This window comes from Amblyraja radiata, chromosome 15, assembly GCF_010909765.2.
Source record: "Amblyraja radiata isolate CabotCenter1 chromosome 15, sAmbRad1.1.pri, whole genome shotgun sequence".
NCBI classification, from domain to species: domain Eukaryota; kingdom Metazoa; phylum Chordata; class Chondrichthyes; order Rajiformes; family Rajidae; genus Amblyraja; species Amblyraja radiata.
In genome coordinates, this window is record NC_045970.1 from 52857228 (window position 1) to 53837593 (window position 980366).

Consider the following 980366-nt stretch of genomic DNA (forward strand, 5'->3'; position numbering starts at 1 on the left):
GGAAAATGTTCCCAATGTTGGGCGAGACCAGAACCAGAGGCCACAGTCTTAGAATAAAGGGGAGGTCATTTAAGACTGAGGTGAGAAAAAACTTTTTCACCCAGAGAGTTGTGAATTTATGGAATTCCCTGCCACAGAGCGCAGTGGTGGCCAAGTCACAGTGGAGTCAAGGGATATGGGGGGAAGGCAGGCGCGGGTTATTGATAGGAGACGATCAGCCATGATCACAATGAATGGCGGTGCTGGCTCGAAGGGCCGAATGGCCTCTTCCTGCACCTATTTTCTATGTTTCTATGTACATTTACTTTATAAACAGTGATTATTTTTTGCGGGATGGAAATATTTCCACGTTTTGCAGCATCTATAAGTATTTCACCATCTGTAAGTCCAGGAACAGTGCAGTGATTTCAAATGTATGGTGTTAATATCCCCGCTCCGTCCGCCTTAACCCACAACACATTTTGTTTCATTTTACTTACATTTTATTATATTCGCATTGAATATTTTGCGAGAAAGATACGGCCCATCCTGTCCACGCCGCACACACCAGTTCTAGTTATTCCATTCTCTCATCCATTCTCTGCACAAACGGAACAATTTACAGAGGCCAATTCATCTACAACACTACACATCTTTGGGGTGTGGGAGGAAATCGAAGCATTCGGAAGAAACCCACGCGGTCACAGGGAACACGTACAAACTCCATGCAGAGAGCAGCCGAGCTCACGATCGACCCCGGGTCTCTGGCGCTGTGAGGCAGCACCCCTACCCGCCGCGCCACTTTGTCCCTCTAACCACCACCTTCTTAAATGTGTTCATCAACTTGGCTTCCTTTCTCCTGCACGTTATCAGTACACTGATTTCGACAAAAATCGTTCGTTCAGTCCCAGTGTGGAATTCAAACGGGTGCTCACCATGTAGACACCAGCGGCCAGCGGAACCCATGGTACCCCGGCCCCGGGAGAGTCAGAGTGATCCCAAGATGGAGAGACGGGAAAAGCCCACTGTCCGGGCACAGTTACCCGTGACCGGATGTTGCGTCCAGTTATGAACGATGTACGGCATCTGAATCTCTGCCCTGAATTCAACTGCCTTATTTATCAGACTCCTTTCGTTCAGTGCATCCATTTTAATGTAGCAGACCTGCCCCCCCCCCCCCCCCCCCCCCCCGCCCCCCCCCCCCCCCCCCCCCCCCCCCCCCTAAAGTGGTGGCGAGCATTGGCCGTGCAGATATCAATATTGATAATATTGAGAATTATCTAATATGGTAATTAAAGCATTCAATCTACATATCTGGTAATTAAATCGTAGGTTCAATATTTGTATGGTAGAAAATGACGCACACACATACTCGGATCTTTGCTGTGTTACGACATAAATGAATGAAATGGTCTCCGGTAAATGCTTGAATTTGTGCTTGTCCTTTCTTCCTGAACAACGTGTGTCATTGCTCGGGAATTAAATTGTGTTCTCAAATGGTGCTCAAGTAAATGCCTTTATTGTTTCAGATTGGGTTTCATTAGACAGTCCTTGTATTTCGACAAAGACTTGCTTGTGCACTCCTTAACGAACTATGCAATAATTAGACATAGACATAGACATAGAGAGTAGGTGCAGGAGTAGGCCATTCGGCCCTTCGAGCCTGCACCGCCATTCAATATGATCATGGCTGATCATCCAACTCAGTATCCTGTACCTGCCTTCTCTCCATACCCCCTGATCCCTTTAGCCACAAGGGCCACATCTAACTATCTCTTAAATATAGCCAATGAACTGGCCTCAACTACCTTCTGTGGCAGAGAATTCCAGAGATTCACCACTCTCTGTGTGAAAAATGTTTTTCTCATCTCGTTCCTAAAAGATTTCCCCCTTATCCTTAAACTGTGACCCCTTGTTCTGGACTTCCCCAACATCGGTAACAATCTTCCTGCATCTAGCCTGTCCAACCACTTAAGAATTTTGTAAGTTTCTATAAGATCCCCCCTCAATCTTCTAAATTCTAGCGAGTACAAGCCGAGTCTATCCATTCCTTCTTCATATGAAAGTCCTGACATCCCAGGAATCAGTCTGGTGAACCTTCTCTGTACTCCCTCTATGGCAAGAATGTCTTTCCTCAGATTAGGAGACCAAACCTGCACGCACTACTCCAGGTGTGGTCTCACCAAGACCCTGTACAACAGCAGTAGAACCTCCCTGCTCCTATACTCAAATCCTTTTGCTATGAATGCTAACATACCATTCGCTTTCTCCACTGCCTGCTGCACCTGCATGCCTACTTTCAATGACTGGTGTACCATGACACCCAGGTCTCGTTGCTGACTTTGTCCAATGATTTATCCACTTTCCAAATGTGCTGCTATCCCATCTTTAATAACTGACTAGCAGTTTCCCCACTACCGATGTTAGATTAACTGGTCTGTAATTCCCCGTTTTCTCTCTCCCTCCCTTTTAAAAAAAGTGGGGTAACATTAGCTACCCTCCAATCCTCAGGAACTACTCCAGAATCTAAAGAGTTTTGAAAAATTATCACTAATGCATCCACTATTTCTGGAGCTACTTCCTTAAGTACTCTGGGGTGCAGCCTATCTGGCCCTGGGGATTTATCGGCCTTTAATCCATTCAATTTACCTAACACCACTTCCCGGCTAACCTGGATTTCACTAAATTCCTTCATCTCATTTGACCCCCGGCCCCCTGCTATTTCCGGCAGATTATTTATGTCTTCCTTAGTGAAGACAGACAAAAGTAGTTATTCAATTGGTCTGCCATGTCCTTGTTCCCCGTGATCATTTGATCTGTTTCTGACTGCAATGGACCTACATTTGTTTTTACTAATCTATTTCTCTTCACATATCTATAAATACTTTTGCAGTCAGTTTTTATGTTCCCTGCCAGTTTTCTTTCATAATCTATTTTCCCTTTCCTAATTAAGCCCTTTGTCCTCCTCTGCTGGACTCTGAATTTCTCTCAGTCCTCTGGTGGGCTGCTTTTTCTGGTTAATTTGTATGCTTCATCTTTTGTTTTGATACCATCCCTGATTTCCCTTGTTATCCACGGATGCACTACCTTCCCTGATTTATTCTTTTGCCAAACTGGGATGAATATTTTTTGTAGTTCATCCATGCAATCTTTAAATGCCTTCCATTGCCTATCCACCGTCAACCCTTTAAGAATTAATTGCCAGTCAATCTTGGCCAATTCACGTCTCATACCCTCAAAGTATACCCTCCGACCCGGAGCTGGGGCGGCGGCCCGGAGCGGAGACTGCGGGACCCGGAGCTGGGGCGGCGGCCTGGAGCTGGGGCGGCGGCCCGGAGCTGATGCTCTGGCGGGCCGTCTCAGAGCGGAGACGGCGTTCCGGCTTTCGGCGGCGGCGACATCACCACGGAGGTCCGCTGGACTGGAAGACGGCATCTCCGTCCTGGATCGATCGCCTCAGCGCAGAGGGAGAACAAGGAGGGAAGAGACGGAGACTAAGACTTTGCCTCCATCACAGTGAGGATGTGCTTAGTCAACTCACTGTGGTGGATGTTTAATTTTTGTTTATTGTATGTTTTGTTTTTATTGGTTCTGTGTATGACTGCAGGCAACATAATTTCGTTCCGACCGAAAAGTCTGAATGACAATAAAGGAATCTAATTCTAATTCTAATCTAAAAAGTTACCTTTCTTTAAGTTCAGAACCCTTGTTTCTGAACTAATGATGTCACTCTCCATCCTAATGAAGAACTCAACCATATTATGGTCACTCTTGCCCAAGGGGCCACGCACAACAATACTGTTAACTAACCCTTCCTCATTACTCAATACCCAGTCTAGAATAGCCTGCTCTCTCGTTGGTTCCTCTACATGTTGGTTTAGAAAACTATCCCGCATACATTCCAAGAAATCCTCTTCCTCAGCACCTCTGCCAATTTGATTCACCCAATCTATATGTAGATTGAAGTCACCCATCATACCTGTTTTACCTTTGTTGTGCGCATTTCTAATTTCCTGTTTGATGCCATCCCCAACTCCACTACTACTGTTAGGTGGCCTGTACACAACTCCCACTCGCGTTTTCTGCCCCTTAGTGTTTCGCAGCGCTACCCATATCGACTCCACATCCTCCAAGCTAATGTCCTTCCTTTCCATTGCGCTAATCCCCTCTCTAACCAGCAACGCTACCCCACCTCCTTTTCCTTTCTGTCTATCCCTCCTGAATATTGAATATCCCTGGATGTTCAGCTCCCAGCCTTGGTCACCCTGGAGCCATGTCTCCGTGATCCCAACTATATCATAGTCATTAATAGCTATCTGCACATTCAACTCATCCACCTTATTACAAATGCTCCTTGCATTGAGACACAAAGCCTTCAGGCTTGTTTTTACAACACTCTTACCCCTTATACAATTATGTTGAAAAGTGGCCCTTTTTGATTTTTGCCCTGGTTGTGTCTGCCTGCCACTTTTACCTTTCACCTTGCTACCGATTGCTTCTACCCTCATTTTACACCCATCTGTCTCTCCGCTCACACATTTAAGAAACCCTTTCCCTTTAACTCCATCCTCGACTATTCCATTTGACACCCCACCCCCATCAGCCATGATCACTATGAATGGCATGCTGGCTCGAAGGGCCGAATGGCCTCCTCATGCACCTCTTTTCTATGTTTCTATGTTTCTATATTTCTAATAATAGCGCCTTTGCCTGAATTAAGTTGTTTGTTGTTGGGTAATATAATGGCATTAGCGGTGATGTAACCCGACGTGTTCGTTCGATGACAGTAAGTAGAGTTAACCGTAATGTGATCTAATTGCTGCCAGCGGGGCGCCGGCGTGTATAATAAGGGGTCCTTTGGAAATCGACGAGCACATATGGAAGAGGCATTGCTCCTACTCCGATAACATGCACGCCCCGCCCACCGGATTGGCCTATTCCATTTACTACACGTCGCTTGCAGTTATCGCTGTGCCAGGTAAACTATTATACGTAGTGATTCCTTTTGTAATTAAATTGTATCGCCGACCCGCGGGAATGTAGAGGGATCGGAAAACGTACAATGTTATAAACCGTTGGCCAGAACTCATCCCACGTGTAGTGCATGCGGTTTTGGACACCACACCTTGGGAAATCTACAGTGGATTTGGACGGCTAAAGTACCAGCTCAGCGGCGCGTTACTGAGGTTTAAGTGCTGAGGAAACATGTTGCTGAGGACGCTCATTACAATATCTGTAACCCGGGCCATATTCTTTCCGCTGACTGAATAGCATGCAACTAAACAAAGCATGGGAGAACGAATTGCCATCTTTCATAGAAACACATAAACATAGAAAATAGGCGCAGGAGTAGGTCATTAGGCCCTTCGAGCCTGCACCGCCATTCAATATGATCATGGCTGATCATCCAACTCAGTATCCTGTACCTGCCTTTTCTCCATAACCCCTGATCCCTTTAGCCCCAACGGCCACATCTAACTCCCTCTTAAATATAGCCAATGAACTGGCCTCAACTACCTGTTCAAGAAGGAACTGCAGTTGCTGGAAGATCGAAGATGCACAAAAATGCTGGAGAAACTCAGCGGGTGGCAGAGAATTCCAGAGATTCACCACTCTCTGTGTGAAAAATGTTTTTCTCATCTCGGTCCTAAAAGACTTCCCCGCTATCCTTAAACTGTGACCCCTTGTTTTGAGATCTAAGATCCCCCCTCAATCTTCTAAATTCTAGCGAGTATAAGCCGAGTCTATCCGGTCTTTCATCATATGAAAGTCCTGCCATCCCAGACGCTTTCAGACGCTTAGAGGTTTGATCGGGCGTAGAGGGAGACAATACAAAAAGACGAACGAGGCAACACCTTAAAATTATAGGAAAACTCGAGGCCTAATGAGCTGTGCATGTAAAAAGTCGTAGAGTCGGGATTCCCCTCCACCTGAACGCAAAGACACTGGAACGATTAAACTTTGGTGCGGCACAGCGGTAGAGTTGCTGCCTTGCAGCACCAGAGATCCGGGTTCCATCAAACCTCGGGTGCGCTCTGTGTGGAATTTGTACCTTCTCCCTGTGACTGAGTGGGTTTCCTCAGGGTGCTCCGGTTGCCTCCCTCATTCCAAAGACGCGCAGATCTGTGGAATAATTGGCTTCTGTAAATTGTCACTACTGTATATGATGCGAAATTGGGATAGCATAGAACTAGTGTGAACGGGTGATCGTTGGTTGGCGCGGACTCAGTACGCCGAAGGACCTGCTTTTACGCTGTTTCCCTAAAACAAAAACGAAATACTAAAATTGTCAGTACCCGACTGATAAACGTACGCTAAATAATAGAACATAGAGTTTCTATGTATCTAGAGCAAAATAGTCCAGGACCTGGAGCATCGCCCCACAATGGCCGGCCATACACGATGCCAAGTTAATCCTCTCTTCCTGCATATGATCCACATATTTTCCATTCCTTACATCTCTACAGTGCCCTCCATAATGTTTGGGACAAAGACCCATCATTTAGTTATTTGCCTCTGTACTCCACAATTTGAGATTTGTAATAGAAAAAAATAACATGTGGTTAAAGTGCATATTGTCAGATTTTGTTAATAGACATTTTTATACATTTTGGTTTCACCATGTAGAAATTACAGCTGTGTTTATACATAGTCCCCCCCATTTCAAGGGATAATTGGGTTTGTCAAATTACAAATTGTCCATAGTGTATAGGATAGCACTACGGGGATTGCTGGTCGGCGTGGACTTGATGGGCGAAATGACCTGTTTCTGCGCTGTATCTCTGAACTAAATCAAACTAATAATATTCCTGGTATGCAAAATAACAAAACTTCCAACAGACCTAGTCAGTAACTATCCCATTTCAAATATACAATATATTATCCAACGGGACCCGTTAAGTTATCAGAAAGCAAGAACATCCATTCCACAATTAAAGTACTTCATAGTAGAATAAACACATCTTTCTCAACTGACGGAACAAATACCTATATTTTGAGTGGTTTAAATGATCCGTGGTTTTAAATATGATTCAGTTAGCCGAGTTTAGTCACTAGTCTCAACTCCAAGGACGGTGAGTATGTAAGTTCCTATCCCTTAAAGTATTAATGCTTTATGTTTTGTTTGGTTGCAATGTTCTCCTGAAACTGCATTCTGTAACTCTCTCTCTCTCCTTCTGTGTCTATTTGCGTGTGTGTGTGTGTGTGTGTGTGTGTGTGTGTGTGTGTGTGTGTGTGTGTGTGTGTGTGTGTGTGTGTGTGTGTGTGTGTGTGTGTGTGTGTGTGTGTGTGTGTGTGTGTGTGTGTGTGTGTGTGTGTGTGTGTGTGTTTGCGTGTTGTTGTCTGCAGCGAATTTGGTGGCGATCGTGATCCTGCATCGAGGCAAATGCGGTCTCTCCAAGTGCATCACTCGCTACCTGCTGGCCATGTCGGCGACGGATCTACTGGTCATTATCACCGCTGTGGTAATCAACAGAATCGGTGGGATTTATTTTCCGGGCAGTTTCCTGTCCATAACCCCAGTCTGTAGTCTCAGCCTCACATTGACATATGCAGCCAGGGTCAGTTCCGTCTGGTTAACGGTCACTTTCTACTTTGACCGGTTTGTAGCTATTTCCTGCCAGAAACTGAAAGCTGCGTATTGCACCGAGAAGACGGCAGCTGCAGTCATAGGAACGGTGTGTGTGTTGGGGTGTGTGATAAATATCCCGTGGTATTTTGTACTGGAACCAATGTATATAATCGACAACGTTCCGTGGTACTGTAAACTGAAGGAAATCCGTTACACTTCGCCAGTGTGGACTGGACTGGACTGGTTTGACAGAATTGCAACCCCGTGTCTCCCGTTCGTCCTCATTTTGCTGCTGAACGCGCTGACGGTCAGACACATCCTGGCGGCCAGCAGAGCCCGCAGGAGGCTCTGGGCCCAGAGCAATGGACAGACTCAGAGCGACCCAGAGATGGAAAGTCGAAGGAAGTCCATCATTTTGCTCTTCACCATCTCCGGAAGTTTCATTCTCTTGTGGATGATGTATGTTGTACTTTTCCTATACATCCGCATCACGAACGACTACAACTTCCAAAGCTACAGTGACCCCAAGTTTATTCTCCAGGAAGCAGGAAACATGCTTCAACTTCTGAGTTCTTGCACCAACACATTTATTTATGCTGCGACTCAGAGGAAATTCAGAGACGAGTTAAGGAATATGGTTCAGTGTCCATTTAGTACGATCGCCAAATTATATATTGCAAAAATAAATTGAAATAATCAGGAAATAATGATTGTGGCCGTCAATTAAATAGTCCCAGTACTAGAAATTTAGAAGTTTAGAAGGATCAGTGCACTGGAGTTTAGAGGGATGAGGGGGGGGGGACTTATAGAAACATATAAAATTATATAAGGACTGGACAAGCTAGATGCAGGAAAATCCCAATGTTGGGCGAGACCAGAACCAGGGGCCACAGTCTTAGAATAAAGGGGAGGTCATTTAAGACTGAGGTGAGAAAAAACGTTTTCACCCAGAGAGTTGTGAATTTATGGAATTCCCTGCCACAGAGCGCAGTGGTGGCCAAGTCACTGGCTGGATTTAAGAGAGAGTTAGAAGGAGCTCCCGGGGCTAGTGGAGTCAAGGGATATGGGGAGAAGGCAGGCGCGGGTTATTGATAGGAGACGATCAGCCATGATCACAATGAATGGCGGTGCTGGCTCGAAGAGCCGAATGGCCTCCTCCTGCACCTATTTTCTATGTTCCTATGTACATTTACTTTATAAACAGTGATTATTTTTTGCGGGGTGGAAATATTTCCACGTTTTGCAGCATCTATAAGCATTTCACCATCTGTAAGTCCAGGAACAGTGCAGTGATTTCAAATGTATGGTGTTAATATCCCCGCTCCATCCGCCTTAACCCACAACACATTTTGTTTCATTTTACTTACATTTTATTATATTTGCATTGAATATTTTGCGGCCCATCCTGTCCACGCCGCACACACCAGTTCTAGTTATTCCATTCTCTCATCCATTCTCTGCACAAACGGAACAATTTACAGAGGCCAATTCATCTACAACACTACACATCTTTGGGGTGTGGGAGGAAATCGAAGCATTCGGAGGAAACCCACGCGGTCACAGGGAACACGTACAAACTCCATGCGGAGAGCAGCCGAGCTCAGGATCGACCCCGGGTCTCTGGCGCTGTGAGGCAACACCCCTACCCGCCGCGCCACTTTGTCCCTCTAACCACCACCTTCTTAAATGTGTTCATCAACTTGGCTTCCTTTCTCCTGCACGTTATCAGTACACTGATTTCGACAAAAATCGTTCGTTCAGTCCCAGTGTGGAATTCAAACGGGTGCTCACCATGTAGACACCAGCGGCCAGCGGAACCCATGGTACCCCGGCCCCGGGAGAGTCAGAGTGATCCCAAGATGGAGAGACGGGAAAAGCCCACTGTCCGGGCACAGTTACCCGTGACCGGATGTTGCGTCCAGTTATGAATGATGTATGGCATCTGAATCTCGGCCCTGAATTCAACTGCCTTATTTATCAGACTCCTTTCGTTCAGTGCATCAATTTTAATGTAGCAGACCTGCCCCCCCCCCCCCCCCCCCCCCCCCCCCCCCCCCCCCCCCCCCCCCCCCCCCTAAAGTGGTGGCGAGCATTGGCCGTGCAGATATCAATATTGATAATATTGAGAATTATCTAATATGGTAATTAAAGCATTCAATCTACATATCTGGTAATTAAATCGTAGGTTCAATATTTGTATGGTAGAAAATGACGCACACACATACTCGGATCTTTGCTGTGTTACGACATAAATGAATGAAATGGTCTCTGGTAAATGCTTGAATTTGCGCTTGTCCTTTCTTCCTGAACAACGTGTGTCATTGCTCGGGAATTAAATTGTGTTCTCAAATGGTGCTCAAGTAAATGCCTTTATTGTTTCAGATTGGGTTTCATTAGACAGTCCTTGTATTTCGACAAAGACTTGCTTGTGCACTCCTTAACGAACTATGCAATAATTAGACATAGACATAGACATAGAGAGTAGGTGCAGGAGTAGGCCATTCGGCCCTTCGAGCCTGCACCGCCATTCAATATGATCATGGCTGATCATCCAACTCAGTATCCTGTACCTGCCTTCTCTCCATACCCCCTGATCCCTTTAGCCACAAGGGCCACATCTAACTATCTCTTAAATATAGCCAATGAACTGGCCTCAACTACCTTCTGTGGCAGAGAATTCCAGAGATTCACCACTCTCTGTGTGAAAAATGTTTTTCTCATCTCGGTCCTAAAAGATTTACCCCTTATCCTTAAACTGTGACCCCTTGTTCTGGACTTCCCCAACATCGGGAACAATCTTCCTGGATCTAGCCTGCCAACCCCTTAAGAATTTTGTAAGTTTCTATAAGATCCCCCGTCAATCTTCTAAATTCTAACGAGTACAAGCCGAGTCTATCCAGTCTTTCTTCACAAGTAGATAACCTTATGGAGAGGAGAGGGCAGCCGAGTCATTGACCACTTACAGCAGGCACCTGAAATCCCTGGAACAATACCATCAAACATCCTTACCAAAGATTCTGAGGATCACCTGGGTGGACAAACGCACCAACATCAGCGTTTTGGAGGAAGCCAACATGACCAGCATCACCACCACAATAATGCAGCACCAACTTCGCTGGACTGGCCATGTACTCTCAACTGAAGAAAGGTCGGCGAGTCCCCGGCTGGCCAAAGAAACACTTCAAGGACAACATCAAGAACAGTGTGAAGAAATTCCACATCACATGATCGAACAACTGGGAGCACGTTTCACTGGACAGGCATCCCTGGAGGAAATCTGTACAGGAAGGAGCTGCACATCATGAAACGGAACTAGGCCGTGTCGCAGAGACAAAGCAACAGCACCGTAAGGAGAGAGAGAAGGGGGCTCGACGACTACCAACCACCGCCACTTCCCACTGCCCACGTTCCACCAAGGTGTGTGAATCATGCATCGGACTCCACAGACGTCTGCAGACCCACAAGTAGATGGCCCTATGGAGAAGAGAGGACAGTCATACTGAGAGTTAAAATGAAAGAAATGGTAACAGAATACTTATACAGCGGAGTGAGTATAATTTCATGGATGATAAATTGTGTTCCACCAATTGATGACTTCTTTGTCAAAGTAACTAGCATGTTAGATAACAAGGAAGCCGATGGATGTAGCACATTTTGTTATAGATAATTTGGTCTGTGAAGTGCCCCATAAAAGATTACTGCATTAGATAAGCACCTGTGGACTCGAACGTAATAGGTTGGCCAGGGGATCAGATATGGGGCTTTATGTGAGGGCCAGATATATTGTCAGTGCAGAGGGGCTAGGAGCAAGGCCAAGTGTGCAAGTTAAGGTCTGGAATAGTACTAGATGTGCAGTCAAAGCTGGGACCAGGGGAGTGTTCAGCACTGGGAACCTAAGCAGGTAAGCAGCTATGATCAAGGTAGAATAGTGGTGGGGGGGGGTGCTGAGGGGGGGTGCAGGTGTAAGGCTGGATTCAGGGACGGGAATGAGAGAAGGTATGCAACTGTAGTCCGGGTCAGGAGTAGTACCCGGTGTGCAGTGAGACCCAGGTTGGTCAACATGGGCCGTGTCTGATTATAATCTGATTTCCATACATGAATACACTAAGATCAGTCATGTGCTGCACGTGTTGACCAGAGCCTGGGCTCTACTGTGGAATGTAATTAGAAATGTAATTTAGTTTAACCTTATTCATAGCTAATCCAATTTAAAGTATATATATTGCATTCAAGTGCAAGTTAAAATACTCGCTACAGTATGCACCATATTGCACAATTTCAAGCTGAAAATGCAAAAGTCCCGTACCAATGGGAGGGGGGACACCCTCCTCCCACCTCCCCCCCGGTCGCTACGCTCTCTCGGGCTTGGTCTCTCGCAATTTCTCACTCCCAACTCTCACCAATCTTGGCAGCCTTGTAAATATCTGAATAAATTAAGTCATTCACCCTCATTCAACTCTCTAGTTTTATTCACCCCAAAAATAATTTTCATTCGCCCTTGGGTGAACCATTCACCAGTTTAAGAAGCACTGTCGTAAACTATTCCGCATGGGCGGCCATCTTGGTAGTGGCGGAACGAAGCTTCTGCGCGGCCATCACGGTAGAGGCGAAACGTAGCTGACGCACGGCCATCCTGGTAGAGGACGCTCAAGGCGCATGTGCGTCCGCCCTGGCCGCGGCCCAAGTGGAGGTTGGATGTCGGGCGAGGTTTTGGGTCCAGGGGACTCGGGACATCGCGGACCGAACAAGTCTCAGCTTGCACACACACACACAGTGAGTAATGGTACATTTCCGCTTTTTTGCAAGCAATTAACCCCCACACACACACACACACACACACACAGCAACGCGATATGGATTAGGTAACGTATTAAAAATAAATATTAATGGTGGGATAAATGTATGTGACAAACAATCACAGAATTGTTGCGGCACGGGAGAAGGACCCTGGTTTTACAATTTTCAAAACGGTAATTCTGCCCCTTCGAGCCTATTTTGCCTCATCGAGCAATTCTATTCCCCCACTGATTTCCCTATCGTCACATACGCGTCTATCAACACCAACCTGGCACTCCCACTTGCCGCCTATCCACATTTACAATGGCTAACTAACCTCCCATCCATCATATATTCAGGATGTGGGAGGGAACCGGATCAGGCAGGGGAAACAAACACGGTCACAGCCAGGGGGGGGGGGAGGGACAAAGTGCACCAGTGGTCAGGTTTGAACCCGGGTCTCCGGAGTGGCGAGACAGCTACACTACCCCACATTTGTTGTTCTTCCCCTGGTCAAGCTAATTCAGTCAGTCCTGTGACCCCACTAATTTTTCCGTACTCTGACAAATTATTTTCCCCTAAGCACCTCCCAAAGCCATTCTGAAGGCACTGGTCATTTCCATTTACTTTGCCCGAATAGGCGGAGAATTTCAGGTTGTGAAAGACACCTTATCTTTGTCCTAAAGTTGTAAATCTATGCCCCTTTGCCCTTGAACAGAAGGTAACAACATTCTATCTATTCTGAGATCAGAGTGTTTACATCAAACTGAGGGAGAGGTGGGGCCTTGTTTATTTTCTCCAAAACATACCACATCCAACACATCACATCACATGAGTGGTGCAGCTGCTAAAGCTGTTACCTCACAGCTTTAGGGATGTTTCAGGGTTCAATCCTGACCTTGGGTGCTGTCTTTGTGTGGAATTTGCACGTTCTCCCTGTGACTGCGTAGGTTTCCTCCCACAGACACGCAGGTTTGTAGGTTAATTGAAAAATTACCCTGAGTGTGTAGGGAGTGGATGTGAAAGTGGGATGTACAGATGATTTGTGTGGGAAGGAACAGCAGATGCTGGTTTAAACTGAAGATAGACAAAAAAAAAAGCTGGAGTAACTCAGCGGGACAAGCAGCATCTCTGGAGAGAAGGAAAGGGTGACATTTCGGGTCGAGACCCTTCTTCAGAATGGTTAGGGATAAGGGAAACGAGAGATATATAGACGGTGATGTGGAGAGATAAAGAACAATGAATGAATGATATGCAAAAAAGTAACAATGATGGTCGGCATTGATTCGCTGGGCTAAAGGGCCTGATTCCATGCTGTATCCCTAAACTATAGACTGAACTCAAACAGCTTAATCACATATTTTGTGTGGTGCGGCAACCAGACTAGGTTTAATAATACAATTCCAAGGAACTGTAGATGCTAGTTTATGTCAAAGATAGACACAAGATGCTGCAGTAACTCAGCAGGTCAGGCAGCATCTATGGAGCAAATGGATGGGTGACGTTTCAGGTCGGGTCCGTTCTTCAGACTTGGGTGTAATAATAGATAAGACACCTGTTAAACATATCGACCTGTTTTCTGTGTGAAAATACCTGATTAGGACCTTGAACTTGTAACCTCATGCGCAAAGGCACAACAATGACAGCTGACACCAAGAAAGGAAATAATCCATCGTCAAACTCAAAACCGTGCTTGACTTCTGTATTCCCTTTGTAGGTTATTTTAAAAAGGAAACTTTGAAGACACAGAACTCAAACCAAACACAAATTTTGCCAAGATGCATTAAAGTCATGAATGTCGTCGGCCTTCGAATGTGGAGGACGGCGTGCTGGTCCGTGGCAAAGGATTTCAGAAAGTGAAACTGGGGGAGACACTTGCGGATGAGTGAAGCCTCCCCTGAGCTCTCGGTGTGGAGAGCGATTTATATTATTAACCCTGTTTGAAAGCCTCTGCACCGTTCCCAGCGGAGGGGTGCCCCTCGTGGTCATCGTCCAACCTGGAGCCGCACAAGGACTCTGACTCCACCGAGAAGCCGTACCAATGCAGGGACTGCGGGAAGGGATTCAACTGCCCGTCCCAGCTGGAAACGCACCGACGCATTCACACTGGGGAGAAGCCCTTCATCTGCCCCGTGTGCGAGAAGGGCTTCGCTCAGCTGTGCAACCTGCTGACCCACCGGAGGCTTCACACCGGGGAGAGGCCGTTCACCTGCTCCGATTGTGGAAGGGGCTTCACGCAGTCGTCCAACCTGCTGAGGCACCGGCGCACTCATACGGACATGAGGCCCTTTCGGTGCCCAGACTGTGACAAGAGCTTCAAGACCACCAGGGATCTGATGACGCACCTGGGCACACACACCGGGGAGAGGCCGTTCACCTGCTCTGTGTGTGCAAAGGGATTCACTCGGCCCTCTCACTTGCTGAGGCACCAGCAGGTTCACCTGCGATTGCTGGGATTTCATTCGCGGAACATGGTTCCCTGAAAGCGGCGCCTCCCAGTGGACAGGGTGATAAAGAAGGCTTTTGGCACGCTGGCCTTCATCAGTCAGGATATCGAGTACAGATTTTGGCACATTATGTTGCAGTTCTACAAGAGACGTTGGTGAGGCCGCATTTGGTGTACAGGCACCTCGTGTTATACACAGTGGTTACGCACTTCAAAAGGGGTGGCATAGTCTCACAGCTGGCAGAATGACTGCCTCACAGCGCCAGAGACCCAGCCTCGATCCCGACCTCGGGTGCAGTCTGTGCACTTTTTGCATTTTCTCCCTGTGATCATGTGGGTTGCTCCGGGTGCTCCAGTGTCCTCCCCCATCCCAAAGGCGTGCGGGTTAGTAGGTTAATTGGCCCCTGTAAATTGCCCCTAGTGTGCAAGATGTGAAAATGGGATAACATAGGGCTAGTGTACCGGTGATAGATGGTCAGTGTGGACTCGGTGGGCTGAAGGCCCTATTTCCATGCTGTATCCCTTAAAGCTAAAACTAAAACCAAAAAAAACTAATACAAAACCAGCACGTATTTCAAATACAAGCAAATTAATGCATAACTGAAAGAACAGGCTTTGGTATTAATAAAATAAGCGTGTTATTCCAAAAATGCATAAATCAAATAAGTAAAAAGTGAGGTGCCTGTATTGTGTTCAGTATCGGTTCATCCTGTTGCAGGAACGATGTTGTCAAGCTAGTAAGAGTGCAGGGAAATTTAACGAGGATGTTGCCAGGACTTGAGAACCTGAGTTATCGGGGGAGGTTGCGCAGGCATGGATTTTATACCATGGCTGAAGGGTGATCTTATAGAGGTGTATAAATAGGATGATTGCACAGTCTTTTACCCAGGTTAGGGGAATCTAGAGGTTGTAGGTTTAAGGTGAATGAGGTAAGATTTAATAGGAACGTGAAGGGCAACTTTGTCACCCATATGGTGGTGCATATATAGTATGAGCTGCCAGAGGTGATAGTTGAGCCGGGTGCTTTAACAGCATTTGAACAAGTACATGGATAGTAGAGGTTTAGAGGGATAGTGGTCGAACGCGTGCTAAGGCAACTAGTTTAGATGGGGCATCTTAGGTAGGCAAAAGTGCTGGAGAAACGCAGCGGGGGCAGCAGCATCTATGGAGCGGAGGAAATCTTGGTCGGTATAGACAAGTTGGGCCTGTTTCCGTGATGTATGACTATGAGCCAAAAATACAGAACATTAATGAAAGTACAGCATAGCAACAGGCCCTTCAGTCCACAACGTATGCTGTACATAATGCCAAGAGAAATTAATCTGGTCTGCTGCTTACAGTCAGAACTGATGTACATTTGTTCAGGAAGTGTACAACTGTATTCTTAATAACCATTATACAAGTAGTTCTGCTGTAACATGTGTTTCCATAACGCTATTTGGATAAGTGGGGTACCACGAGGCTTGGTGCTGGGACTACAGCTATTTGCAGTATGCATTAATGATTTAGATGAAGGGATTAAAAGTGACATTAGCAATGACACAAAGCTGGGTGGCAGTGTGAACTGTGAAGAGGATGCTATGAGGATGCAGGGCGACTTGGACAGGTTGGGTGAGTGGGCAGATGCATGGCAGATGCTGTTTAATGTGGATAAATGTGAGGTTATCCGCTTTGGTGGCAAAAACAGGAAGGCAGATTATTATCTGAATGGTGTCAAGTTAGGAAAGGGGGACGTACAACAAGATCTGGGGGGTCCTTGTTCATCAGTCACTGAAAGTAAGCATGCAGGTGCAGCAGGCAGTGAAGAAAGCTAATGATATGTTGGCCTTCATAACAAGAGGAATTGAGTATAGGAGCAAAGAGATCCTTCTGCAGTTGTACAGGACCATAATGAGACCACACGTGGAGCATTGTGTTCAGTTTCGGTCTCCAAATTTGAGGAAGGATATTCTTGCTATTGAGGGAGTGCAGCGTAGGTTCACAATGTTAATTTCCGGGATGGCAGGACTGTCATATGTTGATAGAATGGAGCAACTGGGCTTGTATACACCAGAAATTAGAAGGATGAGAGAACATCTTATCGACACGTATCAAATTATTAAGGGATTGGACACGCTAGAGGCAGGAAACATGTTCCCAATGCTGGGGGAGTCCAGAACAATGGGCCACATTTAAGAATTAGGGGTAGGCCATTGAGAACGGAGATGACGAAAAACGTTTTCACCCGGAGAGTTGTGAATCTGTGGAATTCTCTGCCTCAGAAGGCAGTGGAGGCCAATTCTCTGGATGCTTTCAAGAGAGAGTTAGATAGAGCTCTTAAAGATAGCGGAGTCAAGGGATATGGGGGGAAGGCAGGAACGGGGTACTAATTGTGGATGATCAGCCATGATCACAGTGAATGGCGGTGCTGGCTCGAAGGGCCGAATGGTCTACTCCTGTACCTATAGTCTATTGTCTAAAACATGATTAATATATTAGGGAACATTATTTGGATTAAACTGACCAAATGGATCATTATGTAATTTAGAATAGGAACTGGCAAACCAATTAAAAGTTACTTGAAAATTGACATGCAGAACAAAATGTCTGTCTTGTAGAGAGAACAGTCTTGGGGGGGGGAAAGAGTTTCCTGGCAAAAATCAGACACATTGTCTCTTAACACAGCCTGTCAGTTTCACCGCAGGTGGTCATGGAAATTGACAAGCAATTGATTCTATTGATACTTGAGCTCTGATACTCTGTTAACAATGTAACATCGCTGATAGTGTTTATACCTTCAGTAATACAAATAAACTTCTAGCTCTTAACAAGATCTTTTGTATTTGAAAATCCTGCGGGGAAAAACAACTGTCATTGCAAGTCTGAAATCCTCCGACCCCAACCCCCTTTTCCCCATTGACACTGGTGTTTTTGCGACGCCATGTGACCTTTCTAAGGAAGGCAACCATTGAGTTATTGCAGAACTACCTATATGTGGGGCTAGATTTCCAAAAGTACATCAACTAAATTAGAATTGTATTTTGAAGAGAGACACAAAGAACTGCAGATGCTGGACTCTTTAGCACAATACAACGTCTGACCCAAAACGTCACCTATCCATGATTTCCAGAGATGTTGCCTGACCTGACAGGGATGTAATGCTGAGGCTCTATAAGGTGCTGGTCAGGCAGTGTTTGGAGTATTATGAGCAATGTTGGGCACCATTTCTGAGGAAGGATGTGCTGGCTCTGGGGAGGATGCAGAGGTGGTTTACAAGAATGATCCCAGGAATGAGTGGGTTAACATACGATGAACGTTTGACGGCACTGGGCCTGTACTCGCTGGAGTTTAGAAGGATGAGGGGAGACCTCATTGAAACCTACCGAATAGTGAAAGGCTTGGATAGAGTGGATGTGGAGAGGATGTTTCCACAAGTGGGAGAGTCTAGGACTAGAGATGGTAACCTCAGTGTTAAAGGATGTTCTTTTAGGAAGGAGATGAGGAGAAATTTCTTTAGTCAGAGGGTGGTGAATCTGTGGAATTCTTTGCCACAGAGGCTGTCGAGGACGTCAATTGATATGTTTAAGGCAGAGATAGATTCTTGATTAGTATGGGTGTCGGGTCATGGGGAGAAGGCAGGAGAATGAGGTTAGGAGTGAGAGATAGATCAGCCATGATTGAATGGCGGAGTAGACTAGATGGGCCAAATGGCTTAATTCTGCTGCGATCACTTATGACTTTATGATTCCAGCATTTTGTATCTTTCTTTGGTATAATCCAGCATCTGCAGTTCCTTGCTATTACAAAATACAAAGTGCTGGAGTAACTCAGCAGATCAGGCAGGATCTCTAGAGTGAATGGACAGGTGACATTTCAGGTGGGGACCCTTCTTCAGACAGATTGCAGTAGGGGGGAGAAAGCTTAAAGACGGGGAAGGTGGGGACAGTGCAAAGTCTGGCAAGAGATAGATGCAGGTTAGGTGGTGGGAGGATTGAATGTTTCAACTTCACTTATGTGGACATTTAGTTCAGCTGGAACAGTCATTCAGGGCCATACAGAGTCAAATGGCTCCATCTCGTCTCCCGTCACTGAAGTCCAAGCAGGAATCTGTTCCTGCCTCCTTTTTCCATGGTTCACTACTCCTTGCCTCAGGAACAGAAGGCTGGTCGGGAGTCAGAAAGAAGGATGAGTGATGCTGCAACCCTGTTGTTACATTGAAGAACGATCTGTCCCTCATTGAATGTGAAATGACAGCTTTAATTTTTCAGTCTGAAAATGACTGCTGATTATTCCGCAAATAGTATTCGGTTGACATTCCTGAGTCCACAAATTAAATACAAATATTAGTCCATTTAAAAAAAAGGTAAGTTCTTTATTTTTCTCTTAAAAAAGGGGTTCAAGTTACTATCAAATGAGGAGAATGTGGTAGGACACTTTTAAAAGTGTATAACAGTCATTTAGCCATTGATCGAGTAAGACCCTGGCACCATGTTTGCAAGAAAGGCTTCCTTTTCATAGGAAGATGCTGGTGAGCTGCCTCATGCCCAACAGTCCACTCGGTGAAATGCTGAGTAGTTTCCGATACATCTTTTTTTTTTGTTTTTTGTTTTTTTGTTTATTTTATTAGAAGTTTCCGATACATCTAATGACACAAAATTCTGGAGTAACTCAGCAGGTCAGGGAGCATCTCTGGAGAACATGGATAGGTGATGTTTCGGGTCGAGACCCTTTGGACTGATTGCATGGGGCAACCAGCCAATACTTTGGTCCCAGAGGCTTGTTGTCTGCAGTGAGTGACTCACCTCCTGATACCCCCACAGCTTATGTACGAACCACGAGGTACAATTTGTGGAGAATATTTACCTGGATAACTACAGCTTGAAGAAAATTCTTATAACTCCATTTTCAGTGCAACAGTGGTTCTATGGTTGAGTTGCTGCCTTACAGCACCAGAGACCCGGGTACGAACCTGACTGCAGGTGCTGTCTGTCCAGAGTTTGAACATTCTCCCTTTGACCACGTTAGTTTTATCCGGGTGCTCTGCTGTCCTCCCACATTGCAAAGACTACAGGTTTGTAAGTTAATTGGCTTCTGTAAATTGTCCCTCATGGGTAGGATGCGAAACTGGGATAACAGTACTAGTGTACGGGTGATCATTAGTCAGCGTGGACTCCGTGACCAAAGAGTCTGTTTCCATGCTGTATCTCTAAACAAAATTGTCCAGGGAAAAAAAGCCTGACTGGTTGGCATCCAAAGTTTTCATTTCCTCCTATCACCAGAGCATCAGTCTGAAGAGGGCTCCCGACTCGAAACGTCACCTATCCATGTCCCCCAGCGATTCTGCCTGACCCACTGAATTACTCCAGCATTGATTGTGTTTTTTAATGTAAACCAGCATCTGCATTTCCTTGTTTCACCAGAGCACAATGGTTGTTATATTTCCTCTCGACAAATTGCGTTACAGTCACAAGCGTAGAGTATTACAGCAGCACCTCCCATCAAGGAGGGCAAACTTCATAAGTCATAGGAGCAGAATTAGGCCATACAACCCATCAAGTCTACTCCTCCATTCAATCATGGCTGATCTATCTTTTTCTCTCAACCCAATTTCTCCTGCCTTCTCCTCATAACCCTTGACACACTTACTAATCAAGAATCTGTCAATCTCTGCAAAAAATATCCATTGACCTGTCCTCCACAGCCATATGTGGCTGTGCATTTCACCACTCAGGGGGCTAAGGGGGAATATACGGAGGGAGGGGGGAGAAAACTGATGATATCCCCGTACACTAGTTCCCCAGCAACACTGTGGAAAAATCTTCACCATACGTGTTACATCAGGTAAGGAGGACTGCTCATCACCACCTCCTGAAGGGCATTCGGGCAGATGTAGCAAATCCTGTCAAGATTCTGAAAAAAAAGCATGTTTTTTTACCTCAAGGCAGATGAGTTTATGACAATCATTTCACTTTGTGGTCATCACTCTGGAGCAGTTAAAACAAAACAGCCTGATCTACTTCATTTCTTGAATTTAAATATCCCAGTTGACATGATGGGATTGGGTCTCACATGCTCGTGTTAATATTGGGCAACTGGACACTCGCTTCAAAACTATTCTAATGTGATGATCAGGCACCCTTGAACATTCCGACAATGGCGTACCCAGCAACCCAGAATGCATTGCGCCCAGGAACGTCCTCTATTCGCAGCGTGGTTCAGAGTGCGCCGGCGCGGAGAAGCGGCAGGACCGGAGCATGCGCAGGCGGGTGTGTCCGCTCAGACGTCGACCTGGGCCGAGGTAAGTCTGGGAAGAGTTGGCGGGAGAACCCTCGGGCTCTTTGGTTCGATGCAGGAGCGGACGCTCCACATAGAGCGGGCGCCTCCCAGGCCCGGGGAGTGAAGGTGATTCATCGGCGGCCGCTGCTCCGTGTCACCGGAGGAGCCAGGCATGCGCATGCGCAGCGCTTCGTCAGGTCACATCTCTGACGTAAGTGAAGCGACCGGCCGAGAGGTGGCGCTGCGGAGCGAGGTCCTAACCAGAGATACCAGAGGATCTTTGGTCCCAAACCAGAGAGAAGAGGAGTCAAGTGTTTCGTTGTCACACAACATAGTACTATGTGAACACCATAATAAACAGGAATTGTGGACGCAGCCCAGAGACCATCACACCGTCTGAAGAAGGGTCTCGACCCGAAACGTCACCCATTCCTTCTCTCCAGAGATGTTGCCTGTCCCGTTGAGTTCCTCCTGCTTTTTGTGTCTTCTGTTTAAATCAGCATCTGCAGTTCCTTCTTGCACATCATCACACAAACCAATCTCCTTCCATTGATTCTATATTTCATATTGCCTCGGCAAAGCCACCAACATAATCAAGGACGAGTCTCAACTCTTTCCCATCAGGCAAGAGGTATAAAAGTGCGAAAACGCACATATCCAGATTCAGGGACAGTTTGTTCCCAGCTGTTATCAAACAACTGAACCATTCTATCAACAACCCGAGAGTGGTCCTGAGCCACTATCTACCTGTATCTCCCTCTCTCCTGTTCAGTCAAAAGAAAACATAGAACATAGAAAACAGAAAAATAGGTGCAGGAGTAGGCCATTCGGCCCTTCGAGCCCCCTCCGCCATTCAATATGATCATGGCTGATCATCTAAAATCAGTACCCCCATTCCTGCTTTCCCCCATATCCCTTGATTCCTTTAACCCCGAGCTAAATCTAACTCTCTTGAAAACATTCAGAGAATTGGCCATCGCTGCTTTCTGTGGCAGAGAATTCCACAGATTCACAACTCTCTGGGTAAAAAGGTCTTTCCTCATCTCAGTCCTAAATGGCCTACCCCTTATCCTTAAACTGTGACCCCTGGTTCTAGACTCCCCCAACATCAGGATCAATTTTCCTGCATCTAGCCTGTCTAATCCTTTAAGAATTTTATGTTTCCATAAGATTCTCTCAGAAGGGTCTCGACCCAAAATGTCACCCATTCCTTCTACCCAGAGATGCTGCCTGTCCATTGGAGTTACATCAGCATTTTGTGTCTGTCTACTATTTACCTCATTGGAGACCCTTGAACTATCTTTGATCAGACTTCACTGGCTTTTATCTTGCTCTAAACTTTAACCTCTTTATCATGTATATGTACACTGTTGATGGCTCTATTGTAATCAGGTCTGGTCTTTCAACTGACTGGTTGGCACTCAACAAAAGCTTTTCACTGTACCTTGGTACACATGACAATAAACGAAACTAAACTGAAAAAACACTGAAATAATAGTGCAAAGACCAAAAATAATGCCCCCAAGTCTATGTAGTTCAGAGCTTATTTGAAGGTGGTAGTGTATGACAGCCTGATGGTGGTTGGGTAGAAGGCAGGAACGGGGTACTGATTGTGGATGATCAGCCATGATCACATTGAATGGTGCTGCTGGCTCCAAGGACCGAATGGCCTACTCCTGCACCTAATGTCTAGTGTCTAGTGACATAATACACCACTGTAAGATCACCCAGCATCCTCCTACACTCCAAGGAATAAAGTCCTCGCCTGCCCAACCTCTCCCTATAGCTTTGGCCTTCAAGTCCTGAGAACATCATAAATTCTGTCTGCAATCCTTCTAGCTCGTTACATCTTGCAGAAAAGTAGATGGCTGGTAGATGTTACCAGTAGCAAGAGTCTAGGACCAGTGGATACAGCCTCAGAATAAAAATACGTACTTTGAGGAGGAATTTCTTTGGCCAGAGCGTAGTGAATTTGTGGAATTCATTGCCACAGTTGGTGGTAGCATTGTCATTGGGTATTTTTAAAGTGGAGATTGATAGATTCCTGATTAGTGAGGGAGTCAAAGGTTACAGGGAGAAGGCAGGAGAATGGGGTTGAGATGGAGAAATAGATCAGCCATGATGGAATAGCAGATCAAATTCGATGGGCTGAATGGCCTAATTCTGCTCATATGTCGTATGGTCTCGTGTGCATTCATAACCATTGGAATTTTATGTTCCAAAGGAAAAAGGAAAGCTGCTGCTTTATTTCTTACACTGTTCACTTGTTTTATAGGGCATCAGAAGGTGGAGGATTGGCTGGCACGAAGTCCAAACCGAGCATCGGAGGAAGATCAACGGAAAGGTGTAAAAGTATCGTTGAACTTTGAGCGGTGGGAGGAGACATGTATATTGGTTCTGACTCGGAGGATGAATTTCAAAAGTGTGTGTGTGAATGCCAGAGCTTCGAGTGGGAGACAGATTCTCTTCTGAGGTGTCTCAGAGTGCAGCAGGTGGAAGAAATAGTGAGCGGTTACACAGCCGGAGGAGAGAACGCAACACCTGCGAGAGGGGGAACCATTCCTGTTTTTCTGCCTCCCGCGTTTTTGCTTCCCGCTGACGGTCCATCCTGGAGGAGCAGAGAGGAACCCATACCACGGAGAAACCCTGCAAGTGTGAGGACTGTGGGAAGGGGTTCAATTACCCGTACCAGCTGGAAACTCACCGCCGCACACACACTGGGGAGAGGCCGTTCACCTGCTCCGTCTGCGGGAAGGCGTTCATTCAGTCCTCCCACCTCTTAACGCACATGCGGGTCCACACCGGGGAGAGGCCGTTCACCTGCCCCGTCTGTGGGAAGGGATTCACTCACTCATCCACGCTCCGAACCCACCAGCGGGTCCACACCGGGGAGAGGCCGTTCACCTGCTCCTTGTGCGGGAAGGGCTTCACCCAGTCGTCGGACCTACTGACCCATCACCGGGTCCACACCGGGGAGAGGCCGTTCACCTGCTCCGTATGCGAGAAGGGCTTCACGCTGGTGGGCAACCTGCTGAGGCACCAGCGGGTTCACACCGGGGAGAGGCCATTCATCTGCTCCGTATGCGGGAAAGGATTCACTCGGCACTCCAGCCTGCTAACGCACCGGCGTCTTCACACCGGGGAAAGGCCATTACTTGCCCTGTGTGCGGGAAGGGATTCACTCAGTCGTCCAACCTCTTGACACACCAGAGAGTCCACACGTGACTGCAGAACCCTAAGTGTTGCTGGATCCAAGACTGAACCATGTTCCTTAGCAAAAGGATTTGAGTATAGGAGCAGGGAGGTTCTACTGCAGTTGTACAGGGTCTTGGTGAGACCACACCTGGAGTATTGCGTACAGTTTTGGTCCCCTAATCTGAGGAAAGACATTCTTGCCATAGAGGGAGTACAGAGAAGGTTCACCACACTGATTCCTGTGATGTCGGGACTTTCATATGAAGAAAGACTGGTTAGACTCGGCTTGAACTCGCTAGAATTTAGAAGATTGAGGGGGGATCTTATAGAAACTTATAAAATTCTTAAGGGGTTTGACAGGCTAGATGCAGGAAGATTGTTCCCGATGTTGGGGAAGTCCAGAACAAGGGGTCACAGTTTAAGGATAAGGGGGAAATCTTTTAGGACCGAGATGTGAAAAACATTTTTCACACAGAGAGTGGTGAATCTCTGGAATTCTCTGCCGCAGAAGGTAGTTGAGGCCAGTTCATTGGCTATATTTAAGAGGGAATTAGATGTGGCCCTTGTGGCTAAACGTATCAGGGGGTACGGAGAGAAGGCAGGTACAGGATACTGAGTTGGATGATCAGCCATGATCATATTGAATATTGAAAGGAGCAGGCTCGAAGGGCCGAATGGCCTACTCCTGCACCTATTTTCTATGTTTCCTTCCAGTTTAGTTTATTATTGTTACATGTACCGAGGTACAGCGAAAAGCTTTTTTATTGTGTGCTAAATCACCAAAAAAAAACTATACATGATTACAATCAACCCGTCCACAGTGTATACATACTGGATAAAGGACCTGAGAGGAGATTTTAGAAGAACATAAAAAGGCACAAAATGCGGGCCATGCAGCATCTCTGGAGAAATAGGATGGGTGACGTTTCGGGTCAGAACCCTGCTCTTCCTCAGAATTGCATTGTTACAGTAGGAAATGCTGCTGTTGAAATAAAGATTTAAAAGTGTGGAGCAATTGTAATAAAAGATAGCTGATTCACTTCTGGGACCAGCACGCAAAGAGTCGCCTGGCTTAGGTACCAACTTGGAGCTATCAAGTGTGACTAACTTCCAATGTCAGTTCTTCCATTTAACTATGGCAGGGATTAATATTTTTGAATGTACAGTGACTAAATGAACATGATTTTAACGGGTTTTTGTAAATTTTCATCTTTTCCCATCCAAGTGATTACCTATCGGAAAGCAAAAAAAACTACAGATGCTGCAAATACTTGGTAGATCAGGCAGCATCAGTGAAGAGAGAAACAGATTATTAGACAGCACAGTGGCGCAACAATAGAGTCACTGCCTTACTGCGCCAGAAACACGTTCGATACTGACCATGGGTGCTGTCTGTATGGAGTTTGTCCGTTCTCCCTGTGATTGCGTGGTTTTTCCCCGGGTGCTCCAGTTTCCTCCCACACTACAAAGACATACAGGTTTGTAGGTTAATTTGGCTTTGGTAAAAATAGTAAATTGTCCTTAGTGTGTGGGATACTGCTAGATAAACACGTTATTCGCACAACACATAAATCAAGCACGCTTAAAATGTGAGTTGCCTGTATTTATGATTGTGCTTGTGTACAGTATGATTTTACTGGATTGTATGCAAAATAAAGCATTTCACTGTATCTGGGTACACATGGCAATCAAGTACTGTGGCATTGATTTGAATTGCTTTCTTTTTAATTATGCTCCACAAATAAGATCCCAACCCTGCAATTATTAACAGTTTCTGCACAGATTGTTTGGTAGGCTGGTTTAATGTGTTCCATAACCAGCCTCTCAAAGCACTGCAGATGCTGGTTTACACAAAAGGACACAAAGTTCTGGAATAACTCAACGGTTCACACAGTTGAAGAAGGGTTCTGACCCGAAATATCACCTATCCGTGTGCTCAGAATATGTTGTCTGACCTGCTGAATTACTCCAGCACTTTATGTCCTCATTTAGCATCATGTTCAGCACAGACATTGTGGGCCAAAGGGCCTGTTCCTGTGCAGTACTGGTACATGTCTCCTGTCCCCATCTGCCCATCATCCCCCTCAGCTGGTTCCATCCACCTTGTCTCACCCCTCCCTTTGACCTCCCTATATTGGCTATCTGTCAATATATACATTATTATCTCTGCACTCTCAGTAAAACCCCGGCAGCCCCTTTACCTCCACAGAACCGCTAACAGGGACAAACCCCAACATCGGCATTCTCTTGCATCACCTGCAACAGGTAATCTCCCGCGGTTGCGCACCTGTGGCCCATAATCACACATAGCATGCTTTCTGGCGCGCTGCGCATTCTGGGTAAGAGCGCCGCCATTGGGGCAATCTGACAACCAGAGAGAAGAGAGAGAGACGGAGCACATGGTAGAGAATGATCTGAAGTAGGGTTTCGGCCCGAAACGTTGCCTATTTCATTCGCTTCATAGATGCTGCTGCACCCGCTGAGTTTCTCCAGCATTTTTGTGTACCACATGGTAGAGAAAGCTGGGTACCGGAAATCTTATGTCACATCCTGCCCCTGTCCTGGAGCGTATCGCCATTTTACTGCACTTTAAGGAAGATTTGAAGTTGGGAAGTTGTTTCCATTTATTCTTCCTTCCGTGTACAGTAGAGCATCTGCATTCAGTCGGAGTTCTCAGCCGCGCGAATCGCGAAATTTGGGTGAGGGGCTAAATGCCCGCGAGGTGGTGTGATTGACCCCCTACCGCAAATCAGAGCAAGAGCAACGCTCCTGGGCCCACTGAGTTATTCCAGCTTTTGGTGTTTATCAGCCGGCAGAGGTTCTCCTACCAACGAGTGCAGGGGGAAGATGGGGGCTTGCAGCCGTCTGAAACAAGACGGGAGAGGGAGAGAGGCGAGGATGTCTCAGAATCAGGATGAGTGGTTGTGAATGGGATATCTTGAAATATATCTCAATCAGGAACTAAGTGAGTAAAAACAAAGGCGGGATTTAAAGTTTAAGAAGGAACTGCAGATGCTGGAAAAAATGGAGGTAGACAAAAATGCTGGAGAAGCTCAGCGGGTGAGGCAGCATCTATGGATCGAAGGAATAGGTGAAGTTTCGGGTCGAGACCCTTCTTCAGATATTACTTATTACTTTTACTTGTATTACTTGACTTACAGGAATACCAGGTTCAATGGCTTTTGGTGCAAACGGTTACACATGGCGAAATCGTTGTTGGGCTTGAGAAGGGACAATGCATATTTCCCCCTGGTCTTTCGGTAAAAGGAATTGGAAATAATGGTATCTCCTTCACTGGGACCTTGATCTACTTCGAAAGGCAACAAGCTCAGCGTTTATCTTGCTTTGAAATCAGCAGGAACTGTGGCCCAATTGCCCTCAAGTGGAGAGCGTCCTGGTTAGGTTTCCTGTTTTGCCCTTGCTGGCAATTCCCCCTTGCCCAGAGTGCCAGGAATAGATTAAGACACGTGTAGGTGTAGCCTGGATCAGTTAAGGACAGAGGATTTTGCTTCCCTGAAGGACATTAGTAAAAACATTCGGCCCTTCGAGCCCCCTCCGCCATTCAATATGATCATGGCTGATCATCTAAAATCAGTACCCCCATTCCTGCTTTCCCCCACATCCCTTGATTCCTTTAACCCCGAGCTAAATCTAACTCTCTTGAAAACATTCAGAGAATTGGCCATCGCTGCTTTCTGTGGCAGAGAATTCCACAGATTCACAACTCTCTGGGTAAAAAGGTCTTTCCTCATCTCAGTCCTAAATGGCCTACCCCTTATCCTTAAACTGTGACCCCTGGTTCTAGACTCCCCCAACATCAGGATCAATTTTCCTGCATCTAGCCTGTCTAATCCTTTAAGAATTTTATGTTTCCATAAGATTCTCTCAGAAGGGTCTCGACCCAAAATGTCACCCATTCCTTCTACCCAGAGATGCTGCCTGTCCATTGGAGTTACATCAGCATTTTGTGTCTGTCTACTATTTACCTCATTGGAGACCCTTGAACTATCTTTGATCAGACTTCACTGGCTTTTATCTTGCTCTAAACTTTAACCTCTTTATCATGTATATGTACACTGTTGATGGCTCTATTGTAATCAGGTCTGGTCTTTCAACTGACTGGTTGGCACTCAACAAAAGCTTTTCACTGTACCTTGGTACACATGACAATAAACGAAACTAAACTGAAAAAACACTGAAATAATAGTGCAAAGACCAAAAATAATGCCCCCAAGTCTATGTAGTTCAGAGCTTATTTGAAGGTGGTAGTGTATGACAGCCTGATGGTGGTTGGGTAGAAGGCAGGAACGGGGTACTGATTGTGGATGATCAGCCATGATCACATTGAATGGTGCTGCTGGCTCCAAGGACCGAATGGCCTACTCCTGCACCTAATGTCTAGTGTCTAGTGACATAATACACCACTGTAAGATCACCCAGCATCCTCCTACACTCCAAGGAATAAAGTCCTCGCCTGCCCAACCTCTCCCTATAGCTTTGGCCTTCAAGTCCTGAGAACATCATAAATTCTGTCTGCAATCCTTCTAGCTCGTTACATCTTGCAGAAAAGTAGATGGCTGGTAGATGTTACCAGTAGCAAGAGTCTAGGACCAGTGGATACAGCCTCAGAATAAAAATACGTACTTTGAGGAGGAATTTCTTTGGCCAGAGCGTAGTGAATTTGTGGAATTCATTGCCACAGTCGGTGGTAGCATTGTCATTGGGTATTTTTAAAGTGGAGATTGATAGGTTCCTGATTAGTGAGGGAGTCAAAGGTTACAGGGAGAAGGCAGGAGAATGGGGTTGAGATGGAGAAATAGATCAGCCATGATGGAATAGCAGATCAAATTCGATGGGCTGAATGGCCTAATTCTGCTCATATGTCGTATGGTCTCGTGTGCATTCATAACCATTGGAATTTTATGTTCCAAAGGAAAAAGGAAAGCTGCTGCTTTATTTCTTACACTGTTCACTTGTTTTATAGGGCATCAGAAGGTGGAGGATTGGCTGGCACGAAGTCCAAACCGAGCATCGGAGGAAGATCAACGGAAAGGTGTAAAAGTATCGTTGAACTTTGAGCGGTGGGAGGAGACATGTATATTGGTTCTGACTCGGAGGATGAATTTCAAAAGTGTGTGTGTGAATGCCAGAGCTTCGAGTGGGAGACAGATTCTCTTCTGAGGTGTCTCAGAGTGCAGCAGGTGGAAGAAATAGTGAGCGGTTACACAGCCGGAGGAGAGAACGCAACACCTGCGAGAGGGGGAACCATTCCTGTTTTTCTGCCTCCCGCGTTTTTGCTTCCCGCTGACGGTCCATCCTGGAGGAGCAGAGAGGAACCCATACCACGGAGAAACCCTGCAAGTGTGAGGACTGTGGGAAGGGGTTCAATTACCCGTCCCAGCTGGATACTCACCGCCGCACACACACTGGGGAGAGGCCGTTCACCTGCTCCGTCTGCGGGAAGGGGTTCACTCAGTCCTCCCACCTCTTAACGCACAAGCGGGTCCACACCGGGGAGAGGCCGTTCACCTGCCCCGTCTGTGGGAAGGGATTCACTCACTCATCCACGCTCCAAACCCACCAGCGGGTCCACACCGGGGAGAGGCCGTTCACCTGCTCCTTGTGCGGGAAGGGCTTCACCCAGTCGTCGGACCTACTTACCCATCACCGGGTCCACACCGGGGAGAGGCCGTTCACCTGCTCCGTATGCGAGAAGGGCTTCACGCTGGTGGGCAACCTGCTGAGGCACCAGCGGGTTCACACCGGGGAGAGGCCATTCATCTGCTCCGTATGCGGGAAAGGATTCACTAGGCACTCCAACCTGCTAACGCACCGGTGTCTTCACACCGGGGAAAGGCCATTACTTGCCCTGTGTGCGGGAAGGGATTCACTCAGTCGTCCAACCTCTTGACACACCAGAGAGTCCACACGTGACTGCAGAACCCTAAGTGTTGCTGGATCCAAGACTGAACCATGTTCCTTAGCAAAAGGATTTGAGTATAGGAGCAGGGAGGTTCTACTGCAGTTGTACAGGGTCTTGGTGAGACCACACCTGGAGTATTGCGTACAGTTTTGGTCCCCTAATCTGAGGAAAGACATTCTTGCCATAGAGGGAGTACAGAGAAGGTTCACCACACTGATTCCTGTGATGTCGGGACTTTCATATGAAGAAAGACTGGTTAGACTCGGCTTGAACTCGTTAGAATTTAGAAGATTGAGGGGGGATCTTATAGAAACTTTTAAAATTCTTAAGGGGTTTGACAGGCTAGATGCAGGAAGATTGTTCCCGATGTTGGGGAAGTCCAGAACAAGGGGTCACAGTTTAAGGATAAGGGGGAAATCTTTTAGGACCGAGATGTGAAAAACATTTTTCACACAGAGTGGTGAATCTCTGGAATTCTCTGCCGCAGAAGGTAGTTGAGGCCAGTTCATTGGCTATATTTAAGAGGGAATTAGATGTGGCCCTTGTGGCTAAACGTATCAGGGGGTACGGAGAGAAGGCAGGTACAGGATACTGAGTTGGATGATCAGCCATGATCATATTGAATGGCGGTGCAGGCTCGAAGGGCCGAATGGCCTACTCCTGCACCTATTTTCTATGTTTCCTTCCAGTTTAGTTTATTATTGTTACATGTACCGAGGTACAGCGAAAAGCTTTTTTATTGTGTGCTAAATCACCAAAAAAAAACTATACATGATTACAATCAACCCGTCCACAGTGTATACATACTGGATAAAGGACCTGAGAGGAGATTTTAGAAGAACATAAAAAGGCACAAAATGCGGGCCATGCAGCATCTCTGGAGAAATAGGATGGGTGACGTTTCGGGTCAGAACCCTGCTCTTCCTCAGAATTGCATTGTTACAGTAGGAAATGCTGCTGTTGAAATAAAGATTTAAAAGTGTGGAGCAATTGTAATAAAAGATAGCTGATTCACTTCTGGGACCAGCACGCAAAGAGTCGCCTGGCTTAGGTACCAACTTGGAGCTATCAAGTGTGACTAACTTCCAATGTCAGTTCTTCCATTTAACTATGGCAGGGATTAATATTTTTGAATGTACAGTGACTAAATGAACATGATTTTAACGGGTTTTTGTAAATTTTCATCTTTTCCCATCCAAGTGATTACCTATCGGAAAGGGAAAAAAACTACAGATGCTGCAAATACTTGGTAGATCAGGCAGCATCAGTGAAGAGAGAAACAGATTATTAGACAGCACAGTGGCGCAACAATAGAGTCACTGCCTTACTGCGCCAGAAACACGTTCGATACTGACCATGGGTGCTGTCTGTATGGAGTTTGTCCGTTCTCCCTGTGATTGCGTGGTTTTTCCCCGGGTGCTCCAGTTTCCTCCCACACTACAAAGACATACAGGTTTGTAGGTTAATTTGGCTTTGGTAAAAATAGTAAATTGTCCTTAGTGTGTGGGATACTGCTAGATAAACACGTTATTCGCACAACACATAAATCAAGCACGCTTAAAATGTGAGTTGCCTGTATTTATGATTGTGCTTGTGTACAGTATGATTTTACTGGATTGTATGCAAAATAAAGCATTTCACTGTATCTGGGTACACATGGCAATCAAGTACTGTGGCATTGATTTGAATTGCTTTCTTTTTAATTATGCTCCACAAATAAGATCCCAACCCTGCAATTATTAACAGTTTCTGCACAGATTGTTTGGTAGGCTGGTTTAATGTGTTCCATAACCAGCCTCTCAAAGCACTGCAGATGCTGGTTTACACAAAAGGACACAAAGTTCTGGAATAACTCAACGGTTCACACAGTTGAAGAAGGGTTCTGACCCGAAATATCACCTATCCGTGTGCTCAGAATATGTTGTCTGACCTGCTGAATTACTCCAGCACTTTATGTCCTCATTTAGCATCATGTTCAGCACAGACATTGTGGGCCAAAGGGCCTGTTCCTGTGCAGTACTGGTACATGTCTCCTGTCCCCATCTGCCCATCATCCCCCTCAGCTGGTTCCATCCACCTTGTCTCACCCCTCCCTTTGACCTCCCTATATTGGCTATCTGTCAATATATACATTATTATCTCTGCACTCTCAGTAAAACCCCGGCAGCCCCTTTACCTCCACAGAACCGCTAACAGGGACAAACCCCAACATCGGCATTCTCTTGCATCACCTGCAACAGGTAATCTCCCGCGGTTGCGCACCTGTGGCCCATAATCACACATAGCATGCTTTCTGGCGCGCTGCGCATTCTGGGTAAGAGCGCCGCCATTGGGGCAATCTGACAACCAGAGAGAAGAGAGAGAGACGGAGCACATGGTAGAGAATGATCTGAAGTAGGGTTTCGGCCCGAAACGTTGCCTATTTCATTCGCTTCATAGATGCTGCTGCACCCGCTGAGTTTCTCCAGCATTTTTGTGTACCACATGGTAGAGAAAGCTGGGTACCGGAAATCTTATGTCACATCCTGCCCCTGTCCTGGAGCGTATCGCCATTTTACTGCACTTTAAGGAAGATTTGAAGTTGGGAAGTTGTTTCCATTTATTCTTCCTTCCGTGTACAGTAGAGCATCTGCATTCAGTCGGAGTTCTCAGCCGCGCGAATCGCGAAATTTGGGTGAGGGGCTAAATGCCCGCGAGGTGGTGTGATTGACCCCCTACCGCAAATCAGAGCAAGAGCAACGCTCCTGGGCCCACTGAGTTATTCCAGCTTTTGGTGTTTATCAGCCGGCAGAGGTTCTCCTACCAACGAGTGCAGGGGGAAGATGGGGGCTTGCAGCCGTCTGACACAAGACGGGAGAGGGAGAGAGGCGAGGATGTCTCAGAATCAGGATGAGTGGTTGTGAATGGGATATCTTGAAATATATCTCAATCAGGAACTAAGTGAGTAAAAACAAAGGCGGGATTTAAAGTTTAAGAAGGAACTGCAGATGCTGGAAAAAATGGAGGTAGACAAAAATGCTGGAGAAGCTCAGCGGGTGAGGCAGCATCTATGGAGCGAAGGAATAGGTGAAGTTTCGGGTCGAGACCCTTCTTCAGATATTACTTATTACTTTTACTTGTATTACTTGACTTACAGGAATACCAGGTTCAATGGCTTTTGGTGCAAACGGTTACACATGGCGAAATCGTTGTTGGGCTTGAGAAGGGACAATGCATATTTCCCCCTGGTCTTTCGGTAAAAGGAATTGGAAATAATGGTATCTCCTTCACTGGGACCTTGATCTACTTCGAAAGCCAACAAGCTCAGCGTTTATCTTGCTTTGAAATCAGCAGGAACTGTGGCCCAATTGCCCTCAAGTGGAGAGCGTCCTGGTTAGGTTTCCTGTTTTGCCCTTGCCGGCAATTCCCCCTCGCCCAGAGTGCCAGGAATAGATTAAGACACGTGTAGGTGTAGCCTGGATCAGTTAAGGACAGAGGATTTTGCTTCCCTGAAGGACATTAGTAAAAATATTTAAAAGACCTTTGGACAGGTACCTGGATACAGAGGGCTATGGGGCCCAATGCAGGCAGGTGAGACTAGTGAAGATGGGGCATCTTGGTCAGCATTGGCAAAGTCGACCAAAGAGCCTGTTACTAGACTGTTTCACTATGACTAGAATATCAGTCTGAAAAAGGATCTCGACCGGAAATGTAGTCTGTCCAATTTCCCTGAGACACCCCCCCTCCCCCTGCATTTAGTTTTTGTTCAAGATTCCAGGATCTGTAGTTCCTTCTGTCACCTTAGTATATCAGGTGTTTTTTCAAGAATTCAAATGTGTTCCCATGACCACAGAACACTAGCCTTTTTTTTGCATATTGTTTTAAATTTGGTGATTTTAAACTCTCTGGTTGCTGAGGTGAGAATTTAAGTTGTATCTGCAGGACAACAATGTGATTCCTTGGGTCTGGGTTTCTATTTTTGTTGGGAAAAAAGATCATAAACAGACATGTCTAGGATAATCAGGGGAAGAGATAGGGTAAATGCACAGAGCCTCTTACCCAGAGTGGGAGAATCAAGAACCAGAGGACATAGGCTTAAGGTGAGGGGAGGGGGGGGGTTTATGGAATGAACCTCAAAACCAATGAGTTTGAGGCAGGTACTATCTTAAGAAATATTTGGACAGGTACGTGGATAGGAAAGGTTTAGGGAGATAGGGGCCAAACGCAGGCAGGTGGGTCAAGTGTGGGATGGGTATGTTGGGCGGGTCCACACTGGGGAGAGGCCGTTCACCTGCTCCCTGATTGGGAAGGGCTTCATCCATTCCTCCCACCTGGTCAGGCACCAGTGCAGCCACACAGGCGAGTGACCCTTCCCCTACTCCGAGTGGCTGGACTATCTCTCCTTCCTAACCCCATTCTCCTGCCTTCTCCCATAACCTCTGACACCCGTACTAATCAAAAATCTATCTATCTCTGCCTTGAAAATATTAGTAGGGGTGACAAAGGTTACAGGGAGAAGGCCGGAGAATGGAGTTGACAGGGAGAAAAATAGATCAGCCATGATCGAATGGCAGAGCAGACTCGATGGGCCGAACGGCCTAATTCTGCTCCTATGTCTTATGGTGACGGTCAGCAGAGAAGCTGTGGCCAGAAGGGCCTGTTTCTATTCTGTACAACTCTGTGAATAAGTGCAGTTCACCAGTGATAATGTCTGACAGCATTGTCCCCATTTCGTCCACACAGGGAGAAGCCAAGCGTGTGTTGTGCCGAGGGAGAGGATTCAACTGAATGTCGAACCTGGAGAGCCTCGAGGACCCTCGCACCCCGTGGAAACCGCACCAATGTGGGGACTGCGGGAAAGTGTTCAACTACCCGTCGCAGCTGGCGGTCCACCGCCGCACCCACACGGGGGAGAGGCCATTCCCCTGCACCTTGTGCAAGAAGAGGTTTGCCTCGGTCTCGGCCCTGCTGATCCACCAGCGGGTCCACACCGGGGAGAGGCCGTTCACCTGCTCCCTGTGCGGGAAGGGTTTCATCCATTCCTCCCACCTGGTCAGGCACCAGCGCTGCCACACGGGCGAGCGGCCCTTCCCCTGCCCCGAGTGCGGCAAGGACTTCACCCAGTCGTCCCACCTGCTGATCCACCAGCGTGTCCACGCCGACGAGAGGTCCGTCAAGTACCCCGACTGCGGGAAGAGCTTTAAGAGCCCCGGAGAGGTGAGGATCCAATGGCCAGGCACTGCCAACCCCGACTAAAATTATGAAATGGCAATTATTAAATATAAATAGTAAAGGCATGGGAGAATTATGCCTATCTAAGAGATCGATCTATTAGGTGGGCATAATTCTCCGTGCCTTTCAACCGCAGTACTTGTAACACGCGAAGGTCTGTGCAGCCCATGTGCCGTCAGCGCTGCTTCAAGCCGTCAATTTCAAGCGGGGCTGCACTGCGCATGCGCAGCGCAAGTTTCTTGGCGGGTTTTTCACATATTTATTGACGTTATTTAAGTAAGTAAGTAAGTTTATTGGCCAAGTATTCACATACAAGGAATTTGCCTTGCTGCTTCGCCCACAAGTAACAACATGACCTACAGTGACAGTTACGAATGACTCAGAAAACACTAAACATTAATAATAATAAAACATTAATGATAAAACACCATTGATCAAGCATGTGAACCAACAAAAGAACAGATCAAAGGGAGGCTACAGATTTTTGGCTGTTGAGTAGAGCAACTACTCGTGGATAAAAACAGTTTTTATGTCTGGCTGTGGCAGCTTTGACAATCCGGAGTCGCCTTCCAGAGGGAAGTGATTCAAAGAGTTTGTGGCCAGGGTGAGAGGGGTCAGAGATGATCTTGCCCGCTCGCTTCCTGGCCCTTGCAGTGTACAGTTCATCAGTGGAGGGAATTTTAAGAGTATCTTAGGAAACAAAGAGTGAAGAATGGAGTTTGTGTACCAATAACGTGGTAAGTACATTTCTTGGTGCTTTGTGTTTTTAAATACCGTATTTCCCGGAGTGGGGGTAGAGCTCCTTTCACGGTGTTTGGAGAGTCTGGCCCGGGGTAAAGTTGCAGGGAGGGCAGGAGCGTTGTGAAGGAGGGGATCGGGGCCAGTAACCCACTTGCGACGCTCCGGGCACGGAGCCACCGCATTGTGGCCGGGGAGCGAATTAGCTCAGGTGGCTGCGAGTGGCCGCCGGGACCAGGCAGCCCCTTCTGCCGGTCCCCGCTCACCTCTGCCAGTACTCTCCGTCTGAAAACCTCTCTCCTGCCGCTCGCCGGCCTCACCCATGTCAGCCGCTTCCCGCACATCCTTAAATTCCGACAGCGCGCTCAAGGGACTAATTGAGGTTACGGCTGTCGGAATTTAGGGATTTGCGGGAAGCGGCTGACATGAGCGAAGCCGGCGACAGAGGTGTTCAGTTGGAGAGCACTGCCAGAGGTGAGCGGGCCGGCAGAAGGCGCTGAAGCGGCAGCCGGTTCTGCTGTCGGGTCCTGGCGGCCGCTCGCAGTCACCCGAGTTGCTTCCTTCCCCGGAAGTGGCGGCCAGTTCTGCCGCCCGTGCCCGGAGCGCTGCGGCAGCGGTGAGTGAGTCTGACATGATCTCCGACCCCCTCCTCCTCAACACTCCTGCCCTCCCCGCATCTTTAACCCTTGGCACAGACTCTCCACACGCTGTGAAACATAGAAACATAGAAATTAGGTGCAGGAGTAGGCCATTCGGCCCTTCGAGCCTGCACCGCCATTCAATATGATCATGGCTGATCATCCAACTCAGTATCCCGTACCTGCCTTCTCTCCATACCCTCTGATCCCCTTAGCCACAAGGGCCACATCTAACTCCCTCTTAAATATAGCCAATGAACTGGCCTCGACTACCCTCTGTGGCAGAGAGTTCCAGAGATTCACCACTCTCTGTGTGAAAAAAGTTCTCATCTCGGTTTTAAAGGATTTCCCCCTTATCCTTAAGCTGTGACCCCTTGTCCTGGACTTCCCCAACATCGGGAGCAATCTTCCTGCATCTAGCCTGTCCAACCCCATAAGAATTTTGTAAGTTTCTATAAGATCCCCTCTCAATCTCCTAAATTCTAGAGAGTATAAACCAAGTCTATCCAGTCTTTCTTCATAAAACAGTCCTGACATCCCAGGAATCAGTCTGGTGAACCTTCTCTGCACTCCCTCTATGGCAATAATGTCCTTCCTCAGATTTGGAGACCAAAACTGTACGCAATACTCCAAGTGTGGTCTCACCAAGACCCTGTACAACTGCAGTAGAACCTCCCTGCTCCTATACTCAAATCCTTTTGCTATGAAAGCTAACATACCATTCGCTTTCTTCACTGCCTGCTGCACCTGCATGCCTACTTTCAATGACTGGTGTACCATGACACCCAGGTCTCGCTGCATCTCCCCTTTTCCTAGTCGGCCACCATTTAGATAATAGTCTGCTTTCCTGTTTTTGCCACCAAAATGGATAACCTCACATTTATCCACATTATACTGCATCTGCCAAACATTTGCCCACTCACCCAGCCTATCCAAGTCACCTTGCAGTCTCCTAGCATCCTCCTCACAGCTAACACTGCCCCCCAGCTTAGTGTCATCCGCAAACTTGGAGATATTGCCTTCAATTCCCTCATCCAGATCATTAATATATATTGCAAATAGCTGGGGTCCCAGCACTGAGCCTTGCGGTACCCCACTAGTCACTGCCTGCCATTGTGAAAAGGACCCGTTTACTCCTACTCTTTGCTTCCTGTTTGCCAGCCAGTTCTCTAACCACATCAATACTGAACCCCCAATGCCGTGTGCTTTAAGTTTGTATACTAATCTCTTATGTGGGACCTTGTCGAAAGCCTTCTGGAAGTCCAGATACACCACATCCACTGGTTCTCCCCTATCCACGCTACTAGTTACATCCTCGAAAAATTCTATAAGATTCGTCAGACATGATTTACCTTTTGTAAATCCATGCTGACTTTGTCCAATGATTTCACCACTTTCCAAATGTGCTGCTATCTCATCTTTAATAACTGACTCTAGCAGTTTCCCCACTACCGATGTTAGACTAACTGGTCTGTAATTCCCCGTTTTCTCTCTCCCTCCCTTCTTAAAAAGTGGGGTTACGTTTGCTACCCGCCAATGAGGAGAATGTGGTAGGACCCTTTTAAAAGTGTACAACAGTCATTTAGCCATTGATCGGGTAAGATCCTGGCACCATGTTTGCAAGAAAGGCTTCCTTTTCATAGGAAGATGCTGGTGAGGTGCCTCATGCCCAACAGTCCACTCGGTGAAATGCTGAGTAGTTTCCGATACATCTAATGACACAAAATTCTGGAGTAACTCAGCAGGTCAGGGAGCATCTCTGGAGAACATGGATAGGTGATGTTTCGGGTCGAGACCCTTTGGACTGATTGCATGGGGCAACCAGCCAATACTTTGGTCCCAGAGGCTTGTTGTCTGCAGTGAGTGACTCACCTCCTGATACCCCCACAGCTTATGTACCAACCACGAGGTACAATTTGTGGAGAATATTTACCTGGATAACTACAGCTTGAAGAAAATTCTTATAACTCCATTTTCAGTGCAACAGTGGTGCTATGGTTGAGTTGCTGCCTTACAGCCTAGGATGCGAAACTGGGATAACAGTACTAGTGTACGGGTGATCGTTAGTCAGCGTGGACTCCGTGACCAAAGAGTCTGTTTCCATGCTATATCTCTAAACAAAATTGTCCAGGGAAAAAAAGCCTGACTGGTTGGCATCCAAAGTTTTCATTTCCTCCTACTCATTTCCTCCTATCACCAGAGCATCAGTCTGAAGAGGGCTCCCGACTCGAAACGTCACCTATCCATGTCCCCCAGCGATTCTGCCTGACCCACTGAATTACTCCAGCATTGATTGTGTTTTTTAATGTAAACCAGCATCTGCATTTCCTTGTTTCACCAGAGCACGCTACTAGTTACATCCTCGAAAAATTCTATAAGATTCGTCAGACATGATTTACCTTTTGTAAATCCATGCTGACTTTGTCCAATGATTTCACCACTTTCCAAATGTGCTGCTATCCCATCTTTAATAACTGACTCTAGCAGTTTCCCCACTACCGATGTTAGACTAACTGGTCTGTAATTCCCCGTTTTCTCTCTCCCTCCCTTCTTAAAAAGTGGGGTTACGTTTGCTACCCGCCAATCCTCAGGAACTACTCCAGAATCTAAAGAGTTTTGAAAGATTATTACTAATGCATCCACTATTTCTGGAGCTACTTCCTTAAGTACTCTGGGATGCAGCCTATCTGGCCCTGGGGATTTATCGGCCTTTAATCCATTCAATTTACCCAACACCACTTCCCGGCTAACCTGGATTTCACTCAATTCCTCCAACTCCTTTGACCCGCGGTCCCCTGCTATTTCCGGCAGATTACTTATGTCTTCCTTAGTGAAGAAAGGAACTCTCCCTCCAATTGGTTCCTTGAATTATTATTGTCATTCAATAAGATGACAACTGATTCAACGTCCCGCTGTGCTCCCGTTTTTCCCCACCATCTCTCCACCTGCCTTCATCCTCTGTCCCCCACCCATTCAGTAATTAAAAAATGAAGATTTAGAAGCCTTGGGGAAAATTGAATTGTTACTTATTTTTATTTTTTACGGAGAGAACAATCTGCGCATGCGCGGTATAAGATTTTTTTTTTTTTTTTTTAAAGCCGACTGACTGCCTACCTTGAGTAATTTATCACTGCCACCGGCAGACCCACACCGGTGAGAAGCCCTTCGGCTGCTCGCACTGCGGCAAGAGCTTCGGACAGTCGAGCGACCTGCTGAAGCACCAAACCTGCTGAAGCACGAGAGGAAATGTACAGTTTAAGTAATACAAGAAATAAATTAATAGTATGAAGGGTCCTGACCTGAGATGTCGACAGTCCAGGCCCTCCACTATGCTGCCGGACACTCTGAGGGCCTCCAGCACTTAGTTTTTATTCTTTAGATAGACCCCCTACCCTGGGAGAAAGACTCTTAATTGTATGCCCATTCTAGGCCCCTTATAATCCTTTATAGTTTTATCTGGGCACCCTCAGCCTCTTGTGTTCCAGTGAGAAAAAAAAACACAGTCTAACTAAGGGTCCCAATCCGTACCATCTCCAATACATAGAGTCGTACAGCACAGAAACAGGCCCTTCAGCCCAACCTCCCCATACCGACCAAGATGTCCCATCTACACTAGTCCCACCTGCCCACTGAGTACTTTTGTAGAGTATTATCTGATTTGATTGGGCAGCATGCAGAACAAAGCTTTTCACTGTACCCCGTTACGCATGACAATAATAAACCTATTTGGTCTCCTAATCTGAGGAAAGACATTCTTGCCATAGAGGGAGTACAGAGAAGGTTCACCAGACTGATTCCTGGGATGTCAGGACTTTCATATGAAGAAAGACTGGATAGACTCGGCTTGTACTCGCAAGAATTTAGAAGATTGAGGGGGGATCTTATAGAAACTTACAAAATTCTTAAGGGGTTGGACAGGCTAGATGCAGGCAGATTGTTCCCGATGTTGGGGAGGTCCAGAACAAGGGGTCACAGTTTAAGGATAAGGGGGAAATCTTTTAGGACCGAGATGAGAAAAACATTTTTCACACAGAGAGTGGTGAATCTCTGGAATTCTCTGCCACAGAAGGTAGATGAGGCCAGTTCATTGGCTATATTTAAGAGGGAGTTAGATGTGGCCCTTGTGGCTAAAGGGATCAGGGGGTATGGAGAGAAGGCAGGTACAGGATACTGAGTTGGATGATCAGCCATGATCATATTGAATGGCGGTGCAGGCTCGAGGGGCTGAATGGCCTACTCCTGCACCTATTTTCTATGTTTCTATATATTTAAGATCAGAAGGGTGAGCTTTAAAGGGTCTGTGGGTATTTTTTTTACGCAAAGAATGCTTATGGTATAAAATGAGCTGTCATAGGAAGTGGTGAATGAACAGTAACATTTGAGAGGCAGAATGTAAAAATAAGGAACTGAAGGTGCTGGTTTAAAATAAAAATAGACACAAAGTGCTAATTTATGGAGTTCCCTAGCCTGGAACTGTGTCTGGATCCCAGGTGAGTTGATGGCTCCGGTCCCTTTCTGAGGAGAGGGTCCCGATTTGAAATATCACCAATCCATATTCCCCAGGCGTGTAACCTAACCTGCTGAGTTACTCTAGCATTTTGTGTATTGTTTTTCCATTTAAGAGGCATCTAGGCTTCAATTAGCAGGTTAGAGGAGGATATGGAATTAATCCAGGCAAGTTGGATTGGTATAGATAGGTAATTAGACGATTGATATTAGAATATAAAAGAAAGGATGTAATGCTAAGGGTTTATAATGTGCTGGTCAGGCCACATTTTAGGTCATAATGTCATAAGGGATTGGAGTAGAAATAGGCCATTCGGCCCATCAAGTCTACTCCACCATTCAGTCAAGGCTGATCTATCTCTCCCTCCTAATCCCATTCTCCTGCCTTCACCCATAACCTCTGACACCGTCCTAATCAAAAATCTATCTATCTATCTATCTATCTATCTATCTATCTCTGCCTTTAAAATATTCACTGACTTCTGTGGCAAAGAATACCACAGATTTACCACCCTCTAACTAAAGATCACAACACTCTGACTGAAGACGGTGCAATTAATTTGGACTATTGTGGGCCCTCATATCTAAGAAAGGATGTGCTGGTGTTGGAGAGGGTCCAGAGGAGGTTTACAAGAATGATCCCGGGGATGCTTGAGTTAATGTATGATGAGCGTTTAACGGCTCTGGGCCTGTACTAGGTGGCGTTTAGAAGGATGAGGGTGGATCTCGTTGAAACCTACTGAATAGCGAAAGGCCAAGATTGAGTGGATGTGTAGAGGATGTTTCCAGTAGTGGGAGAAACTAGGACCTGAGGCCACAGCCTCACTAAAGAATGTACCTTTAGAATGGAGATGAGGAGGAATTTCGTCAGCCAGGGGGTGGTGAAACTGGAATTTATTGCAAAAGATGGCGGTGGAGGCCAGGTCAGTGAGTATTTTCAAACCTGAGTGATAGATACGTTATTAGTAGGGGAGACAAAGGTTACAGGGAGAAGGCAGGAGAATGGTGTTGAGTGGGAGAAAAACTATGATCGAATGGCAGAGCAGACTCGACGGGCCGAAAGGCCTAATTCTGCTCCTATGTCTTATGGTGACGGTCAGCAGAGAAGCTGTGGGTAGAAGGGCCTGTTTCTATTCTGTACAACTCTGAATAAGTGCAGTTCACCAGTGATACTGTCTGACAGTATGTGTCCCCGTTCTGTCCACACAGGGAGAATCCAAGCAGGTGTTGTGTCGAGGGACAGCGTCGAACCTGGAGAGCCTCGAGGAACCTGGCACCTCGCCGAAACCGTACCAATGTGGGGACTGCGGGAAAGGGTTCAACTACCCGTCGCAGCTGGATGTCCACCTCCGCACCCACACGGGGGAGAGGCCGTTCTCCTGCACCGTATGCAAGAAGGAGTTTGGCTCGGCCTCGACCCTGGTGACCCACCAGCGGGTCCACACCGGGGAGAGGCCATTCACCTGCTCCCTGTGCGGGAAGGGTTTCATCCATTCCTCCCACCTGGTCAGGCACCAGCGCTGCCACAGAGGCGAGTGGCCCTTCCCCCGCTCCGAGTGCGGCAAGGACTTCACCCAGTCGTCCCACCTGCTGAAGCACCAGCGTGTCCACACCGACGAGGAGCTCGCCAAGTGCCATGACTGCGGGAAGAGCTTTAAGAGCCCTGAGGAGGTAAGGAACCACCGGCGAGAAGCCCTTCGGCTGCTCACACTGCGGCAACAGCTTCAGACAGTCGAGCGACCTGCTGAAGCACCAAACCTGCTGAAGCACCAGAGAGGAAATGTACAGTTTAAGTAAAACAAGAAAGAAAGAAATAGTACGAAGGGTCCTGACCTGAGATGTCGACAGTCCAGGCCTCCACTATGCTGCCTGACACGCTGAGGGCCTCCAGCACTTTGTCTTTATGGTTTAGATAGACCCCTACCCTGGGAGAAAGACTCTAATTATATGCCCAATCTAGGCCCTTCATAATCCTTTATACTTGTATCTGTGCACTCTCAGCCTCTTGTGAGAAAAAATATAACACAGTCTAACAAAGGGTCCCAATCCATACCATCTCCAATACAGAGAGTCGTACGGCACATTAAGAGGCCCTTCGGTCCAACCTGCCCATACCGACCAAGATGCCCCATCTACATTAGTCCTACCTGCCCGCTAATTGTATTTATGTGTAGTATTATCTGATTTGATTGGGCAGCAAAGCTTTTCACTGTACCCCGTTAGGCATGACAATAATAAACTTAAATCTTTAAGATGAGAAGGATGAGCTTTAAAGGGGGTCTAATTCTTTATTAGTTGGGGTGACAAAGGTTACAGGGAGAAGGCAGGAGAATGGTGTTGGGTGGGAGAAAAATAGATCAGCCATGATCGAATGGCAGAGCAGACTCGACGGACCGAACGGCCTAATTCTGCTCCTATGTCTTGTGGTGCCGGTCAGCAGAGAAGCTGTGGCCAGAAGGGCCTGTTTCTATTCTGTACAACTCTGTGAATAAGTGCAGTTCACCAGTGATACTGTCTGACAGTATGTGTCCACATTCCGTCCACACAGGGAGAATCCAAGCACGTGTTGTGCCGAGGGAGAGGGTTGAACCTGGAGAGCCTCGAGGACCCTCGCACCTCGCCGAAACCGTACCAATGTGGGGACTGCGGGAAAGGGTTCAACTACCCGTCGCAGCTGGATGTCCACCTCCGCACCCACACGGGGGAGAGGCCGTTCCCCTGCACCGTGTGTAAGAAGGAGTTTCCCTCGGCCTCGGGCCTGCTGACCCACCAGCGGGTCCACACCAGGGAGAGGCCGTTCACCTGCTTCCTGTGCGGGAAGGGTTTCATCCATTCCTCCCACCTGGTCAGGCACCAGCGCAGCCACACGGGCGAGCGGCCCTTCCCCTGCTCCGAGTGCGGCAAGGACTTCACCCAGTCGTCCCACCTGCTGAACCACCAGCGGGTCCACGCCGACGAGAAGCCCTTCATGCGCCCCGACTTCTGGAAGAGCTTTAAGAGCACTGGGGAGGTATGGATCCACTGGGCAGCAAAGCTTTTCACTGTACCCCGTTACGCACGACAATAACAAACGAGAAGGATGAGCTTTAAAGGGTCTGTGGGTATTTTTTTTACACAAAAAATGGTTATGGTATAAAATGAACTGTCATAGGAAGTGGTGAAAGAACAGTAAAATTTGAAAGGCAGAATGTAAAAATAAGGAACTGCAGGTGCTGGTTTCAAATAAAAATAGACACAAAGTGCTAATTTTTGGAGTTCCCTAGCCTGGAACTGTGTCTGGATCCCAGGTGTGTCGACGGTTCCTGCCCATTTCCTAGGAAGGGTCCCGATCTGAAACATCACCTATCCATATTCTCCAGGGGTGTGGACTAACCTGCTGAGTTACTCTAGAATTTTGGGTATTGTTTTTACATTTAAGAGGCATATAGGCTTGAATTAACAGGTTGGAGTGGGATATGGAATTAATCCAGGCAAGTGGAATTGGTATAGATAGGTATTAGACGATTGATATTAGAATATAAAAAGAAAGGATGGTTTATAATGTGCTGGTCAGGCCACATTTGAGGTCATAATGTCAAAAGGAATTGGAGTAGAATTAGGCCATTCGGCCCATCAAGTCTACTCCGCCATTCAGTCATGGCTGTACCATCACTCCCTCCTAACCCCATTCTCCTGCCTTCTCCCCATAACCTCTGAAACCCGTACTAATCAAAAATCTATCTATCTCTGCCTTTAAAATATTCACTGACTTGGCCTCCACAGCCTTCATGTAGCAAAGAATTCCACAGATTTACCACCCTATATCTAAAGATCACCACCCTCTGACGAAAGGTGGTGGAATTAATTTGGAATATTGTGAGCCCTCATAGCTCAGAAAGGATGTGCTGGTGTTGGAGAGGGTCGAGAGGAGGTTTACAAGATGTTCCCGGGATGCTTGAGTTAATGTACGATGAGCGTGGGCCTGTACTAGGTGGAGTTTAGAAGGGTGAGGGTGGATCTCGTTGAAACCTACTGAATAATGAAAGGCCAAGATAGAGTGGATGTGGAGAAGATGTTTCCAGTAGTGGGAGAATCTAGGACCCGAGGGCACAGCCTCAATAAAGGATGTTCCTTTAGAATGGAGATGAGGAGGAATTTCATCAGCCAGGGGGTGGTGAATCTGTGGAATTTATTGCCACAGGTGGCGGTGGAGGTCAGGTCAGTGGGTATTTTCAAAGCAGAGATTGACAGGTTCTTTATTAGTAGGTGTGAGAAAGGTTACAGGGAGAAGGCAGGAGAATGGTGTTGAGTGGGAGAAAAATAGATCAGCCACAGACACAAAATAGATGGCACAGCAGACTCGATAGGCCGAACGGCCTAATTCTGCTCCTATGTCTTGTGACGGTCAGCAGAGAAGCTATGGGTAGAAGGGCCTATTTCTATTCAGTTCAACTCTGTGAATAAGTGCAGTTCACCAGTGATACTGTCTGACAGGATGTGTCCCCATTCCGTCCACACAGGGAGAATCCAAGCAGGTGTTGTGCCGAGAGAGAGGGTTGAAACTGGAGAGCCTCGAGGACCCTTGCACCTCGCCAAAACCGTACCAATGTGGGGACTGCGGGAAAGGGTTCAACTACCCGTCGCAGCTGGATGTCCACCTCCGCACCCACACGGGGGAGAGGCCGTTCCCCTGCACCGTGTGTGGCAAGGACTTCACCCAGTCAGCCCACCTGCTGAAGCACCAGCGGGTCCACGCCGGGGAGAGGCCCTTCAAATGCCCCGGCTACGGGAAGAGCTTTAAGAGCCCCGGGGAGGTAAGGATCCACCGGCAGACCCACACCAGCGAGAAGCCCTTCGGCTGCTCGCACTGCGGCAAGAGCTTCGGACAGTCGAGCGACCTGCTGAAGCACCAGAGAGGAAATGTACAATCAAAAATTAAAAATCTATCTATCTCTGCCTTTAAAATATTCACTGACTTCTGTGGCAAAGAATTCCACAGATTTACCACCCTCTAACTAAACATCACCACACTCTGACTAAAGACAGCGCAATTAATTTGGAATATTGTGAGCCCTCCGAACTAACAAAGGATGTGCTGGCGTTTGAGAGGGTTCAGAGGAGGTTTACAAGAATGATCCCGGGGATGCTTGAGTTAATGTTTGATCAGCGTTTAACGGTCCTGGGCCTGTACTCGGTGAGTTTAGAAGGATGAGGGTGGATCTCGTTGAAAACTACTGCATAACGAAAGGCCAAGATCGAGTGGATGAGGAGAGGATGTTTCCAGTAGTGGGAGAATCTAGGACCCGAGGGCACAGCCTCAATAAAGGATGTACCTTTAGAATGGAGATGAGGAGGAATTTCATCAGCCAGGGGGTGGTATTTTCAAAGCTTAGATTGATAGATTCTTTATTAGTTGGGGTGACAAAGGTTACAGGGAGAAGGCAGGAGAATGGTGTTGAGTGGGAGAAAAATAGATCAGCCATAATCGAATGGCAGAGCAGACTCGACGGGCCGAACGGCCTAATTCTGCTCCTATGTCTTATGGTGACGGTCAGCAGAGAAGCTGTGGCCAGAAGGGCCTGTTTCTATTCTGTACAACTCTGTGAATAAGTGCAGTTCACCAGTGATACTGTCTGACGGTATGTGTCCCCATTCCGTCCACACAGGGAGAATCCAAGCTCGTGTTGTGCCTAGGGACAGGGTCGAACCTGGAGAGCCTCGAGGATCCTTGCACCTCGCGGACACTGTACCAATGTGGGGACTGCGGGAAAGGGTTCAACTACCCGTCGCAGCTGGATGTCCACCTCCGCACCCACACGGGGGAGAGGCCGTTCCCCTGCACCGTGTGTAAGAAGGGGTTTGCCTCTGTCTCGGGCCTGCTGACCCACCAGCGGGTCCACACCGGGGAGAGGCCGTTCACCTGCTCCCTGTGCGGGAAGGGTTTCATCCATTCCTCCCACCTGGTCAGGCACCAGCGCAGCCGCACATGCGAGCTGCTCATCCCCCGCTCCGAGTGCGGCAAGGACTTCACCCAGTCGTCCCAACTGCTGAAGCACCAGCGTGTCCACAACAACAACAAGCCCGCCAAGTGCCCCGACTTCGGGAAGAGCTTTAAGAGCCCTGAGGAGGTAAGGAACCACCGGCGAGAAGCCCTTCGGCTGCTCGCACTGCGGCAAGAGCTTCGGACAGTCGAGCGACCTGCTGAAGCACCAAACCCGCTGAAGCACCAGAGAGGAAATGGACAGTTTAAGTAAAACAAGAAATAAATGAATAGTATGAAGGGTCCTGACCTGACATGTCGACAATCCAGACCCTCCACTATGCTGCCTGACACTCTGAGGGCCTCCAGCACTTTGTTATTATGCTTTAGATAGACCCCTAACCTGGAAGGACTCTTAACTGTATGCCCAATCTAGTCCCCTCATAATCCTTTATACTTGCATCAGTGCACCCTCAGCCTCTTGTGTTCCAGTGGGGAAAAAAATAACAATCTAACAAAGGGTCCCAATCCGTACCATCTCCAATACAGAGTCGTACAGCACAGTAACAGGCCCTTCGGTCCAACCTGCCCATACTGACCAAGATGCCCCAACTCCACTAGTCCTACCTACCTGCTAATTGTATTTATGTATAGTATTATCTGATTTGAGTGGGCAGCAAAGCTTTTCACTGTACCCCGTTAGGCATGACAATAATAAACCTACATTTTTAAGATGAGAAGGATGAGCTTTAAAGGGGGTCTGAGGGTATTTTTATGAAAGAATGGGTATGGTATAAAATGAACTGGCATAGGAAGTGGTGAATGAACAGTAATATTTGAGAGGCAGAATGTAAAAATAAGGAACTGCAGGTGCTGGTTTAAAATAAAAATAGACAGCAAGTGCTAATTTATGGAGTTCCCTAGTCTGGAACTGTGTCTGGATCCCAGGTGTGTCGAAGGTTCCGGCCCCTTTCCTAGGAAGGGTCCCGATCTGAAACATCACCTATCCATATTCTCCAGGGGTGTAGCCTAACCTGCTGAGTTACTCTAGCATTTGGGGTATTGTTTTTACATTTAAGAGGCATCTCGGCTAGAATTAACAGGTTGGAGAGGTTGGTATTAATCCAGGCAAATGTGATTGGTATAGATAGGTAATTAGACGATTGATATTAGAATATAAAAAGAAAGGATGTAATGCCAAGGGTTTATAATGTGCTGGTCAGGCCACATTTAAGGTCATAATGTCATAAGGAATTGGAGTAGAATTAGGCCATTTGGCCCATCAAATCTACTCCGCCATTCAGTCATGGCTGAGCCATCTCTCCCTCCTAACCCCATTCTCCTGCCTTCTCCCCATAAACCTCTGACACCCGTACTAATCAAAACTCTATCTATCTCTGCCTTTAAAATATTCACTGACTTGGCCTCCACAGCCTTCATGTGGCAAAGAATTCCACAGATTTACCACCCTATATCTGAAGATCACCACCCTCTGACGAAAGGTGGTGGAATTAATTTGGAATATTGTGAGCCCTCATAGCTCAGAAAGGATGTGCTGGTGTTGGAGAGGGTCCAGAGGAGGTTTACGAGATGATCCCGGGGATGCTTGAGTTAATGTACGATGAGCGCTTAACGGCTCTGGGCCTATGTCTAATGTGGCCAGAAGGGCCTGTTTCTATTCTGTACAACTCTGTGAATAAGTGCAGTTCACCAGTGATACTGTCTGACAGTATGTGTCCACATTCCGTCCACACAGGGAGAATCCAAGCAGGTGTTGTGCCGAGGGACAGGGTCGAACCTGGAGAGCCTCGAGGACCCTCGCACCTCGCGGACACTGTACCAATGTGGGGACTGTGGGAAAGTGTTCAACTACCCGTCGCAGCTGGATGTCCATAGCCGCACCCACACGGGGGAGAGGCCGTTCCCCTGCACCGTGTGTAAGAAGAAGTTTGCCTCGGCCTCGGCCCTGCTAACCCACCAGCGGGTCCACACCGGGGAGAGGCCGTTCACCTGCCCCCTGTGCGGGAAGGGTTTCACCCATTCCTCCCACCTGGTCAGGCACCGGCGCAGCCACACGGGCGAGCGGCCCTTCCCCTGCTCCGAGTGCGGCAAGGAATTCACCCAGTCGTCCCACCTGCTGAAGCACCAGCGGGTCCACAACAACAAGAAGCACTTCAAGTGCCCCGACTAAGAGAAGAGCTTTAAGAGCCCTGGGGAGGTGAGGAACCATCGGCAGACCCACACCAACGAGAAGCCCTTCGGCTGCTCGCACTGCAGCAAGAGCTTCGGACAGTCGAGCGACCTGCTGAAGCACCAAACCTGCTGAAGCACGAGAGGAAATGTACAGTTTAAGTAAAACAAGAAATAAATGAATAGTATGAAGGGTCCTGACCTGAGATGTCGACAATCCAGGCCCTCCACTATGCTGCCTGACACTCTGAGGGCCTCCAGCACTTAGTTTTTATGCTTTAGATAGACCCCTACCCTGGGAAGAAGACTCTAATTATATGCCCAATCTAGGCCCCTCATAATCCTTTATACTTGTATCTGTGCACCCTCAGCCTCTTGTATTCAAGTGAGAAAAAAAATAACACAGTCTAACTAAGGGTCCCAATCCATACCATCTCCAACACAGAGAGTCGCACAGCACAGAAACAGGCCCTTAGGTCCAACCTGCCCCTACCGACCAAGATGCCCCATCTACACTAGTCCTCCCTGCCCGCTTATTGTATTTATGTATGTATAGTATTATCTGATTTAATTAGGCAGCAAAGCTTTTCACTGTACCCCGTTACGCATGACAATAATAAACCTACATTTTGTAAGATGAGACTAGACCAAGTGCAGACCCGTTGGGTCTGTTCCCCTAACGTGTGGTTGCGGAGGAGGGGGGGGGGGGGGCTGGGGGTCGACATGCGGCATCACACACACTAACTAACCCCCCGCACAAACGTAACTACGCCCCTTGATATTATATTAATATTATTAATTTGGTCCTTTTACCCCATAACCGCCCTATCCTCTGACACATAGCCCCCAATTCGCAGGTGCGTCTAGAGGGGGTGCGGGGTAGAGAGTGAGGGCAGAGAGAGAATGGGGAGAAACGGAGAGAAAGGGGCAGAGACAGAGGGAGATGGGGTGGAGGGGAGGAGTAGAGGGAAGGTGGGGGAGGAGGGGTGAGAGAGATGGGAGGAGAGAGGGGGAATGGGGAGAGGTGGGGGGGAAGGGTGTTTAGGGGAGGGCAGGGGGAGAGACAGAGCGAAATGCAACCGTGCGTCATGCGTTCAGAATGTTCTCTAAATGAAGCGTGCGCGTCTCATGCACGAAAGCTGTCTGCAGCTCTGGAATTCAGGGGAGGAGCACACACACACACACCAATCTAAGCTGTCAATGAAGACAGCAAATTTTTTGTTTTTAACTATCTTTGAAATTAACAGTTAATCTTAACAATTAGTGATGTTAAGTGAAAAATAATTAAATTCGGTTCAATGAAAAACAATGTAATCAACAATCTGGCAGGCTGGGGGGGAGGGGCCAGGCTGGGCCAGGAGGCAGATGAGCCAGGTGCAAAGGCATTGTGAGGTCAGCAGCTGGGCAACCTTAATTTTTTTATTAAATGTCAGTTTGGTTATAAATTTTAGTATACAACTCGGGAAATAATTGACCAAATGTTTAGAGGATTGGATTTTTGAAATCATAAGGAAAATTTCTACCAGAAGAAAATTTCACTGTTATTGTAAAGTCAGCAGCTGGGCAGCGGTCAGATTTCAAACAAAGGTCACATTGGTCAACAATTTTAATTAAAAAGTCAGGAAAATAATGTACAAATGTACAGAGGAGTGGATTTCTAAAATCACAAGGAAAATCTATACTGAAATATGTAAAAATTTTCACGTTTCAGCGTCTGGTTTTCGAGGGGATACGTTTCACATGCATAATGACACACACACACGGAGTTTTAAAAGTATACTAGACCAAGTGCAGACCCGCTGGGTCTGTTCCCCCAATGCGCGGTTGGGGGGGACAGGTGCTGCGGCTTCACACGCACACTAACCACCCCACCCACACAGTGTGAGGAGGGGGGAGACGGGGTGGGGAGAAGGAAATGGGGGGGGAGGGGAGAGAGGAGGTGGGGAGATATGAGGGGAGAGAGAGGAGGGGGAGAGGGGAAGAAGGGAGAGGGGATTGGAGATGGGGAGAGGGGGTTGGAGGTGGGGGGGAAGGGTGGGGAGGGGGGAAGGGGCGAGAGAGTGGGGACGGGGAAGAGGAGAGAGGGTCCCTTCCATTCAACGCTCGGTTGTGGCGTCACACACACTAACCACCAACCCCCCCCCCCCCCCCCCCCCCCCACACACACAGAACCCCCCCCCCCACACACACACACCACCTCCCCCCCACACACACACACACCACCTCCCCCCCACACATTAACCACCACCCCCCCACACACTAACCACCACCCCCACACACACACACTAACCACCACCCACACACACTAACCACCCCCCAACCCACACACTAACCACCCCCCCGAACACACTAACCACCACCCCCCCCCCCAACACGCACACACTAACCACCACCACCACCCCCCCCCCCCCCCCCACAACACACACTAACCACCCCCCTTGATATTATATTAATATTATTTATTGGCTCCTTTTACCCCATCCCCACCCGTGGACCAGTGAAAGCGAGAGGGGGAGGGAGATGAGCGGAGAGAGGGGGAAGGGAGATGAGTGGAGAGAGTTGGGGTGGAGGGAGGGGGGCAGATGGGATGGAGAAGGGGTGGAGAGGCAAGAGGAGGATGATGGAGGGGGGGGGATGGGGTGAGAGAGGGGGGAGGGGCGGTGAGAGGGGAAAATGGAGAGGTGGGGATGGGGGGGGGGAGGGAGAGAGGGGAATGAGGATGTGGGAGGGTGAAGGGGGAGACGGGTAGGGGAAGGGTGTGGTAGAGGGGGGTAGAGAGGGTGGGGAAGGGGAGTGGAGAGGCAGAGAGTGGAGGGGGAGAAACAGAAACATCGAAAATAGGTGCAGGAGTAGGCCATTCGGCCCTTCGAGCCTGCACCGCCATTCAATATGATCATGGCTGATCATCCAACTCAGTATCCTGTACAAGCCTTTTCTCCATACCCCCTGATCCCTTTAGCCACAAGGGCCACATCTAACTCCATCTTAAATATAGCCAATGAACTGGCCTCAACTACCTTCTGTGGCAGAGAATTCCACTGATTCACCACTCTCTGTGTAAAATTTTTTTTATCATCTCGGTCCTAAAGACTTCCCCCTTATCCTTAAACTGTGACCTCTTGTTCTGAACTTCCCCTACATCGGGAACAATCTTCCTGCATCCTCGCAGCAGGTCTATTCCATGCTTTAATTGTGCGGGGGAATTCCATGGAGTTCCATGGAGCAGCCAGCAACTCAGGATAGAAGAAATTGGGTGACGTTTCGGGTAGAGACCCTTCTTTAGACACCCTCTGGTTTTAGTGTCTTTAGTTTAATTTAAAGAAACAGCATGGAAACAGGCCCTTCAGCTCACCGAGTCCACGCCGACCACTGATCACCCGTACACTAGTTCTACCCCACACATTAGCGACGTAAGTCAAGAGTCAAGAGTGTTTTATTCTCTCACGTCCCAGTTAGAACAATTAAATCCTTACTTGCAGCAGCACGACAGAATATGTAAACATAGTACTCTGTAAACAATGCTATAAATGAGAAAACAAAACGTTGTATATTTAACTCGTCTCTCATTAACTACCGCCCAATCTCAAACCTCCCCTTCCTTTCAAAAACCCTGGAGCGTATCGTTGCGTCACAACTTCATTCCCACCTCCTTGCGTATAACCTACTTGAACCGCTCCAATCTGGCTTTCGCCCCCTCCATAGCACAGAAACTGCTCTCCTCAAAGTCCTCAACGACCTCCTCACCTCTGCTGACACTGGTTCCCTCAACATCCTCATCCTCCTCGACCTGAGCGCAGCCTTCGATACAGTGAACCATAACATCCTGCTCACCAGACTCAAGGACCTCGGCATTGAAGGCTCTGCACTCAGCTGGCTCCGTTCCTACCTTTCCAACAGATCCCACTTCATCTCTCTCCACAACCACACCTCTGCTACAGCCGCAGTCACTCAAGGCGTTCCCCAAGGCTCCGTACTCGGCCCCCTCCTCTTCATCATCTACATCCTCCCCCTTGGTCAGATACTCCGCCACTTCAATCTGGACTTCCACTGTTACGCTGATGACACCCAGATTTACCTTGGCACCAAATCCCCCCACAACCCCCCCCTCTCCCATATCAACTCCTGTTTGTCAGCAATAAAAACCTGGATGCAACATAATTTCCTCAAACTCAACAGCGATAAGACAGAATTTCTCCTCATAGGCTCCAAAGCCACACTTAGCAAAATCAATAACCCCACTCTCACCATCGACGGCACCACTGTCTCCCCATCTCCCCAGGCCCGCAACCTTGGCGTGATCTTTGATTCCACCCTCTCCCTTGAGCCTCACATCCGCCATGTCATTAAAACCTCCTTCTTTCATCTCCGCAACATCGCCAAACTCAGACCCTCTCTCACACCGCCTGCTGCTGAAAGACTCATCCATGCCTTCATCTCCTCCCGACTGGACTATTGCAACTCACTTCTCCTTGGCATCAGCTCCACCTACATCAACCGACTCCAACTGGTCCAGAACGCAGCCGCCCGACTCATCACCCACACCAAATCCTGGCATCACATCACTCCAGTCCTCAAAAAACTTCACTGGCTTCCCGTCTCCCACCGGATCACCTACAAAATCCTGGTCCTCACCTACAAAGCCCTCCACCATCTGGCCCCCACATATCTCATTGACCTCCTCTCCCCCTACCAACCCTCACGGTCCCTCAGATCCACATCAGCCGGTCTCCTCTCCATCCACAAGTCCAACCTCCGCAGTTTTGGGGACAGAGCCTTCTCCAGGGCAGCCCCCAGGCTCTGGAACTCCCTCCCCCAACTGATCCGCAATTCCGTGTCCCTCCCCATCTTCCAGTCCCGCCTCAAGACCCATCTCTTCACCTCTGCCTATCCTTAGCCCCACGTCCCCGTCCCTTTTCATCTGTGCATTAATTGCCTCATGCTGTGTTTTGTATTGAATTCTGTCTTTACTTTGTGTACTAGTCATGTCTCTACTATTTATTTAATTCCCCTTACATGTTTTTCCTATACATGCTCAATTTTTGTAAGGTGTCCTTGAGACTCTTGAAAGGCGCCCATAAATAAAATGTATTATTATTATTATTATATATGAATATATAACTATATAAATATATGTGTGTGTGTGTGCGTGCGTGCGTTTGTGTGTGTGTAATATATATACCCACACACACACACACAATTTACCTCCTGGGATTAATAAAGTTCTATCGTATAGTATCGTGTGTGTAGGAAGGGAGTGCAGATGCTGGTTTAAACTGAAGATAGACACAAAACTCAACAGGTCAGACAGAATCTCTGGACAAAAGGAAAATATTATGTTTTGGGTTGGGTCTGAAATAGGTTCCTGCACACCTTTGGAATGTGGAAGGAACCAAGAGCACCCGGAGAAAACCCATGTGATCAAAGGGAAAAGGCGCAAACTCCATACAGACAGCACCCATATTTAGGATCAATTCCGGGTATACGGCACTTTTAGGCATCAACTTTATGGCCAATGTACAGCCCCAGAGTCTTGAACGTAATTAGAACGACAAGTGTGGCAAGGGGGGGGGGGGGGTGACATGAGAAAGAAAGGAAGAGGCGGAGACAGTAAGATGTGGGAGAGCTGGAAATGGAAGGGGAAGGAGGGAGAAAGCAAGGACTACCTGAAATTAGAGAAGCCAATGTTCATACCGCTGGGGTGTAAACTACCCAAGAAAATATGATGTGCTGCTCCTCCAATATGCGGTGGGCCTCACTCTGGCCATGCAGGAGGCCCAGGACAGAAAGGTCGGATTCGGAATGGGAAGGGGAGTTGAAGTGTTGAGCCACCGGGAGATCAGGTTGGTTATTGCAAACTGAGTGGAGGTTTTGAGCGAAGCGATCGCCAAACCTGCGCTTGGTCTCACCGAGGCTGATCATACGCTGAATAATCCAACCACATTTTTGTTTGGAGGTGGAAAGAAATAATAGAAATTGTATTCATAGCAAGGTGTAAAAAGAGTTGAGATACTGTATTATAATTTTGCTGCATGTCATTGTGGTATATATCATGTCTTGATTGGTGAATATGTTTAGTTTGTGGCTTTATTTGAAGCAGAAATAATATGTGAATGCTTCATTGAGCATAATTCCGACTGGTAACTAACTACGCACTTCGTCCAAGCACATTATCGCACGCGTCATGCAAACCGTCTTAAATTACCCACCTAAACTCTCCTTTGGCAACTTAAAAAGCTGCCAAGTTTGCCCGGCTGACAACAGAGAAAAACAATTAAGTGAGAGCCCTGCAAGGTGTATAATATTTTTGACACTGTCATAGGCCTTTCTGACATAGAAATGGAAGAATATGGATCACGTGCAGGCGGAGGAAATTAGTTTATCTCTGGTGTCAAGGGTGTTAAATTGCATATGTATCGGGAAATGGAACAATGAAATTCCTGCTCGCAGCAGCGTAACAGGTCTGTAAACTCATAGATAACATAATAAATAGAACGCTTAAATAAATAAACAAATAGATGACATTTTAGTGCATGATGTTTCAACATAATGCCAAGATAACCTAATCTCATCTGCCCGCACATGTAGGCTGAAGGGCCAGGTCCTGTGCTGTCCTCTTCTATGTTAAGTTTCTCATTAGTTCTGTGGCTGTTTGCTATGATTCTGGAAACATAGAAACATAGAAAATAGGTGCAGGAGTAGGCCATTCGGCCCTTCGAGCCTGCACCACCATTCAATATGATCATGGCTGATCATCCTACTCAGTATCCTGTACCTGCCTTCTCTCCATACCCCCTGGTCCCTTTAGCCACAAGGGCCACATCTAACTCCCTCTTAAATATAGCCAATGAACTGGCCTCAACTACCTTCTGTGGCAGAGAATTCCAGAGATTCACCACTCTCTGTGTAAAAAATGTTTTTTTAATCTCGGTCCTAAAAGATTTCCCCCTTATCCTTAAACTGTGACCCCTTGTTCTGGACTTCCCCAACATCGGGAACAATCTTCCTACATCTAACCTGTCCAACCCCTTAAGAATTGTATAAGTTTCTATAAGATCCCCCCCTCAAACTTCTAAATTCTAGCGAGTACAAGCTGGAGCATGCGCAAATGAGATGTTCATACAGTGAGGTAAGTTTAGTTTATTTTGGATATAACAACATGGAAACAGGTCCTTCGGCCCATCTAGTCCACGTTGACTATCAATCATCCATTCACACTAGTTCTGCCTTAATGCACTTTCTCATCCACTCCCTATACAGTAGGGGCATTTTTACATGTGTAGGGAGGAACTGCAGGTGCTGGTTTAAACCGACGACAGACACAAAATACTGGAGCGGCGGGACAGGCAGCATCTCTGGAGAGAAGGAATGGGTGACGTTTTGGGTCGAGATTCTTCTTCAGACTGGGGGTCAGGGGAAAGGGAAACGAGAGATACAGACGGAGATATGTAGAGATATAGAATCCCCAACTCTGGGCTCAAGAGTCAAAGGTTGGGTTCGTCAACGGAAAGACAAAATGCTGGAGTAACTCAGGCAGCATCTCTGGAGAACACGGATACGTGCATGGACATCTGCTCCTCCTCCTCCATTTTCCTTTCTTCTCCCCGCCCCCCCCCCCCCCCCCCCCCCCCCCCTTCCCCTCCCCACCATCCATCAGTCTGAAGAAGGGTTTCGGACACGAAACGTTGCCTATTTCCTTCGCTCCATAGATGCTGCTGCACCCGCTGAGTTTCTCCAGCATCTGCAGTTCCTTCTTAAACACGGAGGGATATGGATCACGAGTAGGCAGAAGAAATCAGTTTATCTTGGCATCATGTTCGGCACTGGCATTATGGGGCCCCGGGGCATGTTCCACTGCTGTACTGTTCTAGGTTCTATAAATACTTAATGAACGTACTTTGAAGCGTGGGAGAGGGAAATGTCGATAGAGAATGAGTTACAGTGGAAACTAGCGGGGAGGTGGGAGTGTTCTGAGAGCGGATGTGTCCAAGGCATTGGTTTAAATGTAGAGAGGGAGGTTCAGAGGAAATCGGAGGAAGAACGTTGTCACACAGAGTTAGATTGGGATCAGGAACGCCTGACTGGAACCAGCGACTCTCTCAATATCCCTGCAGCCTCTGGACGATGCCTCTATTTCCTTCGCTCCATAGATGCTGCTGCACCCGCTGAGTTTCTCCAGCATTTTTGTGTACCCTCGAATCCCCAAGGCTTGGTGGCTGCAGAGCAAGTCATGGTAAATGGGATCGGTATGGAAGGTTTAGATTAGTTTGTTATTGTCACGTGTGCAGAGGTACAGTGAAAAAGTATTTTTTCTTCCTTGCTATCCAGTCAGCGAAAAGACAGTGTGCAAACACAGGATAAAGGAAATAATGCTGCTGTCAAAATAAAGATTTAAAAGTGTCGGAAGGAACTGCAGATCTGGTTTAAACCGTAGACATAAAAAAAACGGGAGGAACTCAGCGGGACAGGCAACATCTCTGGAGAGAAGAAATGGGTGACGTTTCGGATCGAGACCCTTCTTCAGACAGAAGAAGCTTTGTGTGTCTATCTAAAGATTTAAAAGAGTGGGACGATTGTAATGAATGATTGCAGATCCACTTCTGGGACCAGCACACAATCACCAGGCATCATGTTCAGTGCGGGCATCTTTAGTACCGACTCGAAAGAAGGGTCCCGATGTCAACTGCTGCCTGATCGCACACACACACACACACACACACACATGCACTCCACACACACACACATACACTCCACAAACACACACACATACACTCCACACACACACACAGGTCAAATGGGCCACACACAACCCACAAACACACACACACAAATGCATACACTCCACAAACACACACACAGGTCAAAATGGGCCACACGCAACCCCCCCCCCCCCCCAACACACACACACACACACACAACAAAGGTCGAAACACAAACACATGCACACATAGCCCAGCAATGAGCCACACACAGCCCACGTAGGGCCATATATACACACAGAACCCGCAGTGGGACACACACACACACACACACACACACACACACACACACACACACACACACACACACACACACACACACACACACACACAGCCCACAATGAGCCACAATGGGCTGCACCCACACACACAGCAATTGACCACTCATACAACCCACAGTGGGTCACACATACACATACACAGACACACACACGCACACACAATGGGTCATCATATACCCTCAGAGGCTGTGTCTGGCTGCACATTGGCCGAGGATCTCCCTGTACTAGCCTTTGGCAAAATACCCGCCACCATCCCTCAGGCCACATTTGGGTGATCGAGCGCATTTCTGATCGCCCACGACAGGATGTGGAAGCTTTGGAGAGGGTGCAGAGGAGGTTTACCAGAATACTGCCCGGATTAGAGGGTTTCAGCTGCAAGGAGGGGTTGTTTTCTCTTGATGCCGGCGGATGAGGGGAGACCTGACAGTAAAAGTTAAAAAAATGATGAGAGGCAACAATAGGCTAGGCAGTCAGAACCTTTTTCCTCGGGGTGGAAATGTCAAAGCCCAGAGGCTTATGCCCCTGTCCCAATTAGGAAACCTGAATGGAAACCTCTGGAGACTTTGCGCCCCACCCAATGTTTCCGTCCGGTTCCCGGAGGTTTTTGTCAGTCTCCCTACCTGCTTCCACTACCTGCAACCTCCGGCAACCACCTGCAACCTCCGGGAACCGCACGGAAACCTTGGGTGTGGCGCAAAGTCTCCAGAGGTTTCCGTTCATGTTTCCTAAGTGGGACAGGGGCATTAAGGTGAGAGGGGCAAAATTCTACTTTTAAACAGAGGGTGGTGAGGTAGATATGGTAGTGGCACATGAGGCTGCTTTAGATAGGCACATTGATTATGCAGGAACTGGGGCGGGTGTATTTCACGTGCAGGCAGAGGAGATTAGTTTAACTAGGCATCGTGTTCATTAAGGACATTCTGTTCCTGTGTTGCACTGTGGTTCTATACAAAAGGACACAAAGTGTTGGAATAATTCAGAGGGTCAGGCAGCATCTCTGGAGAACATGGGTAGGTGCTGTTTTGGGGCCAGAGTCTTCTTTCGACTGATGAAGACGACCGATGATTGAATCAGTCTGAAGAAGTGTCCCGATCCGAAACGTCACCTGTCTACATTCTCCAGGATGTTGCCTGTCCGTCCCGCTGACTTACTCCAGCATTTTGTCTCTTACATATATTTTTCGAAGATTCCAGCATCTGCTGTCTCATGTCATAAATAGAAACATAGAAAATAGGTGCAGGAGGAGGCCATTCGGCCCTTCGAGCCAGCACCGCCATTCATTGTGATCACGGCTGACCGTCCCCTATCAATAACCCGTGCCTGCCTTCTCCCCATATCCCTCGACTCCACTAGCTCCTAGAGCTCTATCTAACTCTCTCTTAAATCCATCCAGCGACTTGGCCTCCACTGCCCTCTGTGGCAGGGAATTCCCTAAATTCACAACTCTCTGGGTGAAAACGTTTTTTCTTAATGACCTCCCCTTTATTCTAAGACTGTGGCCCCTGGTTCTGGACTCGCCCAACACTGGGAACATTTTTCCTGCATCTAGCTTGTCCAGTCCTTTTATAATTTTATATGTTTCTATAAGATCTCCCCTCATCCTTCTAAACTCCAGTGAATACAAGCGTGGTCTTTTCAATCTTTCCTCATATGACAGTCCCGCCATCCCAGGGATCAATCTCGTGAACCTACGCTGCACTGCCTCAATCACAAGGAATCACAAATTAATTTTAATGTTGTTTCAAGATCCATAGAAATGGCCAAAATCTCTAATTGATAATCTTTGATTGACAGCAAGAAAAGAGGGCCATTAAATCTCTCAACTATTAAACACCAAGTCGGAGTAGGCCCATCTCGGTCATGACTGACCATGGGTGATGCATCCTGGTCGGATGCAAGGCTGGGGGATGTCATATGGAGGACAGGCTGTTGCCCATGCAGCACGTCCCCCCTCTCCACGTCGCTGATCGATCCAAAGGAACAGCAGGGCCGTTACAGTTTGGCACCAGCGCTGTCGCAGGAGCTGCCAGGGCGAGGTTGTAGACAACGACGAACTGCCTTAGGGGCTCCGGATTTTCTTGAAGTTTACTCCTGGAGCCTTTTCCATGACTGGATGTGGCCACAAGGCAGTGGAGGTTTTAAATCATAGTTTTCCCTCTCCTAGATGGACTGCCTTCCCAGGCTGACGAGCCCCATCTGCCCCAGACTCGTGGGGGCGGGAGCGTCCACCTTCCCGTGCAGGTCTACAGCACCTGTCCACTGCCCATTTACTGCCTTATAAACCAACCTCTACTTCCTGAGAAGATTACGGAGAGTCGGTTTGTCAAGGAGGACTCTCTCTATAACTTCTACAGGTGCACAGTAGAGAGGCAACCTCACTGGAGAACTTGAATAGGTGACGTTTCGGATCGTGACCCTTCTTCAGACTCTAGGTCCAGAACTAGGACAGCACAGCGGTGCAGTTGCCTTACAGCGCCAGAGACCCTGGTTCGATCCAGACTGCTGTCAGTACATAGTTTGCACGTCGTCCCTGTGATCGCGTGGGTGTGCACTGGGTGCTCCGGTCTCCTCGCACACACCAAAGACGTGCAGATTTGTAGGTTAATTGGCTTTGGTCACTAAAAAAAATTGTCCCTAGTGTGTGGGATAGAACTAGTGTAGGAGCAGATTGCTGGTCGGCGTGGACTCGGTCGGTAGAAGGACCCGTTTCCACACTGTATCTCTAAACTAAACTGGGCCTGGAATGCAGGTGAGTTGATGGCCCCGGCCTAGGGAAGAGGCGAGGATCGGCAGAGTCGACGGTCGGAGTGCAGGTGAGGGTTGGCGGTGGCAATGGCAGACGTGGTCTGGAAGCGGCTGGTGAAGCTGTGTGGTGGCGGCAGAAAGTCCGCTATAAACGAAACCTGGTATAAAGAGGTCCATTAAAACACGGGATTATGACAAGGACAGGGTGGCACAGTGACAGAGTTGCTGCCTCATAGTGAAATAAACCAGAGTAAGATCCTGAGTACGGGTGCGCTGTCTGTACGGAGTTTGTACGTTCTCTCCGTGACCCCGTGGGTTTTCCTCGGGTGCTCAGGTTTCCTTCCACACTCCGAAGACGTACAGGTTTGTAGGTTAATTGGCTTTGGTTAAAACAAATTGTAAATGGTCCCTAGTGTGTAGGATAGTGCGGGGTGATCGCTGGTCGGCACGGACTTGGTGGGCTGCACGGCCTGTTTCCATGCCATTATCTAAGTCTAAATACTTCATTGATACCATTAAAAAAAAACTATTGGACAGGTGAATGTAGGGCTTATGATAAAAACCCCTCCTGGCCCGTGTTGATCTGGAGCAGCGGCAGTGTTGTTGTCTTGCAACGTAGGTTTCTTCGCTAGGTTTCCGCTGTATCTCTGAACTAAACTGTATTGTCCTGTTCTTTCTCGCTCACTCTGCGAATGTACGTGGGGAGAACAGTAGTTGTTTCTCTTCCCCCCCCCCCCGCCCCTCTCCTTTTAGCTAGAGACGAAGGAATTTATTATGGGGAACAAGGAAATGGCAGACGAGTTGAACAGGTACATTGGATCCGCCTTCACTAAGGAAGTCACAAACAATTTCCCTGATGTATTAGTGGCCAGAGGATCTTGGGTGACGGAGGAACGGAAGGAAATCCACATTAGGCAGGAAATGGTGTTGGGTAGATGGGACTGAAGGCTGATAAATTCCCTGGGCCTGATGGTCTGCATCCCAGGGTACTTAAGGAAGTGGCTCTAGAAATCGTGGCTCTAGAAATCGTGATCATTTTCCAATGTTCTATCGATTCCAGGATCAGTTCTTGTGAATTGGAGGGTAGCTAATGTTATCTCACTTTTTAAGAAAGGCAGGAGAGAGAAAACAGGGAATTATAGACCAGTTAACCTGACATCGGTGGTAGGGAAGATGCTGGAGTCAATCATAAAAGGTGAAATAGCCGCACATTTGGAAAGCAGTAGCTGGATCGGTCCGAGTCAGCATGGATTTACAAAGGGGAAATCATGCTTGACTAATCTTCTGGATTTTGTTTTGAGGATGTAACTAGGAAAATGGACAAGGGTGAGCCAGTGGATGTAATTTACCTGGACTTTCAGATAGCATTTGATAAAAGGTCAAATCTTTTGGGGAAGGTGGGACCTGTACAGAAAGGATGGGTTGCACTTGAACCCGAGGGGGACCAATATCCTGGCGGGGAAATTTGCAAAGGCTACTGGGGGGACTTTAAACTAGAATGGTTGGGGTGAGGGACTCAAATAGAGAAAGCTAGTAGACAGAATGGGAGGCAGGAAGCAGAAAAGGGAAGCACTCGGGCACAAGAGGAGAAAGAAAAAAAAGGAAATAAACAGAGAATAAGAGACGGGGGGTTTCTTAAATGTGCATATTTTAATGCTAGGAGCATTGTAAGAAAGGTGGATGAGCTTAGAGTCTGGATAGATACCTGGAAGTATGATGTTGTGGCGATCAGTGAAACATGGTTGCAGGAGGGCTGTGATTGGAAACTAAATATTCCAGGATTTCGTTGCTTCAGGTATGATAGAATTGGAGGGGCAAGAGGTGGAGGTGTTGCATTACTAGTCAGGGAAGATATTACAGCAGTGCTTTGGCAGGATAGATTGGAGGGCTCATCTAGGGAGGCTATTTGGGTGGAACTGAGAAGTGGGAAAGGGGTAGCAACACTTATAGGGGTGTATTATAGACCGCCAAATGGGGATCGAGAATTGGAAGAGCAAATATGCAAGGAGATAGCAGATATTAGTAGTAAGCACATATTAGTGATTGTGGGAGATTTCAACTTTCCACACATAGACTGGGAAACACATTTGGTAAATGGGCTGGATGGTTTGGAGTTTGTAAAATGTGTGCAGGATAGTTTTTTTGCAGCAATACATAGAGGTACCTACTAGAGGAGGGGCAGTGTTGGACCTCCTGTTAGGAAATGAGACGGGACAGGTGGCGGAGGTATGCGTTGGGGAGCACTTCGGGTCCAGTGATCACAATACCATTAGTTTCAATATAATTATGGAGAGGGTCAGAACTGGACCTAGGGTTGAGATTTTTGATTGGAGAAAGGCTAACTTTGATGAGATGCGAAATGATTTAAAAGGAGTGAACTGGGACATTTTGTTTTATGGGAAGGATGTAGAAGAGAAATGGAGGACATTTAAAGGGGAAATTTTAAGAGTACAGAATCTTTATGTTCCTGTTCGGTTGAAAGGAAACAGTAAAAATTGGAAAGAGCCCTGGTTTTCAAGGGAAATTGGACATCTTGTTCGGAAAAAGAGGGAGATCTACAATAATTATAGGCAGCATGAAGTAAATGAGGTGCTTGAGCAGTATAAGGAATGTAAAAAGAACCTTAAGAAAGAAATTAGAAAAGCTAAAAGACATGAGGTTGCTTTGGCAAGTAAGGTGAAAGTAAATCCAAAGGGTTTCTACAGCTATATTAATAGCAAAAGGAAAACGTGGGATAAAATTGGTCCATTGGAGAGACAGAGTGGACAGCTATCTGCAGAGCCAAAAGAGATGGGGGAGATATTGAACAATTTCTTTTCTTCGGTATTCACCAAGGAGAAGGATATTGAGTTATGTGAGGTAAGGGAAACTAGTAGAGTAGCTATGGATACTATGAGTTCAAAGTAAAAGAAGTACTGACACTTTTGAAAAATATAAAAGTGGATAAGTCTCCAGGTCCTGACAGGATATTCCCTAGGACATTGAGGGAAGTTAGTGTAGAAATAGCCGGGGCTATGACAGAAATATTTCAAATGTCATTAGAAACGGGAATAGTCGCCGAGGATTGGCGTACTGCGCATGTTGTTCCATTGTTTAAAAAGGGTTCTAAGAGTAAACCTAGTAATTATAGGCCTGTTAGTTTGACTTCAGTGGTGGGCAAATTAATGGAAAAGATACTTAGAGATAATATATATAAGCATCTGGATAAACAAGGTCTGATTAGGAACAGTCATTCAAGGAACAGAATTGTGCCTGGAAGGTCATGTTTGACTAATCTTCTTGAATTCTTTGAAGAGGTTACTAGGGAAATTGACGAGGGTAAAGCAGTGGATGTTGTCTATATGGACTTTAGTAAGGCCTTTGACAAGGTTCCTCATGGAAGGTTGGTTAAGAAGGTTCAACTGTTGGGTATAAATGCAGGAATAGCAAGATGGATTCAACAGTGGCTGAATGGGAGAAGCCAGAGGGTAATGGTGGATGGCTGTTTGTCGGGTTGGAGGCAGGTGACTAGTGGGGTGCCTCAGGGATCGGTGTTGGGTCCTTTGTTGTTTGTCATGTACATCAATGATCTGGATGAAGGGGTGGTAAATTGGATTAGTAAGTATGCAGATGATACCAAGATAGGGGGTGTTGTGGATAATGAAGAGGATTTCCAACGTCTACAGAGTGATTTAGGCCATTTGGAAGAATGGGCTGAAAGATGGCAGATGGAGTTTAATGCTGATAAATGTGAGGTGCTACACCTTGGCAGGACAAATCAAAATAGGACGTACATGGTAAATGGTAGGGAATTGAAGAATACAGTTGAACAGAGGGATCTGGGAATAACCGTGCATAGTTCCTTGAAGGTGGAATCTCATATAGATAGGGTGGTAAAGAAAGCTTTTGGTATGCTAGCCTTTATAAATCAGAGCATTGAGTATAGAAGCTGGGATGTAATGTTAAAATTGTACAAGGCATTGGTGAGACCAAATCTGGAGTATGGTGTACAATTTTGGTCGCCCAATTATAGGAAGGATGTCAACAAAATAGAGAGAGTACAGAGGAGATTTACTAGAATGTTGCCTGGGTTTCAACAACTAAGTTACAGAGAAAGGTTGAATAAGTTAGGTCTTTATTCTCTGGAGCGCAGAAGGTTAAGGGGGGACTTGATAGAGGTCTTTAAAATGATGAGAGGGATAGACAGAGTTGATGTGGATCAGCTTTTCCCTTTGAGAATAGGGAAGATTCAAACAAGAGGACATAACTTCAGAATTAAGGGACAGAAGTTTAGGGGTAACATGAGGGGGAACTTCTTTACTCAGAGAGTGGTAGCGGTGTGGAATGAGCTTCCAGTGGAAGTGGTGGAGGCAGGTTCGTTGGTATCATTTAAAAATAAATTGGATAGGCATATGGATGAGAAGGGAATGGAGGGTTATGGTATGAGTGCAGGCAGGTGGGACTAAGGGAAAAAAGATGTTCGGCACGGACTTGTAGGGCCGAGATGGCCTGTTTCCGTGCTGTAATTGTTATATGGTTATATAGGTCCCACATAGATTAGTGGGCAAAATTACAGCACATGGTATTGGGGGTGAGGAACTGACATGGATAGAGAATTGGTTGGCAGACAGGAAACAACGAGTAGGGATTAAAGGGTCCCTTTCAGAACGACAGGCAGTGACTAGTAGGGTACCGCAAGGTTCGGTGCTGGGACTGCAGCCATTTACAATATACGTCAATGATTTCGATGAAGCGATTCAAAGTAACATTCGCAAATTTGCAGATGACAGAAAGCTGGGTGGCAGTGTGAACTGTGAGGATACTATGAGGATGCAGGATGACTTGGACAGATTGGGTGAGTGGGCGGATGCATGGCAGATGCAGTTTAATGTGCATAAATGTGAGGTTATCCATTTTGGTGGCAAAAACAGGTAGGCAGATTATTATCTGAATGGCGTCAAGTTGGGAAAAAGGGAAGTACAAAGTGGTCTGAGGGTCCTTGTTCATCAGTCACTGAAAGTAAGCATGCAGGTACAGCATGCAGTGAAGAAAGCTAATGGCATGTTGGCCTTCATAACAAGAGGAGTTGAGTATAGGAGCAAAGAGATCCTTCTGCATTTCTGCAGGGCCATAGTGAGACCACACCTGGAGTATTGCGTGCAGTTTTGGTCTCCAAATTTGAGGAAGGACATTCTTGCTATTGAGGGCGTGCAGCGTAGGTTCACAAGGTTAATTCCCGGGATGGTGGGACTGTCATATGTTGATAGAATGGAGCGGCTGGGCTTGTATACTCTGGAATTTAGGATGAGAGGAGATCTTAGATTTTTACGGGATTGTACACACTAGAGGCAGGAAACATGTTACTGATGTTGGGGGAGTCCAGAACCAGGGGCCACAGGTTTAAGAATAAGGGATAGGCCGTTTAGAATGGTGACGAGGAAAATAATTTTTACCCAGAGGGTTGTGAATCTGTGGAATTCTCTGCCTCAGAAGGCAGTGGAGGCCAATTCTCTGGATGCCTTCAAGAGAGTTAGATAGAGCTCTTAAAGATAGCGGAGTCGAGGGATATGGGGAGAAGGCAGGAACGGGGAACTGAATGTGGATGATCAGCCGTGATACTTAGGAACATAGAAAATAGGTGCAGGAGTAGGCCTTCGAGCCTGCACCGCCATTCAATATGATCATGGCTGATCATCCAACTCAGTATCCTGTACCTGCCTTCTCTCCATACCCCCTGATCCCTTTAGTCACAAGGGCCACATCTAACTCCCTCTTAAATATAGCCAATGAACTGGCCTCAACTACCTTCTGTGGCAGAGAATTCCAGAGATTCACCACTCTCTGTGTGAAAAATGTTTTTCTCATCTCGGTCCTAAAAGATTTCCCCCTTATCCTTTAACTGTGACCCCTTGTTCTGGACTTCCCCAACATCGGGAACAATCTTCCTGCATCTATCTAGCCTGTCCAACCCCTTAAGAATTTTGTACGTTTCAATAAGATCCCTCCTCAATCTTCTAAATTCTAGCGAGTACAAGCCGAGTCTATCCAGTCTTTCTTCATATGAAGGTCCTGACATCCCAGGAATCAGTCTATGGCAAGAATGTCTTTCCTCAGATTAGGTGATCACAGTGAATGGTGGTGCTGGCTCGAAGGGCCGAATGGCCTACTCCTGCACCTATTGTCTATTGTGTAAACCCTTCAATCTCACACCCCACCCTGTCTCTCTCCCACCCCCCCCCCCCCCACCCCCTTCACTGCCTCCTGTTCCCACACACAGTGCCACCAGGTGGCAGACCCTCACAGGTAACTACAAAGGGTTTATTGATAAGTAAGCTTTCAACAGAAACAATGCTTTAAACAGACAGCAAGTGATAAAGCTTGGGTTTACAATACTTTTGTGGAATTCACAGCATCTATTCCGAAACGACAAATAAAGCAAAGGTTTCCATTTAAAATCCTCCACCCTCCCTCCAGCCGTGTCAGGGCGAGGCAAGGTCCACCACTGGCCTGCGTACGATCGCCGGACGACGTGCCCTTCTCACACGCTCTAGGCGAGGGTGGAGTCACCGTACTCACCCCCCCCCCCGCCCCCCCTCCTCCCCTTTCAACTCTAAGGCCACACTGGAGGGAAATCAGACCTCACAGAAACCCTCAGCCCCCGGCCGGTTTCATGCCTTGCACATCGGATGGGGAGGATCAGTTTGGGTCGAGAAAGCTGGGACAGACACCAATGGTCCTCAGGAGACAGGCAAGGCAACATCGATGGAGAAAACACAGGGAGTGCGCGAGGCACAGAGTCAGGCAGCACTTGTGGTGGGAGGGGGGGTGGGGCAGAGGGTGGGAGAGAGAGAGACAGGGAGGGGGAGAGATGGAGACCGATAAGGGGGGTGAGCGAGAGAGAGGGAGGGTGAGCGAGAGAGAGGGGGGGTGAGCGAGAGAGAGGGGGGGTGAGCGAGAGAGAGGGGGGGTGAGCGAGAGAGGGGGGAAGAGAGAGAGAGAGGCAGAGGGGGATGGAGAGACGGCGGGGAGGAGAGGGATAGACGGGGGGGGGAAGAGGGATTGACAGGGGAGGAGAGGGAGAGACAGAGGGGGAGAGGGAGAGAGACAGGGGGGAGAGAGAGAGAGGCAGAGGGGGAGGGAGAGACGGAGGGGGGGAGAGGGAGAGACGGGGTAGAGGGAGAGACAGAGGGGGAGAGGGAGACAGGGGGAAGAGGGAGACAGGGGGAGAGGGAGAGACAGGGGGAGAGGGAGAGACAGGGGGAGAGCGAGAGACACAGAGAAATAGAGGGAGAGACAGAGAGTCATAGACGGGGGAGAGAGAGAGAGAGAGAGAGGGAAAGATGGAGAGGGGAGAGAGGTAGGGAGTTAAGAGAAAGGGAGTCAACTGTTACTGGGAGAACGCAGGAGAAAAACAGACCAGCCATGATCGAATGGCGGAGTAGACTCGATGGGCTGAACGGTCTAGCTCTGTTCCTGTGTCTTACGGTCTCATGAAAAGGCGGTGAGTTGGGGCAGAGGGAAGGCTGGCGACAGGGCAGAGAGAGGGGAAACAACACAACAGCATTATCGCCCCATCTATCGTTTCTATTACAGGCCCCCTCTCAGTATCCCCAAGACCCCCTTCTCTCTCTCTCTCTCTCTCTCTGTCTCTCTCTCTCGAGGCCCCCCATCCCCAACTCCTCTTTCTGTTGCTCCTCGTGACTCCCAGTAAAAGCTCGTGGGCCAGAGACATCCCCCCCGCACTCCCCCCCCCCCCCCCCCCCCCCCCCCCTCCTTCCCGTCCCCGTCCCCCACCCCGTCTCTCCACATATGCTGCCTGACCAGCCGAACATGTTTCCAGCTCCTCAGATTTCCTCATCGTTATTGATTTTTATTTTTTAGGTAGAAGCAAAGAACTGTAGATGCTGGTTTAACCCAGAGATAGACACAAAGTGCTGGAGTAACGTAACGGGTCAAGCAGCATCTTGGGAGAAAAGGGATGCTTGACGTTTTGGGCCGGGGGCCCTTCTTCAGATTTTTGTTCCCACATAAAGAAAGAGGTAACTTTTGGCTTACTCAGAAGCTTTGGTGGAGAGTGTGGGGTCCAAGTTAAGAGAATCATACCGATTTGGGAGCGAGACCCCCCATCCACCAAGCTCTCTCCCCACCCCACCCAAACCCCAGTCTCGACAGGGACTTCATTCACAACCCAGGCTCGGGACCAGATTCAACAAAGGGAAATCATCTACAATATACAGAGATCCTTAAAAATAAAAATTTAAAAAAAAATCAATCTACTCAAAAGACAGACCTGACCCCATCTAGGACTCGCACCCTACAGCGAAGAATTACATCGCAAATCCAAAATCCCAGCGGACATCAGAGAAACGATCCGAGTCGGACCAGACACCCGGGGTCATTCTTGGCTCCACATACTCTCTCGGCCCCACCCGCCCCCCTTCCCCCTCCCCTCCATGGACGCCAATCTCACCCGGAAATGGGGGTGGGGGGGGGGGGTAAATAATCAGAGAACTCCACAGTTTCAGTCTTCAACCTCCACGCCACCTGCCAAGAGATAGTCAGTTACGGGAGTTTCCTCGATTGAAGAGGTTTCTGGCCGATGGCGTTGATTCGATGGGTCGGGGGGGGGGCGCACCCCGTCCCTTCAGCTGTGGCAACAAACAGTCAGTCAGTCAGTCCGCCGCTTCCCGCTGGTCTGTAGCTCGACGCCGTGGTCCGTCTTACATCCCCAACTTGAGAAATCTCGCTCGAGAAAAAAGTTGCCCCCTTAGCTTCAGAAAACAAAATTAATCGAGGATCGGCTGTTGCGGGAGGGGGTTCGAGTGGAGCGACAGGGTCAGGATCTTCACACCCCCTCCGCCTCCTCCGCAGCCTTTACCCGGACCCTCGGAGTTGTCCGCGTGCAGGCGCCCCCTTATCCTGGGCCCGACGGCCGGCAGCCGAGTGGGCGTGAAGCTCCACGCTGGCTCCTTCCACCTGGGTCCTGCGGAAACGAGACACCAAACACCCTCCCGAGGGACCAGGGACAATTGCTTCGCCCCCCCCCCCCCCCCCCCCCCCCCCCCCTCTCCCTCAACCAGGGAGGGGAAATCTATCCCCACAAGGGAGGAGGATCATGAGTGCCCGAGGGGTGGGGAATACCTCCCCCCTGCCTGGGGGAAGGGAGAACGCCACCAAGGGAGGGAGAAGTGCCAGAGTTGAACGGTGGGAGGGGTGGTGGCGGCCATTGACAGAGTCGTGTTACGGGGCATATCAAGGCAACGCAACTACCCGTCCCACCCATCTGTGCCCCCCTCGATTCCTACTAATCCCACCACCCCCGCACTCACATCAACGTTGCCCTTGGGGGAGGGGTCCAGAGCCAAGTGCGGGAAAGTCACGCCATCATGGGGTCACTGGTGAGGGAGCTGCTTGTGTGGATGTGGGGGGGGGGGGGGGGGGGGAGAGAGGGAAGGAGTAAGCTGGGAGGATGGCAGGATGAGGGAGGTGGTGGTGATAAGAGGGGGGGGGGGATAGGTGTGGCAGTGGCAGGAAGGCAGAGTTGAGGGCAAGTGAGGAAGGAGGAAATGGGGGGAAAGAAGAAAGGGTGTGAGGAGGAAAGAAGGGAGGCATCAGAGACCAGAGAATTGGTGAGTGGGGCGAGGGAGATTTGGGGGGGGGGGGGGGGAAGGGATAGGAAGAAGGGAGTGAATGGGGTAGTAATAAGGGATGTGAGACCTATCCATGTTCTCCAGAGATGCTGCCTGACCCACTGAATTACTCCAGCACGTTGGGTCTATTAAAAAAAAAAAGGGGGGGGAAATGCAGTTGGCTAAAGGATGATACAGCACAGAAACAGGCCCTTCGGCCCATCGACCCTGTGCCGACCATCAACCACCCATTCTACTCTAATTCTACACCGATCTTTGTCACCCCCTCCCCACAAGTTCCCATCGACTCTACCCCTCAGCTTGAAGGCCGGGGGGAGTTCACTGCAGCCATTTGACCCAACGCCTCTCGCCCGCCTTTGGGAGACCCAATGGCGGTGTCACGGGGAGGACATGCAGACTCCACGCCGTGAGCGGGATCCAACCCGGGGGTCCTGGAGACGGTTGGCAGATACAGACCCCTCAACTCCCCCACCTCCAACGGTGTGGGCTGCCAGATTGCAGGCAGAGGAACCCAAGGAGACGAGGGCGGGGGGGTTGTGGGATGGAGAGGTCAGGGAAGGGCAGGAACGATGGGAAGAGTTCGAGGAAAGGCAAGTGTGAGGGGGAGTGGGTGGGAAGAGCAGGGCTGGGAGGGATGGAGGCGACGAGGGGTTTGGGAAAGGCAGAAGTGAGGGGCAAGGTTCAGGAATGAGGGGTGAGGGGCAGGGTTCGGAGAAGGGCAGGGCAAGAGTGAGCCGATTCAAATCCAAAGACAAGCCAGTTCCATTCGAGTTGGGCACAGAAGATCAAAAATCACAAACAGACCAGCAGATTCCTTGTATGTGAATACTTGGCCAATAAACTTATTCATTCATTCACTCATTCATTCATTCATTCATTCATTCATTCATTCAGAGAGGCTGCAGAGGAAAGGGGAAGTGGTTCAGGGGGAGGGCATGTGTGGAGGTGCTGGTGAGAGAGTTCAGGGAGCTGGAGTGAGGGGGCGAGGCGGGTGGGGGAAGAAGCGTGGCGGGCGGTACAGGTGAGGCGGTGTGGGCGTAGCACGAGGTGAGAGAGGGGATGGAAAGATGCAGGTGGGAGAGGGCGGGGAGAGGGGATAGGAAGAGCTGGTGAGGGAGAGAAGCTCGGGTAAGGGGGAGGATGCTGGGAGAGGGCAGAGCCGCAGAGGAGAGAGGGAGAACCCAGGGAAGAAGGGTGCGGGGGGGGGGGGGGGGGGGATGAGGGAGCGTGTGTAGAGGGGGAGAGCGGGGGAAGTGAGAGGGTGATGGTAGAGGAGAGGGGGCGAGGAAGGGAGAGGAAGAGAGAGGGCAGAGGAGAGGGGGAGGTGCAGAGAGGGGTGTTGTGGTGCGGGAGTGACGGGGGGAAGCGAGCAGGAGTAGGAATCAGGCCAGTTCCTCTCCGCTCTCTATCTCTCTCTCTCTCTCCGCCTCCCCCTCTCCCCCAGCGCCCGTCTCTCTCCCCCCTCACACGTGGACGCGTTGGTGCCGCAGCAGGTGGGAGGATCGGGAGAAGCCCTTGCCGCACTCGGAGCAGGAGAAGGGCCTCTCGCCGGTGTGGATGCGCTGATGGGTGAGCAGGGAGGAGGACTGGGTGAAGCCCTTCTCGCAGACGGTGCACTGGAAGGGGCGCTCGCCGCTGTGTACGCGCAGGTGCCGCAGCAGGTGGGACAGGCAGGTGAAGGCTTTGGCACACACGGAGCACTTGAAGGGCCTCTCGCCGGCCCGCGAGGGGCGGCCCGTCAGCAGGAGCGAGGCCGAGGCCGGCCCGGGGTCCAGCATCTCGCCCGGGGCCGTGTCGGTGCCGGTGCCGACCCCGGGCAACCCCGTCACCAGTGACCCTCCTCCTCCTCCTCCTCCTCCTCCTCCTCCTCCTCCTCCTCCTGCTCCTCCTCCTCCTCCTCCTCCTCCTCCTCCTTCGCCGCCTGCTTCTCCGCCGCCGACCGTCCCTCCCTCCTCCTCTGCCGCCTCCGCCTCCTCGTCAGGGTAGTGGACGGGGTTGTTCTCGGCGTGGACGTGCTGGTGGGCGAGGAGCAGCGAGAGCTGGGCGAAGCCGCGGCCGCAGATGGAACAGCGGAAGGGCCGCTCGCCGCTGTGGCTGTGCTGGTGGGTGAGCAGGTGGGACGATTGGGTGAACTTGCGGCCGCAGATGGAGCAGGCGAAGGGGCGCTCGCCGGTGTGGACCCGCTGGTGGGTGAGCAGGTGGGGCGAGCGGGTGAAGCCCTTGCCGCACAGCGAGCAGACGAAGGGCCGCTCCTCGGTGTGGAGCCGCCGGTGGCGCAGCAGGGTGGACGAGTCGGTGAAGCCCTTGCGGCAGACGGGGCAGGAGAAGGGGCGCTCGCCGGTGTGGAGCCGCTGGTGCCGCAGCCGGTTGGAGAGCTGGGTGAAGCCCTTGCCGCAGACGGAACAGCTGTAGGGCCGCTCGCCCGTGTGGACCCGCTGGTGGGTGAGCAGGTGGGAGGAGCGGGTGAAGCTCTTGTCACACACGGGGCAGGTGAAGGGGCGCTCGCCGGTGTGGACCCGCTGGTGCACCCGCAGGTCGGAGGAGCGGGAGAAGCCCTTGCCGCACACCACGCAGGCGTAGGGCCGCACGCCCGTGTGACATTTCCGGTGACTCTCCAGCTCCGACTGGGTGGCAAAGCCCTTCCCGCAGTCTCCGCACTTGAAGGGCTTCTCCTTGATCTGCGTGCTCTTTTCCTTCCCTGGCTGGGCCGCCGTGGCCACCGCCTTCGAGCCTTTCTTGTTGTTGTTGGTGTTGGTGTTGTTGCCGCCGCCACCGACTCCTCCTTTGCCTCCGACTCCTTCCCCTCCACCTCCACCTCCACCGCCGCCTTCCATCCCCGGTGAATGGCCTCCTTCACCGGCCCGCGCCGCCTTCTCGCCGATCCTCCGTCCCGGTGACACTTCTCCCCGCCGCCGCCGACCTGCAACGGCAAACATTCCACCCCGGGTCAGAAGCCGCAGGCGAAAAACCGGCACACATCACAGAAGCCCATTAGTCACGGGAGCAGAAATAGGCCATTCGACCCGTCGAGTCTACTCCGCCATTCTATTGTGGCTGTTCTTTCCTTCCCTCTCAACCCTATTCTCCTGCCTTCTCTCCATAGTTGAGGCCAGTTCATTGGCTATATTTAAGAGGGAGTTAGATGTGGCCCTTGTGGCTAAAGGGATCAGGGGGTATGGAGAGAAGGCAGGTACAGGATACTGAGTTGGATGATCAGCCATGATCATATTGAATGGCGGTGCAGGATCGAAGGGCCGAATGGCCTACTCCTGCACCTATCTTCTATGTTTCTATTGACGCCCGGACTAATCAAGAATCTGTCAACCCCTGAAAGGCCCATTTCCACGCTGTATGGCCCCGCTAGAGCACAGTCCGGGGCTACAATCTACCTCACTGGAGACCCCTGGACAATATTGAATCGGACTTTGTCGCTATTCCTTTCATGTGTAGGCAAGAACTGCAGATGCTGGTTTAAATCGAAGATAGACAGAAAATCCTGGAGTAACTCAGCTGGACAGGGTCTCGACCCGAAACGTCACCCATTCCTTCTCTCCAGAGATGCTGCCCTGTTACTCCAGCATTTTGTGTCTATCTTATTTCTTTTATCATGCATCCCTGTACGCCGTGGATGGCTCGATTGTAAACATGCATAGATTTTCCGCTGATCGGGGTTAGCACACAACAAAAGTTCTACACTGGACCTCGGAGAACGAGACAATAAAATGAAAGAAACATCAATCTCTGCTTTAAAAACACCCAATAACCCGGCCCGTTTGCACCGTGATGGTCTGGATACCTGGAATAACTGATTATATACACAATAAATAAGAATACAATAGAAACATAGAAAATAGGTGCTGGAGTAGGCCATTCCGCCCTTCGAGCCTGCTGGCTGATCATCCAACTCAGTATCCTGTACCTGCCTTCTCTCCATACCCCCTGATCCCTTTAGCCACAAGGGCCACATCTAACTCCCTCTTAAATATAGCCAATGAACTGGCCTCAACTACCTTCTGTGGCAGAGAATACCAGAGATTCACCACTCTCTGTGTGAAAAATGTTTTCCTCGTCTCGGTCCTAAAAGATTTCCCCCTTATCCTTAAACTGTGACCCCTTGTTCTGGACTTCCCCAACATCGGGAACAATCTTCCTGCATCTTGCCTGTCCAACCCCTTGAGAATTTTGTAAGTTTCTATAAGATCCCCCCTCAATCTTCTAAATTCTAGCGAGTACAAACCGAGTCTATCCAGTCTTTCTTCATATGAAAGTCCTGACATCCCAGGAATCAGTCTGGTGAACCTTCTCTGTACTCCCTCTATGGCAAGAATTTCTTTCCTCAGATTAGGAGACCAAAACTGTACGCAATACTCCAGGTGTGGTCTCACCAAGACCCTGTACAACTGCAGTAGAACCTCCCTGCTCCTATACTCAAATCCTTTTGCTATGAATGCTAACATACCATTCGCCTTCTTCACTGCCTGCTGCACCTGCATGCCTACTTTTAATGACTGGTGTACCATGACACCCAGGTCTCGTTGCATCTCCCCCTTTCCTAATCGGCCACCATTCAGATAAAGTCTACTTTCCTGTTTTTGCCACCAAAGTGGATAACCTCACATTTATCCACATTATACTGCATCTGCCATGCATTTGCCCACTCACCCAGCCTATCCAAGTCACCTTGCAGCCTCCTAGCATCCTCCACACAGCTAACACTGCCCCCCAGCTTTGTGTCATCCGCAAACTTGGAGATATTGCATTCAATTCCCTCGTCCAAATCATTAATATATATCGTAAATAGCTGGGGTCCCAGCACTGAGCCTTGCGGTACCCCACTAGTCACTGCCTGCCATTGTGAAAAGGACCCGTTTACTCCTACTCTTTGCTTCCTGTCTGCCAGCCAGTTCTCTATCCACATCAATACTGAACCCCCAATACCGTGTGCTTTAAGTTTGTATACTAATCTCTTATGTGGGACCTTGTCGAAAGCCTTCTGAAAGTCCAGATATAACACATCCACTGGTTCTCCCTTATCCACTCTACTAGTTACATCCTCGAAAAATTGAGCTGTTTGGTTGCACTGTTGCCTTAATGAGCCTGTAAATCCTTAGCCAGTAAGCATTTCATTGTAGGCAGAAGAAACTGCAGATGATGGAATCTTGAGCAAAACACAAAGCGTTGGAAGAACTCAGCGGGCCAGGCATCATAAAGTCACAGATTAATACAGTGTGGAAACAGGCCCCTCGGCCCAACCTGCCCAACAATATCCCAGCTACCCTAGTCCAACACTTGGTCCATAACCCTCCAAACCTGTCCTATCCATGTACCTGTCCAACTGTTTCTTAAACGATGAGATAGTTCCAGCCTCAACTATCTCCTCTGGCAGCTTGTTCCACACACCCACCACCCTCTGTGAAAAAGTTACCTCTCGGATTCCTATTAAATCTTTTCCCATTCACCTTGAACCTTTGTCCTCTGGTCCTCGATTTCCCTTCTCTGGGTAAAAGACCCTGTGCATCTACCCGATCTATTCCTCTCATGATTTTGTATGCCTCTATAAGATCTCTCCTCATCCTCTTACGCTCCATGCAATAGAGACCCAGCCTACTCAACCTCTTCCCATAGCTCACACCCTCTAGTCCTGGCAACATCCTCGTAATTTTTTTCTGAACTCTTTCAAGATTGACAATATCTTTCCTATAACATGGTGCCCAGAACTGAGCACAATATTCTAAATGCAGTCTCACCAATGTCTTATACAACTACAACATGACCTCCCAACTTCTATATTCAATACTCTGACTGATGAAGGCCAAAGTGCCAAAAGCAAAATCTATCTGCGACTTGACCTTCAAGGAACCATGCACCTGTACTTCTAGATCCCTCTACTCTACCACACTACCCAGAGGCCTACCATTTACTGTGTAGGTCCTGCCCTTGTTCGATTTCACAAAATGCAACACCTCACACTTCTCTGTATTAAATTCCATCAACCATTCCTCCGCCCACCTGGCCAATCGATCCAGATCCTGTTGCAACCGTTCATAACCATCTTCACTATCTGCAAAACCACTAACTTTCATATCATCAGCAAACTTGCTAATCTTGCCCTGTATGTTCTCATCCAAATCATTGATGTAGATGACAAACATAACGGGCTCAGCACCGAACCCTGAGGCACACCACTAATCACTGGCCTCCAGTCAGAGAAGCAACCTTCCACCATCACCCTCTGCTTCCTTCCATGGAGCCAATTTGCTATCCATTCAGCTATCTCTCCTTGGATCCCATGAGATCTAACCTTCCAGAGCAGCCTACCCTGCGGCACCTTGTCGAATGCCTTACTAAGGTCCACGTACACAACATCTACAGCTCTGCCTTCATCAAACGTTTTGGTCACGTCTTCAAATAAATCAATCAGATTTGTGAGACACAACCTCCCACGTACAAAACCATGCCGACTGTCCCTAATCAGCCCTTGCCCATCCAAATGCCTGTATATCCTATCCTTCAGAATACTCTCCAGTAATTTACCAACTACAGATGTTAAGCTCACCGGCCTATAGTTCCCAGCATTTTCCCTGCAGCCCTTCTTGAAAAGAGACACAGCATTTGCCACCCTCCAATCCCCTGGCACCTCTCCTGTATTTAAGGACGACTCATAAATTTCAACCAGGTCTCCCGCAATTTCCTCTCTAGTTTCCCGCAATGTCCTCAGATATATCTGACTAGGCCTCGGAGATTTGTCTACCTTCAGTATCTTCAGTACTTCCTCGACGGTAACCCTGACTGCTCTCATGACACTGCCAGTGACTGCTCCAATTTCCTCCGTCCTACTGTCTTTCTCCTCTGTAAATACAGAGGAGAAATACTCATTGAGGACCTTTCCCATCTCCTGTGGCTCCACACAGAGGTGACCGCTTTTATTTCTGAGAGGTCCCACTCTCTCTCTAGTTACCCTTTTCCCCCTGATGTATTTATAAAAAATGTGGGGGTTGTCTTTTATGCTACCCGCCAGAGCTATCTCCTGGCCCCTTTTTGCCCTTCTGATCTCCTTTTTTAGTATGCTCCTTAATCCTTGAAACTCATCCAGGGATGCACTTGATCCCAGCTGTCTATACCTGTCCCATGCGTCCTTTTTATTCTCAATTCAATGCCTCTATATCCCTCGTCAGCCAAGCTTCCTTACGTTTGCCTGCTTTGCCTTTCACACTAACGGGGACGTACATATCCTGAGCTCTCTTCAGAACACTTTTAAAAACATCCCACTTGGCCGATGTTCCTTTTCCCTCAAATAACCTGCTCCAGTCAACTTGAGCGAGACCTTCTGTCATACCCTCAAAGTTGGCCTTACCCTAGTTGAGCATTTTAACACGTGGACTCTGTCCGTCCCGATCCAGAACTATCTTAAACCTAAGCGAACTGTGGTCACTGGTCCCAAAAGGCTCCTCCACACACAATTCATTAACTTGCCCTTCCCAATTTCCCAATACTAGATCCAGCGTTGCCCTCTCGCGTGTGGGGGCCTCCACATACTGTTTAAGAAAACTCTCCTGGATGCCAGACTAAACATCTTCCTGAATGGCAGCATAAGATAACAGCTCCTCCGAAAAATTTAGCCCTGTTAGTTTGCATAATATAACATTTATTGAGAACAACTGACCTGATGAAAGGGGCAAGAATGGGAAGACGAGATGCAAACAAGAAAAGAACTGCTGAACAACCCGAAAACGAAGAAAACACGGATAGCTCACCTACAAAGGTACAAGAGGGCGAAGCTAGCTACAACCCGCACCAGAAAGATGTAGAGCTCATCTTAGCCACTGTTTTGGAGGAGATACGGGACTTTCGCAAAGACACAAAAGAACAGCTAATCGATATAAAGGGCGAGCTCACCAATGTTAATCAAAAAATAGCGGTGGCGGAGACACGGTTCGAAAAGGGTGGAAGACTGTGTGCTAAACGTGTAGCAGGTGCTAGCTAAGACGATAAAAGTGATAAACCAGCAAGAAAACAAGCGACACGACCTAGAAGGGCGATCCAGACAGGAGAAAATACGGATATATAATGTTCCCGAAGGAGCTGAGGGGTCGTCTATGGTGGACTTTGTGGATAAGCTATTGCGGGACACACTTGAACTTCCACCCACCACGGAGTTTCACATCAAGAGAGCGCACCGATCGCTCGCCCCGAAACCGCCCACGGAGACCCAAGAGATAAACCACGATCCATAATAATCAGATTTGTCCGTTACAAAACGAAAGAAGAGATTTTGCGCAAGGCCTAGGGAAAGAAACAAGTGTTTTTGAATGGGAGACTAATATACTTTGATCAAGACTACGCCCCAGCTGTGTTACAGAAGCAAAAAGAATATTCTGAGGTGAAACGGGTGTTAAAGCAGAACAAGATCCGCTTACAAACTCCGTTCCCCACCAAGTTACGAGTATTTTACGATGGCGAGACACAGCTGTACCAGAAGGTGGACGAGGCGACCACTGACATGAGGAACAGAGGACTGCCCGTCAGAGTGACCACACCAAGCAACTGTCCCGCACTGCGTGGGAGATGGTGGGTAGATCTAGACCGCAGGGGGCGGCCAAGGAGCAGGACATCGTGGAGAGATTACGGGCCTTTAGAAGACAGCCCTCGTCTTCAGAAGAGCTTTCATATGAAGAAAGACTGGATAGACTCGGCTTGTACTCGCTAGAATTTAGAAGATTGAGGGGGGGGATCTTATAGAAACTTACAAATTTCTTAAGGGGTTGGACAGGCTAGATGCAGGAAGATTGTTCCCGATGTTGGGGAAGTCCAGAACAAGGGGTCACAGTTTAAGGATAAGGGGGATGTCTTTTAGAACCGAGACGAGAAAAATATTTTTCACACAGAAAGTGGTGAATCTCTGGAATTCTCTGCCACAGAAGGTAGTTGAGGCCAGTTCATTGGCTATATTTAAGAGGGAGCTAGATGTGGCCCTTGTGGCTAAGGGGATCAGGGGGTATGGAGAGAAGACAGGTACGGGATACTGAGTTGGATGATCAGTCATGATCATATTGAATGGCGGTGCAGGCTCAAAGGGCGGAATGGCCTACTCCTGTACCTATTTTCTATGTTTAAGTTATGGATAACTTTAAAAATGTAGGTGAACTGAATTTTTAAAAGTCGACAGTGCTTTATTTCATTAGTTACGTTCAACTGTTTTTCCCTATTTAAACGAAGTTAAATACAGGGGAGGAATGCACAGGGAGGTGTTCTGCATAATGTGTTCTGCATTATGGACGGATTTTTGTTTTGGATGCTGCAGTGGGGGCGCTCAGCTCACAGATGAGAGAGGCTCTCCCCCACAACTAAGCTTTTTCTCAAGCCTAGCCCAGGGTCATCCACAGGAGACCCCGACCTTGGAATCACGCCTTTGTTTTTTCATATGTTGTTGTGTTTTTGTCTGTTCAGGGAGTAGATTTGTTATGCCTAATTTCACCGTGTTACCGATACACAGAAAGTTAAATCCAAATGGCTACTGGCAAGGTAAAATTCATTTCTTTTAATGTGAATGGACTGTTAAACCAAATTAAATGCAGCAAGATTTTTAACTAAAGTGAGGAAAGAACAAGCCCATATCATATACTTATCAAACCCATCTAAATGACAAAGAACACAAAAAACTTTTTTTTTAAAAAGGGTTTCACTAAACCTCGTTTTCTCCTCATATATATCGGGGTGTATGAGAGGAGTCGCTACTCTCATCTCAAGCAAGTTAAATTCTGAGAAAGTATTTGAAATGAGTGATAAGGACGGTAGATTTATTTTAGGAAGGGGGAATATAGATGGGAATCAAGTTACGTTGCTGAATGTATATGCACCTCCTGGAAGTGATTTTAATTTCTTCCAGAGAATCATTAATATCATGATAATGGAAACGGAAGCCTTCTTATTTGTGGGGGAGACTTAAATATACATTTACAACCAGAGCTAGACTTGGCCTGTAGAAAAACACATGATGCAAAGTCTTTACATAGGAAAGTCAAAATTATTTTTAAAGAGGTCGGTTTAATTGATACATGCCGGAACCTTTTCCCTAATAGAAGGGATTACACCCATTACTTGGCCCCACACTCTCTATACACAAGAATAGACTATTTTATAACATTTGGAAAGGATAAAGACAAAATACACACCTGTGAATTGGAACAATAGATTTAAGTGACCATGCACCTATTTACCCATCTGTTGATTTCGACCTACGTCCAAAAAATGCTACATGGAAACAGAACTCGAGCCTACTCAATGATCTTAACTTTAAGGAAACATAGAAACATAGAAAACAGGTGCAGGAGTAGGCCATTCGGCCCTTCGAGCCTGCACCGCCATTCAATATGATCATGGCTGATCATCCAACTCAGTATCCTGTACCTGCCTTCTCTCCATACCCCCTGATCCCTTTAGCCACAAGGGCCACATCTAACTCCCTCTTAAATATAGCCAATGAACTGGCCTCAACTACCTTCTGTGGCAGAGAATTCCAGAGATTCACCACTCTCTGTGTGAAAAATGTTTTCCTCATCTCGGTCCTAAAAGATTTCCCCCTTATCCTTACTGTGATCCCTTGTTCTGGACTTCCCCAACATCGGGAACAATCTTCCTGCATCTAGCATGTCCAACCCCTTAAGAATTTTCTAAGTTTCTATAAGATCTCCCCTCAATCTTCTAAACTCTAGCGAGTATAAGCCGAGTCTATCCAGTCTTTCTTCATATGAAAGTCCTGACATCCCAGCAATCAGTCTGGTGAACCTTCTCTGTACTCCCTCTATGGCAAGAATATCCTTCCTCAGATTAGGAGACCAAAACTGTACGCAATACTCCAGGTGTGGTCTCACCAAGACCCTGTACAACTGCAGTAGAACCTCCCTGCTCCTAAACTCAAATCCTTTTGCTATGAATGCTAACATACCATTCGCCTCTTCTTCACTGCCTGCTGCACCTGCATGCCTACTTTTAATGACTGGTGTACCATGACACCCAGGTCTCGTTGCATCTCCCCTTTTCCTAATCGGCCACCATTCAGATAATAATTAAACAAATTAAAGAACAAATTAAAAAGGAGATAAGTCTCTATTTAGAACTCAATGATAACGGAGAGGTCTCTCCCCCTATTTTGTGGGATGCTTTGAAGGCTGTTCTAAGAGGAAAAATCATAGCAATATCTTCATATAAGAAAAAAATAAGGAATAAAACATTTGGGGACTTGCAAAATAAGCTGAAGGAACTCGAAAGGAAACACAAATTGATGCCGGCGCGGAATACATTGGAGGAAATTAGAAATACTAGAAATGAAATCAATAATCTGGCTGCATAAGATATAAAGAAAAAGTGAATGTTCCTTAAACAGAGGCACTATGAAAGTGGTTCGAAATCTATGAATGTATTGGTGTGGAAACTAAAAAAAAAGATGGCTGAAAATACAGTTCACAGAATCAGACACCCAAGAACAAAAATATTGAAAAGTAAATTAAGTGAAATTCAAGAAGCCTTTGAAGTATTCGACAGAACTCTGTATTCTGAAGTTCCAGGAGGTAGCCAAACACATTCCTGAATTCCTTAGATTTGCCTACCTTAAATGAAGAACAAAACAAGATAATGGCTGGAGACATAACAGAGGGTGAATTAAAAATTTCCAATTAGTAGGCTCACGCTGAGCAAGTCACCAGGATCTGGTGGTTATACGGCAGAATGGTACAAGGAATTTAAAGAGGAATTAACACCTATTATACTCCGTACGTTAAACTGGGTCTTAAAAAAGGCACAAACACCACGGAGCTGGAGGGAGGCAATTATCTCTGCTATACCAAAAAAAGGTAAAGATAAAACAGAGTGTGGGTCATTTTGACCGATATCAGTTCTCAATGTAGATTTTAAATTATTCACTTCTATCATGGCCAAACGGTTAGAACAGTTCTTGCCTAAATTAATACACAATGACCAGACAGGGTTTATTCGGAAACGTCAAACACAGGACTATATACGACGGACATTACATATTGTGGACTACTTTCAAGAAAAAAAATTGAAGCAAAAGTGATAAGTGTGGACACTGAAAAGGCATTCAACCTGTGAACTGAAACTTTCTCTATCGAGTTCTACATAGATTTGCCCTGCATGGCACTATCCACAATCAGTACCCCGTTCCTGCCTTGTCCCCATATCCCCTGACCATATCTTTAAGACCCCTATCCAGCTCTCTCTTGAAAGTATCTAGAGAACCGGCCTCCACCGCCCTCCGAGGCAGAGAATTCCACAGACTCTGTGTGAAAAAGTGTTTCCTCATCTCTGTTCTAAATTGCCTTCCCCTGATTCTTAAACTGTGGCCCCTGGTTCTGGACTCTCCCAACATCGGGAACATTGTCCTGAACACGCTGCCAGGGGTGGTGGTGAAGGCAGATATGAAAATGTTGTTTAATCGGCCTTTAGATGGGTACATGAATATGCAGGAAATGGAAGGATATGGATCACATGCAGGTAGAGGAGATAAGTTGAACTTGGCATCATGCTCAGCACGGACATTGTGGGCTGAAGGGCCTTTTTTCAGTGCTGTACTGTTGTCTTGTATTATGGAAACGAGCAGATCCTTAGGACCCTCAATCCCACAATACCCAATGTAGCAACACCCTATAGAACATAGAACAGTACAGCAACAGGCCATTCGGCCCACAATATTTGGGCTGAAGACTGCACCAGCCAACTCTCAAAATGCCTGTCCCATCAATGCCTCGTATTATATGAGAGTGACTCTACCACTGTGCATGACGGCAAAGAAGCAATCAGACAAGTACATGGATAGGGCCGGTTTGGAAAGATATTGGCCAAACGCAGGCAAGTTGGGATGAGATGAGAAGAACTTTTTTCACACAGAGAGTGGTGAATCTCTGGAACTCCCTGCCACAGAGGGTAGTCGAGGCCAGTTCATTGGCTATATTTAAGAGGGAGTTAGATGTGGCCCTTGTGGCTAAGGGGATCAGAGGGTATGGAGAGAAGGCAGGTACGGGATACTGAGTTGGATGATCAGCCATGATCATATTGAATGACGGTGCAGGCTCGAAGGGCCGAATGGCCTACTCCTGCACCTAATTTCTATGTTTCTATGTCGGCCGGTGTGGGTAAATTGGTCCGAAGGGCCTGTTTCCACACTGTATGACTCCATGGCTATGGCAGGAGCATGGGGTTGAGAGGGAAAGATAGGTCAGCCATGATTGAATGGCGCTGTTTTAGAAAGTAGGTGAGGAGGAACTTTTTTAGTCAGAGGGTAGTTAATCTGTGGAACTCATTGCCACAGAGGGCTGTGGAGGTCAAGTGAGTGGATCATTTTATGGCACTGATAGACAAATTATTGATTAGAAAGGGGGTCAAGGGTTATGGGGAGAAGGAAGGAAAATGGGATTAGGAGATAGAGATCAGCCATAGAAACAAGGTGCAGGAGGAGGCCAATCGGCCCTTCGAGCCAGCACCGCCATTCATTGTGATCATGATTGAATGTAGACAAAAATGCTGGAGAAACTCAGCGGGAGAGGCAGCATCTATGGAGCGAAGGAATAGGTGACTTTTTGGGTCGAGACTTATGGTGGAGTAGACGCAATGGGCCGAATGGCCTAATTCTACTCCTATAACTTGTGAGTTTGTGAATGGCAGAGTAGACTTGATGGGACGAATGCCATAATTCTGCTCCTATAATTTGTGAAAACTGTAACCAGTCTTTAAAACCAAGCAAAATGTTGACGGGGGTGGGAAGGGAAAACAAGGCCTGCGTTTCTGTAGCGGCCCTGGATTAGCCAACATGGCTTCAGTCAACAAAATGGGTTCTTGTGACAGTCACCAACACAACAAATGAAGTGCGGCAGTCAGACTCGAGCACAGCAAGATGTCGTAGATACAACAGCGATAATGACCAGTTAATCTAATTCTAGTTATTTTAGCAGAAAAATAAATATTGTCCCCTGCGGTTTAGTAACACAGTGGTCAGGGTGTCGAACAGACTTTGTGAAATGTGCACCAGTGAACAGGCCCAGGCACAAATACCATGGCAACTGTTGAATTTAAATTCTTCATTAACAAGTTAGGGCTTTATTCTTTGGAGCGCAGAAGGTTAAGGGGGGACTTGATAGAGGTTTTTTAAATGATGAGAGGGATAGACAGAGTTGACGTGGAAAAGCTTTTCCCACTGAGAGTAGGGAAGATTCAAACAAGGGGACATGACTTGAGAATTAAGGGACTGAAGTTTAGGGGTAACATGAGGGGGAACTTCTTTACTCAGAGAGTGGTAGCTGTGTGGAATGAGCTTCCAGTGAAGGTGGTGGAGGCAGGTTCGTTTTTATCATTTAAAAATAAATTGGAGTTATATGGATGGGAAAGGAATGGAGGGTTATGGTCTGAGCGCAGGTATATGGGACTAGGGGAGATTATGTGTTCGGCACGGACTAGAAGGGTCGAGATGGCCTGTTTCCGTGCTGTAATTGTTATATGGTTATATGGTTATATAAGTCTGGATTTTTTTTTAAGCAAGCTAACAACAGAAAATGCATCTGTAAAACTATAGGAAGGCAGAAGGTAGACACAAAGTGCTGGAGTAACTCAGTGGGTCAGGCAGCAGCGCTGGAGAAAAAGGATGGGTGATGTTTCGGGTTGGAACCCTTCTTTGGACTGCAACCGAAGATGGATACAAAGTGCCGGAGCGGACTCGTTGGGTGGAAAGGTCAGTTTCCACACGGTATCTCTAAAATACATTAAACTAATAACTTGTCCATGCTCGCCAGAGATGCTGCCTGACCCGCCGAGTTACTCCAGCACTTTGCATCTGCAGTTCCTTTGGTAGACAGAAGGTGTTGGAGTAACTCAGTGGGTAGTAACCCAGTGGAGTAACTCAGCTAGCATCCCTGGAGAAAAAGACAGTCCGCAGAGGGGGGAGCAGTGAGAGAGAGGGTCTCACAGAACTGATTCACAGAGTTGAATATTTCAAAGTAGGCATATCTTGAGGAGATTTTGCAGTGGGGACAGACAAAATTTGTTGGGAGAAACAGCAGATGCTGTATTATCACAAAGGGGGAGCAGTGAGAGAGGAGCCAGGTTCACAAACTGTGGGAGACACAGCCTGGTACCGACCTCCCGACCTCAGAGACACACCGAGGAAACATGCCCTTCCTGTCCGCGCCGACTAGCATCACATTGGGGACAACTTACAATTTACAGAAATCAATGAACCTACAAACCTGCACCCCTTTGTAGTGCGGGATGAAACTGGGGCACCTGGAGATACTCTCCCTAGACTAGAAACGTCCTCTCCACATCCACTCTATCTAGGCCTTTCATTATTTGTTGGGTTTCAATTACATCCCCCCCCCCCCCCCCCCCCTCAGCCTTCTAAACTCCAGCAAGTATAGGCCCAGAGCTTTCAAACATTGCTCGTACGTTAACCCAATCATCCCCGGGATCATTCCGATTTATTAGGGTTTATGCGATCTCAGCCCCACCGTCCCCCCTTTCCCCTCTCCTGCTGCATTCCTCAACTCGATTGAGGGCAGCAGAGCAGCGTAGCAGGTAGAGCTGCTGCATCAGCGCCAGAGACCCGGGTTCGATCCTGACCCCGGGTGCTGTCTGTGTGGAGTTTGCGCATTCACCTCTGTGACCGCCTGGGTTTCCTCCCACAACCCAAAATCGTGCAAGTTTGTAGGTTAATTGGCTCCTGTAAAATTTTCCACAGTCATAGTATCATGCAGCAGGGAAACAGGCTCCTTCAGCTCAACTTGCCCCATCTACACTAATCCCACCTGCCTGTGTTTGGAAAACATCCATCTCAATCTATCCTATCCATATTCCTATCTAAATATTTCTTGTACCTGCCATTGTCATTGTACCTGCCTCATCTATCTCCTCTGCCTGCTCCTTCCATATACCTACCATCTTTGTGTAAAAAAACTGCCCCTCAGGTACCTTTAAGCCTTTCGCCCCTCGCCTTAAACTAATGTCCCCTGGTTCTCGATTCCCCAATTCAGGGTAAGTGTGTATTTATCCCCATAGTTCCCACATTATCTTATACACACCTGTAAGATCACCCTCATCCTCCTGCTCTCCAAGGGATAAAGTCCAAGCCTGTCCAACCTCTCCCTATAGCTTAGGCCCGCCAAGTCCTGGCATCACCCTCGTAAATCTTCTCTGCACCCTTCCCAGCTAAACAATATCTTACCTAGAACAGGGTGACCAAAACTGAACACAATACTCGAAATTTGACTTCACCATTGTCTTGTACAACTATAACAAGATCGCCCAACTTTTATACTTCAGTTTAGTTTGGCGATACAGCGCGGAAACAGACCCTGCAGCCCACTGAGCCGCCCCAACCAGCATCCCCGCACACCAGCAATGTCCTACACACCAGTGACAATTTATAATTCTTACCGAAGCCAATTAACCTACGTCTTTGGAATGTGGGAGGAAACCGGAGCATGCGGAGAAAACCCACGTGGTCACAGGGTGAACGTACAAACTCCGTGCAGACAGCACGGAATTTGTAGTCAGGATCGAACCTGGGTCTCTGGCGCTATGAGCAGTAGCTCTACTGCTACGCCACCAGAACGCCCTTATACTCTTTGACATTTCCACCCCTTGAAGAAAGTTCTGACTGTCGGCCTTCTCTATGTATGCCTCCCATCTTATGTACTTCTCTATGGGGTCTCCCTTCAGCCAAGGCAGCAACTCCACCCCTGCACCACCATGCTAATGGGAGCGTGTAGGGAATGGATGAGAAAGGAGGATAACACATAATTAGGGGCCTGGAAGGCGTTGGTGATGGAGGCAGTTTACGGTGGGAATTGAGGGAACAGAACCGATCGGCCATCTTGCCACAATCATGGGCAGCGCTTCATACTCTGAGGATTAAACATGAATCCCGTAATGTTTAATCCCGTAATGAGGCTAAACATGCCCGGCTGTACTAACCCACAAAGTCAACGACTTGGACAACTGCATGTCCTGTTTTTTTGTATTGATTGGGCTGTGTTGCTAGCGGCAAGGGCAAAACACTGGATCACACAATCCAACAGCGACCCACTGCACATATGCCTCAGTGAAATATGACGGAAAATGGCTGCGTGCTTTGAGTGCCTCGTCTGACCAGTTATTGCGAATATTTTGGTCGATTATTGCCACGTGCAAGCGAGGTACAGTGACAATCTTCTTTTGTTGCATACCATCCAGTCTTCAAAAAAACTCTACACAATTATAATCAAGCTATTCACCGTATACAGCCACGGTATAACGGGTATAACGGGTATAACGTTCAGCGCAAGTTAAAAACCAGTAAACTCTGATTAAAGATAGTTCGAGGATTTTGAAGGAGGTAGATGTGCGAGCAGGACCGCCCTCATAAGTTCTAGGAGCAGAATTAAGCCATTCGGCTCATCAAGTCTATGCCATTCAATCATGGCTGATCTAAATTTCCCCTTCAATGACTGAATGGTGATGGGCTAGATGGGCTGAATAGCCTAATTCTGCTCCTATCACTTATGACAAAATTCTTTTGCATTATCAATCCCCGCCCATTCTTCTGAAACGTCAAGTCAAGTCACATTTATTTCTATAGCACATTTAAAAAACAACTCTCGTTGGCCAAAGTGCTTTACATTTGTTATAAGAATAGTATAAACAAACAAACTACATACATCTATATTACTAAAACTCTGTTCTTGACCGGTTTCGGCTTTCTGTGCTGTGGTTTCCGAGAGTACGCCGCCACCTACGGCCGTCATTTTTGGCCACCTCGCTCAGAGCCCCCCATCGCCGCGTATGTGCCGAGGATTTTTCCCGTCGATGAAAATTGACAGAGATATTAATGTTTTTACAACATTCCCCATTCTCTCTGCTGCCCCTGCTGGAGGGAGGGGGAGCGACTATAAAACCAGGAAGTGGTGTACCTCAATCAGTCTCTGCAAGTGGTGTGCCTCAATCAGTCTCTGCAAGTGGTGTGCCTCAATCAGAGCTTTGAATGACACTGACAAATGTCTACAGCACTGTGAGTACCCTTAATTTGGTTTGAAAATGAAAATATGGTTAGAGGTAAAAAAGCACTGCCTGCAAATAGTTGTTTGAGTTGAAGTAAAAAGGCACTCTCTCTCCCCCCCCCCTCTCCTCTTCCCACCTCCTCTCCTCTCCCCCCCTCCCTCCCTCTCCTCCTCTCCCCCCTCTCCTCTCTCTCCCCCCCTCTCTCTCCTCCCCCCTCTCTCCTCCCCATTAGCGTGAGTGCGGGAGGGGGGGGGTAATTAGTGTGTGACGATGCATGCCGCCTCCCCCCCCACAACCACACGTTGGGGGCACAGACCCAACGGGTCTGCACTTGGTCTAGTATATACATATAGCCCTCGCTCAGAGGACATCAGGAAAGGCTTGGGAGTATAGATAAGTTTTTAGTCTTGACTTAAAGGAGTCGATGGAGGGGGCAGTTCTGATGGGAAGGGGGATGCTGTTCCACAGTCTAGGAGCTGCAACCGCAAAGGCGCGGTCGCCCCTAAGCTTATGCGGTCGCCCCTAAGCTTATGCGGGATATTCGGCAGCCACAAGTCGGCCGATCTGAGGGACCTGGAGGTGGAGTGGTGGGTGAGAAGACTTTTAACTTAGGCTTCAATAAGACAAATACTTCCTTAGAAAGCTTAGGAAACTCGGCATGTCCGGCACAACTCTCACCAACTTCGACAAATGCACAGAGGAAAGCATTTTATCAGCACGGTGAGGGAACAGCTCCATCCACGACCGCAAGAAACCAGACAATTGTGGTCGCAGCCCAAGCCGTCACACAAACTAACCTCCCTTCCATCGACTCCTTTTACACCTCACGCTGGCTCGGCAAGGCCACCAGCATAATCAAGGACTAGTCTCACCCCGCTCACTCCCTCTTCTCCCCTCTCCCATCAGGCAAGAGGTATTGAAGTGTGAAAACACACACCCCGGCAGAGTCAGGAACAGTTTCTTCCCAGCCGTTATTAGGCAACTGAACCATCCTACCAACAACTAGAGAGCAAGCAGTGCAGAGCTACTATCCACCTCATTGGAATATCTTTAATCGGAATTTCCTGGATTTTATCTTGCACGTTATTCCCTTTATCATGTATCTGTGCACTGTAGATGGCTCAATTGCAATCATGTGTTAGAAAAGAGGTGCAGGAGGAGGCCTTTTGGCCCTTCGAGCCTGCACCACTATTCATTGTGATCATGGCTGATCATTCACAATCACTTACCTGTGCCTGCCTTCTCCCCATATCCCCTAGAGCTCTAACTATTGTCTTTCTGCTGACTGGTTAGCTCGCTACAAAAGCTTTTCACTGTATCTCGGTCCAGGTGACAATAAACTAAACTCAAACTTCTTGCTTTTCTGAACTCCATGAGTGTAAGCATAACCTGCCAAACATTTTCATACATCCATCTCTCCATCCTTCCAAGGAACCAAACTTGGAACCTTCCCTGCTTTGCTTTCAACTTTTTTTAAATCTAGGGATAAAGCATGTAAACAGCCTCTTTGGCCCTCCAAGTCCGTATGGAGCCTGTCTGGCTCTACCAGTTGGTAGACACAAAATGCTGGAGTAACTCAGCGGGACAGGCAGCATCTCTGGAGAGAAGGAATGGGTGACGTTTCGGGTCGAGAACCTTCTCTACCAGTTGTGCCGCTGCATCGCTCTTACGGCACAGGAGCAGCCTCAGGCCATTCGGCCCTTCGAGAGATGCACAGTAGCACAGCAGCAGAGTTGCTGCCTTACAGCGCCAGAGACCCAGGTTCGATCCTGTTTACGGGTACCGTCCGTACAGAGTTTCTACGTTTTCCCTGTGACCGAGTACATTTTCTCTGTGTGCTCTGGTTTCCTCCCATATCCCAAAGACGTGCAGGTTTATAGGTTTCGGTAAGTTATAAAATTGCCCCCGGCATAGGATGGTGTTAGTGCAGGCAGTGATCGCTGGTCGGCACGGACTCGGTGGTCTAAAGTGTCTGTTTCCGTGCTGTATCTCTAAAATCTAAAGTCTAAGGAGTCTGCTCTGCCATTTGATGATGGGTGATCTATTTTTCCCCTCTCAATCCCATTCTTTTGCTCTGTGACATAGAAACATAGAAAATAGGTGCAGGAGTAGGCCATTCGGCCCTTCGAGCATTCACACCGCCATTCAATATGATCATGGCTGATCATCCAACTCGGTATCCTGTACCTGCCTTCTCTCCATGCCCCCTGATCCCTTTAGCCACATCTAACTCCCTCTTAATTTATCTTCGTTTAAATAGGGAAAAACAGTTGAACGTAACTAATGAAATAAAGCACTGTCGACTTTTAAGTTCTATTAAGTTCACCTACATTTTTAAAGTTATCCATAACTTAAACATAGAAACATAGAAAATAGGTACAGGAGTAGGCCATTCGGCCCTTTGAGTCTGCACCGCCATTCAATATGATCATGACTGATCATCCAACTCAGTATCCCGTACCTGTCTTCTCTCCATACCCCCTGATCCCCTTAGCCACAAGGGCCACATCTAACTCCCTCTTAAATATAGCCAATGAACTGGCCTCAACTACCTTCCGTGGCAGAGAATTCCGGAGATTCACCACTCTCTGTGTGAAAATGTTTTTCTCATCTCGGTCCTTAAAGGTTTTGCCCCTTATCCTTAAACTGTGACCCCTTGTTCTGGACTTCTCCAACATCGGGAACAATCTTCCTGCATCTAGCCTGTCCAACCCCTTAAGAATTTTGTAAGTTTCTATAAGATCCCCCCTCAATCTTTTAAATTCTAGCGAGTACAAGCCGAGTCTATCCAGTCTTTCTTCATATGAAAGTCCTGACATCCCAGGAATCAGTCTGGTGAACCTTCTCTGTACTCCCTCTATGGCAAGAATGTCTTTCCTCAGATTAGGAGACCAAAACTGTACGCAATACTCCAGGTGTGGTCTCACCAAGACCCTGGTGACCTTTGACATCCTCACTAATCAAGAATTCCCGCTATAAAAACACCTAATGAGTTGTGGAAATGAATTCCACGATTCACCACCCTCTGGCTGAAGAAGTCCCTCCTTAAGCACTTCCTTGCTGAAACATGAAAGACCACCAAGTGTTCTCCAAGTGTGGTCTCACCAGTGCAACACCCTGCAAAATTCCATTATAAGGCTGCCCTAATTTTACACTCCACTCAAACCACTCTGTTTTTATCTCATCAGCAAAGGACAACCTTCCATTGGTCTTCCAAAGGACTTGTTGTATCCATTCGCTTGTACTGCGCGTCAGGCACAAGCTCCCGATGTACGGCAACATCGTGTAGTCTTGCTCCATTAATATAGTAACTAACTTTTTCATTCTTGCTTTCAACGCGGCTGACTTTGTACTGTTTCGCTTTTGACATCAGGGGCCATTTTCTTGTTCACACACTCAAGCCATCGAAAACCCCTGGAAGGATTTGTGAGAGGCCCAGTGCAAATTGGAGGAACAGCACCTCGTATTTTGCTTGGGCAGTTTGCAGCCGAACACTATCAATATTGATTTCTCTAACTTCAAGTAACCCTTGCTTTCCCTCTCTCTCCATCCGCTCCCCATCCTTGGTCTACGACTAATTCTACTGTCCACCTGATTAAATATTTCTGATTATATGCGTCGTTGTCACCTTCTCCTCAGCTAACAATGACCATTCTACATCCTTTTCAGCATCTGCTTTGATCTGTTGTTTTCACACCTTCCCCTTCCATATCGCCAGATACCCTCTCCCCTAACTCTCAATCTGGAGATGGGTCTCGACCCAAAACGTCACCCATTCCTTCTCTCTAGTCCGACTGAGTTACTCCAGCATTTTGTGTCTATCTGCGGTGTAAACCTGCAGTTCCTTCCTCCACAAGGATTCTTGTGTTCCTCTCACAATAGAGGTGAACACAGTCACACAGCTGGTGGACCCGCTGCGTCACAGCGCCCGAGATCCCATGGGTACTGTCCCTGCGTGGCGTTTAGGTTTAAGTGTATTATTACTGTCACGTGAACCGAGGTACAGTGAAAAGACTTTGTTCTACATTATATCCAAACAGATCAGATACACCGTACATAAATACAATCAGTTCAATCTCATACAATAGGCAGAGCAAGGTCGAGAACAATTAGCATTTGGGCAGCACACCGGGGGGGGGGGCTACTCTCTCACAGCATCATAGAATCAGTTTACACATTCTCCCTGTGTGACCGCCTGCGTTTCCTACCACATCCCAAAGACATGCGGGGTTGTAAAATTAACCCCCCCCCGCTCAGTGTGTGGGGAGTGGATGAGAAAGCGGGATATAGTGTGCATGGGACATCGATGTTCGGCATGGAGTCAGTAGGTCGCAGGGCCGGTTTCCATGCTGTGTCTCAAAACAAGACCTTATTTCAAAAAAAAAAAATCTCATGAGCAATCTCAGACTGAATAAGTGTCTTGAAACGAAACACCATCTGTCCATTCCGTCCCCCAGATGCTGCCTGACTTACTGAGTTTGATTGATTGAAAGATACTGCATGGAAACTGCAGGGATTTGGAAGGATACTGGAGCATGTGGGCAATGTACAGATATGTTGGTTATTCGGCTTCTGTAAATTGTCCTTTGTGTGTAGGATAGTGCGAGTGTCTGGCGCGATCGCTGATCGGCACGGACTTCGGCCGAAGGGTCTGTTTCCGTGTTGTACCTCCAAAGTCTAAAGTAAAGTATACAGTATACTCTGCACTCTGTATCTTTCCCTTTGCATACCGATTGTACTTGTGTTTGACTATTTAGGAATAGTTGCTGATTTTAGATAGCATGCAAAACAGTTTCTTCACTACATTTCAATGTATGCGACAATAAGACTTTGGCATCTGCCTTAAAGAGTATATTAAACCTTAGATCTGTGACAGGGGAGCTCACCCTCTGTAATCCACTGTATGCAATTTAAGATCATTCTGTTCAAATCTCAGGCACTGACTTGACTCGATTACCTTCTGACATAGCAGAGAATGTTTCAGCCACTTAGCTACAGCCAGCACAAGAAGTTGGATGTACACAAAAATGCTGGAGAAACTCAGCGGGTGCAGCAGCATCTATGGAGCGAAGGAAATAGGCAACGTTTCGGGCCGAAACCCGCTGAGTTTCTCCAGCATTTTTGTGTACCTTCGATTTTCCAGCATCTGCAGTTCCTTCTTAAACAAGAAGTTGGATAGTTTGTCATCGAGTGCAAGACTGTTCGAAAGACCAGGGTCACAGGGAACAGGACAGGACACCAACCTCACTCCTAGGTGCAGCAAAGATCAATTGTTAGGGCGAAGATAGACACAAAATGCTGGAGTAACTCAGTGGGACAGGCAGCATCTCTGGAGTGAAGGAATGGGTGACGTTTCGGGTCGAGACCCTTCTTCAGAATATTAGGGTGACCCGGTGGCAGTCACTGCCTCGCGGTGCACCTGGGTTCGATCCTGAGCACGGCTACTGTCTGTGCAGAGATTGTGCATTCTCCCTGTGATCGTGTGGGTTTTCTACGGGTGCCCCGCTTTCCTCCCACATCCCAAAGACGGGAAGGTTTATATGTTCATTGCTTCCGTAAATTTGCTCCTAGAGAGTAGGATGTGGAGGTGCGATAACGCAGAACTGGGGAGCAGGTAATCGAAGGTCAGCGTGGACCGAAGGGCCGGTTTCCACACTGTAACTCTAAACAGAACTATTAACAAGGTTCCTCAAAAAGCAGTGGGACCTGAATTGTCGTTTTAATTACAAACACATTGCAAACAGGTGAATGTGTCCCTTTAAAACAGTGGCCTGGTTATACAATCTGCAAATCCAGAACAAAAATGAGCCCAACAGAATTCTCAGAGATTGAGGTCATAAGAAACCAAAGTAGGCCATTCTGCCCCCTGAGCCTTCGGTTAGATTAGGTCTGACCCAACCTTGCTCCATATCCCCTGACATCCTTACTTGACAACAATCTATCAGCTTCTCCCACAATGATGCTCCAATGCTTGTTCAGTTTGGGTTTTTTTTTAAAGGTGGGGGAGGAAACAATCTTCCATATCTCCATTCAACATAAAAAGGAGACAGACAAAAATGCTGGAGAAACTCAGAGGGTGAGGCAGCATCTATGGAGCGAAGGAATAGGTGACATTCGGGTCGAGACCCTTCTTCAGACTGATGTGGTTTCTCCAGCATTTTTGTCTACCTTCGATTTTTCCAGCATCTGTAGTTCTTTCTTAAATATTAAATGGAGACATACTTCATTTGTAAATAATCCAATGAAGAGTGACAGCCTTACAACAGATGACCCCCTCCCACACGCTTGAAAGCAGGAAGGAATGAGGCTCAGCAATTCTGAATGGCCTGGATAAAGTGGATGTGGAGAGGATGTTTCCACTGGTGGAAGAGCCTAGGAGCAATGGGCACAACCTCAGAATAAAAGTACATATGTTTAGGAATGAGATGAAGAGGGATTTATTTAGCCAGAAGGCAGAATTCATTGCCACAGACAGCTGTGGAGGTCAAGTCTTTTTGTATGTATAAAGAATGATTGACGGGTCTTGATTAGTAAGGGTGTAAAATGTTACAGGGAGAATAGGGTTGAGAGGGAAAGGTAAACAGGCACGATTGAATGGCAAGTAGACCTAAATTCATAAGTGATAGGGGCAGAATTAGGCCCTTCAGCCCATTGAGTCTACTCCGCCATTCAATCATGGCTGATCCATCTTTCCCTCTCAACACCATTCGCCTGCCTACTCCCCATAATCCTCAACACCCTTACTAATCAATAATCCGCCTTCAAAAATACCCAATAACATAGCCTCCACAGAGTTTGTTGCCATGAACTCCACAAATTCACCACCCTCTAACTATAGAAATTCCTCCTCATCACCTTTCTAAAGGTACCTGTTATTCTAAGGTTATGCCCTCAGGTCCTAGACTCTTCCGCTAATGGGAACATCCTATCCACATCCACGCCTTTCACTATTCGGTAACTTTCAACAAGGTCCCACCCTCATCCTTGTAAACGTGACTCGTTGAGCCAAATGCTGCTCCTATGACTTCTGAACTTAAGCACCAAGCACTCACACATATGCACAGGCGGGAAGAATCGTCTGTATATTTTATACTACAAGAGCCAGTTGCGGTCCCTTCAACTGACAACAGCACAGACTCTGACCCTTTAAGCACCAAAAGGACAGATAATGCTGAAGGAACTCAGTGGTCGAGCATCTCTGGGGAACATGTTCTCCAGAGATCTACCTGAACTCGCTGAATTACTCCAGCGCTTTGTGTCCTTTCGTGTAAACCAGCATCTGCAGCTCATTGTTTCTACCTATTAAGAGGCAGTCGCACAGTGGCTGATAGCAATGCAGACCCCCTTCAACAGATAGCAATGCAAGACTCTGGCCCTTTAAGAACCAATTGCAGAGGTCTGCCCTTTGGCGGGAAATAAACAGGGTCTAACCCTGCACAAAACTGCCTCCTTGCTAGGCATAAGACGCAGGTCTGTCTCCTTATCAGTTATAAGCACAAGGGCCAGCTCTTTGGAGGGCCACAAGCCCAGGGACTGTCCCTTTAAGAGCCGGACCCTCCCCCACTCTGCAGCCTTAACCGCCCTGAAATCCCAGGGAAAAAAAGAGATGAATCCTCACAAACCGCAGGCTGCAGATTTCTTCGCAGATTGCAATAAAACTCCCGATCTATTTTCTTTGCAAATTGCAATGCACGTTGTGCGAGGAAATAAAATGTCCGTGCGATGCAGAAGGGACGCGGCTACCCGACCCGAATCGGCTCGGCTCCTCCAGGGCTTCAGACAAAGAGACACTAGCCTCACCGACAACGAGCTGGCTGGTACCGGGCCCGCCCCCTCGCCGCTCTCATTGGCAGCCGGGACAATCATCGGATTCCCCGCACTCCCATTGGCCGGAACCTGCGTCAATCATCGCGCCACTCAACGTCAGGCGACGTACCTCACGCTGCACGCCTGCGTCACGCACGCCGCCCGGGTCACGCACGCAAACCGAGCCGGACTCGACCATCGGGCAAATGAGCCGTCCCCATCGACGGGTTCACACGCGGCAATATTACAACGACAGCGGTAGGTGGCGGATTTCTTTCATTTCGCATTCCCCCGCTGTGGATGGAAACGGCGCCCGAAAACCCCGTGGTCGAAGGGCGAGTAATGGCGGAGTCGCTACCCGGCGTGCCTCGCGGGCGTGAAACCGCTCTATGCGACCCATTTGTTTATCGCCCCCTCCCGCCAATGGCCCCTCCCCAGCTTACTTACTTCGAGTGACGACGAAGAGGATTGCGCCTCGCGCGGCGGAAGTCGGCCTTGCCCGCGGTTCTGGGCGACCGCTGCGCACGCGCGGAACCAGGATATCAGGCGCATGCTCAGAGACGATGCCGAGCGGCTGCGAAATGGAGGTCAGCAGACGCGTGTCTGCAGCAGGTAGGCGACGGGTCGGGGGTTGAGATGCGATGGGTCGCTGAGCGGCTCGCGTCGTGCAACTCATCAACTTCGGCTGCGATTCCAGAGCCTCGTCGGATGTTGGATGTTGTGTGTATGTGTCAGTGGGCGCGGCAAGCGACAGTTGTTTTCCTTCAAAAACCCGGCGTTGTGGGGTTGCCAAGGAAACCGGCCACCATCTTATTTGGAATTCATAGGAGAGGTCCGAGCTGCGCAAGCGCAGCCGCTGTCGGCGGCGACTCCTGGGCCGGATGCGCGTGCGCATTCCTTTGCTGATGCTACAGCCTTTTGTCACCTTATAATAAAAGCATTAAATGTTGCAAGCATCCTGCGCGTGGGGGTTCATAGCAAAGAGTTAATGTCGCAAATTAAAGATCCTCAATGGAATTATTCTATTTGTTCTTGTCTTCATACATGCTGACTGACCTGTTGAGTGTTTTTAATATTATGTTTTCCAGAGTTGCTGGCCGAGCTGCTGAGTTATTCCAGCACTTAGAGTCATAGAGTGATGCAGGGTGAAAACAGTCCCTTGGCCCAACTTGCCCGGTCAACATGTCCCTGTTTAGCTGTCTAGCTAGCTGGGACATCCCGCATATTGGGCTAAATTGGTTTGTCCATTATGGGACCTCCCTGGTTCCATATTTGACTGCTACTTTGCTGTAATCACTGAGGGCACGCTTACAGTCAGATCCTAGATCTGATACAACAGCGTGCGTGTGTGTTGCATGTGCTGTTGACGCCACGCACGAGTGATTCACATGTCATCCAATCACAGACCCACTTACGCGCATCAGTTGTACGCTATATTTTGCTAATTCCTGCCAAAACAAAAAGTTTCAGCAACGTCTGGTGTTGTTCGGTTGGTTTGTCATGTGCAAATATGGATAAACCTGCAAAAAAGAAAAGACTGTGTGGCTATAACAAGCAATGGGAAGCAAAAAAGACGTGGGTTAAGCCTGTCAGCGATGACTCGACGAAAGCCTTCTGTACTTTATGCCGTTGGGAATTCACAATTGGCCTTGGAGGTGAGAATGACCTAACTCTGCAGCTTCCACATGCTTGCACAAGAAGGTCACACTAGCTAAAGGTGCAAGCAATATTGGTGCATTCTTCGTGAAATCTACTGCGGAAAATGATAAAATCCGGGCAAGTGAAGCCTCGTATGTGTACCATACGGTTAAACATAGACTCAGTTGCAACTGCACCGACTGTCTTGCTTAGCTCAATGGTGCTTTGTTTAATGACTCAAATGTTTTGAAGAAGATGCACTTGGGAAGAACGAAAGCTGAGATGATTACAATTAATGTTTCAGGACCAAATACTGTGCGGGATATTATGGATGATCTATCCCCGACCGAAGAAGGTGAACCCGCGTAGTTCTCAGTTGCCTCCGATGCCTCAAACAAGGGAGATAGAAAAATGTTTCCAGTGTGCGTGAGATATTTCTCTGTGTCTGATGGAGTGTAGTGTAAGTCACTTGACTTTTATGAAGACATTGATGAAACTGCAAACGGCATACATCAAGCTCTGTTGAGCTGTCTGGAAAAGTATGAAGTGGATTTAGGCACGTCACAACCTATGCAGCAGATAATGGCAATGTAAACTTTGGAAAACACCACTCAGTTTACCAGTTATTGAGCAGTGCCAACAATCACATTCTGAGTTAATTGCCCAGCTCACATAGCTCATAACGCCTTCAAGCACGCCTGTGATCAGCTGTCCGTGGATATTGAGACAATTGTTCTAAAGGTCTACAGCTTTTAAAGGTTTGCTTCCCGAAGAGAGGAACTGTGTTAATTTTTTGCCTGTGTTGACATTGAGTGGTGTGAAATTTGCACGCGATGGCTCTCTCTTCATTCAGCTGTCGAATGTCTCCTGCAAAGCTGGCCAGCTCTTACGTCATACTTCAGGTCCCTTGACACCTGTCCTGTGGACTGAAGAGGAATTTGAGGATGAAGAAAAAAACTGGAGATACTAATATTTATCTGTGCTTTTTCCACAACGTGGGATGTGTTTTTGACCAACTCGTAAAAAAGCTGGAGGAAACAAAGCTCTGCATCACATATTTTTACGAGGAAGTCCGAAAGTTCAAAATGCAGATGCTTCAGCGGAAACAGGACAGCTTTTTTGGATACCAGACCAAACAGCTGACGGATGAACAAGTGCCAGCACAAAGGTCCAAGCAGCAACAGGACTTTGGGAAATTCTATGAATCTGTCATTACACACATTGACAAGTGGTTTGCTTTCTCACCAGAAAGTGTGATGTTGAGACTGAAACCGATCGGCCTCTATAAGGAGCTCTCCTTCACTAACCTGGAGCAGGTGGTGGCTGCCCTCAAAATGACAGAGACCGTCAATATGGACCAACTCCATGAAGAGTTTTGTGCTCGCCAGGAGGAAATACAGAAAGCCAGACAGGATACCACAAAATCCACCAGTGAGAAGTGGGTGGCTGTTTTCCAAAACATAGGGAAAGCCAACTTGATCAACATGTTCAGGATTGTCCCATTTGTCCTCAGTGTGCCAAGCTCAAATGCCTTTGTAGAGAGAATCTTCTCTCTGATGGCCATTAAATGGTCAGACTCAAGAAACAGCACTGAAGATGCAGCACAGAGCTGATCAAAAATGAACTTAAAATATCTGTGAACTGTGACTTGTCATGTAAAGACTTCTCTCTGGCTGTGCAAAAGGACAAAGGACTGCTTGAATCAGTCAAGAGCAGCAAGAAATATTGGCAAAAGTAGACGGTGAGTCCCCCCCTCTTTTGCTGTGATTATATGTCTGCTCAAAAGACATATAGAGATAGGGTTATTTGCTGTTAGTTCATGTCTGACTGATAGTCAGATTATGCTCTGTATAATATGCATAATACAGTGACTGTGGTGGCATGTCATTCCACACGTGACTGTGGAATGACAGTGACTGTGACTGGAATGACAATGACACGATAATACACGTGACTGTGGTGGCATGTCATTCCAAAAGAGTGTTGGTGAACACTGGCAGGTTCACAGTCACTGAGATTAGTTTTTTGTTCCACTTATATTGAATTGCTGGAATTTTAATTGCCCTCCCTTGTTCCCTGCAGGTGAGTGCTGGGCGGTTCACCCAAGGGTCAGGAAGGAAACCAAAGTCTGAAGAAGGATCTCAACCTGAAACATCACCTATTCCTTATTCCCAGAGATGCAGCATTACCTATTTTGTGTTTATCTTCCCTGTGGAACATCACTGGTCACAGACCTCCAATTAGAATAACATCTATTTATAAGCCGGTTCTAAATCTATGCTACCAAGTCTGCATGGATCCCGTGCATCTTGGTCTTCTGGATTAGTTTACCACAAGGGACTTTATAAAAAAGCTTTCAAAGATCCACGTAGACAACATCCACATCTTTTCCTGCTACTGTCACCTTTGTCACGTCATGTGGACAAAGCCGTGCTGGCTGTCTCTAACTATCCCATTCTTTTCCAAATTTGAGTAAGTTATTTTCTGAGAATCCACTCCCAATAGGCATCCTATCACTGATGTGAGACTCACCAGCCTTTAGTTTTCTGTACTATGTCCCCTACCCTTCTTGAGATTCAGTTTAGTTTATTGTCATGTATTTTGAGGTACAGTGAAACGGTTTTGTTGCATGCTAACCACAGCGGAAAGACAATACATGTTACAGTTGAGCCATCCATAGTTTACAGATATATGATAAAGGGAATAATGTTTAGTGTAAGTTTTAAAGTCCGATTAAAGATAGTCCGATGATCTCCAATGAGGTAGATAGTAGTTCCGGACTGCTCTCTAGTTGTTGGTTGGATGGTTCAGTTGCCTGATAACAGCTGGGAAGAAACCGTCCCCCAATCTGGAGGTGTGTATTTTCACTATTTTCACACTTCTATACTTTTTGCCAGATGGGAGAGGGGTGAAGAGGGAATGGCCAGGATGTGACTCATCCTTGATTATGCTGGTGGCCTTGCTGAGGCAGCGTGTGGTGTAAATAGCGTCAATGGAAGGGAGGTTAGTTTGTGCAATGGTCTGGGCTGCATCCACAATTCTCTGCAATTTTTGCAGTTCACTAACTATGCTGTGGTTGTAATGGAGCTGTTCCCTAACCATGCTGTGATGCATCTCGATTAATTTTTTTCCAGGGTGCATCTGAAGAAGTTGGTGAGAGTTGTTGGTGACATGCTGAACTTCCTAAGCCTTCTAAGGAAGTAGAGTCGTTGGTATTCTTAAACAAAAGAAATACATTGGCTGCTCTCCACTCCTCTGGTATCTCGCCTGTGACTGCAGAGGATGCAAAGATCTTCGCCAAGACACTTGCAATCTCATCTCTTGTCTCTCAATAAGCTGGGAGAGTTCCAGTCGGGCCCATGTGATTTATCCTCCATAATGCTCTGTCTTTGATCTTAACCCAAAGAAGTAATGGAATTTGATTGCTCAAAGGTAACAAATTCCCTAATCTGACTTTTCAACAGAAGCCTTGTATCCCTTTTATTATCACACTCTCCTCGGCTAACTATGGGGCATTGTGGCCTCTGCCCTTCCTGAGGCCGTCTGTTCCCGGCCCTGATTTGTTCTGGCCTTTTCCCACCTTCACTTTATTCCCACCTCCCACTCTACTTTCAGTCTGAAGAAGGATTCTGACCTGAAATGTCACCTACTCTTTCTCCAGAGATGCTGCCTGACCCACTGAGTTACTCCAACATGTCCATACCCGTTGACACTAGTTCTCATTATTCCACTTTCACATCTACTCCCTACACATTAGGGGCAATTGTACAAAGACCAGTTAACCTACAAACTTTCTCATCTTTGGGAGAGGCCCTGAAAGGCCAATTGTTGGCCAGGGATGGTGTGGTTCCCATGAAGGGTACATTGGTGCAAACTGTGAAACTGGTTAACTGACTTAGGGGAGGGGAGTAGGCGTGAGGGAAGTATATGTAGAAGTTAGTTAAAATTTGAGAATTCCACATTCATCCGCCTAGGTTGTGACCAGCTTAACAATTTTTTGTCGCTATACAACTGTTTTGATGGCTTCCAGTCAGGTTTTCGACCACACCACAGCACTGAGACTGCTCTTGTTAAGGTCTTCAATGACATCCACTTAAATACAGACAATGGCAAAATCTCAGTCTTGGTATTATTGGATCTCAGTGCTGCATGTAGGTAGTGGCCAATTCGGAAACTCCAAGCCGCTGAGTATGTTCTTTCGTTCCGACATCGGAGCTTCGATCATCCCGGCAAGAGGGCCTGAATCATCGGGCCGTCTGTAGCGGCGACTGCGGAGGGCTCAAAGGCCCCGACCACGGGTGGACAATGAGGAAGATGACTGAACTTTATTGCCTTCCCTCACGTAGGAACGTTTGTTCCGCTGTGTGGGGATGTTTACGTTAAACTCTATCGTGTATTGTGTTTATTTTTATTCGTATGGCTGTATGGTAACTCAAATCTCACTGTACCAATTGGTTCATGTGACAATAAATGGAACTTGAACTTGGACATTTGACACGGTCGACAACACCATATTACTAGACCGATTATAAAACTGGGTTGGACTTTCTAAACTGGTTTAAATCCTACTTAAAGAACAGGGACTACTTTGTGTCTATAGGTAATTACACAAAGAGAGCAGACAAATATGACATGTGGAGTTCCCCAGGGCTCCATTCTGGGGCCTCTTCTGTTTAACATCTACATGCTCCCACTGGCTCAGATTATGGAAAACAACAAAATAAGTTACCATAATTATGTAGACAACACACAAATTTATATAACCATATCACCAGGGGATTATGGTCCAATCTGAATACTGAGTAAGTGCATCGAACAAATCAATGATTGGATGTGCCAAAATCTACTTTAATTAAACAAAGACAAAACTGAGGTAGTTGTTTTTGGAGCCAAAGAGGAATGATTAAAAGTCAGTGTTCAGCTTCAATCGGCAATGTTAAAAACCACGGAGAAAGCCAGAACTCTTGGTGTAATCATGGACTCCGACCTGAATTTCCACAGCCACCTTAAGACAATTTCTAAGTCAGCCCACTATCACCTTAAGAATATATCAAGGGTTAAAGGACTTATGGTTCAGCAGGATTTGGAAAAACATGTCCATGCATTTATCTTCAGTAGACTTGACTACTGTAATGCTGTCTTAACAGGTCTCCCTAAATAATCGATTAGACAGCTGCAGCTGATTCAGAACGCTGCTGCTCGAGTCCTCTCTCAGACCAAGAAAGTGGATCACATCACTTCAGTTTTGAGGTCTTGCAGTCTGGCTTCCAGTCTGTCAAATAATTGATTTCAAAATATTACTGTTGATTTATAAAGCACTGAATAATCTAGGGCCAAAATATATTTCTGATCTTCTGCTACATTATGAACCATCCAGACCTCTAAGGTCATCTGGGACAGGTCTGCTTTCTGTCCCCAGAGTCAGAACTAAACATGGAGAAGCAGTGTTTAGTTTTTATGCACCACATATATGGAACAAACTTCCAGTAAAATGCAGGTCCGCTCCAACTCTCAGTTCTTTTAAATCAGGGCTGAAGACGTTTCTGTTTGTCACTGCTTTTAATCACTTTTAATTTCAATTAAATTAATTATTTATTAATTTCTAACTGCACTGTAATTTTTATTCTTGTATTTTATACTTGGCTTATTCTATTTTACCTTGTTTTTATTTTCTATTTTTAAAGACTGTTTTTAATTGCTTTTGATTGCTTTTTAATGCTTTGTGTAAAGCACTTTGAATTGCCTTGTTGCTGAGGTGCTATATAAATAAACTTGCTTGCTCACACATGCAAAATATGAGGTGCTGTTCCTCCAATTTGCATGTGGACTCTGGCATTGGAGGAGGCCCGGGACAGAAAGGTCAGTGTAGGAATGGGAAGGTAAGTTAAAGAGGTTAGCAACCGCCAGACCCAGTAACCCTTGGCCTGAGCACAAGTGTTCAGTGAAACTGTCGCAGATTCACCAAAGATTATAGAGCAGAGCGATCTTTGGTTGACACTTTGTCTCACCGGTGTACCGTAGCCCACATCGGGGGCACTGATCTGGTTGTTCATCTTTTTCATATAGAGTCATACAGCGAGGAAACAGGCCCTTTGGCCCAACCAACATGCTCCATCTACATTAGTCCTACCTGCCTGTGTTTGGCCCATATCCTTCCAAACCTATCCTGTCCATTTATCTGTCCATTATTTTTAAACAGAGTAACTTCTTCAACTGCCTTCTCTTGCAACTCCTTCCATATACCTACCACCCTTTGTGTAAAAAAAAGTTGCTCCTCAGGGTCCTATTAAATCTTTCCCTCACCCACCTTAAACCTGTCCTCCAGTTCTTTAAAAAACATGCCAAATCTGGCACTATTATTGCAAAATTTGATCCTCGCAAAGGCCTCCTTTTATCCTTCTGTTTTATGATCCTGAGTATTGCTCAGGGCCTCTGACCATACAAAGTGCTGGAGGAGCTCAGCGGGTCAGGCAGTATCTGTGGAGGAAATGGACAGAGGACTTTTCAGGTTGGGATCTTCCTTAAATGATGGAGCAGTGGGGAGGAAAGCTGGAGAAGAGAAATTGGAACGGGACAAACCTTGGCAAGTGATGGGGGGGGGGGATACAACTGAGTGGGGGGGGGGGGGGTGATTGGCGAATGTTTGGAGTAAGTGATAAGCCCAGAGGTGAAAAGGAGACGAAAGGGTGTTGGATAATGAGAGAAAAGGAGGAGTGAGATGCAAAGCTGATGAAATGGGATGGGGAGGGGAAAGAAGGGGTTAAAAGGGAGATATGAGACTTGAGGGTAGGAGATGAGTGTACGGGGAAGGAGAAGAGGGGGGTGGGTTGAGAGATGGTGGCAGAAATCTATGTACTGTGGAGGGGGAGGGGGTTGAATTACGTGGGGTAGAGGGATTATTACTTAAAACTGGAGAATTCAGTGTTCATGTTGTTGGCTATATAAAGTGTCGTTCCTCCAGTTCTGAGTGTGGTTCGGCAAGGATCTGTAAGTTTAGCAGAACTTGGCAATCCTGTTCTCTCATGGAGTAACCTCAATAAATGCAACACTTGCTATATTAATCTATAATGATGTTCTTGATCATCTCTACTGTTTAACTTAGTTTAGTTTAGAGATACAGAGTTGACCATGATCACTGGAACACTAGTTCTATCCTACACACTAGGAACAATTTACAGAAGCCATTAACCTACAAACCCACACGTCTTCGGAATGTGGGAGAAAACTGGAGCACCCGCTGACAACCTACGCAGTCACGGGGAGAACATACAAACTCCATACTGACAGCACCTGTAGTCAGGATTGAACCCGGGTCTCTGGTGCTGTAAGGCAGCAACTCTATCGCTCTGCTGCCGTGTGCAACTGTTCTAATTCTCCATTCAATTTTGGATTATTTTATTTCTTTGCAAAATATGACTGCCTCGTCAAGGAATCAATTGCGCAGGTTTAGCAAGATATAGATCTTGGAAATACTTCACGAGAATTATAATGAAGGTTGATGCCGAATCACATTGAGATTTCTAGCCAGATGTTGAAGGAAACAAAAGCAGAGGTGCAGAGGCAGAATTCCAGAGTTTAGGGCCTTAGCAGCTGAAGGCACAGCCAGTGAGACTTGTTTGAAGATGATGAGTGGGGCTAGCCAGTGCACACTAGCTCCCTCTGGGGTTGGTTGGTAGCAGGTGCAGGTGGCATAAGTGAGATAGTGTTTCAGTGCTGAATATCTCTATACTTGTAAAATTCTGATCTTGGATGTGTATTTATTTGTGTGTGTGCGTTTGTTGTAATCACATCTTCACGAAAAAACGACGTGGTAACGGTAACATTTTTACATATTCCGGTAGACATTTTTCCCCTGGAGTCCAAAAACGTCTTATCTGAAAATGTCATGCTTTATTTCTCGAGTTATTAATGAAGATGTTCAAAAATCTGACAAAACTTTGAATTTAAAAACGACTGTCTTTCGCTGATGACATCACAATGGGTCTGCATGCCTTCTTCCTCGCACTGCGAGTGACGTCACACCTACCTCCTTCCCCCCGTTATTCAAAAGACGCAGCCGGAGATGAAATCGGGCCGTCGACTGAAGACCAAAGTTCATTGCTGAAGACTGCGGCGGCCCAACTCAAGGTCCTTTCGTCGATGCTCGCTCGCTCGCCCGCCGCCTCGCGTCAGCGCATGGTGGAAGGTTGCTGCCACTCTCTGCCTCTACCCGCTGCCTCTGTCCTCTGCCTCTGCCCTCTGCCTCTATCTGCTACCACTGACCCCTGCCCTCTGCCTCTGCCTGCCTCTGCCCTCGCTCTCTCTACCCCCCTCCCTCTCCCTCTCTGGTCGCGCCTGTGAGTTGGGCTATGCGTGAGTGGATAGGGTGGAGGATGGGGTAAAAGAAGCGAATTATTAATATTAATATAATATTAAGGGGGGTGGTTAGTGTGTGTGTGTGTGTGTTGGGGGGGGTGTTTGGTGTGTGTGTGGGGGGCAGTGGTTAGCGTGTGTGTGATGCTGCGGGCCCTGTGCGTTAAGGAGACGGGACCCAACGGGTCCCACTTGGTCTAGTAACCTTTATAAAAGGAGATGAGGAAGAGGGTGGTGAATCTGTGGAATTCATTGTCACAGACGGCTGTGGGGGTCGTCAATAGATATTTTTTAAGGCGGACAGATTCTTGATACAATACGATACGATAGAACTTCATTCTTTCGCGGAGGAAATTTCCCAGAAGTCACAACATACAACAAGGTACACAAAAACTTGAAATTAAAATTTAATTAAAAATGAAATAAAAAAGAAAAAAATAAGCGACTGCTGGCTGGCTGCCGAATGCATAGTGCCTTAACCGGAGCGAACGAACAAACGAAGGCGGGCTTATCCCTATGGCAGAGGATTCTAAAACTAGAGGGCCCCCTAGGCCAGGTCTCCCATTGATCTTCACGGCAGTCCCCCCAGGCCAAGTCCCCATTGTTTTCCCCTCCCCCCGTCATGCTCATCGATCGCTGATCACGGGATGATTGCGAGGACCCGCCGCCACGTCGGCTCCTGCTGCCGTCGCCGCTGAGGCTCCTTTGGCCCAGACAGTCCTCAACACCCGGCTACTCAGCAGTCCCCTGGGAAGGCAAGTAAGGGTGTCGGGGGTTATGGGGAGGAGGCAGAATGGGGTTGATAGGGAAAGATACCGTACATCAGCCATGTTTGAATGGCCTAATTCTGCTCCTATTACTTATGAACAGTAAGTCGTCCAGGGATGCTGCCTGGCCTGCTGTATTACTCCATCACTTTGTGTCTTTTCTACAGAATACAGACTGCTGTGTTGATGTCTGACTTTCAAACTTTCCAAGATACTGGAGGTCTGAAATGAATGGAGTTGCAAATTGCTGGCGAGCAAGAAGCACGTGTCAGCCCTTGATTTGTTTTACTTGGAGCACTGAAACAGGCCCTTCAGCCCATCGAGCCCACGCCAACCATTGATCATCCGGCCCACCGTGTCAACACCGCCCATCGATCGCCCCTTGACAAGAGTTCTATGATACCCCACTTTCTTGTTCACTCCCTACCCCCATGGAAAATTTACAGAGACCAATTAATCTACAATATTGTGCAAGTTATTAGGGTGTGGGAGGAAACTGGGGCTTGCAGTTACAGGGAGAACATCGAGGTCAGGACAGAACCTGGGTCACTGGTGCTGAGAGGCAGCTGTGCCACAAAGCAGTGGCGGGACCATGAGACTAAAAGTCTGATGCTCTCTCGACTGCGCTACCCAGGCCACGACCCAGGTTCTTATAGAATATTTTACTGCAATATTTTTCCTTTTTAATATTGTTCACTATCTCACTTATTTATTTTCTTCGTAATTGCTTCTGTCAGTGATTGCAGGAGTGGGGAGACAGCAATAAAGCTCGAGGAGTGGAAGGGCAGGGCAAAGATAGGCAAACAATTGGCTGTGGAGGCCAAGTCAATGGATATTTTTAAGGCAGAGATTAGCAGATTCCTGATTTGTACGGGTATCAAAGGCTAAAAGGAGAAGGCAGGAGAATGGGGTTGAGAGGGAAAGCTGGATTGGCTACGATTGAATGGCAGAGTAGACTTGATGGACCGAATGGCCTCATTCTACTCTTATAACAAATTCATGGGGGGGGGGGGGGGGGGGGGGGGGGGGGGGGGGGGGGGGGGGTGATTGAAAAGCAGATGGTCAGACAAAAGCCAGAGATTAATTACACACAAGGTGTGAGACAAAAGGATTGGAGAGTCATGAATTGTGAAGCTGGAATTATCGAGCTCCGCTCCACAGATCCTGTAGTCTTTGATGGTGTGGGCGGAGGGCCCGGAAGGGAGAGCGAGAGAGGAGAGATTCTAGAGGCCCATGGCTTCAGGGGGTGGTGGGGCTGAGGGTGGTGGGTGGCAGACTGTAGGTAAGGAAAAGGGGGGCCCTAAGAGAGAGGCATCGAGCGAAAGACCCGAAATGTCAGGAGACGAAGGAAGTAAAGTTAGGAGAACTAGAATTATTGAAGAATTCGTCGTGCTGTTTAAAGTTAAAGGAACAAATCAAGGAGATGCAGGATTTAGAGCAGTGAATCCATTAAAAATTACCACCGCTTTGGAGAGCCAGATAGGCAGGGATTTTCAGGCCAAGATTCTGTATAATGGGATGTTAAGAGTTTGTTGCAAAGACAGAAAACAGTTTAATGATGCTAGGGGTGTGGGGAAATTGGTGGTCAAGGTGGAGAGTTTGGTCCCTAGAGGAAGACAGCAGGGAATAAAGGGAGTGGTGTATGGGATGTATGATGGCTTGTCTGGGAAGGAGATCTTAGAAAACGTTAAGGGGGCCCAGGTAACTGATGTTGTGAGATTTAAGAGTAGGAATGGAGTCAGGGACCCGCCGGTCCTGCTTACGTTCAAAGATGGAATACTGCCACAGAGAGTGTTTCTTGGGAGTATGGCTATCAAGTGAGGGAGTACAATAAACCACCATTGCGCTGCTATAACTGTCAGAGGTTTGGACATGTTGCTGGGTCTTGTCGGGGTAAAAGAAAGTGCGCAAAGTGCGGTGGAGATCATGCAATACAAAATTGCAAGGCAGAGGCTCCTAAGTGCCCTAACTGTGATGGGGATCATGCAGCAGGGTTTCATGGTTGTGAGCGCTTTGTTCAGGCGAAGTGAGTGCAGGAAGTGAAGGATCAGAACAACGTGCCATATGCAGAGGCAGCTCAAAGGGTGGCTAGAGAACGCGGAGATGTGAGCGCTGGGACTAGAGTGGTGCTAGGAAGCCAGATCACTGTGCCAAACTTGCCGTCGGCTTTTCCATCTGACATGTTGATTTTTAATAGGGAGTAATTTCTGTCTTTTGTTTCTGATGTGCTGGTAGGAGCTAAGAAAGCAGCTAACCGGTCAGATATCATCAGGTTAGTGGTGGGGGCAGCTGAAAGGTTCCTCAGTGTAAAGCAGTTGCCAGAAAAGTTGCATCAATACATGACGGAGAGTCAGTGTATGGAGAGGTCACAGTTGTCGAGAGCTAGCAGTATGGAGTATGTCAGTGAGGTGGATGATGGTGATCCTCATTAACACCATAATGTTTTATATACTTCAATGGAACGCCCGGAGTCTGATTGGAAATGGTCAAGAGTTAAAGAGATTTGTTGATGAATTTAAAGAAGCACCAGAATTAATATGTATCCAAGAGACATGGTTAAAGCCCTGTCTAGATTTTGTAATCCCAGGTTATGAATGTGTGCGATTAGATAGGTCTGATAGATCAGGTGGGGGTTGTGCAACTTTTGTTAAGACTGGGTTGCAGTATAGGAAAGTTGACATTAATTCTAATCTTGAGGTTTTGGCTGTGGAGGTTTGGAGCAGCCAGAATTCTATCACTGTGATAAATTATTATAACCCCCGTCAACCCTTGATATTGTCAGATTTTGATGAGATAATGGAGAAGGTAAGGTGTCCTGTTATATAGATTGGAGATTTTAATGCGCATAATCCTTTATGGGGTAGTGATCACAGGGATAAAAATGGTGTTATTGTTGAAGAATTTCTAGACAAGTATGAGTTGGTATTGTTAAATGATGGAAGGCCGTCTAGGTATAATATTGTGAGAAACACCTGCAGCCACATAGATTTATCAATTGCTTCATCAAATTTAGCAAGAATTGGTGAATGGGATGTAATGGATAGATATACACTGGGTAGTGATCATTATCCAATTTTATGTAGGTTTGGTAGGGATTTGAGGAGAGAAGTGGTAAAGAAAGTCCCTAGATATAACTTTTTTCAGGCCAAATGGGATAAATTCCAAGAGAAGGCTCAAAGTTTAGTTGGAGAGGTTAATAGTGAGGGTTCTGTAGATAGTTGGAATACTTCCATTAGTCTCATGATTCATGAGGCAGCTTGTTGTACTATTCCTGTGAAGCAGGAACCTAGGTCCCGTATGTCTGTTCCTTGGTGGAATAAAGAATGTAAGGAATAGGAATATAGCCTATCGAAAATTAAGAAAGTATCCAATTTTGGTCAATGCAATGGAGTACAAGCGGCTAAGGGCAGTAGCAAGACGAGTTGTAAAGGATGCAAAGAGGAATAGTTGGAGGAGGTTTTGTGGTACGCTAGGCCCGGAAACTCCAGTAAGGCATTTGTGGTCAGCTGTGCGTAGAATGTCAGGAGTATATAAAAGAAGTTTGTTACCAGTGTTGCAGAAGGGTGAGGTGGTAGCAGTCTCCAATAAGGAAAAAGCAGACATGTGTGTTGACAGTTTTCAAGCAGTGCATAGATCAGAGAGCATGGGAGTGGAGAGGTGTAGAAAGAGAACCGAGCTGATGGCAGTTAATCAGTGGAAGCTGGAGAGGAGTTTAGAAAATGATAATACCTTTAATCTGTTTTTTTCCATAAAAGAGTTGAAGGATGCAATTATGTCTGGGGCAAATACCACTCCGGGGAGAGATAGGTTGTCGTATGAGTTATTTAAACATCTGGATGATACTGTACTTGATGAAATCTTAGCTTTGTTTAATACTGTGTGGGCAGAGGGTTATTTACCAAAGGAATGGAAACATGCAGTCGTGGTCCCTATTTTAAAACCGGGCAAAGAGGCATCTGACCCTAGTTCATATCGCCCTATAGCGCTCACAGCAGTGCTCTGTAAAATTATGGAGAGGATGGTAACCAACAGACTAGTTTATTTTTTAGAAACCAGAGGACTATTTGTTGATGTACAGAATGGCTTTAGGAATGGAAGGTCTACAATGGAGTCTGTATCAGTTTTGGATCAGGATATTAAAAGGGCATTTAGAAGCAAGGAAACAGTAGTGAGTGTATTCCTTGATATTGAGAAGGCATATGATTCTTTGTGGAAGGAGGGATTAATGATTAAAATCTTTGACTTGGGAGTCAGGGGACGAATGCTCAACTGGATTAAGGATTTTTTATTGAATAGAACAATACAAGTAATGGTTGGTAGTGTCAGCTCAGAGACTGTAGAAATAGAGAATGGAACCCCGCAGGGAAGTGTTATCAGTCCAGTTTTATTTAATATCATGATAAACGACATATTTTGTAAATTAGAGAGAGGATTTGGTCTGTCTTTGTTTGCAGATGACGGGGCCATCTGGAAAAGAGGTCGTAATGTAGAGTTTGTTTTAAAACAGATTCAAAGAGTGTTAGTGTCTGTAGAGGAATGGGGGAACACATGGGGCTTTAAAATCTCTGCCTCTAAGACTAAATATATGGTTTTTGGTTTTAAAAGAAAGTTACCTAAGTTAGGGCTGTATATGTATGGGTCTCTATTGGAGAAGGTAAAGGTTTTTTAAGTTTTTGGGTGTTTGGTTTGAAGAGCGTATGACTTGGGCTGTGCATGTAGGTAAAATTGTGTTGAAGTGTGAAAAAGTTCTGAATGTTATGAGAGGTCTGGTTGGGTGTGAGTGGGGGGCCAACAGGGAGACAATGCTGCTAATTTATCAGGCCATGATCAGATCTTCTCTTGACTATGGGTGTTTTGTGTATGGGTCTGCGTCTAAAACTGTTCTGGCTAGGCTAGATGTGTTGCAGGCAAAGGCTTTGAGGCTTTGCTATGGAGCCTTAAGGCACATTAAGCTAGGGTTACATTACTGGGCTAAACTTTGTGGGTGTAATGATACCTTCCCAGCAAGGTGTTTGTTGCAAGAGGTTGATGATGGTAACAAATATAACACATTTTTTGTCATTATAAATCAGTGGGCTAGGAAGCTGGGTTTGGAACAAGGGGGTATTATAGAGCATACAATAAGGCTACCTGTGCCCTATTGGGTTCTTCCTGAACTGTTTATTGAGCTTGCTTTTCTTCAGGAAAAAGATAAGCGCGAGGTGACTCCAAGAATAGTGGAATATCTTGATTCAATCAGTGAGAGCACTTTGATTGTTTTTACAGATGGATCTAAAGATCCAGTTAGTGGGAGAGCTGGGTTTGGAGTGTATGTGGAGCAGCTTGGGTTGAAGATTGGCCGGCGCATTTCTGATGGAAGCTCTGTTCTCACGACTGAATTAATGGCAATTCAATGGGCTCTAAGGTGGATTGAGGAAGCCAGTTTTAGAGAAGTCATTATCTGTTCTGATTCTGCAGCTGCTCTTGAAACTTTAAGAGTAGGGAAATCTAAAGCTCGTCCTGACATTCTAAATGAAATCTTGAGTGTGTTTTCTAGAATTGGGTTTGCATGTAACATCACTTTTTGCTGGGTTCCCGGGCATGCTGGGGTGAGGGGGAATGAGCAGGTGGACCTCATAGCAAAGGAGAGTTTAAGAAGAGAAATAGATATCCATGTATCATTGGGGAGAGTGGAACAGAGAGAAATAATTAAAGAGGGCTTAACAAAAGAATGGCAGAGAGGATGGGAAATGGAAGTCAGGGGTAGACACTACTTTTCTATACAATCTGAAGTTAGGAAAATATGTTTCTGTACATCTCTGTCCCGTAGGGACTCAGTTAAACTGTGTAGATTGAGGTTGGGACACTGTGGGTTAAATTACTATTTGTGCATTGTAGGGAAACATGTTTCTGGCTTGTGTGAATGTGGGAGTAATGATACAGTTAAGCATATTTTCCTAGAATGTAAAAAGTATATGGTAGAAAGAAAAGTATTGTTTGTTAGACTGACAGGACTTGGAGTTGAGGCTTTTTCTGTTTTATCTCTGTTTGGACACAGTGAGAAACATCAACTGATATCCAGGGCTGTTCTTCAATTCCTGCAAGTTACAGGACTGTATGTAAGAATTTAGTTCAGACTTTGACCTGTGGAGGGCAGTAATACGCTTAGCAGCGTCTACACTGCCGGAATCCTACAAGAAGAAGAAGCGGAAGAATTGTGAAGCTAGGTACAAATTGTGTATCTTTGGGAAAGAATGTAGGTGGAGAGGAGAGATAATAATAATAATAATAATAATAATAATAAACTTTATTTATAAAGCGCTTTAAACAACCGCAGTTGCCACAAAGTGCTGTACATGAGAACTCATGGACAAAAAGTTATTACAAACCATTAAAAACCGTAAAACGAAGGACTAAAAACAGTAAAAATTAAAAGACATTAAAAGCACTAAGAACAGGAGCAATGTCTCAGCCAGTGTCGAAAGTCAGAGAATAAAAATGAGTTTTTAGGGAGGATTTGAAGATGGACAGTGAGGGGCCCTGTCTGATGTGCAGCGGCAAGGTGTTCCAAAGTGCCGGAGCAGCAACAGAAAAGGCTCTATCCCCTCTGAGCTTCCGCTTAGACCGTGGTACCTCAAGGAGCAGCTGATCAGCTGACCTGAGGCACCGGGCAGGAGCATATAGGTGGAACAGCTCAGAGAGGTAAGGCGGGGCGAGCCCATTCAACGATTTGAAAACAAATAAAAGAATTTTAAAATGAACTCGAAAGTGCACTGGGGGCCAGTGAGGGGAGGCCAAAATTGGCGTAATGTGCTCCCTCTTTCGAGTTCTGGTCAAAAGGCGAGCGGCAGCATTTTGAACCAGTTGGAGACGAGCCAATGAAGCTCATGCGACTCCAGAGTAGAGTGCGTTACAGTAATCCAGCCTAGATGTAATAAAGGCATGGATTACTGTTTCAAAATGCTGCCGCTCGAGGATGGGCTTCACCTTTGCCAGCTTCCTTAGGTGAAAGAAGCTGGACTTAACCACCGCGCCTATTTGTTTATCTAGTTTAAAATCACCGTCCATCCTAAAACCCAGGTTTAAAACTGTTGGCTTTACGGACAATGCCAGTGGACCCAAGTCAACAAAGGGAGGTTCACGGCAGCCATTGGGGCCAAACAAAATCACCTCTGTCTTTTTTTCATTAAGTCCCAGAAAGTTTAAGGCCATCCAGGACTTAATGTCCTCAAGACAAGACAGAAGTGATTTTAGAGAATAGTCGTCTTCTTTCCTGAGTGGCATATATAACTGGCTATCATCTGCGTAAAAGTGAAAGGAGATGACATGCCTTCTTAAAATTGAGCCCAGAGGAAGTAGGTATAGAGAGAAGAGCAGGGGCCCTAAAATTGAGCCCTGTGGAACCCCATATGCCAAGGGAGTGGAGGAGGATTCAAAGCCAGCAAGGCTTACACGCATGGTTCTGTCTGCCAGATAGGACCTGAACCATCCCAGGGCACTGCTGTCAGCTAGGGAGATAGAGTGGGGGGGGGGGGGGGTTATAGGGGAGAAAGGGGAGAGGAGTTATTAGAGGCCAAGACAGTGAACAGGAAGAGCCTATTTACCTTGGCAGATATGGGATTGTAGTCATTGCTGAAGGAATTGGAGGGATAGAATTCCCTGTATCCTGGCAGATTTTTCTTCCCTTCGTCTCCTCACAATTTCGTTTTGATCAAATCTGTGTTCAACAGTGACACCTTCCAACTTGAAAAAGTCCAATTTATTCTGTCTTATTATGCGTTCAACTGTACTGTCTTCCAATTTCCTGCCTTGCTAGCACATTGCACTAGGAGTCATGGTGACATTATAACCCTAGAGATCCTGACTTTTAGCTAGTTAGTTTAGTTTATTGTCACGTGTACCGAGGTACAGTGAAACGTTTTTGTCAGCGGAAAGAAGGCAGGAACGCCATACAATGTCATCCACAATCAGTCCCCGTTCCTGCCTTCTCCCCATATCTTCAAGAGCCCTATCTATTTCTCTCTTGAAAGTATCCAAAGAACCGGCCTTCACCACACTCTGAGGCAGAGAATTCCACATAATTCCACAGACTCACAACTCTCTGTGTGAAAAAGTGTTTCCTCATATCCGTTCTAAATGGCTTACCCCTTATTCTTAAACTGTGGCCCCTGGTTCTGGACTCCCCCAACATCGGGAACATGTTTGTTTCCTGCCTCTAGCGTGTTCAAACCCTTAATAATCTTATTGTATATGTTTAAATAAGATCCTCTCTCATCCTTCTAAATTTCAGCGTATACAAGCCCAGCCACTCCATTTTCACAACATATGACAGTCCGCAGACACTGTCTTTACAGCTTCAGGCTGCCGCAGGCCAGCGATCGGAGCACTCCCTTCTAGCGACCCCCCAGCGAGGGCTCGCCCACTCCGCGATGAAAAGTCCACACTATGCCCGCTGCTGAAGCTCCGGGCCCGTCTCCGGGAAAGGCCGCACCAATCCTTGGTGTTAGGCCACGAGGAAGGCGACATGGAAAAAGTCGCCTCTCTGTGGAGGAGGCAACCGAAAGAGGTTCCCCCCTCTCCACCCCCCCACACAAGACACACCGAGAGACATTAAAATACATATTTGGACATACTAAAAAAAACAAAAAAATGACTAACACGCTGCTGGCAGGGCAGCCGTCTCGCAGCGCCCCCACCGCTATTGTACCGCTGCTGGCAAGTTCATTTCACTGCACTTCATTGTGTATGTGACGAATAAATCTGACCATTGACTATTGACTATTACTATTGAACCAGCCAGTCTGAAGAAGGGTCTCGACCCGAAACGTCACCTATTCTTTCACTCCATGGATGCTGCCTCACCCGCTGTTTCTCCAGCATTTTTGTGTACCTTCGATTTTTCCAGCATCTGCCGTTGTTTCTTAAACACTGAGGAACCCATGTCGCTTTCTTCAGTCATTGAGGTTTGCAAAGAAAAACAACTATAGTAATCCTTGTAATTACAACCTCTTTTGTAATTACAACCTGTCTTTAAGAGCACAGGTTGCTAGTTATACCACCGAGGCTATTGCCAGCAGCGAGGCATTGACAAGCAATCACTTTAATCGATGCTCAACTCTATTAAACAATGTAACAAACAGCCTTTAGTATTATTAGCTTGCAGTAACAATACGTGTTTTAGCTGTTAAAAATATCTTGGTATTTGAAAACAACTCGTTGTTGCACGGATTGACAGCTACACGGTTGGAGCGAATCCCATACTCGGTTATAGCGGACAATCGACAATAACAGACACCATTCCCCCCAGGTCCATTATAACGAGTGTTTACAGTATTAATTGCAGTTGGAAACGTGCATCATGCTGGGGACTTCACCTGCTTGGTGTCTGGATGTGGTTTTCTGATTTATGCTTCTGTTGTCTTCAGATGAAACCACCTCAATGTTCTGTCTGGATAAATGATAAGCTGTCCAGTAATCTAACAGCGCATTCACACTGGAGAGGGGCTCCTACAATTAACCTACACACTTGTATGTCTTTGGACAGTGTGAAAACAATTTACCCTTTGCTTGTGAGTTGAAGCAGGGAAAAAAATTGTTTGTCCGTCGTGTGGAAAGGTTGGATGGTGCCCACCCAGTCGCCAGACTAAATGGGACGCAAGTGGATTAACACCAGGGAGGGGCCGTTCACCTGCTCATTATTCTCATTTACCAATTTCTTAACATCTTGCCCTGTTTGAACATTTATTATTTCGTTTGGATATGCGGGTATCATGGGTTATGGAGAGAAGGCAGGAGAACGACGTTGAGAGGGAAATATAGATAGAGCAGCCATGGTTGAACGACGTAGATTTGATGGGCCGAATGGCTTAATTCTGCTCCTATGACTTATGAATTTACAAAGGTGCAGCATGGAAACAGGCCCTTTGGTCCAAGCCCACTGAGTCCATGCCACTTTATCTATCCACATAGAAACATAGAAAATAGGTGCAGGAGTAGGCCATTCGGCCCTTCGAGCCTGCACCGCCATTCAATATGATCATGGCTGATCATCCAACTCAGTATCCTATTCCTGCCTTCTCTCCATCCCCCTGATCCCTTTAGCCACAAGGGCCACATCTAACTCCCTCTTAAATATAGCCAATGAACTGGCCTCAACTACCTTCTGCGGGAGAGAATTCCAGAGATTCACCACTCTGTGTGAAAAAAGTTTTCCTCATCCCGGTCCTAAATGATTTCCCCTTTATCCTTAAACTGTGACCCCTTGTTCTGGACTTCCCCAACACCGGGAACAATCTTCCTGCATCTAGCATGTCCAACCCCTTAAGAATTTTGTAGGTTTCTATAAGATCCCCCCTCAATCTTCTAAATTCTAGCGAGTACAAACCGAGTCTATCCAGTCTTTCTTCATATGAAAGTCCTGACATCCCAGGAATCAGTCTGGTGAACCTTCTCTGTACTCCCTCTATGGCAAGAATGTCTTTCCTCAGATAAGGAGACCAAAACTGTACGCAATACTCCAGGTGTGGTCTCACCAAGACCCTATACAACTGCAGTAGAACCTCCCTGCTCCTATACTCAAATCCTTTTGCTATGAATGCTAACATACCATTCGCCTTCTTCACTGCCTGCTGCACCTGCATGCCTACTTTTAATGATTGGTGTACCATGACACCCAGGTCTCGTTGCAGCAGGCATCTTCCATTGTGGAAATTGGGAAACAAATCTCAGAGGGTTTTTTGAGAAATACACAGAGGAACTTATACCAAGCGAGTCATCTCCAAATCTGTATATTCAGTGGGACATGGGAGGGGAAGTATTTAATCGTTTTAATTAATAATTCCAGCTGTTTTCCAACTTCATCAGTTTATTTATTCATGTGTATATATATTTATATTATGGTGTATGGACACACTTATCTGTTTTGTAGTAAATGCCTACTATGTTCTGTGTGCTGAAGCAAAGCAAGAATTTCATTGTCCTATACAGGGACACATGACAATAAACTCACTTGAACTTGAACTTAATGGACAGAAGAAATTGGTTTCTCAAGGGCTGGGAAACACAGACACACACACACATACGTTTTGCTTCAGAGGAGCCTTAAACAACCGGGAGCGCTGATACGGTGATAGGACTCTGAGCGGCGAAGTCTGAGAGCAGAGGAACGGGATAGAGGGATATGGACCAAAGGCGGTCAGGTGAGACTGGTGCAGATGGGGCATGTTGGTCGGCAGGGGTCGTACTGTTTAACTCTATGAAAGGGTTCCTTCATTCACAAGTATTGATGGGATAGAATGCCTGCATCAACTTTCCCTGCGCCGAGTTCCAACGTCTCCAGATAAGAAGGGTGAAGGAGGAAGCGTTTAAAACGTTAAATAGGACAAAGAGAGCGGGGGTGAGCGCGTTGCTCTGTCAAGGTCAGGCCGCGGCAGACACGCACACTACATTGCGCATGCGCCACCTTAGTGCAGTCCCGCGCATGCGCCGCCCTGAGCCTCTGCGACGCCGCCGGGGTTCCAACATATGGCGCATGCGTCGCTCCCGACAGACGTACCGTATCGCGCATGCGTCAATCCTCAGCCCACCCCGGGCCGGTGCTGGATCCTCGGCCGCCGATCAGCGGATCCCCCGGTACCGGCCCAGCGCCGCACCCGCAGGCTCTCTGGAGCTCGCCACCGATTTCCCCTCGCAGCCGCGGCTGCCCCTCGGATCGTCCCTGCATTATCCTCCCCTTCATACGCCCAGTGTAATAATATATTGACACATGAGTTATATTCCTCCCGCAGTGATGAACCCCTTTCACTGTCCCGACTGCGGGAAAAGCTTCAAGCTACCCAGTGACCTGCAGAGGCACCAGCGGGTTCACACCATGGACAGACCGTTCACCTGCTCCGTGTGCGGAAAGCGATACACCCACTTATCCCACTTGCTGATCCATCAACGGGTTCACACCGGGGAGAGGCCGTTCATCTGCCTGGAGTGTGGGAAAGGATTCACTCGCTCGTCCACCCTGGTGACGCACCGGAGGGTTCACACCGGGGAGAGACCGTACATCTGTACCGAGTGCGGTAAGAGTTTCATTCGATCGTCCAACTTGGTAATACACCGGCGCATTCACACCGGGGAGCGGCCGTTCATCTGCACCCAGTGTGGGAAAGGATTCACTCAGTCGTCTGACTTGGTGATACACCAGCGGGTACACAGCGGGGAGAAACCGTTCATCTGCTCCGACTGTGGCAAGGGATTTATCCGGACGTCTGCCCTGGTGATTCACCAGCGTCTTCATTCGGGAGAGAAGCCGTTCATCTGCTCCCAGTGTGGGAAGGGGTTCATCAGGTCGTCGGACCTCGTGACGCATCAGCGAATTCACACCGGGGAGAAACCGTTCACCTGCCCCGTATGTAGAAAGGGTTTCATTCAGTCGTCTGACTTGCGAAGACACCAGCGAATCCACACCGTGCAGAGGCCGTACATCTGCCCCCAGTGTGGGGAAGGTTATATTTACTCATCCAGCCTGATGACTGAGCCGCAGCAAGTTCACGCAGAGGAGAACCCGTTCACTGGCACAGACTGTGGGCAAGGGATTCACTCAGTCATCCAACCTCTTGACACCTGAGCGGATTCACAGCGGGGCGAGGCCTTTCAGCTGCTCCGAGTGTGGGAAGCGATTTGGTTGGTCATCTAGTCTATAGACCCACCATCGACTTCACACCAAGGATTTCACACTGGGAAGAGGCCGTTCACCAGCTCTGAGTGTGGGGAGGGATTCACTCGGTCATGCCGCCCGCTGAAACGCCAGTAAATCTACTGCAGGGAGTAGCTAGGCACTTGCTCCAAGCGTGGTGTGAGATTTACTTGGTTATCCAAGCTGCTGAAATCCCAGCGAATATGCCGCATGTGAAATAGTTGAATATCGCAGCCACTGTGACACCAACAGATGTTGGTATCTGCAGTTGGTAAGAATTAGGTTAGAATTCTAGTTATCGTTAGTGCCATAAGACATGTAAGCAGAATTAGGCTATTATGCCCATCTAGTCTGCTCCACCAATCAATCATGGCTTATCTACTTTTCCCTCCCTACCCCATTCTCCTGCCTTCTCCCCGTAACCTTTGACGCACTTACCAAGAACCTACCAATCTCTGCTTTAATAAAAAAAACAACGGCTTGACCTCCACATCCACCTGTGGCAATGAATTCTACAGACTCACCACCTTCTGGCTAAAGAAATTCATCCTTATCTCCATTCTCTTATGTCGTTTTATTCTGAGGCTCTGCCCTCTGGTCCTAGACTCTCCCACTATGGGAAACATCCTCTACGCACCCACTCTATCTAGGCCTTTCATTGTTTGGTAGGTTTCAATGTGATTCACCCCTCATCCTTCTAAAGCATGTGGGGTTTGTTCCTGGAATGTCAATAACCACTGGCTAGAATTTAATATTCTGCACCTATGCTAATAAAAAAAAAATTTGTTAAACAGACAATCTCTGGCATTCAATTGTCTCTGCAATCCACAGTAGAAAATGTGGAAACAAAACACTGCAGATGGTGATACTAAAGATAGAAACAAGGTGCTGGATGAACAGGGGGATATGGGGCAAACGCAGGCAGGTGGGACTAGTGTGGATGAGATATCTTGCAGGGCATAGGCCACTTGGGCCGAAGAGCCTGTTTCTGTACTGTATGACTCTATGACTCTTTTGGGAAGGCAGTTTGCAGCTGCAGATGAGGAGTGTTGACCCAGATACGGCAGTTCAGTGAGCACAGTTGCTCAAATCATCGTGGTTTCCTGTGGAACCGCTTCATGTGTTTGGAAAATGGGGCTGAACATCAATCAGGCTGTTTCCCAGAAGCATCAGCGGGATCTGGTGGTGCCTGGAAACAGAAACCATTTCAGTAAATCTTTCCTAGATGCACCGAGTAAACTTGTGTTTAAATGCCAATGTCAGGTGATTATGCAAAGACATAGTGTGAATGGGGAGAACCTGATGGTTTACTTGGGTGGCATCGTGGCACAGCTGCTGCCTCACAGCTCCATAGTCCCGGGTATGATCCTGACCTCGGGTGTTGTCTGTGCGGAGTTTGCATGTACCCCTTTGTGGGTTTTCTCTTGGTGCTCTGGTTTTCTCCCACATCCCAAAGACTGTTCAGGTTTGTAGGTTAATTGGCTTCTGTAAATTGCCCCTAGTGCGCAGGATGCGAAAGTGAGTTAACTAGTGTGCGAGTGATGGATGGTTGGTGTGGACTTGTTGGCCCAAAGAGCCCATTTCCATGCTGTATCTCTAAACTAAACTAAACTTGAGAGAGAAAACGCTTCCAGTGGATCAGGTGGTGTTGTGTGATCATGACTGACCAGACCCAGAGAAGATGCTCAAAACTGCTTTGGGGGGCACGGGGGTGGAGATGGAGGGGTGGGGAGTAGAGAGGGGGGGGGGGTAGAGGGAGTGGAGTAGAGAGGGAGGGGGTAGAGTGGGAGGGAGGGTCGAGAGGGAGGGGGCATCTCCCTCCACCCCTCCCATCTCCCTCCTCCACTCCCCCTCCCTCTCTACTCCCTCCCTCTCTACTCCCTCCCTCGCTACTCCCCTCCCTCTACACCCCCCCCCCCCCTCTGTGTGTGTGTGTGTGTGTGTGCGCACTTTTGTTTGGCCATGGTTGTGGGTACAGTGTAAAATTTGTATTTAAAAGTTATTAGCCATGCGGCAGCCATCTCTGGAACCCTCTACCTCAGAGAGTAGACACTCAAGGAACTGCAGGTGTTACAATCATGAGCAAAACACAAAGTGCTGGAGTGCACATTCCATCAGCCAGTCTTTGTACTGTGTATAGATACACAGTGCTGGAATAACTCCACGGGTCGGGCAGCATCTCTGGAGAAGAATGATAGGTGACGTTTCAGGTCAGGGTTCTTCTTCAGACTGGGGAAGAGTTCAGACCCAAAACGCCACCTATTCTTTTTTGAAATATGATAAGTTTTAATCTACAATTTGAGAGGGAGAAGGATAAATCGGAGGTGTCAGTATTACCATAGAGGGGGGAGGGGGGGGACAATGGGGGCGGGGAGTGGAGTGTTTATTACGGGAATGATGCCATTAAATATTAGCCCTCTCGGCTTAAACCTATGTTCTCTGGTTCTCGATTCCCCTACTCTGGGTAAAAGAATGGTGACTCAAAGTTGTGTCACAATGACATCTCTCACTAATTTCATTTCTATAGTGAAACAGCTTTGAATCAGGTCAGTGTAAAGGGCTAATATATTTTGACCACATCTGCAGCAGATGTTGGCTGATTGAGGAACTCAGACTGAAAGAGGACAACCTGGAGTCTGAGCTTAAATCGCTGCACCACATCAGGGACGGGAAGAATTATCTGGACGCTGAGTTTCTGGAGGTTGTTATGCCCGCTACAGTAACTGCTTCCAACATGGTCTAAGGTGACGAAGTCTGAATTGGTAAGATTTTAGGGTCCATTATAAAGGATGAGATTACTTAGAAGTTCATGATAAACTAGGTTGAAGTCAGCATGGTTTTGTGAAGGGGTGATCTTGCCTGACATATCTGCTGGAATTCTTTGAACAAGTAAATAGCAGGACAAAGGAGAGTCAGTGGATGTTGTTTACCTAGATTTTCAGAAAGCCTTTGATATGGTGCCACACGTGAGGCGGCTAAGGAAGATGAGAGCCCACGGTATCAAAGGGCAGATACTAGCATGAAAAGCAGGTTGCTGGATGGCAGAAGGCAAAGAGTAGCAGTAAAGGGGGCTATTTCTGGTTGGCTGCCAGTGACTAACGGAGTTCTGCAGGGGTCAGTGCTGGGGCCGCTCCTCTTAACATTGTACATTAATGATTTTGATGAGGGGATTGAAGGCCAAGTGGATGATACGAAAATAGGTGGAGGGGTAGGCAGTGTGGAAAAGGCAGGAGGTCTGCAGAAGTACAAGTTGGGAGAGGGGACAGAGAAGTGGTAGATGGAATATAGTGTGGCAAAGTGTGGAGTCATGCATTTTGGTAGTAGGAATAAAGACTGTAATTTTCTAAATGGGGGGAGAATCCAGAAACCGGACGTGCAAAGCAACATGGCAGTGCTGGTGCAGGATTCCCAAAAAAATCTGCAAGCGAATCGGTAGTAAAGAAAGCAAACTCAATGCTAGCATATATTTCAAGAGGACTAGAGTGCAAAAACAGGGATGTAATGCTGAGACTCTATAAGTCGCTGGTCAGGTCGCACTTGGAGTAGTGTGAGCAATTTTAGGCACCTGAGGAAGGATGTGCTGGCTCTGGAGAGGGTCCAGAGGCGGTTTAGTTTTAGTTTAGAGATACAGTGTGGAAACAGGCCCTTTGGCCCACTGAGTCCATGCTGACCAGCAACACTATCCTAAACACACTAGGGACAATTTTACATTTCGACCAAGCCAATTAAATTACAAACCTGTACGTCTTTGGAGTTTTGCAAGAATGATCCCAGGAATGACTGGGTGATGTTTGATGGCACTTGGCCTGTACTTGCTGGATTTAGAAGAAATAGGGGAGACCTCATTGAAACATACCGAATAGTGAAAGGCTTGGATAGAGTGGACGGGGAGAGGATATTTCCACGAGTGGGAGAATCTAGGAACAGAGGTCATAGCCTCAGAATTAAAGGACGTAACTTTAGGAAGGGGATGAGGAGGAATTTCTTTAGTCAGAGGGTGGTGAATCTGTGGAGTTCTTTGCCACAGAAGGTTGTGGAAGCTGCAACTGATATTTTTAAGGCAGAGATTGATAGATTCTTGATTAGTACTGGTGTCAGGGGTTATGGGGAGGAGGACAATAGGGTTAGGAGGATGAGATGGAGCAGCCATGATTGAATTGTGGAGTAGACTTGATGGGCCGAATGGTCTAACTCTGCTCCTATCACATGACCCTTATGACCTTGACCAGTCTGAGATGTATTCTAGTTTTGTCATGTCATAAGGCCTTCACAATGACAGAATTGCTCTATTTGGTTCAATGTTGTTGCTAGAAGCTGCTAACTACTGATAGAGAGATTTTAGTTTAGTTGAGTTTAAAAATAGTGTTAGAAATACGGCCCACCTGAGTCCGTAACGAGAGACGATCCCCGCACACCAACACTTTCCTACACACGCTATGGACAATTTATAATTTTATCAAGCCAATTAGCCTACAAAATCTGTACATCTTTGGACTGTGGTAGGAAACCGGAGCACCCGGAGAAAACCTACACAGGTCACGGGGAGAATGTACAAACTCCGTACAGACAGCACCCGTGGTCAGGATCAAAGCCCTGTGCTGCCCTGTCCCGAAGGTTTTGCCTGCAGCTCCCTCACTGCAGCCCAGGCCGGGAGCGCTGACTAACATCACAATGTCCCCCTGGATATACAGAACTCCCCCCCCCACCCCCCCCCCCCCCCCCCCCCCCCCCCCCCCCCCCCCCCACCGACCTCATGTGACGCACAGTTGCACCCCTCTGAAGCTCCTGCTCAGCGGGATGCACCCATTCCTTCTCTCCAGTGATGCTGCCTGTCTCGCTGAGTTACTCCAGCATTTTGTGTCTATCGTCAGGATGTACCAAGGCTTGGCTTGTCTCCTTCCCACCTCCCCACGGAAACTCTCGATTTCTTCCCTCTGGGTGAAAATGTCCAACACCAGATGGCAAAGCTATAAGGTAAGTGGGGGAAAGTTTAATGGATCGACAGATAGATACAAGTTTAATGGAGGAGTCTGGGGCAAGTTCTTATTACACAGAGAATGTAGGTGGGTCCTGGAATGCATTGCCAGGGATGGTGGTGGAGGCAGAGGAAAATACAATAGTGGCATTTAAGAGGCTTTTAGATAGGCACATGGAAGTGCAGGGAATAGAGAGATATGGAGCACGTGCAGGCAGGTGAGATCAGGTTAACGTCATCATGTTTGGCACAAACATTGTGGTTCAAAGGTCCTGTTCCTGTGCTGTACTGTTCTATGTTTTATGCTCATTGTTCTCCCAACTTCTCTCTGCAACGGTTTCTATTTCCAGGTTCAATCAGATCACTCTGATTATGATTATGGGAAACAGCCTGGTGTGTTTGTTCAGCCCCCATTTTCTAAGTCCTGCAGGAAACCACAATGATTCAAGCGACTGTTGTCACTGAACTGCCATATCTGAATCAATGCTCTTCTTCTGCAGCTGCAAACTGCTTTCCCCAAACAGTCCAGGAAAGTCGTGCCACAAAAATGCTTCCCAATTCCTTCATCTATAAAGTCTTCAGCGCGTCGTCCACAGAGCGCAGAGGATTATTGGGACACAGCTACCAGCCTTGGAAGGCATCTACCACGCACGGTGCCTCAGGAAGGCCGTCAGCATCCATAAAGATTCCTCACACCCTTGCAATGGGCTGTTCGAACTACTTCCCTCCGGCAGACGTTACAAGGCCTTCTACGCCCGAACCTCCAGACTCAGAAACAGCTTCATTCCCAGAGTTATAGCGGCTATGAACCGGCCCTGCTGAGTGCCCCCCCATCCCACCTGGACTGTCTCCCTCAGATGGTCACGTCGCACAGTTAATTCTTTTTTTTTTTTTTTGACATCGGTTGGAAGCTGCATACCAAATCTCGTTGCACTGATGTGCAATGACAATAAAAGATATTATTATTATTAAAGCTGCTTCTGGTCAGATGCATTGTAATGGGTTTGTATTTTTTGACGGGTCTTAGTTTATTTTATTTTATTATTCTTGGTTTAATTTAGAGATACAGCATGGAACCTCTTCCGCCAACTCAGTCCCTGCCGACCAGCGATCACCCGTACATATCCTACACACAACGGGCAATTTACAGAAGCCAATTAGCCCTCAAACCTACACGTCTTTGGAATGTGGGAGGAAACCAGTGCACTTGGAGAAAACTCACGTTTGGGGACCAGGCCTGCGAGTGGTGGTATATTGCGTTGGTGGATCAGGCCTCCCCAACGGGTCCCAGTTGGTCCAGTATGTATATAAAACTATAATGTTAAGAAAGGAATGTACATGGAAGAGGAGAGCAGAGAAATGGGTGCGAGTCCAGATTGGGCACAGGGAGGAATGGAAAGGAGAGGGTTATATAGGGGGAAGAAGGAAGAGAGAGGAGGGTATGTAGCTACCTAGACTGTGAACATTCAACCGAGTCTGAAGAAGGATCCCAACCCAAACCATCGCCTCTCCACGTTACCACTTTGTATCCTTCAATGTTCAAACCATTGATTTGATTTTGATTTTATTAGGGACAGTGCATATTAATAAAACATTTCCATGTAATATGCAAGATTGTAGCCAGTGGCTAATTTCCATCTTTAGTCCCACACAAAATAAACACATCCCAAACAAGGTAAAAAAACAAAAGACAAAAACAAAAACAAAATAAACAATATGGTTGTAAAGTTAAAGATCTAAACCCCAGATATGGCACAAAACTCACGATCCCCACTCTCCGATAGTAAAACATAATTCGGCACAAGGCAGTGCAGGACCACCAGGTATTCCAGACAATTTGTTTAATTAATAACCAACATACTTTAAATACACTAGTTCTTAGACATTACACAGTATTATAATACATTTCCCGGGAACCAGGACCCTGTGTGAATGACAGGGGATGCGGCAAACGGCAACCAGTGAATCAGATACCCAATCATTGCAGCTCCAATTTTTTTTGCTGTTTATTAAAGCCATGTGGACTTCTTAGGCTGATCCAGCATTTAATTGCCATTCCTCGTTCCCCTTGAGAAGGTATTGGTGAGCAGCCTTCTTGAATAGTCATTCAGGGGATGTTTACCCGAAGACCAGATGAACCTCCAGGATGCAGAGAGGGACGCGAACCATAGTTTTGTCTTAAACCGACTCAAGTGACTTTAAGTGACTTAAACCGTAGGAACATTTCTGGAAATCCTGCTCTGGGAAAGTCCCAACAAGCTTATTAGTTCAAAGGAGCAGAATGAGGCCATTCAGCTCATCGAGTCGACTCTGCCAGTCAATCATTGCTCATCGATCTTTTCCTCTCAATCCCATTCTCCTGACTTCTCTCCATAACCCTCGACACCCTAATCAAGAATCCGTCAATCTCCCTCTTAAACCGCTATCTGCGGCAATAAATTCCACAGTCACCACCCTTTGAGCTAAAGAAATTTCTCATCTTCATTCTACATGTACATCCTTTTATTCTGAGGCTGTGCCCTCTGGTCCTAGACTCTCCCACTAGTGGAAACATCCTCTCCACGTCCACTCTATCCAGGCCTTTCACTACTTGGTAAGTTTTAGTGAAATCCCCCCCTCACCCCTCAAAACTCCAGCGAGTACAAGCCCAGTGCCATCAAATGCTTATCATACGTAATACACATGCTTCACACTCTTCCGACGCACAAGCCAGTTTTGCGTGCACTTCCTCCAAGTGGCAAGGATCCAGGACTGTGAGCAAATATCATCCAACATGGAAAGTGGCCCTTCAGACCACCTCCTCCATGCCAACCAAGATGCCCCATTTAAGTCCCATTTGCCTGTGGGTTGGCCCATATCACTCTAAACCTTTCCTATCCACGTACCTGTCCAAAAGTCTTTTAAATCCTGTCAGAGTATCTGCCACAACTATCTCCTCTGCCAACTTGTTCCATTTATCCACCCTCGGGTCTTATTTACATTTTTCCCTTCTTACATTTAAACTCATGTTCTCTGGTTCTTGATTGCCCAACTCTGGGTAAAAGACTCTGTGCATTCACCCCATCTATACCCCTCATGATTTTATACTTCTCGATAAGCTGCTGCCTCCTGCACTCCAAGGAAAAAAGTCCTACCCTGCCCAAACTCTTCCTAAAGCACAGGCCTTTGAATCCTGGCAACATCCTCAACTGTTTTCTGCACTATTTCGAGCTTAATGACATCTTTCCTATTGCAGTGATCAAAACTGAACACAATTTTCCAAGTGTTGCCTCACCAGCATCTTATACAATTTGAACAGTAAACGTGTGTGGTTGAAGATTCTGTATCCAGCTGGTGGATTTTATTTTTAACTGAAGATATAGTGCGGCTGGGAAAATGATCACAAACCTTTCTTTCTGAAAATTAGTTTTGAATCATATGGAATTCAGCATGGAAACCAGGCCTTCAGCCCACTGAGTCCATCGATCACCCATTCACACTAGTTCAATGTTATCCCATTTTGCATCCACTCCCTGCATACTAGGGGCAATTTACAGGGAGAACGTACAAAATCCATACACACACCCGTAGCCAGGGTCGAGCCCAAGCTGTGGTGTGAGGCAGCTAGTCTACTGCTGTGCCACTGTGGTTGTATTGGACCAAATATTGATCACCTCTCGCCTTGTCCTTCAGTTTGCTGTATATCCAGTTGGAACCCGAGCAAAACTTTCAACCAGGAGGCATCGACAAAATGAAACCCGCCTCTGCAGGAGTTGAACAGCAGTTATATTTAAGCAAAGCAAATAAAGAGAGAAGGAAGACCGAACTAAAGAGTATTCAGCAGTTCATAGAAACATAGAAAATAGGTGCAGGAGTAGGCCATTCGGCCCTTCGAGCCTGCACCGCCATTCAATATGATCATGGCTGATCATCCAACTCAGTATCCTGTACCTGCCCTCTCTCCATACCCCCTGATCCCTTTAGCCTCAAGGGCCACATCTAACACCCTCTTAAATATAGCCAATGAACTGGCCTCAACTACCTTCTGTGGCAGAGAATTCCACAGATTCACCACTCTTTGTGTAAAAAGTTTTTGTGATTTTCTCATCTCGGTCCTAAAATACTTCCCTCTTATCCTTAAACTGTGTCCCCTTGTTCTGGACTTCCCCAACATCGGGAATAATCTTCCTGCATCTAGCCTGTCCAACCCCTTAAGAAATTTGTAAGTTTCTATAAGATCCCCCCTCTTATAGAACCCTGGAGTTCAGTCCAGACTCCGATCAACACCTACAGGGAAAGTTTGATTGTCTCTCTCTGAAGCATCTGAGGGATCTAGCGGATATGCCGGAAATCACAAGGTGTTGAGACACAAGGAATTGCAGATGCTGAAATCCTGAGTCAAATACAAAGTGCTGAAGGAAGTCAGTGGGTCAGGAAGCATCTGTGAAGGGCATAGACAAGTGGCATTTTGCGTCAGGACACTTCTTCAGACACATTCTCAGCTTTATGCATAGAGCATTAAATACATACAGTCAGTCCAGATACTGAGTTCTAGTCCAATCATCATCAGGTTATGAAAATAAGGAGAAACACAGTGGTAGTGATCAGCAACAAAGTCCTATTGCTGCTCTCCTCTTGCCCTCTCGCTAGAGTTTCAGCAACGGTGAAGTTTAAATATCTTGCATCAAACTCACTTAACGCTGGTGTCTCAGGAGGTTGGATGCGTGAGTGAATCCCTTCCCGCAGTCGGTGCACGTGAACGGCCTCTCCCCGGTGTGGATACGCTGGTGGATCTCCAGGTTGAAGGAGCGAATGAATCCTTTGCCACACTCGGAGCAGATGAAGGGCCTCTCCCCAGTGTGGATGCGCTGGTGTCTCAGCAGGGTGGACGACTCGGTGAATCCCTTCCCGCATTCCAGGCAGATGTACGGCCTGACCCCTGTGTGGATGCGTTGGTGCCTCAGTAAGGTCGCCAAATCGGTGAACCCCTTCCCGCACTGCAGGCAGGCGAACGGCCTCTCCCCAGAGTGCATGCGCTGGTGGGTGACCAGGTGCACCGCCTGAATGAAGCCCTTCCCGCACTCGGAGCAGACGAAGGGTTTCTGAATGGCGTGGACCCGCTGGTGGATCAGCAGGTGGGTGGACTGAGTGAACCCCTCCCCACACTGAGGGCAGATGAACGGCCTTTCGCCGGTGTGAACCCGCTGGTGCCGCTGCAGGTTAGAGGAGCGGATGAACCCCTTCCCGCACTCAGAGCAGCTGAACGGCCTCTCGCCGGTGTGGATGCGTTGGTGAGTCAACAAGTTGGATGAGCGGATGAAGCCTTTCCCGCACTCGGAGCAGGTGAAGGGCCTTTCCCCGGTGTGGATCCGTTGGTGCCTCAGCAAGGTCGACGACTCGGTGAATCCCTTGCCGCACTCGGAACAGGTGAACGGCCTCTCCCCAGAGTGCATCCGCTGGTGGGTGACCAGGTGGACGGCCTGGCTGAAGCCCTTGCCGCACTCAGAGCACACAAAGGGTTTCTCCCCGGTGTGGACCCGCTGGTGGATCAGCAGGTGGGTGGACTGCGTGAATCCCTCCCCGCACTGAGTGCAGATGAACGGCCTCTCCCCGGTGTGGATCCGCCGGTGCCTCTGCAGGTTGGAGGAATCGATGAATCCCTTCCCGCAGTGAGGGCAGGTGAACGGCCTCTCCCCGGTGTGCGTCCGCTGGTGTTTCAGCAGGTCGCTGGATCTCTTGAAGTTTTTCCCGCAGTCGGAGCAGTGAAAGGAATTCATGGCTGCGGGAGGCAGCAGTGAGCAATCGGGAGGGTAAAACGGGGAACTTACTCTCGGTCACACAGCGGATGAAAGTGCCTTCCCGGCCTGACTGAAGCTCCGGAAGCTCGACGGCAGGAGGGAGTTGAGCGTCGGGGCTGCGGTTTAAACCGACGCCAGGCCCGAGGAGCAGCTCCCGTCTGGGCGGAGAGTCGCTGCGAGCCCCGGAAACACCGCTGTACTGGGTCTGGGTCAGTCCCGGACCTTCCTCTTCCCGCTCTCCATCCACGCTCCGCACCCGAAAATCCGCACCACTTCCTCATTCCCAGGGTGCCTCGCAACACCCCAGGAAGGCTGATAGAGTGCTTTCATGCGCGCGGTGCAGAGTGGGTAGCAAAACGGCCATTAAATCCCGCAAGCCAGTCCGCATTCCATTTCTGCAGAAGCACAAATGTCTCCAAAATCCAAAACCCAAAACAATAAACGTTGCATGGATACTTCACGTACAAACGAAAAGAAAAACGCCAGAAGCATTCAGCAGCCTAAATTGCTGTGTAGTTAAATTTAACCTTTAGTGACTAAAATAGGCAAAGGAATAGGTGACTTTCGGGTGGAGACCCTTCTTCAGACTCCACCCGAAACGTCACATATTCCTTTTACCTATTTGTCACCTTCGCCTCAGCTAACTGAACCATTCCGCATTTCCTTGATCAACTTCTGCTTGTTTACACCTGTTGTTTACAACTTTTCATAGAAAATAGGTGCAGGAGGAGGCCATTCGGCCCTTCGAGCCAGCACCGCCATTCATTGTAATCATGGCTGATCGTCCCGTATATAGAAACAGAAAACTTTCCTTCCATATCTCTAGTCTCCCTCTCCCCTGACTCTCAGTCCAAAGAAAGGTCGCAACCTGAAACGTCACCCATTCCTTCTCTCCAGAGATGCTGCCTGTCCCGCTGAGTTGCTGCAGCATTTTGTGACTATCTTGGAGTGTTCAAGGTCATTTCACCAAGACACAGTCGCACAGCTGGTAGAGACATTACCTCACAGTGCCAGAGACCTGAACTTGATCCTGACCTCACATGCTGTCTGTGTGTAGTGTGCTTATTCTCCCTGTGAATGTTTCTTCTGGGTGCTGCAGTTTCCTCCCGCATCCCAAAGACGCGTGGGTTTGTAGGTTTATTGGCCTCTGTTAAATTGCGCATAATGTGAAAGGAGTGCATGAGGAAGTGGGGGAAACATAAAACTAGTGTGAACAGGTGATCAATGGTCAGTGTGGACTCGGTGAGCCGAAGGGCCTGTTTCCATGTTGCGTCTCTAAAAGAAACTAAAAGAGGAAAAGTTAGAAAAGTGAAGAAGGGTCCCTACCTGACCCGAATCTCCGAGATGCTGCCTGATTTTTTGAGGATGTAACAAGTAGAATGGATAAGGGAGAGCCAGTGGATGTGGTGTATCTGGACTTTCAAAAAGCCTTTGACAAGGTTCCACAGAAGAGGAGCTGATGCACCTTCCTCATGAGGACAATAGTACAGGTGCCGCTGCATGCTTAGCAATTCATCAGACTATCCCTTTCTCACGGGCAGCACAGTGGCGCAGCAGTAGAGTTGCTGCCTCACAGCAATAGAGACCCGAGTTCAATCCTGACCTCAGGTGTTGTCTTTACAGAGTTTGTACATTCTCCCTGTGACCGCGTGGGTTTTCTCTGGGTGCTCCCACAATCCAAAGATGTGCAGATTTGTAGGTTAACTGGCTTCTGCAAATTGTCCCTCATGTGTAGGACAGAACTAATGGACGGGTGATCACTGGTCAGAGCGGATTTGTTGGGCTGAAAGGCCTGTTTCCACTCTGTATCACTAAACTAAAACTAAACCAATACTAAACTAAAGAAACTATAGCTTTAGAGTATAGAGTAAAACTTTAAACTAAAGCTAAACTAAAACTAAACTAAAGGAAAACAGTCCCCAAAATAGCCTTATCTTGCTTGTTCTGTGGCCAGGCTCGGCTGACTGAGTTGGCAACACTATTTTCTCAAAATTGATACTGACCAACTGGTGATTATGTGACCCTTCTTCACTGTGTTTCTTTTATGAATTCCCAACATCTCTCTCTCTCTAGTCTGCAAAGTGCCCTTCCAGAGGCCTGTCGGGATACCTGATGTATCTTCTTTGGCTACATCCATCCATCCATTTTCCACCTCTTTCTTATTTTCTGTTTCTGTAACATAAAACCTCTCCTGATTCCTCACAGAACTAGTGTGAACAGGTGATCAATGGTCGGCAGGGACACTTTGGGCCGAAGGGCCTGTTTCCACGCTATATCTTTAAACTCTATATGTATCCTGTTACATATCTGATGCCTGGAACATGTACAGAAAGCTTATTTGTCTCTCCCGTTTCTGATATGACTGCACAAATGTCATCAATATTTAATCAGCACTAAGTTAAGACACGCGGATCTTTGCTTGATGAGATTCCTGCATCAAGTGAGTTTCCCGCCTCTTCCCCAGCCTCTCCCCTATCACCACTTTTCTTTGTTCATTGCTTTCTCTCCATGAGTTCCCATGGCACGGTGACGTGGTCTTCACTATCCCATCTCCCCATCATATTTAATAGAGAGAGAGAGAGAGAGAGAGAGAGAGAGAGAGCGCAATTCCTTCCTCACCCACCCTGAGATTCCATCCAATCCCTAAACAGTCAGAGATGGTCTGGCACAGGAACAGACCCTCTGGCCCACAATGTCTGTGCTGAACATGTTGCCAACATAAACCAATCTCCTCTGCTTGCCAGATCATATCCATATCCTTCCATTCCCTGCATATCCATGTACATATCTATAAGCCTCTTTAATGCCATTATCATGTCTACCTCCACCACCACCCCAGCCTTGCCAAAAATAATCCTTCTCATCTCCATTCTTAAGGTACATCCTTTTAATCTGAGGCTGTGCCCTCTGGTTCTAGACTCTGCCGCTACTGGAAACATCCTCTCCACATTGCCTCTATCTAGGGCTTTCATTATTTGGGAAGTTTCAATGAGATTCCCTTCTCATCCTTCTAAACTCCAGCGAGTCCAGACCCAAAACCACCAAATGCTCCTCATACAATAATCCCCGGGATTATTCTCGCAAACCTTCTCTGGACACTCTCCAACATCAACATTTTCTTCCTCAGACATGAAACCAAAATCAGCCCACAATATTCTAAATGTGGTCTGATCAGAACCTTAGAAAGCTGCAGCATCACATCCTTGCTTTTATATTTGGATATGACAAAACATTCTCCTAGACAATAGACAATAGGTGCAGTAATAGGCCATCTGGCCCTTCGAGCCAGCACCGCCATTCAATGTGATCATGGCTGATCATCCCCAATCGTTCCTGCCCTCTCTCCATATCCCTTGACTCCGCTATTTTTAAGAGCCCTATCTAGCTCTCTCTTGAAAGCATCCAGAGAACATGCCTCCACCGCCCTCTGAGGCAGAGAATTCCACAGACACCCGTTGCACATTTGGAGAGCACCACCGTGGTGGGCAGGAACATAAACAATGATGAGAGGAGCACATGAATGAGATTGAGATCTTAGTAACATGGTGTGAGACACAATCTCTCCATCAATATCAGCAAAAGACCAACTGGTCGTCGACTTCAGGAAATGAACTGGAGTACACGTCCCAGTCGGAATCAATGACTGAAGTGGAAATGTTCGAGAGTTTCAAGTTCTATGGTGAGTCTCACAAATAATTTGTCCTAGTCTAACCACATTGGCGCTCTGGCCAAGCTCGCACAACAACACCTCTACTACCTCAGAATACAAAGGAAAGTCAGCATGTCTCCAATGATTCTAACCAAGTTCTACAGATGCTCCCGTAAAGATCATCCCAGTGGTAGACAGTGACAGAGACCCGAGTTCAATCTGACCTCGGGTGCTGTCTGTATGGGCGTTGTACATTCTCCCTGTGACTGCATGGATTTCCTCTGGATGCTCCAGTTTTTTTCCACACCCCAAAGACGTGCTGGTTTGTATATTAATTGGCCTCTGTAAATTGTCCCGAGGGTGAATGATAGAACTAGTATGTGTGTGATCATTGGTTGGTGTGGACTCAGTGAGCCGGAGAGCCTGTTTCCATACTGTATCTCAAAACTAAACTATTGGGATGTATCATGGAGTATAGTAGAAATAAGGAACTGCAGATGTTGGTTAATACACAAAAGGACACACAGTGATGGAGTAACCCAGCAGGTCAGAAGGGTCCCAACCTGAAACATTATCTTTCCATTTTCTCCAGAGATGCTGCCTGACCCACTGAATTACTGAGCATGTTTTGTCACTTTGGCATAAGCCAGTATCTGCAGTTCTTTGCGATTACAATAGATTCTTTCCCACTGATATCAGACATTTGAACGGATCACTCATAAGCTGAGGATGTATTCCTGATCTCTGTCAATCTCATTGCAGCCCTTGTACTTTTTTATCTGCACTTTCTCTGTAATTATAATACTATATTCAGCATTCTGCTTTCATTTTTGCATTTTGTATTCATGCATGGTTTGATTGTATTCATGTACGGTATGATTTGCCTGGAGAGCAAACAACGTTTTTCACCGTATCTTCAGTACATATGGCAACAATAATAAACAAACCAAATCAAACCTGTTTCCAAAACTCCAGGGGGGCAAAAAAAATGTCCTTTGTAACTGAAAGTGAATGGCATGTTGGCCTTTATAACAAGCGGAATCGAATATAGGAGCAAAGATGTCAATCTGCAGTTGTACAGAGCCCTAGTGAGACCACACCTGGAGTATTGTGTGCAGTTTTGGTCCCCTAATTTGAGGAAGGACATTCTTGCTATTGAGGGAGTGCAGCGTAGGTTTACAAGGTTAATTCCCGGGATGGCGGGACTGTCATAAACTGAGAGAATGGAGCAGCTGGGCTTGTACACTCTGGAGTTTAGAAGGATGAGAGGTGATCTCATTGAAACATATAAGATTGTTAACGACTTGGACACACTAGAGGCAGGAAACATGTTCCCGATGTTGAGGGAGTCCAGAACCAGGGGCCACAGTTTAAGAATAATGCCCCTGTCTCACTTAGGAAACCTGAACGGAAACCTCTGGAGACTTTGCGCCCCACCCAAGGTTTCCGTGCGGTAACCGGTGGTTTTTGTCAGTCTCCCGACCTGCTTCCACTACCTGCAACCTCCGGCAACCACCTGCAACCTCCGGGAACTGCATGGAAACCTTGGGTGGGGCGCAAAGTCTCCAGAGGTTTCCATTCAGTGATCCTAAGTGGGACAGGAGTATAAGGAGTAAGCCATTTAGAACAGAGACGAGGAAACACTTTTTCTCACAGAGAGTGGTGAGTCTGTGGAATTCTCTGCCTCAGAGGGCAGTGGAGGCAGGCTCTCTGGATGTTTTCAAGAGAGAGCTAGCGGAGTCAGGGGATATGGGGAGAAGGCAGAAACGGGATACTGATTGGGATGATCAGCCATGATCACATTGAATGGCAGTGCTGGCTCGAAGGGCCAAATGGCCTACTCCTGCACCTATTGTCTATTGAAGCCTTCTACTCCCGATAACATCCTTGTGAAAAGAAAACAATGTACTGGAGGCTATTCAGCGGGCTCAGGCAGTATCTCAGGAGAACATGCATAGATGTTATTTTCGATCAGGACATCTGGCTTCACAATTTTCTTGTCTTCCTTTCTCTGGCTTCACAATCGCAACACTTAAATCTTTTTGTCACACAACTTTTTTCCACTGGCCTTGTCTAATCAACTGCCCACCAACCCACAATCCCCACCCCCTCACCCACGTCCACTTATACCTGCCGGGCTTTCCCCTGCTCTTCCTCTCTTCTAGCTTAAGATAAACACAAAATGCTGGAGTAACTCAGCGGGACAGGCAGCATCTCTGGAGAGAAGGAATGGGTGATGTTTCTGGTCGAGACCCTTCTGCAGACTGAAAGTCACGGGAAAGGGAAATGAGAGAGAGAGAACAATGAATGAAAGATTTACAGAAAAGTAACGATGATAAAGGAAACAATCCATTGTTAGCAGTTGGGTGGGTGAGAACGAGAGGTTGGTGCGACTTGGGTGGGGGAGGGATGGAGAGAGAGGGAATGCAGGGGTTAACTGAATTAGAGAAATCAATATTCATACCACTGTTGTAAGCTGCCCAAGCGAAATATGAGATGCTATTCCTCCAATTTGCATTTAGCCTCACTCTGACAATGGAGGAGGCCTAGGACCGAGAGGTCAGTGAGGGAATGAGAGGGGAAATTCAAATGTTTAGCAACAGGGAGATCAGGTAGGTCCAGGCAGACTGAGCAAAAGTGTTCAGCGAAACGATCACCCAGTCTACATTTGGGCTTGCTGATATATAAGAGTCCACATCTTGAACAATGGATATAGTAGATGAGGTTGGAGGAGGTGCAAGTGAACCTCTGCCCAACCTGAAAAGACTGTCAAGGTCCCTTGACAGAGTCCAGGGATGAGGTATAGGGACATGTGTTGCATCTCCTGTGGTTGTTGGGAAAGGCACTTAGGGAGGAGGTGGATTGGCTGGGAAGAGATGAGTTAACCAGGGAATTGCAGAAGGAACGGTCTCTGTGGAAGGTGGGAAGGGGAGATGGGAAAATGTGACTGGTTGGACGTTGTGAAAATGTCGGATGATTATGTGTTATATGTGACGGCTGATGGGGTGAAAGGTAAGGATTAGGGAGACTCTATCCCTGTTGCGACGAGGGGGAGGGGGAGCAAGGGCGGAACTGCAGGGTACCAAGGAGACACGTGTCAGGGCCTCATCTTTGATGGAAGAGGGGAACTCCCTTTCCCTAAAGAATGAGGACATCTCGGATTTCCTGATATGGAACACCTCATCTTGGGCGCAGATGCGGCGTAAACAGAATTGGGAGCAGGGGATAGTCTTTGCAGGAAGCAGGTGTGGGAGTCAGTGAGTTTGTAATAGATGTCAGTCGATAGTCTATCTCCTGTGATGGAGATGGTGAGATCAAGAAAAGGGAGGGAGGTGTCAAAGATGGTCCAAGTGAAGGTACACAAAAATGCTGGAGAAACTCAGCGGGTGCAGCAGCATCTATGGAGCAAAGGAAATAGGCGACGTTTCGGGCCGAAACCCTTCTTCAGACTGATGAAGGTCCAAGTGAATTTGAGTGCAGGATGGAAATTGGTGGTAAAGTTAATGCAGTCCATGAGTTCTGCATGGGTGCAGGAGTTGGCACCGATGCAGCCGCCAGTCAGATGGATGGTGAGATCAAGAAAAGGGAGGGAGGTGTCAAAGATGGTCCAAGTGAAGGTACACAAAAATGCTGGAGAAACTCAGCGGGTGCAGCAGCATCTATGGAGCAAAGGAAATAGGCGACGTTTCGAGCCGAAACCCTTCTTCAGACTGATGAAGGTCCAAGTGAATTTGAGTGCAGGATGGAAATTGGTGGTAAAGTTAATGCAGTCCATGAGTTCTGCATGGGTGCAGGAGTTGGCACCGATGCAGTCGCCAGTCAGATGAAGGGTCTTGACCCGAAATGTCACCTATCACGTCATCAATAGTTACTCCAGCACTTTGGTTTTTTTTTGTAAACCAGCATCAGCAGTTCCTGCTTCTCCAAAGATACTGCCTGACCCGTGGAATTACTCAAGCACTTTGTGTCGTTTATTGCAAAACCAAATTCTGCAGTCCCTTATTGCTCCAGAGTTGCTGCCTGGCCTGCTGTTACTCCAACACGTTGTATCTTATGAAATGGAGGAAACCTTTGGGCACATTCACACTCGTTGTGGGATTAAGTGATGACTTGTAAAACATGCAGGAGCCTGCAATAATTCTGCTCCCCGTTCTCCATTCAGCTGCCGCGGGGGGAGGGGGGGTCTATGATCTTTGGGGGGGGGGGGGACCGATAGCTTCCTGCTGGTCCAGGCACCGGAAATAAAGCCCAAACATGCGCACTAAAGACCTAAGAACTTTGATGCGCACTGCCCACCAAAGATCATCGAGCGGAGCTGCCCACCCCTCGGCGCAGAATCTTCGAGAAGTCCGGCAGCAGGTAGGCGATTGCTGGCAAAGAATCTTTGATTGCTGGGGCTGGAAGTTAATGCACGTCGAGCCCGGGGAAGCAGCACACACCAGATGGGTAGGGGCAACAGAAAGAGTAGTAGCTCCGGAAACGTTAGGACAATCCAGATGCCCACCCTCTCTCCCCGCCAGCGTTCCGTGGCCACGCTCCTCACCTTGGGCCTCGCCCGGGGTCACTGCCAAAGATACTGGAGGAGCTCCTCTCGTATCTTTGTGCTCTAGTATCTTTGGTCACTGCGCCGCCCCGATCCGGGGAACGACGCATGCGCGCCACAGTCAATGTGGTAGAGTAGAGCGGTTTCTGGTGCGCTGGGATTATGGGTAATGAGCCGGCCATTGATTCCACTAATACCCATTCCTTCTCTCCAGAGATGCTGCCTGTCACGCTGAGTTACTCCAGCATTTTGTGTCTACCTTCGATTCCACTAACACCATTGTTCTGCCACATAGGTTTGACCTTTCGGCCCGCAATGTCTGTGCCGAATAGGATGTCGGGTTAGAGTGTAGAAAAAAGGAATGGCATTTGCTGATACACACAAAAGGACACAAAGTGGTGGAGTAACTGAGTGGGTCGGTTTAGTTTAATTTACTATATTGTCACATTTACGGAAATGTAGCGAGCTAACCCATCAGTGGGAAGACAATACATGATTACAATCAAGCCAGTTACAATGCACAGATACATAATAAGGGAGTTTAAGAAGATCATTGTTAAAATAAGAAATGTTGCTGGAGTAGAAATGTAAAAGTGTGGAGTGATGGTAATATGTGATTGCAGATCCACTTCTGTGACCAGCACACAGTCGCTTGGGTTGGGCGCCATCTTGGAGTTTGATTTTCAGGCAGCATCTCTGGAGAACATGTATAGGTGGGCTTTTCAGGTTGCGACCCTTCAACAGACTCGGACTGACCCGAAACGTCACCTATCCAGATTCTCCAGAGATGCTGTCTGGCCTGCTGAGTTACTCCACCACATCATGTCCTTTTATGATGCCAGGTTAAACATACCTCCTCTGCCTCATGTGATCCATATCCTTCCATTTCCTGCATATCCACATGCCTATCTAAAAGCCTATTAAATGCCTCTTTCGTATCTGTCGAGTCTGAAGAAGGGTCCCAACCTGAAAAGTCACCTATCCATGTTCTCTAGAGATGCTACTTCACCCGCTGAGTTACTCCGGCACTTTGTGCCCATTTTTTGTAAACCAGCATTTACATTTTCTTGTCTCTACTGTTGTATCTGCCTCCACCACCACTCCTGGCAGCGCATTCCAGGCACCCAGTGTAATAAAAAAATGCCCCATACATCTTCAAACTTTGCCCATCTCATCTTAAAACAATGTCCTCTAGTCTTTGAAATTTCTTCCTTGGGGGAATAAGGTTCTATATGTCTACCCTAGTCACTTCCTCAGGATAGAGTGGAAAGGAAAGATTGGAATTAATGTGGGTTAGTTATGCAGCCAAATGTTAAGTAAGTCAGGCAGACAGTGGAGCAAAGAAAATGGACAAATTATTAAAATGTTGAGCAAATTGGGACAGGGAATTTGCCATGTGAGACCAGACTAGAGAGCTAAGCTATGATTTGAGATCTCATTTCCATTGTGAAGCTATCCTGAACCCAGAAGGTGCAGCACAGTGGCACAGCTGGTAGACCTGCTGCCTCGAAGTGCCAGAAACCAGGGTTCGATCCCGACCTCGGGTGCTTGTTGCGTGGAGTTTGCACTTTCTCCCTGGGTTTCTTCAGGGTGCTCTGATTTCCTCACACATGCCAAAGACATGCAGGTTTGCAGGTTAATTGGCCCCTAGTGTGTAGTAACTGGAAGTGGGGTAACATTGAACGAGTGTGAATGGGTGATTGATGGTCGGCGTGGACTCATTTTGCCAAAGGGTTCTGTTTCCATGCTGCATCTCTAATCTCTAAAAGTCCTTAAGAATACTATTTTAAATTATGTAATTATCAATTACCTTTATATGTGCTGTATTTTGATCACTATCCCTCTCAAGTTCCATGTTATATCTTCCCTGGCCACCACTGCATTAATTTAATTCCACTGCGGAATAACAAGAATCAAGTCAAGAGTCTTCTAGTGTCATATATCCCAAAAGGGGACAATTAAATTCTTACTTGCAGCAGCACAATAGAGATGTTAACATAGTACTCAGTAGACACCATAATAAACAACAAAATGAAGTTCAATAATAAAAAAACTAAGCAATATAGTACAAAACAAAGACCCGAGTGCAACCTAGGCAGTTTGTAGTTCAGCGTTTCATTGACGTTTATAGTGTTCAATAGCCTGAAGGTTGTTGGGAAGAAATTGCTCCTGAACATTAACAGACAGGAGACACCCATTTGTGGGTTGCTCCTCCATTCAACAAAATCACGGATAATCCTGTGTTAAATCCATTTCTAGTTTGATCCTGAAAATCAAACTCTTGAGTATTTAGAGATACAACAGGGAAACAGGCCCTTTGGCCCACTGGGTCCACTCTGACCATTGATCACCCACCCATGTTCAAGTTTTTTTGAGAATGCTGCACTGAATTCCAATGTCTCAGATCTCTGCTTACACAAACCTCTCATTTTATGTTCTAAGATTCCTTAATCTGAGATCATGCTAGTTCAGGGCCTCGACAGTTTACACCATCTACCCTGTTAAATCCGCTCTGTACGTTTTATGTCTCCATAAGACATAGGAGGAGAATTAGGCCGACGTCTTTAAAGGGAAGCTGAATGAACGTAGAGGCGAGTGAAATCACCAGACTGATCCATTTGGGGTGGCACGGTAGAGCTACTGCCTTACAGCATCAGAGACCCGGGTTCGATCCTGACAATGGGTGCTTGTCTGTAATGGAGTTTGTACGTTCTGCCCGTGACTTGCGTGGGTTTTCTCCGAGATCTTCGGTTTCCACCCACACTCCAAAGATGTACAGGTTTGTAATTTAATTGGCTTGGTATGACTGTAAAATTGTCCCTTGTGTGTCTAGGGCAGTGTTAATGTGGTCAGTGCGGATTCGGTGGGCCGAAGGGCCTGTTTTGTCGCTGCATCTCTGAACTAAACTGTTCTGAATTTCTGTTAACTTCTCGGTGATAACTTCTGTGAACTACTTTTACAGGGTATTAGAAGAAAATATTTCCAGACGGGAACTTCAAATCAAGCGTCACATCAAGTTGCATTTCATGGGTGAGAAAACGTTTGCCTGTTTTGCCTATGGGAAAATATTTCAAACATCAGTACAACTAGCCGGGCAGGGAGACTCGTATCAAGCAGAGGCATGGCACGGAAGTGCGTGTGGCACGAGTTTTAAACCGTTACACTGTGAGAGAAGAGATCTCAGCATTCACAGTGGGAGAAACTGAACACTTGCTCCATGTACGTTGAGAGTTGATCAGAAAGACCACAGAGTTGACAGTTAAACAATGGGCAAATATTTTCACAATCAAAATGATATATTAGTACAGGTTGACGGTTGGAAAAGAATCATTTGCTTATCCCAGCAGAAATATTTTGCATCACATTGAGGAGAAATTTGCGTCGTTTCGGAGAAGTGTTGCACTTATTTATATTCTTGTGCTCAAACCCCTATTCCTTACTGCAAATGGAACCGTTTCAGTATTCTAACTGCGGGAAACATGTTAATCAATCCATTACCCTGATAACGCATCAGCAGAATTACAACGGTGAGAGGCCATTCACCTGCTCGGAGAACGGGCAGAGATTCACTCTCTCATCTCAGCTGATGACGCAACGTCAAGTTCACACCAGGGAAAAGCCGTTCATCTGTTCCGAGTGCGGGAAGGGGTTCAGTCGATCGTCTCATCTGATGAGACACCGGCAGGTTCACACCGGGGAGAGGCCGTTCACTTGCTCCGAGTGCGGGAAGGCATTCACCCAGTTGTGCAATTTGGTGACACACCAACGAATTCACACCGGGGAGAGACCGTTCACCTGCTCCAAGTGTGGGAAGGGATTCAGCAGATTATCCAGTTTGATTACGCACCACCGAGTTCACACAGGGGAGAGGCCGTTCACCTGCTCTGTATGTGGGAAGGGGTTCACTCAGTCATCCAACCTGGTAATACATCAGCGAGTTCACACAGGGGAGAGGCAGTACATTTGCTTGAAATGTGGGAAAGGATTTTGTCTGTCATCACACTTGCTGAGACACCAGCGGGTTCACACTGGGGAGAGGCCGTTCACTTGTTCCGAGTGCGGGAAGGGGTTCACTCAGTCGTCCAGTTTAATAACGCACCAGCGGGTTCACACCGGGGAGAGGCCCTTCACTTGCACTGATTGTGAGAAGAGATTCAGCCGATTTTCCAGCCTGGTGACGCACCAGCGGGTTCACACCGGGGAGAGGCCGTTCACCTGCACTGAATGCGGGCGAGGATTCACACAGTCATCCAGCCTAGTGACTCACCAACGTGTTCACACTGGAGATAGGCAGTTCATCTGCACTGTGTGTGGGAAGGGATTCAGTCGCTCATCTCATCTGCTGAGACATCAGCGAATCCACACCGGGGAGAGGCCATACACCTGCTCTGAGTGTGCGAAGGGATTCACTCGTTCATCCCATCTGCAGAGACACCAGCGGGTTCACACAGGGGAGCAGCCATACACCTGCGCCAAATGCGGGAAGGGATTCACGCAATCCTCCAACCTGATGATACACCAGCGAGTTCACACCGGAGAGAGGCCCTTCACCTGCTCCATGTGCGGAAAAAGATTTTCAGATTCTTCTTACTTGCTGAGACACCAGCGGATTCACACCGGAGAGAGGCCGTTCATCTGCACCGAGTGTGGGAAGGGGTTCACTCAGTCATCGGCCCTTGCCAGACACCAGCGAGTCCATACTGGGGAGAAGCCATTCACCTGTTCCCAGTGTGGGAAAGGATTTGCTCTGTCTTCCCACCTGCTGAGACACCAGCAAATTCACACTGGGGAGAAGATTAAAAAAATTGGGATATAAATTATTTAAAGGTTGTGGTTGCCGACTCGTTATGTTCTGCAATTCTTGTTGCTGCTAATCACGTCCAGAATTAATCCCTGGTTATTGGGCACAGTTCGGGTTTATTTCTGTTGATGCTAAGAACCCCTGTGGTTGCGCAGTTTAATACAGGCACACCCCGACTTGTGTAACAGGCGACTTACGAGCACTTGCGTAACCAATTCTTTAAGCCCACTGATGCCCATGTGGTCTCCCCGGCAGAGCTCCGTCCTGGTCTCCACGGCGAAGTTCCTGCCTGATCCCCATGGTGGAGTTCCGACCTGGTCTCCACGGCGGAGTTCCTGACTGATCACCATGGCGGAACTCCCGCCTGGTCCTGTTGGTGGAGCGCCTGCCTGCTCTTTGCCCCGGTGCTCCCACCCGGTTTCCCAGTCGGATAGTAAATTTGCACCTACGCAGTATCACTTTTATAGACAATAGACAATAGGTGCAGGAGTAGGTCATTCGGCCCTTCGAGCCAGCACCGCCATTCAATGTGATCATGGCTGATCATCCCCAATCAGTACCCCATTCCTGCCTTCTCCCCATATCCCCTGACTCCACTATTTTTAAGAGCCCTATCTAGCTCTCTTTATTTCCGACTTACATAGCATCTGACTTTTGGAAGGGTCTGCGGGACATAACCCTTACGTAAGTCGGGGAGTGTTTGTAGTATAGATGTACGATAAATTAGTTCTGTTGTCAACATGCTGTACAGTAATTTGTGAATTTATGAAAGGCATTCCAGGAGAATGATTTTTTAAGGGAAAATTAGTAAATTGTAAAGGCTGAGCAAAATTGATTCTGGGTATTTTGGTGCAGTGTAGCTGTTGTGGATGGTATTATAGCAAGTTTCTAAATCAAACATCCATCATTTGAGGAATTGCTGTAAATGAAGCTCTAGTTGTCCCTAAAATCCACAGTATGAAGTCAGGCCATTCGGCCCAGCGGGCCCTGACACTATCTATGCTCCACACCAGCCTCCCATCTCATTCTGCTGGAACATTCTCACATTTCACTTGCCATTATGTTCATTCAGCTTCCCTTTAAAGATTGGAATTTATAAGGATGAGGGGGTTCTTATAGAAACACATAAAATCATAAAAGGACTGGACAAGTTAGATGCAGGAAAAATATTCCCAATGTTGGGGGAGTCCAGAACCAGGGGCCACAGTCTAAGAATAAAGGGGAGGCCTTTTAAAACTGAGATGAGAAAAAAAAAATTTCACCCAGAGAGTTGTGAATTTGTGGAATTCTCTGCCACAGAAGGCAGTGAAGGTCAGTTCACAGGATGAATTTAAAAGAGAGTTAGATGGAGCACATGGGGCTAGTGGAATCAAGGGGTATGGGGTAAGCTGCTGGAACTGGGGCTTAACACTCCCCTGTGTGCCTGGGTCCTGGACTTTCTCACCGCCAGGCCCCAGGTAGTCAAGATGGGAAGAAATACATTGAATACCTTGAACACAGGATTTTCCCCGGGGTGCGTCCTCAGCCCCCTACTGTACTCCCTGTGCACACATAACTGTGTGGCCAGGTTCAACTCCAACTCTATAATCAAGTTTGCTGCTGATGACTGTGGTGGTGGGCCTGATCTCCGATAACAATGAGAAGGCCTACCGGGAGGAGGTGGCTGATCTGGCACTCTGGTGTCAGGAAACAGCCTCCTCTTGAATGTCATAAAAACTAAGGAGCTGATTGTGGACTTTAGAAGGGCACAACATCCGAGGACGCCACTGGAAATAAATGGGGACAGGGTGAGCTGCTTTAAATACCTGGGAGTCCACATCACTGAAGATCTGACATGGACATCACACACTGCCGCAATGGTGAGTAAGGCAAGGCAGTGCCTTTACCACCTCAGGCAGCTGAGGAAATTCAGAGTCTTTCTGAGGATCCTTCAGTGCTTCTACTCAAGGGCTGTTAGAAAACATCTTGTCCGGCAACATCACAATCTGGTTTGGGAACTGCTCAGCCCAGGACAAGAAGACTCTGCAGAGAGTAGTGCGTTCGGCCGAACGCACTATGGGAACTACACTCGCCCCCCTGTAGGAACTAGTAAAGTAAAGTAAAGTAGCCTTTATTGTCATTCAGACCTCATGCATCAGAAGGTGCAGATCCAGAGCTAGCAACATTATGGGGGACCCCTACCACTCCAGCAACGGACTGTTCCAGCTGCTACGGTCAGGCAAACACCTCCGCTGTCATGCTGTGAAAACAGAGGATGAGACCGAGTTTCTTCCCACAGGCCATTATGACTGTAAACTCTTATCTCACCAGGGACTAATTTACTGTACCAATTTACTGTTGTGTTGTGTCTTTTTAAAATTGCTGTTTTTTTTACTTCTAATATGTAAATACTGATTGTCTTCTATTCTGTTCTGTAGTTTTTTGCACAATCCGCAGGCATTGCCACTTTCATTTCACTGCACATCTTGTATGTGTATGAGACAAATAAACTTGACTTGACTTGAGAAGCCAGGCACGGGTTACTGATTGTGGATGATCAGCCATGATCATATTGAATGGCGGTGCTGGCTCGAAGGGCCGAATGGCCTCCTCCTGCACCTATTTTCTATGTTTCTATCCATCATCCTTATTGCACAACATTCAGCTTGAAGGATGTTCCCATCTGCCCAGGTATTCAATTATGTCCAATTTGCCATTCACTATACTGGAACCCTGGCCTAAAGAACAAAGCGGAACTGACTGTCGTATTTGGCATTGAACCAGGATGCACATTTTCCCCATGAAACCAAGTGGCAACGGGGCCAGGAGATGGTAATCCTTGGAGGCAACCGCCTTAAAGGCGCAGCCCTCAATTTCAGCATGTGGGGAGGACATGGCGATCAGCAGGAGTGCTGTGGTGGCTGCAGCTCAGTCTCCTGCTATCTCCCAGCCTAAGACCTGTGCCAACCAAAGCCAGGCCCAGAGCAAAGACCCAGGAAGCAGGTCAGGCCAGGACCAATCTAGGAATCCAAATCCAGCACTGTTTTGAAGAAAGGTCCCAAACCGAAACATCACCTATCCATGTTTTTCTGAGACGCTGCATGACTCGTTGAACTCGTGTCTTTTCCAGCATGGTTCTGGTGGATACAGATCTGCACCTTTATGAAAGATGAGGCACAGCATAGTTGGTGTAGATAAAATTAAAAAATTCCCCATAGAAAAGATATCTGTATCTAGAAGGCAAAGGTAGGGGCTGGAGGTTTTGGAGGGGATCTAGGCAAGAACATTTTCACCCATTGAAATCTGGAATGTACTGCCGGAGCAGGTGGTGGAGACAGGTACCCTGGCAACCTAAAATAAGTACCTGGATATTACTGGCAAGGATGGTTTTCCAAAGACATTTACAAACCAAGAGACAAAGTGCTGAGTAACTCAGCAGGTCAGGCAGCGTCTCGGGAGGACATAGGGTGACATTTCATGCTGACCCGAAATGTTTCCTATTCATGTCCTCCAGAGACGTTGCCTGACCTAAGTTACATATAAAAAGTATCCATATAATTGTTGAATTGTTAAGGCACGCAAAGCCACAGACAGGAATTAGTACAGATAGCTGCTAATTGGTGGCCTTGGACATGGTTGGCCAATAGTCTGTGCTTGTACTATATGACTGTCAACAATGGGTTGCAATACTGGTACAGACCCTCTCGACCCAAAACGCCACCCATTCCTTCTCTCCAGAGATGCTGCCTGTCCCGCTGAGATACTCCAGCTATTTGTGTCTGTCTAGGGAGACAGTACTGGATGGCACAATCTGTTACTATTGAATACCAGACGGCTGTGTTGGAAGGCATGGGTTTGGCACCAGATAACACTGGGTAAAGTATTGGTGGGGGCAGGTCTGAGTGGTTCTGAATGCAGCGTCAGGGGATTCTTTTGTGGGAAGATACAAACACGTTCCATCACTATTGAACCACATTGGCGCAGTGTTGAGTAAATTTTGAAGAAATAAGGAACTCTGTATCTCTAAAGTCTAAAGCCGCTTTTGCCAACAGAGATGGGCAATAAATGCTGGGCTGAAAAACGCATAAATATAATAATATGGGGACAAGCATGGAGGCAATGGAGAAGCAGATTCTCTATGAAAAGGTGAGTGCTGAGGTACCTGTGACTAAAACAACATCTGTTATGAGGAATCACCGGGTTGAGGAGGGGAACACAAGGTTTAATTCGCGAGCTTCTTCTCCAGCCTCGCGCGCCTCCGATTCCGCGCTCGAGTCTCTAACGGTTTTAACGGTCAGACCCGCACGCGCTCAAGCTTGCACCAAGGGCGCATGCGCACTGCCCGCGTGTTCGGGCATGAAGACGGAGACCGCGCCGCTATTTACATTGGATTTAGTCCGATGGCCAGCGCCGTGTGGAGACGTGATAGGTTTAGGTTCATGGTCGTCACGTAAACCGAGGTACAGTGGAAGCTTTGTTTTCATACTATCCAGACAGATGAAATAATACAACGAAACACAGATAGACACAACATGCTAGAGTGTCTGACGAAGGGTAGCCCCACCCCGGCAGGTCACCTGTGCATTTTCTCCAGAGATGCCACTTGCCCCGCTGAGTTACTCCAACATTCTTCGGCAAAATCTTGCACCAACAAAATATAATACAGGACAAGGTAGGGGGGGAAAACCGCGTTTTAACCCCGCCCCCCCCCCCCCCCTCAAACGCGCCAAAATCGCGCACACGACCAGTGGCAGAATTGCAGCGCCGCTGAAGGTAAGTATTGTAACATACCGACAGAGTTACTCCAACATTTTTTGTGTCTATTTTTTGGTATAAACCAGTGTATGTGGTTAATTTTTATTACAATAGCACACAAAACTACAGCGCAGGAACCGGCCCCTCGGCCCATGATGTTTGCTAGGTTAAACTGATCTCATCTGCCTGTACTTACTTACAAAATTCTTAAGGGGTTGGACAGGCTAGATGCAGGAAGATTGTTCCCGATGTTGGGGAAGTCCAGAACAAGGGGTCACAGTTTAAGGATAAGGGGGAAATCTTTTAGGACCGAGATGAGGAAAACATTTTTCACACAGAGAGTGGTGAATCTCTGGAATTCTCTGCCACAGAAGGTAGTTGAGGCCAGTTCGTTGGCTATATTTAAGAGGGAATTAGATGTGGCCCTTGTGGCTAAAGGGATCAGGGGGTATGGAGAGAAGGCAGGTACAGGATACTGAGTTGGATGATCAGCCATGATCATATTGAATGGCGGTGCAGGCTCGAAGGGCCGAATAGCCTACTCCTGCACTTATTTTCTATGTTTCTATGTACATGAACCATATCCCTCTATTCCCTGAACTTGCAGGTATCTATCTAAACGGCTCTTAAACGCCACTATCATATCTGCCGCCACCACCACCCCTGCCAATGCGTTCCAGGGCCCCACAACTCTCTGTGTAAGAATACTTTCCCTGCACATAACCATTAAACTTTCCCCCTTCACCTTATATCTATGCCCTCTCATTTGGGACATTTCTACCCTGGGAAAAACTTCTGACTGACTATTCTCATAATTAGATTAGATTAGATTAGATTCGTTTATTGTCCTTCAGACCTTTATTGTCATTCAGACCTTTCCGCCACCGCCACAGCTTCGGGGCCGAGTCGGGTCTCCGCTGCCGCTGCTGCTGCCGCCGCCACCACAGCTTCGGTGCCGAGTCGGGTCTCCGCCGCTGCTGCCGCTGCTACAGCACCGATGCCGCCAGCTCCGCCATTAGGCCTCGGCGCAGACGGAGACGGGGACGGGGAATACGACCGAAGAAAAAGTCGCATCCCCCGAAGGAAGAGACCAAAGCATGTTTCTCCCACCCCACCCACACACATACACAACTTAATAAAACAAAATTAACTAAAACATGACAAGGAACAAAACGAAAGAAAAAAAACAGACGGACTTTTATCAAAGTCGCCTCTCAATCTCTGAAGTTCTAGAGAAAACCATAAAAATGTATCCAGCCTCTCCTAGTAGCTGAAACCTTTCAATCCAGGCAGCATTCTGGTAAACCTATGCAAACCCATTGATTCTGCTTGCTCCTGCCTCACTGAATTCATCTCCAAATACTTTGATTACATTCTAATCCCCCATGTCCACTCCTTTCTGACCTACATCCAAGATGCTTCACCTACCCTTCAACTCTTCAACTACTTCCAATATCCAGGCCCCCATTGCCTCATCTTTCCCTTTACACCTCTATCCGCCACCAAGGCTCTCTGGTTATTCCTTGAACAGAGACCCAACCAATTAATTTCTACTAACACTCACCTCGCCTGGTGGAATTTGTCGTCACACTCAACAACTTCCTTTTTGATTCCTCTCACTTTATCCAAGTTAAAGATGTAGCCAGGGGAACTCTCATGGCCCCCAGCTATGGATGTGTTTTTGTTGCTTACAGCAAGCAGTCCTTATTCCAAGCATATGCTGGCACCATCTGGAGGAACTACATATGAACTACAGATTCTGGAATCTTAAGTAAAACTAGAGGAACTCAGTGGGCCAGAGATGCGGCCTGACCGCTGAGTTACACAAGCATGAGTTTTAGTAAAGATTAAAATGTCATCCAACACACCCAGCAAAACCTGCAGAGTCTTCTGCTCATCACTTTACTTTGCGGGATCTTGTATGCAAACCAGATTATGAATTCAAATGGACACACAGTAACAGAGAACAGATAGAAATCACTGTCCTTGCAGGACTTTAGGTTTCTGGGCACTCACATTTCAGAGGACCTCACATGGTCCACCAACACCGCTGCGCTGGTCAAGAAGGCACAGCAACGACTGTTCTTCCTGAGGACATTAAAAAAGACTGGTCTGCCCCAGCAGCTGCTGACAACCTTCTACCGCTACACCACAGAGAGCATATTAACGTATGGCATCTCTGTGTGGTATCTCAGCTGCACGGAGGCGGAGAGGAGAGCTCTTCAGCGCGACGTTCACAGAGCGCAGAGGATTATTGGGACACAGCTACCAGCCTTGGAGGGCATCTACCACACAGGAAGGCCGTCAGCATCCATAAAGACTCCTCACACCCTTGTAATGGACTGTTCGAACTACTTCCCTCCGGCAAACGTTACAAGGCCTTCTACGCCCGAACCTCCAGACTCAGAAACAGCTTCATTCCCAGAGCTATAGCGGCTCTGAACCGGCCCTGCTGAGTGCCCCCCATCCCACCTGGACTGTCTCCCTCAGATGGTCACGTCGCACAGTTTATTTATTTTTCTGACATCGGTTGGAAGCTGCATACCAAATCTTGTTGCACTGATGTGCAATGACAATAAAAGATATTATTATTATTATTATTATTATTATTATTATTATTACTTGTTGAGATGCTGGTTGGTAAAGCATATGGGATCCATAAAGAGGCATGGGGTACCAATCCTCAAGAGATTTTTGTTGACTCTTCATAGAACACTTATTTGGTTGCAGCTGAAGTATTCCATCCAGTTTTGGACATCACATTTTAAGGTGTAAATGTCCAGGAAAAGGTGAACTGGGATGGTTGTAAGGGTGAGAGAGCTCAGCAATGAGGGCTTTGTAGGCCGAAAGGTCTGTTTTCAAGCTGTACCTCTAAATTAATCTAAACTATAATTCTAGTTTCCTCAGAAAGGAGCCAACATAATCAAAGACTTGCCCACGCTGCCCATCGATCACTCTTTCATACTAGTTCTATGTTGTCCCACTTTCGCACCCACTCCTTCCGCACCAAGGGCAAATTACAGAGGCCAATTGATCTACAAACCTGCACGTCTTTGATATGTGGGAAGAAACCATAACACCCGGAGGAAACCCACGCAGTCACAGGGAGAAGGTGCAAACTGCTCATCGACACAGCACCCTATGTCAGGATTGAATCCGGGTCTCTGATGCTATGAAGCTGCGGCTCTTACGCTGCCGCCCTTGGTTGCACCATGAGATCGTTCCACGGGCAAAAGGCACAGTGAACAAAACCTTTTTAATGTAAAGAGCGGTTTATGAACTAGAACTCATTGTCTTGAGGTAGAAACATTAAGATTGGGTTTTCAAAAAAGAACAATTGGCTGAATTGCAGGAAAAATTGCAGGTCAGATTGATAGAATTGTTCTACAAACAGCATGAAAGTGATGGCCTCACATTGACTTCACCTGCGTTTCATATACTGAAAGAAACTGCAAACAATCAACAACCTGGATGTTTAACGCAAATCGATTTATTCGGTGGACAGACAGAATGTTACACACTAACTCTGACATTAGGATCATTATTTGAAGAACCAAACCTCATCCAATCTTGGATGCAGCATCATACAGCATGGAAACAGGCCTTTCGGTCCAACTTGTCCATGCTGATCAAGATGCCGCAATTGAGCCAGTCCTGTTTGCCGCATGTCCCTCTAAATTAACCATAAATTGCAACCGCAGCAGTCACAAATGAACTCTTTAGTATCTCTGCGGACTGGTTGAACTATTAAATGAATCTCCAGATCACTGAGTTTCATCCCACTGCTGGTAAATATGAAGTCATTTTTAAAGAATTGGTTTTCAAATGCAGAAAGTGAAATTACTGCCTATTGTAACACACATTTATACCCAAGATAATTCATTGTTTTAGTGATTCTCAACCATCTGCACTGACATCTCAACCTATCATGAATATCTGAGAATTGAAGGAATTTTACATGATATGTCCACAGATCGGTTGATCCAAACCTCACACTCAGAGATGTGTTTGATTTCTGCAAGCTCTGACTAATGGGGACACCTGTTCAACTGGATAATGTTCTTTCCACAGTAAGTGCTCTGGGATACTCTCTATCCTGTGTGTGTTTGTGTGTCCACTTGTCAGTCACAAAGGGGATTTGAACTTTCCCCAGAAAGCAAGTCAATCATTTCTCCTTCCAAGTTCAAACGGCAATCATTCATGTGTTGACGTGGTTGGCTTTAAGATCATCTGCACGCCAATCTCCACTTTGTAAGACCTGTAAAAGGAGTTTATAAAATCTTCAGTAGGCAAGAAACATATACCAGACAAACTTTAACATCTTTGGTACTTAATCTGGAGCAATCTTGCCTTTCAATCAAAAGGTGAGGTGTTTAAGTCCAATTCCAAAGACTTGAGCACACAAATCTACTCTGATCCACCAGTACAGTACTGAGGGATTGTACCACCCTCAGAGAAAGCCTCCAAAATGAGGTGCTATCTTAAAATATCCCTCGGCACATTTTGAAGAGTTGGATTTTTATCCCACACATCTTCAAAGGGATTGCTGGGAAATCACTAGTGGATTTGATCAATGTGTCGATGCAGGAACTTGCATCCATTTTACTGCCCGCTCTCCATTCAGATCTTTGCTCCATTCAGCTGAAGGACGATTACTTCCTGTACCAGACACCGGAAATGATGCCACAAACATGCGCACCAAAGATCATAGAGGAGCTCCTCTGTGATCTTTGATGCGCACCAAAGCTCCTCTAGTACCTTTGCCCAAAGATCCTATAGGATCTTTGCCTTTGCCTTTGATACCCACCAAAGATCCTGCAGCAAAGCTCCGCTAGAGGATCTTTGCTCCCCACCGCTCGGCACAGAAGCTTCGAGACGTCTGACAGCAGGTAGGAGAGTGCTGGGGCTGGAGGTTAATGCACGCTGAGTCCAAGAAAGCAGCACACCTCTAGATGGATATCTCGGGAAGAGAAAGGATAGGAGCTCCGGAAACGTTAGGACAATCCACATGCCCACCCTCTCTCTCTCCCCAACGCTCCGTGTCCGCGCTCCCCATCCCGGGCCTCGTCTGGAGCCACCGGCCCGGCCCGGGGTACGACGCATGCGCGCCAAATTCACTGTGGGCAAAGAATATAGATCCAGGATCTTTGACTGTGGGACAGAGCGGGTTCTGGCGCGCGGGTAATGAGGTGGCTCTTTGTTCTGCATCATATGACAGTAGTAGACCCTTCGGCCCGTAATGTCTGTGTCGAACAGGATGTCAGGTTAGACTGTAGATGTCGACTTTATTTGCTTGATTTAGTTTCTTATTTTGATTGCTTTATTGCATGGCTATTATTTTTACTCATGTCTTATGTCTTTTGATTTATTGTTGTATTTCATATGTGATTTATGCGCCTTATGTGAGCTGTTATGTTATGTTCTGTTATGTTGTCTGTTTATGATGTCTTGTTTATTCTTCTGTACAGCACTTTGGTCAACATTGGTTGTCTTAAAGTGCTTAACAAATAAAGTTGGATTGGATTGGATTGTAGAAAAAATGAACGGCAATTTTCCACACAAAAAAGGGCTCAACTGGTGGAGTAACTCAGCGGGTCAGTTTAGTGTAATTTACTTTATAGGGAGGTTTAACGGCAGTCGGGTCATGACCCATGACCCGTACTGTTGCTACGCTACTCCAAATGGAGTACACGCGATGTCAAGTCAAGTCACATTTATTTATATAGCACATTTAAAAAAACAACTCTCGTTGGCCAAAGTGCTTTACATTTGTTATAAGAATGGTATAAACAAACAAACTACATACATATATACATATAACACTCGCTCAGTGGACGTCAGGAAAGGCTTGGGAGTATAGATACGATTTTAGTCTTGACTTAAAGGAGTCGATGGAGGGGGCAGTTCTGATGGGAAAGGGGATGCTGTTCCACAGCCTAGGAGCTGCAACCGCAAAGGCGCGGTCGCCCCTGAGCTTATGCCTAGACCGCGGGATATTCAGCAGCCCCAAGTCGGCCGATCTGAGGGACCTGGAGGTGGAGTGGTGGGTGAGAAGACTTTTAATGTAGGAGGGGGCAAGCCCATTGAGGGCTTTGTAGCCATAGTGGAGGGTCTTGAAATGTATACGGAACCGCACAGGGAGCCAGTGGCGAGAGGCCAGGATTGGGGTGATGTGGTCCCTTTTTCGGGTGCCCGTCAGGAGTCTCGCTGCGGCGTTTTGGACCAGTTGCAGGCGGGACAGGGAAGATTGGCTGATGCCAGTGTAAAGAGAGTTGCAGGTACTGCAGGTAGGCACTTACCATTGTTTCCAACGTAGCGGGCCCGTTAAAACCCGCCGAAAATGTCAATTTATGCGCTGCAAATAATTATGGAAATCGGGATGAGCGTGTGAGACATTTAGCCTACTTCAGAATTCCAAAAGTGAGGAGAAATGACGGTAGATAGAAGTGAGAACTGAAGGGACAACAACAGAGTGCTTGTTGTTGTCCCTTCATTGGCCGTTTGCTCACTGCATTTCATCAACTAAGGCATTATTTGTGTTTTTTCTTGATTTCTTTGGCATCTAAAAAGTTTCAGAAGTGATAAATCTGGCTGTAAATTTTTTAAATCGCCCATGGTTCTCAAATGGGTTTTTACATACATAATGAAAACGCATCTGAAGAAAAATGTACAGCCAGATTGATCACTTCTGAGACTTTTTAGATACCAAAGGAATCAAGAAAAAACACAAATAATGCCTTACTGTTGATGAAATGCAGTGAGCAAACGTGATAATTCCGATATTTTCAATTCCGATATCTGCACAGCCAATGTTTACCAAGCACTTTAGCTGCTGTTGTCCCTTCAGCTCTCGCTTCTCTTTACCTTCATTTCGCTTCACGTTTGGAATTCTAAAGTTGGGTACATGTCTCTCACACTTACCCCGACTTACACAATTTTTTTCAGCGTAAAAATTCAACATTTTGGCGGTTTTCAACAGGTAAGAAAGTACGCGTTTCTTGCATTAATAACATATACTGGAAGTAACGGATGTCCTCCAGATGGATTGAGCAGCTCCGTGCGTCGAGCCCTATGAGCCAGTGACCTTACGTGCAACTCCGCTATTGAGCGATTGTAATGTGTGATTGCAGATTCCGTCTTGTGACCAGCACACAAATAGTCGCATGGGTTGGGCACCATCTTGGTATTTAAGTTTCAGGCAACGTCTCTGAAGAACATGGATAGGTGACGTTTTGGGTTAAGACCCTTACAGACTAAGACGGACGCGAAACTTCACCTATCCAGGTTTTTCCAGAGATGCTGCCTGGCCCCCTGTGTTACTCCACCACATCATGTCTTCTTAAGACGCCAGGTTAAACATATTTCCTCTGCCCAATGTGATCCATATCCTTCCATTTCCTGCATATCCACATGCCGATCTAAAAGTCTCTTAAGTACCTGTATTGTATCTGTTGAGTCTGAAGAAGGGTCCCAACCCGAAAACTCACCTATCCATGTTCTCTAGAGATGTTGCCTGATACGCTGAGTTATTCTAGCACTTTGTGTCCTTCTTTGTAAACCACCATTCACAGTTTCTTGTTTCTACTGTTGTATCTGCATCCGCTACCGCATTCCAGGCACCCAGCACTCCCTGTGTAAAAAAAACAAAAAACGCCCCATACATCTCCTTCAAACATTGCCCTTCTCATCTTCAAACTATACCCTCTAGACTTTGAAATTTCTCCCCTGTGGAAAAGGTTATTAAGATATTGAGCAAATTGTGACAGGGAGTTTGTGAAGTTGGTTTACATCAGCCATGTGAAAATAGACTAGAGAGCTAAGGTATGATTTGAGATCACATTTCCTTTGTCTTGTGTTCGATAAATCACCAGATTCAGGCAACTGAGTTTGTATAGCAAGGTATTTTATTACACTACCAAATAAGGCACATAGACTTGCGCATCCGTGAACACACTTGCAAACCCTGAGTACACAGCAAAGCGTGCCCCCAGGTGGTGACCTGTGGTTGATCACCAGGCACCCTTCGTGACATAGTCCAAGGCCGGGGGACTCTCCTGCTCTAGATTGGCGCCCAACACGATCTACTTTAGTGTTTCACGTCCATTCAGACCGTGCCATACCCCCTCCCATGAGTAAATCACTAGTCTGTCCAATCAGGCCGTGCCACGCTTAGCTTGTTGTCCGCACTGTTTCAACAAAATCTCATAATCCTGTGTTAAAGCCATTTCCTAGTTTGATCTTGAAAACTATAAATCAATCCTTTGAGTATTTAGAGAAACAGACCTTTCAGCCCACCGAGTCCACGCTGACCATCGATCACCCATGTTCAGGTTTTCTTGAGAATGGAGCATTGAATTCCAATGTCTCAGATCTCTGCAGAAATCTCTCATTTTCTGTTCTAAGATTCCTTAATCAGGGATAGACACTAGGTGCAGGAGTAGGCCATTCAGCCCTTTGAGCCAGCACCACCATTCAATGTGATCATGGCTGATCATCCACAATTAGTACCCCGTTCCTGCCTTCTCCCCATATCCCCTGACTCTGCTATCTTTAAGAGCCCTATCTAGCTTTCTCTTGAAAGTATCCAGAGGACCGGCCTTCACCGCCCTCTGAGGCAGAGAATTCCAGACTCACAACTCTGTTTTGGAAAAAAGTGTTTCCCCATCTCCGTTCTAAATGGCTTACCTCTTATTCTTAAACCGTGGCCCCTGGTTCTGGACTCCCCCAACATCTGGAACATGTTTCCTGTGTCTAGCGTGTCCAAACCCTTAATAATCTTATAGGAACATAGAAAATAGGTGCAGGAGTAGGCCATTCGGCCCTTCGAGCCTGCACCGCCATTCAATATGATCATGGCTGATCATCCAACTCAGTACCCCGTACCTGCCTTCTCTCCATACTCCCTGATCCCTTTAGCCACAAGGGCCACCTCTAATTCCCTCTTAAATATAGCCAATGAACTGGCCTCAACTACCTTCTGTGGCAGAGAGTTCCAGAGATTCACCACTCTCTGTGTGAAATTTTTTTTTCTCATCTCGGTCCTAAAGGATTTCCCCTCTATCCTTAAGCTGTGACCCCTTGTCCTGGACTTCCCCAACATCGGGAACAATCTTCCTGCATCTAGCCTGTCCAACCCCTTAAGAATTTTGTAAGTTTCTATAAGATCCCCCTTCAATCTCCTAAATGCTAGTGAGTACAAGCCAAGTCTATCCAGTCTTTCTTCATATGAAAGTCCTGACATCCCAGGAATCAGTCTGGTGAACCTTCTCTGCACTCCCTCTATGGCAATAATGTCCTTCCTCAGATTTGGAATCCAAAACTGTACGCAATACTCCAGGTGTGGTCTCACCAAGACCCTGTACAACTGCAGTAGAACCTCCCTGCTCCTATACTCAAATCCTTTTGCTATGAATGCTAACAGACCATTCGCTTTCTTTACTGCCTGCTGCACCTGCATGCCTACTTTCAATGACTGGTGTACCATGACACCCAGGTCTCGTTGCATCTCCCCTTTTCCTAATCAGCAACCATGTATGTTTATATGTTATATGTTTCAATGAGATATCCTCTCATCCTTCTAAATTCCAGTGTATACAAGCCCAGCCGCTCCATTCTCTCAGCATATGACAGTCCCGCTATCCCGGGCATTATCCTTGTGAACCTACCCCTCAAAAGCAAGAATATCCTTCCTCAAATTTGGAGACCAAAACTGCACACAATACTCCAGGTGTGGTCTCACTAGGTCCCTGTACAACTGCAGAAGGACTTATTTGCTCCGATACTCAACTCCTCTTATTATGAAGGCCAACACTTCGCTTTCTTCACTGCCTGCCACATCTGCATGCTTACTTTCATTGACTGATGACCAAGGACCCCCAGATCCCGTTGCACTTCCCCTCTTCCCAACTTGACACCCTTTAGATAATAATCTGCCTTCCTGTTTTTGCTACCAAAGTGGATAACCTCACATTGATCCACATTAAACTGCATCTGCCCACTCACCCAACCTGTCCAAGTCACCCTGCATCCCCATAGCATCCTCCTCACAGTTCACACAGCCACCCAGCTTTGTGTCATCTTCAAATTTGCTAATGTTACTTGTAATCCCTACATCTAAATCATTAATATATATTGTAAATAGCTGCAGTTCCAGCACCGAGTCTTGCGGTACCCCACTAGTCACTGCTTGCCATTCTGAAAGGGTCCCATTAATCCCTACTCTGTTTCCTGTCTGCCAACCAATTTTCTATCCATGTCAGCACTCTACCCCCAATACCATGTGCACTAGTTTTGCCCACTAATCTCCTATGTGGGACCTTATCAAATGCTTTCTAAAAGTCCAGGTACACTACATCCACTCCCTTATCCATTTTCCTAGTTATATCCTCAAAAAACTCCAGAAGATTAGTCAAGTATGATTTCCCCTTCGTAAATCCATGCTGACTCGGACCGATCCTGTTACTTCTATCCAAATATGACTCTATTTCATCTTTTATGATTGTCTCCAGCATCTTCCCCAACACCGATGTCAGGCTAACTGGTCTATAATTCCCTGTTTTCTCTCTCCCGCCTTTCTTAAAAACTGGGATAACATCCAATCCACAAAAACTGATCCTGAATCTATAGAACTTTGGAAAATAATCACCGATGCATCCACGATTTCCAGAGCCACTTCCTTAAGTACCCTAGGATGCAGACCATCAGGCCCTGGGGATTTATCAGCCCTCAGTCCCATCAGTCGACCCAACACCATTTCCTATCTAATGTGGATTTCCTTCCGTTCCTCCGTCACCCCAGATCCTCTGGCCACTAGTACATCAGGAAGATTGTTTGTGTCCTTAATGAAGACAGATCCAAAATACCTGTTCAACTCACCTGCCATTTCCTTGTTCCTCATAATGAATTCACCCTTTTCCACCTTCAAGGGTCCAACTTTGATCTTAACTAATTTTTTCCTCTTCACATACCTAAAGAGGATTTTACTATCCTCATTTATATTCTTGGCAAGCTGACCTTTGTACCTCATCTATTCTCCCTATATTGCCTTTAATGTCTCCGTTTCAGGGCCTCATCCAGAGGAACCAGTTCATACCATCCACCCTGTTAAATCCACTTAGGATGTTATATGTCTCCATAAGAGCATAAGACATAGGAGCAGAATTGCGCCATATGTTTAAAGGAAAGCTGAATGAACGTAAAGGCGAGTGAAATTACTAGACTGATCTGTTCTGAAGTTCTTGGTGATAACTTGCGTGAACTACTTTTACAGGGTATTAGAAGAAAAAGAGTTCCAGACGGAAACTTCAAATCAAGCGTCACATCAAGTTCTCACAAAGTCACTCCGTTCATCAGTCGAAAGAGAAAACGTTTGCCTGTTTTGCCGCTGGGAAAATATTTCAAGCATCAGCACAATAAGCAGGGTAGTGAGATTCGCATTCTACAGGTATGTTGATGAGTTGATCAGAAAAACTACAGAGCTGGCAGTTAAAGAAATTGCAAACATTTCCCCAATCAAAGAGATAAATTAGTACAAGTTGTTGACGTTTGCAAAATAATAATTTGCTATCCCAGCAGAAGTATGTTGCATCACATTGAGGAGAAACTTGCTTAGTATCAAAGAAGTGGTGCACTTTTTTATTCTTGTGCTCAAAACCCCTATCCCTTACTGCAAATGGAACCGTTTCAGTATTCTAACTGCGGGAAACAGTTCAAGCAATCCACTACCCTGATAACACATCAGCAGAATCACAACGCAGAGAGACCATTCACCTCCTCAGGGAATGGGAAAAGATTGACTCGCTCGTCTCAGCTGACGACGCAACTTCAAGCTCACACCAGGGAGAGACTGTCTATCTGCTCCGAGGGCGGGAAGAAATTCAATCGATCGTCCCATCTGATGAGGCACCAGCAGGTTCACACCGGGGAGAAGCCGTTCACCTGCACTGAGTGCGGGAAGGGGTTCACTCAGTCGTCCAGCTTAATAACGCACCAGCGGATCCACACCGGGGAGAGGCCGTTCACTTGTTCTGAGTGCGGGAAGGGATTCACTCGGTCGACTAGCTTATTGGCGCACCAGCGGGTCCACACTGGTGAGAGGCCGTTCACTTGTTCTGAGTGCGGGAAGGGATTCACTCAGTCGACCAGCTTATTGACCCACCAGCGGGTTCACACAGGGGAGCAGCCGTACACCTGTGGCGAATGTGGGAAGAGATTCACGCAATCCTCCAACCTGATGATGCACCAGCGAGTTCACACCGGAGAGAGGCCCTTCACCTGCTCCATGTGCGGAAAAAGATTTCCAGATTCTTCTTACTTGCTGAGACACCAGCGGATTCACACCGGAGAGAGGCCGTTCATCTGCACCGAGTGTGGGAAGGGGTTCACTCAGTCATCGGCCCTTGCCAGGCACCAGCGAGTCCACACTGGGGAGAAGCCATTCACCTGCTCCCAGTGTGGGAGAGGATTTGCTCTGTCTTCCAACCTGCTGAGACACCAGAAAATTCACACTGGGGAGAAGATTTAAAAAACTGGGATATAAATTATTTAAAGGTTGTGGTTGCCGAGACTCGTTATGTTCTGCAATTCTTGTTGCTGCTAATCACGCCCAGAATTAATCCCTGGTTATTGGGCACAGTTCGGGTTTATTTCTGTTGATGCTAAGAACCCCTGTGGTTGCGCAGTTTAATACAGGCACACCCCGACTTGTGTAATAGGCGACTTACATAAATGAGCACTTACGTAACCAATTCTTTAAGCCCACTAATGCCCATGTGGTCTCCCCGGCAGAGCTCCGACCTGGTCACCACGGCGGAGTTCCTGCCTGATCCCCGTGGTGGAGCTCCGACCTGGTCTTGACATGTGACATTTCATGCTGACCCGAAATGTTTCCTATTCATGTCCTCCAGAGACGTTGCCTGACCTGCTAAGTTCCATATAAAAAGTATCCATATAATTGTTGAATTGTTAAGGCACGCAAAGTCACGGACAGGAATTAGTACAGATAGCTGCTAATTGGTGGCCTTGGACATGGTTGGCCAATAGTCTGTTCTTGTACTATATGACTGTCAACAATGGGTTGCAATACTGGTATAGACCCTCTCGACCCGAAACGCCACACATTCTTTCTCTCCAGAGATGCTGCCTGTCCCGCTGAGTTACTCCAGCTATTTGTGTCTATCTAGGGATACAGTACTGGATGGCACAATCTGTTACTATTGAATACCAGAGGGCTGTGTTGGAAGGCATGGGTTTGGCACCAGATAATACTGGGTAAAGTGTTGGTGGGAGCAGGTCTGAGTGGTTCTGAATGCAACGTCAGGGTTTTTTTGTGGGAAGATACAAACACGTTCCATCACTTTTGCACCACATTTGCGCAGTGTTGAGTAAATTTTGAAGAAATAAGGAACTTTGTATCTCTAAAGTCTAAAGCCACTTTTGTCAACAGAGGCTAGCGATGGGCAATAAATGCTGGGCTGAAAAACGCATAAATATAATAATATGGGGACAAGCATGGAGGCAATGGAGAAGCAGATTCTCTATGAAAAGGTGAGAGCTGAGGTACCTGTGACTAAAAAAACATCTGTTATGAGGAATCACCGGGTTCAGGAGGGGAACACAAGGTTTAATTTGCGAGCTTCTTCTCCAGCCTCGCGCGCCTCCGATTCCGCGCTCGAGTCTAACGGTTTTAACGGTCAGACCCGCACGCTCTCAAGCTTGCACCAAGGGCGCATGCGCACTGTCCGGGTGTTCGGGCATGAAGACGGAGACCGCGTCGCTATTTACATTGGATTTAGTCCGATGGCCAGTGCCGTGTGGAGACGTGATAGGTTTAGGTTTTTGGTCGTCACGTAAACCGAGGTACAGTGGAAGCTTTGTTTTCATACTATCCAGACAGATGAAATAATACAACGAAACACAGATAGACACAACATGCTAGAGTGTCTGACGAAGGGTCCCCACCCGGCAGGTCACCTGTGCATTTTCTCCAGAGATGCCACCTGCCCCGCTGAGTTACTCCAACATTTTTTGTGTCTATTTTTTGGTATAAACCAGCATGTGTGGTTATTTTTTATTACAATAGCACACAAAACTACAGCGCAGGAACCGGCCCCTCGGCCCATGATGTTTGCTAGGTTAAACTGATCTCATCTGCGTGTACATGAACCATATCCCTCTATTACCTGAACTTGCAGGTTCTTCTACTTGGTTCTTCCTGGTTTCTTGGTCCTCCAAAATATTCCAAATGGAATTTAAACTGGAGGTGGAGGTGCCTATCTAAACGGCTCTTAAACGCCACTATCGTATCTGCCGCTACCACCACACCTGGCAATGCGTTCCAGGGCCCCACAACTCTCTGTGTAAAAATACTTCCCCTGCACATATCCATTAAACTTTCCCCTTTCACCTTATATCTATGCCCTCTCATTTGGGACATTTACACCCTGGGAAAAAGTTTTGACTGACTATTCCCATAATATAATATACTTTTATCAAAGTCGCACCTCAATCTGTGAAGTTTGAGAGAAAACCATAAAAATGTATCCAGCCTCTCCTTGTAGCTGAAACCTTCCAATCCAGGCAGCATTCTGGTAAACCTCCTCTGCAAACCCATTGATTCTGCTTGCTCCTGCCTCACTGAATTCATCTCCAAATACTTTGATTCCATTCTAATCCCCCATGTCCTGTCCTTTCTAACCTACATCCAAGATGCCTCACCTACTCTTCAACAACTTTCAATATCCAGGCCCCCATTGCCTCATCTTTCCCTTTACACCTCTATCCGCCACCAAGAACGTCTCAAGGCCCTCTGGTTATTCCTTGAACAGAGACCCAACCAATTAATTTCTACTAACTCACCTCGCCTGGTGGAATTTGTCCTCACACTCAACAACTTCCTTTTTGATTCCTCTCACTTTATCCAAGTTAAAGATGTAGCCAGGGGAACTCGTATGGCCCCCAGCTATGGATGTGTTTTCGTTGCTTACATCAAGCAGTCCTTATTCCAACCATATGCTGGTACCATCTGGAGGAACTACATATGAACTACAGATTCTGGAATCTTAAGAAACTAAGTACTAGATTAACTCAGTGGGCCAGAGATGCAGCCTGACCGCTGAATTACTCAAGCATGAGTTTTAGAAAAGATTAAAATGTCATACAACACACCCAGCAAAACTTAACGAGTCTTCTGCTCTTCACTTTACTTTGCGGGATCTTGTATGCAAACCACAGATTTTGAATTCAAATGGACACACAGAAACAGATCAGATTGAAATCACTGTCCTTGCAGGACTTGTTGAGATGCTGGTTGGTAAAATATATGGATCCATAAAGAGGCATGGGGTACCAATCCTCAAGAGATTTTTGTTGACTCTCCATAGAACACTTATTTGGCCGCAGCTGAAGTATTCCATCCAGTTTTGGGCATCACATTTTAGGGTGTAAATGTCCAGGAAAAGGTGAACTGGGATGGTTGTAAGGGTGAGAGAGCTCAGCAATGAGGGCTTTGTAGGCTGAATGGCCTGTTTCCAAGCTGTACCTCTAAATTAATCTAAACTATAATTCTAGTTCCCTTAGAAAGGAGCCAACATAATCAAAGACTTGCCCTTCTTTGCCCAGCGATCACTCTTTCATACTAGTTCTATGTTGTCCCACTTTCGCACCCACTCCTTCCGCACCAAGGGCAGTTTACAGAGGCCAATTGATCTACAAACCCACACGTCTTTGATATGTGGGAAGAAACCATAATACCCGGAGGAAACCAACGCAGTCACAGGGAGAAGGTGCAAACTGCACATCGACACAGCACCCTATGACAGGATTGAATCCGGGTCTCTGATGCTATGACGCTGTGGCTCTTACGCTGCCGCCCTTGGTTGCACCATGAGATTGTTCGGTGAACAGACGGAATGTTACACACTAGCTCTGAAATTAGGATCATTATTTGAAGAACCAAATCTCATCCAATCTTGGATGCAGCATCATACAGCATGGAAACAGGCCTTTCGGTCCAACTTGTCCATGCTGATCAAGATGCCGCAATTGAGCCAGTCCTGTTTGCCCCATTCCCTCTAAATTAACCATAAATTGCAACCGCAGCAGTCACAAATGAAGTCTTTAGTAACTCTGCAGACTGGTTGAACTATTAAATGAATCTCCAGATCACTGAGTTTCATCCCACTGCTGGTAAATATTAAGACATTTTTAAAGAATTGGTTTTCAAATGCAGAAAGTGAAATTGCTGCCTATTGTAACACACGTTTATACCCAAGAGAATTCATTGTTTTAGTGATTATCGACCATCTGCACTGACATCTCAACCTATCATAAATATCTGAGAATTGAAGGAATTTTACATGATATGTCCACAGATCGGTTGATCGAAACCTCACACTTTGATTTCTGCAAGCTCTGACTAATGGGGACACCTGTTCAAATGGATAATGCTCTTTTCACAGTAAGTGCTCTGGGATACTCTCTATCCTGTGTGTGTTTGTGTGTCCACTTGTCAGTCACAAAGGGGATTTGAACTTTCCCCAGAAAGCAAGAGTCAATCATTTCTCCTTCCAAGGTCAAACGGCAATCATATTCATGTGAGTTGACGTGGTTGGCTTTAAGATCATCTGTACGCCAATCTCCACTTTGGAAGAACAGTAAAAGGAGTTTATAAAATCTGCAGTAGGCAAGAAACATATACCAGACAAACTTTAACATCTCTGGTACTTAATCTGGAGCAATCTTGCCTTTCAATCAAAAGGTGAGGTGTTTAAGTCCAATTCCAAAGATTTGAGCACACAAATCTACTCTGATCCACCAGTACAGTACTGAGGGATTGGATCACTCTCGGAGAAAGCCTCCAAAATGAGGTGCTGTCTTAAAATATCCCTCTTCACATTTTGAAGTTGGATTTTTATCCCACACATCCTCAAAGGGATTGCAGGGAAATCACTAGAGTGGATTTGATCAATGTGTCGATGCAGGAACTGGCATTCATTTCACTGCCCGCTCTCCATCAGCTGCCGGGGGGCCGGGGGGGGGACCGATTACTTCCTGTACCACACACCGGAAATGATGCCACAAAGATGCGCACCAAAGCTCGTCTAGTACCTTTGATACCCACCAAAGATCCTGCAGCAAAGCTCCGCTAGAGGATCTTTGCTCCCCACCGCTCGGCACAGAATCTTCGAGAAGTCTGACAGCAGGTAAGAGAGTGCTGGGGCTGGAGGTTAATGTACGCTGAGTCCAAGGAAGCAGCACACCTCTAGATGGATATCTCGGGAAGAGAAAGGGTAGGAGCTCCGGAATCGTTAGGACAATCCACATGCCCACCCCCTCTCTCTCCCCAGCGCTCCGTGTCCCCGCTCCCCATCCCGGGCCTCGCCTGGAGCCACCCCGCCGCCCCGGCCCGGGGCACGACGCATGCGCGCCAAAGTCACTGTGGGAGGGTAGAGCGGTTTCTGGCGCGCTAGGATTGTGGGTAATGAGGTGGCCATTGATTCCACTTACAACTTTGTTCTGCCTCATGGGACAGTAGTAGACCCTTCGGCCCGCAATGTCTGTGCCGAACAGGATGTCAGGTTAGACTAGAAAAAATGAACGGCAGTTTTACACACACAAAAGGACACCAACTGGTGGAGTAACTCAGCGGGTCAGTTTAGTGTAATTTACTTTATAGGGAGGTTTCACGGCAGTCGGGTCTCGACCCATGACCCGTACTGTTGCTACGCTACTCCAAATGGAGTACACGCGATGAACTGCAGGTAGGCACTTACCATTGTTTCCAGCGTAGCGGGTCCGTTAAAACCCGCTGAAATTGACAATTTTTGCGCTGTAAATAATTATGGAAATCGGGATAAGCGTGTGAGACATTTAGCCTATTTCAGAATTCCAAAAGTGATGAGAAATGACGGTAGATAGAAGTGAGAACTGAAGGGACAACAACAGAGTGCTTAGCGAACATTTGCCGTTTGCTCACTGCATTTCATCAACTAAGGCATTATTTGTGTTTTTTCTTGATTTCTTTGGCATCTAAAAAGTTTCAGAAGTGATAAATCTGGCTGTAATTTTTTTAAATCGCCCGTGGTTCTCAAGTGGGTTTTTACATACAAAATGAAAACGCATCTGAAGTAAAATTTACAGCCAGATTGATCACTTCTGAGACTTCTTAGATACCAAAGGAATCAAGAAAAAACACAAATAATGCCTTACTGTTGATGAAATGCAGTGAGCAAACGCGATAATTCCGATATTTTCAATTCCGATATCTGCACAGCCAATGTTTACCAAGCACTTTAGCTGCTGTTGTCCCTTCAGCTCTCGCTTCTCTTTTCTTTCATTTTGCTTCATGTTTGGAATTCTAAAGTTGGGTACATGTCTCTCACACTTACCCCGACTTCCACAATTTGGTCTATACTTCCTTGTCAACTGGTCTATAACTCCCTGTTTTCTCTCTCCCGCCTTTCTTAAAAAGTGGGATAACATCCAATCCACAGGAACTGAACCTGAATCTATAGAACATTGGAAAATGATCACCGATGTGTCCACAATTTCCAGAGCCACTTCCTTCAGTACCCTGGGATGCAGACCATCAGGCCCTGGGGATTTATCAACCTTCAGTCCCATCAGACTACACAACACCATTTCCTGTCTAATGTGGATTTCCTTCAGTTCCTCCATAACCCCAGATCCTCTGGCCACTAGTACATCAGGAAGATTGTTTGTGTCCTTAATGAAGACGGATCCAAAGTGCCTATTCAACTCATCTGCCATATCCTTGCTCCCCATAATAAATTCACCATTTTCAGTCTTCAAGGGTCCAACTTTGATCTTAACTAATTTTTTCCTCTTCACATACCTAAAGAGGATTTTACTATCCTTTATATTCTTGGCAAGCTGACCTTTGTACCTCATCTATTCTCCCTATATTGCCTTTAATGTCTCCGGTTCAGGGCCTCATCCAGAGGAATCAGTTCATACCATCCACCCTCTTAAATCCAGTTTGGCCGACAGATGGCACAATGGGCTAAGTGTTCGGCTGGCGACCGGAAGGTAGCCGGTTCGAATCCCGCTTGGAGTGCATACTGTCGTTGTGTCCTTGGGCAAGACACTTCACCCACCTTTGCATGTGTGTGAGTGATTGGTGGTGGTCGGAGGGGCCGTAGGTGCAGATTAGCAGCCACGCTTCCGTCAGTCTGCCCCAGGGCAGCTGTGGCTACAGAAGTAGCTCACCACCACCGAGTGTGACTGAGGAATGTATGAATAATGCGATGTAAAGCGCCTTGAGTATTCTAGAAAGGCGCTATATAAATCCCATCCATTATTATTATTATTATATGTCTTCATAAGAGCATAAGACATAGGAGCAGAATTGCGCCATATGTTTAAAGGAAAGCTGAATGAACGTAAAGGGGAGTGAAATTACTAGACTGATCTGTTCTGAAGTTCTTGGTGATAACTTGCGTGAACTACTTTTACAGGGTATTAGAAGAAAAAGAGTTCCAGACGGAAACTTCAAATCAAGGGTCACATCAAGTTCTCACAAAGTCACTCCGTTCATCAGTCGAAAGAGAAAACGTTTGCCTGTTTTGCCGCTGGGAAAATATTTCAAACATCAGCACAATAAGCATGGTAGTGAGATTCGCATGCTACAGGTATGAGTTGATCAGAAAAACTACAGAGCTGGCAGTTAAAGAAATTGCAAACATTTCCCCAACCAAAGAGATAAATTAGTACAGGTTGTTGACGTTTGCAAAATAATAATTTGCTATCCCAGCGGAAATATGTTGCATCACATTGAGGAGAAACTTGCTTAGTATCAAAGAAGTGGTGCATTTTTTTATTCTTGTGCTCAAAACCCCTATCCCTTACTGCAAATGGAACCGTTTCAGTATTCTAACTGCGGGAAACAGTTCAAGCAATCCACTACCCTGATAACACATCAGCAGAATCACAACGGAGAGAGACCATTCACCTCCTCGGGGAAAGGGAAAAGATTGACTCTCTCGTCTCAGCTGACGACGCAACTTCAAGCTCACATCAGGGAGAGACTGTTTATCTGCTCCGAGTGCGGGAAGAAATTCAATCGATCGTCCCATCTGATGAGGCACCAGCAGGTTCACACCGGGGAGAAGCCGTTCACCTGCACCGAGTGCGGGAAGGGATTCACTCAGTCTTCCAGCTTATTAACGCACCAGCGGGTCCACACTGGGGAGAGGCCGTTCACTTGTTCTGAGTGCGGGAAGGGATTCACTCAGTCGACTAGCTTATTAACGCACCAGCGGGTCCACACTGGTGAGAGGCCGTTCACTTGTTCTGAGTGCGGGAAGGGATTCACTCAGTCGACCAGCTTATTGACGCACCAGCGGGTTCATACAGGGGAGCAGCCGTACATCTGCGGCAAATGCGGGAAGGGATTCGCACAATCCTCCCATCTGCTGAGACACCAGCGAATTCACACAGGGGTGCAGCCGTACACCTGCGCCATATGCGGGAAGGGATTCGCGCAATCATACCACCTGCTGAGACACCAGCGAATTCACACTGGGCAGAAGATTTAAAAATATTGGGGTATAAAATATTTAAACATTATGGCTGCTGAGACTCCAGTTATGTCCACCAGTTCTTGCTGCTGCTAATCACGACCAGAATTAATCCCTGGTCTGCACATTTATAAAAGATGAGGCACAGCATAGTTGATATCCATAGGACAAAACTTTTCCCCATAGAAAAGATGTTTGAAACTAGAAGGCAAAGGTTTGGGGAAGGGGCAGGAGGTTTTGGACAGGATCTAGGTACAAACTTTTTCATCCAGGGGTGATTGAAATCTGGAATGCATTGCCGGAGAAGGTGGTGGAGGCAGATGCCCTGATAGCCTAAAATAAGTAGACACAAAATGCTGGAGTAACTGAGTGGGACAGGCAGCATCTCTGGAGAGAAGTGATGGGTGATGTTTCGGGTCAAGACCTTTCTTCAGAGAACGCCGACCTCCACCGCCTCCCTGGTGCCACTACCGCCGCCAACTCTTCCAGCCTTCTCAAGGCCGCGGCTGCCGACCCTCGGCGCCTCCCGGCGCCTGCCTTGCCGCTGACCCTCGCTGTCTCCTCCGCTATCCGCTCACCGGGGCAATAGACGCTTTGTCCGTTGACACGGACTCCAGCCAACCCCCCCCCCCCCCACCCCCCAACGGGTCTACACCAACGACTCCGCCGACCCTCTGCCTGACACGGACTCCATCGCCCGCCTGCGGGCTGCAGCCGTCGCCTTACCCGAGTCCCAGGTTCAACACTAGGCCCACACCCTCCACGATGCAGACTCACAACAGCACGTGGTCTGACTGCTGGGTCCTACTGCTCCCCCCTCCACTGGGTCAATACACTGGCCAACGAACTGAACACCTTCTTTGCCCGGTTCGAAACTGGCAACACCACCAGGAGTGGAATAACCCCGGCCATGGCGGAGGGACAGGCCTTAACACTGAGCACTCAGGAGGTACAGTGTGCTCTGCGTAGGATCAATCCATGCAAGGCTGCAGGCCCGGATGGAGTCCAGGAAAGGGTACTAAAGGACTCTATCTCTGGCAACGGTCCCCAGGTGCCTGAAAACAGCCACCATAGTGCCGGTGCCGAAAAAATCCAAAGTCACCAACCTGAACGACTACCGCCCGGTTGCCCTAACTCCAATTCCAATGAAGTGCTTCAAAAAGGCTGGTCCTCTCCCATATCAAATCCAGCATCCCTGCCTCACTGGACTCTCATCAATTTGTATACAGGGCAAATAGATCAACAGAGGATGCCATCTCTCTGGCTCTTCACACTGTCCTGACTCACCTGTACAGACAGGGCACGTACGTGAGGGTGCTCTTCGTTGACTATAGCTCTGCATTCAATACGGTCATCCCCACCAAGCTCACCACCACACTCCGCCAGCTAGGCCTCAGCTCACCAATATGCGATTGGATCCTGAACTTTCTGACGGAGCGACCGCAGGCAGTGAGACTGGGCCCGCACCTGTCCTCCACTATCACCCTGAGCACCGGCACACCACAGGGCTGTGTACTAAGCCCCATGCTCTACTCCCTCTTCACTCACGACTGTGTTCCTGCATTCGACACCAACACCATCGTGAAGTTTGCAGACGACACAACAGTGATTGGGCTGATCACCAACCGTGATGAAACAAAATACAGGGCGGAGGTGCAGAACCTGGCGGACTGGTGCACATGTAACAACTTGTCACTAAACACCTCCAAGACCAAGGAGCTGATTATTGACTTCAGGAGGTCCCATAATGGAGAATACGCCCCAATCTCCATTTACGGGGTAAGTGTGGAGAGAGTGTCCAGCTTTATGGTCCACCAACACCGCTGCGCTGCTCAAGAAGGCACAGCAACGACTGTTCTTCCTGAGGACATTAAAAAAGACTGGTCTGCCCCAACAGCTGCTGACAACGTTCTACCGCTGCACCACAGAGAGCATATTAACGTATGGCATCTCTGTGTGGTATCTCAGCTGCACGGAGGCGGAGAGGAGAGCTCTTCAGCGCGTCGTCCACAGAGCGCAGAGGATCATTGGGACGGAGCTACCAGCCTTGGAGGGCATCTACCACACACGGTGCCTCAGGAAGGCCGTCAGCATCCATAAAGACTCATCACACCCCTGTAATGGACTGTTTGAACTACTTCCCGCCGGCAGACGTTACAAGACCTTCTACGCCCGTACCTCCAGACTCAGAAACAGCTTTATTCCAAGAGCTATAGCGGCTCTGAACCGGTCCTGCTGAATGCCCCCCACCCCCCCTGGACTGTCTCCCTCGGATGGTCACGACACACAGCTTATTTATTTATTTTACTTTTCTTTTTCATCGGTTGGAGCTGCATACTAAATCTCGTTGCACTGACATGCAATGACAATAAAAGATATTATTATTATTATTATTATTATAGGCCATTTGGCCTTCGAGCCAGCACCGCCATTCAATGTGATGGTGGCTGATCATCCCCAATCAGTACCCCGTTCCTGCCGTCTCCCCATATCCCCTGACCGCTATTTTCAAGAGCCCTATCTAGCTCTCTTTTGAAAGCATCCAGAGAACCTGTCTCCACCGCCCTCTGAGGCAGAGAATTCCACAGACTCACCACTCTCTGTATCTCTGGGTCTTCCCCTTACCCTTTTAACACCAGATACTCTCCATCAAAACAACAGTCCTCATGTCCTTCTCCTCTGAACACCCACCCCACCCCCACCTGTCATCGCCTCGGCCTCTGTATATTCACCTGCACTCCTCCGACCCCAACCCCTACCCTTGTTCTGCCTTCAGAGTTGCGTCTCCTCTGCCTCCGTGCCTTTATCTACACGAAGGAGTCCTTGCCACCAAGTGATGACACCTTCTCCCGTCTCCACCGGTCCCCCTCCTCCTGGACTTTAACCATTACTCTCATTTACCCTCTACTCTAACGTCTCCCCCCCCCCCCCCCGAACGTACAGCCCTCCTTTCACTCTACAGAAATCCTGAACTTGAAAATCAAGCCTGTCAACAAGGTAGTCTGGCGTGCTGACCTCTACTGGGCTGAGGCTTGGCGATGACTCAGACACTTCCTCCCACTTATCCTTGCCCATGATCCCACAGACAAACACCGGGCCTTAATATCACACACCATTTATGATTTCATTACTTCTGGCTGTCTGCCTTTGAATAAACATCAGTGTGAAGAAGGGTCTCAACCCGAAACACCATCCATTCCTTCTCTCCGGAGATGCTACCTTTCCCGCTGAGATACTCCAGCATTTTGTGTCTACTTTTGCTTCAAACCAGCTTCTGCAGTTCATTCCTGCACGACCAAAAATAAGTATCTAGATATTACTGGCAAGAATGGTTTTCCAAAAAAATTTACAAACCAAGAGACAAAGTGCTGGAATGACTCAACGGGGCAGGCAGCATCTCTGGAGGACATGGTTAGGTCATACTATGTCCTGATCCAAACAGTCTCCTATTCATGTCCTCCAGAGGCGCTGCCTGACCTGCTAAGTTACATTTAAGAAGTATCCAGATAAGCACTTGAATTGTTATAGCTCGCAAGGCTACGGAAAGGGATTAGCACAGAGAGTTGCCTTGGTGGCCTTGGACACGGTTGGCCAATAATCTGTTCGGTTGGCCAATAGTCTGTTCTTGTACTATATGACTCCCAACAATGGGTTACAATACTTGTGGAATGTTTGTATTACAACGCTGGGGATACAGTACCCAAGGGCAAGATCCGTTACTATCTCATATGAGAGGACTGTGCTGGTAGGCATGGGTCTGTCACTGGCACATTGGCACAGTGTTTAGTAAAATTTGAAGAAATAACTAACTCTGTCTCTCTAAAGGCTAAAGCTATTTTGCCAGCAGTGGGTTGAGATGAGCAATAAATGCTGGCCCAATAAATGCGCCGATCCTGAAAAACGAATAAATATAAAAATTTGACAAGCAATCAGGCAACGGAGAAGCAGATTCTATATGAAAAGGTGAGAGCCAAGGTACTTGTGACTAAAGATATCAGTATCCATTTATATTTAAATAAGTTGTAAATCTGGTGTCTACATATAAAGTTGCACATTTCTGTTCACTTTGACAACTTCACATTGTTTCCATCTTCTGGGTCAAACGTTTTTTTGTTCTGAATTGTCCGCCAAGTTTACCAAAAACTGAAGGATAGGAACGAGATCTGATTGGTGTCTGTCCTGCATCCCAGTGGAACATGGAGATGTGATGTTTCGGGTCAGGAATAACCATATAACCATATAACAATTACAGCACGGAAACAGGCCATCTCGGCCCTACAAGTCCGTGCCGAACAACTTTTTTCCCTTAGTCCCACCTGCCTGCACTCATACCATAACCCTCCATTCCCTTCTCATCCATATGCCTATCCAATTTATTTTTAAATGATACCAACGAACCTGCCGCCACCACTTCCACTGGAAGCTCATTCCACACCGCTACCACTCTGAGTAAAGAAGTTCCCCCTCATGTTACCCCTAAACTTCTGTCCCTTAATTCTGAAGTCATGTCCTCTTGTTTGAATCTTCCCTATTCTCAAAGGGAAAAGCTTGATCACGTCAACTCTGTCTATCCCTCTCATCATTTTAAAGACCTCTATCAAGTCCCCCCTTAACCTTCTACGCACCAGAGAATAAGGACCTAACTTATTCAACCTATCTCTGTAACTTAGTTGTTGAAACCCAGGCAACATTCTAGTAAAATCACATCTAGTAGAATCACATCTAATAAAACAGAATTAGTGTCAACGGGTCAATTTGGACTGAGTGGGCTGAAGAGTCTGTGTCTGTGCTGCATTTTTAAATCAATCAAAGTTCAACCAATGTTAAATGTTATCAGTACAAATCCCAGTGCCTTTAGACCCTTAAGTGATTTAAGAATAAAACAACATAATTTAAACATTCCTTTGGGAAAAGTGCACACGTCACCCGACTCCACACCCCTGGAAAGACATAAAAGTACTGGAGTAAAAAGTACTCAGTGGGTCAGGCAGCATCTCTGGAACACATGGTCAGAAGGATTCCCACCCTAAATGTCACTATCCAAGTTATCTAAGATGTACCTGTGCTTATGGAGAGTATACTGATACCTGCACTGAACTGTATTCAAAAATGAATTGCATTGTACCTCGGTGCATGTGATAAATAAAGTACCATTGATTAAAATATTTTGTGCCTTTGTTCAGTAAACCAGCATCTGCTGTTCCAGTAAGAAAGAACTGCAGATGCTGGTAAAATTCTGCTTGTTCATGTCCCACCTAATTAATTTCCACATACGTCGACTTCATCCTATCCCCCCTGGTCCAATCCCTGCCCACCGATGTCCAAGACACCTCACATGCTCTTCGTCTCCGCAATGACTTTCGTTTTCCAGGTCCCCACTCCCTCATCTTTACTATGAATGTCCAGTCACTCTACACCTGCATCCCCTAACAAAAAACGCTAGAGTAACTCAGCGAGACAGGCAGTATCTCTGGGGAAAATACATAGGTGTCCGGCAAGGTGGGGACCCCTCTTCACCTCAAACCCTTCATCCTGCATGTTGTGTCTATCTGTGTTACGTTGTATAATTTAATTGACTGGATAGTATAAAAAACAAAGCTTTTCAGTGTACCACGGTTTACATGACGGCCATGAACCTAACCCTATCGCATCTCCACACGACGCTGCCCATCGGGCTAAATCCATGGTAAATGGCAGAGCAGTTAACCCGCCCGACACCAGGTCAGTGCGCATACGCACGGTGCAGGTGTGTGACCTTTAAAACCGTTAGACTCGAACACGGAGACGGAGACGCAAAGCGATGGTGCGCTCGGATGAGAAAGATGCTCGCGAATTAAAACTTATCCTGAACCAGGTTATTCCTCTTTAAAACGTTCAACCAGATTTTTTCCCGCCATTGGTTTGATTTAAATCCCAGCTGCCTTGGATCCCAGCTACTCTGCAGGACCGATCGGTCCTCCAACCAATCGAGATGCGAGAGCAGGTCAGATGTTGATCCAGAGAGCATGTGAGAAAGCGAGAGGACGGAGCAGGGTCTGGAACAGCAGAGGTAGAGTTCGGGGGTTAGGGCCAGTGTATGCCTGGAACAGGGATTGTTGAACAGACCTTACAAAGAGCCAGGCATAGCTAGGGCCCATGCGAGTGCCCATAGCTACGCCTTGGATTTGGAGGAAGTGGGAGGAGTCAAAGGAGAAGTTGTTGAGGGTAAGGACCAGCTCTGCTAGCAGGAGGAGGGTATTGGTAGATGTAAATTGGCTGGTTCTGTGGTTGTAAAATAACGTGCCCTGCAATATTCCATTAAACTTTCCCCTTTCAGCTTATATCTATGTCCTCTAGTTTTGGACATTTCCACCCTGGGAAAAATTTCTGACTGAATACCCTATCTATGGTTCTCATAATTTTATATACTTATTGGACCGAGTGGGACCCCCAACGCGTGGAGGCATGCGGCATCACATGGGAGGGCTGGTCCCTGAATGCAATATTCCACCATAGCAGTCACTGATTGCTCAGCTGTGTCTGTTTTAGGAGTCTGGTGCTTAATATACAAAAACATGACCAGTCCAACATAAGCAAGAAACTAATTAGAGACACAAGGAACTGCAGATGCTGGAATCTTTTGTGGAAGAGATTATGCCTGACCTGTTAAATCACTCCAGCACTTTGTGTCTTTCATTGTAAAACCAACATCTTATTTCTCCGGAGATGCTGCCTGACCCGCTAAGTTACTCCAACACTTTGTGTCTTTTGAAGTGGGGACAGCATTTGGGCACATTCCCATTCGGTTGTGGGGCAAGTGATGCATTGAAGAACATAGAAACATAGAAATTAGGTGCAGGAGTAGGCCATTCGGCCCTTCGAGCCTGCACCGCCATTCAATATGATCATGGCTGATCATCCAACTCAGTATCCTGTACCTGCCTTCTCTCCATACCCCCGATCCCTTTAGCCACAAGGGCCACATCTAACTCCCTCTTAAATATAGCCAATGAACTGGCCTCAACTACCTTCTGTGGCAGAGAATTCCAGAGATTCACCACTCTCTAAACATGCAGGAACCAGCTGTGGATGCTGGTTGACACCGTTTCGGGAAGAAACTCTTGTTCCTGATGATGATAGCTCAATAAGCATTCAGTCTGAAGAAAGGTCTTGACCCGAAACCTCACCCATTCCTTCTATCCAGTGAAAGCTGCCTGTCCCTTTAAGTTACTCCAGCATTTTGTGTCGATGCAGGAACTTGCATCTATTTTACTCCCCGCTCTCCATTCAGCTGCCCGGGGGGGGGGGGATTACTTCCTGTACCAGACACCGGAAATGATGCCACGAACATGCGCACCAAAGATCTTATATCTTTGATGCGCACCACCCACCCCTCGGCACAGAATCTTCGAGCAGCCTGACAGCAGGTAGGAGAGCGCTGGGTCTGGAGGTTAATACACGCTGAGTCCAAGGAAGCAGCGCACCTTATATCGGGAAGAGAAAGGGTAGGAACTCCGGAAACGTTAGGACAATCCACATGCCCACCCTCTCTCTCCCCCAGCGCTCTGTGTCCGCGCTCCCCATCCCGGGCCTCGCCTGGAGCCACCGCCCCGCCCCGGCCCGGGGTACGACGCATGCGCGCCACTCACTGTGGGAGGGTAGAGCTGTTTCTGGCGCGCTGGGATTGTGGGTAAGGAGGTGGCCATTGATTCCACGAACAATTTTGTTCTGCCTCAGAGGGCAGTAGTAGACCCTTCGGCCCGCAATGTCTGTGCCGACAGGATGTCAGGTTAGAGTGTAGAAAAAATGAACGACAGGTGCTGATACACACAAAAAATTGGATCTCATTTGGATTGGATCTCATTTACAAACTGGTGGAGTAACCCAGCTTTTAAGAAAGAGCTCAGATGCTGGAAATTGGATCTCATTTACAAACTGGTGGAGTAACCCAGCTTTTAAGAAGGAGCTGCAGATGCTGGAAAATCGAAGGTAGACAAGAATGCTGGAGAAACTCAGCGGGTGAGGCAGCATCTATGGAGCGAAGGAAATATGAAGGTAGACAAAAATGCTGGAGAAACTCAGCAGGTGAGGCAGCATCTATGGAGCAAAGGAAATATTTGCTGCCTCACCTGCGGAGTTTCCTCCAGCATTTGACTAACTGAGCGGGTCAGTTTAGTTTCATTTACTTTGTCTCGTTTACCAAAGTAATAATAATAATAATAATGGATGGGATTTATATAGCGCCTTTCTAATACTCAAGGCGCTTTACATCGCATTATTCATTCACTCCTCAGTCACACTCGGTGGTGGTAAGCTACTTCTGTAGCCACAGCTGCCCTGGGGCAGACTGACGGAAGCGTGGCTGCCAATCTGCGCCTACGGCCCCTCCGACCACCACCAATCACTCACACACATTCACACACAGGCAAAGGTGGGTGAAGTGTCTTGCCCAAGGACACAACGACAGTATGCACTCCAAGCGGGATTCGAACCGGCTACAGCGTAAAGCTTTTGTTGCGGGCTAACCAGTCAGCGAAAACGCAATATATCAAGTCATTTGCCGTGTACAGATACACGATAAGAGATACTTGAGAAGATCATAAGAAATGTTGGTGCAGGAATATACATCTTCAAACATTGCTCATCTCACCTGCAAACTATACCCTCTGGACTAGTGCTTCTTAAACTGGTGAATTAAATTATTTTGGGGTAAATGAAACTAGAGGGGTGAATGACTTAATTTATTCAGATATTTATACACAAGGGAGAATTAGACGAAAACTAACAAAAACAAGAAAATTTAGTTGAGGGTGAGTGAAATTTAGTGATAAAGACTCGTGGGTGAATGACACTGAAATAGTTAAGAAGCACTGTTCTAGACTTTGAAATTTCTCCCCAGGAAGCAAAGAGTAGGAGTAAACGGGTCCTTTTCACAATGGCAGGCAGTGACTAGTGGGGTACCGCAAGGCTCAGTGCTGGGACCCCAGCTATTTACAATATATATTAATGATCTGGATGAGGGAATTGAAGGCAATATCTCCAAGTTTGCGGATGACACTAAGCTGGGGGGCAGTGTTAGCTGTGAGGAGGATGCTAGGAGACTGCAAGGTGACTTGGATAGGCTGGGTGAGTGGGCAAATGTTTGGCAGATGCAGTATAATGTGGATAAATGTGAGGTTATCGATTTTGGTGGCAAAAACAGGAAAGCAGACTATTATCTAAATGGTGGCCGACTAGGAAAAGGGGAGATGCAGCGAGACCTGGGTGTCATGGTACACCAGTCATTGAAAGTAGGCATGCAGGTGCAGCAGGCAGTGAAGAAAGCGAATGGTATGTTAGCTTTCATAGCAAAAGGATTTGAGTATAGGAGCCGGGAGGTTCTACTGCAGTTGTACAGGGTCTTGGTGAGACCACACCTGGAGTATTGCGTTCAGTTTTGGTCTCCAAATCTGAGGAAGGACATTATTGCCATAGAGGGAGTGCAGAGAAGGTTCACCAGACTGATTCCTGGGATGTCAGGACTGTCTTATGAAGAAAGACTGGATAGACTTGGTTTATACTCTCTAGAATTTAGGAGATTGAGAGGGGATCTTATAGAAACTTACAAAATTCTTAAGGGGTTGGACAGGCTAGATGCAGGAAGATTGCTCCCGATGTTGGGGAGGTCCAGGACAAGGGGTCACAGCTTAAGGATAAGGGGGAAATCCTTTAAAACCGAGATGAGAAGACCTTTTTTCACACAGAGAGTGGTGAATCTCTGGAACTCTCTGCCACAGAGGGTAGTCGAGGCCAGTTCATTGGCTATATTTAAGAGGGAGTTAGATGTGGCCCTTGTGGCTAAAGGGATCAGAGGGTATGGAGAGAAGGCAGGTACGGGATACTGAGTTGGATGATCAGCCATGATCATATTGAATGGCGGTGCAGGCTCGAAGGGCCGAATGGTCTACTCCTGCACCTAATTTCTATGTTTCTATGTTTCTATGTCTGTGCCGTGAGTGAATTGAACTGTGCCTGCCCTTTGAGTCCCGCTCACTCCGGAGGTCCCGTGTTAGGTGGAGAGATCGCGCTCAGCCTCGTGAGTAGATTCAAGAGAGTTTTACTGTCGTGTGTGTGTGCGCGTGTGTGTGTCTGTGTGATGGAGGGTGTCTGTGTGGCTGTGATTGTGTGTGTGTGTGTGTGTGTGTGTGTGTGTGTGAGAGATGGAGTGTGTGTGTGAGATGGAGGGTGTGTGATGGAGGGTGTGTGTGTGTGATGGAGGGTGTGTGTGAGCCCTGCCAGCGCACCAGCCGTGAGTGAGTCAACTGCCAGCCCACCAGCCGTGACTGAGTCAACTGCCAGCCCACCTTTGGCCTACCTGAACCTACTCATTTCGGCCCACAAGGCCCCTATTAGCGCAGAAACCAGTCCTTTTTGCCCTAAATGCCCACATTAGACCAGGAGGAGCATTTTGGCCCAAAAGGCCCGTGCCAGGCCAGGAAAAGTCCAGAAAAAGTGCCTTTCACTGTGATTTCACTCCGATTTTTTTTAAGTTCCTTCGGCCCATCTGGCCTGTACTAGCCTAGGAGGAGTCCCTTCGGCCCATCAGTAAGTATTCCCCCTGTAAGTATTAAACCTCACCCAGTATTTTCCTCCCTCCCTTCAATGGCTCCCTGTGGGATCCACGCCTGGATAGACTTTCCTCCATTGCTGTGATCTGTAGAAAAAGATGAAAAATGTTTAAAATTGATTCTCCACCCACCTCCTTCTGTCAAGTTTCGTTCAGATTGATGTTACAAGTTATTCACATTTTTAACTTAACAAAATCTCACTTTGAGGAAAATTTCTTCCATCTGCCCTGGCTGTTACAGCTATGGCGTCACAATGGGATCTCATTTACATAAACTGCCTGAGAGATTTGTTACATTATTGTAAGGAGAGAGTGTGTGGTGGGGGATGGGAAGAGGAGAGGATAGTTGTTTAATGTTATTTAAGCAGATGGAGGGAGAGGAGGGGGTAGGGAGGGGATATGGGTTATGGAGGGAGGGAGTGACTGAGGGGGGATGGGGGGGAGAGGTGGGGGAGGGAGTGGTGGTGGGGAGGAGATGAGGCGAGGAAAAAGAAGACGGAAGGTGAAGAGGAGGGGGAGGGAGTGTTGGGGGATGAGGGGAAATGAGTCACGCCTGCGCAGTTGGGGCCATGGGTGAGTGGTGGAATATTGCGTTGGTGGAACAGGTTTCGTTGGGGGAACGGGTGAGTGGAGGAAACGGGTTGCGTTGGGGGAACGGGTGAGTGGTGGAATGTGGCGGCAACGGGGCCCAATGCTAGTATATACTAAAAGGGAACAATTAAATTATTACATACAGCAGCACAACAGAGATGTGAACATTGTACTCAATAGACACCAGGCGTGAAAACAGTTGAAAGGGAGAGGCAAATGACAGGCAGACTTTATTCAGAGCTGCTGTAGCTTTGGAAGCAACAGCAGGAGAAGTTTAGCAAGAGATAAGACTGATTGGCTCTAGCCCAAGTGGGAGGAGAGAAGTGAGTCAGTGTCTCAATGCAAGGAGCATTCATAATATGGTGGATGAGTTGAATGTGCAGATAGCTATTAATGACAATGATATAGTTGGGATCACAGAGACATGGCTCCAGGGTGACCAAGGCTGGGAGCTGAACATCCAGGGATATTCAATATTCAGGAGGGATAGACAGAAAGGGAAAGGAGGTGGGGTAGCGTTGCTGGTTAGAGAGCAGATTAACGCAATAGAAAGGAAGGACATTAGCTTGGAGGATGTGGAATCGATATGGGTAGAGCTGCGAATCACTAAGGGGCAGAAAACTCTAATGGGAGTTGTGTACAGGCCACCTAACAGTAGTAGTGGAGTTAGGGATGGCATCAAACAGGAAATTAGAAATGCATGCAATAAAGGTAAAACAGTTATAATGGGTGACTTCAATCTACATATCGATTGGGTGAATCAAATTGGCAAGGGTGCTGAAGAAGAGGATTTCTTGGAATGTATGCGGGATAGTTTTCTAAACCAACATGTAGAGGGACCAACGAGAGAGCAGGCTATTCTAGATTGGGTATTGAGTAATGAGGAAGGGATAGAGAACTGGCTGGCAGACAGGAAGCAAAGAGTAGGAGTAAACGGGTCCTTTTCACAATGGCAGGCAGTGACTAGTGGGGTACCGCAAGGCTCAGTGCTGGCACCCCAGCTATTTACGATATATATTAATGATTTGGGCGAGGGAATTGAATGCAACATCTCCAGGTTTGCGGATGACACGAAGCTGGGGGGCAGTGTTAGCTGTGAGGAGGATGCTAGGAGGCTGCAAGGTGACATGGTTAGGCTGGGTGAGTGGGCAAATGCATGGCAGATGCAGTATAATGTGGATAAATGTGAGGTTATCCACTTTGGTGGCAAAAACAGGAAAGTAGACTATTATCTGAATGGTGGCCGATTAGGAAAGGGGGAGATGCAACGAGACCTGGGTGTCATGGTACACCAGTCATTAAAAGTAGGCATGCAGGTGCAGCAGGCAGTGAAGAAGGCGAATGGTATGTTAGCATTCATAGCAAAAGGATTTGAGTATAGGAGCAGGGAGGTTCTACTGCAGTTGTACAGGGTCTTGGTGAGACCACACCTGGAGTATTGCGTACAGTTTTGGTCTCCTAATCTGAGGAAAGACATTCTTGCCATAGAGGGAGTACAGAGAAGGTTCACCAGACTGATTCCTGGGATGTCAGGACTTTCATATGAAGAAAGACTGGATAGACTCAGTTTGTACTCGCTAGAATTTAGAAGATTGAGGGGGGATCTTATAGAAACTTACAAAATTCTTAAGGGGTTGGACAGGCTAGATGCAGGAAGATTGTTCCCAATGTTGGGGAAGTCCAGAACAAGGGGTCACAGTTTAAGGATAAAGGGGAAATCTTTTAGGACTGAGATGAGGAAAACTTTTTTCACACAGAGAGTGATGAATCTCTGGAATTCTCTCCCGCAGAAGGTAGTTGAGGCCAGTTCATTGGCTATATTTAAGAGGGAGTTAGATGTGGCTAAAGGGATCAGGGGGTATGGAGAGAAGGCAGGTACAGGATACTGAGTTGGATGATCAGCCATAATCATATTGAATGGCGGTGCAGGCTCGAAGGGCCGAATGGCCTACTCCTGCACCTATTTTCTATGTTTCTATAACAAAAAGAAGTTAAATAATAAACAAACAAAGCAATATGGTACAAAAACAAAGCCTCAAGTGCAATCTCGACAGTTGTAGTTTTGTTGAAATTGAGTGTTCAATAGCCTGATGGTTGTTGGGAAGAAGCTCCTCCTGAACATTAAGAGACAGGAGAGACACACCTTTGGGTTCCTCCTCCATTTAACAAAATCACAGATAAACCTGTGTTAAAGCCATTTTCTAGTTTGATCTTGAAAATTTTGGGTATTTAGAGATACAACATGGAAACAGGCCTTTCAGCCCACCGAGTCCACGCTGACCATGTTGAAGTTTTCATGAGAATGTTGCACTGAATTCCAATGTCTCAGATCTCTGCAGAAATCTTTCACTTTCAGTTCTAAGATTCCTTAATCAGCGATCATGCCTCCGGTTCAGGGCCTTATCCAGAGGAACCAGTTTACATCATCCACCCTGTTAAATCCGCATAGGATGTTGTATGTCTCCATAAAACCCAAGAAGAAGAGAGTTTATTGTCATATGTCCCAGATAGGACAATGAAATACTTGCATCAGCACAACGGAATATAGTAGGCACGAATACAGAACATATCATATCAGTGTGTCCATACACCATTATATAAATATATACACACATCAATAAATAAGCAGATAAAGTGCAAATAAACAGATAATGGTCTATTAATGTTCAGAGATTTGTTTCAGTTGAGTTTAATAGCCTGATGGCTGTGGGGAAGTAGCTATTTCTGAACCTGGACTTTGCAGTCTTCAGGCTCCTGTACCTTCTACCTGAATGTAGCGGGGAGATGAGTGTGTGGCCAGGATGGCGTGGGTCCTTGATGATGCTGCCAGCCTTTTTGAGGCAGCGACTGCGATAGATCCCCTCGATAGTAGGGAGGTCAGAGCCGATGATGGACTGGGCAGTGTTTACTACTTTTTGTAGTCTTTTCCGCTCCTGTGCGCTCAAGTTGCCGAACCAAGCCACGATGCAACCGGTCAGCATGCTCTCTACTGTGCACCTGTAGAAGTTAGAGAAAGTCCTCCTTGACATACCGACTCTCTGTAACCTTCTCAGGAAGTAGAGTCGCTGATGTGCTTTCTTAATAATTGTATCAGTGTTCTCGGACCAGGAGAGATCTTCAGAAATATGCACGACCAGAAATTTGAAGCTCTTGACTCTATCCACCATCGACCCGTTGATATAAACTGGACTGTGGGTCCCCATCCTACCCCTTTCAAAGTCCCCAATCAGTTCCTTGGTTTTGCTGGTGTTGAGGTCCAGGTTATTGTGCTGGCACCATTTGGTCAGTCGGTCGATCTCACTTCTATAATCTGACTCGTCCCCATCAGTGATACGTCCCACAACAGTGGTGTCGTCAGCGAACTTGATGATGGAGTTCGCACTATGACCGGCTACGCAGTCATATGTATAGAGTGAGTACCGCAGGGGGCTGAGCATGCAGCCTTGAGGTGCTCCCGTGCTGATTGTTATCAAGGCTGACACATTTCCACCAATACGAACAGTCTGTGGTCTTTGAATGAGGAAGTCGAGGAACCAATTGCAGAGGAATGCGCAGAGACCCAGATCTGAGAGCTTGCTAACCAGCTTGGAGGGGATGATTGTATTAAATGCCGAGCTGTAATCAATGAATAACAGCCTGACATATGAGTTTTTGTTGTCCAAGTGGTCCAGAGCGGAGTGGAGAGCCAGCGCGATCGCATCCACTGTTGATCTGTTGTGGCGGTAGGCAAACTGTAGTGGGTCCAGGTTTTTGTCGAGGTAGGATTGGATAGGCATATGGATGAGAAGGGAATGGAGGGTTATGGTATGAGTGCAGGCAGGTGGGACTAAGGGAAAAAAGTTGTTCGGCACGGATTTGTAGGGCCGAGATGGCCTGTTTCCGTGCTGTAATTGTTATATGGTTATAGGAGTTGATTTGTGCCATGATCAGCCTCTCAAAGCACTTCATCACCACCGACGTTAGTGCCACTGGTCGATAGTCGTTGAGGCACGTCACCTTGCTCTTCTTGGGCACTGGTATAATTGATGCCCTTTTAAAGCAGGTGGGAACCTCAGACCTCAGAAGTGAGAGGTTGAAAATGTCTGCAAATACTCCAGCCAGTGGTCCGCACAGGTTTTTAGAACACGACCTGGTATACCATCAGGTACAGGCGCTTTTCGAGGGTTCACTCCTCTGAAGGATTTTCTGACATCAGCCTCTGTGACTGAGACTGAAATACCATCACAGCGAATAGGGGCTCGAGAAGGCACATCATTGTTCTCCCTATCAAAGCGTGCGTAAAACGCATTGAGCTCGTCAGAGTGTGATGTTTCGCCGACATTCGAGCTGCCTCCTGATTTTGTCTTGTAGGAAGTGATTGCATTCAGGCCCCGCCACAGCTGCCGAACATCTGTCTCATCCTCCAATTTGGAGCAGAAGTTCCTTTTGGCCTTTATGATGGCCTTACCAAGGTCCTATCTGGACCATAAGACATAGGAGCCGAATTGTGCCAGATGTTTAAAGGGAAGTTGAATTAACGTAAAACTGAGTGAAATTACTAGACTGATCTGTTCTGAATTTCTGTTAAGTTTTTGGTGATAACTTGGGTGAACTTCTTTTGCAGGGTATTAGAAGAAAACGATTTCTAGACGGGAACTTCAAATCAAGCGTCACATCAAGTTCTCACAAAGTCACTCCGTTCATCAGCACCTGCATTTCATGGGAGAGAAAACGTTTGCCTGTTTTGCCTCTGGGAAAATATTTCAAACATCAGCACTATGAGCAGGGTGGTGAGATTCGCATGGACCGGAGACATGGCACAGAAGTGCCTGCGGAACGAGTTTTAAACAGCAATACTGAGAGAAGAGATCCCAGCATTCACTGTGGGAGAAACTGAACACTTGCTCCAGGTATGTTGATGAGTTGATCAGAAAAACTACAGACCTGGCAGTTAAAGAAAGTGCAAACATTTTCCCAATGAAGGAGATAAATTAGTGCAGGTTGTTGACGTTTGGAAAATAATAATTTGCTATCGCAGCAGAAATATTTTGCATCACATTGAGGAGAAACTTGCTTAGTATCAGTGAAGTGGTGCACTTTTTTATTCTTGTACTCAAATCCCTATTCCTTCCTACAAATTGAACCGTTTCAGTATTCTAACTGCGGGAAACCGTTCAAGCAATCCACTACCCTGATAACACATCAGCCGAATTACAACGGAAAGAGACCATTCACCTGCTTGGAGAACGGGAAGAGATTGACTCTCTTGTCTCAGCTGACGCGTCAACTTCAAGCTCACACCAGGGGGAAACGGTTTATCTGCTCCGTGAGCGGGAAGGGATTTAGTCGATCGTTTCATCTGCGGAGTCACCAGAGGGTTCATACAGGGATGATGCCGTTCGCCAGCTCTGCATGCAGGAAGGAGTTCACTCAGTCATCCAGTCTGGAGATACATCAACGAGATCACACAGGGGAGAGGCAGTACATCTGCTCGAAATGTGGGAGAGGATTTTGCCTGTCATCACACTTGCTGAGACACCAGTGGATTCACACCAGGGAGAGGCCGTTCACATGTTCCGAGTGCGGGAAGGGGTTCACTCAGTCGTCCAGTTTAAAGATGCACCAGCGGGTTCACACCGGGGAGAGGCCCTACACATGTTCCGAGTGCGGGAAGGGATTCACTCAGTCGTACAGCTTATTGACGCACCAGCGGGTTCACACCGGGGAGAGGCCGTTCACCTGCACTGAATGCGGGCGACGATTCACACTGTCGTCCAGCCTAGTGAATCACCAACGTTATCACACTGGAGAGAGGCAGTTCATCTGCTCCGTGTGTGGGAAGGGATTCAATAACTCATCCCACCTGCTGAGACATCAGCGAATCCACACCAGGGAGAGGCCCTACGCCTGCTCCGAGTGTGGGAAGGGATTCACTAGTTTGTCCCATCTGCAGAGACACCAGCGGATTCACACAGGTGAGCAGCCATACACCTGCGGCAAGTGTGGGAAGGGATTCACGCAATCCACCCACATGCTGAGACACCAGCGAACTCACACTGAGGAGAAGATTTAGAAATATTGGGGTATAAAATATTTAAATGTTGTGGCTGCTGTGACTCCAGTTATGTCCACCAATTCTTGCTGCTGCTTATCACGCCCAGAAGTAATCCCTGGTCTGCGCATTTATAAAAGATGAGGCACAGCATAGTTGATGTACATAGTACAAAACTTTTCCCCATAGAAACGATGTCTGAAACTAGAAGGCAAAGGTTTGGGGAAGGGGCAGGAGGTTTTGGACAGGATCTAGGCACAAACTTTTTCATCCAGGGGTGATTGAAATCTGGAATGCACTGCCGGAGAAGGTGGTGGTGGCAGATACCCTGACAGCCTAAAATAAGTAGACACAAAATGCTGGAGTAACTGAGTGGGACAGGCAGCATCTCTGGAGAGAAGGGATGGGTGACATTTCGGGTCAAGACACTTCTTCAGAGAACGCCGATCTTCACCGCCTCCCTGGTGCCACAATCGCCGCCAACTCTTCCAGCCTTCTCAAGGCCGCACTCCCCGGGACACCGCCGACCCTCGCCGCCTACTCAGCTATCTGCTGACCAGGGCAGTAGACGCTGTGTCCGCTGACACGGACGCCCCCCCCCCCCCCCCCCCCCCCCCCGCGTGGTTCTACACCAGCGACTCCACCGACCCGCCACTTGACACAGACTCCACCGCCCACCAACGGGCCGCAACCGTCGCCTTACCCTGAGTCCCAGGTTCAGCACCAGGCCCACAGCCTCCACAATGCACACTCCCAACAAACACCTGGTCTGACTCTGCTGAGTCCTACTGTTCCACGCCCCCCCCCCCCCCCCCTTGCAGGGAACCTCAGTGGGGGATCCTTTTAACCAGGTGGCACCAGCTACTCCACCCAAACAATAGTCCTCATGCTCCGCTCTGAACACCCTGACATCACCTCGGCCTCTATCTACTCACGTGCCCTCGTCCGACCACAATCCCTACCCTTGTCGTGCCTTCACCATCCCTCCCTGACCTTCCCCCTTCTGATATGGAATGGTCAGTCCTTAGCAGAGGCCTCACCTGTGTTTCCCTCAGCTCCCACCTCAACGAGTTACAGGTCCGCCACGATGTAGAATTCTTCTGCCGTCACCTCCGCCTCCGTACCTTTTTGTATGGGAAGGAGTCCTTGCCACCTAGTGATGACTGCTTCTCTTGCGTCCACCAGTCCCCCTCCTCCTGGACTCCCCCAGATGGCCCTCTACATTCTTTAGACCTTTTTATTTCCAACTGCTGGCGGGACATCAATCATCTCAACTTTACCACTCCCCTTACCTACTCTAACCTCTCCCCCCTCCTCCTCCCTCCGAACGTACAGCCCTCTGCTCACTCTGCAGCAACCCCCAACATCATAATCAAACTCGCCAACAAGGGAGGTGTCGTGGTACATTTAGGAAGTATCCAGATAAGCACTTGAATTGTTGTGGGTTGCAAGGCTACAGAAAGGGATTAGCACAGAGAGTTACGTTGGTGCACTCGGAAACGGTTGGCCAATAGTCTGTTCTTGTACTATATGATTCCCAACAATCGGTTGCAATACTTGTGGAACATTTCTATCACAATGTGGGGATACATTACTGAAGGGCACAATCCGTTACTATTTCATATAAGAGGACTGTGCTGGGAGCCATGGGTCTGTCACCAGACAATAGTCAGTAAAGTATTGGTGGGTGCAGGTCTCAGTGGTTCTGAACGCAACATCAGAGGGGTTTTTGGGGATGATTTCTGACACGTTCTACCACTGTTGCAGCACATTAGTACAGTCTTTAGTAAATTTGAAGAAATTAGGAACTCTGTCTCCATAAATTCTAGAGCTACTTTGCCAGCAGTGGGTCGAGATGGACAATAAATGCTGGCCTTGCCAGCAATGCGCAGATCCTGTAAAATGTAATAAATATAAAAATTTGAGGACGGGCAATGAGGCAACGGAAAAGCAGATTCTGTATGAAAAAGGGAGAGCCAAGGTACTTGTGACTAAAGATATCAGTATCCATTTATGTTAAAATAAATTGTAAATCTGGTGTTCTACACAAAGTTGCACATTCCTATTCTGTTCACTTTGACTACTTCACATTATTTCCATCTTCTGGGTCAATTTTTTTTGTCCTGAATTGTCTGCTACGTTTACCAAAAACTGAAGGATAGGAACGAGATCTGGTTGATGTATGTCCTGCATCCCAGAGGAACATGGATAGGTGATGTTTCAGGTCAGGAATCTTCTACAGTCTAATAACACAGAATTAGTGTGAATGGGTCAGCATGGACTGAGTGGGCTGAAGAGTCTGTGTCTGCTGCATTTTTAAATCAATCAAAGTTCAAACAATGTTAAATGTTTTCAGTACAAATCCCAGTGCCTTTTAGACCCTTTAGTGATTTAAGAATAAAACAGAACATAATTGAAACATTCCTTTGGGAAGAGTGCACACATCACCCGACTCCACACCCCTGGAAAGTGGGTCAGGTAGCATCTCTGGAAGACAAGGATTCCCAACCTAAATGTCATTATACAAGTTATCATGTATCTCAATGCTTATGTACAGTATAATGATACCTGCACAGAACTGTATTCAAAAATGAATTGCATTGTACCTCGGTGCATGTGACAAATAAAGTACCATTGATTAAAATATTTTGTATCTTTGCTCGGTAAACCAGCATCTGCTGTTCCAGTAAGAAAGAACTGCAGATACTGGTAAAATCGAAGGTAGACACAAAATGCTAGAGTAACTCAGCGGGTCAAGCAGCATCTCTGGAGAGAAGGAATGGGCGATTGTGTCTGCTTGTTCATGTCCCACCGAATTAATTTCATACATACCTCCACACCATCCTATACCCCCGGTCCAATTCATCCCCACCTATGTCCAAGACACCTCACATGCTCTTCGTCTCCTCAATGACTTCCCTTTTCCAGGCCCCCACTCCATCATCTTTACCATGGATGTCCAGTCACTCTACACCTCCAACATCCACCAGGAGGGTCTTAAAGTCCTCCGTTTCTTCCTCAACCACAAAACCAGCCAATTTCCGTCTACCAACACTCTCCTCCGCCTAGCAGAGCTGGTCTTTACCCTCAACAACTTCTCCTTTGACTCCTCCCACTTCCTCCAAATCCAAGGCGTAGCTATGTGCACTCGCATGGGCCCACCCTATGCCTGCCTCTGTAGGGTACGTTCAACAATCCCTGTTCCAGGCGTACACTGGCCCTAACCCCGAACTCTACCTCTGCTGTTCCAGACCCTGCTACGTTCTCGTGCTTTCGCACATGCGCTCTGGATCAACATCTGACCTGCTCCCGCTCCCCCGCATCCCGATTGGTTGGAGGACCGATCGGTCCTCCGGAATAGCCAGGGCCAACGGCAGGTGGGATTTAAATCAAACCAACGGCCGGAAAAAACTGGTGGAATGTTGTAAGAAGAATAACCTGGTTCAGGAGGGGTCACAACTTTTAATTCACGAGCTTCTTTTCCATCCTTGCGCGCCATTGCATCGCACCTCTGTTTCCGTGCTCGAGTCTAACGGTTTAAAGGTCTTGCGTATAGCATGCACAGCCTAAAGTTGGAGGACAACTTGTTCTATTTGATCTTATTTGATTGTGCACGCCGGGCTGATTGCATTCGTCGAAACAGGGCGGACCACGAGAAGGTTGCACATAGGAGGTTTTAAAGGTCAGACACTTGCACTGCCGCGAGCATGCGCACTGACCGGGTGGTTGGGCGAGGAGACCGCACTGCCATAGGTTTAGGTTCAAGATCGTCATATAAAAATTGATGTACGTCCCCCACCACACTGCCCCGCCCACCCCCAAAGACCCCCCCTCCCCCCACGCCACGCGGACGGGCCGAGCGGCGGCTGAGCCGGAGTGGGCAGAGGGAGGAAGAGTCAGGTTGCAGGATGGCCGAGCAGTTTGCTTAACTAACACACACACACACACACACACACACAATGCAAACTGGTCCAATCTTCAAGCCAACGGGATCTAAAATTACCCAACTGCAGATGCTGCTTTTTATGGAGAGAGGGAGAGAATGACTGAGGGTTGGAGAAAGGAGAGGGAGGGGGAGGAGAGGGAAAGATCCTGGGGAGGTGAGGAGGGAGAGTGGGGGGTTTGAGGGAAAGGAGGGGGTAGGAAGGGTGAGGTGGGGGAGGTGAGGAGGGAGAGCGGGGGAATAGAGGGAGAGGAGGAGGAAGTGGGAGAGGTAGGGTGGGGAATAGAGGGAGAGGAGGGCAGTGGGGAGGTTAGGAGGGAAAGTGTTGGGGGGGGGAGATAGGGGGAGGTGAGGAGTGGAGGATATGACCAGTCCAATAGTACCAAAAAACGAATTAGAGATACAAGGAACTGCAGATGCTGGAATCATGCGTGGAACACAAAGTGCTGGAGTAACTGCGGGTCAGGCAGCATCTTTGGAGGGCATGGATAAGAAGAGTTCCCACTCGAAGCGTCATCTCCAGAGATGCTACCTGACCCGCTGAATTGCTCCAGCACTTTAGGTCTTTAATTTAAAAACCAACCAAAGGCAGTTCACTTGCACCTCCTCCAACCTCATCCACTCTAACCGTTGTACAAGGTGTGGAATCTTATACATCGGCGAGACCAAACGTAGACTGGGCAATCGTTTAGTTGAACACCTTCGCTCATTCCAGCTGGAACTACCTGATCTCTCCGACACCTCCCTCCCCTTTCTTGATCTCAGTCTCCATCACTAGAATATCAACTGATAACTATTGCAAGTCAACTGACTCCCACAACTATCTCGACTACACTTCTTCCCACCCTGCTTCCTGCAAAGACTATCCCATGGAGAGTTAATGTTCTCTACACCTTTCCAAATACTGCTCCTCCATTTTGACTGGTCAAGGATTTTCAAGTCAGTGGCAATGTTGCAATTTTGCGAAGAGATTCTGGGTACATTTTGAAGATTTTGGTCTGGTAATCCCATGATTACCAGCAGTAACTGATTGCTCAGCGGTGTCTGTTTCAGGAGTCTGGTGTCTAATATACAAAAACATGACCAGTCCAACAGAATCAAGAAACTAATTAGAGACACAAGGAAGTGCAGATGCTGGAATCTTGCGTGGAAGAGATTATGCCCCACCCGCTAAATCATTCCAGCACTTTGTATCTTTCATTGAAAAACCAACATCAAGTCAAGTCAAGTTTATTTGTCACATACACATACGAGATGTGCAGTGAAATGAAAGTGGCAATGCTCGTGGACTTTTGTGCAAAAGACAAACAACCAAACAAACTATAAACACAATCATAACACACATATTCTTTTACATAATAAATAATGGAAGGAAAAACGTTCAGTAGAGTTAGTCCCTGGTGAGATAGGCGTTTACAGTCCGAATGGCCTCTGGGAAGAAACTCCTTCTCAACCTCTCCGTTCTCACCGCATGGCAACGGAGGCGTTTGCCTGACCGTAGCAGCTGGAACTGTCCGTTGCAGGGGTTGCAGGGGTGGAAGGGGTCTCTCATGATATTGTTGGCTCTGGAGTTGCACCTCCTGATGCATCTTGTTTCTCCGAAGATGCTGCCTGACCCGCTGAGTTACTCCAAAACTTTGTGTCTTTTGAAGTGGGGGGAGCATTTGGGCACATTCCCATTCGGTTGTGGGGCAAATGATGCCTTGAAGAACATGCAGGGACCAACTGTGGATGCTGGTTGACACCGTTTCGGGAAGAGACTCTTCTTCAGACTCAAGACCCGAAACCTCACCCATTCCTTCTATCCAGTGAAAGCTGCCTGTCCCTTTAAGTTACTCCAGCATTTTGTGTCGATGCAGAAACTTGCATCTATTTTACTTCCCGCCCTCCATTCAGTTGCCGAGGGGACCGATTACTTCCTGTACCAGACACCGGAAATGATGCCACGAACATGCGCACCACCCACCCCTCGGCACAGAATCTTCGAGAAGTCTGACAGCAGGTAGGAGAGCGCTGGGTCTGGAGGTTAATACACGCTGAGTCCAAGTAAGCAGCGCACCTTATATCGGGAAGGGAAAGGGTAGGAGCTCCGGAAACGTTAGGACAATCCACATGTCAACCCTCTCTCCCCCAGCGCTCCGTGTCCGCGCTCCCCATCCCGGGCCTCGCCTGGAGCCACCGACGGTACGACGCATGCGCGCCAAACTCACTGTGGGAGGATAGAGCTGTTTCTGGCGCGCTGGGATTGTGGGTAATGAGATGGCCATTGATTCCACGAACAACTTTGTTCTGCTTCACAGGACAAAGGTATCAAAGGTATTTTATTGGTCACATTCACATACACCGAGGTGTATTGAAGTGAAATGCTTTTTGCCATTTTGCAGCACACAAAGAAAGAATGCAGACATAACACCGATGAGAGTCTTAAACACAAAGAACATCCCCCCACAATGGCTCCCACCATGAGGGAAGGCACAAAGTCCAGTCCCCAACCCCAGTTCACCCATAGTCGGGCCTATTGAGGCCTCCACAGTTGCCTCTACGGAGGCCCGATGTTCCTGGCCGTTCTTGCCGGGTGGTGGTGCTCTGGCGTCGGGAGAGTCCTCACAGCGGCATGGGAACCCTGGAACGGCCGCCTCCGTACTGGAGGCCGCGGCTTCCGAAGCCGACAAGGCCGCGCCGGTTGGAGCTCCACAACTGGCGATCTCGTCGCGAGATCCCAGGCTCCCGGTGTAAAGTTCGGCGCCGCTGGCCGCTCCACAGTCCCGCAGCTCCGCGATGTTTTACCAGGCGGTCTCAGCTCACCGGAGCTCCAGCGCGGCGACCCAGGCAAGGCATCGCCCGCTCCACGATAGCGCTCCAGCGCTGTGCCGCCGAAGCCGAGGTTCTGGGCGGTCCGCGACAGGAAACGCCGCTCAAGGCCTGCTGGTAGGCCGCGAGGACGGGTCGAAGCTGCAGCCCGGAGAAAAGCTGCCTCTCCGACCAGGTAGGGACCCTGAAAGGCAGTTTCCCCCCCCCCATCCCCCACACAAAAAAGTCTAGACCTCCAAACAAAACACTTTAACTAACTAAAAATAAAAATAAAACGGTGAGAAGACAGACAACTGCTGGCAGGGCAGCCGTGCACAGGACAGCGCCCCCTTCGAACACTAGGGTAGTAGACCCTTCGGCCCGCAATGTCTGTGCCGAACAGGATGTCAGGTTAGAGTGTAGAAAAAAAGAACGGCAGGTGCTGATACACACAAAAAAAAGGTGAAGTAACTCAGCGGGTCAGTTTAATTTACTTTATTGTCACGTGTACCAAGGTAAAGTGTAAATCTTTTGTCAGCTGAAACGCAATGCATTGAGCCATTTGCAGTGCACAGATGCATGGGTGGAAATGACAGGGACACACATGTTTTGAGAGGTGGGAGACAATCCCCTCCCATGTTTTGTAATCCGGATTTTGAAATTCGGTGAAAGAAAAATCTTGCATTCCACGAGCCAGTGGGGGTGGGACTGATGATCAAGGGCGCCGTCGGGCAGCAGGCAATGGGGCGAGAGAGACGTCGGTCAACAGGCAATGGGGGGGGGGGGCAATAGACAATAGGTGCAGGAATAGGCCATTCGGCCCTTCGAGCCAGCACCGCCATTCAATGTGATCATGGCTGATCATCCCCAATCAGTACCCCGTTCCTGCCTTCTCCCCATATCCCCTGACTCTGCTATTTTTAAGAGCCCTATCTAGCTCTCTTGAAAGCATCCAGAGAACCTGCCTCCAATGGCTTACTCTTTATTCTTAAACTGTGGTCCCTGGTTCTGGACTCCCCCAACATCGGGAACATGTTTCCTTCCTCTAGCGTGTCCAAGCCCTTAACAATCTTATATGTTTCAATGAGATTCCCCCTCATCCTTCTAAACTCCAGAGTGTGCAAACCCAGCTGCTCCATTCTCTCAGCATATGACAGTCCCGCCATCCCGGGAATTAACCTTGTAAACCTACGCTGCACTCCCTCAATAGCAAGAATGTCCTTCCTCAAATTAGGGGACCAAAACTGCACACAATACTCCAGGTGTGGTCTCACTAGGGCTCTGTACAACTGCAGAAGGACCTCTTTGCTCCTATATTCGATTCCTCTTGTTATAAAGGCCAACATGCCGTTCACATTTTTCACTGCCTGCTGTACCTGCATGCTTATTGTAGCATGCAGAGAGACACATAGAGAGACAGATATAGAGAGAGACGGAGACACAGAGAAAGGGAGAGAGACAGACACAGAGAGAGAGACAGAGAGAGACAGAGACATAGTGCTGGGGGATGAGGGAGAATGGAGGGGGTTGGGGGTTGGAAGAGGGATGGCGAGGTAATGGGAGGAAGGGAGGGGGAGGCTGTACCTGCATGCTTACTTTCATAGACTGATGTACAAGGACCCACAGATCCCGTTGTACTTTCCAACTTGACGGCATTGAGACCCTTCTGCAGACTTAGACTGACCCGAAACTTCACCTATCCAGGTTTTTCAGAGATGCTGGCTGGCCCGCTGAGATACTCATAGTGCTCATACCCCCTTCCTCCCTGACCACCCACCACCCCCCTACCTGACATCAACTACAAGGCTGAAGCAACTCGCCAACTCTCAGACACCTCCTACTTATCCTTGGACTATAACCCCACAGACGAGCACCAGGCCACTATCTGTAGCACTATCACTGACTTCATCAACTCCGGCTCCCTGTCCTCCGAAGCCTCCAACCTCATAGTTCCCCAGCCCCGCACGGCCCGATTTTACCTTCTCCCCAAAATCCACAAACCTGACTGTCCTGGCAGACCCATTGTTTCTGCCTGTTTGTGTCCTACTGAACTTATTTCTACATACCTCGACTCCATCCTAACCCCCTGGTTAAATCCCTCCCTACCTATGCCCAAGACACCTCACACGCTCTTCGTCTACTCTAGGCCCCGTTTTCTAGGCCCCGATTCCCACATCTTCACCATGGACATCCATTCACTCTACACCTCCATCCCTCTACAGGAGGGTCTTAAAGCCCTCCGTTTCTTCTTCGACCGCAGAACCAACAAATCCCCATCTACTGATACTCTCCTCCCCCTCGCGAAGCTGGTCCTTACCCTTAACAACTTTTCCTTTGACTCCTCCCATTTCCTCCAAATACAAGGCGTAGCTATGGGCACGCGCATGGGCCCTAACTATGCCTGCCTGTTTGTAGGGCGCGTCGAACAATCTTTGTTTGAGACGTACCAGGGCCTCATCCCCAAACTCTACCTCCGATGACTGCATTGGTGCTACCTCCTACACCCACACACAACTCACTGACTTCATCCATTTCACCACTAACTTCCATCCGACACTCAAATACACCTGGACCATTTCCGACATTTCCCTACCATTTCTCGACCTCACTATCTCCATCGCAAGTGACAGACTACTGACCGACATCTACTATAAATCCACTGACTCCCATGGCTATCTGGACTACACTTGTTCCCATCCTGCTTCCTGTAAGGACTCCATCCAATACTCCTAATTCCTCCGTCTATGCCGCATCTGCACCCAGGATGAGGTGTTCCACACCAGGGCATCGGATATGTCCTCATTCTTCAAGGAACTGGGGTTCCCCTCTTCTACTATAGATGAGGCTCTCACCACGGTCTCTTCTATACCCCTGACTCTGCTCTCACCCCCCATCCCCCCCACTAGTAACAAGGGCAGAGTCCCCCTTGTCCTCACATTCCACCCTACCAGCCGTCAGATACAACAAATAATCCTCCGACATTTTCGCCACCTCCAACGGGATCCCACCACCGGCCACATCTTCCCATCTCCTCCCCTGTCTGCTTTCCGCAGAGACCGCTCCTTCCATAACTCCCTGATCAATTTGTCCCTTCCCACCCAAACTATAATGGCACTATAATCCCCTCTCCTGGCACTTTCCCTTGCAACTGCAGGAAATGCTACACATGTCGCTTTACCTCCCCCCTTGACTCCATTCAAGGACCCAAGCAGTCTTTCCAGGTGCGGCAAAGGTTCACCTGCACCTCCTCCAACCTCATCTATTGCATCCGCTGCTCCAGGTGTCAGCTGCTCTACATCGGCGAGACCATGCGTAGGCTTGGCGATCACATCGCCCAACACCTCCGCTCGGTTCGCTTTAACCTACCTGATCTCCCGGTGGCTCAGCACTTCAACTGCCCCTCCCATTCTGAATCCGACCTTTCTGTCCTGGACCTCCTCCATGGCCAGAGTGAGGACCACCGTAAATTGGAGGAGCAGCACCTCATATTTCGTTTCGGCAGTTTACACCCCAGCGGTATGAACATTGACTTCTCAAATTTCAGGTAGTCCGTGATTTTCTCTCCCCTTCTCAGCTCTCCCTCAGCCCACTGTCTCCGCCTCTTCCTTTCTTCTTCCCACCCCACCCTCACATCAGTCTGAAGAAGGGTCTCGACCCGAAACGTTGCCTGTTTCCTTCGCTCCATACATGCTGCCTCACCCGCTGAGTTTCCCCAGCATTTTTGTCTACTCCACCACATCATGACCTTTTATGATGCCAGGTTAAACATATTTCCTCTGCCTCATGTGATCCATATCCTTCCATTTCCTGCATATCGATATGCCGATTTAAAAGCCTCTTAAGTACCTGTATTGTATCTGTTGAGTTTGAAAAAGGGTCCCAACCTGAAAAGTTACCTATCCATGTTCTCTACAGATGTTGCCTGACCCGCTGAGTTACTCTTGAACTTTGTGTCCTTTTTTTGTAAACCACCATTTACAGTTTCTTGTTTCTACTGTTGTATCTACCACCCCTGGCAGCGCATTCCAGGCACCCAGCACTCCCTGTGTAAAAACAAACCCCCCCCCCCCATACATCTCCTTCAAACAATGCCCATCTCATCTTCAAACTATACCCTCTAGACTAGTGCTTCTTAAACTGGTGAATGCAATTATTTTGGGGTAAATGAAACGAGAGGGTTGAATGAAGGGTGAATTTATTCAGATATTTATACACAAGGGAGAATAAGATGAAAATTACCAATAAACAAGAACATTTAGTTGAGGGTGAATGAAATGTTGTGATAAAGACTCAAGGGTGAATGACACTGAAATAGTTTAGGAAGCACTGAAATTTCTGCCCTGGGGAAAAGGTTATTAAGATAATGAGCAAATTGTGACAGGGAGTTTGTGAAGTTGGTTTACTAGAGAGCTAAGGTATGATTTGAGATCACATTTCCTTTGTGTTGTGTTCGATAAATCACCAGATTCCCATAGAGGGAGTACAGAGAAGGTTCACCAGACTGATTCCTGGGATGTCAGGACTTGCATATGAAGAAAGACTGGATGGACTCGGCTTGTACTGGCTAGAATTTAGAAGATTGAGGGGGGATCTTATAGAAACTTACAAAATTCTTGAGGGGTTGGACAGGCTAGATGCAGGAAGATTGTTCCCGATGTTGGGGAAGTCCAGAACAAGGGGTCACAGTTTAAGGATAAGGGCGAAATCTTTTAGGACCGAGATGAGGAAAACATTTTTCACACAGAGAGTGGTGAATCTCTGGAATTCTCTGCCACAGAAGGTAGTTCATTGGCTATATTTAAGAGGGAGTTAGATGTGACCCTTGTGGCTAAAGGGATCAGGTGGTATGGAGAGAAGGCAGGTACAGGATACTGAGTTGGATGATCAGCCATGATCATATTGAATGGCGGTGCAGGCTCGAAGGGCCCGAATGGCCTACTCCTGCACCTATTTTCTATGTTTCTATTCAGGCAACTGAGTTTGTAGAGCAAGGTATTTTATTACACTACCAAATAAGGCACATAGACTTCCGTATCCGTGAACACACTTGCAAACCCTGAGTACACAGCAAAGCGTGCCCCCAGATGGTGACCTGTGGTCGATCACCTGGCACCCTTCGTGACACAGTCCAAGGCCGGGGGACTCTCCTGCTCTGGAATGGTGCCCAATACGGTCTTCTGTAGTGTTTCACGTCCATTCAGAACGTCCATTCCTCCCGTGAGCCAATCATTAGTCCGTCCAATCTGGCCGTGCCACGCTTAGCCTGTTGTGCGCACTGTTTCTGCACTAATGGCGGTTGGGGGTGTAAGTGGTCCACCAAAGGTATTGCTGTGTTTTGCTCAGCAAATCCAGACATTCCCAGACATTGTTGGGGAACAGCTTCATAAACAGCTACTTGTTTTCCAAGGGTTTAGAATGTTGTGCTGCTTATTTAGCTGACAACCTAATTTTAGCTACATGGCCTATTTGACCGTTACAACGCATTCCACCCCTTGGTCCTACATTAGCACCTTTCTAACTACATGTTCCTGAGCATACAATCAATAATAATCAAAAGTTCAGTATAATAATTTCTATCTCTAAGAACGTGAGGTGATTATGTGCCAAACTAACTACCTGTACCATCATGGCGTGAGTTATATGTTCTATCAGACACCGAGCTAGTCTTGGATGTCTCTGTGAAAGCAAAGATTATCTTGATGACCTTGCGGCGTCCTTAGCCCGAGCATGCGAAATGGTGTTTTAAACATTACTCCACCTCACATTAACCCCATACATCCCTAACCGCGGAATATCCGGCCCTTAGGCTGTCCCGTTGCATACGGCCCGCAGGTTCAATACCACCCCTCCACTCTCTTAGCACTTCTCATGTGACATAATTGCAGAATATTATGACAACTATATAAAAATAAGCCCAGACACCAGCCATTTCAGATATATTAAAGAGAACTGCCCATAACGGGATCCCATTGTTCCTGTAATGTGGAACATCTGCACATACCCAACATGAGGTATCTATACTTGGTTTACATAGGTACGCATGCAGGAGCGAGATATAGATGTTTGATTTCCTGCAGACGGGCGGTGCAGCAGCCCACGCCATCATTCAGTATACATGCTGCGCCTCGTGGTTGTTCTGTAAAGAGCAGGACGGAGCAGGTTACTCTCGCCTGGTTAAGTGCTGTGATAGGTTTATCCTCCCGGTCACCATAAGCCACCGCATATTGCCTTGGGCTGCGGCAATAATCTCCCCCCTTACCAGGGTGCCACACTGTTTCTGCACTACTTGCGGTAGGGAGCATACATTGGTCCGCCAAACTATTGCGGTGTTTTGTTCAGCAAACCCAGACATTCCAGAAATTGTTTCGACACATCTTCGTAAACATCTACTTGTTTTCGAAAGGTACGGAAGGCTGTGCTGCTAATTTAGCTGACAGCGTTTTAGCTAACATGGTGTTTATGATTCTTACAATGCACACTGTGAAGCTATCCTGAACCCACAGTGGCTCAGCTGGAGGACCTGCTGCCAGATACCCAGGTTTAATCCCTACCTTGGGTCCTTTCTGTGGAGAATTTACACTTTCTCCCTGTGACAGTGTAGGTTTCCTCAGGGTGCTCTGGTTTCCTCCCACATCCCAAAGACATGCATGTTTGTGGGTTAATTGGTCTCCAGTGGAGTGAGTGGATAAGAAAGTGGGAACCTTGAACTACTGCGAACGGGTGATCGATGGTCGATGCGGACTCGGTGGGCCAAAGGGCCTTTTTCCATGCTGCATCTTTCATCTTTAAAAGTCCTCAAGAGTATAATTTTAACTTACACAATTATCAGTTACCTTAATATATGCCGAATATTGATCACTGTATCCCTCTCATTCCATGTTCTATCAGCCCGGGCAATGACTGAATTAATTTCATTCCACTGTGGAATAACAAGTCAAGTCAAGAGTCATCTATTGTCATATATCGCAAAAGGGAATAATTAAATTAGTACGTACAGCAGCACAACAGAGATGTGAACATAGTACTCAGTAGACACCATAATAAAACAAAAAGAAATTCAATAATTAAAAAGAACAAAGCAATATGGTACAAAAACAAAGCCCCAAGTGCAATCTCGACAGTTGTAGTTCGCAGTTTCATTGAATTTCACAGTGTTCAATAGCCTGAAGGGTGTTGGGAAGAAGCTGCTTCTGAACATTAACAGGCAGGAGAGACACACCATTGGGTTGCTCCTTCATTCAATAAAAACACAGATAATCCTGTGTTAATGCCACTTTCTATTTTGATCTTGAAAACTAAATCAATCCTTTGAGTATTTAGAGAAACAACATGGAAACAGGCCTTTCAGCCCACCGAGTCCATGCTGACCATCGATCACCCATGTTCACGTTTTCTTGAGAATGCTGCATTGAATTCCAATGTCTCAGATCTCTGCAGAAATCTCTCACTTTCAGTTCCAAGATTCCTTAATCAGCGATCATGCCTCTGGTGCAGGGCCTAACCAGTTTACACCATCCACCCTGTTAAATCCGCGAAGGATGTTGTATGTCTCTATAAGACATCGGAGCAGAATTGGGCCATATGTTTAAAGGGAAGCTGGTTTAAAGTAAAGCCGAGAGAAATTGCTAGACTGATCTGTTCTGAATTTCTGTTAAGTTTTTGGTGATAACTTGCGTGAACTACTTTTACAGGGTATTAGAAGAAAAAGATTTCCTGACGGGAACTTCAAATCAAGCGTCACATCAAGTTCTCATAAAGCCACTCCGTTAATCAGCACCTGCATTTCATGGGAGAGAAAACATTTGCCTGTTTTGCCCCTTGAAAATATTTCAAACATCAGCACTATGAGCAGGGTAGTGAGATTCGCATGGACCGGAGGCATGGCATGCGGAACGAGCTTTAAGCAGTAATACTGAGAGAAGAGATCCCAGCATTCACAGTGGGAGAAACTGAACACTTGCTACAGGTATGTTGATGAATTGATCCGAAAGATTACAGAGCTGGCAGTTAAAGAAAATGCAAACATTTTCCCAATCAAAGAGATATATTAGGACAGGTTGTTGACATTTGCAAAATAATAATTTGCTATCCCAGCTGAAATATTTTGCATCACTTTGAGGAGAAACTTGCTTAGTATCAAAGAAGTGGTGCACTTTTTTATTCTTGTGCTCAAACCCCTATCCCTTCCTGCAAATGGAACCGTTTCAGTATTTTAACTGCGGGATACAGTTCAAGCAATCCACTAACCTGATAACTCATCAGCAGAATGACCACGGAGAGAGACAATTCACCTGCTCAGAGAACGAGACGAGAATGACTCCCTCGTCTCAGCTGACGACGCAACTTCAAGCTCACACCAGGGAGAGACTGTTTATCTGCTCCGAGTGCAGGATGGAATTCAGTCGATTGTCCCATCTGATGAGACACCAGCAGGTTCACACCAGGGAGACGCCGTTCACCTGCAATGAGTGCGGGCGAGAATTCACACACTCGTCCAGCTTAGATTCTCACCAACGTGATCACACTGGAGAGAGGCAGTTCATCTGCACCGTGTGTGGGAAGGGATACATTCGCTCATCCCACCTGCTGAGACATAAGCGCATCCACACTGGGGAGAAGCCCTATACCTGCTCTGAGTGTGGGAAGGGATTCACTCGTTCGTTTCATCTGCGGCGACACCAACGGGTTCACACAGGGGAGAGGCAGACAGGCAGTACATCTACTTGAAATATGGGAAAGGATTTTGCCGGTCATCACACTTGCTGACACACCAGTGGGTTCACACCGGGGAGAGGACGTTCACTTGTTCCGTGTTCGGGCAGGCGTTCAACCAGTCGTCCAGTGTAATGACGCACCAGCGGGTTCACACCGGGGAGAGGCCGTTCCCCTGCACTGAATGCGGGAAGGGCTTCACGCAATCCTCCCACCTGCTGAGACACCAGCGAATTCACACTGGGTAGAAGATTTAAAAATATTGGGGCATAAAATATTTAAAAGTTGTGGGCAAGGATTCACACAATCGTCCAGCCTAGTGACTCACCACCATGATCCCACAGACGAACACCAGGCCTTAATAACACACGCCATTTCTGATTTCATTACTTCCAGGTGTCTGCCCTCCAAAAAACATCAGTCTGAAGAAGGGTCTCGAGCCAAAACGCCATCCATTCCTTCTCTCCAGAGATGTTGCCTGTCCCGCTGAGTTACTCCAGCATTTTGTGTCTACTTTTGATTCAAACCAGCATTTGCAGTTCTTTCCTACACAGCGTAAAATAAGTACCTAGATATTGCTGGTAACGATGGTTTTCCAAAAAAATGTACAAATGGAGAAACAACGTGCTGGAGTAACTCAGCGGGTCAGGCAGCATTTCCAGAGGACATGGATAGGTGATATTATGTTGTGATCCAAACCGTTTCCTATTCATGTCCTCCAGAGACACTGCCTGACCTAAGTTACACTTAGGAAGTATCCAGATAAGCAGTTGAATTGTTATGGCTCGCAAGCATTTCGTTTGGACCTCAAGGGGTCCAAATGACAATAAATTGAATTGTATTGTATTGTATTGTATGGCTCGCAAGGCCACAGAGAGTTGCCTTGATGGCCTTGGACACGATTGGCCAATAGTCTGTTCTTGTACTATATCTTCTTGCAAATGAAACATAAATAAACCAAAGGAATAGTTAGATCTCGCCGGGTGTTGAGCAGCCAGGTTGTTGTCTCTGCGTCAATGTCTGCCAGGCCCTGAGCTCCATTTGGTGGGTGGTAGAGCGGGCACTCAGAGATGACATGATGGTTCTGCTTCGCATTCACAGGATGGGCTCTGGCAGAGACCCCATCACCACATGCTGGCATTGAAACGCACAACTCCAGTACAAAGTCTGTTGAGCTTCACCCATACTCCTCTGGGGTGGTCAGACCCTGGACAGCTTTTCTCTGGTGTAGATGTAGCTATGTAATGGAGATGAGGTTGCCTTCCACTCCTGTGACCACTTGGTGGCTATCCAGTGTGCTATATGACTCCCAACATTGGGTTACAATACTTGTGGAATGTTTGTACTACAATGCTGGGGATACAGTACTATCAGGGTAGAATCCGTTACTATCTCATCTGAGAGGACTGTGCTGGTAGCCATGGGTCTGTCACCAGACAATACTCAGTAAAGTATTGGTGGGTGCAGGTCTCAGTGGTTCTGAACGTAACATCAGAGGAGTTTTTGGGGATGATTTCTAACATGTTCTACCACTGTTGCAGCACATTAGTACAGTCTTTAGTAAATTTGAAGAAATTAGGAACTCTGTCTCTGTAAATTCGAAAGCTACTTTGCCAGCAGTGGGTTGAGACGGGCAATAAATGCTGGCGTAATAAATGTGAAGATCCTGTAAAACAAATAAATATAAAAATTTGGGGACAGGCAATGAGGCAACGGAAAAGCAGATTCTGTATAAAAAGGTGAGAGCCAAGGTACTTGTGACTAAAGATATCAGTATCCATTTATGTTAAAATATATTGTAAATCTGGTGTCTACATATAAAGTTGCACATTCCTATTCTGTTCACTTTGACTACTTCACATTGTTTCCATCTTCTGGGTCAAATGTTTTTATTGTCCTGAATTGTCTGCTAAGTTTACCAAAAACTGAAGGATAGGAACGAGATCTGATTGGTGTCTGTCCTGCATCCAAGGGGAACATGGATAGGTGATGTTTCAGGTCAGGAATCTTCTCCAGTCTAATAACACAGAATTAGTGTGAACGGGTCAACGTGGACTGAGTGGGCTGAAGAGTCTGTGTCTGTGCTGCATTTGTAAATCAATCAAAGTTCAAACAATGTTAAATGTTTTCAGTACAAATCCCAGTGCCTTTTAGACCCTTAAGTGATTTAAAAATAAAACAAAATAATTGAAACATTTCTTTGGGAAAAGTGCACACGTCACCGGACTCCACACCCCTGGAAAGACATAAAAGTACTGGAGTAAAAAGTACTCAGTGGGTCAGGCAGCATCAAAATAATTGAAACATTTCTTTGGGAAAAGTGCACACGTCACCGGACTCCACACCCCTGGAAAGACATAAAAGTACTGGAGTAAAAAGTACTCAGTGGGTCAGGCAGCATCTCTGGAAGACATGGATCCGAAAGATTCCCACCCTAAATGTCACTATCCAAGTTATCTAAAATGTATCTAAGTGCTTATGTATAGTGATACCTGCACTGAACTGTATTCAAAAATGAATTGCATTGTACCTCGGTGCATGTGACAAATAAAGTACCATTGATTAAAATATTTTGTATCTTTGCTCGGTAAACCAGCATCTGCTGTTCCAGGAAAAAAGAACTGCAGATGCTGGTAAAATCGAAGGTAGACACAAAATGCTGGAGTAACTCAGCGGGTCTTACAAGGGTAATTCCCGGGATGGCGGGACTGTCATATGCTGAGAGAATGGAGCAGCTGGGCTTGTACACTCTGGAGTTTAGAAGGATGAGAGGTTATCTGACTCATTGAAACATATAAGATTGTTAAGGGCTTGGACACGCTAGAGACAGGAAACATGTTCCTGATGTTGGGGGAGACCAGAACCAGGGGCCACAGTTTAAGAATAAGGAGTAAACCATTTAGAACAGAGATGAGGAAACACTTTTTCTCACAGAGAGTGGTGAGTCTGTGGAATTCTCTGCCGCAGAGGGCGGTGGCGTCCGGTTCTCTGGATGCTTTCAAGAGAGAGCTAGATAGGGCTCTTAAAAATAGCGGAGTCAGGGGATATGGGGAGAAGGCAGGAACGGGGTACTGATTGGGGATGATCAGCCATGATCACATTGGATGGCGGTGCTGGCTCGAAGGGTCGAATGGCCTACTCCTACACCTATTGTCTGTCTGCCCCTCTCTATCTGTCCCTGTCTCTCTCTCCATCTCCCTCTGGAAAGCAGCCGCCCCCAGACCTCGCTGCAGGCTCAGCGCCGCTCTCCAGAGTGACTTTCATTGCTTTCAATTATGCGCGCGCCATTTTGAAATAACTGAATTCAATTCCACGCGGCTGATGTTTTCCGTTGCAGTTGCATTTGGCTTTCAGTCTCCCTCTCCCTCCCGCTGCTCCGTAAATGAACGAGGTGTTATGAAATATCTCCCCGATTCCACCCCCCACAATGAATGTTTTTATGGTGTGCGGGGGATGGCGTTGGCGCTCTTTGTCTGTGTCCGTGTCTGCTTTTATCGGGGACAGCGAGTTTTTTTTAATGTAATTGGGATTCCATTGTGGCGCGTCGGCGATCACCTCCCCCCATCCCACCTCCCACATGGAAAATGTTTTTTTTGTAAATTAAGCCTCTGCCCTATTTCAACCCCCACAAAGAAGCGAGGTAATCTTAGCGCTAGCTTGTACCGTTTTGGTGTACACACTCACGTAGCCAATCACCCCCACAAGGACAATTCTGGACTTTACGGAGACAATCAGTGGTTCCCTCGTGGTGGGGGTGTGGGGCAATCCCCTCCCACCCCCCCCATCACACACCCCCTACAAGGAAAATTCTGTATTTTTTTATTGTAAATTAAACCTCTCCCCTATCCCCCCCCCCCACAATGAAAACCCACACGTGGGCGGGGGGGTGAAATGCGTACCTCCCCCCCATCCGATCCCCTCACAAGGAAAGTCATTTTTATTTTGTAAATGAAACCTCTGCCCTATTCCACCCCCCACCTCCACAATGAAACGGAGAGCTCCCCCTCCATCCCACCCCCCCACAAGGAAAATCGCAATTTGTTTTAGTAAATGAACCCTCACCCCTATTCCACCCCCACCACAATGAAGAACCTCCTCCTAATGAATCCCAGATTTGCTGCTAAATGAGACTCCATTGTGACGTACCCATTCCCCCAACACAATCCGGCCTCGCGGAGCTATAAGATCTTTGGCTAGGACTATCTGAAATTGGAGAAGTCATTGTTCATACCGCTGGGGTGTAGATTACGCAAGCGAAATATGAGGTGCTGCTCCTGCGATTTGCGGTGGGAGTCACTCTGGCCATGTAGGAGGCCCAGGACAGAAAGGTCGGATTCGGAATGGGAGGGGGAGTTGAAGTGCTGAGCCACCGGCAGATCAGGTTGGTTAATACGAACTGTGCAGAGGTGTTGAGCGAAGCGATCGCCAAGCCTGTGCTTGGTGTCGCCGATGTAGAGCAGTTGACACCTAGAGTAGCGGATTCAATAGATGAGGTTGGAGGAGGTGCAGGTGAACCTCTGCCTCAAATCAGCTCCTGCCTCGACGAAAACCTGGACCCACTGCTGTTCGCTTACCGCCACAACAGAACAACGGTGGATGCAATCTTGTTGGCCCTCCACTCCGCTCTGGACCACATGGACAACAAAAACTCATATGTCAGGCTGTTATTCATTGATTACAGCTCGGCATTTAATACAATCATCCCCTCCAAGCTGGTTACCAAACTCGCAGAACTGGGTCTCTGCGCATCCCTCTGCAATTGGATCCTCGACTTCCTCATTCACAGACCACAGTCTATTCGTATTGGTGGAAATGTGTCAGACTCGATAACAATCAGCACGGGAGCACCTCAAGGCTGCATGCTCAGCCCCCTGCTGTACTCACTCTATACTCATGACTGCGTAGCCGGTCATAGTGCGAACTCCATCATCAAGTTCGCTAACGACACCACTGTTGTGGGACGTATCACTGATGGGGACGAGTCAGAGTATATAAGAGAGATCGAGCGACTGTCCATATGGTGCCAGCACAATAACCTGGCCCTCAACACCAGAAAAACCAAGGAACTGATTGTAGAAGGTACACAAAATTGCTGGAGAAACTCAGCGGGTGCAGCAGCATCTATGGAGCGAAGGAAATAGGCGACGTTTCGGGCCGAAACCCTTCTTCAGGCTGATGGGGGGTGGGGGGGAGAAGGAAGGAAAAGGGGAGGAGGAGGAGCCCGAGGGCGGGCGGATGGGAGGGTGGGAGGAGACAGCTAGAGGGTTGAGGAAGGGGAGGAGACAGCAAGGACTAGCAAAATTGGGAGAATTCAATGTTAATGCTATCCGGACGCAAGGTCCCCAGACGGAATATGAGGCGCTGTTCCTCCAATTTCCGCTGTTGCTCACAATGCCATCCGGACGCAAGGTCCCCAGACGGAATATGAGGTGCTGTTCCTCCAATTTCCGCTGTTGCTCACTGAGTTTCTCCAGCAATTTTGTGTACTGCACCCGCTGAGTTTCTCCAGCAATTTTGTGTACCTTCGATCTTCCAGCATCTGCAGTTCCTTCTTGAACTGATTGTAGACTTTTGAAGGAGTAGGATGAGGACCCACAGTCCCGTTTATATCAACGGGTCGATGGTTGAAAGGGTCAAAAGCTTCAAATTCCTGGGCGCGCACATCTCTGAAGATCTTTCCTGGTCCGAGAACACTGATACAATTATTAAGAAAGCACATCAGCGCCTCTACTTCCTGAGAAGATTACGGAGAGTCGGTATGTCAAGGAGGACTCTCGAACTACTACAGGTGCACAGTACAGAGCATGGTGACCGGTTGCATCATAGCTTGGTTCGGCAACTTGAGCGGCCAAGAGTGGAAAAGACTACAAAAATTTGTAACCACTGCCCAGTCCATCATCGGCTCTGACCTCCCTACCATCGAGGGGATGGTACCATCGAGGGGATCTACCGAGCCGCTGCCTCAAAAAGGCTGCCAGCATCATCAAGGACCCACACCATCCTGGCCACTCACTCATCTGCATTCAGGTAGAAGGTACAGGAGCCTGAAATCTGCAACATCCAGGTTCAGGGCTACTAAACTCAACATACAAAACTCTGAACATTAATAGCCCATTGCACTTTATCTGTTTATTTATTTATGTGTGTATATATATATATTCAATGGTATATGGGCACAGTAATCTGTATTTATGCTTACTATATTCTGTTGTGCTGAATGACAATAAACTCTCTTGAATCTTGACTCAAGAAGTCGTCAGTCTGAAGCAAAGTGGAGCTCTATAATCTTTGGTCTGAAGGGTCTCGACCCGAAACGTCACCCATTCCTTCTATCCATTGAAAGCTGCCAGTCCCGCTGAATTACGCCAACATATAGTGTCTTTGCAGGATCCTGCAACCATTCTGCCCAAAGATCCTGCCTCCCGCCCGCTATCCTTTCAAGTGCCGGGAGGGACTGAACGGATTACTTCCTGCACCCGGCACAGGAAATGACGCCCCAAACATGCGCACTTGCTATAGGAATAATCGGCACAAAAGCTTCGAGAAGCCTGGCAGTAGGTAGGAGTGCTGGAGGTTATTTACACTGAACTCGGGGAAAGCAACACACCCCTAGATGGATTTGGGTAGGGATGGGAGAACGGGTAGGAATTCCGGAAACCGTTAGGACGATCCAGGTGTTTGAGAAGGAACTGCAGATGCTGCAAAATCGAAGGTAGACAAAAGTGCTGGAGAAACTCAGCGGATGCGGCAGCATCAAGGAGCGAAGGAAATAGGCAACGTTTCGGGCCGAAACCATTCTTCAGACCAAAGATCCTATAGCGGAATCTTTGCTTCAGACTGATGTAGGATGGGGGGGCGGGAAGAAGAAAGGAAGAGGAGGAGCTCTATAAATGCTGCCGCACCCGCTGAGTTACTCCAGCACTTTTGTCTGAGGCGATCCACGTGCCTACTCTCTCTCTCTCTCTCTCTCTCTCTCTCTCCCTCTCCCCCCCCCCCCCCCCCCCCCCCCACAGCGTTCCGTGGAAGCGCTCCCCATCCCGGGCTTCGGGAGGCCCGACCCGGGGTACGACGCATGCGCGCCACAGCCACCGTGGTAAAATGGAGCATATTCCGGCGCGCTAGGTTTATGGGTAATGAGGCGGCCATTGAATCCACCGACATCTTTGTTCAGCCACATACAGCGCAGTAGCAGACCGTTCGGCCCCGTATCCTTGACGAACACGATGTCAGGTTGAAGTGCTGCAAATAGGATAGGCAGATGATGGATTAACTCAGCGGGTCAGTTTAGTTTACTTTATTGTCAGCTGTACTGAGGTACAGTGAAAAGCTTTTATTGCGTTCTAATCAGTTAGCGGAAAGACAATACATGATAACAATGATCCATTCGCAGTGTACAGATACATGATAAGAGAATTTAACAAAATTATGGTTAAAGTAAGAAATGTTGCTATAGGAGTAGAGATTTAAAGATGTGGAACGAATGTAATGTGTGATTGCAGATCTGCAATCTTCAAAATTTCTCCACAAGGTTAAAGGTTATTAAGATGTTGAGCAAATTGCGACAGGAAGTTTATGAAGTTGGGTTACATAAGCCATGTGAGAACAGATTAGAGAGCTAAGCTATGATTTGAGATCTCATTTCTATTGTAAAGTTATTCTGATCCCAGACGGCGCAGCTGGTAGACCTGCTGCCTCGCAGCGGCAGAAACCTGGGTTCGATCCCGACCTTGGGTGATTTCTGTAGGGAGTTTGCACTTTCTCCCTGTGACATTGTGGGTTTCCTCAGGGTACTCCTGGTTTCATCCCACATTCAAAAGACATGCAGGGTTCTAGGTTAATTGATCCCTCGTGTGCAGTGAGTGGATGAGAAAATGGGGTAACATTGAACAAGTGCAAACGGGTGATCAATAGGCGGCACAGACTCAGTTGGCCAAAGGACCTATTTCTATGCTGCATCTCTAATTTCCAATACAATTTAAAATCATGTAATTATCAATTACCTTTATATGTGCTGTATATTGATCACTGTAACCCTTACATGTTCAAGTTCTATCTGCCCTGGCCACCACTGCATTCATTTCATTCCACTGTGGAATAACAAAAGTCAAGTCAAGAGTTTTCAATTGTCATTTATCCCAAAAGGCAACAATCAAATTGTTGCTTGCAGCACCACAACAGTTTGCAGTTTGGAGTTTTGATGAAGTTCATAGTGTTTAATAGCTTAAAGGTTGTTGGGAAGAAGCTGCTCCTGAACATTAACAGACAGGAGAGATACACATTTGGGTTGCTCCTCCATGCAACAAAATCAGATAATCTATTTTCTAGTTTGATCCTGAAAACTATAAATCAAACCCTTGAGTATTTAGAGATACAACATGGAAACAGGCCCTTCTGCCCAAGGAGTCCATGCTAACCATCGATCACCCATGTTCAAGTTTTTTTGTGAATGGTGCAATGAATTTCAATATCTCACACCTCTGATTGTAAAAACTGCTAATTTTCAGGTCCAAAATGCTTTAATCTGAGATCATGCCTCATCCAGAAGAACCAGTTGACACCATCTACCCTGTTAAATCCACTCAGGATGTTCTATGTCTCCGTAAGACATGAAAGCTGAATTAGGCTCCTTGCTATTGAGGGAGTGCAGCATAGGATCACCAGTTTAATACCGGGATGGCTGGACTGACATATAATGAAAGAATGAATCAACTGGGCTTATATTCACTGGAATATAGAAGGATGAGACGGGATCTTATAGAAACATATAACATAATTAAGGGTTTGGACAGGCTAGATGCAGGAAAAATGTTCCCGATGTTGGGGGAGTCCAGAACCAGGGGTCACAGTTTAACAATAAGGGTAGGCCATTTAGGACTGAGATGAGGAAAAACTTTTCACCCAGAGAGCTGTGAATCTGTGGAATTCTTTGCCACAGAAGGCAGTGGGGGCCAATTCATTAGATGTATTCCAGAGAGAGATGGATATAGCTCTTGAGACTAACAGAATCAAGGGAATACGGGGAGAAGCAGGAACGGGGGCAGGAATGGTGGATGTTTATGTTGACTTTTATGTAGTTGTGTGTCTTGTTGCTTTTTTTTATTATGGCTGTATGGTAATTTGTATATCACTGTACCTTAATTGGTACACGTGACAATAAAAGACCTTTGAAACCTTTGATTCTGGATGATGAACCAGATCATATTGAATGGCTGGCTCCAAGGGCCGATGGCCTACTCCTGCAACTGTTTTCTGTTTCTCAGACGATGTATTTAAAGGGAAGCTGAAGGAAGTAAAGGCGAGTGAAAATTACTAGACTGATCTGTTCTGAATTTCTGTTACGTTCTTGGTATAACTTGCATGAACTACTTTTACAGGGAAAAAGGATTTCCTGACGAGAACTTCAAATCAAGCATCACATCAAGTTCACACAAAGTCACTCAGTTCATCAGGACCTGCATTTCATGGGAGAGAAAACATTTGCCTGTTTAGCAGGGCAGTGAGATTCGCATCAAGCGGAGGCATGGCACAGAAATGCTTGTGGAACGAGTTTTAAACCGTTACACCACTGGAAACTCTCAGCATTCACAGTGCGAGAAACTGAACACTTGCTCCAAGTATGTTGATGAGTTGATCAGAAAGACCACAGAGTTTGGCAGTTAAAGGATGGGCAAATATTTTCCCAATCATTGTGAATTATTATTACAGGTTGTTCTCCACATTGAGGAGAAACTTGCTTAGTATTGGAGAAGTGGTACACTTATTTATTCTTGTGCTCAAACCCCTATTGCTTTCTGCAAATGGAGCCATTTCAGTATTCTAACTGCGGGATACAGGTCAAGCATTCCAGTACCCAGGTAACACATCAGCAGAATTACAATAAGGAGAGGTCATTCACCTACTCGGAGAACGGATTCGCTCACCCATCTCCGCTGATGACACAACATCAAGCTCACATCAGGGAGAGGCCGTTTATCTGCTCCGAGTGCGGGAAGGGATTCAGTCGATCGTCTCATCTGTTGAGACACCAGCAGGTTCACACCGGGGAGAGGCCGTTCACTTGCTCCGAGTGCGGGAAAGCATTCACCCAGTCGTCCAATTTGGTGACACACCAGCGAATTCACACCGGGGAGAGACCGTTCATCTGCTCCATGTGCGGGAAGGGATTCACCTTATTATCCAGTTTGATTACGCACCACCGAGTTCACACCGGGGAGAGGCCATTCATCTGCACTGAGTGCGGGCGAGGATTCACACAGTCGTCCAGCCTAATGACTCACCAGCGCATTCACACTGGAGAGAGGCAATTCATCTGTTCTGTGTGTGGGATGGAATTCACTCGCTCGTTTCACCTGCTGAAACATCAGCGAATCCACACTGGGGAGAGGCCCTACACCTGCACTGAGTGTGGGAAGGGATTCACTTGTTCATCCTATCTACGGAGCCACCAGCGGGTTCACACGGGGGAGCAGCCATACATCTGTCCCAAATGCGGGAAGGGATTCACGCAATCCTCTAACCTGATGATACACCAGCGAGTTCACACTGGAGAGAGGCCCTTCGCCTGCTCTATGTGCGGAAAAAGATTTCCAGATTCCTCTTACTTGGTGAGACACCAGCGGATTCACACCGGAGAGAGGCCGTACATCTGCACCGAGTGTGGGAAGGGGTTCACTCAGTCATCGTCCCTTGCCAGGCACCATCGAGTCCACACCGGAGAGAAGCCATTCATCTGCTCCCAGTGTGGGAAAGGATTCGCTCTGTCTTCCCACCTGCTGACACACCAACAAATTCACACTGGGGAGCAGATTTAAAAATACTAGGGTATAAAATATTATATCAATGTGGCTGCTGAGACTCCAATTATGTTTCCCAATTGTTGTTAATCATGCCCAGAATAATTTCCTAGTTATTGGGCAGACTTCAGGTTTATTTCTGTTGATGCTAAGAACCCCTGTAGTTGGGTAGTGTAATACAGGTACGCGCCGGCTTGCATAAAAGGCGACTTGTGTAAACAAACACTTACATAACCAATTCTTTGTGCCCACTGATGCCCATCTGGTCCCCGCGGCAGAGCTCCCACCTGGTTACCTAGTTGGATTTGCACATGCGCAGTATCACTTCTATTTCCGAGTTACATACAATCTGACTTATGCAAATGTCTGCAGGACATAACCCTTATGTGAGTTGGGCAGCGTCTGTATTATAGATGTACGATAAATAAATTAGTTATGTTGTAAACATGCTGTACAGTAATTCCTGAATTTATGCAAAGCGTTTGTTCCAGGGAAATTATTTTTTTAAGGGAAAGTTGGTAAATTGGAAAGGCTGAGTTAAATTCATCTGGATATTTTGGTGCAGTGTAGTCTTACAGAGGAGAGAGAGAGAGAGAGAGAGAGTCGCACTGTTCATTGTGAAGAAAAATTGGTACATAAAGCAAAGACTCGTATCCAAAGAGTCAATGATATTATAGCAAAAGTTTCTAAATAAAATGTTCATCATTTAGGAATTGCTGTACATCAAGCTCTGGCTGTCCCTAACATGTAGAACACAAAGTCAGGTAATTCAGCCCAGCTGGCCCAGTCACTTTCTATGCTCCACAACAGCCTCTCATCCCACTCTGCTGGAAAATTATTGCATTTCTCTCACCTTAACGTTCATTCAGCTTCCCTTTAACGACATCCTTGTTGCACAACATTCTGCTTGAAGGATGGTCCCACCTACGCAGGTCTCCAAATCTGTTCATTTTGCCGTTCAATATACTGGAACCCTGGCCCAAAGCACAAAGGAGAACTGACTGTCGCATTTGGTATTATTCCAGGATGCACATTTTCTCATGAAACCAAGTGGCTACAGGGTCAGGAGCTGGTAATCCTTGGAGGCAACCCCATTAAAGGCGCAGCCCCTGACTTCCGCAGGTGGGGGGGGGGGGGGGGGGGGGGATGGTGACCAGCAGGTGTGCTGTGGAGGCTGCAGCTAAAGTCTACAGTCTCTTGCTATCGCCCAGCCGAAGACCAGGGCCAACCAAAACCAGGCCCAGAGCAAAGACCCAGGAAGCAGGTCAGGCCTGGACCAATCTTCTTTAAATTCAAATCCAGTTTTGAAGAAAGGCCCCAAACCAAAACATCACTTATCCACGTTTTCTTGAGACACTGCATGACTTACTGAACTACTCCAGCACTTGTGTTTTCTCCAGCATGGTTCTGGTGGATACAGATCTGCACCTTTATCAAAGATGAGGCATAGCAAAGTTGGTGTAGATAGTAAAAAAACCTTTCCCCATAGAAAAGATGTCTGAAACCAGAAGTCAAAGATTTGGGGAAGGGGCAGGAGATTTTGGACAGGATGTTGGGAAGAACCTTTTCACCCTGGGGTGATTGATACTGGAATGCAGAAGGTGCTGGAGACAGATACACTGTCAGCCTAAAATAAGTACCTAGATATTACTGGCACGGATGGTTTTCCAAAGAAATTTACAAACCAAGATACAAAGTGCTGGAGTAACTCAGCGGGTCAGGCAACATCTCTGGAGGACATAGTTAGGAGACGTTTCGTGCTGATCCATAACGTTTCCTATTCATGTCCTCCAGAGATGTGCCTGACCTGCTAAGTTATATATAAGAAATATCTAGATAAGCACTTGCATTGTTAACGCACTTGAGGCTATGAACAGGGATTAGTAGAGATAGCTGCTAAATGTTGGCCTTGAACACGGTTGACCAATAGTCTGTTCTTGTACTATATGACTCCCAACAATGAGTTGCAATACTGGTCGAACGTTTGCATTACAACACTGGGGATACAGTACTGGAGGGCACAATCTGTTTATATCTAGATTAGTTTGAGATACAGCCCTTCAGCCCACTGAGAACACGCCGACAAGCAATCCATGCATCTAATACCGAGGTCTGTGCTGGCAGGCATGGGTCTGTCACCAGTTAATGCAGGGTAAAGTAGGTTGGGTGCAGGTCTCAGTGGTTCTGAATACAATGTCAGAGGGTTTTTGGGGAAGATACAAACATGTTTCACCACTATTGCACCACATTGGTGCAGTGTTTAGGAGATTTTGAAGAAATAAGCATCTCTAAAGCCATTTTGCCAGCTGCGGGTAGAGATGGGCAATAAATGCTGGCCTTGCCAGCATTGCGCAGATCTTGAAAAACGGTAGGATTGAAGTTGGAGTGGTGTAGATTGCAGGGATTGCTCAGATCCTGAAAAACAAATAAATGTAAAAATAAGGGGATAGGCAAGGAGGCAACGGAGAAGATTTTGTATGAAAAGGTGAGAGCTAAGGTACTTGAGACAAAAAATATCAGTATCCAGTTATGTTAAATTGTAAAGGAGTTCTGCACAAAAAGTTGCTCATTACTATTTTGTTCACTTTGACTACTTCAAATTGTTTCCATCTTCTAGATCAAATGTTTTTTTTTTACAATAGACAATAGGTGCAGGAGTAGGCCATTCGGCCCTTCGAACCAGCACCTCCATTCAATATAATCATGACTGATCATCCACAATCAGCACCCCGTTCCTGCCTTCTCGCCATATCTCCTGACTCCACTATCTTTAAGCGGTCTATCTAACTCTCTCTTGAAAACATCAAAGGCAGAGAATTCCACAGATTTACAATTCGTTGGGTAAAAAAGATTTTCCTCATCTCTGTTCTAAATGGCCTACCCCTTATTCTTAAACTGTGGCCCCTGATTCTGGACTCCCCCAACATCGAGAACATGTTTCCTGCCTCTAACGTGTCCAGTCCCTTAATAATCTTATGTTTCAATAAGATCCCCTCTCATCCTTCTAAATTCCAGAGTATGTCCTGAAATGTCTGCTAAGTTTACCACAAACTGAAGGGTAGGGACGAGATCTGATTTGGGGTCTGTCTAGGATATTTACCAACTCTCAAATCTCAGAGAAAAGCCAATGCAATTTAAAAATCTTGCTCCTAGTCCTTTTCAACCTTGAACAATGTAACCTATAAAAGGGTGGTGAGCTGCCACAACAGGAACTTTAAAAGGGAGCCTTTTTTGTACTGAACTGTGTCAGAGACCAGAGAAGTGAGAACCAGGTAGGATTGAAATTGGAGTGGTTTAGATTGCAACGGATAATAAGAAAATAGTGGCAGGAGTAGAATTTGCAGAACCTGTCTTTTTTAGTGATTCAACTTACAAAACACTGGAAACACAAGATATTACTAATGCTAGTTTACAAGAGAAAGACTAAATGCTGGAGTAAGTCAGCAGGTCAGGCAGCATCCTAGGAAAACATGGATAGGTGATGTTTCGCACCAGGAACGAGTCCAATAATACAGAATTAGTGTGAACGAGTCGGTGTGGGCTGAAGAGCCTGTTTCCATGGTATATTTTTAAATCAATCAAAGTTTAAACAATGTTAAGAAATGTTAGCAGTACAAATCCCAGTGCCTTTTAGAACCTTACATTATATTAAAAAATAAAGAACATGATTTAAACATTCCTTTGGGACGAGCACGTCAATCTCCTGACCCCAGACCCCAGACCCGCTCGGAAAGACACAAATGTACTGGAGTAAATCAGTGTGTCAGGCTGCATTTTGGAAGACATGGATAAGAAGGATCCCCACCTTAAACGCACTATCAATGTTCTCTCGCGATGCTGCCTGACCATTGAGGTACTTCAGTATGATGCCACACGGCATTAGGTCGGCCCGATGTGCCGCAGTCATACCGGACAACAGGCCTGGCTCGCTGCCGCAGAACACCTGCCCGCTCCGTGGATCGGAGAGGGACGGAGGATTGATAAGCAGACCGGCTATGGGAGGGAGACATGGATCAGAAGGATTCCCACCCTGAATGTCACTATCCGAGTTAACTAAGATGTATCTAAGTGCTTATGTGTATAAGCTAAGTGCTAAGATGTATCTAAGTGTATAGTGATACCTGTACTGAACTGTATACAACAATGAATTGCATTGTGCCTCGGTACATGTGACAACTAAAGTACCATTGATTAAAGTACTTTGTGCATTTCCTCGGTAAACCTGCATCTGCTATTCCAGAAGGTAGACAAAAATGCTGGGGAAACTCAGCGGGTGAGGCAGCATCTATGGAGCGAAGGAAGTAGGCAACGTTTCGGGTCGAAACCCTTCTTCAGACTCAAGGTCTGCCTACTTTGAAGATTCCTCAAGGTCTGCTATTCCAGACCCGTCTCCATCCTCTCGTTGACGCACGTGATCTGGACCAACATCTGACCTGCTCCCGCCCCCTTGTGTCCCGATTGGTTGGAGGACCGATCGGTCCTCCCGTACCGCTCGCTCATCCGATTGGTCCAAATGCGTTGTCACTCAAGGCGAGGGAAGACCATCGGAGTCAACCAAAGGTCCTATAAAAAGAAGGTACACAAAAAAGCTGGAGAAACTCAGCGGGTGCAGCAGCATCTATGGAGTGAAGGAAATAGGCAACGTTTCGGCCCGCTGAGTTTCTCCAGCTTTTTTGTGTACCTTCGATTTTCCAGCATCTGCAGTTCCTTCTTAAATCATATAAAAATATCCTATAGGATCTTTGGAGTCGACGGCACGTCGTAGAGAGTGGGGAAACGCTGTAAGAGGAATTTACCGGGTTCAGGAGGGCAACAAAAAAATTAATTCGCGAGCTTCTTTCCTAACCTCTCGCGCCTCCACTTCCGCGCTCGAATCTAACGGTTTTAACGGTCGGAGCAAAGCGCGCTCCCAGCCTGCGCGACCGCGCGCACGCACGCGCACCATCTGGGCGGGAAGACGGTCCCCGCGAGTCGACCGCGCCGCCATTAACGTTGGATTTAGTCCGATGGACAGCGCCACGTAAACTGAGGTACTGCGAAATGCTTTGATTTTCCAGTCAGACACAGATAGACATAACATGCATGGATTAACTGAAGAAGGGTCTCCACCCGACCGGTCGGTCACCTGTGTATTTTCTTGCCAACTGAGTGTGAATGTGCCAACAGTCATTAAAACACAAGATACATTAAACATGAAATTAAAGTGACGAGTGGAAAGGATTAGGGATGTGCAAAGATTGGGGAGGGGGGGCCGGCGAGGGGAGTTAGTCTACCCCACGACAGGAGGGGGAGGAGTACAATTTCATAGCCTCAGGGAAGAAGGATGTACTGTGGCGTTCTAAGTAAGTAAGTAGTTTATTGGCCAAGTATTCACATACAAGGAATTTGCCTTGGTGCTCCGCCCACAAGTAACAACACAACATACAGTGACAGTTACGAATGACTCAGAAAACACTAAACATTAATAATAATAAAACATTAATGATAAAACACCATTGATCAAGCATGTGAACCAACAAAATACCAGATCAAGGGAGACTACGGATTTTTGGCTGTTGAGTAGAGCAACTACTCGTGTATAAAAACTGTTTTTATGTCTGGCTGTGGCAGCTTTGACAGTCGCCTTCCAGAGGGAAGTGATTCAAAGAGTTTGTGGCCCGGGTGAGAGGGGGTCAAAGATGATCTTGCCCGCTCGCTTCCTGGCCTTTGCAGTGTACAGTTCATCAATGGTGGGAAGGTTGCAGCCAATAGCCTTCTCAGCTGATCGGACGATTCGCTGCAGCCTCCAGGTGTCATGCTTGGTGGCTGAGCCAAACCAGACCATGATGGAGAAGTTGAGGACAGACTCTACGATGGCCGTGTAGAATTGGACCATCATTACCTGTGGCAGATTGTGCTTCTTCAGCTGCCGTAGGAAGTACATCCTCTGTTGTGCCTTTTTGACTGGTGAGTCAATGGTAGCCCCCCACTTAAGGTCCTTGGAGATGATGGTTCCCAGGAACTTAAAATGACTCCACAGATGTGACTGTGGTGTTGTTGATGGTGAATGGGGTGAGGGGAGGGGGAGCTCTCCTAAAGTCTACAATCAATTCCACTGCCTTAAGAGCATTGAGCTCTAGGTTGTTGCGATGGCACCAGGACACCAGCTGTGACATTTCCTGTCTGTAGGTATCTTGGTGGAATGTATAAAGTACGATTGACACTGTGCCCTAAAACTTCATAATAAGTACTTTAATAAACATACATACAGAAATCATATGCATAGGTACTGTAGGCTCGAAGTCGCAGAATAAACTGAAAATATGGCTGCTCCATTCCACAAAATGGCTTCTGTCGTCAAGGAAACAAAGCCTCACACTATCAATTCCCATGGTGGAATGCTGTGCTTGTTAGCGTTCTGGCATGTCGAACAGACAGCTCGTAATTTTCACAGACATCGACATCTTATCCAAAGTTATGGCAGGGTCATGGACAAGCTTTCTTCTTAGTTTGTCGTTAATAAGACCGCACACTAATCTGTCTCTAATAAACTCATCCCAAAGCTCACCATGATTCTGGGTTCATCCACATTCTGGTTTTGTGAGATGAACTTCATACGCTCGATGTGAGGATTAGCCTGAGGATCACACAACTTTCGAAACTTTCTTTTGAGACATTCCGGGTCGTCGGCTGTTTCAGCAGGGGTAACGGCCGCGGCTGCACCATTAACATCTGCATACACTGTTGTGCACGTTCGTAAGCTTCATCTCCTGCGAGGTTGAGGAGCATGTTAGCATGGGCCGCAGCCGGCTTATCGTAGTAAAATGCAGCAATGAAGACATTATACTGTCGCTCAAAGATACGCCATCGCTCTCCGATGCTGCTATCGAAGACGAGTGAGTCCGGTTTTCGGAAAGCTTCAGCCATTCTTGAGACTGTATAAAGTCGTATAAAACGGCAGCCAAAGCCGATCCGAAGTGTTACTTCTGACGATGTATAAAATACTATTGACTGAGTCATAAAACTTCATAATCTACTTTAATAAGAATACATACAGGAACCATATACATAGGTACTGTAGGCTTGAAGTCAAGTTCAAGTGAGTTTATTGTCATGTGTCCCTGATAGGACAATGAAATTCTTGCTTTGCTTCAGCACACAGAACATAGTAGGTGTGATGTATATGTAAATGCCAGTGCCCCTTTAATATAAAGGGCTGTGCCTCGTGATCGAGAGCAGGTGACCTTGGAGAAGTGTCCGTGGGTGGGGCAGAATAAATCATACTTACAAGATGTCGGACGTGTTTTCCTTCTGCTTGTGCTAGTCACAACAGGGCCTTACGTGGTCTCAAACATTACATGGTGTCAAAGTAAAAAAAAAATAAAGCTCAATCCCCGAAAGTCGGTAATGCGCTCAAATGAGATTGAATATGTGGGACACGTCATCTCGCAAGCAGGCGTGTCACCAAGCCCATCTCGTGTCAGCAGCATGCTACAAATGCCATACCCGACAAACATGGCTGAAGTGCAAACGTTCTTGGGGATGGTGACATACATGGCTAAGTTTATTCCAAACCTCTCAGAGATCACCGCCCCACTTAGACAGCTAACAGAAAAGGGAATAGCGTGGCATTTTGAGCAGAAGCACAGACATGCAGTAGACAAGCTGAAATGTCTTCTCACTTCACCACCCATACTCAAACTGTACGATGTGAACGCGCCCGTGTCAATTGCCACAGATGCTTCCAACAGCGGATTTGGAGCGGTCCTGATGCAAGGCGAGAGACCTTTTGCATACGCATCACGACGTGTAAACGCGGCCGAGCGCAACTATGCAACTATAGAGAAGGAGCTGTGCTCCATACTGTATGCATGCAGAAAGTTTCATGACTTCATTGTTGGTCAGTGCACAGTAATTCTTACTGACCACAAGCCATTAGTAGGCTTGCTCGCCAAGCCACTACACAAATTAAGCCCCAGACTCCAACGCATGCGAATGCACCTGCTACGGTACGACCTGGAAATACGGTGGAAGCCGGGACGGGAAATGTTTGTCCCCGATGCCCTGAGCCGGCTGCCCAGTGCAAACACACCTGCGGAAGAGTACACCGCACTGCCGAACGTGATACATGCTGTAGAAGCCATCCTACACATGTCAGACGAGCGCCTTGCGCAGTTCAAGGCTGAAACAAAGAAAGATCGAACCCTAACACTGTTGTGCGAGTATATAAAGAAGGGTTGGCCTAGTAACAGGCGTGATCTGCCCTCGGACTTGACTCCGTTTCATACATACTATGACGAGCTGGTTGAAGTCGATGGATTAGTCTTGAGGGAAAACCGAATCGTAGTCCCCCCAAAGCATGCGGAGGCAGATGCTGAACGCGCTACATGAATCACATCTGGGAGTAGTGAAACTTAAACAACGAGCCCGCAATTTATTTGCGTGGCCAGGAATGAACGCACAGATTGAGGACACTGTGGGAAATTGCTCGATATGCCAGGCGACAAGGAAAGCACAAGCAAGCGAGCCGCTCCAACCACACTTCATCCCCAGCAGACCTTGGTCTAAGGTCGGCGCAGACATCTTCCATCTGGATGGAGTTGATCATTTGCTTGTAGTGGACTATTACTCCAAGTACCCAGAAATAGCGCAACTGACAGACATGACGTCACATTCGGTGATACGTGAGATGAAGGGCATGTTTGCCCGGAATGGCATTCCTGACTTGGTGATGACTGACAACACGAGACAATTTGTCTGTGCTGAGTTTCGTAGGTTCCAGGATGACTGGGAATTTGCCCATGTCACCTCAAGTCCCATATATCCACAGAGCAACGGGCAGATAGAGCGCTGTGTGCAAACTATAAAAGGTATCATGAGGAAAGCCAAACGCAGCGGCCGTGACCCGATGTACGCCATCCTCGAATACCGCAACACCCCACTTGATGGGACAGGCGGCTATGCCCCCTCACAGTTACTGAACAGTAGACTGTTAAGAAGCAAATTGCCATCGCCTTTATCACTCTTATTGCCTCATCATGTCCCTCCCATGGGACCACAACTGGCCATCCAGCAAGAAAAACAGGCAGCATACTTCAATGTGAAGGCAAGCGTCGAGCCGCTGCCGCGCCTGGAACAACAACAACAGGTATGGTTTCATGCCAAACCAACTGAGTGGCAACGCGGCCGTATTGCAAGAGAAAACCTGTCCCCTCGGAGCTACGTCATCTCTACACCGAGCGGTACAGAGTTCCGCAGGAACAGGAAGGACATACGACCTGCGCACGAAGCAGCTGAGCCATGCCCTGACAACACGCAGCAGACAAGTGCGAACACTCTCCCACAAGGAGGAACCCCTCACCCAGAAGGAGCTAGTCTCCCAAACTCAAGCGAACTATCACAGGCCGCATCACAAGGGTCTGTGGTGGGGGAATCGGCTCAAAGCGAGCCAAGCCACACTCGCACACAACAGAAATACGACACAGAACGAGTTGGAAAGACGACTTGCACGAGAAGTGGGCGATTGTCAAAACCCCCAACTCGACTTGTTATGTAAAATTGTTGGGCAATTTTTTTATAGTTTTGTAGTATGACGAGCACTGTGTTATTTGTGGTACTTTATCCACATTAAATTCATTAAGGTTCAAGTTATTAATTTTGACCAACGTTGAAGGGGGGGATGTAAGGTAATTTAAGGGAAGGGGGAGAATTGTAATTAAAGTAAAGGGGGAGATGTGATGTATATGTAAATGCCAGTGCCCCTTTAATCTAAAGGGCTGTGCCTCGTGATCGAGAGCAGGTGACCTTGGAGAAGTGTCCGTGGGTGGGGCAGAATAAATCATACTTACAAGATGTCGGACGTGTTTTCCTTCTGCTTGTGCTAGTCACAACAGGGCCTTACGTGGTCTCAAACATTACAGTAGGCATTTACTACAAAACAGATCAGTGTGTCCATATACCATTATATAAATATATACACACATGAATAAATAAACTGATAAAGTGCAAATAACAGATAATGGGTTATTAATGATCAGAGTTTTGTCCGAGCCAGGTTTAATAGCCTGATGGCTGTGGGGAAGTAGCTATTTCTGAACCTGGTCGTTGCAGTCGTGGACTAAACTGAAAGCATGGCTGCTCGCATTCCACAAGATGGCATGGTGGAAACCCGACATGGAATACGGATCGGGTCAGCAATAGCAAAATCAGTAACAGTGATTGATCTACAGTCTGTTGCTGAAGCTACTCCTCAGGTTGACTAGTGTGTCATGGAGGGGGTGAGCTGTATTGTCCAAGATGCTCGCAGTTTGAGCAACATCTTCCCTTTTGTTATCCCACTTTTTAAGAAAGGTGGGAGAGAGAAAACAGGGAATTATAGACCAGTTAGCTTGCCATCGTGATGGGGAAGATGCTGGAGTCAGTTATAAAAGATGAAATAGCGGCACATTTGGATAGCAATAACAGGATCGGTCCGAGTCATCATGGATTTACCAAGGGGAAATCACGCTTGACTACTCTGAAATTTTTTGAGGATGTAACTAGGAATATGGACAAGGGAGAGGCAGTGGATGTAGTGTACCTGGACTTTCAGAAAGCATTTGATAATGTCCCACATAGGAGATTAGTGGGCAAAATTAGAGCGCATGGTATTGGGGGTGGGGTACTGACATAGATAGAAAATTGGTTGGCAGACAGGAAACAAAGAGTAGGGATTAACCGGTTCCTTTCAGAATGGCAGGCTGTGACTAGTGGGGTGCCACAAGGCTCAGTGCTGGGACATATTGCAGCTATTTATAATATACTAGACTAGGTGGGACCCGTTGGGTCCCATGTTCACACGGGAGGGCTGGTCCCCCAATGCAATATTCCACCTCTACACCAATTCCAATATTGGTGGCCAGGGAGGGGGGGGGGGGTGGCTTTCTGGAGCGCTAGTATGGATGTAGTGGGCTGATGGGACTGGTCTCCAGAGAGCTAGTATGGACATTGTGGGCCAAATGGATTCTTGGGGTGGCAGCTGAGTCCCTCAAGCCTGATGTGCTGGCAGCTCACTCATGGCTGGTGGGCTGGCAGTTGACATGGCTATTCCTTGAAATTCCATTTCAAGCAGGGTGCAAGGCCACCAAATTCAAGTGCAGTTTCCTACCACTTCAAGCAGGTGCAAGGCTACCGAATTCAAGTGCAGTTTCGGACCACTTCAAGCAGGGTGCAAGGCCACCAAATTTGTGTGCAGTTTCATACCACTTCAAGCAGGATCCAAACTCAAGTGCAGTTTCATACCACTTCAAGCAGGGTGCAAGGCCACCAAATTCAAGTGCAGTTTCATACCATTTCAAGCAGGGTGCAAGGCCACCAAATTCAAATGCAGTTTCATACCATTTCATGCAGGGTGCAAGGCCACCACATTCAAATGCAGTTTCATACCATTTCAAGCAAAGTGAAACCACCATAAAACTGCACAAAACACCACACTCACAGTTCAGTAGACAATCAGTGTGTTCAGTTGATTCACTTCTCAGACAGAGTCGTGACCTCTCCCTCCCCCATCATGCAGAGACTGAGCCACTGCTTCCGGGTTTTATAATCCCTCCCCCCTCCCACCGGAAAAGGTGTGGCCTTCAGGGCGGGATTGACAGGACAGAGATTCTCAAAAAAATTTAAACGCTAATAACACTTATCTTTCATTGATGGGAAGAATCCTCTGCACCCAATGAGCGGAGGGGGACTGAGGAAGATGGCCAAAAATCACAGCCATAAGTGGTAGCGTTTTATCTAAAATCAATATACAGTGCAAACAGGAAGTTGTCAAGTTTAGACTTCCAACCATTTGCAGTGCTTTTACTTCAACCCAATCCCCTCACCAACCATTTGCAGTGCTTTTACTTCAACCCAAACCCAAACCCCCCACCAACCTTCCGCAAGTGCTGTAGGTGTACAGCATCTCCCCGATGTTGACCTGATGGTGTGGTAATAGGTCGTCGTCTCAGTGAAGCCCTTCCCGCACTCGGATCAGGTGAATAGCCTCTTCCCTGGTTCATCAGCAGGTTACTCTTTCGTGACTAAGTAAACTTTCCACATCGGTTGTAAGTAAACGGTCTCTTTCCATTGTGAACTTGCTGGTGGGTCAGCAGTTATGGGCTCAGTTATGCCTAGACGCACTCAGAACGAATGAGGGGCCACTCCCTCATTAGTGTAGTCACTAATGTGTCATCAGGCTCAACGACTAAGTGAATCCCCTCCTGCACTAGGAAGGGTTGGTACGTGAAAGGAAAATGCTTTAGTTTCGTAATATTAAAGCTGGTTTATTCTTGCTTGCATTGCCATTCACACACTGATTCAAACTGGCCTCCATTGTGTGATTCTGTTCCCTTGGGTAGCCTTTGGGAATGAGATGACTAGATGTCATTCCAGTTCTGTGGTTTTAAAATGAATGTTTTTTTAATTTCAAAATAGACTTTATTCAGTAAAGTCTATAATAAATATATACAATACACGAACCGTGCAAAAAATTCATCTCACATTTTCGGAGACTATACAAACATTCAATACTGTTTACATACATTGCTCAAGTTTCACCGATTGCTCACCCACCCTTGCCACTCATGTGGCCCACTGGCGTGGAATCCCTTCCCTTATTTTGAGGGGCGTCTCCACCACACCCTGCTAATGTGGGATGTGGATGCCAAGTTTAAGGTGGTACTTGATGGGGAAGGAAGCTGCTTGTAAAATATGAAGAAGCCTCCATGTACTTTCCAGGTGCTGCTCCTCGATTTTGACTGGTCACAAGCCAAGGATTTGGTCACAAGCCAAAACTCAGTGGCAGTGTTGCAATTTTGCATAGAGACTTTGAGAATATTTTGAAGCATTTGGTCTGGTAATCTATGGTTACCAGAGGTCACTGATTGTTCAATGATGAGTGTCTGTTTCAGGAGTCTGGTGTCTAATATACAAAAACATGACCAGTCCAACAAAATCAAGAAACTAATTAGAGACACAATGAACTGCAGAAGCTAGAATCTTGCATGGAACACAAAATGCTGGTGTAACTCAGTGTGTCAGGCAGCATCTCTGGAGGACACGATGAGAAGAGTTCCCACTTAAACGTCATCTCCAGAGATGCTGCTTAGCCTGCTGAGTTATTCCAAGAATTTGTGTTGTATGAAAGTAATTAAACTTCCATTGCTTGAGGTGTTAGTCTTTGCATAGATTCTGATGATTGTTTCCTTATCCCGCTAGTGGATTTAGATGATTTTGTGGAATTAATAATGCTGATATCTTTCCAATATTTGCTGTAGTTAGTTCATATCTCTGAAGAACAGAGGAGGGAGATTGCTGTTGGCTGATTTTCTTGAGAAAAATGCTAAACTCAGTGGGTCAGGCAGCATCTGTGGAGGGAATGGACAGGCGATGTTTCAGGACATAATCCTTCTTTAGACATTGTAGATGTTACTTGACCCACTAACGTACTCCAGCACTTTTGTAAAGGTTCCAGCATTTGCAGTTCCTTGTCTACAACTAAGCTTTTGCTGGAGAAACAAGGAACTGTGGGAACTGCGGGAGCTGGTTTCCAATAGAAGACACTTCTCTGAACTTTTGTTGGGTTGTGGTTCTTGATCTTCACACGGTGTTTCTTTCAATTAACCAAGGATAGTGGTGAATTTCATAACCAACATCTGCCTTCAATGAGATGTCGTTCCTGGGGAAAATGTTCCTGAATGGTCTGCTCCTATGTCTTATGGTCTTATAGCAATTGTAGGGAGAAGTTAAATATGTCCGCGAATACTCCTGTGGCCGGTCCGCACATATTCAGATGACATGGCTGGGTCAGTCGCTTTCCACGGATTTACTTTCAGGAACACCAAATGGATTTGTCAGCATTCCGACTGTATTCCACTATAAATGTGCCCCACGCAGGAGTGCCACCCTCCAGGATGTTGAAGCATGAAACCAGGAGATTTACTGAGGGTGTCTGAGATAAAGGATTCAATCATGCGGAAGCTGGGATGGAACTATCAAAGGGGGCAGCTAAGAGAAGATGTGACAGAGGTATTCAAATAGTTGAAGGAATAAACAAGAAGTAGAGTTGTACAGAGCCCGAGTGAGACCACACCTGGAGTATTGTGTGCCATTTTGGTCCCCTAATTTGAGGAAGGACATTCTTGCTATTGAGGGAGTGCAGCATAGGTTTACAAGGTTAATTCCCGGGATAGCGGGACTATCATATGCTGAGAGAATGGAACAGCTGGGCTTGTACACTCTGGGATTTAGAAGGATGAGAGGTGATCTCATTGAAACATATAAGATTGTTAAGGGCTTGGACACGCTAGAGGCAGGAAACATGTTCCCGATATTGGGGGAGTCGAGAACCAGGGGCCACAGTTTAAGAATAAGGAGTAAGCCATTTAGAACGGAGACGAGGAAACACTTTTTCTCACAGAGAGTGGTGAGTCTGTGGAATTCTCTGCCTCAGAGGGCGGTGGAGGCAGGTTCTCTGGATGCTTTCAAGAGAGAGCTAGATAGGGCTCATAAAAATAACGGAGTCAGGGGATATGGGGAGAAGGCAGGAACGGGGGTACTGATTGGGGATGATCAGCCATGATCACATTGAATGACGGTGCTGGCTCGAAGGGCCAAATGGCCTACTCCTGCACCTATTGTCTATTGTCTATTAAATGTTTCTACTGACAGAGGAGTTGATAATCAAAAGACATGTGTTCAGGGCAATTGATATAAAATCCAGAGATGGCACAGAGGATAAATTAATATTTGCTACCCTGGAATGCACAACCAAATTCAATAACTTCCAGAAAAGAATTGGATAAAAACTGGAAAGGAGGAAATTACAGGAACATGGGGAAAGAGAGAAATAGCGAGACTCTGTGGAAAGAGGAGGGGAGGAGAACTATTTATTCTCTTAGTGATTCAAACAGAACTGCTTTACTTGACATAGATCCAGAATATTGATAGGTAAAATTGGCATACATAGGGTGGATAGTCAGGATCTTTTTCCCAGAATGGAGTCAAATACCAGATGGCGACACAGTGCCGCAACAGTGGATCTTATAGCGGCAGAGTCCCGGGTTTGATCCTGAATTTGGGTGCTGTCAATATGGAGTTTGTATCTGCTACTTGTGACCACGTGGGTTTTCTCTGTGTGCTCCACTTTCCTCCCACATTCCAAAGGTTTGAATGTTGATTGACTTCTGTAAATTGCCTCTAGTGTGTAGGATGTGAAACAGGAATAACATAGAACGTGTACGGGTGATCGTTGCTGTGTGGACTCGGTGGATTGAATGGCCTGTTTCCACACTATCTCTAAACCAAACTAAAAGGACATAACTTTAAGGCTAGAGGGGCAAAGTTTAAATGAGATGTGCAAGGCATTTTTTTTTTACACAGAGAGCGCCTGGAATGCGCTACCGAGGGTGATGTTTGAAGCAGATATGGTAGTGGCATTTAAGAAGATTTTGGAATGGCATATCAATGCGGGAATGGAGGAATATGGATAATGTGCAAGAAGATAAGTAATAAGAAGATTATGTGCAAGAAGATAAGTGATGGCATCATGTTTGGCACAGACATTGTGGGCTGAAAGACCCTTTTCTGTGCTGTACTGTTTGTTAATATTAAACCAGCCACTGTTTGTTAATATTAAACAATCACTGGTTAATATTAAACCACCGTGTTGTACTGTTCTGTTAAAACCAGCCCAAGTAGGATAATTAGCATAAACAAAATCCCAACTTGCCAATGATCAGGGTCCAATCCTGAATAAGTAGTAGGTGCAATAACTGAGGAATCTAACACCCTGTCAGGGTCTCTGTGCTTGTATATTACATTTTACATGGCTGAACGTATCTTTGAGACGTTAAGGACTGAGAGCACCATGAGCTGGGAGGTGCTTGACCAACCCCACTGTTTGAATTCCACCTGGGACCAGCTGTCAACCACCACCTACATTGCACATGTAACCGGTGCCCTGGTTACTCCAGCACTTTGTGTCTTTGGCTGAAATTATCTAGCTTTTGTAGAAACAAGGAACTTCAGATGCTGGTTTATAAAACAAAAGTAAGTAACTCAGCGATCAGGCAGCATACCTGGAGCATCATCTGCAGTTCCTTATTTCTAGTTAATGGTTGTATTTCAAGGAAAATGTAGAATTACGTGAAGTTAGAGAAGTCACTATTCATATCGCTGGGTTATAAGCTGCTCAAGCAAACTGAGTTGTTGTTCCTCCAATTTTCATTGGGCCTCACTCTGACAGTGGAGGAGGCCCAGGACAGAAAGGTCAATATGGAAATTGGAGGGGGATTTAAAATGTTCAGCAAACGGGAGATCATGTAGGTTTAGGCGGACTGAGCAAAGGTGTTCCGTGAAACAATTGCTGAGCGGTATCAATATTGAACTCTCCAACTTCAAGTAACCCTTGCTTTCTCTCTCTCTCTCTCCATCCCTCCCCCATCCTAGTTCTCCGACCAGTCTGACTGTCCTGATTAAATTTTTTTTTGTATGTTTCGTCAACTTCCCCTAGCTAACAATGATCTAACCTATATCTTCCTTGAACTTTGGCGCCTTTGATGTCTCAGTTTCACACCTTACCCTTCCATATCTCCCTCTCCCCGACTCTCAGTCTGAAGGGTCTCGACCCGAAGTGTCACCCATTCCTTCTATCCAAAGATGCTGCCTGTCCGGCTGAGTTACTCCAGCATTTTGTATCCTTCTTCGGTGTAAACCAGCAACTGCAGTTCCTTCCTACATGATATATTATTGTACCGACCACTGCTACTAGTGTATTGATGTTTCGTGAAAGGCTGTTTCCTTGCTAAAGATAGACACAAAATGCTGGAGTAGTATAGCGGGTCAAGCAGCATCCCTGGAGAACATGGATAGGCGATCATTCGGCTGCCTGACTCACTGAGTTACTACAGCATTTTATGTCTATCTTTGGTATAAACTAACATCTGCAGTTCATTGTTATTACATTTTTTACTGTTTCCTTGCTACAAACCTGAGCGAATACACTGAGCAGAGCAACATCCCTCTTGCCACAGTGAATTGAGAGAAGTTTTGAAAGATGTATTAAAAATAGCGAAGGGTTTAGTAGAGTAAATAACGAATGCATGTTTCAAACAGGTAATTTTTATTTGACATGGATCAACAATATTACACTACAAACTAGTTGTATTGAGCAGAAATAATATCCAATTGTGCACATTAACTAAATTGATTTTGGAAATATTAGCAACAACAAATCGCAGAATATAATTCCTGCATGATTTCAGAAATTACTGACATCTTGGGCAGTCGCTATATTTATATTATCACACATACCAAAGGGTTAAAACCTCTCCCCGGTGTGAAGCCTCTGGTGTCTCAGCAGATGGGAGGACTGGGTGAACCCCTTTTCACAAACGGAGCAGGTGAATGGCCTCTCCCCGGTATGAACCCGCTGGTGTGTCAGAAGGTTGCCCGGGTGAGCAAATCCTTTGCCGCACATGGAGCAAGTAAACGGTCTCTCCCCGGTGTGAACCCGCTGGTGCCTCAGCAAGGACGACGACTGGTTGAATCCCTTCCCGCACACAGAGCAGGTGAAGGGCCTCTCCACAGTGTGAACTCGCTGGTGATTCAGCAGCTGGGATGCATAAGTGAAGCCTTTCCCACACTCAGGGCAGGTGAAGGGCCTCTCCCCGGTGTGGACTCGTTGGTGCGTCAGCAGATTGGACGACTGAGTGAATCCCCTGCCGCACATGGAGCAGATGAAGGGCCTCTCCCCAGTGTGGACCCGCTTGTGATTCACTAGGTGGGAGGAGTGAGTGAATCCCTTCCCGCACACAGAGCAAATGAACGGCCTCTCCCCGGTGTGAATATATTGGTGTGTGATCAGGGCATTGGACCGCTTAAAGTTTTTCCCACAATCAGAACACTGAAACGGTTTCATTAGTGTGAAGGCAATAGTGCTTTGAGTTGGAAGAAAAGTTAACGAACTTCTCCTCACTCACAGCAAATAAAGCCAATGCACAAGCTTACTGCTGGGACCAGCATGCACTTCCTTTTCAATCATCAATAAGGCGTGCTGTATATCTCCTCTATCAGCGGAGTATCTCCCCGCTCGCTCAGACAACTGAAGAATATATACATGGTCTCTCACCAGATCTGTTTATTTGTGAAAGCTTTGACATGCGCACAGACACAACATGCAGCGAGTCTCTCTCTCCGTGACCCGTGACTCCTCTCTTTGGCTGTGCCAATATCGCAAGCGCTCTGGCCCACTATCACTTAGCGGTGTGTTTCCGACCACATTCCCTATCACGGTGAGGTCTGCGACTCATACCCAGTGATATAACATTCCACCGCCCATGGCGTTCAGGAGCTGGTGAATCAAGAGACTGCCGCAGGAGCTGGTGAATCGAGAGACTGCCTCAGGTCCTGACTTGCTGGTTGGTTTGAAATATCCTCCAGCATATTTAATACCCTGTAAAATAAGTTCACAAAAGCCATCATTAAATAATTTGATACAATTTCAGAATACATATTTCTAGTTTCTCTGGTCAACTGTAATACTGTTATACAGTGAATGGTAGGTCTCTGTGGAGTGTTGTAGCGCAGAGGGATCTAGGAGTGTAGGGTACATGGCTCCTTAAAAGTGGCATCACAGGTAGATAGGGTGATCAATAAGGTTTTCAGCACATTGGCCTTCATCAATCAGAGTATTGACTATAGAAGTTGGAAGGTCATGTTACAATTGTAAAATACATTGGTGAGGCCATATTTAGAATATTGTCATTAGACACAGATTGCTGGAGTAACTCAGCAGGACTGGCAGCATTTCTGGAGAGAAGGAATAGGTGATGTTTCAGATCGAGACCCTTCTTCAGACTGAGTTTTGTGTTGCGTTTTCGTCACCCTGTTAAAGGAAAGATGTTGTGAAGCTGGAGAGAGTGCAGAGAAGATTTAGAAGGATGTTGGCAGGACTTGATGGCCTGAGCAGGTTGAGCAGGCTCAAACTTTATTTCTTGGAACACAGGAGGATGAGGGGTGATTTTATAGAAATGTATAAGATCATGAGAGGTATAGATAGGATAAATGTACACTTTTACCTAGAGTAGGGGAATCAAGAAACAAAGGATATAGGTTTAAGATGTGGGGGGGTGGGAAAATTTAATAGCAACCTTAGGGGCAACATTTTTACACAAAGGGTGGTAGGTAAATGGAACGAACTGACGGAGGAGGTAGTTGAGGTAAGTACTATCACATTTAAAACAAATTTGGACAGGTATATGAATAGGATAGTTTCACAGGGGTATGGGTCAAATGCAGGCGTGGAATTTGTATAGATGGGGCATGTAGGGCTTGTTTACACACTGTATGACCATGACTCAGTTGGAGCTATTAAGATGCACATATTAAATATAATTCCTAAGGCATGGTCTTAAAAATCTAACCAAAACCTTCAGTGCTGCTGCATAGATGAGGGTGATTACTGGTACATATGTCAACAGAAGATATTTAACAAGAGGACCATCTTCCATCTTTTCTCAGGTGAGCACACAAAATATCCCAAGGTCCTGAAGAATATTTGTCCATTGTACATGAAACGATATGCCAGACGAAGTGCTGGAGGTACGTACAATTACTAGATTTAAAAGACACTTGGACAGCTATGTGTATAGGAAAGGTTTGAAAAGATATGAGCCAGGTATATGCAAGTGGAATTAGCTTGTCAACAATGTTCAGGCAACAATGGCACTGCTGGAAGAGCTGCTGCCTCACAGCACCAAAGACCCGGGTTTGATCTTGACCTCTGGTGCTGTCTGTGGAGTTTGCACAATCTCCTTGTGACCACATGGGTTTCCTTCAGGTGTTCCTGTTTCCCCCCACAATCTGTAAAAATTGCCCCGAGTATGTAGAGAGTGGATGAAAAAGTGGAATAACATAGAACTATTATGAACGGATGATTGATGGTCAGCGTGGAATCAGTGGGCCGAAGGGCCTCTTGCTATGCTGTATCTGTCTTTCGATCAAACTGTGACAATTAGAATTATAAAGATGTGGACATCAAGTCTAACTCCTGAGACTAGGTCTCAAATCTAGCCTAATAATTCACTAGCATTTTGGGGAGGGGAGGTCCAAAGTTAGAGATGTGGTCAGAAGATATTTAACTTGAGGCCTATCTCCCATCTGTTCTCTTAGATGAGCACACAAAATAAGTCTGCCATTTCTTGAAACAGGAGCTTGGTCTTTATCCCAAGATACTGAAGAATATTTATTCAATAATGCATGGAACAAGCTACCAGAGGAAGTTTAGCTTAGTTTAATTTAGTTTAGAGATACAGCATAGAAACATACCCTTCAGCCTCCTAAGTTCACAATGACCATCGATCATCTGTTCACACCAGTTCTGTTACCCCTCTTTCTCATCCACTCCCTACACACTCAGGACAATATAGAAAAGCTTTTCACTGTACCTTGGTACACGTGACAATAAATTAAACTGAAGGCCAATTAACCTACAAACGCACATATCTTGGGGATGTGGGAGGAAACCAGAGTACCTGAAGAAAACCAACTCACTCAGAGGGAGAACATGCAAATTCCACACAGAAAGCACCTGATGTCAGGATCAAACCCAGGGCTCTGGCATTGTGAAACAGCAGTGCTTCCAGCAGTGCCGCTGGAAGCACTGCTGTTTAATTCAATTAAAAGACACAGACTGATATATGGAATGGAAAGGTTCAATAATATTGCTCCAGTCACAGACAAGTGGGACTAGTTCAGTTAAGGAACCTGATCAGCATTTACGAGGTGGACCAAAGGGCCTGTTTCCTTGTTGTAAAAATCCACAAATCTGCTCTTAAAATCAGGTTGCATTTATATATTCAATACATCTTCTTGGATGTGGAAGTTGATTTGCATACATTGTTGTATGTTTTCTGCACTGTATTATTTACTGATATTTGAAAAAAGTGTTTCCATGGTAATCCCTGGCTGGAAGGGAAGATTTTGACTTAAGGTTACTTTGGATGGTCTGATCAGTCGGGTGTAAAAGTGACAAAACACAATTGAAATGTGATGTAATGCGTTTGGGGAGGTGCATCAAGGCAAGTGGGTACAAGGATCTGCAGTTGCTTAAATCTTGAGCAAAACACAAAATGTTGGAGTATGTCAGGCATTTTCTGTGGAAGGAATGGACATACAATGTTTCGGGTCAGGACCCTTCTTCAGACTGGGGATAAATGGCAGGATATTGAGTACCATAGAAGGACAGTGACTTTGCAGTGCATGTCAACAGACCTCTGCAATTTTCTTTAGGGCAGCACAGTGGCATAGTCGGTAGAGCTACTGCCTCAGATCAGAGATTAGGGTTCGATCCTGAACTCAGGTGCTGTCTATGTGGAGTTTGCACGTTCTCCCTGTGACTACATGGGTTTTCTCTAAGTGCTCTGGTTTCCTCCCACATCTGAAAGACATGCATGTTTGTGGGTTAATCGACAGCTTTAAATTGCCCCGAATGGATGAAAAAGTGGGATAACATAGAACTAGTGCAAACAGGTCATCATGGACTCAGGGCCCATTGCCACCCCGTTTCTCTAAACTAAACTGTACTGGCATTACACATGTTCTGGGCTTCCACGATTTCTGATTATATGCAGGATATTACAAGTAGAGGCAGTTGTGGACTCGGTGGGCCAAGCTGTTACCATGCTGCATCTAACTCTAGACTACAACAGGACACACTGAGATGGTTCGATACCCACACTGAATGTTTTCCTTTCTAAGTTAAGGCACAGAGATTGAGAACGGAAGTTAAACTGCAATTTAAAACACCGATTGGGTCATTATAAATACAGGGAACAGCCCTGATCAACGGGTTGCAGAACCATGCGACCGTGCCAGAGAGAGTGCAGAAGGTTTGCAAATGATGTTGGATTTCTTTTTTTAGGCTTATCTTGGGGATGTGGGAGGAAACCAGAGCTCATTTTCTTTGGAGCCGGGCTATTCGTTTAGTTTGGAGATGCAGTACGGAAACAGGCACTTCGGCCCATCGAATCCATGCCGACCGTCGATGTTATCCCATTTTCCCTTCCACGCCTTAAACACCGGGGAGAGGGATGGGAACGAGCTAAACAAAGGATTTTTTTCTCTTGGATTTGAGAGGAGGTTGCGGATTATTTTCCGACAAGCGGTGCCTGGAGCTGCGGGATGAGAGGGTGGAAGTCTTCGGCACCATCAAGAGCGGTGCAGAGTGCGCGGGGAGATGGGCGAGACTCGGGTGCAACGGCCTGTGCAAGCGCCGTGATTGATTCCCGTGGCCGAGAGCGCAGCCGTGCCCCCGGGCTTTACTCGACACCAAGGATGAGAGTAAGGCCCAGGGAGCGATCTCCGCCGCCGGGGCATCGGTGCCACACCGCCCGGCCCCGGACCTTACCCGCTCCTCCTGGCCCTCCGGCCGCCCGCGTACCGGGGCTTTCTTCTCCTCTCCCACTCAGCCCAGCCTGCATCAAAGATCTTAACGCACCCCTATCACGCATGTGCGCTGAGGGATAGGTCGTGGCGCGGCCGCGCAGAGCCAGGGCGCTGGAGTTTGTGGGTAGGGGAGATGGCCATTGTTTCAGCAGCTTTGCGGCCAAACGTGGAGCAAGGTGCAGTAGTAACAATGAATTGCAGATACTCGTTTGCCAAAGAACGACACAAAATGCTGGAGTAACACAGCGGGCCAGGCAGCATCTCTGGAGAACATGGATAGGTGACGTTTCGGGTCGAGACCCTTCTTCAGCCTCTGGCGGCACGGTTGAGCAGCGGTAGTTACTCCCTTACAGCGCCAGAGACGGGGTTTGTACGTTTGCGCGTGGGTTTTTTCTGGGAGCTCCGGTTTCCTCCCACATTCCAAAGACGCACAGATGTGTAGGCTAATTTGCTTGATAAAATTGTGTCTAGTATGTGTTGAACAGTGTCTAGTGTGTGTTGGACAGTGTTAGGGTGCGGGGATCGCTGGTTGGCGTGAATTCGGTGGGCCGAAGGGCCTGTTTCCGCGCTGCATCTCTAAAACTAAAAAACGAAGTCTGAAGATCGGTCCCATCCCTAAAAAGGCATGTTCTTCAGAGATGCTAGCTGACCCGCTGTGGAGGCCACTGTTAATCCTGACACTGCCCAGTTATTAATATCGAAATCCAGAGGGCTAACGATTGGATTGGGACTGCAATTGGAAAGGAGGAAATACAAGGAACTACAGATGCAGGAATCTTTAGAGAGGGTCAAGAGTGTTTTATTCTCATATGGACAATAAAACATTTGCCTCTTCTTAAGCAGAATTCCAACCCAAAACATAACCTCCAGAGATGCTACCTGACCCATTGAGTTACTCCAGCATCTGGAATATTGAGCAAAACACAAAGCACTGGAATAACTCAGAGGGTCAGGTAGCTCGAAGGTAGACAAAAGTGCTGGAGAAACTCAGCGGGTGCAGCAGCATCTATGGGGCGAAGGAAATAAGCAACGTTTTGGGCCAAAACCCTTCTTCAGACTGGGTGGGGAGAAGAAAGGAAAAAGGAAGAGGAGGAGCCCAAGGGCTGAGGGAGAGCTGAGAGGGGGGAGGAGACAGCAAGGACTACCCGAAATTGGAGAATTCAATGTTTATGCCGTTAGGGTGCAGACTGCCAAAGCAGAATATGAGGTGCTGCTCCTCCAATTTCCAGTGGTGCTCACTCTGGCCATGGAGGAGGCCCAGGACAGAGAGGTCGGATTCGGAATGGGAGGGGGAGTTGAAGTGCTGAGCCACCGGGAGATCAGGTTGGTTAATGCGGACCGAACAGAGGTGTCCGGCAAAACGATCGCCATGCCTACGCTTGGTCTCACCGATGTAGCTCTGTGGGGGATATGGATAGGCGATGTTTCAGGTCGGGATCAACTTGGTTAAATTCCCCTCAGTAAAAACGTTCCCAATTTTACAATTTCAACCACATTAAAGTTACAGATAAAATAAGACACAAGAAGTCAAAAGTCAAGGGTGTTTTATTATCAAAGTGGAACAATGGAATTCTTACTTGCAGCAGCACAACAGGTATGTAAACATAACACTTTGTAAACGCCATAAAAAACAACAAAGAAAAAAGTTCAATAAACAAACACAGAGACAAACAGTAATAATGCAAAGTAAAAAATAATGGCCCAAAATCTATGTAGTTCGGAACCTATTTGGATGTTGTAATGTTTAATAGCCTGAATAAGAAGCTGCTCTGAGATCTGGACATTAGTTTTCAGCCTCCTATACCTTCTTCCCGATGGCAGGAGTGAAATAAGAGTATGACCAGCTGGTGTGGGTCTCTGATGATGCGAGATGTTTTATATATATACGAGACCAAGGGGGCCCACTGGGTCCCGTCCCCTCAACGCACGGTTGTGGGGGTGGGCGGCCTGCGGCGTCACACACACACTAACCACCCCCCCCCCCCCCCCCCCCCACACACACTAACCACTCCCCTTGATATATTCGCTCCTTTTACCCCATCCCAGCCCTATCCACTGACGCAAAATCCCCACCTCGCTGGCGCGTCTAGAGAGGGAGGGGGGGTAGAGAGAGAGAGAGAGAGGGGGCAGAGAGAGAGGGGGGGGAGGGAGATGAATGGGGGTGGATGGTGAGGGGGATGGAGAAGGGGGGAGAGGGGAGGGGCGGTGGGGAGGAAGGGAGGGGTAGAGAGCTGGAGAGGGGGGGAGGGGGGAGGGAGGGAGGGGGGGGGGGGGGGGGAGAGGGAGAGGGGGGGAGAGAGAGTGAGAGGGCAGCGGGCCTCGGTAGCGCTCGGGACCTCGGAAGCCCAACCAAATTACTGCGTGTTCAGCGGCTTCAATCCAGAGCCCAGGGGTGCTGGCCGATTGCGGATGGCCGGCCGAGTGCGAGTCGACTGCGAGCGGGCTTTTCAAATAAACAGAATTTTTTAGAAAGCGGTCAGAAGCTATAAAAATCTGCGGAGTAAATAACCGCGATCTTTTAAAATTGTAAAGAAATTATTGGTTTAAAATGGATTCTTTTCAAATAAACAGAATTAAATGTAAACTTTAAGAATTAAGGGTGGTGACGTCACTTGCTGCACATGGAACATTGGGCAGCAGACCACGAGGAGCAGAGCCATTGTGTCGTCATCAGCGTGACCATCTCGTTTATTTACCAAGTCATTTGAATTTTTTTAACATTTTCATAAATAACTCGGGGAAATAATTAATCAAATTTTCAGATGAGGCGATTTTTGACATCATGGCGTAAATCTCTATCGGAATATGTAAACATTTCACCGTTAGCGTGTCGTGTTTTCGAGGAGATATGAATCACAGACGGACAAACAAATGCACAAATAAATACAGCGGGGAGGGGGAGGGGGCGGCCTGCGGTGCCACACATACACACTAACCAACCCCTCACACACACACTAACCAACCCCTCACACACACACTAACCACCCCCCCCCACCACATACACACACACTGACCATCCCCATTGATATTATATTAATATTATCCATTCACTCCTTTTACCCCATCCCCTGCCCTATTCACTCACATATTGCCCCCAACTCGCAGGCGCGGCTAGAGAGGGAGGGGGGTAGAGAGAGAGAGAGGGACACAGGAACAGAGAGGGACACAGGAACACAGAGAGTGACACAGGGAGGGACATATAGGCACAGAGAGGATCACAGAGAGGGACACAGAGGCAGAGAAGGGCACAAAGAGGGATACAGAGGCACAGAGAGGGATACAGAGGCACACAGAGTGACACAGAGGCACACGGAGCACACAGAGGCACACAGAACGGCACACAGAGAGGGACACAGAGTGGGACACAGTGAGACACAGAGAAGGACACAGAGGTACACAGAGACAAAGAGAGGGACAGTGAGTGACACAGAGGCACAGAGAGGGGGGGGGCGAGAGAGAGCGTGAGGGGGGCAGAGAGGGAACGGAGGGTGGGGCAGAGAGGGAGGGGGGGAGAGTTTGAGTGCCTCTCCGGCGGCGTAGCCCCATTGGGATCCCATTGTGACGTAGAACTACGCAGGTGCAGTTGAGGGGCACGGCAAGTGGAAAAAGGATTTATTAAAGCTTAAAATGCGAATAACTCTTAAAATATAACAACAATTTAAACGTTAAAGAGGAGATTTATTCAGTCCATTCTTTCTTGTTGCGTCTCTTGTTGCGTTCTGTAACTAGGGGAGGGGGTCGGTTTCAAGCGGGGGCTGGTGGGGTAGGGGGGGAGCATCTGCAGCCTGGGGTGAGCACGGCTTCAGGCGGTGGCCAGTGGGGAGGGGCTTTCTGGAGGGCTAGTATGGGAGTTGTGGGCCAAAGGGATTGGTTTCCAGCGGGCCAGTATGGACATTGTGGGCCTGAATGGATTCTTGGACTCACAGTTCACTCATTCATGGCTGGTGGACTCACAGTTCACTCACTCACAGCTGGTGGACTCACAGTTCACTCAGTCACGGCTGGTGGACTCACGGTTCACTCAGTCACGGCTGGTGAAATCACAGTTCACTCACTCACGGCTGCTGGACTCACAGTTCACTCATCATGGCTGCTGGACTCACAGTTCACTCAGTCACGGCTGCCGGACTCACAGTTCACTCAGTCACGGCTGCTGAACTCACAGTTCACTCAGTAACGACTGGTGGACTCACAGTTCACTCACGGCTGGTGGACTCACAGTTCACTCACACGGCTGGTGGACTCACAGTTCACTCAGTCATGGCTGGTGGACTCACAATTCACTCAGTCACGGCTGGTGGACTCACAGTTCACTCACTCACGGCTGCTGGACTCACAGTTCACTCACTCACGGCTGCTGGACTCGCAGTTCACTCACTCACGGCTGGTGGACACAGACTATTTTCTAAATGGGGAGAAGATTCAGAAATCGAAAGTGCAAAGGGACTTTGGAGTGTTGGCATTGGATTCTTAAAATTGAATTAATTTTCAAGTTGAATTGGTAGTTATGCAGGTTAATGCAATGTCAGCAGTTATTTTGAATGTAATAGAAAATAAAAACAGTAATGTAATTCTGAGTCTTTAGAAGGCACTGTTCAGACTGCATTTGAGGTAATGTGTGCAGGTATGGCCCCATATGTGAGGAGGTCTTGTACGAGAATGATCGTGGGGATGATTGGGTTAACATATGATGAGTGTTTGAATGCTCTGGGCCTCTAATCGCTGGTGTTTAGATGGATGATGGGGGGCCTTATTGAAACTAACCGAATAGTGAAAGGCCTGGATAGTAGAGGATATTTCCACTCGTGGGAGAGTGCAGGACCAGAGGGCACAGCCTCAAAATTAAAGAACATATCTTTGGTAAGGAGGTAAGGAGAAATTTAATTAATCATGGGGAGTAAACCTGTGGAATTCATTGCCACAGATGGCTGTGGAGGACATTGTGTATTTCTAAAATGAAGATTGACAGGTTCTTGATTAGTAAGGGTGTCAACGTTTAAGGGAAGAAGGCAGGAGAATGGGGTTGAGAGGGAAAGATTGATCAGCAATGTTGAATGGTGCAGAAGACTTGATGGACCAAAAGGCCTAATTCTGCTCCTATGACATGGGCATGCTTCCGCCCCAACCTCACTTTACCAGTTTTCAAAGGTCCCAACCTGAACCATCACCTACCCATATCAGAATTTGCTAACCCGCTGAGTTCTTCCAGCACTTTTTGTTTTACTCAAGATTCCAGATTCTGCAATTTACGTTTTCATTCAAAAATTACTGAACACTAGATTTTTAAATATTAAAGGAACACAAGAATATGGGGTTGGAGCAGGAATAGCGCTGGGGTGTAAGATTAGCCATAATTTATTGAATTGTGCAGCACATATGAGGGGCCAAATGAACTAACCCTGCTTCCACACCTAACTTAGGATCAAATTTTGAGAAGGTATGGAAGCACAGAGCACGTGTAACACAGCTACAGTTCAGATTAGAGATACAGCATGGGGACAAGTCCCTGAGCCCACCGATCACCGTCACTCATTCACACTATGTTCAAAAGGGAACTGTAGATGCTGGAATATCGAAGGTACACAAAATTGCTGGAGGAACTCAGCGGGTGCAGCAGCATCTATGGAGCGAAGGAAATAGGCGACGTTTCGGGCCGAAACCCTTCTTCAGACTGGGTCTGAGTCTGAAGAAGGGTTTCGGCCCGAAACGTCGCCTATTTCCTTCGCTCCATAGATGCTGCTGCACCCGCTGAGTTCCTCCAGCAATTTTGTGTACCCACTCATTCACACTAGTTCTTTGGTATCCACTTTCTCATCCATTCCCTGCAAACTAGGGGCAATTTACTGAGGCCCATTAAACATAGAAAATAGGTGCAGGAGTAGGCCATTCGGCCCTTCGAGCCTGCATCGCCATTCGATATGATCATGGCTGATCATCCAACTCAGTGTCCTGTACCTGCTTTCTCTCCATACCCCCTGATCCCTTTAGCCACAAGGGCCACATCTAACTCCCTCTTAAATATAGCCAATGAACTGGCCTCAACTACATTCTGTGGCAGAGAATTCCACAGATTCACCACTCTGTGTAAAAAATATTTTCCTCTACAAACCGACAAACCCGCACACCCCTGGGAAGTGATAAGAAAGGGGAACACCTGGAGAAACTTATAATCACACGAAGGACGTGCAGACACCACACAGACAGTAGTAGAAGTCAGGATCGAACCCGGGTCCCTGGAGCCGCGCAGCTTCTGCTTGTTCACTGTACAAGCGCCAACAGCTGGGCTATCTCGTGCAGGTTACGCTCGCGTGGGCACTGGTCACGAAAGAGCAGCAACGGCTCCTTGTTGGACGCCGGCAGCTTGCGTTCCAGTGCGCAGGCGCGAGGCACCGGATGTGACGCCACGAGCCACCGTACGGGTCTCCATTAACGACGAGTCGGAGCCGGGTCGCGGGTTTAATCAAAGCCGAAGCCTGGACGAGAAGTGTCTGGTGGCTGGGGGTGAATCAATGTGCTCCCCACAACACAGCGAGCCACTGCACGGATGTCCAGCCCACCACCGAGACTCCACGAACATCCCGCCCCGAGTAGGACTGACTCGCTGTGAGAATAGAGCGGGTTCTGTGAGAATAGAGCCAGTTGATACGAGAACAATTGTGAGTTGTGAAGGAGGTTATTAAATGAATGAAAACGTGCAAGCGTGTGGGAAAGGGAGTAGTGAACCTTGTGACACTTGCAATCTATTGTAATCACTTAATTTGGACCTCAAATTCTATTGCCCCTTCCATTGACCCTTACTATTTTTATATCCACAAAACTGTTGATCTTTCCTGGAACACAACTGATGACTGAGCCTCCAGAGATCTCGTTGGTAATGAAGTTCAAAGATTTACCGACCTTTGAAAAAAGAAGCATAGTAATTCATTTGGTCGTATTCTTTGCTGAACGGGAGATATCACACCGTGCTCCAGCTGCAGGAAGGGATGAATTCAGTCATCTGACTCGATGAAACCCCAGCAGATTCACTCCAGGGAGAGGCTGTTCACCTGCTCTCTGTGGGAGGGGATTCACTCGGTCATCCCACATGTTGGCACACCAGCAAACTCACACAGGGGAGAGGCCGTTCACCTGCTCTGTCTGTGGGAGGGGATTCACTCGGTCATCCAACATGTTGGCACACCATCGGATTCACACTGGGGAGAAGCCGTTCACCTGCTCCGAGTGCGGGAAGGCGTTCGCTCGATCATCTGACCTGGTGGTGCACCAGCGAATACACACCGCGGACAGACCGTTCACTTGCTTGGAGTGTGGGAAGGGATTTACACGGTCATCCAAACTGCTTGCTCACCAGCTAGTTCATGCCGGAGTCAGGCCATTCACCTGCTCAGAATGTGGGAAGGGATTCACTCAGTCATGGCACCTTCGGGGACACCAGCGAATTCACACTAGGAAGAGACCGTACCCTTGCTCCAAATGTGGGAAGGTATTCACTCAGTCATCGGTCCTACGGAAACACCAACAAACTCACACCGGGGAGAGCCCGAATACTTGCTCCGAGTGCGGAAAGGCGTTCAGACGACCATCCGACCTGCTGGCACACCAGCGAACTCACACTGGGGAGAAGCCATTCACCTGCTCCGAATGCGGGAAGGCGTTCACTCGATCATCCGACCAGCGGGCGCACCAGCGAATACACACGAGAGAGAGGCCGTTCACCTGTTCCGAATGCGGGAAGGTGTTCACTCGATCATCCAACTTGCTGGCGCACCAGCGAAGGCACGCCGGGGTGAGGCCGTTCACCTGCTCTGAGTGTGAGAACGGATTCACTCAGTCATCGGCCCTACTGAAACACCAGCAGACTCACCTCGGGAAGAGACCGAACACTTGCTCCGAGCGCGAGAAGGGATTTACAGTGTCGTCCAACCTGCTCACTCACCAGCGAATACACACCGAGGAGAGGCCGTTCACCTGCTCCGAGTGCAGAAAAGAGTTCGCTCAGTCATCAGACCTTCTGAAACACCAACAAATGCACACCAGCGAGATATGGCATGGTTGCTCCGAATGTGGGAAGGCGTTTAGTCGATCGTCTGACCTGCTCGATCACCAGTGGGTTCACGCCGGGGAGAGGCCGTTCGCCTGCTCCAAGTGCGGGAAGGGATTCACTCAGTTATCGGTCCTACTGAAACACCAGCGAACACACACCGGGGAGAGCCCGAACACATGCTCCGAGTGCGGGAAGGCTTACAGACGACCATCTGACCTGCTGGCACACCAGCGAACTCACACCGGGGAGAGGCCGTTCACCTGTTCCGAATGCGGGAAGGCGTTCACTCGATCATCCGACCGGCGGGCGCACCAACGAACACACACGCGAGAGAGGCCATTCGCCTGCTCCGAGTGCGGGAAGACGTTCACGAGATCATCCAACCTGCTGGCTCACCAGCGAAGACACGCTGGGGAAAGGCCATTCCCCTGCTCTGAGTGCGGGAAAGGATTCACACAGTCATCAGCCCTACTGAAACACCAGCAAATTCACGCCGAGGAGAGATGGAACACTTGCGCCGAGAGCGGGAAGGGATTTACACTCTCATCCAAACTTCTCACTCACAAGCGAATACACACCGGGAAGAGCAGGCCGTTCACCTGCCCCAAGTGTTGGAAGGGATTCACTCAGTTATCGGTCCTACTGCAACACCAGCTGACCCATACCGGGGAGAGCCCGAACACATGCTCCGAGTGTGGGAAGGCTTACAGACGACCATCTGACCTGCTGGCACACCAGCGAACTCACACCGGAGAGAGGCCATTCACCTGCTCGGAGTGTGGTAAGGCGTTCACTCGATTATCTGACCGGCAAGCGCATCTGCGAATACACACGGGAGAGAGGCCGTTCACCTGCTCCGAATGCGGGAAAGGATTCACTCGATCATCCAACCTGCTGGCACACCAGCGAAGACACGCCGGGGAGAGGCCGTTCACCTGCTCTGCGTGTGGGAAAGGATTCCCTCAGTCATCGAACCTACTGAAACATCAGCAAACTCACACCAGGTAGAGACCAAACACTTGCTCTGAGCGCGCGGGAAGGCATTCAGTCGATCATCCAACCTACTGGCGCACCAGCGAGTACACACCGCTCAGCGACTGTTCACCTGCTCTGCATGTGGGAAGGGATTCACTCAGTCATGGCACCTTCAGAGACATCAATAAATTCACTCGGTGGAGAGACTACGCTGGCTCCAAGTACAGGAAGACGTTCAGTCGATCATCCCACCTGCTGGTGCACCAGCGAATACACACCGTGGAGAGACCATTCGCGTGCTCTGAATGTGGGAAGGGATTCACTCAGTCATCGGTCCTACATAAACACCAGCAAACTCACACTGGGAAGGGACCAAACACTTGCTCCGAGTGTGGGAAAGGATTTACACTGTCGTCCAAAATGCTCATTCATCAGCGAATTCACACCGGGGAGAGGCCGTTCACCTGCTCCGAGTGTGGAGAAGGGTTCTCTCAGTCATCAAACCTTTTGAAACACCACCAAATACACACCAGCGAGATACCGTGTGGTTGCTCCGAATGTGGTAAGACTTTCAGTCAATCATCTGACCTGCTCGCTCACCAGCGAACTCACACCGGGCAAAGCCAGAACATTTGCTCCATTGGAGGAAGGCATTCAGACAATCATCCGGGGAGAGGTCGTTCACCTGCTCCGAGTGCGGGAAGGGATTCACTCGGTCGTATGACCTACTGAGATACGGACGGACACACGCTGAAGTGGTGGTTTACTCTGCAGGATGTGCCTCGGGTTTACTCTGCAGGATGTGCCTCGGGCATCTAAACACACTAGTAGCTGAGACACAGGCGGGTCCACATGTGACTGGCCATGAGTTCTGCATTCAGTGGCGTTGTTCATCTCGTCCAGTTTTGGATCCTGATTGTTGGCACTTTGGTGGGCGGTTCACCCCTAGAATTAGGGGAACAATTTGATTTTTCACCAATTCAAAATATATTTGCTCTTTTTGAATGAACTAGGCCCGAGGAGGTTGTGAAGAGACTGCCAGGCGATGTGTCCAGGCTGAACAGATGGGCAGACAATATGGCAGATAGATATAAATGTGGTAAAATGCAAGGTTACCGAGTCTTGATGGATAACTCCTGGGGTTAAAGGGTCTGTGTTTCCCTCAGTCTCATGGTCTCAGTCTCGCCCTCTTGAATGTACCAAACAAATTCTGCCGTGCCTATGTCTCTAGTGTAAAGGAAATCCAGTCAACCTTGAGGAAGTTAGTCACCCATTATGATATCCCTGTGCTTATACATTTTCCATCATGTATCTGTGTATATGCCTCCTGATGGCTATTGGGAAGCCCATACTACAATAATATAAGAGTGATGTTGAAACAAGGAACTGCAGTTGCTGGTTTACACAAAATGACACAAAGTGCCTGATTAACTCAGCAGGACAGGCAGCATGTCTGAAGGACATGGATACTTGACGTTTCAGGTCATGATCCTTCTTCAGACTAATCACTGAATGAAGTCTCCTGACCTGAAACTTCACTTATCCATGTTCTCCTGAGATGCTGCCTGACCCGCTGAGTTCCATCAACATTTTGTGTCTTTTTAATATGAGTAATAACACCTTTCTTATTTTTTTTTAACTCTATCCATATTTCCCCAGTATGTCCTCTCCGACTGCCACCGACTCCCTGATTAGTATTCAAACTCTTTTCCAGCTTTGGTTTAGGTTTACCATGAGGTACAGTGAAAAGCTTTGTTTGGTCTGCTATCCAAATAGATCAGATAACTCTATACGTACATACAAACATAAGTACAGTAGGTAGAGTGATGATGTAGAGAGAGGAATATAGTTCTCAGTATTGTAGCTCCATCGTCTGGCAATAAAAGATCATATATGAACTTCAGATACAATCCTGACAAGGCCACCGAGAAAGTGAAAGTGAAGAGACACTTTGGTAACATTCTCCAGCACTTTTGTCTACCTTCGATTTTCCAGCATCTGCAGTTCCTTCTTAAACACAGGTGTAACATCTCCTGTGGTTGCACAGGGAAGTACCTGAAGAGGGCGTATTTGAATAACTGCTCCTCAAATTCTGGTTACATTTCGGCCCCACTCTTCTGATCTTTGGGCACTCAGTGTGGGGGGAGGGGGGGAGGGGAGGAGCAGTGGTGTTGTCAGTCAGGGGATATCTTGGTCAGTTCGCTGCGGGGAATTACCAAGCTGGCCACGAGCAACTTAGGGCTCCACTCAGGCCAACTGCCTTCCCCATTTTCGGGCTTACATCTGTGCCTGGATGCCTGGAGCGGGAGGTATCCAAGGGCAGCCTGGCTACCTTCCAGGACCGCTGGATGCTGCAGGGGGCCTGCGTGCTTCTTAGATGAAAATAACAATGTTTGATATTTATATGTATATTCCTTATTTTAGATAAGTGTTTCCTTAGAGTTGTGTTTTCAATGGCACTTTGTACCTATATATAAATTTACGTTTGGTTAAAAAAAACTCCTGTATTGGATGAATGATGATTGCGACCACCTACCGACCTGGGTACGCATGGAAAAGGCGAGTTCACATCTCCCGTTGCGGTCTGTCCTATGCTCCCAACTCCCCCTTCCTATAACATCTGTGGGTGCAGGCCCAATTGCGTCCCTCTCGCTCAAGATATGGAGTCAACTCAGGAAAAACTTCGGTTTACAAGGCCCTTCCATCTTGACCCCACTGCTTAAAAACCACATCTTTAAACCTTCAAGTACAGACCATGCATTCAAAACCTGGCATAGCAACGGTATCAGTAGTATCAAAAACCTATACAAGGATGGCATCTTTTCGTCTTTTGCGGAGCTCTCGTCCAACTATAGCCTCCCAAACTCCCACCTTTTTCATTTTTTCCAGATTAGGGATTTTGTGAAGAAGACATTCCCCCATTTCCCAAATCGCCCCCCTGAAACCCTGACCGATACCATCTTAGCTCTAGATCCCAACCGGAAGAAATGCATCTCTGTTTTGTATAACTTGTTAGGGTCGGTTATATTGAAACCTCATATCTCATTAAAAGCTGCGTGGGAGGGTGAGCTGAATACGAAACTAACAGACCAGCAATGGGACTCTGCCTTGGATTTGATCCATTCTTCCTCCATATGTGCTCGTCATGGCCTAATCCAATGCAAAGTCCTTCACAAAGTCCACTACACAAATGCAAGATTATCTAGAATTTACCCCGCTGTTAGGGACACCTGCAACAGATGTAATCAATCCCCTGCCAACCATAGCCATATGTTTTGGTCTTGCCCTAAACTAGCAGCCTTTTGGAGGAGTGCTTTCGACTTGATAAGCAGAGCCTACGGCCAGACTATTCCTCCAAACCCACTGTCAGCCATTTTCGGTACCCCTCCCAACACCAACCTCTCTGTTGCGGTGAAACGGGTTCTAGCTTTTACAACCTTGTTAGCCCGGAGACTGATCTTGCTTAACTGGAGGCTCACCTGTCCCCCGACACACACCCGCTGGATTAAGGAGGTGCTTTACAACTTAAAGCTTGAAAAACTTAGGTTCTCTCTCAAAGGCTCTACCAAGACATTCCTAGATACATGGAACCCTTTCTTGGAACTTGTTAACTCTCTCAACTTGTCCCCGGACTCGGAAGAGGACTGAGTGCTCTCCACCATTGTTCTGCTCTACTGCAGCTGCTCTCCCCTTAACCCCCCCCCCCCCCTCCCCACACTTATTTATTTAATTACTTACTTATTTACTGTTATTAGTGACCCCCTTTTTTAAAATTTATTATTATTATTTTTTTAGTACTTTTTCTTTTGTTTATCTTACCATATTTGTGTGGATGTGTATGTATGTGAGTGTTGTTTGTCCCCGTTTGGTTCCGACCTGATTCGGGTGGGTTGAAGGTGGGTACGGGTAAGGGCTTTGAGGATCGCTTACATACTGTTGCACAATTATGCCTTGACTGTCACTGTCTGTTATCATTGTATGTATGCAAATTGCTGTGAAATTCAAATAAAAAGATTTAAATCGGAAAAAAAAAAAAAGAAAAAAAAAAAGGCCTCATCTACATCATGTAGAACTGCAGTATAACATCCCAGCTCTTATACTCAACACCCTGCCCAATGACAGCCATGTGCAAGTCAAGAGTAATTTGCAATTGCATATGAAACAGATCAAGGTCCATTAACGTAATGACATGACAAATAAAAATGTAATAGTCAATACAACAAATTTTCAGTAACACTACATAACTAGGTGTAACTACACTACATAACACTACATAAAAGGGCAGTGAAACCCAAACAAAGTCCACAATTGATCATTGCTGAGGTATGGTTGTGCAGTGTCCTGTTTACACCAAAGTGGCTCTTCTTGGTCCTCCAAAATATTCCAAATTGAATTTAAATTGGAGGCGATGGAGGGAGGACTTAAGCCAGAAAGGGTTTTTGGGAAGAAAGAGCTACCTTAAATTTAGTTGCACTTTTGTGAAGCGGTAAGAAAGGGGAACACCTGGAGAACGTGCAATCTGGATAAATTTATAATCACACAAAGAACGTGCAAACTCCACACAAAGATCGTGCAAACTCCACACAAACAGTAGTCGAGGTCAGATTCGAACCTGGGTCCCTGGAGCAACGGTTCCCTGGTGGACGCTAGGAACCGGATGTGACGCCTCGAGCCACCGAACGGGTTCAAAGAGCGGCGAGTCGGAGCCGGGCCGCGGGTTTAATTGAAGCCGAGGCCAGGACGAGGATAATCTGGCGGCTGGAGGAGAATCAATGTGATCCCCGCAACACAGCGAGCCACTGCACGGATGACCAGCCCACCACCGAGACTCCACGGACATCCCGCCCCGTGGAGGATCTTTGGTGAGTATAGGGAGGTTGCACGAAAAGTCATAGGGCTCGACGCACGGAGCCGCTAAATCCAACTGGAAGACATCCGTCACTTCCAGTATATGTTATTAATGCTAGAAACGCGTACTTTCCTACCTGTTAAAAACCGCCAAAATGTTGAATTTTTGCGCTGAAAAAAAATTGTGGGAGTCGGGGTAACTGTGAGAGATATGTACCCAACTTTAGAATTCCAAACGTGAAGCGAAATGAAGGTATAGAGAAGCGAGAACTGAAGGGACAACAGCAGCTAAAGTGCTTGGTAAACATTGAAAATATTGGGAATTATCGCGTTTGCTCACTGCATTCATCAAGTAAGGCATTATTTGTGTTTTTTCTTGATTACTTTGGTATCTAAAAATTCTCAGAAGTGATAAATCTGGCTGTAAATTTTTCTTCAGATGCGTGTTCATTTTGTATGTAAAAACGCACGAGAACCATGGGCGATTTAAAAAAATTACAGCCAGATTTATCACTTCTGAAACTTTTTAGATGCCAAAGGAATCAAGAAAAAACACAAATAATGCCTTACTGTTGATGAAATGCAGTGAGCAAACGGCCACTCCGTCTGTTGTTGTCCCTTCAGCTCTCGTTTTTATCTACCGTCATTTCTCCTCACTTTTGGAATTCTGAAGTATGCTAAATGTCTCACACGCTTATCCCGATTAACATAATTATTTACAGCGCAAAAATGGACAATTTCAGCGGGTTTTAACGGGCCGGCTAAGCTGGAAACAATGGTAAGTGCCTACCTGCAGTTCATCGCGTGTAATCCATTTGGCGTAGCGTAGCAACAGTACGGGTCATGGGTCGTGACCCGACTGCTGTGAAACCTCCCTATAGGGCCCTTGCACGGCAGGCGAGGTCAGGACACTTAAAACCGTACTGTTGCCATGCAACGCTTTCTGGAGTACAAGCGGTGAAGTTCAGGTAAGATATAGGTATGGGCAGGCATGTGCAGAAACCAATTCAAAAGAGATTATTACTTTTCTAGGCAGGCAGAGGTTAACATTATTAACTTTCCAAGCATGTAGAAGCAATGTGACCACGGTGCTTTCAGGTTATCTAAAATATTCTCTTGCTGCAGTGTAAAAACACCTTCAGACTGACTTAAAATAATTGTTAGTGATTTAACTTTAAACCTATTCCAAGAGGCACTGCAACTTAATAAAATATTAATCAGTAATTTTGCAAAGAGAACAGAACGTTCAGCCAAACGGCTGCCACAATTTTGCCAGCTGTCATCTCTGATTCACGCACATGGCAAAAAGGAAATTATATACATGCTTCTACTGCACAGAAATTTTGAAAAGAGCAAAATATAAAAACAGCAGCAAAATATTTGGGTAATAATATCAATGTAATGATGCTATTACCATCCAGCTACAACTTTACTGATTTGTATCCTGAATAAATGGAAACCAAATATGTAATTATTACATAGTGCCTTAAGGAGTGCACAAGCAAGTCTAATAGATTTGTTGAAATACAAGGACCGTCTAATGAAACCCAATCTGAAACAATAAGGGCATTTACTTGAGCACCATTTGAGAACACAATTTAATTCCCAAGCAATGACAGACAATTTAATTCTCGAACAAAGAAAGGACAGAGGAAGCACAAATTCAAGCATTTACTGGAGACCATTTCATTCATGTCGTAACACAGCAAAGCTCCGAGTATGTGTGTGCATCATTTTCTACCATACAAATATTGAACCTACGATTTCATTACCAGAACTGTAGATTGAATGCTTTAATTAGCATAATTAGATCATTCTCAATACTTTCAATCTTGATATCAGCACGGCCAATGTTCGCCAACCACTTTAGCTGATGTTGTCCCTTCAGCTCTCGCTTTTCTCCAACATCATTTCTCCTCACTTTTGGATTTCTGAAGTAAATAAATATCTCTCACGGTTACCCCTATTTCACCAATTTTTCACAGCACAAAAATTAACCATTTTGGTGGTTTTTACCAGGTAAGAACGTGTGTGTTACCAGTGTATGCTGGATGCTGCCTTGTACTCCAGAAGGATTGAGCGCTCTGTGTGTCACGTCCTTTGACTATCTGACCTTCCGTGCAAACCCCCCACTATCGTTTAAGAATGAACTGCAGATGTTGGAAAAATCGAAGGTAGACAAAAAATGCTGGAGAAACTCAACGGGTGAGGCAGCATCTATGGACAGAAGGAATAGGCGACGTTTCGGGTCGAGACCCTTCTTCAGATTGATGTGTGGGGGAGGGGGGGGGGGGGCGGGAAAAAGAAAGGAAGAGGCGGAGACAGTAGGCTTGTAGGAGAGCTGGGAAAGGGGAGGGGAAGGAGGGAGAAAGCAAGGGCTATCTAAAATTACAGAAGTCAAAATTCATACCGCTGGGGTGTAAACTACCTAAGCGAAATATGAGTTCCTCCAATTTGCGCTGGGCCTCACTCTGGCAATGAAGGACGCCCGGGTCACAAAGGTCATATTGGGAATGGGAGGGGGAGTTGAAGTGCTGAGCAACCGGGAGATCAGGTTGGTTAGTATGAACTGAGAGGAGGTGTTGGGCGAAGCGATCGCCGAGCCTGTGCTTGGTCTCGCCGATGTAGAGAAGTTGACAACTGGGACAGCGGATGCAGTAGATGAGGTTGGAGGAGGTGCAGGTGAACCTCTGCCTCACCTGGAAAGACTGCTTGGGTCCATGGAGTCTAGGGGGGGGGGGGAGGTAAAGCCACAAGTGTAGCATTTCCTGCGGTTGCAAGGGTAAGTACCTGGGAAGGGGGTGGTTTGGGTAGGAAGGGCGAATTGACCAGGGCGTTACGGAGGGAACGGTCTCTGCGGAAAGCAGAAAGGGGAGGAGATGGGCAGATGTGTCCAGTGTTAGGATCCCGTTGAAGGTGGCCAAAATGTTGAAGGATTATATGTTGCATGTGATGGCTGATGGGGTGGAAGGTGTGGACAAGGGGGACTCTGTCCTTGTTACGAGTGGGGGGATGGGGGGAGTAAGAGCGGAGCTGCGAGATATAGAGGAGACCCTGGTGAGAGCCTCATCTATAATAGAAGACGGAAACCCCTGTTCCCTAAAGAATGAGGACATCTCCGATGCCCTGGAATGGAATGCCTCATCCTGGGTGCAGTTGCGGCGTAGACGGAGGAATTGGGAGTAGGGGATGGAGTCCTTACAGGAAGCAGGGTGGGAAGAAGTGTAGTCAAGATAGCTGTGAGAATAAAGCGGGTCCTCTCTCACTTGGTCCAGGTCATACAATAATATCAGTTGATACAAGAACAATTGTGAGTTGTGAAGGAGGTTATTAAATGAATGAAAACGTGCAAGTGTGTGGGAAAGGGTGTAGTGGTCCTTGTGACACTTGCAATCCATTCTAATCACTTAATTTGGACCTCAAACTCTATTTACCCTTCCATTAACCCTTACTATTTTTATATCCAGAAATCTGTTGATCTTTCCTGGAACACAACCGATGTCTGAGCTTCCAGAGATCTCGTTGGTAATGAAGTCCAAAAATTAACCGACCTTTGAAAAAAGAAGTAATTCATTTGGTCGTATTCTTTACTGAACGGGAGATATCACACCGTGCTCCAGCTGCAGGAAGGGATGAATTCAGTCATCTGACTCGATGAAACCCCAGCAGATTCACTCCAGGGAGAGGCTGTTCACCTGCTCTGTCTGTGGGAGGGGATTCACTCGGTCATCCCACATGTTGGCACACCAGCAAATTCACACAGGGGAGAGGCCGTTCACCTGCTCTGTCTGTGGGAGGGGATTCACTCGGTCATCCAACCTGTTGGCACACCAGCAAACTCACACTGGGGAGAGGCCGTTCACCTGCTCCGAGTGCGGGAAGGCGTTCGCTCGATCATCTAATCTGCTGGTGCACCAGCGAACACACATCGCGGAGAGACCGTTCACCTGATCCAAGTGCGGAAAGGGATTTACTCAGTCATCGGTCCTACAGAAACACCAGCGAACTCACAATGGGGAGAGCACAAACTCTTGCTTCGAGTGCGGGAAGACATTCACAGGTCCATCCGACCTGCTGAGGCACCAGCAAACTCACACCGGGGAGAGGCCGTTCACCTGCTCTGTCTGTGGGGGGGGATTTACACAGTCATCCAAACTACTCGCTCACCAGCGAGTTCATGCCGGGGACAACCGTTCACCTGTTCTGAATGTGGGAAGGGATTCACTCAGTCATCGGCCCTATTGAAACACCAGCAATTTCACGCTGGAGAGAGACCGAACACTTGCTCCGAGTGTGGGAAGAGATTTACACTGTCATCCAAATTGCTCACTTGTCAGCAAATACACGCTGGGGAGAGGCCGTTCTCCTGCTCTGAGTGTGGAAAAGGGTTCTCTCAGCCATTGGACCTTCTGAAATACCAACAAATGCTCACAGGAGAGATACCGTATAGTTGGACCAAATGTGGGAAGGCGTTCAGTCGATCATCTGACCTGCTCGCTCACCAGCAGGATTACACAGGGGAGAGGCTGTTCACATGCACTTGCTCCGTGTGTGGAAGGGCGTTCAGACGATCATCCGACCTGCTGGCATACCAGCGAATGCACACCGGGGCGAGGCCGTACACCTGCTCCTTCTCAGTCGTCATACTTTTGGACACACCATCAAATTCAGCGAGAGACCTTATGGTTGCTCTGACTGTGGGAAAGCATTCAATCGATCATGCGAGCTGCTGACGCACCAACGAGTTCACATTGGGGAGAGGCCGTTCACCTGCTCCGAGTGCAGGAAGGATTTCACTCCGTCGTCCGACCTGCTGAGACCACCGACGGATGCACACTGAAGTGGTGGTTTAACTCTGCAGTATATGCCTAGGGCGTCTAAACACTGTAGCTGCTGAGACACCGGCGGGCCCACATGTGACTGACTGTGGGTTCTGCATTCAGTGCTGTTGTTATCACATCCCGTTTTGGATCCTGATTGTTGGGCTCTTTGGGGGGCGGTTCACCCCTAGAATTAGAGGAACAATTTGATTCTTCACCAATTCGAAATATATCTGCTCTTTTTGATTGAGGTTGTGAAGAGACTCACAGGGGATGTGGACAGGCTGAACAGATGCCTGGAGGGCAATATGGCAAAAGGAGTATGGAAAAATGGAAGGTTACAAAGTCAGTGGTTTACTCACAGTGGTTAAAGGGTCTGTGTTTCCCTCAGTCTCGGGGGTCCACAGTATCACCCTCTTGGATGTACCGAATAAATTCTGCCATGCCTATGCCTCTAGTGTAAAGGATATCCAGTCAACCTGGAGAGAGTTGAAGTTATCACTGTGCTTATACCAGAGCTGCTAAGTAGTACGGATTTTCCGTATTTTATACGGAAATGCAATCAGAATACGGATGTATGGATTTGCTTTGTAAAATACGGATTTGCTTTGTAAAATCAGCCCGACTTTCTGTTTTATCTTGCTGCTTAAAAAATGCAAGGATATAAAACGTCATACTGTCCCTCTAAATAATTATAGCAGATTAAATCTATTAGTATTTTAACTTACAAGAACTGCATGATTATTTTTGTAAGCTTTGATCTGCCTGTCCTGCTCCAGGTGCAAACAGCGCTGTCAGTGTAGCGCGTGGGAACAACGCTATGGGTTCTAATTATAGCGCTACCTGCTGGAGCGCTATTGCCTTTACACATAGCGCTATGGCCACAAGTCAAGTATCAAGTATCCTTTATTGTCATTCAGACTTTTCAGTCTGAACGAAATTTCGTGCCTTGCAGTCATAACATAGAATAAAATAACAAACACACAATAAACACAGATTTAACATCCACCACAGTGAGTCCACCAGGCACCTCCTCACTGTGATGGAAGGGAAAAGTCTTAAAGTCCTTGTCTCTTCCCTCCTTGTTCTCCCTCTGCGCTGAGGCGATCCAGACCTCCGATGTTGTGACCCCGCTGGGTGATAGTAAGCAAGTCCCGCGACTGAATCCGAGCTCCGCGAACGGGCCGGTTCAAACTCCGCGGCCCGGGGTGGTCGAAGCTGCCGCCATCCAGCGGACGAAGCTGTTCTTTCGGGAGCTCAGGAAAAACAGGTCACCAACCTGTGACCTGAGAGCTCCCGACGATGTCGTCCACTGGGCCCGCGGCCGAGGCTCCGAAGTCGGGTCGCCACCGCAACGCCACCACAGCCCCGAAGTCGGCCAGCCTCGCGTTGGTAAGTCCTGGCTGGCTCTGCCTCCGGAACCTCGAGGTCGGTCCCAGTTGGAGGCCGCCAGCTCCGCCATTATGCCTCAGCGCAGACGGAGACGGGGGATACGACAAGACAAGGTCTTGTTTCTCCCCCCACCCCCTCCCACACATACACAACCTAAATAAACTAAAATTAACTAAAACAGGACAAAAGAAAACAGAAAAAAAAGAAAAAACAGACGGACTGCAGGCGAGCCGCAGCTGCTAGGGCAGCACCGCCACAGCGCTGTGGGTCACACTGTTAGGGGAGGGAGGGAAGGAATAAGAGAGGGAGGGAGAAAAAAAAGAAAGAGAGGGAGGGTGGGAGGAATAGAGGGGAGGGAAAGAGGTAGTGGGAGAGAGAGAGAGGGTGGGAGGGAGAGGGGAGGAAGCAGGGAGAGAGAGCGAGGGAGGGACATCTGGTACTAAAAGCAGGAAGCAGCCGTTCAAACAGCAGCATACAAAGAAATGGCAATGAATGCACTTTCAAATAAGGTGCGTAAAAGACATGTCAATTGGTGGCAAAGTTATGCATTCTTGTACTCTTACATGGGTATGACCGCACATGAAATAAAAAACACTTTTTTCAGCAAAATGGCACCACATAAAAATACTGATTTCCTCAGCAAAATACTGATTTTCAGGTACTAGAATACTGAAATGCTCTAACTAAACATGGCAGCTTTGTTATACATTTTCCATCATGTGTCTGTGCATAAGTCTCCTGGCTCTGGGGAAGCCCATACTACAATAATATTAGAGTGATGTCAAAACAAGGAACTGGAGTTCCTGGTTTATACAAAGGGACACAAAGTGCCTGAATGCTGCAGGACAGGCAACATGTCTGAAGGACATCGATACCTGACATGTCAGGTCATGAGTCTGAAGAAGTCTCCCGACCTGAAACTTCACTTATCCATGTTCTCCTGAGATGCTGCCTGCCCCACTGAGTTCCATTAACATTTTGTGTCTTTTTAATATCAGAGTAATTGTACCCTTCGTATTTGTTAACTCTACCCATATTTCCTCAGTAATGCATCCTCCGGTATGTCCTCTCTGACTGCAGCCTTAACGGTCTCCCTGATTAGTATTCAAACTCTGTTCCAGCTTAGGTTTAGGTTTACAATGATCATGTGTACCGAGATACAGTGCAAAGCTTTGTTTGGTCTGCTATGCAAACAGATCAGATAACACTTTTTGTAAGTACAATCAAGTCAAACATACAGTGCCCTCCATAATGTTTGGGACAAAGACCCATCATGTATTTATTTGCCTCTGTACTCCACAATTTGAGATTTGTAATGGAAAACATCACATATAGTCAAAGTGCACATTGTCAGATTTAATAAAGGCCATTTTGATACATTTTGGTTTCACCATGTAGACATTACCGTAGTGTTTATACATCCCCCCCCCCCCCCCCCCCCATTTTAGGGCACCATACTGTTTGGGACACAGCAATGTCATGTAAATGAAAAAGTTATGTTTAATTTTTTTTTGCATATCCTTTGCATGCAATGACTGCTTGAAGCCTGCGATTCATGGACATCACCAGTTGCTGGATGACTTCTCTGGTGATGCACAGCCAGGTAGACACAAAAGGCTGGAGTAACTGGGCGGATGAGGCAACATCCCTGGAGAGAAGGAATGGGCGACATTTCGGGTCGAGACCATTCAGTCTGAAGAAGGGTCTCAACCCGAAATGTCGCCCATTCTTTCTCACCAGAGATGCTGCCTCACCCGCTCAGTTACTCCAGCCTTCGGGGTCTACCTTCGATTTTACCAGCATCTGCAGTTCTTTCTTATACATGATGCTCTGCCAGGCCTGTATTGCAGCAAACTTTAGCTAATGCTTGTTTCGGGGGTGAGTCCCCTTCACTTATCTCTTCAGCATGTAAAAGGCATGCACAATTGGGTTCAGATCGGGTGATTGACTTGGCCACTCAAGAATTAACGATTTTTTAGCTTTGAAAAACCCTTTTGTTGCTTTAGCAGTATGTTTGGGATCATTATCTTGCTGTAGAACGAAACACCAACCAATATGTTTTGAGGCATTTGTTTGAACTTGAGCAGATTGGATGTGTCTATACACTTCAGAAATCCTTATGCTACTACCATCAGCAGTTGTATCATCAATGAAGATAAGTGAGCCAGTACCTTAGCCATACATGCACAGGCAATAACACCTCCACACTGTGTTTCAAAGATGAGGTGGTGTGTTGTGGATCTTGGGCAGTACCTTCTCTCCTCCATACTTTGCCCTTGCCATCACTCTGATATAAGTTAATCTTCGTCTCATCTGTCCACAAGACCTTTTTCCAGAACTGTGGTTGCTGTTTTAAGTACTTCTTGGCAAACTGTAACCTGGCTATCCTATTTTTGCTGCTAACCTGTGTTTTGCATCATGCAGTGTACCCTCTGTATTTCTGTTCATGAAGTCTTCTGCGGACAGTGGCAATTGACAAATCCACACCTGACTCTTGAAGAGTGTTTCTGAACTGTCAGACAAGTGTTTGGGGATTTTTCTTTATTATTATAGAGAGAATTCTTCTGTGATCAGCTATGGAGATCTTCCTTGGCCTTTACGATTAGTAAGCTAACCAGTGCTCTCTTTCTTCTTAATGATGTTCCAAACAGTTGATTTTGTTAAGCCTTATGGGCCTGTCCCACTTAGGCAACTTTTTAGGCAACTGTACAGTCGCCACATGTTTGCGGGTGGTTGTCGGGGAGCCGCCTTTATGGTCACGTGGAGTTCCCGCATTCTGGGAACTAGTCGTGGCCTCATTATGGTCGCCGTCAATTTTTCAACATGGACAGTAGCGAGAATTCTCTAGCCGTAGATGGGTCGCCAGGAGATCCTAATGGGTTGACAGGAGGCCGAAGGTTCTCAGAGGTTCTCGTAGGTTGTAGCCAGTGTTGACCGGTGAATTTCATTGGCTCATTGGGGGAAATAAAGGTAAGCAGTAGTTTTCAGAACCAAGGATAACCGACTGTTAAATTTAACCGAATGTTAAATGTCCGCCGAGCTTCACAGCCGTGTATCTCTGGCTTCTTAAAAGTTGTCTCCACTCATTCTCCCCCCCCCCTCTTCCCCCCTCTTTAAAGGACTTACCGTACACTGCTTTAGCCATCTTTTTACAGCGCCAACCTTCCTGTTCATCGTGGTGTGTTTCTGTATCACCTGACAGTCGCTGTTCCAGTTGCCGTTTTTTTCAGGCGACTGCCGGCAACTTGACAGTCGCCAGCAGTCCGCTGAAAAACCGCCTAAGTGGGACAGGCCCATTAGGGTTTGGCTGATGTCTCTAACAGTTTTATTCTTGTTTCTCATAATGGCTTCTTTAACTTTCATTGGCACAACTTTATCTCATGTTGATAAACAGCGATAAAAGTTTCCAAAGGTGATGGAAAAACAGGAGGAAAGACTAGGTGCTGAGAGCTCTGTATAAACACAGCTGTAATTTCTACATGGTAAAACCAAAAGTATAAAAATGGCCTTTATTAAAATGTGACAATGTGCACTTTAACCACATGTGATTTTTTTTTTCTATTACAAATATCAAATTGTGGAATAGAGGCAAATGAATAAATGATGAGTCTTTGTCCCGAACATTATGGAGGGCACTGTAAATACAGTAGGTAGAGTGAAGATATAGAGAGAGGAATATATTTCTCAGCATTGTAGCTCATCGTCTGGCAATAAAAGAACATATATTAATTTCAGGTACAATCCTGACAAAGCCATCGTGAAAGTGAAGAGACTTTGGTTTAAACAAAGGTAGACAAAAATGCTGGAGAAACTCAGCGGGTGAGGCAGCATCTATGGAGCGAAAGAATAGGTGACATTTCGGGTCAAGTCCCTTCTTCAAACATCAATCTAAAGAAGGGTCTCGACCCGAAACTTCACCTATTCGTCGCCTATTCCTTTTGTCTACCGTCGATTTCTCCAGCATCTGCAGTTCTTTCTTAAACTTTGGTGTAAATAAGACACTGCACTTCAGCATTGATCAATTACGGACTTTGTTTGTTTAAGAAAGAACTGCAGATGCTGGAGAAATCGAAGGAGACAAATATGCTGGAGAAACTCAGCGGGTGAGGCAGCATCTATGGAGCGAAGGAATAGCTGATGTTTTGGATCGAGATCCTTCTTCAGACTGATGTGGGGGCGGGAAGAAAAAGGGAAGAGATGGATAGGCATGGATATGGGGTTCGAGCAGGTCGTTGTGGTGCAAGATTGGCCATAATTAATTGAATTGTGAAAAGCATCTGAGGGGCTAAATGAACTAACTCTGCTGTGGACGAGACAAAGCCACCCGCCCACTAATCACCCATTCACGTCGATCAGTCACACATTCACACTAGCTCTTTGTTACCCACTTTCTCATACAAACTAGGGACAATTTACAGAGGCCAGTTAACCTACAAAACGGCGTATCCTTGGGAAGCGGAGCACCTGGAGGAACTTATAATCAAAGGAAAGATGTGCAAAGTCCACGCAGATGGCATTGGCCAGGCTCGAACCCGGGTCCCTGGAGCAGCGGCTCCCTGTTGGACGCCGGCAGCTTGTGTCCCGACGCAAGGCACCGGATGTGACGCAGCAAGCCACAGAGAGCGGGTCTGGTCTCCATGAGCGGCGAGTCGGAGCCGGGCCGCGGGCTTAATCGAGGTCGGGCCTTGGACCATCTATCGGCTGGGGGAGAATCGATGTGATTCCCGCAACACAGCGAGTCACTGCACGGAGGACCAGTCCACGGACTTCCCCGCCCGGAGTAGGCCTGACTTCAGGGCGTTCCGGCGCAGGGGCAGAATAGAGCGGTTTCTCTACCCCCTTGGAGTTATGGGTAAGATGGCCGCCATTACACAGCTGAGCCCAGTCCACGGGCGGACAGATTGTGAGCTGGTGTTGGGTTTCTAGACCCTGCGAACTCACGAAACCCAGATCCAGAGAGGTAGTGGCTGGAGACAGAACTCAGATCCGAACTGAGTTTCGATCCCAGTAGACAAAGAGAAACTAATCGAAGAGGTTATTTAATTAGACAAACATGCTGGAGAAACTCAGCGGGTGAGGCAGCATCTATGGGGCGAAGGAAATAGAGTTGTGAAGGAGGTTATGAAATGAATTAAGAAGTGCAGGTGGGTTCACTCAGTGAGAGGCCGTTCACCTGCTCTGGCTGTGGGAGAGCTTCACTCGGTTATACCAAGAGATGTCGTTCACCTGCTCCGATTGTGGAAAGCGATTTAACCAGTCATCCAGTCTGAAGATCCACCAGCTAATTCACACCCAGGAGAGACCCTTCACCTGCTCCGAATGTGGGAAGGGTTTTACACGGTCATCCTACCTTTTGAAGCACCAGCGAGTTCATTCCAGGGAGAGCCTGTTCACCTGCTCTGAGTGCGGGAAAGGGTTCACCCGGTCATGGGACTTTCAAAGACACCAACGACTTCACACCGGGGAGAAACCATACGCTTGCTCCGAATGCGGGAAGGCGTTCAGTCAATCGTCGGACCTTCTCATTCACAAGCGGGTGCACACCGGGGAGAGGCCATTCACCTGCTCCGAGTGTGGCAAGGCATTCTCTCAGTCCTCGTCCCTTATGAAACACCAACAAATTCACACTGGGAAAAGGCCCTACATCTGCTCCGAATGTGGGAAAGGATTTACAGGGTCATCCAATCTGCTGGCGCACCAGCGCGTTCACACTAGAGAAAGGCCATTCACTTGCTCTGAGTGCGGGAAGGGATTCGCTCACTCATCGGACCTTCAGAAACACCATCGAATTCACACTGGGAAAAAGCCCTTCACCTGCACTGAATGTGGGAAGGCATTTACATGGTCATCAGACATGTTGAAGCACCAGAGGATTCACACAAGGGAGAGGCCATTTGTTTGCTCTGAGTGTGGGAAGCGATTCAACTGGTCATCCAGTCTGAAGATCCACCAGTGGGTGCACACCGAGGAAAGACCCTTCACCTGCTCCGAGTGTGGAAAGGGATTTACACGGTCATCCAAACTGCTGACTCACCAGCGTTTTCACACCGGGGAGAGGCCATTTACTTGCTCTGAATGTGGGAAGGGGTTCACTCAATTATGGGACTTAAAGAGACACCAACGACTACATACAGGGGAGAGACCGTACGCTTGCTCCGAGTGCGGGAAGGCGTTCAGTCAATCATCTGACCTGCTCACTCATCAGCGGGTCCACACCGGGGAGAGGCCTTTCACCTGCTCTGAGTGTGGGAAGGGATTTGCTCAGTATTCGTCCCTTCTGAAACACCAGCGAATTCACACGAGGAAAAGACCCTTCACCTGCTCTGAATGTGGGAAGGGATTTACACAGTCGTCCGACCTGCTGGCGCATCAGCAGGTTCACACCGGGGAGAGGCCATTCACTTGCTCCAAGTGCGGGAAGGGGTTTGCACGGTCCTTCCACCTGCTGAGACACCAACGGACTCACGCTGAAGAGACGGTTTGACTGCGGTATATGCATATCGAGAGCACATTAACCAACGGCATCACTTCCGGGTTCGGGAGCTGCAAGGCGTACGAACGGCACCAACTTGACAGGATTGTGAAGACCGCCAGCAGGATTATTGGTGCTCCACTCCCTTTCTTGCTGGACATATACAGGAAGAGATGTATCAACAGAGCCATCTCCATCATCAAAGACCCCTACCACCCATCGCATCACATATTCTCCATCCTGCCATCCGGGAAGAGGTACAGGAGCATTAGCTGCAAAACCAGCAGGATGCTCCTCAGCTTCTTCCCGCAGGCTATAAGACTGTTAAACGGACTTTGCCCCCTGCCAAAGTATCGCGCACCAACCACCAACCTGGACAGAGCCACTGTCGTGCCGCTGCCGATCGGAACGCCTGTTGATGTTTAGTTGAGAGTAGTGTTAAACTTGTTCATGATATATGTATTTTTATTTCTATTTATTTTTCACTGCACACTGAATGGACACTGGTTTGAGTAACGTTTTTTTGTTTCCTCTGGGTATGTGAGTACTCAGGAAAATAACAATAAAGATATACAATACAATAGGACATCTAAACACTGCCACTGCGGATTCACCGGCGTGTCCACAGGTGACTGTAGTGGTCAGTTCGACAGTCAGGGCTACTGTTCATCACTTCCAAGTTTAGACTTTGGCATTGTAGATTGCTTTGTAGCATTGTAGATTTACAAACCATTGAAAACATATTTATAATCGATGAAGAACAGAATCGTACATCGTGGAGGTTCACCTGTACAATGCACTATTCTATTCTTCATCGGTTATAAATATATTTGCTCTATTTGAACGATCTGGGCATGAGGAGGCTATGAAGTGTTTATTAGTTTACTTTATTTTCCAATGTTTTGAGATGCAATAAAAAGCTTATGTTGTGTGCAAATCCAGTCAGTGAAAAGACTATTCATGATTACAATCATACTGCCCCTGTGTACAGATCCAAGATAAAGGAAATTAGTGCAAGATGAAGTCCAGTAAAGTCTGATTAAAGATAGGCAGAGGGTCTTCAATGAGGTAGATGGTAGGTCAGCACTGCTCTCTAGTTGGAGACAGAATAGTTCAGTTGCCTGATAACAGCTGGTGTCGGAATAATTTGCACGAGACGTGAGTGACGGTTAACTTCATTAGCAATAACATCATAAAGGAGAACAGTCAAGCAAGAGACTATTCTGCAAAAATTGCATCTACTGTCCTGTTCTCTATTTGTTCCATGGTGGCTGAGATTTTGACAATTGCTTCCTCTGGCTCATTTACTCCTAGGCCAGGTATCAGGTTGTGGAGAAATCTGTGGAACACTATTGCTGACAATAAATAGGTTTTCGGCCTATCTCCGGCATCTAATCTTCCCTGGGGATGACTGAACATGATTCCTGATCAAGTGAACCTGAAGGGTTTTAACTCCCCAAGCATTAGGAGCTATATATCCGTGGATCCATGACGCCTTTCCTTGAAGCTTCGCTGCAGTGTGGATCATCAACAGCACTTGGAACGGTCCTTCCCAGTGTGGTTGGAGGTAGTTGATTTGCTTGAAAGTCTTTACGAGCACATAGTCCACAGGCTGGTACACATGACAGCTTTCGCTGATTGATTCAGTCAGTGCAGTGCAATAATTTAGCATGTTCTCATCCATGCTATGAATGTACATAGTCTTTGTCGACAGTGGAACACTCGCTCATAATTTAATTCGCCTGTCCATTACTATCTCATCGGGAGTTAGATACACAGACAATAGGTGCAGTGGTGGGGCATTCGGCCCTTCGAGGCATCACCGCCATTCAATGTGATCATGGCTGATCATCCACAATCAGTACCCCGTTCCTGCCTTCTCCCCATATCCCTTGATTCCACTAGCCCTAAGATCTTGATCTAACTCTCTTTTGAGATCTTCAAAACCAGTATTAAAACACATTTATATTCCTTGGCTTTTGATCCTGCTTGAGACTTTGCTCCTGTTTTAGTGCTTTTAATGTTTTTAATTTTATTGTTTTTATTCTTTCTTTTAAATGTTTTTATTGTCGTGTAATAATTTCTTGTCCATGACTAGTCATAATTCATAATTCTCAGTGTGACAAGACAGTCCTCATCTCAGTACTAAATGGCCTACCCCTTATTCTTAAACTGTGGCCCTTGATTCTGGACTCCCCCAACATCGGGAACATGTTTCCTGCATCTATTGGGAACATGTTTCCTGCATCCCTTAACTGTTTGGGCTAGATCTCATTATCATTAGAGCTATTGGCAAGGCTTCAGGCCATTTTCGGGGTAGAAGATTGCAACCTTCACGTGGTCCGCCCTGTTTCGACTAATGCAATCAACTCGACGTGCACAAACGGAAGATCAAATAGAACAAGTTGTCCAACAACTTTAGGCTGTGCATGCCACACGAAAGAAGAAGAAGGCCATTTTCAACATGTCTCATGATTCATAATTTAGCCAATTTACTCTTGTTTTTCAACTGCCCCCGATGATCGTGGGTGATAGGGGGGATCTTATAGAAACTTACAAAATTCTTAAGGGGTTGGACAGGCTAGATGCAGGAAGATTGTTCCCGATGTTGGGGAAGTCCAGGACAAGGGGTCACAGCTTCAGGATAAGGGGGAAATCCTTTAAGACCGAGATGAGAAAAACATTTTTCACACAGAGAGTGGTGAATCTCTGGAACTCTCTGCCACAGAGGGTAGTTGTGGCCAGTTCATTGGTTTTATTTAAGAGGGAGTTAGATGTGGTCCTTGTGGCTAAAGGGATCAGGGGGTATGGAGAGAAGGCAGGTACGGGATACTGAGTTGGATGATCAGCCATGATCATATTGAATGGTGGTGCAGGCTCGAAGGGCCGAATGGCCTACTCCTGCACCTATTTTCTATGTATCTATAGGGGCAAGAGAAATGTTGTTTGCACTGAAGTCTCTTCATTAGTTCCTTTCATACAACTAAACTAGTAAAGTGGGGTCCATCATCACTTGACATAACCTCGGTACTGCTTCTATCACTGCGACGAGTAGGAAAGACTTCCACCCATCTGGTAAACAAGTTTACGATTACCAACACATATTTATAACTCTAACATTCAAGCATTTCTATAAAATCAATTTGCATATGAACAAAAGTTGTGCTGTGTTTATTTTCTTCATGTCATACATGTAGCAGTAACTATCAGCAAAACCCAGCACATAGCAGGTTGCCTGAATAATACTATTCATTTCCACCCCCCCATTTGGCAGCATGTGTAAAGTGATGTAATGTGCCAATCAGGGTAGGAGTTGCTATGGGGCAACTGTATGCCTGTCACAGAAGACTCAAATACCATTAGGCTATTGAAAACACTTGGCATCTATCCACAATTTGTGCTTAGAAAAATTGACAGCAGCTTGTATCTCTGTTATGTTATTAATAGAGGGCCCTGGGGAATTACAATTTTACAGATACTGGGGGATTACTGTTTTATTAGATTGGGTGGCTGCTGCTCGGACTGCTGCATCAGTTCGGGCATTGCCGAAGGAGATGTCATCCTGGCCCCTAGTGTGTGTGTGGACCATTTCATTTCTGTAACAGCTGCAGGCAGATGAATTGCTTTCAAAAGATTACGGAACATTATTTTATGCTTTGCAGGGGTCCTGGAAGAGGTTAAAAATCAGCAGGCGTCCCATAAATTGCCAACATCATGATTCACAGTAGTGGATCAGACAGCATCTCTGGAGAAAAGGAATAGGTGACGTTTTGGGTCGAGACCCTGCTTCAGATGCAAGAAGGGTCTCGACCCGAAACATCACCTATTCCTTTTCTCCAGAGATGGTGTCTGACCCACTGAGTTACTCCAGCTTTTTGTGACTAGTTTCAGTTTAAACCAGCATCTGCAGTTCCTTACTACAGATTAACGGTAGTAGATTTGGCTAAAATACATGCATGGGTGAGGGCAAAAAGTTCAGCAACTTGAGCAGAGCAGTTGGAAGGTAATGTTGCTGATTCAACTAAATATAAGGGTTGATATTCGCATAGCTTGTCTGAAGGGAGCCGACAGACACTGGTGGAGGATCCATCAATGTAAAATTCATGTCCCACAGTACACAGAAGTAATTTTAAGCAGAAGATTGATACAAAAAACTGGAATAACTCAGCAGGACAGGCAGCATCTCTGGAGAGGAATGGGTGACGTTTCGGGTCGAGACCCTTCTTCAGACTGGTTAGGGATAAGGGGAAACAATAGATATACATGGTGATGTGGAGAGATAAAGAACAATGAAACAGATATGCAAAAAAGTGATGATGATAAAGGAGACAGGCCATTGTAAGCTGTTTGTAGGGTGAAAATGAGGAGCGAGTGCAACTTGGGTGAGGGAGGGATTGATAATATCCTAGTTAATAATGTAATATTTAATGTATTTTATAAGTAAAGATTAATTTGATTTCTTTGGGTTTTGGGTTCTGAGTAAATGAAAGCTTTGAAATTTGGGGCTGTAGAAATGTGGGAATCAGGAAATTGGAGGCCAGCTTTCAAACTGCCATTCAAGCTGCTTCCTGTTGTGCCCAAACAAAAGATATTGACAATGGTGAGAGAGGATGTACTTGCTGAGAAGGTTCTGGCTTCTGTAAACAGCCTTGACGAGAGGATATGCTTCCTTCAGTTGGAAGTTTCTGTAAACAGAAGCCTTCTGGTTAGTAGCTGACAATCAAAGATTACATTGTTTAAGAAGCTACTGCAGATGATAGACCTTTGACTAACTTCCTGTTATTGGGGGTTTCGTAACTAAAGTTTGTGATCAATATAACCATAGCATGAGAAGTATAGTATTAGTGACAAGCATGCTTTGAATGGGTATACTCTGTGATTGATGTATTCGATGTCATTGCTTCAACTCTGTATATAACATGTGACTATGTTTCTGAAATACTATAAAAAGATGCTGTATGTCTTCATTTATTAGAGTGATGGTCTAGGAGGAGTTAAGTATCTGCTGTATACTTGACTTTGTATCTCCTAGCACTCTCGCCGACTAAATGATCAGTAAAGCTTGTGTTGGTTTTACCTAATTTATTGTGAGTTGTCTGTTTTAAGAAATGAACTTTAACAGGATAGAGAGCGAGGGAGGGAATGCCGGGGCTACCTGAAGTGAGAGAAATCAATACTCGTACCACTGGGCTGTAAGCTGCCCAAGCGAAATATGAGATACTGTTCCTCCAATTTGCGTTTAGCCTCACTCTGACAATGGAGGAGACCAAGGATAGAAAGGTCTGTGTAGGAATGGGAAGAAGAATTAGAGTGTCCAGCAACCGGGAGAACCGGTTGGTTGACGTGGGCTGAGCGAAGGTGTTCTGCAAAACGATCGCCCAGTCTGCGTTTGGTCTCGCCGATGTATAAGAGTCCACATCTTGAACAACAGTTACAGTAGATGAGGTTGGAGGAGGTGCAAGTGAGCCTCTGCCTAACCTGAAGGGACTGTTGAGGTCCCAGGACAGAGTCGAGGGAGGAGGTATAGCGACAAGTGTTGCATCTTCTGCGGTTGCAGGGGAAGGTACCTGGGGAGAGGCTGGTTTGGGTGGGAAGGCATGTGTTAACCAGGGAGTTGTGGAGGGAACGGTCTCTGCGGAAGGTGGAAAGGGATGGAGATGGGAAAATGTGGGTCGTGGTGGGATCTCGTTAGAGGTGGCGGAAATTTCGGAGGATTATGTGTTGTATGCGACGGCTGATGTGGTGGAAGGTAAGGACTAGGGAGGCTCTCTCTGTTGCGACTAGGAGAGTAAGGGTGGAGTTGCGGGGTACAGAGGAGACACGAGTGAGGGCCTCATCTATGATGGGAGAGGGGAACCCCCGTTCCCTAAAGAATGAGGACATCACGGATGTTCTAGTATGGAACACCACATCTTGGGCACAGATGCGGTGGAGACGGAGGAATTGGGAGATGGGGATAGAGTCTTTGCAGCAAGCAGGGTGGGAAGATGTGTAGTCGGGATAGTTGTGGGAGTCAGTGGCTCTGTAATGGATGTCAGTTAATCGTCTATTTCTTATGATGGAGACTGTGAGATCAAGAAAGGTGAGGGACGTGTCGATGATGGTCCAAGTAAATTTGAGTGCAGGATGGAAATTGGTGGTGAAGTCCATGAGTTCTGCATGGGTGCAGGAGGTAGCACCAATGCAGTCGTCAATGTAACGGAGATAAGAGTTCGGGGATAGGGCCAGTGATTCCCGCACATTGACACTATACTACAACCACTAGGGACAATTTTTACATTTACCAAGCCAATTAACTTACAAACTTGTACGTCTTTGGAGTGTGGGAGGAAACCGAAGATCTCGGAGAAAACCCACGTAGGTCACGGGGAGAACGTACAAATTCCGTACCGACGGTTCCCGTAGTCGAGATCGAACCTGGGTCTCTGGCACTGCATTTGCTGTGCCACGGTGACCGCAGGCAGTTAGAAATAAAGAGGTCTAGAGAGGATAGAAGGCCGTTCTGAGCAGTCCAAGAGGACGGGGGTCGGTGGAGGTGGGAGAAGGGTTCATCACTGGGTGATGAGGAGACCTTCCCATAGAAAAAGGCACGGAGGTGACTGCATGCCAGCAGTTAGAAATAAAGAGGTCTAGAGTGTGTAGAAGGCCATTCTGGGTAGTCCAAGAGGAGGGGGACTGGTGGAGACAGGAGAAGGGGTCATCACTGGGTCCCGTAGAAAAAGGCACGGAGGCAGAGGCAACGCAATTTTAAGCAATTCAGAGTCGCAGTTGCAGTTTTGGCATAAATGTCATTTTGTCCCGTAGGATCGTAATGGGCTGTGCAATGTATGTGCCAGTATGGTGGAACTATTGAATATCCAAAGCTGAACAGTCCCTCAATCTTATGGTGCGAGTAGTAGCTTGAGGTCCTTGCTCTCTTTCTGCTACTAAAGGAGCCATAGTGACTGTACCGTGCTTCAGGAATTTTATGAGTCATTCCAGTAGGAGAACATATAATGGTGCATCCTTGCTTGCCAAGTGGATCTCTCCCCAAAAGATTAGCTGGAATATCTTCTGCAGTGATGAATTGGTTCTCTCCCTTTATGCCTTGGATGTCATACATCACATCACAGCATGTAGTAAGACCAACTACATTTAACATAGGGTTGCATTTTGGCAAATGAGGGTAGTCTGAAGGCAATTAATTGTGAGTGTGGATAGGGGCTCGCTGGGTACTTGGGTCTGGGATAGCAATTGTGATGATGTCTCAGGATGACATAGTCACTTACTAGACGGGCGTTGATGCTAATTGGGTCTGAAAGTGTTACGGTAAAGTGGCTGGTAGACAAAAATGCTGGAGAAACTCAGCGGGTGAGGCAGCATCTACGGAGCAAAGGAAATAGGCAACGTTTTGAGTCGAAACCCTTCTTCAGACTGATGTGAGGGGGGGGGGGTGGAAAGAAGAAAGGAAGAGGTGGAGCCAGAGGGCTGAGGGAGAGCTGAGAAGGGGAGGAGAAAGTAAGGACTACCTGAAATTAGAGAAGTCAATGTTCATACCGCTGGGGTGCAAACTGCCCAAGCGATATATATGAGGTGCTGCTCCTCAAATTTACGGTGGTCCTCACTCTGGCCATGGAGGAGGCCCAGGACAGAAAGGTCGGACTTAGAATGGGAGGGGGAGTTGAAGTGCTGAGCCACCGGGAGATCAGGTTTGTTATTGCGAACCGAGCGGAGGTGTTTGGAGAAGCGATCGCCAAGCCTACGCTTTGTCTCACCGATGTAGAGCAACTGCAATCTAGAGCAGCGGATGCAATCGATGAGGTTGGAGGAGGTGCAGGTGAACCTCTGCTGCACCTGGAAAGGCTGCTTGGGTCCTTGAATGGAGTCAAGGTGGGGAGGTAAAGCGACAAGTGTAGCATTTCTTGCGGTTGCAAGGGAAAGTGCCCGGAGAGGGGGTGGTTCGGGTGGGAAGGGACAAATTGACCAGGGAGTTACGGTGGGAGCGGTCTCTGCGGAAAGCAGACAGGGGAGGAGATGGGAAGATGTGGCAAGTGGTGGGATCATGTTGTCGGTGGCGAAAATGTCTGAGGATTATTTGTTGTATGTGACAGCTGGTAGGGTGGAAGGTGAGGACAAGAGGGACAAGGTGAGAGCAGAGTCAGGGCTATAGAAGATACCCTGATGAGAGCCTCATCTATGGTAGAAGAGGGGAACCCCCATTCCCTGAAGAATGAGGACATCTCCGATGCCCTGGTGTGGAACACCTCATCCTGGGTACAGATGCGGCATAGACGGATGAATTGGGAGTAGGGGATGGAGTCCTTACAGGAAGCAGGGTGGGAAGAAGTGTGAGCCATGGGAGTCAGTGGGTTTATAGTGGATGTCGGTCAGTAGTCTATCACCTGCGATGGAGATAGTAAGGTCAAGAAATGATAGGGAAAAGTCAGAAATTGTCCAGGTGTATTTGAGTGAGGTGAGACTAGGCGTAGGCTTGGCGATCGCTTTGCCGAACGCTCGGTTCGCAATAACCAACCTGATCTCCCATCTCCCGGTGGCTCAGCACTTCAACTCCCCTTCCCATTCCGAATCCGAACTTTCTATCCTGGGCCTCCTCCATGGCCAGAGTGAGGACCACTGTAAATTGGAGGAGCAGCACCTCATATTTCGCTTGGGCAGTTTGCACCCCAGCGACATGAACATTGACCACTGATTTCAGGTAGTCCTTACTTTCTGCTCCCCTTCTCAGCTCTTCCTACCCCCCCCCCCCCCCCACCCCCCAAACGTTGCCTATTTCCGTCGCTCTATAGATGCTGCCTCACTTGCTGAGTTTCTCCAGCATTTTTGTCTACCTTCGATTTTGCAGCATCTGCAGTTCCTTCTTAAACGGTAAAGTGCAGGTTGGTCTGTGTCATCAATGCTAGGATCGTGTCCCTGTTTAGTGTTTGAATTATCTTGCTGCGAACAGTTTCTAGGCTAGTGTGCAAATTGACCACAATTAAAGCAAGTATAAACACAAAATGCTGAACGCGCTGAGTTACTCCATCATTTTGTGTCTATCGAGATGCCGCCTGACTCGCTGAGTTACTCCAACATTTTGTGTCTATCTTTGATTTAAACCAGCATCTGCAGTTCCTTCATACACATTAAAGCAAGTATTTCTTGCTTCTCCAGCTCCCAGTGACTTGTCTCTTCTCCTTTTAAACATTCTTCCCCTCGGGGTCCTGGAACCCGTCGGGTAAGATCGGGAAGGGTTTCGGCCCGAAACGTTGCCTATTTCCTTCGCTCCATAGATGCTGCTGCACCCGCTGAGTTTCTCCAGCATTTTCGTGTACCCTGCTTCAGTTCTGTGTGATCCAGTCCCTGCACACGAGATGCAAATGTACAAGGGCCAATTAACTTACAAACCCGCATGTCTTTGGAATGTGGAAAGAAACCGGATCACATGGAGGAAGCCCACGCCGTCACAGGGAGAACGTGCAAACTCCACATGGACAGCACCGAACCTAAGTTTTGTGGTGTGAGGCAGGAGTTCCACTATCTGCGCTAGTGTTGCCCTCGTTGTTTGGGAGGAGGGGGGGGGGTGCTGAGTGCTTGCTTTGCATACTGTTTCAGAAATAAATAGTTACGCTTTGTAAAGGGGTGGAAGCGCATTTTAAATACAGCCTTGAAAGCTATTTGTTAGGAGGACGACATTACCCAGAAACCATTGGGCCATCGAACGCTGACCGCATCAGGTCCAGGGCGCAGGCGCCGTACACCGGTAGTGACGCCACGGGCTGCGCAGTGCGGGTGTCTAGGCGTCGGTCGGGCTGCGGGTCGGAGCCGATCGCCGGCTTTAATTGGCGCCGAGGCCGAGCCAAGGAGCGGCCACCAGCTGGGGAAGAGTCGATGTGACCCCCACAACACAGAGAGCCACCATATTGACGACCGGCCCACCGGATGCTCCGCGAACAGGCCGTCAGGAGTGGGCCCTGACTGCGACGCGGCGCTGACGCGGTGTTAGACTTAAGAGTAGAGCGGTTTCTCTCCCGCGTGGAATTGTGGGTAATTAGACCGCCATTAATCCCTTCCGCCCAGTCCACCGACTGGTTGAATGTGAGATGGTGCTGGGTTTCCTCGTATCCAGATCTGGTGTGGTAGCGCTGGGGACGGAACTCAGGCCCGAAGATAACGATAATCTTCTAATTTCACATCACCAGAGCATTTTATTATCCCAGCGGATAGAAGAACAAATATGAGTTGTGACTGGAGGGAATGAAAACGGAAAATGTTGTGGGACAGAGAGCAGTGGGCCTTTTCACACACTCAATCCATTCCGATAATTTACTGACCATCTCATACTTTCCATAACCCCCTATAATTTTTATATGTAGAAATCTGTTGATCTTAGACTGACAGTTGAGCCGTCCGAGATCTCATTGCTGCAGAAGTCCAAAGATATGCCAACATTTGAAATAAGAAGCAAAGTAATTAATTTGGTCATCATCTTTACTGACACAGGGGGATATCTCCCTGTTCCCCAGGTCCATGAACGGATTCACTCAGTCATCTGACCAGATGAAACAACAGGAGGATCAGTCCAAGGAGAGTCCATTCACGTGCTCTGACTGTGGGAGGGGATTCACTTATTTATCCTGTCTGCAGCGACACCAACGTATACACACTGGGGAGAGGCCGTTCATCTGCTCTGACTGTGGGAAGGCATTTACTGAATCATCCTACCTGCAAGCACACCAGCGAATACACACCGGGGAGAGGCCATTTGCTTGCTATGAGTGTGGCAAGCGATTCAACTGGGCATCCAGTCTGAAGAACCACCAGTGGGTTCACACCGGGGAGAGACCCTTCATCTGCTCTGAGTGCGGGAAGGGATTTACACGGTCATCCAAACTGCGCATTCACCAGCTGGTTCACACTGGGGAGAGGCCGTTCACCTGTTCAGAATGTGGGAAGGGGTTCACTGAGTCATCGGACCTTCGGGTACACCAGCGCATACACACTGGGGAGAGACCCTACCCTTGCTCTGAGTGCGGGAAGGCATTCAGTCAGTCATCCAAACTGGTCAACCACCAACGGGTTCACACTGGGGAGAAGCCATTCATCTGCCTCGAGTGTGGAAGGGGATTTACACGGTCATCCAAACTGCGCATTCACCAGCGAATTCATACTGGTGAGAGGCCGTTCACCTGCTCCGAGTGCGGGAAGGGGTTCACTCAGTCATCGGACCTTCTGACCCACCAACGAATTCACACTGGGGAGAGACCATACTCTTGCTCCGAGTGCGAGAAGACATTCTGTCGATCTTCTGACCTGTTGTCGCACCAGCGGGCTCACGCCGCAGAGGCACTGTCTGCTAGCTCCCAATACGGGAAGGGGTTAAGTCAATCGTCTGACCTACATCCCGAGGTGAGACCGTTTACCTGCTTCGAGTGTGGGAAGGGATTCGCTTGGTCATCGAGTCTGTTGAGGCACCAACAACTTCATAGCGGGGTGAGGCAATTCATCTGCACCGAGTGCGGGAAGGGATTTACACGGTCATCCAGACTGCTCGCTCATCAGCGAGCTCATGCCGGGGAGAGGCCGTTCAACTGCACCGAGTGTGGGAGGGGGTTCATGCAATCATCGCACCTTCTGACCCATCAACGAATTCACACCGGGGAGAGACCGTACGCGTGCTCCGAGTGCGGGAAGGCGTTCAGTCGATCATCTGACCTGGTGGCGCACCGGCGAATACACACCGGGGAGAGGCCGTTCACCTGCTCCGAGTGCGGGAAGGGATTCACTCAGTCGTCCCACTTGATGAGACACCGACGGACTCACGCTGAAACGAAGGTTTGAGTCTGCGATATGTGCCCAGGGTGTCTAAACACTGCAGCTGCCAAAGACACCAGTGTGACTGTAGCCCTGGGGTCTGCAGTTTGTGCCATTGTTCATCACGTTCAGTTTTAGATCCTGGTTGTTGGGCACATTGGGAGAGGGGTGAGGGGTTCACCCCCAGAATTGGAGGAAAAATTCTAATCTTCATCAGTTGTACATATATCTTTCATTATGAACTCGGTGTGAGGAGACTGTGAAGAGACTACCAGAGGATGTGGACTGGCTGAACAGATGGGCAGGAACATGACAGACAGAGTAAAATGTATGAAAGTCGGAGGTCACAGCCTTAGTGGGAAAACTCCAGGGGTTGGAGTGTCTGCTTCTCCCTCAGTGTCATATCTGTGACTCCCTCATTTTCAGGGTCTGTGGTCCCCTCAGTCTGGATCTGTGTCTCCTTCAGTCTCAGGGTCTGTTTACACTGAGTCAATCAGTGACACGGTCTGTGTCTCCCTCAGTCTCAGTCTTGTACCCTGTCTCCCTGGATGCCTCCTGCAGTGGGAGGTGAGGCCCCGCCAGCCTTTGACTCCAAGCAGAATTCCCACCTTTATCCTTCAGTCAAGTCTCTTTAATCCAACTTGCCAGTCGCATTTAATGGTTCCTTCCTTGCCTTTCTAATTCACTGCGTGAGATCCGGAAAGGCTCTGATCTTTCTAAAGCTTACATTTTGCTTCCTTTTCTGACCAAATTTATAACCTACTGTGGTCATCCAAGGTTCCTTTCCCTTTCTACCCTTATCCCTCCTCGCCACTGGAACTTGCCAGTCCTATGATCAGCTGCTTTTGAATCAACTACAACATATCTGGTCAAAACGAGCCCAATAACAATTGCTCCAAATGTACCCTTCCGAGCTCCTGCCGAATACTGTTGTGATTTTTTTAATTGTTTGAAAGATACAGCATCTAAACAAGCCCTTCAGCCCATTGAATCCACGCTGACCATCGATCACCCGCTCACACTAGGACTATGTATTCCCTTTTTCTGATCCACTCCCTACGCACTCGGGGGGCGATATACAGGAGCCAATTAACATGTAACCTGTCAATGTATCTTTCCTGTTGGCTATTGGGAAACCTATTGTACAATAATGTAGTGATTTAATAGTTTAACGGTACTTTATTTGTCATATGTACTGAGGTAACGTGAATTTAGTTGTTGTATACAGTACAGTACAGGTAGCACTATAGATAAGCACTTAGATAATCTTAGATAAGCATCTCGGATACCGTACAAGTGTATAGCAGTCAGTATGAGGAGATGCCAGTTTGATGTCATTTTCATGTCCCAGTTGTAAGTACAGGGTTCTTGACCTGACCATGAAACAAGGAACTGCAGATGCTGATTTACACAAAAAGATCTAAGGTGCTGGAGTAGCTCAGCGGGTCAGGCAGCATCTGTGGAGAGGATGTTAGGTGACTTTACGGGTCAGGACTCTTCAGTCAGGCGCATCAGTCTAAAGAAGGGTTGCGATCCGAAACGTCATCTGTCCATGTACTCCAGAGATGCTGCCTGACCCACTGAGTTGCTCCAGTTCTATGTGTCTTTTTAATATCAGAGTGATTTTACCGTTCTTATTTATGAGCCCTACCCATATTGCCTCAGTGGATGCACCCACCAGTATGTCCACTCTGACTGTTGTGACAGTCGCCCTGATTAGTAATCAAACTCTTTTCCAGCTTGGGTTTAACTTTATTATTATCATGCGTACCAAGGTATAGTGAAAAGCTTTGTTTTGCCTGCTACTCAAACAGATCAGATAATACTAGACATAAACACAATCAAGTCAAACCAAACTACAATAGATGAAGTGGAATATATTGTGGTCAGAATAAAGCAGAATATAGAATATGTAGTGCATCAGTTCCAGAGCTAAAGTCCAACATCCACAATGAGGTAGATGTGAATTTCACAGCTTGTGGAAGGACTGTTCAGAAGCCTGATAACAGAGGGGAAGAAGCTGTTCCTGAGTCTGGTGGTGTGTGCCTTCAAAATTCTGTACCTTTTGCCTGACATGAGCAGGGAGCTAAAGGAATGACCCTCAGGTGGGAGAGGTCTTTGATTATGTTGATACAAGGAACTGCAGATGCTGGTTTACAACAGGATCAACAGAGAGAAGAGGCATGAAATGATTATAATAATCACTGATTTAAGCCCCTGTGCCACTTAGGAGACCTAAACAGCAACCTCTGGTGACCTTGCCCGCCACCCAAAAAAAAATCAAGGTCGAGGTGACCTGCAACCTCGTACCACCTCCCACGCATATGTTGAAAACCTTCCTCGACTATGAAGAAAACCGGCCTCGACTAGACCTGAGACAAAAAAATTATCGATTTTTAAAACGGCAACCTATTTTTAGTCGAGGCCGGTTTTAAACTTGATGAAAAACTAACAGCAACCTAGATGAAGTCTCGACCACGCGGAAACCACTTTCGACCATTAGGGAGAGCGACCAAAACCTCTGGTGACCTCATGGAAACCTTGGGTGGCGGGCAAGGTCACCAGAGGTTGCTGTTTAGGTCTCCTAAGTGGGACAGGGGCTTAAGTCGGCTGCTTTTCCGAGCCAGTGTGGTGTTGATGGTGTCAAAGTCAAAGTCAATTTTATTCGTCACATACACCCGAAGATGCAGTGAAATGAATTTGCCAGCCGCAATACAATTAAAATTGATGGGAATTCTGGTCAGTGTGATCCATTCAAGTCTGGCAATATTAGGTCATATATGAATTCCAGTATGTCCACTCTGACTGTCGCCTTAACAGTTGCCCTGATTAGTAATCAAACGCTTTTCCAGCTTTGATTTAGGTTTATTATTGTCATGCGCTAAACATAAACACATTAAAGCCAAACTCAAAAACAATAGATAGAGGTGAATATATTGTGAGCAGAATATAGTCTGAATATAGCAAAATATAGAATGTGTAGTGCATCAGTTCCAGAGCCAAAGTCCAATGTCCACAATGGGGTAAAGGTGACTTTCACAGCACTGTGGCTTGTGGAAGGACTGTTCAGAAGCCTGATAACAGAGGGGAAGAAGCTGTTCCTGAGTCTGATGGTATGCGCTTTCAAGATTCTGTACCTTTTGCCTGACATGAGCGGAAAGAAAAAGGAATGACTCAAGGGTGGGAGAGGTCTTTGATTATGTTAATACAAGGAACTGCAGATGCTGGTTTACAACAGGATCTCCAGAGAGAAGGGACATGAAATGATTATAATAATCACAGATTAAGTCGACTGCTTTTCCGAGGCAGTGTGTTGTTGATGGTGTCAATGATGGGAAGTCAAATATCACTGTACCTTAATTTGTGCATGTGACAATAAACAATAGGTGCAAGAGTAGGCCATTCGGCCCTTCAAGCCAGCACCACCATTCACTGTGATCATGGATGATCATCCACAATCTGTACCCGGTTCCTGTGCTCTTGAACTTGAAAGTGAACTTGAACGTGAAGTCTGGTTGGTGTGATCCATTTAATTCTGTCAATACAAAGATATATATGAATTGCAGGTACAGCCTTGAGAAGGCCATCAAGAAAGTGAAGAGACACTTTGGTGTAAACTGGACACTGCACGACTCAGCAATGGACTTTGTTTAGGTTGCACTGCATACGTGTGTTTACACTATTATACCTAGTTATGTAGTATTAATGAAAAATTATTGTATTAACTATTGCATTTTCATGTTGTGTTGTTATGTTATTGTGTCTGTAAAGCTACAGTAAGAAATATTTTCATTGTTCGATTTCTGGTGCAAATGAAACACTCGAAACACAACAAAATACTCTCGTACATTGACCTTCATTGAGCAGGGTTCTGAGTACAGATGCTGGGGTGCATGCTACAGTATTAGAAGACATCGGTGAGGCTACATTTTTTCTAAACAGAGGTAAGTTCATTTACAGTACAAAATGACAGTGAAAACACGATAGTGAAAGTAGACACCTATCTTAAATAAGGAATATACGTAAAAATATCAAACCAAAACATTGTTATTTTCATCTTAGAAACACGCAGGCCCGTGCAGCACCCACGGAGGGAGAGGCAGCTTGTCCAGGCCCGGCAGTAAACCAACCAAGAGAACCCCTGACCAACCCACCAACCTCCCTCCCACCCTCACCTCTGCACTGGATGCCCAAAGTACAGAAGAATGGGTCTGAAGTGCAATCAGAATTTTAGGAGCAGCCCCTTTAAATATTCAAAGAGTTGCTGCGACATCCCACATACATGTGACACACCAAGCCACACTGACCATCGATCACTCTTTCACATTAGTTCTATGTTATCCCACCTTCTCGTCCACTGTCCACACACAAACTGCTATTATAAAAAGGCCATTTAATCTGCAATCCTGCATATATTTGTGATGTGGGAAGAAACCTGAGCACCCAGAGGAAACCCACACAATCACTGGGAGAAGTGGAAAATCCACACATTCAGCACCCACGGTCGGGATCAAAATTGGGTGTGTAGGAAGGAACTGCAGATGTTGGTTTAAACTGAAGATAGACACAAAATGCTGGAGTGACTCAGGGGGACAGGCAGCATCTCTGGAGAGAAGGAATGGGTGATGTTTCTGATCGAGATCCTGCTTTGGGTCGCTGGTGCTGTGAGGCTACAACTCTACCAGCTCTGCCACTGTGCTGCTCTAGTCATCATACTATTTCTGATATTTATTACAATTCCTTTTAGTCAAACAGTGCAAGGTGCTCTTTAAATGCAGCTTTGAACGCTGCTTCCAGCGGCAACATTCCCAAGAAATCTTTCAGGAAAAGGGGAGATGCAACGAGACCTGGGTGTCATGGTACACCGGTCATTAAAAGTAGGCACGCAGGTGCAGCAGGCAGTGAAGAAAGCGAATGGTATGTTAGCATTCATAGCAAAAGGATTTGAGTATAGGAGCAGGGAGGTCCTACTGCAGTTGTACAGGGTCTTGGTGAGACCACACCTGGAATATTGCGTACAGTTTTGGTCTCCTAATCTGAGGAAATACATTCTTGCCATAGAGGGAGTACAGAGAAGGTTCACCAGACTGATTCCTGCGATGTCAGGACTTTCATATGAAGAAAGACTGGATAGACTCGGCTTGTACTCGCTAGAATTTAGAAGATTGAGGAGGGATCTTATAGAAACTTACAAAATTCTTAGGGGGTTGGACAGGCTAGGTGCAGGAAGATTGTTCCCGATGTTGGGGAAGTCCAGAACAAGGAGTCACAGTTTAAGGATAAGGGGGAAATCTTTTAGGACCGAGGTGAGGAAAACATTTTTTACACAGAGTGTGGTGAATCTCTGGAACTCTCTGCCACAGAAGGTAGTTGAGGCCAGTTCATTGGCTATATTTAAGAGGGAGTTAGATGTGGCCCTTGTGGCTAAAGGGATTAGGGGGTATGGAGAGAAGGCAGGTGCAGGATACTGAGTTGGATGATCAGCCATGATCATATTGAATGGCGGTGCAGGCTCGAAGGGCCGAATGGCCTATTTTCTATGTTTCAGCCGTGTGTACCAGCGCGCATGCGCCATGCGCGGGATGTGACGCCACGAGTCACACAGTGCGGGCCGGGTCTCCATGAGTCGGAGCCGGGCCGCGGGTTTAATCAAAGCCGAGCCCGGGCCGGGGAGCGTCTGCCGCTCGGGGGAGAATCAATGTGATCCCCACAAACACAGCGAGCCACTGCACTGATGACCAACCCACCCGAAGCACCACGGACACCCCGCCCGGAGTAGGCCTGACTCCCAGTGGCGGCTTGAGACGGGACAAGGACCAGGTTAAATGTAATGTTCCCAGTAGATGGAGAGAAACTTCTCATAGCTGCCAGATCATTGAATTATTCCATCTGATACAAGAAGTAAGTTGTGGCTGGAGGGAATACAAACTGCAAGAGTTGTGGGTCTTTGGAAATTCTCAATCAATTCTGATCACTTCGGTCATAATATTCTATTGTCCTTTCCACAACCCCTTGTTATCAAAGATCCTATAGCGAACTATTTTGCTTGTTATTTTTATGCAGAGAACTCTGTTGATCGCAGACTGACGGCTGCTACAGATCTTATTGCTACAGAGTTGCAATTATGGCAACATTTGAATGAAGAAGCAAAGTCTGAAGAAGGGTTTTGGTCCGAAACGTTGCCTATTTCCTTCGCTCCATAGATGCTGCTGCACCCGCTGAGTTTCTCCAGCATTTTTGTGTACCCAAGTAATTAATTCAGTTGTCTTCCTTACTGACCCGTGTGTTCACACAGGGAGATATCACCCTATACTTCAGGTACATGAACTGATTCATTCAGTCGTCTGATGATGAGACAAAAACAGGTTCACCCCAAGGAGAAGCATCACATCTGCTCTGACTGTGGGAGGGGATTCAGTCAGTTAACTGACCTGCAGAGACACCAGCGAACACACACCGGGGAGAGGCCATTCACCTGCTCTGACTGTGGGAGGGGATTCTCTCGGTTGTCCCACATGCTGTCACACCAGCGAATACACACCGGCGAGAGGCCATTTGACTGCTCAGAGTGTGGGGAGCGATTCAAGTGGGCATCCAGCCTGAAGAACCACCAGTGGGTTCACACCAGGGAGAGACCCTTCACCTGCTTCGAGTGCGGAAAGGGATTTACACGGTCGTCCAAGCTGCTGACTCATCAGCGTGTTCACACCGGGGAGAGACCGTTCACCTGCTCTGAATGTGGGATGAGATTTACACAGTCATCTAAACTGCGCATTCACCAGGTGGTTCACACAGGTGAGAGGCCGTTCACCTGCTCAGAGTGCGGAAAAGGATTCACTCAGTCGTCCCACCTGATAAGACACCGGCGGACGCACGCTGAAGAGAAGGTTTGAGTCCATGGTACGTGCCCAGGGGGGCTTAACACTCCAGCTGCTGAGACACTAGCAGGTCCGTGGGTTCTGCAGTTGGTGCTGTTGTTCATCGCGTCCAGTTTTGGATACTGGTTATTGGGCACATTGGGGGGGAGGGGGGGTCACTCCCTGAGTTGGAGGAACAATTCTAATCATCATCAATTGTATATATATCTCTCTTTCTGAACTCGATGTGAGACAGCTGTGAAGAGACTGGCTGAACAGATGGGCAAGAACATGACAGACAGTCAAATGTGTGAAAATGGGAGGTCACCAAGCCTCAGTGAGAAAACTCCAGGGGTTAAAGTGTCTGTTTCTGCCACAGTGTCACATCTGTGACTCTCTCAGTCTCAGGGTCTGTGGTCCCCTCAATATCAGGATCTGTGTCTCCTTCAGTCTCAGGGCCTGTTTACACTGAGTCAATCAGTGACACGGTCTGTGTCTCCCTCAGTCTCAGCGACTTTGTACCCAGTCTCCCTGGATGCCTCCTGCAGTGGGAGGTGAGGCCTCGCTGGCCTCTGAGTCCAAGCATGATTCCACCCTTTATCCTTGAGTCAGAGCTTTTTAATCCAACTTGCCAGTCACAGATATAATGTAAACAAGGACAGTCAGATTAGTCGGAGAACTTGGAGGGGGGGAGGGATGGAGAGAGAGGCAAGGCAAAGGTAACAAAGTTAGAGAAGTCAATATTCATGGGGTGTAAGCTGCCCAAGCGAAAAATGAGGTGTTGTTCCTCCAATTTGTGCTGGGCCTCACTGACAATGGAGGAGGCCCAGGACAGACAGGTCAGTGTGGCAATGGGAGGGGAGTTAAAATGTTTAGCAACTGCGAGATCTGATAGGTTTAGGCAGACTGAGCGGAGGTGTTCAGCGAAACGATCCTCGAGCATGCACTTCTTCTGTGTATGTAAGTACTCAGTGAAATGACAATAAAGTTAATACTGAATACTAAATACTGATCTCACCGATATATGGGAGTCCACACCTGGAACAGCGGATACAGTTGATGAAGTTGGAGGAGGTACAAGTGCACTACAGTAGATGAGATATCTTTCCTACTGGCTATTGGGAAACCAATAGTACAATAATATTGTGATTTAATGGTTCAAAGGTATTTCATTTGTCGCGTGTACCTAGGGTACAGTAAAATTCATTTTTGTATACAGTTCAGTGCAAGATTCACCATCAATAAACACTTAGTTAATCTTAGATAAGCATCTCAGATACAGTACAAGTGTATAGCAGTCGGTACACTGAGGCAGTATACGGAGATGCCAGTTTGGTGCCATTTTCAAGTCCCAGTTGTAAGTACAGGGTTCTTGACCAAACCATGAAAGAAGGAACAGCAGATGCTGGATTACACAAAAAGGCATAAGGTGCTGGAGTACCTCAGTGGGTCAGGCAGCATCTGTGGAGAACATGTTAGGTGATATTTCGATTCAGGACCATTCAGGCAGACGCATCAGTCTGAAGAAGGGTCCTGATCCAAAACGTCATCTGTCCATGTACTCCAGAGATGCTGCCTGACCCACTGAGTTGCTCCAGTTCTATGTGTCTTTTTAATATCAGAATGATTTTTACCGTTCTTATTTATGAGCTTTACCCATATTGCCTCAGTGGATGCACCCACCAGTATGTCCACTCTGACTGTCGTTGTGACGTTGAGTTTGTCCATTACTCAACGCTCTGACTGTCGCTCTGATTAGTAATCAAACTCTTTTCCAGCTTTGATTTAGGTTTATTATTGTCATGTGCTGGACATAAACACAATCAAGTCAAACTCAAATACAATAGATAAAAGGGAATATATTGTGAGCAGAATATAGTGCATTCAGAACTTTCAGACGGAAAAATCGCTTTTTCCGCATTTTGTAACATTACAGCCTTATTCTAAAATGCATTAAATTCATTTTTTTAACATCAATCTAAACACACTACCCCATAATAAAAATGCAAAAACAGGTGTTTAGAAATTTTTGCAAAGTAATTAAAAAGAAATAACTGAAATATCACATTTACGTAAGTATTCAGACCCTTTACTCAGTACTTTGTTGAGGTCAGTCCGGGGTTGTCGGTTGGCCTGGTGGGGCAGGTGGAGTTGAGCTGGGGTTGATGCTTATTCTCCCCGCTGGCTATGGGCCACTGTCCCGTCGGTCCAGAGTCGCCCCGACTTCCAGGTACTTGAAGAAGCCATCAAGAAAGTGAAGAGACACTTTGGTGTAAACCGGACACTACACGACCCCACCTCAGCTATAATCTGCAATGGACTTTGTCTAGGTTGCAATGCATACTTTTGTTTACACTATTATGCCTAGTTATGTAGAATTAATGAAAATGTATTGTATTGACTATTGCATTTTCAGGTTGTGTTATGTTATTGTGTCTGTAAAGCTGCAGTAAGAAATATTTTAATTGTACAGTTTCTTGTGCAAATGAAATACTCGAAACACAACAAAAACACTCTCGACCTTTCTCTTGTACATTGGCCTTCATTGGGCAGGGTCCTGAGTATAGAAGCTGGGGTGTTTGTTACAGTATTAAAAGACGTCAGTGAGGCCACATTTTTTCTAAACAGATGTAAGTTTATTTACAGTATAAAATGACAGTGCAAACACAACTCTAAGTAGATATCTATCTTAAATAAGGAATATGCCATAAAAATATCAAACCAAAACATTGTTATTTTCATCTTGGAAACACTCAGGCCCAAGCAGCACCCAGGAAGGGACAGATTAGCCAGGCACAGCAGTAAACCCCTGACCAACCCACCAACCTCCCCACCCCCACCCACCAACCTCCCTCCCGCCCACCAACCTCCCCACCCACCAACCTCCCCACCCCCACCCACCAACCTCCCTCCCGCCCTCACCCACCAACCTCCCCACCCCCACCCACCAACCTCACTCCCGCCCTCACCTCTGCATTGGATATCCAAAGAACAGAAGATTGGGCCTGCTGTGCAATCAGACTTTGAGGAGCTGCCCCTTCAAATATTCAGAGTGGCTGCAACCTCTCATGCCCCATTGTCATGTGGTATACAGACTATTCCTGGCTTCAAAAGTGTTTGGAGAACTTAGTTCGGTGTTGGTCAGTCTTATAAAGGAAGGGTGATTGGGTGGCGCCGTGAGCGTGTCAGTCATTTCAACTTTTTTTCATTTTTTAGTATGTCTAAATGTATGATTTAATGTTTCTCGGTATGTTTTTACGTGGGGGGTGATGAGGGGGAATAGGGGGAAACCGTTTCCAGTCACTTACCTCGACGGAGATGCAACCTTTCTCTCAGTCGCATTTTCGCCTCCCTCTTGGCCTAACAACTTGGATTGATGCGGCCTTTCCCGGAGACTGGCCCAGAGCTTCAGCAGCAGGCGCGGCGCGGACTTCCACCGCGGAGCCAGAAGAAAGGCTCCGACCGCCGGTCTGCTGACTTCAACATCGTGAAGCCACGGTCTGCGGAGCTTCTAACAGCAGATGTGGAGCGGACTTTACCATCCCGGAGCCAGGGATCCCTTGCTGGGGATCGCCGGAGAAGAGCTCCGACTGCTGGCCTACCTGCGGCCTATAACATCGAGAAGCCACTGTCTGCGGTAAGGAAGTACCAATTCGGGCAATCCAAGCATGTGTTCCATCCGTCCCGACGTCGGAGCTGCGATCATCCCGACAAGAATGCTTGCACATCGGGCCGTCTGTAACGGCGACTGCGGAGGGTCAAGGCCCCATACACGGGTGAACGAAAAGAGGAAGACTGAAATTTATTGCCTTCTGTCACAGTGATCTCTGTGGTGGATGTTTATGTTCTATCGTTTTTTTAATTGTGTTCTGTTCTTTTAGTTGAATGGTAACTCAAATATCACTGTACCTTAATTGGTGCATGTGACAATAAATGTGAATTTGAAGTTGATTTGATTTGATGTTGTTATGCTGGAAAAAGCGTTTGTCCATTACTCTACCTCTTGCCCGAAGAGAAACAGGCTCATTGGTACACTGAGCCCACACTGACCATCGATTACCCTTTCACACTAGTTCTATGTTATCCTACATTTCTCATCCACTGCTCACACACAAAGTGTGATTATAAACAGGCCAATTAACCTGCAATACAGGGAAGAATTGGTGATCCCCACAACACAGCGAGCCATTGCACTGACGCCCAACCCACCCGAAGCTCCAAGGACTCCCCGCCTGGAGTAGGCCTGACTCCCAGTGGCAGCTTGAGATGGGACAAGGACCCAAATAAATGTAAAGTTCTTAGCAGATAGAGAGAAACTTCTCATAGCTACCAGATCATTGAATTATTCCATCTGATACAAGAAGTTGTGGCTGGAGGGAATACAAAGTGCAAGTGCTGTGGGAAAGAGAGTAGTGGGTCTTTGGATACTCTCAATCCATTCTGATCATTTACTTCAGTCATACTATTCCATTGTCCTTTCCACAACCCCTTGTTATTTTCATACAGAGAACTCTGTTGATCGCAGACTGACGGATGAGCCTAGAACGTGCCCAAGTCGTCTAAACACTGCAGCTGGCGAGACACCAGCGGATCCACTGGTGACTGCGGCCATCTGCTCTGCTGCTGTTCATCACGTCCAGGTTTACATCCTGGTCATTGGACACATAGTGTGGGGGGGAGGAGTGGTGTTCACCCCGAGAACTGGAGGTACAATTGTGTCAAGGTCAATGTCCTCTCAATCTGAGCAAACTTCCACTGATTTCCACCAGTAGTTATAGCTGCAAAAATAGAGAAGTCAAAATGTAGAAACAAGGAACTGATTAATACACAAAACGAGACAGATTCTGGAGTGACTCACAGTTGAGCCCAGACCAGGTTATGAATTACATTTCCATTGCACGCAAAAATTAGCATGGTCCTTATGTATCACCACACATAAGCTACAAAGTCCAGTGGGGTCCATTCAAAGATCGGTCTCCATTGAGGAAGATGGCTATCGAGTTGGCTGGGGGTGCGTGGTGGTGGGGACTTGCTGTGTATGTATTTCTGAAATTAGTACTATTGCGCTTTGTGAAGCAGTGCAAGGCGCTTTTGAAATGAAGGTAGACAAAAATGCTGGACAAACTCAGCGGGTGCAGCAGCATCTATGGAGCGAAGGAAATAGGCAACGTTTCGGGCCGAAACCCTTCTTCAGACATCTCCGAGACACCAAAAGACTCACTCTAAAGAGAAGGTTTGACTCTGCGGTACATGTCTGTGGGTTCTGCATTTAGTGCTACTGTTCATCACATCCAGGTTTGTACCCTGATTATTGGGCACTACTAGAATTAGAGATACATTTCTATTCTTCATCTTAAATATGCAGATGCAGGCAGGTATTTGACTAAACTGGGCGCATGGGCACTATGAAGAATTTATTGTTTTGTTGTCATTGGTGCTGAGATACAGTGAATAGCTTTTTTGTTGCGTGCTATGCAATCAGTGAAATTATAGACTGTACATGATTACGATTACCTTACTTTTTATTACAGACTCAAGGTCCAGATAAAATACAAGACTTTACATAGAATAAATTGCATACAAAAGCACCATAAATTACATGCAGAAGCACAGTAAATTACTTACAAAAGCACAATAAATTACATTCAAAAGCATAATCCATGGTTTAAGATCAAGAATTTAAAAAAATCAGTCCTACAAGGCGACAACTATACCAATGTCTCCACAGCTGAGATTGGTAGCATGTAGTGCTAAACTTGTTTGATAAGGCCAAGATTATTTCATTTTCAGAGTCATTAATCTGGCAAATAAATTTGTACATAAGATTTCTTAAGACAGTTTGTAAAGTATTGACTCCTGCAGCCAACAACATTTCACTTGCATGACATAATCTAGGTCTCTAAAGTAATATTCTCATGGCATCATTATAAGCTACTTATGTTGCCCCATTGTACAGATACAGAATAAAGGGAATTACCTTTAGTGCAAAACAAAGTTTAGTAGAGTCCGTTTAATGATCGTACAACGGTTGTGGGGGTGTGGTGGGGACTTGCTGTGCATATATAGAAACATAGAAAATAGGTGCAGGAGTAGGCCATTCGGCCCTTCGAGCCAGCACCGCCATTCAATATGATCATAGCTGATCATCCAACTCAGTATCCCGTACCTGCCTTCTCTCCATACCCCCTGATCCCTTTAGCCACAAGGGCCACATCTAACTCCCTCTTAAATATAGCCAATGAACTGGCCTCAACTACCTTCTGTGGCAGAGAGTTCCACAGATTCACCACTCTCTGTGTGAACTTATTAAAGGAATACCATTACAGTTCGTAAAGCACTGCAAGGCGTTTTTGAAGTGTAATTTAGAGAACTGTTATAAGAAAACTGCATTACCCTGAAACCAACGGCCAGATGTGACGCCACGAGCCAGGCCGTGCGGGTCTCCATGAGCGGCGAGTCAGAGCTGGGCCGTGGGTTTAATCAACGCCCAGGCCGGGCCAGGCTGAGGAGCATCTGCTGGCTGGAAGAAAATCGATTTGAGCTCGACAACACAGTGAACCACCGCACAGACGACCAGCCCACCCGAGGCTCCGCGGACTCCCCATCTGACTGAATGAATGAATTGGGTGCAAATAAGTGGTGGAGTTTATTTGTTTAGTTTTTTATCGTCACGTGTGCTGAATAACAGGGAAAACCTTTTTTGTTGCATGCCACCCAGTGATTGAAAAGACTTTATGTGATTACAATCAAGTCGTCAAAGTATACAGCTACAGGATAAAGGGAATAACGCTTAGTGCAAGAGAAGTCTGAGAGTCTTCAATTAGGTAGGTCAGGACTGCTCTCTAGTTAGTGATAGAATCTGATAGCTCAATTATCTGATAACACCTGGGAAGAAACTGTCCTTGAATGTGGAGTTTATACATCTTCATATTTTTGTGCCTTTTCCCTAATAGAAGAGTGGGTGAGACTGGTCCTTGATTATACTGGTGGCCTTGCCGGAGAAGCGTGAAATGTAGATGTCGTCAGTGCAAAGGAGGTTGGTTTGTGTGATGGTCTGGGCCAAAGATCCTATAGCAGAGGATCCGTTATAGGATCTCTGGTCTGGGCTGCGTACACCCACAGTATCTGGTAGGTTTGAATTAGATCCCCCTTTATATCGTTTTTTGTTGTTTATTGTGTTTACCGAGTACTGTGTTCACAAATCTATTGTGCTGCTGCAAGTGAGAATTTCATTGTTCCATTTCGGAACATATAACAATTAAACACTCTTAACACTTAAGTGAACACAAAGGATCCCCAGCGCCTGTTTTAACCAAAGCTGTGGGTATTATTCTGCAGGTCCCATCAACAACATTTACTCCTCAGTCAACATCAGAAATCCTGTTGTAGTCACGTTGTTATATGTGGGGGCTATCTGCGTATATATTCTGGCATTAATACCAACGATCTTTGATTAATACAATCCAGGACGACGCCGGAAAGCAGTGGAAGGCGCTAGTTAAATGCAACTTTCCAAGCAGTCGGTATCAAAGATCTCTGAGGGTTGGTCGGTATAGGACTACGTTACCCAGAAACCACCTGACGAATGTGTGCCCAGGGCGCAGACGGTCGAATGCCGGACGTGACGCCACACGCGCGGGTCTCCAGGGAGAAGTTGAGCAGCGGCTCGGAGCCGGGAACCGGGTCGCGGGTTTAATCGGGGCCGAGTCCGGACTCGTGGAGCAGCCGCCTTCAGGGGGAGAGTTGTTCCGAGCTCCACAAGCACAGCCGGTCACTGCAGTGAGAAGCAGCCGGCCTCTTGCCGCAGCCCGAGGCTCCTGGACGCCCCGCCCGGCGTGGGCCTGAATACGGGGTCGCGCAGGCGCGCTGTGGGAATAGAGCGGTTTCTCTCCCGCTTGGTATTGTGGGTGATCAGGCTGCCATTGCTTCCCGCTGCGCACACAGTCTACGGCTGACGGATCGGCAGCTGCTGGTGGGTTTGCAGACCTTCCATGGCCAATTTTGAAGTGGCAGCGGATGGAACTGGCGTTCACACGGGTAAATATCACACACTGCTCCAAGCACCTGAAGAGGTTCACTCAGTCTTCAGATCAGATGAGGTATCCGCTGATTTACTCCAGGGAGAGTCTGGTCACCTAATTCGGGTGTGGAACGGAATTCACCCGGATAGTGACCTGGTGAACGATGGGCGGGTGCACTTGGGTGAACGGAGTTTCACCTGCGCCGACTGTGGGAAGGAATTCGCCGAGTCGTCCAACCTGCTGAGGCACCAGCGGATTCACTCTGCAGAGAGGCCATTCACCTGCTTGGAATGTGGGAAAGGATTCCTTTGGTCGTCCAACCTCCTACTGCACCAGCGAAATCACACCGGGGAGAGGCCCTTCACCTGCTCTGAGTGCGGGAAGGGCTTCACTCAGTCATACAGCCTTCTGCGACACCATCGTGTTCACACCGGGGACAGGCTATTCAGCTGTCCTGAGTGTGGAAAAGGGTTCACTCGTTCGAGTTATCTGGCGATACACCAACGCATTCACACCGGGGAGAAGCCGTTCATCTGTCTGGAGTGTGGGCAGAGGTTCACTCAGTCATCCCACCTGGTGACACACAAGTGGGTTCACACTGGAGAAACGCCGTTCACCTGCTCCGAGTGTGGGAAAGGATTCACTCGGTCGTCCAACCTGTTGAGGCATAGAAGGGCACACACGGGAGAGAATGTTTTTAACTGTGTGGGTACGTACCAAGGGCATTTAAACATCACACCAGCGAGTCCACAAGTGACAAATAGCTAGAGAGGAAGGGTTTAGTGGAATACAGGCCAAGAGCAGGAAATTGGGACTGAATGGCAAGGGTCGGCATGGAAGAGTTAGGCCGAAGGACCTGTTCCTGTGATTTATGCCATGATAACACAGCACAGTGGTAGAGTTGCTGCTTCACAGCACCGGGGACCCAGTTTCAATACTAACTATGGGTAATCTCTGTGCAGAGTTTGTAAGTTCTCTGTGACTCTGCTCTGGTTTCCTCCTGCATGCCAAAGAAGTGCAGGTTTGTAGGTTAATTGGCCTCTGTAAACTTGCCCCTAGTGTGTAGGATAGAACTCGTGTTTAATTTCAGTTTTGTTTTTATTGATGTCATGTGTATTGAGGTACAGTGAAAAGCTATTTTTTGCTTGTTATCCAGTCAGCAGAAATGTAATACATGATTACAATCGAGCTGTCCACAGTGAACAGATACAGGTTAAAGGGAATATCATTTGGTGCAAGATGAATTCCATTTAAAGATAGTCTGAGGGTCTCCATACACTAGATATGAGGTGCTGTTCTTCCAATTTAAATATAATCTCCCACTGGCAATGGAGGGGGGCCCAGGACAGAAAGGGAAGGGCAATAGTTGAACGGTTGATGAGTCTACATTTGGTCTCACTGATGTAGGTAGATAGTATGTCAGGACTGCTCTCTCTCTCTGGTGTGAGGATGGTTCAGTTGCCTGTTAACAGCCTGAAATTATCCCTGAATCTGGATGTGTGCCTCTTGCCAGATGGGAGAAGAGGGAGTGACCGGGGTAAGACTTGTCTTTGACTATGCTGGTGGCCTTGCTGAGGCAACATAAAATGTAGATGGACTCAATGGAAGAGAAGTTGTTTTGCATGATGGTCTGGGCTGCGTCCACAATTCTCTGCAATTTCTTGTGGTCTTGGATGGAGCTGTTCGTCCATCCTGTGAAGATGCTGGAATACTAATGTTATATAATTGCAAAAGTTCTTAGAATGCCCAATCGATGTGCGATTCTGTTGTGATCTCATCAATATGAGGTGTCATTTATATCAATGCAAATTTATGAGTACAGCTAGGTCTGCTGTACATCGTGAATTGGATACAATTGTTTAGAGAGTGTTTTCTGTATTAGCCCGAATAATTAGTTAAAATGTGATTTTGATTGTGAACCAGAGAGCCACTTAAAGGATTCTTTGGAAATTGACAAGCACCAGAAAAGGCTGTGTTGGAAAAAAATGTTTCCAGGTAGCCACCCTGCATTAATCAGAAACATAGTCTGTCAGTTTCACCATAAGTGGCTGCTGAAATTGACAAGCAATTGCTTCAATTGGCAGAAACCAGGAACTGCAGATACTGGTTTACAAAAAAAAGCTTTGGAAGACACAATGCTGGCAGATCAGGCAGATCAGGCAGCATCTATGGTGAACATGGATAGGCGACATTTTGCACTGGGATCCTTCTTCAGACTGGTAGTAGTCGGGGAGTGAGAACGCTGGAAGCGAGAGGGGGGGGTGGGACGAGGATTTGGATAGTGGGTAAGGGGGGGTTGAAGTATATTATCAGGCACTTTGAGGACACATTTCTGTTCTAGATTATTTAAAATGTGGAGACCAAGTCTTTGGGTATTTTTAATGTAAAGATTGTCAGGTTCTTGATTAGTGAAGATATCAAACGTTACGGGGGAAAGGCAGGAGAATCGGGACCAGCAACAGATGGCCTCACGCTGGTAGTTCTCTGATATGCCGATTGTTGGCAAGGGACGGTGTAGAAACCTAGTGAAACATAGAAAATAGGTGCAGGTGTAGGCCGTTCGGCCCTTCTAGCCAGCACTGCCATTCAATATGATCATGGCTGATCATCCAAAATCAGTACCCATTCCAGCTTTCTCCCCATATCCCTTGATTCTATTAGCCCTAAGAGCTAAATCTAACTGTCTTTTGAACACATCCAGTGAAATGACATCCAGTGAAATGTGGCAGAAAATTCCGCAGATTCACAACTCCCTGGGCGGAAACTTTTTTCCTCACCTCAGTCATAACCCCTTATTCTTAAACTGTGACCTCTGGTTCTGGACTCCCCCAACATCAGGAATATTTTTCCTGCATCTAGCCTGTCCAATCCCTTAAGATCCCAAGAGGGATACTTCATTACGAGCTTGCGGAACTGGCTATCCGAATTAGGTAATTCAATGTTCTTACCACTTGGTTGTAAGCTACCTAAGCAAAATATGAGGTGCTGATCTTCCAATTTGCACGTAATCTCCCACTGTAATGGAGGGGTCCAGGACAGAAAGGACAGAGTTGTAATGGGAAGGGCAATAGTTCAGCGAAACCGCTGGCAAGTCTACATTTGGTCTCACTGATGTAAAGGAGGCCACATTGGGAACACCAGATTAGTAGATGAGGTTAGAGGAGGTACATGTGAACCTCTGATCACCCGGAAGGACTGCTGGGGTCTCTGGGTGGAGGCAAGGGAGGAGGTATATAGATAGATGTTACAGCTCCTGCCTTTGCAGGGGAAGGTACCTGGGGAGGGGAGGGGAGGTTTGGGCGGGAAGGGATGAGAGAACCAAGGAGTTGCGGAGGGAATAGTCTCTGTGGAAGGTGGGAAACATAGAAACATAGAAATTAGGTGCAGGAGTAGGCCATTCGGCCCTTCGAGCCTGCACCGCCATTCAATATGATCATGGCTGATCATCCAACTCAGTATCCCGTACCTGCCTTCTCTCCATACCCTCTGATCCCCTTAGCCACAAGGGCCACATCTAACTCCCTCTTAAATATAGCCAATGAACTGGCCTCGACTACCCTCTGTGGCAGGGAGTTCCAGAGATTGGGAAGATGGGACTGGTGGTCTAGTGGGAGCTGGAAGTGGGGCTGATATTGCAATGTTATTGTTGCCAAAGAATCACACTGCGTAATGTTCTGTCCTGTAGGATTGAAGCCCGACCACACGGAATCACAGAGTAACACCACAAGTCTTCCGACGGCATCGTAGAAGGAAGGATGAGAGGAGGAAGGAGGGATCGTGGTTGAGAAGTACAGACAATCTCCTCCTCCCGTACCCCCCCCCCCCCCCCCCCCCCACCACTAACGTTACTAGGGAACGGACCACATCACGGATTCCTGTATCGCCAGGCTGCTTTGTCTGCGTAAAGAAATAAGAGTCGAAGAAAAAATAAATGCTGTGATTTTTTTAAATAAATGTTTTCTCCTTCACATGCACTGAGTGCGGGAAGGGTTTCGCCCAGTCGTCCAACCTGCTGAGGCACCGGTGGCTGGACGCCGAGAACCAGGTGCCGGCCTGCCCCGTGTACGGCAAGGTGTTCCGCCGCCACCAGAGGGCGCATGGCAGCAGCGCACGCCGGCAGCCCGCTCCATCTGCGGCAAAGGCTTCGGCTGCTCCTCCCACCTCCTGGCCCACCAGCGGGTCCACACCGAGGCGCGGCCGTTCCCCTGCCCCGAGTGCGGGTAACCGGGTACTCAGTTGTCCCACATGAAGAAGCACCGGCAACTCCATGCCGGCAGCAAGGTTTAAACCTGCTCCACTGTGGGATATATAAACACTTGTAGATGCTGGGATGTGTGTGTGCACATGGATGGCCCAATGTGGTGGGTGGGTGTTACAGAGTCTTACAGCGTGGAAACAGGTCCTTCCGCCCAACTTGCCCAGACCGACCAACATGCCAGGCTATTAAACCTGGCTCGGACAAAACTCTGACCATTAATAACCCATTATCTGTTATTTGCACTTTATCAGTTTATTTATTCATGTGTTTTGTAGTCAATGCCTACTATGTTCTGTGTGCTGAAGCAAAGCAAGAATTTCATTGCCCTATCAGGGACACATGACAATAAACTCACTTGAACACTTGCCCCATCTACACTAGTCCCACCTGCCTGCATTTGCCTCGCCTGGTTAACCTCTTCCTTTTGCTCAAGCCCTTGAGCCATGGCAACATCCTCGTTAATCTTCTCTGCACCCTTTCCAGCTTGACATCATCTTTCCTAAAACATGGTGCCAGGATTGAAAACAATATCCTAAATGCTGCCTCACCAACATCTTACATAACTGCAACATGACCTCCCAATTCGCCCCTTCCCACCCGAACCACCCCCTCTCCGGGCACTTTCCCTTGCAACCGCAAGAAATGCTACACTTGTCGCTTTACCTCCGCCCTTGACTCCATTCAAGGACCCATGCAGTCATTCCAGGTGCGGCAGAGGTTCACCTACACCTCCTCCAACCTCATATATTGCATCCACTGCTCTAGATGTCAGTTGCTCTACATCGGTGAGACCAAGTGTAGGCTTGGAGATCGCTTCGCCGAACACCTCCGCTCGGTTCGCAATAATCAACCTGTTCTCCCGGTGGCTCAGCATTTCAACTCCCCCTCCCATTCCGAATCTGACATTTCTGTCCTGGGCCTCCTCCATGGCCAGAGTGTGGACCACCGTAAATTGGAGGTCATATTTCACTTGGGCAGTCTGCACCCCAGCGGTGTGAACATTGGTTTCTCTAATTTCAGGTAGTCCTTACTTTCTCCTCCCCTTAGCTCTAAAGTCCTCTGGCTCCACCTCTTCCTTTCTTCCTCCCGCCCCCCACCCCACCCTCACATCAGTCTGAAGAAGGGCTATGACCCGAAACGTTGCCTATTTCCTTCGCTCTATAGATGCTGCCTCACCCGCTGAGTTTCTCCAGCATTTTTGTCTACCTCCCAACTTTTATATTCAGTACTCTGGTGAAGGCTAATGTGCCAAAAGCTTTACCTGTGGTGCCACTTTCAATGAACTATGCACGCGTGTGTGTGTGTGTATAAACAATTGTTGTGTTAGTGAGTGGCACACTGGATCATATGATAAAATTCAACCTGCAATTTGAGAGAGCGAAGATGAAATCGGATATGTCCGTATTTCTGTTGAGCAAAGGTGACTACAGAGGCATGAGGGAGGAGCCAGCTAAGATGAACTGGTAGTAAGGAAGGCAAAATGTATGTGATGCTGAGGCTTTATAAGGAACTGGTCAGTCCTATTCCTTTGGAGCGGGTCCAGAGGAGGTTTACGAGAATTATCCCAGGAATGATTGGGTTAAAATATGATGAGCGTTTGAAGGCACAGGGCCTGTACCAAATCGTTAAAGGCCTCGATAGAGTGAATGGGAAGATGTTTTGAGTGGAAGAGTCGAGGACCGGAGGTCATAGCCTTAGAATAAAAGGACTTACCGTGAGAAAGGAGATGAGAAGGAATTTCTTGAGTCAGAGGCTAAATTATCTAATTCTGGGGGGGGGAGGGGGATATTTAACATTCTTAAAGGGTTGGACAGGCTAGATGCAGGAAAAAAGTTCCCGATGTTGGTGGAGCCCAGAACGAGGGGTCACAGTTTAAGAATAAGGGGTAGGCCATGTAGGACTGAGATGAGGAAAAACTTCTTCACCCAGAGAGTTGTGAATCTGGAATTCTCTGCCACAGAAGGCAGTGGAGGCCAATTCACTGGATGTTTTCAAGAGAGTTATATTTAGCTCTTAGGTCTAAAGGAATTTAGGGATATGGGGAGAAGGCCGAAACGTGGTACTGATTTAAGATGATCAGCCATGATCATATTGAATGGCAATGCTGGCTCGAAGGGCCGAATGGCCTACTCCTGCATCTATTTTTCTATGTTTTTAATGAAGACTTTAGAGATACAGCACGGAATCAGGCCCTTCGACCCACCGAGTCCACGCCGACCAACGATCTTCCTGTTTACAGACACAAAGTGCTGGAGTAACTCAGTACGTCAGACAGCATCTCTGGAGAAAAAGGATGGGTAAGGTTTCGGGTAGGGACCCTTCTTAAGACTGAAAGTAAGGAGGGGGGTGGATGAGTGAAGGGTCCCGACACTGAACAACCAACTCTTCACCTTCCCCCCCTCCCTCCACCCAAACCATTAACTATCCATGTTCTCTTGAGATGCTGCCTGACCCACTGAGTTACTCCGGCAGTGATACTTTATTGTAAAATGACAAAGCCTTGAATTGCTGGAGTAACTCAGCGGGTCGGACAGACACCTTGTGTTTATCTGAGATATAAACCAGCATCTTTGTTTTTACATTTTCCCTTTACACTAGTTCTATTCTACAAATTAACCTACAGATCCGCACGGTTTTTGGAGTGTGGGAGGAAACCGGAGCACCCGGAGAAAGCCCACGCAGTCACAAGAGAAAACATACAAACTCCGAGGTCAGGATCGAACCCATGTCTCTGGCGCTGGGAGACAGAAATACTACCGCTGCGCCATTGTGCCGCCCCTAACGTGACTCTTGCATATTGTCTTGTAGACTATTTCTATACACTTTGCACTTAATCTAGGGTTGTGCTTACGTATGGCAATACTTACATGAACTATATGCAATAAAATAATTTAATTGTACCTCGGTACATGACAATAAAGTACTTTAAGCCGTTGACAGAAGGCCACCTAGTCACTGGATCTGTGAGGTAGCTGTTCTATTCACTATCTAAATGTAGTTTGTCAAGAATACAGTACAAAAACAAATTTGCTCTTGGCTTTGACACCGTTTCCTTTCAACATTCAAAACATTTCCCCATGTACGGTTTAATGCCAGTTGCCTTTGATCACCCTTCAGACTCTGTCAACCTGCAAACTCCACACAGACAGACACCTAGCTCGCCTGCCTTGGAGCCAGGAAGCCTGGCCTCCAGAGGAAAGCCGTCGAACTAGGCCCCTGCTCGTCCTGAGGACCGGAGAAATGGAGGGGTGGCTGTGGCTGCGAAGAACAAATGGCCACTAGAGGGAACCGCGGTCTTACCTTCTGGTCGGGGCGTGGAGAGGGGCGACGTTTCACTGGCCGATGCAATGATCTGAACCAAGGCCACGGCTGCAGCAGCCTGGGTCTCGACTTGATCGGGCTACTTCCCAAACTTCCCCTACGTTCTAATACAATAATCACCCATGGCAATTCGATCGATGCCGGAGTTGTTTAGTTTAGTTTATTGTCATGTGTACCGAGGCGCGACTGGATCAAGACCAGTTTCACGGACTGGTAGTGGCCTGCGATGCTTTGTTTGGCCAGGCCGAGCCTGCAACACCACCAGGCCTTTACGGCCGGCTGCATTTAAAGCAACTTACATATTGAAAAATGGCACTAAAAACTGTCGACTTTAGTTTAGTGTTCAAGAAGGGACTGCAGATGCTGGAAGATCGAAGGTACACAAAAATGCTGGAGAAACTCAGCGGGTGCAGCAGCATCTATGGAGCGAAGGAAATAGGCAACGTTTCGGGCCGAAACCCTTCTTCAGACTGATGGGGGGTGAGGGGGAGAAGGAAGGAAAAAGGGAGGAGGAGGAGCCCGAGGGCGGGGGGGATGGGAGGAGACAGCTCGAGGGTTAAGGAAGGGGAGGAGACAGCGAGGGCCAGCAAAACTGGGAGAATTCAACGTTTATGCCATCCGGACGCAAGCAACCTAGGCGGAATATGAGGTGCTGTTCCTCCAATTTCTGGTGTTGCTCACTCTGGCAATGGAGGAGACCCAGGACAGAGAGGTCGGATTGGGAATGGGAGGGGGAGTTGAAGTGCTGAGCCACTGGGAGTTCAGGTAGGTTATTGCGGACTGAGCGGAGGTGTTCGACGAAACGATAGTTTAGTTCCAGGATACAGTGTGGAAACAGGCCCTTCAGCCCATCGCACCCGCACCAACCAATGATCACCCATTCGCACTCGTACTATCCTACACACTCGGGATAATTTATAGAAGCCAAATAACCTACACATTTTTGTAATGTGGGAGGAAACCAGGGCAACGCGCAGACACAGAGAGAATGTACAAACTCCATGCAGACAGCACCCGTAGTCAGGATCGAACCCAGGTTTCTGGCGCCGTAAGGCAGCAACTTTCTACCACTTCGCCATCCCTAACTTGATTCTTGCATATTGTCTTGTGGACTATTTCTATACACTTTGCACGTAATCTAGGGCTGTGATTGTGTACAGTAATACTTTGCTGAACTGTATGCAAGATAGGAATTTCACTGCACCTCTGTACATGTGACAATAAAGAACCATTGAAACCAGGGCATCTGGTCGCTGGATCTCTGAGATAGCTGTTCTATTCGCTATCCAAATGTAGTTTATTATGTCAAAAATACAGTACAAAAAAACAAATTTGCTATTGGCTTTGACACTGTTTCCTTTCAACTTTAAAAACATTTCCCCATGTACTTTAATGCCAGTTGCCTTTGATCACTCCTCAGTCTCTCCGTCAATAAGGGGTGTCTGTTCCCTGACATACAGCTGATCAAACCTGTTCACAGTTTTCTTGCTACTTCCCAAACTTGCCCTACGTTCAAATAGAATAATCACCCATGGCAATTTGATCGATAGCTTAGTTTAGTTTATTGTCATGTGTACCAAGGTGCAGTGAAAGGCTTTTTGGTGCATGCTATCCAGTCAACGTAAAGACAGTACATGATTACAATTAATCATGGTTAGGGGTGGCGCAGTGGTAGAGTTGCTGTCCTGCAGTGCCTGAGACCCTAGTTCGACCCTGATTACGGACCCTGTCCGTACAGAGTTTGTACGTTCTCCCTGTGACTGAATTGGTTTTCTAAAGGTGTTCCAGTTTCTTCCCACACTACAAAGACATGCAGATTTGCAAGTTAATTAGCTTTGGTAAAATTGTAAATTGTCCCCCAGTGTGTAGGATAGTGCTAGTGTACGGAGATCGATGGTTGGCGCAGTCTCGATGGGCAGAAGGGCCTGTTTCCGCGCTGTATCTCTAAAATCTAAAGTAAAGTTATTGCACTCTTGCACTTTATGTATGATTGTGCTTGAGTACAGTATGATTTTACTGGATTGTAAGTAAAACAAAGCATTTCACTGTGCCGTGGTACATGTGACAATGAAGTCTATATTGAACTATTGTATCATGTGTCTCTGAGCAGGGCAGCTAAACCTGCTGCCATTGACATGGACCGCCATACCTACTGGCACTCCACATCTGACATGAAACAGCCTGGTATAAACACAGAGACCTCAGCTGATCAATACTGAAAGGTTAAGGTTTGAAACTCGGGTCAAAAGATAATTGATTTCTTTCTGTACATTTTACTAACGCACAAGAAGTGATTATCAATGATAAAGCTACTATTTAATCTCTACCCCAAGATGTCTAGGAGGCAGTGGAGATTGTCCATTGGAGGACTTTTACAACAGTCCAAAGGTCTCATGGTTTTAATAAATGTTGTCTCTGCTAGGAACCTATAGGACCACAAGACATAGGAGCAGAATTAGGCCATTAGGCCCATAGATTCTACTCCGCCATTCGATCGTGGCTGATCTCTCTCAACCCCATTCTCCTGCCTTCCCCGTGTAACCTTTGACATCCTTACTATTCAAGAATCTATCAATCTCCCAAACTTAAAATACCCAATCACTTGGCCTCCACCGCCACCTATGGCAATGAATTCCACATATTCACTGTTCTGCAAGTCGGCAACTAAACCAACACTTGCAATTGGATTCTTTTATATTTCCACTGCTTTTAAAATATATTCTACGTCAACCTATTAACTACCACATTTTGTCCTGCCTCTTCCCTTTTCCAGCTAGCTTTCTTCGTTCCCCCCCCCCCGCCCCACTATCAGTCTGAAGAAGGGTCTTGATGGGAAATGTTGCTTATCCATGTTCTCCAGGGAAGCTGCCTGACCCGCAGAGTTACTCCAGCACATTTTGTGTCCTTTAATGAATTCCACAGATTCACCACCCTTGGCTGAAGAAATTCCTCCTCATCTCATTCTGAAGGTACGTCCTTTTATTCGGAGACTGTGCCTTCTGGTTCGAGACTCCCCCTGCTGGAAACATCCTTTCCACTGGATTCTCCTGGAGACTGCATCTATGGTTGAATTGTCCAGGTCTCCGCTGGTTAGTTCAGTAATTTAAACGTTTCCTTCCATAGCCAGGACAGCCATTCACAACATAAGGATAGGAAAGGTTTACAGGGATACGGGCCAAACACAGGGAAGTGGACTAGGGCATCTTGGTCTTCATGGGCAAGTTGGGCCGAATGGCCTGTTTCCATGCTACGTAACTGTATATCAAATTTTCAGAGACAAAAATAGGCATGGAACATGAATCAAAATGTCACCCATCCATGTCCTCGAGAGATGCTATGACCCGCTAAGTTACTCTAGCACTTTGTGTGTCTTTTTTTTGGTAAACCAGCACCTGCAGTTCCTTGTGCTTCCTTAAAATTCCAGGAATGTTGTCATCAGCAGGAACTATAGCTGTGCCCAGCAACCAGGGGTCCAAACTTGAGTGTGATCAATAGCAGGGGTAAGTGTAGAATGCAAATGCTTTCATCACTGAAGAAGGGTCCGAACCCGAAATGGGGCCTCTCCAAGATCTCCAGATATTCTGCCTGACCTGCTGAGTTACTCCAGCACTTTGTGTCTTTTTTATTGTAAACCCGCATCTGCATTTCATTGTTTCTCCAGAGACGCTGCCTGACCCGCTGAGTTACTCCAGTACTGTTTGTTTTTTTTAAATAAACCAGCATCTGCGGTTCCTGGTGTCCATGCCCCGCTTCTATCACTTGTCAGCTCACATGTTTTGAATTAAACCGCTTGCGTGTATGTGTGTTAATTCTTCTCCCCGCTGTGAATCCGCTGGTGGGTCAGCAAGGAATAGGAAGAGGTGAACACCTTCCCACAGTCGGAGCAAATCAGCAGCGTCTCCGTCTCCCTGTCGTGGGTCCGCTGGTGCGTCACAAGGTGCGGGGCCTGGGTGAATCCTTTGCCGCACCGGGAGCAGACGTAGGGCCTCTCGCCGGTGTGGATGCGCTTGTGCGTGGCCAGGTGCGACCCCAGGGCGAACCCCTTCCCGCACTCGGAGCAGATGAACGGCCTGCGCCCCGTGTGGAGCTGGTGGTGCCTGACCAGGTGGGAGGCCAGGGTGAAGCCCTTCCCGCACTTGGAGCAGATGAACGGCCTCTCGCCGGTGTGGATCCGCTTGTGGGTCACCAGGTGGGACGCCTGGGTGAAGCCCTTGCCGCACTCGGCGCACACGTAGGGCCTCTCGCCGGTGTGGACCCGCCGGTGTGTGATCAGGTTGACCGAGTGGGCGAAGCCCTTCCCGCACTCGGAGCAGACGAACGGCCTCTCGCCGGTGTGCGTCCGCCGGTGAGTGACCAGGTCGAACGAGCGGGCGAACCCCTTCCCGCACTCGGGGCAGATGAACGGCCTCTCCCCGGTGTGGATGCGCTGGTGGGTCAGCAGGTTGGTGGAGCGGGCGAACGCCCTCCCGCACTCGGTGCAGGCGTACGGCCTCTCCCCGGTGTGGACCCTCCTGTGGGCCGACAGGTCAAAGGACCGGGTGAAGCCCTTCCCGCACTGCGCGCAGACGTAGGGCGTCTCGCCGGTGTGGAGCCGCTGGTGGGTCAGGAGGCTGGAGGAAGAAGCGAAGCCCTTTCCGCACTCATCGCAGTTGAAGGGTCTCTCCCCAGCTCGAACCCCCTGGTGCTTCAGCAGCTCCTTGCTGGGTTTCTCCAACTGGGTCTCCTCACACTGTAGTGGCTCCATGGATCTGGGAGGCAGGGCCCGTGTGTGTGTGTGGGGACAGGGAGCTCCCTCCCAGCGAGGGGACCGCTCCTCGGGGCCCGATGGAGGCCGGGGGCGCCTGAAATCGACGCCGAGGCAACAGCGAGTGCAAGGCCCGAGCCTGGGCCTGGAGGGTGAATGGGTGCGGGTTCCAGACACACACACACACGGCGGGTCCCAATACCGGGACGTCCGCCCTCCCGTCTCCCTCGTCTCGTCTCCTCTCCCCCGCCAAGCTCCGCACCTCCACCCCGAGGCTCCTCCCGCCGCTCTTCCGGAGGCCACTCCCAGCGTGCACCGGGGGTTCCGCCACGGCAGCAGATAGAGCGGTTTCTGACGCGCCGCGCATTATGGGTAGAGCAGCCGCCATTGATTCCGTGGGTGCACGAAGAAACTGCAGATGCTGGTTGAGAGGTTTAAGGGAGAGAAAGAAAATTATGAGAGACAGAGATTGGATAGACAGTCCGAACCTTTTCCGCACATGGAATTGTGTAACACCAGAGGGCATGGCTATAAGATGGGGAAAGTTTAACGGTGAACAATGGTATTTAAGAGTTTTTTAGATAGGCATACGGAAGTGCAGGGAATTGAAAGATATGGATGATAGACGCAAAATGCTGGAGTAACTCAGTGGGTCAGGCAGCATCTCTGGAGAAAGGGAATAGGTGATGTTTCATGTCGAGTTCTTCTTCAGACTGAGAGTAGGGGAGAGGGAAACTAGAGATATGAAAACGTTTTCCCACTGCAGGGAATGGGAAAGTTGAGGGGAGATTTGGCAGAAGTGTTCAAAATCTTGAGGTGGATTTAAGACAATTAGCATAAAATCCAAAGTGACACCGCGAGGGGAGGGGGGATGAAATCGCCACAGAGTGAGTAGTCACAAAATGCCAGGGTAATTCAGCAGGGCAGGCAGCATCTAGGCTTGTATTCACTGGAGTTTAGAAGGATTGATTCTTAAAGGGTTGACGGTGGATATGCAATGGAAGGCATTTAAAGACTGCATGGATGAACTACAACAATTGTTCATCCCAGTTTGGCAAAAGAATAAATCAGGGAAGGTAGTGCATTCGTGGATAACAAGGGAAATCAGGGATAGTATCAAAACAAAAGATGAAGCATACAAATTAGCCAGAAAAAGCAGCCCACCAGAGGACTGGGAGAAATTCAGAGTCCAGCAGAGGAGGACAAAGGGCTTAATTAGGAAAGGGAAAATAGATTATGAAAGAAAACTGGCAGGGAACATAAAAACTGACTGCAAAAGTTTTTATAGATATGTAAAGAAAAAAAGATTAGTTAAAACAAATGTAGGTCCCTTGCAGTCAGAAACAGGTGAATTGATCATGGGGTACAAAGACATGGCAGACCAATTGAATAACTACTTTGGTTCTGCCTTCACTAAGGAAGACATAAATAATCTGTCGGAAATAGCAGGGGACCGGGGGTCAAATGAGATGGAGGAACTGAGTGAAATCCAGGTTAGCCTGGAAGTGGTGTTAGGTAAATTGAATGGATTAAAGGCCGATAAATCCCCAGGGCCAGATAGGCTGCATCCCAGAGTACTTAAGGAAGTAGCCGCAGAAATAGTGGATGCATTAGTGATAATTTTTCAAAACTCTTTAGATTCTGGAGTAGTTCCTGAGGATTGGAGGGTAGCTACTGTAACCTTCTTCAGAAGAAGGGTTTCGGCTTGAAACGTTGCCTATTTCCTTCGCTCCATAGATGCTGCTGCACCGCTGAGTTTCTCCAGCTTTTTTGTGTACCATTGAAAGTATGCATGCAGGTGCAGCAGGCAGTGAAGAAAGCGAATGGTATGTTAGCATTCATAGCAAAAGGATTTGAGTATAGGAGCAGGGAGGTTCTACTGCACTTGTACAGGGTCTTGGTGAGACCACACCTGGAGTATTGCGTACAGTTTTGGTCTCCTAATCTGAGAAAAGACATTCTTGCCATAGAGGGAGTACAGAGAAGGTTCACCAGACTGATTCCTGGGATCAGGACTTTCATATGAAGAAAGACTGGATAGACTCGGCATGTACTCGCTGGAATTTAGAAGACTGAGGGGGGATCTTATAGAAACTTACAAAATTCTTAAGGGGTTGGATAGGCTAGATGAATGAAGGTTGTTCCCGATGTTGGGGAAGTCCAGAACAAGGGGTCACAGTTTAAGGATAAGGGGGAAATCTTTTAGGACCTAGATGAGAAAAACATTTTTCACACAGAGAGTGGTGAACCTCTGGAATTCTCTGCCACAGAAGGTAGTTGAGGCCAGTTCATTGGCTATATTTAAGAGGGAATTAGATGTGGCCCTTGTGGCTAAAGGGATCAGGGGGTATGGAGAGAAGGCAGGTACAGGATACTGAGTTGGATGATCAGCCATGATCATATTGAATGGCGGTGCAGGCTCGAAGGGCCGAATGGCCCACTCCTGCACCTAATTTCTATGTTTCTATGATTATAGAAACATATAAAATTATAAAAGGACTGGACAAGCTAGATGCAGGAAAAATGTTCCCAATGTTGGGCGAGTCCACAACCAGGGGCCACAGTCTTAGAATAAAGGGGATGTCACTTAAGACAGAGGTGAGAAAAAACGTTTTCACCCAGAGAGTTGTGAATTTATGGAATTCCCTGCCACAGTGGGCAGTGGAGGCCAAGTCACTGGATGAATTTAAGAGAGTTAGATAAAGCTCTGGGGGCTAGTGGAGTCAAGGCATATGGGGAGAAGGCAGGCACGGGTTATTGATAGGGGATGATCAGCCATGATCACAATGAATGGCGGTGCTGGCTCGAAGGGCCGAATGGCCTCGTCCTGCACCTATTGTCTATGTTTCTATGTTTCTATCTCTGGAGAGAAGAAATGGGTGACGTTTTGGGTTGAGGCCCTTCTACACAATGAGTAGTTCTGATCGAGAACAGAGTAACATTGGGATAAATCACAACAAAGTGCATTGTTTAAGAAGGAACTGCAGATACTGGAAAATCGAAGGTAAACAAAAATGCTAGAGAAACTTAGCGGGTGAGGCAGCATCTATGGAGCGAAGGAGAGCACATAGTGCATTGTGATCTGGAACAGAGGGGACGCTGGGGGGAAACTCACTGACCTCTGTAAAATTCCCCCTAATAGATTTAAGTTGAGGGGGGGAAGATTTAATAGGATCCCTGGGGCAACTTCTTTTTTTACACAAAAGGTGGTGGTATGGAACAGGCTGCCAGAGGAGGTAGTTGAGGCAGTTTTTCTGATTGTATACTTCATTGTCACCTTCCCCTAAGCTAACGATGAACCATTCTACATTTCCTTGACCATCTTCTGCTTTGATTTTTTGTTTTCACACCGCACCTTTCCATGTCTCTCGACTCCCTCTCCCCTAACTCTCAATCAGAAGAGGAGTCTCAATCCAAAATGGAGTCTCAACCAGCCTCACCTGTATCAACCTATTATCTGCCCCTCCTCTCTTCCAACTTTACGACCCCCATCCCACAGGCAGTTCATGGAATGGCCCCGGCTCGAAATGTCACCTATCCATGTTATAGACAATAGGTGCAGGAGTAGGCCATTCGGCCCTTCGAGCCAGCACCACCATTCAATGTGATCATGGCTGATCATCCACAATCGGTACCCCGTGTTCAAGAAGGAACTGCAGATGCTGGAAAATCGAAGGTACACAAAAATGCTGGAGAAACTCAGCAGGTGCAGCAGCATCTATGGAGCGAAGGAGATAGGTAACGTTTCGGGCCGAAACATATCCCCTGACTCCGCTCTAAGACAATCTAGCTCTCTCTTGAAACTATCCAGAGAATCGGCCTCCACCACTCTCTCAGGCAGAGAATTCCACAGAATTCCACACTTACATTCCAGAGTATACAAGCCCAGCAGCTCCATTCTCTCAGCATATGCCAGTCCCGCCATCCCGGAATTAACCTTGTGAACCTACCTTCCTCATTCTTGTTTTCCAGAGGTGCTGCCTGACCCATTGTGTTACTCTAGCACTTGGTGTCTTCTTTTCAAAACAGGCATCAGCAGTTCGTTGTTTCTACAAGAGATAGTTACATACAGCTGAGGGGGTGGGTGGTTTGGTTGCCTGATGGGTGGACAAAGGCCACAAGGGAGACAAACTGTGAAGAGGAGCGAAAGATAAAACTAGAGTGAGGTGGAAGGGGAAAGGGGGGGGGGGGGGGGAGGAGATAATGGGATAAAGGGTGTACACAGGGAAGAGGGAAGGGTGGGTTGTTATTTAAAATTGAAGCATGCCATTGGGTTATGAGATAGCCTAGTGGAAGATGAGGTGAGGAAGGATCTCGATCCCATCCATCTCTCCAGATGCTGCCCGACCCATTGGAACACATTGTGTGCAGGAAAGATCTGCAACTAGCGGCACATTTAGATAGAAGTAACAGGATTGGTCCGAGTCAGCATGGATTTACGAAGGGGAAATCATGCTTGACTAATCTTCTGGAATTTTCTGAGGATGTAATTAGGAAAATGGACAAGGGAGAGCCAGTGGATGTAGTGTACCTGGACTTTCAGAAAGCCTTTGATAAGATCCCACATAGGAGATTAGTGAGCAAAATTAAGAGCACATGGTATTGGGGGTAGGATACTGACATAGATGGAAAATTGGTTGGCAGACAAAGAGTAGGGATTAACGGGTCCCTTTCAGAATTGCAGGCAGTGATTAGTGGGGACTAGTGACTAATCTATGACCCCTCTCACCCTGGCCACAAACTCTTTGAATCTCTTCCCTCTGGAAGGCGACTCTGGACTGTCAAAGCTGCCACAGCCAGACATAAAAACAGTTTTTATCCAGGAGTAGTTACTCTACTCAACAGCCAAAAATCTGTAGCCTCCTTTTGATCTGGTATTTTGTTGGTTCACATAGAAACATAGAAATTAGGTGCAGGAGTAGGCCATTCGGCTCTTCGAGCCTGCACCGCCATTCAATATGATCATGGCTGATCATCCAACTCAGTATCCCGTACCTGCCTTAGAAACATACCCTCTGATCCCTTTAGCCACAAGGGCTACATCTAACTCCCTCTTAAATATAGCCAATGAACTGGCCTCAACTACCCTCTGTGGCAGAGAGTTCCAGAGAAAAATGTTTTTCTCATCTCGGTTTTAAAGGATTTCCCCCTTATCCTTAAGCTGTGACCCCTTGTCCTGGACTTCCCCAACATCGGGAACAAACTTCCTGCATCTAGCCCGTTCAACCCCTTAAGAATTCTGTAAGTTTCTATAAGATCCCCTCTCAATCTCCTAAATTCTAGAGAGTATAAACCAAGTCTATCCAGTCTTTCTTCATAAGACAGTCCTGACATCCCAGGAATCAGTCTGGTGAACCTTCTCTGCACTCCCTCTATGGCAATAATGTCCTTCCTCAGATTTGGAGACCAAAACTGTATGCAATACTCCAGGTGTGGTCTCACCAAGACCCTGTACAACTGCAGTAGAACCTCCCTGCTCCTATACTCAAATCCCTTTGCTATGAAAGCCAACATACCATTCGCTTTCTTCACTGCCTGCTGCACCTGCATGCCTACTTTCAATGACTGGTGTACCATGACACCCAGGTCTCGCTGCATCTCCCCTTTTCCTAATCGGCCACCATTTAGATAATAGTCTGCTTTCCTGTTTTTGCCACCAAAATGGATAACCTCACATTTATCCACATTATACTGCATCTGCCAAACATTTGCCCACTCACCCAGCCTATCCAAGTCACCTTGCAATCTCCTAGCATCCTCCTCACAGCTAACACTGCCCCCCAGCTTAGTGTCATCCGCAAACTTGGAGATATTGCCTTCAATTCCCTCATCCAGATCATTAATATATATTGTAAATAGCTGGGGTCCCAGCACTGAGCCTTGCGGTACCCCACTAGTCACTGCCCGCCACTGTGAAAAGGAACAGTTTACTCCTACTCTTTGCTTCCTGTTTGCCAGCCAGTTCTCTATCCACATCAATACTGAACCCCCAATGCTGTGTGCTTTAAGTTTGTATACTAATCTCTTATGTGGGACCTTGTCGAAAGCCTTCTGAAAGTCCAGATACACCATATCCACTGGTTCTCCCCTATCCACGCTTGATCAATGGTGTTTTATCATCAATGTTTTATTATTATTAATGTTTAATGTTTTCGGAGTCATTCGTAACTGTCACTGTATGTCATGTTGTTACTTGTGGGTGGAGCACCAAGGCAAACTCCTTGTATGTGAATACTTGACCAATAAACTTACTTAAGAGTAACATTTTCATGTTCCCGATGTTGGTAAACCAGGGGCCACAGTTGAAGAATAAGGGGTAGGCCATTTAGTACGGAGATGATGAAAAGCGTTTTCACACAGCGAGTTGTGAATCGGTGGAATTCTCTGCCTCGGGCAGTGGAGGCCAATGCTCTGGTTGCTTTCAAGAGAGAGTTAGATCGAGCTCTTAAAGATAGTAGAGTCAAGGGATATGGTGAGAAGGCAGGAACGGGGTACTGGTTGTGGATGATCAGCCATGATCACAGTGAATGGCGGTGCTGGCTCGAAGGGTCGAATGGCCTAAGATAGACACAAAATGCTGGAATAACTGAGCGGGCCAGGCAGCATCTCTAGGGAGAAGGAATGGGTGACATTTTGGATCAAGTCTCCCTTTGTCGATCTTAGTTCCACCTTCTTCCGTTGTCTCCCTAAAGTAGACACTGGAGGTTAGTTAGGTTTCCAATCCGAACCACCGTGCTGATCCGGTCACACTGAAAGCAGTGGCGATGTTATTACCCACAAACACCCGCTGGCGGGAAACCTCTCTATCCCCTGCCCTGCAAGGGGGGGGGGGGCGCATGCGCCGTGGCGCCCGTGAGCTTCCTGGGCCCGGCCGGGTGGCGGTGGGACCTTCGGTGAGAAGCGGTGGGGGGAGGGGAGGAGCAGGGGGGGGCGGGGAGGGGCAGGGGGGGGAGGGGAGGGTCCAGGGCTGCGGCCCCTGGGGCGGGACGCGAGCGGAGGGAGAGGGCGACTCTGCCCGCCGGGACAGGGCAAGGCCGGGGCCGGACAGGACAGGACAGCCCCTCCCCTGGTGCGGATGCCCGCGGTGTTCCTGCTCCCACCCTTCCCCCAACCCCGGTGTTGAGCAGAAATCGGCCCCTTCAGACACAGGAGCAGAATGAGGCCAGTCGGCCCATCGAGTCTACTCCACCATTCTATCATGGTTGATCCTCTCAACCCCATTCTCCTGCCTTCTCCCCATAACCTTTAACAGCCTTACTCATCTGTTTTAAAAATACCCAATGACTTAGCCTCCACCACTTGCCTGTGGCAATCAATTCCACAGATTAACACCCTCTGGCTAAAGAAATGCCTCCTCATCTCCATTCTAAAGATACATCCTTTTTTTTTATGCTGTGCCCTCTTGTTCTAGACTCTCTCGCTACTGGGAACATCCTGTCCGCGTCCACTCTGCCCAGACCTTTCATTATCCATTAGGTTTCAATAAGATCCTACACCCAGCTCCCCCTCGTCCTTCTAAACTCCAGAGAGTACAGTCTTCAAACCCTACTCCTAAATTAACCCAATCATCCCCATGGATCATTCTCATAAACCTCCACTGGACCCTCTCCAAAGCCAGCACATCCTTCTTCAGATCTGAAGTCCAAACCTGCTCACAATATTCCAAATGTGGCCTGACCAGCGCCTTACAAAACCTCAGCATTAGTTTAGTTTAGTTTAACGTCACGAGTACGGAGGTGCAGAGGAAAGTTTTTTTTGTTGCATGCTATCCAGTGTGTGGAAAGATGAGACGTAATTATAATCTTGCCGACCACAGTGTACAGATACAGGATAATGGGAATCTAATAAAATAGAGGTTTAAAAGAGTGGAGTGAGTGTAATGAATGATTGCAGAACCACTTCTGGGACCTGGACACAGAGTCACCTGGCGTTAGTGCCATCTTGGCTGCTCATCCTTGTTTTTATGTTCTAGCCTGAATTCTAGAGGCTCCCTCAGGCTAGGGGTAGGACTTTCAGCCGCTGAGTGACCAGGCGAGCAACTTACTGATCAAACCTCTCTTGTCTCGACAGCGATGAACCCAATTCAGTGTCCTGAATGTGGGAAGCGCTTCAAGAGGCCCAGTGACCTGGTGAAACACACGCGGATCCACACCGGCGAACGGCCCTTCACCTGCTCTGAGTGCGGGAAGGGATTCACCCGCTCTTCCGACTTGCAGAAGCACCAGCGGGTTCACACGGGGGAGCGGCCGTTCACCTGCCCCGAGTGCGGGAAGGGATTCATTCAGTCGTCTCACCTGGTGAGGCACCAGCGGGTCCACAATGGGGAGAGCCCGTTCACCTGCCCCACCTGCGGGAAGGGCTTCATCCAGTCTTCCAACCTGGCACGGCACCAGCGGATCCACAATGGGGAGAGCTTGTTCATCTGCTCTGAGTGCGGCAAGGGCTTCACTCAGTCGTCAGGCCCATTGATCCCCCAGCAGGCTGTGTCGGGGGAGAAGCCGCTGATCTGCGATCAGTGCGGGAATGGATTTGCAGTGGAACACAATGTAATCTCCCATGATGACCAAACAGAAGAAGAAGAAGAAGAAGAAGAAGCTCAACAACTTCAGACAACCAAGCTCAAGGAACCGGAAGAGAGTAAGTGTCCAACTCCCAAGCGGGTCGCATTCATTTGGAGTATCACGTGCAGTGTTGGTCACCCCATTACGGGAAAGAGTCAGGGGATATGAGAAGAAGGCAGGAACGGGGTACTGATTGGGGATGGTCAGCCACGATCAAATTGAATGTTGATGCTGGCTCGAAGGGCCAAATGGCCTACTCCTGCACCTTTGTCTATTAAGAAGGGTCTCGACCCGAAACGTCGCCTATCCCTTGTCCCCATAGATGCTTCCTCACCCGCTGAGTTTCTCCAGCATTTTTGTCTACCTCCGATTTTTCCAGCATCTGCAGTTCTTTCTTAAACAAGATAGTGCTAGTGTACGGGTTGATCGCTGGTCAGCACAAACTCGGTGGGCTGAAGGGCCTGTTTCTGTGCTGTATCTCTAAACCATGCAAAACTAGAGCTGCTGCCTTACACACCAGAGAACTGGGTTCGTTCCTGATTACAGGTGCTGTCTGTGCAGATTATGTACGTTCTCCTTGTGACCGCATGGGTATTCTCCGGGTACTCCAGTTTCTACCCACATGACATAGGTGGGTGTATGGAACAAGCTGCCAGAGGAGGTAGTTGAGGCTGGGACTGTCCCATCGGTTAAAAAACTGTTGTACAGGTACATGGACAGGACAGGTTTGGAGGGTTATGGACCAAGCGCAGCCAAGTGGGACTGGGGTAGCTGGGACATTGTTGGCTGGTGTGGGCGAGTTGGGCCGAAGGGCCTGTTCCCACACTGTATTACTCTATGACCATGACATGTTTGCAGATTTGTAGGTTAATTGGCTTCTGCTAAATGCTGCTAGTGCAGGATGGAAAAGTGTGATGACGTAGAACTAATGTGCGGGTGACCGATGTCGGCGTGGACTTGGAGTACCGAAGGGCCCGTTTCCACGCTGTCTCTGTGAACAAAGTTAAATGTATGGGGCAAGTTTTTGTACTAGGAGAGTGGTGGGAGTCTGAAACGTGCTGCCAGGGGTGGCGTTGGAGGGAGATACAATTGGGGTGTATACAAGGCTATTAGATCGGTACAGGGAAGACCAGGCAATGGAGAGATATAGATTTTGCATGGGCAGATGGGATCAGCTGAACTTGGCATCATGTTCAGTACAAACATAGTGGGCCGAAGGGCCAATTCCTGAGATGTACAGTTCTACTGAACCACCCTGTCACCAACTAGAGAGTGGCCCTCACCAACCATTTACCTAATTGAAAACCCTCGGACTATCTTTAATGGAGTTAGATACAAAGTACTGGAGTGGATTGCGTACAGTTTTGGTCTCCTAATCTGAGGAAAGACCTTCTTGCCATAGAGGGAGTACAGTGAAGGTTCACCAGACTGATTCCTGGGATGTCAGGACTTTCATATGAAGAAAGACTGGATAGACTCGGTTTGTACTCGCTAGAATTTAGAAGATTGAGGGGGGATCTTATAGAAACTTACAAAATTCTTAAGGGGTTGGACAGGCTAGATGCAGGAAGATTGTTCCCGATGTTGGGGAAGTCCAGAACAAGGGGTCACAGTTTAAGGATAAGGGGGAAATCTTTTAGGATCGAGATGAGGAAAACATTTTTCACACAGAGAGTGGTGAATCTCTGGAATTCTCTGCCACAGAAGGTAGTTGAGGCCAGTTCATTGGCTATATTTAAGAGGGAGTTAGATGTGGCCCTTGTGGCTAAAGGGATCAGGGGGTATGGAGAGAAGGTAGGTACAGGATACTGAGTTGGATGATCAGCCATGATCATATTGAAGTGTAAGCTCGAAGGGCCGAATGGCCTACTCCTGCACCTATTTTCTATGTTTCTATGAACAGCGGGTCAGGCGCTGCTTTGGAGAAAAGGAATAGTTGACGTTTCAGGTCGGGACCTACTTGAGACCCAATTGGATTTTACTGGAATTTACTTTGCACTAAACGTTATTCCCTTTATCCTGTATCTGTACGGTGTGGACGGGTTGATTGTAATCATCTATGGTAAGTAAGTAAGTAAATTTTATTTATACAGCACGTTTAAATCAACTCGCGTGTAAATCAACTCGCGTTGAAACCAAAGTGCTTTACATAAAAGAAATAATTACGTTTCCGTACATCCTGAGAAAATTTTTTTAAAGTCTTTCTGCTGACTGAATAGTACTCAACAAAAAAAAGCTATTCACTGTGCCTTGGTACTCCTGACAATAAACTAAACTAAACTGTGTTCTCTGTTCCATTCAGTTATAGAGCCAAATACAGAAGACGATTACATTCATGCAAGTGAAGGACTCTTTGCTTATCACTCTGTGTGTCACGATTTAGTATTTAGTGAGTGCACATCACAGTTGACTAAAAAATTTTACGAGCCAAATTTTTCATCCGCATGGACAAAATCTGAGGCGATCATTTGCAACGTGCTGGCGCCCTTGTCGACCAAGGAAGTACTGAGCGATTTAAAGAAATGTTCGTTTATCTCGCTCAGCTTGGATACGTTAAACAAAGAGGACCACAAACTGGTCCCTGTTCTGGTCCATTACTTTTGTCCGACGACTGGGGTGCAAACGAAGATCTTTGATTTTACTTCGAGGCCGGGCGAATCATCTGACTTGCAGTGCGAATTTCTTTTTCAACTGATCACGAAAAATCATCTCGGCGGAAAGCTGGTCGGACTTCGCTCGGACAACACCAATATGAATTTTAGTGGCTGTAAAATTCGAGCTGGAAGAAACAATGTTTGGGGAAGGTTGCAGGTCAGACTTGGGAAAGAGATCTTCAGTGTCGGTTGTGCCTCTCGCATTGTACGTAACTGTCTACAAGTTGCAGCCGACTGCCTTCCCCTCGATCTGGAGTGCTTTGCTGTGAAGGTTTACAGATACTTCCACAATTACACTGTTCGTACGGAAGAACTGAAGGATTTCTGTCGGTTTGGCAGCCCTGAGTACTCTAAGTTGCTGGAGCAAGGCAGCGTACAGTTCCTTTCCCTCGGACCAGCGCTGGACAGAATTCTGTTGACCTTTGAGGGGCTGAAAGTGTATTTTCTATCGCAGGAAAAGTGCCCGACGCTGTTAAAGAGCATCTTTACTGATCCTTGCACTAGAATGTGGCTTGCTTTCGCCACTAACCAAATCGCAGTCTTTCAGAGGGCAGTCGAGGCCATTGAAGAGAACGAATTTTCCGCGATCGAGGTTGCGCTGCAAATCCGAGACCTTCGGGAGGACTTAGCCGAGAGGCTGAGAGGGAGGTGCGTCGCATCGGACACGCTGGTGCTCCTGCGGCGTTTGGTCGAGGACGGGACGATTACCGAGGGGAAATTCTATAAAGCGTTGGAGGATTTCTTCTCGACGGCGCTGAGTTACCTGAATCAGTGGAGAGCGACCTTTGAGTGCACGGAACTGTTCGGCTGGGCCTTGCTGAGAAACATCCCCAAGTGGGACGACATCCAGAACAGCCTGGCCACTTGCCAAAACAGCATTGCCGTTCTCAGCTTAATCGACAAGAAGCGGCTCTTCAACGAATGGGGGTACACAAAACATGTTATCTCCCGATACGTGTTGGACTGGAACGCGCAGAAAGTACCCGTCTCTGAAAGATGGGTCCACATCTTTCGCGAGATGGACAGGAAAGGCTTGGAGTACTCGCATCTGGCGAAAGCAATTGAGTTCATTTTGTGTCTACCCGGCAGCGCATCCCCCGTTGAAAGACTATTTCCGGCCATGAGCAATGACTGGTCGCCGGAAAAATCCCCCATCAGTGTTTCGACCATGAAAGCCATCTTCTTAGTGCAGGTAAACATTGAACTTGACTGTGCAGCTTTCTATGATAAACTGTTGAAAGACAAGAAGACCTTGCAAAAGATTGCCTCAAAAGAAACCTCTGACCCACAGGAAGCATTGCACGACAGAGAAGAGACCACCAGTTCTTCCAAAGAGCAGCAGCTACTGCTTAATTGTAAGTGTTGCCTCATCTAGTTTTTTCCCCCCTGAATATTAAAAAAAAGGACAAAAGTGCCAGTTAACTCAGCAGGTCAGGCAGCATCTCTGGAGAACGTGGATAGGTAATGTTTAGGGTCGGAACTCTTTCTTCAGACTTTGAAGAAGGGTCCCGACCTGAAACTTCACCTATTCTGGAGTCTGAAGCGTCCTGACCACAAATGTTCACCTCTGGAGAACGTGAATAGGTGACGCAGCGGGTCCAGACTTTCTGAAGAAAGGCCCCAACCTGAAACATCTTCTGCAGAGATGTGTAGGAAAGAACTGCAGATGTTGGTTTAAATTGAAGGTAGGCACAAAATGCTGGAGTAAATCAGCATCTCAGGAGAGAAGGAATGGGTGACGTTTCGAGTCGAGACCCTTCAGTCTGATTAGATGCTGCCTGACCCGATGAGTTACTCCAGCACTTTGTGTTTTTATACAATAGCAGAATTTGACTGGATAGGATGCAGAAAAAGCTTTTCCCTGTATTTCTGTACGTGTCGATAATAAACTAAACTAGGGGAGGCATAGTGGCGCAGCTGTAAAAGCTGCTGCCTTACAGCGCCAGAAACCCTGATTCAATCCTGACCTAGGGCACTGCATGTGTGGAGTTTGCACGTTCTCCCAGTGACCGCGTGGGTTTCATCGGGTGCTCCAGTTTCCTTCCACGTCCCAAAGACGTGTAGGTTTATAGATTAATTGCACGAATATTGTTTTTTTAAATTTATTGAACTATTTTTTGTTTTATTATTCTGTGAACTATTGAGTACTGTGTTTACAGACCTGTTATGCTGCGACAAGTAAGAATTTCAGTAATTCAATGATACTTTATATTTCATTGTTCCATTGTTCCATTGTGGTACATATTATTTTTTTTATTTTTTTTTTAAAATTATTTTTATTAGAAGTACGGTAAATTACAATAACACACAACACATATATCTTAATACATTTTTTGTACCGCTTCATTTTTTTTTTAAGCTTTAAGAAAAAGATAGAAGTAAGGAAAGTAAAGAAGGTGCGCAAGAGTTGTGAAGTGCAAGAGAGTGTTGGGAAAAGAAAGCCCCTTAGAAAAGAAGTTAGAGAAGGAAGTAAAGTAAGAAAGTAGACCCTAGAAAAGAAAGAAAAAGAAAGTAAGGACAATCGCTCTATTATAACATTAAACTCCGCAGAAAGACTACCAACCAAGTCTGTTTTTGTTGTGGTACATATTATAACTAAACTCTTGACTATAAAAAATGCCCCTAGTGTGTATAAAGTAGGTGCAAAGGGGATAACCTGGTGGGTCGAAGGGCCTGTTTCCATGCTGTATCTCTAAACTATATATCACATGGAGTCCTGTCCTGTATTAAGATAATGGAAAAGTTACCAATGTAACAGATTTTTTTGTGATGTGGCGCGGCACAATTCTTACTCACCCATCTTTACCGAAAATTATTTTGCAGAACATAATCACCTGCCAAAATCGAGTTGGTCTGTTGTGAAATGCATCAAATATACAAGAGTCAGAAAATGCAGGAGAGTTTGCCGCTCAAGAAAATATAAATCACGACACCCACATTATGGTGAAAACTGGAACTTCTGGTTACCTACTTCACTTGGTCATCACGTTTGGTGACCCGTTCACACCAGAAGAGTTTGTTCACGGGCGTTTTGGTGTGAGAAGGATTCAACCTCGTGCCCCAACACCCAACAAAGTGCTGGAGTGTGTAGGAAGGAACGGCAGACGCTGGTTTATACTGAAGATAGACACAAAGTGCTGGAGGAACTCAGAGGGTCGGGCAGCATCTCCGGAGACAAAGGATGGGTGACGTTTCGGACCGGGGACCCTTCTTCAGACCGAAAGTAGAGGGGGGGGAACTGGAGGTAAGCAAAGACCAGAACAAAGCAGGGCCGGCCACAGATGACCAAGGGTGGAGGCCATAATGGACCATTGTTGGCTGGGGAAGAGGTGATAATGAAGGGATACAGGGATGTGAACAACTCAGAGGTTCAGGCAGCGTCTCTGGAGGAAAAGGATGGGTGATGTTTTGGGTCGGGACCCTTCCTCAAACTGAAAGTGGAAGGTTGGGGGGGATGAAAAGCTGGAGGCGAGAAAATATCAGGCCATATCAGGCAACAAATGACCTTGGGTAGGGTGATGCTCTTGTTGGCTCGGGAAGATATGATCTCAAGGAGGATACCATGTGGTGAACTGTAGAACTGGTTAAATGAGGTTGCTGGAAGAGGTTAGAAGTTACTTAAAATTAGAGAATTTAACGTCCATACCGAAGATGGACACAAAATGCTGGAGTAACTCAGAGGGACGGGCAGCATCTCTGGAGAGAAGGAATGGGTGACGTTTCAGATCGAGACTTTTCCTGCTGAGTTACTCCAGCATTTTGTTTCTATTTTCAGTTTAAACCAGCTACTGCAGTTTCTTCCTGCACATTCACGTCCATACTGCTGGATTGGAAGGTACCCAAGCGCAATATGAGGTGATGAATTTTAACAGCCCTGCGATTGACAGTTCTGATCTTTCCTTGCCTCGAGCTCTTCACCTTCCCCCCCACCTTCTACTTTCAGTCTGCAGAAAGGTCCAGGCCCGAAATGCCACCTGTCCCTTTTTCTCAAGAGATGCTGCCTGACCCGCTGAGTTCCTCCAGCACTTTAAGTCGATCTTTGGTATAAACCAGCATCTGCAGTTCTTTGTTTCTACTACCTGGTGAGAGGTTGTTCATTTATTCTTCATTTCCTTTACCCACGTTCTTGGAAGAAAGGCCTGGTCATTCACAACAAAGAGAGGTCGTTCATCAGCTTCCACGCGAGGGGATGGATAAACTCGGGGATCATACCTGGTGATACACCGTGGGGAGGTTCTGAAGACACAAGGAACTGCAGATGCCTGAATCTTGAACAAAACACAAAAAGTGCTGGAAAAACTCAGCACGTCAGGCAGCATCCGTGGATCAAATGAACATACAACGCTTCGGGTCGGGACCTTCATTCAATTCAATGATCAATGATGCTTTATTGTCATGTGTACCTAGATACAGTGAAATGCTTTGTTTTGCATACAACCCGGTAAAATTGTACAGCAGACTTCACCTTGGCACCACACGTTTCTGTCGCCGACAAAGCCACAAAGATTCACCGAACAGTCCTATCTTCTGCCTGCCGCTGCACATGGCAGCAGGCTCCCCCCCCCCCCACCCTTTGTTCCCGGTCACCCACCGTTCTTGCCACCTCTCCCCCCTCCTTAGTCGAACGAAGGGTCCTGATACAAAACGTCACCCATCCGTTTCTTCTGCAGATGCTGCCTGACCTGCTGAGTTACTCCAGCACTTTGAATGTGGTTCTCTTTCATCTGATCTGAACGTGGGGAAGGCTTCTGCCATTTGGTGCCCCTGGCCTCTGGTGACGGACCAGCAAATTCACACCAGGGGGAGGGTGTTCACCTGCTCCAACAATGGGAAGGGATTCAATCAATTCAAGACACCTGCAGAGAAATTATCAGATTCACACCGAGGATAAAAATTAAACGGATTATGTGAATATGTTGAATTCTGCAGTTACTGCTGCTGTTCATCTTTCTGGGTTTAGAGTTTAGTTACAGCGTGGAAACAGGCCCTTTGACCCACCGAGTCCACGCCGACCATCGATCATCCGTTCACACTAGTGTTATGTTATTCCACTTACTCACCCACTCCCCTCAAACCCCTCAACTCCATATAAGGACGAAAACAGTCTTTCCAGGTTAGGCAGAGGTTCACTTGCACCTCCTCCAACCTCATCTACTGTATCCGCTGTTCCAGATGTCAACTTCTCTACATCGGCAAGAGCAAGCGCAGGTTCGGTGATCGTTTCTCTGAACAATTCCGCTCAGTCCGTCTTAATCTACCTGATCTCCCGGTAGCCCAGCACTACCCCTCCCATTCCCAATCTGACCTCTCTGTCCTGGGCCTCCTCCATTGTCAGAGTGAGGCCCAGCGCAAATTGGAAGAACAGCACCTCATATCTCGCTTGGGTAGTTTACACCCCAGTGGTATGAACATTGACTTCTCTAACTTCAGATAGCCGTTGCTTTCTCTCTCCATCCACTTCCCCTTCTGTTCCCCCACTAATCTTACTGTCTCCGCCTACATTCTATCTTTGTCCCAACACCCTCCCCTGACCTCAGTTTGAAGAAAGGTCTCGACCTGAAACGTGGCCCATTCCTTCTCTCCAGAGTTGCTGCCTCATCTGCTGCATTACTCCAGCATATTTTGTCTACTTTTGATTTAAACCAGCATCTGCAGTTCTTTCTTACACCTAGTGTGATCGATGGTCGGCGTGGACTCGGCGATCTGTAAACTAGTGGGAAGGCTGTTGTCTGTGAGTTAACACCCGACAGACTCTAGTCTGAAGAAGGGTTTCGGCCCGAAACGTCGCCTATTTCCTTCGCTCCATAGATGCTGCTGCACCCGCTGAGTTTCCCCAGCAATTTTGTGTACCTTCGATATTCCAGCATCTGCAGTTCCCTTTTGAACACAGACTCTGTTATTTGCCTCCTTGTCCCTTGAAACGAGAGAAATCATTGGAACTGACTCGTCCCATTGTAAACGACCTGGAAATGTGACAGAGTTACACCAGGATTAAGTGAGTTTATTATAATGATGCACTGAGCTAATAATTACTGCTCAGCAAACCCACAAGCACTAATAGTCTTTTATTTCTGTGTTTTGTAAATTGTTTGCAACCAAAACTTTAAAAAGGAAATGTTTTTTTTATAAACTTGGTACTACTATGTTGATCAAGTACGTTCCAAACTTTGTTCGATGAGTTAATTAAACAGTGTCCACCTTTTTTGTGTGCTGTGTGGGGGATCTGCTGACTGAATGGATGCTCTATCAGCTTCATGGCAGCTCAGTAAGCTGGGTGTGGGAACAGGTGAAGTTAGTAGCCTGGCATACTTAAGGTGAAGTCTAAAACATCAGTTCGCAATGCGAGGAGGCTCGAGCCTATTAACTTTGACTTTACTTCAGAGACAGAGTGTGAAAGCAGGCCCTTCGTCCTACTGAGTCGGTGCTGACCTACACATCAGGGACAATTTACAACACAGATGCCGCTTAACCTGCAAAGACAAAGGTCTTTGGAGTGTGGTAGGAAACCGGAGCACCAGGCGTAAACCCAGGCGGCCACAGGGCGAACGTACAAACTCCGTACAGACAGCACCTGTAATCTGGAACAAATCCAGGTCTCTAGTGCTGAACGGCAGCAACTCTACCGCTGTGATGACAGAAAAAGACACAAAGTGCTGGAGTAGCTCAGCGGGTCAGGCAGCATCTCTGGTTCTGACTGTCTAAACTCTTTATGTCTCCCATCATTTCTTATACTTCTATCAAGACTTGTCTCAACCTCTGGCATTCCTTAGAAAAAGACTGATGAAGCTGACTGATTATTGAAACAGTCTGGAGAAGGGTCTAGGGTCTCTTCCTGAAACATCACCCATGCACGTTCTCCAGAGATGCTCCCTGAGCTGTTGAGTCACTCCAGCACTTTGTGTCTTCATATCGATTTGTTTTCCTTGGAGTGGGGGATGGACTGAGGGATACAAATTATTTTTGGAGCTTTTCCCCATTAAATAAAAAGACACATATGCTGGAGCACCTCAGAGGGTCGGGCAGCGTCTATGGAGAACATGGATAGGTGGTGTTTCGTTTCGGGATCCTTCTTCAGACTGCCAGCAGCAAGAATCACAGAGGGGGAGCAATGAGAGAGGGTCTCAAAGAACTCCCGACAGAGGATGAGAACTTCTTCAAAGAAGGCACACCTCGAGGAGATTTCACAGTGGAACAGTAAAATGTGGAAACAAAGAACTGCAGATGCTGGTTTATCAAAAAAAAGTCACTGTCTTTTTTTTAGTAAAGCAGCACTTGCAGTTCTTTGTGTAATGACCAGCCATAGGAAGTTGGAGACGTTGGTCGCAAACTAAATCCCATGAAACTAAATCCTTTGCACCTCTTTTCCAGCAAGTAAGATTACACTAAGATAACCAAGATGGACAAAGCCATTCCTCTCCACAATCTAGAAATCTTGACTCCCCAAATGAGAGAGGTTGTACGAGCTAAGATTCAAGAGTGTTACTTGTCATATGTACCAGATATGAATGGAACAGCTTTATGAGCATGTTGGGTTCTAGAATAATAACAAATATATGTACAATAAATTACATTTTTTATATTTTTTTAATGAAGTACAGCATTTTGTGTCTTTCTTTGGTATCAACCAGCATCTGCACTTCCTTGTTATTACAATAAAGTACCAATGATCTGTGAGCATTTACCTTATCTGTGTCCCTGAGTTTAAAAAGACTTCTCTGTAAGGTTGCAGCTCAGCCTCCTACGCCCCACCCTGTTTCCAGAGAACATGGTGACGTTTCCATCACGTTCTCGAGAAAAAAAAAAGCCCCATCCTGTATGTCCCTCCCATAACCTCAGTCCGTTCCATAGTGAAAGGCCTAGAGGATGCTTCCAGTAATGGGAGAGTATAGAACCAGATGGTGCAGCCTCAGAAAAAAAGGACGTACGTTTAGAATGGAGATAATGAGGAATTTCTTTAGACAGAGGGTGGTGAATCTGGAATTTATTAAAGGACACACAGTTCTGGAATAATTAAGCAGCTCAGGCAGATCTCTGGAGAACATGGATAGATGGAGTTTTGGGCCAAGGCCCTTCTTCAGACTTTGTATGGGTGGGGGGGAGGAACAAAAAAGCATAAAAAGGGTTGAGGCAGGACATAGTGGCAGGTGGTAGGTCAGCACGAACAAGGGAGATTTTCTTTTGCCAGGCAGAAGGCAGTAGAGGCCATGCCACAGACGGCGGAAGAGGCCATGTCATTGAGTTTTTTTAATAACAGAGATTGATGGGGTCTTGATTTGTAGGACGCAAAAAGTTATGGGGAGAAGACAAGAGAATGAGGTAGACAGGGCAAAAATAGATCAGCCGTGATCGAATGGTGGAGTAGACTCGATGGGCTGAATCGCCTAATTCTGCTCCTATGTCTTTATGGTTTTATCCAATCCACCCCATCCCCAGTCTATGAGAGTGGATAAAGGATTTGAGTATAGGAGCAAGGAGGTCCAACTGCAGTTGTATAGGGCCCTGGTCAGACCACACCTGGAGTATTGTGTGCAGTTTTGGTCTCCTAAAATAATCTTGCTATTGAGGGAGTGCAGCGTACGTTCATCATCAGGTTAATTCCCGGGATGGTGGGACTGACATATGATGAAAGAATGGATCGACTGGGCTTATATTCACTGGAATTTAGAAGGATGAGAGGGGATCATAAAAACATCTACAATTTTTAAGGGATTGGACAGGCTAAATGCAGGAAAAATGTTCCCGATGTTGGGGGAGTCCAGAACCAGGGGTCACAGTTTAAGAATAAGGGATAGGCCGTTTAGGACTGAGACGAGGAAAAACTTTTTAACAGAGAGTTGTGAATCTGTGAAATTCTTTGCCACAGAAGGCAGTGGTCCAATTCACTGGATGTATTCAAGACATAGTTAGGTATAGCTCGAAGATAGACACAAAAAGCTGGAGTAACTCAGCGGGACAGGCAGCATCTCGAGAGAAGGAATGGGCGACATTTCGGGTCGAGACCCTTCTTCAGCTCTTGGGGCTAAAGGAATCAAGGGATATGGGGAGAAAGCATGAACGGGGTACTGATTTTAGATGATCACTAGACCAAGTGGGACCTGTTGGGTCCCGTTCCCCCAACATAATATTCCACAATATTCCACCACTCACCCGTTCCCCCAACACAACCCATTTCCACCACTCAGCAGTTCACCCATTCAGAGCTGCTGATACAGTTAACATCGTGTGTAAATGACTCTGCAGCTTGTTCCCTCTCTCCCTCTCCTTCTCTCTCTCCCCCCCCCCCGGCAGTTATTTTTTCCAAAGTTGTTTTTTTTTTTTTTTAAATATCAATAACGTGAAATATAACCTCAAATCTGAAGGCAACTTGACAAAACCGACGAAGGGAAAAATCTAAGGTTCTGCAAAAATTTCAGCGCAGCCAGAAGAGTCTCCCTCTGAATGGCAGTTATTATTTTCAAAGTGTTTTTTTTAAAACTTTAATTAAATATCAATAACTTTTAAAATTCCACGCATTTGACCCCTAACCATTTAAACCTTGCCTGTCTTAAAATTGTAAATGAAGATTCTGACCCACTGAGTCACTCCAGTTTTTTGTGTCTATCTTTGGTTTAAACAAGTTCAAGTTCAAATTTATTAGTCACATAGTTAGGTGTAGTGAAATTCTTTTTGCCAATGCAGCACATAAAAAAGAATACAAACATGACAATAATAAATAGCTTTAACATAAAAACATCCTCCCACAATGGTTCCCATTATGGGGGAAGGCACAAAGTCCAGTCCCATCCCCAATGTCCACCCATAGTCGGGCCTATTGAGGCCTCCACAATTGCCTCTACGGAGGCCCGATGTTCCAGGCCATCTTCGCCAGGTGATGATGTTCCGGCGTCGGGAGAGTCCTCTCAGCGGCATGGGAACCCTGGAACGGCCGCCTCCCTACTCGAGACCGTGGCTTCCGGAGCCGACAAGGCCGCGCCGAATGGAGCTCAACTGGCGATCTCATCGAGAGATCCCAGGCTCCCGATGTAAAGTTCAGCGCCGCCGCCCGCAGCTCCGCGATGTTTTTAACGCCGGTCCCAGCTCACCGGAGTTCCAGCGCGGCGACCCAGGCAAGGCACCGCCCGCCCCGCAATGGCGCTCAAGCGCTGCACCGCCGTCCTCAGACCCGCAGCTCCGCGGCCGCCGATGCCCCGGGCGGTCCCCTCAGGAAATGCCACTCCAGGCCCGCTGGTAGGCCGCGAGGACCGGTCGAAAGTGCAGCCCGGAGAAAAGCTGCATCTCCGACCAGGTAGGGACCCTGAAAATTAGTTTCCCACTCCCCCACACATAAAAAGCTAGCTCCTGAAAACAAAACACTAAACTAACTAAAAATAAGAAAAAAGAGATGAAAAACAGACAGCTGCAGGCTAGGCAGCCATACCCCCTACAGGTCGGCGCCTACACCATGTTCCATGCTATGTTAAAGTAAAGTAAACATCTGAAGTTCTGCACACTTGGATAGAGTGGATGTGGAGAGGATGTCCCTATTAGTTCTAAATGTACACTAAACCAATAAACTGACATAATCTCCACTTACAACTATTATACAGGCAAGGTTTAGATGATTAGGGATAAAATACGTGCAATTGAAATGAGTGTAGATGGATCCGACATATTATTGGCACTTTTATGGGACAAGTAAGTTGTTTCTATTCTGGATGACTCCCTGTCTCACCACTATTGGGAGCGTCTACAGCCATAGGCACAGACTTAGAATAACGGGACGTACCTTTAAAAAAGAGATGAGGAGGGATTTTGTTAGGTGGTGAATCTGCGGAATTCATTGCCACAGGCGGCTGCAGAGTCCAAGTCTTTGTGTGTTTTTAAAGCTGAGATTGACAGGTCATTGACTGGTCAGCATGCAACAAAAAGCTTTTCACTACCTTGATGCACGTAAAAATAAATGAAACGCCTGTGTTCACAAGGGACTGCAGCTGCAGTGTTCACTGACAGAAACAATAGACAATATATAGACAATAGGTGCAGGAGTAGGCCATTCGGCCCTTTGAGCCAACACCGTCATTCAATGTGATCATGGCTGATCATCCCCAATCAGTACCCCGTTCCTGCCTTCCCCCCATATCCCCTGACTCTGCTATCTTTAAGAGCCCTATCTAGCTCTCTCTTGAAAGTATCCAGAGAACCGGCCTCCACCCCCCTCTGAGACAGAGAATTCCACAGACTCACAACTGTCTGTGTGAAAAAGTGTTTCCTCATCTCTCTTCTAAATGGCTTACCCCTTATTCTTAAACTGTGGCCCCTGGTTCTGGACTCCCCCAACATCGGGAACATGTTTCCTGCCTCTTGCGAGTCCAAACCCTTAATAATCTTACATGTTTCAATATGATACCCTCTCATCCTCCTAAATTACAAGCCCAACCGCTCCATTTTCTCAGCTTATGACAGTCCCACCATCCCGGGAAATAACCTTGTAAACCTACGCTATACTTTCTCAATAGCAAGAATGTCCTTCCTCAAATTAGGGGACAAAAACTGCACACAATACTCCAGGTGTGGTCTCACCAGGGCTCTGTACAACTGCAGAAGGACCTCTTTGCTCCTATATTCGATTCCTCTTGTTATAAAGGCCAACATGCCATTCACTTTCTTCACTGCCTGCTGTACCTGTATGCTTACTTTAATTGACTGATGAACAAGGACCCCCAGATCCCATTGTACTTCCCCTTTTCCCAACTTGACGCCATTTAGATAATAATCTGCCTTCCTGTTTTTGATACCAAAGTGGATAACCTCACATTAAACTGCATCTGCCATGCATCTGCCCACTCCCCCAACCTGTCCAAGTCACCTTGCATTCTCATAGCATCCTCCTCACAGTTCACACTGCCACCCAGCTTTGTGTCATCTGCAAATTTGCTAATGTTACTTTGAATCCCTTCATCTAAATCGTTGATGTATATTGTAAATAGCTGCGATCCCAGCACCAAGCCTTGCGGTACCCCACTAATCACTGCCTGCCATTCTGAAAGGAACCCGTTAATCCCTACTCTTTGTTTCCTGTCTGCCAACCAATTTTTTTATCTATGTCAGCACTCTACCCCCAATACCACGTGCCCTAATTGTGCCCACTAATCTCCTATGTGGAATCTTATCAAATGCTTTCTGAAAGTCCAGGTACACTACACCCACTGGCTCCCCCTTGTCCAATTCCCCAGTTCCATCCTCAAAAAAATCCAGGAGATTAGACAAGCATGATTTCCCCTTCGTAAATCCATGCTGACTAGGACCGATCCTGTTGCTGCTATCCAAATGTGCCGCTATTTCATCTGTTATGATTGACTCCAGCATCTACCCCACCACCGATGTCAGGCTAACTGGTCTATAATTCCCTGTTTTCTCTCTCCCGCCTTTATTAAAAAGTGGGATAACATTAGCTACCCTCCAATCCACAGGAACTGATCCTGAATCTATAGAAGATTGGAAAATGATCACCAATGCGTCCACGATTTCTGGAGCCACTTCCTTAAGTACCCTGGGATGCAGACCAACAGGCCCTGTGGATTTAGCCTTCAGTTCCATCAATCTACCCAACACCATTTCCTGCCTAATGTGGATTTCCTTCAGTTCCTCCGTCATCCCAGATCTTCTAGCCACTAGTACATCAGGAAGATTGTGTACTCCTTAGTGAAGACGGATCCAAAGTACCTGTTCAACTCTTCTGCCATTTCCTTGTTTCCCATAATAAATTAACCCTTAATCACAAAGGGGATTATTACTTTGAATGGCCATGGTGCAGAATATATTTGGTGAAAAATATAAAAAAAAACATCCACATGGAATATTGGCACAGTCATTCGCACTCCCTGCACCTGCATGACTTGCTGGGCATTAACTGGAGTCGGCGATTTGCAGCTTTTACGTTGCAATGAAACGGTATCAGGTGCGCCGACGGGCTTGATAATGAGCTGCATGACTCTCATCCTGTCGGGCCATTCAAATGCGAGCTTGACAATGCTTTGTAAAGGCGGAGTGTTTACCCAGAAAGCATCGCACGCTGGAAAGTGCCCCGTCGACGTCATGGCAACCGCCCGCTCCTCCTGCAACGATGCTGCCGAGCATGCGCAGTGAGCAACAGAAGGAGGTTGCGTGGGATCCGACAGCCCGACGTGAGCGAGCGGAAGCAGGGCCGTGACCGAGCGGGAGCCCCGGGAGCAGCCGCCGGTCGGAAGAATAATCGGTGCGAGCTCCAGAAAAACACCGCGGGCCTCCGCACTGGGACTGTCCCGGCTCTCACTCCACCAAAGTGCTGGATATGTCCAACACATTTTCCTTATATTTTAATTTTCCAGCATCTACAGTTTTTGTTTGACTTTTTTCAAATTGAGTTTCTCCTGCATCTCATCATTTCCCCTCCAAATTACATTGTTAGACATGACTTGCATTCGGGCATTTCAGGGAAGGATCTTTGCTGGATGGATGCAAGAACCTTATTTATTTTAACGAACATTAACTGCTGTACATGTATCGATAAATTTAATGCAGGATTACTATTCCTATTTCTTGCAGGAATGTTGCTGAATGAGTGAATGAATGGAAGAGGAACGAGCACAAAAGAAACTCCACGGGCCCGGCAGCTCATTTCAGTCCTGCCAGAGGGGACGTCAGGGACACTGGTGTTTGAGGAATATATCTGTGTAGGTATGTTCTGCCAAATGCCGTACTTGAGTAATCACTGTCCCATCTGAATAGATCAGAGATTCTCAGCCCTAAAATCAACAGGTGGCATTTCAACAGAATCAGACTAATATCGTTATGGGGAGGTCAAGTTGGGTTTATTGCCACGTGCACAAATATGATGTGGTAGATACAATGAACATTTACATGCAGCAACATCACAGGCACAGAGATTCAGCCAAACACACAAAAACATAAGATGCAGAAACAAAGAACTGCAGATGCTGATTTACAAAAAAAAAGAGAAATTATGCACTAACCTAGTGGGTCAGGCAGTATCTCTGGAGAACATGGATAAGCGATGATTCGGGGTGGACATATTGCCTGAAGAATGGTCCCGACCTGAAACGTCGCCTATCCATAAAATAGGCACAAAATGCTGGAGTATCTCAGCGGGTTAGGTAGCATCTCTAGAGAACAAGATTACGTAGTGTTTGGGTTGTAACCCGTCTTCAGAAAAGCAGTGTAAAACAGTATAAAATTAACCTACAAACCTGTACGTCTTTGGAGTGTGGAAGGAAACCAGAGCACCTGGAAAAAACCCCACACAGTCACAGGGAGAACGCACAGACACGGGATCGAACCTGGGTCTCTGGTACTGTGAGGCAGCAGCTCTCCTATCTCACCACTGTGCTGACCCAGATCGATGCTGACGTTGGTTGCTGTCTGCATGGAGTTTGTACATTTTCCCTGAGACCGTGTGGGTTTTCTCTAGGTGATCGGGTTTCCCTCCATATTCCACCAATGTGCATCTCCAAAGTAAAGTAAACTAAACAGATGATTCATACACAACAAGTTCCCACATTCAGCTCTGTGGTAATGATCAGATAAACCCTTTTGTGATTTGATTTGTCATTTTGTGATTCCTAATTTCAGGAAGGGCATTCTTGCTATTGAGGAAGTGCAGTGTAGGTTTACCAGGTTAATTCCCAGGATAGTGGAACTGTCATATGATGAAAGAATTGAGCGACTGGGCTTGGAAGGATGAGAGGGTATCTTATTGAAACATGTAAAATTATTAAGGGAAACATGTTCCCGATGTTGGGGAGTCCAGAACCAGGGGCCACAGTTTAAGAATAAGGGGTAGGCCATTTAGAATTGAGATGAGGAAAAACCTTTTCACACAGAGAATTGGGAATTTGTGGAATTCTCTGCCACAGAAGGTAGTGGAGGCTGGTTCATTGGATGCATTCCAAAGAGAGTTAAATAGAGCTCTTAGGGCTAGCGGAATCAAGGGATATGGGGAGAAGGCTGGAATGGAGTATTGATTGTGGATGATCAGCCATGATCACATTGAATGGCAGCGCTGGCTCGAAGGGCCGAATGGCCTACACCTGCACCTATTGTCTATGTATCTGTGTGATGCTGGCTGAGTGATAAGTAGTGCCCAGAACACGTAGGATAACTCCAGCTCTGAATCATCCGCCTTGTGGCAGTATTTCGAGGAAGAGCTGGAGTCATCCTGTGTGTTTGTCTGGGAGAGCAGACTACAACATGATGCAAAGGCAGATCTGACAGTGCAGCACCTCCTCATAACATCTTCTGCTCTATGTGGAAACTAGGATAATCTGCTCTCAATTTTTCTCCTGATGCCATTTACATTTTTTTCACAGGATATTACAGGAACATTTACAGACAAGAATCTCAAACCAAACATTATCAAAATCTGACTCTACCACTTGATTCAACGAAGGCTGAACGCCACCAATCGAAGGAGAAATTATTGTCTCAGGCAGAAGGTTTTAAAGCTTTTTGTCACCGGTCAAGCTCTGGAGACAGAGGCAGCTGAGTGAGAGATGTTGCAGAGCTCTGAGTGTGAAAAGAGTTCACTGTGCAGCTGGAGAAGAAATTATTGAGTTCACAGATCAGAGAAACCAAATACGTCTTCTGTGTGTGCGTACGGTTTTGATAATCAGTCCAGAAGGTGAATAGTTATTTAGTGATTTATTAGTAAAATGTGTTGGTAGTAAAGGACACAGTTGACAGTTGATAGTAAAGGAGACAATGAGTAAAGGAGCTCATTCTGACTGCTTCATAAATAACTTTGGGGAAGAGAATTACCCAGCCTTGAACCAGGGAAGGAATTTGCTGATTTACCCCGCTGTTCACAACACGATCGACTCCTCAGCAATGAATCAGTTTCACCGTTCCAACCGTGGGAGAAAGTTCGGTAACATGGTGAGGCACCGGCGAGTCCAGACCGGGGAGAGGCCGTTCACCTGCTCCGAGTGTGGCAAAGCGTTCACCAGTTCCTCCATCCTGCTACGGCACCAGCAGATCCACACGGGGGAGAGGCCGTTCACCTGCTCCGAGTGTGGGAAGGGCTTCTCTCAGTCGGCTACGCTACTGAGGCACCAGCAGGTTCACTCCAGGGAGGGGGTGCTCTCCGGCTCGGGGAGTGCGGAGGCATTCGTTCAGTCGGCCAAGCTGAAGAAACCCCAGCAGTCTCTTGGCGGGGAGAAGCCGTTCACCTGCTCGGAGTGCGGGAAGGGCTTCACTCGGTCGGCCCACCTGCTAACGCACCAGCGCGTGCACACTGGGGAGAGGCCCTTCACCTGCTCCATTTGTTCTGAGACATTCGCCCGCTCCTCCTCCCTGCTAACGCACCAGCGCCTTCACTCCAGGGAGAGGCCCTTCTCCTGCACCGAGTGCGGGAAGCGCTTTACCGATTCAACCAGGCTGCTGAGGCACCAGAGGATTCACACTGGCACGATGTTGTTCATCTGCACTGGGTGCGGGAAGGGCTTCTCTCACATGTCCAGCCTGCTGAGGCACCAGCGGGTTCACACTGGCGAAAAATCATTCACTTGCTCCGAATGCGGGGAAGGTTTCAGTCGTTTATCCCGGCTGGTGATCCACCAGCGGACTCACACCGGGGAGTGGCCGTACACCTGCTCCGTCTGCGGGAAAGGATTCAATCGGCTATCCCACCAGCGGACGCATCAGCGGATTCACACTGGGGAGAGGCCTTACACCTGCTCTGAGTGCGGGAAGGGGTTTGGTCGCTCGTCCAGCCTGATGCTTCACCAGCGGATCCATACCGGGGAGAGGCCGTTCACCTGCTCCGAGTGCGGGAAGCGATTCAACCAGTTATCCCAACTGCAGACCCACAAGCGGATTCACTCCGGGGAGAGGCCGTTCACCTGTTCCGACTGCGGGAAGGGATTCAATCAGTTATCGCACCTGCAGAAACACCGGCGGCTTCACAATGGGGAGGGGGTGAGGGAGTCACCACGCTCCGAATCTGGGAAGGGATACAGTCCATCATCTGGCGTGTTGATTCACCAGCAGATTCTCAACGAGGAGCGGCCATTCACCTGCTCCGAGTGCGGGAAAGGATTCAATCAATTGTCACACCTGCAGAAACATTGGCAGGTTCACACAGGGGAGAGGCCGTTCACCTGCTCCGTGTGCGGGAAGGGATTCACTCAGTTGTCCAACCTGAAGGCGCACCAGCGAATCCACACCGGGGAGAAGCCCTTCATCTGCTCCGAGTGCGGGAAGGGATTCACACAGTTGTCCAACCTCAAGACGCACCAGAAGGTTCACAGCAGGTCCTCTGCCGACTTCGAATCTGGGAAAGAGATCGGTCAGAACCAGCAGCAGGTCCCTGCCGGGGCGAAGCCATTCGCCTGCTCCGAGTGCGGGAAGGGGTTCAGCCGCTCGTCCAACCTGGTGATTCACCAGCGGATTCACACCGATGAAAGGCCCTTCACCTGCTCCGTCTGTGCGAAAGGCTTCACCCATTCAACCATCCTACTGAGGCACCAGCGGATACACACCGGGGAGAGGCCGTTCACCTGCTCTGTGTGCGGGAAAGGGTTCACCCAGCTGTCCAACCTGCAGGCACACCAGAGGATACACACCGGCGAGAGGCCGTTCACCTGCTCCGAGTGCGAGAGGACCTTCACTCAGTTATCCCACCTGCAGAAACACCAGCGAGTCCACACCGAGGACAAAGTTTGATTCCGCTCCAAAGTGGAATATTTAAACATTTGTGGCTGCTGAGACTGCAGTTACTGCTTCTGCTCATCCAGGACTGAACCCTGCTCACTGGACACAGTCAGAGTTTGTTTCTACTGATGTTAACAACCCTGGAGTGTAATCTTCAGGATCTGTGTAAAATAAATCAGTTCTGTTTTCAATACTGCATCTAAAGCCCTTAATGCCACTGTGGTACCCGGAATGTACAGCAGAAAGAGAAAGCGGTGGAGTCAGCTGGCCCTTGCCAGATTTATGTTCCACCTGAACCACATCCCAACTTGCCTGTAGTTGCCTTGTTCAATGGCGGTTTTCTTGTCACATGTGCGAAGTGCTAACACAGTGAAGTTATTTTTCTTACAAACAATTAAGTAGAGTATTGCCATACCCCTGATCCTCGATTAGCAAGTGTACAGAAATAGTTTACTGTGCCTGCATGCATGCTTTGGTGCCATTTTCAAAGTCCATACTCCAATTCTCCATGTTCCAGGCAAGTCCCAGGCTGCTGCGGGCCTCCAGCCATCTCTTTCCTTGGCAGCCATGTCCCTCTCATTGCCTGTCCACCATTGTTCCCTGCAGATACCTCTCACAGGAGATCATGAGGGCGCGATGGGCCAGACACTGGTTCCATCTCCTCTCTTACCGGCCTTGCGTCTTGTATGTCGTTGTCGTCACAGTCTCCCTCCTCTGATCTTCGGGAGACGAGCAGGGGAACGTCTTTGCGAGCTCCTCGTGAAGCCGTGATCCGCCGGGTTTTCCGTTCAGCCACGGGGGACCAGCTCGGCCGCGATCCCCCAGTCCGGGTCCTGAGCTCAGCCGAGCAAGGGCCATGGCCTCCTGGGAGCCTTCAGCTACTGGAAATCTGTAATTTAAAAAAAAGAGATGAAAATGCATTGCAGGGCAAGCAGCATCAGTTGAGGTCTCAATCAACAGTCAAAGTTTTTTCCGGACAAAGTGAGTACTCAGTTCTGTTTGAAGTTGTAGAGAGGGGAAGGGTGGGAGGAACAAAGGGGAGACGCAAAAAATTGTAGATGTTGGAATCTTGAGCATAAAAAACAAACTGCTGGAGGGAATTAGCGGGCCAGGTATCATCTGCGGAGGAAAATGTAAAGAAGATGTTTTGGGACGGGAACCTTTTTTTGAGATTTTGGGACGGGAACCTTTTTTTGATGAGATCGTGGTGAAAGAGCAGGAGGGCTGTAAGAGTCACACAGAGAAAGAGTCACATACTCTCAGAGGAGGAGAGCCTCTTCAAAGTGGGCATGTTTTGAGACGATTTTGCAGAGGAGCAGTAAAATGGAGACACAAGACTAGATGCATTAATCTTTAGTTAAAAATAAAACAAGACGTTGCCGGAACACCAACAGATTAGGCAGCATTAGTCAGGAGAGAAATAGATAGGTGACATTTTTGGTCGGAAGCCTTCTTTAGATTGATAGGCTAGAGGAGAGAAGATATATGAGGATTGAGGGAAAAGGGTGGGGCAAGAGCTGGTGAGTGATAGGTGGATGCAGATGAAGAGGGCTGATGGAGACAGTAACGTTGGCTGGAAGTAAAGTGGAAACAAAAGATTGCATTTGGAAGATGAAGGTGAAATGTGGAACCTGGGAGAGGTGGAAGGATATGAGGGTGGGATGCTAAAGAAGGGATCTTAGAGTAGGGAGGCGTGGGAGATAGTTTTTAAGAAGGAACTGCAGATGCTGGAAAATCGAAGGAAGACAAAAGTGCTGGAGAAACTCAGCGGGTGCAGCAGCTTCTATGGAGCAAAGGGAATAGGAAAAGTTTTGGCCCGAAACATTGTCTATTTCCTTCGCTCCATAGATCCTGCTGCACCCGCTGAGTTTCTCCAGCCCTTTTGTCTACCGTGGGAGACATACAGCACAGAAGCAGGCTCTTTGGCCCAACTTGTCCATGCCAACCAAGATGTCCCACCACAGCTCACCCCATTGGCCCAGGTTTGGCCCATAAGTCTCTAAACCTTTCCTAGCTATGTGCCCTGTCGAGATGTCTTTTGAACATTGCTTTTGTACCACCCTCAACTGAATGGTCGGGCTTTGTGGAGCATTGCAGAGCAGAGGCATCAAGGACTGCAGGTACGTAGTTCCTTGAAGGTCGAGTCGCAGGTACATAAGGTGGTCAAAAAGGCTTTTGGTACATTGGCCTTCATCAGTCAGAGTATTGAGTATAGAGGTTGGAAGGTCATGTGCAGTTGTATAAGACATTTGTGAGAATGCATTTAGAGTATTGCGTTTAGTTCAGGGCACCATGTTATAAGAAAGATGTCATAGAAACATAGAAAATAGGTGCAGGAGTAGGCCATTTGGCCCTTCGAGCCTGCACCGCCATTCAATATGATCATGGCTGATCATCTAAAATCAGTATCCTGCTCTAGCTTTTTCCCCATATCCCTTGATTGCCTTAGCCCTCAGAGCTACATCTAACTCTCTCAAGCTGGAAAGGGTGCAGCGAAGATTTACGAGGATGTTGTCAGGACTAGAGGATCTGAGCTATAGGGAGAGGTTGAATAGGCTGGGACTCTCTAGTCCCTGGAGTGCATGAGGATGAGGGGTGTATAAAATCATCAGAGGAATAGATTGGGTAGATGCACAGAGTCTCTTGACCAGAGCAGGTGAATCGAGGACCAGAGGACATAGGTTTACGGTGAAGAGAAAAAGATTTAATAGGAATCTGAGGGGTAACGTTTCCGCACAAAGGGTGGTGGGTATATGGAACAAGCTGCCAGAGGAGGTAGTTGAGGCTGTGACTATCCCAACATTTAAGGAGTTGGACAGGTACATGGATAGGACAGGTTTGGAGGGATATGAACCAAATACAGGCAGGTGGGATCGGTGTAGCTGGGACATGTTGGCCGGTGTGGGCCTGTTCCCACACTGACAATATGACCACTTCCTGGGGGGCCCAATCCTCTGTAAACGTCTTTATATTTTCCTTCATTTTATCTGCTATAACTAACACATGACCCCTTTTTGCCCTCGTGATTTCCTCCTTGAGTATGCTCCTCAATCCCCTAAAATCCTGGCATGAAATGAAAGCGAATTATGTGTCAAATTAAACCTTTGTATGCTTTATCTAATGGGATAAATTGCAGACTTGATTTTTAAAATCTCAAAATTTTGTAACATTGCTACAAATTCCACCCAATCAAAGCCATTTGCATAATAGTCAATATTTGCCTCAATGACCACCTTCCCGTGGCACTTATGTCCAATGTTTTGAACAAAGAACAAAGTGCTGGTCAGGCAGCACCTGGTGGGTGAATGCAGAAAAGACAAAGGCAAGAGATATATTTAAGAGGGAGTTAGATGTGGCCCTTGTGGCTAAAGGGATCAGGGGGTATGGAGAGAAGGCAGGGATGGGATACTGAGTTGGATGATCAGCCATGATCATATTGAATGGCGGTGCAGGCTCAAAGGGCCGAATGGCCTACTCCTGCACCTATTTTCTATGTTTCTATGTTTACGAGATGAGAAGGAGACTGTCAGATAAGGAAAGAAGACATTTGGACAGGTTCATGGATAGGAAAGGTGTAGATATGGATATGGGCCAAACGCAGGCAGGACTAATATAGGGTACACAAAAATGCTAGAGAAACTCAGCGGGTGCAGCAGCATCTATGAAGCGAAGGAAATAGGCGACGTTTCGGGCCGAAACCCTTCTTCAGACTGATGGGGGGTGGGGGGGAGAAGGGAGGAGGAGGAGCCCGAGGGCGGGGGGATGGGAGGAGACAGCTCGAGGGTTAAGGAAGGGGAGGAGACAGCAAGGGCTAGCAAAATTGGGAGAATTCAACGTTCATGCCATCCGGACGCAAGCAACCCAGGCGGAATATGAGGTGCTGTTCCTTCAATTTCCGGTGTTGCTCACTCTGGCAATGGAGGAGACCCAGGACAGAGAGGTCGGATTGGGAATGGGAGGGGGAGTTGAAGTGCTGAGCCACCGGGAGTTCAGGTAGGTTATTGCGGACTGAGCGGAGGTGTTCGGCGAAACGATCGCCCAACCTCCACTTAGTCTCCCCTATGTAAATCAGCTGACATCTAGAGCAGCGGATGCAGTAGATGTGGTTGGCGGAGATACAGGTGAACCTTTGTCGCACCTGGAACGACTGCTTGGGTCCTTGAATGGAGTCGAGGGGGGAGGTGAAGGGACAGGTGTTGCATTTCTTGCGGTTGCAACGGAAAGTGCCCGGGGAGGGGGTGGTACGGGAAGAATTGACAAGGGAGTTGCGGAGGGAGCGGTCTTTGCGGAAGGCAGACATGGGGGGAGATGGGAAGATGTGGCGAGTGGTGGGGTCACGTTGGAGGTGGCGGAGGATTATGTGTTGTATTTGCCGGCTGGTGGGGTGAAAGGTGAGGACTAGGGGGACTCTGCCCTTGTTGCGAGTGCGGGGATGGGGAGAGAGAGCAGTGTTGCGGGGTATGGATGAGACCCTGGTGCGAGCCTCATCTATGGTGGCGGAGGGGAATCCCCGTTCCCTGAAGAACGAGGACATTTCCGATGCCCTGGACTAATATAATATAGGTGGGACTAATGTAATGTAGGTGGGGCATGTTTGTCAGTCTGGACAAGTGGGTCGAAGAGCCTGTTCCCACGCAGTGTGACTACAAATGACACAATGAATGGCGATGCTGGCTCGAAGGGCTGAATGGCCTCCTCCTGCACCTATGTTCTATGCTCTATGGGCGCGGGGCATTATACCGGAGAGAGCGGGAGAGCGGCCCAGTGGGGGAGCGGGGGACACGGGCAAATGGGGCCACATTGTTCCCTCAGACCCAGGGGTTGTTCTGTCCCGGGATAAATGGTGTTTTGTTCGACCGTCTCCCACCTGCAACAGGAGCGGCCGTTGGCATCAGCTCTTTTAACGGTCCCCTTCGACCGAATTGACAGCGAGTCCGCGCCAATCAGGAGAAAGAGGCACGTCGGAGGACCATGCGGTCCTCCAAGCAATCGGGCGCGGATAAAGGGCGGGACTAGGTGAGACTGTGACGCGTCCTGATTGACAGCGGTTTGGTACCAACCCGGACGAAGGGTCACACCGGAGGACCATGCGGTCCTCCCACCAATCAGGACGTGGGAAAGGGGCGGGACTAAGGGCGATTGTGGATCTTTGATTGTGACCAAAGTTGCTCTAGTATCTTTGATTGTGACGCGTCGTGGGGTTTCCCCGTTGCGAGTGCGGATCTGCGTTAGAAACATAGAAAAATAGGTGCCGGTGTAGGCCCTTCAAGCCAGCACCGCCATTCAATATAATCATGGCTGATCATCTAAAATCAGTAACACGTTTCTGCTTTTTCCCCATGTCCCTTGATTCCCTTAACCCCAAGAGCTAAATCAAACTATCTCTTGAAAACATCTCGTGAATAGGCCTCCACTGCCTTCTGTGACAGATAATTCCACAGATTCACAACAGGTTTTCCTCATCTAAGCCCTAAATGCCCCCCCACCCCCTTTATTCCTAAACTGTGATCCCTGGTTCTGGACTTCCCCAACATCGGGAACATTTTTCCTGCAACTAGCCTGTCCAGTCCTTTATTGGATATGTTTCTATAAGATCCCCTCTCCAGTGAATACAAGCTCATTCGACCCATTCTTTCATCATATGTCTGTCCCGCCATCCGGGGAATTAACCTGGTGAACCTATGCTGTACTCCCTCAATAGCAATATTGTCCTTTCTCAATTAGAAGACCAAATTTGCACACAATACTCCAAGAATGGTCCAACCAGGGCCGTGTACAACTGCAGTAGGACCTCCTTGCTCCTAACTCAAATCCTCTCGCAATGAAGGTCAACATGCTGTTAGCTTTCTTCACTGCCTACTGTACCTGTATGCGTACTTCCCCAGGCAATGTGTCACCCATTGCAGCCTGAGCGGCAACGAGTCCTGGTTCACCTTTAAACCCTCTCGCGCCCCCTTGAGCTATCCCAAACCTATGTCATTTAAAAAAAATGCTGCTATTTAATTGTTAGAATTGAGTGCAGGAATCAGGGTGTGTGGAGTAGCCTAAAATGAAATGATGCGCCAAAAAATGTGTGATTTTTAATTCACAACCTTCTGTGATTTAAGCTCTTTACTGATCTACCCTGCTACATACCTCAAAGGACTCCAAGTGCTGGAGCAACTTAGCAGGTTAGGTCACCTGAGTGACCCAAAGCATCACCTATCCATGTTCTCCAGAGTTGCTGCTTGATCCGCTAAGAGTTACTCCAACATTTTGTGTCCTTTTGTGTATTAGCGAGCATCTGCAGTCGTTTGTTTCTACATTCTCCTACAAACCTTTTTCTTCTTTCCACTCCTTGCCATCTTTATTTTTATCTAGATAGACACAAAAAGCTGGAGTAACTCAGCGGGACAGGCAGCATCTCTGGAGCGAATGAATGAATCGGGTGACATTTTCGGTCAAGACCTTTCTTCAGACTCTAATGGAAGATCCTTGACCTGAAGTAAATTATGTTTCTCATAGCACAAAAGCTATCTGATCTGCTAAGTGTTTCTGACACTATCTATTTTAGATACAGATTTCCAGCATGTTTTTCTTGTATTGAGTCCACATCTGGTACAAAGAGCCAATTGTTGGTCTGAATTAAACCCTTATAATCTTCCAAGCCTTCTGTGTCTGATTGAGTTTTGTGTCGAGGGACAGATCTGAATTCAGACTCTGTATGTATTTAAAGGAATGTGCTCATCTTTTACACTTTAGAGAAACAACGTGGGAATAGGCCCTTTAGTCCACCGAGTCTGCATCGACCAGTGATCACCCAGCACACTAGTACTATCTTACACACCGGGGACAATTTACAGAAGTCAATTAACTTACAAACATGCATGTCTTTAGTGTGTAGGAGAAAACTGGAGAACACAGAGGAAACCCATGAGGTCACAGGGAAAATGTGCAAACTCCACAAAGACAGCACCCGTAGTCAGGATCAAACCCGGGCCCTGTAAGGCAGTAACGTTATCACTGCACAGATGTTTGATATGCAGTGCCCATCCTTATTATGGAGGAAAGACGCCAATCAATTCACACACAGTAAACTCCCTGACGATTAGATAAACATTTGTGTGATGTTTATGTTGAACACGTTACAGGCGTAATGCCACAGGTCATCTTCAAAATAGCGCCAGGGGTCTTGTCTGTCCACCTGACAGGGTAAATAAAGTCTCAGTTTAAATACTCATCTGAAAATCATCACTGTTGACTGCAACCCTCCCTCAATAATGCACTGGACCAGCAGCCAACATTTTTATTCAGCAACCTGAACCATGAGAATTTCAATACCTCCACTGAAATATCTCAACTGAACTCAGAAATCATATTGTCCTGTTCTAAATTTCTATCTTATACTCAGTGATGCATTTCCCAGGTAATTTTGTCAGTTGTTAGAATAGGGGATTTACAGATTAGTGTAGTTTATTACTGTTATGTGTACCGCGGTACAGTGAAAAGCTTTTTTGTTGCGTGCTCTCCTGTCAACGAAAAGACTGTACAAGCCGTCCACAGTGTACACATACAGGATAAAGGGTATAATGCTTTGTGCAAGATATGGTCCAGTAAAGTCTGATTAAAGATAATCAAATGGTCTCCAATGGTATTCAAAAAGGAACTGCAGATGCTGGAAGATCGAAGGTACACAAAATTGCTGGAGAAACTCAGCGGGTGCAGCAGCACCTATGGAGCGAAGGAAATAGGCGAAGTTTCGGGCCAAAACCCTTCTTCAGACTGATGGGGGGTGGGGGGGAGAAGGAAGGAAAAGGGGAGGAGGAGCCCGAGGGCGGGCGGATGGGAGGGTGGGAGGAGACAGCTAGAGGGCGGAGGAAGGGGAGGAGATAGCAAGGACTAGCAAAATTGGGAGAATTCCATGTTAATGCCATCCGGACGCAAGGTCCCCAGACGGAATATGAGGTCCTGTTCCGCAAAGACCGCTCCCTCCGCAACTCCCTCGTCAATTCTTCCCTTCCCTCCCGCACCAGAATAGAATAGAATAGTTAGAATAGAATAGTTTCTTTATTGTCATTGTAACATGAACCATGTACAACGAAATTGTAAAATGTCAGCCAGTCAGTGCACCATTCAAACATTTCTAAAGCTAACGATACATACAAAGTAAAATATTTAAAAAGATAAACAACTAAAATAAATATCATAAAAATAGCACGCATAAACACCCAGCCCTACATCCTTCTGTCGATTTCATGTATGTATGTATCGCCCCTGCGTTCCTTGGCGGCTACATTTAGTGCCTTTATAGCAGTGGGGTAAAAACTGTTTTTAAGTCTGTTTGTCCTTGTCCTTGTAGATCTGTACCGTCTGCCTGACGGTAACAGTTCAAACAGGGAGTGTCCGGGGTGGGAAATGTCCTTTATAATACTCTGGGATTTTTTGATGCAGCGGGAACTGTGTAAGTCCTCCAAGGTAAGGAGAGGGCATCCGACAATCCTCTGGGCGTTGTCAATGGCCCTCTGGAGCGCTTTCCTCTGAGCCGCTGTGCAGCTGGTGTACCATACGCATACACAGTATGTTAGGAGGCTCTCAATGGAGCACCGATAAAAGGACAGCAGCAGTCTCTGAGTGATGTTATTCTTCCTGAGCACCCTCAGGAAGTGCAGTCTCTGCTGGACCTTTTACAGCAGCGCAGAGGTGTTCACGCTCCACGTCAGGTCCTCCTCAATATGGATTCCCAGGAAGCGGAAATCCGCCACCCTCTCCACACAGTCCCCTCTGATAATTAATGGTACCATGTCCGTTTTATTCTTCCTGAAGTCTATTATTATCTCCTTGTCTATTATTGTCTCCTTGTCTATTACAACCACCCCCTCCCCGGGCACTTTCCGTTGCAACCGCAAGAAATGCAACACCTGTCCCTTCACCTCCCCCCTCGACTCCATTCAAGGACCCAAGCAGTCGTTCCAGGTGCGACAAAGGTTCACCTGTATCGCCTCCAACCTCATCTACTGCATCCGCTGTTCTAGATGTCAGCTGATTTACATCGGCGAGACTAAGCGGAGGTTGGGCGATCGTTTCGCCGAACACCTCCGCTCAGTCCGCAATAACCAACCTGACCTCCCGGTGGCTCAGCACTTCAACTCCCCCTCCCATTCCCAATCCGACCTCTCTGTCCTGGGTCTCCTCCATTGCCAGAGTGAGCAACAGCGGAAATTGGAGGAACAGCACCTCATATCTGGGGACCTTGCGTCCGGATGGCATTAACATTGAATTCTCCCAATTTTGCTAGTCCTTGCTATCTCCTCCCCTTCCTCCATCCTCTAGCTGTCTCCTCCCACCCTCCCATCCGCCCGCCCTCGGGCTCCTCCTCCCCTTTTCCTTCCTTCTCCCCCCCCACCCCCCATCAGTCTGAAGAAGGGTTTCGGCCCGAAACGTCGCCTATTTCCTTCGCTCCATAGATGCTGCTGCACCCGCTGAGTTTCTCCAGCAATTTTGTGTACCTTCGGTCTCCAATGGTAGATCAGGACCACTCTCTAGTCACAGAAATTAAGGACTCAAGACACTATATTTACATTAGAACCGATTTATTTTGCACAGAATCCAGAATATTAGACTCCAGCTCAATTACAGTACAAACATAGAAACATAGAAATTAGGTGCAGGAGTAGGCCATTCGGCCCTTCGAGCCTGCACCGCCATTCAATATGATCATGGCTGATCATCCAACTCAGTATCCTGTACCTGCCTTCTCTCCATACCCTCTGATCCCCTTAGCCACAAGGGCCTCAGCAGAAACAGAGCCCAACTGTGCCAGTGACCAGAGTTCAATGAGAGGTTTAGAGCACGGAAACAGACCCATTAGACCAACTCGTCCATGCAACCAAAATGCCCCACCTATGCCAGTCCCACTTGCTGGCATTTGGCTCATATCCCTCTAAACATTTCAAATCCTGGGCGTGATGGGTGTGTCGCAGCTACACTGTTTAAATATTCCACCATTGAGCACCGTTGAACTTTGGTGTGGACTCTGGTGTGTGAGTAGATTAGATATCTGAGAGAATCCCCCCCACACTTGGAGCAGGTGAACTATCCCCAGTGTGATTTTGCTGATACAATAGAAACATAGAAAATAGGTGCAGGAGTAGGCCATTCGGTCCTTCGAGCCTGCACTGCCATTCAATATGATCATGGCTGAACATCCAACTCAATATCCCATCCCTGCCTTCTCTCCATACCCTCTGATCCCCTTAGCCACAAGGGCCACATCTAACTCCCTCTTAAATATAGCCAATGAACTGGCCTCGACTACCCTCTGTGGCAGAGAGTTCCAGAGATTCACCACTCTCTGTGTGAAAAAAGTTCTTCTCATCTCGGTTTTAAAGGATTTCCCCCTTATCCTTAAGCTGTGACCCCTTGTCCTGGACTTCCCCAACATCGGGAGCAATCTTCCTGCATCTAGCATGTCCAACCCCTTAAGAATTTTGTAAGTTTCTATAAGATCCCCTCTCAATCTCCTAAATTCTAGAGAGTATAAACCAAGTCTATCCAGTCTTTCTTCATAAGACAGTCCTGACATCCCAGGAATCAGTCTGGTGAACCTTCTCTGCACTCCCTCTATGGCAATAATGTCCTTCCTCTGATTTGGAGACCAAAACTGTACGCAATACTCCAGGTGTGGTCTCACCAAGACCCTGTACAACTGCAGTAGAACCTCCCTGCTCCTATACTCAAATCCTTTTGCTATGAAAGCTAACATACCATTCACTTTCTTCACTGCCTGCTGCACCTGCATGCCCACTTTCAATGACTGGTGTACCATGACACCCAGGTCCCGCTGCATCTCCCCTTTTCCTAGTCGGCCACCATTTAGATAATAGTCTGCTTTCCTGTTTTTGCCACCAAAATGGATAACCTCACATTTATCCACATTATACTGCATCTGCCAAACATTTGCCCACTCACCCAGCCTATCCAAGTCACCTTGCAGTCTCCTAGCATCCTCCTCACAGCTAACACTGCCCCCCAGCTTAGTGTCATCCGCAAACTTGGAGATATTGCCTTCAATTCCCACATCCAGATCATTAATATATATTGTAAATAGCTGGGGTCCCAGCACTGAGCCTTGCGGTACCCCACTAGTCACTGCCTGCCATTGTGAAAAGGACCCGTTTACTCCTACTCTTTGCTTCCTGTTTGCCAGCCAGTTCTCTATCCACATCAATACTGAACCCCCAATGCCGTGTGCTTTAAGTTTGTATACTAATCTCTTATGTGGGACCTTGTCGAAAGCCTTCTGGAAGTCCAGATACACCACATCCACTGGTTCTCCCCTATCCACGCTACTAGTTACATCCTCGAAAAATTCTATAAGATTCGTCAGACATGATTTACCTTTTGTAAATCCATGCTGACTTTGTCCAATGATTTCACCACTTTCCAAATGTGCTGCTATCCCATCTTTAATAACTGACTCTAGCAGTTTCCCCACTACCGATGTTAGACTAACTGGTCTGTAATTCCCCGTTTTCTCTCTCCCTCTCTTCTTAAAAAGTGGTGTTACGTTTGCTACCCGCCAATCCTCAGGAACTACTCCAGAATGAACCATTCTACATTTCCTTGACCATCTTCTGCTTTGATTTTTTGTTTTCACACCGCACCTTTCCATGTCTCTCGACTCCCTCTCCCCTAACTCTCAATCAGAAGAGGAGTCTCAATCCAAAATGGAGTCTCAACCAGCCTCACCTGTATCAACCTATTATCTGCCAGGCATTGTTCTGCCCCTCCTCTCTTCCAACTTTACGCCCCCCCATCCCACAGGCAGTTCATGGAATGGCCCCGGCTCGAAATGTCACCTATCCATGTTATAGACAATAGGTGCAGGAGTAGGCCATTCGGCCCTTCGAGCCAGCACCACCATTCAATGTGATCATGGCTGATCATCCACAATCGGTACCCCGTGTTCAAGAAGGAACTGCAGATGCTGGAAAATCGAAGGTAGAAACATAGAAACATAGAAACATAGAAATTAGGTGCAGGAGTAGGCCATTCGGTCCTTCGAGCCTGCACTGCCATTCAATATGATCATGGCTGAACATCCAACTCAATATCCCATCCCTGCCTTCTCTCCATACCCCCTGATCCCTTTAGCCACAAGGGCCACATCTAACTCCCTCTTAAAAATAGCCAATGAACTGGCCTCAACTACCTTCTGTGGCAGAGAATTCCACAGATTCACCATTCTCTGTGCAAAAAATGATTTTCTCATCTCGGTCCTAAAAGATTTCCCCCTTATCCTTAAACTGTGACCCCTTGTTCTGGACTTCCCCAACATCGGGAACAATCTTCCTGCATCTAGCCTGTCCAACCCCTTAAGAATTTTGTAAGTTTCTATAAGATCCCCCCTCAATCTTCTAAATTCTAGCGAGTACAAGCCGAGTCTATCCAGTCTTTCTTCATATGAAAATCCTGACATCCCAGGAATCAGTCTGATGAACCTTCTCTGTACTCCCTCTGAAGAAGGGTTCCAACCTGAAACATCACCCATCCATTTTCTCCAGAGATCCGAACATTGGAACTGGCAGGACGACTAGGATTGGGAAGGGGAGGAGGAAGAAGGAATGCAGGGGTTACATGAAATTAGAGAACTCAATTTTCATACCGCTGGGTTGTAAGCTGCCTAAGCAAACATCAGGTGCTTCTCCTTCAATTTACATATGGCCTCACTCTGACAGTGGAGGAGGCCCAGGTCGGAAAGTATGAGAATGGGAAGGCGAGTTACCGCGTCAGTCACGGTGGACTGAGGGTAACCACCCTTTCCCTGGTCTAAACATGCTGGCATATCTACAGCTTGACTTCCTGAGTGAATCCTTTTAAATATGCTGAGCGGGTAGGCAACTCTTCCACGGCATGAATACGCAGGTGAATCAACAAGTTGCACGCAACATCGACTCCCTCCTCGCACTCAGCTGGTGCACAGCTTCTCCCCGCTGTGAATCTGCTGATGTCTGTGCAGGTTGGATAACTGATTGAATCCTTTCCCACAGTCGGAGCAGGAGAACGGCCTCTCCCCGGTGTGAACCCGCTGGTGAATCACCAGGTTGGATGACTGGCTGAAGCCCTTCCCGCACTCGGAGCAGGAGAAAGGTCTCTCCCCGGTGTGGACCCGCTGGTGGGTCAAGAGGTTGGACGCATCAGTGAAGCCCTTCCCGCAGTCAGAGCAGACGAACGGCCTCTCCCCAGTGTGGACCCGCTGGTGGGTCAATTGGTTGGATGCGTCTGTGAATCCTTTCCCACAGTGGGAGCAGGTGAACGGCCTCTCCCCGGTGTGAATGCGCTGGTGTGTTTGCAAATTGCATGAATGACTGAACGCCTTCCCGCACTCGGAGCAGGTGAACGGCCTCTCTCCAGTGTGGATTCGCTGGTGCGTCTGTAGGTTGGATAGCTGAGTAAATCCCTTCCCACACTCCATGCAGGTATACGGCCTCTCCCCGGTGTGTATCTGCTGGTGCATAAGCAAGGAGGACGAGTCAGTGAAGCCTTTTCCACACTCTGAGCAGGCGAAGGGCCTCTCCCCTGTGTGAATCCGCTGGTGTGTCTGCAGGTTGGATAACTGAGTGAACCCCTTCCCGCACTCAGAGCAGGTGTACGGCCTCTCACCGGTGTGGATCCGCTGGTGCATAAGCAGGGCTGATGACTCGGTGAATCCTTTCCCACACTCAGAGCAGGTGAATGGCCTCTCCCCGGTGTGGATGCGTTGGTGTCTCAGCAGATTGCACGCGTCAGTGAATCCCTTCCCGCACTCGGCGCAGGTGAACGGCCTCTCCCCGGTGTGAATCCGCTGGTGCGTCAGCAGGTTGTATGAATTACTGAATGTTTTCCCGCACTCGGAGCAGGTGAAGGGCCTCTTCCCACTGTGAATGAGCTGGTGCGTCAGCAGGTTGGACAGCTGAGCGAATCCCCTCCCACAGTCAGAGCAGGTGAAGGGTCTCTCTCCAGTGTGAATCCGCAGGTGCATCAGCAAGGAAGACGACTCAGTGAATCCCTTCCCACAGTGCGTGCAAGTGAATGGCCTCTCCCCGGTGTGGATCCGTTGGTGTGTCTGCAGGTTGGATAAGTGAGTGAACCGCCTCCCGCACTCGGAGCAGGGGAACGGTCTCTCCCCGGTGTGAATCCGCTGGTGCATCAATAAGGAAGATGACTCAGTGAATCCCTTCCCACAGTTGGAGCAGATGAACGGCCTCTCCCCAGTGTGAATCCGCTGGTGTATCTGCAGCTGGGATAACTGGTTGAATCCTTTCCCACACTCGGAGCAGGCGAACAGCTTCTCCCCAGTGTGGATCCGCTGGTGTCTCACCACGCTAGATGAGCGACTAAAACCCTTCCCGCACTCGGAGCAGGAGAAAGTTCTCCCTCCAGTGTGAACTCGGTGATGGGTCACCAGCTGAGATGACTTCTGGAATCCCTTCCCACACACAGAGCAGGTGAACGGCCTTTCCTTGGCATGAACTTGCTCGTGTTTCTTCAGCTTGGCATCCTGAATGAATCCCTTCCCGCACACCGGGCAGGTGAACAGCCTCTCCCCGGCATGAACCCACTGATGCCTCAGCAGGTTGGACGAATTAGTGAATCCTTTCCCACAGTCAAAGCAGATGAATGGCCGCTCCCCAGTGTGAACTCGCTGGCATCTCATCAGATTACTGGATTGCTTAACGGTTTTCCTGCAGCTAGAATGGCGAAACGGATTCATTGCTGTGGAGACAAGTGTTTAGTTTAATTTAGTTTATTATTGTCATGTGTACCGAGGTACAGTGAAAAACATTTTTGTTGTGTGCTACCCAGTCAGCAGAAAGTCTATACATGATTACAATCAATCCATCCACAGTATACAGATACAAGATAAAGGGAATAATGTTTAGTGCAAAGTAAAATCCAGCAAAGTCCAATTAATTCCTGATTCCTGGGATGTCAGGACTTTCATATGAAAAAGACTGGATAGACTCAGCTTGTACTCGCTAGAATTTAGAAGATTGAGGGGGGTTCTTATAGAAACTTACAAAATTCTTAAGGGGTTGGACAGGCTAGATGCAGGAAGATTGTTCCCGATGTTGGGGAAGTCCAGAACAAGGAGTCACAGTTTAAGGATAAGGGGGAAATCTTTTAGGATTGAGATGAGGAAAACATTTTTCACACAGAGAGTGGTGAATCTCTGGAATTCTCTGCCACAGAAGATAGTTGAGGCCAGTTCATTGGCTATTTTTAAGAGGGAGTTAGATGTGGCCCTTGTGGCTAAAGGGATCAGGGGGTATGGAGAGAAGACAGAGATGGGATACTGAGTTGGATGTTCAGCCATGATCATATTGAATGGCGGTGCAGGCTCGAAGGGCCGAATGGCCTACTCCTGCACCTATTTTCTATGTTTCTATGTTTCATACAAGTGTGTTTTGAATCAGGACCATGCCTTGGCCCTGACTAGGTCACACACTCAAGGACCTTAGTCAACTACTTTTTGTTTTAAACAGCAACTTTCAGGGTCACTTTGCTCTGTCACCAGCCTCACAGTTTACCAAGGCTGAATTTTATGCATGCTTTTTCATTGGCTATATTTAAGAGGGAGTTAGATGTGGCCCTTGTGGCTAAAGGGATCGGGGGGTATGGAGAGAAGGCAGGGATGGGATACTGAGTTGGATGTTCAGCCATGATCATATTGAATGGCAGTGCAGGCTCGAAGGACCGAATGGCCTACTCCTGCACCTATTTTCTATGTTTCATACAAGTGTGTTTTGAATCAGCCAACTGCTTCCCAGATTCAAGGCAGGCCAAATTCTCCTCCCTATGTTGACTCTGATGCAGCTGGGAAAGTATTGTCTGTTTTCCTGTTTAGAGATACATCGTGGAAACAGGCACTTCAACAATTCAAGACCCAACCAGCCGACCAGTGACCAACCACACACCACGTCTGTCCTAAACACGAGGGTCAATTTATAGAGGGCTTATTAACCCACAAAACTGCACGCCTTTGGAATGTGGAAGGAAACCCACGCGGGTCAACATGCAAACTCCGTACTGACATCACCCATTGTCAGGATTGAACCCGGGTCTCTGACGCTATAAGATTCAGATCAGATTCAACTTTATTGTCATTGTGCAGTGTACAGTACAGAGACAACGAAATGAAGTTAGCATCTCCCTAGAAGAGCGACATAAGGCAGCAACTATACAGCTGTGCAGCCCTATTATCGACCCTTTACATTGTTAAAAAATTGAACTGTGAAATGACTGCTCACCTTCTGGGCGGTCGATTATCCAAATGTCATGCATACACAGAAGATGTGTTTGCTTTCTCTTCCCTGTGAACTCAAGGAACTCTTCTCTGGCTGTCCAGTGAATTAAAGCTCTTGCCACGCTCTAAGATGTGCAACATCACTCATTCAGCTGCCTCTGTCTCCAGTCCTTCACCAGTGATAACAAGTTTTAAAGTCTTCTCCAAGACAATCATTTCTCCTTTAACATTCACGGACGGTTGACGTTCAGCTGCTGATGAATTGAGTGGCAGAGTTAGATTTAGATGATGTTTGGTTTGAGACTTGTTTATCATATCTTGTAAAAGGAATTTGTAGGGCATCACTGAGTACATTGTAAAGTTTAGTTTAGAGATACATGGTGGAAACTGGGCCTTATACCCACCGAGCACGCCAATCACCCATACATTGTATTACGTTATCCCACTTTCACATCCTATACACTAGGGGAAATTTAGTGAAGCCAATTAACCTACAACCCACACATCTTTGGAATGTGGGAGGAAACCGAAGCACCCAGAGAAAGCCCAAAGCCCAGAGAGGGATGAAAAAAAGGTGTGACACTAAATGATTGAAGAGTTGCAAATTGTAAAGCCAGAGAATGGAATGTAAAGCAATGGGAGAAATAAGTGAGAGTCTGGGGAGAGCAACGATGGGGGGGGGGGGGGGGAACAATCATGTGACCATGCCTTGGCCCTGACTAGGTCACACACTCAAGGACCTTAGTCAACTACTTTTTGTTTTAAACAGCAACTTTCAGGGTCACTTTGCTCTGTCACCAGCCTCACAGTTTACCAAGGCTGAATTTTATGCATGCTTTTTCATTGGCTATATTTAAGAGGGAGTTAGATGTGGCCCTTGTGGCTCAAGGGATCAGGGGGTATGGAGAGAAGGCAGGTACGGGATACTGAGTTGGATGATCAGCCGTGATCATATTGAATGGCGGTGCAAGCTCGAAGGGCCGAATGGCCTACTCCTTCACCTATTTTCTATGTTTCTACACTCCATTTCCCCGGTTTTCAATTTTACAGTTTAAGAGTGGAGTTGACTTCAGAAAGCTCAAAGCGAATATTATGCTAAGACTCTCCCAGTCCATTGAGATCCATTTTCGCAGGGTCAGAACATTGTCAGCAATGCCGGCTTTTACTGCTCATCCTTGAGCAGGTGATGGTGAGATGCCCTCTTGTGGCGGGAATCAGTGGCATTCATCATCACGGAAGGCTGTGGAGGCAATGTCATTGGACATTTTTAAAGCTGAGATCGACGGGTTCTCGATTAGTAATGGTGTCAAAGGATACGGGGAGAAGGCAGGAGAATGGGGTTGAGAGGGAAAGATAGATCAGGCATGATTGAATGGAGGAGTAGAGTCAGTGGGCCGAATGGCCTATTTCTGCTCCTATGACTTACGAACTGCTGCAGTCCTTCTCGTGAGAGCACCCTGGAGACTGAGACCAAGTGACAATGAAGTATATTTCCCGGCTACAATTTCAGGGTGGTGGCAAAGGCAGGGTGATGAATGATTTTAGAAAGTAACTGGTTGGCATTTGGGAGAAATGTGCTGCATGGAGGTTTCGCCCTGGGAACTGGCATGGACCCAATATCCTCTGTCTCAGTCATTAGAACATGTTCAGCATGCAATGGTATTTATCGACAGTCCTTCAGCTCTTATCCAATCGTTTTTTTAAAAACATTGCTTAACTGGACAACTCTGCACATTTATAGTCACCGCACTATATGATGGATGAGATTGCATTGGAGAGGATGCAGAGGAGATTCAGCAAAATATTTAAAGGACACAAAGTAGTGGAGTAACTCAGCAGGTCAGACAGCATCTCCGGAGAATATGGATAGGTGACGTTTCGGGTCGGGAAGAAGAAGAGTCTCGACCGAAAATATCACCTACCCATGTTCTCCTGAGATGCTGCTTAACCTGCTGAGTTATTCCATCACTTTGTGTCCTTTTGTGTATTAACCAGCATCTGCAGTCCTTTGTTTCTTCACCAAAATATTGTCTGGGATGGAGCTATTCAGTGATATGAGACTGGTCATCTTTTCCCTGGGGCAGAGTAGCATAGATAGAGTAAATAGTAGGAAGCATTCCCTCACAGGAAAGGGAATAAGTTTGGGGTATGAGGTAAAAAGTTCAGAGAAGATGTGAGGAAGAATTTTTTCTAGGGGGTAGAAGACCTTTAAGGACCTCGAATCCATTGCCTGAATGGGTGGTAGAGGCAGGGACTCTCACAACCAGTATTAAGGGCGACAGTAGTGCAGCGGTAGGGTTGCTGCATTACAGCGCCAGAGACCTGGGTTCGATCCTGACTACGGGGTGCTGTCTGTACGGAGTCTGTGTTCCCCTTGTGACCTTGTGGGTTTTCTCCAAGTGCTCTGGTTTCCTCCTACACTCCAGAGACGTACAAATGTTTAGGTTAAGTGGACTCTGTGAGATGTAATTTGTCCCTAATGTGTAAGATAGCAAAAGTGTACAGTGTGATTACTGGTCAGTACGGACTCGGTGGACCAAAGAGCTTGTTTCCACACTGATTTTCTAGTTTATAAAAAAAAGTATCTGGGTGGGCATTTGAATCTCCGACATATAAAAGTGCTTTGGACCAAGTGTATAAATGGGATATTAGAAGGATGGGTACTTGATGGTCAGCATTGACATGGTGGGCCAAATGGCTGTACTGGAGAACTCCACTACATTTTCTAGTATAATTCAACATTCTTGTTCCTTCGTGAACCTTATTCCCTTATTATAAATCGATATGCTGCAGCCCACCCTCTGATAATTTAGTTTTTAGCCTCCACAAACTTAGTGGATATCCCTGCGAGGATATTCTGAGAGATACAATGTTGAATTAAGGGCTGATAATCTACCACATCTCTTCAGACGCGGCAGTCCTCACTGTAGTAAATTATGCAGGGGTATTACCTGCACATAAATATCCAGCGTGTTTTGTTCATTGATGACAGGACTGGACAGAACTGGAGTTGAACGAGCCGCCGGGAGGGCCTGCGATGCACTGAGGAGCCATAATCTTCTGCGATCTTTCTCTTCATTCTCTGACACCCATCAGAAGTCTTCCTGCAATAAAGAAGTTGGCTTTGAATAACAATCCCACGTTAATATTTAACAATGCATCTCAACAGAATGAAGATGTCCCTCACAGGGAAGGGCATAGGTTTGCGGTACGGGGTAAAATGATCTGCGGAAGCATTTCTTTCTGGAGGGTAGAATCCCTTTGGAAACTCGAATACATTGCCCAGGCACTCTCACAACAAGTATTAGGGGCGGCACAGTGGCGCAGCGGTATAGTTGCTGTCTTATCGCGCCAGAGGCCCGGGGTCGATCCTGACAACGGGGTGCTGTCTGTACGGAGTCTGCGTTCCCCTTAGGACAAGAAGAGAGGCACCAAAATCTGAATGGGGAAAAATGTAAACTATTGTTGGAAAATTATTGTTCTACATTATTATTGTAGATGTTGGAAAATTAAAATGAAAACAAATAATGCTGCAATTGACCAGCACTGGGGCAGAGGGTGAGGCGGGAAGGGCCGGGAGATTCTCGGTGAGGGGATGTTTCTGGAGATCGCACCGACTCTCCCCCAAACGGGGACTGCTCCTCTGGGTCCGTTGATATCCTTCTGTCGATCAGAGCCACAGATCCTTTGACCAGAGCCGCATCCCGTCGATCTTCCGCTCCGACCCGCCGCCCTTCGGATTCCTCTTTCTTCCTCTCTCCCTCTGGCCACACTGCGCATACTCAACACCGACGTGACAGGAGCCGGTGCTCTCTGGTCCACTGCCCCAGTAACGCGGATAGGGCGCTCTCCAACGCGCACTAATATCTGGGTACTCCGACCACCATTTCAAGAATTGGTCACGCATCTAAATAGCCTTGTCGAGCCATTCTGTCCCGGGCCTCCTCCATTGCCAGATGAGACCACACTCAAACTGGAGGAACAGCACCTCATATTTTGCCTGGGTAGCTTACAAGCCAACGGTATGAATGTCGATAGACACAAAATGCTGGAGTAACTCAGCGGGACAGGCAGCATCTCTGGAGAGAAGGAATTGGTGAAGTTTCGGGTTGAGACCCTTCTTCAGACTTCGTCACCTATTCCTTCTCTCGAGAGATGCTGCCTGTCCCGCTCCAGCATGTTGTGTCTATCTTCGGTTTAAACCAGCATCTGCAGCTCCTCCCTGCACAAAACACTGATTAGGCTGCACTTGGTCTATTGTGAGCAGCACTGGTCTTCTTTACTACAGGGCGATCCGAAGCTGTCAAGAATCCACCTTGGCAGAAACCTTTAATTAAATGGCGGCTTTTCTCGCCCACAAACCACCGCGCGTGAGAGAGCGCTCAATCCAAGTCGAAGCCGCGACGAGCACGCATGCGCGTGCGCCAAGGACCGGGAGCATGCGCAGTTCCACCCGTCGGCGGAGGTTTCCAGAAGGTCAGCGGCAGGTAGGAGCGGAGCGGCTATTATTTCCCCGCGGTAACGGGGTGGGGTTCGGGCCGGAGAAGTTACCTTCAGATCGGGGAAGGCGTGGTGGGAGGAGGTGGCGCCGAGGGGGGGGGAGGAGCTGAGCAGCGTCTCCACCCCCTGACCCGCTCCCGGGGACCGGGCATGCGCGAGGCAGCCGGCGGGGGCGGGGCAGCGGTTCTATGACGCTGCGGGTAGAGCCGTTGCCTCAAGGTGCCAAAGACACGGGTTCGATCCCGGCTTCAGGTGCTGTCTGAAGAAGGGTTTCGGCCCGAAACGTCGCCTATTCCCTTCGCTCCATAGATGCTGCTGCACCCGCTGATTTTCCCCAGCAATTTTGTGTACCTTCAGGTGCTGTCTGTCGAGTTTGCACATTCACCCTATAACCGCGTGGGTTTCCTCCCACTACCCAAAGGTGGGCGGGTTTGTAGGTTAATTGCACAAATATTGTTTTTTTAAATTTATTTAACTTTTTTTCAAGAGTGAAGAGGGTTTTATTGCCACGTCTGCATTCAGATTCAGATTCAGATTCAATTTTAATTGTCATTGTCGGTGTACAGTACAGAGACAACGAAATGCATTTAGCATCTCCCTGGACATAGCAAATGATTTGAATAAATAATAATAAGCGTCCAGGGGGGGGGGGGGTGATTGGCAGTCACCGAGGTACGTTGTTGAGTAGAGTGACAGCCGCCGGGAAGAAGCTGTTCCTGGACCTGCTGGTTCGGCAACGGAGAGACCTGTAGCGCCTCCCGGATGGTAGGAGGGTAAACAGTCCATGGTTGGGGTAAGAGCAGTCCTTGGCGATGCTGAGCGCCCTCCGCAGACAACGCTTGCTTTGGACAGACTCAATGGAGGGGAGCGAGGAACCGGTGATGCGTTGGGGAGGGGAGCGAGGAACCGGTGATGCGTTGGGCAATTTTCACCACCCTCTGCAATGCCTTCCGGTCGGAGACAGAGCAGTTGCCATACCATACTGTGATGCAGTTGGTAAGGATGCTCTCGATGGTGCAGCGGTAGAAGTTCACCAGGATCTGAGGAGACAGATGGACCTTCTTCAGTCTCCTCAGGAAGAAGAGACGCTGGTGAGTCTTCTTGATCAGAGTTGAGGTATTGTGGGTCCAAGAGAGGTCATCGGAGATGTTGACTCCCAGGAACCTGAAGCTAGAAACACGTTCCACCTCCGTCCCGTTAATGTGGATGGGGGTGTGCGTGCCGCCCCTGGACTTCCTGAAGTCTACAATGAGCTCCTTGGTCTTCTTGGAGTTAAGGGCCAGGTTGTTGTCAGCGCACCATGCTGCTAAGTGCTGGACCTCCTCCCTGTAGGCCGACTCATCGTTGTTGCTGATGAGGCCAATCACCGTTGTATCATCTGCATTCTTGATGATGGTGTTAGTACCATGTACAGGTGTGCAGTCATAGGTGAAGAGGGAGTAGAGGAGGGGGCTCAGCACACAACCCTGTGGAACGCCGGTGTTCAGGGTGAGGGTTGAAGAGGTGTGCTTGTCTAACCTAACAGACGGGTCTGTTGGTTAGAAAGTCCAGTATCCAGTTGCAGAGGGAGGGGTCGATGCCCAGGTTACCGAGTTTGGTGATCAGTTTTGATGGTATAATGGTGTTGAATGCTGAGCTGTAATCGATGAACAGCATTCTTACGTAAGTGTCTCTGTTGTCGAGGTGGGAGAGGGCGGAGTGAAGTGCCGTTGAGATGGCATCCTCCGTACTCCTGTTCTTGCGGTAGGCAAACTGATAGGGATCCAGTGTGGGGGGTAGGCAGCTTTTGAGGTGTGCCAGGACCAGCCTCTCGAAGCACTTGGTGATGATGGGGGTAAGTGCAACTGGGCGGAAGTCGTTGAGGCTTGCCGCAGTGGAGTGTTTTGGCACTGGCACGATGGAGGTGGTTTTAAGGCACGTGGGGACAACTGCTTGGGCAAGTGACAGGTTGAAGATGTCAGTCCAGACGTCTGTCAGCTGCGCAGCACAGGCCCTGAGCACGCGCCCGGGGAGCCGTCAGCTTTACGTGCATTAGTCCTACTCAGTGCCACGCATACGTCGTAGGGGGCGAGTGTGAGGGGTTGGTGATCGGCAGGTAGCACAGCCTTGATGGCTGTCTCTAGATTGTCCCTGTCGAAGCGGCCATAGAAGTGATTAAGCTCCTCAAGGAAGGAGGCGTCGCTGGATGTGGGGGTGGTGTTGGAGGGTCTGTAGTCCGTGATGGCCTGGATGCCTTGCCACATGCGTCGGGGGTCGGAGTTGTTGTTGAAGTGCTCCTCAATCCTGAGCTTATGGCAGTGCTTGGCCTTCTTGATGCCCCTCTTCAGGTTAGCCCTGGCTGAACTGTAGGCTCGAGCATCGCCTGACCTGAAAGCGGTGTCCCGTGCTTTCAGCAGTAGCCTGACCTCGCTGTTCATCCATGGCTTCTGATTCGGGAATATGGTCACCTGTTTGAGGGAGGTGACACTATTGATGGTGGAGTTTATAAAGTCCAGAACAGAGGATGTGTAGGAATCAATGTCCATGTGGGAGTCAAGGGTGGCCTGGGCTGCAAACGCCTTCCAGTCAGTGTTTCCAAAACACTGCTGAAGTGTGAAGTCCGCTTCCTCTGACCAGACTTTAACTGTCTTCACAGTTGGTTTAACCCATCTGATGAGTGGGGAGTACTTAGGGAGCAGGAACAATGAGACGTGATCAGACTGACCAAGGTGGGGGAGGGGGATGGCTTTGTAAGCTTCAGCCATGTTGGTGTAGACTTTGTCCAGTGTCTTGTCCACTCTAGTGGGGAAGGAGACATGTTGGTGGAATTTGGGGAGTACAGTCTTCAGGTTAGAGTGATTGACGTCACCCGCAACAATGAAGGCTGCCTCGGGGTTGTGCGTCTGTTGATTGCTAAAGGCAGTATGCAGCTCTTTCATTGCAAGCTTGGCATTAGCATCAGGAGGGATATAGGCTGCAGTCACAACAGGGTACTTAAGGAAGTGGCTCTAGAAATCGTGGTTGATCATTTTCCAAAGTTCTGTAGATTCAGGATCAGTTCCTGTGTATTGGAGGGTACCTAATGTTATCCCACTTTTTAAGAAAGGAGGAAGAGAGAAAGCAGGGAATTATAGACCAGTTAACCTGACATCGGTGGTGGGGAGTCAATTATAAAAGATGAAATAGCGGCACATTTATATAGAAGTAACGGGATTGGTCTGAGTCAGCATGGATTTAGGAAGGGGAAAATCATGCTTGACTAATCTTCTGGCATTTTTTCAGTATGTAACTAGGAAAATGGACAAGGGAGAGCCAGTGAATGTAGTGTACCTGGACTTTCAGAAAGCATTTGATAAGGTCCCACATAGGAGATTAGTGGGCAAAATTAGAGCACATGGTATTGGGAGTACGGTACTGACTTGGATAGAAAATCGGTTGGCAGACAGGAAATAAAGAGTAGGAATTAACAGGGACCGCAGCTATTTACAACGTACATTGATAATTTAGATGAAGGGATAATAAGTAACATTAGCAAATTTGCAGATGACACAAAGCTGGACGGCAGCGTGAACTGTGAGAAGGATGCTATGAGGATGCAGGGTGACTTGGACAGGTTGGGTGAGTGGGCAGATGTAGTTTACAGTGAATAAATGTGAGGTTATCCACTTTGGTGGCAAGAACAGGAATGCAGATTATTATCTGAATGGTGTCAATTTAGGAAAATGGGAAGTACAATGAGATCTGGGTGTCCTTGTTCATCAGTCACTGAAAGTAAGCATGCAGGCAGTGAAGAAAGCTAATGGCATGTTGGCCTTCAGTACAAGAGGAGGTGGGTATGGGAGCAAAGAGGTCCTTCTGCAGTTGTACAGGGCCCTAGTGAGACCACGCCTGGAGTATTGTGTGCACTTTTGTTCTCCAAATTTGAGGAAGGACATTCTTGCAATTGAGGGAGTGCAGCGTTGGTTCACATGGTTAATTCCCGGGATGGCGGGAGTGTCATATGTTGAAAGAATGGGTTGTATGCACTGGAATTTAGAAGGATGAGAGGGCATCTTATTGAAACATAAGATTATTAAGGGATTGGACACGCTAGAGACAGGAAACATGTTCCCGATGTTGGGGGAGTCCAGAACCATGGGCCACAGTTTAAGAATAAGGGGTAGGCCATTTAGAATGGAGATGAGGAAAAATGTTTTCACCCAGAGAGTTGTGAATCTGTGGAATTCTCTGCCTCAGAAGGCAAAGGCCAATTCTCTGAATGCTTTCAAGAGAGAGTTAGATGGAGCTCTTAAAGATAGCAGAGTCAAGAGATATGGGGAGAAGGCAGGAACGGTGTACTGATTGTTGATGATCAGCCATGATCATAGTGAATGGAGGTGCTGGCTCGAAGGGCCGAATGGCCTACTCCTGCACCTATTGTCTATTGTGACCTGAAACAGAAAACTACATTTTTACTTGCAACAGCACACCAGATATGTAAACATAATACTCTGTAAAACCCATACTAAACAATTAATGCCACAGGCGGCGGTGAAGGCCAAGTCAATGGGTATTTTTAATGCAATGATTGATCAGTTCTTGATTAATAAGGGAATCCTTCAACCCTCGGCATTCGAGTAGTTGAACCAAGGTGTAATGCAACCAGTCAATATGCTCTCTACCGCCTGCGCATTGAAGTTCAAGAGATTATTCATTGACATACCAAATCTTCCCAGTCTTCCAAGGAAGTAGAAGCGTTGATCATAATCATACTTTATTAGCCAAGTATATTTTGCAACATATGAGGAATTTGATTTGAAAAGAAATCCTTGATGTTTCGGGTCGAGACCTTTCGTCTGAAGAAGGGTCTCTTAACCTGAAACATCACCTATTCCTTTTCTCCAGAGATGTTGTCTGACCCACTGACAAGAATGGTATCAGATAAATCACAGCTGACCAAGGAAACTAGAACTACTTGTTCTGCGTTTTTATCCTTTTCTGTGAAAACTTCTGTGAACTCCTTTTGCAGGGCACGGAGGGGGCAGGATCAGAAGAGGGAACCTCATCACATCTGCCAGGGTCGCCCCGTATTCCAGGATCTGGAAAACCACGGGAAGAGGAACGTTAGTCTTGATGCGCGTCTGAGATCTCGATGTGTCTGGCGAGGCCGAGAGACCTCACGCTCAAGTAGAAGAGGTTACAGTGGACGGAGCTTTAAACCGTGACACACTTGGAGAAGACAGTGCAGCACAAAGGAAACCAACACGTGGGGGGGGGGGGGGGGGGGGGGGGGGGTTGAGATCCGATTGAAACAAACTGCAGTGAAACCAGATACATCTTCCTCCACTTCCTGGCGGGAGAGTTGCTGCCTTTCAGTCACAGGCCCCGTGGGTTTCTCCGGGTGCACCGGTTTTCTCCCACATCCCAAAAATGTGCAAGTTTGTAGGTCGATTGGCTTCTGTCAATTGTGCCCGGTGAGTAGGATAGAACTAGTGCGAATGGGTGATCGCTGGTCAGCAAGGACACAGTGGGCCGTAGTGCCCTTTCCACGCTGCATCTCCAAACTGAACTGAAGGAGTGGATAAACGTTCCCCTGAAGAAGGGTTTCGGCCCGAAACGTTGCCTATTTCCTTCGCTCCATAGATGCTGCTGCACCCGCTGAGTTTCTCCAGCATTTTTGTGTACCTTCGATTTTCCAGCATCTGCAGTTCCTTCTTAAACACCCCCTGATAAACATCTCTGCTGGTTGAAAACAAAATATTTTCTAGTCACTGTATGGGTCTTCTGCATCGCGGTGGGGAGAGACTGCTACCTGTTCTGTGTCTGGCAAGTGGGTCACAGATTTATCAACGTGTACACAACTCTGCTAATGCTTCACAACACGAATCAAACAATTGTGTTGCTCCTGAGGCAAGGATTTGTGAACATTTCTGTGCCCCGCAGTACGCTTGAGATGCCTGTCACTTGCTCAGAGTGTGGAAAAGGGTTGTCCAATTCCTCTCAGCTGATGATCCACCGGCGGATCCACACCGGAGAGAGGCCGTTCACCTGCTCCGAGTGCGGAAAGGGCTTCACCCAGTCCGCCAACCTGAAGAGGCACCAGCAGGTCCACACGGGGGAGAGGCCGTTCAGCTGCTCCGAGTGCGGGAAGGGCTTCACCCAGTCGTCTCACCTGGCGACCCACCAGCGGGTCCACAGCGGGGAGAGGCCGTTCATCTGTTCCGAGTGCGGCATGTCCTTCAGCCGGTCCTCCATCCTGGTGACCCACCGGCGAGTCCACACCAGGGAGCGGCCATTCACCTGCACGGAGTGCGGCGTGGGGTTCAGCCGCTCGTCCAACCTGGTGACCCATCGGCGGGTCCACACCGGGGAGAGGCCGTTCACCTGCCCCGAGTGCGGGAAGGGGTTCAGCCGCTCCTCCCACCTCCTGACCCACCGACAGGTCCACGCTGGTGAGAGGCCGTTCACCTGCTCCGAGTGCGGGAAGGGCTTCACTCAGTCCTCTTCCCTGCTGAAGCACCAGAGGGTCCACACCGGGGAGAGGCCGTTCACCTGCTCCCTGTGCGGGAAGAGCTTCACCCAGTCGACCTACCTGGTGATGCACCAGCGGGTCCACTCCGTTGAGAGGCCGTTCACCTGCCCCGTGTGCGGGAAGGGTCTGGCCGATTATTCCCAGCTGCTGAGCCACCAGCGGCTCCACTCCGCCGACAAGCCGTTCCCCTGCCCAGACTGCGGGAAGGGCTTCACCCACTCGACTAAACTGAAGCGGCACCAGCGGGTCCACACCGGGGAGAGGCCCTTCACCTGCCCCGAGTGCGGGAAGAGCTTCACCCAGTCGTCTTCCCTTCTCACCCACCGGCGGGTCCACACCGGGGAGAGGCCATTCACCTGCTCCGAGTGCGGGATGGGGTTCAGCCGATCGTCCGTCCTGGTGGCTCACCAGCGAGTCCACACCGGGGAGAGGCCCTTCACCTGCCCAGACTGCGGGATGAGGTTCAGCTGGGCGAAAAACCTGCTGATGCACCAGCGCATCCACACGGGTGAGAGGCCCTTCACCTGCCCCGACTGCGGCATGGGCTTCAGCCGCTCATCCAACCTGCTGAAGCACCAGCGGGTCCACACCGGGGAGAGACCCTTCGCCTGCTCTGAGTGCGGGAAAGGCTTCACCCAGTTGTCCCATCTGCTCGCACACCAGAGGGTCCACACTGGAGAGAGGCCGTTCACCTGCTCGGAGTGCGGGAAGGGATTCACAGAATCGTCCGGACTGCTGAGCCACCGGAGGGTCCACACCGGGGAGAGACCCTTCACCTGTTCCGAGTGCGGGAAGGGATTCACCATCTCCTCTTACCTGCTCAAACACCAGCGGGTTCACAGCGCCGTGAGGCCGTTCGCCTGCTCCGAGTGCGGGAAGGGATTCATTGAGTTCTCCAAACTGCAGAAACACCGGCGCGTCCACATGGGGACGAAGCTTTAACTGCTCCTTCTTGATTAGTAGATTAGATTAGATCATTTATTTGTCATTCAGACCTTTCGGTCTGAACGAAATGTCGTTGCCTGCAGCCATACATATAATAATAAACAACAAAACACACAATAAACACAAATTAACATCCACCACAGTGAGTTCACCAGGTACCTCCTCACTGTGATGGAGGCAAAAGTCTTAAAGTCACTGTCTCTTCCCTCCTCATTCTCCCTCTGCGCTGAGGCGATATGTTGTTACCCCACCGGGTGATGGTAGTCAGTCCCGCGGCTCTCCGCGAACGGGCCGGTTCGCGGAGCTCGGTTGGGAGAGTTATGGGTCGAGGGCAGGAGAATGGGGTTGAGAGGGAAAGGTAGATCAGCCGTGATTGAATGGCGGAGTAGACTTGATGGGCCGAATGTCCTAATTCTGCTCCGAGAATTTATGAACTTATGCTCCGTGGACGGAACATACAAACATCGCAACTGCTGAGATGCCAGAGTGTGTGTGGGCGATTAACGGGCCAGAAAGTTTAGTTTAGAGATACAGTGTTAGGGTGTTTAACCAGGTGACAATTCTAGGGGGACAAATGCAGGGTTAAAGTTCAAGTTCAAGTGAGTTTATTGTCGTGTCCCTGTATAGGACAATGAAATTCTTGCTTTGCTTCAGCATACAGAACATAGTAGGCATTTGCTACAAAACATATGTGTCCATATACCATAATACAAATATATACACACATGAAAAATAAACTGATTTAGAGTGCAAATAACAGAAAATGGTTTATTAATAACCAGAGTTTTGCCCGAGCCAGGTTTAATAGCCTGATGGCTGTGGGGAAGTAGCTATTCCTGAACCTGGTTGTTGCAGTCATCAGGCTCCTGTGCCTTCTACCTGAAGGTAGCAGGGAGATGAGTGTGTGGCCAGGATGGTGTGGGTCTTTGATGATACTGCCAGCCTTTTTGAGGCAGCGACTGCAATAAATCCCCTCGATGGAAGGAAGGTCAGAGCCGAAGATGGACTGGGCAGTGTTTACTACCTAAAGGTCGCCAAGGTTAGAATAAATGTGAGACGGTACACAAAAATGCTGGAGAAACTCAGCGGGTGCAGCAGCATCTATGGAGCGAAGGATATAGGCAACGTTTCGGCCCGAAACGTTGCCTATTTCCTTCGCTCCATAGATGCTGCTGCACCCGCTGAGTTTCTCCAGCATTTTTGTGTACCTTCGATTTTCCAGCATCTGCAGTTCTTTCTTAAACACTTAGAATAAATGTGAGACGGTAACAAATGTTTGAGCTTCTAGCGCGGCAGAGTGGCGCAGCTAGTGAGCCTCTGCATCAGCGCCTGACAACCCAGTTTGCTCCTGACCTCCTGCTGTCTGTGTGTGCACATTCCCGCTATGACCGCGTGGGTTTCCTCCCACATCCCAAAGATGTGCAGGTTTGAAGATTAATCGACCTGTGTGAATTACCCCTAGTTTGCAGGGAGGGAATGAGAAAGTGGGATAACTAGAACTGGTATGAATGGGTGTTCGATGGTTGGCGTAGATTCACTTTACATGCAGTTCCTATCTTATGCCCCTGTCCCACTTAGGAAACCTGAACGGAAACCTCTGGAGACTTTGCGCCCCACCCAAGGTTTCCGTGCGGTTCCCGGAGGTTTTTGTCAGTCTCCCTACCTGCTTCCACTACCTGCAACCTCCGGGAACCGCACGGAAACCTTGGGTGGGGCGCAAAGTCTCCAGAGGTTTTCGTTCAGGTTTCCTAAGTGGGACAGGGGCTTAACTCTTTTAGACTTCTGTACTGAGATCAACAAGCTTTTGGCAGTCAGATCCTCTTTGTCCTCCACCCCGCTGTGTGTCCCTATTTGTTCTCGGCTCCCCCCCACCTCTTGGTTCTCGACTCCGCTCAGCCCAACCCAGACACTGAACGATTGTGGGAGCAGGTGGCCAGGGCCGAATGGCCTGGACTGGGTTCTTGCCCAATCCCATAAATGCCAGTTGTGGTAACTGCACGTCAATGTAAATTTGGTGTTTATAAGCAAGGTTTTTATTTGTTGAAAATGTGTGTTGCTTTAATAAAACAAGTTCCTTTGTCTTAAATCAAATTGGCAAGTTAAATTGTTGCTTTCTTCGTCCCGACTCTTCTTTCAGCTCTTTGGTTGATACATGACTAGAATCGTACTGTAAAAAATAAGTGCTATACATTCAAGAGGGAAGTGTTTAATTGTGATATCTACGATATCTACAGACGACAGTACAATGAAATTCTTACTTGCAGCAGCATTACAGGCCTGTAAACACAATACACATATACAACATATAATACTTATTAATATAATAATTACAGGAAGATTGTGGAGGCTGTGGAGAGGGTGCAGAAGTGGTTTACCAAGTGCTGCCTTCATGAGAAGGTAAAGGTCCACCACTGATTTTCCAGCCTTCTGGTGGTCCGCACCTATTTTAATTCAGACAAAATTACGAGAGCACACCTTAATTGGTACAATAAACTGACCTTGAAATACCCCCAGAAAGTCCCCATGAAAACGTAGGCCTGATTCGACCTCTTTGGGACTTCTGCCGCCGACTGGTGGGTTTAATTTGTTCCCTGTGGCCGGGGCTCTGGAACTCCAGCCCTGCCGGAACTGATCCGTTTTTCCATGGCCTGCTTTGGTTGGCCAAGCACAACGGATAATTCAGAAGGGCTCTGGAACCAAGGATGCCGGAAAATCGGTGATGAACCTGTATTAGCTACAAGGAGATAGGTTGGACAAACCTGGATTGTTTTCTGTGGAGTTTTGGAGGCTGTGGGGAGACCTGATTGAATGATGAGAGGCATAGTTGGGGTAGACGGTCATCCATTTCCCTCTACCCTCCCTGCAGCACCCGACCTCTCAACCCCATTCTCCTGCCTCCTCCCCTTTGACGCTCTTCCTAATCAAGCACCAATCAATCTCCGCTTTAAAAAGACCCAATGTCTTGGGGCCACACAGTGGCACAGCGATAGGGATGCTGCTTTACAGCACCAGAGACCCGGGTTCGATCCTGACTATGGGTGCTGCCTGTACGGAGTTTGTACCTTCTCCCTGTGTCCGCATGGGTTTTCTCCAGGTGCTCCGGTCCCTCCCGCGCTGTAAAGATGTACAGGTTTGTAGGTTAATTAGTTTTGGTAAAATTGCAAATTGTCCAGAGTGTGTAAGATAGTGCTAATGTACAGAGGTGATCACTGGTCAGCGGGAACTCTGATGGGCCCGTTTCAACGTTGTATCTCAAAAGTAAGCTGAACTCTGCACCATGGAGATAATGTCCCCTGTGCTGCCCTAAAAGGTGGATGAGGGGTGATGTTATAGAGGTGCATAACATTATAAGGAAATGAATAGGGTAAATGCACATAATATTTTACCCAGGGTAGGGGAATTAAGAGCCAGAGGACCTAGGATTAAGGTGAGAGGAGAAAGATTTAATAGGAATCTGAGGGGCAACCTTTTACTCGGAGGGTGGTGAGTACATGGAACGAGCTGCCAGAAGAGGTAGTTGAGGCAGGTATAACAACAACATTTAAAAGATACATGGATAATACATGGATAAGATCATAAGACAAAGGAGCAGAATTAGGCCATTTGGCCCATCGAGTTTGCTCCCTGCTCCGCCATTCGATCATGGCAGATCTATTTTTCCCTCTCATTCTGCTGCGTTCTCCCCATAACTTTTGTCACACTTACTAATCAAGAACCTATCATTCTCCAATTTGAAAATACCCAATGACTTGGCATTCACCGCAATGAATTCCACAGATTTACCACCATAACTATAGAAATGGTTTAGAGGCATATGGGCTAAACACTGGCAAATGGGACTAGCCTAGGTGGGGCATCTCAGTCGGCATGGACTAGTTGGGCCGAAGGGCCTGTTTCCATGTTGTATTTCAAAGGATATGGGCCAAATGCGGCAATGCGACTAGCTTAAGTGTGGCATCTCAGTTGGCATGGACCAGTTAGGTCAAAGGGCCTGTTTCTATGCTGTATTTCGAAGGATATGAACCAAATGTGGGCATATGGGACTGGCTTAGGTGGGGCATCTTGGTCGGCATGAACGAGTTGGGACGAAGAGTTTGCTTCTTTGCTGTTTACCTTTATACCATTGTCCATGGTTGCACAATTATTTGCCATACAGCTGGAAAACTGATCTCCATCCCAGAGTTAGAGGATTATTAACACAAACAGAAACCCCGAGATGGCGCACAGTTACTAGCCCCGGGTGCAGTAATTACTTGTGGACTCGCTGGTGAACCCAGAGACTGGACAAGGTCCCGAAGTCCTCGTCACACTCAGAGCATGAGAAGGGCTGCTCGCCACTGTGGTGCCGCCGGTGGGCGAGGAGGTGGCAGGTGCTGGCGTACGTCTTGCCGCAGACGTCACAGATGAACGGCATGTCGCCGCCGTAGAGCCGCCGGTGTGCCAGGAGGCCGGAGGAGCAGCCGAAGCTCCGGCCGCACTCTGGGCATTCGAAGGGCTGCTCTCCGGCGTGATCCTGCCGGTGTGCCAGAAGGTAGGACAATAAGGCAAAGCCCTTCCCGCAGTCGGGGCAGACGAACATGTGCTCGCGGGTGTGGACCCGCCGGTGAACCAGCAGGTTGGACGAGCGGGTGAAGCCTTTGCCGCACTCGGGGCAGGTGAACGGACGCTCACCGCCGTGTGCCCGCTGGTGCCGGAGGAGGATGGAGCGGTGGCTAAACGCCGTCCCGCACAGGGAGCAGGTGAACTGCCGCTCGCCAGTGTGAGCCCGCTGGTGCCGGCGGAGGTGGGACGGGCAGGTGAAGCCCGTCCCGCAACGGGAGCAGGTGAAGGGGCTCTCCCCGGTATGGATCCGCTGGTGGGCGAGGAGGCTGGAGAGGTCTGCGAAGGCCCCCTTACACAGGGAGCAGATGACCCGCCTGTCGGCCGTGTGCACCCTCTGGTGCCGGGCGAGGTGCGACGAGTAGGCAAAGCCCCTGCCGCACACCGAGCAGGCAAACGGTCTCTCGCCGGTGTGGCTGCGCCGATGCATCTCCAGCCGTGACGGGTAACTGAAGCACTTCCCGCAGTCCTCGCACTTCCAGGGCTTCTCACCGCTACTGCAGCACCGATGCCTCGACAGCCCGGAGGCCCGGCTGAATCCACGGCTGCACTCGGAGCATCTGAACCCTCCCTCCTCAACGCGGTCACAGTTTCCCACTTCCACGTCCGAAGGTCGAAGGTGTCCAGATCCCAGAGGACAGGGCAACTCCGGCAGGTCCGGGAGAGTGCTTCCCATTTCCAAATCGTCCATCATTGACGCCCTGTGAATTGGATTTAACAGGAAAAGAGAATTCTCAGAAAAAACACCCACAAAATACTTCTAACGAATCTGCGGTGCAACATTTTCACTCGGGGGGGTGGTGGGTGCACGGCAGATCAGCGGTAGAGTTACTGCCATACAGCGCCAGATAACCGGGTGCGAACCTGACTACGAGTGCAGTTTGTACAAAGTTTGTATGTTCTCCCTGTAAACATGTGGGCTTTCTCGGGGTGCTCCTGTTTCCTCCCAAACTCGGTTAAAAAAAACTAAATTGTCCCTAGTGTGTTGGATAGTGCTAGTGTACGGGGTGATCACTGGTCGGCGCGGATTTGCTGGGCTGAAGGACCTGTTTCCGTGCTGTAAGTCGAAAGTCTAAAGTTTAGTTAGAGTCATAGAGTAATACAGTGTGGAAACCGGCCCTTCGGCCCAACTCGCCCGCACCGGCTACAACAGTTTAGTTCAGTTTAATGTCACATGTACCTAGGTACAGTGAAAAGCTTTTATTGTGTGCTAACCACTCAGCAGAAAGACAATGCATGATTATAATCGAGCCATACACAGTGTACAGATACATGATAAAGGGAATAATGTAAATAACATTTAGTGGAATGATCTGCCAAAGGACGCAGTTGAGGCAGATACTATGATGGCATTTAAATGACATGGATAGGTACATGAATAGGAGAGGTTTCGAGGCATACGGGCCAAACTTAGGAAAAGGGACTATCTTAAATGGAGTATCTCGTTTGGCATAGATGGGTTTGGCCAAAAGGCCCGTTTCGGTGCTGTATGAATCTGTGGTTTACCTGGAGCCATGACGCGGGTAGCATCAGACAAATTGTGTGGGAAAGAACTGCAGATGATGGTTTGTACCGAAGTTAGTCACAAAAAGCTAGAATAACTCAGCGGGTCAGGCAGCATCTCCGGGGAAAAGGAATTTGGTCAGAATGTCTGAAGGAGGGTTCCATAGAAACATAGAAAATAGGTGCAGGAGTAGGCCATTCGGCCCTTCGAGCCTGCACCGCCATTCAATATGATCATGGCTGATCATCCAACTCAGTATCCTGTACCTGCCTTCTCTCCACACCCCCTGATCCCTTTAGCTACAAGGGCCACATCTAACTCCCTCTTAAATATAGCCAATGAACTGGCCTCAACTACCTTCTGTGGCAGAGAGTTCCAGAGATTCACCACTCTCTGTGTTCCGACCTGAAACATTACCTATTCCTTTTTTCCAGAGATGCTGCTCGGAAAAAAAGGTATACGAGCCTAAAGCCTGTAACATGCAGGTTCAGGAGCAGCTACTTCACAACAACCATCAGACGAATAAACAATAGGAAATCCAACTAAACTACTAACTACATACTGCCTTAATTGCACTAGGGATTTGCGAGCATTAGTCATAGTCATAGACAGATACAGTGTAGAAACAGGCCCTTCAGCCCAACTCGCCCACACCGGCCAACTTGTCCCAGCTACATTAGTCCCACCTGCCTGCGCTTGGTCCAACTCCCTCCAAACCTATCCCATCCAAGTACCTGTCTAACTGTTTCTTAAACATTGGGATAGTCCCAGCCTCAACTATCTCATCTGGCAGCTTGTTCCATACACCCACCGCCCTATGTGTGAAAAAATTATCCCTCAGTTTCCTATCTTTTCCCTTCACCTTGAACCTATGTCCTCTGGTCCTCGATTCCCCTACTCTGGGCAAGACACTCTGTGCATCTACCCAATCTATTCCTCTCATGGTTTTGTACACTTCTATAAGATCACCCCTCATCCTCCTGCGCTCCAAGGAATAGAGACCCAGCCTACTCAACCTCTCCCCATAGCTCAAATCCTCTTGTCCTGGCAACATCCTCGTAAAGCATTGTTTTTGTCTTTGCACTATGTTTTTATATATTGAGCATTTGTTGTTTATTATTGTGTCTACCGAGTACTACGTTCACATATCTGTTGTGCTGCTGGAGGTTAAAAAAAAAATCATTATTCAGTTACGGGACAAATAACAACAAATCCCTCGACTCTTCTGATCAATGGTGCCTTAGCTTCCCCACAATCCCCCGCCCCGGAAAAACCGCTCTATTCCGTTCAGCCGTTATCAGGACGCATGCGCCCAACCGGGGAGCGCAGAGGATCCTGGGAAGGGGCTGGCGAGCGATCGGGAGGCGCGGCGGAGAAAATGGCCGCGGGGGGGGAGGCGGGTGTGGACGGGGGCCTCCCGCTCGACGGCCCGCGGTATTTCAGTGCTTTGCGCTGATTCTTTCCCAACAGGAGCTAGGTTTCAGGCTGAGCCCGGCCCCTATGGTTTCAATCCTCGCGGCCCGGCCCTCCGCTCCTACCTGCCGCCCAGCCGGAGGCCTCCGCGTCCAAGGCCGGAGGTGCAGGGACGTCATTTCCGCAGTCCGACGCCGGCTCGATGCACAGTGATAGAGTGCTTTCCGAGCGCTGAGAATTATGGTTAAAGAGGACCCCATTAGAAGCTATTGTGACAATTTATTTTATAAAATGCCCTTCAGACCCTGAGTGGTTCCATGTCGCTGACTCGAAAATTTACTTTAGACAATAGAGAATAGGTGCAGGAGTAGGCCATTCGGCCCTTCGAGCCAACACCGTCATTCAATGTGATCATGGCTGATTATCCTCAATCAGTACCCCGTTCCTGCCTTCTCCCCATATCCCCTGACTCCACTATCTTTAAGTGCCCTATCTAGCTCTCTCTTGAAAGTATCCAGAGAACCGGGGTCTCCACTGCCCTCTGAGGCAGAGAATTCCACAGACTTGCAACTCTCTGTGAGAAAAAGTGTTTCCTCGTCTCTGTTCTAAATGGCTTGCCCCTTATTCTTAAACTGTGGCCCCTGGTTCTGAACTCCCCCAACATCGGGAACATGTTTCCTGCCTCTAGCGTATCCAAACCCTTAATAATTGTATATGTTTCAATAAGATACCCTCTCATCCTTCTAAACTCCAGAGTATACAAGCCCAGCCGCTCCATTCTCTCAGCATATGACAGTCCCGCCATCCAGGGAATTAACCTTGTAAACCTCAGCTGCAGTCCCTCAATAGCAAGAATGTCCTTCCTCAAATTAGGGGACCAAAACGGCACACAATATTCTAGGTGTGGTGTCTACAATTGCAGAAGGACCTCTTTGCTCCTATACTCAACTTCTCTTGTTATAAAGGCCAACATGCCATTCGCTTTCTTCACTGCCTGCCGTACCTGCATGCTTACTTTCATTGACTGATGAACAAGGACCCCCCCCAGATCCCATTGTACTTCCGATTTTCCCAACTTGACACAATTTAGATAGTTATTCTGCCTTCCTGTTTTTGCTACCAAAGTGGATAACCTCACATTTATCCTCATTAAACTGCATTCTGAAAGGGACCCGTTATCCCTGCTCTCTGCCAACCAATTTTCTATCCATATCAGCACTCTACCCCCAATACCATATGCCCTAATTTTGCCCACTAATCTCCTATGTGGGACCTTATCAGATGCTATCTGAAAGTCCAGGTACACTACATCCATTGGCTCTCCCTTGCCCATTTTTTCTAGTTACAGAGCTTCAGATCAGTCAAGCATGATTTCCCATTCATAAATCCATGCTGACTCGGACCGATCCTGTTACTGCTGTCCAAATGTGCATGAAAGTGAATGAAGGCCAAATAGTGAAGATGGACATAAAAAGCTGGAGTAACTCAAGCAGCACCTCTGGAGAAAAGGAATTGGAATACTTTATTGTCACATGTGACTAGGCACAGTGAGATTCTTCGCTTGCCTACACAATGTATACAAATAGCAGCCACCTACTGCATTGACAAAGTTACAAAGCGTCGCCGGCTCCCCCTTTTGTCCCCCACCCACCCAGCATTCCCCCCATGCCGGGTCCCCATTGCCCGTTGCCCCCCCACCCATTGTCCAATGTTCAACCCCCACCTCCATGCTCACGATGGTCTCCCCATGCTGGGTCCTCCAGTGTTCTTCACCTTCCCCCTCACGGTGGTCCTCCACACTCTCATCCTCTGTGGGTCGACCCGTGAGGCTTCACCACCGCCGAGGCCCCGTCACTGTCAACGCCCCACTTCACTCCACCCTCTTGCTAACCCGGGCCCCAGCCTCGGGCTCCGTCGGCCGCTTCTACCTGCGAGGCCCTGATCAGTGATGTTTCAGGTCAAGACCTTTCTTTGGACAGTCAGGGGAAAGGGAAATCTTCCCTTTCTAATTTTCCTCGGGATTCTAATTTCCCAGAGATGCTGCCTGACCCGTTGAGTTACTCCAAGTTTTTGTATCTATTTTTGGTTTAAACCAGTATCTGCAGTCCCTTCCTACGCAGAAGGCTAAATAGTATCAGGGCACCAGGTGAAGAGACTCCTTGAAATAGAGCTGCAGGATCTTTTGTGGCCATCCTCGGCAGCAAGCAAAACATTGGGATGAATTGAAAAACATCAGTTAATCTGCAAAAATACACTCCCAAGCACTGTGAGCACAGTCAGATAACATTATTTATAAAATAAAATTACAAAGGAAATCCTCAGTGTGTCAGGCAGCATCTAAGAGATGAGCTTGATTTACAATGTTCCTCGAGGGATAAGCATTGACCCGTGTTCCTGACTTTTAATGCCCAAACCTTCATCAGAATTTGCAGAATGGCAAATTCCTTGTATGCGAATACTTGGCCAATAAACAAACTCACTCACTCACTCACTCACTCACTCACTCACTCACTCACTCACTCACTCAATCATTCAGTATTTCAGGCATCCACCTGAGAGAACAGTTATTAAAAAAACCCAAGATGCTGTAGGAACAAAGCCAGTCGAAGCATCTTGCCATAAACTGCTTTATAACTATTCTGTGGACACAAGGAACTGCTAATGTTGGAATTTGAATTCCCTCCACAGATGCTGCCTGACCTGTTGAATTCCTCCAGCACTTTATGTTTTGCGTCAAATTCCAACAGCTGCAGTTCCTTGCATCCCAGAACAGTTTTTAACGTTTTTTTAAAAATGATGTAGCCTTTTTCCAATATTGCATGAATAAGCAATGCCGCATTTTTATTCTCAATTCCCAGAAACATGGCTTCAACTTTGTTTGCGCCTTGTATGTGGCGGTTCTTTGTAAACAGAACCTGCTGTGACATGTCATACGTGATATTAAAGTATAATTCATTTATTCACTCAATCCCCATGGCTTCTGTATATTGTCCCTAGTGTGTAAAATGGAACTGGTGTATGGGGGATTGTTGGTTGGCACGGACTCGGTGGGCCGAAGGGCCTGTTTCCACACTGTATCTCTAAACTATCAGCTTGAGGAACGTTTGCAAATGATAAAGTGTTTGGTAAGATGGTGAAACACACACCTGAGATATCTGACTGTGGAAAAAATTTCAGCAGTTAACATGACCCAGGTAGAAATGGCTTCATTCACAAGAAAACAATCATAAAACATAGGAATAGAATTAGGCAATTCAGTCCATCAACTCTGCTCTACCATTCGATCATGGCTGATTTATTTTACCTTCACAACCCTAAACTCCCTTTGATGCCCTTATTAATCAATAACCTAGCAATCTCCACTTTCAAAAATCCCCAATGTCTTGGCCACCAGTCTTTGTGGCAATGAATTCCACAGATTCAAAGAAACATAGAAAATAGGTGCAGGAGTAGCCCATTCACCCCTTCGAGCCAACACCGCTATTCAATATGATCATGGCTGATCATCCAAAATCAGTACCCCGTTCCTGCTTTTTCCCCCTTATCTCTTGATTCCGTTAGCCCTAAGAGCTAAATCGAACTCTCTCTTGAAAACATCCAGTGAATTGGCCTCCACTGCCTTCTGTGGCAGAGAATTCCAGATTCACAACTCCCTGGGTGAAGAAGCTTTTCGTCATCTCAGTCCTAAATGGCGTACCCTTATTCTTAAACTGTGACGCCTGGTTCTGGACTCCCCCAACATCGGGAACATTTTTCCTGCATCTAGCCTGTCCAATCCCTTAAATAATTTATGTTTCTATAAGATCCCCTCATCCTAAATTCCAGTGAATACAAGCCCAGTCGACCTTTCCTCATACCCCAGTTCTGTCATCTCGGGAATTAACTTGATGATTAAGAAGGAACTGCAGATGCTGGAAAATCGAAGGTACACAAAAATGCTGGAGTGGGTGCAGCAGCATCTATGGAGCGAAGGAGATGGGCAACGTTTCGGGCCGAAACCCTTCTTCAGACTTGGTGAACCTACTCAGTACTCCTCAATAGCAAGAATGTCCTTCCTTAAATTAGGAGACCAAAACTGCACACAATACCCCAGTAATTATACATGAATACCATTGAGCCGTTTGGTAATTAAGCCATTTCTACCTGGGTCATGTTAACTGCTGAAGCTTTTTCCACAGTCAGATATCTCAGGAGCCATTGGTGTACAGTATATGATAAATGGAATAATGTTTAGTGCAAGATAAAGTCCGATTAAAGATAATCCAAGGGTTTTCAATGAGGTAGATAGTAGCTCAGAACCGCTCTCCAGTTGTAAAATACCATAAACACTCAACTCATCAGTTATACTGCGTAATCAGACCATAACAATGTGAGCCAAGGTGCAGAGTGCAATCTGTATAGAGTCCATCGCGGCAGAAATCCTGCTTTACAATGCCAGAGACCCTGGTTTGATCCCGACAGCGGGTGCGGGTTGCAGGAACCAAAGATCCTATTGCTATAGGATCGATCTTTGGCAGGAACCGCGAGGACGGACGGCAGCAGCTCCAGGTTCCAGTCAGCCTGCGGGGCAGAGCATGCGCAATGCGGGTCACAGGGAGAGAGGTGGGGGGAGAAGGGGGAAAACGGAAGTCCGGCGGGCGGCAGCGGAAGGGCGGCGGACCGGGATGGAGCGGAAGTGAAGGGCTATGACTTTGATCAACAGCGAGGCCTGAGGAGCGGCCACCGTCCGGGGGAACAATCGGTGCGGGCTCCAGAAACGCCGCGGGCCGCTGCACCGCGACTCACCCGGTCCCCCTCACCTCTTCCTCCGCCCAGTGATAGTCCTTTGCAGCATTTCTTCTGTAATCCATTTTAATTATCCAACCACCGCATTTCCCCTTTCTTCCTCCATGATTGAGCTCCCGCTGCATCTCCTTACCTTTCCCTCCAAAATGCATCGATGGCTGGGAATCAATTTAGGACGTTTGAGGGGGGAAGATAAATGAATGAAGGAACTTCGCTTATTTAAAAAAAAAATATATATATATTTACTATTGTAGATAATTTAAAAAAAAAATGTTATTCAAAGTCAACTTTTTTAATTTTTGCAGGAATGGGTGGCACGGAATGAAGAGGAAGGATCACAAAGACATCCCTGAGGTTTCTCGAGGCTCGGCAGCTCATTCAACTCGAGACGACTGTGAACAAAACACACTTGGCCCATTATCTGATTCGCGTTTGAGTGCAGGTACTTTCTGTGCAGGTACGTACTGCCACATGCTGTACTTCAATTAGATTGTCCCATCTGAAGAGATATCAGAGATTCTCAGCCCTTAAATCAACAGAGTAGATCTCAAACGGGACCAGGACTAATATCTTTGAGTAGAGGTTCACTTTGGAACAGTTTTAAACTAAATTCACAGAGGGATGGGCAGCAGCATTTAGAAGTATAATCGATGAATAAGGCCCATGAAGAAACACGAATGTCGAATAGTACAAGAGTATGAATTAGTGGAGACCTAAACACATAAATATTCCCACACTGTCCACGTTGACCATCAAATACCCAATCATCTAATTCCATTTAACAACACTTGGTACATAAGTTGCATTTTATGTTCATAAGTTATAGGAGCAGAATTAGGTCCTTCGAGTCTGCCATTCAATCATGGGTGATCTATCTTTCACTCTCAGCTCCATTCCCCTACCTTCTCCCCATAGCCTTTGACATACTAATCAAGAACCTAGATACGAAGATGTATGCACAAGGACTTGGACAGGTTGGAAGAGTGGGCCAAGAAGTGACAGATGGAATTCTTTCAGCATATGACAGTCGAGCCATCCGGGAATTAACCTTGTGCACCTACGTTGCACTCCCTCAATAGCAAGAATGTCCTTCCTCAAATTTGGAGACCAAAACTGCACACAATACTCCAGGTGTGGTCTCACCAGAGCCCTGTATAACTGCAGAATGACCTCTGCTTCTATACACAGCTCATCTTGTTATGAAGGCCAACATGCCATTAGCTTTCTTCACTACCTGCAGTACCTGCATGCTTGCTTTCAGTGACTGATGTTCAAGGACACCCAGATCTTGTTGTACATCCCATTTTCCTAATTTGACACCATTCTGATAATAATCTGTCTTCCGGTTCTTGCCACCAAAGTGGATAACCTCACATTTATCCACATTAAACTGCATTTGCCCACTCGCCCAACCTGTCCAAGTCATCCTGCATCCACATAGCATCTTCGTCATAGTTCACACTGCCACCCAGCTTTGTGTCATCTGCAAATTTGCTAATGTTACTTTTAATCCCTTCATCTAAATCATTAATGTGTATTGCAAATAGATGCGGTCCCAGCACCAGGCCTGCCATTCTGAAAGGGACTCGTTAATCCCTTCTCTTTGTTTCCTGTCTGTCAACCAATTTTCTATCCATGTCAGCACCCTTAATGTGTTCTAATTTTGCCCACTAATCTCCTATGTGGCATCTTATCAAAGGCTTTCTGAAAGTCCAGGTACACTACATCCACTGGCTCTCCCTTGTCCATTTTCCTGGTTACATCCTCCAAAAATTCCAGAAAATTAGTCAAGCGTGATTACCCCATTGTAAATCTATGCTGACTCGGGCTGATCCTGTTACTGCTATCCAAATGTGCTGCTATTTCATTTTTTATAATTGACTCCAGCATCTTCCCCACCACTGATGTCAGGCTAACTGGTCTGTAATTTCTCCCTCAATAGGCAATAGGTGCAGGAGTAGGCCATTCGGCCCTTCGAGCCAGCACCGCCATTCAATATGATCATGGCTCATCCCCAATCAGTACCCTGCTCCTGCCTCCGACCCATATCCCCTGACTCCACTATCTTTAAGAGCCCTATCTATCTCTCTCTTGCAAGTATCCAGAGAACCGGCCTCCACTGCCCTCTGAGGCAGAGAATTCCACAGACTCACAACTCTCTGTGTGAAAAAGTGTTTCCTTATCTCAGTTCTGAATGGCTTACCCCTTATTCTTAAACTGTGGCCCCTAGTTCTGGACTCCCCATCATCGGGAACATCGGGTTTCCTGCCTCTTGCGTGTCCAAACCCTTAATAATCATACGTTTCAATAAGATCCCCTCTCATCCTTCTAAACTCCAGAGTATACCAGTCCAGCTGCTCCATTCTCTCAGCATATGACAGTCCCGCCATACTGGGAATTAACCTTGTAAACCTAAGCTGCACTCCCTCAATAGCAAGAATGTCCTTCCTCAAATTAGGGGAGCAAAACTGCACACAATACTCCAGGTGTAGTCTCACTAGGGCACTATACAACTGCAGGAGGACCTCTTTGCTCCTTTACTTAACTCCTCTTGTTATGAAGGCCAACATGCCATTCGCTTTCCTCACTGCCTGCTGTATCTGCATGCTTACTTTCATTGACTGATGAACAAGGACCCCCAGATCCCGTTGTATTTCCCCCTTTCCCAACTTGACTCCATTTAGATAATAATTTGCCTTCCTGTTTTTGCTACCAAAGTGGATAACCCCACATTTATTCACATAAAACTGCATATGCCCACTCACCCAATCTGTCCAAGTCACCCTGCATTCTCATAGCATCATTGAATCCCTTCATCTAAATCATTGATGTATATTGTAAATAGCTGTGGTCCCAGCACTGATCCTTGCCCACTAGTCACTGCCTGCCATTCTGAAAGGGACCCGTTAATCTCTACTCTTTGTTTCCTGTTTGCCAACCAATGTGAGCACTCTACCCCCAATACCATGTGCCCTAATTTTGCCCACTAATCTCCTATGTGGGACCTTATCAAATGCTTTCTGAAAGTCCAGGTACACTACATCCATTGACTCTCCCTTGTCCATTTTCCTAGTTACGTCCTCAAAAAATTCCAGAAGATTTGTCGAGCATGATTTCCCCTTCGTAAATCCATGCTGACTCGGACCGATCCTGTTACTGCAATCCAAATATGCCGCTATTTCATCTTTTATAATTGCTTCCAGCAACTTCTGCACCACCTTCTGTCAGGCTAACTGGTCTAGAATTCCCTGTTTTCTCTCTCCCACCTTTCTTAAAAAATGGGATAACATTAGCTACCATCCAATCCACAGGAACTGATCCTGAATCTATAGAATATTGGAAAATTATCACCAATGCATCCACAATTTATAGAGCCACTTCCTCAAGTACCCTGGGACGCAGACCGTCAGGCCTTGGGAATTTATCAGCCTTCAGTCCCATCAGTCTACCCAACACTATTTCCTGCCTAATGTGGATTTCCTTCAGTTCCTCCGGCACCTCAGATACATCAGGAAGATTGTTTGTGCCCTCCCTAGTGAAGACGGATCCAAAGTTTTCAACTCATCTGCCATTTCACTGTTCTCCACAATAAATTCACCTTTTTTCAGTCTTCAAGGGTCCAACTTTGGTCTTAACTATTTTATTTTTCCTCTTCACATACCTAAGGAAGCTTTTACTATCCTCCTTTATATTCTTGGCTAGCTTACCTTCGTACCTCATATTTTCTCCCCCAATTGTCTTTTTAGTTATCTTCTGTTGCTCTTTAAACATTACCCAATCTTCTTGCTACCTGCTCATCTTTGCTACGTTGTACTTCTCTTTTATTTTTATACAGTTCCTGACGTCCCTTGTCAGCCACGGTCGCCCCTTACTCCCTTTGGAATCTTTCTTCCTCTTTGGAATGAACTTATCCTGCACCTTCTATATTATTCCCAGAAATACCTGCCATTGTTGTTCCTGCTAGGGTATCTATCGTCGACTTTGACCAGCTCCTTCCTGATGGCTCCATAGTCCCCTTTATTCAACTGTAACAGTGACACCTCCGATTTAACCTTCTCCCTCTCCAATTGTAGATTAAACTTGACCATATTATGGTCACTACCTCCTAATGGCTCCTTAACCTCAAGTTCCTTTATCTAATCCGGTTCATTACATAACACTAAATCCAGAATTGCCTTCTCCCTGGTAGGCTGCTTTAAGAATCCATCACGGAGGCAAGCTGCGTTAAGAATCCAACACGGAGGCACTCCACAGACTCCCTTTCTAAGGGTCCAGCTCCAACCTAATTTTCCCAGTCTGCTGCATGTTGAAATCTCCCATAACAACTGTAGCATTACCTTTACTACATGGCAATTTTAACTCTTGATTCAACTTGCACCCTATATCCAAACCACTGTTTGGGGGCCTGTAGATAAGTCCCATTAGGGTCTTTTTACCCGTACGATTCCTTAGTCTATCCATACTGACTCCACATCTGTTTCAGTGTCACCCCTTGCAAGGGACTGAATTTCATTCCTCACCAAGAGAGCTACCCCACCCCCTCTGCCCACTTGCCTGTCTTTTCGATAGGTATACCCTTGAATATTCAGTTCCCAGCCCTGGCCCTCGTGCAGCCATGTCTCTGTAATTCTCACAACATCATACTTGCCAATTTCTAACTGAGCCTCAAGCTCGTCCACTTTATTTCTTATACTTCACGCATTCATATACAACACTTTTGACCTCGGTATACACCTGCCCTCTCGCACCGCTCGCAATTGGCCCTGACCTTACTCTCTTATCCCTTCTCCCTCCTTTCTTAAAAAGTGGGATAACATTAGCTACCCTCCAATCCACAGGAACTGATCCTGAATCTATAGAACATTGGAAAATGATCACCAATGCGTCCACAATTTCTAGAACCACCTCCTTAAGTACCCTGGGATGCAGACCATCAGGTCCTGGGGATTTTTCAGCCTTCAGTCCCATCAGTCTACCAACACCATTTCCTGGTTAACGTGAATTTCCTTCAGTTCCTCCGTCACCCTAGGTCCAGAGGCCATAGCCTCAGAATAAAAAGGATGTACCTATAGAAAGGAGATGGGGAGGAATTTCTTTAGTCAGAGGATAGTGAATCTGTTGAATGCATTGTCGCTGATGGCTGCGGAGGCCAAGTCTTTGAGTATTTCTAAGGCACAGATTGACAGATTCTTGATTAGTATGAGTGTCAGGACTTATGGGGAGAAGGCAGGAGAATGGGGTTGAGAGGGAAAGATGGATCAGCCATGATTGAACGGCAGAGTAGACTTGATGGCCGGATGGCCTAATTCTGCTCCCATAACTTATGAAGAACCTGTCCATCTCTGTATTGGTTAGAAAGGTGCTCATTCAGATGCTTGTGAGAGTTCCTGCCTCCACCACCAATCCAGGCAGTGGATTCGGTTTCCAAATATTTCGGCTGCAAAACTTCTTCCATAGATCTTTTCTCAACCTTTATACCCCCGCACCCTAAACCTATGACGTCTGCAAAGGGGAAAAGCTCGCAACTATTTTACCCTACGTATGCCACTCTGGATCTGGTATCTCTGTCAGGATTCCCAAAAGAAACAATCCCAGCCCATCCAGCCTCCACACGTTGAAATGCTCACATCGCAGGCAACGTTTTGGTGGATCCCTTCTGCCCTTTCTCCAATACAATTGCATCCTTCTGAGGTGGGTGACTATAAATGCACAGAGCAGTCTAGAGTATGGACAAACTAGTGGTTTATAAAAAAATATATTGAATAGATCAATGACCTTATAATGACCTAGTCAGATATTGGGTCCAGTCCAGCTCCCAGGGAAGTAATCCTGTGTGACCCATGTTCCCCCATATGATTACCTTATTCAATGTCACCCTTTCCTGTCACTTCCCCTATGAATCTATTTGTCACAAACCCATACCAAGGTATAATTTACAACAGTCCAGTAATGTACCAATGTGCAAACTGCAGCACCCAAAAGAAACCTGCATTGTCACATGGAGAACGAGCAAACTCCACACAGGCAGCTCCCACGGTCAGGATCAAACCTGGAGTGACAACGGTAATAGGGATTAGGGCGGCACAGTGGCGGTAGAGCTGTTGCCTTACAGTGCCAGAGACCTGGATTTGATCCTGACTGCAGGTGCTGTATGTACAGAGTTTGTATGTTCTCGTTGTGACAGCTTAAGTGTTCTCTGGTTTCCTCCCGCACTCCAAAGACGTGCAGTTTTTAAAGTTAATTAGGTTGGCAAAAATTGTCCCTAGTGTGTAGGATAGTGCGGCACAGGAGATACACAGATCCCCTGAAAGTGGTGCCATGATTGAATGGTGGAGTAGACTCGATGGGCCGAATGGCATAATTCTACTCCTATAACTTGTAAACTTGTGGTGCCAAAGGGAACTACTATTGTTATTGTAACGTGTGTACAGTGAAAAGGTATTGTGTGCTTGCTATCCACTAAAAAAAAGACTGAAGGTTAGTTTAGGGATAGTATGGAAACAGGCCCTTCAACCCACTGAGTGTGAGCTGACCAACGACCGCCCATACTCTAGCTCTGTCCTACACACTAGGGACAATTTTATAAAAGCTAATTAACCTACAAACTAGCACTTCTGATTACTTGGTGTAAAGATAAGGTGTGGAAAGAGCTTTAATTCACTGGACGGCGAAGAAGGTGAGCAATATTTCACAGTTGGGTGTGTTATTGATGTAAACTCTTGATTGGAGAGACACTTGGTCCCAGCCATCCTGCACGTGATGTTGGGAAGATAATTTTCTTTGTGCTGGAATGAACTGCGAATGGTGGTGTACAGCGAAGATAGACATAAAATGTTGGAGTAATTCAGCTGAAAACCTATCTTCAGACTGATGTCTAAAGTCTCTGAAGAAGGGATTCGACCCGAAATGTCATTGATTCCTTTTCTACGGGGATTTTTTATTTAATTTAGAGATACAGCGCGGAAATAGGCCCTTCGGCCCACCATGTCTGCGCCGCCCAGCAATCCCCGGATACCAGCATTATCCTACACACTCGGGACAATTTACAATTTATCTATACGTCTTTGGAGTGTGGGACGAAACCGGAGAAAGCCCACGTGGTCGCGGGGAGAACATACAAACTCCATATAGACAGCATCCGTAGTCAGGATCGAACCTGGGTCACCGGTGTTGTGAGGCAGCAACACTACTGCTACATCACTGTGCTGTCTGACACGCTGAGTTACTCCGGCATTTTATCTACAGAGAATGTTCCTTGCCTTCTATCTGGGAAGCGTTTTGTTGATTTACCTTGTTGTTTAAAACACACTTGTCTCCACAGCAATGAATCAGTTTAACTGTTCTGTCTGCGGGAAAACCTTTAAGCAATCCAGCAACCTGATTAAACACAAGCGGGTTCACACCGGGGAGAGGCCGTTCTCCTGCGCCGAGTGTGGGAAGGCCTTCACTAATTCCACCAACCTGCTGAGACACAAGCAGATTCACACGGGGGAGAGGCCTTTCTCCTGCTCCGTCTGTGCCGAGAGATTCACCCGGCTGTCTTCCCTGCTGACCCACCAGCGGCTCCACACCGGTGAGAGGCCGTTCGTCTGCGCTGATTGTGGGAAGGGTTTCACCGATTCCACCCGGTTGCTGAGGCACCGGCGGCTGCACAGCGGCGAGAGGCCATTCACCTGCGCCGATTGCGGCAAGGGCTTCACCCACTCGACTATCCTCCTCCGACACCAGCAGATCCACACCGGCGAGCGGCCGTTCATCTGTACCTCCTGCGGGAAGAGCTTCAGCCGCTCATCCCGGCTTGCCATCCACGAGCGAGCCCACACCGGGGAGAAGCCGTACACCTGCTCCGACTGTGGCAAGGGCTTCAACCAGCTGTCCCACCAGCAGTCGCACCAGCGGATCCACACCGGGGAGAGGCCGTTCATCTGCGCCGACTGCGGCAGGGGCTTCAACCAGTCGTCCCACCTGCAGTCGCACCGGCGGGTCCACAATCGGGTCCGGCCATCCATCTGCTCCGAATGCGGGAAGGGCTTCAGCCGGGCATCCAGCCTGGTCATTCACCAGCGCATCCACACGGGCGAGAGGCCCTTCGTCTGCTCCGAGTGCGGGAGGGGCTTCACCCAACTGTCCAACCTGCAGACCCACCAGCGCATCCACACCGGCGAGCGGCCCTTCAACTGCTCCGAGTGTGGGAAGGGCTTCAACCAGTTGTCCCATCTGCAGAAGCACCAGCGGGTGCACACCGAGGAGAAGCCGGCCGACGACGCTGAGCCCGCCAAGGAGCTCACTCCACCGCCACCCGTGGTGATCCGCAGACGACGCCGGGCTCCTGCCAAGGAGAGGCTCTTCATCTGCTCCGAGTGCGGCAAGACCTTCGGCCGCTCGTCCAGCCTCAACCTCCACCGCCGCACCCACACCGGCGAGAGGCCCTTCACCTGCTCCGAGTGCGGCAAGCGCTTCACCCAGCTGTACAACCTGCAGATCCACCAGCGCATCCACACCGGCGAGAGGCCCTTCACCTGCTCCGTGTGCGGCAAGGGCTTCAACCGCTCCAGCACCTTGGTGACCCACCAGCGTGTCCACACCGGCGAGAGGCCGTACATCTGTCCCGTGTGCGGGAAGGGCTTCACCCAGTTGTCCAACCTGCACAAGCACCGGCGAATCCACGCCAACAAGAAAACCTAACCAACCGCGGAATATTTAAACGACTGCCGCTGCCGAGGCCTCGGTGCGGCGTCGGAGTCTGAGGCTGCTCTTCGCGCCCAGGATTTCAACATTGGTCCTTGGTCGCTGGGCAGAGTTGGGTTCCGTTTCTGCTGATGTTATTAAAACCTGTAACTTGAGTTGGAGTGTGAAAGTCCTGGATCTGTGTAAAATAAATCGGTTGTGTTTTAAATATTCTGTCTGAAGTCCGTAATGCCTCTGCAGTACCCCGAATGTGCAGTAGAAAGAGAGGTCCTAGCGTAGTCCCTGCTGCTCTGCACCAGCCTCCCATCGGTGAGGCTACACACAAAATGGCAGAATAGCGTTTTGTGTTCCGCTTGGGTAGCTGACAACCCAACGGCATGAACATTTAATTCTCCATTTTCATGTAACATCTAACTAAACCCCCACCCTCCCCTTGCCCTCTCCACCTCTCCTCCCTCCCCCACAATCAGTCAATCAGTCAGAAAAAGTGTCCTGACCTGAAACGTGACCCATTTGTGTTCGCCAGAGATCTGCATGACCTGCTGAGTAATTTCAGCACTTAATGTATTTTCCTCCCATCTCACCTGGTCTTGCACATCTTAAAACTATAGATGCTGGAAATCTGTAACCAAAAAGATCAGAATTAAAGTTAGATTTAGCTCTTGGGGCTAAAGGAATCAAGGGGTATGGGGGAAAAGCAGGAACAAGGTACTGATTTTGGATGATCAGCCATGATCATATTGAATGGCGGTGCTGGCTAGGAGGGCCGAATGACCTACTCCTGAACCTATGTTTCTATGTCATATGTTTCCTAAAAAGGAATTACTTAGCAAAGCATCTGTGGAGACAACAGGAGATTTGGGTCAAATACTCTTCATCGGTACAGAGTGAGTAAACAAGTGTGCTTGACATGACAGGGAATGGGAGGGTGGAGAGAACCAAGTGAATGTCATAAGCTGCGGACAAAGACAGTTGGCAAGGGTCCAGGATCCATAGAGTTATCCGATGAATGAGGGCATGGGCTTAGAAATGGCTTGGAGCCCTTGAGTTAATAGATGAGTGTGGGTGGTTAGATGTGAGACACAGCCCATAGTCCCAGTATTTTACAGTTATCAACCAGTTCTCATATCCTTCGGTCTGCAATAGATAAAATTTAGAAGAGAAGATGTGTTGAAGCAGATTTGAAATGGGGGGGGGGGGGGGGGGGTGTGGCAGGAAATGCTGGAGATGCACAGCCAGTCAGGCAGCGTTTATGGAGAAGAAACAGTTCAAGTGTCAAGAGTTTTATTGTCATATGCCCTGAAACGTGAAATTCTTTCTGTGGGCATTTAATTGGTGAGCTTCCTCTGAATGCATCTCTGCTGTTTACCTCCACTGCCCCATGTGTCAGCTAGGTGGAAGAAGCTTCTTCCCTTATCCAAAAAATGTATTTATTGCTGCGTGAAGGATACAATGAGAACTGGTTAATATTCCTGCCCCTCAAATTCTGAGGGACGGGGTACGGGGGTGGGGGGGGGGGGGGGGTGGTGCAGAAACTAATGGATGTTAATTGTTTGCTTGTAATGCTTATGAAAGTAATTTACATTTTTTACCCATGCAATTGTGCAGTGTGGTCTACCACAGTTGGTGCTGCTTCCCGGTGCAGTCATAGTTATTGCTCACATACCTTTGGCCATTTTATACCAGTTGATGAATAGAAGGAACCATAGATGCTGGTTTACTTTGAAAAGACAAAGTACTGGTGTAACTTATTGGGTCAGCCATCATCTCTGGAGAAAGTCCATGGATAAATCACATTTCAGGTCAGGACACTTCTTCAGAATGTGTGTAGAAGGATTCTAATCTGAATCTAGACCAAGTGGGACCTGTTGGGCCCCGTCCCCCAACGCAATATTCCACCACTCACCCATAGCCCCAACTGCGCAGGCAAGGCTGGGGGCCCGCTGTGACACCAGAGATCCCCGTTGTGCCGCGAGTCATGGCAATCCTCCCCCAACTGCGCCTCACCTTTCCTATCCCTATCCTCCGCATCCTCCAGCACTGCCTACCGCTCCTCTTCACCATCCCTCTTCTTTCTCCTCTCCTCCCTTCCCCCACTCCCTCACCTCTCCTTTCCCCACTCCCTCCCTTACCTCTCCTTTCCTCTACCATCAGTCACTCCCTCCCTACATAACCCATCTCCCCTCACAACCCCTTCCTCTCCCTCTATCTCCCTGCTCCCCCACTCACCTCCCCCATCCCTGCTCATCTCCCCCACTGCTCTCCTCTATTCCCCACTCCCTACCTCTCCTCTCCTCTCCCTCTACCACCCCCACACTCCTCACCTCCCCCACTTTTCTCCCCCTCTCTACCCGCCTCCTCTCCCTCACTGCTCCCCCACTCCTCACCTCCCCACAATCCCATCACCACGCCCATAATGAAAATCGTGATTTAAAAAAAAAAAATGAAACCTCTCCCCTATCCCAGCCCCGCACAATGAAAATCGCGATTTTTTTTGTAATTGAAACCTCCCCCCAAGAATTTGATTAAAACTGAGTTGTTTTTTTTGCAAAATGTTATGTAAATGAGTGTCGGGATCCCGTTGTGATGTAATTGTCAATGAAAATGGAAGAATTTGAATAAAATGGAATTTTTTTGAAAAGAGCGTTTTTTCTTAATAAATATGTTTTTTTGTGTCGGGATCCCATTGTGACATAAGCTCCTAACGGGCAGTGCAAGTGGATGTGATTTTTTTCAAAGGTTTTGGTAAAGTTTAAAATGTGAATAACTGTAAAATATGCCATCAAACTGTACGTAACTTGCCACACCACACCACACCACAGGACGGTGAGTAAGGTGGCACAAATTTTGTAGCGCTATCGTGTATTGTTTTGGCATAGTTTCAGGATCACACTAACACGTATACAAACGAACAAGATGACATTTACACACACACTAGACCAAGTGGGACACGTTGGGCCCCGTACCCCCAATGCAATATTCCATCACTCACACATAGCCCCCACTGCGCAGGCGTGGCTGACGGGTTCCCGTTGTGACGCCAGGGATCCCCATTGTGATGCGAATCATGGCAACCAACTGCGCATAGCCATCTTTTCCTACCCCATCCTCCTCCATTCCCCCTTATCCCCCAACACTCCCTCCCCCTCTTCACCCTTCCTCTTCTTTCCCCACTCCCTCCCTCACCTCCCTTTCCTTTCCCCCACCCTCAGTCCCTCCCTCTATAACGCCCCTCTCCTCCATACTGCCATCCACTTCCTCTATCTCCCTGCTCCCCCACTCCTCACCTCCCCTATTCCACTCCTCTACACTCCCTCCTCACCTCCCCCACTGCCCTCCTCTCCCTCTACGCCCCCTCCACTCCCACCCTCCCTACTGACCTCCCCCACTTTCCCTCCCTACCCCCCCTTCTCCCTCTATCCTCCTGCTCCCCCACTGCTCAACCGTCTATCCCACCCCCCACAATGAAAATCACAATTTATTTTTGTAAATGAAACCCCTCCTCTACCCCCCACACAATGAAAATTGCGATATTTTTGTAAATGCAACCTCCCCACAAGAATTTAATTAAAGAGCATGTTTTTAATATATCGGGATCCCATTGTGAATGAAAACGGAAGAATTTGAATAAAATGTTTTTTTTTTTCCAATAGCAATTTTTAATGTAAATGAGATTCGGGATCCCATTGTGATGTCGTACGCTGCTAATGGGCATACAGTACAGGGGGGGGGGGGGGTTCAATCCATCACATGTGGAAAAACCTTCATCCCCACCCCCCAAACAAGAAAAGTTCTGGAAATGAAACCTCACCCCTATCCCACACACTCTTCCCCTCCCCACACACACATTAACCCCACCCACACACACTAACCCACCCTCTCACACAAACACCAACCCCACCCACACACACTAACCCCACCACACGGTAACCCTCCCCACACACACACACTAACCCTCCCTCCACACGCACACTAACCTCCCCCCACACACACACAGTAACCCCCCCCCCCCCCAAACACACACACTAATCACATGCTTATCCCAATCTGAAGGAAACTTGACACACGACCATGCGACAAAGGTGGGTAAAGTGGGTGGCTGCTGTGATCCCATTGTGCTGTCATTGTCGGGTGTTGGAATGTTCACAGCAGCGTATGTAAATGAGACTCCATTGTGATTGGAGGACCGTGAGATGGCATTGTGACGTCATAGCTGCAACTGCTAGTAAACTCGCAGCACAGTCACAATTCTTCTCAAAGTGGGCTTTTTGAAACGTTTACATGTCAATAACTTGTGAAATATAACATCAATCAGAACGGAACTTTATACAAATGACCATGGGACAATGATGAGTAAGGTGCAAACATTTTTGTGCTATTTTGGGTACGATTTTCCAAACATTCATAAGTTTTTATTATTTCACCGATCGGAACAAACCTTGGGGTGGTTGGAGGAGAGGAGGATGGTGAGTAAGATGGCGAAAAAATCATAACGATATAGGGTAGCGTTTTATCTAAAATGTATTTACAACGTAGACAGGAAGTGGTCAAGATGAGACTTTTAGTAATAGCATAGATAGATAGACACTAAACCAAGTGGGATCCGTTGGACCCTGTCCCCCAACACAATATTCCACCACTCACCCATAGCCCCCAACTGCGCAGGCGCAGCTGACGGGTTCCCGTTGTGACGCCATAGATCCCTGTTGTGTTGCGAGTCACGGCAACCCTCCCCCAACAGTACATGGCCATCACTCTTCCTCCTACTATCCTCCATTCCCCCTCATCCCCCAGCACTCCCACCCACTTCTTTCCCTTCTCCCCATTCCCACTCCCTACCTCACCTCTCCTTTCCCTAATCCTCAGTCACTCCCTCCCTTCATAACCCCTACCCCTCCTCTCCCTCTATCTCCCTGCTCCCCCACTGCCCTCCTCTATCTATATCCCCCACTCCCTACTTACATAGAAAATAGGTGCAGGAGTAGGCCATTCGGCCCTTCAAGCCTGCACCGCCATTCAATATGATCATGGCTGATCATCCAACTCAGTTTCCCATACCTGCCTTCTGTCCATACCTCCTGATCCCTTTAGCCACAAGGGCCACATCTAACTCCCTCTTAAATATAGCCAATGAACTGGCCTCAACTACCTTCTGTGGCAGAGAGTTCCAGAGATTCACCACTCTTCCCCCACTCTACTCCCCCCACTCCCCCTTCCTCTCCGTCTATCAGGCATGATATTCTTCCGATTTAAATCGGAATTCCGATTTTTTTTGTTTAGCTGTCCGAACAGCCGCTGTCTCCAAGGCCGTTGCGTCCAATCACCTAAAGCGCCAATCACTCGACGGCCAATTAGACGCAGTCTCCGAGGGGCGTTGCGGCCAATCAACGACCAGCTAACCTTCCTGAAGCAGAAGATGGCTGCAGAAGCCAAGAGAAAGCTCAACTGGCAAGAAAGAAGCACAGGGAAGCCATGTTGAGCAAGTTTACTCATGTCATAGGTTTATCAATCACTTTTTTATGTGCTGTTTACACACAGTGTTAGGAAAAGAAACATATCAGGTAACGTTTTTTGGAAATATTTTTTTAGCTATATTAAGTCATTTATTTCATGAAATAGTTATCCTTTGGGCGTTATTTTACTGGTTATGTGTTAGAAAAATTCAAAGCTTCTGTTATGTAAACTACCAGCAGAAAGCTTGGGAATCACTTTCAATTTATTGAAAATGCAGGAGCTTCAGGGGGCGTTGCCCCTGGACCCCCACCGGGGGCCTTGCCGGCCTCCTGGACCCCCGGCTAATACTTCCTACTTTTTTTCTGGAGGTGAATATCATACCTACCCCCTCCTCTCCCTCTACCCCCCTGCTCCCCACTCCTCAACTCCCCCCTATCCTACCCTCACAATGAAAATCGCGTTTGGTTGTAAACTTGGAGCCGCAGGTCGGAGCCATTCAATCAACCCCGGGGGGGAGGGGTGGCTCTCCTCCCATCTTCCCACTTCCCCCTCACCTCCGCCATTACCCCGCCATCCCTCTTCCTACCCTTATCCTCCTGCATTCCCCCTCATCCCCCAGCACTCCCTCTCCCTCCTCTTCACCCTCCCTCTTCTTTCACCTCCCCTCCCCCACTCTCTCCCTCTCTCTCCTTTCCCCTGCCCTCAGTCACTCCCTCCTTCCTTCCATAACCCCTCTCCCTTCCCTACCTCCTCCTCTCCCTCTATCGCCCTGCTCCACCACTGCTCACTCCTGGGCCCTCAAACAAAAGGGTCATTCTGTTCTGATTGCAGCAAAGTATGAGCAGAGCGAGGGCTCTTTAGCCATCCATCAATGGACCAGAAGCCAAATCCTAGGGTTTCCTCCAATACCCATCATTGGAAGCCACAGCCTAGGGTCGCGGATGTGGATCTGAAGGAGTCTCGAAACGCCGCATGTCAATGTTCTCCAGCGATGCTGCCTGACGCGCTGAATTATTCCAGCACATTGTGTCTTTGATTTTCCCTCAGGAATGCGGGCTGTGGACAAGAGGCAAGCCAACGAATCAGATTCCCGACTGTGTGTTCACCAGGGTTCAGCTTGGAACTTGCTATGTAAAATAAAACACATCTAGTTCATTTACTTGTCTGAAGAAGGGTCTCGACCCGAAACGTCACCTATTCCTTCGCTTCATAGATGCTGCCTCACCCGCTGAATTTCTCCAGCATTTTTGCCTATCTTCGATTTTTCCAGCATCTGCAGTTCCTTCTTAAACAAATAGTTCATTTACTTAATTAATTTGCAACATTAATTTAATTTTGGGATTCCCCACATCCAGCTCCCTGCACTGGGTCAAACGCGAGCAGGTGGGACATATTGGTCGTCGTAGGCAATTGGGCCACGCTGCAACGAAATCCCATTTTTTGTTTGTAAATCTGATGAGTAAAAGGCAATGTTTCAGAACCCTTAGAGAGGGGGGGGGGGGGGTGTTAAAGGTGTATCAGGGCACGTTGCAGCCAGTCGGGTGACATATTGCCTGGGAAAGGGACAACCATGCTCGCTCCGGACCGGTCACTGCGGGCACGCGCTCGGGGCAGGGAATCACCGACATGTTACCGCATCCCGATTGGTTGGAGGACCGCACGGTCCTCCGGCGTGACTTCCTCCGGATTGGCGTAGAACTGCTGTCAATCAGCGAGCGTCGCAGCCGCACCTGGCCCCATGCAAAGATCCTATAGCAAGCATTTGGATGGAGTGGTCTATCTTGCTTGCTACAGGATCTTTGATCCCCTGCCCCGATTGCTTGGAGGTCCGCCTGGTCCTCCAGCGCTGTCTTCTGATCGCCGCAGAGCAGGTGTCACGCTGCCGAGTCCCGCCCCTTTCCCGCGTCCCGATTGCTTGGAGGACCACACGGTCCTCCGGTGCGCTCTCCCTCCTGATTGGCGCAAAGGCGCTGTCAGTCTGGACGCGGAGGGCAGTTCGAAGCGAAGCGTCGTGGGCGGCGGCCGCGTTCGTTGCAGGTGGGAGGCGATGGGGACTCGAACAAGACACCATTTACACCGGGACAGAACAGCCCCTGGGTCGGGGGGAACAATGTGGCCCATTGACGGGGTCCCCGCTCTCCCCCACTGACCGCTGCGCTCCAGCCGCGCTCACCTCTAACGGTCGGAGCCCCGCACACAGGGTCGGGTCTGTCATCGTTGTAACTGGCCGTTCGGCCCAACTTGCCCATGCTGACCAACAAGTCCCCATCTACACTACTCCCACCTGCCAGTGGTTGTCCCATATCCCTCTAAACCTTTCCCACCCATGTACCTGTCCAAATGTATTTTAAATATTGTCATATACCGGCCTCAGTTATCTCCTCTGGAAAAAGGATACAAAATGCTGGAGTGTCCGCCATGCTTTGTCCTGCCTCGCCTCCAGCTTTCTTCAACTCCCCTACAATCAGTCTGATTCAAGATCTCGTCCCGAAATGTTACCTTTCCATGTTTTTCTGAGATGCTGCCTGACCCGCTGAGTTACTCAATACAATACAATACAATACAATACAATTTATTTGTCACTTGAACCTCATAGAGGCTCAAATGAAATGTTGTTTCTGCAGTCATACACACATGAAAAAAAGACCCAAGACACAACACAACACAAATTACACAGGGAACTTCAGGGAACGGGGATTCCCCTCCGCCACCATAGCATCGGAAATGTCCTCGTTCTTCAGGGAACGGGGATTCCCCTCCGCCACCATAGCATCGGAAATGTCCTCGTTCTTCAGGGAACGGGGATTCCCCTCCGCCACCATAGCATCGGAAATGTCCTCGTTCTTCAGGGAACGGGGATTCCCCTCTGCCACCATAGCATCGGAAATGTCCTTGTTCTTCAGGGAACGGGGATTCCCCTCCGCCACCATAGCATCGGAAATGTCCTCGTTCTTCAGGGAACGGGGATTCCCCTCCGCCACCATAGCATCGGAAATGTCCTCGTACTTCAGGGAACAGGGATTCCACTGGGTCCTAGTGCCCGTCTGCCCAGCCTTGCCAACCTCAGTGGCTGCTCCACTGACCCTCCCCCATCCCCCCCCAACCATGTCACCCCCGCTCTCTCCCCACCCACATTACAGCCCTCTCTCCCCCCCACCCCCTGACCACCCACCACTCCTCCAACACCCACAACCACCCCCCCCCCCACACATCGCCCCGTCCCCAGTCCACCCACCTGCCTTCCTCTGGCCCCAACTCCCACCCCTGCCGGGTGTTCACCATCCCCCCCGACCTCCCCCTCTCCCACACCCAACGGTCTGTCCTCAGCAGAGGTCTTACCTTTGTCCCCCTCCGTCCCCATCTCAATGAGTTCCGCGCCCACCATGACTTGGAGCGCTTTGTCCGTCGTCTCCGCCTCACAGCGCACTTCCATGGGAAGGAGTCCTCGCCCCCCAATGATGACCCTTTTTCCCGTCTCCAACGCACCCCCTCCTCGTGGAACCCCTCTCATAAAGTCCCGGCTCTGGAACTCTTTATCCAGAACTGCCGCCGCGACGTCAACCGCCTCAACTTCTCCACTCCCCGTCTCACTCTAATCTTTCCCCATCTGAACGCACTGCCATTGAATCACTCCGCAAAAACCCAGATTAGGTCATCAAACCAGCCGACAAGGGAGGTGCCGTGGTATTCTGGCGCGCCGATCTCTACAAAGCTGAGGCCACGCGCCAACTCTCGGACACCTCCTCCTACTTACCCTTGGACCATGACCCCACTGACGAGCACCAGGCCACCATTTCTAGCACCATCACCGACTTCATCAATTCCCACGCCCTGCCCGACCAAGCTTCCAACCTCATCGGTCCCCAGCCCCGCACGGCCCGTTTTTACCTTCTCCCCAAAATCCACAAACTCGGCTCTCCCGGCAGACCCATTGTCTCTGCGTGTTCGTGCCCCACCGAACTCATCTCCACATACCTTGACTCCATCCTATCCCCCTTGGTCAAAACCCTCCCCACCTATGTTCTAGACACCTCAGACACTCTCCGCCGCCTCCACGCATTCCACTCTCTGGGCCCTCACCCCCTCATCTTCACCATGGATGTCCGATCACTCTACACCTCCATCCCCCACCAGGATGGCCTCGGAGCCCTCCGGTTCTTCCTCGACCAGAGGAGCAACCTATACCCAGCCACTGACACTCTCCTCCGCTTAGCGGAGTTGGTCCTCACCCTCAACAACTTTACATTTGACTCCTCCCATTTCCTCCAAACACAAGGCGTAGCTATGGGCACACGCATGGGCCCCAGCTACGCCTGCCTCTTTGTCGGGTACGTTGAACAATCCTTGTTCGAGACGTACCAGGGCCCCATCCCCGACCTCTACCTCCGTTACATTGACGACTGCTTTGGGGCCACCTCCTGCACCTACACACAACTGACTGACTTCATCCACTTCACCACCAACTTCCATCCGGCACTCCAATACACCTGGACCATTTCCGACACTTCCCTACCATTCCTTGACCTCACCATCTCCATCGCAGGGGACAGACTCCTGACCGACATACATTACAAACCCACTGACTCACATGGCTATCTGGACTACACGTCTTCCCACCCTGCCCCCTGTAAAGACTCCATCCCCTACTCCCAATTCCTCCGTCTGCGCCGCATCTGCTCCCAGGATGAGGCGTTCCACATCAGGGCATCTGAAATGTCCTAATTCGTCAGGGATCTGTTTTGTAGTCATGCCTACTATGTTCTGTTGTACTGAAGCAAAGCAAGAATTTCATTGTCCTATCAGGGACACATGACAATAAACTCTCTTGAATCTTGAATCAAGGAACCGCAGATACTCAGTGGTTTATAACAAAGATAAACACAAAGGGTCTCTGGAGAAAAGGGATGGGTGACGTTTTGGGTCGGGTCCTGACCCGAGACATTGAAAAAGCTACTTTCTTAACTACTAAACCAGGTTCGCTTCTTAATAAACAGACACCACACAAACTGTTTGGTAGACCAGTTCAAAACTTTACTTAACATCGACCGATGGAGGGAGGGAGAACTCCAGTCAAGTGACCAATACAGACACTTGACCATCCTCCGTTCACCTCCCTGAACAACAGAATTACATTGCCTTAAATAGGGTTTTTTTTGTCCCCTTAGCACATTTCAGACATTAGTCATGGTCAGAGGTACAGGAAAAGGTTTCCACAGAATGCATCACATCAAAGGCCTTTTGTTTACATAGTACAAGATAACATTGGCCATTTGGTTTACGACATTTTATCTTTCTACTTCCCTGCTTTCTACTTTCTACTTCCCTGAAACATTGGCTATTTGGATAAGGCCATTTTATCTTCACAGAGATCACCCTAGCTCTGTCATTTGGTCCCTCATAAACATTGGCCATTTGGTTTATGGCATCTTACTTCAAAGATGTGACTAGCTGTTTCTTTCTCTGTCACTTCCTCACTTGGGAGACAATGTTATAGGATTTATTATCCCACACACCCGAAACCTGAGGCAAGCCTAATTTGAGACTAAATATAAGCTGTAAACTAGCCCAGAAGCCAATTTAATATCTTCTTATATTTTAACTAAAATTCAGCTTCATCAACATCACCCATTTTTTTTCTCCAGAGATGCTGCCTGCCATAAAAGGGTTACTCCACCCCTTTGTGTCTATCACCCTAAACCCATTGTCCTCTGGTTCATTAGTTTAGTGTAGCGCGACGATAATCCCGAAATGAAGGCGAGGAGCCAGGTGTTTTGGGAGGTATTTAAATGTTTTTATTATTATTTTTATTCGGGAGGTATTTTAATAGCAGTCCTTCTCCTGACCAGACGAGACTACAAGAGAAAGATGGCACCTAAACCCCTGCCCTTTATCCCTCTAGCTAAGGGCCGCCTCCAGACTAATCCATTCCCATGCCGAGGGGTTCGATGCATGGGCCCCAGCTACGCCTGCCTCTTTGTCGGGTACGTCGAACAATCCTTGTTCAATACGTACCAGGGCCCCATCCCCGACCACTACCTCTGTTACATCGACGACTGCTTTGGTGCCACCTCCTGCACCCAAACACAACTGACTGACTGTTCATCCACTTCACCACTAACTTCCATCCGCCACCCAAATATACCTGGACCATTTCCGACACTTCCCTACCATTCCTTGACCTCACTATCTCCATCGCAGGTGATAGACTTCTGACCGACATCCACTATAAACCTACTGACTCCCATGGCTATCTGGACTACACTTCTTCAGTGTAGTGTCATTGTGCAGTGTACAGTACAGAGACATCGAAATGCAGTTAGCATCTCCCTAGAAGAGCGACATAGAATATGAGCAATAAATAAATATATTTACGTGCTTCCCACCCTGCTTCCTGTAAGGACTCCATCCCCTACTCCCAATTCCTCCGTCTGCGCCGCATCTGCTCCCAGGATGAGGCGTTCCACGTCAGGGCATCTGAAATGTCCTCATTCGTCAGGGAACGGGGGTTCCCCTCCTCCACCATAGATGAGGCTCGCACCAGGGTCTCTTCCATACCCCGCAACACTGCTCTCTCTCGCCATCGCCCCACTCGCAACAAGGGCAGTCCCCCTCGTCCTCACCTTTCACCCCACCAGCCGTCACATACAACAAGTAATCCTCCGTCAGTTTCGCCACCTCCAACGTGGCCCCACCACTCGCCACACCTTCCCATCTCCCCCCATGTCTGCCTTCCGCAAAGACCGCTCCTTCCGTAACTCCCTTGTCAATTCTTCCTTTCCCTCCCGTACCACCCCCTCCCCGGGCACTTTCCGTTGCAACTGCAAGAGATGCAACACTTGTCCCTTTACCTCCCCCCTCGACTCCATTCAAGGACCCAAGCAGTCGTTCCAGGTGCGACAGAGGTTCACCTGCATCTCCTCCAACCTCATCTATTGCATCCGCTGCTCTAGATGTCAGCTGATCTACATCGGTGAGAGCAAGCGGAGGCTTGGCGATCGTTTCGCCGAACACCTCCGCTTGGTCCGCAATAACCAACCTGACCTCCCGGTGGCTCAGCACTTCAACTCCCCCTCACGTTCCCCATCCGACCTCTCTGTCCTGGGTCTCCTCCATGGCCAGAGCGAGCAACACCGGAAATTGGAGGAATAGCATCTCATATTCCACTTGGGAAGTCTACATCCTGCGGGCATGAACATTGAATTCTCCCAATTTTGTTAGCCCTTGCTGTCTCCTCCCCTTCCTCAGCACTCGGGCTGTCTCCTCCCATCCCTCAGCCCTCAGGCTCCTCCTCCTCCTTTTTCCTTTCTTCTCCTCCCCCCCCCCCCCCCCCCCCCATCTGTCTGAAGAAGGGTTTCGGCCCGAAACGTTGCCTATTTCCTTCGCTCCATAGATGCTGCTGCACCCGCTGAGTTTCTCCAGCATTTTTGTGTACCTTCGATAGTGGAATGGCCTGACCCTTGGGAGCCGCCACATTAGTTTATTATTGTCACATGTACCAAGGTAAATTGAAAAGCTTTTGTTTGCGTGCTTTCCAGTCAAAGAAAAAACTATACAATCAAGTGCCTAGATAATGGAAACAACATTTAGTGCAACATTGAAGTCCAATAACGTCTGATTAAATATTGTTCAAAGGTCTGTGAATAAATATTGATTGTAGAGGATCAGGAGCTTAAGAACCGTCCAGACTTCCAACAAAATTTATCCCAGGGGTCTTTCTGTTGTAACCTGAGAAAGTCAAGTAAAATTTATTGTCATTTACACAGGTAAGCTGAGGTACAGGTATGACGAAAATCTTGCTTGCAGCAGCATCACAGGTCCATAGACACAGACAGCTCATAAAGGCAAAGTTACACATAAAATCTTGATAGGAAAAAAAAGACTGTACAAATAAAACATTTGATTACTGCAAATTAATTTTTTAAAAAAACATAAGTTCACTGTTATGCAAGATGGGAAGTTAAATTCCGTTATCGAGAGAAGATTTGCTGTGTGTACGTTGGTTCAAGACCGTGTAGTTGTAGGATATAGCTGTATCCAGACCTGCTGGTGTGTGATGTTAGACCTCTGTAGCTCCCGTTGTAGTTGATAGTACCCGGATGGTGGGTATCCTTGGTGATAGATGCCGCCTTGTTGAAGCAATGCCTCATGTGGATGCTTTCGATGGGAGACTTTCACACAAGTTCTAAATTATTCCACTTTCGCATCCACTCCCTACACACCAGGGGACGATTTACAGAGGCCTACTACCTTACAATCCTGCAAATGTTTCGGATGAGGGAGGAAACCGGAGCACCTGGAGGAAACCTACACAGTCACAGGGAGAATATGCAAACTCCACATAGAAATCACCTGACATCAGGATCAAACCCGAGTCTCTGGCGCTGTGCAGGCTAGTTGTGCATTAAAGGTTCAGCATGAAACCAGGTCTGTCAGCCCACTGAGTCCGCCACTGGCCATTGATGACCCATATAACCATATAACACCATATAACCCGTTCAAACTAATCCTGTAATCCTACTTTCTCTTCCACTTCCACAGTTGATTTTGCTAAGCCTGGCTGATGTCTCTAGTAGTTTTATTCTTGTTTCTCAGTCTCATAATGGCTTCTTTGACTTTCATTGGCACAATTTTGGTCCTCATGTTGATAAACAGCAATAAAAGTTTCCAAAGATAATGGAAAGATTGGAGGAAAAACTAGGTGCTGAGAGCTCTCTTATACCTGCATTAAGTATGAATTTAAACACACCTCAGCGATTATAAACACCTGTGAAGCCATTTGTCCCAAACATTATGGTGGCCTTACATGGGAGGACTGGGAGAAATGGGAGAATTAGAGCACATGTATTGAAGGTAGGGTGTTGACATGGATAGAAAATTGGTTGGCAGACCGGAATCAAAGAGTAGGAGTGAACGGGTCCTTTTTAGAATGGCAGGCAGTGGCGAGTGGAGTGCCGCGAGGCTCGGTGTTTGGGCCGCAACTCATCCAGCAGGTTATTCCATGCATCCACCAGCCTTTGTGTAAAAATGTTACCCCTCGGTATCCCATTAAACCTTTACCCCCTTACCTCCCTTAAACCTATGTTCTCTGGTTCTCGATTCACCTACTCTGGGGAAAAAACAGCTCTGCGTAATCTATTCAATAGGCAATAGACAATAGAAAATAGGTGCAGGAGTAGGCCATTCGGCCCTTCGAGCCAGCACCGCCATTCAATGCGATCATGGCTGATCATCCCCAATCAGTACCCTGTTCCTGCCTTCTCCCCATATCCCCTGACTCCACTATTTTTAAGAGCCCTATCTAGCTCTCCCTTGAAAGCATCCAGAGAACCGGCCTCCACCGCCCTCTGAGGCAGAGAATTCCACAGACTCACCACTCTCTGTGAGAAAAAGTGTTTCCTCATCTCCATTCTAAATGGCTTACTCCTTATTCTTAAACTGTGGCCCCTGTCATGATTTTGTACACCTCCATAAGATCATCCCTCATCCTCCTGCGCTTCAAAGAATAAAGTCCTAGCCTGCTCAACCTCCCCCTATAACTCAGGCATTCAAGTTCTCGCAACATATTCGTAAATTTTCTCTGCACCCTAAATGTGACCTCACAAAAAATTTCTGTAACTGCAACATAATCTCCCAACTTCTATTCTCAATACTCTGACTGATGAAGGCCAATATGTATTGTACATTCAACAAAGGCATTCTAATTAGAATTGCCAGCAAAACTCAGCACAATCTGGACAGTGTGTTTAAAAAAAATGGCGGTGGCTGGCTCGAAGGGCCAAATGGCCTCCTCCTGCACCTATTTTCTATGTTTCTATGTAAACTAAGCTAAACTCTGTCCTCTAGTCCTTGACATTAGGCGCCCTGCCTTACAGAATTCAGAATTCAAACGATCTCCGTCATCAGGACGGTTTGAATCAGATTCGGAAGGAACTTTGAAATATGTTCTCCCTAACAACCTTCAGCACCGCCTCCACAACCTCCTCCCTCGCCTCCATCCAGGGACGCTTGGACTCCTTTTAGGTGAGACAGAGGTACGCTGAATTGCTTCATCAATAATGTAATAAAAAGGAACTGCAGATGCTGGTTTATACCAGAGAGACACAAAATGCTGAAGTAACTAAGCATCTCTGGAAGGTTTGTCCCGATCCGAAACGTCACCTATCCATTTTCTCCAGAGAAGCTGTCTGATCCGCGGAGTTACTCCGGCATTTTGTGTCTATCTTCGAGCACTCCAGCACCAGGTATCTTTCCGAAAGATGTGATCAATGGCGTCCATGCTTCCCAGAGGCCTCCGGGACAGGGAATAAGCTCTATCAAAGTTAGAGGAGCCCCTGGGGCTGGTGCCGGAAATGATATTCAGGGAGTGCGCGGTCTGCAGCCGAGAAGAGGCGCCGGCAACTGGGGGGACCAGGTAGGAGCGGGACGGCGAGCATCAGCTGGCGGGAGGAACGCCCCCACTCTCTCACCGTCCCCCTTTCTCCCGTGCTCCTCTCTCCCTCTACCCCTCCGCTCCCTCTTCCTACGCCCCTCTCTCCCTCCAAAGGCTTTTAAGGTAGGACATGGATATGCAAGGAAAGGAGGGCAATAGATAATATGCATGCTGATGTATGAAGGAACTGCAGATGCTGGTTTACACCGAAGCTACACACAAAATGCTGGAGTAACTCAGCGGGACAAGCAGCATCTCTGGATAGAAGGAATGGGTGGCGTTTCGAATCGAGACCCTTCTGACCCAGTCTGAAGAAGGGTCTCGACCCGAAACGTCAACCATTCCTTCTAACTTGGCATCATGTTCGGCATGTATATTGTGGGCCAAAGGGACTGTACTGTGCTAGTTGACTTTAATGCTGGTTTACACAACAGGACACAAAGTACTGGAGTAACTCAGCCGGTCTGGCAGCTTCTCTGTCAGCAGGTTGGACGACTGGGTGAATCCCTTCCCGCATTCGGTGCAGGTGAACGGCCTCTCCCCGGTGTTGATGTGCTGGCCCGCTGAGTTACTCCAGCACTTTGGGTCCTTTTCCACAGATTCTCTGCGGATGCCGGATTGCAGGAATGGTTTCTGCCGGACGTGACTCGGGAACCCTCTCGGCGGCTGCATCATGTGATGGATCTGTGGCCGGTGTTTCCGACTGGAAACATTGGTGCCATCACCCTCGCCCCTTTCCTCAACTTGAAACATGTTTTTTTTTACATTGAAATGTAAAAACAATACAGAAAATATTCAAGAGGTCAGACAGCATCTGTGAAGATGGGAGGAGAGTTAACATTAATTTTTTTTATCAGAACCCAAGTTCTCCTAAACACATAGTGTTGGAGTAACTCAGCAGGTCAGGCAGCATCACTTAAGAACATGGATAGGTGGTGTTTTGGTTTGGGACCCTTCTTCATGCAGATGCTGCCTGACTGGCTGAATTACTCCAGCACCTTGTGTTCTTTTGTTTATTAACTAGCATCTACAGTTCTGTTTCACCAAGGCTTTCCTATACAGTAAGCCCTCCTTATTATGGATCACTTTCTGACATATTTTGGTTATAGCGGACTGTCTCACTATGAACACAAGCTGCAAGGTACACTGCTTGGCTATTGATATTAGCACGTCAGTGAAATTGTAATTGCATTGGCAATGACAAGCAATCACTTGGATCATCACCTAACTCTATTAAACAATGTAGAAAACAGGCTTTAGTATTTTTAGCTTGTAGTAATAAAAGTACATTTTTAGATGGGAGGTCTGACCTCTCTCGCTGGTGACAGGATGGTTCAGTTGCCTGATATCACCTGGGAAGAAACTGTCCCCGAATCTGAAGGTATGCGTTTTTAAATATCTGTACCTCTTGCCTGATGGAGAGGGGAGAAGAGGGAGTGACCAGGGTGCGACTCATCCTTGATTATTAGGGTGGCCTTGCTGAGGCAGCATGAAGTGTCGATAGAATCAATGGAAGGGAGGTTGGTTTCAGTGATAATAGATAATAGTGCAGGAGTAGGCCATTTGACCCCTCAAGCCAACACTGCCATTCAATGTGATCATGGCTGATCATCCACAATCAGTACCCCGTTCCTGCCTTCTCCACATATCCCTTGACTCCGCAATCTTTAAAAGCTCTGTCTAGCTCTCTCTTGAAAGCATCCAGAGAGCCAGCCCCATCACCCTCTGATGCAGAGAATTCCACAGGCTCACAACGATCTGTGTGAAAAAGTTTTTCCTCATCTCTGTTCTAAATGGCTTACTCCTTATTCTTAAACTGTGGCCCCTGGTTCTGGACTCCCCCAACATCGGGAACATGTTATCTGCCTCCAGCATGTCCAAACCGTTAATAAACTTATATGTTTCAATAAGATCCCCTCCCATCATTCTAAATTCCGGAGAATACAAGCCCAGCCTCTTCATTCTATCACCATATGACAGTCCCGCCATCCCAGGAATTAACCTGGTTAACCTACGCTGCACTCCGTCAATAGTAAGAATGTCCTTCCTCAAATTGGGAGACCAAAACTGCACACAATATTCCATGTGTGGTCTTACTAGGGCCCTGTACAACTGCAGAAGGACCTCTTTGTTCCTATACTTAACTCCTCTTGTTATGAAGACCAACTTGCTATTTGCTTTCTTCACTGCCTGCTGCACCTGCATGCTTACTTTCAACTGATGAACAAGGACCCCCCAGATCCTGTTGTACTTCCCCTTTTCCCAATTTGACTCAATTTAGATAATAATCTGCTTTCCTGTTTTTGCCACCAAACTGGATAACCTCACACTTATCCACATGAAACTACATCTGCCATGCATCTGCCCACTCAACCCAACCTGTCCAAGTCAACCTACATCCTCATAGCATCCTCTTCACAGTTCACAATACCACCCAGCTTTGTGTCATCTGCAAATTTGCTAATGTTACTTTTAATCCCTTCATCTAAATCATTAATGTATATTGTAAATAGCTGCAGTCCCAGTACCGAGCCTAGCGGTACCCCACTAGTCACTGCCTGCCATTCTGAAAGGGACCCATTAATCCCTACTCTTTGTTTCCTGTCTGCCAACCAATTTTCTATCCGTGTCTGCACCCTACCCCCAATACCATGTGCTCTAACTTTGCCCACTAATCTCCTATGTGGGACCTTATCAAATGCTTTCTGAAAGTCCAGGTGCACTACATCTACTGGCTCTCCCTAGTCCATTTTCCTAGTTACATCCTCAAAAAATTCCAGAAGATTCCAAGCATGATTTTCCCTTCAGAAATCCATGCTGATTCGGGCCGATCCTGCTACTGCTATCCAAATGTGCCGCTATTTCATCTTTTATAATTGAATCCAGCATCTTCCCCACCACCGATGTCAGGCTAACTTAGCTACCCTACAATCCTCAGGAACGGATCCTGTATCTATAGAACTTTGGCTACTTCCTCCTGGATCAGTCCAATCAGGGTTCTGTCGTCCGCAAACTTGAGAAGCTTGGCAGAGGTGTCTGTGGAGGTGCAGTCGATGGTTTAGAGAGAGTAGAGAGGAGAGAGTACGCAGCCTTACGGTGCTCCTATGCTGAGTGTTTGCGGGTCCGAGATGTGCTTTCCCAGCCTCACATGCTGCTTCCTGTCTGTCAGGAAGTTGGTGATCCACTGACAGAGGGGTTCAGGCACAGTCAACTCAGAAAGTTTGGAGTGTAGTAGCTCTGGCACAATGGTGTTGAATGCAGAGCTAAAATCAACAAATAGGACCCTCGCATAGGTCCCCTGGCGGTCTAGGTGCTGTAGGATGAAGTGCAGGCGTCATCCACAGGTCTATTGGCCTGATATGCAAACTGCAGAGGGTCCAGCAGGGAGTTTGTGATATTTTTCAGCTTGGCCAGCACAAGCCTTTCGAGTATCTTCATGACTACAGAGGTCAGTGCGACAGGCCTGTAATCATTAGCTGATCCTTGCTGATCTGCTGATCTTCCTCACATTTCTAAGGCAGTAGATGAGATGGTGTGCTCTCTTGACCATTGCTTTTATATGGGTGCGATATTTGTCTGTTGGACAGGAACAGTTTTCTTTCTTGCTTATTGTTTACCTCTCTCCCTCACTCTGCCTTTTCTTGCTTTGGATACATCTCACAGGGTGAAGGTAATGGAGGATCCTCCGACCGGAAGCTCAAAGTGTCCAGATCCACCGAAGTCGCTCGATCTGCAGACCTCCGCACACCTTCCGCCTTTGGACGCAGAAGAAGACGCCTCCGCTCGCAGCGAGGGGAAAGAGTTCACCTGTCCCGATTGCGGACGGAGTTTTATCCGGGCATCGGGGCTGACGAGGCACCAGTGCACCCACTCTGGGGAGAAAGTGTGGAAGTGCGGGGACTGCGGGAAGGGGTTCTGTTATCCTTCCTGGCTGGAGATTCACCGGCGCAGCCACACCAGGGAGAAGCCGTTCATCTGCTCCATGTGCGGGAAGGGGTTCTGCTGCCTGTCCAACCTGACCACACACCAGCGGTTCCACACCAGGGAGCGGCCCTTCACTTGCTCCGAGTGTGGGAAGGGCTTCACCCAGTCATCCTCCCTGCTGACCCACCGGCGTGTCCACAGTGGAGAGAGGCCCTTCACCTGCGCCGAGTGCGGCAAGGGCTTCACCTTGTCGTCTTACCTGGTGAGGCACCAGCAGGTCCACACCGGGGAGAGGCCGTTCACCTGCTCCGAGTGTGGGAAGGGCTTCACCCTGTCCTCCTGCCTGGTGAGGCACCAGCTGGTCCACACCGGCGAGAGGCCGTTCACCTGCATCGAGTGCGGCAAGGGATTCACTCAGTTGTCCAACCTGGTGTCACACCAGAGGGTCCACACCGGGGAGAGGCCGTTCACCTGCCCCGAGTGTGGAAAGGGCTTCAGCTATTCATCCAACCTACGGAAGCACCAGCGAGTTCACAAATGACTGTGAACCATTAAATCCCAGTTTCAGAGCTGCCAACATTGGGTGAGAGATGAGAGTGAGAAATTGCAAGGGAGCGTAGCGACGGAAGGGGTGAGGGTGTGGGAGAGTGGTGTTCCCCCTCCAACGGTGGGGAGCTTTTACATTTTTCAGCTTGAAATTGTGCAATCTGGTGCATACTGTAGTGAGTCTTTTAACTTACACTTGAATGCAACATTTATGCTTCAAGTTGGATTAAGTATGAATAAGGTTAGGCTAAATTACATTCCTAATTACATTCCACAGTAGAGCCAGGCTCTGATGAACAGGTGCAGCACATGAATGACCTTAGTATATTCTTGTTTGGAAATCAGATTATAAATCATGCTGTTATGCATATATAGAGAGAAACAAAAACATAGAAACAAGGCAAGAGGAGTCAGACTTCCACCACTGTTCTGCACAAATAAATCAATCAACCTTACCCTTTGACTATAGAAACAAGACGAAAATAATGTCACATATTCAACCGTATATGGTTCAATTAAATTAATATATAAATGTGAAACATATATATATGGAAACAGGCCCTTTGGCCCACTTAGTCCACACCGTCCAGCAATCTACCATACACCAGTTCTATTCTACATGCAAGGGACAATTTACAGAAGCCAATTAACCTACAAACTTGCACTTGAGAAACTGGAATATCCAGAGAAAACCATGTGGTCATAAGGAGAATGTACAAATACTGTACAGACAGCACCCGTAGTCAGGATCAAACCTGGGTCTGTGGTGCTTCAAGGCAGCAACTCTACCGCTGCGCCACCGTGCCACCACATAAAAAAAAAATTCTGTAATATATTTATTATGGTGTCATGTCAATAAAAATGAACACATGATTCTGATTTCTGCCCTTAGTTGGATAACACAAATCTCCAGTCATTGTGTTTTATGGCTGGTTTTCAACCTCTTCAGTATGAAGGTCTCACCCCGAAACATCATCTATTCTTTCTTTCCAGAGATGCTGCCTGTCCTGCTGAGTTATTCCAGCTTTTAGTGGCTATCTTCAGTTTAAACCACTATCTGCAGTTCCTTCTTACACTCTTTGTTAAGCGAAACAGGTCCTATTCTCATAATATTATTCACCTCAACTTAGTCTTTTCTTCACCTCCGTTCCTGCAGAGAATACAATCACAGTTATCAAATCTTTCTTCAAAGTGAAAAAAAAATTCCAGCCCTGCCAATATGTTCATAAATCGTCCCTGGATCCTCTGCGGAGCGATTGTAGCCTTTCTACAATGTGCCATAGTCTTACAGCATGGAAACAGGCCCTTCATCCTAACTTGTTCATGCAGATCAAGATGCCCCATCTAAACTAGTCCCATTTATCTGCATTTGGCCCATATCCCTTTAAACCTTGTGTGTGCCAGTGTGTGTGTAAGGTTGTGTGTGAGAGTGTGTGTCAGTGAAGCGGCGACAACACCCAGAGTGAGCGGAGACTTGGCGATGTCCGGGGAGCATTTCCCTCTCTCTCCTCCTCCCCGGGAATGCGGGCCGGCCCAGGTGCTCTGTCCAGCTGGGGTCCGGGGGAGGTGAGGGTCAGTGACCTGGGGGTCCGGGGGTGGTGAGGGTCACTGACCCCGGGGTCGGGCATCGGAGCGGAGCTGTATCCTGAGATTCATCGTTGAAGGGAGGCCGCATCTGCTCCCAGGATGTTCCACACCAGGGCATCAGAAATGTCTCATTCTTCAGGGAACGGGGGTTCCCCTCCCCTACTATAGATGAGGCTCTCACCAGGGTTTCTTCAATACCCCGTAACACGGCTCTCTCTCCCCATCCCCCCCTTGTCCTCACCTTCCACCCTACTAGCCGTCACATACACCAAATAATCCTCCGTCATTTTCACCACCTCCAACGTGTCCCCCCCACTCGCCACATCTTCCGATCCCCCCCCCCCCCCCCGTCTGCTTTCCGCAAAGACCGCTCCCTCCGTAACTCCCTGGTCAATTCTTCCCGTACCACCCCCTCCCCGGGCACTTTCCCTTGCAGCCGCAAGAAATGCTACACTTGTCGCTTTACCTCCCCCCTCGACTCCATTCAAGGACCCAAGCAGTCGTTCCAGGTGCGACAGAGGTTCACCTGCATCTCCTCCAACCTCATCTCTTGCACCCGCTGCTCGAGATGTCAGCTGATCTACATCGGTGAGACCAAGCGCAGGCTTGGCGATAGTTTCGCCGAACACCTCCGCTCGGTCCGCATTAACGAACCTGATCTCCCGGTGGCACAGCACTTCAACTCCCCCTCCCATTACGAATCTGACCTTTCTGTCCTGGGCCTCCTCCATGGCCAGAGTGAGCACCACTGGAAATTGGAGGAGCAGCACCTCATTTTTCACTTGGGCAGTTTATACCCCAGTGGCATGAACAGTGACTTCTCCAATTTCCAGTAGCCATTATTGTCTCTTCCCGTTCTCAGCTCTCCCTCAGCCCTCTGGCTCTTCCTCTTCCGGGCCGGGGTTAAAACTCCATGCGGTGTGGACAGAGCGGCCGCCGGACACAGATCCATCTATCACCATCTACACGGGAATGTGAATGCGGGTGAGGCAGCATCTATAGAGCGGTAGACAAAAATGCTGGAGAAATGCTTGAGTGTGAAGAAGGGTCAAACTCAGACATAGATGCTGCCTCACCCAGCATTTCTCCAGCAGTTTCTCCAGCATTTTTGTCTACATTGCCATTTTAAATAGTGTGCGATGGGTTTAAGCCAATTGCTCGTTCTTTACGGGGAACTCGCCGACAGAAAACTATTCTCATTGGTGAGTGTGGAGGAATGTGAATTTGTTTGTTTATATATATATATTTTAAAATATTTTTTAGAGCGTGAGAACTTCTGTCATCAGCGTGAGAATTTTGTCAAATGTGTGAGTCCCACGCTCAATGCGTGAGAGTTGGCAGCCCTGCAGTTTGGGCCCTGTTCACTATCTCTGCCTGGATACATTCTGCTGATGGATGAGAGCTTAGTGTTCTTGGGGGGAAAAATATAAAATCTATTAATTTGATCATGGGCACCCAGGGAATTGACCCGAAACGTCGCCTTTTTCCTTCGCTCCATAGATGCTGCCTCACCCGCTGAGTTTCTCCAGCATTTTTGTCCACCTACTCCCTACATCCAGTCATTTTTCCCTGAAGCAATTTCCCTCTGGATTGCCCTCCCACAATCCTCTGTTGACATGCCCACCTACGCAACCTTCGAGACCTCCATCCAGGCCCACAAACTGCACAACCCCCGCTGGACCAGACCCAATCTCGTCAACTTCCACTATATCCCTGGTGGACTCTTCAGAAGTGACGACCACAAGGTACAAGGTATCCTACACAGTAATAACTATTTACAGAAGTTGATTAACCAACAAACTTTCAATTTTTTGGAGTGGGAGGAAACTGGAGCACCCGGAGAAAACCCAAGTGGTCACAGGGGGAACGTATAAACTCCCTTATTGTGCTCTTACTGCTGACTGGTTAGCACGCAACAAAAGCTTTTCATTGTACCTCGGTACACTTGACAATAAACTAAACTAAAACTATTTATTTGATGTGTTTTTATATATAATGGACGATTTTTATCGTTTACTAGACCAAGTGCAGACCCGTTGGGTCTGGTCCCCGAACGTGCTTCAGACCCCGAGTGCGGGGGGTGGAGTGGGCGGGCGGGCGTGATGCCGAGTGAGCCTGCGGGCCAGGCGTACGGCATCAAGACGCTGCGTACGCCGTCGATACTATGCGTACGATGTTGAGACGCTGCTTACGACGTCGAGACCTTGCGGGCGATAGGCCGTTGACGCGCCGGCTCTGTCACGCTGGCTCAAGGCAAAGATCGGCTGTTCCCGCGCTCGGCGAAAAGCAGCGGGGGAACATCCGATGTTTGGCTTCAGCCAGCGTGACAGAGGCCGCACCAGGGGGAAGTGGAGGAGTGCTGGCGGTAGCAGCCGTTGGGAAAAATGTCGGCGTTTTTGGAGGAGAGCCGGGTGGCAGCAGCCGTTATGGTGGCTGGCCAGCAGGCGGCGATAAAATGAGTGGGTGGGGGGGGGAATGATTTTATTTAAAAATGTGTACATAAAAATGTCTAAATGTAATGAGTGGATTAGTGAATGTAAAAGTGAAATGGCTAGCGAAATGGAAAAAAATCTCGGAGTTTTTGCGTGTGGTTTTGGCGGACCAAGGAATCAAATGCCAAATCTGACACCCACAAACACACACACAGAGTTTTAAAAGTATACTAGACCAAGTGCAGACCCGTTGGGTCTGGTCCCCGAACGTGCTTCAGACCCAGGTTGGGAAAAATGTCGGCGTTTTGCCAGCAGAGCCGGGGCGTCACCAGCCGTTATGGTCGCTGGCCAGCAGGAGGCGACAAAATGCTTCAGACCCCGAGTACTGAGTTATGGTGGCTGGCCAGCAGGCGGCGACAAAATTAGTGAGTGGGGGAGAGGGGGGTAGGATTTTATTAAAAAACGTGTACATAAAAATGTCCAAATGTTTTGAGGAGTGCATGTGTGAATGTAAAAGTGAATTCGCCAGCGAAATGGAAAAAATCACGGAGTTTCTGCGTGTGGTTTTGGCGGACCAAGGAATCAAAGGCCGAATCTGACACCCACAAATAAACACACAGAGTTTTAATAGTATATAGATAGATAGATTGTGGGTTTAACAGAGTACTATGTTTATTTATCTGTTGTGCTGCTGCAAGTAAGAATTTCATTGTTCTATTTCAGAATTTATGCCAATAAAACACTCTTGACTCCTTTGACTCTTGACACTTTTCCCTGCACTAATTAAAGACTTGAGGCTCAGTGTTTCAACCATAAAAGATTTATATGTGACAGATGCAGAACATTAAACTCCAGCCCAGTTACAGGGGCGATTAATATCAGCATAAACAGACCCCGACTGTGCCCAGTGACCAAGGATCAGTCCTGGGTGTGATGAACAGAGGCAGTAATGGCAGAATCAAACACTGGCAGTCATTCACTGGTGTCTCGGCTAATGGTTAAACATTCCCTTCAGCGTGCACTCGTCGGTGTCTCAGTAGATGTGAGGACCGGGTGAACTCTCTCCCACATTCGCCGCAGGTGAACGGCCTCTCCTCGGTGTGGACCCGCTGGTGCCTCAGCAGGTTGGACGACTGGGTGAAGCCCTTGCCGCACGCGGTGCAGGTGAACGGCCTCTCCCCGGTGTGGATCCGCTGGTGTATGATCAGGTCCGACGAGCGGGTGAATCCCTTCCTGCACTCGGAGCAGGTGAACGGCCTCTCCCCGGTGTGGATGTGCTGGTGCGTCAGCAGGTTGGACGACTGGGTGAAGCCCTTCCCGCAATCGGTGCAGATGAACAGTTTTTCACCAGTGTGGACCCGCTGGTGGGTCAGCAGGTTGGCCGACCTGCCGAAGCACTTCCCGCAGTCGGTGCAGATGAAGGGTCCCTCCTCAGTGTGGACCTGCTGGTGCCTCATCAGGCTGGAGGAGCGAGCGAATCCCCTCCCGCACTCAAAACAGGTGAAGGGTCTCTCCCCGGTGTGGACCAGCTGGTGCCTCATCAGGCTGGAGGAGCGGGTGAAGCCCCTCCCGCACTCGGTGCATGTGAACGGCCTCTCCCCGGTGTGGACCTCCTGGTGCCTCATCAGGTTGGACGACTGAGTGAAGCCCTTGCCGCACTCGCTGCATGTGAACGGCCTCTCCCCGGTGTGGGTGTGCTGGTGCGTCAGCAGGTTGGACGACTGGGTGAATCCCTTCCCACACTCGGTGCAAGTGAACGGCTTCTCCCCGGTGTTGATGTGCTGGCCCGCTGAGTTACTCCAGCACTTTGGGTCCTTTTCCACAGATTCTCTGCGGATGCCGGATTGCTGGAATGGTTTCTGCCGGACGTGACTCGGGAACCCACTCGGCGGCTGCACCATGTGATGGATCTGTGGCCGGTGTTTCCGACTGGAAATATTAGTGGCATCACCCTCGCCCCTTTCCTCAACTTGAAACATGTTTTTTTACATTGAAATGTAAAAACAATACAGAAAATATTCACGAGGTCAGACAGCATCTGTGAAGATGGAAGGAGAATTAACATTTATTTTGTTCATCAGAACCCAAGTTCTCCTAAACACATAGTGTTGGAGTAACTCAGCAGGTCAGGCAGCATCTCTTGAGAACATGGATAGGTGGCGTTTTGGTTTGGGACCCTTCTTCATGCAGATGCTGCCTGACCGGCTGAGTTACTCCAGCACCTTGTGTCCTTTTGTTTATTAACTAGCATCTGCAGTTCTCTGTTTCAACTTCAAGGCTTTCCTATACAGTAAGCCCTCATTATTATGGACCACTTTCTGACATATTTTGGTTATAGCGGACTGTCTCTTTAAGAACACAAGCTGCAAGGTACACTATTGAAATTGGCACGTCAGTCAAATTCTAATTGCATTGGCAATGACAAGCAATCACTTGGATCATCACCTAACTATTAAACAATGCAGAAAACAGCCTTTAGTATTTTTAGCTTGTCGTAACAAAAGTACATTTTTAGCTGAGGTAAATGGGAGGTCTGTCTGCTCTCTCGCTGGTGACAGGATGGTTCAGTTGCCTGACATCACCTGGGAAGAAACTGTCCTCGAATCTGAAGGTATGTGTTTTTAAATATCTGTACCTCTTGGCTGATGGAGAGGGGAGAAGAGGGAGTGACCAGGGTGAGATTATTAGGGTGGCCTTGCTGAGGCAGCGTGAAGTGTCGATGGAGTCAATGGAAGGGAGGTTGGTTTGCGATATGGGCTACTTCCACAATTCTGCAATGTAACGCCCTCCAGGCGCTGACAGTAGCCAGTTCAATGTGTTGATGTCGAGGGACGTGAGGTTTACCCCTCCACCAGGGGGGTGGAGGACCGCGCGGTCGAAAATGACGTGCTGCGCTGTTTGCTGGTCTGCTCCACACACGCAGGCTGCTGATGAACGCAGCTCCCAGCGATGCATGTTGGTGTTGAACCGGCCGACCCCTGTACGGAGCCAGTTCAGGGCGACCCACTCTTTGCAGGGCAGGTCCGAGCTGGATGAGGCTGTGGTGTTCGGTGCAACAGTGAATTGCGGAGGTCGCGAAGTCTGTTCCCAGCTGGTTCCCAATGCTCCTAGTGTGTTGAAACCGGAGCCACAGAGGGTCGCTGCGTGACGGGAGAAGGATTGCGGACCTCCCCATGGTGTGCCCTGTCAACTGACCTCAGTCAGGCAAACGACAACAAACAGAGACAGCAGCAGCAGTTTTCTTTCTTGCTTATTGTTTACCTCTCTCCCTCACGCTGCCTTTTCTTGCTTTGGATACATCTCACAAGGTGTTGGTAATGGAGGATCCTCCGACCGGAAGCTCAAAGTGTCCAGATCCACTGAAGTCGCTCGATCTGCAGACCTCTGCACACCTTCGGCCTTTGTACGCAGAAGAAGACGCTTCCGCTCGCAGCGAGGGGAAAGGGTTCACCTCTCCCGATTGCAGACGGAGTTTTATCCGGGCATCGGGGCTGACGAGGCACCAGTGCACCCACTCCGGGGAGAAAGTGTGGAAGTGCGGGGACTGCGGGAAGGGGTTCTGTTATCCTTCCTGGCTGGAGATCCACCGCCGCAGCCACACCAGGGAGAAGCCGTTCATCCCAGAGTACTTAAGGAAGTAGCCCCAGAAATAGTGGATGCATTAGTGATAATTTTTCAAAACTCTTTAGATTCTGGAGTAGTTCCTGAGGATTGGAGGGTAGCTAATGTTACCTCACTTTTTAAAAAGGGAGGGAGAGAGAAAACGGGGAATTACAGACCAGTTAGCCTAACATCGGTAGTGGGGAAACTGCTAGTCAGTTATTAAAGATGGGATAGCAGCACATTTGGAACGCGGTGAAATCATTGGACAAAGTCAGCATGAATTTATGAAAGTTAAATCATGTCTGACGAATCTTATAGAATTTTTCGAGGATGTAACTAGTAGAGTGGATAAGGGAGAACCAGTGGATGTGTTATATCTGGACTTTCAGAAGGCTTTCAACAAGGTCCCACATTGAGATTAGTATACAAACTTAAAGCACACGGTATTGGGGGTTCAGTATTGATGTGGATAGAGAACTGGCTGGCAGACAGGAAGCAAAGAGTAGGAGTAAACGGGTCCTTTTCACAATGGCAGGCAGTGACTAGTGGGGTGCCGCAAGGCTCAGTGCTGGGACCCCAGCTATTTACAATATATATTAATGATTTGGACGAGGGAATTGAATGCAACATCTCCAAGTTTGCGGATGACACGAAGCTGGGGGGCAGTGTTAGCTGTGAGGAGGATGCTAGGAGGCTGCAAGGTGACTTGGATAGGCTGGGTGAGTGGGCAAATGCAAGTACTTCGAGAGATTGGTCCTCCAGCACATCAAGGACTATCTCCCTCCAGACTTCGACCCCCACCAATTCGCCTATCGCTCAAACAGATCCACAGAAGACGCCATCACCGTAGCTCTCCACTCTGTGCTGAGCCACCTGGAGCAGGGGCAGAGCTACGTCCGGATGCTCTTTGTGGATTACAGCTCAGCTTTCAATACTATCATTCCCGACATTCTCATCGACAAACTGGTCACTCTCGGCCTCCCCACTCTCACATGTGCCTGGATAAAGGACTTCCTCACCAACCGGCCCCAGACTGTGAGACTCAGCCCTTATCCCCCCCCGCCCTTTTGTTTTGTTTTTTGTTTTTTTGAACTAATTACATGTTTGCACTGAGTACGAGCTGCTTTTAATCTCATTGTACAAGTGTATAGTGACAATAAAATGGCATTCTATTCTATTCCATTCTATAATGTGGATAAATGTGAGGTTATCCACTTTGGTGGCAAAAACAGGAAAGTAGACTATTATCTGAATGGTGGCCGATTAGGAAAAGGGGAGATGCAACGAGACCTGGGTGTCATGGTACACCAGTCATTAAAAGTAGGCATGCAGGTGATGCAGGCAGTGAAGAAAGCGAATGGTATGTTAGCATTCATAGCAAAAGGATTTGAGTATAGGAGCAGGGAGGTTCTACTGCAGTTGTACAGGGTCTTGGTGAGACCACACCTGGAGTATTGCGTACAGTTTTGGTCTCCTAATCTGAGGAAAGACATTCTTGCCATAGAGGGAGTACAGAGAAGGTTCACCAGACTGATTCCTGGGATGTCAGGACTTTCATATGAAGAAAGACTGGATAGACTCGGCTTGTACTCGCTAGAATTTAGAAGATTGAGGGGGGATCTTATAGAAACGTACAAAATTCTTAAGGGGTTGGACAGGCTAGATGCAGGAAGATTGTTCCCGATGTTGGGGAAGTCCAGGACAAGGGGTCACAGCTTAAGGATAAGGGGGAAATCCTTTAAAACCGAGATGAGAAAAACTTTTTTTCACACAGAGAGTGGTGAATCTCTGGAATTCTCTGCCACAGAAGGTAGTTGAGGCCAGTTCATTGGCTATATTTAAGAGGGAGTTAGATGTGGCTCTTGTGGCTAAAGGGATCAGGGGGTATGGAGAGAAGGCAGGTACAGGATACTGAGTTGGATGATCAGCCGTGATCATATTGAATGGCGGTGCAGGCTCGAAGGGCCGAATGGCCTACTCCTGCACCTATTTTCTATGTTTCTATCTGCTCCATGTGCGGGAAGGGGTTCTGCTGCCTGTCCAACCTGACCACACACCAGCGGTTCCACACCAGGGAGCAGCCCTTCACTTGCTCCGAGTGCGGGAAGGGCTTCACCCAGTCATCCTCCCTGCTGACCCACCGGCGTGTCCACAGTGGAGAGAGGCCCTTCACCTGCGCCGAGTGCGGCAAGGGCTTCACCTTATCGTCTTACCTGGTGAGGCACCAGCAGGTCCACACAGGGAAGAGGCCATTCACCTGCTCCGTGTTTGGGAAGGGCTTCAGCTATTCATCCAACCTACGGAAGCACCAGTGAGTTCATAAGTGACTATGGACAATTAAATCCCAGTTTGGGCCCTGTTCACTATCTCTGCCTGGATACATTCTGCTAATGGATGAGTGCTTAATGTTCTTGGGGTGGGGGGGGTTGCAACCTACGCTGCACTTCCTCAATTAATAATCTATTAATTTGATCATGAGCACCCAGGGAATTGTTCAAGATGTAGGAAGGAATGGCAGGTGCTGGTTTACACTGAAGATAGACCCAGAATGCTGGAGCAACTCAGTGGCTCAGGCAGCATCTATGGAGAAAAAAAGTAGGCGACGTTTCGAGTCAAAACCCTTCATCATGTTCAACTTCATGTGTTTGAGCTACTTTGCACCATCATTTAATTTAAAGATACAAAGTGGAAACAGGCCGCTCGGCCCACTATGTCCACGCAGACCAGCAATCTCTCATTAACACTAGTTCTGTGCTATCCCTCTTTCTCATCCACTCCCTACACAACAGGGTCAATCTAGCCAAGGCTGATCAGCCTACAAAACCAGTAGAAACGAGGAACTGCAGATGTTGGTTTACAGAAAAGGACACAAAGTGCTGGAATAACTCAGCAGGACAGACAGCATCCTTGGAGAACACGAAAAGGAGAGGTGATATTTCAGGTTGGGATCCTTCTTCAGACATTTGGGATGTGGTATGAAACCAGGGATGTGAAACTCCACTGAGGCAGCACCTGAGGTCAGAATCGAACCCGTCCCCGTCCCATCACTGGCCTGGGGTTCCAACAGTGTTGTTAACAGACCCATCTCTTTGTAGTTACTACAGAGAATGTAAAGTCCTCAGCGTTTCAGAGAAAGTCTCTGGGGCAGTGAGGCAACTTGTCTACCAGCTATCCACTCTACCAGACCAATACGTCACTGTCCAGACCGATACATTACCGCTCAGAGGGTAGACACAAAATGTTGGAATAACTCAGCTACGGGGAGATGGAATTGGCAACGTTTCGGGTCGAGTCCCTTCTTTGGACTGATGTCAGGGGAAGGGGCGGGACAAAGAAACAATGTAGGCGGAGACAGAAAGACCAGTGGAACACTGGGTAGAGGGAGGGGATGGAGAGAGAAAGCAAGGGCTACCTGAAGTTAGAGAAGTCAATGTTCCTACTGGTGGGGTGTAAACTACCCAAGCGAAATATGAGGTGCTGTTCCTCCAATTTGCGCTGGGCCTCACTCTGACAATGGAGGAGGCCCAGGACAGAGAGGTCAGATTGGGAATGGGAGGGGGAGTTGAAGTGCTGGGCCACAGGGAGATCAGCTTGGTTACGACAGACTGATCGGAGGTGTTCAGCGAAATGATCGCCGATCCTGCGCTTGGTCTCGCCTGTTAACACCTGGAAAAGCGGATGCAGTAGATGAGGTTGGGGAAGGTGCAAGTGAACCTCTGCCTCAGCAAGAAAGACTGTTTGAGTCAATAGACAATAGGTGCAGGCGTAGGCCATTCGGCCCTTTGAGCCAGCACCGCCATTCAATGTGATCATGGCTGATCATTCCCAATTAGTACCCCATTCCTGCCTTCTCCCCATATCCCCTGACTATCTTTAGGGCTATCTTTAAGAGCCCTATCTAGCTCTCTCTTGAAAGTATCCAGAGAACCAGACTCCACCACCCTCTGAGGCAGAGCATTTCACAGACTCACAACTCTCTGTGTGAAAAAGTTTTTTTCCTCGTCTCAGTTTTAAATGGCTTACCCTTTATTCTTAAACCGTGGCCCCTGGTTCTGGACTTCCCCAACATCGGGAACATGTTTCCTGCCTCTAGCGTGTCCAAACCTTTAATAATCTTATATGTGTCAATAAGAACGTCTCTCATCCTTCTAAACTCCAGAGTGTACAAGCCCAGCCGCTCCATTTTCTCAGCAGATGACAGTCCCGCCAACCCGGGAATTAACCTTGTAAACCTACGCTGCACTTCCTCAATAGCAAGAATGTCCTTCCTCAAATATGGAGGCCAGGGGGAGGTAAAGGGACAAGTGTTGCATCTCCTGCGGTTGCAGGGGGAAGTGCCTGGGGAGGGGATGGTTTGGGTGGGAAGGGACGAATTGACCAGGGAGTTACGGAGGGAATGTTTCAGGGGGAAGTGCCTGGGGAGGGGGTGGTTTGGGTGGGAAGGGACGAGTTGACCAGGGAGTTACGGAGGGAATGTTTCAGGGGGAAGTGCCTGGGGAGGGGGTGGTTTGGGTGGGAAGGGACGAGTTGACCAGGGAGTTACGGAGGGAATGTTTCAGGGGGAAGTGCCTGGGGAGGGGGTGGTTTGGGTGGGAAGGGACGAGTTGACCAGGGAGTTACGGAGGGAATGTTTCAGGGGGAAGTGCCTGGGGAGGGGGTGGTTTGGGTGGGAAGGGACGAGTTGACCAGGGAGTTACGGAGGGAATGTTTCAGGGGGAAGTGCCTGGGGAGGGGGTGGTTTGGGTGGGAAGGGACGAGTTGACCAGGGAGTTACGGAGGGAATGTTTCAGGGGGAAGTGCCTGGGGAGGGGGTGGTTTGGGTGGGAAGGGACGAGTTGACCAGGGAGTTACGGAGGGAATGTTTCAGGGGGAAGTGCCTGGGGAGGGGGTGGTTTGGGTGGGAAGGGACGAGTTGACCAGGGAGTTACGGAGGGAATGTTTCAGGGGGAAGTGCCTGGGGAGGGGGTGGTTTGGGTGGGAAGGGACGAGTTGACCAGGGAGTTACGGAGGGAATGTTTCAGGGGGAAGTGCCTGGGGAGGGGGTGGTTTGGGTGGGAAGGGACGAGTTGACCAGGGAGTTACATTTTCTTAAACCATTATTACGAGAATCTTAAACATTACCGCTCATGTTGCAGCCTCCAATCAATGTATCCGCCTGACCACGTGACGTTCGAAGTGGGCGTATCTTCCACGGACCCTGCCTTCGCTTCTTTGTGACATCACCGGACAGAACGATCTGATTGGTCAGAACTGGATGGCAACAGATGATGCGACAAACGGTAATTGAATTGAACGCGTCAGAGAGCGCGGCTGTCCCACTGGTATTTACCTGCAGGGGTAAGCATAAGAATATTGATTGTGCTATAAGAACTAACACCTTAAGCAGAGAAGGGAGGTCAGACAGATAGGCGTTCAAAAGGGAACTGCAGATGCTGGAATATCGAAGGTACACAAAATTGCTGGGGGAACTCAGCGGGTGCAGCAGCATCTATGGAGCGAAGGAAATAGGCGACGTTTCGGGCCGAAACCCTTCTTCAGACTGATAGGGGGTGGGGAAAGAAAGAAGGACAAAGGGAGGAGGAGGAGGAGCCCGAGGGCGGGCGGATGGGAGGAGACAGCTAGAGGGTGAAGGAAGGGGAGGGGGGGGGGGGGAGGGGACAGCACGGGCTAGCCAAATTGGGAGAATTCAATGTTGATGCCAAGGGGACGCAAGGACCCCAGACGGAATATGAGGTGCTGTTCCTCCAATTTCCGCTGGTGCTCACTCTGGCAATGGAGGAGACCCAGGACAGAGAGGTCGGATTGGGAATGGGAGGGGGAGTTGAAGTGCTGAGCCACCGGGAGATCAGGTAGGTTATTGCGGACTGAGCGGAGGTGTTCGGCGAAACGGTCGCCCAACCTACGCTTGGTCTCACCGATGTAAATCAGCTGACATCTAGAGCAGCGGATGCAGTAGATGAGGTTGGAGGAGATACAGGTGAACCTTTGTCGCACCTGGAACGACTGCTTGGGACCTTGAATGGAGTCGAGGGGGGAGGTGAAGGGACAGGTGTTGCATTTCTTGCGGTTGCAACGGAAAGTGCCCGGGGAGGGGGTGGTGCGGGAGGGAAGTGAAGAATTGACGAGGGAGTTGCGGAGGGAGCGGTCTTTGCGGAAGGCAGACATGGGGGGAGATGGGAAGATGTGGCGAGTGGTGGGGTCACGTTGGAGGTGGCGGAAATGGCGGAGGATTATGTGTTGTATTTGCCGGCTGGTGGGGTGAAAGGTGAGGACCAGAGGGACTCTGCCCTTGTTGCGTGTGCGGGGATGGGGAGAGAGAGCAGCGTTACGGGGTATGGATGAGACCCTGGTGTGAGCCTCATCTATGGTGGCGGAGGGGAATCCCCGTTCCCTGAAGAACGAGGACATTTCCGATGCCCTGGTATGAAATGTCTCATCCTGGGAACAGATGCGGCGTAGGCGGAGGAATTGGGAGTAGGGGATGGAGTCTTTACAGGGGGCAGGGTGGGAAGACGTGTAGTCCAGATAGCCATGTGAGTCAGTGGGTTTATAATGTATGTCGGTCAGGAGTCTGTCCCCTGCGATGGAGATGGTGAGGTCAAGGAATGGTAGGGAAGTGTCTGAAATCGTCCAGGTGTATTGGAGTGCCGGATGGAAGTTGGTGGTGAAGTGGATGAAGTCAGTCAGTTGTGTGTGGGTGCAGGAGGTGGCACCAAAGCAGTCGTCAATGTAGCGGAGGTAGAGGTCGGGGATGGGGCCCTGGTACGCATTGAACAAGGATTGTTCAACGTACCCGACAAAGAGGCAGGCGTAGCTGGGGCCCATGCGTGTGCCCATAGCTACGCCTTGTGTTTGGAGGAAATGGGAGGAGTCAAATGTAAAGTTATTGAGGGTGAGGACCAACTCCGCTAAGCGGAGGAGAGTGTCAGTGGCTGGGTATAGGTTGCTCCTCTGGTCGAGGAAGAACCGGAGGGCTCTGAGGCCATCCTGGTGGGGGATGGAGGTGTAGAGTGACCGGACATCCATGGTGAAGATGAGGGGGTGAGGGCCCAGAGAGTGGAATGCGTGGAGGCGGCGGAGAGTGTCTGAGGTGTCTAGAACATAGGTGGGGAGGGATTTGACCAAGGGGGATAGGATGGAGTCAAGGTATGTGGAGATGAGTTCGGTGGGGCACGAACAGGCAGAGACAATGGGTCTGCCGGGAGAGCCGGGTTTGTGGATTTTGGGGAGAAGGTAAAAACGGGCCGTGCGGGGCTGGGGAACGATGAGTTTGGAGGCTTGGTCAGGTAGGGCGTGGGAATTGATGAAGTCGGTGATGGTGCTAGAAATGGTGGCCTGGTGCTCGTCAGTGGGGTCATGGTCCAAGGGTAAGTAGGAGGAGGTGTCCGAGAGTTGGCGCGTGGCCTCAGCTTTGTAGAGATCGACGCGCCAGACTACCACGGCACCTCCCTTGTCGGCTGGTTTGATGACCCAGTCTGGGTTTGTGCGGAGTGATAGGCTGTTACTTATAGTCCAGAAAAAGTGCTGGAGTAACTCAACGGGTCAAGCAGCATCGCTGCAGAATGTGGATGGGAGACGTTTCATAAGATCATATGGAGCAGAATTAGGCCATTCGACCCATCAAGTCTGCTCCACCATTCAATCTGAGAAAGAACTGCAGCTGCTCATTAATACACAAAAGGACGCCAAGTGCTGGAGTAACACAACGGGCCAGGCAGCATGTGTAGGAAAAAGTTTAAGAAGGAACTGCAGATGCTGGAAAATCGAAGGTACACAAAAATGCTGGAGAAACTCAGCGGGTGCAGCAGCATCTATGGAGCGAAGGAAATAGGCAACGTTTCGGGCCGAAACCCTTCTTCAGACTGATGGGGGGGGGGGGGGGGCGTCTGCAAATGCTGGTTTAAATCGAAGATAGACACAAACAGCTGGGGAACTCAACGGGACATGCAGCATCTCTGGAGAGAAGGAATGGGTGACATTTCGGATCAAGACCCTTCTTCAGACTGAGGCAGCATCTCTGGAGAACGAGGATAGGTAATGTTTTGGGCAGCAGATCATGTGTTTGGAGTAGAATTAGGCCTTTCTACTCTGCCATTCAATCATGGCTGATCTATCCCTCACTCCTAACCCCATTCTCCTGCCTTCTCCCCATAACCTCTGACACCAGTATTAATCAAGAATCTATCTATGCCTTAAATATATCCACTGACTTGGCCTCCACATCCTTCTGTGGTAAAGAATTCCACAGATTCGTCACCCCCGACAAAATTAATTCCTCCTCATCTCCCTCCTAAAACAACATCATTTAATTCTGAGGCTATGACCTCTATTCCTAGACTCTCCCATTAGTGGAAACATTCTCTCCACATCCACTCTATTCAAGCCTTTCACTATTCTGTACGTTTCAATGAGGTCCGCCTCATTCTTTTAAACTCCAGCGAGTACAGGCCCAATACTGTCAAACGGTCATCATATGTTAAACTAATCATTCCTGAGATCATTCTTGTAAACCTCCTCTGGACCCTCTCCAGAGCCAGCACATCCTTCCTCAGATATGGTGCCCAATATTGCTCACAATATTCCGAATGTGGCCTGACCAGCGCCTTATAGAGCCTCAGCATTACATCCCTGTGTTTGTCGTAACTCTTCTTCGGACAAGTGTGAGAAATGTGAATTGTGAAGTCAGAGGAAGGAAGGTAGTTGGGAGGGGTAGGGGAGAGATGGGTGTGAGTCTAGATGGGGCAAATAACTATTATTTATAGTCACTAGACGTTTGGAAAATGGGGATCATGGAAATGCAGGGCCTTGTGTTTTAGCCAGTAAAGTATCATATAGGGGGTGTAGAGGCCCAGGATACTGATATCATACATCAGCGGTGTCCACTTGTGGTCACAGCAGGACGGTAAATCCTCGTTTCAACGATCCTCTTAATAACAGATTTTGGTTACAGCGGATAGATCTACCCCACCCCCCCCAGCTCGCACCTCCTCCCTGGTCAGCTGTTGATGCCACCAAATGCCTGCAACGCATGCCTGGCCACTTCCAGGCCAGACCTACTGCCACCACCGCTGGCCACACAGCTCCCTCGGCCGCTATCAGGCCGCACATACTGCCACCACCGCCGACCCTAACTTGCACTCTGGCCGCACGTGGACCATGACCATTGACTCCGCCGATCCTTGCCTCTCTTCTGGACGGCAGCAGGCCAGGGCCGTCAACTCAATTGGATTTCAGGCACAACCCGAAACGTCACCTATCCATGCTCTCCAGAGATGCTGCCTAACCTGCTGAGTTACTCCAGCACTTTGTGTACTTTTGTGCATTAACCAGCAACTGCAGTTGTTTGTTTCTTCTATTTATACAGTGATAATCCCTTGCCCGGTTATAGCACACAATCGGCAAAAAATGGATACTATTCCCCCCCCCCCCCCAACCGTTGCCCATTATAACGAAGGTTTACTGTACATGTAAATGCTCAGTCATCATCTCTGTCACTTATTGTACATAACAATTATACACTAATGTGTTGTTGATAACCCCCGAGATAACAGCAGCCAGAGCCAAGGACGTGTGTTACCACAACACCGTTTCTGCTGAATCCATCTGCCTTAAGTTTAAAATCGCACACCAACATTTACCATGTCAAATAAATAAACCTCGACCACTGCATTCAGTGCTAAATGTTTTTTTGAATTGATATACATGGCATTAACAACATCAACATCGAGGTTTGACCTTGATGGTTTTTCCAAGAAGTGAATCTTTTGTTTTTGAAGTCATAGAGTCACACAGCATGGAAAGAGGCCCATCAGCCCAACTTGTCCATGCCAATCACAATGACCCATCTATGCTAGCCCCATTTGCCCATATTTGGCCCATATCCCAAAGAGTCATACAGCATAGAAGGCTTTCTATCTGTGCCGATTCTGCCCAACCTGAATTATGTGTGTGCATTTTAAACATTGTTTTTATTCAATTTTAACTACCTTGCTCCATCAACTCCTATTCCAGATCAGCCTTTTGCTGTTTTACTTTACTTTAACTGTTAGTTAACGGGTTGGACAGGCTAGATGCAGGAAGATTGCTCCCGATGTTGGGGAAGTCCAGGACAAGGGGTCACAGCTTAAGGATAAGGGGGAAATCCTTTAAAACCGAGATGAGAAGAACTTTTTTCACACAGAGAGTGGTGAATCTCTGGAACTCCCTGCCACAGAGGGTAGTCGAGGCCAGTTCATTGGCTATATTTAAGAGGGAGTTAGATGTGGCCCTTGTGGCTAAGGGGATCAGAGGGTATGGAGAGAAGGCAGGTACGGGATACTGAGTTGGATGATCAGCCATGATCATATTGAATGGCGGTGCAGGCTCGAAGGGCCGAATGGCCTACTCCTGCACCTAATTTCTATGTTTCTATGTTCTATGTTTAGACCCTGGACATACAATGTAGAAACAGGCCCTTTGGGCCACCAACTCTGCACTGACCAGCAATCAACCCATACAGTTGCACTCTCCTACACAATAGGGACAATACGATTTTACCAAAACTGCCAAACCTGCATGTTTTTGGAGTGTGGGAGGAAACTGGAGCACCTGGAGAAAACCCACGCAGTCACAGGAGAACAAACAAACTCTGTGCAGACAGCATCCATTGTCAGGATTGAACCCAGGTCTCTGTACCACCCTTTCTTGTGTCTTATATTGGCTTTTGGAGTCATAGTCCATAGACAATAGGCCCTTCAGCCTAAAATTGTCCATGCTGACCATGATGCCCCATCTACAATAGTCCTGCCTGCATGTGTTTGGCCATTATCTTTCGAATTTCTACTTGAAAAATAATCTAAAAGTGGGAAACTAAAACTGAGGTCGATGGAATTTGCCTTATGATGGCTTTAATGGGCAGGGAATAGTCTAGTAAAGTCAAATAATTTTGCACATTAACAAATGATGGAATCTCATAACTGATTTTTTTAAAAAGCTGCAGATGCTGGAAACATGAAAATATCACAGAAAATATCTGATACACTCAGCAGGTCAGGGAGCCTCTGTGGAAACAGAAAGTTAATGTTTCAGGTCAAAGACCCATTGGTGGAATTGGAAAGGTGAAAAATAAAGAGACACAAAATGCTGTAGTAACTACTTCAGACTGGAAACATCCCGACCCAAAACGTCACCTATCATGTTTTCCAGCGATGCCGCCTGTCCCGCTGAGTTACTCCAACACGTGTGTCTTTATGTGCAAACCAGCATCTGCAATTTCTAAAATCACTACAGAAGAAGCCAAAACATGCTGCAAAACTCCGAAAAAGCTTCTTCCTATTTAGGGACGATCACCGTTTAGTTTAAAAAAAAGCCAAACCTGTCCCAGGAAGCCCTTGAGAAACTGTTTGGCGAGCATCACACCGTTTGGCGGACGTGTGAATGGCCGCAGAATTACCCAGAAACACTAGCGCGGGGGAATAGATCTTATCCCCGCTGAAGGTGACGGCGACGCATGCGCATAGGAGGGATGTCGGCAGCGAGCGGGGGAGCATGCGCAGTGCTGTGCGGGAATACGCCCGTGACTCCGGCCTTTGCTCCCCCCGCCCCCTGCACTCGCGTCCGGCTCCTGGCCCTTGTGTCGCTGTGTGTGAACCATCTACTTCTCCCCTCTATACACCTTCCATGGTAAGTGTTAACTAATCAACCTCCCCTGTGCCCGAGAGAGTCGCCGCCTCGCGTGTGGAGAATCCACGGTCCCCAGTGACTTGTGTTCCCCGTCTTCCTCTTTAACATTCTCCTTAATTAATGTTTATGGGCTGGAGTTCAGAGGGATGTGGGCCAAACGCAGTCAGGTGGGACCATTGTAGATTTAGACAATAGACAATAGGCGCAGGAGGAGGCCATTCAAAGTGATCACGGCTGATCATCCCCAATCAATACCCTGTTCCTGACTTCTCCCCATACCCCCTGACTCCGCTATCTTTATGAGCCCTATCAAGCTCTCTCTTGAAAGTATCCAGAGAACCGGCCTCCACAGGCTCACCACTCTCTGTGTGAAAACGTTTTTTTCCTCATCTCCGTTCTAAATGGCTTACCCCTTATTCTTAAACTGTGGCCCCTAGTTCTGGACTCCCCCAACATCGGGAACATGTTTCATGCCTCTAGCATGTCCAAACCCTTAATAGAAACATAGAAAATAGGTGCCATTCGGCCCTTCGAGCCAGCACCGCCATTCAATGTGATCATGGCTGATCATCGACAATCAGCACCCCGTTCCTGCCTTCTCCCCATATCCCCTGACTCCATTATCTTTAAGAGCCCTATCAAGCTCTCTCTTGAAAGTATCCAGAGAACCGGCCTCCACCGCCCTCTGAGGCAGAGAATTCCACAGACTCACAACGATCTGTGTGAAAAAGTGTTTCCTCATCTCCGTTCAAAACGGCTTACCCCTTATTCTTAAACTGTAGCCCCTAATTCTGGACTCCCCCAACACCGGGAACATGTTTCATGCCTCTAGCATGTCCGAACCCTTAATAGAAACATAGAAAATAGGTGCAGGAGGAGGCCATTCGGCCCTTCGAGCCAGCACCGCCATTCATTGTGATCATGGCTGATCGTCCCCTATCAATAACCCGTGCCTGCCTTCTCCCCATATCCCTTGACTCCACTAGCCCCTAGAGCTCTATCTAACTCAATATCTAATAATCTTATATGATTCAATAAGATCCTCTCTCATCCTAAATTCCAGAGTATACAAGCCCAGCCGCTCCATTCTCTCAGCATATGACAGTCCCGCCATCCAGGGAATTCACCTTGTGAACCTACGCTGCATTCCCTCATTAGCAAGAATGTCCTTCCTCAAATTAGGGGACCAAAACTGCACACATTTGCAGGTCCATTGGCTTCTGTAAATTGTTCCCATTCGCGTAGTTGCCCAGAAAGGCAGGGAGAACATACAAACTCCGTACACACTGCATTTGTAGTCGGGATCGAACCCAGGACTCTACCGCTGCACCACTGTGCCGACTTGCAATGTTGGGAATCTTGAGCAAAATGCAACGTTCAGGAGGAACTCAGCAGGTCAGGCAGCATCTGTGGTGCTGTGAGACAGAGGCTCTACCAGCGGCGTCACTGACACTCGATCAGTGGTAAATGTGCCATTCAAATAAATCGCAGTTCAACACAGAGACTAAAATGTTCTCGTCTGAAATGGTCCTGTCTGTTGGTGTCTTTTTTATGCTTATTTTGCAGGTTAAATTGAGCAGAGATTTGTGGGTGGGAACCCCAGGGTCAAATTGACACCAGGACCACATTATCAGTCAGTTCTCCAGCACCTGAACGTCTTTGATCTTTGAGTGTGAAATGGGAGCTGCTTGGGGGAGAAGACTGCAAACTCTATCGCCATCAGCAGGGCAGTGAGAAGCTTGGCACGGTGAAATTGTTTGAGTGTACACACTGTGGGAAGAAAACTTCGGCCCAGTTACACGGCCAGAGATGACTTTCTGCACGATCACCAGCGGTGAAAAAACCAAGCACGTGTATGAGCGAGAGGATTCGAAGAACCAATCTAGACAGGAGCCACCTTCTGTGTCAGTATTTCCCTGATAAAAACAATCGAGCAATCTTTTGGTTAATGTTTGGACAAGAAAGAATTCTCCATTCTTACTGGTGTCAGTGGATTATTTCGGTACGCTTAGCTAATCAAGGAACGTGCTTAGGTATGGCAATACTTTATTGAACTGTAAGCAAGAAATCGGTGCATCACGGAGGGAAGAGACTATCTGTTTTGTATCTGGGAGGTTATTCACTATTTCTCCTCCTGGTTGTGGCAAAGTTGACCTTGGGTTAATAATTCAGGGTCCAGAGACCAGTCAGTTGACTGCATGGAATGCAGGTCGGATACACAATGTCGTCTAACCAGGGAGTTAACACGTGCGGGCGCTTTTTCCCCTGCTCCGAGTGTGGAAAGGGCTTCGCTCAGTCGTACGACCTGATGAGGCACCAGCGGGTCCACACCGGGGAGAGGCCGTTCACCTGCTCTGAGTGCGGGAAGGGCTTCACTCTCTCGTCCAGTCTAGCGACCCACCAACAGGTCCACACCGGGAAGAGACCGTTCACCTGCAACGAGTGTGGGAAGGGCTTCGCGCGGTCTTCAAGCCTGATAACCCACCAGCGGGTCCACACCGGGGAGAGGCCGTTCACCTGCTCTGAGTGCGGGAAAGGGTTCAATCAGTCGGCCAACCTGAGGAGGCACCAGCAGGTCCACACGGGCGCGAGGCCGTTCACCTGCTCCGAGTGCGGGAAGGGGTTCATTTTGGAGTCGCACCTGCTGACGCACCAAAGGGTCCACACAGGTGAGAGGCCGTTCTCCTGCTCCGAGTGCGGGAAGTGCTTCACCCGGTCAGCCAACCTGATGGCCCACCAGAGGGTCCACACCGGGGAGAGACCGTTCACCTGCACCGAATGTGGGAAGGGCTTCATCTGGTCCTCCGACCTCCTCACCCACCAGCGGGTCCACACCGGCGAGAGGCCGTTCACCTGCTCCCAGTGCGGGAAGGGATTCATCCGCTCCTCCCACCTGCTGAGGCACCAACAGATCCACACCGGGAAGCGGCCGTTCTACTGCTCCGAATGCGGCAGACGCTTCAGCCGCTCGTCCAACCTACTGAGGCATCGACATGTTCACGACGGGGAGAAAGTTTAAACGTATACAATGTTGAAGACTTAACTTGCTGCTGCTGACGTACCCGCGAGCTCATGGCTGAGATAAATTTTCAACACAAGCAGTGAACTGCGGTAAAGAGAGGGTTCACAAGCAACTGAGGGTGTTGGACTCTGCGGTTTCTGCTGATGTTCATCACTGGGCACAGTTGCGGTCTGTTTTTGCGGACATTAGTCACGCCGAAAACTGGGCTGAACTTTAGCCGAAAACTGGGCTGAACTTTAATATTCAGAGCCTGTGAGAAATAAATCAGTTTTGCTTGAAACACTGTGTCAAGAGTCAAGTCGAGAATGTTTTATTGCCATGTCTTGAAACAGAACAATGAATCTCCTCCCAGACACAGAACAACTTAAAGCAGTACAAGAGTTACGAATACAGAGTACTGTGTAAACGCCACAATAAACAGCAAAAATATGTGTACTATAACTCCTCCCTCAACTCCATCCAGGAAACCTGGCAGTCCTTTCAGGTGAGGTAGAGGTTCACTTATTCGATGTAAACGAACATCTAGTTTCTTCCTACACAAAAAAAGTTCAGTATACAGTATATATATATATTGAAAATATATATGTACATATATTCAATATATATGTATGTGTATATATATACGTGTATATATACACATATATATGTGTGTGTGTATATATATATATATATATATATATATATATATATATATACACACACACACACACACACACACATATATATATATATACACACACACACACACACACACACACACATATATATATATATATATATATATATAAATAAAAGAGATATATGTACAAATTATAACACTTCAAAGCCAAGGCTGTCTGAGCACGTCTTCAGCAAAACATGTAATGGGATCCCACCGCTAGTCATATCTTCTCATCGCCACCCGTTCTTGCTTTCCACTCATTGGGTTCACGTATCCCTTCCCACCCAAACCATCCCCTCCCCAGGTAGTTTCTCATGCTACTGCAGGAGATGCAACATCTGTCCCTATTCTTCCACCCTCAACACCATCCTCGGACTCCAATGTCTCTCCAAAGGCAGAGGTTCACTTGCATCTCCTCCAATCTTACCTACCATATCTGTTGTTCTTGGTGTGGGCTCCTATATATGAGGGAGACCAAGCGTAAACTGGGTGATCATTTCACTGAACATTTATGCTCAGTCTGCCTTGGCCTACGCTATCTCCAAACATTTTAACCCATTCCCGTTCCCATACTGACCTTTCTGTCCTGTGCCTCCTCCATTGTCAGAGTGAGGCCACATGCAAATTGGAGGAACAGCACCTCATATTTCTCTTGGGCAGCTTACAGCCCAGCGGTATTAACGTTGATTTCTCTAATTTCGTAACCCCCTGCATTCCTTCTCTCTTAACCCCCTCCCCCACCCTCGTGATCCTACGAGTTCCTCTGTTTGCATCATTGTACTCACCTTCCCCAACCAACACCGGGGCCAATATGGGCTTCACCTTTCATTGGTTATCGGTTGCCGACCTTGATTTGTTCTTGCTTTTATCTACCTCCAGTTTCCTCCCATTTACTTTCAGTCTGAAAAAGGGTTCTGACTGGAAACGTCACCCATCCTTTTACTCCAGCAATGCTGCCTGACCCGCTGAGTTACTTTTGTAAACCAGCATCTGCAGTTCCTGGTGTGTCTAACTTTCACCATATGCATATTACTCCCTCCCCACTACCATGTCAACCCCTAATCCCCGTAATTCCAGGGCGTAATTGCGAACAGGGGACAAAGTCCCCGGAGAAGGCTGAATCAATGGAGGCTTCTTTACCCACAATCCTCCCGCGCCTGGAATATGTTCTATGCCCGCCGTGCTAACGCCGCGCATGCGTCGCCTTGGGGTCTGCAATGCATCCTGGACTAGGCTGGAGGACAATGCCGGAGGACTGGAGCCCGGGGTCCCGGCAGCGGCGTCTCCTGCAACCGGGGTTTGGAGCCCGGGGTCCCGGCAGCGGCGTCTCCTGCAACCGGGGTTTGGAGCCCGGAGTCCCGGCAGCTGCGCTTCCTGCAACCGGGGTTTGGAGCCCGGGATCCCGGCAGCGGCGTCTCCTGCAACCGGGTAATCGCTCTGCAGCTCCTGGGTGTAGATTTAACCCATACATTATCCTCAACCGAACTGTCGGGAGTCTCCATCAGGCCGAGGAAGTTCCCCGATTAACCTCCCGATCAGAGCTCTCGCCTCGAACCCGTCCCCATATTCTGACTGCGGCAAAGTTCAACGGATCGAGCGATTTAATGAAACACCAACGGGTCCACTCCGAGGAGAGGCCGTTCACCTGCCCCCAATGCGGGAAGGGCTTCGCTCAGTCCTCCTCCACGTTGAAACACCAGCGTGTTCACGCTGGGCTCAGAGGTTAAGTTTGTTGGATGTGGACAATTTACACACCACTCGTTTTCGCACCAGGCTACACTAAAGCAGAACTGAGCTTGGTTATTGTTCTAAAGTTGCAAGTTCTACAGTTTAGTTTATTATTATCACGTGTATCGAGGTAGAATAAATAGCTGTTTTGTTGCGCGCTATCTAGGCAGTGGAAAGACTACATATGATTACAATCAAGCCGTCCTCAGTTTAAAGATATAGGATAAAGGGATTGACTTTTAGAGCAAGATAAAGTGCATTTAAATATAGTACAAAGGTCTTAAATGAGATAGATGGGCGGTCAGGACTGCACTCAAGCTGATGAGAGGACAGTTCCGTTGCCTGATAGCAGCTGGGAAGTAGATGGTCCTGAATCTGGAGGTATGTGTTTTCAAACTTCTGTACCTCTTGCCTGATGGGAGAGGGGAGAAGAAGGCTGAGACTGTCCTTGATTATGGCCTGTGCTGGCTGCCCTCTGGTCCCACATTCTCATCCATTCCCTGCACACCAGGGCCAATTAATCTACAAACCCGCACATCTTTGGGATGTAGGAGGAAACAGGAGCACTCGGGGGAAACCCATGAGGGTCACAAGGATATCATGCAAACCCCACACACACACATACACAGCACCCGAGGTCAGGATCAAACCTGGGTCTCTGGCGCCATGAGGCAGCAACTCTACCAGTTCTCTCTTGACGTCCTCTGAGTGAGGGCTACATGTATATATGTATGTAGCTTGTTTTGTTGTGCTATTCTTATAACAAATGTAAAGCACTTTGGCCAACGAGAGTTGTTTTTTAAATGTGCTATATAAATAAATGTTGCACTGATGCAAAGGGAAGGAAATTTAAGAATAGTTTAATGAGGTCAGATGGAAAAAAGCAGCACACAACAGAAACACTGGTGGCATTCAATGGGCTGAATGGCCTTGATTATCCAGTGTAGACGAAAATGCTGGAGAAACTCAGCAGGTAAGGCAGCATCTATGAAGAGAAGGAATGGCGACGTTTAGGGTTGAGACCCTTCTTCAGACTGATGTCAGTGGGAGGGGGCGGGAAAAAGAAAGGAAGAGGCAGAGAGAGTAGGCTTGTGGGAGAGCTTGATTATCCAGTGAATTACTCTGCATCACTCGAAGGCATCTACAACAGTTGCCGCCTCAAGAAGGCAGCCAGCATCATCGGAGACCCACACCACCCTGGTCAGGCTCTCATTTCACTCCAGCCATCGTGAAGAATGAGCCTGCTTCTTCCCTACAACCATCAGGCTATTAAACTCTACAACCCCCAAATATGCTCCAAAATATATAGATTTGGGGTCATTATTTTTGACTTTGCATTATTATTCCCTTTCTTGTGTATCTGTACACTGGAGGGCTTGAGTGTGATCATATATAGTCATTACTTTAGACTTCAGAGACACAGCATGGAATTAAGCCCTTCGGACCAGCGATCGCTCCGTACACGGGCACTATCCTATACAATATTGACTATTTACAGAAGCCGATTAACATAGAAAATAGGTGCAGGAGGAGGCCATTCGGCCCTTCGAGCCAGCAAACCTTCAAACTTTCACGTTTTTGGAGGGTGGGAGAAAACTCCGGGTGCGTTAGCACCCGGAGAAAATCCACTTTGTTACAGGGAGAATGTATAAACTCCATAGTCTTACAATACAATTACAATTCAATACAATTCAATTTATTTGTCATTTGGACCCCTTTAGGTCCAAACGAAATGTCGTTTCTGCAGCCATACATCACAAAACAAAAAGACCCGAGACACAACACAGTTTACACAAACATCCATCACATCGCTGTGATGGAAGGCAAAAACACTTATCTCTCCACTGCACTCTCCCCCCCGATGTCAGAGTCAGAGTCAAAGTCAAAGCCCCCGGCTGGCGATGGCGATTGTCCCGCGGCCATTAAAGCCACGCCGGGTGATGCAAGGTCGCACACCGGGTCTAGTTGTTAGAGCCCCCGGCGGGCGCTCGCAAAGTCCCGCGGCCATTCCAAGGCCCCGCTCAGGTGCTCTTCAACCCCGCAACTCGGGCGGGAGAAGTCGCCGTTGCAGAAGCCCCGAAAAGCGGTCTCCCAGCAGGGACCCGTGGGCTCCCGGTGCCACCGTCCGCCAAACCCGCAGTTGCAGCCTCCGAACCTCCGGGGGTCGGGTCGCAGCAGCGTCCACCACAGGTCCACCCGCTCCGGACTCTGCCAGCCCCGTAACGGTGAGTAGTCGGCAGCTCCGCAGCTGGAACCCCAGGTCGTTCCTGTTGGAGGCCGCTCCACGTTGCAGCCCCAACGACAACGGAGACCCGACAAAGAAAAGGTCGGATCTCCCGTGCAGGGGAAAGATTTTTAAGTTACCCCCTCCCCCACACACATACCCCAACAAAAAAAATAACAAAAACTACATAAAAACGAGACAAAAAATAATAAAAACACAGACGGACTGCAGAGGCCGCTGCTGACGAGAGTCGCGCCGCCCACCGAGTTACTGCTGACTGGTTAGCACGCAACAAAAGCTTTTCATTGTACCTCGGTACACGTGACAATAAACTAAACAAAAACTATTTATTTGATGTGTTGTTATATATAATGAAGGATTTTTGTCATCTATTGTGGGTTTAACAGAGTACTCTGTCTACCTATCTGTTGTGCTGCTGCAAGTACGAATTTCATTGTTCAGTTTCAGGATATATGCCAATAAAACACTCTTGACCCCTTTGACTCTTGACACTTTCCCCTGCATTAATTAAAGACTTGAGGCTCAGTGTTTCAACCATAAAAGATTTATATGTGACAGATTCAGAACATTAAACTCCAGCCCAGTTACAGGGGCGATTAATATCAGCATAAACAGACCCCGACTGTGCCCAGTGACCAAGGATCAGTCCTGGGTGTGATGAACAGAGGCAGTAATGGCAGAATCAAACACTGGCAGTCATTCACTGGTGTCTCGGCTAATGGTTAAACATTCCCTTCAGCGTGCACTAGTCTGTGTCTCAGTAGATGCGAGGACCGGGTGAACTCTCTCCCGCATTCGCCGCAGGTGAACGGCCTCTCCCCGGTGTGGACCCGCTGGTGCCTCAGCAGGTTGGACGACTGGGTGAAGCCCTTGCCGCACTCGGTGCAGGTGAACGGCCTCTCCCCGGTGTGGATCCGCTGGTGTATGATCAGGTCCGACGAGCGGGTGAATCCCTTCCCGCACTCGGAGCAGGTGAACGGCCTCTCCCCGGTGTGGATGTGCTGGTGCGTCAGCAGGTTGGACGACTGGGTGAAGCCTTTCCCGCACTCGGTGCAGATGAACAGTTTTTCACCAGTGTGGACCCGCTGGTGGGTCAGCAGGTTGGCTGTCCGGCTGAAGCCCTTCCCGCAGTCGGTGCAGATGAAGGGTCCCTCCTCAGTGTGGACCTGCTGGTGCCTCATCAGGCTGGAGGAGCGAGTGAATCCCCTCCCGCACTCAAAACAGGTGAAGGGTCTCTCCCCGGTGTGGACCAGCTGGTGCCTCATCAGGCTGGAGGAGCGGGTGAAGCCCCTCCCGCACTCGGTGCAGGTGTATGGCCTCTCCCCGGTGTGGACCTCCTGGTGCCTCATCAGGCTGGATGACCGAGTGAATTCCTGCCCACATTGCGGGCAGATGAAGGAGGTCTCCGCAGAGTGGTATCGCTGGTGTTTCACCAGACCGGACGACTGAGCGAACCCCTTCCCACACACGGGGCAGGTAAACGGCCTCTCCACAGCGTGGACTTGCTTACGTCTCATCGAGCCGCTGGCGTGTTCTCACGGTGTTGGGTTATTGACGCCGGGACAATGTCGCTGTCACAGGAGAAGAAATCAGAGAATCTCCTCCCACACACAGAACAGGTAAAAATCCCTCCCGACCATGATCCACCGATTTCAATCTGGAGAGGAAATTTATTCCGACGTTCGACAACCAGGACTCATGTATTTCTTTGACCTAGGGAAATACAGTATACCCTTGTCATAATGGACTACTCAGGGAGTGAATGGTGTCCGTTACTATCAGCTATAACCAGGTATGGATTTGCTCCAACCACCTCGCGGTGAATTAATTAGTTATTACGTTTTTTTTAACAGCCAAAAATGTATTTTTGTTACTGATAAAAATACTAAAGGCTGTTTGTTACATTGTTTAATAGAGTCAAGTGTTGGGATTGCTTGTCAATTCCTTCTTCATTTCAATGTCTTGTCAATTTCAATACTTTGTCAATGTCAATAGCCTCCTCAGTGTAAGTCTGTGTTCTTAAAGACAGTCCGCTATAACTGAAATCCGTTGCAAAGAGGGCTGTAAAGATGAGGGTTTACTGCATATGCCTACTCCTTATGAACTTTGGATTAATGTTAACACTTTGCTTATCTCCACCTTGATTCATCCAATACATTCCCTCACTGGCGATAACAAGGAACTACAGATGCTAGTTCATACCAAAGATAGACATAAAGTTCTGTAGTAACTCAGCGGGTCAGGCAGCATTCCCGGAGAACGTGGATAGGTGACGTTTCAGGTCGGGACCCTTCTTCAGTCACTCTCTCACTTAGTTGGTTAGTTTTCCTTTCTGGGCTCCGTTCAGGAAGCCATCTCTGCTGCGTAACTGGGTCAAAGCTCTTTCCAGTCGTAGATTCACGTAGTGGTTGTGACTCTAGCTGCTCTGTGTATGGTTTGTGTCATAAACGGGTTGTGAACATATCAGTGCCATCCTGGTCAACCACAGTTTGCAGTCTTCTCCCAAACATGAAATGGACAAGTGGCTCCCACTCCTTCATAGATCAATGACATTCAGTTGCTGGAGAATTACCTGACACCGCAGATCTGACAAGATGATAGGTTTGATAATCCCATACATAAACACGCTGCTTATAATATCTGCAAAATACATTTAAAATACATATATAAAATTGCACAGTAATTTGGAATAAATAATCTCCATCTTGATGGTGGGCTGTGTGTTAGTAGATTGTACTCACTCTCGTCAGGAGCTTCCGTCCAGTTACAGATAGACTTTAGAGATACAGCGTGGAAATAGGCCCTTCAGCCCACCGATTCTGTGCTGACCAGCGATCACCCCGTACACTAGCACTATCCTACACGTCTTTAGTGTGAGAGAAAACCAGAGCACCCAGTGAAAACCCAAGCAGTCACAGGGAGAAGGTACAAACTCTGTAGACAGCATCCGTAGTCAGGATCGAATCCTGGTCTCTGGCGTGGTGAGGCAGCAACTTTATCGCTGCGCCACCATGCTGCCCCTGATTAACTTTCCAACTGTATTGATCGCAACTGTTGCTAGAAGTGTCCCAGACCCGAAACATTCCTTATTTATGTTCTCCAGAGTTGCTGCCTAACCTTTTTTTTGCAGCCACAAGTCCCTAGGGTTGGTAATCAATGGCCGCTTTATTACCCACAATCCGCATCGCGCCTGCAACCGCTCTGCGAGTGACAGCTGCACGCAGACGCGCCTGCGCGGCCTGGGGCCCGCAATGCATCATAGGCCGCGCTGGCGAGACAAAGCGGGGGGACCCCCGGGGTCACGGGTGCGGATCGCGGCGGGCGGACGGGCAGATAAACTGGCATCCACCACTCCGTTTATCCAAACCTCGCACGGACCGGCGCCGGTCGGATGGGTCCGGTGCTGATGAACGCTGCGCGCCGGCGCTCAGTTCCTACCTGCCGCCGACCTTCCGGAAGTGCCGATGTCAGAGGCGGTTGCTGCGCATGCTTCCGACGTCACTTCCGATATGTGGTCGCGGAGCCTGCGTCCTCCTACGTCTATAGGGCGTATTCCAGGGCGCAGGCATTCTGGGTAACCACCACCGCCATGCATACGGTCAGACAACCCATGTGTAAAGAACTGCAGATGGTGGTTAATACACAAAGTGCTGGAGTAACTCAGCAGGTCAGGCAGCATCTCTGGAGAATGTGGATAGGTGACGCTGCCTGACCTGCTGAGTTACTCCAGCACTTTGTGCCGGTGCACTCCACCGACCTCTTGAACAAAACAATCTGGGATTCGATTAACGTTTTGAGATTCACTGTGACTGAACAGCCCTCGGTGCAAGAGTCTTTTCTTTCTGATCGTTGAACAAAGGACACATAAGCGTGATCCCACCACTTGCCACATCTTCCCATCTCCTCCCCTGTCTGCTTTCCGCAGAGACCTCTCCGTCCGTAACTCCCTGGTCAATTTTCCGCTTCCCACCCGAACCACCCCCTCTCCGGGCGCCTTCCCTTGCAACCGCAGGAAATGCTACACTTATCGCATTACCCCCCCCCCCCCCGACTCCATTCAAGGACCCAAGCAGTCTTTCCAGGTGCGGCAGAGGTTCACCTGCACCTCCTCCAACCTCATTGCATCCGCTGCTCTAGATGTCAACTGCTCTACATCGGTGAGACCAAACATAGGCTTCGCGATCGCTTCGCCGAATACCTCCGCTCGGTTCGCAATAATCAAGCTGATCTCCCGGTGGCTCAGCACTTCAACTCCCCCTCCCATTCCAAATCCGACCTTTCTGTCCTGGGCTTCCTCCATGGCCAGAGTGCGGACCACCGTAAATTGGAGGAGCAGCACCTCATATTTTGCTTGTGCAGTTTGCAACCCAGCGGAATGAACATTGACTTCTCTAATTTCAGATAGTCCCTACTTTCTCCTCCCCTTCTCAGCTCACAGGCTCCACCTCTTCCTTTCTTCTTCCCGCCCCCCCCCCCCCCCCCCCCCCTTCACATCAGTCTGAAGAAGGGTTTCGAGCCGAAACGTTGCCTATTTCCTTCGCCCCAAAGATGCTGCCTCACCCGCTAAGTTTCTACAGCATTTTCGTCTACCTTGTGTCTTTTCTTCTTTCTTATCCAGGCTCATTCACCCTCGTAAGAGACAGAACCCGTGGCCGGATTTTGCAAAGGGAAACACTGAAATCTTATTTAGTTAAGTTTAGAGATACAGGGCGGAAACAGGCCTTTCAGTCCACCGATTCCGCACCGACCAGCGATCCTCGCACATGAACACTATCCCGCACACACTAGGGACAATTTACGTCTTTGGTGTGTGGGAGGAAACCGAAGATCTCGGAGAAAATCTACGCGGTCTCGGAAAGAACAGACATCACCCGTAGTCGGGATCTAACCCGGTTCCCTGGTGCTGCAAGCGCTATAAGGCAGCAACTCTGCTGCTGCGCCAGTGTGCCGCCCTGTGGTGTCTGATGAGGATGATGTCCGCTTCTGGTGGTGTCTTTCTAACTGTCCGCTGGACCTGCTTTCATCTTTCGGATACCCAAGGCCTTTGAAACAATAATCTTTCCCAATCTGTCATCACTTTAAAACGTCACATTTTCTGAGGTGTATTGAAGTGGGTGAGTTCGTTTTTCTCACCCACTCGCCCGGCTTGCCTGCACCCTATTGAAGCCCCGTTAGATTCTGCCATTTGGTGCCTCATTGCAGTCTGTATGGAGTTTGTATGCGTCCAGTTGCTTTACGTCGGGATTTGAATTGGATTACAAACCAATTCAGACCAAACCAATAACAGACCATTGGGGGGGATGGTGTCCGTTTTTACTGATGATCCACAGTAACCAAGTAAGGGGTTTGCTCCAAACACCTAGTGGTCACTGAGACAACTGGTTGTTTTCAAATACATAGTTCTTTTTAACAGTTAAATATACTAAAAGCTGTTTGCTACATTGTTTAAGAGATTTAAGTGCGGATCCAAGCGACACCGCGTCATAGTCATAGAGTGATACAGTGTGGAAACAGGCCCTTCTTACTCACACCGACCAACATGTCCCAGCTACACTAATCCCATCTGCCTGAACTTGGTCCATATCCCTCCAAACCGATCCTATCCATGTACCTGTCTAACTGTTTCATAAATGTTGGGATAGTCCCAGCCTCAACCACCTCCTCTGGCAGCTTGTTCCATACACCCACCACCCTTTGTGTGAAAAAGTTACCCCTCATATTCCTATTAAATCTTTTCCCCTTCACCTATATCAATTCCTTGTCAATTTCTATGCCTCGTCAGTATCAATGCCTCGTGAATATCTATCCTTGTCAATGTCAATGCCTTGTCAATATCAATTCCTCGTTAATTTCAATGGCCTCCGCAGTGTAACCAGCAGCCTGCGTTCTTCATCAGACAGTCCGTCGCAAGCAAAATCCATTTAAGAAATGTCTGTAATAACGAGGGGTTACCCTAAATAACAATTAAATGTTCTAATGATCAACAAAATCAGTAAATCTGTTTCAGCTGCAGCATTAACAAGGCAGCAACAACCAAAAAAAAAAAATCAAAGCATTTATTCTGCTCAAATCCCTGACGTTTTATAGAATAACGGTGAGCATATCTCTGGCCGCAATGTACCAGACGGAAACAAAGACCCTGCCCCGTCCCAGAGACTTGCTCAGTGCTGGAAGGTTGTGGTGGAGGCTGGAACACAGCAAGAGGAGACACCGAGGCTGGGGAAGTTGGTTGGAAGGTGGGCTCTATTGTGATCAGTCAGTGCCTTGTCAACTGCCGCAGACAATCAACAATGGAATATGTTAGGTCGTCAATACAATGTGGCCTAGTAACTGCAGAATCGAGACATAATGAGAATAATCCTGGAGATGAGTGGGTATTTGTATGAAGAGTGTGTAAGAAGGAACTGCAGATGCTGGTTTAAACCGAAGATAGACACAAAAAGCTGGAGTAACTCAGTGGGACAGGCAGCATCTCTGGAGAGAAGGAATGGGTGCCGTTTCGGGTCGAGACCCTTACTTCAGACTGGTTAGGGATAGGTTTTGAAGAGCGCTTGATGGTTTTGGGCTTGTACTTGCTAGAGTTTGGAAGGATGAGGGGGTGATCTCAATGAAACCCACCAAATAATAAAGAACCTGGATAGAGTGGATGTGAAGAGAATGTTTCCAGTGGTGGAGGAGTTTATTTTGTTTTGAGATACTGCGTGGAAACAGGCTCTTCAGCCAAAGGAGTCCACGCCATTAATCGCCCGTTCACACTAGTACGTTATTCCATTTTCTCGTTCACTCTCTATGCATTCGGAGCAATTTACAGAAGCCAAATAACCTACAAACTGGCAGGTCTTTGGAATGTGGGAGGAAACCCAGCATGTGGCTGGGAGAACGTGCAAACTCCACACCGCTAGTCAGGATCGTACAAATGTCTCTGGTACTGTGAGGCAGCAGCTCTACCGGTTGTGCCACTGATCTAAGACCAGAGGGCACAAACTCAGAAGAAAAAGACCTGCCTTTAGAATGGAGATGAGGAGGAATTTCTTTAGCCAGAGGGTAGTGAATCTGTGGAATTGATTGGGTATCGTGAAACCGGATATTGAAGGTTATTGATTACTAAGGGCATCAAGGGTTATGGGGAGAAGGCGGGAGAATGGGGTTGAGAGGGAAAATGGATCAGGCAAGATTGAATGTCGGAGCAGACTTAAAGGGACTAAGGAAGGTGACCAATGGGCAGACTGGCCTAAATCTGCTCATATGTCCTATGGACACTGGCCATCTGAAGCGGAGTTTAAATGTTCCCAGCACTTTGTGTTAACATGTGCTCCCTGTTGTGAATCAGCTGGTGCATGAGTCGGTCGGAAGACTGGGAGAACGCCTTCCCGCATTCGGAGCAGGTGAAGGGCTTTTCCCCGGTGTGGACCCGCTGGTGCCTCCGCAGGCTGGAGGACCATGCAAATCTCTTGCCGCACTTGGCGCAGATGAATGGCTTCTCCCCGGTGTGGATGCGCTGGTGGGCCACCAGGTGGGATGACTGGTCGAACCCGTTGCCACACTCTGGGCAGATGAACTGCCTGTGGCCGGTGTGGACTCGCAGGTGAGCCGCCAGCCGGGACGACTGAGTGAACCGCTTTGCGCACTCGGGGCAAGCGAACAGCCTCTCGCTGGCGTGGATCAGCCGGTGCGTGATGAGGCTGGAAGAGCGGGTGAACCGCTTCCCACACTCGGAGCAGGTGAACGGCCTCTCCCCAGTGTGGACCTGCTGGTGCGTCTGCAAGGACGATGACCGACTGAACCTCCTCCCGCACTCGGAGCAGGTGAACGGCCTCTCCCCAGTGTGGACCCGCTGGTGCCTCAACAGGCTGGATGACTCAGTGAATCCCTTCCCGCAGTCGGGGCAGGTGAACGGCCTCTCCCCCGTGTGGACCCTCTGGTGGGTCAGCAAGGACGATGATCGACTGAACCTCTTCCCGCACTCGGAGCAGGTGAATAGTCTGTCCCCCCTGTGGACCCGCTGGTGCGTCAGCAGAGAGGACGACTGAGTGAACCCCTTCCCGCACTCGGAGCAGGTGAACGGCTTCTCCCCTGTGTGAACCCGCTTGTGTTTTATGAGATCACTTGATTGCTTGAAGTTCTTTCCACAGTCAGAACATGGGAACGGTTTCATTGGTGTAAGGGAACAGTGTCCGAACAAGAGGATTTAAATCACTCCCAGCCACAAAAGTGGTAAAGTCCCTATCTAATGTCTGAAGGATGGTTTCGACCCGAAATATCATCTGTTTCTTTTCTGAGTCTGATGCAGGGTCTCAACCCATTCCTTTTCTCCAGAGATGCTGCCTGACCCGTTGAGTTACTCCAACATTTTGTGTCTATCTTCGGTGTAAACCAGTATCTGCAGTTCCTTCCTACACGCAATGTTGGGCTCTGTGATTTCTTCCTTGGAAACATCAACAACCCATTATCTGTTATCAGTAAAATATTTGCTTTGTAGAAAACTTACAAACTCTCGCGTTGGCTCAGTCAATTATCAAACCCTTTCTCACACATGTAGAACATACGGATGGTTTCGCTCTCTGTGTGTATGCCGAGATGACTTCACTGGCTGTCGAATGTTTTAAATGTTTTTCCACAATTTGCCTTTGGGACCATCCCCACCTGAGAGTGTTAAACACGCTGCCTTGCTGTCGACTCTCCAGATTGAATTTATTCCTCCATAGGCAAACATTTTTCCTCACACGAAATTTGGACGTTGATGCACCAAATGACCCCGTCAGATTTTGATGTGGTATTTGATTTGAAGCAACCTCTCCTTTTGCAATTTTCTGTTGAAGAATGAAAAAATATATGCATATCACAGAGTAGAGGAGAGAAATTCAGAATGGACGATAGGTTAGCTGTAATTTCAGGGTAGCTATGATTCAGAAGCTTCCGTTTTAAGTCTAATTCATAAACCTGAGCTCAAACGTCTAGCCAATCGATCCAGTTCAATACTGAGTGCCTTCTCCCCATAACCTTTGATGCCCTTACCAGTCTATCAATCCAGGGCTGCCAACCCTCACGCATTGAGCGTGAGAATCAAGCATTTCATGCTCTCACGCTGATCACAGAATTTATCACGCTCAAAAAACAAAATAAATAAAGATAAAAAATAAAGAAAGTCACGAACAATTCGATTCGCCCAAGGCTTCCAGATATCCTCCACACTCACCAATGAGAATAGTTTTCTGTCGGCGGGTTTCCCGTAAAGAACGAGCAATTTGATTGGCTTAAGCCCATCGCACGTTATTTGAAATGGCATGGTAGACAAAAATGCAGGAGAAACTCAGCGGGTGAAGAAGTCTGAAGAAGGATCTCGACCCGAAACGTCGCCTATTCCTTCGCTCCATAGATGCTGCCTCACCCGCCGAGTTTCTACAGCTTTTTTGCCTACCTTCGATTTTTCCAGCATCTTCAGTTCTATCTTAAACATTTAAAATGGCAATGTAACTGCAGTACTAATTATTCCATTTGACATTCATGGAACCAAATATGATACAACTTACTTGGATGGCCTGAAATTAAAGTATATAATTAGTTAATTACCTAATTAAGTAGCTAAATACAAAACTGTTGTGACGGAAATAGTAATACCCAGGCTGCCTTGAAAATTCAAAAATGTGATATTCTCAAGATCAGGACTTTAATATTAATGTAACATTAAAACAAATAGTAAATATCCAACAAAAAATCATATTAATCATTGTCATCAAATCAATTCATCTAAATTCAATTACTAGATCTTAACATCTATCCCATTCTTAAGAAAAGGCTAAAAAAATGTTTTAAATATCCAAAGTATCCAAATAACAAACTGATCCCATTCACACAAGAATTCAAAATATAACATGTTTTTTTAAATCTCACTTTGTCATGAATTTCTATGCCAAATGGAAGGAATTGAATGTTTAATTCCCATAAATGTTACTCTTTCTCCCTGCAGCAGGCAAGGGCCGTTTTACACAGACATTTGATCAAAATTCAGAAACATCCACTCCCAAGATAATCAAAATAATTATTTTTTGCACAATCATGTCATAAGAACATCGAAATTATCTATATTTTGTGTTACTGTCTATCCACGATCAATATTTTCACACTAAACATCTCACTAAAACTTTACTGTGGAAGTTTTCAGATATTTAGTATGAAAATATTGATCACGGATAGACAATAACATAAAATATAGATATTTAGATGTTCTTATGACATGATTGTGCAAAGAAATAATGAATTTGATTATCTTGAGAGTGGCTGTTTCTGGATTCTGATCGATCGGAATGTGGCTGCAATATTTATGATTTAAGCCCCTATCGGCAGGCAAGACATGGCCGATATCGTATCGGGGCCTAAATAACATTTTTCGCATCATCAGATTAAAATGAAACCACAACAAAAAGCAAGAAAATGTGTTAAATATACAACATTCCTTTTGTTTTGTCCTGCACTTGCGATCCGTGATGTTGAAGACATTAGAAGTCATGTTTAACTTCAATCCAGCGATGCAATAGACCAGCAATTAAAAAAAAAAAAAGGGCGGGATAGCAGATCGAATATTTTTCATCAGCTTGAAGTCCGAGCAAATTCCTCTCCGACAACCAATACGCACCTGCATTTTAATCCCGCCCCTCCCCCCCCCACCAACAACCTCCGGAATTGTACGCACAGGCAGCGGGCAGATCTGGAGCGCCACTGATGGTAGGGTTTTGTGACAACGCTATACTAAGGTCATTCAAGTGCTGCACCTGTTGATCAGAGCCTGGCTCTACTGTGGAATGCAATTAGGAATGTAATTTAGCCTAACCTTATTCATACCTAATCCAATTTAAAGCATAAATGTTGCATTCAAGTGTAAGTTAAAGACTCGCTACAGTATGCACCAGATTGCCAAATTTCAACCTAATAAAATGCAAAAACTCCCTACCGTAGGAGGGGTGGAAAACCCCCCCCCCCCCCCCCAAGGTCGCCACGCTCCTTCGGGCTCGGTTGCTGCGCTCCCTCGCAATTTCTCACTCTCAACTCTCACCCAAAGTTGGCAACCCTGTCAAACTCCGTTTTAAAAATACCCAATGACTTGAGTTCCACAACTGTCTGTGGCAATGAATCAAAGATAGACTGAAAAAGCTGGAGCAACTCACCGAGTCAGAGAGCATCTCTGGAGAAAAGAAATACGTGACGTTTCGGGTCAGGACGCTTCTTCAGACAATGACAATGAATAATTTGCATAATGTGCCTGCTGTGTTACCCGTAAAGAAATATTCACAGGCTTTTAAATATAACTGAGACAACGAAAGCAGTAATCTAGAGAAATGTCCCATTCCGGATCGTCAGCTATCCATGTTCTCCTCGGATGTATTTGTCTTTTTTTAAACATATTTAAAACCAAGCTTTCAACAGCCTGGGACATGCGTGGAACAGGCACCGCTCACAAGCACAAGAGCGTGATATCGGGCGGATGGCAATACCCTACTGGACTGTTCGTAAGATTAAGAATCTCGTAGTTTTAGCAATTCGGACGTGGCGATAAAGCCCTTGAACCATTGTTTCAATGGCGACATATTTACCCAGACGGCTCGGCGCGCCGGACAGCGCCCTACCTGTGCAACGGAGACCGGAAGTGGTCCACGGGGAGCGCGCGCGTACGGCGGATGTTACCAGGAGCTCGGCGGCGGTTGATGCTGGGACGCCGCTCTGATCAACATGGAAGCCGGCGGGCGAGACAGACAGGTGTGGGGCGGAGGAAGGCCGTGTGAGTGAGTGAGTGACCGACCGAGCTGCGGCCCCGGCGCCACCGCCTCTTCCCCGGAGTCCGGCCGCCCAGCCGTCCCAGCATGCCGTGCGGTCCTGCGCATGCGCAACGCGGTAGCCCCGTCCCATTGTTGTACAGCGTCTGTGGAACGTGTGGAGCCCAAAGTTCCTCAGGCTGGCGGCAGTCAATAGACAATAGGTGCAGGAGTAGAGGCCATTTGGCCCTTCGAGCCAGCACCGCCATACAATGTGATCATGGCTGATCATCCCCAATCAGTACCCCGTTCCTGCCTTCTCCGCTATTTTCAAGAGCCCTATCTAGCTCTCTCTTGAAAGCTGAAGCAAAGCAAGAATTTCATTGTCCTATACAGGGACACATGACAATAAACTCACTTGTACCTTGTACCTGCCTCCACCGCCTTCTGAGGCAGAGAATTCCACAGACTCACCACTCTCTGTGAGAAAAAGAGTTTCCTCGTCTCCGTTCTAAATGGCTTACCCCTTATTCTTAAACTGTGGCCCCTGGTTCCGGACTCCCCCAACATCGGGAACATGTTTCCTGCCTCTAGCGTGTCCAAGCCCTTAACAATCTTATATGTTTCAATGAGAAGCCCGCTCATCCTTCTAAACACCAGAGTGTACAAGCCCAGCTGCTCCATTCTCTCAGCATATGACAGTCCCGCCATCCCGGGATTTACCTTGTAAACCTACGCTGCACTCCCTCAATAGCAAGAATGGCCTTCCTCTAATTAGGGGACCAAAACCGCACACAATACGCCAGGTGTGGTGTCACTAGGGCTCTGTACAACAGTCAGACAGGAGGAAGCTGAAAGAGGAGAGGTTGGGGTGGAAAAGAGCCTTGTACGTGATAGAAACAAGGATGCTGGTTAACAAATCAAGTGCTGGAGTAAAGGGCCTGTCCCACTTTCACGACCTCTGCCGAGTTTTCCCTTGACTCATACTCGCAGCATGGGCATCAGGAGGTCGTAGATAGGTCGTGATGCCTGCTGTAGGTACTCGTGGAATCAAATAGGTCGGGGCGTTTTTCTAGCCTGATGAAAAATGTCCATGAGTGAAAAAGGTCGTGAATTAGGTCGTGAAAGTGGGACAGGCCCTTAACGCAGCGGGTCAGAGAGCATCTGTGGAGGGAATGCCCCCTTATTTCAGACTGATGGTAGTACGGGTTGCGGTGGGGAGAAAGCTGTACATGGGAGGTGGGGGCGGGACGAAGCCTTGCAAGTGATAGGTGGATACAAGGACACAAAGTGTTGAAGTAACTCAGTGGATCAGACAGCATTTGTGAAATGGCCGTTTCAGGTGTATTTCACTGTACCCTGTACATGGGGAAGAAACCATTGAAGTCAGGTGAGAGAAGGCTGAAAGAGGGTGGCAGTGGTGCATCCATGTTCTCCAGAGATCTACCTGACACGCTGATTAACTCCAACTGCCTTTTTTGATGGTAAAGTAGTCAGGATCGAACCTGGGTCTCTGACGCTGTAAGGCAGCAACTCTACTGCTGTGGCACCGTGCCGCTTGGTGTGGAATATTCATGACTGAGGTACCAATTAGGCTATGGTTGGTACTAATACTTGGGTTAAATTTTACTCATTTTGACCTAAGCTAAATAAAATCAGTTAATTTGAGCACTGTTTCCCATGCACTTAATTTCTCCACAATGCAGGGAATGGTTGGTATACAAGTGGACATTCAGCCCAGCTGGGGCCTTACCATGTCATAGGAGCAGAATTAAGCCGTTCGGTCCATCGAGTCTACTCCCCCATTCAATCATAGCTGATCTATCTTTCCTCCTCAACTCCATTCTCAAGAACCTATCAATCTCTGCTTTAACAATACCCCATGACTAAGCCTCCATCGCTATCTGTAACAATAAATTCCACAGATTCACCACCTCTGGCTATGTCATTATTTGGTAAGTTTCCACAATGAATCCCTCCTCATCCTTAAACAACCTGGGACTTTGGATGTGGGGAGAGATTCACTCAGTCCTACATGTTGAAACACCAACAAGTTCACACTGGGGATAAAGTTTTAACTTTACTGGTTGCGGACCATACTCACTAGGCTGCTTGCTTAATGCATATTCTCAAATTGCAATTTGATTCTAGAAACAAGGAACTGAAGATGCATGTTTGCAAAAAAAGACACAAAGTGCCAGAGTAACTCAATGGTTCAGGCTTTGATCAACCATATGCCTATCACCCCCCCTCCCCCGTATCCATCTATCACTTGCCAGGCTTTGTCCCACCCCATCTCTTTTCGCACTTTCTTCCCCCCACCACAATCAGTCTGAAAGGTCCAGACCCAAAAGGTAACCTATCCATATTTTCCAGAGATGTTGCATGATTTGCTGAGTTACTCCAGCATTTTGAGTCATTTTTTTCTGCCTATTCCTTGCTTTACCTCCTTCCAACTTTCTTAGGGACAGGTGTTACATCTCGTGCAGCTGCAGGGAAAATTTATACCTGCATTAAGAAGGCATTTAAACACACCTGATCAATTACAAACAGCTGTGAAGCCATGTGTCCCAAACAGTATGGTGCCCTGAAATAGGACTATGTATAAATACTGCTATTGTCTATTGTAATTTCTACATGGTGAAACCAAAATGTATAAAAATGCCCTTTATTAAAATCTGACAATATGCACTTTAACCACATGTGATTTTTTTCTATTACAATCTCAAATTGTGGAGTACAGACGGAAATAAATAAATGATGGGTCTTTGTCCCAAACATTATGGAGGGCACTCTACTTCAGCACTCTTTGTGCTTTCTTCCAAACACTACCCAACCTACTGAGTTACTCTAGCAATGTGTACTGTATTCCCCTCCATAAATGCTGCCCGACCTGCTGAGTTACTCTAATACTGTGCGTTTCCCTCCACGCACGTTGCCTGACCCAAGTTACTCCAGCGGTACCCGACTCGCTGAGCTTCCCCAATAGGGAGGTTTCACGGCAGCCGGGTCACGACCCATGACCCATACTGTTGCTACGCTACTCCAAATGGATTATACGCGATGAACTGCAGGTAGGCACTTACCATTGTTTCCAGCGTAGCGGGCCCGTTAAAACCCGCTGAAATTGTCAATTTTTGCGCTGTAAATAATTATGGAAATCGGGATAAGCGTGTGAGACATTTAGCCTACTTCAGAATTCCAAAAGTGAGGAGAAATGACGGTAGATAGAAACAAGAGCTGAAGGGACAACAACAGCCAGAGTGCTTGGCGTACATTGGCCGTATGCTCACTGCATTTCATCAAGTAAGGCATTATTTGTGTTTTTTCTTGATTCCTTTGACATCTAAAAAGTTTCAGAAGTGATAAATCTGGCTGTAATTTTTTTAAATCGCCCATGGTTCTCGTGGGTTTTCACATAGAAAATGAAAACGCATCTGAAGAAAAATTTACAGTCAGATTTATCACTTCCGAGAATTTTTAGATGCCAAAGGAATCAAGAAAAAACACAAATAATGCCTTACTTGATGAAATGCAGTGAGCAAACGCGATAATTCCCAATATTTTCAATGTTTACCAAGCACTTTAGCTGCTGTAGTCCCTTCAGTTCTCGCTTCTCTATACCTTCATTTCGCTTCACGTTTGGAATTCTGAAGTTGGGTACATGTCTCTCACACTTACCCCGACTCCCACAAATTTTATCAGCGCAAAAATTCAACATTTTGGCGGTTTTTAACAGGTAGGAAAGTACGCGTTTCTTGCATTAATAACATATACCGGAAGTGACGGATGTCTTCCAGTTGGATTTAGCGGCTCCGTGCGTCAAGCCCTATGACCCAGTGACCTTTCGTGCAATCACCCTATACTGTGTTACCGTCACATACGCTGCCTGGCCCGCTGAGTGGCTCCAGCACTGTGTGTGTGTGTGTGTTACCCTCCACATTTGCTGCCAGACCTACTGAGTTACTCCAGCAGTGTACTGTATTCCGCTCCACAGATGCTGCCCGACCCGCTGAGTTACTCCAACAGTGTCACTCCCGCCGTCGCGCTACCCAGACGCCCCCGCGCCGCAGAAACCCCTCTATCTCGGCGCCGGGGTCAGCAAGGCGCATGCGCCGCCCAGGATCCGGGGCCCGGCTGGCGGTGCGACCCTCGGTAAGGAGCGGGGATCCGGAACCCCCCGGAAGCGGGCGGAACCCCTGGGGAATCCTCGAGAGCGGGCGGGGAGATCCCTGGTAGCGCTCCGGTACCGATTCCTGCCCCCGATCTCCGGCAGCTCCTCGCTGCGGTTTCAACCCGTTGCCCCGGCCCTCGGCCTCCAGCGAACTCCCGCTCTGCCTGGAGACGGACCTTTGCCCCGCCCTCGTCGCTCCTGGACCTTCCTTCTCCGCTCCCCGCACCAAAGCTCTTGCTCCAGTGTGTTCGGTCCGCACCAAGCGTGCTCGCTTCCGGTTCTCGGCGCATGCGCCCTCGATCCCGCTGCACCGACATGGGGCGCTTTCTCTGGCGGATGATTTGCGGTGCAACACAGGCGCCATTCGTAAACCCTCGTATTACGCGCCTCTTTGGAATGGATTTGCATGATAGCGGACTGTGGCTTTTAGACACACCGCGGAGGCTGTTGAAATTTACAAGGCATTGAATTCGACAAGGAATTAACATTGACAAGCCATTCAAATTGACACCTTATTGAAATTGACAAGCCATTGCTTCCATGGACACAATTCTATTAAACAATGTAACAAACAGCGTGTAGTAACTTGCAGTAATAAAAATATTGCTAAAATGTGCATTCAGCAAGTTAGGCAGGTTAGTGGAAGAAGAAATGGAGTTAACTTTTTAAGGGCAACGTCCTTTCACCCTGAAGTCCGGGAGTGGTAATCTCACAGAGGGTTTCCTCACCTCAGCAGCAGGGCAGCAGTTATAGCCGTTCCTCAGCTGCACTCCGTGTGGTGAGGGAGGTCCCGCTGGGCTCTCAGTGACGGGGCTTCAAGGATTCTGACCTGGCGCCCGGGCAGCGAGGTCAATGGGGGAAAAAACCTCTTACTTGGTTATAACGGACAATCTGCAATAACGGACACCATTCTCCCCCTCCACCCCCCCCCCCCCCCCAGTCCATTATAGCGCGGGTTTACTGTAATGCCTCAAAGCTGTAAATTGGAGGTGTGACTGGCCAGCTGCTGCTGAGAATGCACATAAAATTGACCTCAACTGGATTTCTACCCTGCATTCAGCCAAGTCTCTCGTAAAATGTAGACTAGGAACTGCAGGTGCAGGTTTACTTTTTTTTTTAAACAAAGTGCTAGAGTAATTCATCGGGTCAGGCAGCATCTATGCAGAACAGGTAGAGGCGACGTTTTGGGTTGGGATCCTTCTTCAAAAAGAAATAAAAGGTATTTTGTAAACTTCTTTAAAGGGTAACAGAAGAGGAAGATGCCATGAATCAGAACATTTGTCGCCCTGAAAGGAGATCGTTCCGCCCATTGTGTCCGTGCTGGCCCGGAATAGAGGCCTCCTGGCAATGAATGCTTCAAGTACGGTTGAAATGTAAAGATCTTTTTTGTTTCTATTCACTCCTTCAGCTCGTGAGTTTCTCCCACTATCCTGTCCCCTTCCGCCTACATTCTTTCTTCTGGCTTCACTTTTCACCCCTGGCCTTTGTACATTCATCTGTCCACCAACCCCCCCCCCCCCCCCCCTCCCTATCACTCGCCCACCTCTCTTTCCAGCTTTCTTCTCTTTTCTCTTCACTCCCCCTCCTCCCCCCCCCAGACTCCAACCAGTCTGAAGAAGGGTCCTGACCCGAATCATCGCCTATCCATGTCATCCAGAGCTCCTGCCTGACTCGAGTTACTCCAACATTTGGGTCTTTTTTTGTAAACCAGCATCTGCAGTTCCATGCATCTATGTTGTCTTGATTGGGTCATTCTGAGGAAGAATCCCAATCCAAAAGTTGCCATGTCCATCTCCCTCCACAGACGCTGCCTGCGCAATTGAGTTCCTCCATCACTTTGCCATTTTCTCTTTGCTTTGAGATTTCCAGTATCTGCAGTTCCTCGTGTCTCCTTCCTGGGTCGACGGCAGACGCCCTGATTTAACTGAAGGAGAGGAAAGTGGAGACAATTTTGGATCGGGGTTCGGAAGCACCCAGGGGTTTTAACCGGGCAGAAAGGGCCTTTGGAGGGTCACCAGCGGGGCACCGGCTGTGGAAGGAGGCAGAGACGCAGATCTCGTCGGATATTACAACCACACGTAAGGTCACACACACTGGGCTGTGGTCACCACGGGTTAGACCCTGTGGTCAGAGGCCCGACACACTACAAATAATCTACAAACCGGATGCTCGTTTCCCCCCACAGTGTGAAAACAGGCCCTTCGGCCTTCCGAGTCCATGCCGACCATCAATAGCTCGTTCACATTAGTTCTGTCATCCCACTTTCTCATCCACCACCAATTTACAGAGGCCAACTCAACCTACAAATCCGCACGTCTTTGGGATGTGGGAGGGAATGGGAATAGCATCATAGCTGCCTAACAGCACCAGAGACCCGGTTTCTTGCGTTTTGTCTGTGTCAAACTCAACATTGACGTGAAATGTTGATCATGTTTCTCTCTCCACAGAGGCTGCCTTACCTGGTGATTTGGGTTTGGGGACAGCTCCATCCAAGACCGCAGGAAATTGCAGTTTTCTAGATGTAGCCCAGACCATCACACAAAGCAACACCCCTTCCATTGACTTTGTCTACACTTCACACTGCCTTGGCATTTGACAGAGTGGGCGATGGAGGATTCGGGCAGCTCAGACCAAGCGATGGCTCGGGACGGGTCCGGGACGTTGGATCGGCGGGAAGAGGAGCGTTGCCAGGAAGAGGAGGGTTGGTTCCCATGCGGGGAAGGTGACCGGGGAGTCACGCGGGCGGACGGACTGGCCGGGCAACCGCACAGCCCAGGCGGGGAGAAGCCGTGGAAATGCGGGGACTGCGGGAAGGGCTTCAGCTACCCGTCGCAGCTGGAGATGCACCGGCGCAGCCACACGGGCGAGAGGCCGTTCACCTGCTCCATCTGCGGCAAGGGCTTCACCCAGCTGAGCCACCTGCCCCGGCACTACCAGGTCCACTTTGTGGAGAGACTGTTCAGCTGCTCCGTGTGCGGCAAGGGCTTCACCCAGTCCTCCAGCCTCCTGACCCACCAGCGGCTCCACACCGGCGAGAGGCCCTTCGTCTGCTCCGCCTGCGGAAAGCGCTTCACCCGCTCCTCCCACCTGCTGGCACACCAGCGGGTCCACACTGGCGAGCGCCCCTTCTCCTGCCCGCTCTGCGGCAAGAGCTTCCGCAGCTCCTCCAACCTCCGCAAGCACCAGCGGGTCCACAAGTGAGCGGCGGCCATGGATCCCATCCGTCCCCGACTGAAGTGAGATCACTTCACACAACGGCACCTCTACCTTGGTGGGATGACCAGGATTAAACCTAAACGACAGCGTTTAGTGCAAGATAAAGCCCGATCACTGATAAGCGATGAAAGATAGTTCACATGTCAAATATCAGGATAACCAGGCTGTGACAAATAAACCAGCGTTGGATGCCTGCCAGGCTGTGTTTTTAATGTGTGTGACTTTTGCAGTAAGTGGCAGGGCCTTGAGGAGTGTTTTATTTTAGTTTTGTTTATTATTGTCACATGTAGCAGATACCTGATGCTGTTACCCATGATGCTACCCAGTCAGCGAAAAGACTAGCGTACATATACAGGAAAAAGTGTACAACATTTAGTGCAAGATAAAGTCCAGTATTGTGCGATTAGACAAAAGGTGCATGAGTATGCCATTCGGCTCATCGAGCCAGCACGGCCATTCACTGTGATCATGGCTGATCATCCACAGTCAGTACCCTGTTCCTGCCTTCTCCCCATATCCCCTGACTCCACTGTCTTTAAGATAGTTTGAAGGTCTCCAATGACAAAAGGCACAACATGTAATGCAAGATTTAATAATGAAGTCTGATAAAATTCGATTAAAGATAGTTCAAAAGTCACCAGTGGGGTAGATGGGAGGTCAGGACTGCTCTCTGACAAGGGAGTGGACAGTTTAGTTGCCCGATAACAGCTGGGAAGAAACAGTCCTTGAATCTGAATTATGCATTTTGAAACTTCTAAGCCTCTTGCCTGATGGGAGAGGGGAGAAGAGGATGCGACCAAGGTGAGAGTGGTCCTTTATTATGGAGCTGGTGCTTGTTTAGCTGAGAGATACAGTGCGGAAACAGGCCATTCGGACCAATGAGTCCGCACCAACCAGCAATCCCTGCACATTAACACTATCCACAATACTAGGCACAATTTTTCACACATACACCAAGCCAATTAACCTACATACCTGTATGTCTTTGGACTGTGGGAGGAAACTGAAGACCTCGGAGAAAACCTACACGGTCACGGGGAGAACATACAAACTCTATACAGACTCTATACAGACAGCATGTGTAACCATAGTCTTTTAGAGCAAGGGGGGGGTGGAGATCTAGGAGTGCAGGGGCAGTTCCCTGAGGATTTCTTTCATCCAGAGGATGGTGAATCTGTGGAATATGTTGACCCTAAACGTCACCTATCATTCAGGATTCAGAAATTGATAGTTGCAAAGAGACTTGGGAGTGCTGGTGCAGGATTCCAAAAAAGATTAATTTGCAAGTTGAGACAGCATTAATGAAGACAAATGTGATGCATTCATCTCGAGGGGTTAGAATATTAAAACAAGAGTAATCCTGAGACTTTATAAGGCACTGGTGAGGCCACATTTGGAATAGACAATAGGCGCAGGAGTAGGCCATTCGTCCCTTCGAGCCAGCACCGCCATTCAACATGACCATGGCTGATCATCCACAATCAGTACCTTCTCACCATATCTCCTGACTCCATTATCTTTAAGAGCTCTATCTCTCGCTTGAAAGCATCCAGAGAATTGGCCTCCACTGTCCTACAAATCTGCACGTCTTTGGGGTGTGGAAGGAAGCCGAAGCATCCCGAGGAAACACACGCGGTAACAGGGAGAACGTGCAAACTCCATACAGACAGCACCCGTTATCAGGATCGAACCTGGGTACATGGCGCCGGAACTGGAAGGCAGCAACTCTACCCCATCAGATCTGATGGTCGGTAATGGGCTATAGGGGGGCGAGCGGGTGGAAGGGCCGGGACTGTCCTGGCCTGAGGAGTTGTTTATCCCCGCGGCCCCAGAGTTGCCTCCTACCTGGGACCTTCCCTCGCCGCGCGACACCACTTCCGGTCTCTCCACTTCCGACTTCTGCAGCTGAGATAGAGCCCATTCCGCGCCGCAATGCATTCTGGTTACTTCTACACGCCATGGTGCTTGGCGTGATTAAGGTCGTTCATCACCCGGGATTAGAGTCATAGACTGATACAGTGCACAAACAGGCGACATTAGTCACACCTGCCTGCGTTTGGTCCATATCCCTCCAAACCTGTCCTATCCATGTACATGTCTAACTGTTTCTTAAATGTTGGGATAGTCCCTGCCTCAACTACCTCCTAGAAACATAGAAAATTGGTGGAGGAAGCCATTCGAGCCAGCAGCGCCATTCATTGTGATCATGGCTGATCGTCCGGAGTTAATAACCCGTGCCTGTCTTCTCCCCATATGCATTGACTCCACTAGCCCCTAGAGCTCTATCTAACTCTCTCTAAATCCATCCAGTGATTTGGCCTCCACTGCCCTCTGTGGCAGGGAATTCCATAAATTCACAAATCTCTGGGTGAAAAAGTTTTTTCTCACCTCAGTCTTAAATGACCTCCCCTTTATTCTAAGACTGTGGCCCCTGGCTCTGGTCTCGCCCAACATAAGGGAACATTTTTCCTCCTCTGGCAGTATGTTCAATATACCCATCACCCTTTGCGTGAAAAAACGGATTGTTTTCACACCCTTCATGTGAAAAAAGTTGCTGCCTGTCCCTGAGTTAATCCAGCATTTTGTGTCTATCTTCGTTTAAACCAGCATCGGCAGTTCCTTCCTACACATACGATATGATAGAAGTTTACTTATCCCAGGGAAATCGTTCTGCCAACAGTCATAAAACACATGAAATACATATGGTCACGTTACTTGCAACTGGTCAATGGAACAGATATCCAGTTTCAAGCAGGGTCCAAGGCCCCACAGCCATGAGCTAATCTGCCCATAGCTCTCAGTTCACCCATTGTGACCCTTTTGCACATGGAGTGAATGGCCCTGCTTTCTGGTGTACGTTGTGCAAATTATAGAGATATGAAGGCACTGGGTTTAAAGCAGAACTGATTTACTTTACACCAATCCAAAATATTACTCCAGCAGTTACAGGGGTAACTGGCATTACAGAAACAAAGAGACCCGACCCGCTGAGTTACTCCAACACTATTGTCACATATCTATATGTGTAGTAATATATCAGCAGTAACCATAGAGTCCAACACCAGCAATCACAGGATTTAACAACTAAGGCAAATTATTTTTATGTACACATACTTAGCTAATAAAATTTACTCTAAACAAACCAGAAACGTATTTAAACTTTCTCCCCCAGTGTGAACGAGCTGGTGTATCAATTCTTCAGATATTCGAGTAAATCCCAGCCCACACACTAAACAGGTGAATGCTCTCTCCCCAGCCTGAATTCTCTGGGGGGGGGGGGGGGAGAGGTCACCTGGTTAGATTTACTGGCGAAACCCTATCCATGGTTGGGAGAGGCAAATGGTTTCTCCACAGCGTGAATTCGCTGGTGGGTCTTCAGGTGAGAAGATTGAGTAAATTTCTTCCCACACTCAGAGCAGGTGAACGGCCTCTCCCCGGTGTGTACTCGCTGGTGGGTCTTCAGGGTGCTTGTTTGAGCGAATCCTTTCCCACAATCGGGACAAACAAATGGTTTCTCTGCAGTGTGAACTCGCTGGTGGGTTACCAGGTGGCCAGATTGGGTGAATCCCATCCCGCACTCGGAGCAGGTGAACGGCTTCTCGCCCGTGTGATTTCTCTCATGCACCACTAATGCAGAGGATAGAGCGAATCCCTGCCCACACTTGGAGCAGGTGAACGGCCTCTCCCCCGTGTGGTTTCTCTCATGCACCACTAACGCAAAGGATTGAGTGAAACCCTGCCCACACTCGGAGCAGATGAACGGCCTCTCCCCGGTGTGAATTCGCTGGTGGGTCTTCAGGCTGCTTGCTACAGTGAATCCCTTACCACAATCGAGACAGTCAAATGGTTTCTCCGCAGTGTGAACTCGCTGGTGGGACACCAGTTGGGAAGATTGGACAAATCCCTTCCCGCAATCGGAGCAGGTGAACGGCCTCTCCCCCGTGTGAATTCTCTGGTGTCTCAGTAAGTCAGATGAACAAGTAAATCCCTTCCCACATTCAGAGCAGGTGAACGGCCTCTCTCCAGTGTGAATTCGCTGGTGTATCTGTAATTTAGATGATTCAACGAATCTCATTCCACACTTACAGCAGACAAACGGCTTCTCCCCTGTGTGAATTCTCTGGTGTAGCAGCAACTTAGATGATCCAATGAATCCCTTCCCACACTCAGAGCAAGTGAACGGCCTCTCTCCTGTGTGAATACGCTGGTGCCTCTTCAGTTGGTACGATCGAGTGAATCCCATCCCACAATCGGGACAGGTAAACTGTTTCTGCACAGTGTGAACTTGCTGTCGGGTCAACAGGTGGGAAGATTGGTTTAATCCCTGCCCACACTCAGAGCTGGCCAGTAATGTCTCCATGCTGTGACCTGTCTGGCGTCCGGGCGGATCAGCTGACGCAGTGAATCCTCCCACACGTTCAGGCGCCGGTGAAATAAACGAGTTAGAGATTCCTGAACATCAATCCTCTGCTTCTTCTACCCTATAAAAACAGTTGACCATAAATTAAGAGGTAAAGATCTGTCCGGGTCGGGACCCTTCCTCTCACCGGTCAATCCGTGCATTCGATGCGCTCACGCCGCCGGGGACCGCACCGATTCTCCCCGCAGCCGGGGCCGCTCCTCAGGCCGGGCCTCGGTGCTGACTGATCCCGCGCCCGGATCCCCGCTCCTACCCGCCGCCGATCCTCCGGAGTCTTTTGTCCACGGACCGCATGCGAGTCTTCGCTGCACCACTTCCTGGGCTCTCCGCGCCTGCGCGCTTGGTATCGCATGTAACATAGGGTGATTTCTGGGGCGCTGAGGTTTCTGGGTAAAAAGGGCGCCATGGACATGATCTGAAATCACCGGCTCAACGTTCCCCAATGGACAACAGCCACTTTGCCCTTGTCTGTGAAGAGTCTGAAGTCAATGTAACACAGCGACCTCTCTCGTCGATTACTTGTAAAAATCATTACACTTACAAGTGCCGAATGGTGGAACTATCAGACTCACGAACCAATGAAGTTTGAGTTTGAATAAGTTCATTGGCCAAGTAATCACATACAAGGAGTTTGCTGTGGTGTTCCGCACGTTAGTGACAACATGACACACAGTAACAGTTAGGAATGACACATAAAACATTAATAATAAAACATGTGAACCATACAAGTGCCGGAAATTCCAATGGCAGTTTTCACCCTCCCTCACATGAGTAAACAGAGGAAAAAATACAAGAACATTCCAGAGAAGTCATCAGAAGAGAAAGACTGGCAGTGAGTGATCAGATGGGCCGAGTGGCCTACATTGCATGCGGAGACAAGGGAACAACAGAACTCATTTATTTTTAGACCGTGGGCCGAGATGATTTTTTGTTTCATTTTGTGACCCAAATCATGTATCTACCTGTATTTATAACATATTATGTAAAAATATTATAGAAATCATACCTGAAACTCGTCAGAGAGCGCTGGAGGCTGGTTCTCTGGATGCTTTCAAGAGAGAGTTAGATAAAAACTCTTAGGGATAGCGGAGTTCAGAGATATGGGGAGAAGGCAGGAACGGGTTCCTGATTGTCCATGATCACATTGAATGGCGGTGTTGGCTCAAAGGGCCTAATGGCTACTCCTGCACCTATTGTCTATAAAGAACAAAACCTGCACATATTTTTAAACTTTTAAATATCAGAAAAACCTCAAATGTTCCTAGTAGAGCTCTATGATTTTTGTTCCTGCCTAGCTAGCCGCGGGACACGACTTGCGGTCTCTCCACTTCCGACTTCTGCAGCTGAGATAGTTCTACACACCATGGTGCTTGGCGTGCCTAAGGTCGTTCATCACCCGGGATTAGAGTCATAGGGTGATACAGTGTACAAAAAGACTACATAAGTCACACCTGCCTGCGTTTGGTCCATATCCCTCCAAACCTGTCCTATCAATGTACATGTCTAACTGTTTCTTAAATGTTGGGATAGTCCCTGCCTCAACTACCTCCTCTGGCAGTATGTTCCATATACCCATCAGCCTTTGTGTGAAAAAAAAAGAATGTTTTCACACCCTTTGTGTGAAAAAACAGACGCTGCCTGTCCCGCTGAGTTAATCCAGCATTTTGTGTCTATCTTCGTTTAAACCAGCATCGGCAGTTCCTTCCTACACATACGATATGATAGAATCCCAGGGAAATCGTTCTGCCAACAGTCATAAAACACATGAAATACGTACGCTCACGTTACTTGCAACTGGTCAATGGAACAGATATCTAGTTTCAAGCAGGGTCCAAGGCCCCACACCCAGGAGCTGATCTGTCCTTAGCTCACAGTTCACCCATTGTGACCCTTTTGCACATGGAGTGAATAGCCCTGCTTTCGGGTGTACGTTGTGCAAATTATAGAGATATGAAGGCACTGGGTTTAAAGCAGAACTGATTTATTTTACACCAATCCAAAATATTACTCCAGCAGTTACAGGGGTAACTGGCATTACAGAAACAAAGAGACCCGACCCGCTGAGTTACTCCAACACTATTGTCACATATCTATGATATGTGTAGTAATATATCAGCAGTAACCATAGAGTCCAACACCAGCAATCACAGGTGGACGCAACAGGATTTAACAACAAAGGCAAATTATTTTTATGTACACATACATACATTCTCCGAGATCTTCAGTTTCCTCCCTCACTCCAAAGACGTACAAGTTTGTAGGTTAATTGGCTTGTGTAAAAAAATTGTCCCTAGTGGGTGTAGGATAGTGTTAATATGCGGGAATCGTTGGTCGGCGCGCGTACTCTAAACAAACCAGAAACGTATTTAAACTTTCTCCCTAGTGTGAACGAGCTGGTGTATCAACTGTTCAGATATTCGAGTAAATCCCAGCCCACACACTAAACAGGTGAATGCTCTCTCCCCAGCATGAATTCTCTGGGAGGGTCACCCGGTCAGACTTACTTGTGAAACCCTACTCATGGTTGGGAGTGGCAAATGGTTTCTCCACAACGTGAATTCGCTGGTGGGTCTTCAGGTGAGAAGTTTGAGTGAATTTCTTCCCACACTCAGAGCAGGTGAACGGCCGCTCTCCAGAGTGAATTCTCTGGTGTATCAGTAACGCAGATGAGTGAGAGAATCCCTTCCCACACTCAGAGCAGGTGATCAGCCTCTTCCCAGGGTGAACGTTGAGATGTTTTTGTAAATTCGATAATTGAGTGAATCCCTTCCCACACTCAGAGCAGGTGAACGGCCTCTCCCCGGTGTGGACTCGCTGGTGGGTCTTCAGGCCGCTTGCTTGAGCGAATCCCTTCCCACAATCGGAACAAACAAATGGTTTCTCCCCAGTGTGAACTCGCTGGTGGGATACCAGTTGGGAAGATTGGCCGAATCCCTTCCCGCACTCGGAGCAGGTGAACGGCCTCTCCCCCGTGTGATTTCTCTCATGCACCACTAACGCAAAGGATTGAGCGAATCCCTGCCCACACTCGGAGCAGATGAACGGCCTCTCGCCCGTGTGATTTCTCTTATGCACCACTAACGCAATGGATTGAGTGAATCCCTGCCCACACTCGGAGCAGATGAACGGCCTCTCCCCGGTGTGAATTCGCTGGTGGGTCTTCAGGTTGCTTGCGACAATGAATCCCTTCCCACAATCGGGACAGTCAAATGGTTTCACCGCAGTGTGAACTCGCTGGTGGGACACCAGTTCGGAAGGTTCGACAAATCCCTTCCCGCAATCGGAGCAGGTGAACGGCCTCTCTCCCGTGTGAATTCTCTGGTGTCTCAGTAAGTTAGATGAACAAGTAAATCCCTTCCCACATTCAGAGCAGGTGAACGGCCTCTCTCCAGTGTGAATTCGCTGGTGCATCTGTAACTTAAATGATTCAACGAATCTCATTCCACACTTACAGCAGACAAACGGCTTCTCCCCTGTGTGAATTCTCTGGTGTAGCAGCAACTTAGATGATCCAATGAATCCCTTCCCACATTCAGAGCAAGTGAACGGCCTCTCCCCTGTGTGAATATACTGGTGATTCTTCAGTCGGCATGATTGAGTGAATCCCTTCCCACAATCGGGACAGGTAAACGGTTTCTCCACAGTGTGAACTAGCTGCCGGGTCAACAGGTGGGAAGATTGGTTTAATCCCTGCCCACACTCAGAGCTGGCGAGTAATTTCTCCATGCTGTGACCTGTCTGGCGTCCGGGCTGATCAGCTGACGCAGTGAATCCTCCCACACGTTCTGGCGCTGGTGAAATAAACGAGTTTGAGATTCCTGAACATCAATCCTCTGCTTCTTCTACCCTGTAAAAAGAGTTGACCATAAATTAACAGGTAAAGATCGGTCCGGGTGCAGCAGCATCTCAGGAGCGAAGAAGATAGGTAACGTTTCGGGCCGAAACCCTTCTTCAGACGTTGCCTATCTACTTCGCTCCATAGATGCTGCTGCATCCGCTGAGTTTCTCCAGCATTGTTGTGTACCTTCGATTTTCCAGCATCTGCAGTTCATTCTTAAACAGAAGATCTGTCCGGGTCGGGACCCTTCCTCTCACCGCTCAATCCGTGCATTCGATGCGCTCACGCCGCCGGGGGCCGCTCCTCAGGCCGGGCCTCGGTGTTGACTGATCCCGCGCCCGGATCCTCGCTCCTACCCGCCGCCGATCCTCCGGAGTCTTTTGTCCACGGACCGCATGCGCGCCCTGGCAGCACCACTTCCTGGGCTCTCCGCGCCTGCGCGCTTGGTATCGCAGGTAACATAGGGCGACTTCTGGGGCGCGGAGGTTTCTGGGTAAAATGGGCGCCATGGACATGATCTGAAGTCAAGTCAAGTTTATTCGTCACATACACATACGAGAAGTGCAGTGAAATGAAAAGTGGCAATGCTCGCGGACTTTGTGCAAAAAGACAAACAAACAAACAACCAACAAACAGAATCACATATTCTTTTTCATGTTAAATATTGTGGGCGGAAGGAAAAAGGTTCAGTAAAGTTAGTCCCTGATGAGATAGGAGTTTACAGTCCGAATGGCCTCTGGGAAGAAACACCTTCTCAATCTCTCCGTTCTCACAGCATGGCAACGGAGGCGTTTGCCTGACCGTAGCAGCTGGAACAGTCCGTTGCAGGGGTGGAAGGGATCTCCCATGATTTTATTGGCTCTGGAGTTGCACCTCCGGATGTATAGTTCCTGCAGGGGGGCGAGTGAAGTTCCCATAGTGCGTTCGGCCGAACGCACTACTCTCTGCAGAGCCTTCTTGTCCTGGGCAGAGCAATTCCCAAACCAGATGGTAATATTTCCGGACAAGATGCTTTCCCCAGCCGCAGAGTAGAAGCACTGGAGGATCCTCGGAGACAATCTGAATTTCCTCAATTGCCTGAGGTGGTAAAGGCGCTGCCTTGCCTTACTCATGAGTGCTGCGGCGTGTGATGTCCATGTCATATCCTCAGAGATGTGGACTCCCAGATATTTAAAACAGCTCACCCTATCCACAGTATCCCCATTTATCCTCAATGAAATCAACGGCTCAACGTTCCCCAATGGACAACAGCCATTTATTCCTTGTATGTGAAGAGTCTGAAGTCAATGTAATACAGCGACCTCTCTTGTTGATTACTTGTTAAAATCATTACACTTACAAGTACAGAATGGTGGAACTTACAGACTCACGAGCCAATTAAGTTTTAGTTTGAATAAGTTTATTGGCCAAGTAATCACATACAAGGAGTTTGCTGTGGTGCTCAGCCCGCTAGTGACAACATGACACACAGTGACAGTTAGGAATGACACATAAAACATTAATAATAAAACATTATCGATTAAACATGTGAACCATTACACATACAAGTGCCGGAAATTCCAACTATGTTACGCATGAACCAATGGCAGTTTTCACCCTTCCTCACCAGAGTAAACAGAGGAGGAAAAAATACAAGAACATTCCAGAGAAGTCATCAGAAGAGAAAAACTGGCAGTGAGTAACCAGATGGGCCGAGTGGCCTACATTGCACGCGGAGACAAGGGAACAACAGAACTCATTTATTTTTAGACCGTGGACAGAGGTGCTTTTTTGTTTCATTTTGTGACCCAAATCACGTATCTACCTGTATTTATAACATATGTTACCTCAAATGTTCCTAGTACAGCTCTATGATCTTTGCTCTTGCCTAGCTAGCATGAAACATATAATTTTTGGCGCTCACTTTTGACAGTGAGTAGGTCTCTCCACTTCCGACTTCTGCAGCTGAGATAGAGCGTATTCCGCGCCGCAATGCATTCTGGTTACTTCTACACGCCATGGTGCTTGGCGTGCATAAGGTCGTTCATCACCCGGGATTAGAGTCATAGAGTGATACATGTACAAACAGACTACATTAGTCACACCTGCCTGCGTTTGGTCCATATCCCTCCAAACCTGTCCTATCTATGTTTCTTAAATGTTGGGATAGTCCCTGCCTCAACTACATCCTCCGGCAGTATGTTCAATATACCCATCACCCTTTGTGTGAAAAAAACAAATGTTTTCACACCCTTTGTGTGAAAAAAAGATGCTGCCTGTCCCGCTGAGTTAATCCAGCATTTTGTGTCTATCTTCATTTAAACCAGCATCGGCAGTTCCTTCCTACACATACGATATGATAGAATTTTATTTATCCCAGGGAAATCTTTCTGCCAACAGTCATAAAACACATGAAATATGTACGGTCACGTTACTTGCAACTGGTCAATGGAACAGATATCCAGTTTCAAGCAGGGTCCAAGGCCCCACACCCAGGGGCTGATCTGCCCTTAGCTCACAGTTCACCCATTGTGACCCTTTTGCACATGGAGTGAATGGCCCTGTTTTCTGGTGTACGTTGTGCAAATTATAGAGATATGAAGGCACTGGGTTTAAAGCAGAACTGATTTATTTTACACCAATCCAAAATATTAAACTCCAGCAGTTACAAGGGCAACTGGCATTACAGAAACAAAGAGGCCCGACCCGCTGAGTTACTCCAGCACTATTGTCACATATCCACGATATGTGTAGTAATATATCAGCAGTAACCATAGTCCAACACCAGCAGTCACTTGTGGACGCAACAGGATTTAACAACAAAGGCAAATTATTTTTATGTACACATACTTGGCTAATAAGATCTATTCAATTCAATTAATGACGGTGGCGCAGCAGTAGGGTTGCTGCCTTACAGCGAATGCATCGCCGGTGACCCAGGTTCCATTCTGACCACGGGTGCTGTCTGTACGGAGTTTGTACGTTTTCCCCCGTGATCTGCGTGGGTTTTCCCCGAGATCTTCGGTTTCCTCCCTCACTCCAAACACGTACAGGTTTGTAGGTTAATTGGCTTGTGTAAAAAAAATGTCCCTAGTGGGTGTAGGATAGTGTTAATATGCGGGAATCGTTGGTCGGTGCGCGTACTCTAAACAAACCAGAAACGTATATTTAAACTTTCCCACTATGCCATCTCCCCAGCATGAATTCTCTGGGGGGGTCACCCGGTTAGGCTTACTGGTGAAACCCTACCCATGGTTGGGAGAGGCAAATGGGTTCTCCACAGCGTGAATTCGCTGGTGGCTCTTCAGGTTAGAAGATTGAGTGAATTTCTTCCCACACTCAGAGCAGGTGAACGGCCGCTCTCCAGAGTGAATTCTCTGGTGTCTCAGTAACGCAGATGAGTGAGAGAATGCCTTCCCACACTCAATGCAGGTGAACGGCCTCTCCCCCGTGTGAATTATCTGGTGTCTCAGTAACTGAGATGAACGAGTAAATCCCTTCCCACATTCAGAGCAGGTGAATGGCCTCTCTCCAGTGTGAATTCGCTGGTGTAACTGTAACTCAAATGATTCAATGAATCTCTTCCCACACTCAGAGCAGCCAAACGGCCTATCTCCAGTGTGAATTCTCTGGTGTAGCAGCAACTTAGATGATCCAATGAATCCCTTCCCACACTCAGAGCAAGTGAACGGCCTCTCTCCTGTGTGAATACGCTGGTGCCTCTTCAGTTGGTACGATCGAATGAATCCCATCCCACAATCGGGACAAGTAAACGGTTTCTCCACAGTGTGAACTTGCTGTCGGGTCAACAGGTGGGAAGATTGGTTTAATCCCTGCCCACACTCAGAGCTGGCGAGTAATTTCTCCATGCCGTGACCTGTCTGGCGTCCGGGCGGATCAGCTGACGCAGTGAATCCTCCCACACGTTCAGGCGCCGGTGAAATAAACGAGTTAGAGATTCCTGAACATCAATCCTCTGCTTCTTCTACCCTGTAAAAAGAGTTGACCATAAATTAACAGGTAAAGATCTGTCCGGGTGCAGCAGCATCTCAGGAGCGAAGAAGATAGGTAACGTTTCGGGCCGAAACCCTTCTTCAGACGTTGCCTATCTACTTCGCTCCATAGATGCTGCTGCATCCGCTGAGTTTCTCCAGCATTGTTGTGTACCTTCGATTTTCCAGCATCTGCAGTTCATTCTTAAACACAAGATCTGTCCGGGTCGGGACCCTTCCTCTCACCGCTCAATCCGTGCATTCGATGCGCTCACGCCGCCGGGGACCGCACCGATTCTCCCCGCAGCCGGGGGCCGCTCCTCAGGCCGGGCCTCGGTGCTGACTGATCCCGCGCCCGGATCCCCGCTCCTACCCGCCGCCGATCCCCCGGAGTCTTTTGTCCACGGACCGCATGCGCGTCTTCGCAGCACCACTTCCTGGGCTCTCCGCGCCTGCGCGCTTGGTATCGCATGTAACATAGGGTGACTTCTGGGGCGCGGAGGTTTCTGGGTAAAAAGGGCGCCATGGACATGATCTGAAATCACCGGCTCAACGTTCCCCAATGGACAACAGCCACTTTGCCCTTGTCTGTGAAGAGTCTGAAGTCAATGTAACACAGCGACCTCTCTCGTTGATTACTTGTAAAAATCATTACACTTACAAGTGCCGAATGGTGGAACTATCAGACTCACGAACCAATGAAGTTTGAGTTTGAATAAGTTAATTGGCCAAGTAATCACATACAAGGAGTTTGCTGTGGTGCTCCGCACGCTAGTGACAACATGACACACAGTAACAGTTAGGAATGACACATAAAACATTAATAATAAAACATGTGAACCATTACACATACAAGTGCCGGAAATTCCAACTATGTTACTCATGAACCAATGGCAGTTTTCACCCTCCCTCACCAGAGTAAACAGAGGAGGAAAAAATACAAGAACATTCCAGAGAAGTCATCAGAAGAGAAAGACTGGCAGTGAGTGATCAGATGGGCCGAGTGGCCTACATTGCATGCGGAGACAAGGGAACAACAGAACTCATTTATTTTTATACCATGGGCCGAGATGCTTTTTTGTTTCATTTTGTGACCCAAATCACGTATCTACCTGTATTTATAACATATTATGTAAAAATATTATAGAAATCATACCTGAAACTCGTCAGAGAGCGGTGGAGGCTGGTTCTCTGGATGCTTTCAAGAGAGAGTTAGATAAAAACTCTTAGGGATAGCGGAGTTCAGAGATATGGGGAGAAGGCAGGAACGGGTTCCTGATTGTCCATGATCACATTGAATGGCGGTGTTGGCTCAAAGGGCCTAATGGCTACTCCTGCACCTATTGTCTATAAAGAACAAAACCTGCACATATTTTTAAACTTTTAAATATCAGAAAAACCTCAAATGTTCCTAGTAGAGCTCTATGATTTTTGTTCCTGCCTAGCTAGCCGCGGGACACGACTTGCGGTCTCTCCACTTCCGACTTCTGCAGCTGAGATAGTTCTACACACCATGGTGCTTGGCGTGCCTAAGGTCGTTCATCACCCGGGATTAGAGTCATAGGGTGATACAGTGTACAAAAAGACTACATAAGTCACACCTGCCTGCGTTTGGTCCATATCCCTCCAAACCTGTCCTATCAATGTACATGTCTAACTGTTTCTTAAATGTTGGGATAGTCCCTGCCTCAACTACCTCCTCTGGCAGTATGTTCCATATACCCATCAGCCTTTGTGTGAAAAAAACGAATGTTTTCACACCCTTTGTGTGAAAAAACAGACGCTGCCTGTCCCGCTGAGTTAGTCCAGCATTTTGTGTCTATCTTCGTTTAAACCAGCATCGGCAGTTCCTTCCTACACATACGATATGATAGAATCCCAGGGAAATCGTTCTGCCAACAGTCATAAAACACATGAAATACGTACGCTCACGTTACTTGCAACTGGTCAATGGAACAGATATCTAGTTTCAAGCAGGGTCCAAGGCCCCACACCCAGGGGCTGATCTGTCCTTAGCTCACAGTTCACCCATTGTGACCCTTTTGCACATGGAGTGAATGGCCCTGCTTTTGGGTGTACGTTGTGCAAATTATAGAGATATGAAGGCACTGGGTTTAAAGCAGAACTGATTTATTTTACACCAATCCAAAATATTAAAGGGCAACTGGCATTCCAGAAACAAAGAGGCCCGACCCACTGAGTTACTCCAGCACTATTGTCACATATCTACGATATGTGTAGAAATATATCAGCAGTAACCATAGTCCAACACCAGCAGTCACTTGTGGACGCAACAGGATTTAACAACAAAGGCAAATTATTTTTATGTACACATACATACATTCTCCGAGATCTTCAGTTTCCTCCCTCACTCCAAAGACGTACAAGTTTGTAGGTTAATTGGCTTGTGTAAAAAAATTGTCCCTAGTGGGTGACGGATAGTGTTAATATGCGGGAATCGTTGGTCGGCGCGCGTACTCTAAACAAACCAGAAACGTATTTAAACTTTCTCCCTAGTGTGAACGAGCTGGTGTATCAATTGTTCAGATATTCGAGTAAATCCCAGCCCACACACTAAACAGGTGAATGCTCTCTCCCCAGCATGAATTCTCTGGGAGGGTCACCCGGTCAGACTTACTTGTGAAACACTAAGGGGCAGAAAACGCTGGTGGGTGTTGTGTACAGGCCACCTAACAGTAGTAGTGAAGTTGGAGATGGTATCAAACAGGAAATTAGAAATGCGTGCGACAAAGGCAAAACTGTTATAATGGGTGACTTCAATCTACATATAGATTGGGTGAATCAAATTGGCAGGGGTGCTGAGGAAGAGGATTTTTTGGAATGTATGCGGGATAGTTATCTAAATCAACATGTAGAGGAACCAACGAGAGAGCAGGCTATTTTAGACTGGGTATTGAGTAATGAGGAAGGGTTAGTTAGCAGTCTTGTTGTACGTGCCCCCTTGGGCAAGAGTGACCATAATATGGTTGAGTTCTTCATTAGGATGGAGAGTGACATTGTTAATTCAGAAACAATGGTTCTGAACTTAAAGAAAGGTAACTTTGAGGGTATGAGACGTGAATTGGCCAAGATTGACTGGCAATTAATTCTAAAAGGGTTGACGGTGGATATGCAATGGAAGACATTTAAAGACTGCATGGATGAACTACAAAAATTGTTCATCCCAGTTTGGCAAAAGAATAAATCAGGGAAGGTAGTGCATCCGTGGATAACAAGGGAAATCAGGGATAGTATCAAAGCGAAGGATGATGCGTACAAATTAGCCAGAAAAAGCAGCATACCGGAGGACTGGGAGAAATTCAGAGACCAGCAGAGGAGGACAAAGGGCTTAATTAGGAAAGGAAAAATAGATTATGAAAGAAAACTGGCAGGGAACATAAAAACTGACTGCAAAAGTTTTTATAGATATGTGAAAAGAAAGAGATTAGTTAAAACAAATGTAGGTCCCTTGCAGTCAGAAACGGGTGAGTTGATCATGGGGAACAAGGATATGGCGGACCAATTGAATAACTACTTTGGTTCCGTCTTCACTAAGGAAGACATAAATAATCTGCCGGAAATAGCAGGGGACCGTGGGTCAAAGGAGTTGGAGGAATTGAGTGAAATCCAGGTTAGCCGGGAAGTGGTGTTGGGTAAATTAAATGGACTAAAGGCCGATAAATCCCCAGGGCCAGATAGGCTGCATCCCAGAGTACTTAAGGAAGTAGCTCCAGAAATAGTGGATGCATTAGTAATAATCTTTCAAAACTCTTTAGATTCTGGAGTAGTTCCTGAGGATTGGCGGGTAGCAAACGTAACCCCACTTTTTAAGAAGGGAGGGAGAGAGAAAACAGGGAATTACAGACCAGTTAGTCTAACATCGGTAGTGGGGAAACTGCTAGAGTCAGTTATTAAAGATGGGATAGCAGCACATTTGGAAAGTGGTGAAATCATTGGACAAAGTCAGCATGGATTTACAAAAGGTAAATCATGTCTGACGAATCTTATAGAATTTTTCGAGGATGTAACTAGTGGCGTGGATAGGGGAGAACCAGTGGATGTGGTGTATCTGGACTTCCAGAAGGCTTTCGACAAGGTCCCACATAAGAGATTAGTTTACAAACTTAAAGCACACGGCATTGGGGCATTCCGTATTGATGTGGATAGAGAACTGGCTGGCAAACAGGAAGCAAAGAGTAGGAGTAAACGGGTCCTTTTCACAATGGCAGGCAGTGACTAGTGGGGTACCGCAAGGCTCAGTGCTGGGACCCCAGCTATTTACAATATATATTAATGATCTGGATGAGGGAATTGAAGGCAATATCTCCAAGTTTGCGGATGACACTAAGCTGGGGGGCAGTGTTAGCTGTGAGGAGGATGCTAGGAGACTGCAAGGTGACTTGGATAGGCTGGGTGAGTGGGCAAATGTTTGGCAGATGCAGTATAATGTGGATAAATGTGAGGTTATCCATTTTGGTGGCAAAAACATGAAAGCAGACTATTATCTAAATGGTGGCCGACTAGGAAAAGGGGAGATGCAGCGAGACCTGGGTGTCATGGTACACCAGTCATTGAAAGTGGGCATGCAGGTGCAGCAGGCAGTGAAGAAAGCGAATGGTATGTTAGCTTTCATAGCAAAAGGATTTGAGTATAGGAGCAGGGAGGTTCTGCTGCAGTTGTACAGGGTCTTGGTGAGACCACACCTGGAGTATTGCGTACAGTTTTGGTCTCCAAATCTGAGGAAGGACATTATTGCCATAGAGGGAGTGCAGAGAAGGTTCACCAGACTGATTCCTGGGATGTCAGGACTGTCTTATGAAGAAAGACTGGATAGACTTGGTTTATACTCTCTAGAATTTAGGAGATTGAGAGGGGATCTTATAGAAACTTACAAAATTCTTAAGGGGTTGGACAGGCTAGATGCAGGAAGATTGCTCCCGATGTTGGGGAAGTCCAGGACAAGGGGTCACAGCTTAAGGATAAGGGGGAAATCCTTTAAAACCGAGATGAGAAGAACTTTTTTCACACAGAGAGTGGTGAATCTCTGGAACTCCCTGCCACAGAGGGTAGTCGAGGCCAGTTCATTGGCTATATTTAAGAGGGAGTTAGATGTGGCCCTTGTGGCTAAGGGGATCAGAGGGTATGGAGAGAAGGCAGGTACGGGATACTGAGTTGGATGATCAGCCATGATCATATTGAATGGCGGTGCAGGCTCGAAGGGCCGAATGGCCTACTCCTGCACCTAATTTCTATGTTTCTATGTTTCTATGAAACCCTACTCATGATTGGGAGAGGCAAATGGTTTCTCCACAACGTGAATTCGCTGGTGGGTCTTCAGGTGAGAAGATTGAGTGAATTTCTTCCCACACTCAGAGCAGGTGAACGGCCGCTCTCCAGAGTGAATTCTCTGGTGTATCAGTAACGCAGATGAGTGAGAGAATCCCTTCCCACACTCAGAGCAGGTGATCAGCCTCTTCCCAGGGTGAACGTTGAGATGTTTTTGTAAATTCGATAATTGAGTGAATCCCTTCCCACACTCAGAGCAGGTGAACGGCCTCTCCCCGGTGTGAACTCGCTGGTGGGTCTTCAGGCCACTTGCTTGAGCGAATCCCTTCCCACAATCGGGACAAACAAATGGTTTCTCCCCAGTGTGAACTCGCTGGTGGGATACCAGTTGGGAAGATTGGCTGAATCCCTTCCCGCACTCGGAGCAGGTGAACGGCCTCTCCCCCGTGTGATTTCTCTCATGCACCACTAACGCAAAGGATTGAGCGAATCCCTGCCCACACTCGGAGCAGATGAACGGCCTCTCGCCCGTGTGATTTCTCATATGCACCACTAACGCAATGGATTGAGTGAATCCCTGCCCACACTCGGAGCAGATGAACGGCCTCTCCCCGGTGTGAATTCGCTGGTGGGTCTTCAGGTTGCTTGCGACAATGAATCCCTTCCCACAATCGGGACAGTCAAATGGTTTCACCGCAGTGTGAACTCGCTGGTGGGACACCAGTTCGGAAGGTTCGACAAATCCCTTCCCGCAATCGGAGCAGGTGAACGGCCTCTCTCCCGTGTGAATTCTCTGGTGTCTCAGTAAGTTAGATGAACAAGTAAATCCCTTCCCACATTCAGAGCAGGTGAACGGCCTCTCTCCAGTGTGAATTCGCTGGTGTATCTGTAACTTAAATGATTCAACGAATCTCATTCCACACTTACAGCAGACAAACGGCTTCTCCCCTGTGTGAATTCTTTGGTGTAGTAGCAACTTAGATGATCCAATGAATCCCTTCCCACATTCAGAGCAAGTGAACGGCCTCTCCCCTGTGTGAATATACTGGTGATTCTTCAGTCGGCATGATTGAGTGAATCCCTTCCCACAATCGGGACAGGCCCCACACCCAGGGGCACAAGGCCCCACACCCAGGGGCTGATCTGCCCTTAGCTCACAGTTCACCCATTGTGACCCTTTTGCACATGGAGTGAATGGCCCTGTTTTCTGGTGTACGTTGTGCAAATTATAGAGATATGAAGGCACTGGGTTTAAAGCAGAACTGATTTATTTTACACCAATCCAAAATATTAAACTCCAGCAGTTACAAGGGCAACTGGCATTACAGAAACAAAGAGGCCCGACCCGCTGAGTTACTCCAGCACTATTGTCACATATCCACGATATGTGTAGTAATATATCAGCAGTAACCATAGTCCAACACCAGCAATCACTTGTGGACGCAACAGGATTTAACAACAAAGGCAAATTATTTTTATGTACACATACTTGGCTAATAAGATCTATTCAATTCAATTAATGATGGTGGCGCAGCGGTAGGGTTGCTGCCTTACAGCGAATGCATCACCGGTGACCCAGGTTCCATTCTGACCACGGGTGCTGTCTGTACGGAGTTTGTACGTTTTCCCCCGTGATCTGCGTGGGTTTTCCCCGAGATCTTCGGTTTCCTCCCTCACTCCAAAGACGTACAGGTTTGTAGGTTAATTGGCTTGTGTAAAAAAATTGTCCCTAGTGGGTGTAGGATAGTGTTAATATGCGGGAATCGTTGGTCGGTGCGCGTACTCTAAACAAACCAGAAACGTATATTTAAACTTTCCCACTATGCCCTCTCCCCAGCATGAATTCTCTGGGGGGTCACCCGGTTAGGCTTACTGGTGAAACCCTACCCATGGTTGGGAGAGGCAAATGGGTTCTCCACAGCATGAATTCGCTGGTGGGTCTTCAGGTTAGAAGATTGAGTGAATTTCTTCCCACACTCAGAGCAGGTGAACGGCCGCTCTCCAGAGTGAATTCTCTGGTGTCTCAGTAACGCAGATGGGTGAAAGAATGCCTTCCCACACTCAATGCAGGTGAACGGCCTCACCCCCGTGTGAAGTATCTTGTGTCTCAGTAACTGAGATGAACGAGTAAATCCCTTCCCACATTCAGAGCAAGTGAATGGCCTCTCTCCAGTGTGAATTCGCTGGTGTAACTGTAACTCAAATGATTCAATGAATCTCTTCCCACACTCAGAGCAGCCAAACGGCCTATCTCCAGTGTGAATTCTCTGGTGTAGCAGCAACTTAGATGATCCAATGAATCCCTTCCCACATTCAGAGCAAGTGAACGGCCTCTCTCCTGTGTGAATACGCTGGTGCCTCTTCAGTTGGTACGATCCAGTGAATCCCATCCCACAATCGGGACAAGTAAACGGTTTCTCCACAGTGTGAACTTGCTGTCGGGTCAACAGGTGGGAAGATTGGTTTAATCCCTGCCCACACTCAGAGCTGGCGAGTAATTTCTCCATGCCGTGACCTGTCTGGCGTCCGGGCGGATCAGCTGACGCAGTGAATCCTCCCACACGTTCAGGCGCCGGTGAAATAAGCGAGTTAGAGATTCCTGAACATCAATCCTCTGCTTCTTCTACCCTGTAAAAAGAGTTGACCATAAATTAACAGGTAAAGATCTGTCCGGGTCGGGACCCTTCCTCTCACCGCTCAATCCGTGCATTCGATGCGCTCACGCCGCCGGGGTCCGCACCGATTCTCCCCGCAGCCGGGGGCCGCTCCTCAGGCCGGGCCTCGGTGTTGACTGATCCCGCGCCCGGATCCCCGCTCCTACCCGCCTCCGATCCTCCGGAGTCGTTTGTCCAAGGGGTCTGAAGAAGGGTTTCGGCCCGAAACGTCGCCTATTTCCTTCGCTCCATAGATGCTGCTGCACCCGCTGAGTTTCCCCAGCAATTTTGTGTACCTGTCCAAGGATCCTTATGCTTTTGTCCACGGACCGCATGCGCGTCTTGGGTTTTCCGCGCCTGCGCGCTTGGTATCGGCTGCAACATAGTGTGAGTTCTGGGGCGCGGAGATATCTGGGTAAAAAGGGCGCCATGGACATGATCTGAAATCACCGGCACAACGTTCCTCGATAAAGTGCAAATAAACAGATAATGGGCTAATAATGGTCAGTGTTTTGTCCGAGCCGAGTTTAATAGCATGATGGCTGTGGGGAAGTGGCTATTCCTGAACCTGGTCGTTGCAGTCTTCAGGCAGTTCAAAAGTTCCACACTAACTGAACATCAAATTAGAAAAATTTGGAGAAGTGTTTCGGCCCGAAACGTTGCCTATTTCCTTCGCTCCATAGATGCTGCTGCACCCGCTGAGTTTCTCCAGCTTTTTTGTTTACCATCAAATTAGAAAAATCCCATGTGATGAACGACGTTATTCACGCCAAGCATCATGGCGTCCATTGGTGACCGGAATGCGCTGCGGCGCGGAATACGCTCTATCTCTGCTACAGGAGCCGGAAGGCCAGGGGCAGAGACAGGAAGTGCTGTCCCGGGCATGCGCGTTGGGGTGGGAGCGCCGCGGATGAAGGTCTGTCCTCAGCCCGAGCTCGTTCCCGGCCCCAGGTAGGAGCGCAGCGCGGGGCCGCGGGGATAACCGGCTCCCCGGGCCAGGCGTGGACGGGCAGGCGCGGGCCTCCGGGCTGAGAGAGTCCCGACCCTTCCACCCGCTCACCCCCACCGAGCTCCGGGGATTCTCTCCACCCTGGACAAGCCCTAGAGACCACCCTCCCCCTCGACAAGCCCGAGAGACCATCCTCCCCCTCGACAAACCCTAGAGACCACCCTCCCCCTCGACAAGGGTGTATGGTATGTTAGCTTTCATAGCAAAAGGATTTGAGTATAGGAGCAGGGAGGTTCTACTGCAGTTGTACAGGGTCTTGGTGAGACCACACCTGGAGTATTGCGTACCGTTTTGGTCTCCAAATCTGAGGAAGGACATTATTGCCATAGAGGGAGTGCAGAGAAGGTTCACCAGACTGATTCCTGGGATGTCAGGACTGGATAGACTTGGTTTATATTCTCTAGAATTTAGGAGATTGAGAGGGGATCTTATAGAAACTTACAAAATTCTTAAGGGGTTGGACAGGCTAGATGCAGGAAGATTGCTCCCGATGTTGGGGAAGTCCAGGACAAGGGGTCACAGCTTAAGGATAAGGGGGAAATCCTTTAAAACCGAGATGAGAAGAACTTTTTTCACACAGAGAGTGGTGAATCTCTGGAACTCCCTGCCACAGAGGGTAGTCGAGGCCAGTTCACTGCCACAGAGGGTAGTCGAGGCCAGTTCATTGGCAATATTTAAGAGGGAGTTAGATGTGGCCCTTGTGGCTAAGGGGATCAGAGGGTATGGAGAGAAGGCAGGTACGGGATACTGAGTTGGATGATCAGCCATGATCATATTGAATGGCGGTGCAGGCTCGAAGGGCCGAATGGCCTACTCCTGCACCTAATTTCTATGTTTTTATGACAAGTCCTAGAGACCACCCTCCCCCTCGACAAGCCCGAGAGACCCCCCCCCCTCCACCCTGGACAAGCCCTAGAGACCACCCTCCCCATCGACAAGCCCTAGAGACCATACCCCCCCCCCCCCCCCCCATTACCAAGACACGTTAGTATCCAAGCATCGCCTCGCATTTAACTCTATTAAAGTTGCTCAGCCCATTTCAGTAACTGTAACTTATTTTAAACGTACCGGGGTCACGAGAATGTTACCGTGTCCTATTTAAAAAAAACACTAAAAAGGACGTTTTAAATTGTTTCAATAGACAATAGTCAATAGGTGCAGGAGTAGGCCATTCGGCCCTTCACGCCAGCACCGCATTTCAATGTGATCATGGCTGATCAGTACCCCTTTCCTGCCTTCCTAGGAGCAGGGAGGTTCTGCTGCAGTTGTACAGGTCTTGGTGAGACCACACCTGGAGTCTTGCGTACAGTTTTGGTCTCCTAATCTGAGGAAAGACATTCGTGCCATAGAAGGAGTACAGAGAAGGTTCACCAGACTGATTTCTGGGATGTCAGGACTATCATATGGAGAAAGACTGGATAGACTCGGCTTGTACTCGCTAGAATTTAGAAGATTGAGAGGGAATCTTATAGAAACTTACAAAATTCTTAAGGGGTTGGACAGGCTAGATGCAGGAAGATTGTTCCCGATGGATGTTGGGGAAGTCCAGAACAAGGGGTCACAGTTTAAGGATAAGGGGGGAATCTTTTAGGACCGAGATGTGGAAAACATTTTTCACACAGAGAGTGGTGAATCTCTGGAATTCTCTGCCACAGAAGGTAGTTCAGGCCAGTTCTTTGGCTATATTTAAGAGGGAGTTAGATGTGGCCCTTGTGGCTAAAGGGATCAGGGGGTATGGAGAGAAGGCAGGGATGGGATACTGAGTTGGATGATCAGCCATGATCATATCGAATGGCGGCGCAGGCTCGAAGGACCGAATGGCCTACTCCTGCACCTATTTTCTATGTTTCTACCCTGGACGAGCCCTAGAGACCACCCCACCCCCCTCCACCCTGGACAACCCCTAGAGACAACCCCTCCCCCCCCCCCCCTTCACCCTGGACAAGCCCTAGAGACCCCCCCCCCGGCTTTGCTCGGCAACGGATTCAGGGCGGTGTTCGTGTTGCTGGACTTTGATGCAGAGGGTTCGAGCAGGGACGATCTCATCCGATTCCGGGTGCAGGGCAGACCAAGTATTGTGATCAGGTCGGGTCTCCTTGGCTCGGGAAGAATTATTAAGTAACGTCCCACCTCGTCCCTTCCTCTCCCTCTCTCTCTTCCATATGCCCCCCAAACCGTCCCTGGTGCCCATCTTCCCGTTCCCCATCGGACAGGCACCCAGTATCATCAAAGACTCACACGAGAAGTGGTTAACATATACATATAGATAGACGCAAAAAGCCAGCGCAACTCAGCGGGTCAGGCAGCATTTCTGGAGAGAAGGAATGGGTGACGTTTCGTGTCGAGGCCCATTCCTTCTATCCAAAGATGATGCCTGTCCCGCTGAGTTCCTCTGGCTTTTGTGTCTATCTTCGGTTTAAACCAGCATCTGCAGTTCCTTCCTAGATGTACATATACAGATATGTATATACAGTGCCCTCCATAATGTTTGGGACAAAGACCCATCATTTATTTATTTGCCTCTGTATTCCACAATTTGAGATTTGTAATAGAAAAAAAATCACATGTGGTTGACAATGCACATTGTCAGATTTTAATAAAGGCCATTTTAATATATTTTGGTTTCACCATGTAGAAATTACAGCTGTGTTTATACATCGTCCTCCCCATTTCAGGGCACCATAACGTTCGGGACACATGGCTTCACAGATGTGGGCACTTTAACCACATGTGATTTGATTTCTATTACAAATCTTAAATTTGTAATAGAAAAAATAGGCCCTTCTCGCACCGCTTTGTGTTTTACAGACATTTCTCAGACAGGGTGTCTTTGATGGAGGGCAACTCGAACCAGACGCCAGGCGATGATGATACTCCAGTGCCCCTCGATTCGCCCGGGCACCGTCGGCCTTTGAAGGTGGGAGGCGAGAGCTCGGTCGGCGGCAGCGGGGAGGAGCGGTTCAGGTGCTCGGAGTGCGGCCGGGGATTCAGCCGGGCGTCCGACCTGTCCAGGCACCAGCGCTGCCACAGGGGGGAGAGGCCCTGGAAGTGCGGGCACTGCGGGAAGGGCTTCAGCTACGCGTCGCAGCTGGAGATCCACCGGCTGCGCCACACCAGGGAGCAGCCGTGGAAGTGCGGCGACTGCGGGAAGGGCTTCAGCTACCCGTCCCAGCTGGAGATTCACCGGCGCAGCCACACCGGCGAGAGGCCGTTCACCTGCTGCCAGTGCGGCATGGGCTTCTCCCACTCCTCCAGCCTCCTGATCCACCAGCGGGTCCACACGGCCGACCGGCCCTTCACCTGTTCCGAGTGTGGCAAGGGCTTCACCCGCTCCTGCCACCTCCTGCGGCACCGCCTGGTCCACGCCGGGGAGAGACTGTACGCCTGCTCCATGTGCGGCAAGGCCTTCAGCCAGTCCTCCTGCCTCCTCCGGCACCAGCGGGTCCACACTGGCGAGAAGCCCTTCACCTGCTTACTGTGCGGCAAGGCCTTCAGCCAGACCTTCAACCTCCACGCCCACCAGCGGGTCCACACTGGCGAGCGGCCCTACACCTGCTTCACCTGCGGCAAAGGTTTCACCCAGTCGTCCAACCTGCTCACCCACCAGCGTGTCCACACCAGGGAACGGCCCTACACCTGCTCCGACTGTGGCAAGGGCTTCGGCGGCTTGTCCAGCCTCCGGAAACACCGGCAAATCCACGAATGAACCCCCGGGGAGGGGGAATGGTGGGGGCGGCCACAGTTCTTCAATGAAGATAGACTCAAAGTGCCGGAGTAAATCAGCGAGGCAGGCCACATCTCAGGAGAGAAGGAATAGGTGACATTTTGGGTCCAACCCTTCTCAATGATTCAATTCAATTACACTGTATTATCACGTGTATCTCAGCGCAGTGGAATTCTTTGTTTTGCAAACAACCAGGATTTCCAACACGTGGACTGGACTTTGGAATGTTTGTGTTTTCTTTTTTTATTTTAAACGGCGTCAAAATTGTGGCAGCTATACGTTTGTGGTTGTGCAAAAAAAAACCTACTGATATTGTAAAAGAATGCTGTGCATACGTGACAGTTACAAACCATTGAACCTGGGAAAGCCGTACAGCAGACCTCACCTGGGCAGTATACAAAGAGTCACCATGTGTCTGATGCTGACCAAGTCACAATACGTTCATAGGACACAACAAGTTCATAGGACCAAAGATCATAGAGCAGAGCAAGATGGTTCACTCCGCGAAAAAGCCATAGTAGGTGATGGGTAATGTTCAGCACCATTTCCGTAAACCGGCTTCCGTCATGGCACCCTCATCTACAAGCGGAGCGTACCAAAGATCCTAGAGCGGTTCCAGCAATTTATAGCAGAGCAGTATGCTCCGAGCAGTAAGCAGATCATACAGCAATACGCTCTATAATCTTTGGAGCATACTGCTCTGCTATAATTTGCTGTAATTCTCTGCCTCAGAGTGCGGTGGAGGCAGGTTCTCTGGATGCTTTCAAGAGAGAGCTAGATAGGGCTCTTAAAAATAGCAGAGTCAGGGGATATGGGGAGAAGGCAGGAACGGGGTACTGATTGGGGCCGATCAGCCATGATCATATTGAATGGCAATGCTGGCTCGAAAGGCCGAATGACCTACTCCTGCACCTATTGTCTATTGAATCACCAATGTAGGAGACCCGACCTGTCTTGGGCTCCCCACGAAAAACGATCTTTGGTCGGAACGACTGTTACTCAGCTGGTGCTGATATGTTGAGACTCGGAACCAGAGTGTGTTTTAACTTGTTTGGCACATAGAACCGCCTGTCTAAACGACACCAAGCAATTGATGTCAAGGGCTTAAACGTGTTTCCACACATTCGGCTTTATTCAGAAAATTGCAGCAACAGCGATAATGAAATTGGAGAATGGAACGAGACAGGTTGGAGTTGAATGAAGTAGGCGAAGCAGAGAGAAATCACAAGAAAAAGACTCGCTCAGCTCAATGTATCAATAATAGTATTTAAAAAACTGGCCAACCCAGTCTCACCTTCCCCAGTAAATTAACAGCGATACTGCAATAAATTTGGTAACATTGTGTTCCTGTCTTCTGTATTTGTTCTGGAGATTGATGAAACTGACCTAACCTTTGGCAGAAGTAATTGGTTCTAGGCTGGTGTATGAAGCTATAGCTGGATTTTTTGTGTCCTTGATCGAGATTTAAGACAATTTTGCTCTGTATCTAAGATTCTTGCAGAGGCAGCACAAGCTAATTCAAGGAGATTCCGCTATCTCAGGCTGAGCGATTAAAGGATAGACACAAAATGCAGCGGGTCGGGCGGCACTTCTGGACAAAAGGAATAGGTGACATTTCGGGTCGAGACCCTTCCTCAGACTGAGTCTGGGGAAAGAGTAACAAGAGATATAGACGGTTCTAAGGACAAATGAATGGAAGATGTGCATATATCTCCCGATTTCCTTTCCCTTGACTGTCAGTCTGAAGAAGACCAGTTGACCCGAAATATCACCTATTCCTTTTCTTCAGAGATGCTGCCTGATCCGCTGATTTACTGCAGCCTTTTGTGTCTGCCTGTGTTCGGTTTAAACCAGCATCTGCAGTACAAGGTATGTGCCGTTTTCGTGTGTATGAGCTTGTGTCCAGTCAGATTTCGTGTGTATGAGCTTGTGTCCAGTCAGATTTGGCTTCCAGTGAGATTAACAATTACGCATGTTTACACACACACACGCACACGCACGCAAATAGCGACCAAGGCAGTGCAGACAGTGATGGGGGAAACTGATGAGGGTTCACTGGATTTAAAAAGAACATTAAAACATTTAAAAACACACAGACTGTGCCCCCGCAACGCTGATTACACTGCGAGAGTCATAACTGAAGTCGGGTCAGATTTACTGAAATGGCGGAAGTTATGCTCCATTGCGTACTGCACGACGTCAGTCCATTGGATTTCGCAGGAGTGAACCATCTTGTTCCGCTCTATCATCTTTGCATCGGACTGTCCTACCTTCTGCTCGCAGCAGCGAACCAGGCCTGCCGTAGTTCTCGGTAAATCCCCCCCCCCGCCACTTCGTTCTCGTCACCTGGGGTCGCCCCTGTTGGTCATATGACGGTTCTCGTGACTGTGGGTTGACCCTCCTGTCCTGGGAACTGAGTCTGAGTTCATTGTTCTGCAATCAATGTCAAATAAATCAGGCTCGATGTTCGACAGGGTTTGTATTTTGCTATCTGGGATTGTGTTCAGTGGAAGACAATGAAGGTTTTGTTTTGAGATACAGCATGGAAACAGGTGTTTTGGCCAAAGGGGTCAGAGCTGACCAGCAATCACACGTACACTAGTTCTATCCTACACACTAGGGAAAGTTTACAGCGGCCAATTAAGCTACAAACCTGTGCGTCTTTGGAATGTGGGAGGAACACAGTGGCGCAGCAGAAGAGTTGCTACCTTACAGCACCAGAGACTCAGGTTCGATCCTGACTGCACGTGCAGTCTGCAAGGTTTGTACCTTCTCCCTGTGATTGCATGGGTTTTCTCTGGGTAATTAAAAAAAAATTTTTTTTTATTGTATTCAATTTATTGTCATTATCTCATAAGAGACAACAAAATGGATTTTCCTTACCGTCAAGTAACATAAAAATAAATAAATAAGACATATTCTTTAAAAAAGAGATTTTAACATTGTAAATTGTCCCTAGTTTGTCGGATAGTGCTACTGTACAGATTGATCGCTGGGCGGCATGGACTCAGTGGGTCGAAGGGCCTGTTTCCGTGCTGTATGTCTAAAGTCACCCAGAGAAACCCTCGCAGTCACAAGGAGAACACTGAGTACCTGCCTCAACTTCCTCCTCTGGCAACTGGCTCGATATACCCTCCATCTTCTGGGTAAAAAAGTTACCCCTCATGTTCGTATTAAATCTTGTTCCTCTCACCTTAATCCTATGTCCTCTTGTTTTTGATTTCCATACCATGGATAAAAGTTTCTGTGCGTCTACCCTATCGATTCCCCCCATGAGAGAAATGTTCACAAAAGAGAAATTCCACAGCGGGTCCCCAGGCTTATATTTAATAGACACAAAGTGCTGGAGTGATGCAGCGGGTCAGGCAGCATCTCTGGAGAACATAGGTACACAAAAATGCTGGAGAAACTCAGCGGGTGCAGCAGCATCTATGGAGCGAAGGAAATAGGCGACGTTTCGGGCCGAAACCCTTCTTCAGACTGATGGGGGGTGGGGGGGAGAAGGAAGGAAAAAGGGAGGAGGAGGAGCCCGAGGGCGGGGGGATGGGAGGAGACAGCTCGAGGGTTAAGGAAGGGGAGGAGACAGCAAGGGCTAGCAAAACTGGGAGAATTCAACGTTCATGCCATCAGGACGCAAGCAACCCAGGCGGAATATGAGGTGCTGTTCCTCCAATTTCCGGTGTTGCTCACTCTGGCAATGGAGGAGACCCAGGACAGAGAGGTCGGATTGGAAATGGGAGGGGGAGTTGAAGTGCTGAGCCACCGGGAGTTCAGGTAGGTTATTGCGGACTGAGCGGAGGTGTTCGGCGAAACGATCGCCCAACCTCCGCTTAGTCTCCCCGATGTAAGTCAGCTGACATCTAGAGCAGCGGATGCAGTAGATGAGGTTGGAGGAGATACAGGTGAACCTTTGTCGCACCTGGAACGACTGCTTGGGTCCTTGAATGAAGTCGAGGGGGGAGGTGAAGGGACAGGTGTTGCATTTCTTGCGGTTGCAACGGAAAGTGCCCGGGGAGGGGGTGGTACGGGAGGGAAGGGAAGAATTGACAAGGGAGTTGCGGAGGGAGCGGTCTTTGCGGAAGGCAGACATAGGGGGTGATGGGAAGATGTGGCGAGTGGTGGGGTCACGTTGGAGGTGGCGGAAATGGCAGAGGATTATTTGTTGTATTTGCCGGCTGGTGGGGTGAAAGGTGAGGACTAGGGGGACTCTGCCCTTGTTGCGAGTGCGGGGATGGGGAGAGAGAGCAGTGTTGCGGGTTATGGATGAGAGCCTGGTGCGAGCCTCATCTATGGTGGCGGAGGGGAATCCCCGTTCTCTGAAGAACGAGGACATTTCCGATGCCCTGGTGTGGAACGTCTCATCCTGGGAGCAGATGCGGCGTAGGCGGAGGAATTGGGAGTAGGGGATGGAGTCTTTACAGGGGGCAGGGTGGGATGACGTGTAGTCCAGATAGCCATGTGAGTCAATTGGTTTGTAGTGTATGTCGGTCAGAAGTCTGCCCCCTGCGATGGAGATGGTGAGGTCAAGGAATGGTAGGGAAGTGTCGGAAATGGTCCAGGTGTATTGGAGTGCCGGATGGAAGTTGGTGGTGAAGTGGATGAAGTCAGTCAGTTGCATGGTTAGGCGACGATTTGTTCATTCGTACATTTACTCCTTTTTGCAGCTGACAATTAGGTCACAGGCTCAGGAAATATTACAAGTTGAAATCGGGTCAAAATTTTGAAAAATTGTTCCCTGGAATGATTGAGTTAACATATGTTGGGCATTTGAAGGCACTGGGCCTGTATTTGTTGGGGTTTAGAAGGATGAGTGGGTACCTCATTGAAATTTACCGAATAGTTAAAGGCCTGGATAGAATAATGTAGAGAGGATGTTGTCACTCGTGGGAGAGCCTAGGACCAGAGGCCCTAGGCTCTCCCACAGACTTTTAGAAAAAGAGATGAAGAGGAATTTCTTGTCATAGGGTGGTGAATCTGTGGAATTCATCGCCACAGGCGGCAGTGGAGGCCAAGTCAATGTATATTTTTAAGTCAGAGATTGACAGATTCTTGATTAGTGCGGGTGTCGGGTGTTATGGGGGCAAGGCAGGAGAATGGGGTTGAGAGGGAAAGATAGATCAGCCATGATTAATTGGCGGAGTGGATTTGGTGGGCCAAATGGTCTCATTCTGCTCCTAGAACTTTTTTGAACAAAAACTAAGACAATTTTCTTTTCACACATTCTTAGAAATTCAGCTCCAGGCACCACAATCTCATCAAAACTGACCTGCTGTGCCAACTTCACCTGTTCTCAACCCAGCCACTGTGCTGGCATGAAGCTAGACTGCAGCCTAGGCTTGTGAAAGAGGTGGCTTTAGAGATTGTCGAGGCATTGGCAGTGATATTTCAAGAATCACTACACACAGGAGTTGTACCAGATGATTGGAAAATTGCCAATATTACCCCGTTGCACAAGGGAGCAAAGCAGAATAGTGGGAACTATAGGCCGGTTAGTCTGACTTCAGTGGTTGGTAAGATTTTAGAGTCCATTATAAAGGATGAGGTTCTGGAGTACTAAGAAGTTCATGATAAAATAGGCCAAGGTCAGCATGACTTTGTGAAAGGGAGGTCTTGCTTGATGAATCTGCTGGAATTCTTTGAAGAAGTAAATAGAAGGACAGACAAAGGAGAGTCATTGGATGTTGTTAAACTTAGATTTTCAGAAAGCCTTTGATAAAGTGCTACACGTGAGGCTGTGAAGGAAGATGAGAGCCCACAGTATCGAAGGGCGGATACTAGCATGGATAGCAGATTGGCTGGATGGCAGAAGGCAAAGAGTGGCAATAAAGGGAGCTTTTTCTGGTTGGCTGCCAGTGACTAGCGGAGTTCCGCATGAGTTGATGTTGGGGCCGCTAGTCTTCACGTTGTATATTAACGTTTTGGACGAGAGGATTGAAGGCTTTGTGGCCAGGTTTGCGGATGAAACGAAAATGGGCGGAAGGACAGGTAGTGTAGAGAAAGCAGGTACTCTGCAGAAGGACTTGGTCAGGAGAGGGGGCAGAGAAGTGGCAGATGGAATATAGTGTAGCAAAGTGTGGAGTCATAATTTTTCGGAGCAAGAATAAAGGCGTAGACAATTCTCTAAATGGGGAGAGAATCCAGAAATTGGAGGTGCAAAGGGACTTGGGAGTGCTGGTGCAGGATTCCAAAAATGTTAATCTGCAAGTCGATAGTAAAGAAAGCAAACTCAATGCTACCATTTATTTCAAGAGGGCTTGTATACAAAAACAGGGATGTAATGCTGAGGTTGTATAAGGCGCTGCTAAGGCCACATTTGTAATATTGTGAGCAATTCTGGGCACCATATCTGAGGAAGGATGTGCTGGCTCTGGAGAGGGTCCAGAGCAGGTTTACAAGAATGATCCCAGGAATGAGTAGGTTAACCTTATGATAATCGTTTGTCTGCACTAAACTCGCTGGAGTTTAGAAAAATGTGGGGGGGACCTCATTGAACCATACAGAATAGTGAAAGGCTTGGATAGAGTGGACGTGGAAAGGATGTTGCCACTAGAGGGAGAGTCTTGGACTAGAGGTCATAGCTTTATGTCACAGAATTAAAGAACGCTCTTTTAGGAAGGAGATGAGGAGACATTTCATAGCAAAAGGATTTGAGTATAAGAGCAGGGAGGTTCTACTGCAGTTGTATAGAGTCTTGGTGAGACCACACCTGGAGTATTGCGTACAGTTTTGGTCTCCTAATCTGAGGAAAGACATTCTTGCGGGATTCTTGAGGGAGTACAGAGAAGGTTCACCAGACTGATTCCTGGGATGGCAGGACTTTCTTATGAAGAAAGACTGGATAGACTCGGCTTGTACATGCTAAAATTTAGAAGATTGTGGGGGGATCTTATAGAAACTTACAAAATTCTTAAGGGGTTGGACAGGCTAGATGCAGGAAGATTATTCCCGATGTTGGGGAAGTCCAGAACTAGGGGTCACAGTTTAAGGATAAAAGGGAAGTCTTTTAGGACCGAGATGAGAAAATCATTTTTTACACAGAGAGTGGTGAATCTATTACTTTTGACCTTATGATTGAACAGGTCAGGTTGGTTCTGTCATACAGCACAGTCACAGGCGCGGTGTCGAGACCGAGCATGCGCTCCGGGGCTCCCAGTCCCCGGCACGGGTTGCCATGGCAACGGCGCCGCCGCCGCCGCCGCGCGCGCCCTTCCTCTTGCAGAGAGCACAGGTAAAACAAACGCAACGCGGCATCGAATTTGTCAAGGGCATTTAATTCCAGCCCAGTAACAGGAGATTTATCATCAAGCTCCCACTTACAACAATGAGAAGTGTGTAGGAAGGAACTGCAGATGCTGGTTTAAACCAAAGATAGACACAAAAAGCTGGAGTAAATCGGCGGGACGGGCAGCATCTCTGGAGAGAAGGAATGGGTGACGTTTCGGGTCGAGACCCTTCTTCAGACGTCTCGACCAGAAACGTCACCCATTCCTTCTCTCCAGAGATACCGCCAACTTTTTGTGTCTATGGACAACAATGAGAAGCTAGCAACTGCAGATGCTGGGGTCATGTGCAGGGCATAATATGCAGGAGGTACTCAAAGGGTCAGGCAGCATCTGCGGACAGAATGGTCAGATCATAATTCGGGTCTGGACCCTTAGGCAGGCTGATGTGGGGGGAGAGCGGAGAATGCTGGAAGATGGGTGGAAACAGGAGAATGCTTGATGAGTGATGGGTGCATGCAGGTGAGGGGGTGGGGGTCGATTGGCAGACGGATGGGCAAAGGCTAGAGAAGAAGAAGATACAAAACAATGCAATTGGAATTCATGATGCAACACTAGACACACTGGCGACAATTTTCAATTTAAGCTAATTAGCCTACCTGTACGTCTTTGGAGAGTGGTTGGAAACCGGAGCACCCAGAGAAAACACACGCAGGTCACAGGGAAAACGTACAAACTCCATGCAGACAAGCACCAGTAGTCAGCATCTAACCTGGAGTTTCAGACTCTGTAAAGCAGTAACTCCACCGCTGCAGTACAAACTGATCCTCTTAATTCCTTCTAAACATGTCAGGAGTACAACCCTCCCACACTCCCCATTGTTAAACAGACAACTGACCGGGTATTTCAAAGGGTGGCGATTTATTCGGCATTTGTCAAGAACATTTACAGCGCCCCCCATCATTGTTTGGGACAAAGACCCATCATTTATTTATTTCCCTCTGTACCCTGCAATTTGAGATTTGTAATAGAAAAAAAAATCACATGTGGTTAAAGTGCACATTGTCAAATTTTATTATATGGTATTTTTATACATATTGGTTTCACCATGTAGAAATTACAGCTGTGTTTATACATAGCCCCCCCCCATTTCAGGGCACCATAATGTTTGGGACACATGGCTTCACAGGCGTTTGTAGTTGCTCAGGTGTGTTTAAATGCCTCCCTAATGCAGGTATAAGAGAGCTCTCAGCACCTAGTCTTTCCTCCAGTCTTTCCATCGCCTTTGGAAACTTTTATTGCTGTTTATCAACATGAGGACCAAAGTTGTGCCAATGAAAGTCAAAGAAGCCATTATGAGACTGAGAAACAAGAATAGACTGTTAGGGCCATCAGCCAAACCTTAGGCTTACTAAAATCAACCGTTTGGAACATCATTAAGGAGAAAGAGCACTGGTGAGCTTACTAATTGGAAAGGGATTGGCAGTTCATGGAAGACCTCCACAGTGGATGACTGAATAATTCTCTCCATAATAAAGAAAAATCCCCAAACACCTGTTCGACAGATCAGAAACACTCTTCAGAAGTCAGGTGTGGATTTGTCAATGACCACTGTCCGCAGAAGACTTAATTGAACAGAAATACAGAGGCCACACTGCAAGATGCAAACCACTGGTTAGCTGCAAAAATAGGATTGCCAGGTTACAGTTTGCCAAGAAGCACTTAAAGAGCAACCACAGTTCTGGAAAAAAAGGTATTGTGGACAGATGAGACGACGATGAACATATCAGAGTGATGGCAAGAGCAAAGTATGGAGGAGAGAAAGAACTGCCCAAGATCCAAAGCATACCACCTCATCTGTGAAACACGGTGGTGGGGGTGTTATGGCCTGGGCATGTATGGCTGCTGAAGGAACTGGCTCACTTATCTTCATTGATGATACAACTGCTGATGGTAGTAGCATAATGAATTCTGAAGTGTATAGACACATCCTATCTACTCAAGTTCAAACAAATGCCTCAAAATTCATTGTACAGCAAGACAATGATCCAAACATACCGCAAAAGCAACAAAGGAGTTTTTCAAAAGTGGTCAATTCTTGAGTGGCCAAGTCAATCACCCGATCTGAACCCAATTGAGCATGCCTTTTATAAGCCCTCAAAACAAGCATAAGATAAAGATGGCTGTAATACAGGCCTGGAAGAGCATCACCAGAGTAGACACCCAGCAACTGGTGATGTCCATGAATCGCAGACTTCAAGCAGTATTGCATGCAAAGGATATGCAACAAAATACTAAACATAACTGCTATCATTTGTTTTCATTGCTGTCCCAAACATTATGGTGCCCTGAAATTGTGTGTGGGGGGGGGGGGGGGGGGGGGCTATGTATAAACATTGCTATAATTTCTACATGCTGAAACCAAAATGTATAAAAATGGCCTTTATTAAAATCTGACAATGTGCACTTTGTGATTTTTTTCTATTACAAATCTCAAATTGTGGAGTACAGATGCAAATAAATAAATGGTGGGTCTTTGTCCCAAACATTATGGAGGGCAGTGTAATTCCAGTCCAGTTACAGGTGATTTACCATCAGCAGAATGAGCCCAACCTGGGGCGTGAAAGTGGTCCATCCGTGGATATAATTACAGTTCTAATGGAGTAACAACGAGTCACTTGTGAATCCGCTGGTGAGTGCGCAGGTTGGAGGAATGACTGAAGGCTCTGCCGCACTCCGGGCACACGTAGGGCCTCTCCCCAGTGTGGACCCGCCGGTGGGTAAGCAAAGAGGAGGAGCGGGTGAACCTCTTCCCGCACTCGGTGCAGGAGTAGGGCCGCTCCCCGGTGTGGACCTTCAGGTGCTTCCTCAGGTTGGTCGACTGCCCGAACTCCTTGCCGCACTCGAGGCAGGTGAAGGGCCTCTCTCCCGAGTGGACCCTCTGGTGCTTCCTCAGGTTGGTCGACTGGCTGAAGTCCTTGCCGCACTCGGGGCACGTGAAGGGCTTCTCCCCGGTGTGGACCCGCTGGTGCGTCAGGAGGCTGGACGAGCGGCTGAACCTCTTGCCGCACTCGGAGCAGGCGAAGGGTCTCTCGCCGGTGTGGCTGCGTTGGTGCATGTGCAGCGAGGAGGAGCGGGTGAAACCCTTCCCGCACACGGGGCAGTTGACGGGCTTGTCCCTGTTGTGGGCCCGCTGGTGCTCCTGCAGCTCGGACGACAGGGCGAATCCCTCGCCGCACGTTGGGCAGGGGAAGAGCCTCTCCCTGGCATGGCCGCGCCGGTGGATCCCCAACTGAGTCAGGTAGTTGAAGCCCTTCCCGCAGTCCGCGCACTTCCACAGCTTCTCGCCGCTGTGGCTGCGCTGGTGCCTCAGCAGCTGCGACGCCCGACCGAAGCCCTGCCCGCACTCCGAACACGGGAACCACTTCCCCCCGCCGTCCGCCGGGCCCTTGGCCTCCGCGTCCGAAAGCCGGCTCGGCTCAGATCCCGAAGGGAGCAGCGACTCCGGCAGGTCTTCGCCTGAGCTTCGGTTCGAGTCTCCCGTTTGTGAATCCTCCATCACCTTGGGGGGGAAAAAGAATGCAGTCATCAAAGTCACACCCTTCCATCGACAGCATCCACACCTCACGCTGTCTCGGCAAGGCCACCAGCACAATCAAAGTTACCAGTCTCACCCCAGTCACTCCCTCTTCTCCCCTCCCCCATCGGACAAAAGGTACAGAAATTTGAAAACGCAAAGATGGACACAAAATGCTGGAGTAACACAACGGGCCAGGCAGCATATCTGGAGAAAAGAGATGGGGTATGTTACAGGTTGAGACCCTTCAGACTTCTGAGCAGTAGCTCTTCCGCTGCGCCACATTTCTAGCTTTCAGATCAAGGATCCTCTTCAAGCAAGACGATTCGCGGGTTAGATAAACAAATGTAAAAATATTACCGACTATTTAAATGAATGGATGATTGAATGGATAAACGAACTGATCAATGAAAGGTGAAGGTAGACAAAAGTGCTGGAGAAACTCAGCGGGTAAGGCAGGATCTATGGAGCGAAGGAAATAGGCAACGTTTCGGGCCGAAATCCTTATTCCAGACTGATGTGAATGAAAAGGTGAAATTAACTCACTTTTTTCATGCCGAGCTTGGCTCGATCTTCTGCCGTTGCTTCCATCAACTTGAATATCGGGTGCTGGGCGGAGTCAGACCATGGGGCATACTTACCAGGCACGGTCTGTAATCTGAGCCCCGCCGCTGGTCCCGGTGGATCAATGGCCGCCGTCTTACCCAGAAGCACCCGCGTGCCAGAAACCGCTGTATCTGCGGCAGCGGCAGCGGCGGAGACGCGCCCCTCCCCCACTCGCCGCGCTCTTCCACTCTGCTTCTCCTCCGGCTTCACCCTCCCGTCCACCGCACCGGGATCCCGGTCGGCTCTCAAGGCTCCTGGGTCGGTAGCTTGTGTCCCTAGCAGATGGAAAGCGACGCCGGCAGCGCAGCCTCCCCCCCGTCGCCGCTGTCCCCCTGTGCAACCGGCGAACATCCGGATCCTGTGGCGGCGCTGCGCATGCGCGGCATTCACCAGCCCGCCCTCGCCTTCTGTCAGCTGCAAAGAAAGACAACAAGTGCTGGAGGAACCAGCGCCCGGGCAGCATCTCTGGACAACATGGAGAGGCCACCTTTCTGGTCGGGACCATTCTTCAGATTCGCTGGGACTGGGAGAGGAAGCTGGAAAAATGTGTGCCCTGCAAAGTTACTTTAAAGTTAGAATGTCGAAACAAGGAACTGCGGATGCTGGCTTTGCAGAAAAATAAAAAAAGTACTGGTGTAGATTCAGATTCAGATTCAGATTCAAACTTTATTGTCATTGTGCAGTGTACAGTACAGAGACAACGAAATGCAGTTAGCATCTCCCTAGAAGAGCGACATAGAATATGAGCAATAAATAAATATATTTACGTGCATACAGTCATAGTAGTGCAATTATTATTTTTCCTGATGGGAGGAGTGACCGGGGGGGGGGGGTGATTGGCAGTCACCGAAGTACAGTGTTGAGTAGTGTAGCCGCAGGGAAGAACGGCAACGGAGAGACCTGTAGCGCCTTCTGGATGGTCGGAGGGTAAACAGTCTGTGGTTGGGGTGAGAGCAGTCCTTAGCGATGCTGAGCGCCCTTCGCAGACAATGTAGCTCAATGGATCAGGCAGCATCGGGTTAGGACCCTTTTTTAAATAGATGGGGGGAGGGGTGGGGGGGGGGGGGGTGTGGAGAGAACGTTTGCGTGCAAACTTGCTTTTTCACATTGAATGGCGGTGCTGGTTCGAAGGGCCGAATGGCCCCCTCCTGCACCTATTTTTCTATCTTGGATGTAGAAACACGGAACTGCAGATGCTGGGTTTACAGAAAAAAAAGACACAGAGTGCTGGAATAACTCAACGGGTCCGGCAGCATTCGGAAAGGTCCCGACCCGAAACGTTGCCCATCCATGTTCTCCGGACACGCTGAGTTACTTCGGCACTTTGTTTTTTTTATTTGTGAACCAGCATCTGCAGTTCCTTGTTACTGCATTGTTTTATAGTTGCTTGTTTTAAGTAGCTCTTTGCCCGGTCACGGGATCTCCTAAAATAATCCACAGATAGTGACTCAATACGGCGCATATTCCTTCGCTCCATAGATGCTGCCTCCTCCGCTGAGTTTCTCCAGCATTTTTGTCTACCGCAGACAGTGACTGTTAAGCGTCGGAGAAGGGAAAGCCGGAAATAGCACGGTGACAAACACGAGATGTGGGCGGTGTGGCAGCTGGGACGTGGATTACAAAACAACAGGGATCACCAAAATAAAATAGGGAGAGTTTAAGAAATAGCGAAGTATGACAACAAGATACAGGGGAGGAGGGTGGGGTTGGTGAAACCGCACTTGGAATACTGCCCACTATTTATGCCCCTTTATTTTAGAAAAGATAAGAGTACTGGGACTGAAGGAAGTCTAGGTTAATGTTTTTAATGTAACGCATCTAACACAAAAGATCGCTTGACTACACAAATTATTCCCTGACGTCTGAAGAAGGGTCTCGACCCGAAACGTCTCCTACCCACGTTCTGCAGCCTCACAGCACGAGAGATCATTCTTCAGACCCACCGACGGTAGACACAAAAATGATGGAGTAATTCAGCGGATCAGGCAACATCTCCCGAGAAAAGGAATAGGTGACGTTCTTCAGAACCCTGAGGAATGGTCGACCCGAAACGTCATCTATGGTGCCTGACACAATGAGTTACTCCAGCATTTTGTGTCTATATTGGGTGTAAACCAGCATCTGAAATTCCTCCCTACACAACCTTCAAAGCCGTAAGTCTTTCGGATGGGAGAGGACCCAGAGGAGACCCACGCGGTCACAGAGAGACCACACATACAGCATCCGCGGCCAGGATCGAACCGGGGTCTCTGGCGCTGTGGAAAAAGTGATAATAAACCCTTCTGGCCACGGCCCCCGGCGGGGAGGGAGTTGTAACTTGAAATCTTGGATCAGCCCTAGTGAGACCCCTCAATAGCAAGAATGTTACTTCCTCAAATTTGGTGACCAAAACCGCACATAATACTCCAGGTGTGGTCTCACTAGGGGCTTGTACAACTGCAGAAGGGCCTCTTTGCTCGTATACTTATGAAAGCCAACATGCCATTTGCTTTCTTTACTGCCTGCTGTGCCTGCATGCTTACTTTTAGTGAGTGATGAACAAGGACCCCCAGATAATTTTGTACTTCCCCTTTTCCCAACTTGACACCATTCAGATAATAACCTGCCTTCCTGTTTTTGCCACCAAAGTGGATAACCTCACATTTATCTTCACTATCTGCAAAACCACCCACTTTTGTATCATCAGCAAACTTGCTAATCTTGTTTTGCTAATATGTTCTCATCCAAATAATTGATGTACATTGATCTGCATTCATGTAGATTGATGTAGATGACAAACGGTAACGGGCCCAGCACCGAACCATGAGGCACACCACTAGTCACATACACTGAGCGGGTGTATATGGTTAACAGAAGCAACTCCTCTGGGGACTTTTGTAACTGTGTTGGAGTAACTCATCGGGTCAAGCAACATCACTGCAGAAAATGGGTAGATGACGTTTCGGGTCTGGACTCTTCTTCAGACTGGACTTACTTTGTGCTGACCCGCTGCTTTACTCCAGCACTTTATGCATTTTAGTGCAAACCTACAGCAGTTCCTTGTTTCTACATTTTGAACAACTCATTGAACACAGCTTCTCCCGGCATCGTTCCAGCGCAGCCGTCGCTCGCTGTTCGGTCAGGTAGGCACAGCCCTCTCTCAGCTGATCAATGGCCGCCGCGAGTACCCAGAACACCCCGCGCTCCAGCAAGCGGTCCGCCGGCCCCAGTGCCGGCAGATACGCATGCGCTCTGCCGGACGCGCGGTGCACCCTGGGAGAGACTGGTGGGACAGGACAAAGCGGGAGATTCCCCTCCCCGGGTCACCGGAGCGGAGCCGGACGTTACGGGGCTGAACGGTGCTGACCGGTGCTGAACGGTGCTGGCCCAGGGCGGGCCCAGCGGTGCATCTGGAAATCGCATCGCTCCATCCGCGGCCAGGGTTTTGAAGTAGGGAACGTCTCTCCAGAGATACTGCCCACTGAATTGCTCCAGCGTTTTGTGTCTATCTTCTGTTTAAACCAGCATCTGCAGTCCCCCCCCCCTGCACGGCTTCTCCTAGGGTCCAGGCCCCGTGTTCAGATTTAACCTGAGCTCCGGACGGGGTGGCACATTCAGCTGCCATGGGACCTGGTAGGAAGTCATAGATTGACCCTCCTGTCTAACAAACCTGAGTGTCCGCGGCGATGGAAGCGTCCCAGTGCCCTGACTATGGGAAGGCCATTCGCCAGCCCAGTGACCCGTCAACACACCACACCGGCGAGAGGCTGTTAACCTGCTCCGAGTGCGGGAAAGGATTCAGCTGGTTATCCTCCTTTCTGAGACACCAGCGGGTCCACACTGGCAACAGGCCCTTCACCTGCTCCCAATGCGGGAAGGGCTTCGCCGAATCCTCTCACCTACTGAGGCACCAGCCGGTTCACACGGGCGAGAGGCCGTTCCCCTGCTCCGAGTGCGGGAGGCGATTCAACTGGTCGTCCTCGCTGCTGACCCACCGGCGGGTCCACACCGGAGAGAGGCCCTTCACCTGCCTGGAGTGCGGGAAGGGGTTCACCGATTCGTCCGCCTTGAGAAGCCACCAGCGGCTTCACACCGGGGAGAGGCCATTCGTCTGCTCGACGTGCGGGAAGAAATTCAGCCTGTCGTCCAGCCTGCTGTCCCACCAGAGGGTCCACACCGAGGAGAGGCCGTTCACCTGCCCAGAGTGCGGGAAGGGATTTACCCGACCATCAGATCTGGTGACTCACCAGCGCGTTCACACCGGGGAGAGGCCGTTCACCTGCTCCGAGTGCGGGAAGGGCTTCACTCAGTCGTCCAGCCTGGTGACCCACCAACGAGTTCACACCGGGGAGAGGCCGTTCATCTGTTCAGAATGTGGGAAGGGATTCATTCGCGCACCTGATCTGGTCAAACACCAGCGAGTTCACACCGGGGAGAGACCGTTCACCTGCACTGAGTGCGGGAAGGGGTTCACTCAGTCATTATATCTGCGGAGACACCAACGTGTGCACACCAAAGGAAATGTTTAAATGCTTGTGCTGTTTAAATACCTCAGCATCCCAGACATTGCATTCTACAGTTATTGATTGGTCGTTTGAAAGTCTACATAAACCGCGCCCACCATCGATCATGTTCATGTTTTTAAGAAGGAACTGCAGATGCTGGAAAATCGAAGGTAGACAAAAGTGCTGGAGAAACTCAGTGGGTAAGGCAGCATCTATGGAGCGAAGTTTCATAGGCGACGTTTCGGGTCGAGGTCTGAAGAAGGGTCTCCACCCGAAACGTCGCCTATTCCTTCGCACCTGAGAGATCTTCTCTTGTCACTTCAGAGATCGTCACACGACAATTTGAATACCTTGAGTAGGCAAGCAAAGAATTTCGCATGTGACTTCTCACATGTCACAATAAAGTATTCATTCATTCACTTGTCACTTCCTGGCTTTTGGGGGTTCTTTTATGTTGCTTTTGCTGACGTTATTCATTGGATTGCGGTTTACTATGCTGAATCTGTTGCCAATAAATCCGTTTTATGTTAAATGCTCTGCCTCAGGCCTCAATATCTCTGCTGTGGGAAGAGTCCAGTTGGGCCAGCTGGTGCCTGCCAGCATATCCGCCCCTCTCCACCCCGCCTGTCGAATTGTGTTATATGTATAGTTCCTCACATGCAAGCGGCCGCTGGAGGATAGGGCCTTGCTCTAGTTGGTGTGAAGTCTGGGAGCGGAAATCTAAGTAGGAGTTGGTCATGTGGCCCCTTGAGCCGGCTCCGCCATTCACTAAGTCCCCGACTGATCCCGCGATTCACCCCCTCTACCAGCTGACCCGTGTATCCCCCGATTTATAATCTCCCAACGTGCATCCGTTTTAGCCGACTGTCACCTCTGCAGAGAAACGTTGACTCCTCTCAGTCCTAAATGGCCAATCTCTTTACCCGAGACTGTGATCCTAGTTCTCGATTCTTGAATTAGATCCACCGAATGTTTGCTTTAAAATATAATCTGCTTCCATTGCCCCTTCAGAAAGGGCAACCCAAATACAACACCTAACTGCTCGCTTCTCCTGACTGAAGGGCCTGCATCCACACTGTTCATTCTGACTCTACATTCCTATCAGCCCCCCCCCAAGATTCTGTCACTCACCAAAACACTTGGGAAAATTGCTGTAGAAACAGAAACATATAAAATAGGTGCAGAACTAGGCCATTCGGCCCTACGAGCCAGCACCGCCATTCAATATGATCATAGCTGATCAACCAAAATCAGTACCCCGTTCCTCCTTTTCCCCCATATCCCTTGATTCTGTTAGCACTATGAGCTATATCCAACTCTCTCTTGAAAACATCCGGTGAATTGGCCTCCACTGACTTCTGTGACAGAGAATTCCACAGATTCACAACTCTCTTGGTGAAAACGTTTTTCCTCATCTCAGTCCCAAATGGCCTATCCCCTATTCTTAAAGTGTGACCCCTGGTTCTGGACTCCCCCAACATCAGGAACATTTTTCCTGCATCTAGCCTGTCCAATTCCTTCAGAATTTTATATGTTTTTATAAGGTGTCCTCTCATCCTTCTAAATTCCAGTGAGTACAAGCCCAGTCGACCCATTCTTTCATCATATGTCAGTCCCGCCATCCCGGGAATTAACCTGGTGAACCTACGCTGCACTCCCTCAATAACAAGAATGTCCTTCCTCAAATTAGGAGACCAAAACTACACACAATACTCCAGGTGTGGTCTCACCAGGGCCCTGGACAACTGCAGAAGGACCTCCTTGCTCCGAAACACAAATCCTCTCGAAATGCTGTGGGAAGTTAACCTCCCGACCTGCACGAATTTGCGGTTTGTGAGGAAACTGGTCTACCCAGAATAATCCTGGGTGATACAATACAATACAATTCAATTTATTGTCATTTGGACCCCTTGAGGTCCAAACGAAGTGCCGTTTCTGCAGCCATACATTACAAACAAATAGACCCAAGACACAACATTTTTTACATAAACATCCATCACATTGCTGTGATGGAAGGCCAAAAAAACTTTTCTCTCCACTGCACTCTCCCCCCCCCATGTCAGAGTCAAAGTCAAAGCCCCCGGCGGGCGATGGCGAATTGTCCCGTGGCCATTTAAGCCACGCCGGGTGATGCAAGGTCGCACACCGGGTCTTGATGTTAGAGCCCCCGGCGTGCGCTCGCAAACTCCCGCGGCCATTCCAAGCCGCGCGGGGCGGTGCTGTAAGGCCCCGCTCCAGGTGCTCTTCAACCCCGCAACTCGGGCGGGAGAAGTCGCCGCTGCGGAAGCCCCGAAAAGCGGTCTCCCTCCAGGGACCCGCGGGCTCCCGGTGCCGTCCGCCAAACCCGCAGTTGCAGCCTCGAATCTCCGGGGGTCGGGTCGCAGCAGCGTCCACCACAGCTCCACCCGCTCTGGACTCGGCCAGCTCCGCGACGGTGAGGTGAGTAGTCAGAACCAGAGCCCCGGTCTTCCTGTTGGAGGCCGCTCCTCGTTGCAGCCCCAACGACAACGGAGACCCGACAAAGAAAAGGTCGGGTCTCCCGTGCAGGGAGAGATTTAAAAAGATCACAAGAAGAACATTTAAAAAAATCACACAGAGCTCTGGAGCCCAACACTGAACCAGAGGAGCTGGAGATCCGAGGCAAAAGCAAATGTACGAAAAGTTCGAACACGCATCATCAGTATGTTCAGAGGAAATGTTGTCATTCTCTTGTGAGCGACTTCCATTTATACGTTCAAGCAGTGAGTATACAAGATGCAGTTGTGTACATTCCAAAGAGGCACTCTCTATTAGAAGTTAAGTTATTTAAAAAGGGGATTGAGCAACTAGATCTTCTCAGCTTGGTCAAAAAGGCCCACTTCAAAATTTAATCGCTACTCTACTCACTCCGACCTACGCGAGATAACCACTGATGAGGTGTTTGCCCAGTAATCAACCAGAAGAGAGCGCTGCAAGGATACGGTGAACACACGTGAGTTTTAGTTTTAGAGATACAGCGAGGAAACAGACCCTTCGGCCCACCGAGTCCGCACTGACCAGCAATCCCCGCACACTAATGTTATCCTACACACACTAGGGCCAATTTACATTTATACCAAGCCAATTAATCTACAAACATGTACGTCTTTGGAGTGTGGGAGGAAACCGAAGATCTCGGAGAAAATCCACGCGGTCACGGGGAGAACGTACAAACTCCGTACGGACAACACCGCAGTCGGCATTGAACCCGGATCTCTGGCGCAGTCAGTGCTCTAAGGCATCTATCGCTGCACCACCGTGGTCTGAAAAGCATTCATCTCTAAATTACCCCGAATGCGAAAGTGGCATAACATGGAACTAGAGGGTAGACAAAAAAAGCTGGGGAAACTCAGCGGGTGAGGCAGCATCTATGGGGCGAAGGAAATAGGCAACGTCTGAAGAAGGGTTTCGGCCCGAAACGTTGCCTATTTCCTTCGCTCCATAGATGCTGCCGCACCCGCTGAGTTTCTCCAGCAATTTTATCTACTTCCTAAGCAAATATACTATCTTTGGTCCGAAGAAGGGTGCCGACTCGAAACGACATCTGAAGAGAGGTCTCGACCCGAAACGTCACCCATCCCTTCTCTCCAGAGATGCGCCTGTCCCGCTGAGTTTCTCCAGCTTTTTGTGTCTATCCATGTTCTTCAGAGATGCTGCCTGATCCGCTCATTTACTCCAGCACCTTGTGTCTTTTTTTTTGGAAAACGGCACCTGTAGTGTCTGCTGTTCTACAGTCCTTCCATTTGGGAGTTTTTTTGAGGGACGTGAGACCGAGATGGGTGTCATTTAAAGCCAACAGCTAAATTCCTATCAATGGAGGACACCATTGACCAGAAGCCTCTGCGGTTAAGTAAGTGCTCTATCAACATTAAAGGAAGAGTGCAGCGTATGTGCACAGCGGAAGGGACGTGACCTGGGCAGCGACGGTGGTGTGGAGGTAGGAGCTGGGGACTGGGGTGTGGGTTCAATTGGTGCGGGCGGGCGAGCTGGAGGCGCAGCCATCGTCCATGGGAGGAGATCTGCAGAAACACAGCGGGCAGCCATGCTGGTTCAGACCTGACCATTATCCCCCGGGCGAGTTCCTTGCGTTTTCCACAGGCCCGGTTCAAGAAACGCGTCGCTCGCTGGGACGCGGGGAGTCATAGAGTCACACAGCGTGGAAACAGGCAAATCGGCCCAACTTGTCCCCGCCGCTCATATCCTTCCAAATCCTCCTGTCTCACGACTTCTCTGGTCTTTGTTTCATCCATATGCCTATCTGAAGAAACCCCTCCCCCTTGTCCATCCACCAGGCTGTGTCCTGCCTCCTGTCCCTGCACTCTTCCCTCCCCCGCACACCCCCAGTCTGCAGAAGGGACCCAACCCGAAACTTGACATGCATATTCTCCATCTCCAGAGATGATGCCTGGCCCGCTGAGTTATTGCAGCATTTTGCGTCCCTTTACACATTTCCTACCCATGTGCCAGTCCGAATGTCTTTTAAATGTTGTAAAAGGTACTTGCTTCACGTTCACGTTCAAGTGAGTTTATTGTCATGTGTCCCTGATAGGACAATGAATTTTTTGCTTTGCTTCAGCACAACAGATCATAGTAGGCATTGACTACAAAACACATGAATAAATAAACTGATAAAGTGCAAATAACAGATAATGGGTTATTAATGTTCAGAGTTTTGTCCGAGCCAGGCTTAGTAGCCCGATGGCTGTGGGGAAGTAGCTATTCCTGAACCTGGTCGTTGCAGTCCTGTACCTTCTACCTGAAGGTAGCAGGGAGATGAGTGTGTGGCCAGGATGGTGTGGGTCTTTGATGATACTGCCAGCCTTTTTGAGGCAGCGACTTCAATAAATCCCCTCGATGGAAGGAAGGTCAGAGCCGGTGATGGACTGGGCAGTGGACTACTACTTCCTCTGCACGAAAGGACACAAAGTCTCAGCAGGTCAGGCAGCATCTCTGGAGAACATTTCAGGTCGAGGCCCTTCTAAGGACTGATCATCCGGAGAGGGGGCGGGGCTGAGAAAGGATCTTGACCCAAAGTCATTTATCCACATTCTTCGGAGATGCTGCCTGACGTGCTGAATTATGCCAGCACTTTGTGTCCATTTGAATATTGACCCGCTGAGTTACTCCAGCTTTTTGTGCCTGACAAGCATCTGTAGTTCTTTCTTTCCACCTCTTCTGCCAGATTGTTCCAGATACCCACCACCGTCTGAGTGAAAATATTGCCCCTCAGGATCCTATTAAATCTTTTCCCTCTCACCTTAATCCTATGTCCTGTGGTTTTGATGTCTGTCCTCTGGGTAAATTCACCTTATCTATCCCCCTCATACACCTCTATAAGATCACCCCTCATCGTCCTGCGCTGAAAGAAATAAAGTTCAACACTGCCTAACCTCCATTGCTCAGGCCCTCAAGTCCTGGCAACAGCCTCGTAAATCTTCAATACACTCTTGTACAGGAAGGAACTGCAGAAATACACTCTTTCCATAGAAACATAGAAAATAGGTGCAGAAGTAGGCCATTCGGCCCTTCGAGCCTGCACCGCCATTCAATATGATCATGGCTGATCATCCAACTCAGTATCCCGTACCTGCCTTCTCTCCATACCCCCTGATCCCCTTAGCCACAATGGCCACATCTAACTCCCTCTTAAATATAGCCAATGAACTGGCCTCAACTACCTTCTGTGGCAGAGAATTCCAGCGATTCACCACTCTGTGAAAAGTGTTTTTCTCATCTCGGTCCTAAAAGACTTCCCCCTTATCCTTAAACTGTGACCCCTTGTTCTGGACATCCCCAACATCGGGAACAATCTTCCTGCATCTAGCCTGTCCAACCCCTTAAGAATTTTGTAAGTTTCTATAAGATCCCCCCTCAATCTTCGAAATTCTAGCGAGTACAAGCCGAGTCTATCCAGTCTTTCTTCATATGAAAGTCCTGACATCCCAGGAATCAGTCTGGTGAACCTTCTATGTACTCCCTCTATGGCAAGAATTCCAGTGGCCCAACTTAACATCTTTCCTATAGCAGGGCGGCGAATCTGAACACATTACACAATTTTGGGCGGGTGCGTGTTTGTGGCCAGCTACGCAGGCATCGATTGTGCCTGATTGAGGTGGTTTGTGAATAAATCCCGATGAATCGGCCAATGGTCCTTTATTGTCACGTGTACACAAGTGCAATGACATTTTTTGTTTGCATACAATTCAGTGACAATCTTGCTCTAGATTAGGCACAATCATACTAGGTACAAGAGTGTAAACAGAGAGTAGACCACACCGAATCTGCACAGAGAATGCCATATTTTAAGCACAATCTTGTAGCCTTCAAATCCAAATTTAAAATAAAAATGTAAAAATCTTAGCTAGGCCACAAAAGCCTGATGTCCTGGCAACGGCACAGGGTGGAAGTTGCATGGGTCAGGAGATGTGTTGGTGTCCTCCACTGCTGCTCTGCCTCTCCGTGCTGCTACAGGTCGCATCCGATCCGCAGGCTTGGCTTGGCCTGATGGAGGGGCGTCCGGTCTACAGGAGACGCAGGTTGCTTTAGTTGCTCCAGCAACCCAATCCGTCTCCACGACTAACGCTGAAACCTCCCTGACCTCAGCATGTGAGCGTGCTGCCCTTCGACTACAATGCCCTGTTTTTGCCACCAAAGTGGATAACCTCACATTTATCCACATTCAATTGCATCTGCCCACTCCCCCAACCTGTCCTAGGCACCCCACGTCCTGATAGCATCCTCTTCACAGTTCACATTGCCACCCATCTTTATGTCATCTGCAAATTTGCTAATGTTACTTTTAATCCCTTCATCCAGATCATTAATATATATTGTAAATAGCTGCGGTCCCAGCACCAAGCTTTGTGGTACCCCACTAGTATCTGCCTGCCATTCTGAAAGGGACCAGTTAAACCCTATTCTATGTTTCCTGTCTGCCAACCAATTTTCTATCCATGCCAGCACCCTACCATGTGCTCTCATTTTGCCCATGGATCTCCTATGTGGGACCTTGTCAAATGCTTTCTGAAAGTCCAGGTACACTACATCCACTGGCTCTCCCTTGTCCATTTTCCTAGTTACATCTTTAAAAAAATCCAGAAGATTAGTCGAGCATGATTTCACCTTCGTAAATTCATGCTGACTCGGACCGATCCTGCTGCTGCTATCCAAATGTGCCGCTATTTCATCTTTTATAATTGACTCCAGCATCTTCCCCACCACCAATGTCAGGCTAACTGGTCTATAATTCCCTGCTTTCTCTCTCCTGCCTTTCTTAAAAAGTGGGATAACATTAGCTACCCTCCAATCCACAGGAACTGATCCTGAATCTATAGAACATTGGAAAATGATCACCAATGCATCCACGATTTCTAGAGCCACCTCCTTAAGTACCCTCGGATGCAGACCATCAGGCCCAGGGGATTTATCAGTCTTCAGTCCCATCAGTCTATCCAACACCATTTCCTGCCTATTGTGCATTTCCTTCAGTTCCTCCGTCACCCTAGATCCTCTGGCCACCAGTACATCAGGAAGATTGTTTGTGTCTTCCTTAGTGAAGACAGATCCAAAGTACCTGTTCAACTCATCTGTCATTTCCTTGTTCCCCATAATAAATTCACCTTTTCAATGCTTCAATGGTTCAACTTTGTTCTTAACTAATTTTTTCCTCTTCACACACCTAAATAAGCTTTTACTATCCTCCTTTATATTCTTGGCTAGTTTACCTTTGTATCTCATCTTTTCTCCCCGTATTGCCTTTTTAGTTATCTTATTTTGCTCTTTAAAAGTTACCCAATCCTCTGGTTTTCCACCCATCTTTGCTATGTTATACTTGTTCTCTTTTATTTTTATACTTTCCCTGACTTCCCTTGTCAGCCACGGTCACCCCTGACTTCCCTTGTCATCCACGGTCACCCCTTGGAACCTTTCTTCCTCTTTGGAATGAACTGATCCTGCACCTTCTGTATTATTCACAGAAATACCTGCCATTGTTGTTCCACTGTCATCCCTGCTAGGGTATCTTTCCAGTCAACTTTGGCCAGCTCCTCCCTCATGGCTCCATAGTCCCCTTTGTTCAACTGTAATAGTGACACCTCCGATTTACCCTTCTCCCTCTCAAATTGTAGATTAAAACATCATATTATGGTCACTACCTACTAATGGCTCCTTTACCTCGAGTTCCCTTATCAAATCCGGTTCATTAGACAACGCTAAATCCAGAATTGCCTTCTCCCTAGTAGGCTCCAGTACACTACCACCATCTCGAAGGGTTCTTCATGATATATGGTTGTAAGAACCACCCGGATACACCACAACATTTAACATGTTGTAAAGAACTGTTTTCATCTTCTTACTTTTGGCTCTCCTGTTATCTCCATTTCTGAATCCAAAGAAAGGACCCGACTCAAAATGTAATCTGTCCATTTCCCTGCCTTGGCACTGGGTTGCTCCAGCACTTTGTGTTTTGCTCAAGATTGCAACATCTGTAGTTCCTTGTGTGTTCTTTATCTTCATTCCTTATCCTTTGCCTCTTGCCCCTTAATTTACTCCATCCAGGCACAATGATATTTAGCACTATGTCAGATTTCTTCTGAGGTTCCTCTGTTGTGCTGAGAATTACCTATCTTACCAAAGCTCTTCATCTCTTACATTTATTCTGAGATCTTGGGAATAAAAACACAATTTGTTGTCCTTTGGAAGCAACCACACAGGGCGGCACAGAGGCGCCGTGGGTGGAACAACTGCTGCCTCACAGAGACATAGACCCGGGTTTAATCCTGACCTCGGAAGCTGTCTGTGTGGGGTTTGCACGTTCTCCCTATGACCGCTTGGGTTTCCCTCGGGTTTCCTCCCTCCCATCTAAAAGGTTTGCGGTTTTGTAGGTTAATTGGCCTCTGTAAATTGCCCCAATTGTGGGAGTGGATCAGAAACTGGTGTAACATACAACTGATGGTGGGCCGAAGGGCCTGTTTCCATGCTGTTTAGAGACTTTTGTGAAAGATGTTACGACCAACAGTGTGGTAATCCGCCAGCATTGAGTATTGGGCTTGGTTTTGTTTTGTTCTTTCTGGAGTTGGAATTAAGTCTCCAATCTTCCAGCGGAGATAACAGTGCTACTAAGTCACAGCTCACTGTTAAGACTAAAATTATCATGTCTGAAATGCAATACTTAATAATGTCTTTTATAAATTCTTTTTTAAAGGATATAATTAGAAGAGGATTTGTTAACGGGAATCCCATATTCAGATCTTCACTGTCAGTTCACCAGCATCTATATATCGACAATATTTGAATACAGAAGAGACGATGATTTCCTGGAGAATGTCTGAGAAGGGATTACAAACTGCAGTATGACCAACGACATTGAGACCACTGGACTAATAATAGAAAGCACTGATGATAGAAAGATCTCTGGCCAGTCACATAGTCAGAGAAGATGGCATGCCAGGCACACCAGCGAGAAACCATATGCTTGTTCAGCATTTGAGGATCATTTTAATGAACTGACTTTGAGGGAGACATTTGAAATTATCTTTGCTTCTGAGAAGGAAAGAGCAAACATTTTGTTGATGAAAAGCAATAGATCAAAGTGTATGGCTGACCCTTGAAAAAGTAGCAATTCCCCTTTCGAATTGGAAATGGACATCTGTTCTGTGTCTGGAATGAAATTTCCAGTTTTCTTTTGATCCTTAAATCCCAAGGCAACACACCAGCACTGGAGTTAGGACATCATCTGCTCCAAGTTTGGGAAGAACTCAAAATGTCATCAGATCTGTTGAGACCACAACCGGTTTGTAACAGAAATAAATCATTCACTTCTTCCGTGTGTGGGGAGGGATTCAATGGACCACCCAGCCTGATGAATAATCACCAGCGAGTTCACACTGGGGAGAGGCCTTTCACCTGCTCTGACTGCCGGGAGGGATTCGCCGACTCTTCGAGCTTTGCGGAAAACCAGCAAGTTCACACCGGGGAGAGACCATTTACCTGCTCTGAGTGCGGGAAGGGATTCACTTGGTCTTCCAGCCTGGTGACGCACCAGCGAGTTCACACCGGGGAGAGGCCGTACACCTGCTCGGAGTGCGGGAAGGGATTCACTCAATCGTCAAGCTTTTGCACTCACCAGCAGGTCCACACGGGGGAGAGGCCGTTCACTTGCCCCGTGTGTGGGAAGAGATTTAACCATCCATCCAATTTGCAGAGGCACCAACGCCTGCACACCGGGGAGAGGCCGTTCACCTGCTCCGAGTGCGGGAAGAGGTTCAGTCAATCATCCCATCTGCAGGAGCACCGGCGGGTTCACACCGGGGAGAAGCCGTTCGCCTGCTCCGAGTGCGGGAAGGGATTCACCCGCTCGTCTCATTTGCAGCAGCACCTTCGGGTTCACACCGGGGAGAAACCGTTCATCTGCTCCGAGTGTGGGAAGGGATTCACTCAGTCGTACAGCCTGATGATTCACCAGCGAGTTCACACCGGGGAGAGGCCGTTTACCTGCTCCGAGTGCGGACAGGCGTTCAGCCGGTCAGACAGCCTGGTGATACACCTGCAGGTTCATTCCGGAGCGAGGCCTTTTACCTGCTCCCAGTGTGGGAAAGGGTTTATTCAGTCGTCGGATCTGAAGACGCACCAGCGAGTTCACACCGGGGAGAGGCCCTACATCTGCTCCGAGTGTGGGAAAGGGTTCACCCAGTCATCTAGCCTGAGGACACACCAACGGGTTCACACCGGGGAGAAGCCGTTCACCTGTTTTAGATGTGGGAAGGGATTTACTCAGTCAGCTGGTCTATGGAGGCACCAGCGAGTCCACAAGTGACTGCAGGAGGATTCTGCTGTTGTTGCTCCTGATAATGCTATCCATGGTTGCACTGCATTCACTGTCCCAGCCTGAGTTAATTCCTGTGAAGTTGTCAGGCCTTCTGGCTGGACTGGAGACTAATGCGCTTTGACAGATGCTGAGTAAATGTCTTGATCTTGAACACCCATTGCATTGTCTATTTAATAATGAAAAGTCTAGATAGAGTGAACGTGGAGAGGATGTTAGACACAAAATGCTGGAGTATCTCAGCGGGTGAGGCAGCATCTATGGAGAAAAGGAATGGGCAACGTTTCGGGTCGAGACCCTTCTTCAGACTTCAGAGAGGATGTTTCCAGTAGTGAGAGATTCTAGCACCAGAGGGAAAATAGATTGGCCACGATCGAATGGCGAACAAACTCAATAGGCTGAATGGTATATTCTATTCCAAATCTTCTCATTTAATAGCGGGAATTGTACTCCTGACAGTTTAGTTATTTAAAAGATCATTTGCTTGAAGTTGTGATACTGATCATAACTGATAGTGTCTCCCGCCTCACTGGTGGTGAGGACTCTGGGCGTAGGACTAGGGAGTCATGTCTTTTGGAAGCAGTGGTGAAACATTCCTTCACAGTAAGAGTCTGGAACTCTTCCACAAGTGGGAATTGATGTTGGGTGAATTACAACTGTGAAATGTAAGATTTAGGAATATTTGTTAAGCAAACGATTAAGGGATATGGAGCAAGGGTGGACATTGGGAGTTGGGTCACATCAGCCTAGATGGCACTCGATGGGGGAACAGGCTGGAAGGAGTGAATCGTTGAATCTTGCCTGCACAGAATGCATTTTGGCCCATTGAGCAAGTCCCCATTCTCAGCATGAACATTCCAATGAGTCTCTTTTCAGGCTCACTTGCTCTAGCACCAAAATGTTCCCACAATGGGTGTTGGTTAAATTCCCGTTGGAAAGTTGTAATTAAATTGGTTTACACCACCTTTTCATGCAGTGTGTCTAAGACCGTGACCATTCACTTTATAAAATGGCTTCTTCTCATAGGGTGGCACAGTGGCAGAGCTGATACAGGCAGCACAATGGTGTAGCTGGAAGAGCCGCCACCTCACAGTGCCAGAGACCCAGGTCCAATCCTGTCCTTGGGTGCTGTCTGTGTGGAGTTTGGACGTTCGTCCTGTGACCGTGTAGATTTCTTCCAGGTGCTCTGGCTCATAGAGCATGGAATTAGGCCCTTCCACCCAACTTGCCCACGCCAACCAACATGCCCCATTTACACTAACCCCATTTGCCTGCATTTGGCCCATATCCCTCTAAACCTATCCTATCCATGTATCTGTCTAAATGCTTCTTAAATGCTGCTATCGTACCTGACTCAACTACCTCCTCTGCCAGCTCGTTCCATACACCCACCACCCTTTGTGTAAAAAAGAAAATTACCCTTCAGGTTCCTATTAAATCTTTCCCCCTTCACCTTAACCTATGTCCTCTGGTTTGCGATTCCCCCACTCTGGGCAATCTATTCCACTCATGATTTTGTACACCTCTGTAAGATCACCCTTCATCCTCCTGTGCTCAAAGGAATAAAGCCCTAGCCTGCCCAACCTCTCCCCATAGCTCAGGCCCTCGAGTCCTGGCAACATCCTCATAAATTTCTTCTGCATCCTTTCCAGCTTGACATCTTTCCTATAACATGGTGACCAAAACTGAACACAATACTCAAAATATGGCCTCACTAACTAGTGCGGAGATGGAAGCCGGTTATGGAAACATCCTCGCAAAAATAAAAGTTCTTTGGTAAAAATCTTCTTATTTTCAGAATTATATTTTATTAACACAAACTGTTCCCCCGCAACGTTGATTACACTGCTGGTTACTGAAATGGATGAAAAAAAGGCCCGTTCCGCTCCGTTGCATACTACACGTCAGCCCAATGCATTTAGAAGGAGTGGTCTATCTTGCTCCGCTATGGGATCTTTGGCGCAGATGCCTAAACATCTGATCACGTTACATCCATGAGCGCCGTAGGTGTGTAACACAGATGTCAGACGCAAGCTGCAAGCAGGTAGAAATTAAAGCACAGTGGAGCGTGTTTAGTTAACTGAAGCCGGGATATGGAGCAGTTCCGGACTGGGGGACAATCAATGTCCAGCGAACACCGCGGATCGCCACACTGAGGCCCGCATTTCTCACCCTAGCCGGGTATAATGCCCCTTTGTCCTGCTAGCTCTGGAAAATAGGTGCAGGAGGCCATTCGGCCCTTCGAGCCAGCACTGCCATTCATTGTGATAATGGCTGATCGTCCCCAATCAATAACCCGTGCCTGTCTTCTCCCCATATCCCTTGAGTCCACCAGCCCCTAGAGTTCTATCCAACTCTCTCTTAAATCCATCCACTGATTTGGCCTCCGCTGCCCTCTGTGGCAGGGAATCACACAAATTCACAACTCTCTGGGTGAAAACGTTTTTTCTCACCTCAGTCTTAAATAGCCTCCCCTTTATTCTAAGACGGTGGCCCCTGGTTCTGGACTCGCCCAACATTGGGAACATTTTACCTGCATCTAGCTTGTCCAGTCCTTTTATAATTTTATTTGTTTCTTATAAGATCTCCCCTCATCCTTCTAAACTCCAGTGAATACAAGGCTAGTCTTTTCAATCTTTCCTCATATGACAGTCCCGCCATCCCAGGGATCAATCTCATGAACCTACTGTCTCAATCACAAGGATAACCCTTCCTCAAATTAGGAGACCAAAACTGTACACAATGCTCCAGATGTGGTCTTACCAGAGCCCTATACAACTGCAGAATAACCTCTCTACTCCTATACTGAAATCCTCTTGTTATGAAGGCCAAAATTCCAGTAGCTTTCTTCACTGCCTGCTGTACCTGCACGCCAACTTTCAGTGACCGGTGTACAAGGACACCCAGGTATCGCTGTAACTCCCCCTTACCTAACCCCATTGAGATAATAATCTGCCCCCTTGTTCTTGCCACCAAAGTGGATAACCTCACATTTATCTATATTATACTGCATCTGCCACACATCTGCCCACTCACTCAACCTGTCCAGGTCACCCTGCAACCTCCTAACATCCTCTTCACAGTTCACACTGCAACCCCGCTTTTTGTCGTCCACAAACTTGCTATTGTTGCTCCTAATTCCTCATCCAAATCATTAATATATGGTAAACAGTTGCGGCCCCAACACCAAGCCTTGCGCAACTCCACTCGCCGCTCCTGCCATTCACTCCTACTCTTTGCTTCCTGTCTGCCAACTAATTTTCTATCCATGTCAACACCGTCTCCCGTGCGGGATCTTATCAAAGGCTTTCTGAAAATCTAGATACACTACATCCATTTCTAGAGCCACATCCCTGAGGACCCTGGGCAGACCATCAGGCCCAGAGGATTTATCATCCTTCAGTCCCATTAGTCTACCCAATACTATTTCTCGCCTAATGAAAAATTATTTCAGTTCCTCTACCCCCTTAGATCCTCTGACCTCCAGTACATCTGGGAGATTGTTTGTGTCTTCCTTAGTGCAGACAGATCCGAAGTACCTGTTCAACTCTTCTGCCATTTCCTTGTCCCCATAATAATTTCATCCGTGTCTGCCTTCAAGGGACCCACATTTGATTTTGCTATTCTTTTTCCCTTAACATAGCTAAATAAGCCTTTACTGTCCTTCTTTATATTCCTGGCCAGCTTCCCCTCATACTTCATCTTTTCAGCCCGTATTGCCCGTTTTGTTTCCATCTGTTGTCCAATGAAACTTTCCCAATCCTCTGGCTTCCGGCTACTCCTTGCTGTGTTATACATCTTTTCTTTTAGTTTTACTCCATCCCTAACTTCTCTTGTCAGCAACAGTTGCCTCCTACTCCAATTAGAATCTTTCTTCATTTTTGGAATGAAATGATCCTGCGTATCCGGATTATGCCCAGAAAATTCCCGCCATTGCTGTTCCACTGTCATTCCTGCTAGGATCCCTTTCCAGTCAACCTTGGCCAGCTCCTCCCTTATGCCTTCATAGTCCCCTTTGTTCAACTGTATCACGGACACTTCCGATTTAACCTTCTCCTTCTCAAATTGCAGATTAAATCTAATCATATTATGATCACTACCTCCAAGTGGTTACTTTACCTCGAGTTCTCTTATCAAATCTGGTTCATTGGACAACACTAAATCCAGAATTGCCTTTTCTCTGGTCGGCTCCATTACAAGCTGCTCTAAGAATCCATATCGGAGGCACTCTACAAACTCTCTTTCTTGCGGTCCTGAACCAACCAGATTTTCCCAGTCTACCTGCACATTGAAATCCCCCATCACCACAGTTGCATTACTTTTGTTACATTCCATTTTTAACTCCTGCTGCAACTTACACCCTATATCCGGGCTACTATTTGGGGGTCTGTAGATAACATCAATTAGTGTCTTCTTGCCTTTGCAATTCCTCAACTCAATCCACAGTGACTCTACCTCATCAGTCCCTATGTCTTCCCTCGCGAGGAACTGAATTCCATCCCTCACCAGCAGAGCTACCCACCCCCCCCTCTCCTCTGCCCACCTGCCTGTCCTTTCTATAGGATGTATAACCCTGAATATTAAGTTCCCAGGTTCGATCCTCCTGTAGCCACGTCTCGGTAATCCCCACAATGTCATATCTACCAACCTCTAACTGAGCCTCAAGCTCATCTACTTTACTTCTTATACTTTTGCCAGGACTCGAGGGCCTGAGTTACAGGGAGAGGATTGGCAAGTTAGGACTTTATACCTTGGAGTGCAGGAGGACAAGGTACAGGTGTATAAGATCATGAGAGGAACAGATAGGGTAAATGCACAGTCTTTTACCCAGGGTAGGGGAATCATAAACGATAGGACATAGGTTTAAGGTGAGGGGAGAAGGATATGATAGGAACCCGAGGGATAACTTTTTTTTACAGTACGGAGGCGGGTATATGGAACAAGCTGCTGCAGGAGGTAGTTGAGACAGGTACTATCGCAACGTTAACAAATTAATTTTCTCTCTCCTCAGTTTTCTTTGTCAAAGATGTTGGAAATCTGAAATGGAAATTGAAAATCTTGAAAACATTAAACAAGAGAGGCAGTATTTGTGGAGAGAAAAACAGTTAACGTTTCTGGTCAGAGACTTTGTCAGAAACCTTCCAGAAATATATCCATATGTCTTCAGCTGTGCCATGAGAAATTATGGGTGAGGTTGTTCCTCAGAGTTGATTCTGTTAATCTACTCAATGGCCTGCCATTGCCCAGTTTATTTCTTCCATCCTTGTGAAAGGAGGAAGGAATGCAAGCAGCCATCCAAATCTGTGGCGGCACTTGCAGAATTCCAATTCAATTCAACCTTATTGTCATTGCACAAATACGAGTACAGATACAACAAAATGCAGTTTAGCGTCTGGTCATAGTGCAAGATAGTAGAAATAAAAATAAAAGTACAAAATAAAAATGAATAAAAATACTGGTTAACAATGTGTGGACTGTGGATGAATTAAACTGGTACATAGGCAAATAAATGTATACAAATGGGAGAGTCTAAAGATAGCTAGCGACGGGACTGTGAGTTCAACAATGGTGTTATTGAAAAAGCTGTTCCTCAGCCTGCTTGTGCGAGACCTGAGGCTCCTGTACCGCCTCCCTGATGGGAGGAGGGCAAACAGTCCATGGTTAGGGTGAGAGGGATCCTTGATGATTTTCCCGGCCCGTCTCAGACACCGTTTGCGGTGGAGGGCATCCATGGCAGGGATAGACAACCAGAATAGATTGTAAAATGGTTTGAGCCCCCATATTCCCCTCCCACCGCTCCTTCCTCCGAAACCTGCTCCTCCAGACCAAAGATTATAGCTCCTCTATAATCTTTGCCTCAGACCGCCCGCACCCGCCGCCGCCGCGCGAACCCAACCGCCGCCGCGCGAACCCAACCGCCGCCGCGCGAACCCAACCGTTGCCGCGCGAACCCAACCGCCGCCGCGCGAACCCAACCGCCGCCGCGCGAACCCAACCGTTGCCGCGCGAACCCAACCGCCGCCGCGCGAACCCAACCGCCGCCGCGCGAACCCAACCGTTGCCGCGCGAACCCAACCGCCGCCGCGCGAACCCAACCGCCGCCGCGCGAACCCAACCGCCGCCGCCGCTTGCGCTTCCCGCGTTCCGATGCCGGCACACAAACAGCGCACATGCGCACCGCCGCCACCACCGGCAAATATAGGCGGCTGGACGACCCACACATGCGCAGTAGCCATAGAGCCAGCTGCTAAGCATCTGAAGAAGGGTTTCGGCCCGAAACGTTGCCTATTTCCTTCGCTCCATAGATGCTGCTGCACCCGCTGAGTTTCTCCAGCATTTTTGTGTACCAGCTACTAAACATGTGCTCTCCGTCGGGAAGCCGGCCGCCGGCGCCGCGCTTGCGCACCTTGGTGAAGCCGGCCGCCGGCCGTCATTGATCCGCGGCTCGTGCTCGAGATCGAGCAACAAAACCTCATCTTCCGTCGGGACGGACTCGGTGCAGCCTCCAGACTCAGCGTCGAATTCTTCAACTTCAGGTAACTCTCTCTTTCTGTCTGCATCAGAACCGGCCATTACAGCTTGTCATCACGTTGGCTCAGTTTGCCTTTCTTTGGGGGGAGACGTCTGGCCGCTGGGCTTGTCCCACAATCTCGGCAGTAAAATGCTTCTCCTGCACTCACTGTTCGCCTTTAGCTCTCTTGGTCTCACCCCACCAGGGATACTCCCTTTATTCTACCCATCTCTCCTCCATCCAATGCTACCACACCTCAATTTTTTCCCAAATTTCCTGGAATTTGATGGTATTTCCTGAAATGTTCAAAGCGGAGGTGCTGGGCGAAGCGATCGCCAAGCCTACGTTTGGTCTCACCGATATAGAGCAGATGACACCTAGAGCAACGGTTGGAAGTAGCATTCATAGCAAAATGATTGAGTAGGCTGTGGGCCGAGGAGCTTTATTCTGCAGTTTCGTGACCCAAGTCACCAAACTACATGAAATTTTCACATATTGTGTAAATTTTTTTATATAAATCACCCCTGAAACTCGATATGAAGAAGACTTGCACATTTTTATTAAATTAGAGAAAAACGCTAGAATTTAGAAGATTGAGTGGGGATCTTATAGAAACTTACAAAATTCTTAAGGGGTTGGACAGGCTAGATGTAGGAAGATTATTCCCGATGTTGGGGAAGTCCAGAACAAGGGGTCATAGTTTAAGGATAAGAGGGAAGTCTTTTAGGACCGAGATGAGAAAATCATTTTTTACACAGAGAGTGGTGAATCTGTGGAATTCTCTGCCACATAAGGTAGTTGAGGCCAGTTCGTTGGCTATATTTAAGAGGGAGTTAGATGTGGCCCTTGTGGCTAAATGGATCAGGGGGTATGGAGAGAGGGCAGGGATGGGATACTGAGTTGGATGATCAGCCATGATCATATTGAATGGCGGTGCAGGCTCGAAGGGCCGAATGGCCTACTCCTGCACCTATTTTCTATGTTTCTAATGTGGATAAATGTGAGGTTATCCACTTTGGTGGCAAAAACAGGAAGGCAGATTATTATCTGAATGGTGTCAGATTAGGAAAAGTGGAGATGCAACCTGGGTGTGATTGTACATCTGTCACTGAAAGTAAGCATGCAGATACAGCAGGCAGTGAAGAAAGCAATGGCATGTTGGCCTTCATTGCAAGAGGATTTGAATTTAGGAACAAGGAGGTCCTACTGCAGTTGTGCAGGGCCCTGGTGAGATCGCATCTGGAGTATTGTGTGCAGTTTTGGTCTCTTAATTTGAGAAGGGCATTATTGCTATAGGGTGATTTCACGAAAGGTCACTGGGTCATAGGTCTTCACGTACGGAGCCGCAAAATCCAACGCGTTTGCTCACTGCATTTCATCAAAACTAAGGCATTATTGATGTTTTGATGAAATGCAGTGAGCAAACGCGATAATTCCCGATATTTTCTATCTTTATATCTGCACGGCCAACAACTTCCGCTGTTATTTTCCCTTCAGTTCTCTCTTCTCTTTACCTTCATTTTTCTTAATCTTTGGAACTCTAAAGTAGGATAGCTGTGTCTCACGGTCACCCCGACTTGCGCAGTTATTTATAGCGCAAAAACTAACCGTTTTCGCGGTTTTTAACAGGTTTGAAAGTACGCGTTTCTAGCATTAATAACATGTACTGGAAGTGACGTTTGTACCCCAGTTGGATTTTGCGGCTCCGTGCGTGAAGTCCTATGACCCAGTGACCTTTCGTGAAATCACCCTATTGAGGGAGTGCAGCATAGGTTTACCAGCTTAATTCCCGGAATGGCGGGACTGACTTATGATGAAACATGGGTTGACTGGGTTTGTTTTCACTGGAATTTAGAAGGATGAGAGGATATCTTATAGAAACATATAACATTCTTAAAAGGAATGGACAGGTTAGATGCAGGAAAAATGCTCCCGATGTTGGGGGAGTCCTGAAATAAGGGCAATCCTTCGCTTATGTTCCCTTTGTCCACGTCCACCTTCACTCTCTGGGCAAAAAGACTACAGGTATGTTGTCACTTTCCCAGTTCCACAGAAGGATCAGGGAACTATGGAATCTGCTGACAATCTCCAGTATTTACCTTTAGAATATTAAGGGTGGAGAGCGGGCGGAGATTATAAGGAAGGATGTGTGGGAAGGAACTGCAGATGCTGGTTTAAACCGAAGATGGACACAAAAAGCTGGAGTAACTCAGCGGGTCAGTCAGCATCTCTGGAGAAAAGAAATAGATGACGTTTCGGGTCGAGACCATTCTTCAGGTTGTGGGGCTGCCCCCTGTGCGGCCTCCCGCAGTGATTCTGCAAATGGCGCGGAGCCGTGCGCTGCATCTCGGCCCAGGGTCTGGACGCTCAGGTAGCTTCACACTAGGCTGCGAAGTTCCGCTCCTTCCTGCTGCCGAGATCGAGAAACGTTCGTGTCCACGATCGCGTACCTACGGTGTCACGTCTGCAGCGCTCCCGGCTTGTTCAACACTGACAGGGCACCTTCTCAACCGCGGCGATCCCTGGGAGGTTTGGCTGCCATGTAAACTCATGGCTGAAAACACCGCACCTTATATTTCGCTTGGGTAGCTTACAACCCATCGGTATGAAATATAATTATCCCTTCCCTGCCCCACACCTGGACTCGCGCCTATTTCTAACCCCCCTCCCTTCCTTCTCTGGCTTCACAATTCGCAACTCTTCAAACTCTTTGTCTCACATCTTGGTTTTTTTTCAATCTCTGGTCATTTGTCCATCAGCCAATCTCACCCCCTCTCCTTGTTTATGTTCACCTATTAGCTGTCATGTTGTGTCCTGACCCTTCTCACTTACAGCTTCCTTTCTTCTCGCCTCCCCACCTACAATCTATCTGAAGAAGGATCCCGACCTGAACTGTCACCTATCCGTGTTCCCCATTAATGCTGCTACACCCTGAGTTACTCCAGCCCTTTGAGCCTTTTTATTTTGTAAACCAGCAGCTACAGTTCCTTGTTTCTACAATTTCTCAGACTTCTGAGTTAACTGACTCACACTAGGTCCAGTCTCTGGATACAATTTAAAAATAATTTGGTGTTTTTTTTGTTCCCTCCCTGTCCTCACCCCCACCTTCTCTAAACCTCCTCTGTCCTGTAGTCATGGAAGCAGGAACTTGGGGTCAGTGAAAGAACATGGCGCTGAGGAAAAGGACCTTGTTCAACGGCAGAGCAGGCAGGAAGGAGCTGATCGGCCTGTTCCTGTTTCTATTTCTGGTGTGATATCTGCCTCTCAGTTCTGGACTCTAGCACACACTCCGTGTTAATCATTCTACTGTGCCCCATACTTCCCTCCTTCAAGCTTCTGTTTCTCTCAAAAATACCCAACCCCACAAACACAAAGTTGCTCTTTTAAACTATCAGTTGAGGTTTTAAATCTAAATATTCTTACCTATGACATGGTTTCAAATGTTGACAATCTTTGTTTAATTGGACTCTGTTCAAATTATGTTAATAGTATCGTTGCATCAAAGACCTAAAATATATGTCTGAAAATAGAAAAGTAGATGCTGAAATAATTATCTTCCACACCCATTACCGGAGATGCAGCCTCATAAACTTACCTCTTCCTCAGTCAGATGTTCAATAAATAATATTCATTTGCGTTACTCGGATTTTTGAGCAACAATGTTACCCCATTTTGAACTCATCCTATTTATGTTGCATTTATTATACTTTTTTCTCCGTGAACTTCATGCAAACAAAGCATTTAATTGCGCCCTATAGTAGCCAGTTCATTGGCTATATTTAAGAGGGAGTTAGATGTGGCTAAGGGGATCAGGGGGTATGGAGAGAAGACAGGTACAGGATACTGAGTTGGATGATCAGCCATGATCATATTGAATGGCTGTGCAGGCTCGAAGGGCCGAATGGCCTACTACACCTATTTTCTATGTTTCTATTATGGCAACCAAAGTTTGATGTGGTGGAACTGTACATACTGTAGTCATACAGCATGAAAACAGGCCCATTGGACTAAATTGTACTTGTCGAACTACATGCCCCATCTAAAAAAGTTGCCCCTCAGGTCCTTATTAAATCTCCCCCTCACCTTGAACCTTTGTCCTCGGGTTCTTCATTCCGCAACTCTGGGTAAAAGACCAATGCATTTATCACGTCTATTCCTCTCATGATATTATACATCTCTCTAAGATCACCCTTCATCTTCTTGCGCTCAGAGGAATAGAGTCCTGGCCTGTGAGGCTAGGTTGCCGGAGAACACAGAGGAAACATAGATCAGCTGGAAAATTGGGCAGAGCAGTGGTAGAGGGAATTTAACCCAGACAAGGGTGAGTTAATGTATTTTTTAAGTTGTCTAATTCCTGCACGGCGTATATAGTAAACAGCAGAGACCCGAGAAACAATGATGTACATAGAAACATAGACATAGAAACATAGAAATTAGGTGCAGGAGTAGGCCATTCGGCCCTTCGAGCCTGCACCGCCATTCAATATGATCATGGCTGATCATCCAACTCAGTATCCCGTACCTGCCTTCTCTCCATACCCTCTGATCCCCTTAGCCCCAAGGGCCACATCTAACTCCCTCTTAAATATAGCCAATGAACTGGCCTCGACTACCCTCTGTGGCAGGGAGTTCCAGAGATTCACCACTCTCTGTGTGAAAAAAGTTCTTCTCATCTCGGTTTTAAAGGATTTCCCCCTTATCCTTAAGCTGTGACCCCTTGTCCTGGACTTCCCCAACATCGGGAGCAATCTTCCTGCATCTAGCCTGTCCAACCCCTTAAGAATTTTGTAAGTTTCTATAAGATCCCCTCTCAATCTCCTAAATTCTAGAGAGTATAAACCAAGTCTATCCAGTCTTTCTTCATAAGACAGTCCTGACATCCCAGGAATCAGTCTGGTGGACCTTCTCTGCACTCCCTCTATGGCAATAATGTCCTTCCTCAGATTTGGAGACCAAAACTGTACGCAGAGGACACAAAGTGCTGCGGTAACTCTGCGGGTCAGACAGCATCTCCGGAGAGCCTTTTCTGCCCTCTGGGATTTAGAATGCTAAAGATTCACCACCAACAATGGAGGACTGGAGTGGGGGGACCACCAGGAGGGGGGAGGGGAGAACTATGGAGGGCCCGGAGTGGGGTAGGGGAAGCGAACAAATGCCGAGATACTTTGTAACTTTGTCAGTGCGGTATGTGGCGACTATTTGCATACCTTTGATATTCAAGCAAAGAATTTCACTGTGCCTTGTCACATGTGACAATAAAGTATTCCATTCTATGCCATTCACTCTGTAAGATCGAGATGTATCCTATCCTGAGACCCGTTTATTCCAATACTCTGCCTTTCATACAATAAACAATCTTCAATCTGTGCCAATTCACTTCCCCAACTCCATGAGTTCTTATTGTGAGCACCAGCAACACATGTGGCTCCTTGGCAAATGTGATTTGAAAATCTTAGTGTATTTTATCTGCAAATTCCCCTCTACTGTGTAGAAACAATTCCTGCAGATTCTGGTTTACAAAAGGAGAAAAAGTGCGAGAGTAACTCAGCGGGTCAGGCAGTTTCTCGAGAACATGGACAGGTGACATTTCAGATTGGAACCCTTCTTGAGACTGAAGACGGATCCCGACGCAAAAAGTTGGTAAGTCATGTTGCAGTTGTATAAGACGTTGGTGAGACTGCTTTTAGAATATTGTGTTCAGTTCTGAGCACCATGTTATAGGAAAGATATTGTCAAGCTTGAAATGGTTCAGAGAAGATTTACAAGGATGTTGCCAGGACTAGAGGGTCTGAGCTATAGGGAGAGGTTGAGTCGGCTGGGTCTCTATTCCTTGGTGTGCAGGAGGATGAGGGGTGATATTATAGAGGTGTATAAAATCATGAGAGGAATAGATTGGGTAGATGCACAGAATCTTATGCCCAGAGTATTCGAATCAAGGACCAGAGGACATAGGTTCAAGGTGAAGGGGAAAATAGGAATCTGAGGAGTAACTTTTACACACAAAGAGCAGTGGGTGTATGGAACAAGCTGCCAGAGTAGGTAGTTGAGGCTGAGATTATCCCAACGTTTAAGAAACAGTTAGACAGGTACATGGGTAGGACTGGTTTGGAGGGATATGGACCAAGCACAGGCAGGTGGGACTAGTGTAGCTGGGACATGTTGGGTGGTGTGGGCAAGTTGGCCGATGGCCTGTTTCCACACTGTATCACTCTACGACTCTTATCACCTATCAATGTTCTCCATGATGCTACCTGACCCGCTGAGTTACACCAGCACTGCTATCTTCTTGTCTACTGTGACTTGCCTCCTTGAAATGCAGCAAATTTGTCTGAAGTCATTAGCTTTTACTTAGTTTGATTACTTTCAGCTTTTGTAAATAACCCAGTTAATTCTTCCTTATGGTCAAGGAAAGAGCGTTCACGTCACGGCTCTGTTTCCGCCAATCTTTCCACCATCGCGCACAAGAAGCGACAAGACAGACACCATTGTATGCAGATGCCGAGAAGTGTGTTCAGCTCTGGCTGAACAACTTCTGATTTTGAATGTGGACTCGATATGAAGAATAATTCTCCCTTTAATTATAGATGGCTGCACCTTTACAACAATAGATGCTAAGCTAACAAACCTATAGATACACATCTTTTCTACCCTCCCCTTCTTAAACGTGGAGCATACATGAACAGTTTTCGAACCCACTGGAATCTCCGAGTTTTGGAAATACTTCAACCAGTGGCACAACTGTCCCTGTCAAACCCTTGGGTACAAGCCACTGGGTCCTGGTGATTGTGATCCCACTGCAAAGGCCAACTCTTGTCCAAATAGTTTAGTTTAGAGAAACAGCGTGGAAACAGGCCTTTCGGCCCGTCCAAGCCAAAAATCGACCACATGTTCGCATTTGGTGCCTTCCCGCACAGTGGGAAACTTTGATTCTGCTGTGTGGGGATGTTTTATGTCAAACCCTATAGTGTGTTGTGTCCCTTTTTTATTATATGGCTGTATGGGAATTTAATTTCACTGTGCCATCTGGCACATGTGATGAATAAATCTATCTTGTATCTTGCACTAGTTCAATGTTACACCAGTTTCCCATCCACCCCCTATACACTTGGGGCAATCTTACAGAGGACAATTGACCAACAAACCTGCACGTGTTTGGGATGTGGGAGGAAACCAGAGCACTTAGAGGAAACCTACTCAGTCATAGGGAGAATGTGCAAACTCCACACAGACAGCACCCAAGGTCGGGATTGAACCCGGGTCTCTGATGGTGTGAGGCAGCGGCTCCATTGTGCTGTCCTCTCATCCTTCCTCCAAGTATTACAACTACTTGGAAGAAGAATGAGAGAAATAAAGAAAGATATTTTCACTCAGAGTGTTTGGCATCTAAAACTTAAATGACGTGATAGACAGAAATCTCATCACATTTAAATAGCGCGGAGTATGGCTCTATGACACTTGAGTGTGTTCACTTGAAGAGCTGCAATCATTATTTCAAATTGAACCTATTTCAAATTAACCAATTGACCCAACATCAATTTTCAATTGTAGCAAAAGTCCCAGCCTTGTACAATGTAGGAATGTTTCATCACTCTTCTCCAAATGACTTTTGTGAGCAGAGTCCTGAACCACCCTACCATCAGCAGATCATTTCTCCCTCCCCATCCTGTCTGCTATCTGCCATATCACGAAAAAAAAATTAAACAAATGCTCGTTTCTGTGTCTCAAAGCCAGGGAGTAGACTTTAAATGGACTATGCACTAGATGTTGGAGATAACAACAATTTATTTGTCTAAAGCATTAGGTTTTGGCTCAGCTACAGGGGGCTGTGAACATCAGCATAATGAACCCATGCTGGGACAGTGAATATTCTCCAACCCTGGATATAACGATCAGGAGCGCCGACAGTAGAATCCAGCTCCTGCAGTCACTTGTGGACTCGCTGGTGCTTCCGGAGACCGGCTGAATGAGCAAATCCCTTCCCGCATCTAAAACAGGTGAAGGGCCTCTCCCCGGTGTGAAGTCGCTGGTGCATCATCAGGCTGTCTGACCGAGTGAATCCCTTCCCGCACAGAGTGCAGGTGAACGGCTTCTCCCCGGTGTGGACCCGCTGGTGTATCAGCAGGTTGGACGACTGCGTGAACCCTTTGCCGCACTCGGAGCAGGTGAAGGGTCTCTCCCCGGAATGAACTCGCCGATGCTCCTGCAGGTGGGACAACTGTTTGAACCCTTTGCCGCACACGTTGCAGGTGAAGGGCCTCTCCCCGGTGTGGCTGCGGCGATGAGCTTCCAGGTGGGACGGGCAGAGGAATCCCTTCCCGCAGAACCCGCACTTCCACGGTTTCTCCCCGGTGCGTCTGTTCCAGTGACCCGTGAATCCGGATACAGGGACGAAGCCTGATCCACACTCGGAACCCGTAAACAGCGTCTCCGCGCTGTGGATGGAGCTGTTGGCTTCCACGTCAAATGGCTGATGGTCAGGTTCCTGTGGATCGAGCGGCTCTAGCAGATCAGGAGGTGTTGCTTGATCTGAGCTTTCTGACTGTGGATCCATTACTATCACCCTGTGAAATTATATTAAAGGAAGCGTGAGCTAACCACGGGAAACAATGCATAAAAGGCTAGGTTTAGGTGTAAGTGTATTATGGCTACCTGTGCCGAGGTACAGTGGAAAGCTATGTTTTGCAAGCTCTCCAAACTGATCAGGTGATACTAAAAACAAATACAATCAAAAACTCAAGAAGTAAAAAATAAACTGCTGGAGGAACTCGCGGGTTCAGGCAGCATCTGTGGAGGCAAAGGAATAGCCAATGTTACAGATCCAGACCTTGAGAGTGTAGAGAGAAGATCACTAGAATATAGACATGAACAGGAGGATGAGATAGAGGCTGGTTGAAAAAAAGACAGGAGATTGCAGATGTTAGAAACTTGAGCAAACACAAAGTGCTGGAGGAACTCAACAGGACAGGCAACATCAGTTCAGTGGATGGTCAGGACATCTGGTACCCAACTTCAGACCAATGGAAGGGGGGGGGGGGGGGGGGGGAGTTGGTAAAGAGAGGTGGCGATGAGGCAAAGCTTGACATGTGATATGTCGATGCAGGTGAGGGGCAAGGGTGATTGGCAGATGGGTGGAGTAAGTGACAAAGGCTTGGAGGTGAATAAGAAACAAAGGTGTCAGACGAACAGGATGAGTGATAGAAATATAGAAACTAGGTGCAGGAGTAGGCCATTCGGCCCTTCGAGCCTGCACCGCCATTCAATATCATGGCTGATCATCCAACTCCTGTACCTGCCCTCTCTCCATACCCCCTGATCCCTTTAGCCACAAGGGCCACATCTAACTCCCTGTTAAATATAGCCAATGAACTGGCCTCAACTACCTTCTGTGGCAGAGAATTCCAGAGATTCACCACTCTGTGTGAAAAAAATTGTTTTTTGTTTTTTATTGTAAAATTGTAAAGTCGGTGGGAAGGATACAGTTGAAGGGGACATGGAAGAGGCGGGATGAAATGAGGTGATGCAAAGAAAAGAGGATGAGGTAGGGAGACATTACTTGAAACATAGAAAAATAGGTGCAGGAGTAGGCCATTCAGCCCTTCAAGCCAGCTGATCTGATGTCTGATCATCTAAAATCAGTACCCCGTTCCTGCTTTTCCCCCATATCCCTTGATTCCTTTAGCCGTAAGAGCTAAATCTAACCGTAACTCTAATTGAAATTAGAGACTTCAATGTTCATACTGTTGGGTTGCAAGCTCCCCAAGCAGAATGTGGTGCTGTTCCTCCAGTTTGTGTGTGGCCTTGCTCTGGCAGTAAAAGAGGCCAAGGACAGAAAGGTTGGAACCGGAATATAAGAGGAGTTAAAAGTCTTAGCAACTAGGAACTCCACTCCTATTGATCAGAGCACAGTCTAGGCTCGGTCTTGCTGATGTAGAGGTGATTTTAGGTTTATCATCGTCCCGTGCATTGAGGTACAATGAAAAGCTTAGATTGCATGCTATTTAAATCAGAGCATTAATATAAGCAGATCAAACTCAAGTACAATAAATAGACAGAGCAAAGTGCTCTGCACATCAGGACCATCAAAATCAATAAACAAGATTGGAAAATATGTAGGTGAGCCTTGGTGTCACCTCGAAGGTCTGCTGAGGTCTCTGGATGGAGGGTGGAAGTTACATCTCCTGCAGTTGCAGAGAAAGTGTCTGGGAGGGGGGCGTTTTGGATGGGAATGGATGAGCAAGCGTAGGAGTTGGAGATACAGTTTAAGTCACAGTTTAAGGACAAGAGGTCACAGTTTAAGGATAAGGGGGAAATCTTTTAGGACCGAGATGAGAAGACATTTTTTCACACAGAGAGTGGTGAGTCTGTGGAATTCTCTGCCACAGAAGGTAGTTGAGGCCAGTTCATTGGCTATATTTAAGAGGGAGTTAGATGTGGCCCTTGTGGCTAAAGGGATCAGGGGGTATGGAGAGAAGGCAGGTACAGGATACTGAGTTGGATGATCAGCCATGATCATATTGAATGGCGGTGCAGGCTCGAAGGGCCGAATGGCCTACTCCTGCACCTAATTTCTATGTTTCTATGAGATAGAGCAGTCTCTTTGGAAAGCACAGAAGGATAGGACAGGACGAGGGGATTGGACTGGTGGGACCATTGAAGGTCATGGAAACGTCATAGAATGATGTGTTCGATACGGGGACTGGTGGGGCAAAAGGTGTAGACCTGGAGAATGTTATCTTTTATCTCGCTCTGGGGAGGGGGGGGGGGGAGTGGGAGGAAGGAGGAGAACTGCAGATCTGAGAGACATGGGTGAGCACTCTATACACAATAGCAGGAGGGAAATCGTGTTTACTGAAGAGGACATCTTGGCAGCAGATGCGGTAGAGATTGGGAAATTAAGGGTAAGGGATAGATAGAATAGTACAACACAGGAATGGGTTCTTCAGCCAAATTTGATGACAAGTTAAACTGATCTCATTTGCCTGTACATCATCCATATCTCTCTATTCCTTGCACTTCTATATGCCTATCTAAAAGTCAACTCAAGTCACATTTATTTATATAGCACATTTAAAAAAACAATTCTCGTTGGCCAAAGTGCTTTACATTTGTTATAAGAATAGCACAACCAAACAAACTACATACATATATACATGTAGCCCTCAGAGGACGTCAGGAAAGGCTTGGGAGTATAGATAAGTCTTTAGTCTTGACTTAAAGGAGTCGATGGAGGGGGCAGTTCTGATGGGAAAGGGGATGCTGTTCCACAGTCTAGGGGTTGCAATTGCAAAGGCGCGGTCGCCCCTGAGCTTATGCCTAGACCGTGGGATATTCAGCAACCCCAAGTCGGCCGATCTGAGGGACCTGGAGGTGGAGTGGTGGGTGAGAAGACTTTTTATGTAGGTGGGGGCAAGCTCATTGAGGGCTTTGTAGACATGGAGGAGAATCTTGAACTTTATACGGAACTGCACAGGGAGCCAGTGGAGAGAGGCCAGGATCGGGGTGATGTGGCCCCTTTTTCGGGTGCCCGTCAGGAGTCTCGCTGCGGCATTTTGGACCAGTTGCAGGCGGGACAGGGAAGATTGGCTGATGCCAGTGTAAAGGGAGTTGCAGTAATCTAGGCGGGAGGAGATGAATGTGTGGATAATCTTTTCCAGGTCATCAAACTGGAGGAATTTTTTTATTTTAGCTATCATCCGAAGCTGAAAGAAGCTAGCATTTACCACGGCATTGACTTGTTTGTCAAATTTCAGTGCTGAGTCAAATATCACGCCAAGGTTTTTGACGTGAGGTTTGAGTAGTGGGGTAGGGCTTCCAAGGCTGCCTGCTATCGTTTTGATTGAGTCCGAGGGACCGAGAAGGATGACCTCAGACTTACTCTCGTTTAGTTGGAAGAAGTTCTGGGCCATCCAACACTTTATATCCTCGAGGCAGTGGGTAAGGTTAGACAGATTTGATTGGTTTTTGAGCTTCAGGGGGAGATAGAGTTGGGTATCGTCTGCGTAGCAATGGAAGGAAATGCCGTGCCTTTCAATGACTTGGCCTAAGGGGAGCATATACAGGGAGAAGAGAATGGGGCCAAGGATGGAACCTTGTGGAACCCCACAGCAGAGGCTAGCTGGGGAGGAGAATGAGTTGCCTATGTTAGTAGAGAAACTCCTACCTTTGAGGTAGGAGATGAACCAGCTCAGGGCAGTGCCATCAATACCAACCCCATACCGGAGACGGTCAATTAGGGTGGTGTGGCCGACTGTATCAAATGCTGCACTGAGGTCAAGAAGGAGCAGAATTGCACAGTCGCCGGAAGGCTCGTAAATTATCGCCATTATCGTATCTGCCTCTACCACCACTCCTGGCAATGGGTTCCAGGCCCCCATTACTCTCTCTGTGGGGAAAAAACCTGCCCCGCACATCTGCAATAAACTTTCCTTCTCTCACCTTATAGCTATGCCCTCTCGTGTTGGGCATTTCCATCCCGGGAAAAGGGTTCTGGCTGGGATAGTGTACTTTTGGTCACCTACTCCTCTCCTCTTTGTAGTTGCAACCTTTCCTCTTAAAGCAGACCTGATGCAAAGACTCAACCCGAAACATCAACCTTCTTCACTTTCCCTCGACAAATACTGCCTGAGACGTTTTTCTTTCAGCAGACACAAGAACTGCAAATGCTGGTTTAGAGAAAAACGAAGTGCTGAAGCAACTCAGCAAATCAGACTGATTCTAGTGGGGGGGTGGGAAGAAAACTAGAAGAGAGGTGGGGGCGGGACAGACCCTAGCAAGGGGTACAAATGGGGAGGGGGTTGACTGGCTGGTGAGTTGAACAAAGGCAAGAGATGAAAAGACAAAAGGTAGTGAGATAAGGAGAGTAGAATCCTGAAACGTGAAGCCAGAGGAAGGAATATAGGTGGAATGGAAAATTAAGAAATGCGTGCACGTCAAAGCGGAGCAGAGAAGGGGCGTGTTTGTATATTAGTTACCTAAAATCGGATATGTCCATGTTCAGAGCCAGCAGTTTCCCTTTGCTCCAGATTCCAGCATCTGCAGTCTCTCTTGTCTTCAGATGTCTACCCAAAGCTTCTCACAAAACTTGAGCAGGCGCGTTCAGAAACCGAGCACCGACTCTCAGCAGAACACACAAAGATCCTTCGATGTTTGGAAGAGCTGCACGGATCGGATCCCCTCAGCCCCCGGTCAGTGTTTCTCCTGCAAGAGAGATAATCAGGCCGTGAATACCTCGCTGCTGCGTGCAGATTTCCCAGCGCCAGCACACGATTTACCGGAATGTAAGATTTCTCCTGTTTAAAAGCAGCTGAAGAGCGGCTGCAGTGGGACTTCCATTGTGTCTGGATGCCCCGCCGGCCGGAGAGAGCGCCTTCACACAACACCATGGGAATTGAGTGCGCAAGCGTAGGGCACCGGAAGGATGCCCTTAGCTTGTGCAATGCCGACTGGGATAAACTAACCAGGACACAAAATGCTGGAGAAACTCGAGCGGGTCAGGCAGCGTCCCCCGGAGAACACGGATAGAGAGGCGAAGTTTCGGGTCGCGACCCTTCTTCAGACTGACAGTGGGGGAGGGGATAGAAAGCTGGGAGAGGGGCAGGTAATGGGGGAATGCAGGGAGAAGGGGGGAGGTGTTTGAGAGATGGTTTGACAAGCATCCATGTTCTCCAGAGACGCTGCCTGCCTGCCTGACCGACCCGCTGAGTTCCAGCAGTCTGTGTCCTTTGTTCCAACCGCGTGACTAACACATCTTCCCCATCCCCCACCACCACAGCCTGACACAAAGCAGGTTTAGTTTAAAAAAAACCCAGTTACAGCATGGAAACGCTGAGTCCATCTCGATCACTGGTTCACACTAGTTCCATGTGGTCCCACATTCTCATCCACAACCCTACACATTTTTTTACAGAGGCCATTTAACTTACAAACATGCATGTCAGGACTTTCATATGAAGAAAGACTGGATAGACTCGGCTTGTACGCTAGAATTTAGGAGATTGAGGGGGGATCTTATAGAAACTTACAAAATTCTTCAGGGGTTGGACAGGCTAGATGCAGGAAGATTGTTCCCGATGTTGGGGAAGTCCAGGACAAGGGGTCACAGTTTGAGGATAGAGGGGAAATCCTTTAGGACCGAGATGAGAAAAAAAAAATTCACACAGAGAGTGGTGAATCTCTGGAACTCTCTGCCACAGAAGGTAGTTGAGGCCAGTTCATTGGCTATATTTAAGAGGGAGTTAGATGTGGCCCTTGTGGCTAAAGGGATCAGGGGGTATGGAGAGAAGGCAGGTAAAGGATACTGAGTTGGATGATCAGCCATGATCATATTGAATGGCGGTGCAGGCTCGAAGGGCCGAATGGCCTACTCCTGCACCTATTTTCTATGTCTTTGGGATGTGGGAGGAAACCGATACACCCGGGGGTGTTAGGGGAGAGAAGGCAGGAGGAGGGAGTGAGGATAGATCAGCCGTGATTGAATGGCGGAGTAGACTTCGTTTAGTTTAGAGACACAGCACGGAAATGCCCTTAGGCCCCCACATTGACACTATCCTGCACCCACTTATCAAGCCAATTAACCTACAAACCTGTACGTCTTTGGAGTGTGGAAGGAAACCGAAGTTCTCGGAGAGAACGTACAAACTCCGTGCAGCACAGCACCCATAGTCAGGATCGAACCCGCGTCTCCAACTCTGTGGCAGCAACTCTACCGCTGCGCCACTTGATGGGCCTAATTCTGTTCCTGTCACTTATGAAATCCGCGGCTACAAGGAGAACGTGTAAAAACCACATAGACCATGTGTCTGAAGAAGGGTCACCCATTCCTTCCATTTAGAGATGCTGCCTATCCCGCTGAGTTACTCCTGCGTTTTATGTCTACCATCGGTTTCAACCAGCATCTGCAGTTCCTTCCTTCACCTCTTGAACCCTGGTCTCAGGTGCTGTGGGGCAGCAGCTCTGCCAGCTGAGCCACTGTGCCACCGTTCAAAACATGTTGAAACATGGCGACGTTTCAACAGCTTTGAGTTGGGAAGGGAATCCCTTTGTCAGCCAACTATCTTACTGAGATGACATGAGTGCATACTAGGGAGAAGGAATACGTGCCTTACCACCCACCTGAGATGTCAGCGAGGCTTTCGGTTCCACACTGCTGCTGATCATACGGTACGGTATGATAGAACTTTAATCTACACTAGAACTTTATTTATCCAAGGAGAGAAATTGATCTGCCAACAGTCATAAAACACAAGATACATGAAAGGTGAAATTAAAGTGACGAGTGGAAAGGATTGGGAGGGGGGGGGGGGGGGGGGGGGGGTCAGTTTACCCCACGACAGGAGGGGGAGGAGTTGTACAATTTGATAGCCACAGGGAAGAAGGATCTGTGGCATTCTGTCCTGCATCTTGGTGGAACGACTCTGTTGCTGAAGGTACTCCTCAGGTTCACCAGTGTGCCACGGAGGGAGTGAGCTGTATTGTCCAAGATGCTCCGCAGCAAAGATCTTCCTTTACAAGACCACCTCCCAAGAATCCAGCTCCGCCCCCAGGATGGAGTCAGCCTTCCTGGTGAGTTTGTTTATCCTGTAGGCCTTCACCTTGCTGCTCCAGCACGCCACGGGGGAAGAAGATGGCAGTGGGCCACATGAGTGGCAAGGGTGGGGGACAAATCCGTGAAATTTGAGCAATGTGTGTAGACTGTATTGAACAATTTGTATAGCCTCCGAAAATGTCGGATGCATTTTTTGCACGGTTCATGTATTGTATATTGTCTAAAAAAGGAACCGAAGGTAGACAAAAGTGCTGGAGAAACTCAGCGGGTGCAGCAGCATCTAAGGAGCGAAGGAAATAGGCAACGTTTCGGGCCGAAACCCTTCTTCATGTATTGTATATATTTATTACCTGAATAAAGTCTATTTTGAAATTTAAAAAGACATATAGAATATCTGCAGCATCTTACTGCAGACATTGAAAGAGCAGAGTCTTCTCAAAAAGTACAGCCGGCTGTCCCTTCTTGTACATACCCTCAGCATTCCTGGACCAATACAATTTACTGTCCAGGTACACCAAGGTATTTGTACTCCTTGGTAAACTGCACAACCACACCATTGATGGAGATGGGGGACAGGGGTGTTCCTCTCCTCATCACACCCAGTATTGAATTCAAGGATTTGTTCTGCTGATGTTCGTGACCCTGCAACTGTGTTTTAGATTAATATTCTGGATCAATGCCAACTAAAACTTTCATTTAGTTAAGAGATACAGCATGGAGTTTAGAAGGATGAGGAGGATCTTATAGAAACATATAAAATTATAAAAGGACTGGACAAGCTAGATGCAGGAAAAATGTTCCCAATGTTGGGCGAGTCCAGAACCAGGGGCCACAGTTTTAGAATAAAGGGGAGGTCATTTAAGACTGAGGTGAGAAAAAACTTTTTCACCCAGAGAGTTGTGAATTTATGGAATTCACTGCCACAGAGGGCAGTGGAGGCCAAATCACTGGATGGATTTAAGAAAGAGTTAGGTAGAGCTCTAGGGGCTAGTGGAGTCAAGGGATATGGGGAGCAGGCAGGCACGGGCTATTGAATGGGGATGAGCAGCCATGATCACAATGAATGGCGGTGCTGGCTCAAAGGGCAGAATGGCCTCCTCCTGCACCTATTTTCTAAGTTTCTATGAAACAGGTCCTTTGGCCCAGCAAAGCTATGCCGACTGTCAATCGCCATTCACACTAGTTCTACTTTATCCCAATTTCTCATCCACTCCTTACACACTAGGGGTAATTTTACACAGGCCAATTAACCTAAAAAACCCACATGCCTTTGAGATGTGGGAGAAACCTGAGCAACAGGAGGAAACTCACACAGTCACAGGGAGAATGTGCAAACTCCACACAGTCATTATCTGAGATCAGGATTGAGCCTGGGTCTCTGGTGCTGTGAGGCAGCAGCTCTACATCCGCCACTGTGTTTCTGTTTGAAGTAATCTTTTTTTTCAGCCCTTCACGTCTCCCACCCACAATGCAGGGAATGTCTGGTGTGAATCTGCTGATGACATTGCAGATGGGATCCCAAATGAATCCCTTCCCACACTCGGAACGGAAACAGTGCCGTTCATAATGTTTGGGACAAAGACCCATCATTTTTTTATTTGCTTCTGTACTCAACAATTTGAGATTTGTAATATAAAAAAATCACATGTGGTCCAGGACACGACAGGGGAAGAAGATGGCAGTGGGCCACATGAGTGGCAAGGGTGGGGGACAATGTGCACATAGTCAGATTTTAATAAAGGCCATTTTTATACATTTTGGTTTCACCATGTAGATATTATAGTAGTGTTTATACATAGTCCCTCCATTTCAGGGCACCATAATGTTTGGGACACAGCAATGTTGTGTAAAGGAAAGTAGTCATGTTTAGTATTTTTGTTGCATATCCTTTGCATGCAATGACTGCTTGAAGTCTGTGATCCATGGACATCACCAGTTGCTGGGTGTCTTCTCTGGTGACGCTCTGCCAGGCATCTTTAGCTTATGTGTTTAAGAAGGAACTGCAGATGCTGGAAAATCGAAGGTAGACAAAAGTGCTGGAGAAACTCAGCGGGTGCAGCAGCATCTATGGAGCAAAGGAAATAGGCAACGTTTCAGGCCGAAACCCTTCTTCAGACTGATCTTTAGCTTATGCTTTTGTTGGGGGCAAGTCCCTTTCAGTTTTCTCTTCAGCATATAAAGGCATGCTTAATTGGGTTCAGATCGGGCGATTGACTTGGCCATTCAAGACTTGACCATTTTTTAGCTTTGAAAAACTTCTTTGTTGCTTTAGCAGTATGTTTGGGATCATTGTCTTGCTGCAGAATGAACCGCCGGCCAATGAGTTTGAGGCATTTGTTTGCACTTGAGCAAATAGGATGTGTCTATACACATCTGTGAAACACGGTGGTGGAGGTGTTATGGCCTGGGCATGTATGGCCGCTGAAGGAACTGGTGAACTGGAAAAGAGAAACAGACTGTCGGCAGAGCTGCCATCTCCCTGGCGCCCCTGGTGGTCGACATGGCGAACTTGCCATCACTCTCGTATGTTAATTTACGTCTCATCTGTCCACAATACCCTTTTCCAGAACTGTGGTTGCTCTTTTAAGTACTTCTTGGCAAACTGTAACCTGGCCATCCTATTTTTGTGGCTAACCAATGGTTTGCATCTTGCAGTGTAGCCTCTGTATTTCTGTTCCACATTGACAAATCCACACCTGACTCCTGAAGAGTGTTTCTGATCTGTCTGGTGTTTGAGGATTGCGGAGATCTTCCTTGGCCTGCCAGTCCCTTTGCGATTAGTAAGCTCACCAGTGCTCTCTTTCTTCTTAATGATGTTCCAAACAATTGATTTTGGTTATCCTAAGGTTTGGCTGATGTCTCTAACAGTATTATTCTTGTTTCTCAGTCTCATAATGATTTCTTTGACTTTCATTGGCACAACTTTGGTCCTCATGTTGATAATTGATAAACCGCAATAAAAGTTTCCACAGGTGGAAAGACTGGAGGAAAGACTAGGTGCTGAGAGCTCTCTTATACCTGCATTAAGGAGGCGATTAAACACACCTGAGAAATTACAAACACCCGCGAAGTCATGTGTCCCAAACATTATGGTGCCCTGAAATGGGGGAACTACGTATAAACACAGCTGTAATTTCTACATGGTGAAACCAAAATGTATAAAAATGCCCTTTAATAAAATCTGATAATGCGCACTTTAACCTTTTCTATTACAAATCTCAAATTGTGGAATTGTGGAGTACAGAGGCAAATAAATAAATGATGCCTTTTTGTCCCAAACATTATGGAGGGCACTGTGAATATGATGTACCTGTATGGTTTGTGGGATTGGGCAGAAAACCAATTCCCATAGAGCAGGTAAATGGCCTCTCTCCAGTGTGAAATTGTTGGTGTATTTGCAAACTGGACAACCAAGTGAATCCCTTCCCACACTCAGAACACGTGTATGCCCCCTTCTCAGATGTCTCATCGGGTCTGATGGCTGAGTGAGTTGATCACCAAATTATCACCACACTCTGGGTGAGGAAGACATTTCTCCTTAATTCCCCTCTGGGTTACAACAAACTGAATGTGATGTAAGAAGATTGGAGTCTTGTCATTCCTTTTCACGCAAACCTCCAGGGCCAGAGGAGAAGCTGATGGGTTTTAACTGTCTGCTCCCAGCGCCTTTCAACATTTAAAGACATCAAAGTGATCCTAAACAGGGAGAAACTTGCAGCGATTATGTGGCTCAGTAGCGCTGTTGGTGGAGCCGCTGCCAATGATCCGGGTTAGATCCTGACCTCGGGTGGGGTGCTGTCTGTAGTTTACACATTCTCCTTGTGACTGCAAGGGTTTTCTCCGTGTGCTCTGGTTTCCTCCCACATCCCAAAGACGTGCGGGTTCGTAAGTTAGCTGGACTCGATAAAAAATCGCCCCTAATGCAAGGGGACTGGATGCGAAAGTAGAATAACATCGAACTCGAGTGAATGTGTGATCTATGGTCTATGTGGACTCAGTGGGCCGAAGGGCCTGTCTTCATGCTGTATCTTTAAACCTAAGAATTGGAGTGAAGTCTAAGAGCAGAGCAAGAGCAAGTCAAATGATGGGTTCCAGAGCTGCTCCAGCTTGACTGCTGGGCCTGTCTAGCCCTCCCTTCTCTGTACTGCCGAGTACAACTGGGTCAGAATCCATAGAGCAAGGATTCCCAACCTGGGGTAAATTAACCTCCGGGGATAAATTTCACCTACCCAGGGGGTAAATTTGTTGATTCTGGATTTGTACATATTTTTTCTCATTGACTGACTGTGTTTGGCTCTGGTATCTGTTCATCATTAGTTCATAAATAAGTGAAATAACATTGTTATGTGCTATTAAAGTTGCCTGGGATAAATGGGACGAAAGAGGTTAGGAACCCCTGCCATAGAGGGATCTCCACATGCCAGGAGTGGGAGAAAGTTGCACAGGTGACAACAACCTATAGAGCATAGGTACACAAAAAAGCTGGAGAAACTCAGCGGGTGCAGCAGCATCTATGGAGCGAAGGAAATAGGCAACGTTTCGGGCTGAAACCCTTCTTCAAACCCGTCTGAAGAAGGGTTTTAGTCTGAAACGTTGCCTATTTCCTTCGCTCCATAGATGCTGCTGCACCCGCTGAGTTTCTCCAGCTTTTTTGTGTACCTTCGATATTCCAGCATCTGCAGTTTCTTCTTAAACAACCTATAGAGCATGTTGACACAAGGAATTGCACACGCTGGTTTGTAAACAAAGGAACAACAAGCTGGAATAACTAGCGGGCCAGGCAGCATCTGTGGAGAACATGGATAGGTGACGTTTAAGGTCGGGGTCCTTCTTCAGACTGATTGTAAGGGCGGGGAGAGAAAGTTGTGAAAGAGGTGAGGGCGAGACAGAGCCTGGCGAGTGATGGGTGGACACAAGATGCTGGAGTAACTCAGCCGGTCAGGCAGCTTCTCTGGAGAAAAGGAATAGGTGGCGTTTCGGGTAAGGGGGAGCTGATTGACAGATGGATGGACCAATGCAATGGGCATATAATATGCAAAATAGTTCATTTTATTTGAAGGAACAAGAAATCAGTGGGATGTTGCCCCTGGTTCCTCCAGCACAAACCTAACCATTGCCACTTGCGATTCCAGCAGTTTTTATTTAATTTAATTTTGCCCCAAAGTGTGGTTGGTTGGTTTGCAGAAGAAATTGGGGCAAGAGTTGAAGGAGGGAACAGGAGATGAGTGAGGAATGGGATTGTTAGGAATCCACTGAGCACTAGCAGAGGCTGTGCTGAATGGCTTCTTCCTGCATTGTAAGTGCTGCCCAGCCCACCCAACACCGGCAGTCACATGCATCCTCTCCACACCAACCATGGGGGAGAGTATATCGCTACGCTCGCACCAGTGGGGAAGTACCTCCATTCCTGGACATGGCCTTTTTAATGCTACACCTTGTCATTAGTGAGGAACATGGGATAAAATTCCCAGCAGATCAGCAAAATTGTTGATACCATTAAGATTCCATACATTATTCCCAATATAACCTCCAATTAAATGTAAACATGTTCTACAATCATCAGCGTATAACGCAAAAACAAGCCATACAGAAATAGTAGGCTGATCATTCAGGTGTCAGCCAGGATCTTGCGAGAGAGGACTGATAGGCAACATGTCCAAACCTCAGGTACACAAAAAAGCTGGAGAAACTCAGCGGTTGCAGCAGCATCTATGGAGCGAAGGAAATAGGCAACATTTCGGGCCGAAACCCTTCTTCAGACTGATATTAACTGCGATATGTCCAAACCTCAGTTGTGTTTGTCGCCATGCTCTGTTGGGCTGATGTTCTCCATGTCTATGTTCTCCACAGATGCTGCCTGGCCCGCTAGTTATTCCAGCATGTTGTGTCTTTGTTTCCAAACCAGCGTATGCAGTTCGTTGTGTCCCCACCACTGCCTCCAGCCCTCAAACTGCCCTGTGCTCATCCTCTCTGATTTCACAAAGACATAAGTGATAGTAAAATCAGGCCATTCAGCCCATCAAGTCTACTCCGCCATTTAATCATGGCTGATCTACCTCTCCCTCCAAACCCCATTCTCCTGCCTTACCCCATAACCTCTGACATCTGTACTAATCAAGAATCTATTTATCCCTGCAGTAAAAATATCCACTGACTTTGCCTCCACAGCCTTCTGTGGCAAAGAATTCCATATTCACCCCCTACTGACTAAAGACATTTCTCCTCATCTCCTTCCTTAAAGAACGTCCTTTAATTCTAAGGCTATGACCTCCAGTCTTAGACTCTCCCACTAATGGTAACATCTTCTCCACACTCACTCTATCCAAGCCTTTCACTATTCTGTATGTTTCAATGAGGTTTCTCCACCCCCCACCCCTCATTCTTCTAAACTCCAGCAAGTACAGGCCCAGTGCCGACAGACGATCATCATAGGCTAACCTGCTCATTCCTGGCATAATTCGTGTGAACCTCCTCTGGACCCTCTTCACATCCTTCCTCGGATATGGTGCCCAATTTCTGACCCAGTTCCATTGAGAAGACCTCATTGGGTTCTCAGCTTTTAGAGGACAGCCTTGTATCGAGGTATCACAACTGTGGGAGTCTGCCGATGTTGTGTTCGATAAATCACCGGATCTGGACCACAGAGTGTGAATAACAAGGTATTTTAATTACACGACCAAATAAGGCACACAGATTCACGTATATCCGCGTACGAACTCGCAAACCCCGAGTACACAGCAGAGCACGCCACGCCGCTGGATGGTCCTGTTGTTCATCACCTGGCACCATTCGTGATACGGTGTGAGGCTGCGGCTCTCTCCTCCTGGAAGGGCACCCAACTCCATCCTTTATGGCCTTTCTTATCTGAGCAGACCGTGCCTTTGCACCCCCCCCCCCGTGCCAAACATAAGCCCCCTAGACTGCAACGTTTCTGCACTACTAATGGCAGGAGACGCAGGGGGGCCGCCCAAAGTGGTCTGCTCAGCATCTCAGCCGTTCCCATGCATTGTGGGAACATCTCCCACTTGTCTTGGGAACATCTTGTACTTTAAGGGTTTTTTAAATGCTGTGCTGCTAATTTAGCCGATAACTCCATTGTAGTTGATATGGACTGTTCTTTACAATACACCCGGGAATCGTCGGCCTGCATTAGCGCCCTTCTAACTACATGGTACCCAGTATACAAACAATAATAATCAAAAGTTCAGTGAAATAATTCTATCTCTAAGAATGTGAGGTGAATATGTGTTAAACTAACTATCTGTTCCATAATGGCGTGAGTTATGGTTTCGATCAAGAATCGATCTTAGAATAAAGGGGAGGTCATTTAAGACTGAGGTGAGAAAAACCTTTTTCACTCAGAGAGTTGTGAATTTTTCACTCAGAGAGTCACTGGATGGATTTAAGAGAGAGTTAGATAGAGCTCTAGGGGCTAGTGGAGTCAAGGGATATGGGGAGTAGGCAGGCATGGGTTATTGATAGGGGACGATCAGCCATGATCACAATGATCTCAAAGGGCCGAATGGCCTCCTCCTGCACCTATTTTCTATGTTTCTATGATCAGACACTGAGCTAGTCTCGACGTCTCTGTGAAAGCAAAGCTTATCTTAACCATTATGCAGGCATCCTCGTGATTTACTGGCCCCTTTGAATCAGCCGAAGCATGCAGTGATGTTTTAAACATCATTTCACCTCACCTTAACCCCATACACCCCAAATCACAGTACATTCGGCCCTCAGGCTGGCCCGTTACATACGACCCGCAGGTTCAATACCACCCCTTCACCCTCTGGGCCCTTCTCACACGGCAGTAGGGAAGCACACAATTGCAGAATATTATGCCAATTACTACGAATAACACGCCCAGTCACCAGCCATTGCACAATATGCCCCCTACCTCCAAGCCCAGCAATTCCACCACATGGTCTCCGTGGTCTCATCTTGCAACTGTTTGCCAACTTTAGAAGAAAGAAATAATTTTATTGCCACACAACCAAGGTCGGTATTAAAGGCATTAACCTGTTGTCGCTTGTCAGCCACCAGGTCCGTAATGTTTTCACTGGCATCCGGTATGTACTGTAAGTGTGCATTCACTCCCTATGATGGCATGTGACCCCTGCCAAAGGTGGTTGGCTCAAGTTGTTTACTGCTTGCTGTAACACAAGGGCCCACCCCTTGAGCGTGTGGGAGTGAGTTATTGTACGTATCTTCCCTTTTAGTAGACCATTCATACGCTCCATCAGCCCTGCTGCTTGTGGGTAACACGGGATGTGAAGGGTCCACTACACCCCACTATCAGCTGCCCACTGTTGTACATTGTTACCCGCAAAGTGGCAGCCGTTTGTCGGACTGAATCTCCCATGGAATCTCCCACACACAGCGATTGTACGACTGTATCCCTGTATCCTCCCCGAAGAGCACATGGATCAGCAGAGACATTAAACTTTTGGTGGCACGAGCTGTTCCCCACATTGCAACCTCCTGTCTGTTGCCGAACAAGGCAGATGGTCCCCTGCCAGTATCCGCGTCAGGGCCATCGAAGGTGATGGTTGGGAGCGATTGTAGTCGGCCCGGTACCACCCCAAAAAGGTGTTTAAGGGGTAACCTGCCGATCTCCATTTCTCAAACTGCGGTCTGTTTTTTAAAATAATATATCAGAAAGTCTCACAGGGAATCCAGTGGAGGCTTCACACACAGGGAATTCAGTGGAGGCTTCACACACAGGGAATTCAGTGGGGACAATGTGGAACCCGTCACCACAGGCAAGGATCAAGGTGAACAGCAGGGATGCAATTCATGGGAAATGGAGCGGGGAAAAACCAAACACAAGTTCCCAATGTTGGGCGAGTCCAGAATCAGGGGCCACAGACATGGAATAAAGGGGAGGTTATTTAAGACTGAGATGAGAAAAAACTTTTTCACCCAGAGAGTTGTGAATTTATGGAATTCCCTGCCACAGAGGGCAGTGGAGGCCAAATCACTGGATGGATTTAAGAGAGAGTTAGATAGAGTTCTAGGGGGTAGTGGAGTGAAGGGATATGGGGAGAAGGCAGGCACGGGTTATTGATAGGGGACGATCAGCCATGATCACAATGAATGGTGGTGCTGGCTCGGAGGGCTGAATGGCCTCCTCCTGCACCTAATTTCTATGTTTCTAAGAACATTCCAACAGGTGAGAGGAGGAACTGGCATGGGGCAGTAACACTGGGAGGGAACAGTTTGGCCAAACGGGCTCTCCTTCTACTGTACAGTGTTTTATAAAGACATTAAGGATCTGAAATGTGTTTCGAGCAGATCCAATGTATTTATCACCGATACAGAATATTAACCTTCAGCCCAGTTATAGGGGTTACTGACTATCAGAAACAAACTCCAACTGAAGTACTGAACAGGGTTCTTCCTGGGTTAATCTTTTACCCCAGTGTGCACTCGCCGATGCTTTTGTAACTGACACAACTGAATGAATCCCTTCCCACATGCAGCGCAGGCGTATGGCCTCTCCCCAGTGTGAATTAGCCGGTGCGTCAGTAGCCGAGATGACAAACGGAATCCCTTCCCACACTCAGTGCAGATGAACGGCTTCACCTCCGTGTGAACTCGCTGGTGTTTCTGTAACTCGGACGACTGATCGAACGCCTTGCCGCACTCAGGGCAGGTGAACGTGCGAACCTGCGGCTCCGTCAGCAGGTGGGATCCTCGAGCGAATCCTTTCCCACTGTCGGAGCAGATAAACGGTCTCACCTCGGCGTGAACGCGCTGGTGCATCAGCAGGTGGGACGACCGAGTGTATGTTTTGCCACACTCAGAGCAGACAAACGGTCTCTCCCCAGTGTGGACTCGCAAGTGTTTCGTCAAACTGGACGAATCAAAAAATCCCTTTCCACACGCAGAGCAGGTGAAGGGTTTCTCTCCTCTGTGAATCCGCTGGTGAATTACCAGGCTGAATGACCAAGTGAATCCCTTCCCACACTCAGAGCAGCTGAACGGCTTCTCCCCCGTGTGAATTCGCTGGTGTGCCGTCAGATTTTTGGACTGAGAGAATACCTCCAAGCAGATGGAGCAGGTGAATGGCCTTTCCCCAGTGTGAACCCGCTGGTGTGCCTTCAGACCCGACGGCCGAGTGAAGCTCTTCCCACATTCAGGGCACACAAATGGCCGGTCTCCGGTGTGAAACTGCCCGTTGGCCATCATATTGAAAGACTTGAGTGAATCTTTTCTACACTCAGCACAGTTGGACGGCCTCGTGCTGGTGTATCAGTGGGTAGGATGACCAGACGGATAGTTTCCCGCACGTGGAACGATTGAACACCCCGTCTTCGGCGACGCTGCGTTCTCAGATGATCAGATCAACGGTGTTTCGGCAAGAGGGTCAAACGATGAACTTCTTTCATCAAAAGCAGTTACGCAAGTTTTCAGTTGTACAGGGAATTGATTCTTCTCGGGCCAAAGCTCATTCCAGGGACAGTGCTCTTGAACTTTTTCCATTCAAGAATGAGTCTCGCTGCCCAACAGCTCACTCTGCAATTTGTAGTCTCTTCTCAGAAATACAGCAGATGGGCATTTCTTCTTCCAAGTTCAAGGAGTGCGGACATTGGTGCTGGTGACCTGTCGGACAGTGCGGATCTGAAGTGAAGTAGAGTTTGATATTCCCATTAGACAAACCCTCTGCTCGTATGCCCTGTGAAAGGAGTTTGCATCAGATATAGATTGGCACAGAACAGTTTTTCAGACGAGATAATGCATGTTGTCTATGTTGGGCCCGGGTAGAGATGATGTAGAGAGGATGTTTCCACTAGCGGGGGAGTTTAGGACCAGAGGACAAAGCCTCAGGATAAAAGGCCTTCTAAATGTTGAGGAGGAATTTCTTTAGCCAGAAGGTGTGGACCTGTGGAATTCATTGCCACAGACAGCTGTAGAGACCAAGTCATTGGGTATATTTAAAGCGGAGATTGACAGGTTCTTGTTTAGTAAGGACGCCAAAGGTTACGGGGAGAATGTGTACAACCTGACTCCTCCCCTCCATCTTGAGAATATTCAGCAACCACTGAGACACCCTGGACCTTGGCGCCAGGGTCGCAAAAATACCATCCTCGAGTCCCGTTTGCTGTGATAGAATCTCCAATCTGACCTCCCCTAACTGTTGAATCTCCAAACTTAATGATCCTATCCCACTTCACTCCTCCCCGCTGTGTCTCCGAGCCAGGCCTGGAGACTCAGACCTGACTGCGACTAACGCTCTCCACTGAATAGTCAGTCATCTCTCATCTTCCCTCCCCCCCCCCCCCCCCAAAAAAAAGGATTAATTTGTTTGAGGGAAATAACCCTGGGGGATTCCTGTTCTTTAGTTTAATGTCAGGTGTACCAAGGTACAGTGAAAAGCTTTTTGCTGTGTGCTGTCCAGTCAGCAGAGACAACACATGATTACAATCGAGCTGTCCACAGTAGACCCATCTACTTAGGGCATTCGGCCCATCAAGTTTACTCTGCCATTCAATCACAGCTGATCTACCTTTGGGGTGAACATGGGGTGGGGACTGGACACTGTGCCTTCCCCCACAGTGCTACCCACTGTGGGGGGATGATTTTTTTGTCTAATTGTAGTCCTGTAGGTCTGTGTCCAAGATGGCTGCCGTGAAGAGAGAGTGGACGGTGGCGCGCTTTGGCTGCCGCTGCTCTCTCTTCACACTGTTTTTGATTTTCTGTTTTTGGATTGAATTCTGTTTTTAATTTGTGTCTCTGTGATGTCTTTATTACTTGTTATATTCCGATTATATGTTATTCCGATTACTATGTAAGGTGTCCTTGAGATGTCTGAAAGGCGCCCATTAAATAAAATTTATTATTATTATTATTACCTCTTTCTCCTAACCCCATTCTCCTGCCTTCTCCCCAGAACTCTGACACCCATACTAATCTGAACCTATCTATCTCTGCCTTAAAAATATCCACTGACTTAGTCTCCACAGCCTGTAGCAAATAATTCCACAGATTCACCATCGTCTGACTAAAGAACCTATAGTGACCAGTATAGGCTATGGCTGAACCTATAGTGACCACCTTACTATAACTGGTATCTATGAAGTCCTCAGTCTCCCAGATCACCCTGAAATTATGAAGCTGCAGCTCCAGTTCCTTTATGTGGCCAGTTAGAAGCTGCAGCAGGACATACGTCCTAGAGATGTAGTCTTCAGGGACATTGGAACTTTCTCTGAATCCTATACCCTGCTGAAGGAGCACATCAGTGTGCTATCTACCATCCTGATCACTTCATAAGACATTGGCACAAAATTCAGCTGTTCAAGTCAGCTCTGCCATTCAATCGTGGCTGATCTATTTTCTTTCTCGACCACATTCTCCTGCCTTCTCCCCATAACCTTTGACATTCTTACTAACCAAAAACCTATCAATCTCCACTTTAAAAATGTCAACAACAACAAAAACGTCCCCAAAAACTACGAATAAACGTATATAAATTTTGTGATTCTTCCCGTTGGATTGCAACCTTGTCGTGGTCGGGGAGCTTGTGTGTCTCAGTGACCCCAAGAGCTATGCCAGCGGGAGATTTGTCTCCTGTTAGGGTCTCCCATGCTGGACAGGTCGAAGGGTAGAGGCGAGACGAAGAGCGATCCACTGGTCCTCCAGGTTGGAGGTTGAGCACAGGGCTAACAACCCTGTCTCATAGACAATAGACAATAGGTGCAGGAGTAGGCCATTCGGCCCTTCGAGCCAGCACCACCATTCAATGTGATCATTGCTGATCATCCCCAATCGTTCCTGCATTTTCCTAAAAAAAATGTTATGGAAACAGCAAGTGAAGGAATCAACACTACTGAGTGGAGGACCTTCATTGCTGCCCTACATGCCAGGAGGCATAATAGGCAGTAAGTAAGTAAATTACCATCTTGTCAGGATGCCACCCAATGCTTCACGCGCCAAAGCCTCTACATTTTGTCTCCCCTAGTGTGTAGGAAGGAACTGCAGATTCTGGTTTAAACCGAAGATAGACACAAAATGTTGGCGTAACTCAGCGGGACAGGCAGCATCTCTGGGAGAAGGAATGGGTGACGTTTCGGGTCGAGACCCTTCTTTGGACTCTATGCATGTCTCTCCTAAAATGGTTGCTCGGCCAGTCCCTGCCTTGTCCCACCAGGATCTGTCACTTCCTGCTGATCACAAACGGCTGACTTTTTTTAACCTCCCGCGATAATCCTCCCCTCAAACCCAGAACCAAAGATCCTAGAGAAGCATCTTTGCCCAAAACATTCACAAAATTCTACACGAGGCCTGGTTTGTTGACAGTCGCCAGCATTTGCTGTTTGCATTGAAACGGGAATCTCTCTGAGGTTGGGGTGTGGAGAGCGGGCGGGGGTGTGGAGAGCGGGCGGGGGTGAGGAGAAGGGAGGCGAGGTGGGACTGAGCCCGCAGTGACCCCGCAAACAGCACGGATTCTCCCCCAGCCGTGAGCTGCACCAGGGCCGGGACCTCGGGCTGGATTAAACCCGCGCTGCTCAGCACCGCTCCTACCTGCTACCGAGGATCATCCGTGTCCACGGTCGCCTAGTTATGGGGTCACGTCTGCAATGCTCCTCCTGGCTTGTTCAACACTGATGATAGGGCTCTTTCTCAACCTTGGTGATTCCTGGGAGGTTTGGCTGCCTTATGAACTAAATAATATCAGTTTAAAAAAATAGTGATAACAAGGAACTGCAGGTGCCGCTTTATACAAGAGAAAGGCTAATGTTGCAGTAACGTAGCGGTTTAGGCAACATGCTGGAGAACATGGATAGGTGACATTTCGGGTCGGAACCCTTCAGACTCACTGCAGGGGGACGGGAAAGAGCTGGTTAAAACAAAGGGGCGGGACAGAGCGTAGTTATAGGTGAACACAAGGGGACCCTGTTGTAAAAACAAAGAACTGCAGATGCTGGTCAATACACAAAAGGCATACAGTGCTGGAGTAACTCTCGGCAGGTCTGGCAACATCTCTGGAGAACATGGATGGTAACGTTTTTGGTCAAGACCCTTATTGTTCACAAGTTCAAGAGGCAGAATTAGGGCATTCGGCCCATCTAGTCTACCCCGCCATCCAATCATGGCTGATCTATCTCTCCCTCTCAAAACCTTCTCCCCATAACCCCTGACACCCTTACTAATCAAGATTTTCAGAAAGCCTTTAATAAGGTGCCACACATGAGGCTGCTAAGGAAGACGAGAGCCCACAGTATCAAAGGGCGGATACTAGCATGGATGGCAAGTTGGCTGGATGGCAGGAGACAAAGAGTGGCAAAAATAAAGGGGGCTTTCTCTGGTTGGCTGCCAGTGATTAGCAGTGGATAGTGCTGGGGCCGCTACTCTTCATTGTGTATTAACTATATTTATATACATATATATCACATATATGTGTGTTTTTACAATACTGGGTACATCATACATGTGACATCATACATAAAACAGGTTCAAAAACCCTCACAGCGGCAGTAAATGACAGGGAGAGATAGTTCATGAAGTTTGAGAAAATGTCATTAATGAACAAAATTCCCTGTTTAACATGCGTTCCTATGTGTTTTTTTTACACTTTATGTTTGGTGTCCACCATAACAACCGTTGTATGAAATTTAGAAAATCAATTTTTCTAAAGCATGATAGCTGATTTCACCTTTGCTGTTTCTCAACATACAAATGTTCTTTCTTGCTATAAACATGCAGTATGTGACCAAACGAGCAATATTCCTGTTATCTACTGAAACATGCGTTATTAATTGTAACGCTGCATGGTAAACGCATGAAATTAAATATGACATTTCAACAGGTTGTAGGGTTGTGGGTAAGGATCGTGTTAATGCATGTAACTCATTTGTCACAAAGTGAGGGTTAGCACTTTATTGGACCAACCCCTTCAAATATATGTTAAATTAAAATAAACTATGGTTAGTGATCCTTTATCATTGATACTTTTTTGCATATCTTTTATTCACTGTTCTTTACATCATCACCCATATCTCTCCCGTAACTTTCAGTCTGAAGAACGGTCTCGACCCGAACCTCTACTAATTAGATTATTATTATCAGAACAATAAAATAATATTATCTAATTTATATTTTGTGATCATCTTTTTAAATGGTGAATTAGGGAAGGGCACCTATAAACGGGATTTAGAGGAGGGCACCTATAAATGGTGGATTTAGAGGAGGGCACCTGTAAATGGTGGATTTAGAGGAGGGCACCTGTAAATGTGGGGGTTATGGGGAAGGCATCTATAAATTGTGGATTTAGAGGAGGGCACCTGTAAATGTGGGGGTTTAGGGGAAGGCATCTATAAATGGTGGAATTAAGGGGAGGGCACCTGTAAAGGATCCAACCAATCTTATGAAGAAAGACTGGATAGACTTGGTTTATACTCTCTAGAATTTAGGAGATTGAGAGGGGATCTTATAAAAACTTATAAAATTCTTAAGGGGTTGGACAGGCTAGATGCAGGAAGATTGCTCCCGATGTTGGGGAAGTCCAGGACAAGGGGTCACAGCTTAAGGATAAGGGGGAAATCCTTTAAAACCGAGATGAGAAGAACTTTTTTCACACAGAGAGTGGTGAATCTCTGGAACTCTCTGCCACAGAGGGTAGTCGAGGCCAGTTCATTGGCTATATTTAAGAGGGAGTTAGATGTGGCCCTTGTGGCTAAGGGGATCAGAGGGTATGGAGAGAAGGCAGGTACGGGATACTTAGTTGGATGATCAGCCATGATCATGTTGAATGGCGGTGCAGGCTCGAAGGGCCGAATGGCCTACTCCTGCACCTAATTTCTATGTTTCTATCTAACAGGCAAGCAGGATGCTTTTGCCAACCACCCCTATTTGAAGTCCACTATATTCCACCATCTCTACCCAGTGTTTGACATTTCCAGCAGCCACTGGTTGTCCTCCAGGATGCACAGAGCCGCAGCCTGATCCATGTCAGTCACCTGGCGTATTTGGCACAGAGACTCTCACGGCAGCGGCGCAACGCTTCCGACCTCCGACGGCCCGGGACTCTTGCACTGAGGCTGCTCCATGGCCGGAGCTGCAGTGAGCGACTCGCCAGCCCAGCAAACACTCGCCAGCCTCGCTCCCCGTCCGCATCTGTCCCCGCCGCTGCTTCTGCTTCCAGCACCCATGGCCCATGCAGTTGATATGAGTTTTGGAATTTTCGTCGATCACGGAATTTCTCACGACAGAGTGAGAAATTTATGATCAACGTGAGAATTTGGCAAAATGTGTGATTCTCATGCTCAATGCATGTGAGTTGGCAGCCCTGCCTCTCTATCCCCCTCTCTCCCCCCTCTCTCTCTCTCTCTCCTCTCTCTCCCCCCCCCCTCTCCACCTCTCTTTCTCTCCCCTCTCCCTCCCACCTCATTCTCCTTCCTCTCTCTCTCCCCTCTCTTCCACTCTCCTATCCCCCCACTCTACCCTCTATCTTTCCCCTCCCCTTCTCTCTCCCCTTCCCTCTGTCTTCTCTCTCCTCCCTCTCCCCTCTCTTCCCCCCCCTTTCCCCCTCTCCCTCACATCTCTCTCCCCCCCTCTCTCCATCCCACCTCACTCTCCCCCTCTATCCCCTAACTCTCTCCCTCTCTCTCCCCCTCTTCCAACCCTCCCTCTCTCTTTCTCCCTATCTCTCTCTCTACACTCTCTCCCTCTCCCACCACTCTCCCCCTTGCTCTCTCTCTCCCCTCTCTTTCTCCTCTGTCTCTCTCTTTCTTTTTGCCCCCTCTCTTTCCCCCGTTTCTCTCTATCCCCACTCTCCCTCTTCCCCCTCTCTCCCTCTTATCCCTCTCTCTTTTACCGCCCCTCTCTCTCCCCCTCCCTCTCTCATTCTCTCCTACCCTCTCTCCTCTCTCTCATCCTCCCTCCCCTCTCTCTCTCCCCCCTCTCTCCTTCCCTACTATGGTGTGAGTGTGTGTGTGAGGTGGGGGTGTGTGTGTGTGCGATGGGGTGTGTGTGAGAGATGGAGGATGTGGATGTGAGTGTGAGATGGAGAGTGTATGTGTGAGATGGAGGGTGTGTGTGTGATGGAGGGTGTGTCTGTGTGTGAGCCCACCAGCCGTGAGTCAAATGCCAGCCCACCAGCCATGAGTGAGTCAATTGCCAGCCCACCAGCCGTGAGTGAGTCAACTGCCAGCCCACCAGCCGTGAGTGACTGAGCTGCCACCCTGCCAGCCGTGAGTGACTGAGCTGCCAGCCCAGTGTCTGAGCTGCCAGCCCACCAGGCCTGAGTGACTGAGCTGCCAGCCCATCAGGCCTGAGCTGGCAGCCCACCAGGCCCGAGCTGACAGCCCACCAAGCCTGAGCTGCCAGCTCACCTGACCTGCCAGCCCACCAGGCCTGAGCTGCCAGCCCACTAGGCCTGAGCTGCCAGCCCATCAGGCCCGAGTGACTGAGCTGCCAGCCCACCAGGCCCAAGTGACTGAGCTGCCAGCCCAATACTCCATTCGGCCCACAATGTCCATACTAGCCCTCTGGAAACCAGTCCCTTCGGCTCACAATATTGGAATTGGTGGAGGTGGAATATAGCGTTGGGGGAAACCAGCCCTCACTCCCCAACAGGTCCCACTTAGTCTAGTATATATATTAAAATATAATTGCTTTTATGTATTGATGTCCATCATGAGAAATAAGATAAAGAGAAATAGAGCGTAGCTCTAAATCAGTTGCTTCTGATCCATGAGGGAACTTTGAAGTTCATTATCTCTATCTTGCCTCACCAAAACACACATTCACACACACACACATATATATATAGATATATTATATTTGTGCATATGATTGATAGTGTGTTAGAGCAATACAAGGGAAACTGCAGAAAAGAGGGGTGTGGGGAGGAAGGACGGAGGGAAATGGGCAGAAACAGATAGATTAAGCAGGGAGGAAAACATTTAAAAAGAAAATTAACGAAATTATGAATTTGGTACAATTTATAATTTTACCAAACTATTTCCCCCCCCCCCTCCCAACGTTGATTACACGGTGAGAGGCATAACCAATGTCTGAAGAAGGGTTTCGACCCGAAACGTTGCCCATTTCCTTCGCTCCATAGATGCTGCCTCACCCGCTGAGTTTCTCCAGCATTTCTGTCTACCTTAACCAAAGCAAAGATACTAGAGGAGCTCCTCTATAATCTTTGAACCAAAGATACCTTTGGGCATAACGGAAGTCGGGTCGGGTCGGGTTTCCCCAAAATGGCGGAGGATCCGCTCTGTTGGGCACCGCACGTTTATCTTCGCCTTCTATGATCTTTGCCCATCACTAGGCGACCGTGGACCTCGGGATCTCGGCAGCAGGTAGGAGCGGAGCTTCGCTGCGCGGGTTTAATCCAGCCCGAGGTCCGGGCCCTGATGCAGCCCACGGCTGGGGCAGAATCACTGTGGGTGGCCGCACAGGGGGCCAGTCCCACAACCCCTTCTCCTCACCCCCGCCCGCTCTCCACACCCCGACCTCGGGAGATGCCCGCTTCAATGCAAACAGGAAATGCTGGAGACTGTCAGCAAACCGGGCGGCATCATAAATGGAATAGTGAATATTTCAGGTCCGAGAAGAGGATCATCGCGGGAGATTAAAACAGCAGGGTTTTAGTGTCCTGGTGATGTAGAAAGGTGGAAGGCAGGGACTAGCCGGGAAGCCATTTTAGGAGAAGCTGCAGATTGTGAAGGAACTAAATGTCATTTAAATGAAGATTGGGGTCACTGAACGGCAGAACAGGCCCTCGAGGTTGAATGGCTAGTCTTGTTTCCCCTGAATGTTTGACCCAATGAACTATCTATCCATTTACTTCCCGCAACTTAAAACAAACTTTTTTTCTAAAGATAGAAACAAAATGCTGGATTAACTCAGCGGGACAGGCAACATCTCGGGGGAAAGGAACGGGTGACGATTCGCGTCGAGACTCTTCTCCAAACCTTGTATCTATTTCCCAGACCTGAATAAGGGTTTCAGACGAGAAACATAACCATTTTTTCTTCCCGCAAATTTGACTGACCTGCTGAGTGTCTCCAGCAATTTGTTGATCTCATGGATTTCCAACATCAGTTGTTTTTTCAAATGTTGCTGCTTTCTCTGCCAGCCGGTCCCAGGTTGTACTACAGGCTCTGGATGATGAATGTCAAATTTGCCTGGACTGCTTTGGGCACAGATGTTTCTGGAGCACCAAGGATTGTAGGTGCAAATGTGGTCATTGATTTTATAGGTAAACGATTGCAACTAATGCTGTGTATAAGAAACCAAAATCCTTGTGTCAATTTTCATTATTTTGCAAACCGGCCCCTTACAAGGTAGGAGTTTCTCTACTAACATTGGCAACTCTTTCTCCTCCCCAGCTAGCCTCTGCTGCAGGGTTCCACAAGGTTCCATCCTTGGCCCCATTCTCTTCTCCCTGTATATGCTCTCCTTAGGCCAGTCATTCAAAGGCACGGCATTTCCTTCCATTGCTATGCAAACGACACACAACTCTATCTCCTCCTGAAGCCCAACAACCGATCAAATCAACTTAACCTTATCCACTGTCTTGAGGATATAAAGTGCTGGAAGGCCCAGAACTTCCACCAACTAAACAAGAGTAAGTCTGAGGTCATCCTTCTCAGCCCCTCTGACTCAATCAAAACGATAGCAGGCAGCCTTGGAACCCTTACCCCACTACTCAAACCTCACGTCAAAAACCTTGGCGTGATATTTGACTCAGCATTGAAATTCGACATACAAGTCATTGCCGTGGTAAAAGCTAGCTTCTTCCAGCTTCGGATGATATCTAAAATAAAATAATTCCTCCAGTTTGACGACCTCGAAAAGATCATCCACACATTTATCTCCTCCCGCCTCGATTACTGCAACTCCCTTTACACTGGCATAAGCCAATCTTCCCTGTCCTGCCTGCAACTGGTCCAAAACGCCGCAGCGAGACTCCTGAAGGGCACCCGAAAAAGGGACCACATCACCCAGATTCTGGACTCTCTCCACTGGCTCCCTGTGCGGTTCCGAATAAATTTCAAGATCCTTTTTCAAAGCCCTTGACGGGCTTGCCCCCACCTACATCAAAAGTCTGCTTACCCACCACACCACCTCCAGGTCCCTCAGATCGGCCGACTTGGGGTTACTGAACATCCAACGGTCTAGGCATAAGCTCAGGGGCGACCGCGCCTTTGCGGTTGCAGCTCCTAGACTATGGAACAGCATCCCTCTTCCCATCAGAACTGCCCCCTCCATCGACACTTTTAAGTCGAGACTTAAAACTCATCTTTACTCTCAAGCCTTTCTTGACGTTCTCTGAGGGAGGGCTATATGTATGTATTTATGTATGTACTTAATCTATGAACCACTGTTGTATAACATTAGTACCTCCAACAATGTAAAGCACTTTGGTCAACGAGAGTTGTTTTTCAAATGTGCTATAGAAATAAAAGTGACTTGACTTGACAACATCCTCTGGCTCTGGGGTCTTCTACAAATAGGAACATGGTCATCCATTCTGTTTGAATGCAGAATGGGATTAAACACTTCTGTCCTGGGCAAAAATAGCAGCAAGTAACACCCATGCCATCTAGTAACCCACCCTTGACATTCAATGGCATTACCATCACTGAATTCACTGTCATCATTCTCCTGGGGGTTCCATCATTGACCAGAAGGTCTCTAGGACCAGTCACACAAATATTGTGGCTACAGAGGAACTGCAGAAGCAAGGTGACTGGTGAAAGCCTTGGATAGAGTTGGTATGGAAGAGTCTCGGACTAAAGGTCATAGCCACAGAATTAAAGGATGTTCTTTGAGGAAGGACATGAGGAGGAATTCCTTTAGTCAGAGGGTGGTGAATCTGTAGAATTCTTAGCCACAGAAGGCTGTTGAAGCAAAGTCAGTGGATATATTTAAGGCAGAGATAGATAGATTCTTCATGAGTACGGGTGTCAGCAGTTATGGGGAGAAGGTAGTGGAATGGGATGAGGATGGAGAGATGGATCAGCCATGATTGAATGGCAGAGTAGACTTGATGGGTCAAACGGCCTAATTCTACTTCTATCACATAATCGTATGACTTTTGGAAAATAATCGAACAGAAAATGCCTGAAATACTCGGCATTAAGTCAATCTCTTATGGAAAGGAAAATAAAGTTGACATTTCAGGACCAAGACTGCTCACTAGCATTTAGAGGAATGGATGGGTAGACCAAAGCGATAGGGTAAGTCCACATTAGTTAATAGTTGGGTCTGTGAGACATCGTCAGCAAGATAGGCTATCCCAATAGAAATGGAAAAAAAATGATCAAGGATGAATGACTGGCAGAAATGCCCTGTTCAAATGTAGAAAAAACATGAGAGTTTCAAGCCTAGACTGATGTGTAGGAAGGAACTGCAGATGCTGCTTTAAACCAATGATAGAAACAAAAATTTGGAGTAACTCGGCGGGACAGGCAGCATCTCTGTGAGAAGGAATGGGTGACGTTTCAGGTCGAGACCCATCAATCTGCATATTGCGATGTTGTCCATAGGCTGTGTTGGTCCTCACTGTAACAGTGCAATTTCACTGCATGCCGGAGTGACCAAATATTATTTTGTCTAAAATTGGGATCTGTACCTATTAATGTATTGTGTGAACTCTTTTCCAGGGCATCCAGGCAGAGGGTTTGTCAATGGGAATCTCAAACTTAACGTCACATCAGACCTGCAGTGTCAGACAGGTCACTAGCACCGATGTCCTCAATCCTTGAATCTGGAAGAGGAAATGCTCATCTGTTGTATTTCTGAGGAGAGACAACAAACCACAGTGGGTCAGTGACACTCACTTCTGAAGGAGGGTGTTCAAGAGAACTGACTGTGGAAAGAGCTTTGGTCATTTACACAGCCGCAGAAGGAAGCTGAAACCAAACACGTGTTCCATGTGTGTGAGGTCTTGATGAATCAACCTGGAGACAAAGGGGGAAATTAAGTCAGTGAGTGACCAAATCGTTTCTTGCTAAAAGTGATATCAGTGAATTCTTGAGCCTTTGAAAGGAAACAATTTCCCATCCAGCTAAAAACTTGAGCTTCTGCTCTGTGTGTGGAAAGAAGCCGGCTTGTTTAATCCTCCTGTTGACACACCATTGATCTGGCTTCTTGAGAACACACCAGCACATCGTCACTGGAGCCGGGACATTCAACTGCTCCAAGTGTGGGAAACCTGGATCCACACGGTCACCCACCCGCTGGTACACCAGTGAATTCACACCAGGGAGAGGCCCTGCTCCTGCTCTGAGTGTGGAAACTGATTCACTCAGTCGTTCAATATGACGGGACGCCAGCGAGTTTACACGAGGGAGAGGCCGTTCACCTGCTCTGAGTGTGGAAAGAGATTTGCTCAGTCATCCCACTTGTTGATACACCAGCGGGTTCACGCTGGGGATACGGAGTTTGAATGCTCTGAATGTGGGAAGAGCTTCCCGTCGACATCTAGCCTGATAAGGCATCAACGGATTCACACAGGAGAGAGGCCGTTCAAATGCTCTGAATGCGGGAAGAGCTTCAGTCTGTCAAGTACCCTGAATAGACATCAGCTAATTCACACCAAAGAGCGGCCGTTCAAACACTCTGAATGTGGGAGGAACTTTATTAAATCATCCCACCTGCACAAATACCTGCAAACTCACACTGGGGAGAGGCCATTTACTTGCTCCGAGTGCGGGAAGGGATTCCCTCGGTCAGACAGCTTGCTAATACACAAGCGGATTCACACAGGGAAGAAAATGTTTACCTGCGCTGGGTGTGGGAAGGGATACCGTCACTCATCCAGCCTGAGGAAACACCAGCTAATCCATGCGGGCAGACCATTTATCTGTTCTGAGTGTGGAAAAGGATTTGTTCATTCAACAGAGCTTCTGAGACACCAGCAAACGCATACAGGGTATAAGCCATTTAGCTGCACGAAGTGCGGGAGGGGATTCTCTGTGCGTTACAATCTGCAGAGACATGAGCGACTTCACGCTGGGGCAATGCACTTCAACTGTGCAGAGTGCGGGAAAATATTCACTCGCTTATCAGGCCTGAAGAGGCACCAGCAATCTCACACCGTGGAGAGGCCGTTTACCTGCTTCGAGTGTGGGAAGGGATTCCCTCGGTCGGCCACCTTGCTAAGACACCAGCAAATTCATACTGGGGAGAGGCCATTTATCTGCTCTGAGTGTGGGAAGAGATACACACGGGCAAGTTCTCTGGTGAGACACCAGCAAACTCACACTGAGAAGGATTAACCATGCTGTGTGAGGCACCCGGCAAACCCTGTTAGGCATTATTTCTAATTTTTTGTATTGTATTGTATTGTATTGTATTTTAATGACCACACAGCCAGGCTGGTGGAATTTGTTATCAGTACAGCTCGGTACAGGTTCCAACATTTCATCAAACATTAAACATATAACATAGATATACATACAGACAGACACATTACATAATGCATAAGGGCCATGCTTATTCTTATTCCTCACCGTACAGAGTTTAAAATGTTAATTGCAGTGGGAATGAAACTGTTTTTGAAGCGGTTTGTTTTGGAGGCAATTGTCCTGTAACGCCTCCCAGAGGGCAGTAGCTGAAAGGCATAGTGTGCAGCAAAGATCATAGAGGTGTGCAGGGTGAGTGGGATCAGAGATGATCTTGCGTGGTGTCCGTGTAGTGTCCGTTTGTGGTAAAGTGATTCAAGGGATGGTAGGGGTAAGCCAATAATTTTGGATGCTCTGTTGATGATGCGCTGTAATTTCTTCCGGGAGAGTGAGTCGAGACTGCCGAACCAGACTGTGATGGATGAAGTGAGGATGCTTTCGATGATGGCTGTATAGAAGCGGAGCATGAGATGAGACCTTACTCTGAACTTCCTGAGCTGTCGGAGATGGAAAAGTCTTTGCTGGGCTTTTCCATAGATGTGGTCTGCGTTTGTCCTCCATTTGAGGTTGTTGCTGATGTGGGAGTTTGAATGTGTCAGTGATGGAGATGGATTCACCTTTAATGAGCACAGGAGTTTTGGGGGATGGCTGGCGTCTTGGGTCGATGATGAGTTCTTTTGTTTTTGATGAGTTGAGTAAGAGATCATGGTCTGTGCACCAGGTCACTGCTTGGTTGACCTGTGCACGGTATTCAGTTTCTTGGTTGTTGGTGATGAATCCTATGATGGTTGAGTCGTCCGCGTACTTGTACAGGTTGACGGAGCTGTGGTGGGATGTGAGCTGGTTTGTGTAAAGGGAGAATAGCCAGGGTGAGAGAACACAGCCTTGGGGTGTGCCTGTACTGAGGAACAGAGGGGAGGATGTGTTATTGTTGATCCTCACCCTCTGTTGCCTGTTCCAGAGAAAGCTGTGAATCCAGTGACAGATGCATGGGTCAATGTTCATGTCCAGTAATTTATTGAACAGTTTGGCCGGGTTTATTGTATTGAATGCAGAGCTGAAATCCATGAACAGGATGCGGGCATATGTGTTTGCGGACTCCAGGTGGTTCAGAATGTGATGAGTTGCTAAGTTGACGGTGTCCTCAACTGACCTGTTGGCTCTGTATGCAAATTGGTATGGGTCCATGAGTGGGGTGGTGACAGTTTTCAGGTGATTGAGTATGATGCGCTCAAATGATTTCATTACTGCCGATGTCAAGGCAATGGGTCTGTAGTCATTGAGGCAGGAGATGGTCTTGGGAACCGGGATGATAATGGATTATCATTATACTATTGGTAGCCCCTTTAACTGGACTGAGGTTTAATATTCTGCTGCTTTGACCATTGTCTCAGATCCTAAATCAGACCACCAGGTGGTGCCGAACGATGGTTGCCTCGCCAATGGTCTGTCTCATCTTTATCCTTTGTGTTTTTAATTTGTTATAAAATGTGTGTTTATGTTATCTTTAGTTTTCTATTATGTGGGGGGGGTGAGGGGAAACTCTTTAAATCTCTTTCCTTGACAGAGATGCAACATTTTCTGTGTTGTATCTCTGCGCACACTGCGGCCTAACATCGTGAAGCTGGGGGTCCCTGTCGGGCATCGACCTCGGGAAGCCTGTGGACTTTAACGTTGTGGAGCTCGAAGTCCCCGGTTAGGGACCGGCTTCGGGAGCTCCAAGCCACAGGAGCTTCGATCGTCTCGACTGTGAATGGTTCGACTCTTCTGACCATGGGAGAAAAGGAGGAAAGAGGATAACACTTTATTGCCTTCCATCACAATGGGGAATGTGGAGGAGTTGTTGTGGTGAATGTTTATGTCAATTTTTTTTGTAGCTGTGTGTCTTGTTGGTTTCTTTGGTATGACTGAATGGCAAATCAAATTCCTCGTATGTTGCTAATTTTTTAAAGGAATAAAAATGGGCGATATGCAGGAGTGTGGAATAAGGCAACCTTTTTTCCTCCGTTAACAAAGAACTGCAGATGCTGGTTAACAAAAGAAAGACGCAAAGTGCTGGAGTAACTCTGCAGGCTTCAAAGTCAAAGGAGCAGAATTAGGCCATTCGGCCCATTGAGTCTACTCCACCATTCAATCATGGATGATTTATTTTTCCCTCTCAACCCCATTCTTCTACCTTCTGTCCATAGCGTTTGACACCCTCCAATGGTTCAATCGTACTTTATTGTCACTTGTACCAAGGTACAGTGAAATTACTTTTTTACATTCTGTTCAGTATATTACTATGCAAAGTACTACTATAATATTACACTTACTCATCAAGTTTAGGCAGCAAATCTGCAGAAAATGGATAGATGTTGTTTTGGATCAAGAGTTGACAATCCGAAATGTCACCTATCCATGTTCTCCAGAGATGCGGCCTGACCCACTGAGCTTTTTTTGTAACCTTTCTTTTTCAACTCCACAGATTTTGCCCCCGATATTTTGAGTGTAATGAACTGTACAAGTGATCATGTGACCCAATGTATTTATTAAAGTGAAAGTATGACACAAAATGCTTGTGTAACTCAGCGGGACAGGCAGCATCTGTGGAGAGAAGGAATGGGTGACGTTTCGGGTCGAGACCCTTCTTATTTATTGAAGTGCATTTCTTTAGCAACTTATCACCTTTCCAAAGCTCTGGCTCAAATGTTGGCTGTACTGGAGCCCAATGGAATCAGTCTGATGCCCCGTAGATCCAGTGATCTGAGAATGATCCTGACCACATGCTGTCAGTGTGACACTGGCCTGTTCTCTCTCTGTGACCCAGTGGTTTCCTCCCATATACCAAGGACATGTGGGTCAATTTGCCAATGAGTGGGCAGTTGGCAGTTCATAAGGTCAAAAGGAATAGTAGTAGAGTTAGGCCTTTCGGCCCATCTACAGTCTACACTGCCATTCAACCTTAGTTAATCTATCTCTCCCTCCTAACCCCATTCTCCTGCCTTCTCCCCATAACTTCTGACACATGTACTAACCAAGAATGTATCTATCTCTGCCTTAAAAGCCTTCACTGCCTTCAAGTGATCATAGCGAGAATAAGAAGTATTTATTTGCTTCAGCCCATCAGTAAGTATTCCCCATGTAAGTATTAAACCCCAATATATTTTTCCCTCCCTTCATTGGCTCCCTGTGAGATCCAAGCCAGGGTAGATTTCCTCCTTCATTGCTGTGATCTGTAGAAACAGACGAAAAATGTCTAAAATTGATTGTCCACCCTCTCCCCCTTGTCTCTCACGGAGTCTCTCACCTGTTTTGGGCAGATTCTGAGCTGCCAGCCCACCAGCCCTGAGTGACTGAGCTGGCAGCCCACCAGGCCTGAGTGACTGAGCTGCCAACCCACCAGGCCTGAGTGACCGAGCTGCCAGCCCAAGAATCCATTCGGCCCACAATGTCCATACTAGCCCTCTGGAAGCCAGTCCCTTTGGCCCACAACACCCATACTAGCGTCCCAGAAAGCCCCCCCCCCACTTGCTGGCCATCAATATTCGAATTGGTGGGGGGGTTGAATATTGCGTTGGGAGACCAGCCATCCCGTGTTAACATGGGACCCAACGGGTCCCACTTAGTCTAGTGTTTCTATAAGATCATGTCATCTTTCTAAATTCCAGGTAGTACAAAGTCTCTTGTTTTCGAAGGGTTTAGCTGAAATTGTCTGTTTTTTTAATAGACATGGAAACAGGCCCTTTGGCCCAACCCTTCATACAAACCCCATCTATGTTAGTCCCATTTGTCCACATTTGGCCGATATTACTGCAAACATTTCCCATCCATGTATCTGTCTAAGTGTTTTTTGTTAATGCTACCAAAGTATCTGCCTCAACTTCAACCTCTGGCAGTTTGTTCCATGTAACCACCACCCACTGAATGCAAAGTTTGTTCCTCAGGTGTGTATTAAATCTTGTCCCTCTCACCAGTCCAAAGCAAAGATCCTATAGCGGATCTTTGGTCCAAAGATCAAAGAGCGGAGTTGGCTGATATCCGCTCCATGACCTTTAGTCCAGTCGGTGTTGAACAAACCGGGAGCGCAGGCGCACACAGACGTGACGCCATCACTAGGCGACCGTGGACCTCGGGATTTCGGCAGCAGGTAGGAGCAAAGATCTTATAGCAGAGCAAGATGGGTTACTCTCACGCAAACGTGTAGTACGCTCATGGGCGGATTCATGGGTGATTATATGACTCATTTTAGCAACATGCCCCCGCCATCCGCTATAAGATCTTTGGGTAGGAGTGGAGCTTCGCTGCGCGGGTTTAATCCAGCCCGAGGTCCGGGCCCTGATGCAGCCCACGGCTGGGGGAGAATCCGTGCTGTTTGTAGAATCACTGTGGGTGGCCGCACAGGGGCCAGTCCCACAACCCCTTCTCCTCACCCCCGGCCGCTCTCCACACCCCGACCTCGGGAGATGCCCGCTTCAATGCAAACAGTAACTGCTGGAGACTGTCAGCAAACCGGGCGGCATCATAAATGGAATTATGAATATTTCAGGTCCGAGAAGAGGATCATCGCGGGAGATTAAAACAGCAAGGTTTTAGTGTCTGGCAGTGACTGCTCCTGGTGATGCAGAAAAGTGGAAGGCAGGGACTAGCCGGGCAGCCATTTAGGAGAGGCTGTAGATAGACACAGATTGTGAAGGAACTAAATGTCTAAATGTCATTTAAATTGACAATGAGGATTGGGTCACTGAACGGCAGAACAAGCCCTACCGATTGAATAGCCTAGTCTTGTTTCCCATGAATGTTGACACAATGAACATCTATGCATTTACTTCCCGCAACTAAAAACAACGTTTTTTTCTATGGATAGAAACCAAATGCTGGAGTAGCTCAGCATAGCCACAGAATTAAAGGACGTTCTTTGAGGAAGGAGATGAGGAGGAATTCCTTTAGTCAGAGGGTGGAATTCTTAGCCACAGAAGGCTGTTGAAGCAAAGTCAGTGAATATATTTAAGGCAGATAGATTCTTGATTAGTACGGGTGTCAGCGGTTATGGGGAGAAGGTAGGGGAATGGGATGAGGATGGAGAGATGGATCAGCCATGATTGAATGGCGGAGTAGACTTGATGGATCAAATGGCCTAATACTATATCTATCACATAATCTTATGACTTTTGGAAAATAATTGAACAGAAAATGCCTGAAATAACTCTGCATTAAGTCAATCTCTTAAGGAAAGCGAAATAAAGTTGACATTTCAGATCCAAGACTGCTCATTAGAATTTAGGAAAAGGAAAAGCAATAATATTCAGTTGCAGAAAAGGTGAGGGATAGATGGGTAGACCAAAGGGATAGGGCAGGTCCAAATTAGTTAATAGTTGGGTCTGTGAGACATCGTCAGCAAGATAGGCTATCCCAATAGAAATGGAAAAAACTGATCAAGGGTGAATGACTGGCAGAAATGCTCTGTTCAAATGTAGAAAAAAACATGAAAATTTCAAGCCTGCAACATGCCTAGACTGATGTGTAGGAAGGAACTGCAGATGCTGCATTAAACCGAAGATAGACACAAAAAGCTGGACTAACTCAGCGGGACAGGCAGCTTCTCTGGAGAGAAGGAATGGGTGATGTTTCGGGTCGAGACCCTTCAGTCTGCAGGTTGAGATGTTGTACATAAGCTGTGATAGTCCTTACTGTAACAGTACAATTCACTGCATGCCGGAGTGACCAAATATTATTGTGTCTAGAATGAGGTCCTGTACCTATTGATATATTGTGTGAACTCTTTTACAGGGCACACAAGCAGTGGGTTTGTCTATGCGAATCTCAAACTTAACATCACATCAGACCTGCAGTGTCAGACAGGCCACCAACACCAATGTCCTCAATCCTTGAATCTGGAAGAGGAAATGCTCATCTGTTGTATTTTTGAGGAGAGACAACAAACCACAGTGGGACAGTGACACTCACTTCTGAAGGAGGGTGTTCAAGAGCATTGACTGTGGAAAGAGCTTTGGCCATTTACACAGCCGCAGAAGGAGGCTGAAACCAAACACGTGTTCCATGTGTATGAGGTCTTGATGACCCAACCTGGAGACAAAGGGGAAAATTAAGTCAGTGAGTGATCAAATAGTTTCTTGCTAAAAGTGATATGTGTGAATTCTTGAGCCTTTGAAAAGAAACAATTTCCCATCCAGCTAGAAACTTGAGCTTCTGCTCTGTGTGTGGAAAGAAGCTGGCTTGTTTAATCCTCCTGTTGAGACACCATTGAGCTGGCTCCTTGAGAACATGCCAGCACATCGTCACTGGAGACGGGGCATTCAACTGCTCCAAGTGTGGGAAACCTGGATCCACACGGTCACCCACCCGCGGGTACACCAGTGAATTCACACCAGGGAGAGGCCCTGCTCCTGCTCTGTGTGGAAACGGATTCTCTCAGTCATTCAATATGACGGCACGCCAGCAGGTTCACACGAGGGAGAGGCCGTTCACCTGCTCTGAGTGTGGAAAGAAATACGCTCAGTCATCCCACTTGTTGATACACCAGCGGGTTCACGCTGGGGATACGGAGTTTGAATGCTCTGAATGTGGGAAGAGCTTCCCGTCGACATCTAGCCTGATAAGGCATCAACAGATTCACACTGAAGAGAGGCCGTTCAAATGCTCTGATTGCGGGAAGAGCTTCAGTCTGTCATCTACCCTGAATAGACATCAGCAAATCCATGTGGGCAGATCATTTATCTGTTCTGAGTGTGGAAACAGATTTGTACATTCAACAGACCTACTGAGACACCAGCAAACGCATACAGGAGATAAGCCGTTTATCTGCACGATGTGTGGGAAAGGGTTCCCTGTGCGTTACAATCTGCAGAGACATGAGCGACTTCACGCTGGGGCGAAGCACTTCAACTGTGCAGAGTGCGGGAAAATATTAACTCGCTTATCATGCCTGATGAGGCACCAGCAATCTCACACCGTGGAGAGGCCGTTTACCTGCTTCGAGTGTGGGAAGGGATTCCCTCAGTCGGCCGCCTTGCTAAGACATCAGCGTATTCACACCGGTGAGAGGCCATTTATCTGCTCTGAGTGTGGGAAGGGATTCACCCGGGCATGTCATCTGCTGAGACACCAGCAAACTCACACTGAGAAGGATTAACCATGCTGTGTGAGGAACCCTACAAACCCTGTTTGGCTTTATTTCTGATACTTTTGGTGACCCCTTTAACTGGACTGCGGTTTAATATTCTGCTGCTTTGAACACTGTCTCAGATCTTAAATCAGACCACCAGATGGTGCAGAACGATGGCTGCCTCGCCAATGGTCTGTCTCTTTATCCTTTGTGTTTTTAGTTTGTTGTAAAATATGTGTTTAATCTATATAATTAAAAGCCTAAACTTGACCACTTCCTGTTTGCACTGTATATTGATTTTAGAAAAAACGCTACCACTTACGGCTGTGATTTTTGACCATCTTACTCGGAGTCCCCCACCGCTTATCAGTGCAGAGGATTTTTCCCATCGATGAAAAGTAAGAGTTATTAGTGTTTAAAAAATGTTGAGATTCTCTCTCCTGACAATCATGCCATGAAGGTCACGCCCCTTCCGGTGGGAGGGGGAGGGACTATAAAACCCGGAAGTGTGGGTGTGGCTCAGTCTCTGCAAGATGGGGGAGGGAGAGCTCACGACTCTCTGTCTGAGCTGTGAATCAACTGAACACCCTGAATGTCTATTGAACTGTGAATGTGGTTTTGTCGTGTTTTATGTGGTTTTATGGTGGTTTCACCCTGCTTGAAATGGTATGAAAATGCATTTGAATTTGGTGACCTTGCACCCTGCTTCAAATGGTATGAAACTGCACTTGAATTTGGTGGCCTTGCACCCTGCTTGAAATGGTATGAAACGGCACTTGAATTTGGTGCCCTTGCACCCTGGTTCAAATGGTATGAAACTGCACTTAAATTTGGTGGCCTTCCAACCTGCTTGAAATGGTCGGAAACTGCACTTGAGTTTGATGGCCCTGCACACTGCTTGAAGTGGTAGGAAACTGCACTTGAATTTGGTGGCCTTGCACCCTGCTTGAAATGGCATGAAACTGCACTTGAATTTGGTGGCCTTGCACCCTGCTCAAAGTGGTAGGAAACTGCACTTGAATTTGGTGGCCTTGCAACCTGCTTGAACATCGGGAACATGTTTCCTGCCTCTAGCGTGTCCAAACCCTTAACAATCTTATAAGTTTCAATGAGATTCCCTCTCATCCTTCTAAACTCCAGAGTGTACAAGCCCAGCTGCTCCATTCTCTCAGCATATGAGAGTCCCGCCATCCCTGGAATTAACCTTGTTAACCTATGCTGCACTCCCTCAATAGCAAGAATGTCCTTCCTCAAATTAGGGGACCAAAACTGCATACAATACTCCAGGTGTGGTCTCACTCGGGCTCTATGCAAATGCAGGACCTCTTTGCTTCTATATTCAATTCCTCTTGTTATAAAGGCCAACATGCCATTCGCATTCTTCACTGCCTGCTGTACCTGCATGCTAACTTTAATAGACTGATGAACAAGGACCCCCAGATCACGTTGTACTTCCTCTTTTCCCAACGTGACGCCACTTAGATAGTAATCTGCCTTCCTGTTTTTGCTACCAAAGTGGATCACCTCATTTATCCGCATTAAACTTAATCTGCCATCCACCTGCCCACTCCCCCAACCTGTCCAAGTCACCATGCACTCTCATAGCATCCTCCTCACAGTTCACACCGCCACCCAGCTTTGTGTCATCTGCAAATTTGCTAATGTTACTTTGAATCCCTTCATCCAAATCATTGATGTATATTGTAAATAGCTGCGGTCCCAGCAACGAGCCTTGCGGTACCCCACTACTCACTGCCTGCCATTCTGAAAGGGACCCGTTAATCCCTACTCTTTGCTTCCTGTCTGCCAGTCAGTTTTCTATCCACATCAATACTGAACCCCCAATACCGTGTGCTTTAAGTTTGTATACTAATCTCTTATGTGGGACCTTGTCGAAAGCCTTCTGAAAGTCCGTGGGACCTTGTCGAAAGCCTTCTGAAAGTCCAGATATAACACATCCACTGGTTCTCCCTTATCCACTCTACTAGTTACATCCTCGAAAAATTCTATAAGATTCGTCAGACATGATTTACCTTTCATAAATCCATGATGACTTTGTCCAATGATTTCACCTCTTTCCAAATGTGCTGCTATCCCACCTTTAATAACTGATTTTCACAGTTTTCCCCACTACCGATGTTAGACTAACTGGTCTGTAATTCCCCGTTTTCCCTCTCCCTCCATTTTTAAAATGTGGGGTTACATTAGCTACTCCAGAATCTAAAGAGTTTTGAAAAATTATCACTAATGCATCCACTATTTCTGGGGCTACTTCCTTAAGTACTCTGGGATGCAGCCTATCTGGCCCTGGGGATTTATCGGCCTTTAATCCATTCAATTTACCTAACACCACTTCCCGGCTGACCTGGATGTCACTCAGTTCCTCCATCTCATTTGACCCCCCCCGGTCCCCTGCTATTTCCGGCAGATTATTTATGTCTTCCTTAGTGAAGACAGAACCAAAGTAGTTATTCAATTGGTCTGCCATGTCCTTGTTCCCCATGATCAATTCATCTGTTTCTGACTGCAAGGGACCTACATTTGTTTTAACTAATCTTTTTCTCTTCACATATCTATAAAAACTTTTGCAGTCAGTTTTTATGTTCCCTGCCAGTTTTCTTTCATAATCTATTTTCCCTTTCCTAATTTCCCTTTGTCCTCCTCTGCTGGACTCTGAATTTCTCCCAGTCCTCTGGTAGGCTGCTTTTTCTGGCTAATTTGTATGCTTCATCTTTTGTTGTGATACCATCCCTGATCTCCCTTGTTATCCACGGATGCACTACCTTCCCTGATTTATTATTTTGCCAAACTGGGATGAACAATTGTTGTAGTTCATCCATGCACTCCCTCAATAGCAAGAATGTCTTTACTCAAATTAGGAGACCGAAATGGCATTGTGCCCAGCTGCACGGACAACTGACGCAGTTTCTCGTATTCGAAGGGGTTGGTATGCTGTACAGCTAATTTAGCTGATGATTCAATATCAGCTGAAATTATCTGTTTTTTTAATAGACATGGAAACAGGCCCTTTGGCCCAACCCTTCATACAAACCATTATGCCCCATCTATGTTAGTCCCATTTGGCCGATATTCCTGCAAACATTTCCCATCCATGTAATTGTCTAAGTGTTTTTTTAAATGCTACCAAAGTATCTGCCTCAACTTCATCCTCTGGCAGTTTGTTCCATGTAACCACCACCCACTGAATGCAAAGTTTGTTCTTCAGGTGTGTATTAAATCGTGTCCCTCTCACCAGGGTTGAGAAAGAGTCCAGTCCAAAGCAAAGATCCTATAGCGGATCTTTGGTCCAAAGATCATAGAGCGGAGTTGGCTGATATCCGCTCCATGACCTTTAGTCCAGTCGGTGTTGAACAAACCGGGAGCGCAGGTGCACACAGACGTGACGCCATCACTAGGCGACCGTGGACACGGAAGTTCCTCGGGATCTCGGCAGCAGGTAGGAGTGGAGCTTCGCTGCGCGGGTTTAATCCAGCCCGAGGTCCGGGCCCTGATGCAGCCCACGGCTGGGGCAGAATCACTGTGGGTGGCCGCACAGGGGCCAGTCCCAGTCCCACAACCCCTTCTCCTCACCCCCGCCCGCTCTCCACACCCCGACCTCGGGAGATGCCCGCTTCAATGCAAACAGGAAATGCTGGAGACTGTCAGCAAACCGGGCGGCATCATAAATGGAATAGTGAATATTTCAGGTCCGAGAAGAGGATCATCGCGGGAGATTAAAACAGCAGGGTTTTAGTGTCCTGGTGATGCAGAAAGGTGGAAGGCAGGGACTAGCCGGGAAGCCATTTTAGGAGAGGCTGCAGATAGACACAAATTGTGAAGGAACTAAATGTCTAAATGTAATTTAAATTGACAATGAGGATTGGGTCACTGAACGGCAGAACAAGCCCTAGTGGTTGAATAGCCTAGTCTTGTTTCCCATGAATGTTGACACAATGAACTATCGATCCATTTACTTCCCGCAACTACTTCCCGGAGTAACTCAGCAGGACAGGCAACATCTCTGGAGAAAAGGAATGGGTGAAGTTTCGGGTTGAGACCCTTCTCCAAACTGTTTTTCTATTTCCCAGACCTGATAAAGGATTTCAGACGAAAAACAGAACCATTATTTCTTCCCGCAAATTTGACTGGCCTGCTGAGTGTCTCCAGTAATTTGTTGATCTCATGGATTTCCAACATCAGCTGTTTTATTTATTTTGCTGCTTTCTCTGCCAGCCGGTCCCAGATTGTAGGTGCAACTGTGGCCATTGATTTTTATAGGTAAACGATTGCAACTAATGACGTGTATAAGAAACCAAAATCCTTGTGTCAATTTTTGTTGTTTTGCAAATCAGCGCCTTACAACATCCTCTGGCTCTGGGGTCTTCTACAAATAGAAACATGGTCTTGTCATCCATTCTGTTTGAATGCAGAATGAGATAAAAAACTTCTGCCCTGGGCAAAAATAACAGCAAGTAACACCCATGCCATCTAGTAACCCACCCTTGACATTCAATGGCATTACCATCACTGAATTCACTGTCATCATTCTCCTGGGGGGTCCACCATTGACCTGAATGTCTCCAGGACCAGTCACACAAGTATTGTGGCTACAGAGGAACTGCAGAAGCAAGGTGACTGGTGAAAGGCTTAGATAGAGTTGGTATGAAAGAGTCTCGGACTAAATGTCATAGCCACAGAATTAATGGACGTTCTTTGAGGAAGGAGATGAGGAGGAATTCCTTTAGTCAGAGGGTGGAATTCTTAGCTACAGAAGGGTGTTGAAGCAAAGTCAGTGGATATATTTAAGGCAGAGATATAGATGCTTGATTAGTACGGGTGTCAGCGGTTATGGGGAGAAGGTAGCGGAATGGGATGAGGATGGAGAAATGGATCAGCCATGATTGAGTAGCGGAGTAGACTTGATGGGTCAAATGACCTAATTCTACTTCTATCACATAATCTTATGACTTTTGGAAAATAATCGAACAGAAAATGCCTGAAATAACTCTGCATTAAGTCAATCTCTTATGGAAAGGGAAATAAAGTAGCCATTTCGGGACCAAGACTGCTCATTAGAATTTAGAAAAAGGAAAAGCATAAATTTTCAGTTGCAGAAAAGGTGAGGGATGGATGGGTAGACCAAATAGATAGGGTAAATCCATCTAAATTAGTTAATAGTTGGGTCTGTGAGATTGTCAGTAAGATAGGCTATCCCAATAGAAATGGAAAAATCTGATCATGGACAAAAGACTGGCAGAAATGCCCTGTTCAAATGAAGTATTTCAAGCCTACAACATGCCTAGACTGATGTGTAGGATGGAATTCCAGATGCTGCTTTAAACTGAAGATAGACACAAAAAGCTGGAGTAACTCAGCGGGACAGGGAACATCTCTGTGAGAAGGAATGGGTAACGTTTTGGATCGAGACCCTTCAGCCTGAATGTTGAGATGTTGGCCATAGGCTGTGTTGGTCCTCACTGTAACAGTGCAATTTCACTGCATGCCGGAGTGACCAAATATTATTTGTCGAAAATGGGGATCTGTACCTATTGATATATTGTGTGAACTCTTTTACAGGGTACACAAGCAGAGAGTTTGTCTATGGGAATCTCAAACTTAATGTCACATCAGACAGGTCACCAGCACCAATGTCCTCAATCCTTGAATCTGGAAGAGGAAATGCTCATCAGTTGTATTTCTGAAGTGAGACAACAAACCACAGTGGGGCAGTGACACTCAATTCTGAAGGAGGGTGTTCAAGAGCACTGACTGTGGAAAGAGCTTTGGCCATTTACACAGCCGCAGAAGGAAGCTGAAACCAAACACGTGTTCCATGTGTGTGAGGTCTTGATGAATCAACCTGGAGACAAAGGGGGAAATTAAGTCAGTGAGTGATCAAATAGTTTCTTTCTAAAAGTGATATCAATGTGAATTCTTGAGTCTTTGAAAAGAAACAATTTCCTATCCAGCTAGAAACTTGAGCATCTGCTCTGTGTGGAAAGAAGCTGGTTTGTTTAATCCTCCTGTTGAGACACCATTGATCTGGCTCCCTGAGAACACGGCAGCACATCGTCACTGGAGACGGGACATTCAACTGCTCCAAGTGTGGGAAACCTGGATCCACACGGTCACCCACCGCTGGTACACCAGTGAATTCACACCAGGGAGAGGCCCTGCTCCTGCTCTGAGTGTGGAAACGGATTCACTCAGTCATTCAATATGACGGGACGCCAGCAGGTTCACACGAGGGAGAGGCCGTTCACCTGCACTGAGTGTGGAAAGAGATTTGCTCAGTCATCCCACTTGTTGATACACCAGCGGGCTCACGCTGGGGATACGGAGTTTGAATGCTCTGAATGTGGGAAGAGCTTTGCGTCGTCAACTAGCCTGATAAGGCATCAACGGATTCACACAGGAGAGAGGCCGTTCAAATGCTCTGAATGCGGGAAGAGCTTCAGTCTGTCATGTTCCCTGAGTCGACATCAGCGAATTCACACCAAAGAGCGGCCGTTCAAATGCTCTGAATGTGGCAGGGACTTTATTCAATCATCCCACCTGCACAAACACCTGCGAACTCACACTGGAGAGAGGCCATTTACTTGCTCCGAGTGTGGGAAGGGATTCCCTCGGTCGGACAGCTTGCTAATGCACCAGCAGATTCACACAAGGGAGCGAATGTTTACCTGCTCTGGGTGTGGGAAGGAATACCGTCACCCATCCAGCCTGAGGAAACATCAGCGAATCCATGTGGGCAGATCATTTATCTGTTCTGAGTGTGGAAAAGGATTCCTTGCTTCAACAGACCTGCTGAAACACCAACAAATGCATACAGGGGATAAGCCGTTTATCTGCACCAAATGTGGGAAGGGATTCCCTGTGCGTTACAATCTGCTGAGACATGAGCGACTTCCCGCTGGGGCAATGCACTTCAACTGTGCAGAGTGTGGGGAAATATTCACTCGCTTATCATGCCTGAAGAGGCACCAGCAATCTCACACCGTGGAGAGACGTTTACCTGCTTCGAGTGTGGGAAGAGATACACACGGGCATGTTCTCTGCTGAGACACCAGCAAACACACACTGAGAAGGATTAACCATGAGATGTGAGGAATCCTGCAAACCCTGTTAGGCTTTATTTCTGATACTATTGGTAACCCCTTTAAATGGACTGAGGTTTAATATTCTGCTGCTTTGACCATTGTCTCAGATCCTAAATCAGACCACCAGGTGGTGCAGAACGATGGCTGCCTCGCCAATGGTCTGTCTCGTCTTTATCCTTTGTGTTTTTAGTTTGTTGTAAAATGTGTGTTTAATTTATCTTTAGTTTTCTATTATGTGGGGGGAAGGGGAAACTGTTTAAAATTCTTTCCTCGACGGAGATGCAACATTTTCTGTGTCGTATCTCTGTCCACACTGCAGTCCAACATGGTATAGCTGGCGGTCCCTGTCGGGGATCGACCTCGGCAGCTCCAACCGCGGAAGCCTGTGGACTTTAACATTGTGGAACTCGACGTCCCTGGTTAGGGACCGGATTTGGGAGCTCCAAGTCACGGGAGCTTCGATCGCCCCCAACTGTGAATGGTTCGACTCCTCCGACCGTGGGAGAAAAGGAGGAAAGAGGATAAGACTTTATTGCCTTCCATCACAGTGGGGAATGTGGAGGAGCTGCTGTGGTGGATGTTTATGTCAATTTTTGTTGTAGATGTGTGTCTTGGTTTTTTTAGTATGACTGAATGGCAAATCAAATTCCTCGTATATTGCTAATTATTTTTTAAAGGAATAAAAATGGGCGATATGCAGGAGTATGGAATAAGGCAACCTTTTTTCCTCCGTTAACAAGGAACTGCAGATGCTGGTTAACCAAAGAAAGACGCAAAGTGCTGGAGTAACTCTGCAGGCGTCTACGTCAAAGGAGCAGAATTAGGCCATTCGGCCCATTGAGTCTACTCCACCATTCAATCATGGATGATTTATTTTTCCCTCTCAACCCCATTCTTCTGCCTTCTGTCCATAGCGTTTGTAACTCTTCAATCGTACTTTATTGTCACTTGTACCGAGGTATAGTGAAATTACGTTTTTACATTCCGTTCAGTAAAAGTATTAATATGCAAAGTACTACTATAATATTACACTTACTAATCAAGTTTAGGCAGCAACTCTGCAGAACATGGATAGGTGTTGTTTTGGGTCAAGAGTTGACAATCCGAAATGTAGTCCTATCCATGTTCTCCAGACCCACTGAGATTTTTTTATGACCTTTCTTTTCCAGCTTCACAGATTTTGCCCCTGATATTTTGAGTGTAATGAGCTGTACAAGTGATCATGTGACCCAATGTATTTATTAAAGTGAAGATGACACAAAATGCTTGTGTAACTCAGTGGGACAGTCAGCATCTCTGGAGAGAAGGAATGGGTGACGTTTCGGGTCGAGACCCTTCTTATTTATTAAAGTGCATTTCTATAGCAACTTATCACCTTTCCAAAGCTCTGGCTCAAATGTTGCCTGTACTGGAGCCCAATGGAATCAGTCTGATGCCCCGTAGATCCTGTGATCTGTGATTAATCCTGACCGCATGCTGTCAGTGTGATTCTGGCCTGTTCTCTCTCTGTGACCCAGTGTTTTCCTCCCATATACCAAGCGTATGTGGGTCAATTTGCTACTGAGTGGGCAGTGGCAGTTCATAAGGAATAGTAGTAGAGTTAGGCCTTTCGGCCCATCAAGTCTACTCCACCATAGCTGATCTATCTCTCCCTCCTAACCATATTCTCCTGCCTTCTCCCCATAACCTCTGACACATGTACTAACCAAGAATGTATCTATCTCTGCCTTAAAAGCCTTCACTGCCTTCAAGTGATCACAGCGAGAATAAGAACTATTTATTCGCTTCAGGTCTGGGCCCTTTTACCAGGACTGGAAAGAAGGATAAACAAGTCGTTTTCATGGGAGAGAAAGTGGGGGAAGGGGATGGGTAGAACAAGAGGAATATCCCTGGTGGGTTGAGCCCAAGAGAGCTAATGGAGGACAGTGAGTGCAGGAGAAGCACTGTGTAATGTTTCACTGCCGAGGTTGTGGGACAAGCCCAGCGGCCAGACGTCAACCCCAGAGAAAGGGAAACTTTCCCTTATTGCCTGTCATCCAATGTGATGACAGGCAGAAATGGCTGTTACTTGTGGACACTTGTGCTGGCAGGGTTGTGGGTGTATGGAACAAGCTGCCAGATGAAGTAGTTGAGGTAGGGCCTGTCCCAACGTTTAAGAAGCAGTTAGACAGGTATATGGATTGGGCAGGTTTGGAGGGATATAGACCAAATGACTTTAAGGAATGGAGTTTGAGAATCTGGTAACCTGGTGTCAATTAAACAACTTTTCTCTCAATGTTAGCAAGACAAAGGAGATAGTGGTCGACTTCAGGAAGCAAAGCAGCATACCAATGCCACTAGGTGCTTAGAATGTTCAGCATGTTCCCAACAACTCTCATTAAACTTCTCAGATGTGCAGTAAGAAACAATTCATCGGATGCATCACAGCATGGTTTGAGAACAGCTCCATCCATGACCGTGAGAAATTGCAATGGACTTTACCTTGCACTAAATGTTATTCCCTTTATCTTAGATAAGCGAGTTCGGTATTTCAACTGCGCATGCCCAGGTCATAGGTCACTCGAGATAAACATTCTCGGCAGCTGAGCTGCTGCGTGTGTACAGACCTGTGTTTCATCCGTAGTCAGGATCGAACACAGGTCTCCGGTGTTGCAAACGCTGTTGAATTGCTACTGGACTGTTCCCTCCCGAGTGTCCCAGCCCAGTCCGGGACACCGGCCTGGAGCAGTGGTGGCCCCAGGCTTACAGCCAGCGCTGGGAAGGAACTCTAACTCCACCTCAACTCTGCTCCAACTCCCGAGAAACACGTTCCCCGACGGACCGTAGGCTGTCGGCTGCATCTCTCATCTTATCCCTCGGTGCCGGCGAAAGCCGAGTACCAGTCATGAACGGGGAAACACACTTCATGACATCTCTGGAACAGCACAGAAATGCAAACCATTTGGCTTAATATTACTTAATGTTACTTTCAAGGAGCTATCCAAATGATCCTGTTTTTTTCTCTGAAGCCATATAATCTTTCCATATATATATATATTCACTTATCTCTGACAAAACTAGCAGATTTTAAAGGATACGCATTTTCTCACTCTAACATGGTCCATGGACAGGGAATTTGAACAGCAGCCTCAATATCAGAAGAGCCATTATTACGCTTATCCCACCTGCAAATCATAGTCCCAGTTCCAAAATGTGATGCAGATATTACAGAATTGTCAGTTCATATATGGTCTTGTTTAAGAAAGAACTCCAGATGCTGGTAAAATCAAAGGTAGACACAAAATGCTGGAGAAACTCAGTGGGTGAGGCAGGATCTATGGAGAGAAGGAAATGGGTCTCCACCCGAAACGTCACCATTTCCTTCTCTCCATAGATGCAGCCTCACCCACTGAATTTCTCCAGCATTTTGTGTCTACCATCATATATGGTCTTTTTTTTAACTTTAGGAACCCTCCAGAATGAGTACTTAAGGAAATAATTAAGATGTAGCCATGTTTTAAATGTAGCATTAATGTAAGCCAGCATGAATTTGCTCCCTCTTTGAATCTTGTAAATTCACAGCAGATTATAAGGCCTGTGTTGACTCCACCGTGAAATCTATGGAGTCTTGTCTCAAAAGATTCAGTTTAGAGATACAGCTCAGAAACAGGCCCAGCAGCCCACCGAGTCCACGCCGACCAGCGGTCACCCCATACACTAATATTATTCCACACTCTGGGGACAAGTTAAAATTTTACCGAAGCCAATGAATCAACAAAGCTGCACATCAGAGAGTGGTGGCTGTGTGGAATGAGCTTCCAGTGAAGGTGGTGGAGGCAGGTTCGTTTTTATCATTTAAAAATAAATTGGATAGTTATATGGACGGGAAAGGAATGGAGGGTTATGGTCTGAGCGCAGGTATATGGGACTAGGGGAGAATACGTGTTCGGCACGGACTAGAAGGGTCGAGATGGCCTGTTTCCGTGCTGTAATTGTTATATCATAGAGTGATACAGCGTGGAAACAGGCCCTTCAGCCCAACTTGCCCACATCTGCCAACATATCGCAGCTACACTTGTCCCACCTACCCGCATTTGGTCCATATCCCTCCAAACATGTCCTATCCATGTACCTGTCTAACTGTTTCTTAAATGTTGGGATTGTCCCAGCCTCAACTACCTCCTCTGGCAGCTTGTTCCATACATCCACCACCCTTTGTGTGAAAAAGTTACCCCTCAGATTCCTATTAAATATTTTGCCCTTCACCTTAAACCTTAGTCCTTCTGCTTTCTCTACACTACCTGTCCCTCCGCCCATCTTCTTATCATCTGCAAACTTAGCCACAAAGCCCTTGATTCCTTCATCCAAATCATTAAGATGCAACATGAAGAGTACTAGCCCCAGTACCAACCCCTGCGAACACCACCAGTCACTGGCAGCCAACCAGAAAAAGCCCCCTTTATTGCCAATCTTTGCCTTCTGCCGTTCAGCCAATCTGTTGTCCAATGCAAGTATTTTCCCTCTAATACCATGGGCTCTCATCTTCTTTAGCAACCTCAAATGCGGTACCTTATCATAAGCTTTCTGAAAATTCAGCTAAATTACATTCACTGACACTTTTTCATCCTGCTCATTAATTCCTCAAAGAATTTCAACAGATTTGTCAGGCAAGATATCCCTTTCACAAAACCATGGTGACTTCGACCTATTTTATGTCAGGCAGCTCACTGGAGAGAAGGAATAGATGATATTTCACCTGGAGAAAAGGAATAGAAACGTCACCTATTCCTTTTCTCCAGTGATGCTGTCTGACCTGAGTTATTCCAGCTGGTTGTGCCTTACTTCAGTGTAAACCAGCATCTGCAGTTTCTTTCTACACATTTTATGTGCTCATCGTGTTTGGTTTCTGACCCAATTCCATTGACAAGACGCCCAATGGTTGAGATTTTAGAGGACATGCATTAATGAGGTATCACCAACTATGTGGCATCCAGCCTTTGAAAGCAAATAAAATGACCCCCACTGTTAAAAAGCATTGGGAACAATGAGTCACATAGCCAGTCTAATATCTGCTGGCATCAGAGACTTGAGGGACAAGCATTGTCTGGGACAAGATACCAGTGAGGCTTCGGCTTGCCCTTCAGTCTACAGTAAATCCCGCAGAGAATTCAGTGGAAACATCTTCACCCACAGAGCGGGGACAATGTGGAATCCGTTACCACAGGCAGGGATCGAGATGTACAGCAGGGATGCATTTCACGGGAAACCGAGGGAACTCAAAGGAAAAAAACATTGCTAGAACATTCCTGCAGGGTGAGCGAGGAGGAATTGGTGTTAAACAGAAATAAGGGGAAAATTCAGCTGGGTAGCATGGCCTCTCTTTCTACTGCACAGTGTGTGCATTAGAGACATTTAATCAGAATCAGAATGACAATCATAATAGTAAGTTATTAGCCAAGTATGTTTTGCAACATACGAGGAATTTCATTTGCCATTAAGTTATACCAGAAAAAGCAACAAGACACCCCAATTACATTAAAAATTGACATAAACATCCACCACAGCAGCTCATCCACATTCCCCACCGTGAAGGAAGGCAATAAAGTTTTATCTTCTTTCCCCTTCTCCCACGGTCGGAGGAATTGAACTATCCGCAGTCGGGACGATCGAAGCTCCCACGTCGGGGCGATCACAGCTCCTGTGGCTTGGAGCTCCCGAAGTCCTATCCATGTTCTGCAGAGATGCTGCCTAAACTTGATTAGTAAGTGTAATAGTATAAGATTACTTTGCATAGTAACTTTTACTGAAGGAAATATAAAAAACATAATTTCACTGTACCTTGGTACAAGTGACAATAAAGTACGATTGAACCATTGAAGGGTGTCAAATGCTATGGGTAGAAGGCAGAAGAATGGGGTTGAGAGAGAAAAATAAATCATCCATGATTGAATGGCATTGTAGACTCGAAGGGCCGAATGGCCTCATTCTGCTCCTTTGACTTAGAAGCTTGCAGTCTTACTCCAGCACTTTGCGTCTTTCTATGGTCAACCAGCATCTGCAGTTCCTTGATATTGGAGGAAAAAAGGTTGCCTTATTCCATGCTCCTACATTTCCCCCATTTTTATTCCATTCAAAAATAATTAGCAACATACGAGGAATTTGCTTTGCCATTCAGTTATACCAAAAAAAGCAACAAGTCACATAACTACATAAAAATGGACATAAATATCCACCATAGCAGCTCCTCCACATTCCCCACTGTGATGGAAGGCAATAAAGTCTTATCCTCTTTCCTCCTTTTCTCCCACAGTCGGAGGAGTCGAACGATTCACAGTCGGGGCAATCGAAGCTCCCGTGACTTGGAGCTCCCGAAGCCGGTCCCTAACCAGGGACTTCGAGCTCCACGATGTTAAAGTCCACAGGCTTCTGCGGTTGGAGCTCCCAAGGTCGAACCCCGACAGGGACCGCCAGCTCCACGATGTTAGGCCGCAGTGATATGACACAGAAAATGTTGCATCTCCGTCGAGGAAAAAAGAATCAAAGAGTTTCCCCTCCCCCCCATAACATAATAGAAAACTAAAAATAAACTAAAACATACATTTTACAACAAACTAAAAACACAAAGGATAAAGGCGAGACAGACCATTGGCGAGGTAGCCATCGTTCGGCACCACCTGGTGGTCTGACTTAGGATCTGAGACAATGATCAAAGCAGCAGAATATGAAGCCTCAGTCCAGTTAAAGGAGTTACCAATAGTATCAGAAATAAAGCCTAACAGGGTTTGCAGGGTTCTTCACACAGCATGGTTAATCCTTCTCAGTGTGTGTTCGCTGGTGTATCCGCAGAGAACATGCCCGGGTGAATCCCTTCCCACACTCGGAGCAGATAAATGGCCTCTCCCCAGTATGAATTCGCTGGTGTCTTAGCAAGGTGGCCGACCGAGGGAATCCCTTCCCACACTCGAAGCAGGTAAACGGCCTCTCCCCGGTGTGAGAATGCTGGTGCCTCATCAGGTATGATAAGCGAGTGAATATTTTCCCGCACTCTGCACAGTTGAAGTGCTTCGCCATGGCGTGAAGTCGCTCATGTCTCAGCAGATAGCGATGCACAGTGAATCCCTTTCCACACTTGGTGCAGATGAACGGCTTATCCCCTGCATGCGTTTGTTGGTGCACCAGCAGGTCTGTTGAATCAAGGAATCCTTTTCCACACTCAGAACAGATAAATGATCTGCCATCAGTATGAATTCGTTGGTGTCTCCTCAGGCTGGATGAGTGACGGTATCCCTTCCCACACCCCGAGCAGGTAAACAGTGTCTCCCTTGTGTGATTTTGCTGGTGTATTAGCAAAGTGTCCGACCGAGGGAATCTTTTCCCACACTCGGAGCAAATAAATGGCCTCTCCCCAGTGTGAGTTCGCAGGTGTTTGTGCAGGTGGGATGACTGAATAAAGTCCCTTCCACATTCAGAGCATTTGAACGGCCGCTCTTGGGTGTGAATTCGCTGATGTCTACTCAGGGTACTTGACAGAGCAAAGCTCTTCCCGCATTCAGAGCATTTGAACGGCCTCTCTCCAGTGTGCATCCGTTGATGCCTTATCAGACTAGATAACGACGGGAAGCTCTTCCCACATTCATAGCATTCTAACTTCGTATCCCCTGCGTGAACCCGCTGGTGTATCAACAAATGGGATGACTGAGCAAATCTCTTTCCACACTCAGAGCAGGTGAACGTGTGAACCTGCTGGCATGCCGTCATAATGAACGACTGAATGAATCAGTTTCCACACTCAGAGCTGGAGCAGGGCCTCTCCGTGGTGTGAATTCACTGGTGTACCAGCGGGTGGGTGATCGTGTGGATCCAGGTTTCCCACACTTGGAGCAGTTGAATGCCCCGTCTCCAGTGACGATGTGCTGGTGTGTTCTCAGGGAGCCAGATCAATGGTGTCTCAACAGGAGGATTAAACAAGCCAGCTTCTTTCCACACACAGAGCAGATGCTCAAGTTTCTAGCTGGATGGGAAATTGTTTCTTTTCAAAGGCTCAAGAATTCACACTGATATCACTTTTAGCAAGAAACTATTTGGTCACTCACTGACTTATTTTCCTCCTTTGTCTCCAGGTTGATTCATCAAGACCTCACACACATGGAACACGTGTTTGGTTTCAGCCTCCTTCTGCGGCTGTGTAAATGGCCAAAGCTCTTTGCACGGTCAGTGCTCTTGAACACCCTCCTTCAGAAGTGAGTGTCACTGCCCCACTGTGGTTTGTCGTCTCTCCTGATGCAACAGATGAGCATTTCCTCTTCCAGATTCAAGGATTGAGGACCTGTCTGACACTCCAGGTTAAGTTTGAGATTCCCATAGACAAACCCACTGCTTGCGTGCCCTGTAAAAGTTCACACAAAACATCAATAGGTACACGTCCCCATTTTAGTCAAAATAATATTTGGTCACTCAGGCATGCAGTGAAATTGCACTGTTACAGTGAGGACCAACACAGCCTATGGACAACATCTCAACATTCAGACTGAAGGGTCTCGACCCAAAACGTCACAAATACCTTCTCTCTAGAGATGCTGCCTGTCCCGCTGAGTTACTCCAACTTTATGTGTGTATCTTCGGTTTAAAGCAGCATCTGCAGCACCTTCTTACACATCACTCTAGGCATGTTGTTGGCTTGAAGTTCTCATGTTTTTTCTACATTTGAACAGGACATTTCTGCCAGTCAGTCATCCTTGATCAGTTTTTTTTCCATTTCTATTGGGATAGCCTATCTTACTGATGATGTCTCACAGACCCAACTATACTCCGCTATTCAATCATGGCTGATCCATCTCTCCCTCCTCACCCCATTCTCCTACCTTCTCCCCATAACCGCTGACACCTGTACTAATCAAGAATCTATCTATCTCTGCCTTAAGTATATCCACTGATTTTGCCTTCACAGCCTTCTGTGGCTAAGAATTCCACAGATTCACCACTCTCTAAAGGAATTCCTCCTCATCTCTTTCTTTAAAGAACGTCCTTTAATTCTGTGGCTATGACCTTTAGTCCGAGACTCTTCCACGCCAACTCTATCTAAGCCTTTCACCAGTCACCTTGCTTCTGCAGTTCCTCTGTAGCCACATTGTTTGTGTGCTGGTCAATGATGGACCCCCCCATGATGGCAGTGAATTCAGTGATGGTAATGCCATTCAATGTCAAGATAGATAGATAGATAGATAAATACTTTATTAATCCCCTTATTCAGGGGAAATTCTGATGTCCATGCAGCACACTAATAAAAATACAACACAGTATTCATAAAGAAATTCAACACCAAAACATCCCCCCACAGTGATTCCCACTGTGGGGGAAGGCACAAAGTCCAGTCCCCATCCTCTTGTCCACCCATAGTCGGGCCTATTGAGGCCTCCACAGTCGCCGCCACGGCGCCCGATGTTCTCGCCGGGTGATGGTACTCTGGCGTCGGGAGAACCCCCAGCAGCTTGGGGTGCCAGGAACGGCCGCCTTCAAGGGTGGGTTACTAGATGACGTGGCTGTTACTTGGTGCTATTTTTGCCCTGGGCAGAAGAGTACAATCTGGGACCGGCTGGCGAGAAAGCAGCAAAATAAAAAAAACCGCAGCTGTTGGAAATCCATAAGATCAACAAATTACTGGAGACACTCAGCAGGCCAGTCAAATTTGCGGGAAGAAAAAATGGTTATGTTTCTCGTCTGAAACCCTTATTCAGGTCTGGGAAATAGAAAAACAGTTTGGAGAAGGGCCTCGACCCGAGACTTCACTAGGACAGGCTAGATACAGGAAGATTGTTCCCGATGTTGGGGAAGTCCAGTACAAGGGGTCACAGTTTAAGGATAAGGGGGAAATCTTTTAGGACCGAGATGAGAAAAACATTTTTTACACAGAGTGGTGAATCTCTGGAATTCTCTGCCACAGAAGGTAGTTGAGGCCAGTTCATTGGCTATATTTAAGAGGGAGTTAGATGTGGCCCTTGTTGCTAAAGGGATCAGGGGATATGGAGAGAAGGCAGGTACAGGATACTGAGTTGGGTGATCAGCCATGATCATATTGAATGGCAGTGCAGGCTCGAAGGGCCGAATGGCCTACTCCTGCACCTATTTTCTATGTTTCACCGATTCCTTTTCCCCAGAGATGTTGTCTGTCCTGCTGAGTTACTCCAGCATTTTGTTTCTATCTTCAGAAAAAAAGTTTGTTTTAAGTTGCGGGAAGTAAATGGATAGATAGTTCATTGAGAGTCCGGGGAAACAAGACTAGGCCATTCAATCTCTAGGGCCTGTTCCGCCGTTCAGTGACCTTTGTGCATTCAGTGATCATTGTGCATTTAAATGACATTTAGACATTTAGTTCCTTCACAATTTGTGTCTATCTGCAGCTTCTCCTAAAATGGCTGCCCGGCTAGTCCCTGCCTTCCACTTTTCTGCATCACCAGGAGCAGTCACTGCCGGACACTAAAACCCTGCTGTTTTAATCTCCCGCGATGATCTTCCTCTCGGACCTGAAATATTCACTATTCCATTTATGATGCCGCCCGGTTTGCTGCCAGTCTCCAGCATTTACTGTTTGCATTGAAGCGGGCATCTCCCGAGGTCGGGGTGTGGAGAGCGGGCGGGAGTGAGAAGGGGTTGTACAAACAGCACGGATTCTGCCCCAGCCGTGGGCTGCATCAGGGCCCGGACCTCGGGCTGGATTAAACCCGCGCAGCGAAGCTCCGCTCCTACCCAAAGATCCTATAGCGGAGCGGAGGTATAGGATCTTTGCTCCTACCTGCTGCCGAGTACCCGAGCAACTTCCGTGTCCACGGTCGCCAAGTTATCGCGTCACGTCCAAGAATCACAGATCCAATAGGGAGGTTTCACGGCAGTCGGGTCACGACCCATGACCCGTACTGTTGCTGGGCAACTCCAAATGGATTACACGCGATGTACTGCAGGTAGGCACTTACCATTGTTTCCAGCGTAGCGGGCCCGTTAAAACCCGCCGAAAATGTCAATTTTTGCGCTGCAAATAATTATGGAAATCGGGATGAGCGTGTGAGACATTTAGCCTACTTCAGAATTCCAAAAGTGAGGAGAAATGACGGTAGATAGAAGTGAGAACTGAAGGGCCAACAACAGCCAGAGTGCTTGGCGAACATTGGCCGTTTGCTCACTGCATTTCATCAACTATGGCATTATTTGTGTTTTTTCTTGATTTCTTGATCTAAAAAAGTTTCAGAAGTGATAAATCTGGCTGTAAATTTTTTTAATTGCCCATGGTTCTCAAGTGGGTTTTTACGTGCAAAATGAAAACGCATCTGAAGAAAAATTTACAGCCAGATTGATCACTTCTGAGACTTTTTAGATACCAAAGGAATCAAGAAAAAACACAAATAATGCCTTACTGTTGATGAAATGCAGTGAGCAAACGCGATAATTCCCAATATTTTCAATGTTTACCAAGCACTTTAGCTGCTGTTGTCCCTTCAGCTCTCGCTTCTCTTTACCTTCATTTCGCTTCACGTTTGGAATTCTAAAGTTGGGTACATGTCTCTCACACTTACCCCGACTTCCACAAATTTTTTCAGCGCAAAAATTCAACATTTTGGCGGTTTTTAACAGGTAGGAAAGTACGCGTTTCTTGCATTAATAACATATACCGGAAGTGACGGATGTCTTCCAGATGGATTGAGCGGCTCCGTGCGTCAAGCCCTATGACCTTACGTGCAACCCCCCTATAGCAAGGATCGCTATAGGATCTTTGATGCCAGCAACTCATTCATAGCAAATCGTTGCTCAATAGCTCGGATGCGAGCGGCCGCCGGGACCGGACAACGGATCTGCAGCTAGACACGGGGCTCGCATGCGACCTTCCTGGGATCTTTGCTGCAGCTAGTCCCGGAGGGTTCTGACCCCTATGTAAAAAAGGTTGCCGACCCCTGTACAATAATTAGAGATCACAAGGAGAAAGTGGAGATATATATATATACTAGACTAAGTGGGACCCATTCCGAATCTGACCTTGGGCCTCCTCCATGGCCAGAGTGAGTCCCATTGCAAATTGAGGAGCATAACCTCATATTTCGCTTGGGCAGTTTACACCCCAGCGGTATGAACACTGACTTCTCCAATTACAGGTGTTCCTTGCTTTCTCCCTCCTTTCCCTCCCCTTCCCAGCTCTCCCACAGCCTATTCCTTTCTCCCCCCCCCCCCACCTCCACATCAGTCTGAAGAAGGGTCTCGAAAGAAACCTCACCTATTTCATCGCTCCATAGATGCTGCCTCACCCGCTGAGTTTCTCCAGCATTTTTGTCTACCGTCGATTTTTCCAGCATCTGCAGTTCTTTCTTAAACACTGCAAGTCTTTTCTGCTCCTTTTCCAGTTAAACAATGTTTATTCTATACCTAGGTGATCAGAACTGCATGCAATACATCAAGTCCAATCTCACCAACATATTGCACAGTTGTCACATGAGGTTCGCAGTATGGCAGTCCCAGCCGATAAGTTGGAAGTTAAAAACATCATCTCCAATTACAAACCTATTATTCCTTCTGCCATCCGCAAACCCCTAGATATATACTTGTTTATTTCCATCTGACTATTGTGGGCCTTTCGTACAATCCTGATAAAATGATCGGCCCAGCCCATTGATGCACAGAGTCTCTTGCCCAGAGTAGGTGAATCGAAGACCAGAGAACATAGGTTTAAGGAGAAGGGGAAAAGATTTAATAGGAATCTGAGGGGTAACTTTTTCACACAAAGGGTGGTGGGAAGGAGGGATATGGGTCAAACGCGGGCAGGTGGTACTAGTGTAGCTGGGACAAGTTGGCCACTGTGGGCAAGTTGGGCCGAAGGGCATGTGTCCACGCTATCACTCTACAATATGGGTCAAGATTCTTCTTCAGACTGAAGAGTCAGGGGGGAGGGAGACACTGAGATAAGGAAGTGTAAGATGTGAAAATGAGATATCAAATGGGGATGGAGCACAAGGAAAATGTAGAATAGATCGTTAGGAAGGAGAAGGTGACAACGAAGCATACAGAGATAACATTTAATCAGGAGGACAGTCAGACTGGTCGGAGAACTAGGAAGGGGGAGAGAGAGGGAAAGCAAGTTACTTAGTCATAGAGTGATAACAGTGTGGAAACAGGCCCTTCGGCCCAACTTACCCACATGAGCCATCATGTCCCCGCTACGCTAGTCCCACCTGCCTGCGTTGGTCTAAATCCCCCGATACCTGTCCTATCTATATATGTCTAATTGTTTCTTAAATATTGGGATAGTCCCTGCCAGATCTACCTCCTCTGGCAGCTTGTTCCGTACACCCATGACCCTTTGTGTGGAAAAAGTTCCCCTCGGATTCCTTTTAAATCTTTTCCCCTTCACCTTAAACCTATGTCCTCTGCTCCTTGATTCCTCTACTCTAGGCAAGAGACTCTGTGCATCCACTCGATCACTGATTGTGGATGATCAGCCATTCTCACATTGAATGGCGGTGCTGGCTCGAAGGGCCGAATGGCCTACTCCTGCCCCTATTGTCTATCAGTTCCTCTCATGATTTTATACTTGAAATTATAGAAGCCGATATTCATATCGCTGGGGTGCAAGCTGCCCAAAAGCGATGGTTAGTTGACTTGGCGAAACAAAACCTCGCAGGAATCACCAGGGTCAAGAAAGTCCAGTCGGTTTTGAACAAACCGGGAGCGCAGACGCACAGACGTGACCCCATAACTAGGCGACCGGAAGATCTTGGCAGCAGGTAGGAGCGGAGCTTCGCTGCGCGGGTTTAATCCAGCCCGAGGTCCGGGCCCTGATGCAGCCCACGGCTGGGGCAGAATCCGTGCTGTTTGCAGAATCACTGTGGGTGGCCGCACAGAGGGCCAGTCCCACAACCCCTTCTCCTCACCCCCGCCCGCTCTCCACACCCCGACCTCGGGAGATGCCAGCTTCAATGTAAACAGGAAATGCTGGAGACTGGCAGCAAACCGGGCGGCATCATAAATGGAATAGTGAATATTTCAGGTCCGAGAAGAGGATCATCGCGGGAGATTAAAACAGCAGGGTTTTAGTGTCCGGCAGTGACTGCTCCTGGTGATGCAGAAAAGTGGAAGCCAGGGACTAGCCGGGCAGCCATTTTAGGAGAAGCTGTCGATAGATACAAATTGTGAAGGAAGGAACCAAAGATAACTGCAGATGTTGGTTTAAACTGAAGATAGACACAAGATGCTGGAGTAACTCAGCGGGACAGGCAGAATCTCTGGAGATGATGGAATGGGTGACGTTTCGGTTCGAGTCCCTTCTTCAGCCTTACACGAGCCGAAACGTCACCCATTCCATCTTTTCTCTCCAGAGATGCTGCATTCATTCTCTCCAGAGACTCCAGCATGCTGTGTCTCTTCGGTTTAAACCGGCATCTGCAGTTCAATCCGACACATTAGGAGAGACTGTGTTGAGGGCGAGTACTGTGAGGCAAACTAAGCAGACAATGATTGCAATACCAGGCAAGTATATTTGCATACATCTACATCTCCGTCTATATCTCTCGTTTTCCTTTGTCCTCACACAAGTCTGAAGGGTCTCGACCCGAAACGTCACCCATTCCTTCTCTCCAGAGATGCTGCCTGTTCCGCTGAGTTACTCCAGCATTTTGTGCCTATTTTAAGTTTATGTGTAACTTGTCCATTAATATTTGGGGTATTTGAACATTTTTAAAGATTAGATTGATGTGTTTTTGGTTCATAAGTGTGTCAGAGGGAATGTGGAGAAGACAATGTGGTTGTGAAGGAAAAATATGGTGGCATGATTGAATGGCAGAGCAGACTAAATGGGCCGAATGGCCTGATTCTGCTCCTATGTCCCACGAGATTGCTTAAGATTGCAGCAGTTAGAACACAGGTGTGCTCCTCCAGCAAGATATGGGGCCAGGGAAACTTCCAGTGTACCCGAGTCTGTCTTACTGCAGCTCTTGACTGACGGCATAAAATCAGGTGTCATCCAGGACTGGGAAAATCAGAAGGTACACAAAATTGCTGGAGGAACTCAGCGGGTGCAGCAGCATCTATGGAGCGAAGGAAATAGGCGACGTTTCGGGCCGAAACCCTTCTTCAGTGCCATTTACAGAATCATCGCTGGCAGCCATACTCAGGATAGTCCCACGACCCCTACTCTTTGCCTCTGCTTGCTATCCACACCCCAACATCAGAGTTTCTAGCTTTAGTTTCAGTTTAGTTTATTGTCATGTGTACCGAGGTACAGTGAAAAGCTTTTGTTGTGTGTGCTAACTGGTCAGCAGAAATACAATACATGATTACAATCAGTCTATTTACAGTGTATGGATACATGACAAGGGAACACGTTTAGTGCAAAGTCCAATCAAGGATAGTCGAGGGTCATCAAAGAGGCAGATAGTAGTTCAGCACTGCTCTCTGGTTATGGTAGGATGATTCAGTTGCCTGATAACAGTAGTGAAGAAACCATCCCTGAATCTGGTGGTGTGCGTTTTCACGCTTCTATACATTTTGCCTGATGGGAGAGGGGAGAAGTGGGAGTGACCGGGGTGAGACTCGTCCTTGATTATGCAAACAGTAAATGCTGGAAACCATCAGGAGACCAGGATGGCATGGAATATTTCAAGTAGGGGGAGAGTGGAGCTTAACATTTCAACTACAACTGTGAAAAGGAATAGATGAGTGCACATCGAGCATGCTGAAAACTGCTTTAGATCACTCTATTTAGGGAAAGCTGTTTCATTGGAAGTAGTTCTGAGGGTTTACTGGGATGATTCTGACAGAGGGATTGATCAACAGGGAAAGATGAAATCAATTGGGATTCATCTCATTCTGCTGAACTAAGGATTAGAAATCTTAAGGTGGCATAGACTCGTATGGCACAGTAACAGACCGTTCAGTTGAACTCGTCCATTCCATCAAGTTGCCTACCTGAGCTTGTTTAATTTTCCTTGTGTTTGTCCCATGACTAAGTCTGTAAACCTTTCCTATCCGTGCATCTGTCTACATGTCATTTAAATGCACAATGAAGATAGGGTCGATCCTACTGAATGGCAGAGCAGGCCCGAGAGGTTGAATGGCATAGTCTTGTTTCCCCTGAATGTTGACTCGATGGACTAATTTACTTCCCGCAACTTAAAACAAACTTTTTTTCTATAGACACAAAATGCTGGAGTAACTCAGCAGGACAGGCAGCATCTCTGGAGGGAAGGAATGGGTGACGTTTCACGTCGAGACCGTTCAGCTTGAATGTTGAATTGTTGTCCATAGGCTGTGTTGGTCCTCACTGTAACAGTGCAATTTCACTGCATGCCAGTGACCAAATATTATTTTGTCTAAAATGGGGACCTGTACCTATTGATGTATTGTGTGAACTCTTTTACAGGGCACACAAGCAGTGGGTTTGTCTATGGGAATCTAAAACTTAACGTCACATCAGACCTGGAGTGTCAGACAGGTCCTCAATCCTTGAATCTGGAAGAGGAAATGCTCATCTGCTGTATTTCTGAGGAGAGACAACAAACCACAGGGGGGCAGTGACACTCACTTCTGATGGAGGGTGTTCAAGAGCACTGACTGTGGAAAGAGCTTTGGCCATTTACACAGCCGCAGAAGGGGGCTGAAACCAAACACGTGTTCCATGTGTATGAGGTCTTGATGAATCAACCTGGAGACAAAGGGAGAAATTAAGTCAGTGACTGACCAAATAATTTCTTGCTAAAAGTGATATCAGTGTGAATTCTGGAGCCTTTGAAAAGAAACAATTTCCCATCCAGCTAGAAACTTGAGCTTCTGCTCTGTGTGTGGAAAGAAGCTGGTTTGTTTAATCCTCCTGTTGAGACACCAGTGATCTGGCTCCCTGAGAACACGCCAGCACATCGTCACTGGAGACGGGGCATTCAACTGCTCCAAGTGTGGGAAACCTGGATCCACACGGTCACCCACCCGCTGGTACACCAGTGAATTCACACCAGGGAGAGGCCCTGCTCCTGCTCTGAGTGTGGAAACGGATTCCCTCAGTCGTTCAATATGACGGGGCACCAGCAGGTTCACACGAGGGAGAGGCCGTTCACCTGCTCGGAGTGTGGAAAGAGATTTGCTCAGTCATCCCACTTGTTGATACACCAGCGGGTTCACGCTGGGGATACGGAGTTTGAATGCTCTGAATGTGGGAAGAGCTTCCCGTGGTCTTCTAGCCTGATAAGGCATCAACGGATTCACACCGGAGAGAGGCCGTTCAAATGCTCTGAATGTGGGAGGGACTTTATTCAGTCATCCGAGCTGCACAAACACCTGATACTTCACACTGGAGAGAGGCCATTTACTTGCTCCGAGTGCGGGAAGGGTTTCACTCGGTCGGACAGCTTGCTAATACACAAGCGGATTCACTCAGGGGAGAGACCATTTACCTGCTCGGGGTGTGGGAAGGGATACCCTGACTCATCCAGCCTGAGGAAACACCAGCGAATCCATACTGAGGACAGACCATTTATCTGTTCTGAGTGTGGAAAAGGATTCCCCCGGTCATCAGAACTGCTGATACACCAGCAAAGTCATACAGGGGAGAAGCCGTATATTTGCACCATGTGTGGGAAGGGATTCACTGTGCATTGCCATCTGCTGCGACATGAGCGACTTCACGCTGTGGCGAAGCACTTCAACTGTCCAGAGTGCGGGAAAGGATTCACTCGCTTATCATACCTGATGAGGCACCAGCAATCTCACACTGGGGATAGGCTGTTCTCTTGCTCCAACTGCGGTGATAAATTCATGCAGCCGTCAGACCTGATTAGACATCAGCGGGTTCACACCGGGGAGAGGCCGTACATGTGTTCAGAGTGCGGGAAGGGATTCACTCGGTCATTCAGCCTGCAAATACACCAGCGAGTTCACACCGGGGAGAAGCCGTTTACCTGCTTTGAGTGTGGGAAGGGATTCCCTCGGTCGGCCAGCTTGCTAAGACACCAGCGAATTCACACCGGGGAGAGGCCATTTATCTGCTCCGAGTGTGGGAAGGGATTCACCCGGGCATGTCATCTGCTAAGACACCAGCGAACTCACACTGAGAAGGATTAACCATGCTGTGTGAGGCATCCTGCAAACCCTGTTAGGCTTTATTTCTAATACTATTGGTAACCCCTTTAACTGGACTGAGGTTTCATATTCTGCTGCTTTGAACACTGTCTCAGATACTAAATGCACACACTGAAATGCCTGTGATGACGAGGAAGGAATCGACTCTGGAGAACATGGCAATGACATAAAGAGCAATGAGATTTGGCCACTCTGCTGGAACAATGAAATTCCTACTTGCCGCACATTAACACTACAACACAACAAATAAATATAATATAAAATAATAAATTATCAGTCATAGTAGGTAAAGGAGGCATGCCAAATGACATTGTGGAATGATGTTGGTATCATTGGCGAATTTAGAGATAGCGCTGCAGCTGTGACTAGCTGCACATTCATGGTTATAGAGAGCAGAGCAGCGGACTGAACTTGTATTTTTAGGCTGTGTCTGTGAGGATGGTCTGCAGCATGGAAACAGGCCCTTTGGCCCAACTTGTCATTGCCAATTAGTTTAGTTTATTGTCACGTGTACCAAGGTACAGTAAAAGCTTTAGTTGCATGCTAACAAGTCAGCAGGAAGACAATACATGATTGCAATCGATCCATTTACAGTGTATAGATGCATGATAAGGGAATCTGAAGAAGAGTCTGGGGAAGGGTCTTGACCCGAAACATCAACCATTCCTTCTCTCCAGAGATGCTGCCTTTCCTATCTGAGTTAGTCAGCTTTTTGTGTCTACAGCTTAAACCAGCATCTGCAGTTCCTTCCTACACATGATAAGGGAATAACGTTTAGTGCAAGGTAAAGCCAGCAAACTCCGATTAAGATGCCCCATCTAGGATCGTCCCATTTTCTCACGTTTGGCCCATATCCCTCTGAACCGTTGCTATCCATGAACCTGTCTGAGTGTCTTTTAAATGCTGCTATAGTACCTGCTGCAGCTACCTCCTCTGGCAGCTGATTCCATATGCATACCAGCGTATTGGAAAGTGTTTGAATGTGGGTGTACATGGTGAAATAGGCCGAAGTCAGCATGTTTTTTTGACAGAGATATCTTGCCCGACAAATCTGTTGGAATTCTTTGAGGAAGTAAACAACAGGCTAGAAAAAGGAGTGCCAGTGGATCCCGCTAAACTAGGTTTTCAAAAGGCTTTTGATAAGGTGCTGCATGGCTGCTAAAGATAGGAGCCCATGGTATTGGAGGGAAGATACTAGCATTGGATAGCAGGTTAGCTGAATGGCAGAAGGCAAAGAATGGCAATACAGGGGGCTTTGTCTGGTTGGCTCCCAGTGACTATCGGTTTTCCGCAGAGGTCAGTACTGGGGGTAGTTGTATATTAATGATTTGGATGAAGGAATCAAAGGCTTTATGGCCGGGTTTGCAGAATGATCAGAAGATGTCGGAGAGACGGGTAGTGTAGAGAAAGCAGGGACTCTGCAGAAGGACTGAGGTTTAAAGTAAAGGGCAAAAGATTTAATAGGAATCTGAGGGGTGGCTTTTTCACACAAAGGGTGGTATGGAACAAGCTGCCAGAGGAGGTAGTTGAGGTTGGGCAAACCCCAATTTTTAAGAAACAGTTAGACAGGTACATGGACAGGACAGTTTTGGAGGACTATGAACCAAACGCGGGAAGGTGGTACGAGTGTAGCAAGGACACATTGGCAGATGTAGGCAAGTTGGGCCGAAGGACCAGTTTCCATGCTGAATCGCTCTATGACGTGCAGGTTTGTAGTTGGCTTTGGTAAAATTATGAACTGATATATGATATTATGAACTGATAAATGATATAAACATATATGAACTGACAATTCTGTAATATCCGCATCACATTTTGGAACTAGGACTATGATTTGCACCAAAGATAGATACAAAATGCTGGAGTAACTCAACGGGACAGGCAGCATCTCTGGAGAGAAGGAATGGGTGACGTTTCGGGTCGAGATCCTTCTCACAATTGAATGAGGTTTCCATAGCCACAAGAAAAGGCACATAAAAGTATCCAGGTAAAATGGTGGCAGGTGGGATTAGCGTAATAATGCCTCTTCTGATATTAAGGCTGCTGTTGTTCAAGTTACCCGCCCATGGACCAAGTTAGAGTGAAACAAATGTGTATAGAAACATAGAAATTAGGTGCAGGAGTAGGCCATTCGGCCCTTCGAGCCTGCACCGCCATTCAATATGATCATGGCTGATCATCCAACTCTGAATCCCGTACCTGCCTTCTCTCCATACCCTCTGATCCCCTTAGCCACAAGGGCCACATCTAACTCCCTCTTAAATATAGCCAATGAACTGGTCTCGACTACCCTCTGTGGCAGAGAGTTCCAGAGATTCACCACTCTCTGTGTGAAAAAAGTTCTTCTCATCTCGGTTTTAAAGGATTTCCCCCTTATCCTTAAGCTGTGACCCCTTGTCCTGGACTTCCCCAACATCGGGAGCAATCTTCCTGCATCTAGCCTGTCCAACCCCTTAAGAATTTTATAGGTTTCTATAAGATCCCCTCTCAATCTCCTAAATTCTAGAGAATATAAACCAAGTCTATCCAGTCTTTCTTCATAAGACAGTCCTGACATCCCAGGGATCAGTCTGGTGAACCTTCTCTGCACTCCCTCTAGGGCAATAATGTCCTTCCTCAGATTTGGAGACCAAAACTGTACGCAATACTCCAGGTGTGGTCTCACCAAGACCCTGTACAACTGCAGTAGAACCTCCCTGCTCCTATACTCAAATCCTTTTGCTATGAAAGCTAACATACCATTCGCTTTCTTCACTGCCTGCTGCACCTGCATGCCCACTTTCAATGACTGGTGTACCATGACACCCAGGTCTCGCTGCATCTCCCCTTTTCCTAGTCGGCCACCATTTAGATAATAGTCTGCTTTCCTGTTTTTGCCACCAAAATGGATAACCTCACATTTATCCACATTATACTGCATCTGCCAAACATTTGCCCACTCACCCAGCCTATCTAAGTCACCTTGCAGTCTCCTAGCATCCTCCTCACAGCTAACACTGTCCCCCAGCTTAGTGTCATCCGCAAACTTGGAGATATTGCCTTCAATTCCCTCATCCAGATCATTAATATATATTGTAAATAGCTGGGGTCCCAGCACTGAGCCTTGCGGTACCCCACTAGTCACTGCCCGCCATTGTGAAAAGGACCCGTTTACTCCTACTCTTTGCTTCCTCTTTGCCAGCCAGTTCTCTATCCACATCAATACTGAACCCCCAATGCCATGTGCTTTAAGTTTGTATACTAATCTCTTATGTGGGACCTTGTCGAAAGCCTTCTGGAAGTCCAGATACACCACATCCCTGGTTCTCCCCTATCCACGCTACTAGTTACATCCTCGAAAAATTCTATAAGATTCGTCAGACATGATTTACCTTTTGTAAATCCATGCTGACTTTGTCCAATGATTTCACCACTTTCCAAATGTGCTACTATCCCATCTTTAATAACTGACTCTAGTAGTTTCCCCACTACAGATGTTAGACTAACTGGTCTGTAATTCCCCGTTTTCTCTCTCCCTCCCTTCTTAAAAAGTGGGGTTACGTTTGCTACCCGCCAATCCTCAGGAACTACTCCAGAATCTAAAGAGTTTTGAAAGATTATTACTAATGCATCCACTATTTCTGGAGCTACTTCCTTAAATACTCTGGGATGCAGCCTATCTGGCCCTGGGGATTTATCGGCCTTTAATCCATTCAATTTACCGAACACCACTTCCCGGCTAACCTGGATTTCACTCAATTCCTCCAACTCCTTTGACCCGCGGTCCCCTGCTATTTCCGGCAGATTATTTATGTCTTCCTTAGTGAAGACGGAACCAAAGTAGTTATTCAATTGGTCCGCCATATCCTTGTTCCCCATGATCAACTCACCTGTTTCTGACTGCAAGGGACCTACATTTGTTTTAACTAATATCTTTCTTTTCACATATCTATAAAAACTTTTGCAGTCAGTTTTTATGTTCCCTGCCAGTTTTCTTTCATAATCTATTTTTCCTTTCCTAATTAAGCCCTTTGTCCTCCTCTGCTGGTCTCTGAATTTCTCCCAGTCCAGGTATGCTGCTTTTTCTGGCTAATTTGCACGCATCATCCTTCGCTTTGATACTATCCCTGATTTCCCTTGTTATCCACGGATGCACTACCTTCCCTGATTTATTCTTTTGCCAAACTGGGATGAACAATTTTTGTAGTTCATCCATGCAGTCTTTAAATGTCTTCCATTGCATATCCACCGTCAACCCTTTTAGAATTAATTGCCAGTCAATCTTGGCCAATTCACGTCTCATACCCTCAAAGTTACCTTTCTTTAAGTTCAGAACCATTGTTTCTGAATTAACAATGTCACTCTCCATCCTAATGAAGAACTCGACCATAATATGGTCACTCTTGCCCAAGGGGGCACGTACAACAAGACTGCTAACTAACCCTTCCTCATTACTCAATACCCAGTCTAAAATAGCCTGCTCTCTCGTTGGTTCCTCTACATGTTGATTTAGATAACTATCCCGCATACATTCCAAGAAATCCTCTTCCTCAGCACCCCTGCCAATTTGATTCACCCAATCTATATGTAGATTGAAGTCACCCATTATAACGGTTTTGCCTTTGTCGCATGCATTTCTAATTTCCTGTTTGATACCATCTCCAACTTCACTACTACTGTTAGGTGGCCTGTACACAACACCCACCAGCGTTTTCTGCCCCTTAGTGTTTCGCAGCTCTACCCATACCGATTCCACATCCTCCAAACTAATGTCCTTCCTTTCCATTGCGTTAATCTCCTCTCTAATCAGCAACGCTACCCCACCTCCTTTTCCTTTCTCTCTATCCCTCCTGAATATTGAATATCCCTGGATGTTCAGCTCCCAGCCTTGGTCACCCTGGAGCCATGTCTCCGTGATCCCAACTATATCATAGTCATTAATAGCTATCTGCACATTCAACTCATCCACCTTATTACGAATGCTCCTTGCATTGAGACACAAAACCTTCATTTTTACAACACTCTCTCTCCCCTTATACAATTATGTTGAAAAGTGGCCCTTTTTGATTTTTGCCCTGGTTTTGTCTGCCTGCCACTTTTACTTTACACCTTGCTACCTATTGCTTCTACCCTCATTTTACACCACTCTGTCTCTACGCTCACACATTTAAGAAACCCTTTCCCTTTAACTCCATCCTCCACTATCCCATTCGACACCCCACCCCCCTTATTCAGTTTAAAACCACCCGTGGAGCAGTGGCAAACCTGCCTGCCAGAATGCTGGTCCCACACCTGTTAAGATGCAATCTTTGAATATCTGGCAGTTTTGTCACAGGAAAGTGAATTATATATATATCTGGAAAGATTATATGGCTTTAGAGGGAAAAAGCTGAGGTGGGTTAATTAGATAGCTCCTTGAAAATAACAATAGACAATAGGTGCAAGAGAAGGCCATTCAGCCCTTCGAGCCAGCACCGCCCATTCACTGTGATCATAGATGATCGTCGACAATTAGTACCCCGTTCCTGCCTTCTCCCCATATTCCTTGACTCCGCTATCTTTAAGTGCTCTACCTAACTCTCTCGTGAAAGCATCCAGAGAATTGACCTCCACTGCCTTCTGAGGCAGAGAATTCCACAGATTCACAACTCTCTGGGTGAAAAGGTTTTTCCTCATCTCCGTTCTAAATTGCCTACCCCTTATTCATAAACTGTGGCCCCTGGTTCTGGACTCCCCCAACTTCGGGGACATGTTTCCTTCCTCTAGTGTGTCCAATCCCTTAATAACCTTATGTTTCAATAAGATATCCTCTCATCCTTCTAAATTCCAGTGTGTACAAGCCCAGTTGCTCCATTCTTTCAACATATGACAGTCTCGCCATCCTGGGAATTAACCTTGTGAACCTGCTGCACTCCCTCAATAGCAAGAATGCCCTTCCTCAAAATTGTAGACCAAAACTTCACACAATATTCTGGGTGTGATCTCACCAGGGCTCTGTACAACTGTATTGTATTGTATTGTATTCAAATTTATTGTCATTGTCTCAGTTAGAGACAACGAAATGAATTTCTCTTACAGGCAGTATCATAAAAATAAAAATAAATAAATAATAATAAATAATAAAACATATTAAAAATAAAATAGAATTTAAAAAAAAAGCACAAACACTGAAAGTCCAAGACACAACATATCACAGTGGCACCAAGGTGAGGAAGGCACCATAGTCCAGCCAGCCTCCCCTCCGTTCTTCCCAGATGTTCACTCGTGGTCGAGGCCTTTCTAGCACCCGCAGTCGCCGCCCCGGGTGGCCCGATGTTCAGGCCCTCACGCCGGGCTGGTGGAACGCCGACGCCGAACCCCGACGGTGAACATCCTCCTCCTGTAGAAGGACCTCTTGGCTCCTATACTCAACTCCTCATGTTATGCAGGTTAACATGCCATTAGCTTTCTTCACTGTCTGCTGTGCCTGCATGCTTACTTTCAGTGACTGATGAACAAGGACACCCAGATCTCATACTTCCCCTTTTCCTAATTTGACACCATTCAGATGATAATCTGCCTTCCTGTTTTTGCCCCCAAAGTGTATAACCGCACATTTATCCACATTAAACTGCATCTGCCGACTCACCCATCCTGTCCAAGTCACACTGCATCCTCATAGCATCCTCCTCTCAGTTCACTGCCACCCAGCTTTGTGTCATCTGCAAATTTGCTAATTTTGCTCTTAATCAAAGTTCAAAGTAAACTTTATTGTCAATTCAAATAATGCAACGTAGTTACACAGAGGATTGAAATTGCGTTTCCCCATACTCCAAATGTGCAAGTAATATTTATAACACAGACAGACAATATACCAGTAAAGATAGACAATGGACATATACATTACATAAAATATTCAGTGTGTGCCAGAGTGTAGTAACATTTTGAGGTGTTATTAAGGTGCAATAATAAAAGGTGCAATATAGAAAAGTGCAAATAGCATACTGCAGACATTGAGTTAAAGTTAATTTGACAGTCAGTTGGTCTTTGTTTGTGTAATGTTCATGGAATGTTCTTGAGTGTGTTGAGTAGTCTGATGGCCTGAGGGAAAAAGCTGTTTTTGAATCTGGTGGTTTTGCTCCGCATGTTGCGGTAGCTCTTGCCGGATGGTAAACAGTTTGTGTGCTGGGTGGGTGGTGTCTTTGATGATATTGGTTGCTCTCTTGCGACAGCGAGATGGGTATAAGTCCTGGATTGCTGGTTGGGGTGATCTAGTGATCTTCTCCGCTGTCCTCACCACTCTCTGTAGGGCCTTCTGGTCAGCAGCAGAGCAACTGCCATACCAGACTGAGAGACTGCTGGTAAGAATGCTCTCCAATGGCACCCCTGTAAAAAGTGGTGAGGGCAGAAGGGGGGAGGTCAGCTCTCCTCATCCGTCGAAGGAAGTGGAGGCGTTGCTGTGCTTTCTTGACTAGGGAGATGGTGTTGGTGGACCATGTCTGATCATCTGTGATGTGCACTCCCAGGAACTTGGTGCTTTTCACAGACTCCACTGCACTGCCATTGATGGTGAGTGGGGTGTGTGCTGTCTGTTTCTTCCTGAAGTCCACAGTTATTTCTTTTGTTTTATTGACATTGAGTTGAAGGTTATTGATGTCACACCAGTTGATGAGTTGTTGTACCTCCTCTCTGTAGGCTGAGTCGTCATCGTGGCTGATGAGGCCCACCACTGTTGTGTCATCTGCGAACTTGATGATGTGCTACGAATTGTGTTTGGCACAACAGTCATGTGTCATCAGCGTGAACAACAGAGGGCTCAGCACACATCCCTGTGGGACCCCGGTGTTCATGATGGTGGTCTCTGATTAGTTTTTGCCAACTCTTACTGTCTGTGGTCTGTCGGTGAGGAAGTCCAGTAACCAGTTGCATAGTGGGGTGCTGATGCCTATTTCGCCGAGTTTATTCACCAGGTGTTGGGGGATGACTGTGTTGAAGGCGGAGCTGAAGTCGATGAACAGCATCCGCACGTGACTGTTATTGTTTTCCAGATGAGCCAGGCTTAGGTGGAGTGCTGTTGCTATGGCATCATCAGTGGAACGGTTGGGACGGTATGCAAACTGGAATGGGTCAAGTGTAGAGGGGAGACTGGATGTTATGAGGGGCTTGACCAACCTTTCAAAGCACTTCATCATGATGGACGTGAGTGCTATAGGCCGGTAGTCGTTCAGTGTTGAGGCTGGGGATTTCTTGGGTAGCGGTATGATGGTGGTGGCTTTGAAGCATGCTGGTATGATGGCTTGGCTCAGAGAGGTGTTGTAGATGTCCGTGAGAACATCTGTGAGTTGGTCAGCACAGTCTCTGAGCACACGTATGTTGTCAGGACCTGCAGCTTTTCTGGGGTTCACCTTGAGTAGGGTCCTCCGCACATCAGCTGGGTCCAGGTGAAGTGTTTCATGGTCTGGGCAGGGAGGGGCTTTTGTTGGTGTGGTGGTGTTGTCTTCCTCAAACCGGTTGAAGAAGGTGTTAAGTGTGTTGAGGAAGTCTGTGTTGTTCTCGCACGGTGGGGGTGTTGGCCTGTAGCCGGTGACAGACTGGATGCCTTGCCACAGGCGCTTGGGGTCCTTAGTGTCTGTGAAGTGTGCTTGAATTTTCTGTCCCTAGACACGCTTGGCTGTTCTCACGCCCCGGTTCAAGTTGGCCCTAGCAGTACTAAGGCCCTAGCAGTACTAATCCCTTCATCTAAATCATTAATGTATATTGTAAATTGCTGCAATATGACAAAGTAATACTATACTATTTTGTGCTATAATATAGTATATATTATACACTTACTAATCAAGGTCAGGCAGCATCTCTGCAGAACAAGGATAGGTGTTGTTTTTTGTCAAGATCGACAATCTGAAATGTCACCTATCCATGTTATTCAGAGATGTGGCCTGACCCACTGAGTTCCTCCAGCACTTTCTGAGCTTTTTTTGTAACCTTTTTTTCCAACTCAACAGATTTTGCCCGATATTTTGAGTGTAATGAACTGTACAACTGATCATGTGACCCAATGTATTTGTTAAAGTGAAGGTATGATACAAACTGCTGCAGTAACTCAGCGGGACAGGCATCTCTGGAGAGAAGGAATGGGTGACGTTTTGAGTCGAGAACCTTATTTATTAAAGTGCATTTATATAGCAACTTATCACCTTTCCAAAGTTCATGCTCAAATGTTGGCTGTACTGGAGCCCAATGGAATCAGTCTAATGCCCCATAGATCATATGATCTGAGATTGATCCTGACCGCATGCTGTCAGTGTGACACTAACCTGTTCTCTCTCTGTGACCCAGTGGTTTCCTCCCATATACCAAGGACATGTGGGTCAATTTGCCACTGAACAGTCAGTTGGCAGTTCATAACGAATAGGAGTCGAATTAGGCCTTTCGGCGCAGCATGTCTACTCCACCATTCAACCATGACTGATCTATCTCTCCCTCCTAACCCCATTCTCCTGCCTTCTCCCCATAACCTCTGACACATGTACTAACCAAGAATGTATCTATCTCTGCCTTAAAAGCCTTCACTGCCTTCAAGTGATCACAGCGAGAATAAGAACTATTTATTCGCTTCAGGTCTGGGCCCTTTTACCAGGACTGGAAAGAGGGGTAAACAAGATAGTTTTCATGGGAGAGAAAGTGGGGGAAGGGGGTGGGTAGAACAAGGGGAATATCCCTGGTGGGTTGAGAGCTAATGGAGGACAGTGAGTGCAGGAGAAGCGCTGTGTAATTTTCACTGCCGAGGTTGTGGGACAAGCCCAGCGGCCAGACGTCAACCCCAGAGAAAGGTAAACTGATCCAACATGATGACAGGCAGAAATGGCTGATATTGTGGACACTTGTGCTGGCAGGGTGGTGGGTGTATGGAACAAGCTGCCAGAGGAAGCAGTTGAGGTAAGGACTGTCCCAACGTTTAAGAAGCAGTTAGTACATGGATAGGAAAGGTTTGGATGGATATAGACAAAACGAGGGCACGAGGGACTAGTGTAGCTGGGACATGTTGGCCAGTGTGGCAAGTTACGCTGAAGGGCCTGTTTCCACACTGTATCACTCTATGACTTGAAGGCCTGAGTCTCGGGTCCGTCTCGGGTTCATCTCGGATCATTCGGGCCTCAGTCCCTCTCTGTCTCTGCCCCTCTCTCTGACCCTCCCTGTTTCTCTCTGCCCCCCCCTCTCTCTCTGCCTCTTTCTCCCTCTGCCCCTCTCTGTCTTTCTGCCCTCTCTCTCTACCCCCCTCCCTCTCACTCTGTCATTTCCTTCTCCCTCTCTCTGTCCTCCACCTGTCTCTGCCCTCTGTGTAAGTGGATAGGCCGGGGATGGGGTAAAAGGAGCAAATGAATAACATTAATCTATCAAGGGGGGTTGTTAGTGTGTGTGTGTGGGGGGGGGGGGGGGGGGTGGTTAGTGTAGGTATGACGCTGCAGGCCGCCCCCTCACCCCCCCACCCACGCTTTCAGGGGACGGGACCCAACGGGTCCCACTTGGTCTAGTTAACTATTAAAAGTCTGATCTTGGATTGTATTTAGTTGTGTTCATAGAATCATAGAAAGTAGGTGCGAGAGTAGACCACCAGGTCCGTCGAACACTAAACAGACACCCTTACCCACAAACAGTAGACACAAGACACAGAACACAAGACACTACCCTCCCCTTTATACCGCTATCTCCCCTCTCCACCCCAAGAACCGCGTGATCTCCTGGGGGAGGCAAAAAAACGGATAAAAACCCAGGTCCAATTCGGGAAAATAATCCGGGAAATTCCTCTCCGACCCCTGGTGTTGGTGTGTGTAATCACATCTTCGTGAAAAAACGACGCAGTAATGGTAAAATATTTACATGTTCCGGTAGACATTTTTCCCGTGGATTCCAAAACACCTTATCTGAAAATGTCATGCTTTTTTTCTCGAGTTATTACTGAAAATGTTCAAAAATCTGACAAAACTGTCTTTCGCTGAAAACATCACAATGGGTCTGCTGCATGTGCCATCTTTCTTGTGCTGCAGGTGATGTCACCCCTCCCCGACCCCCCCCTCCGACCCCCCCCCCATATTCAAAAAACACTGCCAGAGATGAAGTCCGGCCCTTCACTGAAGCCGCTGAACTCGCAGTCCTTTGGTCGCCGCTGCCGGAGATGAAGTCAGGCCCCTGCCTCTGCCCTCTCGCTCTCTCTATACTTCTGCCCTCTCTCTGTGCCTCTGCCCTCTCGTTCCCGGCGAGTTGGGGGCTATGCGTGAGTGGATAGGGCGGAGGATTGGATAAAAGCAGCGAATGAATAATATTAATATATCAAGGGTGTGGTTAGTGTGTGTGATGCAGCAGGCCACCTCCCACCCCCCTGCAACCGCACGTCGAGGGGACGGGACCCAACGGTCTTGTCTATCTATACAATTACTAAAACTGTAATCTTGTCCTCTTCCGGTTTGCGTTGTTTTTAAATTTGCATAAAAACGATTCCCCCATAGCGCTATGATTTTTCGCCACCTTACTCGCCATTCTCCTGTGTTGCAAGTGCATCAAGTTTTATTCCGATCGGTGAAACGGTGAAATATTACAAAAGTTATTGGTCTGTTATTCGCCGGGACGGCGACGCCCCTTCCGGCACCCGTTGTCAATCACCGCGGTGAGAATAAAGCTGAAGCAGCGGAGTGCGGGCGAGGGCTGCTGTGTTCGCGGGTGTGGGCGGCGACCACCACAAAGAGCCGGGTGCCGATGAGTGCAGCCGGGGCTAGGAACCACTGTGTGCGACAGGCGCCGGGTCATGGAGCCGATGAGTGAGTCCAGAGCCGGGTCCTGAAGCCGGTGAGTGTGGCCGGAGACGGAGCCGCTGAGCCCACACACCCTCCAACATTCCCTCCCACCCCACCACATCCCCTCCCACATACACACCCTCCCCTACAACCCCCCTCCCCCACACACAACCCCACCTCCCCCACACCCCCTGCCCCACATCCCCCCTCCCCTACCTCCTCTACACCCAACCCCCCTCTCCCAGCCCCCTTCCCCACACCCCCTTCCCCAAATCCCATAATCATAATCAAAATTTATCAGCCAAGTATGTTTTGCAAACTACAAGGAATTTGATTTGCCATTGAGTCATACCAAAAAAAGCAACAAGGCACATAACTACATAAAAAATTGACATCAACATCCACCACAGCAGCTCCCCCACATTCTCCACTGTGATGGAAGGCAATATATTCTTATCTTCTTTCCTCCATTTCTCCCAAGGTCAGAGGAATCAAACCATCTGCAGTCGGGATGACTGAACCTGCTGCGTCAGGGCGATCAAAGCTCCCGTGGCTTGGAGCTCCCGAAGCTGGTCCGTAACCAGGGACCGCGAGCTCCACAATGTTAAAGTCCACAGGCTCCCGCAGTTGGAGCTTCCAAGGTCGATTGCCAGCAAGAGGTTGCCAGCTCCACAATGTTCAGCCGCAGTGTGGACAGAGATACAACATGAAAAATGTCACATCTCTGTTGAGGAAAGCGATTTAACAGTTCCCCACACCCCCCCACATAATACAAAACTAAAGACAAACTAAAACATACATTTTACAAATAATTAAAAACACAAAGGATGAAAAACACGAGACAGACCATTGGCGAGGCAGCCATCATTCGGCACCACCTGGTGGTCTGATTTAGGATCTGAGACAGTGCTCAAAGCAGTAGAATATTAAACCTCAGTCCAGTTAAAGAGGTCACCAATAGTATTAGAAATAAAGCCTAACAGGGTTTGCAGGGTGCCTCACACAGCATGGTTAATCCGTCTCAGTGTGTGTCCGCTGGTGTCTCAGCAGAGAACATGCCCGGGTGTATCCCTTCCAACACTCGGAGCAGATAAATGGCCTCGCAGAAAAATGAATTCGCTGGTGTATTAGCAAGTTGGTCGACCGAGCGAATCCCCTCCCACACTCGAAACAGGTAAATGGCTTCTCCCCGGTGTGAACTCGCTGGTGTAGCTTAAGGCCCAATGATTTAGTGAATCCTTTCCCGCACTCTGAACACGTGTACGGCATCTCCCCGCTGTGAACCCGCTGATGTCTAAACAGGTCCGACGGCTGAGTGAATTTATCACCGCAGATGGAGCAGGAGATCAGCCTCACCTCACTGTGCGATTGCTGGTGTCTCATCAAGTGTAAGAAGCGAGTGAATCCCTTCCCACCCTTCACCCCTGTATGACTTTGCTGGTGTATCAGCAGTTCTGATGACCGGGGGAATCCTTTTCCACACTCAGAACAGATAAATGGTCTGTCCTCGGTATGGATTCGCTGGTGTTTCCTCAGGCTGGATAAGTCAGGGTATTCCTTCCCACACCCCGTGCAGGTAAACAGTCTCTCCCCTGAGTGAATCCGCTTGTGCATTAGCAAGCTGTCCGACCGAGTGAAACTCTTCCCGCACTCGGAGCAAGTAAATGGCCTCTCCCCAGTGTGAAGTAGCAGGTGTTTGTTCAGGTGGGATGACTGAATAAAGTCCCTGCCACATTCAGAGCATTTGAACGGCCGCTCTTCGGTGTGAATTCGCTGATGTTTATTCAGGTTAGATGTCAGATTGAAGCTCTTCCCACATTCAGAGCATTTGTACGACCTCTCTCCGGTGTGAATTCGCTGATGTGCTTTCAGGCTAGAAGACCACGAGAAGCTCTTCCCACATTCAGAGCATTCAAACTCCGTATCCTCAGCGTGAACCCGCTGGTGTATCAACAAGTGGGATGACTGAGCAAATCTCTTTCCACACTCACGGCATGTGAACGGCCTCTCCCTCGTGTGAACCTGCTGGCGTCCCGTCATATTGAACGACTGAGTGAATCCGTTTCCACACTCAGAGCAGGAGCAGGGCCTCTCCCTGGTGTGAATTCACTGGTGTACCAGCGGGTGGGTGACCGTGTGGATCCAGGTTTCCCACACTTGGAGCAGTTGAATGTCCCGTCTCCAGTGACGATGTGCTGGCGTGTTCTCAGGGAGCCAGATCAATGGTGTCTCAACAGGAGGATTAAACAAGCCAGCTTCTTTCCACACACAGAGCAGATGCTCAAGTTTCTAGCAGGATGGGAAATTGTTTCTTTTCAAAGAATTCACACTGATATCACTTTTAGCAAGAAACGATTTGGTCACTCACTGACTTAATTTTCCCCTTTGTCTCCAGGTTCATTCATCAAGACCTCACACACATGGAACACGTGTTTGGTTTCAGCCTCCTTCTGCGGCTGTGTAAATGGCCAAAGCTCTTTCCACAGTCAGTTCTCTTGAACACCCTCCTTCAGAAGTGAGTGTCACTGCCCCACTGTGGTTTGTTGTCTCTCCTCAGAAATACAACAGATGAGCATTTCCTCTTCCAGATTCAAGGATTGGGGACATTGGTGCTGGTGACCTGTCTGACACTGCAGGTCTGATGTGACGTTACGTTTGAGATTCCCATTGACAAACCCATTGCTTGTGTACCCTGTAAAAGAGTTCACACAATATATCAATAGGTACAGGACCCCATTTTAGACAAAATAATATTTGGTCACTCCGGCATGCAGTGAAATTGTACTGTTACAGTGAGGACCAACACACCTAATGGTCAACATCTCCACATTTAGACTGAAGGGTCTCGACCTGAAACGTCACCCATTCCTTCTCGCCAGAGATGCTGCCTGTCCCGCTGAGTTACTCCAGCTTTATGTGTCTATCTTCGGTTTAAATCAGCATCTGCAGTTCCTTCCTACACATCAGTCTAGGCATGTTGTTGGCTTGAAGTTCTCATTTTTTCTACATTTGAACAGGGCATTTCTGCCAGTCATTCATCCTTGATCAGTTTTTTCCATTTCTATTGGGATATCCTATCTTGCTGACGATGTCTCACAGACCCAACTATCAACTAATTTGGACTTACCTTATCCCTTTGGTCTACCCATCCATCCCTCACCTTTTCTGCAACTGAATATTATTGCTTTTCCTTTTCCTAAATTCTAATGAGCAGTCTTGGATCTGAAATGTCAACTTTATTTCCCTTTCCATAAGAGATTGATTTAATGCCGAGTATTTCAGGCATTTTCTGATCTATTATTTTCCAAAAGTCAGAAGATTATGTCATAGGAGTTGAATTGGGCCATTTGACCCATCAAATCTACTCTGCCATTCAATCATCACTGATCCATCTCTCCCTCCTAACCCCATTCTCCTACCTTCTTCCCCATTACCGCTGACACCCTTACTCATCAAGAATCTATCTATCTCTGCCTTAAATATATCCAATGACTTTACCACCACAGCCTTCTATGGCAAAGAATTCCACAGATTCACCATCCTCTGACTAAAGGAATTCCTCCTCATCCCCTTCCTAAAAGAACGTCCTCTAATTCTGTGGCTATAACCTCTAGTCCTAGACTCTTCCACCAGTGGAAACATCCTCTCCACACCAACTCTATCCAAGCCTTTCACCAGTCACCTTGCTTCTGCCGTTCCTCTGTAGCCAGTGTTTGTGTGACTGGTCCTGGAGACATTCGGGTCAATGATGGACCCCCCAGGAGAAAGATTATAGTGAATTCAGTGATGGCAATGTCATTGAATGTCAATGGTGGGTGACTAGATGACGTGGGTGTTACTTGGTGCTATTTTTGCCCTTGGCAAAATGTTCAATCCCATTCTGCATTCAAATAGAACGGATGATGAGACCATGTTCCAATTTGTACTAGACCCCAGAGCAAGAGGATGTCATAAGGAGTCCATTTGCAAATCAACCAAAATTGAAAAACAACCAAAATTTAGACAGATGCACAAATATCTTTCATTCATTGTTCTTTGTGGCTGTACGTTATCGTCCATATCTCTCGCTTCCCTTTCCGGTGAGTTTTAGTCTGAAGAGTCTCGACTCACCCATTCCTTCTCTCCAGAGATGCTGCCTGTCCCGCTGAGTTACTCCAGCTTTTTGTGTCTATCTTAGGCTGAAGGGAGTGATGGACTAAGCCCGGTACAAGAACTACTTCTTGAGGCAGCAGCTCAAGAAGGCAGCATCTATTATCGACTCTTGCCCCCAACTGCTCCAACCATCCATTTTTCCATGGGGAAAATTTATTTTAATTTACTGTCAGGTGTACCGAGGTACAGTGAAAAGCTTTTGTTGCATGCTGTCCAGAATAAAAACCGCAAAGTGGAAGTGTTAAAGAAAATGGTGGAAACGCCTCAACAAGTGAGCCAGCATCTGATCTGCCAAAACAGATTAGTTAACTTTTCAGGTCAGGGGCCCTTTGCCAGGATTGGGCAAGAGGGGAGTTTTCAGTGGGACAGAAAGATGGATGGGTAGAACAAGGGGGTGTCTCTGGTGGGGTGAGACCAAGAGAGCTAATGGCGGACAGTGAGTGCAGGAGAAGGAAGCACTTTGCCTGTGTAATGTGTCAAAGCCGAGATTGTGGGACAAGCCCAGCGGCCCTTCAAAGACAGGCAAACTGAACCAACGTGATGACAAGCTGTAATGGCCGGTTCTGATGCAGACAGAAAGAGAGAGTTACCTGAAGTTGAAGAATTCGACGCTGAGTCTGGAGGCTGCACCGAGTCCGTCCCGACGGAAGGTGAGGTTTTGTTGCTCGATCTCGAGCCCGGACCGCGGCGAAATGAGAGTCGGCGGCCGTCTTCCCCGAGGTGTGCGATCAGCCACGATCACAATGAGTGGCGGTGCTGGCTCGAAGGGCCGAATGGCCTCCTCCTCCACCCATTTTCTATGTTTCTATGTGCAGACGCGACGCGGCAGCCGGCATCCCGACGGAGAACGTATGTCTGCTAGCCAGCCCTGGGGCTACTGCGTCTGCGTAGGTCGTCCAGCCGTCCACTCGACATTTGTACCAAAGATACTGGAGGAGCTCCTCTAGTATCTTTGATTTGTACGTTAGGTTCTTAACGCGGGAAGCGCGAACGGCGGCGGTTGGGTTCGCGCGGGAAGCGCGAGCGTGACATCCCACTTGTAATGTAAATGGCAGCGCCCCTTGAGGCCAGGAGTACAAGCTGGCGAGTTGGCCAGTGCCTCGTGACAGGTCAAGTGACCTAGACGTTTCTGTTAGTGGTTGAAATAAACTCTTCTTACAAGATGTTGGACGTGTGTTCATTGTGCCAGTCACAACAGGGTCCTACAGAAGACATTACACCACTGATATCTTGTTCCTTCGAATAAAATGAACAATTTCACGTGTCAGCGCTTCATACTACAGTTACCCACTTTTTGCACATTCCCTTGATCTTTGAATATTTTGTCACATTCCTTTGATTGTCACAAGAATAGCTTCTTCCTTGGGCACCACACAACACAGGACTCCGCTATGGGCCATGAATTGTCTGGTAGACATTAAATGCTGGAGTAACCCAGCGGGACAGGCAGCATCTCTGGAGAGAAGGAATGTGTGACGTTTCGGGTTGAGATCCTTCTTCAGTCTGAGAGTCGGCGTTAACATATGATAAGCGTTTGAAGGCACTGGGCCTGTACGGGCTGGAGCGAGGGGGGGGGGGGACCTCATTGAAACATACCGAATAGTGAATGGCCTGGATGGAGTGAATATCATAAGGTCGTAAGTTACTGATGGGAGCAGCATTAGACCATTTGGCCCATCAAGTCTACTCTGCCATTAAATCATGGCTGATCTATCTCTCCATGCTCACTCAAACCATTCTCCTGCCTTATCCCCATAACCCTGAAACCTGTATTAATCAAGAATCGATCTATCCCTGCCTTAAATATATCCACTGACTTTGCCTCCACAGCTTTATGTGGCGAAGAATTCCACAGATTCATCACCCTCTGAATAAAGACATTTTTCCTAATTTCACTCCCTAAAAGAACACAAAGCCGGGTGGCAGATTGAGCTGCGAGGCGGATGCTATGAGGCTGCAGGGTGACTTGAATAGGTTGGGTGAATGGGTAGTTGCATGCCAGATACAGTATAATGTGTATAAATGTGAGGTTATCACTTTGTGGCAAGAACAAGAAGCCATACATAGCCTCAGAATAAAAGGACGTATCTTTAAAATGGAGATGAGAGGAGTTTCTTTAGTCAGAGGATGGTGAATCTGTGGAATTCAGTGTCACAGACAGCTGTGGAGGCCATCAATGGATACTTTTAAGGTGGAGATTCACAGGAGATTCTTGATTAGTACAGGTGTCAGGGGTTATGGGGAGAAGGAAAGTAAATCAACCATGATTGAATGGCAGAGTAGACGAGGGGCTGAATGCTTAATTCTGCTCCTAGAACCTATGAACTACAAGCCTGTTATACTGCTGTAAATAAGAAATTCATTGTCTGTCGATCCATATCTATATAATTAAAAGTCTCATCTTGACCACTTCCTGTCTGCGCTGTATATTGATTTTAGAAAAAACGCTACCATATATCGCTATGATTTTTGGCCATCTTACTCACAGTCCTCCCCCGCTGAGCAGGCCCCAAGGATTTTTCCCATCGATGAAAAATAAAAAAGTTATGAGCGCTTAAAAAACCTTGAGATCCTCTCGCCTGTCAATCACCACGATGAGGGGGGGGGGGGGGGGGGGGGAAGGGCAGGACAAAAAAACCCCGGATGCCTGGACGTGACTCAGTCACTCTGCAAGATCGCGAGGGAGAGGCCACGACTCTCATTCTAAGCGGGGAATCAACTGAACTGTGAGTCTGCAATGTACTTGCAATAAATGATTTGTTAGCCCTCAATGACAATGCCATGAGTTGTTTGGCCTGCTGCCCTGCCTGTGCTTGAAACTGCAATGCTTTATTAGGTCCGACTGTGTTTGGAAGGAATAAATGCTTTATTAGGTCCGACTGTGTTTGGTTCAATAGTCCCGCTCATTTCGTGACTTCCGCTTAGTGTCGCTGATTGCGTAATTTCCGGTGAGTGCAGAGGTCGCGCTGATTGCGTAATTACTGGTAAGTGCAGCTGATTGCGGAAATGCCGCTGACTGCGGAAGACTAAAAAGTGGAGAGGCCAAGCTCAGCCATGTGAGTTTTCAAGAAAGTTTACTGCCATATATATGGTGTGTGGGTCAGTGAGTGTGTATGTATGTGTTTGTGAGTGTATGTGCGTGTGAGTATGTTTTTGTGAGTATGTGTGTGTGAGTGTATGTGTGTGTTTGTGAGTGAGTTGTGAGTATACGTGTGTGAGTGTGTGTATATTTGTGAGTGTATGTGTGTGAGTGTGTGAGTGTATGTGTGTGTGAGTGTATGTGTGTGTTTGTGAGTGAGTGTGTGTTTGTGAGTGTATGTGTGTTTGTGACTGTGTGAGGTCAACTTTATTTGTCACATACACATACAAGACACTTCATGGTCCACAGCTAAGTCATGTGTTGTGTGGTGCCCAAGGAAGAAGCTATTCTTGTGCCAACAGTTCGAAGATCAAAGGAACGTGATAAAATGTTCAAAGATCAAGGGAATGTGCAAAGAGTGGGTAAATGTAGCACGAAGCGCTAACACGTGAAATTGTTCATTTTATTCGAAGGAACAAGATATCAGTGGGATGTCACCGCTCGCGCTTCCCGCGCGAACCCAACCGCCGCCGCTCGCGCTTCCCGCGTTCAGAAGCTGGCATACAAATGTCGACGGCTGGACGACCTGCGCAGAAGCAGTAGCCCCAGAGCTCGCCTGCCTGCGCACCTCGGGGAAGACGGACGCCGACTCTCATTGAGCCGCGGTCCGGGCTCGAGATCGAGCAACAAAACCTCATCTTCCGTCGGGACGGACTCGGTGCAGCCTCCAGACTCAGCGTCGAATTCTTCAACTTCAGGTAACTCTCTCTTTCTATCTGCACCAGAACCGGCCATTACAGCTTGTCATCACGTTGGCTCAGTTTGCCTATCTTTGAAGGGCCGCTGGGCTTCTTGTCCCACAACCCGGCTTTGACACACTACACACATTACATGGAAATCGCTTATAAAACATGGGGAGGGGGACACAATTGCCTGGAGGCCCGATGACAAGAGTGCATGACAACTAACAATTTTATCTCCTCCCATCAAAAGTTTCTTTATGCATGTTATTGTGAAAAGTTTACGTGTGTTGTTTTCTCTCCCTCTCTCTCCTCCAATGTTAGTTCTTCTGTTTACCTTTATTTGCTTGAGTTTTATTCAACGCGTTGTAGCTTTTGAAAAATGTAAGCGGGTATCGGACGATCGTTAAAGGTCCGGACCGTGAGCACGGGCTTCCTGGCGTGCAGGTACGGTCCCTCATTCACCCACTTTATTTAATAATTTTTACTCATCATTTAGGGAAAATTGTTGCCCCGATGAGACTTCCCAAACAGTGATCACAGAGGTCTACTTGAAGCATTCTCCATTGCATCAGATTACAGCTGCGAGACATTTTATTTAAACCTGGAAAATCCTCTGTACAGCCAACAATAGACAATAGGTGCAGGAGTAGGCCATTCGGCCCTTCGAGCCAGCGCTACCATTCAATGTGATCATGGCTGATCATCCACAATCAGTACCCCGTTCCTGCTTTTTCCCCATAGACTCTGTTATCATTAAGAGCCCTCTCCAACTCTCTCTTGAAAGCATCCAGAGAATCTGCCTCCATCGCCCTCTGAGGCAGAGAATTCCACACACTCACAACTCTCAACAGACAATAAAATCACAGCACAAAAACGAATTTACCACCCAGGCATGACATCTGATATTAAGGCTGCTGTTGTTCAAGTTCCCTGCCCATGGACCAAGAAGAGTGAAATATCTTTGAAAATCTGTTTTTGTCAGAACAAAGTGAATATCTATATAACTAAAAGTCTCATCTTGACCACTTCCTGTCTGCGCTGTATAGGGTGATTGCACGAAAGGTCACTGGGTCATAGGGCTCGACGCACGGAGCCGCTAAATCCAACTGGAAGACATCCGTCACTTCCGGTATATGTTATTAATGCTAGAAACACGTACTTTCCTACCTGTTAAAAACCGCCAAAATATTGAATTTTTGCGCTGAAACAATTTGTGGGAGTCGGGGTAAGTGTGAGAGACGTGTACCCAACTTTAGAATTCCAAACGTGAAGCGAAATGAAAGTATAGAGAAGCGAGAACTGAAGGGACAGCAGCTAAAGTGCTTGGTAAACATTGAAAATATTGGGAATTATCGCGTTTGCTCACTGCATTCATCAAGTAAGGCATTATTTGTGTTTTTTCTTGATTCCTTTGGTATCTAAAAATTCTCAGAAGTGATAAATTTGGCTGTAAATTTTTCTTCAGATGCGTTTTCATTTTGTATTTAAAAACCCACGAGAACCATGGGCGATTAAAAAAAAATTACAGCCAGGTTTATCACTTAGAAACTTTTTAGATGCCAAAGGAATCAAGAAAAAACACAAATAATGCCTTACTGTTGATGAAATGTAGTGAGCAAACGGCCAATGTTCGCCAAGCACTCTGGCCGTTGTTATCCCTTCAGCTCTCGTTTTTACCTGCCGTCATTTCTCCTCACTTTTGGAATTCTGAAGTATGCTAAATGTCTCACACGCTTATCCCGATTTCCATAATTATTTACAGCGCAAAAATTGACAATTTCAGCGGGTTTTAACGGGCCCGCTACGCTGGAAACAATGGTAAGTGCCTACCTGCAGTTCATCGTGTGTAATCCATTTGGAGTAGTGTAGCAACAGTACGGGTCATGGGTCGTGACCCGACTGCCGTGAAACCTCCCTATATTGAGTTTAGAAAAAGAATGCTACCCTATATCACTGATTTTTGGCCATCTTACTAACAGTCCTCCTCCGCTGAGGCAGCCCTGAGGATTTTTCCAATCGATGAAAAATAAAAAAAGTTATGTGTTTAAAATATCTTGAGATCAGCTGATTGGTCCTCTCACCTGTCAATCACCACGATGAAGGTAACGCCCCATCGGGGGGGGACTACAAAACCCCGGATGCCTCAGTCACTCTGGAAGATTGCGAGGGAGAGGCCACAACTGTGATTCTAAGCTGTAAATCAACTGAACTGCGAGTCTGCAATGTACTTGCAATAAATGATTTGTTAGCCCTTAATGACAATGCAATGAGTTGTTTGGCCTGCCCTTTGCTTGAGACTGCAATGCAAAATGGAAATGAAATGACAATGCCATGGGTTGTTTGGCCTACCCTGTGCTTGAGACTGCAATGCAAAATGGAAATGAAATGACAATGCCATGAGTTGTTTGGCCTGCGCTATGCTTGAGTCTGCAATGCAAAATGTGATTGAAATGACAATGCCATGAGTTGTTTGGCCTGCCCTGTGCTTGAGACTGCAATGCAAATTGGAAATGAAATGACAATGCCATGAGTTGTTTGGCTTGCCCTGTGCTTGAGACTGCAATGCAAATTGGAAATGAAATGACAATGCCATGAGTTGTTTGGCCTGCCCAGTGCTTGAGACTGCAATGCAAATTGGAAATGAAATGACAATGCCATGAGTTGTTTGACCTGCCCTGTGCTTGAGACTGCAATGCAAAATGGAAATGACAATGACAATGCCATGAGTTGTTTGGCCTGCCCTGTACTTGAGACTGCAATGCAAAATGGAAAGGGAATGACAATGCCATGAGTTTTTTGGCCCGTCCTGTGCTTGAGATTGCAATGCAAAATGGAAATGAAATGAAATGAGTTGTTTGGCCTGCCTGAAACCACTAATTTCGGCCCACAAGGCCCCGATTAGCTGAGAAACCAGTCCCTTTTGCCCAAAATGCCCATATTAGCACAGGAGGAGCATTTTGGCCCAAAAGGCCTGTGCCAGGCCAGGAAAAGTCCACACAAATTGCCTTTCACTCAGATTTTTTTTAAGAGTCCCTTCGGCCCACCAGGCCATACTAGCCCAGGAGGAGTCCCTTCGGCCCATCAGTAAATATTCCCCCTGCAAGTATTAAACATCACTCCAGTATTTTGGTGGAGAAGTGGAATATTGCGTTGGGGGACCAGCCCTCCCGTGTGAACATGGGACCCAATGGGTCCCACTTAGTCTTGTATATAAAATAACAATAGGTGCAGGAGTAGGCCATTCAGCCCTTCGAGCCAGCACTGCCATTCACTGTGATCATGGCTGATCGTCCACAATCAGTACCCCGTTCCTGCCTTCTCCCCATATCCCTTGACTCCGCTAACCTTCACAACTCTATCTAACTCTCTCTTGAAAGCATTCAGTGAATTGGCCTCCACTGCCTTCTGAGGCAGAGAATTCCACAGATTCACAACTCTCTGGGTGGAAAAGTTTTTCCTCATCTTCGTTCCAAATGACCTACCCCTTATTCTTAAACTGTGGTCCCTGGTTCTGGATTCCCCCAACATCGGGAACATTTTTCCTGCATCTTACCTGTCCAATCCCTTCAGAATTTTACATGTTTCTATAAGATCCCCTCTAATCCTTCTAAATGCCAGTGAATACAAGTCCAGGTGACCCATTCTTTCAACATGTCAATCCTGCCATCCTTGAATTAACCTGGTGAACCTATGCTGCACTCCCTCAATAGCAAGAATGTCCTTCCTCAAATTAGGGGACCAAAATTGTACACTCCAGCTGTGGTCTCACCAGGGCCCTGTACAACTGCAGTAGGATCTCCTTGCTTCTAAACTCAAATCCTCTTGCATTGAAGGCCAACATGCCATTAGCTTTCTTCATTCCCTGCTGAACCTGCATGCTTACTTTCAGTGACTGATGTACCAACACACACAGGTCTTGTTGCACCACCCCTTTTCCTGATCTGACACCATTCATATAATAATCTGCCTTCTTGTTCTTGCTGCCAAACTGGATAACCTCACATTTATCCACATACTGCATCAGCCATGCAACTGCCCACTCACCCAACCTATCCAAGTCACCCTACAGTCTCCTAGCATCCTCACCATAGTCCATACTGCCACCCAGCTCTGTGTCATCTGCAAACTTGGAGATGTCACATTGAACTCCCTCGTCTAAATAGTTAATATATATTGTAAACAACTAGGAGTCCCAGCAACGAGCCTTGCGGCACCCCACTAGTCACTGCTTGCCATTCTAAAAAGGACCCGTTAATTCCTACTCTTTGCTTCCTGTCAGCCAACCAGTTCTCAATCCGTGTCAATACCCTACCCCAAATACAATGTTCTCTAACTTTGCACGCTAATATCTTGTGTGAGACTTTGCAACGGCTTTTTGAAAGCCTAGATACACCAAATCCACTGGCTCTCCTTTATCCATTCCTCTCCTCAAAAAATGCCAAAAGATTAGTCAAGCATGATTTCCCCTTCATAAATCCATGCTGACTGACCGATCCTGTCACGGCTTTCGAAATCCACTGCTATAACATCTTTAACAATCGACTCAAGCATCTTCCCCACTACCGATGTAAGGCTAACATGGTCTATAATTCCGTTTTCTCTCCCTTCTTTCTTAAAAAGTTGGCTAACCTCCAGTCCACAGGAACTCATCCAGAGTTGAGAGAACATTGGAAAATGATCACCAATGCATTCACAATTCCTAGGGCCACCTACTTGAGTGCTCTGGGATGCAGACCATCAGTCCTGGGGATTTATCTGCCTTCAATCCTTTAGTTTACCTAACATCATTACCTTGTTTCTCCAGCATTTTTGTGTACCTTGTTTCTCCAGCATTTTTGTGTACCCTTCCATAGATGCTGCTGCACCCGCTGAGTTTCTCCAGCATTTTTGTGTACCTTTCCATAGATGCTGCTGCACCCGCTGAGTTTCTCCAGCATTTTTGTGTACCTTCCATAGATGCTACTGCACCCGCTGAGTTTCTCCTGCATTTTTGTGTACCTTTCCACTATAAACCTACTGACACCCATGGCTATCTGGACTACACTTCTTCCCACGCTGCTTCCTGTAAGGACTCCATCCCCCTACTCCCAATTCCTCCGTCTACGCCGCATCTGCTCCCAGGATGAGGCGTTACACACCAGGGCATCTGAAATGTCCTCATTCTTCAGGGAACGGGGGTTCCCCTCCTCCACCATAGATGAGGCTTGCACCAGGGTCTCTTCCATACCACGCAACACTGCTCTTTCTCTCCATCCCCGCACTTGCAACAAGGGCAGAATCCCCCTAGTCCTCACCTTTCACCCCACCAGCCGTCACATACAACAAGTAATCCTCCGTCAGTTTCGCCACCTCCAACGTGACCCCACCACTCGCCACATCTTCCCATCTCCCCCCATGTCTGCCTTCCACAAAGACCGCTCCCTCCATAACTCCCTTGTCAATTCTTCCCTTCCTTCCCGTACCACCCCCTCCCCGGGCACTTTCCGTTGCAACCGCAAGAGATGCAAAACCTGTCCCTTTACCTCCCCCTTCGACTCCATTCAAGGACCCAAGCAGTCGTTCCAGGTGCGACAGAGGTTCACCTGCATCTCCTCCAACCTCATCTATTGCATCCGCTGCTCTAGATGTCAGCTGATCTACATCGGTGAGACTAAGCAGAGGCTGGGCGATCGTTTTGCCAAACACCTCAGCTCGGTCCGCAATAACCAACCTGACCTCCCGGTGGCTCAGCACTTCAACTCCCCCTCCCATTCCCCATCCGACCTCTCTGTCCTGGGTCTCTTCCATGGCCAGAGCGAACAACACTGGAAATTGGAGGAACAGCACCTCATATTCCGCTTGGGGAGTCTGCATCCTACGGACATGAACATTGAATTCTCCCAATTTTGTTAGCCCTTGCTGTCTCCTCCCCTTCCTCAGCCCTCGGGCTGTCTCCTCCCATCCCTCAGCCCTCGGGCTCCTCCTCCTCCTTTTTCCTTTCTTCTCCCCGCCACCCCCCATTAGTCTGAAGAAGGGTTTCAGCCCGAAACGTTGCCTATTTCCTTCGCTCCATAGATGCTGCTGCACCCGCTGAGTTTCTCCAGCATTTTGTGTACCTACCATTTCCTGACTCATGTGGATTCCCTTCAGTTCCCCCCTGCCACTAGATCCTCGGTCCCTTGAGATGGGAGATTGTGTCTTCCTTAGTGTTTTACCATTTCCTTGTTACATGTGTTTATTTAGTTGCAAATGGGTGGAAGGTGAATGCAATTTTAATTTAGTTTTTTAGTTTAGAGATTCTGACTGAATCAAGCGGTGAGTGATTCAATCTATGGTTTAGAGATACAGCACGGAAACAGACCCTTTGACCCACCGAGTCCGCACCGGCCAACGATCGCCGCACATTAACACTATCCTACACACACACACACACACACTAGGAACAGTGTACACTTATACCAAGCCAATTAACTTACAAACCTGTATGTCTTTGGATTGTGGGTAGAAACCGACGATCTCGGAGAAAACCCATGCAGTCACGGGGAGAACGCACACACACCCGTAGTCAGGATCGAACCCGGGCCCCTGGCACTGCAAGCACTGTAAGGCAGCAACTCTACCGCTGCGCCACCGTGCTGCCCTAAATTCTTTATTATCACCTGCATAGCAGTTCAGTAAAATGTTGCAATATCTAAGCACAATCACAAAGAGGAGTTCCGACCCGAAATGTCACCTCTCCATCTTCTCCGGAGCTGTTGTCTGACCCATTGAATTACTCCAGCTATTTGTCCCCTTTTGTACATCTGCAGTTCCTTGTTTCCACATCGCATTTATATACTTTTGTCCATTGCCTCGGATCGTGCAAATATATTACCCACAATTACTATGCAATGGAGGAAACTCTCTATGCATATAAACACAGCTGTATTTTTAATCATTTTACCAAGGCCTGGAGTTCTTTGCTTCAAGCACCTGCTTTTTTCAATATTGCCACTACCCCCATGCAACCATCCACACACAGTTCCTCTTTGTGGCCTGTGATAGGATGCAGAGGGTGGTGGTATTGGATTGTGAAGTACATTTTTTTTACATTTATACCAAGACAATTAACCTACAAACCCGTACGTCTTTGGAGTGTAGGAGGAAACTGGAGAAATTATCGGAGAAAACCCACGTAGGTCACAGGGAGAATGTACAAACTCCGTACGGACAGCACCCGTAGCTAGGATCAAACCCGGGTCTCTGGCGTTGTGTGGCAACAAACTCTACCGCTGTGCCACTGTGCCGCCCAACTGATGAACAGATGCCACACAAAGAGAGAGTGACAATGAGGTAGCCAGAAGGGGAAGGTGTCGGGTGTAGATGGAGGAAGCTGCTGGAGGGTGATTGTGTGGGAATACTGTTGCTGGAATCTGATGTAAAGAAAATGATAATGGGAATCATTTGGGGAGAGGTGAAGGTGCTTTCCTAAAGCATCCAACATAATCTAGAACCAAAAAGAGACACGCAGTACTGCAGTAACTCAGTGGGCATCTCTGACACATGGATCGGCAAAGTTTCAGGTCGGGACCCGTCTCAAGAAAGATCCCAACCTGAAACATCATCCATCACTTCAGACACAAAATGTTGGAGTAACTCATCGGGACGGGCAGCATCTCTGGAGAGAAGGAATGAGTGACATTTCAGATCAAGACCCATCTTCAGACTCGAAACATCACCCATTCCTTCAGAGATGCTGCTTGATCCGCGGAGTTTTTCCAGCATTTAGTGTCTATCTTCGGTGTAAACCTGCATCTCTAGTTCCTTCATACACATCTTCCGCAGATACTGCCTGAGCCACTGAAATACTCTGGTATGTTGTGTCTTTTTTTTCTTCCTCAGTTACCAGACTCACAAATGATCCTCGCATAAGGGTGTCGTTCTGATCTCCCAATCAACCTCACCACGGTCCTTGAACCTTTCTCTTTTTATCCGCACCTCCTTTGTAGCTGCAACACTGCAGTGCTATATTTTGCACTCTGGTTATTGTTGTACATGCATGAATTGATTGTACTTACGAGTGGCATGGTTTGACTGGTTAGAATAGAAAAGGAAGGATTTCACTGCATCCTGTTATACATGACAATAATAATCCAATATCAAAATAAACATACAAAGTGCTGGAGTATCTCAGCGAATCAGGCAGAATCTCTGGAGAACATAGGTAGGTGATGTTTCGGGTCGGGACCGTTCTTTGGACTTACTGGGGGGGTAAGGGGTGAGAGATAGCTAGAACAATGGAGGTGCAGGAAAATGTCTGGCAGGTAATCGGTGAACACAGGTGAGGGAAGGCTTTGATAAGGAGTTTGTTGGACGAAAGTCAAAGTTGAAAAAAAGGTGTGAGATAAAAGGAATGAAAAGATTACTTTTGAGATAGTCTCTCACCTGAACTAATCTCACATCTTTTCTTTTAAATCTCTGGCCTTTGTCCAACCACCTGCCTATCAATCCCTCCCTCGCCTGGTGTATACCTATTACCTGCCATACTTTGTCCCGCCTCTCCCCTCTTCTAGCTTTCTTTCCCACCCCTAAAATCACTGAAGAAGCGTCCTAAGCCAACACATCACCTACCCATGTTCTCCAGAGTTGCTGCCTGATCCGCTGAGTTACTCCAGCAATTTGTCTTTTTGGTAAACCAGCATCTGCAGTTCTTTGTTTCTACTCTCCTTATTACACTGCTGTCCTGCAAGATTTTCTTTAATGCATGCCCCTTTGGCACTCTATGACAGTAAGGGGCCAATTAATCCTCCACAATATCACTGAGTGAGATGAAACCAGAGCACATAAGATTCAGATTCAGATTCAATTTTAATTGTCATTGTCAGTGTACAATACAGAGACAACGAAATGCATTTAGTGATACGGGGGGGGGGGGGGGGGGACGGGGGCGCGGTGGCGCAGCGGTGGAGTTGCTGCCTTACAGCGTCAGAGACCCAGGTTCGATCCTGACTACGGGTGCAGTATGTATGGAGTTTGTATGTTCATCCTGTGACCAAGTGGGTTTTCTCTGAGTGCTCCAGTTTCCTCCCACAGTCATAGAGTGATACAGTGGGGAAACAGGCCCTTCGGCCCAAATTGCCCACACCGCCCAAAATGTCCCAGCTGCACTAGTCCCACCTTCCTGCGTTAGGTCCATATCCCTCCAAACCTGTCCTATCCATGTATCACTAATGCCCAAAGATGTACAAGTTTGTAGGTTAATTGGCTTCAGTAAATTGTAAATTGTCACTGGTGTGTAGGATAGTGCTAATGTACAGGATGGTGGCTGGTCGTCGTGGACTTGGTTCGCTGAAAGGCCTGTTTCCATGCTGTATCTCTAAAGTCTACATAATCCGGGGCAAAACCACATGGTGAAGAACACAAATAGTGCTGTCGTTCAAGATGAAAATTGGCAGTTCTGTTGAGAACCTCAGATTGGCCAGTGAACTGGAGTCTGTTTTTTGGTGGCTTCAATAGTTGAATGTACAGCGCACGGCACACTTAAACTTTGTCCCCAGTGTGAATTCGCAGGTGCCTCACCAAACTGGAAGACTTTGTGTATCCCTTCCCACACTTAGAGCAGGTGAAGGGCCTCTCCCCAGTGTGAACACGCTGATGTGTCAGCATGTTGGAGGCCCGAATGAATCTCTTCCCACACTGGGAGCAGGTGAATGGCTTCTCCCCGGTGTGAATGCGTTGGTGGTTCTCCAGGTAGGTTGAATGAGTGAATCTCTTCCCACACTCAGTGCAGGTGAACGGCCTCTCCCCAGTGTGAATTTGCTGGTGCCTCAGGAGCATGTAGGACCGGGTGAATCCCCTCCCACAATCAGGACAGGAAAATGGCTTCTCCTCATCGTGAACTCGTTGGTGGCGCTGCAGGTCTTTGTACCAGGTGAATCCCTTCCCACACACGGGGCATCGAAATGGCTTCCCCTCATCGTGAGCTCGCTGGTGTATCAACAGGTTGGATGACTGGGTGTATCCCCTCCCACACACCAGGCAGATGAATGGTCTTTCCCCACTGTGGACCCGCTGGTGTATGAGGAGGAAGGACGACCGTGTGAATCCCTTCCCACACTCGTAGCAGGTGAACGGTTTCTCCCCGGTGTGAACTCGCTGGTGCATCAGCAGGTGAGATGTCTGAATGAATCCCTTCCCACAATCGGAGCAGGTGAACGGCCTCTCCCCGGAGTGAACCCGCTGGTGTACTTGCAGGTTGTATGCCCGAGCGAATGTCCTGCCGCACTCAGAGCAGGTGAATGATTTCTCCCCTGTATGAACTCGTCGATCAGTCACCGGACTGGACGGCATTGTGAGCCCTTGCTACCCCCCCCCCCCCCCCCCCCCCCCCCTCCTCCTATCTCCTGTGAGGATGCACTGGTGTGTCTTCTGGGACCTGCATTAATGGTGTTTCAACAAGATAAAACACTTAACTTCACTCCAGGCACAAAGCAGATGCACAAGTTTCCAGCTGAGATGGGGAATCCTTCCTTTTCCAAGGATCAACAAACCATCTGTTGAATCACTTTATCCAGCAGCATTTACCCTCTTCTCCACTGACATGATGAAAATTCACGTGTTCTCTCTCCAGATCAGTTCATCGCAGCACAGGTTTACTTTTTTTACCCTCTGGGTGTAACAGGGTGGTCATGCACGTTCTCATTCAGGGCCGCGAGTCTCATAGCTTTCCTGGTCTTTTCCCTGAAATACAATAAATAAACATCTCTTATTCCATGTTTAAAGGTTGGTGAAGTTCAGGGGCAGGTGAACAGGGTAACACGGTGCTGGGTTCGCGATTCCCACAACACAATTCTTCTGCTCAAATTGCCCAACAAACGTCACCAATGTCACACACTGTGTACGCTCAGCAGGCCAGGCAGCATGCATGGAGAGAGAAAATGGAAAAGCGCCCTGACACAAAACATCTTTCTGTGGCTGAAATCACCTATCTTTTTGTAGAAACATGAAAATGCAGATGTTGGTTTACAATAAAAGACCCAGGTGCTGGACTAGCTCACTGGGTCAGGCAGCATCCGTGGAACATTCATTTGTTTGAAGAAGGGTGACAACCAAAAATGTCATCTACCCATGTTCTCCAGAGATGCTGCCTGACCCGCAGTTATTCCAGCACATTATGTCCCTTTTTTGAGAGAGATACAAATTCAGATCTACATCCAAACTGGGACAATGGTCAAATATGTTAGTGTTCAGGTGCAGAGAGCACGGGGAGGGATAGATATGACCAGGGGTGTCCTTCTGACTAGGAACACCCAGTATCCTTCTTTTCGCCCCCACACCCACCCACCCTCACATCAGTCTGAAGGGAAGATACTGAAGAAGGGTCTCGACCCGAAACGTCACCTATTCCTTTGCTCCATAGATGCTGACTGACCCGCTGAGTTTCTCCAGCATTTTTGTCTACCTTCGATTTTTCCAGCGTCTGCAGTTCTTTCTTAAACATTCAATGTCAATACCTCTCTTGTTTTGTCACGTATAGTTCACGTTAGAAATCCTCGACCTGAAAACTTAACTCCGTTCCGCTTTCCACAAATGCCGAGATTTCCCAGTACTTTTTATTTGCATGAAAGCAGGAAAAGCCCCGGGGGGGGGGGGGAGGGAGGGGAGGTGGAAGGGGGTGCGGGACGGCTGCAATGTTTCTCCAAAACCCACCCCCAGACAGGTGATATCACCCAGGCTTGATCTCAATAATAATTAAACCAGTGGCCTTCCCGTTCGTACCTGCCGCTGGCCCCACGGACATTTCCCAGATTTGCGGACGGACCTTTATCCGCTCTCTTTCCTCCAGGTCTGTTACTCTTTGGGAACTGTTTCCGGCAGAGATATCTTTGCTTTCCGGCTTAATGCTCCTGCGCAAAGATCCTATAGCGATCAAGATAGTCCCCTCCAAAGACCAGTGCTTATCCCCGCTAACACGAATAGAGCGCTTTCTGCAGCGCGGAGGCCTTTGGTTACACATCAACTCCATCAGAAGGAAGCGGCAGACTTATTTATCCACGTTCTCCTGAGATGCGTTTTAAAAAAAAATAATTTCGGAGATTATCAAGACGTTTAAAATATGTTAGCAATAAACCAATAAACTTAAAATTCAAGTAAAAACTATGTGCCATACAGGAGAACTTCAAAACAGGTAATTCAAGTAAAAACTATGTAGTAGATACAGAACTTCTTCAAAATTGAAGTAAAAAACATGTACAAAATACAGGAGAACAAAATAGGAAATTCAAGTAAAAACTATGCACTAAATACAGGAAAACCTCTTCAAAATATGTAATTCAAGTAAAAACAAGGTGGTAGATACAGAACTTCAAAATAGGTAATTCAAGTAAAAACTGTACAAAGTACAGGAGAACTTCGTCAAAATAGGTGATTCAAGTAAAAACGATATTATATACAGGAGAACTTCTTCAAAATATGTATGTCTACTATATACAGGAACAGTACAAATAAATGCATTGGATCTTACCAGCGCAGCGGCACAGCAGAGGGACCAACATCGGCTCTATCCGTAGTTCGGAAGGGGAGATGATGAAGGGCTACCGTGGAGAAAGTGTTTCACCGGGCGGATTGCATGTCGAGATGTCCCAGGGGAACGGATCATCTCGCTACGATAATTTTGTTTTCTCCTGAGATGCTGCTTGACCCGTTGAGACTCCTGTACCTAGTGTCCATTTTTATAAACCAGCATCTGCCGTTACTTATTGTTACTTAGCTGTTCATAAAGTGGATGTAAACAGAGACTTAGGCATCCTGACAGTATTCGCATTTTGTCAACTGTCGATGAATTTTGGGATTCTAGCCAAGGAGTTATACCGGCTGCTCGGTAACCAAATAAAATAGAGATCGGTAGAGCACACGAATTGGAGGTGTGTCTTATTATTCTAAAGCTGTGCCGTCCAATAAACGTAACAATAAACCCGACTCGGAACGTTGCCTGTGGATGTCCTAAAGAGATAAACGCAAAATGCTAGAGTAACTCAACGGATCAGGAAGCATCTCTGGAGAACATGGATAGGTGATGTTTCGGGTTGGGATCCTTCCTTACACTGATTGAGGGAATGGATGGGGATGGGAGGGTAGATTGAAGAGATGTGAGGGCAGGGCAGGGCCTGTAATGATGACCACAGGCGAAGTTTAGTTTGGATAGGCAGATTGTTGGACGAAGACCAGAGATGAAAAAACAGGTGGTAGGTCAGCCAGGGCACAGGGGAGGGGCTGAGGGAAAGGGAGCACACCAGAGATAAATGTTCCACAGACACAAGTCGCTCTGGATGTTGGTTTATAAAACATGGTACAAAGTGCCGGAGTACCTCAGTGAGTTAGGCAGCATCTCTGGACAACGTGGAAAGGCATTGTTTCAAATCGGGTCAGTCTGAACAAGGGACCTGACCTGAAACATACTGTGCCTGGGTGAAGCTTTCTTGGAGGGATACCAAAAATATTTTTCATGTAAGCTAAGGATTGAGCAAATATATTCTTGCCAACAGTTATGTAATCATGTGGGTTGATCTTTTGGAAAAGAAACAAACCCCGTTCCAACTGGAAAGTCGTTCATCAGGTCCGAGTCTGGAATGAAGTTCAGGGCCATGGGGTGAATGCGGGCAAAAGCGACCAGCTTAGATGGGGCACCTTGGCCAGTCCCAAGGAGGTTTACGAAAATGATCCTGGGGATAATTGGGTTAACATATGAGGATCACTAAATAATGAAAGGCCGAGACAGAGCAGATGTGGAGAAGATGTTTCCAGTAGTGGGAGTGTCTGGGACAACCTCGGAATTAAAAGACATACCTTTAGAATGCAGATCAGGAGAAATATCTTAGGCCAGAGGGTGGTGAATCTGTGGAATTTATTGCCACATATGGCAGTTGAGGCCAGGTCATTGGGTATTTTTAAGTTAAAGGTTGATATATTTTTGTTATTAAGGGCATCAAAGGTTACGGGGAGAAGGCAGGAGAATGAGGTTAAAAATAGATCAGCCATGAGCAAATGGCGGAGCAGACTCGAAGGGCTAAATGGCCCAACTCTGTTCCTATGTCTTATGGCATGGACGAGTTGGGCCGAAGGGCCTGTTTCTGTGCTGTATGACTCTGTGATTGTTTTCTCCTCTTGTTGAAACAGCAATGATGCAAGGCCCTGAGAGTGTGCCGGCACCTCGTCACCGGAGAGAGGGCGAGTGTGGGAAAGGATTCACTCGGTCATCCTACCTGTTGACGCAGCAGTCGGGAGAGAACGTTCACCTGCCCTGAATGTGGAAAGGAACTTGCTCGCTCATCCACCCTGGTGAGACACCAGTGAGCTCACACCAGGTGCAGACTGTTTATTTGCCCTGAGTGCGGCAACAGGTTCACTCATTCATCCAGTCGATGGAACGCCAGAAAGGAGACACTGAAGAGAGCTCCTTCTCCTGCTCCAAATGCGGGAAGAGATTCTCTCGATCGTTCAACCTGATGCTTCACCGGCGGAGTCACAGCGTGGAGAAGCCTTTCACTTGCTCTGAGTGTGGGAAAGGGTTCGCTTATTTATCCAACCTGAAGCTACACCAGAAAATGCACAGTGGGGAGCGGCCATTTATCTGCTCCGAGTGCGGGAAGAGGTTCATTACTTCGTCTTCGCTGCTGAGGCACCAGCAGGTTCACACCGGGGAGAGGCCGTTCACCTGCAGCGAGTGCGGGAAGGGATTCCCTCGATCGTCCGAGCTGCTCTTACACCAGCGGATGCACACGGGCGAGAAGCCGTTCTCCTGCAGCGAGTGCGGGAAGAGATTCTCTCAGTTCTCCAACCTCCGGACGCACCAGCGGCTCCACACCAGGGAGAGGCTCTTCACCTGCAGCAAGTGCGGGAAGGAGTTCCCTCAATGGTCTGAGCTGCTCTTACACAAGCAAGTCCATGCCGGGGAGAGGCCGTTCTGCTGCTCCGAGTGCGGGCAGAGATTTGCCCGGTCATCCAGCATGAGGAGACACCAACGGGGGCACACGCTGGCGAGAAACCCGTTGCTTGCACAGAGTGCGAGCAGAGATTTATCCGGTCATCCTGACTCCGAATACACCAGAGGATTCACATCGGGGAGAAGCCTTTCACCTTCTCGAAGTGAGGGAAGGGGTTCACCCAGTTGTCCACCCTGCAGTCACACCAGCGGGCCCACACGGGGGACAGGAGCTTCGTCGGCGCCGAGTGCGGCAAAGGGTTCAATCGTTCCTCCGAGCCGCTCCTGCACCAGCGGATCCACACCGTTCTCCTGCGGAAAATGCGGGAAGAGATTCAATCAGTCGTCCAACCTGCAGATGCACCAGCAGATTCACACCGAGGTGAAGCCCTTCACCTGCTCCGTGTGTGGCGAGGGATTCACTCGGTCGTCCGAGCTGAGCTTACACCAACAGACTCACACCGGGGAGAGGCCGTTCACCTGCAGCGAATGCTGGCAGCAATTCACTGGGTCATCTGAGCTACTGACGCACCAGCGAGTTCACACTGGGGAGAGGCCGTTCACTTGCAGTGAGTGCGGCCAGAGATTCACTCAGTCATCCGTCCTGCAGAAACACCAGCAAGTTCACACTGGGAAGAGGCCCTTCACCTGCACCGAGTGCGGGAAGGGATTCACTCGCTCGTCCAGCCTGCAGACCCACCAGCGGATTCACACCGGGGAGAGGCCCTTTAGCTGCTCCCAGTGCAGGAAGAGCTTTGCTCAGGTGTCCACTCTGCGGACGCACCAGCGCACCCACAACAGGGAGAGGTCGTTCTCCTGCTCCGAGTGCGGTAAAGGATTCACCCGCTCGTCCAGCCTACGGAGTCATCAGCGAATCCACACCGGGGAGAGGCCCTTCACCTGCACTGCCTGCGGGAGGAGATTCATTCAGTTGTCCAACCTGCGAACCCACCAGCGAGTTCACACCGGCGAGAAACCGTTCACCTGCACCACGTGTGGGAAGGGATTTACTCGGTCATCCCACCTGTCACAACACCAGTGTACGCAGACTGAGGGAAAAGATTAAACATGCTGAATGTTCAGCCATCACACCTCCAGAAAGCATACGGAAGCTCCCAAGTTGGTGCTGGTGTTGCGATCGTGTTGTTATTTCTCCTGTTCCAAGTGGGATAACAGAAATAGTGTGAACAGTTGATTGATGGTCAGTGTGGACTCGTTGGGTCGAAGGGCCTGTTTCCATACTGTTTAATCATTCCCAGGACTGTACCCCCCAATCATTGGGTCCCATTGTTTTATTTTTGCTGATTTTGGTAGCCCCTATAGCTGGGCTGGAATCCAATATCGTGGATTTGTGCCAAATAAATCGCTTCTGCTCAAAACATTGTGTATCAGATATCTCTGCAACACACAGAATGAACGGGAGAAAGATTTATTCCAGTTGGCATTAAGTATTTCTCTGGAGGCGTTTTGGGAACTGAGGAGCATTCTTAAGAAGGAAATACAGAGGGCAAAAAGGGAGCTGGATATAGTTCTGGCCCAGTTCATCCCTTCTGGTGTTTCTGCTCTCCATCATTCTCCTCCCATCTCAGTCAGTATGAATATTCAGAGAGTCGCAGAGTGATAGTAAGATACAGCATGGTAGGAGGACCTTTGGCCCACTGACTCCGCACTGATCATCATCCGCCAATTTGCTCTAATCCCACGTGGGTGTTTCCGTAAATACCGCACAGTGGTGAAACTGAAGGTCTAAAATCTTCCAGCTTGTTTTCCTGTTTTTTATTTAATATTCCCATTGTTTCATATCCTGTATTTTAAGTAGTACAGATCAAGGTGTACAGCCAACATAATGAGATGAAGCAAAAATAAAAAAATCTGTTTTCTTGCCTTTTTTGTGACATTTTTCAAGCAGGATTTCATCAAACCCTTCGGCTAATTTATACGAGATAGATTACATTAATTTTGCAATTAAATAACTATATGCCAAATTGTGCTTATGCTTATGATTTTTATCATTTATCACCCGATAACATGATTTTCTGATGCCCCACGTTTTTGCAGCAGAACGTGAGTGACAGTGCCCCTTTAGTCACGTGAAATGTATGATTTAAAAGCAGAGTAACCGTTATTATAGCTAGTTTTTTTATTGTTTATATTTTGTGTCTAAGCTTTCCATTGGAATATTAATAATGAATAGAATTTAAAATCATGAAATGAAAATCTAGTTTGCTCACCTATTTTAGCAATGTCTTATTCTGTAGTCCCTCCCGTTGAGTAACGTTATCAATGCTATTTATAGTGTGATAACGGGTTTATTTTTGCACACGTCGAGATATAAACAACGTGATTATAACCCTGGAGTGAACTACGGGCCTCGTGGTGGGTTAGGTGCCGACATTTTGTAAGGGGGCTTAGCAATCAATAAGTGTCTCATATGTCTTGAATGTCTTATCAATTTTTTTCTCTCTTTTTCAAATTTTGAAAGTATTAAATTTTGGTCGATTTTGATCACAAATGAGCTCAAAGGGATCATAGGTAGGACCATTTTGTGGTATTTCATTATGATTTAATAACTTTCAAATGTGGCCACTCATGTCACAGGTTGGTACCCTTATTTACGGAACCTCCCACATGCATCCAATCTATTATCCTTACACATTGGCCGGTGTTAATTTTCCACCCAATGTGTAGGGAGTAGATGAGAAAGTGGAATAATGTAGAATTAATGTGAACGTGTGATCGATGGTCAGCATGTGCCAAAGGGCCTGTTCCCACGAGGTGTCTTTAACGAAACCGAAACGAAAGAAATTCCCATTTGCCACCCAACATGCTCCTTAGCACATGATCGAGTAAATCAATGAACATTCAAGAAACCAGAGAAGAATCTGAAGAAGGGTCCCGACCTGAAATGTCACCAATCCAAGTTCTTTGAAATGTCACCAATCCAAGATTGTAAACACGTCCCTTCTCTCAGGTGTCTTCCCACAGGCCCTGAAAACTGCTGTTATCAAGCCTCTCTTAAAAAAGAAAAACTTAGACACTTCACTACTGAACAATTATAGACCAATATCAAACCTCCCATTTCTCAGTAAAATCATTGAAAAAGCTGTTTTTAAGCAGCTGAACAATTTCATGTTAATGAACAGCTGTTTTGATGTCTTCCAGTCAGGATTTAGACCACACCACAGCACCGAGACGGCTCTTGTTAAGGTCTTCAATGACATTCACTTAAACACAGACAATGGCAAAATTTCAGTCTTAGTATTACTAGATCTCAGTGCTGCATTCGACACAGTCAATCACAACATATTACTAGGCCGTCTGGAAAACTGGGTGGGACTTTCGGGCACAGCATTAAAATGGTTTGAATCCTACTTGAAGGACAGGGACTACTTTATGTCTATAGGTAATTACACATCTGAGCATGCAAAAATTACACGTGGAGTTCCCCAGGGCTCCATTCTGGGGCCTCTTCTGTTTAACATCTACATGCTTCCACTGGCTCAGATCATGAAAAACATCAAAATATGTTACCATAGTTACTCAGCCGACACACAAATCTACATAACAATATCACCAGGAGACTATAGTCCAATACAAGCACTGAGTAGATGCACTGAGCAAATCAACGATTGGATGAACCAGAATTTTCTCCAATTAAACAAAGAAAAAACTGAAATAATTGTTTTTGGAGCCAAGGAAGAACGATTAAAAGTTAGCACCCAGCTTCAAATGGTAATGCTAAAAACAACAAACCAAGCCAGAAACTTAGGATTAGTCATGGACTCAGACCTGAACTTCAACAGCCACATAAAAACAGTCATAAAGTCAGCCTACTATCACCTAAAGAATATATCAAGGATTAAAGGACTTGTGTCTCAGCAGGATTAGGAAAAACTTGTCCATGCATTTATCTTCAGCAGGCTCGACTACTGTAACAGTGTCTTTACAGGTCTCCCTAAAAAGTCGATCAGACAGCTGCAGTTAATTCAGAACGCTGCTGCTCGAGTCCTCACTAAGACCAGAAAAGTAGATCACATTACTCCAGTTCTGAGGTCTTTACACTGGCTTCCTGTCTTTCAAAGAATTGATTTCAAAATACTACTGTTGGTTTACAAAGCACTGAATGGTTTAGGGCCAAAATACATTTCTGATCTTCTGCTTAGCTACGAACCACCCAGACCTCTCAGATCGTCTGGGACAGGTCTACTCTGTGTCCCCAGAGTCAGAACTAAACATGGAGAGGCAGCATTTAGTTTTTATGCACCACATATCTGGAACAAACTCCCAGAAAACTGCAGGTCTGCTGCAACTCTCAGCTCTTTTAAATCTAGACTGAAGACTTTTCTGTTTGCCGCTGCCTTTCAGTAAACAATACAATTTATTAATTACCTATATTGCACTGTAACTTCTATTCCTGGTTTTATTCCATTTTAAATATTTTATTTGATTGCTTTTAATTTTGTAATAATTTTATCTGAATAATCTAATAATCGTTTTACATCTAAATGTCATTTCATATGTGTTTCTTTCCAATGCTTATAATGTTTTATGTAAAGCACTTTGAATTACCTTGTTGTTGAAAGGTGCTATATAAATAAACTTGCCTTGCCTTGCCTTGCCTTGCCTTGCCTTTGGCGATGCTGCCTGACCCACTGAGTTACTCCAGCAGTTCCAAGTTTAGAGAACATGGATAGGGCTGATGTCTTGGGTCACGACCCATTCTAAGACTGATGGATCGAGACTCAACGTACTGGAGTAACTCAGAGGATCAGGAAGCATCTCTGGAGAACATGGATAGGTGACGCTTCAGGCTGGGACCATTCTTCAGACTGATTGTGGGGTTGGGGGGAGGGGGGGGGGGAGGTTGGAAGAGAGGAATAAACCCCATAATAAACAACAAAAAAGTTCAGCAAATATAAAATACAAAGAAACAAACAAACAATAAACTGAAATAATTTGCAAGCAGGGAAACTAAACATCATGTTGACATGCAGGACCAGATTTTAATCACGATCTGTACTCTGCCGTTACGATTGGAAACCTGGATTGTCCTCTTTACTCAGCCTGAAAGTTTTCACTAGAAAATTCTATAATTCCTTGAAAAAAGTGCTCACCAGTTTGCTGATGACATGGGGTATCCAAAAAATACACACAGTGCTGGAATAATTCAGTAGGCCAGACAGAGTTTGTACGTTCTCCCCGAAACCACGTGGATTTTCTCCGAGATCTTCGGTTTTCTCCCACACTCCAAAGACTTACAGGTTTGTAGGTTAATTGGCTTGGTATAAATGTAAATTGTTCCTAGTGTATCTATATCTATAGTGTGTGTAGGTTAGTGTTAATGTGCGGGTACCGTTGCTTGGTGTGAACTCGGTGGGCTGAAGGGCATGTTTCCATGCTGTGTATGAACTAAACTAAAAATCAGATATGTTTACCCAGAACTGTTTTGGTGAAGATGACGCCCTTTAATTGGTGAAGGAATAGAGAATGGAGAAAGTAGGAGCGGATGCCGGTGCGAATCAGCATTTCCAGAGGAAAGAGTAGATGCTTCCAGCATCAGATTAACTAGGCCAGTAATGGATGTGTGATTTTACAGAGGAGAAATGTGGGCCAGAGATTAAAAGTCAAGTCTGTATCAGACTGAACATCAAAGCTCTTCACGGTCTGACAGCTTCAGACAAGGCAGTGTAGTGGAGAACATGCCTTAACAACCTGGAGCTCAATGCTCTTAAGACAGTGGAATTGATTGTTGACTTTAGGAGAGCTCCCATCCCCTCCCACCACCCACCCCTCCACCCCCCCCCCCCCCCCCCCCCCCCCTCACCATCAAAACACCACAGTCACATCTGTGGAGTCATTTAAGTTCCTTGGAACCATCATCTCCAGAGACCTTGAATGGGAGGCCGCCATCGATTCCACAGTCAAAAAGGCCCAACAGAAGATGTACCTCCTGCGGCAGCTGAGAAAACAGGCAATGATGGTCCAGTTTTATACTGTCATCATAGAGTCTGGCCTCACCATCTCCATCATGGGTAGTAAAGAACTGCAGATGCTGGTTTACCTCGAAGGTAGACACAAAATGCTGGAGTAACTCAGCAGGTCAGGCAGCATCTCTGGAGAGAAGGAATAGGTGACGTTTCTCCAGAGATGCTGCCAGACCCACTGAGTTACTCCAGCATTTTGTGTCTAGCTTCTCCATCATGGTCTGGTTTGGTTCAACCACCAAGCATGACATCCGGAGGCTGCAACACATTGTTCGATCAGCCAAGAAGGTTGTTGGCTGCAACCTTCCTCCCCATCGACGAACTGTACACTGAAAGGGCCAGGAAGCGAGAGGGTAAGATCATCTCTGATCCCTCTCATCCTGGCCACAAACTCTTTGAAGCACCTCTCTGCAAGGCGACTCTGTACTGTCAAAGCCACCATAGCCAGACATAAAAACAACTTTTTTCCACGAGCAGTCGCTCTATTCAACAACCAAAAGTCTGTAGCCACCTTTTGTTCTGGGATTTTATTGCATTCGTCACATGTTTGAATTATAATGTTTTATTCTTAATTGTTTACTGGATATCATGTTACTTGCGAGCAAAGCACCAAGTCAAATTCCTTGTTTGAATACATACTTGGCCAATAAAATGTATTCAATTCAATTCAATTCAATAATCAGCATCAATCGTGCCAAAGTGGAAATGGTTGAGAACTAAGTTTAGGTTTATTATTAACATCATATCTACCGAGGTACAATAAAAAGCTTTGTTTTGCCTGTTATCCAAACACTACATATATGCCATACAGAAATACAAATACAGGTATAATGAATCTTGTCCCCTCTCCCATCAGGCAAAAGGTATAGAAGTGTGAAAACACACACCACCAGATTCAGGGACAGTTTCTGCCCAGATGTATTCAGGCAACTGAATCATCCTACCACACCCATAGTGTAGTGCTGAACTACTATCTACGTCTGATGTCCCTCGGACTATCTTTGACCGGATTTTGCTGGCTTTACCTTGCAGTAAATGTTATTCCCTTATCATGTATCTATACACTGTGAATGGATTGATTGTAATCATATATTGTCATATATTGTCTTTCTGCTGACTAGTTGGCACGCAACAAAATGCTTTTCACTGTACCTCGGTTCACGTGAAATTGAACTAAGAGACCACACCTGGAGCATTGGTGCAGTTTTGGTCTCCTAATTTGAGGAAGGACATTCTTACTATTGAGGGAGTGCAGCATAGGCTCACCAGGTTAATTCCCGGGATGGTGGGACTGACATTTGATGAAAGAATGGGTCAACTGGGCTTGCATTCACTGCAATTTCGAAGGATGAGAAAGGATCTTATAGAAACATATAAAATTCATAAGGGATTGAACAGGCTAGATGCAGTAAAAATGTTCCCGATGTTGGGGGAGTCCAGAACCAGGGAGTCACAGTTCAAGAATAAAGGGTAGGCCATTTAGGACTGAGATGAGGAAAAACGTTTTCACCCAGAGAGTTGTGAATCTGTGCAATTCTCTGCCACAGATGGCAGTAGAGGCCAATTCACTGGATGTTTTCAAGAGAGAGTTAGATTTAGCTCTTAGGTTTAATGGAATCAAGGGATATGTGGAAAAAGCAGGAGCGGGGTACTGATTTTGGATGATCAGCCATGATCATATTGAATGGCGGTGCTGGCTGGAACAGCCGAATGGCCTACTCCTGCCCATTTTTTTTATTAAACTAAACTTTATAGAGCAAAGGGGAAGATGCAGAGTGCATTGTAGTGTTTCAGTTCCATAGACAAAGTCCAATGTCCGCAGTAGCGTAGAGGTGAATCAGACGCATAGCTAACGGAGGGATTGTTTAACAGCCTGATAGCAGAGGGGAAGAAGCTGTTGCTGAGTCTGTGGAACCAGGATCTATTTCTCTTTTGATGTCTCGATTTTGCACCTTACCCTTTTTAATCTCTGTGTCTCCATCTCCCCTGACCTGCAGTCTGAAGAAGGGTGTCGACCAGAAACGTCACCCATTCTTTATATCCAGAGATGCTGCCTGTCCCGCTGAGTTACTCCAGGCTTTTGTGTATCTTCAGTGTAAGCCAGCATCTGGGGTTCCTTCCTACACATAGCAACACCTTCTCTTCCTCATGAGACTGAGGAAATTTGACATGTTTCCAATGACTCTTACAAACTTCTACAGATGTACCATAGAAAACAAACTGTCTGGTTGCATGGCAGCCTGGTTTGGGAACACCTCTGTCCAAGACCTCAAAGAAATTGCAGAGAGTTGTGGATGTAACCCAGTCCATCACACAAGACCAGTCATCCCACCATTGCATCCATCTACACTTCATGCTGCCTCGGGAAAGCAGCCAACATAATTAAATACCTTTCCCACCCCAGTTATCCCGCCATCTCACCGCTACCGTTTTGTGACACTTTCGTAGTTCCAGAGATCGTGAGGGGGCAGCATCTACAGTCAGAACACCTTTATTTCACTTGGGCAGCTTACACTCAAGTGGTACTTTGACTGTATGAATTCAATGCGAATTTATGGAATTCCCTGCCACAGAGGGCAGTGGAGGCCAAATCACTGGATGGATTTAAAGAGAGAGTTAGATAGAGCTCTAGGGGCTAGTGGAGTCAAGGGATATGGGGAGAAGGCAGGCACGGGTTATTGATAGGGGACGATCAGCCATGATCACAATGAATGGCGGTGCTGGCTCGAAGGGCCGAATGGCCTCCTCCTGCACCTATTTTCTGTGTTTCTATGACTTCTCTAACTTCAAGTAACCCTTGCTTTCAATCTCTCTTCATCGTCTGCGCATAAAATAACAATTGCGATGACTTTATGTTGCGGGGAGTCGCATTGCTCCAACTCGGGTCTTGCACGAAGATCCACAAAGGCAACTTTAGGTCAGTTGAAGGATCACCAGGAGCAGGGAGCGACGGAAGGGACGTTGTGATCAGGCGACCAAATCCGCGGCCGTATCCGGGCTCCGTCGCCGGGATCCGGGCGTCGACGGCGGCTCGGAGCGGGACGGCGAGGCCAGGGCCCGACTCGCAGGCCATGGCTGAGGGACATTTGCGGAAAGGGGGATCCGTTCAGGTCGGAGATCCTTCGTTACAACCGAGAAAGTTAGCAAATAAGTCCGAGTTCATTTGCGCAGAGACGATTGAGTGGGGAAGAAGGTCAGATTGAACAAAGGGAATGTCTGCTAGACTGAAGACAACCCAGTGTTGCGGGAGTCTTCTGGCTAATCGATAAGTTGGGGTGATTGGAGACAAAATAAGACAAACAACGTTAAAATGGGTGGTAGACACAAAATGCTGGAGTATCTCAGCGGGGCAGGCAGCATCTCTGGAGAGAAGGGATGGGTTTCAGGACTGCTGCTGCGGTCCATGTTTCAAGCTACAGATCTGGCACAGATTTAAAATGACCTTTTATTTTCTGTCGACCTCAGTTTAGTTTTAGAGATACAGCATGGAAACAGGCCCTTTGACTTACCGAGCCCACGCCTACCATCGATCACTCCCGTTCACACTAGTTCTGTGCATCCCACTTTCTCGTCTACTCCCTACACACTAAGGGCAAATTGCAGAGGCCAAATAGTTACAAATCTGCAGGTCTTTGGGTTGTGGGAGGAAACCGGAGCACCTGGAGGAAACTCACACGGTCACAGGGAGAGCGTGCAAACTCTGCACAGACAGAACCCAAGGTCAGGATTGAACCCAGGGCTCTGGCGCTGTGATGTGTCCTGTTCTCATTCATCTCTATCAGAGTTGCTGACGCCTTTGCAATCAGAGACATCCCCCGTGTCCTGTTTTTAAAATATATATATCGATGCTGAAAATCAAGTAGAAAACGTGAATTGCTGGGAAAATTTGCACAGGCACAATAAAATGGGGTGCGGTTTGGGGTTTGCGGAGAGGGAAGGGGGGGGATATTTGTAGGTTACATGAAATTGGAAAATTTTCATGCCTTTTGAGTTTTCAGTTAATTTCAGTTCAGTTTATTGTCAGGTGTACAGGGGTAGAATGAACAGCTTTTGTTGTGTGCTAACCAGTCAGCAGAAAGCCAGGTTGTGAGCTACTCCATACAAGTTGGGTATGAGTACCTCCAGAGATTGACAAAAGATGCTGGAGTAACTCACCGGGTTTTCTCAACCCGAAACATCGGCAATTTCTTCTCTCCCTTAGATGCTGCCTCACCCACTTAGTTTTAGAGATACAGCATGGATCTTGAATAATTGGAATCATGAATTGGATCATGGAAAATTGAAGGTAGCATTTTGTGTCTACCTTCAATTTTACCAGCATCTGCAGTTCTTTCTTAAACAGTACCTCCAGAGATGCTGCCTGACTCACTGAGTTACTCCAGCACTTTGTATCTTTTTTTTAATGACACCCGGGTGTTAGGGGTTATGGGGAGAAGGCAGGAAAATTTGGGTTAGGAGAAAGAGATAGATCGGCCATGATTGAGTGGCGGATGAGACTTGATGGGCCGAATTGGCATAATTCTGCACCTATTATTTATCACCTTATGATTAGGTGAATGGGTCGGTCAGTTCACCAGCACTTCAATGTGGAAATCGGGAAGGGGGAGTGAAATGCTTGTCAACTTCATTTCTGAGAAGAGCTAAAAAAAAACAATGGTGTGACCAGCAGGACAGTGAGATAAACGCCTCTAGAATGAGATAGTTTAAGAGCACTGACTGTGGAAAGAGCTTCAGACATTTACATAGCAAAGGGGGAGCGCACCAGGGAGAAATGTTCCACAGATACAAGGAGCTGGGGATGCTGGTTTATAAAACCAGGCACAAACTGCAGAGCAACTCTGCGGGTTAGGCTGTACCTCTGGGAGGATGTGGCTTGGCATCCTTTTGAGTCGGATGAGGCTGAACAAGGGTCCTAACCAAAACATTCTGTACATGGGTGAAGCTTTTTTGGAGGGAAAACCAAAAATATTTCCAAAGTAAGCGAAAAATAGGTCAGCCATGTTCAAATTACAAAGCAGACTCGTTGGGCCAATTTGCCTAATTCTGCTCCTATGTCTTATGGCATGGATAAGTTGGGCCGAAGGGCCTGTTTCCATGCTGTATGACTGTGATTGTTTTATGCTCTTGTTGAAACAGCAATGATGCAAGGCCCTGAGAGTGTGCCGGCACCTCGTCACCAGAGAGAGGGCGAGTGTGGGAAAGGATTCACTCGGTCATCCTACCTGACGACACAGCAGTCGGGAGAGAACGTTCACCTGCTCTGAATGTGGAAAGGAACTTGCTCGCTCATCCACCCTGGTGAGACACCAGTGAGCTCACACCAGGTGCAGACTGTTTATCTGCCCTGAGTGCGGCAACAGGTTCACTCATTCATCCAGTTGATGGAACACCAGCAAGGAGACACTGAAGAGAGCTCCTTCTCCTGCTCCAAATGCGGGAGGAGATTCTCTCGATCGTTCAGCCTGATGCGTCACCGGCGGACTCACACCGGGGAGAAGCCTTTCACATGTTCTGAGTGTGGGAAAAGATTCGCATATTTATCCAGCCTGAAGCTACACCAGAAAATGCACAGTGGGGAGCGGCCATTTATCTGCTCCGAGTGCGGGAAGGGGTTCCCTCAATCGTCCGAGCTGCTCTTACACCAGCGAGTCCACACCGGGGAGATGCCGTTCACATGCCCTGATTGTGGGAGGGGATTTACTCAATCGTCCGAGCTGCTCTTACACCAATGGACTCACACCGGTGAGAGGCCATTCACCTGCAGTGAGTGCGGGAAGGAATTTTCACGTTCGTCCGAACTGGTCTTACACCAACGAGTCCACACCGGGGAGAAGCCGTTCTGCTGCTCCGAGTGCGGGCAGAGATTTGCCCGGTCGTCCAGCATGAGGAGACACCAACGGGGACACACCGGCGAGAGATCCTTTGCTTGCACGGAGTGCGGGCAGAGATTTAACCGGTCATCCTGCCTCCGAATACACTGGCGGATTCACACCGGGGAGAAGCCTTTCACCTGCATGCAATGCGGAAAGGGGTTCACCCAGTTGTCCACCCTGCAGTCACACCAGCGGATCCACACGGGGGAGAGGGGTTTTGTCTGCTCCGAGTGCGGGAAGGGATTCCCTCGGTCGTCCGAGCTGTGTTTACACCGGCGGGTTCACGCGGGGGACAGGCCCTTCACCTGCTCCGAGTGCGGAAAAGGGTTCACTCGCTCCTCCGAGCTGCTCCTGCACCAGCGGATCCACACGGGCGAGAGGCCGTTCTCCTGCAGTGTGTGCAGGAAAAGATTCAATCAGTCGTCCAACCTGCGGACGCACCAGCAGATTCACACCGGGGTGAAGTCCTTCACCTGCTCCGTGTGTGGCGAGGGATTCACTCGGTCGTCCGAGCTGAGCTTGCACCAACAGACTCACACCGGGGAGAGGCCGTTCACCTGCAGCGAATGCTGGCAGCGATTCACTGGGTCATCTGAGCTACTGACGCACCAGCGAGTTCACACTGGGGAGAGGCCGTTCACTTGCAGTGAGTGCGGACAGAGATTCACTCAGTCATCCGGCCTGCAGAATCACCAGCAAGTTCACACTGGGAAGAGGCCCTTCACCTGCTGCGAGTGCGGGAAGGGATTCACTCGCTCCTCCCACCTGCAGACCCACCAGCGGATTCACACCGGGGAGAGGCCCTTTAGCTGCTCCCAGTGCAGGAAGAGCTTTGCTCAGGTGTCCACTCTGCGGACACACCAGCGCACCCACAATGGGGAAAGGTCGTTCTCCTGTTCCAAGTGCGGTAAAGGATTCACCCGCTCGTCCAGCCTACAGAGTCATCAGCAAATCCACACCGGGGAGAGGCCCTTCACCTGCACTGCCTGTGGGAGGAGATTCATTCAGTTGTCCAACCTGCGAACCCACCAGCGAGTTCACACAGGGGAGAAACCGTTCACCTGCACCACGTGTGGGAAGGGATTTGCTCGGTCATCCCACCTGTCACAACACCAGTGTACACTGACTGAGGGGAAAGATTAAACATGCTGGACGCTGAATGTTCAACCATCACACCTCCAGAAAGCGTACGGAAGCTCCCAAGTTGCTGCTGGTGTTGCGATCGTGTTGTTATTTCTCCTGTTCCAAGTGGAATAATAGAAATAGTGTGAACGGATGATTGATGGTCGGTGTGGACTCGTTGGGTTGAAGGGCCTGTTTCCATACTGTTTAATCATTCCCAGGAGCATGGTAGGGGGACCTCTGGCCCACTGACTCTGCACTGATCATCAACCGCCCATTTGCTCTAATCCCACGTGGGTGTTTCCGTAAATGCCGCACAGTGGTGAAACTGAAGGTCTCCAAACCTCCAGATTATTTTCCTGTTTTTTATGTAATATTCCCATTGTTCATTTTAAGTAGTATAGATCAAGGTGTACAGCCAAAATAACGATAAGCAAAAATAAATAAATAAAAAGCAAAAATAAATGAATCTGTTTTTACAAAGAAAAATATCAGATATGTCCCTGTGTTTTCTTGACTTTTTTGTGACATTTTTCAAGCAGATTCCATCAAACGCTTTGGATAATTTATACCAGAAAGATTACATTAATTTTGCAGGTAAATTATATAATCCAAATTGTGCTTGTTCTTATGATATTTATCATTTATCATCCGAATACATGATTTTCTGATACCCCACGTTTTTGCAGCAGAACGTGAGTGGTGGTGCCCCTTTGGTCACGTCTCAAATATGTAAACCCTAACCCTAATGTATGATTTGAAAACAGAGTAACCGTTATTATATTTATTGTTTCTTTTTTAATTGTTTATATTTTGTGTTTAAATTTTCCATTGAAATATGAAGAATGAATAGAATTTAAAATCATGAAATGAAAATCCAGTTTGCCCATCCATGTCACAGGTTGGTACCCTTATTTATGGAACCACCCGCATGCATCCAATCTATTATCCTCACACATTGGCCTGTGTTAATTTCCCCCCCAATGTGTAGGGAATAGATGAGAAAGTGGGATAATATAGAATTAATGTGAACGGGTGATCGATGGTCGGCATGTGCCAAAGGGCCTGTTCCCATGAGGTGTCTTTAACTAAACTGAAAACTGAAGAAATTCCCATTGAGTACCCTACACGCTCCCTAGCAGATTATACTAATCACCAGCATATTCGAGACAATTTACAGCGACTAATTAACCTGTCAGTCCTCAAGTTCATGATTGGGAGTCCACTTCTTTTGCCATGTTTGAGTAAATTAATGTACATTCAAGAAACATAGAAACATAGAAAATAGGTGCAGGAGTAGGCCATTCGGCCCTTCGAGCCTGCACCGCCATTCAATATGATCATGGCTGATCACCCCTCAGTATCCTGTACCTGCCTTCTCTCCATACCCCCTGATCCCATTAGCTACAAGGGCCACATCTAACTCCCTCTTAAATATAGCCAATGAAATGGCCTCAACTACCTTCTGTGGCAGAGAGTTCCAGAGATTCACCACTCTCTGTGTGAAAAATGTTTTTCTCATCTATGTCCTAAAAGATTTCCCCTTTATCCTTAAACTGTGACCCCTTGTCCTGGACTTCTCCAACATCGGGAACAATCTTCCTGCATCTAGCCTGTCTAACCCCTTAAGAATTTTGTAAGTTTCTGTAAGATCCCCCCCCTCAATCTTCTAAATTCTAGCGAGTACAAGCCGAGTCTATCCAGTCTTTCTTCATATGAAAGTCCTGCCATCCCAGGAATCAGTCTGGTCATCCCAAGAAACCAGAGAAGAATCTGAAGAAGGGTCCAGACCCAAAATGTAACCAATCCAAATTCTCTGGTGATGCTGCCTAACCCACTGAGTTACTCCAGCAGTTCCAAGTTTGGAGAACATGGATAGAACCGACGTCTTGGGTCACGACCCATTCTAAGACTGATGGATCGAGACTCAAAGTGCTGGAGTAACTCAGAGGATCAGGAAGCATCTCTGGAGAACATGCATCGATGACACTTCAAGTTGGGACCCTTCTTCAGACTGATTGTAGGGATAGGTGGGGTTGGGGGGAATAAAACAATGGGACCTAATAATTGGAAAGCTGGAAGAGAGGAATAAACCCCATAATTAACAACAAAAAAGTTCAGCAAATATACAATACAAATAAAGAAACAAACAATATTTCACAATAAAAGCAGGGAAACAAAATATCATCTTAACTCAGCCTGAAAGTTTTCACTAGAAAATTCTATAATTCCGTGAAAAAAGTGCTCACCAGTTTGCAGATGACAATGTATCCAAAAAAATGCACAGTGCTAGAGTAATTCAGTAGGTCAGAGATCCTTTTTTGTAGAGATGTTGCCTGAACCATATGATCATAAGGGATAGGAGAAGAATTAGGCCATTCGGCCCAACGTCCACTCAAGTTCAATTTTCAGTTCATGTTTGTGTTTATTGTCACGTGCACCAATTAAGGTACAGTGATATTTGAGTTACGATACAGCCATACTAAGTGAAAAGCAATACACACAGTCACATAAAATAAAATTTAACATAAACATCCACCACAGTGGAATCAGCATTCCTCATTGTGATGGAAGGCAATAATGTTCAGTCATCTTCCTCCTTTGTTCACCCGTGGTCAGGGCCTTTGATCCGTCAGCACTTGCCGCTGCCGACGGTCCGATTTTCAAGCCCTGACGTCGGGAAAATCGAAACTCCGGTGTCGGGACGGATCGGAACATGGAGCTCCCGAATCGGCCTCTTCTTACCGGGCACCGCGGCTTTAAGGTCCACAGGCCCCGCGGTCGGAGCACTTTCGCTGGCGACCCTCGGCAAAGGATCGCCCGCTCCGCGATGATAAGTCCAGACCGTGCCCGTGGCTTGAAGCTCTGGGCCGATTTTCAGAAAAGGCTGCACCACTCCAAGTTGTTAGGCCGCAGCAGGGCGGAGATGTGGCATGGAGACAAATCGCATCTCCGTCGAGGTAAGTGACTGAAAAATGTTTCGCCAGATTCCCCCCACCCCCACATAACACATCAAGAAACATTGAAACATACATTTAAGACATACATAAAATAACAAAAACAGAGAAGGGACGAGACAGACTGTTGGCGAGGCGGCCAATATGGGCAAGATTTGTGGCCACTCCGCTATTCAATCATGGCTGATCTATCTCTCCCTACTAACCCCATTCTCCTGCCTTCTCTCCAAATCCTTTGACACCTGTACTAATCAAGAATCTATTTATATGTGCCTTAAAAATATGTACTGACTTGGCCTCCACTGCCTTCTGTGGCAAAGAATTCCACAGATTCACCAACCATTGCATTACTCCAGCACTGTCTTTTTTTTCGTAAACCAGCCTCTGTCTACATTGTACCCAAGGACTGCACAGTGGCGTAGCGGTGGAGTTGATGCTTTGGAGTTCCGTCCTACACCGGCAACACCTTCTCTTCCTCATAAGACTGAGGAAATTTGACATGTTTCCAATGACTGTTACAAACTTCTACAGATGCACCATAGAAAGCAAACTGTCTGGTTGTATGGCAGCCTGGTTTGGGAACACCTCTGTCCAAGATCTGAAAGAAATAGCAGAGAGTTGTGGATGTAACCCAGTCCATCACACAAGACCAGTCACCCCACCATTGTCTCCATCTACACTTCACGCTGCCTCGGGAAAGCAGCCAACATAATTGAAGACCTTTCCCACCCCAGTTATCCCTCCTTCTCCCTGCTACCGTTTTGTGACTCTTTCATAATTCCAGAGATTCTGAGGAGGCAGCATCTAGTCATAACATCTTTATTTCACTTGGGCAGCTCACACCCCAGCGGTACATTGACTTCTCTAACTTCAAGCATCCCTTGCTTCACCCCCCCCCCCCCCCCTCTCCCATTTCCCAGTTTTCTCACCAGTCTGACAGACCCCGATTAAATTTTATCTGTTTGCTTAATTGTTACCTTCTCCGAGCAAACAATCTACTCTACATTTTCCTTGACCTACACCTCCCTTAATGTCTCATTTTTACACCTTGTACTTCCTTATCTCTCTGTCTCCTTCTCCCCTGATTCTCAGTCTGAAGAGGGGTCTCGACCCGAAAAGTCACCCATTCCTTCTCTCCAGAGATGCTGCCTGTCCCGCCGGATGAGGGGAGGACCTGATTGAAACGGACCGAATATTGGAAGGCTTGGATCGAGTGGATGTGGAGAGGATGTTTCCACAAGTGTGAGAGTCTAGAACTAGAGGTCATAGTCTCAGAATTAAAAGGACATTCCTTTAGGAAGAAGCAGGAATTTATTTAGTCAGAGGGTGGTGAAACTGTGGAATTCTCTTACACAGAAGTCTGTGGAGATTAAGTTAATGGATATTTTTAAAGCAGATAGATAAATTCTTGATTAGTGCGGGTGTCAGGGGTTATGGGGAGAAGGCAGGAGAATGGTGTTGGGAAGGAGAGATAGATCAGCCGTGATTGAATGACAGAGTAGACTTGATGGGCCGAATGGCCTAATTCTGCCCCAATCACTGATGAGTTACTCCAGCATTTTGTGTCTATCATAATCGTCTACAGTTCTTTGTTTCCATTTTTTTTTTAGGTTTAGGTCTGCGCATAAAATGACAATTGCGATGACTTTATGTTGCGGGGAGTCGCATTGCTCCAACTCGGGTCTTGCACGAAGATCCACAAAGGCAACTTTAGGTCAGTTGAAGGATCACCAGGAGCAGGGAGCGACGGAAGGGACGTTGTGATCAGGCGACCAAATCCGCGGCCGTATCCGGGCTCCGTCGCCGGGATCCGGGCGTCGGCGGCGGCTCGGAGCGGGACGGCGAGGCCAGGGCCCGACTCGCAGGCCATGGCTGAGGGACATTTGCGGAAAGGGGGATCCCTTCAGGTCGGAGATCCTTCGTTACAACCGAGAAAGTTAGCAAATAAGTCCGAGTTCATTTGCGCAGAGACGATTGAGTGGGGAAGCAGGTTAGATTGAACCCAGGGCTCTGGCGCTGTGAGGAAGCAGCTCTAGCAGCTGCGCCTCTGTGGTGTCCTGTTCTCTTTCATCTCAACCAGGGTTGCTGATGCCTTTGCAATCAGAGACATCCCCTGTGTCCTGTTTAAAAATATATATTTATATCGGTGCTGAAAATCAAGTAAAAAACGAGAATTGCCGGGAAAACTTAGGCACAGGGAATTGCAGATTTATAGAAGTGCAGATGCTGTTTACCAAAGAAAGACACAAAATGCTGGAGTAACAACAGGCCAGCCATCCCTGGAGATCATGGATAGGTGACATATTGGGACAGGACTCTTCTCCAGACTGGACTGTTTATGAGGACTGTTGAGTGTAGAGGGTAGATAGACAGTGTAAAGAGGTGTGGGTGGGGAGTAGGGATGGAAATCTAGGCAGGCTGGAAAATTCTATGTGGATTAATAAATGACTGCTGTTTGCAAAAAAAGATTAAAATGCTGGAGTCCTCCGGAGATAAATACAAAATGCTAGAGTAATTCAGCGGATCAGCAAACATCTTTGGAGAATATGGATTGGTGATATTTTGGATTGAGAACCTTCTTGAGATAGAATGCGGTAGAAGTGAACACAAGCGAGGGTTTTTTGGGGGGGGATAAAGGCCAAAGATGGAAAAACAAGTGTGAGCCAAAAAGATAAATAGTTGCGAATTGTGAAGCTGGAGGAAAGAATGGAGGTGCAGGGTGGGGAGGCAAAGAACGTGTGCAAGGTCAGCCAGGGCTCCAGGGAAGAGAGTAACGAGAAAAAATGGGGTGCAGTTTAGGGGAGAAAATGGAGAGGGAAGGGGTTGCATTTGTAGAAGTTACATGAAATTGGAAAATTCAATGTTCATACCTTTGAGTTTTCAGTTCATTTCTGTTCAGTTTATGGTCAGGTGTACCGAGGGAGAGTGAAAAGCTTTTGTTGCGTGCTAACCAGTCAGCAGAAAGCCAGGTTGTGAGCTACTCCATACAAGCACCTCCAGAGATGCTGTCTGTCTCGTTGAGTTACTCCAGCATATTGTTTCTTTTTTTTTATGACACTAAATGACACCCTGGGTGTTAGGGGTTCTGGGGAGAAGGCAGGAGAATGGAGTTAGGAGGAAGAGATAGATGGGCCGAATTGGCCTAATTCTGTTCCTATTACTTATTACCTTATGATTAGTTGAGTGGGTCGGTCAGTTCACCAGCACTTCGATGTGGAAATAGTGAATGGGGAGGAAAATGCTTGTCATCTTTATTTCTGAGAAGAACTAAAAAACCAATGGTGCGACCAGCAGGGCAGTGAGATAAATGCCCACAGAATGAGAGACTGCGGAAAGAGCTTCAGACATTTACAGAGCAAAGGGAGAGCACACCAGGGAGAAATGTTCCACAGATACAAGGAGCTGGGGATGCTGGTTTATAAAGCCAGGCACAAAGTGCCGAGTAACTCGGCGGGTCAGGCTGTACCTCTGGGAGGATGTGGATTGACATCCTTTTGAGTCGGATGTGCCTTGGACAAGGCAACCAAAGCATTCTGTGCATGAGTGAAGCTTTCTTGCAGGGAAAACCTAAAATATTTCAAAGTAAGTGAAGGATTCAGCAGGCAGACACAAAATGCTAGAGTAACCCGGCGCATGAGGCAGCATCTGAGGAGAGAAGGAATGGGCGACGTTTCGGGTCGAGACCCTTCTTCAGACTGATGTCAGGGGAGGGGGCGGGACAAAGATAGAATGTAGGCGGAGACAGTAAGACTAGAGGAAGGGGATGGAGAGAGAATTCAGCAAATATTTTCTTGCCAACCAACACCACAATATTGTGGTGTCGGTTGATATTTGGAAAATAAACAATTCCCGTCCCAGTGAGAAAGTTGTGCATCACCTTTGTGTCCAAAATGAAATCAGGGATATGGGGCTAGCTTAGGTGGGGCATCTTGGCTGGCCTGAAGAAGGTTTAGAGACATAGAAAATAGGTGCAGGAGTTGGCCATTCAACCCTTCGAGCCAGCACCATCATTCAACATGATCATGGCTGATCATCCAAAATCAGTTCCTGCATTTTCCCCATATCCCTTGATTTCTTTAGCCCTAAGAGCTAAATGAATGATCCCAGGGATACACAATAGATGCAGGAGTAGGCCATTCAGCCCTTCGAGCCAGCACCGCCATTCAATGTGATCATGGCTGATCATCCCCAATAAGTACCCCGTTCCTGCCTTCTCCCCATATCCCCTGAGAATTCTACAGACTCACAACTCTCTGTGTGAGTCTGGGATGATTGGGTTAATGTACGAGGAGCTCATGATGGCTCTGGGCCTGCAACGCTGGAGTTTAGAAAGATGAGGCGGATCTCATTGAAACCTACCAAATAATGAAAGGCCGAGATAGAGTGGATGTGTAGAGGATGTTTCCAGTAGTGGGAGAGTCTAGTCCCAAAGGGTACAGCTTCAGAATAAGAGGACATACCTTTAGAATTTAGATGAGGGGGAATTTTTTCAGCCAGAGGGTGGTCAATCTTTGGAATTTATTGCCACAGATGGTGGTGAAGGTCGTGTCATTTGGTATTTTTAAAGCTGAGATTGATATGTTCCTGAATAGTAAGGGTAAAAGTTAATAACTGATAGGAGAAGAATAAGGCCATTTGGCCCATCAAAGATTACAGGGGAGAAGGCAGGAGAATGAGGTTGAGAGGTAAGAATAGGTCAGCCATGTTCAAATGGTGGAGTAGAATCGATGGGCTAAATGGCCTAACTCTGTTCCTATGTCTTATGGCATGGATGAGTTGGATCAAAGAGCCGGTTTCTGTGCTGTATGACACTGTGACTGTTTTATGCTCTTATTGTAACAGCAACAGCAGTCGGGAGAGAACGTTCACCTGCTCTGAATGTGGAAATGAACTTGCTCGCTCATCTACCCTGGTGAGACACCAGTGAGCTCACACCAGGTGTAGACTGTTTAGCAGCCCTGAGTGCGGCGACAGGTTCACTCATTCATCCAGTCGATGGAGCACCAGCAAGGAGACACTGAAGAGAGCTCCTTCTCTCGATCGCTCAACCTGATGAGTCACCGGCGGTCTCACACCGGGGAGAAGCCCTTCACCTGCTCTGAGTGCGGGAAAGGGTTTGCACATTTATCCAGCCTAAAGCTACACCAGAAAATGCACAGTGGGGACCGGCCATTTATCTGCTCCGAGTGCGGGAAGAGGTTCATTACTTCATCTTTGCTGCTGAGGCACCAGCAGGTTCACACCGGGGAGAGGCCGTTCACCTGCAGCGAGTGCGGGAAGGCATTCCCTCGATCGTCCGAGCTGCTCTTACACCAGCGGATGCACACGGGCGAGAAGCCGTTCTCCTGCGCCGAGTGCGGGAAGAGATTCTCTCGGTTCTCCAACCTGCGGACGCACCAGCGGCTCCACACCAGGGAGAGGCTCTTCACCTGCAGCAAGTGCAGGAAGGAGTTCCCCCAATGGTCCGAGCTGCTCTTACACCAGCAAGTCCACGCCGGGGAGAGGCCGTTCTGCTGCTCCGAGTGCGGGCAGAGATTTGCCTGGTCGTCGGGCATGAGGAGACACCTACGGGGGCACACTGGCGAGAGGACCTTTGCTTGCGCGGAATGCGGGCAGAGATTTTTCCAGTCGTCCTGCCTCCGAACACACCGGCGGATTCACACTGGGGAGAAGCCTGTCACCTGCACGCAGTGAGGGAAAGGGTTCACCCAGTTGTCCACCCTGCAGTCACACCAGCGGGTCCACACGGGGGAGAGGAGCTCTGTCTGCTCCGAGTGCGGGAAGACAAGGGATTCCATCGGTCGTCCAAGCTGCGTTTGCACCAGTGGGTTCACTCGGGGGACAGGCCCTTCACCTGCTCCGAGTGCGACAAAGGGTTCACTCGCTCCTCCGAGCCGCTCCTGCACCAGTGTATCCACACCGGCAAGAGGCTGATTTTTTTAAAACATTCATAACTTTTTTATTATTTCACCAACCGGAAAAATCATTGGGGCGGTTGGAGGAGAGGAGGACGGTGAGTTAGATGCCGAAAAAAATCATGGCGATATAGGGTGGTGTTTTTTCTAAAATCTATTTCAAGTTCAAGTTCAAGTTCAAGTTAGTTTATTGTCATGTGTCCCTGTATAGGACAATGAAATTCTTGCTTTGCTTAAGCACACAGAAAATAGTAGGCATTTACTACAAAACAGATAAATGTGTCAAGGAAGTGGTCAAGATGAGACTTTTAGTAATAGTATAGATAGATAAATCAAGATGTACAACCAAAATAATGAGATGAAACAACAGTAAATAAATCTGTTTTTACAAAGAAAAATGTCAGATATGTCCCTGTGTTTTCTTTGTGTTTTTTGTGCCATTTTTCAAGCAGGATTTCATCAAACCCTTCGTCTAATTTATACCAGAAGTATTACATTAATTTTGCATTTAAATAACTCTTATATAAGCCAAATTGTGATTATGCTTATGATTTTTTTTATCATTTATCACCCGGTAAGATGGTTTTCTGATGTCCCACGTTTTTGCAGCAGAACGTGAGTGGCAGTGCCCCTTTGGTCACATGAAATGTATGATTTAAAAGCAGAGTAACCGTTATTGTTTCTTTTTTAATGTTTATAGAAACATAGAAATTAGGTGCAGGAGTAGGCCATTCGGCCCTTCGAGCCTGCACCGCCATTCAATATGATCATGACTGATCATCCAACTCAGTATCCCGTACCTGCCTTCTCTCCATACCCTCTGATCCCCTTAGCCACAAGGGCCACATCTAACTCCCTCTTAAATATAGCCAATGAACTGGCCTCGACTACCCTCTGTGGCAGAGAGTTCCAGAGATTCACCACTCTCTGTGTGAAAAATGTTTTATGTTTAACCTTTCCATTGAAATATTAATAATGAACAGAATTATAAATCATGAAATGAAAATCTAGTTTGCTCACCTATTTTAGCAATGTCTCATTCTGTAGACCCTCCCGTTGAGTAACGTTGTAAATGCTATTTATAGCACGATAACGTTTTTTTTTTGCACTCGTCGCAATTTAAATGGCGTGATTATAAAGACCCTGGCGTGAACCACGGGCCTCGTGGTGGGTTAGCTCCAGGGCAGCTCCCAGGCTCTGGAACTCCCTCCCCCAACTGATCCGCAATTCCGTGTCCCTCACCATCTTCCAGTCCCGCCTCAAGACCCATCTCTTCACCTCTGCCTATCCTTAGCCCCACGTCCCCCTCCCTTTTCATCTGTGCATTAATTGCCTCATATTGTGTTTTGAATTGAATTCTGTCTTTACTTTGTGTACTAGTCATGTCTACTATTTATTTCATTCCCCTTACATGTTTTTCCTCTACCTGCTAAATTTTTGTAAGGTGTCCTTGAGACTCTTGAAAGGCGCCCATAAATAAAATTTATTATTATTATTATGATTATTAGGTGCCGACATTTTGTAAGGGAGCTTAGAAATCAGTAAGTGTCTCACATGTCTAGTATGTCTTATATGTTAAACTTTTTTTTAAAAATTTTGAATGTATAACATTTTGGTCAAATTTTGAATGTATAACATTTTGGTCAAATTTTGGTCGATTTTGATCACAAATTAGCTCAAAGGGGTCATAGATAGGCCCATTTTTAATGCTGTGGTATTTAATTGTAATTTAATAACTTTCAAAGTGGCCATCCACTTCACAGGTTGGTACCCTTATTTACAGAAACACCCACATGTATTATCCTCACATATTGGCCTGTGCTAATTTTACCCCCGATGAGAGAGTGGGATAATGTAGAATTAATGTGAATGGGTGATCGATGGTCGGCATGTGCCAAAGGTCCTGTTCCCATGAGGTGTCTTTAACTAAATCGAAACTGAAGACATTCCCATTGACCACCCTACACACTCCCTAGCAGATTATACTGATCACCCGCATATTCAAGACAATTTACAGTGACTAATTAACCTGTCAGTCTTCATGTTCATGATTGGGAGTCCACTTCTTTTGCCATGTTTGAGTAAATCAATGTACATTCATGAAACCAGAGAAGAATCTGAAGAAGGATCCCGACCCGAAACATCACCAATTCAAGTTCTTTGGCGATGCTGCCTGACCCACTGAGTTACTCCAGCAGTCCCAAGTTTAGAGAACATGGATAGGGCTGACGTCTTGGGTCACGACCCATTCTAAGACTGATGGATCGAGACTCAAAGTGCTGGAGTAACTCAGAGGATCAGGAAGCATCTCTGGAGAACATGGATAGGTGACGCTTTAGGTTGGGACCCTTCTTCAGACTGATTGCGGGGATAGGTGGGGTTGGGGCGGGGGGGGGGGGAGAAAGCTCGAAGAGGAATAAAACCCATAATAAACAACAAAAAAGTTCAGCAAATATAAAATACTAAGAAACAAACAAACAATAAACTGAAATAATTTGCAAGCAGGGAAACAAAATACGTTGACAAAATTAGAATTCCTTGAAAAAAGTGCTCACCAGTTTGCTGATGACATTTTATCCAAAAAAATACACACAATGCTGGAGTAATTCAGTACGTCAGACAGATCTTTTTTTGTAGAGATGCTGCCTGAACCATAAGGTCATAAGGGATTGGAGCAAAATTAGGTAATTCGGCCCGTCAAGTCCACTCAAGTCCAATTTTGAGTGCAAGTTAGTGTTTATTATTATTATTATTATTATGTGCCGACATTTTGTAAGGGAGCTTAGAAATCAGTAAGTGTCTCACATGTCTTGTATGTCTTATATGTTAAACTTTTTTTTTCAAATTTTGAATGTATAGAATTTTGGTCAAATTTTGGTCGATTTTGATCAAAAATTAGCTCAAAGGGGTCATAGGTAGGCCCATTTTTAATGCTGTGGTATTTAATTGTAATTTAATAACTTTCAAAGTGGCCATCCACTTCACAGGTTGGTACCCTTATTTACGGAAACACCCACATGTATTATCCTCACATATTGGCCTGTGCTAATTTTACAGGTACAGTGATATTTGCGTTACCATACATCTATATTAAGCGAAAAGCGACAATACCCAGTCACATAAAATAAACTTTAAGATAAACATCCACCACAGTGGAATCAACATCCCACACTGTGATGGAAGGCAATAAGGTTCAGTCAGCTTTGTTCACCCGTGGTCAGGGCCTTTGATCCTTCAGCACTTGCCGCTGCCGACGGTCCGATGTTCAAGCCCTCGCATCGGGATGATCGAAACTCCGGCATCGGATGGAGCTCCCGAGTCGGCCTCTTGTTACCGGAGACCACGGCTACAAGGTGTTAAAGTCCACAGGCCCCGCGGTCGGAGCACTTTTGCTGGCGACTCTCGGCAAAGGATCGCCCGCTCTGCGATGGTAAGTCCGCACTGCACCCACGGCTTGAAGCTCCAGGCCGGTCTTGAGGAAAGGCCGCACCACTCCATGTTGTTAGGCCGCGGGGGGGGGGGGGGGGGGGGGGGGGAACAGAGATGAGACACGGGGAAAAATCGCATCTCCGTCAAGGTAAGTGACTGAAAAAAGTTTCCCCCGATTCCCCACCCCCCACATAAAACACACCAAGAAACATTGAAGCATACATTTAAGACATACTTAAAATAATATAAACAGAGAAAGGACGAGACAGACTGTTGGCGAGGTGGCCGATACGGGTGCCACCCCGGTAGTCAAGATGTGTGGCCATTCCACTATTCAATCATGGCTGATCTATCTCTCCCTCCTAACCCCATTCTCCTGCCTTCTCTCCGTAACCTCTGACACCTGTACTAATCAAGAATCTATCTATATGTGCCATAAAAATATCTACTGACTTGGCCTCCACTGCCTTCTGTGGCAAAGAATTCCACAGATTCACCAACCATTGCGTTACTCCAACACTGTCTTTATTTTCGTAAACCAGCCTCTACATTTTCTTTCTGTTGAAATTGTACCCAAGGGTGGCATGGTGGCGTAGCGGTAGAGGTGCTGTCTTACAGCGCATGCAGCGCCGGAGATCAGGTTCCATCCCGACTACGGGTGCTGTCTGCACCGAGTTTGTACATTCTCCCCGTGACCATGTGGGTTTTCTCCAAGATCATCGGTTTCCTCCCACACTCCAAAGACTTATGCCCCTGTCCCACTTACGTGTCCTTGGCACGTTAATTACGCAACCTCGACATCGCGTGGAGGCGCGACGGTCCCGCGAGAGTCGCACCAGTCTTCGTGCTATATTTAAGAGGGAGTTAGATGTGGCCCTTGTGGCTAAAGGGATCAGGGGGTATGGAGAGAAGGCAGGTACAGGATACTGAGTTGGATGATCAGCCATGATCATATTGAATGGTGGTGCAGGCTCGAAGGGCCGAATGGCCTACTGCACCTATTTTCTATGTTTCATGCGCCCGCACAGCCATCTGGAGCGCGTGACGTCATTTGAAGATGGACACAAAATGCAGGACTAACTCAGCAGGACCGGCAGCATCTCTGGAGAGAAGCAATGGGTGACGTTTCGAGTCGAGACCCTTCTTCAGTCTGAAAGAAGGCTCTGGATACGAAACGTCACCCATTCCTTCTCTCCAGAGATGCTGCTGGTCCCGCTGAGTTACTCCTGCATTTTGTGTCTATCTTCAATCCGTTCCTGCCTTCTGCCCATATCCTCTGACTGCTATTTTTAAGAGCCCTATCTAGCTCTCTGGAAGAATCCAGAGAACCTGCCTCCACCGCCCTCTGAGGCAGAGAATTCCACAGACTCACTACTCTGTGAGAAAATGTGTTTCCTCGTCTCCGTTCTAAATGGCTTACTCCTTATTCTTAAACTGGCCCCTGGTTCGGGACTCCCTCAACATCGGGAACACGTTTCCTGCCTCTAGCGTGTCCAAACCCTTAACAATCTTACATGTTTCATTGAGATGCCTCTCATCCTTCTAGACTCCAGAGTGTACAAGCCCAGCTGCACCATTCTCTCAGCATATGACAGTCCCGCCATCCCTGGAATTAACCTTGTAAACCTACGCTGCACTCCCTCAATAGCAAGAATGTCCTTTCTCAAATTAGGGGACCAAAACTGCACATGATACTCCAGGTGTGGTCTCACTAGGGCTCTGTACAACTGCAGAAGGACCTCTTTGCCCCTATATTCGATTCCTCTTGTTATAAAGGCCAACATGCATTCACTTTCTTCACTGCCTGCTGTACCTGCATGCTTACTTTCATAGACTGATGTGCAAGGACCCCCAGATCCCGTTGTACTTCCCCTTTTCCCAACTTGACGCCATTTAGATAGTAATCTGCCTTCCTGTTTTTGCTACCAAAGTGGATAACCTCATATGCATCCACATTTAAATGCATCTGCCCACTCGCCCAATCTGTCCAAGTCACCCTGTATTCTCACAGCATCCTCCTCACAGTTCACACCGCCACCCAGCTTTGTGTCATCAGCAAATTTGCTAATGTTACTTTGAATCCCTTCATCCAAATCATTGATGTATAACAGTATATTGTAAATATACATCAATAATGATCAGTTAATGGTGTTGCTGGCTCGAAGGGCCGAATGGCCTTCTCCTGCACCTATTGTCTATTGAAGTTCCTTTAGGAAGAAGAAGGAGGGTGAATCTGTGGAATTCTTTGCCACAGAAGTCTGGAGGGCAAGTCAATTGATATTTTTAAAGCAGATATATAAATTCTTGATTAGTACGAGTGTCAGAGGTTATGGGGAGAAGGCAGGAGAATGGGGTTGGGAGGGAGATAGATTAGCCGTGATTGAATGACAGAGTAGACTTGATGGGCCGCATGGCCTAATTCTGCCCCTATCACTTATGACCTTTTGAGTTACTCCATCATTTTGTGTTATCTTAATCGTCTACAGTTCCTTCTTCTTCTTGGTTTCTTGGTCCTCCAAAATATTCTAAATTGAATTTAAACTGGAGGTGGTGGAGGGAGGGCTTAAGCCAGAAAGGGTTATTGGGAAGAAAGAGCTCCTTTAAATTTAGTTGCATCTGGTTGGGTAACTATAGTAAGGTGGAGATTATTCCATGCTTTAATTGTGCGGGGGGAGAACGAATTGCTGTACACATCTGTCTTTGTAGCTGGGGTCACAAATTGAATCAAATGCCCTCGTCTGCTCTTAATTGGTTTGGGTTTGGTGTAGGTCTTGTAATCTACGTCGAGCTGACCATTTAACATTTTGTAAAAACAGGTCAAACGGTGAGTTTCACGTCTGTCTTGGAGAGGGTTCTACCCCAGAGAATTCAGAAGTTTGGTGACAATCGCTTCTCTCTCATAGGTGTTAATAACAAATCGAGCTGCCTGTCTTTGGACACGTTCCTTATTTCCATAGTTTTTTTTAGGTTTAGGTCTGCGCATAAAATGACAATTGCGTTGACTTTATGTTGCGGGGAGTCGCATTGCTCCAACTCGGGTCTTGCACGAAGATCCACAAAGGCAACTTTAGGTCAGTTGAAGGATCACCAGGAGCAGGGAGCGACGGAAGGGACGTTGTGATCAGGCGACCAAATCCGCGGCCGTATCCGGGCTCCGTCGCCGGGATCCGGGCGTCGACGGCGGCTCGGAGCGGGACGGCGAGGCCAGGGCCCGACTCGCAGGCCATGGCTGAGGGACATTGGCGGAAAGGGGGATCCCTTCAGGTCGGAGATCCTTCGTTACAACCGAGAAAGTTAGCAAATAAGTCCGAGTTCATTTGCGCAGAGACGATTGAGTGGGGAAGGAGGTTAGATTGAACAAAGGGAATGTCTGCTAGACTGAAGACAACCCAGTGTTGCGGGAGTCTTCTGGCTAATCGATAAGTCGGGGTGATTGGAGACAAAATTAGACAAACAACGTTAAAATGGGTTGTAGACACAAAATGCCGGAGTATCTCAGCGGGGCAGGCAGCATCTCTGGAGAGAAGGGATGGGTTTCAGGACTGCTGCTGCGGTCCATGTTTCAAGCTACAGATCTGGCACAGATTTAAAATTACTTTTTATTTTCTGTCGACCTCAGTTTAGCTTTTGAGATACAGCATGGAAACAGGCCCTTTGACTTACCGAGCCCACGCCTACCATCGATCACTCCCGTTCACACTAGTTCTGTGCATCCCACACATTCTGTCTACTCCCTACACACTAAGGGCAAATTGCAGAGGCCAAATAGCTGCAAATCTGAAGATCTTTAGATTGTGGGAGGAAACCGGAGCACCTGGAGGAGGGAGAGCACAGACAGAACCCGAGATCAGGATTGAACCCAGGGCTCTGGAGCTGTGATGAAGCAGCTCCACCAGCTGCGCCTCTGTGATGTCCTGTTATCATTCATCTCAACCAGGGTTGCTGACGCCTTTATCAGATACATCCCCTGTGTCTTGTCTAAATATATCGGTGCTGAAAATCAAGTAGAAAATGGGAATTGCTGGGAAAACTCAGGCACAGGGAATAAAGAACTGCAGATGCTGTTTCACCAAGGTAAGACAAAATGCTTGGAGCGGGACTAGAATAATTCAGCGGATCAGCAAGCATCTTTGGGGAATATGGATTGGTGACGTTTTTAAGACAGATTGGGAGGAATGGGGCAGGTGAGGGTTTTTTGGGGGGGGGGGGGGGGGGGGATTGTCAGGTGTACCGAGGTAGAGTGAAAAGCTTTTGTTGCGTGCTAACCAGTCAGCAGAAAGCCAGGTTGTGAGCTACTCCATACAAGTTAGGTATGAGTACCTCCAGAGATAGACACAAAATGCTGGAGTAGCTCACCAGGTCAGTCTGAAGAAGGGTCTCAACCCGAAACGTCGCCATTTAGATGCTGCCTCACCCGCTGAGTTACTCCAGCATGTTATGTCTACCTTCAATTTTACCAGCATCTGCAGTTCTTTCTTAAACAGTTCCTCCATAGATGCTCCCTTGCTCGCTGAGTTACTCCAGCACTTTGTATGTTTTTTTTAATGACACCCCAGGTGTCAGGGGTTATGGGGAGAAGGTAGGAGAATGAGGTTAGGAGGAAGAGATAGACGGCCATGATTGAGTGGCGGAGGAGACTTGATAGGTCCAATTGGCCTAATTCTATTACTTATGATCTTATGATCAGGTGAGTGGGTCGGTCAGTTCATCAGCACTTCAATGTGGAAACCGGGAAGGGGGAGGGAAATGCTTGTCAACTTTATTTCTGAGAAGAGCTAAAAAAACAATGGTGTGACCAGCAGGGCAGTGAGATAAACGCCCACAGAATGAGAGAGTTTAAGAGCACTGACTGTGGAAAGAGCTTCAGACATTTACATAGCAAAGGGGGAGCGCACCAGGGAGAAATGTTCCACAGATACAAGGAGCTGGGGATGCTGGTTTATAAAACCAGGCACAAAGTGCAGAGTAACTCGGCGGGTCAGGCTGTACCTCTGGGAGGATGTGGCTAGGAATCCCTTTGAGTCGGATGAGGCTGAACAAGGGTCCTAACCAAAACATTCTGTGCATGGGTGAATCTTTCTTGGAGGGAAAATCAAAAATATTTCCAAGTAAGCGAGGGATTCAGCAAATATTTTCTTGCCAAATGTTATATAGCGGTATGTCGGTTGTTATTTGGAAAATAAACAATTCCCATCCCAGTAAGGAAGTTGTGCATCATCTCAATAGACAATAGGTGCAGGAGTCGGCCATTCGGCCCTTCGAGCCAGCACTGCCATTCAATATGATCATGGCTGATAATCCCAATCAGTACCCCGTTCCTGCCTTCTCCCCATATCCCCTGACTCCGCTATCTTTAAGAGCCCTATCTAGCTCTCTCTTGAAAGTATCCAAAGAACCGGCCTCCACCGCCCTCTGAGGCAGAGAATTCCACAGACTCACAACTCTCTGTGAGAAAAAGTGTTTCCTCGTCTCCGTTCTAAATGGCTTACCCCTTATTCTTAAACTGTGGCCCCTGGTTCTGGACTCCCCCAACATCGGGAACATGTTTCCTGCCTCCAGCGTGTCCGAAATGAAATCAGCGATATAGGGCTAGCTTAGGTGGGGCATCTTGGCTGGACCCAAGGGGGTTGAGAAACATAGAAAATAAGTGCAGTAGTAGGCCATTCAGCCCTTCGAGCCAGCACCACCATTCAATATGATCATGGCTGATCATCCAAAATCAGTACACCCGTTCCTGCATTTTCCCCATATCCCTTGATTCCTTTAGCCTATGAGCTAAATGTAAGATGAATGATCCTGGGGATGATCGGGTTAATGTACGAGGAGCTTATGATGGCTCTGGGCCTGTAATGCTGGAGTTTTTAAAGATGATGGGGGATCTCATTGAAACCTACCAAATAATGAAAGGCTGAGATAGAGTGGATGCGTAGAGGATGTTTCCAGTAGTGGGAGAGTCTAGGCCCAAAGGGCACAGCCTCAGAATGAGAGGACATACCTTTAGAATGTAGATGAGGGGGAATTTCTTTAGCTAGAGGGATGTGAATTTGTGGAATTTATTGCCACAGATGGAGGTGGAGGTCATGTCATTTGGTATTTTTAAAGCAGACATAGGTATGTTCTTGATTAGTAAGGGCATAAGTGATAGGAGAAGAATAAGGCCATTTGGCCCATCAAAGGTTACGGGGAGAAGGCAGGAAAATGGGGTTGAGAGGGAAAAATAGGTCAGCCATGTTCAAATGGTGGAACGGACTTGTTGGGCCAATTGGCCTAATTCTGCTCCTATGTCTTATAGCATGGGCGAGTTGGGCCGAAGGGCCTGTTTCCATGCTATATGACTCTGTGATTGTTTTATGCTCTTGTTGAAACAGCAATGATGCAAGGCCCTGAGAGTGTGCCGGCACCTCGTCACCAGAGAGAGGGCGAGTGTGGGAAAGGATTCACTCGGTCATCCTACCTGACGACACAGCAGCAGTCGGGAGAGAACGTTCACCTGCTCTGAATGTGGAAAGGAACTTGCTCGCTCATCCACCCTGGTGAGACACCAGTGAGCACACACCAGGGGCAGACTTTATCTGCTCTGAGTGCGGCCACTCGATGGCACACCAGCCAGGAGACACTGAGAAGAGCCCATTCTCCTGTTCCAAATGTGGGAAGAGGTTCACTCGATCGTCCACCCTGACGAGACACCAGCGGATCCACACCGGGGAGAGGCCGTACTGCTGCGATGAATGCGGGCAGCGATTCACCCGCTCCTCCAACCTGCAGACACACCAGTGGATTCACAGCGGGGAGAGGCCATTCACCTGCAGCGAGTGCGGGAAGGGGTTCACTCGTTCGTTCGAGCTGATCTTACACCAGCGGGTCCACACCGGGGAGAAGCCATTCTGCTGCTCCGAGTGCGGGCAGAGATTTGCCCGGTCGTCCAGCATGAGGAGACACCAACGGGGACACACCGGCGAGAGACCCTTTGCTTGCACGGAGTGCGGGCAGAGATTTATCCGGTCGTCCTGCCTCCGAATACACCGGCGGATTCACACCGGGGAGAAGCTGTTCACCTGCATGCAGTGCGGTAAGGGGTTCACCCAGTTGTCCACCCTGCAGTCACACGAGCGGGTCCACGCGGAGGAGAGGAGCTTCATCTGCTCCGAGTGCGGAAAGGCCTTCCCTCGGCCCTCCGAGCTGTGTTCCCACCGGCGGGCTCACGCGGGGGACAGGCCCTTCACCTGCTCCGATTGCGGCAAAGGGTTCACTCGCTCCTCCAAGCTGCTCTCGCACCAGCGGATCCACGCGGGCGAGAGGCCGTTCTCCTGCAGAGAGTGCGGGAAAAGATTCAGCCAGTCGTCCAACCTGCGGACGCACCAGCAGCATCACACCTGGGAGAAACCGTTCACCTAATCCACGTGCGGCAAGGGATTCAATCAGTCGTCCCACCTGCTCCAACACCAGTGCTCTCGGACTATGGAGAAAGATTAAACATGCTGAATGCTGAATGTTCAACGGGGACACACCGGCGAGAGATCCTTTGCTTGCACGGAGTGCGGGCAGAGATTTATCTGGTCATCCTGCCTCCGAATACACCGGCGGATTCACACTGGGGAGAAGCTGTTCACCTGCATGCAGTGAAAGCAAACGCAAGTTCCCAAGTTGCTGCTGGTGTTCGAACTGTGTTGTCATTACTCCTGTACCAAGTGGGAGCGGCCAATCAATGGTCGGTGTGGACTCGAAGGGCCTGTTTCCATGCTGTTTAATCACTCCCAGGACTGTACCCCCTAGTCATTGGGTCCCGCTGTTTCATTTTTGCTGATTTTGGTAACCCCTATAGCTGGGCTAGAATTAAATATTGTGGATTTGTGACCAATAAATCAGTTCTGCTCGAAACATTTTGTATCAGGCCCTTGATATCTCTGCAATGCACGGAATGAACGGGAAAGAGCGTTCTCCCAGTTGGGATGAAGTGTTTTCCTGGAGGAGTTTTGGGAACTGAGGAACATTCTCGAGAAGGAAATGAGGGCAATGGGCGGTTGGATATACAGTGCCCTCCATAATGTTTGGGACATCATTTATTTATTTGCCTCTGTACTCCACAATTTAAGATTTGTAATAGAAAAAATCACATGGTTAAAGTGCACATTGTCAGATTTTAATAAAGGCCATTTTTATACATTTTGGTTTCGCCATGTACAAATTACAGCTGTGTTTATACATAGTTCTGCCCATTTCAGGGCAGCATAATGTTTGGGACACAGCAATGTCATGTAAATGAAAGCAGTCATGCTTAGTATTTTATCCTTTGCGTGCAATGACTACTTGAAGTCTGCGATTCATGGACATCACCAGTTGCTGGGTGTCTTCTCTGGTGATGCTCTGCCAGGCCTGTATTGTAGCCATCTTTAGCTTATGCTTGTTTTGGGGGCTAGTCCCCTTCAGTTTTCTCTTCAGCATATGAAATGCATGCTCAATTGGTTCAGATCGGGTGATTGACTTGGCCACTCAAGAATTGACCACTTTTTAGCTTTGAAAAACTTGCTGCTTTAGCAGTATGTTTGGGATCATTGTCTTGCTGTAGAATGAACCGCCTGCCAATGAGTTTTGAGGCGTTTGTTTGAACTTGAGCTGATAGGATGTGTCGATACACTTGAGAATTCATTATGCTACTACCATCCACATTTGTATTATATAACCATATAACCATATAACAATTACAGCACGGAAACAGGCCATCTCGGCCCTACAAGTCCGTGCCGAACAATTATTTTCCCTTGGTCCCACCTGCATGCACTCATACCATAACTCTCCATTCCCTTCTCATCCATATGCCGATCCAATTTATTTTTAAATGATACCAACGAACCTGCCTCCACCACTTCCACTGGAAGCTCATTCCACACCGCTACCACTCTCTGAGTAAAGAATATCCCCCTCATGTTACCCCTAAACTTCTGTCCCTTAATTCTGAAGTCATGTCCTCTTGTTTGAATCTTCCCTATTCTCAAAGGGAAAAGCTTGTCCACATCAACTCTGTCTATCCCTCTCATCATTTTAAAGACCTCTATCAAGTCCCCCCTTAACCTTCTGCGCTCCAGAGAATAAAGACCTAACTTATTCAACCTTTCTCTGTAACTTAGTTGTTGAAACCCAGGCAACATTCGAGTAAATCTCCTCTGTACCCTCTCTATTTTGTTGACATCCTTCCTATAATTGGGCAACCAAAATTGTACACCATACTCCAGATTTGGTCTCACCAATGCCTTGTACAATTTTAACATTACATCCCAGCTTCTATACTCAATGCTCTGATTTATAAAGGCTAGCATACCAAAAGCTTTCTTTACCACCCTGTCTATATGAGATTCCACCTTCAAGGAACTATGCACGGTTATTCCCAGATCCCTCTGTTCAACTGCATTCTTCACTTCCCTACCATTTACCATGTACGTCCTATTTTGATTTGTCCTGCCAAGGTGTAGCACCTCACATTTATCAGCATTAAACTCCATCTGCCATCTTTCAGCCCATTCTTCCAAATGGCCTAAATCACTCTGTAGACTTTGGAAATCCTCTTCTGCATACTTACTTCTGCATACTTACTAATCCAATTTACCACACCTTCATCCAGATCATTGATGTACATGACAAACAACAAAGGACCCAACACAGATCTCTGAGGCACCCCACTAGTCACCTGCCTCCAGCCCGACAAACAGCCATCCACCATTACCCTCTGGCGTCTCCCATTCAGCCACTGTTGAATCCATCTTGCTACTCCTGCATTTATACCCGACAGTTGAACCTTCTTAACCAACCTTCCATGAGGAACCTTGTCAAAGGCCTAACTAAAGTCCATATAGACAACATCCACTGCTTTACCCTCGTCAATTTCCCTAGTAACCACTTCAAAAAATTCAAGAAGATTAGTCAAACATGACCTTTGAGGCACAAATCCATGTTGACTGTTCCTAATCAGACCCTGTTTATCCAGATGCTTATATATATTATCTCTAGGTATCTTTTCCATTAATTTGCCCACCACTGAAGTCAAACTAACAGGTCTATAATTGCTAGGTTTACTCTTAGAACCCTTTTTAAACAATGGAACAACATGCGCAGTACGCCAATCCTCGGGGACTATTCCCGTTTCTAATGACATTTGAAATATTTCTGTCATAGCCCCGGCTATTTCTACACTAACTTCCCTCAATGTCCTAGGGAATATCCTGTCAGGACCTGGAGACTTATCCACTTTTATATTTTTCAAAAGTGTCAGTACTTCTTTTACTTTGAAACTCATAGTATCCATAGCTACTCTACTAGTTTCCCTTACCTCACATAATTCAATATCCTTCTCCTTGGTGAATACCGAAGAAAATAAATTGTTCAATATCTCCCCCATCTCTTTTGGCTCTGCAGATAGCTGTCCACTCTGTCTCTCCAATGGACCAATTTTATCCCTCGTTATCCTTTTGCTATTAATATAGCTGTAGAAACCCTTTGGATTTACTTTCACCTTACTTGCCAAAGCAACCTCACATCTTCTTTTAGCTTTTCTAATTTTTTTCTTAAGATTCTTTTTACATTCCTTATACTCCTCAAGCACCTCATTTACTGAAGATAAGTGAGCCAGTACCTTCAGCAGCCGTATATGCCCCGGCCATAACACCCCCCACCACTGTGTTTCACAGATGAGGTGGTATGCTTTGGATCTTGGGCAGTTCCTTCTATCCTCCATACTTTGCTCTTGCCATCACTCTGATATAAGGTAATCTTCGTTTCATCTGTCCACAAGACCTTTTTCCAGAACTGTGGTTGCTCTTTTAAGTACTTCTTGGCAAACTGATGTTCAAAACTGTTAATTTTGGAAAGCCTAAGGTTTGGCAGATGTCTCTTAACAGTTTTATTCTTGTTATCAGTCTCATCTTGGCTTCTTGGACTTTCATTGGCACAGCTTTGGTCCTCATGTTGATAAACATCTATAAAAGTGGGGTGGGAGATTGCAACCTTCACCTGGTCTGCCCTGTTTCGACGAATGCAATCAACCCGGTGTGCACAATCAAATAAGATCAAATAGAACAAGTTGTCCTACAACTTTAGGCTGTGCATGCCATACGCAAGAAGAAGAAGATTTATAAAAGTTTCCAAGGGTCTTTCCAAAAGACTGGAGGAAAGACTAGGTCCTGAGAGCTCTTTTATACCTGCATTAAGGAGGCATTTAAACACACTTGAGTAATTACAAACACCTGTGAAGCCATGTGTCCCAAACATTATGGTGCCCTGAAATAGGGGGGAACGATGTATAAACACAGCTGTAATATCTACATGGTGGAACCAAAATGTATAAAAATATCCTTTAATAAAATCTGACAATGTGCATTTTAACCACATGTTATATTTTTCTATTACAAATCTCATATTATGGGGTATAGAGGCAAATAACTAAATGATCTGACTTTGTCCCAAACATTATGGAGGGCACTGTAATTAACCTGTCAGGCACTCTTTTTTAAAGTTGTTTGAGGAAACAAGTGTGCCTTCAAGAAACTGGAGAATGGTCAGAAGAAAGGTCCTGACCTGAAACATCATCTATCCATGTTCTCCAGAGATGCTGCTTGACCCAGGTTGGGGGAGTCCAGAACCAGGGGCCACAGTTTAAGAATAAGGAGTAAGCCATTTAGAACAGAAACACTTTTTCTCACATAGAGTGGTGAGTCTGTGGAATTCTCTGCCTCAGAGAGTGGTGGAGGCAGGTTGTCTGGATGCTTTCAAGAGAGAGCTAGATAGTGCTCTTAAAAATAGTGGAGGCAGGGGATATGGGGAGAAGGCAGGAACAGGATACTGATTGGGGATAATCAGCCAGTGCTGGCTCGAAGGGCCAAATGGCCTACTCCTGCACCTATTGTCTATTGACCCACTGAGTTACTCCAGCGGTTTGTGCTTTTTTTTTGTAAAGCAGCGTCTGCAGTTCCAAGTTTACCAAGGGAAGACACAAAATGGTGGGAGTATCTCAGCGGGTCAGTCAGCATCTCTGGGGAACTTAGATAGGGGTGACGTTTCGGGTCAAGACCCTTCTTCAGACTGATGGATCGAGACTGTTTATCGGGACTGTGAGTGTAGAGGGAAGATAGCCAATGTAAGCCTGCAGAAGAAGAGACAGACGGCGGCTGTACTTTTTGAGAAGGCTCAGCTCTCCTTCAACATCTGCAGTAAGATGCTGCAGATGTTCTACCAATTCCTCAAGCACCAAGCCAGTGCCAGTTTAAGAACACTGACTGTGGAAAGAACTTAGGACATTTACACAGCAAAGAGGAAGCACACCAGATGCTCCACAGATGTAAGGAGCTGTGGATGCTGGTTTGTAAAACATGGCACAAAGTGCCGGAGTAACTCAGCGGGTCAGGCAGCAACTCTGGAGGACGTGGATAGGCGTCGTTTTGAGTCGGGTCAGTCTGAACAAGGGTCCCGGCCGAAACATTCTGTACGTGGGTAAATCTTTCTTGGAGGGAATGCGAAAATATTTCCAAGTGAGCAAAAGATTGAGCAAATCTTTCCTTGCCAAAACCTATGTGTTAGTGCAGATTGATCTTTTGGAAAAGAAACAAGTTCCATCCCAGCTAGAAAGATGTGCATCACCTTCTTATTTGGAAAGAAGTTATAGACATGGGCCAAATGGGACTAGCTTAGATGGGATATCATGGCCGGCCCCTAGGAGGTTTACGAGTAGGTTAATGTACGATGAACATTTGATGGCTTTGGGCCTGTAACGCTGGGGTTTCATAAGGATGAGGGGGGCGGGGGATCTCATTGAAAGCCGCCAAATAAGAATAAGCCTAGGTAGACAAAAGTGCTGGAGAAAATCAGCGGGTGCGGCAGCATCTATGGAGTGAAGGAAATAGGCGTCGTTTCGGGCCGAAACCCTTCTTCAGACTGATGTGGGGGGGGGAGGGGGCAGGAAGATGAAAGGAAGAGGAGGAGCCAGAGAGCTGAGAAGGGGAGGAGACAGCAAGGGCTACCGGAAATTGGAGAAGTCAATGTTCAAGCCGCTGGGGTGCAGACTGCCCAATATGTAGTGCTGCTCCTCTAATTTCCGGTGGTGCTCCCTCTGGCCATGGAGGAGACCCAGGACAGGAAGGTCGGATTCGGAATGGGAGGGGGAGTTGAAGTGCTGAGCCACAGGGAGATCAGGTTGGTTAATGTGGACCGAGCGGAGGTGTTCGGCGAAACGATCGCCAAGCCTACGCTTGGTCTCACCGATGTAGATCAGCTGACATCTAGAGCAGCGGATGCAATAGATGAGGGAGGAGGTGCAGTTGAACCTCTGTCGCACCTGGAACGGCTGCTTGGGTCCTTGGATGGAGTTGAGGGCGCTCAGCACTTCAACTCCCCCTCCCATTCCGATTCCAACCTTTCTGTCTTGGGCCTCCTCCATGGCCAGAGTGAGCACCATCGGAAATTGGAGGAGCAGTACCTCACATTCAGCTTGGGCAGTCTGCACCCCAGTGGCTTGAACATTGACTTCTCCAATTCCCGGTAGCCCTTGCTGTCTCCTCCCCTTCTCAGCCCTCCCTCAGCCCTCTGGCTCCTCCTCTTCCTTTCTTCTTCCCCCTCCCTCCCCCCCCCCCCCCCCCCCCCCCAACCCTACATCAGTCTGAAGAAGGGTTTCGGCCCGAAACGTTGCCTATTTCCTTCGCTCCATAGATGCTGCCGCACCCTCTGAGTTTCTCCAGCACTTTTGTCTACCTTCGATTTTCCAACATCTGCAGTTCCTTCTTGAACAATAATAGGCCTAGATTGAGAAGAGGTGAAGAGTATGTTTTCAGTATTGGGGTCAGGAATGAAAAGAATGGAGATGAGGAGGCATTTCTTTAGCTAGTGGGTTGTGAATTTGTGGAATTTATTGCCACAGATGGCGCTAGAGGCCAAGTTATTGGGTTTTCAAGGCAGAAATTGATGGGTTCATGAATATTAAGGGCATCAAAGGTTTTGGGGAGAAAGCATAAAAATGGAGTTGAGAGGGAAAAATAGATCATGATCGAATGGTGAGGCAAACTCGATGGCCTAAGTCTGCTCCTATGTATTGTGGTCTTATGGCATGGACGAGTTGGGCCGAAGGGCCTGTTTCTGTGCTGTATGACTCTGTGATTGTTTTATGCTCTTGTTGAAACAGCAATGATGCAAGGCCCTAAGAGTGTGGCGGCACCTCGTCACCGGAGAGAGGGCGAGTGTGGGAAAGGATTCACTCGGTCATCCTACCTAACGACGCAGCAGTCGGGAGAGAACGTTCACCTGCCCTGAATGTGGAAAGGAACTTGCTCGCTCATCCACCCTGGTGAGACACCAGTGAGCTCACACCAGGTGCAGACTGTTTATCTGCCCTGAGTGCGGCAACAGGTTCACTCATTCATCCAGTCGATGGAACGCCAGCAAGGAGACACTGAAGAGAGCTCCTTCTCCTGCTCCAAATGCGTGAAAGAGATTATCTCGATCGTTCAGCCTGATGCTTCACCGGCAGAGTCACAGCGGGGAGAAGCCTTTCACTTGCTCTGAGTGTGGGAAAAGATTCGCATATTTATCCAGCCTGAAGCTACACCAGAAAATGCACAGTGGGGAGCGGCCATTCACCTGCTCCGAGTGCGGGGAGCGGTTCATTACTTCGTCTACGCTGCAAATGCACCAGCGGATTCACACCGGGGAGAGGCCGTTCACCTGCAACGAGTGCGGGAAGGGGTTCACTCGTTCGTCCGAGCTGCTCTTGCACCAAGGAGTCCACACCGGGGAGAAGCCGTTCTGCTGCTCCGAGTGCGGGCAGAGATTTGCCCGGTCGTCCAGCATGAGGAGACACCAACAGGCACACACCGGCGAGAGACCCTTTGCTTGCACGGAGTGCGGGCAGAGATTTTTCCGGTCATCCTGCCTCCGAATACACCGGCGGATTCACACCGGGGAGAAGCCTTTCACCTGCACGCAGTGCGGGAAGGGGTTCACCCAGTTGTCCACCCTGCAGTCACACCAGCGGGTCCACCCTGGGGAGAGGAGCTTCACCTGCTCCGAGTGCGGCAAAGGGTTCACTCGCTCCTCTGAGCTGCTCCTGCACCAGCGGATTCACACCGGCGAGAGGCCGTTCACCTGCAGTGAGTGCGGGAAGAGATTCAGTCAGTCGTCCAACCTGCAGATGCACCAGCGGATTCACAACAGGGTGAAGCCCTTCACCTGCTCCGAGTGCGGGAAGGGATTCACTCGCTCCTCCCACCTGCAGTCGCACCAGTGGATTCACACCGGGGTGAGGCCCTTCACCTGCTCCCAGTGCGGGAAGAGCTTTGCCCACTTGTCCACTCTGCGGACACACCAGCGCACCCACAACGGGGAGAGGTCGTTCATCTGCTCCGAGTGCGGTAAAGGATTCACCTGCTCTTCCAGCCTGCGGAGCCATCAGCGAATCCACACCGGGGAGAGGCCGTTCATCTGCGCTGCCTGCGGGAGGAGATTCATTCAGTCGTCCAACCTGCGAACCCACCAACGAGTTCACACCGGGGAGAAACCGTTCACCTGCACCACGTGTGGGAAGGGATTCAATCGGTCATCCCACCTGTCACAACACCAGTGTACACAGACTGAGGGAAAAGATTAAACATGCTGAATGTTCAACCATTACAGCTGCAGAAAGCAAACGCAAGTTCCCAAGTTGTGGCTGGTGCTGCGATTGTGTTGTCAAATCTCCTGTTCGAAGTGGAATAACATAGAACGAGTGTGAACGGGCGAGCAATGGTCGGCGTGGATTTGTTGGGTTAAAGAGCCCGTTTCCATGCCCTCACTCCCAGGACTGTACTTCCTCGTCATTGGGTCCCGCTGTTTTTATTTTATGTGGTTTTGCTAACCCCGATAGCTGGCAGAATTCAATATTGTGGATTTGTGACAAATAAATCAGCTCTGCTTGAAACATTGTGTATCAGACCCTTGATATCTCTGCAATGCACAGAATAAACGGGAGAAAGAGTTCTCCCGGTTGGGATTGAGTCTTTCCCCGGAGGAGCTTCGGGAAATGACGTGGATTCATAAGAAGGAGATAAGGAGGGCAATAAGGGGCGGGAAGTAGTTCTGGGCCAGTTTATCCTTTCTGGTGTGTCTCTTCCCATCTCAACTAGTATGAATATTCTGAGAGTCACAGATAAATAGTGAGATGTAGCATGGACGAGGCCCTTCGGCACACCGAGTCCACTCTGATCATCAATAACACATTTGCTCTAATCCTAGGTAAATCTAATTTATTATTCTCACACATAGGCCTCTGTAAATTGCCCCACCGTATAGGGAGTTGATGAGGAAGTGGGATAATGTAGAACTAGTGTGTTGGGTGACCAATGGATGTGGTGGACTCGTTGGACTGAATGGCCTGTTCCCATACTGTATCTGTAAACCAAATTTTTAGATTTGCGTTGACTCCCCAGCAGATTCTCCGATTCACTTTCACATAGAAAATAGGTGCAGGAGTAGGCCACTTGGCCCTTCGAGCCAGCACAGCAATTCAATATGATCACGGCTGATCATCCAAAATCAGTAGGTAGCCAAAAATACTAGAGAAACTCAGCGGGTGAGGCAGCATCTATGAAGCGAAGGAAATAGGCGACAGTTTGGGGCGAGACCCTTCTTCAATTTCCAAAATCAGTACACCGTTCCTGCTTTCTTCACATATCCATTGATTATGTTAGCCCTAAGAGCTATTTCCAACTCTCTCTTGAAAACATCCAGTGAATTGGCCTCCACTGCCTTCTGTGGCAGAGAATTCCACAGATTCACAACTCTTTGGGTGAAAAGGTTTTTCCTCATCTCAGTCCTAAATGGCCTACCCCTTATCCTTAATCTGTGATCCCCTGGTTCTGGACTCCCCCAACATCGGGAAATTTTTTCCTGCATCTGGCCTGTCCAATCCCTTAAGAATTTTATATGTTTGTAGATCTCCTCTCATACTTCTAAATACCAGTGAATACATAGAAAATAGGTGCAGGAGTAGGCCATTCAGCCCTTTGAGCCTGCACCGCCATTCAATATGATCATGGCTGATCATCCTGTACCTGCCTTCTCTCCATACCCCCTGATCCCTTTAGCCACAAGGGCCACATCTAACTCCCTCTTAAATATAGCCAATGAACTGGCCTCAACTACCTTCTGTGGCAGAGAGTTCCAGAGATTCACCACTCTCTGTGTGAAAAATGTTTTTCTCATCTCGGTCCTAAAGGATTTCCCCTTTATCCTTAAATTGTGACCCCTTGTCCTGGACTTCCCCAACATCGGGAACAATCTTCCTGCATCGAGCCTGTCCAACCCCTAAAGAATACAAGCCCAGTCGATCCATTCTTTCTTCATGTGTCAGTCCGGCACAGGACACTTTACTGTAGCTAATTAACCTGTCAGTTTAGATGTTTGAGGAAGGCCCTGTACCTTTTCGAGACGCCAACGCGGCCATCGAGAGAATATCCGGAGTCCCCACTATCAGTGTTGACCCTGATTAACCACGGCCTCTGCGCTATGAGGCTGTGGCCTCACCTGCTTTCCTTTTCCTCTGTGTCCTCCCGGGTTCCCATTATATGCAGACATAGAAACATAGAAACATAGAAATTAGGTGCAGGAGTAGGCCATTCAGCCCTTCGAGCCTGCACCGCCATTCAATATGATCATGGCTGATCATCCAACTCAGTATCCCGTACCTGCCTTCTCTCCATACCCTCTGATCCCCTTAGCCACAAGGGCCACATCTAACTCCCTCTTAAATATAGCCAATGAACTGGCCTCAACTACCCTCTGTGGCAGGGAGTTCCAGAGATTCACCAATCTCTGTGTGAAAAAAGTTCTTCTCATCTCGGTTTTAAAGGATTTCCCCCTTGTCCTGGACTTCCCCAACATCGGGAGCAATCTTCCTGCATCTAGCCTGTCCAACCCCTTAAGAATTTTGTAAGTTTCTATAAGATCCCCTCTCAATCTCCTAAATTCTAGAGAGTATAAACCAAGTCTATCCAGTCTTTCTTCATAAGACAGTCCTGACATCCCAGGAATCAGTCTGGTGAACCTTCTCTGCACTCCCTCTATGGCAATAATGTCCTTCCTCAGATTTGGAGACCAAAACTGTACGCAATACTCCAGGTGTGGTCTCACCAAGACCCTGTACAACTGCAGTAGCACCTCCCTGCTCCTATACTCAAATCCTTTTGCTATGAAAGCTAACATACCATTCGCTTTCTTCACTGCCTGCTGCACCTGCATGCCCACTTTCAATGACTGGTGTACCATGACACCCAGGTCTCGCTGCATCTCCCCTTTTCCTAGTCGGCCACCATTTAGATAATAGTCTGCTTTCCTATTTTTGCCACCAAAATGGATAACCTCACATTTATCCACATTATACTGCATCTGCCAAACATTTGCCCACTCACCCAGCCTATCCAAGTCACCTTGCAGTCTCCTAGCATCCTCCTCACAGCTAACACTGCCCCCCAGCTTAGTGTCATCCGTAAACTTGGAGATATTGCCTTCAATTCCCTCATCCAGATCATTAATATATATTAGACCCGGTGTTTGCCCCCACCCCTCCACACATTGCACTCTGTCACACTCTGCAATGCGAGGAGAATTCCCCGCAGGACTTTCAGCAGACCTAGCTATGGTCTTCCCATAGGTGGACAAAAGTGCTGGAGAAACTCAGAGGGTGCAGCAGCATATATGGAGCGAAGGAAATAGGTAACGTTGGAAATGTTGCCCATTTCCTTAGCTTCATAGATGCTGGTGCACCCGCTGAGTTTCTCCAGCACTTTTGTCTACCTTTGATTTTCCAGCATCTGCAGTTCCTTCTTAAACACTATGGTCTTCCCATGTCAGGACTGTCTTATGAAGAAAGACTGGATAGACTTGGTTTATACTCTCTAGAATTTAGGAGATTGAGAGGGGATCTTATAGAAACTTACAAAATTCTTAAGGGGTTGGACAGGCTAGATGCAGGAAGATTGCTCCCGATGTTGGGGAAGTCCAGGACAAGGGGTCACAGCTTAAGGATAAGGGGGAAATCCTTTAAAACCGAGATGAGAAAAACTTTTTTCACACAGAGAGTGGTGAATCTCTGGAACTCTCTGCCACAGAGGGTAGTTGAGGCCAGTTCATTGGCTATATTTAAAAGGGAGTTAGATGTGGCCCTTGTGGCTAAGGGGATCAGAGGGTATGGAGAGAAGGCAGGTACGGGATACTGAGTTGGATGATCAGCCATGATCATATTGAATGGCGGTGCAGGCTCAAAGGGCCGAATGGCCTACTCCTGCACCTAATTTCTATGTTTCTATAGCTAGTTATCAACGTCAGGAAACATAGACAGGTATCGACTACATGTCAAACATGCCCCAATTAATATCAATGGCACCGAAGTGGAAATGGTTGAGATTTTCTAATTCTGTGGCGTTGATATCATCAATGATCTGTCGTGGACCAACCACATTGATGCAACAGCCAGGAAGACACACCAACGCCTCAACTACATCAGGAGACCAGCGAGGTTTGGTATGTGGGACCAGCGACCCATCTTCTGTTAGTTTTAAAATAGTTATGGACAAAGACCCACAAGTTAGAAATTATGAATTGGGGCAAGACTAACTTTGCTGGTGCGAGCCAGGACCTTTCCCTCATGTTCTTATACACCTCCATAAGACCAGCCCTCAACTTCCTGCACTCCCAGGAACAACATTCTAGTCTGCTAAACCTATCACTATAGCTCAGGCCCTCGAGTCCTGGCAGCATCCTTGTAAATTTCCTCTGCACCCTTGCCAGCTTAACAACATCTTTCCTGTGTAATAGGGTGACTAAAGCTGAACACAATCCTTTAAAAGTGGCCTTACCAATGTTGTGTACAGTTGTAACATAACCTCCCAACGTCTGTACTAAATATGTGTAGAGAAAGGAACTGTAGATGCTGGTTTAAACTGAAGGTAGACACAAAACAGCGGGAGTAACCCGGCGGGTCAGTCAGCATCTCTGGAGAAAAGGAATAGGTGACATTTCGGGTCGAGACCCTTTTTCAATACTCAATACTCTGACTGATGAAGGCCAATGTAGCGAAAGCCTTCTTGACCATGCTGTCTCTACCTGTGAGGCCACTTTCAAGGAACTATGTATCAAGGAACTCCTAGAGAATTGGCTTCATGGATGTAAACAGAGAGTGATGGTGGAAGGTTGTTTTTCTGACTGAAGGCCTGTGACCAGAGTTGCTTCGGGGATCAGTGCTGGCCCAATTGCTGTTTGTGGGCAAAACCAACACTTTGGATGGGAATGTCGAAGGCATGATTAGTAAGTTTGCAGATGACACTTAAGTAGCTGGTATCGTAGATAGCAAAGATAGTTATCTAAAATTTTAGCAGGATCCTGATCAGTTGGGCAAATAGTTGATGGCATTTACCAGACTGATTCCTGGGATGGCAGGACTTTCATATGAAGAAAGACTGGATAGACTCGGCTTGTACACGCTAGAATTCAGAAGATTGAGGGGGGACCTTATAGAAACTTACAAAATTCTTAAGGGGTTGGACAGGCTAGATGCAGGAAGATTATTCCCGATGTTGGGGAAGTCCAGAACTAGGGGTCACAGTTTAAGGATAAGAGGGAAGTCTTTTAGGACCGAGATGAGAAAATCATTTTTTACACAGAGAGTGGTGAATCTGTGGAATTCTCTGCCACAGAAGGTAGTTGAGGCCAGTTCATTGGCTATATTTAAGAGGGAGTTAGATGTGGCCCTTGTGGCTAAAGGGGTCGGGGGTATGGAGAGAAGGCAGGGATGGGATACTGAGTTGGATGATCAGCCATGATCAATCGAATGGCAGTGCAGGCTCGAAGGGCCGAATGGCCTACTCCTGCACCCGTTTTCCATGTTTCTATGCAGGTAAATCACGGCAGGACCTTCATAATGAATGGCAGGGCCCTGTGGAGTATCGTACAGCAGAGGGATCGAGGAGTGCAGTTACATAGTCCCTTGACAATGCCATTTTAGGTAGGTTGTATGGTCAAGAAGGCTTACGGTACAAAGACCATCATCAACCAAGGTCCTGAGTACAGGTTGGGATGCTATCTTACAGTTGCACAAGACGTGGGTGAGACTGCATTCAATTTTGTTCAATCGTGTTCAATTTTGGTCACCCTGCTAATTGTTAGGCTGGAAAGAATGCAGAGACGAGGTGTTGCCAGGAGTTGAGGGCCTGAGCTATAGGGAGAGGCTGGGCAGGCTAAGACTATTCCTTGGAGCGCAGGTGTATAAGTGCACGAGGGGACTAGACAGAGTGAATGGACATGTGCCTTTTACATGTGTGGAGGAATCAAGAACCAGGGTACATGGGTTTAAGGGGAGAGATTTAATAGGAACCTGAGGGGCAACTTTTACACACAGGTGGTGGGTATATAGAACAAGCTGCCAGAAAGATAGTTGAGGCTGGTATAATAATAACATTTAAATGACATTTGGACAGGCTTAGATTGCGACAAATTGCAGTTGTGGATATGTCCCAGTCCATCACACGGATGTCTTTCCATTGCCGCCTTCTTCTAACCCTGTTTCCACTGGGCAGAAAGTACAAAAGCTTGAAAGTGAGCACCAGCAGAATCGGGAGCAGCTCTGTTGTCAGGCTTCTGAATGGTCTTTCCATAAGCTAACGCACTGTCCAATTCACCTCTACCCATTGAGAACATTGGACTGAGTTCACGGAACTGTTGCGCTACAATGCTGAGAACCGTATTCTGCTCTCAGTGCCCTCGCCTTTGCTCTGTCCATTGTAGGACATACAATACACTCCACCACAAGAAAAGGTTCTTCGGCCCACAACGTCCGTGCGGACGATGATGCCAACTCTAGACACAAAATGTTGGAGTAACTCAGCAGGTGAGGCAGCATCTCTGGAGAGAAGGAATGGGCGACGTTGCCTATTCCTTCTCTCCGGAGATGCTGCCTCATCCGCTGAGTTACTCCAGCATCTTGTGTCTACCTTCGATTTAAACCAGCATCTGCAGTTCTTTCTTACACACGATGCCAACTCATATCTGCCTGCACATGGTCCATGTCTCTCCATTCGCTGTATATTCATGTGGCTCTCTTAAGCACCACAATCGTATCTGCCTCCACCACTACCCCCAGCAGAGCGTTACAGGCACCTACCACCCTCTGTGTAGAAAAGCCTTCCCTGTCTATCTGTCTGTCTATTTCTAAAACTCTCATCTTGTTTGTCTGTCTATCTGCTACTGAAATTACGGTAACATGGTACATGATAGCGCTACAATTTCTGGACCACCTTACTCACAATTGTCCTGTGGTGTGGTGTATCAAGTTTTAGTTTAGATTTTACAACATTTTTAAACTTAAAAAAAATTAAAACCGCCCCCCTACTTGCTGTTAGCAGCGTATGATGGGATCACATTTACATAAACTGGCTGTCAGCAGTGTTCCACCCCACAATGACATCACAATGGGATCTCGTTTACATAAAAACTCGCTGTTCCATAGAAACATAGAAAATAAGTGGAGGAGGACATTCGGCCCTTCGAGCCAGCACCGCCATTCATTGTGATCATGGCTGATCGTCCCCTATCAATAACCCGTGCCTGCCTTCTCCCCATATCCCTTGATTCCACCAGCCCCTAGAGTTCTATCCAACTCTGTGTGTGTGTGTGTGTGTGTGAGTGTGTGTGTGAGATGGAGGGTGGGTGTGAGTGTGAGTGTGTGTGTGAGATGGAGGGTGTGTGTGTGCACGATGTAGTGTGTGTGAGTGTAATGGAGTGTGTTTGTGATGGAGGGCGCGTGTGTGTGATGGAGGGTGTGTGTGTGTGTGTGAGATGGAGCCATGAGTGAGTGAACTGTGAGTCCACCAGCCGTGAGTGAGTGAACTGTGAGTCCACCAGCCGTGTGAGTGAACTGTGAGTCCACCAGCCGTGAGTGAGTGAACTGTGAGTCCACCAGCCATGAGTGAGTGAACTGAGTCCACCAGCCGTGAGTGAACTGTGAACGCACCAGCCGTGAGTGAGTGACCTGTGGCTCCAAGAATCCATTCGGCCCATAATGTCCATACTAGCCTTCTGGAAACCAGTCCCTTTGGCCCACAATACCCATACTTGCCCTCCAGAATGCCCCCACAGGCGACCGCCTGTAGCCGTCCCCCTCCCCTCCCCCGGCTGTAGGACGCTCCCCCATCCCCCACCGGCCCCTGACAGCACCCGCCTGAAGCCGACCCCCTCCCCCGGCTGCAGAACGCAACAAGAGATGCAACAAGAAAGAATGGACTGAATAAATCTCCTCTTTAACATTTAAATTGTTGTCATATTTTAAGAGTTATTCGCATTTTAAGCTTTAATAAATCCATTTCCACTTGCCCTGCCCGTCAGCTGAACCTGCGCAGTAATACCTGCGTGTTCTACGTCACAATGAGAACCTAATGGGGGGAATGGCTGCACCGCCGGAGAGCCACTAAAAGTGGATGGGGGGGGGGGGGTTTGAGGGGGGGATGGAGTGAGTGCGTGGGTGGGGGGGGGGAGGGCAAAGGGCAGAGTGGGGGGAAGAGGGGGGATCAGGGGTGTCACAACGGTAACCCATCAGCCGTGCCTGCACAGTTGGGGGCAATGCGTGAGTGGTGGAATATTGGAACTGGTGGAGAGGTGGAATATTGCGTTGGGGGACCAGGCCTCCCTTGTGAGAATGGGACCCAACGGGTCCCACTTCATCTAGTATATTACTAAAACTCTCATCTTGTTTGTTATTATGTCTGTCTGTCCATGTGATCCTGAAATTACGCCAAAATGGTACACGAGAGCGCTACAATTTTTGGACCACCATACTCACCATTGTCCTGTGGTGTTGTGTATCAAGTTTTGTTCAGATTATATTTTATAAGTTTTTCACATTTTAAGCTTTAAAAAATTAACTTTTCACTGTAAAAAAGATCCAATTATACTTGCCCTGCCCCTGCCCATTACGATGTTACAAATGACAGGACACTGGGAGTCCTGTAATTTGTAACATTGTAACAGGTAGGGCAGGGCAAGTGGTATGGATTTTTAAAAGTGAAAAGTCAATTTTTTCAAGTTTAAAAAGAGGGAGGGTGAAGAGGGGGAGTGCTGGGGGATGAGGGAAAATGAGCCGCGCTTGCGCAGTTGGGTGCTATGGGTGAGTGGTGCAATATTGCGTTGGGGGAAACGGGACCCAACGGGTCCCACTTGGTCTAGTCTCCTGTAAACTTTGCCTCTTTCATGTTACAGCCATGATTTTTCCATCCTGCGAAGAAAGTTATGACTGTCTGCCCTATATATGCTCTCATAATTGTATACATCTCTTATGCCCTTATATATGCGAGTTTCACTCGATTGAATGTGTGTATGGTATTATCTGATCTGATTGGAGAACATGCACAATAAAGTGTTTCACTGTACCTCGGTACGTGTGACAATAATAACTCTTAACCTAAACCAACAGAACCGCAATTTCTTTGCTCTACCTTATTTGAACGATCTCTTTCAAACTTTCCCCCAAACTCATTTTACTTGTGACCAACTGTAGCCCTTCCACTATTCCAATTGGCCAAGTTTCTGGAAGACCACAGCCGTGGTACAACTTCGCCCTTCAACCAACGAGCAAGGGCAATGAGAATTCCACCTTAAAAAAAAGGCACAAAGTGCTGGAGGTACAGAGCGGGTCTAGCAGCATCTCCGGGGAACATAGATAAGCAATTTTGGTTTGGAACCCTTCTTTAGACTAGAGAACAATCTGAAGGATCCTGACCCTTGCTGTTTTTTATTTTTTTGTAAAACTCGTAGTAGGGGAATCAAGAACCAGAAATGTGAAAAGGGAAAGATTTAATAGGAACCCGATGGGCAACTTTTTTCACTCAGAGGGTGGTGGGTATATGGAAGAAATGTCCCAACCCAAAATGTCACCTACCCTTCCCTTCCACAGATGTGCCCTTTTTCACTCCTTTCCACCTCTGGCCTTTGTCCATCCGTCTGTCATTCTTCACTTGCATCCATCAATCACCCGCCAGTCTCTATTCCCCCCCACCTCTTTTCCAGCTTTCTCCCCCACCAGAATCAGTCTGCAGAAGAGTCCCGACCAAACACGTCACCCATCTATTCCTTCCACATATGCTGCCTGGCCAGGGAGAGTGTAGGGACTTGGGTGTTGGAAGGAACTGCAGATGCTGGTTTAAACCAAAGATAGACCCAAAAAGCTGGAGTAATTCAGGCAGCATCTCTGGAGAAAAGGAATAGGTGACGTTTCGGGGCGAGACCCTTCTTCAGTCCAGATTTTTTTGTGTAGGGACTAGGATCAGCTGCACTTTTTTTTGTATAGAACAGGCAAGGACTCGATGGGCCACATGCACTCCTCTGCTGTAACCTTTCAATTCTAGCAACTGTTATTTGTGGCAAATCCATACCTTATTCACACCACTGTGCCTGTTTACAATAAGTAGGAAATAACTGGCAGGTGGCCCCGTAGCAGAAGCGCCCACGTCGCAGGGCTGGAAACTGGATGTATCCCGAGCTAATTCTGCTACCACCATCATCTATTGAAACAAGTGATGGCTCCCACTGATTGTCGCTGGAAGCTTGCGTTCTTTTCAGGACGGACGATGACAGCGAGGTCAACATTTGAAACGTGGAAGACGGACACGAGAGAAGAGGAAGACTGGCAGGTCATGTCACATCTAAAGGAAGAGTGTCCACTAAGTTAACCCACTACCTCTCATGTTAGGCATGGAATACAGAAACTAACATTGCGCCAACTCCAAGAATGTCCTCAGCACAGAGACAATTTGCACGCTGGAGCATAAAGTTGAGAGTCACACAGCACGGAAATAGTCCCCGAGGCCCAACTCGCTCATGAGTTACCTTTACAATGGAGATGAGGAGGAATTCATTTAGCCAGAGGGTGGTGAATCTGTGAAATACATTGCCACAGATGGTGGTGGAGGTCAGGTCTTTGGCTATTTTTAAAGCTGAGATTGAGAGGTTCTTGATTAGTCATGGCATCAAAAGTTACCGGGAGAAGGAGGGAGAATGTGGTTGAGAGGGAAAAATAGATTAGCCATGATAGATTGGCAGAGGAAACTCGGATGAGCCAAATAACCTAATACTGCTCTTCCATCTTAGTTTAGTTTAGAGATACAGCGCGGAAACAGGTCCTTCGGCCCACCGAGTCCGCACCGACCAGTGATCCCCGCACATTAACACTATCCTATGTAGATATAGCTAAATCTTTCAAAGGGAACTTATAAATGTAAAAAAAAGCACAAAGATAAAAAGACAAAAAGAAAAAGAAAAAAGGAAAAAACAAAACCCCCCTAAACTAAAGAGAAAAAAAATAAAAAAATAAGAATAAAATAAGAATAAAAATAAAATAAAAAAATAAACAAAGCAAAGCAAAACAGAATCTGAACTGAGAATTTCAACAATGTAAGTCTGTTTGTCGTCAAGTCCGTTCCACCCTCTAGAGGTAAAATAATTTTTATAACGGTTAAAGAGGGAACAATTTATGTTGTATGCAAGTGTTCAATAGATTTTCCCCAAGTCTTATCAAATCTAAATGACCTACCCTTTATTCTTAAACTGTGACCCCTGGTTCTGGACTCCCCCAACATCGGGAATATTATTCCTGCATCTAATCCCTTAAAAATTGTATATGTTTACCATATAACAATTACAGCACGGAAACAGGCCATCTCGACCCTTCTAGTCCGTGCCGAACACATAATCTCCCCTAGTCCCATATACCTGCGCTCAGACCATAACCCTCCATTCCTTTCCCATCCATATAACTATCCAATTTATTTTTAAATGATAAAAACGAACCTGCCTCCACCACCTTCACTGGAAGCTCATTCCACACAGCTACCACTCTCTGAGTAAAGAAGTTCCCCCTCATGTTACCCCTAAACTTCAGTCCCTTCATTCTCAAGTCATGTCCCCTTGTTTGAATCTTCCCTACTCTCAGTGGGAAAAGCTTTTCCACGTCAACTCTGTCTATCCCTCTCATCATTTTAAAAACCTCTATCAAGTCCCCCCTTAACCTTCTGCGCTCCAAAGAATAAAGCCCTAACTTGTTCAACCTTTCTCTGTAACTTAGTTGCTGAAACCCAGGCAACATTCTAGTAAATTTCTATAAGATCCCCTCACATTCTCCTAAATTCCAGTGAATACAAGCCCAGTTACGTGTCTGACAGACAGAGATGATGCCACATGCAAGGTGAAAAGAGAACTGGTTTATTTATCACATCAAGAATATTAAACTCGAGGCTAATTGTAGGGGTTAAACAAACGGCAACCGAGCCCAGTGATCAGGGTTTAGTTCTGGGAATATTGGGCAACAATTGTGAAGGCAGAGCCCAGCACCAGCAGTTACTTGGGAAGCAGTCTTAGATTTCAACAGCTGCAGTGGTTCAACATTCAATGTACAGTGTCTTCAAACTTTCCCCGCAGAGTGAACTCGCTGGTGTTTCAGCAGGTGGGACGACTGAACGAACCTCTTCCCGCACTGGAGGCAGGTGAAGGGCCTCTCACCGGTGTGAACCCGCCGGTGTGTCACCAGGTAGGCTGACCGAGTGAATTCCTTCCCACATTCAGAGCAGGCGAACAGCCTCTCCCCGGTGTGAACCACCTGGTGGCTCAGCAAATTGGACAATTGCTTGAATCCCCTCCCGCACTCGGCGCACTTGTACGGCCTCTCGCCGGTGTGGACCCGCTGGTGGTTCACCAGATACGACGACTGGGTGAAACCCTTCCCGCACTTGGGGCAGGTGTAGGGCCTCTCGCCCGTGTGGACCCGCTGGTGGGTCAGCAGGTGGGACGAGTGGATGAAGCCCTTCCCGCACTCGGGGCAGGTGAATGGCCTCTCGCCGGTGTGGGTCCGCTGGTGTATCAGCAGGTGGGACGACCAAGTGAACCCTTTCCCGCACACGGAGCAGGTGAACGGCCTCTCCCCCGTGTGGATGCGCTGGTGGGTCAGCAGGTGGGACGAGTGGATGAACCGCTTCCCGCACTGCAGGCAGGCGAAGGCCCTCTCGCCGGTGTGCGAGACCTGGTGAATCAGCAGCTGAGACGACTCTGTGAACCCCTTCCCGCACTGGAAGCAGATGAAGGGCCTCTCCCCGGTGTGGACCTGCTGGTGTCGCGTCAGGCCGTAGGAACGAGTGAAGCCCTTCCCGCACTCGGAGCAGGTGAACGGCTTCTCCCCGGTGTGGACCCGCCGGTGGATCTGCAGATCCGACGACCGGAGAAATCCCTTCCCGCAATCCAGGCAAGTCAGCGGCTTCTCCTTGGCATGGGCCTGCTGGTGCCTCGTTAGCTTGTACGAATACATGAAGCCCTTCCCGCACTCGGGGCAGGTGAACGGCTTCTCCCCGGTGTGAAGGCTCTGGTGCATCAGCAGATCGGACGATCGAGGGAACCCCTTCCCGCACTCAGAGCAGGCGAACTGCTTCTCCCTGGCGTGGATCTGCTGGTGCCTCGTCAGCTTGGACGCGAAAATGAACCCTTTCCCGCACTCGGAGCAGGTGAACGGCCTCTCCCTGGTGTGAAGGCTCTGGTGCGTCAGCAGGTCCGACGATCGAATGAATCCCTTCCCGCACTCAGAGCAAGAGAACGGCCGCTCCTTGGTGTGGACTTGCTGGTGCCTCTTCAGCTTGGATAAATAAGCAAATCCCTTCCCGCACTCGGGGCAGGTGAACAGCCTCTCCCCGGTGTGAACCCGCTGGTGGGTCAGCAGGGCGGACGGCCGAGTGAATCGCTGCCCGCACTCAGAGCAGGAGAACGGCCTCTCTTTGGTGTGGACATGACGGTGCCTCATTAGCTTGGACGAGTGAGAGAATCCCTTCCCGCACTCGGAGCAGGTGAACGGCCTCTCCCCGGTGTGATCTTCCTGGCTTGTTACCTGGTCAGTCGACTTGGTGAATCCCTCCACACTTGGAGCATCTGAACATCCCATTTGCAGCGAGGACATGCCTGGGTGTTATTCACATTCGATGCTATGGGTTTCAATGAGAACACATCAGACATCAGAAAATAGATGGTCACTTCATTCATTTTACAGATACAGCAGGGAAGCAGGCCCTTCAGCCCACCGAGTCCACGCCCACCATCAATCACCCGTTCACACTAGTTCTGTGTCATTTCACTTTCTCATTCACTCCCTGCACACTAGGGGTGATTTACAGAGGTCAACAACCTACAAACCCACACGTGGTTGGGAGATGGGAGGAAACCACAGCACCTGGAGGAAACCCACAAATTCTCTGCTTATTCCATGCTGTAAAATAAATACACAAACAGGCCCTTCGACCAGCGATCCCCGCACATTAACACTATCCTACACCCACTAGGGACAATTTTTACATTTACCAAGCCAATTAACCTACAAACCTGTGCGTCTTTGGAGGGTGGGAGGAAACCGAAGAAATCTCGGAGAAAACCCACGGGGGTCACAGGGAGAACGTACAAACTCTGTACAGACAGCACCCGCAGTCGGGATCTAACCCGGGTCTGCGCTCGCTGTAAGGCTGCAACTCTGCTGCTGCGCCAATGTGACCACCACCGTGATCTCCGGTTCTTCGAGAGCAATCCAGACAGAGGATTGTTGTTTCTTTGGCCCAACTCATGCATGCCCCATCTAAGAAAGTCCCATTTGCAACAGAACGTTTTTTTTCCCCAGGGTGGGAGTGTCCAACACTAGAGGTCATAGCTGTATGGTGAGAGGGCCAAAGTATAATGGAGAGAAGTTTTTTTCCACACAGGGAGTGGCGAGTCTAGAACGCGTTGCCAGGGTGTGTTGTGGAGCCAGAGACGAAAGCGGTTTTTAAGTGGCTTTTAGTTAGGCCTCACAGGCATGTCCTCACATGGAAGTGCAAGGAATAGATGGGTACGAATCATGTTTGGGCGGATGAGATCAATTTAACCCAGCATCATTTTTGGAACAAACATTGTCCCTGTGCTGTGTCGGAAGGAACTGCAGATGCTGGTTTAAACCGAAGAAAGACACAAAATGCTAGAGTAACTCAGCGGGACAAGCAGCATCTCTGGATAGAAGGAATGGGTGATGTTTCGGGTCGAGACCCTTCTTCAGGCTGAGAGCCAGGGGAGAGGGAGATTCAGAGATAAGGAATTGGTAGGTTTGAAAACAAGACATCAAAGGGGATGGAGATCAAGGAACATGTGGTACAGATTATTGTTAGCTAGGAGAAGATAACAAAGCAAAGAGATAAAATGTGATTGGGATCAGTCAGACTGGCCAGAGAACTGGTAAGGGGGAGGGGTTCTATGTTTATATCCATGTGCCTATACAAGTGGCTTTTAAATGCTGTTACAGCCCCTGTTTCAACTACCCCCTCTGGTCACTTGTTCCATATACCCACCACCTTTTGAATTGAAAAGTTGCTCCTCGTGTCCCCGTTAAATCTTGCCCCACCCACCTCAAACCGACATTCTCTGGATTCCCATATCCTGGGTAAAGAATTCTGTACATTCACTTCTTGACCAAGTCACACCACGCTGACTTGGTGATCTGAACATTGATACATAGATACATAGAAAATAGGTGCAGGAGTAGGCCATTCGGCCCTTCGAGCCTGCACCGCCATTCAATATGATCATGGCTGATCATCCAACTCAGTATCCTGTACCTGCCTTCTCTCCATACCTCCTGATCCCCCTAACCACAAGGGCCACATCCAACTCCCTCTTAAATATAGCCAATGAACTGGCCTCAACTATCCTCTGTGGCAGAGAGTTCCAGAGACTCACCACTCTCTGTGTGAAAAATGTTCTTCTCATCTCGGTCTTAAAGGATTTCCCCCTTATCCTTAAGCTGTGACCCCTTGTCCTGGACTTCCCCAACTTGAGGCTTGGATTGAACTGATGTCACCCAGTCCATCACACAGTACAGACTGCCCGCCATTGACTCCATCTACACTTCATACTGCCTCAGAAAAGCAGCTAAATATAATAAAAATCTTGTCAATATCTTCCTCTCCCCGCTCCTATCCAGGCGAAGGTACAGAAGCTTGAAAGCGTGCACCACCAGATACAGGAACAGCATCTTCACGCCCATTATCAGGCTCCTGAAGGGGTGGGAGATTGCAACCTTCACCTGGTCGGCCCTGTTTCGATGATTGCAATCAACCCTGTGTGCACAATCAAATAAGATCCAATAGAACAAGTTGTCCTACAACTTTAGGCTGTGCACGCCATACACAAGAAGCCGGCGGCTTCTGAATGGTTCTTCCATAAGCTAGGGCACTGTCCAAATCACCTCCACCACACCCTGGATATTAGACTTTGTCTATGGACTGCGCTACAACACTGAGAACTATATCCTGCACTCTATATATTTCCCTTTGCACTGCACGGGAAAGAATTGCAGATGCTGGTTCAAACCGAAGATAGAAACAAAATGCTGGAGTAACTCAGCAGGACAGGCAGCATCTCTGGAGAGAAGTAATGGGTGACGTTTCGGGGTTGAGATCCTTCTCAGTCTGAAGAAGACTCTTGACCTGAAACGTCACCTATTCCTTCTCTCCAACGATGCTGCCTGTCCCGCTGAGTTACTTCAGCAATTTGTGTCTATCTCTAGCTAATAACCAATTTGGACTCACCCTATCCCTTTAGGCTATGCATCCGTCCCTACTGAATATTGACATTTTCCTTTTTTCAAAATTGTAATGAGCAGGATTTTGGTTTCTGTAACACAACATTACTTGATGTAAATTACCTGCATGAATCATGGAATCATAGTAGTTACTGGATTAGACTCAGTCTTCAGACTGAAGAAGGGTTTTGCCCCGAAACGTCACCCATTCCTTCTCTCCATAAAAACATAGAAAATAGGTGCAGGAGTAGGCCATTCGGCCCTTCGAGCCTGCACCGCCATTCAATATGATCATGGCTAATCATCCAACTCAGTATCCTGTACCTGCCATCTCTCCATACCCCCTGATCCCTTTAGCCACAAGGGCCACATCTAACTCCCTCTTAAATATAGCCAATGAACTGGCCTCAACTACCTTCTGTGGCAGAGAATTCCACAGATTCACCACTCTGTGTGAAAAATGTTTTCCTCATCTCGGTCCTAAAAGATTTCCCCCTTATCCTTAAACTGTGACCCCTTGTTCTGGACTTCCCCAACATCGGGAACAATCTTCCTGCATCTAGCCTGTCCAACCCCTTAAGAATTTTGTAAGTTTCTATAAGATCCCCCCTCAATCTTCTAAATTCTAGCGAGTACAAACCGAGTCTATCCAGTCTTTCTTCATATGAAAGTCCTGACATCCCAGGAATCAGTCTGGTGAACCTTCTCTGTACTCCCTCTATGGCAAGAATGTCTTTCCTCAGATTTGGAGACCAAAACTGCACGCAATACTCCAGGTGTGGTCTCACCAAGACCCTGTACAACTGCAGTAGAACCTCCCTGCTCCTATACTCAAATCCTTTTGTTATGAATGCTAACATACCATTCGCCTTCTTCACTGCCTGCTGCACCTGCATGCCTACTTTTAATGACTGGTGTACCATGACACCCAGGTCGCGTTGCATCTCCCCCTTTCCTAATCGGCCACCATTCAGGTAATAGTCTACTTTCCTGTTTTTGCCACCAGAGATGCTGCCAGTCCTGCTGAGTTACTCTAGCACTTTGTGTTTCCCTTTGCACCACCTAATGTACTTGTGGTTGACTTCATTGCATATATGTACTGTATATGTGATCAGTTTGGATAGCAAAGCATTTAACTGTACCTCAGAATAGAGTGGATGTTTCCAATAGTGGGAGAGTCTAGAACTAGAGGTCATAGCCTCAGAATTAAGGTCATTTTTTTAAGAAGATGAGGAACTTTTTTAGTCAGAGCGTGGTGAATCTGTGGAATTATTTGCCACAGACGGCTGGGGAGGCCAAGTCAGTGGATATTTTTACGGCAGAGATAGATAGTCTTGATTAGTACGGCTGTCAGAGTTTATGGGGTGAAGGCAGGAGAATGGGATTAGGAGGAGGAGATAGATCAGCATGATTTAATGGCGGAGTAGACTTGATGGGCCGAATGACCTAATTCTGCTCCTATCACTATGATCTTATGACACATGACAATAATAAACCTGAACATCCCAAAGTTTCGGGTTTTCAGCTGTAACCTCGCGCTGCACATTAATTTTAACATCTAAAAAAAAAGTCACAAACTGCTGGAATAACTCAGCAGGTCAGGCAGCATCTCTGGAAAACATGGATTTGTGGCGTTTCGGGTGGAGACCTGAAAATAACGGACTCTTTTCCAGTCTGAAGTAGGATCTCGACCCGGGGCGTTTCCTGTCCATGTTCTCCAGAGAAACTACCTTACCTGCCGAGTTACTCCAGCACTTTGTGTCTGTTTGTGTGTACCAGCATCTGCAGTTCATTGCTGCACCCGCTGGGTTTCTCCAGCTTTTTTGTGTACCTTCTGCAGTTCCTTGTTTCTTTACGTCTATTTTTGTTTCCATCTCTCTCTCTCTCTCCCTCTACAAACGCTGGAACTCTTACAGGCAGCTGAATCATGTCCCCGGCCACGCTGACCTCTCGATTCGGAGCTAGTCTCTTTGTCCCAACCTCCCCTCCCCCCCTCCCCCCCTCCCCCCCTGGCCTGGCTGTAAATTAAAACCAACTTGCTTTTTTCTCGCCGGCCCGGTTCCAGCAAAGGGAGCTGGGACTTGAAACCAAAGATATATATATGCTTGAAACATTGCCCCAGTTCCTCCCGCCAGACCTGCAGAAGATTTCCAATATTCCTTGGACCCAAGACAATCCCCAGACACGGCGGGCAGAGGGAAAGGAGTGAAAGGGTCGGGGCTGTGCTAACATGGCGTCACCCCCCACCCACCCAGAGTTGTGCAAGCAAGCCCGCAGCGAGTCGCCGCGCAGCCAAACGCAAACGTCCCGGGCCGCAGAGTCCGGCCTGGATGTCAATTACTCCCGCGCCGCTCCGTCCGCTCTTACCTGCCGCGGCGCTCCGGGAGAAATAAGCTCACAGGAGCAAAGCACAGAAGCAAAGATCTTATAGCCTTTGCACAGAAGATCATGTGGTTGGGAACAACGCGTTGAACGTGCGCTTGCTCACACTGTCCCTTCCCAGACCCGGCTGTTGCAAATCCTGGCTCAAAAATACACGGTTGCCGCCAAGAAACGAATTGAAATATCGTCAATAGCGCTGTTCCCGGCCACCTGACCGCAGAATTCGGACGGTTCACTCCCTTGATAAGACCATAAGACAGAATCAGGCCACTCGGCCCATCGAATCTGCTCCGCCAGAGCTATTGCTCAGGGCCGGCCTTAAGCCGATTTGACCGATTGCTCCCAATTGGGCCCCACACCCCCCCCCCCCCTCCCTCCCTCCCCTTATTCCCCTCTAAACTATTCTAAACACACCTGAACCCATCTGAAGCCCTCTAAACATCTCTAAACCGTTTAACCCCCTCTAAACTAGGAGGCTGCAAGGTCACTTGGATAGGCTGGGTGAGTGGGCAAATGCATAGCAGATGCAGTATAATGTGGATAAATGTGAGGTTATCGACTTTGGTGGCAAAAACAGGAAAGTAGACTATTATCTGAATTGTGGCCGATTAGGAAAAGGGGAGATGCAACGAGACCTGGGTGTCATGGTTCACCAGTCATTGAAAGTAGGCACGCAGGTGCAGCAGGCAGTGAAGAAAACGAATGGGATGTTAGCATTCATAGCAAATGGATTTGAGTATAGGAGCAGGGAGGTTCTACTGCAGTTGTGCAGGGTCTTGGTGAGACCACACCTGAAGTATTGGTACAGTTTTGGGCTCCTAATCTTGCCATAGAGGGAGTACAGAGAAGGATCACCAGACTGATTCCTGGTATGTCAGAACTTTCATATGAAGAACGACTGGATAGACTCGGCTTGTACTCGCTAGAATTTAGAAGATTGAGGGGGGATCTTATAGAAACTTACAAAATTCTTAAGGGGTTGGACAGGCTAGATGCAGGAAGATTGTTCCCGATGTTGGGGAAGTCCAGAACAAGGGGTCACAGTTTAAGGATAACGGGGAAATCTTTTAGGACTGAGATGAGAAAAACGTTTTTTACACAGAGAGCGGCGAATCTGTGGAATTCTCTGCCACAGAAGGTAGTTGAGGCCAGTTCATTGGCTATATTTAAGAGGGAGTTAGATGTGGCCCTTGTGGCTAAAGGGATCAGGGGGTATGGAGAGAAGGCAGGTGCAGGATACTGAGTTGGATGATCAGCCATGATCATATTGAATGGCTGTGCAAGCTCGAAGGGCCGAATGGCCTCTACTCCCGCACCTATTGTCTATGGTTCTATGACTGCGTCCAACTGCTGTCTGGTTCGTTGATCGGTTGGCTAGATATGAACTGTTTTGGGAGAGAAAAATGCTCACGGCAGACCAAACGTGTTAAACAGAAATTGGTCAGATATTGAGCTTTACACAGTGAGAAATCATGTGAAATAATCACTGAATTTAATTTTAAATGAATGTACCTGCATGTTATACTGTTTAGTTTGGAGATACAACCAGATAGTCCACTGAGTTCGCACCGACCAGCGATTTTTATTGTAGATTTGACAATTTTATTTGGCGGCCTATCAAACGCTATCTCTAAGGGGGTTGCATCCAATCACCAACCAGCTTGCCTTAAAATTCCCGTCCAAACAACAAATAGATCTCCTCCCGTCCAATCAGCCGCTGTCTCCAAGGACATTGTGTCCAATCACATAATTAGCAGCTACGGTAAAGGTTGGAAGCCAGCGGAGCTACTGACAAGGCAAACGGGAGGGAGCAGGAGAGATTCACATAGTGTATAATCCATAGCACCTAGTGTACAATTTCATAATATATACTAAATAACTGGGCTGACACACCTTGGCTGGGAATCTGGGATTCACCAAAATTGTTCCCAATTGGGCCCCGCACCCGTTAATCTCCTCCTCTAGGGTGGATGAATTGAATGTGCATTTAGTAGTTAAGGAATATAATATAGTTGGAATTACGAAGACATGGCTCCAGGGTGACCAAGGCTGGGAGCTAAACATGGGGTATTCATTATTCAGGAAGGATGGACAAAAAGGAAGGGGAGATAGGGTGGCATTGCTGGATAAAGGGGAGATTGATGCAATAGCAAAAAGAGACATTAGCTTGGATGCTATACATGGTTCCTGCAGAAGCGGGGTAACCCCTGATGCCCACTAATGCAAGTTGCTCCTGCCGCAATAATACTATTTAATTTCACCCACTGCGTATGAAGACCAGCCTAATCTGGCAGGATTTTTAACCATGAAGGAACTGCAGATGCTGGTTTAAACCGAAGACAGGCACAAAAAGCTGGAGTAATTCAGCGGGACAGACGGCATCTCTGGAGAGAAGGAATGGCGACGTTTTGGGTCGAGACCCTTCTGAGCAAAGATCCTATAGCTTCTGAGTTTTTAAGAAGGAACTGCAGATGCTGGAAAATCGAAGGTACACAAAAATGCTGGAGAAACTCAGCGGGTGCAGCAGCATCTATGGAGCGAAGGAAACAGGCAATGTTTCGGCCCGCAACGTTGCCTATTTCCTTCGCTCCATAGATGCTGCTGCACCCGCTGAGTTTCTCCAGCATTTTTGTGTACCTCCTATAGCTTCTGAGTCTGGGGTGTGGGGGGTGGGAGGTGGAGGCGGAAGAAGGAGGTGCCTCGCCGACATGTCACCGCCCAGCCAGGGAGATATATTCGTGATCCCTCCTCCGTCTTTGTTTTATTGATTCAAATGTACAGCATGGAAACAGGACCTTCGGCCCACCGAGTCCACACCAACCACGCAGTGCACAGAAACGCAGGTTTATTGCTAGGTGTGACCAGCAATAACAACGGCAGAATTTGTGCCCACAATTCAAAAGTTGTTCGCCAGCTGTGAAACAAGTAGGAAAAAAAAGGTGCAGGAGTAGGCCATTCGGCTCTTTGAGCCAGCACTGCCATTCACTGTGATCATGGCTGATCGTCTGAAATCAGTACCCCATTCCTGCTTTCCCCCCCATAGCCCTTGATTCCTTTATCCCCAAGAGCTCTATCTAACTTTCTGTTGGAAACAACCAGTGAATTTGATCTCCACTGCCTTCTGTGGCCGAGAATTCCACAGATTCACAACTCTCTGGGTGAAGAGGTTTTTTCTCATCTCAGTCCTAAATGACCTGCCCCTTATTCTTAAACTGTGACCCCTGGTTCTGGACTCCCCCAACACCCGGAACATTTTTCCTGCATCTAGCCTGACCAATCCTTTTATATGTTTCTTAAAATATCCTCTCATCCTTATAAATTCCAATGAATACAAGGCCAGTCGACCTATTCTTTCCTCATATGTCAGTCCCGCCATCCTGGGAATTAACGTGGTGAATTTACACTGCACTCTCTCAATAGGAAGAATGCCCTTCCTCAAAACTGCACACATTAGGTGGGAGAGAGAAAACAGGGAATTATAGACCAGTTAGCCTGACATCGGTGGTGGGGAAGATGCTGGAGTCAATTATCAAAGATGAAATCGCCGCACATTTGGATAGCAGTAACAGATCGTCCGAGTCAGCATGGATTTATGAAGGGGAAATCATGCTTGACTGATCCGTGGGCGGTTGCTGCTGGGACGCAAGTCGGGGCTTGATCTACCCCGGCTGGGTCGCCTGGGCGAGGGTGTCTGATGTTGTGAGACCCAAAACACCCGATGCCCCCAGGTCACATCAATGAGGATGCGTCCCAGCGCATCTAGAAGATGTATCTTTCACACCGGAAAATGGCCAAGGGAGAGCAGTAGATGTAGTGTACCTGGACTTTCAGAAAGCATTTGATAAGGTCCCACACAGGAGATTATTGGGCAAAATTGGGGCACATGGTATTGGGGGTAGAGTGTTGACATGGATAGATAAGTGGTTGGCAGACAGGAAACAAAGAGTAGGGATTAACGGGTCCCTTTCAGAATGGCAGGCAATGACTAGTGGAGTACCGCAAGGCAAGGCTCGGTGCTGGGACCGCAGCTATTTACACTACACTAGAACGGAGACGAGGAAACACTTTTTCTCACAGAGAGTGGTGAATCTGTGGAATTCTCTGCCTCATAGGGCGGTGGAGGCCGGTTCTCTGGATGCTTTCAAGAGAGAGCTGGATGGGGCTCTTAAAAATAGCGGAGTCATAGAAACATAGAAAATAGGTGCAGGAATAGGCCATTCGACCCTTCGAGCCTGCACCGCCATTCAATATGATCATGGCTGATCATCCAACTCAGTATCCTGTACCTGCTTTCTCGCCATACCCCCTGATCCCTTTAGCCACAAGGGCCACATCTAACTCCCTCTTAAATATAGCCAATGAACTGGCCTCAACTACCTTCTGTGGCAGAGAATTCCAGAGATTCACCACTCTCTGTATAGGGGATATGCGGAGAAGGCAGGAACACGCTACTGATTGGGGATGATCAACCATGATCACATTGAATGGCAGTGCTGGCTCGAAGGGCCGAATGGCCGACTCCTGCACCTATTGTCTCCCTCTCCCCTGACTCTCAGTCTGAGGGAGGGTCTCGACCCGAAACGTCATCCTTCTCTCCAGCGATGCTGCCTGTCCCGCTGTGTTACTCCAGCACTTTGTGTCGATCTTCGGAGTAAACCAGTATCTGCAGTTCCCTCCTGCACAGGATTGAGGGAGGCTTCAATGGCGGCGTTAATTACCCAGAGATCATCGGGGCGGTGGGTCAGCCACATCAAGGCTGCAGGAGATGAGCGCGCAGGCGCGTGAGGTGGAGAGGCGGCCGCTTTCTGCGCATGCGTGGAAGGGAGTTGTGTGGGTCGGAGGCCGGTTTAGGCCCAGTCGTTGCAGCCGCAGGAGGAGTCGCCGTCCCCGGGGTAGGTTAAAGCCTCGCTCTATGATCTTTGGGGTAAAGCCCCATCAACACCGGCGGAGGGGTAATATTGGGGATATTTGCGGCAGTTCCGTCCGCGTGTATTGAGACGAATAACAACATTTACAAAACTCTTTGATAAGTTCATGGACAGGAATTGGTGGATATGGATCAAACGCCGGTAAATTAGATGAGTCATCTTGTCCGGCACAGACGAGTTGGGCCGAAGGATCTGTCTCTGTCTGTGTTGTGTGACTCTGACAACGGGACTAGGTTTCCCTCTCGAGGCTGTGGGCCGAGCATCGAATATGTGTCCAGAATTTAACTTTCGTGACCCATGTCTGGAAACTACTTGAAATTTTGCATAGATTTAGATAAAATATAATTGAGAAGGAAGTCCTAACGCGTCAGTGCCAAAAGTTGCACATTAATTAATTAGAAAATGAGGTCGAAAAAGTAAGCGCCATATTACTCCATGGGGAAACTAATTTCGTGCTGCGGTCTATATATGGTTTAAATAGACCGCAGCACGAAATTAGTTTCCCCATGGAGTAATATGGCGCTTACTTTTTCGACCTCATTTTCTAATTAATTAATGTGCAACTTTTGGCACTGACGCGTTAGGACTTTAATTCTGTATATATATATAGTATAATAATATGTAATAGTATATAAATTATTATATAGTATAATAATATGTAATAGTATATAAATTATTATACTATGGTTTAAATAGACCGCAGCACGAAATTAGTTTCCCCATGGAGTAATATTATACTATATATATATATATATATATATATAGTATAATAATATAGCAGTCATATTCACAAGATATATATATATATATCTTGTGAGTATATATATATATCTTGTGAGTAGACTGCAATTATATATAATTATATTATATAAAAATAATCTAATGAATATAATCGTGAGTGTGTATTTTGAATGAGTCTGCCGCAGAGGTTTAGCTCCTGAACCAGCCTAATTAATGAGTGAGGGCAGTTCCCCCATTTACTGAACCCCACTGACTGCCAGTGTGCAGAGTGGGGGTCACGGCCATAGTGGGACTGGGGCAGTGCCAGGCTGGGGGAGGCATCTTCCACTGACAGGAAATTCCCTAACCCTAACTTGCCCCCCTTCCAGAGCTGCCCACGGCTGGAGCCACTTTGGGACCGGCTGCGGACTCCACACGTGTGCCCCACAGCGTGTCCACCTTGACCAGCATGCGCTTCTGGATCATCATGGTGATGATGATGGTGGGGAGCAGCACTGCCCTGCACGCCACCCGGGCAGCCCCATAGCGCCGGCTTCGTCAGTACGCCCGCTCACTCGCTGCAACACCGGCCGTCCGACAAAACAGAATTATCAGCAAGGTTAGCATTATCTTTATTCCATATAACAATTACAGCACGGAAACAGGCCATCTCGGCCCTACAAGTCCGTGCAGAACACTTATTTTCCCCTAGTCCCATCTACCTGCACTCAGACCATAACCCTCCATTCCTTCCCCATCCTTGGGAACCTTGCTATTGTTTTGATGGAATTAGGAGGCAGCCATGATCCCAGAGTGCTCGCTGCCTAGCTACCATGAAACAAAGCACGTGATTGGTCAATTGGCGTTCCACGCAATGTCAAACTTGCACTACACGGATAATTTGAGTTTTTTCTCATATTTTAAAAATATGTGCAGGTTTTGTTTGACGAGTTTCAGGTATGATTTCTATGATATTCTTACACAATATGTTTAAAATTCGGGTAGTTACGTGATTTGGCTCACAAACTTAAACAAAAAAGCACCTCGGCCCACAGCCTACTCGATGTTGTGAATGGGAGCGGGCGGTTTGGAGATAGTTCCAACAAACCCGGGACAATTTCTCGAAGCCAATTAACCAACAAACCTGCACGTCTTTTGGGGTGTGGGAGGAACCCGGAGAAAACGGGGGGAATGTGCAAACCCTGCACAAACAGCACCTGTAGTCAGGATCAAACCTGGGTCTCTGGTGCTGTAAGGCAGCAATTCTATCACTGTAGATAGACACAAAAAGCTGGAGTAACTCAGCGGGACAGACAGCATCTCTGGAGAGAAGGAATGGGTGACATTCCGGGTCGACATCCTTCTTCAGACTACTACTGTGCCGCACTACGGTTAAGAAGACGTTTGCCAATGTGCACTATCCTGTCTGAAAAACCCCTCAGTGCACTTCGATGAACCATTGTCAGTGTTCAGTTGACAGTGGGAAATGCATTCAGGATTCCAGTGTCCTGTTAACAGACCAGAGACTCCAACAGTGAAACAAATACTTTGGTCCTGTCTTCACTAAAGAAACAATCTACCAGAAATAGAAACATAGAAATTAGGTGCAGGAGTAGGCCATTCAGCCCTTTGAGCCTGCACCGCCATTCAATATGATCATGGCTGATCATCCACTGAGTATCCCGTAGCCTCAACTAGCCTGAACTAGCCTCAACTACCATCTGTGGCAGAGAATTCCAGAGATTCACCACTCTCTGTGTGAAAAATGTTTTTCTCCTCTCGGTCCTAAAAGACTTCCCCTTATCCTTAAACTGTGACCCCTTGTTCTGGATTTCCCCAACATCGGGAACAATCTTCCTGCATCTAGCCTGTCCAACCCCTTAAGAATTTTGTAAGTTTCTATAAGATCCCCCCTCAATCTTCTAAATTCTAGCAAGTATAAGCCGAGTCTATCCGGTCTTTCTTCATATGAAATTCCTGACATCCCAGGAATCAATACTGGGGGACCAAGGATCTAGTGGGAGGGAGAAACTGAAGGGAATCCACATTAGTCAGGAAATGGTGTTAGGTAAACTATTGGGACTGAAGGCAGATAAATCCCCTGGGCTGATGGCCTGCACCCCAGAGTACTCAAGGAGGTGGCCCTAGAAATCGTGGATGCATTGGTGATCATTTTCCAATGTTCTCTCAACTCTGGATCAGTTCCTGTGGACTGGAGAGTAGCCAATGTAACTCCACTTTAAAAAAAATAAATAAAAAAGGAGAGAGAGAGAGAGAGAGGGAAAACAGGGAATTATAGACCAGTTAGCCTTACATCAGTAGTGGGGAAGATGCTCGAGTCGATTGTTAAAGATGTTATATCAGTGCATTTGGAATGCAGTGACAGGATTAGTCAAAGTCAGCATGGATTTATGAAGGGGAAATCATGCTTGACTAATCTTCTGGAATCTTTTGAGGATGTAACAAATAGAATGGATAAGGGAGAGCCAGTGGATGTGGTGTATCTGGACTTTCAAAAAGCCTATGACAAGGTCCCACACAAGAGATTAGTGTGCAAAATTAAAGCACGTGGTATTGGGGGTAGGGTATTGACATGGATAGAGAACTGGTTGGCAGACAGGAAGCAAAGAGTAGGAATTAATGGGTCCTTTTCAGAATGGCAGGCCTTGACTAGTGGCGTGCCGCAAGGCTCGGTGCTGGGACCCCAGTTATTTACAATATATATTAACGATTTAGATGAGGGATTAAATGTGACATCTCCAAGTTTGCGAATTACACAAAGCTAGGAATCAGTGTGAGCTGCGAGGAGGATGCGATGAGGCTGCAGGGTGACTTGAATAGGTTGGGTGAGTGGGCAGATGCATGGCAGATGCAGTATAATGTGGATAAATGTGAGGTTATCCACTTTGGTGGCAAGAACAGGAAGGCAGATTATTATCTGAATGGTGTCAGATTAGGAAAAGGGGAGGTGCAACGAGACCTGCATGTGCTTGTACATCAGTCACTGAAAGTAAGCATGCAGGTAAAGCAGACAGTGAAGAAAGCTAATGGCATGTTGGCTTCATTGAGAGAGAATTTGAGTTTAGGGAGGTCCTGCTGCATTTGTACAGGGCCCCGGTGAGACTGAACCTGGAGTATTGTGTGCAATTTTGGTCTCCTAATTTGAGGAAGGACATTATTGCTACTGAGGGAGTGCAGCATAGGTTCACCAGGTTAATTCCCGGGATAGCGGGACTGATATGTGATGAAAGAATGGGTCGACTGGGCTTGTATTCACTTGAATTTAGAAGGATGAGAGGGTATCATCAAAGGATTGGACTAGCTAGATGCAGGAAACATTTTCCCGATGTTGGGAGAGTCCAGAACCGCTTAAGAATAATAAGCGGTAGGCCATTTAAGACTGAGATGAGGAAACATTTTTTCACCCAGAGTGTTGTGAATCTGTAGAATTCTCTGCCAGTGGTGAAAACTTTCACTGGATGTTTTCAAGAGAGAGTTAGATTTAGCTCTTAGGGCTAAAGGAATCAAGGGATATGGGGAAAGAGCAGGAACGGGGTACTGATTTTAGATCAAGACCCTTCTTCAGAAACATCGGCAGTTCCTTCTCTCCATAGATGCTGCCTCACCCCAACCATTTGTATCTATCTTCGATTTAACCAGCATCTGCAGTTCTCTCTTAAACATACTGATTTTAGATGACCATCCATGATCATATTGAATGACGGAGCTGGCTCGAAGGGCCGAGTAGCCTACTCCTACACCTACTTTTCTATGTTTATTCTATGTTTTTATGTGCACTGTTGCGGTATTCGATGGTCGGTGTGGACTCGGTGGGCCGAAGGGCATGTTTCCATGCTGTATCTTTCAATCAATAGAATCACGAGGCTGCCACACTGGCGGGGACAGTGTTGAGACCCCTCCCCCTCCCTTATATGGACAATGGGATGGGTTACTCAAACTTCTGATTGGATAAATTCCCTTTCAGAGACGCCTAAAGACGTGGGTTTGAATCACGGCCTCAACCAAATGCGACCAAGACGAGCAGAAGAGTGATACGGGGAGAATGGACGGCTGAAAATGGAACGGGATACGGCTAATGATCCGAAGTTGTCAGTGGCAGAGGGTCCGCTGGTCGTCCTGCGGAGATTGCGACTTCCACCCCGGTACCACAGGTAGTGAGACATGCCGGATGTAAGGGTGAATTGGAGGGGAAACGAAGTCGAACTGTAGCACAGGCTGAGAGAGCAATGGATTTAATGTTCTTAGTGGCCAAACATGTTGGTTTTGTAGCTGATTGGAAACAAAGAACAGGAGCTGCTGGTTTACACCAAAGACCCAAAGTGCTGGCGTGACTCAGCGTGTCAGGCAACATCTCTGGAGAAAGAGCATTGGGGATGTTTCGGTTCGGTATCAGTCTTCAAACTAAAAGTACGGGGTTGTGAACGAAACTATGGCGAACAGTTACTCAGACTGAGAGAGCAAGGGAGATGGATTTAATGTTTAGTGGTCGGGGATTTGGTTTAACAGATCAGTCGCTGTAAAAACGTCAAGACGAGTTAAGGGTCGGTCCCAAGAGCTGGCCGGGCAATCTATTTATTTATTTATTTCGAACAGAATAAAAGAATAAAAAGCAAGTATGAAACAGCATACAAAAAACAAAACAAGAATATTTATAAAGTGTCATAAACAATATCTATAAATAAATGAAATCGTGTGTGTTCGAAAAGGAGCAGGAAGAAGCCAAAGCTTATTAATTCCCACCCCTTATTCAACTGCTTGTAATTATCATATACAAATTTAGCAGCTATATGTACACCATATGTACACCAGCCACTATATGTACACCAAATTATTTACATTTATACACTAATCAAATATTTACAAAGCCATACAAAAAAGAAAAAGAAAATAAAAAACCCTTATACTATACAGTATCTTAGTCGTATATACAACCCATCACTCTATAATCACCCTTCCCAATACAATCAGTATAACAAATATCCCACTCACAATCACCTATCCTCATCCCAATATCCTTTTAAACAAGTGTTTTTGTACATCTTTATAAACTGAATTATGCTTGTGCTAAGTTTTATCTCCTGTTCCAGACCATTCCACAAATTCACCCCACAGATTGCTATGCACATACTTTTAAGAGTTGTTTTGACATTGAGTTTTTTAAAATTATGTTCTCCTCTCAAATTATACCCACCCTGTCTTTCCATAAACAGTCTTTGTATATTTCTTGGCAGTAAATTATTTCTTGCTTTGTACATGATTTGCGCAGTCTTAAATTTAACCAGATCGGTGAACTTCAGTGTATGTGACTTTAAGAATAATAAATTGGTATGTTCAAGATATCCAACGTTATTGATCATTCTTATTGCTCTTTTTTGTAATGTGCATAACGGCTGTAGGTTGGTTTTGTAGGTGTTACCCCATATCTCCACACAGTAACTCAGATATGGCAATATGAGTGTATTATACAGAGTATGGGATGATTTGTGGTCCAGAATGTGTCTTGATTTTCCCAATATTGCTATTAAATCCGTTGTGAAGAGGGGTTTGGGAGAGGGTGAGTTTTCCTCGGGACGGCTGCTGTTAGAAGACATATTTAAAGAGAGGGTAAAAATGGGCGGGAAATGAAACAAGGAAATGATCAGGATTAACATAACATGCTGGTGTAATTCAGCAGGTCAGGCAGCATTTCTGCAGAAAAGCCATAGCTGATGTTTTTTCTGATGATGCTCTGCCAGGCCTGTATTGCAGCCATCTTTAGCTTATGCTTGTTTTGGGGGATAGTCCCTTTCAGTTTTCTCTTCAGCATATAAAAGGCATGCTCAATTGGGTTCAGATCGGGTGATTGACGTGGCCACTGAAGAATTTACCATTTTTTAGCTTTGAAAAACTCCTTTCTTGCTTTAGCAGTATGTTTGGGATCATTGTCTTGCTGTAGAATGAACTGCCGGCCAATGAATTTTGAGGCATTTGTTTGAACTTGAGCAGACAGGATGTGCCTATACACTTCAGAATTCATTATGCTACTACCATCAGCAGTTGTATCATCAATGAAGATAAGTGAGCCAGTTCCTTCAGCAGTCATACATGCCCAGGCAATAACACCCCCACCACCGTGTTTCACAGATGAGGTGGTATGCTTTGGATCTTGGGTAGTTCCTTCTCTCCTCCATACTTTGCTCTTGCCATCACACTGATATAAGTTAATTTTTGTCTCGTCTGTCCACAAGATCTTTTTTCCAGAACTGTTGTTGCTCTTGTAAGTACATCTTGACAAACTAACCAGTGGTTTGCATCTTGCAGTGTAGCCTCTGTATTTCTGTTCATGAAGTCTTCTGAGGACAGTGGTCATTGACAAATCCACACCTGACTCCTGAAGAGTGTATCTGATCTGTCGGACAGGTGTTTGTGGATTTTTCTTTATTACAGAGATAATTCTTCTGCCATCAGCTGTGGAGATCTTCCTTGGCCTGCCAGTCCCTTCGCGATTAGTAAGCTCACCAGTGCTCTCTTTCTTCTTAATGATATTCCAAACAGTTATGGTAATTTTGGTAAGCCTAAGGTTTGGTTGATGGCTCTAACAGTTTTATTCTTGTTTCTCAGTCTCATAATGGCTTCTTTGACTTTCATTGGCACAACTTTGGTCCTCGTGTTGATAAACAGCAATAAAAGTTTCCAAAAGTGATGGAAAGACTGGAGGAAAGACTAGGTGCTGAGAGCTCTCTTCTACCTGCATTAAGGAGGCATTTAAACACACCTGAGCAATTACAAACACCTTTGAAGCCATGTGTCCCAAACATTATGGTGCCCTGAAATGGGGGGATTATGTATAAACACAGCTGTCATTTCTACATGGTGAAACCAAAATGTATGAAATGGGCCTTTATTAAATTCTGACAATGTGCACTTTAACCACATGTGATTTTATTTTCTATTACAAATCTCAAATTGTGGAGTACAGAGGCAAATAAATAAATGCTGTGTCTTTGTCCCAACCATTATGGAGAGCACTGTACTGATGAAGCCGAATTTTAGTTAAAATATAAGAAGATATTAAATTGGCTTCTGGGCTAGCTTACAGCTTATATTTAGTCTCAAATTAGGCTTGCCTCAGGTTGCGGGTGTGTGAGATAATAAATCCTATAACATTGTCCCCCAAGTGAGGAAGTGACAGAGAAAGAAACAGCTAGTCACATCTTTGAAGTAAGATGCCGTCAACCAAATGACCAATGTTTATGGGGGAGGAGGCGATAAAGGAAGAGAGAAACAGCTAGTCACATCTTTGAAGTAAGATGCCATAAACCAAATGGCCAATGTTTATGAGGGACCAAATGACAGAGAGGAAGCAGCGAAAGAGCTAGGGTGATCTCTGTGAAGATAAAATGTCGTAAACCAAATGGACAATGTTATCTTGTACTATGTAAACAAAAGGCCTTTGATGTGATGCATTCTGTGGAAACCTTTTCCTGTACCTCTGACCATGACTAATGTCTGGAATGTGCTAAGGGGACAAAAAAACCCTACTTAAGGCAATGTCATTCTGTTGTTCAGAAAAGTGGACCGAGGACAGTCGAGTGTCTACATTGGTCACTTAGCTGGAATTCTCGCTCCCTTCCATCGGCCGATAATAAGTAAAGTTTTGAAATGGTCTACCAAACAGTTTGTGTGGTGTCTGTTTATTAAGAAGCGAACCTGGTTTAGTAGTTATAAAAGTAGCTTTTTCAGTACCTCCTCCGGCTTCTGAATAGTCCCTCCATAAACTAAGGTGCTGTCCCATTCACTTCTTTCCCATTGTGTACATTGACCTTTGTCTATGGAACCAATTTGCTACAAGGCTGAGAACTATATTCTGCTCTCTTATCTGTTGTACTTGAGTTTAATTTGATTGCGTTTATGCAAGTTATAACCGATCTAGTACGCATATCATGCAAAACAAAGCTTTTCACCATATCTTGGTACATGTGATGATAATAAATCAAACTCTCCACCTAACACTCTACTTTTTAATTTATTTTCCAGTGTATCGGCATCGAGAGGAAGTTCAACCCAAACAACATGTCAGGCTCGGCCAGGGTCACTCGATCCACTGGGGTCTGAACATCAGCGACCTTCGGATGTGGAAGCACAAAGCTCCATCCACGGCGGGGAGAAACCGTTTGTGGGGTCAGAGGATGGGCAGTCGAACTCCACGTGGAAATGTGGGGACTGCGGGAAGGGATTCCGTTTCCCGTCCCTGCTGGAAATTCATCGCCGCAGTCACACCGGGGAGAGGCCGTTCATCTGCTCCGTGTGTGGGAAGGGATATGTCTCTTCATCTGCCATGGTGACACACCAGCGGGTTCACACCAGGCAGAAGCCTTACACCTGCCCCGTGTGCAAGATGTGGTTTCCAGCCATGTACCTCCTGAAGGCACACAGGTGGGTTCACGCCAGGGAGAGGCCGTTCACCTGCGACTGTAACCGCAGGAGATGCAGCACCTGTTCCTATTACTCCACCCTCGATTGTGTCCAGGGACCCCGACAGTCCGTTCAGGTTAGGCAGAGGTTCACTTGCATCTCCTCCAACCTCATCTACTGTATCCATTGTTCAAGATATGGGCTCTAATGCATCGGCGAGACCAAACGTAAACTGGGCGAACACCTATGCTCAGTCTGCCTGGACCTACCTGATCTCCAGATTGCCAAACATTTTCATTCCCATTCCCACACTGACCTTTCTGTCCTAGCCTCCCTCCTTTGTCAGAGTGTGGCTCAATACAAACCATCTCATATTTTGCTTAGGCAGCTTAAACCCAGTGGTACGAATGTTGATTTCTCCAGCATCAAGTAACCCCTTCATTCCCTCTCGCTCCATCCCTCCCCCACCCAAGTTTCACCAGCTTCTCGTTCTCACCAAGCAAACAGCTAATAATGGCCTGTTTCAGATGCAACGAGACCTGGGTGTCATGGTACACCAGTCATTGAAAGTAGGCATGCAGGTGCAGCAGGCAGTGAAGAAAGCGAATGGTATGTTAGCATTCATAGCAAAAGAATTTGAGTATAGGAGCAGGGAGGTTCTACTGCAGTTGTACAGGGTCTTGGTGAGACCACACCTGGAGTATTGCGTACAGTTTTGGTCTCCTAATCTGAGGAAAGACATTCTTGCCATAGAGGGTGTACAGAGAAGGTTCACCAGACTGATTCCTGGGATGTCAGAACTTTCATATGAAGAAAGACTGGATAGACTCGGCTTGTACTCACTAGAATTTAGAAGACTGAGGAGGGATCTTATAGAAACTTACAAAATTCTTAAGGGGTTGGACAGGCTAGATGCAGGAAGATTGTTCCCGATGTTGGGGAAGTCCAGAACAAGGGGTCAGTTTAAGGATAAGGGGGAAATCTTTTAGGACCGAGATGAGAAAAACATTTTTCACACAGAGAGTGGTGAATCTGTGGAATTCTCTGCCACAGAAGGTAGTTGAGGCCAGTTCATTGGCTATATTTAAGAGGGAGTTAGATGTGGCCCTTGTGGCTAAAGGGATCGGGGGGTATGGAGAGAAGGCAGGTACAGGATACTGAGTTGGATGATCAGCCATGATCATATTGAATGGCGGTGCAGGCTCGAAGGGCCGAATGGCCTACTCCTGCACCTAATTTCTATGTTTCCTTTTAGACAGCGGGCCGAGGTACTTTTTCGTTTAATTTCGTGACCCCAATCACGTATCTACCTGTATTTATAACATATTGTGTAAAATTATTATACAAATCTTACCTGAAACCCGTCAACAACAAAGCATGCACATCTTTTTAAAATATACGAAAAACCTCCAATTTTCCGAGTAGCAACTGTCCAATCAAAGCACGTTGATTCGGACGACAATTGACCAATCACGCGCTTTGTTTCAGGCCAGCTGGGCAGGTAGCCCACAACATGGTGAAGAGTATTTGGTCTTTGGTCTTCTGTGCAATACATGTCGTCGAAACTCACAGCAGGGTAATTCAATTTACTGAGAAAAGCATGAAGAAGTCTGAAGAATGTGCAGCTAAGTGGGTAGAAGTGGAAAAATGTCTGGAAAGCAAAGTCGCTGCTCAGTTGCTGCAACGCAAAGAGTACAGCCAAGTCATGGGACTAGCGCAACATTGTGAAGAAACTGGAGCTGGAAGGTAAGATCTAAAGTCAGAATTTATGAAAATTAACCTGCATGGACTTTAATTAATTAATTCCAACCTCTTATAATGTGAGATATGATGTCTTGAGGCTGAAGTTTTTAAGTTTTGTCTTTCCTGAGCAAATTAAATTAAAAGTTGTCACTAATGTCAGCTTGTTGAAGTCAAAGAAGAGTCTTCTTTAACAACTAATCGCGGAGCTTCCTGCGATCATTTGCCGAGAAGAAGTGCTCCGACCGCGGGGCCTATGTACTTAACATAGTGAAGCCGCGGTCTCCGGTAAGAAGCGGCCGATTCGGGAACTCGGAGCTGCGGAGTGTGTTTGGATCATCTTGACGGGGGGGGGGGTGGGGCAGTACATCGTGCCGTCCGTAGCGGCGACTGCCGAGGGCCCACGGCCCCAACCACGGGTGAACAAAGGAGGAAGATTGAAGGTACACAAAAAAGCTGGAGAAACTCAGCGGGTGCAGCGGCATCTATGGAGCGAAGGAAATAGGCAACATTTCGGGCCGAAACCCTTCTTCAGACTTTCGGGCCGAAACATTGCCTATTTCCTTCGCTCCATAGATGCTGCTGCACCCGCTGAGTTTCTCCAGCTTTTTTGTGTACCTTCGATTTTCCAGCATCTGCAGTTCCTTCTTGAACAAAGGAGGAAGATTGACTGAATTTTAGTGAGAAATGCTCAGAAATGGCGGATGTTTATGTTAAATTCAATTGGTGCATGTGAACTTGAACTAACTTATCTACGGCAGTAACTTACAGTGTAAGTCTGAGTAACATTGAGAAAAGGTTGACATTTTAATAATTAATGTCCATGCAGACTTAAGTACTATGAGATGGGTTTTTTCTGTAGCTATTCTGTAGCCTCTGCCCCTCCACTCTTCAGAGCCCTATACACATTCAAGTCAAGTCAAGTTTATTTGTCACATACACATACGAGATGTGAAGTGAAATGAAAAGTGGCAATGCTCGCGGACTTTGTGCAAAAAGACAAACAAACAAACAACCAAACAAACTACAAACAGAATCACATATTTTTCATATTAAATATTGTGGGTGGAAGGAAAAAGGGAAAGAAACAGCAATTAAAAAAAAAAAAAGCAGTAAGGTTAGTCCCTGGTGAGATAGGAGTTTACAGTCCTAATGGCCTCTGGAAAGAAACTCCTTCTCAACCTCTCCATTCTCACAGCATGGCAACGGTAGCAGCTGGAACAGTCCGTTGCAGGGGTGGAAGGGGTCTCCCATGATTTTATTGGCTCTGGAGTTGCACCTCCTGATGCATAGTTCCTGCAGGGGGGCGAGTGAAGTTCCCATAGTGCGTTCGGCCGAACGCACTACTCTCTGCAGAGCCTTCTTGTCCTGGGCAGAGCAATTCCAAAACCAGATTGTAACATTTCCGGACAAGATGCTTTCCACAGCCGCTGAGTAGAAGCACTGGAGGATCCTCGGAGACACTCTGAATTTCCTCAATTACCTGAGGTGGTAAAGGCGCTGCCTTGCCTTACTGCGGTATGTGATGTCCATGTCATATCCCCAGAGATGTGGACTCCCAGGTATTTAAAGCAGCTTGCGCTATCCACAGTATCCCCATTTATCCTCAATGGTGTGTACGTCCTCGGATGATGTGCCCTCCTAAAGTCCACGATCAGCTCCTTAGTTTTTTTGATGTTCAAGAGGAGGCTGTTATCCTGACACCAGAGTGCCAGATCAGCCACCTCCTCCCGGTAGGCCTTCTCATCGTTGTGTTTTGTGTGGACATGCGCTGTAGGCACTGTGCCACATAATGAACACTAATGTGATCATTTGCTGACTTGCCATCCCATCAACCTGACATGCGTACATGTATATAGCTCCATTGATATGTTGATTTTGTCTTACATAATATAAAACGGGAAAAGAGGTAAAATACTCTCTCACACATTTTATCTTCTATTATTAGGGGGCAGCAGTGTATCCCGGGTTATCATGCCGATTGCTATCGTCACTTCTGCAACATAACAACGATAAATCGAGCTATAGCAAGGTCTCAAAGGAACAAAGGTAACGATAGGATTCAAACATTTCTTAGTATTTCTGGTAATATTATGTTACTTTGAACAAAATATATATTTGAGATTGTTGATATATTTTACTTTTCTGTTTTCCTTTTCCTCTTTTAATTTAGTTCAATCCACAGACGCTGAGAAGCCTGAAGCAGGTGAATCGCCTCAAGAGGCAGTTCCTGATGGTGAAGCAGATGAGCCGGCCTCAAAGAGACTGCTTCGGAACGTGACAAGTGATGGTCAACAAGCAGCTACTGTCCAGCACCCTGACCACAGGCATGTCCTACCAGTTCATTGCATCATCTGTAAAAGTTCAAAGTACATCATAAAAAAAGCCACGGGTAAACGGAGAGTAGAGAAATTAGTACGATGTGAAACAAAACAAGGTGGGCCGTTAATGACTGCTGCGACCATGAAGAAAGATGAAGCATTGCTATTACTCATAAGAGATCGAGACCTTGTAGCTATTGAAGTGAGGTATCATAAATCATGCTACCTTAGATACACCAAAGTTGTCACTAATTTTGTAAAAATGAGTGAACAAGATGATGAGCAGCAGGTGTATGAGAAGTCCTACTCTAGTTTCTGCAAGAGAGTCATCGAGGAGAGAATCATCCGTGGCAAAGAGATCCTAAGACTTGCTAAACTTAATAAACTGTTCATCGTTGAGGTTCGAGAGGTTGAGGGCTTGGATGCATCATCTCACAAGACGGGCTGCTTGAAGGCAAGGTTGAAGAGATCCCATCCTGTGTTATGTTTTACAAGGCCATTTAGGCCAGCAGAAAGTGAAATTGTATTTGTGGAATCATTTGCTGTCGAAGAGCTGGTTGAGGGTGTTGTACAAGTGAATTCAACTGAGGCCGGTGAGAGCAACGAAACTGTCGGTGAAAGTCAACAAGGAGGATCATCGTCCCATCACCTCCGTGACGTGTTTCATGCAGCCCAGATAGTTCAGAATAGCATTGCCAACTCAACAAACCCCATCCGATGCCCCCCAACTTCTGAAGACACAACATTACATAAGGCTGAAGAGGTTGTCCCAGATGAGCTGTACAACATTTTGGCCTGGACATCCGGAGCGAGCAATGAGCCCAAAGAATCTGGGAAAGTTAAAGTACCCGACGAGATGCATCACCGTCTGCTGTCAATTGCCCAGGATATCATGCGCCTGAGAGCCGAAGGAAGAATACTCCTTCCAAAACACACACCCTAATCAGGAGTCCTGACACGGGTGTATTTGTGATTTGGAGTCGCTGTGTCCCAACACATTGGAGCAGACTTATTATTGCACACTGGAAGAGGCAACAGTAGAAGGAGTCTATCAGAGATTAGCTCACATCTGGGACCAGCTGTGTTGACTGCAGAAACTCTCTTACTGCAAAACACTTTGAATCTGATGAAGAATATTCAGATGAAGAGTCGATGGAATGTAAATCAAAAGATTGGGAAAAGAAATGATGATATAAAGTCAACTTTTAGCGTTAAATGCTTTACTGTGTATTGTGTCGAATTATTTAAACCATGAGTGAATGGCTTATGATTCTGGCGTACTGGTGAATAACATGATGTGCTGCTTTTGTGCTGGATGCTAAATACGTGTGTGGTAATAAAGGGTATGTGCCATTTTGGAGATGTTGGGACTATATTGGTCTCATCATGCTCACATCTACATAAGTGTACATAATATAACATTTGGCAGGTACACACACATACTACACATACACAAACAATGCAACACTTTTTGGGTTCTTTTAGGTTAAAGGTAGTAGCCCTCATTTGTACCTCCTGCGGCAGCTGAGAAAACACAAAGTGCCACAGACAATAATGGTCCAGTTTTATACTGCCATCATAGAGTCTGTCCTCACCTTCTCCATCATGGTCTGGTTTGGCTCAGCCACCAAGCATGACATCCAGAGGCTGCAGCGCAACGTTCGATCATCTGAGAAGGTTGTTGGCTGCAACCTTCCCCACCCCCCCCATTGACGAACTGTACACTGCAAGGTCAGGGTAAGATAATCTCTGACCCCTCTCAGCCTGGCCACAAACTCTTTGAAGCACTTCCCTCTGGGAGGCGACTCCGGACTGTCAAAGCCACCACAGCCAGATATAAAAACAGCTTTTTTTCCACGAGCAGTAGCTCTACTCAACAGCCATAAGTCTGTAGCCTCCTTTTGCTCTAATATTTTAATTTATTCTTCACATGTTTAAATTATAATGTTTTATTTTTAATTGTCGACTGTATATCGTGTTATCCTTGCGAGCAAAGCACCAAGGTAAATCTAGTGTATGTATACATACTTTGCTGATAACATTTATTCAATTCAATTTTGACAAAATTTTGTCACGAAACAGAGCTAAAATGGCCTGGTGCACTACCCTTTATACTAATGAATAAAAGAATGACACCCGACCCCCCGACAGGTCTAAGCCCTTAAGAGGCAATCATGGGAAGTGCATTGAGAACACTATTTGAATACACAATTTGAATACACAAGCGCCTTGAGTATTAGAAAGGCGCTATATAAATCCCATCCATTATTATTATTATTATTTGAGGGCAACCCAGTGGTAGAGCCGCTGCCTCCCACCACCAGAAACCAGGGTTCAATCCCGAGCTCGGGCGCTGTCTGTACGGAGTTAGGGATACATAGAAACATAGAAAATATGTGCAGGAGGAGGCCATTCGGCTCTTCGAGCTAGCACCGCCATTCATTGTGATCATGGCTGATCGTCCCCTATCAATAACACGTGCCTGACTTCTCCCCATATCCTTTGACTCCACTAGCCCCTAGAGCTCTATCTAACTCTCTTAAATTCATCCAGTGACTTGGCCTCCACTGCCCGCTGTGGCAGGGAATTCCATAAATTCCCAACTCTCTGGGTGAAAAAGTATTTCCTCACCTCAGTCTTAAATGACCGCCCCTTTATTCTAAGACTCTGGCCCCTGGTTCTGGACTCGCCCAACATTGGGAACATTTTTCCTGCATCTAGCTTGTCCAGTCCTTTTATAATTTTATATGTTTCTATAAGATTCTTCCCCTCATCCTTCTAAATTCCAGTGAATACAAGCCTAGTCTTTTCAATCTTTTCTCATATGACAGTCCCGCCATCCCAGGAATCAATCTCGTGAACCTACGCTGCACTGCCTCAATCACAAGGATGTCCTTCCTCAAATTAGGAGACCAAAACTGTACGCAATACTCCAGATGTGGTCTCACCAGAGCCCCAAGTGTGTAGGATAGTACTAGTCGCTGGTCGGTGTGGACTCGGTGGGCCAAAGGGCCTATTTCTGCGATGTACCTCTAAAGTTTAAAGATACTGCCAGGGCAACTGAGTTACTCCAGTATTTTACGGGCGACACGGTGGAGCAGTGTAGCACTTAAAGCTGACTTGTAGCACTTAAAGCGCCAGAAACCCAGGGTTCAATCCCGACTACGGGTGCTATCTGTACGGAGTTTGTATGTTCTCCGAGATCTTCAGTTTCCTCCCACACTTACAGGTTTGTAGATTAATTGATTTGGTATAAATGGAAATTGTCCCTGGTGTGTATGCCGGATGGTGTTAATGTGCGGGGATCGCTGGTCGTTGGGCCGAAGGGCCTGGTTCTGTGCTGTATCCCTAAAACTACAAACCTCTAGGATGGGAGGGTCGAGAGGAAGTTATTCTATAAGGAGTGGGAGACAAATGAGTAGAATATTGTCAAATAATTGTGAGGGCCCAAAAGGAAAACCAGGATCGCGTACAGGAGGCGCAAGGGCAAGTCGCCTCAGAGCCATGTCACAATGTAAGTCCAGGAGATTGGGTAATGGTTAAAGGCCACAAACAGAAACATGCCCTAGCTTCAAGATGGGACAGGTGTTTCTGGTAACAATTACTGCCGTAAAATGTGTAGGAGAAACTAAGTGGATTCATGCTTCGCACTGTAAACGGGTGAAGAACCAGGACGGAGAAAAATGAAGTACCAGTTGGTAGCAATAACTGCCACATGTATGATCTGAGGAGTCTGAAGAAGGGTCTCGACCCGAAACGTCACCCATTCCTTCTCTCCAGAGAGTAACTCTGCCTGTCCCGCAGAGTTACTCCAGCGTTTTGTCTATCCTGGGTTTGTAGGTTATCTGGCCTCTGTCATTTGCCCCAGTGTGCAGGTGGTAGATGAGAAAGTGAGATAACATAGAACTAGTGTGGTCGCTGTGGGGCAAAGGGCCTCTTTCCATGCTTTAAATCAACCAATTATAGACAATTGGTGCAGGAGTAGGCCATTCGGCCCTTCGAGCCAGCACCGCCATTCAATGTGATAATGGCTGATCATCCCCAATCAGTACCCCGTTCCTGCCTTCTCCCCATATCCACTGACTCCGCTGTTTTTAAGAGCCCTATCTAGCTCTCTCTTGAAAGTATCCAGAGAACCGGCCTCCACCGCCCTCTGAGGCAGAGAATTCCACATACTCACCACTCTCTGAAAAAAAGTGTTTCCTTATACTCCTTATTCTTAAACTGGTTCTGGACTCCCCCAACATCGTGAACATGTTTCCTGCCTCTAATGTGTCCAAACCCTTGACAATCTTATATGTTTCAATGAGAATCCCTCTCATCCTTCTTAACTCCAGAATGTACAAACCCAGCTGCTCCATTCTCTCAGCATATGACCCTCCCGCCATCTCAGGAATTAACTTTGTAAACCTCCGCTGCACTCCCTCAATAGCAAGAATGTCCTTCCTCAAATTAGGGGACCAAAACTGCACACGATACTCCAGGTGTGGTCTCACTAGGGCTCTGTACAACTGCAGAAGGACCTCTTTGCTCCTATATTCGATTCCTCTTGTTATAAAGGCCAACATGCCATTCGCTTTCTTCACTGCCTGCTGTACCTGCATGCCTACTTTCATAGACTGATGTACAAGGACCCCCAGATCCCGTTGTACTCCCCTTTTCCCAACTTGACGCCATTTAGATAGTAATCTGCCTTCCTATTTTTGCTACCAAAGTGGATAACCTCACATTTATCCGCATTAAACTTCATCTGCCATGCATCTGCCCACTCCCCCAACCTGTTCAAGTCACCCTGTATCCTCATAGCATCCTCCTCACAGTTCACACTGCCACCCAGCTTTGTGTTATCTGCAAATTTGCTAATATTACTTTGAATCCCTTCATGTAAATCATTGATGTATATTGTAAATAGCTGCGGTCCCAGCACCGAGCCTTGCGGTGCCCCACTAGTCACTGCCAGCCATTCTGAAAGGGACCTGTTAATCCCTACTCTTTGTAGTGAGAATTTGCAGCGAGAACCCACAGAGCCCATTGAATCAAAATAAAACGTTTTAAATTCTAAAAGGACTGGACAAGCTAGACGCAGGAAAAGTGTTCCCAGTGTTGGGGGAGTCCAGAATTGAGAATCGGTCGATTCCTGAAATCCAATCCAGAGAGTTTTATTGTCATTTGTCCCGAAATTAAAAGAATGGCAGAAGAGATTTAAGAGTATGGGCAGGGTGATATGGGTCTCCTAAATCTAAGGACTGCCGATCCGGAGTGCAAATAGGCGACTTAGAACATCTGGTTATATCGTCAGAAAGTGGGTTGTCGATACAAGGTATTGGCGATGCTGGCTGAGAAAAAACCCCATTAACTTTTTGGAGTAACTCAGTGGGTCAGGCAGCATCTCTGGAGGACATGATTACAGGGCATTTGGGGTACGGAGCTTGGTTAACGTCATTTCACGCCAGAGAAAACAGTGAGACCTTCTCGTCAATTTAATCATGCAAGATAGTTTGTTGCTCCAGATTTCAGATCTTTATTAAAACTGTTCCTCTCAATCAGGTACTAAAAGACAATCTGGTGGATCACCTCACCGTGTTATATGTAAAATGGGGGGAAGGGGGAAATCTCAGCCAGACTCAATTATTGTTTTTTTTGTAAATGTCACCCTCTCCCCCCCCCCCCCCATAGAATTATTTGATTCATTTCATCGTGCCTGTAGAATTTGTATTTTCTTGAGAAGGAAAACTTCTTGACACTCTGAATAAAAGCAACTTCCTCGCTTTTTTAAAGTTTTCATTACATAGAAACATAGAAAATAGGTGCAGGAGTAGGCCATTCGGCCCTTCGAGCCTGCACCGCCATTCAATATGATCATGGCTGATCATCCAATTCAGTATCCTGTACCTGCCTTCTCTCCATACCCCCTGATCCATTTAGCCACAAGGGCCACATCTAACTCCCTCTTAAATATAGCCAATGAACTGGCCTCAACTACCTTCTGCGGCAGAGAATTCCAGAGATTCACCACTCTCTGTGTGAAAAAAGTTTTCCTCATCTCGGTCCTAAAAGATTTCCCCCTTATCCTTAAACTGTGTACATTTAGATGAGTGACAATAAAATAAAATTGATGAAGTGTTTGCAATGGGACTGAAAGAAAATATAAGAAGTAAATTTGACTTTTGATCACAAGGGCACTCTGATCAGGCGTGTAGCTGTGAACAGGGGGTGGTGGCAGGCTGTATCGCCGGCGATCTCAGGTCTCAGCCGAGACCGCAGGCTTTAGTTCACCAGGATTCAGTGGCTGTGGGCAAGACTCTGGGTTAGTGTGTGTCCAAGCCACTGTTTCAGATGCTGCCACCCAGAGCAAGATCCAACACCTTTAGTTAGATGCTTTAGAAATACAGCGTGGCAACAGGCCCTCCGGCCCACCAAATCCGTGCCGACCAGCGATCATCCCTACACTAGGACCATCCTGTACACGTTACAACATATAGAAGCCAATTTACTTGCAAACCCGCACGTCTTTGGGATGTGGGAGGAAACCGGCGATGTGGGAGGAAACCGGAGCACCCGGAGAAAACCCACATGGTCATTGGGAGAACGTACAAACTACATAAAGAAACGAATCCGGGTCTCTGGCAGTGTAAGCGACCAACTCTACCGCTGCGCCACTGTGCCGCCGACCAAATAGTGGAGTAACCAAGCGGGTCGGGCAGCATCTCTGGAGACGTATGATGAGCCGCTGAGATACTCCAATATCGTTTGTCGTTTTCCCACCTACCATTTGCCAGGCTGTGTGCCCCACCCCCTCATTACTATCAGTCTAAAGCGCTCTATGACCTCTGATCTGAAGAAGGATCCCGACCCGAAATGTCGTGTGTCTATGTTCTACAGAATATGCTGCCTGACCCGCTGTTACTCCAACATTTTGTGTCTTTTTTGTTGTTATAAATATGCCGTTGATGAAATTATGCGTCATGAGCACCAGTGTCGACCTGAGGGATTGTGGGGGAAACACGCCAGTGAGTATCAAAGATCCTATGCTATTAAGGATAAGGGGGAAATCTTTTAGGACCGAGATGAGAAAATCATTTTTGACACAGAGAGTGGTGAATCTGTGGAATTCTCTGCCACAGAAGGTAGTTGAGGCCAGTTCATTGGCTATATTTAAGAGGGAGTTAGATGTGGCCCTTGTGGCTAAAGGGATCAGGCGGTATGGATAGAAGGCAGGTACAGGATACTGAGTTGGATGATCAGCCATGATCATATTGAATGGCGGTGCAGGCTCGAAGGGCCGAATGGCCTACTCCTGCACCTATTTTCTATGTCTATGTTTGGTGAACATAGTCCAAAGCTCTTTGGTCCAAAGGGAGCAGGCCTGGTGAGAAGCAAAACCTGCCCAGGATCTTAAGTTGGACTGGAACCTACACAACTGAGTGTAACATGAGAGAAGCGATGAAGCATCAGCTACGGCTACAGGGTCTGTCTGTCTCCCTCTCTCCCTCCCTACCTGCCTCCCTACCTTCCTCCCTCCTTGTCTCTGCCTCTGTCTGCCTCCGTCCGAAGGAAGACTTGCATTTATGTAGCGCCACCCACAATCTCGGGACACTCCGCGGTGCTTTGCAGCCATTGAAGGTGCTTCGAAGTGAGGTCGCTGGGGGAGATGTGCGAAACGCATCAGGCGAGTTGTGCACAGCAACTTGTGACGGAGAGAACAGGGTGCGAGTCATCTGACAACCGGTTTCAATGACGGATGGACACCAGAACTGTGCATAATTGTCCCATAGTGAGCTAACAAGGATGGGAAATATCTGTTCTCGTTTTTTCTGTTATGTTCTTAGAACAGTACAGCATAGGAACTGGCCCTTCGGCCCACAACGTCTGTGCCGACCATGACTGCAACGAATTTCCCCTGCCTTCAGGTGATAATAGACAATAGACAATAGGTGCAGGAGTAGGCCATTCGGCCCTTCAAGCCTGCACCGCCATTCAATGCGATCATGGTTGATCATCCCCAATCAGTTCCCCGTTCCTGCCTTCTCCCCATATCCCCTATCTTTAAGAGCCCGATCTAGCTCTCTCTTGAAAGTATCCAGAGAACTGGCCTCCACCGTTAATTCCACAGACTCACAACTCTCTGTGAGAAAAAAGTGTTTCCTCGTCTCTTGATCAATCTCCCTTCACATCCATGTGCATATCTAAATGCCTTCTTAAACGCCACTGTCATATCTGCCTCCACCACCACTCCAGCCGCGAGGTTTTTCTTTTTAAGTGCTGGAAGACCTCAGCGGGTCAGGCAGCATCTGTGAAGGGAATTTTCGGGTCGAATAACCCGCCTTCTTCACCTTCATTGACAAATCGTGAGTTTCAGGCGCCATTTAATCTACAAGCGGCAGCGGCAGTGACTTGTGCGCACACACTTTGTGTTGCGTCGAAGATGGAGGACAGGAGAGATTGGATGATCAAGTCTGGAGATAAGAGGGGGGCATAGGTGAGGTTTTCAGCAGCAGATAAGCCGAGCCGCTGGTAATCAGTCAGCTGATGCAGCAGAGGCGAAATACAGGCCGGGGATTAAAAAGCAGCGCTGTAGCAGACTGAACATTGAGGCTCCGCGCGGTCTGGTCGCGCTTCAGACAGTCGCCCGGCAGCGGTTTAGTTTAGTTTAATTTATTGTTGTCACGTGCATCGAGATACAGTGAAAGCTTTTGTTTGCCTGCTACCCAATCAAAGAAAAGACTATACATGAATACGATCAGGCTGTGCACAGTGCACAGATAAAGGACAAAGGGTACAGTATTTAGTGCAAGATATAACCTTGAAGTCCGATAAAGTCAGATTAAAGATAGTCCAAAGGTCTCCAATGAGGTAGATGGGAGGTCAGCACCGCACGCTAGCTGGAGAGAGGACCGCTCATCGGTTCCCTGTTAACAGCTGGGAGGAAACTCTTCCAAAATCTGGAGGTATGTATCAGACTTCTGTACCTATGTAGGAAGGAACTGCAGATCCTGGTTTGAACCGAAGATAGACACCAAATGCTGTGGTAACTCAGCAGGACAGGCAGCATCTCTGGAGAGAAGGAATGGGTGGCGTTTGGGGTCTAGGCCCTTCGTCAGTCTCGACCCGAAACTTCTCTCTAGAGATCCTGCCTGTCCCGCTGAGTTACTCCAGCATTTTGTGTCAAACGTCTCTACCTCTTGTCTGATGGGAGAGGGGAGAAGAGGGAGTGACCCGGCAAGGCCACCAGCATAATCAAGGATCGGGACCCGTCTTAAGTCCGGTCTGAAGATGCAGAAGAAATGTTCATGTTCTCCTGAGATGCTGCATGACCCGCTAAGTTACCCACACTTTGTGTCCTTTTGTGTAAATCAGAATATGCAGTTCTTGGTTTCTATGATAGATCTCCGGAGCTTTCTGTGCATTAGCTGACAACCGCGTTTCTTCATCTTATAGTCCTTGCCAGTCGGAATGACTTGGTCGATTAGGGGCGGCGCTGTGGTAAAGTTGCTCCCTTGCAATGCCAGAGGCCCGGGTTCGATCCTGAGCAAGGATGCATTCAGTGTGGAGTTTGCCTGTTCTCCCTGTGACCGCGTGGGGTTTCTCCGGGTGATCCGGTTTCCTCCCACATTCCAAGGTTTTTTCGGTTAATTGGCTTCTGCAAATTGTCCCCAGTGTGTAGGATAGAACGAGTGTGTGTGTGGCACAGTGGCGCTGCGGTCGCATTACAGCGCCAGGTATCCTGGTTCGATCCTGACTACGGGTGCGGTCTGTATGGAACTTTTATGTGCTCCCCGTGATCATGTGCGTTGTCACCGGGTGCTCCAGTCTCTCTCCCCTCCCCCCCCCCCCCCCCCCCCCGACCCCCCCCCCCCAAGTGTACAAATTTGCAGGTTAATTTGCTTCGGTATAATTGTAAATTGTCCCTAGTGTGTGTAGGATAGTGTTGCTGTATAGGGTGATCGCTGGTCGTAAAGTCTGTATCTGTAAAGTCTAAAGTGTAAATTAAAGGGTGATTGCTGGTCGGCGCGCACTGGGCGCACTTCGACGCTGCATCAGTAAAATAATCTGATGCCGAGAACGAAATTGGAAAGCGATAAGAAGGAACTGCAGATTGTGGTTTATACCAAAGATAGTCGCAAAAAGCTGTAGTAACTCAGCGGTTCAGGTAGCGTATCTGGAAAAAAATCAGTATCAATGTTCTCCAGAGACGTTGCCTGACCGGCTGAGTTACTCCAGTATGTTTTGTGTCAATCTTTGGAAGAGTTTGGCTGTCAGTGAAAGTCCAGGTAAACACAAAATGCCGAAGTAACTCAGGGGGACAAGCGGCATCTTTGGAGAGAAGGAACGGGTGACCTTTCGGGTCCGAAAATGTCCAAATAATAACCCATTATCTGTTATTTGCACTTTATCAGTTTATTTATTCATGTGTGTATATATTTATATTATGGTATATGGACACACTTATCTGTTTTGTAGTAAATGCCTACTATGTTCTGTGTGCTGAAGCAAAGCAAGAATTTCATTGTCCTATCAGGGACACATAATAATAATAATAATAATACATTTTATTTAATGGGCGCCTTTCAGACATCTCAAGGACACCTTACATAGTAATCGGAATAAAAACATATAATCGGAATATAACAAGTAATAAAGACATCACAGAGACACAAATTAAAAACAGAATTCAATCCAAAAAGAGAAAATCAAAAACACAGTGTGAAGATGACAATAAACTCACATGAACTTGAAAGACGCTGCCTGTCTCGCTGAGTTACTCCAGCATTTCGTGTCTATCATGGGTGACGGTTCGCATCGAGACCCTTGAAGGGAATGGGTGACCCGAAAACGTCACCCAGTCCGGAGATGCTGCCTGTCCCGCTGAGTTACTCCAGCACTCTGTGTCTTTCTTGGGTTTAAACCAGCACCTGCAGTTCCCTCCCACAGAGTGCAGGGTCGAGGGGACCACGGCGCAGGCGCGCGGCGGCGGCGGCGGGGAGGGGGGGGGGAGGGGGGCACGTGACCAGGACGGGTGAAGCTTCCGGGATCCGGGCTGTAGGTGGGTGCAAGCGCCGCGCCGCGTCGGTTCATCCTCCCTCCCCGGGGTCCGGGCCGGAGCTGGAGCCGGAGCTGGAGCCGGAGCCGCAGGTTGCGGCTGCATCGGGGGGGATGCGAAGGCAAAACATTCGTGCGGTTCGCAGAATCATTGCTGGCGATCGCACTCAACAATCCCGGCCTGCCGCTGCCGCTGCCGACACCAACACCAACCCCCACACACACACACACACACATGCACACACACACACACACATGCACACACACACACACACACACACACACACGGCCCCGGGGCTTGCTTTTTCCTGATTTAATCACAGCCAGACGATGCTGGAGACTTTCAGCGGGTCAGTCGGTCGGTCTCCGTGCAACGATCAACAGAGTTGATCCAAGCTAGATCTACCACTTTCCACACCGACCTCTCTGTCCTTGGCCTCTTCCATTACCAGAGTGAGGCCACGGGCAAACTTGTATCCCTCCCCCCCCCCCCTCCCCCCCCCTGGCTTTATCTATTGCACTCGTCTTATCCCCTTACCTGACATCCTTTCTTCTCATTTTCACCTCTAGTTTCAAGACACAAGGAACTGCAGATGCTGGAATCTTGAGCAAGACACGGTGCTGGAGAAACTCAGCAGGTCAGTATCTGTGCAGGGGGAATCGATAAGCAACCAGTCGGAATTGTTCCTCAGACTAATTGTGGTGGGTGGGTGGGTAGGGGGAGAGAGAGGAGGGGAAAGCTGGAAAAGAGAAGGGAGGGGGTGAGACCACGTCTGGCAGGTGAGGGGGTATAGAGGGTATTGATTGGCAGATGAGTTAAGTAAGAAAGGCTGGAGGTGTAAAGGAGACGAGAGGTTTATCAAATAAGGAGAGGAGTGAAATAGAGCCAGAAGGAGGGATAGAAGGGGGAGGGGATACATGGGGAGATAAAAGGGAAACAAGGGAGAGAAAATGTTAGTTTTTATTCACAAAGGACTGGGTAGGGGAGGGAATAGATGGGACAAAGAGAATGTCTCTGGCTTCATTTTGCAAACCCTGGCTTTAGTTCAGTTTATTATGTTGTAACGTGTACCGTGGTACAGTGAAACGTTTTTTTGTTTGTGTGCTATCAGTCAAAGAGAAGACTGCATGAATAAAGAAGATTATACATGTATAGGGAGTTTTCTGTTAACAGATGAATGAAGGCCAAATGACAAATAAAAGTTAAAGCTGTGAAGAATGGCATGTGCTTTTCAGCTATAAAAAGTGCCCTTTGATTTCTCTCTCTCTCTGCCTGTGCTCACTTATCTCAACCAGATAACTTTGTAAACAAAGGGTGAGGCCCATGTTGCTAAGGCAATCTTAATCAGAGTCATTCCCATTGTCCTGTTTAAAAATAAAATACTTCTACATACCCAAAATATGAAATAAAAACAGGAAATACCAGATAATTCATCGAGTGAATGTTTCGGGTCAGATACCCTTCCCCTTTGATCTGCTTGGTTGAAAAAAAAATTGAAGGAGAAACAAATAACTGCAGATTGCTAAATGAATCCACACAAGAACACAAAATGCTGGAGTAACTCGGCAGGTCATGCAGTATCTCTGGGGAACATGGATAGGTGACGTTTCAGGGCGAGACCCTTCTTTTTGACTGATGGGGGGGGGGGGGCGTGAAGGAAAGTTGGAAAAGGGGAGAGGCAGGACAAACCGTGGGAGGTAATAGGTTGACATTGGGGAGAGAGGGGGTTGATAGGCAGATGGTTGGAACAAAGGTCAGATTTAAGAACAGAGGTTGTGAGACAGATTTGCAGAGTTGTGGATTGTGGAGCCGGAGGGAGAAAATAAGCTGGAGGGAAGAAGTAGTTGGGAGTCCAGGTGTAGCACAGGTGAGGGGAGAGGAATGGGGGGGGGAAGGGGATGGTGTTAGTTAGAGGTTACCTAAAATTGGAGATTTCAGTGGTCACCCAACTTCTTGGGCAACTGTAACATTGTGTCCCAACCTCCATATTCAGTTTCCTGACAGTTAAAGGCCAGTCTACCAAAAACCTTTGCCACCCTATCCATTTTGGATTCCACTTTCAGGGAACTATGCAATTGTACTCCTGTGAACTATGAGATTTCTCTGCTCCAGAACACTCTGCAGGGTCTTAACATTCACTGCAATTCAATTTCCAAAACTGCAACATCATACTTAACTGAGTTAAACCTCATTCCCAATTCCTTTGTCCACTTGCCCAGCTGATCGACATCATATAACCATATAACCATATAACAATTACAGCACGGAAACAGGCCATCTCGACCCTTCTAGTCCGTGCCGAACACATAATCTCCCCTAGTCCCATATACCTGCGCTCAGACCATAACCCTCCATTCCTTTCCCATCCATATAACTATCCAATTTATTTTTAAATGATAAAAACGAACCTGCCTCCACCACCTTCACTGGAAGCTCATTCCACACAGCTACCACTCTCTGAGTAAAGAAGTTCCCCCTCATGTTACCCCTAAACTTCAGTCCCTTAATTCTCAAGTCATGTCCCCTTGTTTGAATCTTCCCTACTCTCAGTGGGAAAAGCTTTTCCACGTCAACTCTGTCTATCCCTCTCATCATTTTAAAAACCTCTATCAAGTCCCCCCTTAACCTTCTGCGCTCCAAAGTATAAAGCCCTAACTTGTTCAACCTTTCTCTGTAACTTAGTTGCTGAAACCCAGGCAACATTCTAGTAAATCTCCTCTGTACTCTCTCTATTTTGTTGACCATCCCGCTGTAATTCTTGATAACTATCTTTGCTGTCTATGATGCCATCTATTTTAGTCATAGAACATGCAAAAAGGCCATTCGACCCAACTCATCCATGCCAACCAAGGTGCCCCAACAAAGCAAGTCCCATTTTCATGCATTTGGCATATATCCCTCTAAACCTTTCCTAGCCATGTACCTATCCCAATGTATTTTAAATGCTGGTATGGTACATGCTTCCTCTGGCAGCACATTCCATAATACCCACTGTTCTCCGAGTGGAAAAAGCTGTTCATCAGGTTTGTATTAATCTTTCTCTTACTGTAAACCGTTGTCCTATGGTTCTTCATTCCCCTACTTGGGTAAAAGACCCCGTGCATTCCTCTATCTATTCCCCTCGCGATTTTATACACCTCTAGAAGAGCATCACACAGTTTCCTGTGCTCCCAAGAAATAAAGTCCTAGATTGCCCAACCTCTCCCTATCGTTCAAGTTGTGTCCTTCTATTGTAGTGTAATCAGCAAATTTATTAATCATGCCTTGTACATTCTCATCCAAAATTCCAGTCTGTTTCATTCCTGAGATGAACTTGGAAACCAGTGTGACCAGCAGGGCAGTGAGATTCCCACCCTTGAATGAGAGTTCAAGAGCAATGACTGTGGAAAGAGCCAGTTACACTGTGGGCACGGCAGCATAGGGGGAATTAAAACATAGGTTCTGTTTGTCAGGTTTTGATGATACAGAAATATTTTCAAGTCTCTGATGTAGTGAGCAGATGTTTTGTTGATACAAGCTACAAATGGCATGACCCTCAGGAGCGTTTATGTCAGGAGGGATCTTGGGATGTATGACCATAGCTCCCAGAAAGTGACAACACAAGGAAATTGGACAGTAAAGTAGGTGTTTGCCATATATTCCTTCTTCGGTCAGAGTGTTGGGTATCAAAGTTGGGAAGAAATATTGCGGCTGCGTAAAACTTGGATCACATTTGAAGTATTGTTAGTGGGTTCTTGTTGCCACTCCACAGGAAAGATATGGAGGCCTTGGAGAGGGAACAGAGGAGGTTCGTCAGGGTGTTGTCTGGATTAGAGAGTATTGGGAAGGCAGAGAGTCATAGTGTGATACAGTGTGGAAACGGGCCCTTCGGCCCAACTTGCCCACACCGGCCAACATGTCCCAGCTACACTAGTCCCACCTTCCTGCATTTGGTCCATATCCCTCCAAACCTGTCCTATCCATGTAACCATATAACAATTACAGCACGGAAACAGGCCATCTCGGCCCTTCTAGTCTGTGCCAAACACTTACTCTCACCTAGTCCCATCTACCATCTTAAATGATAAAATCGAACCTACCTCCACTACTTCCACTGGAAGCTCATTCCACACAGCTACCACTCTCTGAGTAAAGAAGTTCCCCCTCATGTTACCCCTAAACATTTGTCCCTTAATTCTCAAATCATGTCCTCTTGTTTGAATCTTCCCTACTATATAATAACCATATAACAATTACAGCACGGAAACAGGCCATCTCGACCCTTCTAGTCCGTGCCGAACACGTATTCTCCCCTAGTCCCATATGCCTGCGCTCAGACCATAACCCTCCATTCCTTTCCCGTCCATATAACTATCCAATTTATTTTTAAATTATAAAAACGAACCTGCCTCCACCACCTTCCCTGGAAGCTCATTCCACACAGCCACCACTCGAGTAAAGAAGTTCCCCCTCATGTTACCCCTAAACTTCTGTCCCTTAATTCTCAAGTCATGTCCCCTTGTTTGAATCTTCCCTACTCTCAGTGGGAAAAGCTTATCCACGTCAACTCTGTCTATCCCTCTCATCATTTTAAAGACCTCTATCAAGTCCCCCCTTAACCTTCTGCGCTCCAAAGAATAAAGCCCTAACTTGTTCAACCTTTCTCTGTAACTTAGTTGCTGAAATCCAGGCAACATTCTAGTAAATCTCCTCTGTACTCTCTCTATTTTGTTGACATCCTTCCTATAATTAGGCGACCAAAATTGTACCCCATACTCCAGAATTGGCCTCACCAATGCCTTGTACAATTTTAACATTACATCCCAACTTCTATACTCTCAATGGAAAAAGCTTATCCACGTCAACTCTGTAAATGTACTTGTCTATTTCTTAAACAGTGCATCGTCCAAGCTGGAACATTGTGCATCTCTTCATGACTGGAACAAATGTGACTTTTTTCACATCCACCCCCCGCCCCCACCTTTGTTGAAACAGCATTGATCCAGGGCCGGAGAACACACTGGCACATCATCACTGGAGATAGGACGTTGAGCAGCTCTGAGTGCGGGAGGAGTTCACTCAGCCATCCCACCTGATGATACAGTGGGGAGAGGACGTTGAACTGCTGTGAATGTGGAAAAACTTTGCTGGACCTTCCCGCCTGGCGAGTCGCCAGTGAATTCATACTGCGGGCAGACCCTTCATCTGCTGAAGGAGATTCACTCAGTCATCCAGCATAAAGACACGGCAGCAAATTCATACTGATGAGAGGCCATTCTCCTGGGTGTGGTCAGAGATTCACCCACTCGTCCAACTTGAGGACACACCAGTGAATTTGCACTAGAGAGAGAGGCCTGTCGCCCACTTTGAGTGTGGAAAAGGAATTATTGATTCATTCGTTCTCTCCTCAAACCAGTGGGTTTACACTGGGGAGGGGCCTGTCATCTGCTCTGAATGTGGGAAGAGGTTCACTCGGCTGAGAAACAGCCGCAAATTCAGACTGGGAAAGAGCCGATCTCTGGCTCTGACTGTGGGAAGGAATTAACTCAGTCGTCGGAGTTGATCGAACACCAACAAGACCGCGAGCCGGAATGCCCTCGCTCATCGGAGCTCCTGAACCATCAGCCAGACCGTGAGCAGGAATGCACTCAGTCATCAGAGTTGTTCAAAGAACAGCTAGATAGTGAGCAGGAATGCACTCGGTCATCAGAGTTGTTCGAAGAACAGCTAGACAGTGAGCAGGAATGCACCCAGTCATCAGAGTTGTTCGAAGAACAGCTAGACAGTGAGCAGGATTTCACTCAGTCATCGGAGTTGTTTGAAGAACAGCTAGACAGTGAGCAGGATTTCACTCGGTCATCGGAGTTGTTGGACCATCAGCTGGACTATGAGCAGGATTTCACTCGGTCATCGGAGTTGTTCGGACACCAGCTAGACTATGAGCAGGATTTCACTCCGTCATCAGAGTTGTTGAACCACCAGCAAATTCATAACCAGGCGAGGCCCTTCATTTGCTCTGACTGTGGGAAGACATTCACTCGGCCTTCCAACCTGAGAACACACCAACGGATTCACACTGGTGAGAGGCCGTACAGGTGCACTGAATGTGGGAAGGGATTCACTCGATCGTCTGAGCTGCTGGTACACCAGCAGATCCATACTGGGGAGAGGTCATTCACCTGCTCTGAGTGCGGGAAGGGATTCTTTCGGTCATCTGGGCTGTTGATGCACCAGCGTATTCACACTGGGGAGAGGCCATTCGGTTGCTCCGAGTGTGGGAAGGGCTTCATTCGGTCGTCTGAGCTGCTGGTCCATCAGCGAATTCACACTGGCGAGAAGCCATTCACCTGCGCTGAGTGTGGGAAGGGATTTGTTCAGTCGTCCCAGTTACTAAAACACCAGCGGGTTCATGCTGGGGAGAGGCCTTTCATCTGCTCCGAGTGTGGAAAAGGATTCGCTCATTCATCCCATCTGACCTTGCACCAGCAGGTTCACACTGGGCAGAGGTTGTTCAGCTGCTCTGTGTGTGCGGAGGGATTTGCTCGGTCATCTGAGTTGATGATACACCAGCAAATTCACACTGCTGAGAGGCCGTTCATCTGCTCCGAGTGCGGGAAGAGCTTTGTTCAATCATCCCAGTTACTGAAACACCAGTGCGCTCAAAGTGACGAGAAGCCTTTCACCTGCTCTGTGTGTGGGAAAGGATTCAGTTATTTGTCCAACCTGACCTTGCACCAGCAAACCCACACTGGGGAGAGGCCGTTCATCTGCTCTGAGTGTGGGAAGAAATTTACTCAGTCATCTAGCCTGGTGAGGCACCAGCGAGTTCACGTTGGGGAGAAGCCATTCTCCTGCGCCGAGTGCGGGAAGAGGTTCATTCAGTCGTCCAGCCTGGTAAGGCACCAGCAAATTCACACGGGCGAGAGGCCGTTCTCCTGCTGTGAGTGTGGGAAGAGGTTCACTCAGTCATCGAGCGTGGTGAGGCACCAGCAAATTCACACGGGCGAGAGGCCGTTCACCTGCTTTGAATGCGGGAAGAAGTTCACTCGGTCGTCCAACCTGGTAAGACACCACCAAATTCACACCGGGACGAATCCAACCTCCTGTAAAGTGTGTGGGAAGAGGTTTGTGCACTTATCCAGCCTGATGATACATCAGCAACTTCATGTTAGAGACGGGCCTGATCACCTGTTTTGAATGGGGGAGAAGGGTCCCTTGGTTGTCGAGCCTGGTGAGACACCAGCAAATTCACACTGAGGAGAAAAAATGTTGTGTGCTGACTATTTCAATCATTACTGCTGTTGAAACCAAACGCACGTTAATATTACAGGTATTGGATTTAGTCGATATTTCTACTGCTGGGTACACCCAGGATTGAACCTTAGTTATTGGGCACTGTGATTTTAATTTTTGCTGATGTTAGGAATGCCTATAACTGGGCTAGAATTTAATTTTCTGGATCTGTGTTAAAATAAATTGTTTCTGCTTTCAACACGTTGTCCAAAGACCTTTATGTCTGCATTGTGCACAATAAACAGTGGAAAGAGAGGCCATTCAGCCCATTTGAACCCTTCTATTGTTTTGCTCTGTGCCAGCCTCCCATCTCACCTGGTTAAGTGATTGAGAGATGCAGTACGGGAACACTAAATCCGCACTGATCATTAAACACCCATTTACTCTAATCCTAAATTAATCCAATTTTTATTCTCCCCGCGTTCCATTACCCCTTGCATCGGCCAGATTCTACTATTCACTGACAATTTCAGTGGCTAATTAACCTAACTGAAGAAGGGTCTCGACCCGAAACGTCACCTATTCCTTCGCTCCATAGATGCTGCCTCACCCGCTGAGTTTCTCCAGCATTTTTGTCAACCTAACAGCCCATATGTCTTGGGGACGTGGGAAGAAACAAGAACACCCAGAGGGAACCCACATGGTCACAGACAGAACATGCAAACTCCACGCTGAGAGCATACGAGGAGCGGATTGAACCTAATGGATCCTGGACAGTGACGGCAGCTCTAGCATTTTGCTGTTCAATTGGCTTGGTCCTGGTTTCATCCCTCCCATCCCTGTGTTGACATGTTTCACATAGTTGCACTCTGTGTGTGAAAAGTTTCCCCCCCAAATTTGCTGCAGGACTTTTGGCAGACCGTTGGAGAGGATGACAACTTGCTCAGTTCTTGTTCCAGATATTGGAGTGCCACAGTGGCACAGCAACTGGAGATGCTGCCTCACAATGCCAGAACCAGGTGCAGTCCTAACCTTGGTGGGTATTGTGTGTGTGTGTGGAGTTTACACATTACCCCAGAAGCGCCCCAGGGAGAATGTGCAAACGCTGCACACAGCCACAAACCCAAGGCTAGGACTGAAGCCAGAAGACTACTCCTGGAGCTTTAGTCTTCTCCCAACTCCCAATAAAGACATGTTGATTGGTAAGTTTAATTTGTTTATTGTCACGTGTACCGAGGTACAGTGAAAAGCTTTTGTTGCATGCAAACCAGTCAGCAGAAAGACAAACATGACTACAATGGAGCCATTCACAGTGAACAGATACATGAAAAAGGGAATCACGTTTCGTACAAGATAAAGCCGGTAAAGTCTGATCAAATGTAGTCCGAGGGTCTCCAATGAGGTAGATAGTTGTTCAGGACTGCCCTCTAGTTGTGGTAGGATGGTTCAGTTGCCTAATGGCTGGGAAGACACTGTCCCTGAATCTGGAGGTGTGCAGCTTCACACTTCTATACCTTTTACCTGATGGGTGCGACTCGTCCTTGATTATGCTGCTGACCTTGCTGAGGCAACGAGAGGTATAAATGGAGTCGGTAGAAGGAAGGTTGGTTTGTGTGATGGCCTGGGCTGCGTCCACAATTCGCTACCATTTCTTACCGTCCTGGATGGAGCTGTTCCCAAGCTGTGATTTGATATCCTCTCTCCAGAAATTTGCTCAATTGTGAACTATGTTTCGGTTCCGGGCATTACCTCAGTGTGGATAGTTGGCGCAATCCTTAGCTTCAGCTTTGACAGACAGACCAAGCCCAGGACGGCCACTGTGCTGCAACCCCTGGAAACTGTCCGGCTGCAGTAAATTGCCCCAATTTCCCGGTGAGTGGAGGAATCCAGGGAGAGTTGACAAGAATGTAGAAAAGTTTAAAAAAGGGATTGACATTGGATTAGTGTAAGTGCAAGGTTAATCTTTGTAGACTCATTGGGCCAAAGGGCCTATTTCCGTACAGTATCTTTGACATTCACTGTTATCAAGCCTGAAGAGAGGATTCGACAGGGTGAATGCTGTCTTTTACACAAAGTAGGAGAATCAAAAACCAGACAATATGTTTAAGGTGAGGGGCGGAAAGATTTAATAGAAACCTGAGGGGCAACTTTTTCGCACCGAGGGTGGGAGCATATGGAACAGCCTGCCAGAGGAGGTAGTTGAGGGAGGTATTATAACAACATTTAAAAGACATTGGATAGGTACATAAATAGGAAATGTTTAGAGGGAAGTGGGCAGGTGGAACTAGCATAGACGGGGCATCTTGGTCGGCCGGGGCAGGTTAGGCGGAAGGGCCTATTTCTGTGCTATATGTCTAAAGGGAGAAACCAAAGGGGGTTTAACTCTTCCCAGCTCTCTTCAACACTAAGGGCCATTTTGTCCATTTCAAAGATCTGTGTGTCACACAGTTGTGTTACTGCAATACAAGATCATCCTGAGAGATCTTATGACTCATTCAATGTCATTCCCAGCATCTTCCAAGGATGAGACATTTTAGTTGGTAAATTGTCTTTCAGCCGACTGGCTAGCACGCAACAAAAGCTTTTCTCTGTTCCAATTTCCCCTGTGAGTGGAGGAATCCAGGGAGAGTTGACAAGAATGTAGAGAAGTTAAAAACGGGATACACGTAACAATAAACCAAGCTAACTGACTCGAGATTAACTGGTGAATCTGTGGTTGTTCTTGAAACGGATTCAGATTAATGTCTTGATACACCAGGATGCTAAAAACATTTCTGGTTCACTTGAAGCTCTTTGAGTAAACAATAAATACAGTAAGTGTAACAATACTGTGAAGGTACAGACAGCAATTACAGAACAACTGAGGTGGAAACGGACAACACAGGCTGGAATTGGTGGAGCCTAGATTCAAGATTAGTTTAGAGATACAGCGTGGAAACAGGCCCTTCAGCCCACCTAGTCAGCCCACCTAGTCCGTGCCAAGTAGTGATCACCCCATACACTAGCACTATCTTACACACTTTGGGACAATTTACAAATTTTTATCAAAGCCAATTAACCTACATTCCCGCACGTTTTTGGAGCGTGGGAGGAAACCAGAGCACCTGGAGAAAACCCATGGGGTCACAGGGAGAATGTACAAACTCCGTACAGACAGCACCCGTAGTCATGATCGAACCCGGGCGTCTGGGGCTGTAAGGCAGCAATTCTACCGCTGTGCTGCCCTAAAGGGACCTAGGACTTAACCCAGTGTTTAATGCCAGCTGCACTCTCTGGCAGCCAGTGAAGTCACATGTTCAAGATCACTGAGTGTCAAAGCTGTCTTTGATTCACAAACGTTCAAACATCACAACATTTAACAAATGGAAATAGTTGAAAGATTATCCGTCCTAGAATTGTTATTTTGCCCATCGATTCTGCCGTGGTTCCCTATTTGCTTCCTACATTGAGGCTACTTTCCTATCCACACTGCTTTGGTTTCTTTAATTCAATGGTCCGAGTTGCCTTTTGTGTGAGGTTTCACCAAATGCTTTTCTGAAAATCTATGGAGATGACATTGACCTCATCAGAGGTTCAGTCACAGGGTCACGGAAACAGGACCTTCAAGTCGTTCTGCCACACAGTCGACAGCAGCCATCAACATTAGTACACTAATCCTGTTTAATCCTCCCCACATTCCTCTCCTGGGGGCATTTGTCCCACAGCAAACTAGCTGGAAGAAGTGGTTAGTGTTTGTCTGATCGATAGCTGTGTGGGTGCATTGCCAGCGGACTGGTAATAGATAAAGGAAGTGGATAAACAATACCACGAATGGACTTGCTGAGGAACTTCAGGACTGGACAGAAGAACAGTGATGTTGGGATGAATTGGATAAAAGGAATGTCAAAGACATCAAGAGAGACAACTTCCGAGACCAGCCTTCGCAAGGAAGAGATAATCTCCCATGTCAGGAACTGGTTGCCGAGTAAACCCCATCGTGAACCTGTTTAATTTATTATTATCACGTGTATCAAGGTACAATGAAAAGCTTTTGTTTGTGTGCTATCCAGTCAAAGAAAATACTTTACATGAATATAATCAGGCCGTCAAGAGTGCACAGATAAAGGGAACAATATTTAGTGCAAGATATAACTGAAATCTGATTGAAGATACGTTCAAAGGTCTCCAATGAGGTAGATGGGAGGTCAGAACAGCAGACCAGCTGATGAGAGGACTGTTGAATTTCCTGAAAACAGCTGGGAAGAAACTGCTCCTGAATCTGGAGATATGCGTTTTCAAACTTGTGAGGGGAGAGGGGAGAAGAGTGTGAGGTTGGCCCCAGATTATGCTGGCGGCCTTGCTGAAACACCAGCAGGTTGGTTTGTGTGGTGGTCAGGACTACATCCACAACTCTTTGCAATAAAGAAGGGTCTCGACCTAAAACGTCACCTATTCCTTTTTAATCAGATATGCTGCCTGACCCATTGATTTACTCCAGCTTTTTATGTCTATCTTTGGTTTAAACCAGCATCTGTAGTTCCTTCCTACACATTTTTTTTGCTGAAATTGACAACAGTTTTTGTAAAAGTGGACTTTATTCTGTATTTCAAATGTATGTCTGTATTTCATTAGACCACCATCTCACTCCTGTTGCTTTTTAATAAAAGTGAGTACTGTTCCAGGAATGTTCGTTTACAAGTGTGTGGTGATATCCCTGCTTAGTCACATCAGCTAAATGTACTGATGCATTCAAGTGGTATATACAAGAGTTATGTGAGTAAATTGGTCTGTTATGTGCGATTATTTGTCTGGAAGTATTGTTACCTAGTGACTTATTCTGCAACTAACGTCACTGAAACAGATTGTCAGGTGATTCAAGGCAGAAACAAGGAACTGCAGATGCTGGTTTACAAAAAGGGTTAGGTGATGAGTCGGGTCAGGACCCTTCTTCAGACTGATTGTAATTGAGGGGATACAGCTGAAAGAGAGGTGGGGTTGGGACAAAGCCTGGCAAGCGATACGTCTTTGTCCAATGTCTGAAGAAGGGTCCTAAACCAAAATGTTGCCTGTTAATATTCTCCAGAGGTGCTCCAGTACTTTATGTCCTTTTTTGTTAACCAGCATCTGCAGTTCCTTGTTGCTACATTTTCTACATTATGATTGCTCCACTGTGAAATCTCCTATGTTGAATATGTTTTCCTCCTCTCTCCAACAGTTCTGTGAGGCCCTCTCTCTCTGTGCTCCCCCCTCTGTAATTCCTGCTGCTCTAATGCTCTGTCCTGACCCAGACTCGCTACCACAGCCACTTGCGTCTCAATACTTGCCTGCGCCACCAATGAGGAAGGACATTATTGCCATAGAGGGAGTGCAGAGAAGGTTCACCAGACTGATTCCTGGGATGTCAGGACTGTCTTATGAAGAAAGACTGGATAGACTTGGTTTATACTCTCTAGAATTTAGGAGATTGAGAGGGGATCTTATAGAAACTTACAAAATTCTTAAGGGGTTGGACAGGCTAGATGCAGGAAGATTGCTCCCGATGTTGGGGAAGTCCAGGACAAGGGGTCACAGCTTAAGGATAAGGGGGAAATCCTTTAAAACCGAGATGAGAAGAACTTTTTTCACACAGAGAGTGGTGAATCTGTGGAATTCTCTGCCACAGAGGGTAGTCGAGGCCAGTTCATTGGCTATATTTAAGAGGGAGTTAGATGTGGCCCTTGTGGCTAAGGGGATCAGAGGGTATGGAGAGAAGGCAGGTACGGGATACTGAGTTGGATGATCAGCCATGATCATATTGAATGGCGGTGCAGGCTCGAAGGGCCGAATGGCCTACTCCTGCACCTAATTTCTATGTTTCTATGTAATCTGAAGAAGGGTCCTGACCCAAAATGTCATCTACCCATGTTCTCCAGTTGCTGCCTGACCCGCTGAGTTACTCCAGCATTTTTTGTCCTTGTCAGGTGACCCACGGCGTCTAAGTGGCATTGTGCTGTGCACAAACTGCCTGCTTGCTGCACGTCCCACATTCCCCCAATGACCTCCCTTCAAAACACCCTCAATGGCTGCAAAGCACCGCGGGGGTGTCATGAGTTCAGTTCAGTTTATTGTCACGTGTACCGAGGTACAGTGAAAAGCTTTTGTGGTGGGCTATCCAGTCAGCAGAAAGACAATATATGATTACATGATACATGAGATTGTGGGCGGCGCTACATAAACACAAGTCTTCCTTCTTTTACTGGGAGAGCCCGTCGCCGTGGCTGATGCTTTGTACCATCTCCCTTTCTGTTACACTCACTGGTTCGAGTCCCACTTCTGATCCTGGGCAGATTTTTGCTTCTCACCAGGCCTGCTCCCTGATCTGTTTCTCTCTCAATCCCTCCTGTCCATCCTGGCACTCACTACCCGTCATTTACAGGCCAGCTTTTCCCCACTCTGGGTGGCAGCATCTGATACAGTCGCTTGTGCACGCACTGGCCCTGAGTCCTGCTCACAACCACTGAACACTGCTGAACACAGCCTGGGCTCTCGGCTGGGCTGATACACCCTGCCACCGTCTCCTGTTCACAGCCCACGCTCCAGATCCTGGGCTGATCCCCTCCCCCTGTATTCTGTTCACAGCCTGCTCATGAACTAATCCTCTCTCCTCTCCTGTTCACAGCCTGCATTGTTGATCCTGGGCTGATCCCCTCCCCCCCCACCCATCTCCTGTTGCCAGCCCACATCCGTTAGCCTGTGCTGATAGTTTAGTTTATTATTGTCACATGAAAAGCTTTTTTGTTGTGTGCTATCCAGTCAGCAAAAAGACTATACATGATTACAATCAAGCCGTTTACAGTGTACAGGCAGAGGATCAAGGGAATAATGTTTAGAGTGAGATAAAGTCCAGGAAAGTCTGATTAAAGATAGTTCAAAGGTCTCCAATGCGGTAGATGTTAGGGCGGACCGCTCTCTAGTTGTTTAGTTTAGTTTAGTTTATTGTCATGAGTACAGAGGTATAATGAAAAGCTTTTTGTTGTGTGCTAACCAGTCAGCAGAAAGACAATACATGATTACAATCGAGCCATTCATAGTGTACAGACACATGATAAAGGGAGTAATGTGAATGACATTTAGTGCAAGATAAAGCCAGTAAAGTCCGATAAAAGATAGTCCGAGGGTCTCCAATGAAGTAGATATTGGTTCCGGACTGCTCTCAAGTTGCGGTAGGATGGTCCCGTTGCCTGATAACAGCTGGGAAGAAAACTGTCCCTGAATCTGGAAATGTGCGTTTTCACATTTGTATATCTTTTTCCCGATGGGTGAGGGGAGAAGAGGGAGTGGGCAGGGTACGACTCGTCCTTGCTGATGATGCTGCTGGCCTTGGCGAGGTCGCGTTCGCTGCAATACCTTGCCGAGGTCCACAGTTCACTGCAATATCTTGCGGTCTTGGATGGAGTTTTTCCCAAACCAAGCTGTAATGCATCCCGATAAAATGATTTCTACGGCGCATCAGTAAAAGTTGGTGAGAGCTGTTGGGGACATGCCAAACTTCCTTAGCCTTCTGAGGAAGTAGAGGCATTGGTGTGTTTCTTGGCCATTGCTTCAATATGGGTGGTCCAGGAGAAGTTGGTGAAATTTACTCCTTCGGAATTTGAAGTTTTCAACCATCTCTACATCGGCGCCGTCAATGCAAACTTAGGTTATGTGCGTCCAGAAGTTGATCACTATCTCCTTTGTTTTGCTGGCACTGAGAGAAAGTTTGTTGCCTCGACACCGAGAGACAAAGTTCTCAATCCCTTTCCTGTACTCCGTCTCATCAAATTTGATATCCGACCCACAATGGTGCTGTCGTCTACAAATTTGTAAATATAACTAGATTTGTACATGGCTTCACCGTCGTGGGTTTACAAGGAATAAAGAAGGGGGCTGAGAACGCATCCTTATGGAGCACAAGTGTTGAGGATTATTGTAGAGGATGATTTGTCCCCTATCCTCACTGAATAGTGTCTGTCGGTCAGGAAGTCGAGGATCCAGTTGCAAAGATGAGTGCTGACTCCACGACCCACGAGTTTGGTGATGAATTTGATTGGTATAATGATGTTAAAGGCAGAGCTGTAATCTATGAATAGGAGTCTAACGTAAGTGTCTCTCATATCTAGGGATGAGTGTGGGACCAGGGCAGTGACATCGTCCATGGACCTGTTGTGGCAGTAGGTGAACTGCAGTGGGTCAAGGTTGCTTGGTTGGTGATAGGATGATACTGTTGCCTGATAACAGCTGGGAAGAAACTGTCCCTGAATCTGGAGGTATGCGTTTTCAAACTTCTGTACCTCTTGCCTGATGGGAGAGGGGAGAAGAGGGAGTGACCAGGGTGAGAAATCGTCTCATGTCCTATCCTTCAGATTGTTGTAAATTTAATTGGTGGTCAAAGGTGCAGTGGTCATTAGGAACAGCAGAGAGAAAGAAATACAGGAGAACACAAAATGACTGCATTTTCCATTTTAAATGATATTCTGAGTCTAAAATAACACATGAACTATACACCCGCATACATTGCACTCTGTGCCTGGAGATTCATAGGACATGGGATTATTAACTAGCAGTTTCCAAGTCATTTTCAACTGTTTTCTTTGAACCAAACACTAATGTTGGCAGCGGAACCTAATTGGAAGTCACCAAATAAAGAGATGTGTATTTTAACAAAAATTCTCAAATTTATAGAAGGCAGAAGCTATCTAAAGTCCACTGTGGCATTCTATCAGTTAGTGATTCAAAAATATAATTATATAGTCACATAACAATGCAAATAAGCAACGAATAAGAATGTGGGTTAAAATACAGAGACACAGGGAACTGCACATGCTGGTTTACAAAAGAAAGACACAAAGTGCTGGAGTAACAGTGAGTCAGGCAGCATCTGTGGAGAAGCAGTCTGAAGAAGGGTCTCGACCCGAAATGCTGCCTGTCCCACTGAGTTACTTCAGTTTTTTTATGCCTATCTCTGGAGAACATGGATAGGTGATGTTTCAGGTCGAGGCCCTTCTTCTGATTGACTGCATTACTCCAGCAATTTGTATCTTTTTTTGTAAGCGAGCATCTGCAGTTCCTTGTATCTGCTGATTGGACTCTCTGGTGGACAAGTAATCCATGGCATTCAGACCTTCTTCGAAGGTATAGGATAAGGTGCAATTTAGCAGATCATCAGTTGCAGAAATGGCAGAATGAATTGTGTAGGAAGGAACTGCAGATGCTGGTTTAAACCGAAGATAGACACAAAAAGCTGGAGTAACTCAGCGGGATAGGCAGCGTCTCTGGAGAGAAAGAATGAGTGATGTTTCGGGTCGAGACCCACCAGTGTAAAGAAGGGTCTCGACCCGAAACGTCACCCATTCCTTCCCTCCAGAGATGCTGCCTGTTACTCCATCTTTTTGTGTCTATCTTTGGCAGAATTAATCAAATGATTGGGGAAATTGAAACCGTAGTGAAGAGGGGTTTCGGAGAGTTTTCCCAGAGATGGTCACTGGGAGGTCATGTTTGGAGGAGGGAGAGGAAATGTGGGCAGGGAGTAAAACAAGTAGATGACTAGAGATTGGCCATCAGTGATGTGATCAGTGTAGAAAGACCATGGTGAAAAAGTTACTTTTATAACTACTAAACCAGGTTCGCTTCTTAATAAACAGACACCTCACAAACTGTTTGGTAGACCAGTTCAAAACTTTACTTAACATCGGCCGATGGAAGGGAGCGAGAATTCCAGTCAAGTGACCAATATAGACACTCGACTGTCCTCGGTCCCCTTCTCTGAACAACAGAATTACATTGCCTTAAATAGGGTTTTTTTGTCCCCTTAGCACATTTCACAGACATTAGTCATGGTCAGAGGTACAGGAAAAGGTTTCCACAGAATGCATCACATCAAAGGCCTTTTGTTTACATGTTACAAGATAACATTGGCCATTTGGTTTACGACATTTTATCTTTCTACTTCCCTGGTTCCTCTCTCGTCACTTCATAAACATTGGCCATTTGGTTTATGCCATTTTATCTTCACAGAGATCACCCTAGCTCTTTCGCTGCTTCCTCGCTGTCATTTGGTCCCTCATAAACATTGGCCATTTGGTTTATGGCATCTTACTTCAAAGAGATCTCTCTAGCTTCTCCTCTCTGCTTGTCACTTGGGAGACAATGTTATAGGATTTATTATCTCACACACCCGCAACCTAAGGCAAGCCTAATTTGAGACTAAATATAAGCTGTAAGCTAGCCCAGAAGCCAATTTAATATCTTCTTATATTTTTAACTAAAATTCGGCTTCATCAATGGCACGCGACAAGATCTGGCTGTGAATAAAGTCGGTGAGCTGAACTGGTTCCTTTTTTTCTTGACAACTGACAAATAAATTATTTTGATATTGATCATCAAGTATGTCGTCGATTTAATGGCTGGTGTTATATTCTGAGCAATTTAGATGTCCAATGGAAGATTTAACTGAACTATTTCTGTTTTTTATTGATGATAACTGATGGACAGAATCTATTCTGCTTGTGTGAAATTCAAGACTGGGGTGACGGGCCTTTCAGGAGCAGAATGGTGAAACATTCCTGCGTGATACAAGTCTGGGACTTCTCCACAAGTGGGAATTCATCTTATTTGGAATGTAAGATTTAGGGAATGACAATAAAAAATGCTGGATATGTGGCAAATGGAATAAAAGAACAGGCCCTTCAGCCCACCATGTCGGTTCCAAACATGAACCCAATCTAACTAATCTCTTCTGCCTGCACATTATCTATATCTCTTCATTAACTGCATATTCATGTGCTTGTTTAAAGGCCTATTGATTGTAAGTATCCTGTCTGCTTCCGGCATCATGTTTCAGGTTCTTGACACTCTTTGTGAAAGGCAACATCTCCTGTGAATTTTCCAACTCCAAAGCTATTTCCCTCCACAGATACTGCCTGGCCTGCCGAGTTCGTTCAGCACTTTTTTTTTTTTTAAATGTCATGGTTGGTATGTTTGCAGGTGACACCGTAGCTGGTAGTATAGTGAACAGTGAGGACAGTTGTCTCAGGTTACAATAGGATCAAAATCCATTGAGAAAAGAGTCGCGAGGGACAGCACATTGAAATGAACTTAAGGACGTGCGAAGGGAAGCATTTGGTAAGTTAAACCAGGACGCACAATGCACAATGAATGGCAGGGCCCTGGGGAGAACTGTGGAACAGTGAGCCATTGATGTTGACGTAAATAGTTCCCTAGAAATGTCCACTCAGTTAGACAGTGTGAGGACAGGCTTGCCTTTATTATTTGGGGCATTAAATACAAGAATTGCAGCTTTAGTTTAGTTTAGTTGAGACACAGCGCAGAAACAGGCCCTTTGGCCCACCGGGTCTGCACCGACCAGCAATCCCCGCACATTAACACTATCTGACACCCACTAGGGACAATTTTTACATTTACCAAACCAATTAATCTACAAATCTGTACGTCTTTGGAGCGTGGGAGGAAACTGAAGATCTCGGGAGAAAACCCACGCAGGTCACGGGGAGAACGTACAATCTCCATACAGACAGCACCCGTAGGAGGGCAGCCTGTGGCATCATACACACACACACTAACTATCCCCCTTGATATTATATTAATATTATTCATTCGCTCCTTTTACGCCATCTCCCGCCCTATCCACTCACGCATGGCCCCCAACTCGCAGGCGCGGCTAGAGAGGGAGAGGTAGAGAGGGCAGGGGCAGAGGGCAGAGACAGGGGGCAGGGGCAGAGGACAGAGGCAGCGGGCATAGGACAGAGGCAGAGAGCGGCAGCAACCTCCCCACCATGCGCCGACACGAGGACCCCAAGCGAGGCGGCGAGCGGGCGGGCGAGCATCGACCAAAGGACCGCGAGTTGAGCCGCCGCAGTCTTCAGCTATGATCTTTTGTCTTCAATCCAGGGCCCGACTTCATCTCCGGCTGCGTCTTTTGAATAATGGGGGGGAAGGAGAGAGGGGTGGGGGAGTGACGTCACTCGCAGCACGAGGAAGAAGGCATGCAGGCCCATTGTGACGACATCAGCGAAAGACAGTCATTTTTAAATTCAACCTTTAGTCAGATTTTTGCTCATTTTCATTTATAACGAGAAATAAAGCATTACATTTTCAGATAAGGCGATTTTAGAGGGGGAAAATGTCTACCGGAATATGTAAAAATGTTACCGTTACCGAGTCGTTTTCTCGAGAAGATGTGATTACACACAAGCACACACACAAATAAATACACATCCAAAATCAGAGTTTTATAAGTATGGTGATGGGCCGAATGCAGGCAAATGAGACCAGCTCAGGCAGATAACCTTGGTTGGTATGGACGAGTTGGGATGCAGGGCCTGTTTCCATGCTTAATGCTACTTCCGAATAATCTGAAATTCTCATCCATCTGCTCTGTGAGATTTGAAGTCCAGTCTCTGGATCCTCGCTCATCTTTACTTTAGAAATACAGCGTGGAAACAGGCCCCTCGGTTTACCGAGTCCACACCGAACTGTGATCACCCTGTACACCAACATTATCCCACACACTAGGAACGATTTACACTTTTACCAAAGCCAATTAACCTACAAAACTGTACTTCTTTGGAGTGTAGGAGGAAACGGAAACCTGTGGAAAACCCATGCGGTCACAGGGAGAATGTACAAATTCCGTACAGTCAGCACCCATAGTCAGGATTGAACCTGGGTCCCCGGCGCTGCGAGGCAACAGCTCTAACGCTGCGCCACTGTGCCGCTTGTTCACCCGTCAAACTTTATTTCTGGTGCCATAAGGAAGGTACCAATCGAATCGAAAGAGTTGTCTGAGAAATCCCCTGGGCTGGATGAGATAGATCCCAGATCTCTTCTTAGAATCTTAGAAAATTGAGGGGGGATCTTATAGAAACTTACAAAATTCTTAGGGGGTTAGACAGGCTAGATGCGGGAAGATTGTTCCCGATGTTGGGGATCTTTGGTGAGGAGCGGGTTTGGGGGGAGGGAGCGGGGGGGGGGGGGGGGGGGGGGAGGATTGCGAGGTGTGAGAGGGCGTGGTCGTGTGGGGGAAGAGGTGGAGTGTGGTTTGAGGGGAGGGATGGAGGGTGATGAAGGAGGGCGGTGGAGGAATGGCAGAGAGGGAAGGGGGTTGGAGGGGGTGATGCTGTGTGGGAAAATGTTGGGAGTGGTGTCGGGAAGGGTGGATGGCAACGTGAGGGGCTGGGTGGAGAGGAGTAATTGCATTGGGGGATAACCCTGGGGGGACGTGTCTCCTCCATGTTTTCAGAGGTGGGGGACGGTCCCCCTCATGTTACAAGCTTTAATTTTGTGGTACAGGTCTGCAGTAAATGACTCATTCTAACGGTAACGGCCCCGTAGTAGAAGCATCCACGTCGCGGGGCTAGAAACTGGAAGAATCCTGAGCTAATTACCGTTCACAGAGCGCACGGCTGAAGCTTTCGATGCCTCGCGTGTGTGTGAGTGTGCGCATGCGCGCGCAGCCGCCAAGATATCGTGGCCCCCGGTCCCCTCCATGTTTTGACAGCGGTTTCCGTCTCTGGGTAATTGGAAGAGGTTCTGGGGAGAAGAGGGGACAACGAGGAGAGTTGAGAACCCACATTGTTGTGGGAAAAGAACAAAGATAAAATTGGAGACAGTGTCCTTCATTGGGATGAGGTTCATTTTAGAAAGGCTTAGTTTAGTTTTAGTTTAGAGATACAGCGCGGAAACAGGCCCCTCGGCCCACCGAGGCTGCACCGACCAGCGATGGCCGCACATTGACACTATCCAGCACACTAGGGACAATTTACATTCATACCAAGCCAATTAACCTACAAACTTGTACGTCCATGGAATGTGGTAGGAAACCGACAGAGTAAACCCGCAAGATCACGGGGAGAATGTGCAAACTCCGTACAGACAGTAGTCTGAATCGAAACCCGCGTCTCTGGCGCTGAAAACGCTGTAAGGCAGCAACTCTACCGCTGCGCCACCGTGCCGCGGTGAAGCACTGAGCACTAATTCAGCAAAAGCTGATGGGATGTAGAAAGTGTTGGGAATAAAATAAAAAAGGGTCATTACGAAAACACTGAGAGGGTGAAACTAAACTGCTGTTAAAGTAAAGGAAGCCAAAATATGTCGTGTGGTTACACAAAGGGCAAGAGGTTAACATTCTTGGAAGTAGTATGTGTAATTCTGTTCGCCAAGCTATGAGAAGGATGTCATTAAGCTGGAAAGTGCCGAAGAGATTCGTGGGGCTGTTGTTGGAAGCGGAGGGTTTGAGTATGAAGAAGAGTTTGAGAGTTTTTTTCTAGAGCATAGGCTTCGGGGTGACCTCAGATGTACATAAAATCACGAGGGCAGAGAAGGTGAATGGCCAAAGTCTTTTCCCCAGGGTAAGCGTCTAAAACTGGAGAATGGAGTTTAAGGTGTGAGAGGAAACTGCACGGTACTTGCAATGCAGTCTATCCAGGATGTATGGAGTCCAGGACTCTGCTCAGTAGTCTAAGCAGGGTACACTGAGATGAGAATTCTAAAGTACTCACAGTGTGGGCTAATTGATGTGCATGGAGATCCAGAACTGTTCACTAAGTTCCAACTAAGGTCTCACCAGGCTGGTTGGAGACAAGAACTGTGTATAATTTTCCCAGTGTTGGATAACCATGTTTTCTGTTCTGTTCCTTTAGAAACAAGAAACAAGTTAATGACGAAACAAGAAACAAGTGAATGACTGAACAATAACAATGTCTTTTTAATACATTTCAGACACAATCCCCAATAGGACAAGGGAATACTTGTCGTGGCTTAATAACTGGAATGGTTTGCTGGCCTGGTGGGTGGCTCATGTTGTTTTCACTGCTCACTGATAAGTCAAAATGTTCTTCCTGTTTCTCTCATGTCTCCATTCAATGCTGCTTCCTGCAAAATGGCTCCTCCTGCTTGGATGGTCGGGGAGCGGAAGATTGACAGTGAGTAAGATCAGTCACCGATTTCCCTTCTGCCCTCTCACCTTCACAGCAGTTGCTGTCCAGGTTCAGATTGCAGTTTGGAGGTGATCTTGATGAAGAGTGATTACTGGCATTTGGATAAAAAGATGAAGGAGAGAGGAAGAGAAGGGTGTGTTGATGGGAGGAGAAGTTATAATTTTCCAGCCACACTGGCATTCTTCTAAATAACTGTATTTTCTCTGGTGCAATTGCATCTCCCCTTTCTTGTGGTGCCACGGTACTTGATCTATTGTATAACAAGAATTGTATACAGTTCCAGCATATAATCTCCCTTTTCATATTTTGGACTAGGAAAGCACAAGTGCACAATTAAGTAGGAGCAGGGTGAGTCTGGCCCATCACTCAGTATGATCGCAGCTGATCTTGCTGGCTTCAGTTGCTCTTCTGTGTCATTTCTCCATACCGCTATATATCTCCTTGCACTGTAATGATGCAACTTCCACTAATCCACCTGCAGGCAAGTATTCCAGACATTCACCTGTTCTGCAAGGAGGAATGTCCGTGTAGCTTTGTTTTAAATTACCAGCTTCTTATCTTATATTCATACCCCATGTTTGACCCTCTCCCACGTTTAAATATTGCATATCTACTCTTTCAAGCCCATATCTTCATATTAAACTCTGCCAATATTTAGCTTACTCACCCAGTCTATCTATATCATGTTGCAGAATCGCATTACTCTTACTCACACCATGTCCTTCCACCTATATTTGTGGAGTTGACAAATTTGAACACCTTACATATTGTTCCTTCCACCAATTCATCAATGTATAAAGTGAACAGTTGCAGGCCAAGGTACACAAAATTGCTGGAGGAACTCAGCGGGTGCAGCAGCATCTATGGAGCGAAGGAAATAGGCGACGTTTCGGGCCGAAACCCTTCTTCAGAAGGGTTTCTAATTTCCTTCGCTCCATAGATGCTGCTGCACCCGCTGAGTTCCTCCAGCAATTTTGTGTACCTTCGATATTCCAGCATCTGCAGTTCCCTTTTGAACCCAGTTGCAGGCCAAGAACTGATCACTACAGTACCCAACTACTTATCTTTTCTGAAGAAGGATCTCAACCCAAAATATCACCCATTCCTTCTCTCCAGAGATGCTGCCAGTCTTGCTGTTACTCCAGCATTTTGTGTCTAACTTTGGTGTAAACCAGCATCTGCAGTTCCTTCCTATCTTCCAGTCTGTAAATGATCCATTTATTCTAACTCTCTTATTTTTTGAGACAGCCAGTTTTCAATCCATTCTAACACACATCCTCCGGTGCCAGAAGTTATTAAATTGTGCACCAGCTTCTTATGTGGCACTTTGTCAAATACTATTGGAAAACCAACAGCTCCCCTCCATTAACTCTTCCTATTACATCCTCAAACAATTTGAACAAATTTGCTAAAGATAATTTACATTTCATAAAATCATGTTGACTGGGTATAATTACAGACAGCTTTCCTAAATAATCAGCTATTTCCTCCCTGATTATTGACTCTGGCATCTCAGCAACAATGGGCCGTTAAGCTAACTGGCCTGCAGCTCCCTGTCTTCTGACTTTTTCCTTACTTGAACAAGGAAATGACTGGCAGATTTCCACTTTTCGTGCACCTTTTTGAAGTTTAACGAGTTCTGAACAATTTCAACCAATGGGTCCACTATCTCTAGCCACTTCCTTTAAAACTTATGGACTGCATGTATTGACTTGTCTGACTATCTTTTTTAGGATCTGTAGGCATAAAGTTCAGGTGATGCAGATCCTCCCCCACCCCCCGCATATGCTGTATCCTCCTCGTCTAATAGGTCAATGGTACTTTATTGTCACTTGTACCTTATGAAAGTGAAATTCTTTTTCTGCACATCATTCATTGACAATCCCACTATACATTAGGCACAATCATTCTAAATACCGTAGTGTAAGATACGTAGACAGCCCGGAGACAGTACACAAGAGTACACAAGAATACTTCAAGGGACGACAGATGGCACAATGGGCTAAGTGTTCGGCTGGCAACCGGAAGGTGGCCGGTTCGAATCCCGCTTGGAGTGCATACTGTCGTTGTGTCCTTGGGCAAGACACTTCACCCACCTTTGCATGTGTGTGAATGTGTGTGAGTGATTGGTGGTGGTCGGAGGGGCCGTAGGGGCAGATTGGCAGCCACGCTTCCGTCAGTCTGCCCCAGGGCAGCTGTGGCTGCAGAAGTAGCTTACCACCACCGAGTGTGACTGAGGAGTGAATGAATAATGCGATGTAAAGCGCCTTGAGTATTAGAAAGGCGCTATATAAATCCCATCCATTATTATTATTATTATTATTAAGAGTAGCCCACGTTTCAGGTACCCTTCAAGTCCAAAACCTTAGAATCATGACTTAGCCATAAAGGTCATTGTCCTGACTTCAGCACTGGGTCGGAGTCATCCTGGCTAAGCAACGTGTCAATATCCACTACCGCCTTGTGCTGCTGGAGGCCGTGACCGTTCCACATGCTCTGCCATTTGGAGTGGATCCCAATCTAATGGCGCCCCAGGCTGCTTCATGGCCTCCAGCAACACACCCCGCTGTCTCGACCACTCGACACCGGCCTATTGACGCATGGAACCTGGTCTCCGTCCATCGCTCAGCCGTCATGCCCAGGACTCCGCCTGTGGCCGACCAGGAGTGCCTCTGAGGTGTGGGAGGTAAGTCCCAGCCTGCTCACCAGCATCGTTCTTTACTCCGTCTGCTGCCGCGAGTTAATCATTGTTGTCTCACAGCTCCAGGAACAAGTTTGCAACGTTAGCATATTCTCCCTGTGGATACATGGGTGTCCCTTCAGTTCTATGGCTTCCATCTACATTCCAAAAGTGTGCTGATTAGTAGGGGAGGTTGCTGCAAATTGCTCTTGGGTGGCAGAGGAATCAGAAGGAAGTTGAGTTCGAGAAAACACGTTTACAGAAATAATTGGGGGGGTAAAGGAGCAGCATAGATTTAATAGTTTAATGCAGATAAGTGCGGTTTTCAGGGACCCACAGATGAAATAAAGGGTGTTGATGTGTTTGATTTGATGGTGAATATTTTCAATACCTAAGATGCAGAATCACTGTGCCTTTCCTGGTTCTTCAGGCCTGCAGATAAAGCATTTGGGGGAGAGGAGAACAGAAAGACTATGGAGTGCACACACTTTGAAAGGGAGCAGAGCAGGCTAACTATAATGTAGTTAAAAAGGCCACAATGTATATTGGCTATTACCGAGGAATAGAAATAAAAAGAGTAAGGAGGCAATAGTAGACTTAAACAACGTAAGTAAGGCCACACCTTGAATACTGCACACAATTCTGATTTCATTATATGAAAGTTGTGAGGTCATTGGAGAGGTTGCAGAAGATATTTACAAATGTATTGTCAGGACTGGAATATAAATATGTTGTCAGGACTGGAAAATAATAGCTATAAGGATAAATTGAATATACAGTAATTGAATTCACTTTTCCCCTAACAGCTCCATTATCACATTCCTTATCAGATTCCAGCTCGGGCAGTCTTTCTGTTCTTGCTTATCACCCTCCAGCAGTTATTTCCATCTTCACCCTATTCTCCCCTCACTTGGCTGCAACTGCCTTTTGTTTTAATTTCTTTCTGATTCCCTCCATCCATCATCTAGTGCCCTTGTCTTCCAACTCCATCTGTCCCCCTCCCTACCTGTCTCCATGTGCTTTGCCCTTTATCAATTTATCAATCACCCCTCACTTCTGTTCAATCTGCCCTCCCCTCTTCATTCTAGCTTCTACAGCCTCTTGTATCTCCACTTGTAGTCGATTGTTATTGATTTATTGTTGTCACGTATACCATGATGCAATAAAGAAAATCCAGGCAAATCAGAGAGCACACGAGTAAAATCAAGTCATAAACAAGTCTAACAGGAAATGCAAAGAGAAAAACAGTGTTACAGCATTATAACATTACAGTTACAAAAAAGTCCAAGGTCTGCAATGAGGTATGCAGAAAGATTGGGACTATGCCCTAGCATATGGGAGGTCTGATAACAGCACGAAGAAGCTGTTCCTGAATCTGGTGATATGCATTTTCTGCCTGACCAGAGTGAAGAAGAGGGAATGACCAAAGAGAAAACAATCTTTGATTATATTGGTTGCTTTCTTATGCCAGTGCAAAGTATAAATGGAGGTGATGCTGGGAAAGCTGGTCTAAGTGATGGACTGAGCCACATCCACAGCTCTTTGCCATTTCTTGGGAAGAACAGTTGCCAGCATGTTGTGATGCACTCTGATAGGCTGCTTTCCAGGGTTCAACTGCCGGAAGTTAGTGTTTTGGATAAATGTCAAACTTTCTTAGTCCTGCTGATTTAGTCTATTGCTGTCATAGAGTCATCAGCACATAGAAACATAGAAACATAGAAAGTAGGTGCGAGAGTAGACCACCAGGTCCGTCGAGCCCGCACCGCCATTCGCTCATGGCTGAACACTAAACAGACACACTTACCCACAAACAGTAGACACAAGACACAGAACACAAGACACTACCCTCCCCTTCATACCGCTATCACCCCTCTCCACCCCAAGAACCGCGTGCTCTCCTGGGGGAGGCAAAAATAGACCCACATAAACAGGCCCTTCAGCCCAATTTGCCCATACCAACCAAGATGCTCCATCTACACATGTCCCACCTGCGAGCATTTGACCCTCATCCCTCTGAACCTTTCCCATCTATGATTCTGTCCAAATTACTTTTAAATGTTGTTATAATACCCGCCTCAACTACCTTCTCTGGCTCAGGTTCTGGCAACATCCTCGTATATCTTCTCTGCAGATTAACAGCATCCTTCTCATGGTAGGACAACCAAACTGAACACAATACTCCAAATACGGCCTCATCAATGTCTTGATCAACTGGAACATAACATCCAAACTTCTATTATCAGAATCAGAATTACCTTTATTGTCATTCAGACCTTTCGGTCTGAACGAAATTTCGTGCCTGCAGTCATACATATAATAAAAATAACGAAGACACACAATAAACACAAATTGAACATCCATCACAGTGAGTTCACCAGGCACCTCCTCACTGTGATGGAAGGCAAAAGTCTTAAAATTCAATACTCTGACTGATGAAGGCCAAAGTACCAAAAGTCTTCTTGACCAAACTAGATCCCATATGATCGAACCTTCCAAAGCAGCCTACCATGCCGAACCAATCTGTCCTAGTTTGACTTAAAGGCAAAACCTCCCACTTATCTGCATCAGACTCCATTAACCATTCCTCTGCCCACTAGCCCAGCTGATCAAGATCCTGCTGTAAATTTGAATAACCACCTTTGCCACGTACGAAACCACCGTCTTTAGTGTCATCTGGGAAGTTACTAATCACGCCTTTACATTGTCATCCAAATTGTTTTGATATCAACCACAAACAGCAAAGGGACCAGCACCATTCCCTCAGGCACATCACTAGTCACAGGCCTCCAGTCCAAAAAGCAAACTTCCACCATCACTCTCTACTTCCTTCCATGAAGCCACTACTGCATCCAGTCAGGTATCTCCCCCTGGATCCCATGTGATCTAACCTTCCCAAGCAGCCTACCATGCAGAACCTTATCAAATGCCTTGCTGAGGTCCAAAGAGACAACTTCTACGGCTTTGCCTTCATCAACTTCTGGTGGATCTACCAGAATTAATTGTATAGAAATTGCATTATTAGAAATAATTATTGTGAGTTGCTCCCCTTTGAGACCATTAAAATACCACGGGCACATTTCAAAGGTGGCAGCTTCACTCGCAGGCTGTCCCATTAAACGGGAAAGAGTGCAGAGAAGAATTATGAGGATGTTGCCAGCAGTGGAGAGCCTACGCAACAGGGAGAGGATGAACAGGTTAGAACTATATTCTCCCGATCGCAGGAGGCTTAGGGATGATCCGAGCGAGGTGTATAAAATCATGAAGGGAATATATAGGATGAATGCTTAGAGCCTTTTTCACAGGATAGGGAAATGAGAATTAAATGTCACAGGTATAAAGGTGAGAAGGGAAATAATTAATAGGAAACAGGCAACTTTTTCACAGAGGTGGTGGGTAGAGGTAGTACGAGTTGCCAGAGGAGGTTGATGACGCAGGTACAATGTCAACATTTTAAAACCATCAAGGCAGGTAAATGGATTGGAAAGGTTTAGATGGATGTGGGCCAAACACTGTGAAATGGGAATAGCTTAGATGGGCATCTTGGTTGGCATTGATTAGTGGGAGGACCTGGTTCCGTGCTGCATGACATAATGAAAACACATAGCTCATGGTAAAGTCTTCATGGTGCTTGACTATGATGGTCTTGACCAATTCCTGCAATCCGCACCTTCCCGTGCCATCCCTTCTAGAGAAGCTCATCTCTGTCGTCATGATCGAAGTAAACAACCCGTACGAGGCAGACATTTGGCTAGCGGTTGAGGAGCTACACATCATAGTTAACAAACACCAGGCTGTGTACCCAGAGGCCTTCTCCATGATAGCTGGGATCGTCAACAGGGCTACTTGAAGATCTTATAACTATTATCAGAATGAATTATGCAGCACCGGAGAATGAAATACTCTCAGGCACAGCCCATCACCATCAGCAAGATCGATCACTTCATTCCTCAGATAGACACAAAAGCTAGGCCTATATGCCTATGCTGCCTGTCCCACTGAGTTAAACTCCAGCTTTTTGTGTATATCTTTGGTTTAAACCAGCATCTGCAGTTCCTTCCTACACACTTCATTCCTCATCCACACTTTGGAAAATCAGTCTACAGGATGGGTTCCTTGTGTATAGGCAGCAAAAGAAGGCTACAGCTCCAGTGGTGTGGATTGTAGAATACTGGTAAAAGGGAGACTGGGAGTGGCTCCATGACAACTTGGCTTAGGTACAGTTTACATGGAATCATCAATTAAATAAAGGGTGTAAAAGTGCTACATTTTAAAGTGGATATTTTCAATATCCAAGATGCAGAATCACTGTGCATTTCCCAAGTCTTCAGGCCTAGAAAGACTTTGGAGTGCACACCATGATTCCTTGAAGCAAGGCAGGTTAAGTATAAAGGAATGCAAAGTTAAGGCAGCATCCCTGAGAACCTGGATATGTGACATTTCAGGTTGAGACCCTTCTTTGAACTGATCTCATCTACAGTTCTTTGTTTCTGTAGGTTAATTATAATGTAGTTATAGAGCCACAATGGATGTTGGCTCTGACGAATAGAAAGAAAGTAGGGAGGTAATCATACACTTAAACAACATTAGGCCACTGCTTGAATACTGCACACAGTTCTGATCACATTATATGAAAGTTGAGAGGGCACTGGGGAAGTTGCTGAGGAGATTTACAAATGGTGTCAGAACTGGAAAATAGTAACTATAAAGATAAATTGACTATACAGTAAATTAATTCACCTTCCCCCTTACGGCTCCCATTATCACTTTCCTTATCAGATTTCTGCACGGGCAGCCTTTGTGTTCTTGCTTATCACCCTCCAGCAGTAATTTTCATCTGCACCCTATTCTTTCTTCACTTGGCTTTATCTGGCTTTTATTTCTCTTTCTGGCTACCTCCATCCATCATCTACCTGCCTCTACATCCCAACTCCATCCAACCCATTTGAAACATATCGAATAGTGATAGGCTTGGATGGGGTAGATGTGGAGAGGATGTTTCCACTAGTGAGAGAGTCTAGAAGTAGAGGTCATGGCCTCAGAATTAAAGGACGCTCCTATACGAGGGAGATGAGGAGCAATTTCTTTAGTCAGAAGGTGATGAATCTGGAATTCTTTGCCACAGAAGGCTGTGGAGGCCATGTCAATTGATATTTTTCAGGCAGAGATAGATAGATTTTTGATTAGTATGGATGTTGGGTTACGGGAAGAAGGCAAGAGAATGGGGTTAGGAGGTAGAGATAGATCAGCCATGATTGAGTGGTGAATTAGACTTGATGGGCCGAATGGGCTAATTCTGCTTTTTTTTCCACTTATGACACCCTTCCTACCTGCTGCCATGTCCTCTGCATCCTCCACCCTTCATCAGTTTATCAATTACCGCTCACTTCTGCTTCATCATCCCTCTCCCCTCTTCATGCTATCTTTGCTCTCCACTCAGTCATACAAGGCTTTGACCTTTTGATGAAAAGTCGACCATTCCTTATCAACATGATGTAACTCAATCCACTGGGTTCCTCTGGCAGATTGTGCTCCAGTCAGGCATCTACAGTCTCTTGTATCAGCTCTTGCGGTCTACTGGAATTGATTTATTATTGTAACATATAACGAAGTACAGAGAAAAAGTGTGCAGTCCAGTCAAATCGGACTGCACACGAGTACATGCAAACGGTAAACAAGTACAAAAGGAAGTGCAAAGAAAAAACCAATGTTACAGCATTAGAACTTTACAGCAGCAAAAAACGTCCAAGATCTGCAATGAGGTATACTAAAAGATTGTGTCTGTGCTCTATGGGAGGACTGCTAACAGTGGGAAAGATGCTGTTCCTGAATCTGGTGATATGTGCTTTCAACCTTTTGTATGTTCTGCCTGACTGGAGAGCCAAAAAGGACCGGAGTGAAAATAATGTCTTTAATGATGTTGGCTGCTTTCCTGAGGCAGAGTGAAGTATAAATGGTCATCAGAACTAGAGGGCATAGGTATAAGGTGAGAAGGGAAAGGATTAATGGGGACGTGTGGGGCAACCTTTTCACATAGTCTGTGTTGGGTGTATGGGACGAGTTGCCGGAGGAAGTTGTTGAGGCAGGTACAATGACAACATCTAAAAATAAATCAAAACAGGCTCATGGATAGGTAAGGTTTAGATGGATGTGGGCCAAATGCTGGGAAATGGGAACAGCTTAGATGGGCATCTTGGTTTACAATGAGTTGAGTGGGAGGACCTGTTTCCCTGCTGTGTGGCACAATGGTAACACATAGTTCATGGTAATCTCTTCATGGTGCATGTGTGTATATGATGGCCTTGGCCAATTCCTGTAACCCGCACTGGCAACATCCAGCAGTGAAGTGCCATCCCTGCTAACTCCTAAGGAAGCTCACAATAGACAATAGGTGCAGGAGTAGGCCATTCGGCCCTTCAAGCCAGCACCACCATTCAATGTAATCATGGCTGATCATCCCTAATCAGCACCCCGTTCTTGCCTTCTCCCCATATCCCCTGACTCCGCTATCTTTAAGAGCCCTTTCTAGCTCTCGCTTGAAAGTACCCAGAGAACCGGCCTCCACAGGCAGAGAATTCCACAGACTCACAACTCTGTGTGAAGAAATGTTTCCTCATCTCAGTTCTAAATGGCTTACCCCTTATTCTTAAACTGTGACCCCTGGTTCCGGACTCCCCCAACATCGGGAACATGTCATCAAGAGTCAAGAGAGTTTTATTGTCATGTGTCCCAGATAGGACAATGAAATGCTTCCTTGCTGCAGCACAACAGAATACGTACACATATTACAAAACGGAAGACAAAAGTTTAGTGTGTCTATAGACCATAAACCATATATACACAATAAATAAACAGATATAGTGCAATAATAATAATACTTTTATTGTTCAGAGCTTATTTGATGTCGTGTTTAATAGCCTGATGTGGTGAACATCCCGTACCAGGCAGACATTTGGCTAGAAGTTGAGGAGTTACATCAAAGAGTTAACAAACACCAGGCTGTGTACCCGGATGTCTTCGCCGTCATAGGTGGGATCGACAACAGGGCTACTTGAAGAAATTATAACTAGCATCAGTATGTTTTATGCAGCACCCGAGAATGAAATACTCTCAACAACAGCCCATGACCAGAAGTGAGATCTATGACTTCATTCCCCATTAGGCCCCCCATTCTTAGTCACGTGTGTGACCGGAAAGATTGTGGAATACATTTCTTCTAATTCTGAAAGCATTACAAGTATATTATTTTGTACTGTATATATGGGTCATTTTTTTCTCTCGATTTATCAAGTGAAATGTTTATGTGTTATGCTGACAATGTTTAGTGTCAAGAGGTGAAATATTGACTGGTCACGTGTGTGACATCACACGGAAGCATTCTGCTAACTCTGTGAATATTAAAAAGCCAGAATGTTCATATCTTTTGCAGACATGCGTTATAATTCTGTATGTAGAAAAATAATAATGAATAAGATTAATTTCTTACAATACTTTTTGTATGTATTACTTTATGTGATAACATCTGGTCACGTGTGTGGCATTTTGGTTCATTTTCCAAAGAATGGGCCATCTGCGCTTTGCAAAATCAGACAACTGGATGTGCTCCGTCTTGCTGTGCATGGGCAGTGGCAGAAGACTATAGCTCCTGTGGTGAAGATTGTAAAATGAAGGCAGAAGAAGTGATTCTAAAGTGACTACTTGGCGTAAATAGACTGGGCACTTTTAAAGGACTTGCTGATGAAATAACGGGTGCAGATGTGTTCAATTTTAAGGTGGATATTTTCAATACCCAAGACACAGAATCACTGTGACTTACCCAGGTCTTCAGTCCTGCAGATGGCAGATTTGGGGGAGTGGAGAACGGAAATACTTTAGAGTGAACACCATGATTACTTCAAAGGGCGCAGGGCTAGCTAATTATAAAGGAACACAACTTGCTGGAGTCAGGAAGTGTCCCTAAGAACGTGGATTCAGGTTGAGATCCTTCTTTAGACTGATCTGCATCTGCAGCTCTTTGTTTCTATAAGATAAATTATAGACCATCCTGGCCACACACTCATCTCACCACTGCCATCAAGAAGAAGATACAGGAGCCTGAGAACTGTAATGTCCAGGTTCAGGAACATCTTCCCTACAGCCATCAGGCTATTAAACACTACAACCTCATAAGCTCTGAACGACAATAGACATTGTTATTGTTTGTTTCTTGAGTATGTATGTGTATATAGATATAAACATATGTGTCTATATATACACACACTGAACTTTTTTTTCCTCTCGTTTATCAATTTATTTACAGTACAGTACTATGCATATTCTGTTGTGCTGCAGCAAGCAAGAATTTCATTGTTCTATCGGGATATATGACATTAAAAACTCTACTTTATAATGTAGTTATAACGTTGGGGACCCGGGGGAAGAAGAAGCCATCACTGCCGGCCCGCGGCCGACTTCTACCGCGGGTCTGGCATGGACTTACCATCACCCCTGGAGGGGAGCTTCGACCGCCGGCCCTGCAGTCTACGGTGCTTCTGGCTGCGGCGGGGACTTTAAATCTCGACCGCCGGCCTGCGGCCTACAACAACTTAAAGCCGCGGTCTCCGGTGAGGAAGAGCCGATCGTGGACTGACTCTGGACTCTGGTCCTGACCACGGGGGGGGAAATGGAGGAGGACTGGCCAAATGTTGTGCCTTCCACCACAGTGATGAATGCTGTGGTGGATGTTTGTGTTACAGTTTTATTGTGGTTGTGTGTTCTTTATTATTGTATCGCTGCAGACAACCCAAATTTCCACCAGCCTGGCTGTGTGGCAATAAATTATATCTATCTATCTATCTATCTAGTTAATAGCCACAATGGATATTGGCTCTGACTGAGGAATAGAAAGAAAGTAGGAAGGCAATCATAGACTTAAACAACTAAGTGAGACCACGGCTTGAATACTGCACACAGTTCTGATCACATTATATGAAAGGTGTGAGTACACTGGGGAAGCTGCTGAGGAGATTTACAAATGTGTTGTCACGACTGGAATACAAATGTCAGGACTGGAAAAAAGTAACTATAAAGATAAATTGACTAAAAATAAATTGAATTCACCTTCCCTCAACAGCTCCCATTATTACTTTCCTTATCAGATTTCCGCGCGGGCAGCCTTTGTGTTCCTGCTTATCACCCTCCAGCAGTTACAATATTTCCATATTCACCCTATTCTCTCCTCACTTGGCTTTATCTGGGTTTTATTTCTCTTTCTGACTACCCCCATCCATCTACCTGCCTCTACATCCCAACTCCATCTGACCCCTTTCCTATGTGGTGCCACCTGCTCATCATTCTTCGCCCTTCCTCAGTTTATCAATCACCCCTTCTGCCTCATCCTCCCTTCTTCAAGGTATTTTGGTTCTCCACTCAATCCTGATACTAGGCTTTGACCTTTTGATGAAAAGTCGACCATTCCTTATCAACATGAGTAGGAAAGAACCGCAGATGCTGGTTTAAATCGAAGAGGGTCTCGACCTTTTGGTAGTTGAGGCTAGTTCATTGGCTATATTTAAGAGGGAGTTAGATGTGGCTAAAGGGATCAGGGGGTATGGAGAGAAGGCACGTATGGGATACTGAGTTGGATGATCAGCCATGATCATATTGAATGGCGGTGCAGGCTCGAAGGGCCGAATGGCCTACTCCTGCACCTATTTTCTATGTTTCTATGACCTGAAACGTCACCCATTCCTTCTCTCCAGAGATGCTGCCTGACCCGCTGAGTTACTCCAGCAATTTGTGTGTACCTTATCAACATGATGCTGCTCAACCCATTGAGTTCCTCAAGCAGATTGTGCTCCATTCAGGCATCTACAGTCTCTTTCATCAGCTCTTGTGATCTACTGGTGTTGATTTATTATTGTCACATATATCGAAGTACAGTTAAAAAAAGTGTGTAATCCAGTCAAATCAGACTGCACATGAGTACAGTCAAGCAGTGAACAAGTACAACAGCAAATAGAAGAAAAAAACAGTGTTACAGCATTATAACGTTATAGTTACAAAAAAGTCCAAGGTCTGCAATGAGGTATGCTGAAAGATTGTGCCTGTGCCCTAGCGGATGGAATGACTGATAACAGTGCAGAACAAGCTGTTCCTGAATCTGGTCGTAGGTACTTTCATGCTTTTGTATGTTCTGCCTGACTGGAGAGCGGCAAAGAAGAAATGACCGGAGTGAAAAGAAATGTCTTTAATGATGTTGGCTGCTTTCGCGAGGCAGTGTGAAGTATAAATGGAGGTCATCAGAACTAGAGGACATGGGTATAAGGTGAGAAGGGAAAGGATTAATGGGAACCTGTGGGGCACGTCTTTCACATTGGAAGTATGGGACGTGTTGACGGCGGAATTTTTTTGAGGCAGGTACAAGTGACAACATTTTAAAAACATCAAGACAGTTGCAGGGATAAGAAAGGTTTAGATGGATGTGAGCCAAATACTGGGAAATTGGAATAGCTTAGATGGGCATTTTCATTGGCATTGATGGGTTGAGTGGGAGGACCTATTTCCCTGCTTTATGACTCTATGGTAACACACAGCCCATGATGCACGTATGTGATAGTCTTGTCCAACTCCTGTTCCCTGCATCTGGAACATCTAACAGTGAAATACCATCTCTTCTAACTCCTAAGGAAGCTCACCTCTGTTGTCATGACTGTAGTAAATATCCCGTACCAGGCAGACATTCGGCTAGCAGTTGAGGAGCTACACATCATAGTTAACAAACACCAAGGCACCTTCTCCATCCATGGAAGCCATCTCAATCATAACTGGCATCGTTAACATGGCTACTTGAGGAACTTATGACCAGCAGCAGAATGTTTTCTGCAGCACCAGAGAATCAAGTGCATTCAACCTCAGCTCATCACCTTCACCGAGATCTATCACTTCATTCCTCATCCACACTTCGGAAAATCAGACAACTGGATGTGCTCCTTCTTCCTGTGTATAGGCAGCGACCGAAGACTACAGCTCCAGTGGTTAGGATTATACAATACTGGTAGAAGGGAGGCAGATTCAATGATATTTTATTGTCACATGTACCTAGTACAGTGAAATTCTTTGTTTTTGCACACAATACACAAAGTACACAAAGAGTAGTCACATAACTGGCGCCAACAAAATTAGAAAGTATTAGAATTCCGATGGGCTTAGTCATGTCATAAGTGATAGCAGTAGAATTAGGCCATTTGGCCCATCAGGTCTGCTCCGCAATTCAACCATGACTGCTCTATCTCTTCCTAATCCAATTTCACTGGCTTCTCCCCATAACTTCTGACACCTGTACTAATCAAGCACAAATAGCACTAACCTGTCCTATTTCTGCCTTAAAATTATCCACTGACTTCGCCTCCACAGCCTTCTGGGGCAAAGAATTCCACAGATTCACCACTGACTAAAGAACTTTCTCCTCGTCTCCCTCCTAAAAGAATGTTCTTTAATTCTGAAACTGGGATCATCCTCGTAAAACTCCTCTGGACCCTCTCCAGAGCCAGCACATCCATCCTCAGATATGGTGCCCAAAATTGTTCACAATACTCCAAATAGCATTGAGTTTGTTTTCTTTACTACCGATTCGACTTGCAGATTAACTTTCTGCATTCTCAGCGACCATACCCCTACCCACACCGGGTCTTTGTTCTCAGCGGCCTGATCGCCTCCCCGCTCCTCGTCATTGGGGCCGACCACCTCTCTCGCTTTATAGTTTGTCGTCGAGCCATCCATCTCCTCTCTTATGGTTTGTCCTCGAGCCTTTCTCTTCCTACTGGCCGTATGCCCATCATCTGACGGTCCAACACTCTCCTTCTGGTTCCCGGTCTTCGGGGGTGAGCTGGAGGTGAGCCTCAGACGGACAGAGGTTGTGACTTTACGACTATTTGGCTTAGGTGCACTGGGCGGTTTTCAAGAGCTCACCGATAAAAGAAAGGATGTGGATGTGTTCAATTTAAAGGTGGATATTTTCAATACCTAAGATGCAGAATCACTGTGCCTTTCCTGGGGCTTAAGGTCTGCAGATGGAGCATTTGGGGCAGAGAAAAACCATAAAGACTTTGTAGCAAAGAACACCATGATTCCTTGAAAGGGAGCAAGGCAGGTAATTATCAAAAGGACACAAAGTGCTGGAGAACTTGGCAGGTCAGACAGCATCCCTGGAGAACATGGATAGGTGACATTTTGGATTGAGACCCTTCTTCAAGGCCCTTCCATCCGAGTTTTCTTCAGATGATCTGCTTCTGTAGTTCTTTGTTTCTACAGGTTAATTATAATGTAGTTACAAAGACACAATGGATATTGGCAATGACTGGAATAGAAAAAAAGAGTAGGGAGGCAATGATAGACTTCTTAAACTACATGGATACTGCACAGAGTTCTGGCTCATTATATAAAAGCTGCGAGGGCACTGGGGAAGTTACAGAGGAGATTTACTAATGTGTTGTCAGGACTGGAATACAAATGTCAAGAAAATAGTAACTATAAGAATAAATGGACTATAGTAATTGAATTTACCTTTCTCCTAACGGTTCCTGTTATCGCTTTTCTTATCAGATTCCAGCAGAAGCAGCCTTTGTGTTCATGCTTATCACCTTCCTGCAGTTATCTTCATCCACCCTATTCTCCTTTCACTTGGCTGCATCTTTCTTTAATTTATTTTTCTGGCTACCTTCATCCATCATGTACCTGCCTCTGTATCCCAACTCCATCCGACGTCCTTCCTGCTGCTTCCACCTTCTCATCATCTTTTACCCTTCCTCGGTTTATCAATCACCCCTCACTTCTGCCTCATCCTTCCTCTCCCCCCCCCTTCATGCTAACTATTGTTGCTCTCCACACAGCCCTGATACTGGGCTTTGACCTATTGATGAAAAGCTAACCGTTCCTTATCAATATGATGCTGCTCGGCCCACTGCGAGCTTCCAGCAGATTGTGCTCCAGTCAGGCATCTATTGTATCAGCTCTTGTGGTTTTTTGCTGGTATTGATTTATTATTGTCACGTATACAGAGATACAGTAAAATAAATTGTGTGCTATCCAGTCAAATCAGATTACATGAATACATCAAGTCATAAACAAGTACAACAGGAAGTGCAGAGAAAAACAATGTTGCAGCATTATAGGATTACAGTTACAAAAAGTTCAAGGTCTGCAATGAGGTATGCTGAAAGATTGGGACTATGCCCTAGGGTATGGGTGGACTGATAACAGCAGGGAAGAAGCTGTTCCTGAATCTGTAGATACGTGTTTTCAAGCTTTAGGAACCTCTGCCTGACTGGAGAGTGAAGAAAAGGGAATGACCAAGGTGATGGTCAAGATGACTTGATGATATGTTAGACAAAAATGCTGGAGAAAATCAGCGGGTGAGGCATACGTGCTAAGGGACTCGCTGAAGCTTGGTGCAGCCAACGCCAAGGTTCGGTGGGGGAGGGCCACAGTCTAGGGTCCTTCCGCTGCTGGACATGGGGGGCACGGTATGGTGGAGACGCCCTCAAAATAAGGGAAGGTATCCCACGCCAGGGGGCCACATGAGTGGGGGACGGTTTCGTGGAATTTAAAAGATGTATAAACTGTATTGAACAATTTGTATAGCCTCCGAAAATGTCGGATGAATTTTTCGCACGGTTCACACATTGTATATATTTATTACTTGGACAGGGGCCACATGAGTGGCACGGGTGGGGGACAGTTTGGTGGAATTTGAAAAATGTAAAAAAAATTGTAGTGAACAATTTGTATAGTCTCCGAAAATGTCAGATGAATTTTTTTCCACACGGTTCATGAATTGTATATATTTATCAATTGAATAAAGTCTATTTTGAAATTAAATTTTTTTTAAAAAGGGTGAGGCAGCATCTATGGAGCGAAGGAAATAGGCAAAGTTTCAGGTCGAAACCCTTCTTCAGACTCATTTGATGATATAGGCTGCTTTCCTGATGTATTATGAAGTGTAAATTGAGATGGGAAGCTGATCTGCGTGATGGACTGGGCCATATCCACAACTCTTTGCAATTTCTAGGGCAGAACAGTTGCTAAACCAAGGTGTGATGCAGCATGTGTAGGAAGGGGCTGCAAATGCTGGTTTAAACCGAATATAGACACAAAATGCTGGAGAAACTCAGCGGGGCAGGCTGCATCTCTGATGAGAAGGGATAGATGATGTTTCGCATCGAGACCCTTCTTCAGACTGATCGTCACGGGAAGGGAAACAAGAGATATAGATGATGATGTAGATATAGAACAAATGAATGAAAGATATGCAAAAAAGTAATAATGATAAAGGAACCAGGCCATTGTTACCTAGCTAGGCGAGAACAAAAGCTGGTGTGATTTGGGTAGGGGAGGGATGGAGAGAGAAAGAATGCAGGGGTTACTTGAAGTTAGAGAAATCGATATTCATACCCCTGGGTCATAAGCTGCCCAAGCAAAATATGAGACGCTGTTCCTTTAATTTGCGTTTAGCCTCACTCTGACAATGGAGGACAGCAAGGTCAGTGTGGGATAACCATTCCAGGACAGGCAGTATCTCTGGATATGTGACGATACCTAGGCATCCTTGTACACCGGACACTGAAAGTTGGCGTGCAGGTACAGCAGGCAGTGAAGAAAACTAATAGAATGTTGGCCTTCATAACAAGAGGATTTCAGTATAGGAGTAAAGAGGTTCTTCTGCAGTTGTATAGGGCTCTGGTGAGACCACATCTGGAGTATTGTGTATAGTTTTGGTCTCCTAATTTGAGGAAGGACATCCTTGTGATTGAGGCAGTGCAGCGTAGGTTCACGAGATTGGTCTCTGGGATGGCGGGACTGTCATATGAGGAAAGATTGAAAAGACTAGGCTTGTATTCACTGGAGTTTAGAAGGATGAGGGGTGTTCTTATAGAAACATATACAATTATAAAAGGACTGGACAAACTAGATGCAGGAAAAATGTTCCCAATGTTGGGCGAGTCCAGAACCAGGGGCCACAATCTTAGAATAAAGGGGAGGTCATTTAAGACTGAGGTGAGAAAAAACGTTTTCACCCAGAGAGTTGTGATTTTATGGAATTCCCTGCCACAGAGGGCAGTGGAAGCCAAATCACCGGATGGGTTTAAGAGAGAGTTAGATAGAGCTCTAGGGGCTAGTGGAGTCAAGGGTTATGGGGAGAAGGCAGGCACGGGTTATTGATTGGGGGCCAGCCATGATCACAATGAATGGCGGTGCTGGCTCCAAGGGCCGAATGGCCTCCTCCTGCACCGATTTTCTATGTTTCTATGTGTCTATCGATAGATTTCTTTCTCCGAGAGGTAATTATTCTGCAGATCTTTGAGGAGAAACTGCCTTGTACCCCTTCACTGAATCCCATGTGGAACTTTCACATCGGACCAACGACCAGGTGAAGCGTTTAACTGTTGGACTGGATCATACTCGATTTGTTCTGTTGCTGGCGCTCGCCAACTGCAACTCTCGCTCATCCAGTGCGCACAGCTGCACACTGGCATCACTGCAACACTAGATTCATGGCTCACTTTATTTTCTCTAATAAAATTAGAGCACTCACTAATATTGAATCATTTGCTTAGACAGCATGCAAAACAAAGTTTTTGCCACAGTATCTCGGACGTCACCCCACTGTTCTGCCAGGATCAGTGGAACTGGGATCATTATTAAGGGTTTGGACACGCTAGAGGCAGGAAATATGTTCCAAATGTTGGGGGAGTCCAGAACCAGGGACCACAGTTTAAGAATAAGGTAGTTGAGGCCAGTTCATTGGCTATATTTAAGAGGGAGTTAGATGTGGCCCTTGTGGCTAAAGGGATCAGGGGGTATGGAGAGAAGGCAGGTACAGGATACTGAGTTGGATGATGAGCCATGATCTTATTGAATGGCGGTGCAGGCTCGAAGGGCCGAATGGCCTACTCCTGCACCTATTTTCTATGTTTCTAATAAGGGGTAGGCCATTTAGAACGGAGATGAGGAAAAACTTTTTCACACAGAGAGTTGTGAGCGTGTGAAATTCTTTGCCTCAGAAGGCAGTGGAGGCTGGTTCTCGGGATGCTTTTAAGAGAGAGTTAGATAGAGCTCTTAGGGATAGCGGAGTTAAGGGCTATGGAGAGAAGGCAGGAACAGGGTACTGATTGTGGATGATCAGCCATGATCACATTGAATGGCAGTGCTGGCTCGAAGGACCGAATGGCCCACTCCTGCACCTATTGTCTATTGTCTGAGTGTCCTTGTATACCAGTCACTGAAAGTAAACTTGCAGGTACAGCAGACAGTGAAGAAAGCTTCACTGTCCTTCATGACGAGAGGATTTGAGTATAGGAGTAAAGAGGACCTTCTGTAGTTATACAGGGACCTGGTGAGACCACATCTGGAGTATTGTGTGTAGTTTTGGTCTCCTAATATGAGGAAGGACATCCTTGCTATTGAGGAAGTGCAGCATAGGTTGACGAGGTTAATTCCCAGGATGGCGGGACTGTCATATGAGGAAAGATTGGAAACACTGCATGTATCCACTGGAATTTAGAAGGATAATAATAATAATAATAATAAATTTTATTTATGGGCGCCTTTCAAGAGTCTCAAGGACACCTTACAAAAATTTAGCAGGTAGAGGAAAAACATGTAAGGGGAATTAAATAAATAGTAGAGACATGACTAGTACACAAAGTAAAGACAGAATACAATTCAAAACACAATATGAGGCAATTAATGCACAGATGAAAAGGGAGGGGGACGTGGGGCTAAGGATAGGCAGAGGTGAAGAGATGGGTCTTGAGGCGGGGCTGGAAGATGGTGAGGGACACGGAATTGCGGATCAGTTGGGGGAGGGAGTTCCAGAGCCTGGGAGCTGCCCTGGAGAAGGCTCTGTCCCCAAAACTGCGGAGGTTGGACTTGTGGATGGAGAGGAGACCGGCTGATGTGGATCTGAGGGACCGTGAGGGTTGGTAGGGGGAGAGGAGGTCAGTGAGATATGGGGGGGCCAGATGGTGGAGGGCTTTGTAGGTGAGGACCAGGATTTTGTAGGTGATCCGGTGGGAGATGGGAAGCCAGTGAAGTTGTTTGAGGACTGGAGTGATGTGATGCCAGGATTTGGTGTGGGTGATGAGTCGGGCGGCAGCGTTCTGGACCAGTTGGAGTCGGTTGATGTAGGTGGAGCTGATGCCAAGGAGAAGTGAGTTGCAATAGTCCAGTCGGGAGGAGATGAAGGCATGGATGAGTCTTTCAGCAGCGGGAGGTGTGAGAGAGGGTCTGAGTTTGGCGATGTTGCGGAGATGAAAGAAGGAGGTTTTAATGACATGGCTGATGTGAGGCTCAAGGGAGAGGGTGGAATCAAAGATCACGCCAAGGTTGTGGGCCTTGGGAGATGGGGAGACAGTGGTGCCGTCGATGGTGAGAGTGGGGTTATTGATTTTGCTGAGTGTGGCTTTGGAGCCTATGAGGAGGAATTCTGTCTTATCGCTGTTGAGTTTGAGGAAGTTATGTTGCATCCAGGTTTTTATAGCTGACAAACAGGAGTTGATATGGGAGAGGGGGGTTTGTGGGGGGATTTCGTGCCGAGGATGAGAGGATATCTTATAGAATCATATATAATTATAAAAGGACTGGGCAAGCTAGATGCAAGAAAAGTGTTCCCAATTTTGGGGAATCCAGAACCACGAATAAAGGGGAGGCCGTTTAAAACTGAGATGAGAAAAAGCTTTTTCACGCAGAGAGTTGTGAATTTGTGGAATTTTCTGCCACAGAAGGCAGTGGAGGCAAATTCACTGGATGAATTTAAAAGTGTTCGATAGAGCTCTAGGGGCTAGAATCAAGGGGTATGGGGAGAAGGCAGGCACGGGTTACTGATTGTGGATGATCAGCCATGATCATGATGAATGGCGGTGCTGACTCGAAGGACCAAATGGCCTCGTCCTGCACCTTTTTTCTATGTTTCTGTGCTCGGCCAGGGTCACTCAATCCATTGGGATCTGAACGTCAGCCTTTGGTTATGGAAGCAAAACGCTCTATTCATAGCGAGGAGAAACTGTTTATGGATTCTGAATGTGGGCAAGGCTTGAATGTCAGCCCAGCAACCAGACTGTCGAACCTTCCCGGAACAGTCACACTGGTGAGAAATGGTGGAAATGTGGGGATTGCAGGAAGGCAATCCATTGCCACAATAGAAACATAGAAAATAGGTGCAGGAGGAGGCCATTCGGCCCTTCGAGCCAGCACCACCATTCATTCTGATCATGACTGATCGGCCCTATCAATAACTCTTGCCTGCCTTCTCCCCATATCCCTTGACTCCACTAGCCCCTAGAGCTCTATCTAACTCTCTCTTAAATCCATCCAGTGATTTGGCCTCCACTGCCCTCTGTGGCAGGGAATTCCATAAATTCACAACTCTCTGGGTGAAAACGTTTTTTCTCACCTCAGTCTTAAATGACCTCCCCTTTATTCTAAGACTGTGGCCCCTGGTTCTGGACTCGCCCAACATTGGGAAACATTTTTCCTGCATCTAGCTTGTCCAGTCCTTTTATAATTTTATATGTTTCTATAAGATTCCCCCTCATCCTTCTAAACTCCAGTGAATACAAGCCTAGTCTTTTCAATCTTTCCTCATATGACAGTCCCGCCATCCCAGGGATCAATCTCGTGAACCTACGCTGCACTGCCTCAATCATAAGCATGTCCTTCCTCAAATTAGGAGACCAAAACTGTACACAATACTCCAGATGTGGTCTCACCAGAGCCCTATACAACTGCAGAAGAACCTCTTTACTCCTATACGGAAATCCTCTTGTTACACGGGGCAGAGGCGTGAGTGAGAAAGGATTGTGTGAAAAAGGGTTTTCTTGCTCTTCCTCTCTTGATTGGACACCAAAGATCTCATCCTGGGGAAAGTCAGTTTGTCTGCTCTGTGTGTGGGAGGAGGTTTATTCATATATCCCTCTGCAGGTTCACGCTGGGGAGAGCTCATTCACCTGCTCCGAGTGTGGGAAAGGATTCTCTCACTCATAAGAGCCAGGGGGCACACTAGCGACTTAATATAGAAAATAGATGCGGAGGTAGGTCATTCGGCCCTTCGAGCCAGCACCACCATTTAATATGATCATGGCTAATCATCTTAAATCAATACCCCATTCCTGCTTTCTCCCCATATCCCTTGATTCCATTAGCCCTAAGAGCTATATCTAAATCTCTCTTGACAAAAAATATCTCTGCTATCAGATGAAATACATTTAAATAATTTACAAATGAAAAATTGACAACTAAATTAAAAATTAAATTTCTTTATTTATATAGCACATTTTTAGTCAACTTGCATTGACCCCAAAGTGCTTCACATAATTACATTCACACACACAGGCAAAGGTGGGTGAAGTGTCTTGCCCAAGGACACACACAGGCAAAGGTGGGTGAAGTGTCTTGCCCAAGGACACACAGGCAAAGGTGGGTGAAGTGTCTTGCCCAAGGACACAACGACAGTATGCACTCCAAGCGGGATTCGAACCGGCCACCTTCCGGTTGCCAGCCGAACACTTAGCCCATTGTGCCATCTGTCGTCCACTCTGTAAACCCCCAAACTCCTGCATTGTATCTCTTCCTCGGCTGAACTGCCACTGGCCATCAGTGTGATACAGCCCCATATTTTCTACCCAATGTAATCACTTCCTCGATATCTTTGCTCGATACTGCATGACATTTTCACGACAGGGCTCAGGTCTCTGGAGTGACACTTGTTGTCTCAGAGGTGTGAGAGCTCCTCACTGAGATGCAGAATACAAAAGCAAGTATTTTTCCTCTTCATTAAATCTCTCAAAGGTTTGAGCGCCCTCCTCACCTCCCTTTACCGGCTACCTTGCCTTGACTTTCAGTCCAGATGAAGGATCCCGACTCGAAACGTTGTCTGTCCATCTTCCTCCATGGATGCTGCTTGACCTGTTGAGTTCTGCAGCAGAGCGTTAGTTAGTTGCCTCAGATCCCAGCATCATTGGTTGGACCAGGGAGAGAATTAGCTCCAGTAGCGAACACGGTATTTAGGGAAAGCGCCATGCCTGGAGAAGATCTACGACAAAATGAGATGGAGGAATTCTAGGGAGAATGAACAAACGGAAATGGTTCTTTTTAAAGTAAAGGTGAATGTAAGATTTAATACCGGTGATCAAATTGACGAGAAGGTTTCATAGGGTAGACAGACAGAAATTGTGTCCTGTGGCAGGGAGAGTGTTCATCCACTTTTCTGATACGATCAGTGGAGCTTGGATCTTAACTTCTCACTTTTTGCTCCAGATCCCTCTAAACATTGGCGGCCTCTCAGTCCACCTGCCCAGCATTTCACGATGCAGGCGGTTGATTGGCAACTAATTGCCCTACCCAACTCACAGCGGGCGTCGATCACTTCCATCAATCTTTTTAAGGGCCTTGCCTTATATTCGACCTCCCAAAGTGCGATACTTTACACTTGCTCAGATTAAACTCCATCTGCCATTTTTCCACCCATTCCTCAAGCTGATCCCGCTGTACACCTTGGCTCCCTCAGTATGCAACTCCAGCAATTTGGTATCATAAGGAATAGCAATAGAATGATAGCAGTAGAGTTAGGCCATTCGTCCCATCTAGTCTGCTCCGCCATTCAATCATGGCTGAGCTATCTCTCCCTCCTAACCCCATTCTCCTGCCTTCTCCCCATAACCTCTGCTGTACTAATCGAAAATCGATATGTCTCTGCATTAAAAAATATCCACCGACTTCGCCTCCACAGCCCTCTGTGGCAAAGAATTCCACTCCCTCTCACACCTCCCACTCCCCCAGGCCATCCCGCACCTGCAACCCAAACCTACCCTGCTCCCCGACCACTCCCTCCTCCCCAAACCCGCTCCTCTGGACCCTCCTTCCCGCCAGCTCCGCCCCGTACCGCCCTGACCAAAGATCATAGAGGAGCTCCTCTGTGATCTTTGCCTCGCAGTGGCCGCGCCACGCCTGCGCCCGTCAGCGGTGCCGCCTTTGGCTCTCATTGCCCAGGGTCGAACTCTCGTGAGTACAATACTTTACACTTGCTCAGATTAAACTCCATCTGCCATTTTTCCATCCATTCCTGAGATGGGAATGACCAGAGATTTTGGACAACTTTAACCTTCCAGCTACAAACAAAGTGCAGGAGGAGCTGAGTGGTTCGGGCAGCATCCGTGGAGGCAGTGCGGTCGGGACCCTTCTTCACACTGAAACTGTTTACCTTTCGCATGGATTTTATCGCTGATGTCAACCTGTAATCACGAGTGATGAACATTTTGAGGGTTTTCTTCAAGATACCAGGAACTGCAGGTGCTGGTTGGTACACAAAAGGATACATAGTGCTGGAGTAACTCAGCATCCCTAGAGAACATGCATAAGGGATGTTTCAGGTTGAGACCCTTCTAGGGCACTTTGTGTCCTTTTGGGGATTTTCTTGTTTGGTATTTGATTGGACTTCTAAGCCGGCTGTGAGTTGCCTTTGCCTTTACACAGAGAGTGGTGAATCTGTGGAATTCTCGGCCACAGAAGGTAGTTGAGGCCAATTCAGTGGCTATATTTAAGAGGGAGTTAGATGTGGCCCTTGTGGCTAAAGGGATCAGGGGGTATGGAGAGAAGGCAGGTACGGGATACTGAGTTGGATGATCAGCCATGATCATATTGAATGGCGGTGCAGGCTCGAAGGGCCGAATGGCCTACTCCTGCACCTATTTTCTATGTTTCTATGTATGTTGAATGGGGCGAGAACATTGACCCAGGTTCAATCCTGAGCTCTGATGTTGTTTCTCTATGTCGAGTTTGCATGTCCCCCCCACGACTGCCTGGGATTTCTCCCAGATGCTCGAGTTTCCTCCCTAATCCAAAAGACGTCCTGGTAAGGCTCTGTAAGGCGCTAGTCGGGCCGCATATGGAGTATTGTGAGCAATTTTGGCTCCCATATTCGAAAGATGTGCTGGCTCTGGAGTGTCCAGAGGAGGTTTACAAGAATAATCCCAGGAATGAGTGGATTAATTTATGATGAGTGTGTGACAGCACTGGGCCTGTGCTTGCTGGAGTTTAGAAAGGATTAGGGGGGGGGGGGGGGGGGATCTAATTGAAACTTACCAGATAGTGAAAGGCTTGGATAGAGTGGATGCGCAGAGGATGTTTCCATTAGAGGGAGAGTCGAGGACCAGAGGTCACAGCCTCAGCATTGAAGGATGTTCCATAATGAAGGAGATGAGGAGGAATTTCTTTAGTCAGAGGGGGGGTGAATCTGTGGAATTATTTGCCACAAGCGGGCTGCGGAGGGGGCCAAGTCAATTAATATTTTTAAGGCAGAGGTAGATGGATTGTTCGGGGGTAGATGGGTGACAGGGGTTATGAGAAGGCAGTAAAACGATGTTAGGAGGGAGAGATGGATCAGCCATGATTGAATGGTAAAGTAGACTTGATGGTCCGAATGGCCGAATTCTGTTCCTATCACATGACCTGTAAATGACTATTTGATGTGGATAAGTGTCAAAAGCGGTAAAGAAGAGTTTAATGGGCATGGTGAAGAATCAGGGAGGTAGACTCAAAATGCTGGAGTAACTCAGCGGGTGAGGCAGCATCTATGGAGAGAAGGAATGGGCGAACGTCGCCCATTCCTTCTCTCCATAGATGCTGCCTCACCCGCTGAGTTACTCCAGCATTTTGCGTCTACCTTCGATTTTACCAGCCTCTGCAGTTATTTCTTATGCACGAAGAATCGGCAAGGCTACAGGGTGATAAGGAGAGGGGGAATGGGATGACTTCCTGGTAGAGACAGCAAGGACTCGAAGGGTTGATTGACCTCCGCCCATGTTGCAATGCAGTGAGCGCATTTTAAGAGCTGTGTGGGCCAATTAGTTTAACTTAATGCATGGAAACAGGCCATTTGGCACACCTAATCTACGCCGATCATTGATCACCCCCCCCCCCCCCCCGTTCACACTTGTTCCACATGATCCTATCTTCGCATCTACTTCCCACACACTAGGGGGTATTTCCAGAAGCCACTTAATTAACAAACCCAGACAAGTCTACAGAGAGGAGATGATTTAGAACGTGTCTCCACAGGGAGGGGTTGATGTGAACAGTAGAGACCAAAGATCCTATGGCGAGCAAGATAGTCCACTCGACGAAAAAGACGTAGTACGGTCATGGACAGATTCATGGGTAATTTTCGGCCCCATTTCCGTAACCGGCTTCCGTCTCCGCACCCATAGGATACTAGTGCAGAGACGGAAGCCGGTTACGGAAACATCCTCGTAAAAATAAGAGTTATTTGGGAAAAATCTTCTCCTCATTTTCAGAATTATAATTTATTAACACAAACTGTTCCCCCGCAACGTTGATTACACTGCGGGTCGGGTCGGGTTTCTGAAATGGATGAAAAAAAGGCACACGTTCCGCTCCGTTGCGTACTACACGTCTGCCCATTGCATTTAGAAGGACTGGTCTATCGTGCTCCGCTGTAGGATCTTTGGTAGAGACGAGATGCTGAGTGAGCAGAGAGGGTAAAAAGCAAATGGTAGATTATTCCTATGGGTTGGCATGAGGCAAAAAGACTGGCAGTGACCAGCTGGACCGAATGGCCTCTCCTAGTGTATATTGTATGCATTCCTGAAACATTAAAGGCATGTAGCACGGCACGGTGTTTAAAACAACTGATTTATTTGGAACAGATAGAACAGTGCGGTCACGGTGATGCCACCTTACAGTGAATGCAGCGCCGGAGACCCGGGTTCGATCCCAACTACGGGTGCTGTTTGTACGGAATTTGTACGTTCTCCCCGTCACCTGCGTGGATTTTCTCCGAGATCTTCGGTTTCCTCCCACACTCCAAAGACGTACAGGTTTGTAGGTTAATTAACTTGGTAAATGTACAAATTGTCCCCAGTGGGTGTAGGATAGTGTTAATGTGCGGGGATCGTTGGTCGGCGCAGACCCTGTGTGCCGAAGAGCCTGTTTCCACGCTGTATTTCTAAAACGAAAACTAAAAGACTAGATCTATAATATTAAGCTCCAGCCCAGTTATAGGAGTTACTAACAGCAGCTGAAGGTGACATCGTTCAGCTGATCCGTGTGTGCGAAGGGGTTTGCTTGGACGTCCCAGCTACGCCACCAGTGCCCAATGACCAGGGTTCAGCCCTGGGTGTGATGAGCAGCAGCGGTAACAGCAGATTCCAACAAAGCCGTCACTTGTGAACTAGTTTGGTTTCAGCAGCAGTATTGGTTGAACATCCACTGTTTTTAACCTTTCCCCTCGGCGTGAATCCCATCCCACAGAGCGGGCGAATCATCCCTGGTGTGAATCAGCCGGTGCGTCAGTAGCTGGGACGACCGGGCAAACCCCTTCCCACACACGGAGCAGGTGAACGGCCTCTCCCCAGTGTGAACACGCCGGTGTTTCAGCAGCTGAGACGACTGAACGAACCCCCTCCCACACTCAGAGCAGGTGAACGGCCTCTCCCCCGTGTGAATCCGCTGGTGTATCAGCAGATTGGACGAACGGGCAAACCTCTTCCCGCACATGGGGCAGGAGAACGGCCGCTCTCCGGTGTGAATCTGCTGGTGGATCAGCAGCTCCGAGGATCGACAGTATCCCTTCCCGCACTCAGAGCAGGTGTACGGCCTCTCCCCGGTGTGGACCTGCTGGTGTATCAGCAGGCTGGACGATCGAGCAAAACTCTTCCCGCACTCGGAGCAGATGTATGGCCGCTCCCCGGTGTGGACGCGTTGGTGCGTCATGAGGCTGGATGACTGGGTGAACCTCTCGCCGCACTCGGAGCAGGTGAACGGCCTCTCCCCGGTGTGAACCCGCTGGTGCCTCACCAGGTGGGACGACTGAGCGAACCCCTTCCCGCACTCAGAGCAGGTGAACAGCCTCTCCCCGGTGTGGAACTGCTGGTGCCTCATCAGGCTGGACGACCGGGTGAATGTCTTCCCGCACTCGGTGCAGGTGAACGGCCTCTCGCCAGTGTGAACGAGCTGGTGCGTCAGCAGGTGGGACGATCGTGCAAATCCCTTCCCGCACTCAGGGCAGGCAAAATGCCTCTCCCTGGTTTGAATTCGCTGGTGCGTCATCAGGCCAGATGGAACAAGTAAATGCTACCCGACACTCAGTGGCAATGAACGGCCTCTCCCCAGTGTAAAGTTACAGTTGTACCAGGTCGCTCGACTGAGTGGATGGACCCCCTTGCGTATTCCAGGCTGCTAAACGTCCTCTCTCCACTGAGAATGTGCTGATGGGAACAAATTGAAAGGTGTTGCACAGCGGCGCAGGGCTGCTCCAGTTTACTCCCACACTCCAAAGACGTACAGGTTTGTAGGTTAATTGGCTTCGGCAAATTGTAAATTGTCCCTGGTGTGTAGGATAGTGCTTGTGTAGGGGTGATTGCTGGTTGGCATGGACTCGGTGGGCCGTCTCTCTAAAGTCTAAAGGTCACAAGACACTAAACTTTCAAACTGGTTCACCCAATCGAACTGGATTTTATGTTTTCCACAGATCAACAGCTTTTGTGGATAACAGTGATCTGGGAAATATTTGACCATTCATTCAGAGATCTGAATAAAACTTACATGGTTTGTCACCCGGTTAGTTCATTAAAACCTTACACACACACATAACGTCCCCCCCCTACAATGTGACCGCAGCACTGCCCACTGAGTCCAGCTGATCACCCCATACACTAGTTTGTGTGACTACGAAAGCTTTTTCCACAGTTAGTGTTCTTGAACACTCTCACTCCTGGGTGAGAATCTCACTGCCCTGACAGCTATCCTGTGGTTTGTAAAAAAAAGACAGAGGCACCTCCCTTCTTCCACATTCAACGATCGATGACATTCAGATGCTGGAGAACTGAACGACGCTGTAGATCTGCTGGGATGTGGAGTTTAGGATTGCCGCACACAAAGCTTGTTTGTTCTAACCTGTAAAAGGAGTTATAAAATACATCAACACTGCCAAGACAACAGACAACCTGCATGGTCAGGTTAAGAGCTGTACTCTTACAACAATTAAAACTTGAACGTGATGCCAAATCTGGCGACACTGTACATTGACTCAGTGTACTACCACTATACACTTGTAATGTGTCCGAGATCATAAGGTCATAAGTGATACGAGCAAAATTAGGACATTCAACTGGGACATTTTGTGGACAAGTTTGGCCGTAGGGCCTGTTCATACGCTGTGTATCACTCTTGATTCTGTATAGGACTAGTAAAAAATTTGCAGTACTGATTGATGCAATGTGGGAGATCCCTATTTTGATACCCATAGTCAAAATAAAGACCAACATTCTATTGACCTCAGCCTGAAGAAGGGTCTCGACCAGAAACATCACCCATTCCTTCTCTCCAGAGATGCTGCCTGTCCCGCTGAGGGACAGCATTTTGTGTCAATCTTTGGTTTAAACCAGCATCTGCAGCTCCTTCCTACACATTCTATTAACCTTGTTACCTGCTGCGTCTGTGCTAGCTTCCCGTTTCATACACGACCCCAGATCACGTACGCTGCAGCTTTTTGCAATTGAAATGACACCGTTATTTTGTTCTTCCTTACAGGACTAGTTTTTTAAAGAGCTAATTAATATGTAGGTAGCTCGTTTTTTTTTTGCTTGCGGAATAATTTATCTTTAATTAGATAATACTTTGGCTTTGGGCTTGGTTTTCTGAGTTGAGCACTTAACCTGGAGTTATAGCACAAGTACTTTCTGTTTTAATTGTAATTCAAAATGAACAATTTCACGTTTGTATGCTAGTTTTTCCCCCTTCCCCTCTCAATGAAGCCATGCTGATTCTGCTCAATTATTTATAATTCCGCAAATAAGTGGACAAATGGTCTTCGATTTTACATTGTAAAAGAGGTGATTGGGGGTGGCATGCAGTCGTAGTAATATAGGATTTTTGCTGAGATTTTCGCTGTGGGTATCAAAATAGGGGATTCCCACATTGCATCAATCAGTACTGCAAACAGTTTTACTTGTCCAATGTGAGGAAAGAAGCAACAAACAACAGTGTGATAATAATCTGGTCACTAGTGTTATTCATTGAAGAACATGACAGCAAAGAAACAAACTGCTGGAGAAATTCGGGGGGGCAGACAGCATCTGTGGAGGACAATGGACAGATGCCCTACCCGTTCCTTCCACAGATGTTGAGTTCTAGCACATTGCTTCTACGTTGGTTATGTTACCCATGGCCGCCACTTTACCCACAACCCCATCGAGCCAGAAACAGGTCTATCCTTCACCCCCCCCCCCCGTAATGCGCATGCGCCAGGGGCATGAAGCATTATGGGCCGGCTTGTCCCCAGCTCCTTCCATAAGCGAAACAAACCCGGGTGCGGAGGAGGATCGTCACCGTCCCCAGGTGACGGGCCACCGTGTCCCCGGGGGCCGCACCGATTCTCCCCGCAGGCCGGGCCTCGGTGTTGACTGATCCCGCGCCCGGATCCCCGCTCCTACCCGCCGCCGATCCTCCGGAGTCTTTTGTCCACGGACCGCATGCGCGCCTTGGCCGCACCCACTTCCGGGCTCCCCGCGCCTGCGCGCTTGGTATCGCCTGCAACATAGAGCGAGTTCTGGGCCGTAGATCCTTCTGGGTAAATAGGACGCCATGGAAGTGGCTGACATATCCAGCTACCACTTCGCTGAACACTTACGCCAACTTGAACTCCCGGTTGCAAACCATTATAACAACTCCTCCCTTTCCCAAACTGACCTTTCTGTCTTGGGCCTCCATTACCAGATTGAGTCACAGGAAAACAACACGTCATTTTCTGTTTGGGTAGTCGGTTTAAACCGAAGATAAAAAACGCTGGAGCAACTCAGTTCGACAGGCAGCATCTGGAGAGAAGGAACTGGTGACGTTTGGGGTCGAGAGACTGAAGAAGGGCCTTAACCTAATGCCTCTCTCCAGAGATGCTGCCTGCCCTGCTGAGATACTATATCATTTTGTGTCTGAGTTAACCACTATTAGATAACCTCTGGTAACCCCTCCTCCCCTTCCTTCCCCCTCCCCTGTGCCCCACCATTTGCCTTTCCTTTTAGACTTTTAGAGATACAGCGTGGAAACAGGCCCTTCTGCCCACTGAGTCCAGCTGATCACCCCATACACTAGTGATATCCTACACATTACAGACAATTTACAGAAGCTAATTAACCTACAAACCGATACATCTTTGGGGTCTCCTCTCCTCCACCCACATTCCTTCCTCTGGCTTTACAATTCGCTACTCTCTAATCGTTTAGTCTCAGACATTTTTTAACCTCTGGCTTTTGTTCCAACCATCAGCCTATCAAAATCACCCAGCTTGTGTTCACCTATTAACTGCCACACTTTGTCATGCCTTCTCCTCTCTCCGAGATTTCTTTCACCCCCCCCAAATCACCCCCCTAAAATCCATCGGAAGGGTCCCAACCCAAAATGGCAGCTATGCATGTTCCCCAGAGATGTTGTCTGACCCTGTGAGTTAATCCAGTAGTTTAGGTCCTTTTTTGGCATAACATAGAACAAGTGTGAATGGATGAGAAAGGGCCCATGTCCATGCTTTTTCTTTCAACCAAGATTAATAACAGGCATGTATTTAATGAGAAGTTGAATGAACAGAGGACAAATAAATACAAGAATATTCCAACCGTGAGGGGAGGATGGAATATCTGGTAGGGACCAGGTGGGCAGAATGGCCTCTCTATCTCCACTGCATGCAGAGGGAGTCGCAGGGTTTACAACAGAACTCTGCTATTTGCCACAGATCCAAGATATTAAACTTCAGTCCAGTCACACGAGTTACAAGCATCAGAAGAACAAATTCCAACTGTGCCCGATGACCAAGGTGTAAGTGTAACTGTAGAGCCCATCAACAGCAGCCACTTGTCGACTTGCAACTGGATTCAGCAACTGCGATGGTTAAACAGCAAACCAATAACTTGAATAAACTCCCCCCCCTCCACAGTGTGAATGTGCTGGTGTGTCAGTAGCTCAGATAATCAAGTGAAACCTTTCCTACAAAATTAACAGAATGAATTCCCACCAGTGCAAATGCTCTGGTGCATCACAAGTTTAGATTCACCAGTAATACCCTCCGCACATTCAGGAGAGACAAATCGTTTCTCCACAGCGTGAACTCGCTGGTGGGTCATCAGGAAAGATGATTGTGTGAATCCCTTCCCACACTCGGAGCAGGTGAACGGCCTCTCTCCGGTGTGAATTCTCTGGTGTCTCAGTAACGCAGATGACTGAGTGAATCCCTTCCCACACTCAGAGCAGGGGAATGGCCTCTCCCCGGTGTGAACTCGTTGGTGCCTCTTCAAGCGGCACTTATAAGTGAATCCCTTCCCACAATCGGGACATGCAAACGGCTTCTCCACAGCGTGAACTCGCTGATGAGCCACCAGATTGGATGATTGAGTGAATTCCTGCCCACACAAAGAGCAAGTGAACGGCCTCTCCCCAGTGTGAACTCGCTGATGCGTTATCATGTTGGACAACTGAGTAAATCCCAGCCCACACTCAGAGCAGGTGAATGGCCTCTCCCCGGTGTGAATTCTCTGATGTGTCATCATGTTCGACAACTTAGTGAATCGCTGCCCACACTCAGAGCAGGTGAAAGGCCTCTCCCCAGTGTGAACTCGCTGATGTGTCATCATGTTGGCCAGCTGAGTAAATCCCTTCCCGCACTCAGGACAGGTAAACGGCTTCTCGCCGGTGTGAATTAGCTGGTGTCTTTTCAGGCGGCATGCTTGAGCGAATCCCTTCCCACAATCGGGACAGGCAAATTGTTTTTCCACAGCGTGAACTTGCTGGCATGTCAACAGGTGGGAAGATTGACTGAATCCTTGCCCACCCTCAGAGCAGTTGGATAGTTTCTCCATGCCTTAAACTCTCTGGCGTCTCGTCGGCTCAGCTGACACAGTGAATCCCTCCCACGCATTCAGATGCAGGTAAACTGAAAGTCACTGCAAATGCGATGGGTTGAGTTTGATATTCGTGTACACAAATCCTCTGCTCGTTGCACCCTGTAGAAAGAATTTACAATAAACATTAATAGGTAACAATAAAGATTGCTGTCAGATGTGGCAAGTTTAGTCTCCATAGTGAGCTGTGACAGCATGGCTCAAAGCAAGCTGGGGGGGGACAAGCCTTCATCTTCTGTCTGAGCTCAACATCAAATTCACTGACTTTATTTCTGTCCACATCAGAGTGGGCCATTTTTGCGAGTCATCTATCGGTGATTCGGTCCAGGATTCCACTCTATCACTGAGGGTTTAACTTCTTGAGCAAGTCCCACATCCCCACTATGAGCAACACGGTATTTCCGTGGCTGGTCCAGTGGACATTCTGGTCAGCGGTGACACCCTGGTGATTGGTGTCGGTGAACTCGACGATGACAATGCCATTGGACGCTACAGGTAGGTAATCATATTCTAAGAAAAGACACAAAGCACAGAACATGCGATGGGCACAAAAAGCTGGAGCGGGACAGGCAGCATCTCTGTAGAGAAGGAATGGGTGACGTTTCAGGTCGAGACTCTTCTTCAGGCAAGGGTCTCAATCCGAAATGTCACCCGTTCCTTCTCTTGAGATGCTGCCCGTCTCACTGAGTTACTTCAGCTTTTTATGTCTATCTTCGATTTAAACCAACATCTACAGTTTCCTCTTACACATGGAACATATGATGTTTTGGGTCGCGATCCTTCTTCTAACCAGCTCCGTTACTCCAGCACTTGTGTCCTCTTTTGGTACATCAACATCTGCAGTTCCTTCATCTGCTGGTCACACTGTCTATTGGGCAGTGAATCCATGTATGCACTTCTTTGAGGATCGGCAGTGTGTTACGGTGGCGCAGCGGTAGAGTTGCTGCCTTACAGCAAAATGCAGCGCCAGAGACCCGGGTTCGATCTCGACTACGGGTGCTGTCTGTAAGGGGTTTGTACGTTCTCCCCGTGGGTTTTCTCCGAGATCTTCGGTTTCCTTCCACACTCCAAAGACATACAGGTTTGTAGGTTAATTGGATTGATTTAATTGGCTTGATAAAAATGTAAAAGTATCCAGTGCTGAGTGATGCTCTACCAAGAGTTTTTCAGCGCACTACATCCAGATCCAGACCCATGGCCGCCTCTTTACCCATAACCGCTCGCGAGCCAGAAACCAGTCTATCCGTCACCGGTGCTGGCCAAAGATCCTATGGGATTGGTATAGGATCTTTGGTGCCGGCGCCGCCAGCACCGTCACTGACGGACGGTAAACTCCCCGGGGCCTTTGTGCGGAGGGGGGAGGGAAGGCACCGTCCCCAGGTGGCGGAGCACCGATCTCCCCGCAGCCGGGGGCCGCTCCTCAGGCCGGGCCTCGGTGCTGACTGATCCCGCGCCCGGATCCCCGCTCCTACCCGCCGCCGATCCTCCGGAGTCTTTTGTCCACGGACCGCATGCGCCGCACCTCTTCCTGCTCTCTGCGCCTGCGCGCTTGGTATCGCCTGCAACATAGGGCGAGTTCTGGGACGCAAAGATTTCTGGGTAAGGAGGGCGCCATGGAAATGATCTGAAATCACCGGCTCAACGTTCCCCAATGCACCAAGTCCGTGTTTTCACGTTGAGACGCAGCAGACAATTTAACATGTCGAGCTCCCATAAGAAATATATTCGATTATTTATGAAAATCAAAACCTTAAAGGGGTTTAAACTTTGAAAGAAAATACTGTAGTTCTTCAACAAGCTGTGTTGCTCAGAAAAGTTGTGCTTGTAGAAAATCGCGTTGGATTACCATGAGGTTTCAGAGACCAAATAATTCACAAATCGCGATTTCATTCATTTTTCCCACAAGACATTCAAAAATAAGGGAAACCGGAAAGAAGGGTTTCGGCCCGAAACGTCGCCTATTTCCTTCGCTCCATAGATGCTGCTGCACCCGCTGAGTTTCTCCAGCATTTTTGTGTACATTCAAAAATAATGGTCTTTTTAATAGCTAATAGTTTTATTTTAGTTACTGGAATCTAAAAATATGAAATGCTATATATATTTGGTTTAATTGAGTATAGTTCCAAAACTATGAATATAAGCAGTTCTGGTCGTTTTCAATGTCTTCTTTCATAGGTTCGTTATCACGCATATCAAATTCTCGCATTGCAAGATACTGGACCTTGCACGAATCGCCGCCCGCCACAATAGATCAACGGGGAATGCTTGGCTTCCCTCTCTGGATCAGACCACCTGGAAAGTAAGAATGTGTATGCCAGCCTGTTGTTCAGCTTGGACCAGGACTAGGAAACATGCCAACTGGCCCATTCCAGACTGCAGGAGTACATGCTGAGGCCAACACCGAGGCTCTGTAGGGGAGGAACATAGTCTAGGGTACATCCACTGTGCGACATTGGTGGGGGGGGGGGGGGGCAGGGACTCAAACAAGGGAAGGGAGCCACATGAATGGCAAGCCTGAAGGGTGCCTCATATAATGAGTTTTGTGAACACTACCAAATATGATGCTAATTAATGTATGTATAGCCGCTGAGAGTGTCGGAAGTTTTTGCATTAATCTTGTTTTGTATATATTTATTATGCTGAATAAATTTCAAACGTCACTGTTAATTGGTTTTCGAAAACCCAACAGAAATCTCGTTCTAACCAATTACGCCCACGAACATTGAGTGTGCTGCAGTGACTGATACAAGGACCTGTGACACAGGGTTTACAACAGAACTCATTTATTAGTCACAGTCCCAGAATATTAAACTCTTGGAATTACTGCATTTCGTTGTAAATGTATTCGTATTTGTGCAATGACAATAAAGTTGTTTAACATCCGCAGAACAAACCCCAACTGTGCCCAATGACCAGTGTTTAGACCTGGGTGTGATGAACATCAGCTGCAACATCAAACTAAAACTTATTTAAACTTTCCCCCCAGTGTGAACACGCTGGTGTACCAATAGCTCAGATAATCGAGCTATAAACAGGTGAATGTCCTTTCCTCAGAGTCTATTCGCTGGTTCGAATTACCAGTGAAATGCTACCCACAGTCAGAAGAGGTAAATGGTTTCTCCACAGCGTGAATTTGTTGATGGGCCATCAGGTGAGAAAATTGTGAGAATCCCTTCCCACACTCAGAGCAGATGAACTGCCTTTCCCCGGTGTGAATTCGCTGGTGTGTCAGTAACGCGGAGGAGTGAATGAATCCCTTCCCACATTCAGGGCAGCTGAACGGCCTCTCCCTAGTGTGAACCCGCTGATGTGTTATCATGATGGACAACCGGGTAAATCCTTTCCCACACACAGAGCAGGTGTACGGCCTCTCCCCGGTGTGAACACGTTGATGCGTTATCATGCTGGAGAACTTTGTAAATCTCTGCCCACACTCGGAGCAGGTGAACGGCCTCTCCCCGGTGTGAACTCGCTGGTGTGTCAGTAGCTCTGAAGATTGAATGAAACCCTTCCCACACTCAGAACAGGTGAACGGCCTCTCCCCAGTGTGAATCTGCTGGTGCCTCTTTAGGTGACAGGCTTGAGAGAATCCCTTTCCACAAGCAGGACAGGCAAACGGCTTCTCCAGTGTGTGAACCCGTTGGTGTGTTACCAGGTGGCAAGATTGAGTGAATCCTTGCCCACACACAGAGCAGGTGAACGGCCTCTCCCCAGTGTGAACACGCTGATGTGTTATCAAGTTGGACAAATGAGTGAATCCTTGCTCACACTCAGAACAGATGAACGGCCTCTCCCCGGTGTGAATATGCTGGTGCCTCTTCAGGTTGCATGCTTGAGTGAATCCCTTTCCACAATCAGGACAGACAAATGGTTTCTCCACAGCGAGAACTTGCTGGTGGGTCACCATGTGGGAAGATTGCATGAACCCCTGCCCACACTCAGAGCTGATGAATAATTTCTCCATGCTGTGAACTCCCTGACGTCTCATCTGCTCAGCTGACACAGTGAATCCCTCCCACGCGTTCAGGTGCTGGTGAACTGAACACTCTTGGTATGATGGGTTGAGTTTGAGATTACCATACACAAATCCTCTGCGTGTTTTATCCTGTAGAAAGAGTTTACAATAAACATTAACAGATAAAGATCAATGCTTCAGACACAGTCATTTTAGTGTCTATGACAAGTTGTGATATCACACAGTGACAGGTTGGCTGAAAATAAGCTGGGTGAACAAGTCGCCATCTTCTATATGGGCTCAACAGCAAATTTTCTGATTTACTTTCTGTCTGTACCAGAGTGATCCGTTTCGGACAGTCATTTGGCCATGTTTTCACTCCATCACTGGAGGTAGCCTCACTTACTGGGCAAGTCCCATGTCCTTACTTTGAGCAACATGCTATTCCTGTGATTGGTACAGTATACATATTGATCACTGATGACCTCCAGGTGATCAATGGCGTTGAATTCAACAATGTTAATGCTCTTGCATGCCACAGGTCGGTATTCATACTCTCTAAAAAAATACTAAAGTGCTGGAGGAACTCAGCAAGTCAGGAAGCATTTGTGGATAAGAAGGTTTGTTGACCATTCTTCTGACCAGCGGCGTTACTCCAGCACTATGTGCAGGGGTTTTTTTTGTTAACAAGCATCTGCCGTTCCTTGTATCTGCTGATGAGACTGCCCGGTGGCCAAGGAATCCATGTTTGCGCTTCGAAACACACTGTGTTTGTGGCAATGAAGCGCTGCAGTGGTACCCATGGCCGCCTCTTTACCCACAATCCCCCGCGATCCAGAAACCGGCCTATCGATCACCCTGCAATCGATATGATCCGGTCGCCGCCAGCACCATCACGGGCGGGCGGGAAACTCCCCGGGGCCCGGGTGTGGAGGGAGAGGGGGGAGGACCCCAGGTGACGGGCCACCGTGTCCCCGAGGGCCGCACCGATTCTCCCCGCAGCCGGGGGCCGCTCCTCAGGCCGGGGCCTCGGTGTTGACTGATCCCGCGCCCGGATCCCCGCTCCTACCCGCCGCCGATCCTCCGGAGTCTTTTGTCCACTGACCGCATGCGCGACTTGGCCGCAACACTTCCGGGCTCTCCACGCCTGCGCGCTTGGTATCGTCTGCAACATAGAGCGAGTTCTGCGGCGCGGAGATTTCTGGGTAAAAAGGGCGCCATGGAAATGATCTGAAATCACCGGCTCAACGTTCCCCGATGGACAATAGTCCGTTATCATGTCGAGACGCAACAAACAAGCTCGTACAAGCCACATTCTCGGCTGGGCGGTGACAATGCAGACAGATGACTAATGGGGATGGAATCTAATCTGGAAGATTGTTGGAACCCTATGGAAAATGGTTTTGTTTAGATGAGTTTACTGTCACGTGTATTGTATTGTATTGTATATCTTTATTGTTATTTTCCTGAATACTCACATACCCAGAGGAAACAAAAAAACGTTACTCAAACCAGTGTCCATTCAGTGTGCAGTAAAAAATAAATAGAAATAAAAATACATATATCATGAACAAGTTTAACACTACTCTCAACTAAACATCAACAGGCGTTCCGATCGGCAGCGGCACGACAGTGGAAGCTCTGTCCAGGTTGGTGGTTGGTGCGCGATACTTTGGCAGGGGACAAAGTCCGTTTAACAGTCTTATAGCCTGCGGGAAGAAGCTGAGGAGCATCCTGCTGGTTTTGCAGCTAATGCTCCTGTACCTCTTCCCAGATGGCAGGATGGAGAATATGTGATGCGATGGGTGGTAGGGGTCTTTGATGATGGAGATGGCTCTGTTGATACATCTCTTCCTGTATATGTCCAGCAAGAAAGGGAGTGGAGCACCAATAATCCTGCTGGCGGTCTTCACAATCCTGTCAGGTTGGTGCCGTTCGTACGCCTTGCAGCTCCCGAACCAGGAAGTGATGCCGTTGGTTAATGTGCTCTCGATTGTCCCCCTATAAAAAGTTCGTAGATGTGTAGTGGGGAGACCTGCTTTACGTAGTCTTCGGAGAGGGTGTAGTCGCTGCTGGGCTCTCTTGACCAGTACTGTGGTGTTGGTTGTGGACATCAGGTCATCTGACAGCTGGAGTCCTAGGAACTTCACGCTGCTGACCCTTTCCACATCAGCTCCATCGATGTGCAGAGGTGTATGGTGTTGTTTTCCCGCCCTCCTGAAGTCAACCACCATCTCCTTAGTTTTTCCCACGTTGAGAATGAGGTTGTGGGATTTGCACCATCCTGTGAGCAGCTCCACCTCCATCCTGTACGCCGACTCATCATTGTCACTGATGAGACCCACCACTGTTGTGTCATCAGCGAACTTGTTGATGAAGTTGTTATTGAGTCTAGCAGTACAGTCGTGTGTAAGCAGACTAAACAGCAGGGGCCTTAGGACAATGTATCGAGCTACAATGAAGTTCATAAGTTATTGGAACAGAATTAAGCCATTCGGCCCATCAAGTCTACTCCACCATTCAATCATGGCTGATCTATCTTTCCTTTTCAACCCCATTCTCCTGCCTTCTCCCCATAACGCCTGACATACATACGAATCAACAATCTGTCAATCTCCGCCTTTAAAATATCAATTGATTTGACTGCCACAGATTTGACTGCCACCAATTGATATGACTGCCACATAATTAATTCCACAGATTCACCACCCTCCAGCTACTGAAATAGCTCCTAATCTCCTTTCTAAAGGTATGTCCTTTTACCCTGAAGCTTTCCACCAGTGGAAACATCCTCTTCACATTCACACTATCCATGCTTTTTTTGCCAACACATTGCAAACCAGTTAGCTGAAAGACTACACGATTACAATCGAGCAACCCACAATGTACAGCTACATGATAAGGGGAACAACGTTTAGTTCAAGGTAAAGTCTAGTAGATACGGATTAAAGGTTGCCCGAGGGTCTTCAATGAGGTAGATGGTAGCTCAGGACCGTTCTCTAGTTGATGATATGATGGTTCAGTTGCCTAATAACAACTGGGAAGAAACTGTCCCTGAATATATGGGTGTGCGTTTCCATACTTCAGTACTTCTTGGGGAGAAGAGGGAGTGACCGGCGTGAGACTCGTCTTTGATTATGCTGGTGGTGTTGCTGAGGCAGCGTGAAGTGTAGATTGTGTCAATGGAAGGGACGTTGGTTTATGTGATGGCCTGGGCTGCATGTAAGTGATTATTTCAGTTTGTGTCCATGATCGCTGTCGGAAGGGAGAGTGGACGCTGGCGCGGTTTAGCTGCCGCTGCTTTCTCTTCACGTTGTGTTTTTGATTTTTTTGTCTTTGGATCGAATTCTGTCTTTAATTTGTGTATTGGTGATGTCTTTATTATTTATTTAACTCCGATTATATGTTTTTTACTCTTGTTAAATTCTGTAAGGTGTCCTTGAGACTTTTGAAAGGCGCCCACAAATAAAATTTATTATTATTATTATTATTATCCACAATTCTCTGCAATTTCTTGTGGTTTTGGATAGAGCTGTTCCCAAACCATGCTGTGATGCATCTTGATAAAATACTTTTTACGGTGCATCTATAGAAGTTGGTGAGAATTATTAGGGAAACCCTTAACTTCCTAAGACTTCTAAAGAAGTAGTGGTATTGGTGTGCTTCCTTTGTCATTGCTTTGGTATGGGTTGTCCAGGACAAGTTGCTGGTGATATTTACTCCTCGGAACTTGAAGCTTACAATCATCTCTACTTTGGCACAGTCAATGTATACTGGGGATAGACAAAAATGCTGGAGAAACTCAGCGGGTGCAGCAGCATCTATGGAACGAAGGAAATAGGCAACGTTTCGGTCTGAAGAAGGGTTTCGGCCTGAAGCGTTGCCTATTTCCTTCGCTAAATAGATGCTGCTGCACCCGCTGAGTTTCGCCAGCATTTTTGTCTACCTTCGATTTTCCAGCATCTGCAGTTCTTTCCTAAACACAATGCATACTGGTGTACGTGTACCGCTTCCCTTCCTGAAGTTATTCACTATGTCTTGCTGACATTGAGATAAAGGTTGTTTTCTTGACACCAGGTTCAGAAGTTTAGTTTAGTTTAGTTTAGAGATACAGGCTCTTCGGCCCACCGAGTCCGCGATGCCCAGCGATCCCCGCACATTAACACTATCCCGCACACACTAGAGACGATTTTACACTGCATACACTGACAATTACACTTCAATCGCCTTTCTGTACTCCGTCTCACAACGGCCCACGATGGTGGTATCATTCACAAATTGGTAAATTGAATTGTATTTGTAATTAGCTGCACAGTCGTGGGTGTGCGAGAAAGAAAGATTGGGGCTGAGAACGGATCCTTGAGGAGGACCAGTGTTGAGGATTATCGTAGGGAATGACTCTTCCTCCATCTTCAATGCGGTGGGAAGATGGGAATAGCGGAGAGGAGCGAGCTTGTGGGTGAAAAGCAGATGGAACCAGGGGAGGGGAAGCTGAATAAAACCGGGTTACAAGGGTTTGCAATGTGTTTGCAAAAAAAGTGTGTGGGAAATAACCAGGATAGGAAGGAGTGTGCAAGGGATAGAGGGGGTGAAAGAGAGAGTGGGTACCTTACCATCTGTTAAGCACATCACCCCCCCCCCCTCCCCCCACCCCTCCACCGCCCGCCCCTTTCACCCGTTCTCCAGAGATGCTGAGCTGTCCCGGCACTTTGTTTCCACTATATATTAATTACCAGTCGTTGGCCTGCACCACTGGCCCCACTAAAATCAGTCTGATGAAGGGTCTTCACTGACGCACAAGAATCTCCCGGGGCCCGGAGGGAGAGCGGGAAGAACGAACACCGTCCCCAGTTGGCGGGCCACCGTGTCCCCGAGGGCCACACGGATTCTCCCCGCAGCTGAGGGCCGTTCCACAGGCCGGGCCACGGTGCTGTCTGATTCCGCGCCCGGCTCCCTGCTCCCATCTGCCGCCGATCCTCCGCAGCCTTGTGAAGGAACAAGGAACTGCAGATAGACACAAAAAGCTGGAGTAACTCAGCGGGACAGGCAGCATCTCTGGAGAGAAGGAATGGGTGACGTTTAGGGTCGAGACCCTTCTTCAGACTGAAGATGCTGCTTCACCAAAGAAATCCACGAAGTATTGGACTAACTCAGCAACTCTGGAGAACGTGGAAGTTGAAGACGGAAACCTTCTTCAGACTGACTGTAGAGGTGGCGGAGTAGCAAGAAGAGGACAGATGAACACAGGCGACAGGGGAGGGGGTGTATTAGCAGATGGACGGAGGCTTGAGATTTAGTTTTGTTTTGTTTAGAGATACAGCGCGGAAACAGGCCCTTCGGCCCACCGGGTCACCGCACATTAACACTATCCTGCATCCACTAGGGACATTTTTTACATTTACCAAGCCAATTAACCTACAAACCTGTACGTCTTTGGAGCGTGGGAGGAAACTGAAGATCTCGGAGAAACCCCATGCAGGTCACGGGGAGAACGTAGAAACTCCGTCAAGACAGCACCCGCATTCAGGATCGAACCCGGGTCTCTGGCACTGTAAGCACTGTAAGGCAGCAACTCTACCGCTGCACTACCGTGATCGCCTATAAGCTCCATAAGACATTGATGAACCAACATTTGTACCATTGTGGTCGCATTACCATCAGAAGGATGCGGTTCTGCCAGAGCAAGAGTGAAGTATTCAAAAGAGAAAGTTTCAGAAGGGAGTCCCTGTGACTGGAGGGCTTGTATATGAGAAGATTGGATAGGCTGTGATCCTTTTCCAATGAGTGAAGGAAGTTTGGGGGGTTTCCTTGGAGAGGTTCATAAAATGAGGGCAAAGAAGAAGTGGATGGTCATAGTCTTTTCCCAGAGTAGGGGATCCTAAAACAAGAGGGCACTGGTTTAAGGTTAAGTAGGAAAGATCTAAAGGGGATCTGAGGGGCAACTATTTCCTCACAGAGGCCGGTGGTTGGTATGGAAGTCGAGGGTACAATTTACTTTTAGTTTATTATTGTCATATGTACTGAGGTATAGTGACATTTTTTTAATTGCATGCTATCCAGTCAGCGAAACGACTATACACGATTACAATCAAGCTGTCCGCAATTACAACATTTTAAATGATATGGGCCGAATGCAGGCAAATGAGACCAGCTCAGGCAGATAACCTTGGTTGTTATGGACGAGTTGGGATGCAGGGCCTGTTTCCATGCTTAATGCTACTTCCGAATAATCCCAGTTATTTTATCTGAAATTCTCATCCATCTGCTGTGTGAGATTTGAGGTCCAGTCTCTGGATCCTCGCTCACCTTTACTTTGGAAATACAGCGTGGAAACAGGTCCCTTGGCTCACCAAGTCCGCAGCGACCAGTGATCACCCTGTACACCAACATTATCCCACACACTAGGAAAGATTTACAATTTTACCAAAGCCAATTAACCTACAAAACTGTTCAAGAAGGAACTGCAGATGCTGGAAGAACCTACAAAACTGTACGTCTTTGGAGTGCAGGAGGAAGCTGAGGGAACCCGTGGAAAACCCACGCGGTCACATGGAAAATAAGTTTAGAAGGACGAGGGGATTGAGGAGGGGGGGGGGGGGGGGGTCTTATAGAACATATAAAATATGTTCTATAAGATATAGCTAGATGCAGGAAAAATGTTCCCAATGTTGGGCGAGTCCAGAACCAGGGGCCACAATCTTACAATAAAGGGGAGGTCATTTAAGACTGAGGTGAGAAAAAACTTTTTCACCCAGAGAGTTGTGAATTTATGGAATTCCCTGCCACGGAGGGCAGTGGAGGCCAAGTCACTGGATGGATTTAAGGGAGAGTTTGTCTCCCTGGGTGTTGGGAAGGAATTAGGTTAAAGGGCAGGTGTTGCATCTCCCTTCAATTTCTAGTTTACCTCGTTCTCCTAAACTGCTGATTTGCTTTAAACCTTAGTCAGTTCTGCAGGGGGGGCGAAGCTTAATTATCCCGGAGGTTGCGGGAATGTCGACGACCCCTTGACCAAAGATTATAATCTATATAATAAGATCCTCTATAATCTTTGCCCTTGACCGCAGCTCAATGAGAGGCGAAGGCGGGTTCACTGAGGTGCGCAGGTGCGGTATCGGCAGCCGGCCTCTGTCCGAGGGTGCATGCCCGGCAGCAGTCCCCGGTAGCCACTGCGGCTGCGCGGTCTTTCCAACACCCCCCACCCCCAGCAGGTGCCGGCAGCGCAGCTGGTGGTCGGGGCAGTGCGCAGGCGCGGCGGAGCTGCAGGGCGCGGGAAGCGCACGAGGCGGCGGTTGGGTTCGCGCGGGAAGCGCGAGCGGCGGCGGTTGGGTTCGCGCGGCCTGAGGGTGAGGAGCGGGGGGGGGGAGGGGAGCGGGTGGGGGAGGGAGGAGCGGGTGGGGGAGGGAGGAGCGGGTGGGGGAGGGGGGGAGCGGGGTGTGAGAGGGCGTGGTCGTTGTCGTGAGGGGGGGGAAGGTGGTTTGAGTGGAGGGTGATGAAGGAGGGCGGTGGAGGAACGGCAGAGAGGGAAGGGTGGTTGGAGGGAACGATGCTGTGTGTGGGAAGATGTTGGGGGTGTTGTGAGGGGAAGGGTGGATGGCAACGTGAGGGGAGGGGTGGAGGGCTGAGGAAGTGGCTGGGAAATTGGGAGGATGTGGTTGTGAAGGAATTAGGTTCCTTCCTCTGGCTTCACAATTGGCACCACCTGTTTTAATGTAGTATCTGTTCTTATCAGTTTAATATCTAACACGGCATTTCGTTTGGACCTCAAGGGGTCCAAATGACAATAAATTGAATTGAATTGAAGGGAGGGGTGGATAATAGTGTGAAGGGAGGGTGGTGTGAGGAGAGGAGAGTGGGGGGATTTGGGAGGTGTGAGGATGTTGTGAGCAAAAATACTAGAGGAATACTCTGCTCTATGATCTTTGGTTGTGAGGGGAGGGGAGAGCGGACATGGTTGTGAGGATTGGGATAATGGGAGGAGACTGTTGGAGGGACTGTTGAATGCAGCGAAAAACAGGCGTGGGCCCAACAGGATAAACAGTGCGAATTGTGAAGAAAATGGACAGAAAAGTTTCTAACTGCGTACCCCATCTATAGAACAGTTGCAAATGTCCCAGCTGCAGCAAGGCAGGTAAGGATGAAACGTTCCGACCCGAAACGTCGCTTTATTCATTTTTCTCCAGTGATGATGCCGCACTCGCTGAGGTATTCCAGCGTTTTTGTGTCTCTCTTCAGTATGAACATTGAGTTCTCCGATGTAAGGTGACAACCCATTTCTCCCGCATCCCTCTCTGACCTATGGCCAACGTTCCTTCCTCTGGCTTCACAATTGGCACCACCTGTTTTAATCTCTGGCCTTTATTCGAACCAACATCCCCCTCCCCCCGGTGCTCACCTTCCAAGCTTTGTCCTTCTCCTCCTCTCTACCAGCCCCCGCCCCACCTACAATCAGTGGGCAGAATTGACCCAACTAGAAACCACGCTGCCTGAGAATACGCCTGACCAGCTGAGTTACACCAGCACTTTGTGTCTTTCTTTGGGATAACACTTTACGGTGAAGTATAAAGTGCCCTTTACAGAGTACTAAGAAGTTTGTGATAAAAATAGGCCAAAGTCAGAATGGTTTTGTGAAGGGGAGATCTTTGCCTGACGAATCTGCTGGAATTCTATGAGGAGGTAAATAGCAGGACAGACAAAGGAGAGTCAGTGGATGTTGTTTACCTAGATTTTCAGAAAGCCTTTGATAAGGTGCCACACGTGAGGCTGCTAAGGAAGATGAAGCCATGGTATCAAAGGGCAGATACTAGCATGGTTGGATGGATGGCAGAAGGCAAAGAGTGGCAATAAAGGGGGCTTTTTCTGGTTGGCTGCCAGTGACTAGAAAAGTTCCGCAGGGGTCGGTGCTGGGGCCGCTTCTCATCACGTTGTATATTGATGATTTGGATGAGGGGATTGAAGACTTTGTGGCCAAGCTAGGTGGAGGGGCAGCTAGTGTAGAGGAAGCAGGAACTCCGCAGGACTTGGACAGGCTGGAAGAGTGGGCAGAGAAAAAGTGGCAGATAGAATATAGCGCACAAAGTGTGGAGTCATGCATTTTGGTAGTAGGAATAAAGGCGTAGACTATTTTCTAAATGAGTAATCGGTCATAAAGAAGGCAAATATATGCCAGCATTTGTTTCAAGAGGGCTGGAATACGAAAACAGGGATGTATAAGGGAGGCTCTTGAATTCGCTGGTCAGGCTGCATTTGGTGAGGAATTTTGGGCAACCTCAGAAGTCTGAAGAAGGGTCTCGACCCGAAACGTTGCCTATTTCCTTCGCTCCATAGATGCTGCTTCACCCGCTGAGTTTCTCCAGCATTTTTGTCTACCTTTGATTTTCCAGCATCTGCAGTTCCTTCTTAAACAACAGAATGAAAGGACATTCCTTTAGGATGGAGATGAGGAGGAATTTCTTTAGTCAGAGGATGATGAATCTGAAATTCTTTGCTACAAAAGGCTGTGGTGGCCAAGGCATTTGATATTTTTTACAGTAGAGATGGATTCTTGATTGGTATGGGTGTCAGTGGTTATGGTGAGGAGGTTAGGAGGGTGAGATAGATCAGTCATGATCGAATGGTGAAGTAGACTTGATGGGCCGAATGGCCTAATTCTGCTCCCATCACATGACCTTATGACCCTCTCTGACCTATGGCCCACCTGATTCACGCCAGTTTCTCACATGCCCTCCACCCACATTCCTTCCTCTGGCTTCACAATTGGCACCTTCTGTTTAAATCTCTTGACCTTTGTTCGAACCATCTGCCGCTCCCGTGTTCACTGATTACCTTCCAAGCTTTGCTCTGCCCCTCCTCTCTCCCAGCTCTCTCCTCCCCCCCGCAATCGGTGTGCAGAATGGACCCGACCCGAAACGTCACCCATCCATGCTCTCCTGAGATACGCCTGTCCAGCTGAGTTACTCCAGCACTTTGTGTCCTTCTTTGGGATAATATAGCAGTGTGAGTGGGCGATTGATGTTCGGTGGGGAAAGGGACTGTTTCCATGCAGTGTCTTTCAATCGTTGAGACGAATTGCAGGCACGTGTATAATGGGAAGCTGTGTAAACCGTGGCAAAGGAAATACAAAAATATTGCACCAGATTGATGGGAGGATATATACTGGAAGGGGCCGAATGGCCTCCCTGTGTACATTTCACGCACAGACACATTTTCGACAGAATACATTTATTAGTCACAAAGCTAGAATATTAAACTCCAGCCTTGTTATTAACAGCCCAGTAATAGAATTAGAAACAACAGCAGAACAAACTCAGCAATGAACACCAGCAGCAACTGCAGAGTACAACTGCAGTCACGGTGGTGCAGCGGTTGCGTTGCTGCCTTACAGTGAATGCAGCGCCGGAGACCCGGGTTCGATCCCGATTACGGGTGCTCTCTGTACGGAGTTTGTACGTTCTCCCCGTGACCGGCATGGGTTTTTCCCCACATTCCAGACATATAGGTTTGTAGTGTAATCGGCTTGGTAAATGTAAAAATTATCCCTTGTGGGTGTAGGATAGTGTTAATGTGCGAGGATCACTGGTTGGCGAAGACCCGGTGGGCCGAAGGGCCTATTTCCGTGCTGTATCTCTAAACTAGACCAACAGTTACTTGTGGGCTTGCAACTGGATTCAACGACTGTGATGGTTAAACACAAAACCAAAAACTTATTAAAATTTTCCCCTCAGTGTGAATGTGAACTGGGAGAGGCAAATGGTTTCTCCACGGTATGAAGTCGCTGATGGGTCATCAGGTGGGAAAATCGTGTGAATCCTTTCCCACACCCAGTGCAGATGAACGGCCTCTCCCCAGTGTGAACTCTCTGGTGTCTGAGTAATGTAGACGAATGAATGAATCCCTTCCCACACTCGGAACAGGTGAACGACCTTTCCCCGGTGTGAATTTGCTGGTGTTTTATCAAGATGGTCGACCGAGTGAATCCCTTCCCACACTCAGAGCAGGTAAATGGCCTCTCCCCAGTGTGAACTAGCTGGTGGGTTTTCATGCTGGAGAACTTGGTAAATCCCTTCCCACAGGTAGAGCAGGTGAATGGCCTCTCCCCAGTATGAACTCGCTGGTGTGTCAGTAGGTCAGATGATCCAATGAATCCCTTCCCACACACAGAGCAGGTGAACGGCCTCTCCCCAGTGTGAACCCGCTGGTGTATCAGTAGCTCCGAAGATTGAATGAATCCCTTCCCACATTCAGAACAGGTGAACGGCCTCTCCCCAGTGTGAATTTGGTGGTGCCTCTTCAAATGGCATGCTTGAGTGAATCCCTTCCCACACTCGGGACAGGTAAATGGTTTCTCCTTAGTGTGAACTCGTTGGTGGGTCACCAGTTGGGAGGTATCAGTGAACCCCTGCCCACACACAGAGCAGGTGAACGGCCTCTCCCCAGTGTGAACTCGCTGGTGCCTCAGTAGCTCAGATGATCCAATGAATCCCTTCCCACACCCAGAACAGATGAACGGCCTTCCCCCGGTGTGAATTCGCTGATGTCTTTTCATGTGGATTAACTGAGCAAATTGCTTCCCACACTCAGAACAGGTGAACGGCCTCTCCCCGGTGTGAGTTTGTCGGTGTCGATTCAGGTTGTACGTTTGAGTGAATCCCTTCCCACAATCGGGACAGATAAATGGTTTCTCCACAGGATGAACCTGCTGGTGGGGCACCAGGTGGGAAGGTTCAGTGAATCCCTGCCCATACACAGAGCTGGGGAATAATTTCTCCATGCTGTGAATGCCTCTCACACATTCAGGTGCTGGTGAACTGAATGAGTTTCAGATTCCCGGACACAAATCCTCTGCTTGTGCTACCCTGTAAAAAGAGATTACAACAAACATTAATAGGTAATGGTCAGTGTTTCACACAAAGTAATTTTAGTCTCTAATGGTGAGCACTGACATCACACAGAGACAGCGAGGCTGAAACTAAGCAGGGGGAACAAACCCTCATCTTTTCTCTTGAGTTCCACATCAGAATTTGCTGAGTTTCTTTCCGTCTGCAATGGAATGGGTCATTTCTGCCAACCACCTGCCTAATATTTGGCCCAGATTTTCACACCATCAATGACGGCAGCCTCATCTTTTGGGCAAGCCCCACATCACCACTATGAGCAACGCGACATTTCCGTGGCTGGTGCAAGAGTTAAGTCAAGAGTGAGTCATTTGTCATTGTGACTCATTTGTCATATGTCCCAAAACAGAACAATGAAATCCTTACTTGAAGTAGCACAACAGATAGTGTTTGGTAAACTGTTAGGCTGAAGGCAGATAAATCCCATGGTCTTGATGGTCTGCATCCCAGAGTACTCAAGGAGGTGGCCCAAGAAATCGTGGCTGCATTGGTGATCATTTTCCAATGTTCTCTCGACTCTGGATCAGTTCCTGTGGACTGGAGGGTAGCCAATGTAACTACACTTTTTAAAGAAAGGAGGGAGAGCACTTTGTATCCTTCTTTGGGATAATATAACAGTGTGAATTGGTGATTGATGTTAGGCGTGAAATCGGTGGGGAAAGGGACTGTTTCCATGCAGTATCTTTCAATCGTTAAGACGAGTAACAGGCACGTGTATAATGGGAAGCTGTGTAAACCGAGGCAAAGGAAATACAAAATATTGCAACAGATTGATGGGAGGATATATACTGGAAGGGGCCAAATGACCTCCCTGTGTACATTTCACGCACAGACACATTTTCAGCAGAATACATTTATTAGTCACAAAGCTAGAATATTAAACTCCAGCCTTGTTTTTAACAGCCCAGTAATAGAATTAGAAATAACAGCAGAACAAACTTTGTCTTGGGTGTGATGAACATTAGCAGTAACCGCAGAGTCCAACACCAGTAGTCACTTGTGGGCTTGCAACTGGATTCAACGACAGTGATGGTTAAACATCGAACCAAAAACTTATTAGAATTTTCCCCTCAGTGTGAATGTGAACTGGGAGAGGCAAATGGTTTCTCCACGGTGTGAACTCGCTGATGGGTCATCAGGTGGGAAAATCGTGTGAATCCTTTCCCACACCCAGTGCAGATGAACGGCCTCTCCCCAGTGTGAACCCTCTGGTGTCTGAGTAATGTAGACGAATGAATGAATCCCTTCCCACACTCGGAACAGGTGAACGACCTTTCCCCGGTGTGAATTAGCTGGTGTTTTATCAAGATGCTCGACCGAGTGAATCCCTTCCCACACTCAGAGCAGGTAAATGGCCTCTCCCCAGTGTGAACTAGCTGGTGGGTTTTCATGCTGGAGAACTTGGTAAATCCCTTCCCACAAGTAGAGCAGGTGAACGGCCTCTCCCCAGTATGAACTCGCTGGTGTGTCAGTAGGTCAAATGATCCAATGAATCCCTTCCCACACACAGAGCAGGTAAACGGCCTCTCCCCCGTGTGAACCCGCAGATGTACCAGTAGCTCCGAAGATTGAATGAATCCCTTCCCACACTCAGAACAGGTGAACGGCCTCTCCCCAGTGTGAATTAGCTGGTGCCTCTTCAGATGGCATGCTTGAGTGAATCCCTTCCCACATTCAGAACAGGTGAACGACCTTTCCCCGGTGTGAATTAGCTGGTGTTTCATCAAGATGGTCGACCGAGTGAATCCTTTCCCACACTCAGAGCAGGTAAATGGCCTCTCCCCAGTGTGAACTCGCTGGTGGGTTTTCATGTTGGAGACCTTGGTAAATCCCTTCCCACAAGTAGAGCAGGTGAACGGCCTCTCCCCAGTGTGAACTCGCTGGTGTATCAGTAGGTCAGATGATCCAATGAACCCCTTCCCACACACAAAGCAGGTGAACGGCCTCTCCCCTGTGTGAACCCGCTGGTGTGTCAATAGCTCCGAAGATTGAACAAATCCCTTCCCACACTCAGAACAGGTGAACGGCCTCTCCCCAGTGTGAATTTGCTGGTGCTTCTTCAGATGGCGTGCTTGAGTGAATCCCTTCCCACACTCGGGACAGGTGAACGACCTTTCCCCGGTGTGAATTTGCTGGTGTTTCATCAAGGTGGACGACCGAGTGAATCCCTTCCCACACACAGAGCAGGTAAATGGCCTCTCCCCAGTGTGAACTCGCTCGTGGGTTTTCATCCTGGAGAACTTGGTAAATGCCTTTCCACAGGTAGAGCAGATGAACGGCCTCTCCTGAGTGTGAAGTCGCTGGTGTGTCAGGAGGTCAGATGATTGAATGAATCCCTTCCCACACTCAGAACAGACGAACGGCCTCTCCCCAGTATGAATTTGCTGGTGTATCAGCAGCTCTGAAGATTGAATGAATCCCTTCCCACACTCAGAACAGGTGAACGGCCTCGCCCCTGTATGAATCTGCTGGTGCCTCTTCAGATAGCGTGTTTGAGTGAATCCCTTCCCACAATCAGGACAGGCAAATGGTTTCTCCTTAGTGTGAACTCGTTGGTGGGCCACCAGTTGGGAGGTATCAGTGAACCCCCGTCCACACAGAGAGCAGATGAACGGCCTCTCCCCAGTGTGAACTCGCTGATGCCTCAGTAGCTCAGATGATCCAATGAATCCCTTCCCACACTCAGAACAGGTGAACGGCCTCTCACCGGTGTGAGTTTGTCGGTGTCGTTTCAGGTTGTAGGTTTGAGTGAATCCCTTCCCACAATCGGGACAGACAAATGGTTTCTCCACAGGATGAACCTGCTGGTGGGGCACCAGGTGGGAAGGTTCAGTGAATCCCTGCCCACACACAGAGCTGGGGAATAATTTCTCCATGCTGTGAATGCCTCTCACACATTCAGGTGCTGGTGAACTGAATGAGTTTCAGATTCCCGGACACAAATCCTCTGCTTGTGCTACCCTGTAAAAAGAGATTACAACAAACACTAATATGTAATGGTCAGTGTTTCAGACAAAGTAACTTTAGTCTCTAATGGTTTGCACTGACATCACACAGAGAGCGAGACTGAAACTAAGCAGGGGGATCAAACCCACATCTTTTCTCTGAGTTCCACATCAAAATTTGCTGACTTTCTTTCCGTCTGCAATGGAGTGGGTAATTTCTGCCAATCACCTGCCTAATATTTGGCCCAGATTTTCACTCCATCAATGACGGCAGCCTCACCTTTTGGGCAAGCCCCACATCACCACTATGAGCAACGCGACATTTCCGTGGCTGGTGCAAGAGTAAAGTCAAGAGTGAGTCATTTGTCATTGTGATACATTTGTCATATGTCCCAAAACAGAACAATGAAACCCTTACTTGAAGTAGCACAACAGATAGTGTTTGGTAAACTGTTGGGGACTGAAGGCAGATAAATCCCCAGGTCCTGCTGGTCTGCATCCCAGAGTACTTAAGGAGGTGGCCCTAGAAATTGTGGATGCATTGGTGATCATTTTCCAATGTTCTATGGACACTGGATCAGTTCCTGTGGACTGGAAGGTAGCTAACGTAACCCCACTTTTTAAGAAAGGAAGGTGAGAGGAAACAAAGTTAGCCTGACATCGGTAGTGGGGAAGCTGCTTGAGTCAGTTATTAAAGATGTAATAGCATCGCATTTGGAAAGCAGTGACAGGTTCGGTCAAAGTCAGCATGATTGCATGACAGAGAAATCACGCTTGACTAATCTTCTGGAATTTTTTGAGGATGTAACAAGTAGAATGGATATGGGAGAGCGAGTGGAAGTGATGTATCTGGACTTTCAAAAATCCCATACAGGAGATTAGTGTGTAAAATTAGAATACATGATATTGGGGGTAGAGTGAACTGTATCCACAAGCCGTGAGTGAGTGAACTATGAGTCCAGCAGCCGTGAGTGAGTGAACTGTGTGTCCAGCAGCCGTGAGTGAGTGAACTGTGAGTCCACAAGCCGTGACTGAGTGAACTGAGTCCACAAGCCGTGACTGAGTGAACTGTGAGTCCACAAGCCGTGACTGAGTGAACTGTGAGTCCACAAGCCGTGACTGAGTGAACTATGAGTCCACAAGCCGTGATTGAGTGAACTGTGTCCACAAGCCGTGAGTGAGAGAACTGTGAGTTCACAAGCCGTGACTTAGTGAACTGTGAGTCCACAAGCCGTGACTGAGTGAACTGTGAGTCCACAAGCCGTGAATGAGTGAACTGTGAGTCCAGGCCATGAGTGAGTGAACCGTGAGTCCACAAGCCGTGAGTGAACCGTGAGTCCACAAGCCGTGAGTGAACCGCGAGTCCACAAGCCGTGAGAGTGAATCGCGAGTCCACAAGCCGTGAGTGAGTGAACCGCGAGTCCACAAGTCGTGAGTGAACCGCGAGTCCACAAGCCGTGAGTGAATTACGAGTCCACAAGCCATGAGTGAACCGCGACTCCACAAGCCGTGAGTGAGTGAACCGTGAGTCCATAAGCCGTGACTGAGTGAACCGTGAGTCCACAAGCCGTGACTGAGTGAACCGTCTGTCCACGAGCCGTGACTGAGTGAACTGAATCTACAAGTCGTGAGTGAGTGAACTGTGAGTCCAGAAGCCATGAGTGAGTGAACTGTGAGTCCAGAAGCCGTGAGTGAGTGAACTGCGAGTCCAGAAGCCGTGAGTGAGTGAACTGTGAGTCCAGAAGCCGTGAGTGAGTGAACTGTGAGACCAGAAGCTGTGAGTCAGTGAACTGAGTCCAGAAGCCGCCCGGAGCGCGGAGCCTGCCCGATTGCTGCAAACTCAAGAACCTGGGAAGTGAGAGTGGGGGGATTGAGGGAGCTGGGTGCTGGCAGGGCTCACCACCCCCATCCCCCCCCCCCCCCCCCCCTCGGCGGTAGGCCACAGCAGCGGTAGGGCATGGCAGCGCTCCCCCACCGGCCCCTGCCTGAAGCCGTCCCCCTCTCCCGGCTACAGAAAGCTCCCGCCAGTCCCCACCTGAAGCCTCCCCGTCCCCAGCTGCAGGACTAGCCCAAGAATCCATATGGCCCACAATGTCCATAATAGCCCTCTGGAAACCAGTCCCTTCGGCCCACAACACCCATATTAGCCCTGCAGAAAGTCCCCACCCCCCTCCACTGGCCACCGCCTGAAGCCGTCCTCCCCCGGCTGCAGGACGCTTCCCCCTCTCCCACTGGCCCCCGACAGCCCCGCCTGATGCCGTGCCCCTCCCCAGGCTGCAGGACGCTACAAGAAAGAATGGACTGAATAAATCTCCTCTTTAACGTTTAAATTGTTATATTTTAAGAATTATTCACATTTTAAGCTTTAATAAATCCCTTTTCCACTTGCCATGCCCTTCAGCTGCACCTGCGCAGTAATACCTGCGTGTTCTACATCACAATGGGAACCCAACGGGAGGGAATGGCTGCGCCGCCGGAGAACCGCTAAGAGTGGTTGGGGGGGGATGGAGTGAGTGCGTGGGGGAGCGGAAGGCCAAGGTGCGGAGTGGGGGTTGAGGGGAGGAGGGGGGATCAGGGGCGTCACAACAGGAACCCGTCAGCCGTGTCTGTGCACTTGGGGGCTATGCGAGAGTGGTGGAATATTGGAATTGGTGGAGAGGTGGAATGTTGCGTTGGGGGACCAGGCCTTCCGTGTGAGAATGGAACCCAACGGGTCCCAATTAGTCTAGCAGCTCAATATATATATACGTATACAAAACAGACATACAAGTAAATAGTCAATGGTAGTGCAAAGGGAAAAATAATGGGCCGACGTTCTGAGCTTATTTGGAGATTGTCGCGTTTAAGAACCAGATGCTTGTGGAGAAACTGCTCCTGAACCTGGACGTTACCGTTTTCAGACTCTCTGGTAGACGGGGAATCTAAGCTTGCGCTTCCAGTGATGCTCTGCGTATCGGCAGTAAATCGCCGGCGGGGTATCCATGGCCGAATCTTTACCCACAACCCCACCGCGAGCCAGAAACCGGTCTATCCGTCAACGTGCTATCTTTGCGCACGCGCAGCCATGTCCGGCCGCCGTCAGCACCGTCACTGACGGGCGGGAAACTCCCTGGGGCCCGGGTGCGGAGGGAGAGGGGGAAGGACCGGCACCGTCCCCAGATGGGCGACCGTGTACCCGAGGATCGCACTGATTCTCCCCGCAGCTAGGGACCGCTCCTCAGACCGGGACTCGGTGCTGACTGACCCCGCTCCTACCTGCTGCCGATCCTCCGGATCTTTGCTCCGGACTCTTTTGTCCACTGACCGCATGCGCGCCTTGGCCACACCACTTCCGGCTATCTGCGCATGCGCGAGAGAGAGGGGGCAGATCCGAATGGGAGACGGAGAGACTGGACCGGCTGGGAGAAGGGGGTGAAAGACGTGCGTGTTTGTGTATTGCTCACAGATGTGTTTAGTTTAATATTCCGCGAGGAGCGCCAGGGTTTGCACGTTGGTTGGTTGTCCCCCCCCCCTCCAGCCTGGGGGGGTGGAAGGATTGTCCTACCGCTGGGGAGTTCCTGCAGAAACTGTGTGTCCAGGACCTGCAGTGAAGCCGCGATAGCGAGTTCCTCTCTCCTCATCCATCTCCACATCTCTCTTCCCGCCGCATCGCCTTTACCTGCGGACAGGTAACGGGGAACGGGTTCCTCGGGAGTTAGAGCAGAGTTGAGCTGGAGTTAGCGCTTCTTCTCCGCGCTGGCTGTAGGCCTGAGTCCGCCATTGCTCCGGGTCGGTGCCCCGTCAGTCCAGGGTCACAACCGAACATCTCCACCCGCCCCCGGGCAGGGATGGGACACTCGGGAGGCGACGGGGCCGGTAGTAAGACTACGCTCACAAATCTGCAGGAGAGGGGTGCGTGATTCGCCCCTGTATACTAATCTTGTATAACCCGGGAGGGCAGCCTGAGTGAGGTGGAACCCATACACCCAGGCTAAGGGGGTCCGGACCGTGATTCATTAGACTGTCACTGGTGAGATATCTGCATGGACCAGTGGAGAAGGGAGAACTAGTGTCGCTAACTCCAGTAGCGATTCAACAGCACTGGAGACCCAGTTCGATCCTGACTACGAATGAAACGCAGGTCTGTATACGCAGCAGCTCAGCTGCCGAGAATGTTTATCTCCGGTGACCTATGACCAGGGCATGCGCAGTCAGAATACCAAACTCGCTTATTAAACGCTGAAAGCTCACACAAACAAAATAGACGATTATTTGTGAACAACTTTACACCTACATGTTCCGGAATATTTTTCGATCAGACTCAGGAACCAAAGACCCCTTTCATACGCCGCACCAGCGCTATCACGTCCTAACTCTATCTTAATTGGTTATTGCCAATTAAGCTACTTCATATCCCCAAGGCTCCTATTAAATCTTTCCCCATCTCACCTTGGACCAATGTCCTCTGGTTCCTGATTCCTAGCCTGCTCAATCTCTCCCTATAGCTCAGGCTCTCGAGCCCTGGCAACACCCTCTTCTCTAAGGTACACAAAATTGCTGGGGAAACTCAGCGGGTGCAGCAGCATCTATGGAGCGAAGGAAATAGGCGACGTTTCGGGCCGAAACCCTTCTTCAGACTGATGGGGGGTGGAAAGAAAGAAGGAAAAGGGGAGGAGGAGGAGGAGCCCGAGGGCGGGCGGATGGGAGGGTGGGAGGAGACAGCTAGAGGGTTAAGGAAGGGGAGGAGACAGCAAGGGCTAGCCAAATTGGGAGAATTCAATGTTAATGCCATAAGGACGCAAAGTCCCCAGACGGAATATGAGGTGCTGTTCCTCCAATTTCCGCTGTTGCTCACTCTGGCAATGGAGGAGACCCAGGACAGAGAGGTCGGATTGGGAATGGGAGGGGGAGTTGAAGTGCTGAGCCACCGGGAGGTCAGGTAGGTTATTGCGGACTGAGCGGAGGTGTTCGGCGAAACGATCGCCCAACCTACGCTTGGTCTCACCGATGTAAATCAGCTGACATCTAGAGCAGCGGATGCAGTAGATGAGGTTGGAGGAGATACAGGTGAACCTTTGTCGCACCTGGAACGACTGCTTGGGACCTTGAATGGAGTCGAGGGGGGAGGTGAAGGGACAGGTGTTGCATTTCTTGCGGTTGCAACGGAAAGTGCCCGGGGAGGGGGTGGTGCGGGAGGGAAGGGAAGAATTGACGAGGGAGTTGCGGAGGGAGCGGTCTTTGCGGAAGGCAGACATGGGGGGAGATGGGAAGATGTGGTGAGTGGTGGGGTCACGTTGGAGGTGGCAGAAATGGCGGAGGATTATGTGTTGTATTTGCCGGCTGGGTGATACCTTTCACCCCACCAGCCGGCAAATACAACACATAATCCTCCGCCATCTCCAACGTGACCCCACCACTCGCCACATCTTCCCATCTCCCCCCATGTCTGCCTTCCGCAAAGACCGCTCCCTCCGCAACTCCCTCGTCAATCCTCCCACCCTCCCATCTGCCCGCCCTCGGGCTCCTCCTCCTCCTCCCCTTTTCCTTCTTTCTTTCCACCCCCCATCAGTCTGAAGAAGGGTTTCGGCCCGAAACGTCGCCTATTTCCTTCGCTCCATAGATGCTGCTGCACCCGCTGAGTTTACCCAGCAATTTTGTGTAGCTTCGATATTCCAGCATCTGCAGTCCCCTTTTGAGCACCCTCTTCTCTACTCCATTTACAGCTGGGCAACATCTTTTCTATCGCATGGTGACCAAAACTGAACATAATACTCTAACTGTGGTCTCCCAAACTCCCCAAATCTGTACTCAATATAGTTCCCAGCCCTTCTTCAAACTGAATGAATGCCTGCTGGACTCCAGGCAAACCCTCTTCACATACAGAGTGATAATCATTATAAATGTGTCCAGCGTTGGAGATAGTCACAGTGATGCAGCTGGTAGAGCTGCTGCCTTACAGGGCGAAGGACCCAGATTTGATCCTAACCTCGGGTGCTGTTTGTTTGGAGTTTGTACTTTTTTTCTGTGACCACATGGGTTCCCACTGGGCACTCCGATTTCTCCCACATCCCAAAGACATGCGGGTTTGCAGATTAATTGGCCTCAGTAAATTCCCCTTGTACAAAGAGAGTGAATGCAAAAGTGAGATAACATAGAACACTGGTTGATCGATGGTTGCCGTGGACACCATGGGCTAAAAGGGATACTGACTATGCTATATTTTTCAATGAACTTGAGATGAATAACAGGCATGCATTTAATAGGATATTCAGTAAACAAAGGAAAAAAATACAAGAATATTCCAACGGAGTGATCGGAGGATAAATACTGACAAGACACCAGATGGGCCGAATGGTATTTCTATGTACATTCCACGCAGAGACACCGTGTTTACAACAGATCACATTTATTCTCACAGACCCAAAATATTAAACTCCAACCCAGTTATAAAACTTACGAACAGCAGCCTACAAGCCCCAACTGTGCCCCGTGTTCATTCCTGGATGTGATGAACACCAGCAGTAACCGCAGAATCCAACAGCAGCAGTCACTTGTGGGACTTGCAACAGGATTCAGCAATTGTGACAGTTCAACACCAAACCAAAAACCTATTTAAACTTTCCCCCACAGTGTGAATGCACAGGTGTGTTCACTCAGATAATCAAGTGAATCCCTTCCCACACACTAAACAGGAGAATGCCCAGATTGAATTCTCTGGTGGGTCACCTGATTAGATTTACCAGTGAAATCCTACCCAGAGTTGGGAGAGGCAAATGATTTTTCCACAGCGTGAACTCGCTGGTGGGTCATCAGTTGGGAAAATTGTGTGAAACCCTTCCCACACTGAGAGCAAATGATCGGCCTCTCCCCGGTGTGAATTCTCTGATGTGTTATCATGCTGGAGAACTTGGTAAATCTCTGCCCACACTCAGTGCAAGTGAACGGCCTCTCCCCAGTGTGAACTCGCTGGTGTGTCAGCAGCTCAGATGATTGAATGAATCCCTTCCCGCACTCATAACACGTGAACGGCCTCTCTCCACTATGAATCTGCTGGTGCCTCTTCAGGTTGCATGCTCGTGTGAATCCCTTCCCACAATCAGGACAAGCAAATGGTTTCTCCAGAGTATGAACCTGTTGGTGTGTCACCAGGTGGGAAGATTGAGTGAATCCTTGCCCACACACAGAGCAGGTGAATGGCCTCTCCCCAGTGTGAACTCGCTGGTGTGTTATCATGTTGGCTAACTGAGTGAATTCCTTCCCGCACTCAGAACACGTGAACGGCTTCTCCCCATTATGAACACGTTGATGTCTTATCATGTTGGACAATTGGGTGAATTCCTTCCCACACTCAGAGCAGGAGAACGGCCTCTCCCCAGAGTGAATTTGCTGATGTGTTATCATGTTGGACAACTGAGTGAATTCCTTCCCACATTCAGAGCAGGAGAACGGCCTCTCCCCAGAGTGAATTTGCTGATGTGTTATCATGTTCGACAACCGAGTGAATTCTTTCCCACACTCAGAACAGGTGAATGGCCTCTCCCCAGTGTGAACTCGCTGGTGTCTCAGTAGCTCAGATGGTTGAATGAATCCCTTCCCACACTCAGAGCAGGTGAACGGCCTCTCCCCAGTGTGAATTAGCTGATGCCTCTTCAGCTGGCATGCTCGAGAGAATCCCTTCCCACAATCTAAACAGGCAAATGGTTTCTCCAGAGAGTGAACCCGTTGATGTGTAACAAGGTGGGAAGACTGGGTGAATCCTTGCCCACACACAGCGCAGGTGAACGGCCTCTCCCCAGTGTGAACTCGCTGATGCGTTATCATGTTGGACAAACGAGCAAATCCCTTCCCACACTCAGAACAGGTGAATGGCCTCTCCCCGGTGTGAATTTTCTGGTGTCTCTTCAGGCTGCATGCTTGAGTGAATCCCTTCCCACAATCAGGACATGCAAATTGTTTCTCCATTACGTTAACTTTCTGGTGGCCCTCTAGGTGGGAAGATCAAGTGAATCCTTGCCCACATTGGTGGATAAATTCTCCATGCAGTGAACTCATGGGCTGACACAGTGAATCCCTCCCACACATTCAGGTCCTGGTTAACTGTCGGCACTGCAGATCTGATGGGTTGAGTTTGAGGATCCTGTGCTCAAATCATCTGCTTGTTCTACCCTGTTAAAAGATGGACAATATTAGTCACTGGTGATCCACACCTAGATGACGTTTACGGGTAGACGATGAGTCCTTTTAACAAGACGCAAAGTGCTGGATTATCGCAGCAGGTCAGGCAGCATCTCTGGGGATGGGTGATGTTTCGGGTCGGGACCCTTCTGCTGGCCGGCTGCATTACCCCAGCAGTTTGTGTCCATCTTTGTTCAGCAGCACCTGCGGTTCCTTGTATCTACTTTCTGCTCGGCAGGAAATCGCCGGTGTGTTGCCCATGGCCGCATGTTTACCCACGGGCGGGAAATTCCCCGGGGCCCAGGTGCGGAGGGAGAGGGGGAAGGACCGGCCCCGTCCCAAGGTGGTGTGTCCCCGAGGGCAGCCGGAGGCCGCTCCTCAGGCCGGGCCTCGGTGCTGACTGATCCCGCTCCTACCCGCCGCCGATCCTCCGGAGTCTTTTATCCACGGACCGCATGCGCGCCTTGGCACTCTAGTATCTTTGGGCAGCACCACTTCCGGGGCTCTGAGCGCCTGCGCGCTTGGTATCGTCTGCAACAAAGACCTTAAGATCTTTGTTCTGCAACATAGGGCGAGTTCTGGGGCGCGGAGGTTTCTGGGCAATAAGGTCGCCATAGAAATAATCTGAAATCACCGGCCCAGCGTTCCCCAATGTTTACCAGTGATTCCGTGTTTTCTTGCGGAGACGTAGCAAGCAATGTTAAGCATGCTCTCAAAAGCAAGATACCACTGAATCTGTGTAAGAAGGAACTACAGGTTCTGGTTTAAACCGAAGATAGACACAAAAAGCTGGAATATCTCAGCGGGACAGACAGCATCTCTGGAGAGAAGGAATGGGTGACATTTCGGGTCGGATCTGAAGAAGGGTCTCGACCCGAAACGTCACCCATTCCTTCTCTCCAGAGATGCTGCTAGTCTCGCTGAGTGACTCCAGCTTTTTTTGTATAAGGCGCTGGTCAGGCCCCATATCTGAGGAAGGGTGTGCTGGCTCTGGAGAGGGCCCAGAGGAGGTTTACAAGAATGATTAGGTTAGCATATGATGAGTGTTTGACAGCACTGGGCCTCTACTCGCTGGAGTTTAGAAGGTTGAGGAGGGACCTCATTGAACCTTACAGAATAATGAGAGGCATAGATAGAGTGGATGTGGAAATTATGTTTCCACTGGCGGGAGAGTCTCGGACCAGAGGTCGTAGCCTCAGAATTAAAGCGGAGCACCAAGGCAAATAACATGTATGTGAATACTTGGCCAATAAACTTACTTACTTACTTATCTGGACTACAGTCACACCAGCGAACTGGGGAGAGGCCGGCCATTCACATAATCTGTGTGTGGGAAGGGATTCGCTCAATCTTCCAATCTGGTGATCCATCAAGGAGTATATACTGGGGGCAAAGTTGAAATAAACTGTTTGCTGTTTGCTGAAGTGACTGCAGGTGTTGGACTGTGCGGTTAATGCTGCAGCTTATCATGTCTAGGGTTGCCTTGTCACTGGCCACAGTTAGGGTTTGTTTGTTTTGCCGATGTTAGTAATTGTTATGGGTGAGCTGGTGATCCATATTCTGGGTCTGTGACATCCATATTCTGGGTCCTTGTCTCTGTAACACAATCAATCTACTTGGAGAGCCTCACCTCATTCTTACTTCCCGCAGCACAATGTCCCTGCGAATACTGTCAGTATCACAGTGGGAGGCCATTAATATTATGAGAATATTTTCTGTTGGCAATTTTGCAAGGATAGCCAAGGTAATGTGCAGTCTTTAATATGATTAGCTTGTAACAAAAATAAACTTGTAGCTATTACAGACTTTATTTTTCATGGGGAAGCTTGTTATTGCGGGTGGTAAACTCTCTCTCCCCTTAACCCCTTTTCCTATCGACACAATTTTCTACAGCAGGAGGTTTCTAACAATCGCAACTGTTGCAGAAACACAGTTTTTCGGTTCACATTTCTCACACCTTTAAGTGTTTAAATGAGGCCCCTAGTGGTTTTCTAAAAATCCAAATAAACAACATCCAATGTCTCTTCTTTGTCTATTCCACTTGTTACCTCCTCAAAATATTCCAACAGATTTGTCAGTCGAGTTCTCCCGGGTATTGCATCCAGTGCCTTCAAGGCGGCTGCAGTGGGCACCCCCAGGATGCAGAGGCGGTTGGGTGGGGAGAGGGACGTTGGTTCATGGGCTGGGTTAGTGGAGGGCGACGGAGGAGGCTCGGCAGTATCTTGTCTTTTAGCTCGCTCCCTTCTTAAGCCACTCTCCCAGCCAATATCTATGGCCAACCAAGCTTATATTCACTGGAATTAAGGAGGAGAGGGAATCTTGTGGAAACATAAAATTCTTAAGGGATTGGACAGGCTGAAGAAGGGTCTCGACCCGAAACGTCACCCATTCCTTCTCTCCAGAGATGCTGCCTGTCCCGCTGAGTTACTCTAGCATTTTGTGTCTACCTTAAAACCAGGGGTCACAGTTTAAGAAATAAGGGGTAAACCACTTAGGACTGAGACGAGGAAAAACGTTTTCACCCAGAGAGTTGTGAATCTGTGGAATTTTCTGCCACAGAAGGCAGTGGGAGTCGATTCACTGGATGTTTTCAAGAGAGGGTTAGATATAGCTCATAGGACTAACGGAATCACGGGGTATGGTGAGAAAGCATAGAAACATAGAAAATCGGTGCAGGAGGAGGCCATTCGGCCCTTCGAGCCAGCACCGCCATTCATTGTGATCATGGCTGATCGTCCCCTATCAATAACCCGTGCCTGCCTTCTCCCCATATCCCTTGACTCCACTAGCCCCTAGAGCTCTATCTAACTCTCTCTTAAATCCATCCAGTGACTTGGCCTCCACTCCCCTCTGTGGCAGGGAATTCCACAAATTCACAACTCTCTGGGTGAAAAAGTTTCTCCTCACCTCAGTCTTAAATTACCTCCCCTTTATTCTAAGACTGTGGCCCCTGGTTCTGGACTCGCCCAACATTGGGAACATTTTTCCTGCATCTAGCAGGAAGGGGTACTGATTTGGATGATCAGCCATGGTCATATTGAAAGGCGGTGCTGTTCCAAAGGGCCGAATGCCCTACTCCTGCATCTATTTTCTATGTTTCTATCCTCCCATTACTCTGTTGGAATATATTTGTATTTATTTTTCCCTTGTTCACTCAGCTTTCCATTGAATGCACGCCTGTTATTCATCTCAGCATGCAAATATGCCCTTTTGGCCCCTATTCTTTCTGCTCCCCATCCAGTTCCACCTACGTTTCACCCCCACACTCCTCCCACTAGGTTCCCGATCTCTGCCTTCCACTATTCCCATCTGCCAAAGATAGACACAAAATGCTGGAGTAACAGCGGGGCAGGCAGCATCTCTGTAGAGAAGGAATGGGTGACATATCGGGTCGAGACCCTTCAGAATGCTATCAGGGGAGGGGTCGGGAAAAATATTTGTCCCACCCCCTCTCCTGACATCAGTCTGAAGAAGGGTCTCGACCCGAAATATCACTCAATCCTTATCCCCACAGATGCTGCCTGACCTGCTGAGTTACTCCAGCACTTTGTGTCTACCACTGGGTTGTAAGCTATCCAATGCAAAATCAAGTCAAGTCAAGTTTATTCGTCACATACACATAAGAGATGTGCAGTGAAATGGAAAGTGGCAATGCTCGCGGACTTTGTTCAAAAAAACAAACAAACAACCAGACAAACTACAAACAGAATGAAACAGAATCACATATTCTTTTACATATTAAATATTGTGGGCGGAAGGGAAAAGGGAAAAAAACAGCAATTTAAAAAAAAGCAGTAAAGTTAGTCCCTGGTGTTGTATCTCCCAATTTTCGTGTGGCTGCGGGAGGCCCTGGAGAGAAATATCGGTTTGGGATGGGGACTTCAAGTGGTTAGGTTACAGATCATTTTCATGGCGCCCTCTTTACCCAGAAACCTCCGCGCCCCTGAACTCGCCCTATGTTGCAGCCGATACCAAGCGCGCAGGCGCGGGGAGCCGGAAGTGGGTGCGGCCAAGGCGCGCATGCGGTCAATGGACAAAAGACTCCGGAGGATCGGCGGCGGGTAGGAGCGGGGATCCGGGCGCGGGATCAGTCAACACCGAGGCCCGGCCTGAGGAGCGGCCCCCGGCTGCGGGGAGAATCGGTGCGGTCCCCGGCGGCGTGAGCGCATCGAATGCACGGCGGCGGATAGACCGGTTTCTCGCTCCCGGGGGCTTGTGGGCAAAGAGGCGGCCATGGGTAACACGCCGGCGCTTCACTGCCGATCCGTAGAGGGTTTTTGAGAGCGCAAACCTGGATCTCCCTGCCTACCAGAGAGTAGCGCAGCCGCTCAGGAGAAGGGTCCAGACCCGAGACATCACTTATCCATGTTCTCCAGAGATGCTGCCTTAGTCCATCACTTTTGCGACTTTCTTTGCAAGCATCTGCAGTTACTTGTTGCAGGAGATCGGCGGCAGGTATGAGCGGGGATCCGGATGAAAATTAAATTGTCTGGAACAGTAGGTAGACAAAAATGCTGGAGAAACTCAGCGGGTGTGGCAGCATCTATGGAGCGAAGGAATAGGTAACGTTTCGGGTCGAAACCCTTTTTCAGACTGATGTGGGGATGGTGGCGGGAAGAAGAAATGAAGAGCCGGAGAGACGCTGAGGGTGAGCAGGGAAGGGGAGGGAGAAAGCAAGGTCTACCTGAAATTGGAGAAGTCAATGTTCATACCGCAAGTGTGTAAACTACCCAAGCGAAATATGAGGTGCTGCACCTCCTTCCTGGGACTTGTCTGAAACATTTATCTTTAACTATTATTTTAATTGTAACCTCTTTTTACAGGATAAAACAAGCAGAGTGTTTGTGTACCCGAATCTCAAATCTATTCAGTTCACCAGCATTTGAACGCGTGGGACGGATTCACTGTGTCAGCTGAGCCTACGAGACGCCAGAGAGTTCATAGCATGGAGACATTATCCACCAGCTCCCAGTGTGGGCAGGGATTCGCTCAATCTCCCCACCTGGTAACTCTCCAGCAAGACCAGGCTGTGGAGAGACCATTTACATGTCCTAATTGTGGGCAGGAATTCACTCAAGCGTGGAACATGAAGAGACACCAGCAAATTCACACCGGGGAAAGGCCATTCACCTGCTCTGAGTGTGGGAAGGGATTCTCTAATTCTTCCAATCTTATGGCCCACCAGCGGGTTCACACTGGGGAGAAACCGTACATCTGTCCTACCTGTGGAAAGGCATTCACTTGGTTACGGTCCCTGGTGGTCCACCAACAAGGTCCCCCTGGGGAGAAGCAATTTACCTGCTCCGACTGTGGGAAGGGATTTCACCACTTATCTGGTCTGCGGACACACCAGCGGATTCACACTGGGGAGAGGCCATTCACCTGTTCTGACTGTGGCAAGGGATTCACTCAATCATCTGGTCTACGGACACACCAGCGGATTCACACTGGGGAGAGGCCATTTATTTGTTCTGAGTGTGGCAAGGGATTTACACAATTTATTCGACTTCAGTTACACCAGCGAGTTCACACTGGGGAGAGGCCATTCACCTGTTCTGAGTGTGGGAAGGCATTTACTCAATCATCGAACCTCAGGGCACACTATCAAATTCACACTGGGGAGAAGCCATTTACCTGCTCTGAGTGTGGGAGGGGATTTACTCAATTATCTGTACTACAGAAACACCAGCGACTTCATGCTGGGGAGAGGCCGATTACCTGCTCTGAGTGTGGGAAGGGATTCATTGACTCATCGGCTTTGCAGATACACCAGAGAATTCACATGGAGGTGGGGCCATTCACTTGTTCAGAGTGTGGGAAGGGATTCACTCATTCATCTGTATTACAGAGACATCACAGAATTCACACCGGAGAGAGGCCATTCACCTGTTCTGAGTGCGGGAAGGGATTCACTCAAGCAAGCAACCTGAAGAGGCACCTGCTAATTCACACCGGGGAGAAGCCGTTCACCTGCTCTGAGTGTGGGAAGGGATTTACTGAATTATCTGGACTGCAGATACACCAGCGGATTCACACTGGGGAGAAGCCATTCGCCTGTTCGGAGTGTGGGAAGAGATTTACTGATTTATCTGGACTGCAGAAACACCAGCGGAGTCACACCGGGGAGAGGCCGTACATCTGCTCTGAGTGTGGGAAGAGATTCATTCATTCATCTGCGTTACAGAGACACTACAGAATTCACACCGAGGACAAGCCATTCACCTGTTGTGAGTGTGGGAAGGGATTCATTCAAGCATGCAACTTGAAGAGGCACCAGCTAACTCACAACGGGGAGAGGCCGTTCACCTGCTCTGCGTGTGGGAAGGGATTCACCCATTCATCTGCGTTACAGAGGCACCTCAGAATTCACACCGGGGAGAAGCCATTCACCTGCTCTGAGTGTGGGAAGGGATTCAGTCAATCATCTGCATTACTGGCTCACCAGAAGATTCACACTGTGGACAGGCTATTCACCTGTTCTGAGTGTGGGAAGGGATTCATTCAATTATCCAAGCTACAGGCACACCAGCTAATACACACGAGGGAGAGGCAATTTATTTGTTCCGTGTGTGGGAAGGGATTTCTATATTTTTCTCGCCTACAAACACACAAACTAATTCATACCGGGGAGAGGCCGTTCACATGATCTGTGTGTGGGAAGGGATTTACTCAATTATCTGGGCTACAAACACACCAGCGAATTCACACTGGGGAGAGGCCGTTCACCTGCTCTGAGTGTGGGAAGGGATTCACTCAATCTTCCCACCTGGTGACCCATCAGGGAATTCACAGCGTGGATAAATCATTTGCCTCTTCCAACTGTGGGTAGGATTTCATTCGTAAATCTAACCTGATGACCCACCAGAGAATTCATGCTGGGGAGAAGCCATTCACCTGTGTTGTGCCTGGGAAGGGATTCATGTGAATATCTGGACTATTGGCACACCAACTCATTCACACTGAGTGGAAAGTTGAAATACATTTTTTGTTTTGATGTTAGTGCTGATGTTCTTAATACAAAGGACTGAACCCTGGTCCCTGGGCAAAGTTTGTACTGCTGATGTCAGTAACTTGATTAACTGGGCTGGAGTTTAATATCCTGAGTCTGTGATAAATAAATGTGTTTTGTTGTAAACCCTGCGTTGTTCTGCCTGCAATGTACATGGAGAGGTTGTTCAGTCAATCTGTTCGCCATATTTCACCACAGAGATAAAAATTACCTTGTCTTAAAAACTGTCTAAGAAAGAACTGCAGATGCTGGAAAAATCGAAGGTAGACAAATATGCTGGAGAAACTCAGCGGGTGAGGCAGCATCTATGGAGAGAAGGAATAGTAGACGTTTCGGTTCGAGGCCCTTCTTCAGACTGATGTGAGGGAGGGGTTGGAAAAAGAAAGGAAGAGGCAGAGACAATAGGCTTGTGGGAGAGCTGGGAAGGGGAGGGGAAGGAGGGAGAAAGCAAGGATTGCCTGAAATTGGAGAAATCATGAGGTGCTGTTCCTCCAATTTGTGCTGGGCCTCACACTGGCAATGGCGGAGGCCCAGGACAAAAAGGTTGGATTCAGAGTGGGAGGGGGAGTTGAAGTGCTGAGCCACCGGGAGATCAGGTTGGTTAACATAGAAACATAGAAAATAGGTGCAGGAGTAGGCCATTCAGCCCTTCGAGCCTGCACCGCCATTCAATATGATCATGGCTGATCATCCAACTCAGTATCCTGTACCTGCCCTCTCCATACCCCCTGATCCCATTAGCCACAAGGGCCACATCTAACTCCCTGTTAAATATAGCCAATATAACCATATAACAATTCCAGCACGGAAACAGGCCATCTCGGCCCTACAAGTCCGTGCCGAACAATTATTTTCCCTTAGTCCCACCTTCCTGCACTCATACCATAACCCTCCATTCCCTTCTCATCCATATGCCTATCCAATTTAATTTTAAATGATACCATCGAACCTGCCTCCACCACTTCCACTGGAAGCTCATTCCACACCGCTACCACTCTCTGAGTAAAGAAGTTCCCCCTCATGTTACCCCTAAACTTCTGTACCTTAATTCTGAAGTCATGTCCTCTAGTTTGAATCTTCCCTATTCTCAAAGGGAAAAGCTTGTCCACATCAACTCTGTCTATCCCTCTCATCATTTTAAAGACATCTATCAAGTCCCCCCTTAACCTTCTGCGCTCCAGAGAATAAAGACCTAACTTATTCAACCTTTCTCTGTAACTTAGTTGTTGAAACCCAGGCAACATTCTAGTAAATCTCCTCTGTACTCTCTCTATTTTGTTGACATCCTTCCTATAATTGGGCGACCAAAATTGTACACCGTACGCCAGATGTGGTCTCACCAATGCCTTGTACAATTTTAACATTACATCCCAGCTTCTATACTCAATGCTCTGATTTATAAAGGCTAGCATACCAAAAGCTTTCTTTACCACCCTATCTATATGAGATTCCACCTTCAAGGAACTATGCACGGTTATTCCCAGATCCCTCTGTTCAACTGTATTCTTCAATTCCCTGCCATTTACCATGTACGTCCTATTTTGATTTGTCCTGCCAAGGTGTAGCACCTCACATTTATCAGCATTAAACTCCATCTGCCATCTTTCAGCCCATTCTTCCAAATGGCCTAAATCACTCTGTAGACTTTGGAAATCCTCTTCATTATCCACAACACCCCCTATCTTGGTATCATCTGCATACTTACTAATCCATTTTACCACACCTTCATCCAGATCATTGATGTACATGACAAACAACAAAGGACCCAACACAGATCCCTGAGGTTAGTGCGAAATGAGTGGAGGTGTTGGGCGAAGCGATCGCCAAGCCTGCTCTTGGTCTCACCGATGTAGAGAAGTTGACACCTGGAACAGCGGATGCAGTAGATGAGATTGGAGGAGGTGCAGGTGAACCTCTGCCTCACCTGGAAAGATTGGTTGGGTCTTTGGATGGAGTCGATGGGGGAGGTAAAACAACAAGTGTAGCATTTCCTGCGGTTGCAAGGGAAAGTACCAGAGAAGGGGTGGTTTGGGTGGGAAGGGACGATTGACCAGGGAGTTACAGAGGGAACGGTCTCTGCGGAAAGCAGAAAGGAGAGGAGATGGGAAGATGTGGCAAGTGGTGGCGGAAATGTGGGAGGATCATATGTTTTATGCGACGGCTAGTAGGGTGGAAGTTGAGGACAAGGGGGACTCTGTCCTTGTTACGAGTAGGGGGGATGGGGAGTGAGACCGGAGCTGCGGGATATAAAAGAGACACTGGTGAGAGCCTCATCTATATATATATTATATATATATATATTACTAAATCTCTGATCTTGACCGCTTTTGGCTGACTGCTGTGATTTCCGAGAGAACGGCGCCACCTACGGACGTCATTTTTGGCCACCTCGCTCAGAGCCCCCCTCCGCCGTATGAGTGCGGAGGATTTTTTCCGTCGATGAAAAATGAGAGATATTAATGTTTTTACAAAATTCCCCATTCTCTCTGCTGCCCCCGCTGGCGGCAGGGGGAGGGACTATAAAACCAGGAAGTGTCGTGCCTCACTCGGTCTCTGCCAGACCTAGGAAGCGAGAGGGCCTGGCAGAGACTGAGCTGCGAATAACACTGAACGCACGTCTACTCCACAGTGAGTCCCCTAGATGCAGCTGTAAAGCCCTTTTTTAAAAGTTTGTGTTCACAAAATGAATTTTGGTTGTCGGGTGTCTGCAGCCCAATTGTTTGCCTCGCCTTTTTTAGCAGGTTTGTGTTCACAAAATGAATTTTGGTTGTCGGGTGGCTGCAGCCCAATTGTTTGCCTCGGATTTTAAAATCGTTGCAACAGTTGGATGCCTGCCCAAGCATCCATACAGCCCACAATGTCTATACTAGCCCTCTGGAAACCAGTACCCTCGGCCCGCAACACCCATACTAGCGCAACAGACAGCTCCCCCCCACTGGTGAACAGTATTGGAATTGGTGGAGATGTGGAATATTGTGTTGGTGACCAGCCCTCCCGTGTGATGCTGGGACCCAACGGAGTGATCTTTAACTAACTGATCTTTAACTATTAATTTTATTGGAACCTCTTTTTACAGGATAGGATACGCAGAGTTTTTGTGTACCAAAATCTCAAGTTGGTTCAGGTCAACAGCACCTCAACGCGGGAGGGATTGACTGTGTCGACTGAGCCGACGAGCGCCAGAATGGATAAATTATTCACCACATCTGAGCCAGGCAGGGATTCAGCCAAAACTACTGCTGGAAAACCACAGTGAATGTTTTCATGCCATGAAATGATTTGGTTTTCACAAATAATTTAACATATCGCTTGAGGGAGCTTACCGTGTAAAATTGTCTGCTGAGACTCCTCACAATACTTCAAGTGGCTGTTTTGGTGAAACGCTGAGCCGGTGATTACAGATCGTGTCCATGGCGCCCTTGTTACCCACAAACCTCCGCGCCCCAGAACTCTCCCTATGTTGCAGGCGATACCAAGCGCGCAGGCGCGGAGACCCAGAAGCGGCGCCGCTATAAGATCTTTGGTGCGGCGAAGTCGCGCATGCGGACAGGAGACTCCGGAGGATCGGCGGCGGGTAGGAGCGGGGATCCGGGCGCGGGATCAGTCAACACCGAGGCCCGGCCTGAGGAGCGGTCCCCGGCTGCGGGGAGAATCGGTGCGGTCCCCGGGGACCCGGTGACCCGTCACGTGCTGGTCCTTCTCCTCTCCCTCCGGGCCCCGGGGAGTTTCCCGCCCATCAGTGACGCTGCTGACGGCGGCCGAACCAGGCGACGCATGCGCAACGATTGCACGGTGACGGATAGACCGGTTTCTGGCTCGCGGGGTGTTGTGGGTAAAGACAGGGCCATTGGTAACACGGTTACCAAGAAGGGTTTCGGCCCGAAACGTCACCTATTTCCTTCGCTCCATAGATGCTGCTGCACCCGCTGAGTATCTCCACCATTTTTGTGTACCTGCCATTGGTAACACACCTGCTCTTCACTGCCGATCCGTAGAGGGTGTTCGGCAGCGCAAAACATGGATTCCCCGGCCCCCAAAGGGTCTGATCGGTCGATACAAGGAACTGCGGATGCGGCTAAAGGGAAAAAGACAAAAACATATATCTTTTTTAAAAGGACTGGACAAGCTAGATGCAGGAAAAATGTTCTCAATTTTGGGGGAGTCCATAACCAGGGGCCACAGTCTAAGACTAAAGGGGAGGCCATTTAAAACTGATGGGGAAAAAACGTTTTCACCCAGAGAGTTGTGAATTTGTGGAATCCTTTGCCACAGAAGGCAGTGGAGGCCAATAAGAGAGTTCGGTATTCCAAAAAACACAAGGAATCATGGGAGTTGTCAATGGTCATTCCTCGCTGTCACGGCGTGGTAACATATTTCACCATAGAGACAAAAATCACCTTGCCTGAAACACTGATCTTTACTTATTAATTTTATTGGAACTTCTTTTTACAGGATGGAACAGGCAGAGCATTTGTTTACGGGATTCTCAAACGGAGTCACTATGTCAACTTAGCCGACCAGACACCAGATAGTTCACAGCATGGATAAATTATTCACCAGCTCGCAGTGTGGGCAGGGATTCACTCAATCTTCCCAACAGGTGGCCCACCAGCAAGATCAAACTGTGGTGAAACCACTTGCCTGTTCCGATTGTGGGAATGGATCCACTCAAGCAAGCTATCTGAAGGGACACCAGCAAATTCACACTGGGGAGAGGCCGTTCGCCTGCTCCGAGTGTGCAAAGAGGTTCACTAATTCTTCCAATCTGGTGGCCCACCAACGGATTCACACTGGAGAGAAACCATTTGCCTGTCCCGATTGTGGGAAGGCATTCACTCGAGCAATCGACCTCCGAAGGCACCATCAATTCCACACCGGAGAGAGGCCGTTCATATGTTCTGAGTGTGGGAAGGGATACATTCAATCCACTGAGCTACTGAGACACCAGCAGGTTCACACTGGGGACAGGCCGTTCACCTGTTGTGAGTGTGGGAAGGGATTCCTTCAAGCATGCAACCTGAAGAGGCACCAGCTAACTCACACCGGGGAGTGGCCATTCACCTGCTCTGAGTGTGGGAAGGGATTCCCTAATTCATATGAGTTACAGCGGCACTTCAGAATTCACACCAGGGAAAAGCCATTCACCTGCTCTGAGTGTGGGAAGGGATTCACTCGATCTTCCCACCTGGGGACCCATCAGCGAATTCACACTGGGGAGAGGCCGTTCACCTGCCCTGAGTGTGGGAAGGGATTCACTCAATCTTCCCACCTGGGGTCCCATCAGCGAATTCACAGCGTGCATAAATCATTTGCCTCTTCCAACTATGGGTAGGATTTCATTTGTAAATCTAACCTGGTGACCCACCAGGGAATTCATTCTGGGTAGAAGCCATTCACCTGTCTTGTGCCTGGGAAGGGATTCATTTGAATATCTGGGCTATTGGCACTGAGTGGAAAGTTGAAATACAATTTTTATTTTGATGTTAGTGCTGATGTTTGTTACACATAGGACTGAACCCTGGTCGCTGGGCAAAGCTTGTACTGATGTCAGTAACTTGATGAACTGGACTGGAGTTTAATGTCCTGAGTCTGTGACAAATCAAGATCAAGAGAGTTTATTGTCATGTGTCCCAGATAGGACAATGAAATTCCTGCTTTGCTTTAGCACAACAGAATATTGGCATAAATAAATACAGAATAGATCAGTGTGTCCATATACCATTGAATATATTTATATATATATACACACATGAATAAGCATATGAAGTTTAATAGGCTATTAAAGTTCAGGTTTTTGTTTGAGTTGAGTTTGGTAGTCTGATGACTGAGGGGAAGTAGCTGTTTCTGAACCTGGATGTTGCAAATTTCAGGCTCCTGTATCTTCTACCTGAAGGCAGTGGAGAGATGAGTGTGTGGCCAGAATGGTGTGGGTCCTTGATGATGCTGCCAGCCTGTTTGAGGCAGCGAGTGTGGTAGATCCCCTCGATGGTAGGGAGGTCAGAGCCGATGATGGACTGGACAGTGTTTACAACTTTTTGCAGTCTTTTCCGCTCCTGTGCGCTCAAGTTGCCGAACCAAGCCACGATGCAACCGGTCAGCATGCTCTCTACTGTGCACCTGTAGAAGTTCGAGAGAGTCCTCGACATACCGACTCTCCGAAATCTTCTCAGGAAGTAGAGGCGCTGATGTGCTTTCTTTATAATTGCATCAGTGTTCTGGGACCAGGAGAGATCTTCGGAAATATGCACGTCCAGGAATTTGAAGCTCTTCCACCATCGACCCATTGATATAAACGGGACTGTGGGTCCCCATCCTACCCCTTCCAAAGTCCACAATCAGTTCCTTGGTTTTGCTGGTGTTACGAGCCAGGTTAATGTGCTGGCACCATTTGGTAAGTCGGTCGATCTCACTTCTATACTCTGACTCGTCTCCATCAGTGATACGTCCCAAAACACTGGTGTCGTCGGCGAACTTGATGATGCTAATTGAGCTCGTCAGGGAGTGATACATGTATTCTGTTATAAACCCTGTGTCTGCCTACAATGTACATGGAGAGGTTGTTCAGCCCATCTGGTCCCTGCCAGTATTTTATCTTCGACCACTCTGTTGGAATATTCTTGTATTTCCTTTTCCTCTGTTTTCTCAACTTCCCATTAAGTAAATGTCCGTTATTCATCTCATTTTGATTGAAAGACAAAACTTGGAAAGAGGCCCTTTGGCCCACCGAGTTCATGCCTAATATAGATCACCCATAAACACTAATTCCATGTTATCTCTCTTTTGCTTCCAATCCCTACATACAGAGGGAATTTACAGAGACCAATTAATCTTTAAACCCATACTTCTTTGGGATGTGGATGGGAACCGGAGCACTCAGAGGAGTGTTTGACGGCACTGGGCCTCTACTCCCTGGAGTTTAGAAGAATGAGGGGGGACCTCATTGAAATGTATAGAATAGTGAATAGGTTGGATAGAGTGGATGTGGAGAGGATGTTTATACTACTGGGAGAGTCTAGGACTAGAGGTCATAGGTTCAGAATTAAAGGAAATTCTTTTAGGAAATAGATAATAGACAATAGATGCAGGAGTAGGCCATTCGGCCCTTTGAGCCAGCACCGCCATTCAACCGCCATCCCCAATCAGTACCCCTTTCCTGCCTTCTCCCCATACCCTCTGACTCCGCTATTTTTAAGAGCCCTATCTAGCTCTCTCTTGAAAGCATCCAGAGAACCTGCCTCCACCGCCCTCTGAGGCAAAGAATTCCACACACTCACCACTCTGTGAGAAAAAGTGTTTTCTCGTCCATGTTCTAAATGGCTTACTCATTCTTAAACTGTGGCCCCTGGTTCTGGACTCCCCAACATCGGGAACATGTTTCCTGCCTCTAGCGATAAGGAGGAATTTCTGTAGTAGGAGGGTGGTGAATCTGTGGAATTCATTGCAACAGAAGGCCATGTCAGTGGATATATTTAAGGTAGAGAGATAGATTGAAGGATCTCGACCCGAAGCGTCACCCATCCTTCTCTTCAGAGATGCTGCCTGTCCCGCTGAGTTACTCCAGCTTTTTGTGTCTATCTTGGATATATTGTTGATTGGTATGGGTGGCACAGGTTTGGGGCACAAGGCAGGAGAATGGGGTTGAGAGGGAAAGGTAGATCAGGTATGATTGATTAGTGGAGTACTCGATGGGCCGATTTCTGCTCCAAGAACCTGTGATCAGGAGTTATGGGGAGAATTCTGTCAGTGGATAGATTCTTGATTAGTTCAGGTGTCAGAGGTAATGGGAAAAGGCAGGAGAATGGGGTTAGGAGGGAGAGATCGATCAGACATGAATGAAAGACAGAGTGGACTTGATAAGCCAAATGGCCTAATTCTGCTCGTAATCTGAGGAAGGACATTCTTGCCATAGAAGGAGTACAGAGAAGGTTCACCAGACTGATTCCTGGGATGTCAGGACTTTCATATGAAGAAAGACTGGATAGCGAGTAAGTTTGTACTCGCTAGAATTTAGAAGATTGAGGGGGGGATCTTATAGAAACTTACAAAATTCTTAAAGGGTTGGACAGGCTAGATGCAGGAAGATTGTTCCCGATGTTGGGGGAAGACCAGAACAAGGGGTCACAGTTTAAGGATAAGGGGGAAATCTTTTAGGACCGAGATGAGGAAAACATTTTTCACACAGAGAGTGGTGAATCTCTGGAATTCCCTGCCACAGAAGGTGGTTGAGGCCAGTTCATTGGCTATATTTAAGAGGGAGTTAGATGTGGCCCTTGTGTCTAAAGGGATCAGGGGGTATGGAGAGATGGCAGGTTCAGGATACTGAGTTGGATGATCAGCCATGATCATATTGAATGGCGGTGCAGGCTCGAAGGGCCGAATGGCCTACTCCTGCACCTATTTTCTATGTTTCTATCACTCATGATCTATGATCTTATGAAACCCGCAAGGTCACAGGGAGAACATTAAAACTTGGCTGTGGGATTGCAGCAGCACCAGCTGCTGTGCCACTGTGACAACTTGTGTCCATGACATGGTGTACAACTCTTTATTTCAGTTCCCATGTAAAAGGACCAATTGGTTGTGGTCCGATGGCGAACGCCGAGCCGGTGATTTCAGATCACTTCCATGGCGCCCTTCTTTACCCACAAACCTCCGCGCCCCAGAACTCGCCCTATGTTGCAGGCGACAACAAGCCGCGCAGGCGCGGAGAGACCCCAAGCCGCGCATGCGGACAGAAGACGAGGGCTTCCTTTCAGCCTCGCTGCCACCAAAGATCTTATAGCGGAGGCTGCCACTGTGTGACGTCATATTTCACCACAGAGACGAGACATATCTTGTCCAAAAAACTATTTAAGGAAGAACTGCAGATGCTGGAAAAATCGAAGGTAGACAAAAATACTGGAGAAACCCAGGGGCGGAGGCAGCATCTTTGGAGAGAAGGAAATAGGCGGCGTTTCAGGTCGAGACCCTTCTTTAGGCAGAGGTGGGGGGGAAAGAAAGGAAAACAAGGAAGTGGAGACAGTGGGCTTGCGAGAGAGCTGGGAAGGGGAGGGGAAGGAGGGAGAAAGCAAGGGACTACCTGAAATTGGAGATCTCAATGTTCATTCCGCTGGGGTGTAAACTACCCAAGCGAAATATGAGGTGCTGTTCCTCCAATGTGTGCTGGGCCTCACTCTGGCAATGGCGAAGGCACGGGAAAGAAAGGTCAGATTCAGAATGGGAGGGGGAGTTGAAGTGCTGAGCCACCGGGAGATCAGGTTGGTTATTGCGAACTGAGGGGAGGTGTTGGGCGAAGCGATCGCCGAGCCTGCGCTTGGTCTCACCGATGTAGAGAAGTTGACACCTGGAACAGCAGATGCAGTAGATGAGGTTGGAGGACGTGCAGGTGAACCTCTGCCTCACCTGGAAAGACTGGTTGGGTCCGTGGATGGAGTCGAGGGGGGAGGTAAAGCGACAAGTGTAGCATTTCCAGCGGTTGCAAGGGAAAGTACCAGAGGAGGGGGTGGTTTGGGTGGGAAGGGACAAATTGACCAGGGAGTTACGGAGGGAACGGTCTCTGCGGAAAGCAGAAAGAGGAGGAGATGGGAAGATGTGGCCAGTGGTGGGATAAATTTGGAGGTGGCGAAAATATGGGAGGATTATATGTTTTATGCGACGGCTAGTAGGGTGGAAGTTGAGGACAAGGGGGACTCTGTCCTTGTTACGAGTAAGGGGGATGGGGAGTCAGAGCAGAGCTGCGGGATATAGAGGTGTCAGCCTCAACTATAATGGAAGAGGGGAACCCCCGTTCCCTAAAGAATGAGGACATCTCTGATGCCCTGGTCTGGAACACCTCATTCTGGGTGCAGATGCGGCGTAGACTGAGAAATTGGGAGTAGGGGATAGAGTCCTTACAGGAAGCAGGGTAGGAAGAAGTGTAGCCCAGATAGCCATGGGAGTGATCTTTAACTAATTGATCTTTTACTATTAATTTGATTGGAACCTCTTTTTACAGGATAAGACACGCAGAGTATTTGTGTACCAAAATCTCAAGTTTGTTCAGCTGAACAGCACCTCAACGCGTGGGAGGGATTGACTGTGTCGGCTGAGCCGACGAGGGCCAGCATGGAGAAATTATTCACCACGTCTGAGGCAGGGCAGGGATTCAGCCAATCTTCCCACCTGGTGACTTTCCACCAAGATCACCCTGTGAGTAAACCATTTGCCTGTCCAGATTGTGGGAAGGGATTCATCCAATCATGGCACCTGAAGAGACACCAGCGGCTTCACACTGGAGAGAGACCATTCACCTGCTCGGAGTGCGGGAAAGGATTCACTAATTCATCTGCGTTGTTGAGACACCAGATGATCCACACAGGTGATAGGCCGTACACCTGCCCTGTGTGTAACAAGAAATTCCTTTATTCGGTGGCATTAGTGAACCACCAGAGAATTCACACTGGGGAGAGGCCATTCACCTGTTCTGACTGTGGCAAAGGTTTCGCTCAATCAACTGCATTAATGGCACACCAGAAGATTCACACCGGCGAGAGGCCATTCACTTGTTCTGTGTGCGGGAAGGGATTCATTCAAGCAAGTAACCTGAAGATGCACCAGCTAACTCACACCGGGGAGAGGCCATTCACCTGCTCTGAGTGTGGGAAGGGATTCAATCAACCTTCCAACCTGAGAACCCACCAGCGAATTCACCGCGTGGAGAGGCTGTTCACCTGTTGTGAGTGTGGGAAGGGATTCATTCAAGCATGCAACCTGAAGAGGCACCAGCTAACTCACACCGGGGAGAGGCCATTCACCTGCTCTGAGTGTGGAAGGGTTTCACTGATTCATCTGAGTTACAGAAGCACTTCAGAATTCACACCGGGGAGAAGCCATTCACCTGCTCTGAGTGTGGGAAGGGATTCAGTCAATCAACTGCATTACTATCTCACCGGAAGATTCACACTGTGGACAGGCTATTCACCTGTTCTGTGTGTGGGAAGGGATTTCTATATTATTCTCGGCTACAAACACACAAGCGAATTCACACTGGGGAGAGACCGTTCATATGTTCTGCGTGTGGGAAAGCATTTACTCAAGTTTCTGGGCTAAAGATACACGAACGAATTCACACCGGGGAGAGGCCGTTCATCTGCTCTGAGTGTGGGAGGGGATTCTCTCAATCTTCGAACCTGGGGACCCATCTGCGAATTCACAGGGTGCGTAAATCATTTGCCTCTTCCAACTGTGGGTAAGATTTCATTGGTAAATCTAACCTGGTGATCCACGAGATAATTAATGCTGGGGAGAAGCCATTCACCTGTCTTGTGCCTGGGAAGGGATTCATTTGAATATCTGGGCTATTGGCTAGTTCCAGACCAGCTCATTCACACTGAATGGAAAGTTGAAATACGTTTTATATTTTGATGTTAGTGCTGATGTTTGTTACACATAGGACTGAACCCTGGTCCCTGGGCAAAGTTTGTACTGATGTCAGTAACTTGATCAACTGGACTGGAGTTTAATATCCTGAGTGTGACAAATAAATGTGTTCTGTTGTAAACCCTGTGTCGTCTGCCTGCAATGTATATGGAGAGGTTGTTCAGCCCATCTTGTCCCTGTCAGTATTTTATCTTCCACCACTCTGTTGGAATATTCTTGTATATCCTTTTTCTCTGTTTTCTCAGCTTCCTATTAAGTAAATGTCTGTTATTCATCTCTATTTGATTCGAAAACATAACTTGGAAAGAGGCCCTTTGGCCAACCGAGTTCATGCCAACTAGCCGGGAAGTGGTGTTAGGTAAATTGAATGGATTAAAGGCCGATAAATCCCCAGGGCCAGATAAGTTGCATCCCAGAGTACTTAAGGAAGTAGCCGCAGAAATAGTGGATGCATTAGTGATAATTTTTCAAAACTCTTTAGATTCTGGAGTAGTTCCTGAGGACTGGAGGGTAGCTAATGTAACCCCACTTTTTAAAAAGGGAGGAAGAGAGAAAACGGGGAATTACAGACCAGTTAGTCTAACATCAGTGGTGGGGAAAATTCTGGAGTCAGTTATTAAAGATGGGATAGCAGCACATTTGGAAAGTGGTGAATTCATTGGACAAAGTCAGCATGGATTTATGAAAGGTAAATCATGTCTGACGAATCTTGTAGAATTTTTCGAGGATGTAACTAGTAGAGTGGATAAGGGAGAACCAGTGGATGTGTTATATCTGGACTTTCAGAAGGCTTTCGACAAGGTCCCACACAAGAGATTAGTATACAAACTTAAAGCACATGGTATTGGGGGTTCAGTATTGATGTGGATAGAGAGCTGGCTGGCAGACAGGAAGCAAAGAGTAGGAGTAAATGGGTCCTTTTCAGAATGGCAGGCAGTGACTAGTGGGGTACCGCAAGGCTCAGTGCTGGGACCCCAGCTATTTACAATATATATTAATGATCTGGATGAGGGAATTGAATGCAACATCTCCAAGTTTGCGGATGACATGAAGCTGGGGGGCAGTGTTAGCTGTGAGGAGGATGCTAGGAGGCTGCAAGGTGACTTGGATAGGTTGGGTGAGTGGGCAAATGCATGGCAGATGCAGTATAATGTGGATAAATGTGAGGTTATCCACTTTGGTGGCAAAAACAGGAAAGTAGACTATTATCTGAATGGTGGCCGATTAGGAAAAGGGGAGATGCAACAAGACCTGGGTGTCATGGTACATCAGTCATTGAAAGTAGGCATGCAGGTGCAGCAGGCAGTGAAGAAAGCAAATGGTATGTTAGCATTCATAGCAAACGGATTTGAGTATAAGAGCAGGGAGGTTCAACTGCAGTTGTACAGGGTCTTGGTGAGACACCTGGAGTATTGCGTACAGTTTTGGTCTCCTAATCTGAGGAAAGACATTCTTGCCATAGAGGGAGTACAGAGAAGGTTCACCAGACTGATTCCTGGGATGGCAGGACTTTCATATGAAGAAAGACTGGATAGACTCGGCTTGTACACGCTAGAATTCAGAAGATTGAGGGGGGATCTTATAGAAACTTACAAAATTCTTGAGGGGTTGGACAGGCTAGATGCAGGAAGATTATTCCGATGTTGGGGATGTCCAGAACTAGGGGGTCACAGTTTAAGGATAAGAGGGAAGTCTTTTAGGACCAAGATGAGAAAATCATTTTTTACACAGAGAGGGGTGAATCTGTGGAATTCTCTGCCACAGAAGGTAGTTGAGGCCAGTTCATTGGCTATATTTAAGAGGGAGTTGGATGTGGCCCTTGTGGCTAAAGGGATCAGGGGGTATGGAGAGAAGGCAGGGATGGGATACTGAGTTGGATGATCAGCCATGATCATATCGAATGGCGGTGCAGGCTCGAAGGGCCGAATAGCCTACTCCTGCACCTATTTTCTATGTTCTATGTCTATGTAACTATAAATCACCCATAAACACTAGTTCCATGTTATCTCTCTTTTGCTTCATACAATACACACAAACGGAATTTATAGTGACCAATTAATCTTTAAACCCATACTTCTTTGGGATGTGGATGGGAACCGGAGCACACAGAAGAGCGTTTGATGGCACTGGGCCTATACACGCTGGAGTTTAGAAGAATGAGGGGGGACCTCATTGACATGTATAGAATAGTGAATGGCTTGGATATAGTGGATATGGAGAGGATGTTTCCACTAGAGGGATTGACTGTGTCGGCTGAGCCGACTAGCGCCAGCATGGAGAAATTATTCACCACGTCTGAGGCAGGGCAAGGATTCACCAATCTCAACTGTTGCAAAACCCCAGCGATTTAGTTGATTTTTTCCACACCATGAAATGATTTGATTTTCACAAATAATTCAACATATCGCGTGAGAGAGCTTGCCGTGTAAAATTGACTGCTGAGACTCTTCACAATATGATCAAGTGGCTGTTTAGCCGGTGATTTCAGATCATGTCCATGGCGCCCTCTTTACCCAGAAACCTTCGCTCCCCAGAACTCGCTCTATGTTGCAGGCGATACCGAGCGCGGAGACCCGGAAGTGATGCGGACAAGACGCGCATGCGGTCCGTGGACAAAAGACTCCGGAGGATCGGCGGCGGGTAGGAGCGGGGATCCGGGCGCGGGATCAGTCAACACCGAGGCCCGGCCTGAGGAGCGGCCCCCGGCTGCGGGGAGAATCGGTGCGGCCCTCGGGGACACGGTGCCCCGTCACGTGCTGGTCCTTCTCCTCTCCCTCCGGGCCCCGGGGAGTTTCCCGCCCATCAGTGACGCTGCTGACGGCGGCCGAACCAGGCGACGCATGCGCAACGATTGCACGGTGACGGATAGACCGGTTTCTGGCTCGCGGGGTGTTGTGGGTAAAGACAGGGCCATTGTTCACACACCGGCGATTCACTGCCGATCCGCAGAGGGTGTGCGGCAGCGCAAACATGGATTCCCTGGCCCCCTAAGGGTCTGATCGGTCGATACAAGGAACTGCGGATGCGGCTAAACGGAAAAAGACCCCAAAAAAATTATTTTTTAAAAGGGCTGGACAAGCGAGATGCAGGAAAAATGTTCTCAATTTTGGGGGGCGTCCATAACCAGGGGCCACAGTCTAAGACTAAAGGGGAGGCCATTTAAAGCTGATGGGGAAAAAACTTTTTCACCCAGAGAGTTATGAATTTGTGGAATCCTTTGCCACAGAAGGCAGTGGAGGCCAATAAGAGAGTTCGGTATTCAAAAAAACACAAGGAATCATGGGAGTTGTCAACGGTCATTCCTCGCTGTCACGGCGTGGTGACATATTTCACCATAGAGACAAAAATCACCTTGCCTGAAACACTGATCTTTACTTATTAATTTTATTGTAATTTCTTTTTACAGGATGGAACAGGCAGAGCATTTGTTTACGGGATTCTCAAACGGAGTCACTGTGTCAACTTAGCTGACCAGACACCAGATAGTTCACGGCATGGATAAATTATTCACCAGCTCGCAGTGTGGGCAGGGATTCACTCAAGCTTCCCACCAAGCGGCCCACCAGCAAGATCAAACTGTGGTGAAACCACTTGCCTGTTCCGATTGTGGGAATGGATCCACTCAAGCAAGCCATCTGAAGGGACACCAGCAAATTCACACTGGGGAGAGGCCGTTCACCTGCTCCGAGTGTGCAAAGAGGTTCACTAATTCTTCCAGTCTGGTGGCCCACCAACGGATTCACACTGGAAAGAAACCATTTCCCTGTCCCGATTGTGGGAAGGCATTCACTCGAGCAAACAACCTCCAAAGGCACCAGCAAATCCACACCGGAGAGAGGCCGTTCATATGTTCTGAGTGCGGGAAGGGATTCATTCAATCCGTTGAGCTACTGAGACACCAGCATGTTCACACTGGGGACAGGCCGTTCACCTGTTGTGAGTGTGGGAAGGGATTCATTCAATCTTCCCACCTGGGGACCCATCAGCGAATTCACAGCGTGAAGAGACTGTTCACCTGTTGTGAGTGTGGGAAGGGATTCATTCAAGCATGCAACCTGAAGAGGCACCAGCTAACTCACACCGGGGAGAAGCCATTCACCTGCTCTGAGTGTGGGAAAAGATTCACTGATTCATCTGAGTTACAGAGGCACTTCAGAATTCACACCGGGGAGAAGCCATTCACCTGCTCTGAGTGTGGGAAGGGATTCAGTCAATCTTCCAACCTGCGGACCCATCTGCGAATTCACAGCGTGGATAAATCATTTGCCTCTTCCAACTGTGGATAGGATTTCAATCGTAAATCTAACCTGGTGACCCACCAGATAATTCATGCTGGGGAGAAGCCATTCACCTGTCTTGTGCCTGGGAAGGGATTCATTCGAATATCTGGGCTATTGGCAGACCAGCTAATTCCCACTGAGTGGAAAGTTGAAATACACATAGGACTGAACCATGGTCCTTGGGCAAAGTTTGTACTGATGTCAGTAACTTGGTTTACTGGACTGGAGTTTAATATCTGTGACAAATCAAGATCAAGAGAGTTTATTGTCATGTGTCCCAGATAGGACAATGAAATTCTTGCTTTGCTTCAGCACAACAAAATATTGGAGGCATAAATAAATACAGAATAGATCAGTGTGTCCATATACTACATATTGGTTAACTGGACTGGAGTTTAATATCCTGAGTCTGTGACAAATAAATGTGTTCTATTGTAAACCCTGTGTCGTCTGCCTGCAATGTACATGGAGAGGTTTTTCGGCCCATCTGGTCCCTGCAGTATTTTATCTTCCACCACTCTGTTGGAATATTATTGTATTTCTTTGTCCTCTGTTTTCTCAATTTCCCATTAAGTAAATGTCTGTTATTCATCTCAATTTGATTGAAAGATAAAACTTGGAAAGAGGCCCTTTGGCCCACCGAGTTCATGCCAACTATAGATCACCCATAAACACTAATTCCATGTTATCTCTCTTTTGCTTCCAATCCCTTCAAACATATGGAATTTACAGAGACCTTTTACATTAATCTTTAAACCCATACTTCTTAGGGATGTGGAAAGTAACCGTAGCACATTGAGGGGGGTTTTACGGCACTGGGCCTGTACTCGCTGGAGTTTTGAAGACTGAGAGGGAATCTCATTGAAATATATAGATTAGTGAATGGCTTGGATAGAGTGATGTGGATAGGATGTTTCCACTAGGTGGGAGAGTCTAGAACTAGAGGTCATAGCCTCAGAATTAAAGGAAATTATTTTAGGAAATAGTTAAGGAGGAATTTCTGTAGTGGTGAATCTGTGGAATTCATTGCCACAGAAAGCAATGAAGGCCATGTCAGTGGATATATTTAAGGTAAAGAGATAGATTGAAAGGTCTCGACCCGAAACATCACCCATTCCTTCTCTCCAGAGATGCTGCCTGTCCCGCTGAGTTACTCCAGTTTTTTCTGCCTATCTTTGATAGATTGTTGATTGGTATGAGTGGCACAGGTTAGGGCAGAAGGCAGGAGAATGGGGTTGAGAGGGAAAGGTAGATTGGCTATGATTGATTAGTGGAGTAGACTCGATGGGCCGATTTCTGCTCCAAGAACCTATGACCAGGCGTTATGGGGAGAATTCTGTCAGTGGATAGATTAATGATTAGTTCAGGTATCAGAGGTTATGGGGAGAAGGCAGGAGAATGGGGTTAGGAGGGAGAGATCGATCAGCCATGATCGAATGAGAGTGGACTTGATAAGACAAATGGCCTAATTTTCCTCCTATCACTCATGATCCTCTGACATGATCTTATGACATGATCTTATGAAACCCGCAAGGTCACAGGGAGAGCATTAAAACTTGCCTGTGGTTTTGCAGCAGCACCAGCAGCTGTGCCACTGTGACAACTTGTGTCCATGCCCTGGTTTATAATTCTTTCGTTTATTTCCCATGAAAAGACGACGAATGCTGAGCCGGTGATTTCAGATCATTTCCATGGCGCCGGCTTTACCCAGAAACCTCCGCGCGCTGGAACTCGCCCTATGTTGCAGGCGACACCAAGCGCGCAGGCGCCGTGCGGCCAAGGCGACCATGCGGTCCGTGGACAAAAGACTCCGGAGGATCGGCGGCGGGTAGGAGCGGGGATCCGGGCGCGGGATCAGTCAACACCGAGGCCCGGCCTGAGGAGCGGCCCCCGGCTGCGGGGAGAATCGGTGCGGTCCCTCGGGGACACGGTGCCCCGTCACGTGCTGGTCCTTCTCCTCTCCCTCCGGGCCCCGGGGAGTTTCCCGCCCATCAGTGACGCTGCTGACGGCGGCCGAACCAGGCGACGCATGCGCAACGATTGCTCGGTGACGGATAGACCGGTTTCTGGCTCGCGGGGTGTTGTGGGTAAAGACAGGGCCATTGTTCACACACCGGCGATTCACTGCCGATCCGCAGAGGGTGTGCGGCAGGGCAAACATGGATTCCCCGGCCCCCTAAGGGTCTGATCGGTCGATACAAGGAACTGCGGATGCGGCTAAAGGGAAAAAGACAAAAAAATCTATATTTTTTAAAAGGGCTGGACATGCGAGCTGCAGGAAAAATGTTCTCAATTTTGGGGGGCGTCCATAACCAGGGGCCACAGTCTAAGACTAAAGGGGAGGCCATTTAAAGCTGATGGGGGAAAAAACATTTTCACCCAGAGAGTTATGAATTTGTGGAATCCTTTGCCACAGGCAGTGGAGGCCAATAAGAGAGTTCGGTATTCAAAAAACACAAGGAATCATGGGAGTTGTCAACGGTCATTCCTCGCTGTCACGGCGTGGTGACATATTTCACCATAAAGACAAAAATCACCTTGCCTGAAACACTGATCTTTACTTATTAATTTGATTGTAATTTCTTTTTACAGGATGGAACAGGCAGAGCATTTGTTTACGGGATTCTCAAACGGAGTCACTGTGTCAACTTAGCTGACCAGACACCAGATAGTTCACGGCATGGATAAATTATTCACCAGCTCGCAGTGTGGGCAGGGATTCACTCAAGCTTCCCACCAAGCGGCCCGCCAGCAAGATCAAACTGTGGTGAAACCACTTGCCTGTTCCGATTGTGGGAATGGATCCACTCAAGCAAGCCATCTGAAGGGACACCAGCAAATTCACACTGGGGAGAGGCCGTTCACCTGCTCCGAGTGTGCAAAGAGGTTCACTAATTCTTCCAGTCTGGTGGCCCACCAACGGATTCACACTGGAAAGAAACCATTTCCTGTCCCGATTGTGGGAAGGCATTCACTCGAGCAAACAACCTCCAAAGGCACCAGCAAATCCACACCGGAGAGAGGCCGTTCATATGTTCTGAGTGCGGGAAGGGATTCATTCAATCCGTTGAGCTACTGAGACACCAGCATGTTCACACTGGGGACAGGCCGTTCACCTGTTGTGAGTGTGGGAAGGGATTCATTCAATCTTCCCACCTGGGGACCCATCAGCGAATTCACAGTGTGAAGAGACTGTTCACCTGTTGTGAATGTGGGAAGGGATTCATTCAAGCATGCAACCTGAAGAGGCACCAGCTAACTCACACCGGGGAGAAGCCATTCACCTGCTCTGAGTGTGGGAAAAGATTCACTGATTCATCTGAGTTACAGAGGCACTTCAGAATTCACACCGGGGAGAAGCCATTCACCTGCTCTGAGTGTGGGAAGGGATTCAGTCAATCTTCCAACCTGCGGACCCATCTGCGAATTCACAGCGTGGATAAATCATTTGCCTCTTCCAACTTGGGATAGGATTTCAATCGTAAATCTAACCTGGTGACCCGCCAGATAATTCATGCTGGGGAGAAGCCATTCACCTGTCTTGTGCCTGGGAAGGGATTCATTCGAATATCTGGGCTATTGGCACACCAGCTCATTCACACTGAGTGGAAAGTTGAAATACATTTTTTGTTTTCATGTTAGTGCTGATGTTTGTTACACATAGGACTGAACCATGGCCCTTGGGCAAAGTTTGTACTGATGTCACTAACTTGGTTTACTGGACTGGAGTTTAATATCTGTGACAAATCAAGATCAAGAGAGTTTATTGTCATGTGTCCCAGATAGGACAATGAAATTCTTGCTTTGCTTCAGCACAACTAAATATTGGAGGCATAAATAAATACAGAATGTATACAAAATTGCTGGGGAAACTCAGCGGGTGCAGCAGCATCTATGGAGTGAAGGAAATAGGCGACGTTTCGGGCCGAAACCCTTCTTCAGACTCATATATATTCAATAAATACAGAATAGATCAGTGTGTCCATATACTACATATTGGTTAACTGGACTGGAGTTTAATATCCTGAGTCTGTGACAAATAAATGTGTTCTATCGTAAACCCTGTGTCGTCTGCCTGCAATGTACATGGAGAGGTTTTTCGGCCCATCTGGTCCCTGCAGTATTTTATCTTCCACCAATCTTGGAATATTATTGTATTTCTTTGTCCTCTGTTTTCTCAATTTCCCATTAAGTAAATGTCCGTTATTCATCTCAATTTGATTGAAAGATAAAACTTGGAAAGAGGCCCTTTGGCCCACCGAGTTCATGCCAACTATAGATCACCCATAAACACTAATTCCATGTTATCTCTCTTTTGCTTCCAATCCCTTCAAACATATGGAATTTACAGAGACCTTTTACATTAATCTTTAAACCCATACTTCTTAGGGATGTGGAAAGTAACCGTAGCACAGAGAGGAGGGTTTTACGGCACTGGGCCTGTACTCGCTGGAGTTTTGAAGAATGAGAGGGAATCTCATTGAAATATATAGATTAGTGAATGGCTTGGATAGAGTGATGTGGATAGGATGTTTCCACTAGGTGGGAGAGTCTAGAACTAGAGGTCATAGCCTCAGAATTAAAGGAAATTCTTTTAGGAAATAGTTAAGGAGGAATTTCTGTAGTGGTGAATCTGTGGAATTCATTGCCACAGAAAGCAATGAAGGCCATGTCAGTGGATATATTTAAGGTAAAGAGATAGATTGAAAGGTCTCGACCCGAAACGTCACCCATTCCTTCTCTCCAGAGATGCTGCCTGTCCCGCTGAGTTACTCCAGTTTTTTCTGCCTATCTTTGATAGATTGTTGATTGGTATGGGTGGCACAGGTTAGGGCAGAAGGCAGGAGAATGGGGTTGAGAGGGAAAGGTAGATTGGCTATGATTGATTAGTGGAGTAGACTCGATGGGCCGATTTCTGCTCCAAGAACCTATGACCAGGCGATATGGGGAGAATTCTGTCAGTGGATAGATTAATGATTAGTTCAGGTATCAGAGGTTATGGGGAGAAGGCAGGAGAATGGGGTTAGGAGGGAAAGATCGATCAGCCATGTTTGAATGAGAGTGGACTTGATAAGACAAATGGCCTAATTTTCCTCCTATCACTCATGATCTATGATCTTATGACATGTTCATTGATTTCAGCTCTGCCTTCAACACTGTCATCCCCGCTAGCTTGATCACCAAACTCAGCGGACTTGGCATCTCCACCTCCCTCTGCAATTGGACACTGGATTTCCTCACCAACAGACCACAGTTTGTTAGGGTCAACAACCTCACCTCCTCCACTATAACACTGAACACCGGCGTGCCACAGGGCTGTGTGCTCAGCCCTCTCCTCTACTCCCTCTTCACCCATGACTGCATCCCTAAGAATGGCTCCAACGCCATAATTAAATTTGCCGACGACACCACGGTTGTAGGACTGATCAGTGACAACGACGAGTCAGCCTACAGGGAGGAGGTCCAGCACCTGACAACCTGGTGTGCCAACAATAACCTCGTTCTCAACTCCAAGAAGACGAAGGAAATTATTGTTGACTTCAGGAAGAACAGAGGGGGGCAGACATACCCCCATCCATATAAATGGGACTGAGGTGGAGCGCGTCTCCAACTACAAATTCCTCGGGGTACACATCTCGGAGGATCTGTCCTGGTCCTTCAACACCTCCAAGCTGATCAAAAAGGCGCAGCAGCGCCTTTACTTCCTGAGGAGGCTCAAGAAAGCTCACCTGTCCCCCCAGATCCTGATCAACTTTTACCGCTGTACCATCGAAAGCATCCTGACCACCTGCTTCACGGTATGGTACAGCAGTTGCACCGTAGCAGACAGGAAGGCACTACAACGGGTGGTGAAAACCACACAGTACATCATCGGTGCCCTGCTCCCTGCCATGGATGCCCTCCACCGAAAACGGTGTCTGAGACGGGCCGGGAAGATCATCAAAGACCCCTCCCACCCTAACCATGGACTGTTTGCCCTCCTCCCATCAGGGAGGTGGTACAGGAGCCTCAGGTCTCGTACTAGTAGGATGAGGAACAGCTTCTACAACAACACTATCACACTGCTGAACTCGGAGTCCCGCCGATAGATTTCTCCAGTCTCTCCGTCCACATTGTTTGCTTATTCTGTATTTTTATTTCTATATTGCACTATTACTACGGACTGACGCTAAACTGCATTTCGTTGTACCCATACTTGTATCTGTGCAATGACAATAAAGTTGAATTGAAAGATCTTATGAAACCCGCAAGGTCACAGGGAGAGCATTAAAACTTGCCTGTGGTTTTGCAGCAGCACCAGAAGCTGTGCCACTGTGACAACTTGTGTCCATGCCCTGGTTTATAATTCTTTCGTTTATTTCCCATGAAAAGACGACGAATGTTGAGCCGGTGATTTCAGATCATTTCCATGGCGCCTTCTTTACCCAGAAACCTCCGCGCGCTGGAACTCGCCCTATGTTGCAGGCGACACCAAGCGCGCAGGCGCCGTGCGGCCAAGGTGATCATGCGGTCCGTGGACAAAAGACTCCGGAGGATCGGCGGCGGGTAGGAGCGGGGATCCGGGCGCGGGATCAGTCAACACCGAGGCCCGGCCTGAGGAGCGGCCCCCGGCGGCGTGATCGCATCGAATGCACAGTGACGGATATTCTGAAGAAGGGTCTCGACCCGAACGTCGCCAATTCCTTCGCCCCATAAAATGCATCTCCAGCATTTTGTGTCTACCGTCGATTTTACCGGCATCTGCAGTTCTTTCTTAAACGGTGACGGATAGACCGGTTTCTCGCTCCCGGGGGCTTGTGGGCAAAGAGGCGGCCATTGCTTCATTGCCGATGCGCAGAGCGTTTTTGGGAGCGCAAAGCTGGATCTCCCTGCTCACTGGAGACTCTGGTCAGTAAATGTAAGAAGCTGCAGTTACTGATTTACAATAAAATACACAAAGCGTTGGAGTAATGCAGCCGGTCAGACGACCCTGGCGGCGTGAACGCATCGAATGCACGGATTGACCGGTGAGAGGAAGGGTCCGACCCGAACAATCGCCTATTCATGTTCTCCAGGGATGCTGCCGGACCCGTTGCGTAAATCCTGCACTTGGTGACTTTGTTTGGTAAACAAGCATCTGCCGTTCTTTGTTCTCACTAAAGACTCCGGAGGGTCGGCGGTAAGTATGAGCGGGGTCCGCGGGCGGGAGTGGGAAGATGTGGCGGGATCCCTTTGGAGGTGGCAAAAATGTGGGAGGATTATATGTTTTATGCGACGGAAGTTGAGGACAAGGGGGACTCTGTCCTTGTTACGAGTAGAGGGGGTGGGGGGTGGATGGGGAGTGATAGCGGAGCTGCAAGATAAAGAAGATACCCTGGTGAGAGCCTCATCTATAATAGAAGAGGGGAAACCCCGTTCCCTAAAGAATGAGGCCCTGGTCTGGAACACCTCATTCTGGATGCAGGTGCAGTGTAGACGGAGGAATTGGGAGTAGGGGATAGAGTCCTTACAGGAAGCAGGGTGGGAAGAAGTGTATAAGAAGGAACTGCGGATGCTGGAAAATCGAAGGTACACAAAAAAGCTGGAGAAACTCAGCCGGTGCATCTAAGGAGCGAAGGAAATAGGCAACGTTTCGGGCCAAAACCCTTCTTCAGTCTGAGTTTCTCCAGCTGTTTTGTGTACCTGGGAAGAAGTGTAGTCCAGATTGCCATGGGAGTGATATTTAACTGTTCATTTTATTGGATCCTCTTTTTACAGGATAAGACATGCAGAGTGTTTGTGTACCAAAATCTCAAGTTTGTTCAGCTGAACAGCACCTCAACGCGTGGGAGGGATTGATTGTGTCAGCTGAGCCGACGAGGGCCAGCATGGAGAAATTGTTCACCACGTCTGAGGCAGGGCAGGGATTCAGCCAATCTTCGCACCTGGTGACTCTCCACCAAGATCACCCTGTGAGTAAACCATTTGCCTGTCCAGATTGTGGGAAGGGATTCACTCAATCATGGCACCTGAAGAGACACCAGCGGCTTCACACTGGAGAGAGACCATTCACCTGCTCGGAGTGCGGGAAGGGATTCACTAATTCATCTGCATTGTTGAGACACCAGATGATCCACACAGGTGATAGGCCGTACACCTGCCCTGTGTGTAACAAGGGATTCCTTCATTCGGTGGCATTAGTGAACCACCAGAGAATTCACACTGGGGAGAGGCCATTCACCTGTTCTGATTGTGGGAAAGGATTCGCTCAATCAACTGCATTAATGGCGCACCATAAGATTCACACCGGCGAGAGGCCATTCACTTGTTCTGTGTGCGGGAAGGGATTCATTCAAACAAGTAACCTGAAGAGGCACCTGCTACTTCACACTGGGGAGAGGCCATTCACCTGTTCTCAGTGTGGGAAGGGATTTACTCATTCATCTGCGTTGTTGAGACACCAGATGGTTCACACCGGAGAGAGGCCACACACCTGCTCTGTGTGTAGCAAGCGATTCTTTCATTCAGTTGCATTAGCGAACCACCAGAGAACTCACACTGGAGAGAGGCCATTCACCTGCTCTTATTGTGGCAAGAGATTCACTCAGTCAACCAGCATGATAACACATCAGAGAATTCACACCGGAGAGAAGCCGTTCACCTGCTCTGAGTGTGGGAAAGGATTTGGACGATCTTACACCCTGAAGACCCACCAGCGAGTTCACGCTGTGGAGCAACCATTTGCTTCTCCCAACTGTGGATAGCGTTTCACTGATGAATGTAAACTGGTGAAACACCAGATATTTAACAATGGAGCCATGGCATTCACTTGTTTCGTGTGTGCGAAGGGTTCCACTTGAGTATTTGAGATATTGACACACCAACTCGTTTACATGGTGAGAGTGGGGGAGGTGGGTAGTCATAGAATGATAGAGTGGAAACATGCCCTTAACCTGACTCGCCCTCACCAGCCAACAAGTCCCAGCTACACTAGTCCCACCTGCCTGCGTTTGGTCCATATCCCTCCCAACCTGCCCTATCCATGTATCTGTCTAACAGTTTCTGATTACGTTGGGATAGTCCCAGCCTCAACTACCTCCTCTGGCAGCTTGTTCCATACACCCACCACCCTTTGTGTGAATAAGTTATCCCTCAGATTCCTATTAAACATTTTCCCCTTCACATAAACCGATATCCTCTGGTCCTCGATTCACCTAAACCGGGCAAGAGACTCTGTACTTCTACCCAATCTATTCCTCTCATGATTTTATAAATGGAGGGGCAGTATAAATACGTTTCTGGTTTGGTGTTTAACCTTCGTAGTTTCTGAATCCAGCTGTAAGTCCACAGAGTGTTGGACTCTGAAGTTACTGCCAATATTCATCACATCCAGGACCAAATCTTGGTCACCGGGCACATTTTGGGCATGTTCTGCTGCTGTTAGTAATTCATTTAACTGCTGTGATTTAATATCTTGGATCTGCGACAAATAAATGAGTTATGTTGTGAAACCCGTGTTTCTCTGCATGCAATGTACATAGAGAGGCCATTTGTTTCATACAATACAATACAATACAATACAATTCAATTTATGGTCACTGCCAGTCTTTCTACTGTGATGACTCCTCTTATGTTTACAATGTCCTTGTATTTCTTTGTCCTCTGGGAAGCGGAGGTGATAACTGTCATTGGTTCATGAGTTTGATAAGTGTAATGATTTTCACATGTTATCGACCGACCACATAGTTTATGAGAAGTTGCTGTGTTACATTGTCTGCCCCCTCTCCGCCTAAAATGACAAAGTGGCCGTTAATTATTGGGGATCGCTGAGCCGGTGATTTCAGATCATTTTCACGGTGCCCCTCCTTAACCAGAAACCTCCAGGTCTTAGAACTCGTCCTATGTTGGACAGTGCTAGCTCCTACTGCACCTGTTTCTTTATGATAATATGCCCTGAGTGTTAAATGGCATTACCATTGCCGAGCTACCATTAACCAGGGGCAGGCAGTACCTGTCCCAGGCATGGATTACATGGTGATGGATTGACTGCTCTCTGCCTCGTGGAGAGTTCTGGGTAAATCGGCAGCCATGGGTATCACACCGGCCCTTCACTCCTACAAATACAGAGTGCGTTTGGAATTGCAAACACGGATTCCCTCTCCACCAGCAACTCTGATGAGTAGATACCAGGAATGGCGGGTACTGGATTACCAAAAAAATACACAAAGTGCTGGAGTAACTTGTGCTTGAGTGGTGAATCTGTGGAATTCTCTGCCACAGAAGGTAGTTGAGGCCAGTTCATTGGCTATATTTAAGACGGAGTTGGATGTGGCCCTTGTGGCTAAAGGGATCAGGGGGTATGGCGAGAAGGCAGGGATGGGATACTGAGTTGGATGATCAGGCATGATCATATCGAATGGTGGTGCAGGCTCGAAGGGCCGAATGGCCTACTCCTGCACCTATTTTCTATGTTTCTATGTAACGCATTCAGTCATACGAAAGGTCCTGAATCGTGACATCACCAAAGGTGTTGATAGACCTATTAAATTACTCCAGCGTCTTGTATCTTTATTCCCCCGAGAGTATGATCACCCACCCGTGATGTCCAATGGCATTACAGTTGTGGGGTTCACTGCCATCAATCTGGGAAAGATTGAAAATGCAAATCATAAAAACTGTCTCGTCCTTTAATCACCTTTCCTTCAACACAATAATGTTCTCCAGATCTATAACACACGTTTTCATAGGCCTGAAGAAGGGACTCGACCCAAAACTCACCTATTCCTTCGCTCCATAGATACTGCCTCACTCGCTGAGTTTCTCCAGCGTTTTTGTCTACAATCTATTTTCATAGGATCACAACTGTTGCAAAACCACAGCGATTTAGTTGAAATTTTCCATGCCGTGAAATGATTTGATTTTCACAAATAATTCAACATATCGCTTGAGAGAGCTTACCGTGTAAAATTGTCTGCTGAGACTCCTCAAAATAAGATCAAGTGGCCGTTTCGGTCAAAGGCTGAGATTAGTAATTTCAGATCATGTCCATGGCGCCCTTCTTACCCAGAAACCTCCGCGCCCCAGAAATCTCCCTATGTTGCAGGCGATACCAAGCGCGCAGGCGCGGAAACCCGGAAGTGGTGCGGGATCAGTCAGCACCGAGGCCCGGCCTGAGGAGCGGCCCCCGGCTGCGGGGACACGGTGGCCCGTCACGTGCTGGTCCTTCCCGCCCATCAGTGACGCTGCTGACGGCGGCCGAACCAGGCGACGCATGCGCAAGGATTGCACGGTGACGGATAGACCGGTTTCTGGCTCGCGGGGTGTTGTGGGTAAAGACAGGGCCATTGGTAACACACCGGCTCTTCACTGCCGATCCGCAAAGGGTGTTCGGCAGCGCAAACATGGATTCCCTACCTCCCAAAGGGTCTGATCAGTCAGTACAAGGAACTGCGGATACGGCTAAAAGGAAAAAGACAAAAAAATTATATAATTTTTTAAAGGGAGTGGACAAGGTCGATGCAGGAAAGATGTTCTCAATTTTGGGGAGTCCATAACCAGGGGTTATTGCCTAAGACTAAAGGGGAGGCCATTTAAAACTGATGGGGAAAAAACTTTTTCACCCAGAGAGTTGTGAATTTGTGGAATTCTCTGCCACAGAAGGCAGTGGAGGCCGATAAGAGAGCTCGGTATTTCAAAAAACACAAGGAATCATGGAATTTGTCACAGGTCATTCCCTTTAAAGAAAAAGTGAACGAAGCGCTGGCTGTATACATTCTTATCTTTATTCCTAATTTATGTGTAAAAATATATTTAATCTGAGGAACAGGGATGCCAGGCAGCAGGAGAGTGGGGTGTAACAGCGAGAGAGAGAGGGGGAAGATGTGAGTGGGAGATAGGGGGAGAGACTGGACCGGCGGAGAGACATTCTCGGCGGCTCAGCTGCTGCAGGTGTGATGGACCTGCGTTTCATCCATGCTCGGGGTCGGGCCCAGGTCTCCGGTGCCGTAGGTTGCTGCTGGGCCGTCCCCATCCCCTCTAGGGTGTCCTGACCCTGTCCGGGGTGGCCCTGGACTGGCAGGGTGCGCTGGCACGGGGGGGGAGGGGAGATGCTGGCTCCGGTTTGGCTCTGGACTGACGGGGCGCGCTGGCTGTGGGCCTTGGGTAGCCACTGCTCCAGGCCAGTGTCCTGTCAGTCCGGAGCTGTCGGTTGGCCCGGTGGGACGGGCAGAGTTGGTCTGGAGTTGGAGCTTCTTCTCCGTGCTGACTCTTCATATTCTCCAGAGATGCTGCCTAACCGCTGCGATACTTCAGCAGTTTGTCTAATGAAGACTGAAAGTCGGCGAATTTGATGTTGAGCCCAGACAGAAGATGAGGGCTTGTTCACCCAGCTTACTCTTAGTCTCGCTGTCACTGCATATTTCAACAAAGAGACAAAAATCACCTTGTCTGAAACACTGATCTTTACCTATTTAAGTTTATTGTAACTTCTTATTACAGGATGGAACAGGCAGAGCATTTGTTTACGGGAATCTCAAACGGAGTCACTGTGTCAACTGAGCCGACCAGACGCCAGATAGTTCACAGCATGGATAAATTATTCACCAGCTCGCAGTGTGGGCAGGGATTCACTCAATCTTCCCACCAGGTGGCCCACCAGCAAGATGAAACTGTGGTGAAACCACTTGCCTGTTCCAATTGTGGGAATGGATTCACTCAAGCAAGCCATCTGAAGGGACACCAGCAAATTCACACCTGCTTCGAGTGTGCAAAGAGGTTCACTAATTCTTCCAGTCTGGTGGCCCACCAACGGATTCACACTGGAGAGAAACCATTTGCCTGTCCCGATTGTGCGAAGTAATTCTCTCGAGCAAACAACCTCCAAATGCACCAGCGACTCCACACCGGAGAAAGGCCGTTCATATGTTGGGAAGGGATTCATTCATGCATACCACCTGAAGAGGCACCAGCTAACTCACACCAGGGAGAGGCCATTCACCTGCTCTGAGGGTGGGAAGGGATTCACTCAATCTTCCACCCTGGAGACCCATCAACGAATTCACAGCGTGGAGGGACTGTTCACCTGTTGTGAGTGTGGGAAGGGATTCAATCAATCCACTCAGCTACTGAGACACCAGCAGGTTCACAATGGGGACAGGCCGTTCACCTGTTCTGAGTGTGGGAAGGGATTTACTCGCTTATCCAGCATGACAATCCACCAGAGAATTCACACCGGGGAGGGACTGTTCACCTGTTGTGAGTGTGGGAAGGGATTTACTCTAACAAGCAGACTGAAGAGGCACCAGCTAACTCACAGTGGGGAGAGGCCATTCATCTGCTCTGAGTGTGGGAAAGGATTCGCCAATTCATCTCAGTTACTGAGGCACTTCAGTATTCACACCAAGGAGAAGCCATTCACCTGCTCTGCGTGTGGGATGGGATTCAGACAATCAAATGCATTACTGGCTCACCAGAAGATTCACACTCTGGACAGGCTATTCACCTGTTCTGTGTGTGGGAAGGGATTTCAATATTTTTCATGGCTACAAACACACAAGCGAATTCACACTGGGCAGAGACCGTTCACATGTTCTGTGTGTGGGAAGGGATATCCTAAATTATGTGGGCTAAAGATACGCGAACGAATTCACACCGGGGAGAGGCCGTTCATCTGCTCTGGGTGTGGGAAGGGATTCACTCAATCTTCCAACCTGCGGACCCATCTCCGAATTCACAGGGTGCGTAAATCATTTGCCTCTTCCAACTGTGGGTAGGATTTCATTGGTAAATCTAACCTGGTGACCAACCAGAGAATTCATGCTGGGGAGAAACCATTCACCTGTCTTGTGCCTGGGAAGGGATGCATTTGAATATCTGGGCTATTGGCACACCAGCTGTTCCACACTGAGTGGAAAGTTGAAATACATTTTTTATTTTGATGTCAGTGCTGATGTTTGTTACACATAGGACTGAACCCTGGTCCCTGGGCAAAGTTTGTACTGATGTCAGTAACTTGATTAACTGGACTGGAATTTAATATCCTGAGTCTGTGACAAATAAATGTGTTCTGTTGTAAACCCTGTGTCGTCTGCCTGCAAAGTACATGGGGAGGTTTTTCGGCCCATCTGGTCCCTGCCAGTATTTTATCTTCCACCACTCGGTTGGAATATTCTTGTATATCCTTTATCTCTGTTTTCTCAGCTTCCTATTAAGTAAATGTCTGTTATTCATCTCTATTTGATTGGAAAATAAAACTTGGAAAGAGGCCCTTTGGCCCACCGAGTTCAGGCCTACTATAGATCACCCATAAACGATAAACTAATTCCATGTTATCTCTCCTTTGCCTCCAATCCCTACATACAAAGGGAATTTATAGTGACCAATTAATATTTAATCCCATACTTCTTTGGGATGTGGAAGGGAACATCCCTTCTGTGGACACAGAGGAGCGTTTGACAGCACTGGGCCTCTACTCGCTGGAGTTTAGAAGAATGAGGGGGGACTTCAATGCAACGTCCAGAATAGTGAGAGGCTTGGATAGAGTGGATGTGGAGGGCATGTTTCCACTAGTGGGAGAGTCTAGAACTAGAGGGCATAGCCTCAGAATTAAAGGAAATCCTTTTAGGAAATAGATGAAGAGGAATTTCTGTAGTCGGTGGTGAATCTGTGGAATTCTTTGCCACAGAAGGCAATGGAGGCCAAGTCGGTGGATATATTTAAGCTAGAGATAGGTAGATTGACGGGTCTTGACGCGAAACGTCACACATTCCCTCTCTCCGGGGATGCTGCCTGTCCCACTGAGTTATTCCAGCTTTTTGTGTCTATCTTAGATAGTTTGTTGATTAGTATGGGTGTCACATATTATGGGTAGAAGGCAGGAGAATTGGGTTAGGAGGGAGAGATCAGCCATGACAGTTCACTTGTTAGGCCAAATGGCCTAGTTCTGCTCCTATCACTCATGATCTTGCGAAACCTGCAAGGGAATCAAAACTTGGCTCTGTGCGCTGTTGTACCACTGTGACAACTATTCATGCCTTGATTTATAATAGTTTAGCTTTGAGATACAGCAAGGAAACAGGCCCTTCGGCCCACCGAGACCGCACCGACCAGCGATCCCCGCACTAACACTATCCGAGCACTAACTCGTACAAACTCCGTACACCCACTGCGGACAATGGACAAAGGACATTTATTGTCACATACACCCATTGGTGTAGTGAAATTTGAGTTGCCATTTGCGCACACCAATAATAATAAAACACATTAAAGAATTTAACATAAAAACATCCCCCACAATGGTTCCCACTGTGAGAGAAGGCAGCAAAGTCCAGTCCTCTTCCTCTTGTTCACCCATGGTCGGGCCTATTGAGGCCTCCGCAGTCACCGCGGCGGCAGCCCGATGTTTCAGACCCTCTCGCCGGATGATGGAGCTCCGGTATCGAAAGAACACTCTCAGCGGCTTGGTGTGTCTGGAACGGCTGCTTGCTACCAGAGACCGTGGCTCCCGAAGTCCACATGCCGCACTGGTCGGAGCTCCAACACTGGCGATCGCTGCGAAAGATCCCAGGCTCCGCGGATGTTTAATTAATTAAATGATTAAGTAAAGAACTGCAGTGCTGGTGCTGGTAAAATCAAACGTAGACGCAAAATGTTGGAGAAACTCACCGGGTGAGGCAGCATCTATGGAGCGAAGGAAATTGGGGAACGCTGAGTCGGTGATTTCATGTCACTTCCATGGCGCCCTCTTTACCCAGAAACCTCCGCGCCCCAGAACTCGCCCTATGTTACAGGCGATACCCAGCGCGCAGGCGCGGTGAGACCCGGAAGTGGGTGCGGCCAATACGCGCATGCGGTCCGTGGACAAAAGACTCCGGAGGATCGGCGGCGGGTAGGAGCGGGGATCCGGGCGCGGGATCAGTCAACACCGAGGCCCGGCCTGAGGAGCGGCCCCCGGCTGCGGGGAGAATTGGTGCGGCCCCCGGGGACCCGGTGGCCCGTCACCTGGGGACGTTAGTGACGTTGCTGGCGGCGGATGGCCCTGGTGGCGCATGCGCATCGGCTGCACGATGACGTTTTTGCCTCAATAGACAACAGGTGCAGGAGTAGAACCGGCCTCTGAGGCAGAGAATTCCACAGACTCATCACTCTCTGTGAGAAAACGTGTTTCCTCGTCTCCGTTCTAAATGGCCGACCCCTTATTCTTAAACTGTGGCCCCTGGTTCTGGACTCCCCCAACATCGGGAACATGTCTCCTGCCTCTAGCGTGTCCAAACCCTTAATAATCTTATATACTTCAATCAGATATCCTCCCATCCTTCTAAATTCCAGAGTATACAGGCTGAGCCGCTCCAACCTATCAACATAGGACAGTCCCGCCATCCCAGGAATTAAACTCGTGAACCTTTGCTGCACTCCCTCAACTCAAGAATGTCCTTCCTCAAGTTTGGAGACCAAAACTGCACACAATACTCCAGGTGTGGTCTCACTCGGGTCCTGTACAACTGCAGGAGGACCTCTTTGCTCCTATACTCAATTCCTATTGTTATGAAGGACAACAAGCCATTCGCTTTCTTCATTGCCTGCTGTACCTGCATGAGGGGTTGTGTGGTAAAGAGGCAGCAATGGGTAACATTCCGGCACTTCACTGACGATTCACAGAGCATGTTTGGAAGCGCTGACCTCTACCTCCCTGCCCTCCAGAGGGTCTGATCCGGAGATACAAAGTATTATCGATGCTGGCTTACAAAAATATGACAGAGAGTGCTAGAGATGCTGCCTGACCCGCTGTATTGCAGACAGAAATTAGTCAGCAAATTTGACTTTGAGCCCAGGCCGAAAATGAGGGCTTGTTCCCCCTATTTACTTTTGGCCGCACCGTTGCAGTGCGATGGTGTGTCTTAACATAGAAACACAAATTGCCTCGTCTAAAACACTGATCTTTACCTATTAATGTTTAAGTAAATGAGTCTGAAGAATTGCCTTGACCCAAAACGTCACCCTTTCCTTCTCTCCATAGATGTTGCTGTTCCGCTGAGTTACTCCAGCTTTTTGTGTCTATTTGGTGTTTATTGTAAACTATTTTTACAGGAACAAGAAGTGGATTTGTGAAAGGGAACCTCAAACTGGTTCAGTTCATCAGTACCCGAGTGCGATTCACTCAACCTTCTCACCTGATGGCCCACCAGCAAGTTCTCGCTGTGGAGAAACCATTTGTCTGTCCCGATTGTGGGAAAGGATTCACTCAAGCAAACAACCTGAAGAAACACCAGCAAATTCACACCGGAGAGAGGCCGTTCGTCTGTTCTGAGTGCGGGAAGGGATTCATTCACCCATCTCAGCTGCTGATACACCAGCGAGTGCACACCGGAGAGAGGCCATTCATCTGTTCTGAGTGCGGGAAGGGATTCATTCAATCATCTGAGCTGCGGATACACCAGCGAGTTCACACCGGGGAGAGGCCATTCACCTGCTCAGAGTGTGGGAATGGATTCACTAAGTCTTCCAGTCTGGTGATCCACCAACGGATTCATACTGGAAATAAACCATTTGCCTGTCCCGATTGTGGGAAAGCATTCACTCAAGCTGGCCATCTGAGGAGGCACCAGCTAATTCACACCGGGGAGAAGCCCTACACCTGCTCTGAATGTGGGAAGGGATTTACTCGTTTCTCCTACATGATAACACATCAGCAAAGTCACAGCGGTGAGAGGCCATTCACTTGCTCTGATTGTGGGAAGGGTTTTATTTCTGCCGCTGTCTTAATGAAACACCAGCTAATTCACACAGGGGAGAGGCCATTCACCTGCTCTGAATGCGGGAAGGGGTTCACTGAATCGTATATGTTAGTGAGACACCAGAGAATGCACACCGAGGAGAGGCCGCTTACCTGTTTTGAGTGTGGGAAAGGATTTATATATTTATCTCAGCTACAGTCACATCAGCGAATTCACACTGGGGTGAGGCCGTTCACTTGTTCTGTGTGTGGGAAGGGATTCACTGGGTTGTTGCACCTTCAAAGACATGAGCGAGTTCACACTGGAAAGAAACCATTTGCCTGTCGTGATTGTGGGAAGGCATTCACTCAATCTAGCCATCTGATGAGGCACCAGAAAATTCATACTGGGGAGAGGCCGCACACCTGTTCTGAGTGCGGGAAGGGATTCATTCAATCATCTGAGCTGCGGATACACCAGCGAGTTCACACCGGGGAGAGGCCGTTCACCTGCTCAGAGTGTGGGATTGGATTCACTAAGTCTTCCAGTCTGGTGATCCACCAACGGATTCACACTGGAAATAAACCATTTGCCTGTCCCGATTGTGGGAAAGCATTCACTCAAGTTGGCCATCTGAGGAGGCACCAGCTAATCCACACCGGGGAGAGGCCGTACACCTGCTCTGAGTGTGGGAAGGGATTTACTCAGTTGTCCTCCATGATAACACATCAGCAAAGTCACAGCGGTGAGAGGCCATTCACTTGCTCTGATTGTGGGAAGGGTTTCATTTCTGCCGCTGCCTTAATGAGACATCAGCGAATTCACACAGGGGAGAGGCCATTCACCTGCTCTGAATGCGGGAAGGGGTTCACTGAATCGCACATGTTAGTGAAACACCAGAGAATACACACCGGGGAGAGGCCGTCTGCCTGTTTCGAGTGTGGGAAGGGATTTATACGTTTATCTCAGCTACAGTCACACCTGCGAATTCATACTGGGGAGAGGCCGTTCACTTGTTCTGTGTGTGGGAAGGGATTCACTGTGGTGTCCGACCTTAAAAGACATGAGCGAGTTCACACTGGAAAGAAACCATTTGTTGTCCCGATTGTGGGAAGGCATTCACTCAATCTAGCCATCTGATGAGGCACCAGCTAATTCATACTTGGAAGAGGCCGTCCACTTGTTCTGTGTGTGAGAAGGGATTTAGTCAACTACATGAGCAACAATCACACTAGCAAATTCACACTGGGGAGAGGCCGTTCACTTGTTCTGTGTGTGGGAAGGGATTCACTAACTACCAATTTGGTAGCCCCCCCAACGGGTGCACACTGGGGAGAAACCGTTCATCTGTCCTACCTGTGAAAAGGGGTTCACTCAGTTACACTCCTTAGTAAAACACCACTGTGGAGAAAGTTTAAATGAGCTGTCTGTTCACTGTTTCACTGCAAGAACACAATTGTCTGTTGGTGTTCGACTCTCTGGTTTCTGAAACTGCTCATCACATCCAGGGCTGAGCCCTGGTGACTGTTATGGCTTGTTTTGCTTATGTTAAGAATTGCTAGAGCTGAGCTTGGGGTTAATATTCTGGGTCTGTGACAAATAAATGAGTTATGTTGTAAACCATGTATCTCTGGTTGTTTTGTCTGTCTCTGCAACGCACTCAACACACGTGGAGAGGCCGATCCGCCCATCTGCTCCCTGCCACTGTTTCTGCTCCGCACCAGCCTCATCTCCTGTTGCCTCGGTGCTCAGTCAAGAGTTACGTATCCCAAAGAGGAACAATGAAATTTCCCACGCCATGAAATGTTTTGACTTTCACCAATAAGTCAACATATCGCCTGTATGCTGAGACTCCACACAAGAGAATCGAGTGGCTGTTTGGGAAACGCAGAGCCGGTGATCAGGTCATTTCCATGGCGCCCTGCTTACCCAGAAACCTCCGCGCCCCAGAACTCGCCCTATGTTGCAGCCGATACCAAGCGCGCAGGCGCGGAGAGACCCGGAAGTGGGTGCGGCCAAGTCGCGCATGCGGCCCGTGGACAAAAGACTCCGGAGGATCGGCGGCGGGTAGGAGCGGGGATCCGGGCGCGGGATCAGTCAACACCGAGGCCCGGCCTGAGGAGCGGCCCCCGGCTGCGGGGAGAATCGGTGCGGTCCCCGGGGACACGGTGGCCCGTCACCTGGGGACGTTAGTGACGTTGCTGGCGGCGGCTGGCCCTGGTGGCGCATGCGCATCGGCTGCACGATGACGCATTGACCAGTTTTTGCCTCAATAGACAATAGGTGCAGGAGGAGGACATTCGGCCCTTCGAGCCAGCACCGCCATTCAATGTGATCATGGCTGATCATCCCCAATCAGTACCCCGTTCCTGCCTTCTCCCCTGACTCCACTATTTTTAAGAGCCCTATCTAGCTCTCTCTTGAAAGCATCCAGAGAACCGGCCTCCACCGCCCTCTGAGGCAGAGAATTCCACAGACTCACAACTCTCTGTGAGATAAAGTTTTTCCTCATTTCCATTCCAAATGGTTTACCACTTAATATTAAACTATGGCTCCTGGTACTGGACTCCCCCAACATTGGGAACATGTTTCCTGCCTCCAGCATGTCCAAACCCTTAATAATCTTATATATTTTATCTTAAATGTTTTACTTCCTCCCTCGCAACATGGACCCGCTGCAGTTCGCATACCGTCCGAACAGATCCACGGTCTCCCAGGTTCTGCACACCGCTCTCTTTCACCTTGACAGCCAGAAGGGGGGCTATGTGAGATTGACAGCCAGAAGGGGGGCTATGTGAGAATATTTCCTTCGCTCCATAGATGCTGCTGCACCCGCTGAGTTTCCCCAGCAATTTTGTGTACCTATGTGAGAATGCTGTTCATTGACCTCAGCTCAGCTTTCAATAGGGTGATTTCACGAAAGGTCACTGGAGCGTAGATCCTCACCCACGTGACCGCAAAATCCAACTGGGGTACAAGCGTCACTTCCCGTACATGTTAGTGATGCTGAAAACGCGCACTTTCACACCCGTTAAAAACCGCGAAAACGGCCCGTTTTTGAGCTGTAAATAACTGTGCCAGTCGGGGTGACCATGAGACACAGTTATCTAACTTTACAGTCCAGAAGATAGATAAAAACGAAGGTAAATACAAGAGGGAGCTGAAGGGGCAAAAACAGCGGAAGTGGTTAGCGGACATTCGCCGTGGAGATATAAAGATCGAAAATATCGGGAATTATCGCGTTTGCTCGCTGCATTTCATCAAAAGTAAGGCATTATTGACGTTTTATCTTTATTCATTTGTTATATGAAAAGTTTTAAAAGTGAAAAATCCGTCAGTAAAATTGCAAAATCGCCCATGGTTCTCACGTGGGTTTTAACATGCAAAATGAAAACTGACAATTATCCCATTCCTTAGCTTGCATCTGAGTAAGATTTATTTCAAAACTCATTGATAGTTTACGATTATTTAAATGGTAAATGTAGCTTCAGAAGCGTTTTCATTTTGCATGTTCACCCTGCCACCCAGCTTTGTGTCATCTGCAAATTTGCTAATGTTTTTACTTTTTTGTCTCAGCATAGAGACATGAATTGCCTCGTCTAAAACACTGATCTTTACCTATTAATGTTTAAGTAAATGAGTCTGAAGAGGTGCCTTGACCCAAAACGTCACCCATTCCTTGTCTCCATAGATGCTGCCTGTCCTGCTGAGTTACCCCAGCTTTTTGTGTTTCTATAATATTTATTGTAAACTCTTTTTACAGGAACAAGCAGTGGATTTGTGAAAGGGAATCTCAAACTGGTTCAGTTCATCAGTACCTGAATGCGATTCACTCAACCTTCTCACCTGATGGCCCACCAGCAAGTTCTCGCTGTGGAGAAACCATTTGTCTGTCCCGATTGTGGGAAAGGATTCACTCAAGCAAGCAACCTGAAGAGGCACCAGCATATTCACACCGGGGCGAGGCCGTTCATCTGTTCTGAGTGCGGGAAGGGATTCACTCGTATGTCCAATATGATAACACATATGAGAGTTCACACTGGGGAGAGGCCGTTCACTTGTTCCGAGTGTGGGCAAGGATTCACTCAGTTAGCCAACATGATAACCCACCAGCGAGTCCACACTGGGGAGAGGCCGTTCACCTGCGCTGTGTGTGGGCAAGGATTCACTCAATCTCCCCACCTGGTGACACATCAACGGATTCACACTCAGGAGAAGCCATTTGCCTGTCCTGATTGTGGGAAAGACTTCTCCCGTGCATGCCAGTTGAAGAGGCACCAGCAAGTCCACACCGGAGAGAGGCCGTTCATCTGTTCTGATTGCGGGAAGGGATTCATTCAATCATCTGACCTACTGAGACACCAGCAGGTTCACACTGGGAAGAGGCCGTTCGCCTGTTCTGAGTGTGGGAAGGAATTCACTCGTTTGTTCAACATGATTATGCACCAGAGAATTCACACCGGGGAGAGACTGTTCATCTGTTCTCAATGTGGGAAGGGATTCACACAATTTTCCCACCTGGTGACCCACCAGCAGGTTCACGCTATGGAGAAATCAGAGGCCTCTCCCAACTGTGGGTAGGAGGGTAGGCCTCACTTGTACATTTTAACCTGCCGACCAATGAGAGATTTCACACAGGGGAGAGGGCATTCACCTGGTTAGTGTGTGGGAATTGACTGAATTATCTGAACAATCAACACATCAGCACAAGGTCACTGGGCACAGTTGGGGTTCGTTCAAACCATTATCTTTCAGTTGTTAAAAAGATCTTTATTTTATGTCCTATGGGAAGAAAGACGTTGAAAGTTTACATACAAGGAATTTGCCTTGGTGCTTTGCTCGCAAAAGGATAAAACACGATACACAGTCAATTAAAAATAAAACATTATAATTGAAACGTGAAAATAAAGTACCAGAGTGGCGGCGCTGCCTTAGCAGCTGCGGCTCGCCTGCAGTCCGTCTGTTTTTTCTTTTTTTTGTTGTTTTCTTTTGTCCTGTTTTAGTTCATTTTAGTTGATTAGGCTGTGGGGGGGGGGGGGGGGAGAAACATGTTTTTGGTCTCTTCCTTCGGGGGGATGCGACATTTTCTTGTCGTATCCCCCGTCTACGTCTGCGCTGAGGCCTAACGGCGGAGCTGGCGGCCTCGGAGCTGTGGCGGCGTTCCGGCGGCGGCGAACCGACTTCGGGGCTGTGTCGGCGTTCCGGCTGCGGCAGTCCGACTTCAGAGGCTCGGCCGCGGGCCCAGTGGAATATCGGAAGCCTGGATCGCCTCAGCGCAGAGGGAGAACAAGGAGAGAAGAGACAAAGACTTTAAGACTTTTGCCTTCCATCACAGTGAGAAGGTGCCTGGTGAACTCACTGTGGTGGATGTTAAATCTGTGTTTATTGTATGTTTCTGTTATTTTTATTATATGTATGACTGCAAGGCACGAAATTTTGTTCAGACCGAAAGTTCTGAATGACAATAAAGGATACTTTGACTTTTGAAAAAAGGCTTTTGGCTGTTGAGTAGACCTACTGCTCGTGGAAAAAAAGCTGTTTTTATATCTGGCTGTGGTGACTTTGATAGTCCAGAGTCGCCTCCCAGAGGGAAGTACTTCAAAGAGTTTGTGGCCAGGGTGGGAGGGATCAGTGATGATCTTACCCACTCACTTCCTGGCCCTTGCAGTGTACAGTTCGTTAATGGGGGAAGGTTGCAGCCAACAACCTTCTCAGCTGATCGAACAAGGCGTTGCATCCTCCGGTGTTATGCTTGGGGACTGAGCCAAACCAGACCATAATGGAGAAGGTGAGGACAGACTCTATGATGGTAGCGTAAAACTGGACCATCATTGTCTGTGACAGGATGTGTTTCCTCAGCTGCTGCAGGATGTCTATCCTCTGTTGTGCCTTTTTGACTGTGGAGCAACAGAAGATAACTAAAAAGGCAATATGGGTAGAAAGGATGAAGTACGAAGGTAAGCTAGCCAAGAATATAAAGGAGGATAGTACAAGCTTCTTTGGGCATGTGAAGAGGAAAAAATTAGTTAAGACCATAGTTGGACCCTTCAAGACTGAAAAAAGTGAATTTATTATGGGGAACAAGGAAATGGCAGACGAGTTGAACAGGTACTTTGGATCTGTCTTCACTAAGGAAGACACAAACAATCATCCTGATGTACTAGTGGCCAGAGGATCTAGGGTGACGGAGGAACTGAATGAAATTCACATTAGACAGGAAATAGTGTTGGGTAGACTGAAGGCTGATAAATCCCCAGGGCTTGATGGTCTGCATCCCAGGGTTCTTATGGATTATGGCCCCAGAAATCATGGACGCATTTGTGATCATTTTCTAATCTATCTATACTATTTCTAAAGTCTCATCTTGACCACTTCCTGTCTACGTTGTAAATAAATTTTAGAAAAAACACTACCCTATATCGCTATGATTTTTTTCGGCAACTTACTCCTCTCCTCCAAGCGCCCCAAGGTTTTTTCCGATCGGTGAAATAATAAAAAAGTTATCAATGTTTAAAAAATTGCAAGATCAGCAGATTGGTGTTCTCGCCTGTCAGTCACCATGATGAAGGTAACGCCCCTTCCGGGGGGCCAGGTGTGTAATGAGTCGAGTCAACCACATATCTAAATACAACACATGTTTATTAAATCTACTTACAGCATCGAACTGCAGGACATTACATTTCCTAGCACCTACTCATACTGACTGCCATAGGAAAGCTCTTGTTAATATAAAATGCATATTAGGCGGAGTCACTACTAACAAGCACCACAATTGGCTTGTAGAAACAAAAGAAAGCATTGGTAACCAAGCAATATAGGTGGCGGAACATTAATAACGCATATGGGGAAGTTTGTATAGTTACCCAAAATCACCGTATCTAATGGGTGACCTGCTAACCCGTCCAGCGCGTGTGCGGCACGAATCCGCCTCACCTTCTTTCACCAGGGAAGATGCCGGGGAGGGAATGGGGGAAATGACTGTGGACCCGACGGGGCGGGGAGTTGATGAGATAGGCGAGCTGTTCAGCGTGGATGGGTTTGTTCAAAATAGTGACCAACGTCAGTTTCTATTGTCACAGACTTCCCAAAAATAAAGTCCTTGAATTTCGGCAGACGAAAACCACCAACTCCAAAGCAAAATAGGCGAGAGTGTGAGTGATGGAGGGTGTGTGTGTGTGCGTGTGAGAGAGATAGAGGGTGTGTGTGTGTGAGAGAGATGGAGGATGTGTGTGTGTGAGAGAGATGGAGGGTGTATGTGTGTGAGAGAGATGGAGGGTGTGAGTGTGTGTGTGATGGAGGGTGTGTGTGTGTGAGCCCACCAGCCATGAGTCAACTGCCAGCCCAGCAGCCGTGAGTGAGTCAACTGGCAGCCCACCAGCCGTGAGTCAACTGCCAGCCCCTTAACCATCTTTCTTTGGACACAATTTTGTTCTAATGCCATTGTCTGGCGCACGTGTTTTCTTTGGATCACAATTGTTGCAGAACCACAATATTACAGTTCAAAATTCTCACCCCTTCGATGTGTTTTAATTTGCACAAATAATTCATCGTGTCGCTTGAGGGAGCTAGCTGTGTTAAATTGTCTCCCGAGTCTCCACACAAAAAGACCAAGTGGCTGCTGTCCACTGGGGAACGTTGAGCCGGTGATTTCAGATTATTTCCATGGCGTCGTTTTTACCCAGAAACATCCGCGCCCCAGAACTCGCCCTATGTTGCAGGCGACACCAAGCGCGCAGGCGCGGAGAGACCCAAGTCGCGCATGCGGTCCGTGGACAAAAGGCTCCGGAGGATCGGCGGCGGCGGCGGGTAGGAGCGGGGATCCGGGCGCGGGATCAGTCAACACCGAGGCCCGGCCTGAGGAGCGGCCCCCGGCTGCGGGGAGAATCCGTGCGGTCCCCGGGGATTCACTGCCGAACCGCAGAGCGTTTTGAGGATCTCGCTGCCGTCTGGAGAGTCTGATCAGTGGAGGCGAGGAACTGCAGATGCTGCTTTACAACAAAGTGCAGGAGTAACGCAGCCGGTGCAGAGACGCTGCCTGAACTGAACCGCTGCCTCAGTCCGGCAATGTGTGACTTACTGTGGTATAAAACCAACATCTGCAGTTCCTTTATTGCTACAAAAGACTCCGGAGGATCGGCTGCGGGTAGGAGCGGGGATCCGGGCGCGGGATCAGTCAGGGCCGAGGCCCCGGCCCCCGGCTGCGGGGAGAATCGGTGGCTGATGCATCGACGGCACCGTGCACGGATAGACACGTTTCTGGCTCGCTGTGGACGCTGGGTAAAATAGCGGCCATGGATAGTCAAGTCAAGTCAAGTCACTTTTATTCACACAGCACATTTAAAAAACAACTCTCGTTGGCCAAAGTGCTTTACATTGGTGGAGGTACTAACGTTGTACAACAGTGGTTCATAAATTAAGTATATACATAAATACATACATATAGCCCTCAGAGGACGTCAAGAAAGGCTTGAGATAAAGATGAGTTTTAAGTCTCGACTTAAAGGAGTCGATGGAGGGGGCAGTACTGATGGGAAGAGGGATGCTGTTCCACAGTCTAGGAGCTGCAACCGCAAAGGCACAGTCGTGGATAGCACATCGGCGCTTCACTGTGGATCCAAAGAGGGTATTTGGATTCCCTTTTCTACCAGAGAGTGATCAGTGCATACGAGGACGTGCTGATACTGGTTTGCTCAAAGCCTGAGTCTAGCAGTTGAGAGGTCATGTTGCAGTTGTATAAGACTTTGGCGAGACCGCATTGTGTTCGGTTCTGGGCACCATGTTATAGGAAAGATATTGTCAAGCTTGAAAGGGTTCAGAGAAGATTTACGAGGATGTTTCCAGGACTAGAGAGTCAGAGCTAAAGTAAGCTGGGTCTCTATTCCTTTGATTCACACGAGGATGACGGGTGATCTTATAGAGGTGTATAAAATCATGAGAGGAATAAATCGGGTAGATGCACAGAATCTCTTGCTTGGGGAATCGAGGACCACAGGTTCAAGGTGAAGGGGAAAAGATTTAATAGGAATCTGAGAGGTAACTTTTTCACACAAAGGGTGGAGGGTGAATGGAACAAGCTGCCAGAGGAGTTAGTTGAAGCTGGGACTATCCCAACATTTAAGAAGCAGTTAGACAGGTACAAAGATAGGATGGATTTGGAGGGATATGGACCAAATGCTGGTAGGTGGGACTAGTGTAGCTGGGACACGTTGGCCAGTGTGGGCAAGTTGAGCGAAGGGCCTGTTTCCACACTGTATCACTCTATGACTAAAAAGGACACAGAGTATCGGAATAACATATCTGGTCAGAAGAAGGGCACCTACTGTCCACTGGGCCCACCACAGTCAATGAACAGACAGACGATGGCTTGTTCCCCCAGCTAACATTCAGCCTGGCTGTTACAGTGTGATGTCATATTTCCAGACTGATTCCTGGGATGTCAGGAATTTCATATGAAGAAAGACTGGATAGACTCGGCTTGTACTCGCTAGAATTTAGAAGATTGAGGGGGGATCTTATAGAAACTTACAAAATTCTTAAGGGGTTGGACAGGCTAGATGCAGGAAGATTGTTCCCGATGTTGGGGAAGTCCAGAACAAGGGGTCACAGTTTAAGGATAAGGGGGAAATCGTTTAGGACCGAGATGAGGAAAACATTTTTCACACAGAGAGTGGTGAATCTCTGGAATTCCCTGCCACAGAAGGTAGTTGAGGCCAGTTCATTGGCTATATTTAAGAGGGAGTTAGATGTGGCCCTTGTGGCTAAAGGGATCAGGGGGTATGGAGAGATGGCAGGTTCAGGATACTGAGTTGGATGATCAGCCATGATCATATTGAATGGCGGTGCAGGCTCGAAGGGCCGAATGGCCTACTCCTGCACCTATTTTCTATGTTTCACCAGAGATACAAAAATTACCTTGTCTGAAACAATGATCTTTACCTATTAATGGTTAGTAATCTAGTACCAAGTGTAACGAGGGGGAGAAAGTAGAACTCAAAGCAGGCAATAATAGAAACACAAGCAGCTCTGAGGCAAACAGACATTGTTGGTAGGGTGCAACAAGGGCTAAACACAGGGAAACCAGTGTGGAATAATGCAGGTCCAACAGAAAGGAGGAGATTGTAGTCCAGGTACATTGTCAAGAGTGTTTTATTGTCATATGTCCCAGATAGGGCAATGAAATTCTTACTTGCTGTAGCACAACAGAGTATGTAAACATAGTACATAATGGGAGAAGAAAAAAAAGTTCAGTGTATGTATACACATGCCCACATCATTCATGTAACTTATAAAACACTGGATGTTCGTTTGTGCGGATCCTTGCTTGTTTGCTTGAACTTTTTCTTTGATTTACATCTCCTCGAAAACGGTGAAATGTTTACACATTCCGGTAGAGATTTACCTCATGATTTCAAAAATCCCATCTTCTGTAAATTTGATTCATTATTTCCCGAGTTTTTTACTAAAATTGTTCATAAAATTGGGGGTAGATTATCCCAATGGGATTAGATTAGGTAAGGGGGAGGTACAGAGACACCTGGGTGAACTTGTACACCGGTCACTGAAAGGTGCAGGTACAGCAGGCAGTGAAGAAAGCTAATGGAATGTTGGCCTTCATAACAAGAGGATTTCAGTATAGGAGTAAAGAGGTTCTTCTGCAGTTGTACAGGGCTCTGGTGAGACCACATCTGGAGTATTGTGTACAGTTTTTGTCTCCTAATTTGAGGAAGGACATCCTTGTGATTGAGGCAGTGCAGCGTAGGTTCACGGGATTGGTCCCTGGGATGGCGGGACTGTCATATGAGGAAAGATTGAAAAGACTAGGCTTGTATTTACTGGAGTTAAGAAGGATGAGGGGGATCTTACAGAAACATATACAATTATAAAAGGACTGGACAAGCTAGATGCAGGAAAAATGTTCCCAATGTTGGGCGAGTCCAGAACCAGGGGGCCACAGTCTTAGAATAAAGGGGAGGCCATTTAAGGCTGAGTTGAGAAAACACTTTTTCACCCAGAGAGTTGTGAATTTATGGAATTCCCTGCCACAGAGGGCAGTGGAGGCCAAGTCACTGGATGGATTTAAGAGAGAGTTAGATAGAGCTCTAGGGGCCGGTGAAATCAGGGGATATGGGGAGAAGGCAGGCTCGGGTTATTGATTGGGGATGATCACAATTAATGACGGTACTGGCTCGAAGGGCCAAATGGCCTCTTCCTGCACCTATTTTCTATGTTTCCATAAAGGAGATGTTAGTGGCAGCAGAGCAAGGCAGTGGGCGTATTAGGTGGAGAAGAAATTGTGTCAGCTGGTGACGGAAAGGAAATGTATGAGATGCAGAAGGTGTGTTTCTTTGTAAGTGCATCCCAGTTTTATTTGCGGTTGATATTTGTGGCGTTAAGAGTTCGATGGTGGGTGAGGTTAAGTGAAAAACCGGATGAGAGTGTTTCGCATTTGTTTGAGCGATTTAATCGTCTACAGTTTCCTTTATTTAGCAGATACTGATACTTGAAAAGGAGGCGTAGTCCTCTTTCTTACAGTTTGGCTTTCTTCCCAACTAATTGTTCAAGCGCTTTTGATTGCAACATGCGCCTTAATTTAGTTCAACAAAGAAACTAACAAGTTACTAAAGGTTTTCAAGAAGGAACTGCAGATGCTGGAAAATCGAAGGCACACAAAAAAGCTGGAGAAACTCAGCGGGTGCAGCAGCATCTATGGAGCGAGGGAAATAGGCAACGTTTCGGGCCGAAACCCTTCTTCAGACTAAAGTTACTAAAGGTGGTGCCGGCAGGTACTGAGGGGGGTGGTTTTAGGATGCCAGAACTAACTGCTGAGCCTTCCAGAGGTATTGTGAGCCTAACTGAACTTAGTGTTTTAATTGCAATTGTGACCTCTTTTTACAGGGTAGAACAAGCAGAGAATTTGTGCACCAGAATATCAACTTGTCCAGTTCACCAGCCACCTGGTGGGGCGGATTGACAGATTCGGCTTAGCCAACGAGACGCCAGAGGGTTACTGCATGGAGAAATTATTCACCAGCTCTGAGTGTGGGCAGGGATTCACGCCCAGCTCTGACTGCGGCCAGGGATTCACGCAATCCTCCCACATGGTCCACCAAGTGCAGCAACAGGCTTTGGGGAAGCCATTTACCTGTCCCGACTGTGGAAAGGGATTCACTCAAGCCTACAACCTGAAGACGCACCAGCGAATTCACACCGGGGAGAGGCCGTTCACCTGCACCGAGTGCGGGAAGGGATTCACCAACTCCTCCGGCCTGGTGGCCCACCAGCGGATTCACACCGGGGAGAAGCCGTTCGTGTGTCCCACCTGCGGGAAGGGTTTCATCCGTTTGCACTCCCTGGAGATCCACCAACAGGTGCACCCTGGGGAGAAGCCGTTCACCTGCTCGGACTGCGGGAAGGGATTTGTCCAGTTGTCTGGGCTGCAGACACACCAGCGGATCCACACTGGAGAGAGGGCATTCACCTGCTCTGAGTGTGGCAAGGGGTTCACTCACTCCTCCAGGTTGCTGATCCACCAGCGGATTCACACCGGGGAGAAACCCTTCACTTGTTCTGAGTGCGGGAAGGGATTCATTCAATTGTCGACTCTCCGGTCCCACTTCCAAATTCACACCGGGGAGAGGCCGTTCACCTGCTCCGTGTGCGGCAAGGGGTTCATTCAATCGTCAAACCTCAGGTCACACTATCAAATACACACTGGGGAGAGGCCATTCATCTGCTCTGAGTGTGGCAAGGGATTTTCACGATTATGCTCGCTGCAGTTGCACCAGCGACTTCACACTGGGGAGAAGCCATTTACCTGTCCCGAGTGCGGGAAGGGGTTTATTCAATTGTCGAGTCTCACTTCGCACTACCGGACGCACACCGGGGAGAGGCCTTTCATCTGCTCTGTGTGTGGGAAGGGCTTTTTTCAATTGTCGAACCTCCGGTCGCACTATCAAATCCACTTTGGGGAGAAATCTTTCACCTGTTCCGTGTGTGGGAAGAGATTTCACCACTTATCTGGCCTACAGAAACACCAGCGGATTCACACCGGGGAGAGGCCGTTCACCTGCTCTGAGTGTGGCAAGGGATTTACTCAATTATCTATACTGCAGAAGCACCGGCGACTTCACACTGGGGAGAAGCCATTCACCTGCTCTCAGTGTGGGAAGGGATTCATTGACTCACCTGCTTTGCAGATACACCAGAGAGTTCATACGGGGGAGCGACCATTCACCTGTTCTGAGTGTGGGAAGGGATTCACTCAATCATCGACTTTACTGGGGCACCTGAAGATTCACACAGGGGAGAAGCCATTCACCTGCTCCGAGTGTGGGAAGGGATTCACTCAAGCCGGCAACCTGAAGAGGCACGAGCGGATTCACACCGGGGAGAAGCCGTTCACCTGCTCTGAGTGCGGGAAGGGATTCACTCATTCATCGGCGGTATTGAGACACCAGAGAACTCACACTGGGGAGAGGCCATTCATCTGCTCTGATTGTGGCAAGGGATTCACTCAATTGTCCAGCATGTTAATACATCAGCGCATTCACACTGGAGAGAGGCCGTTCACCTGCTCTGAGTGTGGGAAGGGCTTCATTCATTCATCGGCGTTACTGAGACACCAGAGAATTCACACTGGGGAGAGGCCGTTCACCTGCTCTGATTGTGGGAAAGAATTCAGACAATCTCACACCCTGAAGATCCACCAGCGAGTTCACGCTGGGGAGAAATCATTTGCCTCTCCCAACTGTGGGTAGGGCTGCACTGATACATTTAAATTGGTGACCCACCATAGAATTCACACTGGGGAGAGTGGCATTCACCTGTCCACTGTGTGGCAAGGGATTCACTTGATTATCTGAGCAGTTCACACACCAGCTCGTTCACGATTGGGGAGGGGGTGAGGGGGGAGTGGAGTTTAATGAAGTGTTTGATTTGGTGTTTAGCCATGGCCCAGGGGTGCAGTTGGGATTTGTTCTGCAATTGTTTGTAATGCCTATAACTGCTGGAATTTAATGTCTTGGATCTGTGACAAATAAATTGTTAACCCTGTATCTCTCTGCATGGCGATGTATATAGAGAGGTCATTCGGTCTTTCCCCTCTGATGATTCTTATGGATTATTCTTGTGTTTCTTCTTCCTTTGTTTAGTCCGGGAAGGGTGGGTGAAAACTGTCTTTGGTTAATGAGTCTGATGGTTCAAATGTAGCTGTATCTCTAAACTAAGCTCTCCCTCCACACCCAGTCATCTGCCCTGAGCATCAAGTGGCGTGAACCATCGTCGAGTTTGCCATCATCAGATGTAACTGTCCCAGGCAGCGCATGCGCATGATGGCTCAGTGACGGCTTGACTGCTTTCAGGCTCGCGGGGAGTTCTGGGTAAAGATGGGCGGCCATGAGTATCACACCGACCCTTCCCTGCCACAAACGCAGAGCATGTTTGGAACCGCAAACACGGATTGCCTTGCTGACCCACCAGCGGATTCACACCGGCGAGAGACCATTCGCCTGCTCTGAGTGTGGGAAGGGATTTATACGTTTATCTCGGCTGCAGTCACACCAGCGACTTCACACTGGGGAGAGGCCGTTCACCTGTTTAGAGTGTAGGGAGGGATTTATTCATTCATCTCAGCTACAGTCGCACCAGTAGTTCACACTGGGGCGAGGTAATTCACCTGTTCTGTGTGTGGGAAGAAATGTACTCAATTATCTGGGCTGCAGGCACACCAGCGGATTCATACTGGGGAGAAGCCATTCACTTGCTCTTTGTGTGGGAAGGGATTCACTCAATCCTCCAGCCTATTGACCCACCAGCGAATTCACACTGGGGTGAAGCCATTCATTTGTTTAGTGTGTGGTAAGGGATTTATACAATCGATTCAGCTACAGACACATCAGCCGGGAACTCACACTGGGGAGAGGCGTGGGAATGTGCTTTACAGAGCCACCTCCGAATTCACAGCAGGGAGAAGCCATTCACCTGTCTGAGTGTGGAAGCAGTTTATCCAATTTTCCAAACGACAGTCACACCAACGAATGCACACTTGGGAGAAGCCATTCACCTGCTCATAGTGTGGGAAGGGATTTCTACACTTATCTCGGCTGCAAACACACCAGCTAATTCACACTGGAGAGAGAGGCCGTTCACGTGTTTTGTGTGTGGGGAGGAATTCACTCAATCTTCCCATCTGGTGACCCATCAGCAAGTTCCTACGGGGGGAAAAGTTAAGCTATCTGTGTTCTTAACCATCACATTGGCTGAATCTAGTTTCAAGTGACTGCAGTTGTTGGGCAATAAGTTGCTGAATCTTTAAATAAGCCCAGTTCGCTGTTTAAATAAGCTGTGTGCACAGTTGCTGAATCTAGTTGCAAGGCCACATGTGGCTGCTGGTGTTGGACTCTAGCTTCTGCTGATGTTAGTAACTCGTATAATGGGGCTGGGGTTTAAAATCCCGGGTCTGTGATAAATAAATGAGTTCTGTTGTAAACCAACCAAGTGTCTCAGGTTTATGCCTCATTTGGACCAGCTGTGGTCGGCGCCATTGTTTCTGCTCTGCATCAGCTGCCCCTCAGTCAAGAGTGTTTTATTGTCGTGCGACCTGGTAGACCTGTTAAACAAATACTTTAGAAATATAGAAAAATAGGTCTAGGTGTAGGCCATTCTCCCTTTTAAGCCAGCACTGCCATGGATGATCATCTAAAATCAATACCCCGTTCCTGCTTTTGCCCCATATCCCTTGATTCCCTAAGAGCTAAATCTAAGCTCCGGCACTTGTGAGTGTAATGAATTTCACAAGTATTCGACCACATCGTTTGTGAGAGGTTGTTGAGTTGAATTGACTGCAGACTCTCCACATAAAAGTTAGCCTCTGGGCAACGTTGAACCGGCGATTTCAGGTCATTTCCATGGCGCTCGTTTTACCCAGAAGCCTCCGCGCTCCAGAACTCGCCCTATGGTGCAGGCGATACCAAGCGCGCAGGCGCGGTGAGCCCAGGAAGTGGTGCTGCCAAGGCGCGCAGCGCATGCGGTCCGTGGACAATAGACTCCGGAGGATCGGCGGCGGGTAGGATCCTCCTTAGAAACATAGACAATAGGTGCAGGAGGCCATTCGGCCCATCGAGCCAGCACCGCCATTCATTGTGATCATGGCTGATCGTCCCCAATCAATAACCCGTGCCTGCCTTCTCCCCATATCCCTTGACTCCACTAGCCCCTAGAGCTCTATCTAACTCTCTCTTAAATCCACCCAGTGACTTGGCCTCCACTGCCCAGTCACTGGATACAGAGAGTCTTAGGAAACGGGCATATTTGGAACAAATGAATGAAAAATATGCAAAAAGCATAGGTGCGGGATGGAGGGGGGGGAGAGGATGTGGAGCCCACAATCGTACATTCTTCGCTGTTGGATAGATGGTAGCGAGTTATACAGACAGTGGTACTCAACAGGGTGACCGTGAGACCAGTCCAACGACTAGGGTGTGGGAGGGATGGAGAGAGGGGATGCAAAGGTTACAAAGATACCATCAATAGAATCACTCCATCACAAACGGTCTGTGTCAAGGGTGAAGAAAATCATCTCTGATCCCTCCCACCCAGCTCACCACATCTTCCACCTGCTGCCATCAGGAAGGCGCTACAGCTCACTGTCCGCCAAGACATCTCGATTTAAAAACAGTTTTTACCCACACGCAATCCGAATTCTGAACACACTATGATAACAGCACATATCCTCCCCATGCATGTACTGTATATTGTATGATGTTGTGTTATGTTTGACGGGAATCAGCCTACCTTGTAACATCCTGTACTGAACCTGAATTCCACCAGCTTGACTGTGGTCATTAAATAATCTAATCTAATCTAATCTAATCTAATATCATCCTGCTTGCCTGAATTATGTTGCCTGGAACGCTGACCTTGACCTGCTAATGTTTATTGTACATTCTTTTTACAAGGTAGAAGAAGCAGAGGATTTGTGTACTAGAATCTCAAACTCACTCATTTCACCAGTAACTGTGTGGGAGAGATACACTGTGTCAGCTGAGCCGACAAGACGACAGAGAGTTCACAACATGGAAAAAATATTCACCAGCTCTGACTGTGGGCAGGGATACGCTCAATCTTCCCACCTGGTGACCCAGCAGCAAGTTTGTGCCGTGGAGAAACCATTTGCCTGTCCCGATTGTGGGAAGGGATTCACTCAAGCATGCAACCTGAAGAGGCACCAGAGAATTCACACCGGGGTGAGGCCGTTCACCTGCTCCGAGTGCGGGAAGGGGTTCATTCGGTTGTCCAACATGGTAATACATCAGCGTGTTCACACTGGGGAGAGGCCGTTCACATGTTCTGAGTGTGGGAAGGACTTTGCTCGTTTGTCCAACATGGTAATACATCAGCGAGTTCACACTGGGGAGAGGCCGTACACTTGTTCTGAGTGCGGGAAGGGATTCATTCAATCATCTGCGTTGATGAGACACCACAGAATTCACACCGGGGAGAGGCCGTACACTTGCTCTGAGTGTGGGAAGGGATTCATTCATTCATCTGCGTTACTGAGACACCAGAACATTCACACTGGGGTCAGGCCATTCATCTGCTCAGTGTGCAGCAAGGGATTCCTTCATTCGGTTGCATTAGTGGAACACCAGAGAGTACACACTGGGGAGAGGCCATTCACCTGCTCTGAGTGTGGCAGGGGATTCACCCATTTGACCAACATGATAACACATCAGCGAGTTCACACCGGAGAGAGGCCGTTCAAATGTTCTGTGTGTGGGAAGGGATTCCCTCGAAACTCCACGTTACTGACACACCAGAGAATTCACACCGGAGAGAGGCCGTTCACCTGCTCTGAGTGTGGGAAGGGATTCACACATTTATCTGCGTTGCTGAGACACCAAAGAATTCACACCGGGAAGAGGCCGTTCACCGGCTCGGTGTGCAGGAAGGGATTCTTTCATTCAGTTACATTAGTGAAACAGCAGAGAATTCACACTGGAGATAGGCCATACACCTGTTGTGAGTGTGAGAAGGGATTCACCCAGTCATCTGCATTACTGACACACCAGAGAATTCACACCGGGGAGAGGCCGTTCGCCTGCTCTGAGTGTGGGAAGGGATTCATTCAGTCTTCCCACCTGAAGACCCACCAGCGAGTTCATACTGTGGAGAAACCATTTGCCTCTCCCAACTGTGGGTAGATACCCAACTCTTTCACTGATAAATGTAACCAACCAGAGAACTCACACTGGGGAAAGGGTATTCACCCTTTTTTTTCGGAAGGGATTCACTTCTCTATGACTATGACTTGATTACGTCAGCTATTGGCCAGCTGGCTTGTTCACACTGGGGCAGGGAAGTTGAAATAAGTTTATGGTTCGGTGTTTAACCACCATAGGGAGGTTTCACGGCAGTCGGGTCACGACCCATGACCCGTACTGTTGCTACGCTACTCCAAATGGAGTACACGCGGTGAACTCCAGGTAGGCACTTACCATTGTTTCCAGCGTAGCGGGCCCGTTAAAACCCGCTTAAATTGTCCATTTTTGCGCTGTAAATAATTATTGAAATCGGGATGTGTGTGTGAGACATTTAGCCTACTTCAGAATTCCAAAAGTGAGGAGAAATGACGGTAGATAGAAGCGAGAGCTGAAGGGACAACAACAGCCAGAGTGCTTGGCGAACATTGGCCGTTTGCTCACTGCATTTCATCAACTGAGGCATTATTTGTGTTTTTTTCTTGATTCCTTTGGCATCTAAAAGGTTTCAGAAGTGATAAATCTGGCTGTAATTTTTTTAAATCGCCCATGGTTCCCGTGGGTTTTTACATACAAAATGAAAACGCATCTGAAGAAAAATTTCCAGCCAGATTGATCACTTCTGAGACTTTTTAGATACCAAAGGAATCAAGAAAAAACACAAATAATGCCTTACTGTTGATGAAATGCAGTGAGCAAACGCGATAATTCCCAATATTTTTTATTCCGACATCTGCACGGCCAATGTTTACCAAGCACTTTAGCTGCTGTTGTCCCTTCAGTTCTCGCTTCTCTATACCTGCATTTCGCTTCACGTTTGGAATTCTAAAGTTGGGTACATGTCTCTCACACTTCCCCCGACTCCCACAATTTTTTTCAGCGCAAAAATTCAACATTTTGGCGGTTTTTAACAGGTAGGAAAGTACGCGTTTCTTGCATTAATAACATATACCGGAAGTGACGGATGTCTTCCAGATGGATTGAGCGGCTCCGTGCGTCGAGCCCTATGACCCAGTGACCTTACGTGCAACCCCCCTATAGTTGCTGGATCCAGTTGCAAGTCCATAAGTTACCGCTGATGTGTCACACCCAGTACGAGACCCTGGTCACGCGGCACAAATGGGGTTTGTTCTGCTGCTGTTTGTAATTCCTATAACTGCTGGAATTTAATGTCTTGGATCTGCGACAAATAAATGAGTTCTGTGTAAACCCTGTGTCCTTGTAATTCCTCTTCCTCCGGGAAGGGAGGGTGAAAAGAGCATTGGCTCACGAGTCTGACAGTTCTCTGCCTCAGTGGGCGGTGGAGGCCGGTTCTCTGGATGCTTTCAAGAGAGAGCTAGATAGGGCTCTTAAAAATAGCAGAGTCAGGGGATATGGGGAGAAGGCAGGAACGGGGTACTGATTGGGGATGATCAGCCATGATCACATAGAATGGCGGTGCTAACTCGAAGGGCCTACTGCACCTATTGTCTATTGTCTAATCTCCAGCACTTGTGAGTGTAATGATTTTCACAATAATAATAATAATAATAATATGTTTATAGGGACAGTGCATATTAATGAACATTTGCATGTAAATATGCGAGATTGTAGCCAATCAGTAGCCATCATTTGTGAGAGGTTGCTGTGTTAAATTGACTGCAGACTCTCCACATAAAAGTTAGCCAATGGGGAACGTTGAGCCGGTGATATCAGATAATTTCCATGGCGCCCTCTTTACCCAGAAACCTTCGCGTCCCAGAACTCGCCCTATGTTGCAGGCGATACCAAGCGCGCAGGCGCGGAGAGCCCCGGTGGGGCCAAGGCGGTATCAAAGATCTTATAGCGGAGGATCTTTGGGCGGGATCAGTCAGCACCGAGGCGTGGCCTGAGGAGCGGCCCCCGGCTGCGGGGAGAATCGGTGCAACTCTCTGTGTTAAAAAGTTTTTCCTCATCTCCGTTCTAAATGGCCTACCACAACCGCTCGCGAGCAAGAAACAGGCCTATCCCTCATGGCCCCATCGATGCGCATTCACCGCCGGGTTTGCACAAGCGATATGTTTGATTTGAATTGAATACATTTTATTAGCCAAATATATACACATACAAGGAATTTGCCTTGGTGCTTTGCTCGCAAGTAACAACATGATATAGACAATGAAACATAAAACATTATAATTTAAACATGTGAAGAATGAAATAAAATAGCAGAGCAAAAGGAAAAAAGCAGTGGTGAAAGTCATGACACCTTCCAATTGCATTTGCCATTGTTAGCAGAATCATTAACAAAGGCATAGAGGCAAGGTATCACCGTGGCGATCACAGCCGGTATCACAGTGGCGATCACCGGGTCCTCTGGATCCCTCCCATATCACAAAGACGTGTGGGTTTAATGATCAGTTGGCCTCTGTAAATTCCATTTGTGTGTAAGGAGTGGATGTGAAGGTATGATGACATGGAACCAGTGTTCACTGGTGACGTATTGTTGGCAGGATCTCGGTGGCCAATAGGTCTGGGAACTGAATATTCAGGGGTATACCTCCTGTCAAAAAGACAGACAGGTGGGCAGAGGGGGTGCGGTTGCTCTGTAGGTGAGGAATGAAATTCAGCCCCCCTTGCAAGAGGTGACATTGAAACAGGAGAGGTGGAGTCAATATGGATGGAACTGAGGAATTGTAAGGGTAAAAAGACCCTAATGGGACTAATCTATAGGCCCCCAAACAGTAGCCTGGATCAGGAGTTAAAATTGGCATGTAGTAAATGTAATTCTACGGTTGTTATGGGAGATTTCAACATGCAGGTAGACTGGGAAAATCAGGTTGGTACTGGACCCCAAGAAAGGGAGTCTGTGGAGTACCTCCGTGATGGATTCTAAGAGCAGCTTGTTTTGGAGTCTACCAGGGAGAAGCCAACTCTGGATTAAGTGTTATGTAATGAACCAGATTTGATAAAGGACCTTGAGGTTAAGGAGCCATAGGAGGCAGTGACCATAATATGGTCAGGTTTAATCTACAATTGGAGAGGGAGAAGGGTAAATCACAGGTGTCAGTGTTACAGTTGAATAAAGGGGACCTGTGGGGCCATGAGGGAGGAGCTGGCCAAAGTTGACTGGAAAGATACACTAGCAGGGATGACAGTGGAACAACAATGGCAGGTATTTCTGGGAATAATACAGAAGGTGCTGGATCAGTTCATTCCAAAGAGGAAGAAAGATTCCAAAGGGAGTTAGAAGCGACCGTGGCTGACGAGGGCCGTCAGGGACAGTATAAAAATAAAAGAGAAGCAGTACAATGTAGCAAAGATGAGCGGGAAGCGAGGATTGGGTAATGTAAAAAAGAGCAACATAAGATAACTAAAAAGACAATACGGGGAGAAAAGATGAGGTACGAAGGTAAGCGAGCCAAGAATATAAAGGAGGATAGTAAAAGCTTCTTTTGGTATGAGAAGAGGAACAAATTAGTTCAGACCAAAGTTGGACCCTTGAAGACTGAAAAAGGTGAATTTATTATGGGGAACAAGGAAATGGCAGATGAGTTGAACAGGTACTTTGGATCCGTCTTCACTAAGGAGGACACAAACAATCTTCCTGATATACTAGTCGCCAGAGGATCTGGGGTGATGGAGGAACTGAAGGAAATCCACATTAGGCAGGAAATGGTGTTGGGTAGACTGATGGGACTGAAGGCTGATAAATCCCCAGGGCCTGATGGTCTGCATCCCAGGGTACTTAAGGAAGTGGCTCTAGAAATCGTGGACGCATTGGTGATAATTTTCCAATGTTCTATAGATTCAGGATCAGGTCCTGTGGATTGGAGGGTAGTTAATGTTATCCCACTTTTAAGAAAGGCGGGAGAGAGAAAACGGAATTATAGACCAGTTAGCCTGACATTGGTGGTGGAGAAGATGCTGGAGTCAATTATAAAAGATGAAATAGCGACACACTTGGATTGCAGAAACAGGATCGGACCAAGTCAGCATGGATTTACAAAGGGGAAATCTTCTGGAATTTTTGAGAATGTAGCTAGGAAAATGGACAAGGGAGAGCCAGTGGATGTAGTGTACCTGGACTTTCAGAAAGCATTTGATAAGGTCCCACATAGGAGATTAGTGGGCAAAATTAGGGCACATGGTATTGGGGGTAGAGTGCTGACATGGATAGAAAATTGGTTAGCAAACAGGAAACAAAGAGTAGGGATTAACAGGTCCCTTTCAGAATGGCAGGCAGTGACTAGTGAGGTACCGCAAGTGCTGGGACCACAGCTATTTACAATATACATCAATGACTTAGATGAAGGGATTCAAAGTAACATTAGCAAATTTGCAGATGACACAAAGCTGGGTGGCAGTGTGAACTGTGAGGAGGATGCTATGAGAATGGACAGGTTGGGTGAGTGGGCAGATGCAGTTTAATGAGGATAAATGTGAGGTTATCCACTTTGGTGGCAAAAAAAGGAAGGCAGATTACTATCTAAATGGTGTCAAGATGGGAAAAGGGGAAGTACATCGGGATCTAGGAGTCCCTGTTCATCAGTCAATGAAAGTAAACATGCAGGTACAGCAGGCAGTGAAGAAATGGCATGTTAGCCTTTATAACAAGAGGAGTTGAGTATTGGAGCAAAGAGGTCCTTCTGCAGTGGTATAGAGCCCTAGTGAGACCACACCTGGAATATTGTGTGCAGTTTCTGGTCCCCAAATGTGAGGAAGGACATTCTTGCTATTGAGGGAGTGCAGCCTAGGTTTACAAGGTTAATTCCATGGATGGCTGCCAGATGAGGTAGTTGAGGCCGGGACTATCACAACGTTTAAGAAACAGTTAGACAGGAACATGGAAAGGACAGGTTTCGATGGATATGGACCAAGCGCAGGCAGGTGGGACTAGTGTTGCTGGGACACATTGGCCGGTGTGGGCAAATTGGGCCGAAAGGCCTGTTTCTACGCTGTATGAGTCTAAGACTCTATCTGTTGTAGTGCTGGAGAATTGGGAGGGATTCACTGTGTCAGCATGGGTTTTCTCCGAGATCTCCGGTTTCCTCCCGCATTCCAAAGGCGTACAGGTTGGTAGGTCAATTGGCACTGGTATAAATGTAACTTGTCCCAAGAATGTGTAGGATGGTGTTAATGTGCAGGGATCGCTGGTCGGAGTAGACTCGGTGTTTCCACCCTGTATCTTTCATTCTAAACGCTAAAACTACGAGACAGCTTATTTAAACTTTCTCCCCAGCGTGAACTCGCTGATGGATCACCAGATCAGAAGATTGAGTGAATCCCTGCCCACACACAGAACAAGTCAGTGGCCTCTTCCATGTGTGAATCCACATGTGTCTACGTAATGCAAATTGTTGAGTAAATCCCTTCCCACACACAGAACAAGTGAACGGCCTCTCCCCAGTGTGAATTCGCTGGTGCCTCAATAACACAGATGACAGTGTGAATCCCTTCCCACACTCAGAGCAGGTGAATGGCCTCTCCCCGGTGTGAGTTCGTTGGTGTGACTTTAGCCGAGATAAACAAATAAATCTCATCTCACACACAAAACAAGCGAACGGCCTCTCCCCAGTGTGAATTCGCTGGTGTGTCAATAAAACAGACGATTGAGCAAATCCCTTCCCACACACAGAGCAAATGAACGGTCTCTCCCCGGTGTGAGTTCGCTGGTGTGTCATCAGGCCGTTAGATTGAGCGAATCCCTGGCCGCACTCAGAGCAGGTGAACGGCCTCTCCCCGGTGTGAGTTCTCTGGTGCCTCTTCAGGTGCCATGATTGTGTGAATTCCTTCCCACAATCAGCACAGGTGAAGGGACTCTCCCCAGTGTGAATTCCCTGGTGCACCTTCAGGTCACATGCTTGAGTGAAACCCTTCCCACCATCGGGACAGGCCAATGGCTTCTCCACAGCGTGAACTTGCTGGTGAGTCACTAGGTGTGAAGGTTGAGTGAGACCCTGCCCACTCTCAGAGCTGGTAGATAATTCCTCCATAGCTGCAAACTCCCTGGTGCCTCGTCGGCTGGGCTGACACAGTGAATCCCTCCCACGCCTGGTGAACTGAACAACGCAGCACACCTGATGGATTGACCGTGAGATTCTCGTACATAAATCCTCTGCCTGTTCTACCCTGTGAAAAGAGTTTGCAATAAAATTAATAGGTAATGATCAGTGTTTCATTTGAGTGACGTTTATCTCTAAGGCAGGGACTCCCAACAATTTTCGTCCTATTTACCACTGGCAGCTTTTCGAAAGTAAATTTACTCCCCCCCCCTTGTTTTGTTCAGTAATTTGAGTTTACATTTCAACCATAACAAAGCAACTGACAAAGGGGAAATTAGAAAATGCTGTTTTTAACATTATTATTTTAAGTTCAAATAACACTATTAATAGCACATAACAATGTTTTTCCTAGGTACACACAATTGCTGGGGAAACTCAGTAATGTTTTTCCTAGATTTATTCTCCTTTGAATTAGACTACTACATTCGCAACATGGTAATTAAAAAGAATAAAATACAGATTGTTAAGTCCAAAGTGGTGGAAACATTAAAACAATTGCGTTTTTACACAAAAAAGGCCTACTTCAAATTTTCTTCTCAACCTCAGATTTATTTTTCAATTATAATTGAAAAAAAAATGTACAAATCCAGAATCAACAAATTTACCCTTGCTCTAAGGTGAGCTGTGATGTCACACAGTGACATCAATGCTGTAAGTAAGCTGGGGGAACAAGCCTTCATCTGAGGTACACAAAATTGCTGGGGAAACTCAGCGGGTGCAGCAGCATCTATGGAGCGAAGGAAATAGGCGACGTTTCGGGCCGAAACCCTTCTTCAGACTCCATCTGAAGTCTGCGCTCAACAGCAAATTCACTGACTTGCTTTCTATTCGCATTGGAGTGGGCTATATCTGCTTACCTGAGATTTGGCCCATGTTTTTACGGCATCACTGAGGGTTGCCTCACCTAAGATAAACACAAAATGCTGGAGTAACCAATCGGGAAAGACAACATCTCTGGAGAGAAGGAATGAGTGACATTTCACTTCAAGACTCTTCTTCAGAATGAGAGTCAGGGGAGAGGGAATATAGAGTAAGGTGTCAAAACGAGAGATCAAAGCAGACGATGATAAAGAAATGTAGAATGGTCCTTTGTTAGCTGATGGGAAGCTGACAAGGAAGCAAACAATCAGTAAAATTAATTATGTGTTCAAGAAGGAACCGCAGTTGCTGGAAGATCAAAGGTACACAAAAATGCTGGAGAAACTCAGCGGGTGCAGCAGCATCTATGGAGCGAAGGAAATAGGCGACGTTTCGGGCCAAAACCCTTCTTCAGACTGAGGGGTGGGGAAGGAAGGAAAAAGGGAGGAGGAGGAGCCCGAGGGCGGGGGGATGGGAGGAGACAGCTCGAGGGTTAAGGAAGGGGAGGAGACAGCAAGGGCTAGCAAAATTGGGAGAATTCAATGTTCATGCAATCCGGACGCAAGCAACCCAGGCGAAATATGAGGTGCTGTTCCTCCAATTTCCGGTGTTGCTCACTCTGGCAATGGAGGAGACCCAGGACAGAGAGGTCGGATGGGGAATGGGAGGGGGAGTTGAAGTGCTGAGCCACCGGGAGTTCAGGTAGGTTATTACGGACTGAGCGGAGGTGTTCGGCGAAATGATCGCCCAACCTCCGCTTAGTCTCCCCGATGTAAATCAGCTGACATCTAGAGCAGCGGATGCAGTAGATGAGGTTGGAGGAGATACAGGTGAACCTTTGTCGCACCTGGAACGACTGCTTGGGTCCTTGAATGGAGTCGAGGGGGGAGGTGAAGGGACAGGTGTTGCATTTCTTGCGGTTGCAACGCAAAGTGCCCGGGGAGGGGGTGGTACGGGAGGGAAGGGAAGAATTGACAAGGGAGTTGCGGAGGGAGCGGTCTTTGCGGAAGGCAGACATAGGGGGAGATGGGAAGATGTGGCGAGTGGTGGGGTCACGTTGGAGGTGGCGGAAATGGCGGAGGATTATGTGTTGTATTTGCCGGCTGGTGGGGAGAAAGGTGAGGACTAGGGGGACTCTGCCCTTGTTGCGAGTGCGGGGATGGGGAGAGAGAGCAGTGTTGCGGGGTATGGATGAGACCCTGGTGCGAGCCTCATCTATGGTGGCGGAGGGGAATCCCCGTTCCCTGAAGAACGAGGACATTTCCGATGCCCTGGTGTGGAACGTCTCATCCTGGGAACAGATGCGGCGTAGGCGGAGGAATTGGGAGTAGGGGATGGAGTCTTTACAAGGGGCAGGGTGGGAAGACGTGTAGTCCAGATAGCCATGTGAGTCAGTTGGTTTGTAGTGTATGTCGGTCAGAAGTCTGTCCCCTGCGATGGAGGTCAAGGAATGGTAGGGAAGTGTCGGATATGGTCCAGGTGTATTGGAGTGCCGGATGGAAGTTGGTGGTGAAGTGGATGAAGTCAGTCAGTTGTGTGTGGGTGCAGGAGGTGCCCCCAAAGCAGTCGTCAATGTAACGGAGGTAGAGGTCGGGGATGGGGCCCTGGTACGTATTGAACAAGGATTGTTCAACGTACCCGACAAAGAGGCAGGCGTAGCTGGGGCCCAAGCGTGTGCCCATAGCTACGCCTTGTGTTTGGAGGAAATGGGAGGAGTCCAACGTAAAGTTGATGAGGGTGAGGACCAACTCCGCTAGGCGGAGGAGAGTGTCAGTGGCTGGGTATAGGTTGCTCCTCTGGTCGAGGAAGAACCGGAGGGCTTTGAGGCCATCCTGGTGGGGGATGGAGGTGTAGAGTGACTGGACATCCTTGTGTTCACAGAGACAATGAGTCTGCCGGGAGAGCCGGGTTTGTGGATTTTGGGGAGAAGGTAAAAATGGGCCGTGCGGGGCTGGGGAACGATGAAGTTGGAAGCTTTCCACTGACGAGCACCAGGCCACCATATCTAGCACCATCACCGACTTCATCAATTCCCACGCCCTGCCCGACCAAGCTTCCAACCTCATCGTTTCCCAGCCCCGCACGGCCCGTTTTTACCTTCTCCCCAAAATCCACAAACCCGGCTCTCCCGGCAGACCCATTGTCTCTGCTTGTTCGTGCCCCACGAACTCATCTCCACATACCTTAACTCCATACTATCCCCCTTGGTCAAATCCCTTCCCACCTATGTTCTAGACGCCTCAGACACACTCAATACGTACCAGGGCCCCATCCCCGACCTCTACCTCCGTTACATTGACGACTGCTTTGGGGCCACCTCCTGCACCCACACACAACTGACTGACTTCATCCATTTCACCACCAACTTCCATCCGGCACTCCAATACACCTGGACCATTTCCGACACTTCCCTACCATTCCTTGACCTCACCATCTCCATCGCAGGGGACAGACTTCTGACCGACATACACTACAAACCAACTGACTCACATGGCTATCTGGACTACACGTCTTCCAACCCTGCCCCTTATAAAGACTCCATCCCCTACTCCCAATTCCTCCGCCTACGCCGCATCTGTTCCCAGGATGAGACGTTCCACACCAGGGCATTGGAAATGTCCTCGTTCTTCAGGGAACGGGGATTCCCCTCCGCCACCATAGATGAGGCTCGCACCAGGGTCTCATCCATACCCCGCAACACTGCTCTCTCTCCCCATCCCCGCACTCGCAACAAGGGCAGAGTCCCCCTAGTCCTCACCTTTCACCCCACCAGCCGGCAAATACAACACATAATCCTCCGCCATTTCCGCCACCTCCAACGTGACCCCACCACTCGCCACATCTTCCCATCTCCCCCTATGTCTGCCTTCCGCAAAGACCGCTCCCTCCGCAACTCCCTTGTCAATTCTTCCCTTCCCTCCCGTACCACCCCTCCCCGGGCACTTTCCGTTGCAACCGCAAGAAATGCAACACCTGTCCCTTCACCTCCCCCCTCGACTCCATTCAAGGACCCAAGCAGTCGTTCCAGGTGCGACAAAGGTTCACCTGTATCTCCTCCAACCTCATCTACTGCATCCGCTGCTCTAGATGTCAGCTGATTTAAATTCAATTAAAATGTCTTTATTTATATAGCACAATTTTAGTCAACTTGCATTGACCCCAAAGTGCTTCACATAATTACATCCACACACACTGGCAAAGGTGGGTGAAGTGTCTTGCCCTAGGACACACACAGGCAAAGGTGGGTGAAGTGTCTTGCCCAAGGACACAACGACAGTATGCACTCCAAGCGGGATTCGAACCAGCTACCTTCCGGTTGCCAGCCGAACACTTAGCCCATTGTGCCATCTGTCACCATTTACATCGGGGAGACTAAGCGGAGGTTGGGCGATCGTTTCGCCGAACACCTCCGCTCAGTCCGCAATAACCTACCTGAACTCCCGGTGGCTCAGCAATTCAACTCCCCCTCCCATTCCCAATCCGACCTCTCTGTCCTGGGTCTCCTCCATTGCCCGAGTGAGCAACACCGGAAATTGGAGGAACAGCACCTCATATTCCGCCTGGGTTGCTTGCGTCCGGATGGCATGAACGTTGAATTCTCCCAATTTTGCTAGCCCTTGCTGTCTCCTCCCCTTCCTTAACCCTCGAGCTGTCTCCTCCCATCCCCCCACCCTCGGGCTCCTCCTCCTCCCTTTTTCCTTCCTTCTCCCCACCCCCCATCAGTCTGAAGAAGGGTTTCGGCCCGAAACGTCGCCTATTTCCTTCGCTGCATAGATGCTGCTGCACCCGCTGAGCTTCTCCAGCATTTTTGTGTACCAGTAAAATTAATTAGTTGGGGTAGGGTAGGAATGAAGAGACAGAAAGGAAGGGTTACGAAGTTGGAAAAGTCAATGTTCATACCGCTAGGTTGTATGCTAAGTGAAATATGAAGTGCTGTGCCTCCAATTTGCATTGGGCCTCATCTGTTGGGGAAATCCTTTATCCCCACCGTGTTATCCATGGCTGCGTCTTTACCCACAAACCCCCGCGAGACAGAAACCGGTCTATGCGTCACCGTGCAATCGATGCGCATGCGCTGCCTGGTCCGGCCGCCGCCAGTGCCGTCACTGACGGGCGGGAAACTCCCGGGGCCCGGATGCCCGCTCCTACCCGCAACCGACCATCGAGAGTCTTCTGTCCACATGCGCGCCTTGGCAGCTCCACTTCCGGGGCTCTCCGCGCCTGCGCACTTGGCATCGCCGGCAACATAGGGCGAGTTCCCTGGCGCGGTGGTTTCTGGGTAAAGGGGGCGCCATGGAAATTACCTGAAATCGCAGGCTGCAATTCCCCAGTTTCCATGTACAAACTCCGGAGACAATTTAACACAGCAAGCTCCGACAAGAGATATATTTAATTATATTTGAAAATCACAACACTTGCAGGGGTTGGAAATTTGAAATAAAATACTGTAGTACTGCAACAGTTGGTTCCTGAGGAATGTTTTCTATAAACATAGTGCAGGAGTAGAGGCCATTCGGCCCTTCGAGCCTGCACCGCCATTCAATATGATCATGGCTGATCATCCAACTCAGTATCCTATACCTGCCTTCTCTCCATACCCCCTGATCCCTTTAGCCACAAGGGCCACATCTAACTCCCTCTTAAATATAGCCAATGAACTGGCCTCAACTACCTTCTGTGGGAGAGAATTCCACAGATTCACCACTCTCTGTGTGAAAAATGTTTTTCTCATCTCAGTCCTAAAAGATTTCCCCTTTATCCTTAAACTGTGACCCCTTGTTCTGGACTTCCCCAACATCAGGAACAATCTTCCTGCATCTAGCCTGTCCAACCGCTTAAGAATTTTGTAAGTTTCTATAAGATCCCCCCTCAATCTTTTAAATTCTAGCGAGTACAAGCCGAGTCTATCCAGTCTTTCTTCATATGAAAGTCCTGAAATCCCACGAATATCATTAAATTTGAACAAATCAAAGATTATGTTGTATAAATACTCAGGTACAAGTGAGGATAGATGGTGTTGAAAATGAAATAGAAAGAGTACATGAAAATACATTTCTAGATGTGATATTAAACCACAAAATCTGCTGGAAACCTCGTATAAAACATGTGCGAGCAAAGTTGGCAAGGGAGTATTGCAGTCCTGGGAAGAACAAGGCACATTCTGAATCACAAAGTGCTGTGCATTGTTTATTGTTCACTGATACTGCCATATCTAAATGACTGTGTGGAGGTGTGGGGTAACACGTACAAAAGCACCCGACATCCATTATGCATAATGCAAAAAAGGGCTATAAGGATAGTTAACAAAGTAGGATTTTGTGAACACACCAACTCTCTGTGGTTAAAGTCAAATGCCTTGAAGTTTATGGATCTAGTAGAATTTAATACAGCACAAATAATGTATAAAGAAATAAATACTTTTCTGCCAGGTAATAGACAAACATTGTTCTTTGACAGGGTGGGTGGTTATCATTTGACAAGAAAGTTTAATTAAAAAAAACTTTGTGTGCATACAGCTATGAAGAGTATGTGTACTTCAACCTGTGGGGTGGAACTCAGGCAAAGCACAAACATTTGTGTTTAAGAAGGAACTGCAGATGCTGGAAAATCGAAAGTACACAAAAATGCTGGAGAAACTCAGCGGGTGCAGCAGCATCTATGGAGCAAAGGAAATAGACAACGTTTCAGGCCGAAACCCTTCTTCAGACTGATGGGGGGTGGGGGGGCGGGGAGAAGAAAGGGAAAAGGAGGAGGAGCCCGAGGGAGAGGTAGGAAGGGGAGGAGACAGCAAGGGTTAACAGTATTGTGAGAATTCAAGACAAACATTACTCAGTTTAAGAAGAAGTGGAAACAAATTATTTTCCAGAGGTATAAGAATGAGGGTTGTGATGAGTTGTTTTAGTTTATTGACAGTGTGATATTCGCGTTGCAGGTCAGTTTAAGGATAAGGGGGAAATATTTTATGACCGAGATGAGAAAAATATTTTTCACACAGAGAGTGGTGAATCTCTGGAATTATCTGCCACAGTAGGTAGAAACATAGAAACATAGAAATTAGGTGCAGGAGTAGGCCATTCGGCCCTTCGAGCCTGCACCGCCATTCAATATGATCATGGCTGATCATCCAACTCAGTATCCCGTACCTGCCTTCTCTCCATACCCTCTGATCCCCTTAGCCACAAGGGCCACATCTAACTCCCTCTTAAATATAGCCAATGAACTGGCCTCGACTACCCTCTGTGGCAGGGAGTTCCAGAGATTCACCACTCTCTGTGTGAAAAAAGTTCTTCTCATCTCGGTTTTAAAGGATTTCCCCCTTATCCTTAAGCTGTGACCCCTTGTCCTGGACTTCCCCAACATCGGGAGCAATCTTCCTGCATCTAGCCTGTCCAACCCCTTAAGAATTTTGTAAGTTTCTATAAGATCCCCTCTCAATCTCCTAAATTCTAGAGAGTATAAACCAAGTCTATCCAGTCTTTCTTCATAAGACAGTCCTGACATCCCAGGAATCAGTCTGGTGAACCTTCTCTGCACTCCCTCTATGGCAATAATGTCCTTCCTCAGATTTGGAGACCAAAACTGTACGCAATACTCCAGGTGTGGTCTCACCAGGACCCTGTACAACTGCAGTAGAACCTCCCTGCTCCTATACTCAAATCCTTTTGCTATGAAAGCTAACATACCACTCGCTTTCTTCACTGCCTGCTGCACCTGCATGCCCACTTTCAATGTCTGAAGAAGGGTTTCGGCCCGAAACGTCGCCTATTTCCTTCGCTCCATAGATGCTGCTGCACCCGCTGAGTTCCCCCAGCAATTTTGTGTACCTGCCCACTTTCAATGACTGGTGTACCATGACACCCAGGTCTCGCTGCATCTCCCCTTTTCCTAGTCGGCCACCATTTAGATAATAGTCTGCTTTCCTGTTTTTGCCACCAAAATGGATAACCTCACATTTATCCACATTATACTGCATCTGCCAAACATTTGCCCACTCACCCAGCCTATCCAAGTCACCTTGCAATCTCCTAGCATCCTCCTCACAGCTAACACTGCCCCCCAGCTTAGTGTCATCCGCAAACTTGGAGATATTGCCTTCAATTCCCTCATCCAGATCATTAATATATATTGTAAATAGCTGGGGTCCCAGCACTGAGCCTTGCGGTACCCCACTAGTCACTGCCTGCCATTGTGAAAAGGACCCGTTTACTCCTACTCTTTGCTTCCTGTTTGCCAGCCAGTTCTCTATCCACATCAATACTGAACCCCCAATGCCGTGTGCTTTAAGTTTGTAAACTAATCTCTTATGTGGGACCTTGTCGAAAGCCTTCTGGAAGTCCAGATACACCACATCCACTGGTTCTCCCCTATCCACGCTACTAGTTACATCCTCGAAAAATTCTATAAGATTCGTCAGACATGATTTACCTTTTGTAAATCCATGCTGACTTTGTCCAATGATTTCACCACTTTCCAAATGTGCTGCTATCTCATCTTTAATAACTGACTCTAGCAGTTTCCCCACTACCGATGTTAGACTAACTGGTCTGTAATTCCCCGTTTTCTCTCTCCCTCCCTTCTTAAAAAGTGGGGTTACGTTTGCTACCCGCCAATCCTCAGGAACTACTCCAGAATCTAAAGAGTTTTGAAAGATTATTACTAATGCATCCACTATTTCTGGAGCTACTTCCTTAAGTACTCTGGGATGCAGCCTATCTGGCCCTGGGGATTTATCGGCCTTTAATTTACCCAATACCACTTCCCGGCTAACCTGGATTTCACTCAATTCCTCCAACTCCTTTGACCCGCGGTCCCCTGCTATTTCCGGCAGATTATTTATGTCTTCCTTAGTGAAGACGGAACCAAAGTAGTTATTCAATTGGTCCGCCATATCCTTGTTCCCCATGATCAACTCACCTGTTTCTGACTGCAAGGGACCTACATTTGTTTTAACTAATCTCTTTCTTTTCACATATCTATAAAAACTTTTGCAGTCAGTTTTTATGTTCCCTGCCAGTTTTCTTTCATAATCTAGTTGAGGTAGTTGAGGCCAGTTCATTGGCTATATTTAAGAGGGGGTTAGATGTGGCCCTTGTGGCTAAAGGGATCAGGGGATATGGAGAGAAGGCAGGTACAGGATACTGAGTTGGATGATCAGCCATGATCATATTGAATGGCGGTGAAGGTTCGAAGGGCCGAATGGCGTACTCCTGCACCTATTTGCTGTGTTTCTATGTTTCTATATGCGGTGTGTATATACAGTAGCTTGCAAAAGTATTCATACCCCTTGAACTTTTCCACATTTTGTCACGTTACAACCACAAACGTAAATGTATTTTATTGGGATTTTATGTGATAGACCAACACAAAGTGGTGCATAATTGTGAAGTGGAAGGAAAATGATACATGGTTTTCAAATTTTTTTACAAATAAAAAACTGAAAAGTGTGGCGGGCAAAAGTATTCAGCCCCCCTGAGTCAATACTTTGTAGAACCACCTTTCGCTGCAATTACAGCTGCAAGTCTTTTGGGGGTATGTCTCTACCAGCTTTGCACAGCTAGAGACTGAAATTTTTGCCCATTCTTCTTTGTAAAATAGCTCAAGCTCAGTCAGATTGGATGGAGAGCGTCTGTGAACAGCAATTTTCAAGTCTTGCCAGAGATTCTCAATTGGATTTAGGTCTGGACTTTGACTGGGCCATTCTAACACATGAATATGCTTTGATCTAAACCATTCCATTGTAGCTCTGGCTGTATGTTTAGGGTCGTTGTCCTGCTGGAAGGTGAACCTCCACCCCAGTCTCAAGTCTTTTGCAGACTCTAACAGGTTTTCTTCCAGGATTACCCTATATTTGGCTCCATCCATCAACTCTGACCAGCTTCCCTGTCCCTGCTGAAGAAAAGCATCCCCACAGCATGATGCTGCCACCACGTTTCACAGTGGGGATGGTGTGTTCAGGGTGATGTGCAGTGTTAGTTTTCCGCCACACATAGCGTTTTGCATTTAGGCCAAAAACTTCAATTTTGGTCTCATCTGACCAGAGCACCTTCCTCCACATGTTTGCTGTGTCCCCCACATGGCTTGTGGCAAACTGCAAACGGGACTTCTTATGGCTTTTTTTCAACAATGGCTTTCTTCTTGCCACTCTTCCATAAAGGCCTGATTTGTGGAGTGCACGACTAATAGTTGTCCTGTGGACAGATTCTCCCACCTGAGCTGTGGATCTCTGCAGCTCCTCCAGAGTTACCATGGGCCTCTTGGTTGCTTCTCTGATCAATGCTCTCCTTGCCCGGCCTGTCAGTTTAGGTGGACGGCCATGTCTTGGTAGGTTTGCAGTTGTGCCATACTCTTTCCATTTTCGAATGATGGATTGAACAGTGCTCTGTGAGATGTTCAAAGCTTGGGATATTTTTTTATAACCTGACCCTGCTTTAAACTTCTCCACAACTTTATCCCTGACCTGTCTGGTGTGTTCCTTGGACTTCATGATGCTGTTTGTTCACTAATGTTCTCTAACAAATCTCTGAGGCCTTCACAGAACAGCTGTATTTATACTGAGATTAGATTACACACAAGTGGACTCTATTTACTAATTAGGTGACTTCTGAAGGCAATTGGTTGCACTGGATTTGATTTAGGGGTATCAGAGTAAAGGGGGCTGAATACTTTTGCACGCCACACTTTTCAGTTTTTTATTTGTAAAAAAATTTGAAAACCATGTATCATTTTCCTTCCACTTCACAATTATGCGCCACTTTGTGTTGGTCTATCACATAAAATCCCAATAAAATACATTTACGTTTGTGGTTGTAACGTGACAAAATGTGGAAAAGTTCAAGGGGTATGAATACTTTTGCAAGCCACTGTATATATATATATATATATATATATATATCTGTGATTATATGTAGATGAGAAAGTTTGTGAATTCATATTTTGAGCAGCAGGGAAGGGGTGGAATAAATAAGTGTATACTTCCTCCTACTCCTTTTCGAACATGTAAGATTTAATTTGTCATGTGTATGAGAAGTTATTCAATGTATAGGTTTATTGTTCATTTCATTTTATTGTTATTTTGGCTTTATTTTTTAACTTTTTTTTGTTTTACATGTTCAAAATAAAATATTACTACAACTGCACTACTGCATGCCCAGAACAGGAGAACACCTTCTATCTGGTGTGAATTCTCTGGTGTCTCAATAACACAAACGATTCAACGAATCCCTTCCCACACTCAGAGCAGGTGTATGGCCTCTCCCCAGTGTGAATCCGGTGGTGTCTCCGTAGCGCAGATGTGTCGCTAAATCCCTTCCCACACTCAGAGCAGGTGTACGGCCTCTCTCCAGTGTGAATTCTCTGATGTCTCTGTACTGCAGCTAAGTTATTAAAGCCCTTCCCACACACAGAGCAAATGAAGGGCCTCTCTCCGGTGTGAATTCTGTGATGGATCTGTAACGCAGCTAAGTTAGTAAACCCCGTCCCACACACAGAACAAGGGAACGGCCTCTCCCCAGTGTGAATCCGCTGGTGTACTTGTAGCTGAGATGGCTGTACAAATCCCTTCCCACACTCGGAGCAGATGAACGGCCTCTCCCCACTGTGCATCTGCTGGTGTCTCTGTATGCCAGATTGGTCAATAAATCCCTTTCCACACTCAGAACAAGTGAACGGCCTCTCGCCAGTGTGAATCCGCTGGTGTCTCTTCAGGTGAGATGACTGCATGAATCGCTGCCCACACTCAGAGCAGGTGAACGGCCTCTCCCCGCTGTGCTTCTGCTGGTGTCTCTGCAGCTCAGATATGTCACTAAATTCCTTCCCACACTCAGAACAAGTGAACGGCCTCTCTCTAGTGTGAATCCGCTGGTGTGACTTTAGGTGAGATGACTGCGTAAATCCCTTCCCACACTCAGAGCAGGTGAATGGCCTCTCCATGATGTGAACCTGCTGGTGTTTCTGCAGCCCACACAATTGGGTAAACCCCTTCCCACACTCAGAACAGGTGAACGGCCGCTCCACGGTGTGAATCAGCTGATGTGTCTGTAGCCCAGATGATGCAGTAAATCCCTGCCCACACATAGGACAAGTGAATGGCTTCTCACCTGTGGGAATTCTCTGGTGTTCCTTCAGGTTGCCGGCCTGAGGGAATCCCTTCCCACAATCAGGACTGGGAATTGGTTTCTCTTCAGCGTGAACTTGCTTTTGGTGTCTCTTCAGGTTGTTTGTTTGAGTGAATCACTTCCCACAATCGGGACAGGGAAATGGTTTCTCCACAGCGTGGTCTTGCTGGTGGGAAGATTGAGTGAATCCCAGCTCACTCTCAGAGCTAGTGAATAATGTCTCCATGCTGCGGAATTTATGGTGCCTCGTCGGCTCAGCTGACACAGTGAATCCCTCCCACGCATTCAGGTGCAGTTTCACTCAAGGAGTTTGAGATTCCAGAGCATCAATCCTCTGTTTGTTCTATCCTGTAAAAAATGGATTACACTAAATTAACAGGCAAAGATCGGTGTTTCAGAGGAGGTAATTTTACTCTCCACTGTGAACTGTGATATCAAACCATGACAGCGAGGCTGAAATTAAACTGCCCCAGTGCTGAAATAATTCAGTGGGTCAGGCAGCATCTCTCGGGAACGTGGATAGGTGATAATTGGATTCAGGGCCCTTCTTCTGATCGGATGCGTTACTATAGCACTATGTGAATATTTTTGTAAAACAGCACCCGCAGTTTCGTGCATCTACTGATCAGACTCTCTGCTGGACAGGGTACCCATGCTTGTATTTCCAAACACGCTCTGCGGTGCAGCAGCAAAACGCTGGTGCGTTATCCATGGCCGCCCTGTTACCCAAAATCCCCTGCGAGCCAGAAACAGGTGTATCCATCACGATGCCAGCTGCCCCCAGCACCAAAGATCATAGAGGAGCTCCTCTATGATCTTTGCCCAGCACCATCACTGACCGGAAGGAAGACGGGCACTTGTGAACCCCACATTTTCTTGATTATCGTTCCATTCATTTCTCTCAAGTCTATATCTCCAGTTCCCCTGACTCTGTAGAAGGGGCTCGACCTTTTTATTTACCCCAAAGATGCTCTGGTGTGAGCAAGTTGGGCCGAAGGGCCTGTTTCCACACTGTATATCACTCTATGACTATGACTCTTTGCCGCCTGACCCTCTGAGTTACTCCAACTTTTTTTAATCTATCTCTGGAGAACATGGATAGACGACCTTTCGAGTCGGGACCTTTTTTTCTGACCGGCTGCGTTACTCCAGCACTTTGTGTCGTTTTTAGTGAGGCCGCGCCCGCAGTTCCCTGTATCTACTGACCAGACTATCTGGGGGGCAGGGAATCCATGTAGCAATGTTACAAAATTTTGAGATTTTAAAAATCAAGTCTGTAATTTATCCCATCAGATAAAGCATAAAAATAAGTTTAATTTGACACCTAATTCACTTTCATATCTCAAGTATTTAAAAAGTTATGGCCATTTTCATACTCGGAAATGAGCATCTTGTTCCCTATTGATTTTCTATGGACATAACAAAAAAGTTGTGATCGTGAACAGTCAAAAGCCCATAACTTTCTTAAAAATTAAGAGAACTGAATGAAATTTTCAGTTATCATAGATTGAAGCATTCTGAAACAAATATAAAATAATCTTACTTGGATGACCTGAAATTAAAGCATATAATTAGTTAGTTACCTAATTGTAGCTAATTTCAGACTTCAATTACTAGATCTAAACATCTATCCATTTCTTAATAAATGATTAACATTTTTAAATAGCCTAAATGTCCAAATAATATTCACAAATAATTCACAATAAAACATGATTTTTAAATCTCATTTACATTAATTTATAGGCCAAATGGAAGGAATTTAGTGCTCAATTGCTGTAAATAAATGCCCATTTAAATCATCTTTCCAGTGGGTCCCTGTGGAACGCGCTGGTTTAGAACGTTCACATTGCGGTAGATTTGTGCCCCAAATGCCCAGAAAAATACTGCGCGATATAGTGGGCCCAAAATGAGCTGCTCGCAATATTAAACTTTGTATAAAGGGATCTTTAGAAGCCCTTTTTAATGTAAAAATATACAACCTAACTTCAGATATCTGCTTTATGAGACCCTGCGGTTGCTGGCGGTCGCGGGTTTAGATTGATTTTTAAACTACTATAACTATTATTCAAGGCCTTTAAACCTAATAATAGCTTTTGCGACGGGGTCTTCCAGCGATTTTTCGTTAATAATTAACTAGGCTGAACATCTTCGATTTGAACAGCTTAGAGAAAATCGCGTTTTAAACCCGCCCCCTCTAAACGGCGCCAAAATCGCGCACACCCGCAGCGGCAGATTTTCAAAGACGCTTCAGGTAGGCTTTGCAACATACCTAATCCATGTTTACGCTTCCAAACGCGCTGCGGATCGGGAAGTAAATCTCCGGCGTGTTACCCATGGCCGGCACCGTCCCCAGGTGACGGGCCACCTGAGTGTTGACTGATCCTGCGCCCGACCCAAAGATCTTTGCCTCGCTCCTTCCCGCCGCCGCCGATCCTCCGGAGTGTTTTGTCCACGGACCGCATGCGCGCCTTGGCAGCAACGCTTCCGGGGTTCTCCGCGCCTGCGCGCTTGGTATCGCCTGCAACATAGGGCGAGTTCTGGGGCGCGGAGGTTTCTGGGTGAAGATGGCGCCATGGACATGACCTGAAACCACCGGTTCAGCGTTCCCCAAAGGACAATAGCCACTTTGTCCTTGTATGTGGGGGAACAGTAACCTCTCGCAACCGATGTGGTCGTTTGGTTGTGAACCTTATTACATTTAAAAGTGTCGAATTTCAGACTTATGAACCAATAACCGTTTTACCCTCCCGGAATAAACAGGTTAAAGACTAAGAACATTCCAAAGTAGTCAACAGAGGAGAACGACTGGCCGTGATCAGATGCGCCGAATGGCCAACCTAGGTATATTATATGCAGAGAGTCCAAGAGCTCTTACAACAGAACTATTTTATTTGTCATTTGTCCAAGATATTAAATCCAGCCAAATTATAGGAAGTACAAACAACATAAGAAATGCCAAATGTGCCCAATGACCAGGGTTGAGTCGTCGTTGTGATGAACACCACAATTAACCTAAGTCAGATTACCGAGCACGTCAAAACTCCTGTAATTGCTTGAAGGTTCTCATCACACTCCCTTGGGACAGAAAATCCATGCTTGCGGTCACAAACACGCTCTGCGGTTCTGCAGCACATCGCGGGGTTGTTGGCCATGGCCGCCACTTTACCCATAATCCCCGGCGTGACAGAAACCGGTCCATGCGTCACCGTGCAGTCGATGCACATGCGCCACACAGACCGGCCGCCGCCAGCACCATCACTGACGGGCGGGAAACTCCCCGGGGCCCGGGTGCGGAGGGAGAGGGGGAAGGGCCGGCACCGTCCCCAGGTGGCAGGACACCGTGTCCCCGAGGGCCGCACTGATTCTCTTCGCAGCCGGGACTCGATGCTGACTGATTTGCTCCTGTAACTCATGAACTCAGAAGAATGTGGACCCCCCTGGGTCATCGAAGGAGCAGAAACAGTGGCATGGACCAGCTGGGCCGAATGGCCTCTCCACCAGCATCGAGTGTGTTGCAGAGACAGACACAAGGACCTGAGACACTGGGTTTACAATCAAACTCATTTATTTATCACAGACCCAGAATATTAAATCCCAGCTCAGATACAGCAATGACAATATCAAAGTCTTTCCTTTGAATGAATGAATACTTTATGTCACCTGTGACAAGTCACAGTTAAACACTTTGCTTGCCTACCCAAGGGCCCTCACTTATTCTCCCCCCCACCCCTCATGGCGGTCCCCCTACACCAGGTCCTCCTTTTCTTCACCCCCCCCCCCCCTTTTATGCCCTGCAGTGCGTCATCCGGCTCCCATGTGGCCCATCCACGACTGCCAGCGCCCGCGAGGCTTCACCCCATGTAAAAGCTTTTCACTGTACCTCAGTACACGTGGCAAAAACAATAAAATAAACTCAAAACCCCAACTGAGCCCAGTGACCAAGATTCAGTCCTAGACGTGATGAGCAGCAGCAGAAACCACAGACTCCAACAGCAGCAGACACTTGTGGACTTGCAACCTGAACTTGCAACCAGATTCAGCAACCACCCCCCCCCCACTGCCTTCCCCCAGTGTGAACACACACATGAGGGTCACCAGGTTGGGAGACAGAGTGAATCCCTTCCCACACACAGAACAGGTGAACGGCCTCTACTCAGTGTGAATTTGCTGGTTGGTCTCCAGATCAACAATGCAAACCTGCCCACAGTTGGGAGAGGCAAATGGTTTCCCCGCAGCGTGAACTCGCTGGTGGGTCTTCAGCTGGGAAGACTGAATGAATCCCTTCCCACACTCAGAGCAGGTGTACGGCCTCTCTCCAGTGTGAATTCTCTGGTGTCTCTGTAACGCAGCTAAGTTAGTAAACCCCTTCTCACACACAGAACAAGTGTACGGCTTCTCCCCAGTGTGTATTCGCTGGTGTATTTGTAGCCCATGTAATTTACCAAACCCCTTGTCACACACAGAACAAGTGAACGGCTTCTCTCCCGTGTGAGTCCGCAGGTGTGATTTTAGCTGAGATGCATCCATAAATCCCTTCTCACACACAAAACAAGTGAACGGTCTCTCCCCGGTGTGAACTCGCTCATGTCTTTTCAGGCAGTTCAACCCAGCGAATCCTTTCCCGCACACAGAACAGGCGAACGGCCTCTCCCCAGTGTGAGTCCTCTGGTGTAATTGTAGCCGAGATGTATCTATAAATACTTTCCCGCACACAGAACAAGGGAACGGCCTCTCCGTGGTGTGAAGTCGTTGATGTTTTTTCAGGTAGTTCAACCCAGTGAATCCCTTCCCACACACAGAACAGGCGAACGGCCTCTCGCCAGTGTGAATCCTTTGGTGTGACCGTAGCCGATATGAATGTATAAATCCCTTCCCACACACAGAACAAGTGAATGGCCTCTTCCCGGTGTGAATAGGCTGGTGTGTCTGTAGCTGAGATAACTGTACAAATCCCATCCCACACACGGAACAAGTGAACGGCCTCTCCCCAGTGTGAATTCGCCGGTGGGTCAGCAAGCTGGAAGAATCAGTGAATCCCTTCCCACACTCAGAGCAGATGAACGGCCTCTCGCCGCTGTGAATCTGGTGGTGTGTCTGTAGCCCAGAGAAATCAGTAAATCCCTTCCCGCACACAGAACATGTGAACGGTCTCTCTCCAATGTGAATTCGCTGGTGTTTCTGCAGCCCACATAATTGTGTAAATCCCTTGCCACACTCAGAGCAGATGAACGGTCTCTCCCCGGTGTGAATTTGATAGTGTGTCCTGAGGTTTGCCAATTGAACAAAGCCCTTCCCACACTCAGAACAGGTGAATGGCCTCTCCCCAGTGTGAATCAGCTGGTGTCTCTGTAGCCCAGAGGATGCAGTAAATCTCTTCCCACAAACAGAACAGATGAAGGGCTTCTCCCCCGTGTGAATTATCTGGTGTTTCTTCAAGTTGCAGGCTTGAGAGAATCCCTTCCCACAATCGGGACAGGGAAATGTTTTCTGATCAGTGTGAGCTCGCTGTTGGTGTCTCTTCAGGTGGCAGGCTTGAGAGAATACCTTCCCACAGTCTGGACAGGGAATTGGTCTCTCCTCACCGTGAACTTGCTGTTGGTGTCTCTTCAGGTTGTTTGCTTGAGTGAATCCCTTCCCACAATCGGGACAGAGAAATGGTTTCTCCACAGCGCGATCTTGCTGGTGGGAAGATTGAGTGAATCGCAGTTCACTCTCGGAGCTAGTGAATAATGTCTCCATGCTGGGGAATTTATGGTGCCTCGTCGGCTCAGTTGACACAGTGAATCCCTCCCACGTGTTCAGGTGCTGGTTAACTGAAGGAGTTTGAGATTCCTGAGCATCAATATCCTCTGCTTGTTCTATCCTGTAAAAAAAGGTTTACACTAAATTAACAGGCAAAGTAAGCTGGGGGAACAAGCCCTCATCTTCTATCTGAGCTCCACATCAGATTCGCTGACACAAAAGGACACAAAGTGCTACAGTAATTCAGCGGGTCAGTCAGCATCTCTCGAGAGCATTGATATGTGATAGTTCGATTCAGGGCCCTTCTCCTGATCGGATGCGTTACTATAGCACTTTGTAAATATTAATGTAAACCAGCATCTGTGGTTCATCGTACCTATGGATCACACTCTTCGGTGAGCAGGGAGCACGTGCTCGCTTTTCCCAAATAATCGCTGGTGTGTTACCCATGGCCGCCTTATTGCCCACAACCCCCCGCGAACCAGAAACTGGTCTATCCATCACGGTCCAACTGACGCGCATGCGCTGAAGTGCCGGCTGCCGCCAGCCAGCACCGTCCCGGACGGGAGAGAGGCACGGACCGGCACCGTCGCCCCACCATAATCAGTCCGGAGAAGGGCCCCGACCCGAAACATGCTGCCCGACCCACTGAGTTACTCCAGTCTTGCGTCGATCTGCATTTGGAATAAACCTGCATCTGCACTTCCTTTTTATTATCTGTATTATATCTAATCACGGTGGCGTAGCGGTAGAGCTACTGCCCGCCTTACACCGCTTGCAGTGCCGGAGACCCAGGATCGGACCCTACCACATGTGCTGCCTGTATGGAGTCTGTACGTTCTCCCCGTGACTACGTGGGTTTTCTCCGAGATCGTCGGTTTCCTCCCACACTCCAAAGACGGGCAGGTCTGTCCGCTAACTAGCTTTGTGTAAATGTGCAAAAAAATGCCCCTAGTGCGTGCAGGACAGTGTTAACGTGTGGGGATCGTTGTTCGGCGCAAACTAAACTAAATCAAAACAAATCGCTGGTTTCTGTCTGTCTGTCTGTCTGCATCAGAGTGGGCCATTTCTGCGACGATGCTCATTCTATTCGACACTCGGGGTAGATGATCGAGCTGCTCGAAAATGACTCAAACTGCCGGAGAATCGCAGCGGGTCGGCACCATCTCCCAGTTGCCAAAACCCCGGCATCCCCTCTCTCTCAGTCCCTCCCCCACCTTAGTCGTACTAGTTTTACTGTCGGTACACAAAGATGTTGGAGAAACTCAGCGGGTGCAGCAGCATCTATGGAGCGAAGGAGATAGGCAACGTTTCGGGCCGAAACCCTTCTTCCGACTGTCGTCCTGTTTAGCTCATCTATCTGGGATGTCACCTATCCCACGGCTAACAATTGTGTTTCCCACGTTTCCTTGGGGATGATCGTTGCTTTTTCCCTACGTTCCATTCATTTCTCCTGTGTACCGTCTATATCTCTCGTTCTGCTCTCCCATATTCTCAGTCTGAAGAAAGGTCTCGACCCGAAACGTCGCCTATTTCTTTTCTGCAGAGATGCTCTGGTGTGGGCAAATGTGGCCGAAGGGCCTGTTTCCGTACTGTATATCACTCTATGACTATGACTCTATGCTGCCTGACCCTCTGAGTTACTGCAGCTTTTTTTGTCTATCTCTCTAGAGAACATGGATACGCGATCTTTCCAGTCAGGACCTTTTCTCTGACCGGCTGCGTTACTCCAGCACTTTGTGTCCTTTTTTTGTGAAGCCGCGCCCGCAGTTCCCTGTATCTACTGACCAGACTATCCAGGGGGCAGGGAATCCATGTTTACGCTTCCATGGCCGCACCGTCCCCAGGTGACGGGCCACCGTGTCCCCGGGGGCCGCACCGATTCTCCCCGCAGCCGGGGGCCGCTCCTCAGGCCGGGCCTCGGTGTTGACTGATCCCGCGCCCGGATCCCCGCTCCTACCCGCCGCCGATCCTCCGGAGTCTTTTGTCCACGGACCGCATGCGCGCCTTGGCCGCACCTACATCGGGGCTCTCCGCGCCTGCGCGCTTGGTGTCGCCTGCAACATAGGGCGAGTTCTGGGGCGCGGAGGTTTCTGGGTTAAATGGACGCCATGGATCTGAAATCACCGGCTCAACGTTCCCCAGTGGACAGCAGCCACTTGGTCTTTTTGTGTGGAGACTCGGGAGGCAATTTAACACAGCTAGCTCCCTCAAGCGACATGATGAATTATTTGTTCAAATTAAAACACATCGAAGGGGTGGGAATTTTGAACTGTAATATTGTGGTTCTGCAGCAATTGTGATCCAAAGAAAACACGTGCGCCGGACAATGGCGTTAGAACAAAATTGTGTCCAAAGAAAGATGGTTACGGGGGTGAGAGTGCTTTCATGACTCGCAATAACAATATTTCCCAGGGCATTTTCAAAGATAACATTCAGTTTAGTTTATTTTCATGTGTAAGCTGTTGTTGCTTACTAACCAGCCAGTGGATAGTCAATACATGATTGTTATGACTCGCACTAACAATACTTCCCAGAGCATTTTGAAAGATAATGTTTAGTTTATTGTTACGTGTAATGAGGTGCAGTGAAAAGCTTTGGTTGCGTGCTAACCAGTCAACGGAAAGACAATACATGATTACAAGTGAGCCATTTAGTGTATAGATACATGATAAGGAGGATAACATTTAGTTCAAGGTAAAGCCTTGTAGAGTCCGACTAATTATAGTCTGAAGGTCACCTATGAGGTACAGTAGATAATAGTTCAGGACTACTCTAGTTGTAGTAAGTTGATTCAGGACTACTCTAGTTGTAGTAGGTACCGGGGTTCGGCCGGGATCCAGTGGACGACGTCGTCAACAGCTGCGTCCGCTGGACTGGAGGGCGGCAGCTTCGACCACCCCGGTGTTTGAACCGGCCCGTTCGCGGAGCTCGGTGAGCCGTGGGACTGATTTTACCATCGCCCGGTGGGGTATCGCCTCAGCGCAGAGGGAGAAGAGGAGGGAAGAGACTGCAGCCCTAAGATTTTTGCCTCCATCACAGTGAGGAGGTGCTTGGCGGACTCACTGTGGTGGATGTTAATTTGTGTTTACTGTCTGTCCTGTTGTCTATTATTGTATTATTGTATGTATGACTGCAGGCACGAAATTTCGTTCAGACTGAAAGGTCTGAATGACAATAAAGGAAATTCAATTCAATTCAATTCAGTTGCCGGATAACAGCTGGGAAGAAACTGGCCCTGAATCTGAAGGTGTGCGTTTTTCACCTATATACCTTTTGCCCAATGGGAGTGGGGTGAAAAAGGAGTGACTAGATCTTGATGATGCTGCTGGCCTTGCTGAGGCAGAGTGAGGTAAAAATGGAGTCAATGGACGGAAGGTTAGTTTGTGCGATGATCTTGCCTGTGTCCATAATTCGCGGCAGTTTATTGCAGTCTTGGAAGGAGCTGTTCCCAGCTGATAAAGTCTCTGTAATAGCTACAAGTTTATTATTGTCACGATAATTTTTTTTATTAAAGGTTGAATCTGCAGGTGCCACTATCTGCAGGCTATCTCAAGAGAATCCCTTCCCACTTGGGCATAGGGATGGCGTAGAGGTAGAGTTGCTGCCTTACAGCGCCAGAGACCCAGGTTTGAATTTTTTGAGGATGTAACTAGGGAAATGGATAAACGAGAGCCAGTGGATGTAGTGTACCTGGCTTTCAGAAAGCCTTTGATAAGGTCTCACATTGGAGATTAATGGGCAAAATTAGAGCACATGGTATTGGGGGTAGGGTACTGACATGGATAGAAAATTGGTTGGCAGACAGGAAACAAAGAGCAAGGATTAACGGATCCCTTTCAGAATGACAGGAAGGCTCGGTGCTGGGACCGCAGCTTTTTACAATATACATTAATGATTTAGACAATAGACAATAGACAATAGGTGCAGGAGTAGGCCATTCGGCCTTTCGAGCCAGCACAGCCAATCAATATGATCATGGCTGATCATCCCCAATCAGTACCCCGTTCCTGCCTTCTCCCCCTTTTTAGATCAGGGGTGGGGAGCCTTTTCATGTTGGAATGTCGCATTAAGTTAGCTGTAATCTAATAAGGCCGCATCCAAGAAACCTCAATTAGATATACTTCAAAATGAGTGGAGGAGAGGCCGTTCTGAGTGTGGGAAGGGATTTAGTGACGTATCTGTGCTACAGAAACACCAGCGGATTCATACTGTGGAGAAGCCGTTCACTTGTTCTGTGTGTGACAAGGGGATTCATTCAGTCTTCCCAGCTGAAGACCCACCAGCCAGTTCACGCTGTGAGGAAACCATTTACCTCTCCCAACTGTGGGCAGGTCAACACTGATGACCAACCAGCAAATTCACGCTGAGTAGAGGCTGTTCACCTGTTCTGTATGTGCGAAGCGTTTCGCTTGATTATCTGAGGTCATGGCTCACCAGCTTGTTCACACTCCAAGAAAGTTTAAGTAAGATTTTGGTTCAGTGTTTAACATCTCTTGTCCACAAGCGATTGCATGTTTTGTGACTGTGGTTAATCTTGATGTTCATCACAACCAGGGCTAATTTGGGGTACATTTGAGGATTGTACTTATAGAAACATAGAAACATAGAAATTAGATGCAGGAGTAGGCCATTCGGCCCTTCGAGCCTGCACCGCCATTCAATATGATCATGGCTGATCATCCAACTCAGTATCCCGTACCTGCCTTCTCTCCAAACCCTCTGATCCCCTTAGCCACAAGGGCCACATCTAACTCCCTCTTAAATATAGCCAATGAACTGGCCTCAACTACCCTCTGTGGCAGAGAGTTCCAGAGATTCACCACTCTCTGTGTGAAAATTTTTTTTCTCATCTCGGTTTTAAAGGATATCCCCCTCATCCTTAAACTGTGACCCCTTGTCCTGCCCCTTGTCATTAGTACTTCATAAAACCGGGCTGGACTTTAATATCTTGGATATGTGACAAATAAAGTTCTGTTGTAAAACCTCTGTGACTCTCTTTGCATACAATATACTTCGGTAGACCATTTGGCTGTTGGCTACTTTGTAATGTTCTTGTCAGTCTTTAACCTGAGTGATTTCAGATTATGTCCATGGCGTCCTCTTTTCCCAGAAGCCCCCGCGCCCCAGAACTCGCCCTATGTTGCAGGCGATACCAAGCGCGCAGGCGCGGAGAACCCCGGAAGTGGGTGCGGCCAAGGCGCGCATTCGGTCCGTGGACAGAAGACTCCGGAGGGTCGGCGGCGGGTAGGAGCGGGGATCCGGGCGCGGGATCAGTCAACACCGAGGCCCGGCCTGAGGAGCGGCCCCCGGCTGCGGGGAGAATCCGTGCGGCCCCCGGGGACACGGTGGCCCGTCACCTGGGGACGGTGCGGCCATGGAAGCGTAAACATGGATTCCCTGCCCCCTGGACAGTCTGGTCAGTAGATACAGGGAACTGCGGGCGCGGCCTCACTAAAACCGACACAAAGTGCTGGAGTAACGCAGCCGGTCAGAAAAAAGGTCCCGACTCGAAAGATCGTCTATCCATGTTCTCGACAGATGGACACAAAAATCTGCAGTAACTCAGAGGGTCAGGAGGCATAGAGTCATAGTCATAGAGTGATATACAGTGTGGAAACAGGCCCTTCGGCCCAACTTGCCCACACCAGAGCATCTCTGGAGAAAAGAAATAGGCGACGTTTCTGGTCGAGCCCCTTCTTCAGAGTCAGGGGAACTGGAGATATAGACGGTACTTCAAAGGTCCAGTTATCTGTTTATTTTCACGTGTGCAGTGAAATTCGAATTACCATACAGCCATGGTAAAATAAAAAGCAACAAGACACACAATTACATAAAAATTAACATAAGCATATTCCCCACATTCCTCACTGTGATGGAAGGAGCTATTTTTTTTTGCAGATTCGAGCGCTCTTGTTTTTTTGACCTTGTTGATTAATTGTTTGTACATTACAATCTGTCGAGCAGAGAGAAAGAACCGAGTTGTCTGAACATCTTTCTGATTGTTTATATTATAGAGCAAAAATATCGAGTGTTATTGTGCTGAAATCTCACTTGTGTAATAGAAGAAATGCGAAAACATTCATGTTATTGTGCAGAACTTTAAGCATTCGTTTATTGCTTCTAAATTTACAGCAGAATCAATTTTTTAACTTCGAAATCTTTAAACTCTTAAACCCCCGCCTCAGGCCCTCTCCCTCCATACTCCAGGATGCTCGCCCCCTCAACAGCGGTGGTTTACATCGAGATCCTGGGGGGATTGAGGGAGGGGAGGGGGAAGGAGGCGAAAGTGGAGGAGGGAGAGTGGGGTAGGAGGGGGATAGAGGGAGAGGAGGGGCGTTATGGAGGGAGTGACAGGCTAGGGGAAAGGAGTGGAAGGGGGAGGGAAGGAGGACAGGGGAAAGAAGAGGGAGGGTGAAGAGGGGGAGGGTGTGCTTGGGGATGAGGGGGAATGGAGGAGGATAGGGGTCAGAAGAGGGATGGCGAGGCGCAGTTGGGGGAGGGTTGCCGTGACTCGCGTCACAATGGAGATCTCTGGCGTCATAACGGGAACCCCTCAGCCGCACCTGCGCAGTTGGGGGCTATGGGTGAGTGTTGGAATATTGCGTTGGGGGAACGGGACCCAACGGGTCCCACTTTGTCTAATATATTATGACATACTTTACAATGATGAGAGGGATATACAGAGTTGACGTGGATAAGCTTTTCCCACTGAGAGTAGGGAAGATTCAAACATGAGGACATGACTTGAGAATTAAGGGACAGAGGTTTAGGGGTAACATGAGGGGGAACTTCTTTACTCAGAGAGTGGTAGCTGTGTGGAATGAGCTTCCAGTGAAGGTGGTGGAGGCAGGTTCGATTTTATCTTTTAAAAATAAATTGGATAGTTATATGGACGGGAAAGGAATCGAGGGTTATGGTCTGAGTGCAGGTAGATGGGACTATGGGAGAATACGTGTTCGACACGGACTAGAAGGGCCGAGATGGCCTGTTTCCGTGCTGTAATTGTTATATGGTTATATTACTAAACCTCTCATCTTGTCTGTGTGCGTGCGTGCGATTCATGACCCGAATTACGCCAAAATGGTACACTATAGCGCTACAGTTTATGGACCAGCTAACTAACTTGTCCTGTGGTGGGGTTTTTTTAAAGTCCTGGCAGCAAGTGCAATTGTACTTTTTTTTAAAAGTTTAAAAAGAGGGAGGCTGAAGAGGAGGGGTGGGACTGGTGGGGGATAAGGGGAAAAGAGTCGCCCCTGCGCAGTTGGGGACCATGGGCGAGTGGGGGAATATTGCGTTGGGGAACGGGTTGCTTTGGGGGAACCAGGCCTCACCTGTGACAGGGTCCCACTGGTGCCACTTGGTTCCCCCAACACAATATTCCACCACTCACCCATAGCCCCCAACTACATGCAATGGATACCCGTAAAATCGTAGGTAGACGGGTTCCCTGCCCACTGGAGAGTCTGATCAGTAGATGCAAGAAACTGCGGGTGCTGGTTTACAAAAATATTCACATAGTCCTAAAGTAACGCATCCGATCAGAAGAGGGCCCTAAATCTAATTATCACCTATCCACGATCCTGAGAGATGCTGCCAGACCCACTGAATTATGTCAGCACTGGGCCACTTTACTTTCAGCCTCGCTATAACGGTTTGATGTCACAGTTCACCATGGAGACTAAAATTACCTCGTCTGAAACACCGATCTTTGCCTGTTAATTTAGTGTAACACTTTATTTACAGGATAGCACAAGCGCAGGATATTGATGCTCGGGAATCTCAAACTCCCTCAGTTAACCTGCACCTGAACGCGTGGGAGGGATTCACTGTGTCAGCTGAGCCGACGAGGCACCATAAATTCCGCAGCATGGAGACATTATTCACTAGCTCTGAGAGTGAGCTGGGATTCACTCATTCTTCCCACCAGCAAGATCACGTTGTGGAGAAACCATTTCCCTGTCCCGATTGTGGGAAGGGATTCACTCAAGCAAACAACCTGAAGAGTCACCAACAGCAAGTTCACGCTGAGGAGAAACCAATTCCCAGTCCTGATTGTGGGAAGGGATTCTCTCTGACCGGCAGCCTGAAGGAACAGCAGAGAATTCCCACAGGGGAGAAGCCATTCACTTGTCCTATGTGTGGGCAGGGATTTACTGCATCATCTGGGCTACAAACACATCAGTTGATTCACATCGAGGAGAGGCCGTTCACCTGCTCGGAGTGTGGGAAAGGATTTATGCAGTTATGCCACCTACAGTCACACCAGCGGATTCACACTGGAGCGAGGCCGTTCACTTGTTCTGAGTGTGGGAAGAGATTTATACAGTCATCTCACCTAAAGTCACACCAGCGGATTCACACCGGGGAGAAGCCCTTCACCTGTACTGATTGTGGGAAGGGATTTACTGCATCACTTGGGCTACAGAGACATCAGCTGATTCATACCGGGGTGAAGCCATTCATCTGCTCCGAGTGTGGGAAGGGATTTAGGCGGTCATTGGACCTACAGTTACACAAGCGGATTCACACTGGAGAGAGGCTGTTCAGTTGTTCTGAGTTAGGGAAGGGATTTATCGACATATCTGTGCAACAGAGACACCAGCAGATGCCCAGCATGGAGAGGCCATTCACCTGCTCTGAGTGTGGGAAGGGATTTATGCGGTCATCTCACCTGCAGTTACACCAGCGGATTCACAGCGAGGAGAGGCCGTTCACCTGCTCTGAGTGTGGCAAGGGATTTATACAGTCATCTCACCTAAAGTCACACCAGCGGATTCACACTGGAGAGAGGCCGTTCACTTGTTCTGAGTGTGGAAAGCGATTTATTGACGTATCTGGCATACAGAGACACCAGCAGATGCACAGCGGGGAGAGGCCGTTCATCTGCTCTGTGTGTGGGAAGGGATTTGTACAGCCATCTCACCTACACTCACACCAACAGATTCACACTGGGGAGAAGCCGTTCACTTGTTCTGTGTGTGACAAGGGGTTTGGTAAATTATACGGGCTACAAGTACACCTGCGAATTCACACTGGGGAGAAGCCGTTCATTTGTTCTGTGTGTGGGAAGGGGTTTACTAACTTAGCTGCATTACAGAGACATCAGAGAGTTCACACTGGTGAGAGGCCGTACACCTGCTCTGAGTGTGGGAAGGGATTCATTCAGTCTGCCCAGCTGAAGGCCCACCAGCGAGTTCACGCTGCGGGGAAACCATTTGCCTCTCCCAACTGTGGGCAGCTCAACACTGATGATCTGGTGACCAACTATCAAATTCACACTGAGTAGAGGTCGTTCCCCTGTGTGTGGGAAGGGTTTCGCTCAGTCTTCCAACCTAGTGACGCATGAGTGAGTTCACACTGGGGGGTTAACCATCGCAGTTGCTGAATCCGTTTGCTGTTGAACTAAGCTCTGTTCACAGTTGCTGAATCTGGTTGCAAGTCCACAAGTGTCTGCTGGTGTTGGAGTCTGCGGTATCTGCTGCTACTCATCACATCTAGGGCTGAATACTTGTTTAAGAAAGAACTGCAGATGCTGGAAAAATCGAAGGTAGACAAAAATGCTGGAGAAACCCAGCTGGTGAGGCAGCATCTATGGTGAGAAGGAATAGGCGACGTTCCGGGTCGAGACCTTTCTTCAGACCAAAGATCTTAGAGCCGAGCAAGATTGACCACTCCTACAAATTCCAATGGACTGTCGTGTAGTACGCAATGGAGCGTAACTTCCGCCATTTCAGTAAACCCGACCCGACTTAATTTATGCTTCTTGCAGTGTAATCAGCATTGCGGGGAACAGTTTGTGTGTCTTTAAATGTTTTTTAAAATTTTATTTTTAAATGGCTCATTTAATGGCTGTGTTTGAATTGATTTTTGTATTAAGCTTGCACTCTGTAATTCATCTAATCCCATTGTTCACAACTGCTTGTATGCACCCATAAAGGCAATTATATTTATATAATATATAACACATATATATTTGTTTTATATATATATATATATATATATGTGTGATACACACATATATAAATGTGATATAGATGCATATAATTATATAACACACACACACATATATATATTTTTCTAGTTTCTTATATATATATGTAAACACATATACATCAAAGAACATCAAAGAGGAGGATGACTGAACTTTGGGCCTTCCCTCACAGTGGGAAACGTTGATTCCACTGTGTATGGATGTTTTTGTTAAAGACTATCGTGTTCTGTGTTCATTTCTATTCGTATGGCTGTATGGTGACCCCAAATTTCACTTGACCAATTGGTGCATGTGACAATAATGTGCAGTCGTCAATGTAGCGGAGGGAGAGTTCAGGGATAGGGCCACGGTACGCCTCGAACAAGTTTGACATACCCTACAAAGAAGCAGGCATAGCTGGGGCCCTATACGTGTGCGCATAGCCACACCTTGGTTATGGAGGAACTGGGAGGAGCCACATACTGTTCACTGGGCATGGTTGGAGTTTGAGTTTGGGTGGCGTTTGACTGTGGATTCACTCAGTCATCCCCGTTACTGGCACACCAGAGAATTCGCACCGGGGAGAGGCCACTCATCTGCTCTTAGTGTGAGAAGAGATTCTCACAACTTTCTCATTTGCCACTCCCAGCTGAGCTGGGTCGGGTTTCACTGGTAAATTTAACCTGATGACCCACCAGAGAATTCACACTAGGGAGAGGGCATTCATCTGTTTCGTGTGTGGGAGGGGTTTCACTTGATTATCTGAGGTAATGGCACATCAGCTCGTTCACACTCGGAGAAGTTTTAATAAGATTTTGGTTCGGTGTTTAACATCTCTTGTCCACAAGCGACTGCATTTTTATGACTGAGGTTAATCCTGATGTTCATCACAACCAGGGCTAATTTGTTGTTTGTTCTTATGTTGTTAGTACTTCATAAAACCGGGCTGGACTTTAATATCTTGGATATGTGACAAATAAAATTCTGTTGTAAAACCTCTGTGACTCTCTATGCACCTAGGTTGGCCTTTTGGCGCATCTGGTCACTGCCAGTCTTTCTCCTCTGTTGACTACTTTAGAATGTTCCTGTTAGTCATTTACCTGTTTATTCCGGGAGGATAAAACAGTTATTGTTTCTTGAAGGAATTTCGACACATTTAAATGTAATGATGCTCACAACTAAACGACCACATCGGTTGCGAGAGGTCACTGTTCCCCACATACAAGGACAAAGTGGCTGTTGTTCGTTGGGCAACGCTGAGCCGGTGATTTCAGGTCATGTCCATGGCGCCCTATTTACCCAGAAACCTCCGTGCCCCAGAAGTCACCCTATGTTGCAGGCGATAGCAAGCGCGCAGGCGCGAAGAGCCCCGGAAGTGGTGCGGCCAAGTCGCGCCTGCGGTCTGTGGCCAAAAGGCTCCGGAGGATCTGCATAGATCATAGATGCTGCTGCACCCGCTGAGTTTCTCCAGCAAATGTGTACATCCGGAGGATCGGCGGCGGGTAGGAGCGGGGATCCGGGCGCGGGATCAGTCAACACCGAGGCCCGGCCTGAGGAGCGGCCCCCGGCTGCGGGGAGAATCGGTGCGGCCCTCGGGGACCCGGTGGCCCGTCACCTGGGGACGGTGCCGGCCATGGGTAACACACCGGAGATCTACCTCCCGATCCGCAGAGCGCGTTTGGAAGCGTAATCATGGATTCCCTGCCCCCTAGATAGTCTGGTCAGTAGATACAGGAACATTTTTTGTACATTTACACCAAGCCAATTAATCTACAGACCTGTACGTCGTTGATGTGTGGGAAGAAACCCTTAGTCCGGGTCGAACCCGAGACTCCGGCGCTGCAAGCGGTGTAAGGCAGCAACTCTACCGCTGTAAGGCAGTTGCTCTACCGCTGCGCCACCGTGATTTGATGTAATAAATATAATACAAAGGAAGCGCAGATGCAAGTTTATTCCAACTCAGTGGGTCTGGAGCATGTTTCGGGTTTTGGGGCCCTTCTCCAAACTGGTTGTGGTGGAGAGACAGTTGCCGGCCCGACCCCCTCATCCTCCTGTCAGCGAAGGCGCTGGCGGCAGACGGCGCATGCGCATCGATTGCACCATGATGGATAGACCTGTTTCTGGCTTGCGGGGGGTTGTGGGTAAAAAGGCGGCCATGGGTAACAGAAAATAGGTGCAGGAGTAGGCCATTCGGCCCTTCGAGCCTGCACCGCCATTCAATATGATCATGGCTGATCATCCAACTCAGTATCCTGTACCTGCCCTTTCTCCATACCCCCTGATCCCTTTAGCCACAAGGGCCACATCTAACTCCCTCTTAAATATAGCCAATGAACTGGCCTCAACGCCAGCGCTTTGCTGCTGACCCGTTGAGCGTGTTTGGAAATGTAAACACGGGTCCCTGCCCATCGAGGAGTCTGATCAGTAGATGCAAGAAACTATGGGTGCTGGTTTACAAAACTCCACATAGTCTTATAGTAACGCTTCCGATCAGAAGAAGTATCTCCTGTCCACGTTCCCGAGAGATGCTGTCTGACCCACTGAATTGTTTCAGCAGTTGGCCAGTTTACTTTCAGCCTCGCTGATACAGTTTGATGTCACAGCTCCCCAGAAGACTAAAATTACCTTGTCTGAAACACTGATCTTTGCATGTTAAGTTAGTGTAAACCTTTTTTTTCAGGATAGAATAAGCAGAGGATTTTGGTGCTTGGGAATCTCAAACTCCTTCAGTTAACCAGCACCTGAACGCGTGGGAGGGATTCACTGTGTCAGCTGAGCCGACGAGGCACCATAAATTCCGCAGCATGGAGACTTTATTCACTAGCTCTCAGAGTGAGCTGGGATTCACTCAATCTTCCCACCAGCAAGTTCAAGCTGTGGAGAAACCATTTCCCTGTCCCGATTGTGGGAAGGTATTCACTCAAGCAAACAACCTGAAGAGACACCAACGGCAAGTTCACACTGAGGAGAAAGCAATTCCCTGTCCAGATTGTTGGAAGGTATTCTCTCAAGCCTGCAACCTGAAGAGACACCAACGGCAAGCTCACGATGAAGAGAAACTACTTCCCTGTCCCGATTGTGGGAAGGGATTCTCTCAGGCTGGCAACCTGAAGAGACACCAGAGAATTCACTCGGGTGAGAAGCCATTCTCCTGTTCTGTTTGTGGGAAGGGATTTGCTGCTTCATCTGGGCTACAGACACACCAGCGGATTCACACAGGTGAGAAGCCATTCACCTGTTCTGTTTGTGGGAAGGGATTTACTGCTTCATCTGGACTACAGACACACTATCAAATTCACACTGGGGAGAGGCCGTTCACGTGTTCTGAGTGTGGGCAGCGATTTATGCAGTCATCTCACCTAAAGACACACCAGCGGATTCACACTGGAGAGAGGCCGTTCATTTGTTCTGAGTGTGGAAAGGGATTTATTGACGTATCTGGGATACAGAGACACCAGCAGATGCACAGCGGGGAGAGGCCGTTCATCTGCTCTGAGTGTGGGAAAGGATTTATACATACATCTCACCTACACTCACACCAGCGGATTCACACTGGGGAGAAGCCGTACATTTGTTCTGTGTGTGGGAAGGGATTCATTTATTCATCTGAATTGTTGAGACACCAGCGAATTCACACAGGGGAGAGGCCATTCGCCTGCTCCGAGTGTGGGAAGAAATTCATTCAGTCTTCCCAGCTGAAGATCCACCAGCGAGTTCACGCTCCGAGGAAACTATTTGCCTCTCCCAACTGTGGGCAGGTCAACACTGATGATCTGGTGACCAACCAGCAAATTCACACTGAGTAGAGGCCGTTCACCTGTTCTGTGTGTGGGAACGGTTTCACTCAGTCTTCCAACCCAGTGACCTATGAGTGAGTTCACACTGGGGGATTAACCATCGCAGTTGCTGAATCCGTTTGCTGTTGAACTAAGCGCTGTTCATAGTTGCTGAATCTGGTTGCAAGTCCACAAGTGTCTGCTGGTGTTGGAGTCTGCGGTATCTGCTGCTACTCATCACATCTAGGACTGAATAGCAACTTCGCAAATGACAAAGACACACGTCGCTTGTGGCAGGGATTTCATACCATCACTGACTACAAGCCCCCCCCCCGCTGCGGATATGCCAAAACGACCCCTCTCTACCAGATGAACTGAACGAGTTCTACGCACGGTTTGAGGTAAAAAAACAGCACCCAGACACGTGCACTACTGCCATCTCCCAGTGACCAGTCGCTCAGGCTGTCCACAGCCGGAGTTAAAAAGGCCTTTGCCAGCATCAATCCACGCAAAGCTGCAGGGCCGGACAACATTCCTGGATGCGTTTTAAGAGACTGCGCCGAGCAACTGAAAGATGTCTTCACAGACATTTTTAACATCTCACTCAGCCAGGCAGTAGTGCCCAACTGTCTTAAGAGTGCCACCATCGTCCCTGTCCCGATGAAACCAAACCCAGCCTGCCATAATGACTTTCGACCAGTGGCTCTAACACCCATAGTAATGAAGTGTTTTGAGCGACTGGTTATTGCAGCATATCAAAAATAGTCTACCTGCCGACCTAGACCCACTGCAGTTCGCCTACAGAGCCAACCGATCCACAGAGGACGCAGTCTCAACAACACTGAACCTCGTACTGTCACACCTTGATCGGAAAAATACTTATGCCAGGATCCTCTTCATAGACTTCAGCTCTGCTTTAAACACAATCATTCCGCAGCAGCTGGTGGAGAAGTTGGAGCTATTGGGGGTTGATGCTGGCACATGTAACTGGGTCCTGAACTTTCTATCGCAACGGCAGCAGACAGTCAGGGTGGGCAGTAGGACATCAAAAACCATAGCCGTGAGCACTGGCTCGCCCCAAGGCTGTGTCCTAAGCCCCCTGCTGTTTAGTCTGCTTACACACTAGTACTGCTAGACTCAACAACAACTTCATCAACAAGTTCGCTGATGACACAACAGTGGTGGGTCTCATCAGTGACAATGATGAGTCGGCGTACAGGATGGAGGTGGAGCTGCTCACAGGATGGTGCAAATCCCACAACCTCATTCTCAACGTGGGAAAAACTAAGGAGATGGTGGTTGACTTCAGGAGGGCGGGAAAACAACACCATACACCTCTGCACATCGATGGAGCTGGTGTGGAAAGGGTCAGCAGCGTGAAGTTCCTAGGACTCCACCTGTCAGATGACCTGACGTCCACGACCAACACCACAGCACTGGTCAAGAGAGCCCAGCAGCGACTACACCCTCTCCGAAGACTACGGAAAGCAGGTCTCCCCACTACACACCTACGAACTTTTTATAGGGGGACAATCGAGAGCACATTAACCTACGGCATCACTTCCTGGTTCGGGAGCTGCAAGGTGTACGAACGGCACCAACTAGACAGGATTGTGAAGACCGCCAGCAGGATTATTGGTGCTCCACTCCCTTTCCTGCTGGACATATACAGGAAGAGATGTATCATCAGAGCCATCTCCATCATCAAAGACCCCTACCACCCATCGCATCACATATTCTCCATCCTGCCATCCTGGAAGAGGTACAGGAGCATTAGCTGCAAAACCAGCAGGATGCTCCTCAGCTTCTTCCCGCAGGCTATAAGACTGATAAACGGACTTTGCCCCCTGCCAAAGTATCGCGCACCAACCACCAAACTGGACACACTGCAGCATAGCCACTGTCGATCGGAACGCCTGTTGATGTTTAGTAGAGAGTAGAGTGTTTAATTTGTTCATGATGATATATGTATTTTTATTTCTATTTATTTTTTACTGCACACAGGGAAGGGATTCACTCAGTCTTCCAACCTCGTGACCCCCATGAGTGAGTTCACACTGGGGGGAGGGGGGGGGGGAGGTGTTTAACCATCGCAGTTGCCCTGTTTACCTAAGCTCTGTTCATTCACAGTTGCTGAATCTGGTTGCAAGTCCACAAGTGTCTGCTGGTGTGTGGTCTGTGGTTTCTGCTGCTGCTCATCACATCTAGGACTGAATCTTGGTCACTGGGCACAGTTGGGGGTACGAGTTTGTTTTATTGTTTTTGTCACGTGTACCGAGGTACAGTGAAAAGCTTTTGCTGTGGGGTGGAGCCTCGCGGGCGCTGACAGTTGTGGATGGGCCACATGGACCCAGAGGACGAGCTGCTGGGAATAAAAGGGGGGGGGGGGGTGAAGACCAGAGGAGGACCCGGTGTGGGGGGACCGCTGTGAGGGGTGGGGGAGAGAATAAAGACGGGCCCTTCGGTAGGCAAGCAAAGCGTTTAACTGTGACTTGTCACATGTGACAATAAATTATTGATTCAAGGGAAAGACAATACATGATGACAATAGCTACTTTCCCACAGCCATCGGGCTATTAAACCTGGCTCGGACAAAACTCTGATTATTAATAGCCCATTATCTGTTATTTGCACTTTATCAGTTTATTTATTCATGTGTGTATATAGTTATATTATGGTATATGGACACACTGATCTGTTTTGTAGTAAATGCCTACTATGTTCTGTGTGCTGAAGCAAAGCAAGAATTTCATTGTCCTATACAGGGACACATGACAATAAACTCACTTGAACTTGAACTTGTCATTGCTGTATCTGAGTTGGATTTAATATTCTGGGTCTGTGATAAATAAATGAGTTTGATTGTAAACCCAGTGTCTCAGGTCCTTGTCTCTGCAACACACTCGATGCAGGTGGAGAGGCCATTCAGCCCAGCTGTTCCCTGCCAGGTGGCGCATGCGCATCGATCGCACGGTGACGGATAGACTGCTTTCTGTCTAGTGGGGGGTTGTGGGAAAAGAGGTGGCCATGTCCAACACACCTGCGATGTGCTGCAGATTCGCAGAGTGTGTTTGTGACCTCAAGCATGGATTTCCCGCCCCAAGAGAGTGTGATCAGAAGATACAAGCAATTACAGGAGCACGGTCATCTAACTGGCACTCAATGGCATTGCTATCGTCCAGTTCATCACCATCAATCCCCTGGGGGTGGGTCACCATAAAGCAGAATATCCACTGGACTGGCCACGGAAATACACGTAGTGGGAATGTGGGACTTGCATGACAGGCGAGGCTACCCTTAATGACGGTGTCAAAACATGGACCAAATCACAGGTAGATGACTGGCAGAAATGGCCCACTGTGGTGGAGGCTAAAAGAAAGACAGCAAAAAGAAAGTTGACGTTGATTGCTGCCAGCCAGTTTGTTCCCCCAGCTTCCTGTCAGCCTCGCTGTCACAGTGTGAATCTTATTTATTTATTTATCTGTCTGTCTGTCTGTGTCCCTTGAACTACGCCAAATGGCACCATCTCACTCGCAATTGTCCTGTGGTGGTTTGTGTCAAGTTTCGTTCAGATTGATGATATATTTTACAAGTTATTGACATTTAGAACTGATACAAAACCCCACTTTGAGAACAATATGCGGTGGCGTTTGCTGGCAGATTGTATTTTGTTTTTATCTTCATTTTATTTTACTTATTTATTTTCCTTTCTTTTTTTCTTTAGCTTTGCGTTTTCCTTTTTCCTTTTCTTTTTGTCTTTTTATCTTGGTGTTTTTTTCTACATTTATAAGTTTTCTTTTAAAGACGTAACTATATTTACATAGAGTTTACAAGAGGTCTATTTTCGATGTGTATTTTGACACTGGTCTCATATTAGGTTATACCTATTATTAATGTAATCTTGATGCCTATGTATCAATATCATTGTTATGATGATCATTATTCTTTTGGCTCTGTTTTTTATGTTTTGTCTCTGTTTTTTGGGGAAAAAAACAATAAAAAGATTTAATAAAAAAATAAGATTGTGGCAGTTTGCTCCTTTGACGTCACAATGGGATCTCATTTACATAAGCTGCTATGAACAGTGCTGCACTCGACAATGACATCACAAGGGGATCTCATTTACATAAGCTGCCAATCAACAGTGTTCCTCCCAGTGCAATGAGAGATTTTTTGCATTGTTGTTAGGAGAGGGAGGAGGGGAGGAGAAGAAATGTGATTTAAACATTGTTTAGTGGGGGGGAGGATAGACTTTCCTCCTTCATTGATGTGATCTGCAGAAAAATAAGAAAATGTCTAAAATTGATTCTCCACCCTCTCCTCCTTCTCTCTCACAGAAGCTCTCACCTGTTTTGGGCAGAAATTCTGGCAGTCTCTGAGCTGCCAGCCCACCAGGCCTGAGTGACTGAGCTGGCAGCCCACCAGGCCTGAGTGACTGAGCTGCCAGCCCACCAGGCCTGAGTGACTGAGCTGCCAGCCCACCAGGCCTGAGTGTCTGAGCTGCCAGCCCAATAATCCATTCGGCCCACAATGTCCATACTAGCCCTCTGGAAACCAGTCCCTTCAGCCCAAAACACCCATACCAGCGCTGCAGAAAGCCCCTCCCCCCACCAGCCACCAATATTGGAATTGGTGGAGAGGTGGAATATTGCGTTGGGGGTCAGCCCTCCCGTGTGAACATGGGACCCAACGGGTCCCACTTAGTCTAGTATATTGCTAAAACTCTCATCTTGTTTGATCTATGCATGTGAGTGAGTGTGCGTGTCTGTAAATGTGCTCCCGGAACAAAAGTCAGTTGGGGGGGAGGTGAACGCTGACCGAGGTGAATGCTGACCCCCTGCCCGCCCCATGTGGGGACGATTGCAGCGCTGCCAACTCTCATGCATTGAGCGTGAGACTCACGCATTTTGGGAACAGAATACTTATACAGCTGGTACACAAAAATGCTGGAGAAACTCAGCGGGTGCAGCAGCATCTATGGAGCGAAGGAAATAGGCAACGTTTCGGTCCGAAACCCTGGGTCTGAAGAAGGGTTTCGGCCCGAAACGTTGCCTATTTCCTTTGCACCATAGATGCTGCTGCATCCGCTGAGTTTCTCCAGCATTTTTGTGTACCTTCGATTTTCCAGCATCTGCAGTTCCTTCTTAAACACTTATACAGCTGAGTGAGTATAATTTTATGGATGAGAAATTGTGTTCAACCAATTGATGACTTCTTTGACAAAGTAACTAGAATGCTAGATAACAAGGAAGCCAAATGGATGTAGCAAATTTTGTTATACATAATTTGGTCTTGAAGTGCCCTATAAAAGATTACTGCATGAGATAAGCAGCTGTGGACTTGAACGTAATAGGTTAAGTCCAGGAGGTCAGATGTGTGGGCCAGATATATTGTCAGTGCAGAGGGGCTAGGAGCAAGGCCAAGTGTGCATCCAGAGTTAAGGTCTGGAATAGTACTAGGTGTGCAGTCAAAGCTGGGACAATGGGAGTGTTCAGCACTGGGTACCTAAGCAGGTAAGCAGCTATGATCAGGGGAGAATAGGGGGCCAGGTGTAAGGCTGGACTCCGGGTCAGGAATGAGAGAAGTTATGCAACTGGAGTCAGGGTTAGGAGTAGTACCAGGTGTGCAGTGAGACCCAGGTTGGTCAACATGGGCCAAGTGTCTGATTACAATCTGATTTCCATACATGAATACAATAAGATCATTCATGTGCTGCACCTGTTGACCAGAGCCTGGGCTCTACTGTGGAATGTAATTAGGAATGTAATTTAGCCCAACCTTAATCATAGCTTCAAGTTCAAGTGAGTTTATTGTCATGTGTCCCTGTATAGGACAATGAAATTCTTGCTTTGCTTAAGCACACAGAACATAGTAGGCATTTACTACAAAACAGATAAGTGTGTCTGTATACCAGTAAAATAAATATATACACACATGAATAAATAAACTGATAAAGTGCAAATAACAGAAAGTGGTTATTAATAATCAGAGTTTTGTCCGAGCCAGGTTTAATAGCCTGATGGCTGTGGGGAAGTAGCTGTTCCTGAACATGGTTGTTGCAGTCTTCAGGCTCCTGTACCTTCTACCTGAAGGTAGCAGGGAGATGATACCTAACCCAATTTAAAGTATAAAACTTGCATTCAAGTGTAAGTTAAAAGACTCGCTGCTACAGTATGCAGCAGATTGCACAACCTCAAGCTGAAAAATGTGAAAGCTTCGTATCATGGGAGGGGGAGGGGAGACACACACCTGCCCTGCTCCCGCCCGCTCGCTCCGCTCCTTCGGGTTTAGTCTCTCGCAATATCTCACTCCCAACTCTTACGCAGTGTTTACAGCGACATATTGGAGTGGAGTGGAGTGGAGTGGAGTGGAGTGGAGCCGCCGGCCCCATCGTGAGTATAAAATACATCGCCGTTTTCATTGTGGGGGGGGGGGGAGGGGAGAGGATTCATAACCGCCCGTTCATGTACGCAGCTGAGGGAGAGTGAGGGGGAGGAGGGGGAGCGAGGGGGGGGAGGGGGAGGGGCAACCGCCCGTTCATGTACGCAGCTGATGGAGAGTGAGGGGGGGGGAGGGGGGGGGGAGCGAGGGGGGGGGGGAGCGAGGGGGGGGGGGAGCGAGAGCGAGGAGGGGGGAGGGGAGGGATTATAACCGGCCGTTCATGTACGGAGCTGATGGAGAGTGAGGGGGGGGGGGGGGGAGCGAGGGGGAGGGGGAGGGGCAACTGACAGCGCGCGTGCGCGCGGGATCTCAATCACTGAACTCAGTTATTTTAAAATGGCGCGTGCGTAACTGAAAGTCTCCCCGGGGTGCGGAGAGGTCTGGGTGGGGGAGGGGCGCTCCGGATAGAGAGAGAGGGAGACAGGGAGAGAGAGAGACAGGGAGAGAGAGAGACAGGGAGAGAGAGATGAAGAGAGAGAGACCGGGAGAGAGAGAGAGACAGGGAGAGAGAGATGAAGAGAGAGAGACCGGGAGAGAGAGGGACCAAAGATTATAGAGCGGATCTTTGAGAGGGACGGGGTGAGAGAGGGACCGAGAGGGAGAGACAAACAGAGAGAGAGAGAGAGACAGGGAGAGAGAGAGAGTGAAAGACAGGGAGAGAGAGAGAGAGAAAGACGGAGAGAGAGATAGGGAGAGAGATAGAGAGACAGGGAGACCGGGAGAGAGAGAGAGAGAGGCAGGGAGAGAGTGAAAGACGGAGAGAGAAACAGAGAGAGAGAGAGAGACAGAGAGGCAGTGAGAGAGTGAAAGACAGGGAGAGAGAGAGACAGAGAGAAAGACGGAGAGAGAGAGAGACAGGGAGAGAGACAGAGAGAGAGAGAGACAGGGAGACAGAGAGACAGGGAGAGAGTGAAAGGCAGGGAGAGAGAGACAGGGAGACAGAGAGGCAGGGAGAGAGTGAAAGACCGGGAGAGAGAGACAGAGAGAAAGACGGAGAGAGAGAGAGAGACAGGGAGAGAGATAGAGAGACAGGGAGAGAGAGAAAGACAAGGGGAGAGGGAGAGACACATGGACAGAGAGGTAGAGAGACAGGGGGAGAGAGCAATATAACAATGTTTTTTTATCATGCCAATAAAGTTTTTTAATTGAAAATTGAATTGACAGAAGAGAGAGAGAGAGAGACAGAAGAGAGGGAGAGAGCGAGAGAGACAGATATACAGACAGAGAGAGATGGGTCCCTCCCTCCCTGACTAAAATCACCTTGTCCGAAACACTGATCTTTGCCAGTTAATTTAGTGTAAACCTTTTCTTACAGGATAGAACAAGCAGAGGATTGATGCTCGGGAATCTCAAACTCCTTCAGTTAACCAGCACCTGAACGCGTGGGAGGGATTCACTGTGTCAGCTGAGCCGACGAGGCACCATAAATTCCGCAGCATGGAGACATTATTCACTAGCTCTGAGAGTGAGCTGGGATTCACTCAATCCACCCGCCAGCAAGATCACGCTGAGGAGAAATCATTTCCCTGTCCCGATTGTGGGAAAGGATTCACTCAAGCAAACAACCTGAAGAGACACCAAAAGCAAGTTCACGCTGAGGAGAATCCAATTTCCTGTCCAGATTGTGGGAAGGTATTCTCTCAAGCCTGCAGCCTGAAGAGACACCAACGGCAGGTTCACGCTGAAGAGAAACTATTTCCCTGTCCCGATTGTGGGAAGCGATTCTCTCAGGCTGGCAACCTGAAGACACACCAGAGAATTCACACGGGTGAGAAGCCATTCACCTGTTCCGTTTGTGGGAAGGGATTTACTACTTCGTCTGCACTACAGACACACCAGCGGATTCACACAGGTGAGAAGCCCTACACCTGTTCTGTTTGTGGGAAGGGATTTATTGCTTCATCTGGGCTACAGAAACACTTTCAAATTCACACCGGGGAGAGACTGTTCCACTGCTCGGAGTGTGACAGGGGATTTATGCAGTCATCTCACCTAAAGATACACCAGCGGAGTCACACTGGAGAGAGGCCGTTCATTTGTTCTGAGTGTGGAAAGGGATTTATTGACTTATCTGGGATACAGAGACACCAGCAGATACACAGCGGGGAGAGGCCGTTCACCTGCTCTGAGTGTGGGAAGGGATTTATATATCCATCTCACCTACAGTCACACCAGCGGACTCACACTGGGGAGAAGCCGTACATTTGTTCTGTGTGTGGCAAGGGTTTCATTTATTCATCTGAATTGTTGAGACACCAGCGAATTCACACCGGGGAGAGGCCATTCGCCTGCTCCAAGTGTGGGAAGAGATTCATTCAGTCTTCCCAGCTGAAGACCCACCAGCGAGTTCACGCTCCAAGGAAACTATTTGCCTCTCCCAACTGTGGGCAGGTCAACACTGATGATCTGGTGACCAACCAGCAAATCCACACTGAGTAGAGGCCGTTCACCTGTTCTGTGTGTGGGAAGGGATTCACTCAGTCTTCCAACCCAGTGACCTATGAGTGAGTTCACACTGGGGGATTAACCATCGCAGTTGCTGAATCCATTTGCTGTTGAACTAAGCTCTGTTCACAGTTGCTGAATCTGGTTGCAAGTCCACAAGTGTCTGCTGGTGTTGGAGTCTGCGGTATCTGCTGCTACTTATCACATCTAGGATTGAATACTATTCACTGGACATGGTTAGGGTTTTGTTCGGGTGGAGATTGACTGAGAATTCACTCAGTCACCTGCGTTATGGGGACACCAGAGAATTTGCACCGGGGAGAGGTCGCTTGTTCAGCTGAAGACCCAACTGCGAGTTCACCCTGTGGAGAAAACATTTGCCTCTCCCAGCTGGGTTTCACTGGTAAATCTAACCATCGGAAATCCGTCAGGACGAAACCGTTTCCCAGTCACTTACCTGGTTGAGATGAGTCTTTTCTAGCAGTACCGACGCCGGCGCTCTGATAATCCAGGCTAGAGGGCCTGAACATCGGGCCACCGTAGCGGCGACTGCGGAGGGCTCCAAGGCCCCGACCGCGGATGAACAGGGAAGAAGTGGACTGAACTTTATTGCCTTTCCTCACAGTGGGAAACGTTGATTCCGCTGTGTGGAGATGTTTATATCAGATCCTATCGTGTGTTGTGTTCTTTTCATTCGTTTGGCTGTTTGGTAACTCAAATCTCACCGTACCAATTGGTGCACGTGATAACCAATGTAACTTGAACATTAGGGAGAGGGCATTCACCTGTTTCATGTGTGGGAGGGGTTTCACTTTATTATCTGCGGTAATGGCACACCAGCTCGTTCACACTCGGAGAAGGTTTAAATAAGATTTTGGTTCTGTGTTTATCGTCTCTCGTAAGTCTATACGCGACTGCATTTTTATGATTGTGGTTAAACCTGATGTTCATCACAACCAGCACTAATTTGTTGTTTGTTCTTATGTTGTTAGTACTTCATAAAACCGGGCTGGACTTTAATATATTGGATATGTGACAAATAAAGTTCTGTTGTAAAACCTCTGTGACTCTCTCTGCATACAATATACCTAGGTTGGCCTTTTGTCGCATCTGGTCACTGCCAGTCTCTCTCTTCTGTTGACTAATTTTGAATGTTCTTGTCAGGGGGTTGGACAGGCTAGATGCAGGAAGATTGTTCCCGATGTTGGGGAAGTCCAGAACAAGGGGTCACAGTTTAAGGATAAGGGGGAAATCTTTTAGGACCGAGATGAGGAAAACATTTTTCACACAGAGAGTGGTTAATCTCTGGAATTCTCTGCCACAGAAGGTAGTTGAGGCCAGTTCATTGGCTATATTTAAGAGGGAGTTAGATGTGGCCCTTGTGGCTAAAGGGATCAGGAGGTATGGAGAGAAGGCAGGTACGGGATACTGAGTTGGATGATCAGCCATGATCATATTGAATGGCGGTGCAGGCTCGAAGGGGCGAATGGCCTACTCCTGCACCTATTTTCTATGTTTCTATGTCTTTTACCTGTTTATTCCGGAAGGATAAAACAGTTATTGGTTCATGTCGGAATTTCGACGTAAATGTAATGATGTTCACAACTAAACGACCACTTCGGTTGCGAGAGGTCACTGTTCTCCACATGCAAGGACAAAGTGGTTGTTTTCCATTTGGGGAACGCAGAGCCGGTGATTTCAGATCATGTCCATGGCGCCCGATTTACCCAGAAGCCTCCGCGCTCCAGAACTCGCCCTATGTTGCAGCCGATACCAAGCCAAGATCGCTATAGGATCTTTGATACCAAGCGCGGAGAGCCCAGGAAATTGTGCTGCCAAGGCGCGCATGCGGTCCGTGGACGCAAGACTCCGGAGGATCGGCGGCGGGTAGGAGCGGGGATCCGGGCGCGGGATCAGTCAGCACCGAGGCCCGGCCTGAGGAGCGGCCCCCGGCTGCGGGGAGAATCGGTGCGGTCCCTCGGGGACACGGTGGCCCGTCACCTGGGGACGGTGCGGCCATGGGTAACACACCGGAGAGTTACTTCCAGAGCGCGTTTGGAAGCGTAAACATGGATTCCCTGCCCCCTAGATAGTCTGGTCAGTAGATACAGGGAACTGCGGGCGCGGCTTCACAAAAACCGACACAAAGTGCTGGAGTACCAATTGGTGACTCGAAAAAAATCCTGACTCGAAGGATTCTCGCACGTTTACACGACCACACACACACACACTCACTAGGGACATTTATTGTACGTTTCCACCAAGCCAATTAACCGACAAACCTGTACGTCTTTGATGTGTGGGAAGAACCCCTTCGTCGGGGTTCCTTGGATGTGAATACCTGGCCAATAAACGTATTCATTCATTCATGGTAGCAACTCTACCGCTGTAATATATATTCATGATATATGTATTTTTATTTCTATTTATTTTTTACTGCACACTGAATGGACACTGGTTTGAGTAACGTTTTTTTGTTTCCTCTGGGTATGTGAGTACTCAGGAAAATAACAATAAAGATATACAATACAATACAATAGTAAGGCAGTAGCTCTGCCGCTGCATCACCGTGGTTTGATATAATACATTTAATACAAAGGAAGTGCAGATACAAGTTTATTCCAAAGATTGACGCAATTTATTGGGCCGGGCAGCAGGTTTCGTGTTGGGTTTCTTCTCCGGACTGATTACGGTGGGGGGACAGTCTCCCCTCTCCCTCCGGTCAATTAAAGGGTTGGCAGCAGTTGGCGCATGCGCATCGACTGCACCGTGATGAATAGACCTGTTTCTGGCTTGCGAGGGGGTTGTGGGTAAAAGGGCGGCCATGGGTAACACACCCAGCGCTTTGCTGCTGAACCGCAGAGCGTGTTTGGAAACGCAAGCATGGGTCCCTGCCCACCAAGGAGTCTGATCAGTAGAAGCAAGAAACTACGTGCGCTGGTTTATAAAAATATTCACATAGTGCTACAGGAACGCTTCCCATCAAAAGAAGGGCCATGAATCACCGATCCATGTTCCACTCAATTATTTTTGAAGAAGGGTTTCGGGCCCGAAACGTTGCCTATTTCCTTCGCTCCATAGAGGCTGCTGCACCCGCTGAGTTTCTCCAGCACTTTTGTCTACCTTCGATTTTCCAGCATCTGCAGTTCCTTCTTAAACAAAATTTCAGCACTGGGCCAGTTTATTTTCAGCCTCGCTGTCACAGTTTTATGTCACAGCTCACCATTAAGACTAAAATTACCTGGCCTTCACTATCAGTCTGAAGAAGGGTCTCGACCCGACCCGAAACGTTTCCTATTTCCTTCGCTCCATAGATGCTGCCTCACCCTCTGAGTTTCTCCAGCATTTTTGTTTACCTTCATCTGAAACGCTGATCTTTACCTGTTAATTTAGTGTAAACCTTTTTTTACAGGATAGAACATTCAGAGGACTGCCCTTGTTGCGAGTGGGGGATGGGAGGTTAGAGCAGAGTTATGGTGTATAGAAGAGACCCTGGTGAGAGCCTCTCTTATATAGTCGAAGAAGGGAACTCCCATTCCCTAAATAATGAGGACATCTCCAATGCCCTGGTTTGGAACACCTCACTCTGGGTGCAAATTCAGCGTCTTCGTCTGCAACACTGATCTTTGCCAGTTAATTTAGTGAAAACCTTTTTTTACAGGATAGAACAAGCAGAGGATATTGATGCTCGGGAATCACAAACTCCTTCAGTTAACCAGCACCTGAATGCGTGGGAGGGATTCACTGTGCAGCTGAGCCGATGAGGCACCATAAATTCCGCAGCATGGAGACATTATTCACTAGCTCTGAGAGTGAGCTGGGATTCACTCAATCTTCCCACCAGCAAGATCACGCTGTGGAGAAACCATTTCCCTGTCCCGATTGTGGGAAGGGATTCACTCAAGCAAACAACCTGAAGAGACACCAAAAGCAAATTCACGCTGAAGAGAAACTATTTACCTGCCCTGATTGTGGGAAGCGATTCTCTCAGGCCGGTAACCTGAAGAGACACCAGAGCATTCACACAGGGGTGAAGCCATTCACCTGTTCTGTGTGTGGGAAGGGATTTACTGCATCATCTGGGCTACAGACACACCAGCGGATTCACACTGGGGAGAGGCCGTTCACCTGTTCTGAGTGTGGGAAGGGATTTGTTCAATTGGCAAACCTCAGGACACACCATCAAATTCACACCGGGGAGAGACCGTTCGTCTGCTTTGAGTGTGGGAAAGGATTTATGCAGTCATCTCACCTTCAGTCACACCTACGGATTCACACTGGAGAGAGGCCGTTCACTTGTTCTGAGTGTGGGAAGGGATTTATTGACGCATCTGCGCTACAGAGACACCAGCAGATGCCCAGCGGGGAGAGGCCGTTCACCTGCTCTGAGTGTGGGAAGGGATTTATGCAGTTATCTCACCTTCAGTCACACCAGCGGATTCACACCGGGGAGAGGCCGTTCCCTTGTTCTGTGTGCGGGAAAGTATGTATAGATACATCTCGGCAACAATTACACCAGCGAACTCACACTGGGGAGAGGCCGTTCACTTGTTCTGTGTGCGGGAAGGGATTCGCTGGGTTGAACTACCTGAAAAGACATGAGCGAGTTCACACCGGGGAGAGACCGTTCACTTGTTTTGTGTGTGAGAAGGGATTTATGGATGCATCTCAGCTCAAATCACACCTGCGGACTCACACGGGAGAGAAGCCGTTCACTTGTTCTGTGTGTGACAAGGGGTTTGGTAAATTACATGGGCTACAAATACACCAGCGAATACACACTGGGGAGAGGCCGTACACTTGTTCTGTCTGTGGGAAGGGGTTTACTAACTTAGCTGCGTTACAAACACACCAGAGAATTCACACTGGAGAGAGGCCGTACACCTGCTCTGAGTGTGGGAAGGGATTCACTCAGTCTTCCCACCTGAAGAACCACCAGCGAGTTCACGCTCCCTCTCAACTGTGGGCAGGTTTGCATTGATACATAGATACATAGAAAATAGGTGCAGGAGTAGGCCATTCGGCCCTTCGAGCCTGCGCCGCCATTCAATATGATCATGTGGCCCTTTAGCCACAAGGGCCACATCTAACTCCCTCTTAAATATAGCCAATGAACTGGCCTCAACTACCCTCTGTGGCAGAGAGTTCCAGAGATTCACCACTCTCTGTGTGAAAAATGTTTGATGACCTGGTGGCCAAGCAGCAAATTCACACTGAGTAGAGGCCGTCCACCTGTTCTGTGTGTGGGAAGAGATTTGCTCAGTCTTCCAACCTGGTGACCCCCATGAGTGAGTTTACACTGAGGGGAGGTGTGGGGGGGGAGATAATCATCACAGTTGCTGAATCTGGTCGCAAGTCCACTAGTGTCTGCTGGTGTTGGAGTCTAGTTTCTGCTGCTGCTCATCACATCGAATTTATTTTATTGTTTTTGTCACGTGTACTGAAAAGCTTTTGCATGGGGTGAAGCCTCGTGGGCGCTGGCAGTCGTGGATGGGCCACATGGGAGCCAGAGGACGAGCTGTTGGGAATAAAAGGGGGGGGGGGGGGCGGTGCAGAACAAAGGGGGACCGCTGTGAGGGGTGAGGGAGAGAATAAAGGAGGACCCTTCAGTAGGCAAGCAAAGCGTTTAACTGTGACAATAAAGCATTCATTCATTTAAGACAATACATGATGACAATAGCTATTGTCATTGCTGTATCTTAGTTGGATTTAATATTCTGGGTCTGTGATAAATACATGAGTTTGATTGTAAACCCAGTGTCTCAGGTCCTTGTCTCTGCAACACACTTGATGCATGTGGAGAGGCCATTCAGCCCAGCTGTTCCCTGCCAGGTGGCGCATGCGCATCGATCGCACGGTGACGGATAGACCGGTTTCTGACTCATGGGGGGTTGTGGGTAAAGAGGCGGCCATGTCCAACACACCTGCGATGTGCTGCAGATTCGCAGAGTGTGTTTGTGACCGCAAGCATGGATTTCCCGCCCCAAGAGAGTGTGATCAGAAGATACCAGCAATTACAGGAGCACGGTCATCTATCTGGCACTCTGGCATTGCTATCGTCCAGTTCATCACCATCAATCCCCTGGGGGTGGGCCCTTTAAAGCAGAATATCCACTGGACTGGCCACGGATATACTCATAGTGGGAACGTGGGACTTGCCCGACAGGCGAGGCTACCCTCACAGTGATGGAGTAAAAACCTGGGCCAAATCACAGGAAGATGACTGGCAGAGACGGCCCACTGTGGCGCAGGGTAAAAGAAAGTTGCCGTTGATTGTAGCCAGCCAGTTTGTTCCCCCAGCTTCCTGTCAGCCTCGCTGTCACAGAGTGATGCTACAGCTATCTGTCTGCCTGTCTGTCTTGCAGGACTCAGTGTACTTGGAGAGCAACAATTTTGCGAGCAGGGCTGCAAGCACAGGGAAGACTGTAAGCACAGGGAAGACATTTTTCTCAAATTGAGTTTTTGTAAATTTAAAAATGTTAATAACCTGTGAAATATAACATCAATCTGAACAAAACTATACACAAACCACTACAGGACAATTGTGGGTAAGGTGGTGCACAAAATAGTAGCGCTATCGTGTACCATTTTGGTGTAGGTCCAGGATCACAATTACAGACAGACAGACACGCAGGCACAGAAACAAACAAGATGAGAGATTTAGTAATATGGACCAAGTGGGACCCGTTGGGACCCTGGCGCACGGAGGCCTGGTCCCCCAATGCAACCCGTTGCCCAAGGTAACAATCCACCACTCACCCATAGCCCCCACGTGAGGCCAGGACCCCCAATGCAACCCTTTCCCCAAGGCAATATTCCACCACTCACCTGTTTCCCCAACGCAACCCGTTCCCCCAACGCAATATTTCGCCTTATTCACCCTCCCTCATTTTTAAACTTTTTAAAAAAAATGCATTTGCACTTGCGACAGCCAGCAGGACTCAGCTGAGCCGGTGATTTCAAATCATGTCCATGGCGCCCTATTTACCCAGAAACCTCCGCGCCCCAGAACTCACCCTATGTTGCAGGCGATACCAAACGCGCAGGCGCGGAGAGACCCGGAAGCGGTGCGGCCAAGGCTCTGGAGGATCGGCGGCGGGTAGGAGCGGGGATCCGGGCGCGGGATCAGGCAACACCGAGGCCCGGCCTGAGGAGCGGCCCCCGGCTGCGGGGAGAATCGGTGCGGCCCTCGGGGACACGGTGGCCCGTCACCTGGGGACGGTGCGGCCATGGAAGCGTAAACATGGATTCCCTGCCCCCTAGATAGTCTGGTCAGTAGATACAGGGAACTGCGGGCGCGGCTTCACTAAAACCGACACAAAGTGCTGGAGTAACGCAGCCGGTCAGAAAAAAAGACTCGAAAGATTCCCGCACGTTTACACGGCCCTACACACACTAACTAGGGACAATTACTGTACATTTACACCAAGCCAATTTGTATTCTAAAGGTCTTGTCTCTTAATAATTTAAAAACCCATAGCTCAAAGGAATTCACTTACCATATTATTTGTACACAAAATCCATTCTTCTCTGTGTTCAAGAAGGAACTGCAGATGCTGGAAAATCGAAGGTACACAAAAATGCTAGAGAAACTCAGCGGGTGCAGCAGCATCTATGGAGCGAAGGAAATAGGTGACGTTTCGGGCCGAAACCCTTCTTCAAACGTCTGAAGAAGGGTTTCGGCCCGAAACGTCACCTATTTCCTTCGCTCCATAGATGCTGCTGCTCCACCCGCTGAGTTTCTCCAGCATTTTTGTGTACCATCCATTCTTCTCTCCTTGTTTACAGCAAAAATATCCATAAGATTTGAGAATTAAGGGACAGAAGTTTAGGGGGTAACATGAGGGGGAACGTCTTTACTCAGAGAGTGGTAGATGTGTGGAATGAGCTTCCAGGGGAAGTGGTGGAGGCAGGTTCGATTTTATCATTTAAAAAATAAATTGGATAGGTATATGGACGGGAAAGGAATGGAGGGTTATGGTCTGAGTGCAGGTAGATGGGACTAGGTGAGAATAAGTGTTCGGCACGGACTAGAAGGGCCGAGATGGCCTGTTTCCGTGCTGTAATTGTTATATGGTAATATGGTTATATAGTAGCTCTACCGCCGCGCCACCGTGATTTGGTATAATAAATACAATACAAAGGAAGTGCCTAGACAAGTTTATGCCAAAGATCGCCGCAACTCAGTGGGTCTTCTACTGCTTCTTCTTGTAGGATTCTGGCAGTGTAGACGCTGCTAAGCGTATTACTGCCCTCCACAGGTCAAAGTTTGAAATATATTCTTACATACAGTCCTGTAACTTGCAGGAATTGAAGAACAGCCCTGGATATCAGTTGATGTTTCTCACTGTGTCCAAACAGAGATAAAACAGAAAAAGCCTCAACTCCAAGTCCTGTCAGTCTAACAAATAATACTTTTCTTTCTACCCTATACTTTTTACATTCTAGGAAAACATGCTTAACTGTTTCATTACTCCCACATTCACACAAGCCAGAAACATGTTTCCCTACAATGCACAAATAGTAATTTAACCCACAGTGTCCCAACCTCAATATACACAGTTTAACTGAGTCCCTACGGGACAGAGATGTACAGAAACATATTTTCCTAACTTCAGATTGTATAGAAAAGTAGTGTCTACCCCTGACTTCCATTTCCCATCCTCTCTGCCATTCTTTTGTTAAGCCCTCTTTAATTATTTCTCTCAGTTCCACTATCCCCAATGATACATGGATATCTATTTCTCTTCTTAAACTCTCCTTTGCTATGAGGTCCACCTGCTCATTCCCCCTCACCCCAGCACGCCCGGGAACCCAGCAAAAAGTGATGTTACACGCAAACCCAATTCTAGAAAACACACTCAAGATTTCATTTAGAATGTCAGGACGAGCTTTAGATTTCCCTACTCTTAAAGTTTCAAGAGCAGCTGCAGAATCAGAACAGATAATGACTTCTCTAAAACTGGCTTCCTCAATCCACCTTAGAGCCCATTGAATTGCCATTAATTCAGTCGTGAGAACAGAGCTTCCATCAGAAATGCGCCGGCCAATCTTCAACCCAAGCTGCTCCACATACACTCCAAACCCAGCTCTCCCACTAACTGGATCTTTAGATCCATCTGTAAAAACAATCAAAGTGCTCTCACTGATTGAATTAAGATATTCCACTATTCTTGGAGTCACCTCGCGCTTATCTTTTTCCTGAAGAAAAGCAAGCTCAATAAACAGTTCAGGAAGAACCCAATAGGGCACAGGTAGCCTTATTGTATGCTCTATAATACCCCCTTGTTCCAAACCCAGCTTCCTAGCCCACTGATTTATAATGACAAAAAATGTGTTATATTTGTTACCATCATCAACCTCTTGCAACAAACACCTTGCTGGGAAGGTATCATTACACCCACAAAGTTTAGCCCAGTAATGTAACCCTAGCTTAATGCGCCTTAACCATAAGGGCATTTCTCCCATTTCAACAATCGGCAGGGACTGGGGAAGTCCTGAAGGCTCCACAGCAAAGCCTCAAAGCCTTTGCCTGCAACACATCTAGCCTAGCCAGAACAGTTTTAGACGCAGACCCATACACAAAACACCCATAGTCAAGAGAAGATCTGATCATGGCCTGATAAATTAGCAGCATTGTCTCCCTGTTGGCCCCCCACTCACACCCAACCAGACCTCTCATAACATTCAGAACTTTTTCACACTTCAACACAATTTTACCTACATGCACAGCTCAAGTCATACGCTCTTCAAACCAAACACCCAAAAACTTAAAAACCTTTACCTTCTCCAATAGAGACCCATACATATACAGCCCTAACTTAGGTAACTTTCTTTTAAAACCAAATACCATATATTTAGTCTTAGAGGCAGAGATTTTAAAGCCCCATGTGTTCCCCCATTCCTTTTTTTATTTTTTTATTTTTTATTTTTTTAAACCTTTTTTTATGGTTTGTAATGGAACTTATTATTTAATTTATGTAAAGCACTTTGGTGTCAATGCGAGTTGACTTAAAACGTGCTATATAAATAAAACTTACTTACTTACTCTACAGACACTAACACTCTTTGAATCTATTTTAAAACAAACTCTACATTACGACCTCTTTTCCAGATGGCCCCGTCATCTGCAAACAAAGACAGACCAAATCCTCTCTCTAATTTACAAAATATGTCGTTTATCATGATATTAAATAAAACTGGACTGATAACACTTCCCTGCGGGGTTCCATTCTCTATTTCTACAGTCTCTGAGCTGACACTACCAACCATTACTTGTATTGTTCTATTCAATAAAAAATCCTTAATCCAGTTGAACATTCGTCCCCTGACTCCCAAGTCAAAAATTTTAATCATTAATCCCTCCTTCCACAAAGAATCATATGCCTTCTCAATATCAAGGAATACACTCACTTTCCTTGCTTCTAAATGCCCTTTTAATATCCTGATCCAAAACTGATACAGACTCCATTGTAGACCTTCCATTCCTAAAGCCATTCTGTACATCAACAAATAGTCCTCTGGTTTCTAAAAAATAAACTAGTCTGTTGGTTACCATCCTCTCCATAATTTTACAGAGCACTGCTGTGAGCGCTATAGGGCGATATGAACTAGGGTCAGATGCCTCTTTGCCCGGTTTTAAAATAGGGACCACGACTGCATGTTTCCATTCCTTTGGTAAATAACCCTCTGCCCACACAGTATTAAACAAAGTTAAGATTTCATCAAGTACAGTATCATCCAGATGTTTAAATAACTCATACGACAACCTATCTCTCCCCGGAGTGGTATTTGCTCCAGACATAATTGCATCCTTCAACTCTTTTATGGTAAAAAACAGATTAAAGGTATTATCATTTACTAAACTCCTCTCCAGCTTCCACTGATTAACTGCCATCAGCTCGGTTCTCTTTCTACACCTCTCCACTCCCATGCTCTCTGATCTATGCACTGCTTGAAAACTGTCAACACACATGTCTGCTTTTTCCTTATTGGAGACTGCTACCACCTCACCCTTCTGCAACACTGGTAACAAACTTCTTTTATATACTCCTGACATTCTACGCACAGCTGACCACAAATGCCTTACTGGAGTTTCCGGGCCTAGCGTACCACAAAACTTCCTCCAACTATTCCTCTTTGCATCCTTTACAACTCGTCTTGCTACTGCCCTTAGCCGCTTGTACTCCATTGCATTGACCAAAATTGGATACTTTCTTAATTTTCGATAGGCTATATTCCTATTCCTTACAGCTTCATCACATTCTTTAATCCACCAAGGAACAGACATACGGGACCTAGGTTCCTGCTTCACAGGAATAGTACAACAAGCTGCCTCATGAATCATGAGACTAATGGAAGTATTCCAACTATCTACAGAACCCTCACTATTAACCTCTCCAACTAAACTTTGAGCCTTCTCTTGGAATTTATCCCATTTGGCCTGAGAAAAGTTATATCTAGGGACTTTCTTTTCCACTTCTCTCCTCAAATCCCTACCAAACCTACATAAAATTGGATAATGATCACTACCCAGTGTATATCTATCCATTACATCCCATTCACCAATTCTTGCTAAATTTGATGAAGCAATTGATAAATCTATGTGGCTGCAGGTGTTTCTCACAATATTATACCTAGACGGCCTTCCATCATTTAACAATACCAACTCATACTTGTCTAGAAATTCTTCAACAATAACACCATTTTTATCCCTGTGATCACTACCCCATAAAGGATTATGCGCATTAAAATCTCCAATCTATATAACAGGACACCTTATCTTCTCCATTATCTCATCAAAATCTGACAATATCAAGGGTTGACAGGGGTTATAATAATTTATCACAGTGATAGAATTCTGGCCGCTCCTAACTTCCACAGCCAAAACCTCAAGATTAGAATTAATGTCAACTTTCCTATACTGCAACCCAGTCTTAACAAAAGTTGCACAACCCCCACCTGATCTATCAGACCTATCTAATCGCACACATTCATAACCTGGGATTACAAAATCTAGACAGGGCTTTAACCATGTCTCTTGGATACATATTAATTCTGGTGCTTCTTTAAATTCATCAACAAATCTCTTTAACTCTTGACCATTTCCAATCAGACTCCGGGCGTTCCATTGAAGTATATAAAACATTATGGTGTTAATGAGGATCACCATCATCCACCTCACTGACATACTCCATACTGCTAGCTCTCGACAACTGTGACCTCTCCATACACTGACTCTCCGTCATGTATTGATGCAACTTTTCTGGCAACTGCTTTACACTGAGGAACCTTTCAGCTGCCCCCACCACTAACCTGATGATATCTGACTGGTTAGCTGCTTTCTTAGCTCCTACCAGCACATCAGAAACAAAAGACAGAAATGACTCCTTATTAAAAATCAACATGTCAGATGGAAAAGCCGACGGCAAGTTTGGCACAGTGATCTGGCTTCCTAGCACCACTCTAGTCCCAGCGCTCACATCTCCGCGTTCTCTAGCCACCCTTTGAGCTGCCTCTGCATATGACACGTTGTTCTGATCCTTCACTTCCTGCACTCGCTTCGCCTGAACAAAGCGCTCACAACCATGAAACCCTGCTGCATGATCCCCATCACAGTTAGGGCACTTAGGAGCCTCTGCCTTGCAATTTTGTATTGCATGATCTCCACCGCACTTTGCGCACTTTCTTTTACCCCGACAAGACCCAGCAACATGTCCAAACCTCTGACAGTTATAGCAGCGCAACGGTGGTTTAATGTACTCCCTCACTTGATACGCCATACTCCCAAGAAACACTCTCTGTGGCAGTACTACATCTTTGAACGTAAGCAGGACCGGCGGGTCCCTGACTCCATTCCTACTCTTAAATCTCACAACATCAGTTACCTGGGCCCCCTTAACATTTTCTAAGATCTCCTTCTCAGACAAGCCATCATACATCCCATACACCACTCCCTTTATTCCCTGCTGTCTTCCTCTAGGGACCAAACTCTCCACCTTGACCACCAATTTCCCCACACCCCTAGCATCATTAAACTGTTTTCTGTCTTTGCAACAAACTCTTAACATCCCATTATACAGAATCTTGGCCTGAAAATCCCTGCCTATCTGGCTCTCCAAAGCGGTGGTAATTTTTTAATGGATTCACTGCTCTAAATCCTGCATCTCCTTGATTTGTTCCTTTAACTTTAAACAGCACGATGAATTCTTCAATAATTCTAGTTCTCCTAACTTTACTTCCTTCGTCTCCTGACATTTCGGGTCTTTCGCTCGATGCCTCTCTCTTAGGGCCCCCCTTTTCCTTACCTACAGTCTGCCACCCACCACCCTCAGCCCCACCACCCCTTGAAGCCATGGGCCTCTAGAATCTCTCCTCTCTCGCTCTCCCGCCCGCTGCTGCTACTACAGCTACTGTAGCGCTCTAGCTCAGTGGGTCGGGGAGCATGTTTCGGGTTGGGGCCCTTCTCCGAACTGATTATGGTGGGGGGGGACAGTGCCGGTCCGTCCCCCTCATGTACCCATGATGTATAGACCTTTTTGTGGCTTGTGGGGGGTTGTGGGTAAAAGGGCGGCCATGGATAACACCAGCGCTTTGCTGCTGAACCACTGAGTGTATTTGAAAATGCAAGCATGAGTTCCCTGCCTATGGGAGAGTCTGATCAGTAGATGCCAGAAACTACGGGTGCTTGTTTACAAAAATATTCATATAATGTTATAGCAACGTTTCCAATCAGAAGAAGGGCCCTGAAACAAATTATCACCTGCCCACATTCCCGAGAGATGCTGCCTGAATTATTTCAGCACTGGGCCAATTTACTTTCGGCCTCGCTGCCACGGTTTTATGTCACAGCTCACCAGAAGACTAAAATTACCTTGTCTGAAACACTAAGGGAGATAAAAATGCTGGAGAAACTCAGCGGGTGAGGCAGCATCTATGGAGTGAAGGACTAGGTGACATTTCGGGTCGAGACCCTTTTTCAGACTGATGTGGGCGGGAAGAAGACAGGAAGAGACGGATGCAGTGGGCTGCGGGAGAGCTGGGAAGGGGAGGGGAAAGAGGGAGAAAGCAAGGACTACCTGAAATTGGAGAAGTCAATGTTCATACCGCTGGGGTGTAAACTACCCAAGTGAAATATGAGGTGCTGCTCCTCCAATTTACAGTGGGACTCATTCTGGCCATGGAGGAGGCCCAGGACAGAATGGGAGGGGGAGTTGAAGTGCTGAGCCAACGGGAGATCGGGTTTGTTATTGCAAACCGAGCGGAGGTGTTGGGCGAAGCGATCGGCAAGCCTACGCTTGGTCTCACCGCCGTAGAACAGCTGACGCCTAGAGCAGCGGATGCAATAGATGAGGTTGGAGGAGGTGCAGGTGAAACTCTGCTGCACCTGGAACGACTGCTTAGGTCCTTGGAATGAGTCAAGGGGGGAGGTAAAGCGACAAGTGTAGCATTTCCTGCGGTTGCAAGGGAAACAATAGACAATATGTGCAGGAGTAGGCTATTCGGCCCTTCGAGCCAGCAGCGCCATTCAATGTGATCATGGCTGATCATCCCCAATCAGTACCCAGTTCCTGCCTTCTCCCCATATCCCTGGGGAGGGGGTGGTTTGGGTGGGACAGGACGAATTAACCAGGGAGTTACAGAGGGAGCGGTACAGAGGGACCGAAAGGGCAGGAGATGGGAAGATGTGGCCAGTGGTGGGATCCTGTTGGAGGTGGTGAAAATGTCAGAGGATTATCTGTTGTATGTGGCAGCTGGTAGGGTGGAAGTTGAGGACAAGGGGGGGGACTCTGCTCTTGTTGCGAGTGGGGGGATGGGGAGTGAGAGCAGAGTTACAGGTTATGGAAGAGACCCTGGTGAGAGCCCCTTCTATAGTTGAAGAGGGGAACCACCGTTCCCTAAAGGATGAGGACATCTCCGATGCCCTGGTTTGGAACACCTCATCCTGGGTGCAGATGCAGCATCTTCGTCTGAAACATAGACAATAGGTGCAGGAGTAGGCCATTCGGCCCTTCGAGCCTGCACCGCCATTCCATATGATCATGGCTGATCATCCAACTCAGTATCCTGTACCTGCCTTCGCTCCATACCCCCTGATCCCTTTAGCCACAAGGGCCACATCTAACTCCCTCTTAAATATAGACAATGAACTGTGGCCTCAACTACCTTCTGTGGCAGAGAATTCCACAGATTCACCACTCTCTGTGTGAAAAATATTTTTCTCAAAACACTGATCTTTGCCTGTTAATTTAGTCTCATCCTTTTTTTTTTCACAGGATAGAACAAGCATAGGATATTGATGCTCGGGAATCTCAAACTCCTTCAGTTAACCAGCACCTTAACACATGGGAGGGATTCTCCGTGTCAGCTGAGCCGACGAGGCACCAAATTCCGCAGCATGGAGACATTATTCACTAGCTCTGAGAGTGAGCGGGGATGCACTCAATCTTCCCACCAGCAAGATCACGCTGAGGAGAAACCATTTCCCTGTCCCGATTGTGGGAAGGGATTCACCCAAGCAAACAACCTGAAGAGACACCAAAAACAAGTTCACGCTGAGGAGAAACTATTTCCCTGTCCTGATTGTGGGAAGGGATTCTCTCAAGTCTGCAACCTGAAGACACACCAGAGAATTCACACGGGGGAGAAGCCCCTCATCTGTTCTGATTGTGGGAAGGGATTCACTGCATCATCTAGGCTACAGACACATCAGTTGATTCACATCAGGGAGAGGCCGTTCACCTGCTGTGAGTGTGGGAAGGGATTTATGCAGTCATCTCACCTGCTGTCACACCAGCGGATTCACACTGGAGAGAAGCCGTTCACCTGCTCTGGGTGCGGGAAGGGGTTCGCTCAGGCCGGCAACCTGAAGGAACACCAGAAAATTCACTCAGGGGAGAAGCTCTTTGCATGTTCTGATTGTGGGAAGGGATTTACTGCATCGTCTGGGCTGCAGAGACACCAGCTGATTCATACCGGGGAGAGGCAATTCACCTGTTCTGAGTGTGGGAAGGGGTTTGTTCAACTGGCAGGCCTCAGGACACACTATCAAATTCACACCGGGGAGCGGCCGTTCATCTGCTCTGAGTGTGGCAAGGGATTTACACAATTGTGTGGGCTGCAGAAACACAAGCGGATTCACACCAGGGAGAAGCCGTTCACCTGCTCTGAGTGTGGGAAGAGATTTATGCAGCCATCTCACCTGCAGTCACACCAGCGGATTCACACTGGAGAGAGGCCGTTCACTTGTTCTGAGTGTGGAAAGGGATTTATTGATGTATCTGGCATACAGAGACACCAGCAGATACACAGCGGGGAGAGGCCGTTCATCTGCCCTGTGTGTGGGAAGCGATTTATACAGCCATCTCACCTACGGGCACACCAGCGGATTCACACTGGGGAGAAGCCGTTCACTTGTTCTGTGTGTGACAAGGGGTTTGGTAAATTATACGGGCTACAAGTACACCTGCGAATTCACACTGGGGAGAAGCCGTTCATTTGTTCAGTGTGTGGGAAGGGGTTTACTAACTTAGCTGCATTACAGAGGCATCACAGAATTCACACTGGACGCCTGAAGCCTGCTCTGAGTGTGGGAAGAGATACATTCAGTCTTCCCAGCTGAAGACCCACCAGCGAGTTCACGCTGCGGGGAAAAAGCATTTGCCTCTCCCAACTGTGGGCAGGTCAACACTGATGATCTGGTGACCAACCAGCAAATCCACTGAGTAGAGGCCGTTCACCTGTTCTGTTTGTGGGAACGGTTTCACTCAGTCTTCCAACCCAGTGACCTATGAGTGAGTTCACACTGGGGGGTTAACCATCGCAGTTGCTGAATCCATTTGCTGTTGAACTAAGCTCTGTTCATAGTTGCTGAATCTGGTTGCAAGTCCACAAGTATCTGCTGGTGTTGGAATCTGTGGTATCTGCTGCTACACATCACATCTAGGACTGAATACTGTTCACTGGACACGGATGGGAGTTTGTGTTTGGGTGGAGATTGACTGAGAATTCACTCAGTCACCTGCGTTACTGGCACACCAGAGAATTTACACCGGGGAGAGACCGCTCATCTGCTCTTCGTGTGAGAAGAGATTCACACAACTTGCTCAGCTGAAGACCCAACCGAGTTCACGCTGTGTAGAAAACATTTGCCACTCCCAACTGAGGGTCGGGTTTCACTGGTAAATCTAACTTGGTGACCTACCAGAGAATTCACATTAGGGAGAGGGCATTCACCTGTTTCACGTGTGGGAGGGGTTTCACTTGATTGTCTGGCGTAATGGCACACCAGCTCGTTCACACTCGGAGAAGGTTTAAATTAGATTTTGGTTCGGTGTTTAATATTTGTCACATATACACATATGAGATGTGCAGTGAAATGAAAGTGGCAATGCTCGCAGACTTTTGTGCAAAAGACAAACAACCAAACAAACTATAAACACAATCATAACACACATATTCTTTTACATAATAAATAATGGAAGGAAAAACGTTCAGTAGAGTTAGTCCCTGGTGAGATAGGCGTTTACAGTCCGAATGGCCTCTGGGAAGAAACTCCTTCTCAACCTCTCCGTTCTCACCGCATGGCAATGGAGGCGTTTGCCTGACCGTAGCAGCTGGAACAGTCCGTTGCAGGGGTGGAAGGGGTCTCATGTTGGCTGTGGAGTTGCACCTCCTGATGTATAGTTCCTGCAGGGGGGCAAGTGAAGTTCCCATAGTGCGTTCGGCTGAACGCACTACTCTCTGCAGAGCCTTCTTGTCCTTGGCAGAGCAATTCCCAAACCAGATGGTAATGTTCCCGGACAAGATGCTTTCCACCGCCGCTGCGTAGAAGCACTGGAGGATCCTCGGAGACACTCTGAATTTCCTCAATTGCCTGAGGTGGTAAAGGTGCTGCCTTGCCTTACTCACGAGTGCTGAGGCGTGTGATGCCCATGTCATATCCTCGGAGATGTGGACTCCCAGATATTTAAAACAGTTCACCCTATCCACAGGATCCCCATCCACAGGATCCCCAAACAAAGTTCTGTTGTAAAACCTCTGTGACTCTCTCTGTATACAATATTCCTAGGTTGGCCTTTTGGCGCATCTGGTCACTGCCAGTTTTTCCCCTCTGTTGACTACTTTGGAATGTTCCTGTTAGTCTTTTGCCTGTTTATTCCGGGAGGGTAAAATTGGTTCATAAGTCGGAATTTCGACACATGTAAATGTAATGATGTTCACAAATGAACGACCACATCAGTTGAAAAAAGGTCACTGTTCCCCACATACACGGACAAAGTGGCTGTTGTCCATTGGACAACGCTGGGCCGGTGATTTCAGACCATGTCCATGGCGCCCTGTTTACCCAGAAACCCCCGCTCCTCAGAACTCGCCCTATGTTGCAGGCGATACCAAGCGCGCAGGCGCGGAGAACCCCCGGAAGTGGTGGGGTGGGGCCAAGGCGCGCATGCGGTCCGTGGACAAACGACTCCGGCGGGTAGGAGCGGTGATCCGGGCGCGGGATCAGTCAACACCGAGGCCCGGCCTGAGGAGCGGCCCCCGGCTGCGGGGAGAATCGGTGCGGCCCTCGGGGACACGGTGGCCCGTCACCTGGGGATGGTGCGGCCATGGAAGCGTAAACATGGATTCCCTGCCCCCTGGATAGTCTGGTCAGTAGATACAGGGAACTGCGGGCGCGGCTTCACTAAAACCGACACAAAGTGCTGGAGTAACGCAGCCGGTCAGAAAGAAATAATCCCAACTCGAAAGATTCCCGCACGTTTACACGACCCCCCCCCCCACACACACACACACCCCCCCCCACACACACACACGCACTCCCCCCCCCCACACACACACACTCACACCCACACACTCCCCCCACACACACACACACACACACTCCCTCCCCCACACACACACACTCCGCCCCCCCCCACACACACACCCCCCCCACACACACACACACACACACCCCCCCCCCCCCCCCCCCCCCCCCCCACACACACACACACACCCCCCCCCCACACCCCCACACCCCCCCCCCACACACACACACACACCCCCCCCCCCCCCCACACACACACACACATACACACACGGGACATTTACACCAAGCCAATTAATCTACAGACCTGTACGTCGTTGATGTGTGGGAAGAAACCCTTAGTCCGGGTCGAACCCGAGTCTCCGGCGCTGCAAGCGGTGTAAGGCAGCAACTCTACCGCTGTAAGGCAGTTGCTCTACCGCTGCGCAACCGTGATTTGATATAATGCATGTAATAGAAAGGAAGTGCAGATACACGTTTATTCCAACTCAGTGGATCTGGAGCATGTTTCGGGTTTTGGGGGGCCCCTTCTCCAAACTGGTTGTGGTGCAGTGACAGTTGCCGTCCCGTCCCCCTCATCTGGTCAATGAAGGCCCTCGAGGCCAAAGATCGCATCGATTGCACCACCATGGATAGACCTCTTTCTGGCTCGCGGGCGGTTGTGGGTAAAAGCGCGGCCATGGGTAATATGCCAGCGCTTTGCAGCTGAACGCAAGCATGGGTCCCAGCCCACCAAGGAGTCTGATCAGTAGATGCAAGAAACTACGGGTGCTGCTTTACAAAAATATTCACATAGTGTTAAGAGTAATGCATCCAATTAGAAGAAGGGCCCTGAATCAAAGTATCACCTGTCCACGTTCCCGAGAGATGCTGCCTGACCAACTGAATTATTTCACCACTTGGCCAGTTTACTTTCAGCTTCACTGTCGCAGTTTGATGTCACAGTTCACCATGGAGACTAAAATCACCTCGTCTGAAACACTGATCTTTGCATGTTAATTTAGTGTAATCCTTTTTTTACAGGATAGAACAAGCAGAGGATATTGATGCTCGGAAATCTCAAACTCCTTCAGTTAACCAGCATCTGAGAGGGATTCACTGTGTCAGCTGAGCCGACGAGGCACCATAAATTCCGCAGCATGGAGACATTATTCACTAGCTCTGAGAGTGAGCTGGCATTCACTCAATCCACCCACCAGCAAGTTCAAGCTGTGGAGAAACCTTTTCCCTGTCCCGATTGTGGGAAGGGATTCACTCAAACAAACAACCTGAAGAGACACCAAAGACAAGTTCACGCTGAGGAGGAACCAATTCCTTGTACAGATTGCGGGAAGGTATTCTCTCAAGCCTGCAACTTGAAGAGACACCAACAGCAAGTTCACGCTGAAGAGAAACTATTTCCCTGTCCCGATTGTGGGAAGGAATTCTCTCAGGCCGGCAACCTGAAGAGACACCAGAGAATTCACACAGGGGAGAAGCCATTCACCTGTTCTGTGTGTGCGAAGGGATTTACTGCATCATCTGGGCTACAGACACACCAGCGGATTCACACTGGGGAGAGGCCGTTCACCTGTTCTGAGTGTGGGAAGGGATTTGTCCAATTGGCAAACCTCAGGACACACTATCAAATTCACACCGGGGAGAGACCGTTCATCTGCTCCGAGTGTGGCAAGGGATTTACTCAATTATGTGGGCTGCAGCAACACCAGAGGATTCACATCAGGGAGAGGCCGTTCACCTGCTCTGTGTGTGGGAAGGGATTTATGCAGTCATCTCACCTGCAGTCACACCAGCGAATACACATTGCAGAGAGACCGTTCACGTGCTCTATGTGCGGGAAGGGGTTTATTGATCACTCTGGGCTACAGAGACACCAGCAGATTCACAGTGGGGAGAGGCCGTTCATCTGCTCCGAGTGTGGGAAGGGATTCACTGATTCTTCCAGCTTGCTGACCCACCGGCGAATTCACACTGGGGAGAGGCCGTTCACTTGTTCCGTGTGTGGGATGGGATTTGTACAATTATCTCAGCTACAGACACACCAGCCTATTCACACCGGGGAGAGGCCGTTCACTTGTTCTGTGTGTGGGAAGGGATTTATACATTCATATCGGCTGCGTTCACACCAGCGGATTCACACTGGCGAGAGGCCGTTCGCCTGTTCTGTGTGTGGGAAGGGATTTATACATTCATATCGGCTGCGGTCACACCAGCGGATTCACACTGGCGAGAGGCCGTTCGCCTGTTCTGTGTGTGGGAAGGGATTCACTGGGTTGAACTACTTGAAAAAGCATGAGCGGGTTCATACCGAGGAGAGGCCGTTCCCTTGTTCTGTGTGCGGGAAAGTATTTATTGATACATCTCGGCTACAATTACACCAGCGAACTCACACTGGGGAGAGGCCGTTCACCTGCTCTGTGTGTGGGAAGGGGTTCACTGGGTTGAACTGCCTGAAAAGACATGAGCGAGTTCACGCCAGGGAGAGACCATTCACTTGTTTTGTGTGTGAGAGGCGATTTATGGATGCATCTCAGCTAAAATCACACCTGCGGACTCACACGGGAGAGAAGCCTTTCACTTGTTCTGTGTGTGACAAGGGGTTTGGTAAATTACATGGGCTACAAGTACACCAGCGAATACACACTGGGGAGAGGCCGCACACTTGTTCTGTCTGTGAGAAGGCGTTTACTAACTTAGCTGCGTTACTAACACACCAGAGAATTCACACAGGTGAGAGGCCATTCACCTGCTCTGAGTGTGGGAGGAGATTCACTCAGTCTTCCCACCTGAAGACCCACCAGCGAGTTCACGCTGCGGGGAAACCATTTGCCTCTCCCAACGGTGGGCAGGTCGACACTGATGACCTGGTGACCGACCAGCAAATTCACACTGAATAGAGGCCGCTCACCTGTTCTGTGTGTGGGAATGGATTCACTCAGTCTCCCAACCTAGTGACCCATGAGTGAGTTCACACTGGAAGGGGAGTTTAAATAAGCTGTCTGTTCTGTGTCTAACCATCACAGTTGCCGAATCCTGTTTCAAGTCTAAAAGTGTCTGCTGGTGTTAGAGTCTGTGGTTTGTGCTGCTGCTCATCACATCTAGGACTCGCAGGTCACTGGGCACAGTTGTGCTTCGTTCCACTGATGATAGTTTGCATTTATTTTATTGTCACGTGTGCTGAGGTACGGTGGAAAGCATTTGTTGCGTGCGGCGGAGCGATGTGGGGGGGGGCTGGGGCGGGACGCTGAAGAACAAAGGAGGACCCAGTGTGCGGGAACAGTCGTTCCGGGGGGAGAGAGAACAAAGGAGGACTCTTGGGTATTTCACTTTGACTTGTCATGTGACAATAAAGCATTAATTCAATGGAAAGACAATACATGATTATACCTGCTATTTCCATTGCTATATCTGAGCTGGGGTTTAATATTCTGGGTTTGTGATAAATGAGTTCTGTTGTAAACCCGGTGGCTCAGGTCCTTGTCCCTGCCTCTACAACACACTCCTTCAATGAACCAGGAGGTCCACATTCTTCTGAGTTCAGGAGTTATAGGAGCAGATCGGTCAGGTCAGAGAGTTCACATTGGGGAGAGAGCATTCACCTGTTTAGTATGGGAATGATTTCACTTGATTATCTGAGGTATTGGCACACCAGCTCGTTCACACTTGGGAGAAAGGTTAAATAATATTTTGGTTTTGGTGTTTCACATCTCCCGCAAGTCTGTAGTTTTCTGACTATGTGGTTAAACCTGATGTTCATCATAACCAGGACTAAACCCTGGTCATTGGAGACATTTGGAGGTTGTTCTTATGTTGTTAGTACTTCCTGTAACTGGGCTGTAGTTTAATATCTTGGATATGTGACAAATAAAGGAGTTCTGTTGTAAAACCTCTGTGACTCTCTCTGCCTAGGCAGGCCATTCGGCGCGTCTTTCTGTTGACTCGTTGGGAATGTTCTTGTTAGTCTTTTATCTGTTTATTCTGGGAGGGTAAAACGCTAATTGGGTCACAAGTCTGAATTTTGACACTTGTAACTGTAATGATAGTCACAAGTAAATGACCACATCGGTTGCGAGAGATCACTGCCCTCTACATACAAGGACAAAGTGCTGGAGAAACACAGCGGGTGCAGCAGCATCTGTGGAGCGAAGGAAATAGGCAACTTTTCGGGCCGAACCACTTCTTCAGACTGATGGAGGGTGGGTGGGGGCGGGGAGAAGAAAGGAAAAAGGAGGAGGAGGAGCCCGAGGGCTGAGGGAGAGCTAGGAAGGGGAGGAGACAGCAAGGGCTAACGGAATTGGGAGAATTCAATGTTTCTGAGCAATTAGAGAGGAGGTTGTGAAACTGTCTCCGGAGGGAGGAGGAGAACTTCTTCAAAGTAGGCATATCTCAAGTCAAGTAAAGTCAAATGTATTCGTCACTTACACATACGAGATGTGCAGTGAAATGAAAAGGGGCAATGCTCGCGGACTTTCTGCAAAAAGACAAAAAAACTACAAACAGAATGGAACAGAATCACATATTCTTTTACATATTAAATATTGTGGGCGGAAGGAAAAGGGGAAAAAAACAGCAATTTTGAGGGGATTTCGCAGTGGAGCAGACAAAGTGTTTAAGAAGGAAGCGCAGATGCTGGAAAATCGAATTTAAGAAGGAACTGCAGATGCTGGAAAGTGGCAGTTGTCCATTTGATAAGTATAAGTGGATAATGAAGAGGATTTCCAAATTCTACAGAGTGATTTAGGCTATTTGGAAGAATGGGCTGAAAGATGGCAGATGGAGTTTAATGCTGATAAGTGTGAGGTGCTACACCTTGGCAGGACAAATCAAAATAGGACGTACATGGTAAATGGTAGGGAATTGAAGAATACAGTTGAACAGAGGGATCTGGGAATAACTGCATAGTTCCTTGAAGGTGGAATCTCATATAGATAGGGTGGTAAAGAAAGCTTTTGGTATGCTAGCTTTTATAAATCAGAGCATTGAGTATAGAAGCTGGGATGTAATTTTAAAATTGTACAAGGCATTGGTGAGACCAAATCTGGAGTATGGTGTACAATTTTGGTCGCCCAATTATAGGAAGGATGTCAACAAAATAGAGAGAGTACAGAGAAGATTTACTAGAATGTTGCCTGGGTTTCAACAACTAAGTTACAGAGAAAGGTTGAATAAGTTAGGTCTTTATTCTCTGGAGCGCAGAAGGTTAAGGGGGGACTTGATAGAGGTCTTTAAAATGATGAGAGGGATAGACAGAGTTGATGTGGACCAGCTTTTCCCTTTGAGAATAGGGAAGATTCAAACAAGAGGACATGACTTCAGAATTAAGGGACAGAAGTTTAGGGGTAACATGAGGGGGAACTTCTTTACTCAGAGGGTGCTAGCAGTGTGGAATGAGCTTCCAGTGGAAGTGGTGGAGGCAGGTTCGATTTTATCATTTAAAAATAAATTGGATAGGTATATGGACGGGAAAGGAATGGAGGGTTATGGCCTGAGTGCAGGTAGATGGGACTAGGTGAGAGTAAGTGTTCGGCACGGACTAGAAGGGCCGAGATGGCCTGTTTCCGTGCTGTAATTGTCATATGGTTATATTTGGGGAACGCTGAGCCGGTGATTTCAGATCATGTCCATGGCCCCCTCTTTACCCAGAAACCTCCGCGCCCCAGAACTCGCCCTATGTCGCAGGCGCGGAGAGACCCGGAAGTAGGTGCGGCCAAGGCGCGCATGCGGTCCGTGGACAAAAGACTCCGGGGGATCCGGGCGCGGGATCAGTCAGCACCGAGGCCCGGCCTGAGGAGCGGCCCCCGGCTGCGGGGACACGGTATTATGTGTGATGTCATATTTCACCGTAGAGACAAAACAACACCTTGCCTGAAACACTGATCTTTACCTGTTAATTTATTGTAAACTACTCAATAGAAGAAGCAGAGGATTTGATGTTCAGGAATCTCAATCGTATTCATAAGGATTCACTGTGTCAGCTGAGCCGACCAGACGCCAGAGAGTTGACAGCATGGAGACATTATCCACCAGCTCCCAGTGTGGGCAGGGATTGACTCGATCTCCCCACCTGGTGACCCAGCAGCAAGTTCACACTGTGGAGAAACCATTTACCTGCCCCCGTTGTGGGAAGGGATTCACTCAGTCGTGCCAGCTGAAGAAGCACTATCGAATTCACAGCGGGGAGAAGCCGTTCACCTGCTCTGAGTGTGGGAAAAAATTCACCGTGTTATCTGTGCTGCTGATACACCAGCGGATTCACACCGGGGAGAGGCCGTACATCTGCTCTGAGTGTGGGAAGGGATTCATTGCGTCGTCTCAGTTGCTGACACACCAGAGAACTCACACCGAGGAGAAGTCGTTCGTCTGCACGGATTGTGGGAAGGGGTTCTTTCATTTATCTGCGTTACAGATACATCAGAGGATTCACACCGGGGAGAGGCCCTTCGTCTGCTCGGAGTGTGGGAGGGGATTCAGCCAATCCTCTAACCTGAAGAGACACCAGCAAGTTCACGCTGTGGAGAAACCGTTTGCCTGTCCCGATTGTGGGAAGGGGTTCTCTCGAGCGTGCCGGCTTAAGTGGCACCAGCAGATTCACACCGAGGAGGGGCTGACAACACGTCAGCGAGTTCAGACCTGCGAGAGGCCGTTCACCTGCTCCGAGTGTGGGAAGGGGTTCATTGCATCATCTGAGCTCCTGAAACACCAGAGAATTCACACTGGGGAGAAGCCGTTCATCTGCTCTGAGTGTGGGAAGAGATTCATTGAATCATCTGCCTTACAGATACACAAGTGGGTTCACACTGAAGAGAGGCCGTTCACCTGCTCTGAGTGTGGGAAGGGATTTGTTCGTTCGTCTGCATTACAGGTACACCGGAGAACTCACACCGGGGAGAGGCCCTTCTCTTGCTCGGAGTGTGGGAAGGGTTTCACTGGTTCATTTTCATTGTTGATGCACCAGAGAATTCACACCGGGGAGAGGCCGTTCATCTGTGCTGAGTGTGGGAGGGGATTCATTGAATCATCAGCGTTGCAGGTACACCAGAGAATTCACACTGGGGAGAGGCCGTTCACCTGCTCTGATTGTGGGAGGGGATTCAACCGAGCTTCCCAACTGGTGACCCACCAGCAAGTTCATACTGTGAAAAATAAAATTCCCTGTCCTGATTGTGGGAAGGGATTCGCTCAGGCAGACAGCCTGAAGAAGCACCAGCTTATGCACACCAAGGAGAGGCCGCTCTCCTGCTCCGAGTGCGGGAAGGGGTTCATTCACTCATCTGCGTTATCGAGGCACCAGAGAATTCACACTGGGGAGAGGCCGTTCACCTGCTCTGAGTGTGGGAGGGGATTCACTCATTCGTCTGCGTTGCAGGTACACTGGAGAATTCACACTGGGGAGAGGCCGTTCGTTTGTCTGGAGTGCGGGAAGGGGTTCACCCAATCTTCTCACCTGAACAGACACCAGCAAGTTCACGCTGTGAAGAAACAATTTGCCTGTTCGGATTGTGGGAAGGAATTCAGTCAGGCGGGCAGCCTGAAGAGGCACCAGCGAATTCACGCTGGAGAGAGGCCGTTCATCTGCTCTGTGTGTGGAAAGGGGTTCATTGGATCGTCTGAGCTGCTGACACACCAGATAATTCACATTGGATAGAAGTCACCCGTCCGCTCTGAATGTGGGACCAGAACACGTGGTAATTACGAGTCGCAAAGTCTCTCACCACAAAACTCCCATTTGTGTTATTACACTATTTATAAAACACGGGATTCCCGAGGAATGCAAGTGGTGCAGAACTATCTGTATTTTATGTTAAACTTTAGGCACCTTTAAGTGTTTTGATTTCAATAATTGATCGCCTCTGAGATAAAAACACAGACTGGCTGTCGTCCATTGGGGAACGTTGAGCTGGTGATTTCAGATCATTTCCATGTTCAGATCATTTCCAGGTTCCTCTTTGCCCCGAAACCTCCGTGTCCCAGAACTCGCCTCATTGTTGCAGCGATCGCGGGGAGCCGGAGGTGATGCGGCCAAGGCGCGCGTTGCAGTCCGCGGTGATGGAAAATGTATGTATCTTGTGTATTCTATCTGTCTCTGTACAAGATCGCGTACCGAAACTGCCTGGTTCAGTGGACAATCTGGTCACAGGTGACCCGACCCTAGGGGATCGATGGGGGTTAGCGCGATTATGGTAACGCCGTTGGACTCCACATCTTGGCGATGTTTCAGGTCAGGACCGGCTGTGTGGCTCCAGTGCCAGTTGTGATTTTTTTTTTGTAAACCGGTAAAAGTACCTCCTTGTATCAGGCATGAGACATGAAAATATAGGAAGAGAGATGGGGGTCCAGGGGGCATTGCCCCCGAGTAGGGTTCCAAGGGGCAATGCCTCTGGCGGGGGTAAAAATGTTTGATAATTGCAGAAATGTTTGATAATTGTACCTTGAAACGACACTGTTTTCTTGTCTGTTTACCCTTAATTTATACTGTCATTTTTTTTAAATTGTACCTTAAAATAACACAAATTACTTGCTTGTCACTTCTTCATTTACACAGAAAATTTGTGATAATCATACCTTAAAATGACACCAACTCCTTGCTTGAATACACTCAAGTCATATTGAAAATATTTTATATTACACCTACTTGTATCATGGTACCTGTTCCTTGCTTGTTTACACTAATTAGAGAGAAGTATCATTTACCATTGTGTTTAAACGCCAAATGAATTTCAAATCCAACTCCCAACAGTTAGGATGAACATGATGATCCAACCACTTCAAATATGATCATATAGAAACATAGAAAATAGATCATCCAACTCAGTATCCGTACCTGCCTTCTCTCCATAACCCCTGATCCCTTTAGCCACAAGGGCCACATCTAACTCCCTCTTAAATATAGCCATATTGTGCTACATGGCTACTCAGTCATATACAGTGGACAAAATATTAACATCTCAACCTGGAATTTAAGACATTATTTGAAAAATAACAGTTCCCAAAATCTGGGTTCAAATTATTTTTAAAAAAAAAGAAAAATAGGCGAATAATCTTTTATCTTCTTTTGATTGCTGGACATTTTCTGATTGCCAGAATTTGTAAAGTCAGTGACTTTTAAGGAATGCTAATTGCTGACACAATGGCGAGTCCAAGCCAGAAGGCTTCCTGACGGACCGGGCGGCCAGAAGGCATCCGACGGGCCGCGGCTGTGGACCGGGACCGCGGTCAGAGGCCTTTATCGCGGGTAGAATCCCGGGTCAGACGAAGCGGCCGACGGCGCCCACGTCTGTGCCCGGGTCGGCACCACGGAGGGTGAAGTGGGGAATCAAGGCGGTGAGGTTGTGGTGGCGGTGAAGCCGCGCGACGATGGGGCGATGACTTACCGAATTTCAAGATCCGCGGAGAAATCCCATGCCTGTTGTATCCACTGTTGACTCTCTGGCGGTCGTTGAATCAATGGCCGCCTCTTTACCCACAATCCGCCGCGTGTCAGAAACCAGTTTATAAGGCACGGTGCCGTTCATGCGCATGCGCCCCGCTCCCTCTGCGCGCCTTGGCCTCACCGCTTCAGGCTCTCCGCGCCTGCGCGCTTGTTGTCGCTTGCAACATAGGGCGAGTTCTGGGGCGCGGAGGTTTCTGGGTATCGAGGGCGCCATGGAAATGATCTGGGATCATCGGCTCAGCGTTCCTCAATGGACAAGAACCAGTGTCCTGTTGTGTGGAGAGACTACAGTCAATTTAACACAGCAACTTCGCACAAAGGATATGGTCGATTACTTGTCAAAATCATTACACTTACTAGTCCTGCTGAGTTACTCCTGCATTTTGTGCCCATCTTCGGTTTAAACCAGCATCTGCAGTTATTTCCCAAACTATCTTTCCCAGAACATATTCAAAGATCAAATCTCTCTAATGGCTACAAGTCTGTATTTGTCAGTGCTGAACTATTATCTACCTTCTTTGTGACCTTCGGACTATCCTTGATCAGGCTTTGCTGGCTTTACCTTGCACTAAACGTTATTCTCTTATCATGTATCTATACGCTGTAAATAACTCGATTGTAATCGTGTATTGTCTTTCTGCTGGCTGGATAGCACGCAACAAAAGCTTCATACTGTACCTGGGCACACTTGACAATAAACAAAACTGAACAAGGTCTCCGTACCGCTTGGTATCACCTGCAATGTAGGGCGAGTTCTGGAGCACCGAGGTTTCTGAAATTACTGATCTGAAATCGCAAGCTCAGCGTTCCCCAACAACTATTTGGTCCATTTATGCGGAGAGTACGCAGTTAATTTAACACAACGTCTCACAACCAATGTCACGTTCATAAGTGATTGGCCATTCAGCCCATCAAGTCTACTCCTAACCCCATTCGACTGTCTAACCCTTGACACCCATACTAATCAAGAATCTATCTATCTCTGCCTTGAAAATATTAATTGACGGCTCCTGCGCCTTCTGTGGCAATTCACCACCCTCCGATTAAAGAAATTCCTACTCATCTTCTTCCTAAACAAACATCCTTTAATTCTGAGGCTAAAACCTCGGGCCTTGACTTTCCCACTACTGGAAACATCCTCTCCACGTCCATTCTATCCAGGCCTTTCACTGTGTCCTCGAATGTTGTGGTATGGAGAGAAGGCAGGTACGGGATACTGAGTTGGATGATCAGCCATGATCATATTGAATGGCGGTGCAGGCTCAAAGGGCCGAATGGCCTACTCCTGCACCTAATTTCTATGTTTCTGTTGTGTAGTCACACTTTCATGATTGTGAACCATGATTTCAGATTCATGAAGCAATGACAAGTTTCACCCTCCCTCCCCGAACTAAACAGAGGAAGAAGAAATGCAAGAACATTCCAAAGGAGTCATCAGAGGTGAAAGACTGGCAGTGAACAGACGGGCCGAAGGGCCTCTCGAGGGAGATTGCATGCAGAGAGAGTCTCAGGTTTTACAACAGAACTTCTTTATTTGTCACATATCCAAGATATTAAACTCCAGCCCAGTTACAGGGGTTAGTAACAACATCGGAACAAACCCCAACTATGTCCAGCGACCAAGGTTCAGTCCTGGGTGTGATGAACATCAGCAGTACCCGCACAGTCCAACACCAGTAGTCGCTTGTGGACTTGCAACTGGACTCAGCAACCGTGATGGTTAAACAGTGAATCAAAAACTCACTTCAAATGCCCGCGCCCCCACCCAGCGTGAACGAGCTGGTGTCAACAGCTCAGATAATCAAGTGAATCCCTTCCCACACACTAAACAGGTGAGTGGCCTCTCCCCCAATGTGAATTCTCTGGTGGGTCACCAGGTTAGATTTACCAGTGAGACTCTACCCACAGTTGGGAGAGGCAACTGGTTTCTCCACAGAGTGAACTCGCTGGTGGGTCATCAGGTGGGAATATTGTGTGAATCCCTTCCCACACCCGGAGCAGATGAACGGCCTCTCCCCGGTGTGAACTCTCTGGTGCCTCATTAACGTAGACGAATGCGTGAATCGCTTCCCACACTCGGGACAGTTGAAGGGCTTCTCGCCGGTGTGAATGCGCTGATGTGTTATCATGTTGGTCAAATGAGCGAATCCCTTGCCACAAACACAGCAGGTGTACGGCCTCTCCCCAGTGTGAATCCTCTGGTGTGCCTGCAACGCAGACGAGTCAATGAACCCCTTCCCGCACTCGGAGCAGATGAACGGCCTCTTCCCGGTGTGAATTCTGCAGTGTCTCAGTAACGCAGATGAACGAGTGAATCCCTTCCCACACTCAGTGCAGGTGAACGGCCTCTCCCCGCTGTGAATTCTCTGGTGTGTCTGCAACGCAGATGAGTCAATGAACCCCTTTCCACACTCGGAGCAGATGAATGGCCTATTCCCGGTGTGAATTCTCTCATGCGCCACTAACGCAAAGGAATGAACGAATCCCTTCCCACACTCAGTGCAGGAGAACGGCTTCTCCCCGGTGTGAATTCTCTGGTGTCTCACTAACATATGCGATTGAGTGAATCCCTTCCCACATTCGGGGCAGCTGAACGGCCTCTCCCCCGTGTGAATTCTCTGGTGCCTCGTCAAGTGGCCTGCTTGAGTGAATCCCTTCCCACAATCGGGACAGACAAATGGTTTCCCCAGAGCGTGATCTTGCTGGTGGGTCACCTGGTGGGGAGATTGAGTGGACCCCTGCTCACACTCAGAGCTGGTGGATAATGTCTCCATGCTGTGAACTCCCCGGCGTCTCGTCAGCTCAGTGAATCCCTCGCAAGGTGCTGGTGAACTGAACGACACTGCGGATCTGATGGGTTGAGTTTGAGATTCCCCAACAAAAATCTTCTGCTCGTTCCACCTTGAATAAAAGAGTTCACAATAAACATTAATAGATTAAGACGAGTGCGTCAGAAGAGGTGATTTTAGTGTCAACGGTGAGCCTTGTCACAAAGCGGTGGGTTACGCATGGCTTGCTCTTTACACCTGGAACACCTTGTGGTGAAGTGCCGTCCCTTCCACTTCCCGAGGGAATTCACCTCCATCATCATCTACATCCATGCTGGAGGACGTCTGTCCAGCACTGAATGAGCTGCACACCAATGGTCAACAAACACCAGTCGGCGTAGTCAGACGCCTTACCCGCCGTTGCACGGGACTTCAACAAAGCCAGCCTGGAAATCACTCTCCACCCACCATCCACACGTGTCCTGCAGCACCTGAGGAGAAATAATTCCTGACCACTGCTATGCCACCTGTGCTTCATCCCCCGCCTTCACTCTGTGAAATCTGATCAGCCGTCACCCGCCTAAGTACCAGTGGTCGGACGAGGAGCGACGGGTAGGAAGAGGAACATGTTGGACTATACCAGGACATCCGAGATGTCTAGCATTCATTAGGGAATGGGGGTTCCCCTCTTCCATCATTGATGAGGGCTTCACATGCGTCTCCTCTGTACCCTGCAGCTCCGCCCTTGTTCCCCCTCCCCCTCCTGGTCGCAACAGGGACAGAATCCCCCCCCCTTGTCCTTACCTGTCATCCCATCACATACAACACAGAATCCTCCAACGGGATCCCAACACTCGCCACATCTTCCCATCTCCACCCCTTTCAGCAAGGACCGTTCCTCCACAACTCCCTGGTGAACTCGTCCCTTCCCTCCTCCGCCCCCGCCCATGTAACCGCAGCAGATGCAACACTTGCCCCTGAGCCTCCTCCCTCCACTGTGTCCAGGGCCCGACAGACCGTTCAGCTTCGGCAGAGATTCACCTCCCCCACCCCCACCCACTGTATCCGTTGTTCCAGGTCTGGACTCTCACACATCAGCGACACGACACGTATGTGTTTCCGCACCGATTCTCCCCGCAGCCGGGGGCCGCTCCTCAGGCCGGGCCTCGGTGCTGACTGATCCCGCGCCCGGATCCCCGCTCCTACCCGCCGCCGATCCTCCGGAGTCTTTTGTCCACGGACCGCATGCGCGACTTGGCCGCACCCACTTCCGGGCTCTCCGCGCCTGCGCGCTTGGTATGGCCTGCAACATAGGGCGAGTTCTGGGGCGCGGGGGTTTCTGGGTAAAAAGGGCGCCATGGACATGACCTGAAATCACCGGCTCAGCGTTCCTCAATGGACCACAACCACTAGGTCAGGGGTGCCCAACCGTTTTCTTCCCGTTTAACCCTGGTAACCTTAATAGCACTTGTTAATAGCACTAGCAATGTTATTTCACTTATTTATGAACAACTCATGGTGAACAGATACCAGAACCAACACAGTCGGTCAATGAGAGAAAATAGGCACAAATCCAGAATCACCAAATTTACCCCCTGGGTGGGCGAAATTTCCCCCCTGGGGGTAAATTTACCCCAGGTTGGGAACCCTTGCACTATGGGGAGCATAATCCTTGTATATGGAGAGCAACAGTGACATCTCGCAACCGATGTAATCGATGTAGCCGGGTGTCAAAGGTGATGGGGAGAAGGTAGAAGCATGGGGTTAGGAGAACGGGATAGATCCGCCATGAGGGAATGGCGGAGTAGACTTGATGCATTTATTGTCACATGCTCCAGTGGCAGGGAGCAGCTGGGCCGAATGGCCTCTCCCCCTACATCGAGTGTGTTGCAGAGACGGAGGCATGGACCTGAGACATTGGGTTTACAACAGAACTCATTTATTTATCTTAAACGCAGAAAATTAAATCCCAGTTCGGAAATTGCAATTACAATAACAGTTGTAATCATGTATTGTCTTTCTGTTGACTGGTTAGCACAAAACAAAAGATTTTCACTGCACCTCGACACAAGTGACAATAAACAAAACGCACAGAACATGTGAGCAGCCTCTACCCAGTGTGAATTCTCTGCTGGGCCACCAGGCTACTAGTATCAGTGAAGCCTTATGCACAGTTGGGAGAGGCCAGTGGCTTCTCCACAACGTGAACTTGCTGGTGGGTCTTCAGGTTGGAAAATCGTGTGAATCCCTTCCCGCACTCAGAGCAGGTGAGGGGTTTCTCCCCGGTGTGAAGCTGATAGTGTGTCCTGAGATTCGACAATTGAACATACCCTTCTCCACACACAGAGCAGGTGAACGTCTCTCCCCGGAGTGAATTCGCTGGTGTCTCTTCAGGGAGCAGACTTAGACAATAGACAATAGGTGCAGGAGTAGGCCATTCAGCCCTTCGAGCCAGCACCGCCATTCAATGTGATCATGGCTGATCATCCAACTCAGTACCCCGTCTCTGCCTTCTCCCCATATCCCCTGACTCCGCTATCTTTAAGACTTGAGCGAATACCTTCCCACAATCCGGACAGGCAAATGGTTTCCCCTTGCTGGTGAGGAGATTGAGCGAGTCCCTGCCCACACTCAGAGCTGGTGGACGATTTCTCCATAGCTGCAAGCTCTCTGGTGTCTTGGCGGCTCAGCTGACACAGTGAATCCCTCCCACACGTTCAGGTGCTGGTGAACTGAAGGAGTTTGAGATTCCTGGAAGTCAATACTCTGCCTGTTCTATCCTGTAAAAAGTGTTTACAATAAATTAACAGGTTATAGGAATATCTATAATATCTTATAGGAAAGGTATTGTCAAGCTTGAAAGGGTTCAGAAAAGATTTACGAGGATGTTGCTAGGACTAGAGGGTGTGAGCTACAGGGAGAGGTTGAGCAGGCTGGGTCTCTATTCCATGGAGCGCAGGAGGATGAGGGGGAGATCTTATAGAGGTGTACGAAATCATGAGAGGAATAGATCGGGTCTGCATTGAGTCTTTTACCCAGAGTAGGGGAATCGAGGACCAGAGGATACAGGTTCAAGGTGAAGGGGGAAAAGATTTAATAGGAATCTGAGGGGTAGCTTTTTCATACAAAGGGTGGTAGGTGTATGGAACGAGCTGCCAGAGGAGGTAGTTGAGGCTGGGATTATCCTATCGTTCAATAAACAGTTGGACAGGTACATGGATGGGACGGGTTTGGAGGGATATGGACCAAGTGCAGGTAAGTGGAACTAGTGTAGTTGGGACATGTTGGCCGGTGTGGGCGAGTTGGGCCGAAGGGCCTGTTTCCACACTGTATCACTCTATGACTCGAGGTAAAGATCAGTGTTTTAGTCTCCGTGATGAGACATCTCGCTGTGACAGAGAGGCCAATAGTGAGCTGGGGGAACAAGCCCTTGTCTTCTGTCTGGGCTCAACATCAGATTCGCCAACGGTCTGTCTGCCTTTTCTTTTTTTTTGGTATTTTTAGTGTGTTTTAAAAAGTTTGTGTTAAATTTCTCTGGTTTGATTTATGTGGGGGGGTCGGGGGAAACCTTTTTTCAGTCTCTTACCTTGCCAGAGATGCGTTTTTTTCCCGGGTTGTATCTCTGGTCGCTCTGCGGCCTAACATCGTGGAGCTGGCGGCCTTGCTCGAGACTTTGAGCCCCACCGCGGGGCCGTGGACTTACCATCGGAGCCTGCGATCCCTTGCCTGGGATCGACGCTCTAACCGCGGCCTGCGGATTTCAACATCGAGGAGCTCGCAGTCTCGAGTAGAAACTGATGTCGGGAAGCTCCAAAGTCACAGATGGTTCGACTATCCCCGACCCGGTGTCCGATCGCCTTGCGCGGGGAACTGAGATCCCCCCCGATGCAGAGGGCCCGACCGCCGGCTATGGGAGCCAAGATCGTCCCGTCAACGGAAGGCTCGAGACACCCCCTAGATTGAACTTTTTTCTTCGCCTTCCATCACAGTGGGGAATGTGGAGGAATCGCTGTGGTGGATGTTTATGTTAAAATGTGTTTTCTGTGCCTTGTTGCTTTGTGTCGGTATGGACTATATGACAAATCAAATTCCTCGTCTGTTGCAAAATATACTTGGCTAATAAAGTATGATTATGATTTATTTCATGTCTGCAAAGGATTGGGCCGGGGCCATTTGTGCCAGTCCTCTCTCGCGCTGTGTCTTGGCCCAGGTTTTCACTCCATTAATGAAGGTGGCCTCATCTGATGGGCAAGTCCCACATCCCCACTATGAGCCACATGGTATTTTTGTGGCTGATTCAGTGGACATTCTGGCCACGGTGAACATCGCTGATGGTAATGCCATGTGTAGATGATCAGAAGGTCAGAAGGAATAAGGGGTAGTATTAGGCCGTTTGGCCCATCAAGTCTACTCCGCCTTTCAATCAGAGCTTCTGTATCTCATGAACTCAGAAGAACGTGGACCTCGTGGCTCATCCAAGGAAGAACAGCAACGGTGGCAGGGACCAGCTGGGCCGAATGGCCTCTCCACGTACATAGAGTGTGTTGCAGAGACAGAGGCAAGGACTGGGTTTACAACAAAACACATTTATTTATCTTAAACACTGAAAATTAAATCCCAGCTCAGAAATAGCAATTACAACAATTGTAATCATGTATTGTCTTTCTGTTGACTGGTTAGCACACCATATAACCATATAACAATTACAGCACCGAAACATAGAAACATAGGTGCAGGAGTAGGCCATTCGGCCCTTCGAGCCTGCACCGCCATTCAATATGATCATGGCTGATCATCCAACTCAGTATCCTGTACCTGCCTTCTCTCCATACCCCCTGATCCCTTTAGCCACAAGGGCCACATCTAACTCCCTCTTAAATATAGCCAACGAACTGTGGCCTCAACTACCTTCTGTGGCAGAGAATTCCACAGATTCACCACTCTCTGTGAAAAATGTTTTCCTCATCTCGGTCCTAAAAGATTTCCCCCTTATCCTTAAACCGTGACCCCTTGTTCTGGACTTCCCCAACATCGGGAACAGTCTTCCTGCATCTAGCCTGTCCAACCCCTTAAGAATTTTGTAAGTTTCTATAAGATCCCCCCTCAATCTTCAAACTTTTAGCGAGTACAAGCCGAGTCTATCCAGTCTTTCTTTATATGAAAGTCCTGACATCCCAGGAATCAGTCTGGTAAACCTTCTCTGTACTCCCTCTATGGCAAGAATGTCTTTCCTCAGATTAGGAGACCAAAACTGTACGCAATACACCAGGTGTGGTCTCACCAAGACCCTGTACAACTGCAGTAGAACCTCCCTGCTCCTATACTCAAATCCTTTTGCTATGAATGCTAACATACCATTTGCTTTCTTCACTGCCTGCTGCAACTGCATGCCTACTTTCAATGACTGGTGTACCATGACACCCAGGTCTCGTTGCATCTCCCCTTTTCCTAATCGGCCACCATTCAGATAATAGTCTACTTTCCTGTTTTTGCCACCAAAGTGGATAACCTCACATTTATCCACATTATGCTGCAAGCACACTTAGACCATAACCCTCCATTCCTTTCCCGTCCATATGCCTATCCAATTTATTTTTAAATGATAAAAACGAACCTGCCTCCACCACTTCCACTGGAAGCTCATTCCACACAGCTACCGCTCTCTGAGTAAAGAAGTTCCCCCTCATGTTGCCCCTAAACTTTTGTCCCTTAATTCTCAAATCATGTCCTCTTGTTTGAATCTTCCCTACTCTCAATGGAAAAAGCTTATCCACGTCAACTCTGCCTATCCCTCTCAACACGACAAAAGCTTTTCACTGTACCTCGACACAAGTGACAATAAACAGACATGCACAGACATGTGAGCAGCCCCTACCCAGTGTGAATTCCCTGCTGGGCCACCAGGTTACTAGTATCAGTTGGGAGAGGCAAGTGTCTTCTCCACGGCGTGAACTTGCTGGTGGGTCTTCAGGTTGGAAAACCGTGTGAATCCCTTCCCGCACTCAGAGCAGATGAACAGTCTCTCCCCGGTGTGAACTTGCTCGTGTCTCTTCAGGTAGATCAACCTAGTGAACCCCTTCCCGCACTCAGAACAGATGAACGGCCTCTCCCCGGTGTGAGTTCGCTGGTGCAATTGCAGCCGAGACACATCTAGAAATACTTTCCCGCACACGGAACAAGTGAACGGCCTCTCCGTGGTGTGAAGTCGCTCGTGTTTTTTCAGGTAGTTCAACCCAGTGAATCCCTTCCCACACACAGGACAGGCGAACGGCCTCTCGCCAGTGTGAATCCGCTGGTGTGAACGTAGCCGGTATAAATGTATAAATCCCTTCCCACACTCAGAACAAGTGAACGGCCTCTCCCCGGTGTGAATAGGCTGGTGTGTCTGTAGCTGAGATAATTGTACAAACCCCATCCCACACACGGAACAAGTGAACGGCCTCTCCCCAGTGTGAATTCGCCGGTGGGTCAGCAAGCTGGAAGAATCACTGAATCCCTTCCCACACTCAGAGCAGATGAATGGCTTGTCCCCGCTGTGAATCTGCTCGTGTCTCTGTAGCCCAGAGAAATCAATAAACCCCTTCCCGCACACAGAGCAGGTGAACGGCCTCTCTCCAATGTGTATTCGCTGGTGTGACTGCAGGTGAGAGGATTGTATAAACCCCTTCCCACACTCATAGCAGGTGAACGGCCGCTCCCCGCTGTGAATCCGCTGGTGTTTCTGTAGTCCCGATAGTTGAGTAAATCCCTTGCCGCAGTCAGAGCAGGTGAAGGGTTTCTCCCCGGTGTGAAGCTGGTAGTGTGTCCTGAGATTCGACAATTGTACGTACCCTTTCCCACACACGGAGCAGGTGAACGGCCTCTCTCCCGTGTGAATCTGCCGGTGTCTCTGCAGCCCGGACAGTGCAGTGAATCCCTTCCCACACTCAGAGCAGGTGAACGGCCTCTCCCCGGAGTGAGTTCGCTGGTGCCTCTTCAGGTAGCAGACTTGAGCGAATCCCTTCCCGCAATCGGGGCAGGCAAACGGTTTCTCCACGGTGTGATCTTGCTGGCTGGGAGATTGAGCGAGTCCCTGCCCACGCTCAGGGCTGGTGGACGATTTCTCCATAGCTGCAAGCGGTCTGGTGTCTTGGCGGCTCAGCTGACACAGTGAATCCCTCCCGCGCGTTCAGCTGCTGGTGAACTGAAGGAGTTTGAGATTCCCGGACGTCGATCCTCGGCCTGTTCTATCCTGTAAAAAGAGTTTACAATAAATTAACAGTTTATAGAATTATCTATAATATCTTATTGGAAAGATATTGTCAAGCTTGAAAGGGTTCAGAAAAGGTTTACGAGGATGTTGCCAGGAATAGAGGGTGTGAGCTACAGGGAGAGGTTGAGCAGGCTGGGACTCTATTCCATGGAGCGCAGGAGGATGAGGGGGAGATCTTATAGAGTTGTACAAAATCATGAAAGGAATAGATCGAGTAGATACACAGTCTTTTATCCAGAGTAGGGGAATCGAGGACCAAAGGACATGGGTTCAAGGTGAAGGGGAAAAGATGTAATAGGAATCATAGAAACATAGAAAATAGGTGCAGGTGTAGAGGCCATTCGGCCCTTCGAGCCTGCACCGCCATTCAATATGATCATGGCTGATCATCCAACTCAGTATCCTGTACCTGCCTTCTCTCCATACCCCCAAATCCCTTTAGCCACAAGGACCACATCTAACTCCCTCTTAAATATAGCCACTGAACTGGCCTCAACTACTTTCTGTGGCATAGAATTCCACAGATTCACCACTCTCTGTGTGAATTTTTTTTTCTTATCTCGGTCCTAATAGACTTCCCCCTTATCCTTAAACTGTGACCACTTGTTCTGGACTTCCCCAACATCGGGAACAATCTTCCTGCATCTAGCCTGTCCAACCCCTTAAGAATTTTGTACGTTTCTATAAGATCCCCCCTCAATCTTCTAAATTCTAGCGAGTACAAGCCGAGTCTATCCAGTCTTTATCATATGAAAGTCCTGACATCCCAGGAATCACTCTGGTGAACCTTCTCTGTACTCCCTCTATGGCAAGAATGTCCTTCCTCAGATTAGGAGACCAAAACTGTACGCAAGACTCCAGGTGTGGTCTCACCAAGACCCTGTACGACTGCATTAGAACCTCCCTGCTCTTATATTCAAATCCTTTTGCTATGAATGCTAACATACCATTCGCTTTCTTCACTGCCTGCTGCACCTGCATGCCTACTGTCAATGACTGGTGTACCATGACACCCAGGTCTCGTTGCATCTCCCCTTTTCCTAATCGGCCACCATTCAGATAATAGTCTACTTTCCTGTTTTTGCCACCAAAGTGGATGACCTCACATTTATCCACATTATACTGCATATATCTCGGAGGCATTTTCCAAATTCCCTTTCTTGGGGGTCCTGAACCAACCTGATTTTCCCAGCCTACCTGCATATTGAAATCACCCATCACCACAGTGGCATTACCTTTGTTACATGCCAATTTTAACTCCTTCTGCAACTTACACCCTATATCCAGGCTACTATTTGGGGGTCTGTAGATAACACCAATTAGTGTCTTCTTACCTTTGCAACGCCTCAATTCTATCCACAGCGACTCTACCTCGTCAGTCCCTCTGTCTCCCCTCGCAAGGGACTGAATTTAATAGACACATAGAAAATAGGTGCAGGAGTAGGCCATTCGGCCCTTCGAGCCCGCACCGCCATTCAATATGATCATGGCAGTTTTGGGGACAGAGCCTTCTCCAGGGCAGCTCCCAGGCTCTGGAACTCCCTCCCCCAACTGATCCGCAATTCCGTGTCCCTCACCATCTTCCAGTCCCGCCTCTAGACCCATCTCTTCACCTCTGCCTATCCTTAGCCCCACGTCCCCCTCCCTTTTCATCTGTGCTTGAATTGCCTCATATTGTGTTTTGAATTGAATTCTGTCTTTAATTTTGTGTACTAGTCATGTCTCTACTATTTATTTCATTCCGCTTACATGTTTTTCCTCTACTTGCTAAATTTTTGTAAGGTGCCCTTGAGACTCTTGAAAGGCGCCCATAAATAAAATTTATTATTATTATTATTATTATTATGGCTGATCATCCAACTCAGTATCCCGTACCTGCCTTCTCTCCATACCCCCCTGATCCCTTTAGCCACAAGGGCCACATCTAACTCCCTCTTAAATATAGCCAATGAACTGTGGCCTCAACTACCTTCTGTGGCAGAGAATTCCACAGATTCACCACTCTCTGTGTGAAAAATGTTTTTCTCATCTCAATCCTAAAAGATTTCCCCTAAAAGATGCCTCACCAACAGAGCTACCCCACAGACCTGCCTGTCCTTGCTATAGGACATCACAGACGTTCAGGTTTGTAGGTTCATTGACTTGATGTTACTGGTGTAACTGTAAATGTATAAATAAATGTCCCTATTGTGTGTATGTGTGGGGGTCGTGTTAACGTCCGGGGATTGTTCCAGTCACGACCCTTATTTTGTGGCCGGCTGCGTTACTCCAGCACTTTGTGTCTTTTCCTTGTGAAGCCGCGCCCGCAGTTCCCTGTGTCTAGAACAAGGTCCTTGATCCGCGCTCCTACCTGCAGCCGATCCTCCGGAGTCTTTTGTCCACGGACCGCATGCGCGACTTGGCCGCACCCACTTCCGGCTCCGCCGCGCCTGCGCGCCGCTTGGTATCGCCTGCGACATAGGGCGAGTTCTGGGGCGCGGGCGTTTCTGGGTAAATCGGGCGCCATGGAGCATGACCTGAAATCACCGGCTCAGCGTTCCCCAGCCACTTTGCCCTTGTAGGTGGAGAACAGTAACCTCTCGCAACCGATGTGTGTCGTTTAGTTGTGAACATCATTACATTTACATGTGTCGAAATTCCGACATGAACCAAGAACTGTTTTTCCCCTAGGTACACTGGGGAAACTCAGCGGGTGCGGCAGCATCTATGGAGCGAAGGAAATAAATGTAAAATGTATAAATGTGAAATTGTCCCTAGTGTGTGTAGGATGATGTTAGTGTGCGGAGATCGCTGGTCAGCGTGGACTCGGTGGGGCCGAAGGGCCTGTTTCCGCGCTGTATCTCTAAACTAAACACGTGACAATAAACTAAACTGAACTGAAGAAGGGTTTCGGCCCGAAACGTTGCCTATTTCCTTCGCTCCATAGATGCTGCTGCACCCGCTGAGTTTCTCCAGCATTTTTGTCTACCTTCGATTTTCCAGCATCTGCAGTTCCTTCTTAAACACTTGTATGTGGAGAAAAACAGTGACCTCTCGCAACCGGTGTGGTCGTTTAGTTGTTGAACATCATTACATTTACAAGTGTCAAAATTCAGACTTATGAACCAATAACATCCAAGCGAAAGGAAGTCTCCGGAGATTCACCTTTGCACATGAACAATACCATCATTTCAGCAGCAAAAGATAAAGCCGAAGCTCTTGGTCGTCAGTTTTGCTCAGTTTTTACCAGAGGAAAACAATCTGATTTTCCTGATCTTGGCCCCAGTAGCGTTCCTAGTAGCGGTGGTGACTTGCTCATCACCAAAGAGGGAGTTGAAAAGGTAGACAAAAATGCTGGAGAAACTCAGCGGGTGAGGCAGCATCTATGGAGCGAAGGAAATAGGCGACGTTTCGGGTCGAGACCCTTCTTCAATCCAGCATCTGCAGTTCCTTCTTAAACAGTGAGTTGAAAAGCTTTTGTCTGAATTGAAATCCTCTTCATGCCTGTGGCCCAGAGGGCATGAATTTGTGAAATTTGAGCAATGTATGTAGACTGTATTGAATAATTTGTACAGACTCCGAAAATGTTGGATGAATTTTTGCACAGTTCGTGTATTGTATATATTTGCACGGCCATCGTAGAGTCTGTTCTCACCTTCTCCATCATGGTCTGGTTTGGCTCAGCCACCAAGCACGACACCTGGAGGCTGCAGCGAATCATCCGATCAGCTGAGAAGGTTATTGGCTGCAACCTTCCCTCCATTGATGAACTGTACACTGCAAGGGCCAGGAAGCGAGCGGGCAAGATCATCTCTGACCCCCTCTCACCCTGGCCACAAACTCTTTGAATCACTTCCCTCTGGAAGGCGACTCCGGACTGTCAAAGCTGCCACAGCCGGACATAAAAACAGTTTTTATCCACGAGTAGTTGCTCTACTCAACAGCCAAAAATCTGTAGCCTCCCTTTGATCTGGTGTTTTGTTGGTTCACATGCTTGATCAATGGTGTTTTATCATTAATGTCTTATTATTATGAATGTTTAGGGTTTTCTGAGTCATTCGTAACTGTCACTGTATGTCATGTTGTTACATGTGGGTGGAGCACCAAGGCAAATTCCTTGTATGTGAATACTTGGCCAATAAACGTACTTACTTACTTACTTTATTACCTGATCTATTTTGAAATTTAAAAAAAATGTCATTCTAGCATTGCTCCAATCCTCCAGATATTATTCCAGAAATCAATTTCTACCAGAGAACTGCAGTGACTGGTGTAATGCAAACATCTCCCCAATTTACAAAAAGAGCGACCACTCAAATCCAGCCAATTATCGTCAGGTATCCTTGACTTCAATTGTCTGCAAACTTCTTGAGCATATTATTCATGGCCATGTTATGAGGCATTTTGAAATACACAATATACTAGTTGAGCGGCAACTTGGATTCCGCAAAGGCAGGTCATGCGAGACCCTGGTTAATAGAAACATAGAAACATAGAAATTAGGTGCAGGAGTAGGTCATTCGGCCCTTCGAGCCTGCACCGCCATTCAATATGATCATGGCTGATCATCCAACTCAGTATCCCGTACCTGCTTTCTCTCCATACTCTCTGATCCCCTTAGCCACAAGGGCCACATCTAACTCCCTCTTAAATATAGCCAATGAACTGGCCTCGACTACCCTCTGTGGCAGGGAGTTCCAGAGATTCACCACTCTCTGTGTGAAAAAAGTTCTTCTCATCTCGGTTTTAAAGGATTTCCCCCTTATCCTTAAGCTGTGACCCCTTGTCCTGGACTTCCCCAACATCGGGAGCAATCTTCCTGCATCTAGCCTGTCCAACCCCTTAAGAATTTTGTAAGTTTCTATAAGATCCCCTCTCAATCTCCTAAATTCTAGAGAGTATAAACCAAGTCTATCCAGTCTTTCTTCATAAGACAGTCCTGACATCCCAGGAATCAGTCTGGTGAACCTTCTCTGCACTCCCTCTATGGCAATAATGTCCTTCCTCAGATTTGGAGACCAAAACTGAGGAATAACAGTCTGGATAACAGAGGGCAGGCCAATCTTATTATAATGGACTTTAGCAAGGCCTTCGACACCGTTCCCCACCGTAGGTTGATGGGCAAGGTTCACTACGTTGGCATCTGTAATAACATCTACTCCTGGATTGATTCATTCCTCACCAAACGTCATCAAAAGGTTGGAGTAGACGGTGAGGCTTCACAACAATATCCAGTCGAGTCCGGCGAGCCACAGGGAACGGTGTTGGGGCCCTTGCTGTTTCTGATTTACATCAACGATCTCCATGCTGTGACGTCTCGTCGGCTCAGTTGACACAGTGAAAGCCCCCTACCACTCGTTCAGGTACTGGTGAACTGAACGACGCGGCATATCCGATGGTTGACTTTGAGCTTCCCGTACACAAATCTTCTGCTTGTACTACCCTGAATACGAGAGTTCACAAAACAAACATTAACAGGTAAGTGTTCCAAACTTGGTCATTTTAGTCTCTACTAGACCAAGTGGGACCCGTTGGGCCCTGTTCCCCCAACGCAATATTCCTCCACTCACCCATAGCCCTCAACTGTGCAGGCGCGGCTGATGTTTTCAAAGTTTAAAATGGTAATAATGTAAAATATATCACTGTGAACGCATCTCAATCTCACCTGCCCTCTGCTTCCTCCGCTCACCCCCTCCCTCCCTTCCTCTCTTTCCCCTCCCTCCCCTCCTCTCTTTCCCCTCCCTCCCCTCCTCTCTCTTCCCCCTCCCTCCCCTCCACCCTCTTCCCCCTCCCTCCCCTCCACCCTCTTCCCCCTCCCCTCCTCCATTCTTTCCCCTCTCCCACTCCCTCCCTCTCCTTTCACCCACCCTCAGTCACTCCCTCCCTCCCTCCATAACCCCTCTCTACCCCCCTCCTCTCCCTCTACCCCCCACTCCCACCTTTCCCACCCCCCACTGCCATCCTCTCTCTCTCTATCCCCCTTCCTCCCCCACTCTCCCGTCCCCTCCCTCCTCCTCTCCCACAACCCCCCCACCCTCCCTCCTCACCTCCCCAGGATCTCGATGTAAACCACGTCGGCGATGAAGTTGTACTTGATGCGGGGGCTGTCAGGAGGTGGGGGAGGGAGATGCCGAGGCTGCGGCCTAGTCCTCGCCCCGGGTCCCGCTCCTCCCCACCCCCACAGCAGGGCCCGGAGCAGGGGGCTATGGTGGAGTGGTGGAATATTGTGTTGGGGAATGGGTTGCGTTGGGGGACCAGGCATCTCATGTGATTGGACCCAACGGGTCCCACGTTGTCTAGTACATAGATATAGATAGAGGGTGAGTTGAAGCATCACTCTGTGACAGCGAGGCTGACAGGAAGCTGGGGGAACAAACTGGCTGGCGGCAATCTACGTCAACTTTCTATTTGTCTGCGCCACAGTGGGCCGTCTCTGCCAGTCATCTACCTGTGATTTGGCCTATTCTTTTTTACTCCATCAACGAGGGTAACCTCGCCTGTTGGGCAAGTCCCACGTCCCCACTATGAGCATTTAGAAACATAGAAACATAGAAATTAGGTGCAGGAGTAGGCCATTCGGCCCTTCGAGCCTGCACCGCCATTCAATATGATCATGGCTGATCATTTCCGTGGCCAGTCCCGTGGATATTCTGCTTTATGGTGACCCACCCCCAGGGGATTGATGGTGATGAACTGTACGATGGCAATGCCATTGAGTGCCAGTTAGATGACCGTGCTCCTGTAAACATAGAAATTAGGTGTAGGAGTAGAGGCCATTCGGCCCTTCGAGCCTGCACCGCCATTCGATATGATCATGGCTGATCATCCAACTCAGTATCCCATCCCTGCCTTCTCTCCATACCCCCTGATCCCTTTAGCCACAAGGGCCACATCTAACTCCCTCTTAAATATAGCCAATGAACTGGCCTCAACTACCTTCTGTGGCAGAGATTTCCACAAATTCACCACTCTCCGTGTAATTGCTTGTATCTTCTGATCACACTCTCTTGAGGCAGGAAATCCATGCTTGTAGTCACAAACACGCTCTGCGGCTCTGCAACACTTCGCGGGTGGTCTTGGCAATGGCCGCCTCCTTACCCACAACGCCCCGCGAGGCAGAAAGCGGTCTATGCGTCGCCGTGCAGTCGATGCGCATGCGCCGCTCGGACCGGCTGCCCCCGGGCAACGTCACTGACGGGCGGGGAATCCCCGGGGGGAAGGGGAAGGGGAAGGGCCAGCAGCGCCCCCAGCTGGCGGGACACCGTGTGCCCGGGGGCCGCACTGATTCTCCCCGCAGCCGGGGGGCCGCTCCTGTAACTCATTCACTCAGATTGAAGAATGTGGACCCCCTGGGTCATCGAAGGAGCAGTGGCAGGGCCAGCTGGGCCGAATGGCCTCTCCACCTGCATCGAGTGTGTTGCAGAGACAAGGACCTGAGACACTGGGTTTACAATCAAACTCATTCATTTATCACAGACCCAGAATATTAAATCCCAGTGTTTAAGAAGGAACTGCAGATGCTGGAAAATTGAAGGTAGGCAAAAAATGCTGGAGAAACTCAGCGGGTGCAGCAGCATCATCTATGGAGCGAAGGAAATAGGCAACGTTTCGGGCCGAAACCCTTCTTCAGACTAAAGATCTTATATCTTATAGCTATAGGGAGGTTTCACGGCAGTCGGGTCACGACCCATGTCCCGTACTGCTGCTACGCTACTCCAAATGGATTACACGCGATGAACTCCAGGTAGGCACTTACCATTGTTTCCAGCGTAGCGGGCCCGTTAAAACCCCACCGCTGAAATTGTCAATTTTTGCGCTGTAAATAATTATGGAAATCGGGATAAGCGTGTGAGACATTTAGCCTATTTCAGAATTGCAAAGGTGAGGAGAAATGACGGTAGATAATAATAATAACAATAATAAATTTTATTTATGGGCGCCTTTCAAGAGTCTCAAGGACACCTTACAAAAATTTAGCAGGTAGAGGAAAAACATGTAAGGGGAATGAAATAAAGAGTAGAGACATGACTAGTACACAAAGTAAAGACAGAATACAATTCAAAACACAATATGAGGCAATTAATGCACAGATGAAAAGGGACGGGACGTGGGGCTAAGGATAGGCAGAGGTGAAGAGATGGGTCTTGAGGCGGGACTGGAAGATGGTGAGGGACACGGAATTGCGGATCAGTTGGGGGAGGGAGTTCCAGAGCCTGGGAGCTGCCTTGGAGAAGGCTCTGTCCCCAAAACTGCGGAGGTTGGACTTGTGGATGGAGAGGTGACCGGCTGATGTGGATCTGAGGGACCGTGAGGGTTGGTAGGGGGAGAGGAGGTCAGTGAGATATGGGGGGGCCAGATGGTGGAGGGCTTTGTAGGTGAGGATCAGGATTTTGTAGGTGATCCGGTGGGAGATGGGAAGCCAGTGAAGTTGTTTGAGGACTGGAGTGATGTGATGCCAGGATTTGGTGTGGGTGATGAGTCGGGCGGCTGCGTTCTGGACCAGTTGGAGTCGGTTGATGTAGGTGGAGCTGATGCCAAGGAGAAGTGAGTTGCAAATAGAAGCGAGAGCTGAAGGGACAACAACAGCCAGAGTAATTTTTTTAAATCGCCCATGGTTCTCGTGGGTTTTTACATACAAAATGAAAATGCATCTGAATAAATATTTACAGCCAGATTTATCACCTGAGACTTTTTAGATGCCAAAGGAATCAAGAAAAAACACAAATAATGCCTTACTGTTGATGAAATGCAGTGAGCAAACGCGATAATTCCCAATATTTTCAATGTTTACCAAGCACACTAGCTGCTGTTGTCCCTTCAGTTCTCGCTTCTCTTTACCTTCATTTCGCTACGCGTTTGGAATTCTAAAGTTGGTTACATGTCTCTCACAGTCACCCCGACTCCCACAATTTTTTTTCAGCGCAAAAATTCAGCATTTTGGCGGTTTTTAACAGGTAGGAAAGTACGTGTTTCTAGCATTAATAACATATACTGGAAGTGACGGATGTCTTCCAGTTGGATTTAGCGGCTCCGTGCGTCGAGCCCTATGACCCAGTGACCTTTCGTGCAACCACCCTATATAAGATCTTTGCTTCAGACTGATAGGGGGGGGGGGGGGGGGGGGGGAGAAGAAAGGAAAAAGGAGGAGGAGGAGCCCGAGGGCTGAGGGAGAGATAGGAAGGAGAGGAGACAGCAAGGGTTAACAGAATTGTGAGAATTCAATGTTCATGCCACCAGGATGCAGACTACCCAAGCGGAATATGAGGTGCTGTTCCTCCAATTTCCGGTGTAATTCCAGCTCAGATACAGCAATGACAATAGCAATTGTAATCATGTATTGTCTTTCCTTAAAATGAATGAGTGAATACTTTATTGTCACAGGTGACAAGTCATAGTTAAACACTTTGCTTGCCTACCCACTTATTCTCTCCCCCACCCCTCATGGGCGGTCCCCCCACACCTGGTCCCCCTTTGTTGTTCACCCCCCCCCCCCCGATCCCCATCACAACGGTTCCCCCCCACTCTGGTTCCTTTTTGTTCCCACCAGCACATCCTCCGGCCCCATACGTGGCCCGCCCAAGACTATTGCACTGGCTACCGCTGGTCGGCCCAGGCAGGCTCCACCCCCCCAGCAACAGAAGCTTCTTCACTGTACCTCGCTACACGTGACAATAAACAAGAAAATAATCTCACCCCCCCCCGATCGTGCCCAGTGCAGTACTCAGTCCTAGATGTGATGAGCAGACACCACAGACTCCAACACCAGCAGACACTTGTGGACTTAAGCTTGAACAGAGCTTTGTTGAACAGCAGGTGGACGCAAAATGCTGGAGTAACTCAGCGGCACAGACAGAAGGGAAGAAGGGTCTCCAGAGATTCCTTCTCTCCAGAGATGCTGCCTGCCCCGCTGAGTTACTCCAGCATTTTGTGTCAACCTTCAATTTAAACCAGCATCTGCAGTTCTTCTCCACACATTAGATCAACAGCAAAAGTATTCAGCAACTGCGATGGTTAACCCTGACCTCCCTCCCCCAGTGTGAACTCCCTCATGGGTTACCAGGTTGGGAGACGGAGTAAGTCTCTCCCCACACACAGAACAGGTGAACTCAGCCACAACTCAGTGTGAAGTTTCTGGTGTTTCTTCAGGTTGCAGGCTTGAGAGAACCCCTTCCCACAACCAGAGCAGGTGAACGGCTTCTCCCCGGTATGAATCAGCTGATGTGTCAGTAGCCTCGATGATGAGGTCAATCCCTTCCCACAAACAGAGCAGGTGAAGGGCTTCTCCCCCGTGTGAATTATCTGGTGTGTCGTTAGGTTGCCGGCTTGAATGAACGCCTTCCCACAATCAGAGCAGGTGAACGGCCTCTCCCCAGTGTGAATCCGCTGGTGTGACTGTAGGTGGCATAACTGCATAAACCCCTTCCCACACTCAGAGCAGGTGAACGGCCTCTCCCCGGTGTGAATCAGCTGATGTGTCTGCAGCCCAGATGATGCAGTAAATCCCTTCCCACACAAAGGACAGATGAAGGGCTTCTCCCCTGTGTGAATTATCTGGTGTGTCCTCAGGTTGCCGGCCTGAGAGAATCGCTTCCCACAATCGGGACAGGGAATTGTTTTCTGGGCAATCTGGACAAGTTCAGCGTGAACTTGCTTTTGGTGTCTCTTCAGGTTGTTTGCTTGAGTGAATCCCTTCCCACAATCGGGACAGGGAAATGGTTTCTCCACAGCGTGATCTTGCTGGTGGGAAGATTGAGTGAATCCCAGCTCACTCTCAGAGCTAGTGAATAATGTCTCCATGCTGGGGAATTTATGGTGCCTCGTCGGCTCAGTTGACACAGTGAATCCCTCCCACGCGTTCAGGTGCTGGTTAACTGAAGGAGTTTGAGATTCCCGAGCATCAATATCCTCTGCTTGTTCTATCCTGTAAGAAAAGGTTTACACTAAATTAACAGGCAAAGATCAGTGTTTCAGACGAGGTGATTTTAGTCTCCATGGTTTGCTGTTTTCGATAAATCACTGGATTCATAGAAACATAGAAAATAGGTGCAGGGGTAGGCCATTCAGCCCTTCGAGCTTGCACCGCCATTCAATATGATCATGGCTGATCATCCAACTCAGTATCCCATCCCTGCCTTCTCTCCATACCCCCTGATCCCTTTAGCCACATCTAACTCTCTCTTAAATATAGCCAATGAACTGGCCTCGACTACCTTCTGTGGCAGAGAATTCCAGAGATTCACCACTCTCTGTGTGAAAAATGTTTTTCTCATCTCCGTCCTAAAAGACTTCCCCCTTATCCTTAAACTGTGACCCCTTGTTCTGGACTTCCCCAACATCGGGAACAATCTTCCTGCATCTAGCCTGTCCAACCCCTTAATAATCTTGTAAGTTTCTAAGATGCTGACTCTCACTCACCTATTCCTTTTCTCCACAGATGCTATCTGACTGAGTTATCCCCTCCTCAATCTTCTAAATTCTAGCGAGTACAAGCCGAGTCTATCCAGTCTTTCTTCATATGAAAGTCCTGACATCCCAGGAATCAGTCTGGTGAACCTTCTCTGTACTCCCTCTATGGCAAGAATGTCTTTCCTCAGATTAGGAGACCAAAACTGTACGCAATACTCCAGGTGTGGTCTCACCAAGACCCTGTACAACTGCAGTAGAACCTCCCTGCTCCTATACTCAAATCCTTTTGCTATGAATGCTAACATACCATTCGCTTTCTTCACTGCCTGCTGCACCTGGATGCCTACTTTCAATAACAGTTTCGATTCACTCAGTAATTTATGACACTGCTAAATAAGGCACAGACACGCACGTATCCCCAAACGCACTCGCAAACCTCGAGTACACGGCAGAGCATGCCGCAGGATGTTATGTTCAAGATCACCAGACACCGTTCGCGACACGGTCCAAGGCTGAGGTCCACGGTCCAACCGAAAGGGCGCCCAACGCCAATCTTTATGGCATTTCTTATCAGAGCAGATACTGCCCCAATCATAAGCCCCACCTTGTCTGCAAGGTTTCTACGCTACTAGCGGCAGGGGGAGGGGGAGCGGGTGGTCGACCCCACTATTGCTGTCGTGTTTTGTCCGCCAGCGCAACCTTTCCCCCAGAGAATGTCCTGGGAAAGGCTGCGCTGCCAGGCAACGATCACAGGCGTGAGGAGATAACGAGTCTGGAAACTTGTTTTGGGGAGGCTATGGAATGTCTGGCTGCTGACGGAGCTGAGAACTCCATTTCACGTTTTAGCTCAAATTGTCAGTTTAACCCTTACACTACACTACACCCCTTGGAGTCATGAGTCTACATTAATCCCCCCCCCCCCCCCCCCTATCTAACTACATGTTACCGAGTATACAAACAATAATAATCAAAAGTACTTCTTTGGAGCGCAGAAGGTTAAAGGGGGACTTGATAGAGGTCTTTAAAATGATGAGAGGGATAGACAGAGTTGACGTGGATAAGCTTTTCCCATTGAGAGTAGGGAAGATTCAAACAAGAGGACATGATTTGAGAATTAAGGGACAAACCTTTATGGGTAACATGAGGGGGAACTTCTTTACTCAGAGGGTGCTAGCGGTGTGGAATGAGCTTCCAGTGGAAGTGGTGGAGGCAGGTTCGATTTTATCATTTAAAAATAAATTGGATAGGTATATGGACGGGAAAGGAATGGAGGGTTATGGCCTGAGTGCAGGTAGATGGGACTAGGGGAGAGTAAGTGTTCGGCACGGACTAGAAGGGCCGAGATGGCCTGTTTCCGTGCTGTAATTGTTATATGGTTATATATTGTATAATAATCATATCTATGAATGTGAGGTGATTATGTGTTAAATTAACTATCCGTTCCATAATGGCGTGAGTTATGGGTTCGATCAGACACTGAGCTAGTTTCACCTGTATCTCCTCCAACCTCATCTACTGCATCCGCTGCTCTAGATGTCAGCTGATCTACATCGGTGAGACTAAGCGGAGGTTGGGCGATCGTTTCGCCGAACACCTCCGCTCAGTCCGCAATAACCAACCTGACCTCCCGGTGGCTCAGCACTTCAACTGCCCCTCCCATTCCCAATCCGACCTCTCTGTCCTGGGTCTCCTCCATTGCCAGAGTGAGCATCAGCGGAAATTGGAGGAACAGCACCTCATATTCCGCCTGGGGACCTTGCGTCCGGATGGCATTAACATTGAATTCTCCCAATTTTGCTAGCCCTTGCTGTCTCCTCCACTTCCTCAACCCTCTAGCTGTCTCCTCCCACCCTCCCATCCACCCGCCCTCGGGCTCCTCCTCCTCCCCTTTTCCTTCCTTCTCCCCCCCCCACCCCCCATCAGTCTGAAGAAGGGTTTCGGCCCGAAACGTCGCCTATTTCCTTCGCTCCATAGATGCTGCTGCACCCGCTGAGTTTCTCCAGCAATTTTGTGTACCTTCGATCTTCCAGCATCTGCAGTTCCTTCTTGAACACTGAGCTAGTTTCACTTAGTTAAGCTTATCTTAACCACTGTGCAGGCATCCTCGTGATTTACTAGCCCCTTTTAATCAGCCCAAGCATGCAGGGTGGTGTTTTGAACACAATTTCACCTCATATTAACCCCATACACCCCAAATTCCGGTTACATCCGGCCCTCAGGTTCAATGCCACCCCTCCACCCTCTTGGCACTCCTCACAGGGCAGTAGGGAAGCACACACGTGCACAATATGATGCCGACCACCACCAAAACAAGCCAACTCACCAGCCATTGCATAATATTATGCCCCCAGAAGTTCACACCTGGAACAGTGGATACAGTAGTTCATGAACCCTGTACCGTTTTCGTCTGAAGATGGGTCTCGAGCCGAAACGTCTCCCATTCCCTCTCTCCAGAGATGCTGCCTGTCCTGCTGAGTTACTCCAGCATTTTGTGTCTACCCTTTTCACCTTCCCAAAGTAAACAGTGAAACAAACATTCAATGATTCACCAGGGGAGAAAGAGTAGAAGAGTCCAGATGGGCCGAATGGCTCTGGGTATATTGCGTGCAGCGACACAGACATGGTTTATAGCAGATCTCCTTTATTTTAGATATTAAATTCCAGGCCAGTTATAACGGCAGAACAAACCCCAACTGTGCCAAATGACCAGGGTCTTGTCCAGGGTGTGATGAGCAGCAGCAGCAGTAACTGCAGAGTCCAACACCAGGAGCCACCACTGGACTTAGCAACTGGTCAAAGAGTGAAGAAACATCTTGTTGAAACTTCCACTCCAGTGTGAACTCGCTGATGAGCCATCAGGTTGGAAGACTGGGTGAATCTTTTCCCACACACAGAACAGGTGAACGGCTTCTCCCCGGTGTGAACCCGCTGGTGTGACCTGAGGTGCGATAATTGGATGAATCCCTTCCCACACACAGAGCAAGTGAACGGCCTCTCCCCGGTGTGAATCCGTTGGTGCGATTGAAGCTGAGATAATTGAATGAATCTCTTCCCACACACAGAACAGGCGAACGGCCTCTCCCCAGTGTGAATCCGCTGGTGTGACCCGAGATGCGATAATTGAATGAATCCCTTCCCACACTCAAAACAAATGAACGGCCTCTCCCCAGTGTGAATCCGCCAATGTGACTGTAGCTGAGATAACTGAATGAATCCCTTCCCACACTCAAAACAGATGAACGGCCTCTCCCCAGTATGAATCCGCCAGTGTGATTGTAGCTGAGATAACTGAGTGAATCCCTTCCCGCACTCAGAACAGACGAACGGCCTCTCGCCAGTGTGAACTCGCTGGTGTGTCTGCAGCTGAGATAACTGAATGAATCTTTTCCGGCACACAGAACAGGCGAACGGTCTCTCCCCGGTGTGAATCCGCTGGTGTACTAGCAGCCGGGAAGTTTGAGCGAATCCCTTCCCACACTCAGAGCAGGTGAATAATGTTTCCATGCCGTGACCCCCCCCTGGCACTTCGTCGGTCAGAATGTCACGGTGACTCCTTCCTGCACTTGGAGAGTTGAACAACCAACCTCCAGCGGGGACGCAGCTGTTGTGTTCTCAGGGAACTGGATCGAGAGCGTGATCCATATTTGTACTGCAAATGAAATATATGTTCACTTTTTGATCAATGACTTGAAGCAGCCGACAAGGTGGCATCCAATCTCACTCCAACATTGTACGCGTGCTTAGTTTCTCTGCATCGTGACCAGTTTGTTACCTTCAGCTGTGTCAAGGGTCGAAGCTCCCTCCACAGTCGGTTGTCTCAACACACTCACTCAAGGGTGGGAGAATCACTGCCCATGAGGTTACTGTACGGTACGTCATCCCTTTACGGAAATAAAGGAAACATGCATCCCCTTTTCCATAATACAAGGATCGATGACATTCAGGACCGGAGAACTGAACAACGCCACTGCAGATCAAATGTGTCGTTGAGCTTGCGATTGGCAGCTGCAAATTCTCCGCTTTTCCCCCCTGCAAAATGAGTTACAGAAAGGACATTAATTGGTTAAGTATAGTGTTTCAGATTAGATCATTTTAGTCTCTGTGGTGTGTTTACCAAAGTAAGATACAAAGTGCTTGAGTAACTCAGCGGATCAGACATCAACTCTGGAGGAAAAGGACTGGTGGTGTTTCAGGTCGACACCCTTCTTGAGAATGAAAGCTAGTGGAATCAAGGGAAAGGGGGAGAAGGCAGGCACGGGTTATTGATTGGGGACGATCAGTCATGATCACAATGAATGGCGGTGCTGGCTCGAAGGGCAGAATGGCCTCTTCCTGCACCTATTTTCTATGTTTAAGCATGGGGTGGGTGGTGTGAAGAGCAGGAGGTGGGAAAAGTCCAGGATCAATGGCCACAGAAGACCTCAGGCAGGGAGGTGCCTGGTAGACCCACTGTTGGCAGGGGGAGGTATGATCTCGAGAGGGGAACAATGTGGAGAACTGTAGAACCGGCAAAACGCCTGGGGTGGAAGTTATTTAAAATGAGAGAATTCAATGCTCACACCGCTGGGTTGTACAAATCAGATGCAGTTGGAGCAATGTGAGTGCAGCCTCACTCAAGCAATGGAAGGTGATAATACGCTCGGAGAAAAAGACACCTGTGTGTGTTTGGCCATGGCCGCCTCTTTACCCACAACCGCCCGCGAGACAGAAACCGGTCTATCCGTCACCGTGCAGTCGATGCGCATGCGCCGTCACTGACGGGCGGGAAACTCCCCGGGGCCCGGGTGCGGAGGGAGAGGAGAAGGACCAGCACGTGACGGGCCACCGGGTCCCCGGGGACCGCACCGATTCTCCCCGCAGCCGGGGGCCGCTCCTCAGGCCGGGCCTCGGTGCTGACTGATCCCGCGCCCGGATCCCCGCTCCTACCCGCCGCCGATCCTCCGGAGTCTTTTGTCCGCGGACCGCATGCGCGCCAGGGTCGCGCCACTTCCGGGCTCCCCGCGCCTGCGCAGTTCATATCGTCTGCAACATAGGGCGATTTCTGGGGCGCGGGGATTTCTGGGTAAGGACGGCGCCATGGAGATGACCTGAAATCACCGGCTCAACGTTCCCGAATGGAGAACAGTCACTTGGTCCTTTTGTGTGCCCCCAGACGTTGAAACCTGGAACAGTGGATACAGTAGATATAGTAAATCATGAGCCAAGTACCGTCGGGGGCTTTGACTTTGACTCTGACATCGGGGGGGAGAGTGCAGTGGAGAGAGAAGTTTTTTTGGCCTTCCATCACAGCAATGTGATGGATGTTTATGTAAATTATGTTGTGTCTTGGGTCTATTTGTTTGTAATGTATGGCTGCAGAAACGGCATTTCGTTTGGACCTCAAGGGGTCCAAATGACAATAAAGTGAATTGTAATTGTAAAAAAAAAATGTAATTTTTGTCTGAAGAAAGGTCTCAAGCCGAAACGTCTCCCATTCCTTCTCTCCAGAGATGCTGCCTGTCCCGCTGCGTCACTCCAGCATTCGCTTTCTTCACTGCCTGCTGGACCTGCATGCTTACTTTCATTGACTGATGAACAAGGACCCCCCAGATCCCGTTGTACTTCCCCTTTTCCCATTTAACTACATTTAGATCAAGACCTTCCTGTATTTGCCACCAAAGTGGATAACCTCACATTTATCCACATGACACTGAATCTGCCCACTCCCCCAACCTGTCCAAGTCACCCTGCATCATCACAGCATCCTCGTCACAGTTCACACTGCCACTCAGCTTTGTGTCATCTGCAAAATTGCTAATGTTACTTTTAATCCCTTCATCTAAATCATTAATGTATATTGTAAATAGCTGGGGTCCCAGCACCGAGCCTCGTGGTGCCCCACTAGTCACTGCCTGCCATTCTGAAAGGGATCCGTTAATCCCTATTTTGTTTCCTGTCTGAATTCTCTGGTGCGCCACTAACACAAAGGAATGATTGAATCACATCCCACTCAGAGCAGGTGAACGGCCTCTGCCCGGTGTGAATATTCTGGTGTCTCACTAACGTATACGATTGAGTGAATTCCTTACCACACTCGGAGCAGGTGAATGGGCTCTCCCCAGTGTGAACTTGCTGGTGCCTCTTCAAGTGACCCTCCCTCTTCATTCCCCTGTGCACCTCCCCTCCCCACTCCTTCCCTTCCTCTCCTTTCCCCAACCACTCCCTCCCACCATCCAAAATCCCTCTCCCCTCCCTCCGCCCCTCCTGTCCTGCTATCTCCCCCTCCTTCCCTACTCTCCCATCTCACCTCCACAGGATCTGCGCAGCCTCTCCCCGCCCCCGGTCCCCGCACCGGCTGCAACCCCAGCCCAGCTGTCGGGTCGCTGTTGTGAAGCGAAGAAAAAAAGGTGGCAGGCTGTAAAATTGAGGAAAGGCCGCGCTGAGGACACGTGGGTGTCCTTTTGACACCAGTCAAACAAAGAGGACAGGGGTGGGGCAAGTGGGGACACCGTTTTATTTTTTTAAGTTAAAATGTCAATAGCTTGTAAAATATAACATCAATCTGAGCAAAACGTGAAGGGCCTGTCCCACTTGATCGGGATTTGCGCGTAATTTACGCGACATCATTTACACGTCGTGACGCACGCGTTGTGCCGCACAAGTGATGCGCGCATGGTGCGCATTGTGAGTGGTGACGTAGGCAGTGACACGTGGTCGCGCGCGACACCCCAGGATTTTGAGATGTACAGAATCTTCATGCAAATGACGCACAAGTGGGACAGGCCCTTGATACACTACACCACAATTGTGAGTAAAATGGTGCAAAAAATTGTAGCACTATCGTGCACCATTTTGGCCAATGAACGAGATCACATACACCCACATGTGCACACGCAGACTCATCCACACACATAGAAATAAACAAGATGAGTATTTTAGTGATATACAGATAGGACCGACACGTTCCCCAGTGGCGGACCACCGTGTCCCCGCTCCTGCCTGCCGCCGATCCTTCCAGAGTCTTTTGCTCACGGTCCGCATGCGCGGCTTGGTCGCACCCACTTCCGGGCTCTCCGCGCCTGGTATCGCCTGCAACATAGGGCGAGTTCTCGGGCGTGGGGATTTTATGGGTAAAGAGGGCGCCATGGAAGTTCCCTAAAATCACCGGCTCAGCGTTCCCCAATGGACAACAGTCACTTGGTCCTTGTATGTGGAGGGTGTGCAATCAATTTAACCACAGCGACCTCTCACAAACGATGTGATCGATTACTTGTGAAACCCATCGCACGTGCAAGTGCCGGAAATTACAACTATGTCACTCATGAACCAATGGCAGGTTTCACCCTCCCTCCCCAGAGTAAACAGAGGAGGAAGAAGAAATACAAGAACATTCCAGAGGAGTCATCAGAAGAGAAAGACTGGCAGTGACCAGATGGGCTGAATGGCCGCTCAATGTACATTGCATGCAGAGAGACACAGGGTTTACAACAGCACTTATTTATTTGTCACTGATCCAAGATACTAAATTCCCGACCACTTATAGGAATTACTAACAACATCGGAACAAACCCCAACTGTGTCCAGGGACCAAGGTTCAGTCCTGGGTGTGATGAACATCAGCAGTACCCGCGCAGTCCAACACCAGCAGTCGCTTGTGGACTTGCAACTGGACTCAGCAACTGTGATGGTTAAACAGTGAACCAAAAACTCACTTCAAATGCCCGCACCCCACCCAGCGTGAATGAGCTGGTGTCAACAGCTCAGATAATCAAGTGAATCTCTTCCCACACATGAGACAGGTGAGTGGCCTCTCCCCCAGTGTGAATTCTCTGCGGGGTCACCAGGTTAGATTTACCAGTGAAACTCTACCCACAGTTGGGAGAGGCAACTGGTTTCTCCACGGCATGTACTCGCTGGTGGGTCATCAGGTGGGAATATTGTGCGAATCCCTTCCCACACCCGGAGCAGATGAACGGCCTCTCCCCGGTGTGAACTCTCTGGTGCTTCGTTAACGTGGACAAATGAGTGAATCGCTTCCCACACTCGTGACAGTTGAAGGGCTTCTCGCTGGTGTGAATGCGCTGATGTGTCATCAAGCTGCTCATATGAGCGAATCCCTTGCCACACTCAGAGCAGATGAACGGCCTGTCCCCAGTGTGAGTTCTCTGGTGTGCCTGCAATACAGTCGAGTCAATGAACCCATTCCCACACTCGGAGCAGGTGTACGGCCTCTCCCCAGTGTGCAGTCTGCGGTGTCTCACTAACGCAGATGACAGAGTGAATCTGTGGCCACAATCAGTGCAGGGGTACGGCCTTTCCCCAGTGTGAGTTCTCTGGTGTCTCTCCAATGCAGGCGAGTCAATGAACCCTTTCTCGCACTGGGAGCAGGTGAATGGCCTCTCCCCGGTGTGAATTCTCTGGTGCGCCACTAATGCAAAGGAATGATTGAACCCCTTCCCACACTCAGTGCAGGAGAACGGCCTCTCCCCGGTGTGAATTCTCTGGTGTCTCACTAGCGTATACGATTGAGTGAATCCCTTCCCACACTCGGAGCAGGTGAACGGCCTCTCCTCTGTGTGAAATCGCTGGTGCCTCTTCAACTGGCTTGCATGAGTGAATCCCTTCCCACAATCGGGACAGACAAATGGTTTCCCCAGAGCGTGATCTTGCTGGTGGGTCACCAGGTGGGGAGGTTGAGTGGACCCCTGCTCACACTCAGAGCTGGTGGATAATGTCTCCATGCTGTGAACTCCCAGGCGTCTCGTCAGCTCAGTGAATCCCTCGCAAGGTGCTGGTGAACTGAACGACACTGCGGATCTGATGGGCTGAGTTTGAGATTCCCCAACACAAATCTTCTGCTCGTTCCACCTTGAATAAAAGAGTTCACAATAAACATTAATAGATTAGGACGAGTGCGTCAGAAGAAGTGATTTTAGTGTCAACGGTGAGCCTTGTCACAAAGCGGTGGGTTACACATGGCTTGCTCTTTACACCTGGATCACCTTGCGGTGAAGTGCCGTCCCTTCCACTTCCCGAGGGAATTCACCTCCATCATCATGGACACGGTCTACATCCAACCCAGGAAGATGCACAGAGTCTTTTACACTGAGTTTGATGACCTGGAAAAGATCATCCACACATTCATCTCCTCCCGCCTAGATTACTGCAACTCCCTTTACACTGGCATCAGCCAATCTTCCCTGTCCCGCCTGCAACTGGTCCAAAACGCCGCAGCGAGACTCCTGACGGGCACCCGAAAAAGGGACCACATCACCCCGATCCTGGCCTCTCCCCACTGGCTCCCTGTGCGGTTCCGTATAAACTTCAAGATTCTCCTCCATGTCTACAAAGCCCTCAATGAGCTTGCCCCCACCTACATAAAAAGTCTTCTCACCCACCACTCCACCTCCAGGCCCCTCAGATCGGCCGACTTGGGGTTGCTGAATATCCCACGGTCTAGGCATAAGCTCAGGGGCGACCGCGCCTTTGTGGTTGCAGCCCCTAGACTGTGGAACAGCATCCCCTTTCCCATCAGAACTGCCCCCTCCATCGACTCTTTTAAGACTAAAGACTTATCTATACTCCCAAGCCTTTCCTGACGTCCTCTGAGTGAGGGCTACATGTATATATGTATGTAGCTTGTTTTGTTGTGCTATTCTTATAACAAATGTAACGCACTTTGGCCAACGAGAGTTGTTTTTTAAATGTGCTATATAAATAAATGTGACTTGACTTGACTTGACAGAGTTGGGGCATCGAGGACCAAAGGACATAGGTTCAAGGTGAAGGGGCAAAGGCTTATTAGGAATCTGAGAGCTAACTTTTTCTCACAGAGGGTGGTGGGTGTATGGAACAAGCTGCCAGAGGAGGTAGTTGAGGCAGGGACTATTCCACCATTTAAGAAACAGTTGCACAGGTACATGGATAGGGCAGGTTTGGATGTTATGCACCAGGCGCAGGCAGGTGGGACTAGTCTTGCTGGCCAGTGTAAAGGGAGTTGGGCCGAAGGGCCTGTTTCCACACTGTATTAATCTATGACTCTATAATCTATCTATCTGTCTAGCACTGAAGGAACTGGACGCCATGGCATATAAACACCAGTTGGCGCTGTCAGATGCCTTAGCCCATCTTGAGCAAAGTCAGCCGGAAGAAATCACTCCCTGCCCACCACCCACAGCTAACAATGGCCCTTTTCCCTAACCATTGATACTTTTTTTGCTTACCATTCATTCATGTGTTGTTCTCTTGTTCCCCTTTCCCCTGACTTTCAGTCTGACTCTCACTCATCTATTCCTTTTCTCCACATATGCTATCTGACTGAGTTACTCCAGCCATTTGAGACTCCGTTGAATACTTTTGTAACTTTGTCGGCTTCCTATACGTGACAAGCTGGCCTATTGTACGCAAAACAAAGAATGTCACTGTACCTAGTATCGATAAATCAATCAATCAATCAATCAATCGGGGACACACACCACCCTGGCCACACTCTCATTTCACTCCGGACATCGAGAAGACGGTACAGGAGCCTGAAAACTGTAACGTCCTGGTTCAGGAGCCGCTTCTTCCCGACAACCATTAGGCTGTTAAACACAACAACCTCCGAACAAATAAGCTCCGAACTACATAGACTTGGGGGCATTGGTTTTGTCTTTACACTATTATAGTTTGTTTTTATATTTATACTAGACAAAGTTGGGTCCCTGTCACACGGGAGGCCTGATCCCTCAATGCAATATGCCACCACTCCCCCCAATAGCCCCCACGGGAGGCCTGGTCCACCAATGCAACCCGTTCCCTCAACGCAATATTCCACCACTCACCCATAGCCCCCAATTACGCAAGCGCGGCTCATTTCCCCTTAAAAATTCCTTGCTGCCGGAAATATTTTTTTTTAAAAATGCACACTCAACATTTTTTTTAAATCCTTGCTTCCAGGAATATAAAGTAAGCGATTGCAACATGGTAGATTGCAATTGCACTGGCTGGTGCTGGTAGGACTGAATGTCCTGGGATTACAACATTGTAGCTGGTAGAGTTACAATTCCATTGTGAAACACAGCTGCCAAGTTTTGTCAGATCATTTCAGTATTCTAGTACCTGAAAATCAGTATTTTTACACGGTGCCATTTTGCTGAATTAAAACAAAATGTATGTGTGGTCATACCCATGTAAGAGTACTTGTTTATTGTGTATTTGTAATACAGTTTATTGTGTATCATATGTCATAGCTGCTTTCTTGCATTTGTCCAGAAGTTTATCATTTAAAGTCATTTGGTAGCAATGTTTCCCCATGGCCTGGGGAAACGTTAAGAGGCTGGAATCTCTCTATCTCGTTCTCCATCTCTCTCGTTCTCCCCCTCGCACGCTCTCTCTCCCTCTCATCTCTCTCACTCCCTCTCTCACCTCAGCATTCCCTAGGCGATCGTTCACTGAACACCCTCGCTCAGTCCATCTGGGCCTACCCGATCTCCCGGATACCAAACACTTTTACCCCCCCCCCCCCCCCTCCCATTCCCACACTGACCTGGGCATCCTCCGTGATCAGAGTGAGGCTAAATTCAAATTGGAGGAACAACACCTCATCTTTCGCTTGGGCAGCTGACAACCCAGAGGTATGAACATTGATTCTCCAATGTCAAGTAACCTTTGCATCCCCTCTCTCTCTCCGTCCCTCCCCCAGCCTGGTCATTGTACTAGTTTCACTGTCGTCCTCGTGAGTTCCATACTCTGCAACTCTTTTTCATCTAACCCACAGCTAACAATGGCCTTTTTCACTAACCATTGCCACTTTTTTTGCACACCATTCATTCATGTGTTGTTCTCTTGTTCCCTTTTCCCCCGACTCTCAGTCTGAAGAAGAGATAGAAACATAGAAAATAGGTGCAGGAGTAGGCCATTCGGTCCTTCGAGCCTGCACCGCCATTCGATATGATCATGGCTGATCATCCAACTCAGTATCCCATCCCTGCCCTCTCTCCATACCCCCTGATCCCTTTAGCCACAATGCCCACATCTAACTCCCTCTTAAATATAGCCAATGAACTGGCCTCAACTACCTTCTGTGGCAGAGAATTCCAGATTCACCACTCTCTGTGTAAAAAATGATTTTCTCACCTCGGTCCTAAAAGACTTCCCTCTTATCCTTAAACTGTGACCCCTAGTTCTGGACTTCCCCAACATCGGGAATAATCTTCCTGCATCTAGCCTGTCCAGCCCCTTAAGAATCTTGTAAGTTTCTAAGATGCTGACTCTCACTCACCTATTCCTTTTCTCCACAGATGCTATCTGACTGAGTTACACCAGCCATTTGAGAGTCTATTGAATACTTTTGTAACTTTGTCGGCTCCCTGTACATGGCATGCTGGAGTATTGTACGCAAAACAAATAATGTCACTGTACAATCTATCAGGGACACACACCACCCCGGGCCACACTCTCATTTCACTCCTGCCATCGAGAAGACATTGTACAGGAGCCTGAAAACTGTAATGTGAGGTTATCCATTTGGTGGCAAAAACAGGAAAGCAGACTATTATCTAAATGGTGGCCGACTAGGAAAAGGGGAGATGCAGCGAGACCTGGGTGTCATGGTACACCAGTCATTGAAAGTGGGCATGCAGGTGCAGCAGGCAGTGAAGAAAGCTAATGGTATGTTAGCTTTCATAGCAAAAGGATTTGAGTATAGGAGCAGGGAGGTTCTACTGCAGTTGTACAGGGTCTTGGTGAGACCACACCTGGAGTATTGCGTACAGTTTTGGTCTCCAAATCTGAGGAAGGACATTATTGCCATAGAGGGAGTGCAGAGAAGGTTCACCAGACTGATTCCTGGGATGTCAGGACTTTCATATGAAGAAAGACTGGATAGACTCGGCTTGTACTCGCTAGAATTTAGAAGATTGAGGAGGGGATAACTCAGTCAGATAGCATCTGTGGAGAAAAGGAATAGGTGAGTGAGAGTCAGCATCTTAGAAACTTACAAGATTATTAAGGGGTTGGACAGGCTAGATGCAGGAAGATTGTTCCCGATGTTGGGGAAGTCCAGAACAAGGGGTCACAGTTTAAGGATAAGGGGGAAGGTCCTTTAAGACCGGAGATGAGAAGAACTTTTTTCACACAAGAGAGTGGTGAATCTCTGGAACTCTCTGCCACAGAGGGTAGTCGAGGCCAGTTCATTGGCTATATTTAAGAGGGAGTTAGATGTGGCCCTTGTGGCTAAAGGGGATCAGAGGGTATGGAGAGAAGGCAGGTACGGGATACTGAGTTGGATGATCAGCCATGATCATATTGAATGGCGGTGCAGGCTCGAAGGGCCGAATGGCCTCTACTCCTGCACCTATTGTCTATGTCTATGTCTATGTAACGTCCTGGTTCAGGAGCGGCTTCTTTCCGACAACCATCAGGCTATTAATAATAATAACAATATATATATTATTGTCATTGCACATATGTGCAACGAGGGTTGGTATGCAGCTTCCATCCGATGTCATAACTTCAACTTTAAAATTTAGATTTAGATTCCCCGAGAAACATGATTTATAAAAAGAACAGTAAAACAGCCAAAACACAACAACCTCCAAACTACATCGACCTGGGGGCTTTGGTTTTGTCTTTACACTATTATTTTGTTTATACATTTATATAGGACCGGCACCGTCCCCAGGTGACGGGCCACCGGGTCCCCGGGGTCCGCACCGATTCTCCCCGCAGCCGGGGGCCGCTCCTCAGGCCGGGCCTCGGTGTTGACTGATCCCGCGCCCGGATCCCCGCTCCTACCCGCCGCCGATCCTCCGGAGTCTTTTGTCCACGGACCGCATGCGCGCCTTGGCCGCAACCACTTCGGGCTCTCTGCGCCTGCGCAGTTGACATCGTCGTCTGCAACATAGGGCGGGTTCTAGGGCGCGGGGGCTTCTGGGTAAAGACGGCACCATGAAAGTGACCTGAAACCACCGGCTCAGCGTTCCCCAAAGGACAACAGCTACTTGGTCCTTGTCTGTAGAGGGTGTGCAGTCAATTTAATCACAGCGACCTCTCACAAACAATGTGATCGATTACTTGTGAAAACCATCGCACATACAAGTGCCGGAAATTCCAACCATATAACTCATGAACCAGAGGCAGCTTTCACCCTCCCTTCCCAAAGTAAACAGACAATAGACAATAGGTGCAGGAGTCGGCCTTTCGGCCGTTCAAGCCAGCACCGCCATTCAATGTGATCATGGCTGATCAGCCAAAATCAGTAACCCATTTCTGCCTTCTCCCTATATCCCTTGACTCCGCTATCTTCAAGAGCCCTATCCAGCTCCCTCTTGAAAATATCCAAAGAACCGGCCTCCATCGCCCTCCGAGGCAGAGAATTCCACAGACTCCCAGCTCTGTGTGAAAAAGTGTTTCCTCATCTCCGTTCTAAATGGCTTACCCTTTATTCTTAAACTGTGGCCCCTGGTTCTGGACTCCCCCAACATCGGAAACACGTTTCCTGCCTCTAGGGTAGACAAAATTGCTAGAGAAACTCAGCAGGTGCGGCAGCATCTATGGAGCGAAGGAAATTGCCTCTAGCGTGTCCAAACCCTTAATAATCATATGTTTCAATAAGATCCCCTCTAGCCTTTCTAAACTCCAGAGTGTACAAGCCCAGCCGCTCCATTCTCTCAGCATATGACAGTCCCGCCGTCCCGAGAATTAACCTTGTAAACCTACGCTGCATTCCCTCAATAGCAAGAATGTCCTTCCTCAAACTAGGAGAACAAAACTGCACACAATACTCCAGGTGTGGTCTTACTAGGGCCCTATACAACTGCAGGACCTATTTGCTTCTATACTCAACTCCTCTTGTTATGAAGGCCAACATGCCATTCGCTTTCTTCAATGCCTGCTGTACCTGCATGCTTACTTTCATTGACCGATGAACAAGGACCCCCAGATCCCGTTGTACTTCCCCTTTTCCCAACTTGACACCATTTAATTAATAATCTGCCTTCCCGTTTTTTATACCAAAGTGGGTAACCTCACATTTATCCACATTTAAATCTGCCCACTCGCCCAACCTGTCCAAGTCACCCTGCATTCTCATAGCATCTTCCTCACAGTTCACACTGCCACCCAGCTTTGTGTAATCTGTAAATTTGCTAATGTTACTTTGGATGCGTTCATCTAAATCATTGATGTATATTGTAAATAGCTGCGGTCCCAGCACCGAGCCTTGCGGTACCCCACTAGTCACTGCCTGCCATTCTGAAAGGGACCCGTTAATCCCTACTCTTTGTTTCCTGTCTGCCAACCAATTTTCTAACAGCCAACAGATAGATACAAACAAGATGAGAGTTTAAGTAATATGCCCGCAGGCAGATTTTTTTTCCTTTAATCATCCGGCCCGCTGAGCGCCGAGCCCTGGCTTGTACCGTATCCTGCGCTAAGCCGCCGACACGGCCGCGCACCTTCTGTGAACACGTTTACGAAAGAACTGCAGATGCTGGAAAAATCGAAGGTGGACAAAAATGCTGGAGAAACTGAGCCGGTGAGACATGCAAGGATTGCGTGAGGCTGCCTCGCTCTCTGCGTTTCTCCAGCATTTTTGTCTCCCTTCTGTGAACACGTGATTTGACCCATGTGTACACATAGAAAACAGAAAACATAGAAAATGGGTGCAGGAGGAGGCCATTCGGCCCTTCGAGCCAGCACCGCCATTCATTGTGATCATGGCTGATTGGCCCCAATCAAATAGAAACATAGAAAACATGATAGATGTGGCCCGCCATCAGCTCACAGACATGCATCCTGCCCCTCTACAGAACAAGCTTGCCGACCCTGTACTAGACCATTCCCGGAACCAACGAATGGACTCGACTTTTGGGTCAGCATTGGCGCTCCCTTGAGCCAATCAATCCTTCCCACGTGGTGGGGGGTACAAAAATCTCTCTCTCCTTACTCCCCTTGAAGCTGCTGATCCCTTAGCCTCTCCCTCCCTTTCTATTTTCCCTAACCTCAGTCACTTCCTCCCTCACCTCTCTTCGCACTCCCCCACCAAAGGCAATGTTTAAATAACATTTCTTCTCCTCCCATCCCCCACTCCGTCAACTCTCATCGCTTGTGTATTGGCGGCAGAGGTCACATTGTGATGTCATTATCGATTGTCGGAATCTTCACGGCAGCTTATGTAAATGAGATCCCATTGTGACATCATCACTGGAAGCTGCCAGAAGTCTCCCACTCACAGGCAGATATTATTCTCAAAGTTGGCTTTTTTTTTTTAAACTTTAGATATCAATGACGTGAAATAAAAAAATCAAATTTGAAAAAACTTGATACTATCGACCACGGGAAAAAGCCGAGTAAACTTCTGCAAAAATGTTTTCCGCTATTGCGTACAGCTTTGGCGTAGTTCCTTGGTCTCACAGACAGACAGTCAAACAAGATGAGACTTTTACTAGTATATAGATACTAGATCAAGTGGGACCTGTTGGGTCCCTGTCACACGGGAGGTCTGGTCCCCCCCATCATAACCCGTTCCCCCAACGTAATATTCGACCACTGACCCATAGCCCCCACGGGAGGCTTGGTCCACAAACGCAACGCGTTCCACATCGTAAGATTCCACCACTTGGCCGTCCCCAATGGGTCCCTGTCACATGGGAGGTCAGGTTCCCCCAACACTATATTCCACCACTCACCCATTTCCCCCAATGCAATTTTCCACCACTCACCCATAGCCCTTCATCCTCCCTCTTTTTAAACGTTAAAAATTGTAAGCACTTGCTGCCAGGACTTAAATCAAATACAATTCCTCTTCCCCTCCCCCCGCCGTTCAGCCTCACTCTGCCAGGACTAAGTGTTCTATGATTGGAACATGTTGCAAATGAGATTCCACTGTGATATCACAGCTGTAACCGCCAGCAGTGAAGTGATTTTCTCTCAAAGTGGGGTTTTGTAAACTTTTAAATGTCAATAACTTGTGAAATATAACATTCATCTGAACGAAACTTGACACAAACAACCACAGGACAACGGTGAGTAAGGCGGCGCAAAGTTTTAGCGCTATCCTCCACCGTTTTGGCGTGGTTCCATGATCTCCTGGGCATAGATACAATCAAGATGAGAGTTAGAGGTAGAGATAGAGAGAGGACCGGCACCGTCCCCAGGTGACCCCGAGGACCGGAGCGATTGTCCCCGCAGCCGGGGGCCGCTCCTCAGGCCGTGCCTCGGTGCTGACTGATCCCGCGCCCGGATCCCCGCTCCTACCTGCAGCCGATCCTCCGGAGCCTTTTGTCCACGGACCGCATCCTCATCTTGACCGCACCACGTCCGGGTCTCTCCGCGCCTGCGCACTTGTTATCGCCTGCAACATAGGGTGAGTTCTGGGGTGCGGGGCCTTCTGGGTAAAGAAGGCATCATGGAAGTAACATGAAATCACCGGTTCAGCGTTCCCCAATGGACAACAGCCACTTGGTCCTTGTTTGTGGAGGGTGTGCAGTCAATTTAACCACCGCGACCTCTCACAAACGACGTGATCGATTACTTGTGAAAACCATTGCACATACAAGTGCCGGAAATTCCAACACGAACCAATGGCAGTTTTCACCCTCCCTCTCCCCAGAGTAAACAGAGCAGGAAGAAATACAAGAATAGAGGAGAAAGACTGGCAGTGATCAGATGGGCCAAATGGCCGCTCAATGTACATTGCATGCAGAGAGACACAGGGTTCACAACAGCACTTATTTATTTGTCACTGATCCAAGACATTAAATTCCCGACCACTTATAGGAGTTAGTAACAACATCGGAACAAACCCCAACTGTGTCTAGCGACCAAGGTTCACTCCTGGGTGTGATGAACATCAGCAGTACGCGCACAGTCCAACACCAGCAGTCGCTTGTGGACTTGCAACTGGACTCAGCAACCGTGATGGTTAAACAGTGAACCAAAAACTTACTTCAAATGCCCGCGCCCCCACCCAGTGTGAACGAGCTGGTGTCAACAGCTCAGATAATCAAGTGAATCCCTTCCCACACACGAGACAGCTGAGTGGCCTCTCCCCCAGTGTGAATTCTCTGGTGGGTCACCAGATTAGATTTACCAGTGAATCTCTACCCACAGTTTGGAGAGGCAACTGGTTTCTCCACAGCGTGAACTCGCTGGTGGGTCACCAGTTGGGAATATTGTGTGAATCCCAACCCACACCCGGAGCAGATGAACGTCCTCTCCCCGGTGTGAATTTGCTGATGTGTCATCATGCTGGTCAAATGAGTAAACCCCATTCCACAATCAGAGCAGGTGTACGGACTCCCCCCAGTGTGAATTCTGCTGTGTCTCAGTAACGCAGATGAACGAGGGTACCCCTTCCCACACACAGTGCAGGTGAACGGCTTGTCCCCACTGTGAATTCTCTGGTGCGTCTGCAGTGCGTCCGAGTCAATGAATCCTTTCCCGCACTCGGGGCAGGTGAACGGCCTCTCCACCATGTGAGTTCTGCGGTGTCTCAGCAACGCAGATGAACGAGTGTATGCTTTCCCACACTCGGTGCAGGTGAATCGCTTCTCCCCGCTGTGAATTCTCTGGTGCATCAGCAATGCGTCCGCGTCAACGAACCTCTTCCGGCACTCGGAGCAGATAAACGGCCGCTTGTGAATTCTCTGGTGCACCAGCAACGCAAAGGAATGAACAAATCCCCTCCCGCACTCGGAGCAGATGAACGGCCTCTCCCCGCTGTGAATCTTCTGGTGTCTCGCTAACGAACACGATTGAGTGAATCCCTTCCCGCACTCGGGGCAGATGAATGGCCGCTTGTGAATTCTCTGGTGTGCCACCAACGCAAATGAATGAACAAATCCCTTCCCACACTCAGAGCAGGTGAACGGCCTCTCCCCGGTGTGAATTTTCTGGTGCCTCACTAACGTATACGATTGAGTGAATCCCTTCCCACACATGGAGCAGGTGAACGGCCTCTTCCCGGTGTGAATTCTCTCGTGCGCCACTAACGCAAAGGATTGAACGAATCCCTTCCCGCACTCGGAGCAGATGAACGGCCTCTCCCCGGTGTGAATTCTCTGGTGCCTCGTCAAGTGGCCTGCTTGAGTGAATCCCTTCCCACAATCGGGACAGACAAATGGTTTCCCCAGAGCGTGATCTTGCTGGTGGGTCACCAGGTGGGGAGATTGAGTGGACCCCTGCTCACACTCAGAGCTGGTGGATAATATCTCCATGCTGTGAACTCCCCGGCGTCTCGTCAGCTCAGTGAATCCCTCGCAAGGTGCTGGCGAACCGAACGACACTGCGGATCTGATGGGTTGAGTTTGAGATTCCCCAACACAAATCTTCTGCTTGTTCTACCTTGAATAAAAGAGTTCACAATAAACATTAACAGATTAAGACGAGTGCGTCAGAAGAGGTGATTTTAGTGTCAACGGTGAGCCTTGTCACAAAGCGGTGGGTTACGCATGGCTTGCTCTTTACACCAGGAACACCTTGCGTTGAAGTGCCGTCCCTTCCACTTCCCGAGGGAATTCACCTCCATCATCAAGGACACGGTCTACATCCAACCCAGGAAGACATCTGTCTAGCACTGGCCAACAAACACCAGTCAGCGTAGTAGACGAGTAGAAAGAGGGACATGTGGCACTATATTAGGACATCCAAATTCTTTAGGGAACAGGGGTTCCCCTCACCCATCATAGATGATATGATGCTCCCACAGCTCCACCCTTGCTCCCCCTCCCCCCAGTCGCAACAGGGGCCCTAGTCCTCCCTTCCTAGATCTCACCTTCCACCCCATCAGTCATCGCATACAACACATAATCCACTGATGTTTTTCGCCACCTCCAGCGGGATCGCATCACGAGTCACATCATCCCATCCCCACCCCCTTTCCGCAGAGACCGTTCCCTCCTCAACCCCCCTGGTTAACTCATCCCCTCCAACCCCCTCCCCAGGTTCCCCTCTACCGCAGGAGATGCAACACCTGTCCCTGTATCTCTTCCCTTGATTGTGTCCAGGGCCCGACAGACGTTTCAGCTACGGCAGAGATTCACTTGCACCTCCACCAACCTCATCTACTGTATCCATTGTTCCAGGTGTGGAATCTTACACATCAGTGAGACGAAACGTAGACCAGGAGATCGTTGGCTGAACACCTTCGCTCAGTCCGTCTGGGCCTACCCGATCTCCCAGTTGCCAAACACTTTTATTCCCCCTCACATTCCCACACTAATCTTTCTGTCCTGGGCCTCCTCCGTGATCAGAGTGAGGCCAAATGGAAATTGGAGGAACAGCACCTCATATTTCGCTTGGGCAGCTCACAACCCAGCGGTATGAACATTGATTTCTCCAATGTCAAGTAACCTTTGCATCCCCTCTCTCTCCGTCCCTCCCCCAGCCTGGTCAATGTACTAGTTTCACTGTCGTCCTCGTGAGTTCCATACTCTGCAACTCGTTTTCATCTAACCCACAGCTAACAATGGCTTTTTCCCTTAACCATTGATACTTTTTTTGCATACCATTCATTCATGTGTTGTTCTCTTGTTCCCCTTTCTCCTGACTCTCTCTGAAGAAGAGAGTCTGACCCTCACTCACCTATTCCTTTTCTCCACAGATGCTATCTGACTGAGTTACTCCAGCCATTTCAGACTACATTGAATACTTTTGTAACTTTGTCGGCTCCCTATACATGGCATGCTGGAGTATTGTACGCAAAACAAAGAATTTCACAGTGCCTAGTATCAATCAATCAATCAATCTGGGACACACACCACACTGGCCACACTCTCATTTCACTCCTGCCATCGAGAAGACGGTATAGGAGCCTGAAAACTGTAACGTCCTGGTTCAGGAGCAGCCTCTTCCCGACAACCATCCGCTATAAGATCTTTGACAACAACCTCCAAATAAACTCCGAACTGCATAGACTGGGGAACAGTCTGGAGACTGCAAGGTGACTTGGATAGGCTGGGTGAGTGGGCAAATGTTTGGCAGATGCAGTATAATGTGGATAAATGTGAGGTTATCCATTTTGGTGGCAAAAACAGGAAAGCAGACTATTATCTAAATGGTGGCCGACTAGGAAAAGGGGAGATGCAGCGAGACCTGGGTGTCATGGTACACCAGTCATTGAAAGTGGGCATGCAGGTGCAGCAGGCAGTGAAGAAAGCGAATGGTATGTTAGCTTTCATAGCAAAAGGATTTGAGTATAGGAGCAGGGAGGTTCTACTGCAGTTGTACAGGGTCTTGGTGAGACCACACCTGGAGTATTGCGTACAGTTTTTGGTCTCCAAATCTGAGGAAGGACATTATTGCCATAGAGGGAGTGCAGAGAAGGTTCACCAGACTGATTCCTGGGATGTCAGGACTGTCTTATGAAGAAAGACTGGATAGACTTGGTTTATACTCTCTAGAATTTAGGAGATTGAGAGGGGATCTTATAGAAACTTACAAAATTCTTAAGGGGTTGGACAGGCTAGATGCAGGAAGATTGCTCCCGATGTTGGGGAAGTCCAGGACAAGGGGTCACAGCTTAAGGATAAGGGGGAAATCCTTTAAAACCGAGATGAGAAGAACTTTTTTCACACAGAGAGTGGTGAATCTCTGGAACTCCCTGCCACAGAGGGTAGTCGAGGCCAGTTCATTGGCTATATTTAAGAGGGAGTTAGATGTGGCCCTTGTGGCTAAGGGGATCAGAGGGTATGGAGAGAAGGCAGGTACGGGATACTGAGTTGGATGATCAGCCATGATCACATTGAATGGCGGTGCAGGCTCGAAGGGCCGAATGGCCTACTCCTGCACCTAATTTCTATGTTTCTAACACCTCCGCTCAGAACGTCGTAACCTACCTGATCTCCCGGTGGCTCAGCACTTCAAATGCCTCTCCCAACTTCAATCTAACCTTTCTCCCTCCCCTTCCCAGTTCATCCACTAGTCCTACTGTCACCGCCTACTTTCTATCTTTGTTCCGCCCGACATCACTCAAGAAGGGTCTCGACCCGAAACGTCACCCATCCCATCCCATCTCTCCATAGATGCTGCCTCACCTGCTGAGTTACTCCAGCATTTTGTGTCCACCTTGGGCAGACTGTGTCTCGTGCACTATTATTGCTTGTTTATATATTTATATACGACCGTGTCCCCGGGGACCGCACCGATTCTCCCCGCAGCCGGGGGCCGCTCCTCAGGCCGGGCCTCGGTGTTGACTGATCCCGCGCCCGGATCCCCGCTCCTGCCCTCGGGAGTTGTTTTGTCCACGGACCGAATGTGCGACTGGGCCGCACCCACTTCCGGGTCTCTCCGCGCCTGCGCGCTTGGTATCGCCTGCAACATAGGGCGAGTTCTGGGGCGCGGGCGTTTCTGGGTAAAGAGGGCGCCATGGACACGACCTGAAATCACCGGCTCAACGTTCCCCAATGGGCAGCAGACACTTGGTCCTCGTATGTGGAGGGTGTGCAGTCAATTTAACCACAGCGACCTCTCACAAACGACGTGATCGATTACTTGCAAAACCATCGCACTTACAAGTGCCGGAAATCCCAACTATTACACATGAATCAATGGCAGTTTTCACCCTCCCTCCCCAGAGTAAACAGAGGAGGAAGAAATACAAGAGCATTCATACTGAATTGGATGATCAGCCATGGTCATATTGAATGGCGGTGCAGGCTCAAAGGGCCGAATGGCCTACTCCTGCACCTATTTTCTATGTTTCTATTCCGGAGAAGTCATCAGAAGAGAAAGACTGTCAGTGAGTGACCAGATGGGCCGAGTGGCCTACATTGTATGCGTAAACAGAACTCATTTATTGGTAGACCGTGGGCCGAGGTGCTTTTTCTTTTCATTTCATGCCCCAAATCACGTATCTACCTGTATTTATAACATATTAGACTAAGTGGGACCCGTTGGGTCCCAGTCACCATGGGGAGGGTGTGTGGTGGTGGGGGGTGTGGGGATGTGTGTATGTGGGCGGAAGGGGTCTGCGAGGGGGGGGGGGGAAGGAGGGCTGTGGGAGGGGGTGTGTGTTGGCGGGGTGAAGGATGTGGGAGGTGGTGTGTGGCTGGGGTTTGTGGAGGGGAGGTGTGTGTGTGGGCGCGGGGGTATGTGTGGGCAGGGGTGGAGAGGGGTTTTGGGCAGGGCGTGTTGTGGAGGAAGGGTTTGTGGGTGGGGGAGGATATGTGGGAGGGACGGGTGAGTAGGAGGGAGGGGTTTGTGGGGGGGGGGGCAGGGGGGAGGGAGTGTGGTGGGGGGGGGGGTGGGGCAGGGAGGAGGGAGTGTGGGGGCAGAGACATAAGCGAATGGCTTACGGTATCACAGTAGAGGGGGGCAGGAGCCAGTGAGGGGGACCAGAGGGGGTTGGGGGTGCAATGGGGACTCACAGCGGTCGCAGGTCGCTTCGTTGGTCGTTCTCCTCCGCCGGGATCAGAATCTCCGCTTTCCGATTGGCAACATCGACGCCACCTCTGACTCCGCGCTGGCTGCGTCGGGCCATTTCCGGTCCCTCCATCTAAAAATTGTATCCAGATGGAGATCTCCGCCGGCCATCCAGAACCTCCCGCAGCTGCAGTAAAGACGCGATGGCGCCGGTAGGGGAGGGGCCGTCCCGCGGAGTGACAGTAGAAGGGACGAATCCGCGCGGCGCTGAATGGCAGGAGAGGAAATCGATCTGCGCACGAACGGTTTTAAAACCTCGATAACTCTTACCAGCTTCCAGCTATCAGAACGAAACTTGGTACAATCGCAGCATAGGAGAGCTATAGGAGTGCTGAAGGCGGCCCTGGGCCAAGCTGATCAGCTGGGGGTAAGATAGGGGGGGGGTCAATCAGTCTGTCGGCCTGCCGGTGGGTGCTGTGAGGCGTCGGTTGAGCTGATGGCTGGCCGGTGTCGCAGTGAGCGGGCGGACGGACGGAGCCAGCGCAATGCGGGTGCTGAAGGCGGCCAGGGCGGCGTGCAGGACAGTGCTGCTCTCCACCATGTTGACATTCAGTGTAATCGTGGCATTGGGTAGGCTGCTGCTGATGGTTCTGAAGGGCATGCTGGACGAGGTGGACCCGCTGAGCGGCCACACATAAGGAGCCCGCAGCCGACCCCAAAGCGGCTCCAGTTCCAGCCGTGGGCAGTTCTGGGAGGGGAGCAAGTTAGGGTTAGGCATTTTCCTCTCAGTGGAAGATGCCTAAGCCTTCCCCCAGCCTGGCAGTCAGTGGGGTTCAGTAAACTGGGGAACACACAGGATCTGCCCTCACCCATTAATTACGCAAGTTCAGGAGCCGGTGAACCCCGTATTCAATGTTCCCGTATACAGCTAAATATTACTGAGCAGAAGAGTGCGCTGTTACTCTTTCTAATTAGCTTAATTAATTAATCAACTATTTGCACTGATGAATTATGAATTCTTTATCGATGATGTTTTATCCAAATCTGTGCCAAATTTCAAGTAGATACCAGACAGGGTCACGAAGGTTGAACTAAAGCCCTTTTTGACACCTCGGCCCACGGCCTATTTTCACATATCCAAGATATGTGTCGTAATATATCAGCAGTAACCATAGAGTCCAACACCAGCAGTCACTTGTGGACGCAACAGGATTTAACAACCGAGGCAAATTCCTTGTATGTATACATACTTGGCTAATAAAATGTATTCAATTCAATGCAATTCAATTAATGACAGTGGCGCAGCGGTAGAATTGCTGCCTTACAGCGAATGCAGCGCTGGTGACCCAGGTTCGATCCTGACTACGGATGATCTATGTACGGAGTTTGTACGTTCTCCCCATGATCTGCTTTGGTTTTCTCCGAGATCTTCGATTTCTTCCCACACTCTAAAGACGTACAGGTTTGTAGGTTAATTGGCTTGTGTAAAAATTGGCCCTTGTGGGTGCAGGATGATACGGTTCACTTCTTAATAAACAGACAACTCACAAAAACGTTAGTTCGACCAACTCGAGCTTTACTGAACATCAACTGGGAAGTGATGGGGACACACCAGTCAAGTAAGCAACACAGACACTTGACTTCCTCCGTGCCACCACTTCAATCAACAAAGAGTTTCATGGTGTTTTATACTTTGTGTGATTGTCACTTAGTCACATTCCAAAGGCATCGGTCATTGTCTCAAAATACTTCACTGAGACAAGTATGGGCTTGTCTCTCTCATCAATTGGCAGACACATACCGCTCATTGTCGCAATACACAGCAATCTGAGGCAAGCCCGGGCTTGTCTCTCTCTCTTATCAATCCACCGAAGAAAGCCTGCTTGAGACGAAATATAAGCTACAACCTAGTCAAGTATTCCACTGTGTCTTTTATATATTTAAAAGCATTTAACCTTTTCATTGATAGTGTTAATATGCGGGAATTGCTGGTCAGTATCTCTAAACAAACCAGAAACTTAATTAAACTTTCTCCCCCAGTGTGAACGAGCTGGTGTGTCAATCGTTCAGATATTCGAGTCAATCCCAGCCCACACACTAGACAGGTGAATGCTCTCTCCCCAGCATGAATTCTCTGGGGGGGTCACCCGGTTAGACTTACTGGTGAAACCCTACTCATGGTTGGGAGAGGCAAATGGTTTCTCCACAGCGTGAATTCGCTGGTGTGTCTTCAGGTTAGAAGATTGAGTGAATTTCTTCCCACACTCAGAGCAGGTGAACGGCCTCTCCCCTGAATGAATTCTCTGGTGTACCACTAACACAGATGATCGAGAGAATCCCTTCCCACACTCAGAGCAGGTGAACGGACGCTCTCCAGAGTGAATTCTCTGGTGTTTCAGTAACACAGACGACTGAGTGAACCCCTTCCCACACTCAGAGCAGGTGAACGGCCGCTCTCCAGAGTGCATTCTCTGGTGTGTCAGGAACACAGACGCCTGAGTGAATCCCTTCCCACACTCAGAGCAGGTGAATGGTCTCTTCCCAGGGTGAAGGTTGAGATGTTTTTGTAAAGTCGATGAATGTGCGAATCCCTTCCCACAATCGGGACAGACAAATGGTTTCTCCCCAGTGTGAATTCGCTGGTGGGATACCAGGTTGCAAGATTGGTTGAATCCCATCCCGCACTCGGAGCAGATGAACGGCCTCTCCCCGGTGTGAATTCTCTGGTGAATCTTTAGGTTGTTTGCTACAGTGAATCGCTTCCCACAATCGGGACAGGCAAATGGTTTCTCCTCCGTGTGAACTCGCTGGTGGGACACCAGTTGGGAAGATTGGCTGAATCCCTTCCCGCACTCGGAGCAGGTGAATGGCCTCTCCTCCGTGTGAATTCTCTGGTGTCTCAGTAACTGAGATGAACGAGTAAATCCCATCCCACATTCAGAGCAGGTGAATGGCCTCTCTCCAGTGTGAATTCGCTGGTGTATCTGTAACTCAGATGATCCAATGAATCTCTTCCCACACTCAGAGCAGACAAACGGCTTCTCCCCCGTGTGAATTCTCTGGTGCAGCAGCAACTTATATGATCCAATGAATCCCTTCCCACATTCAAAGCAGGTGAACGGCCTCTCTCCAGTGTGAATTCGCTGGTGATTCTGTAACGCATATGATTCAATGAATCCCTTCCCACACTCAGAGCAAGTGAACGGCCTCTCTCCTGTGTGAATACGCAGGTGCCTCTTCAGTAGATACGATTGATTGAACCCCTTCCCACAATCGGGACAGGTAAGCGGTTTCTCCACAGTGTGAACTTGCTGTCGGGTCAACAGGTGGGAAGATTGGTTTAATCCCTGCCCACACTCAGAGCTGGCCAGTAATGTCTCCATGCTGTGACCTGTCTGGCGTCCGGGCGGATCAGCTGACGCAGTGAATCCTCCCACACGTTCAGGCGCCGGTGAAATAAACGAGTTAGAGATTCCTGAACATCAATCCTCTGCTTCTTCTACCCTGTAAAAAGAGTTGACCATAAATTAACAGGTAAAGATCTGTCCGGGTCGGGACCCTTCCTCTCACCGCTCAATCCGTGCATTCGATGCGCTCACGCCGCCGGGGACCGCATCGATTCTCCCCGCAGCCGGGGGCCGCTCCTCAGGCCGGGCCTCGGTGTTGACTGATCCCGCGCCCGGATCCCCGCTCCTACCCGCCGCCGATCCTCCGGAGTCTTTTGTCCACGGATCACATGCGCGCCTTGTCCGCACCACTTCCGGGCTCTCCGCGCCTGCGTGCATGGTATCGGCCGCAACATAGGGAGAGTTCTGGGGCGCGGGTGTTTCTGGGTGAAGACGGCGCCATGGACATGATCTGTAATCACCGGCTCAACGTTCCCCAATGGACAACAGCCACTTTGTTCTTGTATGTGGAGATTCTGCAATCAATGTAACACAGCGACCTCTCTCGTCGATGACTTGTAAAATCATTCCACTTACAAGTGCCGAATGTCGGACCTATCAGACTCACGAACCAATGAAGTTTGAGTTTGAATAAGTTTAGAAACATAGAAAATAGCTGCAAGGAGGAGGCCATTCGGCCCTTCGAGCCAGCACCGCCATTCATTGTGATCATGGCTGATCGTCCCCTATCAATAACCCGTGCCTGCCTTTCCTCATATCCCTTGACTCCACTAGCCCCTGGAGCTCTATCTAACTCTCTCTTAAATCCAGAACTTGAGAGATGAGTGACAGAGAGAGAGGGAGCAAGGTAGAGAAGGGGAGGGGTAGAGTAGTAGAGAGAGAGAAGGAGAGGGAGGAGGAGGGAGCGAGTGAGTGGTAGAGATCTAATGCAAGTGAGAGCTAGTTAAAGCAAGTTGTTGAAAGTTTTGGGAGAGGAGGGAGGGATGGGGGAAAGCAAGTGGGGCAGAGAGAGGGAAAGAGAGAGAGACGGGTTGGGTAAGTGTTGGCAAGTGTTGAGTAAGTTTTGGGGAAGTTTAGAGATTGAATTGGAATGCTTTGGAAAGGTTGTGGGAGGCAGAGAGTGAGGGAGAGAGAGAGGGAGCTTTGTCTATGTAAACGTCATTTATAATCAACAAGTTGCCATAAGTTCGCCGACTTTGAATCTGTTAATAGGCCAACACAGTACTATTAGTACAAACGGGGAATTACAGACCAGTTAGCCTGACTTCAGTGGTGGGAAAGATGCTGGAGTCAATTATTAAACAGGTAATAATGGGGCATTTCGATAGCAGTAAAAGGATTCATCCAAGTCCATGGAATTCTCTGCCACAGAAGGTAGTTGAGGCCAGTTCATTGGCTGTATTTAAGAGGGAGTTAGATGTGGCCCTTGTGGCTAAAGGGATCAGGGGGTATGGAGAGAAGGCAGGTACAGGATACTGAGATGGATGATCAGCCATGATCATATTGAATGGCGGTGCAGGCTCGAAGGGCCGAATGGCCTACTCCTGCACCTATTTCCTATGTTTCTAAGTCAACATGGATTTTTGAAAGGGAAATCATGCTTGATTAATCTTCTGGAATTTTTTGAGGATGTGACAAGTAAAATGGATGAAGGGGTGCCAGTGGATGTAGTGTATCTAGACTTTCAGAAAGCCTTTGATAAGGTCCCGCATGGGAGACTGGTGACTAAAATTAGAGCACGTGGTATTGGGGGTAGGGTGTTGACATGGATAGAAAATTGGTTGGCAGACCGGAAGCAAAGAGTAGGAGTGAACGGGTCCTTTTCAGAATGGCAGGCAGTGGCGCCTGGAATGCCGCAAGGCTCGGTGTTGGGGCCGCAACTGTTTACCATATATATTAATATTTGGAAGAGGGAATTAGGAGCAACACTAGCAAGTTTGCGAATGACACAAAGCTGGGTGGCAGTGTGAACTGTGAAGAGGATGTTAGGAGGTTGCAGGGTGACCTGGACAGATTGAGTGGGCAGATGCGTGGCAGATGCAGTATAATATAGATAAATGTGAGGTTATCCACTTTGGCGGCAAAAACAAGGGGGCAGATTATTATCTGCATGGGAGGTACACAAAAATGCTGGAGAAACTCAGCGGGTGCAGCAGCATCTATGGAGCGAAGGGGATAGGCAAAGTTTCAGGCCGAAACCCTTCTTCAGACTGATAGGGGGTAGGGGGAGGCGGGGAGAAGAAAGGAAAAAGGAGGAGGAGGAGCCCGAGGGCTGAGGGAGAGGTGGGAAGGGGAGGGTTAACTGAATTGTGAGAATTCAATGTTCATGCCACCAGGATGCAGACTACCCAAGAGGTATGAGGTGAGTATGAGCACCATATGAGGTGCTGTTCCTCCAAATTACGGTGTGGGAGGTGGTGTGTGGCTGGGGTTTGTGGAGGGGAGGTGTGTGTGTGGGCGTGGGGGTATGTGTGGGCAGGGGTGGAGAGGGGTTTGGGCAGGGCGTGTTGTGGAGGAAGGGTTTGTGGGTGGGGGAGGATATGTGGGAGGGACGGGTGAGTGGGAGGGAGGGGTTTGTGGGGGGGGGGGCAGGGGGGAGGGAGTGTGGTGGGGGGGGGTGTGGGGGCAGGGAGGAGGGAGTGTGGGGGCGGGTGTGGGGGCAGAGACATAAGCGAATGGCTTGCGGTATCACAGTAGAGGGGGGCAGGAGCCAGTGAGGGGGACCAGAGGGGGTTGGGGGTGCAATGGAGACTCACAGCGGTCGCAGGTCGCTTCGTTGGTCGTTCTCCTCCGCCGGGATCAGAATCTCCGCTTTCCGATTGGCGACATCGACGCCACCTCTGACTCCGCGCTGGCTGCGTCGGGCCATTTCCGGTCCCTCCATCTAAAAATTGTATCCAGATGGAGATCTCCGCCGGCCATCCAGAACCTCCCGCAGCTGCAGTAAAGACGCGATGGCGCCGGTAGGGGAGGGGCCGTCCCGCGGAGTGACAGTAGAAGGGACCAATCCGCGCGGCGCTGAATGGCAGGAGAGGAAATCGATCTGCGCACGAGCTGTTTTTAAGATTTTAAAACCTCGATAACTCTTACCAGCTTCCAGCTATCAGAACGAAACTTGGTACAATCGCAGCATAGGAGAGCTATGGGAGTGCTGAAGGCGGCCCTGGGCCAAGCTGATCAGCCGGGGGTAAGGTAGGGGGGGGGGGTCAATCAGTCTGTCGGCCTGCCGGTGGGTGCTGTGAGGCGTCGGTTGGACTGATGGCCGGCCGGTGTCGCAGTGAGCGGACGGACGGACGGAGCCAGCGCAATGCGGGTGCTGAAGGCGGCCAGGGCGGCGTGCAGGACAGTGCTGCTCTCCACCATGTTGACATTCAGTGTAATCGTGGCATTGGGTAGGCTGCTGCTGATGGTTCTGGAGGGCATGCTGGACGAGGTGGACACGCTGAGCGGCCACACATAAGGAGCCCGCAGCCGACCCCAAAGCGGCTCCAGTTCCAGCCGTGGGCAGTTCTGGAAGGGGAGCAAGTTAGGGTTAGGCATTTTCCTCTCAGTGGAAGATGCCTAAGCCTTCCCCCAGCCTGGCAGTCAGTTGGGTTCAGTAAACTGGGGAACACACAGGATCTGCCCATACCCATTAATTACGCAAGTTCAGGAGCCGGTGAAACCCGTATTCAATGTTCCCATATACAGCTAAATATTACTGAGCAGAAGAGTGCGCTGTTACTCTTTCTAATTAGCTTAATTAATTAATCAACTATTTGCACTGACGAATTATGAATTCTTTATCGATGATGTTTTATCCAAATCTGTGCCAAATTTCAAGTAGATACCAGACAGGGTCACGAAAGTTGAACTAAAGCCCCTTTTCACACCTCGGCCCACGGCCTATTTTCACATATCCAAGATATGTGTCGTAATATATCAGCAGTAACCATAGAGTCCAACATCAGCAGTCACTTGTGGACGCAACAGGATTTAACAACTGAGGCAAATTCCTTGTATGTATGCATACTTGGCTAACTAAATGTATTCAATTCAATTCAATTAATGACAGTGGCGCAGCGGTAGAATTGCTGCTTTACAGCGAATGCAGCGCTGGTGACCCAGGTTCGATCCTGACTACGGATGATCTATGTACGGAGTTTGTACGTTCTCCCCATGATCTGCTTTGGTTTTCTCCGAGATCTTCGATTTCTTCCCACACTCTAAAGACGCACAGGTTTGTAGGTTGTGTTCAAGAAGGAACTGCAGATGCTGGAAGATCGAAGGTACACAAAATTGCTGGAGAAACTCAGCGGGTGCAGCAGCATCTATGGAGCGAAGGAAATAGGCGACGTTTCGGGCTGAAACTCTTCTTCAGACTGATGGGGGGTGGGGGGGGAGAAGGAAGGAAAAGGGGAGGAGGAGGAGGAGCCCGACGAGGGCGGGCGGATGGGAGGGTGGGAGGAGACAGCTAGAGGGTTAAGGAAGGGGAGGAGACAGCAAGGGCTAGCAAAATTGGGAGAATTCAATGTGGCTAGCAAAATTGGGAGAATTCAATGTGCTAGCAAAATTGGGAGAATTCAATGTGCTAGCAAAATTGGAGGAACAGCACCTCATATTCCGTCTGGGGACCTTGCGTCCGGATGGCATTAACATTGAATTCTCCCAATTTTGCTAGCCCTTGCTGTCTCCTCCCCTTCCTTAACCCTCTAGCTGTCTCCTCCCACCCTCCCATCCGCCCGCCCTCGGGCTCCTCCTCCTCCTCCCCTTTTCCTTCCTTCTCCCCCCCCACCCCCCATCAGTCTGAAGAAGGGTTTCGGCCCGAAACGTCGCCTATTTCCTTCGCTCCATAGATGCTGCTGCACCCGCTGAGTTTCTCCAGCAATTTTGTGTACCTCAGGTTTGTAGGTTAATTGGCTTGTGTAAAAATTGTCCCTTGTGGGTGCAGGATGATACGGTTCACTTCTTAATAAACAGACAACTCACAAAAACGTTAGTTAGACCAACTCAAGCTTTACTGAACATCAACTGGGAAGTGATGGGGATACACCAGTCAAGTAAGCAACACAGACACTTGACTTCCTCCGTGCCACCACTTCAATCAACAAAGAGTTTCATGGTGTTTTATACTTTGTGTGATTGTCACTTAGTCACATTCCAAAGGCATCGGTCATTGTCTCAAAATACATCACTGAGACAAGTATGGGCTTGTCTCTCTCATCAATTGGCAGACACATACCGCTCATTGTCGCAATACACAGCAATCTGAGGCAAGCCCGGGCTTGTCTCTCTCTCTTATCAATCCACCGGAGAAAGCCTGCTTGAGACGAAATATAAGCTACTACCTAGTCAAGTATTCCACTGTGTCTTTTATATATTTAAAAGCATTTAACCTTTTCATTGATAGTGTTAATATGCGGGAATTGCTGGTCGGTGTATCTCTAAACAAACCAGAAACTTAATTAAACTTTCTCCCCCAGTGTGAACGAGCTGGTGTGTCAATTGTTCAGATATTCGAGTCAATCCCAGCCCACACACTAGACAGGTGAATGCCCTCTCCCCAGCATGAATTCTCTGGGGAGGTCACCCGGTTAGACTTACTGGCGAAACCCTACCCATGGTTGGGAGAGGCAAATGGTTTCTCCACAGCGTGAATTCGCTGGTGTGTCTTCAGGTTAGAAGATTGAGTGAATTTCTTCCCACACTCAGAGCAGGTGAACGGCCTCTCCCCTGAATGAATTCTCTGGTGTACCACTAACACAGATGACCGAGAGAATCCCTTCCCACACTCAGAGCAGGTGAACGGACGCTCTCCAGAGTGAATTCTCTGGTGTTTCAGTAACACAGACGACTGAGTGAACCCCTTCCCACACTCAGCGCAGGTGAACGGCCGCTCTCCAGAGTGCATTCTCTGGTGTGTCAGGAACACAGACGCCTGAGTGAATCCCTTCCCACACTCAGAGCAGGTGAATGGTCTCTTCCCAGGGTGAAGGTTGAGATGTTTTCGTAAAGTCGATGAATGTGCGAATCCCTTCCCACAATCGGGACAGACAAATGGTTTCTCCCCAGTGTGAATTCGCTGGTGGGATACCAGGTTGCAAGATTGGTTGAATCCCATCCCACACTCGGAGCAGATGAACGGCCTCTCCCCCGTGTGATTTCTCTCATGCACCACCAACGCAAAGGATTGAGCAAATCCCTGCCCACACTCGGAGCAGATGAACGGCCTCTCCCCGGTGTGAATTCTCTGGTGAATCTTTAGGTTGTTTGCTACAGTGAATCGCTTCCCACAATCGGGACAGGCAAATGGTTTCTCCTCCGTGTGAACTCGCTGGTGGGATACCAGTTGGGAAGATTGGCTGAATCCCTTCCCGCACTCGGAGCAGGTGAATGGCCTCTCCTCCGTGTGAATTCTCTGGTGTCTCAGTAACTGAGATGAACGAGTAAATCCCATCCCACATTCAGAGCAGGTGAACGGCCTCTCTCCAGTGTGAATTCGCTGGTGTATCTGTAACTCAGATGATCCAATGAATCTCTTCCCACACTCAGAGCACACAAACGGCTTCTCCCCTGTGTGAATTCTCTGGTGCAGCAGCAACTTATATGATCCAATGAATCCCTTCCCACATTCAAAGCAGGTGAACGGCCTCTCTCCAGTGTGAATTCGCTGGTGATTCTGTAACGCATATGATTCAATGAATCCCTTCCCACACTCAGAGCAGGTGAACGGCCTCTCCCCGGTGTGAATTCGCTGGTGCCTCTTCAGTAGATACGATTGAGTGAATCCCTTCCCACAATCGGGACAGGTAAACGGTTTCTCCACAGTGTGAACTTGCTGTCGGGTCAACAGGTGGGAAGATTGGTTTAATCCCTGCCCACACTCAGAGCTGGCCAGTAATGTCTCCATGCTGTGACCTGTCTGGCGTCCGGGCGGATCAGCTGACGCAGTGAATCCTCCCACACGTTCAGGCGCCGGTGAAATAAACGAGTTAGAGATTCCTGAACATCAATCCTCTGCTTCTTCTACCCTGTAAAAAGAGTTGACCATAAATTAACAGGTAAAGATCTGTCCGGGTCGGGACCCTTCCTCTCACCGGTCAATCCGTGCATTCGATGCGCTCACGCCGCCGGGGACCGCACCGATTCTCCCCGCAGCCGGGGGCCGCTCCTCAGGCCGGGCCTCGGTGTTGACTGATCCCGCGCCCGGATCCCCGCTCCTACCCGCCGCCGATCCTCCGGAGTCTTTTGTCCACGGACCGCATGCGCGCCTTGGCCGCACCACTTCCGGGGTTCTTCGCGCCTGCGCGCTTGGTATCGGCTGCAACATAGGGAGAGTTCTAGGGCGCGGGTGTTTCTGGGTAAAGCGGGCGCCATGGACATGATCTGTAATCACCGGGTCAGCGTTCCCCAATGGACAACAGCCACTTTGTTCTTGTATGTGGAGAGTCTGCAATCAATGTAACACAGCGACCTCTCTCGTCGATGACTTGTAAAATCATTCCACTTACAAGTGCAGAATGTCGGACCTATCAGACTCACGAACCAATGAAGTTTGAGTTTGAATAAGTTTAGAAACATAGAAAATAGCTGCAAGGAGGAGGCCATTCGGCCCTTCGAGCCAGCACCGCCATTCATTGTGATCATGGCTGATCGTCCCCTATCAATAACCCGTGCCTGCCTTTCCTCATATCCCTTGACTCCACTAGCCCCTGGAGCTCTATCTAACTCTCTCTTAAATCCAGAACTTGAGAGATCGAGTGACAGAGAGAGAGGGAGCAAGGTAGAGAAGGGGAGGGGTAGAGTAGTAGAGAGAGAAGGAGAGGGAGGAGGAGGGAGCGAGTGAGTGGTAGAGAGAGCTAATGCAAGTGAGAGCTAGTTAAAGCAAGTTGTTGAAAGTTTTGGGAGAGGAGGGAGGGATGGGGGAAAGCAAGAGGGGCAGAGAGAAGGAAAGAGAGAGAGACGGGTTGGGTAAGTGTTGGCAAGTGTTGAGTAAGTTTTGGGGAAGTTTAGAGATTGAATTGGAATGCTTTGGAAAGGTTGTGGGAGGCAGAGAGTGAGGGAGAGAGAGAGGGAGCTTTGTCTATGTAAACGTCATTTGTAATCAACAAGTTGCCATAAGTTCGCCGACTTTGAATCTGTTAATAGGCCAACACAGTACTATTGGTACAAACGGGGAATTACAGACCAGTTAGCCTGACTTCAGTGGTGGGAAAGATGCTGGAGTCAATTATTAAACAGGTAATAATGGGGCATTTGGATAGCAGTAAAAGGATTCATCCAAGTCCATGGAATTCTCTGCCACAGAAGGTAGTTGAGGCCAGTTCATTGGCTGTATTTAAGAGGGAGTTAGATGTGGCCCTTGTGGCTAAATGGATCAGGGGGTATGGAGAGAAGGCAGGTACAGGATACTGAGATGGATGATCAGCCATGATCATATGCTCGAAGGGCCGAATGGCCTACTCCTGCACCTATTTTCTATGTTTTTAAGTCAACATGGATTTATGAAAGGGAAATTATGCTTGACTAATCTTCTGGAATTTTTTGAGGATGTGACAAGTAAAATGGATGAAGGGGTGCCAGTGGATGTAGTGTATCTAGACTTTCAGAAAGCCTTTGATAAGGTCCCGCACGGGAGACTGGTGACTAAAATTAGAGCACATGGTATTGGGGGTAGGGTGTTGACATGGATAGAAAATTGGTTGGCAGACCGGAAGCAAAGAGTAGGAGTGAACGGGTCCTTTTCAGAATGGCAGGCAGTGGCGCCTGGAATGCCGCAAGGCTCGGTGTTGGGGCCGCAACTGTTTACCATATATATTAATATTTGGAAGAGGGAATTAGGAGCAACACTAGCAAGTTTGCGAATGACACAAAGCTGGGTGGCAGTGTGAACTGTGAAGAGGATGTTAGGAGGTTGCAGGGTGACCTGGACAGATTGAGTGGCCAGATGCAGTATAATATAGATAAATGTGAGGTTATCCACTTTGGCGGCAAAAACAAGGGGGCAGATTATTATCTCCATGGGAGGTACACAAAAATGCTGGAGAAACTCAGCGGGTGCAGCAGCATCTATGGAGCGAAGGGGATAGGCAAAGTTTCAGGCCGAAACCCTTCTTCAGACTGATAGGGGGTAGGGGGAGGCAGGGAGAAGAAAGGAAAAAGGAGGAGGAGGAGCCCGAGGGCTGAGGGAGAGGTGGGAAGGGGAGGATACAGCAAGGGTTAACTGAATTGTGAGAATTCAATGTTCATGCCACCAGGATGCAGACTACCCAAGAGGTATGAGGTGAGTATGAGCACTATATGAGGTGCTGTTCCTCCAAATTACGGTGTTGCTCACTCTGGCCGTGGAGGAGGCCCAGGACAGAGAGGTCGGATACGGAATGGGAGGGGGAGTTGAAGTGCTGAGCCACTGGGAGGTCAGGATGGTTAGAGCGGACCGAGCGGAGGTGTTTGGCGAAACGATCGCCAAGCCTGCGCTTGGTCTCACCGCTATAGATCAGCTGACATCTAGAGCAGCGGATGCAATAGATGAGGTTGGAGGAGGTGCAGGTGAACCTCTGTCGCACCTGGAACGACTGCTTGGGGCCTTGAATGGAGTTGAGGGGGGAGGTAAAGCGACAAGTAAGGGAAAGTGCCCGGGGAGGGGGTGGAGCGGGAGGGAAGGGAAGAATTGACAAGGGAGTTACGGAGGGAGCGGTCTTTGTGGAAGGCAGACAGGGGGGGGGGGGGGGAGATGGGAAGATGGGAAGATGTGGCGAGTGGTGGGGTCACGTTGGAGGTGGCGAAACTGACGGAGGACTATTTGTTGTATGTGCCGGCTAGTGGGGTGAAAGGTGAGGACCAGGGGGACTTGTTGCGAGTTGGGGGGATGGGGAGAGAGCGCAGTGTTGCAGGGTATGGAGGAGACCCTGGTGCGAGCCTCATCTATAGTGGGGGAGGGGAAACCCCGTTCCCTGATGAATGAGGACATTTGCGATGCCCTGGAGTGGAACACCTCATCCTGGGAGCAGATGCGGCGTAAACGGAGGAATTGGGAATAGGGGATGGAGTCCTTACAGGAAGCAGGGTGGGAGGACGAGTAGTCAAGATAGCCGTGGGAGTCAGTGGGTTTATAGTGGATGTCGGTAAGAAGTCTATCACCTGCGATGGAGATAGTGAGGTCAAGGAATGGTAGGGAAGTGTCGGAAATGGTCCAGGTGTATTTGATTGCCGGTTGGAAGTTGGTGGTGAAGCGGATGAAGTCAGTCAGTTGTGTGTGGGTGCAGGAGGTGGCACCAAAGCAGCCGTCGATGTAACGGAGGTAGAGGTCGGGGATGGGGCCATGGTACGCCTCGAACAAGGATTGTTCGAAGTAACCGACAAAGAGGCAGGCGTAGCTGGGGCCCATGTGCGTGCCCATAGCTACGCCTTGTATTTGGAGGAAATGGGAGGAGTCAAACTAGAAGGGGTTAGGTTAGGTAAGGGGGAGGTGCCGCGAGACCTGGGTGTCCTTGTACACCGGTCACTGAAAGTTGGCTTACAGGTAAAACATAGAAAATAGGTGCAGGAGTAGGCCATTCGGCCCTTCGAGCCTGCACCGCCATTCAATATGATCATGGCTGATCATCCAACTCAGTATCCTGTACCCTGCCTTCTCTCCATACCCCCTGATCCCTTTAGCCACAAGGGCCACATCTAACTCCCTCTTAAATATAGCCAATGAACTGGCCTCAACTACTTTCTGTGGCAGAGAATTCCAGAGATTCACCACTCTCTGTGTGAAAAATGTTTTCCTCATCAGCAGGCAGTGAAGAAAGCTAATGGATTGCTGGCCTTCATAACAAGAGGACTTCAGTATAGGAGTAAAGAGGTTCTTCTGCAGTTATATAGGGTTCTGGTGAGACCACATCTGGAGTGTTGTGTACAGTTTTGGTCTCCTAATTTGAGGAAGGACATCCTTGTGAATGAGGCAGTGCAGCGTAGGTTCACAAGATTGATCCCTGGGATGGCGGGATTGTCATATGAGGAAAGATTGAAAAGACTAGGCTTGTATTCACTGGAGTTTAGAAGGATGAAGGGTAATCTTATAGAAACATATAAAATTATAAAAGGACTGGACAAGCTAGATGCAGGAAAAAAGTTCCCAATGTTGGGCGAGTCCAGAACCAGGGGCCACAGTCTTAGAATAAAGGGGAGGTCATTTAAGACTGAGGTGAGAAAAAACGTTTTCACCCAGAGAGTTGTGAATTTATGGAATTCCCTGCCACAGAGGGCAGTGGAGGCCAAGGCACTGGATGGATTTAAGAGAGAGTTAGATAGAGCTCTAGGGGCTAGTGGAGTCAAGGGATTATGGGGAGAAGGCAGGCACGGGTTATTGATAGGGGACGATCAGCCATGATCATATTTTCTATGTTTCAATTGATAGACACATTTCAACAGCACAGGTCATTGTCTCAATACACGGCAATCTGAGACAATCCCGGACTTGTCTTTCTCTTATTAATCCACCGGAGGAAGCCTGCTTGAGATGAAAATATAAGCTACAACCTAGTCAAGTATTCTACTATGCATCTTTTATATATTTAAAAGCATTTAATAATTTTCATTGATAGTGTTAATATGCGGGAATTGCTGGTCGGCGCAGACCCGGTTGTCCGAAGGGCCTGTTTCCACAATGTACCTCTAAATGAACCAGAAACGTATTTAAACTTTCTCCCTGGTGTATCAATCGTTCAGATATTCGAGTAAATCCCAGCCCACACACTAGACAGGTGAATGCTCTCTTCCCAGCATGAATTCTCTGGGAGGGTTACCCGGTTAGACTTACTGGTGAACCCTACCCATGGTTTGGAGAGGCAAATGGTTTCTCCACAGCGTGAAGTCGCTGGTGGGTCTTCAGGTTAGAAGATTGAGTGAATTTCTTCCCACACTCAGAGCAGGTGAACGGCCTCTCCCCTGAGTGAATTCTCTGGTGTCCCAGTAACGCAGATGACTGGGAGAATCCCTTCCCACACTCAGAGCAGGTGAACGGACGCTCTCCAGAGTGAATTCTCTGGTGTATCAGTAACACAGATGACTGAGTGAACCCCTTCCCACACTCAGAGCAGGTGAACGGCCGCTCTCCAGAGTGCATTCTCTGGTGTGTCAGGAACACAGACGCCTGAGTGAATCCCTTCCCACACTCAGAGCAGGTGAACGGTCTCTTCCCAGGGTGAACGTTGAGATGTTTTCGTAAAGTTGATGATTGAGCAAATTCCTTCCCACAATCGGGACAGACAAATGGTTTCTCCGCAGTGTGAACTCGCTGGTGGGATACCAGGTTGCAAGATTGGCTGAATCCCTTCCCGCACTCGGAGCAGGTGAACGGCCTCTCCCCCGTGTGAATTCTCTCATGCACCACCAACGCAAAGGAGTGAGCAAATCCCTGCCCACACTCGGAGCAGGTGAACGGCCTCTCCCCGGTGTGAATTCGCTGGTGGGTCTTCAGGTTACTTGCTACAGTGAATCCCTTCCCACAATCGGGACAGGCAAATGGTTTCTCCGCAGTGTGAACTCGCTGGTGGGACACCAGTTTGGAAGATTGGCTGAATCCCTTCCCGCACTCGGAGCAGGTGAACGGCCTCTCCTCTATGTGAATTCTCTGGTGTCTCAGTAACTCAGATGAACGAGTAAATCCCTTCCCACAATCAGAGCAGGTGAACGGCCTCTCTCCAGTGTGAATGCGCTGGTGTATCTGTAACGCATATGAATCAATGAATCTCTTCCCACACTCAGAGCAGAAAAACGGCCTCTCCCCTGTGTGAATTCTCTGGTGTAGCAGCAACTGAGATGAACAAGTAAATCCCTTCCCACATTCAGAGCAGGTGAACGGCCTCTCTCCAGTGTGAATCCGCTGATGTATCTGTAACGCATATGATTCAATGAATCCCTTCCCACACTCAGAGCAAGTGAACGGCCTCTCTCCAGTGTGAATTTTCTGGTGCCTCTTCAGTTGGCACGATTGAGTGAATCCCTTCCCACAATCTGGACATGTAAGCGGCTTCTCTGCAGCGTGAACCTGCTCGTGATTCCTCAGGTTGCGAGAATGTGTGAATGCCTTCCCACACTCGGAGCAGTTAAACGGCCTCTCGCCGGTTTGAACTCGCGGGCGTGTTGGCAGCCTCTGCCCGGTGTGAATCTGCTGGTGCCACTTTAGCTGGCTCACCCGAGTGAATCCCTTCCCACAATCGGGACAGGTAAACGGTTTCTCCACAGTGTGAACTTGCTGTCGGGTCAACAGTTGGGAAGATTGGTTTAATCCCTGCCCACACTCAGAGCTGGCCAGTAATGTCTCCATGCTGTGACCTGTCTGCGTCCGGGCGGATCAGCTGACGCAGTGAATCCTCCCACACGTTCAGGCGCCGGTGAAATAAACGAGTTAGAGATTCCTGAACATCAATCCTCTGCTTCTTCTACCCTGTAAAAAGAGTTGACCATAAATTAACAGGTAAAGATCTGTCCGGGTCGGGACCCTTCCTCTCACCGGTCAATCCGTGCATTCGATGCGCTCACGCCGCCGGGGACCGCACCGATTCTCCCCGCAGCCGGGGGCCGCTCCTCAGGCCGGGCCTCGGTGTTGACTGATCCCGCGCCCGGATCCCCGCGCTTACCCGCCGCCGATCCTCCGGAGCCTTTTGTCCACGGACCGCATTCGCGCCTTGGCCCCATCACTTCCGGTCTCTCCGCGCCTGCGCGCTTGGTATCGGCTGCAACATAGGGCGAGTTCTGGGGCGCGGAGGCTTCTGGGTAAACAGTGCGCCATGGACATGATCTGAAATCACCGGATCAACGGTCCCCAATGGACAACAGCCACTTTGTTCTTGTATGTGGAGAGTCTGCAATCAATGTAACACGGCGGAAATTCCAACGATGTTACGCATGAACCAATGGCAGGTTTCAGCCTCCCTCCCCAGAGTAAACAGAGGAGGAAGAAATACAAGAACATTCCAGAGAAGTCAACAGAAGAGAAAGACTGGCAGTGAGTGACCAGATGGGCCGAGTGGCCTACATTGCATGCGGAGACAAGGGGTTCTCAACAGAACTCATTTATTTGTAGACCATGGGTCGCCGTGCTTTTACATTTCATTTTAAGGTCAAAGGTCAAAAACTTTATTTGCCATTTGTGCTTACACACATAGGAACTCTTGTGCGGTTGTTCAGAGTCAAGTCAAGTCAAATTAAAAAGACACACAGAAAGACACATAATCTATAAAAACATATACTTCTCTAAAAATAAAAAATAAAGTGCCTAAAACCCTATATAAAGGGGAAAGTGAGTGCATTGTAAATTGCACAAACCCTATATAAAAGTGTCGATTGCATTGTAAATTGCACAGGCCCAGGAGACAATATAATATGATATAATATGATATGCTATGAGGTAGGTCAGGACATCAGTTCATTTTGTTTTGGCCAAGAGTCTCACTGTGGCAGGGAAGAAGCTCTTAAAAAAGCGTGTTCTGTTTGTGGCGATGCTGTCCGCTCGTCTGTGCCTGAGGTTGTATGTGCAGTTTTTGTGTTTGAGCAGGGAGTGAGCTGGATGTAGTGTGTCTCTGATGATTCTCTCTGCTCTTTTTTGACAGCGCTGTGTGTAGATTGTGTCCATGGAGGGGAATTCCGTTCTGATAATCCTCTCTGCAGTCTTTATGACTCTTTGCAGAGCCTTCCTCTCTGTCTGTGTGGTGTTTCCATACCACACCGTGATGCCTGTGGTGAGGATGCTCTCTATCAGTCCTTTGTAGACCTGGGTGAGAGGGCGACAGTGCAGACCAGCTTTTCTGAGCAGCCTGATGAAGTACAGTCTCTGCTGGGCTTTTTTCACTGTGGCAGCAGTGTTCAAAGTCCAGTTCAGATCTGATGTTACTTGTATTCCCAGGTATCTGTAACTGTCAGCCCTCTCCACCACAGTCCCCTTGATGATGAGGGGCTGCAGGGGGGGTGGATTTTTTCTGAAGTCCATTATTATTTCTCTTGTCTTGTCTGTGTTGAGGCTTAGGTCGTTCACCTCACCATAGGCAAAAATGTCGTTCACCGGACTCCTGTAGCCCGACTCGTCCCCCCCCTTGATGAGGCCCAGGATGGTGGTATCATCCGCATACTTAATAATGATGGTATTTTACTGGGTGGAGACACAGTCGTGTGTGTACAGGGTGAAAAGTTTGGGACTGAGACAGCAGCCTTGTGGTGATCCTGTGCTGACGGTGAGCTCTGCAGACACCCTCCTTCCCATCCTCACCACCTGTGGTCTTTCAGTTACGAAATCCAAGATCCAGTTGCAGGTGGTAGTCGGGATGCCGAGGTCTGTCAGCTTCTCAGTCAGCCTGCCCGGGCGAATGGTGTTAAAAGCCGAGCTGTAATCCAGGAACAGCGTTCTGACGTATGTTCCTCTGCTGTCCAGGTGTTGCAGGATGTGGTGTAGAGCAATGGCCACTGCGTCGTCCACTGAGCGGTTGGGGCGGTAGGCGAACTGGAGGGGGTCGATCGTGCCCGGGACCATGTGATTGATGTGTGTGAGAACCAGTTTTTCTAGACACTTCATGGCAACTGGCGTGAGTGCCACTGGCCTGAAGTCATTCAGGGTGGATGGGTTAGGTTTTTTTGGAACTGGTACAATGGTGGAAAATTTAAAAATACGGGGGACCACTGCTTGGTTTAAAGACAGATTGAAGATGTCTACATACACTCCAGTGAGTTGTTCTGCACAGGCCTTCAGAACTTTAGGAGGGACGCCATCTGGTCCCACAGCCTTGTGGGGGTTCACCTGCCTCAGAGCTTTCAGGACCTGTGTGGGTGTCACCTGAAAGACAGTGTCCGTGGGGTTACAGGGGGCTTTTGAGGGAGTGTCTGTGTTCAGTCTGTCAAACCTGGTGTAGAAGGTATTAAGGCTGTCTGGGAGGGTGACATCCTGGGGGCCTGTGGTTGGTACTGTTTTCTTGTAGTTTGTGACTGCTTGGATTCCCTGCCACATACTGCGTGTGTTGTTACTTAGGTAAAAGCTTTCAGGTTTTTGGGAATAAGCCCTCTTTGCAGCTCTGATGGACTTCTGTAGCTCGTACCGGGCTTTCTTGTGACCAAAATCATGTATCTACCTGTATTTATAACATATTGCGTAAAAATATTATAGAAATCATACCTGAAACTCGTCAGCGGACGGTGGAGGCTTTCAAGAGAGTTAGATAAAACTCTTAAGGATAGCGGATTTAAGGGCTATGGAGAAAAGTAATTGTCCAACCAAAGCACATTTGACATTGTGTTGACAATTGACCAATCACGCGCTTTGTTTCATGCTAGCTAGGCAGCGAGCACACTGGGATCATATCTGCCTCCCAATAACATCACAACAATAGCAAGGTTTTGAAGGAAGAAAGGTAATGCTAACCACTGGCTGATAATTAGTTTTACAATTGATTGATCTTTGTAAAGTTATGATGTTCTGAACTGTGAAATAAAAATGATCAATAAAAATGTCGAGCTAGGGTCAGAGTCAGGGTGAGGGTTAGGGTTAGGCATTTTCCTCTCAGTGGAAGATGCCTTAGCAGGGCTCTCAGTTTACTTTTTTTTCTCTATTGCTAGCTGGGCAACCTGGGCAACTTTTTATGAATGAATGAATGAATGAATGAATGAATGAATGAATGAATGAATGAATGAATGAATGAATGAATGAATGAATGAATGAATGAATGAATGAATGAATGAATGAATGAATGAATGAATGAATGAATGAATGACTGAATGAATGAATGAATGAATGAATGAATGAATGAATGAATGAATGAATGAATGAATGAATACGTTTATTGTCATTGCACAATACTGTGCAACGAAATTCCATTGCATCTCCTCCGGTTAAAAAATACAAACACGACAACCATTGACACATATGTACACTTATTAGTAAAAATAATAAATAAGTATTTAAAAAGAATTTTAAAAGAATGTTGCATTTCTTGGAATTACATTTTGCTTCCCCAGTGTTCTCTGTTGGAATTAAGTTATATTATCGCACATGGGTAGAAACTATTTTTTAGTCTACCTGTGCGAGCCTTCAGAGACCTGAATCGCCTCCCAGAGGGTAGCAGAGTGAAAAGGTGGTTGGCAGGGTGGGATGTGTCCTGCTTGATGTTTGTGGCCCGGCGCAAGCATCGGGCCCTATATATATCATCCAAGGAGGGCAGTTGAGCGTTTGTAATGCTCTTTGCAGTTTTTATAACTCTCTGCAGCGCCCTCCTCTGCAGCGCCCTCCTCTGCAGCGCCCTCCTCTCAGCCACAGTGCAGCTAGCAAACCACACCAGGATGCCATAGGAGAGGATACTTTCCACGGCGCATCGGTAGAAGGACAGCAGCAGCCAAATGACAGTTTAGGTGGTCATCACAGATGGCTGCTCTGCATTGGTGAGACCAAGCATAGGCTTGGCGATCGCTTCGGCCAACACCTCCGCTCGGTTCGCAATAACCAACCCGATCTCCCAGTGGCTCGGCACTTCCACTCCCCCTCCCATTCCCATGCGACCCTTATGTCCTGGGCCTCCTCCATGGCCAGAGTGAGGCCCACCGTAAATTGGAGGAGCAGCACCTCATATTTTGTTTGGGAAGTTTACACCCCAGAGGTATGAACATTGATTTCTCCAATTTCAGGTAGTCTCTGCCATCTCCTCCCTTTCCCAGCTCTCCATCAGCCCACAGTTTCTGCCTCTTCCTTTCTTCTTCCCGCCCCCCCCCCCCCCTCACATCAGTCTGAAGAAGGGTCTCGACCGAAACGTCACCTATTTCCTTCGCTCCATAGATGCTGCCTCAGCTGCTGAGTTTCTCCAGCATTTTTGTCCACCCATTCACACAAGTTCTGTTATCCCACTTTCTTCACCCACTCCCTACACATTAGGGGCAATTTTACAGATACAAGTTAACCTACAAAGCCAATGCATCTTTGGAATGTGGGAGGAAACCCACATACTTGCAGGGACAATGTGCAAATTCAACACAGACAGTGCCCGAGGACAGGATCGAACACAGATCTCTGGTGTGTGAGGCAGCAAGTCCACCAGCTGTGCCACTATATTTTGTTTTCCAACACACGAAAAATGATACGTTGATAACTTTGGTTACTAAAAGAAAGAAACTATCCATTTTCAGTCTTAAATCTCTAAGTGACGCTATGTCCCCCTTTACAGCTACTGTATGTTTTAATTCAGTTCAAGACTATGGGGCAGTACATTGGCCATAAAGTTGCTGCCTAAAAGTGCCAGAGACCCGGAATTGATCCAGAATATGGGTGCTGTCTGTATGGAGTTTGCTCTTTTTCCCTTTGATCGCATGGGTTTTCTCCGGGTGCTCTTGTTTCCTTCCACATTCCAAAGGTGTGCAGGTACCTTTTTTAGACCCAACCCAAAAAAGAATGTTTTCCTTTTGTCCAGAGATTCTGTCTGACCTGTTGAGTTACTCCAGCTTTATGTGTCAATCTTCAGTTTAAACCAGCATTTGTACTTCCTACACACACACACTACACGCAGGGGGGGGGGGGGGGAGGGTGTGGGAGGAGGGTGTCCCCCCTCCCATTGGTACAGAGTTTTTGCATTTTTCAGCTTGAAATTGTGCAATATGGTGCATACTGTAGCGGGTCTTTTAACTTATGCTTGAATGCAATATATATGCTTTAAATTGCATTAGCTATGAATAAGGTTAGACTAAATTACATTCCTAATTACATTCCACAGTAGAGACCATGCTCTGGTCAACACGTGCAGCACGTGAATGATCTTAGTATATTCATGTATGGAAATCAGATTATTATCAGACACTTGGCCCATGTTGACCAACCTGGGTCTCACTGTACACCTGATACTACTCCTGACCCTGACTCCAGTTGCATACCTTCTCTCATTCCTGATTCTGAGTCCAGCCTTACACCTGGCCCCCTATTCTACTCTGATCATAGCTGCTTACCTGCTTAGGTACCCAGCGCTGAACACTCCCCTGGTCCCAGCTTTGACTGCCCACCTAGTACTATTCCAGACTTTGACACTGGATGCACACTTGGCCTTGCTCCTAGCCCCTCTGTACTGACAATATATCTGGCCCACACATAAAGCCCCATATCTGACCCCCTTGACTTAACCTATCATGTTCAAGTCCACAGGCGCTTATCTAATGCAGTAATCTTTTATGGGGCACTTCATAGACCAAATTATGTATAACAAAATTTGCTACACCCATTGGCTTCCTTGTTATCTAACATGCTAGTTACTTTGTCAAAGAAGTCATCAATTGGTTGAACACAATTTCTCATCCATAAAATTATACTCACTCAGCTGTATAAGTATTCTGTTACCATTTCTTTCATTTTCCTAACAAACTATAGTGGTGTCATTTTCAACCCCAATATTTTCAGTATTTTGCTGTCTTCCTCTCAGCTGGGACTTTTCCGAAATGCAAAGTCCAATTACCATATATTTAAGCAATGTTATTCTATTAAATGTGATCTTGAGAGACATAATATTTTCTGTGGTATTCATAACACAACAATGATAAAAATATTTTTGTTTTGATTGCACCTACCATCATGCATACATTATTGTATTACAGTTAATATGTGCCCAGGGCAAATTTTTGTTCCAATGTTCCCCATTCCCAATTACTTTTACATTGAAGTGATTGAAATCCAAGTGAAGTTTAAATGGCATCATAAAAGTAAAACATTCGGAATGGATGATATTCATTGGTTGGGGTCAGTATCAGCACAAATCAGCGCCTCTACTTCCTGAGAAGATTACGGAGAGTCGGATTGTCAAGGAAGACTCTCTCTA

At 47.7% G+C, this 980366-nt stretch overlaps 56 protein-coding genes, 5 long non-coding RNA genes and 4 pseudogenes across 123 annotated transcripts; 35 read left to right on the plus strand and 30 right to left on the minus strand.

The window, feature by feature from the left end:
* The first annotated feature begins 29203 nt into the window (after positions 1-29203).
* Positions 29204-49765, plus strand: LOC116981511 (zinc finger protein 271-like). Of its 9 annotated transcripts, none has more exons than XM_033034564.1 (7): positions 29204-29274; positions 34867-35340; positions 42447-42908; positions 43786-44247; positions 45737-46030; positions 46883-47344; positions 48953-49765. In XM_033034564.1, exons 2-7 carry the CDS (start codon positions 34912-34914, stop codon positions 49385-49387), a joined length of 2544 nt encoding a protein of 847 aa, XP_032890455.1. In that variant the 5' UTR covers positions 29204-29274; positions 34867-34911; the 3' UTR covers positions 49388-49765. The 9 variants fall into 9 exon arrangements, with proteins under 9 accessions (XP_032890455.1, XP_032890453.1, XP_032890459.1 ...); XM_033034562.1 differs by lacking the exon at positions 29204-29274 and adding an exon at positions 32659-33084; XM_033034568.1 differs by lacking the exons at positions 29204-29274; positions 42447-42908 and adding exons at positions 32659-32818; positions 36051-36092.
* Positions 49766-72029: 22264 nt separating this feature from the next.
* Positions 72030-142618, minus strand: LOC116981523 (zinc finger protein 84-like). Of its 4 annotated transcripts, XM_033034594.1 has the most exons (4): positions 142551-142618; positions 140818-140903; positions 122690-122692; positions 72030-73717 (listed from the first exon to the last, which is right to left on the minus strand). In XM_033034594.1, exon 4 carries the CDS (start codon positions 73629-73631, stop codon positions 72261-72263), a length of 1371 nt encoding a protein of 456 aa, XP_032890485.1. In that variant the 5' UTR covers positions 73632-73717; positions 122690-122692; positions 140818-140903; positions 142551-142618; the 3' UTR covers positions 72030-72260. The 4 variants fall into 4 exon arrangements, with proteins under 4 accessions (XP_032890485.1, XP_032890483.1, XP_032890484.1 ...); XM_033034592.1 differs by lacking the exons at positions 122690-122692; positions 140818-140903; positions 142551-142618 and adding exons at positions 78822-78824; positions 96459-96717; XM_033034593.1 differs by lacking the exons at positions 122690-122692; positions 140818-140903; positions 142551-142618 and adding an exon at positions 96459-96717.
* On the plus strand, positions 119097-120492 carry LOC116981563 (zinc finger protein 239-like). The gene has a single exon (XM_033034675.1). It carries the CDS (start codon positions 119143-119145, stop codon positions 119992-119994), a length of 852 nt encoding a protein of 283 aa, XP_032890566.1. The 5' UTR covers positions 119097-119142; the 3' UTR covers positions 119995-120492.
* LOC116981541 (zinc finger protein 2 homolog) lies at positions 129142-131125 on the minus strand. 3 transcript variants are annotated; one of them, XM_033034630.1, is made up of 2 exons: positions 129769-131125; positions 129142-129734 (listed from the first exon to the last, which is right to left on the minus strand). In XM_033034630.1, the coding sequence occupies exons 1-2, from the start codon at positions 130792-130794 to the stop codon at positions 129726-129728; spliced, it is 1035 nt and encodes a 344-aa protein (XP_032890521.1). In that variant the 5' UTR covers positions 130795-131125; the 3' UTR covers positions 129142-129725. The 3 variants fall into 3 exon arrangements, with proteins under 3 accessions (XP_032890521.1, XP_032890522.1, XP_032890520.1); XM_033034631.1 differs by having other exon boundaries at positions 129142-129731; positions 129766-131125; XM_033034629.1 differs by having other exon boundaries at positions 129142-131125.
* LOC116981448 (zinc finger protein 850-like) lies at positions 138567-169900 on the plus strand. The gene is made up of 5 exons (XM_033034502.1): positions 138567-138823; positions 141970-143814; positions 159812-159985; positions 160154-161057; positions 168418-169900. The coding sequence occupies exons 2-5, from the start codon at positions 142453-142455 to the stop codon at positions 169095-169097; spliced, it is 3120 nt and encodes a 1039-aa protein (XP_032890393.1). The 5' UTR covers positions 138567-138823; positions 141970-142452; the 3' UTR covers positions 169098-169900.
* On the minus strand, positions 162637-167406 carry LOC116981596. The gene is made up of 3 exons (XR_004414237.1): positions 167396-167406; positions 164723-164724; positions 162637-162670 (listed from the first exon to the last, which is right to left on the minus strand). It is a non-coding gene; the product is annotated as an uncharacterized LOC116981596 (long non-coding RNA).
* Positions 169901-176424: 6524 nt separating the features above from the next.
* LOC116981449 (zinc finger protein 271-like) lies at positions 176425-212969 on the plus strand. Its single transcript, XM_033034503.1, has 9 exons — positions 176425-176563; positions 184859-186305; positions 192126-192231; positions 192530-192545; positions 199359-199422; positions 201139-201688; positions 201862-201976; positions 208144-208285; positions 211455-212969. Exons 2-9 carry the CDS (start codon positions 185624-185626, stop codon positions 212540-212542), a joined length of 2763 nt encoding a protein of 920 aa, XP_032890394.1. The 5' UTR covers positions 176425-176563; positions 184859-185623; the 3' UTR covers positions 212543-212969.
* A 16655-nt stretch (positions 212970-229624) lies between these two features.
* On the minus strand, positions 229625-235231 carry LOC116981576 (zinc finger protein 239-like). Its single transcript, XM_033034699.1, has 2 exons — positions 234930-235231; positions 229625-230975 (listed from the first exon to the last, which is right to left on the minus strand). The coding sequence occupies exon 2, from the start codon at positions 230439-230441 to the stop codon at positions 229842-229844; it is 600 nt and encodes a 199-aa protein (XP_032890590.1). The 5' UTR covers positions 230442-230975; positions 234930-235231; the 3' UTR covers positions 229625-229841.
* Positions 235232-241386: 6155 nt separating this feature from the next.
* LOC116981450 lies at positions 241387-263394 on the plus strand (annotated as a pseudogene).
* On the plus strand, positions 252459-254259 carry LOC116981542 (annotated as a pseudogene).
* LOC116981592 lies at positions 256615-257029 on the plus strand. The gene is made up of 2 exons (XR_004414233.1): positions 256615-256649; positions 256884-257029. It is a non-coding gene; the product is annotated as an uncharacterized LOC116981592 (long non-coding RNA).
* Positions 263395-271249: 7855 nt separating the features above from the next.
* On the plus strand, positions 271250-280871 carry LOC116981585 (zinc finger protein 420-like). 3 transcript variants are annotated; one of them, XM_033034708.1, is made up of 3 exons: positions 271250-273286; positions 279123-279135; positions 279746-280871. In XM_033034708.1, the coding sequence occupies exons 1-3, from the start codon at positions 272025-272027 to the stop codon at positions 280199-280201; spliced, it is 1731 nt and encodes a 576-aa protein (XP_032890599.1). In that variant the 5' UTR covers positions 271250-272024; the 3' UTR covers positions 280202-280871. The 3 variants fall into 3 exon arrangements, with proteins under 3 accessions (XP_032890599.1, XP_032890601.1, XP_032890600.1); XM_033034710.1 differs by lacking the exon at positions 279123-279135 and having other exon boundaries at positions 271250-272845; positions 272909-273329; positions 279692-280871; XM_033034709.1 differs by lacking the exon at positions 279123-279135 and having other exon boundaries at positions 271250-272815; positions 272966-273329; positions 279692-280871.
* A 1999-nt stretch (positions 280872-282870) lies between these two features.
* On the minus strand, positions 282871-286748 carry LOC116981590. The gene is made up of 3 exons (XR_004414231.1): positions 286737-286748; positions 285373-285387; positions 282871-282974 (listed from the first exon to the last, which is right to left on the minus strand). It is a non-coding gene; the product is annotated as an uncharacterized LOC116981590 (long non-coding RNA).
* Positions 286749-287782: 1034 nt separating this feature from the next.
* Positions 287783-292149, plus strand: LOC116981567 (oocyte zinc finger protein XlCOF15-like). The gene is made up of 2 exons (XM_033034679.1): positions 287783-288895; positions 291872-292149. The coding sequence occupies exons 1-2, from the start codon at positions 288157-288159 to the stop codon at positions 291931-291933; spliced, it is 801 nt and encodes a 266-aa protein (XP_032890570.1). The 5' UTR covers positions 287783-288156; the 3' UTR covers positions 291934-292149.
* Positions 292150-297023: 4874 nt separating this feature from the next.
* Positions 297024-349503, minus strand: LOC116981517 (gastrula zinc finger protein XlCGF57.1-like). 4 transcript variants are annotated; one of them, XM_033034579.1, is made up of 4 exons: positions 348625-349429; positions 345678-345927; positions 342382-344142; positions 297024-300433 (listed from the first exon to the last, which is right to left on the minus strand). In XM_033034579.1, exons 2-4 carry the CDS (start codon positions 345709-345711, stop codon positions 299571-299573), a joined length of 2658 nt encoding a protein of 885 aa, XP_032890470.1. In that variant the 5' UTR covers positions 345712-345927; positions 348625-349429; the 3' UTR covers positions 297024-299570. The 4 variants fall into 4 exon arrangements, with proteins under 4 accessions (XP_032890470.1, XP_032890468.1, XP_032890467.1 ...); XM_033034577.1 differs by lacking the exon at positions 297024-300433 and having other exon boundaries at positions 341966-344142; positions 345678-345924; positions 348625-348777; positions 349288-349500; XM_033034576.1 differs by lacking the exon at positions 297024-300433 and having other exon boundaries at positions 341966-344142; positions 348625-348777; positions 349288-349500.
* LOC116981632 (zinc finger protein 721-like) lies at positions 307353-330329 on the plus strand. Its single transcript, XM_033034719.1, has 5 exons — positions 307353-307402; positions 308580-309146; positions 311373-313079; positions 324847-325001; positions 327442-330329. The coding sequence occupies exons 2-5, from the start codon at positions 308582-308584 to the stop codon at positions 329419-329421; spliced, it is 4407 nt and encodes a 1468-aa protein (XP_032890610.1). The 5' UTR covers positions 307353-307402; positions 308580-308581; the 3' UTR covers positions 329422-330329.
* A 6342-nt stretch (positions 349504-355845) lies between the features above and the next one.
* On the plus strand, positions 355846-378805 carry LOC116981451 (zinc finger protein 850-like). Its single transcript, XM_033034505.1, has 7 exons — positions 355846-357077; positions 357159-357598; positions 359942-360005; positions 362224-362568; positions 365003-365145; positions 370215-370366; positions 377231-378805. Exons 1-7 carry the CDS (start codon positions 356001-356003, stop codon positions 378592-378594), a joined length of 3585 nt encoding a protein of 1194 aa, XP_032890396.1. The 5' UTR covers positions 355846-356000; the 3' UTR covers positions 378595-378805.
* On the minus strand, positions 361415-365343 carry LOC116981547 (gastrula zinc finger protein XlCGF17.1-like). The gene is made up of 2 exons (XM_033034641.1): positions 365250-365343; positions 361415-362908 (listed from the first exon to the last, which is right to left on the minus strand). Exon 2 carries the CDS (start codon positions 362899-362901, stop codon positions 361858-361860), a length of 1044 nt encoding a protein of 347 aa, XP_032890532.1. The 5' UTR covers positions 362902-362908; positions 365250-365343; the 3' UTR covers positions 361415-361857.
* A 5070-nt stretch (positions 378806-383875) lies between the features above and the next one.
* On the plus strand, positions 383876-385210 carry LOC116981588. The gene is made up of 2 exons (XR_004414229.1): positions 383876-384158; positions 385099-385210. It is a non-coding gene; the product is annotated as an uncharacterized LOC116981588 (long non-coding RNA).
* Positions 385211-394427: 9217 nt separating this feature from the next.
* On the plus strand, positions 394428-471272 carry LOC116981452. Its single transcript, XM_033034506.1, has 19 exons — positions 394428-394603; positions 398144-398944; positions 404178-404597; positions 406310-406594; positions 420430-421249; positions 423150-423344; positions 426862-427304; positions 429020-429275; positions 431977-432125; positions 433220-433402; positions 433535-433862; positions 441710-441871; positions 444376-445009; positions 449520-449798; positions 453593-453739; positions 457563-457727; positions 465297-465384; positions 465970-466146; positions 469013-471272. The coding sequence occupies exons 2-19, from the start codon at positions 398154-398156 to the stop codon at positions 469908-469910; spliced, it is 6420 nt and encodes a 2139-aa protein (XP_032890397.1). The 5' UTR covers positions 394428-394603; positions 398144-398153; the 3' UTR covers positions 469911-471272.
* On the minus strand, positions 403774-429826 carry LOC116981553 (gastrula zinc finger protein XlCGF7.1-like). Its single transcript, XM_033034660.1, has 3 exons — positions 429328-429826; positions 411694-411901; positions 403774-405007 (listed from the first exon to the last, which is right to left on the minus strand). The coding sequence occupies exon 3, from the start codon at positions 404946-404948 to the stop codon at positions 403968-403970; it is 981 nt and encodes a 326-aa protein (XP_032890551.1). The 5' UTR covers positions 404949-405007; positions 411694-411901; positions 429328-429826; the 3' UTR covers positions 403774-403967.
* Positions 422620-423732, plus strand: LOC116981578 (zinc finger protein 397-like). Of its 2 annotated transcripts, XM_033034702.1 has the most exons (2): positions 422620-423257; positions 423346-423732. In XM_033034702.1, the coding sequence occupies exons 1-2, from the start codon at positions 423088-423090 to the stop codon at positions 423641-423643; spliced, it is 468 nt and encodes a 155-aa protein (XP_032890593.1). In that variant the 5' UTR covers positions 422620-423087; the 3' UTR covers positions 423644-423732. The 2 variants fall into 2 exon arrangements, with proteins under 2 accessions (XP_032890593.1, XP_032890592.1); XM_033034701.1 differs by having other exon boundaries at positions 422631-423732.
* Positions 426418-437768, minus strand: LOC116981562 (zinc finger protein 239-like). Of its 2 annotated transcripts, XM_033034674.1 has the most exons (3): positions 437511-437768; positions 433221-434699; positions 426418-427401 (listed from the first exon to the last, which is right to left on the minus strand). In XM_033034674.1, exons 2-3 carry the CDS (start codon positions 434042-434044, stop codon positions 426612-426614), a joined length of 1614 nt encoding a protein of 537 aa, XP_032890565.1. In that variant the 5' UTR covers positions 434045-434699; positions 437511-437768; the 3' UTR covers positions 426418-426611. The 2 variants fall into 2 exon arrangements, with proteins under 2 accessions (XP_032890565.1, XP_032890564.1); XM_033034673.1 differs by lacking the exons at positions 426418-427401; positions 437511-437768 and adding an exon at positions 437052-437500 and having other exon boundaries at positions 431928-434699.
* On the minus strand, positions 448138-457158 carry LOC116981575 (oocyte zinc finger protein XlCOF15-like). The gene is made up of 2 exons (XM_033034698.1): positions 456463-457158; positions 448138-448283 (listed from the first exon to the last, which is right to left on the minus strand). Exon 1 carries the CDS (start codon positions 457130-457132, stop codon positions 456509-456511), a length of 624 nt encoding a protein of 207 aa, XP_032890589.1. The 5' UTR covers positions 457133-457158; the 3' UTR covers positions 448138-448283; positions 456463-456508.
* On the minus strand, positions 448295-457584 carry LOC116981533 (zinc finger protein 239-like). 5 transcript variants are annotated; one of them, XM_033034617.1, is made up of 4 exons: positions 457502-457584; positions 452182-453293; positions 452028-452097; positions 448314-449249 (listed from the first exon to the last, which is right to left on the minus strand). In XM_033034617.1, the coding sequence occupies exons 2-4, from the start codon at positions 453170-453172 to the stop codon at positions 448343-448345; spliced, it is 1968 nt and encodes a 655-aa protein (XP_032890508.1). In that variant the 5' UTR covers positions 453173-453293; positions 457502-457584; the 3' UTR covers positions 448314-448342. The 5 variants fall into 5 exon arrangements, with proteins under 5 accessions (XP_032890507.1, XP_032890506.1, XP_032890505.1 ...); XM_033034616.1 differs by lacking the exons at positions 452028-452097; positions 452182-453293; positions 457502-457584 and adding an exon at positions 449700-449761 and having other exon boundaries at positions 448295-449507; XM_033034615.1 differs by lacking the exons at positions 452028-452097; positions 452182-453293; positions 457502-457584 and adding an exon at positions 449620-449736 and having other exon boundaries at positions 448295-449507.
* LOC116981574 (oocyte zinc finger protein XlCOF15-like) lies at positions 457137-750313 on the minus strand. Of its 6 annotated transcripts, none has more exons than XM_033034694.1 (3): positions 749798-750313; positions 464401-465169; positions 459369-459878 (listed from the first exon to the last, which is right to left on the minus strand). In XM_033034694.1, the coding sequence occupies exon 2, from the start codon at positions 465046-465048 to the stop codon at positions 464425-464427; it is 624 nt and encodes a 207-aa protein (XP_032890585.1). In that variant the 5' UTR covers positions 465049-465169; positions 749798-750313; the 3' UTR covers positions 459369-459878; positions 464401-464424. The 6 variants fall into 6 exon arrangements, with proteins under 6 accessions (XP_032890588.1, XP_032890582.1, XP_032890585.1 ...); XM_033034693.1 differs by lacking the exon at positions 749798-750313 and adding an exon at positions 465363-465396; XM_033034692.1 differs by lacking the exon at positions 749798-750313 and adding an exon at positions 465236-465353.
* On the minus strand, positions 479624-516617 carry LOC116981634 (zinc finger protein 420-like). Its single transcript, XM_033034720.1, has 8 exons — positions 516394-516617; positions 511095-511727; positions 503524-503543; positions 503003-503209; positions 495821-495904; positions 485558-485673; positions 481272-481745; positions 479624-480710 (listed from the first exon to the last, which is right to left on the minus strand). Exons 1-8 carry the CDS (start codon positions 516546-516548, stop codon positions 479823-479825), a joined length of 2577 nt encoding a protein of 858 aa, XP_032890611.1. The 5' UTR covers positions 516549-516617; the 3' UTR covers positions 479624-479822.
* On the plus strand, positions 484592-497144 carry LOC116981545 (zinc finger protein 239-like). Of its 3 annotated transcripts, XM_033034636.1 has the most exons (3): positions 484592-485787; positions 489944-489949; positions 495689-497144. In XM_033034636.1, the coding sequence occupies exons 1-3, from the start codon at positions 484997-484999 to the stop codon at positions 496644-496646; spliced, it is 1755 nt and encodes a 584-aa protein (XP_032890527.1). In that variant the 5' UTR covers positions 484592-484996; the 3' UTR covers positions 496647-497144. The 3 variants fall into 3 exon arrangements, with proteins under 3 accessions (XP_032890527.1, XP_032890528.1, XP_032890526.1); XM_033034637.1 differs by lacking the exon at positions 489944-489949 and having other exon boundaries at positions 484592-485815; positions 495708-497144; XM_033034635.1 differs by lacking the exons at positions 484592-485787; positions 489944-489949 and adding an exon at positions 489690-489770 and having other exon boundaries at positions 495036-497144.
* LOC116981568 (gastrula zinc finger protein XlCGF49.1-like) lies at positions 527993-536986 on the minus strand. Of its 3 annotated transcripts, XM_033034680.1 has the most exons (3): positions 536877-536986; positions 532235-532374; positions 527993-529388 (listed from the first exon to the last, which is right to left on the minus strand). In XM_033034680.1, the coding sequence occupies exon 3, from the start codon at positions 528899-528901 to the stop codon at positions 528116-528118; it is 786 nt and encodes a 261-aa protein (XP_032890571.1). In that variant the 5' UTR covers positions 528902-529388; positions 532235-532374; positions 536877-536986; the 3' UTR covers positions 527993-528115. The 3 variants fall into 3 exon arrangements, with proteins under 3 accessions (XP_032890571.1, XP_032890572.1, XP_032890573.1); XM_033034681.1 differs by lacking the exon at positions 532235-532374 and having other exon boundaries at positions 536877-536985; XM_033034682.1 differs by lacking the exon at positions 536877-536986 and having other exon boundaries at positions 527993-529333; positions 532235-532645.
* On the plus strand, positions 540991-541950 carry LOC116981453 (zinc finger protein 2 homolog). Its single transcript, XM_033034507.1, has one exon. The coding sequence runs from the start codon at positions 540991-540993 to the stop codon at positions 541948-541950; it is 960 nt and encodes a 319-aa protein (XP_032890398.1).
* LOC116981572 (zinc finger protein 586-like) lies at positions 546045-554912 on the plus strand. 2 transcript variants are annotated; one of them, XM_033034688.1, is made up of 2 exons: positions 546045-546205; positions 547846-549457. In XM_033034688.1, the coding sequence occupies exon 2, from the start codon at positions 548501-548503 to the stop codon at positions 549206-549208; it is 708 nt and encodes a 235-aa protein (XP_032890579.1). In that variant the 5' UTR covers positions 546045-546205; positions 547846-548500; the 3' UTR covers positions 549209-549457. The 2 variants fall into 2 exon arrangements, with proteins under 2 accessions (XP_032890579.1, XP_032890578.1); XM_033034687.1 differs by lacking the exon at positions 546045-546205 and adding an exon at positions 554759-554912 and having other exon boundaries at positions 548191-549113.
* LOC116981635 (zinc finger protein 850-like) lies at positions 555175-574886 on the plus strand. The gene is made up of 5 exons (XM_033034721.1): positions 555175-556241; positions 556389-556439; positions 563527-563566; positions 564381-564500; positions 573231-574886. Exons 1-5 carry the CDS (start codon positions 555401-555403, stop codon positions 574342-574344), a joined length of 2166 nt encoding a protein of 721 aa, XP_032890612.1. The 5' UTR covers positions 555175-555400; the 3' UTR covers positions 574345-574886.
* On the minus strand, positions 562366-567122 carry LOC116981555 (zinc finger protein 2 homolog). The gene is made up of 2 exons (XM_033034664.1): positions 567050-567122; positions 562366-564646 (listed from the first exon to the last, which is right to left on the minus strand). Exon 2 carries the CDS (start codon positions 564016-564018, stop codon positions 563068-563070), a length of 951 nt encoding a protein of 316 aa, XP_032890555.1. The 5' UTR covers positions 564019-564646; positions 567050-567122; the 3' UTR covers positions 562366-563067.
* On the minus strand, positions 562366-588812 carry LOC116981549 (zinc finger protein 239-like). Its single transcript, XM_033034649.1, has 2 exons — positions 586631-588812; positions 562366-562609 (listed from the first exon to the last, which is right to left on the minus strand). Exon 1 carries the CDS (start codon positions 588147-588149, stop codon positions 587121-587123), a length of 1029 nt encoding a protein of 342 aa, XP_032890540.1. The 5' UTR covers positions 588150-588812; the 3' UTR covers positions 562366-562609; positions 586631-587120.
* LOC116981591 lies at positions 582524-595990 on the plus strand. The gene is made up of 3 exons (XR_004414232.1): positions 582524-582635; positions 583450-583455; positions 595953-595990. It is a non-coding gene; the product is annotated as an uncharacterized LOC116981591 (long non-coding RNA).
* LOC116981565 (gastrula zinc finger protein XlCGF8.2DB-like) lies at positions 603336-606040 on the minus strand. Its single transcript, XM_033034676.1, has 2 exons — positions 605820-606040; positions 603336-604781 (listed from the first exon to the last, which is right to left on the minus strand). The coding sequence occupies exon 2, from the start codon at positions 604389-604391 to the stop codon at positions 603582-603584; it is 810 nt and encodes a 269-aa protein (XP_032890567.1). The 5' UTR covers positions 604392-604781; positions 605820-606040; the 3' UTR covers positions 603336-603581.
* LOC116981636 lies at positions 608183-631029 on the plus strand (annotated as a pseudogene).
* On the plus strand, positions 626785-650224 carry LOC116981538 (zinc finger protein 229-like). Of its 2 annotated transcripts, none has more exons than XM_033034627.1 (2): positions 626785-626864; positions 648460-650224. In XM_033034627.1, exon 2 carries the CDS (start codon positions 648790-648792, stop codon positions 649918-649920), a length of 1131 nt encoding a protein of 376 aa, XP_032890518.1. In that variant the 5' UTR covers positions 626785-626864; positions 648460-648789; the 3' UTR covers positions 649921-650224. The 2 variants fall into 2 exon arrangements, with proteins under 2 accessions (XP_032890518.1, XP_032890517.1); XM_033034626.1 differs by lacking the exon at positions 626785-626864 and adding an exon at positions 637453-637565.
* On the plus strand, positions 637437-642179 carry LOC116981566 (zinc finger protein 239-like). Its single transcript, XM_033034678.1, has 2 exons — positions 637437-637565; positions 640670-642179. The coding sequence occupies exon 2, from the start codon at positions 640896-640898 to the stop codon at positions 641694-641696; it is 801 nt and encodes a 266-aa protein (XP_032890569.1). The 5' UTR covers positions 637437-637565; positions 640670-640895; the 3' UTR covers positions 641697-642179.
* On the minus strand, positions 661530-668342 carry LOC116981526 (zinc finger protein 229-like). Of its 2 annotated transcripts, none has more exons than XM_033034596.1 (2): positions 668293-668342; positions 661530-663310 (listed from the first exon to the last, which is right to left on the minus strand). In XM_033034596.1, the coding sequence occupies exon 2, from the start codon at positions 663283-663285 to the stop codon at positions 661750-661752; it is 1536 nt and encodes a 511-aa protein (XP_032890487.1). In that variant the 5' UTR covers positions 663286-663310; positions 668293-668342; the 3' UTR covers positions 661530-661749. The 2 variants fall into 2 exon arrangements, with proteins under 2 accessions (XP_032890487.1, XP_032890488.1); XM_033034597.1 differs by lacking the exon at positions 668293-668342 and adding an exon at positions 668063-668162.
* LOC116981512 lies at positions 673118-687659 on the plus strand. 3 transcript variants are annotated; one of them, XM_033034572.1, is made up of 7 exons: positions 673133-673199; positions 674345-674574; positions 677941-678127; positions 681993-682391; positions 683859-684116; positions 686059-686159; positions 686284-687659. In XM_033034572.1, the coding sequence occupies exons 3-7, from the start codon at positions 678033-678035 to the stop codon at positions 687372-687374; spliced, it is 1944 nt and encodes a 647-aa protein (XP_032890463.1). In that variant the 5' UTR covers positions 673133-673199; positions 674345-674574; positions 677941-678032; the 3' UTR covers positions 687375-687659. The 3 variants fall into 3 exon arrangements, with proteins under 3 accessions (XP_032890462.1, XP_032890464.1, XP_032890463.1); XM_033034571.1 differs by lacking the exon at positions 674345-674574 and having other exon boundaries at positions 673118-673199; XM_033034573.1 differs by lacking the exon at positions 674345-674574 and having other exon boundaries at positions 673118-673199; positions 686296-687659.
* Positions 695223-704943, plus strand: LOC116981522 (gastrula zinc finger protein XlCGF57.1-like). 3 transcript variants are annotated; one of them, XM_033034589.1, is made up of 3 exons: positions 695223-695379; positions 698042-698109; positions 702350-704943. In XM_033034589.1, exon 3 carries the CDS (start codon positions 702906-702908, stop codon positions 704646-704648), a length of 1743 nt encoding a protein of 580 aa, XP_032890480.1. In that variant the 5' UTR covers positions 695223-695379; positions 698042-698109; positions 702350-702905; the 3' UTR covers positions 704649-704943. The 3 variants fall into 3 exon arrangements, with proteins under 3 accessions (XP_032890480.1, XP_032890479.1, XP_032890481.1); XM_033034588.1 differs by lacking the exon at positions 695223-695379 and adding an exon at positions 697742-697821; XM_033034590.1 differs by lacking the exon at positions 695223-695379 and having other exon boundaries at positions 697742-698109; positions 702447-704943.
* Positions 746227-753246, minus strand: LOC116981583 (zinc finger protein 420-like). The gene is made up of 4 exons (XM_033034706.1): positions 752996-753246; positions 751414-752350; positions 748033-748040; positions 746227-747437 (listed from the first exon to the last, which is right to left on the minus strand). The coding sequence occupies exons 2-4, from the start codon at positions 752204-752206 to the stop codon at positions 746580-746582; spliced, it is 1659 nt and encodes a 552-aa protein (XP_032890597.1). The 5' UTR covers positions 752207-752350; positions 752996-753246; the 3' UTR covers positions 746227-746579.
* Positions 753247-755014: 1768 nt separating this feature from the next.
* On the minus strand, positions 755015-768519 carry LOC116981454 (zinc finger protein 615-like). The gene is made up of 7 exons (XM_033034508.1): positions 766922-768519; positions 763256-763460; positions 761859-761876; positions 760937-761188; positions 757171-757404; positions 756632-756772; positions 755015-756353 (listed from the first exon to the last, which is right to left on the minus strand). The coding sequence occupies exons 1-7, from the start codon at positions 767968-767970 to the stop codon at positions 755337-755339; spliced, it is 2916 nt and encodes a 971-aa protein (XP_032890399.1). The 5' UTR covers positions 767971-768519; the 3' UTR covers positions 755015-755336.
* A 412-nt stretch (positions 768520-768931) lies between these two features.
* Positions 768932-774385, minus strand: LOC116981518 (gastrula zinc finger protein XlCGF57.1-like). Of its 3 annotated transcripts, none has more exons than XM_033034580.1 (2): positions 774295-774385; positions 768932-771055 (listed from the first exon to the last, which is right to left on the minus strand). In XM_033034580.1, the coding sequence occupies exon 2, from the start codon at positions 770968-770970 to the stop codon at positions 769165-769167; it is 1806 nt and encodes a 601-aa protein (XP_032890471.1). In that variant the 5' UTR covers positions 770971-771055; positions 774295-774385; the 3' UTR covers positions 768932-769164. The 3 variants fall into 3 exon arrangements, with proteins under 3 accessions (XP_032890471.1, XP_032890473.1, XP_032890472.1); XM_033034582.1 differs by having other exon boundaries at positions 774284-774375; XM_033034581.1 differs by lacking the exon at positions 774295-774385 and adding an exon at positions 771458-771573.
* A 2875-nt stretch (positions 774386-777260) lies between these two features.
* LOC116981534 (gastrula zinc finger protein XlCGF8.2DB-like) lies at positions 777261-779674 on the minus strand. 2 transcript variants are annotated; one of them, XM_033034619.1, is made up of 2 exons: positions 778420-779674; positions 777261-778335 (listed from the first exon to the last, which is right to left on the minus strand). In XM_033034619.1, exons 1-2 carry the CDS (start codon positions 778978-778980, stop codon positions 777769-777771), a joined length of 1128 nt encoding a protein of 375 aa, XP_032890510.1. In that variant the 5' UTR covers positions 778981-779674; the 3' UTR covers positions 777261-777768. The 2 variants fall into 2 exon arrangements, with proteins under 2 accessions (XP_032890510.1, XP_032890509.1); XM_033034618.1 differs by having other exon boundaries at positions 777261-779619.
* A 3526-nt stretch (positions 779675-783200) lies between these two features.
* LOC116981455 lies at positions 783201-791537 on the plus strand (annotated as a pseudogene).
* On the plus strand, positions 786728-814778 carry LOC116981552 (gastrula zinc finger protein XlCGF7.1-like). 3 transcript variants are annotated; one of them, XM_033034659.1, is made up of 3 exons: positions 794996-795087; positions 796197-797014; positions 814481-814778. In XM_033034659.1, the coding sequence occupies exons 2-3, from the start codon at positions 796307-796309 to the stop codon at positions 814715-814717; spliced, it is 945 nt and encodes a 314-aa protein (XP_032890550.1). In that variant the 5' UTR covers positions 794996-795087; positions 796197-796306; the 3' UTR covers positions 814718-814778. The 3 variants fall into 3 exon arrangements, with proteins under 3 accessions (XP_032890548.1, XP_032890550.1, XP_032890547.1); XM_033034657.1 differs by lacking the exons at positions 794996-795087; positions 814481-814778 and adding an exon at positions 786728-786745 and having other exon boundaries at positions 796197-797741; XM_033034656.1 differs by lacking the exon at positions 814481-814778 and having other exon boundaries at positions 796197-797741.
* LOC116981637 (zinc finger protein 585A-like) lies at positions 801027-810803 on the plus strand. The gene is given in 7 exon segments (XM_033034723.1): positions 801027-801903; positions 803555-804082; positions 804554-804845; positions 804848-805541; positions 808193-808214; positions 808330-808536; positions 809643-810803. Coding segments are annotated over 7 exon segments (3513 nt in total). The 5' UTR covers positions 801027-801114; the 3' UTR covers positions 810624-810803.
* A 2926-nt stretch (positions 814779-817704) lies between the features above and the next one.
* LOC116981525 (zinc finger protein 420-like) lies at positions 817705-821193 on the plus strand. Its single transcript, XM_033034595.1, has 2 exons — positions 817705-817744; positions 818944-821193. The coding sequence occupies exon 2, from the start codon at positions 819030-819032 to the stop codon at positions 820707-820709; it is 1680 nt and encodes a 559-aa protein (XP_032890486.1). The 5' UTR covers positions 817705-817744; positions 818944-819029; the 3' UTR covers positions 820710-821193.
* A 416-nt stretch (positions 821194-821609) lies between these two features.
* LOC116981570 (gastrula zinc finger protein XlCGF8.2DB-like) lies at positions 821610-824487 on the plus strand. Its single transcript, XM_033034684.1, has 2 exons — positions 821610-821819; positions 823333-824487. The coding sequence occupies exon 2, from the start codon at positions 823392-823394 to the stop codon at positions 824148-824150; it is 759 nt and encodes a 252-aa protein (XP_032890575.1). The 5' UTR covers positions 821610-821819; positions 823333-823391; the 3' UTR covers positions 824151-824487.
* Positions 824488-831321: 6834 nt separating this feature from the next.
* On the plus strand, positions 831322-889218 carry LOC116981456. The gene is made up of 15 exons (XM_033034509.1): positions 831322-833324; positions 836580-836939; positions 839551-839633; positions 858951-859225; positions 860418-860477; positions 866677-866982; positions 869310-870849; positions 872840-872936; positions 873027-873173; positions 874267-875312; positions 881639-881704; positions 883074-884162; positions 885966-886220; positions 887061-887130; positions 887951-889218. Exons 1-15 carry the CDS (start codon positions 831581-831583, stop codon positions 889177-889179), a joined length of 8367 nt encoding a protein of 2788 aa, XP_032890400.1. The 5' UTR covers positions 831322-831580; the 3' UTR covers positions 889180-889218.
* Positions 836530-837919, plus strand: LOC116981540 (zinc finger protein 239-like). Its single transcript, XM_033034628.1, has one exon. It carries the CDS (start codon positions 836642-836644, stop codon positions 837767-837769), a length of 1128 nt encoding a protein of 375 aa, XP_032890519.1. The 5' UTR covers positions 836530-836641; the 3' UTR covers positions 837770-837919.
* LOC116981559 (oocyte zinc finger protein XlCOF6-like) lies at positions 854613-857047 on the minus strand. The gene is made up of 2 exons (XM_033034667.1): positions 857028-857047; positions 854613-856169 (listed from the first exon to the last, which is right to left on the minus strand). Exon 2 carries the CDS (start codon positions 855778-855780, stop codon positions 854875-854877), a length of 906 nt encoding a protein of 301 aa, XP_032890558.1. The 5' UTR covers positions 855781-856169; positions 857028-857047; the 3' UTR covers positions 854613-854874.
* LOC116981521 (gastrula zinc finger protein XlCGF26.1-like) lies at positions 859589-960602 on the minus strand. Of its 2 annotated transcripts, XM_033034587.1 has the most exons (3): positions 960523-960602; positions 863352-863450; positions 859604-861684 (listed from the first exon to the last, which is right to left on the minus strand). In XM_033034587.1, the coding sequence occupies exon 3, from the start codon at positions 861558-861560 to the stop codon at positions 859971-859973; it is 1590 nt and encodes a 529-aa protein (XP_032890478.1). In that variant the 5' UTR covers positions 861561-861684; positions 863352-863450; positions 960523-960602; the 3' UTR covers positions 859604-859970. The 2 variants fall into 2 exon arrangements, with proteins under 2 accessions (XP_032890477.1, XP_032890478.1); XM_033034586.1 differs by lacking the exons at positions 863352-863450; positions 960523-960602 and adding an exon at positions 863524-863617 and having other exon boundaries at positions 859589-861684.
* LOC116981551 (gastrula zinc finger protein XlCGF7.1-like) lies at positions 872997-884607 on the plus strand. Of its 3 annotated transcripts, none has more exons than XM_033034654.1 (2): positions 872997-873119; positions 883069-884607. In XM_033034654.1, the coding sequence occupies exon 2, from the start codon at positions 883191-883193 to the stop codon at positions 884190-884192; it is 1002 nt and encodes a 333-aa protein (XP_032890545.1). In that variant the 5' UTR covers positions 872997-873119; positions 883069-883190; the 3' UTR covers positions 884193-884607. The 3 variants fall into 3 exon arrangements, with proteins under 3 accessions (XP_032890545.1, XP_032890544.1, XP_032890546.1); XM_033034653.1 differs by lacking the exon at positions 872997-873119 and adding an exon at positions 877322-877552; XM_033034655.1 differs by lacking the exon at positions 872997-873119 and adding an exon at positions 881662-881704.
* LOC116981550 (gastrula zinc finger protein XlCGF8.2DB-like) lies at positions 873119-875553 on the plus strand. 3 transcript variants are annotated; one of them, XM_033034652.1, is made up of 3 exons: positions 873119-873256; positions 874217-874671; positions 875176-875553. In XM_033034652.1, the coding sequence occupies exons 2-3, from the start codon at positions 874341-874343 to the stop codon at positions 875340-875342; spliced, it is 498 nt and encodes a 165-aa protein (XP_032890543.1). In that variant the 5' UTR covers positions 873119-873256; positions 874217-874340; the 3' UTR covers positions 875343-875553. The 3 variants fall into 3 exon arrangements, with proteins under 3 accessions (XP_032890543.1, XP_032890542.1, XP_032890541.1); XM_033034651.1 differs by having other exon boundaries at positions 874217-874448; positions 874536-875553; XM_033034650.1 differs by having other exon boundaries at positions 874217-875553.
* LOC116981520 (gastrula zinc finger protein XlCGF26.1-like) lies at positions 891117-906892 on the plus strand. 2 transcript variants are annotated; one of them, XM_033034584.1, is made up of 2 exons: positions 891117-891469; positions 904030-906218. In XM_033034584.1, the coding sequence occupies exon 2, from the start codon at positions 904146-904148 to the stop codon at positions 905901-905903; it is 1758 nt and encodes a 585-aa protein (XP_032890475.1). In that variant the 5' UTR covers positions 891117-891469; positions 904030-904145; the 3' UTR covers positions 905904-906218. The 2 variants fall into 2 exon arrangements, with proteins under 2 accessions (XP_032890475.1, XP_032890474.1); XM_033034583.1 differs by lacking the exon at positions 891117-891469 and adding an exon at positions 902718-902848 and having other exon boundaries at positions 904030-906892.
* LOC116981458 (zinc finger protein 585A-like) lies at positions 899590-911778 on the plus strand. The gene is made up of 5 exons (XM_033034511.1): positions 899590-900814; positions 902549-902814; positions 904707-905003; positions 908650-908821; positions 908967-911778. Exons 1-5 carry the CDS (start codon positions 899596-899598, stop codon positions 910649-910651), a joined length of 3639 nt encoding a protein of 1212 aa, XP_032890402.1. The 5' UTR covers positions 899590-899595; the 3' UTR covers positions 910652-911778.
* On the minus strand, positions 913944-915946 carry LOC116981560 (gastrula zinc finger protein XlCGF8.2DB-like). Of its 3 annotated transcripts, none has more exons than XM_033034669.1 (2): positions 914892-915946; positions 913944-914807 (listed from the first exon to the last, which is right to left on the minus strand). In XM_033034669.1, exons 1-2 carry the CDS (start codon positions 915208-915210, stop codon positions 914335-914337), a joined length of 792 nt encoding a protein of 263 aa, XP_032890560.1. In that variant the 5' UTR covers positions 915211-915946; the 3' UTR covers positions 913944-914334. The 3 variants fall into 3 exon arrangements, with proteins under 3 accessions (XP_032890560.1, XP_032890562.1, XP_032890559.1); XM_033034671.1 differs by having other exon boundaries at positions 913944-914446; positions 914615-915946; XM_033034668.1 differs by having other exon boundaries at positions 913944-915945.
* On the minus strand, positions 921006-936482 carry LOC116981535 (gastrula zinc finger protein XlCGF26.1-like). 2 transcript variants are annotated; one of them, XM_033034621.1, is made up of 4 exons: positions 936240-936482; positions 932601-933356; positions 931507-931533; positions 921006-922175 (listed from the first exon to the last, which is right to left on the minus strand). In XM_033034621.1, the coding sequence occupies exons 1-4, from the start codon at positions 936461-936463 to the stop codon at positions 921119-921121; spliced, it is 2064 nt and encodes a 687-aa protein (XP_032890512.1). In that variant the 5' UTR covers positions 936464-936482; the 3' UTR covers positions 921006-921118. The 2 variants fall into 2 exon arrangements, with proteins under 2 accessions (XP_032890512.1, XP_032890511.1); XM_033034620.1 differs by lacking the exons at positions 931507-931533; positions 932601-933356; positions 936240-936482 and adding an exon at positions 924807-924879 and having other exon boundaries at positions 921006-922435.
* Positions 936466-938828, minus strand: LOC116981573 (gastrula zinc finger protein XlCGF7.1-like). Of its 2 annotated transcripts, none has more exons than XM_033034689.1 (2): positions 938533-938828; positions 936466-937870 (listed from the first exon to the last, which is right to left on the minus strand). In XM_033034689.1, exon 2 carries the CDS (start codon positions 937343-937345, stop codon positions 936635-936637), a length of 711 nt encoding a protein of 236 aa, XP_032890580.1. In that variant the 5' UTR covers positions 937346-937870; positions 938533-938828; the 3' UTR covers positions 936466-936634. The 2 variants fall into 2 exon arrangements, with proteins under 2 accessions (XP_032890580.1, XP_032890581.1); XM_033034690.1 differs by having other exon boundaries at positions 938768-938815.
* Positions 941553-951405, minus strand: LOC116981546 (gastrula zinc finger protein XlCGF8.2DB-like). 2 transcript variants are annotated; one of them, XM_033034640.1, is made up of 3 exons: positions 951059-951405; positions 942272-942688; positions 941553-942103 (listed from the first exon to the last, which is right to left on the minus strand). In XM_033034640.1, the coding sequence occupies exons 1-3, from the start codon at positions 951103-951105 to the stop codon at positions 941686-941688; spliced, it is 882 nt and encodes a 293-aa protein (XP_032890531.1). In that variant the 5' UTR covers positions 951106-951405; the 3' UTR covers positions 941553-941685. The 2 variants fall into 2 exon arrangements, with proteins under 2 accessions (XP_032890531.1, XP_032890529.1); XM_033034638.1 differs by having other exon boundaries at positions 941553-942688.
* On the minus strand, positions 951522-974164 carry LOC116981530 (zinc finger protein 229-like). 7 transcript variants are annotated; one of them, XM_033034610.1, is made up of 3 exons: positions 959384-960574; positions 958609-958611; positions 951522-952861 (listed from the first exon to the last, which is right to left on the minus strand). In XM_033034610.1, the coding sequence occupies exons 1-3, from the start codon at positions 960544-960546 to the stop codon at positions 951904-951906; spliced, it is 2124 nt and encodes a 707-aa protein (XP_032890501.1). In that variant the 5' UTR covers positions 960547-960574; the 3' UTR covers positions 951522-951903. The 7 variants fall into 7 exon arrangements, with proteins under 7 accessions (XP_032890501.1, XP_032890500.1, XP_032890499.1 ...); XM_033034609.1 differs by lacking the exons at positions 951522-952861; positions 958609-958611 and adding exons at positions 962770-962773; positions 966200-967765 and having other exon boundaries at positions 959154-960374; XM_033034608.1 differs by lacking the exons at positions 951522-952861; positions 958609-958611 and adding an exon at positions 966305-967765 and having other exon boundaries at positions 959154-960315.
* LOC116981638 (gastrula zinc finger protein XlCGF57.1-like) lies at positions 972335-973738 on the minus strand (the record flags this gene model as incomplete). Its single annotated transcript, XM_033034724.1, has 1 exon — positions 972335-973738. A coding segment is annotated over one exon (1374 nt), but the record flags the coding sequence as incomplete, so codon positions are not given.
* Positions 974165-980366: the final 6202 nt, after the last annotated feature.

Coding starts and splice junctions, on each gene's coding strand:
- LOC116981511 (XM_033034564.1), top strand. CDS start 34,912: ATGTCGAACCTGGAGAGCCTCGAGGACCCTCGCACCCCGTGGAAACCG. Junction 42,909..43,785: donor GCTTTAAGAGCCCTGAGGAG/GTAAGGAACCAC, acceptor CCGTCCACACAG/GGAGAATCCAAGCACGTGTT. Junction 44,248..45,736: donor GCTTTAAGAGCACTGGGGAG/GTATGGATCCAC, acceptor CCGTCCACACAG/GGAGAATCCAAGCAGGTGTT.
- LOC116981523 (XM_033034592.1), bottom strand. CDS start 96,702: ATGATTGTCCCGGCTGCCAATGAGAGCGGCGAGGGGGCGGGCCCGGTA.
- LOC116981563 (XM_033034675.1), top strand. CDS start 119,143: ATGAGTTATATTCCTCCCGCAGTGATGAACCCCTTTCACTGTCCCGAC.
- LOC116981541 (XM_033034629.1), bottom strand. CDS start 130,794: ATGAATTCCTTTCACTGCTCCGACTGCGGGAAAAACTTCAAGAGATCC.
- LOC116981448 (XM_033034502.1), top strand. CDS start 142,453: ATGGAACCGTTTCAGTATTCTAACTGCGGGAAACATGTTAATCAATCC. Junction 143,815..159,811: donor GGGAGAAGATTAAAAAAATT/GGGATATAAATT, acceptor CTACTTTTACAG/GGTATTAGAAGAAAAAGAGT. Junction 159,986..160,153: donor GTGAGATTCGCATTCTACAG/GTATGTTGATGA, acceptor AAACTTGCTTAG/TATCAAAGAAGTGGTGCACT.
- LOC116981449 (XM_033034503.1), top strand. CDS start 185,624: ATGATGCCGTTCGCCAGCTCTGCATGCAGGAAGGAGTTCACTCAGTCA. Junction 201,977..208,143: donor ACCAGCGAATTCACACTGGG/TAGAAGATTTAA, acceptor TTCTGCCCAAAG/ATCCTGCCTCCCGCCCGCTA. Junction 208,286..211,454: donor AAGCTTCGAGAAGCCTGGCA/GTAGGTAGGAGT, acceptor CTCCACATTGAG/GAGAAACTTGCTTAGTATTG.
- LOC116981576 (XM_033034699.1), bottom strand. CDS start 230,441: ATGAAACCGTTTCAGTGTTCTGATTGTGGGAAAAACTTTAAGCGGTCC.
- LOC116981585 (XM_033034710.1), top strand. CDS start 272,025: ATGAACGGATTCACTCAGTCATCTGACCAGATGAAACAACAGGAGGAT. Junction 272,846..272,908: donor GCTCACGCCGCAGAGGCACT/GTCTGCTAGCTC, acceptor TCCCGAGGTGAG/ACCGTTTACCTGCTTCGAGT. Junction 273,330..279,691: donor GGACTCACGCTGAAACGAAG/GTTTGAGTCTGC, acceptor CCCAAGGAGAAG/CATCACATCTGCTCTGACTG.
- LOC116981567 (XM_033034679.1), top strand. CDS start 288,157: ATGGCCAATTTTGAAGTGGCAGCGGATGGAACTGGCGTTCACACGGGT. Junction 288,896..291,871: donor GAATGTTTTTAACTGTGTGG/GTACGTACCAAG, acceptor TCTGTCCTGTAG/GATTGAAGCCCGACCACACG.
- LOC116981632 (XM_033034719.1), top strand. CDS start 308,582: ATGAACCCAATTCAGTGTCCTGAATGTGGGAAGCGCTTCAAGAGGCCC. Junction 309,147..311,372: donor GCTCAAGGAACCGGAAGAGA/GTAAGTGTCCAA, acceptor TGTTCCATTCAG/TTATAGAGCCAAATACAGAA. Junction 325,002..327,441: donor CGGGCCTCCGCACTGGGACT/GTCCCGGCTCTC, acceptor CACAGTTGACAG/TTGATAGTAAAGGAGACAAT.
- LOC116981517 (XM_033034579.1), bottom strand. CDS start 345,711: ATGCATGACATTTGGATAATCGACCGCCCAGAAG. Junction 344,143..345,677: donor GATAATCGACCGCCCAGAAG/GTGAGCAGTCAT, acceptor TTGTCTCCACAG/CAATGAATCCGTTTCGCCAT. Junction 300,434..342,381: donor CAGACATCAGCAGATTCACA/GCGGGGAGAAGC, acceptor AGGGGGTTCGAG/CTGGGGAGAGACCCTTCAAC.
- LOC116981451 (XM_033034505.1), top strand. CDS start 356,001: ATGCTTCACAACACGAATCAAACAATTGTGTTGCTCCTGAGGCAAGGA. Junction 357,078..357,158: donor TCCTGGTGGCTCACCAGCGA/GTCCACACCGGG, acceptor CTGATGCACCAG/CGCATCCACACGGGTGAGAG. Junction 357,599..359,941: donor CGCGTCCACATGGGGACGAA/GCTTTAACTGCT, acceptor TAATAATTACAG/GAAGATTGTGGAGGCTGTGG.
- LOC116981547 (XM_033034641.1), bottom strand. CDS start 362,901: ATGATGGACGATTTGGAAATGGGAAGCACTCTCCCGGACCTGCCGGAG.
- LOC116981452 (XM_033034506.1), top strand. CDS start 398,154: ATGGAGGATCCTCCGACCGGAAGCTCAAAGTGTCCAGATCCACCGAAG. Junction 433,403..433,534: donor ATGCGCTGGTGGGCCACCAG/GTGGGATGACTG, acceptor GCAAGCGAACAG/CCTCTCGCTGGCGTGGATCA. Junction 449,799..453,592: donor CTGCGCGCTTGGTATCGCAT/GTAACATAGGGT, acceptor GCCGCTCCTCAG/GCCGGGCCTCGGTGTTGACT.
- LOC116981553 (XM_033034660.1), bottom strand. CDS start 404,948: ATGTTTCAAGTTGAGGAAAGGGGCGAGGGTGATGCCACTAATATTTCC.
- LOC116981578 (XM_033034701.1), top strand. CDS start 423,134: ATGCATCCTGGACTAGGCTGGAGGACAATGCCGGAGGACTGGAGCCCG.
- LOC116981562 (XM_033034674.1), bottom strand. CDS start 434,044: ATGAAACCGTTCCCATGTTCTGACTGTGGAAAGAACTTCAAGCAATCA. Junction 427,402..433,220: donor TCCGACCGACTCATGCACCA/GCTGATTCACAA, acceptor CGGCTCGATGAG/ACGTAAGCAAGTCCACGCTG.
- LOC116981533 (XM_033034617.1), bottom strand. CDS start 453,172: ATGGAGAAATTACTCGCCAGCTCTGAGTGTGGGCAGGGATTAAACCAA. Junction 452,098..452,181: donor ATTATCGAATTTACAAAAAC/ATCTCAACGTTC, acceptor CGTTACTGATAC/ACCAGAGAATTCACTCTGGA. Junction 449,250..452,027: donor AAGAAATTCACTCAAACTTC/TCACCTGAAGAC, acceptor CACTCGATCGTA/CCAACTGAAGAGGCACCAGC.
- LOC116981575 (XM_033034698.1), bottom strand. CDS start 457,132: ATGGAGAAATTACTCGCCAGCTCTGAGTGTGGGCAGGGATTAAACCAA.
- LOC116981574 (XM_033034691.1), bottom strand. CDS start 465,048: ATGGAGAAATTACTCGCCAGCTCTGAGTGTGGGCAGGGATTAAACCAA.
- LOC116981545 (XM_033034637.1), top strand. CDS start 484,997: ATGGAAGCGTCCCAGTGCCCTGACTATGGGAAGGCCATTCGCCAGCCC. Junction 485,816..495,707: donor ATCTGCGGAGACACCAACGT/GTGCACACCAAA, acceptor AATAATCACCAG/CGAGTTCACACTGGGGAGAG.
- LOC116981634 (XM_033034720.1), bottom strand. CDS start 516,548: ATGGTGTTGTGTGAAGGCGCTCTCTCCGGCCGGCGGGGCATCCAGACA. Junction 485,674..495,820: donor CCTTCCCGCACTCAGAGCAG/GTAAATGGTCTC, acceptor CATTCTGAACAG/ATGAACGGCCTCTCCCCGGT. Junction 481,746..485,557: donor TCCCCGGTGTGAACGCGCTG/GTGAGTCACCAG, acceptor CTTTCTTTGCAG/CTGACAGAAGGCGAGGGCGG.
- LOC116981568 (XM_033034680.1), bottom strand. CDS start 528,901: ATGATGGCCAACGGGCAGTTTCACACCGGAGACCGGCCATTTGTGTGC.
- LOC116981453 (XM_033034507.1), top strand. CDS start 540,991: ATGACGGGACGCCAGCGAGTTTACACGAGGGAGAGGCCGTTCACCTGC.
- LOC116981572 (XM_033034687.1), top strand. CDS start 548,501: ATGACGGCACGCCAGCAGGTTCACACGAGGGAGAGGCCGTTCACCTGC. Junction 549,114..554,758: donor ACATCAGCGTATTCACACCG/GTGAGAGGCCAT, acceptor ACTCTTTTACAG/GGTACACAAGCAGAGAGTTT.
- LOC116981635 (XM_033034721.1), top strand. CDS start 555,401: ATGACGGGACGCCAGCAGGTTCACACGAGGGAGAGGCCGTTCACCTGC. Junction 556,440..563,526: donor CGATGGCTGCCTCGCCAATG/GTCTGTCTCGTC, acceptor GTGTCTCCTCAG/GCTGGATGAGTGACGGTATC. Junction 563,567..564,380: donor CCTTCCCACACCCCGAGCAG/GTAAACAGTGTC, acceptor CTTTGTCTCCAG/GTTGATTCATCAAGACCTCA.
- LOC116981555 (XM_033034664.1), bottom strand. CDS start 564,018: ATGACGGCATGCCAGCAGGTTCACACGTTCACCTGCTCTGAGTGTGGA.
- LOC116981549 (XM_033034649.1), bottom strand. CDS start 588,149: ATGACGGGACGCCAGCAGGTTCACACGAGGGAGAGGCCGTTCACATGC.
- LOC116981565 (XM_033034676.1), bottom strand. CDS start 604,391: ATGCCGTCCAGTCCGGTGACTGATCGACGAGTTCATACAGGGGAGAAA.
- LOC116981566 (XM_033034678.1), top strand. CDS start 640,896: ATGGCACACCAGCCAGGAGACACTGAGAAGAGCCCATTCTCCTGTTCC.
- LOC116981538 (XM_033034627.1), top strand. CDS start 648,790: ATGCTTCACCGGCAGAGTCACAGCGGGGAGAAGCCTTTCACTTGCTCT.
- LOC116981526 (XM_033034596.1), bottom strand. CDS start 663,285: ATGTCCTCGCTGCAAATGGGATGTTCAGATGCTCCAAGTGTGGAGGGA.
- LOC116981512 (XM_033034571.1), top strand. CDS start 678,033: ATGGAACGGGATACGGCTAATGATCCGAAGTTGTCAGTGGCAGAGGGT. Junction 682,392..683,858: donor TACCTCCTGAAGGCACACAG/GTGGGTTCACGC, acceptor GCTTTGTTTCAG/GCCAGCTGGGCAGGTAGCCC. Junction 684,117..686,058: donor GAAGAAACTGGAGCTGGAAG/GTAAGATCTAAA, acceptor TTCTATTATTAG/GGGGCAGCAGTGTATCCCGG.
- LOC116981522 (XM_033034589.1), top strand. CDS start 702,906: ATGTGGGAAGAGGTTCACTCGGCTGAGAAACAGCCGCAAATTCAGACT.
- LOC116981583 (XM_033034706.1), bottom strand. CDS start 752,206: ATGGAGAAACTATCCAACTGCTCTGAGGGTGGGCAAGGATTCAGTCAA.
- LOC116981454 (XM_033034508.1), bottom strand. CDS start 767,970: ATGGAGAAATTATTCCCCAGCTCTGTGTATGGGCAGGGATTCACTGAA. Junction 763,461..766,921: donor CCCAGTTCACATTCACACTG/AGGGGAAAATTT, acceptor CGCGCCCTGCAG/CTCCGCCGCGCCTGCGCACT. Junction 756,773..757,170: donor GTGCGGCCCTCGGGGACACG/GTGGCCCGTCAC, acceptor CCAGCACTTTAG/TATTTTTTTAGAGAGTATGA.
- LOC116981518 (XM_033034580.1), bottom strand. CDS start 770,970: ATGGAGAAATTATTCCCCAGCTCTGTGTGTGGGCAGGGATTCACTGAA.
- LOC116981534 (XM_033034618.1), bottom strand. CDS start 778,980: ATGGAGAAACAATTTGCATGTCCTGATTGTGGGAAGGGATTCACTCAA.
- LOC116981552 (XM_033034657.1), top strand. CDS start 796,307: ATGGAGAAATTATTCACCACGTCTGAGGCAGGGCAGGGATTCAGCCAA.
- LOC116981525 (XM_033034595.1), top strand. CDS start 819,030: ATGGCCCACCAGCAAGTTCTCGCTGTGGAGAAACCATTTGTCTGTCCC.
- LOC116981570 (XM_033034684.1), top strand. CDS start 823,392: ATGCGATTCACTCAACCTTCTCACCTGATGGCCCACCAGCAAGTTCTC.
- LOC116981456 (XM_033034509.1), top strand. CDS start 831,581: ATGGAGAAATTATTCACCAGCTCTGAGTGTGGGCAGGGATTCACGCCC. Junction 870,850..872,839: donor ACTATCAAATTCACACTGAG/TAGAGGTCGTTC, acceptor CTATTTACCCAG/AAACCTCCGTGCCCCAGAAG. Junction 886,221..887,060: donor TGGGGACGGTGCGGCCATGG/GTAACACACCGG, acceptor GCTGAACCGCAG/AGCGTGTTTGGAAACGCAAG.
- LOC116981540 (XM_033034628.1), top strand. CDS start 836,642: ATGGAAAAAATATTCACCAGCTCTGACTGTGGGCAGGGATACGCTCAA.
- LOC116981559 (XM_033034667.1), bottom strand. CDS start 855,780: ATGTGTGGGCAGGGATTTACTGCATCATCTGGGCTACAGACACATCAG.
- LOC116981521 (XM_033034586.1), bottom strand. CDS start 863,564: ATGCGGTCCGTGGACAAAAGACTCCGGAGGATCGGCGGCGG. Junction 861,685..863,523: donor CTCCGGAGGATCGGCGGCGG/GTAGGAGCGGGG, acceptor CTTTTTTTACAG/GATAGAACAAGCAGAGGATA.
- LOC116981550 (XM_033034650.1), top strand. CDS start 874,341: ATGGAGACTTTATTCACTAGCTCTCAGAGTGAGCTGGGATTCACTCAA.
- LOC116981551 (XM_033034654.1), top strand. CDS start 883,191: ATGGAGACATTATTCACTAGCTCTGAGAGTGAGCTGGGATTCACTCAA.
- LOC116981458 (XM_033034511.1), top strand. CDS start 899,596: ATGGAGACATTATTCACTAGCTCTGAGAGTGAGCGGGGATGCACTCAA. Junction 905,004..908,649: donor AGAGGCCGTTCACTTGTTCC/GTGTGTGGGATG, acceptor CTCTTTACCCAG/AAACCTCCGCGCCCCAGAAC. Junction 908,822..908,966: donor CCCCCGGCTGCGGGGACACG/GTATTATGTGTG, acceptor CGTATTCATAAG/GATTCACTGTGTCAGCTGAG.
- LOC116981520 (XM_033034584.1), top strand. CDS start 904,146: ATGGAGACATTATTCACTAGCTCTGAGAGTGAGCTGGCATTCACTCAA.
- LOC116981560 (XM_033034668.1), bottom strand. CDS start 915,210: ATGGAGACATTATCCACCAGCTCTGAGTGTGAGCAGGGGTCCACTCAA.
- LOC116981535 (XM_033034621.1), bottom strand. CDS start 936,463: ATGTCTGTGTCGCTGCACGCAATATACCCAGAGCCATTCGGCCCATCT. Junction 931,534..932,600: donor TGCTCTGGTTGTGGGAAGGG/GTTCTCTCAAGC, acceptor CCCCCCTATCAG/TCTGAAGCAAAGATCTTATA. Junction 922,176..931,506: donor CAAAGATCTTATATAGGGTG/GTTGCACGAAAG, acceptor CTACCTGAAGAG/GCACCAGCGAACTCACTCCG.
- LOC116981573 (XM_033034689.1), bottom strand. CDS start 937,345: ATGGAAACATTATTCACCTGCTCTGAGTGTGGGAAGGGATTCGCTCAA.
- LOC116981546 (XM_033034638.1), bottom strand. CDS start 951,105: ATGAGGATGCGGTCCGTGGACAAAAGGCTCCGGAGGATCGGCTGCAG. Junction 942,689..951,058: donor CTCCGGAGGATCGGCTGCAG/GTAGGAGCGGGG, acceptor CTTTTATTCAAG/GTGGAACGAGCAGAAGATTT.
- LOC116981530 (XM_033034609.1), bottom strand. CDS start 967,459: ATGGAGACATTACTGGCCAGCTCTGAGTGTGGGCAGGGATTAAACCAA.